General features: G+C 44.8%; 12 protein-coding genes, 2 long non-coding RNA genes, 1 other non-coding gene and 1 pseudogene across 52 annotated transcripts; 7 read left to right on the forward strand and 9 right to left on the reverse strand.

Annotated features, from left to right (window-relative positions):
- Positions 1-95,391: 95,391 nt before the first annotated feature.
- Positions 95,392-99,264, reverse strand: CAMK2N1 (calcium/calmodulin dependent protein kinase II inhibitor 1). The gene is made up of 2 exons (XM_032619298.1): positions 98,283-99,264; positions 95,392-96,710 (listed from the first exon to the last, which is right to left on the reverse strand). The coding sequence occupies exons 1-2, from the start codon at positions 98,446-98,448 to the stop codon at positions 96,640-96,642; spliced, it is 237 nt and encodes a 78-aa protein (XP_032475189.1). The 5' UTR covers positions 98,449-99,264; the 3' UTR covers positions 95,392-96,639.
- Positions 99,265-111,207: 11,943 nt separating this feature from the next.
- Positions 111,208-118,423, reverse strand: MUL1 (mitochondrial E3 ubiquitin protein ligase 1). Its single transcript, XM_032654502.1, has 4 exons — positions 118,166-118,423; positions 114,908-114,995; positions 114,376-114,496; positions 111,208-113,095 (listed from the first exon to the last, which is right to left on the reverse strand). Exons 1-4 carry the CDS (start codon positions 118,283-118,285, stop codon positions 112,366-112,368), a joined length of 1,059 nt encoding a protein of 352 aa, XP_032510393.1. The 5' UTR covers positions 118,286-118,423; the 3' UTR covers positions 111,208-112,365.
- A 34,386-nt stretch (positions 118,424-152,809) lies between these two features.
- Positions 152,810-155,329, forward strand: FAM43B (family with sequence similarity 43 member B). The gene is made up of 2 exons (XM_032641639.1): positions 152,810-154,903; positions 155,022-155,329. The coding sequence occupies exon 1, from the start codon at positions 153,261-153,263 to the stop codon at positions 154,245-154,247; it is 987 nt and encodes a 328-aa protein (XP_032497530.1). The 5' UTR covers positions 152,810-153,260; the 3' UTR covers positions 154,248-154,903; positions 155,022-155,329.
- Positions 155,330-162,080: 6,751 nt separating this feature from the next.
- LOC116764256 lies at positions 162,081-169,122 on the reverse strand. Of its 2 annotated transcripts, XR_004352824.1 has the most exons (4): positions 169,062-169,122; positions 164,222-164,404; positions 162,893-163,224; positions 162,081-162,323 (listed from the first exon to the last, which is right to left on the reverse strand). It is a non-coding gene; the product is annotated as an uncharacterized LOC116764256 (long non-coding RNA). The 2 variants fall into 2 exon arrangements; XR_004352823.1 differs by having other exon boundaries at positions 162,081-163,224.
- Positions 169,123-177,787: 8,665 nt separating this feature from the next.
- Positions 177,788-197,971, forward strand: CDA (cytidine deaminase). The gene is made up of 4 exons (XM_032615398.1): positions 177,788-178,145; positions 188,777-188,888; positions 193,995-194,052; positions 197,500-197,971. Exons 1-4 carry the CDS (start codon positions 177,992-177,994, stop codon positions 197,614-197,616), a joined length of 441 nt encoding a protein of 146 aa, XP_032471289.1. The 5' UTR covers positions 177,788-177,991; the 3' UTR covers positions 197,617-197,971.
- Positions 197,972-207,548: 9,577 nt separating this feature from the next.
- PINK1 (PTEN induced kinase 1) lies at positions 207,549-236,230 on the forward strand. 5 transcript variants are annotated; one of them, XM_032615502.1, is made up of 9 exons: positions 207,549-208,020; positions 213,440-213,724; positions 215,125-215,225; positions 231,047-231,229; positions 232,072-232,235; positions 233,180-233,307; positions 233,712-233,951; positions 234,510-234,615; positions 234,773-234,941. In XM_032615502.1, the coding sequence occupies exons 1-9, from the start codon at positions 207,625-207,627 to the stop codon at positions 234,796-234,798; spliced, it is 1,629 nt and encodes a 542-aa protein (XP_032471393.1). In that variant the 5' UTR covers positions 207,549-207,624; the 3' UTR covers positions 234,799-234,941. The 5 variants fall into 5 exon arrangements, 3 of the variants coding, with proteins under 3 accessions (XP_032471393.1, XP_032471386.1, XP_032471377.1); XR_004347263.1 differs by lacking the exon at positions 234,510-234,615 and adding an exon at positions 234,343-234,456 and having other exon boundaries at positions 207,550-208,020; positions 234,773-234,904; XR_004347262.1 differs by having other exon boundaries at positions 207,550-208,020; positions 234,343-234,615; positions 234,773-234,792.
- Positions 236,231-236,606: 376 nt separating this feature from the next.
- DDOST (dolichyl-diphosphooligosaccharide--protein glycosyltransferase non-catalytic subunit) lies at positions 236,607-245,723 on the reverse strand. The gene is made up of 11 exons (XM_032615520.1): positions 245,424-245,723; positions 245,083-245,193; positions 240,665-240,751; positions 239,697-239,800; positions 239,468-239,562; positions 239,076-239,169; positions 238,664-238,812; positions 238,108-238,255; positions 237,356-237,476; positions 237,127-237,233; positions 236,607-237,036 (listed from the first exon to the last, which is right to left on the reverse strand). Exons 1-11 carry the CDS (start codon positions 245,575-245,577, stop codon positions 236,887-236,889), a joined length of 1,320 nt encoding a protein of 439 aa, XP_032471411.1. The 5' UTR covers positions 245,578-245,723; the 3' UTR covers positions 236,607-236,886.
- KIF17 (kinesin family member 17) lies at positions 245,709-296,771 on the reverse strand. 7 transcript variants are annotated; one of them, XM_032615452.1, is made up of 17 exons: positions 296,496-296,771; positions 290,517-290,663; positions 289,493-289,594; positions 283,858-284,047; positions 279,905-280,357; positions 275,623-275,732; positions 270,947-271,094; positions 268,860-269,413; positions 267,874-267,954; positions 267,152-267,250; positions 266,378-266,583; positions 264,207-264,438; positions 252,835-253,093; positions 251,652-251,719; positions 249,678-249,795; positions 247,819-248,694; positions 245,709-246,118 (listed from the first exon to the last, which is right to left on the reverse strand). In XM_032615452.1, exons 1-16 carry the CDS (start codon positions 296,724-296,726, stop codon positions 248,516-248,518), a joined length of 3,177 nt encoding a protein of 1,058 aa, XP_032471343.1. In that variant the 5' UTR covers positions 296,727-296,771; the 3' UTR covers positions 245,709-246,118; positions 247,819-248,515. The 7 variants fall into 7 exon arrangements, with proteins under 7 accessions (XP_032471343.1, XP_032471334.1, XP_032471325.1 ...); XM_032615443.1 differs by having other exon boundaries at positions 249,678-249,798; XM_032615434.1 differs by having other exon boundaries at positions 251,652-251,722.
- A 1,512-nt stretch (positions 296,772-298,283) lies between these two features.
- SH2D5 (SH2 domain containing 5) lies at positions 298,284-311,005 on the reverse strand. Of its 5 annotated transcripts, none has more exons than XM_032604085.1 (10): positions 310,897-311,005; positions 306,386-306,514; positions 305,971-306,051; positions 305,386-305,460; positions 304,194-304,340; positions 302,668-302,916; positions 302,341-302,515; positions 301,863-301,971; positions 301,210-301,369; positions 298,284-300,534 (listed from the first exon to the last, which is right to left on the reverse strand). In XM_032604085.1, the coding sequence occupies exons 2-10, from the start codon at positions 306,470-306,472 to the stop codon at positions 300,331-300,333; spliced, it is 1,287 nt and encodes a 428-aa protein (XP_032459976.1). In that variant the 5' UTR covers positions 306,473-306,514; positions 310,897-311,005; the 3' UTR covers positions 298,284-300,330. The 5 variants fall into 5 exon arrangements, with proteins under 5 accessions (XP_032459976.1, XP_032459986.1, XP_032459966.1 ...); XM_032604095.1 differs by having other exon boundaries at positions 302,764-302,916; positions 305,971-306,054; XM_032604075.1 differs by having other exon boundaries at positions 305,971-306,054.
- Positions 311,006-319,949: 8,944 nt separating this feature from the next.
- Positions 319,950-355,509, reverse strand: HP1BP3 (heterochromatin protein 1 binding protein 3). 7 transcript variants are annotated; one of them, XR_004350505.1, is made up of 13 exons: positions 355,381-355,508; positions 350,124-350,319; positions 349,589-349,688; positions 346,845-346,998; positions 345,360-345,519; positions 342,821-342,964; positions 340,913-340,993; positions 339,544-339,698; positions 330,245-330,335; positions 325,355-325,609; positions 323,595-323,706; positions 322,208-322,321; positions 319,950-321,743 (listed from the first exon to the last, which is right to left on the reverse strand). XR_004350505.1 is itself a non-coding variant. In XM_032636132.1 (13 exons), exons 2-13 carry the CDS (start codon positions 350,217-350,219, stop codon positions 321,449-321,451), a joined length of 1,662 nt encoding a protein of 553 aa, XP_032492023.1. In that variant the 5' UTR covers positions 350,220-350,319; positions 355,381-355,509; the 3' UTR covers positions 319,950-321,448. The 7 variants fall into 7 exon arrangements, 5 of the variants coding, with proteins under 5 accessions (XP_032492023.1, XP_032492045.1, XP_032492037.1 ...); XM_032636132.1 differs by having other exon boundaries at positions 325,355-325,514; positions 355,381-355,509; XM_032636146.1 differs by lacking the exon at positions 355,381-355,508 and adding an exon at positions 353,291-354,832 and having other exon boundaries at positions 319,952-321,743; positions 325,355-325,514.
- Positions 355,510-368,114: 12,605 nt separating this feature from the next.
- Positions 368,115-751,206, reverse strand: EIF4G3 (eukaryotic translation initiation factor 4 gamma 3). 12 transcript variants are annotated; one of them, XM_032624979.1, is made up of 35 exons: positions 750,502-750,872; positions 664,898-664,973; positions 621,513-621,641; positions 557,253-557,348; positions 552,173-552,205; positions 539,742-539,921; positions 538,822-538,936; positions 531,074-531,171; positions 528,387-528,509; positions 510,886-510,994; positions 503,744-504,583; positions 464,012-464,100; positions 459,262-459,508; positions 456,452-456,585; positions 454,611-454,730; positions 454,106-454,216; positions 445,360-445,530; positions 437,119-437,316; positions 421,281-421,427; positions 419,621-419,857; positions 418,468-418,572; positions 416,924-417,056; positions 414,205-414,299; positions 411,936-412,029; positions 410,499-410,616; positions 408,762-408,982; positions 406,579-406,697; positions 402,464-402,636; positions 396,576-396,701; positions 395,339-395,420; positions 393,102-393,200; positions 384,442-384,588; positions 374,096-374,177; positions 370,352-370,498; positions 368,115-368,865 (listed from the first exon to the last, which is right to left on the reverse strand). In XM_032624979.1, the coding sequence occupies exons 1-35, from the start codon at positions 750,726-750,728 to the stop codon at positions 368,684-368,686; spliced, it is 5,403 nt and encodes a 1,800-aa protein (XP_032480870.1). In that variant the 5' UTR covers positions 750,729-750,872; the 3' UTR covers positions 368,115-368,683. The 12 variants fall into 12 exon arrangements, with proteins under 12 accessions (XP_032480870.1, XP_032480869.1, XP_032480867.1 ...); XM_032624978.1 differs by lacking the exon at positions 552,173-552,205 and adding an exon at positions 555,734-555,847 and having other exon boundaries at positions 510,886-510,991; XM_032624976.1 differs by lacking the exon at positions 552,173-552,205 and adding an exon at positions 555,734-555,847.
- LOC116750312 (small ubiquitin-related modifier 2-like) lies at positions 420,018-420,432 on the forward strand. Of its 2 annotated transcripts, XM_032624991.1 has the most exons (2): positions 420,018-420,179; positions 420,243-420,432. In XM_032624991.1, exons 1-2 carry the CDS (start codon positions 420,018-420,020, stop codon positions 420,303-420,305), a joined length of 225 nt encoding a protein of 74 aa, XP_032480882.1. In that variant the 3' UTR covers positions 420,306-420,432. The 2 variants fall into 2 exon arrangements, with proteins under 2 accessions (XP_032480882.1, XP_032480881.1); XM_032624990.1 differs by having other exon boundaries at positions 420,018-420,432.
- Positions 716,267-716,373, forward strand: LOC116745235. The gene has a single exon (XR_004347333.1). It is a non-coding gene; the product is annotated as a U6 spliceosomal RNA (small nuclear RNA).
- Positions 751,207-773,482: 22,276 nt separating the features above from the next.
- LOC116745279 lies at positions 773,483-773,550 on the forward strand (annotated as a pseudogene).
- Positions 773,551-791,139: 17,589 nt separating this feature from the next.
- Positions 791,140-904,963, reverse strand: ECE1 (endothelin converting enzyme 1). 5 transcript variants are annotated; one of them, XM_032627854.1, is made up of 20 exons: positions 846,954-847,112; positions 846,660-846,746; positions 838,380-838,521; positions 831,670-831,882; positions 821,514-821,635; positions 818,694-818,840; positions 817,479-817,544; positions 816,219-816,410; positions 810,359-810,501; positions 808,606-808,720; positions 804,852-804,962; positions 803,512-803,610; positions 802,980-803,057; positions 801,350-801,453; positions 798,266-798,376; positions 797,523-797,590; positions 796,532-796,722; positions 794,345-794,440; positions 793,546-793,718; positions 791,140-792,789 (listed from the first exon to the last, which is right to left on the reverse strand). In XM_032627854.1, coding segments are annotated over exons 1-20 (2,313 nt in total). In that variant the 5' UTR covers positions 847,008-847,112; the 3' UTR covers positions 791,140-792,788. The 5 variants fall into 5 exon arrangements, 4 of the variants coding, with proteins under 4 accessions (XP_032483745.1, XP_032483729.1, XP_032483754.1 ...); XM_032627838.1 differs by adding an exon at positions 817,908-817,961 and having other exon boundaries at positions 791,140-793,718; XR_004349314.1 differs by adding an exon at positions 794,135-794,221 and having other exon boundaries at positions 791,151-793,718; positions 846,954-847,113.
- Positions 904,964-905,068: 105 nt separating this feature from the next.
- Positions 905,069-908,634, forward strand: LOC116751675. Its single transcript, XR_004349316.1, has 3 exons — positions 905,069-905,221; positions 906,555-906,647; positions 908,544-908,634. It is a non-coding gene; the product is annotated as an uncharacterized LOC116751675 (long non-coding RNA).
- Positions 908,635-962,500: the final 53,866 nt, after the last annotated feature.

Here is a 962,500-nt window from a genome sequence, read left to right on the forward strand (position 1 = left end):
ATTTTCAAAGGGATATTTGTGCACTTGAGATGCTGAACAGCCACTTAACACAGTTCTCAGCAAGGAAGGTGAGACATGTGGGCAGTAAGAAATCTGTATCCATTACACCCAAGAGGACGGGCGCTGCATGTGTGGATCAGAGTCTGGATTCCATTTGTCTGGGAAAGGGCTGATTAGGAAATGAAGCAGAGACCTTTGCTCCTCCTGTGTGTAGGCTGGGCTTTGTGAAGGGTACAACTGAGCATGAAACCCAACAGTTACCTTAAAAAGCCAGATGCAGGGAAGGGAAGCAAGATATATAGAAAAAAGACACTAGCATCTGTCCATTCATTCAACAAATGTCCACCGAACACCTAATATGTATCAGGCCTGTGGTAGGCCCTGGGAATACTGAAAAAAAAGGTTCTGTCCTTCAAGAAGCTCCCAGTCTGTTGGAACTTACAGACAAGTAAATAAATGTATAAATGTATTTACAGACAAGTAAATAAATACAAAAAGTGGGCCCCGAGCTATACAATGACCATCTCTCACTGAAGGCTCACATGTGCCTAGCACTGGGCTAAGAATCTTACATTCATCATCTCATTAATCTTCCCGAGAGCCTGTGAAGTGAGGACCATTATGATCCCCATTTATAGAGGAGCAGACTGGGACGCCCCAGAGCTTAAGCCACTTGCCCTAAGTCACAGAGCTCCTAAGTGGAGGCGTCAGGATTTGAACTTGGCCTTGGCTTTTAGGTGCCATCCTGGCCCAGGAGAGGGAGGATCTCAGCTCGGCCCGGAAGATCAGGAAGGGTTCACAGGAGACCCATGAGCTGGGTCATGAAGGATGAGAGGCAGTGTGCCAGGACCTGGGATGTGGCGGGCAGGGCTTGGGCAGAACCAGACATTCTCCTTTAGAACCAGGCATTCTAAAGGAGTCACAGCGGGACCACGTGTGGAGGTGAGAAGGCATGGGGCATTCCCAGGGGACAGTGAGAAGAGCAAGGGTGCTGAGGTGGAAAGTTCCTGCAGGTGAAGGGGGAGTGAGACCACTAAGTGAGGGCTGAGATCCCCGTGCTGACTACTGGACTGAGAGCAGAGCAACCGGGAACCTAAAGCAGCCCGCAGCTGAGCTCTGGGCTCCTGCTTGGCAGTGCGTGCACAAAGTGTGACTCCTTACCCTCCTGGCACCTGGTCCTCAAGAAAGCCAAATCCCTCCTGGGCTTCAGAGTAAAACTGCACTTTCATATACTGCTGATGTGGTGCAAAGAGCACGAGCTTGGGTTAGAATTCTGGCTCCAACCCTTACTCCCTCTGCAATTTGGGGCAGGTTATCTAACTTCTCTGAGCCTCAGCTTTCTCATCTGTAAAATGGGCTACCTCGCTTTTGTGAGAATAGTATGATACTATTAAAACGAAAAAAAAAAAAAAGCTAGCCTAAGTTCTGGCATTCAGTAGATGTTCCTAAATAACAGATCCTCTTTTCCTTTCCTTCCCTTTGCTTGCCTTCTGGGGGAAACCACATAGCCTCAGTTTTCTGATATTGTCCTGACTTCAAATATTCTGTCCCCTCATCCCCACAAACCGTCAAAAGATCCCAGAAATTGTAAAGTTTTTGCAGCTAAATCATGTCCTTCACAATGTATATACTCTCCTGGAACTAGCCTGGAATTCCTTTTCAGGTGCTGACTTACGCTTCAGAAGATACCATCCCCATATAGGGAAGATGCATGCTTAATACACATAATGTGGGAAGATGCTTATCACATTCCCCAGTGTTCTGCCTACCTTGGGATTAGAAATAAGCCCAAAGTACTGATCTGAAGACAGATGAGGCACAGTGGTTAAGAATCTGCCTGCCAATGCAGGGGACACGGGTTCGAGCCCTGGTCTGGGAAGATCCCACATGCCAAGGAGCAGCTAAGCTAAGCCCGTGTGCCACAACTGCTGAGCCTGTGCCCTAGAGCCCGCGAGCCACTACTACTGAGCCTGCATGCCACAACTACTGAGCCCATGTGCCACAACTACTGAAGCCCGCACGCCTAGAGCCCGTGCTCCACAACAAGAGAAGCCACCACAACGAGAGAAGCCACGGCAACGAAGAGTAGCCCCCGCTCTCCACAACCAGAGAAAGCCCGCAAGCAGCAATGAAGACCAAGCGCAGCCAAAAATAAATTAATTAAATAAATAATTTTTTTAAAAAAGACAGATGAGGTTGGTTGCTTCTGGAAGGTACTGGATACAGAGGGGCTCCTGAGGGTCCCTCCTCCTAGGGCTGGGGGCTGGAAGGACACAAAACCCCCTATCCACCTCTTCGCTGAGCTCCAGACCCTCTGCCCAACTGCCACTAGGATGCCTCAAAGGCAATGCAAACTCAACATGACCATGACTCAGTTCCTGCTCGTCATCCCCAAACCTGGTCTTCCTCTTTAGTCAATGGCTCAAAGACTGTTTAGAAATCTAGAGGTCATTTTCAACAGCCCCCCTCCCACCCTGGGCCCCTACACCCCAACCATCACCAAGCCTTGCCTGATGATCTCACAGCTTCTTCCCCTTCTCTCCATCCCCACCTTCATGACCTAACCCCCCGCCCTTGTTTCCTCTCACCTGGACAACTCCACAGTCTTCTGACTGGTGTTCTTGCTTTCACTCCACCCATTCTTCACAACACAGTCCAGGCCATCTTTGTAAAATGCAAACCTGATTATATCACTGCCTTGCTTAATGCCTTCTATTGTTCTTAGAATGAAGGCATCATCGCTTTAAAGACAACCTTCCCTGATGGGTCAGAAAGGCCCTGCAGGCTTGGCCCCACCTTCCTGTCTATTTTTTCTTCACACCCCTTTCACTCAGACACAGCGCCTTCTTCTCCCTTCTGCACACTCACTCTGCTCCTTCCCACCCCAGGGCCTTTGCACATGCTTTTTCTTCTCCCTGGAAGGTTCTTCTAGCCCCTCGTTACCTAAATAACATCTTACACTTAACAGTTCAGCTGAAGGACTCTTCCTCCAAGAAGTCTTCTGTGACTTTCCAGACTAATTCTGGGCTCCCATAAAGCACCACGTGTCTCTATAATGTATAGCACTTATCACAGTTTCAACTGTACATTGATTTGTGGGGTCATTTGACTAATGCCACTCTCCCTGAAACTCCCCAAAGGTGGGGATCATGGCTAGTTTTGTTCATTTCAGAAGAGAGGGCATTGGTACATTGTAAACACACAATGAGTAGAATCAAATGAATGAATGAATGAACGAATGACATGATACTTCTTCAGGGACCCCCCCCCCCACTTCTCTATCTTCTGTAAACCAAAGGCAGGTGGAGACATTGAGAGGAAAAGTGACTTGTGACACGGAGCAAGTAGGTAGCTGAACCAGGACCAGGAGAACCCAGGTTCCCTGACTGGGACACCCTCCTGCCTGCTGACTTGGGGTCCAAGCACCACAGTGGGGGAGGGATGCAGGAAGGGATGCCCTAGAGGAGGCTCGCGGGCCAAAGGAAGGAAGAATTATAGGCCTGGTCTCTGTGCACCTGAGCTCTATCTAGTTCAGACTGCAAGTACCCTAGCGAGAAAAATATGTTTTCTCCTGTTATGCCGGGCCCTGCTTTCACCACATGCAAATGTATGCAAATTATGTGCAAACACAGTCTCTGGCTTGGATGAAAGAAACCAAAGACCTGGCACCCGGGGAGCCATCTGAGACTAGATCAAGCTGGCAGGCCCTTCTGGCCATAAAGCTCGGATGCAACCCTACTGGCTACACAAAAAAAGGGGTTGGGGGGTATTTGCAGGTGAGAACGTCTCCCCCCAAATAACCCCCCATCCTCCTACCCTCCCAAAATACAGATCACCAACCCCAGGGGACTTGGGTGCCGTGAACTTTGGGCTCTTTTTCCAGGGGTGAGGTCCCCCCACCCATCCTTGGCACAGCTGTAAGAAGGGTCTGCTCTGAAGAGACCACCCACAGCTCCCACAGAAACGGCTCAGTTGGTAGGCAGTGGCTTCTTTCGGCCTCACTCAAGCGTACTCAAAAAGAGGTTCCATGGCCCACCTTCAGAGACAGAACTTGTAGGTCCAGAAAGGCCCTCACTTTTTGCTTAGCTGACCCACTCCTGTCTCTACTTGAGACTCAGTTCAGGGATGTCTTGTGAAGATGACCACTTAGTCCCCTCACTGTTCCCCCCACTGCACGGCCCTCCACCCTCCTTGGATCTACCATAGCCCCCGGAGGCCCTCCAGCAGAGCCTGGCCCCCTGGGGAAGGTTCCTGTGTAGGGATCTGTCTCTCCCACTGTGCCGGAAAGCCTTGGGAGCACACGACCAAAAGAGGGGAGCGGTTTGGTAAGTGAACGAATGCATGAATGAATGAATGAATGTGAGGGATGGGGGAGGAAAAAATAAATGGAGCATCAGTGATCCCTTAAGGGAAAAATCCCAGAAGGTCTGAGAGCGCCAGTGAGGCAGCAGACAATGCAGTGTGGGCTGGGTGGATCTGGCCTCCTGCCTGCGGGTGCCCCGGAGGCCAGGCCCTGCCTTGGCTGACATTTTCCATGGCTTCCGCTCCTCCTACCCTACCCCCCACCCCGCCTTCCAGCAACAGCCTAATCACTGTCAGCACCCTCTTTCGTCCAGAAACTGAGCTGTTCCTTGAAATCTCACAGCCATCATTAGATCTATGGCAGCTTCCTAAGCAGCTCAGTGGTTCCCATGGCAACCCAACTGGTACCCGACTGGCAGCGAGCCACCTGGGGGAAAGGGAGGGAGGAGGGGGAGACAGGTGTGGAGCTGCTGCCTGAGACACAGAGACAATGGAAGGAGGGAGATTCAGAGAGGATGGAGGAATCAGGAGAGCCCTGGGAAGAGGGAAAAGCCTGGAATTCTGGGGACCCTGGGGCAAGTGGGCGTGAGCTAGGGAGGCAGGGAGACATTGGGAGAGGTCAGATGGAGGTGGTTAAAGGAGTCTGGGGAGATTTGATGAAGCTGAGGGGGATGGGGAGACAGCGAGACTGGCAGATCTGGGGAGAGGAGGAGATGGTGAGAACTTGAAACGGGAGACAGGGGAAGGCTGGGAGTGGAGCGAGGGATGGGCGGGGTCAGGGAGAACCCTGGGGGTGATGGCGGAAGGCAGCGAGAGCCTGGTCAGGCAGGGAACTGAAGCAGGAAGCAGAGGCGCACTAGCCAGGGAAGCTAAGGCAGAAAATGGCCTCTGGCCTGCGGCACACCTCCAATAAGGAAGGAAGAAGGTGGACACAACCACTGTCCATCCTCGGCCTCTGACCTCAGCCCATCTCCAGGCTTGGGGCCTTGGCACCGCCAATGAGGGGGCCCAGCAGCAGCTACAGAGGGGGCCTGGCAGAGGGAAGCTCTGCTTGACTTTGAGAGGCCAAGGAGGCTCGTCAGAAAATCCCCACGTGGCTAACGTGCCCAGCCCCGTGGTGCAGCTGACCAATACGTCACTCTCTCTGGAAGCTCCGCCGCCCCTCTCAGGCCAATGGCGTTCCCCGGGAAAGAAATGCGACTGTTAACCGAACACAAGTCCGTGTGTCTGATGCGCAGTGAGGCCAAACAATACAGAAACATCGGAGTTTGGAGCAGAGAAAGGTTTATTGCAGGGCCCAGAGTTGTTATAGGGGCGCAGGGCGGGAGCGCAGCCCTTAGAGGTCCCACTCCGCCAACAGTCAGCGTCGCGGTGATCTGGTCCTGGAGGCGGCAGTCACCCTAGGTCGCAGACCACGGGACCCGGCCCCCATTTTATTTGCGCAGCCTGAGCAGCCTGAGGGCCGGCTGGGTCCTGGGCTCTGGGCTTCCTCACTGATGACAGCTGGTCAGGGTCTGGGGACCTGGCCCAGAGGGCGCCGTTAGCGGAGATCTGCCTCACCTTTCCTGTAAAAGGGCTTTGCTGAAAGCCTTCGAGGAGTTGGGGGCTTTTAAGGCATGAGCCACCCATCTCCTTGCACGGCCCTGCACTAAACCTTTCTCTGCTCCAAATGCCAACGTTTCTGTACTGTTTGGCCTCACTGTACATTGGGCACACAGACCTGTGTTTGGTAACACGATGGCACCTTTAACACACAGGGTCGGCCTTCAGCTGCCTGCCAGAGAGGACGGACGATTGAGGGCTGGGAGCTGATGCCTGGAGTCACCTTGTTGGGACAGGACAGCCAGGAAGAGGGCCACACTGGGGGTCAGGTATTTGAGCATTGCTCCAGCTCACTGGCCTCGAACTCACTTTTTTGTAAAATATTTGGGTCAGATTAGGCACTTGGCAGGAGTCCTTCACGTGTGAGTGACAGGAGCCTAAATCCAAGTGGCTGAAGCCAAAATGACATGTATTTGCTCATGAACTTGAAAAGTCCAGTGGCTTTAGTCATGGACTGGGTGCTCCCAAAATGTCTTCTCCCCTTTTGCTTTCTTCTTTGCTGCTTTATTCCCAGGCGGGCTCTCCCCGTGAGGTGGTGTGCTGTCACCAGAAGCTCCAGGCTTGCATCCTATCTCAGCAGAAAGAGACTTTTTCCCTAATGGTGTCAGCAAAAGTCTCAGGGCTGATGCTCACTGGGCAGGACTGAGTCCCATCAAAATCGTGCTGTTCCTGAGCAAAGACAGTGACAGTAAACCCTCCAGCAACAAGTCACCAGCCAGGGGCCACTTTAGGCCCTTTGTATGTATTAAGCTATTTAGACCTTAAAAATGTCAGGACTGCTATTTCCATTTCACAGATGAGGAGACTGAGGCACGGAAACTTTTGTAACTTTTCCATAGCTGAGAGGGGCAGAGCTGGAATTCTAGCCCCCACCCAGGCAGTTTGGCTTCAAGGTCCAAATTCTTAAGTGCACCAGGGTCACCTGGAGGGCTTGTGAAAGCAGATTCCTGATTCAGGGGGTTTGGGCTGGGTCTCAGGGACGTGATCCTGCCATCTGCAGACCACACTTTCAATAACACAGAACTATACTCAGCTGCTTCTCAGGAGCTGCTTGGTTCAGCTGCTTGAACCAATCACAGTGATTCTCACTACCACACCTGGGTTCCACGTCCAACCCAGGTGTGGGGGAGGTAGGGACCAATGCCAAAGCCACATGGGCCAAAAATGAGGGAGGGCAGCATAAAGGAAGAAAACAGGCTCTGTACTCACAAGAAGAGATGCTTGGGCAACTTGGTACCCTCCTTGCCCCTCAATTTCTCCATCCGTGATTTGGGGATATTAATAGTACCTGCCACATAGGATCGTTGTGGGGACTAAATTAGCTGATATTTACAAAGCACTTAGAATCATGCCTGGAACATGGTGAGCACCCAATACAAATGAGATACACATGTAATGTACATTAGCACAAACACACAAACATATGATACTTGTGAACAAGAACGCAAAAGCACCCAGCCACACACTTGCAAACACACGTGTGAGGATGCAAACATATGCAGGACACACACAATACAGCTTCAAGCGCATAGGCTCATGCAAAATCTCAAGGACACACATTAAGAACACGTGTGAACACAGAAACGGCCACATGTTCAAAGACCTTTGCACACATGGTAAGTTGGCCCCTGGCTTGGTTCTCATGGATCCTCTCTGAGTTCACTGCTGCTGGCTACTCCCCCAAGTAAGATCTCCTTGATGGGTCTCAGAGGAGGAGGCAGGTGGGGACAGGGCAACATCACAGATAAGAGCCAGACATTTAAATCAATCAGAATTAGGTTTGTGGTCTTCTCCACCAATTACTAGCAGGGTGACCTTGAGTGAGTGGCTTAACCTCTCAGAGCCTGTTTCCACCTTCATAAAATGGAGACAGCAAAGTACCTATTTCTAAGAATTGTAGTAAAATTAAGCTTCTGGGCTATATAAAGTGTTCAGTGAGAGTCGGCTATGATTGTTGTTTTATCGTAATAATCATTAGTTTCTGGATTTGGCCTCCAGATGTGGGGAGGAATCCATGCAGATTTGGACAAATAGCCAGGACTGGGTCAACCCTTGAAGCCACAGCAGAACCAGGCTCTCCTTCCTGCCATTTGAGGCTGAGTTACTGAATTACTCTACCTACCAGAGCTGCAGTACACCCAGCAGGACTGAGAGCCATTGTCAGCTTTCCCCAAGCACTCAGTGCCTCCTCCTGCAGCTACAAGTGGTGGGTGGTAGGTGGTGCTTAGAAATTGCAACAATGTATAACTTTTATTCAGTGATTTGTGTAAACATACAGGATCCGTATTGGGTGTGGACAGACTTGATTTGCACTGCAGAATGGACTTCTCAGTGGAGCAGCAACAGGGAGGCTGGCCTTGTGGGTCTGCCTGAAGTCACCCATGACTGCTTCACACTCAAGGACAAGAGGGTGTTAGGGCCAAGACAGCATCCAAGACAGCTCTCCAAAGTTCTCCATGGCCAGGCCCCAGCTCCTGCTGACCCCTCTTGCCACCCTCTTCCACCCTCCTTGGCAGTGTAGCCAAGTGGTTAAGAATGTGGCCTTTGGAGCCAAACAAACCTGGGTTCAATCTCAGCTCCACCACCCTCTCCCCTTGTGGCCTCGGGTGAGTCACAGCAGCTGCTGGGGCCTCACTTCCTCCTCTGTAAAGCAGAGCAAATAAAAGAGCCTGCTTCCTGTGGTGGAGACCTCAGAGAACCTATATATCGGCATGTAACATGCTCAATAAACAGCCCTTAAAATTTTCCACTGGGACTTCCCTGGTGGTGCAGTGGTTAAGACTCTGCACTTCTACTGCAAGGGGCATGGGTTCGATCCCCGGTTGGGGAACTAATATCCTGCATGCTGCATGGCTTGGCAAAAAATAAAAATAAAAAAAAATTTTTTTCCACCAATTTTGACTCTTCAGTAGGTACTGCCCTCTCTTCACCCTTTTTTCCCAGAATCAACCACTGGGCCTTGGTTCCAAGACACTATCACCCACTGGCACCTGCAGGCATTACTTGGCAAAGGTCCTCAGGAAACAACAGCCGCAGCACATGCCCTAAAAGACATGGGACTCACTTGTGTTTTTTAAATTTGTTGAGCACTAAACATTTATCTTGTCTACTGTTATACCTTCAGCTCCTAGGGCAATGCCTGGCACGTAGTAGGCACACAACAAATACGTATTGACTAATGGATATATTTGTCCACTCACTCACTCTGTACGCATTATTGGCATCTACTATGTTTCAGATACTGAGCACAGGGGGAGGAGCCAAGCACAGCCTACGGAGAAGGGGGGAGCACAGGGGCAATGATAAAATAAAAGTTGGTTCCTCCACGAGGCCTGGTCCGTCTCACAGCCCCAGACTCGGCTTTGACCTTGAGGAGATACCTGTGGTCTCTACAGAAAGGCAGGAGCATTTGAAGGTCACCCCTTCCCAGATTATTTACTCATTCAGAAAGTATTTGTTACCCAGTCTCAAACCCAACAATGATGCCAGAAAGCCTAACTGGGTTCTCTCCCTTCCAAGAACTTTTGAGAACACCCAGATCATTCCATCTGCTGCCCTATACTCTAGAGTCAGTATAAAGTGGTTAATGGGTACATAATCCAGGTGTTCTGTTCATGAGAGTAGCTGTGTCCCATCTGGTCCCCATCTCTCTCTAAAACTGTCATGAGGAGTGAAGAGGTCACTTTCTGCAATGCCTAGGCTCCACTTACTCCAGAATCTGCAGACTCTCCCTGCTTAAGCCCGAATTAGTTTCCAACATGCACTTGGGCTGTTCATACAAACTTAATTTCTCCTCCTTGACAGCTGTCACCAAAAAAATAGCTTTCAGTCTAAAGTCCTAAGCTGGCATTTAAGGACCCTGAGCAGTCTGGCCCCAACCCTGGATAGATGGATGCATGGATGCATGGATACACAAATAGATACATGAATGGATAGGTAGATGGATGGATGGGTGGGTGGATGGATGGATGGGTGGGTGAATAAAATGTTAACCCTCTCCCCACTTCTCCCTTCTCCTGGGCCCACTCCTCTGGGCATGAAAACCCGCAATATCTGGCCCCACATCTGGATAAGTAGGTGAATGGATGGGTCAGTGGCTGCATGAATTGTTGACTCCCTGATCTCCTCTTCCCTCTCGGTTGGCCTACCCCACCAAGTGTGAAAACCTATGCACCACTGCCTCAAGGGTTCCCCATAGGCCACTTACCCAGGGCCTCAGGAGAGTAAGTCTCCAACTTTTCTCCATCAATAGGGAATCTCCAGTCAGCAACAACGTCACACCTAGTGAAATATGTGAGGCAATACAAATAAACACTCATTCACTCACTCAGCCTCTCATTCATTCATTCATTCTGTCAACAAATATTTATTGAGCATTTATTATGTGCCAGGTGCTCTGTGAGACACAGAGTGATAAACCAACCACTTACTGGCTTCAGGAACCTGACCAAGGTCAGTAGAAGAAACAAAAGACCTGCATTCCGCCACATTCTACTCACGTGTTTGGATTTACACATTGGTACAAAGTGCCCAATCCCCCGCCCCTCTCCCCTATTCCACTTAGACTTCCACCAACCCAGCTCCAGTGAGGGTACATTCCTCAGACTTGTCTGTACTCCCCCTAAGTGGTACTGTATGGCTATCCTCTTCTAGATCTAAATTAGCTTGTCCACGCACTACCTCCTATCACTACATTGTTATCACATGTGCAGCAGTGGATGTGCTGGGCTGCTTTGCTCTCCTGGTGATAACCCTAAAGCCAAGGGTGTGCCAACCATAGTATGCTTCTGTGATTAAACCCTGCAAACAATCAGATATTTACTTTCTGTTTCATCCTACAGATGCCAAATTATATTTAACTGGCTTATCCCTTTTTAGTTTCTAACCAAGGCTTATTTCTCTTTCTAACCAAGTAGATAAAATAGATCTACTTATTTTTTTAAAAACCTATAAAGAACCAAGTCGACTTCTGGTTCTGAACCGAGATGAAGTAGATGCACTTCTCCCTATTCCTCCTGCTAAGTACAGCTAAAAGCCTTGGACATTATGTCTAAAACAAGCATATGTAGACCCTGAAAGGTGGAGAGAAGGCAGACTGGCTAGGGACCTAAGGGATAACACAATGGTGAGCTCCTTGAGTTTTCTTTTTGTCTTGTATATCTCAGACTGAGTGCTGGAGAAGCCAGCAACCTAGAAATGCTATTGGGAGCAGATTAAACAACAACAAGAAAGCTTTTGCTCCCTAGCTAGAGGACCAGAAAAGAGCAAGAAACTAGTCCACAGTAAACATCTAAACAATAACCACCCAACTCTGGCCAAACACTACAGGAAAAAATATGGCCCCTTTCCCCACCCCATCAGTAAAGGCCAAGTGGGGAGCCTATAGTTCCACCCTAGCCAGGCACCTAAGAAGGCACCCCCTACCCTATCCTCTCCCCTGCCAGAATGGTATCAGAGGAGACGCGACGGAGAGCGAGGACTTCCATTTCTGTCAGGTGATAACACACTCTCCTCCACCCCATGTTGGTGTCAACAGAGGCCACGTGGGGATCTTGGACTTTCACCCCTACCCAGCGGTAATGAGGCAACCCTACCTTCCCTCCTACAATGGCAATAGAGGAGACTGGGCAGAAGTCAAAACTTTCACTGCCATCCAGCAGTCATGAAGCCTTCTCCAGTTCCAGTGTCAGTGAAGGCTGTGTGAGGAGCAATAACAAGGCACCCCTCCCCCTCCCAGACAAGCTGTTATCAGTGGAGCCCTGGTGGGGAATCTGAAATCCCACCTCTGCCCAACAGTAACAAGCCACCTCTCTCTCCTGGGGTGCTGAAACTGAGGAGGGGACCTGGACATTCACTCACCTGGCAGTAATGAAGTGACATCCTCCTTCCCTCACTGGCACAGTGTCAGAAGATTTAACTAAGATCCGTTATCTCATAACACAATACCTCAAATGTCTAGGATATAAGTGAAAATCATTCATCATACCAAGAACCAGGCAAATGTCAACCTGAATGAGAAAAGACAATCAGCAGATGCCAACACTGAGAAGACACAGCTGTTGGAATTATCTGACAAATTTTAAAAGTCATCATAAAAACCCTTCAACAAGCAACTGCAAACCAACTAGAAACAAAAAATAAAGTCTTGGGCTTCCCTGGTGGCGCAGTGGTTGAGAGTCCGCCTGCCGATGCAGGGGACACGGGTTCGTGCCCCGGTCCGGGAAGATCCCACATGCCGCGGAGCGGCTGGGCCTGTGAGCCATGGCCGCTGAGCCTGCCAATCCGGAGCCTGTGCTCTGCAATGGGAGAGGCCACAGCAGTGAGAGGCCCGCATACCGCAAAATTAATAAATAAATAAATAAATAAAGTCTCAGGAAAGAAACAGAATATAAAAAAGAGCCAAGTGGAAATTTTTAGAACTGGAAAATGCAATTAGGAAAAAAGTTTAATACCATGGATAAGCTCAACAGCAAAATTGAGAGTACAGAGGTAATAAGCAGTGAACTTGAAGATAGAACAATAGAAATCGCCCCATCTGAATAAGAGAGAAGATAGACAGAAAAAATAACCCTCAGGGACCTAAGGGACTATAACAAAATATTTGACATTCATGTTATCAGAATCCTAGGAAAGGAGAAAAAGGGTAGGGCTGAAAAAGAAATGACTTAAAATTTCCCAGATTTTGCCGAAGATATAAACCTAGAGATTTAAGAAGCTGAATGAATCTCCAAGAGGATAAACCTAAAGAAATCTACACTCAGGCACATCACAACAAACTTCAGAAAACTAAAGACAATTTAAAAAATTAAAACTAGTGAGAGAGAAAAGACACCTTACTTGTGGGGAAAACAGTTCAGATGACAATGGTTTATTAGAAACCATGGTGCCTGGAAGCAACTGGCATGACACTTTTTAAGTACTGAAGGAAAAGAACTGTCAACCCCTAAATCTATATCTGGTGAAATTATCCTTCAGGACAAAGAAAACTCAAGACGTTCTCAGGTGAAGGAAAAATAATAAAATTTTTCAGCAGCAGACCAACCCTAAGAGAACGGCTAAAGGAAGCTCTTGAAATAGTAAGGAAGTAAAGGAATCTTGGAACATCAAGAAGGAAGGAAGAGCAAAAATATGGAGATATATATAATATTATATATTACTTTTCTGTTTCTCTTTTATATATTGATATATATATAAACTCTTTCTTTCTCTTGAGCTTTCTAAATTATATTTGGTAATTGAATCAAAGAGTATAACTGTAAGGCCAGCAGGTCCGGGGAAGGGCCCAGGGAGCCAGATGGAACCCCCGCCAAAGTGGCTGATGCAACCGACACCTGACATTGCCACAACACCCGAGAGATTACCAAAAAAGGGCTGCTTCACACAGCAAGCACTACCCCTGCGTCCACCCCTATAAATTTTGTTCGCGCCCACACCCGGGCACGACTTCTCTGGCCCCTTTCTCTCGGACCAGTGAACCTTGCCCGGGAGCGTTCCCAAATAAAGCTTGTTTAAGCTCTACTCCATTTTTGGTGCCGTTCCTTACAATAACATTGTCTGACGTGGTTCTAAATACATTTAGAGAAAATATTTAAGACAATCATATTTAAAACAAGGAGAGAAAGGAACATTAAAGGAGGTTAGGTTTTTACTCAAATTAGTAAAATGTCAGTACCAGTAGACTGTGATAAGTTATGTATGCATAAAGTAATATCTAGAAAAACAACTAAAAATCTATCTATATAAAGAGATATATTCAAATATCAATACACTATAAGTCAATCAAAATAGAAATCCTAAAAAATGTTCAAGTAGTTAAAAGGAAGAAAAAGAAAACAAATGAAAAACAGAGGCAAAAAATAAAATGGCAGACATAAACTCTAACATATCAATTATATTACATGTAAATGGTCTAAATACATCAATTAAAAGACAGAAATTAGCATAGTAGATTTTTTTAAAAAACAAACATGATCCAACTATATACTATCTACAAGAAATTCACTTCAAATATAATGATATAGATAGGTTGAAAGAAAAGAATGGAAAAGAATATACCATGCAAACAATGATAAAAAAAATAAAAAGCAGGAGTTCCTACATTAATATCAGATAAAGTAGCATACTAGCTTTATTTGTAATAGCCCCAAACTGGAAACAACTCAAATGTCTTTCAATAGGTGAAAGACAAACTGATACATCCATACAGTGGAATATAACTCAGCAGTTAAAAAACACACACACAGGGGCTTCCCTGGTGGCGCAGTGATTAGGAGTCCGCCTGCCGATGCAGGGGACGCAGGTTCGTGCCCCGGTCCGGGAAGATCCCACATGCCGCGGAGCGGCTGGGCCCGTGAGCCATGGCCGCTGAGCCTGCGCGTCCGGAGCCTGTGCTCCGCAACGGGAGAGGCCACAACAGTGAGAGGCCCTCGTACCAAAAAAAAAAAAAAAAAAAAAAAAAAAAACACACACACACACAAAAAAGGCCAACTACTGATATATGCAAGAACTTGGATGGACCTCAAGGCCATTATGCTGAGTGGGAAAAAAAGCCAATCTCAACAGGTAACATACTATATGATTTCATTTATACAACATTCTCATGATGTTGATATGGTGGTGGTTTGCTACTTCTGATGGTGGTGGTGGTGGTGATGACAATGATGATGAGGATGACAATGATGTTGGGATGAAGGCGATATGATGATGATGGTTATGATGATGGAGATGATGATGATGATGGAGATGTTGGTGATGATGATGGGCATGACAGTAGGAGAAGAGAAAAAACCTGTACTGAGCACCTACCCTATGGCAGGTTAAGCTCTGTTCTAGCCATTTTCCAGGCATTATTGATCTGAATCCTCATATCAACCATATTGTTAGCGCAGTTCACAGATAAGGAACCAGAGACTCAAAGAGGTTAAGTGACTTACCCAAAGTCACCTGGCTCAATTCCACATCTGTCCAACTGTGGACCATTAGCTCTCAACCTGAACCATCCTTGGTGAGTGGGATACAGATGGAGCTGTGCCAGAACCCAAGACTTGGCTTCTACCCAGAAAGAACTTTTTCTGGTCTACCACCCTCTGCAGCTTCCTGATCCACGCCCTTGATTCATTCACTCAGGAGCAAATGTTCACTGTGCCCAGCCTTGGGGCTAGGACACTGGAGTGGCTCACAGAGTCCCTTTCCTCCAGAGACCCTCAGGTGGTGTCAGGTGAGTTGGGGAGAGCGTCACATAAACAATTTACTCCAAAACTTGGTGACAAGAACCACCCTCAAGGCGACAGGAGCACCAATAGAGAGTGACATTCCACCAGGGACAGGCACAGAAAGCTTCACAGAACAAGTGACTTTGAGCTGGTTTTGAGGGACGAATAGGAGTTTGAGGATAAGGTAACAATGGCAGAGGGAACTGCCAGAGCAAAGGCATGAGGGAGGAGAAGAAAATCTGTCCAGGGAATGATGTGGCCAAAGTAGAGGGTCCCTGGAGTGGTGGGAAGGGGCTGGATTACAAAAAGGCCCTGAATGCCAACCTAGGCTGTTTAGACTTTCCCCAGAGGGAGCGGAGAGCCATGGAAGGGTTTCAAGCTGGGGAGTGAGACGATCAGGTTTGTGTTTTCAAAAGGCCAGCACTTGTGGCAGTGGCATGGAGATTGGATTAGGCAGGGTGGGCAAGAAAGAATCTGGAGAGAGGCCTGGAGTGGGTCTGGGCCTCCTTTCCCTGGTAGGTGGCAAGGGAAGAGTACTGAAACACCCAGCTTGTATATGTCTCCAGCCATCCTTTCCAAATCCCTTTCTCTGACTACTTGTCTTTCATCTGAGCAACCTGACACCCTAGGTGGAGGCATCGGATGCAGGTTAAGTGCCTGGATTCTAAAGACAAACCCAGGTTCTGCCACTTAGCAGCTGAGTGACCCTGGACATGCAGCTTAACCTCTCTGAGCCTCAGTTTCCTCGTCGGAAAACTGGATCACCGTAAAGTTGAATAAAATAACATATGAAAGTGTTTAGTCCCGTGCCTGGCATAAAATCAGTACTTGGTAAACGCTGATGATTGCCCCCAGCTGATAAATAAAGAAACTGAAGCCCAGAAAGGTACTGTGACAAAGTTATGGAGCTGGGGAGCGTCCGAGCTGGGGGCGCAGACTGGGTCTTCCCGCTGTCTCTGTGCTTGACTTTCTTCGTGTTTCTCCTGTAAAGGGCCCCCACAGTGCCCTCAGTTTCCTGCTCTGTACTATGGTATGAGGGACCCTCCTGGTGCCAGGGGTCAGGGACAAGGAAATTGGCCAATGCCCTAAGTATCAGAAGGGAGAGAGCAAGGGCAGCCCCGGTGGGCCCCGTGGGTATAGCTACCTCTCCTTTACACCCCAGTCACATCTTTCACTGTCATCTGGCCTTGATCCTGAAACCCTGCCCTGGCTCCTTCAATATGGCAGCATTCAGCGGACACGGGAGGGGACTCCTCTGCCCTCGCCTTCCTCCAGGGCAGACAAAACTCCCCTACCCAGGAGCAGGACTTCCCTGGGAGCCAAGATGAAAACTTGGTCTAAAATTGCTCTTGCTTGGGAATCGAGAGCTCTGGGTTCGAGTCCTGGCTGTGCCTCTAACTCAGTGTGACGTGCATATTTTCCTTCTAGGGACCTCAGCATCCCCATCTCAGAGTGAGTGGGTCAGACTCTAAGCATTCTAAGTGGTCTCCCACCTACGTCCTCTAACTCCTTCTGACTGTGTTCCTCCCTCCTCCCTCTTCTGCTCTCTCTGCTTTCCTCCTTCCAAGCCTCCAACCTGCGCACTGCTCCCATGGTCTTTGCTCAGCCTGCCTGGGGCTCCCAGAGTCCACGGGACACAGACCCCAGCCAATCATCTCCCTGGCTGGTAAGAGCCCCACTTATTGGCAGGGTGCCTCCCAAAGCCAAGGATGCCACCCCGCCCTCCCACTCAGGGTCAGCGGTGCCCAAAGAAAACCCCTGAGCTAACTTCAGAGGTTGGCCAGAGCCGGGGTTTAAAAATACAAGCGCCCATGAACCCTCAGTGCCAACTGCCCACACAGCCTGCAGGCTGTGCTACCCACCACACAGATGCCACTGTGGCCACCGTGGGTGGCACGAAGGGAACGACAGGGGGTGGGGAGTCCAGAAAGGCCTGGGGGTGGCTGGTGACGGGGACGGACATTCCTCAGAGCCCAGACTGCACGACGAGGCTCCTTACACCATCTGGCCGTAGCTGGTTCTCTGGACTCTGGAGAGAAGCAGGCCAGTTCTGTGCAGGCTCACGGTGTCGGGAGCTCTGGAGTTTGACAAGCCTGGAATCAAATCCTGGTTTGGCCACTGAATTAGCTGTGTGAGTTTGGGCGGGTCACTTGCCCTCTCTGAGCCTGAGCCCCTATCTGTAAAATAGGGATAATACAAGTACACCCTTCTTAGGGCTCTTTATCACAGGGCCTGACCAATCAGTGGTAGTTGGCGTCCTTGTCACTATTATTATTAGGCGGGGCTGCTCTCTGCTGGGGCTCAATGAGGGAGCAAGGGAGAGAGTTGGGATGAGATGTCCTGGCATCACTCTGCTGCCCGCCTCCAGAACCTCAAAAGTCCAGGCACATCCGGCACCCACGAAGCTGAAAGTGGAACCCATATTCCTGCTAGGCAGTTAGGCAAAGCAGGGCCCAGAGAGAGAATGTACCCGGCTCAAGCAAGCTGGCAACCGCAGGAGTCAGAACCTAGAAATCTGAGGCTCCCTCTCCAAGGTGAGAGAAACAGCAGCCCTAGCACTGGGAGGACCTCTAGAGATGACCCAAGTCACCCCTCCTTGGTTTTCCAGAAAAGGAAACGGAGGCCCAGAGCAGGGAAGGGATTTGTCCAATTCGTGAAAGAGCTGGGACCGAGGTGAGGATTCCTGACTCGCTGACCAGTGCCATCTCACTCCGTCCCACAGCCTCGCCCTCCCCTCTCCCACCCCGCCCTGGCCGCAGTTCTCAGTCCCAGGATGGGCAGCCGAGCGGTGTGGGAGCAGGAACCCGGCCCAGCTCTCGAAGTTTCTGCTGGGGGCTGCGAGCAGGGGCTGGGGGCACTGCTCCGTTCCCCCAGTCCCACCAGGGCCTGCTACATCCTTACATAACCCGCTTCCGATTACATAATCTGCTGCTGCTTCTTTCCAGAATGGGCGCTCTGGGAGCAGATTTGAGCGTGGGGAGAGACCATGAGCTGCATCCATATGAAAATAGGGTCATTACCAGCGCTCAGGCTCCAGTGCCAGCTAATGGCCTTCCCGCCTTGGCCTGGGGCCTGCCAGTCTCCCCCGCAGGCCCCAGGGAAGAAAGGCCCAGTTAGGACTGGAGCTCCCTGCCAGGGCAGAGTGCAGAGAGAGGTCACTGCCTGCAGGGGTGAGGCTGGATTCTGTTGCTCCAGCATCCAGGTGGGCACTAGCCCTCAGACTCCAAAGTCCCAGGCAAGTTTAGCAGCCCTAAAGAATTCCCTGGAGGAAAACCTAGAGGCAGGCACATTTAGGGGCTGTGGACTCTGGAATCTCAGGTCTGAGTTTGAGTTGGATTATCTTGATCACTAGCCAAGTAACTACAGACACATCAGTCTACTTCCTCTGCATCTTGGTTTCCTTGTCTGTAGAATGTGATGGCTAAATGGACTGGCCTCATTGGTTACCGCTAATATTAAATAAAATCCTGACTCACAGGGGCCTAGTGCAATGCCTGGCACCAGATAAGTGCCCATTTGGCAGATGAAAAAACTGAGGCCCAGACAGGTGATGTGACTTTAGGGCTACATATCTTGGAACAGGAAAGCTGCACATCAGAGAGAGGACCCATCCTGTGCTAGGCACACGCTTTACATATATTGGCTGGGCTACTCCCCAAAACAACCTTATGGGATAAGTACTATTATTCCTCCCGTTTGACAGATAAAGAACTAGGCTAACAGGGGTTAAGTGACATCCTCAAGGCACACATTTAGGAAGGGGAAGATCCAGGATCTGAGCTCAGACATCTGGCTTCAGAGCACTGTGGCAAGGAGCAGTTAAGCTGGACAGAAGTCAGGAGGGACACCCTTACGCCTGTCACCGTCCTCTAGAAACATCGGGCACCCTCCACTTTCCCTGTCTCCAGCCATTGCTGTGCTATGTGACCTTGGTGGAGTCAGTCGACCTCTTGGGCTCTCATCTCCACATCTGAAGCAGGAAGCCTGATCCCTGGGCTAACAGTTACCAGGGTTATTGTGAGGGCGCATTATGATAACGGGTTGTAAACTGCTTTTCAGCAGAGAAAGTACTGCACAGCTGCAGACGGCTCCTCACGTCCCCAGCCTTCGACTCCCTCCGACTCAGCAGGAACAGCTAATGGACACACATCAGGGGCCTCTCAGCATCTCTGGCTATTCAAACAAACACCTCTCCCCTCTACCGTCCCTGGTCTGGGCTGCCCTTTGGAAAGCTTCCAGTCTTCTCTCTAGCTTCTCTCTAGAGCTAGAATGGATCAGGCTGGACATCTGAGCCGCCACCTTCTTGCCTTTCTTTAAAAAAGCATTCATTTCAGCTGAGCCCCCAACTATGTGCTTCATGGGTGCCTTTACAATCTTCACAATGACCTCCAGGCAGCTGGGATTCATCTCCCCCATTTTACAGATGAGGACACTAAAGCTTAGAGAGGGAAAGTCATTTGCCTGGGGTGACATGGCTGTCAACCCCGTAGAGCCAGGATTCAAAGTCTGTACTCCCTGGCTACAAAGTCCACACCCTTAACTGCCTCACTAACCCACTTCTCCGTGAAATGGGTCGTGTTATGCCCATTTTGAAGAGGAAGATGCTCAAGAGGGTTAAGGCACTTGCCCAAAAAGCCCAGAAGAAGAGCCGGGCTGCAGACTCAGGGCTGTCTGGTTCAGTAGCCTTGCTCCTTCCCTGCCGCTCTGCGTCGTGACCTGGATGCATAGGTGGGAGCTGTAACAGGCAGCCCTCGGGAGAAGCCAGGCTAGGTGGACACCATGAGGGTTGATGGGGAAGCAGTTTGTCCAAGCCACAGGACAAAGGAGTGCCAGAGTTAGCACCGGGCCAAGTCATGTCCCTCTCTGGACCTCAGTCTCCCCAAGTGTAAAAGAAGCAGCAGAACCTGGTTTGCTCAGGGAGACCCCTTAAGGGCCCCACAACTGCAGGAGGCTGTGTCCTGAGCCGAAGCCCCGAGAATCCCCTGGGAGTGTGGTTCACCCCAAATGCAGAGCCGCACCCCAGGGATTTGATTTAATAGGACAGGGAAGGGGCCTGGGAACCTGAATTTGTTATATCCACCATGATCACCTCTCCCACCTCCACCCCAAGCTTCCGTCATCAGCCAAGTCTGAGTATCCCAGTCTAGGACAATTTTCCCAAGGCTGGGTGGGAGCCAGTCCCCTGCATGCCCTCACAGAGGTCCCAACTAGGGTGGGCAGTGGTACTCAAGGAGCCATGGGGGTCTGGGATAGGTCAGGGCTGGCATCGAGGGGTCTCTACTGTAAACCACAGCTCGGAACCAGGGCCTGGTAGAATTCTAGATGCTGGGTTAGGGCGAGACCTTGAGATGTCTCCACCCTCTTATTTGACTAATTCCTCATTTAGCAAACACCTATTACTAGCTACTATGTGTCAGAGACATTTTTAGGTGTTGGGGGTACAGCAGTGAATAAAGCAATGTCCTTTCTCTGGGGATGCTTCCATGCTGGTGGGGAAGAGAGTCACAAGCAGACCGGCACAGCCCTCTGAGCTCCCAACAGCCTTCCCCATCAATGTCCCCCTTAAATATGACCCTAATCACAAGCTGGGAGCTTACCCCCTTTTTACAGATGAGTCACTGAGGCTCGAAAGCCATTTCAACAGCCTGTCTCTCTACCCTAAGCAGGCAACACCACCATGCCTCCCAACCAACCCCGTGCATGTCTGCCTCTGTGCAGAACTTTCCCTGTTGCCACGGCAACCCCCCTGGGGAGGCCTGCCCTACTTTGCATCCCTGGCATAGAGCAGGTGGCCTCACCCCACCCCCTAAGACAGAAAGATGGGGTTTATCCCACTCACAGAGAGAACTGGTCCCACTGGGGGAAGAACTGGCTTTCTCATTCAGACGTGTAATCAACGTGGAGCAGAACCAACAATGCCCCAGGGACCAAGCCAGGAGACATAAGTCGTGGTCCTGCCCTTAGAGAGCATACCACCTGAGCGGAGAAGGCTGACAACTAACCATGCACTAGTACAGTAAGGGGTAGAACAATAGTGATGATGAGAGCAGCTAAGTGCTAGGTGCAGTTCTAAGCCCTTCCACATATTAACTCATGTAATCTTCCCATGAACTCTTGGGGTAGATGTCAATGTTATCCTCACTTTACAGATGAGGCAGATGAAGCTCAGAGAGGTTAAGAAACTTGCCTAGGGTCACACAGCTGAGAAGCAGCAAAGCCAGAAGTAGGACCGAGGGAGATCCCAAGCCACACTTGGGTACGTATGCAAGGAAGGGGCCCCTAACTCGATCAGACTAGTCCAGGGTGGGTTGCTGGGGAAAGCATCTGTCCTCAAAAGTGATCTCAACTGGAGGATGTGAGGATGGGGATGGGAACAAGGTGGAGCAGGGGCTCTAAGAGCTGCCTGACTGCTGGGAAAGACCCAGTACTGGGGGGAGTGGCCTGGTTCTCCTATTCCTGCCTCATGGGGCTCAGCTGGGCCTTAGGACATGTGAATTGAGAAAGGAAAATGCAATGGAAGGTGGAAGTTTTAGAGAGGCTGGTTCAGGAGCCTCGGGGCACTGGCCCCCTGAGAAAGCTGAAATGCTCCCAGAGGCTCCCAAGGGGGCAGCTTCACACCACACGTTCATCTTCACACCCTACACTTATTGGCCTATGCGAGAAGGAAAGGCCCAGGTTAGGGACTGGCTTAATCCTTGCAGCGCCTGAAAAAACAGACTATAACCACCAAGTCTGTGGAGTGGTTATGAGTGTGGATTGTGGAGTTGACTGCCTGGGTTCAAACCCCAGCCCTCCTATGTCCTAGCTGTGGGAACCCAGGCAAGTTATATAACCTCCCTGAGCCTCAGTTTCTACATCCAGGAAAATGGGGATAATAATACAGTCTCACATATATATGTCATAGTGTCATCGCAAGGGCTCAATTGTTAATACCGCCAAGTTAACAGTGCCTGGCACATAGGTGTGTGTAACCATCAGCTGTCATGATTATCTTTGTGGCACGTGGATGCACGCAGGTCTATATTTTTACACATGCGTGTGGGTGTACAAGCCTGTGCACATGGTGGATGCACACCCAAGACAGAGCAGCCCTCTCTATGCCAGCACATGTGTAAATCTACCCACTCAAGTGGACACCCACTGTGAGTGGGAAAGGGATGCAGCTAAGCACAAAGGCTCAGGACGTGGACAGGCGTTGTGTGCCTGCAGGGAGGCAAGCGCGTGTGCCAGGCCTGTGCACGCCCGTCTCCATGTGAAAACATGCCTTCCTGTGTGCACACCTGGGCCTGCATATGTGGTGGGCACATGTGGCCGACCCGTGGTACATAGACATGTTTTGATTTATGTTAAGGTGAGGAAGGAACTGGCTGATTTGTCTCCTGGAACCATGGTGAAAGAAGACATCTCAGCTCGGGAAAGCACAGGTCAATCAGTAGGGGGAGAAAAAAAAAAGGTGCTTAAGGTATAAACCTCCTCCCACAGGCCCCAGAGAGTGTTAAAGCCATACTTCAGGAAAGAAACACATGAGGAAGACTAAAGGCAGCAGCACACAGAGTGGGAATCAAGAGGCGGCCAAGTGCTTTCCTGTTTTCCCAGACAGGAGGCGGTCCCTGAGGAAGCCACACCCCTTTGGAAATACGCAAAGGCCTGTCCAGGCTCTGCTCAACCTCAACCAATGGAGGAAATGACTCTTCTTGGGAGAAAATAATATCCCACTCATCCCCACCATTGCCTTGGACCTCTCCTCGAGAGAAGAGATTAAGAAAAGGCTGCTCTCTATTTACAATAGCCAGGACATGGAAGCAACCTAAGTGTCCATAGACAGATGAATGGATAAAGAAGATGTGACACATATATACAATGGAATATTCAGCCATAAAAAGAAATGAAACTGAGTTATTTGTAGTGAGGTGGATGGACCTAGAGTCCGTCATACAGAGTGAAGTAAGTAAGAAAGAGAAAAACAAATACCGTACACTAACACATATATATGGATCTAAAAAAAGTGGTCCTGAAGAACCTAGGGGCAGGACAGGGATAAAGACGCAGACATAGGGAATGGTCTTGAGGACATGGAGAGGGGGAAGGGTAAGCTGGGACGAAGTGAGAGAGTGGCATGGACATATATACACTACCAAACGTAAAATAGCTAGCTAGTGGCAAGCAGCCGCATAGCACAGGGAGATCAGCTCGGTGCTCTGTGACCACCTAGAGGGGTGGGATAGGGAGGGTGGGAGGGAGATGCAAGAGGGAGGGGATATGGGGATATATGTATACATATAGCTGATTCACTTTGTTATAAAGCAGAAATTAACACACCATTGTAAAGCAATTATACTCCAGTAAAGATGTTAAAAAAAAAAGAAAAGAAAAGGCTGCTTAGCAAGACCCCTCTTGGGAGATTGTCCTCAAGCAAGGCCTCCTCCCTGGGGGATGGGGAATAGGGGAGGAAGAGGGTGTCTGTGCCCTAATCTGTCAGTAGTCATTCAAGACCACAAGCCCAAGTAGCACAGAGGAAAATAGATCCCAAATTGAGGAGGACTCCCTTCTGTTTATTCAGCACTTTAGAATTCTCAGAGGTATCATTTCAGGAATCCTCACCACATGCCTCTGCGGTTCAGAGAGGTTCTGCAGTTTGCTCCAGATCAGACAGCATTTCATCTATAAAGTTGTGTCTGACTCCACATCTCCTGACATTCTCTTTACATCACAGCACTGCCCAAATGGAATATACCAACAGCAACATTAGTAGTAAAATAGCATGGGACCAATCTCAAGGAGTGAACCGGGACAAAACCAAAAGGCAGGAAATAGGGGCTCCTTGTGCAGTTAGTTGTCCAAGGGTCTTAGGAGAGAGGAGAGCGCAGATGGCCTGGGGTGGTGAGAAGATACTCTGTGGAGGATGGGGGGCTTTTGTGGCCTTAAATGGTAAGTAGGGTTTGGATAAACTGTGAGTATGGGGGCCCCAGGCAGGAAGGACATCACCAGCAAAAGGGCAGAGACTAGAAGGAGATATGTGTGTTGGCAGTGGGGGCGGGGGCAGGGATGGGCACTCGCTGGTCTAAAGGAGGGAATTTTTTTTTAGCAGAAGGGAAGAATGAAGTGGGATGGACTGGATGGCCCCAATCCTAAACAGGGGACCCAGGTGAGACAACCATGAGCTTCCTGCCCTGTCCAGGCCCAAGGTGATACAAGACATTCAGCAGTTACTTAATATCTTTCTGAATGGATGTATGTATGGATGCATGGATGCATGGATGATGGGTGGATGGATGCATGGATAAATGGATGGGTGGGTGGACATCATCTGGATGGACAGATGATGAATGGATGATGGATGGACAAATTATGAACTAACAATGTGAAGTGGGAGAGGTGAGGGTGACAGCAAGGGCTCTGGGCTGGGAATTGGGAGCTTGAAATTCAGGTCCCTGCTCTGCCACTAATCAACCATCTGAGGGATGTCTCTGGGCCTCAGTTTCTCCATCCATAGAACCCAGATGATTCTCAAGAGTCCTCCACACATGACAGTCTATGACTCTGTAGACAGAAGCAGGCCTCAGGCAAGAAAGCCTACTCATGTAGCGCCGCCCCCAGTGGGCCATGCCTACTGTTTAAGGACACAGCCACTGTAGGGGAGAGCCTAACCTGGGGGTCAGGAAACCTGAGTTTTGGCCTCTGGTGCTCATCGGCTGTCACTCCCCCTCCCTGGACCACAGTTTCAGCAGATGTAGTCCAGCATCTTAGGATTCTAGGAGACTTGTCTCACACAATCTATAGAGTGAAAAGCCCAGCCCCACCCCCCTGTTAGCCCACTTAGGAGGTTAAAGCAACTTGGGAAAAGGCTTATTTTCAGCTCCTGGAATTACCCTTCACTCTCCTGGCAGATGAATGGGGCAAAACAGAGACTGTTGTTGCATTTAAATGGAGCAAGGCTGGCGGAAGTTTATGAGATTTGAATACACTTTTTGGATGCTTTTGAATATTCATTTGCCCAAGAGAGTGTCAGGCAGCCATATCCACGGGCCCAGAGGGAGGTTATTTGAGGTTGGGGAAAAGGGAAGCACAAAGACAGGTTTGGCAGGAATCCCTGCTCATCAGGCTCTCAGGAGCTAACTGTGGTTTTCCACCAGCTAAAATGTCACAGGCTCAGAGTAAATTCTGGGAGTTGATACACCCCACGGTTACTGTTGCCATGGCAACTGCCTCCCTGTAACCATGTGTACAGGCAGATCACAGCAGAAAAGACAAGTCCAAGGAGATGAATGATGGGGAGCCAGCCCAGGACTCCAGCAGGCCCCCAGAGTTCAGAAATACATCCCAGAATTCCCTAGGCTTCTGAAACATTCCCGAGAATTCTGAAACAGAGCCCAGAGTTTTGGAACAAGCCTAGAATTCTGAAATCTATCCTCGAATTACAAAATATTTTCCCCAAGGTCCAGAACTCACTCTAGACATCCAAAGAATACCCTCTATTTCTGGCAGTCTGGGCACACTATCCAGGAGGCACCCCCAAATTCTAAAACATGCCCCAAAATAAATTCTCCTCCCTTTTCTGTCTGAACTGCGAGGACTGTGGGGTGCTCAGGGCTCACGTTGGAGAAGAGGGTCAGGGGACGACCTGTAGGATTGAGAAGATGACCCTGTCCTTGTCACTTGGTAAATGCAGACCATCACAGACATGCCCGTGACACGTCAGCCCTCATAGCCAAAGGGGGCTCCCCCGGCCCGGCACTTCCAGTGCTTTTCATGGTGTGCCTTGTTCTCTGCAGTGGGGATGAGTCGACGCTGAGTCATCCCCATTCTCTGCTGAGGTCCCTGGGTGACCATTAGCACATTAATCCTGGGGCCTGCGGGGAGGGAACCAAACTGGAGGGCTGCCCCAGAGGCTCCTCTTGGCCCAGGCAGCCTGAGGTGCGGAGCAGCTGAGCTGTGAAGACTTACTCTCTGGGCCTGGGATATGGGCTGTCCACAAGCCTGACCCTCCCCAACCATCCCCGCCAACACAGTCCTCCAGGACAATTCCTCCTGGAACAGAGCATCATCCCCATAAGCTGATGGGAAACTTCAGTTTATCTTAGCCTCTTCCTTCTTCCTTTCCCTCCATATAAGCCCACTGCCAGCTCAGCTCCCTTCTTTTTTTTTTTTTCCAAGATGTTGGGGGTAGGAGTTTATTAATTAATTAATTAATTTTTGCTGCGTTGGGTCTTCGTTTATGTGCGAGGGCTTTCTCTAGTTGTGGCAAGTGGGGGCCACTCTTCATCGCGGTGCGCGGGCCTCTCACTATCGCTGCCTCTCTTGTTGTGGAGCACAGGCTCCAGACGCGCAGGCTCAGTAGTTGTGGCTCATGGGCCTAGTTGCTCTGCGGCATGTGGGATCCTCCCAGACCAGGGCTCGAACCCGTGTCCCCTGCATTAGCAGGCAGATTCCCAACCACTGCGCCACCAGGGAAGCCCCAGCTCCCTTCTTAGTTCCCTTTCTCTCCTGAATCCCATCCCTCTCTCCATCCCCGCTGCCATGGCCCAGGCCTCATCGTCTCTCAGCCTCCTCCCTAGTCTCCCTGCCTCCATTTCTGCCTTCTCCCTCTTATAGCCCACATGCAAGGCCCTGATGATTCCACTGTCCCACTCAAAGCTTCAGTGCGGACCGCCACACATCACGAATCAGGCACAAGCATCCCACCTTAGCACACAAGACCCTCCGATAGCTGGCCATGTCCAACATTTCCTGTTTAATCTCCCCTGGGTCCTGCCAACCTGGGTGGCTCACAGTTGTCTGAAGAAGGCCCACATCTCCCACCTCCTCTCTGCTCCGTGGCCTCTGCTTCTCTTCCTCCTCAAAGCCTCTTTCCATCAGCTCTAAAGCTCCAAACCAATTTAAGGGCCACCTTCTCGGAGACAACTGCAATCAGCTTTCACTTTGTCCTTCTCTGAAATCCCAGCACTTCTTGGCTGTACCATGGTTTTGGAGTTGGCTACGGATGGTCAGAGCTGCTAGGAGAGCCTTAGAGATACCCAAGTCCAAGTCGTTTTCAAACTGGGCTTTGTGACACCCCAATGCGGGGGCAGGGAGGGACCTCAAAGACGGTGGGAGGTTGGAGGTCGTGAGGGGGTGGTCCAGCCAGCGGGGTACACAGCCCTCCACACCAGAGCAGCGTCATCTTCACTGTTTTAGATAATCGTTTATTCGCTCATCAGGGAAAGATTGAGTACCTTCACTGTGTTTGCTGCTGTGAATAGAGCAGTAAAAGAGACGAAGTTATCCTTGTGCAACTTGTAAGCTAGTGGGGAAAAGAGACCATAAACGTGTTAACAAATAAAGACACAAGGAAATATCAAGCAGTGATAAGTGCTGAGGACACAGTAAAATGGTGATTGGGTACAGAATGACTGGGGGGTGCAGGACATCATTAGACAAGCTGAGGGAGTAACATCTGAGCTAACTCCCAACTGACAAGAGAAGCGCCAGCTGCGCACAGAGCATTCTAGGGGAAGGGTAGTCACGCAAAAGGAAAAGTCAGTGCAAAGGTCCTGAAGCAGAAACAAGCTTGCCATCTTTAAAAAAACAAACAAACAAACAAAAAACCACAAAGGGGAGTAGTAACCAAGGGCCAGAGCCTTCCAAGAGGAGACTTCCGTAGCGCATTCCACTTGGGGAAATTGGGTTTTGCTGCTTAAAAAAATATAAAGCCCACCGACCTAGTCTAATCCTGCCACTTCACAGAAGAACCAATGTTTCCAGGGATTGCCCAAGGTCAAACCATTAGCTGGTGGCAGAGCTGGGACCGGCACTCAGGTCTCGGGACCCTGCCCCAGGCATCACCTGTCCCCCTGGTAAGCAGTGCAGCACCTCCAACCTCTGCTTCTCCCAGCGCCTTGGCCGACCCTGCTCTCTGCCCCCATGCCCCCGGGGAACAGGTGAGGAGCCTGAATGAGGTAATGTGTCCCAGGCCAGCCCAGCTCCAGGGAGCAAGCAGCCAGCCAAATAAAGGCTTTATTGGATTTGTTAAATGCGCATCCTGTGGCCAAGGGCCTCCTGGCACCAGACAGCATCACGGAGGGGAAAAAAAAAAAGCAGACGTTGAAATTAAAAGGCATTTCATTTCCAGAGCCGAGGCTGACACTGCAGATCGAGAAAGCGTCTCTCCCTGCTTTCCTCCCCGCCCTCCTCCCACTTCCCCAGCCTCGGTCGGTGGTGCAGCCCCACTGGCTGGGGTCACAGCTCATACGGTGACGCAGGACCACCTGGGCCACCATCTTGAAGCACCTGGCCCAGGAACCAGGCATCCTGGGGAAGGAAGGACATAAGGGAGGTGGCTGAGAGGTCATTTAGTCCATCCCACTGTCTCAGGGCTTGATTGCCTCCCCCACGGAGGGGCAAACCCTTAACCCAGAACAGGTGGCTCAGGTGAAGGTTGGCACAGGGAGACCATGGAAACCAAACAGACTTGGGCCCCCTCCCTGCCCTTCCCACACCCCCTCTGCAGCCCTGGGCAAGTCACTGGCCCCCTGTGTGCCTCTGTTTCCCCTGCTGTGAAAGAGAGGAAATGACCGTTATGAGGGTGAAATGAGATATTTTGGTATAAAGTTCCTGTGCTTAGTAGGCACCAAACAAATAAAATTTTTAAAGGCGCCTGGAGACCCAGCTCCCCATGTGACCTCCATGAAGCGAGAGGGGTGGAATCTCTCTGTTTTTCCACTCCCCACTCACACAGCCAGACTCTCTCCGGTTTCCCCAGAGCCTCTAGTCAGAGCAAACTATTTGTGTATAAATACATTAAATGGCGTATTATTTTCACTGCTTCCCCTGAAGGGTATCACTTGATTTCTCTCTGTTCATTCCTTTCAGAGCAGTCAGGACACTAAGATACTTATATGTAAACAGATGCTGTTCCCCCACCAAGACTGGGGTGTCAGGGGCAGGGGCAGGAAGGGTCTGTGGGAATTGACAAGCGTCATAAGAAGACAAGATAGTTTGTAGATTACTTTAGCTGAGACCTTGTCCCTGCCCGCTCTTTTTGATGTTTTTTTTTTCCTACAAACATGTATTGAACACTTAGAGTGTTCAAAGCAAAGTATTAAATATATTTTGTTCATAAGAACAAACAGGACTTCCCTGGTGGCGCAGTGGTTGAGAATCCACCTGCCAATGCAGGGGACACCGGTTCGAACCCTGGTCGGGGAAGATCCCACATGCCGTGGAGCAACTAAGCCCGTGCACCACAACTACTGAGCCCATGTGCCACAACTACTGAAGCCCGTGTGCCTAGAGCCCATGCTCTGTAACAAGAGAAGCCACTGCAATGAGAAGCCCGTGCACTGCAACGAAGAGTAACCCCCGCTCTCCACAACTAGAGAAAGCCCGCGTGCAGCAACAAAGACCCAATGCAGCCATAAATAAATAAATAAAATTTTTCAAAAAGAAAAAGAACAAGCAAAACAGACCCACCTCCTTTCCTCTTGGAGCTTACATGTCAGGGCTGAGGGACTGGATGGTTAAGTAGATCCATAATCTGTCAAATGACCCAATTTGAGGGATGCTGATAAATGAATCAATGTCAGCCTGCAGCATGTCTCAGATGGTGTACCACGGGATCTGTCTTTGACATTTTCATCAAGGATATGATGGTAAAGAGATCCTGGATTCAAGCAAGCTCAGGGAATTCATGCACAGATATTTACAAAGCACCCACTCTGTGACAAGTACTGTTCTAGGCACTAGAGACACAGCCATGAACAAGACAGACCAAAATCTCTTGTCCTCATGGGATTTACATTCTAGTCAAGGGAGATGGATAATCAACCAATAAATAAGTAAAATAAAAAGAATGTCAGGTGCTGATAAGTGCTATGTAAAAATAAAGTGGAAGATAGAGAGTGCTAAGAAGTGGGGTTTGAATTTTTAAAAAGTTGATCAGGGAAGGCCTCACTGAGAAGACATTTCAGCAAAGGCCTGAAGGAGGGGAGGCAAATCAAGCAAACGACCTGGGTGACACAGAGCATTCTGATCAACAGAGAAGCATGTGCAAAGGCCCTGGGGTGGGAGTGAGCTGGGCATGTCCATGGACCAGCAAGGTGGCCAGTGTGGCTGGAGGGACCAAGGGGTGTAGGGTAGTAGATAAGGTCAAAGGGAAAACAAGAAGAGGCCATTGCAGGGATCCAGGTAGCCAGTGAGAGTGCTTAGACCAGGGAAGACACATTGAATAGTGGTTAAGACATAGGCTCTTGAACCTGGTTGCTGGGATCAAGACTTACCAGCTACAGAATCTTGCCATTCATCCCTGAAGAGAGCAGTTCCCAGCATGGGAAGGGTTTAAATGGAGTCTGGAGAATCCTCTGCCTTGGAGCCCAGATTCTACCTTTTCATCTGGAGTCTGCAAATGACCCTGGGTGGCTCTAGTCCCCACCAGAACATCTGAATCTCTGGTAGATCTCCAAGCCTGACCCCAACCCCCAGATGGGTTGGCCCCAGCTCACCTTCTTTCTTCCTGTCTCTGATGAACAGCTGCAGCTGGCAGAGGCCAGCTGTTCAAACCCATCCATCCATCACCACATGTCAATACTGTCAGTCACTCAACAAACTCTTGCTCAGTATGACAGAGGGAGGGAGTCTGACACAGTTCATAAGACAGCCCTCAGAGGAGTCAGATCCCAGCTGTGCCACCTCCAGCTGTGTGACCATAGCTGTGCCTCTTAACCTCTCTGAACCACGTTTCCTCATCCTCAAATGGGGAATAAATTAGTACCTACTTCAGGATTCGTGTAAGTGCTCATTAAAAGATAACTAAATGTAAATCAAACCATCATGCTGCATGCCTTAAATTTATACAGTGATGTATGTCAATTATTTCTCAATAAAACTGAGAAAAAGAGAGATTGATTCAAGATGGTGGAGTAGAAGGACATGCACTCACTCCCTCTCGCGAGAGCACTGGAATCACAACTAACTGCTGAACAGTCATCAACAGGAAGACACTGGAACTCACCAAAAAAGATACCCCACATCCAAAGACAAAGGAGAAGCCTCAATGAGATGGTAGGAGGGGCGCAATCACAATAAAATCAAATCCCATAACCACTGGGTGGGTGACTCACAAACTGGAGAACAATTATACCACACAAGTCCACTCACCAAAGTGAAGGTTCTGAGCCCCACGTCAGGCTTCCCAACCTGGGGGTCCGGCAACGGGCAGGGGAATTCCCAGAGAATCAGACTTTGAAGTTTAGCAGGATTTGATTGCAGGACTTCAACAGGACTGGGCGAAACAGAGACTCCACCTTTGAAGGGCACACACAAAGTAGTGTGCACATCAGGACCCAGGGGAAAGGAGCAGTGACTCCATAGGAAACTGAACCAGACCTACCTGTTAGTGTTAGAGGGTCTCCTGCAGAGGCGGGGGATGGCTGTGGCTCACTGCGGGGACAAGGACACTGGCAGCAGAAGTCCTGGGAAGTACTCCTTGGCATGAGCTCTCCCAGAGTCTGCCATTAGCCCCACCAAAGAGCCTGTAGCCTCCAGTGCTGGGTTGCCTCAGGCCAAACAACCAACAGGGAGGGAACTCAGCCCCACCCATCAGCAGATAAGTGGATTAAAGTTTTACTGAGGGCTGCCCACCAGAGCAACACCCAGCTCTACCTACCACCAGTCCCTCCCATCAGGAAGATTGCACAAGCCTCTTAGATAGCCTCATCCACCAGAGGACAGACAGCAGAAGCAAGAAGAACTACAATCCTGTAGCTTGTGGAATGAAAACCACATTCACTGAAAGATAGACAAAATGAAAAGGCAGAGGACTTTGTGCCAGATGAAGAAACAAGATAAAAGCCCAGAAAAAAAGCTCAATGAAGTGGAGATAGGCAACCTTCCAGAAAAAGAATTCAGAATAATGATAGTGAAGATGATCCAGGACCTCAGAAAAAGAATAGAGGCAAAGATTGAGAAGATGCAAAAAATGTTTAACAAAAACCTAGAAGAATTAAAGAACAAACAAACTGAGATGAACAATACAATAACTGAAATGAAAAATACACTAGAAGGAATCAATAGCAGAATAACTGAGGCAGAAGAACAGATAAGTGACCTGGAAGACAGATGGTGGAATTCACTGCCACAGAACAGAATAAAGAAAAAAGAATGAAAAGAAATGAAGACAGCTTAAGAGACCTCTGGGACAACATTAAATGCAACAACATTCGCATTATACGGGTCCCAGAAGGAGAAGAGAGAGAGAAAGGACCCGAGAAAATATTTGAAGAGATTATAGTTGAAAACTTCCCTAACATGGGAAAGGAAATAGCCACCCAAGTCCAGGAAGAGCAGAGAGTCCCAGGCAGGATAAACCCCAGGAGAAACATACTGAGACACATAGTAATCAAACTGACAAAAATTAAAGACAACGAAAAATTATGAAAAGCCACAAGGGAAACATGACAAATAACATACAAGGGAACTCCCATAAGGTTAACAACTGATTTCTCAGCAGAAACTCTACAAGCCAGAAGAGAGTGACACAATATATTTAAAGTGATGAAAGGGAAGAACCTACAACCAAGATTACTCTACCCAGCAAGGAACTCATTCAGATTCAATGGAGTAATCAAAAGCTTTACAGAAAAGCAAAAGCTAAGAGAATCCAGCACCACCAAACCAGCTCTACAACAAATACTAAAGGAACTGCTCTAAGTTGGAAACACAAGAGAAGAAAAAAACCTACAAAAACAAACCCAAAACAATTAAGAAAATGGTAATAGGAACATATATATCCATAATTACCTTAAATGTGAATGGATTAAATGCTCCAACCAAAAGACACAGGCTCACTGACTGGATACAAAAACAAGACCTATATATATGCTGTCTACAAGAGACCCACTTCAGACCTAGGGACACATACAGACTGAAAGTGAGGGGATGGAAAAAGATATTCCATGCAAATGGAAATCAAAAGAAAGCTGGAGTAGCAATACTCATATCAGACAAAATAGACTTTAAAATAAAGAATGTTACAAGAGACAAGGAAGGACACTACATAATGATCAAGGGATCAATCCAAGAAGAAGATATAACAATTATAAACATATATGCACCCAACATGGAGCACTTCAATACATAAGGCAAATGCTAACAGCTATAAAAGAGGAAATAGACAGTAACACAATAACAGTGGGAAACTTTAACACCTCACTTACAACAATGGACAGATCATCAAAACAGAAAATTAATAAGGAAACACAAGCTTTAAATGACACAATAGACCAGAGAGATTTCATTGATATTTATAGGACATTCCATCTGAAAGCAGATTACACTTTCTCCTCAAGTGCACACAGAACATTGTCCAGGATAGATCACATCTTTTTTTTTAATGCATTTATTTATTTATTTATTTATTAGTTATCCATTCTATACATATTAGTGTATACATGTCAATCCCAATCTCCCAATTCATCACACCACCCACCCACCCGCCACTTTCCCCCCTTGGGGGGAAAAGTGTCTCAATTTCTGCCCTGCAAACCGGTTCACTTGTACCATTCTTCTAGGTTCCACATATATGCATTAATATACGATATTTGTTTTTCTCTTTCTGACTTACTTCACTCTGTGTGACAGTCAGGATAGATCACATCTTGGGTCACAAATCAAGCCTCAGTAAATTTAAGAAATTGAAATATATCAAGCGTCTTTTCTGACTACAACACTATGAGATTAGAAATAAATTTCAGGGAAAAAAACATAAAAAACACAAACACATGGAGGCTAAACAATATGTTACTAAATAACCAAGAGATCACTGAAGAAATCAAAAAGGAAATCAACAAATACCTAGAGGGTTTCCCTGGTGGTGCAGCGGTAAAGAATCCATCTTCCAATGCAGGGGACACAAGTTCAAGCACTGGTCCGGGAAGATCCCACAAGCCACAACTACTGAGACTGCATGCCACAACTACTGAAGCCTGTGCACCTAGAGCCCGCAATGAGAAGCCACTGCAATGAGAGGCCTGCGCGCCACAACGAAGAGTAGCCCTTGCTCACCACAACTAGAGAAAGCCCGCATGCAGCAACAAAGATCCAATGCAGCCAAAAATAATAAATAAATAAATAAAAATTTAAAAAGACACTGATAAAAGAACTCAAAGATGACACAAACAGATGGAGAGATATACCATGTTCTTGGATTGGAAGAATCAATATTGTGAAAATGACTATACTACCCAAAGCAATCTACAGATTCAATGCAATCCCTATCAAATTACCAATGGCACTTTTTACAGAACTAGAACAAAAGACTTAAATTTTGAATGGAAGCACAAAAGACCCCGAATAGCCAAAGCAATGTTGAGGGGAAAAAAACGAGCTGGAAGAATCAGTCTCCCTGACTTCAGACTATTCTACAAAGCTACAGTAATCACGACAATATGGTACTGGCACAAAAACAGAAATATAGATCAGTGGAACAGAATAGAAAGCCCGGAGATAAACCCACATGCCTATGGTCAACTAATCTATGACAAAGGAGGCAAGGATATCCAATGGAGAAAAGGCAGTCTCTTCAATAAGTGGTGCTGGGAAAACTGGACAGCTACATGTAAAAGAATGAAATTAGGACACTACCTAACACTATACACAAAAATAAACACAAAAGGGATTATAGACCTAAATGTAAGATCAGACACTATAAAACTCTTAGCGGAAAACATAGGAAGAACAATCTTTGACATAAATCACAGCAAGATCTTTTTTGATCCACCTTCTAAAGTAATGGAAATAAAAACAAAAATGAACAAATGGGACCTAATGAAACTTAAAAGCTTTTGCACAGCAAAGGAAACTATAAACAAGATGAAAAGACAACCCTCAGAATGGGAGAAAATATTTGCAAATGAATCAACGGACAAAGGATTAATCTCCAAAATATATAAAACAGCTCATGCAGCTCAATATTACAAAAACAAAAAACCCAGTCAAAAAATAGGCAGAAAGGGCTTCCCTGGTGGTGCAGTGGTTGAGAGTCTGCCTGCCGATGCAGGGGACGCGGGTTCGTGCCCCGGTCCGGGAGGATCCCACGTGCCGCGGAGCGGCTGGGCCCGTGAGCCAAGGCCGCTGAGCCTGCGCGTCCGGAGCCTGTGCTCCGCAACAGGAGAGGTCACAACGGTGAGAGGCCCGCGTACCGCAAAAAAAAAAAAAAAAAAAAAAAAATAGGCAGAAGACCTAAATAGACATTTCTCCAAAGAAGACATACAGATGGCCAAGAAGCACATGAAAAGATGCTCAACATCACTAATTATTAGAGAAATGCAAATCAAAACTACAATGGGGTATCACCTCACACCAGTTAGAGTGGCCATCATCAGAAAATCTACAAACAACAAATGCTGGAGAGGGTGTGGAGAAAAGGGAACCCTCTTGCACTGTTGGTCAGACTGTAAATTGATACAGCCACTATGGAGAACAATATGGAGGTTCCTTAAAAAACTCAAAATAGAATTACCATATGATGCAGCAATCCCACTACTGGACACATACCCAGAGAAAACCATAATTCAAAACGACACATGCACCCCAGTGTTCATTGCAGCGTTATTTACAATAGCCAAGTCATGAAAGCAACCTAAATGCCCATTGACAGACAAATGGATAAAGAAGATGTGGTACATATATATGGTGGAATCTTACTCAGCCATAAAAAGGAATGAAATTGGGTCATTTGTAGAGGCGTGGATGGACCTAGAGACTGTCATACAGAGTGAAGTAAGTCAGAAAGAGAAAAAGAAATATCGTATATTAACGCATATATGTGGAATCTAGAAAAGTGGTACAGATGAACCGGTTTGCAAGGCAGAAATAGAGACACAAATGTAGAGAACAAATGTATGGACACCAAGGGGGGAAAGTGGGGGCAGGTGGGTGGTGGTGATGGGATGAACTGTGAGATTGAGATTGACATGTATACACTAGTATGTGTAAAATAGATAACTAATAAGAACCTGCTGTATTAAAAGTAAAATAAAATTCAAAAAAACTGAGAAAAAATGACAACTATAATAATTATGCTTATGTGGTAAGCATTGCTCTTGGACACAAAAGGGGCACAAAAGTAGAATAGACCTGACCATGGTATGTTCTTGGAGGGAATTCAGGAATTTAACAATTAGTAACAATACAGGAGAAGAGTACTATTGGGAATGTCTATTAGGCCACAGAAAGTCCACCCCAAGCCCCCAGCCCCATATCTCAAGGCTTCAAAAAAGGAATCATAGGGTCTCCTCCCCAAAAGTTTAAGGACCCTGATTTTAGCTGGAGTTTATGATCTGCCAAAGAAGACTGGCTTTTGAAATCTACATGCCTTCATTAAACTCTTTTTGACTTTTTTTTTTTTTTTGCGGTACACGGGCCTCTCACTGTTGTGGCCTCTCCCATTGCGGAACACAGGATCCGGACGCGGAGGCTCAGTGGCCACGGATCACGGGCCCAGCCGCTCCACGGTATGTGGGATCCTCCAGGACCGGGGCATGAACCCGTGTCCCTGCATCGGCAGGTGGACTTTCAACCACTACGCCACCAGGGGAGCCCCTCTTTTTGTCTTTTTAATAAACACAAGCAAAATATAGACTTCCCCATATCCTCAAGGCAAGCCCCACTCCCGATCAGCCTTCCCCCTCTCCCTTACATCCCTGCCAGACACCCCTGCCTGCCTTTGCTCCCGCAGCAGCCCCTGTCCTGTGGGCATCCCAGGCACTGCTCCTCATCCGATGCCACTGCCCTGTTGCTACACCAGGGGTGGCTCAGCTGCCCCAGTGATGACTCTCTCCAGTTTGGCCAGCAAGCAAGGACATGACGTGTCAGGGCCAGGCTGTTTGGAGGCCAACCTCCAAGTGCAGAGAGGCCAATCCTTAAATGACAGAGGGCCAAGCTGCTGGACCAGGAACTCAGCCAGCTGCCCTGGGCACCAGTAAGAAGTCAGGTGGGGGCACCTGCTGTTGGGGGTACAGAGCCAGTGGGCCGGGGCCAGAGAGGCCTGGCTCATAAGAGCAGCATTTTCTAATTATAGGCCTATTCCGTGCCAGGCACTGCTCAAAAAGATTTCATTCATTAACTCATTGAATCCTCATGGAATGGGGTTTTTTTTTCTCCCCATTTTGTAGATAAGGGAATTGAGGCTCAGGGAGTTGATGAAGTTCCCCAGGTCACACTCACAGCTAGTGAGTGGTAGAGCTTGACATTGAACTCAGGCCCCCATTTCAACCACGCCCCTACTCTGCATCATTCATCCCATTCAATTGCTTCTTTAGTGCCTCCCCAGCTGTAGGCCTTGCACTGGGCTCTTGGGACACTGAGTTGAACAAGACCCAGCCCCTATCTCAAAAGAGCTCACAGTTGAGGGTGGATAGAGTGTGGCAGACAATTATAAGAAATCAGATGTTAACCCTGATAGAAGGAGGTGCACAGCCCTGACACAGCAGGCAAGGAGAAGCTGATCTGCCCTGGACAGTCCTGGGGGACTTCCATGAGGCAGCATCATTGGAGCTGGACCTTGTCAGTCTCTCCCAAGAGACTGTTTATCCAGCAGCGAGACACTTATAAGCATGGACAGCCTGGGGCCAGGCTCTCTTCTAACTTCCTACCCAAGGCGAGGAACCAGGTCTTAACCTTATTCCCCCAACCTTGTGGAGGGCCTGCCTTAGCAGCGTGCTTGGGAGCCAGGGCTTTGAAGTCAGACAGGCTGGGGCCAAATCCCCCTCTGCCACTTTCTAGCTGTTGAATATTAATACTCACAACAGCAACAATAATGCATAGATGGTTAAGTGGATTAATGAATGAATGAATGGAGTAAAGGGCTGTAGAACTAGAGCTCCTCAAATCTCCTGCCCAGAATAAGGTCAGTCCCAGAGTCAGGGCTGGGGCCAAGCATTCATTCATTCATGCATGCAACACATATTTGCTGAGCACCTACTATATGCCAGGCACTGTTCTAGGTGCTGGGGATATAGCACTGAACAAAATAAGTCAAAATCTCTGCCTTCAAGACTATCCATTCTAGAGAGGGGAGATAAGCTATAAATAACTAAACAAGGAAATATAAATATGTCCAATCTCAAGAGTTGCCATAGAGAAATATAGAGTAGAATAACAAAGATAGACAGGGCCTAGGGAAGAAGAGAGGTGACCTGAAGGAAGTGAAGGAATGAGCTCTGCAGGTATCTGGAGGAACAGTGCTCCAGGCAAAGGCAAGAGCCAAGGAAGGAGCTGGCTTGCATAGTGTGAGATAGCCAGGTGGCCAGTGTGACTGGGAAGGTGTGTGGGGCTTGATCACATAGGCTCTTGTTGGCCTTGCTGGGATTTGGGCTCTTATTTCACAGTGAAGTGGGAGTCACAGGAAAGTTTTAGGAAGAGGAGTGATGGGATATGACAGATAAAAAGGCTGCTGTGTGGAGAGCAGACTGTAGAGCATGCAAAGACAGAAAGAGGGAGGCCAGCATGGAGGTTCCTGGAGTGTCCAGGTGAAAGACAGTGTGACTTGGCCCTGGGTGGTAGCAGTGCAGGTGGTGAATTCTGGATATATTTTAAAGGTAAAGCTCAAAGATTTGTTGAGAGATTGGATGTGGGGTATAAGAAAAAGAGAAGAGTCAAGGATGGCTCCAAAGTTTGGATGTCAGCAACTGAAAGCATGGAGTCTATTTACCGCAATGGGGAAGGCAACACAAAGAGAAGACATCCATGTAAAGATGGCAGATTGGACACACATAGCCAAGAACTGGTTCTCCCCACATCTTAAATGCTAAAACAACAGTAGAAGGGCTTCCCTGGTGGCGCAATGGTTGAGAGTCTGCCTGCCGATGCAGGGGACACAGGTTCGTGCCCCAGTCTGGGAAGATCCCACATGCCACAGAGCGGCTGGGCCCGTGAGCCATGGCCACTGAGCCTGTGCGTCCGGAGCCTGTGCTCCCCAACGAGAGAGGCCACAGCAGTGAGAGGCCCGTGTACCGCCAAAAAAAAAAAAACAGTAGAGGGATTTCTTTAAATGTTCAAAGGTATGAGCCCAGAAGGATGGGGAGAATGGGAGAGGAAAAAGCAGCCACAAAATTTCAGGAGCTGGAAAATAAATGGACAATTGAGGAAAATGAATCAGGAAAACAAATCCCCAAAGACTCATGAACTGGCCGTTTTGGGTACCTCTGGAAGTTGGGGTAAAGGGCAGTTCACATAAAAGGATTACTTGAGAGGCTGTTTTTACAAGCTCTTACCACAGACCAGACATCTCTGGATGGTCCTAAGGGCATACAGCATTGTACATGGGATGGTACCCTACTGATGACGGGGAGACTCAGGGAACATGAGCAAGCTGGATGGGAAGACCTCATTCATCTCCCACCACTCTGCTCTCAGGACACTGGCAGCCAGACTTACACCCTCCAAGCAGATAATTAAAAGAGCTTTCTCTGGGGAACATGATGGACCAAGGAGAAAACCTAGAGAAACCCTGGAGATACCAACATTGGAGATTTTCCAACTAAACAGCCCGGTTAGATCACCCTGCAAAAAGTACACAGCCCACAAGACCTACCCATGTACTCAGAGCTTCCAGTCAGCTCCTATTTTCCTATTTTTAAATATGCACAGATAACTGAGGTTTACCAGACATCAGAAGAATGTCTCTAACCTGAAATATAAAAATAAACCAAAGAAAAAATAGCAAGAAAAAAAAACGACCTGTCTTAATATCATCAAAGAGATAATGTAAGACATGCACAGGTGAAATTAAAATAGGATTGTCATTTTTAAAAAAGAGATGCAGAGCACAAAATAAAAAAGCTTTTAAAAACTAAAAATATAATGGCAGGAATTAAAAAGCAAAATTTGGAAGACCAGGTTTAGCTCTTCTAGAGTGACAGATAAGGAAAATAGGAGAGAAAAGAAAGAAAATCAGAGGACTTGTCCAAGAGTTCCATTTTCAAATAATTATAGTTCCAGAAAGAATAGAAAAAGTGGGAGGGTGGAGGAGATCTTCAATAAGATAATTTAAGGAAATTTCACAGACCTGAAGAAGAGCTTTCTAGATTTCAAGGACTCACAGAGGGTCCAGCACAATAAATGAAAACAGGCCCATGCCAGGGCACTGTCATGAAAAGTCACTACTCTGGGAACTAAGAGAAGATTCTCTGAGCTTCCAGATGGAAAAGATAATATATGAGAATAGCTTCCTTCTCTTCACAGCAATACTGGAAGCCAGAAGGCAATAGAACAAAGCCTTTAAATTTTCTGGAGGAACATAATTTCCAACCTGGAATTCTATACCTAAACTAACAGCCAATCAAGGATGAGGCATTTTCAGGTGTGCAAAGTCTCAACAAATTCATCCCATATATCTTTTCTCAGGAAAGACTGGAGGATGTGCTCTACCAAAACAAAGGAGAAAACCAAGAAAGAGGAAGACATGAGATACAGGGAGCTGAGAGAGACAAAGATATCCTCTAGGTTGATAGTGATGGATCCCAGGGTGACACCTGTGCATCCCAGGGGTCAAAAACAACCCATCCAACCAGAAGCAGAGTGGAAGGCCTTGTAAGACTTCTTCAGGAAGACAAAATGAATCCAAATGTCTTGAGAGGAGATTCACACTATTAGCCAAGAGTTTGGGGGTTTTCTTTGTTATAAGTATAGGCAAACAAAGATACTTTTTAAAATGGCAATTAGGGAAAACAAAACCTTGCACAGGAAAGGAAAGATTCATCACATTATTGGGAGGAGAGGGGAATGGGAAGAGCAAGGTAAGGATGGGGAAGGAAGAGAGCAAAGAGAGCTAATCCTCATTTTCCTTAATGTAAAGTCAAATAGCTAGAGTTCTACTTCTGACATAGCAATGAGAGGAGTTATGCAGACTTGTTCCCCAGTGAAACTGCTGAAAATTATTTAAAGTCTCTGGAGCCATTTAAAGTCTCTGGAAATTGTCCTAAGGGCATACAGCAAATGAAGAAACATTTATTCAAGAAAACCTAATGTAACTCCATAAGAACAGTAAGAGTCTATGGCATTTGCACTATGATCTACTTCCTCCCTCTCCTCTCCAAGCTCAGTATTATGGAAACTCCATTCCAGATGAGTACAACAGTTAGCACAGGACTCTCTCTCCCCCTTGCTCCCTGTTGGAGGCCTGCAGTATCTTCCCAGGAAGGGCTGGATATAGTATTTCTCTTCCTACCCCAGATTACTGTTGCAAAGGCTACATTCTGGGTGAGTGCAGCTGAGAATGGGGGCTCCCTTCTTTTCCCTAGCCCCCACCAGTGGGATGGAGGAGCTACCTTGGTAGTGGCATGCTGAAAAATACTGGCACCCCAATCACCCTCATCCTGGCTCAGTCATAAAGCAGATGTTCATGCAAGGAGAAGCAAATTGAGAAGACGAAAGGCTACAGCCCCTTCCACTCCACCAAGGGCCCAGCTCCTAAAGCAGGGATGACACCTGGAGAGAAGGTACTATTGTCCCCACCCCCAGCTCCAGAGCCCTGGCTTGGAGATCTTACACAACCAAGAGAAGACTGGTATGTCCATTTGAGACACAAACTAAACCATAAACTGACTAGTTTACCAGAAAGAATCAGGGAAGGAGACAGATAAGAAGAGCCCTCCTGGGGTCAGAACAAATATCAAACAATGATCTCAAAAACTATACCCACAAAGGAGGCCAAAATTGCTACATTATTTTAAAAGTCCAATTTCCAAAAAAAAAATTACAAGACGTGGTTAGAGATAGGAAAGTTTGATCCACACATGAGAAAAAAAGCAAGCAACAGAAATTGCCTATGAGAGTGACAAGATGTCAGAGTTAGCAAAGAACTCAAAGTAGCTATTACAAATATTATCAAAGGCTAAAAACCATTCTTAAAGAAGTAAACAGAGGTTTGATAGCAATGTCTTCTTGAATAGAGAAGATAAAGAAATAGAAAGGTTTTTTAATGAAAATTTTGGAACTGAATAACTGAACTGAAAAATTCACTAGACAGACTTAAGAGTAGATATGAACTGGCAGAAAAAAATAATTAACAAACTTGAAAACAGATTTATAGAGATTATGCAATCCGAAGAACAGACAGGAAAAAAGAATGAAAGAAAATGAAGAGCCTCATAGATGTTGGGAACAGCATTAAATGCACCAATATATGCATAATGGGAGCATCTGAAGGAAAGGAGATGAAGAAATAAACAGAAAGAAATAATGCCTGAAAACTTCCAAAATTTGATGAGAAACCTTAATCTACAGACTTAAGAAGCTCAAAAAACTCTAAGTAGGACAAATGCAAAATAGCAAAAATACTGAAAGCCAAATATATAGAGAAAATCTCCAAAACAGCAAGAGAAAAATGAACCATCATTTACAATGGAATCCAATAAGGTTAACAGCTGACTTCTTATCAGACACCATGGGGATCAGAAGACAATGGGATAATGTATTCAATGTGAAAAAAACCAAAAAAAAACTGCTTACCAGGAATCACATACCCAGAAAAACTATCTTTAAAAAAGAAGGAGAGGGCTTCCCTAATGGCGCAGTAGTTGAGAGTCCACCTGCCGATGCAGGGGACATGGGTTCATGCCCTGGTCTGGGAAGATCCCACATGCTGCAGAGCGGCTGAGCCCATGAGCCATGGTCGCTGAGCCTGCGCGTCCGGAGCCTGTGCTCCGCAATGGGAGAGGCCACAAGAGTGAGAGGCCCACATACCGCAAAAAATTTTTTAAATTTAAAAAATAAAAAAGGAAGGAGAAATAAAGATATTCCCAGTATTACTCTGACACCAAAACCAAAGACATCACAAAAAAAGAAAATTACAGACCAATATCTCTTATGCATATAGATTCAAAATCCTCAACAAAATGCTAGCAAATCAAATCCAGCAATGTATAAAAAGAAGTATACACCATGACCAAGTAGGATTTATCTCAGGAATGCAAGGTTGGTATAACATCTGAAAATCAATTAATGTAAGGCATCATATCAACAAAATTTTTAAAAATCACATGATCATCTGGACTTGGAGGGTATTGTGCTAAGTGAAATAAGTCAAACAGAGAAAGACAAATACTGTATGATATAACTTACATGTAGAAACTAAAAAAAAGCAAAACAAACTAGTGAATATAACAAAAAAGAAACTGACTCACAGATATAAAGAATAAACTAGTGCTTACCAGTGGGGAAAGGGAAGAGTGGAGAGGCAATATAGGGGTAGGGGATTAAGAGGTACAAACTGTTATGCATAAAATAAGCTACAAGGATACATTGTACAACACAGGGAATATAGTCAATATTTTATAATAACTAAAAAGGTGGTATAAACTTTAAATACTGTGAATCACTATATGGTACACCTGTAACTTATATAATATTGTACATCGATTATACTTCAATTTAAAAAAGCAATGATGTTGAAGATGCAATAAAAATTACATGATCACCTCAATAAACACAGAAAAGGCATTTAACAAAATCCAACACCCTTTCATGACAAAAAAAAAAAAAGACACCTCAAAAAATTAGGAATAGAAGGGAACTTCTTCAACCTGATGAAGGGCATCTATGAAAAATCCAGAGTTAACATCATATTTAATGGTGAAATACTGGATGCTTTTCCCCTAAGATAAGGAACAAAACAAGACTATCCTCTCCCACCACTTATATTCAACATTGTACTAGAGGGTCTAGCCAGGGTAATTAGTCCAGAAGAAGGAAGGAGGAAGGAAACTAGGAAGGAAGGGAGGGAGGGAGGGAGTGAGGCAGGAAGGAAGGGAGTGAGGAAGGAAGAAGTAAAATACCTCTATGAACAGATGACATGATCATGAGTAAAGAAAAGCCTAAGGAATCTGCTAAAAACTATTAGAACTAAAAAGTTCAGCAAGGTTGCAGGATACAAAATGACTGTACAAAGTTCAATTGTATTTTTGTACAGTTGCAGTGAAAAATCCAAAAATAAAATTAAGATAACAATTCCATTTTCATTAGCATCAAAAAGAATAAAATAGGAATAAATTTAACAAATAAGTACAAAACTTATAATCTGAAAACTACAAAACATTGTTGGAAAAAAAATAGAGAAGACCTAAATAAATCTCAAGATAACCTATGTTCATGGATAATAAAATTTAATATTGTTAATATGGCTTTACTCCCCAGACTGATCTATGAACTCAGTGCAATGCCTGTCAGAATCTCAATGACGTATCAGGCAGAAATGGAAAATCCAACCCTAAAATTCATGTGGAATTGCAAGAGACCTCAAATAGTCAAACTATCTTGAGCCAGAGCACCAAATCCTAACCACTAGACCAGCAGGGACAGTAAACTATCTTGAAAAAGGAGAAAAAAGTTGCAGGAATTACACTTTTCAATTTCAAAACTTATTACAAAGCTACAGAAATCAAAACAGTGTGATATTGACATAGGATAGACATATATGTCAATGGAATGGAATTGAGAGTCCAAAAATAAACTCATACATCTATGGTCAATTGATTTTTTACAAGAGTACCATGACCATTCAATGGGGAAAGAACAGTCTCATCAGCAAATGATGCTGGGACAACTGGATAGCCACATGCAAAAGAATAAAGTTTGACTCATACCTCATATCATACACAAAGATGTTAACTCAAAATGGATCAAAGATCTAAATGTAAGAGCCAAAATGGCAAAACTCTTAGAAGAAAACATTGGGGTAAATCTTCATGACCTTGAATTTAGTAATAAGTTCTTAGATGCGACACCAAAAGCACAAGCAACAAAAGAAAAAGAATAGGTAAATTGAACTTCATCTAAATTAAAAAGTTTTGTGCCCAAAGAACACTATCAAGAAAGTGGAAAAAAAAAACCCCACAGAATGGGAGAAAATATTTGTAAACTATATGTCTGATAAGGGACTTGTATCTAGAATATATAAAGAACTCTTACAACTGAGTAATAAAAGTCTAAATAATCCAAATTAAAATTGGGCAAAGGATCTGAATAGAAATTTCTCTGAAAAGGATATGCAAATGTCCAAAAACACATAAAAATATAATCAACTTGATTAGCAATCACGGAAACACAAATCGAAACTACAATGTGATACCATCTCAAACCCACAAGAATGGCTATAATCAGAGTCAGATAATAACAAGTGTTGACAAGGATATGGAAAAATTGGAAACCTCATACATTGTCAGTGGGAATGTAAAATGGTGCACCTCGCTATGGAAAACAGTCTTGCAGTTCCACAAAACTCTAAACATAAAGTTACCCTATAACCCAGCAATTCCACTCCTAGGTATAATATACCCAAGAGAAATGAAAAGATACATCCACACAAAAACTTGTACACAAATGTTCATAACAGCAATTATTCATAATAGCCAAAAGGTGAAAACAATGGATGAATGGATTAACAAAATGTGGTATATCTATCCACTGGAATATTATCCAGCTATAAGAAGGAATGAAGGGGAAAACCTAAATAGACATTTCTCCAAAGAAGATATATAGATTGCCAACAAACACATAAAAGAATGCTCAAGATCATTAATCATTAGAGAAATGCAAATCAAAACTACAATGAGATATCATCTCACACCCGTCAGAATGGCCATCATCAAAAAATCTACAAACAATAAATGCTGGAGAAGGTGTGGAGAAAAGGGAATTATCCACTATGTGAGTTATACCTCAAAACTGTTGCCAAAAAGAAAGGCAAATGACTGACCAAAAAAATGAAAATTTAAGAAGCAGCGATGCAAGCATATTATTTAGAAATATGAAAAGGAAAACCAAAATAAAAGGAAGTCAACGTGTTTGCCTCTCTGGGGGAAATGGAGTGAGATCAGGGGACCTCTGATTTTTATAATAAGCCTCGTAGAACTGTTTAATGCACTTGCACTGCTGGTGGGAATGTAAATTGATACAGCCACTCTGGAGAACAGTATGGAGGTTCCTTAAAAAACTAAAAATAGAACTACCATATGACCCAGCAATCCCACTACCTGGTATATACCCTGAGATAACCATAATTCAAAAAGAATCATGTACCAAATTGTTCATTGCAGTTCTATTTACAATAGCCAGGACATGGAAGCAACCTAAGTGTCCATAAACAGATGAATGGCTAAAGAAGATGTGGCACATATATACAATGGAATATTACTCAGCCATAAAAAGGAACGAAATTAGATCATTTGTAGAGACGTGGATGGACCTAGAGACTGTCATACAGAGTGAAGTAAGTCACAAAAAAAAAAAAGCAAATATCGGTTAATAACACATATATGTGGAACCTAGAAAAGTGGCACGGATGACCTTATTTGCAAAGCAGAAATAGAGAACAAAGTATGGATACCAAGGGGGAAAGGGGTGTAGTGGGAGGAACTGGGAGACTGGGATTGACACCGCGGCCTGTTAGGAACCGGCCCGCACAGGGAGGTGAGCGGTGGGCAAGGGGCGAAGCTTCTTCAGCCGCTCCCATCGCTCCCCGTTCGTTAGCATTACCACCTGAACCATCCCCTCCACGACCCCAGGAAACCGGACCCTGGTGCCAGAAAGGTTGGGGACCACTGCTGCATAGCACAGGGAACTCTACCTAATGCACTGCGGTAACCTAAATGGGAGGGAAGCCCCAAAGGGAGGGGATACGTGTATGTATATGGCTGATTCATTTTCTTGTACAGTGGAGGCTAACATTGTAAAGCAACCATAGTGCAATAAAAATTAATTTTTAAAAATTTAATTATAAAAGGAGTGAAGGACTGATACATAGTACAATATGGATGAACCTTTAAAATATTAGGTTAAGGGAGAGAAGCCAGTCACGAAAGATCACATAGTATATGATCTATTCATGTGAAATGTCCAGAACAGACAAATATAGAGAGACAGAAAGTAGATTACTGGTTCCTCAAGGCTGGGGACAATGGGTCAATTGGTGATAGCTAAAGGGTATGGGGTTTCTTTTTGAGCTGATGAAAATACTCTATAAACTTGATTGTGGTAATAGTTGCATAACTGTGTGAATACGCTAACAACCACTGAATTGTAAACTTTAAACGGGCAAATTATCCGCTATGTGAGTTATACCTCAAAACTGTTGCCAAAAAGAAAGGCAAATGACTGACCAAAAAAATGAAAATTTAAGAAGCAGCGATGCAAGCATATTATTTAGAAATATGAAAAGGAAAACCAAAATAAAAGGAAGTCAACGTGTTTGCCTCTCTGGGGGAAATGGAGTGAGATCAGGGGACCTCTGATTTTTATAATAAGCCTCGTAGAACTGTTTAATTCTTTTAAATGTGTGCTTATATAACTTTGATGAGACTTAAAACTTTTGGACTTAAAAATAAAACCTCTGGTCTAGGGGCCTGAACCATCCCATTGCAGAGCTTGGAGGAGAAAGAGAGGCTGGGGTGGGCCGGGGAGGGAAGCTGACCAGGTACCTGAGATTCGATCTTACAGAATTGCAAGCTGCGCATTTGTCCAAGGGCTGGGGTCTGGCCCCAAAGTGAAGAAACAAGAGGGGATGTCTCATTGTTCTGAGGCTGCAGACATTGCCTAACCCTGCCCACCGCCTTGCAGATCTGACCCGCGATCTCAAGGGAGAATCCTCCAGAGACTATGCAATGATCTAAAGGAAACGGGGCCATTGCTAGGGAGACCATCAATGTCTGTCAGGGCTGGCGCTGACCCAGAATCCCCTGGCATTTATTGAACACCTACTGTGTACCAGGCACCTCCCAGATGTCCTCTTGTAATCCTTTCAAGGGCCCTGGGAGGCAAGTGGGTTTCTCCCCATGTTCCAGATGAGGAAACTGAGGCTCAGGGAGGTTTTGCAGCTTAACCGAGGCCACAAAGCTTAAAAGAGACAGGTTTAGATCTCAGGTCTGACTGTCTCCAATTCTAGTTCTCCTTGCCTACGGTGCTTTCCAGGGCTGGGGAGGAAGCAGGGAAGGGGTTCATGAAAGGGCAGCCCCTTCCTCACAGGGCAATTGAAGCCATATTTGAGCCCAGCTTACTTCAGAATACCGGAATCTCCGTTTTTGCTTCTGGGTGGGTCACAGTAAAAAGCCCAAATTAATCATGAGGTGATGAAGGCTCTAACTCCAGAGTGATAACTCAACAAGCTTGGGCACTGGAGCTGCGGGCGGTGGCTCAAAACAGGCTGGTCCAGCCCCCCAGTTCCCCCAGCAACTCGGTCACCAGACAGCTCAGCTCAGCCATCCCTGCTCACTTCTATGGGGAGTTCACCCAGATGTAGACTAGGACTCTAGGGTTACTCTTGGGCCTCTGATGTCAGTTACAGCTGCCCCACGTCAAACTCCCAGGAGTCTGCATCAATTTTCTAATCTGGAAGAGACCTTGGTATCATTCAGTTCACCATCCTTATTGTACAAATGGGAGACAACACCCTCAAAAAGAGAAAGGGACTGGCTCAGGCCACACAGCAGGTTAGTAGCAGGGTCAGCTCTCTAACCTGCCTGCTCCCCCAAATGCTGTTGGTTGCCAGTGCCCTCATTCTACCCACAGCAACACCCCCAGCCTAGACACCCTTGCCCCTTAGTCACACATGCTGCCTTATTACTTTCTCCTCTTACACCCAATCTCAGGGCCAGGAAAGACGCTACTAATTTGCACTAAAGAGGGACTTCCCTAGCAGTCCAGTGGTTAAAAATCTGCCTTCCAATGCAGGGGACGTGGGTTCAATCCCTGATCAGGGAACTAAGATCCTACATGCGGCAGGGCAACTAAGCCCACATGCCGCAACTACTGAGCCCACGAGCGGCAACTATGATCCCGTACACCACAACTAGAGAGAAGCCTGCATGCTGCAACAAAAGGTCCCGTGCGCCGCAGCTAAGACCCGATACAGCCAAAAATAAATATTTTTTAAAAATAATAAAAATAATTTGCACTAAAGAGTGAGTGACTGATAAGCACCCACTTCTCCCAATTTTTATATTTTAAAAGAGCCTTAGAATCCCTCTCTCTCTCCACATAATACTCAGCTGCCGCCCAATTGTTACTTCATTGACAACTGGGAAAAGTGGTAGCAGGTCCACATGCATTATTAGCAGTTAGGAGGACAGGTTTGGATTCAGATAGATTTAGCATCTAATTCTGGACCTAACATTTGACAACTACGTGATCTTGGGAAAGTCACTTAATTTTTCTGAGCTCCCAGTCGACTGACTACTCTGCTTCCGTTCCTGTACGTATTCTATCCAATCCTCACAACTGAATCCTTCCATTTGACGGAAGAGGAATCAGTAGCTTGGAGAGGTGATGTGACTTGCCCCAGCTCACACCACACGCCAGGAGGTGAGAGGGCTGGGATGGAAACCCAGGCTCCTTCCTTCCAAGTGCCAAGGGAGCCCAAGGGAGCCTTCTCTCCCCTCCAAAACCCCCTCTCCTGTTGTTAGGCGGAGGTTTCTGCAACATCCTTTGCCCTGAAGGGCAGCCCAGACCTGCCCCAGGCTCCAAACAGGCTAGAAACGGCCCAGCTCTACTGAGGACCCAGTTGCTGCAGGGCCTCCGCACCCTGCCCCACCCACCCCATCAAAGCGCCCCCAGCCAGTCCTAGGCTGATAAACCAGGGGCGACCGTGGCGCCTCAGCGCCCTCTAGTGGTAGCAGGAAAGAGCGTCTCTGGGGAGAGAGGAAGGGGGAAGGGAGGGAAGGAGGGGGAAGAAGAGGGGGAGGGGCAGGGGAGAAGTGAGAAGAGAGAAGAGAAAGCAGAGAATTGGAGCAGAGGAAGGGGCTGGACAGGAACAAGAGGAGACTGACAGGGCATTTTGTCCTTGGCTCCATAGTCCCGCTTTCTCCCCGTCCGGTGCTCCCTCTGCCAGCCGCCTCTCTGGGTCTCTACCCTCCAGCTCAGCCTAGGCCCCTACCCCAGAGAATCCCTGAAACTTTCTCTCCCTCCAGACTGGGAGAGTCCGTCTGTTTCCTGGGGTAGAGCTGCTAAAGGCCTCGCCCAGGTAACTTGGGGCTAAGAAAGACCTCCTTCCCCTTCCCCGTCCTCTACCTTCCCCCATCAGAGACGGTGGGGGGCAGGGGGGCTTGGCAGAAGAAGGCCACCACACAATCGCAAGGGCACACACCTCAGATCCGCCCCAGCCCTCACGCACTCCCTCCCCTCCGTCCTTCCAGCCTCCCCACCGTCCATCCGGCCTCCCCACCGTCCCATCCGGCCTCCCCTCCGTCCATCCGGCCTCCCCACCCAGCCACCCCCAAATCCCAGCAGCTGCAGTGGCCTTGGTAACAGCACCCCCAGCCTACCCCCACCCTACCCCCCTTGCACATAAATAAACTGCCACCCGGGGAACTGGAGCTGCTGGAAGAGGCCGGATGTGCCGAGCCAACTCATTTCCCGCTCCTCTCACTTTGGGATAATTAGTGCAAATTAAATTTCACACCCCTTCCCGAGTAGAGAGAGCTCGCTGGGAATGGAGACCCACGATTCACGGAGGAACATACTCAAAAGTCTCTTCACAGAGTGCAAACGTGAGAGAACATTTCGGCTGCAAGTTCTCTCAACCATTCCCCGAAGGCAAGCTCAGACACTCATAAGCGCGCTGGTGGAGGGTGACAGGCGGAACCGAGAAATGGGAGATTGGAGTCTAATCCCCAGTCCAGTACCCCTCCTCCAGGCCTTCCTTGTCTGTAAAACTAGAAGGATGGGCCAAATCACCATAGAAAGGAAACTCTGGAATCATCAGGGCCTCAAACAAGTACCTCCACATCCACATGCCTGCACTCAGGCTGCCTCTTACTGCCACCTGTGTGGTCACCCAGCCCCTTAAGCTCACAAGGGCCTGGTGCTTGGTCCAAGGCTCTGTCCACTGTCTGATTTTTGAACAAGGGGCCCACGTCTCATTTTACACTGAATCCTGCAAATTATATAGCCTATCCTCCCTGCACTCGTATATTTACACATATTAAGAATCTGGATAAGCAAACGAGCACAGCATACCTGGATGCAAATAAGAATAACAACACCCACTGTGGACCGGATGCTCTTTTAAGTGCTTTCTATACCTTAACCTCATTTAACCCTCACCACAACCCAGTGAGGCTGGTTCACACAGTTCTTCTTGAACTTTCACGTGCTCGGGGCTGGGGATCCTGTTGCAGGATCTGAGTCAGCAGGTCTGGGATAAGGCATTTCTAGCAAGTCCCCAGGGGAGGCCCATGCTAGTGGCTCCCAGGACCTCATTTGGAGAAGCAAGAGTGTGGTAAAGGCTATTGGTGCCGAGGGTCCCCCAGCTGCTGTGACGTGGGCTCCTACTGGCTCACATCTGCCCCCTCTCTGGAACACTGCCCTCAGCCACCCAAGATGCCTCACCAGAAGACGCCTAGGAGATTACTTCCTCCTCCAGGTGGAGTGTCAGGGGGACATAGCCAACGACTGGCTGGCCAAGACTGGCCTCCTTCCCTCAAGGTGGGCTAACTCTGGTGTCATTCATGCTCCAGAGCTCCCCTTGGGATCAGGCTGAGACTAGACTTTAGCTGAACCCCCATCTCAGCTCAGTGTCTCCTCCAGCTCCATCCTGTTTTCCTTACTCCCTTTCAAGTTCCCCACGAAATAAATCACTGTGTAAGAATGCCTGCCTCAGGCTCTGCTTCTAAAGAACACAACCTAGTCAAGGAGATACTATTATTTTCCCCATTTGATTAATGAAGAAGCTGACCGAGAGTTAACTTGCCCAGGACAGATAAATGACAGAGCCAAGATTCGAACAGGTAGCCTGGTTCCACTATGATATGCCTTGATGTGCTTGTATACACAGTGTAAATCCATAATTGTACTCATATACATATACTTTTACGAGTGCATCTGTTAGGAACATGTCTATAGACACAGCATTTTTTGCGTGCATATTGACCATCACCTGCACGTTAATGGATGTCAGTTCATTCTTTTTTAATTCTTATTTTTTTAATTTTTTTTATTGAAGTATAGACAATGCACAATATTACGTAAGTTACAGAGGTAGGGATGTCAATTCATTCTAACGTCTCCTCACACACGTGCACACACCCCGGACATCTACATCCCAAAAGTTGCAGGTGTGCATATCCATTCATTCATTCAGTGAGTAAATGAATTATTGCACATGTGCTTGGGCATCTTTCCATCAAACCTCAGCTCAGACATCACCCTAGCCTGGAGGTTTCCATGTCTCCCTGAGATTAGGTCTGGAGCCCCATCTCTCAGCTCCCTCAGCCCTGTCCTCACCCGGGTTTACAGGTCTGTCTCCCCCACTGGTCTGAGAGCTCCTCTAGGGCAGGAGACCTGGTCTGGTTTGTCATCATAACCACAGGGCCTGGCCCAGAGTAAGTGCTCAACACATATTTATTGAACTGAACTTAATTCAACTCTGCCATTTACTAGTCATGTGACCTCTGATGAGTCCCTTCCTTCTCTGAACCTCAGTTTCCTCACCTCTCAGGGAGATGGCTCTATGGGGGCCTGTAGCAGGTGGACCCAGTTCAGTCTTAAGGAAGACACTGGGGAAGATTTCTTAAAGGAAAGGAAGGGACACAGCCGAAATCTGAGGGAAGATCGGGATTTAGCCAGGGGAAGAGGGAAAAGGAGTGTTTCAGGCAGAAAGAACAGCATGTGCAAAAGCTCAGAGGTAAGACAATGTGGCACATTCAAGGAGAAACCTGTTCAAAGGAGAAATCGTGCGTCTGGAGTGCAATGGGGACAATTCCCCAGGAAGAAGCAGGAGAGATGCTGAGGGGCTACAGTTTAGATTTTATCTTGAAGGCAGTGGAGAGCCACTGAAAATTTTAGTGACGACCTCTTATTTGAGTTTTTAAAAGGGCACCCAGAGTGCTATGAAGAGAACAGATCGAGGCGGGGGTGGGGCAAGAATGGGAATGTGAGACCATTTAAAAGACTGTTGTCAGCAGCCAGGTGCAAGGTGATGATAACCCAGGCTAGAGTGGGGTCAGTAGAACCAGAGAGAAGGGGCTTGTTTAGAGATATCCAGAAGGTAGAATTAAGCGCCTGGCAAGAGCTTGGATGTAGAAACTCAGGGAGAAGGGAGAGCTGGCTAGATGCCCTAGACCTCCGACAGACCCCATTTTGACAGGTCCTCCCCACCATACCCCCCTTCCCCCTCATCCCCACTAGAAACCAGGGAGCCATTCCCTCTACCTGCCCCTCACCTGCTCTTTCTGCCTTCCCGGACCACAGCCCACCCCACACCTGCTCAACAGACAACTCAGTCACCCGCTGTTCCCGCAGCCTATCTGGTCCTTCAAGGCTTTGGAACTCTCGTCCTTTCTAGCCTCTTTTCTAGGCAGGACCCCACCACAGCCCTCAATATGAAGATGCCAGCAGGCACTCTGCTTGGTCCACACCGATCTAAGCGGCCCCCAGGCATCAGCTGCAGCAGAAAGAGGGCTGAACTGAAAGTTTCTGTCTTCATGCTGCCACTCACTTGCTCTGCAACCTTGAGCAAATCACTTTTCCTCTCTGGGCTCCAATTTCTTCATCTGTCAATGAGAGGATGGGGTGCTATGATTCGTAAGGATCTGGCAATCAGAGCACCAAATCTCCTGGGCTACAGTGATTGGTACCCGGGTAAGCACATGACCCAAGCGGAGCCAATGAGTGTTCATGCTGGGACTTTGATGCAAACGATTGTACAAAAGCATCTCACTTCCTGTTGAGGTTGCTAGCTTGCAGTACGTGAGCCTGGAGATGCCAGGCCCCCTTCCCCCAGAAAAGAGCCTGTCTGTGAACAAAGTCAATACTTATCCCTGAGGGCATGGTTCAAGTACCTGGATCTAGCCACGCTAGAAATCAGTTACATGGACCAATAAATTCCCTTTTTTGCCTAAGCCAGTCTGAGTTGCATTTCTGATGATTATGTCCAATAGAGTCTTGACCGATATGTCTTCTCACTCATGTGTGCTATATAATATTTAGTGCTTTTTCCTGTGATTCATTTGGGATACCTTCCCTGCTCTCCTCCGATTCTCCTAATCCTCCTATCTTTGAATGTAGCTGAGGCCTGTCCTCCTCCAAGAAGCCTTCCCTGACTACCCTAGTCCATGCTGATCCTGGTGTTCCTGGAATTTCCCAAAATATGGTTCTCTAAACACTATTCCTTCAAAAATCTCACTTCATAGAAAATCACTTAATAAAAAGGATTGCATGGTCAAACAAGCTTGGGAAACACTGCATGCTGTATCCTTCTTTGAGGGGATTCCCTGCAACGAGCCTATTAAGAATTCTGGGGATTCCCCGGTAGCGCAGTGGTTGAGAGGCCGCCTGCCGATGCAGGGGACAAGGGTTCGTGCCCCGGTCCGGGAAGATCCCACATGCCGTGGAGCAGCTGGGCCCGTGAACCATGGCCGCTGAGCCTGCGCGTCCAGAGCCTGTGCTCCGCAACGGGAGAGGCCACAGCAGTGAGAGGCCCGCGTACCGCAAAACAAACAAACAAACAAACAAAAAAAAAAAGAATTCTGATAAGTTCTAATGTAAAGAAACCAATCCACTTTGTTTAGTCCAGTGTTTCACAAATTTACGTCCTCATGGGGCAATTTCTCTTTTCATGGAATATCTGATAACATCCTGCAGGACAGTGTTCCAGGGTCTCCCTGGGTAAACATACTTTATCCTCAACTTCCATTGAATCACCCTTTGTTCCCTTCAGGGGGCCTTGCAGATCAATTTCTCTACTATTTATCAAATGCCTACTGTGTGCCAGGCCCAGAACAGGTGGCTGGGAATACTTCAATGAGTCTGTCACACCCCAGCCTGGGAGGAACCTGCAGGCCAAGGGATAGTCATGCCTTACTGCCTGAGTCTGACTGGGCCTAACAATGCTGTGTGACCTTAAGCTAGTCACTCTTCCCCTGTAGGCATTTGTAAAATGAGAGGATGGGATGCCATTGTCCCTAAGAATCTGGCCAATCAGAGCACCAGACCCCCTAGACTGCAGTGATTGGTTCCAGGGTGGCCACATGACCTGAGTTGAGCCAATGAGAGGCGGCCCTTCAGAATGTCAATTGCCACCTATATTCATATGGCAAATGTGGGTTTGAGTGCATGGGTGCATTTTGGGTGGAAGAGAAGGTCCATAGATTTCAATACTTTCTCTAAAGCCTCCATGACCCAAAGGAGGTTTATAAATCCTGGCAGTAATGAAAACTCAGTAACAGGAAAGTTAAGGGTAAGGAACTTAAGACCTTGCATGAAAGGGTAGTGGGATTAAGGCTCTGAGTGAATGAACGCGTTCAAGCCTCCATGAATGCTTTTATGTCACTGAGCTGAGATGGCTTTGATCACCTGGCAGGTAAAGGCTTGGTCTCTGATGAATTCCAGTGACACCACTTTAATAGCTGTGTGTCCTCAGGCAAGTTACTTAACCTCTCTGCACCTCAGTTCCCTCATCTTGTAAAACGGGAATCCTTTCAGGTCTGACCTCACAGGAGGAGGATTAAATGAGATCATGCAGGTGAAGTTCTTCATCCAGGGCTGGACACAGAATAAATATTAAATAAGGTTAGCTAGTACTATAATATCATGGTGAAGATCCAACAGAGAGCACAGCCCTTAATGAAGAGAGCAGCAGTGATCTTCTGCAGGTTCTCCCTGAGTCGTAAGGGGGACGCCCACACTCCATCCCGTTCTTCCATTTCCTGCCCACCAGAGCCTTTGCAGACTCTCCATTCTCCAAGTGTCCCCGAGATGCCTGTAACCTCTCCTTTCCTTGGGACCAATCAAAGGTGGGTTTTGGGATTCAAGCTCCATTCTGAGGCTCAAGACCTCTCCAGCTCTGTGCCTTGGACCTAGGGGCTCTTACTCCTTGTAGCTTGGGGTAGGCAGCTTTCTAAGATGGCTCCAATGATCCCCACCTCCTGGTACTTGTGTCCGTGCGTAATCCCCTCCCCTTGAGTGTGTGCTAGGGTTAGGGTTAAGATTAGGGTCACTAGTGACTTGCTTCTCACATACAGAATACTACAAAACATGTTGGGATGTCACTTTAAAATTTAGGTGATAAAAGACTCAGGCTTCTGTGTTGCTTGCTCTGGTGGAAGCCAGCTGCCACATTGTGAGCTACCCTATGGAGAGGCCTACATGGCAAGGAACTGAGGGCCACCTTTGACCAACAGAGAGCAGAGAACTGAGGATCTCAATCCAACAGCCCATCAGGAACTGAAGTCTGCCATGAGAAGTGAGCTTGGAAGGAGATCCTTTCTCAGTCAAGCTTTGAGCTGAAGCAGCCCAAGCTGACGTCTTTATGTAATCTCGTGAGGGACTCTGAGCCAGGGGACCCAGTGATGACACCCCTAGCTTCCTCACCCATGAAACTGTGATACTAAATGTTGTTGTTTAAAGCCACAAAGTTTGGGGGTAATTTGTTACACAGTAGTAGATCACTATACACATAGCCAAAAAGAGGGGAATTTTTTTTGGCTCACTTAACTGAAAAGTCCAGGAGTAGAGCTTGTTTCAGGTCTGGCTGGATCCAAACGCTCAAAGGTCAACAGGAGATTGGGACTGACATATATACACTAATATGTGTAAAATAGATAACTAATAAGAACCTGCTGTATAGCACAGGGAACTCCAGTTCGCTGAACAGTAGAAACTAACACAGCGTTGTAAAACAACTATATGCCAATTAAAAAAAAAAAAAAAGGTCAACAGGACTTTGTCTCTGTCATCTTGGGTTTCTGTGAGAACAGAGCTTGAGACAAGGACCTGGATGCAGGTGGTTTATTTGGGAAGCAGGAGTGAGAGAGGGAGGAGACTGAGGCAAGGAAGGAACAAAGAGCATAAAGGCTGTGTTTTCAAATTTGCTGCCATAAACAACACGAGCTGGGCTCCTCTGGAACCTCTGAGAAGAATCTATGCCTGGGAGATGCAGGATGCCGAAAGCATCTGTGCACTGTCCTTCTAAGAACAGGAGCCAGGGCATTTACTTCCAGCTCCTCACCACACCGACTGAAGGAGACCTTGAGGGTGTCAAGCTCCCTGAACATCAGAACTGCACCTGTGCTCCAGCTCCGTGACCTCCTCAGCTCTGGAGATGCTCGAGGTAGACCCTCAGCTGTGCCTGGATTCAAATATAAGATGATGCAGGGTGCCGAAAGCATCTGCGCACTGTCTCCTCCATTCCTCAGCTCCTCTCCTCTGAGATGCCTGCAGCACCAGGCAGCCTCCTCCAAGCTCTTCCTCCAGCAGGATGGGCGGCTCTGGGTAGCCCTACAGCTCAGTGACCCCTGGGAGAAAAGCTTCTCTTTCTCAGTAGTTCCAGCAAAGGTCCCAGGATTGCATTTCACTGGACAACAAAGATCACATGCTCATCCCTGAACCAACCACTGCTTCAGTTGGCTAAACCTGTCTTGACCTATCCCTGGAGTCATGGACCAGAGTTAGTTCCTGTATTGAAATTTTAGGAAGAAGAAGAAGGAGGGAGGAGGGAGGAGGGAGGAGGAGGAGGAGGGGGAGGGGAAGGAGGAGGAGGGGGAGGAAGAGGAGGAGGGGGAGGAGGGAGGGGAGGGGGAAGGGAGGGGGAAGGGAAGGAGGGGGGGGAAGGGAAGGAGGGGGAGGAAGAGGAAGAGGGGGAGGAGGGAGGGGAGGGGGAGGGGAGAGGGAGGGGAGGGGGAGGAGAGGGGAAGGGGAGGAGGGGGAGGAAGAGGAGGAGGGGGAGGAGGGAGGGGAGGGGGAGAAGGAGAAGAAATGAGTGCTAGCAGGGAAACATATCCCTTAAGTCTACATGACTCATGATTCATATTTGTGGGTTATGAGATCAGTTTAGTAGGTGAATAATCTCCATTTTCTTAATGGAGTAAAACAGTGGTTTTCAAACTTTAACCTCATCAAAATCACCCAGAAGACCTGTTAAAACGGATTTCTAGGCATTACCCCCAGAGTCTCTGATTCAGCAGGTCTGGGATGGGGCTCAAGAAATTGCATTTTTAACAAGTTCCCAGCTAATGCTGATGCGGGTGGTTCAGGCACCACACTTTGAGAACCACTGGAATAGAAAATATCAGCGTGTACTGGTGGTAATAACGGTGTTTTGTCGCATGAACTTTTGTTCCAGTGACATATGCATGTGGACACGGGGTCACCATGTGAAAAGGCATTTCTTGCTGAAATTACCCCAGTGTCATGAGATTAGGTAATTTGCCAAAAGTCACACAGCTGCTAGGTGAGGAAGCAGGGATTTGAACGCAGGTCTAACAAGCTTTGAACCACAATGCTATACTGATTGTGGCTGAACTACACACAAGTACATCACTATAGGATTTGGGTGAGTTATCAAGCCATGTTTGCCACATGAAGAAGGTAGGGTACAAAATAAGCTGTTGTAGCAAATAGACCCCAAAATACATTGACTTACATGAGATACAAGTTCACTTCTCTCTCACATGACGGTCCAAAAGTACACAACTGGGCACTTCTGCCAGCCTTCACATGGGCCTCCATGCTGGGGTCCAAGGGGTCTGCTCCAGCTGTTGGAAGAAGGGGAAGGGAAAGGAAAGTTCAGTCCTGTCCTTTTAAGGGCCCAACCCAGAAATTGCCTATGTCACTTTTAATCACATCCTATTGGCTGATTCCAGTCACATGGTCAGATTAACTGCAAAGGAGACTGGGAAATGTGGTCTTGAGCTGGAGGGCCACATATACTGGGGACAACTGGCAGGCTCTACACCACCAGGTGTGGCCTGAGGTGCCTGGCTGAAGCACCCAAGGGAAGAGGGCAGCCCCTGGAAGGGCAACCCCCCAGGGGGTTGCCTAGTGGCAGTGTCCCCACAGAGGACAGGAAGGAGCCAGCCTTACTCCCCAGAAACAGGGTCCAGCCATCCTTCTGCAGCCCCAGCTGTGAATCTAGTGCTAAACCCCAACCCAGACTGTTTTAACATTTCCTAACAGGTTTCTATGGAGAGCATATTTTCCAGTTTATTACGTCGTGTCAAGTAAAGCTTTCGATTTAAGCTTCAAAGTTTATTTACTTAAAAAATGTTTGCTTTATCCAAAAAGGATGCTGGGTGGATATTAATAAAGCCATGTAATTCCAGCCAACAAAATAATCACCTTTGGCTGAATGGGACTGAGACCACATGAGACTTTAGGCCAGGGCTCATTTTCACTGGCCCTGCCACTGTCTTATTCCCAACTGCAGAGACTTCTTTTTCTAATCTTTCTGAAAAAGCAGTGACTCATAAACAAGAACAGATTTCTCTTGCTTGCAGAAAAGGTAAATTGCTGGCAGAAATAAATTTGCAGATGCTAGAATTTCACAGAGAGGAGCTCGCTGGTGGAGAGGGTTTGCTATCCTGCCCTGCTCCCCACCCCTTTTCCCCTCCCATCTGTACCCTTTATCTTCCCTACCAAGCCAAGCTGGGTGCTGTTGGGGCCTTGCTGGGCCGGATGTTGGGGGTAGCGAGGAGGTGGGCTTCACTTTGAGGATGACTCCTCTGTTTATCTCCTGGGTTGTCCCAGTTCCCGGGCCTGGGATTGGGCGGGGGGCCCCAGAGGTGGAGGACTCCGGCATCCCAGCTCTGCACAGTACACCGACCTCGATTTATGTGGGTTACTCCCAGCCTGTGGACCTGTCGCCTGGCAAAGAGGCTGGTGAGACCTGCCCACGGCCTGAGGGAGGTGCTTCCTCGCTCAGGCAGACTGTGGGACCCAGGTCAGCAGCAGATGTACTCAGATGCCAGAGCATCTTCCTTCTAAGAGTGAGGGCCTGAGGCAGGGTCTAGAAACTTCCCTCTCTGACACAGAATTGACAGCAGAAGGGAAGAAGGGGTGCAGAAGCAGCTGCTGCATGCTCTCACCATGCCAGGCCTCCACATGCATCTTCCCCAGTCCTCAGAGCCACCCTGGGAAGTTATTGTACCCATTTCACAGGTAAACAAACTGAGTCACAGGGAGGGGAAGTCACTCATCCACATTCACGCACCCTCTAGTGGCAGATCAGGATTCAAGCCAACCCTGTAACTGGTCTCATTTTCCTTAAGACCCCCCCCCCCCTCCTTCTCTCTCCTCTTCTCCCACCCACCCCTCCCAGTCACCTCACCTTACCCCCCACTTCACTCCCCCACTGGAATCCTGACTCCCTCCTCCTCCCCACTGCTCTTTTTACACTAAGCACGGAGCATCCAAGGGAGAACATTTTCCCAAAGAAAACAAATGTAGAGGACCCAGCAGTGGGGGTAGAGGGAACCTCTGAGCCCAGTAGGAAAAACTCAGCTCCCAACACAGACAAAGGCCTCAGAGATACAGGCCAGATGAGGCACGGGTCCCTCCCCAACTCCCATTGACACCCAAGGATGAGTTAGATTTGCAGTAGCTCCCATGCATTTCCAGAATCACCTTAGCAACTAAGTTTTTAATTGTTTTTAATATCCCTACACTTCCCTATTATTCCTAAAATCTTCCCTGTTGATAATTTGATCATTTAATCTTCTAAGTTCTATTAGGTCCAGGTTTCTACACACCCCCAACCCACTGCCCTCCCAGAGGGGTTAGTCATTTGCACTCTAGTGTAAATAAGTCTCAGACCCTTCCCTGAGAGAGGATGTTACTAGGAGGGGTTAGCGCCAGGGAGAACCATGGGCTCTCTCCATGTCCACGCTTCTCCAGCAGCCCGAGGGACTCCAGGCTGCATTATCTCCAAACACTCCAAGGCTGAGAGGTGCCAGATGTGGCCAATGGCGTCCCCCGAGCAGGTCAGGTGCCTCCCCACACTAATTCCTAGCATGGTAAAGGCCTGCTGAGGTCCCACAGGCAGCAGATGGTGAGCCAACTTCTGCGTTGCCATGGCAGCCCTGGAAGGGGTGCAGGGGGAAGAAACAATGCTGTGTCTTATGCCTGGATTACAGGAGGACACATGGATGGATGCATGCAAGTTTCAGATGTTATCGTTCCCTCATTCTGACCCAGGACCTGGATGCCAACCGAGCAAGGCCAACTGTGAGGTCAGGTAAAACTGAGGAGCTTCCTGGAGCCTGACACGCCTGCACAGCGGTTCAAGGATCTATTATGTGTAGGACCCTCAAAGACAGCAGGGTTCCCAGAGGCAAAAGACCTTTGAGGACCAAATATCAAAGGGCAAGAGAGGCCCCCAGGACCTGCCTCCCTCGTCTCTACCAGGAGGAGATGCCGGTGTCAAGGTGTCTGAGTGGTACCAGCATCCAGGGCAAGTTCCAGCCCAGGGCGATCCACGCGCCTCCAGGTCCCTACAGGCTATTCTCTCTCCCTGGGCCCGTGTGAGCTGAGCTGCGGGACCAGGCAGATGTGCACGCAACGCTGAACCTTGAAGCCCTTCCCCAGCCCACCCACAGGGCCAACCCTGGCCCTCAGAGGACCTACCACTGTGTGCACCCACACCCAACGTGCACACACACGTGCACGCACAACATGAACACACAGTGCACACACAACGTGCACACGTGCACCGCACGCACACGCTTAGAGTCCACGTGCGGCGCGCACAGCGTATACACTAAGTGCTCGGGGCGGGAGTGCACTGTGTACCTGCCCCCAGGGCCGCCTTACCCACCAGTGCCTGCACACACACTGCACACAACACACACACAGGACACCCGTACACTGGGCAGAAAAAGGGCCCGGCAAGAACCGACGCAAACACACCCACATACACAGTGAGCACACAACGAGCACGGCATGCGTGTGAATCATGTCCGTGCAGCACACACTGCACACGTACGGCCGTGCACACGTACTGCGGCGCACACACACAGCACCCTCAGCCCTGCCAGGCTGGCCCGGGAAGGGGCAGAAAGAGGCAGGGAAGCCCTTGCCTCTCCTCTGGAGACAAGCTAAGACCTGGAGGGTCATCCACAGGGGCAGGCTGGCGCCTGGGGAATTCCTGACTCAGCCCTTACGGATGATGAGGTCAGTGACCCATTCCCCTGGGAGGGTCCAGGAGCGGGTGTCTGGGTCACAGCTAAGCCTGGCAGCCCTGTAATCACTGGGGACCAAGGTGGGGCTAGAAGCCAACCCCAGGGAGGCTCCCAGAGCCGGCTGAGGCCTAGGCAGGGCTGGCTTCTCTCTCCTGACTCCTGCCTTCTCTCTGTTACACCCACAGGGCCAGGAGCCAAGCTGGTGGGACAGGAAGCTGAGCAGACAGCCACAGGTTGGGGGTCAGGAGGCCTGGGTGCTAAGCTTGACTCTGCCTCTGCCCCAATGGGCATCTGGGACAGGACCCACCAAGCTGAGCTTTGGTTTCCCCAAGGAGAGCCCAGGGGAATAACTTTGGCCAGCTGCCCTCTGTGCTTCTATGGAGACCTGGGTCACTAGTCACCTAAACATCTGGCCTATGTACCCTCCAAGGTCAGGGTCCTGGCCCCACCCCTCTGGGACCTCTCCAGCACCAGCACTGGATGGGCTCATAGGAAAGGTCAGCAGGAGGCTTCAGCCTCCAGGGAGAGCCTGGTCCTCCCATCTGGCCTGTGGAGAACAAGGTGCAGGGTCTAGCTTGGTCTGCTCTTTCGAGCCACCAAGCCCAGAACACACATACCTCTTGGGGGCTCGACCACCCCAGCATCATAGAAGAATCACCAGGCTGGAGGTCAGAATGCGTAGGTTCCAGCCACTGACGCTGTGTGGCCTTGGGCAAGTCCCACACTGGGCCTCAGTTTCCCCACGTCTAACGAGAAAGTTGAACTAGAGCCAGTCTCCAACGTACATCCGGTTCTAAGGTTCCATGTCACGGGACTTCCCTGGTGGTCCAGTGGGTAAGACTCCGCACTCCCAACGCAGGGGGCCCAGGTTCAATCCTTGATCGGGGAATCTAGGTCTCGCATGCATGCCGCAACTAAGAGCTCACATACCTCAGGGAAGATCCCGCGTGCCACAACTAAGACCCAGAGCAGCCTAAATAAATGAATAAATAAATAAAAATTTTTAATAAAATAAAATAAAGATTCCATGTCACCAGAAGCAGCAGGCAGGCCAAGCTGGAGCAAAGAAGGGGAAGATCTGCAGGGGAAGCCCTTCCCCCAAACTGAGATTCCCTGAGCATCTTCCGGGTCAGGCCCTTTATACACACAATCCCATTTATGAGGAAGATGCTAGTAGGATTCCCAATTTACAGTTCAGGACATAGCAGCTTAGAAAGGACCCAAGGTCACACTCCCAGTAAATGGTAAAATCAAGATTCAATCTCACATTTATCTTAGATCTTAAACACATGAAAACTACACATGGGCAGAGTTTTTCATGTATTAACTTAATCCACATAAAAACCCCAAAGTGGGCTCTGATTATCTAGATTTTAGAGAAAACAGAGACCTCTCTGTTAAATAACTTGCCCAAAGCCACACAGCTAGAAGGTGGACAAGCTGGGGTCTGAAGCAGGGCAGTCGGTGTCAATCCAGAACTTAAGCTCTCAACCATTTACACTAAACCCACCCTGCCTTGTCCCCCCACCCCCAGGAGAGCAGTAGACAATCCCAGCAGGGGTCAGACCGTGGGTCAAAGCCACACTTTTTTTCTGCTGACCGTGTGTATCAGTCATCTACTGACTCAGTAATGCTGTGTAACAACCACAAACCTCAATGGCACACAGCAATAAACATTTACTTTCCCACCAGTCTGCAAGCAGCTGGGTGGATCAGCTGCTCTGGACCAGGCTCAGCTGATCTCAGCTTGTCCAGTTCACGGGTCTGCTGACAGCGGGCAGGTGGACTGGGGGCTGGCGGGTCTAGGATGGACTCATGCTGACCTGTCTGACAGTTAGCTGGTAGTCAGCAGGGATGGCAGAAGTGACTGGGCCATAAGTCTCTTCTCCTCCGGCAGGCCAGCCCAGAATTGCTGATATGGCAGTCACAAGAATCAGAGATAAAGAGGGAGAATGGGAGAGAGAGGGAGGGAGAAGGCAAGGGAAAGAGAGAGAGAAAGAGAGGAAGCCGCAAATCCTCTTGAGGTTTCAACTGGGAGCCAGCGCAGTGCCACCTCCTCCACTCTGCATTAACCAAAGCAAATCACCAGGACAGCCAGGCTCACATGCCGGGGAAATAGATTCCACTTCTTGCAGGCAGAAGCTGCGAAGTCATTTTGTAAATGATGTGATGACAGAGAAAAGGGAAGAACTGGGACAATTTTTTTAATCCATCTACCACACCATGTGTCTATTTCCACATTCATTTTTACACATCCTTTTATTCTCCAAGTCACGGAAGATCAGGGCTGGGATAGGGGGGCTTAGAAAGCAGCTAGTCCCCAGTCACCCATTCTACAGATGGGGAATCTGAGGCCCAGAGGGGGAAAAGATCGTGCCCCAGGGTCCCAGCCTAAGACTCTCTCCTTGGGCTCAGGGGGCAGCGCAGACAGGCCACCTTTCCTTGCCTCGTAGTTGCTGGTGCCCTCACTACCACCCCCGAGTTGACACTCAGTTCCCGGGAAGATGGCTCTCCTCTCAGTCCCCACCCCCTCCTGCTCTCCAGACTGAACACTCCGTATTTGTATGTCACACTGAGCCCTGACATTTGTGCAATTATCTTCCACATACAAAGCGTCTTCACTCATTATTCAAGCCCCACGATCGCCCTAAAGGGGAGCAAAAGCAAAGATAACAATCAGCCTTAGCATTTTCTGAGCAGTGTTCTAGGCGCTTGACATGTATTAACTCATTTAATGCTCACACCAACCCCATGAGCAAGGTACAGATGGGGAGAGTGAAGTTCACAGAGGTGAAGGTCACGTAGCTAATCAGTATCAGGGTGGGGACACCAACCTAGGTCGGTCCAGCTCCCACCCCCAGCCTACGCCAAGTCTGGCGGAGCCTGGGCTCTTTGTTTTTAATCTCCCCAGAGTTCTGGCCTGGAGTGGGGCTGAGGCTGGGACTTATCTCCTGAAAGAAGAGCTATGCATGTGCCCACCAGGAATCAGAGAGAAAGGGCGTAAGAGCTCGTTGCATGGAGCCTTGCTGCCCAGATTCAAATCCTGGTTCCGTCACCCAGTAGCTGTGTGATGTTGGGCAATACGTTTAACCTCTCTGTATCTCAGTGTCGCAATCTGTAAAATGGGGATGATAAAATAGTACTCACCTGCTGGACTTATTGTGATGAGTAAATGAGTTAACATATATAAGGCAATTACTGGCACATAGTAAAGCCTCAATAAACACTGGCTATCATTATCACTGTCTGGCTTTTTCTACGATCACCCTTCTAATATTACCACCTTTTTGGCTTCTGGATCGCCAGAGAGCAGACCTCACCGGCTGCTACCCAGTCACTCTCAAAGCTGCCTTACAAGATGTGAATCTCTGCACCAGAGGGTTGAGAGGGGAGCTGCCCAGGGCTCTGCTCCCCCACCTTTATGTCCCCTGAGGACTGGGTCCTAGAGACTCTAAGCAATGGGAAGAGGGCGGTGCCCCCCACTGCCCCATGTTAAGTCCAAATAAACAAAAGCCCAACCATAAAATGAGCACAAAGTTTAACAATGTTCTGTTTCCTTGGGTGATGACAACGTTGACGCTTTTTCTCAAATATAATTTGAGTTTATTTTGATGCCTCCAAGAGCTGGCATCTTAAGCGTGTGGGGTCTGACTTGGCCTGTTCCTGCGCTGGGCTCCCAAGGGGCCTGAGGAGTCCGTAGACGCCAGGCCAGGCGCTGGGACCCTCAGGAGGCAAGAAGCAGATCGTTTCCCAAGAGCACCTCACCCTCCAGGCGGATACAGGAAGAAACCCCCCACCCAGGGTGCTAAAAAAAAACCCTCCAACCAACAATTTGGCAGCTGCGGTTGCCAGGGAGATGAGGGATGCGTCCCGCCTGGTAGAGCCCCTGCCTCCGCCCTGGGGGGCGTTCTCCTGGTGTCATCGCGGGGGCGAGGGCCCAGGCCAGGAAACAGGAGCCGGTGGATCGCATTCCCCCATTGTCCCCCGCTGTCCTCAGAGCAGAGGGCGTGGACCCGACAATGGGTTGATGGACAATAGGGGCCAGCAGATGGTCTCCCCACCCCCCGCCCGCCAGCTGGTGCCCTTCGGTTTGCCAGGCGTGTCGGCGAGGTCGGAGTGGGGGCCCAGGCCCAGCTGGCTGCAGACCACAGCCTTGCACCTGCCCACACTGGGCTTTTGGAAAGAGGCTTGAACTGGGAATGAAGACCCCTGAGTGGTGGAAAATAAGAGGAAGGGTAATAACAGCCAACACTCACAGTGTCTAAAATAAGTCTGCTCTTCATCTAAAGTCCAAACTCCTGCAAGGCACAGCACAACCGAGCCCCAGGCCAGCTCTCTGGTGTCTCCACAGTACTCTCTCCTGAACCCCTGTACGAGGGTCTCACTGCCCTTTCTGTGCCTGAAATACAATCCGCCCTTTCCAACTTCTGCACCTTTGCATATGCTGTTTCCACACCCGGAAGGCCACCACTACCCCCTGCCCCCATGGTCAGCTCCTCCCCCATCATTCAGATCCCACCTTAAATAGCATTTCTTTGGGGAGACTCTGAAATAGATCCGTTTGGCTCCTTCAAACAGCACTTGTCACAATTTATGATGATTGATTTTATTTGTTTTCTTATTTATAATCTGTTCCCGCCCCCCCGTCACTGTCTGGAAGCCCCCAAAGCACAGGGACTGTGTCTATCTCATTCTCTGCTATGTCCCCTGCACCAGGCCCCGGCACATAGTAAGTGCTCAGTTTCTTGAACTTCTCAAGCTCCAGGCACTTCATCCTCCCCATCTATCTTACGAGGTTGTTTTTGTCCCCATTTTATAGAAGGAGGAGTGGAGGCTCAGAGAGGTTAGCAATTGGTTAAACGAAGACTAGAATCTGGGGCTAACCCAACTCCAAAATTCCTGCTTTTAACCCCACTCCACAACCTCCTCCCGGCTCTACCAGCAGTCAGAGAAGTATAGGTCCCTTCTTCTTCTGGGCCTCTGTTTTCCCATCTGTAAAATGACAACACAGAGCTTAGCATCCCTGGAGGTTCTTGTTAGTCTCTCAGCCTAAGATCCTCACAGAGGTGAGCAGCCCAACCAAGATTCACCTGTCCTCTTCAGTCCACATATCACCACTGGCTGGGTTTCGGGGGGGGGCAGGAGTCTTGGGTTGGACTGTTGACAAGGATGAGGAAGAACTGGGACTCTCATTCACAGCTGGTGAAAATGCAAAGTAGCAGGCCCTCTTCGCAGAACACTTGACATCCACGTACCATGTGAGCCAGCAATTTCACTCAAGAGAGATGCAAACAAATACCCACACGATCTGTGTGATTGTTCACAGCCGCTTGATGCGTAACAGCCAAAACCTGGCCACAGCCCAGATGTCCATCAACTGGTGCATGGACAAAATGTGATGCAGTGGAAAGGAAGGAAATACTGACACAGCAACGACGTGGGGGAGCCTTAAAATAATCGTGCTGAACGAGAGAAGCCAGACCCAGGAGACACGCGCCGTGTGATCCCGTCTACGTGAAATTCTACAAAGGGCAAAAGGACAGTGACGGAACACAGATCGTTGGTTACCTGGGCCCAGGGGATGGGGGAAGGGGCAACTGCAAAGGGACACGGGGGGGATGAAAATGTTCTGTAGCACGACTGTGGTCACGGTAGCACAACTGTATATATTTGTCACAATTCATCAAATCGTACACTTGAAATTGGCACATTTTCTTGGGTATAAATTACACCTCTATAAAGTGACCAAGCAAGGGACTAAGAGGACCCTGAGTTTAAGTGCCGGCTCCACCCCTCTTTCCCTTGTTCAAGCCATTCCCTTGCCTTGAGTCTACTTGAGGACTGAGTCTGCACCTCTTGGAGGCCAGGCTCTCTCTAAACTGGCAAATAAAGCCCGGCTGGAGGCAGTTGTGACCTGGCTCAGCCCCTCGCTAGGGCTGCTCCTGGTACACACCCGCTAACCACTCAGCAGGCCCTGGCCCTGGATGGGGTTTGGGGTTCCCACCGTCCCTGCACTCCTTGTCCCCTTTCTGCAGTGGCCCTACTTCATCAGCCAAAAATTAGACTAGAGACACAGGTGGCAGTATAGTCCCAAGCCAGGGCCAGGGAGCACCTCCTCGGGACCTCCTGGCATCACTCACGGCCACCTTGTCCCCTGAGTATGGACACTCCCTCCGCCTGTACAGAACAGCCCAGCCCTGCCCAGAGGTGGTGCCAACAGGTAGCACAGCTCCAGGCCTGGAGAGCAGGAGAGCGCCCAATGCAGAGGCCTCCAAACCCACACTCGCATCTCCCTGCTTCCACACCTAAGCACCCTCTTTCCTGCAGGGAGGTAGGAAGGGTGGGAGCACTAGACCTGCCCAAATGGAGATCTGTACGGGAGCATCGCTCTCCCCCTTCTCCTTGCGACACAGGTCCCACCTCACGCTGCAAGGGCCTCACAGGCACAGGTGGAGCCTCATGTGAACATGGCCAAACACCATCCACAGGTCTGACAAGGGGCCACCCTCTGGTTACCGCTTAGACTTAGGGACACACACACCAAATGTGCATCTAACTACAGGAGGATGACCCAGGGAAGAAGCCCATGCAGCTCCTGGAAGCAAACTCAGGGCCATTCATGCAGGGAATTGGGGGGCCTGGGTCCCAAAGCATAGTCCAGAGGAGGAGGTGTGGCTTCTGGGTAGACATGCCCCCTTGGCTTGCAGACTGCTTGCCCCGTGGAGATGGGCTGGGCCAGAGGAAAGCCAGATTCAGACCTTCTAAATCACAGGTCCTGGAGGGACTTCCCTAGCAGTCCAGTGGTTAGGACTCGTCGCTTTCACTTCCGGGGCCCGGGTTTGAACCCTGGTCAGGGAACGAAGGTCCCACAGGCTCTGTGGATCAGCCAAGAAAAAAAATACAGGAAGCACAGGTCCTGGATAGTGGCCCCAGGTCTAAGAGCTAAGGACAGCACTGGGGGGGTGGTGACTCTGGGGTCAGATCACAAGACGTTTCAAATGCCAGGCTGAGGAGCTCAACCTGCTCTTCTGAAGGACATGAACATCCATTGGGGAGTCTGGGGACACAGGAGAGTCAAGAGCAGATGTGGATTTTGGAAAGATTCATTTAACACGTATCTGTGGATCATCTGCTACGTGCCAGGGCCTCGACCAGGAGATGGGGAGATGACCATGACCCCAATGTGACTGTCAAGGAACCAGCCACACTGAAAGGGGAAGGAAAGGGTATCGGTGGGAGAAGTCAAGGCTCACCATTGACTGAGCATCTGTTCTGGGCCAGGCTCGATACTGGGCATTTCACAGAAATGACCTTGGTTAATCCTCCCCACAGCCTATGAGGGAGGTACTACTGCCCCCCTTTTACAGAAGGGAAAAGTGAGGCTCCGAGTGAGTTGTCCGAAGTTACACAGTCAGAAAGGGGTGGAGCTTGATTTGAAACTGTACTGACTCCAAACCCAGGGCTCTTTCTGCTTCCACAGAGAATGTAAGGCTTCCTACGGTGTCAGTGGAGGTTAGAAGGTGGTAATATTCCATAGGAAAGGGAGCTGACTGCCCCTGAGCACCAGGAGCCCCACAGCCCAGCCAGCTAGAGTGATACCACCTGCCCTTTTTAGAAAGAATCAAAGCCTATGCAAAGCAGTTGACTCCAGTGGGGAACAGCTTCCCAATTCCTGGTGATTTCATCACTCTCGCCTTCCTCCGGTGCCTTCCCAGTTGGATTTTCCATCCTCCACTCAGAAAAGCTAGAAGTGAGTGGGAGAAGGGAGATTCTGCCTCTCCAGAAAGCTCGGTTCTGTGTACTCTTTGGAGAGATTAAATATGCAACCAGCCAGGGAACACCCAAAAAGAAGGTTCCCCAAGATTTACTCAGGTAGAGACACTAGCCAAGGCATCAGGGAATCTTCTCCAAAGACCACAACTTGTGAGTGTGTGTCTGTGTGTATCTGTGTGTGTCTCTAGGTGTGTCTGTGTATCTCTGTGCATCTTTCTCTTTCTATGTCTTTGTATCTCTACGCATCTTTGTCTTTCTGTGTCTGTGTATCTGTGTGCGTACCTGTGTCTGTCTCCGTGTGTCCGGGTGTGTCTGTGGGCATATCTGTGGGTGAGTACGTGTATATATGTATCTTAGTGTGTGTCTGTGTGTCTGTGTGTTTGTGTGGGTAGGTGACCATCTAATGGCACAAATAATCCACATCAGCCCTGGGCTCTAGTTCTGTCTATACAGCTCACTGGCTGTGAGATCCCTCACCAAGTTGCCTAATTCCTGAGTCTCCTTCCTTCCCCTGCGAAATGGAGAGAGTAATCCTCTCGTCAGCTAAGTCGTGGTGAGAATTGATTGAATGAGGTACTAGACGCATTATGCCAGTTACAAACTGATCGTAGGTTTTTATGTGATTAGGGTCTTTTTTTCTCCTATTTCTTTCTGATACCACTTTCATTCCTCCATTCAACAACTCTTTATTGAACCCTCATCAATGTGCCAGGTGCTCCAGTTTTAGGCACAAAATACCCTTTCTCAAAGGCTGTAGAAAAGGAACAGAAACCAGACTCAAATAGTCCTGGTTTCTGTTCTTATTTATTCATTCATTCAATGCTTTTTACGTCCCTTTCTATCTGTCTCGCCTCAGGTAAGTCATCTTCCTCCTAAGTCTCCATTTCTTAATCCATAACCAGGACACGGAAATGATGCCCACCTTGTCTGGTCGTTGAAAGGATGAATTGAAAACAACAGAGTAGAAAAGGTCTGTTCCATAAACACTGCACAAATAGTAGCTATTACTCATGTGGGGAGGTGCACCTCCATTTAGGGTACAAAGCTATTCAACTCAGCCGGAGGAAACCCCAGGCTATCAATGATAAACACGGTGGTAGTTTGCAGGTGCCCAGCTGAATGACAGTATCCATCTCGCAGGAACTTAGCAGGTTCTTCCTGACTCCACGCCCACCCTGGCCCAGATGGCTCTGCTGTCTCTGGACCTCTGAGTTCTTCCTTCCTTGAGACATTCTCCTCTTGGGTTGCTCCAAATCCTCAGAGCATTCTCGTGAATTAGCTTCTGGCCAACTTACACTCCAGAGAGCATCAGTGGCCTCTGTCACCAGCATGCAGTCCCTCCCCTCCTCCAGGTCCACATCTCCAAACAGCTGTCCCCCAATCTGTCACCCTCAGGGGTAACCAACAACACATCCCCCCACAATGGAAACTCTTCAAGAACCTGGGTCATGCTTACCTTCCATGCTTACCTTCCAAAATGCTTTTGGTTTACCAGTTGCCCCGACCTGGAATTCTACCTCCTACCCCTCTCCATAGGCCATATACACACACCAAAGTCTAGCAAAGAAGAAGCAGTTCAGGGTATATTCCAGCCCTACCTCTAATAACTACTCATCTTGATGAGTTGCTCCACCTCTATTTCTTCATCTGTCAAATGGGGAGAAAAATGGCACATACCTCACAGAGTTTTCGTGCGAATGTGATTACCATGTGTAAAGTGCTTAGGGTAGTGTCTGGCACATAGTCTGTGCTCAATAAATGTGAGTTTACTAGTTCATTTTGCAAGAGTCAAGCTAAGGAGGCTACCCTGGCCAGCAGATTTCTCTCTCTGAGCTATCGCTGACACTTGTATGGGTATTGACTTTTTCCTAACTTCATCCATTTTGCAAGCATTCATTGAGTTCCTACAGGGAAAAATAAAGCAGGGCACTGGCTCCAGGGTTCTTCAACCCAATGGGGAGGACAAGGAAACAGATCATCAAAATCTGGGATAAAGAGTACAGGGATGGCAAGAGCGCAGAGCAGCTGGAGAAGTCCAGGGGTCAGCTAGGTTTGGTCAAGAAGGCTTCCTAGGTGAGCTGACCTAATAGAAGCTTAAAAGGTGAATAAGTGTGTGAGGTCAAGAAAGGGAAATGGGGCTCCTCTGATAGACAGGGAACAGCAAAGGCCTGGCCCCTTGGATGAAATGCAGGTAATTCAGGGTGGCCTGAGCAGAAAGGGGTGGGGTGAGGGGTTAGAGATGGGCTTGGAAGTAAACAGAGGCCAAGATCACAAAAGGCTTCCAATGCCCTGTTTAAAACCTAGGACTTCCAGGTATCCTGGACCAGAGCCTGCAACAGAAAAAGGATGATACTGGAAAAACTGGTGAAATCCAAACGAAGGTGTAATTTAGTTAATAGAGTTGTCCCAATGTTAATTTCTTGCATTTAACAAACATACTGTGGTTATATGAGATATTAACATGGGAAGAAAATGAGTAAAGGATACACGGAAACTCTCTGTAATATCTTTACAACTCTCCTATAAATAGAAAATTATTTCAAAATAAAAAGTTTTTTTTTTTTTTAAGCTAAGACTTTATCTTGGGAGTAATGGGGGAGCTGTTGAAGGGTTTATAACTATGGAAGAACCAGGTCAGACTAGTGTGCTATAAAGATTACTCTGGCTAAAGTGAGAGATTGGAGGAGGTAAGCCTAGACCCAGAAAGAGTCACAAATAATCCAGGAGGCGGTAGGGATGGAGAGAAGTGAACAGAGGTGAGAACTCATCAGAAGGTAGAATTTAAGAAATCTGGTTTTGATTGGATGAGGAGGTAAAGGGAAGGGCTGAACCAAGGACGATACTTGAGTTGCTGAGTTTGAGCAATGTGATCACCAGGATTCTTGGATGGCGAGTGACAGAAACAGAATCACACCACGAGGGAAAACGGCAAATGTATTATCCACCCCTTCACTCCTGCCCTGAACACCAACTGAGGGGAAGTCAGAAGCGGAGCTGACTTCAGGAGCAGCTGGAACCTGGGCCTCAGGTGCTTCCAGGATGCCCTCTTCTTCTGTGTCTTGGTGCCACTCTCTATCCAACTACAAAGAGCTCAGGACTCTTATCTTTAAAGCCTTGTCACCATCTGGGAAAAGACATGTTCCCTACCAGCTCCAGTTAGAAAAATCCCAAGGAAGAGCTCTGATTGGTCAGACTTGGTCACATGTCCATCTCTACCCTTGGGGTTGTGGCCTGAGGTCTGGGTGAATATGACTGGCCTAATCAGGATGCTTCCTGTCCCCACAGCAAGAATGGGTAGAACGCTGATGGGCTGGTCCCGTTAGAACTAAAATGGGAGAGGAACTATTATCCCAAGAAAGGGGAGCTGTTACCTAAGGAAATGGGGAAAGAAAAGTGGGACAGGCAGACAAAAGGATTAGGTGGCGCTGCCATTTCCGGAGTGAGAGAGAATGCCCCTCAGGCCTTTCTCACTCTTTCCCTCTCTCCTCGGGGATTAAGAGCAGGAACCTCTGTCCTTACTAGGAGGGAATGGGGGAAAGGATGGGGAGATAGCCAGAGCTTGTAAAGATGAAGACTGGGGGCAAGAGAGGTTAAGATGTTTCGGGGAGGATGTACAAGTCAGCTTAAATCATTCTCCCAGGAATACTTCCCACCATGGTGAAGCAAAAGATCATGGGCTGGGCTTCCCTGGTGGCGCAGCAGTTGAGAGTCCGCCTGCCGATGCAGGGGACACGGGTTCGTGCCCCGGTCCGGGAAGATCCCACATGCCGCAGAGCGGCTGGGCCCCTGAGCCATGGCCGCTGGGCCTGCGCATCTGGAGCCTGTGCTCTGCAACGGGAGAGGCCACAACAGTGAGAGGCCCGCGTACCGCAAAAAAAAAAAAAAAAAAGATCATGGGCTCTCTCTGACGCTGACCAACCATGTGACCTTGGGCAAGTTACTAAAACTCTCTCCATCTTACTTTCCTCATCTGAAATACTGTGATAATAATACTACCTCGGGACTTCCCTGGTGGTGCAGTGGTTAAGAATCCGCCTGCAAATGTAGGGGATACAGGTTCGAGCCCTGGTCCGGGAAGATCCCACATGCCGCGGAGCAACTAAACCCATGCACCACAACTACTGAGCCTGCACTCTAGAGCCCGCAAGCCACAACTACTGAAGCCCATAAAACTAGAGCCTGTACTCTAGAGCCCGCAAGCCACAACTACTGAAGCCCATACAACTAGAGCCTGTGCTCCGCAACAAGAGAAGCCACTGCAATAAAAGAAGCCACCACAATGAGAGGCCCACACACCGCAACTAGAGAGAGCCAGCGCGCAGCAATGAAGACCCAACGCAGCCAAAGAATAAATAAATAAATAACTTTAGAAAAAATAATACTACCTCATGGAGTCTTGAGGAGATTTTAGCTTCATTTACTCAATTAGTTAATATGTGTGCTACGCTTAACACGGTGCTTGGAACCAGATGAGCACAGGGTGGAGGATGATTGCTTGTAGTTCATCCGGTTTGGCTTGATTTGTGCAACGCTCTTGGGTTTTGAAAGAATAGATGGACAGTTGCATGGATATATGGATGGGTACATAAGTGGATGGATGATGGATAGATGGATCATTACACAAATGGATGATTATAGAGATGCATGGATGATGTCTGCTTGTTGGATGGGTGGATGGATGGATGGATAGGTGTTGGATAGATAGGTGGGTGGATGGATGGATGGATAGGTGTTGGATAGATAGGTGGGTGGATGGATGGATGGATAGGTGTTGGATAGATAGGTGGGTGATGGATGGATGGATGGATAGGTGTTGGATAGATAGGTGGGTGATGGATGGATGGTTGGATGCCTGTTTGCTTATTGGATGGATGGGTAGGTAGTTGGATGAGATACTGAAATGTGTAATACATATTTTCTGTCCTCACTGAGCTCATAGCTCAGTGGAAAACAAAGGCACAGAAATAGATTATTACAACAGAGAGAGGCAGAAAATCCAGCTAGGGGAGGGCAAGGGGTGGGGGAAACCAGGAGCTGAGCCTGTCAGGAGAGGAGAGATAATGGGGGTAGTTTCTGCCCTTAAGATACTCACAATCTTATTAAATAATTTGCCCCTTCAGATTCTTTTTCAAACTGAGCCAGGTATAAATAAATCTGTAAACAGGACAGTTAAAGGTGTTCTTTAAAAGGCAGTGAGCTCAAATGTATAATAACTCCCAATTCAAAACATCATCTTCTCCTGGGAACAACCTCAGAGTTAATTCCCCAAATTTGCCCGAACACACACATTTCTTTGTCCCTGCTGCTCAGCCTCACCTCCTCCCTGGGCCACCTGTGCCACCACGATAGGAAAGTAAACACACGAAGCCACCTCCACCGTGCCCGCCCGCAGCTGCGTGTTACAAGGTGAAGCTGGCCCAGTCATCGCAGTGAGAGCTCTGCCCAGCACCCACCCCTCCCGAACAGGCAATCAGAAACAGGGGCCAAAAGTCCACAAGTCTGTGCGGTGTGTGCCTTCCTATTAGTGGTTTAGGTTTTAGGCTTAAAAGGGAAATAATTTATGGCAGGAAATTTGAAAAATACCCAACTAAGGGTCATGGAACGAGCCTCAGACTCGGTCCTGGCTGAAGTTCTGCCACTGGTCACTGTGCAACCTGGGTGGGGGTGGGGGGGGGGGAGGGGCACCTCAGGTCCCCATCTGTCAAACAAAAGGATCTGATGGGATGACTTCTAAGCTCTCAGGTCTCACATTAGGCAACATATATTTCTTTTATTCGTAGGTTAAAAATGAGGGAATATCAAGAAATTTCAAAAGATCAAATGGCCTGAGGCAAGTCGCTGCCCCTCTCTGAGCCCCTGTTTATCATCTGACAAGAGAAAGCCATCATCCAGCCTCTCGGCGGTGCTGTGAGGTTCCAGTGTGACCGTTTCTGTGAAGGTGTTGAACCGTAAAGCTCTACACTGGTGAATAAGGAGATGGCTTTCTGGTCATTCAGAGGGAGGCAGGGAGGAAGAGGCAGAAGTCGTGAGGCATCCACGTGGAGGACCGTTGCATCACACCAGTTCACTTGGAGGTCCACTGCCCATCTTGGAGGTCCACTGCCCATCTTTTGGTGGGGATCCAAAGCCCAAAAAGCACAAGGACCCCTCCTGAGTCAGTGGGGGTCCAGGGACTAGAGCCAGGTCTCCACCCGACCAGTATACTGCTCATCACAGGTCCATGCGCGGTCAGTCCTCTGGGGTCTCAGATCTCGGGGTAAGGCAAGATCAGGTTCCACATCTCTCCTCCCAGCAGCTTCCCCAGAGGCATGAACCTCATGTGAGGCAGCGCAGGCGAAGACACCCACCCTGGTGGTGGTAACAACGGTGTTATATCGGCAGCTAGGGAGTGGGTGGCCGAGAGAAGTGCTGTTTTCTACCGTGATACAGGCACGCAGGCAGGCTCATGAAGGCTGCTGCTGCTACTATCTTGGCTGTGGGCAAAATGGGGAGGGGGGAGGGGCTGGGGGCGGTCCTTAAAGCAAGTGCCAAAGGTCCAGAGCCAACCCCACAGAAACGGGTGTTAACCACTTACAGCCCTTTTCTGGCCGCCTGTGATGGGCAAGGCTCCAGAGGATGGTTAGAACCTGTGCTGAGGGGTCAGCTACCCTGTGTTCAAGTCCAAATTCTGCCACTCACTACCTACGCGGCTGCAAGCAGAGATTTCATCTCTTTACTCCAGTTTCCTTCTTTGTTCGAATAGTTTAATCGTGGTATCTCCTGCAAAGCGCTATTGAGAGGATGACATGAGACAGTACAGGCAAAGGGCTGTCCCACATCTGACTCCTGAGAAACTGTCTCTAAGATGAAGATTTGGATGCAGGAGATTTGTCAGGGAAGGCTCTTGGGAAAGCACCTGTGAGGGGGTGCTGGAAGCAGGACTGGGCAGAAGGAGAAGATGACACACTCTGCAGCTGCCGCAATCTGGAGCTCTGGGGCAGGGATCACCCTTTGAGTTCTCGCACACTGAGGCCAGGGCACCGTGCTCCGGGAACAGGTGTGACCTTGACTTGGGCTGAGGGCAGTTCCAAGGAGGCACTCAGCAGTGAGCTTTCGGCCGGCAACACTCCTGGAAACTGGGAGATGAGTGTCTTGGTCCTGAAGGGGAAACCTCAACTGTGCATTGCAACATCCACTAAAAGATTTTAGGACTCAATAAACATTATCCGTTAATATCATTGTCATCACCATCAATGTCATTATGACCACCACCACCATCATCATCTTGTTTAACCCTCCAAACCACCCTGGGAAGTGGATGCTATTAATATCATTTTACAAATAAGGAAACTGAGGCTCAGAGAAGTATAGTGATTTACTCAAGGATGCACAGCTTGTGCATGCAGAGCCAATATTGGGAAACCAGATTTGTCTGTGCTCATTCCAGGGCTCATGGCTCTCTACTCCAAGATGAAATCTGTCCATCCCAATCACCCTTCCTTCCAGAGCTGGACAGATAGCCACCTACCTGCGCCATGGGCTGCCAGATCCAGCACTGAGAGACTCCGTGATGGAGCCAAAATCCATCTCTCCAAAGCCTTTACCCACTGAAGCGCTAGATCCATGCTAAAGAAGTCTGGTTCCCTCTCACGTGTGTTTCAACCGTAACTGTCCGCTTCCAGGGTGAGAGAAGGGAGCCCCAGAGGGTGGGGCTTTGAAAGACCCGAGAGTCATAAATCCACCCACATGTCTTCTCACGCGCACATGAAATGTGCTTGGCCGGATGCCTTCCTGGAGACATGCTGCTGAGAGCCCCCCACGGCCCCCAAGGCCCCCAGAGTGAAATCCAAACCCATGCTGCCCCACCCCCGTCCCCCTTCCCGTCACACCAGCCTGTTTCTATCGCCCCACATACCCTGCTTGTTCTCACCCTGTGCCTCTGCTACCCCTTCCCTCTTCCTGAGGCTCCCTCTCCTGCCTTCCTCCCATTCCCTCTCTGGGTCCCAGCTTAGACGTCAGCTTCCCCAGGAAGCCTGTGACCTCCAAAGCCCAGGTCAGGGGACTTTCCTCAGTGTCCCCAGCGCCTTGTGCTTGCCCTTCCCCCACCATATTGACAGCCTTGTGAGGTCGGGGACTGTGTCTTGTTAACCGCATGTAGCACAACATCGAGCATGTAGCCTGTGGTGAATAAATGGTGAATGGATGAATGAATGAATGATGGAGGAAGGAGAGTCACTCGGTAAGATTTACCTAGTTCCCTAGAGACGACCCAAGAAAGGAGAGAGCCCTCGCCCCAAAGTCTCAATACTCCAGTCTTGTCCTGGCCCCTCCTCCCTGCCCCATATCACTCCCCAATCTGTCATCTAGGGAACCTCCCTGGACCCAACCCAGTGAGAACCAAACTGGCTCCCAGACAGGCATGTTGCAATTGTCCTAAAATCATAGCCACTAAGGTCCTTAAAAACTTGTTGAAGACAGATTAGGAAAGACCAGAGAGGGTATATGAGCTCCCCAAGATCACACAGCAAGCTAGTAGCCCAGCCCAACTGGCTGCTCCAATCAACCATCTCTCCCTGGACCCCAGGAAGGCCAAGTGGCTTTTTCACAGTCTTATTAGACCAGCAGCCCCGTTGGCCACTCTCTCTACAGGCAGCAAGTGGAGGACACCTCTCTTCTCCCTATCCCGGGAAGTTCTCCAGAGCCAAGAGAGTCTTCCCCACTCTCCCTTCTCCTTCCTTGCCTTGTTTCTCTGGCCGCCAAGCTCTGTGGGGGAGGGAAGTGTGGGAGGTTGGCACCAGGGAGGCTGCAGGTTGGAAATAAATTCTAATCAAACACAGAATCATTCCATCTTCTCCCTCTGCTCCGAGGACAGCGTTTTTGCCGGTATTACTCATGTTCGGAGAGAAATCTTTTGAGGCTTCTCAGAGCCAGAGGGGAACTTGAAGGGTTGGGAGGATAAAAATCTTTTCTTTTTCCCCCCAGGCTAGTTCTTGCTTTTATTATCTTCTCTCTCTGCCTCTCATTAAGGCAGGACTTTGATGAGACGGATTTCATCTGGCCCTTCTCTCCCCATCTTAAAGGCACAGGACGCTGTGGTGCTGACAGCTGCCTGGAGCCCAAAGGCAGAGACCCGCCAAGGTGGGGGAGGATGAGATGGGGGTGGGGGCAGCCCTGCACGTTGCGGGAAGGAGAGAGGAGGGGAAACAGGGGATGGATTCTCATGGCCATTGAGGGCAGGGGCCACGAGCAAGGAAGCCACTAGCGAAAGGACAGCCTTTCTCAGAGGCAAAGACCAAAGGAGCTCAGGATAATGACTCTGTTATTCTTGAGAACGTTAATGCCTCTCTACCCTTCATCAAAAACCCACTTCCATCCTACCTCCATCCCCAAATTAGACCCAGAATCTAAATCTAACTACCTCTCTCTCTTCTCACAGCTAGCACCCCGGTTCCGGCTGTCATCATCTCTTTCTTTCTTCTTTCTTTCTTTCTTTCTCTCTTTCTCTTTCTTTCTTTCTTTCTTCCTTCCTTCCTTCCTTTCTTTCTTCTTTCTTTCTTTTCCTTTCTTCTTTCTTTCTTCCTCCTTCCTTCCTTCCCTCCCTCCCTCCCTCCTTCCTTCTTTCCTTTCTTTCTTTCTTTCGCAGTTTGTGTAAATATTTTCTTCTTAAATATTTCCTTTTTATTAATTTTTATTGGAGTATAGTTGCTTTACAATGTTGTGTTAGTTTCTACTGCACAGCAAAGTGAATCAGCTATGCATATACATATATCCCCTCTTTTTTGGATTTCCTTCCCTTTTAGGTCACCACAGAGCCTTGAGTAGAGTTCCCCATGCTATACAGTAGGTTCTCATCAGTTATCTATTTTATATATAGTAGTGTGTATATATGCATCATCTCCTCTTTAGAGCACTGTAGTATCACCTCCCAACTGCCCCCCACTCCCAGTCTTTCCCACCCCACCCCCCAAATCCCCTCTTCCATCCAGCAGCATGAGTGAGTGTTCAAAAGCTGAAACCATGCCACATTACTGCCCAGCTTAAACCTCTTCCCACAGAGACCAGAATCAGATCCACCATGGCCTGCAAGGCTCTGCCTACTATGGCTCCTCTCGGCTCATCTCAGACTCTCCCCTCATCTCCAGCCCCAGCTGCCCTGTCCTCCCTGTGCCTGGAACGTGCCAAGCTCTCTCCCCCAGGTCCTGTCACAAATGCCACCTCCTCAGAGGGGCTTTCCCCACCCACCGGAGTAAAGAAACCCCGCCCCTGTCGTCTCTACCACATCGTCCCCCTTCATCTCTGGGCTAGCTTTGCGCTGTGTCCGTGGAACTCAGCGCGACTGAGTTGACATGCCCTCTCCCCAAATTCCCTCCCCTGGATGGTGCTGGGGTGATGTGGGGAGCAAGAGACATCCCGCACGGGGTTTGGAAGGCAAGAGTGAAGCGCCAGCAGCTGTATGTTTCCATCACGGTCTGAAGGTCGGGGCCCGGTACACCCTTGTCGCTGATCCACAGCCTACCTTGTTGGCAAAGAGACGCCCTTGATCCTGCAGCCCCTCCGGCTCCCCCAATCGCCGCCTTCAACCTCTCCGAGTCGTGGAACAAGTATGTGTGCAGCTCCATGGTGAAGGGGGCCACCTCATCTGGGAGGTCTCCCCGGCATCAAGGTGGGAGGTGGGGGAGACAGATGTGGGTTCCTGTCTGTCCTTGCTCTCCTTCCCGACTGCCAGCCTGGCCGACCCCCAGGCCGGACCCCAGAAGTAGAGGAGCAGCCCACACAGATGGCCTCTCACGTCCCCACTTGCCTGAGGCCTAACCCCTTTTATAAAGCCTTATTCTGTACCGTTGGTAACACGCTGCTGCTCTGATTTAAGCCCGATGGCTCTTATCTCCATTTTATCTCATCAGCGCTGAAAGCTAGTTGAGTTACCCACCCCAGAGGGGAAGAGCCTTGAAGGCTAGGATCCTGTCCACTTTCTCACAGCTGTCCTCCATTCTGTGGAACAGAATCTGGCACATAACAGGTGCTTAGTAGTTCCTGAGGGATGGAGTGGCTGCCATTAGCTGGCAGGACTTGGTGAATGAGACAAAGGCACCGTTGACATCAAAAGGTGACCGGCCAACACTGTGTCCACACCGAGTATATGCACAGCACTAAGGAGACCCCTCCCTCTACCTCCAACTGCATCCCACCAAAAGCTGTCCCCCACCCCAAGAGCACCCCCTCTCTCTCACTGCCCACCTCCTCCAAAGAATGGCCCAGGTGCCCCACGGCCCCGCCCCATCTCCTCTAGCTCCCAACTTCCTACATCCTGCTTCCTGCCTCGGGGTCACAGAGGTGACCATACGCAAGGCCATGAATGCCCAGGTACCATCAGGCGCTGGATCTCCTCTGACATTATCACCACCACCCTTTCCTCAAGCTCTCATCCCATCTCTCAGAACAGGCCTCTTCTGGCCTCCCAGTCTTTTCAAGGGACTATTCCCAGGGCTCTCTCCTCTGTTCCCTCCTCTCTTCTCTTCTTCCCCCGCCCTTCTCCCTATACATCCCCCAGCACCCAGCCCAGTGACACCCACCCCCGTCATCTGACCCATTGCCTCCAAGATCATAATCTCAAATCTGTATTATCTCCCATTTGCAACAACTCTCCGGATCACCCCATTTCCAATGGTCTGCCAAAGGTCTGACATATTGACACAGTATTCGAACCCAGAAGCATCAGGTGGGTGTGTCCAAGTACAAGTTTATGCTTCTTATTGTATTATCAAGTATGAGTCCCAAGCCACACCATTGACCCTAACCCTATTGAGTCTTGGGAACAGACCCTTAGGAAGGGGGGAGGAATGTCTAAAACCACTCATCAGATGCATCCAAGCTCATTGCCATCCCTGTCATCCATGACACCCTATCTCATGCACGGGGCTCAGCACACAGTAGGACTTAATAGACATGCACTGAATGAATGTGTAGATGGATTAGCACATGGGGGGCAAGGCCTCTTCAAGGGATCTCACTCCAAGAGGACTGTCTTTTTTGCCGATGCAAAAGCCGAGGAAAGGGGACTTCCCTGGTGGCGCAGTGGTTAAGAATCTGCCTGCCGATGCAGGGTATACGGGTTCGAGCCCTGGTCCAGGAAGATCCCATAGGCCACGGAGCAACTAAGCCCGTGCGCCACAACTACTGAGCCTGTGCTCTAGAGCCCGCGAGCCACAACTACTGAAGCCCACGCGCCAAGAGCCAGTGCTCAGCAGCAAGAGAAGCCAGTGCAATGAGAAGCCCGCCGCACTGCAATGAAGAGGAGCCCCCTCTCGCCTCAACTAGAGAAAGCCCACGTGCAGCAATGAAGACCCGGCGCAGCCAAAAATAAATGAAGAAATTTATTTTTTAAAAAAACAAAACCCAAGGAAAAGGAAGTCACTCAGTTTTCCTGGGTATCTCCCATGTATACAGGAGGTATACATGTTATTAAATTCTTGTTTGTTTTCCTCTGTTTTAAAAAAAAATAAGGAATGGGCTTGGACTACTTTGTGGGAGGCCAAAGTAAGGAATACAGAGATGCAGGGGAGGATGACACGAATCCCCAAGGGAGAAAGTAAGGGAGGGCACCCAGCAGTGGTGACTGAGGCCCTGGGGATATTGAGTGGGTGAAATCTTCACCCTCAGCTTGTAACACTTCCTGCAAGACCTTGTGTAATTAGACCCAGGGGAGGATGACAAGGTACCAACCAGTCTTACTCCACTCTAGTGGTACCACCCCCTGGACACCACGTCACAGTCAGCCCAGGACGCAGCCCCCGACATCCTGGTCCACTTGGAATGCTCCCTGCACGTCCAGCCCCTCTGCAGGCGGACACGTGCAAGGCACTAAAAGCTCCTGGATGACTCTCACATTAAGAGGTGCTTGACGGTTTGCAACACCCGATCGTCCAGGTACGTATTACTGTCTCCATTTAACAGATAAGGAAACTGAGGCTCAGAGATATCAGATGACTTACCCAAGAGCTAGCAAGAGGTTTTATGAGATTTGAACTCAGGTCTGTCTGACTAGGATCTCCTCCTCCTTACTCCAACATGCTATTTTTTGGAGAAAGCTGAAATCTAAACCCAGTTGAAATTCACAATAAAGGCCCACATGAGGTGTTCAATCATGGAGTCAATGCTCACATTCAGTGCTCAAAATACATGATAATTCCACACAGTTGGTGCTGAAAAATGCACATTGTTTACAATAGGTGTTTCACAGTGCACAGCAAATGCACATACTAGATCACGATGGCGATGACAAATGGTTCCAGGAGGGTGTCGCTGGAACATGGTAACACCCATTGGCCCATTTACACAAGCTTAGCAACCTAATTAGTTGTCATCCAGCAAGATTCAGGGCTCTGGGGACAGGTGCATTTGACAGGTAGTGGGTAGGGATAGAGGAGTCAGGGGAGAGTGGAGAACAGGGCCAGGAAAGGCAGCAGAGTAGGTAATAGGGGCCAGGGGGTGGGGCAAGGGTCAGGGTGCCAGGGAGGAGGAGGCATGCCAGGGACCATGCCGAGGTTTACAGGTCACCTTTGCCAATGATTCCACCACTGGTCAGAGGAATCCCAGTGGTGACGGTAACTGCAACGATGGTGCCCGATGCACAGTCTCCCCCCGAGGCTCCAGTTGGGTGTCAGAATTCTCCTCTCTGCACTCACAGAACCTTGAACTTGCCCTGTCACCTCAGGGTCTGGTCATCTCTCTGCCTCCCAGACCACAAGCAGATTTAAAAGCCTGACACTAGGATGTAATTATTTATCCACCATTAGATAGCTTCACAATGGATGCATGGATGGTTGGATGGTTGGATGGATAGATAGATGGACAAAGGGACTGTCGGATAGATGCATATTGGATAGACGGATGGATGGACGCATGAAAAATAGGGGGATGGGGATGTGAGAGCTGGCAGGATGTTGCAATGATGGTTACCATGGTCACATAAACACTTATCCCAAGGAGACTCAGGAGAAAAATCCAGTCAAGGTCTAGCATAGACCCCCTAGGTCAGGGACCACCATCCCAAAAGCCTAGAACTCATGCAATTCTTAGTAGAAGAAACTGAAAGGACCTATGGGCCTTTACTCCTTAAAGGTGAAGACCATCCTTTTGCACCCCCTCTCCGCACCAGGACACACGACAGTGCCTAGGATAGAGTCACGCACATCAGCCAGACCTAACAAAATTCCAGTTGAATTTGATGAGGAGTAATTATTGAAAACCTACTGTGTGCTCAGCAGAGTCATATGCTGACCAGCTGGCCGCCCTTCCCCCGGCAGGCTGCCGGCCTGGCCAGCCGACTGACAGAGCTGGGATCAGCTTACACAGCAGTTGGCATTTCCTTCATTGTCAATGCCCTTGTCTCCCTGGATGGAGGGAGAGTGTGATGATGACAGGGGTGGTCAGAGTGATTTAATTTCATCTCTGATGCACCCTGCCTGGGGAATTCTCATTGTCATCAGGTGGTAACAGCTTATGGTTGTGGGTATTTAAACAGCTCAGCTCTTTGTTTCAATGGGCATCATATAAAATTATTAAACAAGCAGATGAGAGACAGAGGGTCAGCCTAATCTGTTCAGGGAAAGATTACCTGGGAGCTGCTGACACAGGCAGAAGAAAAATGTTGACATGTGTGTGTTCTCAGGGCACCCCGGGTGTTAGTTATGGAGGTGACTCCCTGTGGTCCCCCCTTTCCAAAATGAAAGTATTACTGAGTCTGTCTCCCCACTATTGTAGTTTGGGGGAAAATAGCTTATCCTCTCGTGACAATAAAAGTAATACATCCCCACTGTAAATATTTAGAGAATACATTTTATAAAGGGAATACTTAGGAAAGTGGCAAAAAAGAAAGTAAAAATCATCCAGTAACCTCATCCCTGCAAAAAACACCATTGACCTTTTCTTCCATCTTTTTATTTTTTCTTATATATATGTTCCATAGCTGAGATGATAATAATTAATAAGAATAACTAAATCTTCATAGGGAACTCTACTCAATACTCTGTTTTGGTCTATATGGGAAAAGAATCTAAAAAAAACCCAAAACAAAACAAAGAGTGGATATATGTATATGTAAAACTGATTCACTTTGCTGTACACCTGAAACTAACACAATATTGTAAATCAACTATACTCCAATAAAAATTTAAAAGGAGACTAACGAAATCTTAACACAATATATGCTAGGCATCGTTTTAAGTGCTTTACATCTATTAACTCTTTTAATCCTCCCAACAGCTCTACGGGGTAAGACTATTATTATGCCTATTTTACAGATGAGGAAACTGAGGCACAGAGAGGTTAGGTTGCCTGAGTTTGCAGGACTAAGGGGCAGAGCTGGGATTCAAACCATTCTTCAACACTGTTCTCCTACCATAGGTCCAACTTATGCTCTCCTTCTTGCCTTGAGCATTGACATACGTGCTTTCCCATGTCAAGGCATGAACCACAGAAATATTATTTTTAATAGTTGCTAAATATTCCAAGTCGATGGACTCCAGTTTACTCAGTCATTCCTGTAGTTTGGATACCTTTTTCCTGAATTTTCAGGGCTCTATACCATCCCCAGCACAGTGGTGAACGATCTCTCGCAAAAGAAAGACACTGCCTCCTACTCTTTCCCTTCCAGAGAATAAGTTTACACCCACCCAGCCCATCACCACCACACAAAGCTGGCCCCAGCTCCTCACCAGCCCTTGAAAGCAACAACTTCTAGCCCCCAACTCTCCACCCCCTCCCGAGGTGGAAAGCTTGGAATCAGAACTCTGGACCAAATATATCACATTTCCACACTTGCCTTCGGCAAGACAGTGTGGGCAGCGCACCTGTCCCACCAGCCACCTGAGTAACACACCTAATCTCTTCCAGCCTCGTTTTGGAAATTCCGGGGCTACCGCAAATGACAAGTTCTCTGTGAAGATCAGATGACATAATTGTCATAAAAAGGCTTTTGAAACTGAAAAAGGGCTTTACATACGCAAGAGATGGTTATCATTACAGCATTAATTCGACAATGTTCCCTGAGGAGCTGCTACGTGCCAGGAATTTGTGTGAAGCCCTGGGGATATGGAGACCAACAAGACAGCCCCAGGGCCACCCAAGAGGGAAACACAGTCCGGTGGAGGAGGACTGACCAGCTGTGACACTCAGTGGGGTGAGTGCTTGGACAGACAGAAAGCATCAGGGCTGCAGGAGCCTAAGTCAGGGAACTAATTCAGGAGGGAGGGCCTCAGGAAGGCTTCCTGGAAGAGGTCACAACTCAGCTGAAACCTGGAGGATGAGTAGGATTTGGCAAGACGAAAAGTGGTGGGAGGCTGAGAGAACAGCATATGCAAAAGCGCGGGGACAAAAAAGTACGACATTCTGGAAAGAACGGCGTGGCCAGGGCGTAGCTGGTTTATGGAGAAGTGGAAGGACAGGAGGCTTGCAGGGTAGACCACACCCCCATCTGCTCTTGTAACAGCCATTGATCCATTGACTGTTTAGGGAATGAGGAGGGGGCTGCACAACCCACTCCCAGGAAGCAGCATCACCCACTTGACAGCCTAAGGGCAGCACAGAATCGGGGGATGGGACCCAGGGAGACGGTTGGGAGGGGCCGTTCTTCATGGAGCAGTACAGGGCAGTGTTTAGAGGCCTTCTCCCAAAACTCTGCCCACCCTTGGCCCCCCACTTCCTCAACTACTGGCTCCACTCCACCCACCAGGGCTACCCCAAAGCTCAAACTTGATGGATCCCCAGGAAGTTCAGGGAAACAACCTACTAGGTGCTGGGTATTCATTGTTATTATCGCCTTTACATCTTTCCAGCAATCCTCTGAGACCTGGATTCATGGTCCTATTCCACAGATGAAGGTCAGAAAAGTAAAGTAATAAGCCCGAGGCCCCTTGTGGAATGAATGTGTGTTTAGGGTTCAAGTTGATATAGGCATCAGAGAGGCGGAGCTTAAAGCCTCTCCGCTGTCGCCTCCGGACAAATAAGTTACCACTTCTCCGCACCTGTCCGCGGGTGAGGATAGTATAGCTACCTCTGCGGGCTGTTCTGAGGCCTGGCTGAGATGTGCACCTTGAGCAAGGAGCCTGCAGACAGCACGGCCACTCGGAGATCATCCAGCACCGTGTCTGACTCTCCCCGAGCCCTGCAGGTACTCACCCTCCTGAGGTCGGGGCTAGGGTCAGATTAAACTGGAAATCTCTCCACGTTCGCCAGGAGAGCGGAAAAATCCGACCCCAGGCAGCAGACACATTCTCATGCAGACCGAGCTCCAGGTCTGGTCAAAATCCAAGATGCCAGTCCTTTCCAGCTCAGCCGGGACCCTAGGGAGACCCCGGTGCTCTCGCCCTCTGGGCATCTCAGAAGTGCCCCACACAAGCTCCCTTCCTGCCAGCGGAAGGACCAAGCTCCAGTGGAAGAGCCAGCCACCAGTGGCCCAGAGAAGAAGCTGCCCAGCGGCTTTCCCGAGGCCTCGGCCTGAAGGCAAGGGAGTAAAGTCCTGCTGTGTTTCTCCAAACAAGACCCTCAACCTTTCTGTGCCCCAGTTGCTTCACAATTGCAGGAGGTTCGTGAAGGGTTTATGTATTTCCTGCTCAACATTTATTCAGACACTGTTCTAGATCCTGGAGAGCTAGCAGAAAACAAGACAGACATTGTCCTCAGAGAGACATGTCCTTCCATCTTCTGGTGCCTCTGTTTCCCCAGCTGTTCAATGGACGTTATAATAGTGCCTACCTCGTGGAGGTGTTGTGAGGGTTAAATAAATGAATATCTGCCCTCAGTACAGGGCCTGGCACTTAGGAAGCGGCCCTCGGAAACCCTGTTGTTAGTAGTAGTATTACCCGTCACTGGGTTATAAGGACTGGATGATGTTATTATGTTGTTGTTATATCTGTAACGTGCTTAGGGTGTGACCAGCACACAGTACGCATGAAAAAGGTGACAGCTACTACCTCAAACGTTACCCAATATACTCAGCCCATTTTAGGGAGGAGGAAACTGAGGCATGAGAAGATAGGTGTCCTGCCCAAAATCTTACTTTGGTTCGTCGTAAAGGCTCTTAAACACATTCTAAACCAGGATTTCTCAACTCCGGCACGTTTGGGACTGGATAAATCTGGGCACCATAAGATGTTTAGCAGCATCCCTGTCCCCTACCGACGAGATGCCACTAGCTCTACCCTCCCCCCCATGTTGTCACCATCACAAAGGTCTCCAGACATTGCCAAATGTCCCCTGGAGGGCAAAATTGCTCCCCTACCCCATGAAAAGCACTGCTCTAAACAGACCCTTGAGCTCGCACTTCAAGAACCCCCAGGATCTGACCCAAAACCCCCTCCTCCTCCAACCCTGGCGCCAACACGAATGCCCTGTTCCAACCCCCCTCCCCGAGGACCTGCCCTTTCTCAAGCAAACCCCAAGCCTGCCAGCCTCCGTCCCAAGAGCTCCCCCCCACCCCCCACCCCCATCCACCTGCTCACTGAAGGGTCTCTCACCGCCCCAGAACTCCCTGTTCAGTGCCCAGCCCTCCAACTCCTCCCACATAAGGAGTCATGAACCTGTCTGTCCTTGCCTGCTACCTGTCCCCTACCCCCACCCGACTCCAGACAGAAGCAACTGGAGGGCAGGGGCTGTGCCTGACTCATCTGTGTGTCCCCAGAACCCCAGCACAGGGCCAGGCACACGGGGCTGGCTCATTGCTCTGTGCATAGGGCACGTCACAGATGTGACCGGCCCGCAAGACTGGCCCTCAGGCTAAGGAGGCATCACGGCATCCCGCTTAGAAGTGGGTAAGAGTTGAGAGCTGTTTCCACTTCTGTCTCCTTCCTGATTATGGACAGGTTATTCAAATCCTACTGGCCTCAGCCTCTTCATATGTGAAATGGGGATAATATATGGTGCCCCTGATTGGTAGGATTGCTGGGAGAATTAAACAAATACTCCTGACCCAATCCAGTGCTCCCTCTGGTTTACAGACAAGGATGTCCAGGTGAGGCCTTGAGGAGGTGGGGAGCTCCTGCCCCAAGTTCCCCTGAGGCCTGACAGTCGAGCTCCTTGGATCGGGAGGAAGAGGGGCTGCTGCAAACCAGGATGTGAAAAAGCCGCCCGGACAGGGAGGGCGGAGGCAGGCGGGAGGCCGCCAGCCACAGTAAATAATTCACGCAGATGAACTGGAGATAAGTGCGGCTTCGTGGGGGATTGAGTTCAGGTCGGAGGAGGCTCAGACGGCTGCAGGAGACTTGCGGTCTCCCCTGCCTGAGAAGGGAGAATTACTGTGGCTCCCTCTGCCAGGAAAACGCGGCCCCAGGTGCTAGCTCGGGCCACTCCCTGCCAGTGAAGGAGCTCCCCCGGAACTGCCCCTCGGGGCAACCAGCCTCGGCTGGCCGCCTCCGCCCAGCCGTCCCCATGGCAACCGCCTGGCCTGGTCCAGGGTTTACCTGCCAACCGGATCCTCAGCCTCCCCTCCCCCACAGGAGGATGGGCGGTTTAGGCTCAGAACCCTGCGCCCTTCGGGCTGCCAGAAGCGGTAGGAAGTCACGTTGCCCGACCCTCTTCTTATATTGGCGCAGTTGAAACCAGGAACTCTTGGGATCATCCTCCCTGGGGTCAGTCCCAGCTCCATGACTTTCTAGCTGTGCCACCTTAGGCAGGTGACTTCACTGCTCTGTGCCTCGGTTTCTCTTATCTGGAAAATGGGAACAATAATAACGGTAACTACCTCCTAGTTACTGTGAAAATTAAATGAATCAAATGCAGAGGGTGTAGAACAGTTACTGGCCTCGAGCGAGCACCTTGTAAATATTACTTTTCAAATTGGGAAAAGCAACCCCAGAGAGGCAAAATACCTGCGCACGGCGACCATCCCACAGTGTGTCACTGGCACATTGGGGATTGGAAAGCAGTCACCAATCTTTTCCAAGACACCCTCTGTGGATGCTGGCAGCATGCTATTGGGGTTCCCCAAGTGTTTCCTAAGCTTCCTGTGGGTCCACCCCTGCCTTCTCAACCTCTTGAAGCTTCACTGTCATCGAATGGTCTTTGACCAGGCAGTGAGGCCTCTGAAGGCCAGAGGAGGCCTTGCTTTCCCCAGCCCTGTCTCCCCAGTGCCAAGCATAATACCCGGCCCACCCCCACATGGGGCTGTTGAATCCCTGAATGAATAGGGATTTAATTAGTTAATTTCCTCTACCCAAACACCCTCCCAGCCCACCCTGTTTAAGCCCTTAGCCACTGGCCCTCTGTCTTACCAGACATACCTTTCCCTGACAACTTTGTGTCATCGCGGCCTGACCCCGCCTGCCCAGCCCCCATCGCTACTCTGTTAGGATTTCCCATGGCCCATTTCCCAGGTCCTCCTCCTCCCTCCAGCCTGGCCTCCCCAACCTCCTTTCCCCTCTAGTGACCCTTTGTTCTCAAACAGCTGTTTCTGGGACAAGGACCTTCCTCTGAGCGAGTGGGTGTGTGCTGCCCGGGGTTAAAGGTGAAACTTCCAGTGTGAAAGGTAACAAGATCAACCAAGTCCTCATCTCAGAGCGGGAGGGTGGGATGGGGATGGGGGCCCAGGGCCGGCAAGGTGGGGCTGTCTTTCTGGGACTCTTGGTTTCTCCGGAGAAGCGAGTGGGGCCCGTGGACACAGGCTCTCCATCCCCGCCCCCCGGGGCCACCCCACAAGCTCCAGCCCAGCTGCCAGGTTTCCCTGGATACAGCCTGGTCGCGGAGGATTTATTTTTGCATATGGTTTGGGAGAATCTCTGTTTCTGGAATAATGACAACCTTTTTTTTCCCCTCCTCCTTCCCTCCAATAGGCAGATTTTATAAACCAGAGCAGCTGCCTGAAGGTTTCCAAGAGCAAATTCTGCACAGTTTCTAATCAGGGTGACAGTTCCCCCTCCACAGGAAGTTGCTTTTATTAATTTTGTTTAATCTTTTTTTTTTTTTTGTAAGGCTCCATCTATCGGTCATCAGGCAGCACCCTGGGCCTTGTGGGCATTTTTGTTTTTCCCTGGTTTGCCTCTAACTCATGATTACATCTAAACCACAGTGGGCTTACCCAACAGAGGGGCAAAGTTGACCGGCTTAAAAGTGGGTCACCCACATCACCTGGGCAGAAAAGTCCCAATAATTTATGGAGATACTCCCCCCCCTCGAGGAGGGGGAATATATCTTCCCTCCCCTTAAGTGGGCTATAATGAGTTCCTTCCAAGGAGGACAGTATGGAAACCAGAAGGAAATGCATAACTTTGCCCTGGAGAAACCTGACAAATGCTACCTCAACCAAGTGATCAAGGTCAACATCAACAGTGATCAGTCACGTTGAAAGTGTGTATCCTTGATAGGATGTGATGAGAATGGCACTTTATTTACCTCCATGGTCTTCCTCCCAAACCCATAACCCCAGCTGAAGCATGAGAGAGACATCAGACAAACCCCAGTGGAGGGAAAGCCTGCAAAATACCTGACCAGGACTCCATCAAAAACAGGAAGAATCTGAGAAATGATCACAGCAAAGAGGAACTTAAGGAGACAGGATGACTAAATGTAATGTGGGGCTTCCCTGGTGGCGCAGTGGTTAAGAATCCGCCTGCCAATGCAGGGGACATGGGTTCAAGCCCTAGTCCAGGAAGATCCCACCTGCCGCGGAGCAACTACACCCGTGCGCCACAACTACTGAGCCTGAGCTCTAGAGCCTGCGTGCCACAACTACTAGAGCCCGTGCTCCGCAAGCTCGCCCCGCAACTAGAGAAAACCCGCGTGCAGCAACGAAGACCCAGCGCAGCCTAAAATAAATAAATAGATTTTTTAAATAAATAAATAAATGTAACATGGTATCCTGGATGGAATCCTGGAACAGACAAAGGACATAAGGTATAAACTGAAGGAACCGGTGGAGTTTAGTTAATAGTACAGTACCTGTGTTGTTTCCTTAGTTGTGAAAAGCATATTGTGGAAATGTCAGATGTGAACAATAGGAGAAACTGGGTCAGGGGTACATGGCAACTCTGTAATACCTTCACAACCTCTCTGTAAATCTAAAACTATTCTAAAGTAAAAGTTTGTATTTTTTAAAAGAGGGTCATGTGTTTGGGTTTCAGGCAGTCCCCAAGACTCAGTTTTCTTTGGTTCCCTCTTTTTACCAGCATGAAGGATCTAAGCTGCTGACTTTGGGGGTCTCCAAGCTCCTAGCTCCCAACCTCATTGCCATGGCAACTATCATTTTCAAGCCCAAGGAAAACTCCCATTTCTTCATCATTGGATATTCAGTTAGCCTAGCACAGGACCTGGCCCAAAGTGGGTGCTAAGTTGATAATTGTCACATGAATGAAAATCACGGAGGACCTGTTGACAGAGGGGATCCAAGCAGAAAGCCAAGCTCTTTCCTTCCCAGGGCAAGAAGTCAGGATTTGTTAGTCTCCATCCAGAGGAGGAAGGCTTGCAGCAGTCTGGTTGGAAGCCGGTAGGAAACTCCTCTCAACTGCCTTCGGAGAGCAAGCACACAGGTTTACTCAGGATTGTATTGACTGGGGTGCTTTGGGGAACTGATGGGGATAATGAGACGTGAGCTGATTCCTCTACCCCACCCCTGCGGGGATGCCTCCACTGCCCCTCTGTCCCCTCAGGGTGTCAGCTCTGGGCTGCCAAAAACCATCTGCAAAGAAGCTTCACACACCTCGAACTGTTTGCTAGGTCTTGAAAGTCCATTACCTGGCACACAGTAGGCGCTTCATGTATGATGACTGACATTTATAACGCACCAGGCCCTGCACCTGGGAGGAGTGGGAGCTCCTATTTAATCCTTTGTGCTACTGGCATTGCCACCATCCCCATTTTCCAGAAGAAGAAACAGAGGCCCAAAGAGCTTGAGAAACTGGCCCCAAGTCCAAACGAGAAAGTATATGAGAGGTTTCAAATCCAAGTCACCGAAGTCCCAAACTCATGCCCTCTATGTGCTCAGTAGCCACCCTGAAATCCACCCCCTCTGCTGGGCCCTGAGGGCCGAGAACCAGCTGCCTGCTGTCTGCACAGGCAACGGTGCTCACTCCTTCATCTGTGGCCTCCAGACAGCAGTAATTTTCAAGTCACTTTCTTTTAAAACTTAATTTGCCAATTTCCCCCTTAGAGGTGCTTTTTGATATTCCTTCAGGCTGTCAGCCTGGACAGGCCAAGGAAGCAGAATCCAGGGAGATGGATGCTTATTACAAGCATTCGATTAATGAAGTTTGAATAATGCAGCCCTGGATGCTCGATGGATGCCTGGAGGCTTTGAGACACCCTCCGCTAGATCGGACTTCGAGTGGCCTTTTCCGTATTTACTGCTACCTAACCAGATACTTCAAACATATCCTGTACTTGGTATAATTTGATATCTGCCCAGTCCCTAAAGTGCCTTCTCAACAAATGTTTACCCCGATGTTCGAGTATATTTAAAAGATTTATATTCTTCTGTTGTGGATCGGAATCTGCGGGAAAGGCAGATTCTGTCTTCCCAGACAGAGAATCCTGCCTTGGCTGATGGGGTGGCTTCCAGCAGGAACCTTTTAATACATCACTTATTAAAATGGACCCGAGCCTCACCAAGGGCTCCCGTGCTCCCCCATTCCCAGCAGAGGGCAGCTCCAGGTCTTAGCTGACCACATCCAAGTGGTCAGCTAAGATGCTCTGCCTCCCTCTGACCCCTGATGCAGTCAGTTGTCTGTTGGCAGAATAGCGGGAGAGCTCAGGCTCAGAACAATAAACCAACAAAAGGATATTTAAGGCTGAAGGACAATGGCTACAGCTGGGACTGAGCCTGGGTCTGGGGACAGGTGACTCTGCATCCCCATCCTGGAGCCCGGACTCTGGGTTCAAGAGTGCTTCCCGACTTACCAGCTGAGTGACCTCATACAAGTTACCTAAGGCCTCTGAGCCCTGGTTTCTCCTGTATCATCAGGACACAGGTAACACCTGCTCCATAGAGCCGTTTCGAGCCGGGCCTACAGTAAGAGCTCAGTGAGTATGGCTGTTGTGCCCGTCCTTTTAGCCCCTCTGGGGTGTCGAGTTCCTCACCTACTAAAGAGAGGTAGGGGCTGTGGTTTTCCAGGGTTGCTGGGCCGATTATGTGAGGCTTGGAAGGGAAAGCGCTTTGTAATTGCACGGCGCTTTGATCAGGTAAGTGGTACTCACTCCTGGGTGCGGACAGACACCTGTCTTCTGAAAGAATCTTTTCATTTGGTTCCTACTCCTCTCGGCAAATGATGCCGCACAGAGGGTGGGCCCGGCCCCTAGCTCTGCCAGGCGGCCCCTCAACCTTCATGCGGACAGAGCACAGGGGAAAGCTGGGCTCCGTGGTACCTAAAGGCCCATCGGCTCCGAGCACTGGGACTCTCTGGGGTCAGCGGGGAGGAGAGCCAGGTTTGGGAACAGGGTCACACGCCTGGGAAAATCAAGCTGGCACCCCACCCCACCCCCATCGTCCTGCAGGCACCGCCAGCTCCAGCTTGCCTGCCTTCCCGATGATGCCTGATAGGGACTCCACTGGGTCCCCCTGAGGCTCTGGGCCTCCACCCCTGAGAATGGGGTTGAGACATCACCCCCCTCCCCACAGGCCCTCTGGAGCCCCCCTTCCTTCTCCCCACCCAGGCCTGTCTTACCTGATGTCTGAGTCACACTCAGGCTCCTGTCACCGTGAGCTGTGTTGTGACTCCCCGACTGACAGTTTTACAACAAACACATTAAAAGCTCCCGGCGGCACCGGGACTCCTGGATGCCAAGCAGCCCAGGAGAAAAAAACTCTCCCGGCCTTTCTTCAGCCAAAATCCTTCTCCCAACCCCTCCTCCCCCAGGGGCCTGCTCCACTGCCATTAACTGTCCTGAGCCCAACAAGGGGCTGAGAATTTTTTTTCATAACGAGACTTTTTGAGCGGTGATTGGAGGAGGGCTGCTGAGTTGGGGAAGCCCGAGACAAATCCAATCAGGCTGTGGGCCCCAGAGGACCAGGCTCATCCCTCCAGGAAGGACCTGTGAACTCAGGAAGGCAAAGGTGCAGGGCAAAGAGCATAGGTCCTCCTCAGCCCTGCCCTTGAGGACGGGTGGCCCATGATGAAGGATTACCTGGGCATCTTACGCTGAGTGCTACTATGTGCTGGGTGCTGTGTGAATCTTCCCAACAACCTTCGAGGTAGGAGCTGCATTAACCCCACTTCACAGATTTGGAAACTGAGGCCTGAAGAAGTGAAGGGACTTGCTCAAATCCATAGAGCTAGGAAGTGAAGGAGCTGGGATTTGAATCCAAGCCTGCCAGCCTCCAAACTTTGCCTTTCACGAGGCTGACTCCCTGCCAACCAGCACACCAGCCCTCCTTCTCCCCACACCCCACCAGGGATGGCAGAAACCCAACAGAAGTTGGGAGAGCCCAAAGCAAATCCAAACTGGACGCACTTGCCCTCCAGGGATGGCCTTGCCACTCCAGCTTCTTTCCTATCACCTGAGCCCAACCCACGGTGGCCTCCACACCACCTTTTTGCCTCACAGACCAAAGCTACCGGTCCCGCCTTCCCGTCTGCAAGCAGCAGACAAAAAGCAAGCTCCCTGGAACCAAAGCCGAGAAAAGAGAGTGAGACACAGGAACAGTTCTTTTATTGTACATTGAAGAAATAGCCCTGTGTGCTGGTTAAAGGTGCAACATACAGAATATTGAATTAAGAAAAGAGGCAACAGGGTAGGGAAAGGAAGAAACCTCTTGAGGTCCAAAGTTGCAAACAAAAAACGGGAAAAGATTCCTCACGCAAGAGGCATTTTTGCAAATACCATGCAAAACAGGCAGCTGGTGTGCCCTAAGAGAACCCCTATAAATAACAGAAAAAGACACTCCAAGCATTCCTTTACGTGAACTCAGAGCACAGGGAAAAGAAAAGAAACCAAAATGCCTTTTGGCATTTCAAGATATTTGGCACTCTTGTGATTACATTTTTTTACAGTCCATTAAAGAGAATAAACTGACACAATATTAGAGGAAAAAACAGGCTGCTCACACAACAGACTGCAGGGAGAGGTTAGAAAAAGCTCAAGCATTTTTTTTTCTTTGTTTTTTCTGTGGTTTTTTTTTCCTGACATATAAAATGTGTTCATTTGCATTAACTTGGGCAAATAGCTCGCAGCAACAAAGAAACACAAGCTTTACAATTCATTTTAAAATAAAGCGATGATTATTTTCTAGGTATGATTCCTTAGAAAAGTTCTCGTCTTGTTTTAAACACATTCTTGATAACTTCAAAAGATGACCAAAATAGAATGCAATATCTATAGAGATCATTTTCTGATTTTTTTTTGTACATCCAAGGATAACAACATAAAAAAATAAAACTGGACAGCATTTCACATCCAAGTGCACAGAATCATTTTTGCAAGATTAAATAATGTAAACATTGGGAACAGCCAAATCAGCGAAGAATGCCAACACCTCAAAACACCCGGTGTTGCTGCTTCATTATTTAAGTGGTTCAAAAACCAGATCTATAATTGCGCAATATTCACTGTATAGAAAAAGAAATGGATATTAATTTTGACAAATAGCTGCAACTGAGACTTCTCTTTTTATTTCTTTATGTATATATATATAGTGATTTTTTTAATTTTTAAAAATTTCTTTTTAATTTTTATCTTTGCAAAGAAGCCCAGAGCCTTCTCCTTCTCACGCCTCATCTGTCTCCCGGCCTGACACGAGATACAGGTTGCTGATTTCATCGTGGGTAGCAAGCTAGTAATAAATTTCAAAGTGCTTTCTCTTTTCATGCTTTTTGCCAATAACTGATATCGCCGATCTCATTCTTATTCTCTCCCTTAACTCATTGTCTTTAGGGGAGTTAGACACCAGGAGGTGCCTTGTCTGTCATATTTTTCAGCACGTCATCAATCCTATCATCTTCAATAACAACTGCAAAAAAAGGGGGAGAAAAGGAGAGGTGAGCGCTCTTGGGCCTAGCCAGGGGTCCCTAAGTTTCGCTTTACGCCCGGGTCGGAGGGGCGGGTAGACTGAGGAAAGGAGAGGGAAGGGGTCTCCACGCGTGCTAACACAGCCCCCATCCTCTTCTGCTCGGCCAGGGGTCCCTCTGCTGCTTTTCTCTCAACCACTCCCCCTCCCCCAGGCCGCGTCCCAGCATGGTCCTTAGAAGAGGAAACGAAGAGGGCAGAAATCCCGCAGCCCTGGTGGCAGCCTAGGCGCGCACCGGCCTGGTCCTCACCCCGGCCCCCACCCGCCCTGGAGGGCGCATTTATTTGGAAAAAAGGCTCCTGGGCGGGAGAGGGAGGGGAGGGAGGAGCCACGGGCTCTGGGCCTGGGATTCTCCCGGGTGCCCCGAGCGCAGCGCCGACAGCCGAGGCGGGGTGCTGAGGTGCGCTGAGCGAGGAGGGACGCCAGGGGCCGGTTGCACAGCGCGCAGCCCGTCGGGGATTCTGGCCTCGCTTGGGCCGGGAGCCCCCCTCCGCGCTGCCAGCGGGCTGACTTGGCCTCTCCGCACTCGCAGCTACAGAGGTCGGAGCCTCCCTTCGCTGCCCGCCGGCGGCTCGCCCGCCTCTCCGCATCTGCCTCTCTGTGTCCTTCGCCTCTCTCACTATCTCTACCTAGCCTCGCCTTCCTCGGTCCCTCCATCAGTCTCCCGGCGCGACGGTCACCTGTCGAGGTCTCTGGGCCTCTCTCTGTGTCCGGGGTGTCGGTTGCCCTCATTGTTTCAGCTGCTTTTCTGTCCTCCCCAGACTTGCGTTCCTGGCTCGCTGTCTTCCCGGCTCTGACTCTCTCTCTCCTTAGCTTTGTCTCGGTCTCTGCCCATCTCGGCCTCCCCGCTACTTCCCCCCTCCGCCTTCCTCCCTATCTCTGCGTCTCAGTCTCTCACGGCAGCTATCGGTCTTTCTCATTGTCCCCGCGCCTCTGGAGCTCCTCTTAGAGCCCCTGCGCGTCCCAGTCTCTACGGGGCTTTTCCAGGTCCTGCGCCGAGCGCCCAGGCTCGGCAAACCCCCTCCCCCTGCCAAGGAACAATGAAAAGCCGGTGTGATCCGAAAGCCCCTCGCCTTCCCCGCCGGAACCAGCCCTCCCCCCCGCAGTTCCCCACGCCGTTCCCTGGGGAGCCCTAGGACTCCCCCCACCCCGGGTTGTAGATCGAGTTCAGCTGCTACTACACTGCGCAAAAGGGGCGCAAAAGGGGCGGGGGCAGGGTATAAATCAAAAAATCAAACTTTGGGAACCAGAGTAAAAACCTTTCAGCCCCTGCTGCAGCGAGATGCAGCCACGCCCCCTGGGTGACCCCAACGAGGATCCAGCTGAGGGGGAGGGGCTCCCGAGGCCAGCCGGAGCTGAACCCGCAGTGCGGGATCCCCCCCACCCCCGTCCAATTCTGCGCGATGAGATGTTAGTGGGTCGGAACGGGCTCCCGGGTGCGGGAAAACCCCGCAAACCTCCGCCAGGCCTGGGTACCCGGAAAACGGGTGTCGGGGGAGGTGGCCAAGAACTCACCCCGCTTGCTCCGGCCGATCTGGCCCAGCTTGGGCGGCCGCTTGTTCTGCCCGGCGCCGAAGAAGTTGTTGGTGTCCTGCAGGCGGCAGGAGAAGATCTGGCCCACGTCGCCGCCGTCGCCGTAGGGGCTCAGCTTCTCGTCGCCGTAGGGCAGCACCTCCGACATGGTCGCGTCCGGGGGCTCCGCGGCGGCACCTCCTCCGCCCGCGTCCCCGCCCGCGGCGGACAGGGTCAGCGGCGCTGGGGCCGGGGACGGCCGGCCGAGGACCGCCCGCGGGCTGCGGCGGCGCTGGCGCCGGCGAGAGGCCGGAGGGCGCCGCTGGGGCAGGAGCGCGCAGCCGGCCCGAGCGACCCCGCGAGCGCCCGAGGCTGCGCTGCGCTGCGCTCCGGCTCGGCGGCGCGAGAGTGGCTGCTGCTCCGGCAGAGGCGAGCAGGACTCACATCCTCGGCGCGCTCGGGCGCTGGGCTGGGGCCGGGCCGGGCGGGGCCGTGAGCCGAGGGAGGAGGCTGTGCCAGCGAGCCCCGAGGGCGCGGGGCCGAGGAGGGCGCACCCCGGGAAGCCGGGCAGGCCGGTCCTGCGGCGAGTGCGGGCGGCGGCGGCGCTGGTTCGGGGAGGCTGACTGGGGAGCTGCGAGCGGCTGGGCTGCGAGGGGTGGAGGGGGAGGGGAGCGAGGGTGGAGGGAGGGCACGGGTGGGGGGTGGGAGAGAAGCCCGGAGAGAGGGAGGGGGAAGAGAGAAACCGAGAGGGAAACGGGGAGAGAAGCAGAGACACAGAGAGAATGAGAGGCAGGGGAATCGACCGAAAGAGAGAGAGGAAGGCAAGAGGGAGGAGAAGAAAGGGCGGAGGGAACGACTAGATCAGGATCGGAGAGGGAGAGGGGAGAGAGAGAAAGAGGGTCGGAGAGGGAAGGAGGAGAGTCAGAGGGAGGAGAAGGAGGCCGGGACCGAGAGCCAGCCCGCGGGCGAGCTGCGAGCGAGAAATGCCGGCCGCGGCGCGGAGGCGAGGCCGGGGGGGGGGGGGGGGGGCGGGGAGGGCAGGAGGAGGGCGGGGCGGAGGGGACCCGGGCCGCGGGGACAGATCCCTGGAAGCCGAGCGACGTCACGGGGCAGCGCAGGCCGGCCCGGGCCGCGGCTAGCTTCCTGCCCCCGCCCCCAGCACCCGCGTCCCGCCCGCGCTGAGGGGCCCCCCGTGAGCCCCGCCCCGGCCCGGCGGCCTCCGGGCGCCGCCTCCTCCCGCGGGGTGTTTACCGGGTCCCGAGCCGGTGCGCGGCGGCTCCGCGCGGGACCTGCCACCGGCTCTGCCTCCCGCGGGGAGCTGGGGGGAGTGGGGATTCCGGGAGCGGGAAGGGGAACCTACGACGCACACGTGGGGAAGGACAGATGGATGCAGGTCTCCCCGGAGGCCAGATGCTGGGGTAGAGGTCGGAGAGCACCCGGCGACCTTCGGACACGGTCTCCCCCGCCGGCGCCAACCGGGGAACCCCTTGCCCCCATCACACTTGCGCCCCACTCTAGACTCTCAGGGCCCGGCCCCTTGGGCCTCATACCCTCCCTCTCCCACTCGGTTCGCCCTGGAAGGCCCTGCTCCCAGCCAGGTCTCTCGACTCGGGATCCCGCGGGGCCTCGGGGTGGAGGCGGATGGGGGGTGGGGAGGGGCAGCCCAGCCTCCCCGAGGAGCGGGGAGCGCCTTCTTACGCCGGCCTCACCAGGGATGCCCGGCTCTTGGCGTCCACTGCCTCTGCCGGGGACGTCCCGGGCCTGCAGCTCTCTGCCCCTGGGGACCTCCCTTCCAGCAACTGCCACGAGCCCTGGCTCTTAGAGACTGAGGCTTCTGAGCCGAGGAGCGGGCTCTGGATCCCGGGAGGGAGACTGGGGCAACCCCAGGGTCCTGGGAGGCGCGTCTGCCGAGCAGATGGTAACTCCGAGGGTGCAAGGTGCGCGAGGAGGGCTCGTTATCCTCGCCCAGCGCCGATTGCACCTGCTCTCCCCCTGGAGACCGCCTTCACGCGGCAGGACCAGCCTGACCGCAGAAAGAGGCAGCCATCCCAAGGTCATGCAGTTTGCTGAAGGCAGGGCAAGGAAACACATCTTGGTCCCCTGGTGAGTCTCAACTGGCTCCACCAGCTGCCCTGCAAGGGGTCCCACCAATAGCGAAAGAGCATCTTCAGGTTCACTCGCACCTTAAATCTAGGACTCTGGGTGAGTGGCGGGCTGGACGGAAGGGGGGAGGTGTTTTTTAGTGACAAAACATATGGTAGAGAGGCTGCCTGAGAGGAGCCAGCCCAGCCCCTCCCCCAAACTGTGTAAAGAGGATCCCTGGCCTCCAGAGGCCAGGCACCTTGGGGAGAGGCGAGGAAGGGGCTGAGAAACCGGGATGCAGATGGACTAGGCATGACCTTTGGATTCAGGCCTGGGTTTGAATCTCAGCCTTGTCATTTGCTAGCTGTGTGACTTTGGGCAAGTCACATCCCTTCTCTGGACTTCCATGACCTCAGCTGTAAAATGGGACATGGGGCTAGCTAGCATCAGGCTCTCGGGGCCTGGCTGAGCAAGGAGGTGCACTAAACATTTGCGCAATGACTTAATGAGGGAGAAAGAACAGTAGCACTTCATTCATTCCCATTTCAGAACCGTCAGAATTGGGAGGATCCTTAAGGAGGACCCAGTCCAGCCTCCTTCATTTAGAAATGGGGAAACTGAAGCCCAGAGAGGGTCAGGGGCTTTCTCCAAATCCCACAGCTTGTCAGTGGCAGAAGCAGCAGGTCTCTGGCCTCCTTTGCTCCACTCCACAAGCAACCTGTCTCCATTCATTAAGGCTTTTCCAAGTGTTTGCTTTGAGGTTAACACCAGGCCAAGTGCTGGAAGAGAAAACAAAAGCATAACAAGCAGGATGATTGTTACAAGAAGCTCTTACATTTGTATCAGTCTTTCTGTTCCTCCCCACCACACCCCAAAGCATCTTCACGTGCATTATTGACCTTGCTTCTCAAAATAAACACCTTCTGAGGTAGAAAGAGGAGACAGTGCATGCCTGTTTAACCTTAGCGGAAAGAGTATGTGACTTGCCGAGGTCACAGGCTACTGATGGAACCAGGAGAAGCCACTTTTCCCAGCTGTGATTCCGGGCCCCTATAGGGGACATCCCGCAGTGGTGACAGCTTGCAGGGCTGAGACCACTCCACTAATCTCACACTCTTCTGGCTCCTTTACTGCCAAGTAACAAAGCAGTGTTCACGCTGAGTAGCTACCACAGTCCTGCTGTACTGAAGGTCTGCAGAAAGGCACAGAGAGGGCTGACGCATCCCTACACACACAGCAACTGAGAGCAAAAAGAGAAGCTGGGTTTTACACCCCATCTGTTTGTATGTTTACCTTTCCTTGTTCCAAATAAGGTTAAAGGTGGCAGCACCACACCTTCCTAACTCAATACCCACCCCCTTACCCACACATTCCTCTCAGGCACATGGCACTTTACTGTCAGAAAGGCATTACCATGACTGTTCCCTTCCTAGAGGCTCCCTTTAGCCTCCAGAAGTGGCAGGACTGGGACAGTCAGACCCATTTTACAGACAAGGTTCCTGAAGGCTAAGTGATGCCTCCAAGGGCACACAGAAGCTCTGCAAGGGAAAGTGTGAATCAGTATGGTATTCCTCCACCTCTACCCCTCCCAACTGTCTCCATTTCAAATGCCTCACTCGGTCCTCCATTTGTTCATCCTTCAGTGAGCCATCGCTTTATTCTGGAGCCCTAGACCTGGATGCACACACGTACCCTGGGGCTCCATCCCTGCCTTACCCCACAAAGCCAAGAGGCTGGCTGTGAGCCAGATGCCCAGGGCTGTGTTGAAGATGCCAGGTCCAGATGGAGGAACGGACCAAGTAAGGCAGGAGTGGAGACCACTTTCCCCACCACGCATCAAGGAAACCTGGCAGTACACAGTCTAATGAAGTAGGCCAGGGTGAAGGGGATGGCCTTCACTGGGCAGCCAAGATCAAATTCCTACTCTGTCATTTCCTAACTCTGTGGTTATTTCACCTCATCGTGCCTCAGTTTCCTCATCTGTCAAATGGGGGTAATAATGATTTCTACTCGGTGGTTTGTTCTAGGGAAGGAGATTATACATGTATCGTATGCCTGGCACACAGTAAGTCCTCAGTAAACATAGTTATTATTATTACCTGTTGACTCTCTTTGTGACCTTGAATAAGCTGATTCTCTCCTCTAGGCCTCTGACTCTACATCACAAAATGGGAAACTTGGAGAAAAATCACATTCTTTTCAGCTGCAAAATCAACCAGATCTCTCAAATCGAAAGTAGATAAAACCTGTTTGAGGCAAAGGTGGGGGGGTTTCTCCTTCAAACCTCACCTGAAATCTCCTTTACCAAACCCTGGGACTCTGCAGAATTGAGAACCACAGAACAGGACCATCTCTGTGAGCCCTTTCAGCACAGATGTTCCAGGGTTAAAAATACATATTTGCAAGGCCCTGCTGTGCCCTGAACCCTGCACTAGTGTCGATGGGATGGAAAAAGGGAAAGTCAGCCCCAGATGGGCCTCCGCATAAAGGAGGTGCTCCGCGTGCATTTGCTCCCCTTATTCCCTTCCCCTCTCTCCTACCCAGATGGGGAAACTGAGTCACAGGCCATGGCATCAGAGCGTAATGGCGAGACTTAGAGAAGATGGTGGTGTCTCAGCCCTGGGCGCAGGGCATCTGCTGGCAACTCAGGCCCAGTAACCCATGGGGCGGAGCGCTGGGAATGCTGAGCCTTGCCAGGACTGGCTCAGACCCTCGATGGCCCAGCAGGGGAGGCCAGGATGTGGTGCCATGGCAACGGCCAGCTGGTCACCTCCAGAGAGTCTAAGTGGCCTCCGGAAGGGTACTACCACTCTGAACCAGGCCAGATAAAAACCCACATCACCCCCACGCCTCTCACCTCGGGGACTGGAACCTGGGTGCAGCCCGTTCCCCACCCGCCTTGAAAGGCAAGGCTTCTGCAGCCCACCTCCGCACCACGCCTGTGTGCGCGCACACACACATGCACAAACACACACAGTGAGAGAAAAGCATGTAAGCCGACTGGGGGTAGCTCAGACCTGGAATCAAGAAACGACCCGAGAACAGTTCACTCACCTTCCCTCCGCGCAGCAAACAGTTGTACAGGACTTCTGTGGCAGGCAGAGCCCTTCCGCCCAAAAGTCTGCTTTTTTCATTTAATTACCAAGACCCTTTCTTCAAATAAAATCTCACAAGGAACCTCCAGAGATAAAAAGTAAAGGGCAAGCTGCTGGGGAGATAGGGGCTCAGGACGCCCCCCTTCGGGCCCCTCATACTCCCCAGAGGGTCTCCAAAGAATGCCCAGAGTTCTAGAAGCCTCCGCATGAAACCAGCCCTAGAGTTCATCTAGTCCCACCTCCTCCCATCACAGGTGGGGAAAGGGGTGCCCATGGGGCGGGCTGGAGCCAGGTCTCTTGCTCAGGGTCTCACACCCCTGCTTCTCACTGTAGCTCGGGACTGTATCTGGAGGGAGGCTCCAGCCGCACACACAATCAATCAGTCACAAAATTAAAGGGCTTTTTCCAACGATGAAGTCTGCTGGGTTCCTTTAAAATAAAGAGGTCTGAGGGTAATTTTTTTAAGATTTTATTATACCAATAACCCACAAAAGGAGAGTCCCATGAGCTCTTTAGGAAAACTTCAGAAATAGTGAGGACACCTGGGGGGAGCTGAGGAACTTAATCTCACCAGGACGTGAGAAGGGATCACCAGTGTCCCAACTGCACTGTCCTCCCCCAACCCAAGTCACTGCATGACCTCACACAGAGGATGGCGGTGGGGTGTGGTCCTAGGACCTCTGAGAGACCAGCCCAGAACGAGCAGGTGGGAGGTGTTGGGGCTCCATGTCACCCTGGGAAGCAGTTGCCTCACTCAGGCCCAGGCCAGGAGGAGAGGAGAGCCGAGAGGCCAGGCACCATGGCCATGTCGGCACGACTCCAGCGGGGCAGGGGTGCAGACGAGGGCAGGTACAATGCTAGCCTCATGGACAAATGGTGGAGGCTCAGGAGGCTGGGGACCGTGGTCTGGCTCCAGAGCCTGGGCTCTGCATACCAGGTTTCTCCCACCCAGGCTCCCGAGAGGCCTGAAGTCCCCTGACTGAAGAGCCCCTGACCTCACCAGAAAATGAGCTAAGCAAATCGCGACCGCTAATGGGGACTAAGGAGGACGTGACTCCATCAAGCTCAGAAAGGGGAGCCCTCTGACTGCCACTCTCCCACCCAATCTCTATGAAGCACTTCCCACACCCCGGGAATACATATCCACGCTTGACAACCGCAGAAGGTGGCTGGGATTGTCATCTCTCTCTCTGTCCTCCTTAGGGGCTCTGAGGCCAGAGAAGTTGAGTGACGAGCCCAAAGCAGCACAGCCCAGGAGAGGCAGCAGGTCTGACTCCAGGCCGAGCTCACAACTGTTGGGTGACACCACTTCCCTGAGGATACCTGGGAGTCGGGTGCGCAGAGACAAGCCTCTTCTAGTCTCTGCACCTCCACCTACCCACAAACTGAGGAGATGTAAATCACTGCCCAAGCCTCTTGCAGGCTGAGGACCTCTCTGGGAATCTAATGAAAGAGATGGATTCTCTTTCCCAGATACAGAAAATTGTGTGTGCAATTTCCAGCGGATCTCTGAACCCCAAAGGCCCTTCAGATAAAGAACGCAGGACTGGATCCCGTAAACGACACTCCCCACCAGTATCCTGTGACAACAGAAGAGATTTTTACACCTTAAACCCAGGCGCCCTCACCCTGACTCTCCCCCAAACCTGGGGTCAGACCTGTGTGGGTTCAACCCTGGACAGAACGATGTGGCCATTGACCTCTGAGCTCAGGTTCCCAGCGAGGGGACTGGGCATGCTCTGGACCCTTGGGTTCCCACATGATGTTATTCAAGCACGTCCCCCCCACACCACCACCACGGATGCAACACCATTTGATGTCCGTGATAACCTGTAAGGTTGGCAGGGCAGAGAGGGGCATTTTCCCACTGCATGGTGGGGAGAAGTCAACCCCAAACGAGAAAGATGAGCTGCCCGATCGGAAACAGAGCCAGGACCGAGACCCCAGTTCTCCCAAGGACCAGCTCAGAGCTCTGTGCGCTGGACCTGGTGACAGCAAGTGAGATGAGGGTAAAGCAGAAGTTCAATCCCAGCTCCACCCCTTCTTACCTGTGTGACCTCCAGGCAGTCACTTCACTGTCTGAGCCAGAATTCCTCTCAGCTGTAAAGTGGGGGTAACCAGATCAGCCTCAAGGGGAGATTGGGAGGATCAGATGAGTTGCTGATTGGGTCACTAGGATAAGAGGAAGGGACAGCTTCATGCAGTGAGTCCCACTGCCCAAAGCCCTCCAGGGCCTGCAGGGGCCGAGAGAAGGGCTTTCTCTTCCTAGAAGAGGAACTTCCTATGTAGTAGGAAGGGTAGAAGCTGGGGGAGCGGCCACCGCAGGGCACAGAGGCCCTCCGCGCCCTGCCCCGCCAGAAGCTGGGCTGAGCAGGGGATCCGGAAGGAGGAGAGAGCCGTCTGGGAGGGTAGGAGCCAGGTGCAGGGGAGACAGATGTGAGGAGAGACAGACTCACAGACAGCATCCAACAGAAGGAGAGAAGCTAAAACAGCCTCAGAGAGGAAGACAGATCCACACGCAGAGGAAGAAACTTTCGCACACTCAAAGGCAAGAGGCAAACAGCGGCAGATGAGAGGCAGAACTGCCAAGCAAAGCAGTTCCCGGTTCTCTTTCCTTGCCGAGAAGAGGACAGAGAAACTTGACACATAGGAGGGAGGGCGGAAGGCAAAGACAGGGCAGAGGAGAGGACAGCAAGGGAAGCAGGCTGGGCTGGGAGAAGCAGGATTTCTCCACTAAGAGAAAGCTTCTGGGGAGAAAATCAAAATCTATGCCGTACAATTTTTTTAAGCCTCCTTTACCAGCGTGAAGTCATCTGGGTATTTTAAGAACATGCGATGCATTATGCATGTCTCATTTTTTGTTGAAAGAAATCATGTTTAGTATATTTAAAGATGTGAATGCCTGGAAAATTATAGGGAGAGAAATGCAGGATTCTTTTCCCCTGAGTTTTCTGGGTTTCTCAGAATTTTCACATCTGCACCTGGCTTCCTGGTGTGTTGGGCAGAGAAAGCAAGGAACCAGAGAGAACGTTCCTGCTTCTCCCCTTCCCAGCCTGTGCGCGGGACCTGGGATCAGCAGCCCAGGGTCCTTCTCAGGCTCTTCTCTCAGGCCTGTACCCCATGCCTCAGGAGAGAGAAAATTGCACCCGCCCTTGGAAGCGCCACCTCAGTTTCTCCCGCAAGGCCTCCAGCGGCCTCAACCATAGGAGCACAGCGCCGCCTGGAGGTCGTGGTAGAGATTGCAGCATGAGCGGGCTCCCATCACAAGCCCTGAGGTGGGGAAGGGCAGGAAGAAATGCAGACTATGAGCCAAATTACTGCAAGCATGAATGAAGCCCCATCCTATGAAGCACCTTAAACACCAGGGAGGACCATGGGGGGGCGGAGAGGCTGAAGTTATGGCAATTTGGACGTTAATATTAGTATGACTTCATATGTACCCCACTCTTCCCAGCCTAGAGACCATTCAGGCTCAAGACCCAAGGTGCCTGGTGCACTAGGCGCTTAATAAGTGCTTGTTGAGTTCAGCTGTGGCCCTCCAGGGTCATAGCCCAGTCCTAGAGGAATCTGGATTTGAGGCACCTCATGTGAGGCAGTGGCTCTGGCAGGGACACAGGGTAAAGGTCGAGAGCTGAGGGCCCTCTCCCAGGCCTGGGCAGCCCCTCTGACCAGTGCCAGTGTCCCTGGCTTGGCCTCACGTGCCCCATTCTCGGGGGAGGGAGATGCCAGGTCCCTCGGCTGGCATCTGAAGAACAATAAGGCAGCAGCTGCAGGAGAAATGACTAATGAGCACGCCGGGGAGCGATTCAGGACATCGTACATGGAAACTTAGCTCATTCAAAATTGATAAGTTAACACTATCTAATTAGAGAGAAAATGTGCTGATCTCCCGGGCTTTCCGGGAACGTGGCTCTGAGTCTGCGGCAGGCAGCTCGCCTGAAGAGGGTCTTCATCTCAGGGCTTCGAAACTGCTCTCCCTCCTTCCTCATCCACTCGCTGTGTCACAGACATGCAAAATGGCAGAGCTGAGTGGAGCCTTGGGGAGCGTCTAATCCAATCTGCTCCTTTTACAAACAGAAGTGAAGCCTAGAGTAGTTACATCACTCCATTAAGATCACACAGCAACAGAGCCAGGACCCGAGAGAAAGGCAGCCTCTGGGCTCCCAGTCCGGACCATTTACCACCACGCAATGATGTTGTCCTGACTTTCCTGTGTAGAGCCCTCAAAACTCTGGGCAGGTCATTGGACGTGATGTTTCTCTTATACAATCCATCTTGGATCTGGGCCCTCAGAGAGGCCCTTCCCTTGTTCCTTACAACCAAGCCATGACCCTCATCTCCGGTCCAAAAACCAACTCCCACAGGCAGCCTCCCAGGATTGCTGGCCCCGCATCCACTATCTCATTCGTTGGTTTTCTCATTCATTCCATGTACTTTCAGTGGTTAAGGGCTCGGGCTCTGGAGTCAGACTGCCTGGACTTAAATCCTGTCTTTCTTGGGTGCTCGAGCAACTTGACCTCTCTGGGCCTTGACTTCTTTTTCCTTAAAGTAAGAATAATACAAACACATAGCTCACAGTGAGGATTAAATGACATTGATCACGTCCAGTCTTTCGCCGGTACCTAGCAAAGAGCAAGCCCTAATGTTAGCTCTAACGAGTATAGAGTGATGACCTAAAAAAATTGTGCTGGAGCAGAAATAAGATACAGTTCCTGCCCAAGACATGGGTTCAGAGCAGGAACAGGACTGGATTATGGAATGTCAGAGGAGGGGCACCTAACCCCGCCTGCGTGGGGAAAGTCAGGGGAGGGTTTTCTGGAGAGGACACCTAAAGCTGAGTTTTGAAGGGTGAGGAGATGTTAGCAAGGTCAAGAAAGGACCAGAATGCCAGGGGCAGGACTCGGCAATAGCAAAGGCTAGGAGGCAGGAACAGCGACGTGTTTAAGGAAGCTCATCGGCTCAGTGTGGCTGGAGCCACAAGTGTGAGAGAGACAGATATGCAGAGGCTTGAAGAGGTAGCCAAGGGCTGGGTCACATGCCTTCATACGCCTTGCAGGAACCAGGGCTGGACCCTGGAGGTAACAGGGAGCCAGGGGAAGGACTTCAAGCAGAAGAGGGACATGGTCAGATTGGTGTTTTAAATAGATCATTCTAGGCTCTGTGGGGTAGGTGTTCTCTGTTTGGCTCCCCCTCGGCAAGGATACCCTGCCCATGGTTGCTTTATTTTGAATGGTCAGGGAATCTGCTCTAACCAGGCTAATCTCAAAGGCCATCCCAGCTGCGAAATTCTGTGAACCACAAATACTCCAACAGCCGAGAGGCACCCATCCGACCCGTGGGGCTTAGTCGTTTTCAAACAATAAGGACACAGTAAAAGACAATTCTGAGGGCTTCCCTGGTGGCCCAGTGGTTGAGAGTCCGCCTGCCAATGCAGGGGACACGGGTTCGTGCCCCGGTCCGGGAAGATCCCACATGCCGCGGAGCGGCTGGGCCCCTGAGTCATGGCCGCTGAGCCTGTGCGTCCGGAGCCTGTGCTCCACAACGGGAGAGGCCACAACAGTGAGAGGCCTGCGTACCACAAAAAAAAAAAAAAAAAAAGACAATTCTGAGTGAGGGCAGGGACTGCATCATATTTGTTTCTGCATCCCCAGGCACAGAATACACATTTAGCAAATGTCTCTGAGATGAACAAATGCCCAGCAAGGATACCAAACCTGACAGCCTCTTCCTCTGAGCATTCGCGAGGCCCTGCGGGATCATCCCCATCAGATCTGTCCACACCCAGCCTAGGACCAGGGCTGCAAAGGGTGTCAGAGATTGGCCTGGTTTGTCACGTTGTTTGCTGTTTGAATTTCCCATCACCATTCTGAATGACCTAGGATTCTAAAGAGCTGCCTCCTGGCTTCTGCTCCACCAGGATAAGCCTCAGCCTGCGGTCTATAGAACCAGGGGATGTGACTCGTGACTGTCAAGGTGCTGACTAGCTTCAGTTGTTGCTTGAACAATTTCCCCTCTTAGCCTCTCAGCTTCAATGTGACTAAAGGCAAAGGGCTTTATAGTCAGACCTTGATAGCCTTGAGCAAATCACATAAGCTGTAAAAAGGGGTGATATAGCCTCCCCTGCTGGTTCGCCCTAAATCTTAGAAACATACTTGATACCTGGAGAGTCTAACATTGCCAGGCTCATGACTATGCCTGGCTGTAGGCAAAATGTAACCCTGCTGGACCTCACTGTTCTCACTTGTAAAACAGAGAGAACAATACCCACTTTGCAGGACTGCAAGCATTCATGCTTATCAAGTGCCTCGCACAGAATTTCAAAACACCAGGAGCAATTACTCAAGACGATCCCTGCCTAATGCTGTCTGCCTACATTAGAGGCTGAGCATAAGGGTTGAGTCAAAATTCACAACAACCCCACTGTCAGTTCCTTGTCTCCAAGTCACCTCCAACCCCCAGCCTCAGTCCCACGGATCGGTTTAAGCCCCTTCAACCCTGCTGGTGATGAGGCTCCTTAAATGGAAGGTGGGAACTGGCACGGGTGATGGAGAGCATGGGGCAGTCTCAGTCCAGCCAGGCTAGGACTGAGTGTGGACCTCAGATCCGGAATCCGGGTACGTGTGTGTTCGTGTTCCCAACCAGCTGCCACTTCCTGAAGCAGAGACGGTGTGCTGCTCCTGTCTCCCACGATGGGTAGCGCCACTCCACTGGGAGGAACACTCCACACACAATTACTCTGCCCAGGATTCGAGTCAGACCGGGGTAAGGGCAGGCTGCCTTTGCTGCTTTTCCATCACGCGATCAGATCTACTCATGGAATCTAATGCCAAGGGCTGAACTCTGACCGATTAGCACACAAGCCCCCCACGTCCCCACACACAGGCAGCTCATTCATCCTCTAAAACCTGGACCCTCGCTCAAAGTGTCTGCTGAAAGGACACAGGAAAACGGCAGACACTTTGACACGCTCAGAGGTCAGCCCCATCAGTCCCCCTTCTCCCTGCCCGCTCCCTGCCACCTATGTGTAAAGCCAGGGTCTTACCGCCTCCCTGGACAGGACTCACTATGGGCAAGTGGGTTCGCACGTCCGCCTCCTCCTCCAGTGTGGCCTCATCCACTGACGTGGGGCACCAGCACCATGTGGGGCGTTCCCGTGAGCACTGAGGGACCCGTTAGCCCCACCGCTGTGAGGAGGGTCAGGGGTCTGAAGCAGCTGGGAGTTTAAATGTGGACCCCCCCCCACCCCCACTCGCTGTGTGTCCTTGAGCCAGTGAACATCCCCCCTCGGACCTTGCTTCCTCATCTGTAGGATGAGATGCCATGAGAGCCTGCAGGGTCTCGTGAGCATCGACTTACTATGAAATTTAAGTCGGAAAGAGCATCCGGTACATATGTTAGTGTCCTCCCTGCTGTCCCCAACACCCGTCCCATCCTCCCAGCAGGTGAAATCCCACTGCCTGTGTTCAGGACATCAGCACAGATGTCTTCAAAGACGACTCTCAGCGAGGCCAGGCGTGACCTGCGGGCACGTCTCCGGGGTGGCCCTCTCTCAGGCTGACCGGAGACCCCCCCAGCACCCCCCAGCATCCCCCACGCTTCAGCATCACCAAGCTGCACCACCTTGCAGCCAAGGAAGGACGCACAGAGGCCTCCAGGTCCCCAGCTCATTCCACCATAACAGGATTCAATGCCGTCCCGGGGCAGCTTCAGCCTAGCCGCTGAACTCTCGTTCAAAGCAAGAGGCTGACACGTGGCTATAACGTCTTTTATTTGTGCCGTCCATGCTGGACGCACAGAGAACCGGCGTCAGCCCCCTGAGAGCACCCCCATCTCCCCCGCACAAAGGAGGATCGGGCATGGATATTCTAAGCCAGGGAAGGGAGAGAGGAAAGCGCCGTGCACGTGCCCTTGGACACTCAGAGGTGGTGAGAGAGGCTTCCCCACTTCTCCACACTCACAGACTCGAGCGGGACAGCTGAGGGGTGAGCAGGCCTGTGAGAAGGGCGGTGTGATTACACCCACGGGATGTGAACTTTCCAGGGGTGCGCTCAAGATGCCGGCTGCTACTTCTCCGTGGGGCCAGCCTTGGAGAGGAGCTGGGAAAGCCCGAGGCTGGGGCAGCAGTGCCCTTACTGCTTCCTCTGGGAAAACCAGAGCCCTCAGCCCGCTCAGGCCTCGGGAGTTCCAAGCCAGGGCGGACGCGTGCGCCGGTGGCCCTCTCGTTAGGTCCGTGGTGGCCCCAGCAGGGCTGCAGCTAAGCGGCCCCATCCTCACTGCCACGGGGATCACTGAATGGGCACCGGTCCAAGTGCCCCCGCAAATGACCTCTCTCCATTCTCTGACCAGAGTCCCGCCCTGTTAGAGGGCAGGTGCAGGATTTCACTTCCTTTTGTCCTGACACACGTGTGCGCACGTGTAGGAGGCCAGCACGTGAGGGAAAGGGACTCGAGTGACGCGTCCAGCCTGACAACTTTCTTCCGGGCTGTAAGCAAGGGGGAAGGAGACTGCGCAGTCTCTTCAGAAGCGGCTCCGCAAGGCAACTTTGCCCCCGCTCTGGCAGAGTCATTCAAGGCTCAAGTCCACAGGGACCGACACCTCACCAGAAAGGACGAGAAGACACCAGAACAGAAAAGCTGGAGGCCACTGACTTTGGCACTTGAGCGGTGAGCTGTCCTCAGCCACGCACGCTCAGGGCCTCCAGGGAAGGGACGCGGTGCCACGGCGCCTGCCCCAGGGTGCAGCTGTGAGTCTGTGCTCAGTGCCGGAAAAGGTCCCCTGCACATTGGAAAGGCCGCCCCCTGCTGCTGGGGCTGTGAGATGACAGCCGCCCACCACTGCTCTTCGAAAGGCCTGGAGATAAACAGCCCTGAAGCGGGGCGGGGGGGTCTCACTGTGGGGCCTCGAGACCATTAGCTGTTGTACAAGGGAATCACCCGGGTGATCGCCTGCCTGCAGATGGGGCACCTCTTGGGCTCCGGCAAGGCGTGGTAGCACTCGGCGCAGGAACACACGTGCCCGCACTCCAGGAAGACGCAAGACCGGAAGCTGCTCAGGCACATGACGCAGGCGTTCTTCAGACTCTCCCGGTCCTCGGGATTGGCTCGGCTCAGCAGCTGGGCCTCGTGCTCCCGGAACGCCTCCTCCATCTGCTGGAGGCGCAGTCGCTCTCGACGCTGCACATACTGCTTCCGGAGGATGAAGAAGAGGGTAGCGCACGTGGCAAAGCCGAACACCAGCGTCAGGACCTTCCAGAGCCTGACGCTGGACTCCTGCCTCTGCAGCAGGCTGTCGAAGTCCTGGCTGCTCAGGTAGTACTGCATGCCCTGCTTGGGGGGCTGCAGACGGATGCAGCTGCTGTCCAGGACCAGCTCGCCCACCCCCGTGAGGGCGGCCCCCACCTTCAGCATCTCCTCGGTCTCCTGGACGCCCTTGGGCTGCTCCCCACTGATGTAGTGGCCGATGACGTCCGTGAAGGACTGGACGGAGGGGTGGAACTTCTCGTACACCGTCTCCAGGCCCAGATCCAGCGAGTCCAGGGGCTTCAGCACCCGCACGGCCACATCCATGCCATCCTCGTGGGGCACCAGGTCAAAGGGCACCACGTTGGTCCTCTGGTGAATGATCTTGGAACAGTCGTTCCTACAAGAGAACTCAAGATAAAACAAAGGACGGCAGATACCTCGCACCCGGGCAGGGGTGGAGAGCACCTCGATGCCAGGAGGACAGTTTGAAGTCTGAAGCGAGTGGAAGAGTACAACAGAAACCACAACTGTCCAGAGCCTCAGAAGAGGGAAGATCGGTTTTTTAGGTTCTCAGGCGATCTCAGTGGGCAACAAATATTGTCACAGATCACCTCTAATCTTTATTTCCCTTTGCCCCTGTAAGACAGACTGATTTTTTTAAATCTTAAATAAATGCCTCAAAAAAATTAAAAATAGAACTACCAGACGACCCAGCAATCCCACTTCAGAGGACATATCTAAAAGAACTAAAATCAGGATCTAGGAGAGGCATCTGTGCTCCCGTGTTCACTGCAACGTTATTCACAACAGCCAAGAAACGGAAACAACCTAAATGTCTGTTGACAGATGAATAAAGAAAATGTGGTATATACATAACAAGGGAATACTATTCAGCCTTTATAAAAATAAAAATTAAAAAAAAAAAGGAAATCCTGCCGCATGTGACAACATGCATGAACCTGGAGGACATTAAGCAAAGCAAACTGAGGCAGACGGACAGAAGGACAGGTACTGCACGATTCCATTTACATGAGGTATCTGAAGTAGCCAAACTCATAGAAACAGTAAAACAGTGGTTGCCAGGGGCTGAGGGAAAAAGAAAATGGGGAATTGCTGTTCACTGGGTGTAAAGTTTCACTTCTACAAGATGAGTAAGTTCAAAATTCCCTGTACAACCTTGTGCCTGGGGTTAACAGGACTGTACTGCTGTACTTAAAATTTGGTTAAAAGGGAAGATCTCAGGTTAAGTGTTCTTACCACAATAAAAATTAAAATAAAATAGAAATCCAAAACAAAACCCTCCTACGATCAGCTGGAAAAATGGAACTCCATGTAATAGCATGAAATTATCTTAACAGGTACTGAAATCATTAACCCATGCCATACTTCAGTGTTTCTCAAACCTTAGTGTGCATATCCACAGACTCCAGGTCCCCTATCCTGGAAATTCTGGCTCAGTAGGTCTGGAACGGAGCCCAGGAATCTGCATTTGGACAGGACGCCTAGGTGACGGCAGTGGAAGAGGTGCTCAGACCACGCACAAGAACATAAGCAGCACCGAGAGACCGGTCTCCGCCCTGTCTCGGGAAAAGCTTGAAGACATGGAAACAGGGCCAGGACACCAACACCTGAACCGACCACCTGTGTGGTTTGGGCCCGTGGAGCAAGGCCACGCACCAGAGGCGAGTTGTCCGGTTCCACACCATCTTGTGCTCCTGAAGCGTCAGCCGCTGGATCACCCCCTTGCAATTTTCTACAAACTGGCTGTTAAGCGTTTCTTTAACAGACCGAACGGCTCCTGAATGGAAACAAATTATTTTATTTCTGAAGAACTGTTCTGCCCTTTCCTTTAAAGTAATTTAAATTTTGTCTTTCGTTTGAGTGAGTTTAATTAATCAACATGATGAAAACACCATCACCGTAAGTTATGCTTTGGGGCACTCTGCTAAGCAGTTTACACGGATCACATCATTTCAGTTTTACAGCAACCCTGTAACGTATATTTTAGAGATGGAGCGATGACGGTTTGAAAAGGTTGCATAATTTCGCCAAGATCACACAGCAGTAACACAGGTCTTTCTGACCCCAAAGTCCAAGTTCTGAACCACTGCCCCAAGGCTACAAAAGGCCCTCAATGTCAGCCAAGAAGATCTTTACCAAACTTTCAGAAGAGGGAGTTATTCTTCATTTTACCAATAAATAAACATACCTTCAATAACAGCGTAAGGCACACATTTTCCTGGAGCTTCTGAAAGAATACTCTTTAAGTCTTCACCCAAGTGGATTCTTTTAGCTCCCTAAATGGAAACAACACATTGAACTGACTGCTGAACACTGATATGCTCAAACAAGTGAAAAAAGACTATTTACGTTTTTCACGTTGAGAGACTAAGGACATCAGGCAGGAAGGAGACTACGGAGAATCTGATTCCAAAGCTGTGTCCCAGAACCATATAAACAGGCTTGGGGCAGCGCCTCGTCTCTGCCATCTGCAGAATGGGGGTGCCACTTACACTCTTCCTCCAGTTAACCAAACATTCACTCCTTTTCATTTTAGCTTTTTAAGAGAAAAATATAAAAGATACTAATCAATTTGTATCCCATAGATCTGGATGTAATTTGATCTCTTCCTGACAACACAGGACCACGCAGCCAAAGGGCTTATGCGTAAAAGCACCTCAAGTAGTGACCAGTACATGGTAGGGGCTCGGACCATGGTAGGTATAATTATCACCGGGCCCTTGTCAGTTCACGCTCTGCATGAGACATTATAATAAAGGGCTGCCTTTGCATTACAGGGCAAGGCTTCGAGAACTGGTGCCAAACACTATTCTTCTACTTTTCAGTTTGCCTCTCTTCCCTCATAATCAGGCGAGCACAGTTACCTCTGCTGCTACCCTCCTCTCACAATCCCCAGTTCTCCATCCCTTCCAATTCAGTTTCCAACCTGCCGTGCTTGGGAACCAACCAAGCCTGTTACTGCTGCATCAAAAGTAAGATAAAATTAATAAAACCACTGAACATTTCCTGAACCAGGCGCTGTGCTGGGCGCTAGGGATTCAGGGATGAATGAAGGACAATTCCTGCTTTCAGGTATTTCCATCAACAAATCTTACGGACGCCAGATGAGTAACCTCTCAAGAGGTGAGGAGGTACTGGATACATACTAAGCTCACTCTAAGTTTAAGCTGCTGCTACGCAGTAAAAAACAGGAGCAAGGTCAATAGAAACGTATTAACCATGTACACTGGGAAGATAATGAAAACAATGGCAATAACGACAACTAACCCTCAGTTTATTTGCTCCTTTATTATCTCTCTCTCCCTCCACTGGACTATTGAACTTAGGAGGGCTAGGACCTTGTTGGTCTTGTTCACTGCTGTCCCCCTAGTGCCGAGAGAGTGCCTGACACATAGCAGGCACTAAATACATATTTGATGAATAAATTAGCAAATAAATAAGCACTTAGATATACTACATTCCAGGCACTCTGCTAAGCACTTTCAATGCATAACCCCATTTAATGCTCATACCATCCCTATACGGCAGACATGATTATCCCCAATTACAGATAAGGAAACTGAGGCTCAGAGAAGTGAAGTAATTTGCCCGAAGTCACACAGCTAGTAAAGTATCCACCATGGGATAGTTGATTAAATTTTTTTAAAAAGGGAGGGGGAATTCAGTCAGAAAGACCTGGGATTGAATCAAGCTTCAATGCATCTGCTGTGACTTTGGGCAACTTAATTTATCTGAGTCTCAGTTTCAAAACCTGTAAGAGGTGGGGGAAACAATCTCACAGGATTTTCATGTGGATTAGATGAAACTTAAGTGTGAAAGAATCCAGACCAGGGGCTGGCACATAGTAGGCATGTGATAAATATGCATTCCCATCACTATGAGAGATGCAAAAGGATAAGACAGAAGCCCTACTCTGTAAGTTTCATAATCTGATCAAGAAAATAGAACCTAAAATATGAGAAGTCCCAACTGTTTTTCCAAGAAGGGGCTATTTCTCTCATCGTCATTTAGGAACTAATCAGCAAAGCTTTTAAGGTCACCCAAAGGTGGGTCACTGCTTCAGAGGATCCCACCTCCCGCCAACTTGATACCAATGTGATTTCTGATTCGGAGTCAGAAAGTAAGGTATCAGTTACAATCACAGCCAATCACTTCAGGAGTAACTTATTTAATTAAGCAAACAAGAAGGCAGCTGGAATCTCACCAGGATGTCATTCACACCACAAATTCAATTCCTTGGTAACTAGGTGCATTCCAGGCAGATTCCAAAACTCCCTTCATGGCACGGATTTCGCACATTTGTTTCTAAGCTCTTAATGTAAACAATCTGATGATAATGAAGTTAGGTCTAGGAATCCGTCTTTCAAATAAATGTCAAATTAAGCCCTAACTGTTGTATTATGAAATTGCAGCCAGAACAAATCCACAAATATTTACTGACCATCTACTCTTTGTTAAGCACTGGATTAGAACCTAGAAGGAAAGAAGAGTAAATAAAATCCTGTCTCTGACCTAATGAGGTCCATCTCTCATGAGCTGCTCACACATTCACAACTGAGCAATGTGGGCAACAAGAAAAAATCCTATACTTGGAATCAAAAGACCTAAGTTTAAGTTCCAAGCTGACTAGCTGTATAGACCTTTCCTCGGAGTCTCGATTTCTTGATCTGCAATCCGGAGGTCATTTTAACCACCCCAAGAAATTACTGTGAAGAGAAACTAAAACCAAGATGGAAACGTGCTGTGTAAGTTGTAAAGTGCAGCTCAGGAAAGGGAGTGGCATTTTCTAAAGGGCTATTAATATAAAAAGGAAGTCTTTCAGAAGCAAGGAGCTGAGTGGTTATGTAGTGGGTAAATCTAGGGCTTCTGTATTTGCAGTTCCCTCTGTCTGAATTACTCTTCCCCAGGCACCTGCACTGCCCCCCTCAAGTCTTCCTGGGCTCTGCTCAAATGTCACCCTATTTAAGTGTCACCTTATTTAAATGTCACCCTTTCTCCAGCACTCCATTTCCTCTCTTCCTTGCATTACTCTGTAGTATTTATCCCCATGTGTCACGCCATCTGATTGACTTGTTTATTGTCTGTCTGGTTGGACTAGAATGGACTCTCCATGAGGTCAGGGGCTTCTGTCTGTTCCACCCACGCGATACCCTCAGCGCCTGGCGCATAGCAGGTGTTCAATAAACATTTGTCGAATAAAATAATTAAGTCAAGATTCATTCTGAATAACGAGAGGGACTTAGGAGAAAGGGGACAGTAAGGCAGTTATCACAAGACCGGAGTTCTGATCCTAGTTCCTTCGTCTACCGGCCGGGCGACACCCTCTCAGAACCTGTTTCCTTCTCTTGGATCTTTTCCGAGGGTGTAACGGCCCACGGCGAATCGGGGGCTCACCATTACCCCGGGAAGGATGACCGGCTGAGGTCAGACGGGCGCCAGCACTGACCTTGAGCTCTTGGGCGACCTGGGCCTTCTGCCGGTACAAAGAGTACAGGACAGCGGTGACGACAGAGCTGGTGCCCAGGAGGATGAACTGGCCCAGCGAGGGCCGCCCTCCGCTCTCCATGGCCGCGCCGAGCCCTGGGCGCGGACTGGGACGCCGCCGAGGTCAGGCCCCACGACACGCGACCTCCGCCCTCCGCCTCGCGCCACCTCCCTTCACCCGGAACCGCACCCCCAGCACTGTCTCTCCCGGAAACGCGCAACCGGTCGCCCAGCGATGACGCAAGACCTGGAACTGGAAGTGGGGCAGGGCAGAGCAGACCGGAAGGCGCCCCGTGACCCTTTCGACACTTGGTGCATCGGCTGCGACTGTGTCGCCCGCGCCGCCACGGTGTCAGTCCTTCAGGTTTCCTGGGGTTATCGCGTTGTTTGATGGGTCGTTTGATGACTCCGGCATTGGATTGGGAGGAAAGAAGAGAATTAATGTTTAGTAAGCACTTGTGAGTATTACACATTTAAGCTTCAGTGCAAACCTTGAGTCTTGGCTTTTATTCTTCCTTTTTACAGGTGACAAAACTGAGGCCAGAGAGGTTAGGGGGTGTGCCCCAAGTCACACTGCTAAATGAGTGCTGGAGAGGAATTTACCAGACAACAGAACTTATTACCTCCAAGAAGGCAGGTTATATCACCAAGGTATTGACAACTCCTTAATCTGTCGTCAAAACATATAACAACATATTTTATTAACTAATAATTACAGCTACAGGGACTTCCCTGGCGGTCCAGTGGTTAAGACGCCTCGCTTCCATTGCTAGGGGCACGGGTTCAATCTCTGGTCCCGCATGACGCGCCGCAGCGCAGCCAAAAAATAGGGAGGGAGAGAGGCAACTCTTGAGTGCCTATTATGCGTCAGGCACTGTGACAAAAAGTTTTATGAACATCATACCACTTAATCCTCACAACACAGCTATAGAGCTGATTTCAAACTGTTTTCTGATCTCCTTCATAAAATAATCAAGAGATACCCCAAATTTTTATCCAAAACATCAACCTGCAAAGCATGTGTTCATTCAGCTGTGTCCAGGTTCTGCTTTAAATTGAAAATACAGGAATGTACCCAATGTCCAAAATCAATGTATGTAAAATGCGTCTAAAAGCTGTAAATTGCTCTAAAAAAGTAAAATCTCTTTATTAAAGCAGCTGGCTATCCATGACATTTTCCTACCCCATTCCTTAATTATGCTAGGAGTCAAATAAGAATTACACTGTATGAACATAGGGTTAGAATCTCCAGATTGTCAACACCGCCACATGCCTTTGATGATTTTCAACCCAAGGGATGATCATGAATTTGTTACACACACACACACACACACACACACACTTACAATAAGATCTAACTTTATTTTTTTTAATAAAATTTGTCAAAAGTTTGATAACACATTGTGTTGGCAAAGGTGTGGGGACACAGACTCCTATTCTTTATGGAGAACCATTAGGCAATGCTGATCAAGATTAAAAGTGCCCACACCCACTGACTGAATATTTCCACTTCTAGAAATTCTTCCTGTGTAAATACTCACACATGTGAACATAACAAATATACAGTATAAATTGCAGCATTGTTTTTTGGGGGGTTTTTTGTTTTTGTTTTTTTTTGTGGACGCGGGCCTCTCACTCTTGTGGCCTCTCCCTTGCGGAGCACAGGCTCTGGACGCGCAGGCTCAGCGGCCATGGCTCACGGGCCTAGCCGCTCCGCTGCATGTGGGATATTCCCGGACCGGGGCATGAACCCGTGTCCCCTGCATCGGCAGGCGGACTCCCAACCACTGTGCCACCAGGGGAGCCCCTGCAGCATTGTTTTTAATAACAACAGAATGAAAACAAACTAAATGTTTTCAATAGTCAATTGGTTAAACAAAATTTTAATACATGTGTATATGAGCATAGCAAAGTGAAATAGCAAACTGTAAACTGTTTGAGTGTGATCTCAGTGATTCCAGAAAGGAAGGAGAATATATACGTATGAATAAAATAATATTGGTTGTTTCCATAAGAAGGAATTAGGTGGCTAGAGAACAGAGTGACTCTTCACTCTTTTGCACTTTTTTAATGTGAATGCACGGCATGTTTCAAATTAATAAAACTTGAATTTTAAAAAGAGGAAGATGAACACACCAGTCACTCCATAACCAACGACCTCCTGTATCCAAGGCTCTGGGCTGGCCACTAGGAGACACAACCGTATACAGCCAGGCTCTGCCCCTTGGCTCTTTAGGGTCTGTAGAGAAACAGACCGGGCAGAGTTATCTGTTATCCCAGGTCCAATGGAATTAGGGCAACAAAGGCCTCCGGTAGAGGGATGCAGCTTAATCTCCTCATGAGGGAAGGAATTTGAGTTCTGTAAACAGAATGGTGGGTAGAGTGACAGGATGGGAGTGGGAAAGACTTTTCATGGAGAGGGAACAAGATGAGCAAAGTGCAAAGCTATCAAGAGTTGGCTGGTACAGTCTGAGCCAAGGGCATATGACAGAGAGCATGGAGCAAGTAATTGAAAAGGAAGTTGGGACCACATCCTGTAGGTCGCTAATTGCCAAACCAAACATTTTAACTTCATCATTTTGAGGATGGGATCTCATAAAGCTGTTTGAGAACCCGCAGGGCATGATCTAACCTGTTTGTTTGTTTGTTTGTTTTTTAATCATCGAAATTCTTTTTTTATATACAGCAGGTTCTTATTAGTTATCCATTTTATACATATTAGTGTACATATGTCAATCCCAATCTTCGAAATTCTTGTATTCTTAGATCACAGCAAAGAAAAACACACACACAAAAAAAAGGCTGTAAAATTGAAAACCAATGGAGAGTCTCCACTGCTAGGGGTCCTTGTTTACAGGTTTCTATTTTGGGAACTTTTGTTATATTCTCCAGGGGGTTCCTTGGGAGCTCATTTTTAAAAAGTCATTCTTAAATGAAACATTGTTTCTTTTTTTTAATAATTGAAGTGTGGTTGATTTACAATATTATGTTAGTTTCAGGTGTACAGCATAGTGATTCAGTATTTTTGCAGATTTTACTCCATTATAGGTTATTGCAAGGGATCGCTAGGGATTAAGTGTATCCATTGCAAGATAATGGTTATAATTCCCTGTGCTTACAGTATATCCTTGTTGCTTTTCTATTTCATACATAGTGGTATCAGTTAATCACATACCCCTATTTTGTCCCTCCCGACTTCCCTCTCCCCTTTGGTAACCACAAGTTTATTTTGTACATCTGTGAGTCTGTTTCTGTTTTGTATATACATTAATTTGTATTATTTTTTAGATTCCACATATAAATGATATCATACAGTATTTTTCTTTCTCTGACTTATTTCACTAAGAGTAATATTCTCTAGGTCCATTCACCTTGCTGCAAATGGCAGTATTCTTTTTTATGGCTGCGTAATATTCGTGTGTGTGTGTGTGTGTGTGTGTGTGTGTGTATTCCGATCATCTGTTGATAGGCACTTGGGTTGCTTCCATGTCTTGACCATTGTAAATAGTGCTGCTATGAACACTGAGGTGCATGTATCTTTTCAAATTAGTGTTTCTGTTTTTCTGGATATATACCCAGGAGTGGAATTGCTGGATCATATGGTAGGTTTATTTTTAGTTTTCTGAGGAATTTCCATATTGTTTTCCACAGTGGCTGCACCAACTTGCATTCTCACCAACAGTGTACAAGAGTTCCCTTTTCTCCACACCCTCTCCAACATTTGTTATTTGTAGACTTTCTAATGATAGTCATTCTGACAGGTGTGAGGTGATATCTCATTGTTGTTTTGAGTTGCATTTCTCTAATAATTAGTGATGTTAAGCATCTTTTCCTGTGCCTGTTAGCCATCTGTATGTCTTCTTCAGAAAAATGCCTATGCAGGTCTTCTACTCATTTTTTTGATTGGGTTATTTGTTTTTTTGATATTGTATTTTGATATTGTTGTATGAGCTGTTTGTATATTTTGGATATTAGCCCCTTGTCAGTCACATCATCTGAAAGTATTTTCTCCTATTCCATAGTTTGTCTTTTTGTTTTGTCAGTGATTTTCTTTGTTGTGCAAAAGCTTTTAAGTTTAATTAGGTCCCATCTGTTAATTTTTGCTTTTATTTCTGTTGCCTTAGGAGACTGATCCAAGAAAATGTTGCCACAATTTATGTCATAGAGTGTTCTGCCTTTGTTCTCTTCTAAGGGTTTTATGGTTCTTGTTCTTATATTTAGGTCTTTAAACCATTTTGAGTTTATTTTTGTATATGGTATTGGGGAATGTTCTAATGTAATTGTTTTATATGTGGCTGTCCAGTTTTCCCATTTGTTGAAGAGACCATCTATTCTCCATTGTATATTCTTGCCTCCTGTGTTGTAGATTAATTGACCATAGATGCATGGGTTTATTTCTGGGCTCTCTATTCTGTTCCAATGGTCTATGTGTCTGTTTTTGTGCCAGTGCCACACTGTTTTGATTACTGTAGCTTTGTAGTATAGTCTGAAGCCTGTAAGGGCTATAACTCCAACTTTGTTTTTTTTTCTAAAGATTGCTTTGGCAATTTGGAGTCTTTTGTGGTTCTATATGAATTTTAGGATTATATGTTCTGTGAAAAATATCATGGGTATTTTGATAGGGATTACATTAAATCTATAGATTGTTTCGAGTAGTATGACCATTTTAACAATATTAATTCTTTCAATCCAAGAGCACAGATATCTTTCCATGTCTTTGTATCATCTTCAGTTTCCTTCATCAGTGTTTCATAGTTTTCAGAGTGTAGGTCTTTCACCTCCTCTGTTAAGTTTATTCCTAGGTATTTTATACTTTTCCATGTGATTTTAAACAGAATTTTTTTTTACTTTCTCCTTCTGATTTTCATTATTTATTAGTGTGTAGAAATGAAACATATTTCTGTATGTTAATCTTGTATCCTGAACCTTGCTTCATTTATTAGTTCTGATAGCTTTTGGGTGAAGGCTTTAGACTTATCTATATAAAGTGTCATGTCATCTGCAAATAGTGACAGTTTTACCTCTTCCCCTCCAGTTTGGATACCTTTAATTCCTTTTTCTTCTCTGATTGCTGTGGCTAGGACTTCCAATACTGTGTTAAATAGAAGTGGCAAGAGTAGGCATCCTTGTCTTGTTCCTGAATTTAGCAGGAAAGCTTTCAGCTTTTCCCCATTGAGTATTGCATTGCTGTGGGTTTGTCATAAATGACTTTTATTATGTTGAGATATGTTCCCTCTGTACCCACTTTGATGAGAGTTTTTATCATGAATGAACGTTGAATTTTGTCAGATGCTTTTTCTGCGTCTATTGAGATGATCACGTGATTTTTATCCTTCCTTTTTTTAATGTGGTGTATCACATTGATCGATTTGCGAATGTTGAACCATCCTTGTGACCCTAGAATAAATCCAGCTTGATCATGGTGTATGATCCTTTTTAAGTATTGTTGGATTTGTTTTGCTAAGATTCTGTTGAGGATTTCTGCATCTATATTCATCAAAGTTATTGGCCTGTAATTTTCTTTTTTGGTGGTATCCTTGTCTGGTTTTGGTATCAGGGTGATTGTGGCCTTGTAGAATGAATTTGAGAGTGTTCCCTTCTCTTCAGTTTTTTGGAATAGTTTGAAAAGGATAGGTGTTACTTCTTTATATGTTTGGTAGAATTCACCTGTGAAGCCATCGGGTCCTGGACTTTTGTTTGCTGGGAGTTATTAAAATTACAAATTCAATTTCACTTCTAATGATCAGTCTGTCCAGTTGTCTATTTCTTCTTGACTCAGTCTTGGCAGGTTGTATGTTTCTAGAAAATTGTCCATGTCTTCTAGGTTGTCCAATTTGTTGGCATATAACTGTTCATAGTATTCTCTTATGATTTTTTGTATATCTGTGGTATCAGTGGTATTTCTTGTTTTATTCTTCAGACCCTTTTACAAGTTCCTTGGGAGCTCATTAAAAGACCATCATTCTGATATGGGGATATATGTATATGTATAGCTGATTCACTTTGTTATACAGCAGAAACTAACACAACATTGTAAAGCAATTACACCCCAATAAAGATGTTTTTAAAAAAAAGACCATCATTCTTTTTTGGGGGAGGGGTTTCCAACATCAGATTTTTTAAATTGTTTTTTTAATTGAATTATAGTTGGTTTACAATGTTTCAGGTGTACAGCAAAGTGATTCAGTTATACATATATATCTATTCTTATGTCTATTCAGTTACACATGTATCAATACTTTTTCAGATTCGTTGCCATTATAGGTTATTACAAGATATTGAATGTAGTTCCCTGTGCTATGCAGTAGGTCCTCATTGTTTATCTATTTTATATATAGTACTGTGTATATGTTAATACTAAATTCCTAATTTATCCCTCCCCCTCCTTTCCCCTTTGCTAACCATAAGTTTGTTTTCCATAAAAGATTGTCATTCTTAAAGCAGTTTGGTTTTAAATAACCCTGCCTTTTTTCTTTTTTTTTTTCTGTCCAAAGGCTGAAATCCTTCATCAGCCAGGTGGAGCTTGATCCTATTGGGATATTTTGAAATTTACATCATGTGGACCTTGGTAGGAGTGATAAAAGATGGGCAATTTCGGCCACAGCCAGATATACCTAGGGAACCATTCTCAGCTCAGAATGGCTCTCCTCACTTAATCACAAGTTAAGCCTCTGACTTAGAGAAAGTGAGGTAAGTTCCTAAGGTACCAGGCAGAGAATCTAGGGGGAGCAATCCTGGGAGAGATGGGGTTACTAAGGACATCACCACTGGAAGCACTGAGTTCCAGACTTAGGCTGTTGGTTTCCCTATGAGTCACTGGGTAAATGCCCTCATAGGCTGTCCATTCCAGTGAGACACTTGACAGGGTCCAGGCACCTGATAGATTTGAAAGAAGGCTGGGACTTCCCTGGTGGTCCAGTGGTAAAGAATCCGCCTTCAAATGCAGGGGATGCGGGTTCGATCCCTGGTCGCGGAACTAAGATCCCACATGCCAGGGGCAACTAAGCCCATGCGCTGCACCTACTGAGTTCGCGTGCCTCAATGAGAGAGCCCCCATGCTGCAATGAAAGATCCCGCATGCCGCAACTACAACTCAACACAGCCAAAAATAAATAAATAAGATGAATAAATATGAAAGCAGGCATCCTGCGCTGATGTGGCCACACAGGTGTGCCAAAGGAAATAAAAGATAGAAGAAGTGTTGACAATCGCATCAGGTTATCACTCACTTTCCTTACAGAGCTTTCCCTTGGGAGAGCCCCTAACATAATAATTATTAGGAATTATCGAATGTCAGCAAAGTTTTAATGAGCATTTAACCCATCCAATGTACTCTCCCAGATTTGGTAGGACCCAGGGATACTATGCTGGACATGCCCGCTGACATCATGCAGGGTATTAGGGAGACCTTTTTCTTTTTATAATGATTTAAACTCCACCTCATCCCCAGGTGACCACAGATCTGCTTTCTATCACTGTAAGTTAGTTTTCATTTTCTAACAGTTCATATAAATAGAATCACATGGTATGTACTCTCTCTTCTCTGGCTTCTTTCACTCAGAATAATTATTTTGACATTTATCCATATCGTTGTATGTATCACTAATAGTTCATTCCTTTTTTATTGCTGAGTAATGTTCCATTATATGAATCCATCACAATTTGTTTATTCATTGACCTGTTAATGGACATTTGGGTTGTTTCCAGGTTTTAACTATTACAAATAAAGCTGCTTTGAACACGCATGTTTAAGTCTTTGTATGGACAAATGCTTTCACTTCTCTTGGGTAAATTCCTAGGACAGGAATGGCTGGGTCATATGGCAGATGTTTAACTTCTTAAGAAACTGCCCAGAAGTTCCCCAAATGGTTGCACTGTTTTACGTTCCCACCAGTATATGAGAATCCCAAGTCCTTCACATCCTCAGCAACATTTGGTATAATCACTCATTTGATTTTAAACATTTCTCTAATGACTAATGGTGTCAAACATCTTTTATGTGCTTACTTGCCACCCACATATCTTTGTGAGTGAAGTATCTGCTCAAATCTTTTTCCCACTATTTTTTTTTTAAAGGTTAGACTTTATTTCATTGCTCAGATTCTATTTTTATCTCCCAGGAATTTTTTTTTTTTTTTTTTTTTTGCCGTACGCGGGCCTCTCACTACTGTGGCCTCTCCCGTAGCGGAGTACAGGCTCCGGACGCGCAGGCTCAGCGGCCATGGCTCACGGGCCCAGCCGTTCCGCGGCACGTGGGATCCTCCCAGACCGGGGCACGAACCCGTGTCCCCTGCTTCGGCAGGCGGACTCTCAACCCCTGCGCCACCAGGGAAGGCCTCCCCACTTTTTAATTGAGTCGTTTTCTAATTATTGAGGGTTCTTTGTATATTTTGGATACAAGTCCTTTACAAAATATGTGATTTGCAAATATTTTCTTCAATATCGTGGCTTGACTTCTCATTCGCTTTAATTGTCTTTTGAATAGCAGAAGTTCTTGATTTTTATGAAGTCCAGTTTATCGGGGTTTTTCCTTTATGGATCATGCTTTTGGTGTTGCATTTAAGAAATCTTTGCTTAACCTAAAATCACAATGATTTTTCTCCTATGTTTTCTCCTAAAAGTTTGATAGTTTTAGGTTTTATATTTAGGTCTGTGGCCCATTTTGAGTTAAGTTTTTTCAGTTTTATTGAGAAATAATTGACATCCATCAGTGTGTAAGTTTAAGATGTACAGCATGATTTGATTTACATATATTGTGAAATGATTACCACAATACATTCAGTTAACATCCATCATCTCATATAGATACTAAAAATAAAAGAAAAAAATTCTCCACGTGATGAGATCTCTTAGGATCTGGTATCTTAACCACTTTCCTATATATCACACAAGTTAATTTTTGTATATGGTGTTCCAGGCACTGTGCTTTCCATGCCATTCTCCCATCTCCCTACAAAGTAGTTAGGTATTATTTTTATCCCCATTTTACAGATGCGGAAACTGAGGTTCGGTGAGGTGAAGTGGCAGAGTTTACCCAGCTTCATCTTTCTCCAGAGCTACATGCTTACGCACTAAAACTACCGACTTTTATCTCGTTCAGGTTGTTTGGCGCTACAAACAACTTGGTGATTGATGGGAGTCATTTCCTACCCTGAACCACACACGTTATTCCTATTCAGAGAGTTAGTCAATAACAATACATTTGGGAAACTAGTCTGGAAGGCAGGATTCCACCAAGAAAAATGGAAACAATTTGTAAAATTATCTCTAAGGGTCCTTCATCTCCACATTCCATGATCTCTCAGATTTTCCCGGGAACAGGTGCAGTCAAGGCGGCAGTGGATACTTTTAGCCACAAGGGGGCGCCAAGAGCACAGGATGTAGAAGGCAAACAGCAAGGGAGAAGGGCCCAGGGCCTAGGAAAGGGAGATTGAAGGAACGGCGGGGGCTGGAGATGTAAGCGGAGCCCTGAGGCTGACTGTGGCTCCACACTGAGCTGTATCAGGGACCCAGGTAAGCCTCAAGCCCTGTGACTACCTTTACCTCCAGCCTCACCTGGGAAATGCGGGACCCCTTCCCTCCCCCTCCCCTCCCTCCCACCCCTCTCCCCACCCCCATCCCCCATCCCCCCACCCACCCTTAATTATTATTATTTTTTTAACATCTTTATTGGAGTGTAATTGCTTTACAATGATGTGTTAGTTTCTGCTTTATAACAAAATGAATCAGTTATACATACACATATGTTCCCATATCTGTTCCCTCTTGCGTCTCCCTCCCTCCCACCCCACCCTTAATTATTAACAGCACCTGTTGGTCAGCGGGAAGGACCAGCACGCTGTGTATTAGGAAAGGGTGAATTAGGACAGGCTTGGCAGTCAGCTGTCCTGAGTCCTACATCACCTCTGCCACTTACTAGCCACGTGATTACTGTCAAGTCCCAGCACCTTCCTGAGTCTCAGTTTCTCATCTGTAAAGTGGGAAGAGAGAAGCAGATGATTCCCCAGGTGTCTTTTAGCAGGGATTCTATTCAAGCTGCTTGAGAACTGGAAGCAGCAGCGCTCTCCTCCCCAGGTACCGGAGAACTGATATTCTAAGCCTTTTCCAGTTTTCTCAGCTGGAAAAGGGGGATAACATTCCTGCTCTCTGCACAGGACTGCTGTCGGCCCAGATAAGCTGATGTGCCGGAAAGTGCTGTAGATATATTAGGAATTCTTCTCCTTTTAATTATTATTTGTGTTCTTGGCTTGCAAAAGATAGGCAAGGAAGTGGATGAATGTGAACAGTTTTTTAACCAGCTGAATCTGTTCAGCATCATTTGGTAGGTTAATATTATAGTTTCTGGGGGGAAAAATGTTTACTGTAGTCACCAGATAAACAAATTCAAAGTTTAATAATAAAAGTATGTCTGAATGGCAAATGAGTACCACTCAGACATAAATAATACAGAGGTTTGGAGGAGGAAACATTGCCATAGGCTCCAAAGTTAGGGAATACCTACAGTAGTTAACACTTACTGAACACCTACTATGTGCCAGGCACTGAGCTAAGCATTATACGTAAAAGTCATAAATCTTTGATTCGAAGGGACTTTGAGGGTCATCCTACAATACCTGTAACTATATTTTTATGTGTATAATTATTCACTTAAGGTCCATCTCCCCTGCTAACCCCTAAGCTGAGTGACCCCAGGAGTGTTTCTGTCTTGTTAACTGCTGCATCCTCAGTATTTAGCCCAGTACCTGGCATACAGTAGGTGCTCAATAAATATTTGTTGAATAAATGAATGAATGAACAGACTCAATCCAAACTCACTCCCAATAGGAGAAGCTCTCTACATTGACCCAGAGAGGGTCATCCAGCCTTTGCTTGAATAGTTCCCCTGGTGGAGAAGTCATCACCTCACAGGGAGTCTACTGCCATCTTGTATCTCTGACACTTCACCTCCTCGGCCCTGGTTCTACCTTCTTGAGCCTCTGTCCATGTTGAGGAAGACGCTGAATATAGAGCCCTTCTGCACACCTCAGTAACTTCCTTTGAGTTCTGTCAACCATGAGCCCACCTAATTTTCATGGAAGTCAGGAGAGAAACGTGGTGGCTAGAAAGGGTGCAAGGTCGAATGGAGAGCTTTTCCTTAAGATGAGAGGGAGTTGTCTCTGTGTGGACAGATAGGGTGGAACTCGAAAAGAAAACAGACTGTAGATGCTGGAGAGGAAGGGGTAAATGTAGGACCCGCTGTGGGACCCTGTGCTGCAGGGAGGCAAACCTTTGGCCTCAGCCCCAGCCAATCATGGTGGTCCCATTGCCCTTGCCAGGGATTGGCTTGGGAATGAGCATGTGATCCAGTTCTGACCAATGAGCTGGATGGAAGGTCTGCTGAGGGACTTCGGGGAAGTCCTCTCTTTTTTTTTTTTTTTTTTTCTTTTTTTGCAGTACGCGGACCTGTCACTGTTGTGGCCTCTCCCGTTGCGAAGCACAGGCTCAGTGGCCATGGCTCACAGGCCCAGCCGCTCCGCGGCATGTGGGATCTTCCCGGTCCGGGGCATGAACCCGTGTCCCCTGCATCGGCAGGTGGACTCTCAACCACTGCGCCACCAGGGAAGCCCCCGGGGAAATCCTCTCTTAAGAAGCAAAGACACGGTCCCTTTTCTTCCTCTGACAAATACATCTGGAGGTAATGCAACTGTCAAAGCCGTCTTGCTGCCACCAAGACCAATACATGGAGAAGGGCAAGGCTAACAGAATCATAGAGAAGTGGAGCCAGAGCTTTAATCAAACTGCCTGAAGGCACTCCATCCCTGAACTTCTTGTCACTGAGATAGTAAACCTCATTGTGTAATCCCAGTGAACTGGCATCGGTAAGAGCATCTTAAAAACGAACAGATTTTAAAAACTAACTGCATTAATGAGGGCTCTTTCAGAGACAAGTGCAAAAGCCCAAATCTAATACACTTAAGAAGAAATAGAATATGTTTGTTCAAATGACTGAAAAGCTCAAGGTTGGCTGGATCCAGGGCCTCAAATCACTTGAAATATGTTGTTCCACCCCCTCTGGCCTGCAGAATTTCTGAAAATCAGCTGCTGGTCTTATGGGAGTTCCCTTGTATGTTATTCGTTGTTTTTCCTTTGCTGCTTTTAATAGTCTCTCTTTAACTTCTGTCATTTTTATTACAGTGTGTCCTGGTGTGTGCTCCTTTTGGGGTTAATCCTGTATGTAACTCTCTGTGCTTCCTGCACTTGGGTGACTGTTTCCTTTCCCAGGTTAGGGAAGTTTTCCACTATTATATCTTCAAATATGTTCTCAGGCCCTTTCTCTCTCTCTTCTCCTTCTGGGATCCCTATAATGCAAATATTAGTGCATTTGATGTTGTCCCAGAGGTCTCTTAAACTGTCCTCATTTCATTCTTTTTTCTTTTTTCTGTTCAGTGACAGTGATTTCCCCAACTCTGTCTTCCAGCTCACTGATCTGTTCCTCTATATCATTTAGTCTGTCGATTCCTTCTAGTGTAATCTTCAGTTACTATATTCTTCATTTCTGGTTGTTCTGTATATTTTCTAACTCTTTGTTTAAAACTTCTAACTTCTCGCTTTGTGCATCCATTGTCCTCCCAAGTTCTTTGATCATCTTTGTGATCATTACTCTGAACTCTTTCTCAGGTAGATTGCCTATCTCCACTTCACTTGGTCCTTCTTCTGGGGTTTTATCTTTTTCCTTTGTCTGGAACATATTCCTCTGTCACCTCATTTTGTCTAAGTTGCTATTTGTATTTTTACGTATGTGGTAGGTTAGTTATGTCTCTCGACTTTGGAGAAGTGGCCCTTTGTAGGAGATGTCCTATGTGTCCCTCTCATCACCCAAGCTACATGCTCTAGGGGTTCCCCCTGAGAGGGCTGCATGGGTCCTTCTTTTGTGGAGGGCTGACTGTGTGGACAGTCTGGTAGGCTTGGTTGGCCCGTAGCCCTGTTGGTTGCCAAGCCCTGCCTTGTACAGATGCTGCTGGCTGCCGGTTAGTGGGGCCTGGTCACGAGGAACCTGGCTGCAGGACCCTGGAGGACCCCAGGGCTAGTGCTGCCTCACTGGTGGGTGGAGTCAGGGTTCCAAAGATTCCGGGGCTGTTGCCCACACACTGGTGGGTGAAGCCAGGTCCCAGGGTTAGTGCCAAACTACTGGCAGGCAGAGCTGGGTCCTGGAGTCTGGCCGCAGGGCCCAGGGATCCCAGAGATTGTGTCAGATCACTGGCGGGAGGGGGACCAGTTCCTGACACAACTGAGTATGGGGTCTGGGGTGTCCCAAAGCTTGCGTTGGCCTGCTAGTGGGCAGGGCTGGGGCCCAACTAGTCCCAGGGTAGGTATCACGGGCTGTGGGATCATGGTTTTCTACTGTCCAGTGTCTGCCCCCTGGTGGGTGAGGCTGGTCTAGAGGCTAGGGCAGGCTTCCTGGAGGGCAGGGCCTGTGCCTGCCCACTGGTGGGTGGAGCTGGGTCTTGGCCCTCTGGGGGGCAGAGTGTCTGGCAGGCAGACTGTCTAGGGCGCTGTGTCTAGAGGTGACTGTTGGCTCAGGAGGTCTTTAGGCAGCCTGTCTAATGATGGGAGGGGCTGTGTCCCTGCCCAGTTAGTTGTTTGGCCTGAGGAGTCTCAGCATTGGTGCCCACAGGCTGTTGGGTGGGGTCGGGTCTTGGCACTAAAGAACTAGAGGGAGGATCCTAAGATGTGGGCAGCACATCTTAGTGTCTATGTCCCCAGAGTGAGCCACAGCTGCCCCCACCCCACCCCAAAGGGACTCAAATCAATGTAATTAGTACTCACCTTTCTCTGTCTCATTCCTCTGTTAGTTCCATTCTTTGACAGTCATTCCCCAGGTCATAGAATGGCCACTGGGAGCCCAGAACCACATCCTCATAGCTTTGCAACCCCAGTGGAAGAGGACTTTTCGTTCCCACTAGTTTCAAGAAAAGTCCAGGAATCTGAGTCTCATGGACTGCCTTGGGTCACGTATCCATCCCTGAGCTAATCACTGAAGCCAGGGGAGGAGAAACACTGACTAGCCAAGAAGTGACATACCCGCTATTAGACGTGTATGAGGAGAGAGGTGTCCAGAGATCAGGTGCTGTTCAGTTCAATCCAGCAAATACCAACTGAGTGCCTTCTATGCAACAAGCACTGTTCTAGGCACTGTTACCCGAGGAATGAGGAATGAATTCTCAGCGTCCATCCTGCCAGCCATAAGACAAGTCAGAGTGACAGGAGCTCTGAGAAGGTTACAAATGATATATGACCGGGTTATAACCAATACAATCATGTTTTCTAATTCACAGCTTCTGTTATAACCAAGCCAGTGGTTGGCAGTTGTGAAATGGGCTACAGATTACTTTCTTAGCCTAGAAATCCACTGGCTTTGACCCAGTTGTCTGTCTTCTTCAGGATATTCTCATTAATATTTAAATGTATTTGGCTAATTTGATCAACTCATACGTTGATCAAATCGAAACTAATATGTTTCTAACTTGCAATTACAAAATATAAGCAGAGTTTTTATTAGCCAAGAATTCATTCAGTTATAAGTCATTGAAACTTAACTCAGGCGAAGACTAGGCAGTGAGGAGTCTAGGGTACAAATTTAAGGACACTCATTCTCTGGAGCATACACGCAAGCTTGCCTTGCTGTCGTCCTAGCCAGACCCAACTCAAACTAGCTTAAGCCAAAATGGAAGAATTATAGACCCAATATTCTAAGTAGGAAAAGCATAGTGGTGAAGCTGGCCTCTGGGACACGTGGATCCAGGGCTCAAATTCATCAGTATTTATTCATTCTCTTCTTTTCTCCCCTTCCCCTCTCCCTCCTCCCCTCCTTTGCTTTCCTCTGCCTGTTTGCTTCAGTCTCTCCTAGCACCATTAGTCTTTCTCCTTTCAATTAGATCATAGTTGCAAGAAGTATCAGGTTAAGCTCTTCATCGTGCAAAAAGAACTAGGGCAGGGTGGGGAGGCAGGTGGACGACAAGGGAAAAATCTCAGGGAAGACCTCATATTGGCTGTCTTGGGTCATATGTCTTTGCCTGGACCAATCACTGTGGCCAAGAGATAGGATAATATGGTTGCCCAATCTGGGACGTGTGCTCACCCTTGTGGTCTAGAGGCTGGAGGTTGGGACTGGAAGAGAGGAGGGTCTGATGAGCAGACAAAGACAACTCTCAGTGTTTAAAAACTGAAACACTCTTGGGACTTCCCTGGTGGCACAGTGGTTAAGAATCCACCTGCCAATGCAGGGGACACTGGTTCAAGCCCTGGTCCAGGAAGATCCCACATGCTGCGGAGCAACTAAGCCCATGCACCACAACTACTGAGCCTGCGCTCTACAGCCTGTGAGCCACAGCTACTGAGCCTGCGTGCCACAACTACTGAAGCCCACGCGCCTAGAGCCCGTGCTCCACCACAAGAGAAGCCACTGCAATGAGAAGCCCGCACACCGCAATGAAGAGTAGCCCTCGCTCGCTGCAACTAGAGAAAGCCCGCGCACAGCAACGAAGACCCAAAGCAGCCAATAAATTAATTAACAAAAAAAACCCCAAAACTGAAACACTCCAGCCTTTATTATTTTTCTATTGAAACAATTATTATTAAACAACACAGTTTGATAATGTGAGGTTCCTAAAAAATGCACCAGTTGAGTTACAGAAAAATAGATTCCACCAGGGTCAGGGAGAGGTAGTGGGGAAAAAGGCTGAAAAGACACATTAGAGCAAGATCATGGCGGTCCTTTCAATATTTCAATAAATTTGTATCAAAAGACTTAGGTGCCAGGAACTGTGGAGTCCGGACTCTCTTCTGTAAGCAGCACGGAGCTTTTGAGCAGAGGCATGTCAGAGTAAAAGAAACTGCTGAAAAGTCACCAAACCGTGTGACCGTCACCTGTCGGGACTGGAAGAGAGCTAACAAACCCATGTGCTAGAGAGGACTGCAGATGAATTTCAGGCTCAAATCTGAGAGAGACAAGGAGACACAGACCACTAGGGCGACCAATCAGCTGACAAAGCCAAGTATCTTCAGCATTTACCCCCCAGAAATCCCCTCATCTGTGAGCAACTTGGAACTCATTGCTCCTGTGGCCCTGAGCTTCCAACTCGCAGGTTGAAAGCCTTGCAGTAACCTGATCTTTCTGCTTTGTTGTATTCAGTGTACAGAGTTTGGTGTGTCCAGAATGGACAAACGGAAGGATCACCAGCCCTAACAGTGTGTAGTAGGACAACCTTGATGAGGGTGCTGAGGCTCCGAGGGGGCCACACAGCTAGAAAGTGACGGAGCCTTGATGTGAAGGGAACCCAGGTAGTGTGGCTCCAGAGCCCACCGTCTTAAACACTAACTAGTGGGCCGCCCGGTGCAGAGAAACCCCTCAAAATCCTTCTAACTTGAACCACACCCTGTCTCTAATGGGAAAGGCTGCACTTCTTCAGAGAAGAAATGTGAGGAGTCCAAGCCCAAGGAGATTCTCTGAGGTCTCAGGCTCGGTTACTCATGAATACTGGGAATGAAAAAAAGGGAAATCTCATGTTTCTTTGATTCTAAGGCACACCATCAATTTAATTGGGACTAGGGAAAGAAACATTTCATTGAATATATACTTGATCATAAAACACATGCTGATTTCAGAAACATTATAATGGGGAAAATGTACATCTTCAGTTGAGGCAATGGGGTATGTAGTGAAAAATGCCTTTGAGAAACTTGTTAGAGATCTTTTCTTAAATCTTTCTCAAATGTGTATAGTTTGGCCAATCTTTTCTGTAAAAGAACTTAAAACAAGGCTGGGTTCTTTGTTTTCCACTCCCACCTACATCTCCGCCAGAGTTAATCACTCCCTTCCTTTCTGTGCCTTATGTACGCCTTTTTCTTTCAAGCTTCAGAGTAATTTGTGTGTTTACTTATCTCCTCTGTAAGGTTCTGCATCGGAGAATGAGGATCACATCCTGAATCACATCCTATTTGCCTCAGAGGCCCCAGCACAGGGCCTGGCACGTAGTAGGCTCTTAGTGAATATTTACTGAGGGAACACATGAATGAATCAATGAGCAAATAAATGCAAGAATGAGGGAAGAGTGATGCCTACACCTTTCAGATCCTCAGCCCACAGGGTTGTGCGTGCGTGTGTGTGTGTGTGTGTGTGTGTGTGTGTGTGTGTTACCATGTATCTCCCTGGTAGAACCCAAGCAAGTCTCCAGAGGTTTGAACATCAAAGACAGGAGAGGCAGAAGACAGATCTTTCAAGCATGGGGGGGTGGGGTGGAAGGCACTGGTTATGCGACCTTGTAGAAAAGAGCTGCTTTTACACTAGAGGAGATGTCCCGCTTCTGACCCTGCTATTGCCCCAAACCTCAACGTCTCATCAATTCTGGAAGGAAACCTGTGCTGCTAAGCTCACCTTCCCCCTTCTCAACTCAGGCAGGAAGAAGGCAAGACACATTTGCTCCCCAAAATATGCAGAATGGTGGTTGCCATGAGCACTGGGATCCGCATGTTACTTGACATCGTTTTTTTAGAAGTCTGGTTGCCATGGTAACAAAATACCACTTGCGAGACTGAAGATGAATCTCTGGCTCAAATCTGAGAGAGACGAGGTTCTTTCTAGACGTCTCCTGGAGTGGTGGGGCGGGACCAAGCCTTCCACATCGGGACTCTGATAAACATCAAAGCATTCAATCAAATTGCACTGAAGCAGCCTGAAAAAAAATGGCTGACGGAAGGAAAATGCAGCCTCCCATCAGGCTGCCTGGATTGGGGGGCTGCCCAACGCATTCCTCAAAGCTACCCCAGGCACTGTTGACACCGCCTGGCACATAGGGGGTACGTGCTTTCAAACAGAGTCGCTGTTGCTGGTGGTACATATCTCAAGAACAGTCAAACATAGCCATGGCCAAAACAACAGATGTTCATTCAAAATATAGTTATTGAGCATTTACTACTAGCCATGGATAGTCCTAGGTACTGGGGATACAGACCAAAATCCTCCTTGAGGAGTCCAAACCCTCAAGGAGCTAGATGATAAACAAATAAAGAAGTAACATATGGTTTATCAGAAGGTGGGGTAGGTGGAATAATACTGCCCTCCAAAGATGCCCACATCCTAATCTCTGTGAATTTGTGAATATGTCACCTTCCGTGGCAAAAGGGGTTTTGCGCATGTGATCAAGCTAAGGAACCTGAGGTGAGGGTGTTATCCTGGAGTATCCAGGTGGGCCCAAGGTGATCACAAGGGTGTTTGTGGGAGGGAGGCAGGAGGTCAGAGCGAGAAGATTCTATGCTGCTGGCTTTAAAGGTGGAGGAGGGGGCCACGAGCCTAGGAATGTGGGCAGCTCTAGAAGGTAGAAAAGGCAAAGAAATAGATTCTGCCCTAGAGCCTCCAAGAGGAACACAGCTCTGTGGACCATTCTTGGGCTTCTTACCTCCAGAAGCGTAAGAGGGTAAATTTGCATTGTTTTAAGCTTGCAGTCATTTGTTACAGGGACAACAGGAAACGAACGCAGATGTTGACAAGGGTCAGTGGGGAAAAATACAGCAGAGGATGAGGGCAGAGAGTGCTGGCACAGGGTCAGGGAGTCACAGTTTTAAATGGAACGGTCAGCACACTGGTCTGAGAAGGTGGCATTTGAGCAAAGATGTGAAGGCAGAGATAAGGGGATCTGTGGGTGTCTGAAAACTCCCAGGTGGAGGTGTGCCTGGCCTGTTAGAGGACCAGCAAGGAGGCCAGTGGGGAGTGATCACATCAAGGAAAAGGAGAGCAGGGGACAAGTTCAGCTAGGCTGCTCATTTGAGGCCTGGTAGCCCATGGGGAGTGCTATAGACCAAATATTTGTCTCCCGCCAAAATTCATGTGTTCAAACGTATTCTTCAATGTGATGATATTAGGAGGTGGAGCCTTTGGGAAGTGGCTAGGTCATGAGAGTGGAGCCCTCATGGATGGGATCAGTGCCCCTATGAAGGAGACCCCAGAGAGCTCCCTCACCCCTTCCACCATGTGAGGACACAACGAGATGACCGTCTATGAACCAGGAAGTGGGCCCTCACCAGGCGTCGAATCTACCTGTGCCTCGACCTTGGACCTCCCAGCCTCCAGAACTGTGAGAAATGAATTTCTGTTATTTATAAGCCACCCAATCTATGGTATTTTGTTACAGCAGCCCAAACAGACTGTGGCAGGGAGCCACTGAAGGGTTTTGAGTAGGGGAGGGACCTGATTGGATGTACCTTCTAGAAGGGTCCCTGTGTTGAGCATAGACTGAGCAGGGCCCAGGGCAGAGGCAGGACAGCAGTGACGAGGCTGCTGCATCTCTCTCCAGGCAGGAGGTGAAAGTGGGTGGACCCGAGTGGGAGGAGTGGAGGTGGCAGGAAGGGGTCACATCCTGGATGTACTCGGAGTGGACCTGACATGAACTGGTTCAGATTGGTTGAGGGTGTGAGGGAAAGAGAAGAGTCAAGATCGATGCTAAAATTCTTGGCCTGAGTAACTAACTGAGAGGCTGGCATGGCCATCCCTGGTTTTGGTCATTTTAATTTTGAGAAGTTTATTTGACCTCCAAGTGGAGGGTAGGAAAGAGTCTGGATTCAGGAGTGGTCCAGGCTATAGATAGAATTTGGAGGTGGTTAGCTTGTAAGATGGTATTTCAAGCTAAGAGCCTGGATGAGATCACCAAGGGAGCATCGGGCACTCCAACATCTCAAGGTCAAGGAGATATGGAGAACTCAGCAGAGGAGGCTGAGATGAGTGGCCACGGAGAGCAGAGGACACCAAGTGAGGACACAAAGGCAGTATGTTCAGGAGGAAGGGGTGAGCTGTATCAAACGCTGCTGAGAGCCCAGGAAGGTCAGCACGGAGAATCCACCACTGGATTTAGCAGCTTGGCAGTTGTTGGTGACCTTGAGAAGCTCGGTGGCAGCCAAGGCTGGATGTGAGCAGATCCAAGAAAGTGAGAGGCAAGAAATTGGACCCAAGAAGCAAGAGAGCACTTTTTCTAGTTTTGCTGTAAAGAAAAGCAGAGAAATAGGCATTGGTTGGAGAGAGGATGTCAGATCGAGACAGGGTTTTATTTCGGTTTGGTTTTGTGTGATGGGAGAAATGATAGCATGCTTGTGTGCCGACGGGAAAATGATCCAAAAGAGGGTGGGGGTGGGTGGGTACTGATACCACAGAAGGAAGTGCAGGGGCTCTCTGGAGTGACGACCTTGAGGACATGAGCAGGGACAGCCTCCAAGCTCCAGTGGAGGGGCTGGCTTTGGGCTGTTGGTCTAAAGCGGTGAGAGGGAGGCAGGATGTGAGTACAGATGCAGGTGGGCGGGTGGATGCACTGCTGAGTCTGGGGATGTTCTCTTCTTATTGCCCCAATTTTCTCGGGGAAGCAAGAGCTTCAGCTGAGTAGGGACAAGGGAGGAAGTGTGGGGATTTGAAGAGTGAGGAGGAGGTGTGAGATCATCATGCAGGAGAGGGAGAGTGAATGGACTAGGGAAATGTAGTAGAATTGCCTGGTGGTCTAAGAGTCTACCCAAGCCCAGTGGTCATGAATGTGGAGCGAGCTGTGGTTTCTGTCTTTCTCCAGCCAGACTGAGCTGCATGGGTACAGACATGGAATACGTAGACAGTTGGATGAAACGAGATTTGGGATTTTGCTCAGGTTAGTAAAATAACCCTGGGGAAGGGAAAAGCATTTGAGGGGTTTGTGGGAGGCAAATTAATGCCCCCCCTGACAAAATGCCCACATTCTCATCCTTGGAATCTCGGAATATAGCAGACTACATGGCAGAAGGGAATTAGAAATAAGGCTGCAGATAGAACTAAGGTTGCCGATCAGTTGACCATGAAATGTGGAGGTTATCCTGTGTGGTCCAGATAGCCCCAAAGTAATCGCAGGGGTCCTTATAAGCAGAAGAGGAAGGAAGGAAAGAGAGAACCAGAGAAATGGCAGCGTGAGAAAGACTCAGCCCCACGTTGCTGGCTTTGAAAATGGAGGCAAGGGCAGCGAACCAAAGGATACGCGTGGCCTCTAGGAACTGGAAAAGGCAAGGAAGCAGATTCTTCCCTAGAGCCTCTAGAAGGAGCGTGGCCCTACTGACACCCTGATGTTAGCCCAGTGAGACCTACTTCAGACTTTTAACCTCTAGAACTATAAGAGAATAAATTTCTGTTGTTGTAAGCCATTAAGTTTGTGACAGTTTGTTACAGCAGCAGCAGGAAACTAATACAGGGATATGCAAGGAAGTTGTGGGATTTAAGCTGAGGGAGGAGGGAAATGAGCTATGAGAAGGATGGAAAGGTAGCACGGTCCGTGAATTGGAGGCCCAGGTGGGGTCAAAGCAGTGCTGGAGATGAGACACTAGAAGGTAAGTTCTTACACTGTGGGATGCTTTAAACTGACATTATGTAGGGGTTGCAGTTTTTGATAATGGCAAGGTCAAGGGTATGACAGTGGGGATGAGTACTAAGATGGGAAGACAGGATCCTCAGAGGAGGGACCGGGAGGTGGGAATGTTAGAGGATCACTTTGTGGATATTGAAGTCACTAAGGATTAAACAGGAGTGGCAGAGCAGAGAACACTGAGCCAGGAGCTCAGATGTTAGGAAAGAAGGCCCCTCGGGCTGGTAGATGACTGTAGCAAAGAGGAGTATTGGATGGCATGGTCTAGTGACCTGGGAGATTTTAGGGAGGAAAAGGGGATTTTGATTTGGGAGCAACAAGGACGTCTGTCCCACTGCTGGTCCAGTGGTTAGAGGTGTGGGACAGAAGCCACCCTTCCTGGAGGGGGCTGCAGGAAAACATCGCATGGGAGCACCATCATTTAACCCCGACTGATGTGTCCTTCTTAACCCACCTCCAAAATGCCTCCCAGTGATCCAATTTCCCAGCACTCACCCTGATGTAGTCCCCTCCCCCACTGGATCAGGGCTGGCCCTGTGTGACCAATAGACTATGGCAGAGAAGCACTGCAGCTTCCATTTTGGCCTCCTGGCTCATTCACTCCGGGGAAAATCAGCCACCAGGCTTTGAGGGCACACAAGCAGAGCTACGAAGAGAAACTGAGGCCTCAGCCAATGGCCAACAGCATCTTGCCAGGCACACGGGTGAGCCGTGTCTGAGTGGACCCTCCAGCCCCGGTCGACCCTTTGGATGACCACAGCCCCAGCCAACATCTGACTGAAACCTCATGAGAGACCTCAACAACTGCCCTGCTGAGCTGCTCCCAAATTCCTGAGCCACAGAAACCGGGAGAGGTAATGAAACGATTATTACTGTTGTAAGCCACTGTGTTTTTGGGGTGATTTATTACCCATAGATAATGAAGACACTAATTCTTTATTACTTAATAGTCCCTCCCCCAACAACTCCTCTGTTTCTAAAGAAATGACTTCCTCGGGTAAGTGGCCTCTGATCCCCTTGACTAAGTTAGGAGCCCCTTTCAGAGCGCTCCATCCTTCTCGCCACATAACTACATCATTATTTGCATAATAGTTCATACTGTATATTCCTGTGACACACAGCCCTCTCCCAAGCAGGACTGTAAGCTCCAGAGGAGAGGGCCCACGTATTCCTTGCTCTCCTCTGTACCCTGTGCCTACATATCAAGTGGTCAGAAATCGTTTGTTGAATGGCTGATTGAGTGAATGAAGATATAACATAGATAAACAAGGACCTACTGTATAGCACAGGAAACTCTATTCAGTATCTTGTAACAACCTCTAATGGAAAAGAATCTGAAATATATATATATATCTGAATCACCTGAAACTAACACAACATTGTAAATCAACTATGCTTCAATTTTTTTTAATTTTTAAATTAAAAAAGAGTGACTATATGTGGTTAGAAGAGGGGGTCAAGTAGAGGGATTCACAGTGAGATCAGCATCAGTACAAAATGAAGCCGACCTCTAAATCCCCTCCTCTGACCCTGTCTTTGCTCCCATCTTGCTCAGGGCCTGTGGGGCTGCCGGAGTCTCCTCTTGCCTGCACTCCTGATCTCCAGCTGTATTCAAATCCCAGCCTTTATTTAGGCTGTTCTGTTTGTTATGCAAACATGACTTTGCTTTGCACTGGACTCTAATTTGATGGATGCACGAGCTTATCTCATGTATACAGGTGCGCTGAAGGTAACATTTTCATCCATCACCTTTGCTCACCTCCTACCTTCATACCACTCAGTACTGGGGCATCTGATTACAGACTAATGCTATTGTGAAGGCTCCTTTATGCTTAAAATCCTTCAGAATGGATAGTAATTTTGGTCACCTTCCTCTTCTTCTTTATTTCTTAGTAACAAATACACATGCATGATCCTTCCAAAGGGTAAGAACACGCCAAACAGATTTTAGTTACCGCTCTGTCAGTTACTAGCTGTGTGGCCTTAGGGAAGTTATTTTACCTCTCTGAGCCTCTGTTCCCTCATCTGTAAAATGGGAATTATAATAGTTCCTATCTTGCAAAAGTAATCGTGAGGATTGGCTCTGATAAAGGAAAAGGTTTTGCATAATTCTGGACACATAAGTAAATATTGGTTTGTTATTGTTAGAAATGAATACAGCTTTGAGCAAAGTCAAACAACGACAGCTTCCAACAAATCTGCAGCAGAAGTTTTTAAAGGAGCAAACGCTCCTTTAAAAAGAAATATGCACGCACAGATGTTTACCAAAGGCACACACACACACACACACACACACATCCTTATAACTGAAATATATCCACATGGTAAATCATAGTTCATTTATATTCATCACTTATATAATCATTTACAATCACCTGGATATTAAGATAACTGTACTTTAAGAGCATTGAAAACCTTGCCAAAATCTCTCTAAATGAAATAGTTCCTGGCCTCCAAGAGAAGCACTTTACCAATTGCTACCTACCTTTTTCAGAGAGGAAAGTTAAGCAGCGCAAGGTTAAAAATGAGTCATTTTCAGAAGTGAGACTTTTTTTTTTTAAATAAAAGTGTATGTGCTGTCCTTTAAGAATAATATACTGGGCTTCCCTGGTGGCGCAGTGGTTGAGAGTCCACCTGCTGATGCAGGGAACATGGGTTCGTGCCCCGGTCCGGGAGGATCCCACATGCCGCGGAGCGGCTGGGCCCGTGAGCCATGGCCGCTGGGCCTGAGCGTCCGGAGCCTGGGCTCTGCAGCGGGAGAGGCCACGGCAGTGAGAGGCCCGTGTACCGCAAAAAAAAAAAAAAAAAAAAAAAAAAAAAAGAGAATAATGTACTGACCTGCCATCAACTAGGGATTTGCTCTAAGCTGTTTTTCTCATAGTGGAGAGAATAAAAACTGAGTCAAACTCACTCAGCTATTCAGCAACTATCTTTTGAGTACCTACTATGTTCCTGATGCCATCCAGGGCAGTGTGAAGTTAGCAGTGGGAAAGACAGATGCATTCCCTGCCCTCAGAGTACCTGGAGCCTTAGGAGTAAAGGAAGGCAGTCATTAAATAGATGATTACACAAATAATGAATTGAAGGACTTCTGGTGGCACAGTGGTTAAGAATCCTCCTGCCAGTGCAGGGGACACGGGTTTGAGCCCTGGTCTGGGAAGATCCCACGTGCTGTGGAGCAACTAAGCCCGCGCGCCACAACTACTGAGCCTGCACTCTAGAGCCTGTGAGCCACAACGACTGAAGCCTGCGCGCCCCAGAGCCCACGCACTGCAACTACTGAAGCCCGTGCACTCTAGGGCCCACATGCCACAGCTACTGAGCCCGCGTGCTGCAGTCACTGAAGCCCACACACCTAGAGCCCGTGCTCCACAACAAGAGAAGCCACCGCAATGAGAAGCCCGCGCACCACAATGAAGAGTAGCCCCCGCTCGCCGCAACTAGAGAAAGCCCGTGTGCAGCAACAAAGACTCAACGCAGCCAAAAAAACAACAACAAAAAAAAAAACAAATAATGAATTGATAACAATTCTGATAAATGCTTTGAAGGGTACTTTGAGGGACACAACCAAGGAAGTCAGGACAGTTCAGGGAACTACTTCCCTAAGAGCAGTGACTTTTAAGCAATGGCTTGAAAGATGAATAGGCTGGAAGAGGAGATGAGAAAGAAGGCTGAGGACCAGAGGGAACAGCATGTGTAAAGGACCTGGGGCAAGATGGTACTCAGAGGTTAGAGGCACTGGGAGGAGGCTGGTAAAGCATGGTTGAGACACAGAGATGTAGGCAAGAGGGTCTCAGAGGGAAGCTGGGCAGCAGGGAGAGGGGGATGCGATCAGAGCTTTAGGGGCCTGTGTGACAGACTGGGGATTACGTTCGTTATCTTTTGCTAAAAAACAAATCCAAAGCTTAGTGACTTAAGACAAGAATAACTGTTTATTATCTCACAGTTTCTGTGGGTCAGGAATTTGGGAGCTGCATGGCTCTGGCTCAGGGTCTCTCATGAGGTCACAGCCTAGATGTCAGCTGGGGCTACAGTCATCTGAAGGCTTGACTGGGGCGGAGGGTCCACTTCCAAGATGGCTTCCTCACATGGGTGGTGAACTGGCAGGAGGCCTTAGTTCCTTGCCATGAGGACTTCTCCGCAGGGCTGCTTGAGCGTCCTCATGACGTGGCAGCTGGTACCTTCCAGCAAGAGTGATCCAGGAGAGAACAAGGCAGTAGCCACAATGTCCTTCAAGTTCTAGCCTCAGAAATCACTGGGTGCTGGGGACTTCCCTGGTGGTCCAGTGGCTAAGACTCCACACTCCCAATACTGTGGTCCCACTGGGTTCCATCCCTGGTTGGGGAGCTAGAGCCTGCATGCTGCAGCTAAAAGATCCCGCATGCCACAACTAAGACCTGGCACAGCCAAATAAATCCTTTTTTTTTTTCTTTTGTGGTACGCGGGCCTCTCACTGTTGTGGCCTCTCCCGCTGCAGCGCACAGGCTCCGGACACGCGGGCCCAGCGGCCATGGCTCACGGGCCCAGCCGCTCCATGGCATGTGGGATCCTCCCGGACGGGGGCACGAACCTGCGTCCCCTGCATCGGCAGGCAGACTCTCAACCACTGCGCCACCAGGGAAGCCCAATAAATATTTTTTTAAAAAATAAAAAAGAAGAAAAAGAAATCACCCAAGGTCATATTCACAATATCTTTTTCATTACTCAGGTCAGCCCTATTCAGGGTGGAGGGGGCCACACACAGGCACGAATACCAGGAGGTGAGCCTCACCGGGAGCGGTCGTGGAGGCTGGCTCCAGCAGGAGCGTCTTACACATCTCCACCTACCTCTAGGTGCCCCCACGGTGTCCAGTTTTGAACTCAGCACCCACTTAGTACAATGACTCCTATGATGGCAGAATGTCCAAAGTAGAAGGGACTGTGGCGATTAGTCCAACTTCCGCATTTGTCAGAACACAGCTGCTGAATAAATGCATAAATAAATATGAATTAATTAATCGATTGGTATGCATTGAGGTACATTTACATGGCCAGGGACAAATGATAATGAGACCAAGTGAATGCGATACACGAATCTTGAGCCCAATAATGAACCATCAGAAAAGTACTGAGGAGAGATTTTCGTTAGACATGGAGCATCGAGATGAAGTCCCCATTCCTTCCCCAAGCCTCACTGAAATGACAATAAAGGAACAAAAGTGGCATAAACTGACAAAAAGGAGGCGATGACAGCCGCTGAGAGGCGTTAACAACATGTTGGAGGATGTTGACAAGGGATAGCAAGCTCAGTGGAGCGCAAAGGATGGAAACCCAGAAAGAATCAAGTCGTGTCATGCTGAGGAGCCCCAGAAACCCAGGAATCCCACGCACCAGACATCTCTGGAGACAGCAGGTCAGATGTAAAAACCGAGGATCAGTGAGAGTCTGCAGTGAGAGCCCTAGGTACCTTCCCCTCTCCGGAGCAGCATGGAGATCCCACCCCACCCCTGCACCAGAAGACTGGAGCTTTCCTCTCTGGGGAGACGGACCCAAGGCGCCTCTGGACTGAGGACCCCAGGCGTGGCCGAGGGCAGGGAGGCACCATCCTGAACACGGATGAAGTGGCAGCCCGCCTACTGATCAGTGAGACCTCCAGGAGGCCCCGTCTCTACTCCGCCCCCAGAATGCTGGCAGCTGGGTTTATACATTCCCTCCCCCATGGCCAGGAGGCTCTAGGAGTTCTCCCTGGGTACCCTGGCCAGCCCAAAAGAAAAGACCTACAGACCTCAACATTGGAGGGCTGTTAAAAAAAAAAAAAAACAGAGCTGGATGGTGGTTAAAGTGGTAAAAACAGATTTGGGGGGGGAGGGGTGAAGAAAAGTGGGTAAAAACAGATTTTATTCAGGAACGACTGCAATAGAGAAACCTCAGGATGGAACTGGGGTCAATTCCAAATACAACAAGAGCAAGGCGGTATTTAGAGCCAAGAAGCAGGGAGGAGGGTCAGTGGAGGGCAAATTACTAAGAGGAAAAGTCAGAGCTAAGAAGGGATTCTGCCTAAACCCACTTGACAGGATCTTTGCTGAGGGCAGACCCAGGTGATCAGCTATCAACAGAGGGGATGATGGGAGGGTGAGGAATGTGATCAGATATCCAGGGTGAGGGATTCTGTCTAAACTGACTTAACAAGATTCTTGCTAAAACTGGGTGATGCCGGAGGGAGCCTAGTCGAGAAAAGGATTCAGAGGAGCCTGAGCCAAGTTTGGTCAAGGAGAGAGTCTTTGCCAGGGTTTCTTTGTAACCTGGCTGTGTGTGTCATCAGATAAGGAGGCCCATATATGACAAGTCCTGTTCATCCCCCTGCACCTCCCATACACAGAGTTTCCAATCAGTGTTTGTGCCTCTCAGATAGGGCTAGATGATAGTGATTACCAGACATTAGAGGAAAGCTGTAAGCATGACAGTCAGAGATGTACATCTTTTAATTTTTTTTTTTTAAACAGGGAGAAAGAACTCAGGGAGAAGAGCAATGCATGAAACTGAAAAAAAAACTTTCAAAAACAACTGTCATGGACTTTTCTGGTGGCGCACTGGTTGAGAGTCCGCCTGCCAATGCAGGGGACACGGGTTCAAGCCCTGGTCCTGGAAGATCCCACATGCCATGGAGCAAATGGGCCCGTGCGCCACAGCTGCTGAGCCTGCGCTCTGGAGCCTGCGAGCCACAACTACTGAGCTCGCATGCTGAGAGCCCATGCTCTGCAACAAGAGAGGCCACCGCAGTGAGAAGCCCACGCACTGCAGCGAAGGGTAGCCCCCGCCGGCCACAACTAAAGCCCACACGCAGCAACAAAGACCCAATGCAAAAAAAAAACCACCAAAGAAATAAAAACAACAACAAAAAACAACTATCATTAGAAAACCCTAAAGATTCCACAAAAACCTTAGAATAAATAAATTCAGCAAAATGACCAGATACAAAATCAACACACAAAACTCAGTTGCATTTTATTCACTAGCCATGAACAATTTCTGAAAAGGAAATTAAGAAAAAAATTCCATTTACAATAGCATCAAAAAGAATAAAATACTTAGGAATAAACTTCACCAAGGAGGGGAAAGACTTGAACACTGAAAACTACAAAATGTTCCTGAAAAAAATTAAAGACAACACAAATAAGTGGCGAGACATTCGTGTTCATGGATTGGAAGACTTCATATTGTTAAGATGCCAATGCTACCCAAAGCAATTTACAGATTTAATGCGAATCCTACCAAAATCCCAATGGTATTCTTTTTTCAGAAAAAGAAAAATCAATCCTAAAATTCATATGGAATCTCAGGGGACCCTGAAAAAGAATAAAGTTGGAGGTCTCACACTTCCTGATTTCAAAACTTATTACAAAGCTATAGTAATCAAAACAGTGTGGTACTGGCATAAAGACAGACATATAGACCAATGGACTAGAATAGAGATGGAAACAAATGCTTGCATACATGGTCAAATGATTTTCAACAAGGGTGCCAAAACCAATCAATGGGGAAAGAACAGTCATTTCAACAAATGGCGTTAGGAAAACTAGATATCAACGTGCAAAAGAATGATGTTGGGCCCTTGCCTTACATCATATACCAAAATGAACTCAAAAATGGATCAAAGACTTAAAAATAAGACCTAAAACTATAAACTCTTAGAAGAAGACATGAGGGAAAGCTGCATGACATTGGATTTGGCAGTGATTTCTTGGATATGACACCAAAGCACGGGCAACAAAAGTAAAAAGAGACAAAGTGGATCAGAATTTAAAATTTCTGTGCATCAAAACGCATGATCAACAGAATTAAAAAGCAACCTAAGGAACAGGACAAAATATTTGCAAATCATATATCTAATAAGGGGTTAATATCCAGAATCTATAAAGACCTCCTATGATACAACAACAACAAATAAATTTGAATAGCCATCTCTCTAAAGAAAATATACAAATAGCCAACAAGCACATGAAGAAATACTCAACATCACTAATTAGGGAAATGCAAATCAAAACCACAATGAGAGGGAATTCCCTGGTGGCACAGTGGTTAAGAATCCTCCTGCCAGTGCAGGGGACATGGGTTCGAGCCCTGGTCTGGGAAGATCCCACATGCCGCGGAGCAACTAAGCCCATGCGCCACAACTACTGAGCCTGTGCTCTAGAGCCTGCAAGCCACAACTACTGAGCCCACGTAACACAACTACTGAAGCCCGCATGCCTAGAGCCCGTGCTCCGCAACAAGAGAAGCCATTGCAATGAGAAGCCCCCGCACCTCCACGAAGAGTAGCCCCTGCTCGCCACAGCTGGAGAAAGCCCACACACAGCAACGAAGACCCAATGCAGACCCACCCCAAAATAAATAAATAAATAAATTTATTTTTTTTTAAATAGAATTACCATATGATCAAGCAATTCCACTTCTGGTTATACACCCAAAAGAATTGAAAGCAGGGTCTCCAAGAAATATTTATACACCCATGTCCATGGCGACATTATTCACAATAACCAAAAGGTGGAAGCAGCCCAAGTGTCCATCCGTGGATGAATGGCTAAACAAAATATGTTATATACATACAGTGGATTATTGTTCAGCCTTAAAAATGATGGAAATACTGACACATGCTACAACATGGGTGAACATTGAAGACATTATGCTAAGTGAAGTAAACCAGTCACAAAAAGACAAATACTGTGAGATTCCACTTATATAATGTACCTAGAGTACTCAGATTCATAGAGACAGAGGGTTGAATGATGGTTGCCAGGGGCTGGGGGTGGGGGTGGTGGGGACCGGGGGAGAAATGGAGAGTTGTTTTGTTAGTGCAAAGTTTTGATTTTGCAAGATGAAAAGTTCTAAAGATCGGTTGCCCAACAATGTGAATATACTTAACAATACTGAACTGTACACTTAAGAATGGTTAAGATCGTTAAGTGTTATGTGTATTTCACCACAATTAAAATTTTAAAAAAATTTGAAGCAAATATAATTAATATTTTGAGAGGAACAGGAGATAATATATCCATGAACAAGAATAGGATGCTATGAAAAAGAAGAAGAAATTGCTCTTAGAAGTGAAAAATTATGAGAAGAGACATTAAAAAAAAAAAAACAAATAGAAAAGTTGGAAGATAAAGTCGAGGTAATGTCCCAGAAAATAGAACAAACATTTTTTAAAATGGAAAATTGGAAAGAACATTTTGAAAAATTAGAGAATCAATCCAAGAGGCCCAACATCCAACTAAAATAGAAAAAAACAAAAACAGAAATGAAATGGAGGGAATCAGCAAAAAGAAGTGTCCCCAAAATTGATTTTCAGATTAGGAGATTGATTTCCAGATTGAAAGGTTCACCAAGACGTGCCCGTAGTAAATGCACATCATTTGAAACTTTAGACCTCTGAGAGATCCTAAAAACTGTCAGAGAGAAAGCTCAAGTCACACACGCACAGGATCGGGTATCAGAATGTCACTTGACTTTTCAACCAGCAACCATGGATCAACTCCTCAAAATCCTGAGGGAAATTTATTTCCAATCTAGAACTCTACACCCAGCAGAACCAGCAATCAAAGCTACTGGAATGCATGCTCTACCAAAACAAGGAAATAAACCCTGTTTGGGAGCGGGGGTGGGGGGGAAGGCAGAAAGCAAGGGAACCAGAAAACAGGATCCAACACAGGAAAGAATCAAAGGAAATTTCCAGGGTGGTAGTAAAACAAGGTCCCAGGACAATGGCTCTACAGGTCTGTAGGGTAAGCGGTCCGGGTTGGAGCCCAGGGAGGACGCCTCAGGAGGGGTGTCTCTAAGAAACACAGAGACCTGAAGGACCACCTGGTGTGTTCAACCAGGTAGAGGGACATTTTACGGTACCGCTGGACAGTTGGGGGATGAATTAGTGATCAGTACATAAGGAAGTTTTTTTTGTTTTGTTTTGTTTTTGTTTTTTAATAAGGTGATTAAATACCTCTAGAAAAGTAAAAATGTTGTCCAGGAAGGAAAAATGAAATCATAACACACTTCAAGGCTCAGCTATGAACAATAGTTACATAGTCATAATACTTGAACACTGAATACTGATGCCACAGCAACAAAATGATAGAACTAAACTGAGAGGAAGGAAGGGAAAATAATGTGTGGGATGCGGGTAGATGAAAGGGCATTAAATCCTCACCTTCCATAGAAGAGAGGCAATAGATAAAGTTTCAGAAAGTGGAAAATCTGAATTAGGTGTGTTATTTAAAAATAAGGAGGGGGCTTCTCTGGTGGTGCAGTGGTTGAGAGTCCGCCTGCCGATGCAGGGGACACGGGTTCATGCCCCAGTCCGGAAAGATCCCACATGGCCGCTGAGCCTGCGCATCCAGAGCCTGTGCTCCGCAATGGGAGAGGCCACAACAGTGAGAGGCCCACATACAGAAAAATAAATAAGGAGGCATATGACAGAAGTGCCATCTAAAATGCATGAAAGAGGGGTTGTCTTTGGAAGTGAGACTTGAGACTGGGGAAAGGATGGGGTAGGGGACTGATTTTTTAATTACATGTCTACTATAAGGCAGTTATATGACTTTTTCAACTAACACCAGTATAAATATGCTAGAGCTAAAAATTAAATTGAAAAAAGAAAAAAAATCCAACTACATGCCAGTCTATGGAGCAGTGATGATACTGCTCTGGTACAAAGCTGGGAGCTCCTACCATGGACGGGAGAGAAGGGAAGGAAGACTTAAGGGAGGGGACAGCCTTGAGCTCTGCCTGGATGAATGGGACCAGGCCGGCCTCTCCGGTCTTCTGAATAGAAAGGACGGTGGGAGCTCTAGGGCAGCTGAACCCTTCCAAGGAACAAGTTTAGAGGAAGAGGAGCCGAAGGCAGGACACCAGGCCTGAGGGTGGCAGGAGGAGCCCCTGAAGGGAGGAGTGGCCCAGAGCCGGTGCCAGAGGGAGGAAATCCCTGCAACGGAGGCCAAGGTGAGTTGTCCACAAGGTAACAAAATGGCTAACGATGTCAAATGCTGCTTTGTGGTCCAGAGGACTTAACATAAACACACCCTTGCAGGACTTCCCTGGTGGTCCGGTGGTTAAGACTCTGCACTTCCACTGCAGGGGCACAGGTACCCCTTAGTCAGGGAACTAAGATCCCATATGCCGCATGGCCAAAAATAAAAATTAAAAACAAACAAACAAACAAAACATACCCTTGCACACTGTGATCTCAACACAGTCCCGGGTAACCCTCCCCACACCCACCCCCCGCCAGGATATTCCAAAAGCAGTGGGAACAGAACAGAAGCAGGACTAGGTGAGCGAGCCTACACTAGGCTCCCAAGTGCAGCGCCCCACCCCTTCCTGTTCTCTGAGAGGCAGGAGGCTTAGTTACGGGCAGGCAATGCTTGGGACACGCTTATACTAAAGAAATGGTCATTTAGCTGAAATTCAAACTTAACTGGGCTTCCCGTGTCATGATACATTAACTCTAGCAACCCCAGGAGGCTACGCCTTCCCAAAAGCTTGGAGATATCTCAGCCTTGCAAGCGGAAACTTTGCTACTGGCTGCTCCCACCAGCCTCCTGATGCTTGTGGGGAAGAGGACCCCGAGGCAGGGACGTCCAGTGGGTGGATCCTTGTGCCTCTCAGAGCCTGTCCTCTTATGGAGAAATAAGGCCATGGCTATGGCGTGGGGACAGTAGGAGACCTCCATGTCCTTCTGGAGTGATTTTTTTTTACCACAAGCATGTATTACTTTTATAATCAGCAACAAGCCATAAAGACATTTCCACCTTAAAAATAAAATAAAATGAGGCTGCAGTGGACCAGGTAATCTCTGAGGCCCCTACTGCAGCTAAGATTCTGCAGTTCCAGGTAATTTCCTATTCTTTATTTGCATGTCATTTTAGGAGCACTCAGTGAGGCAGCCTTGTGAGGGGGAGGGGTGCTTTTATCCCCCCCCCACCAGGGATTCTGGCCTGGGGCGAATGTGGCCAGGCTGTCACCATTCTGGGAGGTCACCTGGCTTGGCCTGGCCTAGCCCAAGCCTCTGGGCTCATTCCTGACCTGGAAGACTCCCCGAATGGCCTGTTCTGAAGCCACGGAAAGGGCTTGGGTGTTGACTCTGTAGGAGACTCCTGGGCCCCAATCAGAGCAGTCCTGAGAGTCTCGGGAGCTTGTGATTTAACAAATCCTGAAAGGGGCAGATGTGTCCCCATACCCAGGGACAAGTATCTCTTTGCCAGTACACTAGGACCCCTCCCTAGTAAGAGGCCCCACTGGAAGGTCTCAGGGGAGGGTGGAAAACGCCCCATCCATATGCAGCATACGGTGGACTCACAGAAGAGTGAGGGCCCTGTCGTGGGTCACCCGAGCCTGAGTGGAGCCCCAGTTCCACCTCCTGTCAGCCTTGTGACCTTGGGCAAGTCGCTTAACTGAGAGCCTGGGTAGTCCTGCGATAATGACATAATGAATGCAAACCCCCGGAGGTGGCGGCCGGGAGGAGGAGAGGTGATCACAAACGGTAGTGGTATCTAGTTAATCCCGGGAGAGTCAGAGGCTGCCCTTTGGCCAAAGGAGCTTTTGATCTGCAATTCCCACAGACCCAGGACCACTCTGGAAGGTTCCTGACCCTCCGAGAGTATCCTCCCGGCTTTAGTCCAGGCGAGAGCCACTACCGGCTGCTGGAGCTGTGACTGGTCTCCCAGCTCAGGGGCAGGAGCCTGGCCCACGACCTTGGAAGAACCTGGGAGAAAGCTTCACCAAGCGACAGTACTTTTCCATTGCACTGCTCGGCCGCCTCATCTGGCTTTCTGCTGCGCAGACAAGAGGCAAAGTGAGCCAGGCCGGCCCATCAGGAACCCACCCGAACTCACCCTCAGAGATGCGGGTAGGGATGTGAGGGGCAATGGGAATCCTAGAAAGAGGAGGGGGATACCGAACGCTCCAGGAGGAGCTTAGAGACCACCGGTGAGACCTGAGAAACTTGCGTTGGCAAAGCCCTCCGGTGGATTCCAGGAGATTCCTACCTCCACCGCTTCCCCTCCGACGATAATGATTAAACCCGATCCACCGCGCCTCTGCTGGGTCTCGGGCGAAGAGCACTGCTAGCCTGCGTGGGGGAGGAGAGAGAGGAGGGCGAGAGGAGGGGACAAGAGAGCTAGCGGTCCCGCCCGGTGATGTAGGCAGCCCGGGGAGGTGGAGCCGCGACGCGTGAAGGAGTTCCCACCGCAGTCGCGCTCTCTCGGTCTACCCCTCCGAGCAGCCAGCCAGCCGCCAGCCCCGGCTCCGGCGACCTCCCTGCCGCCGCAGTTTGGGCGGCGGGGGCCGTGGGATCCTCCCTATTCGTGCCTGAGGGGCGTCTCCTCCCCGCCCAGCCCCTGCCCCTCCTTGCTTCCCGGACGGCTGGAGCGACTCCCGGGGGACGCTGTTCCCGGACGCTCGGCCGCCTCCCGGGCATCTCGGCTGCCAGCCCGGCTGGGCACCGGGCATCTGCGAAGCTAGCTAGCCCTGCCTGGCACTGGGCATCTCTGGGCACCGACTGTCTCCGGCGCCGCCCAGCTTCTCGAAAGCCCGGGGCCGCGGGCTTCTGCGCGCCCTCCCTTCCCCCCGGCCGCCGGGCAGGACGCCCGTGAGCTCGCGGCGTCCCCAGCCCCTCTGGCCGCCGCCGCGATGCTGCCCTGGAGACGTAACAAATTCGTGCTAGTGGAGGACGAGGCCAAGTGCAAGGCGAAGAGCCTGAGCCCGGGGCTCGCCTACACGTCGCTGCTCTCCAGCTTCCTGCGCTCCTGCCCGGACCTGCTGCCCGACTGGCCGCTGGAGCGCCTGGGTCGCGTGTTCCGCAGCCGGCGCCAGAAAGTGGAGCTCAACAAGGAGGACCCGACCTACACCGTGTGGTACCTGGGCAACGCCGTCACCCTGCACGCCAAGGGCGACGGCTGCACCGACGACGCCGTGGGCAAGATCTGGGCGCGCTGCGGGCCGGGCGGGGGCACCAAGATGAAGCTGACGCTAGGGCCGCACGGCATCCGCATGCAGCCGTGCGAGCGCAGCGGCTCTGGTGGCTCGGGGGGCCGCAGACCGGCGCACGCCTACCTGCTGCCGCGCATCACCTACTGCACGGCGGACGGGCGCCACCCGCGCGTCTTCGCCTGGGTCTACCGCCACCAGGCGCGCCACAAGGCCGTGGTGCTGCGCTGCCACGCCGTGCTGCTGGCGCGGGCGCACAAGGCGCGCGCCCTGGCCCGCCTGCTCCGCCAGACCGCGCTGGCGGCTTTCAGCGACTTCAAGCGCCTGCAGCGCCAGAGCGACGCGCGCCACGTGCGCCAGCAGCACCTCCTCGCGGGGGGCGCCGCCGCCTCGGTGCCCCGCGCCCCGCTGCGCCGGCTGCTCAACGCCAAGTGCGCCTACCGGCCGCCGGCCGCCGAGCGCGGCCGCGGGGCGCCGCGCCTCAGCAGCATCCAGGAGGAGGACGAGGACCAGGACGAGGAGGCGGAGGAGCTCGAGGAAGGAGCCCCCCAGAGCGAGCGGCCGGAGGTGCTCAGCCTGGCCCGGGAGCTGAGGACGTGCAGCCTGCGGGGCGCCCCGGCGCCTCCGCCGCCCTCGCAGCCTCGCCGCTGGAAGGCCGGCCACCGGGAGCGGGCGGGCCAGGCGCGCTGAGAGCCGAAGGAACAGGACTTGCGGCCCCAGACCCGGCCGGCCTGACTTACAGCCTCTAACCCCGGCCCTGCCCGCTTCGGCTCCCCCTGGCACCCCGGCCCTTGCCTCCCTCGTGGTCTCTGTTGTCGGCGCGAGCCTCATCCTGGCTCACGGTGACGCCTGACACGCCCTTGTGTTGGGGAACCAGATGCGGGAGCAGCAGAATTCAGTGCTCACCTCTCCCCCAACCTGAGTCTCCCGGAGCCCTCCACTGTGGATTTACCCCCTACGCTTCCCACCAAGTCTCTTTACCCATAGACCACGCCCTCCCTCCCCAAACATCCTCTCAAGAGAAGGGGGGGAGACGTTTCCAGAAATCCAGGAGGGTGGCCTTGGATCTTGGCCAGGTGGAGGCAGTGGTCCTGCCCTTGACCAAGCTAGCCTTCCTCCCTGGGATGAGACCAACCCTGGGGAGGCATTCTTGTAGGGGGAAGAGTGAGTAGCCCTGGAGAACTGAGGCCAGGCCCAAAGTGGCAACTGAGTCTGCTGCCGTACACACAAGGAAGACTTCTCTATACCTGGCCTCTCTACCCCTTGAAGGACTTCTGGGACTTCACTGCTCTGGCTCTGGAGAAGACTGGGATGTTCCCACCAACCCCAACCACAGGCTAGGCCAGGTAACAGCTCTCTGCACCAGATGGCTGTCCAAGCCTGTGCCCTGGCACCTGCCACCCCCCACAGGACTCCTCACCCCCCCCATCTTTCTGCATACCGAAGTGTGTGCTTCCCCCCTAGGTGCCCCACAACCAGGACCAAGACGAGGCCTCCAGAGGAGGGAAGGAGGACCTCTGGCAGTGCTTGAGCACACTGACTACCCAGAAAATGGACACAGGAGGGATGCCCCCAAGTTGAGGCTTGTCAGAGCACGAGGGTCCTGACAGCAGCTGGATTCTCATAGCAGGATGAGGCAGGAGGAGGCAGTAACCCAACAGAGACAGCGGGCCCCTGCCCACGTGTCTCTCAGCAAGGCCACTAAAAGCCCAAAGATCTATGTGTCACCAAATGATCACGAAATAAAGTGTTCCTGCTTTTTCAGCCTGTCACCACTCCTGTGTTGTGTTTGATGCCAGGCCTGCTGGGGGTGAAAAGATTATCATCAGAACCTTAAAGGGCAGGAGAAGACCCCAGGAAGTATCCCCTTTAGCAGCTGGAGCCAACTCTCAGGATAGTGGGGGACGAAGGGGCTGCTGCCAGGAAGCTGTTCCCTTCATGTCGGAAAAGGAGACAGTAGCAGGTGCCTCGCCTGCACGTCACCTGTGCCAAGCCCGGAAGGGGTGTCAGCTGTCTTTCTCGGCGTCCCGCAATGTCTCTCTGCCTGGGCACCAAACACAAGTGTCTCTGGGACATTTGGCAGGGAGGGGGCACTGGGGTGGAGCCTTCTCATCAGCCGTGCATCTTTGAGAAGATTCATGTGTATGTATGTCAAAGCAGGTGGTATTTGCTGGGTCTCCTCAAGGATGTAAGGGAGAGGGGTGGGCAATGCAATTTGCTTTCAGAGGAGCTGGAGAGATCTGTCCAGACCATTATAACAGCAGGAGTCCTGAGCTTGGATATCTTCTTTATTTCTGTGCTGAGCTGGGCACTGATCCCAGAGTTGTCCAGAGCCCAGACGAGTGGCCTCTGCAATCACCAGCAATCAGGATTGTTCTGTTTCCTGGAGCTGCTGGAACAGAGGGTACCACTGCCGCTTCACCCTGGAGGAACCCAGGCAGGATCGGGGCGGGGGGGGAACTCTGAAGGGGAAATCTGGGCTTGACTTCACATGTTTTGGGGGTGACAGGGATGCCCTGCATGTTCATTGCTTCCCTCTTACGCATTGCCAGGGGATTTGTTGGTGTTTCTCCCCATATACAGAAGGAGAGAAGGAAGTGGGAAGATGTCAGCCCCGGGAGAGGAGGATGGGCTGCAAGCCAGCCTCTGGGGTTGGAGACAACCTCACCCAGAAACAAGGTCACAAGCACACCCTCTTTAATCAGATGCTTACAGCAGAAATTTACTAAATGCCTGCCTTGGGACAGGCACTAAGCTAGGTCCTAGCAGTCCAGGGGTCCCTTCCCTGTGGCTCTTATATTCTCAAGTGAAATGCATATAATTAAAGGAACACTTACAATATAATAATTCACAAGCACGCTCCCAGCCTTAGCCTCTGCTCCTCCACTCTTCTCTGGCAGCCTCCCAAAACATAGACACACACACACACACACACAGAACTGCCTCCTTCCTTTCCTTGCTCATAGTATGTTCGCTAGACCTGGAGTTAGAAGACCAGAGTGAAGGGACTGTCCCTGTCTCCTTACCAGCTGTATGATGTTGGGCAACTCACTCAGCCTCTCTGAGCCTCACCTTTATCACTGGTAAAATGGGAGGGGGCTAATATCTACCTGACAGGCTGACTATAAGAATTAAATAGAATCATGTCTGTGAAAAAGCTTTGACAGATAATAAAATGCCCAGCACATGTGAAGAGCAACCATTAGGGTTTTTAGTGTGCCTCCCCGCCACGTCCACTCCACTCTCCCTGGCAACGGTGATTATAAGTTGTTTTCTCTCTCTCTCTCTCTCTCTCTCTCTCCTCTCTCTTTTGGCCACGCTGTGCAGCTTGCGGGATCTCAGCTCCCTGACCAGGGCCATGGCAGTGAAAGCCCGGAATCCTAACCACTAATCCTAACTCCCACATCTCTATTCTCAATGTGTGTGATGGAGGAAGGAGCTGGTCCACCTTCCCTCCCACAGTGGGTTGAGGATGAGATAAGCCACAGGGGAGCCAGCACAGTGCCAACTGCCACCAGGCTACAGACTGGGTGTTGAGGGCAGCCCCAGCCAGCAGGCCCCAAGCATCGTTGTTACCAAAGGAGGAAGATGCATCCTGGAAAACCAGACCCCCTCCACCTATGCACTGACTGCCTTTCTCCCCCGATCTTAGACACAAGCTGAAGAAGATCCCTGAAGCATTGGGCAAGCCATCTGGTGTCCCTGTGCCTCTTTTCCAGCACCAGATTCCCCACCTGCAAAATAAAAATGGGAGCGTTCTCCCAGTCCTAGATTTCCCAGGGGTGCCCCAGGAGCTGCTGTGGGAGTGATGGGGAGACAGAATGGGGAGGCCGCCCCCAACCTGCTTTAACTGGAACATCTTCTCTGTTTTCCCTTTGGGGTTTATGGGATTCCAGTTGAATAATGGGACCCTACAGATTTTTCTTTTTCGAGTTTTAAACACTGGGTGAGATGCCCTTTAAACTTTCCTTCCAGCCCCCATGCTGTGTGTGTCTTAGGTCCACTGGGTCAACTAGGCCTGAGAAGTAACTCTGGAGTGTGAATGTGTCAATGGAGGGCTTTCCTAGAGCAACAGACAGCCGGGGACAGCTCAGACAGTGTGTCTCAGCTGGGCCAGCCTCTTCCCGGGACCTCTGGGGCCTTATTTCCTGCTCTCCTGATCCCACTCCGGAGGGGCTGGCTTGTGACTGCAGTGACTGCGCCACGGCTCACAGCTTAGAGGATAAAGCTGGCCCGCCGATGCCATCCTGATTCCTGGTGCACTTGTTCTGCACGTGGACATGCTCCCAGGCCCCAGGCATGGCCAAGTGCTCCCACCTCCAGGCCGTGCCCCTGCTCTTCTCACTACGGCAGGTGTCCTTTCCTACCGCTGCACGTGTCCAATCCTACCCTCTCTTCAAGGCCCAGCACAAATCCCACCTCCTCAGAACTTTCCTTAATGCACACCCCTCCCCAACTCCTGCCAAATCTGGGGGTGATCTCTCCTCTCAAACACACAGGACGTGGCCTATCCTTTTCTCGTGGTCCTCATCAGGTTACCCCTGGGATTCCTGTTTATATGGAAGTGTCTTGTCTCTCATACTGACCCTTCTTCATTTCCCCACCCCCTTCAGTACCCTGACCATGGCAGGGCAGACACTGAGGCTCAATATTAACTTGTTGAATGAACACATGAATGAATGAGCCAGATGGAAGAGCCATCATGGGATAGGAAACCAAGTGGGTGGAGAAGTGTTCCTTCTGCCAGGCTTCTGCCTGGAGATGCTGAAGGAGAGCTATCCTCAGACGCCCTGCTCAGATGGATGGCTATTCTTGGGGAGAAAAACAGCAGCTCAAGAGATGAGGCCAGTGGAAGAAACTGAAGCCTCCATCCCCGGGGTCTGCTCTGAGCTCCAAATCCCCAGGACTGGGCCTTCTCACTCTCTGGTCTAGCCCAGCCCCAGAAAAGGGCTGCCACTCACAGTACAGAGCAGCTCCTGGCAGAGACCAACCACCTCCAGGTGCGCTGTCTGGGCAGCGGGAGGACCATCCAGACAGATGCCATCTCTAATTTAACACACAGGCGATCAGACCCGGGCTTGAGCATCAGCTAGACCTGACTGCCCTTCCCAGAGCTGCCACCTGATGGCTTTATAACTTGGAGCAGGTTTCTGAAGGCTTTTAGAGCCTTGATTTTCCATCTGTGAAAACAGGGGTGGGTGAGCCTAGATTTTACACGGTTGTTGGGACTTGGAAAGCTTTGCACTTGGATAATTTATTTAGCACAGTGCCCGACGCACATAATAGTTGTAGCTGCTGCTATTAGGTTGATTATTATCATTTTACCTGGAGCTCCCCTTACTGACAGCTCTGGGACGAGGAGATCAGGTGCCTGGTCCCTGAGACACTAAATATGCTGCTTGTTCATGCCGTGGGGTGGCATCATCTCTAAATCACGGTAGAAGATTCAGCTTCAGCTTGTCTTATTTTCATCTCCAGTTGTTCAACCGACATAAGCCTGATCGCCTTAACACTAGATTAGATCTAATATCCTAAGCTTTTGTGTCTCCTTTTCGCCTTAGCACCCAGCGCAATGCCAGGCAAACGGTAAGCACTTCAGAGGTAAATGATGAATGAACGAATGAATGAATGAATGTTTAGCTGCTGCCGGCAGCAATGTTGACACATAGTCTTCCCAGCTAAGGTCTTCAGAAAGCTGAGATGCCAGTCCTTTGTGAGTGATGGATCAGCCTCCCTCCAGTCCCTGTCTGCCCTTAGCTACAGGCTCTGGAGAAGAGGAAGGGGCTGCTGGCTTAAGGACCAGTAAAGGACAGCCGAAAAGGATCGCGGGGTTGACACGCAGATCTGTCGAGTCTCTGAGCCAAAGCTGTCCTGTCTCTCCCTTTGCTCGACTGCCTCCTGTCCATAAAGCACATATGGGTTTGTCAGCTGCTCCAGAATAACTGAGCCTCCTCATCACTCAACTTGAGAGGGAAAGAGGATGGGCAGGTGAGGCATTAAGGGGGAAGGTGGAGTTCAAGCCATCATAAAGGAGACCTCAGCCGGGAAGATTGGGCCAGTACTGTGGCATGCTGGGAACCCTTGACAAAGGCTAAAGGACTTGGAAAGCTCAGGTGGATCTTGTTTTTGTCTGCCCAGCATTCATCCATCTCCCCTTTATGGTAGAGACTGCCTTCCCATTCTCCCCTGCACTGAGACGTGGTCATGTGACTGAGTTCTGGTCAATACAATCGATGAGTGTCACTCCCAGGGCCTGGACCAAACAAAATGTAACCTTTGCTTTATTCTCCTGCTAGCCGGCTGGATGTCATCACCCAGGGTGTCCTTGGAAGCTATATGGTGAAGATGACAGAGCCTCCACCAGCCTGGGTCCCTGAATGGATATGGGAAGTAGAGCCCCAGCCCTGCTAACGATGGGAGCAAGAAATGAAATTGTACTGTGTTAGCCACTGACATGTTGGGGGGTTTATTGCAGCACGTAGCTTACCTTGACTAACACACTCTTCTTGAGACCCACTGCCCTGATGCTCCTGGTGAAACCATCATTCTCTGCTCTTGGTCCCTGGGCTTTGGGCAGAGCTGACTTCACACACGTGGGCTCCAGAGGAGAACGTGTGATCCAGGCCTGACCAATCAGAATATCCTGTATCCTTAGCCCCAGAAACTGGTTCTGGAACGGGCATGTGACATGGTCAGAGCCAGTGGAACTTAGTTCTGGGACTTTTGTTGAAACTCTTGGGGAGAGAGATGCTCACTTTCTGCTGGGGTTGCTGAGAGGTGGGGAGTATGTCATGTTGGTGTTGCTGGCAGCTATCTTGCCACCATGAGGAGAGAGGCCAGCAGGGAAAAGCAGAGCAGGCCACAAGCCCCGAAGCATCACTTGAGCCCCTGGATCTCACTGGACCTGCCCAGGTCTGCCCCCGGAGTTTTCAGCGCCTTGAGACAATAAGCTGTACTTTTTGCTTAAGCCAGTGTGAGTTGGGCCTTCTGTCGCTTACATCTAAGAGAGCCCTGGCCCTGCCGTCTCTGTTATCATCAGGTCCCCAGCTCTGGAAAAGGGGGATTGTTGAAAAGCTTCAAGGTCTGCCAGGGTTGCCTGATTTGGGGACATCCAGGCAGCTCATGGGATCCAAAAGCCCCCAGGTCCTGTCCCTCTCCGAGATCACCCGGTCTTCCACCCGGGCTGCCCCTCACACACCTATCCAGTTTTCCCTCTATGGATGGAGCTCACAGTGCCCATCCCTCCCTGCCTTCCAGCAGCACGTGGCTCTGACCCTGACTCCACATGCCTCTTCACTCAGTTTCTGGCCGTCGTTCAAATGCTAGAGCACAAGGCTGATCAGTGCAGCCCAGGCTCTAGGTGATCACCCCAGATCATGAACCCACCCTGGTCCACTCCCCCGCAGCTGGGGAGTCGGCTCATCAGATGTAAATGTGGCCACTAAGCCAATCTCCCAGGACGCCTTCAGTGTGGAGGGGGCACCTGTGATGATGGATCGGGATCTGAGCAGGCTGCTCTCAAGAGTCAAAGACCCAGAACCGCCTGTTATTCATTCTGGGACATGGACAAGTCACCTAACTGCTCTGCATCCCCATTTCTTCTGTAGTATGGAGGCAATACTCCTCGGTATTTCTGCCTCAGAGGATTCTTGTAAAGGGCCATTCAAGTGGGATGCAACACGAGAGGCTTTGAAAAGCATCAAGCACCGTATGCGGGGCAGGGTGCTTCCTTACCGACAAGAAAGCCGGAGTGAGGCCGCTCCACAACATCCAGGCTGAAGGGTTCCTATCTGGGGGGAGGAGCCCAGGCAAAGGAAATGAACACTGACCGCAGCAAGGGAGGTTTAAAATAGACATCTGCAGGGATTCCCTGGAGGGGAGAGTTACATGACCAGGAAGCAGCTCAAACAATAAGCTCCCCACACACACGCCTCCCAGGGTAGGCTGGAGGGACGGCTGGTTTCATCCGTCTGCAGTCAGAGCGATGGCCAGGGAGGGCCCGGAAGACCCTTGCAGCCCAAGCTGCCTCTGAAGTCCTAAAGCAGGAGCCGGAAGCAGCAGGCTGGAGCATGTGCCTCTCGTGTGGTAATCGTGCCTGTGATCTCGGATCCCACAGGCCCTGGACAGCTCTGGTGCATCTCCTGCTACCAAATCCAGCCTCAGACTGTGGTCATTCAGCAGCCGCTGAAGTAGAGGCGCAGGTGCCAGGAGGTGAGAGGGACATTCCAAGGTCAAAGCGGACACTGCCCGCACCTATTCCTCTCTACCTCCCTCAGTCTCCAAAGGACACAAACTCGGAGGCCGGCATCACGTACCCTCTGCCAGAATCCCATTGATAAACAGGCCCAGAGGGTGGGATGGGTTCTGGGAAGCACGCTGCTGTCTTTAGAGGAAGCGCGCGCACACACACACACTCCTAGATAACTAATGTTGCAGGCTGCTGCTTATTCTCTCCCACCTTTCTCCTGACTTGTGAGCATAAACAAACCCGCATACACACACACGGAGATTTTGTCGTTTGGTTTTCACAAAATCGGGAGTCTTTCTCTAACATCCCACAGCTAGTTTTATCGCTTACATCGTGCGCTTCCGTCCAGCTCAGGGGATTTCAGTGTAACTCATTCTTCTTTTAATAGCTGCATGATATATTCGACCATCTCCTGCTAATGTCTGTACAGGTTGTCTCTTGTGTTTAAAAGCATCTAATAAATGCGCGCAGATCCTGGAAGAAGGAGCAGATGTATGCTGAGCAGATCCACATGTGGGCTGAAAATAAATAGGATCAAGAAGAGTTAACATGAATTCCCGGTGCTGGGATGTCTCAGCCAGAAGGGCCTTTGGAGCTTGTGGTCCAATCTCCTGGTTTAAAGATGAGAAAAGGGATTTGTCCAAGGTCACACTGCTCACTACTGGAAACTCTGGGGCCATAATTTAGGTCTTCTGACTCTCAGACTAATAATATCCTGTCCTCTGTACGAAAGATGTTAAAATAAAAATTGGAAATAGGACCAAGAAAGGTTTGTTTAAACTTAGAGATGTCCAAAATTTAGGGGTCAAATAAGGAGATAAGATGTACTCAAATCCCACAGAGATAATGACAAAGGGAAGGAGACTCTTTTTATACTCTTCCTCTTGTCCCTCTCGCCGGTCATATTTGCCCAAACACAAGCTCATTTCTGCCTCAGGACCTTTGCACTTGCTACTTCCCAGGGAGGGACCACACCTCTCTCAGATTTTTACACGGCTGCCGCCTTCTCACATACAGATCACAGCTCCAATGTCACCTCTTCAGAGAGGCCCTCCTTGGTTCCACCCTCCTCACGACTCAAACTAACCTGTTCAGCCATCATCTGTCCCATTACCCTGCTTGCTGTCATCATCTGTAATGATCTCAGGCATGTGTTTGTTCATCAACAGCCTCCCCTATTAGAATAGAAGCCCCATGAGGCAGAGCCCTTGCCTCCTGAAGATAGCGCCTGGCAAGTAGTAGGTGCTTAGTAATGATTTGAAGTGATGGAGCCCAAGTCTCCTGATTGCTTGTGCAGTGGTGCTTCCTCTGCACCAAGAGGTGTCTGTGCTACAACAGGGCTGTGAAGGCTGGTGGCCCTGGCTCCTGGAGAGAGTGCTGGCTGCCAGCTTCCGTAGAGGTTGGGAGGGGGTCGGGATCCTGCAAAGATTCAAAGGCAACAAGTCAGGATGACATTCTTTCTTCATCTTCAAAGCCAGGACCAGAGCCTCTCTCGGAGCCCTCAGGCTACCACCCTTCTCTGCTGCCTCTACCCTCCTCTCTGCTTGGTCCCTGATCACACTGTGTGCTTCCAGGTGGAGCTCAGGGTGGTCTCTCCTGATCCCCCCCCTCACCACCGCCCCAAGCCATCTCTTCTTGTCTCCTTGTGCCCTTCCCGTCACTGGTGTCTTGCCCAGAGAAGGAAACCAGCCAAGAGGGGGACCCAGACACCTGTCCTCTGGGAGCATGCTGTGGGCACTGCCCGGGAGTTCTTGGTCACCGGAACCCTGGGTAACCTTGGTCAAGTCTCTTTACCTCTCTGGGCTTTGTCTCCTCCTCTCAAAAATGAGGCACAGGAAGGCTACAGAAGCTGGATGGCTCTATAGCTAGAATGCTCTGAAGTTGCCACCTGACCATTGTGTTTGTTCTCCAAAATTGGAAAAGAGAAACCAAGCTCCCTTCTGTGTTTTACATTTAAAAAACCAGGTTCCAGGGACTTCACAGGAACTACACACTTTCACTGCTGAGGGTGCAGGTTCAATCCCTGGTCAAGGAACTAAAATCCCACAAGCCTCCCAGTGTGGCCAAAACAATAAAAAATTTAAAATAAAATAATAAATATTTTTAATAACAAACATAAAAAATCAGGTTCTGTCTGGGAAAATGGACTGGTATAGGCTGCCCTGTGCATGAGGACAGCACGGAGTACAGGTGACTTGGCCGCAATGGCCGCTTCTCCAGAGAGGTAAGCCTCTTGGCCTGAATGGAGTCAGGGGTCCGGGCATCCTGGGTGTGGAGCTGTGCCCGAGAAGAGGGTTACTGACCTGCACAGGGCGAGTCACCTGGGAAGGCTCGGGCACAGCGCCCTTTCTCAGCCAGGTCCGGACACTCTCCAGACCCCACTGTGGCTTTCCCAGCAGGCAGAGGAGAGACTTACCATCTCTCTAGGGCTTATCGTGCTCTCAGGATCAGGCTGCAGGCCAGAGGGCCACACTCGCATCCATTCAACTTTCTTTTGATAAATACTGAGTGCCTTCTGCACGCCAGGCCCTGTCCTGGGTCCTGAGGAGACGGTGATGAACAGAACACCAAAGACCTTTACCCTTGTGGAGCCCGCATCCTGGTGAGGAGAGGCCAATAATAAATAAGAAACACAGTAAATGAATACATTCTGTTAGAAGGAGACACACGTATGGAAAAGAAAAAGTAGAGTGGTGTAAGGAAAGTGGGTGCTACGAGATGGAAAATTCCAAGGTTACGAAATCTCTGGGCTAGAAATGGTCATGGAAGAGACTGGTGAGATGATCCCCAAAGCCGTCACCTCTCCCTGCAGAGGCGTGACTACACATTTCCCAGCCTCCCTTGCTGTTGGGTGTGGCCATGTGACTACGTTCCAGCCAATGGCATGTGAGCCTCTTTCACGTTCCTGCCCTGAGCAAGCCTTGTTTTTGCTTTCCTCATCTGCCAGCTGAATGGAGAGAACACTGAACGCTAAGGAAGACAGAGCCAAAAACAGTGGGCGTCCTTGAAAAGAGGTGACCCCCTTGCCCCACGTGATTAGACTTTGCATGAGGGATGAGGGGCTTCACCACAGGCTTGAAGACCAAGCAGGTGGTTTGCAAACCATCCCAGGCAGAGAAGAGAAGCCAGCGGCTTTTCAATTTTTTTTTTTAAGATTTCTCAAAGACATGGCTCTATCCTTTCCTCATCTTCTCCCACCTATCCTGCTACTAATCCCCCACTCATCCATCCATCCATTTATTCACTCAACAAAGATTTATTGAGAAGCTACGCTATTCCAGGCACTGTTCTAGGCACTGGGGTTAGAGCAGTGAACAGCACAGACAAAAATCGCAGCCCTCAAGGGGCTTCCATTCTAGCAGGGCGAGAACAGACAATAAACAAAATTGTGAAAAGAGAGCTCTGTTACTAGACCCACTTTACAGATAAGCAGCCTGAGAAGCAGAAGTTAAGTAACTTAAGCTGATGCGATTTCTGTTTTATAAATTTTTTTACATTTATTTTTATTTATTTATTTTTGGCTGTGTTGGGTCTTCATTGTTGTGTGCAGGCTTTCTCTAGTTGCGGCGAGCGGGGGCTACTCTTCATTACAGCGCACGGGCTTCTCATTGCTGTGGCTTCTCTTGTTGCGGAGCATGGGCTCTAGGCACACGGGCTTCTGTAGTTGTGGCACACGGGCTCAGTAGTTGTGGCTCGCGGGCTCTAGAGCACAGGCTCAGTAGTTGTGGCACACGGGCTTAGTTGCTCCATTGCATGTGGGATCTTCCTGGGCCAGGGCTCGAACCTGGGTCCTCTGCATTGGCAGGCAGATTCTTAACCACTGCACAACCAGGGAAGTCCTTATAAATTTATCTTATTTATTTATTTTTATTTTTGTCCGCGTTGGGTCTTCGTTGCTGCTCGCGGGCTTTCTGTAGTTGCAGTGAGCCGGGGCTAATCTTTGTTGCAGTCCGCGGGCTTCTCATTGTGGTGGCTTCTCTTATTGTGGACAGAGCATGGGCCCTAGGCATGCCGGCTTCAGTAGTTGTGTCACGTGGGCTCAGTAGTTGTGGCTCGCAAGCTCTAGAGCACAGGTTAAGTAGTTGTGACGCACGGGCTTAGCTACTCCACGGCATGTGGGATCTTCCCGGACCAGGGCTTGAACACATGTCCCCTGAATTGGCAGGCGGATTCTTAACCACTGCGCCACCGGGAAAGTCCCAGCTGATGTGCTTTTGACTGGATGTAATAAAAGGAGTGTACCTGAGAGGCTGGTGAAGATGAGCTTGATATCATTTCCCTTGGTGGGAATTTGGTTCCTCACAGTGGGGACTTAATTGCCTTTGCAAAGCCGTGGAGATTCTGAGGCTTGTGAGCCAATGATTTCCGTTCCACTCTGCCTCTTCGTAGCCATGTGACCTGGAGCATGTTTCTTACCCTTTCTGATTCCCCGTTTCCTCACTTATAAAACATGGATAATAACATACTGACTTCCATGATAGATTGTTCAGTAATGGCCTCTGATGAATTATCTCTCCTTGTGTAAGTCCCCTCTCACATTGACTCTGGGCTTGGCTGTGGGACTTCCTCTGGCAATGGGACATCAGCAAACGTGACTCAGGCAAAGGCTTGAAAAATGCTGCACACTGGGGCTTGCTGTCCTGGAACTCTGCCATCCCCTGGAAGAAGCCCAAGTTGGCCTGCTGGAGACATCTGACCCGGTCAACAGTCAGCACCAACCTCCAGACATGTGAGCAAAGCCACGTTAAACCTCCTGAACCCATTTGTTCCCTTGGATGATTGCACGTGAGTGACCCCGGGCATGACCAGCAAAAGAACGGCCCAGCTGAGTCCAGTTCAAATTGCTGGCCTACCGAATTGCGAGCAAGTAAAATGGGCGTTCCTTTAAACCACTCCATGTTAAGGTGGTTTGTTACACAGCGGTAGCTAATGAATACAACAGCCTCAAGGTGTGTCTCTGAGGATTGAATGAGAAAATGTATGGAAAGCATTATATCTTGTTTGGCATAAAATAATAGCTCAGCCAAGTTTAGTCATTATTATTATATTATGGAGACAAGTTTCTTTGCTTTGGGGACCCTCTCTGTTGGCCTTTCTAGTTATCCCAGTGTAAGGTGAAATTGATATTGAGAATTCTGTGAGGTCACCTTAAATCTGCCTGTGGTGAACGCAGATTAGGAGGTTAAGGGCTGCCTTGGGTGGACTTTAACCTGACTATTTTTTTTTTTTTTAACCTGACTACTCTTGGATGCAGGGAGAAAGGAATTTCAGACAGAGACCAGGTGGCCCCAATGGGCAGTTATATAAGGTTAAGTAACCAAGGTGGACAAATCTACTGTGGACTCTTGGGTCTTTTCTGGGGCCCCAGAGTTTGCCCTGAACTGTACTTTGGGGGGCTTCTTCCCTCCCTTTCACATGTTTTTTGAACCTCTACAGTGTGCCAGGCCATAGGTGCCCAGGAGATAAGATAGACATCCATCTGCCATTCTAGACAGTCAGCCCATAGCTAATGTTACCAGGTAGTGAGGCACCCTCTGAAGGAAAGTGAGTGGGGTAACAGGAGAGAGTGGTGGGGAGATGCAGTCAGGAAAGGCTCTCAAAGCAGATGCCGTTTGAAGGCCCCTCGGGAAGAGACATCCAGGAGAGAGAACAACCTGCACAAAGATCCTATGATGAGAACGTCCTTGGTGTGTTGAATGTGGCTAGTGGGTGATGGAGACTCACAGGACATGAGGCCAGAGAGGTGGGCAGGGCTGCATTAGCCATGGTGAAGGCTTTGGGTTCTATTCCAATTAGTGGAAACTTCGGGGTTGTTTGTGTTTTCAAAAGCTCACGCAGACCCATTTTTAAAGAATGGAATCGGGAGAGAGAGTAAGAGAGGAAGCAGGAAGACCAATTAGAGGTGTAGCTGTGAACCGGTGGTGCCGTAGACCAGGGCTGCAGCAGTGAAGATGGGGAGGAGTGGTTGAATTCAAAACGTATTTTGAAGGTAGAGCCAGAGCCTGGTGGTGGAGCGAATGGGGGATGAAGGAAAGCAAGGCATAGAGGGTCACTTCTAGGTTTGCGGCCTGAGTAACTGATCATCCCTTTAACTGAGGCACAGACCAGGGCAGGGGCAGGGACAGGTTGGGGATCGGGTGAGGACAGAAGTTTTGTTTCAGATCTCCTCGAGTTACGATGCTAATAAACATCCAAACGGAGAGGCCAAGTGGGCAGCTGGATAAGCAAGACTATTTCCAAGAACGAGGCACGTAAGTTTGGAAGTGATGATTCTCGATGGCATTTCAAGCCATAATTCTGGATGAAATTACCTGGGAGAGGAGAGGAGTGAATGTAGACAGAGGCAGAGACCCCTCCGTGCTTGGTGGCTGAGCAGAGAAGAAGCCAAGGATGGAGACGGAAGAGAAGTAGGAGCAAAGCCAGGAGAACGTGGTCTCCCTGTGTAGCAAAGGGGCCCTCTGCACCCCCAGAGCCCCACCCCGGGGAGAGCAGAAGGCCCCTCTCTTTGAAGAACGAGGTTTGCTACAGGAACGCCCCAAGCTCCACTGAGCCGCCCAGGGGCAGGAGGAAAACGCAGCTGCGTTTTTGCCACGTGTCTTACTGAACCTTTTGTCCTCTCCCTGGATGGCATTTAGGGTCATAAAAATCTTGGGTCAGATCTTGGTTCTGCCACTCTCTTGCTTGTTGAAGGACCCTGCGCCACAGATTTCATCTCTCAGAGCCTCAGTGTCCTCATCTGTACAATGGGCAGCCGTCCTCCCCTACAGGGTGGCTGTGAGGATGGCAGGTGTGTCACAGCGACCAGCGCAAGACCTCACACTTGACAGGAACTCGTCAAACTCTGATGTCCCCCATTTCACGGCTGCCCGATCTAGTCAATCACTTGGGATGCGTTTTATCTGAGACTGGCAGGGCCTAGAATACCCTCCCCCGCATCTACCTCTGCAGCCCCCAGAACAAGCCCCCATACATGTGACACTTTAAAGATTTTACCTTTAATCACTATAGGGAAACAGAAGTGGACAGCATCTCTGAGCCATTGTTCCAGCTGTTCCCTCTTCTTGGAATGCCCTTCCCTACTCAACTCACTGGTGAACTACTTGTCCTTCAAGATCCAGCTGCAGTATCACCTCCTCTCTGGGGCTTTTCCTGCTGCCCCCACCCCCAGGCAGACAGACTCCTCCCCCTCCTCCCCTGTGTCCTTGCAGCCATGACCTGTGAGGGGAGGGAGACACCGCAGACATATCCTTGCTCACCTTGGTCAGAGATGCACAGAGGGTTGCCACAGAGGGTGCACCTTTGGGTCCAGCTCTCCTGCTGCCTCCCCCACGGGCCAGAGACCCCTGGAAGGGAATAGGATCTCATGATCTCAGAGGTGGGAACTCAGCCCTTTGGACTCCCCTGGATCATGTCAAAAATTAATCTGCAAGAAAGGATTTTCCCCTACAGGTTTCATAGGGAGCATGGTCCTGCCGGCACCTTGATTGCAGACTTCCAGGTTCCAGAACTATGAGATAATAAATTCTTGTTGTATTAAGCCACCAAGTTTGTGGTAATTTGTTACAGCAGCCCTAGGAAATGAATACACTGCCTAAGAGTCTAAATAAAATGCAAAAGAGAGGCTCTAATTAGAATCAAATACCCATCTTCCCCTGAAAGGCCTTGGTGCTAATCCATCATGCCTCCCCTTGTCATTATTTCAATGCAAGACTCCTGGGTCCCCTTTCCCACACAGCTTCGTACATCTCCTTATTTGATTTTATCTCCCACCCTCCTGACTCCCAAAAAAAGAAAAAAAAATTAATCTGCAAGTGCCTGGTGCTACCCAGAGTAGGCCACTGTGCAGAGAGTTCCAGAAGAAGTTGTTTCTCCCCCACCAGCTCTGCCCTCACTCCTCTGTCCCTGGGCTCTGAGTAGGGAAAGGACTGGCCTGGGAGCTCCCCTGGGATGTTTGGAGCATGGGGACTATTTTTAGGTTAACTAAGGTGATTAGGCTGGTTTCAAACTCGTTAGAAGGGCTGAGAAGCAGACTCTATTCCAGGAATAATCCCCAAACCTCATTGCAAAACTAGCCCTTCAGGGGAGCTTCTGCCACCACTGCTACCACTGCTGACTCAAGAATCTCACTGCCCTAGTCACAGTCAGGAAAGCTGCCAAGGTGGGAAGCAGCTGACACTCCTGTTAGCACCGAGAAGGTGGGAACTGGACTGGCCCTAGGGCTTCCTCCACACCTGCCTCGGAAGAACTGAAATGCCTCCACTGCAGTACACCCAGAAGAGCCATGTGTCTACCTCCTCCCAGTGATCAATTCTACTTTCCATTTCTGGTTTGTCTGCATCTTCCTGGCAGAAGCCAGGTGACATATGGAAATACTAGCTGCAAGAGAGCCTGGTAATGTCTTTTCTAGCCTTCCAGCCTCTACAGTAGAAGTCATTATGAAGAGATGCTGAGCAGGGTCGGTCTTCAGTATTTGCCACAGTTCACTCCTTAGTTCCTCAACATCCATTTCCACCCTACTTTCCATGCTGAAACGTCCATAAAACAACCACAGCATGTTACTGCCCAAATTAATGCAAAGGTATCTCAAAAAAGAACATTCTTATCCTTTCCTTAGGAAAAAAAAATCCAACGTCCCAGCAGTAACTGCACCCAGCTCCCACTCCGGGGAGCTTGAGTATGTTCATTTCTCGAACCTCAATCCCACAATATTCCATATTCTATAATCTATGCACTGAACTGTACAGTTTACCACTAACATTTGACCCTATACAAAATGGTAGAAGAAGAAAGAGAGACAATTAGCACCATCACTAAATATATGCATGGCGTAGCAAGGAAGGAAGAATATTTACATAAGTGATATAAGTCTCATTTCTGTTACTGGTCATGAGGCATTTATAACATCCTTCCTCTACTATCCATTCCATTTTTCCTTTGCCTTCAGCAAGCACTTCATGTGGTCAAAGGTTTTTACCTGGTGGGATCACCTGAGCTTCATTCAGGAGGAAGCTGAGTAGGGTTGTCCTACTCACACTGGGTTGCTGTCATCTTCCATTAATTTTTAACCATTGGCCATGGAACTAGAAGACACCCCAGAGGGTTTCATGGGATCCAGAGACACACTTCTTCCCCCTGTTCCCACGGTGCAGCGGCAAATATATGTCCCCCCTTGATAACCAGAATCAGTCGCTCTAGTCAACACAAAAGCACCCCACCCACCCACCGTTTGTTCCCTGTTCATCCAGGGCATGAAGAGTCTGAAACCGCCAGATGTCAGTCTCAATTTCCAAATCAATGGGACCTCGGTGGTGCTCTGGTGGAAACATTCTTCCTTTGCATACCAAGACCTCTAAACTAGCAGAGCCCAAGGCCTTGGGAAAGGGGTGCAAAAAATTTTTAAGTGATCCAGCCTAAGATTCCCTGACCCATGGATGCTGGAAAAGAGAGAAACATCAACTTGCATCGGTTGCTGAATCAGAGCATATGCCAACTTGGGCCAGCACTTAAGATTTGTACAAAGTTGTCTTCTAGCCAATACTAACCAAGTACCAGTAGGCCATGTCACCAACCCATAAAGCCAGATGATTCTGGTGATAAGAGTTTGTGGCAGCACCTGTGAATCTCATACTCATCCGCCAATTTCTTTACTTCTTTCGCTGAAAAACGTCTCTGGTCAGCAGCAATGCTATTTGGACTACCATGGTTATGAATAAGACATTCAGTAAATCCGCTAATGATGTTGCTGGCAAAAGCATGGCCAGGAGAGAATGCAAAACCATAGCTAGAATAAATGTCTATTGCAGTGAGGGCAAATCTATGCCACTTGCACAATGAAAGGAATCCAATGTAACCAACCTGCCACCAGATGGCAGGCCAGTCCTCTATGGGTCAGGTACCATAATGAAAGTTCAGAGCCACTGCTGTTGACGGTTGGACACACCTGTGGTCGGGAGACTAAAGCAGAGACTGCTAAAGTCCACCATGCTCTTCTTCCTTAATAAAATAGCCCTGATGTTATTCAGGTCATCAATGTACCCAACCAAAAAAAGTGTTTCCCAGTATCCTTTGCTACTATTAATGAGACCAGATAACTAAGTTATGGCTAATGAAGTGTAAGTGGAGGTGCACACTTTTTATTCTTCCACGATTCTTCCTTCCTGCTGCTTGGAATGAGTTTGTGAAGGCTAAAGCTCCAGCAGCAATCTTGAATCTTAAGATAAATTTGAAGATGGAAGCTACAACTAAGAAGGTGGAAACTGGATCCCTGATGACTATGGAGTCCTAGACTAAAAGAGAGATAAAATTGTATCTTAATTAAACCATTATTTTTGGAGTTTTCTATAGTATAAGTCAAACTTCATTCTAGTTGATATTTATAGTAACTAAGACAGCAGGGCCACTCTTATTCAACATAATTTTGGAAGTCCTAGCAACAGCAATCAGAGAAGAAAAAGAAATAAAAGGAATACAAATGGGTAAAGAAGTAAAACTGTCACTGTTTCCAGATGACATGATACTATACATAGAAAATCCTAAAGATGCCACCAGAAAACTACTAGAACTAATCAATGAATATGGTAAGGTTGCAGGATACAAACTTAATGCACAGAAATCTCTGGCATTCTTATACACCAACAATGAAAAATCAGAAAGAGAAATTAAGGAAACACTCCCATTTACCACTGCAACAAAAAGAATAAAATACCTCGGAATAAACCTGCTTAAGGAGGCAAAAGATATGTACTCAGAAAAGTATAAAATACTGATGACAGAAATCAAAGATGACATAAACAGATGGAGAAATATACCATATTCTTGGATTGGAAGAATCAATATTGTGAAAATGACTATACTACACAAAGCAATCTACAGATTCAGTGCAATCCCTATAAAACTACCAATGGCATTATTCACAGAATTAGAACAAAAAATTTTACAATTCGTACAGAAACACAAAAGACCCCGAATAGCCAAAGCAATCTTGAGAAAGAAAAACGGAGTTGGAGGGATCAGGCTCCCTGATTTCAAACTATACCACAAAGCTACAGTAATCAAGACAGTATGGTACTGGCACAAAAACATAAATATAGATCAATGGTACAGGATAGAATGCCCAGAGATAAACCCATGCACATATGGGCACCTAATTTATGACAAAGGAGGCAAGAACATACAGTGGAGAAAAGACAGCCTCTTGAATAAGTGGCGCTAGGAAAACTGGATGGCTATGGGTAAAAGAATGAAATTAGAGCACTCCCTAACACCATACACAAAAATAAACTCCAAATGGATTAAAGACTTAAATGTAAGACCAGACGCTATAAAACTTTTAGAGGAAAACATAGGAAAAACACTCTTTGCAGTAAACCACAGCAAGATCTTTTTTGACCCACCTCCTAGAGTAACAGAAATAAAAACAAAAATAAACAAATGGGACTTAATTAAACTTAAAAGCTTTTGCACACCAAAGGAAACCATAAACAAGACAAAAAGACAGCCCTCAGAGTGGGAGGAAATATTTGCAAATGAAACAACAGACAAAGGATTAATCTCCAAAATATACAAACAGCTCTTGGAGTTGAATATCAAAAAGACAAACAATCCAGTTAAAAAATGGGCAGAAGACCTAAATAGACATTTCACTAAGGTGACAAACAGATGACCAAGAGGCACATGAAAAGATGCTCAACATCACTAATTATTAGAGAAATGCAAGTCAAAACTACAATGTGATATCACCTCACAATGGTCAGAATGGCCATTATCAAAAAATCTAGAAACAATAAATGCTGGGAAGGGTGTGGTGAAAAGGGAACCCTCCTGCACTGTTGGTGGAAATGTAAATTGATACAACCACTATGGAAAACAGTTCCTTAAAGAACTAAAAATAGAACTACCATATGACCCAGCAATCCCACTACTGGGCATATACCCTGAGAAAACCATAATTCAAAAAGAGAGATGTACCACAGTGTTCACTGCAGCACTATTTACAATAACCAGGACATGGAACCAATCTAAATGTCCATTGACAGATGAATGGATAAAGAAGATGTGGCACATATATACAATGGAATATTCCTCAGCCATAAAAATAAACGAAATTGAGCTATTTGTAGTGAGGTGGATGGACATAGAGTCTGTCATACAGAGTGAAGTAAGTCAGAAAGAGAAAAACAAATACTGTATGCTTAACACATATATGGAATCTAAAAAAAAAAAAAAGTTTAACTGATAAACCTAGTTGCAGGGCAGGAATAAAGATATAGACATAGAGGATGGACTCGAGGACACAGGGTGGGAGGGGGAAGCTGGGGCGAAGTGAGAATAGCATCGACATATATACACTACTGAATGTAAAATAGTTAGCTAGTGGGAAGCAGCAGCATAGCACAGGGAGATCAGCTCCTTGCTTTGTGATGACCTAGAGGGGTGGGATAGGGAGGATGGGAGGGAGGCTCAAGAGGGAGGGGATCTGGGGACATATGTATGCATGTGGCTGATTCACTTTGTTGTACAACAGAAACTAACACGGTATTGTGAAGCAATTATACTCCAATAAAGATCTATTAAAAAAAAACAATGGCAGGGAAAATCTAAAATATAACAATAATTACAGTAAGTGTAAATGGATTGAAGTATCTGACCAAAAGACAGAGACTTTTAGAAGAAATATTTTTAAAGCCAATAATACGTCATTTATAACAGACTCACAACAAAGGAAGAAAAGATTAAAAAACGAGGCCAGGGTTCTTATTGTAGGGCCCATGGACTCTCACTGAGTCATTGGATAGAATTCAGGGAGTCCATGAACTTAGAAGTAAAAAAATATGCCTTTAATTTTACTAACTTCTGAGTAAAGTTTAGCCTTCCCATCATTTATAAAGGTAGACAACAAATCACAGAAATATTACAGTACCTGTGACTTTGTCACCAACGAAAATCATAAATATTTTCACATCACTTTATTGCAGTATTCCAGAATACATTTTACTCCTATCATGACTTCAAAATCACAGTAGTTATTAGGCTCACTGTTAGAGCTTGTTATTTAATGCATTAATTTAAAAGTACACAAATATTTTAACTATTCTGATAACTGTATTTCAGTACAACTGGTTTGCTTTATAATTCTAAGCATTTAAAACATTATTTTGAAAAGAGTTTTATAGGGGAGTTCCCTGGTGGCCTAGTGGTTAGGATTCTGGGCTTTCACTACAGTGGCCCTAACCCTTTAAAAAAACACACACAACTAGTTTACTAAAACCGACTCAAGAAGCAATAGAAAACCCAAATAGCTCTACAATATTGAAAGAAATTCAATTGATAGTTTAAATTTTTTTCTTAAAAGAAAACATGAGGTTCAGGATGGTTTTACAAGAAAATTCTCCCAAAAAGTCAAATAGATTACTCCAACATTTTACAAATTCCTTCAGAGGCCAGATAAGAAAGTTTTCAGTGGATATTGAAAACTTGATTATAAAACGCACAGAGAAGAGCAAAGGCTCAAGTGGCAGGCGGGGATGGGGGGAGGTGAGGGTATTTGGCCTCCAGAAATCAATACTTATTATAAAGTTATAATAAAGACAGGTATGGTATGGGTGTAGGAGTGAAAAAATTCACCAATGGAACATAATAGAGTCCAAAACAAGTCCCACTCACATATAGAGTTAGCTATGGGGACTTCCCTGGTGGCGCAGTGGTTAAGAATCCCCCTGCCAAGGCAAGGGACACGGGTCTAGGAAGATCCCACATGCCACGGAGCAAGTAAGCCCATGTGCCTCAACTACTGAAGCCCGCGCGCCTAGAGCCCGTGCTCCACAAGAAGAGAAGCCACCGCAGTGAGAAGCCCCTGCACCGCTACGAAGAGTAGCCCCTGCTTGCTGCAACTAGAGAAAGCCCGCACACAGTAATGAAGACCCAACGCAGCCAAAAATAAGTAAATAAATAAACTTATTTTTAAAAAAATGTTAGCTATGATCATGAGTAACTGTTTATTGAACGAATAAGTGAGTGAATGGTATTTGAGCTCTAACATGGGGACTCTGGGTGGTTTTTCTCACTGAGCAAAGGCCTGGGGGCGGAGGTTGGGGAGGCTTTGAGGACCTTGATAATCTCTATTGTCACTCAAAACATCTTCTTGGATATTCCTATTCTTTGATCTGGGCAGTTAAGTTTTCTTAATTTTATGTGAAGTGGAGATTAAAGCATGTTTAGAAAATGCCATTAATATTGCTCATCTTGGGAATTCCCTGGTGGTCCAGTGGTTGGGACTCGGAGCTTTCACAGCCGGGGCCCCAGGTTCGATCCCTGCTTGGGGAACTAAGATCCTGCAAGCCAAAAAAAAAATGTTTTTATATACGTATTTATCTATAGCTGATCTATAACTTAGCTCTAACCAAGTTTCCAGGCCTACCCTCTCCTTCTATCCAGATGACCACCCCAAGCCCCCTCTATAAGGAATTCTAGAGCTACTGCTGGCTCTCAAGCTCCACACAGCTGGGTTTGTAATGGTCACTGTCCCCCTTTATGGCATGGGTAGGTAAAGAGCTTTGAAGGCGCCAAGGGCCATCAGTAGCCTGGACGTCGTCCATGTCCTCTTGGTACCGTGGAGCCAAGGAGTCCAGCCCCTGGCCTGGGCAGGGCTGGGCTGAGCTGAGCTGGGGTGAGTCAAGACAGAGCAGGGGACAGATACAGGGTTGCTTAGTGAGGCCTGGCAGGCCAGCAGGGCACCATAAGTCTTTTCCCAATTGTGATGCTACTTGGCCACCAAAAGCTTTAGAATTATTCCCATGTCAAGTGGGTGCACATGGTCCCAGGACATCCTTTGCTTTCTTTCCTCGAGCCTTGGGGGAAGGGCTTTTGGGGTGCCTGGGCTGTACAGGGATAGAAGAGGCAGGAGAGCCCTCTCGCTGCTTCCTCCACCAGCCCTGCCTCAGATCCCGGAAACTGCCCTAGATGCCGAAGGTATAAATCCAGGAGGAGAGTGCAACAGAGTGGGAGCGAACCAGCTGCTTCTCTGAGGGCCAAATGTGTGGAAAGGAGGTGTGGGGAATCTGAAGGAGGGAAGGGAGGGAAGGGGAAGGGGAGACTCTACAGTTGGGTGTTTGCCTGTGTCTCCACGTGGCTGAGAGCTCCAGGCTCAGGACACAAAGATGCTACACTGCAGATCCCAGAGATGTCAGCGTGCAGAGCATGGAGTTGCTGCTTCATTTCCCACCTCCCCTCCCTTTCCCTTTCCCCACACCACCCATTTAAGCCCTAAGAGAAGCTACAGATTCACTCCTGTTTGCTGCGGGTCTGGGGACATTTGGATGCCTCTGGATGCCCTAACTGGTATTCTGCCCTTCCTATGTAATCTTGGCCAGGCCACTTAATGACAAAAACACCATTTGCATGGAGTCACAAAGGATGCTTACATCATGGCGTCATGGGATCCTCCAACCAAGCTCACTGTAACAAATTGTATCTCATTCAATCCTCATTACAAATGCTACATGATACTGTTAGTGCACCCATTTTACAGATGAGAAAACTGAGGCTTAGAGAGGTGGTATTAACTTCCCAAAGTCATACAGCTAATAAATGGCAGAACTGGGATTCAAACTAGGGTCTACTAAACTCCAAAGCTCGAGCTGTTCTGTAATCCTAGAATTCAGGACAGAGATGGTCACTATCCCCACTGTACTGATGAGGAAACTGACTCAGAAAAGCACGTCACTTGCCAACAGTTGTACATATGGGAAGTAGTGGAGCCAGGATGCAAACTCACTCCTTTTACCAGCAGCCCAATGTCTATTTTGCCAACAACAACAACAACAAAAATGAGGCGTCCTGAGTAGATGATCTCAGAGGTTCCCTCCAGCTGAGATCACAGTGGCACCCATCCCCTGACCCTCTCACCCATCAGTCTGTCAGCAGTGGGAGTGGTCCCCAAGGGAGAGTGTGAAGCACACGTGGACACAGTGGCATCCTTCCACACTGGGACACACACCACACCCTCTGTCCCCAAACCAAGGAGGGCTCCTCTCCCTCACCTGGCCCCGCCCAGCATCCCCAGAGGCACGCACCTGGGAGACTCTAGGCAGGGACACACCCCGGGGGAGGAGCTGCTGTCGCGGTGGGGCCCAGCCCACACTGGCTGGGAGTTCCCGTTCCACTCCTCCGCGGGCCCCAGGGGACCGACATGGCCCAGAAGAGTCCCAGCCCCGCCCTGGAGCCCGAGCACGTCCAGCGGCTGCTGCTCTCCTGCCGGGAGGCCAAGAAGTCCGCCTACTGCCCCTACAGTCGCTTCCCCGTGGGGGCTGCCCTCCTCACCGGGGACGGGAGGATCTTCTCCGGTAAGGGCGGTGCCTTGGGGTTCCCCTCCGTGGCAGCCTGGGTGGGAGGCCAGAGGAGGACAAGAAGGAAGGGCGGAAGGAGGGGCACTCTCTCCCCTCTTCCCTGGGCCGCTCCTGTAACTCTGCCACTCACCCCTGCCCTGCTTGCTGTCCCAGACAGTGAGGATGAATATTCTGCTCAAATCCGGTGGCTTTCCGTTCTTGGAGGACTGGGAAGCTGAGGAGAGATGGGGAAGGAAGTGGGAAGGGGAAGCAGGAAAGGGATGCCATAAACTCAGAGCATCTGCAGTCCCTGAGCTGGGAGGGAGAAGGTTAACACTTTCTGAGCCCTCCTCTACGTCTGGCACCCTACAAAGGCTTCCACTGCTACAGGCAAGTCCTCACCGCCCACGCGCTGAGCCAGGTGTTATGCCCATTTTTTCAATGAAGAAACTGAGGTCCGGAGGTGACATGACTTGCTCAAGGTCACACAGGTTGCTGTGACCAGTGCTAGGGTCCCTCAAGCCCTGCTTTCTTCCTGTCACCTACCATCCAGGGGGATGGCTGGGGGTGAAATCGAGCAATCCAGGGGTTACTCCTTAGTGGGGTGTGGGCCTTACAGAGGGTCTTAAGGGAAAGAAGGCAGTCAGAGTTTGGGTAACCAGCCCTGAGTGCCAGCCTGGGGAGGGAGGGACAGGAATCTGAGTTGGCACTAATCTCTTCCTAAGCTCCTTTTCTTTGGTTTGTTGTTTTTATAGAAAAGCTCACTTGAACAGAAATTCAGACTTGTTTTTGCTAAGCTTAGGGACATCCTCTTTTAGGACAGTGGGGAACGGGGCGTGGAGGTGGCCGGCAGTGCCCCTACCCCCTCCCATTCCCAGCACCACCCTGCCCCCAGGGCAGACGAGAATTGGCCCAGAGTGATAGATGGGAAGCCCCAGCCCTGCTGCCAGGAATCCCCCTTCCGCCTGGCCTGCGAAGCAGCTAAAGGACCGGAGGCTCACTTGTGTGCCTCTCATTGGTAACCCCACCCACACCCACAACCCCAGCATTCCGGGGCCAGGTGTGAGCCCCTGCCTCCACCACTGCTCAGCTGTGAGTCTGGCTGGGAGCCACACCTCCCCCTCTATAGTGGCCCCTGGATGTTCATCTTATCTCTTGTCTTTTGTGGTTCTTTCTGGTTTCACGAGTCACCTGGGTCTTAAACATCTTTCAACACCTTGAGTGTGTGCTACCATGTGAAAGGACCGTGACTCAACGTTATCCATCTAACCTTTCCAGTCTTTCAAGGCAGTTATTATATCGGCCCTTTGCAGAGAAGGAAACTGAGGCTCAGAGAGGTTAAATGCCCAAGATCACAAGCTGAGATGGGAACCCAGAGCTCCCCTGACTCCCAAGTTTGCTTTCCTGTGGGGAATAAAGAATCTCTGAGTGTCATGTGGAAATTCAGTCCTGGCCCGGGGGCTCAGATGAGCATTAAACATTAACCACCACCTCAAACAACGTTGCAATCCACACCAACCCCATGTCTCAGGGCCTTGAACATGCAATCAGCCATTGATTCCTTCCAGCGCTTCCATGTCCCCTCCGGATGGTGTACAGAGAGGGGCCCTCCCCATCCTTGCACTGATTTATTCATTCAACAAATATTTGCCAAGCACCAATTACTGGGTAATGTACCAGGTGCTGGAGATACCACTGTGAGCAGAAATGACAGTCCCTGCCCCCCACGGGGGTCCCCTCCTCTTGCACAGGCCATGGCTCAAAGTGGGAGCCTCAACCAATGATTGTAGGAGAGAATGGAAGAAGTGAGCAGAAGTGTGGCCTATTTAAAGGGCAGGGTAGGACCTGATGTCACCGGAAAAAGGGTCACGCGGTGGGCATTTATGGAGTTCTTATGCGATGGGGTACAGGCCCTGGAGGAGTTAAAGGCTCCTGGGTTTGCATCCTGGCATTGCTGTTTCTCAGCTGTGTGACCCCGGGCAGGACCCTTCACCCTCCTGAGTCTCAGCTTGCACATCTGTAAACCGAAGATCACAATACCGGCCTTTCAGGACGGCTGTGGACAAAGCTGGTGTTTCTGGCCTGGCGGTCCTCCCTGATTGTTGGTGCCTGGGCTGCATTAGTCATTAAAGATGTTGAATTTCACCCCCGGTCGTGAGGCTTTAAACGAGCTAATGCCTTTAAAGGAGCAAAAGTGCTTAGCACAGTTTCTGGACCCAAATAAGAATATCACAAATGGCGGCTGCTTCTACCGTTAATGGGGTGGTGGTGATGATTTGGAGGCAGATTGCGGAGCGCTTCTGAAGGCCAGGGAGAGACGCTGAGATTTGATGAGGTAGCCAGTAGGGAGCCGAGAAGAGTAACAGGAAAGTGGGGTTTGAGGACAATGAGGCTGACAGGTACTCGAGGAAGACTGGGACAGAGGAAAGAGCGTCAGGGGGACAGTGTCTGTCTTACTCACTGACAACATGTTGCCCGGCCGATAGTTAAGGTTCGTTGAATGCGTGAATGAGTGGTTTGGCCTAGGACAGCGGCAGACGGGACAAAGAAGAAGGAGAGATCTGAGAGGGATCATACAGGACTAATGGACTGGGTCTAGGGTGGGCAGTATTAGAATAAAGGAAAGGAACATGGCTCTAGGATTTCCAGCCATGGAGACCAGGGAAAGGATGAGACAGAGCTGGATTGTGCTGGGGACATGGTGGGCAGGGACCCACAGCCATATTAATAACTGCAATGGATTAAGCATTCTCTAAGCACTTCTGTGAAAGATCTTTTGTAATCTCACAGCCACCACATGAGAGGAGACAATGAGTGTCACATGCGTTAGAGCACTTTGAGTTGCCAATGCCAGAAACCAACCAGAACCACAATGGGCAAGGGTAGATCTTGCCTCAGGGACAGCTGGATCCAGGAACTCTAATGCCACCATGCTCTTCTTTAGCCTTCTGGATGCTGGTTTCTTTCTCTTATCCTAAAGGTGGGCTTTCTCCAGGCATCAGGGAACATGAGTGCAGGCATCCCTAGTTTACATTCTTACAGCCTTAAAAAGCAAAGAGGAAAGAACTCTTCCCCACTAGCTCGAGATGGAAAAATTCCAGGGAAGGGTTCTGATTGGTCCATCTCCAATCACATGCACATCCCTGGGCCAATCACGGTTGTCGTGATGGGGCCAGCTGATTCACACACATATTCCTTCTCAGTGCAGGGTGGGTGGGTCTATTACCACAAGAAGGACTGTGGAGGTGCCAAGCAGACCAAACCAAGAGCCAAACGCACATTTTATGAATGAGATAACTGAGGATCAGATTTTATCTGCTTCCAAATTCCTTGCTTTTTCTGCTGCCCCTCGCTGCATGAGGATATGTGGATACACAGAAGAGGGCAGAGAGATTTGTGCTGAGGAGGGGGGACAGATGGAGGGCATTTACCAGAATCCCTGGATCTCCTTACTTAGAAGGAAAGGGAGGGTAGATGGCGGTGAGGCAGGGCTTGGAGAGGAGGGACCTTGAACAACCAGAGGAAACCTGATAGGGCATCAGGGAGTGAATTAGAGACAATTAGGAGGCAGAGAGGGCACAGCTGAACTTAGACACTGAGTTTACAACTCGTAGCGGGCCAAGTCTGCCCAGTTCTGTAACTGTCTCCAGCTGAACAAAACACCAGCCTCCGTGGAGTTTGCACCCTCAGAGGCAGCTGGTGTTCTGTCCAATTCAAAAGCAAGTCTGAGAACTTTGCTGTCACAATCTCATAATGATGATCTTATTTCTTCTATTACCCCTGACCCCGGCCAGGGCCTTGTGCCCCTCGCAGCTGGGCCACCAGGATGGTAGTTAATAACTACAACAATTACCCTCTGTCACTGCTGTGGGGAGAGTGACAGAGAGAGGAGGAGCTCACCGGAGAAGAAAGAGATGCTGGGGGAAGGGGCGGTGAGGACACAGAGAGAAGAGTTAAGATGGGACACAAGGGGGCTGGGGGGACGAAGTCAGCCCGGGGTCCCCAGCCAGCGATGGTGGATTGCCGGGTGGGAGGGCGTGGAGGAGACTCATGGAGGACCACCCTGCAGGCATCACCCAAGGGATGGGGGAGTTTCTCTCCTTCAGCTCATGCTCTTGGGGTGGTGGTCTGTCTCTCCCTTTCCGCAGAGGGATTGCAGCACTCCATATGTTTCATTGACATTTGGCGGGGAGGCAGGGGGAGCACTTTTCTGGATCACGTGTAATTAATTTGGGAGGAAAAAAACCATGTTAAAAAAAAAAAAGTTTAAGGACATCCTGGTTAATTGCTGAATTCGGCTCGTCTTGGCTTAACCTTTAAACCTAATCCTTCATCTGTCTTCCCCTGACCAGCCCTTGATTCCCTCCCTGGGCTCCCTTTCTCCCCCAGGACCACCCTTTGGAGCTCTATATGGCCCCGCTCCACAGCGTTGGACCCAACCCAGGCTCCCAGCCCCACCCATAGCACTTCTAGGTGAGTCAAAGCAGGCTTACCTAACCAGCTTCCTCTCCTTACAGCCCTGCCCACCCTCCACGCCTCGCTTCCGCTGTGCCCCCCACCCCAGCTTCTTCCACTGGTCCTCTGCACTGTCACTCGAAAGCAGCTTATTACAAAGATGAGCTTCACTAAAATCCCTCGTCTCTATAGCTGAGTTGGAATAGGATCCATTCGTGAAACTGTGCGTTGCACTTGAAGCAGAGGCAGGAACATGGAGAGAGTGGAGTATTTCTTCAAGCACGCGAACGTGACAGTTCTCTAGTCCAGTGATTCCCACGTGTGGTCCCAGACCCACAGCCTCAGCACCTCCTGGGAACTTGTTAGAAGTGCCAGTTAACGGGCTCCAACCCAGAACTACTAAAGCAGGAGCTCCAGGGGTAGAGCTGAGAAATCTTTAAGAAACCCTCCCGAAGGTGCCAAGGCCCACTTGCTTGAGTGTGATGAACCCCCGCTCGAATCTTAAGATCCCTCGGAAGGCAGAGCGGACGCAGAGAGGGGGACATGCTCTCCGGCAGGGGACTGGGTCCCAGTCACCTCCTTGTGAATTTCTTCCCTGGCTGATGTCTCGATGACATCTGACTCCAGCCCTGCCTTAAGCAACAAACCTCCTCAGAACTTGGCCTCACTGAAATGCCACAGAGAAAGACACTTCTTTGTATCTGTCATGTCAGGATGTGAGTTGACTCCCTGACACCCACCTCAGATTTACGCTCTGTAAAATGGGGTTAGAATAGGATCTGCCTTACAGAGTTGTTAAAAAGGTTAACAATAGAATGCAGATGAAGTGTTCCCCGAGTGCCTGGCAGATAAAAGGAGAGCAATAAAAGAGAAGATTAGAACAAAGCAATGAGTAGTAACAGCACTATCATGATAGTATTATTTCTGGTCCAATCTTATAATTATGGATTTCTAACTTGGTGCCATCCCAGCCCGTCTCTCCTGTGTGTTCCAGAGTCAGTGAAGGGAACACAGGGAATGGAGCTGGTTTGCCTGTATAGATGACGTTTTGTGCTCTGGGCTTTAGGAAAGCAAAACAAAATTGTCTGGCCTTTCAGGATCAACAGTTTATGGGTTTCCTTCCTCCCTTCCTCCTCCTCTTTTTTTTTTTTTGTTTTTTTAGAAGCAAGACTCAGAAATTACACTTGAACTTGCTAGAGGCCCCACATACAGTTATTCCTTCGCATCTCAGAGATTTAGCACTAAAGCGAGAAATTCTACTCTTTCGATAATAAGTAACTGAGAGCCTCGCTGGCCTCACTGTTTTAGGCCCTGGGCACACCGGCTGTTCCAGGCCCTGGGCATACAGCAATGTACAATATAGACAAAGTCCCTGCCCTCAGGAATTTCTACTTGGGGGATAATGGGGGAATTAGATATTAAAGACATTCATTTCAGGAAAGTGTGAAGTGTTAAAACAGGATAAATGGATTAAGAGGGTGGGAGGTGAGGGGGGAGGAAACAATTTTAGATAGAGTGATCAGGGAAGGCTTCTCCGAGGAGATGACGTTTGAGCAGAGACCTGGGTAGAGTGAGCCATGTGCTTATAGGGGGAGGAGAGTTCCAGGCAGTTAGAACAGCCGGTGCAAAGGCCCTGTGGCAGGTATATACTTGGGGAACAGCCGGAAAGCAAAAGGAGTTGAGGTCCAGGAGGTAGGCAGGTTGGCACCAGATTACGAGGGCCTTGTAGTCATGGAAAGAATTTCAAAGTTGCGTGAAGAAGAGAGACAGGGCCACTGTGACACCTTGTCTGGAAGGAACAGAAGCTCAGTCATACAGGCCTTCCACCACCAAAGCCTTGACTATCACGCAATTAAGAACAGCAGCTCCAGGGCTTCCCTGGTGGCGCAGTGGTTGAGAGTCCGCCTGCCGATGCAGGGGACACAGGTTCGTGCCCCGGTCCGGGAAGATCCCACATGCCGCAGAGCGGCTGGGCCCGTGAGCCATGGCTGCTGAGCCTGCGCGTCCGGAGCCTGTGCTCCGCAACGGGAGAGGCCACAACAGTGAGAGGCCCGCGAACCACAAAACAAAACAAAACAAAACAAAAACCCAGCAGCTCCAGCTGCTGAACACTTACTCCGTGCCAGGCTTTGTGCTCATTGCTTTACACGCGCGATCTCAACTCATCCTCACTAGAGGCCTGCGAGGAAGGTGCTGTCATCTTCATTTTACAAATGAGCACCCTGAGCCTCAAGGAGGTTCAGTCCCTTCCCAAGTTCTCAGAGCCAGGAGGGCAGAACAAAACCTACCAGATCTTTCTACAAGAGTCTATTTGAACAGTAGGGTATGTGAGGGCACTCCCTTCTAGAACAAACTCTCCCTCTCCTTAAGTGGCCCGTTGAAGTTTTTACACACAGTGAAGGAAGAGTTCTCTGTATGAGGTCACTGTGAACTTCCGGAGCAGACACAGGCAATCATCCTGAGAGGCCGGGCCCTTTGCAGTCCGGCAGTTTGCTTCAACATCAGCACAACCCAAGATTTACGTGAATCACGTCTAATGGGAAAAGTGTCCCTGAGGCAGGGATGAGGCAGGGGTGGGAGGGTTGCTAGACGGGAAGTGGAGTGGGGAGCAGCTCTTCTGGGAGACTAGGTAGGGAGCAAGAAAGACTCATTCATTTATTCATTTAACTTTCACTGACCTAGCAGAGAGCCTGAGCATTTAAGGGCCACTTATCCAGGCTACAGTAACTCACATGTGAATATGAACAAATGCTTTGCCAAAGTAGGCAGTCGATAAATATCAACCACTCCTTTCATGGTTGCAGCTCCCTGATGGCTCCCTGTCCTGTATCCCAGCTGTATTAACTGATTTCTGTAGGGTTGCAAATGATAAGAATGCTATTTTTTAAACTATTTTAGGCAAAAGGAGGCTGCATTGGTTCCTATAACTGAATGGTGGCAGAGCTGGAGTGTTTCTGGGCTTCAAGGGCAGCTGGCATCAGGAGGCCAGACTCTTTTCCCACCGTCTCTCATCTGAGTGTCCATTTCGTTGCCTCCTATTGGTGTTCTCCGTAAAGAAGGGAAACTAGCTGGGCCCAGGCTCAGCTCCTGGTGTTAGAGAGGGACTGATGGTCCCTCACGCAGGAGAACTCTGATTGGCCCAGTGTGGGTCAGGTGCTCAACTCTGATTGGCCCAGTGTGGGTCAGGTTTCACCCAACACTTCCACTCACATCCCATTGGCTAACCCTATAGGACTACCCCAAGCGTCTAGCGGGGCTGGGAAACATAGTCTCCAGCTGGGTAGGCATGTGCCAACTAAACTCCAATGGATTCTATTGAGAGTGTGAATACTGGGAACAATTAGTCTTTGCCACAAGACCCCCTGCGGCCTGTAAGTATCTGTACATCTTTCTTCCCACACGTAGGACCCACTTATAAACTTTCTGAGGGTGACAACCCAAAGTCCACCCAGTCACCGCATTCCACTCTAAAAGCAGAATCCCTTGGTGGTGCAGAGCCCACCTTCTCAGGTCGGGTGTGGCCTTGCTAAGCCAGTGGCCTGAAAACTAAAAACTAATCATCTGCCCCCCACTTCACACCCGCTCTGGCCATACACAGCGTGGAGCAGGCAAGGCTAACAGTCATCAAATCTCCCATTAGGAAAACAGAACACCTGTTGGCCACCAGTCCGTGCAGTTATCAGACCTGCTGGGCAAGAAGTGTGGTACACCTTGCCTCCCCTTTCTGCCCTGGGGGTGACCCCCTTGTCCACGGCCCACTGGGGCCCCTGGCTTTGCCCTCTGGGAGCTTCTTCCTCGACCATTATCCTCCTCAGCCTTACCTCTGAAGTGGGTGTCAGAGAGAATGCTCTCCTTAGGGGCACACAGCTCTCTCAACTTACTCCTGATGGTGGAGTCTTGGGGGCCCCAGATTTCTTTAGGAGTTGAAGAATCACAGGCTTTTGTAGGCCAGACTTTTGGGTTCTCTGGCTATCCAAATCTATCAAAAACTTAGAAACCTTCTGGTCTGTTTGCTTCCACTTTCATACAGGAGTAGCACACCCAAAGAATCCTTTCTGTGCAATAGTTCTTAAGCCCGCCAACTCCCTTTTTTACTAACTGGCTTCCCTGCCCAGCCCAGCCCTGCTGCCTCATTTTAATGGTGGCTACCTTGAGGCACTGAAACAATGACTGGGTGGAAATGACAGCCTTAATCAGATCTTTGCCACAGGACTGATTCACATTGCTAGGTAGAAAAGTCCTAGGTAGAAAAGTGTGTACCATGGTTTGCCTTCCAGGTTATTGCAGGGTGGGGTTTTACCAAATAATCTGCCACAGAGTAGCAAGGGCCATCAAGCTTTCCATCTTGCCACATCTGTATCTTCTTTCACATTGCCCAACTGCTAAGTCAAGGCCACATATTTTTGATTTTTCTTTTTTTTTTGGTCAAAGCTACATCTTATTTTTAGCACAAATTTCTGTTTTGGTTAGATACAGGTTAAATTACTGTAACAAAAATATCCCAAGGGCTTCCCTGGTGGCGCAGTGGTTGAGAATCTGCCTGCCAATGCAGGGGACATGGGTTCGAGCCCTGGTCTGGGAAGATCCCACATGCCGTGGAGCAACTAGCCCCGTGAGCCACAATTACTGAGCCTGCGCGTCTGGAGCCTGTGCTCTGCAACAAGAGAGGCCGCGATAGTGAGAGGCCCGCGCACCGCGATGAGTGGCCCCCACTTGCCGCAACTGGAGAAAGCCCTCGCACAGAAACGAAGAGCCAACACAGCCATAAATAAATAAATAAAAATTTAAAAAAATATCCCAAAATACAATGACTCATACCTGACAGAATTCTCTTTTTCTCTCACATGATGATTCAGAGTAGGCAGCTGGTCCAGGGCAAGTAGGCAACTCAGCTCTGTTCCAGGAGTTGGCCAGGGTCCCAGGTTCCTTCTGTGCTGTTGCTTCTCCATCCCTGTGAATATAAAGCGCGTGGTCAAAGCTGTCCCACCCCAACCCAGCCTATGGAGGGGAAAAGAAAGGAAGTAAAGGGCAAGCAGTCTCTTTACAAAAGATGTGATCCAGAAGTTTCCTACCTCACTTTGGGCCACATCCCATTAGCCAAAACTTAGTCACATGGCCGTACTCTGCTGCAAGGGAGGCTGGGAAATATAGTCTCTGAGTGGCCATGTGATCAGCCATATGGGAATGGGAATCACTTGTATTACTTAAAGGAAGAAGGAGAAAATGAATACTGGGGAACAATGAATATCCTGCCTCAGGGAGAAGGCAAGCTATGAAAGAGTGACATACTGAATATGACAGCCTGATGGTCAGGGGAAAGCCCAGCTCCTGTGGCCATTGGTTCATGGCCTCACCTCCCTGAAAATGCGGAGTCTGTTAGTCAGCCAATCTGGCTGTGCCAGTGCTTTGTTACCTGGGAGCAGCCCTTGCCCATTGCCCCCAGGAACACTCCAGAGAACACCCCTGGGGTGGAATCCCTTTGTGCAATCACAAACATCTTTTGCAAAGCTGAGAGCTTTTGTTTGTTAGTTTGTTGGTTTTGACAGTTTTGTTTTGCAATACAACTCACAGAGAACCCCGGTTGAACTCTGACAGCTGGTATCCACACCAAAACTTTTGGAGACTTCCCTGGCGGTTGGTCCAGTGGTTAAGACTCCACGCTTCCACTGCAGGGGCCACAAGTTCAATCCCTGGTCGGGGAATCACGATCCCACATGCTGTGCCACGCTGCATGGCCAAAAATTCTTTAAAAAAAAAATTTTTTTTACTCAGGTGCAATCTTTGAATCAGGATCACCACCGCACCCCACCCTGTGGCTTCTGTCTCTGAGACCCAGGGTGGGGGGCTCTGCTCATCTTCTTAAGCCTTGGCATCTCCCTTGGCCCTGACCTGACCTCTGGTGGGAAGATGAGGCTGAGTTAATCTGCCCTGTGATGCTGCCCCTGCTTCCAGGCTGTGCTTCGAAATGCAGGCATCAGATAAGTGATGAGAGTGGGAGGTTCTTGGGCAAAACCACTGCACCAGTGGGTCACGGAGTCTCCCAACGCTTCTGGTCAAGTTGCCCTCTCCTTGCCCGCACCTCGTTCCTAGTAGCGGGTCCCTCCCAGCACTGGAATGGGGTAAGCCTCTTACTCTACATATGCAACAGGAAGTGGCTCTGCTGCAAATAGCACTGGTCTCTCCTCTCTTCTCAGGGTGCAACATAGAAAATGCCTGCTACCCACTGGGCGTCTGTGCTGAACGAACCGCCATCCAGAAGGCCATCTCAGAGGGGTACAAAGAGTTCAGGGCAATTGCTATCTCCAGGTGAGTGGGAAAGGCTGCTCACAGCAATATTCATTCATCTATTCAGCCAACATCCACCACACACCAGTTATTCATCCATTCATTCATTCATCTAACACGTGTTTATACTGCGCTTCCTGTGGTGTGGGGCACTCTAGGGCTGGGCTGAGTGCTGAGGGTAGAAGACAAATAAGAAATGGACTCTGCCCTTGGTGAGCCTGAAGAGCAGGTAAACAAGCAAGACAACTCTAAGACAAAGGCAGGCGCGCTCTTGTTCTAATAATAGCGCAAAACACAGCAGAATCCCTATAAGATACAATAGAAAGGCAGCAAAGAAACAAAGCTAGAGGGACCTAAAAATCACCTGGTATAGACTTGCCTGGCCACTATACCCATTTTACAGTTGAAGAAACTGAGACCCAGAGATGATGAGCAACCTTCCTAGGAATTAGTGGCGAAGCCGAGACAGATACATATCTAGAGTCTGACTCCAGGGCTCATTCCACTGTGCCATGCTGTGCCAGGAAAGGAAACCTTCTTCCCTGCTCTCCTTGAGCTGATACTGAGATCCGTCCTTCACTGTACCAGCTCCTTCACTTGGCATCAATCACCTCTAGGTGCAAGAACCAGGATAAAAGGACAAGCTGGTGGGGTGACACCCAGGCAAACCCAGGCTATGGTCTAAACTGATGAGATTCCAGCCCAGGTTCTGGCTGAACAAGAGCACTTATTAACTCTCTCTCCAGGCCCCAGGCATAATTATCCAAGCTCCCACGTGTGTGCCCTCAAAGGGAATTCGTTGAGTTCTTACTGGCCCTGGACCCAGACTCAGTGGCTTCAGGATTCAAAGCATGTGAATGGGCTCTTTTATTAATTTGGACCCCATTATGCTTCTGATTTAATGACGAATTGCTTCTCTGTGTACTGTTGCATTGTCTATGAGAGTTCTCGTAGCAAGATAACGGTGCAAGGAAAATAACTTGGGAAGTTTTGAATCCACCCGGAAAGAGACTGCAAGGCTGACCAAGTGTTGGTCTTTAGGGACATCCGGGTGCATGGGTCATGGACTAGGTGTGAATGATCTCTTCATTGTGGTGGAGATGCAGGACCTTTCTGGCGGAAATGTAGGGGCTGAGAGCAAGGCCTATGGCGTCTGTGTGACAGAAACCAGCCCCCATTTCTTTTTTTTTTTTAATATTTATTTATTTATGTATTTTTATTTGGTTGAGCCGGGTCTTAGTTGCGGCAGGTGGGCCCCTTAGTTGCAGCGTGTGAACTCTTAGTTGTGGCATGTGTGTGGGATCTAGTTCCTTGACCAGGGATCGAACCCAGGCCCCCTGCATTGAGAGAGTGGAGTCTTAACCATTGTGACACCAGGGAAGTCCCCCCATTTCTTTTATAAGATCCTAAATTTGGCCTCAGTCTGGCCCCCAAGGTGGTCCACATTATTGAAGGTTTTCTTCCCTGAGTAACGGAAGCGAAAGATGCACTTCTGGAGAAGGGTCCCAGCTTCCAAAAGCTCTCCCTGTGACCAAGGTCTGTCCTGGCTTCCCTCTGGCTTTGGGAGGAATAAATGAGGCCACCCTGGGAACATTTTGTGCGGACGAACAGAGATCAGGATGTGAATTACACTTTATAAAAAGAGGGTGGGGGTAACTCAATTTCAAAGCTGATCCAAGAAAATAATGATATTCTGGGGAAAAGGCGGCCAAAGTCAACAAAAGGATAATGGCAAGGTGGCCCTGCTCTGTTTAGAATGTTCCAGATGAAAGGCTTTTTCTCTTGGTCATTATCTACTCTTAAAAAGCATGACTGAGTTTCGTTAGTGATGATTAGCAAATGTCCTTGTTTACACAATAAACGCATTTTTCCAGCACCCAACTGCTCGTCTCCAGGTACTCAGCCTGCGCCAGCATTCCCGAGCCAGAAAAGCAGTCATTACTGCACTAATGATTTGTTAAATCGAGAGTGTGGATTTAGAGGGTGAATGGGAGGTGCCAGCTCCCTTGTTAACAATGATGAGTGTGAATAGTCTCAGAGAGCCCCCTCGAGATCTGTAAAGTGGAAAGTGCACAGCTCAGGTGGGATTTTGCTGACAGAGAGATAAGCTTGCCCCCCTGGGGTCCTAGCTGTCATCATCAAAGTCGATAGGTTTCCAGCCTGTCAAGTCTGATAAGCTGGCCTCAGTGTGTGACTAAGGTCAGCACAAACCACAGGAAACTGTCAACACCCGGCACAAGGTGGAAGAGGCAAAGGGCAGCCGAGAGGGAGAAAGGGAAAGGGAGGAGAAAAGGTCCCCGTGCACCCAGGACCTTCTGGGGTGCTTCTTCTCCCAAGCTTTTCATTCTTTCTCTTGGCTGGAATGTTGAGTAATGCTTAGGAGCCCAGGCTCCCGGGTTAGTGAGACCTGGTTTCAAATCCTTCTCCACTACCGACCTTGGGCACATTGCTTCAACAATCTGAGCCCAGCTCTTCTTCTGTAAAGTGGAGGAGAGTGATGCCTACCCATTGGGCTGTTGGGAGGACTCGGGGTATGCAATAAATTAAAACTATTGTTTTAACATTATCATTATTGCTTCTGCAAGCTGCAGAACTACCAAAGGCAGAGTAGACAGATTCTGGGTTCAAATCCCAGTTACCAGCTCTGTGACCTTGGGCAGGTCACTTCACCTTTCATGACCTTTAACATGTAGATGGTAAGAGTACCTACATAGTTCCTGTCTTATAAGGTTATAAGGGGTTAAATGAGTTAATATACATATGGCCCTTAGCACAGTGCCCGGCCCAGAGAAGTGCAGTGTGAGTGTAAGCCATTATTATTGGGCTGTCTCCCAGTTCTCAGAGCTCTGCGGCCAGGATGTACCATCTTGTGACTTTTGGTGGTTGAACCTGAGACCAAATCCAACATTCCAGTGGAATGCATGTTCATACCCCACCTTGAAAACCCCAATGCAGGTCACCCTCTCCAAGGGGCTGTCCCTTGGGCAGTTAGCCATGCATGTCACAAGATTGGGAAAGGAAATGGTGAGCTTGGTAGGGGCCAGATCATACAGGGCCTTCTAGGCCATGGAAGGGAGGCTGAATTTCACTTAGAATACCTCTCCCGTAACCCTAACCACAGTCTGCCTGTAGTTATGACATTGGCACACAGATCTTATCTCCCTTCCAGACAGCAAGGTCCTTGAAGTCAGGGATTCTCTGATTGGTCTTTGTTGCTCCCTCCCATGCTTGCCTATCATAGAGCCAACTCTGAGCCAACATGTGTGCAACGAAATAAAGAATAACAGAGTCCAGCCTCCAAAGAGCTTATGAGAGGCTCTGGCTGCAACATCGGTCACCCGGAAACCAGATGGGTTAATCTGGCTCAGGGTGCATCCTGGGCAGGGGTCCACACCCTCTCACGTTCCCATGGGATCACTCTGAAGCTGAGAGTGTGTTCAGAGAGGACCCACCTTTCCATGAGCAGAAGCTTCCACATGTAAAAGGGAGTTGTCATGGGGATTAAATAAAATAGCACCCCTCAGCTGCTTTATTCAATGCATAGCATCTGTCTCTGTCTCCACTTGATACATGGTTGACTGGTTGGTTGATCGGTTGGTTGGTTATCTGGCTCATCTCACTAGTCAAAAGCTCCTGAGAACAGTGAATTCTGCCTGGTTTGTTCACTGCTGTATCCCCAGCACTTACAGTGCCTGGCACATAGTAGGTGCTCAATAAATAAACGTCCGTCGATTAACATGTGATAATGACTATAAAGTACTTCGGAGGATGCCTGGCACATTCTAGGCACCTATTAAACAATATGATAATTATTGTTAATACACAATAAGGCAACTTAATTATACAATAGTACATAAAGCACACAGTATGTAATAAAACTGTATATGACAAGGTACTAAAATAATGACAGAGCTTATATATGTGAAGGAAGAGTGCCAGTGATCAGCAGAGGCGATAACAATGTGTGTATAGCATTCTAAAGTTTACCAAGGCCTTTGCACACCTGATCTCATTTTATCTTCTAAGCATTCCTACAAGGTGAATGACATTATTCCCCACATTTTATAGGCAAAGAAATGACCCTTGCATGGGTTAAAATGACTTGGTCAAAGTCACACGTAGTTAGCAAAAGGAAGAGCTGATCAAGAACCAAATTTTAAGTCCTGTAATTGTCCAGAGGTATCACAGAGCTGTGGGTCTCAGAAGAGCAAGGGTGATGGTGGCCACTGGCTTAACCTCTGGTGCTTCATCAGGCTTGGAGGCTCTTACAGTTTACTCTTTCTTTAAACACCATCCTTTGTCCTGCTCAGGGCTGGAGGACTGCCTTCAGGTGCCTTCACTCTCAGAGACAACCCCTTGGCTGTAGGCTTCTCTTCTCTGACTTTCTCCGATGCAGGGAACCCAGTTTTCTCATTGACTCACATATGTCTCAGGGCCTTTGCACATACTACATCCCTTGCCTGCAACACAGAAAACCCCAGAGCTTCAGAGTAGCACTCTGTTACTTCATCTCACTGAATATATGTTCTTGAAGGTAAAATGGTCATTCTGACACTCAGGTTATACTGAGAATTAAATGAGATAATGTCTATCGAGTGCCTGATAAAGAGCTTGGGGCAGAGCAGGTGCTCACTAATGGTGACGTATGAACGCTACACTTCCTCCAAGGACCGGGCCAAATGCCACCTCCACCATGAAATATTCTCTCTCCCTCCCTAGTCAGGGAGGGTCTCCTAGTTACCACGCATTCTTACTGCATTTTGTTTGAAATGATAACTCATCTAGTTTTCTATGTCACCCACTGGGCTGAGCAATCTGCTGAAGGCCAGAGACAAATTCTCCTTAACCTTTGTGTCCCTGGGGCGTTGGTGAGAGTAAGCGCTCACTAAACGTTTACTGAACTCACTGATGAAAGTAATGGTCCTGCCCATGGCCTTGCCTCTTGCAAGTGCGGACAGCTCTGTGCGCTTCTTCTCAGCCTCTAGGACGCAGCACACCTGTGAACCAGGAACTGCCTGGTGGGATTTGACTTAATCTGGAGGTGGGCAGGACTTGGGGCCTGAATTTTAGCAATTGTCCTCTGGCCTCCGAAGAGACTGATCCGTGTTTGATTCTCTGCTTCCGCAGTGACTTGCAAGATGATTTTATCTCCCCATGTGGGGCCTGCCGGCAGGTCATGAGAGAGGTAAGCAGCTTCCCTTTCTTTCTGGAACGGATGCCTCCCTGCTCTTCCCCAGGCCTTGGGAGCTGAGCCAAGCTGCCAGCGAGGAGACACAGCAACTGTCCTGGTTGCTGAGTTGGCTGATTCCTAAGGCCTTCCCAAGCTTGCGTGAATCACTGGAAATTATTCTTTCATTCAACAAATACTTACTGAGTGCTCTGTACTGGGCATTGACCTTGCTCTGGGGAGACAGCAGTGAAAAGACAGGCCAGGCCCGGCACTCACAGACTTTATAGTCTAGTGCAGGAGACAGACAAACAAGGAGCAAAATAAATCAACAGTAGAGTTTCTGAGAGGGACGAGGGCTGCAGAGAAAAGGAGTTGAGAGTGACAGAAGGGGCAGCTGACTCTAGGTCAGTGTCAGAGCAGCAAACTACAGCCCAGGGGCAAATCCAGACTGCTGCTTGTTATTGTAAATAAAGATTTATTGGCACGCAGGCACGCCCACTCACTCACACGTTGTCTCTGGCTGCTTTGGTCCTACCACAGGAGAGATGAGGAGTTACAGTATGGACCTTATGGCCCGCAAGGCCTAAACTGTTGACTACCTGGCCCTTTATGGAAAAAAGTTTGCCAACCCCCTGCTTTAGATGGCCAGGAAGGGCCTCTCTTGGAAGACGGCATTTGAGCAGAGATATAAATAATGAGAAAAGATGAGGCAGACCAAGGCCTAGAGATTTCCAGGCAGAGGAAGCAGCAAGTTTAACGCCCATATACTTGGTGAGTTGGATGAGTCGTATGAAGGACAAAGAGGCTAGAACACGGGGGCAGGGGTTGGGGTGCGTGGTGATAGGAGGTGAAGTCAGAGGGGTGGGCAGGGGCCAATCACGCAGTAGGCCATGAATGGAGGGTATGTTTTATTCCAAGAATAAAGAGAACTGAATCGTACACTTAAAAATGGTTAAAATGGTTTTACGACATTGAAACAAAAGTTGGGGGAAGAGAAGGATAAAGGGAATTCACTGGTGGTTTTTAAGAGGGACCTTAAAGGATCTGATGTACTTTCTACAAAGATCTTCTTGGTGGAAGACTTCAGTTTCTTCAATCCTAAAAACAAAGGGGTGGATCTGGCCGTGGCTTCTGAATCTGGGCTCAGTGAAGTTTTTGATGTGTAAACGTACATTGGGGGAGGGGGGATGTCCGTGGCTTTGGTGGACTCGCAAAGGGGCCTGTGTCCTCCAGAGTCCCAGAGGCTAAAGCCACCAGTTTAAAGACTCCCCACGCCCTTGGGCTCTGATGTGACGTCATTGGCCCCTGTAAATACAACATCTCATTTAATCTCCACCCCCCAGCTGGAGAGACGTGTGGGTCATTATCCCCATTTCTCAGAGAAGTGAAATGACCTCCTGAAGGACATGCAGCCGGTCAGTGGCGAGCTGGCATTCACCGCAGCTCAGGCTGACTGCAAAGCCCACGCTCCCCGCGGAAGCCCCCCTGCCTTTATGGTCCTATAAATGGAACAAATTATTTTCGGCCCCAGTGGAGATATAATGATGCTTTGCAGGGTAGGACCTGCTTATTCCATGGGGGCTTCTGCTCTGGGAACTGTCTGAAATGCGGGGAAGTGGGGCTTCCTTCAGTTTTGCTTTTGTGCCTTGGGGGTTTCAAAGCATCTCTCGAACATGCAAACATCTCCGTCCTCCTTCTGCTTCTTGCCAGGACTGCAAATCAGGCACAATTAGCAGAACTCATGTCCCAAATCCAGATGAAAAATGCCACCACGAAGACACCGAATTCACAATGGGCACGTCATCTCCCATTAGAGGGGCACAAATGGCTGCCCAGCACCATGGCATGTCCAAGGCCACATAAGGAAAGCACACCAGAATGCCAGCTCCCTGACTCCCGAGGCCCTGCCTCAGTCTAATTGCTCATTGCTGTTTTCTCCAAACAGATTAGATGCTGGCAGGTGAGAGAATGGGGAATGGAAAAGCTGAAGGAGGGAGAGGCAAAACTGAAACCAAGATGCAAAGAATAAGAGCTGAAGCTTGGGGGCCAGGGGCCTGGTGCTTAAACTCACCTCCACTCAACTCACACCCATACCCTCAGGCAGAGCCCGCCAAGCAGAAAAATTTCCTTCCTTAAAACATTAATTTTAAAAAGCCAGAAAAAGGAAAGAAATTGGGTCATTTGTAGAGACATGGATGGATCTAGAGACTGTCATAGAGTGAAGTAAGTCAGAAAGAGAAAAACAAATATCGTATATTAACGCATATATGTGGAACCTAGAAATGTGGTACAGATGAACCGGTCTGCAGGGCAGAAATAGAGACACAGATGTAGAGAACAAACGTATGGACACCAAGGGGGGAAAATGGCGGGGGTAGTTGGGGTGGAGGGGATGAATTGGGAGATTGGGACTGACATGTATACACTAATATGTATAAAATGGATAACTAATAAGAACCTGCTGTATAAAAAATAAATAAAATTAAACTTTAAAAAGATAATAATAAAGTAAAATAAAATAAAAAGCCAGAGACGGATTGTGCCTGGTAATAAGTTGGTGATTCAGACTGAAGCGTGAACAGCTGGCGGCAAAGCTGAGCGGTCACTAGGAAGCACAGGTCATCAGTAGGAATGGCTTCCATTGATGGAGTATTTACTACGCGCCAGACACTGCTTGCAGGCACCTCCAGGACTCAGCACTGGCCAGGCAGAGCCTCGGGCTGTTGACTCCAACTCCAGGACTCGCTCCATTACACCACAGCTGATTTAACTCTCCACCTAGAACACCTATCTTCCTGCCTAATAAGTCTTTTGTCTCTAAAACCACTTCACAGATCAAGACACACACAGAGACCCAAAGAGTTTAATCATTTGCCCCACATCACACAGCCAGCATGTAAGAGAAAGACGGGGACAGAGATTTGGGCTAAAACTCTGCTTTCCTGACGTTACCCTGCAAAACCTCAGTTTCCTCATCAGTAAAATGGGGATAATATCCCCCTCCCTCAAAGGGTAGATGGCGAAATCCTGCATGTTCCATGTCGGGTGTGTGATGGGGCAGGCATGCCACCTCTCCTGGCTGTCAGGACTTATGGAGAGGCTCTAAGGGAAGCAGATATTAGTTGTTCTTTTTCACAGCAGGAGGGGATCTGGCCCCAGGGGTTAGATATTGTTCTTGTAAAGCCCTGGGTGAGTCCTTAATCAGAGAATGGAGCATTGATCGCCCTTTAGCAACATGCAAGCACTGTGCTAACTGCTTAATTTGCATCTTTCACGGGCTCCTCCCTCAAGCTCTGTGCACCAGGTATGATTATTGTCATTCCCATTTTACAGGTGGGAACACCGAGGTACAGAGACACATGTTAGACAGTAAGAGGTAGAGCCAGATTCAAACCCAGGTCAGCCCTCAGCCCTCACCCCTTGGCCACACTGCTTCCCTCACACTGGCTTTGTCTCTTCCAGTTTGGCACTGACTGGGCTGTCTACATGACCAAGCCGGATGGCACGTACGTTGTCAGGACAGTCCAGGAGCTGCTGCCTGCCTCCTTTGGGCCCGAGGACCTGCAGAAGATCCAGTGAGGGACGGGGAACACCCACCGCCTGGGAGACCCTGGGTTCCCACACGTGCTTAAGGGGACAGCCACCCAGAGAACTTCATGAAGATGTACTCACAAACCTGGGGACGCCTGCCTAGTGGTCCCCAACCCCACAGGCGCTGGGCAGAGATGACTTTTCCAAATTACACTCAAGCAGTGGGGCCTACAGCCCCTCCTTGCAACCCTCCTTGTCCTCCCCAGGACTCAGAGCGCCCCCGTCCCTCTCTTCCGTCCTGCCAAGTCTGTGCTGTCCTGCTTGGTTCTATCCTATCTAAGGTTCTATCCTGCTCTGAGCGACTTTTCTAATTATAAACATTACAGAACATACTGATTCGGGAGAGCACGTTTTGCTGTCTCAATCCTTGCTGTAGCTCTAAGGAGGGGCAGGGTGATTCGTCTTTATAGAAAGACCTGGATTCTTTCTTCTGGGAGAGGAAACAGGCACCTGGGACCTGTGTAGCTGGTGTGGAGAGCTGAGTTTTTAGGCTTCCTGCCCCTGCCTTCTCCAGATGGGAGGCCGCTGGGCTGGATCTTACTGCCAACGGCCGTTTCTAGAGTCGTTCTGGGCTCAGTTAGACCCGGGCACTGGATGCTGTCACCCCCAAGTATAAAGGGGGAGGCGTGAGTTTGTCTAGACAGCAGAGCAAATGTCTCTATGAGGACCTACGCTGTGTCAAGTACTTTTGCGTGGATTATTTTGTATTTAAAGTACTTGACAACTCGGCGAAGTAGCTATCTCCCCCTTCTTACAGATGAGGGCCCTGGTTGAGTAACTTGCTTTAGGACTGCAGCAAAATTCAAACCAGAATCCAGGTCCTGTAACTCCCACTATGGTCTAGAAACAGTGCCTGCTCCTTGCCACGCGCTGGGATGTGGCAGATCTGGAATTGGAACCAGGTCTGTCTGACTCTGAGTGTTTTTCCCATTCTCCCACAGCTGATGTCTGGCTGCCCTTATTTACTGAGTCTCTTTTATATGCCAAATACTGCAGAGGGAAAGATGTATAAGAAACAGTCTCTGCCCTTGAGAAACTTGCCGTCTGATGGGGAGAGAGAGGTGTAAACAGGACTAATGCACAGAAATACACACTGTGGTCCAGGTGGGTACCAAGTGCAGGGTGGGCAGAGTTGCGGGGGGCATGCTGCCTTCTGGGGAGTGAGGAGGGTCAGGGAGGGGACTGTCTGTTGGTACAATTAGGGAGGTGAGGACTGAATAAGGGAAGGAGCTAGGCTGGCCCTGTAAAGGGGGCTGACAGCTCTGGGTGTCCTCCCTGGAGGAGTTGGCCTTGGGGTGAGCTTTGGTGGCTGGGGTACGAATAGGGTGTAGATTTTCCTCTTTCCTGGGCAAGCAAGTTGCTGGGGACACAGGAAGTGGACAGGTAATTCACCCCTTCCCTGGGAGTCCTTTCTACTGAGATCAGAGCACCTGCAGGGGTTACTGCCCGTTAAGACTGGCTTTTCCATCACACACCCAGACCTACCTGCTGCCATCCTGCCTTTCTTTAGAAGTGGCTGCTGCGGCCTCCAGCACATTCCTCTGAATGTTCTCAATAAAGAGGAGTGGAGAAGGAAAAAGAAGAAAGGAAGGTGAAAGAAAATAGGCCAAGATGTTAACATCAGTTAAACTTCTGCTTGATGCGAGTCTAGATTAGTGGGTTTTTTCCTTTGTACATGTCTGTATTTTTTAAATTTCCAAAACATTTTTTTTTCTATTTAACAAGAAAAAAATAGTATAGCACAATGGTTAACAGTTGGAACTTCAGAGTTGAACAGCCTCCAAACCTTGTGGCTTTGGGCAAGCGATTTCATTGCTCTGAGTCTCAATTTCCTCATCTGTAAATCAGGGATGACAGTTCCCAGCATACAGCATTGTCGTGTGGATCAAAGGAAATAATGCCCTATTGAGAGCCCAGTGCTGGGTCCTCAGTAAGCTCTTGATACATGCCAGCTGTTCCTTTTATTAAGGGTGGCAAATTTGGGTCCTCTGATGATGGATTTGAGTTTTGCAAACAGGCTTTTACATTCATTTAACAATTGTTTATCGAGTGCCTACTGTGTTGCAGGGCTGGGACCTGACCCTGGGGATACAATAGTAAATAAGACATAAAATCCCTGCCCTCACAGGGTTCTGTCTAGCTGTGGCAAACGACATCTAAATGATTCTAGTACTTCATGACAAGGGCCACCCAAGGGGAAGAAAGTGCTCCAGGAGCAAGTCACAGGAGGAGTGGAGCTTGCCTGAGAATGGGCAGAGCAGCCCTGAGGAGGGGATATTTCAGCCAGGGCACAAGAAGGGTCAGCCCATTAGGGAATGCGATTTGGGGAGGGTCAAAGAATGAGGACTGTCTGGAGGACTAAGCCCAGTGTTCTTATACTTCATGGAAACAGACTGGGGAAGGCAATTTGCAAAGAAGGATTCCAGAAATTATTTGAACAATGTCCCCTTGGAAGAATGACACTCATTTGGCTGCAGAGAAGCTGGGAAGTTTGTTTAAAATAAAAGCACTTTCATTTTGCAGTCCCACTGTTCTGAGGGCTGTGATTTCAGAGCAGCATGTGCTCTATTGTTCAGGGCTGTCTGTGTTTTTTAGGACCCTAAAGCTGAGTCCCAGATTCACATGGACATATTCCAATAGAAGCATGTATATTTCTGTGGCTCTTGCCAGCTGCTGCTAATTACTTATGTAAACTACAAGATTCTTTAGGATTTCCTTTTGGGAGGGAAGAGGGCACAACTATGATTGATGGATGCCAGGGGTACTTTGGGTACCTGTGTCAGAAATGAAGCCAGAAAATGCTGTTCAAGAATAAGTAATGGAGGCTTCCCTGGTGGCACAGTGGTTGAGAATCTGCCTGCCGATGCAGGGGACATGGGTTCGTGCCCCGGTCTGGGAGGATCCCACATGCTGCGGAGTGGCTGGGCCCGTGAGCCATGGCTGCTGAGCCTGCACGTCCGGAGCCTGTGCTCCGCAGCGGGAGAGGCCACAGCAGTGAGAGGCCCGTGTACCGCAAAAAAAAAAAGAATAAATAATGGAATGGCCTAATAAGTCTCACACACACACAGTATTTTTTATACAATTATATGAGCACAGAAACAGACGTGGAAGGAACACCTAGTCTGTTAATACTTTTTGAGGGGGTATGGGAAGGGGAAGTTAAGCGAGGGGCAATTAAAAACCTGTTTCCTGTTCTATGACTGAACAGGAAAAAAAATGGCATAATGATTGTGTTAGTTACCTATTGCTGTGTAACAAATTATGCCAAAATTTAGCAGCTTGGGACAACAAAAATTTATTATCACACAGTTCCTGCAGGTCAGGACTCTGGGCTAATCTAGGTCATCTCAAGGTTTCATACAAGGCTGTAGTTAAGGTGTCAGCTGGGGCTGCAGGCTCATCCAAAGGCTTGACTGGGGAAGGAGCCACTTCAGAGCTCACAGGTGTGGTTGTTGGCAGGATTCCTATGGGCTGTTGCTGTTACCATTTAGTTCCTTGTCACTTGGACGTCTCTACAGGGCAGTTTACAACACAGCAGCTGGCTTCCCTCAGAAGAAGCAAGCAAGAGAGCAAAAGAGGGAGCAAGACAGATGCCAGAGTCTTCTGGTAACCTCACCATGAAGGTGACATCCCATCGCTTTTGCCAAATTCTATTCCTTAGAAGAAGTCACTAAAGTCCAGCCCACAGTCAAGGGGAGGGGATTCCACATAGCCATGGTTGGGGGGGCAGAGGGGGTGTCACTCTAAAGATGGAAAAATTGAAAATGTACCTAGACAGGAAAAAAGAAGAAAACAGAAAAGTGGGTAAGGGCGGCAGGAGGACCAGAAGAAGCAGGCCTGGTTGGCCCTGTTAAGGAGTTGACCTTATTCCAAAGGGCAGCTATCGGTTTCAGATGGGGTGGGGTGGGGTGACATGGTCAGCTTTGTGCCTTAAATAGCTCAGTCTGCCAAATCAGGGGATAGTAGAGAACTGAAAAAATAGCCAAAGGAGTAAAATAGCATGCCTCTGGGCTTAGAGGGAGTTGGAACAGGAGACCGTTTGCTTTTCTTGATGAGCCCATCTCTATATACTGTAAGTGTTTTTTTAAACCAAGGATGCATATTACTTTTATTTAAAAGACTTTTTAATTTTAAAAAAACAGAAAGAATAAAAGAAAGAAGCTTGTAGAAAGGAGGTTCATTTAGCAATAATGTAGTGTAAATTCTAGAGAGCAAACTCAGCAGCTGATTCTGTTGTGGGCGGGGATCGAGCTATTTGACATTCCTGTTGTTTCCTTCTGGTTTCTCCTCTGGCTCACCCCTGGGAAGGTGGAGTGAGTCATGTGATTTTGAGTTTGAAAGATAGCCCAGCCCCTTCCTCTCTCCACCCCCTTGGGAGGGCTGGAGATCCAGCAGACCCCATGCTGGGTGCTAGGGGATCTAAGGTTTAAAAATCACAATCCCTGTCCTTACAGAACTGAATGTTTAGAAGGGGAGACAGAATAGGGACATCTAGCCCAGTCTAGGAAAGGTCAAAGAAGGCTTCCTGGAGGAGGTGACCTCAAGTATGAATGGGGATTCTTTCAAAGAGGTAAATTAAGACAAAGAGATCAGCAGGATGCTTGGGACAACTGCAAGTAATTCGGCATTGCTGGACCACAAAGGGCAGGGAAGGGGGACAGCAAGAAAGATGCTAGGGCCAAAGAGTGAAGCACCTTCTCTGCCAGGCTAAGGAGCTTAGGCTTTATCCTGAGAGCAATGGGCAAGGGCAAAGAGCCTGTGAAGGATTTTAAGCAGCAGGTGACACAGCCATATTTGTACTTTGAATAATCACCGCAGGGCAGCAAACTTACCGGACTGCATGAACCACAGACTGTCTGAATGTCTCAACAACACCACACCTCCACAATCCATCACCACCACATTTGCATCCACCTTGCCCAGGCAAAACAGAGACACTTCTTCCCAATGAAATCTCACTCTCTGCCCACCGTTGTCGGATTCTAACCTCTAAAAACTACAGCCCAGGAGTTCCAAGTAGCTGGATTTTGATCTGGCAGCAGCTTTGCTCTGTCAACAGTTTTAGCAAAAACCCCTTCCACCTCTGCTGGCAATTCACAGATAACATTTCTGAAATGGTCTGTGGATAAAAGATGTTGCTGCCCTGGGAAAACGTGTCTGTCTCCTGCCAGGAGGAGACAAAGAGCATTGAAATGGTGCCAGAGGACATCGTCCACGAGGGAAGGTCAAACAGCCCTCAACAGTTCTCTTTTTTAAGTCTTGCCTTTTTCCATTTTTATATTAGCATCAGCCTTTTTCGCCCCCGTGTCCTTTGGGGGAAGGTTAAATGATGCTTCTTAGGAATATTATGCGCTTTATCAAAACTATACATACAGTCTTGCTGCCTGGAGGGGAAAGGGTACAATGAAGACACAGGATGCCACAGAGCAGAGTGTACACCAGAAAAGAGTCCTGTGGCCTCTCCAGCAACCCCTTCCACGCTCCTCTAATTCTTGTGGCTGAGCATAGTAAAGGCTGCCTTGGATGTTTAACAAATATTCTCTGAATGAATGAGACTACTCCCAGACAGAATATTAAATCTGCAGTATAAACAGATATTTTAGCAGAAAAGCATATGCCGTATCCCTGAATTCACCTGCGTGGGATACCATTATGGGGGAAACTCAGGATGATTCCCCTGAGACCTGAGACATGGTACCACCGTGGAAGACTTCCTTCTCAGGAGGACAGATGAGGACAGTGGAATCAGGGCCGTGATCCCTATGAAAGGCAACCCCTGGGGCCCACACAATAAGGCTGCATCTCTACCCTGAGAAGGGAGAGCATGGAACACTGTGATCCCTGCTGGAAGCTTCTCTGTGTAGAAATCCACTTGCTTGCCCTTTCTTTTGTTTTTTATTCTGTTTTGCTTGCCCTTTCTATACAGAGGTCTTCTGAAGAATTGAGCTTCACACTGTGCTTGGTTTAGACACGTCACAAGCACCTTAGATTTTTCTACAGAAGGAGAAACGAATGAGTCAGTGCTCTCTGTTGAACAAGAAACTGCACTGTCTACAATGGACGGTTAATTAATATGAGCCTGGACATTTCATTTCTACACGTGGGTAGATTAAGCATCACAGGTTCAGCAGGGTTATTTGCAGCTTAGGGAAACAAACCCAAAGGCCAATAACAACTGCACTCTTTAACTCAGAAACATCAATGCAATGTCCCTTTAGTGAATGTCTTACAAGCTGCATAGTCATTACAAGCCTTATGGTAAAAGGTTACATTCCTAGGAGAGTAAAGAAAATCCTTTTCGTTAAAATATTAAATATCTCAGAGAACTTCTTGTTCCTTCTCAGTAAACATCAAAGAGCTGTAATGATAATGACACACAGCAGATGGGTAGATTTAAACTTTAAAGGAGATCTTTGCCCCAGCTGACTAAGTTTCCATGGTTGAGCCTGCGGTCACTGGAGTGTGAAGTTTCTCCAACCTTCTCTTTCTTACCTTTCTCCAAAGGACAATTTCAACGGAACATTTTAAAATTGTAATTTAAAATTCTCTGAGATCGATCAAAAAATTAAAGATAACATCTGATTTCCATGTGCCTCTACAAGTAAATTGGAAGGAAATTCATCTGCTTATTTATTTATGTCTCTCCCAAATAAATATGATTGCATATGACAAAGGGCCTGCCATTTCTCCCCATAGGAGAGATCAGAACACACAAACTGCTGAAACAGTTGGCCACCTGTCTCCAGCCAGGGGTCTACACTATGGCCAAGCAAGTCTGGGACCAGAACTCTTCAGATAATTGAAGATCCCTCCAGCAACACCTGCTATTTACATGTCCCTTAATTTCATATTTAAGCAGGAAGGAAGGAGTGTGAAGCCTTTTGCTTGCTCTCTCTTGGTGTCCTGCCTTTTCTATCACACCATCATCAGAAGAATCAAAGTGAAGATGCTCCCTAATGTTGACTGGCCTTAAACAGTGGAAAGTCCCATCCTTTGTTCATTCAGGAAAACGCTGACTGAGATGTGTGCTACAGCAGAGCAAAGTTCAACTCAAGGCCTATGATACAACAAAGCTCATTATTTAAATGTATTTGTTGTTTGAAACCACTGAGTGCCATGACAATTAAGTAAATTCTGTGAACTTTATCACACTATTCAAACTAAGTTCATTTTTCAAAAAAATTTGAGACCATGAATGAGTTAGACTGAATTTTTTTTTTTTTGGCCATGCCGTGCCGTGCAGCTTGCGGGATCTTAGTTCCCCGACCAGGGATTGAATACGGACCCTCGGCAGTGAAATCTCAGAGTGCTAACCGCTGGACTGCCAGGGAATTCCCTCAAAATGCTTTATTTTATTTTATTTTTTAAATTTGCTTCCACCTTTTCTTTTTTTGTTTCTATTTTTTAAATTTTTTATTGCAGTATAGTTGATGTACAATATTATATAAGTTGTACTACATAGTGAGTCACAATTTTTAAAGGTTATATTCAGTTTATATTTATTACAGAATATTGTCTATATTCCCTGTGTTGTACAATATACCCTTTTTGCTTATGTATTTTATACATAATAGTTTGTACCTCTTAATCCCCTACCCCTAAGTGTCCGTCAACAGATGAATGGATAAAGAATACGTGGTATGTATATACAATGGAATATTACTCTACCAAAAAATAAGAATGAAATGTTGCCATTTTCAGCAACGTGGATGGACTTGGAGGGTATATGATGCTTAGAGAAATAAGTCACACAGAGAAAGACAAATACTGTATGATATCACTTATATGTGGAATCTAAAAAAATAAAACAAACTAGTGAATATAACAAGAAAGAAACAGAGGTGCAGATTTAGAGAACAAACTAGTGGTTACCAGTGGGAAGAGGGAAGGGGGGAGGGACAAGATAGACTGAATTTTTCAAAAACGCTTTCATTGTGTTAAAAAGCTTTATGTAAAATGTTTACAGAAATATTACACACAGAAAATTGCACAAATCAAAGTGTACATCTAGGTGAATTTTCATGACATGAACATACCTGGATTAGGAAAGAAAACATCACCAGCATTCCAAAAGCCTCTTCAAGTCTCCTTCCAGCAACTACCCTTCCAAGGGCAACCACTATCCTGGCCTCTAACACTGTAGATTAATTTTGTCAGCCTTTGGGCTTTATATAAATGAAATCACATAGTATTTATTGCTTTTTATGTTTGCCTTCTTTAACTGATCAGTATATTTATAAAATATATCCATGTTGTTGCCTACAGTTGTAGACACTTTTATGGCTGTTTAGTATTCCATTGGGTGAATATACCACAATTTATCCAGTCTACTGTAGATGGCCATTTGAGTTGTTTCTAGTTTTACACTATGTGGAATAGTGTTGCTATAAACATTCTTGGAGAAACTATGTATGCATTTCTATAGGTAAATGCATACATAAAATAAAAAGTAAAATTACCAGCTCCCCACTTTATATATATATATATATATACATATTTCAATATGTTTAAATTCACCAATTCAAGGATGAATCTTTTTGCAGTTGCCTTATTATTCGTATCTACTCCTATCCCTACTTACTATACAGCACAGAACCAGAGCTGTGCTGAATGTTGCAAATGAGCCCAAAAATAAATGGATTAGGCTGTGCCTTTCTACCCAAGCAATGCTGAGGTGGGTCTCAGGCCAGACAAATGTCTCCTTGCCCTGAAGCTCACCTGTCACACACAGAGATACAGGGCTACACCTACAAAAACATTCTACATCTCTTCCAGGGCCTCTTACCCACAACTATCCTTAGGGGTAAAGAGAATAGAGGTACCCATGATTACAGCAACGTTTTTTAAATGGCAGCACCACAAAATATACCTCCTTAGCCTGGGGAAGGCATAGTCCCTTGTTAAAGAATAACCCACTGACCAAATAAATCATGTAGGCCTTGTCTGGATCCCAGTTTGAGTAACTGTAAAATAAGACAAAACAACAGGGAAATCTGAATATTGACTGGATAGTAAATGATATTATGGAGCTAATGTTAATATTTTCAGAGGTGATAATAATATTGTTTATGCTTTCTTTAAAAGAGTTATCACTTAGCAATAGATATTTAGGTATTTATAATATAAAGTCATTACAATACGATGTCTGGGATTTGCTTTAAAGTTGGGGGAATGGGGCATAGGAAGGTATGCATAGACGAATAAAATAACGGCCAGTTGTTGAGAATTGTTGAAGCTGGGTAATGGGTACATGGGGTTCACTATACTATTCCAATATTGTGTGTTTGAAAATTCCCATTTAAAAAAAGGCAAGAAAAAAGAAATCAGTACGAATCCCTTTATCGGCCATTTCTAACAGCAGCTTTGGGTAACAGGGCTCTGCCACTAACAAGCTGTGCGACGTTGGGCAAGTCGCTCCACGTCTCGGGGACTCAGTTCACTAATCTGAAAAATGTGGTCTTTGGGTGCGATTTCTCTTGGAGTCCCAAGAAGCCAGCAGAGACCGTGGGCTTGTTGAAAGGAGCCTAAGGGCACTGGGAGACAAGGACCCAACAATCAGGGCAACGTGAACTTTAACCTCAGCTCTGACACATACGACCTGGGTCCCTCACTGCCCTCTCCATGCCTGTTTTCGTATCTATAAAAATGACATTCCTATCTCATTGGTGGGAAAATTAACAAATGTAAAGAGTCTGGCACGGTGGATGATAATAAATATGTTTCCCTTCTTAATTATTCGATTTTGCCCAGAACCAGCGATGTTCACACTGAGGACCACCCTGACACGCGACTCCTAGACCCTGGGTACAAAAGCGCAAGAAACTAACCGCCGCGCAAGTGCGCGCACAGCGCCCTCGCGCGCCCAGCCAGGAAACCGCCAGAGTGGCGGCCCCGCCCATTAGCGACCGCGCTGCGCAGAGGCGCCGCCCCCGAAGTTTGTTGTTTTGTCCGGCGTCACCGACGCCTGCGGCTCCGGAAAGACCTGGCTGCGGAGCCATGGCGGTGCGACAGGCGCTGGGCCGGGGCCTGCAGCTGGGCCGAGCGCTGCTACTGCGCTTCACGGCCAAGCCTGGCCCGACCTACGGCTGGGGGCGACCGGAGCGGCCGGGCCCCGCGGCGGGGTGGGGTCGCGGGGAGCGCCCGGGCCAGGCCGCGGGACCCGGCGCGGAGCTGCGCAGGCTCGGGCTCGGGCTCCCCGGCCGATACCGCTTCTTCCGTCAGTCGGTAGCCGGGCTGGCGGCGCGGCTCCAGAGACAGTTCGTGGGGCGGCCCCGGGGCGGCGCGGGCCCTTGCGGCCGGGCCGTCTTTCTGGCCTTCGGGCTGGGTCTGGGTCTCATAGAGGAGAAGCAAGCGGAGAGCCGTCGGGCGGCCTCGGCCTGTGAGGAGATTCAGGTGAGCTCTAGCTGCGGGCGGGGGCCGGAGCTGGGGCCGGAGCAGAGGCGGGCGGGAGTCAGGTTGGGGGGCGGGGCTAAGCGCGTGGGTGTGGTGAGGGGCGGGGCTGGGCGGCATGTACTGATTTGGGGCCCTGGGTCAAGGTTTATCTTTTTTTTTTTTTTAAGATTTAATTGTACTATTTAACACACTCTGATTTTTAAAAAATTTTTATTTATTTATTTTTGGCTGTGTTGGGTCTTCGTTTCTTTTCGCGGGCTTTCTCTAGTTGTGGCGAGCGGGGGCCACTCTTCATCGCGGTGCGCGGGCCTCTCACTATCGCAGCCTCTCTTGTTGTGGAGCACAAGCTCCAGACGCGCAGGCTCAGTAGTTGTGGCTCACGGGCCCAGTTGCTCCGCGGCATGTGGGATCTTCCCGGACCAGGGCTCGAACCCGTGTCCCCTGCATCGGCAGGCAGATTCTCAACCACTGCGCCACCAGGGAAGCCCCTCAAGGTTTATCTTGGAGCTGGAATTTCTGGGCAGTCATTGGTTAAGGCTCATTTTCTTTGTTACTGATCTCCTCATACTCGGCCAGGACCTCACTTTTGTTTTACTGTCTTCCCTTCCTCAGCATGTTTTAAAAGATATGTTAATTATAGCTCTTCTTGCACCGAGGCCAATGACTTTCCATAAATTTTCTAAAATTTAAGGACAACTAAATCATAATAACACTTCTATTCCCGAGGTGCCTGTCATCCACAATTTATGGATGGGGAAACATACTCAGAGAGGTGAAAGGTGAAGTAACTTGCTGAAGTCACACAGCTAATAAAGGGCAGTGCCCCAAGTCTGACTTTCCAGAGCCTGTGCCGTTAAACCACTGTGCCAGCCAGGCTGCATCCAGTTTAGCCGATTAGTGACATAACTGAAGCCACAGTAAAAAGCAAGAACAGCAGGAGAAAACAGCAGACCTAATGGGTTTTAGTTAACCTGCATAGAGTATCAGAGGTGACTAGAGACACAGAGGTTCTTAGGCTTTTTAAATGTTTTAAATAGCTCAGAGAATTCTGTTTCTGCTCAACCAAAATCTGTATTTCTTCAGAGAAACAGAGCCAATAGGATGTGTTTATAAAAAGGGAGATTTATTTGAAGGAGTTGGCTCTGCCGTCTGGAGGCTGGCAAGTCCAAAATCTGCAGGGTAGGTGGGCAGGCTGGACACCCAAGGAAGAACCATTGTTGAGTTCAAGTCTGAAGGCCATCTGCTGGCAGGATTCCCTCCTCTTCCAGGGAGGTCGTTCTTCCTGGGGTTTGGAAACACTGAGTTAGTACAGCCCCTGCGTTTCACAGCTTAGCGCTGAGGTGGTGGAAGGTGGGGTGACTTGCCCAAGGACACAGCTGGTTGAAAACCAAGCAGTGTCTCCCATGTTTCCTGGTTTTCAGCCCAGTTCGCGTTACTCATCACCAGAGTGTCTCATGTTTGCGCTGTCCCCTTTGGGGCTACAGGTGACACCTGACCTAGTCCCCAGCCTCTGTACTTGTCTTTTGCTACAGCTCAACTGGCAGAAGCCAAGGTCGGCCAACTTGACAAATCCTACTTAAAATTAGGGAGGCTGTTTTTAAACTGAGGAGCTTGACCCCCTAAGCTTATCATCCTCCATGTCCTTTCCTCACACTTCAACTTTCTGTGACTTAAAATTTTTAATTAGTTGCCAATTAATTTTAAAAATTTGGGCATTTGGCTTCTTTTGAAAGAAAATCACCAGATCTGGCAACTCTAGTGCTAAAATTCTGTATGGTGTCATACTGGGGTAGAACACTGACCAGTGTCTTTAGATGCGTTTGGAAAGCATTTGGGGGAAGAAAAAAGCCTATATAAAATAGGCAAAAGACATGAATATATATTTCACCAAGAGGAGATACAGATGCCAGATAAGCATATGAAAAGATGTTCAACATCACTAGCCATTACGGAAATGCAAGTTAAAAATACAATGTGATATCTCTGCGTACTTATTAGAACAGCTAAAATTTTAAAATTAGTGATAGTAGCAAATGCCTGTGAGGATGCAGAGAAACTGGACCAATGGTGAGAATATAAAATGGTGCAGCCACTCTGGAAAATAGTCGGCTGTTTCTTACAAAGCTAAACATGGATTCGCTGTAGGACCCAGCCATTGCAGCCTTGGGCATTTACCCAGAGAAGTGAAAACTTATGTTCACACAAAAACCTGTACATGAGTAGCTGCTATGGAAAACAGTATGGCAGTTCCCCCAAAAAATTAAAAATAGAATTACCATATCCCGGCAATTCCACTTCTGAGTATATATTCAAAAGAACTGAAAGCACGGACTTGAACAGATACTTGTACACCTACGTTCATAGCATTATTCAGAGTAGTCGAAAGATGGAAGCAACCCAAGTGTCCATCAGTGGGTGAAAAATAAGCAAAATGTGCTATATACATACAATGGAATATTATTCAGCCTTAAAAAGAGAGGAAATTCTGACACATGCAGCAGCATGGAGGAGCTTGAGGACATTATGCTAAGTGATATAAGCCAGTCACAAAAAGACAAGTACTGTATGATTCCACTTACATGAGGTATTTAGTCAAATTCATAGAGAGGGAAAGTGAACAAGGGCTGGGGAGAGGGGCTGGGGAGTCACTGTTTATTGGTATAGAATTTCAGTTTTGCAAGATGAAGAAAGTTCTGGAGATGGATGGTGGTGATGGTTACCCAACAGCGTGACTGTACTTAGTGCCACTGAACTGCACACTGAAAATGGCCAATTCTGTTATGTGTATTTTACCACAATTCTTAAGAATAATTTTTAAACACATGTTCACGGCAGCATCATTCATAATAGCAAAATATTAAAAACCCAAACATCCTTCAGCAGGTGATTGTTAAACAAACCCTGGTACGGTCATACGGTGGAATACTAAGGAATAACAAGGAGTCAGCCATCGATAGGTAACAACCTAAATGAACCTCAAGGGCATTATGCGTAGTGGAAAAAAGTCAGTTCCAAAAGGGTTACATCCTGTGCGATTCTATTTATATAACAGTCTTGAAATGACAAAACTGTGGAGATGGAGAACAGATCACTGGTTGCCAGGGGACTGGGACGGGTGGGGGTGGCCCAAATACAAAGAGGTGGCACAGAGGAGTCTGTGGCGACGGAACACGCTGTCTTGACTGTGGTGGTGATTGCATGTATCTGTACGGGGGATAAAATTGCAGAGTTACACGTGCGCACACGTGCACACATGAAAGAATGCAGGTCAGAAAAGATGGTGAGGCACTTCCCTGGTGGTCCAGTGGTTAAGACTCCGTGCATCCACTGCAGAGGGCGCATGTTCCTAGTCGGGGAACTAAGAACCCGCTTGCGTGCGGCCAAAAAAGAAAAAGTGAAAACTGAGTAAGGTCTGTAGTCTAGTTTACAGTAGTGTATGTTGTCACTTTCCTGGGCTTTGTACTAGTGCTTTTTATAAGATGTCACTTGTGGGAAACTGGGTGAAGGGTACACAGGACATTTTGTACTTTTTTTTTTTTTTTGCTGCTTCCTGTGAGTCTATAATTATTTCAAAATTAAAAGTTTTAAAACATGTATCTCATTCTCAAAACCATGGTTGCTAAAGGATTACTCTACGAGATATTGCTTCCACTCCACAGAGTTTGGAAACTAGTTGGCAAGGCAAGACAGACTTTCGTTTTTTAAAAACATTAGAAGTTATCATACGAGGTGTGTTAGCTCATAGGTTCTCAGTGCTTTAGGAATCCTCCAGGAGGAAGGGTTGCTGTGGGCTGGGCTGTCAGGACTGGTTATAGGGGAAGCAGGAGCTTGAGTTCGGATTTGCTGGATGAGTAAGGATGAGCAGGTAGAGTGAAGACAATAGAAATAGGGGGCGGGGGAGGGGAACAGTTTGAGCAGAGGTTCAGGGAGAGGCATGTGAGAGACCAGCACGGACAGTGCAGACCAGCCTGCAGAACAATTTTCCCATGTAGGAAGTACCAGCACAAGGTACCGAATAACCTATCAGGTTCTTGAACCTGATGAGTGACACGTGAAAGCAGCGTGGTTTCATCCGGCTCAGAAGCAGGTGAAGGGAGTACGTGAGTGGGAGAGTCTGGAGCTGAGTGACTGACCATGAAGAGGGAGGGGTCAGCAGGTCAGATGGGATTTGAGGGGGAAGGCAGAGTTTGGGTGACTGCAGAAATGATGTCACCTGCCTGGAGTAGGCAAGAACCCCGATTTGGGGGAAATAGCCTCGATCCCAGTGCATCCCCACAGCACCCGCATTTCCATCTATGTCCCTCCGAACTCTTGTATTCTTGTTTCCTTTCTGCAAACAGAATGGCCCACCAGATTCCTAAGAGGTAGAGACAGGAAGACATGTATGGTCAGGCCACTCAAGATGGCCATCCTCTTGCTGTCTGTACATCCCCTGCTGGACCAGTCCCTGCTTCACTTACATCCTACTCACAGGAAGGTGCTTGCCTCCTGCCCCAGCTAGTGATTGTTCTAAGCCTTAGGCCAAAACAGCTCCACCTGCTAGTTTATTAAAGGGAAACATCTGTCCTCGTGATGGTCATTAACCTGAGGGGCTGTGAGGGACGTGCCCCAGCTGCTGGTTTCCCTGGTAACTGATGAGCCAACCTGATACCAATTTCCCTATAAATGGTAGCCTCCTTCTCCCCCGACTAGTGAAGATTAGTGAAGATTGCTGCCGTGTCCTGCCTGCTGTCTGCCACACACGTTGGGATGTTGCTCCAGGACCTTATGCTGCAGACGTGTAAGATGCCCCGTCCAATAAACCATTGATGTCTTTGTCACTGACTCCAGGCTCTTTCTTTAGTCGTCTCAAGGCTGGGCAGGTACAAGGCTTGCAGGCCTGTGGGCTGCAGCCCAACAACAGGACCTGATGACTCGGCTCCAGGGAGCCCCCTTATTTTACCCCCTGGCCTGCAAAAGCAGCCTGAGGTCATTCCCAAGTGGGAGGCTGCTGACCACATGCTTCTGCCCATACACAGTTCTTGGTAACCGTCCAATGCCTGCCTGCCGAGGTCTTTGCAGAAGGAGCCGTCTCCATAATCAGAAACCCCCAAGCTTGTGCTGGGAGCTTGACAGGCAGCAAAGGAGTGATGTGCCAGCTGCAGAATTTGAGAGTTCTGACCTCTTAACTAATCCATGTTCTGTGTTGGGCTGCCTCGGTGACTGCAGTGAAGTGACACTTCGAGAAAAATTATTCTGAGTAATGAGAGAGAAAGCAGGATGGCCTGAGCCCAGGACGAGCAGTGAAACCCAACTTGGTTGTGTTTTTATTGGCTCTTGGTCTTGTCAGTGAAGAGCTCGCCTCACTGTACCTCCGCATCCCTTCACTGAAGCCTTCCTGGGCTCCCTGCCTCACGGCGCCTGCTTTCTTTCTTCACAGGCAGTTTTCACCCAGAAAAACAAGCTGCTCCCTGACCCATTGGACGCTAGACGCTGGCAGGGTTTCCGGCTGGAGGAGTATCTGATCGGGAAGTCCATTGGCAAGGGCTGCAGTGCCGCTGTCTATGAGGCCACCATGCCTGTGTTGCCCCAGAACCAGCAAGTGGCAGGGAGTATCGGGCTTCTTCCAGGGAGAGGCCCAGAGATCATTCCACGAGGAGAAGAGGAGCAAGCCCCACTGGCCCCTGCCTTTCCCTTGGCCATCAAGATGATGTGGAACATCTCGGTAAGAGTGGGGCCCTCCATCTTTAAAGTCGGCGTTTCTCAAAATGCCCATCTTGGGGGAACCTCGCGGCGCTTTTTCCCAGGCAGTAGATAGGAAACAACACAGATTCTCCACAGTACAGGTGCGTCACGCTCTTGCACAAGAGTCTGAAGCAGCATGTCTCAGACTGTAATATGTCCGTGCATCACCTGGGGGCAGGTTAGAAGGCAGATAGATTGTGGGCAGCTGCTGTGGGGTGGAGCCTGAGACTCCCGCCGACCCCCACCACTGACGAGCCCCCAGGCGATGCCCATGCTGCTGGGCCGTGAGCCACACTGAGTAGCAAGTGCCTAAAGTGTCCAGGCCGATCAGTTGATTTCGGGGCTGCAGTCTGCACCGGCCTCTGTCTCCCTGACCTGCCGCGCTGGGCACGAGGGGCCGCACGCCTCCCACCGCCCCTGCAGACCCAAGGCTGGCTTGTCGCCTCTCTGCGCTCAGCTCCTGCAAAACTCGACACTTTGGGAAATTGAGTATTTTTCCCACCTGAAAACAAAGACTTCTGTCCATTTAGAGTAATTTATCTTGCCATTACATGGGGGGGTGGGAGGAGAGGTTAGGAAATTCATCAAGACCTGATGCGTTTCCTCCTGCCCAGAGCATCTTTCCAAGGCTAAGGTGGGACACAGCCACACAGCTCATGCTGGACACTGAAGGATGCAGGTTCAGGTTTCGATCTGGGGAATGGAGGTTATTAGACCATACTTCCACGCTGGGCTAATAGCTAACAAGCAGCCAAATCCTCGACCTAGGAAACATCCAGTCTTAGTATCAAAACTTCCACTGGTTGGGGCACGACAGCAAATGCATTCACAAAAGCTAAAAGACTTGATTCTTAAAGGATTCTTGACAGGTTTCACAAGTCCTGAGAGCTGTTCATAATGAAATGAGGGAAATAAGGTGCTTTTCCTTGTTTTGTGTTTTTTACTGGGTGATGAAGAGGGCTGTTCTGTGATTCGGCACGGGTTTATCCAGCGGGGGCTTGTCGGGCTGGGCCTGTCTGCTGAAGGGAGCCTGCGAGGGTGAGCGTTAGTGCTCGGTGGTCAGGTTTGAGCCTGGTGGTGACCGGAGGCATCTATGGCAGGAAGGAGGGCCCCTGCCTTGATCATCTTGACACCTCCTCCTGCCGTGGGCACCTGAGCTGTCAAAGGGTGTGAGGTGTGGGGAGCGTCCTCTGGGTTGGCATGGATGGCGTCTCTGCCCTCTCTCTCCCAGGAGAAACTCGGCCTCCCACTTCAGAGAGGTTATCTTAGCTTGAAGGTCAAAACCAATTCTAGGCAGTAGCTGTCCTGGTCCAGATTATAAGGAGGGCCTGGGCTTGCTTGGGCCTGTGTAACCCTGGATCCATTACGGATGTGTTCCAGGCAGGCTCATCCAGCGAAGCCATCTTTAGCACAATGAGCCAGGAGCTCGTCCCAGCCAGTCGAGTGGCCTTGGCCGGGGAGTATGGAGCAGTCGCTCACAGGTAAGCACCCATCTGCCCACCACACAGAGCAGAACCCCCACCTGTGCCCTCACCACTCAGCACAGCGTCTGACACGACACACAGTAGATAATAAATTCTCACTGAATGATGTAGTCAGTGATGGATTTTCAGTTGGTGGATAATTGGGAAAGATTGTAGACAGTCTGACTCTGGTGGAAGATGCAGGTGGCTGACTCACGCTGGAGTAGGGAGAGAAGGCCGTCCAGAGCTGCCCAGTTCAGAACCATGGAAAATGGACCTGGTTTCTGATGCCTAAGTAATGCCCAGGTGGAAACAAATCGAACTCTGTCCCCAGCAGAGGCAACACTCACTTCACGAATAGCTGCTGTGACCCGATAGTGCCAAGAGATTTTTCTTTTAATGGCCTGTTCTCCATGTGACAGAGGAGCCTGAGAAGTCGGGAGCAGAGTCTAGCGTGGTAAGTGCTAGAATAGCGTATGCTCAGGTGCTGAGGGAGCCCAGAGGTGTGTGTGTTGCAGGGGTTCGGGGCCATTCAGAAAGGCCTCTTGAAGGGACAGTTTGTTCTGCCTCTTGGAAGATGGATAGCCATTAGCTAGGCAAAGAAGTAGGAAAAGAGGCTCCCTCCACAGAGGGAAGAGTCTGGATAGCAGCCGAAGCTCACCTTGGCTTTGCAAACCCACAGGTTGTAAAAGATAATACTTGTGCCAGAGGATACGCTGTGCTCCCTTTAGTATTTGTAGACCCCCAGGAAGAGGTGGCCCGCTGTGTTTTTGGTGACTTACTAGAGGGTTGGTCTGTAGATCAGAAGCAAGAAGGTGGAGATAGGGACTTAAGGAAACATACGTGGAAGACCCCTTCCAGGGCTTGGAAGGCTCTGGCTCTAGTGTGACTGACGGTTGGTGCAGGCCTAGGGAAGTAGCTGCTTGGTGGGCTTAGCCCTGGCCTCCTCTTCTCCGGATTCCTTTGTAGGGAAGGGTGGGTGTCAGCTGGTTCCTAGGGTCTAACTTTATCCTCTGGTGCTTCCATTTGTGGTGGAAGCGTCAGCCAGCTGACATGGTGCTGCCGTGCAGACCTGTCACTTTCCAGTTTTCTACCCACTTTAGTTTTTTCACAGCATTTATCTCCATCTGTCCTTAAATCGTAGATGTCTTTGTCTATTTATTAATCGTCTCTGTGGCTGCAGTGAAAGCTCTCTGAGGGCAGGGCTTTTATGTTTGTTTACTGTGTATACCCAACAGCTCAGTGAATGTCTGCGGAATGATTAGATGAATATGGCAGAAGGCCTGTTACCTAAAGTACTGATGACATCGACTCTGTCTCAGGAGAAAGACTCCAAGACCCTGAGAGCACTGGGTGGATTTCTTCGTAGCCTTGCTCCTCTAGGGACCTCAGACTCAGCCCTTGTGATCTGCTCCTGGGGCTGCTTCTCCCACCTGGTTTCTGATCTTCTCCCGTCACACCCTATGCTCCACGTGGTGAATTCATATGCCCTCACCATATGCACACAGGCCTCTTGTGTGTGCAGTTAGACACACACGCACACACTCCGGTCCTGCTCCAGTTCTGTACACACACACGCACACACACACACACTCCGGTCCTGCTCCAGTTCTATACACACACACACACACACACACAGTCCGGTCCTGCTCCAGTTCTGTACACACACACGCACACACACACACACTGCGGTCCTGCTCCAGTTCTGTACACACACACACACACACACTCCAGTCCTGCTCCAATTCGGTACACACACACGCACACACACACACTCCAGTCCTGCTCCAGTTCTATACACACACACACGCACACACGCACACACTGCGGTCCTGCTCCAGTTCTGTACACACACACGCACACACGCACACACTCCGGTCCTGCTCCAGTTCTGTACACACACACGCACAGGCACAGTCCGGTCCTGCTCCAGTTCTGTACACACACATGCACACACACACACTCCAGTCCTGCTCCAGTTCTATACACACACACACGCACACACACACAGTCCGGTCCTGCTCCAGTTCTGTACACACACACACGCACACACTCCGGTCCTGCTCCAGTTCTGTACACACACACACACACACTGCGGTCCTGCTCCAGTTCTGTACACACACACGCACACACGCACACACTCCAGTCCTGCTCCAGTTCTATACACACACACGCACACACGCACACACTCCGGTCCCGCTCCAGTTCTGTACAAACACACGCACACACGCACACACTCCAGTCCTGCTCCAGTTCTATACACACACACGCACACACACACACACTCCGGTCCTGCTCCAGTTCTGTACACACACACGCACACACACTGCGGTCCTGCTCCAGTTCTGTACACACACACGCACACGCACAGTCCGGTCCTGCTCCAGTTCTGTACACACACACACACACACACTGCGGTCCTGCTCCAGTTCTATACACACACGCACACACACACACTCCAGTCCTGCTCCAGTTCTGTACACACACACGCACACACACTCCGGTCCTGCTCCAGTTCTATACACACACGCACACACGCACACACTCCGGTCCCGCTCCAGTTCTGTACACACACACGCACACACACACACACACTGCGGTCCTGCTCCAGTTCTGTACACACAGACGCACACACTCCAGTCCTGCTCCAGTTCTATACACACACACGCACACACGCACACACTCCGGTCCTGCTCCAGTTCTGTACACACACACACACACACACACACACTGCGGTCCTGCTCCAGTTCTGTACACACACACGCACACACGCACACACTCCGGTCCCGCTCCAGTTCTGTACACACACACGCACACACGCACACACTCCGGTCCCGCTCCATTTCTGTACACACACGCACACACGCACACACTCCAGTCCCGCTCCAGTTCTATACACACACGCACACACGCACACACTCCGGTCCTGTTCCAGTTCTGTACACACACGCACACACGCACACACTCCAGTCCTGCTCCAGTTCTATACACACACACACACACACACACACAGTCCGGTCCTGCTCCAGTTCTGTACACACACACGCACACACTCACACACTCCGGTCCTGCTCCAGTTCTGTACACACACGCACACACACACACTGCGGTCCTGCTCCAGTTCTGTACACACACACGCACACACGCACACACTCCGGTCCTGCTCCAGTTCTATACACACACACGCACACACGCACACACTCCGGTCCTGCTCCAGTTCTGTACACACACGCACACACGCACACTCCGGTCCTGCTCCAGTTCTGTACACACACACGCACACACACACAGTCCGGTCCTGCTCCAGTTCTGTACACACACACGCACACACGCACACACTCCAGTCCTGCTCCAGTTCTGTACACACACACGCACACACACTGCGGTCCTGCTCCAGTTCTATACGCACACACGCACACACTCCAGTCCTGCTCCAGTTCTCTACACACACACGCACACACGCACACTCCGGTCCTGCTCCAGTTCTATACACACACGCACACACACACACTGCGGTCCTGCTCCAGTTCTATACACACACGCACACACGCACACGCTCCGGTCCTGCTCCAGTTCTGTACACACACACGCACACACACTCCGGTCCTGCTCCAGTTCTGTACACACACACACACACACACACACTGCGGTCCTGCTCCAGTTCTATACACACACACGCACACACGCACACACTCCGGTCCCGCTCCATTTCTGTACACACACGCACACACGCACACACTCCGGTCCTGCTCCAGTTCTATACACACACGCACACACACACACACTCCGGTCCTGCTCCAGTCCTGTACACACACACACACACACACACACACACTGCGGTCCCGCTCCAGTTCTGTACACACACACGCACACACGCACACACTCCGGTCCCGCTCCATTTCTGTACACACACGCACACACGCACACACTCCAGTCCTGCTCCAGTTCTATACACACACGCACACACACACACACTCCGGTCCTGCTCCAGTTCTGTACACACACACGCACACACGCACACACTCCGGTCCTGCTCCAGTTCTATACACACACACGCACACACGCACACACTCCGGTCCTGCTCCAGTTCTGTACACACACACGCACACACGCACACACTCCGGTCCCGCTCCATTTCTGTACACACACGCACACACACACACACTCCGGTCCTGCTCCAGTTCTGTACACACACACGCACACACGCACACACTCCGGTCCTGCTCCAGTTCTATACACACACACGCACACACGCACACACTCCGGTGCTGCTCCAGTTCTGTACACACACACACACACGCACACACACACACACAGTCCGGTTCTGCTCCAGTTCTGTACACACACACGCACCCACACTGCGGTCCTGCTCCAGTTCTATACACACACACACACAGTCCGGTCCTGCTCCAGTTCTTTACACACACACGCACACACTCCAGTCCTGCTCCAGTTCTTTACACACACACGCACACACGCACACACTCCAGTCCTGCTCCAGTTCTGTACACACACACGCACACACACTGCGGTCCTGCTCCAGTTCTATACACACACACGCACACACACACACAGTCCGGTCCTGCTCCAGTTCTGTACACACACACGCACACGCACAGTCCGGTCCCGCTCCAGTTCTGTACACACACACGCACACACGCACACACTCCAGTCCTGCTCCAGTTCTATACACACACACGCACACACACACACACTCCGGTCCTGCTCCAGTTCTGTACACACACACGCACACACACTGCGGTCCTGCTCCAGTTCTGTACACACACACGCACACGCACAGTCCGGTCCTGCTCCAGTTCTGTACACACACACACACACACACTGCGGTCCTGCTCCAGTTCTATACACACACGCACACACACACACTCCAGTCCTGCTCCAGTTCTGTACACACACACGCACACACACTCCGGTCCTGCTCCAGTTCTATACACACACGCACACACGCACACACTCCGGTCCTGCTCCAGTTCTGTACACACACACACACACACACACACTGCGGTCCTGCTCCAGTTCTGTACACACACACGCACACACGCACACACACTGCGGTCCTGCTCCAGTTCTGTACACACACACGCACACACACACACACGCACACACTCCGGTCCTGCTCCAGTTCTATACACACACACGCACACACGCACACACTCCGGTCCTGCTCCAGTTCTGTACACACACACGCACACACGCACACACTCCTGTCCTGCTCCAGTCCTATACACACACACGCACACACGCACACACTCCGGTCCTGCTCCAGTTCTATACACACACACGCACACACACACACACAGTCCGGTCCTGCTCCAGTTCTGTACACACACACACAGACACACACTGCGGTCCTGCTCCAGTTCTGTACACACACACGCACACACGCACACAGTCCAGTCCAGCTCCACTTCTGTACACACCCACACACACGCACAGTCCGGTCCTGCTCCAGTTCTGTACACACACACGCACACACGCACACACTCCAGTCCTGCTCCAGTTCTATACACACGCACACACGCACACACTCCGGTCCTGCTCCAGTTCTGTACACACACACGCACATGCACAGTCCGGTCCTGCTCCAGTTCTGTACACACACACGCACACACGCACACACTCCAGTCCTGCTCTAGTTCTGTACACACACACACACACACAGTCCAGTCCTGCTCCAGTTCTGTACACACACACACACACACACACTGCGGTCCTGCTCCAGTTCTATACACACACGCACACACGCACACACTCCGGTCCTGCTCCAGTTCTGTACACACACACACACACACACTGCGGTCCTGCTCCAGTTCTATACACACACGCACACACGCACACACTCCGGTCCTGCTCCAGTTCTGTACACACACACACACACACACTGCGGTCCTGCTCCAGTTCTGTACACACACACTGCGGTCCTGCTCCAGTTCTATACACACACGCACACACACACACTCCGGTCCTGCTCCAGTTCTGTACACACACACGCACACACGCACACACTCCGGTCCTGCTCCAGTTCTATACACACACACACACACACGCACACACTCCGGTCCTGCTCCAGTCCTGTACACACACACGCACACACGCACACACTCCGGTCCTGCTCCAGTCCTGTACACACACACGCACACACGCACACACTCCGGTCCTGCTCCAGTTCTATACACACACACGCACACACGCACACACTCCGGTCCTGCTCCAGTTCTGTACACACACACACACACGCACACACACACACACAGTCCGGTTCTGCTCCAGTTCTGTACACACACACGCACACACTCCAGTCCTGCTCCAGTTCTTTACACACACACGCACACACGCACACACTCCGGTCCTGCTCCAGTTCTATACACACACACGCACACACGCACACACTCCGGTCCTGCTCCAGTTCTGTACACACACACGCACACACACTCCGGTCCTGCTCCAGTTCTGTACACACACACACACACACACTGCGGTCCTGCTCCAGTTCTATACACACACGCACACACGCACACACTCCGGTCCTGCTCCAGTTCTGTACACACACACACACACACACACTGCGGTCCTGCTCCAGTTCTGTACACACACACTGCGGTCCTGCTCCAGTTCTATACACACACACGCACACACGCACACACTCCGGTCCTGCTCCAGTTCTATACACACACACGCACACACGCACACACTCCGGTCCTGCTCCAGTTCTATACACGCACACACACACACACACACTCCGGTCCTGCTCCAGTTCTGTACACACACACACACACACACACACTGCGGTCCTGCTCCAGTTCTGTACACACACACGCACACACGCACACACTCCAGTCCTGCTCCAGTTCTATACACACACGCACACACGCACACACTCCGGTCCTGTTCCAGTTCTGTACACACACACGCACACACGCACACACTCCGGTCCTGCTCCAGTTCTGTACACACACACGCACACACGCACACACTCCGGTCCTGCTCCAGTTCTGTACACACACACGCACACACTCCAGTCCTGCTCCAGTTCTATACACACACACGCACACACGCACACACTCCGGTCCTGCTCCAGTTCTGTACACACACACACACACACACACACACACACTGCGGTCCCGCTCCAGTTCTGTACACACACACGCACACACGCACACACTCCGGTCCCGCTCCATTTCTGTACACACACGCACACACGCACACACTCCAGTCCTGCTCCAGTTCTATACACACACGCACACACGCACACACTCCGGTCCTGTTCCAGTTCTGTACACACACACGCACACACGCACACACTCCGGTCCTGCTCCAGTTCTGTACACACACACGCACACACTCCAGTCCTGCTCCAGTTCTGTACACACACACACACACACACTGCGGTCCTGCTCCAGTTCTATACACACACGCACACACGCACACACTCCGGTCCTGCTCCAGTTCTGTACACACACACACACACACACTGCGGTCCTGCTCCACTTCTGTACACACACACTGCGGTCCTGCTCCAGTTCTATACACACACGCACACACACACACTCCGGTCCTGCTCCAGTTCTGTACACACACACGCACACACGCACACACTCCGGTCCTGCTCCAGTTCTATACACACACGCACACACACACACACTCCGGTCCTGCTCCAGTCCTGTACACACACACACACACACACACACACACTGCGGTCCCGCTCCAGTTCTGTACACACACACGCACACACGCACACACTCCGGTCCCGCTCCATTTCTGTACACACACGCACACACGCACACACTCCAGTCCTGCTCCAGTTCTATACACACACGCACACACACACACACTCCGGTCCTGCTCCAGTTCTGTACACACACACGCACACACGCACACACTCCGGTCCTGCTCCAGTTCTATACACACACACGCACACACGCACACACTCCGGTCCTGCTCCATTTCTATACACACACACACACACACACTCCGGTCCTGCTCCAGTTCTGTACACACACACGCACACACGCACACACTCCGGTCCCGCTCCATTTCTGTACACACACGCACACACGCACACACTCCAGTCCTGCTCCAGTTCTATACACACACGCACACACACACACACTCCGGTCCTGCTCCAGTTCTATACACACACACGCACACACGCACACACTCCGGTGCTGCTCCAGTTCTGTACACACACACACACACGCACACACACACACACAGTCCGGTTCTGCTCCAGTTCTGTACACACACACGCACCCACACTGCGGTCCTGCTCCAGTTCTATACACACACACACACAGTCCGGTCCTGCTCCAGTTCTTTACACACACACGCACACACTCCAGTCCTGCTCCAGTTCTTTACACACACACGCACACACGCACACACTCCAGTCCTGCTCCAGTTCTGTACACACACACGCACACACACTGCGGTCCTGCTCCAGTTCTATACACACACACGCACACACACACACAGTCCGGTCCTGCTCCAGTTCTGTACACACACACGCACACGCACAGTCCGGTCCCGCTCCAGTTCTGTACACACACACGCACACACGCACACACTCCAGTCCTGCTCCAGTTCTGTACACACACACGCACACACACTGCGGTCCTGCTCCAGTTCTGTACACACACACGCACACGCACAGTCCGGTCCTGCTCCAGTTCTGTACACACACACACACACACACTGCGGTCCTGCTCCAGTTCTATACACACACGCACACACACACACTCCAGTCCTGCTCCAGTTCTGTACACACACACGCACACACACTCCGGTCCTGCTCCAATTCTATACACACACGCACACACGCACACACTCCGGTCCTGCTCCAGTTCTGTACACACACACACACACACACACACTGCGGTCCTGCTCCAGTTCTGTACACACACACGCACACACGCACACACACTGCGGTCCTGCTCCAGTTCTGTACACACACACGCACACACACACACACGCACACACTCCGGTCCTGCTCCAGTTCTATACACACACACGCACACACGCACACACTCCGGTCCTGCTCCAGTTCTGTACACACACACGCACACACGCACACACTCCTGTCCTGCTCCAGTCCTATACACACACACGCACACACGCACACACTCCGGTCCTGCTCCAGTTCTGTACACACACACGCACACACGCACACACTCCAGTCCTGCTCTAGTTCTCTACACACACACACACACACAGTCCGGTCCTGCTCCAGTTCTGTACACACACACACAGACACACACTGCGGTCCTGCTCCAGTTCTGTACACACACACGCACACACGCACACAGTCCAGTCCAGCTCCACTTCTGTACACACCCACACACACGCACAGTCCGGTCCTGCTCCAGTTCTGTACACACACACGCACACACGCACACACTCCAGTCCTGCTCCAGTTCTATACACACGCACACACGCACACACTCCGGTCCTGCTCCAGTTCTGTACACACACACGCACATGCACAGTCCGGTCCTGCTCCAGTTCTGTACACACACACGCACACACGCACACACTCCAGTCCTGCTCTAGTTCTGTACACACACACACACACACAGTCCAGTCCTGCTCCAGTTCTGTACACACACACACACACACACACTGCGGTCCTGCTCCAGTTCTATACACACACGCACACACGCACACACTCCGGTCCTGCTCCAGTTCTGTACACACACACACACACACACTGCGGTCCTGCTCCAGTTCTATACACACACGCACACACGCACACACTCCGGTCCTGCTCCAGTTCTGTACACACACACACACACACACTGCGGTCCTGCTCCAGTTCTGTACACACACACTGCGGTCCTGCTCCAGTTCTATACACACACGCACACACACACACTCCGGTCCTGCTCCAGTTCTGTACACACACACGCACACACGCACACACTCCGGTCCTGCTCCAGTTCTATACACACACACACACACACGCACACACTCCGGTCCTGCTCCAGTCCTGTACACACACACGCACACACGCACACACTCCGGTCCTGCTCCAGTTCTGTACACACACACACACACACACTGCGGTCCTGCTCCAGTTCTATACACACACGCACACACGCACACACTCCGGTCCTGCTCCAGATCTGTACACACACACACACACACACACTGCGGTCCTGCTCCAGTTCTGTACACACACACTGCGGTCCTGCTCCAGTTCTATACACACACACGCACACACGCACACACTCCGGTCCTGCTCCAGTTCTATACACACACACGCACACACGCACACACTCCGGTCCTGCTCCAGTTCTATACACGCACACACACACACACACACTCCGGTCCTGCTCCAGTTCTGTACACACACACACACACACACACACACACTCCAGTCCTGCTCCAGTTCTATACACACACGCACACACGCACACACTCCGGTCCTGTTCCAGTTCTGTACACACACACGCACACACGCACACACTCCGGTCCTGCTCCAGTTCTATATACACACACACGCACACACTCCAGTCCTGCTCCAGTTCTGTACACACACACGCACACACGCACACACTCCGGTCCCGCTCCATTTCTGTACACACACGCACACACGCACACACTCCAGTCCTGCTCCAGTTCTATACACACACGCACACACACACACACTCCGGTCCTGCTCCAGTTCTATACACACACACGCACACACTCCGGTCCTGCTCCAGTTCTGTACACACACACACACACACACGCACAGTCCGGTCCCGCTCCAGTTCTGTACACACACACGCACACACTCCAGTCCTGCTCCAGTTCTATACACACACACGCACACGCACACACTCCGGTCCTGCTCCAGTTCTATACACACACACGCACACACGCACACACTCCGGTCCTGCTCCAGTTCTATATACACACACCCGCACACACTCCGGTCCTGCTCCAGTTCTGTACACACACACGCACACACACTGCGGTCCTGCTCCAGTTCTATACACACACACGCACACACACACACAGTCCGGTCCTGCTCCAGTTCTGTACACACACACGCAGATGCACAGTCCGGTCCTGCTCCAGTTCTATACACACACACGCACACACGCACACACTCCGCTCCTGCTCCAGTTCTGTACACACACACACACACACACACAGTCCGGTCCCGCTCCAGTTCTGTACACACACACGCACACACGCACACACTCCGGTCCTGCTCCAGTTCTATACACACACACGCACACACGCACACACTCCGGTCCTGCTCCAGTTCTGTACACACACACACGCACACACACACTCCGGTCCTGCTCCAGTTCTGTACACACACACACACACACTGCGGTCCTTCTCCAGTTCTATACACACACGCACACACGCACACACTCCGGTCCTACTCCAGTTCTATACACACACGCACACACACACACACAGTCCGGTCCTGCTCCAGTTCTGTACACACACACGCACACACACTGCGGTCCTGCTCCAGTTCTATACACACACACGCACACGCACACACTCCGGTCCTGCTCCAGTTCTATACACACACACGCACACACGCACACACTCCGGTCCTGCTCCAGTTCTATATACACACACCCGCACACACTCCGGTCCTGCTCCAGTTCTGTACACACACACGCACACACACTGCGGTCCTGCTCCAGTTCTATACACACACACGCACACACACACACAGTCCGGTCCTGCTCCAGTTCTGTACACACACACGCAGATGCACAGTCCGGTCCTGCTCCAGTTCTATACACACACACGCACACACGCACACACTCCGCTCCTGCTCCAGTTCTGTACACACACACACACACACACACAGTCCGGTCCCGCTCCAGTTCTGTACACACACACGCACACACGCACACACTCCGGTCCTGCTCCAGTTCTATACACACACACGCACACACGCACACACTCCGGTCCTGCTCCAGTTCTGTACACACACACACGCACACACACACTCCGGTCCTGCTCCAGTTCTGTACACACACACACACACACTGCGGTCCTTCTCCAGTTCTATACACACACGCACACACGCACACACTCCGGTCCTACTCCAGTTCTATACACACACGCACACACACACACACAGTCCGGTCCTGCTCCAGTTCTGTACACACACACACACACACACACACACTGCAGTCCTGCTCCAGTCCTGTACACACACACGCACACACGCACACACTCCGGTCCTGCTCCAGTCCTGTACACACACACGCACACACGCACACACTCCGGTCCCGCTCCAGTCCTGTACACACACACGCACACACGCACACACTCCGGTCCTGCTCCAGTTCTATACACACGCACACACACACACACTCCGGTCCTGCTCCAGTCCTGTACACACACACGCACACACGCACACACTCCGGTCCTGCTCCAGTTCTATACACACACACGCACACACGCACACACTCCGGTCCTGCTCCAGTTCTGTACACACACACACACACGCACACACACACACACAGTCCGGTTCTGCTCCAGTTCTGTACACACACACGCACACACTCCAGTCCTGCTCCAGTTCTTTACACACACACGCACACACGCACACACTCCGGTCCTGCTCCAGTTCTATACACACACGCACACACGCACACACTCCGGTCCTGCTCCAGTTCTGTACACACACACGCACACACACTCCGGTCCTGCTCCAGTTCTGTACACACACACACACACACACACTGCGGTCCTGCTCCAGTTCTATACACACACACACACACACACACACTGCGGTCCTGCTCCAGTTCTGTACACACACTGCGGTCCTGCTCCAGTCCTGTACACACACACGCACACGCACACACTCCGGTCCCGCTCCAGTTCTGTACACACACACGCACACACACACAGTCCGGTCCTGCTCCAGTTCTGTACACACACACGCACACACACACACTGCGGTCCTGCTCCAGTTCTGTACACACAGACGCACACACTCCAGTCCTGCTCCAGTTCTATACACACACACGCACACACGCACACACTCCGGTCCCGCTCCATTTCTGTACACACACGCACACACGCACACACTCCAGTCCTGCTCCAGTTCTATACACACACGCACACACGCACACACTCCGGTCCTGTTCCAGTTCTGTACACACACACGCACACACGCACACACTCCGGTCCTGCTCCAGTTCTATACACACACACACACACACACACACAGTCCGGTCCTGCTCCAGTTCTGTACACACACACGCACACACGCACACACTCCAGTCCTGCTCCAGTTCTGTACACACACACGCACACACACTGCGGTCCTGCTCCAGTTCTATACGCACACACGCACACACTCCAGTCCTGCTCCAGTTCTCTACACACACACGCACACACGCACACTCCGGTCCTGCTCCAGTTCTATACACACACGCACACACACACACTGCGGTCCTGCTCCAGTTCTATACACACACGCACACACGCACACACTCCGGTCCTGCTCCAGTTCTGTACACACACACGCACACACACTCCGGTCCTGCTCCAGTTCTGTACACACACACACACACACACTGCGGTCCTGCTCCAGTTCTATACACACACACGCACACACGCACACACTCCGGTCCTGCTCCAGTTCTATACACACACGCACACACACACACACAGTCCGGTCCTGCTCCAGTTCTGTACACACACACACACACACACACACACTGCGGTCCTGCTCCAGTCCTGTACACACACACGCACACGCACACACTCCGGTCCCGCTCCAGTCCTGTACACACACACGCACACACACACACACACACACACACACTCCGGTCCTGCTCCAGTTCTGTACACACACACGCACACACACACAGTCCGGTCCTGCTCCAGTTCTGTACACACACACGCACACACACACACACACTGCGGTCCTGCTCCAGTTCTGTACACACACACGCACACCCTCCAGTCCTGCTTCAGTTCTATACACAGACACGCACACACTGCGGTCCTGCTCCAGTTCTGTACACACACACGCACACACGCACACACTCCAGTCCTGCTCCAGTTCTATACACACACACACACACACACACACTCTCCGGTCCTCCTCCAGTTCTATACACACACACACACACACACACGTGCGCGTCTCCCCAGCACAGCCACCCGCCTCCTCTGGGCTCTTTTCTATACACACACACACACACACACACGTGCGCGTCTCCCCAGCACAGCCACCCGCCTCCTCTGGGCTCTTGTGACAACCAGGCAGCGCTTTCCCACTGTGGCACTGACAGCCTTGTGCTGTGATCGTGACTCCCACTGGCCCTAATGGCCCCAGGCTAGGAACAATGCTTTGATTCCTTTGATCGCCTAGGACAGGGGCTCATTTGGGTGGAGTCCAGAGGAGCTGTACAAGGCCACATGGTGGACTGGCTTCAAAGCTCAGAACTGAGGCAGCTCTGAAGACAGAGCGTGTGTCGAACTCTCTGTGTTGTCTTGATGTCTCTGGGCTTCTGCTCCGTCCTCCTCCTCTGCCACCCAGCGTCCTTATTTCCTATCCATGGCTACACCTCTGGCTTCCCTCAGGCCTCAAGTTCATGTGCCCAAAGCACAGTGAGGGCAAACAATACTGAAACATCGGAGTTCGGAGCAGAGAAAGATTTATTGCAGGGCCATGCAAGAAGGATGGCTCATGCCCAAAAAACCCCCGAACTCCCCCAAGGGTTTCAGCACAGCGTTTTTAAAGGCCAGGGGAGGGGAGGGGAGGGGAGGGGAGGGGAGGGGAGGGGAGGGGAGGGGAGGGGAGGGGAGGGGATCACAGGGTATGTGATTGGCTCGTGCACAGTTCTCTGACTGGTTGATGGTGAGGTGACAGGGTGGTGTCACAGGGGTTAACATTATCAATCCTTAGGCGCCAGTACGTCTGGGGGCCATGAGCCCGTGGTCATCAAGTAGTTAGCATCTTCCGTTTGGTGTCACATCTGTACAACAGCTCAGGAATGTGCATCAGATACTGTTATCCAGGCACTTTGGAGAGGAGCTAAAGCAGAGGATACGGGGGAAGGCCCCGTAGGGTCCTGCTCTGTAACAGCATCCTTTCACCCTCAGCTCCATTGCTGACTGCCCAGGTACTGCCACGTTTCTTCACTCACTCCACAAAGAGAGACTCTCCCCTTTTCCTGCCAGCCACTGGGCCTCAGACATGACTGCAGGCTTGTTGCCCTTGGGGTAGGTGCTCACCCTTAGTCCCAGCAGCTCTGAGCCAGGGGCAGGTGGTTTTGCAGCCCTGGTCATGCAATCCCAAACGTGGCCATTGTGTCTGAGCGGTAGGTGTGGGCATGGCAGCAGGTGACATCTCTACTATGAACTGCATGTGTATCCATTCGCTCAAAGGTTTATTGGGCTCATAACTCCATGCCAAGTGTTATGCTAGAACTTGGAATCGAGGAGATTCTAGGTCCTTTACAAGCATTAACAACTTCTTGAGGTACGTTACCACCTTATCCCCCTTTTGCATTTGAGACTGAGCCCAGAGAAGTTAAGCAACTTGGCCAAGGACTTGGAGTGGCAGGGGTGGGATTCAATCCCAGGCGGTCTGATTCCAGGGTCTCCTCCACTGTGTTCTGCCACCTGGGATGGATGGACAGTGGACGGACTGGTGGAGTCACTGAATGCAATGAGTCATTGTGGGTTTTCCTTCCAAAACCAGGCTCTGCACCTGGGGCAGAGTTGATATGAGGAGCTGGGCGCATAAATGCATGTCAGTATTGAATGTGGCCTTAGACTGTTACATTTCCAAGTGTCATATCTGCTACTGGCCTCATGTTTGTCCCACTTGGCTGAAAAAGAAGATCCAAGGGGGGTCCCAAGCAGCTGGCCGCACACCCCAACGTCATCCGCGTCTTCCGCGCCTTCACGTCGTCTGTGCCACTGCTGCCAGGGGCCCTGCTCGACTACCCTGACGTGCTGCCCCCGCGCCTTCACCCCGAAGGCCTGGGCCACGGGCGGACACTCTTCCTTGTGATGAAGAAGTAAGTGTCGGGTGTGGCAGGCCCTGTAGTGAGCAGCATGCCTGGAGCCCGGGGTTGCAGGGAAGAGGGATCCCCGCCCTCTGGGAGGCCAGTTGTCCCTTTAGGACAACTTTTCATGGAAACAGAAACACGTGTTGAGTCAGAACATACTTTTCCCCCAGTGCTGTTAGTACCTTAGGCTGTTGCCCCCGCTATGCTCACCTCACCTGGTTTCTTAACATAAACTGTTCTCCTTCCTCCGTCCCTGCACCCCTGGCATTGCCGTATGGGTTTTTAAGGAAACAAGCATCTGTACTGTTACTTTTAATATGTGAGGCCCCAGCTCTTACTTAATTTCAAGATGGTGGGTGGGAACAGAAAGGATACTTGGGGAAAAAAGAAATCAAAATGTTCAGGAAGAAGAGGAGGGGTTCCCCTGGTGGCCCAGAGGTTAAGAATCCGCCTGCCAATGCAGGGGACATGGGTTCGAGCCCTGGTCCGGGAAGATCCCACGTGCCACGGAGCAACTAAGCCCCCGTGCCACAGCTGCCGAGCCTGAGCTCTAGAGCTCGCGAGCCACAACTACTGAAGCCCGCATGCCTAGAGCCTGTGCTCCGCAGCGAGAGGCCACCACAATGAGAAGCTCACGCACTGCAATGAAGAGTAGCCCCCGCTTGTCGCAACTAGAGAAAGCCCATGTGCAGCAACAAAGATCCAACACAGCCAAAAATAAATAAATAAAAGATAAATAAATAAAATAAAAAAAAAAAAAAAGGAGAGGAAAGGCCATCACTCTAATAGGAAATAAGGTGCTCGGGATCCCTGGTGCACAGTAGCCGAGGCCCTGTTGCCCTCTCTGCCAGCTACTCCTGTACCCTGCGCCAGTATCTTCGTGGGAACAGCCCAAGCCCCCGCCTGGCCACCGTGATGACTCTGCAGCTCCTGGAAGGGGTGGCTCACCTGGTGCAGCAGGGCGTCGCACACAGAGACCTGAAATCCGACAACGTCCTCGTGGAGCCAGACGCAGGTAGTTGCCCCGCTGCACCTCCAGGCGGTCCAGGGCACACTGGACTTTAGGTCTGGGGACGTTTAGGAGCCTTTGGGTCTTTTTTGATTTTTATGTTCTAAGTTGTTGTGTCTTACCTCTGTACACAAGAGATGAGCACTCCCTCCTTCAAGATGGAGGTTTTTGTTCTCTGTGTAGGACCCGTGGAGTGGTGGTTAATGGTTCCCAGTTTCCTTTCGGTTGTCTGCTTACAGAACAGAAACCTCAGTGGTGGACATTTTCTTGAATAAAGTGAAAGAGAGGTAGACTTTAGCTTAATATAAGAAAGAATTTTCAAACAGTGAGCACTACTTGAATGTCAGCCCAGCTGCCCCTGGCAGTGAGCTCCCCGTCACTGGAAGCACTCAAGTGAAGCTGGATGGTCACTTGCCTGGGGATCCTGTAAAAGAGAGTCATACCGCTGGTCAATTTTGAACTAGAAGATTTGAGATAATTAAATATGCAGTTCTAGAGGAACTGGCTTTTTAAAGGAAGTCTGTATGAATCCTTTTACAAATAACTAATTCATAACGCACCTATTTTTTAGGTTTGGATTTGAGGTTTCAAGTTCAAAGGCTCTTGGCGGTCATTTGAGCCAGCACCACCTGATCAGTAAAACAAGAGCTGCTCCTTCGATCTTGGGAGAGCTCCAATTACTAGATTATTTAGATTGGGACAAATTTTATCCCGTTCTTTGCTTGGGGATCTTGATTTCCTAGAGGCACATCTGTACTTGTGTGGCTGGCCCCGCTCAGCTCTCCGGCGAGTGTTGCTGGCCTGTGCTCCTGGGTCAACACGGAGTCCCTGTGAGCCCCTCGTACCCACATCCAGAGGGTGGCTTTAGTGGAAACATAGGACCTCGGGCGGGGGGCGGGGGGCGTTGGTGAGGGACACTCGGCCGCTCACCTCTGCCTGTCCGTCTGCAGACGGCTGCCCCTGGTTGGTGATCACAGACTTCGGCTGCTGCCTGGCTGATGAGCGCGTCGGCCTGCAGTTGCCTTTCACCAGTTGGTATGTGGACCGTGGTGGAAACGGCTGCCTGATGGCCCCTGAGGTGAGTCCCGCTGAGCGTGTCAGGTGCCATCGGCAGAGCCTCTCCCACCAGGTTTCCCGTTTACTCAACACTTTCATCTTCTCTGACCCACAATGTATCAGAAGTCCCTTCCCTGCCTCTTTGTTTAAATCTGGATCTGTCTGATGTTCCAGGAGAGGTGAGTTTTGTCAGCCCAAAGCAGAGCTGAGCAGATTCTCCTGCATCTGAGCTACAGTTCACTCAGGTTCCGGGTTCCCTGGGACGGGGTTCAGATGAGTCTGTGCTGCATCTGAGCTACAGTTCACTCAGGTTCCGGGTTCCCTGGGACGGGGTTCAGATGAGTCTGTGGATTGGGTGCTGTGCAGGAGCATGAAGAGTTCAGAAGTACCAGCAGCACGAGTGCTCACCGGTTGCTTTCTGAGCAGGTGTCCACAGCCTGCCCTGGCCCCCGGGCAGTGATCGACTACAGCAAGGCTGATGCCTGGGCGGTGGGAGCGCTCGCCTACGAAATCTTCGGGCTCCCCAATCCCTTTTACGGCCAGGGCAGCAGGGCCCACCTTGAAAGCCGCAGTTACCAAGAAGCTCAGCTGCCAGCACTGCCCGAGTCGGTGCCTCCGGAGGCGAGACAGCTGGTGAGGTCGCTGCTCCAGCGAGACGCCAGCAAGGTGAGGCCATCCCCAGCTTTACAGGGATTGTGTGGATGGAAACCTCGGTTCATGTTCCAGAGTAAAAGGTCAGGGTTGGGCAAGCACTAGAGTGACAGGCGGCTCCTCTGTCTTACAAGGGTAAAGGCCAAGTATAGGAGACTTGCGTATAGATAGGAGTACGGGAGCTGGCCACCAAATTAGTCAGGATTCCAGCAGTTCAACTCCTCTTGATTTTAGTTGCTTAAAGTTACTCAGAGGGAAAGAGATGCAGTTTTAAGAAATGTTTAATGAAGATAGCTTAAAGAATCAGCTGAGATCTAATCAGATGTGATGACGTCTCCTAAGAGATCTGGACATTGTGAAATTACTACAAAGGCTAACATATTTGAAACCTGGATTGGAGTGGCAGGTCCGGTTGAGGTGGCATGTTTAGTGGCAACAGCCTGGACAGACCAGGGCTCAAACTCCTGTCCTACCACTTACCCCTCACCGTGTGCGGCAGGCTGTCACGGTCACGGTCACGGTAGGTGCTCGCTGCTGCCCATCATTAAGTCGTGACAACTCCCCTCACTCCAGACACGGCTCCTGGGCCTTCCAGGGTGGGGAGGCTCTTCCAGCAATGCACACTGCCCCCCGCCCCCCACCAATGTGTACCCATGGAAAAGCCAGGAGTGTGTGTCAGGTGAGTGCAGGGCATTGTAGGAGGGAGAAGGGTGGAGAAGAATTTGCTCGGGGTCAGAGAAGGGAAGGCCCTGCAACGAGTATGCGTTAACAAAGCAGGCTGTGGGTGAAGACTTTGTCACAGGTGTGCTAAGCATCAGCTTCCCTTGCTGTTACAGAGGCCATCTGCCCGAGTAGCCGCTAACCTGCTTCATTTAAGCCTCTGGGGTGAGCGCACTCTAGCCCTGAAGGACCTGAAACCAGACAAGATGATTGGCTGGCTCCTCCGACAGTCAGCGGCCACTCTGCTGGCCAGCAGGCTTGCAGAGAAGAACTGTGTGGAAACAAAAATGAAGATGTTATTCCTGGCCAACCTGGAGTATGAAGCGCTGAGTCAGGCAGCCCTCCTCCTCTGCTCGTGGAGGGCGGCCCTGTGATAGCTGATGTAGCTGGTGAATGAATTACTGAAAGAACTTCCAGTATCTGTGTCGTGATGGTCTGTGAATGCTGAGGGAGGGGCTCCTAGGTGAGGGGTGTGAGAGTCGGTCAGGAGAAAAGATGGTGCAGGGTGGGCCAGTCAGCCAGAGAGAAGGCCTCGGGTTTGGCAAGCGGAAGGAACAGCTCGAGTTCACAGTCTAGCTACTGACTCGCTCAAGCAGTGTGATTTTGATGCATCATATAACCTGTGTGGACTGAAGTTCTCTTACCTCTAAAATGAAGAAACTGGTCTGGATAGAGGTCGGCAAACTTCGTCTGTAGAGGGCCAGTACTCAGGCTGTTGCAGCTACTCAACTCTCCCATTGCAGCGCAAAGGCAGCCTTAAATATGTAAGCAAGTCAGTGTGGCGGCTTCCCGATAACGCTTCATTTAGGGACACAGATTTGGATTTCACGTGTCACTAAATAGTCTCAATTGTCTCCAGCCACTTAAACGTAAAAACTGTTCTTAGCTTGCAGGCCTACAAAAAACAGGCAGCAGGCCAGACTGACCCACAGGCCAAGTTTGCCAACCCCTCATCTAGACGAATTCAGAGGGCCTAACTAACTCTAAAAAGAAACGCTGGCTAATCACCAGGCCCCTTTGTGTATCAGCGCTAAAAATGTGACTAGCTCTCTGCGTACAAATCCAAAGGAATGAGCCCGCTGTACCAGGCGAGGGGCTACTCGGGTGTAAGCTGCTGACCAAAAAGTCCCACCTTAAGCTCGTGTCCTATCTTCACAGACCTCTGAAAAGTTAGTTAGTGATCGAGCAGGTGAGGCCGAGCTGAGGCGGGTCAGACCTGCGTTCCACGTTAGAGTCTGCGTGTTACCTGCGCTAAGGCAAACGTTCGCACGGGTCAGGGTATGCAGGTATCAGAGTGAAAAACGCTGAAGTGAGGCCTGAGGTGTGGGAGCCTCTGCACTTCAGTCACGCGTCCTGGAACAGCTCTGAGGGTGCTCTGGAGGAAGCATCGCCATGGAGCTCGTCCAGCTACTGAATTGAGTCTAGCGGAGCTCACGTGACTGATGAAATGGGAATTAACAGTACAGTGTTTTAAACTTGCTAATTTTCCCCTTCTGACTAGTGTTTCTTACAGGAATTGTGAAGAATTAAATGCATATTTCCAGCTGCAGAACATGTCTGTGCCTGGAACTGAATACTCGGCTCAGAGTGATTCTTACGCCACAAAGACAAGAAACGGTCAATGACGGGGAAGGGATTTTACATACAACTTTACACATGCTTTTTAGGAACACAACTCTTGCCTAAAGCAAGGCGAACATAGTTTAAGGTTCTTTTCAACCAAGCAGTTCTATAATTCTGTTATAAAGTCAAGCACTGTTGACTTCCTAGATTTCCAATTTCAGTGATTTCCCCACTGGCCTTTATTAACCTTATTTTATCCCTTGACGTTTAGAAGCTCTGTCATTTCCAGTCTTCAGCAAAACTAAAAAAGGCCACTTACTTACTGTTTTGTATCCAGTCATTTCTCAGCAGCACCCACACCATCAGCAAAGCACAACGGGGGCCAGATGAAGTTTGAGGGCGATGTTTCTCTTTATTTTAGAAATGAGAGTTGACTTCACATGTGAAAACACACTTAGCATTCAAGGTGGAAAAACATAGAAATTATTCCCTAACCCCCCCCACCCCTTGGTACTCAATGTTCCATCTCCCGCTGAGGTAAGCTGTGCCACTGTCCATGGCTTTAAAAAAAACAAAACCCCCCAAAAAGACCCACCATAAAGGGGAGAAAAAGCAATCCTATAAAAACCCTCCATGTCTGTTGAAAGGAGTCTGGGGCGCTGGCCCCTCAGTCAGACTTCTCCTTCTCCTTCATGTGTAAGAAGACGACGCTGAAGATGAAGAGCCCCACCATCATGGAGAAGGCGCTGGCGTAGTAGGGATAGGCCGAGGGGATGAAGCGCTCGTACTGCGTGTGCTGCAGGGGCCGCACCGACACCTGCGACACGACAGAGGTGGCAGGCCCTGGCCACGCGGAGGCCCAGGTGGGGCCGGCGCTGGCTGGGGACGGGGCTGCAAGCCGGCTTACCTGAGTGGAGGAGTACAAGTGCGTGTAGCCTAGCCGGTTGTAATCCACTTTGAACTGGAACACGCCGTACACGTCAGGCAACTTGAACTGGACGCTGTACTTGCCAGCTGGGGAAGAGCCGAGACACGTAACCAGGAGGGGCTTCCCACGGTGTCTGTTGGCCGCACGAGAGCCGGCCCGAGGCAGGGACAGGCTTCCCAGAGTTTTCTCTTGCAAGAATTGCACTCACCTTTCCTCTTCAAGAAGGTCCTCACAAAAGGATCAATGCGGACAAACTCCAGCTGGATGTCATCACCATCAAAGGGGACCCATTTGCCGTCTGAGAGCTGCTCAATCACGATGCTGTACTCCTGAGGCGAGAGGCCGGTTAGCCGGGGTGGCCGGGGACTGGCGGGACGCCCCCAGCCCTCAGCTGCACTGAATCCCCACAGTGAGTCTGGCAGGAACCACCAGGGGTTCTGAAAACCCGGGCAAGCCCCACCCACCGCCCCTGGACAGTGATGGAGGACGCCACCCAGCCGGCTCACCCCCCCGACTCGTACCTGCACCCCTTTACAAGCCCGTGGAAGCCTGCACCCAAACACCGCCCTTCCCGAAAGCACCGGGCACTCCTGGGCATCCCTGCTTCCATATTCACTGCTCTCGCCTTTCCCTACTTCTCTTCCTGACAGATTCATCCTCAAGACCCAACTCAAATGTGGTTTCTCATGTGAATTCCGCTCCTAGCAGAGTGAACCAGCAAAGCCCCTCCCACCTCTGCATTCGCACAGCAAAAGCACACCTCCCCCAAAGGCCGCCCGTTAGGGTGTGGGTTTACTAGGCAGGCTCTCCGCACCTCTACGGACTTTCCTACAGTGAAGATGAACTTATTCAGCCTTGTTTAGGCCCCTCAGGCCCAACACAGAAATGTCCAGTAAGTGCTTTTGAGCGGAATCAACTTGGCCAAAACCCAGGGGCCCTCCCGCTCCAAGGAGCTCTTACCACTAGGTCAGTGACAGTGTAGGCGTTGGGTGGGGCTGTCTCGCCCACCCGATGATGGGACACAGGCCCCACACGTAGGACACCCTCCTCCTTGAACACCCAGCGGGAAAGGGCCACAGCTAGCTCATAGTTGCCTGTCTGGGAATACCTGCAGAAGGGGAAACAGGAGAGGCTGGAGCGCTGGAACCAGCTTCCTTCCAGGGGTGCCTGGTAAACCAATCACTATCCACCAAGATAAACCACATACAGCCAATTTCTGCCTAGAGGCCATACACATCTAGGGATGCTGGTGAACAGGAACACAGAAGGATAGGTGTGAGGTGTTGCTTTGGGTGTCACCCGCACAGTAAATACACAATTACCGAAACATCTCCAGATAAGCCGTCACTATCCTGAAAAGTCTGGACTGCCAACATCAACAATATAAAGTCTTCAAATAATTTAAAAGCACCTGAAGATAACGTAGCCTCTGACACTTCTAGCTAAAAGCCTCCTTCTTCCCCATCCACGCAGACCTACCACCCAGGCCACACCCCTAAGCACCCCCTGCGTCTACCTCTGGGAGCCGGGCGCGGCCTTCTGCACCGCCGAGTTGAAGAAGGCGTCGCTGAAGAAGTCGAGGGAGCCGCTGAAGATGACCCGGGCGTTGTTCCTGGCCTGCAGCCCCGCGATGAGGAGGGTGTTCTTCCCCACGGCGTGGGGGTACTGGGAACGACACGAGGCCGTCAGCCAGGAGAGCCAGGGCGAGGGACCAGCAGCGGGGCCTCGGGCCAGCCTGGGCCCCAGCTGAGGGCAGAAGTTGAGACCCACCCCGCTACCCCACTGTGGCTGCCCTCGTCCCCCTCCCAGCAACTTCTCATTTCATTGCCTCAGAGAAGGGTGCTCTCCTTGCTTCTCGTTTTCAAACAAAAAGTGTTCTGCTACCAGGCCCAGGGCCGGGAGGCCTCACGGCGGCGAAGGCCCCTCACCTGGGTGATGGGTTTATCGGGGAAGAAGGAGTAGGAGGTGGAAGCGCCTGTCAGGATGTCCAGCACCAGAGGATTGTCGGGGTCGGCCACCATCCTGGAGAAGGACAAGAGAAGGGCCAGCCCGGACCCCAAGGGCTCAGCCCAAAGGACCTGGGGCCCTCCAGGAGCCATTTCTTCATAAGAATTAATCCTACTTTCTAACAGCCAATCACCTAGCACTCCTCTTGCTGTCACAACGGAGCCTAACTCTTAATGTCACATATTCATCTCATTCACATCCTCTGGAGGAAGGAAAGGCCCCCAACAGTCACAAGTTTGGGCTAGTTTCCTGACAAAAGAAAGCGATCCCTTCTTCCCCCGGGGTTTCTGCAGGCCTCTCGCTGCTCACTCACCCGACACCTCGAAAGAGGACAGGATTCAGAGACGACTTCCCCACGATGGTCGGGGCCTTGAGCAGGTTCTCCGTGTCGGCCACGATGAGCGTATGCTGCAGGGGCAGAGGGAAGATGGGGGTCAGGAAAAGGCGCCCCGAGCCACGGAGCCTCTCCGGACGCCCTCCCGGTTTCTAGGCTGAACTTTGCTATTAGGGCCTGAAACCTGGAAGGTGACAGGCCTGATTACCTGGCCAAGGTCTGAGATGTCATAGTTGTGATGGTCGATGACAGCTGTTTTCTCCTCGTCAAATTCGATCCCACACTCACTGCCCAGCTCTCGAAGAGGGTCACCTGCAGTACAGACCCAAGAGATGCCTGACTGACCCTAAGGCGGGCCCTGGGCTAAGCAGTGCCCCTCGTCCTAGCGTCCTCACAAGCCGCTCTCTACCAGTCAGCCCCGGGGCCCTGCAGCTTCAGCAGGCCAGGCGCAGCGCCCACTGGACCCCTGGGCAACAGCACGGTGTTCTGCCTGCGCGAGTCGGAGCCTGAACTGACAAGTGCCACCACCTGGCCCTCTCCCTCCGCAAGCACAGTGACCTTGGTTCTGCGCAAAAACCTCCTTGGAAGCAAAGTAACTGGCGCGGGCGAACTTGATCTGGATGAGCCTGGGCTTAGGAGGTCTCTCTCTTCCTCATCATCGCCCCACCAAGAACCCCACCCAATATGGTTTTAAAAACGTTATCAACACTAGAAGGAATGAAACAAGACTGGTCAGTGGTGTTCACTGGTGCAGCTGGGTGGTAAGTACATGGGATTCGGAACACCGGAACTCTCCTCTCCCTGCTTCTACGTATCTTTGAAAATGTCCGATGTAAGAAACACAAAAATAATCTGTCAAACCTCCCCTCTTGCCTTCTTTTCATAAGAGAAGAGCCACCAAAACAACACGAAAGAAACAAAGGAAAAAGACAAAAACAGGAGAAGGGAAAAACAAACAAACAGGGACCCCAGTCCTTCAAAGGATCCACTTCTCATCTCATGGGCTCTGGTCACAGGAAAGCACAGGAGGGACCAAATGGCACTGGCGTTCCCTCACTCCCTCCCTGGCTGAGGCCCCCCTCCGTGAGTGCCAGTTTGGCAGCTTCCATTTGTAAAGCTTTCTAAGCTCCCTGGAGAAATGGTGGAAAACACCAGAACTTCCCAGGTCAGACTTACCAATGTCTGAGCTGGCAGCTACCAGGACACGGCCTCCACCGTCGATAAAGGTACTGATGGTCTCCACGTTGATATTTCCCCCGAAATCTGAAAGAATCACCAGACTCGTGACCCAGAAGGTTCCTCTAACTGCTCCTCTGACATTTGGGCGGGGAAGGTGGCCCGCAGACCAGCCGCAGTCAATCACAGGATAGCACCCTCTGGAGGCCCAAAACGAGAGGGACCTTTACCATGCACACCCCGACACAGGGCAATTCTCCCAGCTTCCCCAGTGTGAAGAGCCAAAAATAATGACTCAAATTCATAAACCTTTAGAAGTATGAAGGAAATAATCAAACACCTACCAATTATAGCTGTCAAGTTAGTCATACATATTTCAAGTCACACATAAACTATTCATCTAGAAATGTCACATTTTCCCACTCACATCTCATGAAACAATTTCATTCAAACTTATCACCTGCACCTTTCACATCAGTATCTTTGTCTTCACCTGAGCCACTTCTGGGGTCACCTAACAGTTTTCCAGGGCCCATCAACTTCACTTCCGTCTAAGCCATCTGAGAAACAGCCCTTTTGAATTTGAGGACGATGCTGTCACTTGACACTAGGACTCCTTTGCCTGACATGAGACGTTTTTCCCTATTAATCCTACAGATTTAGATCCAGGACGGCCATAACAGGACCACTTCACATACCGTTTTAAAGTGGTCACCAAAAAGGTGCACTAATTTCCAGCACCTGTAATTGTGAGAGCATAACCCTTTTTGGTCAATCAGCTGGGACAGCCGCAAGCATCCAGAACTAGCACTGAGTGGGGCTACTGCAGGCTCCTGAGTCTTCCCCGAAGTGCGCCCTGACGTTCAACATAAAGTAATGGCAGCAGTGCTTAGTAATTCACTTATCCATTACATGAAAATTATTTCCTGTGTGCTGAGAAGAAAAATAAAGGGGGGAGAGGGGCTGTAATATGTGCACGCTGATCAGGGAAGCCCTGGGGAAAGCACAGTGCCTTTGAGCAGGTGCGAGAGCAAGCTGGGCAGATGCGGGCGCGAGCATCCCAGGCAGCGGGAAGGACAGGGGCGAGGTCCCCGAGGCGGGGAGCAGGTCTCCACTGGAGAGAGCAAAGCGGCGAGAAGCAGCAGAGCAGGCCGGTTCCTGCAGGCTCTGTAGACCCCGTGACGACAATGGCCACGTGGAGGAGCCACTGGAGGGCTTTGAGCAGGAGACCAACGTAATCTGTTTGTATCTTTAAAGGATGGTTCTGGCAGCTAGGTGGGGAATCGGGTACAGGGCGTGAGGGTGGAAGCAGAGTCATGGGTTAGGAGGCCACTGCGATCACCCAGGCGGTGAAGGGTGGTGACTGGACCACAGGGGTGGAGGGGGAGGTGGGGAGGGGAAATGGGGAGGAGGGATGGGCCTACACCTGCATTCTGAAGGCCAAGCCTGATGTGAGGTGTGAGAGGGAGAGAGGCACTAAGGACAACCCCCCAAGATTTCTGGCCTGAGCAACTGGAAGGTTGCAGGTACCATTTACTGGGACTGGACACAGAAGTCTGTCCATTACATCCACCGGGCAGTTAGAAATGAGTCCACGACATAACTTGTGAAGATCTGAATAGGAGAACGGCCCTCTTTTCTGAGGGGTAATTTTCAGGAGAAAAAACTAAAAGCGTCGTGCCTTTCCGTCAGATAGACGGAACATCTTGTGTGTGCAGACTCAACCCCTCACAGCATGCTAAGCCCCATCCACCCTCCTCCAGAGAGGCCAGGCAGATCCTCAACAGCACAAAGACAGCTTCGTGGCGCAGCACAGTGGTTCCCAAGCCAGGCGACTGTGTTGCTCAGAGCAATGCCCGGAGATGTTTCTCGTCACGAGGGGGAAGGAGGCTACTGCCGTCTGATGCGTAGGGGCCCGGGACAGCGCCCACAACACAGAATTGTCCAGCCCAAAACGTCAAGAGTGTTGCCGTTGAAACTCTAGCATAGTAACACAGGCTATGAAATTGAGATACCCGGGCTTCGATCCAGGCAATCCCTTCACCTTTCTGAGCCCGTTTCCCCATGTGTAAAACAACCCAGTGTTTCCTGGGTGCAGAGGATGTGCGAAGGATCCTTCTCCTGTAGCCGTTACTGCATGTGCCTTGGGAGCTTCCGGATCCCAGAGAGGGCAAAGAACCCACCGATCTCCACACGGAGACAGAAACCAGGCCGGCGTCCTCACACCTAAGGGGACCACGGTGGTAGCACAGGAGGGCCCTCAGAGTGGGGGCCAAACTCTTACCCTGAACCCAGCCCCCAGCACGGTAGCCTCCTCCCCGGGCGCCCAGGAGGGTTTCCTACGACAACGTTCCCCACCCTGCAGGGCAGACAGGGTGACAACAGATGTGGGGCAGGGCTTCAAATAGCACTGCGTCTCAGAGACATTGTTCCCCTTCCAATTATTTTTCCAGCCTTCTCGATCAAAGAGAATGATCACAGTCCAATACTGGTCTTAACGCTTCTCTAAACTAGCTCACCTCCTCTTTTAAGAGGACGCCTCGGGCCCAAAGCCTTCAGCAGACTGAGAATCAGCTAGAACTTGACAGCACTGCATTCATTCTATTTACAGGTACCCACTACTGACTGCAAATGATGGCACTGGCTTTCCATTTGCAGTGGTGATAATGGGTTCATTACTAGTTTCCTTTTAAACTGGTATTTTAGTGTTGTTTTTTTTAAAGCAGGTCAATTTGAAGAAAAACTTTATTAGCACAAACGATATGGAAAATGGTAAAAATCATGAAGGGAGAATGGAATTGCCTGCGATCTGTGAAGCAGTTTTTTAGGCTCTGCCGTTTCTCCCACCAACAGCAGCCTACCTCAGCCTCCTCCCAATCTACCTGCCACTGCTTCCCTGCCTCTCAGAGACACTCCCGAGCACAACCTGGGCGGCCCCTCCACTCCGTCTTGGACATCCCGACACGTGGTTTGGTAACTCCTTTCAAGTCCTTATTTTTATTTATTTTTACTTCCTCACAGACAGACTGAAAAACTCCTCAAGGGCAGGCTCCAATCTCAGAGTTCCACCACCGCAGCAACCTGGCAAACGCCAATTATCTGCTAAAGGCTCCATTCGCCTGCCTAGTGACTTGAAGATTTTAACTGGTTCAACTACACTTGCCTCCAAAAAGCCAATTCCAAAGGCACGTGCTGCAGGGGAGGTGGGGGCAGCTCGATAAGTAAAGGGAACTTGGGGAAAATACGTCAGGGATTTGGCAGAACCCCGTCTCACACAAACCACAGAGAATAAAGTCGATGCCGGTGAAGTGAAAGCCTTCCTAAGCTTCATCAGCTGAAGGAAGAGATGGCAGTACCGTCTTACCCCGGACAGGGACAACTTGTGTCCTCTGAGAAAAAGATAAACTGAAGCCACTAAAGAAGAGAACGACTGGGATGCTCACAAAAGCACGACAAAAGGGAAACAGCCAAAGGAACTGGGGATATTTAGTCTGGAGAAGAAACAACTGAATGGGCCCTGATTATGGGAAGGCTATGTCTGTAAGCAAAATAAGCATTAGACCTATTCTCTAAGGCCCTGGGGAGCATCAGAAACCCTTTCCCTCCCTGCCCCCAAATAAACAAAGCAGGAAGTGGGAGACAAATTCCAGTTTAACATAAGAACTTCTTAACAGAGTTGTCCAGTGGTGGAGTGGGTTGCCTCGTAAGATAGTAAGCTCTCTATCACAGGAATGTCAACTGGAAAATCTAGTGAAGATGTTCATTCTGATCAACAACCAGCCTTCTGCTAAGCCCTGGACATATCCACCCAGCCTCAAACAGGGGGTAAGACTAGGTAATCACTAAAGGTTCTTTTCAGCCTAACTATGACTCCATCTGAATTCTTAGGATCAACTACCATCAGTGCCCCTTAACAGCAAACCATATTTATAGCACGCCATTTCCTCTTTCCACACAGGCAAACCCAATGGTGGGGGCGGGGGGGGGGGGGGAGTGTCCATGCTTCTTATCAGGCCCTTTAACAGAGAAAACTCCCTTCCCTAAGTAGCAGAGCCAGGAGGGGTTTTGGGGGGGTTTTTTTGCCTCACCGGGCGTCTTGTGGGCTCTTAGTTCCCCGACCAGGGATTGAACCCGCACCCTCGGCCGTGAAAGTGCACAGAGTCCTCACCACCAGGGAATCCCGAGCCCGGAGTTCTATGGTCTGCAACAACACTTGATCCCACAATCCTCAGCTGTGTCTTTTGGAAAGAAGATGTCCTCTCCTAAGCCCAGATTAGAAGTAAACATTTTCCTCTTCTCTGTTGGCAACAGCGCCCAGGGCTGGCGACTCACCCCATCCCAGAACATGCCCAAGATCCTGAAGAAAGGGATAAATCAGTCCTGGGCTCCCAGTTCTGGGAGCGACCGGCAGCCCTTACCTTCTACCGAAGGGGAGAAGATGATGAGATTGTCATAGAGGAACTCCCCGTACTTAATGAGGGACAGGCTGGGGTCATCTGCGGTCTTGAATGTGAGTACAAAGCCCCGATCTGGAGAAGAAAACAGCGAGCTGAGGCAGACGGGGACGCAAAGGGAAACCACCGCTGCAGAGATCATGACCGTTCTCCGTCCCCACCCTCCCGCCCCACTAGAGGCAGGTCAGACCTGGACAGCCAGCTCATGGAAAACGAGTGGGAGGGAGGGCAGCCAATGTCCTCGGGCTTGGGGACCTTTCCAACCCCAGACTTTCACCTGCCGCCCCCTCGGACCCCAGTCTCACCCTTCAGGCTCCGGAAGAAAAGCGAATGCGTCTCCCGCAGGTTGAGGTTGTCCAGCAGCACCAAGGTGCGGGGACCGCTGGCGCCGACCAGGCCAAGCAAGGGCAGCAGCAGCCACAAGATGGACCAAGCACGGACCGCGGCGCCGAGCCCCATCTTCCTGCTCCTGCCAAAGAACCCAAGCACCTGGACACCGGAAGTGCTTCTTCCACAGTCGCCCAATCGCGGCCCGTGGTCGGGGAGATAACCCGGAAGTGATCCGAGTACGTCGGGGCTGGGCGTTCGGAGCCGCTGCTCGGATGGTGAGGGGCGGGGAGCGCGGCCGGAAGTGAACCGTAGGAGGCGGATACTCTGAATCCTATTGGTGGAAGGGGCACGCGGCTCCGCCTCTCCAAAGGAAAAGGCTCAATCCTAGAGAGACAGCTCTGCTGCCGCGACCAATCAACAGGGTTACTAGCCCCTTGGTTCCGCCCATCCCGGGGTTCCGCCCATCCCGGGCTTCCGCCTAGCGCCCAGAACCCGCTTCCCGCCGGAGCTTGGGACAGAAGTGTGCGTCCCGCCTCTTCAACCTAGTCGTCCTGGTCTGGGCCGTCGCGTTCAGGACAGGATCTGGGGCAGTGGCGGCGTCAACTCGGGCCACCTCCTCGGTCTTCACTGGCCCAGGACAGATTCGACTAGGAACAAGGCCCCAGCCCCACTGTTTCCAGGGAGAAAGTGGTTGGAAAAAGATCAGGGACCGCGGAGGGGGTGGGGAATTTGTCCTGCTGCTCAGGGGCCCAGGGCCTTGGCGCGGGCCTGTCCTCCCCCGCCTGTTGGACCACACTGGAGTCAGTGTGGATGGGCGACGGACTGGCCTACCATTCAAAATCTCTAGCTGAGTTCATTTCGAAGCCCCGTCTCTCACTAGCCCTGTTACCTGGGCATTTCCCTGGTCTCCTGGCCACTGTCCTAGGCTGGCAATAGTAGGCCCAGCTCTCCTACTTATCGGTGTGCCTTTGGAACAGCCTTGGCTCGTGGGAGGACTAGGGCGGGTTTTGAAGCACTTCGTGCAGAGCCAGGCTGAGCCTCCACTCAGTACTGCTGGCTCCCGCCCCTTCTAAACTGACACAGGGGCAACCTGCTCACCTCAGACCTGCCTCAGTCCCACCACGGCTCTAAGTAAAAGCTACCACAAGACTTCAGCTATTCTCTGGGTCCCAAACACAATCCCAGGGCAAATGGTGAAGGTAACTGTGGAGAGAGAAGGTAGCTGTTCTTTTCTGACCTCTTATACTTGTCCACCAAGCCAAGAATGCGGGGGCAAAAGTCAAAAAGTCTCGCTCTGTGCATCTCCTTAACGGATTCTACCTCCATCCCCTGCATGGAAGGTTAGGGCTGCACGGAAAGTTAAGCCTCTCACCCCAGCCCTCCTGCCCTTCGGCACACAATGCCCCGTCAATCCACCAAGCTCAGACCTGATGGTGCCGGCCTGTTGCTGAGCAGTCTGCCACAGCTCAGGGGCACCCAAAGGCCATTTACTCAGGTCTCCACCTAAACTCATCTTGGCAGCCTCGTCAGCTTCTCCATCCCTGCTCATGGCTTCCACGGAACAGTTCTCCCACCTTTAACATACCCTGAGCTTCCCCACCTCCTGCCTTTTGTTCATGCAGCCTCCTCCACCAGGAACCCTCTTCCCACATTCCCATCTTAAGCCCCGGGATCTTCTCCATCCTTTATGGTAGCCCTACCCTCTGCTGCTCCCTTCACAAGGGCACCTTGTTCCCCATAAAGACCTGATCTTACATCCTCTCGCTCAAGGTGTGCACCGCGTGCTGACTTCCCTTAGACTGATCTCCGAAGTTTCCTAATCACCTTCCACCCTAGCTTCAGGGCGTGAGCTCCTTGGCCCAGACATGTGGCTTGTGGCAGGTATCACAGTAATTAATACAAAATATGGAGGGGGAGGATTTAGGGGGACTAACACGGAGCACCTGCTATGCACCGGGAACTTTACACACTATCTCATTTAACCTTCACGATGACCCTGTGAGGTTGGTATCCCCATTTCACAGATGAGGCTCAGCGTGAAATGAGGCTTAGGATAGCACCAAAGGCCAAGACTTTTCCCTCAGATTGTGGGCCCTTCCCACAGGGCAGGCCTGGGATACAATGGGCAAGGGGACGGGTCTGTCTTAGGCAGCTGGGGTGGCCTGGATTCATTTCTGGCCATGTTAGGACACGCAGTTCCAGGACAGCCCCTGAGGGCCATCAAGACCTGGGTCTTCTCTGGGCCTCAGCAAGATGTGGCCTCTATTTTCCAGAACAAGGACTCTGCTTTCCTGAGGCACAGATCCTTCGAGAATCTAACAACAGTTCACATTCACATGCTGTCCCCAGAAAAAATGCACTTATACTCACAATTACAGGGGATTGCAGAGACCCTGGAGCCTACAGGCAGTTAAGAATCCCTGCTCCAGAAAGAGCTTCCCCATGAAGACCAGGCAGCGGCAGCGAGGGGCCCCAGTGATGCTATCAGAGGATCAGAGAAGGGCAGTTCAGCAGCTAAAGGCAGTTTATTAGGGCAGCTTAACGTGGAGTGGCCTCTGCGCCGCAGACCAGCTGAGCGTAGGCAGTGTGGGAACAGCTGCTCCAGGACTCCTGTGCCCGTCCCTCAGGGCTTCCTCACCAAGCGGGGCCTAGTAGATGGAGGCACAATTTTCCATCGCCAAGACATTGAGCTTGACCCATGCGGAAGTCACTGTCCCACTCAATCGGGCTGCTAGTGAAGGCCTTGAGGCTGAGCTGAGGTTTCTGAGCCCATGGAGGCACAGGACAATGCTGGTGGGCACAGTGGAGGGCAGATGAAAACGCTGACGTGGCGTGGAGAGCCGGAGCAGGTCTCTCCAAGGATGGTCCAGTCTCCGAGGAGCTCATGCCCTGGGCAGCGTGGGCTCTCTGGGTAGCAGGGAGGGGACAGTGCTTTCCCAGGGCCAGGGCCCCCTCGGGTGCCCCCAGTACTGTGGGGGGCAGGTGGGAGGAGACCTAGCTGGGCCTGCCCCGGAAGGGCCTGGCAGTCTCACAGAGCCCAAAGGCAGGGCAGCAGCAGGCAATGTGTTCACAGAGGCTCACCGCCAAAGCTGCTTTTGCTTTTCTTACGCCTGGCCTTGGTGAAGGGGATGTCAAGGGACTCAAGGCGGAAGGGCCGAGGCTGGGGCATTTCAGGGGCCTGGGTGGGTGGGATGGCAGAGCTGTTGCCAAGTGGGGAGCTGAGGCCTGGCGGCGAGCTGCGATATGCTGTGGAGAAGCAGGACAGAAGCACTGGTGAGCCAGGAGCGCAGAGGATGGAGAGAAAAGACTCCATGCGGGGAGTGCGGGGTGCAAAGTCTGGTCCACCCCCTACCCAGCCAGAGGCCCTGGTCCCGCAGCTGGGACCCCAGGCTCTGAGAAGCTGCTGTGGTTGAGGCCTCGGACCCAGCACTACATCTGCATCCAAAGGGTCTGGGCTGGGAGCATGGAGTTTTAAAGCCTCAGGCTGAGGCAGCCTGGACTGTCAAGCCACACAAGCCTGGTTCACATCCCTGCTCCACCACTTCCTGGAAGTATAACCCTAGGGAGCCACTTCTCGCCGAGCCTCAGTTTCCTCACCTGCAACATGGGCATGATGCCAACTACTCAACTGATGTCAGTTTCTTTCCTGTCCAGCTTTTCCCTCCTTATTCCTCAACTCCACCCATTCTGTCTCTCAAATAACCTCTGTGTAGAACTGAGATTTGCTTTTTATTGGTATTTTATTAGAAGCTCTGTGGTCTTCGATTTTAGTTTTAAAAGCAGAGGAACAAAGTGGTTTTCGATTCTTGCTCGTAAAAGTGTGTTTTGCTTTTGTGGTCCTGTTTGCCCCCACTTGGCTCAGTGGGAGAAAGTCACCGTACTGGCAACTGAGGAAGCTGGTGGCAACTGACCAAGTCCCAGACAACTCCAGGCCGGGGCCCAAGCTGTGTGCTGAGGACCTTCTGCGTGTCGGGGAGACACAGGATCCAACTCAGCACCTCCCCACCGGGAGATGGACAGAGTGGGGGAGGAAAGGGGAGGCCGTGTACTGAGCACTTCCCACCTCATCTCACCTGACCCTGAGGAGAAGGCATATCCCCCTCAGTTTACAGCTGAGGAAACTGAGGCTCAGAGAGGGAAAGGGGCTTCTGACCCAGGCCTGTGTGACTCCAAATCCTCCAGAGCTCTCAGGGAGGGCCTGGAGGACAGGAGGTGGGCACGGTACTCACCGAGGCTCTTCATGGGATCCGCACTGAGGATCTGGGTGGCCCGCTTGGGCCGGAAGTAGTTACTGGCGATGTTTTCACTGTCACTCCGACTGAGCATCAGCCTGTAGCGGTCTTCATCCTGCTAAGAGTCCAAATCCTCACAGGTTAAGACCCCTTGCTTGTGCGGTTCTTACCTGGGCCCTCACCCAGGCTTCAGCAGGCTCTGCCAGCCTGGGCGGCAGGGCTGCCCTGAACCTCACTGCCCACGTTGGTGTACCCTGCACTTCAGACCCCAGACACTTGCGGTGGGATCTAGGCAGCTCAGGGCAAAAGGGTCACGGTCACCAGCCAGGCCTACACATGCTCCTCCCCACCTTCCACCCCCATCTTCCTTGGGACGCGAAGGACCTTGTTCCTCCTGCAAAGCTCAAAACAAGGTCCATCGGGGCAAGGACGATACCACACACCCTTAAACCCGTCACAATATATTCATAGAATAGGTAACACAGTACTCAGCTCATAAGCTCACTCCTGATCATGAGAACTGGAGTCCCAACATTTTTATCACCAAGGACTAGTATTTTTCACTGCTATAGTGGATTTCTTTTCTTCAGCCTGAATCTCTTACTTCAGGGAACTACCTTCTCCCACTTGACGTGGTCCTGGTGGGGTGATCATTCATAGGACCCGAATATCACCACTCCTACCTGCCCATCCCCTTGCTACACAGCTGGACACGTGACCCAGACTGGGCCAATCACAGAACTACATCTTCTGGATATAGTCATTGGTCCAAGAGTAGGCCCATGACCCAGGCAGAGCCAATCAGAATCCTGCCGCAAGCACTGGTTTAAGGATGCTCTAAAAGACCAGGTCTCTCTTCCTATTGGATCACCAATTGCTAGCAGCCATCTTTCCTGCCACATGGAGAAAGCCTGCCTGAGTCCAAACCTAGGATTCCAAGTGAGGCAGAGCCAAAAGGTCAAGAAACACACAGAACCAGGACTGGTTGAGCCCCTTGATCCAGCCATGCCTGAAACTGGTGCACTTAACATGAACCAATAAATTCCCTAGTTTGCTTACTGGAACTAAAAGCATTCTAATATAACCCATTTGTGGTCCCAGGTTAAGAATGGTTGTTTCAGGAACAACTTAACACTTTTTTTTTTTTTTTTACAAAGTTAAGGCATCAAAAGCAGCCGGTCAGAGCTTTAACCAGCCTGAGTCGCTCAGGAGGAGATGCTTAGCTGGAATTCATTAACCTATGAGTGGCCTTATCATGACTGCAAACGTATTTTCTGTGTAGGTTTTCCAAAATATCTGTAATGGTTTAAGGCAGGGATCAGCAAATTACAGCCTATGGGCCAAATCTGGCCCACAGACTGTTCTTGTAAAGTTTTACTGGAACGCAGCTGTGCTCATTTGTTTACATATTGCGTATGGCTGGTTTTGTGCTATCATGGCAGAGTCAAGGAGTTGTGTCAGAGACCATATGGCCCCCAGACCCTAAAATATTTACTGTTTGGTCCTTTAGGGAAAAGTTAGCTGACCTCTCCTTTAAGGATATATATTTGTTGTAATACAAAACAAGAGAGATATGAAATAAAGTGACTTTAGAATCCCAATGACTGTTTATGGAAACTCTGAGGATGCTTTCAGTCCAAGGGTACCAGCTGGGACCAAGGGAACCAGAATGAACTCCTTGGCCACTGGGATTGAAGCTGAAGCTTCTGTCCTTCACCAGCAGGGTGGGCTGCCTTGAACCCCTGCTTTTCCTCTGGTCTTTATGTGCATAAAGGGCTTTTGAATGAGGGCCAGAGGGCGTGGAGGGTCTGGGTGCAAAGAATTACACAGAAAGGATCCTGGCTCAGCCCCCTACTTTAATCATGAGATGGACAGAAACAGTTCAGTTTCTACAGCAGCACTGACCCACTGCACCTTGGGGGCCAAGCCTGCCCGGTGCCAGCTCTCCCCTCGCTCTCCCAGAGACCTTACCGTGCCTGGTTCACCATTGTCCGCTGTGGAGTTTTTGCGGGCTGATCTGTTCTGTAGCCCTGTTGAAACTGCTATGAGAAAACAGAAGCTGCGGTCACTGCTGCCTGGAATGAGGGCCAGAGGGACAGGGGGCTGGGCGCTCAGGCCTGGCTCAGGCTTGGAGCCAGGGGAGGACACCTCCCAGCCCAAGCAAGGGGATGGCTTTGGGAAACAGACAACAGGAGGGCTCAGACCAAAGAAGCCACTCCACTGCCTCCAGGCTAGGGAGCAGGTGGGCGCAGGGAGAAAGGCCACTCTGCCTGCAGACTGTGGGAAATGGGGCGGCTGGAGTTTCAGTAGGGATGGTGCCAGTGCCATCCGTGATCGTCAGAGATGTAGGACCTGGATGGATACCCTCTGACCAGGTGAGGACCGGTGCGGGCCCTGTGGGATGTAGGAAACTGCTGCTCCCTGAATGGGCAGAGCCAGCACGTGGCTGGAGAGGATCCACCGCAAGTCTGGCCCTACACTGACTCAGTGGAGGTGGGGGAGCCTTCAAGATCATCTTTTCCAACCCCTTCTTTGTGAAGATCAGGGGACCAAAGCCCAGAGAGGGACAGTGACCAACATAAGGTCACACAGGAGGTCAGTGGCAAAAGCAGAAGGTGAACCAGGCCTGAAACTCTGAACAGCTCATTTCTGTCCCTGGCCTACAACTCACCACTATGACTGTGATTTTGGATAAGTCACTTACATTCCCTGAGATTCCTCATATGTAAAACAGGTGTAAAACATCTTTGTCCTTCACAGGGTTATTGTAGGATGAAATAATGACAATGATGATCATGATAAGAAAATGTACCACACATTTAAGATGCGCCAGGCGTGGCTCTAAAGGTTTTACATGTACTAACACATTTTAAGCCACCCAGCAATCTTGAAGGAAAGTGCTGTTATTAATCCCCATTTCACAGAGGAGGGCACTGAGTCCCCAAAGGGTCACACAGGGAATGGTGGAGCCAGAATTCCAACCCACATCTGTCTGACTCTTAGGTCCCCAACATTTTGGGTACCCAGAGTCACATGTCTGCTGTACCCACAGCCAGCAGGGAGAGGTGCATGGCCACCTGTCAGCCTGCAGGAGGGCAAACTGTGGAGAAGGGCGGGGACAACTGCTGGGGGGCAGCGCAGCAAAGTTCCTGACCTACTGGGAGGCTGGTTTTTATGATGATGGGCTGGGGGATCTTCCAGAAGCCATTATCCTCATCCCAGCAGGACTCGCGCCTTATCTTCTCCAGGTTGCTATAGTTACAGTCCCGGCGAATCAGGGGCTGCACCTGCTCCAAGAGCTGCTGGAAGAGCATAAAGTCACGTTCCTGCCGACGGATGGTGGCCAAGTAATCTATCTTCTCTAGCTCAAACTCTGACTGCAGATCTTTGATCTCCACCTCTGCCGCCCGAAGCTAAAAACAAGGGATGACAAGCAGTGAGGAGGAAAGACATCGACACGTTTCACCATCCATCTGACCTCTGCATCTGCTCCCTGCCCCTCCGGCCAGCCACTCATCCTCTGCTCACTGATCCACTCACCCATCCATTCTGATCTCCACCGTCTGTCCTGTCATCCTTCCATTGATCCATTCACCTTCCCTCCCACCTCTCCACTCAGCGTTTAAATGAGCACCTACAGGGTCCACAGCCCGGCAGAAAGCAGGAAGAGAGGCTTATCATCAACCCCCACTGCCAGCCCTCAGTCTCTGTCCCACACTCATACATTTTATTCAGGAGCCTTTTAAAAGGCTGCACACATAACACTGTAGTCACCACAGTCCTACAGGATCTCAGAGAACTGTACAAACTCTTTATCTAAAAGAAGCAATAGGCATAAATTCTCAGACTCAACAGTCCTTGTTCTCCCACTGCCACAATCCTGTTATGATGTGACAAACACCAGACTTAAGAATCAGACCCACCTTGATTTAACCATGGGTTCCAGATTTTTTTGATCTCCTGCCCAGGTCTGCCAGACTGGCCCCTCCATAGCCTCCTAAGCATGGGGACTCCCAACTCCAACCAGGCCCTCCCTGAACCCCAAGACACCTTGGCACAATCTGTTTCCTCAAAGAGCAGGGACAGTTTGATTAGTAAAGAAGACTGTTTTAAATTCATGGGAGGGCTTTCCTGGTGGCGCAATGGTTAAGAATCTGCCTGCCAATGCAGGGGACATGGGTTTGAGCCCTGGTCCGGGAAGATCCCACGTGCCACGGAGCAGCTAAGCCCGTGCGCCACAACTACCGAGCCTGCGCGCCACAACTACCGAGCCTGCGCACCACAACTACTGAAGCTCACACGCCTAGAGCCCACGCTCTGCAACAAGAGAAGCCACTGTAATGAGAAGCCTGTGCACCGCAACTAGAGAAAGCCCATGCACAGCAACGAACACCCAGTGCAGACAAAAATAAATAAATAAAATAAAATTTTTTAAAAATTTAAAAATAAATTCATGGGAATGATAGTCACATGCAATCAACTGAGAACACAGGATGCCTGGTGGGACACAGGTGGGCGGGGAGCCATCAGGGAGGGGTGGGTACACAGGGCCTTCAATTAAATGAATTATGCTCCATGAATGTAGCTAGATAGTAGATACATGGCATTCATGGTAACAATCTTAATATATTATTGTACCTTTGTAATCATTCACAATGATTTTTTTTTTTTTTTTTTTTTTTTTTTTGCGGTACGCGGGCCTCTCACTGTTGTGGCCTCTCCCGTTGTGGAGCACAGGCTCCGGACGCGCAGGCGCAGCGGCCACGGCTCACGGGCCCAGCCGCTCCGCGGCATGTGGGATCTTCCCGGACCGGGGCACAAACCCGCGTCCCCTGCATCGGCAGGCGGACCCTCAACCACTGCGCCACCAGGGAAGCCCCCCACAATGATTTTTGTAACAGCTTTATGGAGATATAGTTCACGTCATACAATTCACCAATTTAAAGTGTACAATTGGGGAATTCCTTGGTGGTCCAGGGGTTAGGACTCCACGCTCTCACTGCCAAGGGCCTGGGTTCAATCCTTTAGCAGGGAACTAAAATCCCACAAGCCGTGCAGCACAGCCAAAAAATAAAATAAAATAAAAAAATAGGGCTTCCCTGGTGGCACAGTGGTTGGGAGTCCGCCTGCCGATGCAGGGGACGTGGGTTCGTGCCCCGGTCCGGGAAGACCCCACATGCCGCGGAGCGGCTGGGCCCGCGAGCCATGGCCGCTGAGCCTGCGCGTCCGGAGCCTGTGTTCTGCAACGGGAGAGGTCACAACAGTGAGAGGCCCGCGTACCGCAAAAAAATACATAAATAAAAATAAAAAAGTAAAGTATACAATTCAGTGGCTTTTAGCATATTCAGAGTTGTACAATCATCACCACCAGTCTACTTTCTGTCTCTATAGATATGTTTATTCTGGACATTTCATATAAATGTAATCATACAACATGTGGTCTTTTGTATCTGGCTTCTTTCAATGAACATAGAGTTTTCAAGGTTCATCCGTGTTGTAGAACATGTCAGTACTTCATTCCTTTTCCTGCCAAATAATATTCCATTGTGTGGATATAGCACATTATTTTTTCATTCATGATTGTTTTCATTTGCAGCTATAATAAATAATGCGACTGTGAACATCAGTGTACAGTTTTTTGTGTGGATATATTTTTGTTGTTCTTGAGTGTAACTGCTGGGTCCTATGGTAACACTATGTTTAAGCAACTGAGGAACTTCCAGACTATTTTTCGAAGCAGTATATGAGGGCTCCACGCACCCACAAGCAGTATATGAGGCCTCCAGTTTCTCCACATCCTCACCAGCATTTGTTATTGTATGTCTTTTTTACTACAATCATCCCAGTGGGTATGAGATGGTATCTCACTGTGGTTTTGAGTTGCATTTCCCTAATGGCTAATGATGTTAAACATCCTTTCATGTGTGTATTGGCCATTTGTATATCTTCTTTGGAGAAATGTCTGTTCAGATCCTTTGCCCATTTTAAAATTAGGTGGTCTTTTTATTCTTGAGTTGTACGTTTTTTTAATATTTTCTAGATGCAAGCATCTTATCATACTATATGATTTGAAAATATTTTCTTTCATTCTGTGAGATGTCTTTTCTCTTTTTCGATAGCGTTCCTTGAAGCACAAAAGTTTAATTTTTTTTTAAATACCTGCTGGTTCTTTTTTTGTTTTACTTTGTTGTGTTTTGGCTGCGCCCTGCGTCTTGTGGGATATCTTAGCTCCCTGACCAGGGATTGAACCTAGGCCCTCAGCAGTGAAAGTGTGGGGTCCTAACCACTGGACTGCCAGGGAATTCCTACAAAAGTTTAATTTTGATTAAGTCCAATTTATCTTTTATTCCTTTGTTGTTTGTGCTTTTGGTATCATACCTAAGAAAGCATTACCTAATTAAAGGTAATAAAGATTTAAACCTGCATTTTCTTCTAAGAGTTTTATAGTTTTACCTCTTCTTTTTAGGTTTTTGACTCATTTTGAGTTAATTTTTGTATACTACATGAGGTTGGAGTCCAGCATCTTTCTTTGGCATGTGGGTATCTAGTTGTCCCAGCATCATTTGTTGAAAAGACTATCCTTTCTCCATTAAATCATCTTGGCACCCTCGTTGAAAATCAACTAATTGTAAATGTGAGGGTTTATTTCTAGACCCCCCAGTTCCATTCCACTGATTCTATATGTCTGTCTTTACACCAGTACCACTCAGCCTTGATTACTGTAACTTTGTAGTAAATTTTGAATCAGGAAGTATGAGTCCTCCAACTTTATTCTTTTCAAGATTATTTTGGCTATTCTGAGTCCCCTGAATTTCCATATGAACTTTAAGATCAGCTTGTCAATTTCTTCAAAGAAGCCAGCTGGTTCTTTGAGAGTGATTGCCTTGAAATCTGCAGATCAATTTGAGAAATATTGCCATCTTGTCAAAATTAAGTCTTCCAATCTATGAACATGGTATATCTTTCCATTTATTTAGGTATCCTTTTCTCTCTCTCTCTCTTTTTTTTTTGGTCACGCTGCACAGCATACAGGGTATCTTAGTTCCCTAACCAGGGATCGAACCCATGCCCCTTGCAGTGGAGGTGCAGAGTCTTAACCACTGGACCGCCAGGGAAGTTTCTATTTAGGTATTCTTAATTTCTCTCAACAATGTTTTATAGTTTTTGGAATATAAGTTTTGTACATCCTTTGTAAAACTTTTTCCTGGGTTTCCCTGGTCATGCAGTGGTTAAGAATCCACCTGCCAATGCAGGGGACACGGGTTCGAGCCCTTGTCCAGGAAGGTCCCACATGCTGTGGAGCAACTAAGCCCGTGCGTCACAACTACTGAGCCTGCGAACCACAACTACTGAAGCCCACGTGCCTAGAGTCCGTGCTCTGCAACAAGAGAAGCCACCGCAATGAGAAGCCCGTGCACTGCAACAAAGAGCTGCCCCCACTCTCCGCAACTAGAGAAAGCCCACGCGCAGCAACGAAGACCCAACGCAGCCAAAAATAAATAAATAAAATAAATAAATTTATTAAAAAATTTTTTTCCTAAGTATTTTATTCTTTTTGATGTATTGTAAATTGTTTTCTTAAATCTATTTGCAGATTATTCATTGCAAGTGTACAAAAATACAACTGCTTTTTCCTTATTGATCTTGTATCCTGCTGAACTTGTTCATTGATTCCAGTAGATTTTTTTAGTGGATTCCTTAAGATTTTCTATATATAAAGATCATGTCATCTGCAACTAGAGATAGTTTTACCTATTCTTTGCCAATCTAGATGCCTTTCATTTCAGTTTCTTGCTTAACTGCCCTTGCTAGAACCACCAGTCCAATGTTGAACAGAAGTTGTAAGAGCAAGTACCCTTTTCTTGTTTCTGATCTTAAGGGAAAAGCATTCTGTCTTTCACCACTGAGTATGGTGTTAGCTGTGAGTTTTTCGTGCCCTTTATCAGGCTGAAGAAGTTACCTTCCATTCCTAGTTTGCTGAGTGTTTTTACCATGACAGGTTTTGAATTTTGTTAAATGCTTTTTCTGCATCTATTAAGATGATCATGTAGATTTTGTCCTTTATTCTATTGATATTACATTAATTGATTTTTGGATGCTAAACCAACCTTGAATTCCTGGGATAAATCTCACTTCAGCATGGTGTATAATCCTTTTTATATGTTGCTAGATTTGGTGTGCTGGTATCTTGTAGAGCGTTTTTTATCTATACTCATTAAAATACTGGTTTATAGTTTTCTTGTTATGTCTTTGTCTGGTTTTGGTATCAGGTGTTACTGGCCCCATAGAAAGAGTTGAGAAGTGTTCTCTTCTATTTCATAATGATTTTTAAAAATACCTTTGTCAGCCAATAGCCTTCATTTCACAAACAAAATCCAGTTAGAAGATATAATGGAGGGGATGACTTCCCTGGTGACGCAGTGGTTAAGAATCCACCTGCCAATTCAGGGGACACGGGTTCTAGCCCTGATCCGGGAAGATCCCACATGCCGCGGAGCAACTAAGCCCGTGCGCCACAACTACTGAGCCTGCCCTCTAGAGCACAAGCCACAACTACTGAGCCTGTGTGTCGCAACTGCTGAAGCCCGCGCACCTAGAGCCCATGCTCCGAAACAAGAGAAGCCACTGCAATGAGGAGACTGCACACTGAAACAAAGAGTAGCCCCCGCTCACTGCAACTAGGGAAAGCCCATGCACAGCAATGAAGACCCAATGCAGTCAAAAATAAATAAATAAAATTTATTTTTTTAAAAAAAGTTATAATGGAGAAGGATACCCCATAGAGGAAAGCAAACAAAATAAAATACCTAAGTGTAAAACTAACAAGATATGTCTAAAACCTATATGAGAAAATCTATAAAATTCTCCTGAGGGACATAAAAATTGATTTGAACTAATAGAAAGATATGGCATGGATGTTCCTGAACAGGATAACTCAACTTCACAAAAATGTCAGTACTCCCAAGCTAACTTATAAATATAACATAATTCTCCCCAAAATTCCACCCGCTTGTTTCTTTTTCTTTTGAGCTAACCCAGTTGTTTATACAGTTCATTTGGGGTGGGGGAAGAAAACAAGAAAGAATAGCCAGGTAAAACCTGGAAAAGAAAATAAGAGAGGATTATGAGATTATAAAACAGGTTATAAAGCCTCTGAACTTTAAACAAAGTAGCTGACACTGGTACATGAACAGACAGAGCAAGAGAAATGAACAGAAAATCCAGAAATACATCTAAGTACATACAGAAACTTAGCATACAAAAGAACAGCACTGAAGTCAGTGGAGAGTAAATGGACTTTTCAAACAATGGTGCAAAAGATAATATTGAATCAGCTCCTCACACGTGCACCACAATAAATTCCAAGTGGATCAGAGATTTAAATGTGAAAACAAAAAACAAAAAACCCCATACAAGTTCTAGGAGAAAACACAAGTGAAGATTTCCAACTATGACTCAAAATCTATATGCAATAATTTAACAGTTGCTCAACTTGGGCTTCCCTGGTGGCGCAGTGGTTGAGAGCCCGCCTGCCGATGCAGGGAACACGCGTTCGTGCCCCAGTCCGGGAAGATTCCACATGCCGCGGAGCGGCCAGGCCCGTGAGCCATGGCCGCTGAGCCTGCACGTCCGGAGCCTGTGCTCCGCAACGGGAGAGGCCACAACAGTGAGAGGCCCAAAAAAAAAGTTGCTCAACTTGACCAAAAAGAATTTTATGATAAAATACCATAAAGCATAGTAAAAAGTGACAATAACAAACTAGAAGAAAAAAGATTTCCAACTTATCTCACAGACCAACAGTTAATATCTCTAATATAAATTATAACACTTCTCATATAAAGAGCTCCTACAAGTAGAGAAGAAAAAGAACCACCATCTTGTGAACACAGTTCCGAGAATAAAACCTGCAAACATCCCTAAAACATATGAAAAAATGCTCAACCTTGCTCACAGTATAAAAAATGCAGATTAAAACTGCACTGAATCATAAAATAAATGTCTTGGGAATGTAACACACAGCATGGAGACTACAGTTAATAACACTGTGTTGCATATTTGAAAGTTGCTAAGAGAGTTGATCTTAAAGGTTCTCATCACAAGAAAAAGAATTTGTAACTGTGTGAGGTGAGCATGTTAACTAGACTTATTGTGGCGATCATTTCACAATATGTACAAATACTCCATCATTATGTTCTATACTGAAACCAATATAATGTTATATGTCAATTATATCTCAATTCTTCTTAATGCAAAAAAGGAAACTACGGACTTTCTTGGCGGTCCAGTGGTTAAGACTCCGTGTTTCCACTGCACGGGGCGTGGGTTCCATCCCTGGTCAGGGAATTAAGATCCCGCGTGCTGTGCAGCGTGGCAAATAAGTAAATAAATAAATAAATCTGGGGGGGATAATGTGAGGACTCCATATTTTTTTTAAAAAAAGAAAACTACACTGAGGTACTACTTCTTATCTATCAGAATGTCAAAAATCCAAAAAATTTTCGGTAGAACCCGTTGGTGAGGCTGTGAGAACACACACACATGTGTGCTAGTGGAAGCAGAAAAGGACACAGCCCCCGTGGAGGGAAGTTGGCAATATCTAGCAAAATCACACATGTATTTACTCTTTGTCCCAGCAATCCCAGTTGGAGGAATTGATTCCAGAGGAATCTACCAAAAATATAAAAGTAGTATGCACAGACTATTCACTAGAGCACTCCTTATTGTAGCAAAAGATTGGAAATGTCCATCATGACTTTTTGGTTTTTTTTGCGGTACGCAGGCCTCTCACTGCTGTGGCCTCTCCCGTTGCGGAGCACAGGCTCCGGACGCGCAGGCTCAGCGGCCATGGCTCACGGGCCCAGCCGCTCAGCGGCATGTGGGATCTTCCCGGACCGGGGCACGAACCCGCGTCCCCTGCATCGGCAGGCGGACTCTCAACCACTGCGCCACCAGGGAAGCCCCACCATGACTTTTGAGTAAACAATGATACAGCCTCACGGTGGAGTACCATGTAGCAGTAAAAAGGAATGAGGAATATTTCTAGATATTGCTATGGAGTGATCTTCAGGATATATCATTATGTGAAAAAAAAAAAGCTAGGTGGGGGAAGTGTGTATTGTAGCTACTTTTAGCCGAGAAGGGGGAGGATATGTGTGGGGAGAGGGACAGGTGTACACACACACACGCACACACACACACGTTTGTTTATATTTTAAAAATGTATACACAGATACCTAAATCTGAATCTCCCCAGAGAGAGCCTCAGAAAAACATACAGCACAATGAGGAGGAAAAATAAAACCATCCTGAGCCCAGGCACTGATCGGGAGACAGAGAACACTAGAAGCTTCAAATTACCAATAAATTCAGCAGACAGCTCCTAGCCCACCCCACAGGGGGGTACGTGGAGGGCACCCAGGAAAGCATGGAGTGGAAGGACAAGGTGACAGAAGGCAGTTAAATCACTCCCCAAAGAGAAAGCCCCAACCTGACGGTGGGAAAACACTGAAAACAGACCTGACATTGGGAAATTGATAGGAGAGACTGAAATGTATGCAGGACTCAAACTATCAGTCTAAGGCACTACTCTGGAGGTCATTTAGAGAGCACTTAGAAGAGGGAGATGCCCCCTGAGGTGGAAATTAAAAGTCCTGCAGAAACAAGAGACAATTACAAAAGAAGCAATGGCCCCTCTCACCAAAATAAATACATAATTTTTTTTTTTAAACTGCTTTGGAAGGCAAGATTTTTGCCCCTATGATTTTCATCCCCTGGCGTTATGCCTGTGTATATGTCATCTTAAATGGCAAAAAGGACTTTGCAAATGGAATTAATGTTATTAATCAATTGACTTTAAAATAGGGATATTATCCCGCATTATCGAGTGGGTCCACGGTAGTCAAGTGTGGGAGAGGGGGGCAGAGAGATGGGCAGAAGGGGTGCATTGGAAGGGAGGCTTCACAGAAGTAAGTCAGGAGGAGAGTCAAAGAGATTGGAAGCAGGATTCCCTGGTGGTGCAGTGGTCAAGACCCCGCTTGCCAATGCAGGGGACACAGGTTCAAGCCCTCGTCCAGGAAGATTCAACGTACCGCGGAGCAACTAAGCCCGTGCGCCACAACTACTGAACTCGCGTGCCTAGAGCCCGTGCTCTACAAGAGGAGCCACTGCAATGAGAAGCCCACGCGCCGCAACGAAGAGCAGCCCCTGCTCGCAGCAACTAGAGAAAGCCCACGTGCATCAATGAAGACCCAATGCAACCAAAAATAAATAAATTAATTAATTTTTTAAAAATCCATTAAAAAAAAAAAAGGGATTGGAAGCAGGAGAGGGACTCTATCGTCCAGGCTGTCTTTGAAGGGGGACAGGCGCCAGGAAATGCCGGCTGCCTCCAGAAACTGAGAATGACCATGGCTGACAGCCAGCAAGGAGATGGGAACCTCAGTCCTACAGCCACATAGGAATAAATTCTGTCAGCAACCTTCAAATGGATTCTCCCCTAGGACCTCCAGAAAGAAATGCAGTCCTGCCATACCTTCAGCTCAGCCTTGTGGAATTCTAAGCAGAGAAACCAAGCCAGAGAAACCAAGCCACGCGGTACCTGGAATCTGACCTACAGAACTGTGAAATAATATATTTGTGTTGTTTCAGGCAACTAAATGTGTGGTAATTTGCTACAGCCTACAGCCATAGGACACTAATGAAAAGCTCTATGTAAAGCTGCGCTTCCGTATGGCCAGAAGAGCGTGCTATCAAATAGGAAAGCCCAGCAAGGCACCCCGAACCTTTACCTCTGTATGGCCGTTAGCATAACTGTTGCTATCCTGGGCTCGTTCAGTTCCTCCTGTCCTTTCACGGACCCTACCTAGGGCTGTACAGGGTAGTAAATCTCTTCTGTGTGGGGCTTTGTAGTTCATAGATATTGTTTAATTATGATGAGGTCCAGGTAGCCTCTATGCTCTGGTAGAGTCTCCAAACAATGACGAAGACCTTCCCTGATGTATTCCCACTGCCCACAAGACTAGTTACCCATTCATAAATCTTGACTTAAAAGTGCTCTTCCTGTTTTCAAGTACCTACCCCCACACGCTAGGTAAATACAGAATTGTCCCAACGCCCCCTCAGTGCTGCGGAGCGCAGCTGCGAATGCTTCCCAATTGTCACCTGCCCAGTCCCGCCCTGTGAGTGCCGTACCCTATAATCAACGGATCCATTGACTATATGGAGCTGCCTGCCTCATCTTTCTGTCCCAAGGTATCTTAGTTTGGCGGGTACTTTTTGTTCCCTCCATCCTCCAACAACCTCTGCATTCAATTGTCACTGAGAGTGCAGAAAAACAAGACATTATGAAATAAACAGAACAGAGCAGATGTATCGAATCAAAGCTACTATAAGATACAGAAAATGAAAGTCAAAGCATTTCAGCAGAAGAAAATTCCCCCCAAAGCACAAGCACACGGAACCAAACAGATTAAAAATATAACACCCCAATGTGCATAAAGTTTCCTTAAACAAGCACTCACAGATGTGAAATTTTCAAATCAGAAATCCAAAATCTTGAAATGGACAAAAATGAGGAAGACGTCAAGTGGGACATTAACACAAAACGAGGAAAGAATTTTTTAAAAACTTAAGATATGTAGACCAAAGTACAAGAAAGACCAAATTCAATTAAGGACATAAAGGGTATTAAGAAAAGGCATGAAAACAGCCAAGAAAAATTTAAAACTAAAGACGTTTAAAGAGGAAAAAGTATCATCTTTATGCTTTGGCAAGATCCCTCGGTCGCCTGTGTTGAGTGGGGATGAGGAGGGGGCAGCAGGTGGCCAAGGAGGACATTATGAGGCCCAGATCACCCGGAGGATGCTCTGAAGGACATAGAAGCGTCTGTCACAGATGGCAGAGCCTCATTCTCCTCTGGTCCTCACTCCCCAAGCTCAGCCAGGTAGCTGCCTTTCTGTTCCCCGAACCTCAGACCTCATTCCGGGCACTGGACGGTCTCTCGGACCAGACCGCTCTTCCATCAGGTCCCACCTAAGAAGTCACCACCTCCACCAGAACGGCCCTGTCCCCCCTCCATCTACGGTGGCCCCAGGAACTTCTGGGGTTCTGCTAATGCTTGGTGCCTCCGTCTGGGTGCTGGTTGCACAGGGCACTCACTTTGTGGAAATGAATTCAGTTTTGCATTTGTGATTTGGGCATTGGTACTTAAAAAAAAGTAAAAACATAAAAATAAAGCCGCCCCTACCTCCTGCCCCCCCCCATTCTCTTCATCAGGCTACCCCTCCCTAGAGTCTCTTGCTTCTTTCTCTGCTACGTTCTTACACACACACACTTCCCCTGGAACGCGAGCTCCAAGAGTGCAGAGACGCTCCTGTCACCGTGACAGCTTCCAGAATAGGGTGTGTCATACAGCAGGTACCGAATACATACACGCAGGTGTCAAGACCGGGTGTGAAGGCCCCGCCCAGCGTTGCCTGCGTGTGGGGGCGGGGCCAGCGGGGGCGCGGCCGGAGCCCAGGGCCTCACCTTCCTCTGCATCTTCTCCAGCAGCTTGCTCTTGGCCCTCACTTCCTCCTGGATGGAGTCGTAGACGTTGAGCAGCACCCAGTCCCCGCTGTCCTCGTCTGAGTTCTGCAGGGCCGCCACCAACTGCTTCTTGCGCTCGTCTGCATACCGCTTCCGCCGCCTGTGCTTCTCCTTCAGGTCCTTGTTCTTGGCCTGCTCGCCCCCGACCACCTGCTGCTCCAACAGCTGCAAGCTGCCCTCATGGAGGAGAAAGCAAACGTGACACAGTCTACCGATCGCTGAGCACTGGATGTCCAGCCTGATCTCATCGACTCCTTCCAACAACCCCACTTCACAGACACGTAAACTGAGGCCCAGAGAGGTGAAGCTGCTGGCTTGGAATCAGACCCAGCATTCCTGCCAGATCTCCCTGACTCCAAGCTTGTGTGCCCAGGAACCCAGCTGGTTCTGCCCCACAGGAAGGATGAGAGTTTCCCTCTGGAGCCACAGCTGCTCCACCCGCCTCCCGCCTCCTGGGACTGATGGTGCCACCACAGGGCAGGCTCGCGGCCATGCTCCCAGGCAACCTCAGGGATCAGAATACCCCTGGGTTGTGGAGAATATTCCATACAGTCAGTGCATAATGTTTAATCAGGGAACATTAAGAACAGTTCGTTTTTTTAAATATTTGTATCTAAAATGCTAAAAAAATGTTTAGAGTTTTGCCTTTTAAAGTACAAATTTGAAATAACTACAAAGGCTTATGTAGAACTCCCTACTCTCTAGTAAAGCACCACAGAAGTATTTTAGACTGCCTCCTTCCAAAGGGACATAAGGGGAGTATAACTAAAGACATTCCCAGGATTCATAACAGGATAGGAGATCATGCTGAAGGGAAAGGACGGAACCACGCAAACTGAGCAGCCGGGCCCAGGCCTGCTTCAGGCTCAGTTCTCGGCTTGACGGCAGCCAGGATTCAGGGGAGTCACATCCAATTCACTGCTCTGCTTAAGACCCTTGTAGGGTCCCCATCAGGATGAAGCCCAAGCCCCGGGGGCACATAGGGCCTCCCTGTCTCACCTCCTTCTGCCCCCACCACCCCTAACTCACTCCAGCTTCAACTCAGGGCGGCTGCTTCTCCAAACACCCCCTGCACCTTTGTGCCACATTAGGTGTGCCCTGTACCTCAAATGCCACCCCTGAGGCATCTTCGTGCAAACCTTATTCAGGTGTCCCCTCTTCTGAGAAGCCCTCCCCGACCACACTGCAGACCATACAGTGAAAATCGCCACACGTGCCATGTGTTTTCTGTGTGCGCGACACCAAGCTCCCGCCTCTGTAGGCGTCGTCTCATTTGACCCTCACAACAAGCTTCTCGAGATTCTATCACCCACTGTATAGATGAGAAGCTGAGGCACAGAGGGGTTAACCTCAGCCTAGGTGGCAGAGCTGGGAAGTGGTGGAGGCGGACGGGAACCCAAGCAGTGACTACACAGAACCTGGTTCTAACTGCTCCAGAACCTGCCTCCCCGGGCCTCGTGTACCTGCCTGACCCTGGACTGAGAGCCCCTTGAAGGCCAAGGCGACATCCCGTCTATGCTTGCATCCTGGTGCCCAGCACGTAGTAGTTGCTCAGTTAATGTTTGAACAGTGGACTGTGGGGCCCGAAGGGGGCTGAACCCCTGGCCGTGGGGCTGACTCTGTCATGGAGTTGAGCCTGACAGTAATCTCATCTACAGAGGTGAGAACCAAGGCTCAGAGATGTTAAGCGACTTGCACAAAGCTGCAGAGCAAGTGAGGAAAGCCCGGCCCCACAGGCGCCCCAGGGTGTGTTTGGGGTGGCTTGTCCCTAGGGGGAGCACATCTTCCATCAGGGAGGAACTGGAGGCTCGGCTGAGACCTGGGGAAAGCCTGCATCGCCTGCCCTGAGTTCCTGAAGCCTGCAGGCCTGGCCCCTCAAAAACCAGGCGGGGATCTGGTGGCACCTGTGCTGCTTCGTAAGCTGAGCCCTGCCACCTGGCTGACCCGAGCACCGTCCCTGCCCCGCTGCTCCTGGAGAGGCTCAGCCACATCAGGAGAAGACCTGGGTGGGGCTCAGGAAGAATCTATGGGCACCTCCACCCCTGCGCGCAGGGCATAGCTCCCTCCCGCCCCGCATGGGGTCCCACCACCCCCCAGGCTCAGGTGCTTACCGGGCAAGCACCTCCTGCTGGTCCACAGTGGGCAGTAGGTCATCGGTCAGCACTGCCACCTCCATACTGTCCCTTCTCGCAGTTGTCTTGGCCAGCAGAGACTGATGCGGAGCCTCCAAGGCCACCTGGGCTTCACCCTCGGCTCCCACACTGGGCTCTGCTGCCAACACCACCTCCTCGGTCACTCCCGGGCCCAGGTCAACCTCCTGAGCACAAAGAGAAACCCAGGTGGAGGCGGGAGGCCAACTCCTGGACACGAGCTCACAGCGGCCTCAATCCCAGACGGGGGCAGCCCGGCCCCTGGCAGTCTGGGACGGATCACTTCTGGCTCGGGCACACCCAGTTATACAAAAATGTACCATTTCCACCAACATCCCCCCAGAACGGCCCCCCAGCTCCCTCTCCCACCCCTCACCATCCAGGCTACACACACAGCCAGCGGGATTTTCTTAAAATAGAAATTGATCCTTCACAGCTTCCCATCACATCTGCAGTAAAATCCAGTTTCTTCCATGGGCTGCCGCACCCTCCATGCCCGCTCCCTGCCTTCTCCCCACAACCCCATCCATACTGCCACTTCTCTGACCTCCTCTTCTGTCACTGAGAAAGTCAAGATCCTTCCAACCCCAGGACTCTGACACTTGCTGACCCCTGCTTGGTGCTCCCCCCAGCGCCTTCTTCCTGCTTCAGTCCCATCTCAATGTCACCTGCCGGCTGCGGCGTCCCAACCTCCCTGTCTCCCATCTCCTAAGGACCTGCAGCACCGGCTCCTACCCTGAGATCAGGTCCAGAAGCCGGCAGATCGCTTTCCCTCTCCACAAATGTGGGCAGATTTAAAGCCTTTCTCCCAGTGCCCTTGGCCGGTTGTGTTCTCTGAAGCAGAAGAGAAAACAAGGGTGGGGTCTGAGGGCAGTAGAGCTCAAAACTGGTCCCTCACCCCCGGCGGGGGGGTTCCCTGATGGTGCCTGCAGGGCCCCCAGCCCCTGCTCTGCGGCCCTCGTCCACCGCACATGCTGGGCCTCTATGCTTTAGACAAGGGCTCCACGGCTGAGGAAAGTTTGAAAATCGCTGTGGATCAGTGGCCTCTTATTGACAAATTGACAAAAAGAGAGGTGATGGCTCCTCTGATTTGCATGCTGCTTTGAGATGGGGATGAGCTGGGGGAGGGCTGGGGTTGTTGTCCTTGGTTTTTCTTGGTTTTGTTTTTGTTAGTTATTTATTTATTTGGCTGCACTGGGTCTTAGTTGTGGCCCGTGGGATCTTCACTGCCACGTGCAGGACCTTCGTTGCGGCGTGCGGGATCTAGTTCCCCGACCAGGGATCGAACCCGAGCCCCCTGCATTGGGAGCGCAGAGTCTTAACCACTGGACCACCAGGGAAGTCCCTGTTGTTCCAGTTTTACGAGTGAGGAAACTGAGGCCAGAGAGGGAGGAGACACGCGGAAGCATCCGGGAAGAATCAGGCCCCTGGAACTGCCCCCGCCTGTCAGTACTCACAGTCCTGGGCAGGAGGTCGTCGGCCGCCTCAGCTTCAGACCTGAGGTCACCAGGCTCCAGCAGATCTGTCCGGGAGGGGTGCTTGCAGGAGAACAGGGGCAGGGGGAAGAGGAGTGGTTGGGCCAGAATCATCTTTTGCTGCCCTGCCCTGCCCCTTCAGCTCCCCACCTGCTCACCAACCCCACCACCTCTTCCTGAGGGAAGGAGGGGAGACTAGATGAGGGGGGAGAACAGGGGAGAGAGGAAATGGGGGAGAGAGGAGAGACACTGCTATGTTGCAGGAGCGTTATGTGAAGCATGTGTCAGCATCCCCATTTTATAGATGAGGAAACTGAGGCCCAGAAAGGTGACTGGACAAGGTCACACAACTGAGTGAGTGGTAGAGCTGGGATCTGAGCCCAGGTCTGATTCAAAGGCCTGCGGTCTTTATACCCACACAATCACACATACGGGAAGGGAAGGGAAGGGAAGGACAAAGGGAAGAAGAGAGAAAAAAAGATTTTTAAACATAAAAACAGAGGGTTGAAAAGGGAGAAGGCACTGGACAAAGGGGCAGGATGGAGGAAGAGCTGCATCTCAGGATTCCTGGGTAGCCCCTGAAAGGTAGCTGGATTCTCACAGAACCCCCTCCCCAACAAGAGCATGAGGGTTGACCAAGGCCACCTCCAGCTCTTTCAGGCCTGGAGCTCAGTGTAACCATGGCAACCAGCAAACTCCCTGCACAGATGTCCCTCCGTCAGCAAAACAGGTGCCCAGCTGGCATCGCCTGGGATCTCAATCCCAACCTTCCTACTGATTTACAGAGCATTAGACAGAGCCTCTCTTTCCCAGACCCCTGAACAGCTGAGCTGTCGCCACGCCAGAGACACCGCAGAGATGGGGCCGGCGGTGCTGGAGCAGCAGAGGTTAGACGTCTGCACATGTCCCATGACCTCTGTGCCCCAGCTGAGCTCTGCCCCCATGGCATCCTGCATGACATCAGCTACCTGCGTGGTGACCTCGGGTACGTCCGCCTGGGGCACGTCCAGCCCGGCCCCCGTGGAGGAGAGCCTGGCCAGCTTGGCTTCCACGGCAAGTGGCTTGTGCAGGCCCGGAAGGAGCTCCAGGGCCCTCAGGTGGGGCTCTTCTCCCTGGAGGAAGGGCTCCTCCTCCCACAGGGGCTCCGTGGCCTCCCGGCTGACATCCTCATCTAGGAAGTGTCCACTCGGGGCCTCCACCTCGGGCACAGGGACCTCCAGGCTGGAGGGCTCCCTGGGCCCAGGGAAAGCCGTGGAGATGAAATGTTCTTCGAGCGTGGAAGACTCATCGGACCCAAGAGAAACCTCCGACTTGGAGGCCTCCACCTCGGGCAGTTCCTCAAACCTGGAAGAAACCTCAGTCTTAAAGACACCCTCACTGGGCAGGGTGTCAGGCATGGAGTAGATCTCGGGTTTCACGGCCATCTTGTACTGGAAAGTAGGTGAGTACTCAGAACTGCTGGCGAACTCAGCCCTGGACATGACCTCGGCCTTGTAGAGGACTTCTGCCTTCAGGACAGCCTCTGCAAACAGAGACCTTCCTTTAGCTTTTCACAGGGTGGACAGGCGGGACCCTTCCCTGGAAGCTGGCCCCAAGCTCACCATCTCCGAGAGACCAGCTTAAGAGTCAGAGCCTCCCAGGCCCCTAAATACTGGCTTCCCATCTCTGCCCGTCTACGCACCAGAACTCAAGCCCTGTCTCCTTCTACCTCTTCCAGGAAGCCTTCTCTGACCAGCTCCATGATCTTTCCACTCTCTGGCCTCCCCAGCCAGCCATCATATGCTGGGCTCTTACCACTCCGCCTAGGGTCTGCTCTTAATACATAAACTGACTTCCCTGCAGGTATTATTGTCTCCAAGGCAGAGAGCTCCCAATCAGCAGGTTCCACACCCAAGACCCTCAGGGGCCTCGCCGGGGTCTCAGGGCCCTTGTCCACAGGATAAGCTAGAGCCGTGGGATATAATGAATGCTGTGGATGGATATTAGCGAGACCAAATAAAATCCCTTGGAGGCCTGATATTCAAAGTGGACTGGAGGGAACACACTCCCAAGGACAGAAAGTGCTAGAATCTGCCCTTCCCTCTTCTTCCAAGTCTACACCAAAAGGGGCATCTCCCTGCCATCTGGGATGGGAGATGATCGCACAGGCCTTCTGCTCCCAGCTCATGGGCAGTAGACCACCTCCTTTACATCCCAACCTCTCCTTTGTCACCGTGTCCTGGGCTCCCCTGAGAGAGTCCTGATGTCCCCTTTGCTGAAAGAGACAACCACTCCCTAGCTCATGGCCTGAACCTCTCCAAGCCTGAGTCTGCACACCTGCATTGTGAGGATGCGGTGAGTCCCAACTCACTGAGGGAGTTCTGGAGAAGCACCTACCTACCCAGTACCTGGCACACGCAATGCCCAATAAATGGTACCAATGATATGAACATATTGCCATCATTATGAGGTGGATGTTACAGTAACTGAGTATTAGGAAGTCTTGTGCTGCCTGGCAGCACACGTGTCTGAAAGATAGTGGTGGGATGGAACATTCTAGAATGTCAAATAGAAGATAAAGATTTCCAGGAAGGTAAAAGTTCTTGCTAATGATTAAATGCTTATTTGGGGACGTGGTTGCTTTGGTAACAAATGGTCTCAAAGGTGAAAAGAGACTGTAGAAAATGTAGAAACTGGGGGAAAGGACTTATCCATAAAACATGGGTGATATGTTACAGCTCTAAGTCAACCTTGGGCGGCGATCCAGCCTGTGGCCAAGGCATCACGAGGCAGTGCTGTGGGTAAGAATACTGGCTCTGGAACCAGACTGCTGGGTTCAAGTCCTGGCTCCACTTTACCAGCTGTGTGACCATGGGCAAGTTACTTACCCTCTCTGGGCCTCAGTTTCCTCATCTACAAAGTGAGGGTGACTGTGGTGCCTGCCTTGCTGGGCTGTTGTGAGGACGAAATAGAACTGAGCCTGGTGCATGGAAAGTGCTCTATTATGTCAGTCAGAGGGGTGAGGAGGAGAGCAGGCTGGCCTCCCTCCCGACAGCTTTGGGGGGCGGGGGCCCACCTGTCTCCTTGCGCAGGTTCTCCTCCAGTGTGGACAGCTTCACATCGTACGAGTTGCGCATGGCAGTGATGTCCTCCTCCAGCCGGGCCCTGGACTCCTGCTCTGCCTCGTAGTCGGCCCTCAACCGGGCCAGGCGCTCTTCGTACTCCTGGCAAAGGCGGGGGAATAACAAGAGGGGCAGCATTTACCACCACTTCAAAACACAGCTTTCAGTAATCCTCTTTTGTCATTCAAACAATCCAGAAAATACAAATAAGCCAAAAGAACAAAATTAAAATGACCTCTTCAGCACTAGGATGATTCCTGGCTGGTGAAGACCCTTCTGCACTTTTCTCTATACATTTTTAACGGGCTAATAGTATGCGCACCTGTCTGTAACCTATTTTTTCCACAAAGCAATAGATCGTGAACACCTTTCTGCATCAACAAATATGTTTTAACCAAATAGTCCTCAAGCCATCAAAGACGAAATGTACTTTTATGCATATGCTTCTCTCTCCATCTTTGCCATTACCATCAGCTCTCGTCTGACCTGGTTCCCCACCTCCACTCTTGCTCCAAACCTTTCTCCACGTGGCAGCTACGGATCCATAGATCATGTTTCAACGGCTTCCCATGTTGGAGGATAAAAATCTAACCTCCTCAACTTGACCTCCAGTCCCCAGTGATCTGGACAGCCCACTCCATCTTTGCCACTCTTGGGCACGCCAGGTGCTTTCCACTCCTAGACATGCCCACTCCCCCCCATGCCCCCCACCACGCCAGACTCAGGGCCTTTGCCCTCACTCCCTGGCAAGCTCGTCCCTTCAGGCCTCGGCTTGGTAACAACCTCTCAGAGAGGCCTTCCCTGGTTACCCTCTCAGAAGATCGCCACCACCGCTCTCTGTCACTTCGCTTATTTCTTCTTAGCCTGGATCTTAAGTTCCATCATTCTCTGCATTTATTTGACTATAGATTAACCGTCCAGGTTCCCCACCAGAGAACACGCATCCTCCCATTTGCAGCCTCAGTGCCTAGCAGAGAGGAGGGACTCGGGACTCGCCGCTGAATCAGCAAGTGCATGAAGCAGAACTGCTAGGCAGGCTGTTCAGGTGTCTGATATGCGTCCCCCACAGGGAGGGCCGGGCCTTTATGAACTAATGTTCGTCTGTGACCCGCTGTCTTCTGGAGCTGCTCCTGACAGAGGGGCCTGCAGCGGCAGTAAGCCAGAGGGGCGGGACGGGGTTAAAGATGGGAGAGCCCCTGCACACGCCCACCCCTGCAGATCCCCCAGGAAGTACAGAACCAGCACAGACTCCTACAACAGCACAGACGGCAACAGCACAGATGGCAAGACCTGGGCTCTCGGGGTGGAAGAGGAGACAGACCACCATTAGAATTTAAAGTTTTCTGGGACTTCCCTGCTAGTCCCGTGGTTAAGACTCTGCGCTCCCAATGCAGGGGGCCTGGGTTCGGTCCCTGGTTAGGGAACTAGATCCCTCATGCCGCAACTAAAGAGCCCACGTGCTGCAACTAAAGATCCCGCACATGGCAACGAAGATCCTGCGTGCCGCAGCTAAGACCCGGCGCAGCCAAATAAATAAATATATTTTTTTAATGTAACGGTTTATGCAGCACAGTTGAGATGCATTGAGCCTCAGGGCAATACCTGCAATGTTACTGAGACCCAGGGAGGGTCCAGACTTGCCCAGAACTACGCAGCTCTCTGATGGCCTCACGGAGACCTGCAGCCCACGCCCCGCCTGCTTTCTCCTGCCCCTGCGCCCGCCCTCGCCTTCCTCCTCATCCAGCTGGGATCCCAGCGCCCAGCACTACATCCATCCCTCAGCAAGCACCCCTGACTCCCTCACTTCAGCATCCGCCCCTACTCCCTCCTGCACAGCCCTGACCCCAGTTAAACCCAGGCCTAGGCCCAGTGGCACCTACACCCCCGCAAGACCTGGCTGGAGATGCACACGTGGGCCTGCACACACGGCAGCACCAGCTTCCTTTCTCACCTGTAAATGTGTGACCCCGAATCTCAGAAGGACCTCTAAGTGGTGTCCCACCCTTTCCTAGTCCTTCCACCTTCCCTCTCTCCGAAACCCTCCGCTCCCCCCATTTCCTGTCTGGTCCTCCACAGAGAGCCCTGAAGAGGGCAGAGGTGAACTCCCTCACCCTCCCTCTGCCCGAAAGCTCTGTGTCCTCTTGTGACGGAGGACAAACCATCCAAAGCCGAACCCCCCGTAGGAGGACTCTGCTCTTTCAGTCCCCCTCCCTCCTATACCTCGGACTTCTCCCTCGGTACTAGATCGTTCCCTACAATCCACAAAACATGCTCTACTACTTCCTTTTTTTTTGCCACACCATGTAGCTTGTGGGATCTTAGTTCCCCAACCAGGGATCCAACCCAGGCCCTGGCAGCGGAATCCTAACCACTGGACCACCAGCGAATTCCCATGCTACTTCCAATATTAAAAACAATAAAACTCCGCCTTGGGCCCACCTGCGCCTCTGGCTCCAGCGCCCAGCGCCTAGTAGGTGCTCAGAAAATGCTTGTTGATGACTGAATGGGGTAGGGGGGCTAGAGCGCAAACCCAGACCTCCGAGCCCCGGCTGGCACCTGTTACACAGCCCAGCCTCTTCCAGCAGCAGGAAAGCCGCCTTACACCCACTCTAGAGATGAGGAAACAGCCTTGGAGAGCTTAAACAACCTGCCCGGGCACAGAGCCTGTAAGAACTGGACTCACAGAATGTAAAAGCTGGATGAGCCCTAGGAATCTTCTAGTCCAAATCCCCTGGTGCAGCTAGAGACGGAAGCCCACGGAGTCAAAGCTGCAGCCCATGGCTGAGCCGACTCCTGGCCCGGCACCCTCTCTGTTACACACAGGGGCCACCTCCCTCATCCTCAGCATCCTGACTGGTTCAGGAATGGAAACGAAAGCACAGTCTAGGCACACAGAGAGTCTTAAGTGGAAGAACAAACGGGAGGGAGGACAGACCCCCTCAACTCTTCCTCTGAGTGTGGCTCACAGAAGAAACTCCAGGGCCATAAAATAGACTTGGTGGTGGCAGCGCCAGGGGACAGCGGTCTGACACAGCGTCCACTAGGCTACCCTTGAGGAGGAGGCAGGTGACCCCCATCCCCAGAGCAGAAGGACCCTCCAATCACTGGCTACTCCAGCAGCCGGCCCAGAACAGCGTTCTTCTCCCTTATGACCACTAGGGGGCGACAGCGCCCTGCATATCACACAGCCAGGATGCCCGCCCACCCAACCCGGCTTCCTCAGGGAGGAGGCTTCCATCCCAGCTCCAGGCCAGCCCGCCCCCCCGCCCCACGACCCCCTTCCCCGTACTGCTTAGTGACCAACGTCCACCTGTCCCTATGAGATTCCAAAACACACCCTGAAGCGCAACCTCTCTCATCCTGTGGGCTTGTGCTCAGCCATCCCCAAAGGCCCCCACCTCCCGGGACCTCCCCACCCCGCCCCGGGGAGCCAGGCCCAGGGCTCCAGAGCTAGCCTGCCGCTGCCCCTGCCCCAGGAGCTCCCAGAGCAGCAGAGGAAAAGGCAGAATGAGCGGCTGAGTTTCCAGAACCTTGACGGGGCCCGGATGGGGCCGTCCAGGAGCTACAGTTGAGCCTCTCCCCAAATAGTAAAAGCCTCCACCTGTCATGGGCAGCACTTAGGGGCTCTTTGGTCGATTCCTCCCAGCCCTCCAGCCCACAGGACTGAGATTCCCCCAGGCCTTACCCCGTCTGCCTCCCAGAGCCTGGGCCTCAGGCCCCCGCAGCCTGCCCAGGGCTGCTCCCATCTGAGGTCATAGTTGAGTGGCAGAGGCCCAGGTGCAGACACATCCAGGCCCCAGTCTCCGCAGAGCTGTTCTTCCCTGGCATTAGGTTTTTCACCAGGAAGAAGCCAGTGCCCTACTTAAAGGGGTCATCGAATGTCAAACCCCACCACATGTTCAGGTCTCAGAATGCAGCCCTCTAATGGCAGGAACCTCCAGAAATCAACAGAGCCTGGAGTTGGGATGGAGCCTAAGCCAGGGGTAGGAGGTGCTGCGTGTCTGGCTGTGTAAGTGCCCCCGGGGTCAGCTCCGCATCTGTAAATCAGGGTGCTACCTACCCCGCTGGGTCCCAGTGTGCTGGAAGCCACAGTTGTGGGAGGACCCAGGTGCCCCGAGGTGACAGCTTTTGCTGGGAGGCTAACGCCCCACTTATCTACCGGTAAAGTCAAGTGGGTGCCCAGGGGTCCCCACGGCCCACCCAGGCTGCCTGCTCTCAGCCCAGAGCCCTTCTGCCCTGACCTCTTCACCGAGGCACTGGCCATCCCTACTGCCAGGGATGCCCTCTCCATTGCCATCAATCCACAGCCAGCCCTTCATGCAGTACAGACGAGAGATGGCACCCCTGCAGACGCCCACAGCCCTCTTTGTTCTGTGCACAGAGGCACCGACGGGGGACGGACTGTACTCTGGAGTCAGGAAACCGAGTTCAAATCCCGGCTTAGACTCTCCTTGGCTGTGTGACCTTGGGCAGGTCATGGCACCTCTCTGAGCCTCAGCTTTCTGAGCTCCAAAGGGAGATTGGAGTACCAATCCCAACATGATGGTGGCGGGGAAATGGTATCGTTCTGGAGACGGTCTCCTGCTGGGCCGCACCTGCCTGCCCCTTCTCCACCTGCCCAGGGTCTCACCTCCCGGATCAGCTGCTTCTCGGCCTCCGTGTCATGCTGCATCACAGACGGGGGCAACAGCTTCTCTTCAATCTGGACGGGGTTTGGGGGAACCTGATTGTTCAGCAGGGCTGGGAGAAAAGCAGAAATGAGGGGCTGAGACTAAGGTGCACATGGTTTGCAGGAACTAAGCAAAAATCCGTAAAAAGGCAACTGCGTGCTCATTCAAAAAAGACTCAAAGTACTGAACTTATTTCAAGCATGTCTCTGTGTAAGGTGCTCATATACTCCTCCAACAAGTATTTCTTCAGCACCTACATGTTCCAGGGCCTGGGGGTTTGGCACTAAACAAAACAGACAAGACTCCACACACACATTGTTTTCCACTGGGGAGAAAGGTAAGCAAAATGCATAACATGTTAACAAGGTGATATTTTCTAAGAGAAGGAAAGCAGGGAGGGTGCTGAGAAATAAGGATCAGGGGGAAGGGCTGCAATTTTAATAGTGTGGACAGGAAAGACCTCTTAGACAAGGTGGGAGGAAAGCAGTTATTTGAAGGAAGTGAAGGAGTGGGGCGGGCAGAGATCCTGGGGACAGACAGAAAGGAATGGTGAGTGCAAAGGTCCTGTGGCAGGCAGGGGCTGTGACTGTTCCAGGAACAGGCGGGAGGCCACTGAGGCTGGATCAGAGTGAGCGAGGGAGAGTATGAGCGAAGAGCAGAGCAGGTCAGAGAGGGAAACTCGCAAGCCGTGGCGAGGGCTTTAGCTTCAACTCTGGGTTAAACCAGGCCATTGGAGGGTTTGGGCAGGGCAGCGAAAGGACTTGTATTTGAACAGGAGCTCCCTGGTTGCTGTGTGGAGAATGTACTGGGGGGACAATGGCACAGATTCTGGACCTGCTTTAAAGGTAGAGACAACAGGATCTACTGCTGGATTGGATTGAGGTTTGAGCAAAAGTGAGAAGCCCAGGATGACCCCAATGTTTCTGGCTTGAACACCTGGAAGGAGAGAGGTGTCACTGGCTGGGGAGAGCTGCAGAACAAGCAGGTCTGGGAAAGGTCGAGAGTTCAGTGTCCAATATGTTAAGTTTGGAATGACAATTAGATAGATGGCCAGATGGCCAAGTCTGGAAATCAGACATGGTTTATCAATCAGGTTTGGGTTTTATTTCCTGATGTTTTTGACATCCTGGGGGACTTGATGGCCAGGAAGAGACTGCCCCTCCCAGGGCCAGCCAATTCCTAGAGGGAGTAAACAGCTTGTCCCGAGGAGCAACCCTTTCACGTGCAAACCAACCAATTCTGAATCCACACCCACTTCTATCTAACTCTCCCACACAGCCAGTATTTCCCCTGCCCAAAGTCAACCGGGGCCAGGACCAGACCAGCAGGGACAGCCCGTCTGCCCCAATCCTGTCGGGCTTACTCAAGCTAGCCAGTCCTGAGCTGTTTTTCCTGCACGGCTGTGTCTTTCCACCAAAACCCCGATAAAGGCTCTGGCCTGGGCTGTCCCTCGCTCCTCTCTGCCTCCTGACCCACACTGGTGCTTCCCCCTGTGGCCCTGCATGGTGTGCCTCTCATTTCCAGGGTAAATGAGTAACATTACCCTTTCTTTCAATGACATTGACCTGTGTCACCACTCAGTCACCTTTATAAATTAAGACCTGGACACGCATCACACAGCCAGGCTGTGAGAATCGTGAGCACGGAGGTGGTGTTTAAAGATGTGAGAACAGGGCTTCCCTGGTGGCGCAGTGGTTGAGAGTCCGCCTGCCGATGCAGGGGACACGGGTTCGAGCCCCAGTCCGGGAAGATCCCGCATGCCGTGGAGCAAGTAAGCCCGTGCGCCACAACTACTGAGCCTGCCCTCTAGAGCCCGCGAGCCACAACTACTGAGCCCGCCTGCCACAGCTACTGAAGCCCACGCGCCTAGAGCGCCTAGGCGTGCCTAGAGCCCACAACAAGAGAAGCCCGCGCACTGCAACGAAGACTCAATGCAGCCAAAAGTAAATAAAATAAATTTATAAAAATTAATAATAATAAAAAAATAAAGACATGAGACCAGATGAGCCCACCTTAGGAGTGTAGAGAGAGAAAAGGCTAGAGGACCGGCCCTGGGACAGCCTGACATCAGGAGGTTAGGGATGGAGAGATTCACACAAGGGAGCTGAGAAGGAGTGGCCGCAGAGGCAGGAGAAGTAGGACAAAGGGTGTCCGGGAAGCAAGGGTCTCAAGGAGAAGGGAAGGGGTCATCTGAGTCAGCTGATGCTAAGAGGACAGCTGAGGCCTCCTGAGGACCGATCACTGGATTTAACAACCAGGAGGGCATCCATGACAAGGGCAGCTTCAGTGGGATGGGGGCGCAGGGCCGGCCTGGACTAGGGGCAGGAGAGCAGAGCACGGAGGGCCAGTGAAAACAGACCAATGTGTCCAGTTCTGCTGAGAGTGGGGAGGGAGAAATATGCCAAGGACCAGAGGGAGAGCCAGGGCCGAGAGGGCAACGCTAACAGCAAGTGCCTGCGGGGGGAGCACCTGGAGCTCTGCGTCAGACACACCTGGTTTCAAGACCCAGCTAGAACGTTAAAGCATCCGGTACCGTCTGTCGAGCCTCACGTGCCAGGCTCCGTGCTAAGCCCACACGTGAATCATCTCGTGCAGTCCTCTCGAGCACCCCACAGCAATAACAAGGCAGGTGCTGTCATTACCTCCACTTTACAGACGAGAACGTTGAGGCTCAGGGGGGCTAAGTTGCTTCCCCGAGGAGCCAGGACGTGAACTGCTGATGACTGCCCTGATCTCAGCTCTCTGCCTGCCCTGCATCCGTCATTTCAGCTTGCTGGGCTCCATGCTCCAGATCCAGGACGAGGGGATGCTAAGAGCCCTTACCCCGCAAGGCTGCCGTGATACTCATGGGAAGTCTGCAGGCCTGTCAGCTGCTGGGTCAGGGGAGCCACTGGCAGAGCAGCCCCAACTCCCCCCTGGTACCCCTTGCCATTCCTCCATCTAGCTTCCCCTCATTGATCGGGGTGGGGGGGCTAAGCAGGGTCAGGGGTGGGGCAGGAGGGAAAGAGGAGGAAGGCAGATTGCCCAAGCGGAACCCCTCACAGTGGTCAAGGGCCTCTGCACTCCAGGCCCGGCCAACCCCTACATAGCCATCTCCCACCAACCGAGCCGCCAGGCAGTCGGCAGGACTACCTGTGGGTCCCCAAACAGACCTTAGAGCTTTGTGCATCTCTGCACAGACTGACCAGTCCCATCCTGTCTAACAGGAGACTTCTCGTCCCCCCAGACTCTGTTCAATCACCCCTTCTCCTCTGTGGAGCCTTCCCTGACTGACCGCACCCTACCCCCAGAGAGCCTTGGCCACACACTCCCTGCTGCCCTGCAGGGCCCCGTACAGATCTCTGCGCCAGGTGCACACGAGGCTCTGCTGGAGTGTCTTTCTCCCCCAGGAAACCAGGTACACCCACGAGGCAGAGCCTGGATCTGACTCATCTCTGTGTCCCCATGCCCAGCACAGGTCCACACACAGAGCAGGTATGAATGGATGGGGGCAGGGTGAGAGGAAAGATAGATAAAAGGACGGATGACAGGACGGAGTGAATGAGTAGGTGGACATGTGGACGGTAGGATGGATGGGTGGGTGGATGGGTAGATGGATGGATGCCTGCGTGGATGGATGGATGCCTGGGTGGATGAGTAGATCAATGGGTGTGTAGAATGGATGGATAGAGAGGAAGGTGGGTGGGGAGGTGGATGAACGGACAGATGGACTCAGTCTCTTTAGTGCTCCCTTCTCCCGAGGGATTCTCAGATAAAGAAAACTCTGGAGTCCCTTGGTTGCAAGGACCCTGCAGGCCCATGCTCCAGGTATAGGTTTCTACCTGCCAGATGACAGCCAGACACCTGGGTGTGAGAGCAGTCATCACAAGGTGCCTAACTGGGAGTGGGCGGGTGACGTCGGGGGAGGGTGGGTCACCTAGTTGCTAAGCAGCACAGCATCTCCACGCTGCCATGGAGACAGCAGGCAGACAGGAGGGAGGACGGATGTGCAGCCTCGAGGCAAGGAACGGGGGTGGGGGGGGGTACAGAGCCTCCAGCTGATGGGACGGGCCTCATGCTGGGTCATCGGCGAGCAGAAACCATCTGGGCCGTCATCAACCAGGGCTCTCCCCGGCCGTTCAAAACTCTATGCTCACGTGAAGCTGCGAGGAGGTGGGACATTGCTTCCATGCCCCGGAAGACAAAGGGAGGGGGCCTTTCTCGTCCCGGGCCCTCCCTTCCACTCCCTCCCCCTGCGCCCACCTGACAGGGTGCTGGGGCTCATCTGCTGAGCCAGAATCGCCCTGAGCTTCTTGATCTCCTCCTGGTACTCGCGCAGGAGGGCATCCTTGGGGTCCTCGTTGATGCGAGGCTTGTTCCTGATGTTCTTGGCTCGGTTGGCATAGCGCAGCGTGCTGAGGGTCTCATCGTAGTTGTTGTCAGCGGGCGACAGGCAGGCCACCATCAGTGTCTTGGTGTTGCCGCCCAGCGAGTCCTGCAGCAGCCGCGTCAGTTTCGAGTCCCGGTAGGGGATGTGTTTGCAGCGCCCGTCCACCAGGGCCGAGATGACGTTGCCCAGCGCCGACAGCGACAGGTTGATCTTGGTGGCCTCCTTGAGCCGCTCCCCCGTGGCACCCGTCTTGGACTGCCGCTCGCTGCCTGCCAGGTCCACCAGGTTCAGCTTGCCTGCCCGGAGGTGGTCCTTGCCCCGCTCATCTGCAGACAGACCAGGCAGAGGGGTGAGGGCCCCGGGGTGAGCCCCACGGTAAGGAGACCCTGGGTGCTCCCCACCCACGGAGGGTGCACAGGAGCCCCATGGAGGGGGTGCTAGGACTGTGCCGTTACAGATGAGAAAAGTGAAGCTCAGAAAGGGCAGTTAACATGCCTAAGGTCACACAGCTTCCAAGAGCAGAAGCCAGGGCCAACTGACTCCAGGGAGTGGGGGCTGGGAGGCACAGGCTGCTCTCTGAGTGCTGCAGGATTTCTTACGGCTATCGAGACAGCTCACAGATTCCTTGTGAGGCAACTGCGGGGCGGGGCAGGGTGGGGGCAGTGGGAGGCAGTGAGGGGATATGATCGGGTCACCAGGGAGCTGAATCCCTCAATGCAAAAAACATCGGCTTTGGAGAGCCTTGGACCCAGTTCCCATCCAACTCTTGCCTCCTACTTGCTGTGTGACCTTGGCAAAGCCACGCACCTCTCTGACCCTCAGTTCTCACATCAACAAAATGAGACTAACGATAGCTCCCCACCAGCGTTGGTTGTTGGAAGGAGTGAGCGGACAGCACACTTGTACGGAGTCCACACGGGGCCCAGCACACAGCAGGGGTTCGTTTGCCCTGAGAACGAGCCCAGTTCTGCAGCGACCGCAGCTGTGCTGGCAGGGCAGACCCGTGTTCTGGGGGTGACGCGAGCCGGGCACTGGCTGGGAGCAGGGGCCTGGAGCACAGGTTTTGAAGGCAGAGACCTGAGGGATCCGGTCTTGATTCTATCCCTCAGCAGCTGTGGAACTCAGGGATATCAACTCTGAGCCTCGGCTTTCTCTTAGTAACATGGGAATCTAAGGCCCACCCTGAGGGCTGTTGTGAGGATTACACAGAGAGCACAGGCATGAGGGGCTCGGGGTCATGCCTGGCACACAGCAAGTACTCCTCAAATGACAGCCTGCGGCTCTTGATACTATTAATAATTCTTACTGTCATCAGAGGACATGGTAAACGGTTCCAAATGAAATAGAGGGGAGGAGCAGGGGCTTCCTCCTTAGTTTCCTGCTGGTTGAAACCAGAATTGGCCAGGTTTTGCCCGTGAGCACAGCTACCTGAAGTAAAAAGTTCTGGCTGGCACCCAGTGGAAGCTTGGACATGCAAGGGGCTTGATTCTTTGGGCTATTTTTTTCTTAAGGAGCAGCAGGAAGGAGGGACTTGGAAATGCCCTTTTGGAAAGCTCTTTGCAGAATGTACCAGGAGCCTTAAACAGGTTGGTACCCTTGCCCCAGGAGGCCTGCTCCAGGGAATCTAATCTGAGGAGATGACTCTAAAAGCAGAAAAGGGGACTTCTCTGGTGGCAGAGTGGTTAAGGATCCGCCTGCCAATGCAGAGGACACAGGTTCGATCCCTGGTCCAGGAAGATCCCACATGCCACGGAGCAACTAAGACCGTGCGCCACAACTACTGAGCCTGTGCTCTAGAGCTTGCAAGCCACAACTACTGAAGCCCGCGCCTAGAGCCTGTGCTCCGCAGCAAGAGAAGCCACCGCAATGAGAAGCCTGCGCACCACAACGAAGAGTAGACCCCGCTCGCCGCAACTAGAGGAAGCCCGTGTGCAGCAAGGAAGACCCAACGCAGCCAAAAATAAATAAATAAATACATTTTTAACAATAAATAAATAAAAGCAGAAAAGGCTTTGTACACAAAGATGTTCATCATGGCATTATTTACAACACTGAGAAACCGGAAACAGCATTAAGAGCTTGTAGGAAAAAAAAAAAAAAAAAAAGAGCTTGTAGAGGGCCGGGTAGAGGAGGGTGCTGACTGATGCGCGGTCCTTCAGCCACCTCCCATGGTCAAGAAGACATGGCAGGAACGATGTGGGAACATTCTTAGGGATGGCATGGGAAATGAAACATGGGGAAGAAACTTTATATAGAGCAGAAGATTTTAAGTATGTTTAAAATTTGCACAGGGAAAAAAAGGATCAAAATAACATATGCTTAAATGTTAACGGTTGTGTTTATGAGTAATTTCCCCTACCTTTCTCTAACTCCTAAATCTTCATTGAACTTATTTTATAATGGAAATAAAAAATATCTTTAAAATTTTTAAAAAGCCTGTTTGCAGGCAGCCTGCCTCATCCTTCAAACCCATCTGCAGAGACCAAGAGGCACCCCACAGGGCCACTCTCTCCTCCTCCCTCCTGATCTGTCCTCTCAGGCCCTAGTCCCTGCCCCCACCTACAGCGTCATCATATGAGGATGTGATCACACCACCCGCCCTCCCCATATCATCACCCCTGGGGGAGACTCTGACCCAGCCAGCACCAGGGGGTTGGCCTGGAGCCAGGTCACCACACAGGTGGGCAGTGTGCTGCTGGGGGTTCCGTCAACCCAGGCCTTGACCTTGGGCTGGGATCTCTCCACAATTACGTTCCTAGTTGGGCTGAGGCTGCTTCCTGCTCCACTGCTCTCCGGAGTTCTGCTTGTGATGAACCACAAACTTGGAGGCAGCTGCAGTGTTAGTGGGAAAAACCCAGATGTCAGAGAAACCTGGGTTCAAATCCCAGCTCTACCACTTAGCAGTTAAGCCGTACCTTGAAGCACTTAAGTAAGACCTTGAACAAGCAGGTCACTTGACCTCTCAGAGCCTCCGTTTCCTCATCTGTTAATGGGAATTATAATGCCTGCATTTAGGACTGTTGTGGGCTTTAAATAGAATGAGGTGTGTAAAGGACTCAGCACAGCGTCTATAGGTGGCCTGAAATAAACGAGTTCCTTTCCTTCTTCTTCTCTTTCTCAGTAACTCTTCCAGAAATAAAGAAAGAGTGAGATGGCTTTGGAGTAGAGAATGCTAAAGAAAGAGGAGAGGGCTTCCCTGGTGGCGCAGTGGTTGGGAGTCTGCCTGCCGATGCAGGGGACACGGGTTCATGCCCCGGTCCGGGAAGATCCCACGTGCCGCGGAGCGGCTGGGCCCGTGAGCCATGGCCGCTGAGCCTGCGCGTCCGGAGCCTGTGCTCCGCAACGGGAGAGGCCACAACAGTGAGAGGCCCGCGTACCGCAAAAAAAAAAAGAAAGAGGAGAATCCTAAAGTTCTGGGTGGCACACACTCTGGGGGCAGACCCCTGGGATAGAGGCCCAGCTCGAAGACCTTCTAGTTGTGTGACCGCGATTTCCTCACTCATCTGTAAAACAGGGATGATATGAGTATCCACCTCATGGGGTTGTTGGAAGGAGCAAATGAGCTGATGCAAATACATTGCATGGCACGGAGAAAGTGCTCAATGGTAGCTACCGGTATTATTATTGCTGTTGTTGATGATGCTGTTTATCCTGGAAACGTGGGTCCTGGCACAGGGACAGTCCTCTTGTGTTTCCTCCAGGCAACCCCAGCATCTCTTCCCAGTTGGGGCCCTCGAGGCTCCGAGTGGTGAAGGGTCTGGGCTACTAGGAGCAGGCACCCGGCTTGGTGGTCCGGCCCCCTCCGCCCCCGCCCGGCCCCACATACCCACCGCGTAGATCTCGATGCTGATGGTGAAGATGGAGTGGGAGCGGGAAGAGTCCTTGTTCATCAGGGTGTAGCCAACCGAGCGGTTCTTCCAGCCCGTCTCCATGACGCGCTCGCACTGGGCCACACTGTGCACCGTGTGCATGGAAAGCCCCTTCACGTACACCCCCTTCTCCGAGTGCTCCTTCAGCTGCGGGCAAGAGGCACGGGTCAGGGCTCCCCGGGGAACCTGAGGGAAGGGCCCAGCTCCCACCACCTCTGCCCTCCTGCAGGGCGGGTTGGCACCTCGGATTCCCTGTCACAGGTCGGGGGTTTGACCTAGGTAGAACCAGCCTCAAACCCACCCCCGCCTCTCCCTTGTTGTGCGACCTTGGGTCAGTGACATCATCTCTCTGAGCCTCCGTTTGCACATCTGTAAAATGGGTACAAGATACCTATCCCTTAGGGAGGTGGTGAGGATTCTGTAAACTAAGACTCGTACAACGCATGGCATGATGCCTGGCACGTGGTAACTGCTCCATAAATGGCAGCCGCGGTCTCACTGTTGTTAGTGCCGTGGTTGTGAAGGTGGTTTCTGGTCTGGGGCTTCAGCTCCCAGGGACCGACCCTGTCTGTAGTCATTCACCCAAGGGCTCTGAGTGCTTCTCCCCTGACTTGCCAACGTGGCTTCTGCTCGCCTCCCTGCCGCGGCTCCACGGCAACAAGAATGTTCCCAGACCCTTGGATCATGGCGGGTGAAGGGCCATTTGCCGCCCAGAACTCCCACTGGCCCCCAGCCCTTAGCACGATGGCAGCGAGTAAATCCATTTATCTGACTGCTGCGTGCTTGCTCTCCAGGCAGCTGAGCTGTTTTGTTGCTGACACAGAGCTGTGAAAAGCAATGTGAGAGGAAATAAAACCACTTTGGGAAGAGCAGAATGAATTAGGACAGAAGTCATCTGTCCGCTGGTCTGAGCCAGAGTAGGCTCAGATGCTTTAGCCCGGGGCAGCTTCAGGGTCCCAGGTGGGGCTGGGCCCCTGCTGCAGAGCAGGGCGGGGAGCGGAGGGGGGCAAGCACAGGCCTGCCCTATCTCCCCAAGTCTGGAGAAAGAGCCAGACCCAGACCGAAGGACTGGGTTTCACGGAACAGATAAGCGACGGAGGCAAAGAAAGGTTGAGTGGCTTTCTGAAGGTCACACAGCTATTAGTGGCAGGGCAGCACTGGGGTCACCGGCAGTGGGAGACTCCAGAGGCAGGGCTTGGAGAGAGGTTGCAGCATCCTGGAGTAACTGAAGTTTGATATGACAAAGGGCTGACCTTGACCTAGAAGGTGGCTCTGAGGACGGAGCTCAAAGGACAGGAGCAGGAGAGCCTGCAAACAGAGCAGGGCTTGATGGTAGCCTGGGATGCTGTGTGCCTGCTTTGGTCACTGCCACACTCTCAGAGGCTAGATGCCTGCCTGGTACATGCTAGGCGCAGGTGACGGATGGCTGCTCCTGGCCTCAGGAAGAACGCAGTTTCCTATCCAGTCAGACAGACTCGGGTTAGAAACCTGGTTCTGTGACTTGCTAGTTGGGGAAGTCATTTTGCCTCTCTCGGCCTCGGTTTCCTCATCTGTAAAATGAGGATGATAAATCCTATTTCCACAAGACTTTTGGGAGGATCGAAAAGAGAATGGACGTGAAAGGAGCTCTGTGGGGGTTTCTGGAGGGGGTTCGGTGAACACAGATACCAAGAGGATGAGGCCGATCTCTCCAGCCTGAGCAACCTCACGAGCAGGAAAGGAGGTCAGGGGAGGCAACACCTAATGTAGGGGTCTCCCACCCACCCTATTTTTGGGCCCAGGAAGGCTCGCCCCCTCACCTCCCGACCTTCTGGATCCCTCCACCCCTCCCCTGCTGTTCCGGCCTCCACCCACCTCCGGAGTGTCAGGCGCCAGCCGTGCCCCGCATTCCTTGGTAACTGTTCCTCCCGGATGCCAGGCGGAGCGCGGTCGCCATGGCAACCAGCTGGGATGCGGCCGAGTGTGGGGGGGCGGCGCGCATGCAGGACAGGACCAGAGCCGGCCGGGAAACGCCCCCATGGAGGTGCGGGGGTCCTGCCACTGGCCCGACGCCGGCTGCGGGAACCAACTGGAGAGGCCCCTGAGGGCCCCACCTCCGCCACCCAGCACTGAGCTGGGTTCCATGATGGTGGTTCGCGGTGTTGGGGGAGGGGGTGTTATCGGCTTCCCCAAATCCCTTGCTGGCCCTCGCTGATCTAACCACTCTCATTAGCAGAATTACCAGGCCCTGTGCTGTGCTGTGGAGCCTGGCCACCTGGGTGCAAATTCCATCTTCACCCTTTACTGACTGCCCTCGGGCTGGTTCTTGAACAGCAGCTCCTCCTAAGGCTGCTGGGAGGGTTATACAGAACCCAGCTGTCCCTCCTCTGAGAGAGCTCCGGGCACCCATGCGCAATGTCTCTGAGCACATCTGTCACTGGCGGCCCTCACCCCCAGGCAGCCTGGCTCACCAAGCCTGAGGCCCGTGGTCCAGCTGGGCCACGTACAGGCAGCTGCCAGCCCTTGGGCCTGCAGGGCCTGGGTAACCGAACCCATCCTAGGGTCCATGATATGGAGGAAGTGGAGGGGGCTGGCAGGGGCCCCGATGCTGCAGGCTGGCCTTTCGGAGCAGACAAGCAGGAGCAACTCCCTGTGCCTGGCTCCCGTCCCCATGTCCCCGTCTGGGGGCTGAGTTATGACTCAGCTGCTCCAGCTCCAGGAGAGAGAATACAGTGGCTGGAGGTGCCTGTGTAGAAAGGGCAGAGCACTGCTGTGTCTGCGAGGAGGTGAGGAGGAGGGGGCTGGGGGCCAGTCCTGGTCTGGACGGGGACTGGGGGTGGGGGGAGTTCACACCCCTGTGGACCTGCTGTAGTCTGTGGCCTGACCTCCAGGGTCTTCCCAGTAAGTCTCTGTTGAATGGATGACTCAACTCATGAATGTTCCTCCCTCAAATGGAACCCCACTACTCGCTTCTCACTGCCCCCCCGGGTTTCCTATACTTCCCACCCGGAAAAGTCTGGGAGGAAAGCACCTGACCACTCAGATCCCACATATTCTGGTATTAGCGCCATTACTAGTAATTTGCTGTGTGACCTTGGCCAAGTCCCTTCCCCTCCCTGGGACTCAGCTTCCTCATCTGTACCATGAAAGGACTGGACTTAGAAGCTCTCTAAGGGTCTTTCTGGCTCAAAATTTTAAGGATTTTTCCACTATCTGGCCAGCACAAGCAAGTATTTTTTCAAAACAGCTGCTCCCTGGGGTCAGGTTTGTTCAGTTGGGCCATACAATGGTTGCGGGTCAGAGAGGAACTCACAGTCCCTCCAAATGAAGCCAGGACAACTGGAGGGCCTAGGGGCAAGTGGGGGGCTCTGGATCTGAGCAGGGAAACAGCTCTGCCCCACATGGATGGGGTGGGACGGGACCCAGGTGATCCCAACGTCCTGTCCAATCTAGAGGTCAGTGAGGGTCTGGAAGACTGGGGGCATCGGCAGCAGCCCCTTTATCTGGTTCTGCGCCCCCTCCCGTGGCTGTCAAGGCCTGTGCCCTGGGGAGATTTAGGCAGTTGGGCCACGGAAAATGTCCAACCCTGACTCTGTGGCTTCCTAACCTAGTGGCCACAGGCAGGTCACCTCCTCTTTCCCAGCCTCCTTTCCTCATCTGCAGAATGGGAATCTCCATAGCAACCTCCCAGGACTGATGCTCATTAATGACTGACATTCCCCCAGCTCAGGCATTCTGACTCTGAGGAGGTAGTTCAACCTCCACCGCTGGTTGTGGGCCTCTTGCGGGGGGTGTGGAGGCGGGCATTGTTTCTTGGTCAGATAAGAAGCCCCAGAGTCTGGGGGCAGCCACCAGCATGCTGGCCACAGATCTGGGTCAGTCTCCCCTCACTGGGCTCCTCATTGGACTTTTTTTTTTTTTTGGCCACGCCGTGCAGCATGCGGGATCTTAGTTTCCTGACCAGGGATGGAACCCAGGCCCCCCGCATCGGGGAGTGAGGAGTCTTAACCACTGGACCACCGGGGAAGTCCCTCCTCCTTGGACTTGACCTGGCCCATCCAGGATTCAGAGAGTCCCAGATAGGAGACATAACCAAGCCTTGCCCAAAGGTCCCGGGCTTGGTCCAGCCCCTGCCACCCCCTGGCTGTCCAGTCCTGGCAGGGTCACTTGACCTCGCTGGGCTCCCCAAAGGGTCAGCCACGTTCTGCTATCTTTTTCTTTTTCTTTCTTTTTTTTGCGGTACGCGGGCCTCTCACTGTTGTGGCCTCTCCCGTTAGCGGAGCACAGGCTCCGGACGCGCAGGCTCAGCGGCCATGGCTCACGGGCCCAGCCGCTCCGCGCACATATGGGATCCTCCTGGACCGGGGCACGAACCCGCGTCCCCTGCATCGTCAGGCGGACTTTCAACCACTGCGCCACCAGGGAAGCCCCATTCTGCCTATCTTGATAGAGCCCTCAAAGCATCTAATTCTGCTTCACCCAGCTGGGAAATGATGTCCTTTCATTCTGATTCTAGCCTTTCAGGAGACTGAGGACAATTTACGAGATGAGCAATGCTCAGTGCCCAGTTGGGCCAGCCCTAGTTTTTTTCTGTCTTGAGTCCATTTTGCAACCCCCAGGTCATATTCCTCATCCTTTCTCGGAATCCCAATGGCACGAAAGAGCTCACACATCGAGCCCCTACTATGCGCTGACCCTCTGCTCAGCAGCTCCCCCTTGTTACCCTCTTCAATCCTCACAACATTCTGAGGTCATGTCATCGACCTTTGGACACCTCCACACCAGACCCCTTTCAGAGGGGGACAAGGTCCCAGAATCTGAGCCCATCTGTGGTGGTAAAATGGGATGTTTGCGATGCAGGAACTTGATGTCAGACAGATCTGGGTTCAACTCCAGGTTTGGCCCAGCTTCCTGCTGTTGAAGCTTGGGCAAGTTAATTACCCTCTGTAAACCTCCCTTCCCACATCGGTAAACTGAGGATAATAATGTGGGTATCCCCAACTTTCTCTAAGTTCAAGTCGGAAAGAAATCCGATTTTCACTTTTACCAAAAAAGCCTTTCTCGTACTAATGTCAGTCTTTCATAAAAGCAAAGTGGAATCAAGACTTTGGAAAGCAGGGGATACTCTTCCCTTTAGGCTATTTCAGCTTTTACAAAACACTCGCTCTGCTTTCTGATAGTGGGGGAAACCTGTATCTACCTAACGAGGTGACTGGGAGTATTAAATGGGATAACATGCATGTGCTCAAAAAATGATCACTATTACCTTTTAAGCTTGAAAGTCCCTTAGAATTTTTCAAAATAATTTTTTAGAAGTGGAACCCTTTTTTCAAATGCAATCCGTCACCAAATTCCATCTATTTCAACAGATGTAAGTGGCACTGCCCCAGAGAAGGCCTCCCCTCCCCTTGCGTGGTGCGGGTAGGCCCAGTAACCCCTCCCCTGCCTCACGGACTCTGAGACTACTCCAAAATTCAAGTTCAAAACTCCCCATTCTAGTCTGAACCAGCGCCTGTGTCCTCAGGACCCTTCCCCATATTTCTGAGGGAGCACCCCCAATGCCAACCTCCCCCTCTAGCTGCCCCCACCCACCCCTGCCGGGGCTGCACCCACCTCCAGCTTCTGCTTGGTGTCAGTACCCAGCAGGTCACGGACATCTTCATTGTAGATCTCCAGGTAGGAGGCCCGGACCAGGAACTTGGTGTTCTCTGCACACTGCAGGGAGAGCAAAGATACCTGAGCACCCGCTGCCTGGACATCACAAGAGGACATCGTGGCAGGAGGTGTCCCGAACCTCACCTGACCCTGCCTGCCTGGCCAGCTCTCCCCTCCTCTCCGGCTTCTCAGAGTGGCATCATTTTCATACTGCTATGGACCCACGCTCTCTCTACAAGCCTCATGGGAAAGGAAATGGGAGAGGCCTCCCCACTGTTCAGGTAGAGAGACCAAGGCCACGGGTAAGGCCTGGACCAAGCACTGGCCCTGGGCTAATCCCCGGCAGTTCTTCCAGTTGCCTGATGTTCCTGTGGGTCATCAAAATGAGTCCCAGGTGTAGTACAGTGAGCTCTGCAGCTGACTCGTCCCTGCTTTGCCATTTCCCAGATGCAGGAATCTCTGCGCATTCATGAGTGGTCAGCAGGGCACGTCTCACCGCAGCCTGGACACTGGGATACCTGGTCTGGGCCCAGCCCATAAGGGCTCCAAGCCTTGGCTTCCCTATCTCAAAAATGAGGATAACAGCTACCTCCTGGGCCAGGGTGGTAGTGAGATAATTATGCAAAGGGCTTTGCACAATGCTTGGCTTGTAGCAGCTGCTCAATTAAAAAAGGAAGCTATGATTGTTTACAGCCATTTCTTGGGCCAGCACTCTGGGTCATCATATCCATGTGAAGTGTTACACGAAATGTTAAAATCCAAAAATGGCAGGAGGAAAACTCAGCAGGTAGAATTTTCTCAGCTTTAAGTTCTCCCATCACCTCTTCAGAAACCAGAGCCTGCGTCTGTCTGCTCATCTGTGCCGCGTCAAGGCCGCTCTGACCGCATCCCACAACCGCTGCCCAGGTCAAAAGTGCTCAGGATCATTCACGGTAACGCCTGGGGAGCCCAACCCTGCCCCTTCCAGCCCCCAGGCCCATACCTGGACGCTCTCGAAAATATGCTCGAAGGCCCTAGGGATGATGCCTCTTTGGCAGGGTGGGTCAGGCAGGCCCTGCATGGTGAAGGACTTCCCGCTGCCTGTCTGGCCGTAGGCAAAGATGGTGCCGTTGTAGCCCTCGGTGACGCCCTGTGTGGGAGGACACAGCCCAGGGCTCAGCTGGCTGAGCTCAGCCAGGCTTGGGGCCAGGCCCGGGGCTGCAGGGCTGCCTCCTGACTCACAGACTTAGGGCCCCTCCCTGGCTCTCCCACCACGGTGGCACAGGGCTGGGGGAGGGCAGTGCAGAGATGAACGCGGCACAGCTCTGTCCTGAAGGGGGTCACTGCGCGGTGGGGTAGGAGACTGTCTCTGTGTATGGCTAAGAGCCTGGCCGCCATCCTTTACTGACTGTGCCCTTGGCCTGTCCTTATTCAGGCACATGGGGCCTCAGCTTCCTCATCTGTAACAAAGGGTAAGAACAGCACCTCCTCTGAGGCTGTCGGGAGGTGTACACAGGAATTATTTCACCTGCTGGCACACGAAGTGCTGGCACACAGAGGTAGATGCTCCCTAAATGTCTGCCTGGAACGTGCGGGAGACAATACATATACACGTGATCCTCATATGAGGTGGAGGTGCATGTAATGATGGCGTACAGGACGGGCAAGGAGAGGGAGTGCCAAGAGGGGGGTGACAGAAGGTGCAGGAGGCGCCAGGCAAAGCTTCCTGGGCAGGTGGAGGAGAAAGGGGGAGCAGAAAGGGTGGCTTGGATTTTAACAGGTGACAGGAAGAGGAAGGCATTCTAGGCTGAGGGGACAGCCTGAGCAAAGACCAGAGAGGTGAGAGGCTGAGAGCAGGTGGAACTTGGGCGAGGGGGATGGAGACGAATCTGGGAAGAAGCAGGAGGCAAACCAGGTGGCATACCCAAGGGCATCTTTCATTCACCGATGCGACTGTTCTTTCCATAGGTACCGACTCTCTCCTCTGAGGGGGACTGTGGCTGGTGACAGAGCCATGAACAAAGAAGACACCCTAGTCCCCGCCCAGCTCATGAGATCACAAATTCTAGAACTTAGTATGGGGGGGCAGGGGAATCCTGTGTTAGAATGTGGGCCCAGAGAGCTGTGCCCAGGCCCCCAGGGCCCAGGTGGCATCTGCGCCCGTTTCCACTGCAAAGGCACATCCTGTAGGGACTTCCCTGGTGGTCTAGTGGGTAAGACTCCATGCTCCCAATGCAGGGGGCCCAGGTTCGATCCCTGGTCGGGGAACTAGATCCCACAGGCATGCCGCAACCAAGAGTCTGCATGCCGCAACAACGATCCCAGGTACTGCAACTAAGACCCGATGCAGCCGAAATTTTTTAATTAAAAATATTTTAAAAAGGGCTTCCCTGGTGGTGCAGTGGTTAAGGGTTCGCCTGCCAATGCAGGGGACGTGGGTTCATGCCCCGGTCCGGGAAGATCCCACATGCCGCGGACAGGCTAGGCCCGTGAGCCACAACTACTGAGCCTGCGCGTCTGGAGCCTGTGCTCCGCAACAAGAGAGGCCACTACAGTGAGAGGCCCGCACACCGCGATGAAGAGTGGCCCCCGCTCGCCGCAACTGGAGAAAGCCCTTGCACTGCACAGAAACGAAGACCCAACACAGCCAAAAAAAAAAAAAAAAAGTTAGCTACCTTTCTAAAAAAATATATTAAAAAAAAAAAAGAAAGACCCATCCTGTAGACCACTGCGGGGCTCGGGATCCCCAGGGACTGCTGGGGAAGGAAGACTGGAAGTCACGATCCACAGCTCATCAGAGGGCCAGGTGCTACACACCAGGATGAGGCCCCTGAGGTGTGGGAGAGCCGTGGCAGACCAGTCACCCAACCAGGAGCCTCAGAGGCAGGGCACGCGAAGCCCCAGGGACAACACGGTGCAGTGCCTGGACCATCAGTGTCACCCAGACCTGACAAGGGATTCTATATCAAAATAAATATTTTATATGCACTGTCCAGTAGGGCAGCCGCCAGCCACACCAGAAGTGCGCCTGATGCGACCGAGGAGCTGAATTTATGTTAATTTACGTTTAAAAACTGAAGCAGTGTAAAATATTTTCCCATCAAACACAACTTTATTTTTTTGTGTTTCATTTCATTTGAACTATGGATACTTAAGCACCTGAATTGAGATGTACGATAAGTATGAAACACACACCTGATTTCGAAGACTTTGTATGAAGAAACAATGTAAACTATCTCCCTAATAGCTACTATACCATGATAGTATCTATTATTATGTTTTATTGAAATGATAACCTTTTGGATACTATTGGGTCAAATAAAATGGATTATTAAAATTAATTTCAGGGACTTACCTGGTGGTGCAGTGGTTAACAATCCGCCTGCCAATGCAGGGGACATGGGTTCGAGCCCTGGTCCAGGAAGTTCCCACATGCCACGGAGCAACTAAGCCTGTGCGCCACAACTACTGAGCCTGCGCTCTAGAGCCCACGAGCCACAACTACTGAGCCTGCGTGCCACAACTACTGAAGCCCGCACGCCTAGAGCCCGTGCTCCACAACAAGAGAAGCCACCGCAATGAGAGAAGCCCACGCACCGCAGTGAAGAGCAGCCCCCACTCGCCGCAAATGGAGAAAGCCCGCGCGCAGCAACGAAGACCCAACACAGCCAAAAATAAATAAATAAATAATTTATATTAAAAAAAAAATCAAATAAAACTGAAATTCAGCTCCTCAAAAGCAACAGCCTCATGTCAAGTGCTCACCTGCCACATATGGCTGGTAGTCCCTAACTGGACAGCCCAGATATGGAACATTTCCACCACTGCAGAAAGTTCTGCAGAACCACGCTGCTGTGAAGCCGAAGACAGCTTTACACGCATTAAGGCAAAACATAAGATTTCAGAAACGCCTCACCCATCAACTGACACCTCCAGACCCACCAGAGACGTGCGTACACACGGAGCAGGTCCTAAACGTCAGCCACTCTGTCCACCCCGGGTTCTGCCATGTTCCCCGCATTATTATTTACTAAATGATTTTCATGAAATCAAACTGTTAATTGACTCTCCTGTTAACTTGATGTCATCCTCTGAAGCTGCATTACAGGCTGGACATGCTAAATATTTCTTCTATTTCCCATTAAAATCAACGCATAACTATTGAAATGGAAGTAACAGCATCTGTGCTAAATTGCCTCACGTCCCCTTTCTGTCCTCTCCCAAACGAACAGTTTTGTGTTCCATCCAGGGACCAAATTCTACTGCATCGATGTCTCTGGACACCAGGCCCGTCCTCAGTCTGTCCTGGTAGAAGCCATGGGACCTGGTCCCCGGGTGGGTTGGGTGGTGGGTCATCAGAGGCGGCTCTAAGGTCATGGGTGTGAAGCGGGGAGGACGAGGAGATGGCAAAGCCACTGGCTGGGAAAGAACCCACAGACCAGGCAGCGGGCCAGGTGTGGAGGCGAGGAGCTCCGGGTAGGACATGCTGAGTCGGCTGAAAGGTGGGTCTGAGGTGGACAGCTCCCAGGACAGTGGAAGAGGTCACCCAGTGACAGAGGAGATCAGGAACAGAGCCTGGATTTAAGGGTGGGGGTGGGGGTGGGGAAGGGAAGGGTCAGTCCGAAGTGCTGGGGGCTTCGTGCAGTAGGAACTGCAGGGAAGGGCCTGGGCAGGAGGCTGCCTGGAGGTGGTCAGAGCCCAGCAGGACAGACGCACAGCCGCCCGGCCTAAGGGCGCAGCTACTCCTGGCTCCAAGTCGCTGAACCACGCTTGGCATGGGATTCACATGCCGCTCATTTAATAGAGGCAGCAGGATGGAGCATGGGGACCTGGCACTGCGCTGGGGATCAAAACCACCAGTAACTCCTTCTGTGACATTCAAGGTCTCCGTTTCCTCGCCAGGAATGATGCCTCCAGCTCTACATATGTCTGGTGAAGATCAAATGCTACATGCTGGTCTCCACCTGAAAGGCCCTTTCCTCCACCTTCTTGCCCGGTTGACTCCTCTCATCCCGGTCTCAGCTTAGATCTCACCACTTCCAGGAAGTCCTCCCTGCCTTCCCATCCCCTCCAAGCCCAGGTTTGCTAGCCTTCTCTATGCTGCCAAAAAGTCCCCCAGGATTCTCCTCCCACTCATCACCCTGGCTTGTAGCTACTAGCTTAGCTGCTCCGAGCTGGCTGAGGGCGGCGCTCCCCATGCCTAGGATGGGGCCTGGTATGAGAATACTATTTGTTAGCTGAATGAATGAATGAATGAATGAATGAATGAAAAGGAACATACGTCATGTTGAGTTTGAGGCTCTGTGGGATGACTGGAGGTAGGGGTCTGACGGAATCCCCTGTAGCAGTGAACTCGGGACAGAAGTGAGAGCTGGAGATCTGAGGTAGTCACTGTCTCCTTAGGTCTCCCCCTCTGGGCTGGGGCTTCCTGGGAACCCTAACCAAGGGAGGCTTGCTCAGGGGAATTATTTCCACGATGCGGAGGGGAACCCATGAGCAAGGCTGAGGCCCTGGAGAGGGCAAAGCCAAGGAGAACTCAATCTCAGAATCTTCCCGTCTCCGAGGGGCGACGCTGGACGGGGAAGCAGAGGGGCCCTGGGGACAGAGCTACAGCAGGTTGCTGGAAGCATCAGGGTGGCTGACTCTGACTCACCGTGCAGAATGGTCTTCTAGGAGCTAAGAAGCCAAGGTGGAGCAGGCAGCTCTGGGAAGAGAGAGCTCCTGCCATCCAAGGACCATTCAAGGTGGACGTTCAAGGACCCGGGGTAGGGGGGTGGCTGGACCAGAGGACCGATTCTGGTCCCTTCCAGCCTGGGAGTCCAGGATGGTAGGACAGCCTGGCCATCCCCAGAGCGTGGTACCACCCTCTGGGGAGAGCTGCCCCCTTTCCCTGGGCATCTTCTACAGTCACGCCCTCACCACTGGGGGGCTCTGGGTTCCAGAACACTTCCACCCTCACAGGTGGTTTCGACTGTGGCCAAAGGAGGTGCTCTGGGGGATGTTAACTGGCCTGCCGGCCAAAACAAAAAGGTTCCACAGGCAAATACCTTTTGGAAATGCTAGGTTAAATAAGCCAAACGATTTTCTCCACCGCAAGACTCCCCAGAGCCTCAAGTACCGGAATGTGCGGCTTCAGGTGAGGGAGGGTGTGTGCAGCGCTTCCCAGACTTTTCCTTTTTTCCTGAAACAAGCTGTGACATCTCACTTCACTAGCGATTCGATGCACAGCTGGGGAGATGGTGGTAGCAAGGAAAGAGCCCTTGGGCTAGGAGTAGCTCCAGCCCCACCTCCGCCAGAAACTCACTGTGGGAGCTTGCCCTGTTTCCTCCCTATGGGCCTCAGTCTCCCCATCTGTGAAATGTGAACCTCCCTGTCGTGCAGCGCCAAGGAGCTACCTAGTGTGAGAGTGTGAAAAAAAGTAAAAGCCCTATAAGGGGCAGAAACTGCTGTGGCCTCCCTGTTCTTCAACCGCCAAAGAGGAAGGTAAGTCAGACCAAAGGTAAAGGGTTTCCAGTTCTCCAGGACCAAGGCCTTCTCTCTGCAGAAGCAGGGAACTAGTGAGGGGGCGGAGGAGAAAGGAGAGGGGGAGGGGGAGGGGGAGGGGGAGGAGACCCGAGGCTCTTGGGAGAAGAGGAGGAGGCTGGGGAAGTGGCTGGAGCTTTTAGAGAAGTCCTGAAGGTGTTGGGTGAGGGTGGAGGGCAAGTGGTCTTGGGGGCTGGAGTTCCTGTGGGAAGCAGGCTGGAAGGACGGGGGTGAGGACCAGCCTTGGCACCGGGGGCAGTGGAGACATTGTAGATGGGTTCCAGCTGTCTGCTGACAGAAGTCTTCAGACCAACCTGCTGCTGTCCACCCGCGCCCCTTCAGAAGGGCCTTCCCGCCCGGCTTGCGGGCAGGGCAGTCCCTCAGGACCCCTCCGAGTGGCCCCAGGTCCCCCAGGTCCTGCCCAGCGGGTCCTCGGAGGCGGCCTCGCGGGCGTCCTCACCTCCACCAGCGGGTAGGCGATTTCGTTGTAGATCTGCTCGGTAAAGTGGTCCATGTAGTAGGCGCCGTCGAAAGTGAACTGCTTGGGGGGCTGGTCGACGGCGCCCGGGTTCTGGATGAAGCACTGGCCGCGCGCGGAGTCCACCGTCACCACAGGCTGGCAGTTCAGCTCCCACTCCCGCTGGTTCATGGGGCGGCAGCGCACCACCACCTTCACCGACTCCGAGGCCATAGCGCCGCGGCGGGGGTCCCCGGGGTGCGGCCCGACGTGGACGCCGCGACCAGGACACAGGACCACGGTGCGGGAGCCGCCGGGGCGCCGGGGCCGGGGGGCGGGGCCTCGCGGGCGGGGGCGGGACCGGACTCCTTGGGGGACGCCTCGATAGGAGGGTAGGGGCCGCGCGGGAGTCTCAGGACCCGAGCCGGAGCCGCCGCCTCCTCCCGCTCCCGGGCTCGCCCGTCCCTGAGGCCCAGACCGGGCGCGGGCAGTGGGGGATCGGCGCTGGAGGCGCCGCCGCAAGACCAGAGTCCCCGGAGCCGCCCCAGCCGCCCGCTAGCACGGACGCCGCCACGGCGTTCGCGGTTGCTGGGCAACGCCCCTGGCGTCACAGCCCGTGCCTCCCGAACTTCCGCGCGTTCTCCGCGCCCGGCGGGCCCTGAGAGCAACGCCCGGCTGGAGGCCGGCGCGGGGGGCGGCCGTCGGGGAGGACCGGCACTGGCTTTGCTGGAGCATCTGCCGGCTCGGTGCCCGATGCTGCACAGCCGTTTTCTTCTCCAGTCCCCACAGTCCCAGTCCAGAGAGGTTAAGCAGCTTGCCCGAGGTGGCCCAGGGGAGGCCAGGCTTGACGCCACCTCGGAGAGAAATACTAGAGGAGAGGCCTCATCCGGGGATTAGAGACCTACTGAGAAAGGCAACAGGACCTTGCTGCCCTTTATCCACATCCCTGTATTGACTCGGGAAGGCTGTCCCAGAGCCTATCACAGCCCCGGGGACAGAGCAAAGTTTCCCTCTAACGCTGCCCCTTGTTTTCATTAAGACTCAAGATTGAGAAACAAAACAAAAAAACTTTGAAAGCTGGTCTTTTGGTTGGAGAGGCTGCCTGGCCTCTCTCCCCACCCCCACCCCGAGCACAAATCCCTCCAGAATAGCGGCCGTCACACCTCCTCTACGCTCCCCTTTGCACAGAAATTGTCAGCTACGTGCCTGCCGGGCACGGTGATAGATGCCGGGAGACAGCCCAGTCCCTGCCCTCCAGGTGCCCAGAGTCTAGTGGGGGAGGCTGACATTTGAAACAAATGTCCCACAAACAAAAATCCCATAAATAAGAGTGTTAACAAACTAAAGGACCAGTTTTATGGAATATCTAGCCAGGAAACCTCACCCAGGCCGAGCAGGGGGTCAGGGGGCAGTCAGGGCAGGCTTTCCTGAGACTGAGAGATGGTAAGGTTGAGGCATTAATCAGGAAGAAGGAAGAAGAGGACGACGAGGAGGCCTGTGCAGGCTGTGCAAAGACCCTGTGGCACGTTGCAGGAGCAGAAGGAAAACCCGAGTGGCCAGAATATAAGGACTTGAGTCTTTTTCCTGTAGGAAATACCCACTGAAGGTTTTAAGCAGTAGAGTCATTGCTTGAATCTACCTACCCAATTCCTTCAAGACCTCCTGAGCCCCAGAGGACAGTATCTCTGTCTGGTTCATCATTCAGCAGCAGTGGAAGGTATGGTTGGCAAACAGAAGCGAAGCTGGCAAGCCGGACAAAGACCTCGCCTTTCTAAGAAAAAGTCTGTACTATACAATCCGAAGAAATGCACTTTATTTATTTCAAGTCCACACAGTAAGGAGAGCTGGGCTACCCAGGTGGCATTGGTTGGAACAGAGAAAACTGTGGTCTATAATTGAGACACGGAGGCGTCTGCACGTGTGGGTCAAAAACCTTTGTACTGTGTGATCCATAAATGCTGTGTGAAGGAATGTTAAAGTACTTTGGGAACATTCCTGACACCTTGTCCACACAGATAACTTGTGCAACAAAATCCATCCCTTACAGAGGTTAAGACCAGTTATCAGGTCTTCTTAAATGTGTGAGACTCCAGGGCTGTAATCCTGGGCCCCATGTCACCAAACCCCTCTCCTTGCCAGGGTAATGTGAGCCTGGGGCCTCCCACGAGGGACCAGGGCTTTGCCCAGGGAGGAGATGGGTTCTGGTAGTAATGGCCGTAAAATGAGGCTGGGTTCCCACTCACATTCAGTATAAAATCAGTACTGTGGTTCCAGTGAAAAGAGCCCCCAAAGGACAGCCTCCTCCTATCCCTTGTGACAAGAGTGACAAGGCCCCAGCCAAGACCATTTGCTGAGCCGGAGGTTGTAAGCTGGGAACACCAGGCCTGAACTTCTGAGGCTCCTCCCTTCTTTTTATTCCGTTGGGGTTGCCCTCTTCCTTCCAGGAGTCAGAAGTCTGTTACTTTCAAGATGCTGAGCGGTCACATCCCCTCCCCAGATGGGGTAGAGGGCAGCCCCCAGACTCATGACTTGGCCTCTGCCTCAGGAATAGAAGTTCATCCAAAGTGAACTTGCTCCCTATCTTAATCTGGTAGATTCACGCCTGTCTGTCAAGTTTACTTATACAGGGGAATACCCGGATCCGTCGTCAATCACCGCAGGGCCACTGCCTTAGACTAGCGTTATTTCCCTGGATGGACCCCCACTGCCGCTGAGGCCAAGTACCCTCTGGCAGGGCCCACATCTGTTCTATCTTTGGATGATTCCTCCCTGACCCCCATCCCCAAGGGGGCTGGCCTAGTGAAGTGGCCCCTGACAGATGCCCATTAAGGGAAATGCCACCATTGGGGGGCTTCCCAGGCAGCCACCAAACCCAGTCTGGCCGGCAGGATGAGTGGAGCAGGACCCTGGTCACCCCTCTAAGCCTGCAGCTCACTGCTGGCCCCTCCCTGTCAAATGGCCAAAGAAAGTGAGCCTGGGGGCGGGCAGGAGTGTGTGGGTGGGGATGAGACTGGGACATCCCTTCCAAGTAAGCAGGAACCACAAGCCCATGGATTTGAGTGGAGAAGAACCAGCCTTCCTAGTCTGAAGGTTCACTGAGATCCTCTGCCCCGTCGGCCCATTCACATCCCTCTCTGCACACAGGCATCCACCTGCATGTGGGCTTTGGGTGGCACGGCTCTTTGTCCGTCCTGCCCTTTCTGCACCCTCTTAACCCCCACTCTTCAGAACTCAAGGGAAGACTCCTTTAGCCTCAAAGGACATGGGAAACAGGCCTCGCTCCGTCAGCCTGGATGTAGCCTCCAAGCTCCATCACGTCATCCCTGTTTCTCTCACGGAGAGGGTGGCTCGTCCCCATGCCTTCGCCCAAAGTGAGAACTCACTCCTGCCTCCCCAGATACCTCTCCCTCACACGTCTGGCTGCCTGGGTCAGGAGCTCTCTGGAGATGCCCAGTCAGGGCCCCAGGGCCTGGCCTCCTTAGGAGAGGGCTCCACCTCTGTTGGAGCAAACCTTCCCACCCATCTTGGAAAGCTCCCCACCTAGGAGTAAGGTGAAGCCCAGAGAAGACAAGCACCCATAGTCACCCAGCAAGTTCACGGAAGCCTGGAGCTCTGCCTGCCCCTCCTGCAATCCTGAGAGGCCGTGTGAGAAGCCACTGGCAATCCCCACTCTCGGGGCTCCGCCCACAGGCAGGGTAGTGATGGAAGACTGGTCCAAAGGGCAATGACTGGACAGAACTGGTGCCCAGCGGGGAGACAGAAGGGCAGAGCAGAGCAGCCTGCTGAGGCCCAGGAGCCAGGGTGAGGCGGGGCCTCTTGGCGTGGGGCTCCTAGCGTCCTAGCCCAGGCCCTGCAGTTCTGCCTCGGACTTGGCATGGGCGAGGGGCCGGAGCGTCCGGGGAAGCCTGCCCTCGGGCCCGCAGTCCTGCTCCTCGTAGCCGGGGTTCAGGCGGCCCATGTCGAGGGAGCAGAAGAGGCTGCGCTCCGTCCCAGCGTGATGCTCCACCAGGGCCTCCAGGCTGGGGAACTCAGCCGGCAGGTGCTGGTGGGGGCGAGGAGGGGAAGGGACTTCAGCTCCAGCTCCCCCTTCCACACAACCGCCCCCTCACACAGGATCCTGCCCCAGGAGGGAGGAGGATATTCGAGCCCAGAGAGGACACTGTCCTGCTCACAGCAGAACCACACCCCGGTTCCCTCCCTTTCTCTCCTCCCAACCTGGACAGGACTGAGGCACTCGGCGTGGAAGTAAGGCCACACATTTAAAAAGTCCTTCCTGCCCACCCCTGTCCCTGAAAACCTGTGATCAGGCCAAGACTCCAGACCTAGAGACTCGGAGGCTGTGTGAGCTTACGCAAGCCTCTACCCTCTCTGATCAGTTTCCTCTACTGCTAAAAGATGAGTTAGGGTGTGGGAAAGCGTGACTTTTTAAAAGCCGGGATTTCTGTAAAAATGTGAGGCATGACCCTAGCCCAAGACTCTACCTCCCCGGAGCGAGAGGCCTTAGGGTGGAGCCAGCAGAGTACAGGTGGGGCCAATAGGACAGTGGGGGCGGGGCCAGAAGGGGCAAGGACGAAAGAGCTGGATGGAGAGTTAAATAAGGGGTGGGGCCAGAGAGAGCCAATGGGGGCCTGGGATGAGGGTGAGGCGGGCTCAGGCCCTCAGTGGTTAGAAAAGGGCGGGGCTGGAGGGCGAGGGTCAGGGCCAGGAGCACTGTTACCTCCACGCAGTAGCGGCCTAGGTGGTTCCGGAAGACCTGGTGGGGCACCACGCCGCACTGTGTCCTCACCGACAGGCACCACTGGCCACTGGTGCCTGGCTCAGGCCACAGCAGGAAGGCCCCAAGCACGTCTCTCCGCAGCAGGGCGAGGGCACTGGGCCTGGGAGGGCAGAGGGGAGAGGCTGAGGGCGGGCCCCCTAGTCAGGACCCAGCCTCAGCTTGCTTAATGGCATCACAGCTCCACAGCATCGTAAACACAGTGCCTGCCCCAGAGTAGACCCGCAACGGAAGGAAGCTTTTAGCCTTTCCTTCTAAAAGGTTTCCAAGGGGGTCCTAATTGCTGACAACTTCAAGACCCAATCGGTAGAGAGCTGGCATTTAGGGAGCTGAACCCTGTGACAGGCCAGGCGCTGAAGGCTTTACCTGAATAACCTCATTTGATCCTCTCCACAGCCCTGCAATGAAGGTCCTTTTATTATCCCCACTTCACACTGGAGAAAACTGAGGCCCACAGTGGGGAAGCCCCTGGCCTGAGGTCACGAGGTCAGGAAGCCTCCGCCCAAGTGCAGGGATGGACACGTCTCAGGGCCTTGGGGGAGCCCACAGCCTATTTCTCTGACGCCCCCCCAAAAGGGCTGGGCACCCCCTCCTACCTCGAGATGCCAGTAAAAGCCCAGATGTTCTCCGTCAGGCTGCCCTCGCTCTCCACCAGGCATGAGGGGCCCCCAGGACCCCGGGGCCAGGCCTCCCACGCGTCAGGAACTATGGAGACCATCCAGGGCTCAGAGGAAGAGAGGTGGTCCCCTCCCGCGCCCAGCCCGGCCCACGCCCACAGGCCTCATCACCCGCGCCGCTCCCGGCCCAGTCTGCACACATCCTGCTTCCCCAGAGGCACAGCAGCGCCCAGGCACATCTCCAGGCACAGCCCCTCCCCAGTCACAGCACATCAGCAGCTACGCAGTCGCCTCTGCAAGGCCCTGGGCACGCAGCCCCGGTGCGCCCTCGCGCCCTCCCTCGCGTGGACACGAGGCCTCAGCACTCCCAGGCGCACGCATCGACAGTCACGGCCCCGCAGACACGGACGGTCAGGCCCACCCTCGCCGACTCGCGCAGCCGTGCCCGGCCACTCACAGGCCTCCCGAGCCGACAGCTGCAGCTGCGTCTCGTAGGTGCAGGCGCGGTAGGCCCCGGAGCGGATCACCTTGCTGCGGATGGCCTTCTTGCGCACCAGCGTGGGCGAGCAGTACGGGTTCCCCAGGCGGGCGTGGCGGGCGCCCCCGCGGCTTTCCGACTCCGGCGGCTCCTTCTAGGGCACCAAGAGGACCCCGCAGGGGCGGCCAGACTCAGGCCCAGCCATTAGCCCCTCCCACGGAAGTCCAGCACCCGCCCCTCTTGATCCCCAAACCTTCGCCCACTTCCCTTGTCCATGGCCCACTCCCTGGCTGGGGTGCCGCGTACCCCACTGCCCCCAGGCCCCCCTGCTGGCAGCCGCCCGAAGGAGACCAGCGCGTTAACGTGCTGTGAGAGCTGATCACGGCCGAGGGGTTCCCGTACTAGGCCAGGGGTGCCCCCAGGGCCCGACAGGGGCTTCAGGGGCACGTCCCCTACGGGTCCCGGGCAGGGCTCAGGCCGTGCCCGTTCCTCAGGGTGCTGCCAGAGGTGAGCGAGCTGGAAGGAGCGGCAGAGCAGCAGGTGCAGGATCTGGACCTGGGGAGGGAGAGGGAGGCGGGCTCAGCTGGGGGAGGTTTCCTGGGGGCCTCCTCAGGCATCAACCCAGGCACCAGGGGGGCATGCAGCCCCTTGGCGTGGAATGCTCTTCCCCATTCTTCCTGGGAAAACTTCTTATCCCTCAAAACCTCACCACCACGCAGCATCCCCGACCAGCTTCCTCTATTCATCTAACAAATACCGAGCATCTACCTTGTTCCAGGCGTCATGCTTGGAGCTGTGACGACATGGGCTAAATGCACTCCTAGCCCTAGGTTTACTACCCTCACCCTGTGCATTGTACCCTCTTGGGGGAGTGGCTAAGAGCCCAGGCCCTGAAGTCACACAACCTGGGATCCAATCCTGGCTCTGTCACCTAGGAGCTGCTGTGTGACCCTGGGTACAGCATGGCATCTCTGTGCCTCAGCTTCCTCCTCCCCACCTCCCTGTGCCCCTTTAATGAAAACGGACCACAGAAACCCCCCTGGAGAAGCCCAGCACTCTGGGGCCCACACATTCCATCCGCGACACACATCATGCAGGCCCAGCACGTTGGAACTGTGAGCTCCAGAAGATCAAGGGCCGCGTCTCAGCCACCTGTCACTCCAGTGGCCGGCACAGGGCTTGACATACAGGGCTGACGGCAAATGCTTGCTGCGCGGAACCAAGCCCAGCCTCTGCTTGCCAAACAGTTGGCTGCCGAGCCTCCACTGCTCATGGCGGCCACACTGGCTTTGCCTTTCGGGATCTACCCGCCCACCCACTCTCCCCACGGGGCCAAGCACCAGAACAGTTCAAGACCCGGACCCAGCCTCTGCTCTCAAAGAATTCCCGTGACTGCAGTTAGGGACAGAGTGCAGTGCGTGTCACAGGACCGCAGAAAGTGTGGGGGGCGGTCTGGAGGATTCAAGGTGGGCTCCACAGACACACGGGCTGAGCCTCAAAGGGCGAGTTGGAATTTGCCAGGATGAGAAGGGGAAGGGGTTGCAGGCAGAGAGAACAGCAAGGGCAAAGGCCTGGCAGCGTGACCCTCCGATCTCTAAGGGCACAGCCTGGTCCCCACCTCCAAGCTCGGGGAATGCTGAGGCCACTGACTGGCTTTAAGGGAGTCCTCAGAGGGCAGGGCCACAGCAGGAGCCAGGGTGGCAAGGGGTGCACGCCTGGAGGGGGCGCAGGCCAGCTTGGCTGAGCCGTCCAGGGCCTCGGTCCCTGGAACCCACACTGATGCACAGCACCCCCCCCTGAGTGCTGCGCCCCCTGCCCTGGGCCCCAGGTACCTCTCCAGGCTGGCTGCCCACAAAGAGGTGGCAGAAGAGCTTGCTGGCCGGGCTCCGGGGATTTCGGGCCATGAAGGCAAACTGGCAGTCGGCTGGGCACCAGGTAGAGTAGAGTATGCGCCTCAGGGCGTGAGCCATCAGGAGCACCTGGGGATGCAGCAGGCACACCGGCCTCCATCAGACCCACCGCGTGGTCTGCAGTTGCCAGCCCAGCGTGTGCCAGCCCCGAGGGCCCCGCACACCCGCTGGCAGGCCTCCCGGGTCTGCTCTCCAGCCTGCACGCCCAGCTTCACGCCCACCCTGCTCCTGGGGTGAAGAACTCTGCCCTCCTTCCAGGCCTGCCCAAACCACGCTTCACATGGGAACCCTCATCCTTCACAGGGGACCTGAGCTCGGGTCTCTTGCTCCCTGCTGCCAACCTGCTGGCTGGGGTGGTCATGCCAAGCTACGGAGCTGAGGGGCAGAGGGTTCACGGCCTGCAGGTCACGGGGACAGGCGGTTGTGGCCAGCCCTGGGCTTGCACACCTGGTCTCTGGAGTCAGGTGACAGGGGTTCAAATCCTGGCTCTGCCACTCACTCTCCGGGTGACTTGGGCCGGTGAGGGCAGCTCTCTGAGTCCTTGTTGTGACAAGTGGGGCTGGGGGCTGAGCGAGACCTCGTGCGGGTGGCACAGTCCCTGAACCCAGGGCCCCGCAATGCACAGCTCTGCACACATTTGCACCAGTCCTAGCTGAGTGGTGCCGGAGTCGTGGGTCTCACAGTCTGGCACACGGTTTAGTGTTCATCAAACACTGGTTTGCACCAAGAGGAGGATGGCAGACCGAGCAGGGGCTCCCAACTGGTCTCCAGCCTGCCTGGTCCTGTTCCACAGTCATGAGAGGCTAGCCACAGCCCACTGGCCAAGCCCGGGGACCCACAGAAACCTCATGGGGCTGGTTGGTCCTGATGCTCAGGCCAGGAGGTGGCCCCCGGAGATTCTGGTGGGCTGGCGGCCGGCAGGTGAGAGGGAGGAGAAACTGTCGTCCATGCTTGCCAGGGCGGGAGGGCCTTGGAGAGAGGACGTCCAAAGGCCCAGAGCAGGCTGGGCAGCCGGGGAGGCTGGAGGGGCAGTGCAGGGCTGGGTGGAGGCGAGTGCATTCCCAGGGAGTAGGACACCTGTCCGGTCCTCACCCGCACCCACACGGGTTCCTACCTCACCCTCCCCGCTGTAGATCTTGAGGCCCCGAAGGCTGAATTTCAGGATGACAGCCCGGCGGCGGGGACAGTCCTGGTGGGGAGACAGTTGGTGGGGGGCAGACATTACCTCCAAGGCCCTGCCCTGCCCTGCCCAGCCCAGCCTCTGCACTAGTCCCCCTGGGCTGGTCAGCCAACTTCACCCCAGTGGCCAGGGGACTGAGCCCTGGACAGGGACCCCCCCCCAGGAGCCGGGGAAGTGTGGATGGCTCCTGGCAGACCAACCCCTAGGCCATGTTATGACCACCCTCCCCCATCTCTCCCACCTGTGGCTTCCACCTGTGGGGCACAGGTCATGACCGCCCAAGGGAGGGGGCCCCCGGGGCTTCAGGGGCGTGGCTCCAGGAGCCCGGGTGTGGTCCTGACTGGGCCCATCTCTCAGAACGGCGTTGGTCCTGCCCCTCCCTGGGCCTCACTTGCTCCCTCTCTCTGAATGGAGGTTGGAACGGATCACAGGGTCTCGGGCCATTCCCAGGCGACACCCCAAGGCTGTGATCCCCCGCAGGGAAGTGCGCTCCCCAGCCCCCAGTCCCCAGCCCCCTACCTTCAGTGCCCACAGCTGTTGCTGCACCAGCCACGCGCTCTCCTGGGTGTCCAGGTCGTCCACGGGGAAGGAGCCCACGTACTGCTTGGGGGTGGGGTGGGGGGTGAGAGGGCAGCACGGGGAGTCAGGCCCACGGCTCCTGACCCCCGTCCTCCAAATCGCCCTCCACGCACGCACTCTGCTCTGTCGGGTAGGCTGTGGATGGTGACAGAGCGCGGACTCGGAGTCCAGGCTCTGCTACTCTCCCTGGTGAAGCCACTTGGCCCCTCTGCGGCACCATCGCCTCATCCGTGCACACACACTCCAGAGCTGGGGCCACCGAAATAGGCCCGTGACCCACGGCTCCTGTCCACCCCCAGGGCCTGCCACCCAGTCACGCCCATCGGAGCCCACCTCGTGGGGCAGCCCCACCCACCTGGGCCAACTTGGTGATGCACCTGGGCCGGTGAGGGGCAGGGCCGCAGTCGGAGGCTCTCCGGCCCCCCGCCCCGGCCTTCTGCATGGCCCCCAGGGTGCCCGGCTTCAGGGTCCGCAGGAGAGAAGGCTGCAAAGGGCGGGGGAGGAGAGCTGGTGCCCAGGCGGTCGAGCCTCAGAGCGCCCCGTCAGAGGCCACCAAGCTCTTGCATCCAACAAACCCTGCCTGAGCACTGGCTGTGTACCAGGCAGCACCCCGGGCGCTGGGACCCAGGGGACACACGGCCCTGACCCAAGTGACAAACTCCCTGCCTGCCCTCATGGAGCTGACAGTAAGCTAAATAATAAGTAAGATATGGAATATGCTAGATGGTGGTAAAGCAGAGAGGAGGAAATGAAGGGCAGCCTGGGGTCGACTACAGCCGAGAAGGCCTCGCTGAGGAGTGAGCTTCAGGAAGGAGCTGGAGGAAGGGGGTGCAGACATGTAACCAGCTTGTGCAAAGCGCCAGGGGAGGGGGACAGCCCGGGAAGGCAGCACCCAAGAGGAGGGATGTGACAGCGGCGAGGACAGAGTCTGCACAGGCACGGAGGAGTGAAGGCAGCTGGGGCCCTGAGGCAGAACTTAGCAGAGCAGTAGCTGGGTTGGGATCCATCGGCCTTAAATGTCACACTGGCGCTCTGCCCTGTGGGCAGTGGGGAGCCACAGCAGGTTCCAGGGCAGGAGCTCTGGAGTCCACAGGGGCAGGGGGCACTGGATGGCCAAGGCTGCGTCAACGGGGCCCTGGCTCCTTCCGCCCAGCCTGACTCCAGCCCCTGCCAGAAGACCCCACCCCAACCAGACTGGACACTGATGCTGAGGCAGGGGGTAGGGAGAGTGGACAACTGCCCCGGGGGTGCTGAGGAGCCCTGCCCCAGCCCACCCCAGGCTCTGGTCTTTCCTGGGGCCCCTCTCCCAGATCCACCAGAGGGGGAAGAGGAGGAAAGCTGCCTTCTAGACTGTCCTCAAGGGCAGGGAGAGCACTTACTCCCCGTCAGAGTTCAGACCACAGCTGGTGCTCAGTGAATGTGGAATAAACGTGTCACAGACAGAATGGCTGAATGCCTCTGCCTAGGTCCCAGGGATCAGCTCCCTCAGGCTTCCCTGGGGCCAACTTAGACCCCCCACCTCCATCCCCCATCCTGGCGGGCTCCGTCTCACCAGGCTACTTATAATCACTGCACTTGGGATCAGAGAGACCTGGGTCCAAATCCTGTGCGACCTTGGGCAAGCTGCCTCACCTCTCTGAGCCTCCATTTCCTTGTCCCCAAACCTGGGATAACATGAGGAGTCAATGAGAATTGAATGGAGGCACAGAACCCAGCACCATGCCTGCCAGGCTCGGAGCTGTGATCAACAAGTACAGTCTCACGAGGGATGGGGAACCCCCAAACCTGATGGTCAGTCAGGAGCTTGGGAGGACAGCGAGGTCTGACCACTTTCAGTGCCCTCCTTGCACCAGGCCACACCTGAGAAGAGACCACCCGGGCCAGGAGCGGGGGCCTGCCTGGGGGCCATGATTCCTGCCAGGAGAAAGCAGGGGTCAGACAGGGCGCAGGGCAGGAAATGCGTGCATCCCAGGTGTGCTCTCGCACCCGCAGGAGTCCTGGAGAAGGAGGGTTTGGGTGCTTTGGAGCTGATTCAGCGCCGAGGGCACAGGAACGGCCCCTACCTCAGCCTGTCCCTGAACTTCAACCCCAGGCTCAGGCCAGGTGGGGGCACCAGCAGCAGTCGACCATATCCAGTGAGCAGCCAGTAAGGGAAGAGCCAGCAAATAAAGGCTGCATGGTCCCTTTGAAGACTTCCTGGTTCTGCCCTCCTGGCACCTCTCTACTTTTTGATCCTAATTATTTTTCACATCACGTCCATTACCTACTGTCATTTTACATTTAAATACAGCAAGTTAGGTGTGTAACTGGCACAAGAGCTACGTGGCCTCGGTTCCAGGTATGGAGACGGGGCTTCCAGGGAACTCGCCTTTCAACTTCATAATCACCTCCTGGGCTGGGATGCCCGGAACCCGTGGGCGGGGCGGTGGTGGGGAGAGGGTGGGTGCGGGCGGGACAGAGGAGGCAAAGACCCAAAACCAAACGGGGCAAAAGGGAGAGAGCGAAGGAACCCAGGATGAAAAGGCAGCCAGCAGAAGTGGGAACAGAGGAGTGGGGAGAAAGACAGTAGAAAAAGAGACAAAGGAGAGATGGGAGGAGGGCGAGATGGGGAGCACATTTCACATGCTGCCTGCGCTGCTGCTGGCACAGCCCCTCAGATGCTAAGAGTGTTAAGATGGAAAGGAACCACGAGGGCTATGGCACACACACAGGCCAGGACAGCTGTGTCTAAGGCTGTGAACAGCCTCCTCCCTCCAGGTCCAGAGCCGCAGCTTCCTTGGGGACACCCCAGGGTGCAGGCTGTGGGGTGCGGGTGGGGAGACCACTGGCCCTCTTATAGGTCCCCCCTTACCCCCCATCACCTGATCCTTCCCCCACCCCAGAAAACTGGAAGTTTCTTCCCCCAAGCCTGAGAGGTGCAGTGCATTTCAGCTCCAGGCCTCAAGTTGGGGGCTGCCCAGGGGACCAGGGAGGGTGCAGGCTCACCCTAAGCCTGGAAACAGACCCGCTTTCCTGTTCCAGGCACAGACACCCACTTATCCCTTTGGATCAGACCTGTTTTTCTGAGGTTTTGCACAGGAGCCTGGCTCTGGGCCAGAACCTTCCTACGCGGACACATTTGAAATGAGACTGGGGCCCTTCTCTTGCTCCTCTGAGGTTTTCCAGGTGGCCCTGCTTAGAGACAGGGAACTGGATGAGTTGACTACCTCGAGGGTCACGGACAGAGGCCCTCTGCTGCACTGCACTGTAGCTGAATGGTTGTCATAAGGAGGGCCCGCCTTCCAGCATCGTGGGAGACCACTCAGCCTGCAGACTCTGTGCTTAGTACATGGTGGCTCAGGAGGTGAAGTCACTTGCCCAAGGTCACACAGCATTCGGGGGAGCTCGGAAGCAAGCCTGGGTCTCTGGGGCTCTTTCCCAAGGCCATGGCAGCGCCCTCCTCCAAGTGAGCAGGGTGTCCACCTTTGGAGTTTGGTGCGTCCCAGCCTATCCAGGGGCAGGTGAGGCAAGGAAGCAGCGGCAGTGGCCCGGAACACCTCCGGTGCTGGGGGTGGATCTGATCAGCAAAACAGCTGCTTTCTCTCTCCGACTGCCTCCTGGGCCATTCCAGTCACCTGCCTCACCTCCACTGGCTTTGGCTCAGCAGCACAGAAGAGCCCCCTGCCCCCAGTACAACCCCTGGTGCCACCCCTACCTGCCTGGACCACAGGATGGGACAGATTGAACCATGCAGCCTAGGGTCAGGATCGTGGACTGTGGGGTCCCACGAGGTTGGCTGATGTAATCAACAAGTCACAACCTCTCAGACTCCGTTTCCTCAACCATAAAGTGGGGTAGTAATAGCAGCTGCCTCCTGGAGTTGTTCATCTATCTGTTCCTGCTGAGAATATTTCCAAGCGCTATGTGCCAGGTGAACAAAACAAAGTCCCAGCCCTCACGGAGCACCCAAGCTGGGTTGGGAGGACGGTACTAGAAATCAACATTTCAGGAGGGGCTTCCCTGGTGGCACAGTGGTTAAGAATCCGCCTGCCAATGCAGGGGACACGGGTTCGAGCACTGGTCCGGGAAGATTTCACATGCCACAGAGCAACAGCCAGTGCATCACAGCTACTGAGCCTGCGCTCTAGAGCCCGCGAGCCACAACTACTGGGCCCAAGTGCCACAACTACTGAAGCCCGCGCGCCTAGAGCCCGTGCTCCACAAGAGAAGTCACCGCAATGAGAAGTCTGCGCACCGCAAGGAAGAGTAGCCCCTGCTCACCGCAACGAGAGAAGAAAGCCCGCGCACAGAAACAAAGACCTGACGCAGCCAAAAAAATAAATAAATAAAATAAAATTTAAAAAGCCCAAACATTTCAGGGGGCTTAAGTTACTTGGAGGAAAATACAGCAGGGTGAAGAAGATACGAGATGTGTGTGCGTGTGGGGTGGGTAAGGCGGTGCTATCAGTACAGGGCGGTCTCTCCGTACAGACAACATTAAGCGGAAAGTGCTGTTTTCAGGATTAAGTGGGGCCAAACCACATACGGGTTAATCGCCCAGGCGATACGGAGCGCTCCACATTGTGGGTATTTATTCCTGGGGAGCGCTGCCAGGGCTTTCAGCTGACAGTCCCCGGCCGGCCCGGGACAGAGAAAGTCCTCGGACCGACGGAGGGGCGAGCGAGGCAGGACGCTGGCGGAGGGGCGGTGGAAGTGATGGATGGGGATGGGGATGGTGGAGGTGATGGATGATGACGGTGATGGGGAAGGGACAGAGGTGCTTCTCCCCATCCGAGAACCTCCCCCATCTCCGCGCCGGGGGACCGAGTCCCACTCCCGCCGGTCAGCCAGTCCCCGCCCCCGCCCGGCTCCCCGGCGCTCACTCACCGCGGCAGCCGCGTCTCAAGTCCCGTCCTGCAGCTCGGCGCTGCGACCCCCGCGCAGCCCCGAGCGTCTCCACCGCCCACCCGGGAGCCCGCCCCGCCCCTGCCGCCTCCCTCCCAGCGCCCCCCTCCCCGCGCGCCCCCCACGTGGCCGCGGGAACCAGCGCCCAGGTCACCTCGGCCCTCGCCCACCCAATCGGCGCCCGCGGGGCGGCTCCGCTCGGCCGCGCCGTCCAATCAGCGGCCGCGGGGGGCCCTGGCACCGCCCCCGCCGTCTCGCACCCGGGCGCTCCGCCTTAAAGGGAGGGAGGGGCAGCTCCCTCCCGCCGAGGGCGTCTTTTCCCGGGTGAGGTGCCTGAGTGCCTCGGGCCTAGCCGAAGGTTCCCTCCTGCCGGAGAGTTTTTCCCCTCCCGCCCCCTAGCTAGCTCCTTCCTCTTCGTCCTGTCGGCGGCGGCTGCGGCAGCTACTCCTCCGACAAGCTTCCCTGACAACCAGTGACTCCTCCACCTCCTGAAGAGCCCTCGCCACTCCTGCCCGTCATCCTACTCCTCTTACTAGAGTGCGAGCAGCCTCGGCCCTTGAAGGGCCTCCATCCCCAGTGCGCAGGACAGCCTGGCCCGCAGGAGGCCTTCAGGGATCGTCTTGATGAGTGAATGAATGCGCGCAGGGCCTGGCCTCTGGGGAACTCGGCCAGTCTCTCCCTTCCTTCCTTCAGCCCCAGAGGGGTGGGGATGTGGCGCATCCCTTTCCTCGCCCTCTTCCCGCCGGCCGTTCTGGGCCTTTCTTGTAAGAGAGTTAACTGAGCCTGCCCAGCCCGCTCGAGAAATCTCCGCACAAACGTTATCACTTATCACTGCACGGGGCCGTGACCATGTCCTTCGGGTTACACGGAAATCCACTGAGATGGGGGAAAACTGGTGAGCCAATCCAGCCCAGGGTGTCAGCCACAGCTTGGAGATGGAGAGCGCTTTTGCTCCCAAAGGGCCCAGAACCTTGTAGGTGCACCCCCACAGGTGGGCACCCTGACAGAGGTAGGCGGGCACAGCAGAGGTCTGAGGGCCTCAGGGGAGTTGGGAAGGAGGCACGTGTGAGCCATGCTGGCCTGCGGGGCATCGCTTTGTCTCCCCAGAGCACCTGGATGCCCTTCCAAGAGGCCGCAGTGAGGTGTAATGCCTCGAGGCTTGGTCCCAAATCTGGGCACTTCCTCTGACTAGGTGTGGGACGTTGGGCAAGCACCTTAATCCTCCAGCGCCTCATCTGGAAGCGTTACTAACACCTGAATCATAGGGACGTGAGGGTTCCCACGAGTTAGTGTGGGCAAAGTGCTTGGCACAGTGCCTGACCCACGGTAAGTGAAGTGCTCAGTGGATATTCGCTACTGTTAGACTTTGCTGTTTTTCTTGAGTTTCTTTTATGCGTTATTGAATGGCAAGTGTTTGTTGAGTTCGCACGCCAGGTGCTCTGGAAAACCCTTCACCGAGGCCACGGGACAACCCTGAGTCCACTGATGAGAAGGATCGATTGATTTACAACTTGGTCCTGCTTTCCGAAAATCCCAATTTATGAAACTCAGGGTACACAAAGGATGAAGGGTTAATTCTTACTAGCTTTCCTAAAAAGCATGTAAATTTTAAATACAGGACTTGCCAATTACTAGACCACAGTCCCCATTTTGAGACTCTTTGGAGAAAACAACACAAGCCACAAAGAATTAACTACTGGCTCTAATGAGTTCCTGAAGCACACGATTCATCCTGATGCCTATAATTTTAAAAATAGCAACAGGAATTTGTTTCAGGTCAAAATGAAAAAGGACCAAGGAATTAAATTCAGATGGTGAAACCATTAAAACCAGAGGGAGAATTTTGCCTTCTAAATCTTTCTCAGGAGAAAGGGACAGAGGGTGAAGATCTGAGTGGCAGGCACTGTTCTAGATCCCCGGGTTACAGAAATTTACAACAGAACACCACAAAAACCAGACCTGGGAAGATACATGTGTGGAAAATGTACGTGACATTGACTCCTGACTTTGTGACCACCAAGGATCCTCTTCTTATTGGTCTTCACCAATACACTCACTCAGGAATATGTTTCAAAACCAAATGGATTTATACATTTGAAGTTCATTTCTTCATTTTTATTTGTGGACCAGAGTAATGTAACCACCTGTCTGAGCTCAGGTTACCAAACTCAGTGGACCTAATTCCACCAAAAGCACAGAAACCCTGAGCTTCTACCATGCATGTAGCCTTAGTAAATGTACAACAGATGTACAAGCTCAGAGGTTTGCACCAAGGGAAACAAACTTCAGTGGGAGTCAGCCATCTCCTGGGTGAGCCAAGCTAGTTCGGCTCAGGGCTGCAGCATGAAACGGCCACCACCGTATCATTATCTGCCCCCACATATCTCAGCCTCCATTCCTGACAGCTCTTGGGAGGCCATCAGGTATAGAACCTCAACCACTGATTAATGACTCACTTTTGCTGGAAGACCAGAGAAATCATCCTCTATTAAGCAGGGGGAAGGAATGACAAGGCAAGCTACGGTGGTACGGTCGTGATCCCTGAACAAGTGAGGGCGCATGGCCCTGTCATGGCATTTCCTGATGAGTCAGTGGACAGTGACTAAACCATACATTGTGTGATCTTGCTATCACAATCTTCCCTTTTCACTAGAAAACCCCAGAATCTGGTACTGGACTTGCCAAGCTGATGAATGTTGATGGGAAGTAACATCACATCCTTTCCAAGCCCGTCGCCAACAAGAGGACTGAAACTGGAGCCAGATGGTGAGCTTGGACAGGCCTCAGCACAGCATCCCATACGCATCTGGCTTTTACAGCGCACGTTTCCATGTTTCCTCAGCAAGTACCTTCCCATGTTGGTAGCTACTTTCAACCTTGAGCACCATGGTTTTCCTTCCCTCGGGTGTGTCCTAATGGCCATCCCTGCAACTTACCCCCCTCCCCCCAACGTCTTGCACACCCCCTCAAGTAAGTGACCTAGAACAGAATTTTTTTTTTTTTTAATTCTAAGATATGTTATGGGCTGAATTGTGTCCCTTTCTCCCCAAATTAATATGTTGGAGTCCTAACACCTAGTACCTCAGAGCATGACTGTGTTTAGAGATAGGGTCTGTAAAGAGGTAATTACATTAAAATGAGGTTATTAGGGTGGGCACTGATCCTATATGACTGGTATGCTTATAAGAAGAGGAAATTTTGGACACACACACACAGAAGGAAGATAAGGTTCCTGCAGGGAGAAGACAGCCAACCACAAGCCAAGGAGGAGAGGCCGGAGCAGATCCTTCCCTCCGCCCTCGGAAGGCGCTAACCCTACTGACACCTTTATCTTGGACTTCTAGACTCCAGAACTGAGAAAATAAATGGCTGTTATTCAAGCGCCCTGGTCTGTGGTATTTTGTTATGGGCCAAGGAGACAAATACAGTGATTAAAATAAGATTCCTTTTCATTCATTCACAAAGCAGACCAGACCACAACATTCTACAGCCAGATCCTCTCTCTTTCCGGGTGTTTTCCAGGTGGCAGAAAGTGTGGAGGTTACAGGATCAGAGAAGTGTTACCTGATCTAGTTCGACTCTCTCTCGTTTCCAGTTGAGAACCAGAAGGTTCTGTGGCTTGCCTGAAGTTTCAGTCTTAGTTCCAAAGGGGCACAGAATGCAGGGCACCTTCCACCCACCCTCTCAGTCACGGTTAGGGCAGTGCTTTGGAGAAGAGGGACCGGGCACTCCCCTGGGGTCACCTGTAGAGCCCTCAGTGCCACCGCTGCTTTATTTCTAGGAAATCTCGTTTTATCTTAGTGACTATTGTGGACTTTGTACTTCCTTCTACTTCTTTTGATTAAAGCACTGCCCCCAATACTCTGGAATAAAATGAATGCCCCAGAAATAGGTATTTAATCTTGTTGCTACCTGTACCCCATTTGAGAAGCAGGGGAACAAGGAATAGTTTCCTAGTACTTTTCCAACTGAAAAGTACAGGTTTAAAGAGGACCCCTCCCCAGAAACACTAGTTAGAGGCTTTGTTGTCAGACAGGAGCCTACGGGTGCATTTCAGAAAGTGAAGAAAGGCATGTAATATCAAATACTATCCAAAATAACATCTATGTTGAAAACATAGCTGGTAATAATATTTAATGGAGATTTTAAAAAGATTGCACATCGAGTAGCTGCAGTTTCTCTGGAGCCCCGCTCTTCATCCACAGCCAGCTAAGGCCCCACGTTTGGCCCAGGTGGCAGCCGATGGCTACCAAGGCCTCTGGTAACCCCAGCCCAGAAGGAACTCACTTTTCTCGTCCACCTGGCTGCTCTTCTCTCCTGCTCCCTGGCATCTGTAACCCAAAACTGTGTTTTTTTCTTGCTCATCTTTTTTTATTTTTTTATTTTTGGCGGTACGTGGGCCTCTCACTGCTGCGGCCTCTCCCGTTGCGGAGCACAGGCTCCGGACGCGCAGGCTCAGCGGCCATGGCTCACGGGCCCAGCCGCTCCGCGGCGTGTGGGATCCTCCCGGACCGGGGCACGAACCCGTGTCCCCTGCATCGGCAGGCGGACTCTCAACCGCTGCGCCACCAGGGAAGCCCTAACAGAATTTTTTTCTTCCAGTTAGCAGATTTTTAAACCACTAGGAGCTTACTTGTTAAAAGATGAGCAGGGGTCTTCCCTGGTGGCGCAGCGGTTGAGAGTCCGCCTGCCGATGCAGGGGACACGGGTTCGTGCCCCGGTCCGGGAGGATCCCACGTGCCGCGGAGCGGCTGGGCCCGTGAGCCATGGCCGCTGAGCCTGCGCGTCCGGAGCCTGTGCTCTGCAACGGACAACCCAAGAACTGTGGATTTGAACCCCTTTATTTTACAGATGAGGAAATCAAGGCTCAGGGAGGTTGTCTTAGCCAAGGTCACATAGCTGGTAAGTGATACTATACAGGCCCCGAAGACCACTATGCAAGATCACAGCTAAAGATGTTATTAGTATGCTGTGCTGAGTCATATACTCTAACCAGAAGTCCAATCCAATTTGGAATTAGTGAAAATGTCTTATTCTACATACCAGCGAAATTTAAGTTACAACGTAAGGATTTAGGTTTGACATGAGAAGAATTTCATCAGAGTAAAAGTTCTTAAACAGTAAAATGGATGAGCAAGGATGTTGTGCAACTCTGGGTTTTAGCAAAAAGAATTATCTGTTGGAATTGGGCAAACAAAGCAGACAGAGATGGTAGGAGAGACCGGATGACTAAGGTTTCTTTCAGGATCAAGGGGCAAGGATTTCTATTATTCCAGTTCATGATTACTAAGCCAGTATTATATACAAAAAATTCAGTTGTCAGACAATCCCCGTTCTGGAATTTCTCTTGGTAGGCCTCATGGAATGCAAGTTTACAGTCTATAAAGGGTAAGGGCGCTGCTCAGTTAGCAACATAAAAGTTCTGATAGAAGCTGTGACCCTGGAGAGAAAGTGCTCACAACTGTCAGCATCCTGTGAACTCAAAGAATTTGCCTGGAATAAGTAAATTGTGAGGAAACCAGAAGTGTCCCATGGCTAGGATTTGAGAGTGATCAAGTGCCTGCATAGTGTCCTAAAAGAAAAACAAACAAAAGACTACCTCAGGGCAGCCTAGCTAACGTTTTCCAGTAATCCAAGATCTAATTTTAATAGTTTCTTACCAAACTTCTTAAGACAAAAGTCACACTGACTCTAATTAGCAAATTTAATAATTTAATCTCATTTCCAAATCCTCTGCACTCTTAAATCCTTTCTTTCCATGAATAGAACATAGAGTCATTGTGCTGTAAGATAAAGGGAGAATTCAGAAGCCTGAAAAATTGTCAAGGGGAGACAATGGAGCAGAGCAGCTAGAGATGGCTCTGCATTCAGAGTGCCTGGGTTTAATTCTGTCTTTGCCACTTACTGTGTCCTGAGGCAAGTTTTCTCAGCCTCACTCTGTGCCTGAGTTTTCCCCTCTGTAAAATGGGAATAATAAACAATGACCATTTCATAGGGTTGCTAGGGTTAAACAAGGCTAATGTATGTACAGAGCCTGTCACATAGAAAAAATTCATTTAGTGTTAGCTATTATTGTCACTATTATTATTTAAGTAATAAGTCAAACTAATAACTACGCTTTGTCAAACATATTCAAGGCCCCCTAGAGAAAGAACTCTTCTCTAATAAACAAAGATTTAACAGCAAATGGTGTAAATTCTACATTTACATACAATATCAAGAGTTGCAATTTGTGTGTGTGTGTGTGGGGGCTAAGCTGCGGGCATGTGGGATCTTAGTTCCCAGACCAGGGATCGAACCTGCACCTTTGTAGTGGAAGCGCGGAGTCTTAACGACTGGACCGCCATGGAAGTCCCACGAGTTGCAATTTTTGAGGAAAACAGCTTGGGAACATACCTTTAGAAACCTCCTTTGACATACCTGTTGCTGACAAAACAAATTAGAAGCAGTTAAAACTAAGCTAATGAATTTAAAGGTAGAAAATTACTCCAACAGAAAAAAAGAAGCCTTCAAAGTTAAGAATCTTGTGGAAATTATAGAAAGAATACAGTAATAAAGATGGTAGAGGGTCTTACCTAGTGGCGCAGTGGTTGAGAATCTGCCTGCCAATGCAGGGGACACGGGTTCGAGCCCTGGTCTGGGAAGATCCCACATGCCGCGGAGCAACTAGCCCCGTGAGCCACAATTACTGAGCCTGCGCATCTGGAGCCTGTGCTCCACAACAAGAGAGGCCGCGATAGTGAGAGGCCCGCGCACCGCGATGAGGAGTGGCCTCCGCTTGCCGCAACTAGAGAAAGCCCTCGCACAGAAACAAAGACCCAACACAGCCATAAATAAATAAAAATTAAAAAAAAGATGGTAGAGATTAGTTTCTTAAAAAAGGAAAACTCAGCACAGCTGAGGGATGCCGTTTAGCATCTCCTGGCTTCCAAGCACGTGTTCATCAAGGAGTTTCTAAGCCAAGAGCTTCAACAGTTCTAGCTCTTCAGCTTCAGCTCTGCAGAACTGAGTGACCATCTGTTTTACCACAAAAATGCAAAGCAACTCTACACGCTGGAAAGTAATGTCAGTCAGAACCTCTGACTGGGGGAAACAGTTTAATAATGGTCTTTATCCAATTAAGAATAGACTTTCTCTTCATGGATAAGATTAGAACTTTTGCTTAACCCAAAGAACTGTGATTTATCAGGTTCCAAAGATGAGAAACTTCAACTATAATCCTAAATTTTTGGATTAAGGTTTTAGTTGGCTAAGTACAGCAGTTCACGTGTTAAGGCTGGCTTAACCTCCTTCTCCTGACAGATCAGGATGGCAAGGGAATCTCGGCCCGAGCAAGAATAACTTCTTAGGTTCTTTAAAGTAGGTATAAGGGGACTTCCCTGGTGGCACAGTGGTTAAGAATCTGCCTGCCAATGCAGGGGACAAGGGTTCGATCCCTGGTCCGGGAAGATCCCACATGCCGCGGAGCAACTAAGCCTGTACACCACAACTACTGAGCCTGCGCTCTAGAGCCCGCGAGCCACAACTACTGAGCCCACATGCCACAACTACTGAAGCCCGTGCGCCTAGAGCCCATGCTCCGCAACGAGAAGCCACTGCAATGAGAAGCCCGCACAACACAATGAAGAGTAGCCCCTGCTCACAACTAGAGAAAGCCCGTGCACAGCAACGAAGACGCAAAGCAGCGAAAAATAAATAAATTTTAAAAAAAAATTAAAAAATAAAGTAGGTGTAAGGATAGGTTAGCAAGCCTATCCTGGGGCTGACAAAATTTTATAAAAGAGCAACAACAGAAAAAACATCAAAGGTATTAGTATATTACCTAGCTCTTGTTTCCAAGTAATTTTCCTGTTAGTTATAGACAATAGACATGACTGGACCAGGTCTCCTTTAGTTAAATCTGCGTGGATGGTTAGGATAGATTTCGGTGTTGAATGCTTTTGTCACATTACTAAGGAATGGACTCCACCCTTCCTGCAATGGTATATCTCTTCGTTCTCATTTGAGCTTTAAGAAGCCAACAATCTCTCTCCCAGCACTTTGTGAGATTCATTTATCAAAGGCAGTTTGTAGGTGGTTTAAGGACATATGAAACACTGTAGCTGAGCTCACTAAAAGCCACTAACAGAGTACTGAAGCCACTGATCCACACGAATAATTGCTGAGTTATCTTTTGCGTTTGCTGTTTTCCTTTCTGTAACATGGAAGTAAAAATTGTGTTCTGCTCCTTGAGAATGGCTGGAAGGGAAATAACCCAAACATCTTTTTGTCTCAATGTCAGGAAGGTGCATGTCTTTGACAAGCTGGGGATTTTCCCTGGAAGAGTGCAATGGCCCTCTTGTCTTTTCCCATGCTGAAAGCAAGGACAGTTTTGTCCTTACCTGAATTCTGTGAATTTAACAGTGTCAGGGTAGGAAGGGACCTTAAATGATCTAAGTGTCTCACTCTATGGTGGAGTACCTGATATACAACATAGCCACCAGGTGACTGTTCAGGCCTTCTTTTTAAAATAAAACAATATCATAAAACACAGAAACCAACCCAAAATCCTGCCACTTTTGATTCCAGAAGAGTATTCTTAGCACAGGTTCCTAACAACTGTACTCTTAAGAATTATTACCTGCTAAACAGCATAACAGAGAATTAGAATTACTTTTAGAATTAGGTCTCTAGGGTTTATCAATTCTTTTGCAGTGCTGTATTTTTCTAGTCCAAGGACATGTGTAGACATTAATCATGAAAAACTGGAATTTATGATCTTGAAGACAAGGACCTTAATAAAATACAAAATGATTTTTAAAAATCTCTTATGCATTAAATAATCAGGTTCAATGTAGTTAGAAACATTTACCATCCATATAAAATTCAAAAGCAAATAAACTGGAGCTTGTATTTAAACAGAAAATGGATGGTGGCTAATGCAAGGAGTGGAGTGGAAAAGACTCAAAGTAAGTGTAACACTTATGGCTACTTCAGAGGATAAGGAAAGGCTACTTCCAGGATACTGGAAACTTTTAAATATAAGCTACAGTTCAGCAGCTTTTAAAATTTCATGTTTATTCATATTTTTCAAAATATATGTACATAAAAAAAGGAAGATTTACAACAGGAAAGATTGCCTTACATGCAACACAAATTCCAATAAACTCATGATGGGATCACACATTGATTATGGATCTAATTCAAGCCAATCTTCTCAAGTCCAATTCCCAGCCACACTTCAGGCTGCAGATGGGATCCCAGGAGACAATGCAAATGGAATGAATTAAACAAACATCTTTCGCCTCTGGCAGCACTCAAGGGGCCAGAAGATGTACACCAAAAAGTTTAAGACAATTAAAATGTCAAGTGCCACAGGGAAGATAAATGATAACCAGAAATCAGTATTTCTCAGAAAGCTAGTGCTATTTAACACAACTTCACAATACTAAAACAAATACAAATAAGAAAGGGTTAGGTAGTCGGGCTTCATTTGTTTTTTCTTTTCTCTTTTTAAGTAACTCAAAAAAGGAAGCCACTTGCTTGTTATCAAAAGTGCTATGGAAAGAAAGGGGGGGAAAAACCCACAGTTTATTTTAGCAAATTGTATGTTTTTCCACTTAATAATTCTACATTAGTAATGGTATAACTCTCCAATATTTCCTTATAAAAAAGGCAAAGAGGAAGTGACAACTTATGCTCCAAATATTAAAAAATATATTTAAACATTTGATCAAGAAGATTTTATATGTTTTGATTTTTGGTAACACAGGTGACGCCAGAAATCACAAATTCAGTATGTTCCTATATTTCCCCTTCCGTCAAAAAACAAGTGGTGGAGAGATCTTGTGCTTGCTTTTGAGGGAATGCAATGCCCAGGGGTCAATGAAAAATACCTAGAAATTGATCAATGTGAAAAGGGGCCCAAAGGAGTCGTGCATCTTCAGAATTGAATGAGATCATAATGTTTTTGGCCTATTTCCAAAGCTAAGACATCTCTGTGTTTATAGTTGGAGAGAAGGGGCTAGTGGAGTGGTTTTATAAATAAGATTAGTTATTATAGCTATAACTGAAGTCTCCAGGCAGGAGGCGTTATGATTCAGTCAGTGCTATACTGCCTCCTTTTTACTTCCAGCACCTGACTAGCATCCCATTCTTGATGCTTTCTAACAAATATAAAAATCTTCGCAACTGTTTAGATAAAACTGGAAGAAAAAAAAAAAAAAAAAAAGCCAAAGCTGACCATAAAAAAAGAAAGAGGCTTGGGGTGGGGGGAGAAAAAAGGACAAGTATAGATTATACAGTTCAGGGAAGTCCAGAATTATCGCAGAAATTAAAATGACTGGGAGGGAGGGTGCGGGGGGAGGGGCAGGCACCAAGAAGAGCACCTAAAGCTAACAAATGGCTAAACTGGTTTATTTATATTCCCTCCCCATAATGTTCATAGGGGAGGAAAAAAATGTAATTTTAAAAGCATCGAACTAAAACAAATGCACACTGACCTTAGAAAATAAGATTTTGAATTTCACCATGATACCCTTTCTTCCTATAAAATTTACTTTTTTGCTTTGAAAGATTTCTTCATGGTGGATTTGCCCTTGCCAGGCAATTTCACTTCCTTTCTCACACTGGCTGCAGGCTTCTTTGAAGAGCTACCACTAGGTTTTTTGATGACTGGGGGTGAGGGTCTGGCTTTCTTGGCAGGAGTTTTGGCCTTAGCAGGGGCTTTCTTGGGCAGGGGCCTAGCTTTCCCTCGCTGGGCAGCTGGGACTTTAGGTGCAGGCTTGGACCCTCTCTGCTTCATGGATGCAGCCTTCCCTGGCGACTTGGCTGGGGTTTTCTTCTGCAACCTGTGAGAACCAAAGAGCAAAGGCAATTACTTAGTACTTGAGAGATTCACTTCACCAGGATGACCAGATACTTTGCCAAAAAAGAAATAGCAAAGGTAGAAGTCACCTAGGTTAAGAAGAGGAATGTGGGTTATTACTTTTTACCTAAAGGCTTTACTAAAATTGTATAAAAACTCAACCAATTCCTGAAGTCTACACATAATTCCATGTTTTTCCTAGAAAAATATGGAATTCTTTTTCTTCAAATAAACAAACTATGGACACACACACACAGGTTTGACCAAAGAGTTATTACATATTCACAGTGTTTCACAAGTTTAGAGCCTCTAAATGCTCAAGAACAAGACAAATTCAAATGTTACACAAAGAATCTGAGAAGGATCCTGAACTGTTAACACACTTTTCACAGCCTCTCCTAGTGCTATCATTTTCAGCTCTAAGAAGGGTTTTCCACACGTCCCCACCTTCTCTTAGGTGGTGGCTCTTCATCCTCAGAGTCCTCCTCTGATGACTCATCTTCATGTTCATCCTCATCTTTAGAATCATCTGGCTCTTTCTTTGGAAACAGAACTCCTGGGCTAGTAAGAAAAAAAAAGGTAAAGAGAAGTCCCATCAGGACAAGGAAAAGAATGTGAACCTAGATACGCTCTTCCCTGGACATAACCCACTTCCTCCCACCCTCCCCAATTATGTCAAGTTCGGTTACAAATATCAGGTACAATTTAACCTATTTTGAACAAACATATGAAGTTATGACAAATCTATAAAAGTCCCAGACCATACCCCATTCCCTTCCTCCCTCCATTTAATAAAACTGATACTTCCATCATTTATTTAGTAAACAATTATTTAAGCTCCTGACATGTGTTTGGCACTGTTATCAGCCACTGAATATATAGCAGTGAATGGTCTATACAGCGGTGAACAGCCTACACAGCAGTATATATTTTCTGCCTTTACGATACTGGCAAAAGACCTCAAAAGTGTCATAAAGCCTGAATCTCTTCAAAGTTTTTGAGAAACTCAGCAAGGATATTCTAAATTTTCTTTGTCCTTAATGGTAGAAAACTTGATCCCACTGATTAATAAGTCCTTAAATTATAACACTGTATGTGCATGATTTTAAGAATATTTAAACATTTGGGAAACTCAAATAATATACATTCAATCAAGTAACACTTATGTTTATGCACAAAGAACAATGTAAGAAAGCTACACTACACTGCCGAAATAGGTTTTAGTGGTACATGTCATGGCACTTTATTAGAAACGGAAGTGTAAGAAGGTGAAAGCATGGGTACACAGAAAAATGCTTGGTCCATAGGAGGTGCTCAATACATTTTTTTTGGTTAAATGAATAAATATGTATAAGAGACAAGTTTTCAAAAAAAAAAAAAAGAGACAAGTTTTCAAATAAATAGCCTTGTCTCTATAGTATGAAGAGGCAGATTAGGAATCTTAGAAGTAGCCAGTGCTCTCCCTACTTGGTGCTGGACCATTAAAACATATATAATCCTCTAATAATCTTCCTGTCATTACCACGTACTTTATTCTTTATTAGAAGGAATGAACATCTAAACGACTGGCCAAGAATCTCAAAGAAAATTCAACGCTTGATTTCAGGAATACGCGCCTAACAGTAAGTTCCAGCAGGACAGCCCCAGTCCCCCTGTTCTTATATGAAAACCTTCAGCTCTAAAACAATACTGCCTTAAGTAGTCTTTATTTTCAAATATATTCAGTTCAGTATAACAATAATAAGGGCAAAATAAGTTAAGCCAAACCTGTAATCTGGAGTCAGATTTTAAATTTGCAATGACCAATACTTCACATTATGGGCTAGGTGCTTACCTGGGGTAATAGGGAAAACAGAGCTGGAAGGTGCCACTGAATCCTTTACCAGAGATCTGTTCCATCCACCCATTCTTTTCGCATCTCTGTAGGGTTTTCTTCAGCAAATGCACTGAACAATAAATTCAGAAATGAAGAAAGTACTTATTTATTCAGATTTGATAATTCCCTCAACCACAATCAGTTATACATCAATTTATTGTCCTGACATGTGCTAAGTGAATCCCTTGTGGTCACAGGGATTTTTAACTAATTCACTAAATTATTATTAAGTGTCCATAAATTTGTAAAGAGTTAAATTATAATGGGAAGAGACTTTACAGACCATTGTGTCCAAATTCCTCATTGCACAGAAAGTGGAATGGTAGCCAAGGGTGGCTAATGACTTGCCCTACAGTCGTACATAAATGGTTAATAGCCAACTTAAAACTCAATCTCTCATTTCTATTCATTCGAACATCTACTGAGTGCCTGTAAGTACTGATAAGCATTTAGAAGGATATCTATAAAGAGAAAACCAATTTCTCAAGAATCAGCAAACAGTAACAAAACCACTATCATGGCTCCCAAAGGCCTCACCAGTTCTCATCTTTCATATAAAAAACACATGAAAATACATTTTATAGTGATTCAGTGTCCAAATAAATAGCTGCCACAATTATTAGTGACACTGGAAAGGTTAATAACCAAATTCATCTTCTCTTACAATACTTGGTCCAAAAGAGAAAACCACAGAATAATCTACAGGGTCAATATGCACGATTAAACACAGTATATACCTTAAGTAAAGAAAGAGAAAAAACAGCCATACAAGGGCTTCCCTGGTGCGCAGTGGTTAAGAATCCACCTGCCAATGCAGGGGACACAGGTTTGAGTCCTGGTCCAGGAAGAATCCCACATTGCGTGGAGCAACTAAGCCCGTGCACCACACCACCACAACTACTAAGCCTGTGCTCTAGAGCCCGCGAGCCACAACTACTGAAGTCCGCACGCTTAGAGGCCCGTGCCCCGCAACGAGAAGCCCACGCACCGCAACCAAGAGCAGCCCCCTGCTCGCTGCAACTAGAGAAAGCCTGCGTGCAGCAACAAAGACCCAATGCAGCCAAAAATAAATACATTTATTTTAAAAAAAAGACTTCAAAATTAGCTTTTCATCTAAACAGTATATTCTAGTTTGTATCTTCTGTTACTTAATTTCATATTCCTCACCCTACATCATTGTGCCTACTCTCATAGTTCACCGAGAAAATATACACTCTCACTAATCTGTATGTGATAATGCTGCTAAGGCAAGGTTTCTAATCTCAAACCACCACCTGACAGGGTAAATATACTTTACTGAAAAAAAGTATTTTCTGTTTAGGGCTTAAGTCAATTAAGAAATAACCTAGGTGGTAAGTATTTTAAAACAATGGCTTGGTTTCAGGTGATATTAGATGTTCTGGTAAACATTCAGAAGTAGGTGAAAAGATACTATACTTGAGAGGTGTTTCGAACCTAGAAATCTGTCTCTATTATAATAAAAATAAATATCAGAAAATAATAAGCAAAGTAAAATCAAATTCTGATCCTCAGCAGACACTGTACATCAAGGATAAGTCTTGATTCTTTTTTTGTAAATAATAAAGTTTGTAAAGTTGTTCCCTCTTGGTTTTCAGTCAGTAGTTAGTGCTTTTTTCATTAACAGCATGATCTCTAGGGATCCTTTCACAAGACAATCCCCTGGATCCCCGTTAAATGTGCTCAAGCCTGAGTCTTACTTTGATAGTTGGAATTGGTCCCTGGGTGGTTCTCCAGGACATACTTCTTCAGAGCAGTGGTGGAGCAGGTCTTCGGCTCATTCATGGCAGCAATTGCAGACAAGATGGCATATTCCATCAGGCTTCCACCAAGCAGGGGTTTCTCCCCTGATTTCTTCAGCTGTTTTTCCAAGGAGGAAGAGAAAAGCATCAAGACAACACTCTCCCCAAAGCAGGTCAAGACAAGACTCCTCTGCACCAGGTGGGTCGGAGTTCCTGCATCAGCACAGATATGTTTACAATAAATTGTCAGGTTAGGGACTTTCTCTTCCCACTCTTCAGGTATTCAACCTAACTGAGGAGTCCCAACCCTCCTAGGGATACTGTCTCCTTCTATCCACCCCTCCATCCAACTGAAAATAGCAAAAGCCAACCTAACCCAAGAGAGTTGACAGCTTTACTCCAATAAGGAGGTTAACTTGTTATGACCCCCAATAAATTAACACTTTTGAGAATACTTCCTTTTTCTGAATCTGAAAAATGGAGTATTTATAAAAATAATAAATAGCCTTTTTAACCCTGTTAAGGAAAATGGCAACGGAAAAGTTTGATAAATATTTAGGGTATCATACAAAAGAAAATTCTATAAACATACTTCAAGGACAAAGGCTGGGGAACAAAGGTTAGCACCAATAAGCAAAAAGGTTTAAAGGACAAACTGAGGTATGGTCTACAATAGTGGTCTCAAAAGAAAGGTCCACAAGCCCCCTGGGGTTTCCTGAGATCCCTTCAGAGGATCTGCAAGGTTAAAAACTATTTTCATAATAATACTAAGATATGAATTTTGCCCTTTTTCACTGTGATGGACATTTGCACTAATGGTGGAAAAACAATGATGGGGTAAAACCGCTGCTACCTGTGGAGGCACAAAAATGTACCAGTATTTACTGCATTCTTTACTGATATACGCTTATGGTTAAAAGAAAAAAAAAAAAAAACAAAAAAAACCCAGTTTCACTTAGGAATGTCCTTGATAATAAAAATGATTTTATTAAATCTCAACTCCAATGCATGTCTTTTTGATACTTTGATGGGGCAAAGTGAGAAGAATTTATAAAGCATGTCAGTTGCATCTGGAGGGATGGTGGTAGTCTCAAGGAAAAGCACCTAGTGATTGAGCTGTGAGCTGAATTAGCTGCATTTTTCACGGAATATCCTTTTTATTTGAAGGAAAAATTAATAGATAAACTATGGTTAATCAGACTTGGGTATCTGGTAGTCATTTTCTTGAAAATGAATTAAGTGAAGCCCGTCATATCAAGGAAAACAACTAAGGAGTATTTGTTGCCAATGATAAGTTCAACTTTTCAAGAGAAAATTAAATTGTGGAAAACTTGTATCTACCATCATGAGCACAATAATTTCCCAATACTTAAACGTTGTTCTGATGAGATCAGTGGGCGATATTAACGAATATGTATTTTTGTTACTGTTGGATGAAATGTGCCAATATTTTAAAACTGCATAATTCAATGAAACTACTATTCTTCAATGACCCAAGTGATAAAATTATGGTTAAAAGATACACTCAAAGTTCAAGACAGACCAAAGGATTTTAAGGTAACAGAGTACAACAAGTTCACTGATAAGGGTTTCAGGTTCCACATGGCACCTTTAACATACTTTAATACCACAAAATCAATGAATGTAATATCGTATTAACAGAATAAAGGACAAAAGCGATATGATCATCTCAAGAGTTTTAGAAAAGGCATTTGACAAATCCAACAGCCATTCATAATAAACTTCCAACAAACCAGTAACGGAAGAGAACTTTCTCAATCTGATAATAGGCATCTATGAAAAACCCACAGTTTTAACGGTGAAAGAATGAATGTTTTCCCTTTAAGATGGGTAAAAAGACGAAGACATCTACTCTCATCACTGCACTGGAGGTTCTATCCAGTACAATCAGGCATGGAGGAAAAAAAAAAAAAAAAAAAAAAAGACATCCAGATTGGAAAGGAAGAAGTAAAATGGTCCTATTTGCAGATGACATTATCCTGTATGTAGAAAATCCTAGGGAATCCACCCCAAAATCCCAAGGAACCCACAAAAAAACTCTAGAACTGGGCTTCCCTGGTGGCCACAGTGGTTAAGAATCTGCCTGCTAATGCAGGGGACACGGGTTCGAGCCCTGGTCCAGGAGAATCCCACATGCCGCGGAGCAACTAAGCCCGTGCACCACAACTACTGAAGCCCGTGCCGCCTAGAGCCCGTGCTCCACAACAAGAGAAGCCACCCCAATGAGAAGCCTGTGCACCACAAGAAGGAGTAGCCCCCGCTCACCCATAACTAGAGAAAGTCCACATGCAGCAATGAAGCCGCAAAGCAGTCAAAAATAAAATAAAGTTAAAAAAAAAATTCTAGAAAAAAACACTCTAGAACTAGTAAATGAGTTCAGCAAGTCACAGGATACAAAGATCAAAAGACAAACCAACTGTATTTCTATAGGCCTAGCAATGAGCAATCTGAAAATGAAAATAAGAAAATTCCATTCACAATAGCATGGAAAAAGAGTAAAATATTTAGGAATAAATTTAACAAAAGAAATATAAGAACTGTACACTGAAACTAAAAAACAACTGCTGAGAGAAGTTAAAGATCTAAATAAATGAAGAGACAGTGAATGTCCATGGATAGGAAAACCTCAACATTGTAAAGGACAGTGATTCTTCCCAAATTGATCTATAGGCTCAATGCAATCTCTACCAAAATCCTAGCTGGATTTTTTTGTGAAAATTGGTAAGTGAACCCTAAAATTCACACGGAAATGCACAAGATCCAGAAATAGTCAAAATACTTTTGAAAAAGAAAAAAGTAGAGGACTTATATTTCCCAACTTCAAAACTTACTACAAAGCTACAGTCATCAAGACAGTGTGATCGTGGCATGAGGATTCACATACAGATCAATGGAACAGAACTGAATCCAGAAATAAACCCTTACACTCATGGTCAATTAAGTTTTGATAAAGGTACGAAGGCAATTCAGTGAGAAAGGGACAGTCTTTTCAATAAATGGTTTTGGGACAATTGGATGTCCACATGCAAAAACATGAATTTATAACTCCTACCTCACACCATAAACAAAACAACTCAAAACGGATCACAGACCTAAATGTAAGAGCTAAAGCCATAAAATTCTTAAAAGAAATATAGGAGTAAATCTTCCTGATCTTAAGCTAGGCAATAATTTATTAGATATGTCACCAATAATACAAGCAATTAAAAAAAATGATAAACTGGACTTCATCCAAAATTAAACACTTGTGCTTCAAAAGGCACCATTAAGAAAGTGAAAGCATGGGTTCAGGAGAAAATATTTGCAAATCGTATATCTCATAAGGAACTTGTATCTAGTTATATAACTCATAACTCAATAATAAAACAAATAGCTCAATTTTAAAAACAGACCAAGGATCTAAATAGACATTTACCGAAGAAGATAAGTAAATGTCCATTAAGCACATGAAAAAATGGTCAACATCAGTAGTCTTAGGGGAATGCCAAACAAAACCATGAGACACCACTTTGTATTCACTAGTGTGGCTATAATTTAAAAAAGACAATAAACGTGTTGGCAAAGATAAGGAGAAACTGGAACCCTTATACATACATTGTTGGTGGGAATGCAAAATGATGCAGCCACTTGGGCAGTTTCTTAAAACAAATTTACCATATAGTCCAGGCAGTCCACATGCCTACTTATATACCCGAGGGAAATAAAAATGTATATCCACACAAAGATTTGGACATAAATGTTCACAGGCAACATTAACCATAATAGCTAAAAAGTGGAAATAACCCAACTTGTGAATGGATAAACAAAGCGTGGCAGATCCATACAGTGGAATACTATTTGGCAATAAAAGGAATGAAGTACTGATTCATGCTGCAACATGGATAAACCTAAAAAAACATTATGCTAAGTGAAAGACGTCAGACACAAAAGACCACATAATGTATGATTTTACCTACATGAAATATGTAAAAAGGCAAATCTATACAGAGAAAAAATAGATCAACAGGTTGGATGGGGATGGGAACAGGGAGTGATGCAAACGGGCCCAAGAGATCTTTTTTGGGTGATGGAAATGCTCTAAAATTGGACGGTGGTGATGGTTATACAACACTGTAAATTGACTAAGAATCACTGAATTATACATTGTAACAAAATGGTTCTATCTTATGGTGTATAAATCATACTTCAATAAAGCTATTACAAAATACTATCATTTGTTGAGTTTTGGTTTACCATCAAAGAATAGTATCAACCTCTACCTGAAAATTATCTTAAAATACTCCACATTTATCTAACTGTACTCCTGTGTGAGCTGGATTTTCTTCATAGATGTAACCCAAAATATATTAAAACAGATACCAGCTGTCTTCTATTAAGCTAGACAGTGAAGACTTCTGTAAAAACGTAATAGATAGTAACCCTCTTCTCATTAAAATTTTTTTTATTTTGGGAAATACAGGGGTTTTTTTTGGTCGTGCCACGTGGCATATGCAGAATCTTAGTTCCCTGACCAGGGATCAAACCCGTATCGCCTGCATTGGGAGCACAGAGGCTTAACCACTGGACCTCCAGGGAAGTCCCATGGGAAATACAGTTTTCATAAAAAGTGTTATTTATGTTACATGCAATGGGTTTATTATTTTTTAAATGAATTAATATTTAAAATTTTCCTCAGTTGTGATTTCTAATATGGTAAATATTGATATGCATAACCCACATAAACAAAACCTCTTGGGGCCCTCAATATATTTTTGGAGTATAAGGAGGTCCTGAAACCACAACTTTTGAGAACTACTTCTCTACAACCAAGCCTTTTTAGCCTCTAACCTGGAATGTCCCAGAAGCACCTTTGCCAGTTATTTGTTCTAACTGGCCTCTCTCTACTGCTCTCTGCAGAGCATTCTTCAACAGCTGAGGCCTGCAGAGAAAACATAAAATAACAATAAATATATTAATGAAGGTAAGATTTGAAGAAAACAGAACCAGGGTTATTCTAAAGAACTAAAGTTCTGATTCCTATTATATGTGTAGTACTTTGTTAAAACAGTAAAGTAATAAATTGTTGGCACCCTTATTAAGTGGTATTTCTTTTTTCTTCAAGCAAAGAAGCTAAGTCATTACCTGTACATACAGAACCATGAACCATACAGAACCAATTTCCAACTTGCCAGGGCACTCCAAAAGCCTCTTTTTTACCATCAGACTACAATAGCAACCAAACTTTGTACTCAAGCAAAGAATGGATATCTTTAAAGTCCCATCTAATTCTGATATTCTCTGCGGCAAAATTCCTGATTTTTTAAAAGTACATACACATTAACAAAAATGGAGTTGTTTCTTACAAACCAGTATCTAAGGTCAGCCTAATAAAACACATTCCATGAGAAAGAAAATAGGTTGTTTTTAACATAGTATCTCTGCCTTAAGAGGGTTGTATTAAAAAAAGCAAAAACAAAAAACTAGGTCATCAAAACCAAATGGCAGGCAAGAAGAAACCGAATATCATTAAAAACATAAGAACAGGAATTCCCTGGTGGTCCAGTGGTAAAGAATTCGCCTTCCAATGCAGGGGATGCAGGTTTGATCCCTGGTCCAGGAACTAAGATCCCACATGCCACAACTAAGCCCAGGTGCCACAACTACTGAGCTTGTGCGCCTCAATGAGAGAGCCTGTGTGCCGCAAACTTCAGAGTCCACACGCTCTGGAGCCTGCGTGCCATGCTAGAGAGAGAAAACCTGCACATCACTACTAGAGAGAAGCCCGTGTGCTGCAACCAAGGCCCGACACAGCCAAAAAAAATAAAAGTAAATAAAATAAAATATTAAAACAAAAACAAAACAGAAACACATAAGAACAAAGTGGTTTGAGGCAAGAGCTGCTCTGTCAAGGAGCAATGGTCTGAACGGTGGGTGAAGAATGTCAGGTGCAGGGAGAAATCAATCAAGTTGACTTAGGGCTTAAAGGGGTCTGTGGTACGGAACAAGACAAAATGGAAAGCTATACACCCAGGCCAACAACAGGACATCTGAAGAAAGGGTTAATCGTAACCCAAAAGTTAAGAGATGTGTTTTGCCACACCTCCCCAGAATTACTAGAATAGCACCCAAGGAGCAGAAAATCATGAGACTTCTTTGAAACTGATTACTTGATAAGTTGAAAAGATTAACAACTTGGCAGCCCACTGAGGGGCAGAATGATGAGGGCCAAACTATTAGCACTTGAGGTGATTTATCGAGCTTTGATACTTTTGTTTGGAGAAGAAATTTTGAATCTTTTCTCCAACCACTAAACATTACAGCCTGAGCTGACACTAGAGTTATTAATTACATTATCCACATGTTTGGGGTAGAAGGGTGGAGGGGATCCCCTGTTCTAACAGGATGCTAAAGAGCAGAAACCATGCTATCAAATCTTGTACATCCTGACACTCCAAATGAAGAAACTCCCTCTCCACCAAATCACAATCCAAGTATTTCTAAGCCAGTGCTATTCCATTCAGGACAAATATGATTTATGCCATAACCCAAAACACACTCAAAGTCATTCACCCCACAAGTATTTACTGAGTATTTATTATGGTTATGTAGGAATAAACACTTAGATCTAGTCACTAAACTCAAGGAATTTAAGAGATGATGAATACATAATAATTACGGTAGAGAATAATAAGGTTCAGGGTTGAAGTATGTGCATAGAGCTTTGGGAACACAATTGAAGGAATGATTTAACTGTCAAACAATTTTACAATTAGTTGCTCTGTAAGTTAGATTCCAATGGAGGATCATACAGCTTAAGTTAAACACTGAAACCCTAGTCTCTTGTATCACGTTAAACAACCAATCTGAGAAGTATCTTCTTTTTTTTGGGGCCATGCCGCGATGCTTGTGGGATCCTAGTTCCTCGATCAGGGATCGAACCCAGGCCCTTGGCAGTGAAAGCTTGGAGTCTTAACCACTGGACTGCCAGGGAATTCCCTGATAAGAGTCTTCTTAACGAAGGCTCAAATGCTTCAGGAATGAGTTATCAGTTAAATAGGTTCCCTTAACATTTTTGTTTTCTCAGCAATACCAGTCATTACCTTAGCATACACCTTATCCTGGGCCTTTAGAAATCTCACAGTTCTATCACTCACTCCTACCTTCAGGTAAAACCACACTTACCAAGTGCTTCAAAGCTTCTCAGATTGGCCCTTTCTCTCTCATCACTGTTATAACCTTCGTACAAGCCACCATGGTCTCCCTTCCGGGCACCGTGCTGCTGTTTTCATAGTGCACACCACTACTAAGTCAATAAGCCTATAAGGGCCTCCTTCACTGTTATAACCTTCGTACAAGCCACCATGGTCTCCCTTCCGGGCACCGTGCTGCTGTTTTCATAGTGCACACCACTACTAAGTCAATAAGCCTATAAGGGCCTCCTTCACTGTTATAACCTTCGTACAAGCCACCATGGTCTCCCTTCCGGGCACCGTGCTGCTGTTTTCACGGTGCACACCACTACTAAGTCAATAAGCCTATAAGGGCCTCCTTTACTATGTGACTCAGTTGATCAGGTGTCAGGTCTTAATGCGTCCACCCAGCTTCAAAGCTTTCCATGGCCTGGTGCCAGCCCTTGTTAGTCTAGATCCAGGCAGGCTTCTTTCCGTTCCGCAAAAAGAATGCCAACTCCTGCCTCTGAAATTTTTTCATGAAGCTCCTTTAAGATGCCTTCTCCACTCTATCACCACATCTAAATTCTACACATTCTCTAGACCCATCTCAATGGGATGGGACCCGACTGGATCCTCACCTTGATTGGATGGGGCGCCCAATCAATCCCCATCTGTTTAACTCACTGCTAACTCCCAAGCACAATTCCTTTTTCTGAAAAATTCTAGTCTGTATCACACCATTCTGTACCTATGATGGTGCTAACTAAGTGCTGCTGTAAATGTTTTACACGTATGGAATAAACAAGAGAATACAACAACCCCAAGAAACAGGTAGTACTATTGCCCATACTTTACTGAATGGGAAAAGTTAAGTGACAGAAAAATTAAGTCATTCCTCCCAGATCACACAGCCAGGCCGTGGAAGAACCAGGTTATAAACTTGAGCAGTCTGATTCCAGATTTTGCATTTTTACTTACTATGCTAGGTAGGCCTGCACTTTCCAATATAAGACAGCCCTGGACAGTGGAAAAAGCAAGAGGTTATAATGGAAAAATGAAATAAAGTTCTGCTTTCACCAGTGAATAGCCAAGTAACCCAGGGTAAGACCTTTACCAGCAAAATTGAGGTAGGAATACCTATTTTTAAGTCTATTTTGAGAATTACAGAAAACAATGCAAAATAAATGTTTTTAAAAGCCCTATACAAAGTTATTTTATACAATTTGTTTATTATAACACATTTATAACAAATTTTTATATTTATTGTAACAAGTTTTTCTTTTTAAAAATAAGATGAATAGAACAGCTTAATTAGAAAGCAGGGAATAGTGAGTGATTGTCGGTGGCTATGTTTTTCAACTGTGGAGAAAGTCTACACTGAGAGAGATAAAAACGAAAGCAATGCACAAAGCGAATGGAAGGTAAGGGAGGGAGTGGCAGGAATCTAAGAGTTACATCAATCTGTTAGAAACGCATGGACAGAATTAAGAAGATCAAGACTCTTGAAAGTAGTTAGAGTTTAAACTGTTAAGAAATTAAGGGATCTCCAGAGAAATTAATATGTTTAGAGAAAAGTATGGGGGTAAAATTGCATCTTGGGCTACGCTCATATTTTGGTATGCACAGAAAGAGAAAAATCAAGAGAATATGATGAAGTTACACCATACACAAGGATCAGACATTAAAATTTGATTTCTAATGTCATATGACAGCATTACCTTTGAGAGCACCTTCTTAGAGGCCAACCCAAAGCCTATGTAAAGCCAACATACCCCATTTTTCTCTAGGGTTGCAAAAAACATTGTTAATAAAGGAGGTGACTTGCGTGTTATATAAAAACACTGTCTTTAAACATTAGAATCATATTTTGTATGGTGTGATGCTCATACCATGAGAACCACGTTGGAATTGAGACTCACTAATAATACTAACATTAGATGAGTTATTATTACATGCCAGGCACTGTTATTTATTTATTTGGCCGTGCCGGGTCTTAGTTGTGGCATGTGGGATTTTTGTTGTGGCATGCAGGATCTTTTTTTTTTTTTAAGTTGTGGCATGTGGACTCTTAGCTGCAGCAGCATTCGGGATCTAGTTCCCAGACCAGGGATCGAGTTCCGGCCCCCTGCACTGGAAGCGCAGTCTTCACTACTGGACCACCAGGGAAGTCTCAGGCACTGTTCTAAGTGCTTAACACATACTAAGGTTCCTAACAACTCTATGACTTAAACACTGTTTATCAATGAGGAAACCAAGACACAAAGAGATAACTTATTCAGAGATATAAAGCTAGAAATGACAGACTCAGGATTTAAACATAAGGGTCAGGTTCCAAGGTCTGTGCTCTTTACCACAATGCTCTACAGCCTCCAGTGTACGCTAGGAGAAATTCATGTCTCATCTCATATGCTCCAGGGCAAAAGTTCCTTGAGTGAAATGGCCAGGTGAAGTGCCCATATTAGTTCACTCATTCAACTAATATTTATTGAGCATGTACTGTATGCTAGGCTTGGGAAAAACAGAAGTGAACAATATAAAAATCTGCCATTTTGGGCTTCCCTGGTGGTGCAGTGGTTGAGAATCCGCCTGCCGGTGCAGGGAACATGGGTTCGTGCCCCGGTCCAGGAAGATCCTACATGCCGCAGAGCAGCTGGGCCTGTAAGCCATGGCCGCTGAGCCTGCGCGTCCGGAGCCTGCGCTCTGCAACGGGAGAGGCCACAACAGTGAGAGGCCTGTGTACCACAAAAAAAAAAAAAAAAAAAAAAAAACTGCCATTTTAATGGGATAAACAGGTAATTTTAAAAAAGGCAAATAAAATACACAGTATGTTAGAATATGATGAGTGCTATGGAGAAAAATAAGGCAGAGAAATAGAATTCTGCATGCTGGGAGAGGAGGGAAAGGTTGCAAATGTAAGTTAAATGGTCCTATCAACCAAATGCAATGAGTGGACCATGTTTGGATATTGACTTGAAAAAACCAACTGTAAAAAGTCATTTTGGGGGCTTCCCTGGTGGCGCAGTGGTTGAGAGTCCGCCTGCCGATACAGGGGACAAGGGTTCGTGCCCCGGTCCAGGAAGATCCCACATGCTGCGGAGCGGCTGGGCCCGTGAGCCATGGCCGCTGAGCCTGCGCGTCCAGAGCCTGTGCTCCAGAACTGGAGAGGCCACAACAGTTAGAGGCCCGCGTACCGCAAAAAAAAAAAAAAAAAAAAAAAAAAAGTCATTTTGGAGACAACTGAGGACATCTGAACATGGTCTGGGTACTGGATAATGTTAAGGAATTATTAGTTTAGTTAGGAATTAGGTTAGTATGATGGTTATGTTCTCTCTACATTTATGTGTATGTCTGAAAATTTCCAAAATAAAATGTTAAAAAATGGTACGGTAATCAAGGCAGGCATGTGGTGATGATACGAGAGTAAAAACTGAAAGGAAGTGAAAGAGTGAGTAAGGTGGGTTGTGAGGGAAAACCACCCAGGCCAAGGGAACAGCAAGCGTGAAGTCTCTGAGGCCAGTAAGGGACAGAAGAGTAGTAGGAGATTAGGTTGGAGATGCAATGGAAGCATAGTGTCTTGTAGGCCATTTTAAAGACTCTAGCTTTAAACTTTTTAACTGTGAGGTGGTTGAGAAGCCACTGGGAGGTCTGAGCAGCAACGTGGTATGGTCTAACGTAATTTTATTACTATTATTATTTTTTGTGTGTTTGTGTGTGGTATGCGGGCCTCTCACTGTTGTGGCCTCTCCCGTTGCGGAGCACAGGCTCCGGACGCGCAGGCTCAGCGGCCATGGCTCACGGGCCCACTTGCTCCACGGCATGTGGGATCTTCCTGGACCGGGGCACGAACCCGTGTCCCCTGCATTGGTAGGCAGACTCTCAACCACTGTGCCACCAGGGAAGCCCCTAACTTACATTTTTTAAAAGTCTCACTCTCACTGCTATGTTAAGAACAGGCTGAAAGGGAGGGAGCATGGGAGAAGCAGGAGATTATTGCTCTAATGCACGTGAGAGATGATGGTGGCTTCGAAAAGAGTGAAAATAGTGAAGGTAATGAAAAGAGGTCTGTTTATGAATATATTTTAAAGACAAAGTAATTTTTTATAGATTACATTTAGGTGTGAGATAAAGAGACCAGGACAAACCCAAGGTTTTTGGCTTCAGCAACTGAAAAGATGTTATTGCCACTAACTGAGATGAGGGAGGTATGGGAAGTGCAGGGCCTTTCTGGTGGGGCGGGAGAGATGGGGCAGGAGGGACGGGCGAGGGTGGGGTGGGGATCAACAGTTTAGTTTTGGACATGTGAAATTAGCCACACAAGCGGTGATGTCAAACAGGTGTCTGTATATACAAATGTGGAGCTAGGAGGGAGGTATGGGCCAGATTTATATACCTGCATATTAATATTGTGTAGGTGCTATTTAAAGCTTTGAGAATGCCAAGAATTACCATTCATTCAAAGTGAATGTGGACAGTAAAGACAAGAGGCCTAAGGTCTAACCATGGGGCACTTGTACATTAAGGAGGCAGGAGATGGGAAATCAGGAATCCTTAGGAGGCTGAGAAAGAATGGGTGGGTAGTGAAGCTGGAGGTAAATCAGAAAGGTGTGTGTGGTGTTCTGAAAGGCAAGTGAAGAAAGTGTTTCAAGCGGGTGGGAGCCATCAACTGTGTCAAATACTGTTGAAAGACCAGCAAGTAAGTCAAGGACTATGAACTGACTACTGTAATCTGCAGTGTGGAAGCCCTCAGTGACACTGACAGGAAGAAGTATTTCAGGTAAAATGGTGGGGGTAATGTATGACAAAAGTGGGTTTAAGACAAAGTAGGAGGAGAAAAATTATAGGCAGCAAGTATAGATAGACAACTCATACTTTAAAACTGTACTTTTCTTGTTCTTTTGTTCGGTCAAGCGTTAAGTACGGCTAAACTTTCACGTTAAATATATGTATGGCAGGATTCCACTACAGTCAGTGGTAGAGAAAATCAAAGTAAAGGAAAAAAGAGCTTCAAAGAAAGAAGTTACTATTTAATAAGGTAATAAGAAAAGGTCTTCAAGTTCATCATCATCTATGGGCTGACAACCCACCTATTTTCGGGCAAATTTTGTTTCAACATAAAATGACAACGGGACATGTTCCCAAAGACATGGAGCAAAGTTACACTGCAATCACCAGCATGTCTCATGTAAGTAAAGTAGAACCGTAAGGAAAGAAAAAAGCTGGGGGAGGATACAGTCTCTAGTCACCAAAAACAGAGTAAAAAGAGATAAGAGTGAAATGTATGTCCATCTTTAAATGCGCCAAACAATGCGTATTGGACCCAAAGTTATATCTGTGGCTCATAATCAGGGTATAAGAAGCATGAAAAAACCCGGATATTAATTTCAAATTTTCTGCTTCTATGATTCCCCTTTCTTTGGCACTTTCACTAACTGGCCACTCTGAAGACCACTAAGTGCTCTTCTGAGAATGTGGCTTCTGGGCTGAAAGCCCTGCAATTCTAACTGTATGCCTCAGTAATCCAAAGTAAATACCAGTACTGAACTGTATCAGGACAATGTGCATCCAATACAGAAACTGTCTGTAGAAAGGACTCTGGATTAAACACAATTTCCCAGAAATCAATGTAACAAAGATGTTACACAAACACATTCAAAACACAAACTGTGAATTACAAATTTGAACAATGTGTCTGCATGAATCCACAAGCACATGTGACAATCTAATCAGTCTAGATGCTTTTAAGTGGCAATTATTTTACAAATGAATTACGATCAAAATTCTCTCAGAATTTTACATTAAATGTTTAAATGATGAAAATATTATGCTATTTCTATGCAGAAGTGCTACAGAAGCCTGAAGTCTCCTATGTTCTCAGTTACACATCTAAATAAAAAATGAGCTACCAACCACCTCATCCCCTATTAGGACGGTTACTATCAAAAAACAAACAAAAAAACACCAGAAATAAGTGTTGGTGAAGATATGGAGAAATCAGAACCCCTGTGCACTGATGGTGGGAATGTAAAATGGTACAGTCACTATGGAAAACGGTGTGGTGGTTCTTTACATAGTTAAAAATAGAATTATCATATCATCCAGAAATTCTACTTCTGGGTATTTGAAAACAGGGTCTCAAAGAGATATTAGTACACAAATGTTCACAGCAGCATTATTTCACAATAGCTAAAACATGAAAGCAACCCAAGTGTCCAATGACAGATGAAAGGACAAACAAAAGGACAGACAAAATGTAGTATATACATACAATGGAATATTATTCAGCCTTAAAAAGAAGGGAAATTCTCTAACACGCACAACAACATGGATGAACCTTAAGGACATTATGCTAAGTGAAATAAGCCAGTCACAAAATATACTGTATGATTCTACTTATATGAGGTATGCACCTAGAGCAGTCAAACATTGTAGAGACCAAGTAGAATGGTGGCTGCTAGGGACTGGGGGATAAGGGGGAACAGGGAGTTCTTGTTTAATGGGTACAGAGTTACAGTTTTATAAGATGAAAAGAGTTCTGGAGATGGGTGGTGGCGATGGTAGCACATTCTGGAAGTATTTAATACAACTAAACACTGTTGCCACTGCAAATGGTTAAGAAAGTAAATTTTACATTTATGTGTATTTTATCACAATAAAAAAATTAAAAAAATAATCAGCAGCTGAGAGGACATTGTTTAATGCTGAATATTCTAGCAGCTGACATCATGAAAAGTTACTCTATCAGAGTCTTGTGAAAGTCAACATGCGGTTTGAGTTTCAAAAAGAAACTACATATGGAGATATGAAAAGGAAAATATAATGGGACAAAAAATAAAACCCACAAAAAAAAGGTTTTATTCCTAGCTCAACTGAAAGTAATCCTTACTGAATATTTAATCTTTCTCCTTTCTCATGAAAAAGGGGCTAAGGAAGTAATACAGACATCTGTGTTTTAAAGTCCAGGCCTCTGGCTCATACCTGATGTCCACTCTAAGTTTAGGGTAATACTGAGACACGTATTTCCTGATGAGACTGTAGGAAGCTTCTTTAGGTTCACAAAGGCGAGTAAAGGCCAGTGGGAGGATATCCTCCAATTTTACTTGTGGTTCTGGATCCACTGCAGAGCTCCTGTTCTGAAATGTAATTTCAAAAATTATCATCATTACAGGATATAGAGTTTTCTTTTCTAATGCTTCTATATTCAACTCAAGGGCTTTCCCAAGCTGACTGCCAAATCAAATAAGCAAAAGAAAACTATTCCTTTTTAGCACATTCAAACAATTCATACCACAGTGGTATAATGTCACTTGAGTGGCAACTTCTTTTGAGATAAAAGTTTCAGGGTGGCGCAGTGGTTAAGAATCAGCCTGCCAATGCAGGGGACACGGGTTCGATCCCGATCCGGGAAGATCCCCCATGTTGCGGAGCAACTAAGCCCGTGCACCACAGCTACTGAGCCTGCGCTCTAGAGCCCACGAGCCACAACTACTGAGCCCGCGTGCCACAACTACTGAAGCCAGCACACCTAGAGCCTGTGCTCCGTGACAAAGAGAAGCCACCGCAATGAGAAGCCCGCGCATCGCAATGAAGAGGAGCCCCCGCTCGCCGCAACTAGGAAAGCCCACGCGCAGCAATGAAGACCCAATGCGGCCAGAGATTAAAAAAAAAAAAAAAATTGAACTGGGAGAGTTAAAAACATATATAAAAATTAAAAGGTATTAAAAGTCTTAACTCGTTCTTCAATAACAAAGAATGAAAAGGATCATGCAGCACCAGACAGCACTGTACAAAAAAATTCATTTTGAAAGTCTGGAAGCCTTATAAAGCAAGTACAAAAAGCCCCCGTGCTGTAACACTGGAGATGGAGAGGAACAGTCATGATTTCAACTACTGACACAGAGGAAATATTACGTATTTCACTTTATTATCGAATACTTTCCATAAATGAAATTATGTGTCTGGAGGAGGGGGAGTGTTAGTATCTACAAAAAAGAAAAACTGGCTTAAGATATAGCTTTAGGGTCTAATATTGGGTAAACACGTACTTGTATGCCTCTTCTAGTTTAAAAGGTATTTCACAAAAAAGCAGTATAACTCATACAGCTGCCCATAGTTCAACAGAGGGCAGTTAGGCCCACGGGCTCTGGGGCTGGGGTGCCTGGAGTCGCACACTGTCCCGTCCACTCTCTGGCTGAATCATAATGAGCAAATGAATTATAACCTCTCCAGGCCTTCAGAGAAAGGCTGCGTCCTGCACAGGGCACACAGTGGACACTCGGTAGACACTGCACTGTGAGCAGTAGTGACGGTATTACAGTGCTCAAGCAAACTGGTACAGACTTCTTACCTTTCTGTTTCTGGACTTCTGAGGTGTTTTTCTTGATTTCTGGACCACAATAAAACTCCCGGAAGCACCTTTTCCTTTTACCTAAAGTAAATTAACTTTAGTTGCAATAACAGGTGTTTTTATTTTAAATTATTCTGGCACTCATAATGATAACTTTATACTAGACTAAGCGAATCACAGGGCATGGTGATGCAAGAACTAATGTAAAGTGCTCCTGAGCTCTTCAGAGAAAAAAGAATGGATGAGTCAAAAGACTTGGGATCAAATCCTATTTATGGTACCATTTAGCTATTCAATACTGGACAACCTCATAAACCCTCTGAGCTTTTGTTTCCTCATCTACAAAAATGGTGATACCAGGTTAAACAGTCTACTGTAAGCTTTCAAGAAAAAAAATAAGTGAGAAAACCTCTATCTTGAAAGGAAGACAGCTCCTTGGCAGAAGTTCAGGCCTAGTTAATCTCAGGCCACAATGCTTCCTACAGTTTGCCCGTTACAGATTATTACTGCATATGGGAAAGGTTATCTAGCAATTTTAGACATTGCACATGACGGTATGTGGAAGTCTTAGAATGTACTTCCACAGTCTACGAAGTGCTGTCATAGAACTTCACATTAACCTGAGTCCTCCACACCTTAGCTTCACCTACCCTGCTGTGAATACAGCAATCAAACGGAAATGCTTTCAGCCTATAAACTTGTTGACGCATCAAACTGAGGGTCAGCCTACGAGGCAAAATAGGTCACAAACTATATTTTCAAAAAGAAAAACATGAAGCCAGCTAATAAACCGTGCTGACATATACTATGATACTAATTATAATGGTTAGATAATATATTTTAAGCAATGATTATTTTAAAGGCCATTTAAATATCAGTTTTACAACATTTTGAGAAAGGCAGAATGTAAGCTCCATCACAGGACTGTTTTACTCACAGATGGACCCCCAAGCACCTGGCACACAGGACACACTCAATAATATATTTGTGGAGTTAAGTACTTGTTGAAAGTTCCTAAGAGGAATTTAAATGCCTGAGCGGCACAGAATTCTGTTATTAATCAAACCATGCAGAAAGATATAGAAAAAAGGCAACAGGACTCAGGGAATGCAGTGAACTAGATCTTCAGAACCATCTTTGCTATTACCATGGGACCTTGGTAGTTACATCCTCCCTCTGGACCTCTGAAGATTGACAAGAAAGTTCATTCTAGCTAAACAATTTTCTTTTTAAGTTGAGGTATAGTTGATTTACAATATTATATTAGTTTCAGGTTACAATATAGTGATTCAAAAATTTTATACATTATGCTCCATTTAAAAGTATTATAAAATACTGGCTATATTCGCTGTGTTGTACAAAATATCCTCATAGCTCTAAGTAAAGTTTTGATGTACTATGCAAAGTAACATGGATTTATGCCTGAAATCAATATTGGTTTTAGTATTATTCTCAATTTATTCAGGTTTATCTGATGCTCCCAAAAGCCTTAATAGTTTCAGATACTAATAAGTTAAGGTGAACCTATGTGCAAATCTAATTTATAATGATAACCAGTCTAGCCACAGAAGCTAGGCCTTAAAACTAACAACCCTAAGACAAGAACAATTACCTTTTCTGCTGCTGCAGTAACTGGACTCCTCAACCCCACTTCTAATCTGCAGCACCACATAATCTCAAGCACAAGCAGCCCCCCAAAAGTTCAATTAAAAGTACAGGCCGCTAGAAAAAAGTTACATTACCATACTGCTTCTGCTCTCTAGAATAGTTACCTTTAAGCTTTTCATCATCATGTTAACTTATTTTAACTAACAAATTCACAAAGCACAAAAAGCCTAAATGTTACTACATATGGATTTACAGCTAATACATGTTGAAATGATCTTATTACAAACAACCATTTAATACCTGTTTGATAACACCTCTATTTAATTCTCTTTTCAGTGCTTGTTTAAGGAGGTAGCCCCTTCTCTCCAGCTCCAGAGAAGGGTACTTATGGATGATATATTTTCGAATAGCAACCACGGATGCACCACTCTTCTGGAAGCATGCCTAGGAAACAGATTTATCAAACCATACATATTAATTTAAACTAGCTGTTTTTCATGTTTTCTGACACCTATGTTTTCAAAATAAATTATTTTGGAAGTGAACTTGATAATGGATGATAAAAATGGCAGGAAAGAGTGAACAGTATTGCAGGTAACTTCAGTTCATCATGGCTGTGGAGAAATACAGAATTAACAATATTTCTGCAACAATTTTAAATTGTTCAAAACAGCCAAAGAGAAGATACAACATGTGAACAACATTCTGTGTGTTAATGAAGAAGCTCTTTCCATTCTAATTCTATTCTGTATTTAGAAGACAGGTCTTTAGCATTAAAGTGAGGAAAGCAGGGCACTTCTAACCCTTGTAGGTTCACGGATCTGGCCCATTTTATGGAATGAACTTCAGCACACCAGAACCAGTATTCCTCTGCAGGCTTTGTGTGAATGCCAGCAGATACCATAAGCAAAGATAATCTGAGTAAATGGCACAAAACTGGGTTTACAGATGCAAAGCCTTAACGGGCGTTTTGGACAATGAGAGCATTCGATTGCAATTTAAAGTGCCCTCCCTCTTCCTTTTCCATCCTATTTATCTATATTCCATTTGACTAATGCCCGTGGAAAACTGAAGTAGGTCACTGCGTCACAAAGGCAGCAATTCTGTTTCAAAAGCTTTACATTTTGAAGCACACAAGCAGCATCTATTATCTAATGAGCTAGTCCACCAGTTTTGTGTAGCCATTGTCTATAAAATGACCATAGGATTTACTCACTGTCGTTGCATAAAGACTTGGTTGAATGTTATTTTATACACTGACAATAAAGAAAAATAAGTCACAGACAGATGAACCAGAAAAGACTGTACAACACAATTTAATATGGATTGTGTTAAAATGAATCACCTGCTTCAAGCAAATGTCTCTGACCTATTACAACCTACTGAAGTTTTCTCCTGATCTTATAAAAAAACACAAAGAAAATCAAGCAGAAAAGCACATTCTAATGCTAAAACAATCCCTGCTCCACCAAACTGAATAAGATGAAAATAGGTATCAAGATTCCTGTTCAATTCAGAAAATGGAGTCAACGGTCTGAAATCATGATTTGTTTACACTGCATGGAATACACGATATATATATATATATATATGTATATGTATGTATTTCATTTGTACAAACATGCATAATCATATACAAACTATTTTTCAGGCCTAATTATACTGTTTAAATTTTTTGTTTTATTATCTTAGAATTTTAGTCCCTTCTCCACCCTCACTGTAACCCTGCTCCTCCAAACCTAGACTGAGAGGTCACAAAGTGAAATCCTTGAAGAAAGGCTACACAAAGAAAAGAGATCTCACTATAATCAAGCTATATAAACCAAGAAAGTTTTCTTAATGAGTTGAGAGTTGTCTTGAAGGAGTGTAGGGAAGAGGTCTGAAGGCAAACCTTTTTTCCAGTTTGTTAGTGCCGTCTTCTCAAATTCTAAGTATGACCACCAAGCTCCTCTTTCCTATGTAAACCACCGCTGGTTAAACTGATCTGAAGCCTTCTCTCCCCAATTCTGACTCAGATCCTAGCAACACGGTCCCTGAAATCAGAGTGTCTATGGCTTCTACTTTAACTCCTCTTGTCATCTGATCATGTGAAATAAACATGGCAAAATGAACCAGAAAAATTTACACACAAAAAGGCAAGGTCAGATTAGAAGATACCCTTAAAACAGGAAAACAGTATCTGATGATCACACAAGCTAATGAAAGTCAATGAATTATAGCAAAGTTATAAAGCTATGGAAGGAGGATAGATTTTGCAAGTATTCTGGAATGACTAGGTGATGAAGCAAAGTAGTGACGTTTCTAAAAGAGTTCTGGTGTGAAAGATAACCAACTACTAATATTAGACATAAGCTTTGAAAATGAACCTAAAGATAGTATACTTTTTTGAAATAAAAATTTTCTCATTGCTATTCAGTTACCCTGAGTCACAATTCAATTTCATAAGGGCAAGGACTCTGTTTGTCTTATTCTATGCTATATCACTAGTAGGACTGCCTGCTACAAAGAAGCTAGTCCTTAATTGTTTGTTGAATGAATTAACATGTTCAGCCTTCAAATAAAAACTATACTGAAAATAAACTGAGTTTTTAAAAAAAACATCTAAAGATAAGTTAAAAATACTTGCTATAGTAAATCTGAGTTTTTAAAAAAATTAACAGTGCTCACCAAATGTGATAATATTATAAAAACATGAACTTAGCAATGGCTTTCTTCTATTTAAATCTCTTTTAGGAAGCAGAGCAAGATTTCTGATGCCTGCACAGGAGTATGCCATTTTCAAATACGCAAGAGACAAACAGAATAAATCTAAGATGAACTGCTTGAAATAAAAACTTGCCTTAATGGCCTCAGTTAGGATTGCATCCATCTTGGGACGTGGGGAGGAAGCCATCGGTGTTTGTTTCTGGGCCCTGGCTAGCTGGCTGGCAGAAAGGGTAGCCCAGGAAGGTATTGTTTTTTTCACTTTCTTCTCCTTTTCTTTAGACTGATCTTTCTCACTTTAAAACAAAGAATTGTTATTATGCAAGATAAACTCTTCAGAAAGAAGTATAAAGTCAGAAAGAAGAAAAGACCAGAGAGGGATAAAAATCAATGTTTTAATTCATTTCCACACTGAGGTGATACGTAAAATAAGCAACATTTTACAAAATAAAACATTTTTTAAAAACTGGGTTCTACAAATGAACCAAAAAGGTGTGCTCTCCCAGCTGCACACAGGAGAGGAGTCATATAAATCAGCACTAGTATGAAGGGCCAGTACATAAAAGAAATGAGAATTTTAAAATGAATTCTAGTAACAACTGCAACAGATGCGATTCAGTACAGTGCAAAGAACTCAAGCTCTGAAGTCAGAAAACTTGGGTTTGAGTCTCAGCTCCAACATTTACTAGCTATATGATCTTAGCCAGTGACCTGAGTCTCAATCTCCTCAGCTGTAAAACAGTAATGTAATACCAAATACTTCACAAGGTGCTGCAAGAAATGATGAGATTACATTTATAAAAAGTTTTGTGAACCATAAAGCATTATACAAATTTTATTCTAAGTAATAATAACACTCCATGTACCTAAAAGAAAGGGTAGCTGCTAAAAATTCCACAGACCTTACATATACCTATGAAACTGGGATGAAGGATTCCCTGAGGATTATACCTGGAAAGTATAGTTATTTCTAAGTCATTCTTTTATTTAAAATGTAACTCCTGTTTTCACCAACTATGAAAAGAATAGAATGAATGCTACCAGCTGTCCTGCAAAAAAAAATTTTAATTAAAAAAGAATCACCATCACATTGTACAGATCATCAATAGCAAATTTTGCCTTCAGATTTTCAAAGTCACCCTCCAGTTGAATACTTCATCAAATATATACAGAGTTTTAGGTCACTCTAGCAATGTCTTGGTATAGATTAATGCTTTCTAACATAAGCACGTAGAAATAACTCTTTCCTGCAAAGAGGGAGGAATAAAGTGAAGAAGACTCCCTCAGGTCAGATTTTTAGTCACGTTCCATTTCTGACTGAAATTATGTCAATGTTTACAATAGGAGACACTCCCACAATGAATTCTAAGCACAAAAACACATGCCAAAGCCGAAAAGAATGAATTTTGTATCCGTCAAACCACTGTTCTGATAACTACTACAAATTCTAATAGGCCAAACGACTACATCGTAAGCCTATTCCAAAAGATAATTCCAAAAAAAGTAACTCCAAATGGCATGTATCTAGCATAAATTAAGTTGTATCACTTTAAAAAAATGTGACCTACAGTCCTTTTACATAGTCTTCACATACAAATAGCAAGAAGGCATAAGTCCTTACTCCTTTTTGGTTTCCTCAGAAGGCTTGTTTTCTTCCTTCTCTTCATTCTCAGGTTGCCCCTTTGGCTGCTCTGTCTCACTAGATGTAGCAGGTGGAGTTTCATTCTCTTGTTCTTCTACGGTGGAGACAGATTCCTCTGAACTTACATCTGGTTCTAAAAAAAAAAAAAGAAATCAGGTGAGTAGAATTGCATCAAGTAAATACATTAGAGCCTGAGTCAATAAAAGGGTAAAAGTTTATCTCTTTAAACAGATAAGCCAAATGTTGCAATTAACAGTTGTATCCTAAAATGAACAAATGATTTATGAGTACACTTTTTTCCCCCGATTTATGTCACTCAAATTGCCTATATAAGGGGTTGCTGATCCAGACCATTAGGTGAGAAAAAGAGAAGGATCAGCAAATTGCACAGAAAGGAAACTCATTTTACCCCAAATCAAAACTCTTGAGTGTTTTACTCTATAACATTTATGATGAGACTCATAATTAAGAAATTAGCCATTTCATAACTTAACAGGCTAATATTAGTAAGGGAATAAATAATAGAAAATTAATATTTATTTTCCAAGTGAAATGATTCTGGCAACTGTAGAAATATGAGAGGGGGAATACTGAGGTCTGCAGTTGCTGGTCTGTGTCTTTTCTCAGTGGGTCTCCTTGAGCAGCCACTACAGAACACAGAACCCCAGGAAATGGTTAAGCAGAGACTTAAAAGAAAAGAGCATCAGTGGCCAAAACTAGGCAAAAAAAAAAAAAGAGGATATGCTTAAAGAGTTTAGTCATTTAAATTATATGAACTCATTACTGGCATAATGAAGACTTCTTTGGGGCCTTCATATAAATAAGAGAATTTTTTAAAATGCCACTTCCTTCTGATAGCCAAACCACATACATACAATGCTAAAGGAATTCTACAAATTAAAATTCTAAACCGTAAGTTTCAGGATAGTCAACTATACTTTGTAAATCATCCTGGATTATGCTCTTCAACCAGACTTGCATGTAAGTGAAAAATCCTCCCATATATGCTCAGCAAAAATCAAGGCTCTAGAGTCAGATATATCTGGATTCAAGTTCAGACTTTCTAACATTCTAGCTTGATATCTTAGAGCAAGTTCTTTGACATCTCCAAATCTCAGTACCCTGACTTCAGAGTTATTATGAACACAATACAAAATGCTTTAGGGGAAACCTGTAGGCTAGCACTTGTACTGATTCCCATCCTCCTCTGGCCTCTTCTACTGCTTCTAGAGCTGTTACGCAAATATTAAGGCTAGAACTTCAGTATAACAATGGTATCTGGTGATACAGATCTGCCCCAACGATCTGACCTAACTGGCCGACCTAACTGTGTAAGAACTTACTTTTAGTTAGTCATGTTTACTTATTTTTACATTGCTTTATTCTAAACAAATTGAAAAGCCAAGACCGTTTACTGAGTTTTACCATAACAGCAGGGCTACAAATGAAATTCCACATTATTTTCTCTTAAAGCTTACGGTTTAATAAAGGTTCAATTGCTCAACAGATAATGAGACACTGTTACATATGAGACAATGTTTCCAACTCACAGAACTACTATGTATGCCTTTTTGGATTTATAAAATTTACAACATGAGTGAAGTCCAATTATTTTCATGTACAAAATACTATAATGGGACAGAGATAAGATAAACAAACACAACTTGTGAAGTGTCTTACTGGTCCTTTATAAATTCTCGGTTGACTTTTCTAATACCTTACACCTGAATACTCTGGTGTATTCTGAAAACTCACGTTATTAGTGACTTAGTGACTTCAGCTGGCTGTTAAATGCGGCTCAAGATGGGCCATCAAGTGGCTTATCTCAGTGCTGGAAAAAATAACCTATCCTCAACTCACCAGCAACTATTATTTTTTTTAATATGCTGATTCCCATGTCTCCTCACTGCCTTAGGCCAGAGTACCCCAAATGCTTGTAGTATTCGTCTGAGGATTCTGAGACAAAATCCATGCTCAGCTGGAGAAGAGCAGATCCCTAGTGCACTAAGGATAAAGGCATCAAGGGTGCATGTATTATTTTATTGGTAATATATGCTGGTCAGCAAATATTTGGTTCTAACAGCCACGACGGGGACAGCACCATGTGCTCATCCCTGGCAATGAAAAGAAAAGAAAAAGAAAAAGGTCACAAGAACAAGAAAAGCAGTTCCACTTGAAGAAGTGGTTAGAGGTGCCATAAAGGAACACGAATACTCCAGATTGACGGTTCTACCTTTCTCTTGATTTATTATGTTCCCACCTCTGCCTGGCCAATCTTCTCTCCACCAACACCAAAGTTACAAACCAATGATTTGATCGCCCATTTGCTCCCTTAAGGCCTCTTGATAATTTCTGCTTGAGCCTTCCGCTGTCCATCTTGAAGGCCCAAGTCTTCCATTCTTCCAGGGTCTTCATCCCCATGACACTGTGTGCCCAGAAGCTACTCTTCGACCATTCCTGTTCTCTCCAACCATCTTTCTGTTTTTTAATTCCAAGAACATGAAATTTTCACCTTCTAAAAATCTTTAGAGACAAGATGAAATTCTTTCTTTGCCCACATGGTCTAGAAATGACATACCAACAGGTACCACCTCTCTCTCTAAATGCTCCCCCCAAACACTGAAGCATAAAAAAAGAACAAGTAAGTTCAAGGGAATTTATGGGACACTCCAAACTGGAGCAGAAACTCTTGCCTTTTGAAGCTGTCCACCGCTTTACTTTACCTGGCTTTTCTTCCTCCCCTTCAGCGAGCTTGCTCTTGGGAGGAGTTTCCCGGGTAGAATTCACAGCTCGACGAATCGGCATGGTGTTATCTTCTACCTTCTAAGAAAAGAAATGGCCATAATCACACATGCAAACAAAATTTCTCTTCTCTCTCTTTTTCAAGGGGCCTAACTGGGTGTCAGAAGATGTAGGAGAATTCTTCAAGTCGACTCCAGGATCTGATGCAAATTACTTTTAACAAGGTTTTTTGATATGAAATATGATTCTTAAGAAGTACTTTTCAATGTATTTTATTTTAGCTAGAATTTCAAATGGAAATAAGTAATTATACTTGATTTGGAATAAATTTAGGTTTTCTCAGGAGTTTGAGGGGAAAGGGAAGATGAAAAGAACTTTGTATCTACTTGATTTGTTCAGATTCACAACCCAGACTCCCCCAAGGAGAGGAAGGAACAGGTACCAAGAAGGACCCAGCAGGGCCTGAAGTCAGGGACTGATCCAAGAGTGAAGCTTCAAGACTGTGTCAGCCCCTACCTCACCTAACTTGTCCGCGTGGATCAGCTGAGCTCCTACTATAAGTGGGAGTGCCTTAGGATGGACGAGTTCACCTTGAGACGTATCAGTCGCCATTTAAAATAATTTCTAGGCCCGAGTACAGGTTACACTCTGAAGCCTCTGCTGTTAACCACAAGGATTTTTCCTAATGGTTTCAGTGTGGTGAAGAATCAACCTAAAGCACAGAAAAGACCTGGTGTGAAGATTAACAGAAACAAAACTAAGCTAAAACGTCTAAATTTAATATACATCCAAAGGGAAAAAAAAATTCACTATAAAACTTATAGTTAAGCGACAGATGACTTGGTCAGTTATCATTCAGAAAGATAAAATCACTATCAAAATATAGACTATGTAAAAGCAGCGACTAAGACAAATGCACAAGCCACAGCAGCTGTTGCACCTTCCACATGAACAAAGGCAACAAGGACAAGAAAGCTCATGAGGAACCTAACCCCATCCCCTCTGCTAGTATCAGGAACTCAGAAAGGACAGAATAAGGAGACCTAGAAATAGTTTACTCGATGTTTACTCAAAGATCAGTTTACTAAAGAGAGAGGCTATTGTTGTTACTGTTCTCAAAGGGGTCAGGAAACTTAACTGTAACCTTAACTCCATCTCCATGAGAGAAGTAATACAAGTGCAAAAATACTGCTGAAGAACATGACAGTCTAAGAGCCTCCAGACTCAGAAAAGCAAATTCAGACCATCACCTAGGAGAATAAGTATGCCTCTAAGCCCTTATCTGTCATATTTCTAATGTTAAGTAAAATCAGCACAAAAGAACAAAATTAAAGATTTAAAAATAAAATGCATGTAAATCACTCAAATTTACCTGATCATTAATACCCTCTGCCCCGCCCATCCTCATCTGGGACTCAATAACATTTTATATAAAAACTCTTCCAAAATTTAAGAAAATAATCAGTTAGGCGTTTAGATCTTTGTGCTACTGAACATTAATGAAGACTTGGGAAAGAGCAGACTAGTCACTCAGCTTCTACTTTAAGCTCTAACCCTGTCTAGGAATTTAAGAGCTTTCAATTTGTCAGGTAATAGTTTGAAGCTCCAAACATACAGAATGCTTTCACGTTTACAGGGAAAACCATTTTATGGGAACACCAAGAGCAACGCCAGACTTGTGAACTATCCATCAACTGCAATGAAAGGCAGCTGAAAGAATTCAAGATCATATAATATGCTAAAAACTTATTATTCAAGAGTAAATTAGGAATATCCACGAATATTTAAAAATTATTAACTGTTACAAAAACTACTTAAAATGCTCATATAGCAGTTCACTTCAACAACTATAAAACACAAAAATAAAAAGTTTTCTCATTTGTGAAAAGTTGGGTTTAAGGGCATTACTTAGGTTTGTGAAAGCTAAAAGTCTATCTTGGAATAATTTCAATACATAAACTTGCTCCCTCACCCAACTAGAACTTACATAGTAATACATTTTCCTTGATTAAAAAAAAAGCAAATCTGATGATACTTTTACATGTAAATACCATATAGAAGTAAAACTTCACGATCAGGTTATTCTTGGTGAAGTGACACTGCTAATGAATTCATCTTCCTTGACCCATGATAATATGAGCTAGGTGGAAAATGATACTGTGAAGTCAGCAAAACCTTCAGCAGTCTGTTCATAGAGGATCTTTAAAAAATATTTTCCCTGTAAGTAAAATACTAAAAAAAAAAGTCAAAACCCTTCCAGTCAACTCTATATTTACTAATTGCTCAAAATTGAAACAAACAGGTTTTAGAAAAGGAGTGGGGGTGCAAAGGAAACTACTCTCAACGCCAAGATGACAAAATTGCCTGAAGTCAGGGCAACAAGTACATGGTCCATAAAGACATTAGACATCATTAACCTGAGGACAAGAATGTTAGTTTAAATTAGGTCAGGTAAGAAGTATGCCTAGGGTGGAATAACTGAGAAATAAGTTGGTTTGCCAATCTTCCTGGCTGCATCCACCAAAAAAAACAGAGCCTGACACCTTCCTGCTTAAAACCTCCCCATCACCACACCCCCTTATTTCAGTCATCTCACCCCTTACTACTCCACCCATCACTCTACTCTCTTGACTCCAAACACACAGATCTTCTTTTGGTCCTCAGTGTGTGCTTTGCACATGCTCTTCTTTTACACTGCAACATTCTTTTCCTAGACACTTCAATTAAGATTTGTGCTCAGTGTCACCCCCTCAGAAAGCCTTCCCATCCTTCTTATTCTTTTTCAGGTTTCTTTATATGGCATTTGTAATAGCATTTAACACCACCTGTAATTCAACATACGTCTATTTACTTTTTTATTATGTGTCTCTTCCAGTGAAATGTAAGCATTACAAGGGCTAGGACTAATTCATCACTGTATTCCCAGCACCTAGAAGGATGCCCAGCACATATTGGGTGCTGGATAAATACTGGGGAAAAAAGTTGAATGAACAATGACACCTGACAGTACTTATTACTATATTCAGCAAGTGTGAAGAACACTTAAAAAATAAAACTAAAATTTAAAATTTAATATAAATATTAAGAAACATTTGCCTCAGCTCTGTATTTCCTTAATAAAGGTCATGAAAATTAAGGCTTCAGTCTATAGCACTTCCTTTTCTTTTGGCCTCTCCCGTTGCGGAGCACAGGCTCCGGACGCGCAGGCTCAGCGGCCACGGCTCATGGGCCCAGCCGCTCCGCGGCATGCGGGATCTTCCCGGACCGGGGCACGAACCCATGTCCCCTGCATCGGCAGGCGGACTCTCAACCACTGCGCCACCAGGGAAGCCCTATAACACTTTCTTTATAATAGGTTGGTTAATGAGTTATTCCATAAGTTCACTGTTCATCACAAAGCTAACAAAACTATATGAATGGTTAATTCATACTACCTTAACATCACAGGTACTCATTAATTTAACTTTTGTTGCTACATTTCTGAATGATCAGACTTTTAGGCCGCCACACTTGTTTCCTCGCAGGAATCTTATCTGGCTGGTTCACTGCTGCATACTTGGTGCCTAAGAAACACGCCAGGCACAGAATAGGTGCTTAATAAATATTTATTAAGTGAAAGAACGAACAGACGAAACTTGAATAAGTTTTTCATCTGGGTTCTTATATGTGCCATCTGAGTTTACCTGTGGTTTATGTGGTCTTTCTGTGGTCATCAACCTGTTTTTAAAATTTAATGTGAGATTAACATAACAAAGAGTTGCTTTCGCCAAGGGAAGTGCTAAGTTGTTTAAATGCAGGCAATAAAGAAAAGGTTGTAAAAGTAGAAAGTCCGTAATTTCAGAGTTTTAATTTACTTTCTCTACATTGAGAAAGCACTAGAAAAATAAGTAGTTCAACAATGTATTTCAGCTTACTGATATCCTTGAAAGTACGCATTTTAGGGAAAGTATTATTTCATATTTTACCATAAAATGTACACAAGACATTATACATTATAATATCATTAGCTATGCACTGATTACATCAAGTTGCTCTCAATCTAAAATCTTTAACTATATTCAGACTTAACAGGTAATGTCACAAAAAGCATGCATATAATTAGCTAGCAACTTCTTTTTCACTTTTGTATTTCAATATATCAGTGTCTATATTGGGCACAGATGCTATGGACACTACAGGGATCTATTCCTAAGGCACGCACAATCTAACTGGCTGAAGAGTTAGGATTTTCATCTATACACGAAGAGTTCAGGACACTTTCTCCAAGTTCTCGCCCTCAATCTTCCAATTAAGCTTAAAAACAAGGCCAAAAATAACCTCTTAAAATGTTACTTCTACTTTGAAACACATTACACTAAACTTTTAAAAAGAGCAATAAGAATTTTAAAAGCTCTTAACAGTTTTATGCCTATGCCAGATTCAACAAAACTAAACCATCTTCCAAAATAAAACTAGACACGTGTAACTTCACTCTAAGACAGGCCAGCTTTGTCCATAAAGTCCCAGGTGAATTCCTAGCTGTACTTTTAACTAAATTCTCACTTTTCAATGTAACATAAAGTCGGGAAGCATGATAAACAACAGAAAGAAAATGTATACGCGGAAAGGGCGGTAAAGTTCACCTTGGCCGTCCTCTTGTGCAGGGGTGAACACTCCCTCAAAGTGGTTAAGTGACTCGTCCTCGGTCACAGACATTGGTCAATTCGGTATCAAAATCTCAAATCTGGGCCTCTCACTTCACCACTCCTGCCTCCAACTCTTTACAAACGCCCCTATTCACACGTTTGACTTTATTAGCTAAAATCACATCACCTAAGGAGCAGTGACTAATAAGCTCTAGGAAAGCCATACGGGAAAACGAAAGCTTAGGCCCGCGTCGCGGCGGCAGCGGCAGCGGCAGCAGCAGCAAAGGCTTTTCAGGGGCGCCAACAGCTGACACCGAGCCCAGACCGCCGAGAGAACCAGTTAGAAAGACCAGCAGAGACAAAGGCAGGGAGCGGCCGGTGCGGCGCCGAGCACAAGGCGGGGGGGAGAGCGGAGCCAGGATGAAGGCGGCGAGGCAAAGGGCGGCGAGCTCAGCGGCGGCGGACACCGAGGTGCGCGCTCATTGCAGCTGACAGCTCGGGCTCCCGCTCCGGGATGCGCGCGGGGAGGCCGACGCCGCGACCCGAGCGGCGCGCGACGGAGGAGGCGGCGGACCGCGAGTCCCAGCGCTCGGCGAACTCACCGCTGGGAGCTCCGTAATGGCGGCGGCGGGGGCGGAGAACCCGGGGGGCGGGTTCGCCACAGCCAGTCACCGCCGCCGGCATCTTTCGAACCGGCTCCGAAAACCGCTGAGAGTAGGGTGAGGGGGAGGGCGGGAGCGGACAGCGAGGCCCACCGCGGGCCTCGGGAGCATGCGCAAGACCTCAGCCAATCGGAGCGGGCGGGAGGACGCTGGCGCAGGCGCTCTGGGACGCAGGGCCCTAGATCAGGGAAGAGCTCCCCAACCTCCCCAGTCCAAACAAAACAAGGGCGGGAGCGCGCGCGCGAGAGGGTCCCGGAGGAGGCTTCCAGGAGAGGGGCAGGGGGCTAGGTCGCCGTGGGGGGAGGGGAAGGGGGCGGAGCGGTCGGGGAAGGCAGACAAAAGGCACCACCTCCGGGGACGCGACCGCCCCGCCCCCTCCTCTCGGGTAGCGGCGTCGGCGCCCCGGGCGAGCGGCCTCCACCACTCGCCCTCGGGGTCCAGCGGGCCCGCACCCACTCCCCACCCGCCTTTTCCGTCCTGAGTTACCTCTGCGCTCCCCGCTTCCTGTCGCCCGCGTCCCGCAAGGATTCTCAGCGCCGCTCCCGCTGCCGCTCGTCGCCTCCGCCGCCGCTGTCCTCCAGGCCCAGCCGCCGAGCTCTGCCGCCCCGCCCCCCTGCCCGCGGCCCCGCGCGCGCGCCCCCCAAGCCGGCCCCGCCCCCGCGCGCGCCGGCGGCCGCACCCGCAGCCCGCGGGAGCGGAGGGAGCGCGCGAGGCTTGCCTCCCCGGTCGGGCGCGCGGGGGCGCGAGAGGGTGCTCCGGGATGTGGGGACGCCCGGGCGGGGTCTGTGTATCCTCGTACCTTCCACCCGGCGCTTCCCGGGTGGCGCCCGTTAGCTTGGGCGATGCGGTTTCGGTCTCTCGGAAAGGCACTCTTTTCACTTAACCCTTCTCTACTCTGGTTCAGTCCCTGGTTTTGGCGATCCGTCTGCCTTTAGAGGGGTTGGCATTTCCCGCTTCTGAATTTAGCCACAGCACAAGAACTACACTTCTTTGAAGGTGGTTGGAATAATTAGAAACCCAGAGAGCGGAAAATTCAGTACCTCACGTTCTTTCCCATTAAGTATCCATACAGTACAGGGTAGCGTAATAACTCAGGAAAAGAACTGTAAAAGTTGCTTTTCTAATCAATGAAACGGTTTTCCCTGGCTCCCTAATCTGCATATGCAGGGACGGTTCTCAACAAGGAAACCGTGGGATTAGAAAACAGGGAATTCCCTTTGGATTGCCATTTTACGTTGGTATCAGCGTACTTCGGCTTGTACATACTGTTTAAAAATGTAACTTTTCAAAGTCGGTTTGGGAAAATTCGATGTACCTAAAGTAGTAGGTGTCTTGTCGCGGATAGAGGAGGTTCGGGTAATGATATAGGGAAATAATAAACACTACAATTGCCGTGAGGCTCAGAGCAGTGTGACTGGCACTCAAATGCATGTGCCTGTCATCCCAAAGATTTATTATGAAACCATTTAAGCACTTGCTAGTCCAGTCCTCAGGCTCTGGCATTGCCATTAGCACTTTAACTGTCTCACCAGCTTTCCCAGGCATAGCCATACACTCCATCAGTTCCAAAGGGAGGTATATAAAAATTTAACCACCACCACCAAAAATTCCTTACAAGGTGAGTGTTACTATTAATGTCCCGATGGTATTACCAATGCCCTGGCACTCTGGGGTCCCATTAAACATGTTCACAAGGTGTTTTGGTCATTTTGTGCCCAAACTTCATCCTGCTCACTTCCTTTCTTATCAACATTTCTATCTTTTGTCTTTTTAAAAGACACTTCCATTTTTATGTGTTCATATGCTTAAAACGTCCTACCTTTCTTCTTTTTCCCGGAAATGTCTTTAGCCCCATCTCATGCAAGAAGCTGACACAGATAAGGGCAAATTAGATTTCTCCACTCCAAAGATTTTTGCTTAAAAAAACACACACACAACTTATCTGTTGTTTACAACATGTACACCCAAGGAGGGAAAACCCTGAAAAAATTCTTTCTCCAGAGTGTGCGCATGGAGGCGCTTTGCACACAACCGCCCCCCAACCATGCACTAAAGCTACCACTCACTGAAGTCTGAAGCTGTTTTTCACTTCCAAAGGGATTTGAAGTTTTTATTGGACATGTATATTGCTTGAGGCATTTTACCTCTGCTAAATGTAACATCTGGTCAGTTTTGCTTTTTATACTTAGTCACATCCGAGTTAAGACTCCATGGAGTATGGTTTTATAGTTTATCTCACTTGGCTTTCTTTGAGCTATACTAGTAAAAACATCATTCAGTTGTGTTTGTTAAAAACAGATTTACATGATGAATTTTGCACCCTTTACTTAAGCTGTTAGGCTGTTTGATGTTCTGCACCGAGGGAACACACATCTTGGCAAGTTTAAGAGCAGCTCAGTTCTTATGGAGTGTGTGGAGTTTATGGTCAGAGCACCAGTAAGACCCTCTTGCACAGAGACCTCTTGCACAGAGATCAGAGACTGATATCAAAGTCCCTGAAGTTCCACCATTCACTCCTTTTAATCTCTTCTATAGCAATTTTATTTATTTATTTGGCGGTACGCGGGCCTCACTGTTGTGGCCTCTCCCGCCGCGCAGGCCCAGCGGCCACGGCTCACGGGCCCAGCCGCTCCGCGGCATGTGGGATCCTCCCAGATGGGGGCACGAACCCGCGTCCCTTGCATCGACAGGCGGACTTTCAACCACTGCGCCACCAGGGAAGCCCATCTTCTATAGCAATTTTAAAGTGCTGCTATCAAGGAGAGCTAACATACAGGTCTCAAACTGGTAATTCAGAATTCATTGTTTTAACCTCTGAACTTGAGAATCTAAAGCTTTCCATTGGACAGTCAGGGATCAGAAGAGTAAGAACTCCGGGTGTCTGACTAGAGGAAGAGCTTCTAGGAGAGAGAAAGGAGTAAACGTGCTGTTGTCTGTGATGATTTCACACTTCTGCCCAGGGCCAACCAGCTTACAGGAGTGACTCTGGAGTCCCAGAAACATGAGGAAACGTAGGGTTTTGTGAACTAGAAAAGCAAGTGTTAAGAAGTCCCCAAAATGGATAACTAATAAGAACCTGCTGTATAAAAAAAAAAATTAAAAAAAAAAAAACTCGGGCTTCCCTGGTGGCGCAGTGGTTGAGAGTCTGCCTGCCGATGCAGGGGACACGGGTTTGTGCCCCGGTCCGGGAAGATCCCACATGCCGCAGAGCGGTTAGGCCCGTGAGCCATGGTCGCTGAGCCTGCACGTCCGGAGCCTGTGCTCCGCAACGGGAGAGGCCACAACAGTGAGAGGTCCGCGTACCGCAAAAAAAAAAAAAAGTCCCCAAAATGCAACTGCATCATTTCTAGTTTTCAACAAAAACATCCATTTTCTTCAGAAGCCAAGTCACTGTTGCAACTTTAGCATACAGCAAGCTTTGCAGACTTCATGGCCTGTTGTCAGTGTAATAGGTTTTTTGCTATTCCTCAAATTTAAAGCTAAGTGATACTTAAGTCTGTTAGGCTAAAAGGTCTTGTTTTGTATAGAAAAGCAAAATGTGTGACTTTGGAGATTTAGGCATAAGGATAGAGGAAGTTGAAGCAATTGCAGATTCCAAGAATATTCCAGACCACAGCTATGACACTGCCTCACAAAGTTGAGCATGAAAGATACATCAACCTATTTTACTCACATTCCACCTCGTGTTAACACAGATGTTTGAAGAATAATTCTTGATTGCCTGGTGGGGAGAGAAGTTTCTGTTCCTAGCAAGCCTGATCTTTATTTTCCCCACAAATCAAGGCTAAGCTTGCAATTTCACACAGCAGTAACCAAAAGCCAGGCTGGAGCTTTGATCCCTTAAGAAGGTATGGTCCTGGTAGGGTTGGGGGTCACCTGACTTTTCTGGTTTCTAGCCAGAAAGACTGGAAATGGCCCTCAATTTGGCTGCAGCTTGGAAAGGGATGGTAAGAGAATTAATTTATACGATTAGGCAGAAAGTGGAGACTGATGAAGAGATTTAATATTACTTCACTACTGCCACCCCCTTAATGGTTTTCTCTTTTATTGTTTGTTATTATCTGAGGCCAAGACCCTGGTTTAGAGATAAGCAACACCCCTGGATCCTCCTCTGACGATTTGCACTTTCTTCTACTCACTGGTGGCAATAATTTTAACTCTATTCAGCATAGCAGTCATCGAACTGAAAAACTTTTTTCTAAACTGAAAAATTCTGAGTCTAAAATATGTCTGATCCCAATCGTTTTGGATAAAGGATCATACATAGATCAGAATATAAAAACCAAATACATTTTACAAAATAACATTTTCTGTCGTATGTCCCTCCCTTCTCTCTCTCTCTCTCTCTCTCTATATATATATATATATAAAATGCTAGTTGTAATCCATTAATTTTGTCATTCACAGTTTGAGAACCTCTGTCCTAGATGTCATTAGCCCTTTGGTGTTCAATTGGAGTCAACGTTTCTAGCTCCTTGAGGGGGTCTGAAAAGTGTTAGTGCCAAGAGTTTACTGTCATTTTGAGGATAAGGGTTTTAAAAGCTACCCCTTAAGTTTGAAGCATCTGACATATTGAAGTTACAATTCAGCCTTCAAAGGAACAAAAACATTTGGGAATGTTATTATAGGTGTCTTTCAGTGGGAACTAGAACCTAGAATTAAGGTCCCTAAGGTACTTAGTCCTGCCATCTCTAGGGAAAGCAAAAGGATTTGCTTTCAAGCCTGATTCATGTCAGGTTCTGGGAATTGTATGTGTTGAACCATCTTTTACCCTTTTAAACACCAGAGGCAAGACAACCGCATTTTAGACATAATAAAGACAGTCATTTATCAGATTTACTAAAAATCAAAATATATCCAGTTTTGACAGTGTAATAGGAAGTAAATTTGCCAACAGTACTATTCTTCTCTCTCCACTCCTACTTTGTGTCTTAAAAGGCAAATCATATTTGCAGGAAGATGCCTGAAGGGGAACCAAGCCTGTGATGGTGGCCAGAGATAAGTGAGAGTCAGATCAATGACACCTAGGGTGGTGACTGTCAGGGTTTACTGATGGGGAGGTTGAGGGTTAGTGGGAGGCAGGACGTTCAGGTTTTAAAAAAGGAAAATCCCAGCAAAATGAGTTGGTCACCATAACACATCTTTCTTTCGTGGTTATGGGGAAGCTTGAGAAAGTTTCTTTATGCTGAAAGGGGAAGATATTTTTCCCAATAAAACCCAGTAATTTAAAGGAAAACATGAATCAAAATCTATGACTGAAAAGAAGACAGATTTTTATAGTCAGAATTATGAAATTGGATCCATTTGTTTTAAAAAACACAAACCTGAAGTTCCAAAAAGAATGGTGATGGAAGGGCCTCCCTGGCGGTCCAGTGGTTAAGACTCCATGCTCCACTGCAGGGGGTATGGGTTGGAAGGTAGTGTAGTTTAATTTTGTATGTAGCTGAATATGACTAAGGTTGTAGAATGGGATAGAAAAAGAACATTGGACACAGGGAGGACATGCCCCAGGTATTCCAGGCAGGATGCTGGGGGCTTTATCTGATCTCCTTTAATTAATCCTCACAACAACCTTATGAGGTGCATGGTGTTTATAGATAACCTTAATCTTAGATATAAACTTAACTGCTCATTCTAAAGAGCCAGAAGTTATTCCCATCCACTAACTGTGTGTCTAAATTTTGGGACTGGAAATGATTAAAAGTACCGCCATTCCTTTTACTGAGTGACAACTTACTAAAAAAAAGAAACCAAAACATAAAAAAACCAACTAAGGTTGGTCTCTAGCGAATTCTACTAAATTGAGAGAATATGGCAACTTTCAAAAAGTTCTTTCACCCATTTGCCCAGAGAAGGTTTGTCCGAATTAATTTGTCACAGGACATGTTTAAATTCTACTTTTGCATATGAAATGGACTCTCACCATACCTGCCACTCTTTCTTCATTTTTCAGAAACACCCTGCATCCCCCCTACCACAGAGCCTTTGCACTCATGATCCCTTCCGCTTGAACCCACCCCCTTAACTATTTAATTCTTTAGATTTCTCAGTTTAAAATTCTCTTCCTGAGGGAAGCATCCCCTAACCCCCCAGTTTACACAGGGCACCGATTATATGCTCTCATAGCACTGTATTTTCAAAGCATGTGCCATTTGTAATGCCACATTTGTGTGTCCAACCAACACCTTGCAGTTTAAAAATATTTTTAAAATATCAGAGGGCTTCCCTGGTGGTCCAGTGGTTAAGACTTCGCATTTCCACTGCAGGGGGCGTGGGTTTGATCCCTGTTCAGGGAAGTTCCGAATGCCATGTGGTGTGGCCAAAAAAAACAATGAAGATGTGAAAAAGGGTTGTAACGTGACTGAAACTTAAAAAAAAAAAAATCTGAAAATATAAATTGTTCTCTAAACTGTTTGGTAAATCAGGTTATTTTCACCATTCCACAGTGGTCTCAACCCTGGCTCATATTAGTATCACCTAGGCAACTTTTTAAAAAAAATGATGCCAAGGTTTCATCCTCAGAGAGTCTGAAATAACTGGTCTGGGGTGGAGTCTCAGGATTTGTGGTTTTGAAAACTCCCAGGTGATTCTAACACACAACAATGCTGGGCCCCGTTATTCTATGTTCTAGGAAGCAATTAAGATAGGACAACCATTAGAGCTTTGGCAAAGATAGTTTCCTAGGACTTCAGGTCAGAAGACGTATTTTGATTAACAAGAGGTAAATATTTCAGAAGAGTCAGAAAGAAAATCACCGGTAGAACAAGTTCAACTGCTAGATGGTCATTTGTTTTGAAAATTTCAGAAAATCTTTATATTCTTACTTCTTTGAAAAGTTTAATATCCTATTTCACCAAAACTTAATTCACCGTTAAGCTTGGTAAACAGTATTTAAAGTGATTCTGGATGTGCGCATATGGTTGGCACCAGTGAACCCTTTTTAGAGAGGACGGTGGGGGCCCATACACGTGAGAGTGACCACGTGAGCAGTAAACAGCATTAGCACGAGAACACAAGTCTCCTAACGCTAGTCAAGATCTCTCTTCCACTACTGCATACAGCTTCTTCCTATATGAACTCTTGCTATCCACTCAGGTAGCGTGTTTTTTACTCAGCTGGTTCCTCCGATGGCCTAATCTGTTTAACTCTTTCATGTTTCCTGAATAAATCTAAGACACTACATTTACCTCGAAGTACTACTTTAGTTGCATCTCATCAAGTTTTGATATGCAGTACAATGGTTTCCATTGTCAGTTAACTTCTGGTTATTTAGCAACTTCCATTATTATTATTTAATTGAGTTAGTCTCTCAGGTAAGATTTTAACACTGTAATGTATGGTACTTCAGTAGATTGTCTGAATATTGCTAGCTAAGGGAAAGTTAAAACAAATTATCATAATAGGGAAAGAGAGGGAATAGTTCTAATCCTTTTTTCTTGTTAGGTAGGGTGAGCAAAAGCATAACTGTAATGTCTATAGGGTGAAGTCTTTTGGGTACCAGAGTTATATAAAAAATGAAGCAGTGTTTGTAAAAAGTCAGTGTTCCTGTGAACCTGGCAAGATCTCACATTCAGTATTAAAAAAAAAAAAAAAAAAAGAGTTTACAGTGCTGGCAGAACTAGAAGCAGAGAAACCCCAGTAGTAATGAGCTCACCCAGTGCCCAGATCTTGGTTTCTAAATACTATTCTCCTAAAAGAAGCCAAGGCTCCTTGAGGAAATGACGGACTCTATGACTAGGGCAGGAAAAATACAAAAATACAAGATACTCCAGTGGCATCTTGTACTGTCACAAAGCAAGTGCTCTAAAAACAAACAGATGAAGAAACGTCGAAGAGACACGTAAATCAACTTGAAAAGAGCTCCCAAGGCCAAAGCTGGAACAATCTGGGTGACAAAATAATGTGGTATTGGATTATAACTCAAAGTGTAAGATAAATATATATGAATCTGTACTGATATATATGTATATATATAATATAGTTATATATGTGTGTGTGTGTGTGTGTGTGTATTTACACACGACTTAATAAAGAAACAAATAGAAGAGACAAATCTTTCTTGCAGGAGAATTCGAAATAAGCAGCAGGTATCTCCAACTCCAGGAAGGAAGTGGAGCTTAATTCTCTCCTATTCCACCCTCCCTCCCCCAATGTGGGCTAGACTTAGTGACTAGCTTCCAAATAGACCAGAGTAAGAAAGGGGGAAAAGAAAAACAGCTTTAGAGTGGAGACCTAACAAACACCACCGTAACCATGTAGTCAAGGTTAAACATCACCAATGACGTCATGGGGGCATCACATACCCTCTGATATAAGGAGGGCACTTCACTTAAACGGTATTTTTACGGGCTTCCCTGGTGGCGCAGTGGTTGAGAGTCCGCCTGTCGATGCAGGGGACACGGGTTCGTGCCCCGGTCCGGGAAGATCCCACATGCCGCGGAGCGGCTGGCCCCGTGGGCCATGGCCGCTGAGCCTGCGCTCCCCAACGGGAGAGGCCACAACAGTGAGAGGCCCGCGTACCACAAAAAAAAAAAAAAAAAAAAGGTATTTTTACCCCAAACTCTAATCATCTGAAAAACACCCGAATTGAGGGACATTCTACAAAGTACCTGACCAGTGCTGTCAAGGTCATGACAAACAAGGAAAGATTAAAATTAAACTGTCAAAGGCCAGAGGACACTAAGAATACATGATGACTAAACGCAATGTGGTATCCTGGATTGCATCCAGGACTACAAAAAGGACAAAAGGAACAGTTGTGATAAAGTCTGGAGTTAACAGCAATGCACCAATGCTGGTTTCTTAGTTTTGATAAATGTCCTCTGGTAGTGTAAGACATTAATATGGAATTGAGTGAAGTGTATATGGAACTCTCTCTACTAAATTTGAAACTTCCCCATAGAGTAAAATTATTTCAAAATAAAACATTTTTTAAAAGTTTGGCACATGGGTCTCTGTAGCTTTTTTTCTTTGATATGCTAAGTCATTTCATGATTTGGTAATATAAAATGATGTCTTCCTTTTGTTTTGGGTGAGGGGGATGGTTGGTAGTCCCATTAACATATAACCATTTTTCCCTCTGAGGGATACATGTGATATTTGAAGCTAGTAAGCATATAGTGTATCTCTCCCTAAACTACTGGAGGATGTGGAGACTTAGAGCTCAAGTTTATTGAATAGGAAAAGTAACCTTCTATAAGACTAATAAACTGGGACTAACGAGTAGTATTTCAAGGCATTTTTATCCCTTAATGAGTTTCAAGGCATTTTTATCCCTTAATGAGTAATTTTACTTTCATGACAAATAAGCAGCCTCAATAGTCACTATGTCCAAATGTGCCTCAAGGGAGGGGACAAATAAAACCTCAGACTCCAAGTCAAGCTACATCTTAACTTTTCTAGGGTACACTGTAGTAGCCTCTAATTCATGCAGGAATTTCAACCCCATGGAAAAGTTATTCAAGTAGCAATAAATGAGATAAAAAATGACCAGACCCTAGTTGCCAGTGCTAGGATGTCAGATATCCCAGGTCATATATATCAAGTTAATAGAGTGACAAAAGGAAATTCTCAGGAACTTGTTCAAAATTAGCTGATGGTTGTAAACATATTTCCAAGTTATACTTAAAGAAGTGACAGAGAACAACAAGTCAAAAACAGGGGAAAATCAGGGTCTTAAACCTTGCTGTCAGGTCCCTGATGTTGCAAACACCTGTGAGGTTTGATCATTTGCTAAATGTTGTACTGGAGCAATGCAATGTGTGATTTCATCTAAATGAATCTACAGAAACAAAAAAGAGAATTAAGTGGCTCTCAGAGGCTGAAGAGAGTATAGAGAATGAGGAGGGACTACTAAAGGATATGTGCTTCTTTTAGGCATGATGAAAATGCTCTGACATTATATAGTGGTGATGGTTGCACAACTGTGAATATAGTAAATTTTGGGTGAATTTTATAGTATGTGAAATATATCTCAATAAGAAAAGAAGCAACACAAAAATAAAGAAAGGAATGCAAAATGTTCTTCTCTCCAAAATGGGGAATGTAGGAGTGCATAAGGGCCAATGGAATGGTCAAAACTGAAAAACTGGGTCCCTACATTTTTTTTTTTTTTTTAAAGTAATAAAACTTAAGGGAGTTTTGGTAGTCTAGTGGTTAGGATTCAGCACTTTCGCTGCTGTGGCTTGGGTTCAATCCCCGGTCTGGGAACTGGGATCCTGCAAGCTGCATGGCACGGCCAAAAAAAGAAAAAAAAAAAAAGTAAAACTTAAGTAATGATAACACAGAATTACATCCAATAGCCCAAGACTATTTTTTCTAGCTTAGAATCCTTTTGACTGGATCAATTTTCCTTTTGACTGGATCAAGTTCACAGAGTGATAAAAGGAAATTCTTGAATGGAGCCATTTGAAACAAAAAGATGTCAAAAACCCCAGCATGATAACTTGTTTGAAGAGTGGTCCTAGACCAGATAAAACTGTCTTTGGGTTAATTGTTGTAAATAATCTAGATTGTATTTTGAAATATATTAAAAAAGACAAAAACCAAATCAAAGACCTGCCACCGTAACAAGCGGCAGACCGGTCTCCGGGGGACAGTGCGCTGACATAGCAGTGTAAACTTCTAGCTTTCTTTTTTTGTCCATGAAAAATGTGACCTCCATGTGAGCAAAGATTGTTCTGTTCACTGTTTTATTCCCTGCACTTAGAACGCAGTAAATGCTCAGTAAATGTTTGTTGAATGAACCAAGTTCACGATGCAGCCATGAACAGGCTTGCTGGTCTTTGTAAGAATCTAAGATGGGTTTATTTTGAAAATTGGCATCATGTTCTTTTTCTAGAAAGGGAAAAACTCTCATTTAAACTTACTGAGAAGCTATAAGTTAGCTGGTTTGAATACAGGCATAAAGCGCCTTAAGCAGTGAACTAAACCTTAATTAATGAACCTCTTCCCAGAGTTCAAATGGGTGAAAGAGCTTTCGTGACAGCTTGAAGGAGTTGCAGCCATGTCAGTGCTGGCCATGTCACCTATTACTTTAAACCAAAAACAACCAAACCTTGCTTTCCAGTAAGAAAACTGTGAGGGAAATCCAAAAGGGAGGGGATAGATGTGTATGTATGGCTGATCCATTTTGCTGTGAAGTAGAAGCTAACACAACATTGTAAAGCAACTATACGCCAATCAAAATTAATTAAAAAAATAAAAAATAAAACACAAGAACAAAAAAGAAAACTGTGAACAGGGTAAGATGCATGACCGTGTTTTGCATTTCAGCGGGTGTAAGTGTGGATCAATTCTCCCACTTTGCTCTTATTTTGCCATTAGGTAATCTTGCTAATCCCATCTAACATTCTGTGCACAAAGCAACAAGTTACCCATAAATTACTTTGTAGTCTCCTCATCACACTTCACACTTATAGGTGAGATTTCAAACACTATTTCTGTTACTGTACTATAGACGTTTATAGCTGAAGGTTTTTTCAACCCTTGAATTATTTCCCCCCCAATATTATTCTCTTTCCTCCAATCCTTACACTTGTCCACATCTAAAATACCCATGAATAGGCCATCACTAGTACCTGAAGTTCCGTCCTGGCTAGACCCCTGCAAAGGAGCGCCACGGATTTCCAAGAGGCAGTCACCACCTTGCTTCTCCATCTCCACCCACCACCCTTCACCCCTGTGAGTGAGTGCTACATCAGACACCTAAAACTGCATCAGTCAGGAGATTCCCGGATCAGAATCCTCTGCACTTTTGATTCTGGCAGCTGTTAAAAACTCAATATAACACAGAATCAAGCTGCTTCTTCCAACTGAGGGTTCCCAGGCAGAGCCTGCAGCCAGACCCTGACACTTTTCAGGCTGCATCTCTGATGACAGCTGCTGTCATACGCCTGTCACAAGACTTTCAGGATTTTGTTCTTCGAGAACAGCTTTCCACCCCTGTGCAGTGGGCTCACGTAGTGGGATCCTGAATTGTGTTCAACTACATTCTGAAGAAGAGCTTTTTATTGCTATGGACAATTTTGTTCTTGTGCATCACAAGTCTTGCCAAGTCTCTTAATGTGAATACTTCTTCAGAGATGGAAGCTAGAAGAACTCTTTGGTTAGCCAGATACAAAATACAAGACTGCTTATTTGGGAGCAGCATGGCTTTCTTCATAATACATTTTGTAGGGTGTTGGCCTACAAACAATTGAAATGGAAAGCCACCTGTAGAGACTACAATTTCATCAAAGAAGAAAAAAAACAAAGCACAGTACAGCACTCCAGTATCTGTCGGAGAAACAGAGGCCCAAACCACAGCTCGTTTTATACTCACCAGAATGGCTTGAGTGAAGTTGAAGTTGGGAAAAATGTGATTTTCACACATGGCATTGGTTTGGTTTTAGACCCTACACCCACTTTTTAAAAAGTGTAATTTAGCTTTGGTTTCTTTCATTTTTTAGAAGACATCTTTGGGTTTCTTAAGCACTGGAAGCAATGATGATTTTAAAAATCAGTGGTAGTGGTGGTATCACATTGAATTAGCGCCCCTAATCCAAATACATAGAGTGGAACACGTGGTTATTTAAAATATTGCTGTTAGGTTTGTTCCTACCATGAATGCATTTCTAGTTGGTGTTGGAAAGAAGCATCCCCTGGACTTCACAAAAGCTCTCCCACCCAAGCACAAGTGTCCTCCTTTACCCACAAAGTAGCTTGCCTTTTCCAACTGCAGACACACAGGCAGGTAGGCAGGCAGGCAGGCAGGCAGGCAGGCAGACAGACAGACAGACAGGCACACACACACACACACACACACACACACACACACACACTCTCTCTCTCTCTCACTCTCTCCTACTTCAGAAGTGATTTTGATTAGACAGCGAGAAGCCAGACAGCACCTCCCAGAGATGGGCGCACATGCAGCAGCTGTCAAAAGGAGAAGTCACTTTACTTTCTTTTAAACTTGCAATGTTTGTCTTTATTTTGTTCTTTATATTTTGAAAGTGAAAAGAAATAGTATTGAGTCAATTTCTTTTTGTTTTTTTAAATATTTGTTCTATGTATTTACAAGCCTTAAAGTTGCTCTAAAGATTTCAAAAGTATTAAGAGTACTTTTCCCAGGGTAGCACTTCTTTTTTAAACAATTCTTGGAGTTCTCTGGTCCACAGCATTTCCTTCTGTTCCAAGGTTATGTATGTTTTGATTACTATTTTGATTTTTTTATTTTCTGAAGCAAGCTGAGAGGCAGGCAGAAAGATTTGATGCCAAAAAAAAAAAAAAAAATCTTTCTTACCTTGTTCACCCCAAACCTTCTTAAATCTGGACTAAATACTATGCTTTAAAACAAACGTGAGGTGCATCTGAAGGGGAGGGAAATTTATTTCTCTGCTTTTCTATTATACAAGTTGTTTACAGAAACTGCAAATTAAAAAATTACACTGGCATTTGCAGTCCTTAAAATAAATTAAAAGTTCTCAACTTTTTTTTTTGCTAAACAGATGTTTTTTTTATAGTATGAGTCCTCGTTTAAAAAGAAAAGATTAAAACAGAAAATACTTTCTATAAATAATACATGTATTTTGGTTTTAGTGCTCCCGCCCTCAGGTTTGAAGTTTACTTTTTTCCAGTACCTTTTTCCTCCATGATCACCTTTCTTTCTCTTTCCCCTCTCCCACTCGTGCACACGTGGGGGTTTCTGCGAGAATTGGCCTTGCTGCACTGTGATTGGCGAAGACGTGACACTTTTTATAAAAATACTTAAATTGTTTCTTTTGTTTCATTTTGTGTATTTGAAGTTTTAGTTATCCTCAGACTCCTCTTCTGCTTCCCGCAGCCATGTGAAGAATGCTGTGACAGATTTCAGGGCCACACCCTTCCCATTCTGCTCTGCGGGGTCCTTGCTGCTTTCCCATTTGTAGAAGGCATCCTCAGAGATCACCTCCTCGTCATACAGGCAATCAAAAAACATCCGTAGCAAATCTGCAAGGAGGTGAAAATAAACCATCAATTCTGGGGGCACTGTAGCTGCGAGAACACCGTATTTCCAAGCAGTGAATGGATGCACATGAACTCCCCAGGATAAGAGCATCCATGACACTTCATCACACTCCCTCTTGATAGCATAAGAGCAAAACCATTTGTCTAAAGAATGGGAAAAATTTAAGCAGTCTAACCTATCTCCTATTCCTATTATTTTGTTCAATTTGAACTATTTTCTGATATTGCTGAGTTGTTTGATATCATGTAGTTCTCACCCTAAACACTTAAAAATTAAATACAAGAATACTTTTCTTTTTTACTTTCTTCTTTATACATTTTGTTTGAAATTTTACAATAAAAATATATTATTTTTACAAATTTTGGGAGGAAAAGGCAGAATGTACTTCCCCCCCTCTAATGTTGTTTTCAAAATGAAAAGAGTAATAATTCATATGAAAAAAATGGGTAAAAACTATCTCATCTGGATTTTATCCAGTGAAACGATAGTCGTTGGTTATTGTTTTCAATGCCCAGATGATCTGGGCAATTTTAATCCTCTGTTTTGCTCTCACAGTGGAAACTTAGCTTATATTATTGTTCAAAAAAGAGAGATTTATAGATAGAATGTCTCTTCGGTTACACCCTGAGGATCGTTTCAGTCTTTTCCTTTATTTCCCAGAGGGATTTAACAGCACTAGCCAAGAAGGAAAACTCTGAAAAAGCTACAACCTAAGGAAGTGCCAAAGAACTACTTCAGTGCTATCTCTAAAATAGCCAAGTATTTACTATCCACTTTCACAAGTTTCAACTGAATTTTCAAGATTTAATACAGTTCAGTTAATTTACCAGCATCACTAAGACTCCGGTGTTCAGGTTACCTTATTTGTCTGGTTAGCCAGTATTAATCATAACTCTTAACTGAAAATTAGTCTAAACTGCCTTAATGTCTTTGTTGGGTATCTGAGGATTCTGAAGAGTATCATCCTCTTTCATTATTAAGACCTGTGTCAAAGAAGGTGAAAAACTGTTCTGCACATATGCTAATGCCAAGATGCCCTAGACCTGTGCTGTCCAATAGGGTAGCCACTAACCACATGTGGCTATTTACATTTAAATTACATGAAATTTATTTCCTCAGTCACAGCAGCCACATTCAAGTGCTCAACGGACATGTGTGGCTCATGGTTACCATACTGCATGACAGAGACACATTTCCATCATTGCAGAGAGTCTATTAGACAGACCTGCCCTAGAATGAGGATTAAATCTCTAATATAAACTAGTGTTCTTGTTATCATTTTCTCATAAAAGTCTAACACTTAAAAACGTTCAGGTCTATTAAAGTTATTGGTTATCTGAGTTTTTGTAATTAGTGATTCTTCTATTATCCACTGTTCAAGCCCAGCCCATCCAACCATCTCTCATGTCTTGGCCTGGATAAATCTCACCCTCTGGTTGGGTTCATTGGAGCAAGAGGTAAACTTACTGGCAGGTTGATCAAGTTTTACTATTGATGCTTGTAGTGCATAAAGTGCTTGCAGTTCCTTCTCCGTATCTGAGTCTAGGTACTTGATTAAGATCGGCACTCTCTGCTTGATAACAGCAGTGTCTACTCGGAAGGTAGAACAGTCGGCTGGAGGTGATAGAAGAACCGAGCATTAACACACAGAGCCATTTTCAATTTTCTGAGTTGATAAGACACACATGACTCTGCAAGGAAAGAGGAAGCAAGGGGGTCCAAGGCAAAGATTTTGAAACCCAAAATTTTCTGAAATTCTTAATGGGATGTTCTCCCTGAAACAAACAAACAAAAATATAGGGGGGGGGGGCCGATATATTTAGAGTGCTGGGTTCCCTCAAGAGCAGCATACTCAGTCCTTTATCTTTAATCATAATGAAACACGGACGGTGGTTTCATAACATTTCAAACTACAAAAGGAATCAGAAAGGAAATTAAAGTGATAGCTCATATAAAATCTTTTCACAAGGGTAAAAGAATTAGAACCATTTTGTTATTCCTATCAGGATGAGGACTAACTGTGACAGTGGCAAACAACACATTAATCTGAGCCTTCTGAGGGAAAGGCACAGTAAAAAAAGGGCTAAGAAAAGCATGTTCAGGGCCTAGAAGCATGAGTGGCTTTTTGTTTTTGTTTTTTAGCTTTATTGATCTTTGCTATTGTTTTCTTTGTTTCTATTTCATTTATTTCTGCTCTGATCTTGATGATTTCTTTCCTTCTACTAACTTTGGGTTTTGTTTGTTCTTCTTTCTCTAGTTCCTTTAGGTGTAAGATTAGATGGTTTATTTGAGATTTTTCTTGTTTCCTGAGGTAGGATTGTACTGCTATAAACTTCCCTCTTAAAACTGCTTTTGCTGCATCCCATAGGTTTTGGGATCGTCGTGTTTTCGTTGTCATTTGTCTCTAGGTATTTTTTTGATTTCCTCTTTGATTTCTTCAATGATCTTTGGTTATTTAGTAACGTATTGTTTAACCTCTATGTATTTGTGTTTTTTATGTTTTTTTCCCTGTAATTGACTTCTAATCTCATAGCATTGTGGTTGGAAAAGTTGCTCGATAAGATTTCAATTTTCTTAAATTTACCGAGGCTTGATTTGTGACCCAAGATGTGATCTATCCTGGAGAATGTACCGTGTGCACTTGAGAAGAAAGTGTAATCTGCTGTTTTCGGATGGAATCTCCTATAAATATCAATTAAATCTATCTGGTCTATTGTGTCATTTAAAGCCTGTGTTTCCTTATTAATTTTCTGTCTGGATGATCTGTCCATTGGTTTAGGTGAGGTGTTAAAGTCCCCCGCTATTATTGTGTTACTGTTGATTTCCTCTTTTACAGCTGTTAGCAGTTGCCTTATGTATTGAGCCCTTGAACATTATGTGGTGTCCTTGTCTCTTGTAACATTCTTTATTTTAAAGTCTATTTTATCTGATATGAGTATTGCTACTCCAGCTTTCTTTTGATGTCCATTTGCATGGAATATCTTTTTCCATCCCCTCACTTTCAGTCTGTATGTGTCCCTAGGTCTGAATTGGGTCTCTTGTAGACAGCATATATATGTGTCTTGTTTTCATATCCATTCAATGAGCCTGTGTCATTTAGTAGGAACATTTAATCCATTCACATTTAAGGTAATTATCGATGTGTATGTTCCTATTACCATCTTCTCAATTGTTTTGGGTTTGTTTTTGTAGGTCCTTTTCTTCTCTTGTGTTTCCCACTTAGAGAAGTTCCTTTAGCATTTGTTGTAGAACTGGTTTGGTGGTGCTGAATTCTCTTAGCTTTTGCTTGTCTGTAAAGTTTTTGATTTCTCCATCGAATCTGAATGAGATCCTTGCCGGGTAGAGTAATCTTGGTTGTAGGTTCTTCCCTTTCATCACTTTAAATATATCGTGCCACTCCCTTCTGGCTTGTAGAGTTTCTGTTGAGAAATCAGTTGTTAACCTTGTGGGAGTTCACTTGTATGTTATTTGTCATTTTTCCCTTGTTGCTTTCATTAATTTTTGTTTGTCTTTAATTTTTGTCAATTTGATTACTATGTGTCTCGGTGTGTTTCTCCTTGGGTTTATCCTGCCTGGGACTCTCTGCGCTTCCTGGACTTGGGTGGCTATTTCCTTTCCCATGTTAGGGAAGTTTTCGACTATAATCTCTTCAAATATTTTCTCGGGTCCTTTCTCTCTTCTCCTTCTGGGACCCCTATAACGTGAATGTTGTTGCGTTTAATGCTATCCCAGAGGTCTCTTAGGCTGTCTTCATTTCTTTTCATTCTTTTTTCTTTATTCTGTTCCGTGGCAGTGAATTCCACCATTCTGTCTTCCAGGTCTCTTATCCGTTCTTCTGTCTCAGTTATTGTGCTATTGATTCCTTCTAGTGTATTTTTCATTTCAGTTATTGTATTGTTCATCTCTGTTTGTTTGTCTTTAATTCTTCTAGGCTTTTGTTCTTTACTTATTCTAGGCCTTTGTTAAACATTTCTTGCATCTTCTCGATCTTTGCCTCCATTCTTTTTCTGAGGTTCTGGATCATCTTCACTATCATTATTCTGAATTCTTTTCCTGGAAGGTTGCCTATCTCCACTTCATTTAGTTGTTTTTCTGGGGTTTTATCTTGTTCTTTCATCTGGTACATAGTCCTCTGCCTTTTCATTCTGTCTGTCTTTCTGTGAATGTGGTTTTCGTTCCACAGGCTGCAGAACTGTAGTTCTTCTTGCTTCTGCTGTCTGCCCTCTAGTGGATGAGACTATCTAAGAGGCTTGTGCAAGCTTAAGCATGCAGTTTTATTTCCTCTGTAAGTTAGCACCGGGACACAATCTTGTTTTTAAAAGCAGCTTCTATACTTTACAACTCTGACATTAAAACACCAAAGTCTTATGGTTCTATAGACACTGAAAATTATTTTAAAAATTTTAATGAAGACTTCCCACTTAGCTTGTTATTTTCCTTGGTAAAGAACTAACATTGAAAAAACATTCATCTGAAAAAACATTCATCTGAGAGAAAATCTTAAACTCTGAAGCTATCTCTATAATGATAAAGACAGACCTGAAATTCTGAACAACTTTTGAGCTGACAGATTTCTTTTTTTTTTCTACTTCAGTCACAGAAATGTGGATTTCTATCTGAGACTAAGTGGATGATCTCATCAAGTACTGTTAAAAACTATATGCAGCTTGGAACATTTAGGTTTTCTACCAATCTGAATCCTATCCACCTATGTCTTATCATATAAAGTCAACATAAAGCAGGAGAAATAATTGCTATTTTCTTTCCTCATATATGTATTTACATATAATGGCTTTTCTGTTGAGATTAGCCCTTCATTGATATTAAATAAGAATATTCAAACTGTTCTTTAGAACTCTTCAATGCAAGACAGGAGGCTTTGAACGTTGGAGGTGAAAAGTAAAGGAAAAGTCACATGTAGCAGAGTATAAAACAACCCAAGGATCATGCACCAACTTCCTGCTGAACTGAGGAACACAAGGCACGCAGCAACTGCTCACATCTGGGCTCTCAGCAGGCAGAGCAGCTATTCATCCCCCTGCCCGAGACAGCCAGGCATTACAGAGAGACATGGTATCCATTTGGCACAGAAACTGAGCTTTACAGGGCAAGTTTGGAGGGCAATATAAACTCTGACCCATATCATCTCCTCAGTAGTTGACACACGGGGGATTTCAGGTGTTAAGAGCTGCCTTCAGAAATATTACTTACCTATAATAGCTGCTTTACAAACAGCTGTCATTAAAGCTCTAAGGAATGTAGGTGAACTCATCTGGCTTTCATCTAGGTTAGCCTGGAATCAAAAGTAAATAGAATAGTTAAAGGTACCCTTGCACACCAGAGAAATTATTTTCCCCTAAACCTGGCTTTGTCTGGCCCTAAGGGCAGACGGGATCATGCTCAACTTTCTTGTAAAAATTAGTCTTCTAATTCACCAGAAAATACTGGGGCTATTGCCAGTTCTGCCCGAAAATGCTCTCAGTAGCAGTATTTCATTTTCAGAGAGCTTACTATCCCCTATCCTTTGCTCATTCAGTTAAACAGTGCTGTGTACTATATACATTCAGAAACGTAACCCTGTAAAAGCATTTTCCCTTCTCAATAAATAAGGCATACTAAGAGGATCTATCCAAATCCATAAAGTTGAAAGAACAACTACACCACAACCACGCAGTAGTTTAAAGCCTACTTTGCTCAGCAGTGTGCAACTATGTCTAGATGTACTAACACTGCTTTCTCATCTTAATTTTCATGTGACTTGGAGGTTAATTTCAAGCATTACCTCAAACAAACCCTTCAGGTGGTGGTGAGAAAACTATTACTCTTTTCTAAGGATGGTAAAAAAATGTATTTAGAGATAAGGTAAATAGAGTAAATGGGCCCCCAATTTATTTTTTAGTTTCTCTTAAGATCTTATCTTTTTGCTATAAAACACTATACTAGTATGGACACCAAGGGGGGAAAGCGGGGGTTCGGGGGGTGGGATGAATTGGGAGATTGGGATTGATATATATGCACTGATGTGTATAAAACAGATAACTAACAAGAACGTGCTGTATAAAAATAAAATTAATTAAAATTCAAAGAAAAAACCCACTATACTAAACCAGATGACTAGCAAAAGGAAAAGACAAACAAAAGCAGCCATTTTCTAGGCAGGTATTTCAAATATTTTCCAGAGTTTATGCTCCTTATGCCTGTGAACAGAATTAATGCTTATCTCAGCTTCTTTTAATAGCATAGCATAGTATTTTCTACTGAAAGAGTCAGCCTTAAAATGACTGGCTAGGAAAAAATTAAACATGTCATTTTAAACGTTATGTGTTAGAAAGCTAAGAATTTCAAAGATAGTTAGAGATCAGTTTAACGTTTATGAATTTCAGGACTGACACAGACTAACCAGCAGCTCTCTCTCTGTTGAATACCTAACCTTGCACATCACCTGGGAGGAACTGGCGGCTTCCTGAGAGCAGAATTAAGAGTGGTTAACAAGTCAGATGGCCGGCTCTGCGGGACACTGGCAGAGCTGAACACAGAGGGCCGTGATACCTTTTGTTACCGATCTTTTCCCACAGGACAGAAACATGTGGTGGCACTGCTGACAGCTAAGGCTGAGGATAGGGTGGGGCAAGAACTATGCATAAAAGATTTCATGATGATTTATGTGTTATAGCCAGTTGCTGGTATACCTCTTTAACAAATAAACAGGCTAAAGCCAAAGCTGGTCTAGCCCCAGAAATTACTTCTGCAAAGTCTGAACAATTATTTTTGAAGAATAAATGAGAGAATAAAAACACTATTACTTTCTGGTCCAACAATACTTTATAAACATATTGTAGAGCTATTTCAACTGAATATCATTTGAAATCCCCAAGGATTAGACTTCAAGCGGAGTCTGAGAAAAATAAACAAATTAGCTAAATGTGATTAGATAATAAATAACACTTCCAAACCATCTGTTTCTTCTGTTTTAAAGAAACAAATTGCATATTTCTTCTACCAAATAAAGCCACATACTGTAATTCTAACATTCAAGAATAGAAAAGACACGAAGAAAAGTATCAAGAACACTAAAGATTAAGCAAAGATGTTAACAAAAATGCACAGAATAAGGAAGATGGGTCTGCTAATTGGAATTGATAAGCGAAATCAGATTATTATATAGTACCAGTATCACACACAGAGCAACAAACACCTTATATATATTGTCAGCTCAGTGACCATTATGTTTTTGTCTTCTTGCTCCTTTTTTAAAAGTCACCTTTGTTAGGTATAATTTACATTCAGTAAAATTTACCCTTCATCTTCTATTTAAGGAGAATAATTGTTGGTCTGGACTAGGCAGAATAAATACTAATATTTAAAAAATGAGGCCCAACATGGACGAAGAGGTAAAAACAGCATCATTTTGCAATACATGAGAAATAGAAGAAATAAAAGACCAAACTGCTGAAATCTATGAAAAATCATGGAGAAGGAGAATGATGTTAAGTATGCAAACATTGACCTGACTTTTAAAACATGAAAGAAGGCGTCTGGGGCTTCCCTGGTGGCGCAGTGGTTGAGAGTCTGCCTGCTGATGCAGGGGACACGGGTTTGTGCCCAGGTCCGGTAAGATCCCACATGCCGCGGAGCAGCTGGGCCCATGAGCCATGGCCGCTGAGCCTGCGCGCGCGTCCGGAGCCTGTGCTCCGCAATGGGAGAGGCCACGACAGTGAGAGGCCCGCGTATCGCAAAAAAAAAAAGAAGGTGTCTGATGTCAACAATATACCGGAAAGCCTGATGCTGATTCTATGCTAAAATCTATAACAAACTATCATATGAATGGTTTAAAAGTCTTAGAGCGGAAAGAGATGGTTATGTTAAGAGGAATAAATATATACATGAAAAACAAGTCATGCTAAACTAAACTTCTTTCCTTTTCTGATACAATCAGTATACGGTAGCTCAGATGGATGCAGCCTTCACTTTTCTAGACTTTAGCAAGGCATTTGACAAATTATCTAATAAGAGATATCCCCTTATGGACAAGATGAAAAGGTGAACTAGACAGTAGAATGATGTGAAATAATAAACAAGTTAATAGCTGAAATGTCCACAGGGGTGGGGTGAGATTTGGTCCTGAAAAGTATGCTGCTTTATCCTTGTCCTACCCCATTCACACATTTTACCCATAACTTCAATGAGGACAAAGTTGACATATTAATGAAATGCAAGGAGGATACAAAGTGAAAAAGATGGCAAGCAAAATTTATGACCAAGTCAGAATCTAAAATGTCCTGACAAGACTAAAAAAAAAACTGTTAATTTAAGAAGATAAACAGAATTAAACAGAGACAATTCTGTAAACAGAATTAAATTATTAAGGGACTTCCCCGGTGGCACACTGGATAAGCCTCCACGCTCCCAATGCAGGGGGCCAGGGTTCGATCCCTGGTCAGGGAACTAGATCATACATGCATGCTGCAACTAAGAGTCTGCATGTCTGCATGCCACAACTAAGGAGCCGGTGAGCCGCAAATAAAGACTCTGCCCACCTGCTGCAACTAAGACCCAGTGCAACCAAATAAATAAATTAAATAAGTAACTAATTAAAAAAAAGAAATGAATTTTTAAAACACCATTTTGGTTCAAAACCAACTGCATAAGTTTGGGATGGGAGAGGTGACTAACCTGTAGAATATAAAAGAATGGGTACTACAAGACTGAAAGAGCAAGGAGACCTTCAAGATGGCGGAGGAGTAAGACGTGGAGATCACCTTCCTCCCCACAAATACAGCTACATGTGGAACAACTCCTACAGGACACCTACTGAACGCTGGCAAAAGACCTCAGACTTCCCAAAAGGCAAGAAACTCCCCAGGTACCTGGGTAGGGCAAAAGAAAAAAGAAAAAACAGAGACAAAAGAATAGGGACAGGACTTGCACCTCTAGGAGGGAGCTGTGAAGGGGGAAAAGTTTCCACGCACTAGGAAGTCCCTTCACTGGCGGAGATGGGGGGAGGGGGGTGAGGCAGGGGGGAAGCTTCGGGGCCACAGAGGAGAGCGCAGCAACAGCATTAGTCCTCTCCACCAGGAAGCCTACACAACCCACTGAACCATCCTTAGCCACTGGGGACAGACACCAAAAACAGCAGGAACCACAAACCTGCAGCCTGCGAAAAGGAGACCCCAAACACAGTAAGTTAAGCAAAATGAGAAGACAGAGAAACACACAGCAGATGAAGGAGCAAGGTAAAAACCCACCAGACCAAACAAATGAAGAGGAAATCGGCAGTCTACCTGAGAAAGAATCCAGAGCAATAATAGTAAAGATGATCCAAAATCTTGGAAATAGAACGGAGAAAATATAAGAAACGTTTAACAAGGACCTAGAAGAACTAAAGAGCAAACACACCATGATGAACAACACAATAAATGAAATTTAAAATTCTCTAGAAGGAATCAATAGCAGAATAACTGAGGCAGAAGAACAGATAAGTGACCTGGAAGATAAAATAGTGGAAATAACTACTGCAGAGCACAATAAAGAAAAAAGAATGAAAAGAATTTGAGGACAGTCTCATTGACCTCTGGGACAACATTAAACGCGCCAACATTCAAATTATAGGGATCCCAGAAGAAGAGAAAAAGAAAGGGACTGAGAAAATATTTGAAGAGATTATAGTTGAAAACTTCCCTAATATGGGAAAGGAAATAGTCAATCAAGTCCAGGAAGCACAGAGTCCCATACAGGATAAATCCAAGGAGAAACATGCCAAGACACACATATTAATCAAACTATCAAAAATTAAATACAAAGAAAAAATATTAAAAGCAGCAAGAGAAAAACAACAAATAACATACAAGGGAATCCCCATAAGGTTAACAGCTGATCTTTTAGCAGAAACTCTGCAAGCCAGAAGGGAGTGGCAGGACATATTTAAAGTAATGAAAGGGAAGAACGCTACCCAGCAAGCATCACATTTAGACTCGATGGAGAAATTAAAACCTTCACAGACAAGCAAAAGCTAAGAGAATTCGGCATCACCAAACCAGCTCTACAACAAATGCTAAAGGAACTTCTCTAGGCAGGAAACACAAGAGAAGGAAAAGACCTACAATAACAAACCCAAAACAATTAAGAACATGGTAATAGGAACATACATATCGATAATTACCTTAAACGTAAATGGATTAAATGCTCCAACCAAAAGACATAGACTGGCTGAACAGATACAAAAACAACACCCGTATATATGCTGTGTACAAGAGACCCACTTCAGACCTAGGGACACATACAGACTGAAAGTGAGGGGATGGAAAAAGATATTCCATGCAAATAGAAATAAAAGAAAGCTGGAGTAGCAATTCTCACATCAGACAAAATAGACTTTAAAACAAAGACTATTACAAGAGACAAAGAAGGACACTAAATAGTGAACAAGGGATCAATCCAAGAAGAAGGTAAAACAATCGTAAATATTTATGCACCCAACTTAGGAGCACCTCAATACATAAGGCAAATGCTAATAACCATAAAAGGGGAAATCGACAGTAACAAAATCATAGTAGGGGACTTTAACACCCCACTTTCACCAATGGACAGATCATCCAAAATGAAAATAAATAAGGAAACACAAGCTTTAAATAATACATTAAACAAGATGGACTTAATTGATATTTATAGGACATTCCACCCAAAACCAACAGAATACACTTTCTTCTCAAGTGCTCATGGAATGTTCTCCAGGATAGATCATACCTTGGGTCACAAATCAAGCCTTGGTAAATTTAGGAAAATTGAAATCGTATCAAGTACCTTTTCCAGCCACAACGCTATGAGACTAGATACCAACTGCAGGAAAAAAATCTGTAAAAAAATACAAACACATGGAGGCTAAACAATACACTACTTAATAACGAAGAGATCACTGAAGAAATCAAAAAGAAAATCAAAAACTACCTAGAGACAAATGACAATGAAAACACAACGACCCCAAATCTATGGGATGCAGTAAAAGCAGTGCTAAGTGGAAAGTTTATAGCAATAAAATCCTACCTCAAGAAACATCTCAAATAAACAACCTAACCTTACACCTAAAGCAATCAGAGAAAGAAGGACAAAAACACCCCAAAGTTAGCAGAAGGAAAGAAATCATAAAGATCAAAGCAGAAATAAATGAAAAAGAAATGAAGGAAACGATAGCAAAGATCAATAAAACTAAAAGCTGGTTCTTTGAGAAGATAAACAAAATTGATAAACCATTAGCCAGACTCATCAAGAAAAAGAGGGAGAAGACTCTAATCAATACAATTAGAAATGAAAAAGGAGAAGTAACAACTGACACTACAGAAATACAAAGGATCATGAAAGATTACTACAAGCAACTATATGCCAATAAAATGTACAACCTGGAAGAAATGGACAAATCCTTAGAAAAGCACAACCTTCAGAGACTGCACCAGGAAGAAATAGAAAATATAAACAGACCAATCACAAGCACTGAAATTGAGACTGTGATTAAAAATCTTCCAACAAACAAAAGTCCAGGACCAGATGGCTTCACAGGCGAATTCTATCAAACATTTAGAGAAGAGCTAACACTTATCCTTCTCAAACCCTTCCAAAACATAGCAGAGGGAGGAACACTCCCCAACTCATTCTACGAGGCCACCATCACCCTGATACCAAAACCAGACAAAGATGTCACAAAGAAAGAAAACTACAGGCCAATATCACTGATGAACATAGATGCAAAAATCCTCAACAAAATACTAGCAAACAGAATCCAACAGCACATTAAAAGGATCATACACCATGATCAAGTGGGGTTTATCCCAGGAATGCAAGGATTCTTCAGTATATGCAAATCAATCAATGTGATAAATCGTATTTACAAATTGAAGGAAAAAACCATATGATCATCTCAAGAGATGCAGAAAAAGCTTTCAACAAAATTCAGCATCCATCGATGATAAAAACCCTCCAGAAAGTAGGCATAGAAGGAACCTACCTCAACATAATAAAGACCATATATGACAAACCCACAGCCAGCATCGTTCTCAATGGTGAAAAACTGAAACCATTTCCACTAAGATCAGGAACAAGACAAGGTTGTCCACACTCACCACTATTAAAATTCAACATAGCTGGGCTTCCCTGGTGGCGCAGTGGTTGAGAGTCTGCCTGCCAATGCAGGCGACACGGGTTCGTACCCCGGTCCAGGAAAATCCCACATGCCACGGAGTGGCTCGGCCCGTGAGCCATGGCCGCTGGGCCTGCGCATCTGGAGCCTGTGCTCCGCAATGGGAGAGGCCACAACAGTGAGAGGCCTGTGTACCGCAAAAAAAAAAAAAAAAAAAAAAAATTAAACATAGTTTTGAAAGTTTTAGCCACAGCAATCAGAGAAGAAAAAGAAATGAAAGGAATCCAAACGGGAAAAGAAGAAGTAAAGCTGTCACTGTTTGCAGATGACATGATACTATACATAGAGAATCCTAAAGATGCTCCCAGAAAACTACTAGAGCTTATCAATGAATCTCGTAAAATAGCAGGATACAAAATTAATGCACAGAAATCTCTTGCATTCCTATACACTAATGATGAAAAATCTGAAAGAGAAATTAAGGAAACACTCCCATTTACCACTGCAACAAAAATAATAAAGTACCTAGGAATAAACCTACATAAGGACACAAAAGACCTGTATGCAGAAAACTAGAAGACACTGATGAAAGAAATTAAAGATGATACAAACAGATGCAGAGATACACCATGTTCTTGGATTGGAATAATCAATACTGTGAAAATGACTATACTACCCAAAGCAATCTAAAGATTCAGTGGAATCCCTATGAAACTACCAATGGCATTTTTCATAGAACTAGAACAAAAAATCTTACAATTTGTATGGAAACACTAAAGACCCCGAATAGCCAAAGCAATCTTGAGAAAGAAAAACAGAGCTGGAGGAATCAGGCTCCCTGTCTTCAGACTATACTACAAAGCTACAGTAATCAAGACAGTATGGTACTGGCACAAAAACAGAAATATAGGTCAATGGAAAAGGATAGAAAGCCCAGACATAAACCCACACACATATGGTCACCTTATCTTTGATAAAGGAGGCAAGAATATAGAATGGAGAAAAGACAGCCTCTTCAATAAGTGGTGCTGGGAACACTGGACATCTACATGTAAAACAATGAAATTAGAACACTCCCTAACACCATACACAAAAATAAACTCAAGATGGGTTAAAGACCTAAATGTAAGGCCAGACACTATCAAACTCTTAGAGGAAAGCACAGGCAGAACTCTCTCTGACATAAATCTCAGCAAGATCCTTTTTGACCCACCTCCTAGAGAAATGGAAATAAAACAAAAATAAACAAATGGGATGTAATGAGACTTAAAAGCTTTTGCACAGCAAAGGAAACCTTAAACAAGACAAAAAGACAACCTTCAGAATAGGAGAAAATATTTGCAAATGAAGCAACTGACAAAAGATTGACCTCCAAAATTTACAAGCAGCTCATGCAACTCAATATCAAAAGAACAAACAACCCAATCCAAAAATGGGCAGACCTAAATACACATTTCTCCAAAGAAGATATACAGATCGCCAACAAACACATGAAAGAATGCTCAACATCACTAATCATTAGAGAAATGCAAATCAATACTACAATGAGGTATCACCTCACACCAGTCAGAATGGCCATCATAAAAAAATCTACAGACAGCAAATGCTAGAGAGGGTATGGAGAAAAGGGAACCCTCTTACACTGCTGGTGGGAATGTAAATTGATACAGCCACTATGGAGAACAGTATGGAGGCTTCTTAAAAAACTAAAAATATAACTACCATACGACCCAGCAATCCCACTACTGGGCATATACCCTGAGAAAACCATAATTCAAAAAGAGTCATGTAGCACAATGTTCATTGCAGGTCTATTTACAATAGCCAGGACATGGAAGCAACCTAAGTGTCCATCGACAGATGAATGGATAAAGAAGATGTGGCACATATATACAATGGAGTATTACTCAGCCATAAAAAGAAACAAAATTGAGTTATTTATAGTGAGGTGGACTCTGTCGTACAGAGTGAAGTAAGACAGAAAGAGAAAAACAAATACCGTATGCTAACACATATATATGGAATCTTAAAAAAAAAAGTTATGAAGAACTTAGGGGCAGGACTGGAATAAAGATGCAGATGCAGAGAATGGACTTGAGGACACGGGGAGGGGGAAGGGGAAGCTGGGATGAAGTGAGAGAGTGGCATGGACACATACAGACTCCCAAATGTAAATAGCTAGCTAGCGGGAAGCAGCCGCATAGCACAGGGAGATCAGCTTGGTGCTTTGTGACCACTTAGAGGGGTGGGATAGGGAGGGTGGGAGGGAGATGCAAGAGGGCGGAGATATGGGGATATATGTATACGTACAGCTGATTCACTTTGTGATACAGCAGAAACACAGCATTGTAAAGCAATTATACTCCAATAAAGATGTTAAAAAAAAAAAAAAAAGACTGAAAGAGCAGTTTGAGCTCAGTGTAGTGAGCATGCCAGAAGCACAGAGTTTAAAAAAAAAAAAAAAAGCAAAAAGCACCACCTAACTCTGTACCGTTGGACCACACCTGGTGATCATGCTCAGTTTGCACATGTCACTTTGAGAGGAATGTTCAAAATCCAGGTTATGTTTGTATGAGAATAAGCAGACAAGAGTCTGGATATCTAGATTTCAGGAAGGAATGAAAGAACCTAGAGGGGGAGATAGGGATATATCTTACTGACTAGTATAAATTACTTTAAAAAGATTCTGAACTAGGTGAGATGATAGATTATCGTATAGACAGCAGGGAAAATAGGTAAAAAAATCAATTTATCAGAAGCTTCATTATTTCTCAGTGCCTGGAAATGAGTTGTTAAGAAAACAACAGCCCATTAGAAGGACTACAAAACAAGATTTATGCAAGAGGCAGAGAACCAGATTAGCCTTCAATGGCTTTCTTTCAGCTTGGATTAGTATACGATCCCATGGAAATGTGCACAAATAAAACACATGTACATAAATAGAAGTTACTATTTAAAGGAATACAGTAACAAATTAAAATCGGACATGATCAACAGACTCCGTAACACAAGATAAGTAAGATACGAAGTTTCCAGAAGGGAGCGTTGTTATGAAAATGTCAGTCAACACATTTAATAATAATTATATATTGCTTATTAATTTTAACCAGATTAGTATTTAAAACATGACAACATTCAGAAAGAAGTGCAAATTTTTGAATGGTAAAATGCAGGATGTATCCAAAACTAATGAGAGATCCAGAAAAATGGCTTATGTTCTGAGTATTTTTACCTGACTTTATAAAAGACTACGAATCTTATAAAAATAGAAAAACAGCATTAGTTTCAAATACATAAACATGTAAGAATAAAAACTAACTTCATTAAAGTTAAAAACTCCCGTTAAGTGACAGGGTAAATATGTGAATGAAGGGATCCCACAAGAATCTTTCTTGCAGAGATATCAGGGAAGGTGACATAGTCTTTATACCTCTACCCAGTCAAAGATCTGTTCATCATTTGCTTTGTCCTCAATAATGAGTTTCTCGAGTCGCTTATACAGCTCTTCGGCAGAGAGTTCTTTCTTTGAAAGTGCTTCAGAGCAACAGGAACCATCAGACTCTGTAAAGTCCAACTTCTGTAACACACAGTGTCAAATATGTTAGCATAATTCAATATTATCATCACTCTGAGAGGAAAACAAAGTCAAGGGCTATCTCTTCTACTGCACATGGAATCAAGATGATCAGCAGAAGCCATTCTATATTTATTGTTCTAAAAGATTCTCACTCCGTTATCCTTCTGAATATTTCCCCATTTTTTAATACTGCATAGCTCTGCTTCTTCTTAAAAACAAAAGCTTACTTCTCCAAATCATTCTGAGTTTCAGTCCTTTTAAAAAATTTAAGTACATCTGACATATAATATTATATTAGTTTCATGTGTACAACATAGTGATTTGCCATTTGTATACACTGTGAAATGGTCACCACAATAAGTCTAGTCATTATCTGTCACCGTACAAAGTCAATACAATACTATTGACTGTGTTCTCCATGCTATACATTACATCCTCATAACTTATTTACTTTATAACTGGAAGTTTGTACCTCTTGGCCCCCCCCCTTCACCTATTTCACCCCTGCCAACCCCTTCCCCTCTGGCAACCAACTACCTATTCACTGTATCTATGGGTTTTGATTTATTTTGTAGAATCCATATATAAGTGAAATCATGCAGTATTTGTCTTTCTCTTGACTTATTTCATTTAACATAATACCCCTGGGTGCTTCAGTCTGGCTTTTAGCTGTGACATAGCTCTAAGGCAGGGCAGGAGTACTGGCAAGGGTACAATTTAACTCCCTTTCTGCAGCCTATGATTTAGTAACACTATTGCCACCGAGCAGCTGTCAAAAACTCTATACTTTTAGTTTTGTCAAGTCCTTCAAACACCTCTTGACCATTCTGAATCCGAGTGGGAGAAACGATGCCATAATTGTTTAACTCTTAGATGGGTAGTTAAAAAAAATCAATAATCAAAATTTTTCATTTTCAAGGGTATAAGGAAATGAGGTATATAAGTATGTTTTGCCTTATGAAATTTCTCTATGCAAAAACCATGAAGATTAAAATATTAAAGATTATTAACATATTTTCCTCTAATACCTTAGAAGACTCTGATATATTCCTATACCCTCCTTTGATCCACAAAGAAAAAATTACCTTGAATTCTATGAAAAAGAAATTTCATTCTATCGTTTTAATTGTCTTTACCACTTACGCCCATTTTAAAATATATTCCTATAAAGTTTAGAAACATGATCCAGTATTACAATTTTCCTGATTCAATGTTGATAAATATCTCAACCACCACATTTCAATATACATACAAAATTATAAGATGGCCATAAGTTCTTTTAAGAACAGGCAATTTTTCACAGCCTTGAAACATTCTCCAAATTTGTTCTAACACTCTTAGGTGTTAGAACACCTACACAGAACACCTCTTTAACCTACCCTATATCTACATAGATGATTGAAGGTCTGAGAGTGATTAACAACAACAGCAAAGTCAAACATGAATTACATTGCTCATTAATATGACACAAAAATGTGAAAGTGAACGTCTTTACCATGGCCAAATAGAGTCAGTGGTGAGCTGTAAAGTTTACCTTGGTCATTGGAGAGAAACATTTATTTCTCAGAATCCCTGTGCTTCTGTATACGTTATCGAATCTTCCTAGAACCTAGAAGGCTGGGCTTCAAATTTATGGATTAGCTCATCACTATCTCTTGCAGAATGTATGTGGGTTCCCAGAAAAAGGGCATTAAACCAGCCATTTTAATTTTTATTTATGTTGGCTGCGCTGGGTCTTCGTTGTGGCTCATGGGCTCTCTAGTTGTGGCGCACAGGCTTCTCTAGTTGAGACACACCGGCTCAGTAGTTGCAGCACACCGGCTCAGTAGTTGCAGCACACAGGCTTAGTTCCCTGACCAGGGATTGAACCCAGGCCCCCCCCACTGCATAACCACTGGACCACCAGGGGAGTCCCTAAACCAGCCATTTTAGAAGAAAGCTAAAATTCAGGAAACAGAAGGCCAAGTTTTCTGGAACCTCATTTTTTTGTCTTTTAAACATTTGTTTGTTTGTTTGTTTTGCGGTACACGGGCCTCTCACTGTTGTGGCCTCTCCCACTGCGGAGCACAGGCTAGAGACGCGCAGGCTCAGTGGCCATGGCTCACGGGCCCAGCCGCTCCACGGCATGTGAGATCTTCCCGGACCAGGGCATGAACCCGTGTCCCCTGCATCGGCAGGCGGACTCTCAACCACTGCGCCACCAGGGAAGCCCTAAACATTTTTATTAATAACAACATCATCCGTAACTGACTGAGTTCCTCTCTATGCTCAGTGCTTCTTAAACATTATCTCATTTAATCCCCATACAAATTCTACCAGATAGTTCTTATAAGCATTTCATAGGTGAGGAATATGAGGCTTAGAGAAATCAAGTAATTTGTTTAAAGTCTTAAGTGGTAGAAAACTGGAACCTGAATCCAGGTTTATTTGACTTCAAATCAGGGTGCCATATGTTTTCATTTCTCTTGGATATACACCTAGAAGTACAACTGCTGGGTCTCATGGGAATTCTGCGAGAAACCATCCTTATGTAGTTATTTTCATAAATTACATCTTTATACAATGTATGCCCATTAACACATATTTATAGTTATTTTCTTATGGATTTGCCTTTTAAATCATATAGCAAAGAAAATGAGGAGCTACAAACCAAAAACATAATAATACTTGCTTTTATATTTACCTGTGGTTACTTTTACTAGTTATCTACATTTCTTTGTATGGCTTTGAGTTACACTCTTGTGTTGTTTTGCTTCAGCCTGAAAGACTCAGTTTAGCAGGGGAGGTCTACTAACTCACTTAGTTTTTATCTGGGAATGTCTTAATTTCTTCTTCATTTTTATAGGAAATATTGCCAGATAGAAACAGTCTTTAAATTATAGTACTTTAGTTATTCTTTCTTTTTTGGCTGCATCGGGTCTTCGTTGTTGCGCGCAGGGCTTTCTCTAGTTGAGGTGAGCAGGGGCTGCTCTTCATTGTGGTTCACAGACTTCTCACTGCGGTGGCTTCTTTTGTTGTGGAGCTTGGGCTCTAGGTGCGCGGGCTTCAGTAGTTGTGGCACATGTGCTCAAGAGCTCAGGCTCAGAAGTTGTGGTGCACGGGCTTAGGTGCTCCGCGGCATGTGGGGTCTTCTCGGACCAGGGCTCGAACCCGTGTCCCCTGCATTGGCAGGCGGATTCTTAACCACTGCACCACTAGAGAAGCCCAGTACTTTAAATATATCATTCCAGTGTCTTTTGACAGCCATAGTTTCTGATAATAAACTGGCTGTTAATCTTATTGAGGCTTCTTTGTATGTGACGAGTCTCTTCTCTCTTGATGCTTTCAAGATTTCTTCTTTATTTTTGTCTTTCAACAGTTTCATTATATCTTGATGTGAAACTGACTTTATCCTGCCTGGAGTTCACTGAAATTCCTAGATGTGTAGATTCATATCTTGGATCAAATTTGGGAAGTTTTGGACCATTATTTCTTCAAATACTTAAATACTTTCTTCCCCTCCTTTCTCCCTTCTCTGGGACTACATTATGTATATACTGATGTGTTTGATGGTGGTCCCCTAGGTCCTTAGACTCTGTTAATTTTTCTTGATTCTCTTTTCTTTGCTCCTCAAACTGAGCAATTTCTTTTTTCAAAGTCTCTTTATATGTTAAATGGATTATTTTTTCAATATGTATTATTACAATTTAAAGTTTTCTTTAAAAAAATAAACTATAGGAACTTTCCAAAAATTAAATGATACTCAGTTTCATATAATGCCAGAAATTCCATTAGCAAAACAATTAGTAAAAGAATATATCTGTTGTGAATACTGAAGATGGATTTTCATCGTAGTAAATTAGTGCTGAATCAGTGATTCCTGACTGACTGAGCAATTTCAATTGCCCTGTTTCCAAGTTCGCTGACTGATTCTTCTGCCTGCTCAAACCTGCTGTTGAAAGAGTCTAATTTTTCATTTCAGCTACTACCACTTTTCAGTTTCTACTTGGCTCCTTTTTATAATTTCTACCTCTTTACCAGCATTCTCAACTTGCTCAATTCATCATTCTGATTTCCTTAATTTCTTCGTCCATGGTTTTCTTCAGCAACTTGAGCATATTTAAGTCAGTTAAAGTCCCTGTCTAGTATTCCCAATGTTTGGGCTTCCTCAGGGATGCTTTCTGTCATTTTCTTTTTTTCCCCTGTGAATGAGCTGTATTTTCCTGTTTCTTTGAATACTTCGTAACTTTTTTGTTGAAAACTAGACAGTGTAATGCAGTTAAGTCTGGACATCAGATTCTCTCCCTCACCCCGTATGATGTTGCAGTCATCTGTTTAGTGACTTTTAGACAAGGACTATATTCCTTCTCGTATATGGTTACTGAAGTCTCTGATCCATTATCTCTGCAATCAGCCAGTGACCTTTCAGAGATTTCAGTGAATGCCTGGATCCAATGAGAAAAAGAAAGGGGCATGGGGGCGTGGGGAAGACATAAATGTGTTCTGTTTAAGTTCTTTGACAGACCCCATCCAAGAAGTTGCTTCAGGGTGAGGAGCTGAAATGACATCAAGGTCCTGCACAGGATACTCGGTGAACTGCTAGGCAGATTAAAAGACACAACACCAATCTTTAGAGGGCAAGGTCTTTAGTGCTCAACCTGGCGCCAGAAAGAAGGTGCTACTGTCTCCTCAGCTGTCTGTCACAGAGCTGGGGGCTGATAGCTTTCTATGCAAAACACCAAAATCACTGGAATTTACCAGACTCTTTTTTTCATCAAGCATCCTCCTGGTGTTGGTAGTGCATGTGTTCCACTCCATAATTCTAAAATAGCTGATTCTAACAGACCTTCCCAGCTCAATAGTTGTTTCAGTGGAGGGACTAATTCTGGACCTTCTTACTGTATCATCTTCCCTCCATCCACACACTGATTTTAAAATTTTAAATTAACCTTACATTCCTGTGATAAAACCTACCTGGTTATGATGTATTATCCTTTTTATATACTGTTGCATTTGATTTGTGAAAATTTTGTTGACAAGATTTTCTCTGTGTTAATTAGGAACACTGGTCTATAGTTCTCTTTTCTTAAAATGCCCTTGATTTTGTTATCAATTTAATGCTGGCCTCACAGAATGAGTTGGAAAATAAGTCTCTCCTGTTCAATGTTTTGGAAGAATTGGTGTAGAATTCTTTGCAGAATTGGCATTATTTCTCCCTTAAATGTTTCATAGAATTCATCAGTGAACTCACTGGTGCCTGGAGTTTTCTTTGTGAGACGTTAACTACTTCAATTTCCTTCATAGATATTCAGGTTATCTATTCTTCTTGAGTCAGCTCTAGTAGTTTGTGTCAAGAAATTTACTCATTTCAACTAAGTTGATGTATTTATTGGCATAAAGATTATTCGCAAAATTCTCTTACCTGTTGTTATGTGTAGAATCTATACAATGTCACCTCTCTCATTCTTTTTATTAGAAATCTGTGCCTTCTCCTTTTTATTTTTCCTGATTAGTCTGGCGAGGGGTTTATCAATTTTATCTTTTCAAAGAACCAGCTTTTGATTTCAGTGACTTTTCTCTACTGTTTTTCTGTTTCATTGACTTCTGCTCTGATTCTTGTTATTTCCTTTTTTAAAAAATTTATTTATTTATTTTTGGCTGTGTTGGGTCGTCGTTTCTTTTCACGGGCTTTCTCTAGTTGCGGTGAGCGGGGGCCACTCTTCATCACGGTGTGCGGGCCTCTCACTATCGCAGCCTTCTCTTGTTGTGCAGCACAGGCTCCAGACACGCAGGCTCAGTAGTTGTGGCTCATGGGCCTAGTTGCTCCACGGCATGTGGGATCTTCCCAGACCAGGGCTCGAACCCGTGTCCCCTGCATTGGCAGGCATATTCTCAACCACTGCGCCACCAGGGAAGCCCCTCCTTTTTTCTATTTACTTTGAGTTTTATTTGCTCTTCCATCTTCTAATTTTGTAAGGTTGAAGCTGAAGTTACTGATTTGTGACCTTACTTGTTTCCTACACACAGGTGTTCAGTGCTAAAAATTTCACTCTAAGTATGACTTTAGTTGCATCCCACAAATTTTGATGGGTTGTGTTTTCATTTTTATTCAGTACAAAATATTTAAAAAATCTTTTATGATGTCTCATTGACTCACAGGTTATTTAGAAGTGTGTTATTAAGTTTCCAAATATATGTTGCCCTTATCCTTAAAGGTTAGTTTATTTGGAAGTCAACTCTAGATTAACTGATATTTTCTCAGCACTTTAAGATTATTCCGGGACTTCCCTGGTGGTCCAGTGGTAAAGAATCTGCCTTACAATGCAGGGGACATGGGTTCAAGCCCTGGCCAGGCAACTAAGGTCCCACATGTCCTGGGGCAACTAAGCCCATACGCCGCAACTACTGAGCTCCTGCGCCTGAACTAGAGAGCCTGCGTGCTGCAGACTACAGAGCCCACACGCTCTGGAACCTACACGCCACAACTACAGAGCCCAAGCACCCTGGAGCCTGTGCGCCACAAGTAGAGGGAGGCCTGCGGTCCGCAACGAAGAGCCCGCGCGCTTCAACGAAAGATCCCACGTACCGCAACTAAGACCCGATGCAGCCCCCGCCCACCACCCGCAAAAAAGAAAAAGATTACGCCACCATCTTTCATTGTTATCTATGTATACTTTGATAACAATTGGCTTTCATTGTTGCTATTGCATGGTCTGCTTTTCCTTTGTAGGTAATGTGCTGCTTCTTTCTACCTACTTTAAAATCGTTTTTTGCTTGCTTTTGATATTATGCAGCTTCACTAAAATGTAACTATCCTATGTGGTATACATGTGCTTTCTATATAGATTCATGTATTTTTCCGTTCTGGAAAAGTCAGCCACAGTCTCTTCAAATACTGCCTCTTCTCCATTCACCCTATTTTCCCTTCTAGGACTCCAATTAGACACGTTAGACTTTCTCATTCTATCCTCTAAATTTCATAACATCTCTTAGAATTCTGTCTAGTTTCTTCTCCTTCTCTTTTTATATCTGCCCAGTCATTTTGACTACTCTCTTCATGTTTGCTCATTTTTGTGAGTCTCTCTTTTTAAAATAATGTTATTTTATATGCTGAGTGATGATTCCATTATCTCAAGTCTTTGGAGTCTAAATCTTGCACTTATTGTCTGTTTACTGTCACTCATGGTTACCTGTTTCGTTATACGTTAAATGAACTCTAAGTATTAACTCATATATTTAGATAATGTTAATTTGTAGAAAGTAAGAGCTAAGTTGGGTATAGTTTTCTCCAAAGAGCATTTTGGTTTGCTGCTTCTTGGAGCCAGGGTAATATTGAACTGGGACCATTTCAACATCTTCAAGATCTCTGGCAGCACTTATAATGGTATTAGGCAACACACCCTTTACATGTGCTTACTGCTCAGAGTCGATTTCATCTTTGGCTTTTTTCCCCCTTATTCGTTTTGTTACTTGGGAATTTCTTCTACTTTTTATGAGCCCAGCTATGCAAGATAAATTATGCCTTATGTAGGTTCTTATTATCATGGCAGGAGTGCTCCTCAGTGTATCTAGACTACAACCAAAAGGAAGCTAAAGTCCACAGTTAACCTAATGTCTTTATCCAGCTTAAATATATCCAGCTTAAAATATACTTAAAGCCATTTTCAGATTGCTTTATTATTTTCTTTTTACCTAAGAGTGATTTTTTTCTTCTTATTGCCGATTTTGTTGGCTGTCTTAGCACTTATTTTCCTCAGATGTTTTAGGATTCTGACTTGCAGAATCATTTTGAGAGGAAGTTTTTTGTTTTGTCACTCTTCTTTTTATGGTTGCCTCTATTTGATCCCCCACAATTCTTTACTTAGGACCAGATTATATTGACTATGTAGCCTTCTGCCTTGTTGTGGATTTCTGAATCCAGTTAGCAAGTCAGTAGGCAGCTTAGCTGAGGTTCTGCCTACAAGACTATATCTACTTCCTCGTATTTATTTATCGTGTTTCCACTTAGTGACATGCAGTAAGCCTGTCTCCAATCTTCTACCTTGAAAGGGGCATCTAGACCCTATTATCCCACAGAAATAACTTCTCCTGTCTCTATTTGCTTTCAGACCCAGAGCTCAGAAGACTTGCAGCTTTAGCCCTATTAACCCTGCTTTATTCATCAATTTCATTTCTGGTTCATGGAGACGTGTAGCTTGTTTTCTAAGTGTGGCTAAGTCCTTAAATTTTTCTTTTCTTTTTTATCTATCATCTAATGAACGCAGAGACAAAAGGCTACGATGTTGTTAAAAGTTGCCTGGTGAGAATCGTGATTGATTGTGACGAGAGACCAGGAAATATTTGTCCTTAGGAATCACGAGGTTTTTTTTTGGGTAAAGTGGCTTTAAAGCATGGACTTACAATGACATCTTGACCATGATTCCTATTTTGGTCTAACTTTAATAACTGGAATACTAGTACAAATACCTTTATCTCCTCTAAGAAACAGACCAACTACGATCAAACAGGAAGGCACAAGCCTTGCTCTTACTCACCTGCTCCAAGAGAAAATTATGTACATCTTCTCCTTCTGGTAAAAAATCCTTCCAGCTGAGGTCAGCCTCCCTCCATAAGGCTCCCACTTTCTTATGGCTCTAAAACAGACATTAAGTCCAATCCATTTAGTTTTACATTGGAAGGAGAAAAAGAAGTCAAGAGTACAGAAGTTAGAAGGAAGGCTAAAAAACTGAAACTTTTCCTTGCTGATACGAAGTTAATTTCTTAGGACACTTAGCTTTCAAACTGAGATGTCTGAATGTTCATAAATGTAATGGTAAATGAAGTACAGTTGCTTAACGTTCAAGAATTTCTTCTGCCAGATGACTAATCTGGGGATCTGCAAGCTGGTGTTTGGGATTTATGAATATAATCACCTAAAAAGAGTCCAATTCACAGAGCTTATAAATTCAAAACTGTCTCTTTTCCTGGATAGTGCTATATGCATCTGCTATTAAAGCCATTCAATAAGCCTCCCTGGAGTCCGTCTTCATAGTAGGTTATGATTATGCGACCTAACATGAGAATGACTAAGGAAGTCATTGCTCCTGATCAAGGAATGAGAATTATTTCAAGGGCAAGAAGAAGTGCAAGGTTGAGCCCAGAAAACAACAGAGAAGAGCTGCTGTCAGGTGGAAAACTGATGAGGAGGTACAACAAGTCCACTGCCTGAACAAAGTCACAGTGATAAAGGAAAATGTCAGGCTTTGAGGCTGCAACTGTCATCTAAGGAACATGTACTAGTTATTTCACAGACTAACTTGCCCAAGGTATAGCCGATAACCTGGCAGAGTCAGGATTTAAACTCAGGCTAATTCCAGAGCTTATATTCTATGAGAATTTTGTTTTAGTTAGGAGAAGTGAGAATTTGCTTTCTGTTTCTACAAATAAAAGTTAACAAGAATTTGAATTTTAGGGACTAAAGTCAAGTAGGTAGAAGAGCAAGAGAAAATTCTGGATCTACAAATTAGGGTTTAATAAAAACTTTAGTGCCATCAAGCAAAGAATATTAAGAAAAAACAAATAGACAATCAACTAGAATTAGAGACGAGACTGTTTAGTACACCTATCTATGAATAACTATTATACAAGTAAGTATAATAGTTTAAGTCAGAAATCACTCTAAAATTTTCATACGTGAGTTGTTTTGTTTTGATGTTTCTCACCCCAGGAGTTACATCACCTTTGTGAAGCTACACCACTTTCCCAAACGTCTTAGACCTCTAATATAGCACTGACACTCTTTTGAAACTATTGGTTTAGATTTGTTTGTCTCCCTCTCCAGTCTATAAATTCTTTGAAGGTTTAGCTATCTTTGCAGACTAAAATCCTAGCATAGAGTTTTGCAAAGAATTATGCAGTATTTATTAAACTAAAATAAATGCAACTTTAAGATAGAAATTCACAATCCTACAGAATCATTTTTACCACCTATTTCTTTTTTTGTCATTAAGAAAATTTATTTTATCGAAGTATAGTTGATTTATCATGTGTTAATTTCTGCTGCACAGCAAAGTGACTCAGTTATACATATATATACATTATTTTTCACATTCTCTTCCATTATGGTTTATCACAAAATATTGAATATAGTTCTCTGTGCTATACAGTAGGTCCTTATTGTTTACCCATTCTACATATAATAGTTTGCATCTGCTAATCCCAAACTCCCAGTCCATCCCTCCCCTACCTCCCCTACCCCAACCCCACCCCGGGAACCAAAAGTCTGTTCTCTATGTCTGTAAGTCTGTTTCTGTTGTATTCTAGATTCCATATGTAAGTGATATCAATATGATTTTTTTTACCACCTATTTCTAATCAGATTACCTAGCCCGTGATCCAAAAATATTGTAAAATTAATCATTTTATGAATCTTATCTTTCTCTGAAAGCAGAGGAGTTTTAATTGAAATCTATTAAAAAGTATAAATAACATAGGCATTTTGTTTCAAGAGAAGATAAAATCATTAGCCACAAATAAAATACATCTTGCGATTCTTTAGAATTGTACGAAATCTAGCTGAGATTAGATAATTCTTTCCCAAATTACAAGAAAACGGAAGGACAAATATACCTTTGGAAGAAACTAGACTGAACCAGAAACCTCACTTTTTTTTTTTTCTTCAAATAATAGAAGTTAAGAGAGTTACCTGCACAGTGATACCTACGCTTTTCACGGACAACCCAAGATCAAAATCACTACATTTCCCAATAGGCTGCTTAAATCCAACACTCACCATTTGTTTGCACAGAAGGTGCAATATTTCAGAAAGCAAGACTCCAGCTCTTCCAACAGGAAGTAAAGGTTTGCTAAATTCTCTGTAAACGATAAGAGTAGTGATTAAGTACCTCTGAACAAATTCTCTGTTCTAGAACAGTATGCAAACAATGTGTGCCAAAAGAACAGATACTGTACAACCTAAATAATACTGGGCAAGCAAAATTCCAGAACATCTCTAAGTAATAATTTTCAGAAGTAGTTCAGAGACTTCAGGTTCACTTTACGCTTCATGGGGAAGCTGGAAAAGAGACTTTAGAATTCCTGGGTTTTGTCTTTTTCTCTAACTGCTTCAGTGACGGAAGCAATGCAAAGATCAGCCTCACTTAACAATCTGTTTATTTACATGAGCTCCACCTTAAGACGAAAGAAGAGAAGCACCTTAGGTAGCAGGGAGTTGTGAAGCTTAGTTATGAAGTGTTTTTAAGAAAGGAAGCTTTTCTTTAGAATACAGATGAAACAGAAAGGAACCAACTGTCTCACAGTCTATATCAGTATTTCCCAAACTGTGTTCCACAGGACGTCAATAATTAATCCTCAAAAAAGGATTCTACAGTCAATTAAGTGAAGCACTGCTGACTTAAACAAAGCTAAAGTTTTTATTTGTTGCTTGGTTTTACTATAGGATTCTCACAACCTTTAACATGCTATAAAACGCTTTGTGAATCTCAAAGAAAAGGGACACAATAGTATGCAGAGTTTGACTATGTGAACAGCTTTGAGGGAAATACTAATGTTTTGAAGAAGAGTTTGGGAAATACTAGTCTACACAATGTAGCAACAATTTCCCACTCACATCCAAATCTAGAAATGCCTGAGAGCTCAGCTCCTTTTAAAACAACCTGAGCATGTGCTATGCAGGTACCACAGTCTGAATGTTCTTATGTGGAACTATAACTTCTTACAGCATTGGAGCAATGAGAGACATAAAAGTCAGATTAACATTAAGCTTCCAGGAGCAATCACCTTCCAATTGTATGATTCTGGAGCCATATCTAACCTTAATGGACCACAGGGCTATTATATCCCCATCACTTCTCCAATTTAGAAAAATATAACATTTTTATACTGAAATTAGAAGTCTGAAAGAGCCACAGGCTGCGTGTGAGGGTCCTCAAAAGCACTAAAGCGAGAGCACTATGCTAGAAAGCTAGCTGTTAACTAGATATACATCAAAAGAAACATGTATAACTTACATGATAAGTTCTCTCATGGAGATTCCACCTTCTTTTAACATGGGGGTCACCAGTTCAGCAAGGTACAACCAAATATGGGGAATATCAATGGCCATGTCATCTGCCAATTCCAGTGTTTCTGAAAAACTGAAAAAGAACAGGAAAAAAATTCACATGCAAATGTAATTCAAAAGTTAACATTAAATAAACAGACCAAAAACCAGTCAACAAATACCTATTAAACAACTGCTATGTTCGGTACTGTTCTAGGCATCAAGTAAACAAGTTTTTGCTCTCAAAGAGCTTATATTAGTGTGGGGAGGAAAACAAAACAACCAAAAGCCTATTTGCAGATAGGGCTAATTCTCTGAAGAACATGAACTATGGTACTAGGCTATCCCTAGAGGGTGATCAGAAAATACCTCTGTATGGAAGTGACATCTGAAAGACTTAAATGATGAAAATGGGGCAGTTATACGACGTTCTAGGGTAACAGGCTATTCTATTTAATCCCACACTATAAATAGTTCACTACAGTTGAGTATCATATCCTCTGAGTCAGTCAGAAGCACTGACTAAAAACTTAGTGTAATGCAGACCAGACACAAGGAGAAGAAAAGACAAAAATCCTTGTCACCGAGGAGCTTACAATGGGGAAGGAAACTGGATGGATACAAAAGAGCCTGACAACATTACTATATAACACTGTCATTATGACATGTTACAAACTGTTCGACCTCTAAAGAAAAGCTAATGGTTTCAGGCTTTCATGCTATGGAATATTTCTCAATGTGACGTAAAATAAATGGAATTTCAATATAAAATTTAGAAACACCAAATATCAGCCCAGTCTTATTTAGGCTGAAAACCATAGCTATTCATTTTTTTTTTTTTTTTTTTTTTTTGCGGTACGCTGACCTCTCACTGCTGTGGCCTCTCCCGTTGCAGAGCACAGCCTCCGGACGTGCAGGCCCAGCGGCCATGGCTCACGGGCCCAGCCGCTCCGCGGCACGTGGGATCCTCCCAGACCGGGGCACGAACCCGCGTCCTCTGCATCGGCAGGTGGACCCTCAACCACTGCACTACTGGGGAAGCCCATAGCTCTTCATTTTAAGTATAAAAACATAACTCAAGACTTTGTTAATCATTCCAATATAGAGCATATTAAAAAGTCCAAAAACAAAAGCGAATTAAACTATAGGAGACATATACATAGTCACAAGGAAATACACATAATCAGAAGGAAAGGGTGAATGAATGAAGGGGCCAAGAGCAGGTGGTATTAGTCTTCGTATCCTTTTAGATCTCTGCACACATAAAATGTGTGCTTTTTCACTGCAATTCCAGTTTCTAGCCAGAGTGTGCCGTTCTTTTTACCTACCTCAGAGGCCTACACAACACTTTTTCACTTAAAAACTACAAGGCAGGGTCCCTTTCCTGAAGGTGCCATTTCAAAACAACTGGCAGCTCAGCCACATTATCTAACTCTGGGCTTCATGAATCCTTAATGACAATTTTGTGACCTCACAGCTTGCAATTATTTGGCATCTATTTGCTATACAACAGATTCTTGACTGTTCTCTCATTATGTCCACTTTCAGCTCGGTTAATGTGCCAATGATGGAACATAATCTGGCTGGGCTCCAGGATTTCTGGGTTGATCACCTATAACGCCTATTCATGTTCCATGGGTTAGCGGTATAGATTGAACCGTTTAATGAGCCCATGAGACAACCGTAGCCGTCTTGGTCTTGCAGCAGTGTATTTGCTCTTCTTTTCATCTCATATTACAACAAAGAGATACCCATATTCTTGCCCCGGTTTTCTACTTCTTGATTAGTCAGTTTATCATGGTACAGTTTGCAGAACACAATCACTGATCAAATCCATACTGCTGATAAAAAAAAATATTTGGCTGAACATAGGATATCTGAAGCAAAAGCTCGTAAGAGACTTATTTCTGAGATTTACAGTTCCTAAATCCTTTTGTACGATTTTAAAAGAAAAATCCTAGGTGTGCAGAAGCTGCTAGATAATTATCTTTATGTCTTTGGACTACTACCTAGCCTGTAACAATGCCTTGCATAATATATTATATTATTATACTCTGAATGTATATTCTGAATGTATATTATGCCTTACATAATATAGATTCAGAAGCTGGCTGAATAAATGAAACAGAGCTACACTGTAGCCTTGCTTCTTGGTTATGTAGTGACCACCACACCCACTAAACTGCACTTCCATGAGGCCCACAAGTGGGACTTAGGACATCCCTTCCCCCATTTCAAATACAGAAACTCTACTTTTATTTATTTTATATATTGGGCTACTGTCTAAAATTTAGTTAAAGAAGGCAATACATTGTTAAAAGTTAGAAATATATTTTTTAATTCAGTAAAGTTCCGATTAGACATCTGCTCAAAAGGCAAAATAATCTACCGTGATTGGAAATGATATCGTCAAGCAGCATCTTCTACAACTTGCATTATGATAACTTAATAAAAATATAAATCTTACTGTAGATAATCAAAGAAGAAAGAATGAAGACATCTCAAAATTAGACTGGTCAAGTATTATTACGACTGATCATTAGAGAATCTAACTACAGGTAAAAGGAAGAAAGAAATAAAAAGATTGAAAAAGCCAGTACCATCTTCAAAGGAATACCACAAAAAAGACTATTTAAACTAAATCTTACCTGTGTGAGCAAATGGGGTCTTCACTTGTTAACTAGCACCTCTACCATTTTGCATATGGAACCTAGTCTGCTTGTCCATGTAAGCACCAAATAGTATCCTTTTACCAAAGCAGAACTGCCTTAAGTGGCAAGAAAAGTTCCAAAAAAGTAATCAAAAAAGTAGTCAAGGGCTTCCCTGGTGGCGCAGTGGTTGAGAGTCCGCCTGCCAATGCAGGGGACATGGGTTCGTGCCCTGGTCCTGGAAGATCCCACATGCCGCGGAGCGGCTGGGCCCGCGAGCCATGGCCACTGAGCCTGCGCGTCTGGAGCCTGTGCTCCGCAACGGGAGAGGCCACAGCAGTGAGAGGCCCGCGTACCGCAAAAAAAAAAAAAAGTAGTCAAGGAGGAGATAAGAATTTCCTTTCCAATAAGCCTCTCCCAAAATGAAATATTAATATATCAAGATTCCTTGAAGGGCACATATTTTACGTCTCTAGTCAACTCCAATTTTTACTGACCTGTTTTTCATTTGTTTATTACACTTTTAAAGAGATTCCAATTCCATGGTGAACAGTGAGCTACACTCAACTACCTTTAGTAGACAGTTTTTAAAAAGAAGTCTTCTGAGGCCATATTAAATGACTGTACCACACTATTTGAAATGCACCTACACAGTAATGTGCCCACGTACCTACCTATCTAATTTGCATGATAAAGTATTTAGATTCAAGTCCTGAAATTTCCAAGAGGATGGCTTGATGTTGTGGAAATGTTATTTATATACAGCAACTATTATGCTCAGAGTTGATACAGCACCTTGTAAGGAAAATTCCAAAGGATCTAAGCTTTATTTATAAACCACATGACACAAAGAGCCCATCTGAAATTTCTGTCTAGTCTATCTTACTATTTAAGTAGCAGTGCATGCTTTGGGGAACTGTAGGAGAAAGGGCAGATTAACAGTTGGAGGTCTTCTCCTTTGTTTTCCAGAACCATCACAGCTTTAATGATTGCTCAGAAGTTGGCATCTAAGCAGTATCAGCATCCAAGAAAGCTGACCTTGTGTTCCCCCACAGCGCTATGTAAGGACACAGATCTTTGGATACTGGGACTAAAGAGACAGAAGACAGGGCATGTCTGTGGCTCCAGTGAAATGTGCCTCTCTGGACAATATGATCTATTTATAACTTAGGCTTCAGAAGCAATTGGGAAACTACCATCTACTTGCAAGAAGGCTCCTGGTAAATAATAACCAAGAGGCTATCTCTGTTTCCACCGTGCCGGGCCTCTGCGTTTAGGAAAGAATAGGGGTCTTCATAGGGCTCTTGGTCTAAGGATGGTTAGGTCTACGTAAGTATCGAAAGCTGGGCCTGAAGCCGCTGCATTACCACAAGCTGCAGAGGAAGGAGGGACAGAGAGGGATGAAGTAGTTACCGAGACACAGAAGTGTTCCTCTCATTTCTGGTCTAAATAAAAGGCTGTGGCTGTGGTTGTACTGCCAGCAGCAGTGACAGCCCCACCATGAAAGTGTGGACGCCATGTCTGGATGTGACACTTTTTCCTCAGGGAATCCCACAAAGAGAAATGAAAATGTCTGAGGTAGCTGAGAAACCAAGCTAGCACCTCACAAGTTCAATTAAGGCCAATGAAGCTAGAACACACTCCTTTGAGGGCTTTCCAGGTATGAATCAACTTCTGAGTATAGTTTGAAGAGAGACAGGAAATGGTAAACAGTAATCTAGCATACTCATTTCCAAAACTTTCTGGTGAATATATCATAGTACCTGGTAAAAAGCAAATATTTATAAATTAATATAATAGGTATTACTGAAACTATAGTTTCAAGTTGGCTAGGGGCAGAACTCAATGTGTGAGGCTATAAATACCCTCATTTGCTCTTGTTATTTACACTGGCTGGTTACTGGAGTGAATCTCATATATCTCTTTTAAAACTGAAAAAACATCCTGGCTTTTAAAGGCCAACAACCATAGCAACTTTTGCCAAAGTTTCTTACTAATAAGTTAACTGGGTCAGATGGCCTTAATCTGGTCAAGTCACTGAATCGAGAGAAATCTAGCTCATTGCTGAAGGATAACTTTTTGATGATCCTAGGAACAAATATACATCTCCTGGGACCTTGAGGACAATGTCATCATTCCTTACAAAATCAAATGAATATTCCTAAGTACACTCGACCTTGGCATTTAATGGTTACACTATTCTAAGCGGTTGGCCATACCTGAAAGATGTACAGTGATCACCAGCATTTAATTTACAAGAACACAAAAAAGATTGGCAAAAAAGATTTACAAAGAGAAAAATAACTTAAATAGTGCAGAATTCTTACGGCCATCCCACTCAACGAGCATATACCCTGAATGAGTATGAGATGTGAGATTTACCCCATCTGACATTTATCCTTCAGGAGGTCTTAGTTCCTTTTCTCTTAGAAAGTGGGTACCTGTCAGTCCTGGGTGTGGTTCTATGTTTACCTTTGCACAACATGGCTCCTAAAACAAAGTTTTTGACCATATGCAATTTTCTCCTTAAATATTGATTTTAGAACATAAGCCTGGGCAAGATTCTGTGATTGTACCACAAAGAACCTGATCCATGCATTTGTGATGATCACAAAGATAATCAGAACCTGATCAAATAAGGATATAACACAAGTGACAGCCAGCCTTCATCAAACCAGCCATCAAGAGAAATCATAATGAAACCAACTTGGAATAAAGTATATCATTAACAACTTGGCAGTTACATATGCTTCTATGGGGGTACAGTGAACAGACAAGCACTTCCTGTCCAAAATGAACCATGGTTTACTGAAAGAATAAGGCTTTTAGGCTTAAGTTAATTTTCCAGAATTTTTCTCACGAAGAAAAGCTTTTTCCTAGAGAACATGCAAGGGTTTACATATAAATGGGCTGATGAGCTCAGAGCTTCCCGACAGTTAAGGGGGTCTCTGCTATCTTACTTACATCATAATATACGTCTAACAACTAGATACAGAAAATCAGAAAATAACCATTATGCCCTAGCACAATCTATAAAATGCCATCATATCAACCAACATATTATCAATACAATACACATCAACATATTATGGTAGATACAGTTTTAATCTATGGAAACAGCTAAATACTTAAAAAGATATGTACTTTTAAAATTAAAGACTACTTAAGAGCCTAGTAACTGAATACCACTCTTGAGTAGGATACCGACCCTTTGAAAAAGTCCTGTTTGCTGAGTTTTTCTGACTGCACCAGCTGATACAGTAATTGGCCCATGTGATCCCTGGTGATCTGGCTCCTTTCCAGGGTGGACTCCACACCCATTCTCACAAACACATATAGCAGGCCCTGGGCATTCAGCTCTTCCACACACTGCATGGCTTCCTGTTCAAATAGCAAATAAAAGCTTACTCCAAAATATGGATAGAATTACCAGAGTGTGAAAATAAGTTTAAAATCTTTTACTTATGACAAAGTCAGTAGACAACTCTAAGAACAAGACAGTTTTCATATATATATAGTTAAACATTAATATAGCTCAGTAAAATTCAGGTTAATATGGGCAATATTATTAGGCATATTTAAAAATAATAGTGCACCTTTACAAGGTTAATGTGTTTAGATTAACAATCTTATTAAAGATCACTCAAAGGACCAGAGGCAAAAATGTACTTTTCTACACAATATTTACCTATATTATGATCATTTTAAAACTGGAAATGGTATGTTATGAAATAATATTTAAATAGAAATTCAATGTCATGATTCAAAGGCCTTAATGTGGCAACTGAGGTAATTCTGTTTGGGTATGTAATATTTGCAAAATCTTCAATGAAAAATGCCTTCCTTCATAGTAAAGTTGACATGATTAGCTGAAGTACTAAAAACGTTTTAGGAAGATATTGGGATGTGGGGCTTGTAAACTGGTCCTTACCATGGGATGATCTAGCTAGGTCAATATCTTTGATCTGGAGGATAAAAGCCTGGCAGCCAGGGTCACTGAATCACCAATACAGCAGTGTGCCTCCCTGCCCTCAGCTACCTCAACTTTGTCTGAGTCCAAAATCCTTTGGTTCAACACCTGAAGAGAGTAGGTCTTCTGAGGGGGAAGATGCATGTGAGAAGGGCAGCCTCCTGACTGAGGAAGGGAGTAAGGCATATCTGGGTGTCTCATCGCTATTTTATTTCCCCTCTGCTACTTTATTTAATACCTCCCACATCAATTTTTTAACTAAAAAAATTTCAAACTACAGAGAAATTAAAGAGTAATACAAGGTACACCTATATACCTTTACTTCAATTTAGATTCATCAGTTGTTAGCTTTCTTTCTCTTCATATATCCAAGAAATTTAACATTCATACAATAGTGTCAACAAAAATATCCGGTATATATAGTGCACATTCGAATTTCCACAATTGTCCCTAAATGTCCAATATAACTTTTTGTTGTTGTTGCTCTAGGATCCAACTGAAACACGACATCACATGTCATGATGTCTCTTTAGACTCCTTCTTTTTGGCCTTGCTGTGCGGCTTGAGGGATCTTAGTTCCCCAACCAGGGACTGAACCCAGGGCCCTGGCAGTGAAAGCTCCAAGTCCTAACCACTGGACCGTCAGGGAATTCCAATTCCCGCTTTAGATGCTTTGAGTCTAGATCAGTCCTTTCTCTCTTTTTTGTCTTTTTATGACACTGGTACTTTTAAAACAACTGTCATGTAAAGCTGTTTCTTACATACACTTTTAACCAATCAATCCGTCTGTTTCCAGCCCCATCTGCACCTCACGCATATTCATGGTCTGCTAAGTAAATCACCATCCATCCTTCTAACTTCCAGAATGTTGCTGCCCTCTATTCCTCATGCTCTTTATCCTTATGGGTTTTTACCTCATTTTAAGCCTATCATCATCATTAAAAGGCCTTTTCAGGAGACAGTAAAAATGAATGCAAGTACTCAGTGCTCAGTACTAAACCTGAAGTGACTAAGTGTCTTCCAGTGAGTATTTAGTCACTGAATCTGCCTACCAGGCCAACTAACTACATCATGGAACTTCTAATGAGAAGCTTCTAATTTCACAGCAGTTCATAATCTTACCCTTCTCCCTGATTTTCTAACGGTTTGATTCTTGTTTTTGAGCTCTCAGCTGAAATGACACCTCCTATAGTCCCTGTGACTGCCCAGTCACCGGCTAGCATACCACCTAATTTTACTTCTCTGCACTATAATATTGTTTTCTTTTTGTAGTAGTTGCTTATTTATTTTTAGGGCAGCTTTGTCTGTATCTCCCACTAGAACATAAACTCCATAAAAGAAACATAAAAAAACAGACTATGTTGTTCACTACATATACTACAATATTTCCAGGAAGTACTCCTTACAATGTGGCTGGCACATTTCAGGTACTCAATACATACGTGTATCACATAGGCTAAAAACACAAGATGTGGAGTCAGACAAACGAAGGTTTGAACCCTGGCTCTGCCACTTACTTACTATTGTATGAGTTTAGGGATGTAACTTAATCTCTCAGCTTTGACTTCCTATCATAGGGTTACTATGAGGATTGCAAATAATACATATATATTGATAGAAGCACTTGGCACATTGCCAAACACAAAACAAAGCCTCAATAAATATTAATTTGTATTAGCACCTATTCAAATATTAGGGAAAAAAACTCCCTTAGAATGAGCTCTGTAAGCCTTTAGCATGACACACTAATACCCTAAAGGTAATAAGAAAAAGTATAGTTTATGCTCTGAAGCTAGAAGCCTGGATTTGAACCCTGAGTCTACCACTTATCAGCAGTATGACCTAGAGCAAGTTACTTTACATCTTTACACCTCAGTTTCCTTATTGTAAAAACGGCTATTATAATAATATTAATGTCTGGATGGTATTATGAGGATTAAATAAACTAACACACATAAAATACATGGAGTAGCACCTAGCACACAGTAAGTCCTCACTACGTCCGACATTATTACCTGGTTCCTATTGCCACTCAGCAGCAGAGCTGCCTTGTCCAATGCATAATGACATTCATGAGTCATAACTGACTCTGTCCCTTCCGCAGGCTTGGTCTAGGGCTAAAGAATCTTCAAAGGGTTCTCTTGTTGCACCTAAGTGTTACGAAGGTCTTTTTCTTCTTAAACCTCCAGTTCATCACAGGGTCCTACTTTTCCTCTTTCAAAGTATTTGTTGCTCACTGACTTTGTATATCCTTTAAATTATTTCTAAAGACAATCTCTACTGCTTTCTTCCTTATTGCTTCTGGTTTTCATCTCTTCTTAGTCTTTCCATTTTCTTCTTTCCCATTTCCCTACTTCCACATAAGAAAAAAGCTGTGCTGCCAATTTGTAAGAATACTCCTCATTTTCCAGGAATCTAACAAACCACAGTATATGAAGTCTATTCTTTGGCTCATTCCAGCTAATGTTCACTTATTTTTGCTGCATTTCCAAGGGTTTCTGCAAAGTACTCCTCTCCAACTCGCTCATGAGCAAAACTTCTTCCTACTTCTTGTAAATTTTGGACAATTTCAGTCAGCTTTTGCCAAAGCAAAAGTAGTTAATGTATCTGACAGATATTTTAACAGATAAGCCTTTGCTGACTCCAGATCCCTAAACTACGCCTCATTATATGATCTCTCCTAAGACCCTATAGGTCTACTACAGTTTAACTATTTATAGAATTTATCTGTTTGTGATCTGTCTCTACCTTAAGACTACAGGGCTCGTGAAGTCAGGCAGTACGTATATCTTACTCACTGCTATCTTAAAATGAAGATCAAGGAGAAGGTTAAGGTTAAAGAAGGGCAAACGGAAAGCCACATCTTGAAATGTTTCACTTAGGCTGTCTGACCCTGGCACATTACTTACTCTTTTGTGCCTCAGTTTTCCACTTATGAAATAAAGAAAAAGTAATGTCAGCTGTACTTTAAAGTTAATATGAGAATGATGATAAAATGATTGTAAAGATAATGACAGGTAATATATAAGGAGCCAGGAATTCCTCATAATGATAATGTGTTGTTTTTTGTTCATCAGTATCAAAGTCAATTTGGTTACTCCATAGTGGGAATGGATTGATACCCGTTCTTCCTTCCGGACCATTCATCTTGTGAACTACAGTATCAAGTTAAAAGAGAGTACTTGGCAGAAATGCATCAAAGTTGTGCAAACTGAACTGTGTAAGTCTTGGCTTACTCACTCTAAGTCTCGTCAGTTCACAATAACTGACTTAGACCAGAACCAAGTTCCTCTGTCTCTTGCCACGGGGCTTTCTGTGTTGTTGTTGCTTTCTTTTTAAAAAATTTCGTTTACCTTAAAATCATTAATGTGTAGAAATTCATCAATGATAGATTTGGACTTCCTCTCCATCTCCTCCTCTGACAAGGCAGGCTTGTCAGGGGCTGACGTTGCTGGAATTTCTGGTTTCGTTACTAGTGAGGTTAAAAAAAGTGAGAAAGTAAAAACGACAAAAATTATCATTAAAATGGGAGGATTATGGTTGACAATATTTATGTGTTGTTACATTGTTTTTTTAGTAAAGGCATTAAAATAGATACAAATTTGACAAAGCAAGCTACCTAAAAGTAGAATACAGAAACATTTTTTTAGAGTAGATATGCACTAAGTAACTACATAATCCACAACAGCTACAAGGTATAGGGACATGATAAATTTTTATAATTAGAGTTTTGTTCCTTTCTGTATTTTTTTTAAATTGAGGTACAGCTGATTTACAATATCACATTAGTTTCAGGTATACAACATTTTTCCAGATTATACTCCATTTCCTTTCTGTATTTTGATTCCTCTCCATTGCTTCTATGATGAAGAGCACATGAGGCCCACACAACTGTGCACAGAGTTACAGCCACACTGGCCTTTGGCAGTTGCGAATACGCCATGGTTCCACCTACTAATACTTTGCTCACAGTGCTCCTCCTGTATGAAATGATCTTTCTCTCTGTCTCTCATCCATCCCTCCCTGCAAACCTGTTTTAACTCCTCTTGGTCCTTCAGACCTGAGGGAAGCCTTCCCTAACATCCCTCTGTGTCAACTGTACTTAGCTCCTTTGTTAAGTACTCTCTTAGAAATATATTTCTTTCTTTCATAGCATTTTGCTCAGTTTGTATTTATATATCATCTTTCGTGGGGTTATTTGATAAAGTTCTTCCTGATCCAGCAGACTGAAGGCCAAGAGCAGGGGTCGAGTACCCAGAAGTCACCAGGTGCTCAGGTGCACGTGGCAAATGAACAAATGGCCCAGACAATAAACATGCAGAGGGCAGCTGTGCTACATTATTCACTACACACAAGATTATTTTCACACCCTACCTTGTTATGTTCTCAAAATAAACTAGCTCAGATAAGAAAGCCACTTGTAAAGATCTGGGGTGGTGGTGGTGGTGGGATGAATTGGGAGATTGGGATTGACATATATACACTAATATGTATAAAACAGATAACTAATAAGAACCTGCTGTATAAAAAATAAATAAATAAAATTAAAAAAAAAAAAACCCCACTGAAAGATCCGAAGTCTTTATCAGTTGGGAGAAGACATTTCAATTTGCCTGTGAAATCCATTTAGAAACTACAGGTGGGAGACACAATTTAAATAGTGAAACAAAATTGGAAGCTCGGAAAATGTTGTAAAACAACCAGTATTACTTCAGGATTAAGATTTAAAACTATTTTTCATCACTGTCATTGTCATCAAGACATCTAATACCTTTTGCAAACTTTGTATTTATTATTGTCATGTCCTAAGTATTTACATGTATTAACCTCACTTTTAATCTCCACAACTCTACAGGGTTAGTACACTTATTATCCCCATATGACAGAAGAGGACGCTGAAACACAGATAGGTTAAATACATGAGGCAGTTTTTAGAGCACTATTTGAGTTGGTCCTCTAAGCACATACATGCTCAACATGTACAAAAACCAAAGAGGTTCCAAGATGAAGGTAACAAAAGACAATCTGATACTTTCTCTTTGGTTTGCCCTGTTGTGGCTCAAGAGTGTCAGAATTTTCATACATTTGAGGGGCTGTACAAAGGACAGGCACTCTAATGCACACTGGGGTATAATTTAGGGAACTTCTAAGAAATTCACTGCTTAATATACATCAAGAGGACCTCATCATCATCACTTTTAATAGTGAGGGGGAAATTTACAAATTACTGAACAAAGGGATACCTGGGGAATGAGAACTATTTTATAAGATTCTGAAGATACCCTTAAACTTTTACATCACTTTTAATAGTGAGAGGGGAAATTTTACAAATTGCTGAACAAAGGGATACCTGGGGAATGAGAACTATTTTATAAGATTCTGAAGATACCCTTTAACTTTTAAGGCACTGGCGTGTGTGCTGTTATCATATACTGATTCTGAAATCTACTCAGGCACAAAGTCTCCTTTAATTTTTTTCCCTTCCAAATTTAAGGGCCCAATCTTCGCCTGTACCTGTTCATATAAAGCCTCTCACCTGACTCCCTGATTCTGCTTCGCTCAGCCTCGGTGCTGTTCCTGTCCACATCCATGCCTCCTGTAAGCTGCTTCACAGTCTCCAGCATCTCTCTCCGCTGCTCTTCTTGAGACTGATTGTCTAACAGGTCTTTACTGCTGCTGCCCCTCATGAAAGTGTTTGGACGAGCTGTTGCAGATGGAAGGGGCTTGTCATTCTTCTCCCTGCCCATGCTTCCGCGACTTAAAAGACAAAACAACAATTTTCAAACTAAAGACCACCCCATCCACTCTGTATTCAAATTATAAAATAACACTAGGACTTTCTAAAAGTATGCAGAAGAATTTTTCACAGATAACTTCAGATGTGTGAGGCAACAATTATGTTTCAAAGTGTAATTATTTATATAAACAAGTAAAATCATGCTTTAAAGAGAATATTAAGATGTGTTCAACTTTTTTCTTAAATGTTAAAGGGATACCACTTGAAAATTTTAAATGCTAATGGCAATTCTTTATTTAAATTAAAAAAAATCTTCTACGAAAAAAGATAGTAATGAATGTATGAGCTAAAGGAGTGAAAGGGAAACAGAGTACCAAAAGAACGTGGTATCACAATCTTAAAAACTTTCAATGATACTTTATTTATTCAGAAACTTCAAATACATGGAAAATATTTGAGAACCAAGTAGTAGAAACAGTTTTTGAATAGCCAAAATCGCACACTTCATTCATTTTAAGAGAGAATCTTCCTATCTTCCTACTCTTTTTTCAGACAATTCTGACCAGCTGGGCAAATAGGTCCTTGGCCCAGGGCAGATCAGAAACAGAGAATTTAAAAGTAGAAAAGCGGGAAGGCCTAGAGGAACGACAATGTTCTAACCACTATGAAAGAGCATACACAGTACTCAAAAAGCAGGGCCATCAGGGGAAATCTAAAGCAGGGCCAAGAGCCACAAACACCTCAGTAGCACAACCGAAGCTCAGTGGCAATCTATGCCATCATTACAAAGTTGACCCTGTGCTATATTTTGTTTCAAAAGCCAAAAGAATAGTAATACAGCTTAGAAAATCTACTAGTTATACTGATTATAATAAAAAACAAAAATTTGATAGTTTAAAGAAACTCAGCTGTAAAAGTGTTTACATGAAAAAATTTTATTCTCTGTCACTATATTACAGGTCCCCACCCACTCTCTATAAACTAGTCAATGGAACACTTGACTGTATAAATCCTACAAAAATGAAAGTAGAAAGACAGTAGAATATAGAGAGTAGTGAAAAATAAAAGACAACCTCAAATATAACTCCAAGGACAGTGTGACAGAGAAATATATGGGTGGGCTGTTATGCCCTTTAACTCACAGCTTGAGAGTGCTAGGTTAACCTAGAGCATCCTGAGGCATTACCTTGGAAAGCCCTACACAAGCCTCCATGGCTCTTTGGGTGGGCCTGGCTTTCTTAGTCGAGCAAAGTATTAGATATTTGTCAGATAACTTGCCCTTCCCTTCCACCTCATCCTAAATCTATAATTTCCTTACCTTGGAGAAAATCAACTTTAGGGATGAAAGGAATCTATCCATAGGGATTATCATAATCTGTGTGTGTGTGTGTGTGTGTGTGTGTGTGTGTGTGTGTGCGTGTGTGTGTGTGTGTGTGTGTGTGTGTGTATGTGTTTGGGGGGAGGGAGAGAGAGACAGACAGAAACAGTCTGACAAGCAGGTCAGTCTTGAGTTAATGTGCAGACCAAGCTTCTTACCTAGTTAAGGTCCGTCGGGAATCAAACTCTAAAGGCGTGGATGATGTAGACCCTGAGGGTGCTGGAGGTTGCAAAGCAGAGAATCTGTTTAAACTGGAAGCACTTGACCTTAAGGCATCTATAGGTATTGAGAAGTGAGAAAAAAATACAAATCACATGACTAAAATACAGCTTCTAATTGATCTGCCTCCTTGGGGTGGGGCCTGAGACTAGGCACTTCTAACCAGCCTAATAAGGTGGTACCAATCTCCTGGTCCACAGACCACACTCTCAGAAGCACAGTGTTAGAGGGATCTTGTATGTAAAAAAGGATTTAGGAATCTTTGTTCACTACAACCATTTGCTCCTTTAAAAATATAATTAAATTATCCTAAGTAGGGCATGGGAACGGTAAATATAGGAAGGAAGGAGGCAAGCAAAAGCAAAACAAAATATTTCACTTAAAAAAGCTAACTAGGGCTTCCCTGATGGCGCAGTGGCTGAGAGTCTGCCTGCTAATGCAGGGGACACGGGTTCGAGCCCTGGTCTGGGAGGATCCCACATGCCGCGGAGCAACTAGGCCCGTGAGCCACAACTACTGAGCCTGCGCATCTGGAGCTTGTGCTCTGCAACAAGAGAGGCCATGACAGCGAGAGGCCCGTGCACCGCGATGAAGAGTGGCCCCCGCTCGCCGCAACTAGAGAAAGCCCTCGCACAGCAACGAAGACACAACGCAGCCAAAAATAAATAAATAAATAATTAAAAAAAAAAAAAAAAAAAAAAAAAAGCTAACAGAAATGCTGTGATATCATTTACATAAAATTATGGATGTGAGTTTAAGTGAACAATTTATTTTCTAATTTAAGAGAAAAAAGGTCAAAATTACGTAGTGGAAGGGAAATACGGGAAGGAGGTTAACAATGAAGTTTACATTTTTTCCATTGGTCTTTCTTTAGCTTTTGAGATGTGTTTGTAATGATCCAAATATTTCAGTCCTAAAGCCAAATCTCTCAAAATCTACTTTCGGCAAAGATTTTGAAAAATATTTTAATCTAATTCTTTTTTTCTTTTACAACTCCCTGAAATTAAATGCTTCTGGGTAATAATATTATTTTTCTCAGCAATATGAGTTTCCCTTTTTAACCTGGAGTCCCAGTAATTTTTCTAATTATACTGAATTTGTGAACAATAACAACAGCAACAAAGGAATCAAATAGATTAAAGTTGTAAATAACCTAACTGAATTAAAAAAATTTTTTTAAATATTCAAAATACCTAAGGATCCTTACCGAGGAGGAAACGCTCAAATTATGTTAGAGTGGGACACCAATAAATCCAGCTATGATTAGTCTATAGATATTTTCCTAAAATTGTTTATGAAATGACTGCAGAAAGCATTGTAAGGTGAATGCTAATAGACCACATGCAGGTTCCCAAGAAGGGACACTCCATACTTACCAGTCTCACTTGCCTTTGCTCCACCACTGCTGCCTTTTCCCCAACTGCCCAGCTGTGCTTTAGGTACCAGCTGAATTTTCTCATCAATTGTGGGCTGTAACATAAGTGACCACAAGTCAACAATAGGAAATATTCTAGAAGAACAGTTTACCTTTTTTTTTTTTTTTTTTTTTTTTTGCGGTATGTGGGCCTCACTGCTGTGGCCTCTCCCGTTGCGGAGCACAGGCTCCGGACGCGCAGGCTCAGCGGCCACGGCCCACGGGCCCAGCCGCTCTGTGGAATGTGGGATCCTCTGGGACCAGGGCACGAACCCACGTCCCCTACATCGGCAGGCAGACTCCCAACCACTGCGCCACCAGGGAAGCCCTTACCTTTTTTTTTTAACCGTGAAATAAAACCAATTTCAACAACAAAATTTTGCCTGGAATGCGCACATAAGAAACATAAATGGGAGCTGTTCACATTAAATTGGGATTCCCATGGCCCCTGAAGCACTCTCTAGAATCCAGCTTCCACAAAATACAGTTAGAAACCACTGGTCTGGAGAATGCATTCAGATCCTCTAAGACGGCAATGCCAATCTGCTAAACGTAAGTAGTGTCTAGTGATTCCCCTCTTACAATAATGCCCAGGGATTTAAAAAAGGAAAAAAGAAAAAAAAAAAAGAGTAAACAAATACTACAAAGTCAACTCATTAATCTCTTCAAGTGACTGTCAGAAAACAGGTTGAAAGACACAAAGATTTCACATTTTAGCAAAGCCTAAACTAGGGTGGGGCTGGGAAGGAGAGGTGGAATAGGAGCATTCAATAAAGAGGAATAAGACAAAAGAGAATGAAATGTTAAGACGGGGAGTTAAGGTGCCCGATATCTCTCAGGTTTAACTCTCCCAGCACAACTTCAGTACAAATGAATCCAAGTTACTCATAAAACGCACACCACAGCACAAAAGCTGTAAAGCAGTGCCTTGTAACAAAGGTATTACTATATTCTGACGGTACTGTTTGCTACATGACAGTTAACAGTGAATTTGCTTAATGGTTTTGAACTTTTAATGAGATGTTTATATAGAGTACCTACAGTATAACTAGCTGATATATACTACATTTATTTTTTTTAATTTATATATTTTTCAAAATATTAAGGAAATAATGTTGTAGGTTTATCATAGTGCTCATGCACAGAAACAATATTGTAAAACACAGACAAATGATTTTGGTTAAAACTGTCTCTTGCTGGAAATGGAAGTGGATGGGAATCAAGTTGTATTCAGAAATGGAATTCCTTCTCTGAGACATAAACAACTGGAAGAATGTACCAGAATCTTAGAGAACAGGATCCCAGCTGATACATCAAAAGAGACCCAGAGAGGGACTGTTCTATCCTGAAGCAATCTTGACAAGACCATAAAGATGCAAACAACACAGCCCATCTTCTTCCATTTGATATTTTCAACATTAGCTTCAGGTTGTCTTTATCCTACTGGCAGGCTGCCAATTTTCAGGACTATGTAAATAATATTACAAGTAAGGATCAAACTACACTTGAAAGTGATTTGCAAAACTCACTGGGCTGTACAAGTTTCCACTTTTACAAAATGTAATTCTACTTTCTCTGTCTTTTCCAAGGTTCTTCATTCTACTTATAGTGATCAACTTCCACTGCTGAAAACATCTGCTAGGAGAAAATTCTTTCCTCTTACTGCCCATGGATTCTCAAGAGAAGGAAAGAGAATACATTAAATCTTTATCACAGAATAATTTCTGGTAGGTCCTCTGTGATTTCTTTTATGCCTTGGATATAGCAAACCATTCATTCCTTTCATGATTAGACAGGTACCTGCTTCTTCCTCAGAGCTAAGAATATACTGTATATATATTATACAGTATGAATATTATATCATACAGTATGAATATACTGTATATATATATGTATAAAAGCTTGCAATTAACTATGACTTCTCAAGAATTTTTATTATCTCTCTTATAACTAAGCATCTCATACCTTTAAGAATTAACCTAGTCAATTAGTAAGCCTTAGTAAACCTAATTAACCTAGTCCTCCTTAATAAACACTCATAGAAATAAAAGGACTAATGCGAGGACAAGTAGGTAAGAATACACTTATTGATGATGCTGAGCTGTAGAAATGCATCTGCATGAAAAAACCACCACCCCATAAAATCTGCAATATGGCTATTTTATATGAGAAATAATTTTGAGAGCTATGTTTTGGGGCTGTTTTAGGTTGTGTTTAAATGTCACACTCACCTTAGTGATTTTCAGGAATTTTGAGGGGTCCAGTACCCGACTATTCTTGGCCCCTTGAACAGTGTTCCACCCACCTTCGTCCACTCTCTGGACACCTGCAGGGAAGACAGAGCGAGCCGCTCTCTCATCTGTCTCAAATCAGTTTGACAATGAAAGGGCAAGCAATATTTTCAACTCAGCAGCTCCAATCAAAACCCAGGAAAAAGACAAAAGAAATTGTAAAAGCGTTGCTGACAGACTCTTTACTACCCACAACATGAAAGCATCAAGCAGAAGTACTTTGCTTGTATCCATCTCTCATGAAACATTACTGACCTAGAAGAAATCAACTGATACAAATGAATAGGGATTTAGTGCTAGACAAGGGAGGGCCAAATCTAATGTTTATAGAGTTAATGATGAGAACACTTTGGGAGAGATCAGATGGAAATAATTTATTGCAAAGTTTATTTCACTTAATGGTGTCATATGACACACTATGCTTCGATCATCCCCCCAAAACCTGCTTCTCCAAACTTTCAGCTGCTGAGGCAGAAAACCTTGATTCCTCTTTCTCTCACACGTCACACCTAATCTGTCAGCAAATCTTGTCAGTTCAATGTATTCAGCATCTAGCCCCTTCTAATCACTACTAACACTACAAATTTGGTTTAAGCCAGCAACACTCCTCGACTGGTATAAAAACATCGTCACTGGCTTCCCTGCTTTCACCCTCACCTGTTTTCATCATGGCAGCCAGTGTGACCCTAGTAAAGTATGAGTTAGGTCCTGTCACTTCTCTGCTCAAAACACTTCTGTTATCTATTTCACTCTGAGAGAAAGACAGGTTCCTTATAAATGGCCTACAAACTCTAAATAATCTGGCCCCCTTCCTCTCGGACCCAATGTCCTACCACTCTCCCCCTGTGCCCTTTGCTGTAGCCACAGTGGCCTCCTTGCTGATCCTTGAAAAGGCTGCTTCAGGGCCTTTGTACTTATTATTCCCTTTGCCTAAAACCTTCTTCCCCAGATATCCACATGACTCATTACTTCATTCAGTCTTCGCTGAAACACCAACTTTTAATAGGCTGTAACCTCTATTTATCAAACCTTGCACTCCTACCCCCTCCCTCTCTGTTTTAGCTTTTCTATAGAACATATCTATCTGGCAAAACTGTACATTTATGTATTTGTTCCCCATCCCACCTCCCACTCCCCGTAAGATGTAAGCTGCATGAGGCAAGGGACTTTGTCTCTCCTGTTAAGTGACAAGCACTCAATAAATATTTATTGAATAAATGAATGAAAGACCACCAAACTGTCTGTCCAAAAGCTTTTCCAATCCTCACGTATCTCTTAATTTTCTCTTTGCTAAATGGTATTAATGATCATGAACAGGCTTGCTTATTCCTTGAAATGGAAAAGCACACTTTCTTCCCTGGAGGATTCATCTCTCAGAACTTCACCATGAGCTATACAGTGTCTATGGTAAATAAGGGCTAATGGTTATTGAGTATTTACTAGGTGGCAGTTGCTACGCTGAACACTTCACCTATATTAGCTCATTCCATCCTCACCCAAATCCTAGGTACTATTATGTGATCAATTTTACAGATTAAGTGACTTGTGCAAGGTCTTACAGCTAGGATGCAGGAGAGCTGAAATTCACATCAAGATAGCTTGGCTCCAGTCTATGCTCTCAACCTCTACACTAATATGACCCAGTCACTTAACTGACCACTTAACTGTACAGTGGACAAAATGAGCATTCTCATTTGGATGTCATCTTAGAAGAAACAGGCTTAAAAAAAAGAAGATCATTTCCTTTCTGAAAAAGTTTTCCTCTTCCAATGTTCCTAAACTTAGTCAATAGACTTTCTATTTTCTCAGGTGTAAAATGCCTTCTGTTTCATCTTTCATCTTACCTTCCTCCACACAGGATTTCAGGCAACAGCAACATTTCTGAGTTCAGTGTAGCCCTTGATTCATCATGTGAAGAGCAACAGACTCATTTTATTTATGTATCTCTAGCATGACATTACTCCTTTGGCTCAAAAACACACAATGGCTCCTTAATGTCAAATCAAGCCGAAAGTTCCTAATCTGGCTCCATTCTTCTGGACAAACATTTTTCCATTCCCTCTGAACACTTAAATTTTACTCTAATCAGGCTTACTGATTCCTCTTTACAGTATATGTTTATTTTAATTTCACGACTAAAATTTCTCCTTCCCTTCCAAATATCGTCCATCCACCAACACCCAGTTCAAGTGCCCCTTCCTCAAATAAAGATTTCCTGCAGGTTTCTACCTCTCCTCTTCTGAATTTTAATAGCCTTAGTGGAGAATACATTTCATAATTGATAGCATCTTCCATTTGCTTGAAAATGTCCCCTTTATTAGTTTTGGCTTTCCCGATAAACTGAAAGCTTTCAGAGGGAAGGAGCTACATCTTCTACTTCTTTTTATATCTCTCACCAATACTGAGTATACAGAAGATGCTCAATAAAGTCTTGTTGATTACTGCCTTTGAAGTAGTCAAAGAAATCATGTTTAGTTCCTGTATCCTCTGCTTTTACTCAACAACCAGTCCCCAGGTGAAGCTGCGTCACTTACCAATCACCACTCCATTCTTCGGGTTAGTCTTTCTGCTCTCATTTCATATTTAAAAATAGAAGTCTTAAACATCTATCCCTCAAAACTCCCACGTTCTCTAACGCCTGGTGGACTGCACCCCTCACCTGGTCTTCTCTTCTCTTTGGTCATGAGTTGCTGGACCTTCCTCTGCTCTTCTTGTTCTTCTATTTTAGCTTCTTTGTGAATCTGTTCAATAGTTTTAGGCCCTTGATCTGCTCTTCGAGATACCCAATTACACTATAAAAGGAGAAAATGAAGTTATCAGCCAGATAACTAAAAATAAAAAGGAAAATAAAAAGGAAATTTTTGAGAATCTGTTTTATACTTTGCTGGAAAAGTATAAAATACATATAAAATCTGGTACTATGGCAGTTTTTCATTACAGCCAAATAATTAAATTTTTCTCAATCAACCCTGAGCTGCTGTATACTGAGCATTCCAATGGCTGATGGATAAATACAGAGTGAAAGACTGGCCCAACTATCTATCTATCTTCCTTCCTACCTACCTACCTATCTATGCATTTTATCATTTTGTATTTTTGAAAGGAGTGAGAAGAGGAATCAACACATCAGGATTCTCTGGCCTTGACTTAGTCTGGTATGTTGCCACTCAGTTCATAGCACACTCCACTGGGGCTCTAAATCGAGGATGACTAGCCTTTTTCTTCCTCCCATATCAAGGTTCTGGGGTCTACACAAAATGCCGCACCGCTCTGAGCTCCGGTTATCTTCTCCACTAAGGACAAAACAAGCTGTCTCCTTATAGTTACACTTCTCCCTTTACTTCCCTTCCCAGCGATAGTCTCAACATCTGATACCAACATGAGTGACTGAAGGAACAGGCGGAGAAGTTTTTAACATTTATATTAGCTCGAGGCAAGAATGGCAAAAAGGTTGAAATCAGCATTCAAAATTCTGATCAACTGGTAGTGGCTTTGCTAACAAGAAGGATCCTGAGGTCACATCTCGGCTTAGGAAGATAAAGAATTGTCATCAATACCATCTGGTCTGGGTGCAGGGCAGGGAAGAGGGGGACCTATATTCACTTTCTCTAGCTGGGCGTCAGCTGCAGTATATTCCCTGTAGGAGTTAATATAGGAAAAGGGAAAAGAGGTGGTAGTGGTAAAAACTACACCTGGTATGAGAAATGAGAAAAGAAAAAAAAAATCAGCAGAACAAGAGGGTATACGGTAAGAAAAAGAGAGGAAGACGTGAACGTCTCTTTTGAACTGGGCACGATACATAATTACCTCAGTGAATCTTCGTAACACATCTGCAAAGTAGGCAACATCACCATTTCAGAGGCTAAAATGTAATGCTTAGGGAAGTTAAATATATTCACTTTGAAGATGAGCCTTCCTGCTTATTTAGCATGCTAAGACTAAATTTAAATGACCACAGAATGGCTGATTTCAAAACTGCAATGTGGTTTGAAAATCAGAATAAAGAAAAGAAACAAGTAACACACAGGTAGGTGTATATGCCCTTTGTCCTTTCACATAACTCCCTCACGAAAGTTTGTCAGTTCAAGTTCTGAGAGTCAGGCAGCAAAAGCATTAAATTATTATACATGTTAATCTCAGGACATCCTCCCCAAGCCAACTCCTGAAAAGAGACTGTAGTGGTAGGCTTATTTTTCTACTTACCAGCCTTAGGTCTATCACATCCTGAAGCATGAATCGAATCCTAGATGAGGTTTTTCTTTCTTTCACAATTTTTTCCATCTGATTAAAATACTGGTCCATACGTGGCTGCAGGATACAAAATCATTAGTACTCCTGGCTGAGGAATTCAAATGTAGTTTTACCATGTAGAATTTTAAACGGCCTATAAACACAACTTATAGCCAAAAGGCCATGTGGTAGAATGTTTAATTGAACGTGACACACCCAAAATAAAGGCTACATATTCCAGGCAGCTGGTCACAGTCACAGGCCAACAAAATATAAATGAAAATGTCATACTGCAGCTCCTTGGAACCTTAAGAGAGGGGTGGGCTGTGTCCTTTGCCCCTTTCCAACCTTCTGGGCTATCAGATCATTAAAGACAAGGGCTACACACCTTAGCGATGACAAAATGTTAAGCTGGAGGAACTGAAATTTTTTATCATCGCTTAGCCACCAGGCCAGCCTCAGACTTCCTGCCCCTGAACTTCATTTACATGGCTGAGAAATTAACCTCAGTCTTGTATAACACACTGATATTTGGGGTTTTCTGTCATAGCCAAACATAATCCTAGCTGATTCTGATGTTATGAAACATTTCTAACATTATTTCTTTGATGCATTTCTAATTTCCCTACCCGTTCTTTGGAAAGGACCATGCTATATTTGAATTATAATACTTTTAATGATTTCTTATATTATGGTTAGATAGCTCTGTCGCTAATGCTCTATTTAATGAGAACATAAACTTGAGAAAGCTATCGTGTCTTCTTTGTTTCTGTCTTACCCTCAGTCCTGGCCCTTAGTAGCTTTTCTCTCCAAAATTTCTGTCCACAATTTGCTATACATACACATACAAATGACCTGTGAAACAGTCATGCAGAAAAAGGACAAGTGACAGATAATCTCAATTCATGAATTGGCTTTTATATAATTTGGGACCCTCTTCACTTCTGACTTTAATGAAAATGTGGTAAGGAGCATGATGGCCCAACAATGACAAGGAGAAAGGCAAAAGAAGAAAAACAAGCAGCCTAGACTGCTGGGGCGAGATGGACAGTCGTGTTGACAGTCTACTTCTTCCGCAACTGACAAAGAGTCCCTGCCGGAGGTTTCTGAGATTTGGGGTTTTTACCTTTGCTTTCTCAAAGTCCAGGTCTTTGCCAATTGTGGTGAGTAGGCGACACAGGCACTCGAGGGATTCTTCATCATGGTTCTTTAGCAGCTTCACCACACAGTCATGCATGATGGCTTCAGTCAGCATTTTGAGTTTAAAGAGTTCTCCAATGAACTTGATGTTACCAATGGATCTCCGCCGGGCTTTATCCTTAGCTTCTTCTAGTTCATCATGAAGTCTTGTCCTCTCCTCCGGCTATTGTGTAAGGAAGAATAACAGAATCTTGATGATGAAAATGGTACTGCATAATAGATGCTAAAAACATACGCTTGACCGGTGCTGCTTGTGTGCTTGTTCAGGGCAGACCTGGTACCTCTTTTGTGAAGCGGCAGCTGAGGAGACTCCAGTGCTCACCATGGCTGATGAAAAGCCCAAGGAAAGAATCAAGATGGAGAACAATGACTGTATTAATCTGAAGGTGGCAGGGCAGGATGGTTCCAGGGTGCAGTTTAATATTAAGAGGCATGCACCATTTAGTAAACTAATGAGAGCCTACTGTGAACGACAGGGTTTGTCAGTGAGGCAGATCAGGTCCCAATTTGATGGGCAGCCAATCAATGAAACAGACACACCTGCACAGTTGGAAGTGGAGGATGAAGATGCAATTGATGTGTTCCAACAGCAGACAGGAGGTGTCTACTAAAGAGGAAACCTGCTACTTTACTCCAGAATTCTGTTCCTCCAGACCAAGAAGACGTTCTCAATTAGAAAACCGCAATTTGGTTCCACCACATCCTGACTATTACAGTATAGTTTCTCTATTCTTTCATTATCCCCTTCCCCATTCCTTTATTGTACATAAAGTAACTGGTGTATATGCACAAGCTTATTGCATTTTTTTTAAACTAAATGGCCAGTGGTATGTTGTGATCGACATCACATGGAGATGGGATGGGAAAAAATACCGGTTCTGTGAAGCTACCCCCTTTTCTCCATTAGTAGCATGCTCATTCAGCTCTTATCTTTATATCCCAGTAAGTTATTTTGCTCTCACTATTTAACGAAAAAAAAAAAAAACAGCATAAAAACTCTTGCATACCTTGTTCGATTGGAGAATTTTAATGTTTTTCATGTATCATTGTAAAACCAAGGACAATTTTATAACTTTTTTGTACGTAGCTGTTACATGTAAGGCAACCTGTCTTTAAGTAGGGATAAATTACTCTAAAATAAATGAATCCTAGGTAGTTTTCCCTTCAAGTCAAGCGTCTTGTCGTTTAAATAAATTTGTTTAAAAAAAAAATACGCTTGGATTCATGGTCCTCACCCTTTCTAGGGGTCAGGGATACCCTTTGATATTCTGACAGTAACTACAGACCTACTCAGAAAACAAAACTATACCCATAAGTGTGCATCCATTTCAGGAGATTTCTGGAATTTAGTGACCTTTCTGAAGTCTAGGTTCTGAATCCCTATTTTAGAAGGCTGAGCTGCCCTTACATGTGGCACTAAAAGGAATAAAGCATTCCTCTAAACACCAATACAGTATATTTCCACGTGAAGAAAAGGCCACAGGCACCTACTGAAGTAGTAGGAAGGTATTGTAGCCAGCTTCCTGAAAATTCTATTTGATAATGCTCGAAGTGCACAAGCACTGCCTTTCCATGGAAATACTCACAGCACTGGCAGCCTCGAGTTCTCTCTGCTTCTTCTCAAAGACATCATCATCAGCTTTATCTTTTTCAAACTCTTTCTGGCAACGGTTCAGTAGTAGCTTCCGGAAATTCACTGTGTTACCAGGCTTGTCCGCCATGGGTACTTTCAGCTGCATCCAGATGGGAAAATGCAAAAGCGGCAAAATTACGGAAAGAAATTTAATGATTTTCTCAAAATATCATTTTCTTTATTGTGCAAAATAACTCTGACAGAACCACAGGTAAGCATTCTTTCTACAAGATATATACAATTTAGCTTAAGGCATTTCATGTTTTAATGGTTAAGACGTTTTAAGTTTTATACAGAAAAGATACACATTCCTCTCATATAAATGTACTGTATCCGCTCTGACTGGCTGTGCCTCTAGCTGACTGAAATCCTTGTAATATTACTATCGTCATGATTCTGCACTCCTCTAGACCTTTTTAACTCTGAAGGGTTATTACTTTTGTTTTTCCTCCTACTACTGTAGGTACTTTGGTTTAAAGGAACAAATAAAAACGAAATAAAGCAGGGGAGAATTTCATGGCCATAGGAAAACTGTTGGAGGTGAGATCCTTATTCTAGAAAAAAGCAGAAGTGCGGGGACACATTTGAGGATTTTTGAGATATCTATTCCTAAGGGGAATGTCACAACACTGTAATACTAGTATTTACTTTGACTATCAATATAGTATGTTTATTATTATTACTTTTTAAAATAAAGTTATTTATTTATTTTTGGCTGCATTGGGTCTTCGTTGCTGCGTGCAGGCTTTCTCTAGTTGCAGCGAGCGGGGTCTACTCTTCGTTGCTGTGCGCAGGCTTCTCATTGCAGTGGCTTCTCTCATTATGGAGCTCAGGCTCTAGGCACGCGGGCTACAGTAGTTGTGGCTTGCAGGCTCAGCAGTTGTGGCTCGAGGGCTCTAGGGCGCAGGCTCAATAGTTGTGGCGCACGGGCTTAGTTGCTCTGTGCCATGTGGGATCTTCCCGGACCCGGGCTTGAACCCGTGTGCCCTGCATTGGCAGGCAGATCTTAACCACTGTGCCACTAGGGAAGTCCCTATTTATTATTTCTTATGTGTCAAAAGAAATTACTAATTCTCTAAAAGTTCAGTCTAATAAATGCCCACCTTAGAAACATTCTTTTGATATACAGAAAGACTCAGGGTGGAGGGGAGGCGCCTCTTGGAGGCAAGATGCTTACAAGATTTCCATTCAAATCCAATGACAATTGCTTTCTAGTAACTGCAATAGCTCACACCTTCAAGGTTACTTGTAACCAGACACAGAGACATTCTTATTTAGAATATAAAGAAAGTGGACCGGTACAGTGATTGACTAAAATATTCTATTTTACAGACAAAATCCCCTGAGTACCATTTTGAACAGTCATTGCCTCACATGGCAAAATGGTTTTTCTAGAATCACAGTGGCTCCCAAAGTTCTGAAATACATGGTCTTCACCCTAGATTTAGTGGGAGAAATTGGTAAAAAATGGGACGTGTTGTATTCATACTCACAAAAGAGTTATCAACCAGAATGGACTTGGACAACTACTGATCAAGGCTGAATGGCTAGAAACTTGAGGGCTGAGGACTACGATACTATAGTACAATATATTTGTGCCAGAACTGATGGCACACTCTCCAACATATTCCCAATGGATATGAAAGACCATTCAACAAGTCCAGTTCTTACCAACCAAGGGTCAAGTGTTTCATTATACTTTCTTTTCAGCAAGAAACATTAACTTAGAAAGAGGGGAAGATGATCAAATACGTTTTAGACAACCATAGAAAAGCATGTCCCTATCTCCAAATTCAGGCCATTCAAATGCAAGTGACTACAAGTCACTTCAAAGTCAGGCCTATTCTATGATTACACAAGAGTAGGTGTTAATCAGCCTTAAAGAAAAGAAATGCCACACAAAAGCAAAGGTTTTCTTCAAAGTAAAAGCCCTAAGTAGACTCTTACTATATACAACCCAGAATATACAACAATGCGCTACAAGAAGCATATCTACAAGCGAGGTTATATATAACAGAGCACCAACATGACATAAGGTTCCAGAATAGACTGAAGGTTCTAAAAATCAGCAGTTATATCCAATTTGCTACTGTATAGGAACACAAGTAAACCAGTCAAAAGGTCCTATCCAACTTCCTGGCATATTTTACCTACATTAACACTAAGAACATAATAGAGTGATATAATAAAAATCACCTGGGCCATAATGAGATGTTTCCTGCATTATGTATTTACTGTGTAGAGAATGAGAAAAATGTGGATAATATGAAAATTCAAGCCACTGTCTTATGGTGAGAGGGACCAGAATTAAAATGAGTCAGAAAGGTTAAATAAATACAACTTGTGATATGTTGGTTTATAGAAACAAATAGAAATGGCATAAAGCAAAGGAGAATTTTTCCCTACACAAAATGTATAAAAAGCTTTGCCTTTTACACCTTTTATGTAGGGAAGGCTATGTTGAAAGTGTTGGATTAAAGATCAAAAGATTTGCTCACTTGGTTTTAAACAAAGGCAATTCTTTTAACCCAAGTTCGTTTCATCATCTAAAAACAAGGGAGGCACAATCCCTGTGTCTAACCTAGAATGCAGCTTTAAGCATCCAGTGAACCAGGTTTGGGGGAAACACTTTATAAGTCACAAAGAATAAAGTTTACCTGGGGTATGGGGAACACTGAAAGTGAAAGAGCACTGGAATCCTGAGTCATAAAATCAGGATTTGGATCCCAGCTCTATACCTAATCAGTATGTAAATGTGAGAAAGTTACCTCATTAAGCCTTAGTCCCTTCATGTGCAGAAGGAGGCATTCCAGTGATTACAGATTGAGGGACATCATAAAGTAGCTGTTGAAACAGGAGCTTTGGAGATAGTCATAACCCCAGATCTGCCATATGACTTTGGCCAAATGAATTAGCTTTACCCAACTTCTGTTTCTTTCTAATATGGGGATAACATCTATCTCTTAGGACTGTTTGAAGGATTAAATGAGATAGTCTAAGTAAAACAAATAATAGTTTCTAGCACATAATTAAGAGTACAATAAACTAATATAGCTACATTTAAACTTGCAGCTGTATTTGACATGTCTGTAAGTAAAAATTAAGAGAAATCTATATTCTAATAACATAAATATCAAAGAAAGTATTTAAGTTAGCTCACAAAGCAATTAGGGAGAGAACCACAAAAGGCAAGAGAATTGAATATCTGCTACCCCAAAATGATGGTCATGGGACACTTCACATGTATAGGACATAAAGAACATGTAATTGTGCATAAGCTTTTTAGATATATTCACATGGAAGTATTAAAATCAAACAATCAGCAGAATGGCCACAAATCTGCAAGAACATTTGTCTCCAAATGAATGAATGTCTAGCTACACAACCCCCTTAAGACTTGTCTTGGAACTTGATCTTAAGGTCCTCTGGGGATGGTTAACAAGGCTGTGGAAATATGGAAATAGGCCAGGGAGGATATATCCTCTGAGAATTGTGATGCATGGTAACTTTTTTCTTCTTAAGAGATGATAAGTTAAACAGGATTATGACATTATTAAGTCAGCATGTGTTGTCAGCTGGACATTGGTCAGGAGACTCAGTAAAATTGGTTAGTTAGAACAGAACATGAAGAGTGGGTATCTAGTCTGGTAGGGCTGCTATAACAACATATTGGGTCGGCCAAAAAGTTTGTTCCGGTTTTTCTGTAACATCTTAAGGAAAAAAACCCAAGTGAAAATTTTTGACCAACCCAATACCATAGACTGGTGGCTTAAACAACAGACATTTACTTCTCACAGTTCTGGAGGCTGGAAGTCCAAGATCAAGGTGTCAGCAGATTTGGTTCTTGGGGAAGAAGGACCCTCTTCCTGGTTTACAGACATCTGCCTTCTCCTCTATCCTCATGTGTCCAAAATGAGGTTCTAGTGCCTCTTCTTCTTCTTATAAAGGCACTAATTCCATCATGGGGCCCCACCCTATGACCTCATCTAAAGCTAACTACCTCCCAAAGGCCCTGCCTCCTAACACCATCACACTGAGGGTTAGGGCTTCAACATACGAATTTAGAGGGAGACAAACATCCAGTCTGTAACAGGAGACACGGTAGATGCTTGAAGATGTGATTGTGGATAATAGCAAAAATGAAAGGTGACATGCAAAAGTGAGAAAAAGATCTCTCTAAACAACTGTAGTTTTCTTGTTCTTTTTTTTAAAACTTTTTTTTTAAATTTATTTTTTGGCTGCGTTGAGTCTTTGTTGCTGCGTGCAGGCTTTCTCTAGTTGTGGTGAGCGGGGGCTACTCTTCGTTGTGGTGCGCAGGCTTCACATTGTGGTGGCTTCTCTTGTTGCAGAGCAGGGCTTCAGGAGTTGTGGCACGCAGGCTCAGTAGCTGTGGCTCATGGGCTTGGCTGCTCCGCGGCATGTGGGATCTTCCCAGACCAGGGATCGAACCTGTGTCCCCTGCATTGGCAGGCAGATTCTTAAACACTGCGCCACCAGGGAAATGCCAAAAAGTATAATTTTCATCTAACAGTAGTCCGTGATCAAAACTAAGATACATAAGTGTTTCAAATGGGTTGTTTGGGAGATGATTTCTCAGGAAGTGAGGGAGTCAAGGGGGAATATTTTATAGTAAGACTGCTTGGTAATAAGCTAGATTCGCTGGAGAGCACCTACCCTTTCATTTTCACACAACAGTAAACTAACCATGTGACATTACATTACACTGTAAACTAACAGTGTCCATCTCATATTGTGATGAGACCTGTCCACATACCGGTCAGCCAGCAATCTTGGATATGAATGCTGTCAGCATCAGGTAGTCATTTTCTTCAAGCAATAGGATTTGTACTGCTAATATATTTGTTAGTGTTGAGGGTAGATACTCCTTATCCTTAGAAGGATGAAACTCCCTGAGAATCATCAAGGACTATCAGCTGTGTGTTAATTATAGTAGTCAAATAGGAAACTAGAAAATAGAAGGACAAGTACTGGCCTTGCTTAGCATGCTCAGGATTTTGAATGCTGTCCCAGAACATAAAGATGCTAGTGGTAACTCATGGCCCAGTAGTTATTTTGCTTGAAGCATGTTCTGGTCTGAGGTAAAGTATTTGGAATGACTAGTATAATATAAACAAGTGGTACTCCCAAACTAACTCTAAAATGCAAAGTGAACAGCAATAAATCAACTGTCTGACTATAACTCATAGGTCTATGGTGACATACTATCATTTATCAGTGGTTATATACTGACCTTAGTAAATTACCACCTAAAAATGAACCTAACATAATCTGTATTATGAACACATCTATCAAAATGCAGCTCTATTAGATACATGTGAAGAGGTATACAGTGCTTAGGCATACCCACAAGATTGAAAAGGGAGTGGTCAAGTTATGAAACGGTAAGTCAATTCTCATCAATCCTTTTCTTCAAAACAATCTTTTCTTCAAAGAAACTGCCTGTTGATGCAGGGGACACGGGTTTGAGCCCTGGTGTGGGAAGATCCCACATGCCACGGACCAACTAAGCCCGTGCGCCACAACTACTGAGCCTGCGCTCTAGAGCCCGCGGGCCACAACTACTGAGCCCGCCTGCCACAACTACTGAAGCCTGCGTGCCTAGAGCCCTGCTCCACAACAAGAGGAGCCACCGCAATGAGAAGCCCGCACACTGCAAGGAAGAGTAGCCCCTGCTCGCCGCAACTAGAGAAAGCCTGCACGCAGCAATGAAGACCCAATGCAGCCAAAGTTAAAAAAAATTTAAAAAAAAATGAAAAAGAACAAACATTTTTCATCTCTCCTCAGGCAAGTTGCACATCCTTCCTCCTCCAGTTGACTCCAGCCACTTGCTGTTGCCTAAGGCCAACTTTTCATGTCTGTAATTTCAGGCTTTATTTCTGAAGAGATTTAATTGTGTCTCCCTTGTTCTCTTAGTATCTCTTCCTATAATCAGTCCTATCCTTCTTTTCACGTCTTGCTTTAAAGCACTTAAAAAGTGGCAACGTTAAAAGTCCTGGATGTGGTATAACACACACAGAATGCTCAAAAATATACCCTTTAGTGCCACTCTCTATAGCTGAGGTATGCATGCCTGCCACAGCAGAGATAAAAAGTAACAAAAGTACGGTCTTAAGTTATACAATAAAAAGTTGTTAGTTACTCTTTCATTCATGCATCTACCCACTCACTCAAGACATATGTCTGAGGGTCTATTATGTGCCAGGAACCATTCTAGGCACTAGGAATTTAGCAGTGGAAAAACCCAGAAAAAGTCCCTGCCCTTAGGAACTTACATTCTAATGGAGTTCTGAGATGGGGGTTTTCTTTAAATTTTGATTAAAACAAAAGCATCTCAATTAAAGTGACTAATAACCCAATTTAAAATTTTATTTAAGCACAGATTTAGATACAGGATAGCAATTCCTCTTGTCTACTCTTCTTCACTGGCCGCTGGATTCAGATGTCCTCCTCCTCCTAAGAGGAGTACTGAGTTCTAGTTAAATGCCCCGCAGTTTGTGAAGGAGGTCTTGCAGGTCTCTTCAGTCATTCCTAGTTGAACTAGGAGAAGCAGCAGCATACTCCAGAGGCACAGGTTTCTATCTCTTATGGTGCCCTTAAGCCTTATGTGCCAGAAGTTTCACTCAGCAGAGCATGGTAGAGGCAGGCAGCAGCGTATATGTCTAAATAAGTGTGTCTGTGTACATAATAAATATGGCATATGCAGAGTAACTTGGTAAAGCCAAAACTATTATATGAACTTCCTCTGTAAATCTAAAGAATTCCTTTCTTAAAAGCCTACTCTTTAATATGTCATGGAAAATAGACACACAATATAATTGTATTCTCAAGCCCTCCCCTAGATATCACTGCAAAGTAACAAAGGAGGTTTTAAATGGAGGTGTGTGATCCAGGTGAACGAGAAAGAGGCAGAAAAAAGGTTTAAAAACTACTCTGAGGGACTTCCCTGGCGGTCCGGTGGTTAGGACTCCGCACTTTCACTGCCGACAGTGGGCGTTCAGTCCCTGATCAGGGAACTAAATCCCACAAGCTGCGCAGAGCGGCCGAAACAAAACAAAACAAAACCCAGCTCTGAACAATGAAAACAAGTATTCTCTTAAATCTTAAAATCTCAACCATCTAGACCAGGTTTCTCAACCTCAACACTATTAACATTTTGGGTTGGACAATTCTTTGTTGTAGGGGGGCTGTCTTGTGCACTGTAGGATGTTTAATAGCATCCCGGGCCTTACCCACTAATATGCCAGTAGTCATAACCAAAAATGTCTCCATACATTGCCCAAGGTCAGAACAAAACCACCCTTGAGAGTTGAAAACCACTGATATAGGCCATTGTTTGAGCTAGGGTTCTATCATTTAACATTCGAAACCTCTATATGTATAAAATTCCTACTTAGGCAATTTTCTAACTTTCATAAAATAGGGATAATAAAATGGTTGTGAGGATTAAATGAGTTAGATGTAACAACTTTAGCCCACATCTCAATAAAATATTGCTATGATTCCCACTACTCCTTACTCTCCCTACTACACTTAGGACCATAATTATGATTATGTGGGCAACTATAACTAGATTCCATTACTTCAAATGACCAACAGGGATAATCCATGAAACTGACATAGGTCTATACATTTCTTACAACTATGAATCAGGCCAAAGACCTTGCAATTTGACCTGTGGGTGTGTCTTAGTAAAATATATTGATAATGACAAAGAATTTACTTAAATAACTTAATGAATATAATGGACAGAAAAAGAACACCTCCCCTGGGTAATATCTTAATTTTTTAATTCACTGTCTTTAATTTTTCTCATTCTATTGGGAGGTACTGTTTATCAAACTAATAATTATGTTTTTTAAAAAAAAAAACAGGGGCTTCCCTGGTGGCACAGTGGTTGAGAGTCTGCCTGCCGATGCAGGGAACACGGGTTCGTGCCCCGGTCCGGGAGGATCCCACATGCCGCGGAGCAGCTGGGCCCGTGAGCCATGGCCGCTGAGCCTGCGTGTCCAGAGCCTGTGCTCCGCAACAGGAGAGGCCACAACAGTGAGAGGCCCGCATACCGCAAAAAAACAAAACAAAACAAAAATAACAAACCAAACTGCCTGTGGTCAAGAAGGTTTGGAAAACTTTGCAGAGAGTAGATCCTTCTTGTTTGATTTCACAGGAAACATCAGCACAGGAAACAGAAACTTAAAGGAAAACAATCTGTTTAAGCTGGCATTAGTGAAACATATACTACCATTTCAACTTTGGACAACATTGGCCCATAGACATGCCATCTGAAAATAATCAGCTTAACTCCATTTCTTCCCTTAAAATAAAAGAACACACATTCATGTATTCATCACTAAACTTTGCTAAAACTTAGTATTTTGTCATATTTATTTAATTTATTTATTTATAAATATTTATTTATTTGGTTGCAATGGGTCTTAGTTGCGGCAGGCAGGCTCCTTACCTATGGCTCCTTAGTTGAGGCATGGATGTGGGATCTAGTTCCCCAACCAGGGATCAAACCCAGGCCCCCTGCATTGGGAGTGCGGAGTCTTAACCACTGTGCTCCCATGGAAGTCCCGCCATATTTACTTTAGATCTTTTATTTTTAAGAAATTAAACATTAAAGTTCAAGGGCCCAGAGTACTTTTTTATTTTTCACTCTATTGCTTGCTCTTTTTTTTTTCTTTTAAGGTTTAGCTTAATGAACAGTGAAAGCCTCCCAGAGCCTCACTTAAATTCTCCTTTCAAAGCACTACCACCTTCCAGCCTCCACAGTTAATCCCATTACCCTATACTTTTATAATAAACACTTTCTTGCTTTTCTTTGTTTTACCATCTAGATATGCATCCCCAAACACCATGAAACCACTGTTTCATTTTTGAACTTTAAATAAACAAATCACATAGTATATATTCTTTTGGGTCTGGCTTCTTCTGCTAAAGCTTTTTCTTATTAGATCCATGTGTACATAGTTATAGTGTGGGTTGACTGTCCTAGTATGAACATGCAACAATTTATCCACTTTGCTGTTGATGGGCAGTTTCAAGTTTTGATCCGTTATGAATAATGACACAAACATTTTTGTATATGTTTCTTGGCACATAAGAAATGTATGTTTATCAGCTGGGTATATATTGATACTTAAGAATGGAAATGCTGGTTATAGCAGGAAAAATAACTTCAGCTTTTGTAGATAATGCTCACTTCTTTTCCAAAGTGGCTGTTACAATATATGTTCCCACTGGCAGTGTTTGAGAGTTCTGGTTGCTTCACATATTTGCAAACATCTGGTAAATTTAGCAATCTGGTGTTACTACATGGTTTTTTATCTAGTTGATTAATTTTCTCACATTTATTGGTCATTTGGATAACCTCTTTGGTGAAGTGTTTGTGTAAGTCTCTTGTCTATTTAAAAAACTGAGTTATTTTCTTATTGATTTCTATTAGTTTTTTAAGAAAAACTTTGATATAAGTCCTTAATTGGATTTTTGTGTTGCAGTTATCTTCTCCTAACATGTGGCTTGCATTTTCACTTAATAGTGTGACATCTTTTGATGAAAAATGTTAATTTTAATGTAGTCTGATTTACCAATCTTTTCATTTGTATATGGTGACTTTTGTGTCCTAAGAAACTTGCAAATTATTGTTCTCTTTACTATCTTTTTCTTCTTGTAATTAGCTTTACTATGACTAGTTGTAAAAGCTTTCCTTTATTTTCACCCTTAAAAAAAAAAAATCATGCTTGGGGTTTGTAGGAAATCATTTGATTTTACCATCTTTTACCCTCTCTGTAATTTTCCTTTCTTGGGGGTCTCTGTGCTTCAATCTGGATTCTATAGACTTATCTTCTAGTTCATAATTCTTTTCTTCATCTGTGTCTCATATGCTGTTAAATCTATCCATTGAGTTCTTAATTTTATTGTAATATTCAGTTTTGGACTTTCTATTTGGTCCTTTTTATACTTCCTCATTCTCTATTGAAATTTTCAATCTATCTTTATCACCTTGAACATAAGCATATTCATTTACCGTCTGTGCCTGATAAAGCCAGTATCTGGGTCCCAATGTAGGGCATTTGCTTGTTGTTGGTTCTCATTCATACTGTCTTTTTTCCTTGTGTGTCTAATTGTTTTTAATTGGGTGCTGGACAGTTTATTTGAAAAGCTGTTCATATAAATAATTTGAAGACTAGTATGATAGTCTCTAAAAAGAATTTTTGATTGCTTATTGCAGGTACCTAGGGGGCACGAACACTGAAATCACCATAATCCAAATTCAAGGATTGAGATGATTTGATGTTGAACTACAGTTCCTGTGAGAGTGGGTGAACTTCTTTCTTTCGTTCTTTCTTTTTTTATATTTTTTGGCCACATTGGGTCTTTGTTGCTGCGTGAGGGCTTTCCCTAGTTGCGGCGAGCAGGAGCTACTCTACATTGCAGTGCGTGGGCTTCTGATTGTGGTGGCTTCTCTTGTTGTGGACCATAGGCTCTAGGCACACGGGCTTCAGTAGTTGTGGCGCACAGGCTCTAGAGCGCAGGCTCAGTAGTTGTGGTGCACAGGTTTAGCTGCTCCGTGGCATGTGGGATCCTCCTAGACCAGGGATCGAACTCGTGTGCCCTGAATTTGCATGCAGATTCTTAACCACTGCGCCACCAGGGAAGTCCCGAGAGTGGGTGAATTTCTGATTCACCCTTGTTCCAAACATTCAGTCCTTTGGGATCCCAACCAAAAGTATAGGAGGATTTACTAGAGCCTCTTCTGCTACTCCTTTTGGTGGGCCTTCATCCAACTTTTGTGCCCGTAACCCAATGAAAGTCTATGAAAAAGAAGTTGTTCAAGACTTTTGTTTTTTTTTCCGGCGGTACGCGGGCCTCTCACTGTTGTGGCCTCTCCCGTCGCGGAGCACAGGCTCCGGACGCGCAGGCTCAGCAGCCATGGCTCACGGGCCCAGCCGCTCCGCGGCACGTGGGATCCTCCCGGACCGGGGCACGAACCCGCGTCCCCTGCATCAACAGGTGGACGCTCAACCACTGCGCCACCAGGGAAGTCCCTGTTCAAGACTTTTAATTGCCTCTTCTAGGGGTAAGTTTTACCAAATGTCTCACTTTTCTTCTGACTTCTACCTTTTCTAGGATCTTAGAAATTCTTTACTGTCTTTTAGCTCTCTGATACATTGAAGATTTTTTAAAATATTGTGACCAGCTTTTCTAATTGTTATCCATGGAAAGGTGCTCTGAATCACCTAACCAGCCAATACCAGAAGCCACAACAGTTTACCTTAATCCTACTTCCTTCTTTCTCTTACCTTGAATTTGGTGTTTATTTCCAATTTGTATAATTGTATTATATATATTTAATAAATAATAATTTTATTTTGCATATTAAAAACTTCATTAGATGGTGTCATACTATTAATTCGGTAATAACGTTTTTCAGGTTGATCTATGCTGATACACTTAGCATTACATCATTATTTTTTTTTTAATTTATTTATTTTCGGCTGCATTGGGTCCTCGTGGCCGCGCAGGCTTTCTCTAGTTGAGGCGAGCAGGGGCTACTCTTCATTGCGGTGCGTGGACTTCTCATTGAGGTGGCTTCTCTTGTTGCGGAGCATGGGCTCTAGGAGTGTGGGCTTCAGTAGTTGTGGCTCGAGGGCTCTAGAGTGCAGGTTCAGTAGTTGTGGCACATGGGCTTAGTTGCTCTGCGGCATGTGGGATCTTCCCGCAACAGGGATCAAACTCGTGTCCCCTGTGTTGGCAGGCGGCTTCTTAACCAGTGCGCCACCAGGGAAGCCCCTACATCATTAATTTTCATTTTTATTTTTTTGGCTGCTCCATGTGGCTTGCAGGATCTTAGTTCCCTAAGCAGGAACTGAACCCGGGCCACAGCAGTGAAAGTGCCAAGTCCTAACCACTGGACCGCCAGAGAATTCCTACATCATTAATTTTAACTACTGTGTGTATGTATTACTATTCAAATCCACTGACCAAATAAATTGTGGTATATTCTTATTGTCTTCTTTAGGCTTTTTACAGTTGTTTCCTATTGTTCACTATTAAAATCAATACATAAATAAACATTCTAATATATGATTCCTAGTGCACAACTGGGAATTTCTCTGGGGTATATACCAAGAAGTGAAATTACTGGGATATAGTATATGAACATCTTCACTGTTGTTACCCAATTACTCTCCAAAGTGATTATATTCTCTTTCTCGACACTTCAAAATGGTTTCTTTTTTCTTACTCTCATGGATGTGACTTGCATAGAACCGTATTTTATCTTGTCATTTCCCTAATAATGAATAACACTGAGTATCTTAAGTTTATGAGCCAATGGATTTTCATTTCTATGAATTGTCCATTTTTTAATTGGGCTGTTTTTTTTCTTACTGATTTGCTTTTTTGCCCTCCTCAATTCTGGATTCTAATATTTTGGTAGCTATATGTATTCCAAATAGATTCTCCCAGGCTGTGGCTTTATCTTTTTTATTTACAGCATCATTTGCTGCACCAAGGGTTATAAATTTTAACAAATTTGATATTTTTCTCCTTTATAGATTATTCATTTTGATTCTTGCTGAAGAAATTTTTCCCTACTCAAAGTTCATAAAGATAGTCTCCTTATTTTTCTCCTAAAAGATTAGCTTTTCATATTTAGATTTTCATTATTCTTATGGTTGTTTGATTTTTGTATTTGGTTTGTATTAGAAATCTATGACTATTCCCACTGCCACCCTTAAGTAAAATAAATCACCCTTAAATAAAATAAAATAAATCTCAAAAGTAAGTTAGCTATGGTGTTAGAAGTTAGGACAGTGGTCACCTTTAAGGAAGAAAGAAAGGTATAATTACACTTACTGACCAGGGTGGTAGGTGTGTTCACTTTGCTGATATACAATGAGCTATAAACTAACGATTTGTACATTTTTCTGTGTACATGTTGTAGTGGTGTACTAAAGCTGGTTCACCCTAGTTCATGAGGGCCAATTGTTAAACAGGAATTTGTGAGTCAAGTGTCAAACTGTTGGCAGCTTAAAATTAACCATTAAGAGAGTACTTACATCATTAATTTAACAAAAACTAAAATGAGCAATTTTTCTTTTCCCAAACTGCATGTATTTCTGTTATACTGCAATAAAAAAAGTTTAAAAACATATATATCCTTTGGTATATGATATAACTTTGGGGGAACTTATGCTAAAGAAGTAAAAGCTCCAGCATGTAAGAATAAATATACTTAGTTGTTTATTGCAGTGCTGCTTCCAGTTACAAAAAAACCTCCAAAACAAAAAAGTAGAAACAACATGGGGTGGGGGTGGGGGGGCAGGGGCAGAAGAGAGGAAAATGAATGGAAAAATTTTATGTGTGTGTGTGTGTGTGTGTGAGTGTGTGTGTAATGCGAAATATGCAACTACTAAAAAGGTATGAGTAAAATCTATCTGGAATGACCTAGCGGAATGCCCAAAACATACTAAGTGGAAAAAAAAGCAAAATACAAAAACCATGATATAATTCAATTAAAGAGAAAATTTTAAATATCCTCTTTATACATATGTATATATTTTTATATGATTTTATGAATATAAAGAAAATTGTGGAAGGGTACAACCAAATCGTTCACGTTGCTCGCCTTGGAAAGAAAGGAAGCTTAACTGGCTGAGGCTGCAAGTGAGGAGTATTTACCTTTCTCTGTGTTTATCCCTATTTTGTTTGACTTATTCCAATAGGTGGTTGTTTTGTAATCTAAAAAAATCCAATAGTTAAAAAAATCTTATTATAAGAGGGTATATCATAACAAAAGTCCCATAAATGGTTGGCTTATCTGTGAATTCTTCCCATTCCAAAATAACTTGTATTATGCCCAGGCCTTTTCAAGGGTTATTTTCAGCAAGAGTATTCTTCTTTTAAAAAAAATTAACAACCCTTCATTGCTTGTAGCATTAAGTTCAAAAATTGGTAAAGAGCACAAAAGTATGAACCAGAAGATCTGGGATCTAGTCCTAGTTCTAATTTCTGACTACATGATGTCATGGCTGTCACAATGAAAATGAGAGGCATGAGCTGAAGAATCAGTTTGCTTTCAGATAACTGTGTATGTTAGAAGGCAATATGGCAAGTGATGGAGTTAAATAATCCTAGATTTGAGCTCTAGCACTGCCACTTACTAGGTATGTGACCTTGGGCAAGTTATTTACCCTTTTTTAAGCCCAGTTTCTTATTCAATAAAGTGGGGCTAATAACACTGACCTTTCAGGGTTATAAAAACTGTTAAAATGACAAATGTAAACCACCTACCCATAGTGCAACCTAATAGGCGCTAAATAGATGGTTTCTGCTATTATAATCATCCTCATTCTACATCTAGCACTTTAAGATCTTCACAATCTTTTCCACCATCAATTTAGTTTTGAATCATTTAGGGCTTACGACACGCCAAATACTGAGCTAGGACGTTAACATATGCAATCTCATTTATTTTAATTAATTTTATCAATATAATAACCTTAAATTGTATGAATTAATCTTATTTTATGGATTAAAAAATGAGGCTTAAAGAAGTTATGTAACTATTCTGAGGTTATAAAGTCAGCAGATGGCAGAGTTGGAATTCAAATTTAAATTTTAAACTTAAAATTTTAAGCCTAGAACTATGATACTCCAAAGTCAGTGGTTGGAATCATTATGCCATGCTTGTTGCCTTAGACTTGAGCCTGCATGGAATACGTTCTTCCTTCTCTATACTTGTACCCACCCCCCACTCCCTTCCGTCCAGGCTGAACTCAAACTCTACTTGCTTCAGAAAAGTTTGTCATTCTCCCACGAATATAGTGATTTCTTTTTCCTTCAACTTGATTTTTCAGGCTAAACCACCCATTCAGACATCAACACACTGTAATATCACAAAATACCTTATAAGTGATTTTTTTCGTGCTAATGTTGTTTTTTCCAATATGGATTTTTAGTACCTTAAAGACAGAAAATGTACCTTTTCCAAGTCCCAACAGACTTACCTACCTTTGACACAGGTACTCAAAAATACTGGTATAAAATGATGGAATTCTGAATTTTCATAGTGAGGCACAATGATAATAAGTTGTGATACTTAAGAAAAAACTCAAATGTTAAAGGACACACATTTCTGATACAAGTACCTTGGTAACAGTAACAGGCAGAGAAAACACAGATGGTACATGGCAGTTTTATGACTGCAGAATAGAGGACAGTGAACACTAACCAGAAGCTCTTTGGTCTCCCATTCTTTCTTGCCCTAGATTTGACAGGCTGTGGACAATGTAAAGAGAAAGAAATCTAATAGTTTCTAAGATAGTATCATCAGTTTGAAACCTTTATGACCACAACTACCCTATCACTTTTTACCAAGGCTAGACTTAGAATCAACATGTTTTTCAATTTTGAATCTAAATGTAAATGTAAGCATTTGCTTTATTTCTATAAGATGACACCCCAGGAAAAACTGGTTGCCCATGACAAAAATTTCACAGTAGAAATTTAAACCTTACTTGATCTTCCTCACATTGCATGGGACCATATCATGCCTATTTCAGTCTCATCTCCATATTCCCTCCAGACGTGAGTAGATATTTTAAAAAAGCAAGATTATTTTTATACAATGAGGCTATTATATAAAGTACTAAAAATATATTCTCCCCTTTACTCTGCCCCATTAACACTCTGGGAAGAATGTGTAGTGAGGGGAGAATATACCTCTTGGAGATTTCTGGTTTTACTCCTTCCTCTCTTCTTACCGTTACTAGACATCGACACATGTTTGCGTAAGCCACAGAGAAACTGGGTTCGTCAATAGCCTTCTCAAAGACCAGGTCAATGACTCCTTTCAGCCGCTCCTCTGTGTCAACAGTAAGTCCTGACACTTGCTTCATCAGTTGATTGAACATCTGTGGTGTCAATTTATTTAAGATACTTCGAACTTTTCTAAAAAGTTCCTAGAAGGACCACAAAAAAGAAAAGAATATTATATTAACTGTGACAATATGATGCTTTCTATAAGGATTAATATTTTGTTTATAATTTATAAGTGTGATTTCCTAAATTATTAACAAAGATTGTGAACTAGTCATAGAAATAATTAAATCCATCTATTTTAACATCTAGTAAAAATTTACACCACCTCTTTTTCACTACAGATGAGAATTCAAGGAACTAGGTATGTTTTCCACTTCACTGGTGGGACTATAATTTGGTACATTTCCAAGGGCAATTTGGCAATGTGTACTGAAACTCTTAAAACTGTGAAGTGCCCTTTAAACCAGCAATTATACTTTCAGAAATTTATTCATATTTAAGGATAGGTTAAAAAAAGGTTTTAGCCATCATAACTTCCATCAACAACCCTTTACAGCAAAAACTTAAATGTCTTAAAATAGGAACTTGTCTACATTATGGTATAATACAAATCATGGTATAAAATAGTAGGCAGGAGCCTTTTAAAATGATGTTATAGAAACCCTCATCAAATCAGAAATAGAAGTGAACTTCCTTAACTAGAAAAAGGCTATGGACAGCCCTACTTAATGGTGAAAGAATGAGTGCTTTCCCCCTAAGATTGGGAGCAAGGCAAAAATATCTGTTCCCACCATTCCTATTCAAAATCTTACTGGAGGTCCTATTCAGTGGAATAATGCAAAGAAAAAGAACTACAGCCCATATGGATCGTAAAGGAAGAGATAAAACTCCCTATTCACAAATGATATGATTGTCTCCACAGAAAATCATAAGGCATCTATAAAAAGAGACACTAGAATTAATAAGTGAGTCTAGCAGATTTGTAGAACACAAGTCAATACATAGAACTCAATTTTATTTTTATGTATTAGCAACAAACAACTAGAAATTACATTTTTTAAAAGTACAATCTATAACAGCACCAAAACCATGAAGTACTTAGATAAGAATTATCAAAATATTCATAGGAGTTGTGCGATGAAACGTACAAGTCACTGATGAAAGAAATCAAGGAGGACTGAAATAAATAGAGATCTATATCATGTTCATGTATTGTAAGACTCATTATTGTTAAGTTGCCAGTTTTCTCCGAAGAGACCTACAGATTTAACACAACTGAAATAAAAATCCCAGTAGGGTTTTTTTTTGGGGGGGGGGGCTGGAGGGGCGGGAGAGTAGAAATCAAGAAGCTGATTCTACAATTTAAATGGAAAAACAAAAAACTAGAGTAGCTTAACAATTTTGAAAAATAACAAAATGTGGAAGACTCCTACAACCTAATTTCAACATTTACTATATACATGAAGCTACTATGCATAGACAGTGTGATACTGGCCAGAGGACAGACACAACAGATCACTGGAACAGAATGAAAAGCCTAGAAACAGATTCATACATATGTGATGAATTGATTTTCAACAAAGGTACAAAGGAAATTCAACAGAGAAAGGATAGTCTTTTCAACAAATGGTGCTGGAACAACTGAATATCCATAAACAAACAAAAAAAAAGAATCTTGATTCACACCTTGCATGTAACACAAAAATTAACTAAAACTGGATCACAGACCAAAACGTGAAACCCAAAACTAAAAACTTCTAGAACAGAACACAGGACAAAGCTTTCTATTCTTATATGCAAAGATTTTTTAGGTAAGACAGCAAAAGCACAATGTATGAATGAAAACACAGATAAATTGAGCATCATCGAAGTTAAAAACTTCTACTTGGCAAAAGACACTATTAAGAGAATGAAAAGACAAACCACAGACTGGGAGAAAATTTATGCAAAATATACATTTGATAAAGGATTTATATCCAGAGTAAAAAAAAAAATTCTCAAAACTCAATGATAAGACAGCACCAACCAATGAAACAGGCCAAAAGATATAAACAAAATTTCACCAAAGAAGATACACAAATGGCAAAGAAGCACATGAAAAGATGTGCTTATTCAACATATTTGTCATTTGAGAAATGCAGATTAAAACTACAATGAGATATTATCACACATCCATTAGAATGGTTAAAATTTACAGAGCAGAAAATAGTAAGTGCTGATGAAGACTGAATTACTGAAACTCTCATGCCTTGCCAGTAACATCCTGGAAAAGAGTTTGGTATTTTCTAATAAACTTAAACCTATGTTTAGCATACAACTCACTGATCCTATAGCTAGGAATCTACCCCAAAGAAACAAAAACATATGTTCACACAAATCCTATATGTGAATGTTCATAGCAATTTTATTCATCACTGCTAAAACCTGGAAACTGTTTACCCTGTGAATGGATCCAGTAATAAAAAAGAATAACCTAATAATACACGTAATATTATGAGTGAATATCAAATGTATATGCTGAGTAAAAGAAGCTTTATTCAGAATGATTCCATTTAAACTTTTTTTTTTTTTTTTTTTTGCGGTATGTGGGCCTCTCACTGTTGTGGCCTCTCCCGTTGCGGAGCACAGGCTCTGGACACACAGGCTCAGTGGCCAGGGCTCACGGGTCCAGCCACTCCACGGCATGTGGGATCTTCCCGGACCGGGGCACGAACCCGTGTCCCCTGCATCGGCAGGCGGACTCTCAACCACTGCGCCACCAGGGAAGCACCAGAATGATTCCATTTAAATGACGTTCTGGAAAAGGCAACATTATAGGGACAAACACATGGCTGACTGCCAGAGGTGGGCATGGGCGTGAGAGGATGAATACAAAGCAGTACATGAAAATTTCAGGGGGCTGATGGAAATGTTCTGTATCTTGATTGTGGTGGTAGTTATATGACTGTGTGTGTGTGTCAACAATTATAAAACTATACACAAAAAAGTAAATTTTACTAAATGTAAATGACACCTCAGTAAAAATATGAAGTTGTAAAAATCTATGAAATCATGATACAATAACCTGAAAAGGCCTATAAAATGTTTTGTTTGATCCCGATCCCTATATAATTTATATCTGAATACAAGGATTTTTAGTATATGTACCCCTATGTCAACAGTTTTCTCTAGGCAGAAGATAGTAAATACATTAAAAAAAAATTATACTATCAACTTTTTAAGCAATGAGTCAGTAACACTTTTATAAAGAAAAAAAATTTTTTCAAGTTTATTAGAGACAGGGGAGTCACTGCACTTCTCTAAATTGCCTGTATCAACTGAGACAGTATCATTTAGGTCTAAAACTTTAATCTGTGCTTTACATAAAAACAAAATAAAATAAAAACAAAACTCAACCTTCAGATCTTCAAATATATCAGAAGATAATTTAAGCTTATAAAAACAGGATAATAATAAGGTCGTTTATTGAAGTAACGTACAGCAAGTGACTACAGTTCATAATACTCTGTTGCGGGACTTCCTCGGTGACAAAGTGCCTAAGAATCCACCTGTCAATGCAGGGGACATGGGGTCGATTCCTGGTCCGGGAAGATCCCACATGCCACGAAGCAACTACGCCTGTGCGCCACAACTACTGAGCCCACGTGCCACAACTACTGAAGCCTGCAGCCTAGAGCCCATGCTCTGCAACAAGAGAAGCCACCACAATGAGAAGCCTGTGCACCGCAATGAAGAGCAGCCACCGTATGCTGCAACCACAGAAAGCTCTCACACAGCAGTGAAGACCCATCACAGCCAAAAATAAATAAATAAATAACTTAATTAAAAAAAAAAAAAATACTGTGTTGCAAATATCCTATGATATGGCTTATATGTGGAATCTGAAAAAAAAAAAGGGTACAAATGAACTTATTTACAAAACAGAAACAGAGTCACAGATGTAGAAAACAAATTTATGGTTATCAGGGGGGAAGGGGAGGGAGGGATAAATGGGGTGATTGGGATTAACATATACACAGTATTATATATAAAACAGATAACTAATAAGGAACTACTGTACAGCACAGGGAACTCTACTTAATACTTTGTAATGACCTATATGGAAAAAGAATCTAAAAAAGAGTGGATATACATATAACCGATTCACTTTGCTGTACACCTGAAACTAACACAACATTGTAAATCACCTATACTCCAATAAAAATTAAAAAAACAATACTGTGTTGCATATTTGAAAAGTTCTTATCAGAAGAAAAAAATTTTGTAATTCTGCATGTTAATTAGACTAATTGTGGTGATCATTTTGCAATATTTATACAAATACTGAATCATTATGTTGTACACCTGAAACTAATGTAATGTTCTATTACATTACATTAGTCTATGTCAATTTATACCTCAATTAAAAAAAAGAATGAGGGCTTCCCTGGTGGCGCAGTGGTTGAGAGTCCGCCTGCCGATGCAGGGGACACAGGTACGTGCCCCGGCCTGGGAAGATCCCACGTGCCGCGGAGCGGCTGGGCCCATGAGCCATGGCCGCTGAGCCTGCGCTCCGCAACGGGAGAGGCCACAACAGTGAGAGGCCCGCATACCGGGAAAAAAAAAAAAAAAAAAAAAAGAAGGAAATCTCCAGCATCAAAAAATGACTGAAAATCATTTATTCATTATAACTGAATATCTATCTGATGCTCCCAAAATTCTGTATTAAGTACAAATGAAGCATATGGCACAGTAATCAAAACCATTAAAATATAGCTGCAAAGACAAGAAAGTTACAAGAGAAATGATAGAGCAAAGCACGAAATTGATTAGAAGCCAGAGAAGTGAGTCATTTAGGTACAAGAGAGGTCAGAGGCAATGGGTTAGTCAGGAAATACCTTTAGAAGGAAATGAGAATAGGGCCAGATTATGAAGGGCAGAAAAAGCTGGCTAAATGAAAAAAAGGGGAAGAAGACATTTTAGGAAGGGGAAAATATTTTAGGAAGGAATTGTTATTGAGGCTCTTCTATTTCAGGGATAGAAAACAACAAGGAAAGATCAGAGGACTAGGGACTTCCCTGGTGGTGCAGTGGTTAAGACTCTGTGCTTCTAATGCAGGGGCCCCAGGTTCCATCCCTGGTCAGGGAACTAGATCCCACATGCATGCTGCAACTAAGAGTTTGCATGCCACAACTAAGGAGCCCGACTGCTACAACTAAGACCCAGCGCAACCAAATAAATAATAAGTAAATAAATATTTTAAAAAACCCCAAAACAGATCAGAGGACTAGTGTGCACTAGTTGGGAGAGAAAATGATAGGACTTAAATGATAGATTAAAAGCTAGAGTGAAGAGATAAAAATCAGCCTCTCAGGTAGATGAGTCAGGCAGCAGCAGTGGGAATACTGTATCAAGAGAAGAAAGATGAAGCAGGGAACCCCAGCAGTGGAACCACAACAGGAGTGTATGTATGTGGAAGTAGTCTAGACACGTCATTAGCAATGATTTTCTAGAAATGTTTCAAGGAAAAGATTAAATCTTACGATACAGGAAAAATAAGGTCATTGGTGGTCATTCATAATGTTGTTATAAATACAGTGGTAGGAACAAAAGTCAGGGTGAATGAGTTTTCTGGAAGTGGAGGCAACAATAAAACTGTTGTTTTGACAAAAGGGAAGAAATAGAATAACAGGTAGCAGGAGCAACAGGTCAACATGGGGTATACCTGTGCAGAGGAGAAGAATAAAAACACAAAAAAGAGAGGGAATGAAGCAAAGATGTTCTGTATTAAGAAGAAAAAGTGTCAAGAAAAAGGAGGTTGCACTGGCCCTGAAAAAGAAGTCTATTAATACTGCACTGTATTTGCTTTATCTATTCACTAAAGAAAACTTAGCTAATTAATGACATCTCGAAGTCAGTATAATTATTCTTCTGTTTCTGAAATTAATAATGGAGAGAACTTGGTCAGAATAGCCATCACTAAAAAGTCTACAAATAACAAATGCTAGAGAGGGTGTAGAGAAAAGGGAACCCCCCTACACTGTTGGTGGGAATGTAAACTGGTGCAGCCACTATGGAAAACAGTATGGATGTTCCTTAAAAAACTAAAAATAGAATAGCCTTATGATCCAGCAATTCCACTCCTGGGCATATATCCAGATAAAACTATAATTGGAAAAGATACATGCACCCCCAATGTTCATAGCAGCATTATTTACAATAGCCAAGATACGGAAACAACCTAAATGTCCATCGACAGATGAATGGATAAAGAAGATGTGAGATATATATATAAAATGGAATATTACTCAACCATAAGAAAGAATGAAATAATGCCATTTGCAGCAACATGGATGGACCTAGAGATTATCATACTAAGTGAAGTAAGTCAGAAAGACAAATACCATATGATATCACTTATATGATGTAAAATCTAAAATATGACACAAATGCACTTATCTACAAAACAGAAACAGACTCACAGACACAGAAAACAAATTTATGGTTACCAAAGGGGAAAGGGGGTGGGGGAGGGATAAATTAGAGTTTGAAATTAGCAGATACACACTACTACATATAAAATAGATAAACCACAAGGTCCTACTGTATAGCACAGGGAACTATATTCAATATCCTATAATAAACCATAATGGAAAAGAATATGAAAAAGAATACATGTATGATATACATACACACACACACACACACACACACACACACACACATATATCTGAGTCATTCTGCTATATACTAGAAACCAACACAACATTGTAAATCAACTATACTTCAATAAAAAATTTAAAAAAAATCATGGGGAGGATTCTGTTACAGAGTAAAGAGGCAAATTACAAGTCACAACAAACAGACTATTCAGTAACCACAACACTGTGAGTAACAATCTCTTAAAGCTTCAGTGTCTTCTAGGAAGAAGAAAAAAGAGACAATATCTATTCCTTCCTTCATAGGTGTTGTAAGAATCTAATGAAATACGGCACTAATACAAGTGCCTTAAATACTAAAACAAGATCTTTTCATCTTCAATGACAAAGATTTAGCAGGGATTTTAACTATCTTTGCAAACCTTTTAGGTCCCTATTCATTAAGTAATTCTCAGAGGGACTGGAGGGAGGGATGAAGGAGATGCTTTAAAAAAAAAAAAAAAGTTGAGATACATTGAGAAGAAATGGAGGAAAGATTAGGTACTTGATTTTAGTGAATCTGGAGAAGGATGTACGTAGGGACAAATGTCTGGGGCAATTACTAGAAAGATGAACAAAGGCAAGCAGCCAATTAAGGCTGGACAACATGGCTTTGTGTTGGATCAGTTCATCTTGGTCCTGACTTTGTATGAACAACTTTGCTGGTTAGCATACTGTTTAACAAGTATTTATTGAGTATCTACTATGTATGGGGCTCTGTGTGTGCTCAATCAAAATCGGGATTTGTAAGGCACATCTCTTTCCCAGGAACATTATCACACTAAGTACGTAACTGGGCTCCAGGAACCTGCCAAGTCCTTTATACTGCTTCATTTAATCTTCACAATGCCCTATGAGATACATTATATTAGCATCTTAATTAGTATCAAATTAGTATCTTAATTAGTATCAAAAACATCCAAAGGATATAATAGAGGTAACCCAGGGATAGGAACTAGCATTGTGCGTACAGCAAAAGATGAATAGAGACTTTGTATAATTTGACACACAAAAATAATTTTGTGTGGATTAAAGGAATTCATTCAATTTACCCTAAGGAGTTCTGAGGGCAGGATATGTACAGAGAGATGCAAAGACTTCAATTTTATTACAAATGACTATGAAGAAGATGGGTTTCTAAATTCTAACTTATTAGAAATGAAACATAAAGTAATATACTAACTAGACTAGCACAGGGTAATGACTGAGAATCTAAAAACACATTTTTAAGAAAAGCAAATATTGTTCTAAACCTGAATGACAGAATTCTATGATATGTGAGCCCTCTAAATATAGTGTCTGTTTTGAAAAGCACACAGAATGCAATTTCAAGAGAAAACAGTAGGTGGCTGGCATCTATGATAGCTTTTAGAATAATGCTTGTAATATGAAAAAAATCAGAAAAAATCTTAAACTAAAACCTCTACATATAATAACAGGGCAAAAAGACAAATTAAAACAATATTATAATTCCAAAACAGTGTTAGAGTGTGCTTCTGTTCTCACCTGGGTTTTAATGTTTTCAGGATCCTCAGCTTGGCTGTCTCGTTTTTGGCTGGGCTTCCAGGCGTTCTCTGCCTTTTTCAGGTGCACGTCTTCTTTTACAGAGACTGTGATGATCTTTCTGGGTTCTCTTCGCTGTCCAGGTTGAGATCTCCGTGGTCCAACATTCAACAACTAGAACAAGAATATTTTTTATAATATCGACACAGAGTACTTACAATTTACTGTCTCTGCTGTGCTGCTCAAGTCAGGACTGATGAGCACACCAAACACTTCTGGATGCGAAGATGGGTACTAGGCATTCAATTTAGATGTGATCTTTTTTTTGGAGGGGGATGTCTTAGAACGTCATCACTGTAATTTACACCACCACTACAATTTTTGACCATGAAATCCTAAATGAGATAACTAAAGTGATGGAAAATTATGTTTGATAAAGCTGTTATTCCTAACAAAAAAGAGGACCCTTAACTGAAGCATCTTCTTTTTTTTTTTTAACTAGTTATGTGACTTGAGACTGGTCACTTGAACAATTACAAAAATTCACAGGCAGAAATCATCACAGTTACAAATCTGCTTCAAAAACTGGGCCTCTAAACTTCATGTGAAATGCAAATACACCCTTACCATGAAAACTATCTATAGCATAGACACCCAGCCTGACTGTAGATCTTAATGGATCCCTCACAGTTTGCTGGGTTAGAAATACTAACACAAGTCTTCCTTCTATCATTAATGAAATCCAACTAAATTGCTCTCTGAAAAAAATGTCTTCCTTTCTTTGTCAGCTCTTTGTTCCTTCTAGAGTCCCACTACACTCATTCTGTTAAAACCAATATATGCTAGCATGTCACACTGGTCATCAAATTAAAAATTGTTACTGTAAGAGCAATGGTAAGCTAAAAGTTGTATTCTGCGTATTAAAATATTCGTAATTGTTGCTACTCTAAATGCTTGGAAATACTTTTTCACGATTAAATATGTGGGTTGATAATAAGTTCTGCTCCTCCCAGATCTGTAGCATATTGACAGCCTTTACTTTTTCTAACATGTCATTCTCTAAACGATGAGTAAATATTGCAATTAGGTTTCAAGAGGAAAGAAAAAAAAAAAAACAACTTCACACAAGACATATAGACCAGAATCATATCTCACTTAATGTCCCAACACTACCCTTTAAGTAGAAATTTAAAGGTCATGCTTTATATATAAAGACACATTCTAAGAGACATGGTCTGGGGCCTTTGATAAGCTTCAAAGCCTTTTACACATGACTTACCTCAGAATTAATTATTCTCGAACCCTTTGCCATCTGCCCTAATTAGAAACAGCAGTATCAAGGGTATATCAGGATCAAAACTTAGAATTTCTGGGCAATACACAGCAATCTTGTCAAATACATCCAGCTAAAGACTTGGTACTGATGATATGATCTTAAGACTATTTCATAAACCTGAAAAGGCCGAGGTCAAATAAACCCAGAGGTACCATGCATGGCGTAACTGAGAGAGAACTAAAGAGGATCACCATACTAGAAAAGTACAAACAGGGAACAGCTGCTAAACCAGACAGTACTGAAACCTTGATATGGTAGCTCAGGCAAAAGAATTCTGTTAAGCAAAGGTAGTAAACCATGTATTGTCTGGTTCTTATAACTCAGGATATATTCTAGTGTTAATTCATGTGGGTTACTATCTTTTTCAATGTTTGGATAAAATTCAAAGATCACGAGACATTTAACTTAATCAATGCATCTGCACATAAAAATCTGTTAAGAACAAAGACTGGTGGGTGTAATAAAAGGTAATTATGTCAAAATCATGTAAGAGCCATAATATAATCTGTGGATATAATTTTAATCATGTTTGAATAAAGTTAGAAAATGTCCACTTCCAAAAAAATACTGCAAACACCAATGAATGTTTGAGATTTCTAAAAAGTAAATATGATTTACGCTACAACTCTTTACCTGCACCAAGACAGGTAATATGAGTAATATGAGTGAATTTCAAACGAGCAGCACAGAGATGTGAGAAATATTACTAAATAGATAACAACAGTGTTTCAAAGGAAAAAAAGTTTTGAAAAGATAATATAAATGTTAGTCTAGGATTAAAAAATTGAAATTATAATCCATGTGCAACCTTCCAAGACAAATTTAACTTTATCTGTATCTCTGGATAAAACTAAGATAGATACTGTTCACAAATATTTACCTAAGTATACTGAGTCCTCAACAGATTACTACTCTTATAAATGCTTAACACCCTTGATTAATTAATCTCTAACATTCTTATGTTTATGCTCTGAGAATGTTTACACTCTGAGAATGATTCACTGTCTGGTGAAGTGGAGAAAAGAGGCAGACTAGAAGACAAAAGAATTGTGGACTCTTGAATACAACTGTGCTACTTATGAGCAAAGTTACTGTAATCAAGTCTCAACTTTGTTGAACTTAAGCTTTCTCACATATTAAATGCTTATCTTACCTACAGGTTATTACGAGGATCACAGGATACAACAAGGCATGTAAAAGGACCTTAAAAACTAGGTACGATATCAGGTATTATCATCAATACCAAAGAAAAAAAAGAAACTTTTAAAAAAGTGATATACAGACTGGTATAATTACCTTTAAACATTTCGTGAAGTGATCACTGAAGAAATCAAAGAGGAAATAAAAAAATACCTAGAAACAAATGACAATGGAGACACAACGACCCAAAACCTATGGGATGCAGCAAAAGCAGTTCTAAGGGGGAAGTTTATAGCAATACAAGCCCACCTTAAGAAGCAGGAAACATCTCGAATAAACAACCTAACCTTGCACCTCAAGCAATTAGAGAAAGAAGAACAAAAAAGCCCCAAAGCTAGCAGAAGGAAAGAAATCATAAAAATCAGATCAGAAATAAATGAAAAAGAAATGAAGGAAACGATAGCAAAGATCAATAAAACTAAAAGCTGGTTCTTTGAGAAGATAAACAAAATAGATAAACCACTAGCCAGACTCATCAAGAAAAAAAGGGAGAAGACTCAAATCAATAGAATTAGAAATGAGAAAGGAGAAATAACAACTGACACTGCAGAAATAAAAAAAATCATGAGAGATTACTACAAGCAACTCTATGCCAATAAAATGGACAATCTGGAAGAAATGGACAAATTCTTAGAAATGCACAACCTGCCAAGACTGAATCAGGAAGAAATAGAAAATATGAACAGACCAATCACAAGCACTGAAATTGAAACTGTGATTAAAAATCTTCCAACAAACAAAAGCCCAGGACCAGATGGCTTCACAGGTGAATTCTATCAAACGTTTAGAGAAGAGCTAACACCTATCCTTCTGGAACTCTTCCAAAATATAGCAGAGGGAGGAACACTCCCAAATTCCTTCTACGAGGCCACCATCACCTTGATACCAAAACCAGACAAGGATGTCACAAAGAAAGAAAACTACAGGCCAATATCACTGATGAACATAGATGCAAAAATCCTCAACAAAATACTAGCAAACAGAATCCAACAGCACATTAAAAGGATCATACACCATGATCAAGTGGGGTTTATTCCAGGAATGCAAGGATTCTTCAATATACGCAAATCTATCAATGTGATAAACCATATTAACAAATTGAAGGAGAAAAACCATATGATCATCTCAATAGATGCAGAGAAAGCTTTTGACAAAATTCAACACCCATTTATGATAAAAACCCTCCAGAAAGTAGGCACAGAGGGAACTTTCCTCAACATAATAAAGGCCATATATGACAAGCCCACAGCAAACATCATCCTCAATGGTGAAAAACTGAAGGCATTTCCACTAAGATCAGGAACAAGACAAGGTTGCCCACTCTCACCACTCTTATTCAACATAGTTTTGGAAGTTTTAGCCACAGCAATCAGAGAAGAAAAGGAAATAAAAGGAATCCACATCGGAAAAGAAGAAGTAAAGCTGTCACTGTTTGCAGATGACATGATACTATACATAGAGAATCCTAAAGATGCTACCAGAAAACTACTAGAGCTAATCAATGAATTTGGTAAAGTAGCAGGATACAAAATTAATGCACAGAAATCTCTGGCATTCCTATATACTAATGATGAAAAACCTGAAAGTGAAATCAAGAAAACACTCCCATTTACCATTGCAACAAAAAGAATAAAATATCTAGGAATAAACCTACCTAAGGATACGAAAGACCTGTATGCAGAAAATTATAAGACACTGATGAAAGAAATTAAAGATGATACAAACAGATGGAGAGATATACCACGTTCTTGGATGGGAAGAATCAACATTGTGAAAATGACTCTACTACCCAAAGCAATCTACAGATTCAATGCAATCCCTATCAAACTACCACTGGCATTTTTCACAGAACTAGAACAAAAAATTTCGCAATTTGTATGGAAACACAAAAGACCCCGAATAGCCAAAGCAATCTTGAGAACGAAAAAAGGAGCTGGAGGAATCAGGCTCCCTGACTTCAGACTATACTACAAAGCAACAGTAATCAAGACAGTATGGTACTGGCACAAAAACAGAAAGATAGATCAGTGGAACAGGATAGAAAGCCCAGAGATAAACCCACGCACATATGGACACCTTATCTTTGATAAAGGAGGCAGGAATGTACAGTGGAGAAAGGACAGCCTCTTCAATAAATGGTGCTGGGAAAACTGGACAGGTACATGTAAAAGTATGAGATTAGATCACTCCCTAACACCATACACAAAAATAAGCTCAAAATGGATTAAAGACCTAAATGTAAGGCCAGAAACTATCAAACTCTTAGAGGAAAACATAGGAAGAACACTCTATGACATAAATCACAGCAAGATCCTTTCTGACCCACCTCCTAGAGTAATGGAAATAAAAACAAAAATAAACAAATGGGACCTAATGAAACTTCAAAGCTTTTGCACAGCAAAGGAAACCATAATCAAGACCAAAAGACAACCCTCAGAATGGGAGAAAACATTTGCAAATGAAGCAACTGACAAAGGATTAATCTCCAAAATTTACAAGCAGCTCATGCAGCTCAATAACAAAAAAACAAACAACCCCATCCAAAAATGGGCAGAAGACCTAAACAGACATTTCTCCAAAGAAGATATACAGAATGCCAACAAACACATGAAAGAATGCTCAACATCATTAATCATTAGAGAAATGCAAATCAAAACTACAATGAGATATCATCTCACACCAGTCAGAATGGTCATCATCAAAAAATCTAGAAACAATAAATGCTGGAGAGGGTGTGGAGAAAAGGGGACACTCTTGCACTGCTGGTGGGAATGTGAATTGGTTCAGCCACTGTGGAGAACAGTATGGAGGTTCCTTAAAAAACTACAAATAGAATTACCATATGACCCAGCAATCCCACTACTGGGCATATACCCTGAGAAAACCAAAATTCAAAAAGAGTCATGTACCAAAATGTTCATTGCAGCTCTATTTACAATAGCCCGGAGATGGAAAGAACCTAAGCGCCCATCATTGGACGAATGGATAAAGAAGATGTGGCACATATACACAATGGAATATTACTCAGCCTTAAAAAGAAATGAAATTGAGATATTTGTAATGAGATGGATAGACCTAGAGTCTGTCATACAGAGTGAAGTAAGTCAGAAAGACAAAGACAAATACCGTATGCTAACACATATATATGGAATTTAAGGGGAAAAAATGTCATGAAGAACCTAGGGATAAGACAGGAATAGAGGCGCAGACCTACTGGAGAACGGACTTGAGGATATGGGGAGGGGGAAGGGTGAGTTTTGACAGGGCGAGAGGGAGTCATGGACATATACACACTAACAAACGTAGTAAGGTAGATAGCTAGGGGGAAGCAGCCGCAAGGCACAGGGATATAAGCTCGGGGCTTTGGGACAGCCTGGAGGGGTGGGAGGGGGAGAGTGGGAGGGAGGGAGACGCAAGAGGGAAGACACATGGGAGCACATGTATATGTATAGCTGATTCACTTTGTTATAAATCAGAAACTAACACACCATTGTAAAGCAATTATACCCCAATAAAGATGTTAAAAAAAATAAATAAATAAACATTTCGTGTCCTTTGTGTGTGTGTGAAAAACTTAATATAAATTGTCAGATTTACAGTATCTTTCAAAAGTTGCACCATATGTAATGAATGACTTATTTACTAAATACAAACAAAATCTAGGATCCTGTGCTGAGGGTTATGGAATATATACAAAGAAATAAAGCCTGGTTTCTTTGCTTGAAGGACAATCCTGACTGACGACTAGAAGAGGAACTTTGAGGTATAATGTGTGCAGGGTCCACAAATGTCAAAACTAAAATGAAGTGGCAAAATTTGAGGCTAACTAATGAGCCACAATTTTTTTCAGGTGAGCTAAAAATTTTAATATTTTTTACCCACTCTTTTTCTTAAATGTATTAAATAAGAAACTATACACGTCTCTGCTGTAGAATTTAATATACATTGCTCCTACCTCACTCAGAGACAATAAACTCAAACTCTTCTGCTTACCTGGATAACCAAAGAAAACAGGACCAATATTCATTCTAGCATTTTTTAAAGAGAGATAACCAAGGGTCCCTTTAAGAGAGAGGGAAGGATGATATGAGCTTAGGAAACCTCTTTGCACCTAGGATTTTTATAACAGCTCAGTGAATCTCAAAGTTAGTTAAAATGAACATGAGTGGCAAGTTACCAGTCTAGGTCCACAGCCCTTTCTCAATGCATTTCTTTTGGGGCACTTTCTGTGATGTCCACCAACAGATTACTATTAAAATTAACACCACAATAGCCAAGTAATTTGATTTTTAAAAAACTAGAGGGATGAAACTGCCTGGGTGCTTCCAACAGATATACACTTAATTGCCCATCAAATGACCTACCTTTATGTTTAAAAATTGTATGTAACTGTTTATGACGCTAAAACAATTGCTACACATTAAAAATATTTTATAACAAGTCTGTTGCAGGAAAATTTATACCAGGAGTCCTGGAAAATTAAGCTATTCTAAGAAGCATACCTAGTAGATCTTAACATCTTTGCATGGTAATTATTTATAAGCCAATTTGGAAGCTGTATGTAACCAGAAACTATGAAGAGTAGGGCTGCTGGTTTTTTCCAAGCAGCATTATTGATTGTTCCTTTATATTATATATAATATAAAGGATATGTATAATACATATCCTTTAAAATTCCTATCTTTATCTTCACCAATATACCAAGGCAAGCTGGACAAATTACATGGAGAATGTTTGTTTGCTATGGGAGATGCTGGAAGAATAATTACTTGCATTAAGACTTAACATATTAATATTACCCTGATTAATCAAAATAATTCCACTTAAAAATTAGCTTGTGGCACACGACAAAGCTATGCAAAGAAAGTGAATTAAACAAAGCACATTTTTTTGGAGACACTACAAATTATTGATAATGGCTCATTTCCTGTCACATTACTTTGCACCAAATAACCCATTTATCTGATATATGCAGGCACATAAATTATTGGGCAAACATACATCGTGATAGTTACTTTTAAAACTCCTTTTCTAATTTCAGTATTTTGAGAGAGAGATAGTTATTCTTAATTCATAGTATTTCCTTTAGGCTATACCTGATTATTAGACAACAGCAAGCTGATAATGAAAAGTGACAGTATACACGGGAAGAGGAGATGCCGGAATTCATATCTTCTGTGACTAACATATGAACAAAATTGAGCAACATGATAACCACAGATATTAACCAGGGAACCATCAAAATGGCATCAACATTATTTCAAATGTTTGGCAAAACAAAGATATAAACTGAAACCAAAACTAAACAAACGTTAACAAATATAAATTTAACCCACCAACAAGGGAAATAATGCTGAAAAACAAGGTATAAAAAGGTTTCTAGAAAGTTGCTTTCTAAGACTCTCTGGTGTGGAAATTCAAAAATTTAGAAAAAATTTTAATTTGGTAATTAGAGATATCAGATAAACATTAAACTTCAAACCTGTGTGAGAACAGAATATTATACACACAGAGGTCTTTAAGATGGTGATATCAGCTCAATAAAAAGTATGCTTCAAATTAAGATTTTCTGTAGGTTTTACTGTATAAAGCCTCCAACACAGTGTAGACCTTCAAGTATTTTCAATCAGTGTTTGGCTGCAGGCAAATAATTCAAATGTCTACCAAGTGTCATTGTTTTCAGACAGTGTAGTCTTATTCCAAAGCAGGCTTCAAAAGTGGCCATTCCAGAAATAAAAAGGTGATGGGGAAATAAAAAATGTCACCTTATATAAAAATATTTTTACAAACATAAAATAAAGTAGTATAAACAGGGTGATCCACAAATGTACATCAAACCCCAAGCTCCTTCAGAACTTCAGGTTAAGTGTTCTCTGTGCCATTCCAACTTGGGAAAAAGAGGTATTCACATCACTGGCAACTTTACCCCATGCTTTCTGTAAGTCTACAAAGCATGGAGTAGGCAGAGCCTGCCGAATTCTGCACAGTGCAGTGCCCCAGCATAACTCCATTGGTGATGCCACTTCCACCGCTGAAGAGCCTGCCACTGGGGGTGTAAAGGCAACGTGCAGTTTACCAGCTGCACTCTTTTGTACACATCGTTTTTTCATATTTTGACTTCACAACCTACAGTAAATGAGAAGAGCAAAACAGAAAATATAACATCACAGACTACTGTTTTTTTGTTTGTTTGTTTTGAAAGATTCAGCACACCCCTAGAGGCAGGCTCCTCAGGGGTGGGTGAGACATCTCCAGTGGAGTGCAAGTTGGGGCTTTGCTCTGTTCCAGAATTGGCAATCCACGCCTGCTCTGCACTTTGCAAATCTGTAGAAACAAAGACAAAGAGAGGACCATTAGCTGAATGTCATCAGAGACCTCTAGTATACATATCAGGACACCTCAAGACAGAACAGGAATCCTATTCAAGGACGGCTCTATTTTTAACCCATTTGCAGGTCTTTTCAACTGCAAAAATATGAAAAAAAAAATCGAGACCAAATTAATGCGGACCAGCTTCTTTCAAAGTAAAAATGACTCAAGTGTATTCTTTCTTTGTTTTAATATTAGTATGGAAAGGATAGTCTTCGCCTTTCCTACTTCTTCTTCTTGGTTAGAAGAATCAAGGAATAAAAGCTGCTTGCTCTTTTGCCGTTAGACAAGATGACATGAAGTCTATGACAGTTTCTAACTAACTGGGTTGTAGGGAACTTGCACTTACAGGTACACCTCTTCCACCAGGGGCTTGCCTTCCAAAATCTGCAAAGGCTGGAGTAAAGTCTGGTCCTCGAGGTAAAATCCGAGGATCCAGAGTTCGCATTGGCAATTTGGGTTGGTTGATCTGCACAAAGAAACAAAGGAAAGCTTAACACAAGTTCCAGAGCATTCAGTGCCACGAATATAAAAACTCAGACTGAAAAGTTATGTCAGCTGAAAAGACAAGCACTGGCTTTTTGAGCCAGTGGGAGTCAGATCTGAATCCTGATAGATTCTCCTGGGCTAGCCACAGAGCCCTTAGTCAACGATGGTTTTTTGGTTCCCTGGGAATGATTAGGCCTACAATTCCCAAGGGGAGGCTAGACAATCAGTGGATTGGTTCACTAGACACTTAGGACCAGTAGAATGGCACAAGACAAGCTATTTTGAGAACTTATAAACTAGGGCCAAATTTTGGAATCTTTTTCCAGGATCATCAAAGCACTTGCCTCTAAGAAACCTGATATTGCTCCTTTTGGTTTTGATGCTGTTGACTTATGGTTAGTAAAGGATGTATTCTGAGTGGACAACAAATCTCAAAAGGAGATAAGTTTCACGTATGATGACTCATTTAATTTTCTTTCTTTTTTTTTTTTTTGGTTGCGCCGTGCCCCTTGCGGGATCTTAAGTTCCCTGACCAGGGATTGAACCTGGGTCCTGGCAGTGAAAGTGCCGAGTCCTAACCACTGGACTGCCAGGGAATTCCCCATGATGACTCAGTTAAAATCTCACTTTGTCTGCCATGTTAATCGGAGATATCTGGCTTTGTATAGGCGTATAATGTGACTATAGACTCAGCGAAGCTAAGTAGCTCAGTGAGAAATCAACTCATGATTGGCCAAAGTCAGAAACAGATAAAGCAGGAAGACAGGAAGGAATATCTTCTAAGATGATAATCTAATTCAGTGGGTATAACAAAACTTGCCCTCTGAGGTACTGAAGTAGTTTCACATTAGTACCACCAATCATTCAACTGTCCTCATGTTAGTACCTAACAGAGAGGACTCAGCAAGAGAAATATAAAGATCTGTTGCTATAACAGAATAAAATAATATAAATAAGGTCTGGAAAGGGAGCTGCTGGAAATCCCAATAAGAACTGGATCTCATTCTGTAACAAAGTTACCGTCTACACTTTAATTAGGGATTAACAGTTCCTCTATAAAATGAGAGCTTAGTCACCAGAACTGGTTCATCATTGATTTACATGAAATTATTTGGGCTGATATACACCTGACTTTACATCTTTTAATTTAATAAACAGATGAAATAAACACTGACTGGACTAATTTTCTGTGTGCACCATTAAGAACAGATGTAAAGAGAAAGGGTGCCTATTTATTTGCACAGGTTAAAGACTAATCCTCCTATTAAGTATCTCTTGGGGAAATTTTGAGTTATACACTATTTGAATTATGTTAACTGCCACTTAAGGTTGATCTGCCAAATACTTTCCTAGGTTTCTGACCTAACCTCAATACCATTCTAAGTCCCTATAGAGGTTTTAGAACAGTGGGGAAAGACAGGTATATTAGCCCAACAGACACAGTTTCTACCACATCCCTAGGAGACAGCCAGAACAAGCTGACAAAAAAGTTTAAAACTTTACCCCGCAAATCTGAGCCAAGCCCCACAATTACTGTAATCTATAATAAACCCAAACCCAACAATGCTTAATTAAACATTTAATTCAAATGCCATTTGCTCTAACAATTTCTGAGAATTGCTCACACCTCACATATTTGCACTGATAGTTAAAAACGGTTCCCACCAAAAAGACATAGCTTTCCCTGAATGCTCAGCTTACTTTGTCAAGAACCACATCACTGATGGGAGGCAGGCCCTCTGGTTTCTGAATACATGCTGGCATGAACTGGAAATCCAGCAAAAACTCCCTGTCATACTGCTTCTTGCCTTCAGTATCAGCAGGCTTCCAGGATTCTAAAAAGAGGAACGCAGGCAGACAACTGTCTATAAGGTCATTATATGTATATCCAGTTAGAGTATAAGCTGACTGCAATATTTTACTTTATCTCATCAGATACAAACAAAGCCACCAAGGAAACACTGAGCTTCTGTCAGAAAATGCCATATAAAGATTTAAACTGTTATTTGTTCTTTTATCCCCTTCTGGATACCTTTGAATAGTAAAGTAATCTGAAGTAAGGTGCTATAGGAACCATTTCATTTATACATTAAGCAGCCTTTGGTCAGGGACATGTAATAATCCTCATTAAATAAACTACCAAGCCTTTTTTTAAAATACAATTTTTAAAGGTTATACTCCATTTGCAGTTATTACAAAATATTGGCTCTATTCCTCATGTTGTACAATACATCCTGTAGCCTATCTTACACCCAGTAGTTTGTACATAATACTACTCTTGGTTTCCTGAAAAAGAAGGATACTTTGTATGTTCACTTGGAAATGTTACTTTGGAGGGAAAAAAGAAAAAGGTAAAAGGATGTAAAATACAAAAGCAAATAATTTATTAAAGATTCTGAAAAGCCTAAGCAGTCTATAGATTATTTTCCCTGATCACTAAACATATTCTTAGCTAATATTTTTAATATGAATTTTTTTTTTTTTTTTTTTTTTTTGTGGTACGCGGGCCTCTCACTGTTGTGGCCTCTCCCATCGCGGAGCACAGGCTCCGGACGCGCAGGCTCAGCGGCCATGGCTCACGGGCCCAGCCGCTCTGTGGCATGTGGGATCTTCCCGGACCGGGGCACGAACCCGTGTCCCCTGCATCAGCAGGCGGACTCTCAACTACTGCGCCCCCAGGGAAGCCCTTTAATATGAATTTTAAATTAGTTCTTTGCCACAGCACTTACCTTGCTACTATTACTATTGTTTCAGCTATCATTACTCACAATCCTGCTATCATTATATAAAGTTGGAGAATTTCTTGAAATTTTTATTGGATAATAAAAGCAAGTCACAGTTCTTTCTTTTAATTAACAAAACACTCATCAGAATCAGGCCCCAGATCACTTCATGACAGGACACTGGATCCTTCTTTATATTAGCGGTTCCTAATATACAGGTCATAGACTCACTGATGGTCTGTGAGAATTTTACAGATATTTTATTACCATATTGTATTTATTAAAATATATACAGTTTATTAGGCTCTAAATTTTAAATTGTCCTTTTCCTCAATTACTGCTAGTATATATTACTGGGGCAAAGGACAGTTGGTTGATCAATATAGTTAGCGTCTACAGTTGTGCACTTTTTCTTGCCGAACTAAAGGATAAAAAGATAATTTATACAGTCCTAAAAATGACAATAGTCCTTCAATCCCTGAACAAGGATTGGTGGTAGCCCAAGTGCTTGGCAGTATAAGCCTGGATCTTTAGAGGAAGTGTCAGTATATTGAGCTTTAAAACTTTACCCCTCAAATCTGAGCCAAACCCCACAATTACTGTAATCTATAATAAACCCCAAACCCAACGATGCTTAATTAAACATTTAATCGAGTGCCATTTGCTCTAACAATTTCTAAGAATCGCTTAGAAATTTAAACAAAATTTACAATCGCTTAACCATACGATTTCATAAAGCCCATTAGGAGTACGGTTCGCTGGTAGTGTCTTCACTAAATTTAAGTGATCAGTATATTAAGGTGGGATCGATCGATCAATGGCTTTCAAGCATTTTTGACTACAACTCACAGTAAGAAATATAGTGATTTCAAGACTCTGAGCAAACACACACGTAGATAAATGAAACGAAAAGCTTAAAAAAGCAACACTTCCCTTAGTGCATGTAATGCACTGACAATTTTTATTCTCTTCTCCTTTTTAAAAAATGTTGATTATAACTCACTAAATTAATTTCACAACCTATTAAATGGGTTAAAACCAGAAGTTTGAAAAGCACTGGTCGAGACTATTTCTGAGGCCTGATATTTTACATTCAAACACTACCTCATGCAGACATCACTTCAGATTTGGCAGACTAAGAAAAACTTTTCACCTAACCCCAATTTTCTACCTTTCCCCACATGTCCACACCAAATATCCATAAATCTCAAAGTCAACCATGGTTTATATAGTATTAGGACGGAGGTTTACTGCCATGTGACGGTGTCTAAAGGTGAAAGATCCTCTAAGGTTTATCACATATTTCATAGGGCACTTCCCATACCACAGGTGCTTAATAACTTAGTCATACTGCTTCCAACTGCCTACTGGACTTCAGCTCTACAGAGTGAGTTCCATCAACAAACTAAGTTCAAGGTTTGTGAAATGACAAGTACACTAACTCAAGGAACACGGCCATCATATCTGAAATATCTTTCAATTAAAATGAAAAAATTAAATTTCTCTGGTCGAATTCTACCAACCTAGCACTGATTTCCTTTGCCAGCTGCTCCTCCAATGCCAGTGAAAGCAGAATACCAGCATCAGATATCACTTCCGCCAACACAGGACTCTCTGGATTTGCTAGCTACTAACGCCCGCCTGCTGATCTATTCTGTAAATATTACACTGTGATGAACCTCTTCCTTCCATCCAATATTTCTTCATAAGGAGGCAACATTTCTCTAAGTTGCAGTAGAGTGAAGGAGAGAAGGAAAGACATACACAGGAAGACAGGGATAAACTTACCTGATTTAAATGGGAATGTGACCCCTTCACCAGAACTATCAGTGAAGCCTGAATTAGCATCTATTCCTTCACCCTCAGAAACACTCTCAGCACCATTACGTACAGGCTCAGCTTCTTCTCCATTTTCTTCCACAGTTTTCACATTTTTTAGGTCAGAGGGGTCTCTTTCAGGATGAAACCCTTGGCTCATTTTATCCTGTTCAGATTCAAGTACTTTGTCACCTGAAAGCTCCTCTTCTGCTTTAGGCTAAAGCATAAGTGAACACAGAGGTTATATTCTTTTCACTGTGTGTAAATACACAGGAAGACCCACATTTATCCCCTCAAAAAGCATAGGAAAACATGTCACTCAAGATAAGGATGTCTGTGTTCAGCATATGGTACTAAAATGGTAAGTTTATTTAAAACACTTTTCTCATTTCAGGTCCTGGGATAAAGCAGACAATTCAAATGGCTACTGAAATGCTTTAACATGACTAATGAAATCTAAATATACCGAAGGTTAAAAAGGAAAGAACTGTTAATCCTTGGAACTTGATGGACATGAAAGAGTTCTAGTCAGAATCTATATCAAGCACTATTACCCTTGCCACTAAAGCTCAGCAAATATAAAAAGAAACACACTAGAGCGTATTTTTTGTGCTGTCCTCTGGCCGTGAAATAGAGTTCAATGAATAGTTTAAAGTATGTTTAAGTCCCACAAAGCTGACCATCGCTCACATTTAACAAGGAGGACACTTGTTAGTTAAAATCTATTTTGTTTATTGGTTCTTAGAATTCTCTGAGATTGTGACCTTGTTCAAATTATACATAGAAAAATGCTTGGAATATATTCCCCCAGGGAGAAATCTGGGTTCCAGTGCATCCTATTTTTAAAAGGCAAAATAGAATTAAAGTTATTCACCAGATTATTTTTGACCATCTCAGTTTCAGATCCAAAAAAAAAAGTAATTCTTAAGGGCTATATCAGCCCTCAAAACTCCCTGAGGCAAAGGTCTCAATGAACTTTAAGTCTTTCTTTTTCAAAGGGAAGCACTCTGAAAACAATCCTTTGGAAGAAGCTCTCAGAGGAAACAGCAATTTACCACAAATTCCAGTGGATAAATTCACACTAGGAGAGCCAAATTAGAGGCTCTATTGAATTAGCTGAACAGAGGATGGTATAAAAGGATGTCATATACACCAGGAAGTAGTCACCCCAACTGATTTATGAAAAAAAATTTTTTTAATTAAAGAGTTACAAACCCTACTTAGTTATTAAGTATTATAACAGATATGATACTAATAAATTTTCTTCTACTAAAATCAGATCATGGGGAAAAGATGCTAAATTTTAAAATGTTATCAACAGAAACAGATGGTTTTCAGGCCTTGTTTCTAAAATGGAAATAAAAAGTTCACGCAAATACTCTCCCTTCTCTATCTCTCTCCCTTGTTCTTCCAACAGGAAGAGCACAGAAACCATCAAAAGAAAGACAGACATAAAAATTCCAAGAAAATAAAAGACAAAAATGATTTATTTTTATAAAACATGGCAGAAAGTGAGGCTTTTTTTTTTTTTTTTGCGGTACACGGGCTTCTCACTGCTGTGGCCTCTCCCGTTGTAGAGCACAGGCTCTGGACGTGCAGGCTCAGCGGCCATAGCTCACGGGCCCAGCTGCTCCGCGGCATGTGGGATCCTCCCGGACCGGGGCACGAACCCACGTCCCCTGCATCAGCAGGCGGACAGACTCCCAACCACCACACCACCTGGGAAGCCCAGTGAGGCATCTTTTATACTTTGAGAAGAAACTGATCTACCAAGTTTGAATCATGAATTAGCAGCCTCACTTTTTCTTATTCTATACTCTACTATAGTCTAAATTCAAAACAACCTTGTCATACCACCTCATAATTAAGTATAGGCCATCAAGAAGATCTTTAATAATCTGGCATTTGAGTCTGTAAATGGTACTTAAACTTATTACAGAGCAGTATAACTACATTATACAATCATATAGAACTCATATAGATCCTGTAAAGTGTGAAAAAATGCTGCTTTAGAGAAAAAAATTTATTGAGTCATCTTCTCTGTACCTAAAACCAACAACAACAGACAATCGATTGGATATAAACAGAGGATGCATTTAGAAAGTCAATTTCTAACTGGAAAAAAAAGTGTAAAGAAACTTGGTCCATGAATGACAAACCGTAATTCAGAGCACAAAGAATCAATGAGGTGTCTGAGGCACATTATTAGAAGGGATATTTTTCAAGGGAATCCACAAAAAAACTGTTGCATTAAATATTTATGATGATTATTTTTCCTTCAGCAGGATGGAGCTCTGCTCAATTAGTTTGTAAATGTCTAACAGTTCTTCAGTTGTTTACCCAGAAAACCAGATTGAAAAAAGAAAACACTTTATTGGCCAGACTGTCAAAGCAGAAACTTTTATAGGAACTTACTAAAACAAGAATTTAGTTGACAAAACTGCCTGCTTAATGCACGAGTTTTTAAAGTGCTAGAAAATCAGACTGACAACTACATATGTAACAAACAATGAAATATCCTAAAAATTTTAGTAAATTTTAGGATGCCCTAACAATTTTGAGATGAATCATCCTTCAAGCTACCTTTCTAGGCTATATATATATATTTTTTTTTTTTTTGCGGTAACGGGCCTCTCACTGCCATGGCCTCTCCCGTAGTGGAGCACAGGCTCCGGACGCGCAGGCCCAGTGGCCATGGCTCGTGGGCCCAGCCGCTCCGCAGCATGTGGGATCCCCCCTAGACCGGAGCACAAACCCGCGTCCCCTGCACCGGCAGGCGGACTCTCAACCACTGCGCCACCAGGGAAGCCCTCTAGGGTGTAATTTAAAGAATTTGGTTAAGTACTTGCAATGATGTAACAACTCAATATATAACCTAAAATATGCTGATATCTAAAACACATTCTTTTAAAGGCTGAGAAAAATCTAAGAGAAGAAGACCTTGATGATCAGTGAAAAATGAAGACAGTGACAACCAATATTTACTAAACTACTCCAGTAAATGCTCAATTTTAGGAAAGACAAGGGAATAGGATTTCTGGACAAAGTCTGTGTGCAAATGACCAAATATCTTTTTATTATACTTTTAAACTATAAGGTTAAGAAAAAAGGGATTGGTTCAAAATGAGTCCAAACAGTTCTTCTGTATGAAGAATAACAATGTAAAGCAGGTTTTAGCAAACTATGGCCCGTGGGCCAAATCTGGCTCCTCACCTGTTTTTGTATAGTGTGCAAGGTAAGGATGGTTTTTACACTTGTAACAGTGGAAAAACATTTCAAAGAAGAATACTTTATGATACGTGAATATTATATGAAATTCAAATTTCAATAAACTTTTACTGAAATACAGCCACTCATTAATTTGCACATTGTCTACTGTTGCTTTTGGCCTATAGCAGCAGAGTTGAGAAACTGTGACAGGGACCATATAATCCACAAAGCCTGATAGCTACTTTACCATCTGGACCATTATAGGAAAAGTTTGTCAACCCCGACCTGAAGATGATTGTGAATACTTGGAGGCACAGGAATAGTGACCTACCCATTTAATATTCAATAATGCTTTGAAAAATAGCCACAGGGAAAAGAAACACAAAGTATAATAGAACAAAGTGAATAAATAACAGCTGAATCTAAAGAGAAACCGGTCTGTGAAGCTCTTACAGCCATACCAGGAATGTATGCTATTCTCCTGCCTCTGGAAGGTATTTTATTCTTTGTAGGAGCAACATTTTCTTGTTCAGTTGCAAAAGGAGTGCAGCAACTATTTGCACCTCTATAACTTATTGCCAGTTCTTACGCCATGATAACCATAATGAAATCACTCCCATGAAACATTTTAGTGGTTGCTATGGGACTAACTGTGACATCAACCGAGCATCATGTACGAGCAATGACAGGACAGGGAGAAGTAACAAAGGGGTACTGTGAGCTGCCTGAAGGGGGTAAGAATTATAACTAGCTAGAAAAGTTTTATGAAATAAATGCATTTAAAGTTATTTTAAAGTAATTTCCACATTTTAATGTTATCTTAAACATTCAATGAAAATTATTTTCATAAAGTAGATACAAGAAGAGCTCAAGAAGAAAAAAGCAACATAGAGATTGTTTATATTACTCTTCATTAAAAGCTTCAGTACATAAGACTAAGGATACTGAGATTAGAGACTATGAAATTGGTAGAGCGCTCCTTAGGACTGAATCTGCTCTTGATTCTTCCTCACATCATGTCCTGGACCTGGTGTGTTGTACCCTACAGCGAAATCTGGCATGGCTTAGTTCAAATAGACAAACTATATGTGAAAAGTTATATTCCTGGGATGCAGGTAAAAGACAACAGATTGAAAATCAATTTCCTTAAAATATATCTGATGATTTCCACCAGCACTGCTAATAGGTATTTGAAAATAACCCTGTTTTTAAAAAACCAGATTAGTCTTCCCATCTGCTTAATATAAGGAAAAAAAATAAACAATACTTATTTTTGCCACTTGAGAAGAGGTATTTTGAAACAGAGACAAGAATTCAATGAAACTGAACACGCTATTAACAATCTTTAAAAAATTCTGTAAATGGATTAAAAAAAAAAAATCAGACCCTGAGCTTGATATATTTGCTTGGAAAACAGTATCTCAAGAAAAAGTTACAAACCCACACTTGTTTTAGGAAATGGCACCACTGTTCTGAAGATGAGCTGAAGAGATTTACTGCTGCCCCTTACCTCCGATTCTGCCTCTAACACCTCTTCACTGGTTCGGGTCCGATCTTTTGGTTTCTTCCACGTCTTTGGTGCAGTTATAACTGTCTGAGCTGAAACAGAAAAGCAGACTGCCATTACTTCCCACTGCAAAGTTTGGAAATATTAGGTCTAAATGATACCCGTGTTCAAATTTAGCAGACAAAAAGAGGGCTTCCTCCACACTGAGGAGATAGATGGATGATAAAGTGAAGAACTGAGTAGCTGTGTGTGGCCCAAAGATTGCAATGGCAAATGTCTTAGGCACAAATTGGTCACATCAGTTCATATGGCCTTCAACCAGTGGCCTAAGTTCCTCCTATTTCAAGGTTAGGACATACTGGGGTACATAATTCAGTATGAGGTGAGTATGTATATAAGAAACTGCCCTACCAGCCAATTCTAGACTTGGGCTTGGTTCTACTGTTAATCAACTATGTGATCATAAGCAAGTCACATTTCTCAGGCACCAGCATATTCAACTATAAAGTATAAGAGTAAGATTAGAAGATATCTAAGGTTCCTTTAAGCCACAAAAAATATTAAATTCCAGATTCTGTTTTTTTCTTAATGGTTTTTTAGAAAATTTTATTTATTTTTGGCCATATTTTGGGTCTTCGTTGCTGCGCACAGGCTTTCTCTAGTCGCGGCGAGTGGGGGCTACTCTTCGTTGTGGTGTGTGGGCTTCTCTTGTTGCGGAGCACAGGTTCTAGGTGCACCGGCTTCATTAGTTGTGGCATGTGGGCTCAGCAGTTGTGGCTCATGGGCTCTAGAGCGCAGGCTCAGTAGTTATGGCGCATGGGCTTAGTTGCTGTGTGGCATGTGGGAACTTCCTGGACTAGGGATGGAACCCATGTCCCCTGTATTGGCAGGCGGATTCTTAATCACTGTGCAACCAGGGAAGTCCCCAGATTCTGTTTTAAAAAGCTTTCTAGGGACTTCCCTGGTGGTCCAGTGGGTAAGACTCACATTCCCAATGCAGGGGGCCCAGTTTTGACCCCTGGTCAGGGAACTAGATCCCACACGCATGCCTCAACTAAGAGTCCACATGCCGCAGCAAATATCCTGTGTGCCGCAACCGGAGCAGCCAAAAGAATTAAATAAATAAACAAACAAACAATTAAACAGATAAAAAAGCTTTCTAGACAACAAAAGGATACTTTGGTTGAGATTTCATTAGGTAGGCAACACTGCTACAACGTTCAGCTCTCACCTCACATCAGCACTGTTGGCCTAACCCTTTCACACTGCTGGGGTGAAAATTAAGGAAGAAACAGATAATTTTGTTTTTCTTTTTGGCCATGCCACACAGCTTGCCGGATCTTAGTTCCCAGCCCAGGGATCGAACCTGGGGCCCCAGCAGTGAGAGCACCTAGTCCCAACCACTGGACTGCCAGGGAATTCACAGAAACATAATTTTTATTGAATTATTCTATTGGACCAGAAGTTTTAGGTGGAAAGTGAAGCTTACAAAGGATTTTTAAAATTTTATTTGGCTTACAAATTCCACAAAATCCTTCAACACTTGGATGTACAATTTAATGATAATTTAAACATCACAGAGCAAATAGAATATATTGAAAGGATCCCACAAAGAGAATAAACACAAAGCTGAAGGGAACCATCTAATCTGATTCCTTATAGAAATAAAAGATCTCATTGAGACTAAACCAACTAATCTCTCTGGGGCAGGTTCAAATCTTTTTTGGAAGAATAGTAGAATATAAACACTCACACTGGTCTAGGGAACATGGAAAAGGAGACATTTAACCATCTTCTCAAAATTACTGCACCATCATAAAAATACGTTGTAAATCTCCTTTGTTACACACACCTCAAACCAATTTGTCTTTAGCCTTCCCTTCACAGACCACAAGGAACGATAAAGCATTATTAGACCAACTGTTATTCTTCCTTTGTGGCCTACCAAGGTAAATCATTTTCTCAAAGTATGGAACTCAGATTATGGTAACTATGGGTGGGTTTAAATTCGCTGTTGCCTCACAGTCTTATGATGAATATGTATATTCATGTATGTGGTATGTGGTGGTCTCTTTTCAATTTTTATGAATCTTCTGATTTTATATAACCAGTCCATTTTATATGCATCTCTCTGAAATGCTTCTGATTAATTCTGCATCCACAGAAGAATCCTTTTTAAGAGTTATAGAGAGTTTGAGGAAACTGTACATTTAAATTAACATTTTGTTTCATATATGCATGAATTCAGCTCTAATTTCCATTCATGGAAAAGGGGAAGACTACTTTCTGGAGGATTTGTTAAGACAAAACACAAACTCAGGAGTAGTTTCCTCTTAACAAAAAAACCAAAGATGTAGACAAACTTTTCCTTCAAAACTGTATCAAATGTACCCAACCCCAAAACATTAAACAAAACATTTCTTCCATGGGTAACATAACACATAGAACATGCTTTTTAAAAATTAGCTACCTACACAGCAAGAACTGTTACTCTGTTGAAGTGGTTCAAGTTTTGATTTAAAGCAATAATTCACAAAAAGAGCTGAGAGAAAGCACACACCTCTTTAGGAGATACTCAGTCCTTTAAAAAACTGGACACAGATACACACCTAGTGTCCAGTGAGATTGTGATATACAAACCCTCTCCTACCATTACTGATGGAGAGGTGCAGTAACCTTTGGTGTGTTAGAGGAGGGAGGAGAAGAGGTAGGCGGGAGGACGCAAGGGAGGGAGAGACACAGAGACAGAAACACCAACTGCCAGATTTAAAGGACAATTAATACCAAGTTAGCTAGAAGAAGGGAAGTAAATTTAACATACTGTCTCAGATTTGTTCTTTCCTTTCTGGTCCATTCCCAATGCCTATACCTTAATTAGGCCCTTACTACTGCACTGAGTTAACAAGAGACAGTCTCAACTCACTGCCTCCATTTTCTTATTTTGACATATCATGTGCAATACTGCCTGAATTATAGTCTCTCTAAAGAATTGATTTGATTGGTTATTCTTCTACTTAAAATATTCCTTAAGGCATCGTCCATAGTGCCAAGCAAAGTTCCTTACACAGGATAGGCATTCAAATTTGTTGACTGAACAAATGACAGCAGCTCTCTGTTAAAAGAAGTACTACCAACATGCCCAAGACAAAGACAAATTCTTTCCCCCTTGTCTTGCATTAAGCACCACAGGAAAAGTGACAATCTCTGGATGAGATTCATAATTACCTGAATTTAGAGATGCCTAAAGGAGCCTCCCCAACTCTCCATAAGAATTCAACTCTCAGAGGCACACTGAATTTCTACTACTTTAAAATACAGAATAAGTAAATTCTAACAGTAGAGCAATGCTAGGATTTCAAGATTTTTGCAAATTTTTACATTATTGGCAGGAAAATGTTTTCCCTCAGAGCTCTTTTTATGAAATGACTAATATATAAATTCTGAAAAATATTTGGGACACAGACAAGTTTAATCACTGGGTTTTAATAAACAAACGGGATCAGGAAACTTGCACAGAGCTCTTAGATAGCTTCATCCACCAGAGGGCAGACAGCAGACGCAAGAAAAACTACAATCTTGCAGCCTGTGGAATAAACACCATATTCACAGAAAGATAGACAAGATGAAAAGGCAGAGGGCTATATACCAGATGAAGGAACAAGATAAAACCCCAGAAAAACAACTAAATGAAGTGGAGATAGGCAATCTTCCAGAAAAAGAATTCAGAATAATGATAGTGAAGATGATCCAGGACCTCGGAAAAAGAATGGAGGCAAAGATCGAGAAATGCAAGAAATGTTTAACAAAGACCTAGAAGAATTAAAGAATAAACATCTAGAAGAATTACAGAACAAACAAACAGAGATGAACAATACAATAACTGAAATGAAAAATACACTAGAAGGAATCAATAGCATAATAACTGAGGCAGAAGAACGGATAAGTGACCTGGAAGACAGAATGGTGGAATTCACTGCCACAGAACAGAATAAAGAAAAAAGAATGAAAAGAAATGAAGACAGCCTAAGAGATCTCTGGGATAGCATTAAACGCAAAAACATTCGCATTATAGGGGTCCCAGAAGGAGAAGAGAGAGAGAAAGGACACAAGAAAATATTTGAAGAGATTATAGTCGAAAACTTCCCTAACATGGGAAAGGAAATAGCCACCCAAGTCCAGGAAGAGCAGAGAGTCCCAGGCAGGATAAATCCAAGGAGAAACACGCCAAGACACATAGTAATCAAATTGGCAAAAATTAAAGAAAAAGAAAAATTATTGAAAGCAGCAAGGGAAAAACAACAAATAACATACAAGGGAACTCCCATAAGGTTAAACAGCTGATTTCTCAGCAGAAACTCTACAAGCCAGAAGAGAGTGGCATGATACACTTAAAGTGATGAAAGGGAAGAACCAACAACCAAGATGACTCTACCCAGCAAGGATCTCATTCATATTTGTTGGAGAAATCAAAAGCTTTACAGACAAGCAAAAGCTAAGAGAATTCAGCACCACCAAACCAGCTCCACAACAAATGCTAAAGGAACTTCTCTAAGTGGGAAACACAAAAGAAGAAAAGAACCTACAAAAACAAACCCAAAACAATTAAGAAAATGGTTAACAGGAACATACATATAATTACCTTAAAGATGAATGGATTAAATGCTCCAACCAAAAGACGCAGGCTCGCTGAATGGATACAAAAACAAGACCCATATATATGCTGTCAACAAGAGACCCACTTCAAACCTAGGGACACATACAGACTGAAAGTGAGGGGATGGAAAAAGATATTCCATGCAAATGGAAATCAAAAGAAAGATGGGATAGCAATATTCATATCACATAAAACAGACTTTAAAGAATGTTACAAGAGACAACAAAGGACACTACATAATGATCAAGGGATCAATCCAAGAAGAAGATATAACAATTATAAATATATATGCACCCAGTAAAGGAGCAGCTCAATACATAAGGCAACTGCTAACAGCTATAAAAGAGGAAACCGAGAGTAACACAATAATAGTGGGGGACTTTAACAGCTCACTTACACCAATGGACAGATCATCCAGACAGAAAATTAATAAGGAAACACAAGCTTTAAATGACACAATAGCTCAGATAGATTTAATTGATATCTATAGGACATTCCATCCAAAAACAGCAGATTACACTTTCTTCTCAAGTGTGCACAGAACATTCTCCAAGATAGATCACATCTTGGGTCACAAATCAAGCCTCAGTAAATTTTTTTCTTTTTAATAAATTTATTTATTTATTTTTGGCTGCGTTGGGTCTGTTGCTGCGTGTGGGTTTTCACTGGTTGCGTTCAGTGGGGGCTACTCTTCGTTGCGGTGCGCAGGCTCCTCATTGTGGTGGATCCTCTTGCTGCGGAACACGGGCTCCAGGCACGCGGGCTCAGCAGTTGTGGCTCGTGGGCTCTAGAGCGCAGGCTCAGCCGTTGTGGCACATGGGCCTAGCTGCTCCGTGGCATGTGGGATCTTCCCGGACCAGGGCTTGAACCTGTGTCCCCTGCATTGGCAGGCGGATTCTTAACCACTTCGCCACCAGGGAAGTCCAAGCCTCAGTAAATTTAAGAAAACTGAAATCATATCAAGCATTCTTTTCTGACCACAATGCTATGAGATTAGAAATCAATTACAGGGAAAAAAAGGTAAAAAACACAAACACATGGAGGTTAAACAATACGTTACTAAATAACCAAGAGATCACTGAAGAAATCAAAGAGGAAATGAAAAAATACCTAGAAATAAATGACAATGAAAAAACGATGTTCCAAAATCTATGCGATGTGGCAAAAGCAGTTCTAAGAGGGAAGTTTATAGCTATACAAGCCTACCTCATGAAACAAGAAAAATCTCAAATAAACAATCTAACCTTACACCTAAAGGAACTAGAGAAAGAACAAAGAAAACCCTAAGTTAGCAGAAGGAAACAAATCATAAAGATCAGAGCGGAAATAAATGAAATAGAAACAAAGAAAACAATAGCAAAGATCAATAAAACTAAAAGCTGGTTCTTTGAGAAGATAAACGAAATTGATAAACCATTAGCCAGACTCATCAAGGAAAAGAGGGAGAGGACTCAAATCAATGAAATTAGAAATGAAGGAGAAGTTACAACAGACACTGCAGAAATGCAAAGCATCCTAAGAGACTACTACAAGCAACTCTATGCCCACAAAATGGACAACCTGGAAGAAATGGAAAAATTCTTAGAAAGGTATAATAACCTTCCAAGACTGAACCAGGAAGAAATAGAAAATATGAACAGACCAATCACAAGTAATGAAATTGAAACTGTGATTAAAAATCTTCCAACAGGGCTTCCCTGGTGGCGCAGTAGTTGAGAGTCCGCCTGCCAATGCAGGGGACACGGGTTCGTGCCCTGGTCCGGGAAGATCCTACATGCCACAGAGCGGCTGGGCCTGTGAGCCGTGGCCGCTGAACCTGCGCGTCCGGAGCCTGTGCTCCGCAGTGGGAGAGGCCACAACAGTGAGAGGCCCGCGTACCGCAGGGAAAAAAAAAAAAAATCTTCCAACAAACAAAAGTCCAGCACCAGATGGCTTCACAGGTGAATTCTATCAAACATTCAGAGAAGACCTAACACCCATCCTTCTCAAACTCTTCCAAAAAATTGCAAAGGAAGGAACACTCCCAAACTCATTCTATGAGGCTACCATCACCCTGATACCAAAACCAGACAAAGACACTACAAAAAAAGAAAATTACATACCAATATCACTGATGAATATAGATGCAAAAATCCTCAACACAATACTAGCAAACAGAATCCAACAACATATTAAAAGGATCATACACCATGATGAAGTGGGATTTATCCCAGGGATGCAAGGATTCTTCAATATATGCAAATCAATCAATGTGATACACCATATTAACAAATTGAAGAATAAAAACCATACGATCATCTCAATAGATGCAGAAAAGGCTTTTGACAAAATTCAACATGCATTTACGATAAAAACTCTACAGAAAGTGGGCACAGAGGGAACCTACCTCAACATAATAAAGGCCATATATGACAGACCCACAGCAAACATCATTCTCAATGGTGAAAAACTGAAAGCATTTCCTCTAAGATCAGGAACAAGACAAGGATGTCCACTCTCACCACTATTACTCAACAGTGTTGGAAGTCCTAGCCATGGCAATTGGAGAAGAAAAAGAAATAAAAGTAATACAAATTGGAAAAGAAGTAAAACTGTCAGTTTGCAGATGACATGATACTACATGGAGAGAATCCTAAAGATGCCACCAGACAACTACTAGAGCTAATCGATGAATTTGGTAAAGTTGCAGGACACAAAATTAATGCACAGAAATCTCTTATATTCCTATACACCAATTATGAAAAATCTGAAAGAGAAATTAAGGAAACACTCCCATTTACCATCGCAACAAAAAGAATAAAATACCTAGGGATAAACCTACCTAAGCAGGCAGAAAACTACAAGACACTGATGAAAGAAATTAAAGATGATACCAACAGATGGAGAGATAGATAGACCATGTTCTTGGATTGGAAGAAACAATATTGTGAAAATGACTATACCACCCAAAGTAATCTACAGATTCAATGCAATCCCTATCAAATTACCAATGGCATTTTTTACAGGACTAGAACAAAAAATCTTAAAATTTGTATGTAGACACAAAAGACCCTGAATAGCCAAAGCAGTCTTGAGGGGAAAAAAACGGAGCTAGAGGAATCAGACTCCCTGACTTCAGACTATACTAACTACAAAGCTACAGTAATCAAGACAATATGGTACTGGCACAAAAACAGAAACATAGATCAATGGAACAAGATAGAAAGCCCAGAGATAAACCCATGCACCTATGGTCAACTAATCTACAACAAAGGAGGCAAGGATATACAATGGAGAAAAGACAGTCTCTTCAATAAGTGGTGCTGGGAAAACTGGACAGCTACATGTAAAAGAATGAAATTAGAACACTCCCTAACACCATACACAAAAATAAACTCAAAATGGATTAAAGACCTAAATGTAAGACCAGACACTATAAAACTCCTACAGGAAAACAACACTCTTTGACATAAATCACAGCAAGATCTTTTTTGACCTACCTCCTAGAGTAACGGAAATAAAAACAAAAATAAACAAATGGGACCTCATGAAACTTAAAAGCTTTTGCACAGCAAAGGAAACCATAAACAAGACAAAAAAACAACACTCAGAATGAGAGAAAATATCTGCAAACGAAGCAACTGACAAAGGATTAATCTCCAAAATATATAAACAGCTCAAGCAGCTCAATATTAAAAAAACAAACAACCCAATCCAAAAATGCGCAAAATAACTAAATAGACATTTCTCCAAAGAAGACATACAGATGCCCAAGAAGCACATGAAAAGCTGCTCAACATCACTAATTATTAGAGAAATGCAAATCAAAACTAAAATGAGGTATCATCTCACACCAGTCAGAATGGCCATCGTCAAAAAATCTAGAAACAATAAATGCTGGAGAGGGTGTGGAGAAAAGGGAACCCTCTTGCACTGTTGATGGGAATGTAGACTGATATAGCCACTATGGAGAACAGTATGGAGGTTCCTTAAAAAACTAAAAATAGAATTACCGTATGACCCAGCAACCCCACTATTGGGCATATACCCTGAGAAAAGCATAATTCAAAAAGACACATGCACCCCAATGTTCACTGCAGTACTATTTACAATAGCCAGGTCATGGAAGCAATGTAAATGCCCATCGACAGACGACTGGGTATAAAAGATGTGGTATATATATATATACACACACACACACACACACACACACACACACACACACACACACACACACACAATGGAATATTACTCAGCCATAAAAAGGAACGAAATTGGGTCATTTGTAGAGATGTGGATGGATCTAGAGACTGTCATACAGAGTGAAGTAAGTCAGAAAGAGAAAAACAAATATCGTATATTAACGCATATATGTGGAACCTAGGAAAATGGTACAGATGAACTGGTTTGCAGGGCAGAAACTGAGACACAGATGTAGAGAACAAATGTATGGACACCAAGGGGGGCAATGGGGCGGGGGGTGGGTGTTGGTAAAAAAAAAAAAAAAAAAATTCTTTTTTACCCTTCAAAAAGTTTAACATAGTCCGGAATAGGAAAATCTACAGAGACAGAGAGTAAATTAGTGGTTGTCAGAGGCTAGGGAGGAGAATGGGGATTTACTGCTAGTGGGTACAGGGTTTCTTTTTTGCACGATGAAAATATTCTGAAAGTAGACAGTGGTAATGATTGCACAACTTCGTGAATGTACTATAATCCACTAAATTGTACACTTTAAACGTGAATTTTATGGTATGTGAATTACATCTCAATAAACCCATTATTTTAGAAAAATTAAAAATAAAATAAACAAATGGGACTAAACCAAACTAAAAAGCTCCTGCACAGCAAGGGAAACCATCATCAAAATGAAAAAGCCAACTGACTAAATGGGAGAAGATATTTGCAAATCATATATCCAATAAGAGATTAATATCCAAAATATATAAAGAACTCATACAACTCAACAGAAAAAAACAAACAAATTGATTTAAAAAAATGGGCAGAGGATCTGAACAGGCATTTTCCCAAAGACAATATACAGATTGCCAACAGGCACATGAAATATGTTCAACATCAGTTATTATCAGGAAAATGCAAATCCAAACCACAATGAGATATCAACCACACCTGTTAGAATGGTTACTATCTAAAAGACAAGAAATAACAAATGTTGGAGAGGATGTGGAGAAAAGGGAACCTTTGTACACTGTTGTTGGGACTGTAAATTGTTGCAGCTACTGTAAGATATAGTATAGAGATTCCTCAAAAAACTAAGAATTGAGCTACCACACAACCAAGCTATTCCACTTCTGGGTATTTATCTGAAGAATGTGGAAACACTAATTTAAGAAGATATATGCACCCCTGTGTTCAATGCAGCATTACTTACAACAGTCACGGTATGGAAACAACATTAAGTGTCCACTTACAGATGAATGGAAAAAGATGTGGGGTGTGTGTGTGCGCACACACACACACACACACACACACAAAACGGAATACTACCCAGCTATAAAAAATAATGAAATCCTACCATTTGTGACAACATGGATGGACCCTGAAGGCATTATGCTAAGTGAAACAGTCAGACAGAAAAAGACAAATATTTAATGATTTCACTCATATATTTGGAATATAAAATAAATAAACAAACAAAATGAAATCAGAACAAACTCACAGAGGGCTTCCCTGGTGGCGCAGTGGTTGAGAGTCCGCCTGCCGATGCAGGGGACACGGGTTCGTGCCCCGGTCCGGGAAGATCCCACATGCTGCGGAGCGGCTGGGCCCGTGAGCCGTGGCCGCTGAACCTGCGCGTCCGGAGCCTGTGCTCCGCAACGGGAGAGGCCACAACAGTGAGAGGCCCGCGTACCACACAAAAAAACAAATAAACAAAAACAAACTCACAGATACAGAGAACAGGTTAGTGGTCACCAAAGGGGAAAGGAGGTGGGAAAAATGAGTGAAGGGGTTCAACTGTACAGTGACAGACTGTAACTCGATTTGTGGTGGTGATCGCTCTGTAGTGTATACAGTTGTAGAACTATAATGCTGTGCACCCGAAACGCACATGCTTAAAAAGGAAAAAAAAAGGATACTTTACTACGGGTAAGGGAAGGTCTCAAGTGTATTGTCACAGGGTTGTACATAACGAGTAGAATGTTCCAATAATGTAAAGAGTGCAAGGTCCCACTCTTAACACCCAGTTCCAATCCTTTCTCATTCCTGTCTCCCAGCCCCAATGTTTTATTTTTTTTCCCCACCCGGCTCTGAAATCCTAAAAGTTGGTTGGCAATAAATTATTCTGATTATATCATATTCAAGAATTTTGTCTAGAGTTTCTTGAAGTTGGGGATATTATTCTGTCCTTTTGTTCTTCCACAGATCCTTGTGAGAATCTAGGAAAATGTGATGATTTATTTAAGGAACAGGGGTAGAGCAAAGAAGAAACCCAGGTGAGAGAAGGATTACGTTTTTACCATGGAGATGTAAAAACTGGAAAAGAATAATTATGGTGATAAAATATGTAAGAATGATTGGGTCATTAAGAAATGTCAAAGAAAAGAAACACTAGAGTCTCAGTCTGCCAGTGTTTTTCCAGCATCTTCACAGGTGTTGCTATTTGATATGGACGGATGGATTGGTAATTATGCTCCCAGTGCGTGTTCAAAATAGGCTTTCTGCTCTATGACTGCTTCACAGAAACTTAAATAGTATAAGCTAGTCTCCCCAGGGCCTAGCACGGAAACCAAAAAGTATAACAAAATAATGAGTCCAGACTTAAATTCTGCCAAAAATATACATCTATAACACAATTTAAAAGTTTTTACTTCCAGTTTTAACATTAAACATCATCACAGTAAGAGTCAAATCATAGGTTTATTAATGTTATTGATGTTCTCAGTAACTACCTTTCAGTTTTATGGTTCTTTTTTTCCCTATTGTTTCTCTGTTTTCTATTTTTTATTTCCCCTATTATCTTTATCATTTCCTTTGGATTTAATTTTGCTTTTCTTCTTTTTTTCATTTAAAATTTCAGCTTTACTGAGGTATAACTGATATATAAAATTATAAGATAGTTAAAGTGTACGTCGTGATTTAATATATGCATACACATACATTGTGAAAGGATTCCCCTCAACTAGTTAATTAACACATCCATCACCTTACATATTTATCTTTTTTTTTTCTTGGTGAGAACACTTAAGATCTATTCTCTTAGCGAATTTCAGTTATACAATACAGTGTTATAAACTATAGTCACCATGTTTTACATTAGATCTCAGACCTCATTCATCTTATATAATTTGTTCAGTTAACAGTTTCTTCAGATGGAAGCTGAGGTCAATAATTTGAGACCATTTTCTTTTCTAATATGGGCATTTAGTGGTGTCAACTGCCACCCAAGTACTATCCTAGCAGTGTGGTAGGGAGACTAATGTACCGCCAAAGATATCCGCGTCCCAATCCCTGGACCTTGTGAGTATGCTACCTGACGTGACAAAAGTGACTTTGCAGACGTGATTAAGTTAAGGGATCTTGACACGAGACTATTATCGTGGATTAACCCAATGGATTCAATGTGATCAAAAGGGTCCTTACAAGTGGGAGGAGGCAGGAGAATTGAAGAGATAAGAAGATGCTATGCGGCTGGCTTTCAAGATGGAGGACGGGGCTCCAAGCCAAGGAATACATGTATCTCTGAAACATGGAAAAAGAGAACAGATTCTCTCCTAAAGCTTCCAGAAGAAACACAGACCTGTTGATATCCTGATTTTAGTCAAGAAGTGAAACCAGTCAGTGAAACCAGTTTTGGACTTCTGACCTCTCAAATTGTGCTGATTTGTGATAGCAGCAACAGGAAAAGGACACAACCACAAATTTTGATTTGGGTTTTCATTTGGTTCAACATACTTTATATTGATAATTTCCCTTTTGATTTCTTCTTTGACCCTTGGGTTATTTACAAGTATATTATTTAGTTTCTAAATATTTGAGGCATTTTTCCAGAGATACTTTTCTTGCTGATTTCTAATTTAATTCCATTGTGGTCAGAAAATATACCTGCTTTGACTTGAATCCTTTGACATTTATTAAGACTTGTTTTATGACCCGCAATATGGTCTATCTGGGCAAATTTGACATTTGCACTTCTGTATCTGCTGTTTGACTGTTTAATAAGGTCAAGTCGGTTGTGTTGTTTAAGCCTTCTATAGCCTCTCTAATTTTCTGTCTACTGGTCCTATCAATTATGTTTTTCTAATTATGTCAAATCCGTGTCACCACTTTTTGATTATGTGAAGTGCAGTTATAATAAATGTACTTAAAAGTTATTTAATGATTTTCTATGGTAATTTTAATAACTATGTCAGTCATAAATCAGTTTTGATTATTTTTCTCCTCATTGTGGGTCATATATTTTCATGGCTTCACTGGTTAATTCTAGCAAACATTTGAGGAAGAAACAGTATCAATTCTACAAACTCTTCCAGAATACTGAAGAAGGGGGACTACTTATCAATTCATTCTATGAGGTCAGCATTACCATATACCCAAAATATGAAAACTGCCATAAAAAGATATGCCAGTATCACTCATGAACTTAGATGCAAAATAAAAAACCTAAATAAAATTTTGGCAAATCAAATTCAACAATACATGAAAAGAGAATTACCTCATGACCAAGTTTTATCCCAGGAAAGCAAAGTTGGTTTAATATTCAAATATCAAGTAATTAATAAACAAAAAAGAAAACTATGATTGTCTCAAGAAATGCAGGAAAAAAATTGATAAAATCCAACATGTATTGCTGATTGAAATAACAAATTTCTCAGCAAACTAGGAATATAAAAAGAACTTCTTCAACCAGAGAATTCAAACCCTTACAGCTAGTATCACACTTAATGGTGAAAGACTGAAAGCTTTCTGAGATCAAGGAAAAGACAAGAATGTTTACTTTCACCACTTTCTTTCAACATTGTACTGGAGGTTCTAGCTAGCGTAGTAAGTCAAGAAAAAGAAAGAAAAGGTGCATCCAGTTAGAAATGAAGTAAAACTGTCTTTCTTCAGAAATGACATATTTACAAAGAAAATCCAAAGGAATCTCTACAAAAATGCTAATAAAGCTAGTAAGTGAATTTTAGCAAGGTTGCAGGATATGAGATGAAAAAGTCTATTGTATTCCAATATATTAGTTACAAAAAATAAAAACTTGAAATAAAAAATGCCATTTACAATAGCCATCCAGATATACGAATCTGACAAAATTATAAAAGCCCTGTATATTAAAAACTTCAAAATATTCCTGAGAGAATTAAAGAAGACAGACTTACACGTCAAAATATATCATGTTCATGGGTCAGAAGACTCAATATTGCAAGACATCAATTTTATCTGTAGATTCAACACAAACCCAATCAAATTCCAACAGGTTTTGTAGAAAAAAATTGCAGAAAAAAACTGATTCTACAATTAACATAGAAAAGCAAAGGACCCAGAATGGCCAAAATAATTTTGAAAATGAAGAATAAAGTTGAAGGACTTAGTACTATCTGATTTCAAGAGTTATTATGAGCCTCAGCCATCATGACAGTGTGGTATTGGCATCAAGAAAGATGACTAGATCAATGAAAAAAATAGAGAAATCAGAAACAGACCCACATATAACACGCACAACATATTTTTGGAAAAGTTGTAAAGGAAATTTACCAGAAAAAGGGTAGCCTGAAATTCTTGTACATTGCTGGTGGGGATATAAAACGGCGCAAATACTTGGAAAATGTCTTGCAGTTTCTTAAAAAAAATTAAATATACAGTTACATATGACCCAGTCATTCCACTCCTAGTTATTTACTCAAGAGAAATCACGGCATATGTCCATACAAAGTCTTACACACGGAAGTTCACAGCAATTTTATTTGTGACAGCCTCAAACTGGAAATAACCCAAACGTCCACCAGTAAGTGAACAAATTGTGCTACATCCACAGTGTGTCAGCAATTTTAAAAAATGAGCCACTAACATGTGCAACAATATGGACATACCTAATGAGTGAAAGAAACCAGACAAAACAGTTTATGCTTTCTGATTTCATTTACCTAACGTTCTAAAAAATGCAAACTAATCTATAGTGACAAAAAGCAGATCAGTGCTTGCCTGGGGACTGGGGTGAGGGTAGTGTAGGACAGAAGGATTTATAAACAGACAGGAAGAAACTTTTTGAGGTGATAAATATGTTCATCATCTTGATGGTTGTAATGGCTTCATGAATATATAGAGATGTCAAAATTAATCAAATACTTTAAATATGTATATGTTAGTTTTATGTCAATTACACTTCAATAAAGGTGTTAAAGTGGTCTGGGTGGTTTCTAAAGTAAATAAAACTTACGCATATCCATATATCTGTTATGAACCTATAATAAATGACAGTGTTTTTAAAGATTTAAAAAGAACATATATAGTATCCTTCCACTTATGGAAAGAAATAGAAATCTATACATCCAAGTAATAGGATTCCAAGGGCTTTTTTTCTTCCTCCTAACTTTTGCTGCTTTTCATCTTTTAATTTTCTTCTTTTCAAAAATGCCAAAAATATCATTTGAAGCGAACAAATATAAAGGTAATCTCCCTCTCTAACAACCAGCGAATTCTAGTTGCCTGTGCTGAACAGAGGTAGCAGTCTTTGGGGTACAGTCTACCATACCTTTACGGCTCACACAAATAATCACAATCAAATATGTAGGTTTATTTTTAATTAAAAAACGGGGTCATGCCATACAAGTTACTTTGCCAAGTGCTTCCCCCCCCCCCCCCCCCCCCCCCGCCTTTATTACAGAAGTCCCTTCAGGCTACGGGGCAGGCCTGCCCCCGCGTGCCGCCGCACAGGGTCCCTCAGCGTGTGTGTGCACGCCTCTGGGCGGGCCTCACACACCTTGCTGCTTTTCTTGCCACAGCGACCACTTTTAAACCCTTCGCTGCTACTCCTTTTACTTCCTCCTTGCCATCCCCACAAAGGCACGCGCACACATACGCATTTACCTTAACCGATACCTCCAGATTTCACTCCAAAAAGGTAAAAGTAATTCACATTCCTATCACAAATACATGAGTGTTGGCTTTCTCCCATCCTCACAGGTATTGATATTATATCTGCCAAACTAATAGCTAAAAATGGTATTTCAACATTCACTAGTAAGGGTCAGCATCTTTTCCTATTTGCTCTTTCTTTTCTGTAAATTTCTTATTTTATCCTTTACTCAGTATTCCATTAGATTGTTTGTTTTAACCTGCATATACCCTATGAACAGATTAACCTCTTACATACCGTTTTCTTTTAATTTCCTTTTGCCAAGACAACAATTCAAAATTTTATTTATTACAATTTTATAATGAATTTTCTCTAATGAATATGTGTTATGTTTATAAACAACACCAACAAAAAAGCCATGAAAAAATGACACATGTATTTTAATTAATTTGAAATTAAGGCAAGGAAAAGTCTTCTTTTTTGATGCTGTCTCAAATACTTATCAATGTGCCACTTTCAAACCCCAAAATTTTTAAATGGATTCATTTGCATGGACTAGCCTCACAATCCTTAAGACCATGTCTCTCTCTAGTTTCTGCGGCATTAAAGCTAGAAATTTAGCTTCTACATTCTGGTCAAAAGCAGGACCATTTCCTGCCCCAACAGTGCTAAAAATTTTACCACTAACCCACTTAATACACCTTTGCTATTCTACACAATCAAAGACTTAGATACAAATTGAGAATGCATCATTAGAATTTGAGCCCTTTGAAGATAGGAATTGTATCTTACTGGTCTCCTTTGTATATCCAACGTCTAATGCAGTATATGTTCACTAAAAATCTGTTAATAAACAAATGCCCTGCAATCAAAATTAAACCGAAGCTTAATGTTTCTCTACAACAGCAATAAACACTGTTTCAGTCTTTTTGTATTCGGTAGGTACTACTATATTATTTCCATTTCAGAGATCAGGAAACCGAAATAGGAGGAGGTTAACTAAATGGCCCCAATCCCGGAGACAGCAAAGGTTGGAGCCAGAATCAAAACACAGATTTAACTTCAAATCCTTTGTCTTCCCAACATAATACTCTGCCTCTCAACTCTATCTTGCTCCTGTACTTTCTCATCTTAATTCCAGCTTCATTTTCATTTTGGTTGTCTTTTGTTTTTGTAGCAGGAGAGGATGTGGAGGTAAACAAGGGACAGTAGCATAAAGAATGCAGTCTGCCTGTTACCCCTAAGCATAGTATGTCAAGTCATCAGGAAAATAAAATGACAAAGTGACTCTAAGTAGAAGGTTTGTTCCAAGCTCGGCAAAGCACAGTTCATTATGCAATGCTGTCAGCAGTGAGAAAAAAGATGACTCCAGTGAGACCACTACCCCATTTTCTAGGCCTCTGTATTACATTTTCCTGCTCTTTCTACAGTGCCTCAGGCATTTTTACACTTTAGTAAATGCTTCTGCACCACTTCTACCATGATCAAAGTGAAATGCAATTAAATTTAAGGTAAATCTAGTACAGATAAAGAAATGTCGATCACTACAGCACAGATACATAACCTGAGAACGGACTACAACACAGGTAGTTATCTTTCTGTCTACTAAATACTTTTCATCTCTAAATACAACACTAGGGCTCATTCCCTTGAATACATAAACGCTGACTTAAAAACCCCTCCCATCTGATCATCAGTGAGTCCACACTGCCAGTGCTTTGCAAAGTACACAGAAGTCTACTGAAACCTTAATCTGGGGGAAGCCACTAAGAATAAGGAAACACACCTTGACAGATGTGATCACTTATCCCTCATCTTCACCTTACCCAACCTTATATTAACACAACTATCTCACTTTAAGATCATCAAGTTCCCAATGGAGAGTCATCTCTGAGTCCCAGAGGTCAGAAGAAGACCTGTCAGAAAGTAAATACAAATTGACATTGTCTGAACAAATCAAATAAAGCTACTACTCAATTTAGCTCTGAATTTCTACCCCAAACAGTTAAGTATGAATACATCAAAATATCTCAACACATTATAAAGACCCATCTTTAGGCCATACGTCCATATTTCTCGGCTTTCTATGACAGTTTCCAATTTGAATATTCTTCCTTGTGTCCCAAAATATGGATCAAAATATACTGTCAAAAAGTATTTTAAGTTACAACTCATGTAAAAATAAATTCGAATTTTAGACATGATCTAGAGTCTACTATGGAAATCTAAAAATGTCAGCATCTATTTATTCCAAGCAGAGGTGCTCAAATATTTGTTGAGTCAAACAGTACTAAGTCTTAAATCCAAATAAAGTGGAATTTTTAAGTACTCTCCCATCTGAAAAACTGACCTGATACAAATGGTATTAGGAATTTACACAGAAAATAAATTCCTGAGTTATACTTCCATTCTTCTGATTGGTATTGTTTAACAATGATTAGTGTAGACCCCATTTGCAGCATGTATAAGAAAGCCATGCTTTTAGGGGGTTATAACATGATTTAATAATGTGATTGTACAATTTATGAAATATCTTTATATGTACAGTATGACATTTCAAAGGGAGTATCTCCCTCTACAATCAAATAGATTTAAATGTTTCAAATAACACTCTAATCGTGTCTGAATTCTGTGTTTAAATAACTAATAATAGCTAATTTAAATTATGACAGCTCTGGGAGTCATAAGTAATTGTTGAGTAAATGACAACTACTAATGAGGGTGCTATGTTCTAAAAACCCTGATAGTTTTCGGATGTTATCAAGTACGTCACTGAATACTAAATGCTATCACGTAAAAAATGACCTTTTTCTTTTTTTAAATGGTGCACTAGGTACTAAGGTACAGCCTAGATTACACGCATGGATTCTGGAATCAGTAGAAACGTGAAGAAAGAGTTATTAACTAATGGGCTGGGGATGACATCTTCTGTGCTTTTGTGGTCCCTTATTAGCCATTTAAGGTGAGTACATTTAACTCTAACCCCTGTCATCATCTACCTGTTTACTCAATTGTTAATTTATATGAATATATGAACATTATATTCATCTCCAATATAAAATGAGTACCTATATCACAAGGATTATTTTAAATGATTTTAAATTATGAGAGGAAATATAGTATAGAGAACAAATTAGTGGTTACCAATGAGGAGAGGGAAGGGAGTAGGGGCAAAATAAGGGTAAGGGATTAAGAGGCACAAACTACTATGTATAGAATAAAAAAGCTACAAGGATATATTGTAAAGCACAGGGAATATAGCCAATATTTTATAATTACTTTAAATGGAGTATATTCTATAAAAATATTGATTTACTATGTTATACATCTGAAACTAATATAATATTGTAAATCAACTCTACTTCAATGAAAACTACAAACAAATAAATTTTTTAAATGAGAGACAATAAAGAAAAGTGGTTATGAGCTCTAGATGTGGAGCTAAGTTTGAATGCTGGCTCTATCATTTATTTACACACTATATAACCTTTAGCAAGTATTATTTCCTCTGTATCTTGGTCTCCTCTTCTGTAAAACAAGATAATAGGGTTGTTGTGAGGATTAAAGAAGTTAATACAAAAGTGCCTGGCAAATAGTAAGCACTTAACCAGCAACAGCTATTACTAAAAGCAACAAATTTTCCAACTAGGATGGTATGGCTCATTTATTTATTTTTCTTTTTTTAAACATCTTTATTGGGGTATAATTGCTTTACACTGGTGTGTTAGTTTCTGCTTTATAACAAAGTGAATCAGTTATACACATACATATGTTCCCATATCTCTTCCCTCTTGCGGCTCCCTCCCTCCCACCCTCTCTAATCCCACCCCTCCAGGCGGTTCACAAAGCACCGAGCTGATCTCCCTGTGCTATGCGGCTGCTTCCCACTAGTAAGCTATTTTACGTTTGGTAGTGTATATATGTCCATGCCTCTCTCTCGCTTTGTCACAGCTCACCCTTGCCCCTCCCCATATCCTCAAGTCCGATCTCCAGTGGGTAGGTCTGTGTCTTTATTCCTGTCTTAACTCTAGGTTCTTCATGGCTTTTTTTCCCCTTAAATTCCATATATATGTGTTAGCATACGGTATTTGCCTTTCTCTTTCTGAATTACTTCACTCTGTATGACAGACTCTAGGTCTATCCACCTCATTACAAATAGCTCAATTTCGTTTCTTTTTATGGCTGAGTAATATTCCATTGTATATATGTGCCACATCTTCTTTATCCATTCATCCGATGATGGGCACTTAGGTTGTTTCCATCTCCGGGCTATTGTAAATAGAGCTGCAATGAACATTTTGGTACATGACTCTTTTTGAATTATGGTTTTCTCAGGGTATATGCCCAGTAGTGGGATTGCTGGGTCATATGGTAGTTCTATTTGTAGTTTTTTAAGGAACCTCCATACTGTTCTCCATAGTGGCTGTCCCAATTCACATTCCCACCAGCAGTGCAGGAGTGTTCCCTTTTCTCCACACCCTCTCCAGCATTTATTGTTTCTAGATTTTTTGATGATGGCCATTAGCCAACATCGTCCTCAATGGTGAAAAACTGAAAGCATTTCCACTAAGATCAGGAACAAGACAAGGTTGCCCACTCTCACCACTCTTATTCAGCATAGTTTTGGAAGTTTTAGCCACAGCAATCAGAGAAGAAAAGGAAATGAAAGGAATCCAAATTGGAAAAAAAGAAGTAAAGCTGTCACTGTTTGCAGATGACATGATACTATACATAGAGAATCCTAAAGATGCTACCAGAAAACTACTAGAGCTAATCAATGAATTTGGTAAAGTTGCAGGATACAAAATTAATGCACAGAAATCTCTGGCATTCCTATACACTAATGATGAGAAATCTGAAAGTGAAATCAAGAAAACACTACTATTTACCACTGCAACAAAAAGAATAAAATATCTAGGAATAAACCTACCTAAGGAGACAAAAGACCTGTATGCAGAAAATTATAAGACACTGATGAAAGAAATTATTTATTGTTTTTGATGTGTCTTTTTAAAATTATAGTTAATTTATAATCTGTTAATTTCTTCCGTACAGCAAAGTGATTTAGTTATACACATATATACATTTTTTAAATATTATTTTCCATTATGGTTATCATAGGATACTGAACATAGTTCTCTGTGCCATACAGTAGGACCTGCTGTTTATCCATTCCACATAAAATAGCTTACATCTCCTAACCCCAACCTCCCACTACATTCCCTCCCTCAACCCCCTCCCCCTTGGCAACCACAAGTCTGTTTTCTATGTCCCTGAGTCTCTTTCTGTTTCATAGATAGATTCATTTCTGTCGTATTTTAGATTCCACATATAAGTGATATCATATGGCATTTGTCCTTCTCTGACTTACTTCATTTAGTATAATAATCTCTAGTTGCATCCATGTTGCTGCAAATGGCATTATTTTGTTCTTTTTTATGGCTGAATAGTATTCCATCACACACACACACACACACACACACACACACACACACACACACCCCACATCTTCTTGATCCATTCGTCTGTCGATGGACATTTAGTTTGTTTGCATTTCTTGGCTATTCTGAGTAGTGCTGCTGTGAACATAGGGGTGCATGTATCTTTTTGGATTAGAGTTTTTTCTGGATATATGCCCAGGACTGGGATTGCTGGAGCATATGGCAATTCTATTTTTAGCTGTCTGAGGAACCTCCATACTGTTTTCCATAGTGGCTGTATGTATGGCTTATTTTAAATACACTTGATTTGTTAGTCAGATACTCTATAACACACACACACACACACACACACACATGCCAAGAATAAACTGACACCAACAAAAACTTATTCATTTGCTTAAATGAGTAAACAAACATTTAATAAAAGCTCTAGGAAGGTAATAAAACAAATCAGAGCTTTACTAATCTTGAAGAAGGTGTAAGACAGCTGGAGATAAAACACATACATATTTGTAAAGCCCTACAAGTATTCTAAGCTGATATAAACATACTTAGGTGTTAAGAGTCAAGGAGTTATCAGAATGGAAAATTTTGTAAAGATAGTCATATTGAAAGTATTAAATTTTGAGCAAGTTCTTTAATATGGTCTAGGTTGAGAAGACAACGTCAAGGCAACAATGTGGGAATCAGTACCTGGCAAATGGGTGTGGAGCACTGGCTACAAAAAATAAAACAGTACAGCTAAGAAGAGATAACGACTAACAGAGGGCCCTGAAGGTTAACCTGAGAGCCTGGATCTCACACCTCTGCAACAATTACTCTGTCTCTATAACGCTTAGACAGATATATCCAGAAAGAGTATTTTCTCTGGAAGACTTTTCTGGGGAATGTGTACTGAACATACTTTTGTAGAGAAGTCTCAAAGCAGAGAGAATTGCAGAAGCTGAGGTATTAATAAGAGAGTCTGTGAAATGGACTAGAAAGGGAAGGGGATTGAACAGATGGATGGATCAATAAATGGGATGGATAGCTGGAAGGATAAGAAATGCCTGGAAGGGTCCTGGGTAGGCGGCCTTGGAGAAAGCAACGCAACTGTGGCAAAAATATACAAGAACTAAGTTACATACAAAGGAAATTCAGAATCATTAACTTATACAATAAAACACAGATCCCTTATGTTTCAACCACAAATAACGACCCTGCTGTCCCAGCCCAGTTGGGTGTTCCATATTTATGACATTAAACAATGCACCTAGAATGGTTAACTAGAGAGAGGCATTCACTACCCAGCTGAGAAGACCCTCTCAAACTCAAGTAAGATGCAACTACTAGCAAAATAGCAAGACAGAATAAAAATAATACGTAGTTCAGGCATAAAACACATCAAAAGACAATGTGGCTTCAGGTTGTACTCCAACATTCCTTTACATCTGGTATTGTCAATTACGGTGTTTTTTGTTGGATCCTACTTCCTAAATGTCTAAGCTATAACTTCCCTAACATGATTAATTTCTATCTACAGGGTTTTTAGCATAAAGTTCTTAGGCTGATGCCTCTGACAGATCCTTATATAGATGCTGGTAGCACAACCACTCAGTCCTATTCATTTTTTTTCTTTAATAAAAGCTTTATTGAGATGTAATTCACGTAACAATAAAATTCACCTTTTAAAAATACACAATTCAGTGGTTTTATCTGTAATGGAAAAACTCGTCTTTCCATCTTTCTATGAAGGGAAAAACCCAGTTCTTGCCTACAATGTATTTCCTTTTCTACTAATCCAGAACACTTCACTTCTGACACTTCTGGTCACCAAATATGTAGGGGTTTTCCCCCACAACAAGCAATTCTCTGTGATGCCAGCTGTGTTTCCACAATTTAATTCAATCTAACACTATCTACCTGGAGATAGTGTCAGATATTACACGTTAGGGCTCAGTTCCAAAAGACTGTCCCCCACCCCCACTTCAGATGCCAGTTGCAAGTCTAGGTTATCACCTATGCTTCTGACCGACCTGCTATAGACTGGAAGTTCCAACAATCCCCTCCTCAGGTTTGCTAGAACAGCTCACAGAACTCAGGGAAACATTTCATTATGTCTACCAGTTTATTAAAGGGTATGATAAAGGATACAGATAAACCACAGGTAAAGATATACACGGGCAGGGGAGAGGTCTGGGAGAGTCCCAAGTGCAGGAGCTCCCCGTTGTTGTGGAGCTGGGGTGCATCACCCTCCTCGCGTGCATGTGTCACCAGCCTGGAAGCTCTCTGAGCTCCCTACTATGGAGGCTTCATCGAGTAGGCATGATCCAATATTAATTCCATTTGCAGCCCCTCTCCTCCCTCTGGAGGATGGAAGGAGGGCTAAAAATTCCAAGACTCTAATCATGACTGATTCTTTCTGGTTACCAGCCCCCGTCCGGGAGTCATCCAAGAACCCACCTAGAGTCACCTCAATAGAACAAAAGATGCTCACAGCGCTTTCATCAATGAGGAATTTACAGGGCTTTTAGGAGCCCTATGCCATGGACAGAGCTCAAAAAGCAGTATTAGAACAAGAGATGCTCCTAGTGTTCTTATCATTCAGTAAATTACAAGAGTATCAGGAGCTCTGTGCCAGGAACCAGAGGCAGAGACCAATATATATTTTCTATTACAGGGACACCTCAGAGATTATTGCAGGTTCGGTTCCAGACCATTGCAATAAAGTGAATATGGCAATAAAGTCACACAAATTTTTTGGTCTCCCAGTACATAGAAAAGTTATGTTTACACTACACTGTAGTCTAAAAGGTGTGCAATAGGGTTATGTCTAAAAAAATTTATATACCTTAATTTAAAAATACTTCATTGCTAAAAAATGCTAACCATCATCTGAGCCTTCAGCAAGTCATAATCTTTTTCCTGCTGGAGGGTCTCGCCTCGATGTTGGTACTGCTGACTGACCAGGGTGGTGGCTGCTGAAGGCTGGGGTGGCCGTGGCAATGTCTTAAAATAAAATAACACTGAAGTCTGCCGCATCAACTGACTCTTCTTTTCATGAACGACTTCCCTGTAGCAAGCGAGGCTGTTTGATAGCATTTTACCCACAGCAGAACGTCTTTCAAAACTGAAGTCAGTCCTCTCAAAACCGCCACTGCTTTATCAGCTAAATTTATGTAATATTCCGAATCCTCTGTTGTCATTTCAGTAGTCTTCACCAGGATTAGAGTCCATCTCAAGAAACCCTTTCTTTGCTCATCCGTAAGAAGCAACTCCTCATCTGTCACAGAGTTCTATTATGAGATTGCAGCAATTCAGTCACATCTTCAGGCTCCACTTCTAATTCTAGTTCTCTTACTGTTTCTACCACATCTACAGTGACTCCTCCATTGAAGTCTGGAACCCCACGGGGGGTTGGAATCAACTTCTTCCAAACTCCTGTTACTGTTGACATGTTGAGCTCTTCTCATGAATCACGAATGTTCTTCATGACATCCAGAATGGTGAATCCTTTCCAGAAGGTTTTCAATTTACTTTGCCCAGATCCATCAGAGGAACCACACTATCTATGGCAGCTAAATAGTCTGACGAAACGTATTCATTAAATAATAAGACCTGAAAGTTGAAATTACTCCTTGATTCATGGGCTGCAGAATGCATGTTGTGAGAGCAGGCAGGAAAGCATCATTAATCTCGTACATCTCCTTCGGAGCCCTTGGGTGACCAGGTGCATTGTCAACGAGCTGTAATATTTTGAAAGGCATCATTTTTTCTGAGCAGTAGGTCTCAACAGTGGGCTTAAAATATTCAGTAAACCGTGCTGTCAACAGATGTGTTGCCATCCAGGCTTTGTTGTTCCACGTATAGAACGCAGGCAGACTAGATTTAGCAGAATTCTTAAGGGCCCTAGGATTTTCGGAATGATAAATGAGCACGGACTTCAGCTAAAAGTCACCAGATGCATTAGCCCCTAACAAGAGAGTCAGCCAGTCTTTTGAAGCTTTGAAGCCAGACGTTGACTTCTCCTCTCTAGCTGTGAAAGTCCTAGATGGCATCTTCTTAAATGGAAGGCTGTTTCATCTACACTGAAAATCTGTAGTTTAGTGTAGCCACCTTCATTCCTTCCCTTAGTCAGATATTATGGGTAACTTGCTGCAGCTTCAACATCAGCACTTGTGGCTTCACCTTGGATTTGTATGTTATGGAGACATACAAATACAAGCCTCTTTCCTAAAACCTCATGAACCAACCACCTCTGCTAGCGTTAAACTTCTTTTCCTCCTGCAAATTCTTCACTTCTCTCAGCCTTCAGAACCAAAGAGAGTTAGGACCTTGCTCTAGGTTAGGTTTTGGCTTAAAGGAATGTTGTTGCCGGTTTGATCTTCTAACCAGACCACTAAAGTTTTCTCCATATCAGCAATAAGGCTGTTTTGTTTTCTTATCATTCGTGTGTCCGCTGAAATAGCAGTTTTAATTTCGTTCAGGAAGTAACTTTTCCTTTGCATTCACAACTTGGCTAACTGTCTAGCACAAGAGGCCTATCTTTCTGCCCATCTCAGCTTTCGACATGCTTTCCTCACTAAGCTTAATCATTTCTAGTTTCTGATTTAAAGTGAGAGACATGGGACTCTTCCTTTCACTCGAACACTTGGAGGCCATCGCGGGGTTATTAATTGGCCTAATTTCAATACTGTTGTGTCTCAGGGAATAGGGAGGCCCGAGGAGAGTGAGAGAGATGGGGAACAGCTTGTCAGTGGAGCAGTCAGAATACACAGAACATTTATGGATTAAGTTCACCATCTTACAGAAACATCCAAGATCACTATCACTGTAGCAAATATAATAATCATGAAAAAGTTAAAGACACTGTGAGAATTACTAAAATGTGACACAGAGACACGAAGCGAGCAAATGCTGTTAGAAAAACGGCACCAACAGACTTGCTTGCCACAGGGTTGCCACAAACCTTCAATTGGTAAAAAATAGTATCTGCAAAGTGCAATAAAGTGCATTATAAAGAGACACGCCTGCATCTCACAACTGCGTATTTATAGAATCACGCACCCTTCCCCACTATCTAGCCTTAGGAGATTTTCATCACCAACGAAACCCCATAGCCATTAGCACCCCTTCCCGACTCTTCTCTCTCCTCAACCCTTGGCAGCTACTAAGCTACATTCTGTCCCTAGGGATTTGCCTATCCTGGACATTTCATATAAGTGGAATCATATAATACGTGGCCTTTTGTGACTTTTTCCTGTAGCATAATGTTTTCAAGGTTCATCCATGTTGTAGCATGTATCAGCACTTCACTCCTTTTCTTGACTGAATAATATTTCATATTTTACACAGATACATAATACATTGTTTATCAATTTATCAGTTGATGAAAATTTGGGTTATTTCCACTTTTCAGCTGTCCTATTTATTGTTTCCCCATTCCTTTTAGTTTTCTCTTTCCCTTTCTTCCGAATCTTCTACTCCTGACCAAAACAGAAAGTTAATAATGTTATTACTATACTCTATTTTATATGCTTGTTAAGGCTTTCAGTGGTATAGACTCTCCTTAAAATTCATGTTCTAAGCAAACCATCTCTTCCAAATGACAGCAGAGGTCACTTTGAGATGTGCCATTGTGTAGATTAACTGACATCATGGTACAAATCCTTTAATCAAAGTTATACATTCATATAGGGACTATTCTAAGGGATTTTCTACCATCTCATGCCTAGAATTTAATTAAGAACTTTTCCGATGCTATCATATTCTTGAGCTGCTCTCCTATGGAACAAAAATTCCTAAGGGCAGAGATCACGACACCCATTTGCTCTGTGTTATATTAGTACACTTCAAAGGGAACATTTGGGCCTTTAATACTAGCTGAAAATAGTAGTATTAATAATACTTAACATTTATAGGGTGTTTAATATGTGCTAGACACTATGCGAAGTGCTTTTTACATATAGCACATTTTATTGTCACTACATATTTATGAGGTAAATACTGTTATTATCTTCATTTTCTGGATGAGAAAACCAATTCAGAGATTAAGAAACACAAGGTCACAGAGATGGACAAAGGGAAAGGCTAACACTCAGGAGTATCTGACTGTTGCTTTCATCCTGACCACTATGCTTTACTGCTGGTGTTTAGACTAACCAAATACATGGAGAGTTACATTCAGATCTTATGCATATATACTAAGAAGACTGCTGCTGTAACTAAAAATAACAAAAAGATATTATAGTCAAAAATGAGAAGCTTAGAATTTATCTTGAGGGTGAATGCCCCCCATGCCACCCATCACTCTGAAGGGTTTAAGCAGAGATGTGAAAAAGGAGTGGTAAGTCCAGATCTCTGTTTTAAAAAGATGACTACTTCATGGAGAATGAACTTGAAGGGGACCAAAGCTGGAGCCAGAGAAATGAGAGGTATCCATGCAGAAGCGCGGGTCTAAGGCAGTAGGAAATGGAGAGGAGGAGACAAATTCAACAACCATATCAGGTAAAATGAGAGAAACTTGTTAACTGACCATACATGAAAAAGGAGTGACTCAAGGAGGAAGTACATCAACAGTGACGTCAGGATTTTAGCTTAATTAAAGCCAGTGCCACTTAGATAAAAGAACAGATTTGGGTAGGTGATTAGTCTGGTATCAGATATATTGAATCTGAGACGACTCTGAGATTTCCAAGTGGAGATATCCAGCAGGCAACTGGAAATACAAGATTGAAGCTCAGAAGAGAAGGTGGGATGGAGATAAAAAATGTAATTCATTAACACATACCACTGGGGCCATCTACCATTAGATGAAATTACCCATGAAAAATGTGCTGAATAATATCAGAATTAGAACATAACCCAAATATGAGGGAAAATTTTGGGGTGGTGAAACTGTTGTATATTTTTACTGTGGTGGTGATTACATGACTTTACATGTCTGTCAAAATTCACAGAAATGTTACAAAGAGTGAATTTTATTGCATATATAGTACACTCAATAAATCTAACTAAAAAAGAAGAAAAGGAGAGTGATCAATAGTCAATAATCAGTACCAATAATGCCATTAGAAGTGGTAAAAAGACCAATACGATAGCATGTTGCAAGCATAAATCAGATCATATTAGTTAATAGTGAACACAGTAGAAGCAGAAATGGTAGACTATTCTTGAGAAGACTGGGTAAGAGGAAGAATGAGTTTAAATGGTAACTAAATGGACGTGTAGGATTGAGGGAGTGTTTAATGTCTGAAAGAGACCAGCATATTTACAATGAGAAAGAAGTCTGCGGGAGGTGGTGAATATATATATGAGACCGCAAAGGGACAGCTAGTAAACTCTGATGAAAGTTTGGATAGAGATAGGTTTGTAGCCCCGGCAGAAGGCTGAAAAAGGCACACTCAGTGCACTCAGTTTTCTAAACAGAGACAGAAAAAAAGCCATCTGCTGAGAGTGGGGAGGGTTGGGCTGATTACAGGATTTTACAACAGGGAGGTCATAAAACGAATGGTTGGTGGTGGAGAGCATGTGCTTGTAGAGGCACTTTCATTCACAGTGGTGTAATCTTGTCCAGTAGTGCTCTGCCTACTGGAATTTAAGAGAGAAGATGGGGTATTAGCACTGTTTTTTCTAATGGAAAAGGGGATAGGAATTATCAGATAATCCTCCTCTTCCATCTTTGCTCTAATCTCATCTTTTACAGAGGCCTACAACTCTAACCATGTTATTTACACACTGCAACCTGCTGCCCCTCCAGCATTCCTTTCCCTGCTTGATTATTTTTACAGTACTTAAAACTTTCTAATATAAACTAGGGCAGGGATCACTGGATTCTTCACTGATGAATCTGAAGTGCCCAGAACAATGTAGAACATAGTAGACCCTCATTAACTATTTGTGGCTGAAACAAGTGGGCATTCACAGGTCCTTTTAAACATGCATAAGTGTACACTCCCTAAATCCCGAAAATATTTAAATAACTTTATAACAATGTAAAAAGCATGTTAGAAAGAACAACAGAAATGTGATGTAAAGGAAGGCTTGGGTGGTAACTCTTCCGGCGACCCTGAAAAACCCCATTTACCTCCACGGCTTATCTTTGGTAATAGTAAAGTAAGAATAATTATATCCCAGAAACAACTGTTTAAATCGTAAGATTAATGCTTGAGGTGCCTGAGAAAAGGTCTTGTAAACATTTAAAAAGAGATGATTTTATTATGATTGCAACTAAATTACCAAGTACTATTAATATAGCAATAGAAAATGGAGAAAAAACATATACTGAAGGAAATGCATTTTGGACATTTTTCTGCATTAGTAGTGAAAATTATCTCGTCAAAGATATTGGAAACACTTCTCAAGACTACTGTATGCAAAGTGAAGATGGCTATTGGAGAAACAGAAAGCTTTTAGCAAGACTAGGCTTGCCTGAAAGAGAACAGCATTCCCCTGAACTGTCTGTATTACCCTGTCTGGAAGCAAGTTAAGTACAATGGTTTCTTTCCGAGGTAGATTAATTACTAAGTCTGGGAAAAGTGGGCTAAGTTCTGAGCAAAGTACCTATGTCTATTCATGGAAACATGTACAACTAAGTTAATTAATATCCAATGAATGAAACTTCAAGGCTCATGTTGCGAATAAATGAACTTCTGTAAATAGTGGGGAAGTGTAACCCATTTGAGGAGGCAAGGAGGACCTGTGCACGGTGCTTGCTGGACAGGCTTGGCACCTGGGTCTGTGGATAAGCTCCACCACCCGGTAAGTGCCTGGACTCCTTCCACAGCATATGAATATAGACAGAATTTGAACCAGCACCAGCATTCTACAGAAAATGCTTAAGATTTCACTGTGGAAGGCAACAAGAAAACAGGAATGAAACAGCAGAAATGTTCTTTTTAGGCAGCTTTGTTGCCAATATTTTTATAAACATGGTGGGGAAATCCAGTCATTTTAATTTATTTATCCCTAAGGATCACTCAGACTCAAGCCTCTAGAAAAGGGAGCTAAGAGTCCTTGTTTTAAAAATTGCTCTGCTGGCGTTGATAAATGACATGGAACCAAGAATGTGTAACAAGTTCTGTTCACAAGGTTCCAGAACACAGTCCTCCAGAGGAATATGAGAAGTTAAATTAGATGGGTGCACAAGATGGGAAGGAGTGGGCTTGGGGGACACTCAAACCACTGGTGACCTATTTTCGGCCCCAGGAACCAAATCTTCCAGGGATATTTCAAATACTGCTTAGAAAGTTTAAGTCAAGCAAAGGCAAGAATAAATTTCAAATTCCTTATTATTGATGTGGACCTTCAGGTTATGGTTTTAAACATGAGTCTTTTTCAGGTTAGTTTACACAAACTGAAAGGCTTTTATTTCTTTTATTTTCTGCTTACTTATGTTTTATCTCTTTTCAATATTCACAAGTGAGAATAAATCAAGGATTATTATTAAAATAAATTTCCTGAATTAAAGTATGTTTCTTTTATACTGAAGTAAATCAAAAGTGAGAACATGGAGACTGGTTCAAGATGGCGGAGTAGGACTTGCGCTCACAGCCTCTTGCGAGAGCACCAGAATCACAACTAACAGCTGAACAGTCATCAACAGGAAGACACCGGAACTCACCAAAAAAGATACCCCACATCCAAAGACAAAGGAGAAGCCGCAATGAGATGGTACGAGGAGCAAAATCACAATAAAATCAAATCGCATAAACACTGGGTGGTTGACTCACAAACTGGAGAACAATTATACCACAGAAGTTCAGCTACTGGAGTGAAGGTTCTGAGCCCCATGTCAGGCTTCCCAACCTGGGGGTCCGACAAGGGGAGGAGGAATTCCCAGAGAAACAAACTTTGAAGGCTAGCGGGGTTTGACTGCAGGACTTCGACAGGAATGGGCGAAACAGAGACTCCACTCTTGGAGGGCACACACAAAGTAGTGTGTGCATCAGGAACCAGGGGGAAGAAGCAGTGACCCAACAGGAGACTGAACCAGACCTACCTGCTACTGTTGGGGGGTCTCCTGCAGAGGCGGGGAGAGGGGGGAGGCTGTGGCTCACAATGGAGACAAGAACACTGGCAGCAGAAGTTCTGGGAAGTACTCTTTGGCATGAGCCCTCCCAGAGTCTGCCATTAGCCCCACCAAAGAGCCTGCAGCCTCAGGCCAAACAACCAACAGGGAGGGAACTCAGCCCCACCCATCAGCAGACAAACGGATTAAATGAAAACAAGGAAAACACAACGATCCAAAACTCATGGGATGTAGCAAAAGCAGTTCTAAAGAGGGAAGTTTATAGCAATACAAGCCTCCCCAAGAAACAAGAAAAATCTCAAATAAACAATCTAACCTTACAGCTAAAGGAACTAGAGAAAGAAGAACAAACAAAACCCAAAGTCAGTAGAAGGAAAGAAATCATAAAGATCAGAGCATTAGTAAATGAAATAGAAACAAAGAAAACAATAGCAAAGATCAATAAAACTAAACCTGGTTCTTTGAGAAGATAAACAAAATTGATAAACCTTTAGCTAGACTCATCAAGAAAAAGAGGGAGAGGACTCAAATCAATAAAATTAGAAATGGACTTCCCTGGTGGCGCAGTGGTTGAGAGTCCGCCTGCCGATGCAGGGGACACGGGTTCGTGTCCCGGTCCGGGAAGATCCCACATGCTGCGGAGCGGCAGAGCCCGTGAGCCATGGCCGCTGAGCCTGCGTGTCCGGAGCCTGTGCTCCTCAACAGGAGAGGCCACAACAGTGAGAGGCCCACGTACCGCAAAAAAATAAATAAAATAAAATTAGAAATGAAAAAGGAGAAGTTACAACAGACACCGCAGAAATACAAAGCATCCTAAGAGACTACTACAAGCAACTCTATGCCCATAAAATGGATAACCTGGAAGAAATGGACAAATTCTTAGAAAGGTATAACCTTCCAAGACTGAACCAGGAAGAAACAGAAAATATGAAGAGACCAATCACAAGTAATGAAATTGAAACTGTGATTAAAAATCTTCCAACAAACAAAAGTCAGGACCAGAGGGCTTCACAGGCGAATTCTATCAATCATTTAGAGAAGAGCTAACACCCATCCTTCTCAAACTTTTCCAAAAAACTGTAGGGGGAGGAACACTCCCAAACTCATTCTACGAGGCCACCATCACCCTGATACTAAAACCAGACAAAGATACTACAAAAAAAGAAAATTACAGACCAATATCACTGATGAATATAGATGCAAAAATCCTCAACAAAATACTAGCAAACAGAATCCAACAACACTTTAAAAGGATCATACACCATGATGAAGTGGGATTTATCCCAGGGATGCAAGGATTCTTCAATATATGCAAATAATTGTGATACACCATATTAACAAACTGAAGGAGAAAAACCACATGATCATCTGAATAGATGCAGAAAAAGCTTCTGACAAAATTCAACACGCATTTATGATAAAAACTCTCCAGAAACCTACCTCAACCTAATAAAGGTCATATATGACAGACCCACAGCAAACATCATTCTCCATGGTGAAAAACTGAAAGCATTTCCTCTAAGATCAGGAACGAGACAAGGATGTCCACTCTCACCACCATTATTCAACATAGTCTTGGAAGTCCTAGCCATGGCAATCAGAGAAGAAAAAGAAATAAAAGGAATACAGGGGCTTCCCTGGTGGCGCAGTGGTTGGGAGTCTGCCTGCCGATGCAGGGGGCATGGGTTCGTGCCCCGGTCCAGGAGGATCCCGTGTGCCGCGGAGCGGCTGGGCCTGTGAGCCATGTCCACTGGGCCTGTGCGTCCAGAGCCTGTGCTCCGCAGCGGGAGGGGCCGCAGCAGTGAGAGGCCCTTGTACCCCCCCAAAAGAAAACAAAACACACACACACAAAAAAGGAATACAAATTGGAAAAGACGTGAAACTGTCACTGTTTGCAGATGACATGATACTATACAGAGAGAACCCTAAAGATGCCACCATTAAACTACTAGAGCTCATCAATGAATTTGGTAAAGTTGCAGGATACACAGAAATCTCTTGCATTCCTATACACAAACAACAAAAGATCAGAAAGAGGAATTAAGGGAAAAAATCCCATTCACCACTGCAACAAAAAGCATAAAATACCTAGGAATAAACCTACCTAAGGAGGCAAAAGACCTGTATGCAGAAAACTGTAAGACACTGATGAAAGAAATTAAAGATGATACCAACAGAGGGACAGATATACCATGTTCTTGGATTGGAAGAATCAACGTTGTGAAAATGACTCTACTACCCAAAGCAATCTACAGATTCAATGCAATCCCTATCAAGCTACCAGTGGCACTTTTCACAGAACTAGAACAAAAAATTTTACAATTTGTATGGAAACACAAAAGACCCCCAAAAGCCAAAGCAATCCTGAGAAAGAAAAACGGAGCTGGAGGAATCAGGCTCCCTGACTTCAGACTATACCACAAAACTACAGTAATCAAGACAACATGATACTGGCACAAAAAACAGAAATATAGATCAATGCAACAGGACAGAAAGCCCAGAGATAAAGCCATGCACCTATGGTCAACTAATCTACGACAAAGGAGGCAAGGAGATACAATGGAGAAAAGATGGTCTCTTCAATAAGCGTTGCTGGGAAAACTGGACAGCTACATGTAAAAGAATGAAATTAGAACACTTCCTAACACCATACAGAAAAATAAACTCAAGATGGATTAAAACCTAAATGTAAGACCAGACACTATAAAACTCTTACAGGAAAACATAGGAAGAACACTCTTTGACATAAATCACAGCAAGATCTTTCTTGACTTACCTCCTAGAGTAATGGAAATAAAAACAAAACTAAGCAAATGGGACCTAATGAAACTTCAAAGCTTTTGCACAGCAAAGGAAACTATAAACAAGACGGAAAGACAACACTCAGAATGGGAGAAAATATCTGCAAATGAAGCAACTGACAAAGGATTAATCTCCAAAATATATAAACAGCTCAAGCAGCTCAATATTAAAAAAACAAACAACCCAATCCAAAAATGGGCAAAATACCTAAATAGACATTTCTCCAAAGAAGACATATAGATGGCCAAGAAGCACATGAAAAGCTGCTCAACATCACTAATTATTAGAGAAATGCAAATCAACACTACAATGAGGTATCACCTCACACCAGTCAGAATGGGCATCATCAGAAAATCTACAAACAAATGCTGGAGAGGGTGAGGAGAAAAGGGAACCAACCCTCTTGTACTGTACATGGGAATGTAAATTGATATAGCCACTATGGAGAACAGTATGGAGGTTCCTTAAAAAACTAAAAATAGAATCACCAGGGCTTCCCTGGTGGCACAGTGGTTGAGAGTCCGCCTGCCGATGCAGGGGACACGGGTTCATGCCCCGGTCCGGGAAGATCCCACATGCCGCGGAGCGGCTGGGCCCGTGAGCCATGGCCGCTGAGCCTGCGTGTCTGCAGCCTGTGCTCTGCAACGGGAGAGGCCACAACAGTGAGAGGCCCACGTACCGAAAAAAACAAAGACAAAAACATAAAAATAGAATCAGCATATGACCCAGCAATCCCACTACTGGACATATACCCTGAGAAAAGCATGATTCAAAAAGACACATGCACCCCAATGTTCACTGCAGCACTATTTACAATAGCCAGGTCACGGAAGCAACCTAAATGCCCATCGACAGATGAATGGATAAAGGAGATGTGGCACATATGTACAATGGAATATTACTCAGCCATAAAAAAAGAATGAAATTGGGTCATTTGTAGAGATGTGGATGGACCTAGAGACTATCATACAGAGTGAAGTAAGTCAGAAGGAGAAAAAGAAATATTGTATATTAACACATATATGTGGAACCTAGAAATATGGTACAGATGAACCAGTGTGCAAGGCAGAAATAGAGACACAGATGTAGAGAACAAACGTATGGACACCAAGGGGGAAAGCAGGGAGGGCAGTGGTGGTGGGATGCGTTGGGAGATTGGTATTGACATATATATATTAGTATGTGTAAAATTGATAGCTAATAAAAACCTGTATAAAAAAAAGCGGTAACAGCAACTCGACTGGCTGTATGAATCAGAATTTTATTAACAACTCTTGAAACATACAATCATATCTCCATTTGAGAAATAAATGTCTCATCTTGCAGCCTACAGAAACTGAAAACCATCCTTCAACCTTAGCTGAACCTACAAGAAATATAAGGCAAACACTTGGAAGCCACACAAACCAGGCCAGCTGCTGCTACCACTAAAACACTGGGGATACGGGAGGCTGTTGCCAGTCTCTATAACCAAGGAGTTTACATCTGAACATCCACGTGGGACATATAAGATCTTGGATCCCTACAAAAGCAAGGACTTGGAACTGAGATTCTTATAAAAATCCCTGAGATTCCTAACAGAGTGACAGTCTCAGTGAAAAGGAAGCTAAAACAGTACACAGACCAAAATAAACCAGTGAACCAACATAGAGTGATGACAAGGAAGGATGTTTGGTTTCAACTAGGTGTAGAGAGCCTGCTGTCATCCTGAAAATTAGTATACACGGGGAATGCGTTTACTTTGTGTGCGGTAAGAGAGTTCGTTTAGGACATTAAACTCAGATTAAGTTCCAGCTAATGTTTTGCCTAAGACATGCTTTGAGAGGAGCTGCCCTCAATCCACATCCGGGAAAGTTTAGCTGAAGATAAGTTCATAAAACAAATTTGTAAAATATACAAAGAAGCCATGAGCCAAGCCAGAGAAGACAAACAGAAAGATTAGAAACCTCCCTCCGCCAGAAGAATTTCAAATAATAGTTTTATATCAAAACAGATAATGAACGTAAAAGATAAAGAAAAAAAATCACTTTTTTTTTTTTTTTTTTTTTTGCAGTATGCGGGCCTCTCACTGCTGTGGCCTCTCCCATTGCGGAGCACAGGCTCCGGATGCACAGGCTCAGCGGCCATGGCTCACGGGCCCAGCCCCTCCGCGGCATGTGGGATCTTCCCAGACCGGGGCACGAACCCATGTCCCCTGCATCGGCAGGCAGACTCTCAACCACCGCGCCACCAGGGAAGCCCACTATTATTTTTAAAAGTGGAAAAGTTCACGTTACACAGCATGCATGTCACACGGTACATACACTCATGAAATTTGCACAAAATGAATTCCTGAATGCTGAGCAGGCAACGTTTTTCCACAAGTTCTGATATTCTCTCTTCTTCCCCACCAAGTATAACGAAACCATAATAAAAATTCCTAGGACTTCAAGAAATCTATTAATACAGGGACTTCCCTGATGGTCCAGTGGTAAAGAAACCACCTTCCAATGCAGGGGACGCGGGTTAGATCCCTGGTCGGGGAACTAAGATCCCACATGCCGCAGGGCAACTAAGCCCACGCACCTCAATGAGAGAGCCCACGTGCCACAACTAGAGACAGAGAAGCCCGTGCACTGCAACAAAAGATCCCGCATGCCGCAACTAAGACCCAACGCAGCCCAAAATAAATAAATATTTTTAAAAAGAAATCAATTAATACAGATTTTTGCACATTTAATTATTGAAGTGATCATATGAATCAAAAGTCTGGCCCATCTCTGAGGCTTTTCAGAGTACCCTGAAGACACAATTCTCGTTTTATAGGGTTTGCCCTTCAACCCCGAAGCATCCAGAATTGCTGCAATTTGCTCCAGTCAGAAATATGATCTAGAATAGTGGCAAGAAAATGTTTTCTAGCAGAAGTAAGAGAAGGGATCATACACCCTAAGTCTGACTTTACTGCTTTAAACAAGTACCTCTATACAAGCTACTGCCTATTTCTATGCATCACACCTGTGAAAAGCAAATGGTTTCTGAAGCCAGCTTTAAAGTGTTTCATCCTCAGGCAGAGACAGTAAGAACTATTCTCAAAAGTCAACAACAAAAGACTGATATCCAAACCAAACTGTTACAATTTTAATATCCTCTCAAAGTAAACAAGGTACGCTAAATAAGTGCAAAAAAGACGGGAGTCATTAAGCATATGACAATTTCAGGTCGATATTATCTAAAAGAATGATGATGAGTTAATTTTCATAGTTAACTTTTGTAGCAATAACATTAAAAAATATTAACACTGAAATCAGAGGGCCAGGAATGTTTCTGGTAAGGCTTACAATTTAAAAAATGCTAGAGGTGCATGGGTTCTTGAGGTTCATTTACTTTGAATTTTGAAGAGTGTAAGATATAAAGGGAAGTTACAGAACTTCTAGTTCCTTTAAAACACATTCATAGGTTAAAAAAATCATACTAGAAAAATGCCAAGACACTTTCCTTCCTGACATCACTAACCTCTACCTCATCCCTAATCATGGCAAAAGACAGTTCTTTCTTTTAGCTATCTTCTGGTTTACTGCTGAATAACCTATATTCTTTTACTAAGGTGCTGGTGACTTATATTACTAACTCCAAGAGTATTTGCATTTCGAAAAAAAAATGTACCATGGTATGAAGACAACTTAACCCCAAATTCTGTTTGTCCATTTATCCCTGGGAGCTGTCTTGCAATACCAGGCCACCTAAGTGACAAACTGCTTAAAAGAATGAATGAATGTCAGGGATGAGTAGAAGTGGGATTTCAGTGCAGAACTTTGCTTTATACTGATTTCAGTTCTGAGATATGGTCTGTATCTTTGACTGTATTCCCTATGCCTGCTATTCTATTATTTGTTTGGATGTTTTTTTCAAAACATTTTTCTTCAATAGCTTCTCCTATTTTTGGAACTACCACATCACTAACTGTTGAATGACAACTCACAGGCAGGTAAATGAAGGGAAAAAAGGAAGGGTCAAACAAATTACTATTCTCCATCAAACAAGTGTTCTTTGGAGGGGCATTCACCTACAGCCACACCAAAAGTAAGACTGTTTTTTCAAAGAGTTACAAAAAAGCCCCAGGTCATCACCCCACCAAGGAGGAAGTTCCTCACAGTGAAGGCACTATGCTTCTGGAGCATACTGATGCTTAGAGAGGCCGGTCTCTTGAGGAAACAGGCGATTTATAAATACTTATGATAAATTTCTCCCAGTCCCAACTGCCTAGCATTGTTTGCTTTTCTGTTCTGGTTTACTGTGGAACTAGGTGTTCTACGGTTCCAAAGAACCAGACACCTCTCAGAGACCATGAGGAAATTACCTCGAGAACTGAGCTGGGTGGGAAAACCACATCTTAAAGGTAGAGATCAGGTTTTTTGATTTGCCAAGTTTCTCAATTAGACAGGTCACAGTAGGCAATAAATATTGGGGATGTGGGTGACTAAAACATCTCCAGTACATATCTAGATCAACTGCTGGGGGAGCAGTCATTTGTCAAATTGTATAACTCAACTTGACAGGTACACAGAGAGCAAATTATGCAGTGTAGGGCAATGTTTCAGATGATGGGCTATGCTGACTTTTTTTTTTTTTTTTTTTCCAGTACACGGGCCTCTCACCACTGCGGCCTCTCCCGTTGCGGAGCACAGGCTCCGGATGTGCAGGCTCAGCGGCCATGGCTCACGGGCCCAGCCGCTCCGCGGCATGTGGGATCCTCCCAGACCGGGGCACGAACCCGTGTCCCCTGCATCAGCAGGTGGACTCTCAACCACTGCGCCACCAGGGAAGCCCTATGCTGACTTGTTAAAAGCCATATTCTTATGGACTACTGACGTAAGAATAGTTGATAAGCCTCAGATAACTTTTGATTAATATTATAAAAACCTAATGGTTAGATCCAAGATTCCAGGTGATGCTACATTAAAAAGAAATAATTTTGAATTCAGAAGAATATAATACTTTGACAATATTAATGATAAAATAATAATGATAAAATTAATATTTCAGGAAAAATAGAACTTTAAAAAGAAAAAGCAGAAGAGCATTAAACCTATCTGTGAGTTAATCAGAGAGGGTACTTTTATTTTTCAGAACTAGTTATAAACCTTTGACATTCTGATTGCTATTTTCCTTAACCCAAGATTAAAGAAGAGGTCTTGCATAGAGGAATTCTTCTAAGTTTAGGACTGATTAGGCTTTAAAATTCCGAGAAGACAGTATTAGGGACTATAGACCATGCTGGTTTTGACTGGTTTCCAGCCCCAAAGCAACAAAATTAACCACGGAGGAAACGATTCATATGAAGGAGGCAAAAACAAAAAACACGTGTATGGTGACATATACCTTGGAGGCATTTTGTATATCTGAAATTTCATTTGCATTTTTAGACAATGGAGTAACTCTTTGCTGGATGCACTAAAACATAAACACACCAATGACGAAATCAGACTAGGAATTACAGCATTCATCTGATGTTTCTGGAAGTCAAGGAAAGTAGCCAATTAAAAAATAACTCGGGCTTCCCTGGTGGCGCAGTGGTTGAGAGTCCGCCTGCCGATGCAGGGGACAGGGGTTCGTGCCCCGGTCCGGGAAGATCCCACATGCCGTGGAGCGGCTGGGCCCGTGAGCCACGGCCACTGAGCCTGTGCGTCCGGAGCCTGTGCTCCGCAACAGGAGAGGCCACAACAGTGAGAGGCCCACGTACCGCAAAAAAAAAAAAAATAATAAGTAAAAAAAAAAAAAAAAACTCAAACACTGCTTCTTTTTCATGTTCAACAAGCAAAATATAATTAATAACAGAAACGCTTACCTGGGACTGGGCTCTTTCTTGAACTTAAGTTCTGAGAATCCATAATCTCTTCTGTTTGCCCATCTGCTTCTACCTCTATTTTGTTCTGAATCTCTTTTGCATCTTCATTAAGGCAAGTTCTTACGCTCTCGTCCTCTTCTAAGACTCTCTGAACTGCGGTGGGACCACTAGCAGTACTAACGTTAGAGGCAGCAGCAGGAACAATGACTGGTGTGGGGGGAGGAGAAGCTGGAGGAGTTGGAGCAGACGGAGAAAAGGAGGGAACTATGGAAGGAGTGATAGGAGTTGCAACACTCTCCACTTTCATTTCTTCTGGGGGATTTTCCAGAATCTCCAATTCAAGAGTCAATGGCAACACCTCCTGTTTTACTATTTCCACAATGCTTTCCGTGGCTGGTAATTTTTCACTAACTCCATTCATTTCATTAATTAGGTTAGTACTAGAAATCAGCGGAATATCATTAGGTGCTACACTACAAGATTTCTTGCATATATCATCATCAGTTTCATCTGTTGGTGAAGGATCTGATGCTTCTGTGCAAGATGTGGGGCTGGGTATAGGAATTGTGTCTTCTTTTGAGGAAGAGAGTTCACATCTGTCATCAGTAGCAGTGGTGAATACTGGCTGGCTACTAAGAGCAGCAGAGGTGGGGGAAGCAACTGTACTTCGAGCAAGTGGAGAAATAGTGGTAGGTGATGGAGGCAGAGTAAGCTCTGGTATGGCTTCTACTGCAGTAACCTCAGATGTCTGGCCTGCTTGTTCTTTCTTCTCTCCACTAAGGGCTAGCCTAAGGACTGGGGAAGGAGTCTTTAACACTGGATCTGGTTTTGGCTTCTCTTCTGGGAAAGAAAAAAATGAAAGACATTTAGGAATAATTTTTGGATCAGAGGTTGTATTGTATTATTTTAGGGTAATTCTTTTAATCTCTTACTCTAAAACATGGGCAGCAGAAGACAGATCAAAATATTACTTATTTTGCCACTCCAAAAACATTGTCATATTTTCTTCTCTATTTTCCACTACTACTTAACCTCCAATACATATATAAAGTTTATTTTGAAGTAAGAGAAGGAATTAATTCACCAAATGACTATGTCAAGAACACAAAGGGAAAATCTAATCAAACCTGTAACTGAAACATTCTTGGGATGGGAATGGGGCTTTTCTTTAAGGTAGAGAAAGCCTTCATCTGTAGAAAATTTTTCTACCAAGGATACACTATAGAGACAGGACAGGACAGTTCAGGGGAAAATAACTGGAGATTAAATTATTAGATACAGATATTATTTTTTATTCTATATACTTCTGCATTTGGGGGATTTTTATAAAGAACACGTATTACCTGTATAAAAAAACTGTTTCAATAAAAACTATCATGGTGTCATTTATTATCAATGAAGTTTATTATCAGTGAAATCAAGTTCCTGAACATAAAAATTCATTTAGAAATTAACTTTCATTTCTTAAAAGAGGCATATAACTAGAAATAATGTTAAGGAATAAAAATGGAAATTTATCTTGTATCTTCAGTTGTAAAAAAAAAAATTCTTTAAGGAGAAACCAACGTTAATATTCAGATAATCAAGTCCAATTAAAAATAAACAATATATATTAAAATAATACAGAAAATGTGCATCTGTATATAGACAGAAAAAGAATGACAGCAAGAGTGAGAGAGATAAATTGATAATCATAATAAAGGTTAATAAACTGATAATCATAATAAACCAGAAAAATGAAAGGAAAGCTAACTCATGAAAATTTCCATACTTTAAAATTCCAGGTAAACTGATACATGATTCATGCCTAGGAAGATGAAACCAAAGGAGATTAGACTGGTTTACAGCCTTGTGTTTCCTTAGTGGAATAAACAGGCTCCAGTGGAAAAACAGCTACTCATGAGCATGTTCATCAAATGCAAACAAAAATTTTAAGCACTGCTGAAAGACAATCTAAACTGAAAGGGACTTTACTTTCTCTGCCAGAAATCTTTATGCATAAGTGAAATTGAGTGTTTATAATAACTTTTAGTTAAGTAAGTCTGTCAAAGAAAATATGCTCGTTGATCAGATAAACAGATGGTAAAATTAAGCTGTTAAAGGCTAATTCATTCACTGCAACTACTTTTACTGGCCTTAAAATTCACTTTAATTGATGGGCTTAGAGGCCAGTGTTTCTTTAACTCTGCCTATTTACTGTAGTGGAGAAATAAGATCAATAGGCTCTGAATGCCAAATATTTCAGACTAAGTTGCCAGGGCAAGAGACAAAAACATTCAAAGAAATACATCTATTATGTTTATTACATAATGTGATATATATAAAATAAATACGTATTTATTAAAATATCTCTGATGAAAATACTTTCCAACTCAACCAGAGTAACTGCTACATGGGTAACCCAGATTATAAGATACCACTATTAAAAAGTACATCAGAGTATCACCCTTTGGGACTTTCCTGGTGGCACAGCAGTTAAGAATCCGCCTGTCAATGCGGCGGAAACGAGTTCGATCCCTGGACCGGGAAGATCCCATATGCCGCAGAGCAGCTAACTCTGTGCGCCACAACTACTGAGACCACACGCCGCAACTACTGAAGCCCACCCACTCTAGGGCCTGCGTGCCGCAACTACTGAGCCCGCGTGCTGCAACTACTGAAGCCTGTGCACCTAGAACCCGTGCTCCGCAACAAGAGAAGCCACTGCAATGAGAAGCCCGCGCACCGCAATGAAGAGTAGCCCCCTCTCGCCGCAACTAGAGAAAGCCCGCGCTCAGCAACGAAGACACAATGCAGCCAATAAATTAATTTTTTTAAAAAGGATATTACCCTTTATGACCACTGAATGAAACCTAGATGAATTAAATTAAACGGTAGAAAATAATAAATCTCACATTAACAATCTAATAAGAGTATGTCAATTCAATTATTAATTTTGGGAAATAAAATTTCTGATACTAAAAATATCAAACAAAAGCAGACCTATGACTGAAACTTCTATATACTCTTGAGAAATAGCTAACATTAATAAAGAAAATTAGAAACAAAAAAAAGTTAATTATTTTGAGAGCTCCTTATTTTGAAATAAGTCCTTTAATTAATTCATTAAACTTTTACTACAGAAAGCTGAAAGGTATAATAGAGTAGATCTAAATAAAGAACACTGATTTTATTTCTCTAAGAACTTTTACTATTAAGAGGATGTTTTTCAGAGCCATGATAGTTTGAAATCTAATATACTGCATTCAAAATGTTTATACCATTTGGCCATTTTTAGGAATTTGCAGGAATTTCACCTTTAAGAATTTTTTCTAAGGAAATAAACACTGAAGAGAAAAGACAGGTCTAGAATATTTAAAGCAACAATATTTATAATAGAAAGATAAACTAAATATTTATATTGTAAACTAAAATTATAATAGAAAAATAAACTAAGTGTCTAACAATGAGGGACTTATTAAAGAAATAATGGTCGGGGCATATAATGGTAATTACTGCAATCATTTGAAATAAGCTTTTAAAAGAGTATTTAATTATATGAAAGCTGTTTATAATAAAAGACATGTTTTTCTAAAAAGCAGGGCACAAAAATTGCACGTGGAGCATAAACCTACTGGTAACAAAAAAAATACAGAATACTAACATAGATGCATATAGGGAAGTCTAGAATTACATACAGGTTATTAACAATGGCTCTGGATAATGAGATAAGAGATAATTTTTCTTTCTGTTTAACCATAGTTTCTATAATGAATGTCAAATTTATAAGAAAGAAAAAACTGCTCCCTTTTATTCTCATAGAGTGGTGGAACCAAGCTCCTAGATGGGCGCCCTTTGGTTGTCAGGAGCCACACATGACCGAAACGGTGTTGCTATCATTTAATGGGGAGAGACCAAGAATGCTAAGCATGCTGCAATTTGAGGGACAGTCTCATTTGACAGAGAATAGTCCTGTCCTAAATTCCAAAAGAGCCCCAGTTGAGCTACACTGGTACAACTGGTTGAATTACAACAGAATACCATTCGTTGAATACCTACTCTACATCAAGAGCCTTCAAAACGCACTAAGACTAAGGCTCAAATAACTTTTATTTGTATTTAATTATACATACCATATCCTCAATACACTGAGCTGAACGCATTTTTTCAAACATCAAACAATCATTTAAGCTGTGCCTCTAGACTATCACACCAACTGAAGATTTTAATTCATTCAACAGTTTTTCTACAAGTCAAGTTGAGGTCTTCCTTGGGTTTTTATCAAGTACCAAAACAAATGGGAAATGGCATATTTGTCTGGAAACTTGGTCTTCATGTAACTATTCCAGCTGTTCACATCAAAAACTGAGAAAATCAGACACTTAATTATGGCAGCTAACATTTATTAAGCACTTAATATGTACCAGGAAATGGGTCAAATACCATATATATATAGTGTCCTTTAATCCTTACAATCACCAAAGGGATAAAAACTATTATACGTTCCTATTTTACAGAGGGGGAAACTGAGGGTTTTAGAAATTAAGTCACAGGCCCAAGGTCATATAACTAGAACCTAAAAATGATTTCAGATGCTAAATTCTTCCAATTCAAGAACCTAAAAATGATCTCAAATCCTAAATTCTTCCAATTCAGAGGGGAAAAGGGGGGGTTTATGGAAAAAGAAGTGTTTAGGTGAATCAAGCTAGTGGGAGACTTTGGGGCTAAAGTGGGATCCCAGTACAAACCCTCCGTAATGACATTTCCATCAAGAGAGAAAAACCAATCTGACTGCAGAATGCAGAATCTACTGTTTCTGGGGGTAATATAACAATTTTTAAAAACAGTGCATTTTTGTATCCTACTTTAATTTCAAAATGAATCTACAGTTAGGAAGAAATTTTTAAAAACTTTCTTAACTGTTAAAAAATTATCTGAAAAATGATGAACCCTTTCTAATTTTATTTGAATTACATATATTTAGTTTAAAAAAGAAAACTACTCTGAAAACTATTCTATATATTGACAAGCTGTGGACAGAATTAGAAACAGAAGATTAGAATTACTGAGTTTTCTGGAGAACAGCTGGTACTAGAGGAAGACAGCAGTAGTTCCAAAAAGTTACTATAAGCTCTATGAAATATACTTAAAACAGAAGTTTTTCTTTTCATCAAGGTAACGTCAAACATTTTCCAATTCACTCATATCTATATCAAACATCAATTTGAAATGTTGATTTTATTATTCAAATTTCCACCAAGCATAAAAAACTGAGAGGAAACAAAGAATTCTACAATCCTCCTTCTGCAAATCAAGGCCTAAATATGGTAAGATGCAGGTATCTACCTAATCCAAAAATCTTAGGTCAGAGCTATCACCATCAAGATATGTTATGAACTTCTTGTATTGTAGTCCAGCTAGAGAAAGTCAGCGTAAAGGATATATTTTAAGGCCTCTCTGCACGGTAATTATTTAGTATGTTTAGCACAATTCTAACTAGCAAAAGGATTATAACTGTGCAAAAGTAATGACATTTTGAAGGGAATACCCTGAAAATTCTCCACTCAGATTGAAAATATTCTGAATTTTGACTCAAAATTGCTTGATCATTGGCGGTAGGAAGTAGCCTTCCACAATACCTACGAACTGCACTCCTGCATGGTGAATGGCTTTAATATTAAAAAATTTAACTTTAAGCGTTTATGAGTCTCTAACTCTGAACATTGCTGAAAGAAGTATTTGACACTGCAAACTTTTAGAAGCATGCCAGTTTAGGATTTATTACCTATCTTGTGGTTTAAAACTATTTCATAAAACAAAATTTAGGACTTGTCTCTGTTCCAGTCTACTAGGCTCCTGAATACTAAAGGGAAAGAACACCACATTATCTTTGCATGCCGTAAGGAAACACTGAAACCACACATTAGAAGTTTGTGTTATCATCCTGCAATCCAGTGAAAAAACAATGCCACTAAATACCTCCACAGAGGCCCGCTGCGGCCTCTCCCGTTGCGGAGCACAGGCTCAGGACGCGCAGGCTCAGCGGCCATGGCTCACGGCCCAGCCGCTCCGCGGCATGTGGAATCTTCCCGGACCGGGGCACGAACCTTGTGTCCCCTGCATCGGCAGGCGGACTCCCAACCACTGCGCCACCAGGGAAGCCCCCCAGTGCTTTTTAAAGAATAATTTTTAGAAAGTACAGAAAGTATACATCAGCTATGGAATATTAAGGGGTTTGGAGGAATAAATAATTCAAGAAAACAGAAAACACATATGACTTCTATTCATTCTTAGAATGAAATCAGAAACATGAACAAACTAACTTGCTTCCTTCTGTGTCTAATGAATTATCTCCCAATTTTAGCTAAGGTCAACTTAAATCCAACTAGGCAGGAAAGAGAGACTGTGATAACCCACTTTCTGGCATGAGATTTCCCTTAAAGTTTCCTATTTATAATCCAAGAAGCAGTAATGTATACTTATTTCACCAAACATTTGGTATTTCATGTTCAAGGTCAACAGTACAGACCTTAGTATGATTCCTGCATAATAATAACGGCTATAATTTACTAAGTGCTTTTCAAATGCTTGGCATGTCCCCACTACAACTCTGTGAGGCACGTATTCTTCATTCCATTCTGTAATTGAAGAAATTAAGATATACAACATAATGACTCATCAAGACCAAATAGTGCTTGATGGATCCAGGATCTGAACTCAGTACTGTCCCCAACTGAGGCTACAGAAGCCAAACTTGTAAGAAGAAACATTTTATGTTTTTAAAAATAGCAAGATACACACGAACATGTTGAACTTATAAACAAAACTGTTGTTCTTATAAAGAAATATATACATCGATTTATTTTCCCCAAGCTTGTTCCAAAAGAAACAGTTTAAGGCAGGTAAGCTTTTACCTATAAATATACATTGACAGTGAGGCATTAATAAAATGTAGGAAAAATTTTTACTAATCATACCTACTTTACTTTCTTAGAGGTAGAACACTGATTTTCCATCTCAAAGCTTTGTTTAAAAGTGGGTATCTAAATAATCCTCATGTTTTACTTTTATTCCTAAATGCTGAGGGCAATGTAATTAATTAAAAAAAAAAAAAGAAAGAAGGAGACTAAAGGTAAGAGGGAGGAAAATAGTCATACACAAACCTTGCTTCTGGTCGCTAGCTGCAGTGACAGGGGTGCTGGCAGCAAGATGAGCGCTCTCCACAGTCCCATAAACCACAGGGCTGTGCTCAGGGACCTGGCTGGGCAGCTGCTGGGATTTGAAGTACAAAAAAGGGTGATAATGAGCGTGCGAACATAAAAACTAGCAACACGGAACCCAAGGCAAGTGGGGAAGACAAAGTAGGGCAGGAGATCACAAAATTAAAAAAAAAACAAACAAAAAAAAAACAGAAAGCAAGGAAAAAATATATAGGCCAGTATAATAAATTCAAAAAGTACATGGGAAGACAAGGAAGAAAAGGAAAAGAGGCAGCAGGAAAGGGGAAGGAAAAGAGATGATTAATATTAACCACAGCAAGAGAAGACAGCCCAACAATCATTAGTACAATGCATTCTCCAGTGTTCCTTCTAAGGACAGACTTTCAATCTAACAGTTATGTCACATCTGAGAGAGAATTTAGCATCCTCCCAATCAAGACCAAAGGGACTTGGTCAACTTCATTTATAAATTACCTAGCAAAGTAGTTCATCAGTCAAAAAGAGGACAAACAAAACATGATGGGTTTTAAAACCAGTTACTGATTCAAGAAAACAATACTGAAAGGTGATTCTTACCATTTGTCCATATAACCACTCAGGTGAAATGCAACTTGGAAAGCCTTTAAAGAAACTTTCACCTTAAAATGTCTTTAGATTCTGGGTCAAGGATGATATCTTTTCAGAGTCTGAAATCTGAGTAAAGTATCTGGCTTTTCAGAGCTAAGAGAAAACTATCCTTTTCTATCAGCCAGTATATGGAATAAAAAATGCCCATCAAAATCCTACCAGAGTAGGTTGAAAAAAATTGCAGGCATTGTTCAACTTAGAGGGAAAAAGAATTACACAAGAAAGAACAAGAACATTCAATCTGCATCACATTCCAGTTAGGTATTTGTTCTGGATTTGAGGGTTACACAAAAGCCACACAACAAAGCAGTGTCTCTCCTCGGAGATCTAAGGTCAATTTTTTGATAGCTATAATCGTCTACATTGAATTCTATCAGTGCTATCAGAGCAGAGCTCCCTGCACAATTCTGATTTTTTTTTTTTTTGGAGGGGATGGGGAAATTGGGGGTAGACAGGGCCACTCAAAAATGGGAGTTAATGAAAAATATTTTCGAGTCAGTAAGTCTCACATATAGTAGGAATATAAAATGAAATATATGAGTTAAACACCTATCATTTACCATATGTCATTTAACTAACAATGCTTTTCACAATGTACAACATACAATTTATATAGGACTATATGTAATGAATAAAATAACAGATAAAAATGGGAAAAATAGTATTATCTCACCTACTCATTATAGACCATGAAAGTACTCATATTCCACAAAAACTTCTAAATGAAGACCACTAAAATTATATTTCTATATGTAAAAAATGAAAGAGTTTCTATTTTCACTTTGAATCACTGTCAAATGGATAGTACTACCATGATTACTCTACTCTGAATCCTTAGCTTCAGTGGGAAAAAATTCTATTATTAAAATTCAAAAACTAGGAAGGGTTTCCAGCTGTAAGTGAAAATAACAGTCACCCCTCTATACCCGCAGATGTGTGAACCGCAGATACACAGACCCGATTGTACTAGCCATTAATACCTAAAAGACTTAAATATCCACCGATTTTGCTATCCATGGGTCCTGGAACCAATCTTCTGTGGATACTGAGGGATGACTGTAGGGACTCAGTTCATTTCAATGGTTGAAAACAGCTCTAGAACAAAGGAAAGAGTCTATACTCTTTAATATTTATTAAATAGTTATCCACATAACCCAGGAAAAAAAGATCTGTAAATTGTGTCCTTTACCAGAAAGAAAGAAAATATTAACTACTCTAATAGTCAGGGAAATTAATAACCAATGAGAAAGGGTAACTGCTGAAAGTAGGTCTCCAAAATAAATGACATACATGGTTACGGTGGGAGTTTTAAGACAGTAAAAGACTGCTGATACCTATAAATCTGTATAGATCAGAGAGTTTTTCAATCTAAGATTAAAATACCTTCAGTCATATTAAAAAGACAACTGCACAGGCATTTTTCCAACAACAAAGCCCTAGGAAGATGTTATGTATAAAGATTTATAAGAAAGGAGTGAGATAACATGTTGGTTAACTCATAGTTCCAAATCCAAGTATCTAGTACTTAGTTATATAGCCACGGAATGCTAGGAAAGTACTCAATTTCCTCAGCTGGGGACCTCCCTGGCAGTCCAGTGGTTAAGACTCCACACTTCCAATGCAGGGGGTGCAGGTTCGATCCCTGGTCGGGGAACTAAGATCCCACATGCCACATGACGCACCAAAAAAAAAAAAAAAAAAAAAAAACCCACACAAAGGTAATCCTTAGCTGTAAACTGAAAAGGAACTAAAGATCCTACAGTGCCTTTCAACTTTAACATTCTCTAAGCCTCTGATAGGACCAAGAAAATAACATACTAACATACATCAATACTTTAATTTTGTTTCAGTTTAATTTAGGATAATCTCAAATTTTAGCTAACCTCTAATTTCATCTCTTCTCAGGTGACATGATCAACCCTGTTGAGAATATATTTAATGAATTTCAAATCACTGCACTTCAGTCACTTTCACTATTGGTAGGAGTTAAAATTTATAAAAATCAGACTGGAAGGGCAATTGATATCAAAACATAAAATAATTCAACAAAGATGCTCAGGAAGTGAGTGAGGTTAAAAGGTTAGGGTTTATTTGGCAACATCACATTGTTTCAACAATTCATAATTTATGTCAATGCTAAATTCCCTCCCCACATCAAATTTTTCAAGATCAAAGCTCTGATTGGCAGAAGAAAAAAAATTCTCACTTTTCAAATACAATGTTAAGGAAGCTTATTTAAAGAATGGCAAGATATCAGATACTTGATAGTACCCAAGAAGTGAATTTCCTTTGTGAACTCTACTTGAGAATCTACTCTGTTGAAGATTTACATATTAAATTTGAAATACTGGCCTGAAGGGATACTGGTAGATATGGGCCCACTGGAAGAATTAATTTTTTTTAAATAGAGTACCAACAGATAAAACAAGGCAACAAAATCTGGATTGTCTTTAATATTCTTTGTACAATTTAAAATTCAATTCTCGAGAGCAGCCAAGATGGCAGAGTAGAAAGACTCAGTTATCTCACTCATGAGCACGCCAAAATCACAACTGTCTTCAAAACGACCATCAATGAAAAAGACTGGAACCTACCAGAAAAGATTTTCTAAAACTAAAGACATAAAGAAGGAACTAAAACAAGACGGGTAAGAGGGGCAGACTCGTGATATAATCAAATCCCATACCCCTGGGTGGGCAACCCACAAAACTGGAGAATAGTTATATTGCAAAGGATTTCCCGTAGGAGTGAGAGTTCTGAGACCCATGTCCAACTCCCCAGTCCAGGGGTCCTGCACCGGGAAGATGAAACCCCAGAGCATGTGGCTTTGAAGGCCAGAGCGGCTTAATTTCAGAAGCCCCATAGGACAGAGGGCAAAAGAAACTTCACTCTTAAAAGGGTGCACACAAAATCTGATGCGCACTGGGACCCAGGTCAAAAGCAGTAACTTGATAGGAGCCTGGGCCAGACCTACTTGCTGGTCTTGGGCAGTCTCCTGGAGAGGTATGTGTGTGTGTGTGTGTGTGTGTGTGTGTGTGTGTGTGTGTGTGTGTGTGTGTGTGTGTGTGTGGCTGTGGCTCACCCTGAGGACACAGATACTGGTGGCAGCCATATTTGGGAACATTCTACTGTGTGACCACTGCTGCTGGTGGCTGCCATCTTCACTCACTAGTTCTAGCACCTAACCCTAAATCCACACAACAGCCTATAGGCACCAGTGCTGGGACGCCTCAGGCAAAGCAACTCAGGCAGGAACAGAGGCCCACCCATCAGCAGACAGGCCGCCAAAAGACGTCGTGATCCCACAGCCACCTCTAGACATGCGCCAAGACATGCCCTTGCCCACCAAAGGGCCAAGAACCACTTCCACCCAGCAACGGGCATGCACTGCCCTCTCCCTCCAGGAAGCCTGCACTAGCCTCTAGAACAGCCTCATCCAACAGGGGGTAGACACCAGATGCAAGAAAACTATGATCCTGCAGCCTGCAGACCCAGCCCACTCACAGCAGGCCAAACCTTATCCTGGGACCAGTTTGGCCCAGGCCCCGTCCACTAGCAGGCCAACACAAGCTTCAGGACACCCTGGATCCCATACTGAACTGTGTCAGGAACTGGCTCCCCCACCAACGATTTGAAACAAGTTCTAGGATCCCTGGGCCCTTCAGCCAGACTTCAGGAACCAGCTCTGCATGCCACTACTAACCCCAGGCACTAATCCCAGGACCTGGTGTAGTACAGGCAACAGCCTCGGAGTCTTTGGGATCCTGACTCCAGCCACCAGTGAGCCGGCACTAGCCCAAGGGCCCCCTAGGGATCTAAAACAAGCCACCTTGTGACCAGGCCCCACCACACAGTAGCTAGCAGCATCCACACAAGGCATGGCCTGGCAACCAATCACACTAGGGGCCAACAAAGCCCACCAGACCACCCACACAGTCAGCCCTCCACAACAGAAGGAGTCACTCAGCCCTCTTAGGAGGAACCCCTAGAGCATACAGCTTGGGTGACAACAGGGGAGTGCACTGCTGGGACCCATAGGATGTCTCCTATAGAAGGTCACTTTTCCAAGTTTGAGAAATGTAACTAACCTACCACATACATAAAAATACAAATAGCAACTCAGACAAAATGAGGTGGCAGAGAAACATGTTCCAGATGAAGGAACAAGACAAAACCCCAGAAGAAAAACCAAATGAAGTGGAGACAGGCAATCTACCCAAGAAAGAGTTCAGAGTAATGATTGTAAAGATAATAAAAGAACTCAGGAGAAGAATGGATACACAGAGTGAGAAGTTTTTAACAAAGAGTTAGAAAATATAAAGAACAACCAAACAGAGATGAAGAATACAATAACTGAAATGAAAAATACACTAGAAGGAATCAATAGCAGACTAAATGATACAGAGGAATGGACCAGTAAGCTGGAAGACAGAGTCGTGGAAATCATTGCTGCTGAACAGAAAAAAGAAAGAGGGCTTCCCTGGTGGCGCAGTGGTTGAGAGTCCGCCTGCCGATGCAGGGGACACGGGTTCGTGCCCCGGTCCAGGAAGATCCCACAAGCCGCAGAGCAGCTGGGCCCGTGAGCCATGGCCGTTGAGCCTGCGCGTCTGGAGCCTGTGCTCCGCAATGGGAGAGGCCACAACAGTGAGAGGCTCGCGTACCGCAAAAAAAAAAAAAAAGAAAGAAAAGAAATGAGGACAGTTTAAGAGACCTCTGAGACAATATCAAGTGTACTAATATTCACATTATAGCGGTCTGAGACGAAGAGAGAGAGAAAGGACCTGAGAAAATATATGAAGACACTATAGCCGAGAACTTCCCTAATCTGGGAAAGGAAACAGTCACCCAAGTCCAGGAAGTGCAGAGAGTCCCACACAGGGTTAACACAAGAGGAAGACACCAAGACACACCATAATCAAAATGACAAAAATAAAGATAAAGAGAGAATATTAAAAGCAAGGGAACTCCCATAAGGCTATCGGCTGATTTTTCAGCAGAAACTCTGCAGGCCAGAAGGGAGTAGGACGATATATTTAAAGTGATTAAAGGGAAAAACCTACAACCAAGAATATTCTACCTGGCAAGGTTCTCATTCAGATTTGATGGAGAAATCAAAAGCTTTACAGACAAGTAAAAGCTAAAAGAGTTCAGCACCACCAAACCAACTTTACAACAAATGTTAAAGGAACTTCTCTAGGCAAAAAAAGACACAACCAGCAACAAGAAAACTACAAAATGAAAAAGCTCACTGGTAAAGGTAAACACACACTAAAGGTAGGAAATCATACATACATAAAGCTAGCAGGGAGGTTAAAAAGACAAAAAAATGTAGTCAAGTCATCTATAACCACAATAAGCAGTTAAGGGATACACAAAACAGATGTAAAATATGATATCAAAAACAGTAATCATGAGAGGAGAAGACTAAAAATGTAGGGGTTTCAAAATGCATTTGAGGGACTTCCCTGGTGGTCCAGCGGTTAAGACTCTGCGCTTCCACTGCAGGGGGCACAGGTTCGAGCCTTGGTTGGGGAACTAAGATCCTGCTTGTTGATCTCATGTGCTGCATGGCACAGCCAAAAAAAAATGCATTTGAAATTAAAAGATGAGCAACTTAAAACAATCATGTATATACACAGGCTGCTAACCGCAAACCAAAAATCTACGATAGATATATACACAAAAAAGGAAAGGAATCCAAACATAACACTAAAGATAGTCATAAAATCATAACAGAAGAGAGCAAAAGAAGACAGGCAAAAAAAGAAAAAAAGACCTACAAAACAAATAAAAAACGAATAACAAAATGGCAGTAAGAACATACATATTGATAATTATCTTAAACATAAACGAACTAAATGCTCCAACCAAAAGGAATAAAGTGGCTGAACGAATACAAAAATTAGGTCTATATATATGCTATCTACAAGAGACTCACCTCAGATCTAGAGAAACACACAGAATGAAAGTGAGAGGATGGAAAGAAATATTCCATGCAAATGGAAATCAAAAGAAAGCCAGAGTAGCAATACTTATATCAGACAAAATAGACTTTAAAATAAAGACTGTTACAAGAGACAAAGAAGGACACTACATAATGATCAATGGATCAATCCAAGATTAAGATAAAGAATTCAAATACATATGCAACCAACATAGGAGCACCTCAATATATAAGGCAAATATTAACATATAAAAGGAGAAATTGACAGTAACACAATAATAGTAGGGGACTTTGACACCCCACTTACATCAATGGTCAGATCATCCAAACAGAAAATCAGTAAGGAAACACAGACCTTAAATGACACATTAGACCAAATGGACTTAACTGATATATAAAGGGCATTCCACGTGAAAGGAGCTGAATACATTTTCTTTTCAAGAGCACATGGGGCATCCTCCATGATAGATCACAGGCTAGGCCATAAAACAAGCCTTGATAAGGTTAAGAAAACTGAAATCATATCAAGCATCTTTTCCAATCACAATGCTGTGAGACTAGAAATTAACTACAAGAAAAAAACTGCAAACACATGGAGGATGAAAAATATCCTACTAAACACAAACACATGGAGGAAAGAAAATATGCTACTAAACAACCAATGGATCACTGAAGAAATCAAAGAAGAAATTAAAAAATAGAGACAAATGAAAAACAAAAAAGCTGAACCTAGGGGATGTGGCAAAAGCAGTTCTAAGAGGGAAGTTTAGAGCAATACAAGCCTACCTTAGGAAACCAGAAAAATCTCAAATGAATAACCTTACTAAAGCAATTAGAGAAAGAAGAACAAACAAAACCTAAAATTAGTAGAAGAAAAGAAGCCATAAAGATCAAAGAAGAGGGCTTCCCTGGTGGTGCAGTGGTTGAGAGTCTGCCTGCTGATGCAGGGGACACAGGTTCGTGCCCTGGTCTGGGAAGATCCCACATGCCGCGGAGCGGCTGGGCTCGTGAGTCATGGCCGCTGAGCCTGCGCGTCTAGAGCCTCTGCTCCACAACGGGAGAGGCCACAACAGTAAGAGGCCCACGTAACACAAAAACAAACAAACAAACAAAAGATCAAAGAAGAAATAAATGAAATATAGACTAAAAAACAAAAAAAGATCAATGAAACTACAAGCTGGTTCTTTGAAAAGATAAACAAAATTAATAAACCTATAGCCAGACTACCCAATAAACAAAGGGAGAAGGTCCAAATCAATAAAATCAGAAGTGAAAAAGGAGAAGTTACAACTGATACCACAGAAATACAACAGATCATAAGAGACTACTACAAGCAACTATACACCAATACAATAGACAACCTAGAACAAATGGACCAATTCTTAGAAAGGCACAACCTCCCAAAATTGAACCGGGAAGAAAGAGAAAACACCAACAGACCAATTACCAGTACTGCAATTGAATCAGTAATTTTAAAACTCCCAAAGCAAACGTCCAGGACCAGATGACTTCACAGATGAATTCTACCAAACATTTAGAGAAGAGTTAGCATCTATCCTTCTGAAACAGTGCAAAAAAACTGCAGAGGAAGGAACACTTCTGAACACATTCTATGAGGCCAGCACCACCCTGATACCAAAACCAGACAAAGATACTACAGAAAAAGAAAATTACAGGTCAATATCACTGATAAAAATAGATTCAAAAATCCTCAACAAAATACCAGCAAACCAAATCTAACAATACATTAAAAAGATCATACACCACGATCAAGTGGGATTTATCCTAGGGATGCAAGGATTTTTCAATAGCTGCTAATCAATCAATGTGATACACAACATTAAAAAACTGAAGAATAAAAGCCACATGATCATCTCAATAGATGCAGGAAAAGCTTTTGATAAAATTCAACATCCATTTATGATAAAAACTCTCCAGAAAGTGGGCATAGAGGGAATATACCTCAACATAATAAACGTCATATATGACAAACCCACAGTTGACATCACACTCAATGGTGAAAAGCTGAAAGCATTTCCTCTAAGATCAGGAACAAGACAAGAATGCCCACTCTTGCCACTTTTATTCAACACAGGTTTGGAAGTTCTAGCCACAGTATTCAGAAAAGAAAAAGAAATTTTAAAAATCCAAATTGGAATGGAAGAAGTAAAACTGTCACTGTTTGCAGATGACATGATACTATACATAGGAAATCCTAAACATGCTACCAGAAAACTACTAGAGCTCATCAATGAATCTGGTATAGTTGCAGGATACAAAATTAATGTGCAGAAATCTGTTGCATTTCTATACACTAACAACGAACTATCAGAGAAATTAAGAAAATAATCTCATTCACCAACGCATCAAAAAGAACAGAACATCTAGGAATAAGTCTACCTAAGGAGGCAAAGACCAATACTCTGAAAACTCTAAGACACTGATGAAAGAAACTGAAGATGACACAACAGATGGAAAGATATACCATGTTCCTGGATTGGAAGAATCAACGTTGTTAAAATGACCATACTACCCAAGGCAATCTACAGATTCAATGCAAGTCCTATCAAAATACCAATGGCATTTTTCACAGAACTAGAACAAATAATTTTAAAATTTATATGAAACACCTAAGACCCCAAATAGCCAAAACAATCTTGAGAAAGAAGAACAGAGCTGGAGAATTCATGCTCCTTGACTTCAGACTATACAAAAAAGCTACAGTCATCAAAACAGTACAATACTGGCATAAAAACAGACACATAGATCAATGAAACAGGATAGAGAGCCCAGAAATAAACCCAAGCACTTACGGTCAATTAATCTATGACAAAGGAGGCAAGAATATACAATGGAGAAAAGACAGTCTCTCCAATAAGTGGTGCTGGAAAAACTGGACAGCTACATGTAAAAGAAATAAATTAGAACACTCTCTGACACCATACACAAAAATAAACTCAAAATGGATTAAAGACTTAAATGTAAGACCAAACAGTATAAAACTCCTAGAGAAAAACACAGGCAGAATACTCTTTGACATAAGTTGCAGCAATATTTTTTTGGGATCCATCTCCTAAAGTAAAGAAAATAAAAGCAAAAATAAACAAATTGGACGTAATTAAACTTACAAGCTTTTGCACAGCAAAGGAAACCATCGACAAAATGGAAAGACAACCTAGTAAATGGAAGAAAATATTTGCAAATGATATGATGGATAGGGCATTAATACCTAACATATGTAAACAGCTCATACAACATGACATCAAAAAAAAAACAACCCAACTAAAAAGTGGGCAGAAGAACTGAATCAAAAAGAACACAAATAACAAATATTGGTGAGGATGTGGAAAAAAGGGAACCTTCGTACACTGTTGGTGGGAATGTAAACTGCTGCAGCTACTGTGGAAAACAGTATGGAAATGCTCTGAAAAATAAAAACAGAACTATCATATGACCCAGCAATTCAACTCCTGAGTATATATCAAAAAAAGAAAAAACATTTATTCGAAAAGATACATGCACCCCAATGTTCATAGCAGCATTATTTATAATTGCCAAGATACAGAAGCAACCTAAGTGTCCGTCAAAAACTAAATGGATAAAAAAGATGTGATACACACACACACAAACACACACACACACACACACACACACACACACACACAGCGGTATCTACTGAGCCATAAAAGAGACATGAAAATTTTGCCATTTGTAGCAACATGGATGGACTTAGAGGGCATTATGCTAACTGAAATAAGTCAGATAAAGACAAATACTGTGTGATATCACTTATATGTGGAATCTAAAAAATACAACAAACTAGTGAATATAGCAAAAAAGAAGCAAACTCACAGATATAGAGAACAAACTAGTGATTATCAGTGTGGGGGGAGGGGCAATATAGGGGTGGGGCAGTGGGAGATACAAAACTACTGGGTGTCAAGTGTGTATTGTACAACACGGGAAAATAGTCAATATTTTGTAATAATTGTAAATGGAAAGTAACCTTTAAAAGTTGTATAAAAATTTAAAAATTAGATTTGGCAGTTTAAAAAGTAAATAAAATTCATTTCTCTTTACATAACCTATATTGTTTCTACCCAAAGAGAGGCCACCATCATTTACTGTCTATTTTAAACGTGTATACGACAGGATGCTTCATTACAGAGGTACTTGTAGACAGGAGGCCAGCAACTATGGCCCAGGGGGCCACATGCCTATTTTGGTACTTCCCATGAGATAAGAACTTTTTACATTTTTAAATAGTTGGGGGAATTTTAAAAGAACAATATTTCTTGACATATGAAAATTACAGGATACTTAGAAGTTTTACTGGAACAGCCACAGCCATTCATTTACATACTGCTTATGGCTGCTTTCATGCAACAATATCAGAGTTGAGTAGTGGTGAAAGAGATAGCTGGCTGCAAAACCAAAAACGTGTACGATCTGGCCCTTTACAGAAAATGATTGCTGACCCTTATTGTAATCCACTGAGAGAAAGCCAGAGACTCCAAATAGTTATACAAATATAAGCAAGATGCTGATGTAATTTACTGTTATCATAAGAGGCTATTTGAACGTTTCACATTTCATTATTTATATGTTGTATGTAACTGACTTTTCGAAGTCCCATTCAATGACTTTAAAACAGCCATTGTAATAAATACCACATGTGTTTAACATATACAAACCCTGGGGATAAAGAAGTATTGCCCCCAATTGAGAAACATTATGAAGATGAGGAAGTAAAATAATAAATAAATGGCACCAGGAAAAAGGACCAAAACATACTTCTTTCATAAATGGGAGAGAATTCTCCTACACGCATTCTTTAGAAAGGTGTGTGTGTGAGTGTATGCATGCGCACACACACTCACGTGTGTGGATTTTCCCCCCTGGCATCTATCACATACAAAGCATTGAGAACCCACTGGTGATTAAAACAGAAAAATCCTTAGCTTCTGGAGCTTATATTTTTTCAAGGGAAACATATTAAAGAATAAACCTGTACATACACAGAGGAATATTATTCAACCATAAAAATAAATGAAAGCTTGCCCTTTGCAATAACATGAATGGACTTTGTGGGTATTATACTAAGTGAAATAACTCAGATAGAGAAAGAAATGCCGTATGAGCTCACTTATATGTAGAATTAAAAAACAAAACAAAACTCATAGAAAACAGAACAGATTGGTGGTTGCCAGAGGTGGGGGGTAGGGTGGGAAAAATGGGTGAAGGGGATCGAAAGGTACAAACTTCCAGTTATAAAATAAATAAGTCATGGGGATGTAATGAACAGCATGGCAACTCTAGTTAATAATACTATATTGCATATTTGAAAGCTGCAAAGACAACAGATCTTAAAAGTTCTCATAAATAAAAAATTGTTTTTTGTAACTGTGCATGGTGACAGCTGTTAACTAGACTTATTGTGGTCATTTTACAATTTATACAAATATCATTACGTTGTACACCTAAAACTAATGTAATGTTTATGTCAATTATACCTCAGTAAAAAAATAAATAAAAAGAGGGGCTTCCTTGGTGGCGCAGTGGTTAAGAATCCGCCTGCCAATGAAGGGGACATGGGTTCAAGCCCTGGTCCGGGAAGATCCCACATGCCACGGAGCAACTAAGCTCGTGCACCATAACTACTGAGCCTGAGCTCTAGAGCCTGCATGCCACAACTACTGAGCCCGCGTGCCACAACTACTGAAGCCTGCGCGCCTAGAGCCCATGCTCTACAACAAGAGAAGCCACAGCAATGAGAAGCCCACACACCGCAACGAAGAGTAGTCCCCGCTCAACGCAACTAAAGAAAGACCATGCAAAGGAATGAAGACCCAACACAGCCAAAAATAAATAAATAAATAAATTATTTTAATAAATAAATAAAAAGAATAGACAGGCAAGCAGAAGCAAGGAGGTGAGTAGGAAAGTTACTGCTGTTTAGGGGAGATCAAAGTGGTTTAGAGGATAACAGTAGCAGTGGAGATGGTGAAAATGAGCCAGATAGGACTTGCTGATATAATGGTGTGGAATATGGAATAAAGATTTTTGTTTTTAATTAAAAAAATTTTTTTGGCTGTGTTGGGTCTTCGTTGCTGCGCGCGGGCTTTCTCTAGTTGTAGCAAGCAGGGGCTACTCTCCATCGTGGTGCGCAGACTTCTCACTTGGGTGGCAAGTGAGTAATTCTTAAAAGAGTAATTCTTAAAACAGAAAAAAGAACAAGAGGGAGTAGGGAGAGGAAGGAAAATATATAGCTCATTTTAAAATATTAAGTGATTTTACTTCACCACCCCTTTGGAAGTAGACAATTATGGAAGCCTTGCTTATACAGTCGTCCCTCAGTATCCATGGGGGATTGAGTCTAGGACAGCCCGTGGATACCAAAAGCCTCAGGTGCTCAAGTCCCTGATATGAAAAGGTATAGTATTTGCATTTAACCTCCCAGGTACTTTAAATCATTTCTATATTACTTATAATACCTAATACAATGTAAATGCTCTGTAAATACTTGCCAGTGCATGGTAAATTCAAGTTTTGCTTTTTAGAACTTTCTGAAATTTTTTTTCCTGAATATTTTTCATCCCTGGTTATTTGAATTAGCAGATGAAGAACCTGTGGATAGGGAGGGCTGACCGTACAACACCATACACTTATTTTTACCCTGCAGGGTCCAAAATGACTTTCGGGAAGCTGGCACATTTCTTAATGTGAAAACGTTCCTTGTGCCTCACTGCTATCAACAACAGACATATAGCTGAGAGACTTTGATGCTGAGGGAAAGTAACAAAAATGTTCCCTTCTTTCCAACTTAAATATTTAAGGACTAAAAGGGAACTCTGAGATTTCTTAGTATAATCCCTCATTTTACATATCAAAAAATAGGGGTTTAAAGGGCTTCACATTCTGACCCAAGGTCATAAATCTAAGTGACAGAGTGGAGACTGACCAGCATCAAGTACTCTAGTATTCTGTCCATTCATGCACCTCTGTCTGTGTACTATGATCATCTGAATGGGCACATATATTACACATATTTCCATACCTTTAATACATCTGAGATATAAAATCTCAAGGAGTTATTCCACAGATCATTTTAAAACTCAGGAAGCAGAACAATTTTAAATTCAATCTACTCTTCAGGACAAAAACAGAAGCAGCAAAAACCTGTTTCTCCTCTCCATTCTCCTCCAATGCAGTTTCTCTCAATTAACTCTTCTTAGCTTGCCTGCTTGCCAAAATCATTCATTATCCCCCTTTTCAAACATCCATGTACACTCCATGTTATGTTTTACTTTATAAATCCCAGTATCTAAGCTTGAAGAATCACCTCTGATTCTTCCCTCTCTAACTCCTAGGGGAACCATGCAATGTGTTTACTTGGACAGACTGGTTTATGCCTGTTGTCCCATCAAAATGATTAATAGCATCCCCATTCCTTTCTAAAACTGCCCCAATTTCGATGATAAATTATAGGGTTACCCTTTTTATAATCCTTACTTAGTAACCAATTGCTGGATATTTCTCTCACTGGCTTCCTCTCCTTCAACTGACTTCCCAATTTATCACTAGAAATGGTAACAGTCTCCCTTCACTCAATTTCCCATCTCCAAGTGCCTTTTTTTTTTTTTTTTTTTTTTGCGGTACGCGGGCCTCTCACTGTTGTGGCTTCTCCCGTTGCGGAGCACAGGCTCCAGACGCACAGGCTCAGCGGCCATGGCTCACGGGCCCAGCCGCTCCACGGCATGTCGGATCTTCCCGGACCGGGGCACGAACCCGCATCCCCTGCATCGGCAGGCGGACTCTCAACCACTGCGCCACCAGGGAAGCCCCTCCAAGTGCCTTTTTGCACATGCTGCCACTCTGCCTGGAATACCCTTCTCTCTCTTTCCATTTTTGTGAATACCAATCTGGGAACTCAGCCCAAGTGGCATCTCTGCTGTGAAGCCTTCAAGACTCCTCCAGTCATTCTCCGTGCCTTCTGAAATAACAATGATTGTAATACTAATAACAGATAACATTTGCTGAATGCTCATTGTGTCCCAAGCTTAAGCAATTTTAAGTATTTATTTAATACTTATAATAACTCTATATGATATTTATTTCCCTTGTTTTTTAAAATGTGGAAGCTAAAGTTCTAGAAGATAAGTAATTTAGCTAAAGTTACAAAATTCAGTTGTGGAACTAGGACTTGAAACCAAGTATATCTGATTCTAAGCCAAACCTTTAAACCTCTCCCCTGTACTATCTCACCTGTACCAAGTACCATTAATAGGTTTCTGTGATCCAACACATTTGAGCCTGTGCTATAAATATGACCCACTTGGTCATCTCTGTGCTGTAATAATTCTCGGTATACATTTCACAGGAGGATCGGTCATATAGTAGTAAGTATCCTCTGTCTCCCTTGAAGAGACTGGGATGAGCTCAATGATAGGGAAAGGGCTTTGCTATTCACATCACATGCAATTGTGACTCAAAGCAGGTACTCCGTAAGGCCAAAAGCAATACAGTATTTACTATTTAGTCATAAATTCTGAAAAGGGTTGTCTCATCTGCAGTCTTACTTATACTAAGACTGTGGTCTAGGATCTATTTAGAATTAGGCCAAGGCTACAAACTAGCAGTTTTTAGGTTAAACCTAAAGGATCTTATTTGGCTGGCATAGTGCTATTTATTAGTAGAATTAGTTGCCGATTAACACTCGCAGATTGATTTCTAGCTTCTTTTGAAACATTGGGTCAACATTTTTACATGACGTAACAATCAGGCATTAATGATTGCGTCCCCTAACCAGGGATATCCTCTCCTACTCTATGTGCACCACTCTCCATGAATTTCTAGAAAACGAAGCCAAGTGTCGGTTGCCATCATCACACTTGCGCTGTTGTTGTTCTTAAGAGGAAAATGAAATATTTCTAGTACATATGTCTGTTGAGAGGCTATATATTCATTCCATGAATTTCATGCATTTGGAAAGACAACAGATCGGTAAGCGTGGATTTAAAGGCAAACTACCTAATAAAATAAACTGACGCTTCAAGACAACATTACACCTCAAAAAGAACTACCAACATTATAATAATTGACTGATGACCTTTATCAAATAAAAATGTACGTTTAATGGGCTTTATGATTACCCAAACACATACATTCGTATTCAGGCCTGGGATCCCTGGGGAAAGATAAAGAGCAAAAGGATTCCTGTGACTGAGGACAGAGAGATAACCAGAAGAGGGTAGGATCAAGCTTGGTAAGATTAAAGAAAAACAAACCAGCCCACAGGGAATTAAAATGCAAAAAGATATACTAATATATATTTAATGAGAATTTAAACACAAATCAACAAAAGGTTGTCAACTACACAGTTGGACAGTAACAATATTTTAATTATTGTGGGAAAACACAGACCAAAATTGAACTGCCCCGATCAACTAATCCTAAATTTTCGCTATAGTATGTTCCCACCTAACAGAGCACATAAGTGAATAACTTAAATGTGTATATGGTGCTTGTCCCATGTTTACGCACAGGGACAAGATTAAGTATAAGCCCTGTTCAATCATTCTAGATTTGGAATATCCCTGGGGAAATAATAGGGAATGGTGAAAAGTCCTATTAACAATCATTAATATAACCTTACAATTCATATATCTAGATGGTTACATATTATACTTAGCTAGATGATGGAAGACTGAGATAAAAGTCAGCCAGAGAGTATCATCGTTTCCAAGTGAAACACATCATTATACAAAGTCCCAAGTTTTAGGTCGACTCAAAATTCACAGATTTTCAAGGGGCTCTAAACTTAGACATCTGTTTGTGAGCTCAATTTTTAAAGAACTTTTTTTAAACCTATATAGTGCTACTAAAATCAAGTCAATAGTCTGTCATTCTGAAATGCCTTATATTTGATCATCCATATCACTTGTTTCGTAAACTGGGCTCTGAGAAGTACCTCACCAATCGGCCACAAGAGGGGGAAGCAAACAGATTCCTAGACCTTAACAACTTTGGTTATGTCTGTTTTATATGCTGAGCATTCACTTTAGATATTTTGAAGATTTGAAATCACTCTTCTCCTCTGAATGGTTTAGCAGGATTCAAAGTAACCCCATGATGAAATCAAAATTCTGTCAAACTTGGTGGGGGAGGGGGGGCGTCCATTTTCTAGTATAGTTTGCTAAACCTCAGCTTCTCCTGGAAAGCCTTGATGTCTAAAAGCAAGAAAGTGAACTCTTAGACGATCACGATAACCACATTCTGCAACAGGAACAAAAAGGTGTTTGACATAACTTGTTAATAACCTTTGTAAATAATTAAAGAAGACACCCTGCACTCAAGAAGCTCATTTATGTAGTACTAAAAAGTAAGAGGTATACCTATAATACATTTAAATATGCTCTGAATAACACAGGCAATCATCTCAAACACAGTTCAATAAAAATGTTTAAATTCTCAATTTTAATGTTTATATTATCACAGAGTGTAGCATTTAACTCCTAAGACTCCATATTGAAAATATAAAATACTCATTTAATGATGAGGTTTCCATAGGAATGCAGCTCCTTTTGGTACCATGCAATAATAGTTCATTAGGAAGAGTTCATTAGGAAGAGTGGCAGCAGCTATGCTCTGAATGTGAAGACAGAGAAATATGACCAATAAAAAGTTGGAAGTTATAACAGTTTACAAAGAGAAACAACATGTCTGTTTAAATATCATTTAGATATTCAAGGCTATGAGACAACTGACAGAAAGGAAAAGTACAGTCAAGTGGCTATAGAAGAAAGAAGAGCTCAGTAGAGGTTAGTGAACAAAAAATACACATCATCATCCACCATGGCACATTCTGTCTTACCTGAGGAGGAGTAGGTGTGGATGTGGGTCTCCCTATGGGTGGAGTAGGATTTCTGCTGCCACCTCCAGACATAATCTCCTCTGTTATGTCTTTACCTCCCTGGTTTGGATCTCGAATTCTTATCTATAAGGTTACAAATAAGATGGCATATTTATAGATGGGTGCCTGTGTAGTAGATTTATAGGCATATGATGTATAAAGATGCAAACTGGGAAATCTGTCAAACATCACAGTTGACAATCACCACATTTGACTTGATTTCAATCACGGAACCAGGGGGGGTCATTCAAAAGAATTTAGGCCATTAGCTCTGACTTGAATTAATTAGCACAACAAGCTAAAATGAAACCTAGTTGGAAAATTTTCTAGGTCAAAAAGGCAAAGTATTAACACTTGTCTTTTAAGCAATGCCAAATTGACTGATTTTATTTATAATGCTTAACATAAGACAAGATTCATAAAAGAGTTTTAAAATATGGAAGTTACTATGTAAAGTTTTAAAGCCCTTAAATGGTTCTCTAACAAAATGTAAACTATCCATATCCTAGGACTCAGAAACAGGGATTTATGTTGCAGATAACCTTGTGTATGTATGTAAAGATGCTCACTGCAATACTGTTTTTTTTTCCCAGCAAAGACACAGAAAAATTCTAAAGGCTGATCAAGAACATAGTAGTTAAAACTTTACGCTACAATATGTGGAACCTAGAAAAATCGTACAGATGAACCGGTCTGCAGGGCAGAAATAGAGACACAGATGTAGAGAACAAACATATGGACACCAAGGGGAGAAAGTGGCGAGGGGCGGTGGTGGTGTAATGAATTGGGAGATTGGGGTTGACATATATACATTAATATGTATAAAATGGATAACTAATAAGAACCTGCTGTATAAAAAAAAAAGAAAATTTATGCTACATCCTTACAATTAAATACCAAACAGCCAGTAGAAAAAATGAGATTGATCTACATGTACTAATATGGAATGACTGTCAAGATGTATTGGTAAATGAAAAGATGCAAGATACAGAACAATGTGTATGGTCTTCTTTTAATTTTTTTGAAGGCTACCTATGCATAGACATCAGTGGAGATGGTGCTATAATGGAGGTGGAGTACCTGGGTCTAGGCCTTCCATCCTGGGACAGTGCTGAAAGCCCCCCTCCGCTTGTCATTAAATCTAGAGCTTATCAAGCTAGACTTGGCTTCTTGATAATGTCAAAGAATTCACTAATAAAACCATTTGTATCTGGAAGCTTTCCTGGGAGTAAGTCTTTATTAAGATTTCTACTATCAGCTATTTTTTCAGGTACAGAATCTTATGCTTACTATAGTTTTTTGGGTTTTTTTAAATTAATTAATTAATTTGTTTATTTTTGGCTGCACTGGGTCTTCATTGCTGTGCATGGGCTCTTCTCTAGTTGCAGTGAGCAGGGACTACTCTTCATCGCGGTGCACAGGCTTCTCGTTGCAGTAGCTTCTCTTGTGGTGGAGCACGGGCTCTAGGTGCACGAGCTTTAGTAGTTGTGGCACACAGCCTCAGTAGTTGTGGTGCACGGGCTTAGCTGCTCTGCAGCATATGGGATCTTCCCGGACCAGGGCTCAAACCCATGTCTCCTGCACTGGCAGGCGGATTCTTAACCACTGCAACACCAGGGAAGTCCCCTACTACACTTTTATGTACTGTTTTACAATTCATTTATTCTACTTTCTTCTTCAATAACATCTATTAATACCGTGTTCCATTTTCATTATTTTCTTTATTAATTTTTCTGCATTCTGAGAGTGTTCTTCAAGTCCAACATCTACCATGCTGTGTCAACATTTCCACAGCAGTTTCTCAACTGTAGTGTCATGATACATTGGCATGTCATGGTTATTATGATGTGTGCACAAATAATTTGTCTCTGATAAAAAAAGAACCAAAGTTCTGAACCTCATAAATTTTTATTAAATGAGAGTACTTGCAAGAGTATTGCTATGATCTCACTCCCACCTATTTTATTTGTGTGAATGTGGGAATCTCTTATAAACATCATTCATTTTGTGTGTTCTGATGGATAAAAGATTGCAAGCCACTCTTCTACAAAATATTCTGCAGTGCGTATTTCATATTACTGTACTCTAATTCTCTTGGGCCTGCCTGAATAGATAGAGGCAAAGTCTCTGTAATTTATTTAAAACAATTACAATACATTTTCTAAATTCTGCTTTCTGTTTCTTAAAATAAATATATTCTATAGGAAAGATTTTTCTTGCTGTCCTTAATACTATGCCCATTTTCTCTTGTGCTATTTTTCCCCTGTCAATTCATATTTGAATATAGAGCTGACTAGGACTAGAGTTAAAGGATAACAAGGATGTGAGAACCGAGCTCAAATTCCTCCCACTTAGTGAGACTTTAGAAGGTTAAACCTTCCTGTTCTGGAGCTGGATGGCATGTTGTCATTTAGCATAGCTAGCTCAGTGCATGTTGAAAATTGATATTAAGCAAAGGGTACTTGCAACATCTAATTATCTGCCCATAAAAATCCTCCAAGTCTAGTGGTGAGGATATAAGGGAGGAATAAAAATTGGCAGTCATTTGGGAACTAAGGTGAATAATTATTACAGCTGTGGGTAAACTTATTTGATAAGTAAATGGACATTCAATTTTAAAGTGAGAAAACTTAATGAAGATCTCTTACTGTTTTTTTCTCTCTCTTGGCTGGAGGGGGCTGCTGCTGCGTAGGCACTATGATAGGTGCTGACTGATACACTGGCTGACTTGGGTAAAAAGGCGCTCCTAAAGAATTAGAAAAGAATGGAAAAAAGCATTCAGTTATTTTGTCAACCACTATAAGACTAGTAATGGCACTGTAAATCTAGACAATTAGTTTAAAAAAAAAAGTAACAGACAAAAATAAGCATTCGTCTTGCTCAGCTCTTTCCACCAGCTCCCCTCCAGCTACTGAAGTGGTCAAGGAATGATTCCCAAACAGTCATAAGCATCTATCTTTTCTTCAGCATCCACTATAAAGACAACTAAATAAGCAACTCCTGCAGACTGCCACCAGAGTTACTGCTTTAAAAAAAAATCTATCCTGGGGGCCCACTGCCTCCAACCGTGATTCTCAAACAAAGGTTTGTGTGGATATGTCTTGTGTGTGGGTTTGGTCAGGGGCAGGAGAATATATCTCATCATCTTGGGGGTTGGGGTGGTCTAATTCTTCTCCTTTACTTATGGAGAACCACTGCCACTGGGAGCTACGATTTAGGTTTGGTGAATGTCCTACTGTTGGGGCTGATAACAAGCAGCCTAGAGATAAAAGTCCAGCCACCAGGAATCCAGGTTCCAAACTACATTTTCTACCATTCTCAAACTCCACACCTTTGCTCTAAGGTATAACGTATTCCTATCCCTTGAGTAACATATTCCTATCCCTTGAGTACACCAATCTCTTCAACATTGTTCATGCCCATGACTATACTGCCCTTCTGCCTGAAATTAACTTCTTCTACCTACCCACCTCAATGAATCCTTTTTAACTTTCAAAACTTTGACTATTGTTATAATTACTATTAAACCAGAGTGCTTACAGCAGAGGTGGTAAGATGGGGTGAGATACTGGATATTTTTGAAAGTAGAACCTCCAGACTTGCTAATGGATTGGATGTGGGTGTGAGAGAAACACGTGTCAAGGAAAATCCTTAAGGTCTGTCTGAGCAAGTGGAAGGATGGAGGTACTATTTACTGTGCTATTTATTTATTTACTGAGATGAGGAAGAATACAATTTAGGGCAGAAAAATTAAGAGCTCAACTTTGGACATGTAAAGTTTTGACATTCTTATTAGACTTTCAAACAGAGATATCAAGTAGGCCAAAAGAGACACAAGTCTGGAGTCGGTGAATAGGTATCCATTTTGGAATTAGACTATATGGAAGTATTTAAACCATGAGACTGGGTAACTCAGGAAATGAGTTCAAACAGAAAAGAAGCCCAAGGACTAAACTTTGAAGCACTCTATGCTGTTTATTTATTTATTTTAATAGTGACCTTTTTTTGGCAGCACTGCATTGCTTGCAGGATCTTAGTTCCCTGACCAGGGACTCAATCTGGACCCACAGCAGTGAAAGCACAGAGTCCTAACCACTGGATCACCATGGAACTCCCAAGGCACTCTATGTTGTTTAGATATGTTGCACAGATATGAAGAAAACCCAGCAAAGGAGATGAATGGTCCAAGAATGGGCAGAGTGCTTAACTATGTCAAATGGTACTGGGAGATCAATTAAGATTTAGCAAAGTAGAATTCACTGGTGACCTTGACAAAAGTTGTTTGGGTGCGGGTGGAGGTGTGCATCCTCATCTGTCTTCAGAAAATGAAGACAGTGAGTACAGACAGCTCTTTTTCTTATAAATCTTAAAGGGGGCTTCCCTGGTGGCGCAGTGGTTGAGAGTCCGCCTGCCGATGCAGGGGACATGGGTTTGTGCCCCAGTCCGGAAGGATCCCACGTGCCGCAGAGCGGCTGGGCCAGTGAGCCATGGCCGCTGGGCCTGCGCGTCCGGAGCCTGTGCTCCATGACGGGAGAGGCCGCGACAGTGAGAGGCCCGCATACTGCAAAAAACAAAACAAAACAAAAAGTCTTAAAGGAAGCAAAAAAATGGGCTATAGGTGGACAAAAATATGAAGTTAAAAAAAAAAATTTATTTTTTTTAAAAGATGGGAATGAAACAATATACCCGTATGCTGATAAAACTAATCCAGCAGAGGGAGAAAAAAAGTGGTAATGTAGGAAAGACACAAGAGAACTGCTAGAGTAACAGCCTTAAATGGGTACATATATGATGGGTGCACAAGTGATGATTAGCCTTTAGTGGGAGAGATGGATAGCAGTCAAAGTAACAAGAAGGAAAGAAATGTGTATGAAGATAGTTAATACTGGTAAAATCCTTGGTACTTTAGTAAAAAGTCAAATAATGTAGGCTCCATTATCACTGTCATCATCGACATCTTCACCATCCCCACCATCATCATCATCATAATCCTCAAGTGGAAATTTCTCGGAAGCACTATGATTTGCAGTATCAGAACTCTGCAGGTATCCATCAGGTTTCGAGAACCAGATTTGGAAAAGAACTAAACAGGGCTGATGTAAGCAGCATGACTAGGATTTGAATAAATTCAAAGACAAAAACACATTAGCTATCCTCTAGTAAGTGAGCAAAGTATTATCAAAACAGAGCTCAAATAAACAATTCTATACTACCATATTATGTCACTAGCTCCAAAACTCACAAAACAAACCCCTAAAATTGGTTTCAAATGCTGTTACACAAGCAATACAATTGGCTCACCCTGCCTTATTTTTTAAGCTAAGTGAAATAAGATCCAAAAGGTAAAACATAAAAAAAAAAAAAAAATCAGATTCTTCTAATGAATCAGTTCTGCATCAACATGATTGGGGCAGAGGCTGATGTATAATATATGCACAATAAATATCAGCTGAATAAACCTGGCAGAATAGGACAATCTCAATATAGTGGGGAGTTAAACGCTAAATTAGTAAAACATTTAGTCAACTATGGACCCCAGCAGAGCAGGCCTTCTGCCCTACCAAACAATAGTTGTTTTTTTTTTTTAAATAATCGAATCCAACTTCTTACATAGGCAGGGACATTTAAAACATTTATTTTATTCTATTAAAAATGTGAGTCACTTTTGCATACCATTTATCAGGCAAGTTACTTACTGTCTCTGGAACTCTTATTCATGGGATGAGTTAGGTCTGTCTAGATCAGGAGGCCCAAATTCAGCTTAATACCATTTATTTTGTAAATAAAGTATTATGGGAAGACACCCACAAACAACACTTTATCTATTCTCTATGGCTGGTTTCCCACTACTATGGCAGAGCTGAATGGTTTGGGTTAAAGGTGGGTGTGGGGATGGGATCCTAGTTCTGCAAAGCCTGAGATATTTACTATATATGGTCCTTTATAGAAAAAGTTTGCTGACTCTTATTCTGTATCAGTGGTTCTCCTAACCCCAGTCTATATAAAAGGTGCCAATGATATATGGCAAAATATATACAATAATAACCACGAAATACACACACAACTACAGGCTTGCCAACTTGACATTTTTGGAAAGGACTGTTCCTTTTTTGAAATTATTTCAGTCTTACTCTTTTGTTCTTAAAACAGCCTTCCTATAGGAAATGATACAATAAGTAGCAGTTCACTTTAAAAGTCTTATTGGCAAAATTTTAAATGTAATAGTCATCTATGCTTCTTCCTTTATTTTGCTTTACTTTATACTTCACTTGCCCAGGATACTGAAAGATCTGGGAACAACTGGTCGAGTCAATATTTAGATTTCATCTCATTGGCAAAACCCCAAGCACAAACATCACACAAGTAAGTTCCTGAAAGGCAGGGAGAATACCTCAACATCTACATTCCACAGAATACTTAGCACAAATGTCTTACACATTGCAGGTCTTCCAAAACCTTTCAAAACTTTCAATTTTCCATAGAAACAAAGATAAATATAGTGGTTAAATATGCAGGCTGGCACATAAAAATCAATTTATCCCATAATATACCCATAATAATAATGTATTGCCGCTCTGCAAAAATACAATCAAACTGAATTTGAGGTGCCAAAAAAGTTTCCCACCTACACACACTACGGGGAACAACGACTTCCTCAGCTCTTACGAGCTGAACAAGGTGCCCAAGCCCCCATACTCAGGAAAAGAGTGGAAAGAAGATGACAGAAGGAAAGGGAAATGACATGACAGAGTGAGAAAAAAAGGAGAGTATACTGGCTTGAAGTAAGAGAGAACGGGGCCATCTACCACTGTAAATTCTCAATCTTTTCCTTCCTCAACATCACTGCCACCATCAACCACATCCCTTTGCTCCCTAAACTATGTTTTTCATCTTGGGCGATCACCCTCTAGGGTTGGCCTGGAAATAATTTCAGTCTCCATGAGGTATTTCTCATGTAACAGGCATCAAAATATTTAAGAAACACTGACAAGAGAAAAACTGAAAAGCGACACTGAGCAAATACTATTCATTAGTTATTTTTTTAGTTATTTTTCCTCAACACTATAGAAACACTGCAAAAATTATACAGAATTCTATGATCCTAGTTACTGAAATTCAATGTAGTTAAGAATATTTTTTGAGAACCACTGTTCAAGGTTTAAACCAAGTAGGGGAGTAAACTGTTAGTATGCAGGAGTGAAGTGCAAAGTTAAGGATGAAGAAATAAGAACTTGGGGGTGGGGGGGAAGCCCACCCAACTCACAAACTCCAGCAGTAGAGCAAGAAGGAACAAGTCTTGGATTCATTCCTTGCCAGTTCAGATAAAGGAAGGTCCTCTGCCCTAGAAGAAAGGACTCCTTCTTTGGAAGGAGTAGGATCCCATCCCCACACCCACCTTTAACCCAACCCAAGATCAGGACAGGAGAGATGAAGAGGAAAGGGGAGGCATCAGGATCAGAGGGAAATTTAAGAAATGGAAGTGAAAAGGTAAGAGAAGGGGAGATTCCAAGAAAAGGAAATAGAAAGGGAATGTTTATGGCTTCTACACCATAAGACCAAGGCAATATAGCTGGAGGACCTATAATTGATGGGAACGATTAGATTACAACTTTTGATTCTGATAAAAACATACTAACTAGTGACAGGCTTTAAAACTAAAACATATGCCCAAATAACAAAAAGAACCTAAACTTCTATCAGCAGAGAACTAGACTATGATTTATTCTTAAAATGGAATACTATGTAGCCTGAAATTCTATAGGCAATGAAGTGGAAAGATGTCCATGAATATGTCGTGAGATGGGGAAAAAAACAGGAAGTTTTAGAACATTAAAAATAGTATGTGCCCATTTGCATTAAAAAATTATTTAAATATGAATGAAAAAATATGTTTCAATCTGTTAAATCATTATTGCTTTAGGGAGTAAGGAGGGACAAAAATTGGTTATTTCAACTTTTTATGTCCTACATTATTTGTATTTTTCATCAACTTGGTTACTTTCATAATGAAAAACTATCTTAAGATCGTCTTTCTAATCTTAAGGAAACTAGGAAAACAGTGTTTTAATCTAGGTGATGAACTACCTACTCAATGTCTATTGGATCTATGTAAGAATTTCCTGGGGAAGAAAGAATATCTATCAAAAGGAACAGACATCAACAATATCTGAGATACAACTGCACCTCAGTCTATTGCTTTTTTGTAAAAATAAATAAATATGGCTTATATATAATAGAAATAAATAAAACCAAAATGTTATAACGCTGTATATACACATCATCAAAATATTTCTCTACTAGTAAACTCATCTATATTGTTTCCATATATACTGCAGCAGTAGTTTCAAGAGCAAGAAAGAGGGCTGGCACAGACTTATAATGATGATATTTTCTGAGTCAAAAAATCATTTATGTGATCCGTAAATAAACAGTAGACTAAAATTCAGTGAGAAACCTTTCAAAATAATTTTGTAAATTCTAAGATACAATTGCATTCCCTTTGCAACATGGATTTGAAAGAGAAATACTGTTAATTTCAGCATGTTTACTCTGACAGTCTCATCTTAAAGTTTTTCTATTCAATAAATTCTAGATAACAACAGCAGCCAATTTTACACCTCAAAATAATTTTAGTTGGATTTAAATTTTCAGAGCAAGTACCAATACAAAGGCACCAGACTTGTGTGAAAACTGTGCCTTAAAGCTAAGTTCAAGGGATGCACAAGTACCTTAACAGTACTGGCAATATTCTATGTTAAAGCTGGGTAATGTGCATATATTATTTTCCTTTTAAACATATGTGTAAACACGTATTGTTCTGAAAATATCAAGTATTTCTTAGTAAAAATACCACTTAATACCACTTTAATAAAGTTAAATAAACATATATATTTGTGACATTTAATGAAGTTTTAAAGTATATCATTTTGAAACAGCAGTTTCACAAGTAACAGAAAGGTTTTCCTTTTCTAAAAGAAGTAAAGCTAGTTAACACTTGGCTGCTTTGCCTATTTCACCTCAAAACCTAAAGGAAACCTTCTTGGGTTATTCTAATACCCATCAATTATTCTATAAAGGTTTTTAACTGAGCCACTAATCCCAATGTTAGGAAATAGTTAGTGGATACATGTTTATCTAGGGTGGGTTACCATCTTAAAAGAACAAGTTAAAATTTTAATACGTCCTTGCTGTAATGGAAGAGAGCAATGCTTACTGAATTTTTTTAAAATAATTATTTTTAAATTAATTAACTAATTAATATTTTTGCTGGGTCTTCCCTGCTGTGCACGGGCTTTCTCTAGTTGCGGCGAGCAGGGGCTACTCTTCGTTGCAGTGCATGGGCTTCTCATTGCGGTGGCTTCTTTGGTGCGGAGCATGGGCTCTAGGTGTGCGGGCTTCAGTAGTTGTGGCATGTGGATTCAGTGGTTGTGGCTTGCGGGCTCTAGAGTGCAGGCTCAGTACTTGTGGCACACGGGAGTAGTTGCTCCAACACATGTGGGATCTTCCCGGACCAGGGCTTGAACCCATGTCCCCTGCACTGGCAGGCGGATTCTTAACACTGCACCACCAGGGGAGTCCCCTTACTGAATCTTAAAGTTTAACTTTTCTAGTATTTGCTGATTTTATCACTTATAATTCGCCTTCTAAGGGATAAAACAAGTGTGGTATGTAGTAGAAATTTACTGAATAAAATAAGTAATTTTCATTACTCCTTAGTTTAGTATCGGTTCACACACCAAGTATAAGCTTGGTGCTTGCTTCTCTACATTAAAAATACTTGTAATTTTTCAAGGCATTTCCATTTAACTAATCCTCAAAACCTCCCCATGACACAGATCTTACCAAAATTTTGCAGAAAAGGAACCACAGGTATACTGAGTTAAATTCAGTCATCCCATGTATATTCTCTAAGTGCCTACCAGTCACTGTTCTCTAGGTGCTAGGGATATAGCAGTAAACAAAACAAATAAAATTCCCTGCCTTCATGGATATTACATTCTAGTGAGAAAACATTAACAAATGTTTTGGTAAATGGTGGTAAATGCTTGGAAAAAAAGAAATCATGGAAGGGAGATAAGGTATATTTATGCATTCAGCAAAAATCCAGCAACAATCTAGGTAATCATGAGCCAGCAGCAGACATCAGACTCTTGAGACATGGGCTTTTTGCAACAGAATTACCAGCTCCTTCAGAAGGTGTCGTTAACTAAATGCGTTTCTATAATATTCTTTCCTTGTAAGCCGCTCTAAAAAGCTTTCAGGTCAGAACTGTTTGCAACATTTTATTTAAAAATCTTTCACACCACCAAACCTCACTACCTAAACTGACCTGCCAAACAACAAAATGAAATAAGCACAACAAACTAGCAGAAATTGCCTAATTTTTCATACTTACCATAAGCACTGGGGAAGTCTCCAGGTCCCGGTCCAGGATAAAAAGGACCTGGCCCTGGTGGCTGAACCGGATACTGCTGTGGGGGCCCAACATACGGAGGGCCACTATGACGGTACTGCAAGAGAGGGGTTACAGACATTTAGGAAGTAACATGAAGGTAGCTTACTATGGAAAAATAAAGGTGTAGAGGGGTGTGTGTGTGTGTGTGTGTGCGCGCACGTGCGTCTATGTGTGTGTAAGAGAATCATTTAAAGGAGGTAAAGCCACTTTGTTAAACATGTTCAAAACACCTGCTTGCCATTAAGATGCAATGAGTAGATAAACAACAAGGATTTACTGTATAGCACAGGGAACTATATTCAGTATCTTGTAATAACCTATAATGGAAAAGAATTGAAAAAAATGAATATACATATGTCTAACCAAATCACTTTGCTGCACACCTGAAACGAACACAATATTGTATATCAAATATACTTCAATTAAAAAAAAAAGATGTAATGAGGATGAAAGAAAAGGTGCGCCTTAGGTAAAGCCACACAGCAAATCAGGGCACAGGCAGACATCAGCTCATTGTAAAATTATTTCAGGCTGATAGCTTTCAATGACACTGAATGGTATTACTGGAACAGGTAGTTATAGACTCTATTTTAGAGCAGCCGGTTGTGGGTAAGGGATTGGGAGAAAGCTAGGATATAAAAACAACTTCTCTATCATCTTAGAAAATTTTAAGAGATGAAGAAATATCTCCTTATGATATTATGAAAAATGACAAAATGGCTTAGACTTATATCCAACAGAAAAGTTCACACATCACTAAAAACCAAAGCTACCAGCCACCCTCCCTGTTCCCTCTGATGAGAATCTGAGTTAATCCCCACTCTGCTGATGGACCACACGGATCTGAGAGATTACTTTACCTGTGGTATACAGTACTGAGGACCCTGGGGCACTGGGTACGGCATGGGCAGGTGGTTAACCATCATGATGTGCTGATTGGCCTGATACACTGCAGTGGGTGTCTGTGCACCAGGACGAATGGAAGGACTGCTGCTCGGGATGGTAGCTCTAGGAGGCTGTATTTGAGGCCTCTGGAAAAACTGAGGAGGGGAGAAAAAAATATATATATGTATTTTTTACAAAGGGCAGTATATAAATTTTACTATCTTGAGCTTTCTCCTTTTTTCCACTTATAAAAGTCTTATCAACTTGAATTAGAAATACAACATACATAAAGAGAGACTTAATTGCCTATATCTGGGTTCACAAAAAGCATTCCACACGAGGCACAGCCACACCGATTCACGCTTTGGTCAATGCTGTCACTCATTTGAAAACAGTAGGGCAGCCTCACTTTTAAAATGAAATCTCAGCTAATTTAAGCTAAAAATTCCACACCATAAATTATTAATTTTAAAATGTGTGGTAAAATATAACAAAAGGGATAGTTGGTATCGCTCTAAAAGTTGTTCTGTTGTATAAAAGCATTGCTTCTTTCATAAAGAGTAGATAGCTCATTATCAACTTATTAAAAATTAAAGTAGTCCCGTAAAAAACTACCATTCAAGTCATTTATAAAGTATTTAGAATAACAATAAATCTTGCTGGACATAAAAATCTTCATCTCAGTTTATCAAGGTCAAATTAAACTAAAACCATCTGTAGGGTTGTCACACGCTAATTGTCACATGATACGAAAAGCCTTCATTTTGCAAACAGTGGCAATCTCATACTAAACTGAACCCAATTTTGCTTTCTCAAATAGTTTGCAATAAAAGTGGAAAATCTAGACAGGCTTGAGAATGGTCTGGAAGGAGCACATCTCAAATCTTTCAAATGGTAACCGGTACTTGTGGTTGTTTATGGTTTTCGCTGCAGGCTTAAAAGCCTTGAAACAATATACCAATAGTAAATTCCCACCGTGAATGCGTGTATTCATCAGCAGACAATCAATCTCACTCTAATAATAATAATAAGAGAATACAGAAATAAAGAGGCCATGCAGAACCAGTAGTTTGTTACCTGGATGGGTCTGAATCCTCCCTTCAATTATGAAGCAAGAAAGCAGCAGGAAACAGAAAGAAAGCCAATGGAAAAGCTTATAGATCAGTAGGAAGGGGTAGGACATAGCATGCAGCTCAACAAAAATATCTTTCTATTTAGTAATAATAGGAGAAGAAAGAAGATTAGAAAATCAGAATGACAATTCTCTACTTGAGAATTCAAGGGCACAAGAAACGGAAGAATCGAATGACATTTAATCAAAAGTAAATAAATCCAGTGGCAAAAATATTCTAATAGTAGCCAAAAGTATTAACAGCTTGAAAGGAAATGTATGCTTAGTGGACAAGTACCATTGGATCTACTGATTCCTACTCTTGGCTCTCCCCCATGATATGACTCAGCATAAGTTATTAAGCGTCTCTATGATCTGCTCTCCATCTTCAACGGAGATGAGAGTTAACAGTAGAAGTGCCATTTGTTACTTTTAAGTTTGCAAAAGTCCTAAGAAATACCTAAACCTTTCAACTTTTGCCAGGCTCCACATGACAGAAACTTGCTCTTTTCAGTTAACCAGGTATATAAGAGGCCACTTATAGCTTTAAAATGGGGAAATATAGCAATACTCTAAAAATGCTGTCTAGCTCCAAAGTCTCTTGAGTTGTCTCACAATTCCAGACATGAGTGTTGCTATTGGTCCAAATAACTGCAAGTTTGACCTTTGGGCCCACTCAGGTCTTATCATATCCTACTCTTAAGCATCAAGCTACCCACAGGTGGTAGGAAGTAATTTGTCATCTTGTGCTGAATTGGAAGAATTGGGATCCAGTGCCCAAGGCTCATCCCCATTCAGCCCTCATACCCCAAGGGAAAGAAAGCCCTAAAGAGAGTAAGTCACAGAAAAGCAACAGACAGTAAGGTATAGCAGGAGAATGAAGTGAATGGGGAAACCAGATGGGGGAAACTACAGAGAGTAGTTGGTGAAGAGGAAAAGAAAATACAAGAGGCAAGGGTGATAACGTAGGAACCTGGGCTGGGTCACAATGACAGCAATAGTCTTCAAGTTATCTCCACGGACACAGTTTTGGTGACAGACACAAGAATTTCTGTCATTTGCAACCAGGAACACTGGACTAGTAAACTTTCCAGGCTAGACTTCACTTCTCCTAATTACATAGCAGACAGAATCTATTATTCATCAATGTGAGCTGTGAACACATTTCAGGAATGAACTTAACCATTTTTATAACTCGGTGTATATAACACAGGAGCCACAAAACTGTTACAGGACTCAAGGAAAGGAGGGTCATTCACCTGGCTCAACTTACTGAGCACTACTAGATGTGAGCCACAGTGGATAAAAAGATTAATTCTGTAAGAATCTTTTCCATGAACTCTAGAGGGCAGGCAAGACAAGGAGAGTATCAAACCGATACAGGTGATGATCCACTGTGGTTATATTACCAACAAATTTTGTCAGAGTACTTATTGCCTTAAGACACATGGTGTTACGGGGAGGTGAGGGGGAGAGAGAGAGAGGAAACTAGTCCATTAACTTATGCAGAACAAGAAAAATAGACATGGGTAAAGTTTTCCCATAAATACTTCTCTCACCACTATTTTCCAACTGTTCTGCTGGAATTTTTAACCAGCCTGTCTAGAATAACTGAGATTACATTTTATTCAAGGAGATTTCTGAATAGGATAAGACTGTTTACTTAAGCTGCTCTGAAAGAGAAACAAACAAACGTTTCTAATGATACTCTTAATGTCAACATACAGCCAAGCCAGTAAAACACAAAATTTGTGGTTATGTGGACATACCATATTTTTTTTAATATAAACTAAGATTTCAGCTTTGAAGCTAAGTAGAAACTTGTATTAAACAGGAACACTAAATAACAACAATGAAGATTCATATAGTACTTTAAGCTACCAGGTACCACTCTAAGCACTCCACATGTATCAATATATTAAGTTATCCTCACAACAAACCTCTAAGGCAGGTACTATTTTTAACACCACCATTAGACATACGGGGAAATTGAGGGACAGGGAGATTAAGTAACTTCCTAAAGGTCTGCCATGTGTAACTTAAACACATTCAGGTTCTGGGCCTGTACTTTTAACTGTTACACACTCTAACTCTCATGAAATGGAACACTCCTCATAATTTCAAACAAGTGACATGAGTCAGAAGAAATCTTTTCTTTTCAAAGGCTGAAGGGATGTGGCAGGACGTTTATCTAACTACACTGATGGGTAGCAGATCCCTCAATCGTAATTGATTTCTGGTAAGAAAAACACTCCATCAGTCACCTCATGAAATTCATGTTTATCATTCAGGAAAACAAATTTCTCCTACCTACAAGATTCTAATTCTCTATCTCCCTTGGAGTAACTGAAACTTGTTCATATGCTTTTTTATCCTTGGTACAATTAAGAGGCCTACTTTTACTCAACTTCACTGCACTAAGATTTTTACTATGAAAGGCTATTTGGAGCTTGTCTTTCCCTTTATAAAGTACACCATCTCTCTCTCTCTCTCTCTCTCTCTCTCTCACTCACTCACTCACTCTCACTCACACAAACACGCACACACACGAGGTTCTAATATCTCCAGGACTAGAAAAGGTGTAACGGTTGGACATGCAAAGAAATAAAAAGAAATGGATTCTCTTTTTTGTACTCCCTCCTAACCATTCAATTGTAAATACAGAATTAGATTTAATAGTCGGTAGGCATGGCAGCAAACCACAGCTTATTGAAAAGAGTGTGTGGATGTGAACAGGCTTTCCCAAACTGCTTGCAATGCTTCTGAATCCTTCTTCCTCTCCACTGAGTACTGAAGAATCATTAAAAGAATCAAACTATCCTGTTTTGGAAGGACAGTACAGGCCATTTAGTCTACCCATATACCTAAAGTTTGAATCTCTTATATGACATGCTTTGAGGTTATGAGACTTTAGCAACTCAGGACACAGTTCCATTTCATTGTTAAATGGAGTTCTGACACTGCAAGAGTCCCTCCTTCTACTGGCTCCAAATCTATCCCTCTGTATCATCTACCCTCTGGTCTGACATCTATCCCCCCAAAATCACATCAAAGTCAAATCCTTCCTCTCCAGGAGTGACAAACCTCTGAGTTATCTGAAGACTGCCATCACTGCCAACTTACACATCACCATTTTTTTGTTCCAAGCCAATCACCACCCTCCACCCCCCCTCCCTCCAACCAAGATTTTTAAATTCCCTAACCAGCTAACTCTTTTTTCTCAATCTTCTCCCACTGTTCAAAGTTCTCAAAGTAGAGAGCCAAACCTAAATATCCAGGTCTGCCCAGACCATACCAGGCCCTCATTCAATAAATATCTGTTGCTGAGTAAAGAAACAATATATCTCTTTTATTCTGGCCAACTCTGTTTCCATTAATGAACAAGAATCACAGGATCACAGGAGCTCTTTTGTCAACCACATTTTACTACCAATTAGTACTGAGTTACAATCATCTAAAATTCTTTAATATTCTTTATATATAACCTGGCAGTAAGTCATGCTCTTCATTTCTGTGTGTACTCTTATAGTTGTGTTTTGAAGTTCATATAGGAATCTAATGTTTTATTCCTTTGAAAATGTATCTAGCTAATTTCAACCCATCATTTCAGATTACACAGATTTTTTTTTTGGATTCTAAATACATCATGCGATATCAAAACTACATGACCATCGGCAAATTTGACAGGCATGGCATTAATCCAAGTCACTGATAAAAGATGCTGAAACGGGACAGGTAAGGAGAAAAGAACCTTGTACAACGTATCATCTCAAAACTGGATTTCAATCTGTTTAGTCTTTTATCTTTCAATGGTCCACTAGTATGCCAGGAAAACAGCAGAGGAAGATGACAGCCCTCATTTGAGGTGGTACTTTGGGTAGCTCCAAAGGGCTAGGATACATTTAAAACATAGGGTGAATTTATAGGGTACTTAAGATTGCTGACCTTCACAGAAACACTCTAGAAGCAAGAAGGAAAAAGTTACCTCTTGGAAAATCCTTCTAAAGACATAGTAATTATAGCTTTACCAAAGTTTCCTGGCCAATAACAATGGTAATAAATGCTTTTTGAAGATGCTGTTAATTTTTTTTTTTTTTTTTTTTTTTTTTTTTTTGGCCATGCTGTGCAGCTTGCAGGATCTTAGTTCCCCAACCAGGGATTGAATCCAGGCCCTGGCAGTGAAAGCACCTAGTCCTAACCACTGGACCACCAGGGAATTACCCGGATGCTATTAATTAGAATATATCATTTTCTCATGACTTCGCTCTCTCGAATCATCAAAAGACAAAAATATCTCTAAAAAACTATATAATAACCAGAAATTCTTTGAAAAACACCTATTCATTTTCAGTAACCAGGAAAAATCTTATTCAATCACATTAGTTCTTCCTATGTCAAAAACCACTGAGTACTTATTAATTTGCAAAGCAATAAAAACCATATGAAAAATATGTTTCTGAAATCCCCAGCTTTTTGCAGATATAGTTCAACCTACTGGAGGGGTAAACAGTAAGAATCTCAATTAAGAATTTGTTAGGTTGGGACTTCCCTGGTGGCACAGTGGTTAAGAACCTGCCTGCCAATGCAGGGGACACGAGTTCGAGCCCTGGTCTGGGAAGATCCCACATGCCGCAGACCAACTAAGCCCGTGCCTCACAACTACTGAAGTCCGCACTCCTAGAGCCTGTGCTCCGCAACAAGAGAAGCCACTGCAATGAGAAGCCCGCACACCGCAACGAAGAGCAGCTCCCGCTCGCCAAAACTAGAGAAAGCCCGCGCACAGCAGCTAGAGAAGACCCAATGCAGCCAAAAATAAATTAATTAAAAAAAATTTTTTAGGTTAATATCTTTAAAAAAAAATTAAGTACTTAAGAAAAATGTTAGTGCTATGATTTTCTGACAAGTTAGAAAGGGACAAGTAGTAAAGAGTCCATATAATGGGATATCATTCAAGTATCAATCAGATATTCTGCTGACTTACAACAATTTACAATGAAGGTTATTCATGTAAAATTCTTTGTTTTCCTGCATGTAACACATATTATCACATAATTCAGTTTCACTAAGAATTAGGAAATGTAAGCCCTATAGCTGAACTGTCCAACAGGTAGCCACTAGCCACATTTAGTTACTTAAATTAAATTTAATTTAAAATTCAGTTCTTCAGCCACAATGCACAATTCAAGCACTCAATAGTTACACGTGGCTAGTAGCTACTACAGTGAACAGCACAGATACAGAAGAGTTTCTTCATCACAGAAAGTTCTGTTAGACAGTGTTACCATAGAGGATTATGTCAGATGGAGGAAAGAAACCCTTAAGGATTCTGTCAGGAAGAAGAAAGTGTTCTATCAGATCATAATGCAGAGTCTGGGAAACAAGCATCCTTGGAGAACACTTCATTCATAGGTAAAAATAGCTTGGGAAAGGGGAAAGGTAGGCTGTCTCACTGCTAAAGGAAACTGACACTTATCAAGGGCCTATTATGTGTCAGGCACTGTGACAGGCTGGTACTTTTATTCGCCACAATACCCTTAGGAAACATTGTTATTATAACACCTCAATATAACATCATTTGTAAGCATATTTTATCCATTTCACAGATAAGAAAGCTGAAGTCCAAGGTTAGTCTGCAGAAAAGGTTAGACTGAATTCCAGTTATGCCAACCCCCAGCCTATATTTTCTTCACTGTCTCTGCTGCAATCCTACAACTCCTTGTGAGAAAGGCACCAGATAAAACTGCCCATCACTGGCCTACATCAAGCTCTGAAAAATACAAGAGTTCTGGTGATGAGACTGCATAGATGCTTGGCCAGATTTCCTATCCATTAAATGCCAGGTCCTGATATGCCAGGTCTGGCCCCAGAGGCAAGCCCAAAGCCTTCATTTATTTTATTTTCCACATCTAAGAAAGTGTCTAGAGCAATACAAATATTTCTCTACCAAGGACTAGGACTTCAAATGTAACAGCACAACTTGGAGAACAGAAACCTTTAGAGGTCATAATTGGAGGGAGGGGATAAACATAAGCCAGCTGTTTCTTTTTTTTAAATCTTTTTGCAGAAAGAACCAAACTACAATAGGAAAACATGCATAGTTTCAATGCTTGCCCCAGGTAACATACTCCTTGATGCCAAACACTGTTTTTTAATGAAGCTTATTATTTGTTTAAGCTAAATCCAATTAATTTGAACGTTATGTGACCTAAAATCACATATCAACATACTGCAAAATGTTTTTGTTCCACAAACACTTTAAAATACCAATTCCCTGGTTTTCCTCATAATGCAAAGACTATTCAGCCATAGAGTGTAACCAACGTTTGCTATTTCTTGTGAAATCCAAAAGTAAAATAAGGACAGGAACATAAGTAACTTTAAACCACAATTACACAAACTTCAATGACCAAAGACATGAAGTTAGTAACACAAGCCAGATCTACATTATACCAAGTCACTTGTTTTAATTCTGGGTGTACATTCTGTTCTTTCAGTTTCTAATTACCTTGGGATTTTCAAATATCAGAATAAAAATAGTTGACACATTTCTAAAGCCAAGAGTGTTCTGCATATAAAATAACTTAGGACTACTTTCTTTTACCTTTGAAGAAAACTGTATTCTAAGCTAAAGCTCTCTTCAGATTATAAAATGCAAAAAGAATAGAACATCCTTATTAATCTAAAGAAACCCTGCAAAAGCCAAAAATTAATTGTACCAGGAAGATGATGTGGCTGACATAATACTAATTAGAACTTGATATCCCTGACTTGAGGGACTCAAAAAGAGCCCTGGTTGGCCACACATAAAGATCATCTAAATAAAAGCAGTTCCAAGAAACATACACATCCTGTAGCAGTTTCTTGGTTGTATTAAACTAAAAATGTTTACCATCCAAAATCTTGTTATTTGTCTCATTTCAATTCTGATAACTTCATTTTACAAAGAAAAAATATATAGGTTCTAGATTATTAGTTTTCTTTTCCCAAGCAATTACCTTCAAATAGCTCATCTAAATAACTACTGATTTTTTTTTTTTTTGCATCATTTTGCCAACTAAAAATTGGCACCTGTCATCTGCCTCTACCAGGATTAAATCACAAGCTGCTGCAGCCGCTGACCTTCAACACACACTGAAAGGAGTTCAGGGTGGAGATCAGGAATGAGGCCCTCTGTGCTCTGGGGAAAAACTGGCAGAACAGGCCTTTAGATAGATATTTTCAGAAGATTTTATGAGCCCAATACTTGCATCTCCTCAAATCTAGAAAAGCACTAAAATCATTCATGGTGACGTCTGCTCCTCGTGACTAGCAGTAACCCCCACGAGACTAGCAGCAACCTTCTGCAAAAAAATGTGTGCTTGATTACATGTACTCCTCCTTCACCAAAATCACATATATAACTGACCTTCCCCCCCTCTACCTCTTTGGAGGAGTTTCTCAGAGCTATCTGAGATGCTGTCTCCCAGGCTACAGTCCTCATTTTTCCCCAAATAAAACTGAACTCACAACACTCACCTCGTGCATTATATTCAGTCAACAGTTTCTAGAACCAATGGTTACTAAACATCCACGAGAAGTTATGTATTTACTATGGGACTTTAGAATCATCAATCATAGGAAACATCATCCAGCATCAAATTATTTTGTAAAAAAAGTAAGATCAAAGCATGAAAGGACATATGATTGGAAAGGTAGTCACTGATGAATAATGTAATAAAGGAGAAATGAGAAATCTATTCACTAATTCTAACTAGTCAAGACTAACTCTAACCCTTGATTTAATTCCTTCTGGCCAAAGCAAACAGCCGTAGGTGAAAAAACCATTTGGGCCTTCAACTTTGAGTCTTAATCACAACAAACTAAAAATATCCCAGGACAAAGATGTTTTCCCTTAAAAAATGTATTTTCTGTATACCACTCAACTTTTGTTATCAACTGTATTGCTTTCATTATGCAAGCCTCTATATGTCTTATTTTGTATTATGAGCATGAATCCATGCTTCTCCATGAACCTCTTAGGGTTTAGGTCTCTATTTGGCTTAGGTTTGAGGAGAAGATCTCTTAAATACAGACTTCGGCCAGGGATTCTTAAATGGGAAATAGCATCACCTCCACAGAGTGTATCTGGAAATGTAGGAAGGTCTATTTTGTTTTGTTTTTTTAAATCGTCACTGGGGGAATTCCACTGGCATGTATAGCCCAAAAGTTGCTAAAGGAACTGCAACATACAGGGCAGTTTTTCATAACCGGTTATTCCATCCAAAATGCCAATACCAACTCCACAGGGAAATAAGCCGAACCGGCTCCTACATTCATGGATACAAGACAGCAAATTCTTCGTAACAGTGTACTCCATGCTGTTCCACAACACTGGTTCAACTACATGCTGCTCAGCAGTGTCACTTCAACCACACTCTCCCCTTCTCTATTTCTCCAAGGTAGCTACTACTGCAGCAGCCGGAGCCAAGGTTATGTATTTCCTTACTCACTTAATTCTGTGAGGTATAAGGAAAAGAATTTTAATTGTATTTAGGAAGGAAGAATACCAGAGTAAAAGCGGCCAGCTACCCGAAGTTTTTGTATCCAAAAGCAATGCTCTGGATTTATGCTGCATCTCAAGAACCCATCTTCAAGAACTAGTGTGGGGGGCTTCCCTGGTGGCGCAGTGGTTGAGAGTCCGCCTGCCGATGCAGGGGACACGGGTTCGTGCCCCGGTCCGGGAGGATCCCACATGCCATGGAGCGGCTGGGCCCATGAGCCAGGGCCGCTGAGCCTGCGCGTCCGGAGCCTGTGCTCCGCAACGGGAGAGGCCACAACAGTGAGAGGCCGGCATACCGCAAAAAAAAACCCCAAAAAACTAGTGTGGGTTTCTTGCTAATAGATAAATAATAAATATATATGCATATCGAGTTCTCCTTTTTTAATGGTTGAAACATGCTGTAATTTCACATGCACCATCCTACAAATAAATGAAGGATCATCTGCCAATACTTTTCTTTGAGACATATTACACATGAAAAATGATTTCAGCATAGAAATTAACCTTTTCTCAGGAAGATTTCTTACAGTTTACCTTGGTTGTTGGAATTAAATAAAGACAAAATGTATCACAAACCTTTAGGCTCATAAGAAAGTTTTAAAAAATAGATTTTCCCGGGCTTCCCTGGTGGCGCAGTGGTTGAGAATCTGCCTGCCAATGCAGGGGACACGGGTTCGAGCCCTGGTCTGGGAGGATCCCACATGCCACAGAGCAACTAGGCCTGTGAGCCACAACTATTGAGCCTGCGTGTCTGGAGCCTGTGCTCCGCAACAAGAGAGGACGCGATAGTGAGAGGCCTGCGCACCGCGATGAAGAGTGGCCCCCGCTTGCCACAACTAGAGAAAGTACTCGCACAGCAACGAAGACCCAACACAGCCAAAAATAAATAAATTTAAATAAATAAATTTTTTTTAAAAAGGCACACCTGGTATTCTTAAAAAAACAAACAAACAGATTTTCCCAAAGATGACAATATATAAAGGCTTAAATACAACTTCCCTATCTGAGGACCACTGCAACTGAACCCAAGTAATAGAAACAGCCTTATACGAAGGAGCTCAGAAACCTTTTTACTGAATGACTAGTTTCTTTTTACTCTGCTTCTTGAACAGAGATCTTGCAACTTTCTGTCAGGAGTAACTAGCTTTACCCCTGACTGAAATGCTAACCCTGCCTTTTTTATGGCCCTTGACTAGATCTGTTACCAAAAAAATGTATAATCAATCTTTTTACCTCAGAGATTATCTATTTTTTTAATTATCAGTAATCTTATCCCCTAGATTCGTAGTGTATGTCACTCTGCTAATCATTTTATTTGTATTATCTCATTCACTCTTCACATTAGTCCTGAGATGGTATTGATACTGCCCCCATTTTACAGATGAGAAAACTGAGGCTGAGAGCAGTAAGTAGATTGCCCAAGAACATCCAGTTAATAAGGAAGAGTTAAATCTAGGTCTAGCTGACATCAAAGTCCAAGCTCTTAAAGTATTTTAACTATGCTATCTCTATCAAGTAAAAGATACCCCTGAGTTTTCTTTATCAAATCCAAAGAATTGCCATCTACTTCATACAACCACCCCTGAGTTCTCCTGCAAAATGTCTTTAACACCTCAGAATCTGCTTGGCTTTTACATCGTCCAAATTGGAAAGACTGTATTTTGAGAAGTAGAGCTTTGTATTAAATCACTGCTACATAATGAAAGGCTTCAATTAAACAATAACCATTTACTCAGTAATAAGAATTCTAAATATGATACCACAGGTAAACGCTGGTAATATTCCTCTCATTTTATCAAACCATACCAAGTTGCATGACGATATTAAAAACAGCCAACCCTTCCTGGCTGCTTATTTTATGGTAGCTGACTTACATATATTATCTGTGATGTAAAGGGTATTTACCCCATTTTACATATGAGGAAACTGAGGCTCAGAAAAAGAACTGCTTAACTCAGCTGGTAGGTTACACAGTAGACTGGTAATATAAACCCAGATCTATCAGATTTAGAATTTAGTAGGCTCTTTCTACTACAGAATGAGAAAATGTTTCAGAACACTTTGGGGAAAAAACTCTGCAAGTCTTTTTCTTTCTCCCAAACCATCCCTTCTAGTATATTCCTGCTAAATAAACTAGTGTCTGCATATACATTTTTGAAATTTTAATTTATACAATTACTTCATTTAAAAGAACAAATAGGCTAAAAATATTAAAACTAAATAAGGTATCTATTTTCTATATATCCTAAGAATAAAGATAATTCTATGCAGCAAATGAATGTATATTATTGTTAATGAATCTGTTATTAGGTCTAAGTTAGTAACTGAGATTAAGTGGTTTTAGAAATACTAATGCTATTTTATACACATCAATACAAGTTACATCAGGATGTTAACAGAAAACCCTTAGAATGTTGCCTATTCCATTCAGTTAAACTTAATACAGGTATCCACAAAATCTGTAATGGCTTAATATATCTAAACATTTTCAAGGTCCTCTAAATTCAGAGCAATTACTTTTTGGAAAGTAAAAAAACTCTATTATTTTTAAACTGTGTAATAAACAGAAGGAAATTGGTTTGTTAATAACAAAATGCTGTGAAATACAAAAAGAAGTGCATTACCTCAGACCGAAGCTACTCCGGAAAAGACTGGTTTGAGTGGGTCCATGGAATGGCAGCATTCTAAGAGTCAGAAACTACTAAAGCCCCCACCTATTAGTTAAGGGTAATAGTGAAGGGGCAAGGGTACAGTACCTGATGATGGGCAGGTCGAGGCCCCGCTGCAAACTGAGAAAAGGAGGGAAAACAAACACAAAAGGAAAGGCACAAAGAGTCAGAAACACCACAACAAAAACCAAAATGTCACACATTATGCCAAAAGAAATAAAACCCACAAGAAAAAAAAAACACAAACAGTCAAAGCTTTGCTGCAGGACAGTGACAGACAGGTACTGAGAGTCAAGAGGTTAACACCTCTACCAGAAATAGTTTGCCATTTATCAGCTGGGAGAGAAACAGCTAAGCTGTTAGGCACATAAAGGTGCTTCTCTGATAGGAATTTTTTTAAACCCTAAAATAAAGCAAAAGAAAGTTTGAAACACTAAGTGGTTATATTAAGACAAACATATGAAAAGTCAACTATGCTTATGCAAGTGATATAACTAGAGGGAATGAGAAATGCTTTTACATTACAAGAAATAGCCAGGAGGTAATTATAATGTCCAGCAGAAAATAAAGAATGTAATAGGATGGATTTCAAATTTACTTAAGTTAAATGGATATCTCACACATGAAATGGAAATTTCAGTATCTTCCTTTGTTTCTTGGAGTTAAAGATTAAAATTTATCTATTCTAAATATATAAGCATATATAAATATATATATAATATATTTATGATATATAAATATATGTAAATAATTATATATATTTAAATTCAATTAACTAGTAATGTTTAATACCAGGCATATGAAAGCTAACAGTAGTAAAGAACATCATTCTGTAACATTAGTAATCAAAGCGGTACTATTATAAGCGCAAGAAGAAAAAAAGAGTAAAAGAAGTCAAATCTCTCAATTACTATTTATACACAACAGCACAAGACTGTATACATGTACCTACTGCTATCTGATATTGAGAATAAAAGCCAAAGAAAACCTAACTTCTTAGCTAAATCATAGAGTACTTGAAAGCAGGTAATACATATTCCAACTCTTACTTTCACTAACTTAGAATGGAAGAAAAAGCTTTTTCACCCAACAAATTTTAAATACAAAATCTCTAAGATCAAATAGTTCTTCATCAGAGCAAAACGGGGCTTCCAAGGTGATTTTACTAAAAAGAACAGAGGAATTATTCCGGCCCGTAGAGTCACGTACTGGCTACCTACACATTAACTACTGAAATGTTAACCACCCTCTTTAACAGTTAACAGAAAATATTTAGTGAGCAGTTTTGAATGCAAACCTTACAAGGATTTTACTTGAAACATTTAATAAGCTAAAATACATATTTTCCTTCAGTTGTTTGAGCCTTCCTTCCGTTAGCTCATTATAATGGGTTATCCAGACTGAAGATGAACTAAGAAACAAACCCTCATACTCAGAATTTAAGTTACCCACAATAGCATATGCAAGAGATTTGGAATTATTTCCTCCACTGCCATTACTTAATATAAAAAATTTTCAAGGAATTGCAGTGGGTCACAAGCCACAATGTAGGAGATGACTGAAGACAGCTCTATCAAGAATTTACCTTAGAAGCTAAAATGTATACCTATTATTTAAGTAATGAAAAGCACCTTAACATATTTTGAAGTTATTCAATACAACTTAATGAGCTCTCCATGACCTGTACGATTAAAGTGTGTTAGCTAGCCATTATAACTGCTAACAACCACTGTAAAATAGTTTTTCAGAATGATGATAATGGCAGCTACTGTTCTTGCAGAACATTTTCTCTTCAAAGAAACTGATGTCTTACATTTTCAGTTTTCCAACTATGAAAAGAACACAGATCAAACCTCTACTACGGACATCAAGCTTCAAGAATAGGTTAATACCACCCAGGTGGTATTAAAGTGGGGGGGGGCGGGTAGAAGTGAGATGTTTCTTCATGACACTTTTGAAGGAAATGGGAGAGAAGGGCCACGTTAAAAAATTAACCTTAGTACAGTAGTACCTGTCTTATCACTGTTCCACAGAAAGGCCCCATTTCTAAGGCTCTAAAATAAAAGTTGAAACTTTATATATTTGGAATGTTCCAGTCAAAAGAGAATTTTCTATGAGCAAGAGGAGTACCTTATAAAATTACACATATATTAAAAAAAAAAAAGTTAGTGGGAAAGTACCCTAGTCTATTTTGCACTAGTCACCATTGGCTATTGAGTTTTTCATTTGTAATGACAATAGTCTTAATCCTATGGGTAACTGTAAGCAACAGAACAAACTGTAGTCGCTGCTGGCTCATATTAAAAATAGAAACTTTTGTTTCTTTTCTCTTTTTCTTTTCTTTTTAAAGAGGGGTCTTTAAGATGGTGAGGACTGTAGATATTAAGGAAAGCAATCTTCTGTGAACTTGGATCCAACGTTAATGCCACCCACTCACCCACCCACCCACTCACTCTTCTGTGCACAGTTGGTAACTGAGCATGGCCAACATATATTGATATAACTTTGGCACTTAGCACCACAGAATATAAAAATAACCAATGGTTACAGGTTACTGCAAAAGCCAAACTGTCCCCCTCTCCCGATTAACCATTCAATAGTTTCACTATTTTGGAAGCTATTTAAAAAAAAATTACAGTTTAAAGAGTTCCAATACAACCAGAAAATGGAACATACAGGCAGCTTATCACTATTTTTTTTACTTTTAAACAAGACTTTCAACAATATAAATTTAACTAAGATACTAAGTATCAAGTAGAAATACAGGCACAAAGATCACCTCAAGGAGGGAGGGGGGCCACTTGAAGCCAGTTGGATTGCAAAGGCAGCTGTCCAGGGAAGAACAGAGAAGCCTAAACTGTGCAATTGCCAATGGCCCATTAATGCAGAAATAGAACGGAGTAAGCTTTAGCTGCTCTATAAAGCCATGGGAAGAGTCCCTTCCTTAGTGCAACAGCTTACCTCTCCTCACCCGTTGGGATAGCTGTGGGATGGATGAGACTAGACTATGGCAACTTGGGATGTCAGAAGAAATGCAATCCTGCCAAATTCCAAACCCAACTTCACCCTCCCAGCACCAACACAAATGAAGCAAAGAAAACTGGACCCAAAACAACAAGCAAGAGTAGTGTGGGGTCTGCTAGTCTTGCACTTGTTTTGGGGTATGTAATGGAATGTTATGTGTGTGGTTTTTAGTAATGGGGGTGGTAATGGTCACTAGCAGAGCAGATGGTAAAAATTGCATAGAGGATAGTGTCTGAAGAGTTTATGACCACAGAAAAATGGCTGACAACTATAGACAGTTTTCCCCTTGATATTCAATTATAAAATGGAAAGAGGGAAAAAGACGCCTTGAAATTTATCTTTTAAAATCAAATTCATCTGAAAGGGATATCCCTCTTCAAGTTTAAAATAAAGAAGAATCTAAACCCCAAATTACTCCTGTCTAATTCCCAATAGAGAAGACCCACCCAATTTGTTATTCTTTGCCCCACTATGCCTGGCAAAAACTGCCATGCTAGGTTAGACTTTCAGAGAGGAAGCAATCAGTGCATTTGTGTTCATCAGCCAATAAATGGATGTGGTCAAAAATAATGAGTGCCAGAGGCACCACTGCCTGCAAGAAGTACAGTTTGTTATATTGCTTACAATGCAGTATTTTATCCAGCCTCTTCCAGCCAAGGACCTGTAAACGGGAGTCTGTTCCAAAACCTTCCTCCTCTTCCAGTTGTCTGTGCAATGTATTGGCACTGTTCTGCTGGGCTGTCAAAAAAACTGGTTTAGAGATGCAGCTCTTCAGTCAGGTTTTGCGCCAGTTCTAACCATGTAAATTTAATTTTCTTTTATTTTTCCCCAATAATTACAAAAGGGGTAAAGGGGTAAAAAGGGCCATAGAATCCTTTGCAATAAAAGCTTACCACAACGTTCCATGTTTAATGATTAGAACTGGGGCCTATCTAAATTAATCTGGTGAGATCTCAGGCCCATTCCAAGTAGTCAAGTGTCCACATTCCCAAACCACTCTCAGAACAAAACTTGCATCAGACATCTTGTTGACCATTTCGGCAAAAAAACCCAAAAAACAAACAAAAAAACCCAGACAAGCAAACGGCCAACTAGGACCAAAGTCCCACCTCCTTAGAATGGTTCCACCCGCTGGGAAGAACCAGGATCTAAGAACAGGTATTGGAGAAGAGGGTAATAGGGAAAAGGAAGGTAGGAGGAGGATAAGAAAGAGATTACATTTTGGTGAAGTCTGTGATCTCCTAGTTCTCTGAGCAGTTCTATCACATATTTCAATATTCCTAAGTTCATGCATAAAACCAAATGAACAGGAGCTAATGCAATGAAATATTCCTGTACTACAGGCGAAAAAGCAAAGGTGGAGAACCAAAAGAAGATCCCTGTATTCTGAGGAAAACACAGAGCTGAGATACAAGTAGGGGTGTGAGAGACAATGTGAGATGTTACAGAAGCACCTTCTAGCAAAAACTAATCATGCAGGGCAGGAAACAACATTCTAAGGAATGGACAGCTGAAGCCACTGTACACTTTTGTGAAACAGAAGGATGAACCTTGAGTAAATTCTCAGTCTCTGCAATACTTATTGCAATCCATGTAAAAGATGAGCAAAGAGGATGATAGCATTTACACTTGTATGACAATTTATTTACCGTCTGAAGAAATAAATACACTATTGGTGTAAGTCATGCATATGTCCACACAGTCAAATAGTTAGAACTGATCTAGTAACAACGATTCAGAAGTCTTACTTCCCAAAACACTGGAATTTCAGAGTCCAATTAATGAAATTTAATTTACTTTCAAAATCATGCTTTACACTTCTCCTGAATTTTGAACAGTACAAATAACAAATTAAGAGCTGAGATGAAGTGAACTTGAATGCAACCAGAACTTGAATGACACAGAAAAGTAAAAGAAGATTAAAAGCTCCATTTCTTCTTGTTCTTAATAAATTCAAATTATTCCTATAGGAAAAGTCTGAAAATGCAATGCTATCCAATAATAATAGTAATAATAATTTAAAAAATTATTTTGGTAAAAATTTTCCAAAATCGAGTAAAAATATTAGCCAAAAGAACCTAAGCTACTACAAACGCAAACTTAGGTGGAGAATATTACCTAGAACAAGTTTCTGCTTACTTACCGGAGAACGGGTCTGAGGTTGTGAATTCATTGTCTGAGGAGCTTGAGGGTATACCAACGTGGTTGGACCTGCATTCTGTCCAGAGGGATAAGGGGTCTGTCAAAGAATGGCAAGAACAATATCATAACGTGAGTAAATATGGCATAGTAACTCAAATTCAAAGCGTTTAAAAGTTTAGGAAAGTGTTTATTAATGTTGTTTACAGCTCTACTTTTAAAAACTTATCTTTATCACAATATCCAGCAATTCAGAATCAGTGCAGCTTTTTTAGAAGTTTTCTTAAATCTCCTGATGAGAAGCAATTTCATCACACTACTCAGAACGGTGAGCAATTTAAAACTTATGAATAATTTATTTCTGGAAGTTTCCATGTAGTATTTTCAGACTGTGGTTGACTGCCGTTAACTGAAACCTCGGAAAGTGAAATTGCAGATAAGGGGGGAATACTGTACTTTATACTGAAGCATAAACTTCTGGCTGTCAAGATAATACACACAGCATTGAGATGTACCCCTTATGAAAACACAGAGAAATCTCTTTCTACACTTCAAAAAGTTACATAAGAACTTAGCCCTCTCATAACTAGTGTATTACAGAAAGGAACAGCAGCCAATTGTTTTCACAGAAGACGCTGAAAACATGCATGCTGGCCATATTTGATCTTATTCAATCTTTTCACCAATATCTTCAACACTAGAGCCATATAAGTAAACACACAACTAACTGCAAAAGAAGTATGTGAATTAACATTCAGGCTCAAGTTCTTTCATTCAGTAATACCACCCTTACTGTCCACACATAGCTGGTGCTCTATCAATACTGAAACTCTATCATTGCTCTCAAAATGAATATTAATAAAACAAAGAATTTATTTTCCTTTAGCTTGGAATTACTCTTTTAAACAAACAAAAAATCATCAAGTACTTCTCATATTTAAATTGTGTGTATGAAAAGAGCTGATGCATACTCTGTACACAAGCAGTTTCACCTGAATGCAAAGCATAACATCTGATGACTGCCACACATGGATGTGATTCCTCTCTTACAACGTATGCCATTGTGGCATTAGCAATATATATGTATATTTTTCTTGTTGTTGTTAATGGACTCAGGTCCTTTTTATTTTTTATTTTATTTTTTTAATTTTTGGCTGCCTTGGGTCTTCCTTACTGCGCGCGGGCTTTCTGTAGTTGCGGCGAGAGGAGGCTACTCTTCACTGCAGTGCGCAGGCTTCTCATTGCGGTGGCTTCTCTTGTTGCAGAGCACAGGCTCTAGGCGCATGGGCTTCAGTAGTTGCAGCACGTGGGCTCAGTAGTTGTGGCACGCTGGCCCTAGGGCACGTGGGCTTCAGTAGTTGTGGCGTGTGGGCTCTAGAGCACAGGCTCAGTAGTTGTGGCGCACGGGCTTAGCTGCTCTGCAGCATGAGGGAATCTTTCCGGATCAGGGATTGAATCCCCTGCATTGGCAGGCTGATTCTTAGCCACTGTGCCACCAGGGAAGTCTCCCATTTTGCAATATGTTAATAGGTGCATTGATAAAGAAATTTTGCCAATACCTCGCACAGCTTTCTTGCGGAGAATCTGTCCATTCTTTGTGAATAGTTTTAGAAATTTCAAGGAATGATTTTGACTTGTACCTGTTGTTGAGGCAGGGAGTACAACCGTGAAAGATGCCTCTATGCTTTTCCTCTCTTCTCTGCATTTAATGACATGATTAACCAAGTTTATTGATTAAATTATTCTCGAGTAACTTCTTCAATATACTATTACACCTTGTTGAAAAACACTGCAAAAGCCTGAATGGGAACGTTCTATGAACATGTTTCATAACATCAAATGTATAGAGAAGCAGGGATAGTCGTTTTGATAGTCATAATAGATTTTGTTCATACTTTCCTTTTCAAATACTTTCAAAGTTATCACAAAGATTTACTTCTCCAAGACTATATACATGAACGCTTTATATTTAAATGGCAATCCAGTTCACTGTACAAATTTACAAGTTGAGACATATTCTCATTTTCATCATTACTTTCAAGTTTCAATGAACTCTCTTAAGTCACTGACTTTTTTTATTAACTGCAGGTAACAACAAAAACTAGCAAATGGTGGTAATTGACTCTCTGTTAACGGAATGCCAGTGACGGAAGACAAGCCAATCAAAACACACTTTGTACTGCATACATAACCTTTACGTCCATAATAACTCTTTAAAAAACAGTGATTGTGACAATTAAAGATAGAAATCTGAGGTTGAATCCCATTACAACACAGAACACACTAACAGCAACTTAGGTCCAGATGCTGACGGTTTTCAAAATAAGGATGTGTGAAAAAATTAATAAGATTTTCAATTTTCAAAATAGAAGGGAATTAAGCAAACAAAAATAATTATAGCATTTAGATAGCTCTTAATATGTTTCAGAAACCATTCTAAGCACTTCACATATGACAAGGAGATGAAAGGTTATTTCTTAAAACACTCACTTCCCCTTAAATAAATACTGCCGTAAAGACTAAATTCAATACTGTGCGCGTGTGTGCAGGCACACATACATCTGGTTTAAAAATTATGTAGCCAGAGCCTTTCAAAGAGCTATCAGGTGACACTTGCCAAATTTTAAATAAGCTTATCCTTTTATTCCACAACTCCATTTCAAGAAATTGACCCTAAAGATAAATTCATAATAGCAAAAAATAAAGAAGCACTCTGAATACAGAGTGCTTACATAAATGTCTTATAAATGTCTCCATTTATAAGAGAGAGGTTAAAGTAAGCTATATTCAGTCAAAGAGAGAATGTAGTGTAATCTCTGAGCTAAGAAAGAATGACGTAAATCTACATACACTGTCATGGAAAGGTATCTACAATATTAAGTGACATAAGCAAATCATAGAATTAGTAAGAATAAAAATCCTATTTGTGTAGTGTTTTTTGATATATGTTAATAGTATACTCAAAGATGTCTTGGGAAGACATATAGCAAACTTAAAATTGCTACTTCGCAGAAACAGAACTGAAAGGGCGATACAGGACACAACTTGCAGGTTTTATTTTATACACTCTGTATTAAGGGCACACCTCATTTTACTGTGCTGCGCGTTACTGTACTTCACAGATACTTTGATTTTTACAAATTGAAGGCTTGCAGGAACCCTGCATCAAGCGTGTCTTTTTTTTTTAAGTATAGTTGATTTACAATGTTGTATTAGTTTCAGGTGTACAGCAAACTGATTCAGTTATATGTATCTACATATATTCTTGTTCAGATTCTTTTCCATTATAAGGTTATTACAAGGTATTGAATATAGTTCCCTGTGCTATATAAGCATGATTATCAACTCTATTTTCCCAGTAACACTTGCTCACTTCATGTCTCTGTGTCACATTTTGGTAATTCTCGCAATATTTTAAACGTTTTCATTATTATTATTATATTTGCTATGGTGACCTGTGATCAGTGATCTTTAAGGTTACTATTATAATTGTTTTGGGGCACCATGAACTGCACCCATATAAGTCAGCGAACTTAATCCACAAATGTTCTGTGTATTCTGACTGCTCCACTGACAAGCTGTTCCCCATCTCTCTCACTCTCCTCGGGCCTCCCTATTCCCTGAGACACAACAGTATTGAAATTAGGCCAATTAATAACCCTGAGTTGGCCTCCAAGTGTTCAAGTGAAAGAAGAGTCCCATGTCTCTGACTTTAAATCAAAAACTAGAAATGATTAAGCTTAGTGAGGAAAGCATGTCGAAAGCTGAGATGGGCAGAAAGATAGGCCTCTTGCGCCAGTTAGCCAAGTTATGAATGCAAAGGAAAAGTTACTTCTTGAACGAAATTAAAACTGCTATTTCAGCGGACACACGAATGATAAGAAAACAAAACAGCCTTATTGCTGATATGGAGAAAACTTTAGTGGTCTGGTTAGAAGATCAAACCGGCAACAACATTCCTTTAAGCCAAAACCTAACCTAGAGCAAGGTCCTAACTCTCTTTGGTTCTGAAGGCTGAGAGAAGTGAAGAATTTGCAGGAGGAAAAGTTTAACGCTAGCAGAGGTGGTTGGTTCACGAGGTTTTAGGAAAGAGGCTTGTATTTGTATGTCTCCATAACATACAAATCCAAGGTGAAGCCACAAGTGCTGATGTTGAAGCTGCAGCAAGTTACCCATAATATCTGACTAAGGGAAGGAATGAAGGTGGCTACACTAAACTACAGATTTTCAGTGTAGATGAAACAGCCTTCCATTTAAGAAGATGCCATCTAGGACTTTCACAGCTAGAGAGGAGAAGTCAACGTCTGGCTTCAAAGCTTCAAAAGACTGGCTGACTCTCTTGTTAGGGGCTAATGCATCTGGTGACTTTTAGCTGAAGTCCGTGCTCATTTATCATTCCGAAAATCCTAGGGCCCTTAAGAATTCTGCTAAATCTAGTCTGCCTGCGTTCTATACGTGGAACAACAAAGCCTGGATGACAACACATCTGTTGACAGCACGGTTTACTGAATATTTTAAGCCCACTGTTGAGACCTACTGCTCAGAAAAAATGATGCCTTTCAAAATATTACAGCTCGTTGACAATGCACCTGGTCACCCAAGGGCTCCGAAGGAGATGTACGAGATTAATGATGCTTTCCTGCCTGCTCTCACAACATGCATTCTGCAGCCCATGAATCAAGGAGTAATTTCAACTTTCAGGTCTTATTATTTAATGAATACGTTTCGTCAGACTATTTAGCTGCCATAGATAGTGTGGTTCCTCTGATGGATCTGGGCAAAGTAAATTGAAAACCTTCTGGAAAGGATTCACCATTCTGGATGTCATGAAGAGCATTCGTGATTCATGAGAAGAGCTCAACATGTCAACAGTAACAGGAGTTTGGAAGAAGTTGATTCCAACCCCCCGTGGGGTTCCAGACTTCAATGGAGGAGTCACTGTAGATGTGGTAGAAACAGTAAGAGAACTAGAATTAGAAGTGGAGCCTGAAGATGTGACTGAATTGCTGCAATCTCATAATAGAACTCTGTGACAGATGAGGAGTTGCTTCTTACGGATGAGCAAAGAAAGGGTTTCTTGAGATGGACTCTAATCCTGGTGAAGATCTGTGAAGACTACTGAAATGACAACAGAGGATTCGGAATATTACATAAATTTAGCTGATAAAGCAGTGGCAGGTTTTGAGAGGACTGACTTCAGTTTTTTGGTTTTTGTTTTTTTAATTCTTATTTTATTTATTTATTTTTGCTGTGCTGGGTCTTCACTGCTGCACGTGGGCTTTCTCTAGCTGTAGTGAGCGGGGGCTACTCTTCGTTGTGGTGCACGGGTGTCTCATTGCAGTGGCTTCTCTTGTTGTGGAGCACAGGCTCTAGGCATGCAGGCTTCAGTAGTTGTGGCTCACAGACCGTAGAGCACAGGCTCAGTAGTTGTGGCACGTGGGCTCAGTAGTTGTGGCTCGCAGACCCTAGAGCGCAGGCTCAGTATTTGTGGCGCACGGGCTTAGTTGCTCCGCGGCATGTGGGATCTTCCCGGACCAGGGATTGAGCCCGTGTCCCCTGCACTGACAGGCAGATTCTTATCCACGGTGCCACCAGGGAAGCCCTGACTTCAGTTTTGAAAGACGTTCTACTGTGGGTAAAATGCTGTCAAACAGCCTCGCTTGCTACAGGGAAGTCGTTCATGAAAAGAAGAGTCAGTTGATGCGGCAGACTTCAATATTATTTTATTTTAAGACATTGCCACGGGCACCCCAGCCTTCAGCAGCCACCACCCTGGTCAGCCAGCAGTACCAACATCGAGGCGAGACCCTCCAGCAGCAAAAAGATGATGACTTGCTGAAGGCTCAGATGATGGTTAGCATTTTTCACAATAAAGTACAGTTGACCCTCAAAAAACAGGGGTTTGATCTGTGTAGGTCCAGTTACATGCGTATATTTTTCAATAAGTACTACAGTGCTTCACGATGTATGTACAACAAGTCATTACGCTGCGCATCCTGCTGATACAGCACTGTTTGTCAAGTACACCTCAGTAAAACTGGGGAAATAAATAAACACTACAGTACTACACAATCTGTGGCTGCTTGAATCTGCAGACGTGGAACCAGGGATACAAAGTGCCAGCTATGGGACTTAAACATCCATGGATTTTGGTATGTGTGGTGGGCCCTGGAACCAATCTCCCAAGTTGTTCAAGGGTCCACGGTGTTTTTTAATTAAGGTACGTACATTGGTTTTCTTAGACATAATGCTATTGCACACTTTATGCACTACAGTATAGTGTTAACATAACTTTTATATGCACTGGGAAACCAAAAAATTTGTGTGAATTGCATCACTGCAATATTCGCTTTGTTGTAGTGTTCTGGAACCAAATCCACAATATTGCAGTAGTATGCCTATATGTATTTTTCGTTTTTCATAAGGATTGATTACTTTTATAATAAAAACTCATTGAAGATAAACTCTGTGATAGCTTCCCTTCCTTTCAACTTCCCTTCATGTGACAGAAAATAGTAAAGCAAACCAGAAAATCCAGTAGGTCTGTATTTTGCCAAGTTTTAAATATTTCTGGAAAACAACTGAAATATCGTCTCATAAATCACAATGGAAACTAAATCAACAATATTTATGGAAATGTAACACAAAGACACTATGCTGTGGGCTATGTGCCTAAATGAGGCCAATAATATATGTTTACTGGTGTTTTAAGCTTCAAGAAATCCACAATTTAATCAATAAAGAGATAGATAATAGATGTACGTATATTTACTCAGCCATACAGTATAATCCTTTGTAGTCATTAAAAAAAGATACAGAGGAGCATTTAATGACATGGAAAGAATGATATTGAGAGAGAATGCTGAAATAAGCACATATATGTATAAAATGTTGGTAGTATCTCAAGTCACTAGAGAAATACCAAAATTACTTAATAAATTGTGTTGGGATGACTAGATAATCATCTAGGGGGAAGGAGGATATACGCTCAACTCATGATACCAAAAAATTCCAGATTGATTAAAAATGTTGGAATGTAAAACATGACACTTTAAAGGTACCAGAGGCAAATCTATTTCTGTCATCTTAGAGCTGGGAATTACTTTTTTTTTTTTAATAAATTAATTTTATTTATGGCTGTGTTGGGTCTTTGTTGCTGCGTGCAGGCTTTCTCTAGTTGAAGCGAGCAGGGGCTACTCTTTGTTGAAGTGCGTGGGCTTCTCATTGCGGTGGCTTCTCTTGTTGCGGATCACGGACAGGCTCTAGGCGTGCGGGCTTCAGTAGTTGTCGCTCGTGGGCTCTAGAGCGCAGGTTAAGTAGTTGTGGCGCACGGGCTTAGCTGGTCCGCGGCATGTGGGATCTTCCCGGACCAGGGCTCGAACCCCTGTCCCCTGCATTGGCAGGCGGATTCTTAACCACTGTGCCACCAGGGAAGCCCTACTTTTAAAATCTAAATAAAAACAGTACCTATGGATACACCAAATATTTTTTTTAAATAGACTATTACCATAAATTTATAAAAGTTCTCAATTTTAATATTTTTCTTTATAACTATATGTGCATATACATATATACGCGTAAATGTGTTCCTTCATTCTTATTAACTAGCTATTAGAGGATATAAATAGTGAGAAACTCTTCTATCAAATAAATGTTTGACATCTAAATCTGGCCAGAGAAGTAAAGATAATACCTTAAAGTCTAGACCAGCACTTTGACCATACTGGCATCCACAATGCTTCGAAGCACCTTCAGCCTCTTACAGTTGTCTTCCTGAGAGCTACACAACCAGTGTAAATAAAAATTTCTGTAATGAACTTTTTCATCTTGCAAAACTGAAACTGTACAACCACTGGCCCAATTTAAATTTTATTTATACACATTTTAATCACTTAGAATTTAAATTTAAATAACCAGATATGGCTAGTTGCTACCATACTATACAGCACAGATGCAGAAAGCTGTTAATTCCAAAATTTTACTCTTCTCATGTCTACCTTTTATATCTTTACAAATGTAACTCTAATTTTACAGAAGTACAGTAACATCCCATAAGCAAGAGTCCACGATAAAATGCTGGAGAGAGAAGCAGAGACATATCACTGAACTGGACATGCAGTCTTAAGCATATTACAATTGTCCCTTGCTATCCCCTCCGGGGCTTGATTCCAAGACCCTCATGGATACCAAAACCCACAGATGCTCAAGTCTCATATAAAGCAGTTTTAGTACAGCAAGCCCTCCATACGCGCAGGTTCAGAACCCGCAGATACAGAGCGCCAAATGTACTTGTTTTCCTCAGCTAACTAAAACTTTATGGCACTGATTCTCAGAATGTGGACTGCAGAGCCCTAGTGATGAGAAGGCCTGGGAGAGAAAACAGTCTCACGATATTAATGCCAAGATGTTGTTGTGTTGACATTTGCACTAATGACAGAAAAACAAGAAGGGTAAAACTACTGGTGCCTTAGTAAAAATCAAACCAGTGGCAATCCTTGTATTCCTCACTCCTACACTCTCACCATGTGCTCACACACACAAAAAAAAGAGCGAGTACTTAAGTATGTCATTTATGTGACAGTAAAAATCATTAATTTTTATTCTGAGATAATTATAGAGTCACGTGGAGTTTAAAACATAATACAAAGAGTTTCTATATGCTCTTCATCTAGTTTTCCTTAATGGTAAAATCTTATGTAAGTATAGTACAATACCAAACCTTGAAAAATGACATTGATATGATCCAGCAACCTTATTCAGATTTCTCCAGTTCTACGTGCACACACATTTTCGTGTATATTTAGTTCTGGGCAATTTTATTACATTTATAGGTCCCTGTCACCACTGCTACAGTCACAATACAGAAAAGGTTCTTCACGGAGATCCTTTGCACTACCCTATAAAAGCCATAGGCACCTTCTTTCCTTCCTCTTTTCTACCTTCACCTAACCTTTAGGAACCACTAACCTATTCTCCATCTCTGTAATTTGATCATATAGAGATGTCATAAAAATGACATCACGAAGTAAGGAAGCTTTAGAACATGTTTTTTTAATATACTGTGTGACCAAATGAGAGAAAACAACTGAAACACTTCTGCAGTATATTGGGGTTAGCAGGTTATATCAAGAAAAAGCATTTATAAGACTGTTTAAGTTACAAGCTGAACTAGGTGCTTTCTCCGTGTAACACCATTTTACTTGAAAGAATAAATAAGAGACAAACTATGCTTATGCAGACCTTGATACACGGCAGACATTTTATTGAAAATGAACAAAGTGAACTTATTGTATTGAGGAAAATGGAAAGTATTTGTTACCAATGATAAAATTCAAGCTTTCAAATGAAAATTCAACTTTTGGGAAATGGGTAACTATCACCATGAGCTTGGCATATTCCCAACATGTAGACTTTCCAGATAAGAATGTGATTTTTTTTATACTGTATAATAAAACAGTACGTGAAAGATCCACATAACTCAGTCAAGCAATATTTTACAAATGACCCACGCACGATGGTATACAAAGTATATAATTAATTCAAATGCAAGACAGACCAATAGATTTGAATGTAACAGAGTACCAAAAGTTGACTAATATGGATTCAGATTCCATACTGCAACTAACGTTTAAGAAACTACCACTTGGGGGGGACCTTGAAGATGGCGGAAGAGTAAGACGCGGAGATCGCCTTCCTCCCCACGGATACACCAGAAATACATCCACACGTGGAACAACTCCTACAGAACTCCTACTGAAGGCTGGCAGAAGACCTCAGACCTCCCAAAAGGCAAGAAACTCCCCACGTAAGTGGGTAGGGCAAAAGAAAAAACAGAGACAAAAGAATAAGGACGGCACCTGCACCAGTGGGAGGGAGCTGTGAAGGAGGAAAAGTTTCCACACACTAGGAAGCCCCTCCGCGGGCGGAGACTGCGGGAGGCAGAGGGGGGAGTTTCGGGACCGCGGAGTAGTGCACAGCGACGGGTGCGGAGGGCAAAGCGGGGAGATTCCTGCACAGACGATCGGTGCTGACCGGCACTCACCAACCCGAGAGGCTTGTCTGCTCACCCACCGGGGCGGGCGGGGCTGCGAGCTGAGGCTCGGGTTTTGGTTTTGGACGGAGCTCAGGGAGAGAACTGGGGTTGGCGGCTTGAACATAGCCTGAAGGGGTTAGTGCACCACGACTAGCCGGGAGGGAGTTCGGGGAAAAGCCTGCACCGGCCGAAGAGGCAAGAGACTTTTTCTTCCCTCTTTGTCTCCCGGTGCGCGAGGAGAGGGGTTTAAGAGCGCTGCTTAAAGGAACTCCAGAGACGGGCGCGAGCCGCGGCTAAAAGCGCGAACCCCAGAGACGGGCGCGAGCCGCGGCTGAGGGCGCGAGCCCCCGAGACGGGCGCGAGCCGCGGCTGAAAGCGCAAACCCCAGAGACGGGCGCGAGCCGCGGCTACAACCGCGGACCCCAGAGACGGGCGGGAGACGCTAAGGCTGCTGCTGCCGCCACCAAGGGGCCTGTGTGCGAGCACAGGTCACTCTCCACACCCCTCTTCCGCGGAGCCTGTGCAGCCCGCCACTGCCAGGTTCCCGGGATCCAGGGACAACTTCCCCGGGACAGCGCACGGCGGGCCTCAAGCTGGTGCAACGTCACGCCGGCCTCTGCCGCAACGTCACGCTGCCTCTGCCGCCGCAGGCCGGCCCCGCACGCAGTGCCCCTCCTTCCCCCATCCCCCAACCCCCGGCCTGAGTGAGCCGGAGCCCCCGAATCAGCGGCTCCTTTAACCCCGTCCTGTCTGAGCGAAACAACAGACGCCCTCCAGCGACCTACACGCAGAGGCAGGGCCAAATCCAAAGCTGAGCTCCTGTGAGCTGTGAGAACAAAGAAGAGAAAGGGAAATCTCTCCCAGCAGCCACAGAAGCAGCGGATTAAAGCTCCACAATCAACTTGATATACCCTGCATCTGTGGAATACCTGAATAGACAAGGAATGATCCCAAATTGAAGAGGTGGAATTTAGGAGCGAGATCTATGATTTTTTTCCCTTTTCCTCTTTTTGTGAATGTGTACGTGTATGCTTCTGTGTGAGATCCTGTCTGTATACTCTTGCTTCCACCATTTGTCCTAGGGCTCTATCCGTCCATGACTTTTTTTTAAAAATTCTTTTTCTTAATAATTAAGTTTAATTGTAATAACTTTATTATACTTTACCTTCGTTCTTTCTTTCTTTCCTTCCTTCCTTCCCTCCTTTAGACAACGAATCACCCCAAATTGAGGAGGTGGTCTCAGGGAGCAGGATTTATGATTTTTCCCCCTTTACCTCTTTTTGTGAAGGTGTATGTGTATGCTTCTGTGTAAGATTTTCTCTGTAGAGCTTTGCTTCCAACATTTGTCCTAAGGTTCTATCCGTCCCTTTTTTTTTTTTTTTCTAAATATTTTTTAATTCAATAACTATATTATACTTTATTTTATTTTTACTGTATCATCTTTCTTTCTGTCTTTTTTCCTTCTTTCCCTCCTTCCTTCCTTCCTCCCTCCCTCCCTCCCTTTTCTTTCCTTCTTTGCTTCTTTCTTCCTTCCTTCCTTTCCTCCTTTCCTTCTTTCTTTACTCATACTTCTACTAATTCTCCCTACTTTTCCTCCCTTTTATTCTGAGCTGTGTGGATGAAAGGCTCTTGGTGCTCCAGCCAGGAGTCAGGGCTCTGCCTCTGAGGTAGGAGAGCCAACTTCAGGACACTGGTCAACAAGAGACCTCCCAGCTCCACATAATATTAAACGGTGGAAATATCCCAGAGACCTCCATCTTAACACCAGCACCCAGCTTCACTCAACGACCAGCAAGCCACAGTGCTGGACAACCTATGCCAAACAACTAGCAAAACAGGAACACAACCCCACCCATTAGCAGAGAGGCTGCCTAAAATCATAATAAGGCCACAGACACCCCAAAACACACCACCAGACGTGAACCTGCCCACTAGAGAGACAAGATCCAGCCTCATCCAGCACAACACAGGCACTAGTCCCCTCCACCAGGAAGCCTACACAACCCACTGAAACAACCTTAGCCACTGGAGACAGACATCAAAAACAACGGGAACTACGAACGTGCAGCCTGCAAAAAGGAGACCCCAAACACAGTAAGATAAGCAAAATGAGAAGACAGAAAAACACACAGCAGATGAAGGAGCAAGATAAAAACCCACCAGACCTAACAAATGAAGAGGAAATAGGCAATCTACCTGAAAAAGAATTCAGAATAATGATAGTAAGGATGATCCGAAATCTTGGAAGTAGAATGGACAAAATGCAAGAAACAGTTAACAAGGACCTACAAGAACTAAAGATGAAACAAGCAACGATGAACAATGCAATAAATGAAATTAAAATCACTCTAGATAGGATCAATAGCAGAATAACTGAGGCAGAAGAACGGATAAGTGACCTGGAAGATAAAGTAGTGGAAATAACTACTGCAGAGCAGAATAAAGAAAAAAGAATGAAAAGAACTGAGGACAGTCTCAGAGACCTCTGGGACAACATGAAACGCACCAACATTCGAATTATAGGGGTTCCAGAAGAAGAAGAAAGAAAGAAAGGGACTGAGAAAATATTTGAAGAGATTATAGTTGAAAACTTCCCTAATATGGGAAAGGAAATAGTTAATCAAGTCCAGGAAGCACAGAGGGTCCCATACAGGATAAATACAAGGAGAAACACGCCAAGACACATATTAATCAAACTGTCAAAAATTAAATACAAAGAAAGCATATTAAAAGCAGCAAGGGAAAAACAACAAATAACACACAAGGGAATCCCCATAAGGTTAACAGCTGATCTCTCAGCAGAAACCCTACAAGCCAGAAGGGAGTGGCAGGACATACTGAAAGTGCTGAAGGAGAATAGCCTGCAACCAAGATTACTCTACCCAGCAAGGATCTCATTCACATTTGATGGAGAAATTAAAACCTTTACAGACAAGCAAAAGCTGAGAGAGTTCAGCACCACCAAACCAGCTTTACAACAAATGCTAAAGGAACTTCTCTAGACACGAAACACAAGAGAAAGAAATGACCTATAGTAGCGAACCCAAAACAATATATAAAATGGAAATAGGAACATACATATCGATAATTACCTTAAATGTAAATGGACTAAATGCTCCCACCAAAAGACACAGATTGGCTGAATGGATACAAAAACAAGACCCTTATATATGCTGTCTACAAGAGACCCACTTCAGAACTAGAGACACATACAGACTGAAAGTAAGGGGATGGAAAAAGATATTCCATGCAAATGGAAACCAAAAGAAAGCTGGAGTAGCAATTCTCATATCAGACAAAATAGACTTTAAAATAAGGACTATTAAAAGGGACAAAGAAGGACACTACATAATGATCAAGGGATCGATCCAAGAAGAAGATATAACAATTGTAAACATTTATGCACCCAACATAGGAGCACCTCAATACATAAGGCAAATACTAACAACCATAAAAGGGGAGATCAACAGTAACACATTCATAGTAGGGGACTTTAACACCCCACTTTCACCCATGGACAGATCATCCAAAATGAAAATAAATAAGGAAACACAAGCTTTAAATGATACATTAAACAAGATGGACTTAATTGATATTTATAGGACACTCCATCCAAAAACAACAGAATACACATTTTTCTCAAGTGCTCATGGAACATTCTCCAGGATAGATCATATCTTGGGTCACAAATCAAGCCTTGGTAAATTTAAGAAAACTGAAATTGTATCAAGTATCTTTTCCGACCACAACGCCATGAGACTAGATATCAATTACAGGAAAAGATCTTTAAAAAATACAAACACATGGAGGCTAAACAATACACTACTTAATAATGAAGGGATCACTGAAGAAATCAAAGAGGAAATAAAAAAATACCTAGAAACAAATGACAATGGAGACACAACGACCCAAAACCTATGGGATGCAGCAAAAGCAGTTCTAAGGGGGAAGTTTATAGCAATACAAGCCCACCTTAAGAAGCAGGAAACATCTCGAATAAACAACCTAACCTTGCACCTCAAGCAATTAGAGAAAGAAGAACAAAAAAACCCCAAAGCTAGCAGAAGGAAAGAAATCATAAAAATCAGATCAGAAATAAATGAAAAAGAAATGAAGGAAACAATAGCAAAGATCAATAAAACTAAAAGCTGGTTCTTTGAGAAGATAAACAAAATAGATAAACCACTAGCCAGACTCATCAAGAAAAAAAGGGAGAAGACTCAAATCAATAGAATTAGAAATGAAAAAGGAGAAGTAACAACTGACACTGCAGAAATAAAAAAAATCATGAGAGATTACTACAAGCAACTCTATGCCAATAAAATGGACAATCTGGAAGAAATGGACAAATTCTTAGAAATGCACAACCTGCCAAGACTGAATCAGGAAGAAATAGAAAATATGAACAGACCAATCACAAGCACTGAAATTGAAACTGTGATTAAAAACCTTCCAACAAACAAAAGCCCAGGACCAGATGGCTTCACAGGTGAATTCTATCAAACGTTTAGAGAAGAGCTAACACCTATCCTTCTCAAACTCTTCCAAAATATAGCAGAGGGAGGAACACTCCCAAATTCCTTCTACGAAGCCACCATCACCTTGATACCAAAACCAGACAAGGATGTCACAAAGAAAGAAAACTACAGGCCAATATCACTGATGAACATAGATGCAAAAATCCTCAACAAAATACTAGCAAACAGAATCCAACAGCACATTAAAAGGATCATACACCATGATCAAGTGGGGTTTATTCCAGGAATGCAAGGATTCTTCAATATACGCAAATCTATCAATGTGATAAACCATATTAACAAATTGAAGGAGAAAAACCATATGATCATCTCAATAGATGCAGAGAAAGCTTTCGACAAAATTCAACACCCATTTATGATAAAAACCCTCCAGAAAGTAGGCATAGAGGGAACTTTCCTAAACATAATAAAAGCCATATATGACAAGCCCACAGCAAACATCATCCTCAATGGTGAAACACTGAAAGCATTTCCACTAAGATCAGGAACAAGACAAGGTTGCCCACTCTCACCACTCTTATTCAACATAGTTTTGGAAGTTTTAGCCACAGCAATCAGAGAAGAAAAGGAAATAAAAGGAATCCAAATCGAAAAGAAGAAGTAAAGCTGTCACTGTTTGCAGATGACATGATACTATACATAGAGAATCCTAAAGATGCTACCAGAAAACTACTAGAGCTAATCAATGAATTTGGTAAAGTAGCAGGATACAAAATTAATGCACAGAAATCTCTGGCATTCCTATATACTAATGATGAAAAATCTGAAAGTGAAATCAAGAAAACACTCCCATTTACCATTGCAACAAAAACAATAAAATATCTAGGAATAAACCTACCTAAGGATACGAAAGACCTGTATGCAGAAAATTATAAGACACTGATGAAAGAAATTAAAGATGATACAAATAGATGGAGAGATATACCATGTTCTTGGATGGGAAGAATCAACATTGTGAAAATGACTCTACTACCCAAAGCAATCTACAGATTCAATGCAATCCCTATCAAACTACCACTGGCATTTTTCACAGAACTAGAACAAAAAATTTCGCAATTTGTATGGAAACACAAAAGACCCCGAATAGCCAAAGCAATCTTGAGAACGAAAAAAGGAGCTGGAGGAATAAGGCTCCCTGACTTCAGACTATATTACAAAGCAACAGTCATCAAGACAGTATGGTACTGGCACAAAAACAGAAAGATAGATCAGTGGAACAGGATAGAAAGCCCAGAGACAAACCCACGCACATATGGACATCTTATCTTTGATAAAGGAGGCAGGAATGTACAGTGGAGAAAGGACAGCCTCTTCAATAAATGGTGCTGGGAAAACTGGACAGGTACATGTAAAAGTATGAGATTAGATCACTCCCTAACACCATACACAAAAATAAGCTCAAAATGGATTAAAGACCTAAATGTAAGGCCAGAAACTATCAAACTCTTAGAAGAAAACATAGGCAGAACACTCTATGACATAAATCACAGCAAGATCCTTTCTGACCCACCTCCTAGAGTAATGGAAATAAAAACAAAAATAAACAAATGGGACCTAATGAAACTTCAAAGCTTTTGCACAGCAAAGGAAACCATAACCAAGACCAAAAGACAACCCTCAGAATGGGAGAAAACATTTGCAAATGAAGCAACTGACAAAGGATTAATCTCCAAAATTTACAAGCAGCTCATGCAGCTCAATAACAAAAAAACAAACAACCCCATCCAAAAATGGGCAGAAGACCTAAATAGACATTTCTCCAAAGAAGATATACAGAATGCCAACAAACACATGAAAGAATGCTCAACATCATTAATCATTAGAGAAATGCAAATCAAAACTACAATGAGATATCATCTCACACCAGTCAGAATGGCCATCATCAAAAAATCTAGAAACAATAAATGCTGGAGAGGGTGTGGAGAAAAGGGGACACTCTTGCACTGCTGGTGGGAATGTGAATTGGTTCAGCCACTGTGGAGAACAGTATGGAGGTTCCTTAAAAAACTACAAATAGAATTACCATATGACCCAGCAATCCCACTACTTGGCATATACCCTGAGAAAACCAAAATTCAAAGAGAGTCATGTACCAAAATGTTCATTGCAGCTCTATTTACAATAGCCAGGACATGGAAACAACCTAAGCGCCCATCATCGGATGAATGGATAAAGAAGATGTGGCACATATACACAATGGAATATTACTCAGCCTTAAAAAGAAATGAAATTGAGCTATTTGTAATGAGATGGATAGACCTAGAGTCTGTCATACAGAGTGAAGTAAGTCAGAAAGAAAAAGACAAATACCGTATGCTAACACATATATATGGAATTTAAGGGAAAAAAATGTCACGAAGAACCTAGGGGTAAGATAGGAATAAAGACGCAGACCTACTGGAGAACGGACTTAAGGATATGGGGAGGGGGAAGGGTGAGTTTTGACAGGGCGAGAGAGAGTCATGGACATATACACACTAACAAACGTAGTAAGGTAGATAGCTGGGGGGAAGCAGCCGCAAGGCACAGGGATATTAGCTCGGTGCTTTGTGACAGCCTGGAAGGGTGGGATGGGGAGAGTGGGAGGGAGGGAGACGCAAGAGGGAAGACATATGGGAACATATGTATATGTATAGCTGATTCACTTTGTTGTAAAGCAGAAACTAACACACCATTGTAAAGCAATTATACCCCAATAAAGATGTTAAAAAAAAAAAAAAAAGAAACTACCACTTTTTGAGTTTGGTATAGTATCAAAGAATAACCACAACTTTCTGAAGAGGCTGTATAAAATACGCCTCCCTTTCCCAGTTACATCCCTGTGTAAGACTGTATCTTCCTCATATACTTCAACTGAAATAACACTGTAACAGGTCGAGTGCAGAAGCAGATATAAGATTCCAGCTAACTTCTATTAAGCCAGATAGTAAAAGATTTGCAAAGCTTTGAATAATACAATTCTTCTCATCAATTTTTTTTGTTTCAGAAAATATTTTTTCAAAAAAATGTATTATCAGGTTTACAAAAATAGGTTTAAATTTATTTTAAAACAATATTTTTAAATTCCTCAGTTTTAATTTCTAATACAGTAAATATTAACAAATATAAGACAAAATATTGAGAACCCCAAACATTTTTATTTAAGAGTACAAAGAAGCCCTGAATCTAAAAGTTTTGAGAACACTGACCTAGATTAATACTAGAGGTGAAAGGGATCTTTCTTTACTTATTGCTATTAAAATATTAAACATTCACTTTGTTTCCCTATCCTTAAGTTTTTCCTCAAAACAAAACTTTCCATTCCTGATGGCTGAGCGACAGTTTGTTTTCACTCTCCCAAATTTCCACATTAATGTGGTTTAGTGTGAACCTAAAATAATTTCCATCCGCACTGCTTCCAGGAACCTTCAATCTTTCAAAAACTGTCTTCCTGAGCTCTACATAACCACATTCAAAAGAATAGGAAATGTAGTGGTGTTTTTGCCTGTCCTTGCCCCAACCCCTACCTGGCATGGCACAATCTGGAGGAAGACATCCAATTCCCACTTCCTCCTTCAGAACAGAAAGAAAAAGGCTGAACTTGTTTGTAACATTCTGGCTGGTCTGGGGACTGAGGGGTTGGTTTCTGTCTCACCTGACTCAGACCAATGATGGGAAGAGTGAAATAGCTTGGATATAAGATTGGGTCCCTGAAAGGAGTGGCACCTGCTGAACTACATGCAAGCTGCAGGAAGGCTTCAGACCTGCAGGCACCTGGGGCAAGAGACTACAGGCGGGAGAACACAACAGAACATTTAAGGCCTTGAGAAGAAGCCAGGGTAAGACTGAGCAATTAACAACATTTAAAAGGAGCCACATATACAGTAGAACTGGGGGGAAACCAAACACACAAGCCCGGGGAAGATGTATGCACAGAAAATGATGGCTGATGGTCCTCCCCTGCAAGAAGCCAGTTTTCAAATACTGGAAGGTATGGCTGTTTTTTCAACTGCTCAATTATCAACAGAAGATTACAAGGCATATAAATAAATAGGGAAACATGGCACATTCAAAGGAACACCATGTATCTCTAGAAACTGACCTCAAAGAGACATACCCTTTGGAGTTACCTGACAAAGACTTTAAAACAACTGTCTTGAATATGCTCAATAAACTACAGGAAAACACGGAAACCTAAAGGAAATTAGAAAAACAATATATAAAGAAAATGAGAATATCAACAAAGAAATAGAAATTGTAAAAACAAGCAAACAATTTCTGGAGTAGAAAAATATAGTAACTGAATTTTAAAAATTTACTTGAAAGGTTCAACAGCAGATTCAAAGAGGCAGAAAAACAAACTGGTGACCTTGAGGACAAAACCTTTGAAATTATCAAGTTCAAGAAGAAAATCAAAAAAAAATAATAAAAAAGTAAACAGGGCTTCCCTGGTGGCGCAGTGTTTGAGAGTCCGCCTGCTGATGCAGGGGATACGGGTTCAGGCCCCAGTCTGGGAGGATCCCACATGCCGCCGAGCGGCTGGGCCCATGAGTCATGGTCGCTGAGCCTGCACATTCGGAGCCTGTGCTCCGCAACAGGAGAGGCCACAACAGTGAGAGGCCTGCGTGCCGCAAAAAAAAAAAAAGTAAACAGAGACTAAGGAACATAAGGGACCTGATCAAAAAACCAATACGTGCTTATTCCAGAAGAGAGGAACCAAGATGGCGGAGTAGAAGGAAGTGCTCTCATTCCCTCTTTTTTGTTTTTTGTGTTTTTTTTGGCGGTACAAGGGCCTCTCACTGTTGTAGCCTCTCCCGTTGTGGAGAACAGGCTCCGGACGCACAGGCTCAGCGGCCATGGCTCACGGGCATAGCCGCTCTGCGGCATGTGGGATCCTCCCGGACCGGGGCGCGAACCCGTCTCCCCTGCACCGGCAGGCGGACTCTCAACCACTGCGCGACCAGGGAAGCCCCTCTCACTCCCTCTTGTGAGAACGCCAGAATCACAACTAGCTGCTGGACAATCATCGACAGGAAGACACTGGAACTTACCAAAAAAGATACTCCACATCCAAACACAAAGGAGAAGCCACAATGAGACAGTAGGAGGCGCGCAATCACGGTAAAATCAAATCCCATAACTGCTGGGTGGGTGACTCTCAGACTGGAGAACACTTACACTACAGAAGTCCACCCACTGGAGTGAAGATTCTGAGCCCCATGTCAGGCTTCCCAACCTGGGGGTCCAGCAACAGGAGGAGGAATTCCTAGAGAATCACACTTTGAAGCCTAGTGGGATTTGATTGCAGGACTTCAACAGGACTGGGGGAAACAGAGACTCCACTCTTGGAGAGCACACACAAAGTAGCGTGTGCATCGGGACCCAGGGGAAGGAGCAGTCACCCCAGGGGAGACTAAACCAGACCTACCTGCTAGTGTTGGACAGTCTCCTGCAGAGGCGGGGGGGGTGGCTGTGGCTCACCGTGGGGACAAGGGCACTGGCAGCAGAAGTTCTGGGAAGTACTCCTTGAAGTGATCCCTCTCAGAGTCTGTCATTAGCCCCACCAAAGAGTCCAGGTAAGCTCCAGTGTTGGGTTGCCTCAGGCCAAACAACCAACAGGGAGGGAACCCAGCCCCACCCTCAACAGTCAGCGGATTAAAGTTTTACTGAGCTCTGCCCACCAGAGCAACAGACAGCTCTACCAAACACCAGTCCCTCCCAACAGGAAACTTACACAAGCCTCTTAGACAGCCTCATACACCAGAGGATAGACAGCAGAAGCAAGAACTACAATCCTGCAGCCTGTGGAAAAAACCCACATTCGCAGAAAGATAGACAAGATGAAAAGGCAGAGGGCTATGTACCAGATGAAGGAACAAGATAAAACCCCAGAAAAACAGCTCAATAAAGTGGAGATAGGCAACCTTCCAGAAAAAGAATTCAGAATAATGATAGTGAAGATGATCCAGAACCTCAGAAAAAGAATGGAGGCAAAGATCGAGAAGATGCAAGAAACGTTTAACAAAGACCTAGAAAAATTAAAGGACAGAGATGAACAATACAATAACTGAAATGAAAACCACACTAGAAGGAATCAGTAGCAGAACAACTGAGGCAGGAAGAATGGATAAGTGACCTAGAAGACAGAATATGGTGGAATTCACTGCCGTGGAATAAAGAAAAAGGAATGAAAAGAAATGAAGACAGCCTAAGAGAGCTCTGGAACAACATTAAATGCAACAACATTCGCATTATAGGGGTCCCAGAAGGAGAAGAGAGAGATAAAGGACCTGAGAAAATATTTGAAGAGATTATAGTTGAAAACTTCCCTAACATGGGAAAGGAAATAACCACCTAAGTCCAGGAAGCGCAGCGAGTCCCAGGCAGGATAAACCCAAAGAGAAACATGCCAAGACACATAGTAATCAAATTGGTAAAAATTAAAGAAAAAGAAAAATTAGTGAAAGCAGCAAGGGAAAAATGACAAATTACATACAAGGGAATTCCCATAAGGTTAATTCTCAGCAAAAACTCTACAAGTCAGAAGGGAGTGGCATGATATACTAAAAGTGATGAAAGGGAAGAAACTACAACCAAGATTACTCTACCTGGCAAGGATCTCATTCAGATTCGATGGAGAAATCAAAAGCTTTACAGACAAGCAAAAGCTAAGAGAATTCAGCACCACCAAACCAGCTCCACAACAAATGCTAAAGGAACTTCTCTAAGTGGGAAACACAAGAGAAGAAAAGGACCTACAAAAACTAACCCAAAACAATTAAGAAAATGGTAACAGGAATATACATATCCATAATGACCTTAAAAGTGAATGGATTAAATGCTCCAACCAAAAGACACAGGCTTGCTGAATGGATACAAAAACAAGACCCATATATATGCTGTCTACAAGAGACCCACTTCAGACCAAGAGACACATACAGACTGAAAGTGAGGGGATGGAAAGAGATATTCCATGCAAATGGAAATCAAAAGAAAGCTGGAGTAGCAATACTATATCAGATAAAATAGACTTTAAAATAAAGAATGTTGCAAGAGACGACAAAAGAAACTACATAATGATCAAGGGATCAATCCAAGAAGAAGATATAACAATAATAAATATATATGCACCCAACATAGGAGCAGCTCAATACATAAGGCAACTGCTAACAGCTATAAAAAAGGAAATGGACAGAAAACACAATAATAGTGGGGGACTTTAACACCTCACTTACACCAATGGACAAATCATCTAAAATGAAAGTAAATAAACAGAAGTTTTAAATGACACAATAGCTCAGATAGATTTAATGGATATTTATAGGACATTCCATCCAAAAACAGCAGATTACACTTTCTTCTCAAGTGCACATGGAACATTCTCCAGGATAGATCACATCTTGGGTCACAAATCAAGCCTCAGTAAATTTAAGAAAACTGAAATCATATCAAGCATATTTTCTGACCACAACACTACGAAATTAGAGATGAATTACAGGGAAAAAAAGGTAAAAAACACAAACACATGGAAGCTAAACAATACGTTACTAAATAACCAAGAGATCACTAAAGATATCAAAGAGGAAATCAAAAAATACCTAGAGACAAATGACAATGAACACACGACGATCCAAAACCTATGGGATGCAGTAAAAGCACTTCTAAGGGGGAAGTTTACAGCAATACAATCCTACCTTAAGAAACAGGAAACATCTCAAATAAACAACCTAACCTTGCACCTAAAGCAATTAGAGAAAGAAGAACAAAAAAACCCAAAGTGAGCAGAAGGAAAGAAATCAGAAAGATCAGATCAGAAATAAATGAAAAAGAAATGAAGGAAACGATAGCAAAGATCAATAAAACTAAAAGCTGGTTCTTTGAGAAGACAAACAAAATTGATAAACCATTAGCCAGACTCATCAAGAAAAAAAGGGAGAAGACTCAAATCAATAGAATTAGGGGCTTCCCTGGTGGCGCACTGGTTGAGAGTCCGCCTGCCCATGCAGGGGACGCGGGTTCGTTCCCCGGTCCAGGAGGATACCACATGCCACGGAGCAGCTGGGCCCGTGAGCCATGGTCGCTGGGCCTGCACGTCCGGAGCCTGTACTCCGCCACGGAAGGAGCCACAGTGGTGAGAGGCCCGCGTACCACAAAAAAAAAAAAAAAAAAAAAAAAAAAAAAAAAATCAATAGAATTAGAAATGAAAAAGGAGAAGTAACAATTGACACTGCAGAAATACAAAGGATCATGAGAGATTACTATAAGCAACTCTATGCCAATAAAATGGACAACCTGGAAGAAATCGACAAATTCTTAGAAATGCACAACCTGCCAAGACTGAAACAGGAAGAAATAGAAAATACGAACAGATCAATCACAAGCAGTGAAACTGAAACTGTGATTAAAAATCTTCCAACAAACAAAAGCCCAGGACCAGATGGCTTCACAGGCGAATTCTATCAAACACTTAGAGAAGAGCTAACACCTATCCTTCTCAAACTCTTCCAAAATATAGCAGAGGGTGGAACACTCCCAAACTCATTCTACGAGGCCACCATCACCCTGATACCAAAACCAGACAAAGATGTCACAAAGAAAGAAAACTACAGGCCAATAACACTGATGAACATAGATGCAAAAATCCTCAACAAAATACTAGCAAACAGAATCCAACAATATATTAAATGGATCATACACCATGATCAAGTGGGGTTTATTCCAGGAATGCAAGGATTCTTCAATACACGCAAATCAATCAACGTGATACATCATATTAACAAACTGAAGGAGAAAAACCACATGATCCTCTCAATAGATGCAGAGAAAGCTTTCAACAAAATTCAACACCCATTTATGATAAAAACCCTGCAGAAAGTCGGCATAGAGGAAACTTTCCTCAACATAATAAAAGCCATATATGACAAACCCACAGCCAACATCGTCCTCAATGGTGAAAAACTGAAACCATTCCCACTAAGATCAGGAACAAGACAAGGTTGCCCACTCTCACTACTCTTATTCAACATAGTTTTGCAAGTTTTAGCCACAGCAATCAGAGAAGAAAAAGAAATAAAAGGAATCCAAATCAGAAAAGAAGTAAAGCTGTCACTGCTTGCAAATGACATGATACCACACATAGAGAATCCTAAAGATGCTACCAGAAAACTACTAGAGCTAATCAATGAATTTGGTAAAGTAGCAGGATACAAAATTAATGCACAGAAATCTCTGGCATTCTTATACACTAGTTATGAAAGTGAAATTAAGAAAACACTCCCATTTACCACTGCGACAAAAACAATAAAATATCTAGGAATAAACCTACCTAAGGAGACAAAAGACCTGTATGCAGAAAGTTTTAAGACACTGATGAGAGAAATTAAAGATGATACAAACAGATGGAGAGATATACCATGTTCTTGGATTGGAAGAATCAACATTGTGAAAATGACTCTACTACCCAAAGCAATCTACAGATTCAATGCAATCCCTATCAAACTACCACTGGCATTTTTCACAGAACTAGAACAAAAAATTTCACAATTTGTATGGAAACACAAAAGACCCTGAATAGCCAAAGCGATCTTGAGAATGAAAAACGGAGCTGGAGGAATCAGGCTCCCTGACTTCAGACTATACTACAAAGCTACAGTAATCAAGACAGTAATGTACTGGCACAAAAACAGAAATATAGATCAATGGAACAGGATAGAAAGCCCAGAGATAAACCCACGCACATACGGTCACCTTATCTTTGATAAGGGAGGCAAGAATATACAGTGGAGAAAAGACAGCCTCTTCAATAAGTGGTGCTGGGAAAACTGGACAGGTACATGTTAAAGTATGAAATCAGAACACTCCCTAACACCATACACAAAAATAAACTCAAAATGGATTAAACACCTAAATGTAAGGCCAGACACTATCAAACTCTTAGAGGAAAACATAGGCAGGACACTCTATGACATAAATCACAGCAAGGTCCTTTTTGACCCACCTCCTACAGAAATGGAAATAAAAACAAAAATAAACAAATGGGACCTAATTAAACTTAAAATCTTTTGCACAGCAAAGGAAACCATAAACAAGACCAAAAGACAACCCTCAGAATGGGATAAAATATTTGCAAATGAAGCAACTGACAAAGGATTTATCTCCAAAATTTACAAGCAGCTCATGCAGCTCAATAACAAAAAAACAAACAACCCAATCCAAAAATGGGCAGAAGACCTAAATAGACATTTCTCTAAAGAAGATATACGAACTGCCAACAAACACATGAAAGAATGCTCAACATCATTAATCATTAGAGAAATGCAAATCAAAACTGCAATGAGATATCATCTCACACCAGTCAGAATGGCCACCATCAAAAAATCTAGAAACAATAAATGCTGGAGAGGGTGTGGAGAAAAGGGAATCCTCTTGCACTGCTGGAGGGAATGTGAACTGGGACAGCCACTATGGATAACAGTATGGAGGTTCCTTAAAAAGCTACAAATAGAACCACCATACGACCCTGCAATCCCACTACTGGGCATATACCCTGAGAAAACCATAATTCAAAAAGAGTCATGTACCAAAATGTTCATTCCAGCTGTATTTATAATAGCCAGGACATGGAAACAACCTAAGTGTCCATCATTGGATGAATGGATAAAGAAGATGTGGCAAATATATACAATGGAATATTACTCAGCCATAAAAAGAAATGAAATTGAGTTATTTGTAGTGAAGTGGACAGACCTAGAGTCTGTCATACAGAGTGAAGTAAGTCAGAATGAGAAAAACAAATACCGTATGCTAACACATATATATGGAATCTAAGAAAAAAAAAAAAGGTCATGAAGAACCTAGGGGTAAGACAGGAATAAAGACACAGACCTACTAGAACATGGACTTGAGGATATGGGTAGGGGGAAGGGTAAGCTGTGACAAAGTGAGAGAGTGGCATGGACATATATACACTATCAAACATAAAATAGGTAGCTAGTGGGAAGTAGCCGCATAGCACAGGGAGATCAGCTAGGTGGTTTGTGACCGCCTAGAGGGGTGGGAAAGGGAGGGAGATGCAAGAGGGAATAGATATGGGGACATATGTATATGCATAACTGATTCACTTTGTTATAAATCAGAAACTAACACACCATTGTAAAGCAACTGTACTCCAATAAAGATGTTTTAAAAAATACAGTATATGTATAACTGAATCACTTTTCTGTACACCTGAAACCAACACAACACTGTTAATCAACTATACTCCAATATATAATGAAAATTAGGAAAAAAAGTACAGAATAGAACCATAGGAAAAAAAAGCCATGAAACCAAGGTCAACAAAACTGACAAAACTTTAGCTAGACTGAATAAGAGAAAGAAAAATAAGAGAGATAAATAAATGAAATCAGAAATCAACAAGGGGACATTTTAACTGATTTTACAGAAATAAAAAGGATTATAAAGAGAATGCCATAAATAATTACACACCAAAATCTAGATAACCTATATGAAATGGACAAACTCCTAGAAGCACACAACCTATGAAAACTGAATCATGAAAAAATAGAAAAACTAAACGGACCTACAACTGGAAAGGAGACTGAATTACTCGTCAAAAACCTTGCAACAAAGACAAGCCCAGGACCGCATGGTTTTACTGGTGAATTTTACCAAACATTTGAAGAATTAACAACAATCCTCCTCAAATTCTTCCAAAAAACTGAAGAAGAGAGAACATTTCCAAACTCATACTATGAGTCTAACATTATCCTGATACTAAAGACAGATAAAAACAATACAAGAAAAGTACCGACTAATATTCCTAATGTAAATATCCACAACAAAATACTAGCAAACAGAATTCAATAGCACATCAAAAGGATTATACACCATAACCAAGTGAGATTTATTCCTGAAATGCAAGGTTGATTTAACAAACAAAAATCAATCAATATAATACCTCCACACTAACAAAATGAAGAGAAAACAATCACAAGATCATTTGAACTGATGCAGAAAAACCATCTGATAAACTTCAACACCCTTTCATGATAAAAATACTCAACATACTAGGAATAGAAGAAAACTACTTCAATATAATAGAGGCCATACATGAGAAGTTCACATCTAATATCATACTCATTGGTGAAAGACTGCAAGCTTTTCCTTTAAGATCAGGAATAGGACAAAGATGCCTGCTTACACCACAACTATTCAACATAGTACTGGAAATTCTATCCAGAGCAATTAGACAAGAGAAAAAAATAAAAAGAATCCAAATTAGAAAAAAAAAAAGATTATCTCTGTTTATAGACAGCATAATCCATGCAGAGAACCCTAAGGATTTCATAAAAGTCTGTTAGAAGTAACAAGCAAATTCACCAAAGTTACAGTATAAATAATAAACACATAAAAACTAGTTCTTTCTATACATTAACAATAAATCTGAAAAGGAAATTAGGAAAACAATTCCATTTAGATTGGGAGTTTGGGATTAGCAGATGCAAACTATTATATATAGAATGAATAAACAACAAGGTCCTACTGTATAGCACAGGGAACTACAGTCAATATCCTGTGATAAACCGTAATGCTAAAGACTATGAAAAAGAATGTGTATATATATATATATATATATATATATATATATATATATATATATCTGTAACTGAATCACTTCGCTGTACAGCAGAAATTAACACATTGTAAATTAATTATACTTCAATCAATTTTATAAAAAGAAAATTCCATTTATAATAGAATCAAAAGAATAAAATACTTTGAAATAAAATTAACCAAGGAAGTGAAAGACTTGTACACTGAAAACTATAAAATGTTGCTTAATGAAATTAAAGAAGACATAAATAAATGGAAAGAGATTCCATGTTCATGAACTGGAATACTTAATATTGTTAAGATGTCAATACTTCACAAAGTAATTTACAGGTTCAATACAATCCCTATCAAATCCCAATGACATGTTTTGCAGCTATAGAAAACTCCATCCTAAAGTTCACATGGAATCTCAAGGGACTCTGAAAAGCCAAAATAATCTTGGAAAAGAAGAACAAAGTTGGAGATCTCAAACATCCTGATTTCAAAACTTATTACAAGTCTACAGAAATCAAAACAATGTGATACTGGCATAAAGATAGACGTATAAACAAATGGAAGAGAAAGAAGACTCCAGAAATAAACCCTCATATGTATGACCAAATTATTTTTGACAAGGGTACCAAAACTACTCAATGGGGAAAGGACAGTCTTTTAAAACAAATGGTATTAGAAAAACTGGATATCCACATGCAAAAGAAGGAGGCTGGACCCTTACCTTTCACCATACACAAAAATTAACTCAAAATGTATAAAAGACCAAATCCTAAGCGCTAAGAGTATAAAAATCTTAGGAGATAATATAGGGAGAAAGTTTTATGATACTGGATTTAGCAATGATTTTTGGATATGACACCAAGAATACAAGAAACAAAAGGAAGGGAGATACACTGGACTGTATCAAAACTAAAAACTACCAGGCATCAAAGGACACAATGAGGGAAAAACTCACAAAACTGGAGAAAATATTTGTAAATCATGTATCTGAAAACAAGTTAATATACAGAAATCCTACAATTCAACAACAACAAAAAACCTGATTGAAAAATGGGTAAAGAATTTGAATAGACATTTCTCCAAAGAAGGTACGCAAATAGCCAGTAAGCACATGAAAAGATATTCAACATTGCTGATCACTGGAGAAAAATGCAAATCAAAACTACAATGACATACTAACTCACACCCATTAGGATGGCTACTAAAGAAAAAAAGAAAGAAAATACAGAAAATAACAAATGTTTGGTTAGGATGTGGAGAAACTGGAACCCTTGTGTGTTGCTGGTACACATGTAAAACAGTGCAGCCAGTATGGAACACAGAATGACAGTTCTCCAAAAATGGAAAATAGAATTGTCAGGTAGTTGAGCAATTCTATTTCTGGTATATATGCAAAAGATTTAAAAGCACAGCCTTGAAGAGATGTTTATATACCTATGTTCACAGAAGTATTCACAATAGCCAAAAGGTGGAAGCAACTCAAGTGTCCAGTGACAGGTGAATGGATAAACAAAATGTATATACATATAATGGAGTATTATTCAGTCATAAAAAGGAAATTCTGATACATGCAACAACATGAATGAACCTTGAAGACATTATGCTAAGTGAAGTAACCCAGTCACAAAAAGACAAACAGTGTATGATTCCACTTATGAGGTACTTCGACTAGTCAAATTTAAAGACAGAAAACAGAATGGTTGTTGCCACATGGTTGGGGAAGAGGAGGTGGGTGTTATCATTTAATGGGTAGAGTTTCAGTTGTACGAGATGAAAAGAGCTTTAGAGACAGATGGTAGTGACGGTTGCACAAATATGTGGATGTACTTAATATCACTGAACTATACAGTTTTAAATGGTTAAGACAGCAAATTTTATATGTATTTACCACATTTTAAAAAATTTTAAAGTAGCAACACACATTATCACAAGGTCTGATCACAAACAACTTTGTTTTGACAGCATTTATTCAACTCCATCAATTAGCTGTCAGACTAATACATATCTGTATATACACATATATACTTGCTTATTTATATCTCACTGAATTTTAAGCAGTACTTGATCAAGTAGACCTCTCTAAACAATGACAACTTGATATGTCACTGTAATCCACCTGAAACTCATAAATGGTAGCTAAATATAAAAAATCACCTAATACAGTCTTTAAAATCATCATTTAACGATCTGCACAACACACAATGCCTTTTATATATTTCAGTGAAGGGAAAAGCCAAGTTCTTATCTTTTATTTCCAAGAAAGGAGAGTAACACAGAGAATAAGACCCAGGCAGAATATATATTCAACTACCTCATAAAGAGGTTTTAAATGAAAACAAAAAAAAATTTCCCCTCACCACACTGGACATCATCAAAGAAACACTACAAATGACCATAGGAAATAGAAATAATTCCTCCATTACAGAGGAAAACATTGTTTCTGCATGTCATTCAGGGTTCAGTGAGACATCTGTTGCAACTAACTGTCAATCTTACAAGAAGTGGAGAACCACTTTCCCTTTTCCCAAATCTGAATTTATCTGCTGTGGAATAGCTGAGTTTACTTGACATCCTTTTGTAACTTCTTCTCTGGAACATGCCCAAGCACCATGGCTGAACCTTAGATTTTCAGGCCGACAATTTTAACACTGAGAAACAACCAATTTTTTCATTTATCTATTGTGACAGGTCAGATATGGAACCACAAATAGCCAGTGCAATTGCTGGAATTACTTTCAAATGGGGTTCAAGTCAGTACCATTTACACGGAGTGAATTAGAAGGTATGTCCTTCCAGGTATATTAAATTCCTAATGACTGCACCAAGTAAAAAGATGCTAAAAGAGACATCCCAGTAAATATTCAAAATAAAAACAAATCTTCTCATGTTTCCTTAATATTTTTTTGAAACTAATGAAGCAAATTAAAACAGTGCAATAGCTGTTTAATGCACAAGTCATTTTTTTCATCCACCATAAAAAGGTATGTGTTTCCCATAGTATCAAACACTGTAAGTAATGTAATCTTATAGACTACTAGACTAATTAAATATTCCCACTTAAACATTCCTGTAAACAGAATGCTGGCATTATTTCTTCCTAATGAATCCATTTTTCCTTTCCCTTTCGAAATAATCTCAGACTCAAGTTCATATGCTGTACCTCGAAAAGCAACACTCAAATGTCAAAAAGAATTAATCACGGTGACTCACTTGCCTCCCAGACAAATAAGAAGATTATGATTACTAGATATGCTCAGGTTTCCAAGTGCTTTCTCTTTCAGAGCCAAGCATGTAAATAGGTACACAGGGTAATAATAATCACATTTTGACACACTGAAAGACTTAATTACAGTACCCATTGGTGCCAGCCCTGAGTACAAGGTGAGTAAATCAAGAATATCAGAGTAACACTACAAATATCCTAAGTTAATATTAATAAAATCCAGCAAATATACATCACTAACATTTCTATTTCAAAAAAGCATGTGCGGGCTTCCCTGGTGGCGCAGTGGTTGAGAGTCCACCTGCCGATGCAGGGGACACGGGTTCGTGCCCCGGTCCGGGAAGATCCCACATGCCACACAGCGGATGGGCCCGTGAGCCATGGCCGCGGAGCCTGCGCGTCCGGACCCTGTGCTCCGCAACGGGAGAGGCCACAACAGTGAGAGGCCTGCGTATCGCAAAAAAAAAAAAAAAAAGGCATGTGCTTTAACTTCACAAAAAGGAAAAGTTCGTACATAAAACTTTCATACATAAATACCTCAATGATGACCCTGAAGCACCCAAAAGGAGTATTTGTCCAGAATACAAGCTAAAGTGTAATTGTGCAGAATTATTTTCTGGATAATTAGAAGGCTATCTTCTTTTCCTAACCTTTCATTTAAATATCAAAGCTTTCATATTTACATTGAAAGAAGTGAAATAGTACTGGCCAACTATAATTTCAAAGTTATCTACAAGGGAGAACACTCATCAGTGGGTCTGCATTATGATTCTTCTATCTTGGGATGCTAAATGTAGTAAGAAAACAAAAATCCCCTACAAGCTATTTTTAGATCATCACTGAGCTGGTTAAATAAATATTATGCCTGCTGTGTAATGTGACTCCCTTAGTACTTACTCTGCCGATAATAAACAGACATCATGCACACTCTATCACATGAGACAGGTTTAGAAAACAGCTGAGTCACCCACCAATAGCCTTCCTGCTCCCAGTAACTCAGTGGAAATTTCTGTCTCACTACAACACTTGGCTTCTCCCATTCCCACTAATAAGTTACAATTCCCTTAAATCCTTCCCTCAATAATATCGACCAGTTTATGAGAAAGCTCATTTTAAGAATCACATAGCTCTCCCCCGACCCCAATTAACACACCAGTGTTCCTGACAATACAAAAACAAAGACAAGCAAAAACAGGAGGCTAATTAGGCTGGCAAACATCTCAATTAGGCCAGTCTACTCTGGAGAAAAACATGTCTCTCCAGTTGACATGGAGGTACTTAACCACTGCACTGTTCACACAGCTTATGCTTTTTTGGACATGACCAATACATCCCCTAGGTTTTCCTTCCAAAGTATCCCTGAATGACACAGTCTACATTCTTGACCTCAACTACAGTTAATAAGGCCTCAAAGTAAAATTGCTTTAGATTTTCTTTCCTTGAGGATGCTATTTAGCAGTATCGTCAATGAAAAATATTAAGCACACAAAAACTTTTTTTGAATGAAATTAATTCTCACACCATACATTTTTTAAAATGCAGCAACTCAATTTATTTTCCCCAGCACCAACAGAAGTCCTGAAGAGAAAGTTGAAAAGACATGGTTCCTGTGCTCAAGGAATTGACAACTTACCTAACTCAACTGTAAAATAATACAGAAAGTGCTTTAAAGAGTGTGAGTAACATATCAAGAAGCAAAGCAAAACCTGATTAATTCCTCCTGGAAGAAGATTTCCAGAGAGCCTCCACCGGTCACCACAGTTCAACAAGGGATGGGAATGTAGGGGAGCAGTCGGCCATATGAGGAGAGGAGCACAATGTGTAAGCAAAACAAAAAGTGTAACAGAAGCACAAAAACCTGGAAAATGGAAAAGTCTGCTGAACTCTGAATAGGTCAGTGATGCCAGCGCATAGGGGTGGGTGAGCCAGTGTGGCCACAGAATTAGATTAGGGCTGAATTAAAAAGATATGTCAAGATATGTAAGGACTTTATCTTAAAAGGAACCCCAGGATATTTTGAACAGGGCAGCAATATCATTGGATTTGTTTAATGAAAAGGACTATTACAATAATATGGAGTCCTGGAGAAAAGGATCCACATCAGGGTTACCAGTTAGGTAGCTCTGTTATAGTCTAGGTACATGATGATAAGGGTCTGGTCTACCATGATGAATCTAGACAAAGGAGGCATATTTCAAAATAACTGGTATACTGAAATAGCAGGACTTCTAAGTCACTAGATATAAGTGGTAAGGAAGCACCAAGGTTTGAGGATTGGGTAGCTCAGGATGCATAAAGAGCTAAAAATGATCAGGCCACCTCTTGGACCTCATCTCATATCCCATTACTCTTCTGCCACATTGGCCTCACTTATTTCCTGCAAACATACCAAGTTTATTTTCTCCTAATGTCTTTGCATTAGCTGTTTTCTCTGCTTTGGATGAAAAAGTGATCAATTCAACTGTATTATGTTGAGTTTTAACTGTCAAAGAAAACCCCAGGTATAAAGGTGTACAGAGTTATTAGACATGTATAGAACACAGGTGTGATCAGCAGCATAAAACTAACTCCTTGCCACACGAGTAGATGAGTTCACCTAAGGTACAGGACCAAAGTTCATGAGACAGGGAAAAGAAAATGAATCTTTAAAGTAGGAAGATGTAGTTTCTGAAGGATGAAATGCAAGCTCCCTTTATGGAGAGTCTCTTCAGCCAGGCACATATCTACGTTAATTATACAAAACCTCTATGAAGTAAATCTTTTTTAAAACAGAAAACATGTTCAGAGGAAGTAAAGTAACTTGCCCAAGGTCACCTACACAATGGCTAATTCAGAATGTGAATCTCAATCTGCTGATACCAATGAAAGCAGAGAGAAACAAACACAAGAGATGAAACAAAATACCAATTAACATAATATTCAGGATAATGGTTACCTGTAAAGACAAAGGAGTGGGGTGGGTTAAAGGAGAAGTACAGGAGGGCTTCAAAGATATTGATAACTTATTTTTTTAAGGTGAGCGGTGGTCAGTTATTTTATTATTCTTTCAAACTGAACATGTTGTAATATATTCTTTTATACAATTATATATTTCATGATAATTATTAAAACGGTAGGTGCTTCAAAAATAAGTAGAAGGATTAGAAATGGAGAAGCGGGACTGACACAATGCATAACTTCAGGAGCTGTGCAGTGCATCAGGCTGTTGGTGGCCAGCCTGTCGCAGATGAAAGTACAATGCAGGACATAACCGGAAATCAGTTAATGATGATTAGTAGGATTACCCAACAGCGAAGTTACAGCTTAGTCTAGCTGTACTAAGAAATCATAAATTCTTAATAAAGTATATCAGCAAAAAGGTATTTTAATCCCTACAGCAGAAACCTTCATCCAGGGAGCCAGAATAGAGGAAAACACTTGCTTGGTTACATTGCGTCCGGGATGGAAACTGGCAAAATACAGAAATTGAGGAAAGAAAGGGAACTATGGGTTAATAATGATTAATGATAAGATCAAAGCTAAACAAATGGAATGTGAAGGCGGGAAGGGGCTTGTCATATTGAGAATAGAAAGGGATGACAGAATTAAAGGGCGTAGGCTGCAAAACAGGTACAACAGGACTAACCATGGGAAAGGGAGATGTAGGCAGCTGAGGTCAAAGAAAATGCAGATGTCAAGTTCAAAGAAAGAGCAGTTCTAGGTGGCAACCAGAGGTGAACTAGTGCTCTTGAACACACATACAAGTCACATAAGTAATTTTAAAATTTCTGGTATCCACGTTAGAAAAAGTAAAAATAAACATGTAAAATTAATTTTAGTAATATATGTTATTTAACCCAATATACTCAAAATTTCAACTTGTAGTCAATATAAAAACGGAGACATTTGGTGTAAGGTCAGCTCTCAGCATCTATGGATTCTATATCCACAGATTTGACTAACTGTGGGTCAAAAATACTTGGAGAAAAAGATTTCAGAAAGTTCCAAAAAGCAGAACTTGAATTTGCTGCACGCTGGCAACTATCCACACAGCATTTACACTGAATTAGGCATCATAAGTAACCTGGAGCTTATTTAAAGTATAGGCATACCTCGTTTTATTGTGCTTCACTTTATTGCACTTCATAGGTATCGTGAAACAAATTTAACAAATTGAAGGTTTTAACAAATTGAAGGTTTGCAGTATGGAATTAAAGAAACCTCAGCTAAAACTGGAGTCAGCACAGACCTGTAGGGGGAGCTCTCATGCCCTGCCAAGCATCATCAATTGCTCCAAATAGGAAGAGCCACGGCCACCATCTCCAATACGAAGGTACCTCTACTCTCCAGCAGAAAAAAGAAAAGATCTCTCCACTCCACGACAGTACAGCCAGAGGCTGTAGCAGCCCAACCAATGAAAAGCCTCTGTACTTTGCACTCCCAGCTTCCTTCAATGGACTCTTTGGTTCTCACAGCCCTTCCCAACTCCCCCTTTGCCCAAGCTCCCCTTCCTTGTTTCTTGGATTTGCCTATGGTCTGCGCCACAGCTTGCATTTCCTGAACTGGAATTCCTCTGGCTATTCCTGAATAAACCTGCTTTTGCTGCTAAGTAACTTAAATTATTAAAGTTGACTTATTTGATGTCAGAAGTAGGATCTGAAGGAAGTGAACCCTGAGAGATGACGGCTTGTGGAAACGAGCGAGGTACCCGCACTGAGCCCCTGTTGCTCACTGCTTCTGTGAGTCACCGCCTGCTTTTGGTTTGGTGAGTCTCCTCTCAGATTCCTGAACTTTGGTCTTTTTTCATTTTGAGCTCTCCAACTTTATTCAGGAACCGGAACGGTTTTGCTCTTTCAGGAGAAAGGTTTCATCCTTTCTGGTCCAAGTCTTCATCCTTGGTATGTACTCGGAGTTGTTTTCTGGACCACGTGGCAGCAAGGTTCTTTGGGAGATGGAGCTAACTGGGATCCAAGAATTTGTTTTATGACTTTTGGAATCCAGAGTAGAACTGTAGCAACTTTCTTGGGTTTCCAGGAGAACTTTGGGAAATGGGATCCCAGTCATCTAAATGCTCTGAGGGAGGCCCTTCTTTGGGGGGGTTTCATGTTTAAAAACTATGGGCCCCCCGTTCACATTTTTAACTAAGTGGTCCAAACAAACTAAAAGAAATTCAGAATTACAATGACCATTATGGGAAACTTTCCATCTCTTCGAACTCATTTTTCTTAAGGCTAAATTGGAGGAACACAGTTCTAAAATTAAGCAAAACAAATGGTGTATTTATTTTTGTTGATACCTGGAGGTTTCCAAACATGTGCAAAACCCTAAAATTGCCTCTTTGCAAGATTGCGCTTCTAAATTAACCAAAACAAAAAATACTAGATAAGAACAAAATGGCTTCCAAAGCTTCATGCTCCTTGGGTTCCCCTCCTCCAATTTCTTTGTCTCAGGCATCATCATCTTCGTCTTCTCTGACCCCTGTCTCAGACTCCATCCCAGCAGCCACCTTGTGCTCAAGCTGTGCCCCCATACCATCTTCCTCTCTCCTCCTCTGTGAAAACCTATACTCTTAAAATTGGAACCTCTGAGGATCCAAATGCTAAATCCCTGTTTACTGTTTCTAAGTTAACTTCAGCAAATAACTAGAAGAAAAGATTTAAACAGCAATTGCCCTAGATTTTGATAACAGACAAATACACTCCAAAACTCCTAGGAGACATCTTACTTTCTGTTTTTGTTTTTGTTGAGACTTCTGGTAAGTCACCCATCATGTTCAAAAGGAGGAACATTTGTTTTAGATAAACCCACCTTAAGGAGGACCTTAAAAGAGGATTCTAAACCTCTTAGGAGACAAAGTCATGTATTCTTTGGTATGCAATTTGGCTTCTAAAAGACAAACTGACTTGAAAAACAGATCTTAAAAGGAACCTGAAAGCATGGAACCTGATAGCATGCAAACACAATTTGGATCTAAGTATTCTTTTGAGTTTGTATCTGAGACTTAGCTAAAATTTAAAATGAAACCATAAGGTCCCTTTGCATCTGTCTGTATTTTCATGTGTCTTTATTCATGTGTATATCTGTGTTGTAGATGTGTGGGTTGTTTTTTCTTACTTTTGTATTTCCAAGTGGTACTGCCAAAATTAATCTGTAAGAGAGCTCTTAAAAATAAACAAGTGCTTATGTGAGTTAAAGAAATATTACATAAACTAACCCAAAATGCTTTTCAGGTTCACACTATCTAGGTTTAAATTTTAGTAAATGAAAGCTAGCTTAAGGTTGTTGTTTTAATTAAAACAGGCATGTCTTTGGAGTTATCAAGACTGAAAATAATGCAGGCATACAATTTTCATTCTAGTTGGGTTTACTGGTCAGATTAGTTCATGTTATCTTACAGGTCAAATAAGTTCATGGTGCTAAAAAAAATTTGTCAGCAAGAAAAATAACTTGGTAAGATAAAATTTTTCATGAGTGGTCTAAATAAACATGGCTGTTAAAAACAAGTGAATTGATGTACAGCAGAAACTAACAACAATGTAAAGCAATAAAAAAAATTAAATTAAAAAAAAGTGAATTGAAGGGATATGGATAGATAAATGGTTCTAGATAAACCTTTTTTTTTTTTGCAGTGCACGGGCCTCTCACTGTTGTGGCCTCTCCCACTGCGGAGCACAGGCTCCGGACGCGCAGGCTCAGCGGCCACAGCTTACAGGCCCAGCCGCTCAGCGGCATGTGGGATCTTCCCAGACCAGGGCACGAACCCACGTCCCCTGCATCGGCAGGCGGACTCCCAGCCACTGTGCCAACAGGGAAGTCCCTAGATAAACCTTTTAAGTAGCTTCCCCAAATTTTTTGGCAACCTGAAACTTTACAGTTTTGCTAAGTTCAATTAAATGATGGGTAGTTATTAAATATCTAGACCATTCCCAAATAACATAAAATACTGAAACATTACTGAAAATAAGTTCATCCATTTTGGGCTTCCTTTACAAAGGAACTAAAGATATTTGAGTTTAAAACTATGAACTGGGAGAAAATATTTGCAACCGACAAGGGCTTAATTTCCCAAATATACAAACAGCTCATACAGCTCAATAACAAAAAAAAACAAACAACCCAATGGAAAAACAGACATAAGACATTTCTCCAAAGAAGACATACAGATGGCCAACAGGGACATGAAAAGATACTCAACATCTCTAATTATTAGAGAAATGCAAATCAAAACTACAACGAGGTATCACCTCATACCAGTCAGAATGGTCATCATTAAAAAGTCTACAAATATTAAATGCTGGAGAGGGTGTGGAGAAAAGGGAACCCTTCTACACTGTTGCTGGGAAGGTAAACTGGTGCAGCAACTATGGAAAAAAGTATGGAGGGTCCTCAAGAAACTGAAAATAGAGTTGCCATATGATCCAGCAATCCCATTCCTGGGTTCCTCAAAAAACCAAAAATAGAGTTGCCATATGATCCGGCAATCCCACTCCTGGGTATATATCTGGAGAAAACTATAATTCGGAAAGATACATGCACCCCAATGTTCATAGCAGCACTATTTACAATAGACAAGACATGGAAGCAATCTAAATGTCCATCAATAGATAAATGGATAAAGAAGATGTGGTATATATACCAATGGAATACTACTCAGCCATAAAAAAGAATGTAATAACGCCATTTGCAGCAACATGGATGGACCCAGAGATAATCATATTAAATGAAGTAAATCAGAAAGACAAATACCATGTGATATCACTTATATGTGGAATCTAAAATATGACACAAATGAACTTATTTACAAAACAGAAACAGACTCACAGACACAGAAAACAAACTTATGGTTACCAAAGGAGAAAGGGGGTGGACAAGGGATAAATCAGGAGTTTGGAATTAGTAGATACAAACTACCATATATAAAATAGATAAACAACAAGGTTCTACTGTATAGTGCAGGGAACTATATTCAATACCCTATAATAAACCATAATGGAAAAGATTATGAAAAAATATATATACATTCATATATATGTGTATATATATATATATATATATATATATATATATATATATAAGTAACTGAATCACTTTGATGTACATCAGAAACACAACACTGTAAATCGACTATACTTCAATAAAAATTTTTAAAAATTAAAAAGATACTTGGGTCTCTTGGTAAACATGCCACATTGGAAAACTTACTATGAAGAAAATATGCTTTTAGGAATTATGAAGCATATTCATAAATTTTCCAGTAACAGACCATTCATAATTGTTTAATGCTACAAGAAATAAGGGAAAAGTTGGATGTGTTTTTTTGATAAGAAAAGGTATGAGGAAGGGAAATACATTTTGTGGAGGAAAAGAAAGTAATTTTGTTTTAAAGCGAGACTGATTGTTTCAGAATAGGAAAGTGGAAAGACAGGACAAAAACTGAATGTAAATAGTAAGTTGCAGAAGATTTGTGGAAAAGGAATCTTTGAAAAAAGGAGCTTTATGTGTGGTCAAGCTGGCTAAATATTATAAGGACTTTAAAAATAAGGTTTAAAATCAGTGGTGTACTTATATAAAACTAAAAAACTTACTTTCATTTGCTAAAAGAACAGTCTTCTTAGAATAGTGGTCTGCTCCTGATAAAAGACTGTGGAAGTCTTTTCCTTATCTTTAATTAGTCTCCTTAGAAACAAAAATTTGTAGTTTACCAAAACTCTTTTGTGTTTCATGTTGGCTTAACCAAGTCTTTGATTATTAAAGAAAACTAAATCACAATATTAAAAGTTGTAAGTTTCCCTTACAACCACATAACCTTTTTTATTTGTCTTTGTAATCTTTTATTACTTTAGTCAAATAGATAATTATCATTTCATAGCAATCTGTGGTCCCACTGGATCAAATGTCCAAAACCTTTTGATATTTTTGACAAACTTCCCAAAAATCAGGTTCTAAATGAAACCTTTTTTTTTTTTACCTTGAACTAACTTTGGGTTCTCCCAGAGGGCCCATGGAGAATCTAAAAAGATTTGTCTCTCACCTGGTAAAACGCTGAATGAATCAGTCTTATTTGATATATTAAATTACATATGAGGCTTGTCATGTAAGAAGGATTACTGAATCTTTTCTACCGTATTTGTATAGGTGTATGTTAATATAAGTGTTCAAAATTATATCAAATTCCTGAAATTCCAAGATGTCCTGATATAATGTTATTAGTCATAATTTTTAAATGTATGTCACAGAAATAGGCAGATTCCCTTCTCAGTCCCATTATAGTGAACTCTCATCAGATCTTTAAATGGGCATTTTCAAGTCTTTGCCATTTATAGGCAGTTACTGCTTTATTCTAATGCTTTTGTAAATATGTTTCATCTTTAAAGAAATTCAGGACTCTGATGGGTATTCTGGAACACAGTTTTTTGATAACTTTAAAATCATAATACTGAACTGGGTAAGGATTTCTAAAACTCCAGTTGAAAATCGACTGCTTTAATGTTTTGCTTTCCACATGTAAAGGGTCCTTTATTTTTCTTCTTCTCCTTTAAGCTATCTATAACTTACAACAATTTGGTAAAGTGTTATCTTCACAGCAAAGGTTGAAGAATTTATTTTTTTCTATCTGGTTCCCCCCAAATTCTGAAACTCTCATTAAATACTCCTGTTTTTCATGTATATATTTGCATAGATAAAATGTATACATATTTGCATCGGTTTTACAGGAGTCTATTCTTGTAACAGGATGCCTGAAGCACCTGGGTCCCGCTTCTTTTGATCCACAATTGATAAAGGGAGACATAGTTCCGTATTGTAAAGGTCTAATTGCTTCCATTAAAAATAACTATGCTCTGGTAGAGAACTCGTTTCACAGTGCAATCACAAGAGAAGAAAAATATATCACACTCTACATCCTGGAGATTTTGTGTACTGGAAAAGACACCTCCTAAAGGACTCTCTCCAGCCTCACTAGAAGGACCCCTATCAGATACTGCTGACTAATCCTCATGCTGCCAAACTCCAGGGAGCAGACTCCTGGATCCATATGTATCACCAGAAGAAGACAGTGAACCCCAACTGGATCTGCACACCATCTGACAACCTAAATATAAAGCTCACTAGGATCTGAATCAAATGACATCTGAGGGTGACAGCTTTCCCAACATGTCTAGACTAGGCCTATATAGCTTTCTTTCAATACTGTTTCTTACACGTTTTTCTCCCTCCCTTCCACGGAATGACAGTGCCCTCATCCGAATTTCCCAATCCCTTGCGCAAGGCGGAAACCTCTCTGATTGCTGGATTTGCCATCAGAAACCTCAGTCCCCGGCCTTCCCAGGTGATTTAGTGGTTTAGACTCTGCACTTCCAATGCAGGGGGCCCAGATTCGATCCCTGGTCAGGGAACTATATCCCACATGCAGCAACTAAGACCCAGCACAGCCAAATAAATAAATAAATATATATATATATTTAAATCCACTTAAAATTTTTTTAAAAAAGGAAACTTCAGGGGCTTCCCTGGTGGCGCAGTGGTTGAGAGTCCGTCTGCCGATGCAGGGGACAGGGGTTCATGCCCTGGTCCGGGAAGATCCCACATGCCGGGGAGTGGCTAGGCCCGTGAGCCATGGCCGCTGAGCCTGCGCATCCAGAGCCTGTGCTCCGCAACGGGAGAGGCCACAACAGTGAGAGGCCCGCGTACCGAAAAAAAAAAAAAAAAAAAAGGAAACTTCAGTCCCTCCAAGACAGCACTGGCCCTTTGGTTCACCCTATAAGTGATTTCACTGAGGTTCCAGATGCTCTTGTTTGTCCAAATTGTTCCACAGTACCATTTCATAGAGTCAGGGCGCTAAACCCGCCTAAACGTATTCCTTGCTTCATTTTGATCCAGCCCTGGGATAAGAAAACAAGATCTTTTCAATATTTGCATAAAAAGTTCTATGGAGGTAACCCCCTCAGTGTGTAACAATGTAATATCTGAGCCTTGGTAAGTAATGCTAATGCCTCTATACCAATGAATGAATCCATAGATACTATCACCTAAGTGGGGGGCTTATGTACTCCCTCTGGTTACACTTTCAGATTTGGAAGTTTGGGGAATGGCTTTTAGGCGTGGGCAACTCATTGCCTTGATAGCTGGAGAATACAAGGACAGTGTGCCTGTGTTGTATTCACTGTCCTATTCTCCCTACATACCAAACAGAAGCCTCTCATTGGTCCATCCCATTAATCATCTATAACTGCCCTACGCAAGAACTTACAGGAAGTGTATGTGATTCTGGCTTTGCCCTCATAGGGAGAGCTTTCTTCCCACAGATCAGACTGAGTGCCAATGAACAAGTATCAGGAATTTCTTCCTGACACTAGGTGATTTAGCTGACCCCACAGCCAATTCAGTTTCAACTCAGGAACAATCACTAAACTCACTGGCCAAGGTGGTTTTGGATAACTTCAGAGCCCTTGATTACCTACTTGCTGAGCAAGGAGGCCTCTGTGCAACAGCAAACACCTTTTGTTGTACATGGATAAATACCTCTGGGGAAGTAGAGACCCAATTTACATAAAATTAAAGAGCAAGCACATTGGTTACAGCAAATTTCACCTGACAACCAACTGTCATTTATTCAGCTGGATACCTTCAGGTCTAGGCTCCTGGTTTAGAACCCTCCTGCAAACTGGTTTTAGAATGTTGTCTTTAATTCTGCTTTATATACTGTTTTTTAAGTTTGGTACCTATTACTTGTTGACCCTTTGTAAAAGTGGCATGCCTAGTAAAATAATGCTAGCTGAGCCTTCAAGATAAATTCTACTGCTTACAACCTTGACTAAATATGAACTTTTAACAAGAAATGCCTGAGAGTTCTCCCTAGTACCTTTTCCTGTTACTCAAAGGCAACCTGATGAGGGTTCTGATTTGTGTATGATACTTCCCCTTCAACAGGGGACATTACAACCAGGGAAGGGCCTTCCTGGCACTGAAAAACAAACAACTACATGTGGAAATTCTGACTCTTGATTAGTGATGTTTTTGAGGAAAGATCTTGATCAAAAGGGGAAACGTGAAATTAAAGAAACCTCAGCCAAAACTGGAGTCAGAACAGACCTGTAGGGAGGAGCTCTCACGCCCTGCCATGCATCATCAATTGCTCCAAAGAGAAGAACCATAGGCCTCCATCTCCAATAGGACTCTGCCTCTACTTTACTATCCCGCAGAAAGAAGAAAACATCTCTCCACTCCACGACAGCCCAGCCAATGAGAAGCCTCTATACTTTGGACTCCTACATTCTTCCAATGGACTCTGTGGTTCTCACAGCACTTCCCAACTCTCCTTTTTCCCGTACAAAAGCAAGTTCCCCTTCCTTGTTTTTTGGATTTGCCTGTGGTACACCATGACCTGCATTTTCCAAATCGGGATTCCTCTGGCTATTCCTGAATAAGTCTGCCTTTGCTGGTAAAATAACTGGCTATTATATTATTAAAATTGACGGTGGCAATCCTTCATTGTCAGACAATGGTTAACATTTTTTAGTAATAAAGTATTTTTGAATTAAGGTATGTACACTTTTTTAGACATAATGTTTTTGCACATTTAATAAGACTACTGTATAGTGTAAACATAACGTTTTTTATTTTTATTTTTGGCTGCGTTGGGTCTTCATTGCTGCACACGGGCTTTTTTCTAGTTGCGCGAGCTGGGGCTACTCTTCGTTGTGGTGCGTGGGCTTCTCATTGCGGTGGCTTCTCTTGTTGCAGAGTATGGGCTCTAGGCGCCCGGGCTTCAGTAGTTGTGACACGTGGGCTCAGTAGTTGTGGCTCACGGGCTCTACAGCACAGGCTCAGTAGATGTGGCACAAGGGCTTAGTTGCTCCGTGGCATGTGGGATCTTCCCAGATCAGGACTCGACCCTGTGTCCCCTGCAATGGCAGGAGGATTCTTAACCACTGAGCCACCAGGGAAGTCCCTAAACGTAACCTTTACGTGCACTGAGAAATCAAAAAATTTATGCAACCTGCTTTATTGTGATATTCATTTTATTCCAGTGATCCAGAACTGAACCTGCAGTATCTCCAAAGTATGCCTTATACGTAAGGATGTGCATAGATTATATACAAATACTATACCATTTTATATAACAGAAGTAAGCATCAGCAGATTTTGCTATTATCTGTGGAGGGTGGTCCTGTGAAACAATCCCATGCAGATACCAAGAGACAATTGTATTTCACATTTTATAGCACATCTCAATTTGTACTAATTGTTTCAAGTGCTCAAAAGCCACAGGTGACTCTAGTGCTATTATAGTGAACAGTGCAGGTCTAGACTATGTACATATGGGTTGCTGAATATGTGTTCATATAAGATTGTTCTGGGAAAGTGAAAAAAGGGAAAAACAGAGGATGAATCCAGGAGCCCACAGCAACAGTCTAATGGGACAACAAATGAATGCTAGATATCCTCATGGTAAATGGCAGAAAGTAAAATGGAAAAGTAAATTGTGCACCAAATGCTAAAATCCTTAAAGAGTGTGGAAATTTGCTCTGGAAAATTAGCGATGATAGCAATAAGGAAAGCAGTATACACATATGCTACACATGGGTCATAGGTCAAGGACCTAGACAGAGTAATAAAGGGCCACAGCAATGCTGAGCCTGCCTTAAAGAAAATTTTAAAACTAATAATATCTACTTGAAAGGATTTCTGGAGAGAAAGAAGACAGAGGGATGGTGGGTGAGCACACGGAAAGGGTGCTAAGGAAGAAACCTGATAACTAGACCGTTCCAGAAGGTCCAGTAACAGGATGTTAGCAGAGATTCTACAAGCACTCTAACTACTATGGAATAAAAATATATGCAGATAAGCAAATAAATAGCGGAAGGCAAGTTTCCTGATTCTAGGACTAATAAGCTTCTTCTGGAGCTTAGAATACATAGTCACTAAACTGGACTATTTAATCTTCTCAGAGAAATAACGGCTTAAATACAGAGTTGGCAGTTTATAAGGAGACTATCTTGCTTAAACTCTGTGAGGGCGTCTTTTCCAAATAAGCCCATTTGTGCCTAGCACACGGTATGCACTCTACAAATATCTGGCACCCAAATATGTATGGGAAGAATGGCCTTCTAAGAAAATCTAGCTATTAATTCAAACAGATCATCGTAACAGTAAAACTGATAAGTAGGAAAAAGTATATTCAATAAAATTGCTTTACAAATAGGTTTGAGAAGAAATCAAACTACATAAATGCTATTTACCACAACAAATCTATATGGACTACTAGATCTTATTAGCTCCAATTTTTTTCTGTCAGCCATAACACTGGGAATATAGCACAGGCATTTTTCTGCAGATCATTCAATCTCCTATAATTTTTCATTTTCATAAAATTCCAGCAAGATGATAGACATGAAGGATGAAAAACAGTGTCTCCCCAGACAAATTCTCATTAGGTTTGTCTTATTACTAGTTAATCTTTGGCAGAACTGTTCATTCCTGATGTCATGGCTCATCTGATAAACTTTTAAAATGCACATTGTAAGTCTAAATCAAAGCATGGCTCTAATAGATGATTTGGGATAAATCTGAATCAAGCTTTGGCTAAAACAAAATACAACTAATCTACCCAAATACTAATAGATAGTACACCATCTCTCCTCCACCCCTTCTCCCATTCTTGTCTTGAAGCAGAACAATTCTTGTTTTATTTGATTTAGTCAGAAAAAACCTTTCAGCTGTTGAAATAAATGTCTTATGATACTGATTACAGTAAGACACCACAAAAATAATAAGCTTTGCAGAAATTCCAGGTCATCATATCTGGTATGATTTTCAAACACTTTCATCTTGAAATCTATTGATATTAAAACAGTTACCATCAAAAACTAACACCCATCGATCAGATGTCACCTTTAATTTCTTTTGCTGAGTATTCTACAGAGCAATGAACAAATGGTCAAAAGAAGAGTTAGAAGGTTGTAGAGAAGTATTAGTGAGAGGCAAAATAAAAGATGGTATACCTAAACCAAAAACTAATAACCTGTTTTAGCACTTGGACTTTTTTCCGAATACATCATAACACAATGAGGACTGCTTCTCAAAGAAGCAAATAACAGAGGTGCCTACTGAACAGAATTTTTCCTTTTTGTGTACTATAATGTTTGCTTGAGAGTTCACACCGCTGAATGACTTTTGGAAAAGCTCACAGGTGAACCTGTCTGTGTTTCTAGACAGCATCAAGGTTATTACCATGGATTTCTGAGTGATTAACCTGGGATTTCTAAACCACTCTATGTATCAGCTTTGCCTTGAGGTGTGAGGTGTTTTTTTTTAAACAATTTTACTGGGGTAATAAATACAGTGACAGTCAAACTAATATTAGTCAAACTAATATTATCACTTAACAACATTAAGTGATAATATTAAAATACCTACGTAACAAGGCCAGGATTTCAGTAATGATGAATACAGCTGTAAACTGGTATTAAAGATTTTAGAAGAAGTCCCAGAAACGTATGATACTGAAATACAATGCCAGGGTAGATAAGAATTCATTATCTAAAATTAATTCCCAACTTAAAAAAAAAAAATGTTAGGACTTCCCTGGTGGCGCAGTGGTTAAGAATCCGCCTGGCAAGGCAGGGGACACAGGTTCAAGCCCTGGTCCGGGAAGATCCCACATGCCACGGAGCAACTAAGCCCGTGCACCACAACTACTGAGCCTGCACACCACAACTACTGAGGCCGCGTGCCACAACTACTAATGCCCACATGCCTAGAGCCTGTGCTCCGCAACAAGAGAAGCCACCACAATGAGAAGGCCGTGCACCGCAACAAAGAGTAGCCCCCACTCACTGCAACTAGAGGAAGCCTGCGTGCAGCAACAAAGATCCAACACAGACAAAAACAAATTTTTTTTTAAAAAAGGTAAATATTGCAAAGCTACCGTAGCATAGGAAAAGCAATGGACATTTATTAAGCATCCAGCATGTGCCAGGGCCTTTGCATCTGTTTTTTGATTTAATCCTCGTACCATCCTGTGATGTAGGTATTGTTATTTCCACTTAGATGGCAAAATTCCACTTGGAAGGAGGTTTAACTTACCAAGATCTCATAATTAATAACTGGTAGAACTGGGATTCACAGGCAGGTCTCTCAAACTTCACTTTCGATAATGCAGTCTTTATACTCTAGCAAACTAAGAATTCTTTTCCACGGCTTGTATTTTGGATGTGGGAGTGGAACTCTTCCTCAAAAAAAAAAAAGTGAAGACTATATGATCAATCTCTGCTTTAAGGTAGATGAATAGAAAATATTTTTTGGTACTTTATCACAGTTCAATTGTTGGCCTGTTCTCAAGGCCTCTTCAAGACATACTCCTGGAGAGACATTATTCATTTCTGAAAGGAATCTCTTTTCAGCCCCAGAAACATGGCTGCTAGAAAATTAAAAGGGCTGTATTTTAAATGTTATCTAACACAAATACTGCTCTTACTTAATTATGGCTTTGGACTTTTTTAAAAGAATGTCTTAGGCAACTCAACCATTCATTAAGTCATAATACGTGTTTTATTCTGAATTAGGACCATCCAATTACTCTTACTCTTTGTTACCTCAAAAACAGGTATTTAATGAGCACTACCCTATACGAGCTGGAGTGCACTTTAATGTCACTCATCACCCATCTCAATAGCCGTACTTGTCAGGCCACTCTTTCTTCAATCCAACTCTAGAGATATTTACCATAATAAACAGAATTTTAAAATGAGACAATTTTGACAAGTAAACTGATTTCACATCATACTCTGTAAAATGAAATATTTAATACAAAAATGAACCTTAACATCTCACATTACATTTCTTTAAATACCAGGGACAGTATTTCTTTGTACCTAACCACCACCATGACTCTATAAAAAAGCTTATTTGTGGGGCTTCTCTGGTGGCGCAGTGGTTGAGAGTCCTCCTGCCGATGCAGGGGACGCGGGTTCGTGCCCCGGTCCGGGAAGATCCCACATGCCGCGGAGCGGCTGGGCCCGTGAGCCATGGCCGCTGAGCGTGCGCGTCCGGAGCCTGTGCTCCACAACGGGAGAGGCCACAACAATGAGAGGCCCGCGTACCACAAAATAAATAAATAAATAAATAATAATAATAAAAAAAAAAGCTTATTTGTGGAGACTTCCTGGGTGGCGCAATGGTTCAGACTCCGCGCTCCCAATGCAGGAGGCCTGGGTTCGATCCCTGGTCAGGGACCTAGAGTCCACATGCATGCCGCAACTAAGAGTTCACATGCCACAACTAAGGAGCCTGCGAGCCACAACTAAAGAGCCCACCTGCTGCAACTAATACCCAGCGCAACCAAATAAATAAACTTTTTCTTAAAAACAAAAGTTTATTTGTGGATTACATTATGATAAAATTCAGACCAGAAAATGAGATCACCTGCCAGAAAAGGCAATAAATTCTATATCAATATAGTACTGAACTGGTTTTTAAAAATCTAAATCCCTGCCACAATATCCACAAAAGACTTTTTCTGGCTTCGGAATTGCATCTTAATTATTTAATTCATGATAACAGTACCATTGAGAAAAGATTCACAGACCCCTCCTCAATATAAGCCTTCCTTAGAACAAGCTCTCGAAGGATGTAGCAATAGAGTATTTGGCTCTTGCTTAGTTAAGCTTGTACCAGTAAAATAAACCTCTACTGAAGTATACAAAACAGTTAAGAGCACCAGCCAGACAAAAACTTCTGTTTACCCAAATAAAGCACTGCAAACAGCCACAAAGTTACACTTTTAGAAAATTTCATGTAGAGCCATTTCCATCCCAAAGATTTAGGAAGTTTCTTACATTCAGGCACTGTACATGGGAGAATAAATTCTTACTGTCTTAAAAAATTTGAAAAACACTGTACTGCAGCTTTAAATCCAGAAAGATTTGATCTATTGAAGCCAAAAGCACCTGCTCATACTCTGCTTGTATTAGAATGGTCAATTATACAACACCTGTCAGGAGAGAATTTGATTCAATCCTCAAAATTAACTGGTATATATTATCAATACAGTAAAAACTATTTGAGTACAGACTGTAATGTAAAGTATATTATCTGTAAAAAGTTAACAGTTTCCTGTAGATACTAGATAGAAATGGCTTCTCAATCAGCAGAGCCACTTTCCCTAAGTTAAGAAAATCATTTTGTTTGTATGTGGTCTAAAAAATGGGGATACTTTCTGCTCCTTTCACTGAAAAACACTTCCAGCAAAGAAGACCTAGGAAGTCCCACTTAGGCAGTGGGTTCCCTGTTCCACAGCTCTGTTCTCAACATCAGAATTACCTAGGCCTCATCCCAAGCAATCAGAGAACCTCTGGAGAATGGGACTCAGGCATCAGAAGATTCTAGTGGCAGTGAAGATTGAGAGCCACTGATCTCTTTTCCATTTCTAAGCAGTGACGTTATCTTAGTACAGAAAAATATTGTACTAAGTTTACCACCATTTCTATTCTTTACACTTAGTTCGACATTTAAATGCTACGGTTTTTTGCCTTTCACAAGACAACGATGGGCTCATATAATAGGATGGCTTTCACAATATACCTAGATCTGACATGTTACTTGTGTTCCCACAATAGTAACTATACTATTCAAAGTTCAGCTCTTCCCTACACAGCATAATAAAAGCCAGTTCTCTCCCCAACCCTAGTACCAGTTCTCCCAAGGCTACTGGGCTAAACGTACTGACCTGCCTAAAGGAGAATTCAGTGCCTGGTTCACTGAATTCCCAGGTACCAAAGGTATTCTATACTCTGTGCACTGCTGGTTCTCTGCTGCCAAAGTCAGTATCTGCTACTCATCACATCTCCTGTACCTTCTGCTGCTAACTACCACTATCATTTCTCCTACTTTCCTCCCCCCATTAGCCTCATTTTTATTTACTCTCTGGTTTCCTGACAGTTTCTTCTTGTACTTCTCATCTAAAACATCCTCAGCTAGAGTTCCCATTCCCCTCATTTGTCACACTGGACATAATCTTCACTCTAGGTTCTGCTGCTCCCGTTATGACCACCTCCTCCTCCCCTAGTTTTTTGGTTTTTTTTTTTTTTTTTTTTTTGGCTGCATTGGGTCTTCGTTGCTGCGCGCAGGCTTTCTCTAGTTGTGGCGAGTGGGGGCTACTCTTCGTTGCAGCGCTTCTCATTGTGGTGGCTTCTCTTTGCTGCGGAGCACAGGCTCTAGGTGCGTGGGCTTTAGTAGTTGTGGCTCACGGGCTCTGGAATGCAGGCTCAGTAGTTGTGGCTCACGGGCCTTAGAATGCAAGCTCAGTAGTTGTGGCTCACAGGCTCTAGAATGTAGGCTCAGTAGTTGTGGTTCACAGGCTTAGTTGCTCCACGGCACGTGGGATCTTCCCAGACCAGGGCTTGAACCCGTGTCCCCTGCAGCAGCAGGCGGATTCTTAACCACTGCGCCACCAGGGAAGTCCCTCTCCCACTAATTCTTTAATTTCAGATTTAGACATGTGTCTCTACATTTAAGAACCAGAAGTTTAAATACTGTGTGGCTGAATTTTTATAAAGCCCAATTTTGCAAATTTATGTTCCCCCAAAGATGCTTCATGTTGAATGTTTTTTAAAAAATCACATCATACTATTTCATAAAAACAATGTTATAAGTGGTGGCTGTATTCCCAAAATTATTAAAGCCTATTTTGTCTAAAACGAACCTGAAATAAAGTACTACGATGAATTATGCGAAAGCTAGGAAGAATGTCAAGAGTTGGGACCTGGAGATCTACACTCGATCCTTTACAAATGGTGCTGTTAGGGAACTGCTGATGGAAACTACCTGCCTTGGCCAGGCCCACCTGCCTGAGTTGTCTCATAAAGGAGGTCCTGATAAAGAACATGGTGCTGCAGCTGAAAACTAACTGGGAGAATTCAGGAGGGGGCAAAAGAGGGAGCAGACAACCAACCTCCCAGAATCCTTCTCACTGGAGTCCATCTTGGCTGAGAGACGCGCACAGCACCAGGAAGGACCCTGAGTCGCACTATGGGCCAAGCAAGATAACTGGCCAGAGACAATATGGAAACTAACCCCATTACCATAAAACCTGAGACTGTGAGCCACGTGGCAGAGCAGTTCTCCTGGGTTCCCTTACCCTGCTGCTCTCCGCCCAGGCGCCCGTTTCCAATGAAGTCTCTTGCTTTGTCAGCACATGTGCCTCCTCGGACAATTCATTTCCGAACGTTAGACAAGAGCCCCCTCTGGGGCCCTGAAAGGGGTCCCCCTTCCTGCAACACTGCTACCTATGGTATATGAAGCAAATCATTTCACTTTTCACACTCAACATTCCCAATCTACAAAATGCAGATAATCATAACTATCTACAGGGTTACTGTAATAATAATCTGATAATAGGAGTACACAATAAATACTAGTTCACACTGTTATAATTCAAGTTATATTAGGAAGGACAGCTTTTAGTTAAAATTATTTCTAAATGTTTCCAACAGTCAAGATCCTCATACACTCACTGTCCCTTATCTACTCAAGAGTTGATATTTTTTAGGAGAATCTGTCCATCTGATTCCTACAGCATTAGATCTACTTTTAGAGCTTGTTACAGCAATAGCTTCTAGTGCGAGACTGTCTTTTTCAAAGACCCTCTAGGGATGGTCATTCTTCAAGAAACCTATATTCCTTAAGGTTTTTTGGAGTAATTCAAACTAAGCAGAACACAAAGATTTGGTGAGGGATGCCTTTTGTATGCATCCAGCTCTCTGATAGCTTTCATCTTCTCTATGAATTATACAAAGTTTTATAGTCCCCTTTTCTAATATGCACTTCAACAGTGTTTTTCCTCCTTTGGTTTTATACTTCCTAATTTCATTGCTGCTGAAGTTAAGAGACAATCACTCAAAATCAAGGAGAAGATAGTAGAATAATGCCTTCCAGGTCCTTGATACTTATTTCTTTGCCTGTTGGCCAGCTGTCTGTCCTTTTGCTACTTCCCTCCCTTCTTAAAGGTTGCCAAATGGTTATGTAAATAAGCCAGCTGGCTTCTGAGTCACCACTTTTGTATTCAACTTCTCTAACTCCCAAAGTGAACCTTGATACATTCTTTGAACCCTTAACAGCCCTTGGAATTTTTCAGTGTCTTTTTGAACATGGCAGCTGGACTTCCAGTGATTTTTCTCACTCCAGTGGGGTTATTATTGGCAGCTGTTTGTCACCTACTAGTAAGTATTTCCATCGTTCCTTCCAAACATGCCTGTCCTCCTGATAACTCAATACATTTTTCTCTAAACATGCTACCATTTCCTGAAAATCTCCATGTGTGTAAAATTTTAAAAGCTAAGAAGAAATGCAATAGTCTACACTGCATTTAGTGTAAAGAAGTAACTGCTGATTTGGCAATGGTTTCTTGAATATGTCATCAAAGACACAGACAAGAGAAAAAACATAAATTAGACTTCATCAAAATTAAAAACTTCTGTGCAAAGGACACTATCAACAGAGTGAAAAGGCAACTGATGAAAGAAAATATTTGCAAATCATTTATCTGATAAGGAATTGAGATCCAGAATGTATAAAGAATTCCTACTACTCAACAGCAAAAAAAAACCAATCCAATTAAAAAATGAGCGGGGCTTCCCTGGTGGCGCAGTGGTTAAGAATCCGCCTGCCAATGCAGGGGACACAGGTTCGAGCCCTGGTCCGGGAAGATCCCACATGCCACAGAGCAACTAAGCCCGTGTGCCACAACTATTGAAGCCTGCGCGCCTAGAGCCCGTGCTCCACAAGAGAAGCCCCCGCTCGCCACAACTAGAGAAAGCCTGCGCGCAGCAACGAAGACCCAATGCAGCCAAAAATAAAATAAATTAAAAAAAAAAATGGGCGAAGGATTCAGACATTTTCTCCAAAGAATACATACAAATTGCCAATAAGCACATGAAAAGATACTCAACATCACTAATCACTAATGACATGCAAATGTTTTACACACACACACACACACACACACACACACACACGAATTTCCTGACACCATCATCAAGTTTGCTGTTATCAAAAGGAGCATATTCTGAATGACAGTAGACACAAGTTGGCCATTCAAAACTAGAAATACTATAAGGAGAGTTAGTTACTACTATATAAAAGCTCTTGATTCCTGGTATTAAAACAGATAAAGCAGTGTGGCAATTTATAGCTAGTGTTTACAGTCAACAACATCAGAACGAGGTACACTACATATACATATGAAAATAAAACCTACAATCCTTAAATTACAACATAACAGCTGTGAAATAAAAAGTCATATTTTTATGGCAAGACGAGAAATTTAAACAAAAGATCTTCTCTGCCCTTTGGCCTCCTCTCTCCCCTCACTGTGCATTGTGTATCTGCATCACCAAACCTTTCCCATCAGCCATAAAGAGCAACATTCTCTTAGCATCAACAAGACAACACCTTAAGAGACAGCGTTCCTTCTTGATCTTGTAAGGGGTCACATGACCCACCACGATGAGGTTCTGGATTATTTTAACTGTCAGTAATAGGGCATTTGATGTACAGCCAGCCCTCTGTCTCAAAAAACATATTAGGCCCGCGTACCGCAAAAAAAAAACAAAAAAAAACATATTAACTGTCCCTTGACTTCTAACAGGTGGAACAATTCTCAGAGCCTTCTGAGATGCTGTTCCCGGGTTGTAATCCTGAATTTTGGTTCAAATAAAATTTTCCGTTTCTTTCTTAGATTGATTAATTTTTCATCAGTACACTCTTCCATTGAGATCACCAGTTATTTTCAACTTTTCCTATCTTCTAATATATGCCTTTAAGTCTACACATTTTTCTCTAAGTAACACTTTATGCACATTGCACAAATTCTGATATGAAGTGCTGTTTGTCATTCATTTCTAAAGATAATGTTTTCTATTTTATCTCTGTCAATGGTTTTTTAAATTTCCAAATAAACTGATTTTGTTATTATTTTTACTCCAACATTATGTTTAAGATTATGAAAAACATTATGAATAATTATATGTATTCATATTATGAATAATTATGTTCAACTAAAATAAATTATAAATCTGATAAGCTTTTTTAAAAACAGCAATTATATTCTGTAGAGTTTCAACTTAAACATAATTTAGATTTTGTCTTTCTTTTGTTGTTAAGCTCTAAATTCTATAGAAGTATATTTAGAAAAAAATATAAATATGATTGGAATGTAACATTTTTCTCTGTAGCCTAACATGATTAAATTTTATAAATACTCCTTGAGTAGCTGAAAAAAAAGCATAGTCTTAATTGAATGAGAAAAAATTAAAACAGATTTATTAATTATTATTTCATGCAAATTATTCATAGCCTTTGTAATAGTTTCTCTAACTTGAATTGGTAAAACACCTTCTCTATTTTTTTTAAAGTTTAATAATTATGATGTTCAAATCACTGATATCCTCAATTATTTTTATCTTGGTTGATTGTGTACAAAATTTCTCTTTCATACATATATTTGAAATATATAGACATTCTTGTGCTAATATATATTTATATAAAAACAAGTTTACTAACTGTGTCATTTATCTGTATCAGGGGTTGGCAAAGGATGGCCCTTAGCACCTAAGAAAGGGTTTTACATATTTAAAGGGTTAAAAAAGAAGCAGTAGCAGCAAAAGATCATCTGGCCCCAAAATATTTACTATCTGGTCTTTCTAGTTTGCTAATCTACATCAGGGGCTGGCAAATTTATTCTGTAAGGGTCCAGACAGAAAATATCTTAGGCTTTGTAGGGCATAAAATCTGTAGCAACTATTCAACTTGTCAATTGTAGCACAAAAGCAGAATTTCATAAATAAATTAGTATGGATGTATTCTAGTAAAACTTACCAAAAACAGGAGAGGGGTCAGATTTGGCCCTTGGGTCATAGTCTGCCAACCCATGATCTAGTATATGGTTACTAACTAATCTGTCCATTTTTCTGAGATGTCAATCTCGCACACTGATTATGAATTTGTCAATTTCAACGTTTACATTTGCTTCATATATATTCTGAACCAATTATTAAGTATATAAGAATTTGTAAAGTTACATCTTCTAGAAATTAAAATTTTATATTGTAGGAATTCTCTCTCTCCCATATAGTTTTTTGCCTTGCATTCTATGTTGACTTCTAAAGGCTGCTTATACCTGCTTTCTTTTTATTAGCATTTTCCTTTTAATGTTTCCCTGCTTTTGTTTTTAATCTCTGTCATGTTTAAATGCATATATCTAGATTTCAGTTTCTGACAAACTGAGTGACTATTTAATAGAGGAATTTAATGTCATTATTATTACAGTTACCAACAATGTTGTTTTACCACATTTACTTTTCCCTTTAAATTCATGGGATTTATGGTCCTAGCTTATTCTTTATTATTAAGGTAACTATATAACCTTTTACCATTATTTGTGCCCATTACTTACCTATTGTCTTTCAGCTCTAATCCACCCTGTAAGTAGAAGGGTGCTTTCACCTCCTGTCAGTATGGCTCCAGACACCAACTCCATTCAGATCTCTAGTCTCTGAAAGCCATTTAGAGATCCAGCAGCAGACAGGTGTGCACACCTGATATTCAAAGTACTAGCTTCACCTTGCTCTCTTACCTACTGAGTTTCTGACGGCCAAGCTGCAGTAAAACTCCCTTCTGACAAGTTTGACCAACAATCCCCTAAAACAGGGGTCCCCAACACCCGGGCCGCAGACTGGTACCGGTCCGCTGCTTCTTAGGAACCGGGCCACACAGCAGGAGGTGAGCTGCGAGCAAGGGAAGCTTCATCTGCCGCTCTCCATCGCTTGCATTACCACCTGAACCATCCCCCTCACCCCCCCCCCCCCACACACACGGGTCCATAGAACAACTGTCTTCCACGAAACTGGTCCCTAGTGCCAAAAAGGTTGGGGACCGCTGCCCTAAAGGACACTTCCTCTAAGCTCCTAGGTTCTCACAACACCACCATGTCTCCTTTTTCATTCCCTCAGCTCCAGGGACGTTAGCTGCTTCCTGTAGTTATTAATCTCTGGATTACTTCAGTGTCCCTTTGAGAATCAATCAGCTAGTTCAACAAATTCATGTATTAGACCCCCTCTATTTGAAATAGTGCCGTTTCTTTTTTTTCCTGACAATACTTTAACAGCTGTACTGCTAAGCTAATTAGGCTGTCATGTTGTCAACTATACTAAACAGGTCAAAATTTTGGAGCTAAACTGTAAAAGAAGATGGCCAATTTTAATGGTGATGAGGAGTAATAAAATTTGAAGTAATAAACAGTCTTGAGTAATATAGAGTAGTACCTGAAAATGGAGTATCACTGACAGGAAACTGAAAAGGAGATTTATGTTGCCAGTGAAATACAACAAAATATTGGCAACATAAATTCTTTCTTCTACATATCACCTACTTAGGTACCTATGGAACAAAACACTTGGCAGACAGTAAAGATACCATACAAGAGTGAGAGAATTCAGGTAGCCTGAGAGTTTACCATTCTTCAGAGAGGAAAAAAATGAGGGTTCATCAACCAATGAAAACTTTACAATCAGATCTAGCTCTTCCTGTTACTTAATTATCAGCATCACTGGAAATTTGAGAAAAAAAGGACAGTAAATTAATATATGTATTAAGGAAAAAGTTCGTTAGTTTGGTAAGTAAATTAGAACACTTTATTTTCTTAACAATCAATTTATAATCTTCTTTGTTCATAGTTAATCAATTCTACTTGTTTTAAATATAACAACCTTTCCTTAACTCTTCTTTGACAGAATTTAAAATGACCTACCACAAGGCTATTATACATGATGTGTGTGTTGTCTGCTTTTCACTGAGTATGGAGTCACTGAAATTCAAGACTCTTAGTTCTATAAAGATGCTAGCTTTCTTTTTTGGGGGGGAGTGGGGGGAGAGGCATGCTGTGAGGTTTGTGGGATCTTAGTTCCCTGACCAGGGATTGAACCCCAGCCCTCAACAGTGAAAGTGTGTAGTCCTAACCGTTGGACCGCCAGGGAAGTCCCAAAGATGCTAGCTTTCTTATACTTCAAGTAAACTTTCTCATTTGATCACTGATAAAAACAAATAAGCCTGTATTAAGCTCATCCTCTCTCTTCTCCCACATCCATGCAAATTGAATCCACCCCCTCAATTAATCTGGATAAGAACATTTACCTATGTCTGATTAAGCTCAGGACACTATTCTACATGTCTATGGTACTTATCCCCTCTGCTGACCTTTCTCCCAGTAGTCCTATCTGCCCACTTCCCCCATAGCTCTCTGAATCACATAAATGGTGCTATGGATGGAGGTGCCTCCCTCGCCCCCTGCAAAAAATTCATAAACTGGAGCCCTAACCCCACAATGTGATGGTATTTGGAGATGGGGACTTCAGGAGACAATTACATTTAGATAAGGTCATGGGGGTGGGGCCCTCATGATGGAATTAGTGCCTTTGTAAGAGACACCAGAGAGCTTGCTTGTCTCTCCCCCCCCCCCCCCCCCCCCCCCCCCCCGCCATATGAGGACATAGTAAGGAGGCAAGGCAGCCTCCTGCAATCCAAGAAGGAAGTTCTCACCAGGAACCAAATCAGTCAGCCAGCACCTGATCTTGGACTTCCTAGCATCCAAAAATGTGAGAAATGTTTGTTGTTTAAGCCACTCAGTCTACGGTATTTTGTTTTGGTAGCCTGAGCTAACTAAGACAACTGGAGTACAAATTTTTGCAGGAAAAATCACAAGCACTCTGAATTGAATAGTCAAACCACTCCATTTCCTAATTCTCTGTTCTATTTCCCATCCCCTGATTTACTGGCACATGCTAATTTCTGTAGGTGAACTGAGGCTGCAATTTTCAAAACCACAAAAATCTGAAAAATCATGTCACAGCTAGGTAAAAAGCAGACTGGTGGAGCTGAAATGAGTTTCTCTTCTAAAACTATGGGAAGTAAGTGAAGTAAAGAGGTAAACCTGCAAGGGAAACTCTGGAAGAGGTTTTGCACTACCTATTAAAACAGATGAGTGGTAGCTAGAGAAATCAAGAAGCGCCTCCCAGGACGTGTCCAGAGGAAATAACTCCTTAAACGTGAAACAGATAAAATCCTAAACCTTTTTCCCCCTGACAGAACTGAGATGAAAATAAACAACATCATCAACAAAAAACTGAGCTTACACCAAAGACAATTAAAAAAATGCTTGTGAAAGCACTCAGTTCTTACAGATTGGTTCTTAGAAAATTCTTTTTCTTTTTTTAATTAACTTATTGATTAATTAATTAATTTTTGGCTGCACTGGGTCTTCGTTGCTGCACACGGGCTTTCTCTAGTTGCGGCGAGCGGAGGCAACTCTTCGTTGCAGTGCATGGGCTTCTCACTGCGGTGGCTTCTCTTGTGGCAGAGCATGGGCTCTAGGTGTGCAGGCTTCAGTAGTTGTGGCACTCGGGCTCAGGAGTTGTGGCCCACAGGCTCTATAGCACAGGCTCATTAGTTGTGGCACACGGGCTTAGCTGCTTCATGACACGTGGGATCTTCCCAGACCAGGGATCGAACCCGTGCCCCTGCACTGGCAGGCGGATTCTTAACCCCTGTGCCACCAGGGAAGTCCCATCTTTGGTTTTTAAAACTGTGTTGAATTAATGTAGAATTCATTTTTAAAACTTTCACTCTTCACACTTAAATATTTCAAAATATAGGTTCTAGTCTTATAGATTTCCCAAACAGAATCTGAAACTTGGTGTTTAGGGTATGGAAAGTCTGAATAATAGTTGCACTTAACTATCATTCTTACAACAAAACTTAAAAACTAACCACAAATATCTTGAAAGAAAATCACTGGGAATTTTTTCTAGTTACATGCAATGCAAAGAGAAGCATAATCAAACAAATATGCCTTAGGCATATTTCATGGTAAGCTGTAAGACTGCATAAAAGATGAAATTCGGAAAACATCTGGTGAAGTCCTACTTTATAAATATGGTTGCAACTGTTTTTGTTAATAAAGAAAAAAGACAAAAGAGCTAAAATTCTCTATCAAATATGACCACATTAAGATAAATCTCAACAATTAGAGAAAAGAGCTTACCACAATTATTTAGCATATATTAGATGAAACCACAGATATAAATGATTTAAATTTTTATAAGCCTTACTTTTATACTAATGACACTTGTAAAGGCATGTTAATTTGTAAACTGCTTAATGACACTATTTACTGATGAAATTTTCAATAGCTATAAATTTTTAAGTACGTACCTATATTATCAACTGAAGAAAACAAAACAGAAGATTTGGCAACAGGACCAACTAAATGCAGTCAGTACTGCAGTTTCTGGAGGCTACATCAAATCTTTATGTGCCATGAATGCAGCTTCCAAACACCAGTCACTTCAAAGACTGCTTTAGACAGCCATAATATGTTCCATGGGGGAGAAGGCAAGTATAAAAAACAATAAATTTTGCTTTGCTTTCTTTTTTTTAAGGAATGTCAACATTCATCTATTTCAACAATGAAATGTAAAAAACATTTTCAAAGCCTCCTCTACTTATCCCGGTTAGCAACACTGACCGTCAGAGTTGCCAAGCTCAGAATTTATTTTCTTCATGAAAGGCATTTTAAAAATCAAAAAAAGTATAAAAACTTGCTTGCAGTAAATAAAATCACTGTTTAACTTAATAAGAAAGATAAAGCAGTTTGCAAAGTCTGAAACAATCCATCAATCAACAACTGTGAGGCAATAGTGAGTATTTTTCCTTAGTAAAACAAGACCTCTGAAAGGAAAACGAAGTCTGGAAGTTGGATAAAGTAAAATGATTGCAGGGACCATGAGTTGTTTAATCATATTCTTTTGTAATAATGAAAACAGTAATGTTAAAATAAGTGCCATGATCAATAACTACTCCTCAGAAGTCCTTTGCTTAGCATTTCCAGAGACAATAAAGAATCTAACCAGTGGATCACATACCATCACCATCTCAGTCCACTACTTAACATGACCAAGTTGATCTCTCAGAAAAAGAGAGGAACCAAATGAACAAGAACAGTGGGTGGAAAACATGTACCACTCCACTTCTTTGGCATTATTCTGAGCATGTCTTCTCAATGATTACTGTGAACATAGCTTAAGAGTTTAGACAGGGATACCAAGAGAAAAATGAAAAGGACTAGACACTGAACCTGATAATCAGTGCCAGGTTGGACTCCTTATTTTGTAATTTAGCTCCATTATGAGAAAATTAACTGAGTTAAAACAAATGTGTACAATCAAGCAACAAGCATGAAACACTTTTGTTTTGCTTAAGTAATTTAAGATAATTCAAGTAACAAACTTGTGATATTTTTTAAAAGACACAAAATGAAACAATGCAAAGTTTGCCTAATTTTAAGTATAAAATATAGAATTCATAATGTTTTCATGGGACTTGCCTGGTGGCACAGTGGTTAAGAATCCGCCTGCCAATGCAGGGGACATGGGGTTCAAGCCCTGGTCCGAGAAGATCCCACATGCCGTGGAGCAACTAAGCCCGCGCGCCACAACTACTGGGCCTGTGCTCTAAAGCCCGCAAGCCACAACCACTGAGCCCGAGTGTCACAACTACTAAAGCCCGCATGCCTAGAGCCCGTGCTCTGCAACAAGAGAAGCCACAGCAATGAGGAGCACGCGCACCGCAAGGAAGACTAGCCCCGCTCGCCGCAAACAGAGAAAGCTGGCACGCTGCAATGAGGACCCAACGCAGCCAAAACATAAATAAATAAATAATTTTTTAAAAAAAAGGACATGTGGTTAAAGAAGTTTCTTTAATCTTTTCTGCAGTTGATTTGAATCTAATAGTTCTGTGTGTAAGAATAAACCACACTATTTCCAACAGAAAATGACCAAGCCTGGCCTCTACTTCTATCCTGGAAGGGATAAGCAAAGACCTGGAAGACATCTCAAACTCCTGGAGAGAGCTTCTAAATTTCACACTAATACCAGACAGGTAGCCAAATTAGACACACACACACACACACACACACACACACACACACACACACACCAATATCCTGAAGAGAACCAAGTAGGCACGAAAATAACAAATGTCACTTATTGAAAGCATTAGCATGTCCTGTTCTGAGGCAGAATTTTATATAGTCTTCATAACAATCCTCTTAAAGAGTGGTACAATTCTAATTCTCTCCTATATAGCAGAAGAAGAAACCAAGTTCTAGAGATATCAAATAATTTACCCAACATCATATAACCAGAAAGTGACAGACCAAGTCCCAGAACCTGGAGTCTGTCTCCAAGCCTATAATTCTTTTCCCTCTATTTTGAAGGTTCTACTTTCCATAATGATCTACAAACATGTCAACTATTAAACCTAAGGAGGGACTTCCCTGGTGGCGCAGTGGTTAAGAATCTGCCTGCCAATGCAGGGGACACGGGTTCAAGCCCTGGCCCAGGAAGATCCCACATGCTGCGGAGCAAGTCTGTGCGCCACAGCTACTGAGCCTGCGCTCTAGAGCCCATGAGCCACAACTACCAAAGCCCATGCACTCAGAGGCCGTGCTCTGCAACAAGAGAAGCCACCACAATGAGAAGCCCGCGCACCTGAACGAAGAGTAGCCCCCACCCGACGCAACTAGAGAAAGCCCACGCGCAGCAACGAAGACCCAACGCAGCCAAAAATTAATTAATTAATTTTAAAATATATATAAATCTAAGGAGACTGAGTTTCCTACAGAACTCCCCATTTTTCCAGGTATGCCAATTTAGAAAAACTTCCTCACTCTGCAAACAGATGTTAAAATATTGTTAGGAGGCAAATGAATCCATATAAGGCTGTCTCTGAAAGGCAGGGGATAAAAGGGGGGGGTAATAAATCAGATATGAGTTACTGGGTTCATCCATCAGATTAGGAAGATGACAACAAAACAGACTACGAAGGGAAGCAAGATAATATTTGGTGACCCTTCTCCCTGGAATTCATGTACTCTGACTTCTAAAAGAAACTAATAAAATGGCATACAGAAAGGCATTTGTGGGCTTGACAACTGTGAGCACTGCTAGATCATCCTTTCTTAAATGCAAACTATGCATTTGCAAGCAGCACCGTTTTTCAGAACACTTAAGGGCTTTGGGCCAACTGCTAGGGTCAAATCACAACTGGAAACAGTACAAATCTGAAATGGAAAACTAAGCTATTCCCCTTGTGTGCCAGTCATCGACTGCTTGCCTTTCAGCTCAAAATTCAACTTGTCTGCCAGTACAGTGAAAATGGATCTGGCACAATGTAGAGCTTTGTCAGTAGAGGGCACTGTAAAGATATTGCAGGAGGAAAGGGTTTTGCTTCCTGCTTCCTGTGGGCATGCATAGCAGGCTCCTGCAGAACACACAGCTTCTCCAGAACCTGACTTCCCCAGTGCCCAGCGGCTCTACAGGGCGCAGCTTCTTCAGTGTCAGGATTCTGCCGCAATGTGCTGCAGCCAGCAGTACCCAGTGACTAACAGCTACCCCTGGTACCCTCTGAAGCCATTCTGCAGCAGAGTGCCTCCTAGAAGAAACAGCCCTGTGAAGAGTTTTCCCCCAGCACCTTAGAAGGCAGAATTCTGGGAAGTTCCAGAGGGTGGATTTCTAGTAAGTTCCACTCATGTGGCACCACAGCAACTTCTCTACCATTCAGAGAACCACATCATGCCAGATCTCAGCCCAAGGTGGGGGGAGCAGTCTCTTAACAGTAGCATGAAATAAAGAGGCACAAGGTTGGACAGGCCTTTTTTAGATTTTGGAGAGGACATACATTACGTTTGAGTGTGATACACCTCGACCTACCTACAAAGTCATCTGGGAGGTTTCTAATTTTGATTGAGGGAAAGAACAAAAGGAGGCTCTGCAGTAAGTTTAGGCTGCAACACAAGCTGCTCTACCACATGGGACCTGTGATCCAGCAGATTCAAGGTTATCTGAAGTGCCTGTGGCAGAGATGCTGTAAGGAGCCTGTAGCCATTGTGCACTGCAGCAGCTCTTTGCTAAAGGAACCGGTGCTAGAGAAGCCAGCTTTCCTCAACACTCCGTAAGAGGAATTTCCAGCAAATTCCAGAAGAAGGATTTCTAGCACGTTCTACTGGTATGACACTACAATGACTTCTCTACTATAAGGTTATGCCACAGCCACGCACTCTCTGGTAACAGGGTGGAGAAGAAGGCTCTTCCATGGGGACTCCATCTTGGCCCCAGGAGAAGCAGCTACTCCTTATATTTGTAATTTTTATATCATTTAGAGTTCTCTTTCTTATTAGCCAATCCCTCTGTACTCCAATCCCTTATTATATTTAATAATCCTTTATATTAAACTTTCCCTATTCAACTTACTACAGTTTTTCTTTCCTCCTGAGACTCAGACCAACATACCTGATTAATAGCGTGGGTGGTTCTGTTCAGTGCCATGAAAACCAACACTAGAAACTCATCCTAAACAATTAAGAATTCATTTTGACATATTTTACTTTTAAAACTCAAAGTTAAACAAGAATGATTTGGACCGAGTTTAAGTACAGTGCTAAGCCCAAATTAATTTACATATTCCTGAATAGCGCTGTTTCAATCATGCTTTGGCAAGTTGTACATTCCTTCTCCAAACATTCTATAGTTTGAACTATCATTAATCAACACTTATAACCACCAGCTTTTAGCATTATTTTCAGTAATTCTTCCTCTTACTATTCAAGCTCTTAAAGGCCTAAAATATAAAAGCCCAAATTGAAAATAATGTTATAATATTAATTTTTATTATTAAAAGGAATGTTTCTTACATGTAAATACTGACAATCTCAAAACAGCTTGGTTCAAGGTTATTGGCTTGACTCTCTCTACATTCCAGTAAGAGACTTCTTAACTCTACCCCACTCTTAACCACAAGGAAGACCAAATGAGCATGTAATGGTGAGTTGGTACAAGCTGAAAGATTTCTTGGGAAATGGCTTAAAATGCAGGGGACCCACAGTGATATCTTAAAACAGTTTATGTCTCCTGTGCCTGTTATTTGGAAATAAACTAAGGAGTTCACTATTCTTTAACAGTTCAACAAAATTTTAAGCCTAACAAATTCCAATAATCTATTTATAAAACCAAACAAACAAAAAAGCCCTCTAAAATGATCAATACTAAGAGGGAAAGACAGCCATATCTTTTACGAAAGTAGAAAATAACCACCAACACTCCACCAAAAAGTGAAAAGGGAGACTAACGGATTACACGTTGAAAGGCAAACAAGTGCTTTACGAGATTTTTAATGAACTTTATAGAGTCATACTCTAATTTCTAAAACAACAAAAAGGAAAACTAAGTATCACTGACAGTTTATTTTGAATGACTCCATAAATGAAATGTGTAAAACTGTTAGTAGTCACTATCATGGGAGGTGTGTCTTAAAAAAATGTGTAAGAGAAAATAGAAATTACTCTTCAAGTAATTTTGTATGTTTGCTTAAAAGTTTGCTTTAGAAAAACAGAAATTCGGGCTTCCCTGGTGGCACAGTGGTTAAGAACCTGCCTGCCAATGCAGGGGACACGGGTTCCAGCCCTGGTCCGGAAAGATCCCACATGCCGCACAGCAACTAAGCCCGTGTACCACAACTACTGAGCCTGTACTCTAGAGCCCGTGAGCCACAACTACTGAAGCCCGCGCACCTAGAGCCCATGCTCCACAGCAAGAGAAGCCACCGCAATGAGAAGCCCGTGCACCGCAATGAAGAGTAGCCCCCGCTCACCGCAACTAGAGAAAGCCCAGGCACAGCAACAAAGACCCAATGCAACCAAAAATAACTAAACAAATAAATAATTTTTTAAAAAAAAGAAAAATAGAAATTCAGCTCTGACATGGAAATTTCTTTTAGGAAAAAAAAGGTTTTTCTTACTTGAGAGAGTCCAGGGGACGATGCATGTCCCGGGGGCGTTGCCGCAAGATTTGGATGCCCCTTGTTTATTTCATGTGCTGAGTAAGGGGAAGGGGTTGGGGGTCCCGGCTGTCTCGCTACTTGTGTTACCTGTGAGGAAATCAATTTAGTAAGAGTATTAGTAACTCAATCTTCATAAATATTGCCAAAGTAGCTGATTTTTTAAATACGGAAGTATCTGTCTCACACTTTATACTAAAGTAAGTGCCAGACTGACTAAAGGCTTAAAATTTCAAAATTGAACAAATGAAATTCCTAGAAAAAAAGACATGAATATTTTCATCCATTTGATAAAAGATTCTTGAAACATACCTAAAACTAAAAATCTTAAAGGAAAAACTATGCTAAATGAAAAAGGCCAGACTAGAAACTACATATTGTACGATGCCATTTATATGATATTTTGTAAAAGGAATGAAAAAGAAATAAATTATTACAAGGGAAGAGGATAACTACGAAAGGGGCACAGGGAGATTCTGGGGGGATGACATAACTGTTCTGTGTCATGTCTGTAGTGCAGATTACATCTCTTTGTGCTTGTCAAAACTAACAGAACTGTATACTAAAAAAGGTGAATTTTACTTTAGGTAAATTATACCTCAATAAACCTGAACCAAAAAAAGTTACTTATAGAGCATAATCTCATTTTTGTTTTTAAAAAAGTACATCTAAATATACATGTACATGCACATGTACATGTATATATATTTCTATGTGTATCTACATCTACATATGTGTGCATATATATAATATACTCACAAGTATACATGTCACATTAAAAAGATCTGTAAGAAGATACACAAAGATCTTAAAAGAAAGCATGTAGGTGTTTCTTTTTTTTCCTATCATTTTTATTTTCTAATATAGTTCAACAGTCAATTAGCTATTTTACCCAAGTTCTTAGGTCCTCTAGATTCTACCATAGAGTTAAAAACTCTACCCAGGGAGAAATGAAAGTGGTCTCCAAATGACATTAGATTTTCCTGGAATTCAATCAATCAGTCAGAGGCTCTGAAGAAAGTCTACTCCTTGATAATCTAACCCTAGAATCCATTACGTCTATCTAAAACAGAAATAAATGCCTAAAGACTCAGCTACCTGTTCCCAAAGCTGAAATAAAATGGACTCATGGAGAACTAACTACAGTCAAAAGCTTACAGGCTAGTAAGAGACATGAATATGCTAAAATGTGACCAAAGTTTAAAACTGAAATTAATTGTATTTAATTTCTTCCCTGCTTTTTTTTTTTTTTTTTTGCGGTACGCGGGCCTCTCACTGTTGTGGCCTCTCCCGTTGCGGAGAACAGGCCCTGGACGCCAGGCTCAGCGGCCATGGCTCACAGGCCCAGCTGCTCCGCAGCATGTGGGATCTTCCCGGACCGGGGCACGAACCTGTGTCCCCTGCATCGGCAGGCGGACTTTCAACCACTGCGCCACCAGGGAAGCCCTTCCCTGCTTTTTAAATAGCTTTATGATTTCCTTGAAAAACTTTGTTTCCAATTTGGAGTGAAAATTACATTTATAAGGGTATGAGGTTTACCATGAAATGTTACAGCATTTATAAATCTCATCAGGGCAATTTTTCAAAGGATAAAAGTCAGAATGCTATCTAAACATCTACTTTAGAAAATTAATAACCAGAAATGAAGAGTTCTTACAAGCAAATTTCTCACCAACAAGGCTTTATAAATTCATATTCTTGTTTCACACACTCTAGAATAAATTATTTTGATATTCTACTAAAGCAAAGCATCAAAATGGACACATATTTTTAACATTAGGAAAAAAATTTGCACAATGAAACAAGTGAAAGAAGTTAGCTATGTAAAATGTCAAGTCAATTCTCCAATTCATTCTGATAAAACAATCAAAGATTAAATTTACCCAGGGCAAAAAAATCATAATATGGAAAAATGTTTTTCAAATTGCTATTAAGAATAAATTAATATTAGAAGATACTATTACATGGGCATACTACCCAAAGTGATCTACAGACTTAGTTTGATCCCTATCAAACTACCCATGACACTTTTCACATAACTAAAACAAATAATCCTAAAATTTATATGGAACCATAAAAGACCCAGAAGTGCCAAAGCAACCCTGAGGAAAAAGAACAAAGCAGAAGGCATAACCCTCGGGACTTCGGACAACACTACAAAGCTACAGTAATCAAAACAGTGTGGTACTGGAACAAAAAACTGATATATGGACGAATGGAACAGAATAGAGAGCCAGAAATAAACTCACACACCTATGGTCAGTTAATCTTCAACAAAGGGGACAAGAATATACAATGGAGAAAAGACAGTCTCTTTAGCAAGAGTGGTGTTGGAAAGTTGAACAGCCGCATGTAAATCAATGAAGTTAGAACACACCCTCATACCATACACAAAAATAAACTCAAAATGGCTTAAAGACTTAAATATAAGACACAACATCACAGAACTCCTAGAAGAGAACACAAGCAAAACATTTTCTGCCATAAACCGTACCAATGTTTTCTTAGGTCAGTCCACCAAAGGCAATAGAAATAAAAGCAAAAATTAACAAATGGGATATAATAAAACTTATAAGTTTTTGCACAACAAAGGAAACCATAAACAAAATGGATAACCTACAGACTGGGAGAAAATATTTGCAAATGATGCAACCAACAAGGGCTTAATTTCCAAAATATAAAAACAGCTCATACAACTCAATAACAAAAAAAAAAAAATTGAAAAGTGGGTATAAGACCTAAATAGACATTTTTCCAAAGAAAACATACAGATGGCTCATAGGCACATGGAAAGATGCTCAACGTTGCTCATTATTAGAGAAATGCAAACCAAAACTACAATGAGGTATCACCTCACACCAGTCAGAATAGTCATCATTAAAAAGTCTACAAATAACAAATGCTGGAGGGGGTGTGGAGAAAAGGGAACCTTCCTACACTGTTGCTGGGAATGTAAACTGGTGCAGCCACTATGGAAATAAGTATGTAAGTTCCTTCAGAAACTAAAAATAGAGTTGCCATATGATCCAGCAATCCCATTCCTGGGAATATACCCAGATAAAACTATAATTCAAAAAAATACGTGCACCCCCTATGTTCATAGCAGCACTATTTACTACAGCCAAGACATGGAAATAAAGAAGATGTGGTACACACACACACACACACACACACAATAGAATATTACTCAGCCATTAAAAAGAATGAAATAATGCCATTTGCAGCAACACGGACGAACCCAGAGACTATCATACTAAGTGAAATAAGTCAGAAAGAGAAAGACAAATACAATATGATATCACTTATATGCGGAACCTAAAATACAACACAAATGAACATATCTATGAAAGAGAAACAGACTCACAGATATAAACTGACTTGTGGTTGCCAAGAGGGAGGGGGGTTGGGGAGGGATGGAGTAGGAGTCTGGGGTTAGCAGATGCGAATTATTATATATAGAATGGATAAACAAGGTCCTACTATATGGCACAGGGAAGCATATTCAATATCCTGTGATAAACCACAATGGAAAAGAATACGAAAAAGAATGTATATGTATAACTGAATCACTTTGCTATACAGCAGAAATTAATACATTATAAATCAACTATCCTTCAATAAAATTTAAAAATAAATAAAATATATTACTACATGCATATCACAAATAACACAATAAGTTTTTTTTAAAAAACTTCACCCCAATATTGCCAAGGATCTAAGGAAACAGGACGTAGACAGGATACTGTGAATGGGTTTACCATGTCCCCAAAACTACAGAGCAATGCATCACAGCTGCCTTAAAACCACACCCAAAGAATGATTCCATTTTGGAATACATACCCTGAAGAAATAATCTTACCTCAAAAACTAAGAACTTAAATATATGAGAGCAAAAAAAGGTAAAAATAGCAAATAATGAGAAAATAAAGTAACATAACTGAAGACATAAAAAATACACAGATGTGAACTGCCACCAACTGAAATGAATATGTGAAATAATCAAGAGTAAAAAAGAAAAGATACACCCTTTAGAACTACAAAGAGATTCTTCTATGTTCTACTGACAAAGACCAGAATAACTAAATCAATGATTTCAGATAAAGATTAGTGTTCAGTGCCCACGTGCCACAAACTACAGAGCCTACAGGCTCTGGAGCCCATGCGCCATACATAACTAGAGAGAAGCCCGTGCACCGCAAGGAAGAGCTTGCGTGCTGCAACAAAAGATCCCGTATGCCACAACGAAGATCCCGCGTGCCACAACTAAGACCCGACACAGCCAAAGATAAAAAAATAAATACACAAATATTAAAAAAAAAAGATTAGTGTTCATGTTTCCCTGAAAACTGCTTAAGTGCACTTTTTAGAATATTGTTATCACCCCATGAAATACAGATGTTTGACAAAAGGAGAAAAGGCATTTAGCCAAAGCACACGCTACTGCTCATATTAAAATTTTCCTTAAAGCAAGCACCAGTGAAAAACAACCTTCATAGGCAAATATCCCTGAAGTATGCATTCTCTGCTGTTCCTAAAGGGGTAGGCAAATTGCAGGAATCCTTTGGTATTGTATATTCTAGTAGAGTATTCCCTCCCAAATTTGGAGGTTTCTACTAATAAAAGCAAACCAAAGAAAATAAATCTGTATCAAAATAATAGGAGAATCATGTCATTCTTAAAAATTCTCCCCAAAAAAGCTACTACATGCAATAAATCTCTGGCCTTCACTGTGATCTATTTAATTCAAAAAGACCACCTATTACAAGTGTCATACTGCATTATGTACATGTTTGCTTTTAGTGTAGTATAGAGTTTACTATCTTTGCCCAGGAAAAAGGTATACCATCTTCAATTAGAAATTATACAAAATATAAGTAGGTAACACAACCCTATCCCAAGGAAATGGCACAAGGTCTAATGAAGTTGTTGAGGATAAAATTCAAAGTTACATGAAACTTTGAATATCTTCTTTCAAAATATTCCTAGATGAATGATTATTGAATTTCCTAGTCTCTGGCTACAGTTTCTTCTCCTCTCCGGCTAACTTATACCATTTCAGATCATACTGTTATAATCCATGTCCTTTGAAGGCAGTGACAAGAGGTTCTCATGTAAAGGGGAAAAAAACATGTTTTCCCATTATTTATTACTAGTACCGTCTCAATTATGGAGGCTGGAAGTAGAAGTATAAAGTAGGTAATTATGGCAACTACTTAACCACCTCCAAAGCTAGAATATTTTTGTCTTTTATGTAATATTCATCTTAAGCAAAATTAATCAAACGTTTTGCGGTATGCAGAGTGTGTGTGTGTGTGTGTGTGTGTCCTGTATTTTAATTTTAAAAGATTATATGCCCAAGAAACATTTACTTTTTATGGCTATTATAGTTTTACATTGGCAATAATGTAGAGCATCCAGAATTCGAATTCATATGCTGGTGGAAATGTAAATTGGTATAAGCTCTTTGGGAAAGAATTTGGCATTAGTTAGTAACCTTGAAAACAAGTATACCCTATAACCTAGCTCTTCCTAGGTATACATTTGCGAGAAACAGGAAAATGTGCACCAAGGTACGTGTACAAAAATGTCCATAGTTGCATTGTTCTTACTACCAAAAACTGGAAATAACACAGCCATTCATTAGCAGGAGAATGGATCAATAATGAAATATTTTCCTATGTGGACATCAAATTTAAAACTACAGCAACACATCACAACTTGAATGACACTCATTAATGATACTGAGTGAAAGAGAACACAGAAGACTACAGAGTATGATTCCAAAAAAGTTCCAAAACAAACAAAACTTGACTATACTAATTTAGAAATGCATAAATGGATGGCAACACTGTAAATAAGAGCAGGAATTTTTTTTTAAGGCAGATATATTGGGAAGACAAGGAGTTAAGATCAGGTAAGGCCACATTATGTTTTATTTTTTGACACCTGAGGGGTGAGACATAGATTTTGCTTTAAAATTATTTGTTAAACTCTACTTTTATGTTTTATGCACTTCTTTGCACGAATGTTAAAATCCTCTTCCACTCCCTAAAACAGCTTACAGACCAAAACAAGCAAATTACTTAGGACCTGGGGTAAAATACTAGTTACACTGGTACTAGTTATACTGCTGTTCTACAAGGAGTAAGAATATGAAAAGAAAATAAATTAAAAGAAAACCTCTAAAATTTTATCTTGGTGGAAACTTCAGCTAGCTAGTAAATTTTCATTCAAGAGTTCTACCTAGGGGCCTCCCTGGTGGCACGGTGGTTGCGAGTCCACATGCCAATGCGGGGGACACGGGTTCGTGCCCCAGTCTGGGAAGATCCCACATGCCGCGGAGCGGCTGGGCCTGTGAGCCATGGCCACTGAGCCTGCGCTCCGCAACGGGAGAGGCCACAGCAGTGAGAGGCCCACGTACAGCAAAAAAAAAAAAAAAAAGAGTTCTACCTAAAATCATCTCCTATAAAATCAATGGTACTTTGTGGTTGCTGACCAAATGTAACTTGAAGAATCTTTTGAGAGTTTAAAGCTAAACCATAAAGGCCATGGAAACTAAGATGAGTCAGTAAGCATAAAGTTGAGGGCCTCCTTGTTGGCACAGTGGTTAGGAATCCGCCTGCCAATGCAGGGCACTTGGGTTTGAGCCCTGGGCCGGGAAGATCCCACCTGCTGCGGAGCAACTAGGCTCGTGCACCACAAATACTGAACCTGCGCTCTAGAGCCCAAGAGCCACAACTACTGAGTCTGTGCACCACAACTACTGAAGCCCAGGCGCCCTAGAACTCATGCTCCGCAACAAGAGAAGCCACCGCAATGAGAAGCCCACGCACCACAATGGAGAGTAGCCGCCGCTCGATGCAACTAGAGAAAGCCCACGAGCAGCAATGAAGACCCCCACACAGCCAAAAATAAATAAAATAAATAATAATAATTTTTTTTAAAGTTGCTTTATTCAGCACTAAATTTCCTGATTTGAAAAAATATTCTGGTCAATTAAAGGCTATAATACATAAACTACAGTTTTCAAATAATAGTAATTTAAAAATGAAAGTTTCCTGAACATGATCATTCTCTCATGACCCCAGAGCAATGAAAATACCATGTGGGAAACAGATGTGGGGGGGAAATGGCCAGGTTTAAGCAACAGGAAGTAGGGACTATGGAGAACTGGACAGAATACCCATCCCGCATAGGGCAGTAGATACTCAGATACTCAGCTGTAGCCAAGTGCTGCCATTCAGGAATTCCAAATAAGCCATGCAGTAGCTTCCAAGTTTTCAAGAAAAACTAAAAAGAAAGATTTTTACATGAAATTTTCCTGACCTCCAAAACACTGTACAAGCCAAATAAAGCACATCTATAGATTAAGTACACAGGCATTAAAAAAAAAAGTACACAGGCAGCCAGTGTGTGAATCTGGCTCTAGGGGCACCTCATGATCATCACCAAATATGAACTTTCTGGGTTTTTTTTTTCTTTTTGACAAAACAAAGGACTATTTATTACTTTCAACAACAGCAGTAGCCAGAGTACGAGCATTTTTGCGCCACACTTTGAACCTGAGTCCCAGGGCAACACAAAGAGGGCCAGGTGACAAGTGCACATATGGTGACTTGCATTACCTGAAAGAACACTGCACTTAGGAACTTGAATCTTTTATAATGGGCAGTAAGCATGCTGCCTTTTGCTCCAGAAAGAGACATTATCTTTATTATACAATAAGCAGGCATGCACATTTCCTCTGAATGTCTTACACACCGCCATGGTGTTCTTCCACCTCTGCCACTTTATGTACCAACAGAAGTAATAGGGTAAAGAAAAAAAATGAGAACAGTAAAGCACTGATGAATTTATTCAGAATATTCCAATCAGCAAATCTAGAGAGAATAAACTTTGTTTAAAGGAAGTACTCACGTATAGACCTGTGACTGAATTCTAGACAAAGACTCATTGAATGAATACAGATATATTGTTAAACGTTAAATACACATATATAAAGTAGTATATCTTTATTCACTGCATCTACATAATATATGCATATATTGCACAATATATGCAATAAAAACATAGCACTTAAAAACACACAATAATTAAATCTTTATTAAAAGAATTACAAAGGATTCCTATCAAGAAATATTAATGTTTTCAGCAAAAAATGATTAATATAAAGGTTAAAAGGGCACATGGTTTATGTCTGAGAAGCCACCCCTTAACTTTTTAGCCCAAGATGAAGTTTATTTAGTGAAGTCATCTAAAAGCGTTCCAGGGCTTCCCTGATGGCGCAGTGGTTGAGAGTCCGCCTGCCGATGCAGGGGACACGGGTTCGTGCCCGGGTCCGGGAAGATCCCACATGCCGCAGAGCGGCTGGGCCCGTGAGCCATGGCCGCTGAGCCTGCGCGTCTGGAGGCTGTACTCCGCAGCGGGAGAGGCCACAGCAGTGAGAGGCCCGCGTACCGCAAAAAAATAAAAATAAAGTAAATAAAAGCATTCCAACAGCTGCAACTCCCACATGGAAATGACCAAGTTCAATTTCTCGTAGACTGGAAAGATTCCAGAGCTTTTATTACTTGGTTAATTTCAATACTGTATGAGATCCTCTAGCAGCTGAATGGATAAGCAGTTTCTCCTTCTGATTAGTTTTTCATGTATATCATCCTAGTTCTTGTTCAGGTCATTTATTTCCCAATATCTAGAGATATTTTTAATTACAGATATTGGGAAATAAATAGAAGCTGGTTTAGTCAACTAAAAAGGAACATTACAGTGGATACTAGAAAATTTTACTACGTATCATGACATTTTTCAAAGTCTCTCTGACATTATCACTGCCAATCCCCTCCCATAACCAAGAAAAAGAGAAAGTAAGTGACTTTCCTCTTTGTTCTACTCTTAGCTACACTTATTAGGTTGAACCATATGGAACTTCAGATATTCAAGTTGTTTTTCACATTTTAAAAAAAGGCAATTTCATGATTCCAGTAATACTTAAATACTCAAGCAAACAGATGCTATCATGGACAGTTCTGATAAATGTAATATTTAAACAAAGGATGTCACAGTCATCAACATCTGCAGCCCTCCAATGTGAGCTGGTGAGCCCTGAGGAAACTCAGCGCTGAAGAGACTACCTGCCGGGACTTCCCTGGTGATCCAGTGGTTAAGAATCCCCCTTCCAATGCAGTAGATGCGGGTTCGAGCCCTGGTCAGGGAACTAAGATCCCACATGCCACGGGGCAACTAAACCCGCACACCACAACCTACTGAGCTAGCGCGATCTAGAGCCTGTGGCCCACAACTACGATAGTCAGAGTGCCACAACTACTGAGCTCACGCACTCTAGAGCCCATGGGCCACAACTAAGAGAGCCCTCATGGGACTTCCCTGGTGGCACAGTGGATAAGACTCTGCACTCCCAATGCAGGGGGCTCAGCTTCGATCCCTGGTCAAGGCACTAGATCCCACATGCATGCCACAACCAAGAGTCCGAATGCCACAACTAAGGAGGCTGCCTGCCGCAACTAAGACCCGGCGCAACCAAATAAAATAAAGAAATAAATCTTTTTTTAAAAAGAGAGAGAGAGAGAGAAAGAGAGGACCCTTGCGCCACAACTACCAAGCCCGCGAGCTCTGGAGCCTGCTCACCACAACTAGCGAGAAGCACATGTGCCGCTACGAAGAGCCCATGCACCACAACGAAAGATCCCACACGTTACACCCAAGATCCCACATGCTGCAAACCAATACCCAATGCAGCCAAATAAATAAATAAATATTTAAATATATATATATATATACTTGCCACCTAGCAGCCAACAGACTGTAACCACTCCCTACCATGAGCCCTGAGGAAACTCAGGATGTGAAAACACAGGATACTGGCCCCAGAAAGCTGAGGTGCATACCAAAGGAATGATTTCAGTGAGCCCAGTCTCTTGCATCCTCCCATACATAGAAAAGCGCTAAATTCCTTAACTTGAGCTATCTGGTTTTCTTTAATTAACAATAATCTTTTGACTTTCAGACTATCTGCCCTTTGTTACAAAACTTCTATATTACCTGGCTCCCGCCATCACCTCTCTGGAGCAGTCTCTCAGAACTATCTGAAATGCTGTCTCCCGAACTGCAGTCTGCATTTTTGCCCCAAATAAAACTTAACTCGCAACTCTCATGTTGTGCTTTTTTTTTTTTTAAGTCATCAGTTCTATCATGGACTCTGTAGTACTGGGTTCAATTCTGAAGATTGTTTCTTTTCATATTTATTAATTGGCAATGGAAACAAGAGAAAGAAAAGCAGATTAGCTGCTTTTTCAATGTTAACAGTTGAGTACCTACCACAGATCAGTAACAATAGAATAAAACTAAGAAAAAAACACCTGGGACTTCCCTGGTGGTGCAGTGGTTGAGAGTCCGCTGCCGATGCAGGGGACACGGGTTCGTGCCCCGGTCCGGGAGGATCCCACATGCCGCGGAGCGGCTGGGCCCGTGAGCCATGGCCGCTGAGCGTGCGCGTCCGGAGCCTGTGCTCCGCGACGGGAGAGGCCACAACAGTGAGAGGCCCACCTACTGCAAAAAAAACAAAAAACAAAAAAACACCTGGCCTCCAAACATGTCTAGGTATAAGAGGTAACAAACAGCACACCAAGTGTGAATCCTTCGGGGCCAGAGGACAAATTGTTGCAAGCAGAATTCTAAAATGGTTCTCAATATTCCTGTCTCTGGTGCACGTACCCTGTATAATTCCTTCCCCTTAATATACCAGTGAATATGATGGAATATCACTCCTATGACTAGGTAACTACACAGTTGACTTCAAGTTAATCAAGAAAGAGATTATCCTGGGTGGGTATGAACTTACTAGGTGAGCTCTTTAAAACACAGTGAATCAGAGAGGTACTCTCCTGTTTTCTTTTTCTTTTTTTTTCTTTAACTTATTTTTTATATTTATTTTTGGCTGTGTTGGGTCTTCGTTTCTGTGCGAGGGCTTTCTCTAATTGCGGCAAGTGGAGGCCACTCTTAATCGCGGTGCGTGGGCCTCTCACTATCGTGGCCTCTCTTGTTGCGGAGCACAGGCTCCAGACACGCAGGCTCTGTAGTTGTGGCACACAGGCCAGCTGCTCCACGGCATGTGGGATCTTCCCGGACCAGGGCTCAAACCCGTGTCCCCTATATTGGCAGGCAGATTCTCAACCACTGCGCCACCAGGGAAGCCCCTCTCCTGCCTTCTTAAAGACTAAGCTGACTTACAGGTTATGCAAGGACCACACAGCAAGGACCCAAAGGAGCTGAGAGCAATCCCTAGCCAACAGCCAGCAAGAAAACAGGGACCTCAGTCCAACAACTACAAGGAAATAAATTCTTCCAACTATCCTAATGTGTATGGAAGTGAACCCCAAGCCTTACATGAGATTCCAGTCCTTGCCAACACTTTAATTTCAGCATGGTCCTGAGCAGAGGACCCTGCTAGCCCAGCACAGAATCTGTGAAGTAATAAATGGGTGCTATTTTAAGCTGTTAATTCTGTGGTGATTTGTTACATAGTAATAACGAAAACTCGGAAAAGGCCTCACATGGCACAGAAACAACAGGTATAATATAAGACCCCGAGATCTTGACAAGGTCAAGAAATGGGAGTGATTAAACTGTTACAAGTAGGGGATCCGGGGTAGTCCCCCCATCATGAGGCTAAAAGGAGATGGCAGCAGAGGCAATATTACTTAAGGGCTTGTAGGCATGGTAAGGACTTGGGATATTATTCTAAGTGGAATAGAAAGCTAATGGAAATTTTTCTTTTTTTTTTCTTTTTGGCTGCGCTGGGTCTTCATTGCAGCGCACGGTCTTCTCTAGTGGTGGCATGTAAAGCCTCATTAGTTGCGGCACGCAGGCTTAGTTGCCCCACGGCATGTGGGATCTTAGTTCCCCGACCAGGGATCGAACCCACATCCTCCGCATTGGAAGGCGGATTCTTACCACTGGACCACCAGGGAAGTCCCACTACTGGAAATTTTAAGCAGGAGCATGACCAGATCTGATGTTTTCCAAAGATCATTTTGGTTGCTTTGTGAAAAGAAAGAATTAAAGAGTATAAGAATGGAAACAGATTCATTTAAAAGCTATCACAATAAGCTAGGCCAAAACTGATGATAGCTTAGAACAGTAAAAATAAAGATGAAAAGAAGTGGACCAATTTGGGTTGTATATTAGAGGCAGAGCCAAACAGAACTGCTACTGATTTGACTGAACGGAAGGGACAGAAGGGAATGAGGATTGACTGATTGACTTATTTAATATACATTTATTGAGAACAAATTGTATGCTATGCACTGGTACATGGGATACAAAATTAGGTGAATAAGACTCTAAAATCTCTGTCTTCATGGAGTTTACATCCTAGCTGAAGGTAATAAGATAATCGTAACAGATTTAATAATCTTTTAAATATATATTTTAAAGTGATAACTATTATGGAAATACAGGATGGCTTTTAGGTTTATGGCTTGAAATATTCAGTGGGGGGAGATATTCATGTGAGATAGGGAGAGCAGATTTAGGGGAAAGGGTAATCAAAAGCAATATATGCCTATTAGATATCCAAATGGAAGTGATAAGTAGCCAGTTCAATATCTGAATCTAAGCTCAGAAGAGGAGTCAGGGCTAGAGAAGATAAATTTAGAAGTAGGTTCATATCAAAGTTTCAGGTAGTCTCTAAGCTAATTCTGAAAACTAGCAAATGAAAATATGAAGAAGTTTGAATTTATAAACCAGGGGCAAAAACCAAAGCTAAATTTTTTTCTGGATCTATTTGGTCAGTGTTAACTGTTGCATATTCAAGACAGTGCTCACCCTTTCAATGGAATCCATATGGCTAATTTCTCTGCTCAGAATTATAAAAGAACAAACAAGATTATCATAAGATGAATCAGTAATGTCCTAAACTAAAACTAAACCAAAGTGAGAATCTCAGAATTTTAAAGACAGAAGGTGACTGAAAGACAATCAACCTAATTTCAGCAGTCCTAGGATCAATACAGACCTAGCACCACACAGAAGAAGGCCCAAAACAGATATTTTTTTAGACTGGTTAATTATTTTTTTTAACTGAGGTATAATTGACATATAACAAAAGTTGTTTTGTTTTGTTTAATAATGGGTCTGCTAATGTTAGGACAGAATATAAAGGACAGGACAGATAACCATAATACAAACCAGTTTGATATGATTCCTAATTTTACCTCCTCTGACATACAGTCAGCACTGACCAAGCATCAGTGCTCTGTCAGGCACTGTATTAAGCTTTAACCTTGTCCTTAGGAGTTCCAACAGAAAGAAAATCACAGTGAGTAAAGAAACAAATCATGTGATAAATCCTATAAGGATATGTATTTAAAGAATTGATTAAAAACCAGAAGTAACTAGGTCTGAAACTGGGGAAGGCTTAGTAAAATCTGAGTTGCACCTTGAGAAGTAAAAAGCTTGCGTTCAGACCAAGAATTAGAGATATTATTTTTAAAAGAAATGTACTGAGTACAGAGAGTAAGAAGGTAAAACATGTTCCACATGTTTTAGGTAAGGGGTTCTCTTTAGAAGGGGTTGGGGGAAAGAGAGGTAAGTGGAATGAAGCTGGTACAACTGTAGCCTGATTATAGCCAGACTGTAGAAAAACTACGTATTCTTTGCCAAGATATTTTAATTTTTTGCTGTCAGCAAAGAGAAGCCACTGATTTTTTAAATGATTATGTAATCTTACCTCATTTATATTATAAGGATAAAAGAGAGGCTAGAATGTCCACCAAAAATATCTGTATACGAACGTTCCTTATTCAAAATACCCAAAAAGTGGAAATGATGCAAGTATCTATTAAACTGATGAAGAGATAAATAAGGTATATCCACACAATAGATACTATTCAGGCACAAAAACATTATGCTAAGAGAAGTCAGTCATCAAAAGGACCAGATATTATATGATTCCACTTATATGAAATGTTCAGAATGGGCAAATCTATCAGAAACAGAAAGTAGATTAGTGGTGGCCTAGAGCTGGGTGACTGGGGAGTAATGGGTTAATAAGGGACACCAGGTTTCTTTTTGGGGTAATGAAAATGTCCCAAAATTGATTTTGGTGAGGGCTATACAGCTCTGAATATGCTAAGATCCAGTAACTGTACATTTAAATGGGTGAATTACATGATATTCAAATGTTGTCTCAAGATGAGAGAGAGAGATAGAATCTAGAGCTGAGGAAGCAAACTGAGTAGTAATGGGAAAGAAGATGATTTTCATATGGGAATCAATTTCAAAGGACCAATTTGAGAAATAACAACGTTAATCAAGAGCTGCAGAGACAACTTATGGTTTCTACATGCAATACATCACAATATCCAAAGGCATCAACAGGCAACTTATGAAGATTCACGTCTGACTAGGAAAAGACATGGCAGATCTAGAAGTATTTTATCCTGTTCACCTAACCTGAACTTCACATGATTGGCTTTGGTGACACAATAGCAAACTGTATGTTCAAAATTTCTATCTTAGTTACTATTCATTTGGTTTTATCTATTCTTCTTCCATATGTTAGAAACTGAGGCACTGAAAATACAGTAGGAGAAAACATGACCATACCTCACTTCAGCTCTATCATTTAATAGTTGTGTTACTATGGGCAAAGAACTCAGAGTTTCACTTTCTAACCTTGTAAAAAAAATAAGGAAATCTTAAGAGGCATGTAATGAAAGACTACAGATACACTTTGGAGAGTACCTAAGATAGTGCATGATACACAAAAATTGGAAGCTACTAATATTTCTACTTACAAATTAAACATGAGGTTCATGAAGACCTTTATAGGAACATACAACTTATTTTTAAAATATACAGTTTAACTTGATATCTAGGGCATCTTTAAACATGGATATCATGAGTTTGTATTTATATATGTGCAAGATAGATAATTATTCTTAGAATATAAACGTATTAAATTAAGATGAAATAAATGAGTTTTAGGTCATTTTCCATTAGTTATAACATCAGAGATTTCAGCAGCTGAGGCATAAGCATGAGGTAACAAAGCTCTTTAATTCACTTATATCTGTTCTGTTGATATGCCCACAAAAACAAATTAGCAAAAAGTACAGGAGAACTAAGAGCAGATCATGAAACCCCATCAAAAACAAAACAAAATTAAAATGTAACACTGAATCACTGACTAAAAGAATAACTAATACATTGACTACATAATAAAATAAATTCCTGTCCTCTCATATATTCTTTAAGGAAAGGATTACTGATTCCAAAAGGAACCCCCATCCTCTTTAGAACTAGATTTTTAATATTCTTAATATAATTCAGGTTCAGACACTACAAAGGAAAAAACCTGAGACAAGACTGACACCATACCTAAAACTCTACATTTGGATTAGGTACAGAAATGGTTTCCCTAAGACTTAGTCTCTTTTATTTACAGGCCACATGGGAGCTCTGGAGAATCTCACAAGAAAGATTCATGGAGATTATCATTCTCCTTTAATGTAAGAGTTGACAATATAAATTCTCTTACCAGTAAAACTAGAAAAAAAAATCAGATGAAAAAAGAGCAGAGATCACAAAGCAAGAGTTAAGAAGGAAACAGAATTTATAAACAAACAACACTGTTCTGTTTCACCTTTGAGTACGATTTGATTCATCAAGTGTCCAAATTGTTCTAAAAATTTGCTTAGTTATTTGTTAGGGGACCAAGAATCTAACTATATGAAGAGGAAACATAGAAGAGAAAGGAGGACTGTGAAAGAACTGAAACACCACCTATCAAAGCAGAGTCAATTGATAACGACAAATCAAACAATGGTTAAAAAAAAGTATTTTACTTACAGATACAGAGGTAATGCCAGAGGAACTAAAAGCAAAACTAGTAAAAAGCGGCTGCCTCTGACAGGTAAAACCAGAAGGTGAAGAGTAGGCAAGGGGTTGTTTCTTTTCATAATAACCCTTTCTATATTATTTGCTTTTTAAAAGCCATATGTATTCTACCGCTCTGTTTTCATTGAATAGATGGATAAATGTTAATCAGTTATTTAAGAATCATCATGAAGAAATTACCAAGATAACAAAGATCAAAAAGATATAGCTGTTAATCACAGTATTATTTATAAAAGCAAGAATAGAGAAAAAACACAAATATCCATCAACAAAGGACTAGTTATAGGGACTTCCCTCGTGATCCAGTGGTTAAGACTCCACGCTCCCATGAAGAGGGTGTGGGTTTGATCCCTGGTCAGTGAACTAAGATCCCACATGCTGCACAGTGAGGCCAAAATAAATAAATTAATTAAATAAATTAAAATAACAACAAAAAAAACAAATGACTAGTTATATAAATCACAGTACAAAAGGAATACTCTTATATGTAAACATCTCCATTCCTAAAAGTGCCTTCTTCCCAATATAGCCAAAACTCTTATGACGTAGTTCTGTATTTAACGACACAAATCATGGGCCACTAAAATGATGCGTAATTCTACCTTGACATGAAATGATACACACGATATGTTAGGATAAAAATTTAACTTCAAGGAATACACATAAGTATGAACAAAAATCTTTTTTAACTTACATGTGTATAACTTTTAAAGTTGTAGTGTATAGTGTATATGTCTATAAAAGTAAAAAGCATATAAAGAATTCCCAATACATATAAAGGTTTCTCTGGAAAATAATGGCGATTCGCCCTCTCTTTACAATTTTTTTTTTTTTTTTTTTTTTTGTGGTACGCGGGCCTCTCACTGTTGTGGCCTCTCCTGTTGCAGAGCACAGGCTCCGGACGTGCAGGCTCAGCGGCCATGGCTCACGGGCCCAGCCGCTCCGCGGCATGTGGGATCTTCCCGGACCGGGGCACGAACCCACGTCCCCTGTGTCGGCACGTGGACTCTCAACCACTGCGCCACCAGGGAAGCCCTACAATTTTACTTTCTGATTTTTTTCTTAACTGGTATTATTTAGTCAGAAAAAAAGTAAAGCTATGAGTCACCTGTTAAACCATATTTATAACAGTAAAAAATACATAACACCACGGGGAATGGGTAATTGCATCCTTAAAATATATATTTAGAAATACTTTTTTTTGGGCTTCCCTGGTGGCGCAGTGGTTGAGAGTCCGCCTACCAATGCAGGGGACGCGGGTTCGTGCCCTGGTCCGGGAGGATCCCACATGCCGCGGAGCGGCTGGGCCCGTGAGCCATGGCCGCTGGGCCTGCGCGTCCGGAGCCTGTGCTCCACGGCGGGAGAGGCCACAGCATTGAGAGGCCCGCGTAACGCAAAAAAAAAAAAAAAAACAAAAGAAAAGAAATACTTTTTTTTAACATCTTTATAGGAATATAATTGTTTTACAATGGTGTGTTAGTTTCTGCTTTCTAACCAAATGAATCAGTTATACATATACATATATCCCCATATTAGAAAGACTTTTAATAAGAAGTTGTTTATAATTTTAAGGGGAATACTAAATCAAAAGTATTTTTTTCTTAAGTACAAAGCAAAACAACTGGAAGAAACATGTTAAAATGAGTGGCATGGCCCTTTAGGTAGCAAGATAATGGGTTTTTGTTTCTACTACACTTTTCTTTGAGTTTTTTTTTTTTTTTCTAGCAGGCACACATAAATTTTACAGTGAGCAAACCTGCTTTTGGAACTCGCTAGTTAGGTTTCCGGATTGGCCTATAAAATCCTACTTAAGCCAATGACGTAGCTGAAGAAGACAAGGCTCACATTATCCTCTCTCTCCCTGCAGCCACTCAGAGTAATCATCACTGTTATCATCACTCTCTTATCTGTCTGCCTCATTATCTACACAGGGACAGGACTTAAGGAGTACTTACAACAATGTCTGCAGACACGTGCCCCTTCAGACATTTAAGAATAAATATTACACTATATTATTAATTCCAAGACTCTCACTATTTATAATATGGCTATTTAGCAGTAAAACTGACTGAGGAGATTGCTTCAAGAGTGCAGAGTAGAAGGACATATGCTTACTCTTCTTGCAAGAGCACCGGAATCACAGCTAACTGCTGAACTGACCAAAAAAGATTCCCCACATGCAAGAACAAGGGAGAAGCTGCAATGAGACGGCAGGAGGGGTTGAATCACAATAAAATCAAATCCCATGGCTGCTGGGTAGGTGACTCACAAACTGGAGAACACTTATACCACAGAAGCCCACCCACTGGAGTGAAGGTTCTGAGCCCCACGTCAGGCTTCCCAACCTGAGGGTCTGGCAACAGAAGGAGGAATTCCTAGAGAATCAGACTTTGAAGGCTGGTAGGATTTGATTGCAGGACTTCACAGGACTGGGGGAAGCAAAGACTCCATGCTTGGACGGCACGCACAAAGTAGTGTGCACATCAGGACCCAGGGGAGGGACCGGTGACGCCATGGGAGACTGAACCGGAACTACCTGCTGGTGTTGGAGGGTCTCCTGCAGAGGTGGGGGGTTGCTGTGGCTCACTGCAGGCACAAGGACACTGGCAGCGGAAGTTCTGGGAAGTACTCCTTGGCGTGAGCCCTCCCAGAGTCCACCATTAACCCAACCAAAGAGCTCCACTGGTCGACTCCAGTGCTGGGGTGCCTCAGGCTAAACAACCAACAGGGAGGGAACCCAGCCCCACCCATCAGCAGACAAGCAGATTTAAGTTTTACTGAGCTCTGCCCACCAGAGCAACACCCAGCTCTACCCACAACCAGTCCCTCCCATCAGGAAGCTTGCAGAAGGCTCTTAGATAGCCTCATCCACCAGAGGGCAGACAGCAGAAGCAAGAACTACAATCCTGCAGACTGTGGGAAAAAAACCACATTCACAGAAAGATAGACAAAATGAAAAGACAGAGGACTATGTAAGATGAGCGAAAAAAAAAAAAAAGATGAGCGAACAAGATAAAACCCCAGAAAAACAACTAAATGGAGACAGGCAACCTTCCAGAAGAATTCAGAATAATGATAGTGAAGATGATCCAGGACCTTGGAAAAAGAATGGAGGCAAAGATCGAGAAGATGCAAGAAATATTTAACAAAGACCTAGAAGAATTAAAGAACAACACCGAGAAGAATTAAAGAACAAACAAACAAGATGAACAACATAATAACTGAAATGAAAACTGCACTAGAAGGAATCAATAGCACAATAACTGAGGCAGAAGAACGGATAAGTGACCTGGAAGACAGAGTGGTAGAATTCACTGCCACAGAACAGAATAAAGAAAAAAGAACGCAAAGAAATGAAGACAGCCTAAGAGACCTCTGGAACAACATTAAATGCAACAACATTCACAATATAGGGGTCCCAGAAGAAGAAGAGAGAGATAAAGGACCTGAGAAAATATTTGAAGAGATTATAGTTGAAAACTTCCCTAACATGGGAAAGAAAATAGCCACCCAAGTTCAAGGAGCACAGAGAGTCCCAGGCAGGATAAACCCAAGGAGAAACACACCAAGACACATAGTAATCAAATTGGCAAAAATTAAAGACAAAGAAAAATTATCAAAAGCAACAGAAAAAAATGACAAAAAACATACAAGGGAACTCCCATAAGGTTAACAGCTGATTTCTCAGCAGAAATTCTACAAGCCAGAAGGGAGTGGCACGATATATTTAAAGTGATGAAAGGGAAGAACCTACAACCAAGATTACTCTACCTGGCAAGTATCTCATTCAGATTCGATGGAGAAATCAAAAGCTTTACAGACAAGCAAAAGCTAAGAGAATTCAGCACCACCAAACCAGCTCTACAACAAATGCTAAAGGAACTTCTCTAAGTGGGAAACACAAGAGAAGAAAAGGACCTACAAAAACAAACCCATAACATTAAGAAAATGGTAATAGGAACATACATATCAATAATTACCTTAAACGTGAATGGATTAAACGCTCCAACCAAAAGACACAGGCTCGCTGAATGGATACAAAAACAAGACCCATATATATGCTGTCTACAAGAGACGCACTTCAGACCTAGGGACACGTACTGACTGAAAGTGAGGGGACGGAAAAAGATATTCCATGCAAATGGAAATCAAAAGAAAGCTGGAGTAGTAATACTCATCTCAGATAAAATTGACTTCAAAATAAAGAAAGTTACAAGAGACAAGGAAGGACACTACATAATGATCAAGGAATCAATCCAAGAAGGAGATAAAACTACTGTAAATATTTATGCACCCAACATAGCAGCACCTCAATACATAAGGCAACTGCTAACAGCTATAAAAGAGGAAATCGACAGTAACACAATAGTAGTCGGGGACTTTAACACCTCACTTACACCAATGGACAGATCATCCAAAATGAAAATAAATAAATAAACAGAAGCTTTAAATGACACAACAGACCAGATAGATTTAATTGATATTTATAGGACATTCCATCCAAAAACAGATTACACTTTCTTCTCAAGTGCGCACGGAACATTCTCCAGGATTGATCACATCTTGGGTAACAAATCAAGTCTTGGTAAATTTAAGAAAATTCAAACGATATCAAGCACCTTTTCCAACTACAACACTATGAGATTAGAAATCAATTACAGGGGGAAAAAAACATAAAACACACAAACACATGGAGACTAAACAATACGTTACTAAATAACCAAGAGATCACTGAAGAAATCAAAGAGGAAATCAAAAAATACCTAGAGACAAATGACAACAAAAACGTGACCACCCAAAACCTATGTGATGCAGCAAAAGCAGTTCTAAGAGGGAAGTTTACAGCAATACAATCCTACCTCAAGAAACAAGAAAAAACTCAAATAACCCATCTAACCTTACACCTAAAGGAACTAGAGAAAGAACAAACAAAACCCAAAGTTAGTAGAAGGAAAGAAATCATAAAGATCAGAGCAGAAATAAATGAAATAGAAACAAAGAAAACAATAGCAAGGATCAATAAAACTAAAAGCTGGTTTTCTGAGAAGATAAACAAAATTGATAAACCTTCAGCCAGACTCATCAAGGAAAAAGGGAGAGGACTCAAATCAATAAAATTAGAAATGAAAAAGGAGAAGTTACAACAGACACCGCAGAAATACAAAGCATCCTAAGAGACTACTACAAGCAACTCTATGCCCATAAAATGGACAACCTGGAAGAAATGGACAAATTCTTAGAAAGGTATAATCTTCCAAGACTGAACCAGGAAGAAATAGAAAATATGAACAGACCAATCACAAGTAATGAAATTGAAACTGTGACTAAAAATCTTCCAACAATTGGGAGACTGGGATTGACATATATACACTAATATGTATAAAATGGAGAACTAATAAGAACATACTATATAAAAAAATAAATTCAAAAATTCAAAAAAAAAGTCTTCCAACAAACCAAAGTCCAGAACCAGATGGCTTTACAGGTGAATTCTATCAAACATTTAGAGAAGAGCTAACACCCATCCTTCCCAAACTCTTCCAAAAAACTGAAGAGGAAGGACCACTCCCAAACTCATTCTACGAGGCCAACACCACCCTAATACCAAAACCAGACAGAGACACTACAGAAAAAGAAAATTACAGACCATAAAAGAAAATTACAGACCAACATCACTGATGAATATAGGTGCAAAAATCCTCAACAAAATACCAGCAAACAGAATCCAAGAACACATTAAAAGGATCATACACCATGATCAGGTGGAATTTATCCCAGGGATGCAAGGATTCTTCAATATATGTAAATCAATCAATGTGATAAACCATATTAACAAACTGAAGAAGAAAAACCATATGCTCATCTCAATAGATGCAGAAAAAGCTTTTGACAAAATTCAACACCCATTTATGATAGAAACTCTCCAGAAAGTGGGCATAGAAGGAACATACCTCAACATCATAAAGCCCATATATGACAAACCCACGCAAACATCATTCTCAATGGTGCAAACTGAAAGCATTTCCTCTAAGATTAGGAATAAGACACGGATGTCCACTCTCGCCACTATTATTGAACACAGTCTTGGAAGTCCTACCACAGCAATCAGAGAAGAAAAAAAAAATAAGGGGGCTTCCCTGGTGGCGCACTGGTTGAGAGTCCGCCTGCTGATGCAGGGGACACAGGTTCGTGCCCCGGTCTGGGAAGATCCCACATGACGTGGAGCAGCTGGGCCCATGAGCCATGGCCGCTGAGGCTGCACGTCCGGAGTCTGTGCTCCACAACGGGAGAGGCCACAACAGTGAGAGGCCCACATACTGCAAAAAAATTTTTAAAAATCATAATAAGGAATACAACTTGGAAAAGAAGAAGTAAAACTGTCACTGTTTGCAGATGACATGATACTATACATAGAGAATCCTAAAGATGCCACCAGAAAACTACTAGAGCTAATCAATGTATTTGGTAAAGTTGCAGGATACAAAATTTACGCACAGAAGTCTCTTGCATTCCTATACACTAACAACTAAAGATCAGAAGGAGAAATTAAGGAAACAATCCCATTCACCACTGCAACAAACAGAATAAAATACCTAGGAATAAACCTACCTAAGGAGGCAAAAGACCTGTACTCAGAAAACTATAAGACACTGATGAAAGAAATCAAAGATGACACAAACAGATGTAGAGATATACCATGTTTGTGGATTGGAAGAATCAATATTGTGAAAATGACTATACTACCCAAAGCAATCTACAGATTCAATGCAATCCCTATCAAATTACCATTGGCATTTCTTACAGAACTAGAACAAAAAATCTTAAAACATGTATGGAGACAGAGAAGACCCTGAATAGCCAAAGCAATCTTGAGGGAAGAAAATGGAGCTGGAGGAATCAGATTCCCTGACTCCAGACTATACTACAAAGCTACAGTAATCAAGACAATATGATACTGGCACAAAAACAGAAATATAGATCAATGGAACAGAATAGAAAGCCCAGAGATAAACCCACACACCTATGGTCAACTAATCTATGACAAAGGAGGCAAGGATATACAATGGAGAAAAGACAGCCTCTTCAATAAGCGGTGCTTGGAAAACACGACAGCTACATGTAAAAGAATGAAATTAGAACACTACCTAACACCATACACAAAAATAAACTCAAAATGGATTAAAGACCTAAACATAAGACCAGACACTATAAAACTCTTAGAGGAAAACACAGAACACTCTTTGACATAAATCACAGCAAGATCTTTTTTGACCCAACTCCTAGAGTAATGGAAATAAAAACAAAAATAAACAAATGGACCTAATGAAACGTAAAAGCTTTTGAACAGCAAAGGAAACTATAAACAAGACAAAAAGACAACTCCCAGAATGGGAGAAAATATCTGCAAACGAATCACAAACAAAGGGTTACTCTCCAAAATATATAAACAGCTCATGCAGCTCAATATTAAAAGAACAAACAACCCAATCAAAAAATGGGCAGAACACCTAAATAGACATCTCTCCAAAGAAGACATACAGATGGCCAAGAGGCACATGAAAAGCTGCTCAACATCACTAATTATTAGAGAAATGCAAATCAAAAGTACAATGAGGTATCACCTCACGCCGGTTAGAATGGGCATCATCAGAAAATCTACAAACAACAAATGCTGGAGAGGGTGTAGAGAAAAGGGAACCCTCTTACACTGTTGGTGGGAATGTAAATTGATACAGCCACTATGGAGAACAGTATGGAGGTTCCTTAAAAAACTAAAAATAGAATTACCATATGATCCAACAATCCCACTACTGGGTATATACCCAGAGAAAACCATAATTCAAAAAGACACATGCACCCCAATGTTCACTGCAGCATTATTTACAATAGCCAGTTCATGGAAGCAACCTAAATGCCCACAGACAGACGAATGGATAAAGAAGATGTTGTACATATATATATAATGGAATATCACTCAGCCATAAAAAGGAAAGAAATTGGGTCATTTGTAGAGACAAGGATGGACCTAGAGACTGTCATACAGAGTGAAGTCAGAAAGAGAAAAACAAATATTGTATATTAACGCATATATGTGGAATCTAGAAAAACGGTACAGATGAATCGGTTTGCAAGGCAGAAATAAAGACACAGATGTAGAGAACAAACGTATAGACACCAAGGAGGGAGAGTGTGTGTGTGTGTGTGTGTGTGTGTGTGTGTGTGTGTGTGTGTGTGTGTGTGTGTGTGTGTGTGGTGGGGGTGATGAATTGAGAGACTGGGGTTGACATATATACACTAATATGTATAAAACAGATAATTAATAAGAACCTGCTGTATAAAAAATAAATTAAGTTAAATTTTAAAAAAACAAAACTGATTTAGAATATCAACTCATAAACACCAGGAGTAACTCCGGTGGCCAGAGCTGCCTTCCAGTGGTATAAAGGGATAGGGCCAAGATAGTAGATAGATTTTTATTTCTTTCATTGCTAATAGTATCCCAGAAAACTGTCTTAAGATTCCAAGGTCCTTTCCTGATTCAGTAATAAAACGTTAGCCAATTAGAGATGACGGTCTTGGGAAAAGGAACAGAGTGATAAGGAATTCTGTTAAGTCCAATCTTTTTTTTTTCTTTAACATGTTTATTGGAGTATAATTGCTTTACAATGTTGTGTTAGTTTCTGCTGTATAACAAAGTGAATCAACTATATGTTTACATATATCCCCATATCCCCTCCCTCTTGCATCTCCCTCCTGCATCTCCCTCCCATCCTCCCTATTCCAATCATTTATTAAACTACCTTTACAGGCAAAACATAACACTCTACATAAGCATGAGAAATTAACTCCTTACTTTTTCAAGAAATATATACTTTGTAGGCCATTTGCTGTCCTTGTTCTCAGAAGAGGAACCACTGAAAACTGACCTGAGGAGTGATGGTTTTCATATGTTCAAAAACCCCATTATCAAAGCTCTTAACTTTCCACCATGGACATGGCTGTATGTGAGTAGGGACATTACTGGTATAGATTTTACAACTGCAATAGTAGCAGCCATTTCCCACTGTACAACTTATGCTCTTTATTTCTTTCTCCTGATCTTCATTTATTGATAATGAACCATTTATCTAACTGCCCAAGGTAAGTGAATTCTGCTTTTAAGTCCAAGATATTAGAACTTGGTATTCAACTATAAACAAACATAAATTCAGTTACATCATCAAAGTCCCAATATTAAGCTGCTCTGGCACAGACCAAGTCACATGAAACGTGATATATGTTTCCATACTGAGGATGAGTCAAAGATCATCACTTTCTGGAGAAAAAGCTTGAAACAAAGAACACAAGCAGAGGGTAAACTGGTTCAAGCTGTCTTACAAGTAGGCCCAACAGCATTAATAAAAGAGCATGGGTTTTTCATACCAAGACCTGGGTTTAAATTCTGGCTCCACCACACAGAAGCTATACAAGCAAACTACCTAAATTCACTTCCTTCCTCTATAAAAGGACTACCCTCAAGATTCACTGAACACACTAAATGAGACAAAATGCACCATAATGCCTATTATATAAAAAATGTTCCCCAAATGGTAGCTATTGTAGTATTTCACTGTTTAAAAATATTTCAACTTATTTAAACTAAAATCTTAGTATTAGGCATGTAAGTGTAAACCAAACAGTTCTGGGTTCAAATGATTCCTACCTCGATTTTCATTGTACAAATGGGAGAGGGGAACAAGCAGGAATTGCACTAAACCTAAAGCAGTGGTTCTCAAAGTGTGGTCCCTGGACCAGGGGCCTCAGCATCACCTGGCAACTTGCTGAAAATTCACATTTGTAGGCCTCACTCCAGACCTACTGATTTGGTAACTCCAATCTGGGCCCCACAAGGTGATGCTGAGGTAACTGAAGTTTAAGAACCGCTGACCTAAATACAACACTGGCAAGTTTTCACCAACATTCTCAGCACCTGTATGTTACACGTGGTTTGTGTACTTAGTCCACCGAGTTACAGCAGAAATTAGAAGGCAGACTATTGGACATATATATGTCTATGCTATATTACTGCTGAGCATGATAGTACAAAGAAACACTAGCGTTTATAAATATCTTCATCCTAAAATGTGCTTTCTTCCCAGTACAAGTAAAAATCGCTTTCTTGACTTAACCAACCCATTCTGTTCTTTCCTTTACCCTCCATTCCAAACACACTTAATGAACATTTTATACTAGGTTATGATACAACCTCAACTTCTTAGAATCCCTGAAGAGTAAGTCATTCATTCTATAGTGCCAGATTTTCCGGACAGCTAGGAATGAATCTCTTTTAAAAAGCAGTATTTTTCTCTTGTAACTATTTTGGATGGAAATCTTTAGCACACTGAACGTAGGCTAAATTTTTTCTTGGTCACACAAATTCATCATTATGAATAACAAGTTTTACGCCAAAGTATACTCAAGATTAATGGAGTGTCATTAAGCCCTTAAACAATCTGCACACTTTTCTGCATCTATGATTGCTGTCGTGTAGTTAGCTATGACTTCTAGCTACTAGAGCATTCCAGCCTAAAGCTGCAATCTTACTATCTTGTAATTAACTCTTTCTAATAATCTTAGATGGGCTTCAAAACTCAATAGCCAACATTCCAATACTTTTTTTTCTTTGTAGTTCTCCAGCATCTCTCCAACTACACAAGTGTACACCACTTCTTCACTTACATACCTTTTTCCTTATCCTTAGAAACTCAACCCAAATTTCACCTCTCCTGAAATATATTTCTCAACACCCTGTCTCTGTGGCTGGGTTTCACACTGCTGCTCCACACTTGCAAGAATGGCAAGACATTGTCTGCCTAACTCGAATCACCATTTATCACACTTGCACTTAAACTATCGATCACTTTCAACTTTCCCACTAGGTTGTACGCATCTTCAGGACAAGGAGCATTGTATCCCTTGCTCTGTGCACAATGCCCCACAGGCAGATACTCAAAAAAATGATGAATGAACAGGTTAGGGTTTGAAAAAAAATCCCTTAAGAGGAAAGCACAGGGAATTCCGTGGTGGCGTAGTGGTTAAGAATCCGCCTGCCAATGCAGGGGACACAGGTTCGAGCCCTGGCCTGTGTGCCACAACTACTGAGCCTGCGCTCTAGAGCCCACAAGCCACAACTACTGAGCCCACATGCCACAACTACTGAAGTCTGCACACCTAGAGCCTGTGCTCTGCAACAATGAGAAGCCACCGCAATGAGAAGCCTGCACCACAATGAAGAGTAGGCCCTGCTCACCGCAAGTAGAGAAAGCCCGCGCGCAGCAATGAAGACCCCACGCAGAAAAAATTAAGTAATTAATTTTTTAAAATAAAGAGAAAAGCACAAAGACCTTGGTGCACTGATAGTCTCTGCGTCCTCAAAGTTTTTGGAGTTTGCTTTTGTTTAATGTTACTGTTTGGTTTTGGCTTTCTTCACTTCCACTGAAATGTTAAACAATTCCTTTCCTCTAATTCTTTTAACAGTTCATTTTCTGTGAGTACATTTTGTCTTTCCAGCCAAAGTGTAAGCATACAAACTAAGTGGAAAAAAAAAAAAAACACCTAAGTGAAACCTCTCTCTCCTACTACTTTTTCTCCCATAGAACTTAGCCCAACACATAATAAACACAAAGAAAGAAATACACCCCAAACCTGGTCTGGGTCAAACTTTTTTGTGTGATGTAATTTATCAGCTTCTTCTGAAAACAATTAGCACTCCTGGTAAAATGCATGACTAATATTCAGAAAGATATTAATGAGATGAAGACCTCTCCCAGAAAGCTTCCAACCCAACCCAGCTCACTATCAGGGTCTAATAATCTTTAGTCATACATTTCACTATTACACCTCTTTCCTTTTTTCTATAAATGTCCTCACCAAGAGACACCTCTCTTAATTGGCCTTTAAAAGTTTGAAATAAATATTTGACACACGCTCTTAATTAATTTTTCTGAATGTTTTAAAAACGGTACTAAGCAGGGACTTCCCTGGCAGTCCAGTGGTTGGGATTCTGTGCTTCCAATGCAGGGGGCACAGGTTCGATTCCTGGTAGGGGAATTACGATCCCACATGACGTGAGGCGCGGCCAAAAAAAAAGGTTACTAAGCGAATGCTTATTTGTTAGGGGAACCACTGACAGAAACCGCCGGCCCTGGACAGACCCTATAGTAACCATTTGTATGAGTTATCTTACAACAGGAGGTCTGGGTAAGGAACACAGACCTAACAAGCTACCACCAACCAGAGGAATTCAGGAAAGGTCAAAAGAAGAGAGGAGACGCCAGTCCACATGTCCTAACAACCTCCCAGAATCCTTCTCACTGTAATCCATCTTGGCTGAGCGATGCACATGCCACCAGGAAAGAGCCTGAGTCAGAATGACTGGCCAGAGAGAACCCGGAAACTAACCCCATCACCATAAAACCCGAGACTGAGAGCCATGTGGCAGACCAATTCTCCTGGGTTCCCTTACCCTGCTGCTCTCTGCCTGGGCATCCCTTCCCAATAAATTCTCTTGCTTTTTGTCACCATGCGTGTCTCCTTGGACAATTCATTTCTGAGTGTTAGACAAGAGCCCACTCTTGGGCCCTGGAAGGAGTCCCCCTTCCTGCAACATATCAAACAAATAAAGACTAAAAATATACTGCTGACTTAACAAACCTAAAAATTAATAACACAATCAAAGGTTCTTTGGTATTTGTAACAGCTAAAGAAACTAAACACCCTTCTATTGAACATTCTGTACTCTATATGGCAATTAAGCAACCACAGAATGACACAATAGACAAAGATTCTAATCCTTCACAGTCTCTTGCCTACAAGATTCCCCTGACAGCCAGAATGTGCTTTTAAAAGATAAAAAAAGAAACTATATGAAGTGAAGTTAAATGCTTCCATGTCTATCAAAAACATACAGGAAAAAATGACCTCTCTATTCATACCACCAACTTCATGGCAATAATAAATTCGTATCTTGAAATAATAATGTTCTTTGTTTCTTTTTCCTTAAAATAATTCAACTCCATTTACCACACAATTTACTTACGACAGTCCAATTTCCTATGACTCACTTTATTTTAAATTGGTCCCCATCAGTTGTTATTTTTAAATAATAAAAATAATAATACTTTATAAAATGGCCCTACAGGGAATACCCCAGAGTTTAAATAAACACATTTTCAAAGTTCTCTAATGTTAAAGGACTTGATTACTGTTTCTACTATTTTCTTATCTGAGAAACTCAAAAGCCATTTATAACTGACATTTAACAACAGAACACGCTTTGTATCTTTAAAGTTACTCCTCCTTCTGAAGGAGAAAAATCAGTGAATATATATTAAATATCATTTTAATTAGGTACGTGATTTAACATTTAATGAGCAAATCCACGTTAAATACTAACAGCAAGGAAACCTAACTTTCATAAATGTCATTACTCAGCAGATACTAAGATAGGCAGCAAAACAGACCCAGAATTTTTAATAACCAGGATATAAATGAGCTCCACATATACAAATGCTTTAAAAAAGGTACCTCAAGGGGCTTCCCTGGTGGCGCAGTGGTTAAGAATCCGCCTGCCAATGCAGGGGACGCGGGTTCCAGCCCTGGTCCGGGAAGATCCCACATGCCGCGGAGCAACCAAGCCCATGAGCCACAACTACTGAGCCTGCACGCCTACAGCCCGTGCTCCACAACAAGAGGAGTCACTGTAGTGAGAAGCTTGTGCACTGCAACGAAGAGCAGCCCCCACTCCCTGCATCTAGAGAGAGCCCACGTGCAGCAATGAAGACCCAACACGGCCAAAAATAAAAAATAATTTTTTAAAAAATAATTTAAAAAATGAAAAAGGTACCTCAAGATGGACAAGTAGGTAAAATCTTAATAAGGTATCTGTCAGTTTAACCCACAATGTACAAAGTATCAATTGAGCTATTTCCCTATACTGAGAATCATGAAAAGAGTGCAACACAGCTCCCTTGCAAGGGGAAACTTGGTCTAGCCTAGAGCAAGGAATCTTATCAGAGTTAGGATTCTTTAGCTAGGTTCAAAGGATACTTGAACTCTCCTAAAACTGCAGTAAAAATTATCTTTGTATGTTCACTGTTCTGCAAAGCAGATCCATAGCTTTCATCAGATGATCAAGAGCCCCTATTCCCCAAAAAACTGAGTATTGCTTTTTACACCTTATTTTTGAGAGTTCAACAAAAGGAAGGCAGCTTTCCACACAGTAAAATGTAGTACTTCACAAGAGCTGTAAAGTCAGATAGACCTGTACTCAAATTACATAACTTCAGAGAGTCCCATTTCAGTATGTGTAAATGAAGGTTGTCATATGATTAAACAATACACTGTATTACAGTACTTAGCACAGTGCCTGGGGCACAACAACCACTCAATAAATGTCAAAGATCCATGTAAGTTCAAATCCAGCCTCTAACTTACTAGGTGGATGACGTTAGTCAAGATACTTCACCTCTGTATCTGTTTCCCCAACTAAAAAAGGGGATATAATTATACTTACCTCATACCTTTGTTATAAGGATTAAATGAATTAATACAAGTGAAGTGCTTAGAATAGTGCCTGGTGCATAGTCAGTGCTCAGTAAGTGTTAGTGATGATAGTGAAGAAAATGTTCTATAAAGTATCCTGTCAGTTTCCTCTTGATGAACTGCTCTGACCAGATTTGCTCAATTTTTATATACCTAGGTTATACATGCAGAGAGTTTAACCCCCATTTGTTAAAGGGTCAACTGTACATTTCATGACTCATTACACTATGGAGCAGTCAGTATTCTCATCATCCACCTCAAAGGATTTAACTGGAATATGTTCACCTATCCCCACTTCCACTAAGATACAGTCCAAACTTTGTCCCCATTTGCATTTTATGGCTTCTTAGAGTTTATCTAGTCATCTTCTTTCTCTGGTGAACAATTACAACCATGCTTCACTCCTCCAAGTACTTCTGCCTAATGAGAATCCTTGATACCTATACCAATAAATCTTACTTATTATTTACATATACTTGTTCTAATTTATATAGTCACTAATGTGTCCTCCTCATTTTCCAATACATACTTAAAATAATGTATTACCATCTCACCTGATAAAATGAAAACTCTTAAGACAAGGATCATACTATCTACTATTGTTATCCCATATTATCTGACACAAAAACTTGCACACAGCTATCATTCAATAAACATTTACTGAATTAAGTTTGTCTCAATATCCTTAATAACTCTGCCACATCTTCAACGTTTAAGCCCTGAACGCAAGCTCCAAGAGGCCAGAGGCTTTTCAGTTGTATTTAAAAATGCCACAGAAAAGTAACTTCAAAGATGTCTTAGGGGACCTCCCTGGTGGCGCAGTGGTTGAGAGTCTGCCTGCCGATGCAGGGGACACGGGTTCGTGCTCCGGTCCGGGAAGATCCCACATGCCGCAGAGCGGCTGAGCCCGTGAGCCATGGCCGCTGAGCCTGCGCGTCCGGAGCCTGTGCTCCGCAACGGGAAAGGCCACAACAGTGAGAGGCCCGCGTACCGCAAAAAAAAAAGTCTTAAATTGTTACAACAGATAACAATTCTACATTTAGCAAGAAAGGCAAGATACAAAAACAGACTGGATCTAATTAACAGACATTTTTAACAAAAACAAAAAATACAGTTGTAGCAGCACCTAGAGTTCATAAATATTTGATGTTGATTGTGAGATTTGTCTAAAGAAAGGAGGATAATGTTAGTGACGGGTTTTTTATAAAAGGAAAACTTGAAGATATTAGTAAAATGTGAGCCCAGGAAGAAAAAGGAAGTGATGAAATATATTCAATCTGGAATATCTTACAAATTTTTGTAAAATTCAAGATGATCTTTCAAAGTAATACAAGCCTTAGAATCAGCCAACCATATGATCCAGGAATCCCACTTCTGGGTATATATCCAAAGGAAATAAAACAAGATATCTAAAAGATATCTGCATTCCCAGATTTACTGCAACATTATTCACAATAGCTAAGATATAAGTCTGTCAGAGGATGAATGGAGAAAGAAGATATTTTTTATATATGTATAATACACACACACATGCACACCACACACACACACACACACACACACTTACAATGTAAACAGATTCCACACCAAGAAAAAAAACCTCTTACAACAAAAAATGAATTCATCGAAGTAGCAGGATACAAAGTCAACACACAAAAATCAGTTGAATTTCTAAACACAAATAATGAAGAAAACAATTCCATGTACAATAGCATCAAAAAGAATACTTAGGAATTAACTTAAAGAAATGAAAGACTTGTGCAATGGAAACTACAAACCACTGCTGAAAGGAATTAAAGAAGACATAAGTAAATGGAAACACATCTCATGATCATAGATAGGAAGGACTTCATATTGTTAAGATGTCAGTACTATCCAAAGTGATCTGCAGATCCAATGCAATTCCTATCAAAATCCCAATGACTTCTTTTTAAAGAAATAGAAAAATCCATCCTAAAATTTATATGGAATTTCAAGGGACCCCAAATAGCCAAAACAATCTTGAAAGAGAACAAAAGAGCTGAAGGACTCATATACTTTCTGATTTCAAAACTTACTACAAAACTATAGTAATCAAAACAGTGTGCAACTGGCATAAAGATAGATTCCCAATAGAAGAGAATAGAGAGCCCAGAAATAAATACTCACATATATGATCAAATGATTTTCAACAAGGGTGCCAAGACCATTCAATGGGGAAAGAACAGTCTTTTCAACACATGGGGCTGGGAAAACTGAATGTCCACGTGCAAAAGAACAATGTTGGACCTTACTTAGCACCATATACAAAAATTAACCCAAAATGGATAAGGACCTAAATATGAGACCTAAAACAATAAACTCTTAGAAGAAAACCTAGAACAAAATCTTTATTACACTGGATCTAGCAATGATTTCTTAAAAACGACACCAATGGCACCAGTAACAAAAGGAAAAATAGACAACTTGCACGTCATGAAGATGAAAAAAATTTTGTGCCTCAAAACACACTACTGACAGAGTAAAAAGGTGATGCACAGAATGGGAAAAATATCTGCAAATCATATATCTGATACAGGATTAATATCCAGAATATACAGAAAACTACCAACATTGAACAACAACAAGACAAACAACTTTACTCAAAAATGGGCAGGAGACTTGAATAGATATTTCACTAAAGAAGATATACAAATGGCCAAGGTGCACATGAAAAGATGTTCAACATTACTAATCATTATGCAAATGCAAATCAATACTATAGTGACACACCACCTCATACCCATTAGAATGGCTACCATCAAAAAAAACCCAAAGAGGGGCTTCCCTGGTGGCGCAGTGGTTGAGAGTCCTCCTGCCAATGCAGGGGACACAGGTTCGTGCCCCGGTCTGGGAGGATCCCACATGCCGCGGAGCGGCTGGGCCCGTGAGCCATGGCCGCTGAGCCTGCGCGTCTAGAGCCTATGCTCCACAACAGGAGAGGCCACAACAGTGAGAGGCCTGTGTACCGCAAAAAAACAAAACAAAACAAAAAAACCCCACAGAAACAGAAAACAACAAGGGTTGGAGTAGATGCGGAGAAATTGGAATCCTCGTACACTATTGGTGGGAATGTAAAATGGCAGAGTCACTGTAGAAAATAGTACAAGGATTCATCAAAATATTAAAAATAAAATTATCATATGATCTAGCAATTCTACTTCCAGGCATATACCCAGAAGAACTGAAAGCAGGGTTTCAAAGAGGTATCATGGCAGCATTCTTCACAATAGCTATAATGATGAAGCAAACCAAGTGTCCGTTGACAGAGGAATGGATAAGCAAAAACGTGCAATACACATACACTGGGACATTATTCAGCCTGAAAAAGAAAGAAAATTCTGACACATGCAACAATGTGGATGAACACTGAGGACATTATGCTAAGTGAAATAAGACAGTCACAAAAAAAGACAAATACTGTATGATTGCATTTATGCGAGGTACTTAAAGTAGTCAAAATCATAGGGAAAGAAAGCAGAGTGGTGGTTTCCAGGGACTGGGGAGAGAGAAGAATGAAGTTGTTATTTAATAGGTACAGTTTTACAAGATGATAAGAGTTCTGGGAATGGATGGTAATGGTATTTACACAACAACGTGAATATATTTAGTACAACTTAAGTGTACACTTAAAACTGATTAAGGTGGTAAATTTTATGTTAGGTTTAAATATTTAAATTTAAATATATGTATGTACATGTATCGCTAAACGTGATTTCCATCTTTTATTAAATTCCTAATACAAAAATTTGGATTTCCAACTGTGGTTGAATATCACTCAGCAATGCCACTGGAGAAAAGCGACAATAATAATTTTAAAATTACAATCTTCCTTACAACCTTCTTGCCACAACAAACAGGAAAATTTCATTCCTTTTCTATAGCCAGTAATTCAAAAATATTGAACAGGAAAAAAAAGCTAAGAAAAAAGTCCTAAAAATTCCTAAATAGTACGTTCCTACAACTGAGAATTGGGTATATAATTAAACCTTTGTTAATTTTACAACCAAAATATGACATCATTATTTTATCAATGTAAACCTTCCACAGTCACTTAACCTGCCAATTTCCTCTCCTGTGAATTGTTAAATAGCACTTTTGACCTATCGAATTAGCAAAGATGTTTGAAAATGAGAAGACCTGAAACTATCAAGATAAAATGAAATGGATAGACTCCCATAATGCTTGCAGCAACATAAAGGCCCGTAACCTTACAGTATGTGAAGAGTATTATCTTTATAGTGTGTGTATTGGGTTGGCCAAAAAGTTCCTTAGGTTTTTAAGTGAAACTAAAAGACACATTTTTCATTTTCACCAAGAACTTTCTTGAACAACGTATTCACCGTTTTGTTCCACTACCTTCTGCCATTTTTCAGGCAACTTTATAATTCCCAAAACTTTTAATCTTTTTGAGCAAAGAACTGTTCCAGGCGTCTTTTACCGTCTTCCAGGGAATTGAAATTTTTTCCATTAAGAGAATTTTGTAAAGACTGAAATAAATGGAAATCCGAAGGTGCAATGTCTGGTGAATACAGCGGATGAATCGCAACTTCCTAGCCAAGCTGTAATGGTTTTTGCCTGGTCATTTAAGAAACATGAGGTTTTGCGTTAGTTATCCTGATGGAAGATTATGCATTTTCTGTTGACTAATTCCAGATGCTTTTCATCAAGTGCTGCTTTCAGGTGGTCTAACTGGGAGCAGTACTTGTTGGAATTAACCGTTTGGTTTTCCAGAAGGAGGTCATAATAGAGGACTCCCTTCCAATCCCATCATATATACAACATCACCTTCTTGGGATGAAGACCAGCCTTTGGTGTGGTTGGTGGTGGTTCATTTCGCTTGCCCCACCAACTCTTCCATTCCTCGTTACTGTACAGTATCCACTTTTCATCACCATCACAACTTGTTTTTTTTATTTTTTAAATTTACTTGTTTGATTTATTTATTTTTGGCTGCACTGGATCTTCGTTGCTGCGTGCGGGCTTTCTCTAGTTGCGGTGAGCAGGGGCTACTCTTCATTGCGGTGTGTGGGCTTCTCATTGCAGTGGCTTGTCTTGTTGCAGAGCACGGGCTCTAGGCGCATAGGCTTCAATAGTTGTAGCACGCGGGCTCAGTAGTTGTGGGCTCCAGAGTGCAGGCTCGGGAGTTGTGGCACACGGGATTAGTTGCTCCACGGCACATGGGATCTTCCCGGACCAGGGATCGAACCTGTGTCCCCTGCATTGGCAGCAGGATTCTTAACTACTGCGCCACCAGGGAAGCCCCATAATTTTTTTAAAAACGGAACATTTTCCTTATGTTTAAGTAGAGAATCGCATGCGGAAATACAGTCAAGAAGGGTTTTTTTTGCTTAACTTATGTGGAACCCAAACATCAAAGCTATTAACACAACCAAGCTAGTGCAAATGGCTCTCAACACTTGATTTGGATATTTTGAGTATGTTGGCTATCTCCCATGTGGTATAACGTTGATTGTTCTCAATTAATGTCTCGATTTGATCGCTATCAACTTCAACTGGTCTACCCAACTGCAGAGCATCGTCTAGCGAGAAATCTCCAGCACGAAACTTCGCAAACCACTTCTGACATATTTGATCAGTCACAGCACCTTCTCCATACACTGCACAAATCTTTTTTTGTATTTCAGTTGCATTTTTACCATTCTTGAAATAATAAAACATAATATGCCAAAAATGTTGCTTTTTTTCTTCCATCTTCAATATTAAAATGGCTACACAAAAATTCACCAATTTTGATGTTTCTTTTTTTTTAATGCATGCTGATAGGACAGCTGTCACAATAGAATCTAAGAAAACTGTTTCGAATGAAGTTAAAGACCACTAAGCGCTACTAGAGCCATCTTACGGAAAAAAACAATGCAACTTCTGGCCAACCCAATATTTTAACCTAGTAAAGCTGCTTTTGGGTATGTTAGCCAAAGGAAATAACCCTGTTTAAACAGAAAAAATATATACACATATATATGTACGAATATGTATTTTATATTGTATGTATCACAAAGTTATTTAAAATAGAAAATAAAGAAGGGATCTTTAAACCAAACACTAGCTTGTAAATTAACTGATTATGTAAATTATGGTTCATCTCATTGACATGCTACTTACTTAAGCTGTTAACATAATGTTTATAAATGCTATGTAACAGCATGACAATTATTTACAATGCAATGTTGTATTAAAAAAGAAAACTGCCAAATTGTATAATCATTATGATTTACATTATGTTTAGCAAAAACCAAACTCTATTATTAGGAGGAAAAAATAATATATGAAACATGATTATGACAAGTCTAAATTTTAAGCCCATAGTCTACTTTTTTTCCAGGAATAAACTAATGATAAACACAGCAACATGGATAAATCTCAGAATAATTAACCTGAGTGAAAAAACAAAGTCTAGAAAATGCAAATGAATCCATAATGACAGAAAGCGGACCAGCGGTGGGGGAAGGTAGAAACATGACAAAGCCATGAGGAAACTTTCGGGAGTGACGGGTATGTTAATTTTCTTGATTGTGGTAGAGGTTTTTGTTGCTATAAACTTATAATAAAACTTACCAAATTATACACTTTAAATACTACACTTCAGATATATTTAAATCACAAGCACTACATATCCTATATATCAAATACACTGAACAATGCTGTTCTTAAAAATAAAGTATAGGGCTTCCCTGGTGGCGCAGTGTTTGAGAGTCCGCCTGCCGATGCAGGGGACACAGGTTCGTGCCCCGGTCCGGGAGGATCCCGCATGCCGCGGAGCGGCTGGGCCCATGAGCCACGGCCGCTGAGCCTGAGCATCCGGAGCCTGTGCTCCGAAACAGTAGAGGCCACAACAGCGAGAGGCCCGCGTACAGGGGAAAAAAAAAAGTATTGTGAAATGTTATGACATTAAGGAGTAATTTATTCAAATTAAATAATTTATTGAAAGGAATTTTTCGTAAGCAGTTAATAACACAGCCCTTCCAATCCCATAGAATACAGACTGCTGCTTCTTGTAGTAAAGTCACTATTCCAGAAAAAAAATTTATTAAGTTTATCTCTGTAATTATGTTAAAAATACTGGTTTAATAGTCATAAAATCTAATTTCTCTAAATAAGATATACAGTTATCCCTAGGTATCTGAGAGGGATTGGTTCATAGACCCACTCCCCCCACAGATACCAAAATCCGAGGATGCTCAAGTCTCTTATATAAAATGGCTTAGTGTTCGCATATAATCTACATACATCCTCTCCTGTATTTTAAATCATCTCTAGATTACACTAATACCTAAAACAATGTAAGTGCTATGTAGATAGCTGCCAGCAAACAGCAAATTCAAGTTTTGCTTTTTGGAACTTTCTGAAATCTTTTTTTCCAAACATTTCGATCCACGGTTGGTTGAATCTGAGGATGAGGAACCCCTGGATACGGAGGGCTGACTATATAAGCCAAAAATATACAACATGGTAAAATTTCACATTTTGTTCTTCAGAAGCATGCCAATAAGACAGTTATTAATGAATATACTTCAGATTAGCTCATGCCTCTTTAGTTTTGCCATTTCCTCTCTACCACAGTATATACTGCTCTTACTAGCATTTAAAAAATACTGGCTTTATTCTTTTCTTGTTCATATGACGAATCACCCTAATTATGGTTAATGAAGAATAATGACAGAAGTATCCCTCTCATCCCTGATAAATATTCCAAGGAGAAACTTAGATAAACCAGACTATAATAAATAAATAATAAGCATGCTAAAATGTAAAATAAAGGCATTATAAAAGCTGAGCCCTACTTCTGATACCTCTTTGATTAGCAGCAGAGAACTTACCTAAACTGGCTGACAAAAGGGCATACAGCCTCCATATCAGACATTAAAAAGCAAAATCTTTGTATAATTTTTAAAGACTATCCAGGTGTCTTTCTGCCTTTCAAGGAATTTAACCAACTCAATTACAGTGACATATGGGCACCATATGAGGAGCCAGGAGGAGGTGAATTGAAGGTTAGCCTTTATTTCATGACACTAAATGCCATAAATGATGCTAATGGACCTAGACACTAGAGAATAATGACCAATACATAACCTTGGGGCTGAGAAAAAGGGAGACTAAGCACCTGGTCAACTACCCTCCTACTCATCGTTACTGGGCACAACAGCATTGTAAAAGTGGGGAAGAGACTTATATTACTAAGAATGGAAATAAGTGATCAAAAAGTAGAGACATCATATTTTAAGGTAACTTTTTACTGTCTAAAACCCCTGATCCTTCCAGAATAGGCATCACATATAACTGACATACCCGATTTTTAAATTAACTGAAGGACCACAAATATGGCAGTAGCTTTTAATAGTAAAAGTCAAATTTGATCTAACTCAAAAATAAATTCAAAACTTTAGATGCAAAACAATTCACATAAACTGTGTAGCAGGCACTGTGTTACTCACAGGATTTTGATTATCTCCTCTCTAAAGTACTAAGTTTACGAAGTCACATGTCCTCATTTATGAGTAATCTTAATAACATGCCTACACTTTAACTCAGGAATTGCATTTCTAGAAAGTTACTCTATAAAATAATCCAAAATACAGAAAAGGGTTAAAATTCAGTAGGTTATTCACGACAGGAAACAACCTAATGCTTAACTCCTCACAAAAATAATGTTCACATATATAAATTTTTCTCAACAAAGACCCTGTTCCTCACCCAGTGTTCCTTCCTATAAATAGTATCATGTTCATCCACTCAGTTGCTCAAGCGATGATCCACGACATCTTCCTTTACTCTTCTTTCTCTCACATCCCACATCCAAGCTATCATCATATCCTATTGACTCCATTTTCAAAATATATAGCAAACCCCATCTCTGACTGTTACCAGCTTAGAGCAAGCCACCATCATTTGCCTATATTACTACAATAACCGCCTACTGGTCTTGCTTTCCACCTCACAACCACAACCACTTACCCTCATCAGTCTATCCTCTATACAGTAGGTACAGTCACCTTAAAAAAAAAAATCAGATCTTCTGTTCTTAAATTTCCAATGCCTTTCCATCACACCTAGATTAAAATCCAAAATCTTTACCATGGTCTATAGTACCCTATATAATCTGATGCTCCAGATTCTATCTCTGGGCCTCTGCACTGCTCTTTCTTCTACCAGAAGTGCTCTTTCCCTAAAATCTACAATCTCACTCCCTTACTTCTTAAGTTTCTACTTAAATGCCATTTTTTCAGATAAAACTTCCCTGGGAGCCCTAGCTAAAGTAGGATGTCCAGTCATTCCTTATCCCTTTATCTCGCCTCGTTTTCATCAAGGCATTTATTACCACCTAACAGCATATTGCACATATATTTTTTTTTATTTAACTATCTTTCTATCTCACAAAAAAGTAAGCTCTATGAGAACTGCAGGTTTAGTTTGCTCACTACTATATTCCCAACATCTAGAACAGTGTCTGACACACATTAAAAGCTTAAGAGATAGGGCTTCCCTGGTGGCGCAGTGGTTGAGAGTCCGCCTGCCGATGCAGGGGACACGGGTTTGTGCCCCGGTCTGGGAGGATCGCACATGCAGCGGAGCAGCTGGGCCCGTGAGCCATGGCCACTGGGCCTGCGCGTCCGGAGCCTGTGCTCCGCAACGGGAAAGGCCGCAACAGTGAGAGGCCCGTGTACCACATAAAAAAAAATATATATATATATTATACAGAGCCTACAACACAGAAAGAGACAAAGGAACTATACCAAAAAACGGTTATAGTAGATGCCTCTAGAAATCAGTCAAGATTACTAGAAATTTTCATCTTCTTTTTCCTATCCTAATTTTGAAAATAATTTAATGTTGAAGGTATACTTTCATAATTAGCAAAAATTACATGTTAAGAGTTATGCCTCATAAAATTCTACAGCCTTTAAGCTCAGTACTTTTTTTTTTGGCCATGCCACACAGCATGCGGGATCTTAGTTCCCTAACCAGGGATCGAACCTGTGTCCCTGCAGTGGAAGCACAGAGTCTTATCCACTGGACTGCCAGGGAAGTCCCCAACCTCAGTACTTTAAACAAACAAACAACTCTGGCCTGGAGGAAGTCTGTGCCAGAAAAAAATTAAAGGTTATTTTTTTAATGTAAATTGAAGGTTCCCAATAAGTACAGTGAGCATATAGTTTATCATCCAAACTGGGACCATTTTAAGAGTTACAGAGGATTCAAAAAGTAACAGGTGTTTAGTTGATCTACAATAGGTGTAAACTGAGACTTGTTTTAAGCAAACCAAGAAAAAAAATTACTTTACCCATTACCTGCATGATGAACTTCTATCTCTTTAGGACAACCTTAAAACCTGCAAAACTCACTTTTCTCATCTCTACTTTGGCTACAAAACCTAGCACACATGCCACACTTCTGACTACTGACCATTCCATTAACCATGCCTCTAATTTTTCACTTCCTAGAGGCCTCTTCTTCCCTTTTCTGCTTAGAAGTCCTTTTTTTTTTGCGGTACGCGGGTCTCTCACTGTTGTGGCCTCTCCCGTTGCAGAGCACAGGCTCCAGACACGCAGGCTCAGCGGCCATGGCTTACGGGCCCAGCCGCTCCACGGCATGTGGGATCTTCCCGGACCGGGGCATGAACCCGTGTCCCCTGCATCAGCAGGCGGACTCTCAACCACTGCGCCACCAGGGAAGCCCTGCTTAGAAATCTTATACCTTCCAGCTTAGTGTCACTTCCTCAATGAAGCAACTTCTCCCTTTCCCATATAATAGCATGGTCATATCTCTAATCAAAGGTTCTCAACCCGAGCCTTATGAATGGCCTGCTGGACATCTGTGAAGTTCTGAAATTATACGTAAACACTTGGCATATGCTCTTTTTTGAGAAGAAAGCACTGTGACTATTTTCAGATTCTACAAGTAATTTATAACCCAAAAGGATAAGAATTATTGCTTTATCATATCACTTGGATTACAATTATTTATTTACTCATCTCTCTCACTATACTGTGAGTTTCTTTAAAGCACCCTATTTCCAAGGATGAATGGTATGATGAAATGAAACATTAAAAGCTATGTCCAGGGCTTCCTTGGTGGCGCAGTGATTGAGAATCCGCCTGCCAATGCAGGGGACACAGGTTCGAGCCCTGGTCCAGGAAGATGCCACGTGCCGCGGAGCAACTATGCCTGTGCGCCACAACTACTGAGCCTAAACTCTAGAGCCCACGAGCCACAACTACTGAGCCCACGCGCTGCATCTACTGAAGCCCACGTGCTCTAGAGCCCATGCTCCGCAACAAGAGATGCCACTGCAATGAGAGGTCCGCGCACCGCAACCAAGAGTAGCCCCCACTCACTGCAACTAGGGAAAGCCTGCGTGCAGCAACAGAGACCCAACACAGCCAAAAATAATAAATAAATAAAAATAAATAAAAATTTTTTAAAAAGACATGTCCAGGGACCTCCCTGGTGGCTCAGTGGATAAAACTCTGAGCGCCCAATGCAGGGGGCACAGGTTCAATCCCTGGTCAGGGAACTAGATCCAACATGCATGCTGCAACTGCGAGTTCTCATGCCACAACTAAGGAGCCCTGGAGCCGCAACTAAGGAGCCCACGAGCCACAACTAAGGAGCCCACCTGCTGCAACTAAGACCCCACGCAACCAAATAAATAAATATAAAAAAATTTTAGGGCTTCTCTGGTGGTTCAGTGGTTAAGAATCCTCCTGCCAATGCAGGGGACACAGGTTCAACCCCTGGTCCGGAAAGACCCCACATGCTGTGGAGTAACTAAGCCCATGAACCAAAACTACTGAGCCTGGGCTCTAGAGCCACAACTACTGAGCCTGTGTGCCACAACTACTGAAGCCTGCATGCCTAGAGCCCGTGCTCCACAACAAGAGAAGCCACCACAATGAGAAGCCCACACACCACAATGAAGAGTAGCCCCCGCTCACCGCAATAGAGAAAGCCCATGCACAGCAACAAAGACCCAACGCAGCCAAAAATAAATAAAATAAATTCTTAAAAAAAGAAAGAGAAAATAAGGGGAGAGATCCCCCCTCCCTTAGAAAAAAAAATTTTTTTAATTTAAAAAATAAAGATATGTCCAGGAATTCCCTGGCAGTCCAGTGGTTAGGACTCCGTGCTTTCACTGCCGAGGGCCTGGGTTCAATCCCTGACTGGGGGACTAAGATCTCGCAAGCTACATGGCACAGCCCAAAAAAAAGACATGTCCAGCTCCTTGATTCTCCCCTAAATTCCCTTAGGCTCACTGTAATACCCCTGTAATCTGCTTCTAATTTTATTATCTTCATCCTCTAACTTTTAAATTTCCCTTCATTTATGAATTTGAATCTATCATTTAACATAAATATTTAAATTTACTCCCATTAACCACTGTTCTCTTTTCTAAACTTTCTGCATTTTTATATGTAATCAAAGAAGGAAAAAAGTAAAATAAAAAATTTAAGTTAAAAGTGTAAAATTTAAGAAAAAATATCCAAAAGAAAATTAAAACTCAGTGTCCTAGAAGAATCGCAATAATTATGGAAGGAGGAAAAGGGAGGAAAAAGAACACAGGTGTACAAGTCAATCTACCTTAACAGAATGTTTCTTTCATGTCTACTTCTTAAATTAAGATGACAGGGGAAAAGACCTATTCACCTTATTATATTATATACATCTAATTCTGTTCGAGATTTGATTGAACTTTTCTGTCAAAAGCCTATATTATGTACCAATCTAACAAACACGGCCTATAATATCAAAGGTTCATGTGCAAAAAACACACACAATCTGACAAACAATCCTGAGGTACTCACCGTGCTGTACACTGCCGAGACAGTAGGAGTGAAGATTCGATCCTCGAGAGGCTGCTGCACAGGTCCTCTAGGAATTCTAGAAGAGCGAGTTAAGGATAAGAGAACTCGAAGATGAACTGCTTTAGCAGTAAGAGCAAATTACAACCACAAAATTCTGTCAATGACCCAAGCTTTGTAATCCAGTTAGTGGAGTTATACAGTTATTTCTCCAGAGAAACTAGAAAACAAAGTATTTCAAATTTCCTAATGTGATTAGATCAGTCTCTCCAAAAGTGATTCCCGTTATAAACATTCCATGGAAACTCAAAACAAATAAAAATCATACAACAAGCCTCCTAACTTTAGGCCCATGATGAGAATCTACTACCTTTACTTTCTAGAGAAAAAGACTAAGGAAGTATAAGCAGGATATTCAGAAAGATAAGACGAATTCATCAACGTGGAAATTGCTAACAAAGACCTAGTCTGTTCTGCGAATACAATTGTTTCCTTGTTTTTCTTTTTTAGCTGTTATTTTCCCAATATCTACCCACCAACTCCTCATTTTTATGAAAGAGGCTCTCCACTGTAATTTAGTTTAAAATATTTCAACATGTCAGGATATTCTTCAAAAGACAAAAGGCTATCATTTTATTCAGCTTCAAAACTGAAAGACATAAGCTCTTCTCCCTGGTAAGGTGGTATTTTACCTCTGTAAGAATGACAACCAAGAGACTTGGTACAGAAGGTTAACAGCAATTATCTCTGGATGACAGGATTACATAACTGCCTTTTCTACCATAAATGTGAAGTATTTGTATAATTTAAATGTATTTTAAAAGAAAGACTACAAATATAATAAACCCAAAATAAGACAGAATTATTTCTTCAACCTAACTAATATTTAATAGTTCTCAATCATGTTCCCTTCTAACTTAATGAAACAGTAAGGAAGAAAAAGTGACAGCTGCAAATAATAATTTTATATGAATGACCACAAGTTGCAGAGGTCTAAGAGAATCTTTAGAAGTAAAATTCTTTATATCCAGGTAGCAAAAGTTTACTGAGGTGGAGAGGGAAAACAAAACAAAACAAAACCAAAAAACCCAATGCTTTAGTCATTCAAAATTAGTAACACTGTACCAGTCTCTAGTTAGTTCTTCAAACTAGCAACCTCAGACAACAGTTCCATGCGTTACCATCATCCCCTACACACAAAGAACTGATTTAAAATGCTGCACTGAGAAATAACAAAGCTGAAACATTTCATAAAGGAACTGCTTCATCCAAAGAAACTGTATATATGTTTGCAATGTAGAAAACATAAGCCTAACAAGTTTCAGGACAAAAGTCCTTTATATTAGTTTGTCAGTTCTTTCAGAATGAAGATTACCCCTAGCCAAAATAAAACTTTCTTTGAATTATGGCTCTGCATTGTGGTCACATGAATGGTAGAAAATATGAGACTGTTCTTTCTTCTACAAAGCCAACTGCTAGTAGTTTTTCTAGCTAGGGCCAACTGTCACTAGGTGGGAGTAAGTTCTCAAATGAGTCACCGGTAGTAGGCCCCAAGAGCTGAGCCATACCATTTAACCTTACTAGGAAAGGTTAAGGCTCCTGATTTCTATTAGTAACTTTACTGGCTAACAATATTACTGCTAACTACAAGACTTCTAAAGAGGCAATCATATATTTGGTCAATATTCCAGTAACAAACATTCTTTTTCCTTGGTCACATAAAGAATATTGACGTCATTTATTCCCCTCTCTGAAAACTACCAACAGAATATTGTGGATTAATAAACTGTTTCTTAAAAGACCATTTGGATAAAAATATTTAAGACAAAAACATAGTTCTATAAAAGAAAACTGAAAACCGAAGTCAGGAGATCTGAATCTAGAGCATGCGGCAAGCCTAACCAACCATGTTGTCCTCAATGAACCATTTTACAGTATCTCCTACAAACTTAGTCGCAGCAAAATGAAGTAATTTGCCCAAGTTAACAAGGCTAATTAAGGCCAGGACAGGTTTCTTCTGTATTCTAAAGACAGTGCTCTTCCTATTACATCGACGCGCCCATGGGCAGAATACTTTATAGCATAGTAAAAAAGCATTATCACAACCTGGTCAAAATATGGTTGCCCCTATCTTCCGGACAGAATTAAATCAGTGGTTCATCTCATAAAAGAGTCAATGGAGTGTCACTCTAAAATTTCTAAGAAGTCCCAAATTCTTGGCCCAGGCTGAATCACCTGCCCAACGGCAAATGAACACACTACTGCAGACTGGGCACGTAATGCATGAAACCAAGGGAACTTATTTTACGGAGCAATTTTCTCCTTAATTCGTAGTGGTGATGGTTGCACATCTTCATAAATATGGTTTAAAAAAAACCCCACTGAACTGTGTACACTTTAAAATTGTGAATTTTATGGTATGTGAATTATATCTCAATTTTTTTAATGGTATTTTAGTAATTTGCAACTAGGCTGTTTAGCACCCCCTCCTTCCACTAAAAAGGCCTAGATAAATAAGCATGAGATAAGCACTGCTAGGCATTTTCTCCAGAAACAGGTGAATTTCAAAGAAACGGCACACATGTAAAGCTCTTACACTACATACTTCCTAATTCTGCCTGTCATTAAGATTACCAGCCCTCACCAAGCTCTGTATCTCCAGCATAAATCACTGGATGCTTACCTCCCTTTCAGTTCAACATGACAAGCAAACAGCTTCTCATAATACCACTTAAAATTCTAATTCAAACAATGAGCAGCGTAATATGCATGTGCAGTGCTCCAGACCACACTGTTTTTATTTTTTAAATCTCATGACTGAAATACAGTAGCACACCCACTTGACACTTCTGTACTTCAAACTGCTATGATTTATATTATGTCATTAGGAAATACAAGCATAATCGCTAGCAAGATTAGACAGCTGCTATGTAAGAACCGAATTAATAAGACTCAAGTATTGGCTTGGCCATAAAGTTTGTTTGCATTTTTCCATAACATGTTATGGAAAAAACCCAAACGAACTTTATGGCCAACCCAAAATAGAGCTATAAATGCAAAAAAATTCTAATTCCCCACCTTCTTTCTAATAAAAAATTAAAAGACAAACTTCAGAAACAAAATTTGAGGGTTAAATAAGAGTAGTAAAACACAGTAGACTCTGATTATTATAGTACTCACTACATACTCTCCACTAAATGTCAATTAGGCAGATAGGCAGATATTCATCAGAGAAATCCAAGGATCTATGAGGAGATTACATAATGATCTGAACATTTCCTACTTACACCATGAAGGAAAGAGGAGACCTATAATTTTCTGAGCACAGATGTTTACCGACATTTCAAGGATGATGAACTCCCACCAGGATGAAACTTCTTAATCTATGGCAATCATATCTGACCCTGGGTTTGACATATAGTCAGTACCTCCTCAAAAGGTAGATTTTGACAAATTAGAAAACAAGTAGTGAAAACAAGTAGTGAGGGACTTCCCTGGTGGTCCAGGGGTTAAGAATCCACCTTCCAATGCAGGGGACACGGGTTCGATCCCTGGTCGGGGAACAAAGATCCCACATGCCGCAGGGCAACTAAGCTGGCGCGCCACAACTAGTGAACCCGGGCACTCTGGAGCCCACACACCACAACTAGAGAAGCCCATGTGCCGCAACTAGAGAAGCCCACACGCTGCAATTAAGAGCCTGTGTGCCACAACGAAGACCCAGCGCAGCCAAAAATTTAAATTAAAAAAAAAAAAAATTAACCCTTTCCTACACTCAGAAAAGCTTCGTAAAAGATAAGGGCTAGAGCTGTACTACCAAGAGACTGTAGATAAGTAAGAGAAGCAAATTCCAGAATGGAGCCTTCAGCAGATAACAGTAAAGCATCCAGCTAATTTCTACTTACCTAAATGGCACCAAAGACAGAGCCCATCCTCAAACTCAAGTATGAAAGTATACTGGTAAGATTAATGCATGTTATTATGAAAGATGAAACGGACAGGAATAAATTAGAGTTTGAAGCTGTCAAATGTAGGCACCAAGCATGTAAAATGTCCCAAAAAGCAGAACATCCTGAATGACCCGACCTAGCAACTACAGAAATCTCAGGGGTCACAACTTTAGTAATTCTGTATGGACAAAAGCAAAACAGAAACTGTATTCTCAAACCTAAACACTATGACATATCTACTCCTACTTTAACCTTGGGATCTATAACAGAATGTGTTAAAAAAATTATTTTTTCAGGGCTTCCCTGGTGGCGCAGCGGTTGAGGGTCCGCCTGCCGATGCAGGGGACACAGGTTCGTGGCCCGGTCCGGGAGGATCCCACATGCCGCGGAGCAGCTGGGCCTGTGAGCCATGGCCGCTGAGCCTGCACGTGCATCCAGGGCCTGTGCTCCACAACGGGAGAGGCCGCAGCAGTGAGAGGCCCGCGTACCGCAAAAAATAAGTAAATAAATAAATAATTTTTTCTTCATTGCTGCTTATCTTTTGCCACTAAAACTTCACAGAAATAAAACTAGCCAATTTTAATATTTGTTTCAACTCAATTTCATGTTGAGCTGTTAATTCAGGTCCAAAATCCTTTATTGGAATTCAGAATTTTTCCACTGTTAGAAAGTTAATAAGGCAGCACTCCTTAATCAAATACATTAATATCTCTACTGTAAAATATATGAATATTGAAATTTCTGTATTTCTGTCCAGAGTTTTTGCCAATTTCAGAAAACAATTAGTTTCCCCAAGCTCTTTTGATTTTAGAATTGCAAGCCTATACCTTCTTTCCCATTGTGTTTTAGCTCTAAAAGTCTCCGGAAATCACCATTTGAATGTTAACAACTAAGAACCATTATATTGCTTTCTTTTCTTTTCTTTCCTTTTCTTTTTTTAAACAAATCCAGAAACGTTAGTCTCCAAGCGCTTAGCCAGAAATGCCTTTGTTCTGACTCTGGTTTTCTAACTCAGAACACAACTCACCACATATTACAAACTGATTTCCTGACAGTCGCATTTAAATTTACCCAGAAACATACTCTGCTTAGGTTTTGTGTTTTGTTTTTTTTTTTTAAAGACCAATATTGCCAAAGAAAATGGCTGCTGACCATGCTGTTAATATTTTGTAATTCTGTTTTTAGTTTTTGAAGAACCTCCATACTGTTTATCATAGTGGCTGCACCAACCAACAGTGTAGGAGGGCTCCAAAAAGTAATGAATTACTGATACAACAACATGAGTGAATCTCAAATGCTAATTAAGTTAAGTGAAAGAAGCTAGACTCAAAATGGCTATGAGTCCATTTATGTAACACTCCGGCAAAGGCAAAACTATAGTGGCTAGGGCCTGGGGAAGAGTTTACCTAAAGAGAGACAGCACTATGATCCAGCAATCACACTCTTGGGCATATATACAGACAAAACTGTAATTCAAAAACATACATGCACCCCTATGTTCACAGCAACACTGTTTCCAACAGCCAAGACATGGAAGCAACCTAAATGTCCACTGACAGATGAATGGATAAAGAAGATGTGGTACATATATATACAATGGAATACTACTCGGCCATAAAAAAGAACAAAATAATGCCATTTGCAGCAACATGCATGTAACTAGAGATTATCATACTAAGTGAAATAAGTCAGAAAGAGAAAGAAAAATACCATATGATATCACTTCATGTGGAATCTAAAATATGACACACATGAACTTACCTACGAAATGGAAAATGACTCAGATATACAGAACAGACTTGTGGTTGCCAAGGGTGGGGGTGGGGGATGGACTGGGAGTTTGGGATTAGCAGATGCAAACTATTACATATAGAATGCAACTATTATATATAGAATTATATATAGAATATCTACTATATAGGACAGGGAACCATATTCAAAATCCTATAATAAACCATAATGGAAAAGAATATGAAAAAGATACGTATGTATAACTGAACCACTTTGTTGTACAGCAGAAACTAACACAACATTGTAAATCAACTATACTTCAATAAAATTTTTTAAAAAGAGAGATGGCACTGAAGGACTGTAATTAGGTGATGGAACTTTTCCGTATCTTCAGTATGATGGGGCTGCAAAACTCTGCATTTATCAGAATAAATAAAACTAGATATCTAAAATAAGTGAGTTCTGAGTTTCTCCAAAGGTTAAGCAACAAAGTCACTAAATGACTCAGCAATACTCACTCCTAGGTATACATCCAAGAGAAATAAAAACATGTGCACACAAACCTAATAAATGAATGCTCATAATCAGCATTATTTGCAATAGCCAAAAAGTAGAAACAATGTTTTCATCAACTGATGAATGGATAAACAAAATGAAGTATATCCATACAATGAATTTTATTTGGCAATAAAAAGAAATGGAAGTCCTGATACATGCTACAACATGGATGAACCTTGAAAACACAATGCTAAGTGAAAAAAGCCAGTCACAAAAGACCACATTTTGTATAATTCCACTTATATGAAATGACCAGAACAGGCAAATCCACAGACAAAAAGTATAAAAGAAAAAGACTAGCAGATGCTTAGGCCTGAGGGGATGGGTGGAAATGGAGGAAGGAGGGATGACTGCTAAAGGATATGGGTTTCTTTTTGAAGTAATCTAAAATCAGGTTCTAAACCTATGGTGATAGTTACACTAGTCTGTAAATATACTAAAAACCAATAAACTATACATTTTAAATGGGTGAATTTTATGTTATGTGAATTATATCTCAATAAAGCTGTTATCAAAAAAGTGAATAACATTGTAGGTAATTTGTAAACAAATTTTTTAAATAATAATATTAAAACTTCATGGTGGGGCAAGCACTTTGTCTACTACTCTATCCCCAGACACTAGAATATTGCTAAAAAGAGTCATAAACTCAAAATGCTTCATCATCATGATCAAGTCCAATAGACTTATTTTTTAAGATAAGTGATTTTTTTTTTTTTTTTTTTTTGGCCATGCCACACAGCTTATGGGATCTTAGTTCCCCAACCAGGGATTGAGCCCAGACCCTGCCAGTGAAAGCACCGAGTCCTAACCACTGGACCGCCAGGGAATTCCCGTAGTCCACTAGACTTAAAAGAAGTATGGCTCATCCTAAGAATCTACATAGCAAACAAAGAGAAGTTGTATGCAACAGTAATAGCGAAACAGGTGCCCCACAGGAAAATGGGTAGCTGGATTTATGCAGTGAACTGAATTTCTTTCAATGGCAGAAAGAAATACAGGATCTTATACTCTCCTGAAACTCTGCCTAATGGCCTTGCAACATGGAAACTTGCCCAGCCAGCTTCTTGACCCTACTCCCGACAAACTTTTCTCTTCAGTAATATCTGGAAAAGATCCTTCTCTATCCACAGCCAACAAACCCAAGCCAAAGCACACTTACACTAAACCAGTGGATCAATACTGCTTGTCAATATACCAAAGGGGAGATTAATTATAGTATCTAGAAATGAGTCAAGGTATTTCTGTTCACTAGAAAAACGGTAACAAAGAAAACCACATTTAACAGAAGAAATAACTTCATAAAATAAAGAATCATGGTTAATTCACCAACAATGAAAACCACACCAAATTATACTTGGAAGGTCCACATTGCTCTAGTCAACCTAACAACAAATGCAGGAATTCCATATACCTAGTACGCTCTACTCCACAGGAAAACTCTTCAAATATCTCAGTACTGTTTATATTAATAAATCTTTTAGTCTTTATTAAGTCTTTATTATTTAGTCTTTATCTTTTAGGTGAAATACTCACTTCCTTTTGACCACTCGTGGAGAGGCAAATGTGGTATAATCCTATCAGAGTAAAGTGGAAGGGAGACAATTTTCTTATTATCAATGCAAACAAAGATTGTGTGAGCTCTCTTTACCTCTGCTTATTAATATATTCATGTTGTCTGTAATAACCTATTGTCCATGTGTGTTTTCTTTCCACCTAAAATTGTCACAGGGCTTCCCTGGTGGCGCAGTGGTTGAGAGTCCGCCTGCCGATGCAAGGGACACGGGTTCGTGCCCCAGTCCGGAAAGATCCCACATGCAGCAGAGCGGCTAGGCCCGTGAGCCCCGGCAGCTGAGCCTGAGAGTCTGGAGCCTGTGCTCCGCAACAGGAGAGGCCACAACAGTGAGAGGCCCGCATACCGCAAAATAAATAAATAAATAAAAATAAAATACAATAGTCACAGAGTCATGTCTGATTCATTCTGGGCATAACTATAAGTAATCAATCATTTGAATGTAAACAAAATACATTTGCACCTATTTAATTTCATCATGCAGATTCTCATTCATTTCATTTTGAAATCTAATCTTACACTCAATTTTTTCATCTAAATTTCCCAGTAGTTTTTACAAGGATAAAAAGTTCATTTTAATTTAAATCACTGGGGTAAAAAATACTAAACAGGTCAGAATTAAAGAAAGAGCACTGTGATACTCCAGAAACCCCTTCTTCTTGGCCAGAGGAAATGGAGGAAAGAGTCCTTGTGGGCCAGAGTATTAGGGGAATTCCAAAGAAGAAAAGTAGAGGAGGAGGATCCCTATTTCTTTGTATGAACCTACATAAGTCCAGGCTCACCCTCAAAGTTGTACATAAATGGGACAGATCCAAAGCAGCACATTAAAAGCTCTGAAAATAAACGAAGATTAGAACCACCCCCCACAGAGAGACAAAACTTGAGCCCTGAGCCTAATCAAGTTGATTGTCTGCTTAAAAAAAATTTTTTTAATCACAATTCTCCAAGGATTATAACAGGACCCAGAATCTATAAAACATAAAATTTTGGGACTTCGCTGGTGGTCCAGTGGTTAAGCCTTCACCTTCCAATGCAGGGGGTGAGGGTTCAATCTCTGGTCAGGGAGCTAAGATCCCACATGCCTTGGGGCCAAAAAACCCAAAAAAAAACATAGAACAGAAGCAATATCATAACAAATTCAATAAAGACTTTAAAAATGGTCCACATCAAAAAAAAAACTTAAAAAAAAATACAAAACATAAAATTTTAAATGTCCAGGATACAATCTGAAATTACTCGGCATACAAATATAGTAAAATGTAACCAATTCTCAAGAACTAGCAGTCAAATCTAACAAGGTTGATTGCTTAAAAAATATTCTCCAAATGATTCAGAATTTATAAAGCTTAACATTTACAGTGTCTAGGACACAATCCAAAATTATGTGACATACAAAGAACCAAGAAAATGTAACCAATTCTTAGGAGAAAAGACAATCAACACATACCAACCTTGAAAAGACTCAGATATTAGAATTATCAGGCATAGAACATAAAGCAACTATTATAACTATGCTCCAAGAGGTAAAGGTAAACACATTTGAAATGAATGGAAAGATAGAAATCCTCAACAGACTGATACAAACTGTAAAAAAGAACCAAGTGGAAATTTTGGAACTGAATGATACAACATCTTTAAAAAATTCACTGGGTGGTATCAGTAACAAAATGGAGATGACAGAGGAAACAGTCAGTGAATCAGAAAATAGATCAATGAAAATAAAGAAAGAAAAACAATTACTAAAAATAACAAGGAGATAAGGAGGCGAAGGTGGAAAATTACATAATATAGAAGTTTGCAATGGTAAGTTATAAGTTGTTAATGTAACCCGTGGGTCAGCAAACTTTTTCTCAAGAGGCTAGATAGTAAATATTTGTGCATTCATGGTATTTGTATGAGTCTGCGAGCCATATGGTCTCTGTCACAATTGCTCGCCTACACTGCTGTAACGCAAAAGAAGCTACAGACAACATGTAAAATGAATGCGTATGGCATGTTCCAATAAAACTCATTTACAGAAATAGGCAGCTGGCTAGTGGGCCATAGGTTGCCTACCCTTAATTTAACCTAATAAAAGAGTTTTCCCCAATACTTTGTACAACACTACCTACTTAAGATTATAAATGCTCAGTTATACAATATCTGGTAACACAAACCTTATGTTTCCAAACAGTAATTAAATTCATCCATGAGGTAGATGGAAGAAGAGTTATAGTACTATGTCAACAAACTGATATTAGTGAGATTCTTGAAATTATCATTAATAAAACAATAGTATTATCTGAAAAAATTAAGAGTGTACATATGGCTTAAATTCAGACTAGTTTTTAATAACTAAGACAAATTCTGATATGCCAATAATCACGTGTAAATGTTAATTCAGTAACAATGACAGTGAATCCTTAAGTAATTTTACTCCACAATCTCTAGTAGTAGTACTAGTAGTAGTAGTAGCAGTAGTAGTAATAAAAACAAAAGAAATAAATATCAGGAGAAAAAATAATTTTAACATATCCACCCATATTAAAAGAAACAGGAAGACATATTTTGTTTCAATTCTCTTTCCTATTAAACCACCTTCAATAATACTAAAAATTAATATTAAAGTCAACGATCTCATACTGTCGTTTTCATTCTGACAAATTTACTGTTCTAAAGAAAAAATATTTGCGCGTATTTCTTAAAAATCTGCATTTATGAAAACACACTGATCTCCCTATAGTATACTGACTCACTAATGCTCCCTAATGTTTTTTATTTTGTTTTGTTTTGCTTTTTGGCTGCGCCTTGCAGCCTGCAGGATCTTAGTTCCCCAACCAGGGATCGAACCCCTGCCCACTGCAGAGGAATTGCGGAGTCTTAACCACTGGACTGCCAGGCAAGTCCCTCCCTATTGTTCTGAGACATGGTTTGTTTGATTTCATGTGCTATAACAACATTCTGAAGTACAGTAGTCCAGTGGCCCAGTCCATATGGCTAGCTGCACTCTGCTCCTATGTTGCCTTCTATTCACCATCCCTGTCCCCTTCTAAACTCTGACTACTATCAGTCACCCAGTCCCCTACACCAAATATTCACTATTTAAATAGCAAGGAGGCAGCCAAAAAGGAATGTTAAATCCTCCCTGCTCCCTAACTATTGCTCAACTTTGGAAAATCCTGTTTTAAGAGGACTGTAGAAGGTTATAAAGAATTCCCAAGAGAATAGTGAATGTGATTCATTTCACCTAGAGCAGGATGAGTGAACGGTGACTATAAGGATTGGCTAACAGTAGTGAAAGGGTGAAAAAGAAGAGGAAAGAAGAATGAAGAAATAAGATCCATCTCCCCCACATTTTTTTTTTTTTTTTGCAGTACGCGGGCCTCTCACTGCTGTGGCCTCTCCCGTTGCGGAGCACAGGCTCCGGACGCGCACGCTCAGCGGCCATGGCTCACGGGCCCAGCCGCTCCGCGGTATGTGGGATCCTCCCTGACCGGGGCACGAACCCGTGTCCCCCGCATCGGCAGGCGGACTCTCAACCACTGCGCCACCAGGGAAGCCCCATCTCCCCTTTTTTTAAGTGACCAAAATCCTACTTTCCTGTGTAAAAGCATACTCACCACAGAATTTCCTAATGCTTTGTGCTCTAGAGGCTCTGGATTGGAGTCAGACAATCTTGGGTTCCGTTCCTAGCTTTAGCCTTTAGTACACTGTGTAGTCATAGTTAATCTCTAAACAGCAGCTTCCTCAATTGTAAAATGGTTACATAAAACATTCATAAATTGCTCTGAGGATTAACTAAGTCACTAGACTAAATACTCTCTGCATGATGCCTGCCGGGTATTTGTCATTCAATCCCTGTCAATTCCCTCTTCTAGCCCCCAAATTAGAATATGATACAACCATGGTTTGGGAAGTGGCATTAGAAGGACAAATGCAAGCAGCCGGCTTTTAAGCAGCTAGTCATTTCATTCATTCATTTTCAACAAATATTTTATAAGTAGCTGCAAAGTAGTGAATAAAATAAGCAAAGTCACCAAACTCATGGTGCTTACATTCTATTGGGGGCAGACAGACAAAAAGTTAACCAGATAATTAAAATGGTGAAAATGGCATGAAAATAAAAAGAATGATATAAGAAGTGAGTAATAGTATTCTGGATAAGACAGACGAGATAACTTCTAAATTGGGATCTGAAGGGTGCAAATTATCCATTCTACAAAAAGCAAGGGAAAGAGCATTCTAGGAAGGGGGCATCAAGTGCAAAGGTCAGAAGTTGAAAAGGGCTGTGTTCAAAGATCATGAAGCTAGAGGGGGGTAGGGGAGGAATGGATTGGGAGTTCGGGATTAGCAGATGCAAACTATTATATATAAAGAATGGATAAACAAAAAGTCATACTGTATAGCACAGGATATATTCAATATCCTATATTAAACCATAATGGAAAAGATTACGAAAAAGAATATACATATTCATGTATAACTGAATCACTGCTGTACAGAAGAAATTAACACAACATTGTAAATCAACTATACTTCAATAAAACAAATTTTTTTAAAAAAATGATCATGAAGGCTTCCCTGGTGGCGCAGTGGTTGAGAGTCTGCCTGCCGATGCAGGGGACACAGGGACACGGGTTCGTACCCAGGTCCGGGAAGATCCCACGTGACGCGGAGCGGCTGGGCCCGTGAGCCACGGCCGCTGAGCCTGCGCGTCCGGAGCCTGTGCTCCGCAACAGGAGAGGCCACAACAGGGAGAGGCCCGCGTACCGCAAAAAAAAAAAAAAAAAAATGATCATGAGACTAGAGTGAAGGGAGTATGTAGGGAGTGGTCATCACAGAGTTCAGAAACTCAAGCAGGAGCTACGTCATCTGAAGCTGTGTAGGCCCTGGTAAACAATATGAAATCTAAGGTCAACAGCAACAACAGTAGAGCTTCAACGGAGGAGGAGCATAAGATTAATAGTATTTTTTAAAGACCATTCTGAATGTTTATGAAAAAATGAATTGGAGAAGGGTAGGGAAGGAAATAAGGAGACTAGTTAGGAGACTGTAGCAGCTGTCTAGGTCAGAGATGATTGTGGCCTGGAAGAGAGTAGGACAGTAGAAATAAATGGAGAAAAGGCCAAGTTTAAACAGTAAAAGCAACAGGGTTTGCTACTGCCTAAGAGTAGAGGAGTGAAGGAAAAGAATAATCAAAGAAAGGCTTACAGACGTTTTACCTTGAGCAGCTAGGTAGACAGCAATATTATTTAGCAAAACTGGGAAAGAACAGGTTGAAGTAGGGGTGAGAAGGAAATCAAGAGGTCTGAAATGCCAGTTGGAAATCCAGGAGGAGATGTAAATACACAAATTGGATAAATGAATATTTAGGTCTGGCTAAAAATCTGATCTAAAAATACAAAAATTTGAAAGTCATCAACATAAAAATAGTATTTAAACCCAAGAGAAATAAAGAAGCAAAGTACCACAGCCCTGAGAGTGAGACAAAGGAGGCATCAGCAAAGGACCCTGCCCAGGTAGGAGGAAAATCGACAGATGCAGTAGTACTGGGGTACCAAAGGACCACATCATTATTCAGGGAAGTGAAGTGAATATTGCATCTATAACATTCTCTTTATACTCTAACTGCCGACACACCAGAACAAGAGTAACCAACTTGCCAGCCTTCCAGGAAGCCTTGAGAATCCAGTTTTAGACCACATGGGCTGCTACACGTTAGCCAACGTGTTGCTAAAATCTCATCATTAAAAAAATAAAGTATGAATAAATGGAAACTATCTCCTAGAATTGAACTAATACATTCAAGGCATTTAACAGTATCTGGGATACAGTAAACCTCAACAAACATTAGCTATCATGGTGGTTATTTTAAAAACTCTCTAATTTTGAAAATGGCTTAGTGTTTACAGACACAAATCTTTGTGACTAAAAGATAATCTGAGTTCTCAGGCTCCAAGGCAGAGCACTCCACAAGATAGATATACCCTTAAACGGTTTGTCAAATGTGTGAAGTTTTATTAATGAAACAAGTGATACCATTAGTGTAAGCATTATTACAGCTATACATACAAGTTCTAAGAATTTTTTTAAGGAGGGGACTGATAAGTATTTTCCTACTGCAGAAGAAGGGGAACTGGATAAAAACAGAGTCAGGCTCAATTTTATTCAGCTATATGCAGCTACAGTAAGTTATCTGCATTTCTCAAACTTAGGTCTTACGTGTCAAGGTTCACTTTGACCCCTGAAGTAGATAGATATGTAGAAAAAAGGTTAACAGCTTCCTCAATAACTAGATTACCTTGTGGGAAATGATCTGATCTCCTCAGTTTCCTCATCTATACTCTGTGGGAATGATGGGAAGATTTAACAAAACAAGGCTTGTGATGTGCTTGGCACATAATAGGCAATATCTAATTATTTCAAATAGTTCTTCCATAAAGATTATTATTTTCCTTTCTCTGAGTATTCAGAAGACATGGCATTTAAGATAGCTCTCCCAGATTCCTACCAATCACTAACAGCACCAAGAACTTCCTACTGCATTCTTTAGAGCTTAGAAAAGCTAGAATGAAAGATGTGGTGAAGAAAAGGACTTTGGGAGCATCTGACAGATACCATGACATATGAAAAAAAGAAGCTAAAAATTATGCAATCTGTTCCATACCTGACAAAATTCTGAAAGATACTGATTGAGTTATGCTACTTTGGATAGTGAACTTTTACACAGACATTTATTCACCTCTTCAAAGAATTTCTCTCCTCTCTGAAACTTGTTAATTCTGACTTAACTGTTCTCCCCAAGGTGAGAAGCTTATTAGATAAATTTAACGGTTCTCAGCTCAAGGTAGTTTATATGGAAGAGTGTCTGAAAGAAGAAACTGCTTTTCTTATTTACGTCTGAACAACCCGTGTCATTACCCAAATAAATTTACCCAACTGTCACATGCCAGAAGTCATATTACTGAAAATACTTGTTCCCACCATGCCAGCTATTAAAGACGCTTATGGGAGAAATCAATACCCTTTTACTAGCAAAACTTACCTTCAAAGTCAACCGCCCACTTGAAATTTTTTGAGTAATTTTCTAATTTTCTCCTTAAAAACATGATCTCACAAACATCAATGGCAATACAAAACAACCACCACCACGACTCAGAAAATAAATAATTCTCCTTTTTCTGTAGTCATCATCTTTAATAATGTCAAAGTACACTGGAAACATTTTTCATCACTCCATCTACTTGCAAATACACAGCCAACAATAGCTGCAAAGCATTCTGCAACTCTGTCTCACCCTACTCAGAGCCACCCAAGAGAGCAGGTCCCCTAGCGATACCTAATGAACAAATAAAGATGACAAGTCAACTTTCAATCACAGAGCCAAATAATGGATTATAAACAACACCAACAAGAAGAATATAAACTTTTACATCATTATAACTTACTTTCAACATTCAATAAAAATGTCCTGACAAAGGGACTTCCCTAGTGGTCCAGTGGTTAAGACACATCACTTCCACTGCAGAGGGCATGGGTTCAATCCCTGGTTTGGGAACTAAAATTCCTCATGCTACACAGCACAGCCAAAAAAAAGTCCTGACAGAGAAAAAAATCTTACAAACTTTCACAACTCTAAACATAATTTCTTAGGATATTAGACCCATATGAAGTCACTGTTATTTTATTTGTTGACTGTGAGGTATGGCAATAACTACAGGCAATGTTTTCCTGTCGCATTCTAGACACGCCTGATTCCACTTAAGAAAGATGGAATGTTTCTTAAGAAACATTTAAGAAAGATGTTTTCTTTCTTAAAACAGCAGCATTTGTTTTCAACATAAAATTCTGAAAGGAAAGAATGTTATAATGAAAACTATCAAACAGAAAGTTTTTCAGAAGGTTTCGCATGCTTATGTAGAATGGACATATAGCCAAGATGACTTTCTTCCATAAATTCCGGCCCAAAGTAATTACTATGTATCCAGTGTCACATGTTTAAATTTAACAGTCTTCCAAAAAATTGTTTTAAAAACAATCACATTCTTCAAAGACGGCAGGCTTATAAAGTGATTTTTTTTGGGGGGGGGGGCTGAGTTGGGTCTTCGTTGCTGCACGTGGGCTATCTCTAGTTGTGGCAAGCGGGGTCTACTCTTTCTTCATTGTGGTACGCGGGCTTCTCATTGCGGTAGCTTCTCTTGTTGCAGAGCATGGGCTCTAGGTGCGCGGGCTTCAGTAGTTGTGGCACACGTGCTCTAGAGCACAGGCTCAGTAGTTGTGGCGCACGGGCTGAGTTGCTCCGCGGCATGTGGGATCTTCCCAGACCAGGGCTTGAACCTGTGTCCCCTGCATTGGCAGGTGAATTCTTAACCACTGCACCACCAGGGAAGTCCCTGATTTTTTTATTTTTAGAGTGATTTGATATTTTATTTTTAAATAAATTTGAGTGGTAAAATCAGAAAGATACAAATATTCGGAAAATTGAAAAAGCACGAAAAGAGCAAAGGAGAGAATGATCTGAAATACAATACAAAACATACCAATAACCTTCTGCTCTTATCTTTCTAATGGCAATGTTCCCAAATCAAATGAGTTCCTTTGTTATGACATGCATTTGATGATAAGTATTAAATAAACCTAAATCCAAGAAGAGTATCCAAATACTGTGTGCTAGAATTTAACAGATAAACTTTTCTTTACCCACAAGTAGCAAACCTTAGCATAAGAGATCAAAGGATACTTAATAAAAAGTAAGTTCTAGTTGGTTCTAGTAAATTTTGGTTCTCAAGCATGGATAGGTATATAGAAATTCTAACCTTGCATAATGCTTCAAATCAAACAATGCCACTTTATGAATATTTAATTCACAAAAGCTGCTACTATTCTGTCCCACTGCTCCATATCTCTCTCAGTACCCCCACCATTTACATCAAGGTTCCAGACCAATACAATTCCAAGCCAAGCTCAAGTAGAGTCAGCCTCCCGCTAAGCTTGATGACTGAATCAATTAAGGATTCTACATATTTTCTAGCTCTGCTAATTAAATGTAAATAGAAATCTTATGAAAACAGCAATCTAGATGCTCAGAATTTACTGTCTGTAACTATTTAACTAACAATGTTACATACGGTTTCTCCATCTATTAAAAAAAACAATAAAGTTGCATATAATTCTAAATACATGATAGGCCTCAAAAAAATGTTAATTATATAAAGGTAAAAGTTGAAATTCAGCTTGTCCTAGCTTACATAACTCAGAAACCATAAAATCAGAGGTAAAATCTGTAACCTGGCTCATCATTAAAATTTATTCCTGTTATATTTTTTAAGAACTAGAACAATTTCTTCTAGTTCCTAGAAATATTTAATAAATTTGATGGCTTTGCAAATTTTAAATGTTTGTAAAGCTTTATTACACGATTGCATACACACAAAACATCTCTGAAAGAACACATAAGAAACTGACAACAGTAGCTGTCTCTGAGAAAGACAACTAGGGCCCTGAGGGTGGGAAGGAGATTTTGTTTTCACTGTATATCGCCTTTTGTCCTGTTTGAATTTTTTATCATTTGCAAATATTGTTTTTAACACACAACTTAAAAACAGGTAAGTTAAAAGATGCTTACCACAGGCTTGATGAACGTAAAAGTTAACAGAAACATTATAATTTTCACTTTTATAAATAGGTATAAAGTGTCTACTCTGAGAACTATAAATATGCTTTGCCCAAATATAACATTTCATCATAATAGTTATTATTCAACTTAACCGGAAGGAGGAAGAAGTGGACTCACGTAAGTAAGACTGGGTTTCAAGCATAGATAGGTATATAGTAAGACTGGGGCTTCCCTGGTGGCACAGCGGTTAAGAATCCCCCTACCAATTCAAGGGACACAGATTTGATCCCTGGTCCGGGAAGATCCCACATGCTGTGGAGCAACTAAGCCCGTGTGCCACAACTACTGAGCCTGCACTCTAGAGCCCACAAGCCACAACTACTGAGCCCGCATGCCACAACTACTGATGCCCAAGCGCCTAGAGCCCGTACTCCACAACAAGAGAAGCCACCACAATGAGAAGCCCACGCACCACAACAAAGAGTAGCCCCCACTCGCTGCAACTAGAGAAAGCCCGTGTGTAGCAACGAAGACCCAACGCAGCCAGAAAATAAATAAAATAAATAAATTTTAAAAAGATAGTAAGACTATGCAAAAGTGACAAATTACTTTTTAATTCAAATTTAAGTAACTCCTATCTATATAACATAAAAAGAAACATTCCTTTCAGAACTGATGCCGTGGAAATCAGTAGTTGCGAAGTTTCTTATCATATATAAATAAAACACGATAGGTGTGAGTACGTATTTATATAGAGACTCGTCGCACCTGCATTTAACTTACACAAAAGTAACCATGCCACAAGGAAGGTAGAGAGGAAGGAAGAGAGATGCAGGGAAATGTGAACAGTGCTGACTCTTGCCATTCCACTCAAGGAGCAGATGCTCCAGAGCCAGCATGAGACTTGAGATCTAAACCAACTAGTTTCCTTGGTTCTCAAAGTCCTAAGTGTTACTCTAATGTTGAGTATGTATTGTTATATAATCTGGACTCTATTTAACAGTGAATTATCCTGTGCTCAAACAGGGAAGAAATACAACCTGGAAGAAAATTTTACTGTGCTGAATTTATTGAGACACAGTATGGTGATATCTGACATGATTCCTTTAAAACAGATTTTTAAAAGTCATTTGACTATGCAGCCACCACCATCTCACCACCACTGGTACACCACTGTGTACAAAACCTCCCAATCACTCTCTCCTATTACTCAATTTCCAACTGTTACAGCAACACATCCATTATATTCTTATTAGCAATCTCTTCAGAGATGCACATAATTATTCTATCCCAAAGTCAATCTGTTACATATCACGAAATTCTACTGCATTAAGCATTTTTTTATTCAAGAAAAAAATTCTACTGGCTAAAATGGGTCGGGGAATTCCCTGGTGGTCCAGTGTTTAGGACACTGTGCTTTCACTGCCGTGGCCCCAGGTTCAATCCCTGGTCAGGGAACTAAGATCTCGCAAGCCGTGTGGCATGGCCCAAGAAAAAAAGAGTAAAATGGGTCGATCTATACTACCTCTACTTCGATGCAGCAGCAGTCCAATTATTAACTAATGTGCAGGCTAACTGCTGGTATACAATTTTAGCCTATAAATTCATTCAATTTCCTCTCTATACTACTTTTGTAATTCTTCTAGACGCCATCCTCAACCTCCCCTTTCCCAAAGCCATGGCTACCACTTCAATTCAGATCTTCACTTTCTAGTTGCAGTAGCTGCCCAGGTTTCCTGAGGAGAGCCTCTTCCTCTTCAATTCATACAGTATGGTATCAGATCAATCTTCCTGGACAATACTGTGGTCATCAATGAACAGTAAATGGCTCCCCAATTGTTTCTTTTTTTTCTTTTTCGGTACGCGGGCCTCTCACTGTTGTGGCCTCTCCCGTTGCGGAGCACAGGCTCCAGATGCGCAGGCTCACAGGCCATGGCTCACGGGCCCAGCCGTTCCGCGGCATGTGGGATCCTCCCGGACCGGGGCACGAACCCGTGTCCCCTGCATCGGCAGACGGACTCTCAACCACTGCGCCACTAGGGAAGCCCCCCCAATTGTTTTCTTTACCTCCAAGTCCAAATCCTGTAATTTGATTACCACCACTACCTAGGAGCTCTCCTATATAATTTTTATTTCCCATTCCCTAAAATAAAACCTCTCCTAAATAGCAAATGTTAGGCTCTTTCCTGACTGTTTGATCTTGCAACTCCCAATGCCTGAATGCCTTCCCTTCTTTCCTCCACTAATATAAACCCTTTCAACTCCCAACTACTACCTGGATTAAATTCCAGGCTTCCCTACTTTGTAATAAGAGACCGTATGTTGCTTCTTTTCACTTAGCCTCAGTTATCCTATTTATTATTTGTAAAAGGAGACAAGAAATAATAACTTCAAGAACTATTGTAAGGGTTAAATAAATAATCCTTATAAAGAATTTAGTACATAGTAGGTGCTTAACAAATGGTATCCTTTTTGAGAGAACACTTCAGACACTTTCTCATTATTCCTTATGTTAACATCCTTTCTCCAACTAGACAAAAGACATCTTTATAAGAATCCCCTGATGGAATAATTCACACAAGCAAATTAGTCCCAAAGCTAATTAGAATCCAATGCTGTTTGCTTCTCTTTTTGTCTTGATAAAAGCTTTTAGGGTAGGGATTACCCTGCCAAAATAAGTCTTGGTCCAAATGACCAAAAGGATCACTTTCTCACATGAAGACTGGAAAAAAGGATGTGGCACTCAAGCCAGCCCAAGCATCTCCCAAAAGAGTACAGATATTACTTCAAACATCAAATCAATGTACCTAAATACTAAATCAAAGTTCCTAAATCCTAAATACCTTGCCTCTCTTCCAGCCAGCCCAGCAGCAGTCATCACAGATAACCGTCAAGAGAGGCACCAACAACACAGAGGACCCAGGTTAAAGAGAGAAAGGCTCCGTAGGTATGCAGGGAAAAGGATATAGGGGAAGGAAGGAAGGGAGGGAGGGAGGGCAAGAGAGAGAGAGAAAGAAAGGGAGGGAGAGAGAGACAGAAAAAAGAAAAGGAAAGAAAAGGAAAAACAGAAAAGAAAGAACTGGACAAAGAAATAAGTGCTGATTCCCCCATTTTTCCCTACCCACTCATGTTGCTTGGGAGCAAGCAGATTAAGAATGGAAAGTGAACAAGCACTTGGAAAAATAAGACCTGACTTTGAATATTGATTTCTCTACGTCTTAACTTAGGAAAGTCACTTCACCTCTCCAAACCTAAGTTTGCTCATAAATGATAACAGGTGTTTCACAGAATTATTATGAAGATGAAGTAGGATGTACCTAAAATGTGGCAGACACTCAACTGATACTGTTTCTGTCCCCTATGTCTTTGACTTCCATGCTATACTTAGAAAAGAAAAAATAAGAGGAAGAAAAACTTAATGAAAGAGGAAAAAGATGAAAGAATATTTAAGATATTATATAAGTAAATACCATCTTAGATACAACTGTTAATATTGACTGACATTAAATCTAACAGAGAGACTTCCCTGGTGGTCCAGCGGCTAAGACTCCATGCTCCCAATGCAGGGGGCACGGGTTCGATCCCTGGGCAGGGAACTAGATCCCACATGCCGCAACTAATGACCCGGCTCAGCCAAATAAATATTAAAAAAAAAAAAAAAAAAAACTAACAGAAAAGCAGGCCATCTTGACAAACATTTTATGTGATTAAGAATATGAACTCTGATGTCAAGATGCCAGATTCACATCCTGGCTCCACCACTTACTAGTTGTGCGCTCTTGGGCAAGTTACTTAAGCTTTTTGAGACTCAATTTTCTTATGTGCAAACGGAATAACAGTACTTATACTTTATAAGATTCTGGCGAAAATAAAATAATATATAGGTGTTTGATATAACTGCACTATAGCAACTAAATTATTAGTAAATTATAACAAAAAGTTTATTTCTCCTTTAAAATAATTATCTCAATAAAATAACAAGAACAAAGAAATGATAGCTTTAATTGTTGAGATCATAAAATTTGGGTTTCTAAACTTTATGGTCTCAGAACTCTTTTTTTTTTTTTTTAATTTTATTTATTTTTGGCTGTGTTGGGTGTTCGTTTCTATGCGAGGGCTTTCTCTAGTTGAGGCAAGCGGGTGCCACTCTTCATCGCAGCGCGTGGGCCTCTCACTATCGCGGCCTCTCTTGTTGCGGAGCACAGGCTCCAGACACGCAGGCTCAGTAGTTGTGGCTCACAGGCCTAGTTGCTCCACGGCACGTGGGATCTTCCCAGACCAGGGTTCGAACCCATGTCCCCTGCATCAGCAGGCGGATTCTTAACCACTGCACCACCAGGGAAGCCCTCTCAGAACTCTTTTACACTTAAAAATTATTGAGGAACCTAAAGAGCTTTTGTTTAAATGCATTATATCTAAGTATGTTTACCACATCAGAAATTAAAACTAAGAAAAATTTTGAATATCTACTAAGTTATTTTCAAATAGCAATAATAAACCAGTTATATGTAAACATAAGTAAAAATTTTATTTTAAAAAATAGCCATAAAATTTTTTTCTTTTAATTTAGGGAGCAGAGTGGCACTGTTTTACATTTTTGCAAATCTCTTTAACGTCTAGTTTAATAGAAGATCAGCTAAAATCTTAATATGTACTCTGCATTCAATCTGTTGCAACATGTTACTTTGAAGTCTGTGAAGAAAAGCTGGTCTCACACAGATGTGTAGTTGGAAAAGGGAGAAGTACGTTAATAGCCTTCCTTGATAATTGTGCATATTCTTTTTTGTTATTACACCAAAACTTGATAAGTGGTAGTTTTTAAAGGTTATGTGAAATCTGGAATCTAAAAACAATGTTAATTAAATTTTCATACACAGTTACATTAAAATTAGTTGCTCCAGGGCTTCCCTGGTGGCGCAGTGGTTGAGAGTCCGCCTGCCGATGCAGGGGACACGGGTTCGTGCCCCGGTCCGGGAAGATCCCACATGCCGCGGAGCGGCTGGGCCCGTGAGCCGTGGCCGCTGAGCCTGCGCGTCCGGAGCCTGTGCTCTGCAACGGGAGAGGCCGCAGCAGTGAGAAGCCCGCATACCACAAAAAAAAAAAATTAGTTGTTCCAGATCGCTTTTTAAATGGATCTTTCACCTATGCATGATTTTGTAATATCATGCACTGATCATCTGGAAATATTGGCACATTAACTTATGCAGAGTTTCCAGATATTGACACATTTCATTGCACAGTATTAAAAATCAAATCTGTTCAATAAATAAATAAAAATGAAATCTGTTAATATCATCATTGATCTCATCAGAAAAGTCTATTAAATACTGGGAAGCTGTCAAACTCACGGTAGCAGATACAAGTCCAATACTCTAACTTTCACTTGAAACCTCTAATTTTATCATTGGTAACAGCTTTCCTCAAAGAGGCAGGCACAGTGGTTTATTTTTGAAAACATGTCTGCTAAATATGCAAGTCTGAATAACCATAGTTCATCATTCTTTCAAATAAAAATGGTTACATGAAAAAAAACAGTTAATTTTGCCTGCAACTCACTCCCACAAGTGGTTTTCATTAAAGCCGTTATTGGACAACTATGCAACAGAAGTACTCTATGCATACCTCCAATTCCATCACACAGAATATTTAAAAATGTACACTCAAAGGTAAAGATTTAATAAAATGAATAAGTTTTACTGTTTCATCAACGATATTAAGTGAAACTGGAGCTTTTTTTTTTTCTTTGGAGAATGCATGTTGGTAAAAAAAACAATCATTACTAGTTCAGCTGGTACTTCTACATTGATTCATGCTATGGCGCCAGCAGTTTAACCCACACCACTGATTGGGCACCATCAGTGAATATGTCAATAAAATGAAAAAGGCAAAAATATCTTAGAACAATTATTAAAACAGTTCTGACCTCTACCTCTACATAGTAAGTTACGCTAAGAAAATCATACTCTCACAGCGCCCCCTGATGGCAGGAACAGAATTTCAACACTACTAACAACCAGAATAAAATTCCTAGAGCAGAGTAAATCTAGGTAAGCAAGCCAGAAGCAGAGCTCCAAGTAAGTAAGGGCACCAGAGAACCCTATAAATGTAGTTATGCTAAATTAATACAAAAATGGTCATGAAAAAATTCCAAAGGGCTTTTCATTCATACAGAGAACTCATTAATTAATGTTCTTTCAGAAAAAAAGAACAAACTGGTATGTATGCTGGAGTGTATATATATATATATATCCTGTTAGCCCATATTTAGTAAAATCTTAAAATAAATGTAGCAATGGCAGCTTTCTCTACTGTGTCCCCACTGCCTCAACCCATGGTCAAGTCATTTTCCTTCTCCACCTCACCCTCTGGATCTCACACTCTAGGCCCTTCCAAAATGACCCTCACTCATCAATGTAGTTCAACCACTAGAAAAACAAAGGCTCCTTTTGTTCCTTTCTCCCAACCCTCTTTTCCTTTTCTCTAGCTTCAGGTGTAGGTAGCTAAGCACCTCAGCTCGTGACATATCTGTCTGGAACGGGTACAGCAACAGAGATGAACAGTGCCAGTGGCAACAATTCGGTCTAAGAGCTCTGGGTTGAATCAAACACACCCCACACAAGCCCTTTAATCTATAAACTAGAGCCAATGATTCCAGCCAACACCTAGGTTTTGAAAAACTTGAATATACCTCAACCTGAAGCCCAGAATTTTAACTGAAACAGATCAAATTCAGACTGTCAAAGAGATTTCTTACAACAACTCTAAAAACACTGACCTCACGAGGCAGTTTATTCACATCAGTGATCTCGAATACAAATCTGATTTTAGTATTCCAATTCTTCCACTTACTACCTGTTTGATTTCTGGGGCAGTTACATTTAACATCTCTAAGCACAGGGGTCTCCACCTGAAAAATGAGGACAATAATAGTACCTACCTCACAGAGTTGAAACATAGTTTATTTAGGGTACTTGGCCCAGTGCCAGATATACAGTAGGCATACAATAAACCACTGCTAATATCAAGACCTCTAAGAGCAATTCTTTCTAGTGTAAAGGTCAAAATGAAGTACCAGGGCTTCCCTGGTGGCGCAGTGGCTGAGAGTCCGCCTGCCGATGCAGGGGACAGGGGTTCGTGCCCCGGTCCGGGAAGATCCCACATGCCGCGGAGCGGCTAGGCCCCTGAGCCATGGCCGCTGAGGCTGCGCTCTGCAACGGGAGAGGCCACAACAGTGAGACGCCCGTGTACCACAAAAAAAAAAAAAAAACTGGCGTGGGAGCCCCATGGCTTTCCATTGCCTGGAGACCAATATATATACCAGTTTATATAACATAACTATGAATACATTTTCGCCATTGTTGAACATAACAGTCCCTTCTTAGAATGTGACAACCTAGCTTTAGCATCTAAAAATTTAGTACATATACTTGTTTAATACTGAGGTTATTAAATATAATTTAAATTTAAACTTTCAACGAACACTTTCAAGCAGTTACTGTGTTGTGTCTAAGGGTAATGAACTGTGGCACTCATTAGGTTTACCTTAACAAATGACCTGTCTCGGAAAAAAAGTTGTGACAGATGAGGAAATGAAAAATCATAAACTTTCACAAGACACAGACTAAGACTTCTAGGGTTCAACAAAATCCTCTAAAATCTCTCAAGAATACAAATACAATAAAGCTGGGGGTATATGCACTATTGTCTGTTACATTATTCTCTATAATTTTCTATATACAAAGAATATTCATTAAAAGACGAATCACGTGTAAAAAACAGAGAGCTCTTGAGTAAACTAAAATAAAATTGAATAAAAATGTAAAATATAGTCCAGCCCTATCTGATAACGTTTACATATCCAAATGTAACATGTTTTAAAAAATAACTTTTGCTTATTTCATCTTGATGGTTTACTTCTATATAAGCAAAATGTAAGACAAAAACACTATTAACTTGTGCCTGTTAACTGAGGCAAAAGACATTCTTTAAATAATCCACATAACTGTCTAAATTCTCCACTTCATATGATCTAATAAACCATAAAAACATTAAATAATTTTAAAACCATCTGACGCTGGTTAAAAAGATTTTCGTCTATATTTCATGAATGAATATCGAGCACCCACAGTAAGTTAGATGCGATACAGCCACAGAAAAAGGAAATAAAGTTCATTTTTACTTTTTTTTTTTTTTGGCTGTGTTGGGTCTTCGTTTCTGTGCGGGGGCTTTCTCTATTTGCGGCAAGTGGGGGCCGCTCTTCATCACGGTGCGCGGGCCTCTCACTATCGCGGCCTCTCTTGTTGTGGAGCACAGGCCCCAGACGCGCAGGCTCAGTAATTGTGGCTCACGGGCCCAGTCGCTCCGCGGCACGTGGGATCCTCCCAGACCAGGGCTCGAACCCATGTCCCCCGCATTGGCAGGCAGACTCTCAACCACTGCGCCACCAGGGAAGCCCCATTTTTACTTTTTAAATGACAGAGAATAATTTCAATAAGATCAAGTCTCGCACTATGGCACTTAGCTGTAATAGGGCACTCTTATCAAAAAACCACAAGAGGAAGTTAAGCTCTGCTTTTCTTTTTCATTAAGGGAAAGTGGATTTTTCTTTTGCAAGTGTTTATTTGTAAGTAAGGAGGTAAAATTCTACAAATGACACTGTTGCTGTTGCCAAGTATGAGCAATGAGACTGGGGGTGGTGAAAGAGCAAAGGCTACTACTGCAAGTCCTAACAAAGGCCCAGCACACCGGCCATGGCTAAGCCTGAGTATGAAAGCACTCTTTGTCTTTCTGGTCAATGCAAGGCCATTGAATGTCCCAGTATATAGTAAAGAAAAAAAAAAGGCAGGAGAATAGGGAGGATGGGGAGTTCTGCCACTTCAGGGGATATCTCCTCAGCTGCCTGGCTACAGTAAGGATCGAGAGTGCAAGGACCCAGGAAAGCTTTCCAAGCATGTAGCTACCCAGTCTTTCGTCTATTAACACAAGCCAGCAAACAAGACTCATGTGCCCTGCTTCCATCACAACTCACCTTACCATTAAACAAAATTTCTAAAACACATTGACCCTTTCAATCTAGTTCATTCAGAAAACTACAGGGGAAATAAAGTCATTTGGTTTCCAATTTAGACTTCAGTAACGACAATCCTCTTGCTTGAAGAGACATCAGAAAAGTCTTATTTTGTTGTTCAAATGTTTTTCAAAGGCCAAGTAACCAAAGCAGGTTCCCTAATGAAGGCAGCAGTTCAATGTTTAACACAGGTTCACAAAAGAGACGTCACATTTCAGTACACTATACTTGCTTTGAAAATAGCAAGCCCTCAGGGTGTGGTTCATAACCATTTTCCTCAGTGCCATAACTTAACCAACTGAAGGAAAGTTAGTGAAGAAGCTGTCATAGCTTAATTAAATGTGATTGATAACCCATTGTATAATTATCCATGAAGCTACAGATGGCATAAGACACCATTTCCTTTAAGGTTCTAAACAAAGAAAAGGCTCATTCTCTAGAATTAAGTATTAAGATTAAAAACGGAAATGTTAATTTGTTTAAAAAATACACACATACCCCCCCCACACACAGAGAAAGTTAATATGTCCTCATTACTGGAAATTTTCATTTCAAAATCCCACTCCATGACTAAGATTTTATATATGCATATGGCTGACTTTATGTAGCACTACATTAGAATTCACTCATGAGACAAATCAGACTACAAATGCACTTAAACAATTAAAGTTGATTCTGAGGTTATGTAGATTTTGGTTAACTAGAAATTTTGCTTGTAAAATACTTTAAGTATTACTGAATTATATCTTTGGAGTTGAAAAGGTTACGAAATTATAAAATCAGAGATTTCGAAGAGTCATGGGAGATAATCTTACAAAAATGAGTGTCTAACTAAATGAAGAGAAAAAGACTCAGAAATTAAGTAATGTGCTGAAGGTCACAACTAAATTTCCTTTATAATGAGAGTAGAAAATGAAAAGCCAAATTTGTGTAAGTTTACAACCTCAGTTTTACTGGGTTATGATCTGCAAATGAATAAACCATCTACTGTTCCCAAAGGACCTCTAAACAATTTTCTGGAAACCATACTGACTTCTGAAATAAAACAGTATTTTAGTGAGAATAAAGGGATATAATAAAAACAAAGAACAGCTGCTAAATTTATTTGGTAAATGAAAGGAAGAAGTAACTATTACATACTTTGAAAATAAGACAAAGAAAACTATAGCTGCATTCACAGTCTACAGATCTGTGGTTGCCTGTGCTATTAACTCTAACGAGTTTTAAGATCACGTAATCACTATTAAAAAATATATTAAATGGTAAAAAGGATACAAAGCAAAGAGTACTAGCAAAGAAGGATGTAAGATAGAAAATACCTTCCACCATCCAATATTTTTCTCCTAAAGGTAACCACTGTCAAGTTTCTTATGCATCCTTCCAGGAATTTTCTAAACAAATACATACATTATCATTTTTAACTCTTAAAAATTGTTTCTAAAATTAATCATTATGATTGCTCTAAAATATCTAAGATGTCAGGGATTCCCTGGCTGTCCAGGAGTTAGGACATGGCACTTTCATTGCCGGGACCCTGGGTTCAATCCCAGGTCGGGCAACTAAGATACCGCAAGCCGCATAGCACGGCTCCCCAAAATGTCAGATCACTATAGGTTTAAGAAAGAAGAGTAAAATTTCTAAATATGGGTCATTTACATTATGAAAACATAATGATGAAGATTGTTAATGTTATAAAACAGACAAAATAAATGTATGAAGTGTTGACAAAACTATTTGATCTAATATTCTGTCAAGACCATTTTTAACATTTAATTTCACACAATGGAGCCAATTAAAATATACATACTAGATAAATGACACTGTCACTTGACAAGTTATATCGCCTATTAATCTTTACAGCTATTTCTCAGTGTATTCCATCTTCATTTCCCCCATTTCTTTTCCATTACATCTTATTAAACCTGTGACAATCCAGTAATCATTCCTTTAAAATTAAATTAGGTCAAATCATAAACTAACAACGGCACTCCGAGTTCTGATGAAAAAAGTCAAAGAACAAAAATCTAATACACTATACGTGAAGTCTTCAGTAAATACGTCCTAATAGATCTGAAATTCAAGATGCCAGTTTCTAATATGTATATTCCAACTGATGGAGGTGTACTATGCTAATGAATATGAATCTCAGCAACTCACCGTACCCAACACACATCTCAGTACAAGAGCAATAGTATCAACTTTAAAATCAGACTTGAGCTTAGAATCCCACATCTACCACCAAGCTTAGTTTTCTATCATGTAAAATGGTATTCTTAACAAGTCTGGCACCTACTAAACATTCAACAAATGGGAGCAATTATTATTACTACTAGTAGTAGTAGCATTTAAGGAAGACCTTTCATACATTATAATAAATGCAAATGCTTCCTATATAGTAATATTTCACAAACAAAACTACTGACAAAGCAGAGTTCCTAACATAATTGAAAAATGTACATATAAATATACATTCCATTTACTCAGTTTATGAATGCACGCACATGCTATGATACAGTTAAATTTCAAGAAATGTGAAAACTTAGCTTTGGACCCAATATCTGACATAAATGATCAAAAATACCAACTGAGCACACTTTCAATTTTCCATTTTGCCTTGTAAAACAACTTTTACCCCAACCCAACAAGTTAGTAGGGGAAACTTTTAGCTTCTTTTTCAATGGGTCCCAACTATAACACACATGTACATTAGCCATTTCATTGTTTTCCAACCTTTACGCTGTCACTATGAAGAGCAATCGTGAGACACAAAGGTTTTGATGAAAACAATTTGTGAGCAGCGGTTCCTTTCCTCACTGCTCATAAACCAAAATTCTTTGATTCTGAATGCAGTTAGCACTTACCATGCTTCAACTTGCTGTCTTTACAATTATGACTCACAAAGCTGTAACTTAAACTCAGATTGTTCTAAGTGATAAAATGTCTTACTCTTTGCTAATCATCTCCTCCCGAAATGTCCCACATGCACACATGGCCATTTTCTATCACAACTCTACTATTTACCCCTAAAGCACTTCCCTCCTCCTGTTACTCACTGTTTATAGCACTGTCATCTGTCCAGAAGCCCAATGAAGCAGCAGCGATCAATCTTAACTTCTACTCCCTTACCCTAAACATCATCTATGCTTCACAACCACATAGAAAATGGGAAAGATCCACTACTATGCCTTAAATTATGACATTTGATTAAGCTTCTTGAATTGCTGTCAATTTTGTCAACTAAACCACTGCTTCAAAATATACTACCTAAGAAAGATAAGTGGCCACTGATTCTTTTATGATTGTCATAAGCATATTACCAAAACTTTGTAAAATAGGAAATTTTTAAACTACCCAAGATTCTATCTCCCTAGGCCACTCCTAGCACTTCTATCTATATTTTCTTACAGTCCTTTCTCCTATATATGCATTTTCTTAGGAAGTTAATGTAGTGTACAATACAATGACTACTCATTAAATCATGTATTTTCCTAGTACAACCGTCCCTCAGTATCCCTGACAGATTGGTTCCAGGACCTCCTACAGATACTAAAATCCATAGATGCTCAAGTCTTTTGTATAAAATGGTATAGTATTCGCACCCTCCAATATACTTTAAATCATCTACAGACTGCTTATAATACCGAATACAATGGAATTGCTAGGAAAGAGCTGTAAATACAATGTAAATGCTATGTAAACAGTTGCCAATGTCGGTGCAAATTCAAGTTTTGCTTCTGGAACTTTGTGTAATTTTTTTTTCCTGAATATTTTCCAACTGTGTGGTTGGTTCAATCAGCAGACATGGAAGACACAGATATGGAAGATCGACTGTATTCATTATTACATTTCACAAATAACTTCATTATAAATATATATGCTTTGCTGAAATTATTTTAAATACAACACTATCAAGAAATTAAAAATCATTCAACCACAAGCCAGTGACAATCACCACTAACAATTTAGTATACTTCTTTCCAGTCCTAAGAATTAACTGTTTGATTTCAATTCTGCATTGCTAATGAAACTCTGATAGAATATGGAATTTTCTTAATAATGACCTGAACCAACTTTGGCCCTAGTCAGGTTATTAGACCAAAATACCATGCTGACTTTCGGAAGTCTTTGCTCATCATTTGTACATCTTCAAGACAGCAATCCCTAGCATGCAGCAGTCCAGGAATAACTTCCTAAAGGCAAAGAGCATCACTGAAAGCCTATCAAATTGAAAGAAAATTAATTTCTACCAAACCAGAAGAATAACTCCAATCATCCTTTCATACAAACGATATACAAGTCTTGGCAAAGACTAGAACTCTCTCTCTAAAAAAAAAGATACAAAGATCATACAGAATTATTTTGTTTCTCAAGGGAACATGTGTAGCTAGAAGACAAAAGTGAAACTTCAAAGTTTGAAAAACTGATGAGATGAATTCTAAAACAAACTCTAAGTCTAAGGTCAAAATAACACGAGACATATTCCTCTTTATTATTGCTTCCTTCTTGTTGGTGTGTACTCTGTGACCCTAATATAAAAAGAAAAATGTTACCCCTTTCACAGATCATGACCTGATCCTTCAAGTCTGCTAATGGAGCCCAGGAAAAAGTCACCACAGGTTATCCACATCTCATCTCCAAAACACCTCCAGACCAGCTATGACCTGCCCACTCCACTACTTGCTGTCAACTTTCCTAGTTCTTTGACACTACCTCCTCCCACCTCCATTTTGGCCCTATTACTACCTTCAATCCTCTTTGTTAATCCCATTTAAATGACAACACCATTGGAATCACCACCCCAGCTTACCCTATCTGGACTTCAGTTCCATCCATCACACTATCAGAAAAGAGGACACAAGCCGAATTTTGGGTTCTGTGGGTCAAAATCCACTACTCATCTGGTTTTCCCCCACCACAGAATGAGAAAACAGACACAATAAGACATTCCTTAGCATACAGAATACTCAAATGCAATGCAGAGATACAGAGAAGAGCATAAATACTTCCAGTTCTGTTAAGATTTATTCATTCATTCACTCACTCATATACTCAACAAATATTTATTAAGAGCCTACTTCATTTCAGACATCTATTTTTAGGAATAGGAGATAGAGTGATTAACAACACAAAGTTCCCAGCCTCTTGGAGCTTATATATAACCAGTTAACGATATGTCATCATATCAGTAAATGACACCTTCATCCTGTGGCTTTAATCATCATATATCCAAATACTAAACAAATTTAAAATTATAAAACAAAAGCTTAAAAAAAAAGAAGGTGCAGATGTTTTTGTTAAATGATGTGAACAGAGTCACAAAGTAGTCTGCAAGCAAAATATTCACACTTATTACATTCTGGAAAAAAATATATGTGTATATATGTTTTTCCATTTAGAGGCTATCAAATCACAATCTCATGTTGAAACGTGAAACACATCTATTCTAAATGTTAGCAAAAGTGCCCACAAAGTAATCTGCAAGGACTTAACAGTGCAGATTATGGGCAATGCATATACTAGGCAACTAGGGTACAACAGGGCAAAAATGCCCATCAGTGCAAGGCATTATACTACAGAACACAGACATCCTCAGAGAGCTTACAATTTGGGTAAGTAAGATATGTGTATAACAAATAACCATTCAAGAAATTTTTTGAGGAATGCCAATCAGTGATGTCAATGACTCTGTAGGAATTCAGAAAACAAAGAAATATTTGTGGACTGAGATGATCGGGAACCATTCTACAAGAAATAAAAGGGCTGAAATGGATTGCCGAGGAAGATTAAGACTGAGAAGTAGAAGACCAAGAGGCATTCTAAGTAAGGGAAACAAGAATGTACCTGGAATAGTCTACACATTGTGACCAGCATGGGTAGTGCAAGTACACAGGAGGCCTACACAAGATTAGAAAGTCATGTGATGTCACAGCTAGAAAGGACTCCAATTCTACCACGTCCTTCCATGGACGAGAAAAGTTAAGACTCAGGAGAGTCACCAAATAAGGCCACAAAGTAAGTCGATGGCAAAACCAAGATTATAACCCAGGTTTTGCTAATGCTTATGACTGAACACTATCTCCTTATTGAGTGTGAGTTACTTGCAGAATGTTCCAAGAGAAAATATGCAGCAGGCAATCAGGCAAAGGTCCAGGAGAAGAAATAGTATAGATCGGTTGTCATCTTAGGATAAGGTTTAAAGTTATAGGAGCAGATGATATCCCAAAGAAGTATATGGAAGAAAACGAGAGCCAAAGACCAAATCTGAGAAACAATATGGGGGTCAAGCTCTGTTCCCCACATTCCTGTCTTAGCCCACAGAATGGATACTGCTGCCATTTTTCACATTACTGGATCTGAAATTGTATCACTGTGCGCATGCAAGTTATTTTTGTTTCCTCTCCTCCAAGCAGTAAGCCTTGCAAGACAAGCCCTGTCCTAGACTGAAAGTGTCCCAAGTTCTGCTGGTGACTCTTAACTCTGTTCAACCCAAAAAAGGTAGAAGGCATGAAGAAGCAGCATGTGTTGGAATCTGAGGGAGCTCATGTAATCATACCCCTACCTCTTCAAAGTTCTAAGCAGGAGAGAAAGAAAGAGATGCCAGAAAATAATTAAAATGTCAGCTTTACTACTGATAAAAGCTAGACCAGAGAATTCAGCTTGTGCCCAAGAACAAAACGGGCGTCCTACTCCATCTGACCTAAGACCTTGGGACTTGTACCTGAGGACAGTTGGGTCAGTAGAACAGACATTTACCTACCCAGCTAACCAGCAGAATACAGAGTGTGCAAGAGAAGGACCACTGATGTCAAAAGATCTTCAAATAATTAACCCTGTTCTCACCTGAGGCTGAAGAGAAGCACAGAAGGCTTCTTATCAATAGAACCAAAAATGTACTCCTTCAGGTTCTAAGAATTGACTTGACAAGGGAATTAATTTGATGTCTACTGATTTCAATCAAGGTACTGGTGTTCAACCTTACCTACACATTAGAAACAGCTGTAGAGCTTTCAAAACTCCCAATGCTTAGGCTGCACTCCAGAACTAAATCAGAACTAAATCTAAAAGTGATATTAAGGTTTTAAACTCCTTCCAAGTAATTCTAACGCACAGCCAAGGTTAAGAACAACTAAAGTAAAACAAGAGGAGAAGCCAAACGGTACAGAGTAAGGTATCTGAATGAGTGATGAGAAACTTGGAAACATTAAGTAGAAACCAATCTTTTAGCAATTTTGTAGTTAAAATAAGAAAAAAAAATGTCATGAAGAACCTAGGGGTAAGACGAGAGTAAAGACACAGACCTACTAGAGAATGGACTTGAGGATATGGGGAGGGGGAAGGGTAAACTGTGACAAAGCGAGAGAGAGGCATGGACATATGTACACTACCAAACGTAAAATAGATAGCTAGTGGGAAGCAGCCGCATAGCACAGGGAGATCAGCTCGGTGCTTTGTGACCACCTGGATGGGTGGGATAGGGAGGGTGGGAGGGAGGGAGATGCAAGAGGGAGGAGATATGGGAACATATGTGTATGTATAACTGATTCACTTTGTTATAAAGCAGAAACTAACACACCATTGTAAAGCAATAAATAAATAAATAAAAGTAAATTAAAAAGCAAAGCAAAACTGAAACAAACATACTTGGCCAAAATGCCATTCAAGTAGCAGCAGCCTGAGAAAGGTACTTTAGTGTAGAGAAGTTCTGAACAGGTTATGGGCACAGGGGAAGGATTCAGCGGCAGTCAAGAATGTGCGCATGCAACAGAGGAAGGCCGAGGTAAGTAATGGAGCAGGAAGCTTGACAGAAGTGAAAGGGAATGGAAATAGGACCAAAAGAAGATAATGGGGGGGAGCTCTGTAAAAGGCCAACTTACAAAGGAGTCCGAGCGAAGATATAAACATAGAAGTATTTTCATGAAAAACTAGGAAGCAGAACAAGAACACTTATTTCCTTATCTTACATTCCCACAGCTTTACTCTTCTCAGCTAAGTCAAGGAAATTATCTGTACTGGTAAGAAACAGAGGAAGAACTATGGAGAGGAAACTAAAAGCCTGAAGTATATGTAAAATGTCTTAATGTAGGAGACAGAGAAGGAGGTATTGCAAAGTTTCCTTCCCTTTGCTGTGCTCTCTACCACTGATTTCCCAGCCACATGTATTTTTTTTTAAATAATAATGATAAGGTATGTGCCCTTCCCCCTACGGTTACTCTCACTTCTCATTTTTTAGCAAAAATCATCAAACGGCATCAACTACATTACTCTAAAGCTTGGCACCATCCACACACATCTGTGGTAGGAAAAAAAATACACTTTTAAATAGGCAGTCTGTGGATCCTAGACCAAGCTAGTTGAGAATCATTCACTCATAGCATACTTAAAACGACCATTTTGGTAGTCTTTGTCTGGCTTAGGATGAAGTTAATTCAAATCTCACCCTGAAGGGCTTCTCTGGTGGCACAGTGGTTAAGAATCCACCTGCCAACGCAGGCGACATGGGTTCAAGCCCTGGCCCAGGAAAATCCCACATGCCGTGTAGCAACTAAGCCCACGCACCACAACTACTGAAGCCCAAGCATCCTAGTGCCCGCGTGCTGTAACTACCGAAGCCCACACGCCTAGAGCCTGTGCTCCGCAACAAGAGAAGCCACCGAATGAGAAGCCTGCGCACTGCAACTAGAGAAAGCCCGCGTGCAGCAATGAAGACCCAACGTAGCCAAAAATTAATTATTTTTAAAAAAATAATAAGTAAATCTCACTCTGAGATTTTCCACCTCAGCTCAGATCAGCACTGAACCTAATTATTCCCCTGTACTACTTCAAAAAGTTCATTTTCCACCTTCATAAAATTATTTTACTTCTACTTGAGGTATAATTGACATACATTAGTTTCAGGTGTAGAACATAATGATTCACTATTTGCATGTATTGCAAAATGATCACCACACTAAGTAAGTGTAGTTAACACCTGTCACAATACAGTTTTTTTGTGTCTGATGAAAACTTTTAAGATTTACAACTTTCAAATACACAATTCAGTTATTATCAACTACAGTCACCATGCTGTACATTATATCCCCATAACTTATGTTTTCATAATTGGAATTTGGTACCATTTGACTCCCTTCACCCATTTCACCCAACCTTCACCCCCGTCACCTCTGGCCACCACCGATCTGTTCACTGTATCTATCAGATTGGTTTTCTTTTGGTTTTTGTTTTCGTTTTTTAAGATTCCACATATAAGTGAGATCATACTGTATTTATCTTCACAAAATTCTTTATTGCTTGTTTTAAAAGAGAAAAGTGGGAAAAAAACTTACTTGCACATGCACTTACATGCACATGCACTTGTCATTTAAGACTCAAAACAACCTGTGAAGTAGGTGCTGTTATTAAACTGATTTTACAGATTAGGAAGCTGAGGAACAGAGAAGTTAGGTGTCTTTCCCAAGGTCACACAGCTAGAGCAGAGATTCGACCCAGGTCACCTGAGCTCTAGTTCCAGTGAAGCCTATGGCCACCATCCTCTATTTCCCCTCTGGCATGAATTCATGTATTTATAAACAATGAACTTAAGGACCACGGAGAAGCTTAAACAAAGCTATACTTAAATTTGAAAGAATAAAGGAATTCAGATGAGCTCTCAATAGAGTACCTCTTCCACATTATATGAAAATTCCTTTATGCCAAAGAACAAATTGCAATCATTAATTAAAAACAAAATCATGTAAATATTTTAAGGGGCCAAATAATTTCTATTTTACCATACATTGGAAACCGAAAAGCTAAATGACTAATTCAAACCATGTAACTTATTTTTCTGTTGATTTATTTTCAGTTATGAAGTACAAGGTTAGAGAGAAGAATGACACTTTTCTGAATGTCATAAGTTAGTTGGAAAATTAGTTACAAATTTAGACTTGCTGCTTTTTAAATAAACATCTCATTATTTAATATGCTTTCACATACCTAACGTTTCAATACTTTCCACAGTTAGCACACAGATACAGAACAAATTCCTGCCAGGTCAACCAATAGATTTTTTTTCAGTTTGGCCTAATTCAAGTTCAACTGTGATTCAATTACTATAGTCCAGGCCAGTAATACTGAGCATTTTCTTGTAAGAAAATAACACAATTTAAATGTGTGAAAAACTTCTTTACAGTGCATTTAACACATCAGCTGGGGGTTTAGTCTGCCAGTTTGCATTACACATGTGAATGATGTGTTATTGCATTTACGCAAGTAGCAATGCTGAGTTTCAAATAACTACAGATTCAGACTCAGGCAAGACCTGAATCATGATTTTGGAGACTACATATTGTGTTTATTTACAAGACAAGATCATGTATACAGGCAAAACTACACAGTTGGAAATATGAGGGTAAATGTAAGAGTAATATAACCCAATCCTAATTAAAAATAAAATCCTGGAGGGCTTCCCTGGTGGCGCAGTGGTTGAAAGTCCGCCTGCCGATGCAGGGGACACGGGTTCGTGCCCCGGTCCAGGAGGATCCCACATGCCGCAGAGCGGCTGGGCCCGTGAGCCATGGCCGCTGAGCCTGCGCATCCAGAGCCTGTGCTCCGCGAGGGGAGAGGCCACAACAGTGAGAAGCCCGCGTACCGCAAAATAAAAAATAAATAAATAAATAAAAATAAAATAAAATCCTCTGGAAATTGCTGTTCTTTTTGATGGCCAAGCCTTTTCTCTTATGAGATGTCTTCATGATCCTCCTCATTCTTTTTTTTTTTTTTTTGGGGTACGCGGGCCTCTCACTGTTGTGGCCTCTCCCGTTGCGGAGCACAAGCTCCGGACGTGCAGGCTCAGCGGCCATGGCTCACGGGCCCAGCCACTCCGCGGCATGTGAGATCTTCCCGGACCGGGGCACGAACCCGTGTCCCCTGCATCGGCAGGCGGACTCTCAAACACTGCGCCACCAGGGAAGCCCTTTTTTAAATTTTTTTTTTATTTTTGGCTGTGTTGGGTCTTAGTTCCTGCCCGCGGGCTTTCTCTAGTTGCGGCAAGTGGGGGCTACTCCTCATTGCAGTGCACGGTCTTCTCACTGCGGTGGCTTCTCTTGTTGTGGAGCATGTGCTCTAGGCGTCAGGACTTCAGTAGTTGGGGCACGTGGGCTCCAGTAGTTGTGGCGCACAGGCTTAGTTGCTCTGCGACATGTGGGATCTTCCCGGACCAGGGCTCGAACCCGTGTCCCCTGAATTGTCAGGTGGATTCTCAACCACTGTGCTACCTGGGAAGCCCCTCATTCTCTCTTAATAGTAAATTATCAAAATATCTGAAGGTTGGAAGACATCTATCTAGTCTCAAAAGATCTGCCATTCTTTTTATCTGCCCTAGTCCCAATGACTCTGAGATATCAGTGAGCTTAAATAATACAAGACACTTGAGGGGGAAACAAAAGGAATCAATCAAAAAAGGAAATGATACTTTCAGTACCTAAACTGAAGTAATTTACAGCATTTGGGTCAAAACTGGCTTAAAACTTAATGGCACTAAAGTAAAAAAAAAAAAGAAGGGAGCTGGAGACAGATTGCATTGGACAATTTTTTAAACAGCAGAAAACTTACTGCAAAAAAACAGCTTCTTTCCTAGATTATAATCAAGTAAGGTTTTGCCACAAAGGTCCCATGAAAAACATACAAAATATTATTTTTTAAAATTCCAGTGATAACAAAAAGCATGCATTAAATGACAATATAGTGAAGGCATTTCTATGACACAGAAATGCTATGGCATACACAGTTATCTTTTTGATGGTCAAGAGATCAACTCAGGGATTAAAAATACATATTCTCTTCCTTAAATATCTCAAATATTATATATCTCTTCCAAATATTCAAGGTGTATGACAGAGCTTTAGACAAATGTATTCCAAATGCAAACATTCAAACTGCCATCCAAGAACCCACAGTAAAGATGTGCTATTGCTTGTTATAGGGGCACTACTGGCTTCAAACACCAGAAAGCCAGCAAATCTGATACACGCAGACCTAGGAGATACTGCAGGTTCAGTTCCAGACCACCACAATACAGTTAGTATCACAATAAAGTGAGCCACACAAGTTTTTTGGTTTCCTAGGGCACATAAAAGTTATGTTTACACTATACTGTAGTCTATTAAGTGTGCAATAGTATTGTCTTAAAAAAAACTGTACATAATTAAAAAATACTTTATTGCTAAAAAATGCTAACCATTATCTGATAACTCAGTCTGTGAAACACAATAAAGTGCAATAAAACAAGGTATGCCTGTACTGGGGTAGGTTTTATTTTGCTTCTATAGAAGGCCAACTCACTGAGCCATGTACAGAGAGGAAGGCTTGACTGCCTACAGTAGGAACAGATTCTTCAGAATTCTGAAATCTTCTCAAACTGTAATACCCAAAATTTGTTGAAATCTCAATATGCTGGCTTTCTCGTTTTTCTGTAAAGTCCTTTTTTTGACAGTATATTTTTATTTAATTTTATACTGAGGTAGAGTTGATTTACAATATTATATAAATTTCAGGTGTACAACAGTGATTCACAATTTTTAAAGGTTAGGTTCCATTTATAGTTATTATAAAATACTGGCTATATTCCTTGTATATCCCTGTAGCTTATTTATTTTATACATAGTAGTTTGTTCCTCTTAATCCCTTACCCCTATCTTGTCCCTCCCCACTTCCCTCTCCCCCACTGGTAACCACTAGTTTGTTCTCTATAGCTGAGTCTGTTTCTTTTTTGTTATATTCACTAATTTGTTTCAATTTTTAGATTCCACATATAAGTGATATCATACAGTATGTCTTTCTCTGTCTGATTTATTTCACTTAGCATAATGCCCTCCAAGTTCATCCATGTTGCTGTAAATGGCAAAATTTCATTCTTTTTTATGTATGAGTAGTATTCCATTGTATATATATGTACCACATCTTCTTTCTCCATTCATCTGTCAATGGCCGTTTACGTTGCTTCTATATCTTGGCTACTGTAAATAATGCTGCTATGAACATTGGGGTGCATGTTTCTTTTTGAATCGGTGTTTTTTTCTTCAAATATATACTCAGGAGTGGGACTGCTGGATCATATGGCAGATCTATTTTTAGCTTTTTGAGGAAGCTCCATTCTGTACAGCCCTTTTTAAAGGAAGCATAAAATGGCATTCATTTCAGTCTGACAACAAGGTATATTCCTAAAAAGTTAAATAGCTTAATTCTTTGAATAAGAGTAATACTAACCATTTTAAACTGGTCACACTAAAGACCTTCATTTTTATGAAAACATATGCCAAGGAGCTCCTTTTCTCAATTGCTAACCAAAAACAGAGGGAGAGGATAACACATCAGTCATGATTTTCTGTTACTATGGTGTTTTCTGGTTTTGTCCTTCTTCAACACCAAGTAGATCTAAGATTACCTCCACAGCAGTTAACTGTTTCAACTTATTCAGGTTAAGAAACAAGTTCTACAAGACCACATTTAAAGTGACACACATTACCAAAGAATGTACCCAGGCAATATCAACTACTACAAATATGAACAAGAGGCAAGAAATTTAATTATATATCCACTTAAATCCACTGATTCTCAATAACTGTGTACCCAATACAATGCTATTATGTAAAAGATCAAATCTGGCTTATGTATATGAAGCTTATGAAATATAAAAAACAGCTTTTTAAAAGAGGAAACACAATTAGACAGTATAATATGATCACCTTAGCATAAGACAAGAAAACATGACAATTCTTCATGCCTAGAGAACTGAGCTTGGAAAGCAAAAACTTCTGATAATTACAGATCTAATTTAAAGGTTTTTTTACTGGTATTAAAGCTCTAACATTAATATACAATAGTATATCATGTTAACATATACGAGCAATTCTCAGAAGTCAGATTAATATGATAAAACAAGAACAAGAGTTTTAATTAAGATGCTCCATTAGCCTATAAATATAACCATATTAGTTACCTAAGCACGAATTATCTCTGTATACCCAGGATCAGATCAATTTCAGGGAGACAGTAACACTGAAGATTTTAATAGTCACCAGTTTATTTCAAAATAGAAAAATGAACCAGGCATATCTTGATGATGATCTTCTGGAGTTAGCACATTCCATCAAGATCATTCAATTGTTGACTAAGTTACTGTGAAACAAAAATAAATAGGGAAGGCCTAGAAACAGTGCTTAAATACTGTTGAAATAGTGACCTCACTTTGTCAATGACAAAGGGCCCTTATAAAGAAAGTCTTATGGTTACATATTCCATATAATAAGAATAGCTAACATTATTAGGCACTTACTAAGCCAGGCCCTGTTCTAGCACATTAATTCATTTACAACAAACCTAGGAGAAAAGTTCTACTATTTTGCTCCATTTCAGGATGAGACAACTGAAACACAGAAAAGGCCAAAAAAAAAAAACAAAAACAAAACTTTTCCAAGCTTCCTAAATATTCTAACTCCAGAGTCCATACTCTTAACCATAATACTACACTGCATTTATATAAAGTATTAAATCTTAAGCTGACGAGACTTAAAGTAACAAACATTTGTCAAGATAAGGGAAACAAAGGCATCAGGTACCAGAGTTACCACATTAAGAAAGTTGGCTCTATTTCAATTGATGAAGTAGTAGTTGAGTTTGCCCTTGAACTCTCACCTCTGTATTCCAATCTACTTTCCCCAGTTAGTGGCATTCCCCCTCCTTGATAGGCATCAAGTGTCTTTAGCATCACTTGAAATAGCAAAAGACTGGATCTCAATCACAAATAACATACCTTAATAGATGACCAAATACAGTTTAGAGACTTCTGGAAGTATTCCTATTTTATCACAAGAATAGGTTCCTTAAGCTCAGAGAAAAATGTTCTAAAAGTAAAATTTAAGATACTACCTAGGAAATTGAACAAATATTTTGGAAGAAAACAGGGTCATCCTGATCTCTGTAGACAAATGGAACGATATGGTAACGCAGCATGGTAAGATATTACAGATTTTAGGTGGGTAGGTATATGTAAAATCAGAGTAATTCTTACAAGTCATATAAAATATCATGTCTCAGCTCTAAACCCTCCAAAGGCTTCCCATATCAAAATAAAATTCTTACCATTTCCTACATGGGCCTACACGAACTTGCTCCCCACTTCCTCATCTCCAACTACACTGGCCACCTTTAGCTGCTTCAAATGTATGTACATGGGACAACCTCAGAGATCTAACCCCACCTATGCATTAAGGCCATCCTGGCTTCCTAGCAACAGTATGTTAATAGCTTGTTTTGAGAACTCAGAGATTCAAACAGCAACTACCTCATAAACCATTTGCCACAGAGCTAGCATCTTACATTGATCATCAGGCACTAATATTCATGAAATTACCCAGACCCTCCAGGAGAGAATGTGAGAAAAGTACATACAACAAATGAAAGAAATAGTATGGGTAAAAAAAAGTCAAGTATCTGTATTAAAAATATAATGTCTTCAATCCAAAAAATGGGCAGAAATCTAAATAAACATTTCTCCAAAGAAGATATACAGATGGCCAACACGCACATGAAAAGATTCTTAATATCGCTAATTATTAGAGAAATGCAAATCAAAACTACAAAGAGGTAACACCTCACAGCAGTGAGAATGGCCATGATCAAAAAGTCTACAAATAATAAATGCTGGAGAGTGTGTGGAGAAAAAGGAACCCTCCTACACAGTTGGTAGGAATATAAATTGGTACAGCCACTATGGAGAACAGTATGAAGGTTCCTTAAAAAATTTTAAATGGAGTTATCATATGATCCTGCAATCCCACTCCTGAGCACATATCTGGAGAAAACTATAATTCGAAAAGACACATGCACCGCAATGTTCAGTGCAGAACTGTTTACAATACCCAAGACATGGAAGCAACCTAGAAGTCCATCAACAGATGAATGGATAAAGAAGATGTGATACACACACACACACACACACACACACACACACACACACACACACGGAACATTACTCAGCCACAAAAAAGAAAGTAATAATGCCATTTGCAGCAACGTGGATGGACCTAGAGATTATCATACTAAGTGAAGTAAGCCAGTCAGAGAAAGACAAACATCATATGATACCGTTTATATGTGGAATCTAAAAAAAACCCAAAAAGATACAAATGAACTTATTTGCAAAACAGAAAGAGACTCACAGACGTAGAAAACAAACTTATGGTTACCAAAGGGGAAAGGGGGGGGAGGAATAAACTGGGAGATTGGGATTAACATATACACACTACTATATATAAAATAGTCAACAAGAACCTACTGCATAGCACAAGGAACTATACTCAATATTCTATAATAACCTATATGGGAAAACAATCTGAAAAAGAATATATATATACATATAATTGAATCACTGTGCTGTATACCTGAAACTAACATCATATTGTAAATCAACTATATTCCAATAAAAAATATATATAATGTCTTACACATTACATAATTCACTTCACCAGCTCTGCCAGTAAAAGTAAAAAAAAAAATTTCTTCCTACAATTTAAAAAGCACCAATGAAAAGAACTTAAGTTTGAGCAATGTCATTTATGTAACTTTGCTTTTGTCATGATGAAGCTCAGATTCAAATCTGTAACCCACAACCAACAACCATCCAGCGTCTTTGGCATTCATTTCTATATAATACTCATGCTCTACCTATCTGTCTGTTTGTTGGTACTTTTTTAATCCCCATCCTTATTTTCCCTTTGCTTTGATTTCTTTATCTGGTTTATTTTTTTATTGAAGTAACACTGATTTATAACATTGTATAAGCTTCATTTGTACAACATTATGTTTCTACTTCTGTATACCCTACAGCATGCTCACCACCAAAAATCTGGTTTCCATCTGTCACCATACAGTTGATTCCCTTTACCCATTTTGCCCTCCAACTCTGGTAACCACTACTGTGCTCTCTGTAACTATATTTGGTTTTGTTTAGTTTGGTTGTTCTTTTATTTTGTTTGCTTATTCGTTTTTATATTCCACTTATGAATGAAATCACACAATATTCATCTTTGACTTATTCTTAGCATGATACCCTCAAGGTCCATCAATGTTGTCACAAATGGCAAGATTTCACCTTTTTATGGGTGAGTAGTATTCCACTGTGTGTGTGTGTGTGTGTGTGTGTGTGTCTATACACCACATCTTCTTTATCTATTCATCCACTGATGGGCGCTTAGGTGGTTTTCATAGCTTGGCTATTGTAAATAGTGCTGCAATGAACACAGGGGTGCATATATCTTTTCAAAGTGTTTTTGTATTCTTTGGATAAATACCCAGAAGTGGGACAGCTGGATCATATGGTAGCTCTATACTTAACTTTTCTGAGGAATGTCCAATACTGCCTTCCATAGTGGCTGTACAAATTTACACTCCTACCAACAGTGTATAAGGGCTCCCTTTTCTCCACATCCTCACCAACACTTGTTATTGCTTGTTTTTTTATCTATCTCTATTTTTGGCTGTGTTGGGTCTTCATTGCTGCACATGGGCTTTCTCTAGTTGCAGCGAGCAGGGGCTACTCTTCGTTGCAGTGTGCAGGCTTCTCATTGCAGTGGCTTCTCTTGTTGTGGAGCACAGGCTCTAGGCGCACAGGCTTCAGTAGTTGTGGCACACAGGCTTCAGTAGTTGTGGCACACGGGCTTCAGTAGTTGTGGCTCATGGGCTCTAGAGCGGAGGCTCAGTAGTTGTGGCGCACAGGCTTAGCTGCTCCAGGGCATGTGGGATCTTCCCAGACCAGGGCTCGAACCCGTGTCCCCTGCATTGGCAGGCAGATTCTTAACCACTGCACCGCCGGGGAAGACCCACTTGTTTTATTGATAATAACCATTCTGGCAGGTGTGAGGTGATATTTCATAGTGGTTTTGACTTGCAGTTCCCTATAATCAGCAATGTTGAACATCTTTTCCTGTGCCTGTTGGCCATCTGTATGTCTTCTTTGGAAAAATGTCTATTCAGCTACTCTGCCCATTTTTTAATCATGTTGCTGTTGTTGAGTTGTATGAGTTCTTTATATATGTTAGATAGTAACCCCTTATCAGATATAGCATTTGCAAATATCTTCTCCCATTCCGTAGGTTGTCTTTTCATTTTACTGATGATTTCCTTTGCTGTGCAGAAGCTTTTTAGTTTGATGTAAAGCCATTTGTTCATTTTTTGCTCTTGTTTCCCTTGCCTGAGAAGACAGATCTAAAAAGATATTGCTAAGGCCATCTTTACCTAATTTTATCATCTATTATTATTTCAAGTATTTTTGTAAACCACTTTGAATCCTTCTTTGAATGAAGTTTAGCACAGATTAATTAACTCTACAGATTACTATTAAATTTCTGTTTCTGCTTAAGATACAGAAAACTACAAAAACATGGCACCCTCTCTAATAGAAGAAAAGACCAGATTACCTGAAACACCACAACCTTTCTTGAGCCCATCAGACTGCTGAAGTTGCAAGGCAACCAAATAACCTGAATTCCAAAGAGGAACAAGACCCTCCAATAAAGAACATACATGGTAGACGAGAAGAGAAAGGGGTAATCATAATACAGTGAATAAAAAGAAGATCTGCTACATACTTACTGAATTCCTAAAAGGTATAGGCTAGCATGCCAATTTCCCAACTGGGTGCCCTATCCACAACAGGAGTCTGCACTCACTTGCAAGCTCTTCTCCACTGGCCTCCACAGTGTGTTGATGAAAAAGATTGGTCTCACGGCAGAAGACCAGAGAGAGTCCCACTCAATGGCACAGGAATTCAGGAGGTGACCAGTCATTGCTGGAAAGAGGCACAAAGCCACACTTGATTCCCCATATCCTTTTCTCCTATGAAACAAAGGTGTTAGGCCACTGGAGTAGGGGCAGCAAACCCCTTCTGTCCTAGGACACTGGCAAACATCTGTTGTTGCTGAGATAAAGAGATAAGCAAATCCCTCTATCCCTGTGGGGAGGGGTAAGTAACCATCTTGTGCCTAGGATCCCACACAAATACACCACCCAGGAGCCTCCTAATGCTGGGAGAGGGGCAGGAAACCCTATACAATAAAAAGTACAAACACAAGGCAAACAATGGCTGCCACAAGGAGGAGAGGGAACAAAGTCCTATTTATAAGGCCCAGATGAACAGGGTCTGCAAAAGACTGAACCTGAACTGAGATAACTGCCTCCAACATAATCATAACACCAAGGAGCAAGCAACAGCATTCTACCACCAGGGCTAACAGCAGCCACCACTACAAGACTATGAAGACTGCGGTGCACTGAAAGTAATGATAACGACAATGAAACCCCAAACTAGCTCAACTCATGACTAGTTTGGCTTAACACCACACACTGACAGCCCAACAGAAGTGGGGTGTACCCATTTCCAAACATAAATACAATTTACCTCAGTCTCAACTGTTGTTCTATACACCATGCCCAACACCTAAACAAAAATTATGAGACACACAAAAAAAGAAAACAGCCTATGGTCAAGAGAAAAAGCAATCAATACAAGTAGACTCAGGGATGATTCAGATGCTAGAACTATCAGAGAAGGATATTTTTTTAAATTGTGATTAATATGTTAAAGGACTTAGTGAAAAAGGTGGACAACATACATGAACAGATTAGATAATATCAGCAAAGAGATGAAAATTTTTCTAAATGTTAAATGTAAATGCTAGAAATAAAAAATACAATGTCAGAGATAAAGAATTCCTTCTACAGATTTAGCAGCAGACTGGACTCAGCTGATGAAAGAATCAATAAACTTGGAAAATAGATGAAGACATCAATAGAAATTATCAAAAGTGAAACACAGGGAGAAAAACAGAAGATCCAATGTTGAGGGACTATCAAATGGTCTAACATACACGTAAATGAGGTCTCAGAAGGAAAAAGGAGACTAAGGCAGAAGAAATACTTGAAAAGATAAAGGCCAAGAATTTTCCAGAAATAATAAAAGATACCAAACAGATTCAAGAAGCTTAAAGAAATCCCAAGCAGGATACAATAAAACAACAACACATACCTGCCTAGCCTCATCAAACAGCTTGAAGGCAAACAGAGGGGGTAAAAAATACTACATACATAATCAAGAACAAAGATAAGAATTACAGTAGATCTTATCAGAAACTATGCAAGCCAGAAGACAATGTTTTTCACTACTTCAATGCTGTAAAAGAAAAAATTTGTCAGAATTCTATATGCAGGAAAATTATTTTTCATCATGAAGGTAAAGATCACTATCAACCTAACAATGTTCTCCATGCCAAACTGAAGATAAATACTGCTAGATATTTTTACTTGAAATGCAATAAACATGGTAAAAAGTGTCACTGCACTTGAAATGATGTTAAAATATTGAGAGGTTATTTTCCATAATATTCAGACATTTTCCTTAACATTCAAATGAAAGTTTATCTTTATCATCTCCTAAACACACTTCTAAGAGCCCTTCCTGGGCTTCCCTGGTGGTGCAGTGGTTAAATATTCGCCTGCCAACGCAGGAGACATAGGTTCAAGCCCTGGTCCAGGAAGATCCCACATGCCGCAGAGCAACTAAGCCCATGTGCCACAACTACTGAGCCCGCGTGCCACAACTACTGAAGCCCGTGTGCCTAAAGTGCATGTTCTGCAACAAGAGAAGCCACAGCAATAACTCTGTGCACCACAACAAAGAGTAGCCCCCACTCGCCGCAACTAGAGAAAAGCGAGCATGCAGCAACGAAGACACAAGGCAGCCAAAAATTAAATAAATAAATAAATAAATATAAATAAAATAAACGCTCTTCCTGTTAACCCTGATACCTCTCATCCAGCCTATGGTTTAGAATATTATGGAGGAACTGAAGCAATTAAAAGAGAATGAAACAAACCTAGGGAAAAATGCTGAATGAAAAAAAAAAGGTTCTCTCTGAATAGTAAAATTATGTTTGACTTTTTTTCTTCACAACATCTAAAGCTTCAAATTTTCCATTATGAACAGTTATTATTTTCGTTTCAGATGGAAAAAAATCCTATTACACAAAAATGACAATGTACCATAGTTAAATAATACTGCACTTTACAGACAGGGCTAAAGTCAAGTACAAACCCTTTCTTTCTTCACAGCGGGTGCCCATACCATACCGGTATGGAGTATCACTGCTAGTTACAGGAAAGTGAATGCAGAGCGATCAAGTAAACACAGTCCTACCTTCTACCATAGCCCTACCTTTCAGAGTAATAAAAATCAAAAGGGAGCAGCTTATAGCTTACATATTCCACTCATCACCATCTTCTCCAACAATTAAAAAAGAGGCTAATAACAAACTAGGTTTCCAGGCAGCTATTTAAACCCAAAGGCCATAAATACTAAGGTTTGAAAAATATCTGATATGCTGATAATAAAGCACCCAGGATGGTTTAAGGGCCTTTATATACCCTAGTCCTCCCCATTATCCAAATAACATAAGTACTCCTACTGCCATTTATGGATAAGGAAGTACAGATATCAGAATTTAGATCCTTAAAGATCACTGTCGGGACGTTCCTGGCGGTCCAGTGGTTAAGACTCCACACTCCCAATGCAGGGGGCACGGGTTCGATCCCTGGTGGTGGAATTAGATCCCACATGCCGCGCGGCAAAAAGGAAAAAAAAAAAAAAAGAGAGAGATCACTATCATCATATGCATTATCCCTAGTCCTTAAATTGTATTCCTAGATTTCCGCTGTGTATTTTAATGTCACTTGCTTCTTCAATGCTTATGCCTATTAACAGTGAACAGACCATATTTAATAAAAACCTCATGTAAGAATTACACTTCACTGTGCAAAATAATTTGAAATGGTCTTGTCCCTACCCTTCAGGAGACAAAAATCTTTTGCTTTTTGCCCGCTCCCCACAGCATGCAGGATCTTACTTCCCTGACCAGGGATCAAACCCGTGCCCCATGCAGTGGAAGCTCGGAGTTCTAACCACTGGAACAGCAGGGAAGTCCCACAAAATCTTAATTGCTCAAAATATTGGCTAATAATACTTAGATTAGCTCTTTCAAACAAAACCTTGCAACTCCTCAGTCAAAATGACTTAATAACTCTATACAGAAATACAAAGTTGGAAGTAAGTTCAGAAAATCCTCACAGGCTGAAATCATACACACAAAACAATTTAGATTTAATAATTCTGATTTCTTCCACAACTGAATTAAAACTAAAATGATTTCGAAAACTCAAATATAAGTATGCAGTAAATATAAAAGAAATACACTGCACTAATAAATCCCAAATTCAGGATAACAGTTACCTCTAATGAAAGAATCAAGTGATAAAGGAGGGGTACATGCTGAGGTCTTTAATTATACTGATAATGTTTTGTTTGTGAAGCTGGTTAATGGATACTTGGGTTTGCTATACCACAGTGCTGTATAGTATCTGCAGTATTTCAAAACACATCTTTTAAGTTTTCAAACCAGATATGACACTCTTTATCTCCCTGAACACAAATGTAAATAATCATTACCATACTATTACTGTAGTTTCTAGAAGAACAACTATATCCCACCACATACACTAAACTTACACACTAACTCCAACCATGACAAGTAAATGCCTTTTGTGACAAAAGACAGTATAACCCATTTTCATCATTTATACAGTGAGGTCAATCCCACCTACCTATCCACAGTAGTATTATGAAAACGAAGTGGGACAAAAAATGAACAGTCCACATGTTCATCAAATGTTAGTTATTATTAGTGGCAACTGCTGAAGTACAAAAATGCAAAAAATATGACATTGTATGTCAGTATTTACAAACTGTAGGTCTTCACATGTGTACTTATTCCTGACAGTGTATACATTTTCTTCCACTCCTAATTTGTGGAATAACCTTGGGAATGGATACATGTATAACTAACATGGGTGAAATACATATCTAGCTCCCAGAAATGCAATAAATCATGCCAAAAATCTTCAGAGGCAGTGTTTAAAGCTTCCTGTTCTCAGTATAGACTTCTAAGAAACATTATTTATTAGTGTCTACTTTGTGCCTAGCAGTAACAGACCCTAGAGAAATAGAAACAAAACACATAATTCCTGCCTTAAGCATTTAGTTTAGTAAAGAAAATAAATAATAAATTTATCTATAGCTGTTAGTAGAGCAACTAACCCAGCTGGAAAGAGATGTGAAGTATCACCCTATTGATTGCTACTCTCTGCCATATAACTCCTCCTCTTTATCCTTTCCCTTGCCCCCAGCTCTGCTAGTCCTGGTCTTCTCTGAAAGCAGACAGGAAAGCAGTATTTACCCTTTCTATATACTATAGAACTGCATTATTCACTAGGTAACCTCTAAGCCACATGGGGCTATAGAGCACTTGAAATACAGCTACCACAAGGTGGATGTGCTAAAATATACACTGGAGTGCAAAGGCTTAGTACAAAGAAATAATGTAAAATACAGTACCTCACTAATAATTTTTATAATGATCACATCTTGAAATTATAATATTTTGGATATACTGGGTAAGTATGTTATTAAAATTGAGTTTACCTGTTTTCACTTTGAAACATGGCTACTAAAAAATCTAAAATTACATAGCTGGTTTACATATTTCCACCCAACAAATAATCCATAAAAAAAATTAAAACTGAATACATAATGCACTTCAAAAGTATTCAGTAAGGATTAGCTAAATCTGAACCTTAGATTGAAATTTCAAAAATATTAGCTAAAGTAACCTATAACCATATCTAAATTCAATCTTTTTAAAAATCAAACATGAAGGGCTTCCCTGGTGGCGCAGTGGTTGAGAGTCCGCCTACCGATGCGGGGGACATGGGTTCGTGTCCCGGTCCAGGAAGATCCCACATGCCGTGGAGCAGCTGGGCCCGTGAGCCATGGCCGCTGAGCCTGCGCGTCCGGAGCCTGTGCTCCGCAATGGGAGAGGCCACAACAGTGAGAGGCCCGCGTACCGCAAAAAAAAAAAAAAAAAAAAAAAAAAATCAAACATGAAGAAAGAAAGGATCTATGTTGTCAGAATTCTAATTACCTAGGGCATGTATTTATGGTCTGACAATGACACTCATTAACCCAACAAATTGAAACCACAAACTCTACTTTTCTAGATTAATTAATATTCAGTAAAACTGTTCCTCCTCCTATTACACTGAATTACACTAGAAATAGCCCAGTCTACCACAGTTCATCAAAACCATACCACAGCATCAAAACCCAAGCTCTTTTTATAATTACAGAGAAGTAAACTTCAAAACATCCTAAAAACAAGGCATTTACTTATGAGTGCAATTCATTTAAATTACGTGTAAGTGCAGTCTTACAGAATCTGAACTCTGGGGCTAAAAGTCAAAGCTCTTGCTCTTTAGTATCTAGAGAGGCCATGAAAATTAATTCATTAGGTACGTGACTCACACTGACCTGGGTTCCTCAAGAGTTACCTGAAGAACCAGCATTAAGAGCAAAGAGAGAGTTCCAAAGGCCCTCCTTCCCCAAGCCAAGGAGACTTACGTGGCTGAGAAGGTTCTAAATAGATCAAACCAAAGAGACTATAAATGGACCCAGAGACTACAAATGACATCCAGGGGCCCTAAGACATGACTAGGCATTCCCTCATCTCTAGAAGAACTTAAATAAAGATTGGTACTAAAGAAGCTAAAGAACTATTACTCTTCCACTCTATATTCATATGTAAAAGTCCCAAAACCCAGGAAATTTGACCCCAAGGATGTCCATAATATATATTCCAGGAATCACAGAACCAAGACAGCCTCCTTGCCAGTACTTTATAACACAAAATGTTATTTGTGGGCAAGACGTGGCCTTTGAAAAACTGCCTAAACTGCACCCACTTAAGAGTAACCACTTTGAGCACTCGCTTCAGCAGCACATATACTAAAACTGGAACGACACGGAGAAGATTAGCATGGCCGTGGCGCAAGGATTACACGCAAATTCGTGAAGTGTTCCATATTTTTTGATTCACTTTGCTATACAGCAGAAACTAACACAACACTGTAAAGCAATTACACGCCAATGAAGATGTTAAAAGTAAATAAATAAATAAGAGAAAAAAAATTAAAAATAAAGGTAACCACTTTGGACGTCCCCTGGCGTTCCAGTGGTTAAGAATCCGCCTGCCAATGCAGGGGACACAGGTTCAAGCCCTCGTCCGGGAAGATCCCACATGCCACGGAGCAACTAAGCCCATGCGCCACAACTACTGAGCCTGTGCTCTAGAGCCCACAAGCCACAACTACTGAAGCCTGCATGCCTAGAGCCCGTGCTCCACAACGAGAGAAGCCACCACAATGAGAAGCCCGTGCACCACAATGAAGAGTAGCCCCCACTCGCTGCAACTAGAGAAAGCCCACGCTCAGCAACGAAGACGCAACGCAGCCAAAAATAAATAAATTTATTTTAACCAAAAATAAATAAATAAAAGTAACCACTTTAGTCAAACTGCAGCCTTGATGATTTACAGCTCTGTTTACAGATTTTCATAAGAGAAACAGCTAATCGCATCACAAACAATGAAGACTTATCAATTCTATACATGGTCCAGAGTTAAAGCACAAAACCCCAAACACTTAAAAATAATAATGACCAAGTGTTTCCATATCTCTTGGTATGTTGAAACACAACAAGGATTGACTTGAGCTCAATACCTATGTATAATACAAAGGGATAGTTGAAACAATTTCTTTTGACATAAGAGCACCCCCAAAGTGACCCACCCTCAGCCTGGATCAGGTAAGAACCAGTATCTATGGTCCTAGAGAACCCTGTGCCTTTCTTTAATACAGCAACTATCACACATATTACACTTATCTCTTTAATCATCTCTCCCTCACCACATTGCAGGACCCTGATATCTCTGGCACCTAACACAATGCTGGGCATATCTCTGAATGCTCAAAAAAAATTTGCTGGTTGAATGTATAATATGGAGCTATGCTGTCCAATGTGGCCTCTAGCCACATGTAGCTATTTAAATATAAACTTAATTAAAATTAAATGAAATTTAGTTCCCTAGTCACACTTGCCACCTTTCAAGTGCTTGTTGCCACGTACGGTTAGTGGCTGCCATACTGGACAGCGTAGACACAGAATGTTTTCAACATCACAGAAAGTTCTATTGGGCACTGCCTGGAGTGTCCCTTGATTCTGGAGGCATTTCCTAACAGGACTATTATTCTAAGAGAAAAGGTAGAAAGAAAAATGTTTTAAATGTGCATCAAATTCCAGTAGTAAACAATACAACCAAAGGAAAGGAGTTCTTCTGCAAGACTGTCTCTAATATCAACTATGTTTCAAACTTTTCTGATAATTCTTTATTGCTGAAGTTTCATTATCAACTAACCCCCTTATCCCACATATTCCCCTGTTGTGCTTAAAAGAAAGCCCTTAGTAACAACAAGGGCTGCTGCCCATACTCTAGGAAGGTGAAAAAAAAGGATGTATGAGATTATTTTTACCCTAATCATAGGCTAATAAAAAGGTCCAAAAGGATTTTGAAATTAGTTTAGTCTAGTTAATCAATTTTACAGAGAAAGAGACTGAGTACACAGAAGTAAAATAACCCACAGAAAAGATGTTAGAAGCAGACCAAACGGGTAAGGAAAAACAAAAAGCAGAGTGCACAGAAAGCCAGAAACTTTTATTTTTTTTACAGAATTATGGCATATTATCCAAAATATCAAAATAGTCTATACTTAATAAACGGGAATGATAAGTACTAGTAAAAGGTCAAGAAACTCTCAACCAAAGTTCCGTCTTGTGTAAGAGACCCTAAGTTTCCCCTTACAAACTCTAATATATTATTTAAATGCTTTCACTGGCAGTTTACTTTTTCTTTCCATAATATAATCACATAAATTATTTATTCTCATAGTCAGAATCTATTTATTCCTACTAGTCAGAATAGATTTCAATTAAGCCACAAATATAGGCAGCTAAAACTGAAAGCAGAATATTTACTAGTTATTTTCAAAGGAAACATAATTCCAATGACAAGGTAAGAGTATAAACAATGAAAGCGAACTAAAGGGAGAGAAATAATGTGCTTCTCAAAAATGAAATCACTTCTGTCACTCTGAAAATGTTATCTGAATGAAAACCACAGTAAGTGTTTCTGCTCCTTAACTGATTTTCATTTCCATGACCTATAAATAAAAATATAGAAGAAAGTAATATTAAGTTCTCTTATTACTTCACTATGAGCAAAAGCAAATTCAAGGCAATAAATCCAAAGATGTTATTAAAACAGAGAAAGACTGACAAATATATATTTTTTGCACATAATACTTATGTAGCTTGGAGTGTCCTCAGCCTCGTATTCTTAGGTAAACACTGAATTTTGTTTTTCAAAGGGCACAAATCTCTCCTTTGTAGGAATTTTATATACCTAATTTCTTACACCTAAAGTTATAAGAAAGCTTTTATATCTGCTCCATTAGGTTGAGAATCCGCCTGCCAATGCAGGGGACATGGGTTCGAACCCTGGACCGGGAAGATCCCACATGCCGCGGAGTAACTAAGCCCACGTGCCACAACTACTGAAGTCCATGCACCTAGAGCCCATGCTCTGCAACAAGAGAAGCCCGGGCACCGCAACAAAGAGTAGGTCCCGCTCGCCGCGACTAGAGAAAGCCCACGCAGCAACGAAGACCCAACACAGCCAAAAATAAATAAATAAATATTTTTAAATAAATAAATAAAAATTCTAGGCAGGTTTACGGTAATCCCAATAATCCTCAATAACAACAGGGGCAGGCCTATGTGTTGTACACAATAAACTCTGCTGGATTAAGAAAGTTCACTTCAGGGAGTTCCCTGGTGGGCTAGTGGTTAGAATTCCAGGCTTTCACTGCCGTGGCCCAGGTTCAATCCCTGACTGGGGAACTGAGATCCCACAAGCCGCACAGCGCTTCATAACAGGAAAGAAAACAGATAAAGGCTGTCAGTGCCCATTAGTTTGTCAATATGACTAATCAGATACCAGTAATAAAATATTTTAAGTTCTAAGAGGATGTCAGGTGCAAAATGCCTAGTTTGTCCTTTAACTTTTTACCAGGTCTCAGAATCAACCTATTTCAAAAGATAAGAACATCTTCCTCTAGTCATCTGCCAAATCCTATTTCAGTATGAATCTAGAAATGAAACTTAAAGGACATGTCTACTGAGAAGTAAAGGAATCATTCATTTCTTGATCATTAAAAATCAAGAATCTTGGGGCTTCCCTGGTGGCGCAGTGGTTGGGAGTCCACCTGCCGATGCAGGGGACACGGGTTCGTGCCCCGGTCCGGGAGGATCCCACATGCCGCGGAGCGGCTGGGCCCATGAGCCATGGCCGCTGAGCCTGTGCGTCCGGAGCCTGTGCTCCGCAACGGGAGAGGCCAGGGCAGTGAGAGGCCCGCGTACCGCAAAAAAAAAGAAAAAAAAAAAAAAAAATCAAGACTATTAACAAAGAACAGACTTCAAATCCAACAACAAGCAACATGCTAATACTCAAAGCTCTCAGAAAAGGTACAATCCAAATAATTAAGCTAATTTAATGTCATTTATATAATATGTAAGACCTAATTAACTCACAATTGACCATTTCAATTTTCTAGGCTAGGAGTCTTAACTTTAATTATATATCTAAAACTTAAACTCCAAAATATGATTCAGAAGATGTCTGTGTATTTTTTAAGTTGCAAAAATTATTCCAATGAGCAGCCTAAATTGAGAACTACTATCCTAGCTTTAACACATCCTTAAAATTATGCTAATTAAATTGGCATTTTCTTCAATTAAAAAAAAGTAAAAGATTACTTACTTGGGTCAATCAAGTCTAATGAAAATATTAACTAACTTTAGTTTTCAATGGCAAAAAATTAGTACTTCTCACATTCTTAAACACATCCTCCCAATTTGTTTTACACCGACTTCTCTCATCAAGAGTGTATCACAGGGCTTCCCTGGTGGCGCAGTGGTTGAGGGTCCGCCTGCCAATGCAGGGGACACATGTTTGTGACCTGGTCCGGGAAGATCCCACATGCTGCAGAGCGGCTGGGTCCGTGAGCCACGGCCACTGAGCCTGCGCGTCCGGAGCCTGTGCTCCGCAACGGGAGAGGCCACAACAGTGAGAGGCCCCCGTACCGCAAAAACAAAAACAAAAAAAACCCAAAAAAAGAATGTATCACAATATGTCTTTGTCAGGTAAATAAAATGTTTTCTAGACATTTGTGGATAACCAACACAATGACAAAACAGTTAAACTGATTTTCAAATTGCAAAGATGGCAATAAACTAATATAAGAGCAGAGAAGGAACAATAAAATGTTCTTCATTTCACTAAAATTCAAGGTTCCAATAGCTTGGGCAGAATTATTTATGAGGCAGATTATAAAAAGATAAAACTAAGAGAAAGCAGTTTTTAGCAGCGGATGACAGTGAAGACGACCATTTGAAAACAAGACCAATCAACAAACTGCACAAAATGGGAACTGAAAAAAAGCAGACATATTCAGGGTTAGGACTGAAAGATAGTTAACTACTTCCTTGTTTTATGAACGCTTTGAAGCTTCAGCTAAGCTCTTCAGCTAAGGAATTAAGAGCAAACAAGTTGTTAGCGACTTCCCTGGTGGCGCAGTAGTTAAGAATCCGCCTGTCAATGCAGTGTTCAATCCCTAGCCTGGGAAAGATCCCACATGCCACGGAGCAACTAAGCCCTTGCACCACAACTACTGAGCCTGCGCTCTATAGCCTGTGATGCACAACTACTGAGCCCGCACACCACAACTACTGAAGCTCACACACCTAGAGCCCGTGCTGTGCAACAAGAGAAGCCACCTCAATGAGAAGCCCACACAGAACAACAAAGAGTTAGCCCCTGCTTGCCCCAACTAGAGAAAAGTCCGCATGGAGGAAGACCCAAGGCAGCCAAAAATAAAATAAAATAAACAAATTTATTTTTTAAAAAAAGAAATTTTAGGATTTCCACTTCACAGTATCCAGTTGTGAGAAGATGAGTCCAAAATCATAACTGAAATGTATCTGGAAAATACTGTACATGAGAAACTCCACAAAACACAGACAATATGCAAATATATAAAACGCTGACTATACTTCAAACTTGTTAACATGACTTAACAGAAATCAGTCTACTTTTATTAGTATTATGTTCCTTTAAAAAATTTATTCCAAGAGCAAATAAAGGCACAATTCAGTAAAATGTCCTTGGTGTCAGGCGCCACCCACAACACTTAAAGACAACCTTTGAGGCCTGTTACCCAACTGCAGGGACTCCATCTGTCAACTCTACTAATCTACCTCATCTTCCATTCATAAACACGAATGGAAACTAAACAATCACCAGACATTAAGAAAGTAAAGAACCAAGATGAATAAACAGAACCAACCCTGGAGGGAGAGAGATGGTACAGGGAACAGAAAAAGATTTCTTTAATTTCCAATTAGTACCTATGAAAGGATTTAAGATACTATTCCAATCATAAAATAAGACGCATCTGCTACACACAGAAAAGGAGAGAAAACAAAAATTCTTAGATATTAAAAAAGTAATCGCCAAATGTTTATTTACGTACCCTTCAATTCAGCAATTCTATTTATAGGACTCCATCCTACTAAAATACTCACACGTATGTATAAGGATATGTGCTATACTATTTTTTGTTTTTTTGCGGTCCATGGGCCTCTCACTGTTGTGGCCTCTCCTGTTGCGGAGCACAGGCTCCAGACCCACAGGCTCAGCGGCCATGGCTCACGGACCCAGCCGCTCCGCGGCATGTGGGATCTTCCCGGACCGGGGCACGAACCCGTGTCCCCTGCATCAGCAGGCGGACTCTCAACCACTGCGACACCAGGGAAGCCCTGCACTATACATTTTAACACATACAAAAAAGCCTAGAAACTATACATATATCCACCAATAGGAAAGAGTTAAATGAATTATGGTACAACTATAGAATAATCTACATGTATCAACATGGGAAAGATTTATACAATACATGAAAAAGCAATCACTAAGCATTGCAGTATAATCCCACTTATAATCTTGTTACACAAGTAATATAATAGTAATAGCTATTTATTACTATATAACACAAAGTGCCAGGTACCATTTTAAGTACCTTATAGGTATAACTAATTTAATCCTCACAACAACCTTAAGCACTAGAGTCTATAATTAACCCTTTTACATGAGGACACTGGGACACAAAAAGGTTAAATCATTTTTCCCAAGGTACACAGCCACTAAACCATGAGAGCTGGGACTATCAGCTATGGGACTCGAAATCCTCCAAGACCACACTTCACACTTCCAGCAGTTAGGATGCAAATCACAGAGTCCAGCTCCAGAGGCCATCCTCTAAAAACCTCCACCTCTCTCCCACTCCCTGATTCTCTTCCCTTTTCCCCTTCCTCTTTCTCTCAATTTGTAAATGCATACAAAAAGATCTGTAAGAAGAGAGATGCTGAACTGTCAACTGTGATAGCTGCTAATAATGGAAGTGGAAGTGAAGAAGGTTTTTAATTGTTTTTAAATATATAATATAAAGGTATAAATCAATATAATCTGTATCCTTTATAATACACATGCATTATTTGACTGTTTTGAAACTAAACTAAGATCTGAATAAAGACATGAAAATAGCATATAAACAGATAATTTTCAAAACAATAAATAAAAGCTAATAAACATGGGAGAAAACTAAATCTTATAAGTAATCTAAGAATGCAAATTAAAACTGTATATAATTTTCACCTATCAAATTAACAAAAGTTAAAAGAATATTTAATGCTGGTAAAAATAGGGCAATATGCATCAACTATCCTAATGTTCACACCTGCTGATCCAGTAATTTTTACTTTATTGAACAAATACCTGAAATATTGAAAAACATTATACACAAAGATGTTAGTCTCAGCATTTCTTTTAATACCAAAATTGTTAACTGAATAATCCAGTGATAAGCAATGTGCTTTAAGTATACTGTGGTACAGCCATATACAGAAATGTTATAATACCATTAAGGAAGCCCTCTCAAAATTTTTATTGAAATGGGAATGTATCAATGTTAAAATAGAAAAAATAATATTCACAGTATGATCTTCAGCTATGCACATGAGTATATGTACATAAACACATATGCCAACACATGTATATATAAACATATATATATTTAAAAATTCCCCCAAGGAAATATATCAAAATGCTACCAATAGTTATCAATGGGTGGTAAAGTTACAAGTGATTTTTTTTTCTTTTTTCCCTGTGATTTTTACAATGATCACATATGGCTTTTCTGTGGAAGGGAGCTTTTTTCTTTCTTAAAAGCCTTTTCTCTTCATCATACTAAACAGAGAAATGAGTGAAGTAGTGTGTTACTGCGTATCCGGACATATCATATTTATTGGTTGTCAAGCAGCATATCCGACATCATGCCCATCTCCAGTCACAGGCAGAAAGGACAGAAACTCAGGCACAAACACACCCCAACCAAATGGCAGTGCATCCACTCTATGGAGCAGCCTAAGCAGCACGTACAGCAACTTCAATTCTCCACTCAAACCACTCCCCATCTCTCACCCAACATTTTAGGTTTACTTTTGATGTGATACAGTAATCCTCACACAAGCTGCACATGGGGACAGACCATTTTAATCCTCTACTCTATGCCGCCGAGTCTGCCCCTGAGAGAAATGCTACCCATTTTGTAAATTTACCCACCGTCATTCTGGACACTTCTCTGTCATCAACTGAAACAGACACGTAAGCCTTGCTGCTTTCTAAAAATGGCCAATCCTGCTTGGCAAATGACAGCATATGCTAAGATTTCTCACTTCTGCAGAGGATGGGTGGTTCCCCTGCTAAGGCTATAAATCCCAATACACAGTAGCATTCCCTCTCAACAGCAGAATCTGAAATGTAGTATCTCCTCCACGAGAAAAGTCCAATTCTCCTGGCAACAAGCTTTAAGAGAATCCTGACCTAGAGCACGCTCTCCAGGCTTCTCCTCCTGCTTCGTCACAGGAACCACAGCAGCCGAATCCTATACTACGCCCGCCCATGCTGCAGCAGCAGCCATGTTTGGCTCAGCCCTGCTGCAGCCCCAGATGGAAGCCAGGACAGCAAGGACAAGATGGCAAAGGACTTTAAAAAGGAAACTCTGTAACAAATAAGAGGTATCATAAAAAATGTTGCACTAATCTGCCACATCATTAAAAGTAAGGCTTTTTTTTTTTTTAACGACGCCTCTTTCAAAGTACTTTAAGCCGCTTCTCTTGGTATCATGAAAACAAATTTGGGAAGATCGGCGTAAGTATTACTATTATGGTAAAGATCAATTTAATCAGAATGCATGGGGAACACAATTCATAAGTTTTTACTTAACTAATAATTAACAAAAAAATGCTCCCTCTTTCCCTTGATTCCCTGTTAAAAAACTACAAATGTATTTTAAATCCTCTTCACTCTTAAAATAATGAATGTAATTTAATCTGTCTTTGCTTAGTGAGGAACTTGCAAGGAGTCACATTTTAGCTTAGTTTCATTTTTCAAAGTAGAAACTGCTTTACTTTTCTGATTATAAAAGTGATATGTGGGGGCTTCCCTGGCGGCGCAGTGGTTAAGAATCTGCCCGTCGGGCTTCCCTGGTGGCACAGTGGTTAAGAGTCCACCTGCCGATGCAGGGGACACGGGTTCGTGCCCTGGTCCGGGAAGATCCCACATGCCGCGGAGCGGCTGGGCCTGTGAGCCATGGCCGCTGAGCCTGTGCGTCCGGAGCCTGCTCTGCAACGGGTGAGGCCACAGCAGTGAGAGGCCCGCGTACAGAAAAAAAAAAAAAAAAAAAATCTGCCTGCCAATGCAGGGGACACGGGTTCGAGCCCTGGTCCAGGAAGATCCCACATGCCACGGAGCAACTAAGCCCATGCGCCACAACTACTGAACCTGTGCTTTAGAGCCCATGCACCGCAACTACTGAAGCCCGTGAGCCACAACTACTGAGCCCACAAGCCACAACTACTGAAGCCCGCGTGCCTAGAGTCCGTGCTCCGTGACAAGAGAAGCCACTGCAATGAGAAAGCCCACTCACTGCAACAAAGAGTAGCCCCCACTCGCTGCAACTAGAGAAAGCCTGTGTGCAGCAACGAAGACCCAATGCAGCCAAAAATAAATAAATAAATTTTTTTTAAAGTGATATGTGGTTAATGTAAACAAAAATGACTTAGCACAGAAAGAAAATGAAAATCACCCAATCTCACCAGCAACCAGAAATAGCCCCTATGAACACTGTTGTATAAGCAAGCACTTTTTCTATATATTTTTTAAGATAAAATTTGATCACACATGCTACTTTTAACTGGCTTCCATAGAATAAATGTGGACTTTTTCTTAATATTTATTTGGCTGCATCAGGTCTAAGTTGTGGCACACGGGATCTTCGTTGAGGCATACAGGACCATTTTTTTTAGGTGTGGCATGCAGGATCTTTTTAGTTGCAGCATGTGAACTCTTAGTTGCGGCATGTGGGATCTAGTTCCCTGACCAGGGATCAAACCCGGGCCCCCAGCTTTGGGAGCACGGAGTCTTAGCCACTGGACCACCAAGAAAGTCCCAAAGTGGACGTTTTTATGTCAGTAAGGTTTTGCAACATTTTTAAGGGTTACATAGTATTTCAATGGATATTGAGGCCAGAATTTGCCCAGAACTCTATTACTAGACCTTAGAATGTTTCAAAAGGTTTGCTATTATACATGATGACATGACAACAATCAGAATTTTATTTAAACTCTGACTTTCAAGTACAATTCTGTAAAAGCAGATGATATTATATAAAACAAAAACAAAAAACCAAGCTTGATTTCAAAGTAATCCTTGGATATATGTTGATCTCAGAACCTTAACAAAGTTTAATATAACAACAGTCCAATTTCTGTTACATCACCAAGGGACACAAGAAGCAAAATCCTAGGTCAAACCATCTCATTCATCCCACTTGGAAAAGAAATTCATTTTAGTCTCTGTCTCACCCTAGGTACCTGTTTAGTGAAAGAGACTAAGCTCAAAGAAAAGAAAACAGTGGCAGAGCCTGGGGAAGAACTGAAAGTAATTCCGTGAGGTAAAACTGATCCAGGACTCTAATTGTACACTGCTGAGGTCCATCTTCAATTGGAGGATGAGGAAATTAAAAGGTTTAGAAGAGGTTCTAGACTCCCAGACCTATAACTGACAGGGAACCAAGCACTTAGAGCAGCCATGTTCAAAAGTACACCTGTACATTCCATCAGAGAAATTCCTCCAGGTTAACAAATTTATTTGAAAAGGCCAACTATTTCCAGTTCTGCATCCCTTAAATGAATAATCAAACCTGCTAACACTACGAAAAAGCACAAGAACAATAAAATGCCCCATTTTCAGGGTCATGAACATGGAGCTTCTTCATGAAAATGAAATCCATTTCCCTCCAACCCAAAGACTGGTTACTAATGCAATTTCAATTATCCTTCCAGACGTCACAAGTCACAGCTGAGTTGGTATTGACCACCAAGAGCTCAAAAACTTCCCAAACACTGTATAATGAAATCTATCAACATTTGAAAACTATTATCTTCCAAATAATCAATGCATGATGTTACAAAATCACGCATGGGTAAAAGATCCATTCAAAGTACCATACAAACCAACAGATTTAAGTGCATGAAAAGTTCATGGAGGGACTTCCCTTGTGGCACAGTGGTTAAGAATCCGCCTGCCAATGCAAGGGACACTATCCGCCTGCCAATGTAGGGTTCAATCCCTGGCCCAGAAGATCCCACATGCCTCAGAGCAACTAAGCCCCTGCGCCACAACTACTGAGCCTGCACTCTAGAGCCTGCAAGCCACAACTACTGAGCCCACATGCCACAACTACTGAAACCCACGTGCCTAAAGCCCGAGCTCAGCAACAAGAGAAACCATCGCGATGAGAAGCCCATGCACTGCAATGAAGAGTAGCCCCCGCTCGACAAACTAGAGAAAGCCCGCGTGCAGCAACGAAGACCCAACGCAATCAAATAAATAAGTTCATGGACATGGTTTCAGGTTCCAAATTGAAACTAACTTTTAAGAAACTACCATTGTCAGAAAGTTAGGTTTAAAAAAAAAGAAAGAAAGAAAAGAAACTACCATTGTCAAGTTTTGGTATAATAATAAAGAATATCCACAATTATCTGAGAGAGACATTAAAATACTCCTCTCCCTCCCAGTCTCCTTCCCAAATCTGATCTGAGTGAGACCAGATTTTCTTCAAACAAAACACTGTATAGCAGAATGAATGCAGAAGCAGATGTGAGAATCGTTACATTCTTTTAAGCTAGAAATTAAAGAGATTTGGAAAAATATAAAACGCCACTCTTCTCACTAATTTTTGTTTTGTGTGTGTGTGTGTGTGTTTTGCGGTACGTGGGCCTCTCACTGTTGTGGCCTTTCCCATTGCGGAGCACAGGCTCTGGACGCGCAGGCTCAGCGGCCATGGCTCACAGGCCTAGCCGCTCCGTGGCATGTGGGATCTTCCCGGACCGGGACACGAACCCGTGTCCCCTGCATCGGCAGGCGGACTCTCAACCACTGCGCCACCAGGGAAGCCCTGATTTTTGTTTTGAAAAAGTTATTTTTCAATTATTTAAGTTAACCTATACTGGGTTTGTCTTGTTTTTAATTAAGTGAATATTTCTAATTTTTTCATTTTAATATCTAATATAAATATCAACAGATATAGCCCACTTAAGAAAAGTTCTCTGAGATTCTCAATAATATTTAATAATGTACAGATTTATTTTAAAAATCTGTACTCTTGAGATTTTTTTCTAAATAACAAAAAAACCCTGAGAACCACTATTTTAAGTCAATGGTTTTCGCTGTGTTTTCTGTGGAAATTCTGCCTCAGTTTCTTGGAATGTAATTTCCAATCTATAGAATTAAAATATAATTGGGAAGTTTTCACTTCTGCAAGAGATTTTTTTGCATCCAATGCTCTAAGAGCTCACATAAATTTACACAAGCCTCTTTCACAATGTATCAGGTAAATCAGCTTATACACTCATTAATAAATTGACTCCTAAATGTTTCCCACTCTTTTCTCATATCTATTTTCTAATTAAATTGGAAGTTTTTCAGGAACAATGTCCATCTTTCATTTTACTTCTTCCCACATTCCTCCTACAGTATACAGCAGGCGTTAAATGTGTGCTGCCCCTGTACCAGTGACTTACAACCACTTTCAGAATGTATTATTTTTGTAGGAAAGCTAAAAAGTACATCTCAAGGATTTCTATACAGAAAAGAGCCCTCAATCATTCAAGAAGATTCTAATGGCTCTCTGAACAGTAGTATCACTAATTCTTATAACTATCAAAATATGGCATCCTCCACAATGACCTTTCTTTCGAGGCCATCTGTGAAGGGGCTGAGTTAAAGGATTTCCATGATCCATTCCTACCCTCACATTCTAAGACTTGGATTCTTTTAATTCTCAATCCCAGCATCAAATAATGCTGGATACTATGGTTTGTTTAGGGGCTGGAAGATGAGTCAGCAGGTGAAGCCATTTGTGAGAAGCAGTTTCATTACATTTCGAACAACAGACGAGCCAGCAAAAGACAGCTGCCATTGTTTACATTGCTGAACATGCTGTCGGGTTTCACAGGCCTATAAAACCACCTATGTTTTGTCAGCAAGCTCCATTTTTCTTAGTTAAGGGCTAAGAAGCATCAGACTTAGTTACCAGCTCCTAAAGCACAGTGAACAATCTCTTTTCTCAAAGCAAAAATAATTTAAGTGCCTAAAAGAGCATTCAAAAACCATTCTCGCAACTAGGAGTATGCCTCTGATAGCAGTAACCCAGTTCTCTTCATAGACTACTAATGTTATACATGTTCAGACACAGGAAAAAGTGCTTCCAATAAGAAAAACAAATAAGGGTTGGTTTTTTTTTCTTTTTAATCATATAACATTGTTAACTAAAGCACAACTCAGTGCTCATTTAAAGGAACTGAAAACAAGTGGATAAAATATGAATTACTAATCTTTTTTCAGAGAGTCGGAGAGGCCAAATAACCTGATACTCAATGGAATTACCTTCTGTTCTGGTTCAACTCAGTTTCACTTCTCAGAACCAAAAGTGTTTCACCTTTAAGAATCCTTCTGTCATAAGAAGGATTCCCTCCAAATACATTTTTCTTTTAATTATTTTTTTAATTGGACTATAGTTGCTTTACAATATTGTGTTAGTTTATAGTGTACAGCAAAGTGAGTCAGCTATATATATATATATATATATATATATATATATATATATATATATATATATATACTTCTTTGGATTTCCTTCTCATTTAGGTTACCAGAGAGCAGTGGGTAGAGTTCCCTATGCTATATAGTAGGTTCTCATTAGTTACCTATTTTTTACATAGTATCAATAGTATATATATGTCAATCCCAATTCATCCCACCACCACCCCTTCCCCCTTGGTACCCATATGTTTGTTCTCTACGTCTGTGGTCTGTCTCTATTTCTGCTTTGTAAATAAGATCGTCTATACCAATTTTTTCAGATTCCACATATATGTGTTAATATACAATTATTTGTTATCTTCTTTCTGACTTACTTCACTCTGTAGGTCCATCCATGTCTCTACAAATGACCCAATTTCGTTCCTTTTTAGGTTGAGTAATATTCCACTGTATATATATACCACATCTTCTTTATCCATTCCTCTGTTGATGGACATTTAGGTTGCTTCCATGTCCTGGCTATTGCAAACAGTGCTGCAATGAACACTGGGGTGCATGTGTCTTCTTGAATTATGGTTTTCCCTGGGTATGCCCAGTAGTGGGATTGCTGGGTCATATATTAATTCCATTTTTAGCTTTTTAAGGAATCTCCATACTGTTCTCCAGAGCGGCTGTATCAATTTACATTCCCACCAACAATGCATGAGGGCTCCCCTTTCTCCACACCCTCTCCAGCATTTGTTTTTTGTAGATTTTTTGATGATGGCCATTCTGACTGGTGTGAGGTGATACCTCATTATAGTTTTGATTTGCATTTCTCTAATAATTAGTGATGTTGGGCAGCTTTTCATGTGTTTGTTGGCCATCTGTATGTCTTCTTTGGAGAAATGTCTACTAAGGTCTTCTGCCCATTTTTTGACTGGGTGGTTTTTTTTTTAATAATGAGCTGTTTATATATTTTGGAGATTAAACCTTTGTTCGTGATTTGTTTGCAAACATTTTCTCCCATTCTGAGGGTTGTCTTTTTGTCTTGTTTATGGTTTCCTTTTCTGTTCAAAAGCTTTGAAGTTTCATGAGGTCCCATTTGTTTATGTTTGTTTTTATTTCCATTACTCTAGGAGGTGGGTCAGAAAAGACCTTGCTGTGACTTACACTTCACAGCAACACACTTCCCTCAAAGAGTGTTCTTCCTGTGTTTTCCTCCAAGAGTTTTATAATGTCTGGCCTTAATTTAGGTCTTTAATCCATTTTGAGTTTATTTTTGTGTATGGTGTTAGGGAGTGTTTTAATTTCATTCTTTTACATGTAGCTGTCCAGTTTTCCCAGCACCACTTACTGAAGAGGCTGTCTTTTCTCCATTGTATATTCTTGCCTCCTTTATCAAAATAAGGTGACCACGTGTGTGTGGGTTTATCTCTGGGCTTTCTGGCCTGTTCCATTAATCTATATTTCTGTTTTTGTGCCAGTATATTACTGTCTTGATTACTGTAGCTTTGTAGTATAGTCTGAAGTCAGGGAGCCTGATTCCTCCAGCTCCGTTTTTCGTTCTCAAGATTGCTTTGGCTATTCGAGATCTTTTGTGTTTCCATACAAATTGTGCAATTTTTTGTTCTAGTTCTGTGAAAAATGCCATTGGAAGTTTGACAGGGAGTACACTGAATCTGTAGATTGCTTTGGGTAGTATAGTCATTTTCACAATACTGATTCTTCCAATCCAAGAATCTTCCAATCTCTCCATCTGTTTGTATCATCTTTAATTTCTTTCATCAGTGTCTTCTAGTTTTCTACATACAGGTCTTTTGTCTCCTTAGGTAGGTTTATTCCTAGGTATTTTATTCTTTTTGTTGCAGTGGTAAATGGGAGTGTTTCCTTAATTTCTCTTTCAGAGTTGTCATCATTAGTGTATAGGAATGCAAGAGATTTCTGTGCACTAATTTTGTATCCTACTTTACCAATTTCATTGATTAGCTCTAGGAGTATTCTAGTAGCATCTTTAGAATTCTCTATGTATAGTATCATGTCATCTGCAACAGTGACAGCTTTACTCCTTCTTTTCTGATTTGGATTCCTTTTATTTCTTCTTCTTCTCTGATTGCTGTGGCTAAAACTTCCAAAACTATGTTGAATTAACAGTGGTGAGAGTGGACAACGTTGTCTTTTTCCTGATATTAGTGGAAATGGTTTCAGTTTTTCACCATTGAGAACAGTGTTGTCTGTGGGTTTGTCATATATGGCCTTTATTATGTTGAGGTAGGTTCCCTCAATGCCCACTCTCTGGAGAACTTTTATCCAAATATATTTTTCAAAGTTGTGATTTCCAATAAAGTACTGGGCTGAGAAACAACTCCTAATTGCTTTCTAGTTTCATATCCATGGCTCATCTGGGCATTATACCTTAATAATTTCCCTTTTCATTTCAAAGGCAGTCAAATTAACCTAATATTTCAAATTCCTAGCTGAACTAACAAGGAGATGATATATACAATACATATATATCTATGACAAAAGATGCCCTGTTAGTCAGGAGGTACTTTCACTATTAAGTGTTCCTTTATTTGAGTACCAAGACAATATGCCTTTTAAACTATAAACTTACAAGCTGGGGCTTCCCTGGTGGCGCAGAGGTTGAGAGTCTGCCTGCCGATGCAGGGGACACGGGTTCGTGCCCTGGTCCGGGAGGATCCCACATGCCGCGGAGCGGTTAGGCCCGTGAGCCATGGCCGCTGAGCCTGCGCGTCCGGAGCCTGTGCTCCACAGCGGGAGAGGCCAAAACAGCGAGAGGCCTGCGTACCGCAAAAAAAAAAAAAAAAAAAAAAAAAAAAAAAAAAAAAAAAACTTACAAGCTATCCACCATGAATCTGCTACAAACCATGCGCCAACTGTAAACAAAGGCTAAAACTTAAATCACAACTACATGTGTTTTTTAAAATATATAAAGTCCAAGTTATCTTTAAATACAGGTTGGTAACAACCATGGAAATTAACCTAGCTCCAAGTCTCTTAAAAATATCTACACATAATTCATAAATTTGGAAAACTGCAGATAAAAAAGTAAATGAACTGAAAGTCATCCTTAGGAAAAGTATATACAACCTATCTTAAGAGTCCCAAGTAAAAATTATAACTCACGTATCAATCTTGGATTTGAATTATTTACTAAAAATATATAATCTGATCCTCCCGCCTAACAACCTTCCAGAAGGGTCCTTCTAAAACACAAATTGGCCACATCATTCCCCAGCCTACAGCTTCGATTGCTCCTCACTGTCATCTGGGTGAAATCCGTGCTCCTTAGCATGGCTTATATAGCCCTTTTCTGTGGCCATTGATTATCCACTTCTCCCCTCCAAACTGTTGTTCCAGCAATGATGAACAAGTCATTTCTCACCGTCCTAAGTCTCTGTATGTGCTGATGCATGGCTGAAATACTCTGTCCTCCCACTATCTTTCGCATGGCTCATTCATCCTTCCAGATTGTTTAGAAGTATCCCCTTCTCCAGGAAGCCTCTTCCCTCATTCCTCCCAATTCTCTCCCACCCACCCCCTTAAGTGAAGTGACCCCCCTCAGAGCTCTCACGGGTCCTGTGCTTTCTGATTCCTGTTTACTTACCCTCTTATATATCTGCCTCCTGCATTAGGACTGTAAACTTGAGGGCAAAGACTATGACTTATTTCTAACTTCTCTGTGCTTAGCTCAGGACACATTGTCAGTGCTCAGTAAATATCTACTGAATGACTAAGCTGGGATACATAAACAAGAAAACAGATTTTTTTTTTTTTTTTTGGCTGTGCTATGTGGCATGCGAGATCTTAGTTCCCTGACCAGGGATCGAACCCGTGCCCCCTGCAGTGGAAGCACAGTGTCTTAACCACTGGACTCACTGCCAGGGACGTCCCAAAAACAGATTTCTATTTAAAACCTATGGAGAAAGTATCCCATCTCTGCTTTGTTCTACGTTCCTGTGAAACAGCTTGCCAAATCACCAGTTCCCAGCTGGTACAAATATTGGACTAACAAAGCAGTTCCCAACTTGTAAACCAAACTCCTTAGGTACAAAAATTCATCATCCGCAAGCTATTTTCACTATTTCAAAAAGCTTAAGAAATTATACATCAGTTCACAATAACGAGGCAAAAACCGGCTAAAACATCAGTTCCTTTTCTCCCTCTTGAAATGTATCAATTAAGGATGGTAACACTGAGTTCATTATGCTATGCTTAATTCCTGATTAGTATATAAAATCCTTTATTAAAAATGTGAATTCAAATGAATGATTTCATAATAACTGCAGCCCAGAACCCCAATAACAACAGCTTTTGAGTAGCCAAGGTAGACAATATGTGACTTAAGTGTATTTAAAGCTTTTTATTATAAAATATGCCATTATTATAGAGAATAATCAAAAGTATAGATTTAAATATAACTACCCAAACCAAAGCCCATCAAGGACTAATTTCAGGCTTGCAAAGAAAGAGAAAGAAATTTCTCTTCAGTCCCCAATCTTCCTTAAATGTAGCAACAATTACTTAAGCAGAGTTTGGAGTTTAAATCAAAAGGCTAGGACTTCCCTGGTGGCGCAGTGGTTAAGAATCCGCCTGTCAATGCAGGGCAGCACACGGGTTCAAGCCCTGGTCTGGGAAGACTCCATATGCGCGAAGCAACTAAGCCCGTGCGCCACAACTACTAAGCCTGTGCTCTAGAGCCTGTGAGCTACAACTACTGAGCCCGCATACCACAACTACTGAAGCCTGTGCACCTAGATCCCGTGCTCCGCAACAAGAGAAGCCACCACAATGAGAAGCCCATGCACCGCAACAAAGAGCAGCCCCCGCTCAACGCAACTAGAGAAAGCCCACGCACAGTAACAAAGACCCAACGCAGCCAAAAATAAATAAATTTATTTTTTAAAAAAAATCAAAAGGCTACCTGTCAAGTATTAAATGTCACTTTCTCCAGCTACATAAAGCCCAGTGGGAACCTAACCAGGAAAGCATAAAAAGATTGTGCTTTCTTGGTTCTCTTTCCTCTCAGCCACTTCCTTTTTTCTACAGTTTCATCATCTTCATCAAATCACTGGACAATGCATGGACTTAGAACCTTTGCTTTTCTCTTCATGTTCTCCATTATGCTTATATTTTCACATATTTGTATTCCCAGCCCTTTCTGCTCATGTGACCTTCATCTCCCTATTTCCAAACATGTCCAGTTATCTCCATTTGTTAAATGAATAAGACGTTCCATTCATTTCAAATCCAACATGTCCTAAACTGAATTTATCTGCCCACTATCACAAAATGTCATATAAAATTAAACCCTACATCTTTCTTACTCCATCAATGACAACATAATTTTACAGTCTCAAAGCCCTGGAGTCAGTTTTAACTTTTTACTTTCTTTTATCAAGGACAGTCAAATCTTTCTTTCTTTTATAGCTTTCATGATATGACCATCCTTTCCTTTTCACTTCCCTCTAGCCTCAACGTGCAGCAGTAAAACCTTGGAAAACCCTTAATGGAACTAGCATATACTCTCCATGCCTCCTCTCTCTCTCAACCCATTCAGCACAATCTTCACCTTCCGGTAATGACGAAACATGTTAGCAGGTCTTAAGTCCTCAATAAACTTCCACCTGCTACAAGATAAAAGTACAGATTATTAAGCTAAATACCCAAAAGTCTCCAAAACTATCACATGTCCTGCACATTCTATGTTTTCCATTTCAGCCAAGCAGTTCTTCTGACTACCCCAAACATACTATGTACCATTTTCTAACTGCTATAAATGTATCCTCCCTCAATTGTAATTGTCCTGGGACTTCCCTGGTGGTCCAGTGGCTAAGACTCCACGCTCCCAAAGCAGGGGGCCTGGGTTCAATCCCTGGTCAGGGAACTAGATCCCACATGCCACAACTAAGAGTTTGCATGCTGCAACTGAAGATCCTGCATGCCGCAACTGAAGACCCCGCACACCGCAACTAGAAGATCCCGCATACGGCAACTAAGACCCAGCACAGCTAGCTAGCTAAATAAATAAATAAACTGCAAATGTCCTTCCCCTTACATCTACCCAAATCTTACTTCCTATTTCTCTAGTTCTCACTGATCTCTCAGGCCTCTGATCTCCTACCTCCATTCAGAGAGCACCTTAAATTTTTAACTGTTTGACTAGAGTACATAAGAGGCAGAGAGCACATTTCAGGTTTCTTTTGTATCTCCTTCAACAGCTAGCACGTACTATTATTTAATAAAACTTGCTCCTTTGTTCATTTAATAAACAATGATTGTGTGTCTACTAAGCCTCAGGCACTTTTAGCTTAACCTGTGGTATCAAAACAATGACCAATATTTCCCTTACCTGTTCTACTTCTTATCCTTTTCTCAAGATTCCATTAGTTCTTTCCTTCTCCCTTGAGCATCCTAACCTTACCATAACCTTCCATTCAGTTGAATAGCAACTAAGCTATTTTCACAAATATGTTTCTGGAATACAAAAGAAACATGACTTGCCTCTCCAAATATTCTGAGAAAAATTAGAAAGAGTGACCAGCAGTATGTGTGTGAAGGCTATTTTGCCATCTGACAGTTGGAGGCTTCTCACAACTGTCCTTACCACTGACACTCATTTTCACACACAGTACTCCTATGAACAGACCAAAGCCTTAATTTCACTAAATGTATGCAGACTTACTTTTTGTACCTAGACTCCATGATAAGTATACGGTTAATTTAAGAAAGGGGATTGTGATTTTTTTTTTTTTTTTTGCGGTACGCGGGCTTCTCACTGTTGTGGCCTCTCCCGTTGCGGAGCACAGGCTCCGGACGCGCAGGCTCAGCGGCCATGGCTCACGGGCCCAGCCACTCCGCAGCATGTGGGATCCTCCCGGACCGGGGCACGAACCCGTGTCCCCTGCATCGGCAGGCGGACCCTCAACCACTGCGCCACCAGGGAAGCCCAGGGTTGTGATTTTTAAAGTGCATATGAACTGTAACTTTTAATGACTAAATTTCTATTTCAGTTAAGCTCCTTCAGGTAAAACAATTCATCAGACTTAGCGTTCAAAATTTAACAACAATAAAAAACAATGTAGGTGGTTTATCCATGGGTTCCACAGGGTTAACTAGAGTACGTCTCCGACCTCAAATCTCATCAAAAGAATTTACTCCTAGGCAGACTCAAAGAATGTGAAATACGTACATCTTCTGACTAAATCAAACTGTTAGATATGAAGTAAAGACACTGGACCTGCAGTTCCCAATACAACCTAAACATAAAAAGCCTTTCAAATTCAAGTCTCTGGGAGCAAAACAAAGCAAAAACAAAAACAAAACAAAAACCTCTACACGTTTCCTTCTTTTATCTACTCTGCTAACAGAAGAAGGAATACTTTTTAAATATGACCAAGTTTTAATACAAATTAAAAACGCTGACTCTTGGAGAATTCAGATGCTGGCCAAGCTCAAAAATAAAAAATTAAGTAATCACACGATATGCTGTGATAACCTAAAACCATACTGAAAATTGGTAAAAATAATAAAAATTTAAAATTAGAACAACAAAAAAACTATGTTTTAATTCTCAAATTGTTTCACAGTAACAAAAGCTTCTTGTACTGTGTCACAAGGTCAAATAAGTCGAGTCACTTCCCTGGACAGAAACCACTAATGCTGTTGCCTTATAAACGCCATCATAAAGTTTAGAAAGCATTTTCTCTTTCATTATCTCAATCATTATCGTAACCCTTTGAAAAGGAGAGGCGTACTATTTTCCTCATTTTACAGATGAGAAAACTAGAACTCAAGGAATCAGGGGATTCACGAGCACATGGCTACCTTCATGTAAGAAAAGGGATATAAGAAAATGTACAGGTATCTACTCATTTGTATAAAAGAAATACAGGAAAGAAACCAGAAATTAAGAGATTGGTTACCTCTAGGTACAGGTGGGAAAGAAGGGGGAAAGAGAAACTGGGTAGCAGAGATAGAAGTAACACTTCTCTGAGTATATCTTTTTTTTTTTAATATAACTCAGACTCTTAGAACCAGAGTAATGTTTCACATATCCAAAATAAACAATCAAAACTAAAAGTAGAGGAATAGGGTTAGCAATTCTCAAACTTTTTATGTGTATACTATAATTAGCTGAGTAGATTATAGATAATGAGAGCCAGGTTTCTCATTATCGGAGATATTTAATAAATAAGGAAAAGGGGAATGTTAAAACAAACTGGGTGGCATTGCAGTGGAACTCGAGCTATTAGTATAAAGTCGTGGTTTTTAATGTATACACAAATACAGAAATACAGATAATGTGTATACAAGTGGGTTAGTATATATATATATATTTTGCCTGCCAAAAGGGCCTAGAAGCAATGACATTCCAGTAACACTGAACACACCTCGGCCCAGAGCTTGGTCACTAACACCATTTTCCAATAAAAAGAGTCAGGATTTCTTGGAGAAGTGGCTGATCAGAGCATTGAGGCAAGAAAAATACAGTATGAACCTGAAACATCTTGTGGTGCCAGAAAGTAAAGAAATGCTTTAAAAAAGAAAGGTGGGGGGGGCCAAAATTCCCTGGCAGTCCAGTGGTTAGGACTCTTTCACTTTCACTGCTAGGGTCCTGGGTTCAATCCCTGGTGGGGGAACTAAGATCCTGCAAGCTGCACAGCATGGGAAAAAAAAAAAAAAAAAAAAAAACCAGGTTGGTGGCTGGGTAGAAAAACACAGAAGCCAATCTGAAGGAACTCCTAATGGGCAAAGTTGGATTAATCTGAGCAACAAAACAAATAATAATAATACATATCCGTGACTCCGTGATGATATAAATATACAATAGAATAAATTAATAAATGGAGGAGAGCTCTTCCTCACAGCAGAATTACAATTAATAAATGTAGAAGGAAAGAGAGAAATAGCCCCAATTATGCAACCACAAACTTAATAAACGTTGCATGTTAAGATCCACCAGTTGCTGAAATTAGTGGGCCAAAGTTTGAGGAGAAACAGTATTTGCAAAGTCTTCCACAAGATACTTATCAACTACAAAGAGAAAGATAGTAACGCCACAGTAGAATGACCCACCATGCAGACACCAATCTAACCAAGTAATCAAAGTAACCATTACATACGGACATCAGGAATTTCTTAGTATAATACACTATCAAACTTCTTGATATGATACACTACGAAAGGATGCATTCTGCTATTCTTACCAAAATTCATAACCTCATTCTGATCATGAGAAAACATCAAATCAACCCAAACTGAGGGACATTCTACAAAATAACTGACTGGTAGTCTTCAAAGGCATCAAGGTCATGAAAGATAAAGGAAAGACACAGACTGGAAAAGACTAAAGAAAAATAATAACTAAAAGGATAGTGGAAAAATTGGTAAAAATTCTAATAAGGTCTGTAGTTTAGCTGAAAATACTGTATCAATGGTAATTTCCTGTTCTTGATGATTATACTGGTTATGGAAGATGCTAACAGTAGGGGAAGGAGGTGAGAGATACAAGGGAACTCTTCCTACTATTTTGGCAGGTTTTCTGCAAGTCTAAAATTAGTTCAAATCAAGTTCTGTTTTTTTTTTTAAAGGGAGCTGACAATACTTTGTTCCTACTTAGTTGACATGCTAATGTCAAAGACTTCTATAATAACTACAAGGTCAAATACAAATTGTTGGACCAAAGGATATAAAATGTTTTGCTGCCTCACAAAGCATTTTAGTAACATATCTAGAAATAGCATAAAGATGCCTAATTTTCTAAGCTATATAATGGTTACTAGGTAGGATGACCCTATACTTTACCATCCAAACCAGGACCATTACAGGAGAAAGGGGATCTTCGGTTACCCTACTAGTAGGTCAAAGTAGTTCATGTTATTAAAGATCTCAAATCAGTTTGAGCTGGCATAAACTTGATGCTTAGGCAAGTCATCCTCATTTCCCTTAGCCTCTGAACAAACGCCCCTGAGGGAGGGGGCCAGAAAGTTGGACGAGTAGATTCCCCAAAGTAGACTTATGTATTGCGAAAGTAAGCTAATGCATACTTACATGCTTCAATTTTTTAAATATGATTTTTTAAAGGTCAAGAATGAAATCACTGACTTTCCAGAGCAGCATTCAGTTTTCACTGCCTTGCCTAAAATGTACCACATTCAAGTACTCACCCAGTCACAGCATAAAAGGTAATAAGCTAAGGTTAAGTACTCTGCTGTATGCTTTTGAAACAGCAGTCAGGAAGTTGGACTGGTTCCAAATTCTATTATTTCTGAAAAAGATCAGCAATGTAATATTGAAAGTATCAGCTGAATATGACATATTAGCCTCAAAGACTCAACAATATTAACAAGGTGTTGATGTCCTTAAAATTCTACATTTAGGTTAATTAAGACCCACTTCCTTTGCATATTTAGTAAGAGCTAAGCTAAAGATATGCATAGTAATTTATAAAACTTAAAAAGTAGACAGACATAATCTTTAAAAATCAGTAACCCCATTCCCACACTGTAATATTTCAAGTCACTGAAGAAGTTTCCTGTGTGTGGAAAATCTTCATCCAAAGCAAATAAACCCTGTTTTTATCAGACTTGAAAGGTTATACAGAGCCTCCTCTTTAATGTGGTCTTTTCCTAAATAGTAAAAAGAATCCTGTTAGAGATTAGCAGTATTTCTCTATTTTGTTTCTTTATAATAATATAAAGAAACATTAGCATAAACTGAGGGTATAACCTAATAAATAAAAAAATCAAATTTAACTTGAAAATTACATAAATGATTTAGGCAGAACTAACATTCTATGTGAAATACAATAACCCAAGAATTTGTAACTTACAATTTCAATTCTTCACAGGACAGCAAAGTAGTCAAATGCCCATACTTTACTTCTTACAAAATTATCACTGCCTAATAGGAATTATCTTAATAGAAGCAGGCAAAATCTCTTTTGAATAGTTCTAGGCATTATACAAAAGGAAGAAATGGTCAAAGTCTGTTTATTCAATAAGTCATTAAAAATTAGCACACCTCACTAAATCTCAAACATTTAATGGATTATAAAACCTTACACATAGTTCTGTGATGCCATTCCTACTCTCCTAATCTTTCCTGTTTCTTATTTCAACTTGCACACTTCAACCAAATAAATCTTCAAAACTACTGTTTTCATCACCAGTTTCCCAAAAAAAAAAAAAAAATGAAAGAAATGCAATTGATTTTTGACAAAGTGCCAAGACAATTCAATGAGGAAAGAACAGTCTTTTCAACAAATAGCACGGAAACAACTGGATATCCAAATGCAAAATAAACTTGAACCCCCTACTTAACATCATACACAAAAATTAACTCAAAATGGATCAGAGACTTAAATGTACAAGCTAAAATTATAAACTCTTAGAAATAAACAAAGAAGTAAATCTTCATGACCTTGAATTAGTCAAAGCCTTCTCAGACACAATATGAAAGTGCAAGTGACAAAAGAAAAACATAAATTGGACTTCATCAAAATTAAAAACTTTTCTGCTTCAGAGGGTGAAAAGTGAAAAGATGACCCACTGAATGGGAAAGAATATTTGCAAATGTTATATCTGAAAAGGGACTTGTATCCAGAATATATAAAGAACTCTTACAACTCAATAATAAAAAGACAACCAAGCTAAAAACTGGGCAAAGGATTTGAGCAGACATTTCTCCAAAGACAAATGGCCAATAAGCCCACTAAAAGATGCACAACATCATTAGTCATCAAGGAAAAGCAAATCAAAACCACAATGAGATACTACTTCACACCCACTAGAACGGCCTATAATCAAAAAGACATATACAATGCCAAGTGTTGGAACCTTCATCTTTTGCTGGTAGGAATGTAAAATGGTAGTCACTCTGGAAAACAGTTTGGCAGTTAATCAACATGGAGTTACCTCATAAAACCCAGCAACTGTACTCTTAGGTATATACTCAAGAGAAATGAAAACATACATCCACACAAAAACATTCATAGCATAATTATTCATAATAGTAAAAAAGTTTAAACCACCCAAACGTCCATTAACAGATGAATGAAAAAAATGTAATACTTGAAATATTCTCTGACAATTTAAAAAAAAAGGTTCTAAAACACGCTACAGGGCCTCCCTGGTGGCACAGTGGTTGAGAGTCCACCTGCCGATGCAGGGGATGCGGGTTTGTGCCCCGGCCCGGGAAGATCCCACATGCCGCGGAGCGGCTGGGCCCGTGAGCCATGGCCGCTGAGCCTGCGCGTCCGGAGCCTGTGCTCCGCAACGGGAGAGGCCACAGCAGTGAGAGGCCCGCGTACCGCACAACACGCTACAACATAGATGAACCACAAAAAAATTATGCAAAGTGAGAGAAACCACTCACAAAATACCATATATTGTATTATTCCTATATGAAATGTCCAGAATAGGCAAATCTCTATAGGCTGAAAGTAGATTAGTACTTGCCTAGGGCAGAGAGAACTGGGGGCGGGGGGGGGGGGGGGGGGGGGGCGGACTGGTGAGTCTAATGGGTTTCTTTTGGGAGTGATGAAAATATTCTAAAATTTACTAGGGTGATGGTTGCAGTATTCTGTGAATATACTCAAAACCACTGAACTGTACACTGTAAATGGGTGGCTTGTATGGTATGCAAATTATATCTCAATAAAGCTGTCCAAAAAAAAAGAGCAATGGTTTTACACAAGTGAGGTCTAACCTCTTCTCTTATTCATTCAAAGTCCTCTAGAATCCAGATCCATTATCTCAAGCATTCAACCTCAAGACTCCTCCACTCCAAGCATACTGAGCAGGGCCCTTACAATCCAGCATACACTGTGCTTATTTCAGGCCCAAATCTTTGTTCATGCTGATCACCCACTCACCACAATTCATTCCTCTCTGCCGAACCAAACCCTGACTACAGTCTTAAACTCTTCTTTTTAATTTTTTAAAAATTCATCTTTCAGTTCAAATTCTGTTTTTTATACGCTATTTTCTAGGGCCTAGAAAGAGTCAGGAGTCACCCTTTCCTTCTTACATTCCTCCATTCTATCTTCAAGGTTCAGTCCTTTCCATTCTCAATGTAAAAATACTGTATTCTGGCTCAAAACTGGTTGTACTTATTTCTACTGCCACCTAGTTTTCCCCCTTGTTATTCCAAAATTCTGTTTGTTCCCATGCTTCAATCTTATTTCCCTAACTCCACATGAGACCACATATGGTCTTTTCCTCCCTCCTCAATCACTCCAAATAATACCAACGTTTGTTGAAAACCAATTAAAGGAATCAAGGCAATATAACACATGCATACAATTCATAACTAGCAAATACCACCCTGGCCACGTCTTTTTTAAGTATGATTGAATATATGGATGAAGATGGATTCAAAGGAATAATTTTTTAAATGTACGTAACTGTAGGGGGGAAAATCTGTGAAGTTAGATCAAGTTTTAATGTCATAAATAATGCAAAACATTATAGGCACAAGTCAAAAATGTCTGACTTCTTGATAATGGTTTCAGCCCTTCTCTTTCTAATGTGCAGTGATAACTTCTGAGCTACAAGCCAAAGGTGAAAGAAGACCTTTCCAAAGAAACAAAAATAGTTCATTCCAAATTGATGAAGAATAAAACTATTCAAAAAGTAGTTTCTGCTGGCAGATAGTTCACTAACAAAATAAGCAAGATACAAAACTGTATGTAATTTAACCTTATGTTACAAAAAAGGGCAGATTTTAAGTCCATTAAAATTAAAGTCCATAGAAAAAAGGACAAGAAATAAACCAAAATGTTAAACAGTGGTTATCTCTATGTATTAAGATTATGACTGACTTTTTACTTTTCCATATTTAAAAATTTTCTGAATTGATGATGTGTTACACATAATTATAAAACAAAAATGTTAATAGTTACATTTGACTATAAATGTTTTTTCTCCTTGGCCTTTATACAAATTCTAATCCTCGGTATCTATACTTCAAATGTAACCCAGCCATTTTAGATGGCTATGTAAACTGGGTCAATGCTTATGCCACCTCAAAGGAAATTATGAAACTATTTTCAATTCAATCACACATCAGTGCAAACAATTTAGGGCAGCTTTGAGTGTGAAAAGTGTGTTGTGATGCCATCTCTATTACTCCAAAACTTATCTTAAACTGATTCCTCAACTCTAACTTAATCAACATTTCATTCAACAAATACTTATAGACTTCCTACTACCTGCCAAGCACTGTTATAGGTGCTAGCAATTCAATAGTGAACAAAAGCGACAAAAATCTCTGCCTTTATGGAGTTTACATTCTCTACAGATAAAATTTAATGTCTCAGAAGAGTCAGGAAACACACACACAGGGCTCAAAAAAGTACAAAACAAGTATTAGTTAATAAAGATCATAAAAACTGACAAATTTCAAATGTACTTTAAATAGTTCAAACTACCTCAAATTTCAGTTAAGAGTATAGCAGGGCTTCCCTGGTGGCGCAGTGGTTGGGAGTCCGCCTGCCGATGCAGGGGACACGGGTTCGTGCCCCGGTCTGGGAGGATCCCACATGCCGCGGAGCGGCTGGGCCCGTGAGCCATGGCCGCTGAGCCTGCGCGTCCGGAGCCTGTCCTCCGCAACGGGAGAGGCCACAACAGTGAGAGGCCCGCGTAACGCATAAAAAAAAAAAAAAAAAAAAAAAAAAAAAAAAAAAAAGAGTATAGCAGAGTGAAAAACTTCCGGTTGGCAGCAAGCCAAAGAACTAGGAACCAATTGAGAATTCAGAAGTATCTTGGGATCCTGCAATATTTCATCCATGTAAATCTCACCTGCAGTTTACACATTACTTGAAGTCAGGTGCCTACCTAATAATCAGGAAATACTTCATTTCATATTATATTAGCTCAAAGTATTATTCCTAAAGTAAAAATAGATTTTCTCATCACAGGAGTTTACTTCAGAACTTACTTTCCCTCATACCTCATAAATGAACTAACTGGATCATCACCCAGAGCAAGGCAGCATCTGACCATGGTGGCAACCTTATTTTACAGCCTCAAGCCATCCCACCACAGACCATATAGTCTTCACTACTAAAGTCATAGAAGTATTTCAGTCTGTTTGGCTAAATCTAACATTAATAAAACAAAAACCAGAGGTTTCTTCTCATATGAGCAAGCTGCCTTCCCTATGATCCACGTCAGAATGCCTCTAGTATCAGTAAGTCACCACAGAAACGTGTCACTGACCATCAGACAAACTAAGAAACCATTAACAGGTCTCTATAAATCCTTCCCGCCTACTTGCAAGAACAAAACAAACCTCAAACCATAATCTTCAGAGTTAAAAGCCATTACAATTCAAGAGTATCACTCTGTAAACTATAAACTAGTCTTACCCCTTCGTTTTAGAGAAGGGGAAACTGATGCCCAAAGTAGTTATGTGACTAGTCCAAGATAACACATTAAAATGGAAAAGCCAGGGATTCCCTGGTGGCGCAGTGGTTGAGAGTCCGCCTGCCGATGCAGGGGACACGGGTTCGTGCCCCGGTCCGGGAAGATCCCACATGCCATGCAGCGGCTGGGCCCGTGAGCCATGGCCGTTGAGCCTGCGCGTCCGGAGCCTGTGCTCCACAACGAGAGAGGCCACAACAGTGAGAGGCCCGTGTACCGCAAAAAAAAAAAAAGAAAAGGAAAAGCCAAACTTGAATCCAGATTTTTTTTTTTACTCCAAATCAGGTGGACTTCTCAATACACCAAGTAAAACCTATATTTTAAGGCCAGCAGGTACTGCTTTCCGGCCAAAGTCTAATACCAGAAGGGCAGGGGGGTATTATGGGATGAGTGTGAAGCAGACCAGGAAAGAACCAACCACACAGATCAGATCTGTTACATACCTTCTCATGCTCTAATTCCTCATATTATGATGCAGAAGATATTTTGAATCTACAGCAATTGTGTTTTGATTACCATGTTCTCTGGTACCTCCTTCTAGCTTCTCTGCTCCTGCTAAAAAGCTGAAACATGCCTGAAATCCATTTAGTACTAAATTTCTATGCAGCAGCAACAGCAAAGGAATTGTGAAAAGTCAGCAGGCAGAAGGTGAAAGCTCTGGGTAAACCTTGGGTAATTCTTACTCATCCTTCTAATTTAGCTCAGATTTCTTCTAGGAAGCCCTAATTCCTCCTTCCCCCAGGCTAGGCTCTTATAGCAGAGTTATTGTACTTGCCTCATGGTATTCTGTCCGTTTACCTGTCTGGACCAAGTTCTTTGAGGGCAAAGATTTCAACCCCAGACCTAGCACTGAGTATGGCACACAGTAGGTGCTGGATAAATGAACAATTTTAAAACTTGCCACTTAGATTAAAGCTCCAATACAAATAGCAACCCTATTATGATTTAAAACATGGGTTTCAAACATTTTTTAGCAGACGTTTTGTAAAAATCTTATCAGAAACCCCAATGTGGAAAAGCACCATATCAGTCCTTAGGTAATTTAAATTCTCAGTTTGACAGAAAATACCCATAAGCCTAGGACAGGGAGTAGCAGCAGGATGTGACTGATGTGAGCTGATGTGCCTCAGGCATCTAACTTTCTTCCTTCTTTATCTCCATCTTGCACTGGTCTCCCTCTCTCCCTTGCTAGAAGAGGATGATGAGGATCTGCTCTCCCAAAGCACAGATCCATCTTTGTTGATGGTGGGGCTCAGGAGTAAACAGACTGCTGGCCACTGCGTAAGCTACCGAGTTCTAGTTGCTAGTTATAAAGGAATTTTGCTGGAGGCCTTGCTAACATCTGAACAAGCAGAAACATGCACTGAATCAAATGTGGCAGGCCTATTCCTATGCTTTAAGACTCAATGAGGTAAAGATAACCTACTTGTCTAGCAGTGTGTGGCTATGAGCTAATTAAAACAAGGTGCAGCATCAGTGCATTCTAGATTACTCCAAAGAGCTCCTTTACTTTACACAGACTTCCCCTAGCTATCAAATATGGGAGGGTAAAAAAAAAAAAAAAAAAAAAATATGGGAGGGTATCCTTCCTTCCACTTCCACGTGCAGACTTGGTAAAAAGTAGCACAGCATACTACAAAGGACATTCATAAGCTTTGGAGCCACGGTCTGAACTGCAGTCCACTACTTACTAGAGAGACAACTGTGGGAATGTTACTTAACTTCTCTGAACTTTAGTTTCCTCATCTGTAAAATACAGACAGTATTTTACAGATGAGGAATATATACAGACTCATTACAGTCCTTGTGAGAATTAAATAAAATCATGTATGTATGGCTCCTAGAATAGTAGGCACTCAATAAATGAACACTATTGTTATTATTCAGATTTAGCTTTAGTAGAGGCAAAAAAGAAGAAAGCAAATATTAGCTTCAGCCTACAAAACTGAGAATCAACACAGAGCTCAAAAAAAGGAAAACTGTAATACCAAAAAAAAAAAGGGAATATTTGCTTTTAATATATGTCATATCTAAGACAAAATAGCTGAGGACACAAGTCATTTTTGGGTCACCACAGGCCTTTACCAAATTTAGTTCCTTTAAAGAACCCACTGCTCTGATTTCTTAACCAAACCAACTCCCCCCAAACAGTAACTAGACTCCCCAGAAGTGTCAGCAGCCCTGAGAGAAATTACACCCTGAAGTCTTTCCATATAAATAGAACACTGTGTATTCATAACAGACTGCAAAATTATTCTGTTTAAGTCAGAACTACTTGGGGACCTGAATTCAAACTCATTTATCTTTATCTCAAGGGTGAGCAATTTCCATCTAAAGAATTAGGCTTTTAATGGGGACCCAAGAACTCCCTGAAAATGTAAGCAAGATTTTCTACGCATGTACAATTTTCTGTGGAGAGGATCTACAAGCTTTCATCAAAATGTCAAAGTTGTTTGTTACCCACAAAAGGTTAAGAATCACTACTGAGATTCTTGGAACCTCATACTGGGAAGCTGAGGTGAGCAAATCTCAAGGCAAGTATCCTAAAGTGCCAATTTCATAAACTATTCATACTGGATTATGTTATAAAACTCTAAGCATATTTCTCCCTTGCCATTAGCACTTTTTATATCAGGGTTTATCTTCTTCTTTCATCCTCACCATTCCTGCCCACCCTCTGCCATGCCCCATCCCTTGCCTCTCAGCAGTCAAAGGCATTCTTTCCATGAAATGGCCTTATGAGCCTGCCACGCCATACCAATGCTTACTTAAGCAGTGAATTTAAATTCAAATTCACTATCATTTCTGATTTGTCACTTGAACCCTAAGTACAAACGAAGGACATCTTGTTACATGAATCTCTAATATTTTTACAAATTTAAAATACTATCTGAACTTATTAATTTAATTCAAACACAACTACACCTGTATATTTTGAGGAACTGGAGAGTTAAGCCATAGAAAGAGCAACTCCAAATTTGCACTCCAGTCTCAATGCTTCAATCTGTATCAACTTATATACAACGGTTTGTGGTTTGGAAAGTGGTTTCATCAAACAAATACAAATTCCCACACTCAGCCACACTCAGTGTACAAAAGCAGAATTGCTCTATTTCAATCCATTTTTAACCAATTCCCCATTACCACTGATAACATTTCACCATTGGTATGTTCTAATGAAATCTGTAATCTACACTTCATTTACTATACAAGCTTTTAGATTTTAGCAGTTTGTAACCTTTCAATGTGTAAAGCAAAGAGAAGATAATAGAATTGTGAAATACATCAAGAAGAAAATTTAATCTTACTTCGATGACATGAGGCAAAGTAAAAACTTAAAGCCACATAAAACCAAGTATCCTATATTACTACGTACAGGTATAAAAGTTATTTCCACTAGAAATTACATCTTAAATCCCCTTTAACAACTGTTGCAGTAGTAGTAACTACTTTTATGTTGCAACCAACTCACAACTTTTATAAGTCCTTCCTTTGTGAAATGCGCTGAGAAAAAGTACACTTGAAACACTCAAGTCACAGCTCTTTGTGTCCAAGTAACACCACCAAATTCACCAAACACTGTCATATTCAGTACTCAAGTCCTTACTTATCACTCTGTAGTCAAGAACACATAACTATGGACCTCCTTTCATTTAATTTCCAAAACAGCTCCAAGATGCAGGTAAGGAATAATTTACTTGGTGGCGCAGTGTAGAAACTTAGAGCCCTAACCAAATATGGGCAATCAAGACCAGAAAAAAAAAAAACTAAAATTAAAAAGGAATTTAAACTCACAAAGCATTAAGTCAAGATATGTTTAAGAGATCCAGCAGTGAATTCCACCTTGAAGTAGGCATATCAGCCAAACTTCTTCCCCCAGAGTAAAGCAACTAGGGATACTGATCAAAACTAACCAGGTTTTCGAGGAGCAACAAACACTTAGGAATCCCTAACCATTCTCATTGGTGAACAATTCTTAATTGAACAGAATCTTGCAGTTCAACCTTATGAAATCAGTACACACATGACACTGGAATGGAATTTATCTTACTCTGCGCCACCACTGCTTGGATTGAAAAAATGTGGACTAACAATATTCAAAGAACAGAGAAAATGGCACTTGACAGAAACCAAAACGATGACCTGGAATGACTCTAGAAGGGAGATACCTTCCCCTTCTCAAAGCAATGGACACAGACAAGAATCAAACTACAGACTGAAATAATCTGTGGACCTCACAGCAGTTAGCTTCTCACTTGCTCAAATACCCTACTCTCTCTAAAAGTCAAACACACGATGACACAAATACAAAAACACATCTAACATCCAATGATTATTTATTGATTTACACAAATACAACGGATTGGGGGGAGGGATGGATGATGAAATGTTATTCTAAGGTAGCTAATAATGCCTTTCTAAGTCTCCGTGAAATTCATGAACTCAATGTTTTACCTTCACCGGCTGGTTTTTAACTAAAATACCCTGTCACCAAGTCTTTTTTTTTAATCAAAGCTGTCCAAAAATTCTACAATCAAGCAAATAACATGAAATTAGACACATTCAATACTAGACTCTCCTTCAGGGTCCCTGGTACCCTCTGGACATCAGGCCTATGAAGAGTAACTGAAAGCCCTTTAAAAATATTCAGCATAACACAAGCCTTCCAAGAAGTGAGACTTTTGGGGGTGATGGGTAATGTCTGTTAATTTCCTCTTCCTTTAAAAAGGTCAAACGCAGGGAAGCGTCCGGTTTAACATTTCCTCCCTAGATCGCGTTCCACCACAAACCACAACTCCCCCAATCGCTAAAAAACACTACCCAGAGGGAGTGCTTTCTGCAAAATTTCACCGTAGATTTAAAATCCAACTTACCTCAAGAACGAGCTGAGTTTAGTTTCATACAGGAAATTTACCAATAGAGTTTATTATGTATTAATAGTAATAATTAGAGAAGCCCACCATGCCCCGCTGCAGGGGGAGCTGAAGGGAGATGAGGAGGGTGTAGTCCTCACAATCAGAGAAAAGCCTTCCCTGCAGGGCTGGTCACAGGCACCAGCAAATTCGGCCTAATAAAGGGGGGGGGGGGGGGGTAGGGTTTAGGGGAGGAGAGGCGAGCGGGGGAAGGGTCCCCCAGCTCCAAAAGGGAAGGGCTGCAGAAGCAAGGCCGATGGAGCTACTTTTCGCAGTAGTGCAGAGGGTCCCGGGGTGCCCCGTAGTGCTGCTGCCGGGGCACCCCAAAAGCTCCGGCCAAGCCGGGTGCGTGGCCTGGAGGAGCAGCCCCTTCCCTGTGGGCAGTAGCTGCCGGCAGGAGAGTCCCCGGAGGGGCCACAGCCCCCCTGGTCTGCAGCGAAGAGAGCCGAAGGGCCGGCAGGAAGGTGAAAAGGATACTGTTGGGGCGCCTGGGTCTGGAGGGCCCTGATGTTCGGGTGAGGAGGGGCCGCTGCCGCCGCTGCCGCCGCCGCCGCCGCCGCCGCTGGGTGAGGAGGCGGTACCGCTGCTGCTGCTGCTGCCGCCGCCGCCGCCGCCGCCGCCGCCGCCGCCGCTCCTGTGCCGGGTCCGGTTCCTGCTGCAGCCGCTGAGCCTGATTTCAGAGCCGGTTTCTGCGGTAAACTCATGGCAAAGCGAAGCCACCAACCCCCCCAGAGCGGGACCGGGCGCGCCGGGGTGCAGGGGCCGGGGGCAGCGGTGGGGCGGGATGGGGGCAGACCCGGGGAGGCGGCGGGAGCGGGGGGCCGGGGGGAGGCTGGGAGGAGGAGGAGGAGGGAGCCGGGGCCGGTCACACACGCCCGCCGCCGCCGCCGCCGCCGCCGCCGCCGCCGCCGCCGGCAGCAGCAGCCGCCCCGCGGGCCAGCACCACCGGCTGCCGGTCTCCGTGACAACGCGACCCCAGGGGGGGGGCCGGACCCGGCGGGGGCAGGAGGCGGAGAGACCGGACCTTTCACGGCAATATCCTCATGGGCCGGCGGCAGGGGGTCTTTATCCCCCTCCCCGGGGGAAGCGGCGCCCTTCTCGGTAGCGGGGCTCAGGCGATGCCGGCGGATTTTCTTCACTCAACAAGCAGAGCATCCAACATGGCGCTGCGGCCGCCTCCAGCAGTCCGGCAGGACGGCCGCTCGGAAAACTTCGGGCCTTTTCGGAGTAGTTCGGGAGGCCGAGGGTGAGAAGCTCCTTCGGCTCTTTCCGGAGACTGCGAGAGGTCGGGGTTCTTCGGAAACACTCGGGGGCGCCTTCGGCCACCGTTCGGCAGTTCTCCGGGGCCGACTCGCTTCCTCGGGAAAGATCGGCTAGAGGGGCTTCCAGGCTCGCTGCGGCTGGGGTGCGGGGCGGAAGGAGAGACCAAAGGCGAAGTCTGGTCTGCGAGATCCCTCCTCTGCCGCCCAGCCTCGAAGAACAATGGTAACGGCCCTGGAGCCTGCGGTCCGCAGAGCCCTGTCCGTAAGGGCGGGAGGCAGTGAGGCGAGAAACCTCGGTTACGGTGGGAGGAACTGCTTAACCGGAGTGAAACCGCTGGATAGGAGCCCGCCGGGTGGACCTATTAGCATAACAAATAGCACTCGCCGGCCCTTAACGGAGTTCGCGTCCATTGTGTCTACATTTCGCCCTTGTCCACTCAGAGAGGTGAGCGGGATGAGGAGCCCCATTTCCAGAGCACGCTGAGTCTGAGAGAGGGAAAGTGACCGGCCCAAGGTCATCCAGCCAGGAAAGGACAGGGACAAACCTGGATCTGAAATCCAGGTTCATTCGTCCGAATGAACCTTGCCGCTTCCCAAGTTGCCTGGGGACCTGATCCGACCCTCCTTATCTAATCAGCAGCCTTAACTTGGGGATCTGTGGACGGATTCTTTCAAGGCCTGCCCGGAGACTGGAGCGCCTTTTGACCAGCAGCCAGTGGTCGGCTTCCCGGTGTCCTATGCGGGCATAACACTTGGTGATAAGCTCCTTTTCTCCCCAGCAGGACCAGCCAACACCCCCCCACCCCCTGCCCACACACTCCACCCCCAGTTGGGGTCTTGTCCAAGCACAGGAGCATTGAGGGGAAAAGAACTGCAGAGATCAGGGAGCAAGCCAGGTAATAACTGTAACCAGGCACTGAGCAGTTCATTATCTCACACAGTCCTGTGAAAGAGTCTCTACATTTCACAAATGTAGAGACTGAGGCACAGGGAGGCTCAATACCATCACACACAGAAGAAGCTGAGAAAATTGAGGCTCGAAACGGACAAGAGACTTTGCCAAGGTCACATGGAGAGTGTAGTTGGCAGAGACAAAATTAGAGCTGCGTTCTGCCTCCTGCTATACTGCCTCACACTGCCTTTTTTTTTTTTTCAATTCACATAAAGCTCTACACATCGTGGTTGCTTAATTCTTGACAGTCCCTGGGACCTCCAAAAGCTCCCTCTGGGAAAAAGCATCTGGAAGAGGGTGATACCACAACTGCATTTTTCTGGAGAGGGTTTCACAGCTCCTAGTGTAGAAAAGGAAGCATAATCCCCCATCTCCAGACTGGAAGGCAGGAGCTACTTCATACTCTGGAATCCTAAACCATTTGGATTTGTAACACCTGTTTACCTGGGATTGGATTTTTCTGCTCTTCTCTAGACGTGACTGGCTCCAGGAAAAATTCCAAGTGGTCCTGCAGTTCCCCAGATTCTCCTTCTATGTTCCAGATCTCAGACTTCCTTATCCCAAGGGAAACCTGTTCCCAGGAAAGAATTTGGCTTCCCATTTATACTAGGGTGATAACAGACTGATCATTGCTTAACTGTTATTCTTTCCTGAGCTAGTTTCATTTCCTAACTTAATAGCTACAAGCATCGGGTGATTACTGTGTGTCTGGTCTTTGCTAAGCACTTTATGAGCATTATCTCTCTTGAAACAGATAGACCTTGGGCAAAATAATGTAAAAGTCCCTGATAAGATTCTGGCCCCAGGCAATCAATGCGGAAGGCTTATAGGGAGCAAAGTCAGAAAGGCAGAGCACTCTCCTTTCATCCAAATCATAGCCCTGCTCAATACCTCCCGTCTGGCACAGAGAAGCTAATATTTATTGAACACCTCCTGGATGCCAGGGTACAACTCTGCTAAACATTCTGCTTAGATTCACTCTTACTCACCTCAACAACTCTGCAAGGTATTATTATATCCCATTCACAAATAAACTGAGGCTTAAAGATATGAAGAAGCAACTTGTATAACTTTCAAGTGGAAATGCTGGCATTCAAACCCAGGCACCTGACTCCAGTTCTGATTTGCCACCATTGCCTTCTACAGACGAACCTCCCCACGCTGGCCAGAGGCACTGTCAACAAGCGAAGCTGATTTTGTGAACTTGCCTGCTGAGAGCCTCCATGGCTCCCCCATTGCCTTCAGGATCCAGTCTAAATTCAAGGCCCTTCAGGATCTGGACTCTGCTTCCATCCTGCCACTCTCCACCTCAGATCCAGAACTGCAGCCACTTTGCTCCACTGCAGACAAAGTCATTCTCTTCCTCTCCCTGGTGTCTGTATGTGGACTACAACCCCAAACCATCCTCTCCCTTCTCAGCCCGTTGGCTTATGCCTGCTCCTGCCTCAAGGCTTGGCTTAGGCCTCGCCTCCTCTGGGCACCCTTTCCTCACTCCCCAGGCTGAGCTAGGCTCCCCTTCTCTGGGCTCCCAAGTAGATGCTTAAAGCTCAGTGTTGAGCAATAAAGAGTACAGCTGTTGGAATCAGATTACCTGAATTTGATTCTCAGCCCTGCCATTGATTAATTGTATGACCTTGGAGAAATCACATAACCTCTCAAGCCTCAGTTTTCTCATGTGTAAAATGGAGACTCCACCTCTTATCATGAGAAATAAGACAACAAAGTCCAGTCCCTTGCTCATTGTCATAGTTGGATATATTTTAGCTACTATTATTCATTTACATAGGAACATTACCTAGTCATTTAAAATATCCTTGATATCTAGCACTCAATAAAAAGGATGTGAGCTTGCTAAAGGACAGAATAATTGTGAACTGCCAGAGGATTTTCAGGTTACCCTGGAGAAGACCTGGGTACTGCAGAGCCTAGGCTGGGCCTCACTGCACAGGGAGCGAAAAGGGTGAGAACTTCCTGGAGCAGGCAGTGCTGGCTCACAGGAGGAGTCTTGAATTTTTGACCAGCCAGCCACTGTTCCCAGAGCCCACCACGCTACCCCCAACAGAGACCTGCATTTCCTCCCGGAATCAAAATACCTCTCCATCCTCATTCAAAGAGCCAGCAGACAGGTGAAGACTTGGTTTACACATCTCCTTGTGGCTGGGTGATGGAGCTTTGCTTATTTGTTATCATGTGGGGTCACTGTGCTGTTTCTCTGAGTGAACTGAAGATTGGGCTCAGGGGGACCCCTTAATTTCTTAATTGAAAACTTTTGAAAATATTGTCGCAAGCTGGAGTTCTCTGGCCCTTTCATTTTTTTTTTTCTCCTGGAGGGGACTGGCCTTTTAGCACAACAGAAGCCATCTTTAGTAGCCACAGAAGGTTTGTATGTTATTAGGTGCTCCGCTCTGAGACATGCAAACCTCCACCAAGGCCTGACAAGATAGAGCTGGGCATGGAACTTGCTGACCCAAGATCTAGACCCTAGGCAGTTAAGACATAGAGATGGGAGACCAAGAACACTTTAAAAGGAAGAAGAAGGAGGAGGAGGAGGAGGAGGAAGAAAGACCAAAGAAAGAACAACTACATGGCACCCATTTGAAATGGACATGAATGGAAGGAGAGAAAGCCCAATGGGAACAGTAAAGAAATATTTTCTCCCATTCCTTATACTGCAGGCCCGTTCATAATTGGCCACGAATGTTCTTCAGTAAAGAGCTGTGCCAGCAGGCCCTGCCCAGCGTCACAGGGCCCAGTGGTAGGATGCCATGTAAGGGTGGTAGTTCATTTCAAAGGTTGTAAACTTTCAGATAGATCTGGATTCTAACCTTACAGACTAGCCAATCAACCCTAAGCAAGTTTCCTAACTTCTCTGGGCCATTTGCAAAATAAAAACAGGAGGTCTGCCTCTAAAGGATTAAAGCAAGACATAAAGGAGCTGGTCTGTAGAGAGCATCGCCAGGGCCTAGGGCATGGTAGGTACCTCAACAAAGCTTCATGCCTTCCCCTCTTGCCTCCAAGGCAAAGTTTGCTGCCACTCCCACTCCCACTTCTGGGGCCAAGTCGTCCTACCTCTTTGCCCACGGTGTGTGTAATGGTCTTCATTTCTCAGCTGTTCCTGGAGGGGACCACAGACCCCGCCAGCACTGTGGCAGCAGATGCTTCAGCTCCACCAGGATGCAAGAGGGAACAAAAAAAAATTTTTTTTTAATTTTTTAAAAATTTATTTATTTATTTATGTTGGCTGTGTTGCGTCTTCGTTTCTGTGCGAGGGCTTTCTCTAGTTGTGGCAAGCGGGGGCTACTCTTCATCGCAGTGCGCGGGCCTCTCACTGTTGCAGCCTCTTTTGTTACGGAGCATGAGCTCCAGACGCGCAGGCTCAGTAGTTGTGGCTCACGGGCCCAGTTGCTCCGCGGCATGTGGGATCTTCCCAGACCAGGGCTCGAACCCGTGCCCCCTGCATTAGCAGGCAGATTCTCAACCACTGCGCCACCAGGGAAGCCCCCCAAAAAATATTATCATAGAATGGTTAAGACAGTAAATTTTATGTTATTTGTATTTACCACAATTTTTTTTGAAGTGTTGTAATAGAGTCTAGTCAGGACTGAAGGTGCCTTAGGGGATCACCTTACCCAGTGTCCTGGTTTTAGGGGTAGAGCCCAGATATAAGAAAGGCTTTTTCTCAAGGTCAAACAGCAAGTAAGCAGCACAACCTGGACTGAAACTCATGACCTCTTTTCACTGCTGGACCAAGGTGTTTCTCAAATCTGATATCATCCTCTCATTTAGAAGTTGGATCCCCCTATCCCCCCACCCCCAGTCTTTTCCCACTTCAAGTGTCGGTCATTCCTCCCCGTGTGCCTCTGGAATCACAACCAATCTTCAGGACTTATTAAACAAGCATTTACTGAGTGACAGCTATGTACCAGGCACTCTTCTGGGCCCCTAGCAAGGACTGGAAGAGAGATAGGTAACTGGGCCTACACGTTAAATAATCCCCATAATTATTTACATGAAAAAGTTAAGGACTTCCCTGGTGGTGCAGTGGTTAAGGATCCGCCTGCCAATGCAGGGGACACAGGTTCGATCCCTGGCCCAGGAAGATCCCACATGCCATGGAGTAACTAAGCCCATGCGCCACAACTGCTGAGCCTGCGCTCTAGAGCCCTCAAGCCACAGCTACTCAGCCCGCGTGCCACAACTACTGAAGCCTGCGCGCCTAGAGCCCATGCTCCACACCAAAAGAAGCCACCGCAATGAGAAGCCCACGCACCGCAACGAAGAGTAGCCCCTGCTCGCCGCAACTAGAGAAAGCCCGCGTGCAACAGTGAAGATACAACGCAGCCAAAAATAAATTAAATCTTAAAAAAAAAAGAAAAGAAAAGAAATGTTGAGGTCATGTCACTTTCTCTGCTCAGAGCCCTCCACTGTCCTCACTTCTGAGTTGGAATAAAAACCAAAATCTGTTCAATGACCTACGAGGCCCTACGTGATCTCCATCTCCCACCCCTACCTTTACATCTCAGAGCTTCTCTCCTACTCTCCTCTTCTAGTGCACTGGCCTTTACAATGTTCCTTTTTATATACTCCCCGCCTCAGGGCCTTTGCACTTTATGTTTCCTGTACTTGAGATATCTGCACTGCTCATTCCCTCACTTCCTTCACGTCCCTGCTCAAATGTCACCTTATCAGAGAGGCCTTCCCTGATCATCCCTTATAAGTTAGCAACCCACCCCCAACCCCAGGCTACCCTAACCTACTTTAATTTCCTTCATTACACTCATCACCATCTAACCAGTGACATATTTACATATTCATGAGTTCACTATCTATCCCTCCCCATTAGAATGTTAGCCCTACAGGAATAGGGATTCTGTCTGTTTTGTTCATTGCTGTATCTCCAGGCCCTAGAATGGTGCCTGACATGTATTGTGTGCTTGTGATATTGTGATTTATAATAAGATATATTTGGTCTTCATCCGATTCCTGGTGTAGAGCTCCTAAAACCCTTAGAATTGCCTAAGCAAAGAAAGCAATAAGGTGTCACTTGTTATGTTAATGAAGTGACTTTTGGAAAGCCCTAGGTCACCTAAGTAGGAGGGGCTGGTTGCCAGGGGAAACAACATTGTGATTAGAGGGTTGGAAATTTCAGTCCCAGCCCCTGACCTCTGGGAAGGGGAGAGGGCTGGAGACTGAGTTCAATCACCAGTGGCCAATGATTTAATCAGTTAAGCCTATGTGGTGAGGCCTCCATAAAGACCCAAAAGGACAAGGTTCCGAGTGCTTCCACGTTGATAAACGCATGGAGGTGCTGGGAGAGGGCATGGAAGCTTCACACCGCTTTCCCCATTCTTTGCCCTATGCTGTTCCTGAGTTATATCCTTTTATAATAAACTGGTGATCCAGTAAGTAAAATGTTTGTCTTAGTTCTGTGCTCTGCCCTAGCAAATTAATTGAACCCAAGGAGGGAGGTCATGGGAACCTCCAATCTCTAGCCAGTGGATCAGAAGCATAGGTAACAGCCTGGGCTTGCGACTGTCCTATGAAGCAGGGGGGTGGGGTGGGGCACCCCTGTAGCACTGAGCCCTTAACCTCACCTTATCAGAGAGGCCTTCCCAGACCATCCCTTATAAATGAGCTGTGGGATTTGAAGCTCTCTCCAGGTAGATGGTGTCAGAGTTGAGTTAAATTGTAGGATACTCAGCTGGTGGCTGAGAGTTGTCTCGTGGTGTACCGGAGGGCCCAGTAGATATTTGTGGACTGACTGACACAAAATGACGGCCGCTGTGCGGGGGCAGATGGTGGAGGTGGGAGGAGAACGAGAGGACGGTGCACAGGTACCACCTCTGACTCTTCAGCCTTCTGCTCTCTGACCCGGCTCGTACAGAATTCAGAATTAGCCTGTCCTTCAAGTTGAACATCACTTGCAAATGCCTTGAACTAATTCCGATTGGGTGTGCCCATCCTCCTCAAGACACTGCTTTTCTCTCTACCAGTCAGTTTTGAACAAAACTGGAGTGCATTTTCCTAGAAAGGAGAAAGTGGGCCCAGGGAACCATCCCAAGGAGCCTGGGGGACAAAGAGACCTGGTCCTGATCCCAATTCTGCCACTTATCTTTCTTTCAACTCTTTATTATTATTATTATTGTAAGATACAACATAAAATTCTTTTTACGTGTACCATTCAGGGCAATCACGCCGTTGTGCATCTCCAGAACTTTTTTGACATCCCAAACTAAAACTCTGTGCCCCTTGAACAATAACTCCCCATTCTCCCCTCCCTCCAGCCCCTAGCAACCACCATTCTACTTTCTGTCTCTATGAATTTGACTACTCTCAGTACCACATATAAATGGAATCATACAATACTTATGTGTCTGGCTACTTAATATTTTTAAGGTTCATCTTGTGTAGCATGTGTCAAAAATGTAATTCCTTTTCAAGGCTGAATAATAATAACCCATTGAATGGATATACCACATTTTGTTTATCCATTCATGTATCAGTGGACATTTGAGTTGTTCCCACCTTTTGGCTATTGTGACTAATGGTGCTGTGAACAGCGGTGTACAAGTACCTGTTCACAAGTACCAGCTTTCAGTTCTTTGGAGTACATGCTTAGAAGTGGCATTGCCGGATCATATGGTAATTCTATGTTTAATTTTTTGCAGAACCATCATACTGTTTATCCACAATGGCTGCACCACTTTATATCCCACCAGCAATGCACAAAGCTTCCAATTTCCCCACATTCTCACCAATACTTGTTTTCTTTTTTCTTTCTTTTTTTATAATAACCCACCTAATAGGTGTGACGTGGAATTGCATTGTGGTTTTGATTTGTATTTCCCTAGTGATTAGGGATACTGAGCATCTTTTCAGGTGCTTACTGACCGTTTGATACCTTCTTCAGAGAAATGTCTATTCAAGTCCTTTGCCCATGTTTGAATTGGGCGGGGGGGTTATTGTTGTTGAGTTGTAGAGGTTCCCTCCAGCTCTGCCACTTTTAACTATGTGTCCTTGAGTAAGTTACATAACCCCCCATTGTACCTCAGTTTTCTCAACTGTAAAAAGCAAACTTTTTTTAACCTATTAATTCCTACTTCCTAGAGCTGTTGTAAGGATTAAGTAAGGTAGCAAGTGGAAAAAAACCATTAGTGTGTCTAGAAGATAAAAACAGTAACAGCTAACATTTACTGAACACTCACTATGTGTCAGGCATTGGGCAAAGCTCTTTACATGTATTAACTCATTTAATTCTCTTTACACCCCAGTGGAGATCTGGGTACCAATACTACCCACACATAGGAAGTGAATCATAACAGCGCCTTCTTTCCTCCCTTGTCTGGCTATCACCCAACGTGGTCAGGAGGTGGCTGCTCGGCCGGGGGCAAGGCAACATATGATCTTACTGCTTCCACCTCTTATTAGCAGAACCCCCTACATACCAGATCTGCTGAGCTGCCCTGTTCCTGAGATCAAGCTGCATGGCCACTGGGTCTGGCCCAGTGAAAGGTCTCTAATACCTGCCCAGCAGGCCTCCAGCACTCTCTAAACCAAGGGACTTCGCACAGTCACCCACATATCCCATCTTGAATCTGGAAAACACATCCTTCTACCCTGGGTGGTCCAGCCTTGCCCTGGCCCTTGTCAAGCCTAATGCCGTTGAATCATTCTGCCAAGTTTACTGCCTTGGGAAAATCCTGGATTCCAATTTCCCCCCATCTAATGACTAGAAGAGGAAGCTGGATTTCCAGATGCCCACAGCTGGCTCCAAGCATCAGGCTGGCTCCAGTGATCTCCGTGGGAGCCGGCCTGCCAGCACTCCAGACACCTGGAAAAAGGCTGAGGCGCGTTGCTCTGCTCTGCCTTTCCCACCAGCACGAGTATGAAAATAGCAGCGATTTAGAATTAATTCTGCACATGAACATCTTTCAGCTTCCCAAATTCGGCAATCATGCTTTTTCCCCTCCACCCTTGTCACACGCCTTTTCTTCCACTTGAACAGAGAAGTTGAAGAAGGTTTTTGGATTTCACCCTCATGCAGGGAAAGTGGGGATTAGATAGAGGCCAGGTTCCTCAGCCAGGTGCCTAAGGCCCTTTTGCATCTGGCTCTTAGCAATCTCTGCACCCTCAGTTCCCACCACATGCCCCCTGAATGGCCATACACTTTCATGTCTCCCAATCTTTCCAGATGCTGTTTCCTCCACCTGAAGTGTCTCCTGCTCCTGGATTGCCTAGCGAGCTCCTATTTATCCCTCAAAACCCAGCTCAAGTATCATCTTATGGGACAAATTTTCCTTGATTCTCCCTCCTTCCCAGACAAACTTAATCCATCCTCACCTTCTGCTACTTTTGTGCTGGGATATTTTCTTGTGATTCTATCACACTGTGTGCATAAGGGACTTCAATGTAGCCTAGTACCTGGCACATAATAAATACTCAACAGACGTTAGCTTATTTATCTTTTCTATGAAGCTGGAAATGGCTTGAGAGGATAAGTATCACAACCTGATTTCTGAACATGAAGAAAATAGAAGCCTCTTTCATTTCATGCTGCAGTGTGGCCGGCTTTCAGCTTTGGCCAAAAGCACTAAATGATATCTTTTTTTTTGTTTGTTTGCGGTACGTGGGCCTCTCACTGTTGTGGCCTCTTCCATTGCGGAGCACAGGCTCCGGACGCGCAGGCTCAGCGGCCATGGCTCACGGGCCCAGCCGCTCCGCGGCATGTGGGATCTTCCCAGACCGGGGCACGAACCCGTGTCCCCTGCATCGGCAGGCAGACTCCCAACCACTGCGCCACCAGGGAAGCCCTTAACTCTTCTTATCTCTCAAATAGTGGAAGCTCTTTGGGGAGGGGAGAGTCCACATGGCTCCGTTAGAACTGCACACACACAGAACTCTAACTCATGGACCAGAAAGGCACGGCAATTAAGAGCTCAGGCGCGGGAACCAGGTTGCCTGGGATCAAATCTCAGCGCATTAGCTGTGTGATCTTGGGCAAGACATTTAACCTCTCTGTACCTCACTCTCTTTATCTGTAATAGAGTAATGACGAGATAGCATCGGTCTCAGACTTTAATAATAAAGAAGTGAAACAATGCCTGGTACACGGGAAGCTCTCATGACACCAAAACACAAGCCAGCTCCTGTATTTAGAGTGAAGGTAATACGTGCATAAGATTTGATTCGTTCATCTCATGGCGGCCCATGATTGGATCTGCTGCTGTGACTTGGCGTTTGTGAGGATTTGAATCTCTGGGCTGCCATTTCTGGCTGCCCCTCCCCCCAGTTCCTGGCCTGGAAGTGAGGGGAACCTGGCTGCAGAGTGGTCCAGCGGCCCAAGTAGTGGGTAGAACCCTGGCACTGGAGTTAGCCTGCAGCCTGAGTTTGAATCTCGCACCTTTGCCACTTCCTGGCTAGGCCCCTTTTCCTCTCCATCCCAGTTTCCTGCTAAGAACCACCGTGTCTATCTCACAGGCTGGATTCGAGGATTACAGGAGATAACGTATGCAAAGCACCCAGGATGGGGCCAGGCTGCATGGTGAATAGTGAGTCCCTTCTCTCCCTCTTGCTGGCACTCCGCCCCTCCCGGCTCTGGCACTGCCTACCAAGTTCAAAAGCGGCTGCTGCAGCTGTCGTTTCTGAAAATACATTCCCTGGCTGCTTTTGCCTTTTCATCCGAGTCTTCCCCGAAGCCTTAAACATTCCCAAATCAAGGGTTTAAAAAGACAAAAGTCCAAGCTGACCTATCCACGCCACTCATTGTCAGATGTCCGGGAGGATCTTGCTCTGCCAGTCACTGAACTTGACATTCAACTCCCCCAGTCAATTTCACTCACGTCCGACAAGATCAATGAGAAAAATAGGCAGCAATGATCAAAAGGGCCGGCAAAGGCTCCTGGGGAACTCTCCCAGCAGGATTTCTCGCCACACAAAAGTGCATGCAGGGGGTGCTCCATAAAAGCTCCTCCACTCACAGGCAGCCCTCATGCCCAGAGACACCAAAAAACGGTTACCATGACAACGCTGCTGCAAATGTTATATATAAATGTGTGTGTGTACACAGCCACACAGGGATGCACAGAAATAAACTCTTGGCACAATTTTTTCCTGTTCTAAACATGAAATAACCTGCAAGATTGATTGCTGGAAGAGAGGACAAAGAAGGTTTTTAGAACAAACATGCTTCCAACAGACTAGCTCTCAGTGATGGACACCTGCTTTGATGTCGGTGTGTTTTGTTTCCTGCATCTGGAATATAGTAGATACTCAATTAATAATTGTTGAATGAATGAATAAATGATGGATAGATGGAAGAAAGGAAGGAAGCAGGGAGAGGTAGGAGGGAGAGAAAGAGAAACAGCCTGGGGTGTCAGGGCTGGAATGGCTCCTACTGAGAATCCACTCTGATCTAACCCTCTGTTTTTCTGTTGGAGAAACTGAGGCTCAGAAAAAGGAAGGAATCTTGCCAAAAGCCACAAAAAGAATTACTAGTAAAACCCCAGTCCTGGACACTAAGTAAGCACTTAATGAATGTGAGTCACATTTCCATCTGAATAATAAACATATATTGAGCAATTATTATGTGCCAGCCACTGTGCTAAGTACTTACAGACATTATCTCGTAATTTGCAACAGTGCAAGGGATGTGTCAGGATTCCCACTTAACAGAGATGGAAACTGGGGCTTTGACAGGTGAAGTCACTTGACCAAGGTTATTTAGCTAGTTTGTGGTTGGAATGGGGATTAAACCCAGGTGGCTCAAACACCAGGCTCTGAACCCCTACATTTCTCTCTGAAATGAGGGCCGGGGACCTGGGCCAAATGAGGGGACAGAAGGGAAAACAGGGGCAAGGTGCCCAAGTCGGGGAGCTGTGGGGAAGGATTGAACTCACATTTTCAGGCTCCCAGTCCAGGATTCCTTCAGTTTGTTCACTGCTTTCTAACAAAGGAACTGGAGGCTGGCTCCTGTGGGCCCTAGAGTCAGCCATCTAACTGGGCGAGGGGAGGGCACGCCCTCGGGCTGCCTTTGAATCCCACGACTCAGCCTGGGGAGGTGGATCAGGGCCGATCCCGAGTCTCTTTAGTGTTTTTGCGCCCTCTGGTGGTCATATCTTAAAACTAGCAAGAATCAGCTCGCTTGCACTTCCTAGCAAACTCCCTCTCTAGAACAAGGTTTTTGTCTTGGTGCTCTGGAAGGAAAAGGAAATGGTACACAAGGTCCAAGTGCAGACTCCCTGCTGCCTTAGATGTGTCATGCCCCCCTTTTTCTCTGCTTCTTGACTGATCTCCTTGCTTCGACTCCAACTCTCCTCCAATCTATTCTCTGCACAGCTGGCAGAACCGCTTTTAAAAACCCAAAGCTGGGCTTCCCTGGTGGCACAGTGGTTGAGAGTCCGCCTGCCGATGCAGGGGACACGGGTTCGTGCCCCAGTCCGGGAAGATCCCACATGCCGCGGAGCGGCTAGGTCCGTGAGCCATGGCCGCTGAGCCTGCGCGTCCGGAGCCTGTGCTCCGCAACGGGAGAGGCCACAACAGTGAGAGGCCCGCGTACCGCAAAAAACAAAACAAAACAAAACAAAAACCCAAAGCTGGTCGTGTCACTCCCCTGCTTATACTCTCCAATAGCTTCCCATTGATCTTAAGATAAAGCCCAATCCTGAGGACGAGGCCAATGGGCATTCCCTCCCCCCGCCCCCTCCGATCTCCAGCCTCACTGGCTTTCTTCCAGGTGCTTGAGTCTTCCTAATTCAGTCTTTACACCTGCTGTTCCCTTTGCCTGTCGCACTCTTCCCTGCCCCACCCCCCTTTTTTTTGACCATACCATACAGCTTTCGGGATCTTAGTTCCCCGACCAGGGATCAAACCTGGGCCCCGGCAGTGAAAGCAAGGTGTCCTAACCACCGGACCACCAGGGAATTCCCACTCTTCCCTGCCCTTTATCTAGCAAATTCCTGCTTGTTCTTCAAGCCTCAGCTCAAAGGTTACCTCCTCGGAGATACACTTTTATATTTACCAGCGCTTTCTTTTTTTTTTAATTTTCTTTATTTTATTATTATTATATTTTTGGCTGCATCAGGTCTTAGTCGCGACAGGCGGGGTCTTCGTTGAGGCACGCAGGATCTTTCGTTGCAGTGCGGGCTCTTCGTTTTGGCACGCAGGCTTCTCTCTAGTTGTGGCGTGCAGGTTTTTCTCTCTCTAGTTGTGTCGCCGGGGCTCCAGAGCGTGTGGGCTCTGTAGTTTGCAGCACGCGGGCTCTCTAGTTGAGGCGCGTGAGCTCAGTAGTTGTGGCACGGGGGCTTAGTTGCCCTGCGGCATGTGGGATCTTAGTTCCCCAACCAGGGATCGAACCCCCGTCCCCTGCATTGGAAGGAGGATTCTTTACCACCGGACCACCAGGGAAGTCCCTCCCCAGCACTTTCAAGTTTAGAAAGCTCTTTGCAATGGAGATTTCTTGTCCAGTGACTGCTTTTCTTGATAGCTAACAACAAGAACCCTATCTCATCCAATGCTGTATTTTCAGCACCTAGCACAATGCCTAGCACATAGTAGGTTCTAAGTATTTGTTGAATGGATGAGTGAATTAATAAAACAAAACAAAAACCCTTGATATTTATTAAGTACTTTATGCCAGGCACTATTCTATACTCTTGACACATATTAATTAATTGAATTACCACAAATCTCAAAACCCATATAACAGATGAGGCAGCTGAGCCTCAAAGTGGTTATTCAACCTGCCCCAGGTGACATAGGGATTTACTGTGGGAGCCAGAATTTAAATCACACAGTCTGAACTGGAGCTTACCTTTTAGCTTGCATCCTCTTTTCCCACCAGTATCCTTACCACACCCACCACCCACACCCTCCTCACGCTCCGTCCCGGTCTCACAGCACTTCTCAGCCTTCACTGCCTCCAAGCCTTTACACAGCTAAGCAAGCAGAGACCCCAGGCTCAATCATCCTATGTGCTTGCTACTCTCCGCTTAAAAGCCCTTTCATAACCATTACCTCATATGAACTCTATGTGAGGTGGGCCTTCTCAGCCCCATTTATTTTTTTGTATCAGCCCCATTTTATAAGTGCAGAAACAGACTCAGAAAAGTTCAATGATTTCCTCCGAATATACAGTAAGTATGCATTGTGCATTTACTAAGTGCCAAGCATGTAAGGGATTCAGGAAAATTCGTAACAAGTTGCTACAGGCCATCTATGCACCCCCAGAAATCTCAGACACAACATGAGTTTGTACCCTCTTGCAGGTTTCTCTCCACAGACCTCCATCAGGCCTGGAGGAGGGAAGTGTCTGCAGCTGCAGGGAAGGTGGGAAGTCTCAACCTCACCAGGACCCTTCCCCTCTGTAGAATGAAGCTGCTGGGGACAGGCAGCAAACCCTCCCGTGCAGGGCACATACGACAACCTATTATAGCTGAGGAAAGTGGGAGGGGCAGGAAACCATCCTGTAGCAGGATCCTATGCCAATACCATTACAAGGCTCCTATCACTGGGGAGGGGCAGGAAACTCTCCCATATGGATCTGCCAAAGATAACAAGGCAGAGTTTTGCCGCTGTGGGGAGGAGGAGCAGGATCACTGAGGAAGCCCCGCCCCCAAGCCCAGGGATACAGTTTGCCAAAGACTGAGGCTGGACCAGGATAAGATACACATCCCACCCCCCTCCACCAGGCTAGCAAGCACCAAGTAACAAGCAACAGCAACCCAACCAAGGGATGGAAAGTTGAGGGGTGGACCAGGAGCACTGATTAAAAACCCTCCAGCAACCCAGTCCCCATCTGTTTGAGATGATGCTAGATGAACTGGAAGCCAGTAGTGCAATGAAGGTAACCATAGCAACAACAAAGTCCAAACCAGCTCCTGACTACACTGACTTAAGCTCTTACACAAATTGTCTAGCAGATGATACATGCCCATTTCCAGGAATTAATACCATTTCATTTAGTCTCTACCATTCTACACACAATGTCAAGAATTTGGTAAAAAATTATAAAACACTAAAAGGCAAGAAAACCACTGTCAAGAGACAAAGAGTCAACCAGTCAACCAAACCAGACTCAGAAATGATGCAGTTGTTGAAACTATTAGACAGGGACTTTTAAACAATCATGATTTATATGTTAGAAACACTAGTAGAAAAGAGGGACCACGTGCATAAACAGATGGGGAATTTCAGCAGAGGTGGAAGTTATGGGTCAAATAGAAAATCTAGAAATAAAAAAAAAAACCACGGTAGCAGAAATGAAGAATGCCTTCTAGGGACTCATCATCAGACTCAACAAAACTGAGGAAAGAATTGGTAAACTTGAAGACAGTTCAATAGAAATTATCCAAACTGAAACACAAAGAGAAAAATAAGTGAAAAAACAAAGAAACAGAACAGAGCATCCAAGAGCTGTGGAACAAAATCAGATTATCGAATATATGTGTAACTGGAATCCCAGAAGGAAGAAAGAGAGAAAATGGGCAGGAGAAACACTTGAAGAGATAGTAGATGAGACTTTTCCAAAAATGATGAACGACATCAAACCATAGATGTAAGAATCACAGAGAACACCAAGTGGGATAAATAATGCCCCTGCCAATAAGAACACAAAAGAAAAAAACACCTAGAAACATCATAGTCAAATTGCTGAAAACCAAAGGTAAAGAGAAAATCCTGAAGGCAGACAGAGGGAAAAAAAGATACGTTAATACACGCAAAGAACAAAGATAAGAATTACAGCAGACGTCTTATCAGAAACTACGTTGGAGGACAAGAGGGAGCAAAAAGTGCTTACTGAACTGAAAAGGTATCTTGAGATTGAAAAATGAGGGAAGCAGCTTCATGTAATCAATGGATCAGTTTGTTAAAGGATAACTTGGCGGGCAGCGACACATAAGCACTCACGGCGGCACTGCGCACCACCGAGGGGCCATTGGGGCAATTTTATAGTTAACCTAGGGTATGGGGCTACGTGCTTGGAAACACAGAATGCATTCCTAAGTCAAGATTTATGAATAGGTAGCTAGTCTTCTGGGTGCTGGGAATACGTCAGCAAACGTCTTCATCATTGTTTGGGAACTAACAGACCATAGAGGCCACCTGGACCTAACGATCATTAAACATTATCTATTAACTACAAAGCCCTTGATGACAGAGAGGAGAGTTACTACCCAGTACAGCCCAAGGTAGGGTCAGTGGAAGGACAGGAGGAACTGAACGGGCCCAAGATGGAGTCAGTGATGCTAACAGCCATACAAACTATACAAACAAGACAATGAACTGACATCTTTAAAGTGCTGAAGAAACATCAACTCAGAATTCTCTTTGCAGCAAGAATATCTTTCAAAGATGAAGGTGCTGGTAACATGAATCCCTACATGGCATAAAATTGCATACAGCTACACACACACACACACACACACAGATAAATGAGTGCATATAAAAACTGGTGAAATGTAAATAAGGTGTTAATACGTCTGATTAACAGTATTGTATTAATGTCAGTTTCTTGAATTGACAACATTAAGTTTTGATGTTGTACAATAGTTATGTAAGATGTTAACACTGAGGAAATCTAGGTGAAGGGTACACAGGACTTTCTATGTTATTTTTTGCAACTTCCTACGAGTCTATAATTATTTCAAAATAAAAAGCTTTTCTTTTTCTTTTTTAATGAAAGCACAACTATTCTATATCCTTTGTGGTGGTTAGAGAATCCTATACTTATCTCAAAACTCATAGAACTGTGTGCAAAAAAGTCAGTTTTACGGTATATAATTTAAAAAAAATGAGGTGAGGTAAAGACTTCTTCAGATAAACAAAAGCTGAGAGATTTCATCACCAGCAGACCTATACTGTAAGAAATCATAAAGGAGTTCTTCATGTGGAAGACTATGATACCAGAATAGGCATTTGGACCTACACAAAGAGATGAAAATCTCCAGAAATGGTTAAAATAAAAGTAAATATAGGGCTTCCCTGGGGGCGCCGCGGTTGAGAGTCCGCCTGCCGATGCAGGGGACACGGATGCGTGCCCCAGCCTGGGAGGATCCCACACGCCGCGGAGCGGCTGGGCCCGTGAGCCGTGGCCGCCCAGCCTGTGCGTCCGGAGCCTGTGCTCCGCAACGGGAGAGGCCACGACCGTGAGAGGCCCGTGTACCGCAAAAAAAAAAAAAGTAAATATAAAAGGCATGTTTAGACTCTTTTAATCATCTTGAAAGATAATTGACTATCTAAAGCAAAAATAATAGCTATGTGGATTTATAGCATATACAAAAATAAAATAGATGACAATAATATACAAAAGATGGGAGGGAGGAATTGTGAGTATCCTGTTGTAAGTTTCTTTCCCTATATGTGAAGTAGCATAATATTATTTGAAATCAGATGGAGATTAATTAAAGATGTATATTCTAAACCGCCAAGGCAAGGATTGGTAAACTGTGTCTATAGGCCAAATCCACCCCTCTGCTGTTTTTGTACAACTTGCAAGCTAAGAATTTTTTTTTTTTTGGCCGCACTGCGTGGCACATGGGATCTTAGTTCCCCGACCAGGGATTGAACCCGCCCGGACCCCGGCAGCAAAAACGCCGACTCCTAACCACTGGACCACCAGGGAATTCCCTGCTGCCAAAAGGGACCTATGGCTGTTTACCAGAGTGACTGTGCACTGGGGAAAAGGAAATAATCACATTTTCCAGGGATGACTGGATGCTAGCTCTGAACTGATCCAAAACACCACTGTGGTAGGGGCTCATGGAGGTGAGGAGATCAATGGAGTTTTAGCTCAGGTCCAACTCATAGTTTGCCCAGTGGTGGCTGAAATCCAACCTGGGGCTGTTTCTGCAGTTCTGGAATGCATAATTGGAATAGACATACTCAGCTACTGGCAGAATCCCCGCATTGTTTCCTGACCTGTGGAGTGAGGGCTACTATGGTAGGAAAGGCCAAATGGAAGCCACTAGCACCATCTGTATCTGCAAAATTAGTAAACCAAGAGCAATTCCACTTTCCCAGAGGGACTGCAGGCATTACTGCCACCATGAAGGACTTGAAAAGTGCTGGAAGAGTGATTCTCGCCACGTCTTCATTCAACTTGCCCGTTCGTCCTGTGCAGAAAATAGTTGGATCTTGGAGAGTGACAGTGGATTATCATAAACTTATTCAGGTGCTGACTCCATTGCTGCTGCTGTTCCAGATATGGTCTCATTGCTTGAGACCTCCCCTGTGTCTTAGTCAAGTCAGGCTGCTATAACAAAAATACCACAGCCTGGGTAGCTTAAACAACAAACACTTATTTCTCATAGTTATGGAGGCTGGAAAGTCCAAGATCAAGCAGATTCAGCATCTGGCGAGACCCCACTTCCTTGTTTGTGGATGGGTCATCTTCTTGCTCTGTCCTCACATGGGTCTCTCTCTCTCTCTCTCTTTCTTTTTTTTTTTTTTTTTGGCCATGCTGCACGGCATGTGGGATCTTAGTTCCCTGACCAGGGATCGAACCTGTGCCTCCTGCAGTGGAAGTGCGGAGTCCTAACCGCTGGACTGCCAGTGAATTCCCACATGGGTCTCTTTATTATTTTTTAAATGTTTTTTTTTTAATGTTTATTTATTTATTTGACTGCACCAGGTCTTAGTTGCAGTAGGTTCTAGTTCCCTGAACCTAGCAGGGATGTAGTTCCCTGACCAGGGATCAAACCCAGGCCCCCTGCACTGGGAGCATACGGTCTTAGCCCCTGGACCATCAGGGAAGTCCCATGGGTCTCTTTAATAAGGGCATTAATCCCATTCATGAGGGCTCCACACTCATGACCTAAAGTACCCTCTTCCTAATACCATCACATTAGGGGTTAGAATTTCAACATATGAATTTGAGAGGGACACAAGCATTCAGCCCATAACATCCTGGAACCTAGTGTGCAACTATCAGCCAAGAAAATGCTTTTCTTTCAATACATCTTAGTAAAGACGTCAAGAAGTGGTATCCTTTCAGCTGGACAGGCAAGCAATATACCTGATCATCCCTCCTCAGGTGCGTATCAACTCTCCAGCCCTATGTCATAATTTAGTCCCCGAGATCCTTGATTGCCTTTTCCTTCCACAAGACATCATGCAGGTCCATTATGGATGTTGTACTGATTGGACTTGGTGAACAGAAAGTAACAAATACTCTAGGGACTTCCCTGGTGGTCCAGTGGTTAAGAATCTGCCTTCTAATGCAGGGGACGTGGGTTGGGTCCCTGGTCAGGGAACTAAGATCCCACATGCCATGGGGCAATTAAGCCCCCAGGCCGCAACTACTGAGCCTGCATGCCACAGCTAGAGAGCCTTCGTGCTCTGGAGCCCACACACCACAAGTAGAGAGAAGCCCACGTGCCACAACAAAGAATAAATAAATAAATAAATAAAATAAAGTAGCAAATACTCTAGACATTGATAAGACAATTGTGTGTCAGAGGGTAGGAAATAAACCCCACAAAAATTCAGCAGTCTCCCACCTTAGTGACATCTCCAGGTGTCCAGTGGTGTGGGACATGTCAAGGTATGTCTTCTAGGGTAAAGGACAAATTGTTGCTTTTGTCACCTCCTACGACCAAAAGAGAGGCACAATGTCTAGTGAGTCTTTTTGGATTTTGGAGGCAACATATCCGTCAGTTAGGTATGCTACTAGGGCCCACTTAGCAATTAACCTTCAAAGCTGCTAGTTTGAGTAGGACCAGACCCAGAGAAGACTCTGCAACAGGTCCAGGCTGCTATGTAAGCTGCTCTGCCACTTGGGCTACATGATCCAGCAGATCCAACGGCACTTGGAGTGTCACTGGCAGCTGGAGATGATTGGAGCCTTTGGCAGGTTCCCACAGGTGAATCACAGAACAGACCCTTAGGATTTTGTGGGTGACTACTCTTTTTGGGAAACAGCGTTTGGCTTGCTGCTGGCCACTTGACCATAGGCTACCCCATTACCATGTGATCTGAGCTGCCCTTCATGAACTAGGTACTGTCTGACCTACCAAGCCATAAGAGTGGGCAGTACCACAGTGCTCATTATGAAATGGAGGTGGTATCGTCGAGACTGTACTTGAAGAGGCCCAGAGGGCACAAGTAAATTTCATGAGGAAGTGGTCCAAATGCTCATGACTCCTATTCCCACTACATTACCTTCTCTCTCCCATCCCACACTTACAGCCTCCTGCAGAGCTCCTGGCAACCAGCTGACTGAGGAAGAGAAAACTCAGGCTTGGTTTACACATGGTTCTGCACCAAGCAAACATCTACAGCAGTACAGACTCTTGCTAGGACATCCGTGAAGGACAGTGATGAAAGGGAATCCTTCCAGGGGGCAGAATTTCAAGCAGTGCACCTGACTATTCATCTTGCTTAGAAGATGAAATGGCTAGAGGTATGAGTCTATATTGATTCACAGGTTATGCTCAGTGGTTAGCTGGGTCATAAGGGACTCAGAAAGAACCCGATGGGGAAATTGATGGCAAGGAGGTCCCTGAACACAGTCCTTCTGCCAAATTTACCATCCGTGGACTTATAGTCTTGCTTCTGATCAAGGAACTCACTTCACAGCAAACGAAATCTGGCAATCGGCCTGTGCTCATGGAATTCACTGGTTTTATCATGTTCCCCATTATCCTGGAGCAGCTGGCTTTATAGAATGGTGTACTGGCCTTTTTTTTTTTTTTTTTTAAATAAATTTATTTATTTATTTTTGGCTGCGTCGGGTCTTTGTTGCTGCGCGCAGGCTTTCTCTAGTTGCAGCAAGCGGGGACTACTCTTCGTTGCGGTGCGAGGGCTTCTCACTGGGGTGGCTTCTCTAGTCGTGGATTACGGGCTCTAGGCGCGCGGGTTTCAGTAGTTGTTGCGCACGGGCTTAGCTGCTCTGCGGTATGTGGGATCTTCTCGGACCAGGGCTCGAAGCTGTGTCCCCTGCATTGGCAGGCGGATTCTTAACCACTGCGCCACCAGGGAAGTCCCTGTACTGGCCTTTTGAAGACTCAATTACAGGGCCCTCTAGGTGGCAATGCCTTGCAGGGCTGTAGCAATGACCTCCACGCTGTATATGCTCTAAATCAGCATCCAACGGATGGTGCTGCTTTTCTCGTAGCCAGGGTTCACAGGGCCAGGAATCAAAGGGTGGAAATAAGAGTGGGTCCTCTCCCTATTACGCCTGGTGATCTACTAGCAACATTTTTGCTCCCTGTCCCCTGTGACCTTAGGCTCTGCTGATCTAGAGGTCTTAGTTCTAAAGGGAGGAATGCATGATTCCACTAGGCAATGTGGCAATGAGTATATTGAATTGCCACCTAGCCACCTTGGGCTCCCCATGACTCAGAATTAACAGGCAAATAAGGAGGTTTCTATAGTGGCTGGGGCAATTGATCCTGACTACCAAGGGCAAGTTGGATTGCTACTCTACAATGGTAACGAGGAAGAGTATGTCTGGAATACAGGAGCTGCCTTATGGCATCTCTACCGTGTCGTGTGAATAAAGCCAAAGAATAACTACAACAACTCAACATAAGCAGGACTGTTAATGGCTTAGACCTTTCAAGAATGAAGGTTTGGTTCACTCCAGCAGGCAAAGAGTCATGACCAACTAAGAGGCTTGTTGAGGGCAAAGGAAATAAGGAATGAGTAATGGAAGAAGGGAGTTATAAAGACCAGCTCTGACCACATTGCAGAAACGAGGATTCAAATAGTTATGAATATCTCTTCCTTATTTTGTTATGAATATGTTTGTATGTATGTTATCCAAATATTTTTTTCTTCCCTCTCCTATTCTCTTATCATCTAATGTAAGATCTATCAATAAGAGCTAAGCTTATTTTCAGAATTTAGGTTACAGAATATCAAAGGAGAAAAGCAAACATCGCCCAAAGACTCAGCATCCTCTCTTTGAGAAGGGCTGGTGTGTTTTGGTTGTAGGCAGGATAGTTGTATCATGTTTAGATGGAAGTATGATTTCATTATTGTCTTTATTTGAAAACTAAGTGTGATTTAAATGAGCTAAACAGGGGGAAATTAAAACTGTTCCGTGACCTTAAAATTTTTTTTTGTCAAAACATTAACAACTCCTTTTAGCCTCAGTCTAGTCTTCCAACTAGATAAGATGTATTAAGCTACCATTCATACATGGAAAACAGTATGGAGGTTCCTCACAAAACTAAAAATAGAGTTGCCATATGATCCAGCAATCCCACTCCTGGGCATATATCCAGAGAAAACTATAATTCTAAAAGTGCTTGCTTCGGCAGCACATATACTAAAATTGGAACGATACAGAGAAGATTAGCATGGCCCCTGCGTGGTGCTTTGTGACCACCTAGAGGGGTGGAATAGAGAGGGTGGGAGGGAGATGCAAGAGGGAGGAGATATGGGGATATATGTATATGTATAGCTGATTCACTTTGTTATAAAGCAGAAACTAACACACCATTGTAAAGCAATTATACTCCAGTAAAGATGTTAAGAAAAAAAGAAGAAGATACATGCACCGCTATGTTCATAGCAGCACTATTCACAATAGCCAAGACATGGATGCAACCTAAATGTCCATTGACAGATGAATGGATAAGGAAGATGTGGTACATGTATACAATGGAATATTACTCAGCCATAAAAAGGAATGAAATAATGCCACTTGCAGCAACATGGATAGACCTAGAGATTATCATACTAAGTGAAGTTAAGTCACAAAGAGAAAGACAAATACCATATGATATCACTTACATGTGGAATCTAAAATACAACACAAATAAACATCTACAAAACAGAAACAGACTCACAGACATAGAGAACAGGCTTGTGGTTGCCAAGGGGGAGGAGTGGTGGGGGAGGGATGGATTGGGAGTTTGGGATTAGCGGATGCAAACTATTATACATAGAATGGATAAACAACAAGGTCCTACTGTATAGCACAGAGAACTATATTCAATATCCTGTGATAAACCATAATGGAAAAGAGTAGGAAAAAGAATATACATGTATAACTGAATCACTTCATTGTACAGCAGAAATTAATACAACATTGTAAATTAAATATACTTAAATAAAATTGAAAAAAAAGATACCATTTATAGAAGTACTTTCATTTCCTGACAGCATCCAAACTAAAGCCCCACTTCATTAAACCCTCCTCAAGATCACCTACCACAAGACCAAATTCTATAATAAGTATTTTCCAACACCCACTTACTGAGATACCCTATGATTCCCATAGTGTGCGTGCTCTCTGATGCAAGAAGCAATAATCCCAATTTGTCCAACCACCAGTGTGTTCCTGGGGGTCTTTGCCTAAAGGGCACTGACATTTGTTTATTCTAAGCATCTTATTTTCTGTTGTTGCTACTGTAAATGAGTTTTCATCATCCATCATATCTTCTAATTGGTAAGTATTTGTGTGTATGAGTGCTATTTATTATTACATGTTAATTTTATAACCTGCTTCTTCTTTTTTTTTTTTTTTGTGATACCCGGGCCTCTCACTGTTGTGGCCTCTCCCGTTGCGGAGCACAGGCTCCGGACGCGCAGGCTCAGCGGCCATGGCTCACAGGTCCAGCCGCTCCGCGGCACGTGGGATCCTCTCGGACCGGGGCGCGAACCTGCGTTCCCTGCATTGGCAGGCGGGCTCTCAACCACTGCACCACCAGGGAAGCCCTAACCTGCTTCTTTGATGAATTCTTTTTTTTTTTTTTAACATCTTTATTGGAGTATAATTGCTTTACAATGGTGTGTTAGTTTCTGCTTTACAACAAAATGAATCAGTTATATATATACATATGTTCCCATATCTCTTCCCTCTTGCGTCTCCCTCCCTCCCACCCTCCCTATCCCACCCCTCCAGGCGGTCACAAAGCACAGAGCTGATCTCCCTGTGCTATGCGGCTGCTTCCCACTAGCTATCTACCTTACGTTTGGTAGTGTATATATGTCCATGCCTCTCTCTCGCTTTGTCACAGCTTACCCTTCCCCCTCCCCATATCCTCAAGTCCATTCTCTAGTAGGTCTGGGTCTTTATTCCTGTCTTACCCCTAGGCTCTTCATGACATTTTTTTTTCTTAAATTCCATATATATGTGTTAGCATATGGTATTTGTCTCTCTCTTTCTGACTTACTTCACTCTGTATGACAGACTCTAGGTCTATCCAGCTCATTACAAATAGCTCAATTTCATTTCTTTTTATGGCTGAGTAATATTCCATTGTATATATGTGCCACATCTTCTTTATCCATTCATCCAATGATGGACACTTAGGTTGTTTCCATGTCCTGGCTATTGTAAATAGAGCTGCAATGAACATTTTGGTACATGACTCTTTTTGAATTATGGTTTTCTCAGGGTATATGCCCAGTAGTGGGATTGCTGGGTCATATGGTAGTTCTATTTGTAGTTTTTTAAGGAACCTCCATACTGTTCTCCACAGTGGCTGTATCTATTTACATTCCCACCAACAGTGCAAGAGGGTTCCCTTTCCTCCACACCCTCTCCAGCATTTATTGTTTCTAGATTTTTTGATGATGGCCATTCTGACTGGTGTGAGATGATATCTCATTGTAGTTTTGATTTGCATTTCTCTAACGATTAGTGATGTTGAGCATTCTTTCATGTGTTTGTTGGCAGTTCGTATATCTTCTTTAGAGAAATGTCTATTTAGGTCTTCTGCCCATTTTTGGATTGGGTTGTTTGTTTTTTTTGTTATTAAGCTGCATGAGCTGCTTATAAATTTTGGAGATTAATCCTTTGTCAGTTGTTTCATTTGCAAATATTTTCTCCCGTTCTGAGGGTTTTCTTTTTATCTTGTTTATGGTTTCCTTTGCTGTGCAAAAGCTTTGAAGTTTCATTGGTCCCATTTGTTTACTTTTGTTTTTATTTCCATTTCTCTAGGAGGTGGGTCAAAAAGGATCTTGCTGTGATTTATGTCATAGAGTGTCCTGCCTATGTTTTCCTCTAAGAGTTTGATAGTTTCTGGCCTTACATTTAGGTCTTTAATCCATTTTGAGCTTATTTTTGTGTATGGTGTTAGGGAGTGATCTAATTTCATACTTTTACATGTACCTGTCCAGTTTTCCCAGCACCACTTATTGAAGAGGCTATCCTTTCTCCACTGTACATTCCTGCCGCCTTTATCAAAGATAAAGTGATCATATGTGCGTGGGTTTATCTCTGGGTTTTCTATCCTGTTCCATTGATCTATATTTCTGTTTTTGTGCCAGTACCATACTGTCTTGATTACTGTAGCTTTGTAGTATAGTCTGAAGTTGGGGAGCCTGATTTCTCCAGCTCCGTTTTTCGTTCTCAAGATTGCTTTGGCTATTCGGGGTCTTTTGTGTTTCCATACAAATTGTGAAATTTTTTGTTCTAGTTCTGTGAAAAATGCCAGTAGTAGTTTGTTAGGGATTGCATTGAATCTGTAGATTACTTTGGGTAGTAGAGTCATTTTCACAATGTTGATTCTTCCAATCCAAGAACATGGTATATCTCTCCATCTATTTGTATCATCTTTAATTTCTTTCATCAGTGTCTTATAATTTTCTGCATACAGGTCTTTTGTCTCCTTAGGTAGGTTTTTTTTTTTTTTTTTTTTAAACATCTTTATTGGGGTATAATTGCTTTACAATGGTGTGTTAGTTTCTGCTTTATAACAAAGTGAATCAGCTATACATATACATATGTTCCCATATGTCTTCCCTCTTGCGTCTCCCTCCCTCCCACTCTCCCCATCCCACCCTTCCAGGCTGTCACAAAGCACCGAGCTAATATCCCTGTGCCTTGCGGCTGCTTCCCCCCAGCTATCTACCTTACTACGTTTGTTAGTGTGTATATGTCCATGACTCTCTCTCGCCCTATCAAAACTCACCCCTCCCCCTCCCCATACCCTCAAGTCCGTTCTCCAGTAGGTCTGCGTCTTTATTCCTATCTTACCCCTAGGTTCTTCATGACATTTTTTTCCCTTAAATTCCATATATATGTGTTAGCATACGGTATTTGTCTTTTTCTTTCTGACTTATTTCACTCTGTATGACAGACTCTAGGTCTATCCATCTCATTACAAATAGCTCAATTTCATTTCTTTTTAAGGCTGAGTAATATTCCATTGTGTATATGTGCCACATCTTCTTTATCCATTCATCCGATGATGGGCGCTTAGGTTGTTTCCATGTCCTGGCTATTGTAAATAGAGCTGCAATGAACATTTTGGTACATGACTCTTTTTGAATTTTGGTTTTCTCAGGGTATATGCCAAGTAGTGGGATTGCTGGGTCATATGGTAATTCTATTTGTAGTTTTTTAAGGAACCTCCATACTGTTCTCCACAGTGGCTGAACCAATTCACATTCCCACCAGCAGTGCAAGAGTGTCCCCTTTTCTCCACACCCTCTCCAGCATTTATTGTTTCTAGATTTTTTGATGATGGCCATTCTGACTGGTGTGAGATGATATCTCATTGTAGTTTTGATTTGCATTTCTCTAATGATTAATGATGTTGAGCATTCTTTCATGTGTTTGTTGGCATTCTGTGTATCTTCTTTGGAGAAATGTCTATTTAGGTCTTCTGCCCATTTTTGGATGGGGTTGTTTGTTTTTTTGTTATTGAGCTGCATGAGCTGCTTGTAAATTTTGGAGATTAATCCTTTGTCAGTTGCTTCATTTGCAAATGTTTTCTCCCATTCTGAGGGTTGTCTTTTGGTCTTGGTTATGGTTTCCTTTGCTGTGCAAAAGCTTTGAAGTTTCATTAGGTCCCATTTGTTTATTTTTGTTTTTATTTCCATTACTCTAGGAGGTGGGTCAGAAAGGATCTTGCTGTGATTTATGTCATAGAGTGTTTTCCTATGTTTTCTTCTAAGAGTTTGATAGTTTCTGGCCTTACATTTAGGTCTTTAATCCATTTTGAGCTTATTTTTGTGTATGGTGTTAGGGAGTGATCTAATCTCATACTTTTACATGTACCTGTCCAGTTTTCCCAGCACCACTTATTGAAGAGGCTGTCCTTTCTCCACTGTACATTCCTGCCTCCTTTATCAAAGATAAGGTGTCCATATGTGCGTGGGTTTATCTCTGGGCTTTCTATCCTGTTCCACTGATCTATCTTTCTGTTTTTGTGCCAGTACCATACTGTCTTGATTACTGTTGCTTTGTAATATAGTCTGAAGTCAGGGAGCCTTATTCCTCCAGCTCCTTTTTTCGTTCTCAAGATTGCTTTGGCTATTCGGGGTCTTTTGTGTTTCCATACAAATTGCGAAATTTTTTGTTCTAGTTCTGTGAAAAATGCCAGTGGTAGTTTGATAGGGATTGCATTGAATCTGTAAATTGCTTTGGGTAGTAGAGTCATTTTCACAATGTTGATTCTTCCCATCCAAGAACATGGTATATCTCTCCATCTATTTGTATCATCTTTAATTTCTTTCATCAGTGTCTTATAATTTTCTGCATACAGGTCTTTCGTATCCTTAGGTAGGTTTATTCCTAGATATTTTATTCTTTTTGTTGCAATGGTAAATGGGAGTGTTTTCTTGATTTCACTTTCAGATTTTTCATCATTAGCATATAGGAATGCCAGAGATTTCTGTGCATTAATTTTGTATCCTGCTACTTTACCAAATTCATTGATTAGCTCTAGCAGTTTTCTGGTAGCATCTTTAGGATTCTCTATGTATAGCATCATGTCATCTGCAAACAGTGACAGCTTTACTTCTTCTTTTCGATTTGGATTCCTTTTATTTCCTTTTCTTCTCTGATTGCTGTGGCTAAAACTTCCAAAACTATGTTGAATAAGAGTGGTGAGAGTGGGCAACCTTGTCTTGTTCCTGATCTTAGTGGAAATGCTTGCAGTTTTTCACCATTGAGGACAATGTTGGCTGTGGGTTTGTCATATATGGCCTTTATTATGTTGAGGAAAGTTCCCTCTATGCCTACTTTCTGCAGGGTTTTTATCATAAATGGGTTTTGAATTTTGTCAAAAGCTTTCTCTGCATCTATTGAGATGATCATATGGTTTTTCTCCTTCAGTTTGTTAATATGGTGTATCACGTTGATTGATTTGCGTATATTGAGGAATCCTTGCATTCCTGGAATAAACCCCACTTGATCATGGTGTATGATCCGTTTAATGTGCTGTTGGATTCTGTTTGCTAGTATTTTGTTGAGGATTTTTGCATCTATGTTCATCAGGGATATTGGCCTATAGTTTTCTTTCTTTGTGACATCCTTGTCTGGTTTTGGTATCTGGGTGATGGTGACCTCGTAGAGTGAGTTGGGGAGCGTTCCTCCCTCTGCTATATTTTGGAAGAGTTTGAGAAGGATAAGTGTTAGCTCTTCTCTAAATGTTTGATAGAATTCGCCTGTGAAGCCATCTGGTCCTGGGCTTTTGTTTGTTGGAAGATTTTTAATTACAGTTTCAATTTCAGTGCTTGTGATTGGTCTGTTCATATTTTCTACTTTTTCCTGATTCAGTCTTGGCAGGTTGTGCAAATCTAAGAATTTGTCCATTTCTTCCAGGTTGTCCATTTTATTGGCATAGAGTTGCTTGTAGTAATCTCTCATGATCTTTTGTATTTCTGCAGTGTCAGTTGTTACTTCTCCTTTTTCATTTCTAATTCTAATGATTTGAGTCTTCTCCCTTTTTTTCTTGATAAGTCTGGCTAATGGTTTATCAATTTTGTTTATTTTCTCAAAGAACCAGCTTTTAGTTTTATTGATCTTTGCTATCGTTTCCTTCATTTCTTTTTCATTATTTCTGATCTGATTTTTATGATTTCTTTCCTTCTGCTAACTTTGGGGTTTTTTTGTTCTTCTTCCTCTAATTGCTTTAGGTGCAAGGTTAGGTTGTTTATTTGAGATGTTTCCTGTTTCTTAAGGTAGGCTTGTATTGCTATAAACTTCCCTCTTAGAACTGCTTTTGCTGCATCCCATAGGTTTTGGGTCGTCGTGTCTCCATTGTCATTTGTTTCTAGGTATTTTTTGATTTCCCCTTTGATTTCTTCAGTGATCACTTCGTTATTAAGTAGTGTATTGTTTAGCCTCCATGTGTTTGTATTTTTTACAGATCTTTTCCTGTAATTGATATCTAGTCTCATAGCGTTGTGGTCGGAAAAGATACTTGATAAAACTTTGATTTTCTTAAATTTACCAAGGCTTTATTTGTGACCCAAGATATGATCTATCCTGGAGAATGTTCCATGAGCACTAGAGAAAAATGTGTATTCTGTTGTTTTTGGATGGAATGTCCTATAAATATCAGTTAAGTCCATCTTGTTTAATGTATCATTTAAAGCTTGTGTTTCCTTATTTATTTTCATTTTGGATGATCTGTCCATTGGTGAAAGTGGGGTGTTAAAGTCCCCTACTATGAATGTGTTACTGTCGATTTCCCCTTTTGTGGCTGTTAGTATTTGCCTTATGTATTGAGGTGCTCCTATGTTGGGTGCATAAATATTTACAATTGTTATATCTTCTTCTTGGATCGATCCCTTGATCATTATGTAGTGTCCTTCTTTGTCTCTTCTAAGAGTCTTTATTTTAAAGTCTATTTTGTCTGATATGAGAATTGCTACTCCAGCTTTTTTTTGGTTTCCATTTGCATGAAATATCTTTTTCCATCCCCTTACTTTCAGTCTGTATGTGTCTCTAGGTCTGAAGTGGGTCTCTTGTAGACAGCAAATATATGGGTCTTGTTTTTGTATCCATTCAGCCAATCTGTGTCTTTTGGTGGGAGCATTTAGTCCACTTACATTTAAGGTAATTATCGATATGTATATTCCTATTCCCATTTTCTTAATTGTTTTCGGTTCTTTATTGTAGGTCTTTTCCTTCTCTTGTGTTTCTTGCCTAGAGAAGTTCCTTTAGCAGTTGTTGTAGAGCTGGTTTGGTGGTGCTGAACTCTCTCAGCTTTTGCTTGTCTGTAAAGGTTTTAATTTCTCCATCAAATCTGAATGAGATCCTTGCTGGGTAGAGTAATCTTGGTTGCAGGTTTTTCTCCTTCATTACTTTAAATATGTCCTTATGGGGACATAAGGGGATTCCCTTGTGTGTTATTTGTCGTTTTTCCCTTGCTGCTTTTAATATGTTTTCTTTGTATTTAATTTTTGACAGTTTGATTAATATGTGTCTTGGCGTATTTCTCCTTGGATTTATCCTGTATGGGACTCTCTGTGCTTCCTGGACTTGATTAACTATTTCCTTTCCCATATTAGGGAAGTTTTCAACTATAATCTCTTCAAATATTTTCTCAGTCCCTTTCTTTTTCTCTTCTTCTTCTGGAACCCCTATAATTCGAATGTTGGTGCGTTTAATGTTGTCCCAGAGGTCTCTGAGACTGTCCTCAGTTCTTTTCATTCTTATATCTTTATTCTGCTCTGCAGTTGTTATATCCACTATTTTATCTTCCAGGGCACTTATCCGTTCTTCTGCCTCAGTTATTCTGCTATTGATCCCATCTAGAGTATTTTTCATTTCATTTATTGTGTTGTTCATCATTGTTTGTTTCATCTTTAGTTCTTCTAGGTCCTTGTTAAATGTTTCTTGCATTTTGTCTATTCTATTTCCAAGATTTTGGATCATCTTTACTATCATTATTCTGAATTCTTTTTCAGGTAGACTGCCTATTTCCTCTTCATTTGTTAGGTCTGGTGGGTTTTTATCTTGCTCCTTCATCTGCTGTGTGTTTTTCTGTCTTTTCATTTTGCTTATCTTACTGTGTTTGGGGTCTCCTTTTTGCAGGCTGCAGGTTTGTAGTTCCTCTTGTTTTTGTGTCTGTCCCCAGTGGCTAAGGTTGGTTCAGTGGGTTGTGTAGTCTTCCTGGTGGAGGGGACTAGTGCCTGTGTTCTCGTGGATGAGGCTGGATCTTGTCTTTCTGGTGGGCAGGTCCACGTCTGGTGGTGTGTTTTGGGGTGTCTGTGGACTTATTATGATTTTCGGCAGCCTCTCTGCTAATGGGTGGGGTTGTGTTCCTGTCTTGCTAGTTGTTTGGCATAGTATGTTCAGCACTGTAGCTTGCTGGTTGTTGAGTGAAGCTGGGTGATAGTGTTGAGATGGAGATCTCTGGGAGATTTTCGCAGTTTGATATTATGTGGAGCTGGGAGGTCTCTTGAGGACCAGTGTCCTGAAGTTGGCTCTCCCACCTCAGAGGCACAGCACTGACTCCTGGTTGCAGCACCAAGAGCCTTTCATCCACATGGCTCAGAATAAAAGGGAGAAAAAGTAGAAAGAAAGAATTAGTAGAAGTAGAAAGAAAGGAGGGAGGGAAGGAGGGAGGAAGGAAGGAGGGAAGGAAGGAAAAAAGAAAGAAAGAAGATAAAGTAAAATAAAATAAGATAAAATATAATAAAGTTATTAAAATAAAAAAATAATTATTAAGAGAAAAAAAAAAAAAACGGACGGATAGAGCCCTAGGACAAATGGTGGAAGCAAAGCTATACAGCCAAAATCTCACATAGAAGCATACACATACACACTCACAAAAAGAGGAAAAGGGGAAAAAATCATAAATCTTGCTCTCAAAGTCCACCTCCTCAATTTGTGATGATTCGTTATCTAAAGGAGGGAAAGAAGGAAAGAAAGAACGAAGATAAAGTAAAACAAAATAAAGTTATTAAAATAAAAAGTAATTAAGAAAAAAAATTAAAAAAAAAAAAGGATGGATAGAACCCTCGGACAAATGGTGGAAGCAAAGCTATACAGACAAAATCTCACACAGAAGCATACACACTCACAAAAAGAGGAAAAGGGGAAAAAATCATAAATCTTGCTCTCAAAGCCCACCTCCTCAATTTGGGATGTTTCATTGTCTATTCATGTATTCCACAGATGCAGGGTACATCAAGTTGATTGTGGAGCTTTAATCCGCTGCTTCTGAGGCTGCTGGGAGAGATTTCCCTTTCTCTTCTTTGTTCTCAGAGCTCCCAGGAGCTCAGCTTTGGATTTGGCCCTGCCTCTGCGTGTAGGTCGCCGGAGGGCATCTGTTCTTCGCTCAGACAGGATGGGGTCAAAGGAGCAGCTGATTCGGGGGCTCCGGCTCGCCCAGGCCGCGGGGGAGGGAGGGGCACAGAGTGCTGGGCGGGCCTGCGGCGGCAGAGGCCGGCGTGACGTTGCACCAGCCTGAGGTGCGCTGCGTGCTCTCCTGGGGGAGTTGTCCCTGGATCCCGGGACCCTGGCAGTGGCGGACTGCACAGGCTCTCCGGAAGCGGGATGAGGACAGTGACCTGTGCTCGCACACAGGCTTCCTGGTGGCGGCAGCAGCAGCCTTAGCGTCTCATGCCCGTCTCTGGGGTCCGCGCTTTTAGCCGCGGCTCGCGCCCATCTCTGGAGCTCCTTTAAGCAGCGCTCTTAATCCCCTCTCCTCGCGCACCAGGAAACAATGAGGGAAGAAAAAGTCTCTTGCCTCTTCGGCAGCTCCAGACTTTTCCCCGGACTCCCTCCCGGCTAGCCGTGGCGCACTAACCCCCTTCAGGCTATGTTCACACCGCCAGCCCCAGTCCTCTCCCTGCGCTCCGACCGAAGCCCGAGCCTCAACTCCCAGCCCCGCCTGCCCCGGCAGGTGAGCAGACAAGCCTCTCGGGCTGGTGAGTGCCGGTTGGCACCAATCCTCTGTGCGGGAATCTCTCAGCTTTGCCCTCCGCACCCCTGTTGCTGTGCTGTCCTCCGCGGCCCTGAAGTTTCCCCCCTCCGCCACCCGCAGTCTTCGCCCGCGAAGGGGCTTCTAGTGTGTGGACACCTTTCCTCCTTCACAGCTCCCTCCCACTGGTGCAAGTCCCGTCCCTATCCTTTTGTCTCTGTTTATTCTTTTTTCTTTTGCCCTACCCAGTTACGTGGGGGGTTTCTTGCCTTTTGGGAGGTCTGAGGTCTTCTGCCAGCGTTCAGTAGGTGTTCTGTAGGAGTTGTTCCACGTGTAGATGTATTTCTGGTGTATCTGTGGGGAGAAAGGTGATCTCCGCGTCTTACCCTTCCGCCATCCTCCCGGAAACTGATGAATTCTTTTTTTTTTTTTTTTTTTCCGGTACGCGGGCCTCTCACTGCCGTGGCCTCTCCCGTTGCAGAGCACAGGCTCCGGACGCGCAGGCTCAGCGGCTGTGGCTCATGGGCCCAGCCGCTCCGCGGCATGCGGGATCCTCCCGGACCGGGGCACGAACCTGCGTCCCCTGCCTCAGCAGGCGGACTCTCAACCACTGCGCCACCAGGGAAGCCCTGATGAATTCTTTTATTAAGTTAATTTTACCATTTATTCTCTAGAGTTTTTCAGGTACACAATCATGTCATCTGCAAGTAGAGATCACTTTATTTTTGTTTTTCCGATTTCTAGCTAATTACATTGGCTAATCCATCTGGAACCAGGGTAAATAGTGGGGGAGATACTGGGAGACTGTCTTTTCCTGACCATATATTCCATATTTGGGCTACTGTAAATAATGCCACAATGAACATTGGAGTGCATATATCTTTTCAAATTAGAGTTTTTGTTATCTTCTAAAAACTACCCAGAACTGGAATTACTGGATCATATGGTAGTTCAATTTTTTTTTAAAGATTTATTTATTTATTTACTTGTTGGCTGTATTGCGTCTTGTTGCTGTGTGCGGGCTTTTTCTAGTTGCGGCGAGCGGGAGCTACTCTTTGTTGCGGTGTGCAGGCTTCTCATTGCGGTGGCTTCTCTCATTGCGGAGCATGGGCTCTAGGCTTGCGGGCTTCAGTAGCTGCAGCACATAGGCTTCAGTAGTTGTGGCTCACGGGCTCTAGAGCACAGGCTCAGTAGTTATGGTGCACGGGCTTAGTTGCCCTGCAGCATGTGGGATCTTCCCAGACCAGGGCTCAAACCTGTGTCCCCTGCATTGTCAGGCAGATTCTTAACCCCTGCACCACCAGGGAAGCCCTCAATTTTTAATTTTTTGAGGAACCTCCATAGGGTTTTCCATAGGCTGTACCAATTTACATTCCCACTAACAGTGCACGAGGGCTCCCTTTCCTCCACATCCTTGCCAAGACTTGTTATTTATTGTCTTTTTGATAATAGCCATTCTGACAGGTGCGAGGTGGTATCTCAATGTGGTTTTAATTTGCATTTCCCTGATGATTAATGATGTGGAGCATCTTTTCATGTGTTTGTTAGCCCGTATATCTTTTTTTGGAAAAATGTCTACTCAGATTTTCTGCCCAATTTTTTTTTTTTTGCGGTACGCGGGCCTCTCACTGTTGTGGCCTCTCCCGTTGTGAAGCACAGGCTCTGGATGCACAGGCTCAGCGGCCATGGCTCACGGACCTAGCCACTCCATGGCATGTGGAATCTTCCCAGACCGGGGCACAAACCTGTGTCCCCTGCATCGGCAGATGGACTCTCAACAACTGTGCCACCAGGGAAGCCCTGCCCATTTTTTTTTAATTGGGGTTTTTTTTTTTGATGTTGAGTTGTATGAATTCCTTGTATATTAACCCCTTATCAGATATATCTTCCCCCATTTGCAAATAGCTTCCCCCATTCAATAGGCTGCCTTTTCATTTGTTGATAGTTCCCTGCGCTGGGCAGATGTTTTTCTGTAGTTTTGCTATTTGTCGAATCCGAATGAGATCCTTGCTGGGTAGAGTAATCTTGGTTGTAGGTTTTCCCCTTTCATCACTTTAAATGTGTCCTGCCACTCCCTTCTGGCTTTCAGAGTTTCTGCTGAAAGATCAGCTGTTAACCTTATGGGGATTCCCTTGTGTGTTATTTGCTGTTTTGTAGTTTTGCTATTTGAAGGACAGTTGGGTTCAATGTGACATCCTTGGATTGCTTCCCTAAGTTTCTTGAGAATGCTGCATCACTATTGCTTTGCTTTGCATCTTATGTATTTGTTATTGCGTCAAAATATATATAAATATGTATAACATTTGTCGCTTTAACCATTCATAAGTGTACAATTCAGTGGCATTAAATACATTTACAATGTTGTGTAACCACCACCACTATCTATAGCTAAAACTTTTTCATCATCTCCAGCAAAAACTCTGTACCTATTGAACTATAACTTCCCCTTCCCTCGTTCCCTCCAGCCTCTGGTAATCTCTATTCTATTTTCTGTCTCTATGAATTTGTCTATTCTAGGTACTTCATATAATGTATGTTATTTTTTTAAAAATCTGCCTAAGTTATTTCATATTTTTGCCTGGAGGCTCTGCTTTCTATCTTTAAAGTCCAATAGCTTTACAAGGATCTATCTTAGAGTTGATTGCTCAATGTCAATTTACATAGTACCCAGTGAACCCTTTTGATGTGTAGACCGAGGTGTTTTATTTCTAGAAAGTCTTCCTGGATTACACTTTTAAATGTTAGCTCTTTACCTGTCTTTCATTTCCACCATTTTCTCTCTGACCATTTTTACTTCTTTATCTAATTTTCATTCTCTTTGTTGTCTTCCTGCTTTTCTTCAATGTCCTTTAGTAAGTTTTTGTTTGAATCTATCATCCCTTGGACACCTTTTAGTTTAATCTTCATTTATGATATGATTTTGTTATTTTATTCTCCAAGATCAATATCAATTCTCATTTCATTTCTTCCTCTTTTTTTGGCCTATTTCTGCTGTCAGATTTTGTATTTCTGATTTGAGGTATTTTTCCGTATCCCTAAATGCTTATTTGAGGATATTTAATTCAGTTTGGAGTGTCATGTTAGTTTTCTTCTGCTGAGATGCTCTGATTTGCATTTATTTTCTCTTTTTTTTTTCTTAACAGTAGTTTTGAATGTATGTGATCTGCCTTTTTATAGTCCTGTTCATTCATGGACAGGACTTCTTATTCAAGTTTGCCCTCTGCTGTACGTCCTGCAGCCCCTGTTCAACATCCTTTATAAACAGTGTGGAGGAGGAGGTGGTGGTGTGGTGGGGAACTGGCTTTTCTTAGGTCTCACTTTTTTTAATTCAGGTACAATTGACTTACACTATCATATTAGCTTTCTTGTTTGTTTTTTAGGATTCTTACTTTTTCCTTCTTAATCCCTTCTTTCCTTCACTATCACATCTACAAGGGGACCAGCCCTACTGTATATATCTGCTTCTCTCCAAGAAGCAATGCTTCTACAAAGCTACCCTTTCTATTCTTTCCAGATTCCTCCCGGGTGCTGGTGCTGCTGGTGGCTATTATGCCCCAACTGTGTTCAGTGTTTTGGCATTTGGTGTTGGACATCCTGAGAGTGGTTTTGTCTGTGGGTCACCTAAGACTGCCACGCCCCTCTACTGTTTTTCACAATGTCTCTGAAACCTTCTCTCCATCACTCTCGGCACCCACAGGCTTGCAGCTGTATGTGGTGGGATTTCTGTTGGAATTTGGATTATTTCTCTACTTCAAGAAACTCAAGGTTCCTGTGTGGTTTTATTTCCTTTCTTTGCTGATTTACTTTCCTTTGGGGGGAGGGTGAGTGGGTACGCTTGAAATTAGGGTGCTACCTTTGTCCTCCAAGCCTGGAAGTCCTGGTAAATGCACTTGACATTTAATAAACACTGTCAAATTGGCCCTCACAGTGGGTGGCAGTACCCAGCTCCCTACGTCCTCACCAATGCTTAATATCAAATATCATCACTTTTGTTGAACTGATGGGTGAAAATTGTTACCTCATCGTAATTTTAAATGCATTTCTCATATTATTAGTGGGATTATCGTTTCAAAAATTATTTTTCTTTTTGTATTTTTTTTCTTCTCTGAATGATCTCTTTAAATCTTTTGCTCTCTTTTTCACCTGATTGGGTTTTTTAATTTTATGAGTTGTTTATATATATTCTGGATCATTAGCTATGCATGTTGCAAATTTTTTCTTCCAATCTGTCACTTAAAAAAATTTATTTATTTGGCTGCATCGGGTCTTTGTTGCAGCGTGCAGGCTCTTCGTTGTGGCGTGCGCGCTTCTCTCTAGTTGTGACGTGCGGGTTTTCTCTTCTCTAGTTGTGGCGCGGGTTCCAGAGCTAGTGGGCTCTGTAGTTTGCGGCACGCAGGCTCTCTAGTTGAGGCGCACGAGCTCAGCATTTGTGGTGTGTGGGCTTATTTGTCCCGCGGCATGTGGGTTCTTAGTTCCCTGACCAAGGATCGAACCCGTGTCCCCTGCATAGGAACGCAGATTCTTTACCACTGGACCTGTCACTTGTCTTTTAATTCAAAAAATTTTTAATTGAAGTATAGTTGATTTACAATGTTGTGTTAGTTTCAGGTGTACAGCAAAGTGATGCAGTTTATATATATATGTATGTATATATATATTTTTCAGATATATAAAAAGATATATATATCTTTTCAGATTCTTATAGGTTATTACAAGATATTGAATATAGTTTCCTGTGCTATATAGTAGATCCGTGTTGTTTATCTAATCTTTTAATTTTATTTATTGTATCTTGTTTATAAATGAATTGTCTTCATGTTGCCAAATGTATTAGTCTTTTCCGTTTATGTTTTTTTTCTTTATTCACTTGTACCTTTGTGTATGTGTCTTTAAAGGGCTTTTTAAATTTTTTAATTTATTTATTTTTGGCTGCGTTGGGTCTTTGTTGCTGCCTGCGGGCTTTCTCTAGTTGCGGTGAGCGGGGGCTACTCTTCATTGCAGGGCTCAGGCCTCTCATTGCGGTGGCCTCTCTTGTTGTGGAGCACAGGCTCCAGGTGTGCAGGCTTCAGTAGTTGTGGCACGTGGGCTCAGTAGTTATGGCGCACGGGCTTAGTTGCTCTGCAGCGTGTGGGATCTTTCTGGACCAGGGCTTGAGCCCGTGTCCTCTGCATTGGCAGGCAGATTCTTAACTGCGCCACCAGGGAAGTCAAAGTGTGTGTGTGTGTGTGTGTGTGTGTGTGTGTGTGTGTGTGTGTGTGTGTCTTTGGATGATAGGATTATGGTAGATTTTCATTTCTTTAGAGTTTTTTAAAAAATATTTTTAGAAATTCTACAATTACCTTCATATTTGTGAATAGTGTCTTTTCAAAGATGACTTTGCCTACCCAAAGTCATGAACATCTTCTGTAATATTTCATCTAACACTTTTATAGTTACTGCATGTTTAGGTCTCCATATGTGTAGAATTTATCGCTGTGATCACTGTGTGTGAGAACTGTGTGAGAGAGGCAAGATCTAGATTCATTTTTTCCCAAGTGGATATCCTAACACGATTTATTAAATGGTTCATCATTTCCCAACTGATTTAAAGGGCTTCCTTTATCCTATACTAGTTCCCACGTATACATAGGATTGTCTCCCTAATCTATTCATGTTGTTTCATTTCTCTAATCCTACACCAACACGACATCATACTACTTACTAAAGCTTTATAGCATATTTTGAGAGAACCAGCTCCCTCATTATTCTTTTTCAAAATTGTCTTGGCCATGGTGCATTTTCTATTCCATGTGAATCCGCTTATCAAATTCCATGAAAATTATCTTGGAAGTTTGGTTGAAAGTACATGGAAATTATAGATTAACGTGGGGGAGAACTGACATCTTTTATTATGTTGAACTTTTCCATTCATGATAAGGGTATTCATCTGCATTTATTCAGGTCTTCTTTTATGGTCTTCTGGAAAGTTTTAGTTTTCTTTGTAAAGGTCTCACCCATTTTTGTTTTATTATTGTAGTAGATTCTTTAAAGTTTAGAATATTGTCTCATCCCTCCCTCTGCAGTTCCTCAACGCTTATGGAGAGTTTCTGCTGAATCCTTTTGCATTCACAATTAATTGTTATTATAGGTTGTATACATTTTCTAGTTGTTCTCAATCGCATCTTGCATGTGTTTCTATCTCCTTAACTGTAGGATAAACTCCTAGAGGGTCGAGCTGGGGTTTTAATTCCTGCTTGGGGAGGGGGGCATGCTTTGGAAGCGGAGGACCTGCTGCTAACAAAAAAGGGAGGCAGTTCGGGAAGGGAGAAGCAGAGGCCCCAGGGCTCAGAGTGGGGAAGAGAAAGGAGCCTGTTCACTCAGTCATTAGGAAAGGGAGAGTGTCAGTAAGATGGGCCTCTGCAGCAAAAAATGTCTCCCTTCTGCACCTTCAGCCTGTGTGTGTGTGTGTGTGTGTGTGTGTGTGTGTGTGTGTGTGTGTGTTTGCGCTTCCCGAGGCGGTACTGTTTTTAGCAGCCTCTCATATTTTCATAGGAGATGAAGACAGACTGGAGTGATGCTTCTAAAGCATCTAAAGTCTTCTAAAGACTGCCAGCAAATCACCAGAAACCAGGCTTCTAGCCTAGATTCTCCCTCACATTCCTCAGCAGGAATCAACTCTGCCGACACCTCAGTCTCAGACTTCTAGCCTCCAGAACTGTGAGACCATAAATTTCTGTTGTATTAGCCACCACGTTGTCATAGTTCGTTATGGCAGCCCTGGCACTAAGACACTCTGGTAGGAGAGGGAAGCCTGTATGAGCCACCTGATCGGGACTGGAGGTCAGGAATGGCTTCCTAGAGGTGATGCTGAGCTGGGCATTGAAGTATGGGTAGGAGTTTATCAGCCAAAAGAAGTCAGTGAAGAGTATTCCAGGCAGAGGGAAGAATACATGCAAAACCCAGGAGGAGGCATGAGTGTATGTCAGAGACTCTTCCTTGAACTTCTTCGAATGCCCCTTCTCCCGCCTGGCCCTGCCCAAGCACCTGAGGCCTGGAAACCCACTGCTGACATCCTTTGCTCCAAGATAAGGGAAAAATTATTTTTACCAGGTCCCTTGAGCTCATGTGGTGACATGCATCATTCTCACCAGCAGGGGGCCCTTACACGGTCATCTGGATGAAGTGTGGCCAGGTGGGCATAGGTACTGCGTAACCTTCTGGCATTTGTCAGGGTCCAAGGCCTCTGCTCTGGGGAGGAGGTGCCGTAGGCCCTGGGGGTGCTAGCAGCTCTGTGCTGGCCGGGTGCCCTCCCTCAGCTCCACAGGACACACACCGCCCCAGAAGGACACACACTTGGACCAACATGGCCCTCGGCACAAGTACTTTATGTCAGTTACAGTAGTGCCACACCCAAACTACAGTAGCACAAAACATGATACTACAAAAAACAGATTCCCAGCTCCAAACCCCACGTCCACGGAGAAGCCGCCCCTATGGCTCCCCAGGCCTAGGAGGAAGGGGCCTCTCAGAGCGCAGCTGCCCAAGGCTCTGCAGGGGAGGCAGTGGGAGTGCTTCCTTTGCTTCCATCCCCGCTGGTCCCGAGTCCTCCTCGGCCTGCCCTCTCCCACTCCCTGAAGCAATGAGGGCAGAGGATGTTCCCTCCGGCTGGACCCTCAGCCCTAGGACCCCTGCTTCTGGCTGGCAGGTCCCAGTCCATGGTGCCGGGACTGCGACCCTCCTCGGGGAAGGCCGAAGGGCAGGAGGGTGGGGTGGGGGAGGGGAGGGCGCCAGGCCCAGGAGAGCTGGTCACTCCGTGGTGAGGTGTGCCTGGCGGGCTCCCGACTCCAGCTCCTTCTCTGGCTCCTGTCCTCCATTTCCTCTGAAGAGACATTAGGCCTGCCGCTGGTGGGGGCCAGGGGCCTCACCTGGAGCCCACTGCCAACACCCCTGCCCCAGCTCCAGGGCCGACCTGAAGGTGGGCGAGGCAGTGGCTGAGCCTCTGCTCATCTTGGGCGAGAAGAACGCTGGCTCCCTGTGGGAGCGGGGCTGGCCCGGTGGCCTGGCTACCAGGCAGGAGGGCTGAGGCAGCTCCTGCCTTGGTCAGGGGTGCCTGCTTCCTCAGGGCCAGCCTGGGGCTACATGAGCTCCACCAGGTGGGGGAGTCCGGAGAAAATGAGGCCGCAGGGAAGGGACGACATTCCTGGTCCCTACACCTCAGGCCAGACCAACCAGGTTGGGGGAGCCTTCCCCTCGCAGCCTCCCGTGGCTAAGAGCATCCCCCAAGAAGAGCAGTGGATCTTGCTACAAGTATTGTCTTGATTCAGCCCAAGGGGCTGAGGGTGGGCTGAAGCCCAGGGCAAGTTCAGGGGCTCTTCAGATTCCTGACCTCAGTGCCGTAGACCTGTAGGCCAGAGCCTCTGGGTGGCTATGAGGGGCAGCTGTGTGGCACTGGAGTAGGGGGTATGGCCTTGTGTTCCAGTCAGGACACTTGGGGGGCTTCATTGAGGAGGCCAAGGGGCCCCTGGGGGCAGAGGCTGTCTCCTTGCGGGGAGCCCAGGCGCAGCCTTGGATAAGGCACTAGAGAAGGGAGGGCGGGCCTGGCTGTGGTCCTGGGAGCCTGGCCCGGGCCAGTGGTAGAGGAGGGAGCTCGAAGGGAGGATCTGGGCCCTTGGGCAATGAGAGCTGCTTTCTCTTTCCTTCTTCTCTGGGAGAAGAGGGTCTGCAAGGCAGAGACCCCAAAGTGGCTGGGATGGCAGGATGCTGCAGAGAGACAACAGGCCCCGGGACTGACGGGGGGCAGTCAAAAGAAGGTGGACGGAAAGAGGACATCCATGGCATGGTGGAGTACACCTGATGGCGATGTCTCAGCCTCGCAGGGCTCCTGTGACCCGGATCCAGGGTGCTCGGGCACCTCCAGACAGGGTTTGAGGGCCCTCACCTGGCCTCATGCAGCCATCAGTCCTCTGCTGTGACTTCGGGGTCAGATCTTCCTTGCTGAGGTTCCCACTGTTGGACTCTGGGGACAGAGGCAGGCACACTGAGGGGGTGGTACCAACGAGCTGGCCCCTCCCTCTGCCGGGCCTCTATGCCTCTCCTCTCTGCACCAGGGGACCAAGAACCAGGGAAGGAGGCTGAAACCGCATACCCCAGGGACTGAGGCAGCTCTCCAGTGGCTGGGGATCCTGCTTCAGCCCAACCTTGCAGCAAGTGAGGAAGCGAGGCGGGGGGTAAATCAGTGGGGCTTGTCCACAGGTTATTTAGAAAAACAGAACGTAATAAATATACCAATCCTTTCCTTTAAAAAAAAAAAAGTGTTTCAAATGCGTTATTTCCCTGAAGATTTCCAGTGTATTCCACAATGTTTAAAAAATAGTTTCCCCAAAAATACATCTTTAAAGCACTGACACAGTGGTGTTTGTGGCGTATCTGGCGCTGGATGTGGGCAGGAGGCTGTGTCCCGCTGCCCGTGTCGGCGTGGGGCCCAGGCCTGGTGAGCAACCGGCCTGACACCCAAATGCCCATCAGAGTTGACACACGTGTGCCTGGGATGACCGGGTCTTCACAGGGGAGCAAATCTCGGATTAATGTGAGAACCCACATCACAGACTTGGTTCGGGCTGAAAACCCTCCAGCGAGGGGAAGGGGGCCCGAGGTGGCCAGGCACCGCCCTGGGCGCCGGAAGGAGCGGGCAGCCTTGTTGGCCCCGCCCCGGGGGCGGTCCTCGGCCCCTGCCCTGCTTCCTCCTTGGCTCTTGATGCTCCACCCCTCTCACCACACTTCACACTTGTGACGAGGGTTCATGGGTGAGCCGGGCGGGCAGTGGAAGTGTTCCGAGAACTCCCTGGAGTTGGAGATGGAGCCGATGACCCGGAAGCGGGACGGGCTATGAGGATCGGTGATGAGACCTTCGTGCGAGCTCTCGGGCGTGCGGACAGAGCACCAGACCTTCGGGGGAGAGACATGGGAGAGGCCGGGGTCACCACTGGCCCCATCACCACAGCAGGGAAATAAGGGCCCCGCCTGGTTCTGAGACCCCGGGGGGCCAGGAGAGCCTGTCAAGTGGGTTAGGAAGAGACAGGGGCTGGTGGGACCCCATCCCAGCTTCCTCTGCTGCAGCCACAGCAGCTCTCTGTCTGTTCCAGGCATCTTCGTGACATTTCACCTGAACGAAGGATTCTGCCCCAAAACCACTTTGAGTCCAGATCAAACTGTCTAATGGCCTGGTGGCTCCGGGCACCAACAGAAGGCTACATGTTGAATGCCAGCTCAAGGAACAGCCCGGGATGTCTTGAGTTTTCAAGACATTGCTAGAATCCCAGAAGCAGAAGGGCCCTTAGCAGTCACCTCGTCCTCTTACCTACCTGATGCAGGAATTCCTCTAACAGCATTCTTGGCCCTTGCTTGAATTTCTCTAATGATGAAGCTCACCTCCTTACCGGGTAAATGCCCTGTGGATGGACCCGTGAGCTAGGGCTTCCCAATTTGAGGAAACTTGCCTTTTGATTTTCAGAGCTCCTGGAACTCAAGATGGCAGATTCTGTCTGAGTTTGGCTTTTCTCTAATGAACTCACCTGTGCAAACCCCAGGAAGAAGAGCTGGTTATTGGTGAGACCCAGGGTGGGCAACGTCTGCTCAGCCCCGTACTTCTTCACCCAGTTCTGGTAGGCCTGGGGGGAGAGAACAGAGCTCAGGGTCCCCATGACACAGGAGCAAGCGGGGTGGGGTGGGGGCTACCGTGGGAGGTCGGGGATGGTCTACCAGCTCAGCCTAGAAGAGCTGTCCTCTTTACCTGCACTCATTCTGAGGGGAGCTCATTCAACACTATGGCTTTGAGTACCATCTACATCTAAATACCGACGGCTCTCAAATGCACGCCCTTCTAGCTCCAGCCTCTTCTTGGGTATATTCAACTGCCCCAGCTGGATATCCAAGATGCATCCCAAACTTAACACAAACACACACACACACACACACAATCACTTTCCCATCACAGTAAGTGACATCACCAACCCCCTAGTTACTCAGGCCCAAACCCCAGGACTCTCCCTTGATTCTTCTCTTTCAATCCACCGAACAACCCAAATCTAACCACTTCTCACCTTTCCCATTGCTCTATCCTGTCTCTTGCCTGGACAACCTCACAGCAGCTTTCTACCTAGTCTTCCGTGACTCAAACTGGTCCAATTCCAATCCCCTCCCAACTTAGCAACTCAAGTCATCCTCGTAAAGCAGTGGTTGGCAAAATTTTCTGTAAAGGGCCGGAGAGTAACTATTTTCAGCTTTGGAAGCCAAACACTTTTCCGCAGCAACTCAAGGGCGCCGCTGTTGTATGAAAACAGACACAGGCACCGTGGAGACGAATAGGCATGGCTGTGTCCCCCCCAATTTTTATTTATTTTTATTGATTTATCCAGCTGAGGGCTGGATGTGGCCCAGGGACTGTAGGTCTGCTGACCCTGTCGTACAGGATAACTTAGATCATTTCATTCCTCTACTTAAAACCCCTGCAGCAGCTCTCATTGTCGCCAGAATAAAACCCAAGCTCCTTGCTCAGCCGGCAGAGGCCGGCAGCCTGGTCCAGCCCCTCCTCCGGCCTCCCCCCTGCCCTGGGCCCTGCCCTCCCTCCACGCTGCCCCCGTCCTCCTTCCTGTCCTTGACCACGCCAGGCTTGGGTCCATCTCATGGCCTCCGTACTTACTCTTCTTTCCCAGCTTTCCTGCCTCTTCCTCATCATTTAGGTCTCAATTCAAATGTCATCCCCTCCAGAAGGCCTCCCCTGGCCATCCTTCCCCCCATTTTCCTTTATTACTTTGGCCTAGTTTATATTCTTCTTTTCCTTATCAATACCTGAAGTTACCTCATTTATTTGTGTAGGTATGTATTGCCTTTCTCCCCCTCCCCACCCCATTAAAATTGGGAGCTTTAGGACAGCAGGATCCCTGTCTGTTTTGTCACAGAATCTCCGGCGCCAACAACAGTACACGGTGGGTAGAAAGTTCGCGATTCCCTTTCACTGACTAATGGACGTCAGGCAAGTTGCTGAACGTTTCTGGGGTGGTTTCCTCACCTGCAAAACGGGCGTGTGATACATAATTGTAAAGCTGTCGGGGGTGCTGAGCACAGCACCTGGCGCACAGTAAGACCTCAATACCGGGCACCTCGTGGGATTTCTGCTCTCACTACCACGGGAGCTGGAGGCTCTGCACTGGCCTCTGGTATCTCCCTTCCAACTCAGCTAACATCTCCGAGTGCCACTCCGGACCAGGCCCTGAGCCCAAGTGGTCACATGCTATCTTTCTAACACCCAGCGATGCAGGGACTAGGTAGCCACAGCCATGTATTCTGAGGCTCAAGGAGGCTGAGTGACTTACTCCAGACCCAGGACGTGAGCCGGAAGTGGCTCCAAGACCACTGACCCCTCCCTCCTTTCCTGGGCCCACTGCTGCCTGAGTCAGTGGTGGCTTCCCCTGTAAAGGGAAGAACAGGCAGGTCTTCAGGTGGGTCTAGCCCAAGCCCTTTCTGGTGACCTTCAGTCGGGCTGGACTCAGAGCAGACAGCCTTTTATGTGCCAGTTCCATGCTAGGTGCTTCACAGACACCCTTTCAATCAGTTCTCACTGCCACCCATTCCACAGATGTGGCAACTGAGGCTCGCAGGGCTGCTGCACTTGCCCCAGCTTGTCTACAACCACCCTTAACTGAGAAGCAGCTGGACAGTCCTAACCTTGGCCTGGGGTGTGTGAGGAGGGGGCCTCTTACCCGATAGGCCGCCTTGAGGCCCCCATTATCAGCGATGTTCTCCCCGAGGGTGTGCCGGCCGTTCACCGGCTCCCCGTTCACGCTGTAGTTGCCGTACTGCTCCACCATGCACTCGGTCTGCTGCTTGAAAGCCTCCACGGATGAGTTCTTCCACCAGGGCCGAAGGTTCCCGTCCTTGTCATACTCCCGTCCTGCGGGGTCAGACAGAAGCGTCAGGTCAGGGGGAGAAGAGGCAGAGCCGGGACCCGTGCTGCTGGTTGTGCCTCTCCTCCCAGGGAGAAATGACCCACCCATCTACCACCCAGCACCGGGGAGATGAGGCTGGTCTGGGTGCTAAAGGAGCTGCATGAATCAGCTGCTGGGGTGGGGGTGGGGGGTAGAGGAACCTGATCTCAGCAAAGGACCAGCATGTTCAAATCTTCGGTGGAGCTGGATTCACTGTCAAGGCTGGTGAAGGGCCTCTGACCCTGAGCCAGGAGGAGGTGAACGCAGCCAGCAGTGCTAGGCTCATGGGACAGGGCCCGGCCTCCAAGGCCTTGCCTCCTCCTTCTTTGCCTTGGAGTCCCCAAGGCAGGAGGCAATGAGGAGGATTCTGGACATTAGCTGGTGAGGTGCTAACTCTTCTGACTGTGGTTGGACCAGAGAAATCTCTGGAGTGGTGGAGAAATGTTCTCTCCCCGCTGACTACTGATACCCACCCCTGGCACTGCACACCGTCCTGGAGCAGGGTGCTCCCCTGTGAGTCTGCCCTGTCCTCACAACCACCACAAAAGCATCATGCCCATTTTACAGAGCAGAAAACAGAGGCCTACAGAACTGATGGGACTTGCTAAGGTCCACACAATTGGCAGGTGGCCGGGCCAGGATATGAACCCAGATCCTTCTGTCTCTAAGGCTAAGACCCTTAGATGGGAACGGAGCAAAGGCAGAAGCAGTGGTGCCAGGAAGCTGGTGGGGAAATCATGTGAAGGGGACCCCGAGGAACCTGTACCTTGATCATCAAAAGCATGAGTCAGCTCGTGGCCCACGACGACACCGATGCCACCAAAGTTTAAGGCACTGAAGGGGAGGACACGAAGGTGAGAGTGATGCCATGTGGGGAGGGACCACTGCCTTCCCAGCCTGGAGACACGGCAGAGTCCCGCAGGGCTCCAGCCAGGCCCCTGAGCCAGTCAGAGCCTGGTGAGTCTGCTCTGCCCTGCCTGTGCCCGCTGGACGCCAAGCACTGTGCCAGGTGCTCTGTGGCACCGCACGGTCCTCTTTGGTCATCCCAAAGGCTTAGGCCTTGGTAACTAACTCTATAAATGAGCAGACAGAGGTGTGGAATGGTTCAGGCACTTTGCCCAAGGGCCACACAGTCAGCAGAGAGCAGGTCTGGGATTCGGACCCAGGCCTGTGTGGATTTCATTTCCGAGACAGTGCCCTCACTCTTCCCACCTTCCCAGCTGAGACTGTTCTAGAACGCTGTTAGAGGGGAATTTCCCTAGATGTGGCTCCTACCCCCAAGTTCCCACCGTGCAGGGGCTTCCCCGGTCCCGGAGAACCCAGAGGGAAGCACAGGGAGTAAGGCTGTTGTTTCCATGGCAACATCTCCTGGCCGGTGGGATGAGGAGCTCTCAGCGAGGTGGGTGTGCGCGTGGGGTCAGCTGTGGGCCACAGGGCCGGGCTGGGCCGGGGGATCCACTGAGGGGTGTGGGGAGGAGACGGGGCGGGAGCAACAGAAGCATCGCGTACTTGGGTGAAGAGCGGGTGTAGAACGGTGCCTGCAGGATTCCAGCTGGAAACACGATCTCATTCTTGGTGGGCGAGTAGTAAGCGTTCACCATGGGTGGCGTCATGCTCCACCTGCAAGCGAGACACACGGGCAAGCTCAGAGCCTGCTGGGGGAGCGCAGGTGGGGATGGCCCATCTGGAGAGTGTCCAGAGCCCTAAAAGTGTGGATTCCCCTTGACCCCAGGCCCCAGGCCACACAAGCACACAACAGTCCCAGAAACTATTAACTTTAGCCATGTGAGCAAGCGTAGTGAAATCTTACTTTACGTTTAATTTCATTTCACTGACTATTAAAAATGCTGAGCATCTCAGGACTTCCCTGGTGGTCCAGTGGTTAAGACTCTGCGCTCCCACCGCGGGGGGCACAGGTTCCATCCCTGGTCGGGGTACTAAGATCCCCCATGCCATGCTGCGTGGTCAAATACAAAATTAAAAAAATGTTGAGCATCTCAGAAAAAAAAAAAAGAACAAAATGGACCATTACATACTAAAAAGTCATTACAATCCAGGCTCAAAATGTATTTGTCAGCAGTTTTCAAAGTGTGCTCTGTGGATATCTGGCGGGATGGGAATCCCTCAGTTCCCTTTCAGGGGTTCTGTGAGGTCAAACTATTTTCATAATAATGTTAAGATGTTATTCGCCTTTCCCATCGTGTTGACGTTACATTGATGGTGTAAAAGCAACGCTGGGTAAAACTGCTGGAGTCCTAGCTGAGTCAGGCTGGTGGCACCAGCTGTTCAATTGGTCACCATGTTCTTCACCAGAAAAAAAAAAGTCATTTTCACTTAAGAACATCCTTGATGACACAGCATAGCTATTAACTTCATTAAATCTAGACCCTTGAGTACAAGTCTCTAAATATTATGCGTGACCAGATGGGAACCACTCATAAGCATTTCTGTTTTTTTCATGGAACACCATTTGTACTTGAGAGGATGACTGGTGTTTGACAGACATATCCTTGAAAATGAATAGAGTGAACTCATCACCTCAAGGAAAACAACCGACACCGTTTGTTGCCAATGATAAAAATGCAAGGTTTCCAAAAACCTGAAGTTTCAAGCAAAATTTTGAAAAACTGGTATCGGCCACCACTAACTTGACAGCTGCCCAATATTTAAAGACTTCTCTCTGGAGGTCAGCAGTGATATTACCAAAGGTGGATTTTTTTGGATATTCTAAAATGAAGAAGTTACTGTTTGCAAGATATGTGAAATTCAACGAAGCACTGTTTTCCCAATGACCAATGCACGGTGTTACAAAATCATACCGCGGTAAAAGATCCATTCAAAGCGCAAGACAGACCGATGGATTTCAGTGTAACAGAGTATGAAAAGTTTATGAATATGGTTTCGGAGGGCGGTGCAACTAACCTTTAAGAAAGTTACACCTGTCGCGTTTTGGTATAGTATCAACGAAGGATGTGCACATGTATCAAAAAGCCTGTTCAAAGGTCCCTCCATTTTCTAACTACATGTCTGTGTGAGGCTAGAATTTCTTTATTCCTATCTTTTCTTTTTTTTTTTCGGCCACACCGCATGTGGAACATCCCCAACCAGGAACTGAACCTGTGTCCCCTGTACTGGAAGCGTGGAGTCTTAACCACTGGACCACTGGGGAAGTCCTAGAATTTCTTTATATATTTCAAAAAATATATTGTACCAGAATGAAGGCAGAAGCAGATGTGAGAATCTGGCTGTCTTCTATTAAGCCAAACATTAAAGAAATTTGCAAAAAGTAAAACAATACCTCTCTTCTCAATAAATTAAAAAAAAATTGTTCTTTTTCATAAAATTTTCAGAAAAATCAATATAACTCCCATAGGGCTTCCCTGGTGGTGCAGTGGTTAAGAATCTGTCTGCCAAGGCAGGGGACACAGGTTCGAGCCCTGGTCTGGGAAGATCCCACATGCTGCGGAGCAACTAAGCCCGTGTGCCACAACTACTGAGCCTGCGCTCTAGAGCCTGCAAGCCACAACTACTGAGCCCATGTGTCACAACAACTGAAGCCCACGTGCCTAGAGCCCGTGCTCTGCAACAAGAGAAACCACTGCAATGAGAAGCCTGCACACTGCAACGAAGAGTAGCCCCCGTTCGTCACAGCTAGAGAAAGCCCGCGTGCAGCAACGAAGACCCAACGCAGCCAAAAATAAATAAATAAAATAAATTTGTTAAAAAAAAAAAAAAAAATATATATATAACTCCCATAAACAAAAAAGCTTTGGGGGGTTCAATGATTTTAAGAGTGTAGAAGGGGCCCTGATGGTAGATAGTAATGAAACACTTGGATTCCAAATGGTTTTTCTGGTGGGAAGGGCCAGTGGGGAGTGGAGTGAGACAGAAAGGATATTTTCTCCAAGAGCCTCGACAGTCACTATGTCTCCTCCAGTAAGTCCCACAGAGATGTATTAAGGGGTGGGTATATTAATGAGTAGGAGACTAACTTTAGATGGAAAATTTTAAGCTAAATTAAAAGACTTCAAATAAATTCACAACACTGGGGCAGTGCCTGTGCCTTATTCTGGAGATCAAAAACCACCTTCTTGTACGTTTATGGGGAGCCCTGGTTGACGACAACTCAAACCCCTGTTGTCCACAAGAGGGAGCCAGAGGCAAAGAAGTTGCTTTCTCTTTTCTCTAACATTTACCCTGCAAAATGTTTTAGGCATGGAGGGAGTTTAGTCTGAGAACTAGTACTAGGCTGATTACATCTGAGTTTTCTAGGAGGCTATTAAGCTCCTCCCATCCTATCTACAGATAATGAAGCAAAGGCTCCGAACGCTGAAGTGGTGGAGCTGGGCGGTGATGCCAGGCCTGCTCAACTCCAGGGGTGAAAGCTCCGTCTGGCAACAGGCTGGGCTCTAAGGGCACACAGACTTGGGCTGATCTCAGCTCCCGGCTTCTGAGCGGGGTAACAGCCGCCCCTGCTCCTCAGAGGGCCCTCGTGACAGTCACATCCCGCACCCTGCTCGTGCTGAAGGAGAGCTGGGCCCCCATACCTGCCTGCAGGAGCCCGTGCCCTCCCAACGAGGCCCGGGGACTCACTGATCTCTGTTGGGCGCTTTCCGGAGCTGGTCGGCAGTGACCCTCCATGAGAAGTTGAAAAACCGCATGGCGTTCTCGAAGTAGAGGTCTGGAACCGCGGTGTACTGGACAGGCGGGAGCAAGCCACAGGGTCAGAGCCCACTCAGGTCCCTGAACGCAAACCGTGTCTTCTAAAACCGAGGAAACTGAGACCCCATGCAGTCAGGGGGCTGGTCCGCAGGGCAGAGACTAGAACGGAGGGCTCAGAGCTGCAGGCTTGGGCTCTTCCCTTGGCCCTCACCACCCCCCCCACCGCCCCCCCCCCCCACCGCCGCCTTCCAAGGACACACCAAGAGCTTCACCCAGGGCCAACCAGCACCCAACAGTGTCTCCAGGCAGCAGGAAGCCCCTGCAGCCGTGCCAGGGCCTTAGGTGGGAAATATGTCCAGTGGGGTCCAGAACTTTCTGCGATGATGGACATGTTCTACGCCTATGTTGTCGGATACGGTCGACAGCAGCCACATGTGGCTTCTGAGCATTTCAAATGTGGCTAGTGCAACCTTTTAACTTAATTATTTAATTCATTTTGATTTTAATTAATTAGCCATCTGTGGCTAGTAGCTACCACGCTGGCCAGCACAGACCTCATAAATCCAGCTGGGATCTGTGAAACCTCAGGGGACAGGCATTACTGCACACCTTCCTCACCACTCAGCCCGGCCTTTCAGCTCTTGCCAGGGGCAAGGTTCTCCCTTAGATCTGCTCTAGGACTTTTTGGCTTTACATCAGGGCTCTGGTAAAATGCTAGGCCCTTGGGGTCATGACTCCAATCCTGTGGGGTCTCCCTGGGCTGTCTCCAGGAGCCCCTCGTCTTATACCATAATACCCTGGAGCATCTAAAATTACTCTCAAGGAAAAAGGCTGAGAATATGAGCCCCATATTCTCAGAAGTAGTTTTAATGTTCTTTGGTTTTAAATATAACCATGATGAGCGGTTATTACAATTTCTAAAATGCCTGAATTCACAAATTTCAATTATAAGGTATAAAACTTTATCTTTCGGGGCAGAAGCACAATCCGTTTAAAGGAGTGATTTGCCCAAAGGTCTAACCACCAGGAATGTATCAACTACGCTTGTTGCCTAAATTAAGCTTAAACGTGCACTTGGGATTTATTCCTCCTCTTTGCCATTAGCATTTCGAAGTCCGAATGAGAGGTCCAGGTTTCTCTGGGGAGGTTGGGGAGAAGCCTGGGGATAGGAGGCAACTCGGGGGGCTGGGAAGTGTATGAGGGGTTCCACTCTGTACTCTACCCCCTGATGCTTTAAGGACACCGATTCTCTCTACACCTTCTAGGATCTGTTTTCCCCCATTATTTCCCACTCATTCAGTAGAGCTGACTGTGCTGTGCTGGTCATTGACTGCTGGCGGCTCTGGGGAGGTGGGGGTCACCGGCTGGCCCAGGAGAGGAAGGAGCAGATAACGGCTCCTTAGTTCGCAGTCCATGCCCAAACCCCACACCACATCATCTCCAGATGTCTTGACAGTCATGGTGCCTCCAGCGGCCCACCCAGACCCAGCCTCTGCCCTTTCCCAAGCGGGGTCCCCATGGGTATTCAGGAATGCAAGGGGGCAGGGTGGGAGCCACTCACATCACTGAACACTTTGTCCAGCTCCTTGGGGTCCATGATAAAGTTGGGGTAGCCTATCATGTTGTAGATCGCATCCGCCTGGGCAGGAGAGACACAGAGGACAGTGAACGCCCAGCAGTGCTCTGTGGATGCCGGGCTCAGGGTCTGGGCCAAGGGGAAACGGCCCAGCTCCTCCCATCTCAGAGCTTTCACGTCCCTTCCTCTTGTCTAACTTCCACTTATCCTTGGGGTCTCTGCCTAAATGTCACGTCCCAAGGGAAGCCTTCCCTGGTCACCACCCCCTGCTGGGCCGCATCTCATCCATGGTCACACCTCCCTTGCACACTTAGCACAGTTTGTTTTCATACAGTCGTTAATCTGATCATGTGTTCAAGGCTGTCCCTCCATCGTGCTGGACTTTCCACCTCCTGAACACAGGACAGCGACCGTGCTGCGCTCATTGGATAAAACTAGTCCCTTCTTCATCCACCCTCGTCTCTCTGAGGCTGCTGCCCTCTGTGCGGGACCCCTCCCAGCACCCGTCCAGCCTCACCTTTTCCTTGGCTGATTTCCGAGTGTCTTCATCCATCCACTTCAGGGTGCTCAGGCTCTCTTCAAACGCCTTCTTGATCTCCAGGATTATCTCGCTGGCCTGAGAAGACAGCAGCTGAACCAGTCAGGTCTGGGCACTGGACTTGCCTAAAGGCAGTGGGCATCCCAGGGAGAAGGATGACACCAGGCCAGAGACTCAACTCAGATCCTGGCTTGAGGTCTTGTGCTCCAAGGTGCTGGGCTAAGGAGGGGGGCCACAGCCATGTTCCCCCAAACTCGTTCCTCTGAACACTAACATCCTGTGAGATGAGGCTGGACTTCTGTAAACAGGGCTCCCTGGTCAAATACACTCAGGGCAAGCTTTGGGAACGTTGGAAAAGTCTCTTTGCTGCGGGACTTTTCAGAGCCTTTACTGGGTACCAGGCGCTGCAACTCTTTTTAGAGATGCCAGAATATGTAGCTGTTCTCAGATGTACTGGATCACAGAATTCCTTTCTGATGGACTGGGCTTTAAAATCTAGAGAGGTCGAGTTCTGAGGAGCGGTTTCAGAAATGCTCTGCTTGGGCTGGAGATGAATGGCTGCTTTTGAGGGTGATAACGTTGAGAGCAGACCCGGAGACTGAAGACTCTAGGGCAGGGGAAGGTGGAGTCGGGCAGCAGAAAGAGCAGAGGGACTGATGGCATCAGCCACTAACAGGTAGGTCATGGTCAGTCACGTAACAGATTTGAGTCTCAGTTTGCTAACCTCTGACTGCAAATAATATCTATGCAGTTAAAGTTAGAAATAAAAGTGGTACCAACGACGTTAACAGCTACTATTTATTGACCCCTTCTTCTGTGCCAGGTGCCCTCTTGTGTGCACTATGTCATTTAGTCTCCACTGGCAGGATGGACACTCCCACTTCCATGTTCACGGAGTGAGATTATCCCAAGTCACCCAGCCAGGAAGAGGTAAAGCCAGGATCTGAGCTGGGGCCTGGCTGTCTCCTGGTGCTCAGCCATGAGGTTCCTCTGTCCGTCACCCCTCGAGGTCAGGGTGCTCTGTCAACATTACCTCTCTGGGTCCTGCCTGCCTCTTGGAGGTGGAGATGGCTGGAATAACCTGGCCGGGCTGTGGTGAGGGTTACATGATAAGATAAGGTGCCTGGTACCCGATCATAGCAGCTATTGTGCATAACTCAGATTATTCAAGGCTTTAGAAAACAGGGCCTTGGAGTTAAAGCTGGAGCCCTGGCCTGGGGTAGGGAAGGTCCAGAGCAGACCAGAGCGTGGGCTGTCAGGCTCGTGAGGGGCCATCGCAGGAGTGATGTCACAGCCTGTGTGCACAGGGAGACACTTACTATGTTCTTGCTGTCCTCGGCGAAGGTCGCTTTGACGAACATGGGGCCCAGGGCGAAGCCCAAGGTGTTCTCTGTGTCACTCACGCAAAACTTCCAGCGAGGAAGACAGGTCTGGAAAACACAAGGCAGAGGGGTTACTTGGCCCCCATCCTTCTTCCCAACCCCTGTCTGTCTGGGAGGTGGCACCAGCTAGGCCCGTGCTCCTGTCCAGAACTTGAGGGAGACCTTTTCTGACCCAGTGGAAGTTATTTTAGGCACTGGACCAAAAGGCCACGGGATAGCCCTAATCACCGGCATCTACTACTTCCTGCAGAGCACTTCACAGATGCTGATGGTATCCTCCGGAGCCATCAAAATGAACCTGGGAGCCTGATGAGGAAACAGATACTCAGCAAGGCGAAACTGCTGGTCCAGAGGCCCCCAGCCACCGGAACTCTCACGTGCCTGATTCCACACCCCACACCCCTCCTGGAAGAGGACGAGGATCCTGGTGGCAGAGAGCCTTGGGCAGTTAACTTTCTACCCCCCGGTGAGGCGCTAGCTTCAGCCCCACCTGCTCCCCTGCCCTGGCAGCCTTTGGGGACAGTCCGTATGACCACAAGTGGTGGCCCTGCTCACATAAACCCCTGTGCTGCAGAGGAAGCCCAGTCTTCTTAACCCTGAAGAGCAGGTGGTAAAAACCACCCAGGCTCAGGGTAGCCTGCTTCATAACAGCCATCAACTGAAAACAACACAAATGCCCATCGCCAGGCAGATGGATAAACAAAATGTGGTATTTTTATACAACAGCAAAAGACTTGGAAACAAAAGGGAAGGAACAACTGATGTACACAACATGGATGAATTTCACAGCTGTTTTGCTGAGCAAAAGAAGCCCGCACAGTTGTGTGGTCCCATCTACGCCCACCTCTGGGGATGCTGGATCGGGAAGACTGATGGGAATGGCGGGCAAGGGACCCTCCTGGGCAGAGCATGCTGGACAAACGGCTGATGAAAATGTTCTCTGTCTTGATTGGGTTGGTGGTTACAGAAGTGATTTCATTTGTCCAAACTCACTAACCTGTATACTTAGTGTATACATTTTATTGTGTGTAAATTACACCTTTTAAAAAATTTTCTTAAAGGCAAGAAGGAAGAAAGGAAGGAAGAAAAAGGCACTCCAGCCTTCGCTAAGTTCTTTTTTTTTTTTTGCAGTACACGGGCCTCTCACTATTGTGGCCTTTCCCGTTGCAGAGCACAGGCTCCAGACGCGCAGGCTCAGTGGCCATGGCTCACGGGCTCTGCCACTCCGCAGCATATGGGATCTTCCCGGACCGGGGCACGAACCCGTGTCTCCTACATTGGCAGGCAGACTCCCAACCACTGCGCCACCAGGGAAGCCCCTCTAAGTTCTTTTAAACTCTCCCAGCTGTGTGTCCACTTGGCCACCCCTCTCCTCCCCCCAACCCCACCCACTGCTCTTCCTCAGCTTCAAAGCCTACAGCTGGACACGGGCTGTACCGGATCTGGCGGAGCCTGACCCCACAGGAGGTTGGGCCCAGGGGGATTCTAACTGCTGGGCTCTGTGGGGGCTCCAGGCTGGGACGGCTGAATCACGGACTGATTCTTATTGTCTTCTCAGGGGGTTCTTCGCGTAAACCCGTTCATTCACGCACGCGTTCATTAACTCACACAGCCAGTGTTCTCTGAGCAGTTCTGCTGTGCCCTGACTGTGCTAGGTCTTGCCCTCTGGGCTCAGCTGAAATGCCCAGAAATTCGGGGGAGAGACAGGTGCATAAAAAGCGTAACAGCATCAGCAATAGTAGTAAATGTTTAGTAAGTGTTTACTGGGTGCGGGGCCCTACCCTGCAGAATCCTCGCTGTTAACCCGACGAGGCAGGTACCCTCTGTGCTCCTTTCTGCAGATGAAGAACACGGTGTGCAGTATGGTAGCCTTCACAGCAGACTTTGCAGGGATTCCCTCATGTAATCTCAGACAACCCTCTGGTAAATAGGGCAGTGATGAGTTACCCCTTTTTACAGATGGGAAGACTGAGCTCCCTGATCCAATGAAGTGATTTGCCCAAGGCTGTATGGTTAGAGGAAGCATTGCAAACTCAGAACTTCTGACCCAAAGCTCTGTGCTATTACCTCCCTACGAGGATGGGCACCTGGATGCTGTATAAGGCTTTACAAATTAAAAGTGTTTTCCCAAATGGAGGCCATTCCCAAGGGTCCTGTGAGATGAGGTCAGGGATGATCCCAAACAACAGATGAGAAAACTGAGGCTCAGAGAGCCTGGGAGACCACGTGTTCAGGGGACAGAGTCCCTGCCTTGTCGCGTCTGTGACCCAGGCGCTCACCCAGGGCTGGTCCAAGATAGCAGCAGGTGGGGCAGGAAGGAGGGCAGGGCAGCCAGCTCTTCCCCTGGCCCTTCTCTGCGGGCCCAGGGTGGCCTTCGTGGCTGAGCAAGCCCCTCTTGTCAGGAGCAGGGATTGTTCCCAGCCTCCCTCTCCCTCTGTCCCCTTCCTGCCAGAGGTGGGTGTACAAGGGGAGGGAGAGACAGAACTTTCCCCAGGATCAACTCCGGGACCCACATGCTGCCATTCTCTGCCAGTCCTCATCTGGCTCTGCCCACTGCCCTGGACTCTGGGAGGGGCTGCAGGAGCAGAGTCCACCTGGCGCCAGCTCTGCTCGCCCCCTGGGGTCTTGCTAGCTGCGGTCCTGGGCGTGGGCAGGGTGTGCCGGGGTAGGGGGGCTTGGCACTCCAGCCTCCACTGCTCTGTGGCTGGGGCACCTCCTAGCTGCCTGCAGGGGTCCCGGCTTGGTGTATCCCCTCAGCACATGAGGACTGATCGGTTTCTCTCAGCCCCCTCAGCAGACGTGGGGGCCTGGGGCACAGACCCCATCTCAGTGTCTCCGTACTGGGCTCAGAATCTGGCACATGGTGTCAGGGTGTCAGTGAACACGCACTAGCTGGCCGTGTGAACGACACAATGACCTCCACTTCCTTGGGGAGGTGGAAGTAGCTGGAGGGCAGGGGTCACAGTGGGGCAGTTAAAGCTGGTGAAGGGACTTCCCTGGTGGCCCAGTGGTTAAGACTCCAGGCTCCCAGTGCAGGGGGCCCGGGTTTGATCCCTGGTCGGGGAACTAGATCCCACATGCGTGCCGCAACTAAGAAGCCCACATGCCGCACCTAAAAAAAAGATCCCGCGTGCCTCAACTAAGACCTGGCACAGCCAAATAAAGATAAATAAATAAGTACTGAAAGATAAAATAAAATAAAATAAAGCTGGTAGAAACCACCTGGTCTGGGGCTTGGGAGGATAATGGTATCAGTGGACACTCGTGTCGTACTTACCGTGAGTCAGGGGCTGCTCCAAGGGTTTTACATTTATGGTGAAGAAGTAGTATTATTGGGGGGGGCCCCTGTGTGAGAGGGGGCTGATGATCATACCCACCTTGCAGGGATGTGACAGTCACATGAGTTACACAAGGAAAGCCTTATCACCATCACCATTGAGAAGGAGTCGGAAGGGAAAGCCCAGAAGCCACCTTTTGCTGTAAATTAGCTAAATCACTGAGAGTCCTCTTTACACTTGAAGACAGTGTAATCACCTCTTCCTGGAAACTTCTGCCCACCCCTGGCTGGCTTAGATCCCCTCCTGTGCACCCAGGGACACCATGGTGGATCCCTTCAGTGGCCCTCTTCATCCTCTGCCTGTTGTCTACCTCCCTCGCGAGTTCTAGGGCCTGGCGCACAGCAGGTGCTCACCTTCTTAGTCCCGTACATGACTTCCATGAACTTCTCGTCGGCGTCCTGAAAGCGCTGATCGAGGAAGGAGCTTGTTTTCCGCACCAGGTTCCAGATCATGTAGTTGTTCAGTAGGCTGGGGCAAGAAGATGACAGACAGGCTCAGAAGTGCCCCAGGTTGGACGCACAGCAGCATTCCCCCCACTGGCCTCTAGGGGGCGCTCACGGAGATGCACCCTGGATGCTGTGTGGTACTGGGCTGAAGAAGGGAAGGAGTGGCCATTTCCAATGTTTGGGGAAGACCCAGCCAGAAGGCCAAAGGTGGGAAAGGGGGTCTAAGAATCGGAGGGGAAGGAAGGAAGCTCTGGCCAGCCAGGCCAAGTTCTCTATGAATGAGAGCTCTCACTGCCCCCATCCCCAGGGCACAGAGAACCATCTGTGGCTGGTGTCACCTTTGCAAACAAGTCACCTTCACACATAGATATAGTGTTCACTATGGTGAACATCCAGCCTCAAACTGGAACCAACCTGAAAGTCTGACAAGTGGGGAACAGTGAGTAAATAATCATATTTATACTTGATGGAATATTATGTAGCCATGAAAAATGAGACCTGCAGAGGGTCTGGGACGACATGGGGAAGGTGCTTATGGTAAAGGTCAAGGGAAAAGCAGACTATACATGTGGTCACGATGATGGCAAAAAAAGGAACCATGTATTAGAAAATCCACCTCTTGCTCTCTCTCTCACATACCTGCTTCTCTCCACAAACACACATACACATCCCATAAGATCAACATGAGTGTTTTGGGTAATTTGAATTTTTTTCTGTAGTTAAATACATTTCTGCAACAAATCTTTACAATTAAAAAATCATAGGACTTCCCTGGTGGTCCAGTGGTTAAGAATCTGCCTTCCAATGCAGGGGACGCAGGTTCAATCCCTGGTCGGGGAACTAAGATTCCACATGCCGGGGGGCAACTAAGCCTACACGCTCTAGAGCCTGCATGACACAACTAGAGAGCCCGTGTGCCACAACTAAGACCTGACGCAGCCAAATAAATAAATAATTTAAAAAATTATTATTTTTGGCTGCGTTGGGTCTTCATTGCTGTGCATGGGCTTTCTCTAGTTGCGGCGAGCGGGGGCTACTCTTCATTGTGGGGCGCGGGCTTCTCATCGTGGTGGCTTCTCTTGTTGCGGAGCACGGACTCTAGGTGCGCGGGCTTCAAGAGCTGTGGCACACAGGCTCAGTAGTTGTGGCTCGCGGGCTCTAGAGCACAGGCTCAGTAGTTGTGGCACACAGGCCTAGTTGCTCTGTGGCACGTGGTATCTTCCCGGACCAGAGCTCAAACCCGCGTCCCCCTCCACTGGCAGGCGGACTCCTAACCACTGCACCCCCAAGGAAGCCCACTAAATAAATATTTTTAAAAAATCATAAATATTAACTAAATTATTAGCTAACATTTACTGAGTCCCATTCAGTGTCAGGCACTGTGTTAAAATACTTCACACAGATTATTTCACTCAGTTCTCTGTATTCGTATCCCCATTTTATGGATGAGGAAAATGAACCCGAAAAAGGGAAAGAAACATGCCCAAGGCTACCAAGCTGGCGGGCAGAGGAGCCTGGGTACCCTGCAGCCTCTCACAGAAGCCAGCCCAGGGCCCATGTTCCTAGTCAGTGTGGCCCCCGTCCTGGCTGAGGAGAGGGGCCGTGTGTGACCAAGAGGCTGCCCATGAGAAGCCCATCCCAGGTGGCCGGGTGCCCTTACCATTTGTCTGTGATGTTGATGAGAGTGGAGACCTGGCTCAGGTACTCTTTGTCATAGACGACTATAGGCTCGGATTCGTTGATCTCCACGGGGTAGAAGATGGTGTTGAGGAAGGGCAGCCAGTTGATGGCGGGCGCCAAGGCCTGGAAGGGAAGCAGACAGCATGACTCTGGCTGGGCTGCTTCTCCTCAGAGCCCAGGACTCTAGGTCGTTCTTCTGAAGAAGGCACCATCAAGCCCTCACCGCAGACAAAGCAAAGAGCTGGGCGCTGGCTGACGGTGCACTGGGCAGATGTGATGTCAAACCCAGGCTGGCTGACTGTTGTCAGAGACGCTGTACGTATAGAACTGTAAGGCACCAAACACCAAACTGTAACTCGAAATGGAATAAGAGGAGACACAGTGACAACAGCGGCAGCCACTGTTGGTCAAGCCCCTCCAGTGCCAGGGGCCACCATCAGTGACACACATCTTCTCTCAGTTGGACCTCATGACAAGCCTAGGCGGTAGGTACCATTATCCCCATTTTACTAATGAAGAAACTGAGCCTTAGAGGGGTCTGCAATGGATGTGTGTAGAATCCGGAGCCAACTGCCTGGGTTCATACGCTTACTAGCTGTGTGACCTGGAGTAAGTGGATGAGCCCCTCTGTGCCTCGGGAATCTCATCTGAAAAGTGAGGCTCATCATCATCATAAAACCCACCCCACAGGGTTAGTGTGAGAATTAAACAATCCTGTCTGCTCTACTCAACGTGTGGTCCTGTAACATCAACTAGATTCTATATGATAAGTCTTCTGTACGATTGGTAACTACAAGAATAACAGCAGTAGAGTGCACAGAATTCTCTATGCACAGGAGGTCTTTCTCAGGCATGGGATCTGGAAAAGCAAGCATAGGAGGATAACCTCAGCAAGAGAGGAAAAGCCCTCAGCTCAGCCCATGCCCACACAGGAAGCCAGTCAGCTCTATTTTAAGATAATTTAAAAGGAGCACCTGCACACAACCCTCCCCACAGAGGCACATGCCACTTTGCATAACTCTCAGCTCCCAGAGGGCTGCACTTGCCCTTGGCCCGCCTAACGGCAGCCCCACTGCATAGAGCTCCCATCTGTCTATCTTCGGGGTCTCCGTGTCCACAGCCAGGAGTTCCATTTCCCACCAGGCAGCCTCCAGCCATGCGAGCTATTTCTCAAGGTTCCAATTACTGTCTTTTGAGTGTTTTGATGACCAAGTGGCACAACTTTAAAAAAAAATTGGGGTAACATAAAATTTACCACCTTAGCCATGTTTAAGTGTTCAGTTCAGTGGCATTAAGCATAATATATTCACGTTGTGCAACCATCACCACCATCCATCCACAGAGTTCATCTTGCAAAACTGAAACTCTGAATCTATTAAAAATAACTCCCCCCAACCCCCTCCCTCAGCCCTAGACAACCACCATTCTACTTTCTGTCTGTGAACCTGACTACTCTATGTACCTCATCTAAGTGGAACCATGCAGTCTATTTGTCCTTGGGACTGGCTTATTTAACTTAGCATAATGTCCTCAAGTTACACAACTTTTGAATGGACTGCTCTAGTCCTATTTTCCCCATATGTTCTGTCGTTTTTAGTTCTTTTCAGTCCTGTAGTTTTACAGGATGCAAGGTTTTTCAGGACTGCATATACTGTGTTACAGCAAAAACGCCTGTAACGTCAATGGTATCTGGCATTTAGCGAGCAATCAATGTTAGCTATTATAATCATTGATGAGCTATTGTAATCATTGCTCAAAGTCTCCCAAGAGTGGTCCTGGGACTGATTCCAAATTCTGTTCTTTGTTCCCTTGAAAACGGGCAAAATGTAAGACAGATAAAGGAAGCGAGAGATGCCTTATAAATGGCCTTCATACAGGAAGATCAATTAAGAACGTAAAATCAATCTGTGACATCGATGAATCTATAACCTGCTGGTAAATACTTATGATGTCCTCAGTGACAGAGGCAGCCATAAAAACCTCCCACTTGACAGTCTCTCTGGTTTTAAAGGGCAGCTCAGCTGCTGGGGAACAAGGACCTCAAAGGACTGAGGAGGGCAGGTCCCGAGGGCAGTGGTGTGCTGGTAAACATTTAACAACTGGCTCTCAGTGATGCCGGATAATTTGCATTCCCACCATGACCTATTGCAAACTACCCACAAAGTTGGGAAGAGCTGTGCCCAGTGGGCCCCAATACATCCCCATCTGCCTGGCACCAAGGTGAGCTGGGAAGAGCCCTGTTTTGGAGAAGACCTAGACTGGGGTCCCCATCATGAACCAGCTCTGGACCTCAAGTCACTTTGCAGCCTTTCTCTCAAATGGAGACAAAAATCCCTACCCAGGTGGCGCAGTGGTTGAGAGTCTGCCTGCCAATGCAGGGGACACGGGTTCGAGCCCTGGTCTGGGAGGATCCCACATGCCGCGGAGCAACTGGGCCCGTGAGCCACAACTCCTGAGCCTGCACGTCTGGAGTCTGTGCTCCGCAACGAGAGGCCATGACAGTGAGAGGCCCGCGCATCGCGATAAAGAGTGGCTCCCGCTCACCACAACTGGAGAAAGCCCTCGCACAGAAACGAAGACCCAACACAGCCAAAAATAATTAATTAATTAATTAATTAAAAAAAAAAAGCTGACGCAGCCACAGATAAAATAAAAATAAATAAAAAAAAAAATCCCTGCCAAGGGTGGGCTACTCTGTGCCTCTCGGGACAGCTTATACAATAAATCGAGCTTCTTTTTCCCCGTAGCTTGTCCATTCCTCCCTCTCTTCCTGGCAAGAGCTCCTTAAGCAGGTGACCTCTGGGGCTCTCCATCAAATTTCTATGGCTGCAAAACTTGAAGGTGTCCAGGTGAGATGGTCAGACAGGGCTCAACACTTAGAGCCACCTGACAGTGTGACCTGCTGGCAAAGTCCCCCGGGAAAATCGCCAAGTTTACAAAATGTCGCTGTTTATACAATTAACAAGAGCTTCATAAACTGCAGGTGATTGGAACTCTCTGATCAGGGTACAGATACAGGTGATGATAAATCCCCATATACTTAACACAAGCCTGTTCCTTTTGGGAGAGCAGGTGTTCTGTGCAGGTAAATTCCCACAACTCTGAAACAGAGTGCATGTTGAATACCAGGATTTTCACATTTTCAATCTTTACTGATTTAGTGAACACTTAACTTAAACCCGAGTGCCTGGGTCCATCTCCATGGAGACGGCTGTTTTAACCAACCAGGACATTCCACTTGTGACTCAAAGCCTTTGGGGCACACAGATGAGCTCTATTTTCCACACCCGCAGCCAAAGAGCACTGCTGGTCACCAAGCACCCAGCTCAAGTAGGCTTGCAAACTGGGAGAGGAACGAGGGTGCTCCCAGGCTCTATCTCAGCTGAAGAATTTAGAGCAGAGGGTGGGGCTCATTCCCAATCAATTTTTGGTGTGGAAGGTCCTAGAAAGGAACAGGAAGGTCCTCAAGCCCCTAGAGAAGCAACAGAAGGATGTTGGATTCATGGGTCTGAATTCAGACTCTGCTGCTGGGGGCTTGCCTGGAACCGCCGTGTATTCCTAGAACCACACTGTGAAAGGCTGGGGCGCCTTTCCCTGAGCCTCCTGGAGTCTGGGAAGAACACCAAATTTCCAGATACCAGGGAACAAAAAGACATTCTCTGTCCAAGGGTGGAATGAATCAAACTGGTTTAGGGCTGGAGACGTGGGCTGTCATCACCGATGACACAGGAATAATACTAAGATCGATTACTGTAATATGTTCGAATTGCATGTCAGTTTACAAGATGAGAACTCATCCTTTGCCTTATCTCACCGTTATGCAACCCCATGGGCAGGGCAGGCCGATTCTCATCCAGGACACCAGGCTTCAGGGGTCCAGGACTTCTTTAAACACGAGATATAATTTTTTTATACGTAACCATGCCCATTTCTCCTGGGAGACGCGCCACAGTTTTCAACCTGTCCTCAAAGAATTCTGTGACTTAAAGTTAAGAACCACTGCCCCTTATGAGGGCAGGGGCTGTCCCTCATTTGTCTCTGTGTTCTGCAACGGAGCAGGTGTAAATGAGCAAGCAAAGCCCATTTTATAAGGAAGGAAACCAAGGCTCAAAGAGGGGGTTATGTGACTTGCCCAAGGCTCACGGTGGGGCTGGGCCAGAGCAGTCTTCTGACTCCAAGCCCAGGACTCACACAACTCCAGGCTGCTGCCTCTGCTAAAATCCTCCCCAACCTGGGAGCTCTGTAGCTGGGAGGGAGGAAAAGCCTTTCCTTGCTTGCTTGGAAGAATAGAGCAAAAGCAATGATGAAACGACATCTAGGGGCAGAGCCTGGAAGCCACGCTGGGGCAGATGTGCCCAGGGCTACTGTGCTTTCTCGGCCACTCTCGGGCTGTCAGTTGCCTTCGTGGCCATGCAGGGGGGAGAGGGACTGCTGGAGCCCTTCTGGGCTGAGAACTGGGCAGCTGGAGCAAACCAAATCATGTTGCACAAACAGCATCTTCCTCGACTTCCTGGCCTCGGAGCGGAAAAACAGTGCCAGATGGTGCCCAGCACGGGCTGCTGATCTCCATAACAATCCACTCAGCACCACTCCCCCTGATGCCAGCTCCTCTGGGGACCTAAAGGGCAGCTGGCACCCAGAAGGAGGCCAGGCTCTCTTGCCCTCATCCCCAGCCTTTGTGTGGGCTGCACCTCCGCCTGGGACACTCAGTCAGCCTGGCCCCTGCTCTCTTATTCATTAGACTCACCCTCCCTGACTTAGCTCTGCCCCTGGCCCCAGTGCCCTGCTTCTTTTGCCCAAAGCACTCGGCAATGAGATTGAGCTTGTTTCCTCGCTGGTGTCCCTTACTCGCCTGGAAGCACGTCAAGAGAAAGGCCCCAAGGTAGCCCCACAGACACCTGTTGGAGGGAGGGATGGAGAGAGAAAAAGGGGTAGGGACCTAGGTGTTCTTCCCTAAAGCAGCAGAGATGAGCCAAAATCTAATGGATGGGCAGGACTCGGCTGGGCAGAGGAAGAGTGAAGCCTCACCACAGGTGGCCTGGACATCCTTCCGAGCAAGGAAGCACGGCCTAGCCGAGCATTCCTGGGCGATGGCAGGAAACAGGAAGATTGACTAAGGCCATTCTGCTGATTCCTCTGCGACCCCAGAGCCTGGGGGAAGGCTGGACACCAACATGCCACGAACTGGAAAGAAGGAACTGGCAGGCAATCACCTCACTACCTGCAAGTCCCAAGCAGCCACCAGGCGGCAGGCTTTGATAGAGGCTGACCTACAGAAGAGCCATCGACTTCTCAGATGGGTACACCCAGTGCAGAGGGCGTCTGACCCCAACCCTGTTACAGCTCCAGGAGGTCACCAGGGGTCGCGGTCAAAAGCAGAGCTCCAGTGAGCCAAGCCTGAGTCCAGGTCCCAGCTCCCCTGCCACTTAGGAGCCTAGAGGCCTTGAGCACATCACCTGACCTCCCGGCTCGGAAAAGGGAGGTGACATCAGAACCCAAGCTTCACGTACTTGACGTACTTGAGCTTGAGAGACTGGAAATGCCCAATGTGAGCCAATATTATCACGACCACAGAGTCTCCCAAGGTAGCTGCGGTTGCAGAAAAGCAGCCTGGCGTAGGGCAAGAGACTGGCTTTGGCTGGTCTCCGGCTGTGTGGCCTTCAGCAGGCAACTCTAATTCCCTAAGCCTCAGTTCCGTCTGTGAACTGGGGACAACGACCATCCCTGCTTCATGTGGTTGTTCTGAGGGTCTGGTGAAGGGGGTGTAAACACCCCAGTCTAGTGCCCTCCATCCTGAATTCTGTGGTGCCTCAGCCTCCGCGTCAGCAGAGCTCAGCTACCTGCAGTTCGGCTGCTGTCACTTTGTGGTAGAGGAGCTCCTCGTCCCGGCGCTTCTCCTGGGGGATGGTGATGTTGGCCAGCGCTGTCTCAAAGTCCAGGATCTGCTGCATCTGGGACCGGATGGTGTCCTCGTCCCCTCCGCCCAGCAGCTTTCCCAGCTGGACCATGTAGTTCAGGTATCCCGTCAGCACCTGTGGGACCCAGCACCCCCCATCCGTCAGTGGCTGCTACCCACTGCCCACTGGACAAGGGGGGCAGGGTGGGGCAGGCCAGCTGCAGCCCCGGGCAGGGAGCCAGGGGGCTGGGGGGTTTCACCCAGGATACCCGCTGGAAACCAGCTTCAAGAACGGTTTTGGCAGTGCACTCCTTCACTGGTTCCCCATGGCCCTCAGGATAAAGCCCACAAAGGTCCCGAAGTGGGCTGGTCCCTGCTGTCCCAGCCCATACTCCCTCCTGGACGCTCATCACATGGAAGCCACCAATTGGGCCATCGCTCAATCATTGGAACGCACTTCTGAGCCACCCTGCTCTACCAGGCCCCCAGATCTGAATTAGGTCTCCAGGTTACTTTCTCAGCTCACCCTTCCCTTCTCACAATTTATCATCATGCCTCTAATCGGGTGGTTAGTTACATAACATCTGCCTCCCCTCCTAGACTCGAAGCCCCATGGGGCAGGGACCAGGCTGGTCCTGTTCCCCACTGTCTCCCTAGCATCAGGCACTTGGTAGCCACTTGCTCAGCACAGTGGGTGGAATCATGAATGGACAGTCAACCAACTTCAGGCCAGGTCTCCCTGGGACATCACAGGAGGCAGCCAGGGGGAGGGAAAGGTGTGGGCTTTGGAGTTAGCGGATCTGGATGAGAATCTCAGCCTCACCACTGATGACTGGCTGTGTGACCTTGATAAGGTCACTTAGCATCTCTGAGCCTTATTTCCTCCTCTGTAACAGGCCAGGTAAAAATAATGTCCATGTGACACATGAGGCGAATGAAGTTCAGAGATGTTCAGTACCTGCAGGGTTACTGGGAGGGCCAGAGGTGATGTGTGTATAAGGTGGTGGGCGTTATCACTGCCTCGCTCTAGAATGGGGACAAATGATACCCCTCCCCTGCCAGGGACTGCCAGGTAAGGGACACCTCTATGCTCCTCTAGCTTCAAAGACCTGCAGAGGTGTGTACACTGAGGGAACACCCAGGGGGATGAACCATGGAGAGAGGGGGTCTGGGCGGGAGCCACTCTCTAAAGAGGCACACCTACCTTCTCATTCTCGGTTTTGTTCAGGTAATAATCCCTCGAGGGTAAGCCCAGGCCAGACTGGTCCACCTGAAGAGAAAGGCGGGGTGAGAGGGGATCTCCCATTGCACTCGCACACCTGCACACGCACACCTGCATGCAGTCTCTGTTCGCTCCAGGGACGGCAGGCACATGGCAATGGAGGAGCAGCTCAGGCCCCAGCAGCGGCACAAGCTGGTAGCCGAGGCCATCCCTGGGATGGGCCCCCCAGCGAGGGGACAGACACATGTCGGGCTACATGCCTTCCCACACATGTGGTCAGCCATGGGGATTTGGGGCCCTTCTGAAGGTCAGACGGAACCACCCTCCTCTTTAAACTCCTTCTAGGCTTGGCAGAGCACTTATGCTTCATTAAACACTTCCCAAGGTGGTGAGCAGTCCAGAGCCACTCACGGCTGTGTCACCTTGGTCAAGTTGCTGAACCTTTCTGATCCTCGGGTTCTTTACCTGGAAAATAGGAGAACTATCTAACCCACAGAGCTGGAATGAGGATTCAAGGAGAAAGTGCCAGTGAGGGCCTTGTTGGGTGCTGGGCAGGTAGGGAGGGTCAATCCCTGATAGCTCCTATCAGAGCCCTGGGCCACACCTTGACATACCTAGAGTAGGTATTGCTATAGTTCATTTGACTGACAAGGAAATTGCATCTCAGAGAGGCTGAGGCACTTGCCCATGGTCACGCAGTGAGTGAGTGGCAGAGGTGGGTGGGAACTTAGCCTTCAGGAGGCCCAACCCGGGTTTCTCGCTTCTGCCTCTGAGGGTGGGCAGAGCAGGGCTGGGGTCCCCTGGGTGTGCTGGTACTCAGTCTGGGGCAGGCTCTGGCAGGAAGAGGTGGACTCAAAGCTATTCCGAGCAGAGCCACAAAGGCCAGAGACTGAGCTGGGGTGACCGGGAGGTGACTCCAGCTGTGCCCAGGACTTGACATCACTCCTGGGACCCACAGTAACCAGTCAGAACCCCAAAGATTCACCTGTGCTGCAGTGACCCCCACCTACCCAAGGAAGGCAAGCCTGCCCTTTCACAACTTTCCTGCAAAAATCTCACAGTCGGGAGCCTCCAGAAATAACCAAGCTCAGAAACCAGAAGCCTGTCGCCCAAGGGCAGGTCTGCCCTCACGGTGCTGCTTGCTAAACTCAAAACAGGCCCTGGGGTCAGGCCCGGCCCTCTCCCCCGGCCTCTCACCTGGATCACATTGCTGCTGGAGTTCTTAGAGTCGGCGCTGACATAGACGGAGAAGAAGGGCGAGGTGCGGTAGTGGGACGTCACCACCTGCAGCGTGCCCTGGAAGTTGTTCTTGTCCCAGGGCCCCGTGATGTTCCAGCCCCCGAGCTGTGGGGAGGGAGGGGGGCCGGGGAGGGGATGAGCGGGGTGGGGGGGGGGGGGAGACTGGGTGTGGATTCTGACTCTGCTGCTGACTTGCTCTGTGACCCTCTGCATTCCTCTGACCTCTCTGAGCCTCAGGCGTAAATGAAAGGGCTGGTCTGTCTTCCTTCTTTTTTTCTTCCTCTCTCTCTTCCTCCCTCCCCCCTCCCCCTCCCCTCCCCTCCCCTCCCCTCCCCCTCCCCTCCCCTCCCCTCCCTCTCCCCCTCCCCTCCCCTCCCCCTCCCCTCCCCTCCCCCTCCCCCTTCCCTCCCCTCCCCTCCCCCTCCTCTCCCCTCCTCCCCCTCCCCTCCCCCTCCTCTCCCCTCCCTCCCCCTTCCCTCCCCTCCCCTCCCCTCCCCCTCCCTCCCCCTCCCCTCCCTCCCCTCCCCTCTCCCTCCCTCCCCTTCCCCTCCCCCTCTCCCTCCCCTCCTCCTCCCCCTCCCTTCCTTCCTTCCTCCCTCTCTCTTTCTCTCTCTCTCTCCCCCCCTCCCTCCCTCCTTTCCCTCTTTCCTTCCTCTCTCTCTTTTTCTTCTGGCCGTGCCATGTTGCGCAGCTTGTGGGATCTTAGTTCTCTGACCAGGGATTGAACCCACGCCCCCTGCAGTGGAAGCGCAGGGTCCTAACCACTGGACCGCCAGGGAAGTCCCTGGTCTGTCTTCATTAGGGGTTTCTGACCAGTCATGAAAACATATGGCGGCTGCTCCCTAGGTAGCTGGGGATGGGGATGGGAAGGAGAATTTTCCTGTACTCTGTTCACTTTTGCGTACTACATCACATAATGTAATTCCTATTAAAGCAGAAATTCAATTGTGCCTATAAAAAAAGGGTCCTTATTCTTTAAAAGGTTGGTGAGTTAAGGTCTATCAGAGTTTCTCCCCGAGTTGGGATGCTTTTCATCTCCTCAGTCTTCCCCGGTTGGGCACGTGCTGGCACGTGAGGCCTGTGCCAGCGAGGAGGGGCTGTCCCGTCCCGGAAGCCCACAGCTCCCCACCCGGCTGCAGTGCCTCCCCTGAGCCCACCTAGGAGGCGGACCTCCGGGGAGCAGCAGTTCCCCGAAAACACCCACGGCCACCCTTCTGTGTGCACTGGGCAGTGCGGCCAGCCTTGGGCGCCCCCCCGACCCCCAAGTCCATCCAAGGCTGACTGGCAGGAGCCCAGGAAGAAGACTCATTCTGCTCAGGGTGACGGGGGGTCCGGGTCAGCGTGGCCCTCCTCACAGGGAAGGCTCTGCTTCTGATCCCAGACTTTCTGTTGGTCCTTCCAGAACACACCCCTCCTCACACACAAACATGCTCCCTGAGGAAATGGAAGTAGCAACGTAGAGAAACATCTTCCCTGTACATAGGGCCCTTGTCCCACTCACAGACGCCCAGAGACATATACATGTGACAGACAGCCCCACATAAATACATATAGACATTCCCACCTACACAGAGATGTGCACGTACACACACACATACACACTCACTCAGACAATCTGACACACGTCAGCAGACAGACAGACTCCATGATCCAGCTGGTCAAGGTGGCTGGAGGTGTGAGGTGGCTGGGCCCTGGTGGCAGCTGAGAGCTGGGGCAGAAGCCAGGGGTACAGGCTGGTGGCAGGGGCAGGAGGAGATGGGGGGTACGGGGCAGGGGCAGGAGGAGATGGGGACAGGGGACAGCGGCAGGAGGAGATGGGGGGCAGGGGGCAGGGGCAGAAGGAGATGGGGGGTACGGGGCAGGGACAGGAGGAGATGGGGGCAGGTGGCAGGGGCAGGAGGAGATGGGGGGCAGGGGGCAGGGGCAGAGGAGATGGGGGCAGGGGGCAGGGGCAGGAGGAGATGGGGGGCAGGGGGCAGGGGCAGGAGGAGATGGGGTAGGGGGCAGGGGCAGGAGGAGATGGGGGCAGGGGGCAGGGGCAGAAGGAGATGGGGGGTACGGGGCAGGGGCAGAAGGAGATGGGGACAGGGGACAGCGGCAGGAGGAGATGAGGGGCAGGGGGCAGGGGCAGAAGGAGATGGGGGGTACGGGGCAGGGACAGGAGGAGATGGGGGCAGGTGGCAGGGGCAGGAGGAGATGGGGGCAGGTGGCAGGGGCAGGAGGAGATGGGGGTAGGGGGCAGGGGCAGGAGGAGATGGGGGTAGGGGGCAGGGGCAGGAGGAGATGGGGGTAGGGGGCAGGGGCAGGAGGAGATGGGGGTAGGGGGCAGGGGCAGGAGGAGATGGGGGTAGGGGGCAGGGGCAGGAGGAGATGGGGGCAGGGGCAGGAGCAGATGGGGGCAGGGGCAGGAGGAGATGGGGGCAGGGGGCAGGGATAGGAGATGGGGGGCAGGGGGCAGGGGTAGGAGATGGGAGGTGGGGGCAGGGGTAGGAGATGAGGGGCAGGGGGCAGGTGTAGGAGATGGGGGGCAGGGGGCAGGGGTAGGAGATGGGGGGCAGGGGGCAGGGGTAGGAGATGGGGGCAGGGGCAAGAGACGGGGGGCGGGGCAGGAGGAGATGGGGGAAGGGGGCAGGGGCAGGAGGAGATGGGGCGTAGGGGCAAGAGATGGGGGCAGGGGCAGGAAGAGATGGGGGAAGGGGACAGGGGCCAGGAGGAGATGGGAGGCAGGGGTAGGAGATGGGGGGCAGGGGCAGGAGGAGATGGGGCGTAGGGGTTCACCTTCTCGATCAGCTCCATCAGGGGTTTGGCCTTGAGCTCCTCAATCCTGCTTTCGTTCATACACGCACGGTAGTATACCTGGGCCTTCCTTTCTGCCTCACTTACACTGGCCGTGGAGTTTTCTGGAACGATAAGGGAGAGCAGTTTGCAACACACCCCCATTTGCACACTGGGTGGCCCTGGGCGAGTCCCTCTTGGAGTCTCGGTGTTCTCAGCTGTGACAAGAGCTGGGACTTGGGCCTGTCAGTGCAGGCGAGGAACCGCCACGGTGGGCATCTGACCGCCATGGGCAGACTGGAGGGCTCCTCATTCGCTGAGCACAGGTAAGGAGAGGAGACTGTGCTTCTCCCCCTCTGTTGGATGGGTTCTCAGACGTGTCCCTGGCCTGGCAGCACGGGCCACCCAACGGGAGGACAGTCTGCTTTCCCTGCCGGCTAGCGTGTGACCCAGATACCCCTGCCCGGTGCGTGGGACAGAGATCTGTCTGTTTTTTTTTTCAGATCCCAGAGAACCTTTCTTGTGGTAAAGACAGGGCTTGGACGGAAGCTTTAAGGCCTCGTTCATTACAAACTGACTCTCCGCTTCTTCCTCAGAGGGGCCGGGCATGTTCATCAGACTGAGAGCTGACTCAGAGGCCCTTTGCCATGTCCCTTCCCACCCCCCACCAGCAGCAACTCAGTTCCTGACACCGGGACACCCGGGAGCCTCTGTCCCTTCTCCTTGTCCTTGGTGCCCTGGCTGGGATGCCACCTGCTGAGGCCACGCTCCTGCACGGGCACAAGTGGGGGCAGTGTCCCATCTGCAGCCAGGGCACAGAGGATCCGCCTTTCTCTCAGAGCCCTGCTCCAGACCCCCACCCCGCCGGGCCCCCGGTTCCCTCCGCTCCCGCCCCGCCTTGGGGAACTCCTCACTGCTCTGGCCACTTTTCCTCATTTCATTCTCATCCCTCCTGGACCCCGAAACCCCTTCCTTTGCTTTCCTTTTCCGGCAGAGCTTCATCCATTCATTCACTAAGTGGGTACTAGCTGCTCACTCCGTGTTAGGCTCTGTGCCAGCTTTGGGGACACAAAAGACAACGTCCCTGTCTCCATGGAGCTTCCTTTCCAGTGTGAGGACACAAGTAACAAACAAGTAAACACACGAAGAAAGAGCTCCCCTTGGCCTTCTGCATAGGACACTGTCAAACCCCACTCAGCCTTCAAGGCCTCTCAGAGGCCATCTTGCCTATGAAGCTTCTCCTGAGAGGTTCATTCACGAAGGGCCTCAACACTGAGCACCTACTGGGTGCCAAGCACTGGGCTGGCCACTAGGTTTTATGGACACAAGTAAGACCCGCTCCTGCCTCCAGGGAGGTCATGGTCAAATGGTGACACATACATGCAAAGACATGACCCCAAGACAAGATAGTGCTTTGACTAACGCAAATGGTTCTGGAACCCAGAGAAAAGTCACGCCCTTTGGTGGAGTGGGGAGGGGTGGGGGGGTGCCGTTTCTCCAGAGGATGTTCTATGATTTGAGCTGGTTCTGAAAGATGAAAAGTTACCCACCAGGTAGAAATGAGGGGAAAGGGTACTGGGTTTGGGGGGAGTGGACAGTATGAGGAAAAGCAAGGAAGCATAAAAGGGCATGGGAGAGAAGAAATGTCTGGTGTAGCCTGTTTCAAAAGGGTTGGAGTCATTTCCTGACTGGCCTAATTAGCTTTCCCAGCCCCTCTCCCGAGAGCTCCTCTGCCCCCCAATTCTTACCATGAACAGCATCACGGGTGTCAATGGTCAGACAGCATCAGCCCCCATCTTGCTGCAGTCAGAGTGACAGCCCTCAACAGGGGATGGGACAAGCCTGGGGCTAGTTGAAGGGAGATACAGAGACAGAGGTCCAGGGGCCTGCGTGCTGAGGGTCTGTGGAGGGCACACACAGCCCTGGAAACCACAGGCAACCACTGCTGAGCCCCGGAAACACCCGAGTGTGCCCCAGGCCCTACTGGAGCATGAAAAGAGCCTTCTGGAGGGGGAACGCAGACGTGGGGAGAGCTGAACTTCGCCCTGCTTCTCAGACTCACAGAGCACAACATGAGGGAAGGCAAAACCCCTCCCAGGGGCCTCGTTTCTGTGACAACACCCACCCCCAGCAGCTAGGCTTTATTTATTTATTTATTTTCCACATCTTTATTGGAGTATAATCGCTTTACGATGGTGTGTTAGTTTCTGCTGTATAACAAAGCAAATCAGCTCTATCACCTAGGCTTTTGAAGAATCATCACTGCTCACCAGACTCCAGAAGCAGCATCTGACTGGCCATGACCCTGAAATGCCAGGCCAGTGTCGGGGGAGGCGTGTCCTGTGTGCTCTGGCCCACGAAAAGGCCTGGCATCTCCCTCCTCCATGGCCCCAAGGCCACCAAGATAAAAGGCCCGAAGAAAGACTCCCAAGGAACAGCCCGGCTGTGTTGATTACAGCGAGTTCCAGGCGGAACCCCCGTTCCCCGACACCTGTACACAAGCCCCATATGATTGCTGAGAGGAGGGGGAATGCATCGCCTCCCTCTCTCCTTCACTGTCAAGGTCAAACTTCCTTCCTTTCAGCTCCACACCCTGGCTGTTACCTCCGCTTGTTTTCCCACAAATGTTTAGTAAGTTCTGAAGGTTTGGAGGCTGCCGGGCTGGGTGTGGGGAGGGAGCAGGCAACACGGCTACAGGCACGGGGCCAGCCTGGTGGGTCAGGCGGACAGCAGTGCGAGCATTGCAAGGCATCTGATTATACGTGGGGAGACTGCTATAAGGAGAAAGTCCAGGGGGGCTGGAGAGGACGGCAGGGGGAGGCCTGGGAACTCCCTGCTGGAGCCCTGGGGATGAAGGATGAGTTGCAAGTGGAGTGGCAGTGGGGGCTGTGCTGGGGCTGCCTCGCCCACTAGTCCATATCCTAGTCGCCCCTGTTCCCCCAGCACCGGCGGGCACACGGTGGCCCTCAGCGACGCTTGATGGAAGAACAGAGTTCAGGATCTGCTTCTGATGAGGAAGGATGCCCTATCTGGGGGATGAGAGGGTGATGAGCCCGGGTACCGCTGGAGGCTTGCACGGGGAGGAAATGAGGCAGGTGGGGCAGGAAGGGACAGGAGTGTGAGCCCCACCAGGGGTTAGCACGTGTCCTCCCCCTCCCTCACCCCGGCTTCCCACGCTGATGCTGGCTGGGGCAGGGGCCCCAGGAGCAGGTAAATCTCCTCCACTGCCCCACAGCCGCCCCCTGGCTCCTGTGCCCATCAGGACAGCCCATGGCACATTCTCCACCTCCTCTCCTTCCTCCTTACTCACAGGGCACCTACTACCTGGCAGGCTCCTTGGGGGACAGGAATCAAAGCGAGATGGCCAGGTAAGAGGCCGCTGCAACAGACCAGGTGAGCGATGGAGTGATGGTGGGGGCTTGGGCCAGGGTGCCAGCACAGAAGGGGTGAGAAGCAGGGGGAACGCGAGAGAAACAGGAGTCAAGATGCTGCCAGGCTTCCTTGGCCTGAGCAAGGGGGTGCTAAGATGCAGAAACTGGGGATGGAGGGTAGGCTCGGGGACTGGAATAAGCAATTCGGTTTTAGATGTTTTAAGTTTGAGATGTCTATTAAACATCCAAGTGGAACCCTGGGGGGAGTTTATAGAGCTGTTGTCTCGAATACTTTCAGTTCAAATAGGCACTGGAGTATACACATTCCTTAAAGTTTCCTAGAAGGCCCTATAGCATGCATTCTCAACTGGGACAATATTGCTCCTAAAGGTGGGGAGAGAATTAGTTCTTGGATGGCAGAAACATCTTTTTTTTTTTTTGGCCGCACCGCACCGCATGCAGGATCTTAGTTCCCCAACCAGGGATTGAACCCGTGCCCTCTGCAGTGGAAGTGTGGGGTCTTAACCACTGGACCGCCAGGGAAGTCCCCCAGAAACATCTTATTCTTTTTATGCATACATACAGTCCAGAAACAAGCATACAGTATATCCGTGGTATTAAAATTTTAGGAAGGAAGCAGTCATTAAAAAAGGTTGAGAGACACTGTCCTGGATGATTTGGGCCCTGCCACCTCCTGGCTGCCAGCTCTAGCCTGTCTTCTGTTCCTCCCCTCTCGATTCCATGCTCCTACCCCAGGGCCACCGTGCTCACTGTTCCTCCTGCCGGCCACACTCTTCCCCTCACATCCTTGTGGTCTCTTCTCTCCCTCAATTCAAGCTTCTGCTCAAATGTCCCCTTCTCTGCAGGCCCATCCTTCCTGATCACCGTGGCTACCATGACCTCTCCCTTCTCTGGCCCTGCATCCTACTTGATTTTTTTCAAGGCCCTAACTGTTCACAACCATGTTATCTATTAACTCATTTATTTGTTTATTGTCTGTCTCCCCTGTGAGAATGTAAGTTCCACACACACAAAAGACTGTTATTCCTCACAGGATCCTAGGCACCTAGGGATGCTGGCACACAGTTAGTGGACAGTATGTAACTGTTGAGAGAGTGAATGAAGGCGTGTCTGGGAGTGCCACAGAGAAAGGCATCCATCACTTCAGCCTGAGGGAGGAGGCTGGGTTTCAGAGTGAAGTCGGGCACAGTTAATTTTCTCCTGAGGAAAAGCTTGGTTTCCTTTAAGACACCCCCCGACCTGTTTACTTCTCAGAAGTAGGGAACAGCCTGGGAGGAATGGACAGGTCAGCACCCAGGACCCAGCAGGGGGCCACATTTTTGAGATGGTGGCACTTCCAGGGCCCCAGTGGTCTGGAAACAATCTGGCAGCCCAGGACCAGATAATAGGACTCCCAACTGCCTGGGTACTTCCTTTTAGGGACCCCAAATTCCAGAAACTTCCTCAGTCACTTCCCCAAAGTCCCAGAGAGGAAAGATAGCATACCATTTAATCGGCCCGCTTCTTCCTCTGGGAGTTTTTATTGGAACACCATTTCCCACATCACCCCTGGGGAGGAAACAAATGCTCCAGCAGCTGGGAGGCTACAGAGATGGGGGTTCCTAGGATTCTGTGGCACTGCCACCGCCCCCTCCCCTGTGCTGCGGCCAGACCGGCTGGCCAGGAGCCTGTGGGGCCCCGACTCCACATCAGGGCAGGACCAGCGTTTGTTTTAGATAAAACCACAGACACAATTCAGACAGTCACAGGCCTCAGGAGCCCCATCCGGTGAGGGTAAGAGGGGGAGCTGACAAGGCAGTGCCTTTTTCTGTAGAAGAACAAAAGTCATGATAAGACCATTCCCATTTACTGGTGACTACTGCTCGTTAGGCCATGTGCTGGGATCTTTTCATCACCACACTGACACCCTGAGGTGGACACGGCCACCCCGTTTCATACAGAAGGAAAATGAGGTCCAGGGAGACGAAGGAACTTGCCTATGGAGGCAGAGCTAATGGGCGGCAGGCCGGAATTTGAACCCACGCATTTTTAAGCCTCCCGGAGAAAACGAGCTACTTCCTCTGTGTGTGGGCATGGCTGCATGTGTGTATCTTGTCACAGCCGTTTCCACCAGCGGGTGCCAATTTATAGGCAAGAAGCTGGGTAACCGGTCCAAGGTCACACCAGTGAGTGGCTGAGGCCAAAGCAGAGGCCTAAGCTCTCTCTGCTTCCCTTTCCTCTTCTGCAGGTTGGCTTGGAAAACCAGAGGTAGATCTGAAGCAGTCCAGCCACCCCTAAGAAGCCCTGGATACCCACTCCCATCCTCGGATCGATTTATCAATCTGTCCATCTCACCACTCCCCAAGCATGAAAGAAAAAGCAAGGCCTGCAGCTGCAGGCGTGAAATTGGATAGAAAGCATTTCAGATGCAGAGCTTGTCTGTAGAATTTCCAGTGTTTACAGGAAGATGAAACTACATTAGACAGTAAATACTGGAAAAAGATCAAAATGAAAATACAAGAGATGTCACAGCGTGACACGATTAACTGCCAAGTCACTGACATGGACAAGTTTAATGCTACTGGAATGATTCTGCATGTATTTCTCAGGGAGACTGGTGTCAGGAGTAGAAGAAAGGGAAACCACTAGCTTTTTCTTTATGGAATCTGTGTTACTTGAATTGTTACAACAAGCAGGCATCAATTTTTTTTTTCGTGATTAATCTTAGAATATAAAATGTAGTAAATATGACAAGTACACAAAATATAACTGTAGCTCAAGCCCGGAGAGGCCCTTGGGTATCCACAGAAGGCATAACGGGAGAAGCAGGTTTGACCAGAGTCTTGAAGGACTGGGAGGTGTTCCCGATGGCAGAATAGCCTGTGCTAAAAGCCCTAAGGCAAGGCCCAGCCTAAGGGGTGACGGGTCCAGCTGTGCCTTTCCTCTGATGAAGTGAGGACACTCTTGTCTCCCCAAAGCCTACGAGGACAGCCCAAGCTGGCAGCTTGGGTGGATGGCAGAGTGTCTTTTGGGAGAGGCATCTGTATCTCGTGCAGCTGAGGTCACCCCCCTCCAGCCAGCAGGCAGCCAGAACATGCCACGGTGGCACCTGGCCCAGTTCAACCCACCTGCTACAGATCTGCCTGGATTTCCTCTGAGGGCGCCGGAGTAAACTCACCGTTCACAGAAAGAAGTGGCTTGCCCAAGGTCACACGGCAAGTTGATGGTAACAGCTGTCCTGCCTGGCCAGCTGACACAATCCTTACGCCTCTGAATTGTCCTTCTCCTAGAGAAGCCGCTCCCCAAGCCAGCCTGGACAGCAGGGCACCCCTGTGTGCTCCAATCCCCACCAGCTCCAGCTCCCTCCTGAGGCCTGCTGGCTGACCCCTTTGTCTTGGGGGAGCTGAAACCAGGCTGGCCTTAAGCCCAAGAATGCACTGGCCCACACTCCTGCATATTTTGGTCACCCACTCACCTACTTCCTGCCTCTTCGGGAGTTTCCAGGTATCAAAGTCCCAGGTATCAAGGCCCATAAGTGAGGCGCCGTATCCAGACTGGTTTCCAGGAGTGAGCCCGGGGAGAGGGGATGCCAGGATATGCCTTGTGGGGAAGCTCTCGGTCACTACGACATGAGGTGACCCCAACTACTGTGTTCATCAGGCCTCGGGCAGGTCTCGCCTGGCCTGGAGGACAATATCAATCGGCCTTGGGGGAAAGGAGGTTGGCAAACCATACTTGCGGGGCCCTATGACCGCTGTGTGCACAGCGGAATCAGGAAAGAAAGGATACAGGTCTGAGGCCTCACAGGTCTGGGACTGAATTCCAGCTCCACCATTTCCTAGGAAATATGTTTCCTTTGTATTTGTGAGTCTCATCTGTAAAATGGGCATATACTCCATGGCGTGAATAAAATAATACAAGTAAACAACCCAGCATAGTCATGGATACACCCTATCCCTCCTTTCCCGATAAGAAGCTCTATCGGTGCTTCTATAAGAAATAAAATAAGCAATAATTACTCTTTCTTCAACCACCCAATTAATCCTTAGAACACACCTGCCAATGCTCGGAGTTAGTTCCCACTCCATAGGCGAAGGGCTGAGGCAGGCTGAGCAGCCTCTCTAGTCACACCGCTTGTAGGCAGATGTCTGGGCTGGAGCTCATCCACCACCACCGAGGAGGGCAGTCCTACTCTGCTGAGCACCTACTGGGTGCCAGACTCTGTGCTAAGCACTCTGACCCATCACAGTGAGACAATACCCAGAGTAACCTTGAGTGTTAGGTGGCACCGTTATTCCCATTTCACAGATAGTGAAACTAAGTTATAGAGAAGCCGGGTCACTCGTCCAAGGCCACACGTGATGAGCTAGCATGCTAGGGCTCACTCCTGATACCACTGGGCCCGGCCCCGGGGTCAGGGTTCCGGCTGCTCCGTGCCTGGCTCAGTGCACTCCCCCACCCCTACCTTGACCCCCAGGGACAGCGGGGATGTAAGGCCAGAGCCCAGGACTGCTGCTTGCGGGGTAGGGGAGGGGGATGAGCTCGGTCCTGGCCTAGACCCAAGGTCTTCCTGATAGGACCCAAGATCCTCCTAGAACCAGCAGGATCAGGACCCATGGGGGTCCTACACAAGGGGCAGTTCTGGACCTGACTGGGGAGTTAGAGGGCCCATCCGCCTGTCTCCCCCATCCCCTCTGGGTGCTAACTGCTTCCCCTGGCTGGAGACCCTCTTCATCCTGGACTGGCAGGGTGTCCTTGGCAAGCTTAACTTTTCTCAGGTTCCTCATCCATAAAATGGGAACCACAGTTCCTAAGTCCCAGGGTAGCTGTGAGGATTAAGGAGGCAGTGGATATGATGAGCCTGGTACAGAGCACGGCACATAGCAGACACTCAGCAAATGCCAACCTCTTTCCTTCTTTCCTTCAGACTCTCAGAGCTCCGTGCTTCCTGCAGGCTCTCCCCAACAAGATGGGCAGGGAGTCGTACTGCCCCTGGCACCTGCTGGAGGTGGTGTGGGACAGGGAAAGGACATGTGACCAGGAGTCAGGCAGTCCCAGCTTTGCCACCTGCTAGCCTGTCTTGAGGAGCTCTCTGGATTTCAGTTTCCTCGTCTATCAAGCGGGGTGAGCAACAGTTTCCTAGCTCCTACCCTACAGGGTCACATAGGGTGGTATCTACAAAAGAGCTCTGTAAACTGAAAAGTACTGGGCAAAGGTCAAGGGTAAATAATAATGGTAAAACCAACACAGACAGCAGCCACCACAATACACCTGGCCTAGGTAAAGCGCTTTAAAGCTTCCCATTTAATTTTCCAAACCTGGAGGAGGCATGGTTCCCATTGTACTGATGAGACAAGAGCCCAGAGAGGTTATGTAACTGACCCAAGATCACACAGTAAGTAGCAGAACCAGGACTTGAACCCAGGTCCCGGTGACTGAAGCAGAGGCACTAGCCCATCTCGTTATCCTATCTGGACTGTTCCCCTGCTTTGGTTGATGGTCCCTGCGCAGTCCCTGGCTGTGTCTTTAGGTGCTGGGGAAGGGACATCCCTGAGTCCCAGTCTGGCTACCACAGACATATTTGCCTTTAGTTCTGAAATAAAAGGCTGGGTCCCCTTGCAAAGGCACTCGGGTAGCACAAAGCGCACAGGGGGCTTTGCTGCTCCTGACATATGGGGTTCCCTCAGCCCCGCCTTCACACACCACCCGGCTCTGTCCCTCAGGGAGACAAGCAGGGAGCTGCCAGGGGGCCCTGCCCAGCAGCTGCTGGGGGCCCAGAAGTGGTGGGTGAGTTCCACCCTGCAGCAGCCACGCCCCCTGGGGCTGAGGTGGGGAAAACAAGCAAAGGTCTCCTTAACCTAGTTAGCTTATTTCCACTTTCGTCTTAAAGACACAGTTGCCTGAAATTCATAATCATCAAATTAGACTCTCTTCCTATCTCATGAGAAGGTTTCTGTCCCTTTGGGAAGATCTGCCACCTTTTAGGTATCTTCTTCAATTTACCTACTTTTGAGTATCAAGATGCTTTTTTTTTTTTTAAACTGAATAAGTATTTGTCAAATCTAAGCTCTGTCATTGATGGATTGACTGGCTTTTCATGACCTAGCCTCTCCCAGCATTTAGGGTCCCAGGATGGAGCAGGGGTCAGCAGGAGACAGGTACGGTGAAGGTCTCGGCCCTGAAGGGTTTAAGTCGGGACCTCTAGAAGTTACAGCACAGGGTGTTTTGATTCCACATGGAGAAGCACCCAACAGGCAGATGTTAATTCAACAGACATTAACTAAAGATACAACTTCAAACAAGACCAATATGGGATTCTAACCTGAGGAACTTTGATCAGCTCACAACCTTAAAATCTGATCTAGTGTGCTCAGCGTGCATTCCTTTTGCTCGTAACTTGCAAAACTCACAGTCAGTACTAGTCAAAACCTAAGGAACAGCTTAAAGCCAGGAGAGCAATGACCACAGCTACCAGTTCTTGTGCACCTACTACATGCCACACATGCCACGTTAATGCTTCACACATGTGCTCACTCGTTCTCGAACCTCTGCAGTTTGGGTATTATTAATCCTCTTCTCATAGATGAAGAAAGTAAGGCTCAGAGATAAGTGACTTGCTCAGGATCACGCACCGAATGATGGGGCACATTTAACCCAGTCTCACCTACTCCACAGCCCTTCGTCTCCCCATCCTGCCAAGCTCTTCCTTCAACCAGGCCTGGCCAGGTAGGTCCAGCGGACAGCCGTCCTCTGCAGTCCGTCCACTGGTCCCGCTGCCGGGTGCTTACCGAGGAGGTGCTTGATGATGGCTTGGTTGTGTTCCCAGAGGTTGCTGAAGGTCCCCCAGCGTGAGTGGCCGTCAGGCACGGGGTTGGCTTTGATCCAGCCGCCACAGGCATAGGTGAAGAAGTCCTGGCAGGGGTCCACCGTAGGGTCCATGGAGCTCAAGATGGAGCTGGTCACCGAGATGCAGGCGTCACTTAGGCACACCGAGGGGGTTCCTGGCAGGGGTCAAGGACAAGAGGCCAGTGAAGGGAAGGCAGGGAAGAGGCTATGGGAATATAGTGCTGGTGGCCTGGGGCTCTGGGGTGCCATGCCCCACCCCCGCCCTGACCAAACAGATTTGGAACTGGACAGTCACTAGACCACTACGGAGAAAAGATTTCAGGAGATTCACGATCTCCTGATGTGTAAAATTAGACTTCTGTCTAGCTGCCTAAAATCCTTTCCATGGCTTTAAAATTATCCTGAACCAAGGTGCTTCTTTTAATCAGTCCTTCCTTCCACAAATATTCATTGATGTTTTTACTATTCCCTGATGTTCAACAAATTTATTTGCTCACTCATGCATTCATTTATTCAACAAAATAATTACTGAGTATCTTCCAGGTTCTTTGCAGAATATGTGTGTGTGTGTGTGGTGTGTGTGTGTGGTGTGTGTGTGGTATGTGTGTGGTGTGTGTGTGTGGCGTGTGTGGTGTGTGTGTGTGTGTGTGTGTGTGTGGTGTGTGTGGTATGTGTGGCATATGTGTGTGTGGTGCGTGTGTGGTATGTGTGGTGCGTGTGGTGTGTGTGGTATGTGTGGTGTGTGTGTATGTGGTATGTGTGGTGTGTGTGGTATGTGTGGCATGTGTGTGTGTGGTGCGTGTGTGGTATGTGTGGTGTGTGTGGTGTGTGTGGTGTGTGTGTATGTGGTATGTGTGGTGTGTGTGTGGTGTGTGTGTATGGTGTGTGTGTCATGTGTGTGTATGGTGTGTGTGTGTGTGGTGTGTGTGGTGTGTGTGTGTGGTATGTGTGGCGTGTGTGTGTGGTGTGTGTATGGTGTGTGTGTGTGGTGTGTGTATGGTGTGTGTGTGTATGGTGTGTGTGTGTGTGGTGTGTGTGGTGTGTGTGTGGTGTGTGTGTGTATGTGTGGTGGGGGGGATATAAAAGGCATAGTCCTTTCCTCCAAGTTAATAATTTAGTTGGGGATACACACAAGAAAAGTAAAAAGACAACAGTAGGAGAAATGTCTGTCATTTATTCTACCAACATAGACCGAGGATATTTAGTCCATGCCAAATGGGTGATGCAGACAATACGGTGCCAGGACTCAGGAAGGAAGAAAGAGTCTTAGGAATAGAAGGAACTATGAAAAATCATTCCCACTGAGTACAAGGCAGCAGAGTTATCTCACTGAATCTTCAAAAAAACAAAAATGAAACAACCCTAAGAGATCACTTTAAGGCCATCTTTACATACAGGGAAACTGGGGCACAGAGAGACTAAGTACCCTGCTCAGTGGCCACTGGGGTTTGAACCCCAGTCTCTCTCTGCTATGCCTGCTATGGGCCTGGAAGGGAGCCCTCCGGTGATGACTGGCCCAGGAGGCAGGGCAGCCCCATCTGTCAGGTGCTGCCATGAGGAGGGATGGGAGCTGGCGCAGGTGGGCAGTGTGGAGGGCTGCCAAATCCTCCAAGTGCCCCCAAAACACAGTGCACAGAGGAACCAGCTTCCTTTGAGCCGGTTCTCACAGGACATGGGGCAGAGGCAAGAGGAGGGGGCCGGACTCCCGAGGCGAGGTTGGTCGGTGGGCTCAAGCAAAGGAAGCAAACGGTGGGCAGCCTTAGCCGTGGCCCAGCCCCAGGTGACGAGATGAAGCTGACTGCAGGAGATGGAGGCTTGTGACTAAGCACACAGGCCCAGCCGCACCGCCTGTTGACCCAAGCTGACTGGCAACAAGAGGGACCGTTTCCTGATACGGGGGCGACACCCCCGTTGGAGGATGAGGACGCCAAGGCTCTGAGCAAGTGAACGGAACAAGTCGCTCTGTGGTGTGGGAGCGCCCAGGCTGACCCCACTCCAGGCTGCTTCGGCAATGCCAAGGCCGGGGTTTTCCCACTTTCCCTCATCACCCCTTGGCCAGTCGTGCCAGGGGCTGCTGCAGCCCTTCTGGCACGTTCAGCTCCCCACTGCACAGGGAGGAAGGCAGCAGGGCAGGTGTCAGGGGCTGTTTCTTAGACTTGGGTTCAAATCCCAGCTTTCTGCTTCTGGCCTCACGCAAGTGGCCTCGTCTCTCTGGGGGTCGGTTTCTCCATCTGGAGATGAGGAAGGACGGTAGAACCAGTTTCATGGTGATGATGATCTCATGGCTGGGCGGGGGGCTCAGCTCCCTGGAGTCTTAGGGTCCACTGTTCCCAGGCCAATCCTCAGAGAGCAGAAGAGAATGCATGGGCTGGCAGGGTGGTCTTCCTCTCACTCGGAGACACAATGCCAGCTGGGGCTGGGCAGCCTGTGTGCTTATTAACATCTGATGACAAACCCAAAGTCCTGAAGGCTGACAAAGGGCTCAGAACAGTCGCACAACAGCACAAAAATCAGGGCGACGCTATGTCGAGGTAATTACTTGTTTTGAGATGACCGTACAACAATTAAAGATTATTGAGCCCTTAGGCATGAAAACAGAGAAAGGAAATGGTAGGGGACATGGCACCATTTAAAATATCTCTAAATGAGATCTTTGAGTCGCATGCCCCACTTCCCGACAAAGGGAACGTACCAGAATCTTTATGGGGGCAGGGGATGGGGGGAAAGAATTTCTGTGTAGTTTGAAAAAGCCTATTCACTATTATGATATAACTTCATATCTGGAAAAGGAAAAGAATACCTATTGTTTTTATACAACAAACTGCAGGAAGTAAAGCTTGACAAATACTTGGCTGGTGGGAAAACCCAGAAGCCAGCTGTTAAGAGGGTGATTCTCAGGGAGAAAGACACATCAGAATATGTGTGTGTGTGTGTGTGTGTGTGTGTGTGGTGTGTGTGTGGTGTGTGTGATGTATGTGTGTGTGTGTGCGTGTGCGTGTGTGTGTGTGAGAGAGAGAGTCAGAGAGAGAGGTATTTGTAGTTATCATAGGGGGACTTGGTTTTAAAACAAAATAAGAAGCCAGCCCCCAGGAATCAGTCTGAGAGGCTTGAGTTCTTCACTAAGCACCTAATCTGCTAGGCACACTGCAAGGTACCCAGGTGGTACTTAAGCAACAATCACTTGATTATTTAACTATTACTGGTTTGTAGATGCTTTACCAACTATCCTTGGCCTAGCAGGTGCTTAATGTACATTTGATTAATTAATACATGGTTTCCAGGCCCCCCAATCTCCTGTCAACACGTTCAAAACTCAGCTCAGGCTCCCCCTCCTCGGAGAAAACTTCCCAGACCCTCATCCTTCTCTGTGCCCCTTGGCTGCCTGGGTGTCCGCTATCTGAGCACAGGCCATGCTATGTCATGGCTGTCTCCTTGCCTACATCCCCCACTAGAATGTGAGCCTGAGGGTAGAGCCAGCACCTTACTTGCATTTATAGTTCCTTTGCCCAGCACTGAACTTGGCACCTAGCAGCTATCCGATACATGGTTGTTTTTTTTTTTTTTTTTTGCAGTACGCGGGCCTCTCACCGTTGTGGCCTCTCCCACTGCGGAGCACAGGCTCCGGATGCGCAGGCTCAGCGGCCATGGCTCACGGGCCCAGCCGCTCCGCGGCACGTGGGATCTTCCCGGACCGGGGCACGAACCCGTGTCCCCTGCATCCACAGGCGGACTCCCAACCACTGCGCCACCAGGGAAGCCCCCAGTACATGTTTGTTGAATGAATGAATGGCTGAGTGAATAAAAGAGCTTCGTCCGGGCCTTGGTCACCACCTGTGGATGCAGCAGATATCTCTTCCCTTTAGGACGTGCATGATCCGTCGAGCAGGTGCCAGATCTAGCTCACAGACACTCGTCTGGATGGTGCCTGGCCTCGACACTAAGTAAGACACTCCAGAATATTTTCCAGAGAATTTTTTTTTTTTTTTTTTTTTTTTTTTTTATGCGTTACGCGGGCCTCTCACTGTTGTGGCCTCTCCCGTTGCGGAGGACAGGCTCCGGACGCACAGGCTCAGCGGCCATGGCTCACGGGCCCAGCCGCTCCGCGGCATGTGGGATCTTCCCAGACCGGGGCACGAACCCGTGTCCCCTGCATCGGCAGGCGGACTCTCAACCACTGCGCCACCAGGGAAGCCCTTTTCCAGAGAATTTATCGTTTGTTTTGCTGTCACTGCTTGCAAAGCATCTGTAAGTTTCTGGAAAGGATGGTGCAGCAGGAAGGTGGATAAGTGTGTATTTAAGTGCCCAGACATAATTTAAAGGTGAGTCTTTCAGAATCATCAGAATTTGCATTGACTGATGTTTGCACAAATGTGGCTGATGCCAGCCAGCACCTGCTGCTGGGTAATGAGGTTATTGTCAATATCTGGGGAGGCCTCTGCTTTCCCAGGCCCAGGCAGCTGATAAAGACACATGAATTCGCTCAAGGGTCACCGGATCCCCGGCCCAGCTCCACCCTGGGGGAAGAATTCCCCTCACCCAGGTCCAGCCTGGGGAACCTTCTGCAGCCCCGAGGTGGAAGGGACAGACAGAAGCAGGATTCCTCCCTGCGGGCCCCACCTGGCAATGACAGAACTGTTTGGGGCCCAACCACTAGAAGCCAGGCCTTGGGGGCTCCCTTCTGGTTTCTGATGGAGAAACAGCCTGGGAACTCCTAGGGGCAATCTCAGGGCAATACTGCCTGCTGGAGTCTAGCCTGCTCCCCGTTCACAGGGCCAAGAGCTGGGCAGACGAGGCTGGCTAGGGCCTATACTTCCAGGCAGGGTGTTCTAAACTAAACCTGATTTAGGATGAAGCAAGATGGTGGCTGCAGCAGGACTTCCCTGGTGGTCCAGTGGTTAAGGCTCCACGCTTCCAATGTAGTGGGCACGTGTTCGATCCCTGGTCGGGGAACTAAGATCCCACATGCCTTGTGGTGGGGCCAAAAAAGGAAGATGGCAGCTGCAGGACTAGGGTGATCAGTAGAGAAAGACTGTCCCCACTTAATCCTCCTTCTTGCTCTTTGTTCATTCAATCGTTTACTATTCATTTTGCAAAGTATTTGCACATCTATGGCATGCAGGCACTATGCTCAGCACATATGGTTAAGAAATCATTAATTAATCAATCAGATACGCATTAATCACCTGCTGTGCTGGGCGCACTTGGTAAAAATCTACAAATCATTAAATAGTCAGTTAAACAATTAAGCGATTATTTCTTAGGTACCACTTAGGCACCTGACACAGATTAAGTTCTCATTGAACGTTTGTGGAAGGAATAATGAATGAATGAATGAGTGCTTGATCCAGGAGCGATGTAAGGATGACTCAGATGAAGTCCTGCCCTCCCTCCAGGCCCCCAAATCCCTTCCTCATTCCAGTGCAGCATGGCCACCCACGCAGGCCAGGAAATTCACACTGGAGAAGGCTCAACAAAACCTACAGTTGATGTTCCCCGATCCTGTGAAGGTTCACGATGGCTCTGATGGGATGAGTACCAGGTGACCGAGTTGATGGGGTTAAACTCTTGGCAGAGCCCCAGAGGCTACTCAAGCAGGTGGCCTACTGTCAGCAGAAAGCTGGATCTTGGGGCCCAGGGGAGAGATCCTGGAACTGACTGGACTCCCATCCTTATTTTTAACTTGGATCTGCCCTTTCCAGGTCCATAAGAGCTTATGGATCATTGATTCTGTGTAAGGCACTTGCTACATATACTCAGCCAGACACAGAGAACCAGCCTCAGGCCACTGACAGTGGGATTAAAGTGGGGTCTGATCATATACAAGGTAGGACAGAGAAATGAGATGACAGAGGTACACAAAGGTCCCTGGCTCACAGAAGGACAGCTTTTCTGGGAGCACTAACCCACACTGGAGTGCACCATGAATTACAAAGCCTGAGCTCTGGGGCCCGCCAGCCCATGGTTGAACTCCAGCTGCCCCACTCCCTCTCGCACTAGCCACGTGACCTTGGACAAGTTACTTAGCGCCACTGCCTCAGTTCCCTTGTGCGGAAAACAGGGCCAGAAGCAACCACACCTCACAGGGCTGCTGTGAGGAGGGCAATGAGATTACATCCGTAAAGGAGAGGCCTGGTATTTGGTACATGGAAAGTATTCAGCAAACGGAAGCCATTATTGCTATTTTGTTGGAACTGAGGATGGAGCAAAGGGCCAGCCCGTGTGTCGAACCAGCCCACATCCTAACAATAATAGTACCTGGAGCTAAGGCTAGAGAAGGCCTATTGGGCACCAGGTATGTGATAGACATCATCTCAAATCCTCAGAGACATCCCCAAACTGAGCACTATTTTCTCCATTTAAAGTAGAGAAGACAGAGGCTCTGAGAGATTGAGTGACTTGTCCAAGGTCACATGGACAATAAGTTGCCCAGCCAGGATTTGAACTCATGTCCTTCTGACCCCCAAACCTTAACATCACCCATCTGCCCAGCTCCCAGGTCTTGGTCTGTTGCAGCAACCCCAGCCTCCAGACCCAGCTCTCTCCTTGGCCTCGGAGGCCAGTCCTGGCTTGAGCAGGGAAGCCCCCTTATACAAGTGGACACAGCCTGGGGCAGGAGTGAGTGAAGCCCATCATGCAACACGGGTGCACCTACTTGTCCGGTATTGGATGCCTAGCGCTGCCAAGCAGGCCACCATTCCTGCCGCCAGAAGTACCACCAGCATCACCAGCCGCTTCTCCAGCTGCGTCCGTGCGGCCCAGCACCTCTGGCCACTCCGGGGGCTTCGGAAGTTCACCTGTAGGGAAGGAGACAGGCGGGGCGAGGAGAACGTGAGCCCAGGGCCCCCACTACCCAGGAGGAGGGGGCTCCACGGCAGAACCCAGCCCTGGGGAGACACCAGGGCTGCCTGATGTCCGTCCCCTCCTGCCTCAGGGGTGGTCTGGTTCCCATGGAATCAGTCCTAATCCAGGAAAGGAACCAGCACCCTGCTCAGCAGCTCAGATTCACTGCTAAACATCCGAGTCAAGCAGTCAACCCAGCTGGGCTTGTGTTTTTTGTGTCACCTGATACGGGTAGAAGAAAAAAAAAAAGATCAGCTTTTCCCTGTTTCTCCAGTAAGGAGTTCAAAAAAAAACCAGGATGTTTGGACTCGCAGGCATCCAGCAGACATCCAGCTGGGCTCTCTTCAGAGTCTCAGCTTCAACAGGCTGGGGGTGACACAACCCCCATGATAACCCAACCACAGTGCATACTTCCCAGGGGCACAGACAGCCTTAGCTGTCGAAACCGTCATAATCCCATGAGGGCTGTGTTCTTAGTTTCTTTTTACAAATGAGGAAACCGAAGTCCGGAGAGGTAAGACCCTTGCCTCTCATCACACAGCTAAATGGGTAGAGCTCGGATTTGAGCCCAAGTGTATTGATTCTAGAGCCTGCCTGTGGGTCAGAGATTAGAGTCTTGGGAGATGTCAGGGGAGATGCAGTGGAGAAATAGCTCCATTGGAGCAGGTCCTCAAAGGGAGGAAAAAATGTCCTCAGCCTAACAGTCCAGCTAAACAGGAAAGGAGGCACAATGGGAGGAAGTGGAGGGTGTGACAGGGCCTTCCAGGCTGAGGAGGAACCCACCAGTCTATAGCACTCAGAGTCCTCGGCCCGGCCCTCAGACCCAAGGCCAGCTGGGGGCTCCCCTCTGTTCTATGAGGCGCTTCCTGCAAAAGCCAGGGCCGCGGGACAGGAAGGGTCCCCTGAAGGTGGGGTTCAGTTTAGTGACATTGTGGCCAACAGTCGAGCACCAACTCAGGGCCACGTTGGAAAGACCGAGGGGAAAGACAGACTCCCTTGCTTTCAGCTGCTCACTGCCCAGCAGAGAGGCAGATAAAGACATAGACTGGGGTGGGCAGAGGTTCAGTCTGGGAAGGCTTCCTAGAGGTGGGGATGCCTGGGCTGGCTCTTAAAGAATAACTAGAAGCTGGCCAGGTGAATGGGGAGGGGAAGGGAAAAGGGGGGCCTGGATCCTAAGGGGTGCTGTAAGCCAGGTGAAAGACTGGGGACTTCCTCCTGAGGGCTGGAGTGATACGATTAGATTTACCCTTTGGAAAAGTCATGGTGGCAGGAGCAAGGCTTGGAGGGGAGCAGGCATGCAGGCAGGGAGACCCACAGCCTTCCAGGAGGTGAAGCGGATGATGTCAGGGGAGATGAGGAGACCCAGCCTCTGACCTGCGAGTGCCCCCCAACAGCTGAGGGGATGGCGGCCCCTAGGAGCAGGTCACAGCCTTCAGGGAGCCTCACACTGGCGCCTGGGGAATCTGAGGCTGGTCACCTTAGGGAAGGGCATTGAACAGCCTCACGGTCGCCACTGGATATTTTGTGAACAGAAAATGACTGGGGGGGCTTCCCTGGTGGCGCAGTGGTTGGGAGTCCACCTGCCGATGCAGGGGACACGGGTTCGTGCCCCGGTCTGGGAGGATCCCACGTGCCGCGGAGCGGCTGAGCCTGTGAGCCATGGCCGCTGAGCCTGCGTGTCTGGAGCCTGTGCTCCACAACGGAAGAGGCCACAGCAGTGAGAGGTCCGCGTACAGCAAAAAAAAAAAAAAAAAAAAAAAAAAAAAAGAAAATGACTGGGGGTTACTGCTCTAGAGAAGGAGGAAGACAAGAACTTTTTGTGGAAAAAAAAAAAACAGTGGGTCCTACAACCGATAAAAGGAACTTGAGGCTTGGTGACAATGCTGTGGAGGTCTGGGAAGTTCGGACACAGAAGAAGCTGTGTCAGGCGGGGGTCGGGGCGGGTCGCCTCCTGGAATCCCTTAAGAACATTTTTAAAAACGTGAGACATGAAGATTCTGACCACGCTACTGGTGCAGACACAGCCTGGGATGATGCTGACATGCTCACAACAATCGACGTCTATAAAGTGCTTTTTCAGAGGCATCAATTCTCTCACGCAGTTTACCCCGGGCACCGGTATCTCAGAGGGCCCTCAAAGGATTTGCCCTGTCTGGGGATGCTGACATTTACTTTCCCTGGGCCCCTGAGCTGGTCTCACCTTCTGCCTCCCACTCTGGGCCTCTCAGTGCCCCCATTACCAAGGCTCAGTTCGTGGGGGGAGAGGGGTGAAAAGCTAAGAGATGGAGTGATCTTGGTGTAACAGGTACCCAGTCCCCTTGGAGGCCAAGGATCACAGCCCTCAGGGCTGGGGAAGCAGAAAACCCTCTCTTATGTGGACAGAGCAATACCGAGGTGCAGGGAAGCTGAGGAGGTGAAAGGGAGAGAAAGAAGAAATAAAAGGGAGAGGATGAAAGACAAAGGGAGGGAAGGAAAAAAAGAGTAATCATGGCAGGTATTGTTTGAGGGCTTTCTGTGCTTCTGGCATCACGTTCATTCTATTTTGTTGCTAGATGATGCTATTCTATCTTCACAACACCCTTAAGAGTAGGTATGAGTACTAGCTCCAGAAGAAACACAGGAAGTGGGGCGAGGAGACAGCGTGAGAAAACCCACGTCCCTCCAGAACCCACAGCCCCAGCCGAGTGGCCACGCTGCCCCCCAGGAGCCGCAAGCAGAGCTGAGCCTCACTGTTTCACGTCAAACAAACAGATGGTGTTCACTGCAAAACTTAAACAGAATTAAGTCAGAATTAAATTAAAAATTCATATTTCTAGGCAGAAATGGCAAACGGAATTTGAAAATAGGGTTTTTAGCCTCTGTACTGTTCTTTGCTCGACTTGAACGACCAGGTTGACGGGCCTCTTGGTTTCTGCACAAGCCTCATATCTGAGGGCAGAAATCCAGGGGCATCCTCCTGCGGCAGGAGAAGTCACCGGGAGACTGCGCCGGGATCAAGAGGCCTCTCCAGGAGAGCCTGTCCAACTCCTGGGTGCAACGGACGGGGCCGGGGCTGTGGGTCTGCGCTGCTGTCTGGCTCCGTGCTGTCTCCTCCCTGAGCCCCTCTTGTCCCCGCCTTGCCTCCTTCAGAGCCGGCCTTTTGGAAATGAGGGCGTGCTGATCGTGAGAGAAGGGTCTGCAGGGACGTGGAGGGTCGGGAGATTAGTGACGGGCAGCCCTCTTGGTCTCTGGAGAGGTAACAGGGAAGGGGCATCAGCTAAGCCGCAGAGCTGGAAGATGACGTCCAGCTGACGTCTGGAAGATGGGGTAAGGATGACCATGAACGCTCAGCTCGCTGGCAGGCTTAACATCCTAGCGACTGTCGTGTGAGGCAGAGAGAGAATGAAACAGAGAGGAAAGGATGCGCTGGCAAGACAGGTGGAGAGGGAGACCGAGAAGGAAACAGAGCTGGAGAAGGAGAAAGAGGGAGGAACTGTCTAGCTGTCCAGCCCAGGAGTTCCCAGGGTTTCCAGAGCCAAGGGAACAAAGCCCTGATGAGGGATAGATATTCGGTTACAGAAGTGAGGGCCTGGTTCGGCAAGGTTCTGCAAGAACGAGTTCTGCAGGCGAGGATCGGACACCACGCCCGGGGCCCAGGAGACAAGCCAGCAGAAGGGGCGGGGAGCCTGGCTTTCAGAGGAAACAGGGGCTCCAGAGGGAAGGCAGAGTCTTTTCCTGGGTCACCGCCTGGCCCCCCAGCGACCTGGCTGAGTGGAGCAGCGCACAGGAGTCAGTCTGGCCAAAGGATTGGCAGGGAGCACACCCGCTGCAGCCCGAAGGCCAGACCACTCCGTGGGGGCTGGCAGGGAGGTCTGGCTGCCTGCCTTGAAGTCAGCCTTTCGGAGCAGACAGACCAGGACAGCCTGGCCCTGCGTGATATCCTGCCTCCGTCAGGGTGTTAGGTTGGGGAAGTTTCTTCTAGCACAGTTTCTATATGGTGAGCTTCTGGCTGAGGCCACTGGGGCCAGGCCAGAGTGAAACTAGAATGCCCTCCTGTCCTCCCCATTTCCTTCCTGAGCCCTACCTGCCCCTCTGCCCCTGTGCTTGACTCTCTTCCAATGACTGAGAACAGCTTCTAGTATAGTACCTGTTGGGAGGGAGGGGACTCCTTATATCTAAACAGGATCAAAGTCTAGTATTTAGAAGAAGCACTTTCCAGCTCTCTTTGCTTCCCAGAGAAACACCCAGCTGCTGATGACACGACGGCACTGGAGAAAGGGCACCAATCCGAGAAGTCAAAGGTCACCCTTGACTTTTTCAAGATCCCTCATGCGTCCCTGGGCGGCCTCTGGACCTCAGTCACCTATTTTTAAAATGAGGAAGTTGGATGAGGTGCCAGGTCTGACCAGCTCAGATCCCAGAGCAACTCGAAGGCCAGAAGCATAAAGATCTAACAGGCAGGTAGAGCTGAAAGGGTCTCCTGGTAAGCAAAGAGGTCTCTGTAAAGCACTCAGTGGGACTGTCTCTGAAATCACCTGCTAAAGACAGCTCTGTGCATGGCGGGGGGCGGGGGTAGAAAAATGAGAAAACCACCACTAAGAATTCAATATCTCAGCTTTCCTTTTTCTTGAAAAAATTGATTTTTAGGATTAACTGGATGAGTTTCAACGGTTTTGGTAAACAGTTGGGGCCCTCTGCTCCCCAGTTTAGGCTGCAAGTGTATCTTTAGCTATTTCTCTTTGAGCCACTGGGGTGTGGGGAGACCAGGCAGCCAGTATGAGCAGAACAGAGGCAAAGGTATTATATTTAGGGCATCACTGAGATATCATGCCTGATGAGTTTTTATAATGATCCCGATAACAACCAAATGCATTTTCTGTTGTATTATACATGGTGCTTTCACTTATATTGTCTCATTTCAATCTTTGCAACAGCTCTGAGAGGTGGATTAATATTAACCCCATCTTGCCAAAAAAAGTGGTTTAAGTGAGTAGTTTTCAGGTCTCAGAGCCCACGAGAGGCGAAGCTGGGGCTCCGTGTTAGAGATGGGGCTTTCAATTCTGTACTCAGTCCACAGTGACTACTTTTAGTTGACTGTAATTAACTTGTACCTCAAATATGAGATCAAGGGAAAGAAAAATCCTTTCTTTCAGGTGAGGTACAGGTAGAAATTTGCTCCAGCTAAATACAGCACTTTGTCAGCATGTTCAGGCAAAAAGGTGGCAAGTTTGGCTGAAAGATGCAAGTTTTCATTTACTAGTGTTGGTATCGACGACTTTGAAGTTCTGAGAACCAATGGGCTTCCAAACCTTAAAAAATCAAGTAGCTGATTTTTATAGCTGCCCGTCAAGAGAGGGAGATTTGGGGGGACTGGGTCCATTTTAAGAAGCCTAAAATTGAGGAAGCAGTTGCGTTTCTAGCAATCACTCACAGGAAATTATTCGAAAGTCTAGAAAATGGTCACCCACAGTGTTAGAGATATTGGGCCTACTGTCCAACTGTAGCAGATTGCGTAAATATACTTTTATACATTGGTACCGTAAAGTATTATGATTTTTATTGGTAGCATGTTTTGGAAGTATTTTTTTAATTGTATTTTATTTTTTTGGTCCCACCACATGGCTTGCGGGATGTTAGTTCCTCAACCAGGGATCAAACTTGGGCACTCGGCAGTGAAAGCGCCGAGTCTTAACCACTGGACCGCCAGGGAATTCCCTGGAAGTACTTTTAAAATTGAGGTACAGTTGATGTTTTCCAAGTTTTTAACAACATAGAAAAATGCTTATGAAGTGGCACTAAATGAAAAAAGCAGGACAAAATACTGTGTACTTAGAGTGAGCTCAACTATATTCTAAAATATATATAAGCAAAAGTGAAAAACTAGAAGTGGTGATCTCTGAGTGGTGGGGTTACTGTTTCTTTGTAAATCTTTTTTTATCCTTGACTCTTTTTTTTTTTTCCACAAATGAGCATGCAAAGTTTTTATATTGGAAAAAAAATCCCTATGATTAAAAACATAAAATTAATAGAAAACTCTGCTTTGTAAGATGAGATAAATAGGTTCTTGACTCGTAGAAGAACGATCATTAGCTAGTTCACGTTTGCTTTAGGGAAGTCGGGGAGTCTCAAGGAAAGCCAGGCTGGGTACCCACAGAAACGCCTCCGAATCCTTGGGGCAAGCTTTTTGGCTTTTCCTGTAGTGAAAATGGGCGCTTTACCCAGTTTGGCAGTTTGGTGTACTGCCAACCAGTGGCAGTTTGCACTCCAACCACGTGATTGCTGTGTGACCACAGGAATGTCCCCAACCTCTCTGAGAGTCAGCTTTGTCATGCGCAGCATAGCCACAGGGGCCCTTACCTCATGACCAGAAGAAAAAACAAGAATCCTAGCAGGCCCAGAAATATGTATCACATCCATTTTCTCTAACTCCATTTTAAAGATGAGGGAATTGCGACTTAAAGAGATTAAGCTGCTCACCCAAGATCACAAGTGGTGTCAAATTCAAAGGTGGGCCCCCGGCTTCAGAGACTGGGCTGCCTCCGCTCTGCCAGGCAGCCTCAGGCGGATGAATGTACTTTGTGGCCTCAAAAAAGGCTATACCCACGTGGGCTGCTGTTATGATGATGACAACACAGCATATTATTTTGTTGTGAATTCCAAAATGCTTCTGTGCTGATATATTTAGAACCTTCTGTGAAAGATGAGACTGAAAAAGATTGCTGATTAGACTGTGTTTTGATTTGGGAAGGGAAAAGTGCCTGCCACAGAAATCTAATTTCCTGCTGGATTTAGCCTCTTAAGAAGGGTCTATGGGGAAGAGGGTCTAGACAGACTGGGTTTGATTTCTCACTCCCAGATTTCTAGCTCTGTGACCTAAGGCAAATTGTCTCCCCTTCTAGAGCCTCAGTTTCCTCATCTGTAAGTGAGAACAGTATTCCCTATAGCTCATGGGGGTGGTCCTGAAATTAAGTGGGATGATGTAGGTAAAGGTGCTCTATTCCAGTGGGCAGACCACTTGGGATCATGAGTTTGGATCTCCCTGGGCCTATTTAACTAGCCTGGAGGAGGGACTCAGTCAACACTGTTTCCCCTTACTAATATTATTATCCCAGCTTCTAAGAGCCTGAGTAGGGTTGGGCCTGGCAGCCTAAGTTTCCACACACCCTAAGTTTGCCTTTCGGAGGAGTTGTGATTTGTTGTCAGTTCACTGGGCAGCCCCAATACTCTCCTCAATGCCCCCCTTGGTCAACCTGGCAGAAGTCCTCTTGGACTGAGCTGCTCCAGCCTCTCTTTAAGCCGGTTTTTCGGAAGTCAGGTCACAGGGCCCCCTTGGGCATCCTTCATATTTCCAACTCGCTCCCATCCACCTGCCTGAGTCCAAACCCAACCAGGGCTGAGGTCCTGGTCAGGACTGTCCCAACTCAGCCCCACAGGGGAAGAAGAGCAAAAGGAGCCACACTCACTGGTCTGCTACCAGGCAGGGAGGCAGTGGGCATATTGGAATCCCACAGGGGCAGACCCTGGGTGGGGGAGGAATTGGGCTTCCTGAGTGGGCTGAAAGGGGCAGGGAAAGGGGGAGCAGAGGATGGGCTCCAACCCCCAGCAAACTCAGGGACTGGGGGGAAGAATGGGGTAATGCCCACCAGACAGGGTGACCAACCACCCCAGCTGACCGAGGACTGATGGGATTCCAGGGCTTTCCATGCTACAACAGGGACAGTTTTAGACTCTGCCAGTAAAGGGCTGTGTGACCCTGGGCAGGTCTCTCAGTACTCAGGGACGGCCTCTTCTGTGAAAAGAGAACTGGACCAGCTCACTTCTACAGGATGCTTCAACTCTGCCACCTGGCCTGTAGCCCCAGTAGCAGGTGGTCGTCGGGAGGGTTTGGAGAGGTGCAGAGCTGGGGAGGGGAGGCCGGTGGGGGGAGTCCAGCGCCTCAGGAGCACTTCTAATCCAGAAAGACTTTTTCGACAAGGAGCCCAGAGCTGCCGGTCTGGCACTGGCCCCCTCCCTCCCGACTGGCAGGATTGGGGCGGGGCGGGGGCGGCAACAGCAACAGCGCGACTGCCTGGTGGGCCTGGGCTGGGGGCTCACAGAGGGCCCGGGTTCCTACCTGAAGGTGGTTTGGGTACACGTCACCCTCGGAGAGCGAGTCCACCAGGTCCTCCTCGTCCAGCGTAGCCCGCTTGTAGGTCGACATCTGCAAGGCCAAGTGCAGCACGGACTCTCTTAGCGCCTCCATGGCTCTCACGCCCGAATGGGGAAGCGGCCACCCGCCGCCTCCGCTGCCGCGCCCCGCCCCGGCCGGGACACCGAGACCGGCCCACGGACCGGCCCGCGGCGGGGGAGGGGGGTTCCCGCCTCCCCCCGCCACCCCGCTCCCCGCTTATGCAACACCGTGCCTCACCCCCAGCGCCGACAGCGCGGCGGCCACCGGCCACGGCGGCCACAGGCTCCGCATGGTGCCCCCAGCGACGCCCGGATCCCCGCCGCCGCCGCCGCCGCCGCCGCCGAGGGCCCTCGGGTCTGGCCCGGGCGGGCCCGGCTGTGAGGCTGGGCCGGGCTTCGCACCACCTTCGCGGGCGGGGCCTGATCGGCGCGGCTCCGGTTCCCTCCCTGGCCGCGCGGGGGAGACCACCCCAGGGCCGGAGTCCCCGGGGAGATGGAGGCTGCTCCCTTTCCCAGAGATGGGGTGGAGGGGCCTTACCCCAGCAGGCAGGAAGGGGGCTCTCAGCAACCCCTCCTTCGAAGAAACATTAAGCTCCCCTTCAAATAAACCTCTATGGCAGATACCAAAAGTCAGATATTAGGAAAGTGCCCCTAATTTGGCCTACAACAGTCAAGAAAGAGGTTTCTCACCATTGTCCCTTAGGCGCCCCAAGAGCGGTCTTGCCCACTGGGGCTAGAAAGATTAGGGGGTAAAAAAGGGGTGGTATATAAAAGGCATGTGCCTCCCCTCTCATCTCCGCCATCCTCTAGCTCAGGGGTCTTTAAGTCAGAGTTCATGATGATCTCAGAAAATTCCAGAGGACTCTCCCGACCTAGAATGAAAAATGTTATGTGTGTGCGTTTGGGTGGCTGGAGGGGAATCCCATGCTTGTCTCCAGGCTCACAGGTGTGACCTTACCCTCAAAACATTAACAGCTTGGGGCCTAGTTGAAAATCAGGAAGGTGACCCTTCCCTCAGATGTGGGGTGCTCAGGCACTCTCCCTCCCACCCGAGACCCCAGACAACCCTAACCCAGCAGTTTCCCAAAGGACCCTCCGTATCCAGTGAGACCTGGGATCCCCCGCATTTATACATTTTTTTCAGCTTTCCAAAGTGCGCCTCTGTTCATTCCCATATTTGACTCTCACAGTCACACGTGTGTGAAGGAACAGGCACAGAGGGCTGAGGTGACATCCAGGGTCACAGCCACAGTAACAGCTCCTGAGGTCTCCTGGCTTCGCCTTCTGCCTTCTTATAGCCCTCTCTGCAGCCGGAGCGAGCCTTTAACAGGAAATTCTGATCTTGTTACCCTTGCTTCAAACTCTGCAGGGACAGTCCCTTTACCAGTCCCCCATGGCCCCTGCTCACCCTGACCCTCATCTTGTGCTGCTCCCACCTCACTCACTCAGGCCCCCAATTCTCTGGCCCTTCCTCTGTTCCTCAGATTCTCCAAGTTTCTCCTTCCCTCAAGACCTTTATAGCGCTGTTGCCTCTACCTGGAACATTCTTTCCTCATCTCTACTCCTCCCATGGCCAGCTCCTGCTTCAGATGTCAGTTTAAATGTCACCTCCGCAAATATCCCAAATTCTCGATTACGGCGCCCCCTTTTCCCCTTCATAGTATTTACTGCAGTCTGTTATTTATTTATTTATGTTGGTTTTTAGGTCTATCTCCGTCCCCCTCCCCAGAATTGTGAGTTTTATCAGGGCTGGGACCTTGTCTGGCACAGAGAGTCCCCATCACCTGGCATACCACAGGTGCTCAATAAACTTAAAATGAATGGTAGAACAATTAGAGGGGAAGTGAAAATTACTCTGGGGAACTGCCTTTGAATCCCTGTGCATCTAATTTTGCAATGCCCAAAGACAAAGGAAACACGTCTAAGCACCCTGGGAGAGGCAGGATGCGTGGGAAGAATTTGAGTTCTGGGGTCTTCTGCTCCACTCCCACTGGGTGCAGGACTTCCCATTACCCACCTGAGAGAGAGAAAGGGCTCCCAGGCTGCTTCATTTCATGCTGGGCTACAGCTGGGCTTTTTCTGAAATCAGGACTCTCAGCTACACTAAGCAACAGGTGTTACCTGCCCCAGGAAAAGACCCTTGAAAAAGAAATTCAAGTCACCAAACATCTCTACTGCCTGGCACAGCAGCTACTATTTCCTAGGCACCTAGGGGTATGAGGTGTTTGTCAGTTCTTCTACATCCATCATCTCATTTAAGCTCTTGGCTCTGAAGCAGGTATTCCTGGCCCCTTTTACAGAACCTTAAACTGAGGCTCGGGGAAGTAACTTGCCCAGGTGTAGTGAAGCAACGGCTCCTCCTTCCGTCTCAGCTCAGAGGTCAGCCCTTCCGGAAAGCTCTCCTGCCATTCTTCTCTGATCCCAAGCAGCCTCTGGCCTCCTGCTCTGTATCCTCCGCCTCCCCAAGCCCCCCATCCCATGCTTCCTCCTATTGAAAGCGCACAGCACCTTAAGTAGGAGAACCTTGAAGGCAGGGGTTGGGTCTCGTCAGGCCTTACATCCCCAAAGGCCTAGTCGGGGGCTGGAGCCTCCACAGGCGTCTGAGCGAAGGTGAGAAGAGAAGGAGGAGGCTGGCAGCCCATCCCAGGGGCCGAGGCCAGCCTGTCCGTGGAGGGGTGACGAGGGAAGCTCACATACCTCCCGGGCAGAAATCCAGAAATCCGCTGAGACGAAGAGCTGTTTATTTTTCAGCACACAAAAGATGAGGGGCCCTTCCTGAAATGCTGCCGGCCCGGGGCTGGGGAGTGAAACTGAACCCACCTCAGACGTGGGAATGGCTTAGCTGGCTCTGCCCCATGGGGAGCACAGTGGGCCCCAGGCAGCGAGTGACATTCCAACGACAGGGCAGCCCTATCTCTTACCCGCCAGGTTCTGGGCGGGGCCTTCCACACAATGTCTTGCTGGATCCCCACACCCACCAAGAGCCCCGACCTCAGCAGGTATCACTTCCCTTTTAGGAGAAGTGGGAGGGGACTAGACAGGGAGAGGGGCTGGGCAGACCAGACACCTAGAATGAGCCACTGGGCCCAACGTATCTATCCTGACCCGGTGAAGCCCTGTGAGGTGGCGATCACCACCTCCACTTTACAGAGGAGAAGACTGAGGATTGGGGAGGTGGCGGCACACACCGTCCCCCGCCCCTACTGCTCCCCGCCCCTGCCCCGAGTCACCTGGCTAGACAGTGAGATGCCAGGATGTGAATCCTCACTGCCTGACCTCACCACGCTGCCTCCAGAGAACCTCAGGCACTCAGCTAGTAAGGGGCGGCGCTGGGCCTGAAACCTGGGTCCTGGCCCCCTGGTCCCGTGCTCTTTGTGGAGGGGGAGCTGCTTCTTCAGGTGGGACCTCGTGGAGTCCAGAGGCGCTGAGTGGCAGGGCAGCCAGCGCCGTTCTCCCTAATTGCCTCATTTGCGGTTGTGGGGATGCCCGCAGCCAGGGAGCTTCAGGGAAGGGGAAGAACCTCTGCTGCTCTGGGGGGAGTCTCTGCCTTGATCTGCTCGCTCCTCTCCCAGCTCCGCTGAGCCCCTGGATGTGAAATGTGGGCCTGGTGTTCGTGTGAGAAGGGCTTGGCGGAGACCAAGAATGGAGGAGCGGGAACCACGGTCCCCAGTCCTCCCGCTACACAGAGAAGGTGAGGAAAGCCAGATGGAGGGTGTGATGGTGCCCAGCTCTGAAAACCCCACCCTGTGGAAATCAAAGGCCTGGGGTGAACAGAAATGAGAAGTACTGTAAATGCTTGTGTGTTTCTGACAACAAAGTCCTCTGGCCCAGGGGCAGGGCACTGGGTGTGATCTCACCGGGGATTTGCCCCAACTATGTTAGTCACTCAGATGGCTCTTGGGGTTGGTTTGCTCAAGGGCGGGGGTATCTTCCAAGAAATCTAGGAGCCCGTCAGAGGCAGCTGTAAGTGAAATTCAGAGGCTTGCGACTCCGTGGCCACATCCTCTGAGCCATTTTCACATTCTGTTTCTAAGTTTCAGCTCCTTAGGGATGCTGCCCTTTGTGGCCAAAGCCCCCATCAGTTCTTGCCTCTCGTGCCAGTAATTAGTTGAGATCTGTTGAATCTTTACATGTCATCTAATACACACTCAGGTTATATGTTAGTTAAATACTTACACTTAACAAGCACAATGATAGAGTGAGTAAAAGCTCTAGTTCCAAACCTCAGTTCAGGTCCCCACTATGCCACTTCCCAGTTGCGTGAGCCCGGGCAAGTGACTCAGGCTCTCTGTGCCTCAGCTGTCTCATCTGTAAAACGGGGATGAAAATAATAGCACCTCGCTCGTAGGACTGTTGTGATACTTAAATGGTTAATATAAAGTGCTTAGAACAGTGCTGGGCACACAGCATGTGCCCACCAAGTGTTAGCTGTTGTTATTTGTACCATCAATTCTTATAAAACACGAGGCTCAAAAGCCTGCAATAGATCCCCACCGCCTAAAGAACAAAACCCAAACTCCTTAGCTTGGCATTCAAGGCCGCCTGGCAATTGGCCCAAACCTACCTCTCCAGACTCACCCTTTTCACGTACCTCTCAGGTGTGTGGCCGTCACCCTGACCCCTGATCTATCCCTCACTCAAAAGGAGTTTTCTGAGTCCTTGATGCTTGTCAGGCCCTGTGCGGCAAGCTGAGGGGGCAGCCCTGAGTAGGACTTGGTCCCTACCCTCAAGGGGCCTATGTTTCCCAAGACTGTGCCCCCTCCACCCCAACTACTGCTCTCCATGACTGGCCTACCTCCTCCTCCATGAAGTCCCCCGCCTCAGTCAGAGGGAATTATGCCCTTCCCTCTGGTGTACCCCCGGCATAGCACCTGCATTTTGTTCAGGCCTTTCTGTCTCGCTGTCTTTATCCCAGGGATGGACCTGGGGGGGGGGATGGGCAGCAATCATTTTATTTCCCTCCATCCCTGGTGTCCAGCACAGAACCTGGTATATAGATAACTGGTTAATTTGTATCCAAGATTTTCACCAAGGCAAAGGCATCTGTGAGTTCAGCAAAGAAGAAACAGTGGAGTTTAGTTACTTGATGACAATGTAAAATTCAAATAGGGCAACTGTGGGCAAGGGGCATATAGTAAAAATATAGTCATCACTCCTGAAGATGACACCATGTAACATCTATTACGACTATTACATATCTGTGACATTGCTCAGTGTCTTTTACATGAGAAATTTCCATGTGATTAATTCCTTTTTAAATTTACCACAAAGTTCTTGGAGGAGTGAACCGCTTCTTAGCTCTTTGATTACAGGAATCACAGGAATTGGCTGAGGAAGCTCACAGCCAAATCAGAAGCTCACCTATGGGCACTTCTCTGGTCTTTATGCTCAGCTTTGTCCTTGTCCACATTTTCCACTCTATTTTCTCTGCTCCTGATTTTTCATTTCTATTGCATATCATTATATTGGATGTGTTTCAGTTATAACCCATCAGGAATCCTCTGTGGAATAAAGTGAATTAGAAAAAACCTGTATCAGCAACATACCTTCCCTATTCTACTCTCCTGGGAATGCAGCTTCAAAGTATTTATTCAACAGTGGGAGTGAGGCAATAAAGACAGACCTGGGCCCAACTCCAGTTTCCCTGGCTCATGTGACCATGTCATTTCCCTTCTAAGGCCTCAGTTTCCTCATTTATGAAAAGGTTCAGTGTAAGGATTAAATGAGCTGAAACACACTGCCTGGCATAGAGTGTCCCACTCCCAAGTGACCTGGCACCTGGGGGACACACTACAGCACCCACCTCATAAATTGCTTTTCTTTATTTTCCTTCGTCACCTTTCCCATTTGCTTCCGCTCTCATCCAGGTTTTCTGATCTTGGCCTTAGTTCAGCTGACATTTGGCGTGAATTTAGCTCTGTTGCTGTACTCCAGGCAAAACCAACTGACTTCCTGAGTGTCGAGGCTAACGTCAGCAATAAGTCTAATTACCAAAAGATAGTATGTACTCTTGATACGATGTGATAAGAATGGCACTTTACCTCTGTGGCTTTCCTCCCCAAAGCACATTACCCCAGTCTAACCCTAAGAAAAATATCAGACAAATCCCAATTGAGGGACAACCTATAGAATATCCACTGAGGACTCCTCAAAACTGTCAAGGTCATCAAAACGAGAAAAGTCTGAGAAACGGCCACAGGCGAGAGGAGGTTAAGGAGACATGACAGCTAAATGTAATGGGGTATCCTCAGTGGGATCCTAGAACAGAAAAAGGACATTAGGCAGAAACTTAAAGAAAAGTGAATCAAGTATAGACTTTAGTTAGTAATAATGTATCAATGTCAGTTCATTAATTGTGACAAATGTACCATGTATTACTAATAGGGGAACTGGGTGTGGGGCGTAAAGGAACTCTCTGTTCTATCTTCCCAATAATGCTATAAATCTAAAACTATTCCAAAATAAAACACTTGTTAAAAAAAATAACTGGCTGCCCCCTAAAACAGAAAACAAAGTTGTCGGCACTGACACAAGCCCAGCACTGCCCAGTTCTCAAGGTTCTTTTATACCCTCATCTTATTTGTGTCTCATGATCAGTCACCCTGTGAAATAAGCCCAGGGATCCCCATTTTACAGATGAGGAGACTGAGGCCAGAGAAAGGAAGCAGCTTGCCTGTTAGTGGCAGAGCTGAGACTCAAACCCAGATCTTCCTGACCCTCTCAGGGCCTCTTCCTCTTTTTCAGGTTGACCTCTTCTGGAGACTGTAGGCTGCCCATTCGGGATGTGGGAAATAGGGAGGGATATAACGGCGGGGGTGGGGGGCTGGGAAGGGAGATTCCACTTTGTGCCAGATGGAGCTGGAGGCCTGAGCATGGAAAGTGGGAAGGTGGGCAGGAGCTAGGGCGCAGTTAGGAGAGGTTAGTTAGGAGTTAAGGGAGGCCTAAAGGTGAGAAAGACTGGAAGGCCAGGGGCACAGAGCATACATGGGAGGTCAAGGCTGCTAACCACCTCCTCAGAGAAGGTAGCAACCCTGCCGGCCAATGAGTCAATCACCCTAGTCTGGACCAGAGTCCCAGGCTGGGCTCCCCTTAACGTGCCGGCAGTGGGAGACTTGCCCACACATGCCGGGAACTGAAAAACATTCACCTGCTTGGCCTGGTGTTGACTCACCTGCCTGGGGGCCCCGGAGGCACCGAGAGCCTTACCTAGTGCTGCCAACGGACTGTGCCTCAGCGCCTGCAGAGGAGGCCCGCCCACACCCAAGTCCCAAACCTGGCTGGCAACCTCTTCCTTCTTCCCCGCGTAGGCCCTCCCACCACACCACTGACTGTTCAGGCCCCCTGCAAGGCTCCTACCATGCCTCTCTCTACCCCACCGTCCTGATGGTCTCCATCTGTCACCTCTGCCCCTCTGTCCAGGCCCACTTGGCTCTGCCCCGCCTCTGCCTGGAAGCCTTCCCTGATTAGACCCCCAGTCCGCCATCTCCCAGCTGGCTCCAGCAGAACCTTCTAAACTAACTGATACGATCCAGTCACTCTCCTTCTCACGCAGGCTTCCTGGAACTGGCAGAAGAAAGCATGAGCCTTGGCTGGGCTTCCAGCACTGCCCCCCCACCCACCCCAGGCCCTGATCGGCTCCTGGCGCCTCTCCAGCCTCTCTCACCCTCCCTCACATGCTCGAACCTCAGTAAAGTATGGTCAGTCCCCCCTAAACACACCATGCTTCCTCTTCCAGGCCTTTGCATGTCCCCTGGCCTCTGCCTGGCCTTTGCTCTCCTCCCTCCCCTGGCTAACCCCTCAGCTCCCAGGCATCTTCCTGCAGGCAGCCTTCTAGGACTTTACTGTGACCCTTGCTCTATGCTCCCCAAAGGCAGCTACACAGCCTTCTAGCATCTCATCCCACCAGAGTGACCAGCAGCCAAGTGCAGCTGTGTGACCTTGACAAAGCTTCCTGTGCTTTGGTTTCCTCATCTATCAAATGATTATGGTATCCACTCCATAGGGTCTTTATACATATTCAACAAGATGCATAAAGTCCTCAGTCCAGTGCCTCACAGAGAAGCAGCGCTCAGCAGATGTTAGTGTGTGTGGTGGTGGGTTCAGAAAGGGCTGGCTCTTCAGGTCACACTGAAGATGATGGAAGATGGGAAGAGGAGGAACTGGGAGGACCTATGACACGCCAGGCACCGCGCCTGATCTCCTTGACGCTTCCCGGTTACGTAGCGTAAAACTACTGTAATACAAGGAAGGTCTAAAACTTCCCTAAAGTCACACTTCTGGTAACTAACAAAGCCTGGGTTGGAGCCCAGGTGTATCTATTCCCAAAACTTGTGGTTTTGCCATTATGACAAATAAGACGGCAGCCCCAACCTGCTCCATCCCTACCACTTCAGGCACCACCTCTTGGCCGGGTTAAAGGGGCTGGGTTGTCCACTCTTATAGCCAAGCACCAAGTTCAAGGCAGACCAGGAACCTGCAGCGGGCACTAAGCTGTGCAGAATGACCAGGCTGGCTAAGTCCCAGGCTGGGAAGACCAAGCATGCCCAAGCATTTGTCGATATAATCACATAAAACTTCGGACAAAGCTAATCTGTCTCCCTTAGTGATATTTATAATGGTGATGACTGAGCTGCCCAGTAATTAGGCTCAGCCAGGAAGCAGTTCATGGAACTGGTTATAATTAGTATTTGTGTTACACGGGTGGGATGCTGACGACTGGGATGAGGGGGAGGAAGCAGGCGGGGCAGGAAGCCTTGGGGACTCCTTGGATCCCTAAACAGAGGTGGCCAGGGCTCTCACACTTTGTGCCAGGCCCTGTGCCAACCGACTCATGTGGAAATCCTGTTTAGCTTTCATGATAACTCCATGATGTGGGCCCCATTATCCCTTTTCTAGGGTGAGGGAACAGGTTCAGAGAGGTCCTTTCACTTGTGCAAAGTCACACAGCCAGTGAAGAACAGAGCCAGGGTCCATACAGGCCTGCCCACCTTCCCCTCCAGCCCAGTGATGTCCTAGACATAAGGAAGTAATCAGGACTTGGGCTGGGAGGCCGGAGATCTGTATTCTGGACTGAGTTCCAACACTGCCTTACCCTGGGCCTCAGCTAGTGACTTCCCCTCTGCAGGACAAAAAGAGAAGGTGTGCCTGTCAGGCTGGGAGTGGCTGAGAGTGTGAACTTGGGAGCTAGGCTCCTGGGATTCTAAGCTCTGGGCAAGCCACTTAACCAACTAAGCCTCAGTGTCCTCATCTGTAAAATGGAGACCAGTATGGTCCTCATAGGGTTGTGAGGGTTAAGTTAAAAAACTCAGAACAATGCCTGAATATTATCATCATTTATGGGAAAGGCACGTGCTTTGGAGTCAGTTTTTCCATCTGTAAAATGGGGAGGTAGTTACTGGATTCAAACAGTGGTTTGAAAGCATATGCTTTTTAACCCCATAGAGCCCTCTATTTATTATTTTTAGTTAACACATCCAGTTTTTATTTTGTTTTAATTTTATTTATTTTTGAAGTATAACTGACCTAAACACTATGTTAGTTCCAGGTGTACAATATAGTGATTTGATATTTCTATACATTACAAAAGGATCACCACAGTAAGTCCAGCTAGCATCAGTCACCATACAAAATTATTTCATTATTGACTATATTCCTCATGTTGTACATTTCATTCCTGTGACTCTTTTATTTTGCCACTAGAAGTCTGTACCTCTTAATCTCCCTCACTTATTTCACTCATCCCCCTACTTGCCTTCCCTCAGTCAACCACCTGTTCGCTCTCTGCATCTATGACTCTGTTTCTGTTTTGTTACATTTGTTCATTTGTTTTGTTTTTTAGATTCCACATGTAAGTAAAATCACACTGTATTTGTCTTTCTCTGTCTGACTTATTTTACTTAGCATAATACCCTCTAGATCTATCCATGTTGTTGCAAATGGCAAGATTTCATTCTTTTTTATGGCTTAGTAATATTCCATTTTATATACACACACACACGCACACACACACACACACACACCACATCTTCTTTATCCATTCAACTATCAATGGGCACTTAGGTTGCTTCCATATCTTTACTATTTTAAATAATGCTGCAATGAACGCTGGAGTGCATATATCTTTTCAAATTAGTGTTTTTGTTTTCTTCAGAAAAATACCCAGAAGTGGAATTGCTGGATAATATGGTAGTTCTATTTTTGAATTTTTGAGGAACCTTCGTATTATTTTCCATAGTGGCTATACCAATTTATATTCCTACTAATGGTTCACGAAGGTTCTCTTTTCTTCACATCCGTGCCAACACTTGTTCTTTGTTTTGATTACTGTAGCTTTGTATTATAGTTGGAAATCAGGGAGCATGATATCTTTAGTTTTGTGCTTTTTCAAGATTGTTTTGGCTATCTGGGGGTCTTTTTTGTTTCCATACAAATTTTAGAATTATTTGTTCCGGTTCTGTGAAAAATGTCATTGGTATTTTGATATGGATTTCATTGAACCTGTATATTGCCTTGAGCAGTATGGTCATTTTAACAACAGTAACTCTTCCAATCCATAAGCATGGTATATTTTTACATTTTTTGTGTGTCTTCTTCAATTTATTTCATCAGTGTCTTACAGTTTTTAGTGTGTAGGTCTTTTACCTCCCTGGTTAAACTTATTCCTAGGTATTTTACTCTTTTGGATGCAATTGTAAACAGGACTGTCTTCTTAATTTCTTCTTCTGATAAATCATTGTTAGTGCATATAAACACAATAGTTTATTGAATATTAATTTTGTATCATGCAACTTTACTAAATTCATTTATTAGTTCTAATAGTTTTTTATAAGATCTTTAGGACTTTCTATATATGGTGTCATGTCATCTGCAAACAGTGACAGCTTTACTTCTTCCTTTCCAGTTTGGATTCCTTTTATTTCTTTTTCTTGCCTGATTTCTGCAGCTAGGACTCCCAATACTATGTTGAATAAAGGTGGTGAGAGTGGGCATCCTGTCTTGTTCCTGATCTTAGAGGAAATGCTTTCAGCTTTTCAACATTGAGTATGATGTTAGCTGTGGGCTTGTCATATATGGCTTTTATTATGTTGAGATATGTTGCCTCTACACCCACTTTATTGAGAGTTTTTATCATAAATGGATGTTGAATTTTGTCAAAAGCTTTTTCTGCATCTATTGAGATTATCATATGATTTTTATTCTTCAATTTGTTAATTCGACGTATCACATTGATTGATTTGCAAATATTGAACCATCCTTGCATCCCTGGGATAAATCCCACTTGATCATTGTGTATGATCCTTTTGATGTATTGTTGAATTTGGTTTGCTAATACTTTGCTGAGGATCTTTGCTTCTATGTTCATCAGTGATATTGGTCTATAATTTTTTTCTTTTCTTTCTTTCCTTCCTCCCTTCCTCCCTTCCTCCCCCCCGACTCCCTCCCTCCCTCCCTTCCTTTGTGTGGTGTCTTTGTCTGCTTTTGGTAACAAGGTGATACTTGCCTCTAAGATGAGTTTGGAAGCATTCCTTCCTCTTCAAGGATTTTTGGAATAGTTTGAGAAGAATAAGTGTTCATTCTTCTTTAAATGTTTTGTAGAATTCACCTGTGAAGCCATCTGGTCCTGGAGTTTTGTTTGTTGGGAGGTTTGTTTTTTTTTTTTAATTATTACTACTGATTCAATTTCATTACTGGTAATTGGTCTTCATATTTTCTATTTCTTCCTGATTCAGTCTTCGGAGATTGTAGGAATCTTTCATTTCTTCTAGGTTGTCCATCTTATTGACAAATAATTGTTCATAGTAATCTCTTAAGATCCTTTCATTTCTGTGCTGTTGGTTGTAACTTTTCCTCTTTCATTCCCGACTTTATGTATGTGGGCTCTCTTCTCTTTTGGGGGGATGAGTCTGGTTAAATGTTTATCAGTTTCATTTATGTTTTCAAAACCATCTTGTATTCATTGATCTTTTCTATTGTTTTTTAGTCTCTCTTTATTTCTGCTCTGACCTTTGTGATTTATCTCCTTCTATTAACTTTGGGTCCTGTTTGTCTTTTTTCTAGTTCCCTTAGGTGTAAGGTTAGGTTAAGATTTTTCCTTGTTTCCTGATGTAGACTTGTATCACTGTAAATTTCTCTCTTAGAACTGCTTTTGCTGCATCCCATAGATTTTGCATCATTGTGTTTCCATTTTAATTTGTCTCCATGTATTTTTTAATTTCTTTTTTGATTTCTTCAGTGACTCATTCGTTGTTTAGTAGCATATTGTTTATCTCCATTGTTTGTGTTTTTTGCAGTTTTTTTTCCTTGTAATTGATTTCTAGTCTCATAGCATTGTGATCAGAAAAGATGCTTGATATGATTTCAGTGTTTCTAAATTTATTGAGACTGGGGCTTCCCTGGTGGCGCAGTGGTTGAGAGTCCACCTGCCGATGCAGGGGACACGGGTTCGTGGCCCGGTCTGGGGAGATCCCACATGCTGCAGAGCGGCTAGGCCTGTGAGCCATGGCCGCTGAGCCTGTGCGTCTGGAGCCTGTGCTCCACAACGGCAGAGGCCATAACAGTGAGAGGCCCGTGTACCGCAAAAAAAAAAAAAAATTTATTAAGACTGGTTTTGTGGCCTAGTATGTGATCTGTTCTAGAGAATGTTCCATGAGCACTTGAAAGAAATGTATACTCTGCTGCTTTTGCGTAGAATGTTCTATATATATATCTATTAAGTCCATCTGCCCTAATGTGTCATTTAAGGCCAGTGTTTCCCTATTGATTTTCTGTCTGGATAATCTGTCCACTGATGTAAGTGGAGTGTTAAAGTCCCTGCTATTATTGTGTTACTGTCAATTTCTCCTTTTATGTCTGTTAATATTTGCCTTATATATTTAGGTACTCCTATGTTGGGTGCATATATATTTACAATTGTTATATCTTCTTGATGAATTGATCCCTTTATCATTATGTAATGTCCTTCTGTGTCTCTTTAATTTTTACAGTCTCTGTTTAAAGTCTATTTTGTTTGATATTAGTATTGCCACCTCAGCTTTCTTGTTTGTTTGTTTGTTTTTGGCCACCCCGCATGGTTTGTGGGATTTTAGTTCCCTGACCAGGGATTGAACCTAGGCCCTTAGCAGTGAAAGCACAGAGTCCTAACCACTGGACCACCACGGAATTCCCCACCCCAGCTTTCTTTCCATTTCCATTTGCATGGATATATTTTCTATCCCCTCACCTTCAGTCTGTGTGTCTTTAGATCTGAAGTGAGTCTCTTGTAGGAAGCATATATATAGGTCTTTTTAAAAAAAAAAAAACCATTCAACCACTCTATGTCTTTTTTTTTTTTTTTTTTTTTTTTTGCTGTACATGGGCTTCTCACTGTTGTGGCCTCTCCCGTTGCGGAGCACAGGCTCCGGACGCGCAGGCTCAGCGGCTATGGCTCACGGGCCCAGCCACTCCGTGGCACGCGGGATCCTCCTGGACTGGGGCACGGACCCATGTCCCCTGCATCGGCAGGCAGACTCTCAACCACTGAGCCACCAGGGAAGCCCCACTCTATGTCTTTTGATTGGAGCATTTAGTCATTTACATTTAAAGTAATTATTGACAGGTGTGTACTTATTGCCATTTTTGTTGTGTCCTGGTTGTTTTTGTAGTTCTTTTTTGTTTCTTTCTTCTTCTTTTGCTCTCTTCCCTTATGATTTGATGACTATCTTTAGAGTCAATGTTTAGATTCCTTTATCTTCTTTTGTGTCTACCTATTCCAGATTTTTGGTTTGTGGTTATCATGAGGTTTATATGTAACAACATATATATACACACACACACACACACATATATGAATATGATATTTATATTAGTATTTTAAATTGATGATCTCTTAAGTTCACAAAAATGAATATAGATATAGATGATTTATATTACTTTTGTCTGTTAACCTCCCTACTGGCTTTATACGTGGTTGATCTACTACCTTTATGTATATTTGCTTTAACCAGTGAGCTTTTTCCTCTTGGAATTTTCATATTTCTGGTTGTGGTCTTTTACCAATTAGAGAAGTTCCTTTCGCATTTCTTGTAAAGCTAGCTTAGTAGTGCTGAACTCCTTTAGCGTTTGCTTATCTGTAAAACCCTGTACCTCTCCTTCAAATCTGAATGATAGCCTTGCCAGGTAGAGTATTCTTGGTTGTATGTTTTTCTTTTCATTACTTTAAATATATCATGCCACTCCCTTCTGGCCTGCAAAGTTTCTGCTGAAAAGTCAGCTGATCATCTTATGGGAGTTCCCTTAAATAGTTGCTTTTCTCTTGCTGCTTTTAAGATTCTCTCTTTAATTTTTGCCATTTTAATTACAATGTCTTTGTGTGGACCTCTTTGGGTTCATCTTGTTTGGGACTCTGTACTCCTGGACCTGGATATCTGTTTCCTTTCCCAGGTTAGGGAAGTTTTCAGCTACTATCTTTTCAAGTAGGTTCTCTGCCCCTTTCTCTCTCTCTCCCTATAACGTGAATCTTAGTATGCTTGATGTTGTTCCAGAGGTTCCTTAAACTAACCTCGTTTTTTAAAAATTCTTCTTTTTTTTTCTCTTCAGCTTGGGTGATTTCCACTACTCTGTCTTCCACTTCACTGATCCATTCCCCTGAATCATCTAATCTATTGCTGACTCCTTCTAGTGCATGTTTAATTTCAGTTATTGTATTCTTCAGCTGTTTCGTTCTTCTTTATATTTTCTAACTCTTTCTTAAACTTCTCACTGTGTACATCCATTCTTCTTCCAAATTCGTTGAGCATCTTTACGAGCATTCCCTTGAATTTTTTTATTGGGTAGACTGCTTATCTCCATTTCACTTAGTTCTTCCTCTTGGGTTTTATCTTGTTCTTTTGTTTGGAACATATTCCTCTGTTGCCTCATTTTGCATAATTCTGTTTTTATTTCCATGTATAAGGTAGGTTTATTACATTTCCCAATCTTGGAGAAGTGGCCTTTTGTAGGAGATGTCTTATGAAGCCAGCAGAACACTCCCACTGGTCACCAGCGCTGTATACTCTAGGGGTGCCCCCTATGTGGGCTGTGTGAGCCCTTCTGTTGTGGTAGGGCCAACTACTGTGGGTGGGGTAGGTGGGGGACCAGTTGGCTACCAGGCCCTGCCTTGTGCAGGGGCTGCTGGCCTGCTGGTGGGTGGGTCTGGGTCCTGTAGAGCCCTTTGTTTTTTGTTTTGTTTTGTTTTTGTTTTTGTTTTTTTTGGCTGCACTGCACAGCTTGCAGGATCTTAGCTCCCCGACCAGGGATCAAACCCGGTCCCCTGCAGTGGAAGTGTGAAGTCCTAACTACTGGACCACCAGGGAATTCCCAGAGCCCTTTGTTTTTAAAAACTTAACACTGCAACCCAAAATACAAAAGAGATATAAGTGGAGTTGCCACTTACGCATTCAATGACCCCGTATCCTGACCCTGAGCCTGGTTTCCTCAGAGGTTCCAAGAAAGAGTTTGAAAAATCCCTCATCTATGTTTCTCTCTGAGAATTAATGGTTCTAAAGCTCTGATATCAAAGTGAGGTGGATGCAGGCAATGGTGGTCTGGGGCTGGGATGGTGTCACCCAGTGTGGGTGGGACAGACTGGGCCACACCTAGGGCAGAGTTCACTGGGGCCTGTTGGCTGTCACCATTCAAGCTAGATAGCTGTTTCCCCAAGAGGTGACTGAGAAGCAGGGGAAAGAGCACTGGACTTGGAATCAGGTGGATGGACCCACATTCCAGCCCAGCCACATGGCCTCGGTCAAGTCGCATCACCTCTCTGGGCCTCACTGTCCTCAACTATAAGATGGGCACGATAACATCGTTCTCATCTAGCGACATCAGGACCAAACTGAACCACATGCATGTAAAGCCTTTGCAACTGTGAAAGACTGGCCCAAATCAATATTTTCACTTATTTCTGGTAGATTATTTTCCCTTCCTAAGAGCACAGAGTCTGGAGCCAGACTATGTAGGTTCAAATCTCGATGCCACCATGTACTGGCTGAGGGCCCAGGGTCCAATTATCGAGCCTGTCTCCTCCTGTGTAAAATGACGACATAAAGGAAGGGCTTAGCATAGTGCCTGGCACACAGTAAGTGCTCAATAAGTGTCTGCTGCTCTTGGTGCGGGGAACAATAACTAATGGCAAACTTGCTCCCTAGTGCCCTCATCCAGTGTAGACATAGTTGAAGAGGGGTGAGTGGCTCCTCTCGACCCTGTAAAGCATGCAAGTTCAAAAGCTGTAGTTGAGATTTTTTTGGTTCTGCACTGAAGTGTGGAGCAAGCTTTCCCGGGCTACACTGGGGATATGCCTGTCCTCTGTCCTTAAAGTCCAATTCAATTCAATAGCTGTTTCCTAGAGGTTCTGTGATGCCTGGATGTTGAGCACCTATCACATGCCAGGCCCTCACCATAACCCTGCATGGTAGGTAGCGCTGTACCCATTTGACAGATGAGGAAACTGAGGTTCAGAGAGGTGACGTGAGCACCTCAAGGCCAGGCTGCCCCTTCATGACGCACAGGATCTGGAGCCAGGCCCGGGGGGCTCCCCTGGTGTGGAGGCTGCTGGAAGGCTTGTGAGGGCCCTGGGGTACCAGCCCATGTTACTTGGTGTTTTGGTGGGTAGTGGTGTTCTGGCCTCACCCTGTCATGTCCCTCAGGCTTCCGAAACACTTCCCTGCCAGTGAACACAGCCCAGCCCTGCCATGTCATCCCTCCTACAGCCCCCGGCCCACGACCCTTTGCTGTGCCCCAGAACGGTTGTGAGCACTCTGTATTCATCACTCGTTCAATGCCACCAACGACTTTCTGGAAGTGATCTCTACCTCTCTGAGCCTCGGCTGTCTCATTGGTAATATGGGTAATAGTAAGAGTACATCTCTCAAAAGTGGGTGTGAACACCTAATTGGAAAAAAAAAAAAATAACGGCAAACACTTATTTAGCGCTTACTTCAGGACAGGTCCTGGCTCAGTGACACAGGCAAGGGCCAGAGGGGAGGGTCTGGCCTCTCCCTGTCATGTCCCTCAGGCTTCTGGAACACTTCCCTGCAGTGACCACAGACCTTCTTTCCCCACAACTCCGGGTCCTGAGGAATGCGGCCAAATGGAGCAGCAAAAGCACGGGAGTGGGAGCTAGAAGTCCGGGTCTGGTCCTGGCTGTGCCCTCTCTGGGCCTCAGTTTCCTCTCCTGCGGATGTGCTAGAGGTCAGTGGAAATGCAGCACTGTTTGGCCTGGTGATCCTATCTTCCCCTTTCCAAACTTCCCAGGTGACAGGCTTGTCTGAACGAAGTGCCTGTGGGTGGAGATGCCCCAGCCACCAGCTCTCCGCAGCGGCAGCCTGGCCTGGCCCTGGGCCGGCTGGCCGATTCTTCTGCTGTCACCTCCTCCTCTCCCCTGCCACCCTCTGGGCCTGGGCCCTCTCCCTGCCAGGTTCCTGCTGCTTCTGTCCTCACTTGCCCAGTGCTCCCTGACACCCTCATCAAGCATCAGTCATGCTTCCATCCTTCCAACCCCACCCCTGGCTGCTTTCCCAGCACATCCTAAAATTGGGGCTCCATCAACTGACAGCCAAGGTGCCTGGACCTGAAAACGACCTGTGCCAGGGCAGTCCCAGCGGGTGGGGCCGAGCCTCTCTCATCGCTCGTTCAGGGTGGTAGCACCCTTGGCTGGCAAAGCTGCACCCCAAATGGTATAACCATCCCAGGCAGCTTCACCCTCCATCCCCACTTCTGTAGTGGTTAAGAGCGGGGACTCAGGAAGCAGACAGTCGGGGTTCAAATGCCAGCCAAGTACTCTGTAACCTTGGGCAAGTCACTTAATTCCTCTCTACGTCTCAGCTTACTCATCTGTAAAATGGATGCATTAATAAACTGTTAGGAAGATTAGATGACTTAATAGCATCGAGTACTTAGAACAGGACCTGAAGCAAAGGAACCAGTCCACAAATACCAGCTACTATTGTAAGTAACATTCTGATCAGCCCAAGGCCCAACGCACACCCTGGCAGTCCACAGGTCAAGTCTGGCCCACACGTGTGAAGTATCTGGCCTGTAGTGTTGTAATAGGTTTCGAAATACCAACATTAAGGAGATTTTACATGAAAATCAGTATTTTCAGCTTTCCTTTAAAAAAGACTTGGCAGAAGAAAAAAAAAGAGAAAAAAAGACTTGGCAGTGCTGGGCCCACATTCTCAAGTGGCAACAGCCAGCTGGAGCTGAGGGGCGGCTGTGCCCTTTGGACTGACCATGAATCCCCAGGGTCCTACAGCCCCCCCACCCCTCCCCATTTCTTGTCTCCTCCTCACGGTAGCCCAGGCTCAGCTGCCACTTTTCATCATGCTGGTACTCTACTTCTTCAACAAAGAGAAAAGAAACATTTCTTATAATCTTGCCTCAGTCAAAAGTGGGAAAATGATTTCTGTGAGGCTTAAAAATAGGCAAAACTAATCCATGGTGACAGACATTAGAACAGCAGTTGCCTCTGAGGACAGGACTGACTGGAAAGGGGCATGAGGGAACTTTCTGGGGGAATGCAAATGTTCTGGAAATGTCCTATACCTTGATTCCACTGTGGTTACACGGGTGTCTACGGTTGTCAAAATTCGTCAAACTGTTTGCTTCTGGCCCGTGCATTTTACTCTATACAAGTTACACCTCAGTAAGAAAAAAAAAAAGTGGAAGACTTAAAATGGGTTAGGAGGGTCTCGTGTTTCAAAGAAAACATTGTCTGACTCCTTTGTGGGTGTGAAGCAAACACCTGTGAGTTTAATATACTGACAGCTGGGAAAGAAGACAGAACCTAAGGTGCGCCCCCGGGAAATCAACGCAGTGCCCCTGCTCACATCTGAGCTTGAGACCTACCGTCCAAGGCCACGAATGACTGATCTCAAAGGACTCTCAGACCCATAGTGTCCAACCCAGTAGCCATTAGCTGCATGTGGCTACTGAAATTAAAATAAAATTAAAATGAAGAATTCAATTCTGCATTTGCACTAGCCACACTTCGAGTGCCCGATAGTCAGACACGGTTAATAGCACAGATACGGAACATTTCCGTATCACGGAGAGTTCTATTGGACAGCGCTGGTGTACACGCCGGCTATGTAGCTGGGCTAACTTCTGGGCCCTAGGCCAGGGCAGGCACTGTGATCACTGCTGCATAGCGCCTGACACACGGTAGCTGTTCAGTAACTGAGCCGAATGAATGAATGAGAATAGAAGCAGCAAATGGCGAGACCTGAGTTTGAACCCTGACCCTGGCCCTCGCCAACTGCAGGGCCTCCAGCAAACCTGCCCTCCGAGCCTCGGTGTTGTCTGTACAGATGGCAGTAGCGATCTCTCCCTCTCTCTCAGGACTGGGCACTTAACCCGATGTTCTCGGGGTGCTCAGAGGACCGGAAGCCAAGAAAAGGCCTGCAGGGGAACTGATGTGCCAGCAGTCCCACTCTGAATTCTAGAACAAGGAGGAGGCATGGGAGTGGTGGGAGGGGCGGTTGGGGGCATTTCTGTTTGTTAGGGTTGTTTCTGAAAATGCTCTGGGGTGGGGTGGGTGGGCACGGGCAGTGGTAAAGATAAAGCAAGCTGGGCCCAGCTCTGTGGGTCTGAGAGGGAGGCCTGCTGCGCATAGGACAACATCTACATTAGCCCCCAGGCCCGGCTGCCAGAATCTGAGCTGGGAACCAGCATCGGACACCCACAGACGTGGCTGTGGTCAGGGTGTCTGGGACAGGGAGCCACCGCCATTCCCAGAGACCCCTCTGTCCCCTCAGGAGGTGGACTCCCAGCAGGGCAGGCCGGGATGGGGCCCACCATGCGGGCTGCTGGGAGCAGAGAGGGCTGGGCCCTGAGCTGGGGCTGGCCCAGGGTCGTCTTCCCTGCATCCATCCTTCTCTATATCCAGCCATACAGAGCCTCTTAAGAGCTGGGAATGTCAGCGCTCATTTGTCCATTCATTCATTCAACAAATATTTATTAGGCACCTACTGTGTGCTAGGAAATGGCTCCACGCTTGATGTGTATCACTGAATAAGACAAAGTCCTTGCTCTCACGAGCTTGAAGTTTAATAGGAGGGACCCTAAACAATGTTGCTAAGAGTTATTATAATAATAGCATCTAACATGTACTGAGTGCTTACTGCGTGCTGAGCACTGTCAGTGCTTTTTAATGCATTTCTTATTTAATCCTTACAAAAATAATAATATATATTATTACTGAGCCTGTTTTATAGGTGAGGAAATTGAGGCACAGAGAGGTTACAGCCAAGATCACCCAGCTCTAAGTGGTGAACTTTGGGATTTGAACCCAGGCAGTCTGACTCTGGAGTCCCTAACCCTAACCAGTACCTCGACTGCCTCATTTCAGAGAGTGACTTGTGTTACAGAGAAAGGACAGCAGGGCGGTGTGGTGGGGAACCCTGCGGAGGAGTGGAGAAGACCTCTGTGAGCAGGTGACACGTCACGTGAAACCAGAATGATGGGGTGTCAGCGGTGAGGGGGCTACTTCAGGCAGAGGCAACAGCCAGAGCAAAGGCCCGGAGGTAGGACCAAGCAGAGATCAAGGAGTAGGAAGAAGGGCAGTGTGGCTGGAGGGGTGAGCCTTGTCCGACCCCCACGCCCACGCCATCCCATTCTACAGATGAACTAGCTGAGGTCCAGAGGAAGTCCCCTGAGTAAGCTGCACCAGGGGCACAGCCAGGACCAGAAGACAGGCCTCTGGACACTCCTTCCAAAGCCCCGCATGCCTGTGCCACGGCTGCTAAGAGCTCGGTGGTGGTGAAGGAGCCAACGTGGGCTTAGGATGACTGAGGGCCGCTGATGGGCCCTTGTCTCCCTGCACCCAGGTCCCCGCCTTCCTTCTAGGTCCAGTGTGTCAGCTCCTGCACTCGCTGCCCAGGACACCTGCCCACGTTTGTCCAGCCCAGGCTGCATAACACTGGACTCCCTGCTTTATCACTCCTCTGTATCTGCTTCTGCTGGGCACAGCAACCCTGAGGGCTCGGAGTTAGGATCGCCACGTCATGGACGGGAAAACAGACTTTGACGTCAGACGCACTTGGCTTAGCTGTTCAGTGACGGTGATGTTGAGCAAGTTATGTCACCTCTTGGAGCTGCAGTTTCCCCCACCCCACAAGGAGGAGAGCAGTGGCTTCCTGGCAGGGTTGTCCTAAGTGTCAAATGAGACCCTGGGTGGAAAGTGCCAAGCATGGGGACAGGCACAGAGTAGGGGTTTCAGAAAGGGCATTGCTCATCGTCACAGTCGCTGATGGGAGGAGGTCAGGGGCACGAGGACAGCCAGGAGAGCTTTCCTTGCACCCCAGGAGCCTTTCTGGTTACCTGTCCCCAGCCGGTCTACAACTCTGGTTCTAGAGCAAAGAGTTTGGGGTTCTTTGCACCGCTGAGGAAAACAAGCGAGGGCCGGAGGTGGAAGCTCTCTCTGCCTTGCCGGCCGGGACCGGACCGACTGTGATGGCCAGGCTGTGCCCACAAGGGGGCTGCTGCTCTGGGGCTCCGGGCTCGACAGGAAACAGGAAGGAACAGATAAGCCTTTGGGAAAGGCAGCCAGGCCCAGGGGAGAGGCCCCTGTCCACTTGGGGGTCTAAGCCCACCTTAAGCATCCTTGTGGGGCAGAGATCTGGGCCAGGACAGGAGAGGAGCCTGTTTTCCTAAGACCCCAGTGGGTCACATACCTTCTGGATCCTTCTAGAAACGTGCCTGCCCCGCTCTTGCCTGGTGCCATAATCCAGCCCCTCCACCCACGTGGGAACTGCCACCCTCCCCCTAGAGCACACCTACTTCTCCACCTCTGGACCTTTGTTTGCGCTGTTTCCTCCACCTGGAGAGCCTCGCTCCTTGCTCTACTCTCTAAGGACTAACCTGAGGCTCAGCCTAAAGGGCCTTTCCTTTGACCCCAGCTGAAGTCATCCTTCCTCAGAGCTTTAGTCTAACAAGCAAGATTGGCTCCCTTTCACATATCCTGCCAGGGCCCGGACACGGGGGCACAGTTGGAAGCCTTAGTCCCCAGCCTCTGCCCCAGAGGCCACCTGTGTAGGAATCCCAGGGGCTGCTGGGCTCCTCCCTTGGAGGAATGGGAAAGTACTGTCTCATGGGGGAAAAAATCCCTTCTGTGGAATTGGTGGTAAGAAGGAAGGTGTCCTGTGGCAAGAAGAAAAAAGGTGTCTTGTGGGAAGGGCCAGGAGACCTGAGGGAGCTCTGGCATGTGTTCCAGAAATCCTTGAGTTCAGGGATGAGGCCAAATTAGGCAGGAGTGAGGCTGTCCAGGAAATCTGGACATAGACCAGACCTGGGAACTCTGGCTGTGTGATCCTGGGCAGGTCGCTTAGCCTTGCTGAGCCTCAACCTCCTCACCTGTAAAATGGGGCTGATGCTCCTTAACTCTGTAAGTATAAGGTAAAAGCTGTTGACACACGGGACATGCCTGACCCTGAGGCAACCTGGAGCTGTGGACTGACGCTGATGCTTCCCAGGGCTCCATTCTCAAAGGCCGCAGCTTGGAGTACTTCTTCCCTTCCTGCCCGCCCAGGGCCTCCCCTGCTGGGAGTGGTTTGAAAACTCTCCAGCACCTTGGCTAGAAGCCAGAGCTTCTTAAAGTTACTGACCTCCTGCTGAGGGCTTAGCTGGACACAGCCAGAGCCCATCATTCACTGTTTCTGGAGATTATCACAGCTCACAGAAACGGCAGGGCGCCTGGCAGGAACCTAGCCCCAGCTCCTTACTAGCCTGGGATGCAACTGGGCCAGAAGAGCACCCCACATCCTCTGAAAGAATCCACAGGGCCTTCCCCCCCATCTCTTCCCCATTGCCCAGGCCACACTGGGGCTCTGGGGTCCTGGAGCCACATCCCAAGCATGGGCACTGCAGTTCCATCCCCAATGGGCCATGAGATGTGGAGTTCCACGAAAAGAACTCTGCAGTCAGGGCGTTGTAGTCATGGGGTGGTCACTTCCACTCTGTGATTAAGAAAATAACTCTGGAGCCAGACTGCCTGGGTTCAAATGCAAGCTCTGTCATTTACCAGCTTTGTGACCTTAAACAAGTTACTTAACCTCTCTGTGCCTTCGTTTCCCCATCTGTAAAGTGGTAAAATAATAGAGCGTACCTCACTGGGTTGTTAGGAGGATGTAACTGGGCACTGCCCAGACCTCACCCTCTGCCATCACCCAGGCAAGTCACGACTGGGCCCTTCCCACCAGCTTCCATTGCCCGGCACAACCTCACTATTGCTGTTTATCCCAAGAACTCCTTTGACGCGTGGCTCAAATGCCATCTCCTCTGTGAAGCCTCCTCAGTCAGGCCCCTCAGGGTTGTAAGTGACAGAAACCCAGCTTGAACTGAGTTTTGTAACTCAGTTCAAGCAAACGCCTGGGCTTGCAATGCCTGGGATGGAGGGAGGATCAGGCACCAGGCAGGAGGAGATCCAGTTCAGATGCTGCTGCTGGGGTCTCTCCCTCTGTCTGACCCCATCCCTCAAGTTCCCTCTGTGCGTTACCCTCCTTCTTATCTCCTGAGTTTAGACATCCTTCAGGCCCAGAGAACTGGGCCAGGCTTACTTACCGGCAGCTAAGAGCCCTAGAGAAAAGAACCCGTCTCTCTCCCTGTATTGAAAGTCTCAGGGAAGAACTCTGATTGGCCAGGCGGGGTTCGTGTGCCCTCCCTGGGAAGAGGTGGGGCAAGATCCTGTGATTGGCACCCAATTGACAGCACAAGGAGCAGGGGAGGAGCAGTTTCCAAAGGAAGGGGCTGCCGTTAGCAGACGGAGTGGGTAGGGAAGCTGACAGATACAACCCGTGTCCATGCCATCACCCCTGACACCCTGGCCCTGCAAGTTTTCCTTGCTCTGTGCTCCCCTGGCACTCTGCACCCCCCTCCACCAGACCCCACCTGCTACCGGATGACAGGACGCCATGGGGACAGGGTATGTGGCTGCCCCACCCACTGAGCCATGAAATCTTAAAGGGCCAAGGCTCTGGTCATCTGGGCCCTCTAGCACTCAACTCTGTCCTCTAATTGTAAACAGCTTTCAACAAATGAGGGAAAAGAGGCTCAGGAAGTAAAAGGGGTCACCCAATGGGCCAACCTGGATGTGAATCGTCATCTAGGCTCTTCTGACCCTACCCTGCAGCCTCCTCCCTCCACCCACAATCATCAAAAATCATCTTCAAAAAAACCCTCCTTGACAAGGATACTGGAACCCATCCCTCAGAAAGCAGGAGATGGACCCCAGACTGGTGCCCTGTAGGGAAAGGGCTCTGGCTTTGCAGTCAGCTGGACTTATGTTCAAAACCAGCTTCTTCCGAAGACGCACGTTACGATCTTGGGCAAGATGACAGACGAAGAGAACGCGGACAAAGTATGTGGAGTGAAGCCGGGGCCTGAGGGATGGGGGCTGTTGCTTCCAGAGTCGGGTTCCCTGTTCCTCTCAGGGTAACCAGTGGGTCTAACTGGCAGCCCAGACCGCAGGGTACTGAGAGTCACAGCCCCGGTGCCTCCCCTCGCCCAACGTGCAGGGATGTTCCCAGCGTCCACCCACTCCTCTGTTCACCCACTTATGAGCTCAGCAGGCCTGTCCCACAGGCCACCGAAGGCACCGGCTTCTGGGGCAAGCAGGAAAAAGGCCATGTGGCATCGCCCGCCGAAACGGCACTTTTCTCTTATGTCATCACACACATCACCGAGAGGCAGGACAGTGGAGCAGCAGAGCGTGGTGGACCTGGGACCCAGGGAGCCTGGATTCAGATACCAGCTCTGCCTCCTATTACCAGTCTCACTTGGGCAAGTGACATGACCTCCTGTGCCTCGGTTTATCAGTAAAACAGAGATCATCACAGCACCACTCTCACGGGTGGCTATGAGAATGAAAGGAATTAAAATATACAGAGCATGCTGACCCTGGTGCTATTTATTTGAGTCCCTCATGCATCCGTGGGGTAAGTACTACCACTGGCTCCCATTGTGCAGAAAATAAAACTGCAGCCCAGAGACAGGCAGTGACCTGCTTGGGTTACAGTGACAGAAAGTGACAGAGCCAGGACTGGGCGCCAGGTCTGACTCTGAACTCCTTGTTGTCCTCACTCTGCCCCTCTGCTCCCTGTTATTCCCTCCTGGACTCTGAAATCCTGTCTCAGCAGGAAGTGCTCGTCCCCACCTGCCACCACACCAAGGCCTCATGGGAGGGCAACTCCTCAAGTCCAGCCCCAGCCAATCGGGGTGGCCCCTCGGCCAAACCAGATGCTACTGAGCTGGCGTTGCCTCAGTGATCAGGAATGTCCGCCTAACAAAGCCCACCCCAGGCTCAGCCTCCCATCTGGTCCCCATTACCCCCCTCACCACACATGTGTCACGCTTCCCGGGGAGCCCGGGAGGAAATGCCTGGTGGGGAGAGGAGGCCTGGCTCCTGCGGACAGCGGGGGAGCGATGGCTGTATTGGCTCCAGGAGACACAAGCTGCCCCATCTGCAGTCTTGGCCCAGAGTGGTGCCCAGGCGCAGAGCAGAGCCAAGGGGGTGGAGAACCAGGGACAGGGGGACATGACAAAAAAGGGAGTGGAGGGTGACTGCGGGAAGGGAGAGTGCCAGGCTCATTTTCTATGGGAACAAGCCACTCCCCCATCCTGGAGTGGGAAGAGCCAAGGTTTGAGAGCAGAGAGACCTGGGTTTGAATCCTGTAATTTACTGCTGTGTGACCCTGGGCAAGTCACCTCACCTCTCTGAGCATGTTTCCTCATCTATAAAATGCGGTCATCTGAACCTACTTCACAGGGTGAGAAATAAGGAGATAATCCATGAAAAGGCACACAGGAACTCAAATTCCACCTCCTCCTAAGAGGGGCACTGCCAAGGGGACAGGCTGTGATGCTGGACGCTAATAAGACAGCACAGGAATGTCCTGGCTCATGAGGAGATGGCAGGGCCAGCTGGGATGACCCCGGGCTTCACCCTGAGCAACAGCCTGGCCTGGGTCACAGAGGCGTGATGGCGGGTATTGGCCACAAGGGTGCTGCTGTTACTGCTGCTAAATCACAACAACTACGACAGCAGCAGCAACAAAACCAATTCCTTGAGCAACGACTTCATCCGCGCCCTGTGCACTTTACATGTGTTTTCTGGTTTAACCATCACAGCAACCGCAGGTGAGAGATTTGAAAGTAGAGGCACAGAGGGGTTAAGTAACTGGTTCAAGGTCACATATCTGGGGTGAGGATATAATTCAAACCCAGGTCTACCCAACTCTTGGGCACCACAGGATCCTGCAGAATGGAGTGGGAGTTCTGGGCAGGGAGGCCTGACTAGGCCAGGCGGGCGTCCCTGCCTGGGACACTCACACAGCAGCATTCCCAAACCCCCTCCTGGGCCCCTAAACTCCTGGCTCTGTGGCCGTCCAGCTTGGGCTCTTCCTCCTTCCCTCTGGGGCTTGGCTTCTGCTCAGCCTGGCTCAGGAGCCAATTCGCAATTGCACAATTAACAATTAGGAACAACTTTTCTTCTCTTCCAAAGGAGAACACAGTACAAGCCTTGGTGAGATGGACACAGCAGAGCTTCTGCCAGAACCCATAAGATCAGTCCCTAGTCCCCTGCCAGGCTGGGGAGGCCCCTTTCCTGACCCAGCCCAGCCAGGAAACCAAGAATCAGGCAGCCCCTCTCCCTCTTGTCTTCCTTTCTCATTCAAGCCCCATCCCTCACCCCCAGGACTTCCTGACTGCCCTACCCCACAGTTTTCACATGTTCCTCTGATCCCAATACCACTGATTCCTGATTCTTTGTCTATGTAGTCAGCACTTGGTCTATACCACTGTCACAGGATCATATATCTCTGTCAAATTGTAAGCAATTCGGATTTGTTTTGTTTTTTTTCCCAAGCAACACTATGATGTTCCTCTCAACACCAAGTCTAGTCAGGACACATAGAAGTGGCTTGACTCACAGTATACTCCTGGGCTTGGAGAACTCCTATTCACCCTTCAGAACCCAGATCAAATGTCATCTCCTCCATGAAGTCCTCCTCTGTGTCCTAAACTGCCCCATCTCTGTGCACCTGTAGTGATTTGTATGTATTGCTAACAGAATGTCCTTCCCTCCTGCACTGTAGTTTCTATGCAAGATTGTTACTCAATTCTAAATGTACCAATAATTCTGCAAGAGAAAGTTAATATCCCCATTTAACAGATGGAGATGATAAGCCTCAGAGAGACTGAGAGACTTACCTAAAGTCACACAGCTAATAAGTGGCAGTCCTGGGATTTGAATCTGGGTCTGCTCAAGCCCCACGCAAATGATTCTTTGGTGGGGTCAGACTGCCTCCCCCATGATGGGTCCTTCCCACTGTCTGCACTGGAATTCTGAGCCTAGCATGGTCCCAACCTTTGTAGTTCCCCCATGGATCAGCCCCAGAGGTGAGTAACAGTGGCATTCCAGGACAAAGGGGACCAACCAGCTGGGCCCACCTCACTCTACCAGTCTCTGGACCACCTTAAAAGCATGTCTATCCAGGCAACTAGGCTTTAGAAGCAGCTCCTGGCCTCTGAAGCCACTCCCTGGCTACACAGATAATTTCAGGGGATGCCTAGGCTTAGGAAAGAGAGCAGGCTCTGGAGCTGACTGACTTGGCTACTGGCTGTAGGACATTGGAACCATGACTCAACCTCTGAAGCCTTAGTCAGCTCATCTGTGAAGTGAGAAGAAGCCTTCCTCACAGCAGACTGATTAAGATCAAGGGCCTCACACAGGGCCTGGAACACGCACTCAGTCAACATATATTTACTGTGCACCTACTATGCGCCAGACACCCTTCTTCGTGCTGTTCACAGCAGCAGACAAAATAGGAACACTCCTGTCATTAAGCGGTTTTTTGTTTTTTTGTTGTACATGGGCCTCTCTCTGTTGTGGCCTCTCCCGTTGCGGAGCACAGGCTCCGGACGCGCAGGCTCAGCGGCCATGGCTCACGGGCCCAGCCGCTCCGCGGCATGTGGGATCCTCCCGGACCGGGGCACGAACCCGTGTCCCCCACATCGGCAGGCGGACTCTCAACCACTGCGCCACCAGGGAAGCCCCATTAAGCGGTTTTTAAACTCTTAGAGCAACCCTCCTCAAATTATTGATCAGTTCTCTCAGCAAAGAGTCCTATGATACAGTGGACTTATTGGATCCCCCTCCGTAACATAAAAAACATATATACACCTTGGACACTCTCCCGTGGTCACCAGGGGACATGGACAAGGAAGCTCCACAGCATCATCTAAATAGTGAATGAGAGGGCTTCCCTGGTGGCGCAGTGGTTAAGAATCTGTCTACCAATGCAGGGGACACGGGTTCGAGCCCTGGTCCGAGAAGATCCCACATGCCATGGAACAACTAAGCCCATGAGCCACAACTACTGAGCCTGCGACCTAGAGCCCGCGAGCCACAACTACTGAAGCCCGTGAGCCACAACTATTGAGCCCAAGTGCCACAACTACTGAAGCCCACACGCCTAGAGCCCATGCTCCACAACAAGAGAAGCCACCGCAATGAGAAGCCCGCGCACCGCAACAGAGTAGCCCCCGCTCACCACAATTAGAGAAAGCCTGTGCACAGCAACAAAGACCCAATGCAGCCAAAAATAAATACAATAAAATAAATAACTTTAAAATAAAAAACAGTGAATGAGAAACACCTAAACGGCCTCTCACAGCCTGTATAACTGTGTAGATTCACGTGACACAACACATGACACGGCACTGCAATGACATGGACACAAAGTCAAACACGACATGCAGAGAGAAAAGCTGCAGAGGGAAATACATAGCCTTGTACCAATTAAAGTTTTAAAACACATGAGCAATGCTATGTATCATTTGGGGCAGGGGGACAGAAACATCTAGTAAAAGAATCCAGGCAGTCATTTAGGAAAACAGTTTCTTCTGGAAGAGGGGTGGGTAGGGAATGGGATCAGGGAGGGACCCGTGTGGGACACTCAGCTGCATTTGGAATGTTTTAGTTCTTAAGTTGGATGGGGGGTTCACCAGTATTTGTTTTTGCTGAACTCTATGCTTTTTTATATGTCTGAAATATTTTGTCCCACACCAAAAAAGGCATGGGCTTTGGAGGCAGACACACTTGGATGGAGAGCCGGAATCAGGCTTCGCTGCTGTGTGAGCTGTTTTTTCCTCTGTGAAGTGGGGAATCATAAGACCCCTCTGCTAGCTCCCACGACGACTCCTCTGAGACTCAAACAAGGTTGTGTTTGTAAAGGGCCTGGTGCACAGTGCGGGATAGGATGGCTCACAGCGGGGCCTGGCACACGGTGGCTTGGCGCACTGTTGGGGGGCTTGGCGCACTGTTGGGGGGCTTGGCACACAGCAGCTGTTATTGTTCTTACTGCTCTCAGGAGAGTCTCCCAAAATGAATGGACGGAGGTGAAGGGCCAGTCCACAGGCCTCAGATCAAGGGGAGAAAAGGGTTTACTCCTCCCAAGGCCAGGCTGGCCTTCAGTGATTTTTAACTGGTGACGCATATGGGGCTCTGGGGATTGGGTAATCTTGGTCCCTTGGCCAGGACACAAAAAGAAAGTCATGGGCCTGGGCCGGCTGGACTCCCTCTAGGGCCCCACCCCTACTCAGACTCTCTGTCTCTGGCCTTCTAGGTGCCTGTCCCTGCTGTGAGTTGGGCAGGAATGCTGGGCTCCCTCCCTGCCCAATTCTCCTCGGCCTCTCCCGAGACCCTACTCCTCATTCTCCAGGTGGAGTCTTAGCCACGTTGTACCCAAACAAACCCTCTGGAGCGACTTCAACAGGTCCCAGCCTCCAACAGGTGTGGCCAAGGGAGTTGAGCCCGGGCGTCCATCTCCTGGTTCAAATCCAGGCACAGGGTGTGAACTCAATGGTCCCAACCTTCGACTGGGGCCACCGCCGCCCCCTCACAGTGGGGGCGGGGAACACCTGCGCCTCCCCGATGCACCCCACAGGTGTTAGATGGATCACTCTGGCTGCCCAGGCTCAGGCTGCTGCCATATTTAAATGATTCCTCTGGCTTTGGCACAACCCAAGTGGCAGTTCTGCTGGACGCCAAGACGAACCCGGGCAGGGGAACGTGTGAATATACAGCAGGACAAGACCCGGGGCAGAGCGTGGCAGGAGGTGGGGAGCAGGGGGCCCGGGATGGGCTTCCAGCCACTGGAACCAAGTGAAACCACCCTGCTGGCACAAGCACAGGAATTTATCAGAGTTTCTGAGAGCCCAAGGGCATTTCTGGGGCACAGCTTGGAGAGGGCCGAAGAAGGGAGGGGGGTGGCTGTGAAATCATGAAGCATCTGGGGAACGTGTTTGCTTCATCCCTGCCTTTTCCTAACCCTGTCCCACCCGCATTAACAAAGGACTAGGGGCATCCTCCCTGGAGACCTGGGCGTCAGTTCTGCCTCGGCCACTCAGTGTGAATCTTTGGGACAAACATTTCTCCTCTCTGGGCTTCTTGCTTCTCCATCTATAAAATGGGTGGGATGATACCTAAGGTCTTATTGATCTATCAGACTCACTCCACAAGGCTGCATAACCAGAGTCAGCAAAACCCCCTTTCCTGGGTGAGAAAGGGGCAAAACCCCCTGAGTTGGCCTTCCTCAGCCCGGCCAGTCCCACACACGGTGATGCGCTAAAAAGTACTAAACCAGAGGAGGTAATTTCCAGCAAGAACTACAGCTCCCAGGTGGGCACAACCCAGCAGGAGAGAAAGTGAATTAGGGTCTCAACAGAGTTTGTATGGGAAGAGTGGTATCTGCAGAGGCCGATGCAAAGGAATACTGTTACGCTTTTACAAACTCACCCTCTCAGCAAACCAAATTTTGTGGGCTTTTGACAGCTGGGGCTGTGCCATTCCCGGGGCTCTGTTTCCTCATCAGTAAGGTAAAAATAATAAGAGACCAAAAAGGGCTGTTGTAAACATGGGATAAGATGCGTGTAAATGACATGACACATACTAGGTGCTCAGTCAGTGCTGTCCCATCGGGCACCAGGAGGCCCTGAATGCCGGTTCCCCGGCTGCCTCAGCTCCCTCAGCAGGCCCACAAGTAGTCCGGATGTTTACACTGGCCAGCCAGGGCCCCCTGCCTGGAACAGGCTGAATAAACTCACGTGCTCACAGGCTCCTGTCTCCAGCCCCCGACAGGCTGCTTGCCTCCCAGGCTGGTCGTCACTCTCACAGGAGCCTCCAGCCCACTCCAGATCCTCTGTTTACAGGTTCTCTCCACGGATTATGTTTGGGGTTTGCTGCATCCAGCTGATACCTGGCAAGACACCCTAACCCAGGCCATGATGGTCTCCAGAACAGGGGCAAAGTGAGAGAGGGCCAAGCTCTGGGAGTCAAGGGCTGTGTGGGCTTGGGCAGGAGGCCCAGCTTCTCAGAGGCTCAATTTCCTCATCTGCAGAATGGGGATAACAGGTGACAGTGAAGGTTCCATGGGGTAACATGATGACGGCACAGAGCACAGTGCCTGGCTCCTGAAAGGTACTAGAAAAATAAGCTCTTAAAACTAAAAAACAATTTTATGGGTAATTAACTTGAGGAGTCTGGCTAAGCAGTTGGTGGGCCCTTGAGAGCACTTCTTAAAAATAAATAATAGGAAAATTTTGGCCAGACTGTGCCAAGCACTTTCCATGCATCATCTCATCACCTCCACACAGCAGCCCCAGGAGATGGGGTGAATCATTATCACCCGTTTCACAGGTCAGAAAGGTCGAGTCACTTAGATGGGGTCACACAGCCTTGGTAGGTGGAGGAAGTGTGTGCTTGATCCAGAAACTGTGCTCTTAACCTCTACCCTTGCCCACATCCCTGTAGGGGCCTCATCTGTGTTTTCCCTCCCACCCTTCCTTCATTCTGAGGAAGCTTCCTGTGGGTCCCAGCCTCCTCTAGGCCATGGGGGTACTGGGAACTTCCAGCAGCCGCAAGCTCAGCTGTGCAGCTACCCCTGCCCATTGCCTGGGTGGTGACTTGATCATCTGTGATCATTCTTCCCTGGCTCTGGGTCAGAGCCTGTAGGATCCCGCGGGCTGCTGGGCCCCTGGTTTGGGAAAGAGGGGGATGGGCTATCACTGACTCATCATCTACCCGGTGCGATGCGCCGAATGACATTGTCTCATGTAATCTTCACGACCACCCTGTGCTGCAGGGATTATCATCCCCATTTTACGGAAGAGAAAACTGAGGTTCCAAGAGGTGAAGGCACTTGCCCAGCATCTCCCAGTTAATCAGTGGCAGAGCTGGGGACTCAAACTCAGGTCACTCTGATTCAGCAGGCTGCCCCTGTCTCCTGGGGGAGATAAGACAGGACACAAACAACCTGACACAAACCAGAAAGCGATAAAGGCCTTCAGGGAAAGCCAGATAAGGGGCTGGGGACATTTACAGAGAGGGGCTCGGGCCTTCCTGGGGAAGTCCTGTATGAATAACACAAGAGGAATTCCCCATGGGAAGAGCACATCCTGGGGGCGCCCAGCAGTGTGCCCAGGAAGGGGGTCTGTTGAAGACCCAGGTCTGTGCAGACAGGGCTGACCACAGGAATACCCTGCCTGAGTGGCTGCGACTGGCCAGTGCCTTCACAGGTAATCAACATTTAATGAGCACCTACTGTATACTGGGCCATTTCCCCCAGCAATCCTGTCATACAGGAAGAATTATTTTCATTTTAGAGAAAGAGAAACTGAGGCTTGGAGAAGGAAGGGTGTTTCCTCAAGACCATATTGCTTGGAAGGGGCAGATCTGTCTGATTCTCAAGTCCTAATGAAACAGAGTTGTGTCCCTTTGGTCTGGTCCTGCCTCCCTCCTGCTCTGTCTGAGGCTCCCGGGACAGCTTCTCCAGGCTCACTGACCACAGTCCCCATCTGGCTCACGTGGGCAGCTGGAAAGACTTCTGAGATCAGCATTATATCCCCATTTTACAGATGAGGAAACCGAGGCTGAGAGAAGCCACAGGCAGCTTCCCAGTGAGATGGACTGGGGACGGGGTGTGTGTGGATGAAACCAGAAGACCCCACAACCCGCCTGAGCTGAGCACTGCTTCCCTCTCCAAGAATTGGGGGCAGGTCAGTCAGTGCTGCCCACTTCTGGCCTCCTAACAGATGCTTCCGTTCCAGGACCATGGGCACGTGTGGGGAATTTGGTGGCCCTTTGTCCAGCAGAGCCAAGGGATCCTGGCTGCACGGCTGCCCGTGGAAACACCAGAGGATGCTCTAAGGGCAGGAGACCAGTCAGCCTTTCTCACCTGGCCAGTGCAAAGGGCAGGCCGAAGGCACAAGCTGGGACTGCCAGGGCCCCTCCTCCCACGCACTCCACCCCAAGGCCCCAAGCCCTGTGACAAAAATGACAGTGCCAACCGCTGGCATAGGAGACAGGGAGGTGGTGCCGTTTTGGCACTAGGAGTTGGAAACTGGCCTAAATACCTAGCCAGGTGAGGACAGAAAAACTCAGAGATGAAGAGGAGAGGAAGAAGGACAGACGGAGGCACAGGTCAGAGAATGGAGTCGAGAAGGACAACGGGGTTCAGAAGCTAGAAAGCATTGCCTGAGCCTGTGGGACATGCCTGGCATCAAACTAGCACCTTCTCACATTAGTTTTGTCACCTGATCCTCTAAACTGTCCCACTCTACAAAAAAATGAGGATAAATTCCAAGAATGAGGAGAGCAAGTGAGGGCTAGAGGAGGGCCTTGATGGGCCCAGCCCAAGGGTACAAGGTCGGGGTGATGGATGGAGAAAAAGGGGATGCAGGCAAACGCAACAAAGCCATCTGGGTGAAGGGGACAGTGGTGGACCCAAGGCATCGAGCTACAGAGGTAGACACCCTCCCCTGACCGTAGGCCAGTGGCTTCTTCTGCCAGCTGCCAGCCAGTGGGGCTCATCTTGTCCTTCTAAGCATCAGGTGGAATGAAAAGAGCACTGCTCTGAAGTCCTGAGTTCAAAACCCAACCCTGATGCTCACTTACTGTGTGACACTGAGCAAATCATTTGCCTTCTCTTCAAAGCAGAAGCATAAATTCAAATCCTGGCTCTACCATCAACTAGCTGAGTGATCTTGGCAAATCACTTAACCTTTCCGACCTTCAATTTCCTCATCTGTAAATGGGTCTATAATGGTACCTATATCTGATAAGATTAAAATGAAAATATGTAGGTTAAGCATTTAGCCCACACTAGGCTCCTCAATAATATTAGCTGCTATTAGTATTACCATACTTTTTATTGAATTATCAGCAGGTCTCAATTTGGGGCAGTTCTGCCCCTCTAAGGGGTTTTTGTATATATGTGGGAGCATTTTTGGTTGTCAAATGACCGGGGAGTAGTCGCATTTAATCCTGGGGGCCACAGTTGTTAACTTCCTGCTATATGTGGAACAATCCTGCAAAATAATAAAAAACTGTCTCTCTCAAATTGCCAAGAGTGCCTGCATTCAGAGGCAATGGCTGCTAACCTCAAAGGACCCTCCCAGTGCCCTTGACCTCCAAGTCTAACAGGAGGCAGTGCACAGTACTGGGTCTCCAAGTCAGGTATACCTGCTTTCAATCTGTCTCTGCCACCAATAAGCTATGAGACCCTGGGGATATCATGTCACCTCCCTGGGCCTCAGTTTCCTCATCTGTGAAAAGGGGACACTGATTCGTGTCCTGCATGAATGCCTGTGGCTTAAACAGGGTACTGACTCCAGAGCATCTACAGCAGGGGACTTGAGAAATTGTAGCCACAGAGCAGGACAGGTGGTGCTCTGAGGGCAAGTGGGCAGGCGGAAGGGGCTGGGCAGGTTCCCGAGTTATCCCAGACCCCTTAAGCCCAGAGTGAGCCGAACAGATCGGCTGGCTTTCCTGTAGCTCACTGGTCCTGCAGGACTCAGGGAGAGGCAAGCAATAGGGATCCTAGCATCTTGCTGGTCAGAGCAGGAGGTGGGTCTGGGTTGGGAGGAACAGTCAGGCGTTGCCTTCCTCCCTTCAGGGCAGAGGCTGGAGGTGGCCTGAGATGGAAGGGAAAAGGGGAAGGACCATGAGCAGAGGATGGCAGGGCTGTGAACAGGGCTTGTTAATGTCTCTTTCACAGCTTGCAGCTGGCGGGGGTGGGGGTGGGGTGGGGGGTGGCGGGGGAGGGGGGGCAGTGCGTGACAGAGGGAGGGAAGAAATGGGACATTTATCAGGTCCCCAAATATGCACCATAATGCGGTAAAGTGCTTTATATCATTTTATGCACCCAATGACCCTGCAGAGTAGGTGGTTCTGTCGCCATTCTATAGACAAGGAGGCTGACACTCGGGCAGACGGAATGATTTGTCCGAGGTCACACGGCCTAGACATAATCGTGATTCTCTCTCCCTGTCTCCCTCTACTCTTCTCTCTCTCTCTTTCACACCCCATTCAAAAGCCTCACATTGCTCCGAGGATACAGATAAAACTACAAGCACCCCAGGCTCTGGCACCACCACCACCCTGTTTGCCCTCATTTCACAATGTGCTCTCCCCCTCCCTACCCCAGGCCCCAGCGACTCTGCTTTTCTTGTAGTCCTTCATTCCCTTAAACCACTGGGCCTTTGCACACACCCTGTACCTGGAACGCTCTTCCCTTCCCTCCTAGTTACCCCACCTCTCCTTCGGATTGCAGTTAGAGTGTCACATCTGCACAGAGGCCCTCTCTAACCTTTACTAGTCAAATCCCCCTATGACAAGTACGTGCAGCATCAGGACCCTTGTCTTCATGGTATTTTGTCACTGCTGCAATTTCATGCTTATCTGAGATTATTTTTTTAAAGAACTTTCTTACCTCCATGCTCTTCTCACATTAATAGGTATTTATCAGGTACCTACTATGTGCCAGGTGCTGTCCAAGGTACTGCAGGAAGGTGGAGAACAAGCCAGATAAGATCTCTATACTCATGAAATTCACATTCTAATGGCAGGAAACGGACAAAGATGGCACAGTCTATGCAAAGGGGCAGAGGTGGGAGTGCAGAGTAAGCTGCACTGAGGGGTAGGAGGGGAGACTGTATTTCTGTTTGGCTGAAGCAGGGAGGACAGGGTAGGGAAAGGCCAGAGATGATGCTGGAGAAACGGGCAAGGACTAGGTCACAAAAAACTCCTACGGAGGAGTTTGACTTCCTCCAGGACAATGGGGGGCATTGGAAGGGTTTTAAGCAGGATAGGAACAGGGCTTGACATGTGTTTCAGAAAGCTGTCTAAGGCTGCAGTGAGGAGGCAAGGTTGGAGGGGCAAGGCTGGAGGCAGGGAGGGCAAGCAAGAGGCTTTGCCTTAATCCAGGCAAGAGGGAGGCTGACAGAGGGAGAGGGTGGAAAGAAGTGGAGGGGAGGCAGAATACTGATCGAACTGCAGCAGGAAGGCATCTGGTTGGCACCTGGAACTTCATGCAGGCAACTGTGAACAGAGGTGCCGCTGGCTGAGAAAGCAGGGCAGGCAAAGCCGGGTTCGGGAGGCAGGAGGGCGGGTGCAGAGGTGGCCTTCACCATGGAAGGACAGCATCAGTGAAAGAGAGGATGGGCGGAGTCCAGGGCAGAGGAAAAGGCCATGGCTTTGGGGACCACTCCAGTGTGCAGCAGACAGAGAGGAAGGCCACAGTACATTCTACAAAATACCTGCCCAGTATCCTCAATACTGCCAAGGTCATGAAAAACAAGGAAAGTCTGAGAAACGGTCACAGACCAGAGGAGGCTAAGGAGACATGATGACTAACTGCCATGTGGTGTTCTGGATGGGATCCTGGACAGAAAAGTATAAAAACTGGTGAAATCCGAACAGAGCGTGGATTTAATTAACTGTAATGAACCGATAATGGCTTCTTGGTTTTGACAAACCTACCATGGTCATATGAGATGTTACCATTAGGGGGAGCTGGGTGAGGGGTATACAGGGACTCTGTATCATCTTTGCAACTTTTCTGTAAACCTAAAATTATTCCAAAATAAAATGCTTATTTAAAGAAAGGAGGGGGACTTCTCTAGTGGCACAGTGGTTAAGAATCCACCTGCCAATGCAGGGGACACGGGTTCAAGCCCTGGTCCGGGAAGATCCCACATGCTGTGGAGCAACTAAGCCCGTGCGCCACAAGTACTGAGCCTGCGCTCTAGAGCCCGTGAGCCACAACTACTGAAGCCTGCACGCCTAGAGCCTGTGCTCTGCAACAAGAGAAGCCACTGCAATGAGAAGCCCGCGCACCACAATGAAGAGTAGCCCCCTCTCACCGCGACTAGAGAAAGCCCGTGTGCAGCAACAAAGACCCAATCAGCCCCCCAAAATGAATTGATTAATTAATTAATAATAATAAATAAATAAAATAAAATAGAGAAAGGGGGGTTTCAGCGGGACTTCCCTGGTGGTGCAGTGGTTAAGAACCCGCCTGCCAATGCAAGGGACACAGGTTTGAGCTCTGGTCCGGGAAGATCCCACATGCTGCGGAACAACTAAGCCTGTGCACCACAGCTACTGAGCCTGCGCTTCTAGAGCCCGCAAGCCACAACTACTGAAGCCCACGTGCCTAGAGCTCGGGCTCTGCAACAGAGAAGCCACTGCAATGAGAAGCCCGGGCACTGCAACAAAGAGTAGCCACCGCTCGCCGCAGCTAGAGAAAGCCCACACGCAGCAACGAAGACCCAACGCAGCCACACATAAATAAATAAATAAATAAATAAATAAATGTATTTAAAAAAAAATAAAGCCATTCCCAGGGAATGACTAGATGCGCTGGGATCTGCGCCCTGTAGAAATCGTGCACGTTTGCTAAAATCCCTGACAGGGGCTCAGGAGGGATGGCTTCATGGGGCTTCGAGGCTGGGGTCACTTCCAAAACCAAGTCTCCTCACACCTTCCCAAAGGTTCCCAGAGAGTGACCCTGTAGCCAGGGAGGTCTGAGGACACAATAAAAAGCCTTTGTTGAAGCTTCATTAAAAAAAAAAAAAATCTTAAAAATTCATGCCAATTCTGCATTCTACTCCAAAATAGTATCTTTTAATTTCACTATAAATGTCCCCCACTGTACTCCCCGGGCAATCTCGTGCACTGGTATGAAACGCTCGAAGTATGAAACCTCAAAAGTGGACAACTGACCTGGAGAGAGTGGGGGAGAAATGACTCCATCGTCTAGAATAACGCAGCTGGAGAAGGAGGAAGAGGTACCCGAGCCCTACGACTGGCTACAGACTGTGGCCCGGGCTCAGGGGCCTTCGTTCATTTTTCCATTCATTTTTTTCACATGCTCATTCTTTTTACCAATATTTATGTGCCTCCCATGTAGCAGCACTGTTCTAGGTGCTAAACCAGGGAACAAGACACACAGAAACCCTTATAGGTTAGTGGGAAGAGAGAGAGGAAATAAAATGAATAAATAGGGAGGTGCTTCCCTGGTGGCGCAGTGGTTAAGAATCCGCCCACCAATGCAGGGGACATGGGTTCGAGCCCTGGTCTGGGAAGATCTCACATGCTGCGGAGCAACTAAGCCCGTGCGCCACAACTACTGAGCCTGCACTCTAGAGCCCACAAGCCACAACTACTGAGCCCACGTGCCACAACTACTGAAACTCGTGTGCCTGGAGCCCGTGATCCGCAACAAGAGAAGCCACGGCAATGAGAAGCCCGCGCACTGCAATGAAGAGTAGCCCCCTCTCACCCCCGCGTGCAGCAACGAAGACCCAACACAGCCAAAAATAAATAAATAAAATAAATTTAATAAAATAAAATAAAATACGGAGTATGTTGGATTGTAGTGAGTGCTAAAGAGAAAACTCAAGCAGGGAAGGGACAGAAAATGGGGGGAGGGACGATTTTCAGTAGGGTGGCCAGGAAGGTCTCTCTGAGAAAGTGACATCTGGGTAACGACACAAAGGAAATGAGGCTGCTTTGTAGATGCTTTCTCATTTATTTTTCACAACTGTGGGTGGTATTATTTGCCCTGTTTTACAGATGAGAAGAGTGTCTCAAAGAGGTAAAAACGATTTACTTAAGGTCACCTAGGAAATAACAGGGAAACTTGGGGAGAGCAGTGAACCCAGGCCCATCAGTTCCTCTCCAGGAAAGGTGATCAGGAACACCTGTCTCCACCCTGCAACCCCTGTCCCCAGGCCCTGGCAGACATCACCAACTGATGGAATCCATCACACCTCTCTCCTTGAAGTCAGATTTCCAAATCCTCAGAATAGTCACTGCCAACTAACACCCCCCACCCCCATATACCTCCTTAACCTGACCAGGTTAAAGACCGGTTAAGGGGTAGAAAGGACTGGCATGCCCCCCGCCCCGAGGGCACTGGGTGGGCAGAGGAAGGGGCTGGGGATCAGCCTCACTCAAGGGGAGGGATGTTCTATTTGCTCAGCTCAGCCCAGTTCCTTCCAGGGTGACCCTGGTCACTGTCAAAGCTGCGGTTTATTGACTTCACTGGGTCTGGCTGCCCCATCCAACAAGTCGCCCTGGAATCCCTCCCTCCACGGCCAGAGAAACAAGTCTGGAGGGAACCAAGAGGGGCTCTCCCCACCCCGACTCCTTCCCCCTCCTTTCCACATAAAGAGGAACATGTCAGGGTTGAAGAAGTGACTCATTTTCCCCAGAGAGGGCCAGGGCTGTACCGAGTCAGGCTGGAAGAGCCCTTGGGTCACTGATCTGCCTGCCTGATCCAGCTGAGATGGCTCTGGGCCCCAGGAAGGGGAGACAAATGGAGGTGGAGGTGGCAGAGACAAGTGGCTGGTGGAGTGTGCCCGGCTTTCCTCACCCAGCCTCGAGTGTGTCACTGGGTGTCCCGGCACTGCCCAAATGGAACCTGATGGAGAAGGGAAAATTCCTCTGGACTTTCCTGAATGAGCTTTACGGCTGAATCACTGGCACTTGGGGACAGCAAGAAAACTCACAAATCACCAAAGAAGGAAAAATCCCTCTTCAATGGAGGGATCCGAGATCACCGGCAGAAATGCTCCCTGACATTTTGTTCCAGCTTTTGTTCCTTAAAGAAACACATTACACAATAGATGGGGGTCAGACTTGCTTGCAAAGTGCAATTACATATATTGAGTTCTATTTCTCCGTTAGCTGGCATTAACGCTTAGAGACATGTCCCTAATGACACTATGAACCATGCACTGGCTCCAGGACTGTCGCCCTGGCACAGGACAGCTTGTTCCCCATCCCGCCCCCCTCCCCTGTTCCAGCCCTGTGGGGTGGCAGCCTCCCTCCACTCAGCCTTTCAGGGGTGTCTGCTGAGAGCAGGTGGGCCAAGACAGCCAGGGTCTCTGTCCTCCAGGGCTTCCCCGCTGGGGCAGAGAAGTAACAGGCACAATTAAAGGGCGAGAGTGCCCGGAGGACAGAACAGCGCCAGTTCTTCATGCAGCTCGAAACTTGCTTCCAGCTGCCTGGCCACTCCCCAAAGGGGACCACCTGCTTCCCTCCAGAGAGATCCCGAGGAGGAGTTCCAGACCAACCTTCCTCTAGTCCTCCTCGGCTGGCCCCTCTCTCTTTACTGCCTGAAGCCTTTCTGAGCCACAAGCCCACCCAGTCCCTGCCCTGAAGTTAGACGCTCCAGAGGAGCCTGCAAAAAACTTCTGGCTCTGGAGTTACGGCTCTAAGCTGTGTGGCCTTGGCCAAGTCACCTCGCCTCACCAAGCCTCAGCTTCCTCATCTGTTAAATGGGGACATAAGAGGACCCATCTCTTTAGATCTGACTCTGATGAAATGAGTCAGCACATCTATTGTTTGCACAGAGCCTGGCTCAAACTTAACGCTCACCAAACTACGGCTTCTCCTTCCTGCTCTGCGGAGCAGACAGGAAAGAGGACAGAGAGAAGAGGCGCCACAAAGAGCTGCACCAAACCAGGGGTCAGGGTACTGTCCTCCTGACAGCGGCCAGAGGCTCGAGGAGATCCTGGCTTCTTTCTCCAGGAAGCCACCAGCGGCTCTTAGGCCACCCCCCACCTCACTTCCAAACCTGCTGCCCATGTCCTGCCAGTGCAATGATCCCAGTACAATGAGCTCCTGGCTGTGGGAAGGGGACTTCCCCTGACTTGTCCCAAACTTGCCTCATCCTGATCCAACAGGACATCAGGACCAGGGGGCTGAGCCGTACCATTGAGCTCTTTCCCTGTCCCTTCTCAGTCTTCATTTTTCTTCCACCTGACGTTCTGAGTTAACAGTAGCTGCTTCCCAGGCCCGGCTGCCACACAGCATGCAGCTCCCGGAGCAAAAATACCCATGTGGGGGTGGGGGGACCTGGAAAATGTGGCGGCAGGAGGAAGAGAACACATTTCTTGAGCACCTATTGTGTGCCAGTTCTTGGGGTGTGGGTGTGTGAGCGCACGCGTGCGCATGTGTGTGTGTGTAGGTGTCTCATCTCTAGGAGAGCAGGGGACCCAGTCCCCAGAGGGAGATCAGGCCTGGGTCCAAGGTAAAGGGGCAATTCCCAGGGAAAAGGATCCTGAAGGGAAAATGGGCTCTGGAACCTGGAGAGAAAAAGGGGGAGCCTGAGCCCCAAAGAGGAAAATGGGGGCTCCGATACAGAGAGAATGAGGTCCATGACAGGGGAGTTATGGCTATCTTGGATCCCGAGAGGCAATACTTTAGACCAGGATGGGGAGGTGGGGAGAGGCCTGCAGAGCTAGAAATTCATTTAATTGAACATCTCAGAGATTTTATTTGCCAGAGTTAACGGCGGGGGGGGGGGGGGCAGGAGGGGGACAGAAATCTTAAATGGAATGTAAATGTACTGGAAAAGCCAGCAGTTTCCAGTACAAGAGGTTTGGATGAGGGGGCATCTCCTACTTCTGGGGAAACCTCACCGGCTGAGGCCCAGGCTTCAGCCCTTGTGTTTCCTTTCTCTCCACGGCAGGGAGCCTCCTCAGGTCCTTAGAAGGCCCCCACCCCTGCCCAGTGAGGGGCCGTGTGGGCACAGCAACTCCAGTCCCCACCCCAGCCCCACTTCTGTGGACTCCTTCAAAGTCTGGGGAGGGCGGCAGCGGGGTGCAGAGGTCACGGAGAAAGAATCCGGAGGGCAGAGAGCTGCTCCTCCCCCGTTAGATGCTTCAAAGACAGAATCTGTGCCCATAAAGCCTCCCCCTTCTCTGAAGCCAGCAGACTCCACAGCGGGGGAGCTGGGGGGCACAGGGAGCGGGTGTAGCCACCAGAAGGCCTGGAAGAAGAGCTGCAAAAGCAGCTAGCAGGAAGCTGGGCCTTGAGTCAGAGTTTAGCTGGAAGGCCTGCTAACGAGCTGTGTGACCCTGACCCAGAGCAGCTCAATCACTCACCAAGACTACCCCTCAGTGTCTCTGTCTGCCTCTCCCTCACCACTACCACGGGCTTGGGCTGGACCACCATCTCCCACCTCCATTCCTGTCCCCTCACCCAAGGCCATCTCCACTCGGCAGCCAGAGAGAGTTTAAAAAAAGGCAATTCAGGTCCTGCCATCTCCCTGCTGGCACCCTTTGCAAGGCCAGGTGGACCCTCCACCCTTCCAGTTATAGATGTTTGCCTTTTCTTCCTTTGCAGGCTTAAGTGGGGTCTTTCGGTATAGAAGAAAATTAAGCTTAAACTTTATTGATTTGAAACACACGCACACACACACACACACACACTCTCTGTGGCTTTCCATTTTCCACTGCTCTTGGGATGAAGTCCAAGTCTCTCACCTGGTCCACATAACCCCATGGGGCCCAGGCCCTGGTGACCCCTCAGCCTCACTTGGGTCACTTTCGCTTCCTCCTACTCCAGCTGCGCTGAACATGCTATAGGTCACCAACCTCAGGACCTTTGCACATGCCATTATCTTAGCCTAGAATCCTTGTCTATCTTTTTTACCTGGTTAATACTTAACCCACCCTTCAGACTTCTTCTCAAATGTTTCTTCCTGAGAGATGTCTTCCCTGCCACTGCTCTCCCGCCAGCCCCTGCCTGGGACGGGCTCCTCAGACATAAGGTCACACAGTATCCTGCTCAAAATCAGAAATCTATGCAATTACCTAAGACCATTTCTGTGTGCTTCACCATTCTATACCCTGTGCCTGGCACAGAGCGGTTGCTCAATAAATGGTAGTTACCACCACCACCAATCTTCTCATATTTATCTTCTCTAAGAATCTATGTGGGGGAGTGTGCAAAAGAGGCCGTGTGGGGGCCTGAGAAGAACACAGGCATCAGCAGCTGAGGGATCTGGGTTCTAATTCCAGCTCTGCTTCGATGAGATTTTTGGCTTTGGGTAAGTCACCGAACCTCTCTGAGCCTCGGTATCCTAGCCAATTAATCTAAAGATTAAATTAACACTTACGGCATGTTGATTACAAATGTCTTTATTATGACTGGTAGAGGCCTCTTTCAAGACTCCCCACCTCCTTTTGCATCAGTTTCCCCCACCAAGCAATGTTCTGATGGCTGAAGTGACAAAACAAAAGGCCCAGGACAGGGCTGGGCCCAGAGCATACGTGTAATAAGTCAGGATTTCCAAAGTGTGATCATTCGCCCACCAGCGTCAGAATCAGGACGTTCGCTGGAAATGTAGGTTCCTGTACCCCACTCCAAACATACTGAATCAGAATGTCTGTGACAAGGGCAATGAAATATGCATTTGTCACCGGAATTCCTGGTGATTCTCATGTACACTTGGGCTTGAGAAGCACTGCAGTCAATGCAGTCTTACTGTTACCACTAACCTGCAATTCCTGGGGCCCTGATTAGGAGCCCATAGGTTATGTGGAATGGGGGTGAAAGCATCTGTCACCAGAAAGGCACAGGCCTATCATGAACTGTTCTGCTTCCTCGTGGCTTAAAAACATGAGCACAGGCCTTGGAGTTAGACAAGCTGAGGAACAAATTCTGGACTGTCTACTTGCCTAGCTGTGTGACCCTGGACATGCAGCTCAACCTCTCTCTGTTGCCTTCTGCAGATATAAAATGGTAACAACCAACCTCTACCTGCTGGGGTTGCTGGACATGATCTGAGGAAGTGCCTTATGCAAAGCTCATTTCAGGTGCTGGGGGGCGGGGAGATGCGGAGAGCTGCAAAACAAAACAGGAAATCCTTCACCGACTCCTCATGCCTCTTTTGATGCCACAGGTGCACCGGAGGTGGAATCTGTGTGTCCTTCTCAGGACACAAGTCCTGGCCATCTAGAGAGGGCAGAGACTCTCCATGCAAGGCTGGTCAACCACCCACCACCCTTGCAGTAGGGGTGCGTAGCAGGGTTTGCGAGGACAGAAGCAGGTGTTGGATGGGAAATGGCTGGACAGTTGCCCAGGGCCCGCACTGAGTGGCCCAGGACCAGAAGAATCACCCTCCCAAGGCCAGGCCTCGCAGGGCAGTGGAGCCAAGCATGCCACGGTGGGTGACAACACAGACTCTGGAGACAGACTCTTCAGGTTTAAATTTTGGCTCTGCCACTACTGGCTCTGCCTGGCTGGTGAACTCCTAATCATCCTTCCAGATCCAACTCAAAATATCACCTCCCTGGGCCAAGTTAGTCATCCATTCCTCCAGCCTTTAAAGGCTGTTGCCTTTCACTTGTGGCCAGTTGACTTGTCTATCTCTCCCACAGGCCTAGGAGCTCCTTGAGGGCAGAGACACCCCATACCTGGCACAGAAGATGCATTCGGCAAATACTGGTTCAGTCTGAATTCCAACTTTTTCAGCCTTCTGAGTTCCCTTCCTCACCCCACTAAATGCCTCTATTCTAATCCCTGTTCCTCTCTCAGATACAAGCCCTTTGTTTTCCAGGGTTTCAACTTCCAGATCCCTTTCTCCTGAAAGGACATCAGCTCAAGCCAGAGCTGATGCTTAAGGGAGGATATACAGAAAGACCTCATATTAACTTCTTAATCTTTGCTGGCTGCAAAGGACTCCCATGGAAGGGGAAGCAGTCAGGATCTGCGAGACTGCCTAGTCATAGGACTGTGGGGGACAGTCAATTACAGACAAAGCACTCTAGTGTAGTGGTTAAGAACTTGGGCTCTGGGCTTCCCTGCTGGTGCTGTGGTTGGGAATCCGCCTGCCAATGCAGGGGACACGAGTTCGAGCCCTGGTCCGGGAGGATCCCACGTGCCACGAAGCAACTAAGCCCATGTGCCACAGCTGCTGGGCCTGCACTCTGGAGCCCGTGAGCCACAACTACTGAAGCCCGCGTGCCTGGAGCCCGTGCTCCGCAACAGGGATGCCACCACAATGAGAAGCCCATCCACAACTAGAGAAAGCCTGTGCGCATCAACGAAGACCCAACGCAGCCAAAAATAATACATAAATAAATTTAAAAAAAAAGAATACCTAAAACACCTAAAAAAAAAAAAAGAACTTGGGCTCTGGCCAAACTGTCTGGGGTTCAAATCTTGCTCTACCACTTATTGGCTCAGAGAGATACATTACCTCTCTGTGATTCAGTTTCCCCACCTCTAAAATGGGGATAATAATAAATACTTCATAGGGCTGATGTTATCAGTTAAGAGAACTGATAACATAAAACACTTAGCACTGTGCCTGGCACACAGTAAATACTCAAGAAACATGATTATCTTCTTTTTTCTAACTTTTATATTGGAGTATAGCCAATTAACAATGTTGTGAGAGCTTCAGGTGCACAGCAAAGTGACTCAACCATACATAAACATGTATCCATTCTCCCCCAGACTCCCCTCCCATCCAGGCTGCCACATAACATTGAGCATAGTTCCCTATGCTATACAGTAGGTCCTTGTTGGTTATCCTTTTTAAATATAGCAGTGTGTACATGTCAATCCCAAACTCCCTAACTACCCCTTCCCCCCACCCTTCCCCCACTCCCCGCCCCGCCCCGTAACCATAAGTTCATTCTCTAGTCTGTGAGTCCATTTCTGTTTTGTAAACAGGTTCATTTGTATTACTTCTTCTTAGATTCCATATATAAGTGGTATCATACAGTATTTCTCTTTCTCTGCCTGACTTACTTCACTCAGTATGATGACCCCTAGGTCCATCCATGTTGGTGCAAACGGCATTATTTCATTCTTTTTCATGGCTGAGTAATATTCCATTGCATATACGTACCACATCTTCTTTATCCATTCCTCTGTCAATGGACATTTAGGTCGCTTCCATGTCTTGGCTACTGTAAACAGTGCTAAAGGAACACTGGGGTGCACGTATCCTTTAGGACCATGTTTTTCTCCAGATATACGCACAGGAGTGGGATTGCAGGGTCATATGGTAGCTCTATTTGTAGTTTTTTTAAGGAACCTCCATACTGTTCTCCATAGTGGCTGTACCAATTTACATTCCCACCAACAGTGCAGGAGGGTCCCTTCTCTCCACATCCTCTCCAGCACTTATTGTTTGTGGATTTTTTGATGATAGCCTGATTATTCTTTATGTAATAGCTGAGACCAGTAACGCTATGGCAGGAAAGAACAAAAGGATTATGGAAGAAAAATCAAAGGTAGGCAGAAGTTAATACATCATTTCTCCCAAGGAATCATCAAGTGTCACCAACCCCAGAAGTTTTCTCTGAAGTAGCCTGCCTGGCCAGTGCTGACCATGCTCGAATTGGATCAGAACCACGGTGCCTAGCTTCCCCTGTGGACTGTGAGCTCACTAAGGCAGCCCTGCGTCTGCATCTTCTCCCACACCGTCTAGAGCATGGGGTGATGCGGGGTAGGCTTGTGGGAAATGTCTGCCCACAACATGGGCATAAACAAGCTCACAGTATGACCCAAGTCCCTGACAAAGGTCTTTCAGGGAGGGCCCAATTCAATGGTAAGGCAATACAACTCTCTGTTGCCCATGGTGCAAATCCCTACAGAACCCAAATCCCTTCCAAGCCCATCCTTGCCAGGTGTTGGGAATACAGATGTAAAGAGGCAGGGGCTCTGCTCCTTCAGAACCCCATCCAATAAGAAAATCAGTTAACATTTACTAGGCACTTATGGTATGGATCCCAGATTATGCTAGCACAGCCTCTGGCTCTTTACAAGAATTATACTGCTTGTTTAAACAGCTGTATGAGTTCAGTACTATTATTCTTCCCATTTCACTAGGCAGAAAGAGAGGCTAAGAACTAAAGGGATTTGCCTAAAGTTGCTCAAGTAAATGCAGAGCTGGGATTCAAACCCAGGCAGGACCGGCTCTTGATCTGCATTGGTGCAGGAGACAAGAAAGAGCGGGAAATTCCATCCAAGGTGACTTGTAGCCTGATAGAAGGCAGTCGGGGGTGGGGAATGAAGGGGGCTGAGGGACAGGTCTCCTTCGTCCCTCAAAGGGGATGGGTGGGCCGGGGACCGTCAAGAAAGCTTGTGGAAAGAGGAACAGGCTAATGGGTTTGGGACATACACATGCCAGTGTTGTAATTAGTACGCCCATCTCTCAGAGTCAAGTGCTGAATACGCACCACACGTGCTCTGAGCACATCTTCCCCCGTTTAATGTTTGCAAACACCCCGGAGCGGGTTGTTTACCCACTCTACAGATGGGAAACCCCAAGGCTCAGAGAGGAAAACTTACCTGCTCAAAGGTCCTTTACAACAAATAAGTTGTGGAGCCAGGGTTCAAGTTCAAGTTGATACCTCAACCCCTGCTCTTGGCCCCCAAGGCCATGCTGCACAAACAGGAATCAGTGAGTGTGTAGTAAGGACCTGGCGCAGAAAGTGGGAGCTGCCTAGGGTTCCATCCCGGGCCTGCATTTAATGCCTGTCTGCTCCCTATTCAGGCTGCAGGCAGACAGAATCGCTCCAGCCCACCTAAGCCTTTCACGCATGCACTTGTGTGTGTGTGTGTGTGTGTGTGTGTGTATGTGTTGGGGTGGTGGTGATAATTAAGGGCCTTGTTAAAGGGTCTCCCAACTATACGGGGAAGTAAAATAAACCAGCAGTGAGGTAGGCTGATGATGGGAATCTCCTCACCTCCCCCAGCCTAACTGCGTTCACCAGAACTAGAAAAACAGCATAAGCGAAGCCTAGCATGCAGCAGGTCTCTCCAGCTCTTCACGAGGCTCAGGATGACAGAACTGCAATAGCAATGTTATTCAATCCTACTATCATTACGTTATGGACAGCTCCCGTTACCGAGGACCCACTATGTGCACATCCTATGAGCTTTACAAGAATCATTTCAACCACTCTTTAAAACACATGAGAAAGGAATTACTATCATCCCATTCCACAGGGGAGAAAACCAAGGCTCAGAAACAGTCCCTGGCCCAAGATCACCCAGCTAGAATTAAGTGGCAGAGCTGGACTAGAACCCAGGTCTATCTGGCTCTGAAACCCGCATCTTAACAGAAAGAGCACCAAATTAGGAGTCCCGGAAGTCAGGGTCTAAGTCCTGCTTCTAACTCGTGTGGCCTTAGGCAAAGCCTCTTTCCCTTTCTGAGGCTTTGTCTCCCCGCGAAGAGGTGTTCTAGATGATGTCTACAGTCCCACTTCCATGTAGATCTTCTGAGACTCTGTGAACTCCCATGCCCCTCCCTCTTCCTTCCCTCCACCCGCGGAAGCCCGGCAGGATCACCGAGTAACACCCACTCAGGGGCGGAGAAAAATGAAGTACTGCTTTCTCGTGGCCGCCTCCTGCCTCAGACCAGCCCGGGACACCCAGGAACACCAAGCCACAGGATTTCCTCGAGCCGGGCCGTGGGAGCAGCAGCCCGAGGGCAGAGGGGCTAGGCGTGCCTTTGAGGCCATCACTTCCTCCGCCTCACTTCTCGGCAGGGTGTGCGGAAGCGGGGGAGGCAGGCCCTGGCTCTGTGCCCTTCTGGCTCCAAGTCCCTGGGTCCTCAGGGCCTGGGGTGGTGGGAAAGGGGTCACTTTGGGAGAATCCCAAGCTCCCCCTGGAAGGTGAGTGCAAATGGAGGCTTTAAGACAGGTCTATCTGGCTCCAAAGGCAAATTTTGCCCACCATGCACTGCTCAGGAACATCCTGCAGCACCTGGGATGCCCCCACTACTGCTCGCCCGTCCTCTGAAGTGGCTGCTAAAATCCCACATCCTAGAGTAACACAAGCCTCCTTGCCCTCAGGACAGGAGAAAGTACTGAGGCCCACTCTCACCAGACACTGGCCTCCCTGCCTCACTCCTGCCCCCTACAGGCCATTCCCCACACAGCAGCCAGGGCCTTTCTAAACATAAAACCAAAACCCGAGTCATCCCTACTTGGAGCCTGCAGTGGCTTCCCGTCACTCTAAAATGAAATGCCAGCTTCCCCCCATGCTTGACAAGGCCCTGCAGGACCTGGCCCCTCCACGCCCACCTCTTCCTACCCACTTTCCCCCTTGCTTCCTCTGCCCAGCCACATCGGCCTTCCTGCCACTCATAACGTGCCAAATCCCTCGTCCCTGCCTCAGGCTCTTTGCACCTGCTGTTCCTTCTGTTTGGAACTCTCCCCCTCCCGCATCTTTGCCTGGGTTGCCCCCTCCTCATCCTTCCCCGGCTGTCTAGAGTATCCCACCCCCCACCTCACAGCCACATTGTTTTTTCTTTCCTTTCTCTGAAGTGATCTTTCTGGTTGGTTGGTTTGTCTGTTTAGTCTCTGGCTCCCTCCGCTAGAATGTGGCTCCTTAAGGGCAGGGCTTTCGCTGCTCCATCCACCTCTGTCCCCACAATGACGCAGGACCTCGTTTCATCCTTATACCCTGCAGATGAGGACTCAGGAGCTCAGAGAGGTGGAGAGACTCGCCCAAGGTCACAAAGCCCAAAGTGGCAGGATACAGACCCAGGTTTGCTCCATCGCCTTTGCAAAGCCTCCATGGGTGGGGCTCCCACGGCCAGAGGCCTGCTCTGGGGGGCTCTCACCCAGGGAGGACTGATTCACAGTGAGGTGCGTAGGGAGGGTACCAAGATGAAGAGCCTACCCACACTTTCCCAAATGGTCCTTTCTCAGAGATACAGGATAGCTGGGGTTCACAGGTGGTACAGGGGCAACCTGGAGGTGGAAAAGCACAGAGCAATTAGGAGCAAATGGCTCCCAAATGAGGGGAGCCTACCAGAAACTGGGGAGCTGCGGAAACCTCAATCCACACAGTGTTTTGCAGAAGGGGAAACTGAGGACCGGGAAGGGGAAGGGACTTGCCTAAGGTCACACAGCCAATCAGTGGTAGAGCCTCATGGCCTGGGGTCTCCAGGGCCAGGACCCCCTCCCTGCCCTGAGAAATGACAGACGCCTAGATAAAGCTCAGGCAGGGTCCTAGGCAGAGCCCCCAGCCTGGAGCTGCCAGCCCCTGACAGCAGAGGCAGGGCCGACAGTGTGGATCTGAAGCATTAAGACAAAGAAAGGACTCAAATTCCATCCTTCTTCTAAAAACATTCATCAAGAAAGTACACTAGGTTAGGCCATGGGGCCCTGGGCAAAGAGGTGAACAGTGCCCTCCTTGGAGAACTGTGTGGCAGTTTCTAGGAAAGTTAAATACGCACTGACCCTACGGCCCGGCAGTTCAACTCCTAAGACCCACCCAAGAGACACGCACAGGAACGTCACAGCTGCCCAAACCGGAATCAATTCAAATTCTCATCCACGGACATTTACATGCACATCTACCCAGTGGGATGCAACAGAGCCTAAAAAGGCCCAGATACTGGCAACAGCATGGAAGAACTACAAACGGTCAGTATCGACTGAAGCTGAAGGAAACCAGACCCAAGTGCACATACATATGAATTCATGCAGATAAGGTTAAAAAATCAGGCAAAACAGAGTAATGGAAAGTAGGTCAGCGGCCCCCTGTAGCTGGGGGATCGACAGAAAGGGGGCACATGGGAACTTTCTGGGGCAGTGGAAAGCTTCTTATATTTGATCTAGGGGGTGATTATGTAGGTGTGTACATTTGTAAAAACTGAGCTGTACAAGATGTGTGCATCTTATGCAAATTATACCACAATTTTAAAAAAACGTACAATCTTGTCCTGAAGAAGCACCCACACAAGCAGCAGCAGGACTGGCGTGTGGTTCTCGTGAGGCTGACACCGGCTGAGCCCCTGTATGTGCCAGGCCTGAGCTGGGTTTCTTCTGAAACAGCACCTGACGAAACTGTTCCAACTACTGTACAAAATAGGCCCCAGCATCTCCATATTAGCGACGAGGAAAACACAGCTCAGAGAGATGACATGCTGTCCAAAGTGACAGAGCAAAAAGCGTGGGAGCCAGGCTTGAATCTGGGCCCACTGGTCTGTAGGTCCACTTCTGCTGACCGGCAGCTGCCTCGTCCCATGCCTCCTCCTCTCCAGGGTTGGAGGGAACAGTCCTGTGTGTCCTGGACTCGGAGCTTCTGTGAAATAGCTGCTTTGGAAATGCATCCTTCCTCCCCGCTCTGCCTCCTCCACCTTTCCTTGCTGCTCTCACTGCCACAAGTCTCGGAGGTCAGTCCTGGACCTCCATCCAAATAAAGGGGCCTCAGCTGGTGTGTGTGTCCGTGTGTGTGTGTCCGTGTGTGTGTGTGTGTGTCTGTGTCTGTGTGTGTGTGTGGTGTTAACCAAGGGGCTTTTCCAACCCTTGGGTTCCCCCAGCCCAGCCAGTGGCCCCAGAGTACTAGGAAGGGCTTGAGGTTAGAGTCCCCACCCTTGGCTCCAGTCCCCAAGTGACGCAACCCAGCGTCTGGATTCAGAGAATCATAAAATGTTTCTCTGGAATAACGGCCACCACCACCATCACTCGGTTCTCACCCTGTGCCAAAAGCTATGCGCATTAACGCGTCATCTCGTTAACCCTCACCAACGACCCTCCAAAACAGGTATGTTAGGATCTCATTTTAACAGATGGAGAAACGAAGCTCAAAGGGATTTAACTGACTTGCCCACAATCTCACAGTGAGGAAAACGGCAGAGCTGGGATTCCAACCTCGTCTGGCCAACTTCACGCCTGTGCTCTGAACCAGAGTATTATGCTTGCGATCCTACAGGTCACAGCTGAAAAGGCCCCTTGAATCGGTCTATCCCAGCCATGTCATTTTACAGATGGGAAAACTAAGGCTCAGGAAGGGAGAGTGTCTTGCTCAGGGCCACACGGAAAGATAGAGGCAGAGCTGGCTGGAAGCTACATGTATCTCCACCCTTGGCCTTGCCTTCAGTGACCAGAGCGGCCTGGAGCAGGCCATGTGCACCCAGAGGGGCAGCGTGTGGGAGGCAGAGGCTCTGGTTCCAGGCAGAGGTAAATATTGACATGACGGTGTTTACACTTGTAACCCTACTCCTCCTGACTGCCACCCGCACCCCCCCCCCCCCCCCCCCCCCCCCCCCCCCCCCCCCCCCCCCCCCCCCCCCCCCCCCCCCCCGCCGCTCCTGCCTACAGACAAGGAGGCAAAGGAGCTTGTGGGGAGGAGCCCAGGGAAGGCGAGGCTCATGTGTCAGGCTCACACTCACGGGGGCATGTGGTCAGGAAGCTTGGGGACATCTCCAGTCAGGGGCCACTGGAGACGTGGGCCAGGGCCCCTGGGGCAATGCCGGGAGCTGGGGAGCTGGGGGTCTGGGCAGGGAAGCACAGGCCTGGGTTTAAGTCCTAGCTCTGCCACTGACTGGCAGTGGGACTCAAGGACAGTTGGTGAGTGGGGAGGAGAGGACTTCACTGTCAAGTGCTGTGCAAAGGTGAAAGATAATCAGTATTTCAGCCTGGCCAGTGTCCAGCCCCAATCAGCTCCCGATGCCTCTGGCCACTGCCCAGGAGTCCCATCCCGGTCCTCAGGGGGCTTTCCCAGGAAGGAAGTTTCTGCTAAATTGAGTGGTAGTTTGGGACTGAAGCCAGAATCTTGAGGAATCAGGAGGCCGCTGCCCAGTTCCAGCTCCTAATTCCCTAAGTGGCCGTTGGGCACCAGCTTTCACAGCTCTGTAATGGGGATAAACCTACTTCCTGTGGTTGGTGTGACAGTCAGAAGGGTTACATTTAAGTGCCAGGCACAAGGTAGAGGCTCATTGTACCCCTCAGTCTTCCCTCCTGTAAAATGGGGACGTTGAATTAGACGGTTACAAATCCCCTTTTAAAACAAGCATTCGAGGTTTTAAGAAGATCTAGCAGCCAGGCCTACCTCCCTACCTCTGGGCCCTGACATTGGGTCCTCCCTCAGCTAATTTCCTGAATGTTCTCCAGAAACTTGTTCCTCTGTTTCCATCTCCCCTGTCGGTAAACCGCCCCCCACCGCCTACCTCGCCAGGAGCCTGTGGGGAGGAGGGAGCCATTCTGAGGCTTGTCAGCAAGCTGAGACAGGCCAGCGGATATCCCAGGCACCCCATCCTCAGGGCCGCTGGGGAAAGGGCAGAACCCTCAGGGCCTAGACCCCCAGCACCTCTCACTGGCAGTGGGGTTCAGTCAGCGTTGCTTGCTCATTAAACTTTGCCCCCCAGACTATAACTCTTTAAGGACAGGAGAGTATCTCCTTGTTGTCATGTCTCCAAAGCTTGGCTCCTAGGAAGCATTCCATTCCACTAACTGTTGCCATATGAAGCAGCTCAGATGCCGCCTCCTCTGGGAAGACTTCCCTGATACACCTCCACGGCCAGGGTGACTCTGGAGCTGCATCCCTGTTTTCTACCTTGTTTCAGAGCCATTCAGAAGCTTCACCTTTCTCTCTTTTAGGTCAAAGTTCTTGGAGGCCAGGAGCCCCGCTAGTTATCTGCATGAAAGCATGAGAAGGGAAAGGTCAATGTCCACAGGGCTGTGGGACCTCTGTGGTCACAGCTCCCTCCTCTCCTCACTGCCCATTCTGGGCAGCATGATGGGGATGTGGTGTGGGGTGGATGGGACAGTGACTGGTGTCCAGACTACTGTCATCTCTCCTAGGGCCACTCTGGCAGCCTCCTAAATGGTCTCCCAGCCTCCACCCTCACCCCTCCTACCCCTTCTCCAGAAAGCAGCCTGTACCATCATCTCAAAACGCAGACCTGACCACATCGCTCCTCTCACTGCCCTTAGGATCGAGCCCCGAATTCTTAACCTGGCCCTCCCTGCGTGCGCCTGCCCCGGGGCCACCTCCCAGCCTGCAACTGAATTAACTCCCGAGTGCACCATGTTTTGTCCCATCTCCCACTTACTGCTCCCTCTGCCTAGAATGTTCATTCTTTAGGCTACAACCTTAATGTCACGTCCTCAGGGAGCCTTTTCTGATCCCCAGGCCAGGTTGCCCTATCTGCTCCTCGGCACCCTGCGAGTCTCCTTGGTAACAGAAATCACACTGGTAATTTCCTGCTCCATATCTGCCTGCCCACCAGACTGTGGAAGACAGACCTACCCGTCTCGTTCACACCACCCACAGCCCCAGCTCCTGGCATTATGCCACGCATACTTGTTTGGTGAACAAATGAATGAACGAATGCAGCACTGATGGGGGCGAGCTGCTTAGCTAGTCAACCAAAAAGAAAAAATTGAGGGGAACGAAAAGTCGTAAACATTTGCTGATGGTTCCTCCCTCGCTGTCATCGAAGTGTGGACTTCAGCCAACCTGCTTATGTCTTGGCTGACGCCTGAAACTTTCTGCTGAATCCACCCTGTAGCCCTCTTACTCCTCAAATCCTGCTGCTCTCCTGGTCTCTCCAGTTCTGTCTGGGAAACAATGTACTTATTCTTTAACAAAAGTTAACAACATGCCTATTTACCAAAATGTTAGCAATAACCCAGTTATGAGCACAGGCTCTGGCCACACCGGGAAAGGTACTCCTGTGTTCCGGGAACCCCCTACAGCCTGGTTCAGGGGGGATGTGACTGGCCTCCCACCTTTAATTAATAATACTTTTTCCCTCAAGTGCTTAATAGGCAATGAAGCATGTCTACATTGTATCTTACAGAAGGAGCAGATCTGCCCCACTTGGTAGGAAAGGAGGTGTAGAAAGAGGGAATAACTGATGCAAAGTCACGCAGCAAGTTGGTGGTATATCCAGTATTCAAACCTAGGAGCTGGACCTGTCCTCAACTCAGCCACTTACAGTAAAGATGATTCCCAACCCTTAGCTGTGGCTTTTTGCTCAGCCCCTAGTTTGGAATGTAAAGGAACATTCTCAAGGCGCCACAAGAGTGGACTGGTAATGCCGGGTTGGGCCTCCTTCCCCCAACCTGTCCATCTGGTAACCCTCCAAACATCTAGGAGGTCTGTGCCTGCTCTGGTACTATCTTGCTGTGTGACCCTGGGCAATCTCCTTCACCCCTCTGTGCCTGCTGCTGGGCAGTATGGGGACAGCCAGAGACAGGAGACACAAAAAGCCTCCTGAGAACCCTCATGTCAAGCCTGCACTGGGGGAGTCTACTTGAGGTCTTTGAGAACAGCGCTGACTCCCTGCCAAGGGGTTAGAGACCTGGGTGGGGAGCTTGGAACCATCAGGGAGATTGAGCCAGGACAACAGGAAATAGCCCACACACCCTCCAAAGGAGCCCCACTAGGAACCCAGGGGCCAGGGGAAACTTGGCAACGATGGAGGGAACGCTGAATTGTTTAAAACCCATGGAGCAGGAGATCCAAGGAATAAACACTCTAGCGGCCCTGAATCACCCCCACCTCAGGAATGAGCACAGGGACTAGGGTTTAGGGGAAACCAAAATGACGGGGGCCAAGGAGGCCTGACATCAGCCTCCTCTGTACCCACATGCGGTGGACCAACAATCCACAGTGGAGTTCTGGCTCCTCGGTCTGCCTAAGCCTCCAGCCATCCAGCCCCATCAGCACCCCTTGCCCACTCTCTCTCCTCTCTCCTGCCTCTCTGATGCCCAGGTGTCAGGCAAGCCCCGTTCAGGCCTCTCCCGTACTCCCACACCTCTCTCTGGTCCCCTGCTCACACAGGTTCCCCTAGCTGGGATGTTCTTTCCAACTCAGATGCCACCTGCTGGGTGAAGCTTTCTCTCACCTCTCCATACAGAAGGGAGCCCTCACCTGGCAGGATCTCTCTACCTCTCCTAAAGATATGCCACCTAGCCTGAGGACTGCGTGGACATTTATGAACTGGTGGAAGCTCTCCTGACACAGTGTTTACGACTGTTTTTCCCTCCCTAGACAACGCTTGGCATATGGTAAGTGTTCAATAAATCTTTGTGGGCTTCCCTGGTGGTGCAGTGGTTGAGAGTCCGCCTGCCGATGCAGAGGACACGGGTTCGTATCCCGGTCGGGAAAGATCCCACATGCCGCGGAGCAGCTGGGCCCGTGAGCCATGGCCACTGAGCCTGCGCGTCTGGAGCCTGTGCTCCGCAATGGGAGAGGCCACAACAGTGAGAGGCCCGTATACCGCAAAAAAAAAAAAAAAAAAAAAAAAAATCTTTATTAAAAGATGAGCCAATGACCCGTTCTCTAAGTATCACTCTTCCCTTCTCCCCACAACATGATAAATTTTAATCCTTCTTCCAGACTTAGCAAATAGGTTAGATGTCAGGCAGAACTTCCCACCTTGAGCTTAAGGTTGTACAAGAAAGGAAAGTTAGCTGTATTTGAGCAAAGCACTCTCACTGGGTTATCTCACTGAATCTGTACACCATCCCTGTGAGATAAGACCCATCATGAGGAAACTGATACTGGGAGGTGATGACGTAATTTGTCCCTCTGGGGAAGTAGAGGAACTAGAATTCAAATCTAAATCTGTTTGATGCCAAAGCCGGGGCCTCTCTGACAGGCTGGGAGGCTTCTTAGGTTGTAAGGCTCTGAAAAGTGTCACCAACGCAAGGTGACCTCTCTTTCTTTACTGATTTTTAAGCAGAAAACAGTTCTCTTTCTGAGTAACTTAGGTCAGGGTGGGCTTGGAGGCAAAGTGGATGATATGACCTCAACCTCAATGACACCCTTTTTATTTCCCATATACTGAGACCTTAAATCAAGTGCCGGTCCGCGGGGAGTGAGCACCCTACCGCTGAAACTGTTCAAGCAGAGCAATCCAGGGGCAGGTTCCTGATCTACGAGGTGGGCTGGATCCAAGATGGTCTCTAAGCACCTTTGGGTGCGGAGTCAAGCCATACCTGCATTACTACTGACTCCGGAGAGGCAGGTGGTGCAGGGGAGGTGGACACTTGTGGAGTGAGAAAAGAGGGGACTGGCTTGGAGGGAAGATGAAAGGGATGTTGTAAGGGCACTCCAGCCCTGGGCAGAGTAGGGGCTGGTCCTGGGGAGCCCCTGGGGGGACTCGTCAGTCTACAGGGGATCCCATCCTGCCCCCACCCAGGCCCCCACAGGCTTGGCAGCATTGCCACGGAGAAGTGGAGGTGGCTGCATCCCCAGGACTGGCAGCCACCATCACTGGCACGTGCCCTCCTCAGGCCCTACATGGTGACCTGTATTCACTCCGCAGGGTACAGAACTGGACTAGAGAGAGAATCAGAGGGGCCTGTCCTTGAGGAAAGAAGCCACAGAGAAGTAGGTGGCCTTGGCCCCCAAGATGGAGAGGTGATTACTGGGCCCCAGAGAGATATTGAAAGGTCTTAGCTTTCCTTCCGGAGACAACCCTCCTCTCTAACACAGCCTCAACAACTCTGGTCCGACCAAATGGGTTTCTCTCCTAAGGCTTCAGAAACCCCCCTGAAATCCCCATGCCCAGTTCCCTTCTCCCCGGTACCACTGCCCATCCAAGTCAGTGCTTGGTCTCAGCAACCCCCTCCTCTGAAGACCCATTACTGGGAGATGCTGTGGAGACCAGATCGCTGGGCCTAGGGTCCCCAAGTGGCCCCTGGACTCTGACAGCCGTCAACCTGGCTGCCCAGCCTCCACTCTCAAGCCCCTAGGGGAATACTGGATCCACAGTCCCAGGGCGCCCAACCTAGCCTTATGAATGCGCTCGGCGCCGCCACCCACGATGCCCCAAGCCGAGCCCCAGAACCACCTCAGAGGCCCGGGACACTCAGGTCCTACCGAATACAGCCTCTTCAGATTGCCCCCGACCCCCTACGGAACCAGCCGAGGGTCTCCAAGCCCAGCCGGGTCCAGGGATTTCCGGACGCCCCAGCCCAGAACCGCACCAAGGGACCCCGAACCGAATCGGCCACCCCAAGACCTCCAAACCCGGCCGGGTCCAGCCGCCCAGAACCAAGCTCGGCGCGGCCGCCCCCGACGGGACCGAGCGCGGCGCCGCCAGGCGAGCCGAGCCCTGCCCGCGCGCCCCCCGACTCCACGCCCTCCCAGGACTGCTGCCTGCGCCCAGCCCCCGCGAGCCGGGCGGGCCCCGAGTCCCACTCCGGCGCCGCCGCGGGGACCGTCAAGGCGGGCCGGGCGCAGCACTCACCATAGCTCGCCCGCTTCGCTCCGGCCCCGCGCTGCTCCCCGGGCCACACTACCACTTCCCGGCCGCACACCTCGGACGCCGCGGCTGCGTGCCGCGGCAGCGCGCTGGGGCCCCGAGGCTAAGCGCGGCACCGGCGCCGAGTCCCAGGAGGCGGGCCCGCCGAGGGGCCAATGGCGGGGCGCGGGGCCCGGGCAGCTCAGCCAATCACGCCCGGGGCCCGCCTGCCCCGCCCGCGCCCGCGTCTTAACCCTCTGCGCGCTGGGACTGGGGCCGGGGCTGGGGCGGCGTGCGGACCGCCGAGGGCAGAAACGGGCTGGGTCTCCGGCTTCAGGGTACGGGGTCCAGACCTCGCCGAGACCGGCTCGGGGCTGGCGGAGCCCGGGGAGCGGCTCAGCTGTGTCAGGTGCGCGGCGCCGGGAGCCTCGGCGACCTTTGTCTCCTGCCTGGCGCCAGCAAGGAGTGTGACCCAGCGTGCTGCAGCTGCGTGTGTGTGTTTATGTGGTGTGTGTGTGTGTGTGTGTGTGTGTGTGTGTGTGTGTGTGTAAGAGGGGAGGAGGAGACAGAAAAAGCGGAGAGGCGGATGGATCCCGCGTGCCTGTGTGTTTATGTGTGACGGAAAGGCAGAGACTGACTATTTCGGGAGTTTGTTACTGCCTGCTTCCGTGTGTGTGTGTGTGGGGTGTGTGTGTGTGTGTGTGTGTGTGTGTGTAAGAGTGAGAGAGGGTTGAGAGGAGAAGGTAGAAGGGAAGCAGAGAGAAGGCTGGATGTTTCTCCATGCCTTTACGTTTGTATGTCAGAGGAGAAACTGTCTCTACATGTGGTTGTGTAACTGCCTGAGTGAAAGAGGTGTGTGTCTGTGTATTTGTATGAATGTGTGATCTGTACTTTTGGGGCCTGTTTTGCATGCACGTTGGTGTGGTAGAAAGAGACTTTGTGTCCCTGCTGTAAACAAGTGGAGCCCAAACCCCTCTGGTGTTGTGGTGTAGCATGTGCACATGAGAGGGGCAAGGCTGTTATTTGGTACAACTGTGTGTGTAGCCCAGTTTGCAAAAAAGAGAGAGAGAAAGATTGTGGGTGAGGTGAAAATGTGTGTTTTGTTTATGTGACTTTGTGATTATCTCTATGTTGTGTTGAGAAAGAGAAACTAATACGCAGGGACCATGATAAGTGGATGTTTAGGAGAGACAAAGACATTCCAGAGGAGATGGTGTTTGGGCTTTGAAGGATGTATAGGAGTTCATGAGGCCAGAAGGAAAGACCTGGGGAATCTTGCCTACCAGTCACAGGAGACAGAGGTGGATTCTGGAAGACAGGGCATCTACTGCCAGCCACCCCTGGTCAGGAGCTGGCCCAGAGTGATTCTGAGCATGCAGAGGAGGGGTCTGGGCACACAGTGCAAGGTTACAAAGGGACCATCTGCTCCTGGGCAGTGTGTGTGGCCACCTGGAGGGCAGGGAGGGAGCTGTGGAAATAACTCTCCCTGTTTCCATTCAACAGCCCTCTGAATTCTCCAGTGTGGAGGGAGGGAGACAGGGAGGAGGCCACTTGTCAGCATTCACAAAGCTTGTTGAGTGCCACAGACTAGAAAGGAGGGGTGGGCCCTGCCCAAAAGGTGACCAGAACTTCTCTGGACCTGGATGTCCAGACCCTCTTTCCATCCTGGAGGACTGGTAGCTTATACCATCAGCTGCCCAGGCCTGGGCTAGTTTCAGATTCCTGACTATTCCTGGTTTCAGATTTGTGACCATTCCTGATGCCTGGAGGGACATTCTGAAATCCAGGGAGACACGAAAATGGAACCAGTTATCCTAGCTTCCCACTTGCGAGCGGTGTGATTCTGGGGGATTCCCTTCTCCTCTCTGAGCCTCGGTTTTCTCCTCTGTAAAATAGGATTTGTAATTCCTGCCTACCCCCCCAGTACTGACGTGAAGATTTAATGAGTTAAGTACACGTGGGCCCTCTGTAAGCTATGAACCACTGGAAAGTGTTAAGCGTTGCTCCATTTATATGAAGTTCAAAGCACTTCGATGCTGTCAGAAGTCTGGCCAGTGTTGCCTTTGGGGAGGGAATGACTGGAAAGGGGGCAACAGGGGGACTTCCGGCTGTTGGTAAGGTGGTTTTGGGATGGAAGGACTGGGGACAGGGCTGTGTTCAGTTTGTGAAGACGCCTTAGGATCTGTGCATTTTTTTCTGTATATGTTATACTACAACAACATGTTCCAAAAAAAAGAAAAGAAAGGTCAGGCATCCTGAGCACATTTTATTCACTCACACGATGGGCGTTCTGGAATGCTCTATCAACGAGGCAGGAACCAGGCTGAGTACTGGGGCTACAACAGTGAACATGATGTGATCCTGACTCTATGAAGAAAAGAGGAGAAAGGGCGTGGCTTTCTCACCTCTGAAGGGGGCACATTGGCAGGGGAGGGGCTTGCCCAGAGCCACTCCCTGGGCTGGCAGCAGAATCAGGACTAGAATGAAGGACTCCTAGTGCTATGGCTGAGTCTCTTCCATTCCACCAGGCTGCCTGGGAGAGATAGGCCCTGGTCTTTTGCTGCTCAGGGGAGAACAGTGAGAAGGTTTGCTGCTAACTCTGACCCTAACCTCCAGCTCCTTGAGGATCCTCAGAACTCACCTCCACCAAACAGCCTTCTAGGAACAGTTCTATTCTATAGATGCTATGATTCCCACCCCAGCCCCATGTTACAGGTGAGGAAAATTAATGCTCAGAGAGGGAAAGTGGCTTCCCCAAGGCGGCACAGCCAGTCTAAGAGGATTTGCTGCTTCTGTTGACATTTGTGGGCTTGCTGTGCTCTCTGACAGAAACCTGGGTGGTTGTGTGGAAGGAAACATGTTTCCCTTGTCAGGCTCCTATAGACTGGATGGTGAGGGTGCTTCCTCCAAATATTCAGGTTTCTGGGCACAGCAGTCAGAGCATCAGGGCTCAAACTGGCAGAAAAACTCCCTTAAACTGAAAAGTACAGGGGGTAGAGCTAGCTTTCGTCATGGCTGCATTGAGGAGCTCAGATGATTGTCAGGATTCAGTGTCATTCTCTTGGTCTCTCAAGACTGTTTCCCTCTCTGCTGGCCTCATCCTCTGGCAGACTCTCTCCTCATGATCACAGAGTGGCTGCCAGCAGCACCAGCCAGGCATCCTAGTCTCTCAGCAGCTGCAACAGAAACAGGGACTCTTTCCTCAGCAGTTCCAACAGCATTCCTCAAACCAAGTCTCATTGGCTCTTACTGAGACATGTATCCATTCCTTGGCCAATCACTGTGGCCGAGGGTTCTGACTGGCCAGGCCATGGAGAGTGAGGGCCTCAGAGGTACCTGGCATTTGAGTCTAGGTGTGATTTCTAGCCATCCCAGCCTCAGGACTCACCAAGGTCCAAGAAGAATCCTCCCGAATTTGTGGAGAGGCTTACATTTCATAGGCCTTCAATAAATGGCAACAGTTATTATTGGTATTCTTCTTCCTCTGCTTTGCCTCTGTCATCATCTTGTACAGAGTAGACATTCAGTAATGTCTAGCATACAGTAGGTACCCAAAGAATCCTTAGTGGTTGACTGATTTTTGGGGGGAGTGGGGGGTTGCTGATCCCATGTACCAAGTCAGAGAGCGTCTGGACAAATTGGACAGCCCACAGGCCTGCAGACAGGATGAGACTCAGTATGAGAACGATTTAAGTTTTCATTTTGTTTTGTCTTCCATAACTGAACTGAAGCTATAGTCTAGAGCTCCTGGGGGCATCACCAGACTCTCCAGGAACAGACTCCCCCATCACACACATCCACCCGCCAGCCTAGGAGGATATAATCAAGTAAGCATCAGAAAGAGCCCGTTAGGAGGCTGGTCCGGGAGGAGCAAGCAGAACTTGTCAGACCCAATCAGACTATTTCTGCAACCCTGCAGAGAGTTTGCCTGGGGTGGGGGTGGGGACCGGCATGTCCCAGCCTGATCCCTTTCTCCTTGGGCCACCAGCTACTCTGATTCAATTGGGCAGTTTGAGTTTCCATGAGGGACTGGAGGTCCATTAGGTCTTGACTAACAATAGCTGCTATTTATCAAGTGTGTGCTGGGCCCCATAGTTGGCACTTTGCATGATTTAAATACAGGACCAGTGGAATATATTTTGGATACTCACGTTATCCCTGCTTTTGCTTTACTCTTTCTGCTATTTTCCCTGATTTCAAATGCAATTAATATGTGCTCACTGTAAAATAGTGTAAACAATATGGAAATGAATACAATAGGGAAAAAGTCCCCCATAATCCTACTCCTCAAATATCAACCACTGTTAACTCCTTGATGAGATTCTGCATTTAGCTGTATTAACAGATGTATGTCTGTTTTGTGAGAGGAAGAACATTACATTATTCACCTGTTCATAGCCTCCTTTCCTCCCTGCCTTTGAGGCAGAAAACTCTGTAGTTCAGGTGGCTTCAACCTGGTTTTATTCTGTGGATCTGAGTAACAGGAGGAGGGAAGGGAAGGAAACAAGCTAAGAGAGAAAGGGTAGAGGTTGCTGGGTGGGAAAAGATGGGAGAGGCTGAAGCAGGGGGCAAGGAGGTAAGAACAGTGCAGCCTGAGCTTTGAGAGAGCATTTGAGGGACTCAGGATACAGACTTGGAGGCTGTCTGCAGAGGGTGGGAGGGAAGACAAGAAAAAGAAACAGAAAGAGGAAAAGGAATGTTAAGAAGTTTTTTTGAGATTATGAATAAAATCACCTTTAACATTTTCAAAAGAATTGAATAAATATTTAAATTGCCTTTTGGACTTCCCTGATGGCGCAGTGGTTAAGAATCCGCCTGCCAATGAAGGGGACACGGGTTCGAGCCCTGGGCTGGGAAGACCCCACATGCCACGGAGCAACTAAGCCCGTGTGCCACAACTACTGAGCCTGTGCGCCACAACTACTGAGCCCGTGTGCCACAACTACTGAAGCCTGCTCTCCTAGAGCCCGTGCTCTGCAACAAGAGAAGCCACCGCAATGAGAAGCCCACGCACCACAATGAAAAGTAGCCCCCGCTTGCCGCAACTAGAGAAAGCCTGCGCACAGCATCAAAGACCCAACGCAGACAAAAATAAATTAAAAAAAAAAAAAGCCCTTTAAATTGCCTTTCAATTTTTTGTTGCTGTGGGGGGAGGGGAGGAACTGGTGTTTCTTTCTAATTCAATAGTGATTTGAGACTGTCCTCAAAGTGGCTCAGCTGTACCCAGGTTACTTTTTTATAAACAAAAAAATGAGATTACATAATATTAATAATTGCTAAAATGTATTGACTATTTACTATATGCCAGGCATTGTGCTAAATATTCTTCCATATTGCTTTATTTAATTCTATAATATCCCAATGGGGGCAGGTACTACTATTATCTCATTTTACAAATGAGGAAGCTGAGGCTCAGAGAGGTGAAACAACTTGCCCAAGGTCACACAGCCAGCAAGTGGGGGAGCTGGGATGAGATAATTTTTCCATTATTTTAATCGTCTGGTATGTAGTTGCTTAGTTTTTGTTGTCATTGTTATTTGTGTGTTTATTTGTTAAGGAGCTTCAAACCCCTTTCTGCTTGTGATTGGGCAGGAATATACATAAATAAAAGTTAGGCATGCACTGTCATTGACCCCACAATTCCCTGCCGTCAGTATTACCCCTGTTTTCTATGTTAAGAACCTGAAACTGAGTGGGACATGATCACTAATCTAGAGTAAGGCAGCTTTTAAGTTGTGTCATGGGATTTGAACTCAACTGTGTTTTCTCTGAAGGACCATACAGGAGCCGGAGCAGGGGTGGGGACCTGGGCTACATCTCGGTCACCCAGGCACAGAGTCACAGACCCTGAGGGCTGGACCTGAAAGAGATGTGAAAAGTCATCTATTCTAGTCCCTCTTTCCATTTATAAATCTCCTCTGCTGCTTCCCCCATAGAGGTCACATGGCCCAAGTCTGAACACCTCTGCTGATGGGAAACCCACTACTTTTGCGGAGCCCAGAGCCGGGGAAAGTAGGCCAGGCTGGAGCAGTGAAGCAGATGAAATGCCTGAGAATTAGCTGGGACAAGCACGGAGACTGCCAGCAGGGACAGGAGCACAGAGAGAATGGAAAACCACTCCCTCCAAGTAACAGGAGGAGGGAGGGGAAAGAAACAAGCTAGGAGAGAAAGGGCAGAGATTGCTGGGTGGGAAAAGATGGGAGAGGCTAGAGCAGGGACCAAGGAGGTAAGAACAGTGCAGCCTGAGCTTTGAAAGAGCATTTGAGGGACATAGGCTCAAAGGCCTTCCCTGCCAATAGCAGCTCTTCTATATGCGGCCCCTCTCAGTGCGGGGAGTAAGGATGTGTTTTTTCAAGAGACCAAGTCACCCCAGAGCCAGACTACTCTAACCCAGTATATTTCCCCTTTTGCTTTGGCTGCTAGGAAGCTCTTAGGTAGGTTATATATTGAACCTCAGTTACTAATTTGGTACAGAAGCCTGATAGATTTCTCCCTATCTCTTTCTAGTGGCTTTCAATCTCTCTTTTATTTTTTATTTATTTTTTATTTATTTATTTATTTTGCAGTACGTGGGCCTCTCACTGTTGTGGCCTCTCCTGTTGCGGAGCACAGGCTCTGGACATGCAGGCTCAGCGGCCATGGCTCACGGGCCCAGCCACTCCGCGGCATGTGGGATCTTCCCGGACCGGGGCACAAATCTGTGTACCCTGCATTGGCAGGCGGACTCTCAACCACTGCGCCACCAGGGAAGCCCTCAATCTCTCTTTTAAATCCATATTTTATAATGTTTGCTTTACCACCGAGCAGCTGCTCCACTGAATTTTTGTAAATGGAGGAGATTTTGATCATAAACAAAAACATTCTGTAATGTGAATTTGTTGGTTGACAACTGGAGAGAGTCAGGTCCTAGAGAAATAGGATAAGGCATAGGACTGGACTGGGCCAAGGTGGGGGAAGGTGGATCAGGCAGGAGGGAGAGGATGTCAAGACCATCTTAGCAAATATCTTTTTTATTCATTTATTTATTTATTTATTTATTTATTTTTGGCTCTGTTGGGTCTTTGTTGCTGCGCGTGGGCTTTCTCTAGTTATGGCGAGCAGGGACTACTCTTCGTTGCGGTGTGGGGGCTTCTCATTGTCGTGGCTTCTCTTGTTGCGGAGCACGGGCTCTAGGCACGTGGGCTTCAGTAGTTGTGGCACACGGGCTCAGTAGTTGTGGCTCACGGGCTCTGGAGCGCAGGCTCAGTAGTTGTGTCACACAGGCTTAGTTGCTCCGCGGCATGTGGGATCTTCCCGAACCAGGGCTCGAACCCATGTCCCCTGCATTGGCAGGCAGATTCTTAACCACTGCACCACCAGGGAAGTCCCTTAGCAAATATCTTTGGTCACATGGGGAATAGGTGCTTGGTACTGGAGATATTCCACGTGTCAGGGAGCTCAGGGGCACTAGAGAGGGAGTAGCTGAGTGTGAAGGATGGAGTCACACACCCAGAGAGAAGGGAAGAGGGCTCAGGCAGTGGGAGCAACCTGTGCAAAGACCCAGAAGTGGGAAGGGTGCTGGAGGACAGGAAGAAGGCTCCAGTGGCTGGAGTGCTTAGGGAAGTGAGGACAGTGGGTGAGCTGGGGCTGGGAGTGGTAGAGCCAGGCCAGGCCTTGCCACTCAGGGAGGTGTCTTTTCTCCTAAGGGCTGAATATTTGTGTTCTCAGGAGGTTTCCCAGGGAGCTGCTGTTTCCCACTCCTGGGTGTCGTTGACTTTGGTCTGGGGGTACAGGTGCAGGTAGGAGAAAAGCATCGAGCCAGATGCCCTTGAAGCAGACCAGCTGCTCAGCCCCACTGACTCAGGGGACAACTCCCCAGGGGCTGCCCAGCCAGTCAGAACCAAGGATGGTGGACTAAGACCCCCCAAAAGACCCCATGTGACTAGGGCTGGGGACCATGGGATGAGCTTCCACTCTGGAATCAGACTCCTTGAGTGGATTCTGACCTCAGCTGAGGGACCTTGGCCAAGGTTCCGTACTTCTCTGAACCTCATCTCTAAAATGCAAGTAATGTTACCTATCCTGAAGGGGTGTTTTGAAGATTAGGTGAGTAGACAAAAGCAAAAGACTTAACATAAAGTAGTTATTTCAATGAACATTCACTTCCCCAAACCCAGGGTACTAAGAAAGAGGCCTTTGATGGAGCCACCCCCATACCCTACACCCCTGCCCCATCTCAAGTGTGATTAGGGCTCCCATGTCTGTGCTCCCACAGCCTATGTTACTGCTAACATAGCCCCTCCACTCTGTCTAGCCCAGTCTGTTTCCTATGTTCCCTCTGTCGGTCTCCCCTGTCTGATCCCAGCTCTGTAGCCCCAGAAACAGGCACCAGCCTATAGCTGGTGCTCAATAAATGTCTATCGAACTGTACTGAAGGTCTCTTCTAGGGGATGCCACCTGATTAATGAGCACCTCCTCTCTGCATACACTATCTGCTTTAGACTTCACATAACCCCTATTTTCACAGATGAAGTTCCTGAGGGTCAGAGAGGTGAAGTGACTTGCCCCAGGTCACACAGTGTGTAGGTAAGTGACAACTTGGAAGTGAACCCACCTCTATCTGATTACAAAGTTCCTGCTCTTTACTGAGGCTTTATATGTCCTCACTATAGTTCTTTCACACATAGGGGAGAATTCAAAGACTCCAGCTCAGCTTCAAATGGCTGGAGGACCTTGGGGATGGGGCCAGTCACTCAGAATCTCTGGGCATCAGTCACCCCATCTCTAAAATGAAGGGGTTTAAAAAAGGAAAGAAAATGAAGGGGTTGGATCAGTGATTCTCAACCCTGGCAGCCTATTTATTTGAATTATCTGGAGAGCTTTTAAAATGTACTGGCACCTGGGCCCCACCTCAGGTCAATTAAACCTGATCCCTGAGGGTGGATCCCAAAGTTCATCAAACTCCCCAGTGATCTGGTTGCACGGTCAGGGCTGAGAACATCCAAATAGCCCCTCAGTGAGGCCCGTTGCAAGAAGCCATTCCATCTGGCATGGTGGAGGAACCAGGGCTTCAGAACCAAGCGGATGTGGGTTCTAATCCCAGATCTGCTCTTTCCCATACCCCAACGTCCTCATCCTGCAAAGGAGGAGAGCAAGGCTCAGTGAAGTCCAAGGTCACACAGCTCAGAAGTGCCGCTGTGGCAGTTTGAATCCAGGTCTCCCCTCAGGGGCATTAGGTCTGGATATGGAGAGGAGGTGCAGGCAGGCAGGTCCACTTGAGGCCTATAGCTCCCCTGGCCCTCTGGACTGCCTGAACCCGGGCGGAGTCTGTCAAGGGGGGGACCCTGCAGTCACCCCTGCCCCGTGACTTACAGTTTGGGAAGCAGGTGCTGGGGCAGCATCGGGTCACACATACCTTGGCCGTCTCCTTGCCTAGCATGTGGCCAGGTACCTCCACTACCCACTGTGCCCCAAGCCCTGGGCAGCGGCAGGGCAGTGTGGACATGCTGGGCAGCTTTTGTGTAACTGGGGCAGTCGCATCAGCTGCAGGAACAAACAGGCAGGAAAACTGATGCCAACTTAAGGCACAAGCAGACCTTGTTTTAAACACCTGCCCCATCACTCATATGCCATGTGGTTAGTAGGTCGGGGCACCTCTTTGAAGCACTACAAAATATGCATAAAAGTATAACTCATGGGCTTCCAACCCTGACTTTGACCATGCCGTTCCCTCTCCTGGAGTGCCCTTCCCATCTCTTCTTGTAGGTCTCTATCCAAATGACACCCCTTCAGATAGGCCTTCCCTGGCCACCTCTCCAAGGAGCTTCCCCTTTTCATTCTCTGTCACTGCACCCACTGTATTTCCTTCCTTCTCTTTGACAGACTTTATTATTCTATACGTAGGTGTTGATTACTCTCTCCCTAATTAGATGATAAAACCCATAAATGTAGGGCCTGTGTCTTTTTTGTTTTGTCATGTCTCTTTACAAGACATGCCGCAAAACTCACCCATTTTAAGTGTATAATTCCATGCTTTATAGTAAACTGCATGACCATGACCACAATCCAGTTTTAGAACTTTCATCACCCCCAAAAGATCCCTCAGACCTGTTTGCAGTTAATCCCTGCTTTTACCCTCATCGCCAGGCAATCACCCATCTGCTTTCTGTCTCTCCAGTTTTGCCTGTTCTGGGAATGTCACATAAATGGAATCGGTATAATACGAGACCTTCTGCGTCTGGCTTCTTTCACTGACCATGAAGTCTGAGCTTCATCCGTATTGTGAGTATTGGAAGTTGTTTGTTTCTTTTTGTTGCTGAGTACTCCCTAACATGGCTGTGCCACATTTTGTTTATCCATTCGCCTTTTCAATTTTGGATTGCTTCCAGTTTTCTCTATAGAATAACGCTGATATGAATATTCGCCTACAAGTCTTTGTGTGGACACACATTTTCATTTTGCTGGAGTAAATACCTGATACCTGTGAATGGAATTGCTGGGCTTTATGGTCAGTGTATGTATTCAACTTCCTCAGAGACTGTCAAATTCTTTTCCAAAGTGGCCATATCATTTACATTCCCACCAGCAGTGTATGAAGGTGGCAACGTGTCTTTTATCTACCAAAGTGTCCCAGGATTAGCCTGAATGCCTGGCACATAGTAAGCAGTCAGTTAAATAAGTGAGTAAACAAATGCTGGCTGAACTGGCGTGTGGTTAGACACACTGTGCTAATCACCCGTGGCTGTCATCCTCTGTGGTTGACATTAAGCCACTTTATACCCAGGCTACATTGGTGGAACCCCGGCCCCAAGCCCCAGAAGGACCTTTACCGAATGATGTCTTTCTTTTTTTTTTTTTAAATCTTTATTATTTATTTATTTTTGGCTGCGTTGGGTCTTTGTTGCCGCACGCGGGCATTCTCTAGTTGCGGGGAGCCAGGGCTACTCTTCGTTGCAGTGCGCGGGCTTCTCATTGCGGTGGCTTCTCTTGTTGTGGAGCACAGGCTCTAGGCAGCGTGGGCTTCATGGTTGTTGCACGCAGGCTCTAGAGCGCAGGCCTCAGTAGTTGTGGTGCACGGGCTTAGTTGCTCCACGGCATGTGGGATCTTCCTGGACAGGGCTCGAACCCATGTCCCCTGCATCGGCAGGCAGATTCTTACCCACTGCGCCACCAGGAAAAGCCCCTGACTGATGTCTTAAATAGTATGTCCTTGCCTCTCTGACGTATGATGGAGGAATTAAATCCACATGGAGTGGAGCATCTCTGCATTGTCTCTGAAAGACTGCTAAAGAGATTGTTCAAAACATAGGTTCTTTATCGCAGCACTTATGTGAAAAATCCTTCTTGTACTTTAACACCAGGGTAAAGGGTCTTTCACAGCTGAAATAGCCTTCGTTCTTTAATCATGAGTTGGTGATAATACATCATGTTTCCCTTTTTGCCTTGCATGAGAGGATGCTCAGGGCAACATTTAATTGACTGTGCAACTCCTGGAGGACAGGGACCAGGGCCTATTTGCCTCTGGTTCCCTGGGCCTGGCACAGCTCCTATCCCGGAGAGCTTTCTCAACAAATGTTGGTTGGGTGGAATGGAATGGAAATGCAGTAACTTCACTGACTTAGAACATTTTAATCAAATATTTTCCAGAAGCCCATGTATTTTTTTAACAGTCTGCATGTGTAGTTTACTATAGATTGTTGTATAGGTACTTGGAGTGTGTATAAATTATGAAAGAATAACATTGAAGAAAATAGAATTCCGATACTAAAATATTATATGTGGAGCAAAGATAAATCACACACCAAAATAGCTGTGAGGAAATGAGAAAGTGATGCATGTTAAACAAGAGTTTATTAAGGGCTTTGAAAGTCTGCAAGCCAGATTTTGGCCGAGGAAAAGGAGAAGCGGCAGGAGAGGTGAAGGTGTAATGGACAATATTTCCAGAGGCAAAAGCTTTAAGGGTGTGACTGGGCCAGATTTAGGGAAACAGGCCCTCGCACACTTGTAGGAGGTGGGAGCTGGTGGAAGGAGCAGTTGGTTCAAGAATTCTCAGGGAAGTTGTTCTTGAAAATACATATCACTTTTGACCCAGAAGTTCTACCTTTATGCATTCCTCCTACAGAAATAAAGATATGCTATAAAAATATAGCTGCAAAAGATACTCCCTCACAGAGTAGATTTCAATAGAAACTAATTATGCCTATATTGATTATGTTGAGAAATTTTGGGCAGAACTTCTATAGCTGGTTAAAAATATATTAGGACTTCCCTGGTGGCGCAGTGGTTAAGAATCCTCCTGCCAGTGCAGGGAACACAGGTTCGAGCCCTGGTCCGGGAAGATCCCACATGCTGTGGAGCAACTAAGCCTGTGCGCCACAACTACTGAGGCTGTGCTCTAGAGCCCTGCGAGCCACAACTACTGAGCCCACATGCCACAACTACTGAAGCCTGCGAGCCTAGAGCCCGTGCTCCACAACAAGAGAAGCCCACACAATGAGAAGCCCACGCACGCCAATGAAGAGTAGCACCCTGCTCACTGCAACTAGAGAAGCTCGCGCACAGCAAGGCAGACCCAAAGCAGCCAAAAATAAATAAATAATTTATAAAAACAAAACAAACAAACAAACAAAATATATTGATGTGGGATGGGTATTGAAATGGAAAACTGTTCATGAATTTGTGAGTGAAGTAAGACAAAGGAAGGTTATGGTATTGCATGTGCCCTACAACTCAGCAATTCTGTCTTGGGTATTGATCCCAGAGAAATTCATGTTCCCAACACAAGAAGACTGTACATACCAAGGTGTTCTGTAGCACAGTCTGCACAACCAATTATCAGTGGAATCGGTGAAGAAACTGTGGTCCATTCCTTCCACGGAATTGTGAATGGCAGTGTGAATGAACAAGCTAGGTGACATGAATCAACACGAACGCACCTGTAGGACATAGTGCCAGACCCAAAGGCAGGTTGCAGAAGGATATATGCACAACAATGCAATTCATTTGAAGTTTAACAATATCTAGAGCGTGGATGGGAAAGCTAAACCCCAAATTTGTAAGAGAGATTGACTCTGGTAGGGGGATGCAGGGGAGGGATTGCCAAAGAGCACTAGGTCAGGGGTAGGGGGTGCTTCAGCCACATCTGTCAGGTTTTGTTGTTTTTTTTTAAGGAGCTGAAGCAAATATGCTAAAAGTGTTAAGTTTTGTCAAAAACTCGGTTGTGAGGAGTACATGTTATAGGACTCTCTCTGTTTTTATTTACTTATGATATTTCATTTGAAAAACCACACTCATTGTATTTTGTTAATATAAATATATGCATGTGGAAAACTGAAGTTTAAAGAGTATATATAGCAAATAATCAGTTAATCATGATTATTTCTCTGTGATGAGATCACTGATTTTTTTATTTTCCTATACCTGTGTTTTCCTGATTTTCCTAGAGTTAACATGTATAACCGCACAATGTTTTAAAACCTTAAAAAAAATAAAGTAGTCTGAAAACTGTAAGGGGGTCATTTGAGCAGAGACAACAGTAGGATCAAAGGCTGGCTGTGGAGCAGCTCCTGTATCTGGTATCGGGTAGGGGAGTGATGAGGACAAAACCTCTGGAAAGGAGAACTAGCCATACGATGTGCAGCACTTGGTCCCAGGCCAAGGTGCTACGCCTTGACCTTGAAGGCCAAGGGGCCTCAAACTGGGGTCTCTGACCTCTGAGGAACCTCAGGCATGTTCCCAGTAATCTGGCTTCACTAGGGTTTTCATAATTTAGGGCTTTCATTTCACTGATAATCTAAAAACAACGAGTATAAGCATAATTCTGACTCCTCTGAATGACCCAGGTCTCATAACCCAGAGCAGCCAACCCCATTTTCATGCCCGTGTTGGTCTGTGCTCGGGATCAGGTTGGTGCCAACTGCCCCACTTTAATAGTCTTGGGCTGATGAGGAAAGAAAGAAGCAGGCCTCGGCTTGGCTGGTTTATCTTCCAGCACCGTGAGCTCAGCCCTTGGGCCTGGGAGAATTCCAGGGGCCCAGACAGTGTTTCACATCTGAAAAAAGAATGTTAATGACTCTGAAGTGACAAACAACAACAACTAAAATAACAGACACACCCGCAAACCTTGTTCCTTGAAATAATTTCAACTGCAGAATTATAAAAATAAATCCCTTTTAATAGCAAAAAGAAAACGTATAGTTGATGTGAAGTGTGGGTACATTTTCATATGTTTGACAGGGAGTGAGGTGGAGCCTCCAAAGGTAAGAATTCTGGGGGCCTATGAAGGTCCTTATAACAGTCCTGGGCTTAAAACACAGAGGAATGGACATGGCCACAGCAAGGGAGCCAAATGATGAAGCTATGTGCTCACCCTTTGAGAGGGTTCCCCTCACCCACATGAGAAAAGAAGTGAGCAAATCAATTCAGCCCGCACAGTTGTGTAGGAGCTCCCAAGTAAAAACAAACAAACAAACAAAGACAAAACGAAACACCACACTGGCACAGCCAATAAAATGCTCAAAATTGCAAGGGGGGGCTTCCCTGGTGGCGCAGTGGTTGAGAGTCCGCCTGCCGATGCAGGGGACGCGGGTTCATGCTCTGGTCCGGGAAGATCCCACATGCCGCGGAGCGGCTGGGCCCGTGAGCCATGGCCACTGAGCCTGCGCGTCTGGAGCCTGTGCTCCACAACGGGAGAGGCCACAGCAATGAGAGGCCTGCGTACCGCAAAAAAAAAAATACTAAGTAAAAAAGGCAGACACAAAAGGCCACATATTGTATGATTTCATTTACATGAAATGTCCAGAATATACAAATACACAGAGACAGAAAGTAGATTCGTGGTTTCCAGGGTCTAGAGGGAAGGGGAAATAGGGAATGACTGCTAATGAGTATGGGGTCTTTTGTAGGACAATGAAATGTTCTGGAATTAGGTAGTGGCGACGGTTGCACAACTTTGTGAATATACTAAGAACCACTGAATTGTAATCTTTAAAAGGATGAAGTTTATGGTATGAGAATTATATCTCAAGTTTAAAAACTGGAATGCTAATGTTCGTAGCAGTGTTATTCATGATAGCCCCAAAGTAGAAAAAAACCCAAATGTCCATCAACCGATTAACGGATAAAGTGTAGTCTATCCATGCAATGGAATATTATTCAGCCATAAAAACGAAGTAAGTACTGATACAGGCTACAACCTGGTTGAACATTGACAACATTACACTAAGTGAAAGAAGCCAGTCGCAGAAGGCTGCATATTCTATGATTCCATTTATAGGAGACATACAGAATAGGTAAATCTATAGAGACAGAAAGTAGATTAGTGGTTACCTAGGGCAGGGAGGAGAGGAACCGGGGATGCAAAGCTGGGAAGTGATTGCTGATGGGTACAAGGCTTCTTTGGGAGATGAAAATGTCCTAAAAGTGGATTATGGTAACAGTTGCACAACTCTGTAAATATACTAGAAATCATTGTCTTGTCCACTTTAAGGGGGTGAACTTTTATGGGATAGAAATTATCTCAATAAACCTATTTTTAAAGTTTATTAAATGAATGAATGAGGAGACATAAAAGTAGGAGGGAGACAAGGGAGGAAAAACAATTGAGAAACTTTTCTCTAGATCTGGGCAGAGTCGATTCCCTAAGGCACCCGATAGCTGGGGAGTCTGGCAGCCTTTTAGCTCCCTTCTGCCCCCTAGATATCTGCTTCTCTCCCCTTCTCTCCCCATCCCAAGCTGTGCTGGTGGAGGAACCATCTGAGATGGAGTACAACTGCCCCCTGGTGGTAGTCCGATGTGGGAATGTGATGGTGGGGACAGACCTGGGTAAGAGGCCAGCTTTTTTTTTTTTTAATATAAGTTTCAGGTGTACAATATCATCATTTGACATCTGTATGCACTACAAAGTGATCACCACCACAAGTCTAGTCACCATCCATCACCATACAGCTGATCCCCCTTCACTCATTTCGTCCACCTCCCAATACCCTTCTTTGCTAACTACTTCTCTGATCTCTGTATCTGTGAGTTTCTTTTTGTTTGTTTGTTGTTGCTGTTGTTGCCTGGATTCCATACATGAGTGAGATCATGTGGTATTTGTCTTTCCCCATCTGACTTATTTCACTTGGCATAATACCTTCAGGTTCCATCCATGTTGTTGCAAATGGCAGGATTTCACTCTTTTTTATGGCTGAGTAGTATTTCATTTTATATATACCACATCTTCTTTACCTATTCATCCATCTATGGACACTTAAGTTGTTTCCATATCTTGGCTGTTGTAAATAATGCTGCAATGAACATAGGGGTGCATATGTCTTTTTGAATTAGTGTTTTCCTGTTCTTGGGATAAATACCCAGAAGTGGAATAGCTGGGTCATAGGGTAGATCTATTCTTTTTTTGAGGAATCTCCATACCTTTTCCCATAGTGGCTGCACCAATTTACAGTCTTGCCAACAGCGTGCGAGGGTTTCTAGCCTCTCCAACGTTTGTTATTTCTTGTCATTTCAATAATAGCTATTCTATTAGGTGTGAGGTGATATCTCATTGTGGTTTTGATTTGATTTTCCCTAGTAGTTAGTGATGTTGAACAACTTTTCATGTGCCTGTTGGCCATCTCTCTGTCTTTTTTGGAAAAAAACTGTCTATTTCAGATCCTCATTTCTTAACAGGGTTGTCTGTTCTTCTATTGTTGAGTCTGTGAGTTCTTTATATATTTTGGGTGTTAATCCCTTATTGGATATATAATTCGCAAATATCTTCTCCCATTCAGTAGGTTGCCTTTTTGATTTGATTATGGCTTCCTTTGCTGTGCAAAATTTTTAGTTTGATGTAGTCCCATTTGCTTACTTTTTCTTTTGTTTCCCTTGCTTTTGGAGTCAGATCCACTAAAACATCACTAAGACCAATGTCATTGAGGTTACTGCCTATGTTTTATTCTAGGCATTTTATGGTTTCAGGTCTTACATTCAGGTCTTTAATCCATTTTGAGTTAGTTTTTGTGTATGGTGTAAAATAACGGTCCCGTTTCATTCTTTTGCATGTGGCTGTTTAGTTTTACCAACACCATTTATTGAAGAGACTATCCTTTCTCTATTGTATATTCTTTGTTCTTTTGTTGTAAATTAGTTGTCCATATATGTTTGAGTTTATTTCTGGACTCTCAATTCTGTTTCATTCATCTGTGTGTCTGTTTCTGTGCCAGTACCATACTGTTTTGATTACTATAGCTTTGTAGTATAGTTTGAAATCAGAGATTGTGGTACCTCCAGCTTTGCTCTTCTTTCTCAAGATTGTTTTTGCTATTCAGGGTCTTTTGTGGTTCCTACAAATTTTAGAATTATTTGTCTAGTTCATGAAATGTGCCATTGGAATTTTGATACAGATTGCCTTGAATCTGTGAATTGCTTTGTGTAGTATGGACATTTTAAACAATATTAATTTTTCCAATGCATGAGCATGGACTATCTCTCCATTTTTTGTGTGTGTCTTCTTCAAATTATTTCATCAGTATCTAGCAGTTTTCAGTTTACAGGTCTTTTACCTCCTTGGTTAAATCTATTCCCAGGCATTTAATTCTTTTTCATGAACTGTAAATGGGATTGTTTTCTTAATTTCTAATATTTCATTATTAGTATATAGAAATGTCATGTATTTCTGTATATTGATTTTTTATTCTGCAACTTTACTGAATTCATTTACTAGCTCTAAATATTTTTTGGTGGTCATTAGGGTTTTCTGTACATAGAGTCCTGTCATCTGCAAATTGTGAGTTTTACTTCTTCCTTTCCAATTTGGATGCCTTTTATTTCTTTTTCTTGCCTAATTGCTGTGGCTAGGACTTCCAATACTATGTTGAATACAAGTGGCAAGAGTGAATATCCTTGTCTTGTTCCTGATCTTAGAGGGAAAGTCTCAGCTTTTCACCACTGAGTATGATGTTAACTATGGGTTTGTTACATGTGCCTTTTATTATGGTGAGATACATTCCTCCATAGTCACTTTGTTGAGTTTTATCATAAATGGATATTGAATATTGTCAAATGCTCTTTCTGTATCTATTGAGATGATCATAATTTTTTCCTTCATTTTGTGAATGTGATGTATCAAATTAATTGATTTGTGGATACTGAACCATCATTGCACCCCTAGAATAAATCCCACTTGATCATAGTGTATGATCCTTTTAATGTATTGTTGAATTCAGTTTGCTAATATTTTCTTGGGGATTTTTGCATCTATGTTCAACAAGGATATTGGCCTGTAGTTTTCTTTTTTTGTAGTATCTTTGTCTGCTTTGGGTATCAGGATAATGCTGACCTCATAAAATGTGTTTGGAAGAATTCCCCCATCTTCTACTTTGGAAGAGTTTGAAAAGGATTGGTATTAATTTTTCTTTGAGTGTTTGGTAGAATTCACCAGTGAAGCCATATGGTCCGGGGTTTTGTTGTTGTTGCTGTTGGGAGAGTTTTGATTACTATTTCAATCCCCTTACTAGTAATCAGTCTATTCAGATTTTCTCTTTCTTCATGTTTCAGTCTTGAAAGATTGTATGTTTCTAGGAAAATATCCGTTTCTTCTAGTTTGTCCAATTTATTGGTGTATAATTGTTCATAGTAGTCTCTTTTTTTTTTGCGGTACGCGGGCCTCTCACTGTTGTGACTTCTCCCGTTGTGGAGCACAGGCTCTGGACGTGCAGGCTCAGCGGCCATGGCTCACGGACCCAGCCGCTCCGCGGCATGTGGTATCTTCCCGGACCAGGGCACGAACCCGTGTCCCCTGCATCGGCAGGCGGGCTCTCAACCACTGCGCCACCAGGGAAGCCCCATAGTAGTCTCTTATGATTCTTTGTATTTCTGAGTTATCAGCTGTACCTTCTCCTCTTTCATTTCTTATCTTATTTATTTGAGTCCTCTCTCTTTTTTCTTGGTTAGTCTGGCTAAAGGTTTGTTGATTTTGTTTACCTTTTCAAAGAACCATCTCTGTTCATTGATCTTTTCTAAATTCTTTTCAGTTGCTATTTCATTTATTTCCACTCTGACCTTTATTATTTCTGGTAAGAGGCCAGCTTTGGCAAGCTAGGGAGGCCCTGGGGAAGGGCTGGGAGCAGAAGAACTTCCAGATGTCCAGAGACAGAGGTGGTGGCAGGGATGATGCCTAAAGCACTTGGCTGGGTTTCTAAGCCTGATATCACAACTCATAATTATTAGTGGGCTTTTCTCTGCGGTGCTATCCTGCCTCCTTCCACAGTGATGTGAGTGCCAGGAGAGCAGGGATGTGTCTTCTGGTTCACTCCACTTCCCCAGCTCCCAGCGTAGTGCCAGGCACTTAGTAGGTACTCAGTAAAAATGTGTGGACTGGAGTTTGTTGTAGGAGAAAGAACAGAGAGAGAACAGACTGGGTATGAGCACAGTGTCCACTCTCTTAACCCGGTGACTTTCAGTAAGTCACATGACCTCAGTGGGCCTGAATTTGCACAGTTACCTGTGACATGAGGAGACCATCCCTTTCCTCTCAGAGTTATGGTGAGTTTAAATGATGGGCAGCCTAAAGTGGTAGGGGAGCACTTTATCCAGGGTCCACAGGGTGAGATCCCTGAGCTCCACTGACTTGCTGTATGACATCAGGTAAGTCCCTTTACATTTCAGGCCCGTATTGTCTCCCCTTTAAAACAGGAAGAATGATACTCTTACCCCTTGTCCTTCAACGTCTTTAATGAACATGTACTTAGAACTTACATGTGTCAGGTACTGCGCTAGTGCTGGATTCACGGTGAACAAACAGCCATGTCTCTACTCTCTCAGGGAGCTTACATTCCAGTACGTGAAGCCAACAATAGCCAATTATCAGACACCTAAACATATCACTGCAAAGGAGGCTGAGGGTTATGAAGAAGCACAAGCAGCTAGAAAGAAGGTGGAGGGGGACTCCACCCTAGATCAGGTCAGAGAAACCCCTGGAGAAGGGCACTCAAGTTGAGAGCCAAGGGAAGGTGAGGCTTGGTGAGAAGAATGTTCCAGAGATGTATGAAGACATTCAGGTGGGAAGGAGCTTCACCTCCCGTCAGGAGGAGTCACTGGAGGCCAGGGCTGTTGCAGCCGAGAGAGAGGTAAAGTAAGAAGAGGTGGGCAAGGGCCAGACCACGTGGGGCTGGTAGGCCACCTTCAAGACTTGGATTTCATCCTAAGTACAACAAGAAGTTATCAGAAAATCCTGAGTCAGGTTGTCTTGATATAACTTAGGTTTTGAAAGAACACTCTAGTTACCACGGGTAAAATGGCTTGTTTGAGGGTGAGATGCAGAAGTCCAGCAAGTGGTGAAGACAGCTTAGACCAAGATGATGGTGGTGGGGATGGAGAGAACTGGACCAGTGTGAGATGAGATCCATAGACAGAATCCCCAGGGCTTGGGAAGGATGGATATTGGGGGTGAGGGAGAGGGTGCTGAGGGCTCCCTGCTTCTGTCCAAGCAGCTAGGTGAGCGGAGGTGCCATCTACTGTGGCGAAGCAGGTTTGAGAGGGGAGAATGAGTTTGGCTCTGTTAATTTTCACATGTGTGTCAATTTTGAGATATCTGTTCAACAACTGAGGGTCGCAAGGAAGCAGCTGGAGAGCAAGGTCAGAGCTCAGCAAAAGAGATCCATCCAGGCTGGAAGCTCATTTGACATTTCAGAAAATCCTATTTGTTTTTTTTTTTTTTTTAATTGCAAAAAGAATACATGCCGGGCTTCCCTGGTGGTGCAGTGGTTAAGAACCCGCCTGCCAATGCAGGGGACACGGGTTCGAGCCCTGGTCCGGGAAGATCCCACATGCCGTGGAGCAACCAAGCCCGTGCGCCACAGCTGCTGAGCCTGCGCTCTAGAGTCCATGTGCCACAACTACTGAAGCCTGTGTGCCTAGAGCCCACGCTCTGCAACAGGAGAAGCCACCGCAATGAGAAGCCCATGCACCGCAACAAAGAGCAGCCCCCCACTCACCACAACTAGAAGAAAGTCCACGGGCAGCAACAAAAACCCAACGTAGCCAAAAATAAATAAATAAAACATTTAAAATTAAATAAAGTAAATCCCAAGTCTTAGTGTAAAAGTAATTTAAAAAATACATGCCAGTCATCACAAAATCAAACTATTCAGAAGGGCATAAAGTAAAGAAATGAAAAATCATGCTTCTCCCACCACTGCTTTACCCTTCCCAGATCAAGTCGGTCTTGACTTGACGTTGGAGAAGAGACCTGATCAAGAGAAAGGGGATTGAAAACTCAAAGTGGTTTAGCAGCATGGCCCAGCCAGGCTTACCACTGTGCAAGGCCACCCCGAGAACCAGCTTTCTGAAAGAACTGAGGTCATTTGCTAGTGCAGACATAAGGATTCCCATTGCTGCACAACTAGGAATAACAAAATGTTGGGTGCTCCCTTCGTGGCCCCAAATATAGGATTCGTTCAATTAGTGGTTCCCAACCCCGGCAAGCCCAGTAGAATCTCCAGGGGAAATTTTAAAGTAGCAATACCTGGGACCCGCCCAAGTCCTCCCAAATCAGTCTCCTGGGTGTGGAGCTTGAAATCTGTATTTTAAAGAGCTTCCTAGTATTCTAATGCAGCGGGTCATTGAGAAAGAATCTATACACTGTACATAATGGGATATTATGCAGGAAAAACAATAATAAAGAAATTAACTCCTGACACACCTCTATACCTGTTGTTCATGTTTTATTGCTCAGGTTAAAAAGTAGTTTGCGAAATAGTACATGCAGCAGGGTTATATTTTCTTCCTTCTGTTTGTTTGTATTTCTGATTTTACCATCACAAGCATGGATCGCTTTTGTGATAAGGAAGGAATAGAAGCAATGCCTTTCAGGGGAAAAGAAAAGGTGACTCAGATGCTTCTTCTTGGCGTGATTCACTGTGTTGCCAGAAGGAAAGATCAGATTTCACTCACTCTGTCCTTCAGAGAGTGTACTGACCCCCTCTAAGTGCTTGGCCTATGCTAGGGGCTGGTGAACAAGCACAGATGTGGTCCCACCTGGTGGGCACAGAATCAACTCAGAGAGACAGACATTAACCAGGTCATTGCATGGGTAAGCAGGGAAATTACGTGCTGAACTAAGTTTCATGAGGAAAGAAACATGGCTCTTTGATAGGGTTTACCATAGAACTTGACCTAGATGCTGGGGTCATGTAACATCTCCCTGAAGTGGTGACCTCTGAAGTTATTGATATACCTAAAGGATGAGTAGGAGTGAACTAGGTGAAGGGAGTGGAAGCAGAAGAAGAGTCCAGGCAGAGGAACAGCATATGCAAAGGCCCTGGGGTGGGAGGGAGCTCAGTGGATTTGAAGAACTGAAAAATAGAGCAATGGTGACTAGAGTGCTGAGAGGGGGCTGGGCAAGGGCTTTACAAGAGGCTGGAGAATTGCCAGGGTCCGGAACATGTGGCCTTGCAGGCTGTGTTAAGGTTTTGGGTCTTAATCCAAAGAGCAATGGGAAGCCTTCAGTGTTTCAAACAAGGAGGTATCACAATCAGATCCGCAGTTTGATGTGGACCACTCTGGCTGCTGTGTGGTGAAAAGATTGGAGGGAATCCCCTGAGACATTGCCAGGAGACCAGACAGAATGCTTTTATAAAAGCCTAGGCAGGAGATGATGGTATCCGGAGTAGGGTGTTGGAGAGATTGTAAGAGAACATGGGCAGTAGCTGATGATGGACTGGATACTGAGGTGAGGGAGAGGGAGGTTTCCAGGATGACTCCCAGGTTTGTAGCTCACATAACAGGGTGCAACTGAGGTGGGGAAGATTGTTAGAGAATCAGGTTGGGGTAGATCATGAGTTCAACTTGCACAAGTTGAGTTTGAGGTATGTTTGAGACATCCAAGTGGAGATGTGGTACAAGTGGTTGGATTTGTACCACAGTCCAACCTCTGGGGTTCAGAGGAAGGGCTAGGCTAGAATGGGGTCCTCAGCCTGGGTATTGCTGACATTGGCATCTTAGACAATTCTTTGCTGTGGGGGCCGTCCTGTGCATTGTAGGATGTTTAACAGCATCCCTGGCCTCTGCCCACTAGATGTCAGTAGCATCCCTCCATAGTTGTGACAACCACAGATGTCTTCAGACATTGCTGAATGTCCCTTGGAGGGCCAAACTGCTCCCAGTTGGGACCCTGGGCTAGAGGTATATACACTTGGGAGTCATCAGCATCTATATGGGTGCGGATGACATTACCCAGGGTGAGAGAATGGGATGAAAAGAGGAGAGGGTCCAGGACCGAGTGTAGAGGAGTGCCAACATCTAATGGCCAGATAATTATATCAGTGGCCTCTCCCGCTGCAGAGCACAGGCTTCAGACGCACAGGCCATCAGAGGAGGCTGGGGCGGAGAGGCTTGAGAGGTGAGAGGAGAACCAGAAGCCAGAAACACAGGTGAGGGACTCTTGCCAGAGGAGGGTGTGGCCAACAGCGTTAAGAGCAGCTGAGAGAGAAATCAAGTGCCCAGAGCCTGAACAATGTCCCCTGAGTGGTGACCTTAGGATGCTTTGCTGAAGCTGTGGGCCAAAAGCCAAAATGGCCTGGGCTGAAAAATGAGGAGGAAGTGAGGAAACGAGCACAGTGAGTGTAGACAGCCCTTCCAGCACCTTTGCTGTGAGGAGAAATAGGAGGGTAGCTAGAGTTCAAGAGCGAGGGGTGGAGGGGTTGTTTGCTTTTTTTTTTTTTTTTTGCGGTATGCGGGCCTCTCACTGTTGTGGCCTCTCCCGTTGCGGAGCACAGGCTCTGGACGCGCAGGCTCAGCGGCCATGGCCCACGGGCCCAGCTGCTCCGCGGCACGTGGGATCCTCCCAGACCGGGGCACGAACCCGTGTCCCCTGCATTGGCAGGCGGACTCTCAACCACTGTGCCACCAGGGATATTTGCTTATATTTTTAAGAGGAGAAGGACTTCAGCATTTTAAATGTCTCCGGGAAAGTTTTGGTTGAGATGGGGGGGTGGAAGGAGCTGGAGAAAGAGGGATAATTAGTTGGCGACAGGAAGGAATAGGACCCAGAGGACCGAAGCAGACTGGCCTGCGGTGGGTAGTGGGAAGGAAGTTGAGAAGGGATGCAGGTGTGGGGAGTTTCGCATGTGTTGTGGGCAGTTTGAGGGTCCCTAGCTGAGAGCAGGGGAGACCATGCAGGCTGTGTTTGTGGACGGGGTGGTTGCCGTGTGGGGCCCATGGAGAACCTTTGATACCAGGTTGTGGAAAGTGGGAGAGAACGTTTAAGGAGACAACATGTTGGAAAGGCCCGATGCAGTTCTGAATCCTAAGGAAGAGCTGGGTTGATGAGCTGCTCTCGTTCTTATTCCTAGTTGTACTGGGTTCAAAACCAGCTCCATTCATCCCAATGTGTAAAATAGGGGTAATAACGGAACCTTCCTCATGAAGCTGCTGTGAAGATTCAATTAGATAAAGCACATTAAGTGTTTACAACTTGTGGTAAGAGCGCAGCAGGGCAGCTCTGCAAGCCTCCCTGGGCCTGGAAAACCGTTCATGTTTTATAACCAACTGACCAGCAGGGGGCAGCATGTCCATGGAGGGAAGGACTTGGTGCAAACTTGCAGGTTGTAGTACCCAAGGCGGCAATGATGCAGGCTGGAGGGGGCCCAGGCCAGCATGGAGCCCCAGTCTGGTAGGTAATAAGGTTAGGAGTGGCAGAGGAGGGGGAGCCCCAGCTCTGGTGGGGTGGGAGCCAGCGGGTAGACTCACGGAGTGTCCCTGGGAATAGCTAGGACAGCTTCATGGGCAGCCTGGTTGAGTCAAGAGCGAAATAGATCAATCCTAGATATTTCCCTGGGCCCAAAGCAGACCTGTGTGGGTGACCAAGGACACCTTGGGGAGAATGAGATGAAGAACTCAGTTAAGAATGAGCCTTGTTTAGGTAAGTCTAGGGGAAGGAATTGTACTGGGATTGAAAGGGCAGAGTTTAGGCTGGGATTTGGGGGTTGGGGCTTGGGGTGTGAAATGGGCTTTGCAGTTGGGAGTTGGAAAGCTGAGTTGGCATCCAGGAGCTGGGGCAGGGAGTCATGGTGGAGGTGCCAAAGGAGGAGGGCCAGGGAGAACCAATCAGGCCTCCAGGAGGGTCAGGCCCCAGAGGCAGCTTTCTGCTGGAGTCCCAGACCCAGCAGCCGGAGCCCCGCTGAGCTGGCCTCCCCTGGCCTCAAGCACTCCTCTACCCAGACGAGGCCTCTGAAGGGTTAGGGAGGTCCTGGGGCGGGGCCGGTGCTCCAGCAGACTTGACTCTGCTGCTAGTCAGTAGTAAGGCAGTCTGTTCTTCCTGCTGCTTCTCCCAGGTTCCTTCACTCCCCTGCCCATGGCCTCAGCGGACACATCACCCAGAGCCCATTCTCTCAGATGTGGAGATCCACACAAGGCTGCAGTCAAGGCCAAAACTGGAATCACAAACAAGGCCCTGGCTGCCCGTGTAGATGATGCTCCCATCAAGTACTTCCCTTTTCACCAGATTCTATTTGTGCCCTGAAGCTTGGCCTAAAACCCCAGGAGGGTGTCTGAGAATGACAAAGGCCTCAACTGTCAGGGATAGAACAGGCTCAGGGTTGCCTGATCCCATGTTCCCATTTTAAGGGGGAGGAAACCAACACACAAGGTCGTAGAGGCAAAGTCCTGTGGCAAAGCAAGCACTTGAACCTGAGACCACAGTGTTCTACCCGATTGGTCACACAAAGTATAGATAATCACGCAGTGGTTGGAGCACTTCTGCCTGACAAAGGAGCCCAGGTGGGTGACATGTCCAAGAGGGATTTTTTTCAGGGTAGAAAATGTCACAAACTCTCTCCTCTCTCTGTGATCTTTGTTAAATCCATCCCTCTTTCTGGGTATCAAAGTTTCAATTCTCAAGCAGAGGCATCAGAGAAAAGGGGGAGAAGAAATTGTTTAAGACATTCGATGAGGTGGTATAATCTTACTTTCAAAATTGGAAAAATAAACAAGACAAGAATTATAGGTTCTTTCACCTATGAACATGAAGATGAAAATCCTAAACAAAATATTGGCTAACTGGATCCTATGTTGTTGTTGATGTTATAAAATCACAGCCAAATGGGGTTTATCACATATAAGAAATGAGAATTGGGCTTCCCTGGTGGCGCAGTGGTTGAGAGTCTGCCTGCCGATGCAGGGGACATGGGTTTGTGCCCTGGTCTAGGAAGATCCCACATGCTGCGGAGCGGCTGGGCCCGTAAGCCATGGCCGCTGAGCCTGTGCGTCTGAAGCCTGTGCTCTGCAGCGGGAGAGGCCACAACAGTGAGAGGCCCGCATACCACAAAAAAAAAAGAAACGAGAATTAACCATCAGAAAATTATTTCTTTAAATTTTCCATGTTAATTAATAGACTGAAGGAGAAAAATTGTATTTGTTTCATTATAGGCACATATACACAAAAAAAAGGTTTTGATAAATTTAGCAATAATTTATGATTTAAAAAAATTCTTCTTTACAAACTAGAAATAGAAAATAACCTGCAAATTTTGATAAAAATTATATGCCAGGGGCTTCCCTGGTGGTGCAGTGGTTGAGAGTCCGCCTACCGATGCAGGGGATACGGGTTCATGCCCCGGTTCGGGAAGATCCCACATGCCACGGAGCGGCTGGGCCCGTGAGCCATGGCCGCTGAGCCTGCGCATCCAGAGCCTGTGCTCCGCAACGGGAGAGGCCACAGCAGTGAGAGGCCCGCGTACCACAAAAAACAAAACAAAACAAACAAACAAAAAATTATATGCCCAAAATTTAGAACAAATATATTCTTTCTTTTTTTTAAAATAAACTTATTTATTTATTTTTGGCTGCATTGGGTCTTTGTTGCTGCATGCGGGCTCTCTCTAGTTGCGGCGAGCAGGGGCTACTCTTCGTTGTGGTGTGTGGGCTTCTCACTGTGGTGGCTTCTCTTGTTGCGAAGCACGGGCTCTAGGAGCACAGGCTCAGTAGTTGTGGCGCACGGGCTTAGTTGCTCCACGGCATGTGGGATCTTCCCAGATCAGGGCTCGAACCCGTGTCCCCAGCATTGGCAGGCGGATTCTTAACCACTGCGCCACCAGGGAAGTCCAACAAATATATTCTTTTTTTTTTTTTTTTTTTTTCAACAAATATATTCTTAATGGACAAACTTTAGATGCCTCTAAGATCAGAAACAACTCAAAGGTGCCTGCTATCACAGCTACTATATAACTTAGCCCCGAGATTCTAGCCCACATTACAAAGAAAAGCAAAAGAAATGTAAGGATTAGAAGATAACAGGTAAACCTGTCATTACGTGCAGACTATTTACTAATCACCTACACAGAAAAACCAATGCAATAATCACCACATAAAAGACCTACTTATAAAAGTGAAAGCATTTTTCCATATCAGCAATAGGCCAACTGAAAAATAATAAAGGAAAATAAAATACTAAAGTAACAGGGAAATTAGCTTCCTCTTCCTTTTTATTCGTTTTCCTGCCCTTCCCCCAGAAATTCAGCCCTAAAGCCATTAGGCGGCCCACAGAAAAGTGACATCTGTGCAGAGGGGCAGCCTGTGTGGGGTGTTGGGGCCCAAGTGGGGTGAGGAAGGCATCCAGCATGGGGCAAGCCTGGCATGAGAAGCTGGGGCCTGAGACAGGTGAAGAGATCAACATATATTCTCTAGCTTTGAAAGGGCCTGGGAGCAGTGATACTCCAGCAGCAATAAGCACACCTGTTCTCAGCTCTTAGTTTCTAAATACTACTCTCCACTAAAGGAACCAGGTGTCTTTGGGCTGAATCGCTGATTCCAAGGTTTCAGGCAGAGAAAGTAGAAAAGGAGCCTAGATCATCTTGTTATAAGAGAAAGCAAGGAAGGGCTCAAAGAATGATGAGGACATGCCAAAAGGACATGTCCAACTTGGAAGGGCTTCCACTAGACAAAAATAGGACAAACTGAGAGCAAAATAAGATAATAAAGGACTGAATAAAATGAAAGCCATGAATAATTGAAAGTTTCATGAAAATAGATTATTTACATAATTTTAAAGTACCACTCCGCAAAATACTTTTAATTACAAAGGGAAAAAGAGTAACTTTACAATGGCAAAACCTGGCAGATGCCACCTTAATCAAGCAATCAAAGTAAACACCATTAGCAACAGGACAAACTGAAACTGTGTGCCATCTGGTAGGATGCCACAGGAAGAATGCAGCATCACTTCTGTGATGTTCCTGCCAAAGATGCATAATCTGGATCTAATCATGAGGAAATATTAGACAAATCTAAATTGAGGAACATTCTGTAAAATAACTTGCCTGTGATCTTCAAAAGTATCAAGGTCATGTGAGTCAAAGAAAGACTGAGGAACAGTTCCAAACCAAAGGAGATTAATTAAAGAGACACGAAAAGCAAATGCAAGACGTGGTCTGAACATGTGATTCCTTTTGCCATTAAGAACATTATTGGGGGGCTTCCCTGGTGGCTCAGTGGTTGAGAATCTGCCTCCCGATGCAGGGGACACGGGTTCATTCCCCGGTCCGGGAAGATCTCACATGCCGTGCAGTGGCTGGGCCCGTGAGCCATGGCCGCTGAGCCTGCGCGTCCAGAGCCTGTGCTCCGCAACGGGAGAGGCCACAACAGTGAGAGGCCCGTGTACCTCAAAAAAAAAAAAAAAAAAAAAAAAAAAGTCTCTAGAAATTAACTTAAGGAATGCAAAAGATCCCTAAGGTGAAATTTTTAAAATTCTATTAAAGAATATAAAAAAAGATATAAATGGATACATACTCATGGTTTGAGTAACTTAACATCATAAATTTGCTGGTTCTTCTCAAATTGAGCTACAGAATCAGTACAATCCCAAGCAAAATTCTAGATGGATTTCATTTTGGAGAAACTCATCAGGCTTGTTCTAAATTCTATATGTAAGAATAAGGTCCACAAAGAGTTAAGTCAACTTGTAAAAGAAAAACTAAATGGGAGAACTTGTCTTATCATATACACAGATAGATAGATAGACATAGATACAAATATAGATAACAGATGATGACAATGATGATGATGATGGTGATGATAGATAGATAAAAATAAATGATAGATAGATCTGATATGTAACAAAGGTGGCACCATGAATCAAAGAGGAAGGGAACAGACTTTTAGAACAAAACTGACTCCTTGCCCTTGGCCACCACAAACGTGGATTCCAGCTGTATGAAAGACCTAGACATGAAAGAAAAAAAATGTAGAATATTTTGTGATCTAGAAAGGGGGAAAGCACCTCCTAAACTAGACTCAAAAAGCAAAAGCCATGAGAAGAAATGTTGAATTTGATTATATCAAAGATTTTTGTTCAGTGAAGGACCCTGTAAACAAAATTAACAGATGGAAAACTGATTTGTAAAAGATGTTTTCAATGTCAAAAGCTGACAAGGGATTCATATCTAGACTATACATGGAACTCCTGCAAATCAGTAAGAAAAGGAACCAAAACATGAGGGCAAATGAGTGAAGGATGTGAATAGGCGACTCACAGAAAGGGAATCCAAATGACTAACAAGGTGCAGAGATACTTAGATGCATCCATAATCAGAGAAACACAAAGTAATCCATCAGTGAGATGCCATTTCACATCCATCAGGCTGGCAAAAAATGAGAGAAGTGGATAATGCTGAGCATTGGTAAGGATTCAGGGAGACACCCTTGTGAATTGCTGGTGGGAATGTAGACTGGTGCAGCCATTCTGGAGAAAAGTCGGGCAGTTTGTAAGTGATATTAAACATGTATGTACCCTATGACTCAGAAAGCCCAATGCTGGTTTAGAATCTATGTAGACGGAATAGTGCTCCTAATTATTTATTTTATATCCTTGCCACAACCTCAGGATGGGCAGAGAGAATTTCCCAAGCCCTAGACTTTGGGGTTAGTCATTGTGACTTGCTTTGACCAATAGGTGTATTGGCAAATGAGTCACATGTAGCTGCCTGAAATACGCTTCCGCCCTTGTTCTCTTGCACTTCTGCCATCACCATGAAAACACCCAAGTAGCTCACTGCCCTTCCAGCCTAGGCTGGAGAGTCTGCCTGAGAACTAAATGAATACAGAAAGACGAGGATAAAAAGTACAAAGAGCCACTCCTGCAGCAGCACTTAAACACCTAGAGCTAACTGTGCATAGAGCCAGACTTCCCCCTGGACTTTTCAATTATGCAAACAAATAAATTCTCTTATTTGCTTAAGTCAATTTGATATGGGCTTCTGTCACCTACAACAGAATCCAGTCTAATTCGTCTCCCTCACAGCATTTCAACTCCAACTTAACTGAATTACTCACCATCCCTTAAATATTGTGTCTCTCTGCTCTTGTTCAAATTCAGTTTAACTAATACTGTTGTAAGCATATACCATATAAAAGGTAGAGGGTTCCAAGGATAGGTACTTTCTGGCACATATTCTGTCATTACCTCAATACCCTGTCTATGGTAGATACGACTTACTCAATTTTTTGTTAATATTGATACTTTCAAAGAACCAACTATTAGCATTGTTGATTTATGCTTTTATCTTTGTTGTTTTCTTCTTTCCTTTTTTCTTTTTTTTTCCCTTTGCTGTTACTTTTCAGCTTCTTGAGATGGATGTTTTAATCACTAATTTCCAAATCTTTCTCCTTTTCTAATATACCCATTTTGAGGCTACAAATTTTCCTTTAAGAACTGCATTAGCTGCATCATTCAAGTTTTAATATGAGGTATCTTTATTATCATTCAGTCCAAAAAGTTTTTTGATTTCTCCTTTGATGAGTTTAATGTTTAATTTCCAGGCACTTGGGGTTTTAATTTTTCTTTTTTGTTATTGATTTATAGTTTAGTTCTTTTGTGGTTAGAGAATATAGTCTGAATAGTTTCAATCTTTTGAAATATGTTGAGTCTTTTTTTATGGGCCAGGATATGGTCAATTTTGATAAATATTGCATGTTCACTTGAAAATGTGAATTTTGAGTTCTCAGGTCAAATTTGTTAAGAAAATATCACTAATTGATCACAGCCCTTCTTACATTATATATCAGAGGCAACCTCAGAATCCTTCTCAACATAGGGCTCCAGGCAGCCACTATCAATTGATAGGAGTATGACCTCAATAGGGAACCTATTTCCTGTAGAGTGTAGGGGTTATGGGCCAGGTGTCAGATTGCCTGCATTCAGATCTCAGCTCTGCCACCTTCTAGCTGTATGATCTTGGGCAAGTTGACCTAACCACTTTGACCCTCAGGTTCTTTGAAAAATGTTGCTAATAATAGTTCCCCTGCTGCCTACATTTGTGAGAATTAGGTATGAATAAAGTGCCGAGCTCAGTGGCTGTCATCTAGTAAGCACTCTCCAGCCAGACACGTAAGCCCCTGCCCTGGTCTGAACCCCTCCACCCTTCATACCCCTTCCAGACTAAGTCTGATCACTCTTCAAGGTGCTGGTAGAATCAATGCCTCCTCTGAGAAACTGTTGCTTGAGCCTTTGCCTGTTCTTGTTTGTTTTGACGGCCTGACATCTGAACCTTCTTTCCTATTCTAGAGGAGTCTCTTCCTTAGGAGTCGTGGGAGGAGGCAGAACTGCCTCCCATTTTAAAAGCAAAAATTTCTAGATGTTTGTTTTCCTGGCTTCCCTTGCAGTCTGGGCATGGTCACGTCACCTGGTTCTGTCAATCAGACGTTCCCACTCTAAACTTTGAATTCAAAGCAGGGACAGAGAGACTGTGCCCAGTGGGGCAGCCGCAGCTAGGCTGGAAGTGGCTGACCTCATCTGGTGCCAGTTGTGGGTCAGGATTGGCACTGCAGGCTGTGGCTCTGGGGCTTGGCTGTTATTCACCTGACCAGTTCTGTGGGTGATTTCGGTAGTTTCTTGGCCTTGAGGTCTCTGAGCCTGGTTCTCCCTCCTACCAATACCCTGGAATGAATCCGATACTCTTCCAACAAGTCTCCTTGCTCCTTAAATTAGCCAGAGTCAGTTTCTGTTGTAACCGAGACCCCCCTCTGCTAGGTCCTTCTTGGTTGTCCTTCTCTCTCACTTCTAAGGCTCCTGCAGCACAAAGGATCTCCCCCTCCCTGCAGCCAGCAAGTCCTGGCTATAACCAGTCATTATTTTATGTCTCTATCATATCTCCCATACTATAAGCTCAGTGTCCTCTATCTAAACTCTAGGGGCCTGAGGTGACTCAGAATTCAAAATTTTTCAGACTGTAAAAAGGTGATTTGGTGCATATTCTGGGACCACACCTGGTGGTTATTCCATTAAGACTATAAATAGCTTGGCATCAATTCAGATCAGGTTCTGCCATCAAATGAGTTTTGGTGGCCAAGTTACAAAAACACTTGCGTTTTCAGAGCTTTGTGAATTTCAAATTGCAGATAAGGGATTGTAGATCTGTAGTAAAAGCTAATGGCCAGCATTAGCAAGCATTTCCTGAGCACTTACTGTGTGTCAGGAACTGTGCTAAAGTGTGAATCCTCACCTCCATGCTATAAGGTGGGTAAGATTTTTATGCTCATTTTACAGCTGAGGAAATTGAGCCTTAAAATTGAGCATACAAGCAGAAACTGTCCAACACTGGGAAGAGATGTTATTTTAATGGATGAGAAAATGGAGGCTCAGAGAGGTGAAGTGAGTTCCCTGGATCACAAAGCAGGAGAGTGACAGGATACGATTCTGACACCTTGGGGTCCAGCTCAGCCTTCTCTCCTGACCTTGCCTCTTTCCTGCTCTGCAGAGCCTCACCTCACCCTTGCCCTTCTCTGTCCCAAATCTGGGTAACAGGGAGCAGGCAGACACAGGAAGGAAATGCCAGCCCCAGAGGAACAATTGCTCAAGCAAAAGATAATAGAAAAAAACCTTCCTAGGAACTTGTTCCCACAGGCAAATGTCTACTACTTCGCTGACTGGTTATAAACATGCAAATACTTGAGTGAATTCAATTTATTACTCCGAAATTTGGCTCTCCCTGTCCACTGAGCCCCCTTCAGGTGTCCTTTGAGTTAGTGGTTCCCAGACTTGGGATTTCACAAGACTGTACAGTGTCAAAAGACACAGGGACTGACGTAGAATTGCCATATAAGGTCATTAAAAACCACAACTCCTGGCAACCTAGCTCCATCTGTCCAGAAATTAAGGTCATTTTAATGCAAGCATAGGGGCATACTTAATTTTATTGAATAGTCATAACACTTGTTCTTTTATTGCTGACAAAATTATGTGCTCAATTGTCAGCACAGCTACCCTGGTCCCCCGACAGATGGCTAACCTCTGTTTTAGACTAGAAACTCCTTGAGGTAAGAAGCCATGGCAAATGGATTAAAGACTTAAATGTAAGACCAGATACTATAAAACTCTTAGAGGAAAACAGGCAGGACACTCTCTGACATAAATCGAAGCAAGATCTTTTTTGACCCACCTCCTAGAGTAATGAGAATAAAAACAGAAATAAACAAATGGGACCTAATTAAACTTAAAAGCTTTTGCACAGCAAAGGACACCATAAACAAGATGAAAAGACAACCCCCAGAATAGGAGAAAACATTTACAAATGAAGCAACTGACAAAGGATTAATCTCCAGAATATACAAACAGCTTATGCAGCTCAATATCAAAAAAAACCAAACAACCCAATCCAAAAATGGGCAAAAGACCTAAATAGACATTTCTCCAAAGAAGACATACAGATGGACAAAATGCACATGAAAAGATGCTCAACATCACTAATCATTGGAAAAATGCAAATCAAAACTACAATGAGAGGGCTTCCCTGGTGGCGCAGTGGTTGAGAGTCTGCCTGCCGATACAGGGGACGCGGGTTCGTGCCCCGGTCCCGGAAGATCCCACATGCCGCGGAGCGGCTGGGCCCGTGAGCCAGGGCCGCTGAGCCTGCGCGTCTGGAGCCTGTGCTCCGCAACGGGAGAGGTCACAACAGTGAGAGGCCCGCGTACCGCAAAAATAAATAAATAAATAAATAAATAAATAAAACTACAATGAGGTATCACCTCACATTGGTTAGAATGGGCATCACCAGAAAATCTACAAACAATAAATGCTGGAGAGGGTGTGGAGAAAGCGAACCCTCTTGCACTGTTGGTGGGAATGTAAATTGATACAGCCACTGTGGAGAAGAGTATGGAGGTTCCTTAAAAATCTAAAAATAGAACTACCATATGACCCAGCAATCCCACTACTGGGCATATACCCCAAGAAAACCATAATTCAAAAAGAGACACGTACCACCGTGTTCACTGCAGCACTATTTACAATAGCCAGGACAAGGAAACAACTTAAATGTCCATCGACAGAATGGGTAAAGAAGATGCGGCACATACATACAATGGAATAGCCATAAAAAGGAATGGAATTGAGTTATTTGTGTTGAGGTGGATGGACCTACAGTCTGTCATACAGAGTAAAGCAAGTCAGATAGAGAAAAAACAAATACCATAGGCTAACGCACATATATGGAATCTAAAAAAACAGTACTGATGAGCCTAGTGGCTGGGCAGGAATAAAGATGCAGACATAGAGAATGGACTTGAGGACACAGAGGGGGAAGGGGAAGCTGGGATGAAGTGAGAGAGTAGCATTGACATATATACACTACCAAATGTAAAATGGATGGCTAGTGGGAAGCTGCTGCATAGCACAGGGAGATCAGCTCGATGCTTTGTGACCACCTAGAGGGATGGGATAGAGAGGATGGGAGGGAGGCTCAAGAAGGAGGGGATATGGGGATATAGGTATACATATAGCTGATTCATTTTGTTGTACAGCAGAAATGAATACAACATTGTAAAGCAATTATACTCCAATAAAGATATAAAAAATAAAAAAATAAATGCTGGAGAGGGTGTGGAGAAAAGGGAACCCTTCTACATTGTTGGTGGGAATGTAAATTGATATAGCCACTATGGAGAACAGTACAGAAGTTCCTTAAAAAACTAAAAATAGAGCTACCATATGATCCAGCAATCCCATTCCTGGGCATATACCCAGAGAAAACCATAATTTGAAAAGATACATGTACCCCAATGTTCACTGCAGCACTCGTTACAATAGCCAGGACATGGAAGCAACCTAAATATCCATCAACAGAAGAATGGGTAAAGAAGATGTGGTGCATGTATACAGTGGAATATTATTCAGCTGTTAAAAAAGAATGAAATAATGCTACTTGTAGAAACCTGGATGGACCTAGAGTTTCTCATACTGAGTAAAGTAAGTCAGAGAAGGACAGATATTGTATGATATGGCTTATATGTGGGATCTAAAAAAAAAGGTACAAATGAACTTATCTACAAAACAAAAATAGAGTCACAGATGTAGAAAACAATCTCATGGTTACCCGGGTGGGAAGGGAGGGAGGGATAAATTGGAAGGTTGGGACTGACATATACACACCACTATATATAAAATAGATAACTAATAAGGACCTACTGTATAGCACAGGGAACTCTACTCAATACTCTGTAATGACCTATATGGGAAAAGAATCTAAGAAAGAGTGGATATATATTAGTATAACTGATTTACTTTGCTACACATCAGAAACTAACACAACATTGTAAATCAACTATACGCCAATAAAAATCAAAAGAAATGCCAAAAAAATCCCCAACAAAATGCCCAAACAACAACAAAACAAACAAAAAACCAAAGAAGCCATGACAGTTCAACCCGCAGTCTCAGCCAATCCATATCTCCATCACCCTAGAGCAAGCCTAGCTGCTTATAATAAACACTTGCTTTGTGCTAGGACCAAAGCTAAGTGTCCTCCATAATGCAAGAGTCAATCTCTATCCTCAGCCTCTTTTTACAGGTGAGAGACCTATGACTAAGAGGTTAAGTAATGTGCCCAAGGTCACACAGTTAATTAAGTGACAGAGCAGAAATTTAAACCTGAGTCTGACTAGCTCCAAAAGCACTACCCTGTAATTCCTCTCTAAGGAAGTAGATGAACAGGGGAACAAAGAGCATTGTATACTGTGTACATACCTCGCTTTAGGGAGAGGATCCTGGGAACAATGCGTTAATAAGCAAAACAGACTGTCGGGACAAGGATCTCGGAATTTCCAAAGAACTTGGATTCACGTGGTGCTTGGGCCCATGCAATGAATTTTGGAAATTCTTTGCCATTTTATTATCTTCTGTTGACAGAAATATAAGAAACACCTATATATGCTTCATCAAGATTTCCCATTTGCTAACATTTTACCACACTTGCTTTATCTCTATGTATATCAACACTGGCCAATAAAAATTTCTGTGATGATAGAAATGTTAAGTCTTTTCACTTTCTTGATGGTGCCCTTTGATGCACAAAGCTTTTTAATGTTGATGAAATCCAATTTACCTAGTTTTTCTTTTGTTGCTTGTATTTTTGGTGTCATATGTAAGAATCCATTTCCAAACCCACGGTCATGAAGATTTAACTCTATGCTTTCTTCTGGGAATTTATGGTTACAGCTCTTATGTGTAGGTCTTTGATCAATTTTTACTTAATTTTTGCATATGATGTGAGATAAGGGTTCTACTTCATTTTCATTCTTTTGCATGTGGATATCCAGTTGTCCCAGCACCATTTATTGATAAGACCATTTTTCCCTATTGAAGGTCTTGGCACTCTCGTAGAAAATCAATTGGCCATAGATTTATGGGTTTATTTCTGGGCTCTCAGATCTGTGCCATTATGCCAGTTCGACACTGTCTTGAATATTGTAGCTTTGTAGTAAGTTTTGAAATCGGGAATTGTGAATTCTCCAATTTTGTTCTTTTTTTCTTTCGAGATTGTTTTGGCTATTCTGGGTCTCTTGAGTTTCCACATGAATTTTATGATTATCTTGTCCATTTCTGCAAAAATATCCGGTGGAATTTTGATAGGAAATGCATTGAATCTGTAGATCAATCTGGTATTGCCATCATATAAATATTGTCTTCCAATCCATGAACATGAGATATTTTTCTATTTACTTAAGGGTTATTAAATTTCTATTAACAATGTTTTGAAACTTTTAGTGTACATATATTATATCTCCTTTGTTAAGTTTATTCCTAAATATTTTCTTTTTCAATGAAATGTAAATGGAATTTTCTTATTCATTTTTGTATTGCTTAGTACATAGAAATACAATTTATTTTTGTATATTGATTTTGTATTCTCCAACCTTGTAAACTTGTTTGTTGGTTCTAATAGTTTTTTTAATGGATTCCTTAAGATTTTCCATATATAACATCATGTCATTTGAGAATAGAGATAATTCTACTTCTTTCTTTCTGATCTGTATGCTTTTTATTTCTTTTTCTTGCCTATTTGCTCTGGCTAGGACCCCCAGTACAATGTTGAATAGAAGTGGTGAGAGCAGACATCCTTGTCTTGTTCTTTATCTTAGGGGGAAAGCATCACCAGTCTGATTTTAGCTGTGGGTTTTTCACAGATGCCCTTTATCAGGTTGAGGAAAATTTCTTTCCCTTCCTAGTTTGTTGAGTGTTTTTATCATGAAAGGATGTTGGAGCTTTTCAAATGCTTTTTTTTTGGCATCAATTGGGATGATCATGTGGTTTTCTCCCTTTATTGTATTAATATGGTATATTACATTGATTGATTTTTTTTTTTTTTTTTCGGTACGCGGGCCTCTCACTGTTGTGGCCTCTCCCGCCGCGGAGCACAGGCTCCGGACGCGCAGGCTCAGCGGCCATGGCTCACGGGCCCAGCCGCTCCGCGGCATGTGGGATCCTCCTGGACCAGGGCACGAACCCGCGTCCCCTGCATCGGCAGGCGGACTCTCAACCACTGCGCCACCAGGGAAGCCCTACATTGATTGATTTTTGCGTATTAAACCAATCTTGCATTCCTGGGAAAAGTCCCACTTGGTCACAGTATGTTTGGTTTGTATTTGGTTTACTAGTATTTGGTTGAGAATTTCTGCATGTATATTCATAAGGGATATTGGTCTGTAGTTTTCTTTTCTTGTAATGTCTTTGGCTTTGGTATCAGTGTAATACTGGGCTCGTAGAATGAGCTGGGAAGTGTTCCCTCTTCCTCTATTTTTTGGGAAGAGTTTTGGAAGGATTTTGGCTAATTCTTCCTTGAAATGTTGATATAATTTAACAGTAAAACCATCTAGTCCTGAAATTTTCTTTGCCGGAAATTTTTTGACTACTGACTCAATCTCCTTACTATGTATCTATTCAGATTTTTTTTTAATTTACAATATTATTGATATATTAGTTTCAGGCATATAACATAGGAATACAATATTTCTATAGATTATACTCCATTTAAAATTATTATAAAATAATGGCTATATTTCCCTGTGCTGTACAATATATTCTTGTAACTTATTTTATGCATAGCAGTTTGTACCTCTTGATCTACCACCCCTATAATTGCCCCTCCCCCTCCCCCTCCTCTCTCCCCACCGGTAACCACTAGTTTTTTCTCTGTATCTGTGAGTCTGTTTCTGTTTTGTTATATTCATTTGTTTGTTTTATTTTTTAGATTCCACATACCAGTGGCAACATACAGTATTTGTCTTTTTCTGTCTGACTTATTTCACTAAGCATAATACTCTCTAGGTCCATCCATATTGCAAAGAGCAGAATTTCATTCTTTTTATGGCTGAGTCATATTCCATTGTATATATATACCACATCTTTATCTATTAAATTGTTGATGGACACTTAGGTTGCTTCCTATCTTGGCTATTGTAAGTAATGTTGCTATGAATATTGGGGTGCATCTATCTTTTCAAATTAGTGTTTTCATTTTCTTCGGATACATGACCAGGAGTGGAGTTGCTTCATTTTCTTCGGATACCTAACCAGGAGTGGAGTTGCTTCATTTTCTTTGGATACCTAACCAGGAGTGGAGTTGCTTCATTTTCTTCGGATACCTAACCAGGAGTGGAGTTGCTGGGTCATATAGTGGTGCTCTCTTTAGTTTTTTTGGCAGTTTGTGTCTTTCTAGGATTTTTCCATTTCATTTACATTATCTAATTTATTGTCATACAATTGTTGATAGTATTCACCTATGATCCTTTTTATTTCTATAAGTTTGGTAGTAATGTCCCCAGTTTCATTTCTGATTTTTAGTCATTTGAGTCTTCTGTCTTTTTTTTTCCTGGTCTAGCTAAAGCTTTGCCAGCCTCTTGACAAAAATTTGATCTTTTCAAAGAACCAACTTCTGGTTTCATTGATTCTCTTTTTAATTTCATTTATCTCCACTGTGATCTTTTTTATTTCCTTCCTTATGCTTGCTTTGGGGTTAGTTTGCTCCTTTGTTTCTAGTTCTTTAAGGTGGAAGGTTAGGTCATTGATTTGAGATCTTTCTTCTTTTATAGTGTAGGGATATATAGGTATAAATTTCCCTCTGAGCACTGCTTTCACTGCATTTCTTTGTTTCTTTTTATTCCCAATTAATATTCCACTAGACAGATATGCCACATTTTTTTAAACATCTTTATTGGAGTACAATTGCTTTACGATGTTGTGTTAGTTTCTGCTGTATAACAAAGTGAATCAGCTATACATATATGTCCCCATATCCCCTCCCTCTTGCGTCTCCCTCCCATCCTCCCTAACCCACCCCTCTAGGTGGTCACAAAGCACCAAGGTGATCTCTCTGTGCTATGCAGCTGCTTCCCACTAGCTATCTATTTTACATTTGGTAGTGTATATATGTCAATGCTACACTCTCACTTCATCCCAGCTTACCGTTCCCCCTCCTAATGTCCTCAAGTCCATTCTCTACGTCTGTGTCTTTATTCCCGTCCTGCCCCTAGATTCATTAGAACCATTTTTTATTATTTTAGATTCCATATACCTGTGTTAGCATATGGTATTTGTTTTTCTCTCCTATGAAAAACTTCTCCTTTTTCATTTCTAATTTCATTGATTTGAGCCCTCTCCCTCTTTTTCTTGATGAGTCTGGCTAATGGTTTATCAATTTTGTTTATCTTCTCAAAGAACCAGGTTTTAGTTTTATTGATCTTTGCTCTTGTTTTCTTTATTTCTATTTCATTAGTTTCTGCTCTGGTCTTTATGATTTCTTCCCTTCTGCTAACTTTGGGTTTTGTTTGTTCTTCTTTCTCTAGTTCCTTTAGGTGTAAGGTTAGATTGTTTATTTGAAATTTTTCTTGTTTCTTGAGGTAGGACTGTATTGCTATAAACGTCCCTCTTAAAACTGCTTTTGCTGCATCCCATAGGTTTTGGATCGTCGTGTTTTCATTGTCATTTGTCTCTAGGTATTTTTTGATTTCCTCTTTGATTTCTTCAGTGATCTCTTGGTTATTTAGTAACATATTGTTTAGCCTCCATGTGTTTGTGTTTTTTATGTTTTTTTCCCTGTAACTGATTTCTAAGCTCATAGCATTGTGGTCAGAAAAGATGCTTGATATGATTTCAATTTTCTTAAATTTACTGAGGCTTGATTTGTGACCCAAGATGTGATCTATCCTGGAGAATGTGCCATGTGCACTTGAGAATAAAGTGTAATCTGCTGTTTTTGGGTGGAATGTCCTATAAATATCAATTAAATCTATCTGGTCTCTTGTGTCATTTAAAGCTTCTGTTTCTTTATTTATTTTCTTTTTGGATGATCTGTCTATTGGTGTAAGTGAGGTGTTAAAGTCCCCCACTATTACTGTGTTACTGTTGATTTCCTCTTTTATAGCTGTTAGCAGTTGCCTTATGTATTGAGGTGCTCCTATGTTGGGTGCATAAATATTTACAGTAGTTGTATCTTTTTCTTGGATTGATCCCTTGATCATTATGTAGTGTCCTTCCTTGTCTCTTGTAACATTCTTTATTTTAAAATCTCTTTTATCTGATACGAGTATTGCTACCCCATCTTTCTTTTGATTTCCATTTGCATGGAATATCTTTTTCCATCCCCTCACTTTCAGTCTGTATTTGTCCCTAGGTCTGAAGTGGGTCTCTTGTAGACAGCCTATATATAGATGGGTCTTGTTTTTGTATCCATTCAGCAAGACTGTGTCTTTTGGTTGGAGCATTTAATCCATTCACGTTTAAGGTAATTATTGATATGTATGTTCCTATGACCATTTTCTTAATTGTTTTGGGTTTGTTTTTGTAGGTCCCTTTCTTCTCTTGTGTTTCCCACTTAGAGAAGTTCCTTTAGCATTTGTGTAGAGCTGGTTTGGTGGTGCTGAATTCTCTTAGCTTTTGCTTGTCTGTAAAGCTTTTGATTTCTCCATGGAATCTGAAAGAGATCCTTGCCGGGTAGAGTAATCTTGGTTGTAGGTTCTTCCCTTTCATCACTTTAAATATGTCATGCCACTCCCTTCCGGCTTGTAGCGTTTCTGCTGAGAAATCAGCTGTTAACCTTATGGGAGTTCCCTTGTATGTTATTTGTCTCTTTATCCCTTGCTGCTTTCAATAATTTTTCTTTGTCTTTAATTTTTGCCAATTTTATACTCTGTGTCTCGGCATGTTTCTCCTTGGGTTTTTCCTGCCTGGGACCCTGTGTGCTTCCTGGACTTGGGTGGCTATTTCCTTTCCCATGTTAGGGAAGTTTTCCACTATAATCTCTTCAAATATTTTCTCAGGTCTTTTCTCTCTCTCTTCTTCTTCTGGGACTCCTATAATGTGAATGTTGTTGTGTTTAATGTTGTCCCAGAGGTCTCTTAGGCTGTTTTCATTTCTTTTCATACTTTTTTCTTTATTCTGTTCTGCAGCAGTGAATTCCACCATTCTGTCTTCCAGGTCACTTATCCGTTCTTCTGCCTCAGTTATTCTGCTATTTATTCCTTCTAGTGTATTTTTCACTTCAGTTATTGTATTGTTCATCTCTGTTTGTTTGTTCTTTAATTCTTCAAGGTCTTTTTAAAATATTTCTTGCATCTTCTCCATCTTTGACTCCATTCTTTTTCCGAGGTCCTGGATCATCTGCACTATCATTATTCTGAATTTTTTTCTGGAAGGTTGCCTATCTCCTTTTTATCTTGTTCCTTCATCTGGTACATAGCCCTCTGCCTTTTCATCTTGTCTCTCTTTCTGTGAATGTGGTTTTTGTTCCACAGGCTGTAGGATTGTAGTTCTTCTTGCTTCTCTGTGCCACATCTTCTTTATCCATTCATCTGTCAGTGGACACTTAGATTGCTTGCATGTCCGGACTATTGTAAATAGTGCTTCAATGAACATGGTGGTACATGACTCTTTTTGAATTATGGTTTTCTCTGGGTATATGCCCAGTAGGGAGATGGCTGGGTCATATGGTAGTTCTATTTTTAGTTTTTTAAGGAAGCTCCATACTGTTCTCCATAGTGGCTGTATCAATTTACATTCCCACCAACAGTGCAAGAGGGTTCCGTTTTCTCCGCACCCTCTCCAGCCTTTACTGTTTGTAGATTTTCTGATGATGGCCATTCTGACAAGTGTGAGGTGATACCTCATTGTAGTTTTGATTTGCATTTCTCTAATGATTAGTGATGCTGAGCAGCTTTTCATGTGCATCTTGGCAATCTGTATGTCTTCTTTGAAGAAATATCTATTTAGGTCTTCTGCCCATTTTTGGATTGGGCTGTTTGTTTTTCTGATATTGAGCTGTTTGTATATTTTGGAGATTAATCCTTTGTCAGTTGCTTCATTTGCAAATACTTTCTCCGAGAGTTGTCTTTTCATCTCGTTTATGGTTTCCTTTGCTGTGCAAATTAAGTTTCATTAGGTCCCATTTGTTTATTTTTGTTTTTATTTCCATTCCTCTAAGAGGTGGGTCAAAAAGGATCTTGCTGTGATTTATGTCAAAGAGTGTTCTTCCTATGTTTTCCTCTAAGAGTTTTATAGTGTCTGGCCTTACGTTTAGGTTTTTAATCCATTTTGAGTTTATTTTTGTGTATGGTGTTAGGAAGTGTTCTAATTTCATTCTTTTATATGTAGCTGACATTTTGTTTTATTTTTATTTTTTTCAGGTTGAGATTTTTTCTTTGAAAATTATTTGTTCATGCTCTTTCTACTTTAAAAAAACATATTTTATTCATCTATTTGTCAGCTGATGGACATTTGTGTTATCTCCACCTTGGGGCTATTCTGAATATGCTGCTATGAACATTTATGTACAATTTTTTGTGTGTGGGTGTATACGTGTTTTCAATTCTCTTAGGTACTAGGAGTGAATTGCTGGGTTACATGGTAACTCTGTGGTTAAACTTTGACAGAATTTAGCATTGATACAATAATATTAGCTAATGGAGACATAGTCAAATTTCCTCAGTAGTACCAACTATTCATAGCTGTGGCATGGAGGTAAAATTCATATACGGTAAAATTTACAGCTCTTAGGTGCACATTTCAATGAATTACAATAAATATATACATACCTGTGCTACCACCACCCCAAACAGAATACAGACCTTTCCATTACCCCTGAATGTTTTTCTTTCCAACAACTCCCCCACCTCCCTCCACATCTATTATGAATATGGTAATGATAGCTCTGGGGATGGTCATAAAAGACTAATATTTATCTCAAGAATTTGCAAAACACATTCTTTCATGTTTTTAACTTGGAGGCAGACTGGGGAACAGGGGAGATCATGAGCATTGGAGTTAAATAGAATATGCTCTTATCCTAACTCTACCATTTATTGGCTGTGTACTATGGGTGGGTTACCTAATATCTTTAAGTCTCAGTTTTCTCAAATGTAAAATTGGTGGTTCGTGAAAATTAGTTAGAACAATGTATCTGAAACACCTGGCACCATGTGGGCACCTTCCAAACATTAATTCCCTCTCCATTTCCCACTCCCTCTTCTTTATTTGATTCTCAGAACAGCCTTCATACAATCGTTTATTCACTCAACTACTGTGTGTCAGGTGCTAAGCTCTGGGACAACAATGTGACTTTAAATAGCCACTGTCCCTCCCTTCATGAAGGTTACAGTCAAGAAGATGGTTAATCAAATAACCACATTAGAGTAAGGTGAAGAAGTACCCAGTGCTCTGAGAGGGTATAATGAGGCCCTGACTCTCTCAGGGCTGCTGATCAGAGAGGGCATCGAGGAGGAGGTGACCCTTTAGCTAAGAACTTAGTAAATAGGAGAGAATGAAGCAAGGCTTTGGGGGAGTAAAGGATGGCTTTCCAGGAAGAAGAAACAGGATGTGCAAATGCCCTGTGGCAGGCAAGAGCATGGTGCATTCAAGGAACCAAAGGAAGGCCCAGGTAGCTACAGCAAGGACCAGATGTGGCTGAAGGTGGTGAGGGCCAGACCTCACAAGGCTCAGGCAGCCATAGTTAGAAATCAGGTCTTTAGCACAGGAGCATGATATGATCAGATCTGCCCTGAGAAGAGAGAGCAGTGTCACATCCTGAGACCATGGGGGAGGACCTGCACTCATCTTGGTGAGGAACTGGTTTCCTGGAGCAGGATGGTGGTGGTGGGCATGAAGGGGAGTGGCCAGAAATATTTAGGGGTTTATCAGGTAAAACAAACAGGATTTGGAGATGGTCTGGACATAAGGAGGGAGAGCCAGGGAGGACACTGGTGTGAGCCATGGATAAAAGGCAAAGCCAGTGAGGTAGGAACTCCTAGTGGGGACCAGACATGAGGGGTCGGGAGACCATTCTGAGCTGAAGAAGCCAAGGTTCTGTGAGGTAAAGGGACTGGTTATGGCCAGATGGCAGGATGAGGTGGGGATGGGTGGTAATGCTATTCTGAACACCTGCTGCGCCTGAGGAACTTTCCAGCTGGCGTGTAGGGGTGGGGTGGGGAGTGGAGGTGGTAGTTAGAAATGCTCCATTGCTTAAGATCTGAGAGCATTCTTGTCTGGACATTCTGGAATCAACTTCACACCTCAGATGGACGACAGAGCCAGCGAGAACGAAGCCAAGAAACTGTTTCCTAAGAGCACAAGAATATCCTGGCAGTAGCCACCCGGCTGACAGTGCAGTGCCTGGTACACAGTAGGTGTTCAGTAACCAGCGGCCCTCTGCTGAGGTGGGCCCAGAGCCTCCAGGCTGGGGGCCTCGGGGCTGATACTCTACCCAAGGCAGGAACTAGGTATCAGAACAAAGAGGTCAAGGTTGGTTCTGAAGCCCCCAGGGCTCGGAAATTTGAAAAGATGAAATATAATTGCCAAAGTTGAATTTCAAGTTCCAAAACACCTCCCCGCTCCTGGGTGGTGGGGGAAGAGATAAAATTCCCAAGCTGGGAATGTAATTCCATCCTATTCAAACACTTGGCAATTTGCCTCAAATTAGCAGCAAAAGCTGAAAATAGGCAGAAAGCAAACATTGGCTGGAGGCCACAGGAAAAGTGGCAACAAATTATTGTTCTTTTAAGAATTACAAATACCAAAAGGCCAATTCATGGATTGTGTTGGGGCGTTGTTCTCCCAGAAAAGAGGTCGGCCTCACCCAGCTCTCCAGACCCTTTTGGGTCACACCAGGGTGAGGCAAGTGGGGAACTTTCACCCCAGCCCTGCCCTGCTTGTAAGACCCTGGGACCTAGTGGCAGTTCAAGATCGTGAAGCTCCATCTCCCACTCCTATCCATAGGCTCTTCCACCTCTCACCAAGTTAGAAGTCTGAGGGAGGACCTGGCCCCTGGGCTGTCACAGCCCTGGCAGGCTGCCCTTGTGCTTAGGGCACCCAACACGTAGACATATTTACCGTACACTCAATGTAGGTAAGACATTCTGCTAACAAGGACATCAACCCACCTCTCTCTCCCAGGGAGCTCACAGCCTCATAAAAATGACCCAGGGAGGGAGGGAGATGCAAGAGGGAAGAGATATGGGGATATATGTATATGTATAACTGATTCACTTTGTTATAAAGCAGAAACGAACACACCGTTGTAAAGCAATTATACTCCAATAAAGATGTTAAAAAAAAATGACCCATAATCACATCTGGGGTGGTATCCAGATGTGATCTTAGATAACCTCAAATCACATATTGAGAAAGCTTTCCTTTTTCAATTTTATTTCACTCTCCCTGGGCCAATACATCATCAACACCTCCCCACCACTTGTTAAAAGCTCTTGGCAGGCAACAGATTCAAGCTAGAATTCATTGAATCTATGGTCATGGTTAGCTTCTAATTATGGCAAATGAAATTGGTTTCCCATTTTAAATAGTGATTTAATTCTAAAATGAATCTATTGGAATTTAGAAGAGTGTAAACGTGCACCCACTTGAAGAAGCGTATCAACCAGTAATAGCACAGGTGGTGACTCACACAGGCCAACAACCACCTGAAGGTAAGCAAAAGGAAACAAACTGTCTCCACCCAGCCCCACAGACTCTTGACTATCCCGTGGAATCCCTGTCCCACCTATTTCCAAAATACTCCAGAGAATGGAGGATTTTCCTTTTGGTCTGGGATCAACTCAACCTGCTTGGGATAAAGAGCAATTAACAACCTTGGTATTAATTTCTGCAGGGACTGTTTTCCTCCCTCCAACCCCTCCTCCTGGGAAAAAAAGTTAATATAAACAAAGCCACTTGGATTTAACTAGTTAAGTGTTGTTTGGGTGAGTTGAGTGTTGTTTTGCAACTAAGATCTTAAGATATTTTAAGAGATGGTGATAAGAAAACAGACAGGGCCATCCACCCAGAGAAAGAGAAAAGTGATGATTTGGGGCCACCAGTTCCAAGGTTGCGGACCCGAATTCCAGCACCAGGGCCCGCTTTAGACCTTTAGTTGTCTGAGCACTGTGGTGCCCCTTACTACCTTCTTCCCGTGTAATTTGAAATATAAATAACATTAAACCACAAACACCTAACACATATGCCAAAGTTAAAATTAGCTTATATTTCCATATTTTAAACTTACTGATGGCAGAATTTGAATAGGATTGTTGAAATGAACTTCTGTTCTCGGGTATTGTTTGGACTGGGGGTGTTTCTTTCACTTTTCTGGTACCCTGGCCACATTTTTTTCGCCTAACCACTAGCTGCCAAGGGAGGGTGGGTGTGGAGCAAGATGAGGTGGGAGAGTGACCTGGCCCAGCCCAGGGACTGCCGCTGCACCTAGGCTCGGGATGTTGACATGTCACCTGTCAGGACCACTCTGTGCTATCAGTCTGACATCAGGCTTTTAGTCGGCCAGACAGGAACCTGTCTCATCTCACAGGCACTAGCTGGATTCTCAGCAAGCAATTATCAGTTTACTCCACACAGACTCTCTGTGTTGGGGACACCAAGAAATCAGGAAACAGGTGTAGAAAATGGCCCAAGAATAAAGAATAAAACAGTCTACTATCCACTGTCATAACACACGGTAGCAATGAGATACCTCATTTCTGGACCATCAGAGCAAGTCGGGGCCTGAGATCATACCTTGTCCAACCTTGTCATCTTATAAATAAGGAAATAAGATTTCGGTGTTAACAGTGTCTCCTGCCAAGGAGGAATTAGCATGTGTGTAATTTAATCATGGGCAGGTCCTAGCACACCATGGGCTCAAAAAAAAGAAAAAAATCATCACTGAATTCAAATAAATCTTCTGATTTGCTGCAGGAGAGAGGAAGTTGGAACCAGGTCTTGGTTGAGCTACTTACCCGTGGTGGGAACGTGGTGGGAAGAGAGGTGGCCTCTAGGGACTTCCAGTATTGCAGTGGTTAAGAATCCGCCTGCCACGGGCGGATTCTTAACCACGGGTTCGATCCCTGGTCCGGCAAGATCCCACATGCCGCAGAGCAACTAAGCCCGTGGGCCACAACTACTGAGCCTGCGCTCTAGAGCCTGCAAGCCACAACTACTGAAGCCCGCATGCCTAGACCCCGTGTTCCACAACAAGAGAAGCCACTGCAATGAGAAGCCTACGCACCGCAACGAAGAGTAGCCCCCACTCGCCGCACCTAGATAAAGCCCACGCGCAGCAACGAAGACCCAACGCAGCCAAAAATAAATAAATAAATAAAATATATATTAAAGAGAGAGAGAGAGAGGTGGCCTCCGTGGCAGATTCTAACCCACCTCCCTCCCAGTGAATGGTTGCTTAGTCTACAGACAACTTCCGCATCTAATTAAGTGCAGAAGCACCGAGAGTGGTGCTTCGGGGGAGATATTTTCCTCAAAGTCCTACTCTGGCCCCACTTTGACGTGCCATGACCAGCCCAGCTCTGAGGCATGGAGAGGGGCCGTGCACACTGGGGATCTTCCCCTTCTGCCCCCAGGGATGCCGTGCCCACAATCTGGAGTTGGCAGTCATAACGATTGTTTCTACTGGTCATTTTGCCAAAGTTGCTTTCTGTCCCCTCTCTACTGGGGGAGGTCAGGTGGCGTTGGGACAAGGAGAGTATTGTGGCGCCAACCATTGTTCTAAGTGTCCTTAAATGGGTGTTTCTGGTACACGCTCTATGCACACATGTCCATGGGGCTTTAAGTAGGAGAAATAAGGGGGTGGGTTGTTTGTGGAGTCTTCTCTCCTCGGAGGAACAAGGAAGTTGGATTATTTGTTTTAGGGAGAAATAAGGAAGTGAATTTTTTCTGGGCTGGGCATGTTTGGTGACATGAAACAAAACCTTGGGTGGAGGGCATTGTGAGGCCATATTGGAATTTCCAGGGAGCTCCATGGGCCCAGAAAAGCTAAATGCAGCCAGGTCCCTCTAGTGCTGGACATGTGAACTGGAGAGTTGGAGACTGAAGCTACCTGCCCAGTGCCTTGGGCTGCAGGTCTCTCTTACCTCAGTTTCTTTCTGAGCAACTGCTCCCTTCTCCTCTCATCCAGCGGACACACTCCACTTGCTCAGATTCCACATAGCTCCACATGGCCCCTGGCACCCAGGAGAACCTGGCCTTCCCTTTCTCGTAGTCAACAACTGCCCTCCCATTAGTGCTTCTTGGTTCAGATTCTGATTGATTGAGGAGTCAGGGGACAAGTCTAGGGATTGGCTGAACCTGAGCTGATCAGCTATGTCCAGAGGGGTGTGTGTGTGTGTGTGTGTGTGTGGTGTGTGTAAAGGGGTGTGTTGTGGTGGCTACCTAGAGTAACAGATGCTGTGGTAGGGTTTCCCCTGGGATGAGGGATGCTGCAAGCAGGCCCTCTAAGTAAGTGTGGTAGAGTGGGAATGAGAGTTTGTTCTCTCAGTTTGAGAACCAAGGAGCAAACGTGGTTTGTAACAGAAGGAAGTGGGATGATAGCCTCTCATCATCTGAGTGTCCAGACCCCTTCACAGGCCAGTCCCCAATTCTTTAAGAGCTGCCATGTTGGCACTGCATGACCCCAACCCCATCCATAGTTGATTGGAGCGGGAGTAGACATGTGACCCAGACGGGACAATCCAATTTTCTCTCCTGGGCACTGGCACTGCAATGCCTCAGTGCACTTGCCAGATAGCCCTGGGGGGCCAGGTCCTGCCACAACGACTGGCAAGAAGAGAAAGTGGGTCTGCAGGGAGGTCAGAGTGAAGCAGGTACAGAGAAAAGAAACTAATTTTGAAAATGGTCTGAATTGGTGACTGATCAAATCCCTGCTTCTAGTCACTGTGGAAAACATATGGAGGTTTCTCAAAAAACTAAAAACAGAACTACCATATGACCCAGCAATTCCACTCCTGAGTGTATAGCTGAAAAAAAATGAAAACACTAATTCAAAAAGATACATGCACCCAATGTTTATAGCAGCACTATTTATGATAGCCAAGATATGGAAGCAACCTAAGTGTCCATCGACAGATGAATGGATAAAGATGTGGTACATATATATACAATGGAATACTACTCAGCTGTAAAAAAGAATGAAAATTTGCCATTTGCAACAACATGGATGGACTTGGAAGGTATTATGCCAGGTGAAACAAGTCAGACAGAGAAGACAAATACTGTTTGATATCTCTTACATGTGGAATCTAAAAGATAAAACAAACTAATGCATATAACAAAAAAAGAAACAGACTCACACATATAAAGAACAAACGTGGTTACCAGTGGGGAGAGGGAAACAGGGAGGGGCAAGATAGGAGTAGTGGATTAAAAGGTACAAACTACTATGTTTAAAATAAATAAGCTACAAGGTTATATTGTACAGCACACAGAATTTAGCCAATATTTTACAATAATATAAATGTAGTAAAACATTAAAAATTGTGAACCACTATGCTGTACACCTAAAACTTATATAATATTGTACATCATCTATATCTCAATTAAAACAAGAATTGAATACAAAGGCTTTTGAATGTTTCCCCCAGCCAAAAAAAAATCCCTGCTTCCAGTCGCTTCTGGAACCCTGGCTGCCTACCTTCATGACAATCTTCCCTTTAATAAATTCCTCTTTGGGGCTTCCCTGGTGGCGCAGTGGTTGAGAGTCCGCCTGCCGATGCAGGTGACACGGGTTCGTGCCCCGGTCCGGGAAGATCTCACATGCCGCAGAGCTGGGCTGGGCCTATAAGCCATGGCCGCTGAGCCTGCGCGTCCGGAGCCTGTGCTCCGCAACGGGAGAGGCCACAACAGTGAGAGGCCCGTGTACCGCAAAAAAATAAATAAATTCATCTTTTCTGTTAGTCCAGCAGGAGTGGTTTTCTATTGCCTGCAACTAGAATACTCATTAACACATATATTTAATAAAAAAATAATAATAATAGCTGATATTTATTGAATGCTTATTATATGCCATACATTCTCCCAAGGGGTTTAATATAGATTATCTTATTTAAACCCCTCAGCAACTCTGTAGGGGTATGTATTATTATTCCCATTTCACAGCTGAAGAGACTGAGCACAGATAGGTTCACTTGCTCAAGGTCACACAGCTAGTGGAGCCAGATTTGACTGCAGGTCATCTGGCTTCAGAGTCTGGGCCACTGTCCATTATGACAGCCTTTTCATTTGAGACTGCTGGGGGGTGGGGACTCAGGCCTTCTGAGCTCTCCCCACATCACATGCTTATTCCAGCCCTGCACCCACACAGAAAAATCAAGCTGGAGGAGTTGGCCTCTGAGGGGGAGTGCTTGCCCTCTGCCCCCTGCCCCCTGCCCTGCCTACCCCACCCCCAGAAGTAGAGGGAGAGTCCAGAGTCCCTGGGTTTCCATGACACTGCACCTTGGGGTGGTAAACATTAAACCCATTGGTCTTCCTTCCTCTGAGTGCCCAGAGACCTCTGGAACCACCTCGAAGGAGGCTGGAAAGGGGACAAGACTGTTCGGGAGGTGCAGCACGTGGTCACTCTCACCTTCCAGAATTGCTTCCGGGCACTTCCCGAATGCCCAGCAGCGCATCCTCTCTCCCACCTGAAGCCACCATGGTGAGGGGCCTGGGCTGGGAATTGCACCCTGGCTGCCTGCTCCTAACTTGATCTCCAAGCCTTGGATTTGTTATCTGTAAAATGGGGGTTATAATAACCCCTACCCAGAGGAGAAAATAGGATAATGGAAAAATGTTTATGTATTAAGTGAGAAAAGTGGGGGCCTTTGTGCTTTCCTCAATAAGTGAGAGAAACCCTGTCCTGATTACATCACTGAGCCACTGGGAAAAGCCTCACCTAAATGTAGACATTTTTGTTTCATATGTATCCTACGATCGCATTCTTAGAGTTTTTGTTTTGTTTTGCTTTTAAATTGGGAAAGATAAATACCAAGGTGTTAAATTGGATATCCCTGTGTGATGAGACTACAGGGTATTTTAATTTACTTTTTATTTTTTGGATTCAAACTTTCTGACATGAACATAGATGATTTATGTATTTAAAAATATATCTTACGGGCTTCCCTGGTGGCGCGGTGGTTGAGAGTCCACCTGCCGATGCAGGGGACACGGGTTCGTGCCCTGGTCCGGGAAGATCCCACATGCCGCGGAGCGGCTGGGCCCGTGAGCCATAGCCGCTGAGCCTGCGCGTCCGGAGCCTGTGCTCCGCAGTGGGAGAGGCCACAACAGTGAGAGGCCTGCGTACCGCTAAAAAAAAAAAAATATATATATATATATATATATATATATCTTACTTTATACATATAAAATATTTTTATTATTATTCACTTCAAAGTGCTTTGGCAAGTATAGAGCCCATAAATGTAGAGTGTGAGTACTTGTCCAGGTCCTAGAGTCATGTGTGGGGGACATTTGTGAGTTGCCTCTCCCACATCCACTTCCCTCTTCTCCTTTTGGAGCAGATTGGGTAGGTGGAAACCTTATCCTATCTCCACAGGTGGGCCTGGATCGGCTTAAATCAATCGTTGTGGTGACTGGATTAGGGAGTCCGTGATGGAGGTTTGGTGCACTAATTCCAAGGCTTGTGTTTGTCTGGGGAAACAGATTTCCACGTTTTTGATATATTATAGGTGACACATATCCATATGTCACCTGGGAACCTCCACCTGGGTGAAATTGGGGCCAAAAGAGAAGAAAAGGAGCTGAGAAATGGAAAGAGAGGGAAACCAGGTCCTGATTGCATCACTGAACCACTGGGGGAAAAAGCCTCTCCTGAATGCAGACTTTTCTGTTTCACGAGCCAGTAAATTTCCTTTATTTTCAAAACCAGTTTGCGAAGTTAGATTTTGTTATTTACAACTTCCTAACTGATAAGGAAACAGGGACCTGAAGTGGGATATGGCAAATAATAGACCCTGTGGTGCAGAACTTGTGGGGCTGAGTAGGGAGGTATGGTGCAGGCGGAGCCAGGGCTTCTGCCTGGGAGGTTGGCAATTCTCAAAGAGCTGGTGGTGAAGAAGTCAGTTAGGCTGTAGTCTGAATCTTGGAATTCAAACCAAGGTACCTCCAAGGCTGCTCTTTTGTGAGACTTGTGGGAAAATTTCAGGATTTTGGAGGTTGTTAATGTCTTGTAGTCTTTAGTAAATTCCTACAAGAGACATGCGTGGTTCCTTTGAAATTGGCCTGTTTGAAAGAAGATAAAGAAGAACTAGACACTTTAGACCTGAGGCCTGTGATCCAAGTTAACATTGAGTCCAGGATCACAGCCAAAAAGCTGAATTCTCCATGCCCAGCTATATTTAGTGTAAGCAGAGGCCAGGAGGTGGGGGACTTAGCAGGAGATAAAGCTGAAGGCCCCTCAGGTCCTTCCCAAACTCATCCCATTAAGCATTCTTTGTCTGAGATTATTTATTTATTTATTTATTTTGGCTGTGACATGCGACTTGCGGGATCTTCGTTCCCCAGCCAGGGATTGAACTTGGGGCGCAGCAGTGAAAGTGCTGAGTCCTAGCCACTGGACCACCAGGGAATTCCCAAGCATTCTTTGTTTGACAAGGAGACCCAACTCCTCCTCTCACGCTTCTGCTGGGATGCAGACTCTGGACAAGAGGTCAATTAGCAATATCTCTCCACACCTGCTATGGCTTTGCCACGTCAAGGAAGAAGCCATCCATTAAACCAAGGGCAGGGGCATGCACTGAGCCCAAGGTTAGTTGTCAGGAGATGAATATCCCCAGGTCATGTCCTAGACACAGATAAGTGGCAAAGTCTCCATGTATTTGGCTAAAAGCAAATAGGTCAGACACCTACTGAGCCTTTTAGAACATTGCTAAAGTAATCCCCAATCTGCCCATTATCAGCCTGCCATTGCCCAAGGCCTAAAGTATTCTTGGGTCCCCAAATTTGCATCTAACAGGAAGTGGGATGCTAAAGTGGTACAGCCCCCAGGGAGAGCATCTCCAAGGCCCATCTCAGGAGTGTCCATTGAAGACAGGGAAATGGATGGACAGACTGATGCACAGCCGGAAGGATGGGTGAATCTTCAGGAAGGTTTTATCAGTGATGATAAAAGCCATTATATGCATGGGGGAGAGGGGGGCCAGGGTGGAGGAGATCTCTCCGCCTCCTGCGTACAGCCAAACTCTCTTTCTGCTTATTCAGAATGGCTTCCTTCCTGCCTTCATTCTGGAAATGCCATGGGACTGCTATGGCTGGGCCTGCCTGAATCTGCTCTGACCTCTGGAATCCAGCCCCCAGCAGACAGCCTTGACCCTTCCTTTTGGCCTGCAGCCTTCTCCAGGACTGAGAAGAGGAAGCAACATACTCCCTCTTGGAGCTTGGAGCCTGCTCACAAGTCCCTTTAGAAATAAAGGGCAAAATGGGGACACTGTTCCTCGGACAATGGGGTTTTCTCACAGGCCTTTGTGAGGAAAACTTCCTTTAAGTGCAGCCGGGGCTGGAGGACACCCTCCGGTCTCGGCCTGAGCACTGAGCTGACTGCAGGGGGGTGGAGGGTGGGGCCTGGGACTACAGATGGGGCTGGAAGTGTGCTTGAGTTAATACTGCCTGAGAGATTGGCCTAAGAGAGAGAAGACGAGGGCTGAGCGAGGGCAAGCCTCAAGACGGGACAGCACAGGGACCAGGGCAGGACTGGGGCGGGTGGGTAAGTCTAGGCCTGGGGCTGCAGCCAGGGCTGGGAAGCTGGGAAGAGGCTTGGGGGTTAGAGGTGGTCCTGGGAGAGCATGTTGTATACTGCTCAAAGCACAGGCTTTAGCCATGGGTGGCCTGGGTTCTTCCCTGACTGTCTGGGTGGTCTCAGGCAGGCCCTCTCTCGGCTTCCATCTTCACTCTGATCCCATCTTCTCTCCCCTGAACACTCTATTTAATGCCACCATCTGGCCCCCTTGGCACTCCTCCTCCCCCTATATCTGTGCTCGGTCTTTACTCATTCCCTTAACATCTTCTCATTTACTATATAATTTACTTAATTATAATGTTTATTGTTTATCTGTCTTCCTTAACTAGAATGTCAGTTCCATGAGGACAGAAATCTTTATCTTGTTCACTTGTGTCCCCGGATCCTAGCACGGTGCCTGCCACTGAGCAGGCATCCAATAGATATTTGTTGAGTGAATAAAGTTGTTAAGTCTCTCTGAGCCGAGAGCTTTCTCATTTGAAAAGCGAGGATGAGGGCTTCCCCGGCGGCACAGTGGTTAAGGATCCGCCTGCCAATGCAGGGGACAGGGGTTCGAGCCCTGGTCCAGGAAGATCCCACATGCCGAGGAGCAACTAAGCCCGTGCGCCACAACTACGGAACGTGCGCTCTAGAGCCCGTGAGCCACAACTATTGAGCCCGCGCGCCACAACTACGGAAGCCTGCGTGCCCAGAGCCCGTGCACCACAAGAAGAGTAGCCCCTGCTCGCCGCAACTAGAGAAAGCCTGCATACAGCAACAAAGACCCAACGCAGCCAAAAATGAAATTAATAAAATAAATTAATAAAAAAAAAGAAAAGAAAAGCAAGGATGACATTAATGATGCTGCCTCGGTGTTGCAGGGAGGAGCCAATGAGATCTCGCCTGTGAAGAGCTTTGCACCAGGCTGGCGGGCATTTCTGCAAATGACAGCTCGTATATGCCTCAGTTTCCTCATCTGTAAAGTAGGAATAAAAGTTGTTGTGAGGGTTAGCTGGATTAATATGTGCAAAGCCTCATATTAGGTCAGAGCCTCACATGAGGTCAGCGTTCAGTAACGCTGAGCAGTACCACCCTTAGTTCCTTCCATCTCAGGCTTTTGGGTCCTTGTTTTATTGAGTTGAAGGAGAGGCTGGAGGTGACTCTGGGAGTCAAATCGTTGAACCTTTGGTTATGCTTAAGCTTAAGATAAAATGATCCCTCAAATCCAAGGCTTAAAACAAAGGGTTTCCAGACTCCCTCCTCTTTAAATATCTCCCTAGATTTCAGGTGCTCCATCCTCCAGCACTGGGTCACAGCTGACTCCTCGATGCCACCCATAAATAGGCCTTGGATTTTTGTTCTTCTCTCTCCATCCTTTCTCCTTCATCCTTCACCCTGAGGACCTAACATCCCTGTGATCTCCATCTCAGCCTTTATCCCTGTAGGAACCTCCCCAGGATTAGTGGAAATGAGAAAACTCTGAGCTCCTGGGTCTTTTCACCTCTAACTCAGTTTCTGATGCCTGGTGAGCTTCAGACCTTGCTCAAGGCAGGGGGCTCATGGCATGCATTTAATAAACATGGAGTGAATGAATGAGTAGGAAAAGCCCCAGCTCTGACCCTGACCATTAGGTGACTAACATCTCTGGCCTTCCGTTTCCTCATCTGTAATGAGGGTTATAAATGCCTTCCCTGTCCACCTTAAAAAACTGTTGTAAGAATCAAATGAGATCATCAGCTCTTAGAATAAAGGGAGCTTGGAGGTCACGCAGTCCAATTTGCTTATTTTTTCAAGAAGGAAACAAATTCCCAGAGACACGGTATGTGTAGATGCAGAGAAACCTAATATAATGAACTGTTTTCTCACAGCTGAGTGGTCCAGGAATCCTGGAATTCTAGAGATTGCCCAGTCCAGCCAGCCAGAGGAAATCTAGGCCTGGACAGGGAAAGCGATTGCTCAGCTCACCCAGGAAGCAGAGCTGGAAGATGGGGCTCCTGGTTTCCAGTTCAGGCCTCCTTCCTGCTGTGTTGACAGCACCAGGAGGGGTGGCATCCAGGGAACAGGGGAGGCAATGGCTGCTGGGTGACTCCACCTCAGTTGAATTCTTGGGGCACAGAGCCCAGGAGCAGGGTAGGGAGAGTGAGGGAGGAAGGTAGCAGGACTGGCAAGGTAGTGATCCGTCTTGCTCATAACCAATCCCTGGACTCCCAAGGTGGTACCTGGGGAAAAACCATCGACACACAGGAGGCCCAATGCTGGCCATGTGGTGCAACCAGAAGTGTCCATCCCCCCCAGCCTTGGGGAGCTCAGAAGTCAGGGACAGGCATGGGGGCCCATGATTGGTGAAATGGGGTCCTTCCAACTCCCTGTTGCCTCAGCCCCCCAGCCTCTGTTCAGGCTGGGACAGGCAGACCTCCCATACCTGGGGATTTACCCCTGGCTCACTGATGATGATACCATCTCAAGCCTCTTCGTATCCCTAAATCCTTCCTTGGAGTTTGTGAGCAATTACAGAACCCCTCCCACGTTCTGGATGCTTTCACCCACAATTTCTTATGCAAGAGTGTTGTTTCCCAAACTTGATTCATTTACCACCTCCATGATTTTTGCCATAATAATCTAACCCACTGAATACATAAATAAATAATATTTAATCAATGTTTTGCTTCACTTTCTAAAAACATAAATTTATGTCAAAAAGGAAACTTCATATCACTCCTGTAAATAAAGAAGCAGCATCAGTTGCTAAAAATGCAAGAAAAAAGAAAAAGAAATGCATTCTTGGTTTCTGGTGCCAGGCCCCAGCTCTTGTTCCAATTATACTGACAAGCCGCCTGCATGTTCTCTCTGGACCTCTGTTTTCTCCTCCCTAAAATGGGGTTGTTGGGAGATAAAGTATGCAAGATGCCTTATTCTGAGCTGGCATGGCGTAGGTAAGAGAGAGAATTCTGGGCTGGTATCGGTTCTGCTGGTGCTGACACCTTCTCTGCTCTGCTCTGGCCTCAATCCCCTCCAGTTCCTGCTCCAACCCCCTTTATCTAGAACTTTAGAGTTTCCTGTGCACTTTTCAACCCTGTCTCATATTAATCTGCCTCTCAGCATGTGATAAGGGAAGCCAGCGGAGATCATGTCTGCCTATTAAGGGGCCGGCCATGCCACAGGGCTCAAATGATTTGCCCAAGGTCACCAGGGTGGAGCCTTGAACCTGGGCTGTCTGTTTCTACTGCATGGGGCGTGTTGGCTTCCTCCTCTGGTCACCCAGGAGACAGGTTCTCAGGCTCTGGCTGGGATGCAGTCTGCAGGAACCCTAGCTGGCTCTAAGGAGAAAGAGGGAACAGTCCCTGTCTAGGAGAGTTGGCCCTGTCTAGGGGAGGCTCCCCTCCCCGAAGCCACCCCCTTCTAGGTCTCCCTCTGCTTCCTCAGCCCCTAGCAAA

Source organism: Phocoena sinus, chromosome 1, assembly GCF_008692025.1.
Source record: "Phocoena sinus isolate mPhoSin1 chromosome 1, mPhoSin1.pri, whole genome shotgun sequence".
NCBI lineage: Eukaryota > Metazoa > Chordata > Mammalia > Artiodactyla > Phocoenidae > Phocoena > Phocoena sinus.

Excerpts from the sequence above, each read along its gene's own strand:
- CAMK2N1 (XM_032619298.1), bottom strand. The coding sequence starts at position 98,448 with ATGTCGGAGGTGCTGCCCTACGGCGACGAGAAGCTGAGCCCCTACGGC. Across the intron at positions 96,711-98,282 it reads GATCGGCCGGAGCAAGCGGG|TTGTTATTGAAGATGATAGG; the intron begins GTGAGTTCTTGG and ends CTTTTTTTGCAG.
- MUL1 (XM_032654502.1), bottom strand. The coding sequence starts at position 118,285 with ATGGAGAGCGGAGGGCGGCCCTCGCTGGGCCAGTTCATCCTCCTGGGC. Across the intron at positions 114,996-118,165 it reads AGGTCGCCCAAGAGCTCAAG|GGAGCTAAAAGAATCCACTT; the intron begins GTCAGTGCTGGC and ends GTTTCCATTTAG. Across the intron at positions 114,497-114,907 it reads GCCTTACGCTGTTATTGAAG|GAGCCGTTCGGTCTGTTAAA; the intron begins GTATGTTTATTT and ends GTTTCCATTCAG.
- FAM43B (XM_032641639.1), top strand. The coding sequence starts at position 153,261 with ATGCTGCCCTGGAGACGTAACAAATTCGTGCTAGTGGAGGACGAGGCC.
- CDA (XM_032615398.1), top strand. The coding sequence starts at position 177,992 with ATGGCCCAGAAGAGTCCCAGCCCCGCCCTGGAGCCCGAGCACGTCCAG. Across the intron at positions 178,146-188,776 it reads GGACGGGAGGATCTTCTCCG|GGTGCAACATAGAAAATGCC; the intron begins GTAAGGGCGGTG and ends CTCTCTTCTCAG. Across the intron at positions 188,889-193,994 it reads AGGGCAATTGCTATCTCCAG|TGACTTGCAAGATGATTTTA; the intron begins GTGAGTGGGAAA and ends CTGCTTCCGCAG.
- PINK1 (XM_032615486.1), top strand. The coding sequence starts at position 207,625 with ATGGCGGTGCGACAGGCGCTGGGCCGGGGCCTGCAGCTGGGCCGAGCG. Across the intron at positions 213,725-215,124 it reads AGATGATGTGGAACATCTCG|GCAGGCTCATCCAGCGAAGC; the intron begins GTAAGAGTGGGG and ends GATGTGTTCCAG. Across the intron at positions 215,226-231,046 it reads TATGGAGCAGTCGCTCACAG|AAGATCCAAGGGGGGTCCCA; the intron begins GTAAGCACCCAT and ends TGGCTGAAAAAG.
- DDOST (XM_032615520.1), bottom strand. The coding sequence starts at position 245,577 with ATGGGGCTCGGCGCCGCGGTCCGTGCTTGGTCCATCTTGTGGCTGCTG. Across the intron at positions 237,477-238,107 it reads ACACTGTCACTGACCTAGTG|GAGTACAGCATCGTGATTGA; the intron begins GTAAGAGCTCCT and ends CTCTCGCCTCAG. Across the intron at positions 237,037-237,126 it reads ACTTGTACTCCTCCACTCAG|GTGTCGGTGCGGCCCCTGCA; the intron begins GTAAGCCGGCTT and ends GTCGTGTCGCAG.
- KIF17 (XM_032615414.1), bottom strand. The coding sequence starts at position 296,726 with ATGGCCTCGGAGTCGGTGAAGGTGGTGGTGCGCTGCCGCCCCATGAAC. Across the intron at positions 264,439-266,377 it reads CAGCAGGAGGTGCTTGCCCG|CTTGCAGCTGTTGGAGCAGC; the intron begins GTAAGCACCTGA and ends CCATGAGGGCAG. Across the intron at positions 253,094-264,206 it reads TGGAGAAGATGCAGAGGAAG|CTTCGGGCGGCAGAGGTGGA; the intron begins GTGAGGCCCTGG and ends CCTTGTTTTTAG.
- SH2D5 (XM_032604075.1), bottom strand. The coding sequence starts at position 306,472 with ATGCAGAAGGCCGGGGCGGGGGGCCGGAGAGCCTCCGACTGCGGCCCT. Across the intron at positions 306,055-306,385 it reads GCATCACCAAGTTGGCCCAG|CAGTACGTGGGCTCCTTCCC; the intron begins GTGGGTGGGGCT and ends CCCACCCCCAAG. Across the intron at positions 301,972-302,340 it reads GCTGTCGGCTCGGGAGGCCT|TTCCTGACGCGTGGGAGGCC; the intron begins GTGAGTGGCCGG and ends TGGTCTCCATAG.
- HP1BP3 (XM_032636132.1), bottom strand. The coding sequence starts at position 350,219 with ATGGCGACTGATACGTCTCAAGGTGAACTCGTCCATCCTAAGGCACTC. Across the intron at positions 340,994-342,820 it reads ATAGAGGTGTTATCAAACAG|GTAAAAGGAAAAGGTGCTTC; the intron begins GTATTAAATGGT and ends AATTTACTTTAG. Across the intron at positions 323,707-325,354 it reads GACCAATTCCAACTATCAAA|TGCATTTGCTGAAGAAAACC; the intron begins GTAAGACTCAGG and ends TTTATTGTTCAG.
- LOC116750312 (XM_032624990.1), top strand. The coding sequence starts at position 420,018 with ATGGCTGATGAAAAGCCCAAGGAAAGAATCAAGATGGAGAACAATGAC.
- EIF4G3 (XM_032624976.1), bottom strand. The coding sequence starts at position 750,728 with ATGAGTTTACCGCAGAAACCGGCTCTGAAATCAGGCTCAGCGGCTGCA. Across the intron at positions 538,937-539,741 it reads CTCAGTACTGTATACCACAG|TACCGTCATAGTGGCCCTCC; the intron begins GTAAAGTAATCT and ends CCTCTCTTGCAG. Across the intron at positions 408,983-410,498 it reads TCCCGACGGACCTTAACTAG|TCGCGGAAGCATGGGCAGGG; the intron begins GTAAGAAGCTTG and ends TTGTCTTTTAAG.
- ECE1 (XM_032627838.1), bottom strand. The coding sequence starts at position 847,007 with ATGCGGAGCCTGTGGCCGCCGTGGCCGGTGGCCGCCGCGCTGTCGGCG. Across the intron at positions 838,522-846,659 it reads TGTACCCAAACCACCTTCAG|GTGAACTTCCGAAGCCCCCG; the intron begins GTAGGAACCCGG and ends CCTTCCCTACAG. Across the intron at positions 817,962-818,693 it reads CCAGCAGCAATGTGATCCAG|GTAAAGAACCCGAGGATCAG; the intron begins GTGAGAGGCCGG and ends CCTATTTTCCAG.